The sequence below is a fragment of the Cygnus olor genome, chromosome 16 (genome assembly GCF_009769625.2).
Source record: "Cygnus olor isolate bCygOlo1 chromosome 16, bCygOlo1.pri.v2, whole genome shotgun sequence".
NCBI classification, from domain to species: domain Eukaryota; kingdom Metazoa; phylum Chordata; class Aves; order Anseriformes; family Anatidae; genus Cygnus; species Cygnus olor.
In genome coordinates this window covers 577,347-1,666,553 of record NC_049184.1, presented here as the reverse complement: position 1 = coordinate 1,666,553, position 1,089,207 = coordinate 577,347, and the positions used below count along the sequence as shown (strand labels likewise).

At 46.3% G+C, this 1,089,207-nt stretch overlaps 30 protein-coding genes, 5 long non-coding RNA genes and 1 other non-coding gene across 78 annotated transcripts; 15 read left to right on the top strand and 21 right to left on the bottom strand.

The window, feature by feature from the left end:
* Nucleotides 1-6: 6 nt before the first annotated feature.
* On the top strand, nucleotides 7-2,324 carry LOC121079226. Its single transcript, XM_040576187.1, has 2 exons — nucleotides 7-332; nucleotides 622-2,324. The coding sequence occupies exon 2, from the start codon at nucleotides 727-729 to the stop codon at nucleotides 2,224-2,226; it is 1,500 nt and encodes a 499-aa protein (XP_040432121.1). The 5' UTR covers nucleotides 7-332; nucleotides 622-726; the 3' UTR covers nucleotides 2,227-2,324.
* A 2,251-nt stretch (nucleotides 2,325-4,575) lies between these two features.
* Nucleotides 4,576-55,170, top strand: MMP24 (matrix metallopeptidase 24). Its single transcript, XM_040575338.1, has 9 exons — nucleotides 4,576-4,742; nucleotides 6,918-7,066; nucleotides 12,556-12,672; nucleotides 14,715-15,019; nucleotides 32,350-32,511; nucleotides 45,908-46,122; nucleotides 48,648-48,786; nucleotides 50,693-50,959; nucleotides 53,192-55,170. The coding sequence occupies exons 1-9, from the start codon at nucleotides 4,644-4,646 to the stop codon at nucleotides 53,527-53,529; spliced, it is 1,791 nt and encodes a 596-aa protein (XP_040431272.1). The 5' UTR covers nucleotides 4,576-4,643; the 3' UTR covers nucleotides 53,530-55,170.
* On the top strand, nucleotides 22,786-27,627 carry LOC121078809. The gene is made up of 2 exons (XR_005824754.1): nucleotides 22,786-24,086; nucleotides 27,226-27,627. It is a non-coding gene; the product is annotated as an uncharacterized LOC121078809 (long non-coding RNA).
* A 4,028-nt stretch (nucleotides 55,171-59,198) lies between the features above and the next one.
* EIF6 (eukaryotic translation initiation factor 6) lies at nucleotides 59,199-64,510 on the bottom strand. The gene is made up of 6 exons (XM_040575339.1): nucleotides 64,311-64,510; nucleotides 64,150-64,235; nucleotides 62,812-62,987; nucleotides 61,340-61,516; nucleotides 60,529-60,710; nucleotides 59,199-59,412 (listed from the first exon to the last, which is right to left on the bottom strand). Exons 1-6 carry the CDS (start codon nucleotides 64,415-64,417, stop codon nucleotides 59,403-59,405), a joined length of 738 nt encoding a protein of 245 aa, XP_040431273.1. The 5' UTR covers nucleotides 64,418-64,510; the 3' UTR covers nucleotides 59,199-59,402.
* A 1,441-nt stretch (nucleotides 64,511-65,951) lies between these two features.
* Nucleotides 65,952-91,418, bottom strand: FAM83C (family with sequence similarity 83 member C). Its single transcript, XM_040575793.1, has 4 exons — nucleotides 90,542-91,418; nucleotides 80,994-81,161; nucleotides 76,573-76,697; nucleotides 65,952-67,010 (listed from the first exon to the last, which is right to left on the bottom strand). The coding sequence occupies exons 1-4, from the start codon at nucleotides 91,094-91,096 to the stop codon at nucleotides 66,092-66,094; spliced, it is 1,767 nt and encodes a 588-aa protein (XP_040431727.1). The 5' UTR covers nucleotides 91,097-91,418; the 3' UTR covers nucleotides 65,952-66,091.
* Nucleotides 91,419-98,629: 7,211 nt separating this feature from the next.
* LOC121078999 (ubiquinol-cytochrome-c reductase complex assembly factor 1) lies at nucleotides 98,630-153,767 on the bottom strand. 6 transcript variants are annotated; one of them, XM_040575787.1, is made up of 10 exons: nucleotides 153,683-153,767; nucleotides 150,038-150,142; nucleotides 148,373-148,477; nucleotides 144,359-144,463; nucleotides 141,339-141,411; nucleotides 135,270-135,327; nucleotides 126,470-126,578; nucleotides 105,317-105,394; nucleotides 103,788-103,901; nucleotides 98,630-99,814 (listed from the first exon to the last, which is right to left on the bottom strand). In XM_040575787.1, the coding sequence occupies exons 1-10, from the start codon at nucleotides 153,704-153,706 to the stop codon at nucleotides 99,680-99,682; spliced, it is 906 nt and encodes a 301-aa protein (XP_040431721.1). In that variant the 5' UTR covers nucleotides 153,707-153,767; the 3' UTR covers nucleotides 98,630-99,679. The 6 variants fall into 6 exon arrangements, with proteins under 6 accessions (XP_040431721.1, XP_040431724.1, XP_040431726.1 ...); XM_040575790.1 differs by lacking the exon at nucleotides 153,683-153,767 and adding an exon at nucleotides 153,504-153,598; XM_040575792.1 differs by lacking the exon at nucleotides 153,683-153,767 and adding an exon at nucleotides 153,366-153,594.
* Nucleotides 153,768-171,516: 17,749 nt separating this feature from the next.
* Nucleotides 171,517-176,128, bottom strand: GDF5 (growth differentiation factor 5). 2 transcript variants are annotated; one of them, XM_040576189.1, is made up of 3 exons: nucleotides 175,119-176,128; nucleotides 174,800-174,897; nucleotides 171,517-173,186 (listed from the first exon to the last, which is right to left on the bottom strand). In XM_040576189.1, the coding sequence occupies exons 1-3, from the start codon at nucleotides 175,241-175,243 to the stop codon at nucleotides 172,318-172,320; spliced, it is 1,092 nt and encodes a 363-aa protein (XP_040432123.1). In that variant the 5' UTR covers nucleotides 175,244-176,128; the 3' UTR covers nucleotides 171,517-172,317. The 2 variants fall into 2 exon arrangements, with proteins under 2 accessions (XP_040432123.1, XP_040432122.1); XM_040576188.1 differs by having other exon boundaries at nucleotides 171,844-173,186; nucleotides 174,800-175,566.
* Nucleotides 176,129-181,286: 5,158 nt separating this feature from the next.
* Nucleotides 181,287-215,683, top strand: CEP250 (centrosomal protein 250). Of its 3 annotated transcripts, none has more exons than XM_040575477.1 (31): nucleotides 181,287-181,439; nucleotides 182,828-182,896; nucleotides 183,532-183,614; nucleotides 184,891-185,056; nucleotides 185,685-185,791; nucleotides 187,043-187,270; nucleotides 187,868-187,964; nucleotides 188,426-188,524; nucleotides 189,528-189,689; nucleotides 189,999-190,177; nucleotides 190,622-190,804; nucleotides 191,753-191,897; nucleotides 192,188-192,334; nucleotides 192,512-192,742; nucleotides 194,241-194,434; nucleotides 196,548-196,675; nucleotides 196,857-197,026; nucleotides 197,801-197,980; nucleotides 199,082-199,216; nucleotides 199,524-199,667; nucleotides 200,114-200,415; nucleotides 203,349-203,508; nucleotides 204,272-204,596; nucleotides 205,012-205,139; nucleotides 205,404-205,524; nucleotides 207,043-207,197; nucleotides 208,957-212,214; nucleotides 212,890-213,045; nucleotides 213,445-213,558; nucleotides 213,731-213,778; nucleotides 215,396-215,683. In XM_040575477.1, exons 1-31 carry the CDS (start codon nucleotides 181,323-181,325, stop codon nucleotides 215,681-215,683), a joined length of 8,019 nt encoding a protein of 2,672 aa, XP_040431411.1. In that variant the 5' UTR covers nucleotides 181,287-181,322. The 3 variants fall into 3 exon arrangements, with proteins under 3 accessions (XP_040431411.1, XP_040431412.1, XP_040431413.1); XM_040575478.1 differs by having other exon boundaries at nucleotides 181,290-181,439; nucleotides 212,893-213,045; XM_040575479.1 differs by lacking the exon at nucleotides 189,528-189,689 and having other exon boundaries at nucleotides 181,305-181,439.
* Nucleotides 193,573-245,714, top strand: ERGIC3 (ERGIC and golgi 3). Of its 6 annotated transcripts, XM_040575482.1 has the most exons (17): nucleotides 193,573-193,576; nucleotides 199,572-199,580; nucleotides 212,703-212,709; nucleotides 217,040-217,142; nucleotides 217,306-217,376; nucleotides 217,915-218,002; nucleotides 218,774-218,893; nucleotides 222,144-222,237; nucleotides 223,322-223,487; nucleotides 225,085-225,142; nucleotides 233,283-233,297; nucleotides 236,882-236,913; nucleotides 237,555-237,651; nucleotides 239,669-239,733; nucleotides 243,130-243,266; nucleotides 244,235-244,290; nucleotides 245,611-245,714. In XM_040575482.1, the coding sequence occupies exons 4-17, from the start codon at nucleotides 217,055-217,057 to the stop codon at nucleotides 245,688-245,690; spliced, it is 1,167 nt and encodes a 388-aa protein (XP_040431416.1). In that variant the 5' UTR covers nucleotides 193,573-193,576; nucleotides 199,572-199,580; nucleotides 212,703-212,709; nucleotides 217,040-217,054; the 3' UTR covers nucleotides 245,691-245,714. The 6 variants fall into 6 exon arrangements, with proteins under 6 accessions (XP_040431416.1, XP_040431414.1, XP_040431417.1 ...); XM_040575480.1 differs by lacking the exon at nucleotides 193,573-193,576 and having other exon boundaries at nucleotides 212,703-212,708; nucleotides 217,026-217,142; XM_040575483.1 differs by lacking the exons at nucleotides 193,573-193,576; nucleotides 233,283-233,297 and having other exon boundaries at nucleotides 212,703-212,708; nucleotides 217,026-217,142.
* Nucleotides 245,715-246,928: 1,214 nt separating this feature from the next.
* LOC121078874 (CMP-N-acetylneuraminate-beta-galactosamide-alpha-2,3-sialyltransferase 2-like) lies at nucleotides 246,929-252,931 on the bottom strand. Of its 4 annotated transcripts, none has more exons than XM_040575488.1 (7): nucleotides 251,884-252,931; nucleotides 250,857-251,138; nucleotides 250,470-250,660; nucleotides 250,161-250,340; nucleotides 249,719-249,764; nucleotides 249,274-249,393; nucleotides 246,929-248,966 (listed from the first exon to the last, which is right to left on the bottom strand). In XM_040575488.1, the coding sequence occupies exons 2-7, from the start codon at nucleotides 251,124-251,126 to the stop codon at nucleotides 248,721-248,723; spliced, it is 1,053 nt and encodes a 350-aa protein (XP_040431422.1). In that variant the 5' UTR covers nucleotides 251,127-251,138; nucleotides 251,884-252,931; the 3' UTR covers nucleotides 246,929-248,720. The 4 variants fall into 4 exon arrangements, with proteins under 4 accessions (XP_040431422.1, XP_040431421.1, XP_040431424.1 ...); XM_040575487.1 differs by having other exon boundaries at nucleotides 252,156-252,929; XM_040575490.1 differs by having other exon boundaries at nucleotides 246,929-248,827; nucleotides 251,884-252,924.
* A 1,245-nt stretch (nucleotides 252,932-254,176) lies between these two features.
* On the bottom strand, nucleotides 254,177-280,196 carry LOC121078827 (arf-GAP with SH3 domain, ANK repeat and PH domain-containing protein 2-like). 2 transcript variants are annotated; one of them, XM_040575366.1, is made up of 26 exons: nucleotides 280,002-280,196; nucleotides 275,840-275,912; nucleotides 275,437-275,582; nucleotides 274,265-274,339; nucleotides 271,952-272,001; nucleotides 271,711-271,840; nucleotides 271,147-271,232; nucleotides 270,635-270,710; nucleotides 269,174-269,260; nucleotides 268,938-269,038; nucleotides 267,697-267,766; nucleotides 267,146-267,233; nucleotides 266,684-266,732; nucleotides 266,215-266,378; nucleotides 265,946-266,079; nucleotides 265,297-265,388; nucleotides 263,285-263,462; nucleotides 262,329-262,414; nucleotides 261,875-261,990; nucleotides 260,411-260,478; nucleotides 259,839-259,946; nucleotides 259,485-259,689; nucleotides 258,676-258,852; nucleotides 258,077-258,222; nucleotides 257,083-257,205; nucleotides 254,177-255,800 (listed from the first exon to the last, which is right to left on the bottom strand). In XM_040575366.1, the coding sequence occupies exons 1-26, from the start codon at nucleotides 280,125-280,127 to the stop codon at nucleotides 255,726-255,728; spliced, it is 2,829 nt and encodes a 942-aa protein (XP_040431300.1). In that variant the 5' UTR covers nucleotides 280,128-280,196; the 3' UTR covers nucleotides 254,177-255,725. The 2 variants fall into 2 exon arrangements, with proteins under 2 accessions (XP_040431300.1, XP_040431299.1); XM_040575365.1 differs by having other exon boundaries at nucleotides 258,077-258,852.
* A 1,208-nt stretch (nucleotides 280,197-281,404) lies between these two features.
* Nucleotides 281,405-322,252, bottom strand: LOC121078826 (fer-1-like protein 4). Its single transcript, XM_040575364.1, has 45 exons — nucleotides 321,680-322,252; nucleotides 321,515-321,570; nucleotides 320,176-320,264; nucleotides 318,394-318,493; nucleotides 316,201-316,292; nucleotides 315,536-315,577; nucleotides 315,268-315,435; nucleotides 314,932-314,992; nucleotides 313,697-313,828; nucleotides 313,478-313,540; nucleotides 312,263-312,347; nucleotides 311,829-311,988; nucleotides 311,440-311,623; nucleotides 310,614-310,800; nucleotides 310,031-310,395; nucleotides 309,229-309,337; nucleotides 308,290-308,488; nucleotides 307,429-307,549; nucleotides 306,747-306,847; nucleotides 306,099-306,186; nucleotides 304,992-305,108; nucleotides 303,455-303,607; nucleotides 303,017-303,200; nucleotides 302,349-302,473; nucleotides 301,807-301,941; nucleotides 300,419-300,592; nucleotides 300,060-300,176; nucleotides 299,544-299,705; nucleotides 298,953-299,115; nucleotides 297,816-297,907; nucleotides 297,272-297,403; nucleotides 296,595-296,643; nucleotides 295,631-295,737; nucleotides 295,130-295,261; nucleotides 292,152-292,262; nucleotides 291,551-291,678; nucleotides 290,899-291,069; nucleotides 289,916-290,070; nucleotides 288,076-288,254; nucleotides 286,902-286,987; nucleotides 285,843-285,941; nucleotides 285,337-285,578; nucleotides 283,799-284,079; nucleotides 282,990-283,090; nucleotides 281,405-282,448 (listed from the first exon to the last, which is right to left on the bottom strand). Exons 1-45 carry the CDS (start codon nucleotides 322,059-322,061, stop codon nucleotides 282,268-282,270), a joined length of 6,360 nt encoding a protein of 2,119 aa, XP_040431298.1. The 5' UTR covers nucleotides 322,062-322,252; the 3' UTR covers nucleotides 281,405-282,267.
* Nucleotides 322,253-325,578: 3,326 nt separating this feature from the next.
* On the bottom strand, nucleotides 325,579-367,440 carry CPNE1 (copine 1). 4 transcript variants are annotated; one of them, XM_040575363.1, is made up of 17 exons: nucleotides 367,319-367,393; nucleotides 364,525-364,575; nucleotides 341,076-341,204; nucleotides 340,613-340,792; nucleotides 339,766-339,840; nucleotides 339,461-339,532; nucleotides 338,732-338,815; nucleotides 338,160-338,249; nucleotides 334,328-334,426; nucleotides 333,037-333,123; nucleotides 332,876-332,935; nucleotides 332,306-332,439; nucleotides 331,581-331,635; nucleotides 331,451-331,502; nucleotides 328,862-328,995; nucleotides 327,258-327,494; nucleotides 325,579-326,404 (listed from the first exon to the last, which is right to left on the bottom strand). In XM_040575363.1, the coding sequence occupies exons 3-17, from the start codon at nucleotides 341,202-341,204 to the stop codon at nucleotides 326,288-326,290; spliced, it is 1,605 nt and encodes a 534-aa protein (XP_040431297.1). In that variant the 5' UTR covers nucleotides 364,525-364,575; nucleotides 367,319-367,393; the 3' UTR covers nucleotides 325,579-326,287. The 4 variants fall into 4 exon arrangements, with proteins under 4 accessions (XP_040431297.1, XP_040431295.1, XP_040431296.1 ...); XM_040575361.1 differs by having other exon boundaries at nucleotides 364,525-364,607; nucleotides 367,319-367,369; XM_040575362.1 differs by lacking the exon at nucleotides 364,525-364,575 and having other exon boundaries at nucleotides 367,319-367,440.
* RBM12 (RNA binding motif protein 12) lies at nucleotides 355,547-360,082 on the bottom strand. The gene has a single exon (XM_040575359.1). The coding sequence runs from the start codon at nucleotides 360,080-360,082 to the stop codon at nucleotides 357,440-357,442; it is 2,643 nt and encodes an 880-aa protein (XP_040431293.1). The 3' UTR covers nucleotides 355,547-357,439.
* Nucleotides 367,441-368,549: 1,109 nt separating the features above from the next.
* On the top strand, nucleotides 368,550-382,529 carry LOC121078823. The gene is made up of 3 exons (XR_005824759.1): nucleotides 368,550-368,987; nucleotides 377,916-377,921; nucleotides 382,516-382,529. It is a non-coding gene; the product is annotated as an uncharacterized LOC121078823 (long non-coding RNA).
* On the top strand, nucleotides 370,218-372,771 carry LOC121078822. The gene is made up of 2 exons (XR_005824758.1): nucleotides 370,218-371,410; nucleotides 371,688-372,771. It is a non-coding gene; the product is annotated as an uncharacterized LOC121078822 (long non-coding RNA).
* Nucleotides 372,053-387,192, bottom strand: NFS1 (NFS1 cysteine desulfurase). The gene is made up of 13 exons (XM_040575356.1): nucleotides 387,054-387,192; nucleotides 386,896-386,963; nucleotides 386,225-386,341; nucleotides 385,665-385,748; nucleotides 384,033-384,185; nucleotides 382,974-383,067; nucleotides 380,346-380,480; nucleotides 378,931-379,088; nucleotides 377,285-377,390; nucleotides 377,036-377,117; nucleotides 375,589-375,672; nucleotides 375,378-375,467; nucleotides 372,053-373,836 (listed from the first exon to the last, which is right to left on the bottom strand). The coding sequence occupies exons 1-13, from the start codon at nucleotides 387,148-387,150 to the stop codon at nucleotides 373,773-373,775; spliced, it is 1,332 nt and encodes a 443-aa protein (XP_040431290.1). The 5' UTR covers nucleotides 387,151-387,192; the 3' UTR covers nucleotides 372,053-373,772.
* ROMO1 (reactive oxygen species modulator 1) lies at nucleotides 387,107-392,568 on the top strand. Its single transcript, XM_040575357.1, has 3 exons — nucleotides 387,107-387,260; nucleotides 390,451-390,581; nucleotides 392,376-392,568. The coding sequence occupies exons 2-3, from the start codon at nucleotides 390,451-390,453 to the stop codon at nucleotides 392,482-392,484; spliced, it is 240 nt and encodes a 79-aa protein (XP_040431291.1). The 5' UTR covers nucleotides 387,107-387,260; the 3' UTR covers nucleotides 392,485-392,568.
* Nucleotides 392,569-394,718: 2,150 nt separating this feature from the next.
* Nucleotides 394,719-428,555, bottom strand: RBM39 (RNA binding motif protein 39). Its single transcript, XM_040575355.1, is given in 21 exon segments — nucleotides 394,719-395,718; nucleotides 395,819-395,897; nucleotides 398,988-399,093; nucleotides 399,273-399,348; nucleotides 400,464-400,496; nucleotides 406,616-406,693; nucleotides 406,901-407,105; nucleotides 408,012-408,077; nucleotides 409,998-410,047; nucleotides 410,050-410,134; nucleotides 410,614-410,648; nucleotides 410,651-410,722; nucleotides 410,725-410,764; nucleotides 411,337-411,454; nucleotides 412,850-412,903; nucleotides 413,009-413,074; nucleotides 418,500-418,551; nucleotides 418,554-418,693; nucleotides 422,988-423,037; nucleotides 424,945-425,007; nucleotides 428,231-428,555. Coding segments are annotated over 20 exon segments (1,557 nt in total). The 5' UTR covers nucleotides 424,996-425,007; nucleotides 428,231-428,555; the 3' UTR covers nucleotides 394,719-395,617.
* A 2,901-nt stretch (nucleotides 428,556-431,456) lies between these two features.
* Nucleotides 431,457-431,528, bottom strand: TRNAE-UUC. Its single transcript has one exon. It is a non-coding gene; the product is annotated as a tRNA-Glu (tRNA).
* Nucleotides 431,529-443,349: 11,821 nt separating this feature from the next.
* Nucleotides 443,350-496,040, top strand: LOC121078815 (rho GTPase-activating protein 39-like). 3 transcript variants are annotated; one of them, XM_040575350.1, is made up of 10 exons: nucleotides 443,350-443,532; nucleotides 466,667-467,062; nucleotides 474,017-475,325; nucleotides 479,889-480,435; nucleotides 482,748-482,837; nucleotides 489,083-489,156; nucleotides 490,541-490,740; nucleotides 492,258-492,349; nucleotides 492,800-492,969; nucleotides 493,411-496,040. In XM_040575350.1, the coding sequence occupies exons 1-10, from the start codon at nucleotides 443,522-443,524 to the stop codon at nucleotides 493,603-493,605; spliced, it is 3,084 nt and encodes a 1,027-aa protein (XP_040431284.1). In that variant the 5' UTR covers nucleotides 443,350-443,521; the 3' UTR covers nucleotides 493,606-496,040. The 3 variants fall into 3 exon arrangements, with proteins under 3 accessions (XP_040431284.1, XP_040431285.1, XP_040431286.1); XM_040575351.1 differs by lacking the exon at nucleotides 443,350-443,532 and adding an exon at nucleotides 444,271-445,249; XM_040575352.1 differs by lacking the exons at nucleotides 443,350-443,532; nucleotides 466,667-467,062 and adding an exon at nucleotides 471,466-471,609.
* On the bottom strand, nucleotides 492,831-502,219 carry LOC121078817. Of its 2 annotated transcripts, none has more exons than XR_005824756.1 (3): nucleotides 502,096-502,219; nucleotides 493,405-501,726; nucleotides 492,831-492,963 (listed from the first exon to the last, which is right to left on the bottom strand). It is a non-coding gene; the product is annotated as an uncharacterized LOC121078817 (long non-coding RNA). The 2 variants fall into 2 exon arrangements; XR_005824757.1 differs by having other exon boundaries at nucleotides 493,405-501,204; nucleotides 502,096-502,147.
* Nucleotides 502,220-503,709: 1,490 nt separating this feature from the next.
* PHF20 (PHD finger protein 20) lies at nucleotides 503,710-581,202 on the top strand. The gene is given in 24 exon segments (XM_040575349.1): nucleotides 503,710-503,856; nucleotides 506,101-506,147; nucleotides 507,575-507,622; nucleotides 510,443-510,497; nucleotides 512,113-512,240; nucleotides 516,934-517,048; nucleotides 523,723-523,894; nucleotides 524,074-524,158; nucleotides 524,667-524,746; nucleotides 528,612-528,999; nucleotides 529,389-529,496; nucleotides 530,910-531,086; nucleotides 531,866-532,036; nucleotides 539,976-540,017; nucleotides 540,020-540,253; nucleotides 549,651-549,833; nucleotides 552,815-552,913; nucleotides 556,508-556,669; nucleotides 560,293-560,462; nucleotides 566,461-566,560; nucleotides 569,683-569,878; nucleotides 572,650-573,049; nucleotides 575,501-575,684; nucleotides 578,376-581,202. Coding segments are annotated over 19 exon segments (3,177 nt in total). The 5' UTR covers nucleotides 503,710-503,856; nucleotides 506,101-506,147; nucleotides 507,575-507,622; nucleotides 510,443-510,497; nucleotides 512,113-512,240; nucleotides 516,934-516,965; the 3' UTR covers nucleotides 578,519-581,202.
* Nucleotides 580,986-589,685, bottom strand: SLA2 (Src like adaptor 2). 2 transcript variants are annotated; one of them, XM_040575354.1, is made up of 8 exons: nucleotides 589,381-589,684; nucleotides 588,644-588,791; nucleotides 588,466-588,565; nucleotides 588,259-588,345; nucleotides 587,471-587,574; nucleotides 586,425-586,574; nucleotides 586,154-586,280; nucleotides 580,986-586,074 (listed from the first exon to the last, which is right to left on the bottom strand). In XM_040575354.1, the coding sequence occupies exons 2-8, from the start codon at nucleotides 588,729-588,731 to the stop codon at nucleotides 585,915-585,917; spliced, it is 816 nt and encodes a 271-aa protein (XP_040431288.1). In that variant the 5' UTR covers nucleotides 588,732-588,791; nucleotides 589,381-589,684; the 3' UTR covers nucleotides 580,986-585,914. The 2 variants fall into 2 exon arrangements, with proteins under 2 accessions (XP_040431288.1, XP_040431287.1); XM_040575353.1 differs by having other exon boundaries at nucleotides 586,154-586,574; nucleotides 589,381-589,685.
* A 4,210-nt stretch (nucleotides 589,686-593,895) lies between these two features.
* NDRG3 (NDRG family member 3) lies at nucleotides 593,896-654,178 on the bottom strand. 2 transcript variants are annotated; one of them, XM_040575346.1, is made up of 17 exons: nucleotides 654,050-654,178; nucleotides 629,268-629,373; nucleotides 624,583-624,618; nucleotides 608,087-608,192; nucleotides 607,264-607,384; nucleotides 606,106-606,168; nucleotides 605,724-605,784; nucleotides 603,963-604,049; nucleotides 603,334-603,390; nucleotides 602,040-602,143; nucleotides 601,689-601,754; nucleotides 600,034-600,085; nucleotides 598,586-598,633; nucleotides 597,858-597,893; nucleotides 597,714-597,765; nucleotides 595,970-596,008; nucleotides 593,896-595,460 (listed from the first exon to the last, which is right to left on the bottom strand). In XM_040575346.1, exons 2-17 carry the CDS (start codon nucleotides 629,322-629,324, stop codon nucleotides 595,282-595,284), a joined length of 1,164 nt encoding a protein of 387 aa, XP_040431280.1. In that variant the 5' UTR covers nucleotides 629,325-629,373; nucleotides 654,050-654,178; the 3' UTR covers nucleotides 593,896-595,281. The 2 variants fall into 2 exon arrangements, with proteins under 2 accessions (XP_040431280.1, XP_040431281.1); XM_040575347.1 differs by lacking the exon at nucleotides 595,970-596,008 and having other exon boundaries at nucleotides 654,050-654,177.
* A 15,359-nt stretch (nucleotides 654,179-669,537) lies between these two features.
* On the top strand, nucleotides 669,538-736,582 carry RALGAPB (Ral GTPase activating protein non-catalytic subunit beta). 5 transcript variants are annotated; one of them, XM_040575341.1, is made up of 31 exons: nucleotides 669,560-669,765; nucleotides 675,927-676,139; nucleotides 676,792-676,994; nucleotides 682,128-682,291; nucleotides 683,006-683,192; nucleotides 687,206-687,337; nucleotides 688,585-688,763; nucleotides 691,408-691,556; nucleotides 691,667-691,883; nucleotides 696,873-696,908; nucleotides 698,683-698,884; nucleotides 700,259-700,426; nucleotides 701,507-701,621; nucleotides 701,892-702,039; nucleotides 704,647-704,711; nucleotides 704,909-705,041; nucleotides 706,946-707,079; nucleotides 710,698-710,880; nucleotides 712,985-713,136; nucleotides 714,586-714,773; nucleotides 717,020-717,126; nucleotides 719,330-719,482; nucleotides 720,128-720,337; nucleotides 721,154-721,312; nucleotides 724,095-724,260; nucleotides 726,319-726,441; nucleotides 727,240-727,376; nucleotides 728,601-728,709; nucleotides 730,980-731,058; nucleotides 732,209-732,357; nucleotides 734,342-736,582. In XM_040575341.1, the coding sequence occupies exons 2-31, from the start codon at nucleotides 675,957-675,959 to the stop codon at nucleotides 734,533-734,535; spliced, it is 4,524 nt and encodes a 1,507-aa protein (XP_040431275.1). In that variant the 5' UTR covers nucleotides 669,560-669,765; nucleotides 675,927-675,956; the 3' UTR covers nucleotides 734,536-736,582. The 5 variants fall into 5 exon arrangements, with proteins under 5 accessions (XP_040431278.1, XP_040431275.1, XP_040431279.1 ...); XM_040575343.1 differs by having other exon boundaries at nucleotides 669,596-669,765; nucleotides 706,958-707,079; XM_040575342.1 differs by lacking the exon at nucleotides 669,560-669,765 and adding an exon at nucleotides 672,734-673,916.
* Nucleotides 736,583-760,228: 23,646 nt separating this feature from the next.
* CHD6 (chromodomain helicase DNA binding protein 6) lies at nucleotides 760,229-849,949 on the top strand. Its single transcript, XM_040575340.1, is given in 38 exon segments — nucleotides 760,229-760,856; nucleotides 787,149-787,204; nucleotides 798,594-799,096; nucleotides 803,221-803,368; nucleotides 803,832-803,981; nucleotides 805,754-805,819; nucleotides 806,231-806,289; nucleotides 806,627-806,744; nucleotides 807,971-808,057; nucleotides 808,319-808,453; nucleotides 808,774-808,895; nucleotides 811,528-811,771; nucleotides 812,229-812,405; nucleotides 813,810-813,953; nucleotides 814,759-815,014; nucleotides 815,470-815,680; nucleotides 816,074-816,269; nucleotides 816,748-816,912; nucleotides 817,713-817,892; nucleotides 819,993-820,103; nucleotides 821,253-821,455; nucleotides 821,874-822,073; nucleotides 826,964-827,123; nucleotides 827,564-827,653; nucleotides 828,595-828,698; nucleotides 829,391-829,520; nucleotides 829,810-829,870; nucleotides 830,522-830,579; nucleotides 831,436-831,655; nucleotides 833,914-834,122; nucleotides 835,269-836,834; nucleotides 837,345-837,493; nucleotides 837,775-837,981; nucleotides 839,162-839,608; nucleotides 840,342-840,386; nucleotides 840,388-840,534; nucleotides 842,311-842,430; nucleotides 845,918-849,949. Coding segments are annotated over 38 exon segments (8,322 nt in total). The 5' UTR covers nucleotides 760,229-760,669; the 3' UTR covers nucleotides 846,809-849,949.
* A 4,275-nt stretch (nucleotides 849,950-854,224) lies between these two features.
* RBL1 (RB transcriptional corepressor like 1) lies at nucleotides 854,225-879,141 on the top strand. Of its 3 annotated transcripts, none has more exons than XM_040575579.1 (22): nucleotides 854,225-854,459; nucleotides 855,020-855,153; nucleotides 855,974-856,174; nucleotides 857,621-857,685; nucleotides 857,777-857,905; nucleotides 858,027-858,187; nucleotides 858,947-858,996; nucleotides 860,561-860,747; nucleotides 862,143-862,309; nucleotides 863,826-863,938; nucleotides 864,494-864,597; nucleotides 865,454-865,591; nucleotides 867,900-868,064; nucleotides 868,240-868,375; nucleotides 869,897-870,163; nucleotides 871,132-871,310; nucleotides 872,811-872,987; nucleotides 873,490-873,561; nucleotides 873,752-873,836; nucleotides 875,680-875,846; nucleotides 876,284-876,448; nucleotides 876,720-879,141. In XM_040575579.1, the coding sequence occupies exons 2-22, from the start codon at nucleotides 855,101-855,103 to the stop codon at nucleotides 876,888-876,890; spliced, it is 2,952 nt and encodes a 983-aa protein (XP_040431513.1). In that variant the 5' UTR covers nucleotides 854,225-854,459; nucleotides 855,020-855,100; the 3' UTR covers nucleotides 876,891-879,141. The 3 variants fall into 3 exon arrangements, with proteins under 3 accessions (XP_040431513.1, XP_040431511.1, XP_040431512.1); XM_040575577.1 differs by lacking the exon at nucleotides 854,225-854,459 and adding an exon at nucleotides 854,718-854,913; XM_040575578.1 differs by lacking the exons at nucleotides 854,225-854,459; nucleotides 855,020-855,153 and adding an exon at nucleotides 855,171-855,874.
* Nucleotides 876,937-882,256, bottom strand: LOC121078908. The gene is made up of 2 exons (XR_005824778.1): nucleotides 882,171-882,256; nucleotides 876,937-880,469 (listed from the first exon to the last, which is right to left on the bottom strand). It is a non-coding gene; the product is annotated as an uncharacterized LOC121078908 (long non-coding RNA).
* SAMHD1 (SAM and HD domain containing deoxynucleoside triphosphate triphosphohydrolase 1) lies at nucleotides 881,872-912,949 on the top strand. 2 transcript variants are annotated; one of them, XM_040575580.1, is made up of 16 exons: nucleotides 881,872-882,082; nucleotides 882,190-882,256; nucleotides 886,543-886,612; nucleotides 888,488-888,648; nucleotides 894,532-894,647; nucleotides 895,278-895,348; nucleotides 896,392-896,547; nucleotides 898,623-898,723; nucleotides 898,830-898,938; nucleotides 899,499-899,590; nucleotides 901,129-901,244; nucleotides 905,281-905,420; nucleotides 907,807-907,902; nucleotides 908,791-908,895; nucleotides 909,260-909,397; nucleotides 910,953-912,949. In XM_040575580.1, the coding sequence occupies exons 1-16, from the start codon at nucleotides 881,899-881,901 to the stop codon at nucleotides 911,073-911,075; spliced, it is 1,845 nt and encodes a 614-aa protein (XP_040431514.1). In that variant the 5' UTR covers nucleotides 881,872-881,898; the 3' UTR covers nucleotides 911,076-912,949. The 2 variants fall into 2 exon arrangements, with proteins under 2 accessions (XP_040431514.1, XP_040431515.1); XM_040575581.1 differs by lacking the exon at nucleotides 881,872-882,082 and adding an exon at nucleotides 883,880-883,983 and having other exon boundaries at nucleotides 882,220-882,256.
* A 3,713-nt stretch (nucleotides 912,950-916,662) lies between these two features.
* On the bottom strand, nucleotides 916,663-926,467 carry TLDC2 (TBC/LysM-associated domain containing 2). The gene is made up of 6 exons (XM_040576358.1): nucleotides 926,423-926,467; nucleotides 919,685-919,846; nucleotides 918,672-918,824; nucleotides 918,406-918,501; nucleotides 917,741-917,814; nucleotides 916,663-917,650 (listed from the first exon to the last, which is right to left on the bottom strand). The coding sequence occupies exons 1-6, from the start codon at nucleotides 926,465-926,467 to the stop codon at nucleotides 917,515-917,517; spliced, it is 666 nt and encodes a 221-aa protein (XP_040432292.1). The 3' UTR covers nucleotides 916,663-917,514.
* A 106-nt stretch (nucleotides 926,468-926,573) lies between these two features.
* Nucleotides 926,574-950,272, bottom strand: PIGU (phosphatidylinositol glycan anchor biosynthesis class U). 2 transcript variants are annotated; one of them, XM_040575946.1, is made up of 12 exons: nucleotides 949,722-949,996; nucleotides 944,766-944,830; nucleotides 943,441-943,500; nucleotides 942,415-942,477; nucleotides 940,962-941,071; nucleotides 939,188-939,288; nucleotides 937,411-937,508; nucleotides 934,994-935,148; nucleotides 934,389-934,532; nucleotides 932,134-932,258; nucleotides 930,041-930,183; nucleotides 926,574-927,166 (listed from the first exon to the last, which is right to left on the bottom strand). In XM_040575946.1, exons 1-12 carry the CDS (start codon nucleotides 949,849-949,851, stop codon nucleotides 927,053-927,055), a joined length of 1,308 nt encoding a protein of 435 aa, XP_040431880.1. In that variant the 5' UTR covers nucleotides 949,852-949,996; the 3' UTR covers nucleotides 926,574-927,052. The 2 variants fall into 2 exon arrangements, with proteins under 2 accessions (XP_040431880.1, XP_040431881.1); XM_040575947.1 differs by lacking the exon at nucleotides 930,041-930,183 and having other exon boundaries at nucleotides 949,722-950,272.
* Nucleotides 950,273-978,417: 28,145 nt separating this feature from the next.
* TP53INP2 (tumor protein p53 inducible nuclear protein 2) lies at nucleotides 978,418-994,313 on the top strand. Of its 2 annotated transcripts, none has more exons than XM_040575743.1 (4): nucleotides 978,418-978,578; nucleotides 985,328-985,660; nucleotides 988,627-988,933; nucleotides 990,459-994,313. In XM_040575743.1, exons 2-4 carry the CDS (start codon nucleotides 985,537-985,539, stop codon nucleotides 990,709-990,711), a joined length of 684 nt encoding a protein of 227 aa, XP_040431677.1. In that variant the 5' UTR covers nucleotides 978,418-978,578; nucleotides 985,328-985,536; the 3' UTR covers nucleotides 990,712-994,313. The 2 variants fall into 2 exon arrangements, with proteins under 2 accessions (XP_040431677.1, XP_040431678.1); XM_040575744.1 differs by having other exon boundaries at nucleotides 978,425-978,578; nucleotides 988,804-988,933.
* An 8,225-nt stretch (nucleotides 994,314-1,002,538) lies between these two features.
* NCOA6 (nuclear receptor coactivator 6) lies at nucleotides 1,002,539-1,049,847 on the bottom strand. Of its 8 annotated transcripts, none has more exons than XM_040575586.1 (16): nucleotides 1,049,760-1,049,847; nucleotides 1,042,366-1,042,469; nucleotides 1,034,761-1,034,913; nucleotides 1,034,394-1,034,668; nucleotides 1,031,889-1,032,044; nucleotides 1,031,191-1,031,313; nucleotides 1,029,735-1,029,863; nucleotides 1,027,904-1,028,719; nucleotides 1,024,930-1,025,076; nucleotides 1,022,847-1,023,966; nucleotides 1,016,878-1,016,999; nucleotides 1,013,119-1,016,097; nucleotides 1,011,058-1,011,126; nucleotides 1,009,194-1,009,230; nucleotides 1,006,351-1,006,499; nucleotides 1,002,539-1,003,127 (listed from the first exon to the last, which is right to left on the bottom strand). In XM_040575586.1, the coding sequence occupies exons 4-16, from the start codon at nucleotides 1,034,656-1,034,658 to the stop codon at nucleotides 1,003,081-1,003,083; spliced, it is 6,159 nt and encodes a 2,052-aa protein (XP_040431520.1). In that variant the 5' UTR covers nucleotides 1,034,659-1,034,668; nucleotides 1,034,761-1,034,913; nucleotides 1,042,366-1,042,469; nucleotides 1,049,760-1,049,847; the 3' UTR covers nucleotides 1,002,539-1,003,080. The 8 variants fall into 8 exon arrangements, 7 of the variants coding, with proteins under 7 accessions (XP_040431520.1, XP_040431519.1, XP_040431518.1 ...); XM_040575585.1 differs by lacking the exon at nucleotides 1,049,760-1,049,847 and adding an exon at nucleotides 1,048,982-1,048,999; XM_040575584.1 differs by lacking the exon at nucleotides 1,042,366-1,042,469 and having other exon boundaries at nucleotides 1,049,760-1,049,832.
* Nucleotides 1,049,848-1,055,888: 6,041 nt separating this feature from the next.
* GGT7 (gamma-glutamyltransferase 7) lies at nucleotides 1,055,889-1,077,976 on the bottom strand. The gene is given in 19 exon segments (XM_040575959.1): nucleotides 1,055,889-1,058,448; nucleotides 1,060,112-1,060,211; nucleotides 1,060,919-1,061,056; nucleotides 1,063,228-1,063,345; nucleotides 1,064,085-1,064,237; nucleotides 1,064,957-1,065,045; nucleotides 1,066,477-1,066,502; nucleotides 1,066,505-1,066,603; nucleotides 1,067,314-1,067,401; nucleotides 1,069,717-1,069,910; nucleotides 1,070,323-1,070,396; nucleotides 1,071,035-1,071,102; nucleotides 1,071,647-1,071,736; nucleotides 1,071,739-1,071,763; nucleotides 1,072,557-1,072,585; nucleotides 1,072,588-1,072,710; nucleotides 1,073,535-1,073,761; nucleotides 1,077,805-1,077,871; nucleotides 1,077,873-1,077,976. Coding segments are annotated over 19 exon segments (1,917 nt in total). The 5' UTR covers nucleotides 1,077,918-1,077,976; the 3' UTR covers nucleotides 1,055,889-1,058,284.
* A 4,754-nt stretch (nucleotides 1,077,977-1,082,730) lies between these two features.
* RAB5IF (RAB5 interacting factor) lies at nucleotides 1,082,731-1,087,294 on the bottom strand. Of its 2 annotated transcripts, none has more exons than XM_040575926.1 (4): nucleotides 1,087,114-1,087,284; nucleotides 1,085,969-1,086,072; nucleotides 1,084,008-1,084,137; nucleotides 1,082,731-1,083,341 (listed from the first exon to the last, which is right to left on the bottom strand). In XM_040575926.1, the coding sequence occupies exons 1-4, from the start codon at nucleotides 1,087,240-1,087,242 to the stop codon at nucleotides 1,083,300-1,083,302; spliced, it is 405 nt and encodes a 134-aa protein (XP_040431860.1). In that variant the 5' UTR covers nucleotides 1,087,243-1,087,284; the 3' UTR covers nucleotides 1,082,731-1,083,299. The 2 variants fall into 2 exon arrangements, 1 of the variants encoding a protein (XP_040431860.1); XR_005824853.1 differs by having other exon boundaries at nucleotides 1,083,205-1,083,341; nucleotides 1,083,930-1,084,137; nucleotides 1,087,114-1,087,294.
* Nucleotides 1,087,295-1,089,207: the final 1,913 nt, after the last annotated feature.

Below are 1,089,207 nucleotides of genomic sequence, written 5' to 3'. Positions count from 1 at the left end.
CCCCAGCGCCCTGCTGGCAATGCCCACTCCTGCTCTTCTCAGGCTGCCTTGCGCTGCCCGTGCACTGAGGAGGCAGCCGGTGTGGGGTCTGGTGCAGAGCGAGGAGTCCACTCGGCCCTGGCTCAGAGGGAGGCAGCGTCCCCACCGCTAGGACGGGGAGGGGATGGAGAGGAGCTGCTCCCCTGCCACTGCGCAGCTACCTCGACAGTTCTTGGGAGCTTTCTGCCCTTGTCTCTCCATAGGTGGTCTGCACTCTGAAGGAGTTCAATGAGTACAGGCAGTATCTGACCGCACTCAAGCTGGAGGCTGAGAAAACCAGGAGGAAAGAAGAGGTAGGCAAAGCTCAGCGCTGGTAGACACATGTCAGCGGCACGGTACAGAAGGCTGGGGCTTTCCTTGATGGATCTGAGGGAGGCGGGGAATGCAGATGTCGAGGCTGTGCTGGGGGGCCAGGTGTTGTCGTGGGGAAAGGACGACCCTTTCCCGAGGGAAGCCCTCCTCTTCAGCCCTCGTTGCACGGCAGAAGCAGGGCGCTGGCACGGGCGGCATGAAGCCTCAGCACGCAGGGACGCGAGCCATTCCTGAGGCAAGAGTGAGCTAAAACCTGCTGTTCCCTTTCAGGAAAAGCTTCAGCAAGAGCTCTCCAAGTTAAAGAAACTTGACCCCAGACTGACGGCAGGGATTGACAGTTCTTGCCAGAGCTCCTCCAGTAATGTGTACTTGGTCATGGGACAGAAAGCCAGCCTACTGGAGCCTAAAAAACCAGCTGGCCCGCCTTCCTGCAAAAGCAGAAGAAACCCTCTCCGATCTGGCCAGTACAGAAGGCTGAAAGCAGCTCCCTCCGGACTTGAGTTGGGCAGGGAAGATGCCAAGCTCCCTGGGAGCATCCATACTGTGACTGAGTCAGAGAGAAAGTCACCTGTCCCCGCAGACGGTGTATTCAAAGCTGCCTCGGAAGAACAGGCTGCTAGAGAAAGCCAGAGGATTGAAGAGGTGGCTCGGACTGTGGTGCGGCAAGTGTTTGAGAGGGTGCAGGCACTGGACCAGTCTGCCCGCGTCTTAAAGAGGGCTCCCCATAAGAGCCGAGAAAGACTGTGTGGAAGTGCCAAAAGCGCAGAGCCTTCAGAGACATCTCCTCTTGATAAAGAGCAGGAAATTGCACTGCTGGCTGAGAAGGTTGTGGCGAGTGTGATGAAGCTCTTTGAGAAGTCCTGGGAATCCGGCATGCCCAGTGCATCTGAGCCAAGGCCAGCAGCCAGGCAGAAGGAGCAGCCCGTCGCCAGGAGAGCCTTCCAAGTGGGGAAGTTGGAAGAAAAGAAATCAAGGGAAGCCTTTGAGGAAGAATCCTCGCAGGCTTCCCTTGACAAAGTCACCAGAGAAGCCGTTGGAAGTGTCTGCGACACTTTGGAATCCTTTGTAGCTTCCCGGTTTGAGCAAGACTTCAACTGCAAATATTCTGAAATCGTGGCGCTTCCCACTGTCAACCTCTCTAACAGGAAGCCACAGCCATCCCAGGTGTGTCTCTCAAGACAGGGCATGAGGGAAGGGCAGGGACTACCAAGAGCATCAGAAGAGCAGAGCCCAGAAGCAAGGCAGAGAGAAAAGTTGCCCATGATCCAACCAGCGCCAGACACTGCTGGGATCTCACGACTGAGTCACAGGATTGTGAGGGAGAGCATCCAAAAGGCTGTCTCCGAAGTTCAGCGCCTGCACACAGAACTGCAGGTCTATGCCAGAACCATTGTCCTTAATGTGGTTGAAAAAGCGAAGGACAAGTTGGAGCGGGAAATGAAAGCAAAGGCCTTAGACACCACTTCAAACAGCAAAACGGTGGCAAGTGGGATGACGCGCTCGGTATCAGAGCAGAGCTCTCAGCCTGGGACTGCACGGAAGCTGGAGAAGAACTTGGGAAGGCGTGTCACCAAACAGCCTGTGCCAAGCAAAGGGAAGGAGAGCTGTCCCTCGGAGCACCTCCGAAGATCACCTGATCTCCTCCAAGCTGTCCAGCGAGGCTCTGAGCAAGGCGCCCCCACAGCAGGCTCTTCTGCCCCCCTAGGGGAATCCCACAGTCTGCGGAGGTCAGAGAGCACCACAGGCACCATCCCTTCCATGGGCCCGCAGTTTGTCAGGCAGCCCGTTCCTCCATCTGTTCCAAAGCACCCTGTCCAGAGAGGAGCGCGGTGCCTACGTGTGCGTGTCAAGCCTATCCCATTCAAGCCTCAGTAGCCTGAGGCGGAAGCAGAGAATAAAGAGTTTACGTCCAAGTGTTTGCTTGTGCCTACATTTATTCAAGCCAGGTGTACTGGGTCTGGCTGGGATGTTAACTTTCCCTGCAGCAGCCCATACAGTGCTGTGCTCTGCACTTGTAGCTAAAACAGCAGTGGTATCACACCAGTGTTGTGTCTGCTGCTGAGCAGTGCTGGCACAGCATCAGGACTCTCTCTAACCCTCCTAGGGGGTGGGCAAAAAATGTGAGAAAAGAAACATCACCAGGGCAGCTGACCTAAACCAACCAAAGGGATATTCCATACCGTATGATGTCACGCTTAGTAATAAAAGGTGGAAAAAGGAAGAAGAGGGGAGGGGTGGGCTCTCGTCGTGAAAACGTCTGTCCTCCTCCCGAACACTGGCTACGTGGGTTGAGGCCCTGCTTCAAGGACGTGGTCAAGCATCGCTCATTTGTGGGAAGTAGAGAGTAATTTCTTTCCTCTGCACTTCCACATAGCCTTTACTTGTTTTGTTTAGTTTTCCCTTTCCCCCCCTCCCTTTTCTCCTTTCCCTTTTTTTTTTTTTTCCCTTTAAATTGTTAATTGTTTAGTTAAATTGTTTAGTTAAATTGTTTAATTAATAGTAATCTTTCCTTAATAATTCTTTCTTTTTTTTTTTTCCTTTAATTAAATCATCCTTATCTCAACCCATGAGCTGTTCTTTCCTTTACTTCTTCCCCTCCTCATCTAAGGAGGGGGAGTGAGAGAGCGGTTGTGGTGTTCAGCTGCCTAGCACGGTAAAACCACCACACCAGGCCATGCTGTGCTTGGGGATTTTCCCTACACTGTGTGGTGGTTTTACCCAGCTGGGCAGCTGAACTCCACCATGACCACTCTCTCACTCGCCCTCCTCAAACAGAAAGGGGGAGAAAATACGATAAAACGGGCTCAAGGGTTGAGGTAAGGACAAGGAGACCACTCAACAATTATCATCACGGGCAAAACAGACTCAGCATAGGGAGATTAATATAATTTATTACCTATTAAAACGGGCCAGAGCAGTGAGATACTAAAAGCAAACTAAAATCACCTTCCCCCTTCCACCCTCTTCTACATCCACCCTGCCCCCAAGTGGCTCAGGGGAACATGGAGTGGGGGCTATGGGATGAGGTTTAACAAGGCCAAGTGCCAGGTCTTGCACTTTGGCCACAATAACCCCATGCAGTGCTATAGGCTTGCGGCAGAGTGGCTAGAAGACAGTGAAGAGGAAAGGGACCTGGCAGTGTTGATCGATGCTCGGCTGAACATGAGCCGGCAGTGTGCTCAGGTGGCCAAGAAGGCCAATGGCATCCTGGCCTGTATTAGAAATAGTGTAGCCAGCAGGAGCAGGGAGGCGATCATCCCCCCTGTATTCAGCTTTGGTGAGGCCGCACCTCGAGTACTGTGTTGAGTTTTGGGACCCTCAGTACAAGAAGGACATTGAGGCCCTGGATCGTGTCCAGAGAAGGGCAACAAAACTGGTGAGGTGTCTGGAGCACAAGTCTTATGAGGAGCGGCTGAGGAAGCTGGGATTTTTTGGTCTGGAGAAGAGGAGGCTCAGAGGAGACCTCATTGCACTCTAGAACTTCCTGAATTGAGGTTGTGATGATTTGGGGGTCAGCCTCTTCTTGCAGATGACTAGGGATAGGACTACAGGGAATGGCCACACGTTGCGCCTGGGGAGATTTAGTCTAGGTATCAGGAAAATCTTTTTCTCTCAGAGAATAGTCAGGCACTGGAACGGCCTGCCCAGGGAGGTGGTTGAGTCACCATCCCACGTGGTGTTCAAGAAGCACCTGGACATTGCTACGAGATATGATTTAGTAGCTTAGTGGGTAGTATTGGTGACAGGAGGACAGTTGGAGTAGATGATCTTGTAGGTCCTTTCCAACCTTGTGTTTCTATGATTCCTTAGCCTCAGGCTCGCTCTAACTGACGCATGCAGCTGGCCTCCTGCACCTGGGTCTTCTACACCCATCTACTGAAGGTCTTCAAACTGTGGCCAAAGAAAGGACACAGTAGGCAGCCTTGGCTACTCCACATGTCCCTGGGGAGTCCACCCGCTACTAGGATCTCTTAACAACGGGAAACAAGCCCGTTCGGTGAGAAGTCGGCACAGAAAGACCTGACTCCTCCTGCAGCAGCTTTGGTGCTGCAGAGGAACACACAGCGGCCCCCGGCTCCTCTGCACCCTCCCCTGCCTGCCGGCAGCGGGACGGGTGCCGAGACCCGGAGGATGGCAACCGGCCGGTGGCCCAGCGGCAGTCCCGCCGCCTGCCCCGTCCCAGCGGAGGAAGAGGCGTAGCCCCGGCCGCCGCCTTTCAGTTCCGGCCTCCCCGCGCAGCCGCAGCCCGAGCCGCCGGGCCGGAGCGCTGGCCGGAGGCCCGCCGCGCTGCCATGGCGCCGAGACGGTGCCGGGGCCTGGCTGCGGCGGGCTCCCTGCTGCCGCTGCTCTGCGCCCTGCTCCGCGCCGCCGCCGACACCAGCACGGGCCGAGTGGGTGTCAGGGCGCCGGGGCCGGGCCGGGCCAGGCCGGGGTGGGGTGGGGTGCGGTGCTGAGGGGAGCGGGGCGGAGCGGGGCGAGGCGGCTCTGGGGCCGGTCGTGCCGCGGCTGGGAGCGGAGCGGCCCGGGGGTGGGCTGGGGAGCGGGGCGGCGGCTGCCCGGCCCCGCTGCGCCCGGCTTCAGCCACGTCGCTGCGCCTGGGCGCTGCTGGCCCGCCCGGAGCATCCCGGTGTCTTTTCTAGGCCCTTGTCCGGCTGCTCTCCCAAGTAGCCGCTTTCGGTTGCTGCAGCCGAAGCGCACTCAGGCGCGCAGTGTCGGTCCCTGGAAGCTTCTCTGCCTGCACCCGAGCTCTTCTGCGCGCATTCAGTTCGTTGGGGAGAACCGGCCCGCGAAGATAGCTGTGCCTCTTTTTCGTGCTCTCGAGCATCGGTCTCCCGGGAGGACCTTCCTGGTGTCTGCGCAGGAGTCGTGTTGTGGCCCTTTCCCTCACCCCCCGCCGTGTTGGAGCCTGGCTGGGAAGGAGAGGGATCCCCGGGGGTAGCACTGCTCGGGGCTGCTTTGGTTCGCGTGCTCCACCCGTGCTGCTCAAGGACAGCTTGCTTTGGTCAGACTGATGGTCTGTGTGTGCCAGTATGCTGTGTTGGTTAGAGGCCGGCTTTAGAACTTTAGTTGCCAAGACGGACGTAGTCTGTGCTCCCAGCAGTTTTGCAGCTTGGGCTGTTGGTGATGCCTCTGTTGGCTAGTGCTGCCTGTCCATTTACTTTGCGAGATTTGGCGTGGCTAGCCCTGTGCCGTTACTCTTCTTTTCAAGCTTTGGAAGCAAAGCCTTTCTCTCTCCCATGTGGAGTTTGATATCTTCATGCTGTTTCAAAGAAATAGGAATTGTCCTCTCTCTTGTGCTCCTCCTTGCTTTAGCCCCTTTTTCCCACTGCTGCGTTAGGCTAAGGGACAGTGTGCGAGCCTGGTCTGAGCGAGCAGGCTTTTTAGCACTTGTGTGTTGATGACAGCATCCTGTGGGTGGGATGGATTGTTCTGGTGGCTGGTAAAAGCTTATGGGTTATCTGTAGATCTTGTAGTAATCATGATCTAAATAGTAAGCATTGAATCGGACAAATGGGTTTTATAAAAATTTTATAAATTTGTCTTTGGAATATGGAACGCATTGTGCCTGTAGTAGAACACCAAAGCAGTTGGGTGTTTTTCTGTTTGATGATAAGTACCCCAGGTTTCTTTACAGTGCTTGGGGAGATTGTCAGCTGTATTATGTTAATTTCTGCTGGGTACTGGCCAGGAAAAAAAAAAAAAAAGGCTCAGGGGTAGATGAATTAAAAGTTACCATGAAAACAAGTCTACATTTAGGGGTTGGTATTTTTTGGTCTTTGCGCTTAACAGTGAATTAATGTTCCTTTTTCTCATGGTATTAAAATGACTCAAAAGAAAGTCATGAATTACTTGGCTGTTTTTGAAAATGCAGTCCTTGGCCTGTAAGTTTGACATGGTTTTATCTAAAGCTGTGTTTTGGGGAGGGTGGGGGGAAACAAAGCTCCTTTAGGAGAACTGGCTGTTTTTCTGATCTGAAAACTTGCTAGATATCTGGTATTAAAGGAAAAGTCCACCTAGCAAGGGTCTATGTAAACTTTGAGTTTGTTTTTGAAAGAAATACTTCTGTGTCTAGTGCAAACATAAACCTGAACTTTTGTTTCTGGGGAATTACCTAGGCCTGTTAAGCTGTCTGCTTAGAGCGATGGTCCAGAAGCAGCAGTAGGTGGGCAGTGGGTTATTTGGAGTGTATTGCTGTGGGGGCTGAGAAACCTTGTGATGGCCTTGGGGATAGGATGCACAGGAGGAACAAGAGAGGAGCTCAGCCTGCGCAAAGAATGGAGGTTCTTTGGCATTTCTGTTGTACCAAAGACCCATGTCTGCCCCAGTTATATTCAGTGGGGATGCTGGCCATTTTTAATCAGCAGGCCTGTATCATCCAGTTAGGACAGTGGATATTATGCTGGGTCTTCCTGGAGTTCAGCCAGTGTTACCAAACCTAACTGATAAAGAGAGGTGGTTAAATTTCATGGGCTAGTTTGTCACCTTTCTTTTGAAGAAATGTTGTGATCTGTGAAGTTGAAAGCTTAATATGGCAGAAACTTACGATCTGTTTCTTTCTTTTTCAGGGTTGGTTAAAAACTTATGGCTACTTGCTTCCATCTGACAGCCAAATGTCCGCCTTGCAGGCAGGAAAAGCTGTGCAGTCTGCAGTGGCCACTATGCAACAATTCTATGGGATCCCAGTAACAGGAGTTTTGGACCAGACAACTCTTGAGTAAGATTATCCTAGACTAATTTTGTCTTTCCATTCTCAAAGCCTTGTCTATTACCTGGGTAGTTATTCCAGGAGCCAGAAGTCCTCAAAAGGGATAGATTTCACTGTCTCAGCCCAGTCAGAGAAGTCTCGATGTTTGTGAAAAGGCATTCCTAATGAACACATGTGGACAACTCCATCTCGATATTATTGTCAACAGTACACTGTTTGCAAGTGTGAGAAGCTCTTGTTAAATGTCATTCCTGTTGCTAGTGCAAAGATGAAACACGAATACTGTGAGTTTCTGAAGGCAGTGAACATCAAGGGTTTTATTTATTGCTGTCTCTGTCTGGACTTAGGTAAAAATCTGACTCCAGAAATGATTTCTGATGTAGTATTTCTTAATCGGAGTTGTGGATCTGCATAGATGCTGCGTGTGGAGAGCTGCAGTTCTGAGTTGAAGAGAGTTGCAGCAGTCTAATGAGGACAGTCAAGACTACTCAGCTGTTGAATAGTTGATATTTGCTGGACATTAGATGTTATCTGCTGTATGTTATTTGTTGCTTGTGATCAGTTTCTTAATAGCACAGAAGCATAGGCCTAAAGTGCCTAAGCTGGAGGGAGTCTGTTCCTTGAAGGCTGTTGCCTTTAGTCTGCTGTTCAGTGCACACTGCTAGATGTAGTGCAGAAGTGGTGTTTGTTGCTGTTGCCTGAATATCCTGTGTTGACTGAATGTCTGCTGTTAGTCTAGACTAGAAGAGCATCTGTTGACTGTAGCAGACTGCAGATAAGGTCTTAGTAATGCTTTCTGGGGAGGAGAGGCATCTCATGGTGAGCAAAGAAGAATAGAACTTAGGCTCTGTTGGGGGCTTTAGTAAGTAAGAGTATTTTTCTGGTGGAAAAGAAGGTGATGCCTCTGTTTTACCATGTGTATGTCCAGGCAGGTTTTGCTCAGTGGATGGCGATCCAATGGCTGATGGTGAAAACACCAAATGTTCCACCTTCTGAAGCCGAGGTCTACAAATGCTTGAAACCAAATGCCTGTGTGCTTTGCAGGATTTTGCTGTTACTGTACCTCCACCTGTCCTGAATCAATAAGTCCATATGTTGTATGGCCAGGATGAGCAGGAGTACCTGCTTAGAAGTCAGATTAAAAGAAAACAAAGTTGTAATTGCTGCTAGCATTGAGCCTGTATTTTGGGTGGAGAGGAGCATCTACATGGGCCTTGTTGGGCTCTGTCACTTTCTCAGATACAGTGGCGAAAACTTTCCCTCTGTCCTGGAAGCTGAGGAAAGGGAGGAGAAATGGCAAGGCAGACTGGCTCTAAGAGCTCCAAGTTACTCAGGCATTTGCTAAGTTGTTATTTCAGTTCATGTTATGGGTTTGGAGATTCCAACTATAAATTTTCCTGTCACTTCTGTCAGTGTTGTGAACTCCCTGCCTTTAAAGCTTCAATGTGCAATCGGTCTGTGCAAAGTTATTAGTTTCTGTGGCTTCCTTATTAGGCAACAAATTCTACATCTCCTGTTTACGCTTAATATAGAAGCCTAATTTTCTTTATCTCCTTCCCCACACATACCCAAACCCTGAGCTCGGGCTTTCCTACAAGTGGTATCCAAGTGTGTGGAAGCTACCATGCAAGCACTGACAGTGGGAGTGTGAAATGGGAAGGAACACCACCATTGCTGATGTTGCTTACTGGTACCTGTAGGGAAGGTTGGGGTCAGCAGAGGGACAAAGGGGACTGTCTTGAGAAAACAGGTTGAGGATATGTGATTTCCTGTAAAAAGAGTAATAGAGAATACCTAGAACAGCCGCCTCCTACTCCACATTCAACATCACCTCAGCAAACTTTGTGTCTACCTGCAGTTAGTGGGTTGAATAGTAATTTGACTTAACAGCTAAGCAAAGATATAATCCTGGGAGTGTGAAGGGAGAGAAGGCATGCTAGTGCCTAACAGAAGTGCTCACTGTTATGTTTCTCATAATCGCATAGACCTGAGGAGAACCAGGAAGTAGTCTTGTGTTGGAGGTGTGTGGAGTGATTGCCTAAAGTAACTAGGAAAATTAAACTATTATTCACATTTTAAAGAAAGGTACAGCATTGAAGAGGTTTTCAGGACAGGGTGCAGCTGCATGCCCTGAGTGTTCCCTAGGCTTTTAACCTTAGATGTTACCACACCAGGGCAATGTGGTGTGCTAACTCTAACAAACAATGCGGAGTGTAGAGTGGAGCGAAGACACTGTGGCTAGGCTCTGTGACAAGAGGGGGACTCGATTGTTCTTGTGCACACCGAAACTGATAAACTGCACATTTGCCTCTCTTAGCCAACGACCTGTCATGTTTTTGACAAAATGCTGTACTCTAGTGCACTTTTGCTCATTATAATATCATTATAATACCAAAACACACCTCCATCCCAAAAGCTACCCTCCTCCAAGGTGCAACCACCCCTCACTGAGCATGTGCTCTGAATTTCTCAGAGCCTATACCTTTAAACAAAGGCAAGAAAACTTTTCACCAATCACAATAAAGATATGCTTGACTACAGTCACTCAAGCTCCACCTTAAGGATAGAAAATATAAATTGGCTTAAGAGAGAGGGGACGTTAAGGAAGATACCATCATGAAGGAAGATACCATCCTGACTTCTGGAGCAGTCTATGGGCTGAGCCTCTCTCCCCCTCCCCCCTGGAGGGATGCCTTTGGGTGAGATTCGAACACTTGAATAATCTCTAGAGTCTTTGTGCCTTTTAACACCTTCATAGCCAGGCTGTGTACCTGTGTATTTCATGCATGCTAGCTTGCTTTTGCAGACAATAAATTATCACCAGCAATTCAAAGAACCTGTGTACCTGTTGCTGTAATAAATTGCACTTAATTACATTAGTCCTAGCCGTAATAGTTCTTATTGAATGCAACTAGAGTAAGGGCATGTTAAGTTGTTGGAGGATCCATGACTGTGATAGTTCAGTACCCTGAATCCGACCAGACCCATAACGGTTAATTGGCTACACCCCTTAACACGACAAGGCGCCTTGTGTGTCTTTGCAAAGTCTTGAGCCTGTTGCCCACCTCAGGTTGCAAGATACAGCTGTCTAATTGTGTTTCTTAACTCAGGGATTTTAAAGATACAACTCCTACCAGCTCAATGGTAGGCAACTTAGCTTCCTCTGTTTAGGAGTCTTGTGGAGGACTTGGAGCCTGACTGGGGGAAGCAGCTGTGTCTGGTCAAGAACTGGATGTCACTGCTGTTGGAAATCTATTTTTCTGCATGCCAAGTAGCTGGAGGAATGCAATAGTCTAATAGCACTAAACAATGCCACACAAACTTTTGAGGGTCCAATGCTATTGGCGCCCCTACTGAAAATAAAATTTTTTTCAGTGGTGATTTATCTATTTGAATCCTGCCTCAAGTAATTGCCTTTTGTTGTTATTTCTGATGTGTTTTTATAAATCCCCTGGAACAAAGACAGAGCTATCCAAAGTGCTCAGTAGAGTGCAGCTGGCAAAAAGCTGCATGTAAGAAGATCAGTGGCTGCAAGTTACAGCTCTGTGATTATTTTGACATCAATCTGCCCTGCTGAGAAAAGGAGAAGAGAGAGCTGGAATTGTACCATAGTCCTTGTGATTAGACTAGGGCCCATGTGTCTGGAAAGGAAGTTGAACTAGGAAACCAGTCCAGATAAACCTTCTCAGCTTGACATTAGTACAGGCTATTGACGGCCTGGGTATTGCCTAGCTGTAAGCGGGTGTTGTGGTGTAATGTGGCAGGCAGCTATAAGCACCACAGAGCCACTTGTATCCCCATGGGATGGGGAAGAGAGTCAAAAGGGTGAAAGTGTTAGACCTGGTGGGCTGAAATAAAGACAGTTTACTAGTTAAAGCAGAAGCTGCACACAAGGAAAGCAAAACAAGGAATTCAGCCATTGCTGGGAAAGCAGGGTTTCTTGGGAATATAAACACCACTCAGAATGTTCCCCTCTCTTCCCCCTTTTTCTCCTTAGCTTTTCTTGCTGACTGTGACGTTATATGGCACAGAATGTCCTTTGGCTAGTTTGGGTCAGCTGTCCTGGCTATGTCTCCCCCTGCTTCTTGTGCACCCCCAATGTCCTCGCTGGCAGGGTAGCACAAGAAGATGAACTAAAACATTGGTGTGTTATCACCACTATTTTCATTTAAAAAAATCAAAATAAAGCATCATACAAGCCTCTGCGAAGAAAATTAACTCTATCCCAGCCAAAACCAAGATACCAGGTAATCAGACTTTTTGTACTAGACCTATTTCAGACATTCTGGAACAAGTATAATGGTCTGGAACAAGTATAATGGGTTTGAAAGAGGAATTAGGCAGCTGTGCATATGGAAAGTAGGGACAGCTCAAAAAATGCTGATGCCATGGAAGCTTTGGCTCAAGAAGTCCTTAAAGCCCAGAGTACTGATATTGCAGCCTGTCTCTGTCTTCTAGGTGATACTCGTAAAGATAAAATGGAAGATAATTCATGAGTTCTCATGAAGCTCAAGAGACGCAAACTGCAATGTGAATTAGGTTTTTGTAAGGTTATGCTAAAAACTCTGTACAATTATCATATGACTGGAATTAAAAAAAATACTCAGAAGATACTTAGGAAACTGGGAAATATCTAGGTAGAAACAACACAAAAGAGCACAAGTAAAGGATGTTTGGAAAAACAGTGTTTTGAGATTGAGTTAATATGGCTTTTGTAAATGCAAATCTCAAATGTACCACTTTTCTTTGAAGGTGGCGGTAGATGTGTGGGCATACTGTACCAATAAATGTAAGGTAAAGGAAGTGGGGAAGATGAGCACTAGCTTCATAATACAAAGCTTGGGTTCTTGTCAAGTCCAGTACAATCTGTCCCTACAGACCTGACTTCTCCAATAACAGTGCATGGATCCCTCTGCAAGGGACAGCATCCTTTGCTCTCCCAGTTTACATGGCCATAGAAGCAAGAGTGTCCTACATCATGAGTAAGATCAAAAGAGTCAAGGGGTATGGGGAGAATCTGACAGAATTTGGTGACTGTGACTCACAGATTGCAGTTACCTGTTCTGGTGGTTATAGAAAGTCATATCCATTTAGGTTGGAGGGTTGTGTTGCTTTCATTCAATCTTATCTAGTGAATTCTGGCTTGGAAGGTTTTGTTTTATTTTGTTTTTACCAGCATAGGAACAAGAGTAAGTGATAAGAAGATTTGATCCCAGAGTATATGTATGTGCAGTTTGGGTCTGTGTCTCTTTTGGCATTATCATCATTAAGCTTTCGTCAAGAATAAGGGCTACCTGGCCCAGTATCTGTGTTTCCAAACGGAAAAAATGAAGCCTTTTTTGTGTGCAGAGGTGCATGGAATGTCAACAGAGGTGGAGCCCTTCTTGGTGTCTGTGTTGGTCATCTCTCATCCCTAGGAGGTCTTCTGATCACACTGAGTTATTTTTAATTTCTTTTCTAAACTCATTAGCTTTCTTTTTCACTCTTTTCCTCCATAGGTGGATGAAGAAGCCTCGATGTGGAGTTCCAGATCATCCGCACCTAGGCCATAGCCGGAGGAAAAAGCGTTACGCACTAACTGGACAAAAATGGAGGCAGAAGCATATAACCTACAGGTATAGTATACTCCCTAACACTTTTAGTTTTGAGGGGGAAATGTTCTGTATTTGTTTAGTATGCAAATTTTTTAGTTAGCTTTAAAAAGTGGGTTTTCCTTATGAAGCCCAGTTAAGGCTTTCAGACTTTAGGATATGGTGGAGTCGTATATTTTCAGATCCCTGGAGTAACTGAAGAGTATTCTTCATTGGGAAATAACTGGTCAATAAAGAGACCTAAATCCCAACCATCAGTTGTGTAATTTTGGCAGGAAAATCCTACTAAGCCCCTTTCTGTTCCCTGAGAAATCTAAATGCTAATCAAATCTAACCCTTGCAACTAGAACTACAGATGGAGACAGCAGGACTCTAACCCTTAAATCTCGTCTCCTCTTTAACAAATAGTACCCTTAAAGCAGAAGGAACATCATTGTCTAATGGAGTGTTGCTTTGTTCCTCCACTGATTTGCAACATTTTACTGTTTGTTTATTTTTGCAGTTTTTCCTTATAGTGCTGTAGTAAAACACTTGCTTTTATCCTGGCTTAGACCTGCCAAGGCAACATGCTGAAGTGACCTACTAGTGTAAAATGAGTGTTGCATACTGACGATTGTTTTCCAGAGAGGCCTTTGTGTTAGAATCATTTAGGTCCTTAGGTTTTGAAAAGCAACGATACCAATGAAAGTTTGACACTAAGGATGTTAATTGAAAATAAATTAAAAAACCCCTCTTGATGAGAGTCTCTGAAGAATAGCCTTCTAAATTTTGGAGAGGAGAAGGGGGCATTGCAGAGGAGTGAAGCTTAGGAATGTAGACAGTAAGGAGAAGATACCGGTAAGTAAGGCTTAGATAGAAAGAAAGAAGTCTGTTATGAAGAGAGAGAAATCTGAGTGACCAACATGGGGAATATGCCCAACTGTGTGGGGAGAGATACAGCGTAAAGGGAAGGAGAATTAGGGTCTGGGACACTCCATTACTTCTGCTGAGAGCTCTGTGGGAGCAGTGAGGTAGTACTGAGACTGGTAGGAGGGAGTCATTCTGGGGACTAGTTCAAAGCTTCCACCAATTTACTCCTTTAACTGAGATTACAAAGGCTTACCGTCTATGTGTGAAAATGTAAGAGTCAGATCTTGCTTCTGACCTTTTCTGGACCTTAGGGAAAGCTAGTATATAATCATATGTGTAAAATATAACTTAATGTGCGTACAAAACCACAGCGTATTGGCTTCACTCTTGCCATTGTCAAGCTGTTAGCTGTTTAACTTCCCAGTTTCAATATTTGTAGAGTGACTTTCCAGTGATGGATATATCATTTTACCACTAAATATAATACAGGATATTTCATCTCTCATCATTATATTACATTGAGCTAAGTTTCATTAAAGGCTGAAAGCTGTTTCTGTAACATAGATGTTTCATATTCCTCGAGCTAAGTTTAGTAGGTCTTGAGTCTGTTATATATCCACAAAAAAAAAAAATCAGTATTCTTTTAACCTAAAGTTTACCGTTATGGGAAATTTATGTGTAGTTAAGCTATTTCTCAAAATCCGTGATGGACTGACATGTACAATATTGGCCTATCAATCTGATGAGCTCTTAAATATTCAAGGACTTCTGAGAATGAAGCTGCTCACCTACGTAAAGTTGTATAATTTACTGAAAAGTTTATTTCTCAAAAATAATTTTAGTAGCCAGGTGTTTTCATACACCGGATTCCATTTTAGTGTGATATTTTCACACAAAATCTGGAATAATTTACATTCTTTAAACTAATTCTATACATGAGGATTTGGAAGGTCGCCAGGTTTTCAGGAAGCGATATGAGATGAACCAAAGTATTGGGATTATTTTTACTAATAAATATACTCTCTGGATCAAGGCTGTTGTTTGTTGGTAGCTTTATTTGTAACAGCAAAACTTTGCATGCACAAAGTAGAGTCTGCAAAAAATAAATACATTTCAGAAATGGAAACTTTGTAGAGGTGGCTATGTACTGGAGTTATAATAAGAAGTCTTGAATGGAATCTGCACCTTTAAACAACCCTTCTCTCTCATTCACACAGTGTACACAACTATACCCCCAAGGTCGGAGAGCTTGATACAAGGAGAGCCATTCGTCAGGCATTTGATGTTTGGCAGAGAGTGACACCACTTACCTTTGAAGAGGTCCCTTACCATGAAATTAAAAATGACAGGAAGGAGGCAGATATTATGATATTTTTTGCTTCTGGTTTCCATGGAGACAGTTCTCCATTTGATGGAGAAGGTGGATTCCTAGCTCATGCATACTTTCCTGGACCAGGAATAGGAGGAGATACTCACTTCGATTCAGATGAGCCGTGGACCCTGGGAAATTCTAATCACGATGGTAAGGGTGCGAATCATTTTTTAGAATAAGAGTAAGTTGAATGTAGACACGTTGACAGGCTTTTAACTGGAAAGTGGTTAGCAGAGCCTTCCCCTCCCATACAATGGTTCAAATGCTTTCTAAAACATGTATTCTGTCTTAAATGGATAAAACATTTCGTTACTAGGTTTGTGACTCTGCATGCCTCTGTGCACATGTGCGAATGCTGAGGAATAAACAGAACTGTGTATCTAGTGGCTTTGTACATATTTTGAGATTTGGACCACTGTTGCTGCAGTAAGCAATGTCTCTAGAGGGTCAAGATGAACAAGAGGGTGTTGAAGCTTAAACTCTGTCTTGTGGAATTATTAGCATGAGTAAATAGAGCCATTTGTAGTGGTGAATAGAAAATTGAACGAGTGAAGGCATTTGTATTTCAAATAGGTTAAATCTGTATTTATTTTCCCGTGAACTGAGTGTGGTCATAATTCTTCCCATCAGAGGATGGGGCTGGCTGATTTCTGAAGGAGGACTGATGATTAGGAGAACTGCTTTTGTGATACTAAGCAATGTAGAGCTTCTGTGTCTTTCTGGCTTTGTCTTACTCTCAAATGACAGTGAGCACTTTCAGATTTATTTTAAAATCTTTGAGGATAGTGGTGACTTGTAAAAATTTTAAATTGGAAAACCAGATGTTGGAAAACCAAATTGAATTCCAAATATTGGAAAACCAAATTGAATATTTGGCTGATGAGAGCTCTTATTTAGTCCATATAATTTTGTTATAAACCAGTATGACTTGAAGGTTTGCTTTTGTTGGTCTACATCTTTCTGTGTTGTGACATCTGAAGAGTTTCAGTAAATTCATAATTGGATGCAACTGTCTCCCCACAGAAGAACTATTTTGGAGTCTTTGCCAGCAGTGCCAAGTGTGTGGATAAAAGTGAAATATTTCATGTGAAGTCTCATCCAGTCAGAAAAAAATGAAGAATGGTTTGAACAGATCCTATTGGGAAAACAGCCTTCTCTGATTTGTACATGGAGAATGCAATCTATCCTATAGAAGTTTCTGGTTTTGTAAAAACACCCTGTTGGTTGTGACTGTGGTAATAGGGGCACATGCACCAGCACATCTGTATCTTCTACTCTGAAGAATGATCCTGTATAGGTTTTCAGTGAATGCAAAGTTTCCTTTTTGTTGAACTTTAATTAAAGTTCCACTCATGCATACCGTTCTATTAGCCAGTACTTAGCGTAGTACTTTCAATTAATGATTGCTGGTTTATCTTGTTAATACTACTACGTTCTCTGACAATCCCATAGGCAAGCTATGGAAGTTAATTGTTAATATTATGATGAGAATGTGTAAAACTAGGTAGGAGATTAAACTCATGGAGCAGTCCTTATTATCTCGGATCAAGGGGTGCAGAATTCATTTGTTAAGTTTTCAGATGAGAGTGTCAATGGGAGCAGCTACAAGCATGAGGCAGAATATTGGAATTCAGAAGGACCAAGGCAAACCAGAGAAGTGATGGGCAGGTGTCCCTCTCCGTGGCAGGGGCGTTGGAACTAGGTGATCTTTAAGGTCCCTTCCAATTCAAACCATTCTGGTGATTCTGTGTTATAGCAAACAGGATGCAACTGAGAGACAAGGTGTGGTTTTACATTTGGAGATAAATCAGCTACACAACAACACGATGAGGAGCAATTGGTATGGTCAAAGTAGGAGGCAATATCTCAGTTTTTTTCCCAAAAAGTGCTTCTGAATAGAAATGAAAGCAGCACTCAGCCCCTAGTCTGTCCCAGACTTGCAGCAGCAAGGGCTGCAGTTTATTAGACTTCAGTCTATGGGCACTTGGAGGCAGTTGAAGCCTTTTGGGATTCATTGTCATTTAACAGTACATTGTGTATGTTGCTCATGGGCCAGGTGACCCCTGTTGGCTGCTTAGAGCATTTGGTCACTGAGTTACCTGTTCATGAAGGTAGCCTCAGTGTCCCAGTTGCTTGTATTTCCAGAAGGCACATAAAAGGTGACTTTGCTATGCTTCCTGCAAGTCCTGGACCATTTTTTACTTGTAGTAAGCTGTAGAAACAGATGAGTATACTTTAAACTACCTGTCTCAAGACTCACAGCTGCTGCCATATGTTGTCCACTGTAGGCAGAAAAGCCTGTGCCCAAAAGAGGGTAAGCAGATTTGGCTATGCTGTGATCTCTCCCTTGGCTGTCTCAGTATCTTACCTAACTTGGATCAAGTGTGCATGGTCCATTAACTGGACTAAATCAAGTATTTCCTAGCCTTTATATTAAACTATTAATAATATGTATGTATATATTTCCAAGAATAGCTTGAAAATATATCCTGTCAAGTGTCTGAAAATAAGTTCTGTCAGTTTAAATATCCACATTAACCATGACTGCTCTTATATCTCTCTAAGAACTCAAACATTTGTTTAATTGAGGTTGATTACAGGAAGTCACTTTTAATCCCCAGATTAACGTTATAAATAGCACCATAAATAATCCCTAGCAAATCTTATTCATGGTCTTTTAAAAGATCATTGCTGTTTGTGCATGTGTCAACACCATACCCCTAAATGTGAGGCATCCGCCAACCTATTGCAGCTGTTAGCTCTATAGCGATATAGATAAAGCTGTATAGCTGTATATAGCGATTAGATCCTCAGTTTGTAGTGACAAAACTTGTTTTTGTCACCATCACTGTAAATGGCAGTGCCTGTGTTTTATCAGCTATGCTAATGGCACCATCTCTGCTGTTGCCACCCGTGAGCAGAGTGAGCATTACTGGGGTTGTCCCATCTGCAGTGGTGATACCACTGGCAGTTTTTCTGTGCAGTCTGGATTTCATTCCAAAGCTTATATGTACCAAGCACTGTCCTGGTCAGGAAATACTCTGAAACAGTGGTTGAAGGCTTGAAGTGGAGCAGGGTTGATTTAGGCAAGAAGTTTAGAGAAGCTTTTTAATGGTAAAGCAAGGTAAGTACTGAGTTAATGATGCCCTGCGAGGGATCACCAGAAGTTTCTTCTTTCAGCAAGCCTGGAGTTGAATTATAAGATCCTCCCTATCATCTGCTTGTTGTGTGGCGTGCAGGTGGGAATGTGCCCAAGTTCACTCACTTCAGCTTCCTCAGTAAACAACCCCAGCTGACAAGTTATTCCTGGAGCCACTGTGGTGTAGCTCAACTTCACATCACATTTGATCATTTTGCGGTTCACAGGATGCACTTTCAGCATCCTTTCTTCCAGGTATTCTCCCATGCTGTACAGCTTCGCACCTGCATCAAGTTCTCTTTGAAAGTGTAGAATGACCACTGTTTTATATTCAGCGAGACTGGATGTGACCGCTCTCTAACTATTGGCAGGAAATGCTGGTCTTTGGTAACAGGAAGTAAACAGATTTTGTAATCATTGCAATAAACATGTTCCTATGGATCCCAGTGGGTTCCTCCAGAGGCTTCTTTGGAAAGCTTCCTGTTAAAGCCTTCTGAAGAAAAGCCAGACGAGTGTCAGCGTTTACAAGCCACTGCCAGCACTGATACAAGAGATGAGATTTCCTGGGTCTCATTTGGTGACAAATCAATGTGGAAGCTATTGCAAAAATTCTGGAGGAGAAGGACCTGATCCAGCTCCCAGAAAGGCTTCTGTTAGCAACGGAGGAGAACTGGACAGACTTTTCCTTGTGTGATTCCACACAAGAACTAGCACTGTTTCAGTAAACAGCTCTTTGGACAGCAGAGCAAGCACTCCTAAAGCCACTATCTGGACATCACATTTGTTCAGCAGATTTTTCAGGGCAGCCAAAAGCCATCAATGCTGGTGAATGTAAATGTTCAGCAAGGATCTCAAGGAACAAGTTTTGGTCAGAGTAGCTAATTTTGGAGGAGAATCTTGCTGATGGATAGTGAGTATTACAGCCTGTAAGGGAGAATTTTGCCTGTTGTTGGGGAGGGGCTGCATAGCTTTGAGTTGGCATTTAATCTGCAATGCCAGTGTGTTCAGAGTACACTGGCACAGACTGGGAGACGCATAGCTGGAGAGCAGCTCAGCAGGAGGAGCAGCACCGGGGGGTGCTGGTGACAGCAGCTCAGCACGAGCCAGCAGTGAGCCCTGGCAGCGAAGGGGGCAAACTGCATTTTGGGATGCATTAAGCACACTGTAGCTAGCCAGCTGAAAGATGTGATTCTCCCTTTAGCATTGGTGCGGCCTCACCTGGAATATTGTGTGGAGCTCTGGACTCCACAGAATAAAAAGAACATTAAGGTCCTTGAAAGCATCCAGAGGAGGGCAACAAATCTGGAAAAAGGGCTGGAAGGCCTGTCCTGTGAGGAAAGGCTGAGGGCACCTGGGTTGTCCAGACTGGAGGAAGGGAGGCCAAGAGGCGACCTCGCTGCTCTCTGCAGCTTCCTGAGGAGGTGCCGGTCTCTGCCCCCTGGGGACCGATGGCAGGATGTGCGGGAAGGGCACAAAGCTGTGCCAGGGGAGGGTCAGACAGGGCATCAGGAAAATATTCTGGACTGTGTTGAGTGGTCAAAGACTGGAAGAGGCTTCCTAGCCAAGTGGTTGAACCCCATGCCTGTCAGTGCTCAAGAGACATTTGGACAAATGCCCTCATTACTATGCTTTAACTTTTGGTTAGCCCTGAAGAGGTCAGGCAGTTGAACTCTGATCTTTGCAGGTTCCTTCCAACTGAACTGTTCTCTCCTCTTCTCAAGTGGTGTCTTCCACTGGAATTTTACTGTTTTCTATCTTGGCAGTAGGAATATCCCAAACCTTCCAGATTCTTGTGACAATTGTATCCCCTTTCTTAAAGAAGGGATCCTGCCTCTTATCTCCACTTCTCCTGTGGAATTCAGTTGCTCAAAGACAGACATACAGCCGCTCTTTGAGAGACCCAGATTACTCATGGATTCTGTGCTTTGTTTCTTCGTCTTTCTCTGTTGTCACCATTTTCTTCTAGAAAGCTTTTCTTGTTCCTTAGCTAAATATTTTGCAAAGCCAGCTTCCCTTTTGTCAGTACTACATGGTTGAAACCAGTCAAATTTCGAATTTAACAAAAATGGAGTATGATGTTTGGGGACCCCACTACAAGAAAAGTGTCAGCAAACTGGGAAGAGTCCAGTGCAGGAGCACTGAGGTGAAAAGGGGTTGGAGCACTTGGCACACAAGGAGAAACCAGGGAAACTGGGCTTGTTCAGACTAGTGAGGAAGAGGACTGGGGAAGAGGGGGGTCTAATAGCAGCCTTGTGCCACCTGTGGAGAGATTATAGAGAAGAAGAACTACACTTGGAGGTGCACAGAAAAATGAACAAGAAGTGATGAGCACAACATGCAACAAGGAAGATCTGGCATGGGCATAACGGGGACAACTCTTCACCAAGAGAGTGGTGCAACTTTGAGATAGAGTCCGGAGAGGTTGTGGACGCTCCATCCTGGGAGATTTTCAAAATTTGACTGCATGATACCTTGAGCAGCCTAATACAGTTTTGAGATTAGTCTTGCTTGAAACAGAAAGTTAGGCCTAATGACCTTCAGATCTGCCTTTCAATCTAATTTTTTCCATAATTCTCTATAATTGCTAAGAAGACAGCATTTCAGTACCTGGAAGTTCAGTAAATTGCAGTTACTTCTCATGTCAACTCTGAGCTTCTAACAAGATACTCAGCTCATAAAATTCTGTCAGCAAATCTCTTCTTAAAAACAGGTATTTTTTAATATCAAGATTATTCACGAAGGAGGATTGATGGATATAGGTGCATAAAGGTGGTTGGCAAGTTTTTTTTCCAGGTTCTTTAAAAGTACCACGTCTTATTGTTACTTTTTTGAAATGCGAGAATGTAAAAGGTTGCTGTAAGCATTCACCGGATTAATGGTATAAATATATTGGATGTAAGTTGGGGTATAAGTTTGCCTAGTATTAAGTGATATGTACAAATAGGTTTGGCTATTTTTTTTCCTAACCTGGTCAGGTAGTTCTTTATTATAAAAGGCATCACTTTGGAAACATCGCCTACTAAACAATCCTTATTGTATTTGATGTCTTCAGTTAAAATAGTAATGTTTTAGGTGGAGAAAGGGGACTAGGAGGAATGAAGAGTATCCAGTTCTTGGTTTTTGTTTTGATTTGCATTGTTATTCACTTTTCTAGGACGACTGTACTGTCTGCTTGCAGCCCAGTTACCTGAATTGTACAGGTACAGTGCATGCTTGCTGAAAAAGAAAATATAGCTTCCGTTAACCCCTGCCCCTTCACCCAGCATAATGCCACAACTTGGTACAATCATTTATCCTTAATTTATTCTGAAATTTAATCCTGTTTCCTCTATGTTTTGCCTTGCTTTCTGTCTATTTCTTTTTCATTTTACTACTATTTTAATATCTGTTTTCTGGGGAAATGCTGAGGACAGCAAAGAAAATCTACAGAGTATCAATGAGCTACTTGACAGCATATGTACTCACAATACAGTACACCCATAATGTTGCTTTTTGACTATTAAATACTTCTAAATTTTTCTTTCTCTGATTTCTCAGGTAAAGAACATCTCCACATCTAGAGAATTTTGTTCTAATAAATGGCATTTTGAATCCATCATTATTTTTAGGCTTCTGACATTGTTGTTGAAAGTAAGCATCAGAATTTTTCAGAGCAAAACTCAGAGCTGCTTTGATACTACTCACCTATCCTCTGTTGCGGAAGACCTGTTATCTGAAAGACTTGAAAATAGATGTTGGAAATTTTGGGGTGTAAGATTGCATTAAAATTTAAACTTACTCTATCAGACTTTTCTGTAGTAGTTCACTGCACCAGATCATGCTGTTGGTCAGTACTTTTCTTCATTGAAGAAAGTCAGTTCAGTATTTAGTCTCTAAAACATACCTACTTAATGTTGGTTTCATCCTGTAACTTCTCAGAGAGATCTGTTCCCATAAGCCAGAGTTCTCTAAAATCATATTTTAATGTTGAACTGAATTTGAGCAAGCATGTAGATGCATGGTTTCAAAACAGCCATCCATGGTAAAAAGACATTAAATTGGCTTGCTTAAGTAAGCAAGAGTTTGAGATTACTTCCCTGTCATGTCAAACCACCAAAACATAGAAGGCCTTAAAAAAAAGGACCTGAAAATTATATTTTTTTTAAAGTTAATTCCACCAGAGAAGCTGGTCAGTCATCGTAGCCACTCATATGGAACAAATGTTCCATTTACTGTGTGAATCACAAATGTAAAGTGAAGAGAGAAAGCCCGCCAGCACACATGGAAGACTTCTGTCTACAGATTCTTCTTCGTACTGGACAGCATCTCTGTAAGTAGTGCTTTCTTTTGTGTTATATGCTGTCATTTATACAAATATAGAAGTGGCATTATGGTAGTGCTGTGCTAGTGCGGTCTGGATTTTGAAGCTTTGCTATGTTGACAGTGATAGTCGTTGATCACAGCTAAAATTCTTGAATAAGGATCACCTGCAAATTCTACTTTCAAAGCAAAGTACTTTTAAATATACCTTATGTTCACAGTGTTATGTGAAAAGAAAATTAGTATCCATTGCTTTTGTCAATAGTTGTTGGATACATAGAGTATAAATATAGCTCTGTAGGTATTTGGAATCCTATTGATTTCTGTATAACGAAAGTAAAATATTTTACTTCATTCCACAGAGAATCAGATACTCTGAGATTTGTAGGAAGGAGCCAGTAGGGATCAGAATGATGTCATTCCCATAAAAAGAAAAAAAATAAAATTAAAGAGGCAGAACATGAGAATCAAGGTGAGATAAAATCTTTGTGTTTTCTGACCCAGTGAAAACAAATGATGTGAAGCAAGCCAAAACACAGCAGTATCTCTAATAAACTTGCTGCATTCCGCAGAATGAGGAGATGAATGAAATAATATGCCAGATGTTAACTGGGAATATCACACAGCTGACACAAGCAGGTCCAGGAGGTTCTTAAAGCACCTTGATGATAACTTCTTGGTGCAGGTTCTAAAGGAGCCAACTAGGGAAGGTGCCCTCCTAGATCTGTCTCTTGAGAACAGAGAGGGGGTCGTGGCAATTGGTGGCCATCTTGGTCATTGTAACCATGAAGCGGATGAGTTTAGAATTTTTGGAGACCAAAGGAAAACTGGCACCAAAACTTCAACCCTGGATATGGGGAGAGCAGACTTCAGGCTGCTCAGGAAACTAGTTAGTAAGGTCCCTTGGGAAACTGCGTTTGAAGGCATTGGCGTCCATCAGTGCTGGTCAGTCTTTAAGCAGTGCCTCCTAAAAGCACAGGATCAGGCAATTCCAAAATATCAGAAGTCAAGCAGGCGGGGCAGAAGGCCAGTTTGTCTGACCAGGGATCTTCTTCTGGAGCTTAGGCGCAAAAAGCAAGTGTATGGCTGTTGGAAGCAGGGTCAGGCAACATGGAAGGACTACAGGGACATTGTTCGCCTTTGTAGGGAGAAAATTTGTGTGGCCAAAGCCCAATTAGAGTTGAAGCTGGCCAGGTCTGTGGGAGACAGCAAAAAGGGCTTTTTTTAAATATGTGAACAAAAAAAGGAAGAACAGAGAAAACATAGGTCCACTACTTGATGGGGATGGTCACCTTACAAATAAGGACATAGGCAAAGCAGAGACGTTTAATGCCTTCTTTGCTTCTGTCTTCAACGCCGATGATGGTCTTCGGCACCCAGGGTGTCCTGAGCTGGAGGACTGTGATGGTGGGAATGACAAACTCCCAGCCAACCCTGAACATGTGCGGGATTTGCTGCTCCACCTGGATCCATACAAGTCCATGGGTCCAGATGAGATTCATCGCAGGGTGCTCAAAGAGATGGCTGACATCATCGTGGGACCTCTCTCAATTATTTTTCAACAGTCTTGGGAATCTGGAGCGGTCCCAGTTGACTGGAAGCTGGCAAATGTTGTGCCAATTTTCAAGAAGGGTAAGAAAGAAGACCCTGGTAACTACAGGCCTGTCAGTCTCACGTCAGTGCCTGGTAAAATTACGGAGGTGATTATCCTGGGTGTTACTGAAATGCACCTGGGGAACAGTGCAGTCATAGGTCACAGCCAACATGGGTTCATGAGGGGTAGGTCCTGTTTAACAAATTTGATTTCCTTTCATGATAAGATCTCCCATCTTGTTGATCAAGGGAAGCCAGTTGATGTTATCTTTTGGATTTCAGTAAAGCTTTTGATACAGTTTCTCATAGGATCCTACTGGACAAAATGTCCAGCATACAGCTAGATAAAAACATCATGCGATAGGTGAGCAATTGACTGACAGATAGGGCTCAAAGGGTTGTGGTAAATGGGGTTACATCGGTCTGGCAGCCAGTCACCAGTGGGGTTCCCCAGGGCTCCATTTTACAGCCAGTTCTTTTCAGTGTTTTCATAAACAATTTGGATGTAGGACTGGAGTAAATGGATGTAGGACTTTGAGGAAATTTGATGATGATACTAAACTGGGAGGAGTTGTTGACTCTGAGGGTGGAAAGGCCTTGCAGAGAGATCTGGACAGACTGGAGAGCTGAGCGATCACCAACCGCATGAAGTTTAACAAGAGCAAGTGACAGGTTCTGCACTTGGGAAGGGGCAACCCTGGCTATATGTATAGACTGGGTGACGAGACACTGGAGAGCAGCCCCGCAGAGAGGGATCTGGGGGTTGTGGTTGACAGCAAGTTGAATATGAGCCAGCAGTGTGCCCTGGCAGCCAGGAGGGCCAACCGTATCCTGGGGTGCATCAAGCACAGCATTGCTAGGTGGTCGAGGGAAGGATTGTTCCACTCTGCTCTGTGCTGGTGCAGCCTCACCTTGAGTACTGTGTGGATATTTGGGCACCACAGTACAAAAAGGATGTGAAACTGTTGGAGAGTGTCCAGAGAAGGGCTACAAAGATGGTGAATGGCCTAGAGGGGAAGACATACGAGGAGTGGCTGAGGTCACTTGGCCTGTTCAGCCTGGAAAAGAGGAGGCTGAGGGGAGACCTCATCGCGGTCTACAGCTTCCTCACGAGGGCGATTGGAGGGGCATGTGCTGATCTGTTCTCTCTGGTGACCAGTGATAGGACCTGAGGGAATGGACTTAAGCTGTGACAGGGGAGGTTCAGCTTGGATATCAGGAAAAGGTTCTTCGCCAAGAGGGTGGTTGCGCACTGGGACAGGCTCCCCAGGGACATAGTCACTGCATCAAGCGTGTCAGAGTTTAAGAAGTGTTTGGACTATGCTCTTAGTCATATGGTCTGAATTTTTGGGTAGACATGTGTCTACCCTTTTGGGTCCTTTCCAACTCAGGATATTCTATGAGTAGGCATTCAGGGAGAGAATAAAGGAAAAAGAGGTGATTTAAAAAAAAAAATCTAGTTGCAGTCAGAGGTGGATTTCATCAGCACTGAAGTGACACCTGATACTCCAGATCTTGACATCACAACCAAGCAGCAAAGTTGGCAGTTTTTTTTTTTTAAACAACATTTCTCTTCCTTCTGTTTCTGAAGAAGAGCACAAGATTTCGAAGACAGTTGAACCAGTATAGCCTTCTCTGCCAAAATCTAACGAAAATACCACTTTGAGGGGGAATGTCTCTTGCAACCCAGTTGTTTTATTTCTCAGTCCCACTCAGTCTTTACAGCTCCATCATGAACCTTCTGTGCCAGGGGAGGACAAAGACAATAATATAGGTTTCGTGTCCTAAGTAGAAATCATCTTCTTTGTGGCAGAGAGCTCCTTTCATAATTCCCAGAACAGCATCGGCAGCAGGAGTTAAAATCATTTCAGGATGGGCTGGTTGGCAATAAGAATCCCAAGTAGTGTAGGCTGGTTTGTATCTATACTGCCTATGCCAGGCCTGTTTGGAGCATGCTGGGCCAGCCTTCTGACTATTTCAGAGTTCTCGTTGTTCCCCAGCTGCGTTAACTGTCTCTAGATCTTACCGTTTGCAGTAAGGTAGACTTTACATCCCTTGGACTTCCACTTTCTATCTTAATCAGCCACAACTGTATAAACAATATAGTTTGACTCTTTCGTTTTATTATTTTACACATACTTAGCTTTTAGTATTTCCTTTTTCCTTGAAAAATGGAAAAATAAGTAAAGCTCTAAGTTACTTATTACATTTTTTTCATTTTTTTTGAAATAAAAGCAGCATAGCATCTTCTCAATACTGATGGAGTGAAAGTTGTATGTACATTTTCTGTGTTCCTTTTCTTTACCATATGTTCTACCAGATTAGCCAGTGCTATGCTAATAAAATTTCTATAAAATGGAATAGGTCTTACAAAAAAAAAAAAGTAAAAACCTGAAAGTTTTGTGTTCCATACCATTTACAAATTCTGACTGAAAAAGATAAAATGTCTACCGCTGACTGACTTCTAATGAGTAACAGAGGTCATTTGTGTTCAGAGTAGAGTAAAAATCCTTTCTCACGAGTTACAAAGATGTGGGGTCAGGGAAAGAATTACTTTACAGATCTGTATGATATAAAAGGCAAATATGGGCTTTCACTTTGGGGTCGATCATTTTTCAGTAACAGTTTATTTAATTATAAGCTATGCATAAATCTGCACTTGTGGAAGATACGGGAAGAATTTTTTTAAGCAGAACATTCTTTCTTCTTTCCATGTCTGGCTACTGAGCCAGCTGAAAGCAGTTACTGCTTCCCCTCTCCCTGGGTGTCCACTCTTGCCTTCATATCCCTTGGTCAGTTATGGTGTTACCACTCCAGAAAAATATTTTATATTTTTCCTGTGAATTTCTACAGGAGAGTGTTCTCATCTGTACTATGTCAGATGAAGCACAGCTTGCAGCATTAATTAGGTCTGTAACATCACTAACAAACATAGTTTGCACACTGCCTTTTGGAGCCAATAAGGCAAACTGCCTCTCTTTTGTGCTGATTTTTGTGCTGAGAGCATCTCAGATCTTGTATGAGTTAATACTGCAGTTGCTCAATGTGTTTACACTGCAGACAAGAAAAGTTAAGAGTCAAATTGTCCTTATTTTAGGGGACATCTCTCTTAGCAATCTGAATTAGTTAAGTTTGTTACATAACTGTTGTGCAATTCCTTTTAGGATTGTATATCACTCTCTATTCTTTCTCCAATGAAGCTGTCTTAAAAGTTTTCATTAAATCCCTAAGATGTATCATATTGATTGCTAAATTTACAACTGTAACAGTTTATTAATAAAATGAAGCTTATTTTTCTTTTTAAAGTGTATTTTTTCCTTTCCAGATTGAAGAGCTGTTTTTCACATCCCTTGCCTGATACAATCAAATGGTAGAGCAATATCATCACTTCTTCAGGGTCTTTATGTGCAAGACTGAAAGCTTTTCTCGAGCAGAGCATGTTGTGGAGGTGAATGGAGGAGCACAAGACAAATTGCATGTTCTTCTGTTTGACAGTTCAGACCTAACAGGTCAGGTCTGTAGATGCAAGTACCAAAGCATAGCTTAGAGTAGCCCTAAAGCTTCTTTAAGTTGTGCTTGGAAAACAGTTGTTGGACTTGATATGTATTTTAAAAGCATGTTAAGTTAATGCCATCTTTTCTGTAATTATGGTATGCATGGTATTGTCACAACCAATGATTTGACTTCTTAAGTATTGTTTCTACTTTAATAAAATTCCAAAATATAACCTTCGTAAGTCTATTAATTGTCTGAGTAAACTGCAAAAAGTAGATCAGGGTTAGCATGATGATGCAGTTGATAAAATATAAAACTAGCAAGATAAAGATCAGAGATTCACAGTTGCTCTGGTATTCTTAACCAGATGTACAGTATTATTAAATTGTACTGCTGCTGTCTTACAAGCTCTGGATTTACACTTCATTGTGCTAGGTGCTCTACAGAGTCTACCTACACTCATTACAGCTATATGTACAGCTATCATGTTCAGTGGTAAATACTGATAGTAATATAACTATTTGCATAATAGTAGCCCTGGGAACTGTTATTGTAAACTGATAGGCATTTAAATAAATGGTTTTTGCTGACCTACAGAACTTGGACACCCTAATATGCAATGCATTTCTTAGGCAAATGTTTTTATATGAATGTTGGTAGTTAAAATGAATAAAACTATAAAAGAAGGCACGTGCTAGCAGTTTCATGAAAACCTTTCCCAGGATGTCTCTTCCCTGATTTAATAGCCATTTCTTCAGCTGAAGATGCAAATAAAAGAAGCATGAGTGGTGGAGTACACGTCTAGAAGGAAGATCATTCATAAATCTTTTTTTATGTGTCGTATGTGTCATAAATCGTTTATATGTGTCTGAAGTGTTTTTCGTGTTGTTGCAATAAAACCATGGGTTTCTTATCTCTTTAGGAAAGGGCGATATCTTATAAACAACTGGAGATTGCTTAACCAGAGAACTGGTTTTGATATGTGTCTATATTGCAATTTATCTTAAATCAGTCAGCTAAGAGGGGGGTTATTCTAAACATATATTTAGATATCTTCTAGTTAGGAAAATTCAACTTAAATTTACTTCTAAAGTTGTGTGTATTCTTTTTCTGGTGTATGCATGGAGAGTAATAGAATTGTTAAACCAAACATATTCAATTTCTTAACCTCTTTTGGCATGATGATAATGAGCAATGCTTTTATATTGTTGCAGGTGGGCTGTCAGATATAACTTTATCTGGTGATAGCATGGTTTTTGTAAGGAACACCCACCAACTTTAAAGCTAATTTAACTGTGTTTATTTATGTTTTAGCATAGCAAATCAAACTATTTCACTCGGTGAGCCAACTTACAAAACTGCCCCCAGTCTTGGGGGCTTATCCTCTATCTGGTAATTTTTAGTGAACTTTGGGATGCCTCCTCAGAATCAGGAAGGAGACACTTCAGGCAGGTCTCTGACCAAGCAGATTTTATGGTACAAATTAGCAAAAAGAAGTTTTATTTCTCTGGAAAGCTCTCACTGCAAATACAAATTAAGGGTAGCCAGTTCCTTCTTCACCCTGCTTTATGACACAGGTGGCTGGTGTATACTGAATACAAGTTTAGTTTGTTCTTGTTGGTTTGTGGAGACAGGGACTGAACAGGAAATTAAGGAGCTTTATCTGATTGCCTGATCTTTCTGTATGACCATAAGAGTATCAAGCTAGACTAATGGTCCTTCCTCCTGAGTTTTGCTCCATAAAAGTTGGACATTAATAAAAGAGTACTATTCAGACAAAAGCTGTGCAGAACACAGCCAGAGACCTTACTGTGTATTCAAGAACTGACAGAAACAATCTGAGACGTCCAGGCTTCTTTGAAGGCTGCTGCAGATCAGCTAAATTTCCACACTGTAATGGGTAACAGTGCACAACGAGACATTGCAAGTCCAACCTAAGGGTGGAGATAGGACCACCATCAGGCAACAATTTCAAAACTTGATGCTTTCTTTTTAAAGTAGATCATAGCCTACCTTTTGAAAAGGAAAATGAGCAATATTATTCTCTTTCATGGTGCAAAATTCCCTACCTTTTACAATGGCAAAGAGGACTTCTGCAAGTTTGCAGATGATGTACGGTTTTGAGGGGTGGTTGATACACCAAATGGTGATGCTGTCATTCAGAAGAACCTCAACAGGCTGGAGAAATAGGCTGGCCAGAGCTTCATGAAATTTTCCTCAAAGAGGAAAGCAAAGTTCTGCACACAGGGAGGAATAACCCCAGGTACCCCATACATGTATGAGAAAGTAGCTTTGCAGAGAAGGGTGTGGGGGTCATGGTGGATACGAAGTTGAACATGAGTCAGCACTGTGCCCCTGCAGCACAGGCCAACAGCATCCGGGGCTCCATTAGGAAAAACATTGCCAGCAAGTCAAGGAAGGTGATCCTCTCTTCTCAACAGTGGTGGAGGCATTGTGATGCATTGTGTCCATCTGGTGTGTTGTGTCCAGTTCTGGGCTTCACAGTACGAGAAACTCAAAATTCAAAACCCAACTGGATACAGTCCTGGACAACCTTCTTTACTTGACCCTGCTTGAGTTGGGGGGCTTGGACTAGACAATCTTCAGAGGTTCCTTCCAACCTTGACCATTCTACAAGTCTGTGCAATTCTGTTTTCCAACTGTAGAGCGAGCTGGTATTTGTTTTGGGCAGAAAAAAGTAATTGAAGGCTATTAAAACTGAATTTAAATGAAGATAGTATCAGATATTATGCTCCTGATAATGCTTAGTACAGTCTATGTAGCGGTAAGGGACTTACGTAGATTTGTATGCAGACTTACAGAGAGGTAAGTTCTAGACATGCTGTCACTACAAAGACTCTTTAGATACTTCAACAAGGGATAGAATGCCACCAGTTTGGTGAGGAGAGTGTCCAAGCACTTAGCATGGGCACAGCCCTCTTCTCATTAAAGTCAGCTCTCTGCTGAGTGACCTTTAGTTGGAATCCCATGTGTGAATAGTTGTGGCAATGAAAATTATGTTTTCACAAGCATTTAAGTGATACAGGTAACTAAGTCCTTTTAATTGTCAATAGGACCTTGAGTCTTTTAATCACTTTTGAACATTGGGTGCATTTTCTAAGCTTGAATATTTTTGAAAACTCATGAAGAATGATCTGTCCTCCAAACTTTACTATGAAACTACTTAATCAATTTTATAACTAAGATGTTGAACATTTTATTGACTTGTTCTGCACACATCAAATTTTCCAGCAATGGATGAAAAAATACAAAAAGTAAATCCCCATTTGGATTTCTAGAATACAGAAAGTCTGGTATTTTAAATACATATATGGCTAGATTTTAGCCCACCTATTTCTTTGGATGTTTGTATTTGAACAAATGTGTTTGAACATTTATTTGAAATGTGTATTTTAACATGGCAAGTGCATATTCCCTCCAACTCAAATGTTCTGATGATTTAACCATTTTGGTGTGGTATGTATAACCAGATAAACATTATTTGCTATTTACTTTTGGTAAGATGTCTTGAGATGCTGGCAAAGTACCCTGCTCTGAAGATTTGCAGGCCCCTGATTCTATGTTATCACATTTTCTTGGATTACATGAAGCAAAAAGCATTTAAAAAGTGGAGATAGTTCTACACTAATCACTGTTTTACACTCCTGTCTTGGGAAACTGGGAAAACTCCTGTCTCAGGGACACCTCAGCCATGAACACAAATCTGAAGATTGTTGCCTTTCTAAGATAGGTGTGGTTTGAAGATGCATGAAATGGAGATGTGCAGTTTGGAGATGCTGCAAAGCAGCCACTGAGCTGCCACCACCAACTGTGTTTTCCTGTGTCTGATTGCCAATGCTCTTGGTCTGTGCCTTGCAAAAAAAAAAACAAAACAAAAACACCACAGAGAAGGCCAATTCAACAATTCAAGCAGGGGGAAGGGCTCAGGCATTTTATTGACAGGGAAGCTCTTATTGTCGGCTGCGTCTTCACCACCTCACACAGACATTGCTTGTGTCACCTCCCATGTCAAGATGCCCTCAGGACATCCAGGGACCACTCTAGATCAAGGAGATGGGGGACCCAGATCCATGGGGCTGAAGAGGAGTATATGTCTGTAACAGAGAGCTTAAGGTACCCCCAAATTCACCCTTCTACCAGATAGGGCTCCTCAACCCTTTCTTTTCCTGTCAGGAACATGTTCCTTCTCTTCTCCATCCTTCTCTCTCCTGCCTTTGAGATTCAACCGAGTGTCACCAGCCTTTTCCTGTGTGGCTCTGCCAGTGCTCACCTTCTGCTGACATGGCAGTGCCAGGAGTCTAGCAAAGCAAAGCACACTGAGAGAAGCCTGTGCTAGAGGAGGTGGGGCTGTCCCTTGTACCACAAGTATGTGGTGGTGAGTGTTAGCTCTTGTCTTCTGTGTCCCGCCTCCTCCCTTCATCAGCCTGGCTGATGCATTACAGATGTCCCTTAGGATTTGGTGGTCCAGATCAGATCAGAGGACGGCATGGGAGCACCCAGAAGGGGTACCAGGTTCCCTTCCTGCCATATGCCTTTGCTGATTAGCAGACTGGCAGCGCTCTCACCTTTCCTGGCAGCACTGGGATAAGGAAGCCATGGTATCTGAGCTGCCTATTTTATTGGCCATTTTCTGTGAACTACAAAAGAGTCTACAGCCAGTATCCATACACTCCAGGCAGCTGCCTGTTTTAACTGCTCTGAAGGTGCTCCATGTGGCCATTGGTAAGGAGTCTCCTGCCCATTCTGTGATGATGACTGTTAAAGCCACACAGACTTTCAGGACTAAAGCCATCTCCAGGAGTTGGCACTGACACTGTGACCTGCTGTGCAGTAGGATAGAAAAGCAGTTGCTTCTTACATGATGAGCAAGCAGGGCTTGGGATTGTGTTGAGCTGTGGCTGCATACTAAACCAGCTGTGCCTTCCTTCCACAGGGAACGATCTCTTCCTGGTCGCAGTCCATGAGCTGGGACATGCACTGGGCCTGGAACACTCCAATGATCCCAGCGCTATCATGGCTCCTTTCTACCAGTACATGGAAACACACAACTTCAAACTACCCCAGGATGACCTCCAAGGAATTCAGAAAATCTATGGTGAGCAACACTATCCACTCATCTATTTACACTGAGCCTGAGTGTAGCAAGTAGTTTACAGATGCAAACAGGTAACACTCAAAATTTTTCCAGTCGGGATGGATTTCCTTCTGTGGCTTAATGAGACCTGTTTAAAACCCTTAATCCACAGACAAATATCAGATGGTTGTTCCAGTGGCAATATCTTTGCACAGGTCAGGATAACCAATGATCTCACTGCTGCTTCATCCCTCACTCTGTCTGTAGTATCAAGGACCAGTAAAAAGGGAAATAATGCCAATTGCTGTACCCAAGGGTTGTCTGTTAGGAACAGCCAGCACACATAGAGGGGAAGAATGTGAAGAGCCTGGAATATCAAGGAAAGTAAAAAGTATTTATACCACCATTTTTTTTCTCCATATACAGAAGGTAGGGAAAAGTAGTTTGGATCCACTTAGGGAACACTTCTTTTAGTCTCCTGCTGAAATAAAAGAACATCATTGTACAACATGCCACAAAGTTGTGGGTCAAGGAAATGAGAGAGAAAAGGAGATGGAGGGATTATGGGAAAAAGCCAAGGGGTTGGGGATGTTATGGCACCATGTGATAGGGTCATGGATATCAGGGTATGAGGACAGGGATTTCAGGGCGGGTTGGCTGGAGGAAACTGGGAACAGGGGGAGATGCAGGTTTGAGGAGCCTCTGTTAAGGGCAGGCTGAGCTAGAAGATGCTCGCTGTGAGGCTGTGAGGCGCTGAATCTGATGTAGTCCATGGTAGTTTGTGGACAATGCTTTGTCAAACATGCCTGATTTCTTTCTTTGAGGAAAGTACAAGTTTATCCTTACATTTACCCTATGTAGCTATGCAATATTCACAGCTGTATAACATCTGGAGTAAAATACTAGCTCCCAGTACCATTAGAGCAGATATTATATGAATTAGACGTAGGAAAAAGAAAAAAAAAAAGAAAACTTGTTAGATGGTTGTCAGTGGGAAATCATCACAGAAAGCTGGTGTTTCTAAGGGATTGCTGCTGGGGTCAGCAGCAGACCCAATACTAGTCAGCCTTTACATGAATAATCTGCCAATGAATTTTAAATTGCTGCTAGTAGAATTTGTACCTGTAAGACTCTAGAGAAGTACAGAGAGACTTCAGAGATCTAAACTGTATGTCAATTGTTTTAGTCTGTTTTTTTGTTTGTTTGTTGTTTTGTTATGTGGTTTTTTTTGTGACTGGAATGAGATTCATTTGTCCAAATGTAGACATAAGGCCATGTCTCTGTCTGGACTAATTTCCCTGACTCTTGTCTAGGCAGTGGGAAAAAACAAGCATTTGTATGAGTGCAGTTCATCCTCTCTGTAAGGCAGATATTCAAGTAAAATCCAACATTTAAAATAAGATGGCTTGAAGTACACCGAGGGGGAGCTGGCTCTTTCCATTAGTGCAACTGAAGATTTCTCTTCAGTGTTCATTAACAGGATGAAGTTGTATGGCAATTGTCGAGTGGTATCATTTAATTATGCATACTTACACACACTATGTACACAGATACTCTGGATGACAGAGGCTCTGCATGGTTTTGAAATAAAGTGCTGGGGTAGCAGGCATTAAAGCTTCATTAAATATTATACCTAAGCTTTCATTTCTGAAAGCTGCTATAATGTCACTATGCTGTTTCTATTTTGAAATACTGATTTACTTCCTGTGAATTAGAAAGGGGGAAAAAAACTTCATATCTGACAATGAAAGTGCAATCAAGAAAATATGACTGGTTTCTCTATTTTCAGATACCTTTTTGGAAAGGAAACAGATGAGGAATTGACAGCCATATTTCTTCCACATTTGTGGTTCAAGCCAATATCAGTACAGCTCAGGCAGGGCCCCAGTGCCCAGGGCTGGGCTGCAATGGGGTTCCTGAGCCCATGGATAGGGTGGGCCTGGAGATCATGGATGAGGCTGGTCAAGGCCAGTAAGGCCTATTAGTGTCCTTTGGGGGCCGACAGTTTGTGAGAGCACTGCATGGCCTCTTGCGCGTAGCTGTAATGGAGCAAAGAGCTCAGCACTGTACTCCCCATGGCTTAATGCCACCACTAGACTTCAAATTAGTTTTCACTTACCTAGTGACATTAAACCTTAGCCAACAACTAAGTTTAAGATTCTCCTTATGCAATATATGCTTAAAATTCAAACTCATGTTGAAAAAAACACTATGAATGAATTACTATCTGGTGCAAGTAGTAATCAGGAATGAGTTTGTTGACTATCATGAAATCGTGAAAGGCTTATCTCTGAGGTCTGTGAACTGAAGTGCATTGGGGTTGGTGTTGCTAGTTGTAGAGATACCTAGCCCTGCAGGGAGAAAAAGGAGCAGCTTCTACATTAGGATCTTTGCTTCTCCAGCAAGAGATTTCATCCCTTAGCACAGAGTTCTGATCTGGAAACTACAGATTAGTTTAAGTCTAGGTCTTACTCTTATGGGTCACAAAGAAAAGATGGAAGATGCAGGTTTATGTTTCTCCCTGGAACAGGAGATACGAGAACAAATCCTTTCATCGGAGTGCCTTAGAACTGAGAAGGGCCTGCTGAAATATCTTTCTTTGTAGCTTTAGCAGGAACATTCAACTAATGTGCTTTATTTCCACAATGCCAATCTGCCTCATCTTGCCTTGGGGATGCCAAAAGCTCATCTATCAAGCACCTATCCAAAAACCAAAATGTCCTGCTTTGACACTTGACAATGTGATGCTTTGACATTTTCTACAGAGCAGCAGCATGTGCTCAATACATATTATGTAGGAGCATGCTATGCAAAAGTCGTTAAGTCAAAAGTCAATAAGTCATAGAGCTAGTGCATTGCATATAGCATCCTTTTTTTAAAAAATAAATTCAACTAAAATCTCCAATTTGTCATTCTACTGAATTTGCTAGAACAAAGAACAAGGCTCTACTGAAATTTAAGTTCACTTTGTCTTCTTTTGACAATGATGCACTTCAAATGTGTTTTTATGTTGTATCTCTATTTTCTGTCCATTAGAAAAGTATATGTCTAAGTCTCTCATACAATGATTTGTTGCATGATTAAGTTATTTTCTGATGGATTTATTTCAAAACTCACCTAGAGAGACAGCAGGTGATAGGAAATCTGATCTGTGCTTTGCTCTGGTTGGTATAAGGTCAATGTTTAAAATGTTATTTCCATTTATGAGCTAATGAAAGGGGCACCAGCTCACCATGCGTGACAGAGTGGGCTGTAAAACAAGTCAGCAGGACTTCCATCTTCTAACAGGTGCTTTTCGAAGCTTGTGCCTTGACAAAAAAAGGGAAATGCCATGACTGTTCTTTGTATGTCTTTTTCAGAAAGATATCTCCCACTGTACTTCTGTGCCTGTGTTATGAGTGGCATGGCCAGGAAGGAATTAAACTGCAAATAATACTAGTGTGTAGGTCCTTTGGATATTCAGTTAAGTTGACTGCCTCTTTTACATGCTCTAGCGTTGAAGTCAGGGCTGCATGCAGATACCATGCAGATGGAGAGAGGAGGCATACTCAGCCATAGCATTGTCACATGACCTGAATTGATCATCTTTCAACACTGTTTCTTCTGTTCTTCATGTCCTGCTTTAAGCACCGTTTTGCAGTGGGCTGTGAAGCAGCCTCTCATATTAGGAGTGACCCTCCTAACACCATGCCTGGGGTACAGAGAGGTCAACATGAGGTGCAGAAAAAACTCATATCTATATGGATACTTGAAGGTGGTAAACCAGGCCATTACCTTCAAGGGCTTTCTGAAGCCTAAGGTCACAAAGGAATGGTCTGCTGTCCACTCAAAGACAGACCAAATCATTAAGCCTGGAGACAAGTTCAAGGATCTCAGTGCTCCCAAGTCCTGCTGAGGACGTTAGCCTCACACATTTTTTCCACAGCCCAAGAGAAGATCTCCTAGTCAGTGCATGTGCTGCATCCCATGAGGGCTGAAGTCTAGGTTGGTAGTGAAAACCCTGCCAGTGGCTGTCCAAGGAACAGATTAATCACCACTGGACAGTGCCACCTCTGACATCCAGGTATAGATGATCAGCAGATCCTGAGCAAGTAGCACCTTCTTCTGGTCCCTTTACTCCTGTGCAGCAAGCATAGGTTTCACAACTTAACTCACCTTTTTCCCAATGGCTTCCCATAGAGCAATCCTAGATCTATATAACCTACATTTACGTGTGAGATGGCTTGTGATGAAACAGCAGAAAGACCTGTTGCAAAAGGCTCTAAGCTCCATGCGGCAACACTGCATTGTGAGCAGGACCATCAGAGCAAGCTTTGCTGTCATGCAGGATCTAGAAACATTCGTATTATGACCATTTTCTGATAATGGCCTCTGCAGGTGGTAAGAGTGTGGAGTAACACCAATGACCCCTATGATTGATGATTTTAGATGATTTTAGTGATTGTGAGACAGAGAAGCATGTTGTGCGTGATGGATTTGCATGCCTATAGTATATCTCCCCATGCCAAATGATCAATAATGACAGTCCTCTGCAGCACTGTGATGGATGTTCATCTCCTGAAGGACAAGTACCAGAAGACAGAATTTGGAAGGGTAATTTTCACATGCAGAAATGAAGTACCTGCTCTGAGAGATCCCAGCTCTTGAGGACAGAGTGATTCTCCCTGTGACTGCTCATTCCATCTAGAGCTTCTGCTTTGCAGGGGCAAAGAAGGTGAGTTTCTGTGCTTGGTGAGCAGGTGGATGAGCAGTGGCAGGGACAAAGGTGGTAAGGTCCAGGTGAGTTGGAAGCAGACTGCACGCTATCTTACAGGTGAGCCCAAGGTCACACAGTTCCCAAAATCCAAATGCACTGCGAGCCCTGGAGTCCCAGCAGTGTGGGCTTCAGAAACATCAAAGGCCACACAGATGCCACCAGTGAGATCAACTGTTGTGAAATGTTCTGCTTGTACTAAGGTATTAGTCCTCAAGACAGTAGTACAGAGGTTTCCAAAAATGTTCATCTCGGTATTCCTTTGAAAACCTGTTACCATCTCTCCACTTCATTGGCAAACTGACAATACTATTTTCTTTCAAAGCAAAGAAGATGAACAGTTTTTTTTTCACTGTGTCATAAAAGAACTAAGGCATGCAGCTGATCAGCTGGTAGTATTATCTCTCCCTGTGTTATCTGTGCTGGAAGACTGACTGGTAATGGTAGAAATAATAGTACTGCTTTTATTTTCTCTCTCTTTTTCTTTTTTTTGATGGTATGATTAATCCTGTCTCCTTGCACTCTTGCACTCCGTTGAGTGCAGAGAATAGAAACAAACTGTATCCTCATTCCCAGTGACCCTCCATCCCGTGTACTTATGCAGCAGCAGTACCCAGAAAAGCAATTGAAATGAACATCTCTTTGAGGGGTTTCCTATACTACCATCAGCCTTTCTACAGCCCCACTTGTGTTCTTCTAGCATCCCTGAAACAACACAAAGTGCTAGAGGATGCTCCCAGATCTGGGACTTTTAGATCCGTGCTCCACAGAGGGCAGGAGAAGGACAGCATTTGTCAATAAGAGAACTGAAAAGATCTGTCATGCTTACACATCTCTGGCATGCTACAGAAGTACCAGATTCTCTCTCTCTGTTGCTTCCCTTCATGTTCACCTTTCCTTCTTTCTAGCGACTCTGTTGGATCCAGAACAAAACATCGGATTCCACCTCTGGTGCATCCACTGAGTCTCACCTGCTATACACCAGGTCTCCATTCCCATTCTTCCAAAATGCAGGCAGGGAGTAACCGCCTGGTCCCCTGTGGTATCCGTGAGGCCCACATGACCCATGGAGGTCTCAGCCATGATGCAGGGACTCATCCGCAATCACGCTGGCCCTGGAGCTGCACACCTTGGGCTTGAGAGGAGGGAGCTGGCCCACACTGACTAGCTGTCCCCTGGCAAAGCGGGGAGCCCACCCTTCTTAGGAGCTTTCTCAGCTAAAGGAGGAACACCGCTTTATGGTATGGCTGGGCAGGAAAAACTTCTTTCATCCTACAGATTTTTCTGAGTACAAAAAAATGCTTTGTTTTGAAGTGGAGCGAATGTCAGGCTTCTTAATGTTTGTTTTTTTTCCAGAGGGAAACTGGGCTGCAGGCACCACATCTGGAGCATCTTGCAGAGCCCTAAACTCTCATCCTTCTTCTGCCTAAGGTCAGCCCAGGAATTTTGGACCCACTTTTATTGACCCCAAAGCAGAGAACTCAAATGCAAGGTGAATCACCTTGTTACAGAGCCCAGGAAAGCATTTCTTTTTGTTTAGAGCAAGGATTTCAGCCATGGACTCCTGTCTTCCAGGCAAGTGCTCTGTCACCTACCTGGGTATCAGTCGGTCATTCAAAGGATGTCTGCAGAAAGGGCGTGAGAAACCCTTCCTGCCACCTAGTGATGCTCACAAGGACCCAGCTGCCCAGCTGCTGGGTACACTGTGAGTGCTGGGGCTTGTTCTGCAGACTGTAGTGCACTTTACCGAAGATATCCAAACTAGCTGAAATTATCCAGTTCCCTTTAACTGCTGAAATTTAACTTCAGAAGATCAAAGTGCTCTATGGACAGGATTACTAGGAGAGCAAGGGAAGTGAGTCCTTCCTGAGTGCTGAGCTGTTGTGGGTGGACCATCTCTCCTCCCTGAGACAGCTCATTGGCAACTAGCGCATTTAATATGATCAGGGACCTCTCTCCACTGCTGTGGGGTCTGCAGAGCATCCCAATGTGTTTCTCTCACTCTCCCAGGCTCCTTTGGATCATACATTTTGATTTTCACCTGAAGAGCCTTTCCTTTGTACCTGCATAGATGGCTAAGTCCTGAAAAAACATGTACCTCACTGTTTTACAACCCTAAGTTCCCTGTATTTTATTCAAAAGCCTAACTTGCTGGCTGTAGTCCTGTTGGTAGTCTTATTCCTGGAGTGAATATTAAGAGAATAAAGAAGTACCTTTGTTTGCAGGTGGATTGTTCTCTCCCCTGACCTGAAACAAAGGATGTCCTCTGCACTGGCAGGCTTGGAGAGCCGCTTGGCTCACGCAGAGCTGGCCCTGATGGATGCCAAGCCGTGCAGGATGCCTCCAGGCGGGTGTTGTGCAGTTGAGGGAACACTCTGTCAATAGCCGGGAGGACAGTACAATTATATTTTGTCCTCAACTATCGACACAGTGGCTCCTAAATGCCTCCTCTCTCTGTGTTATCTTCACAGGTCACCTTGGTATTCAGATGGTCTGCGACAGAGGAAGCATGAAGGGAGGAGGCTAAGTGCCAGTGGCGGAAGTCACACTCCGAAGGTGATCTGCTGTGACCCAAAAGCTTTCTGACTTTTTTTTTTGCCTTGGTTGTGATAGAGAGGAAGAAAGTCTTCTTCTCCACACAGTGTCTGTAAACTCCCAGCAAGGTGCCTCCCTGCAGAGCAGAGTTTCTGGCTCCAGGGGGTTTCTTGCCTGCTTCTTGTGTGGGAGTGGCTGTAGGGTCAGCCCCAGGGGAGGGTTTGGCCCTGGTGCTGGAATCACACACAATAACTAGGTGCAGACCCAATGACCGGGTTCAGGCTCAATTGCAGACCCAAGCAACAGCCTCTCACTTAATTTTCTCTCAATGAGATTTGCTCTGACTGATTCTCTGAAGTTGCTTGGAAATGTAGTGATAGAGGCTGTGATTTGTGTGCAATACTGCCTAGTTAGTCATATCAAGGGTGGGCGTAATCAGTTTCCATAATAAATACCAAGGTGCCAGCATTTGTTAAGTAACTCTTTGTTCACGGTCATCTCTGCTGCTCATAACGCTGTTACATCCTGCCCTTAGCTGTCTATTTTGAAGGTAGGTTACAGTCATGACACAAATGTAATAGTGATGATTGGCAAACACTATAGGGTCTATTCATTCTGCTTTTATGCCAGGTTGGGCTCCAAAAGTGGCTCATATCTTACAAGAGAGCATCTTTCTTCAGCAATGGGCAGGCTGTGCTACTGCTTTCCATCCCCCTAACTGTAGACCAAATTTCAGTCGCATCTTAGGATTAATTAAAGCCTTTAAGAGTCTCAGGTGCTATTTTAACTTCCTTCTTCACTACGGAAGACTGTGACTTTCGGCACATAAGCCTTAGAGAGTTGAATGTGGCTGCTGTCCTGCAGCACGGGTAGGGTAGGCTGTAGCCTGGTGTACGAGTGGTCCTCGCTTGTGAATCTGAGCCCTTGGTGTAAAAGAAAAAGCACCCCATGTAAACCTTCATCCCCATGGGAAGGCCCTCAAGCCATCCTTTTGCCCAGCCACATTCTGTACTCCAGAGACCTGCCTTTAAAGCATCTAAGTGGGGCATCTCACTCATCTTATCCCTTGTTTAGGGAGAAGAGAACTGAAGCCCAGGGATGCCACGCCTGGGCCTGCCACCTTGAAGTTAGGTGTGGCAGCAGTCAGTGCTGACGTCTGTGTATTTGATTGTGGATCAAGGCCAAGCACCTGCTCAGAAAACCAAACTACAAGAACGGCCTCTCGTGTTCCTTGGGAAAGATGAACCAATTCAAGTTCTCCAAACCCCAGCTGTAAATGAAAGGCAGTACTTTTAATTCCTGGGGTACCTTTTGGCTGGAACAGTTTTACTAAAAATTGCAGTGAGCTTTTCATTTCTGGTTTTCTCTCTTTTTAATATTAAATATGCTTAAAAACTAGCATAGTTTGAACAGGAATGAAGTATGGATACATGCTACACAGTAGATGACACAGGATGGTTTCTTAGTCCTTCCTGATGCTGTAAATCTGTGAAACAAGAAAGGGATTGTTTTTACTAGCTGCAGTCACAAATACAGCTACCGGATGTCCAGCAGCAGGTATACCCTGCAGATCTTTGAAACTGCTGAAGCTGGAGTCCACAGCTTCTCTCTGCACTGCACATCCCCTTGTCCCCTCTCATTGTGCACATTGCTATTTCGTTCTTACACAGCTCTCTTTACTCTAGGAAATGAAGCAGTTTTATTTCCTCTGTCACTTACACTGTTGGTCTTTTTCGTAGTGGTATAGAAAGCATTTGGGCTGGAAGGGTTCTCCTGTGTCTCTAGTTGGAACTCCCACCTGTAGCAGACTTTTGCCAACACTACTTGACTCCATTCATGGCTTTCTCTAGTGAGCCCTGAAAGCCTTCAGGCTGGAGAGTCCACCAACATCTTTGGGCAATTTTTCCCAGTGCTGCTCCACCATCCTGTCTTGCTGCCTTTCTGCCTGTCACAGTACCTATCGCTAGTCTGTATGCTGAACCAGAATATCCCATTCCCAAATTGCCTGATTTTGCAGAGTTGCCTGTACTCCTATAGTTTTAATCCATTTCATTAATGCTCTGTTTTGTTATGGTTTTGATTCTTTCCATGACAATTCAGCTGTTCTGACAATTTAGAGATACTCATCTAAAAACAGACTGTTCTGTTGTGTTTTTTTTTAATTATCTCTGTAAACAGGATTTACATGCCGTAAAAAAACCAAACAACTGTATCTTTAATTCACTGAATCTTGAATACCTCCAATGATTGATGAGACATTAAATTTATAGTATATGATTACAACAGTATAGTCCCTATTCTGCACCATATATCAGCTTATGTGTCTTTTTGACCTGTCAGACACATTTAACATTAGTGTCTTTAGATACTATTCCTGTCTCAGCCTTTTTTGCTTTGAAAGAGAGTTTTAAAATATTTTCATCTCCTCATCTTATTACAGTCATCTCTATAAAACTGTATTCTTGCTCTCTTCTCTCAAAGTGTGGATTTTTTGGCTTATTATTTCTGGAAATCCAGAGTGGCTGTTGATTTCAGCATTTCTGTCCATTTGCTGTGTCTGAGATGCAGAACAGCCCAGACTTGGCATTCGCTCCCTTTCTCGCTATGGGTCTTTCCATCAAGCAGTTTGAATACAGCACACACATACATAACACAGTGACTTCTTGGGTCCCTCCCAGACAATTCCCTCTGGCAGCAGGTGTTCCTCTCTGCATTGCAGACTGCTGCCCATCTCACCCTGTTTAAAGGCAACAGTACTCCTTGGAGCCCTCCCTACAGTCATGCTGTGGATTTACTTCTAGCTGCTTCTTAAAATACAGGGATCTTTCCAGGTGTAGACTTTGTGCTGAAACAGTTGGTGGTCCTCCACAAACTACCAAATAGGTGTCTTATGAAAATGCTCCACCATATCAATTAAACTGGCAACCAAAGAAGCTTTTCTGATCCATATATGGCAACAGAAATGCATCTTTGATTTGGTCAGCACGTTAGCCTCTTGCAGAGCAGGGAACAAATAACTACACCTCTGTTGCGCTATTGTAGCAACATGTTGCAATCTCGTTTAGAAAGGTGAACTTTGCAGCAGTCTGCTGGCACAGGAATCCAAATGAGATTTTGCAACATATTTGGGCAGACAAAACAGGCCTCCAGTTTCTTGGCCCATTTAATCTGTCAAAGCAAGAGCTGAAGACCGTGTTCCCGTGTCACAGCTGAACAAACCAGAACTCTGGCCTTCAGTGTATAAGATCAGCCTGGGACCTTTCCGCATTCCCATCCCTTCCTCTGGCAGCATGTCCCACTGTACCAACTCAGTCCTACTTCCATGAGCTTTCCAGCCTAAATCAGAAGTGCCAGCTAGTGTGTAGCTCATTGCAGGAGTTGCTTTTGCACATACTTCACATGACAATACGTTGCCTATGGCTGTATTAGCAAACAACATCTATGGCTGTTAGCAAGAAAAATACTAGCACATCTGTAGATGCAGCAGTTATTTAGGGATGGTGTTACAGAGTGCTGAGGACTTGACACTTACTCTGTAAGCATCTGGGGGAATGGGGTTACTGTGGATTATCTCTAGCCTTTCCCTGTGATGCCCATTTGCAGCTGCAGTATCCTAGATGTGCTCCTGAAATGCATTTTTCAAATTCAGCTTCATCCAAAAATAATTTATTTAATGTGTTTTGATGTGAACGAAGGCACAGATATTGAAAATGATTGAGAAATTCTCTTCAAAAGCACACACCTGAGCTCATTGGAAACACTAGTGTAGATGCACCCATACTGACCCATCCAACAAGAGGGGGAGGCACTAATCCTGTTGGCTCCTATGACAGGCAGTACCTGGAAATCTTTGCTGCATACCAGTTGGGGAAAAATTCACAGATCATCAGCAATAGCAGTATCACAGTTTGGGAACTTGATTTAAGAGAACTTTATGGCCTGCTAAGATACTGGGCACTGACCAGCTAAGAATGGAGGAGAATGAGAAATATAAGGTAACAGTGTAATATTTTTATTCATTTAATGTAGGCAAATTATCTGACAGCTTTCCAAGAATAATTTTACACAGAGAATCCTCATCTAAAGAGTTTCCATGAACAATATTCAATGTCTTTTATCATAGTTCTGGAGTAAAAGTAAATAAAAACAATTGTTATTAAAAATTAGAGATGGCACAAAATACCACATGGTAAGGACAAGTCATCTTACAGAAATACAGTTATCCATTTGCAACACTTTATAAAACAGCTGAAAGACTTAAGTTTCAAGATCTCAAAACCAAAAGACATTGTAGCAACAGATGGAATCGGTCCATTTAGCTCATTAAGGGAACTTTAAAGTTCATCCTTATCAAGATCTATAAACACTTACATGTTGAGAGACTAGAGATAGAAAAGGAAAAAAAAAAAAAAAAACAAATCTAAACCTGCACAAATTCAGACAGTAGGTCAGACAGATTTCAGAAGTGACAGGGCTTAATGACTGGAACAATTTGTGCATTACATATTTTATGTAATATCTTGAAGTTTGTAAAGTTTGAAGACTTGAAGCCCAAATGAGATGTCTCTTCCTGGATAATATGCTGTAGCTGCACCAAAAACACTAGACTTGTCACAGGATTCGCAGCTGGAGGTTTCTGGCCTAATTATGCAGGAAGTTGGACTATACTATCTGAGTGGCACTTTCCGAACACAACATCCGTGAAACCTATGGACATAATTCTTGTTAGAACCTTAATAACAATTAAATGTGATGACTTTCTCTGATGACTTCTTTGTCACTATCTGTGATGATTTTCACTGACCCAGTCACCCTTCTAGGACGTGTTAAGCACTCGTTCATTATAGGAACCCTTTGAAAATGTAACATTTAAGATCTAAGTTGATATGTGAGCTTGGAGACCCAACTATCATTTTAGGCACCATAGTTCAGAATGTTCATCTGCAAAACTGTTCTGATCCCACAGGTGCGTAGCCTCCATGAGTATCTAAATCCTTACTAGTAGATTCCTTCTCTGGCTTTGGGCAAGACGCTCATTCTTGCAGTGGCCTGTGAGGACAAGCCTCACCCAGTACAATAATATGGCTGATGTGAAGCACATCAGTGCTTGAACCCCTAAGACAGTGAGACTGATAGCAGTCAGCCCCTGTTCTGCCTGGTGATGGAAGTTTTTTTACTGCAATCTCTTTACATAGCTGCTTAAAAATCACTTTTCAGAAAGAGATGCAAACCATAATCCATGTCAATAAACAATCAAATCAAATCCTATTTGATTACATCAAATGTAAAACTTGCCAAATCTCTTGCTTCTTGTAGCCTTTTGTTTATTGTCATGCTAACTTGGGGCTGTCTCTGAGAAGCAACAAGAAATCTTACCATGATTTTCTTAATTAGGTATGGACCAGATTCTATCACTGTTAGTGAAATTTTCCTGTGGGACAGTCATTTCAAAAGCAGACCTTCGCTCCAAGTCTCAGCTGCTTATATTTATTATAGTTCTTTACATTCTTGCAGCCCTGTAAGATCCACAGAATAATCTGGGTAAGGATCAAAGGGAAGAGCTGTGCTTGTAGGGGGGGGCGGGCATCATCTGAATGACAGAATGAGAGCAAAGGCCCTTATCACAGTTGTTCATTGGAGTTCCTATGGTGTTCTGAAGAGGAAGATTAGTGACTAATCTGCGATAAAGTAATTGCCTTCTAATTTCTAAATTCCTCTGCAGTTTTCCTTAGTTTGCAGCAGTATCTTCAGTATAACTTTTTTCTGGTTGTTGTTGTTATGGACTAATAAACATTTCTGTTCAATGGCTATTATGTTTAATTTCATTTGGGAATGTGATTGGTGTGCATCCTCCTTTTATCTACAGCCTCCTTGGAAAGACCTACAAAAACATACTGTCTCTTCTTCAGTTCTTATCCCTTGTTTGTTTTGAGACCTCTTTCATGTGTGTATACATCTTGTTCTGCTTCCCATTTCTAGGGAATGATCTAGGGAATGTATATAGTTCATAAAGAATATATACGTTCCTCGCAACACACTTCATCCAGCCTGTTGCCTTTTAAAACCTGAGGAAAGCACAGAAAGTCCAAAACTGCCCACTTCACTAAACATTTTTCTTTTCAATTCTAGGTCCTCCTGTTGAGCCCTTGGAGCCAACCAGGCCTTTACCGACTCTTCCTGTTCGCAGAATTCACTCGACTTCGGAAAGAAAACACGAGAGACAGCCACGACCTCCTAGTCCTCCTCTAGGTGACAGGCCATCTCCTCCTGGCATGAAACCGAACATCTGTGATGGCAACTTTAACACTGTGGCTCTCTTTAGAGGAGAAATGTTTGTTTTCAAGGTACTAAAAATTCTTGCTTATCTCATGGATGGCTTTCTTTAGTTTCATTACTGGAAAAGATGAATAAAAGTATAAGGTAGTTACCATTACATTTGAAATGTCTCTAAAGGTAGCTCTGTTCCTCTGAGGCTGATAAATGAGTAACATTAGAGGGAACTGTAAGCAGACTGGCTTTGTAATATTTTGAAATGATGCCTAATGGGATTTACGGACTAAACAGAATTTGGTGTCTGTTCACCAAAAAGTGAACTCATCAGTCTCACGTCAGTGCCTGGTAAAATTATGGAGAAGTTGATCCTTGAAGTTCCTGAAGCGCAGTTGGGGGACAATGCAGTCATTGGTCCCAGCCAACATGGTTTCACGAGGGGTAGGTCCTGCCTAACAAATTTGATTTCCTTTTATGATAAGATCACCCATCTAGTCAATCAAGGGAAACCAGTAGATCAAGGGAAACCAGCTGATGTGATCCTTTTGGATTTCAGTAAAGCTTGTGACACAGTTTCCCATAGGATCCTACTGGACAAAATGTCCAGCATACAGCTAAACAAAAATGTCATACGATGGGTGAGCAATTGGCTGATGGGTAGGGCTCAAAGGGTTGTGGTAAATGGGGCCACATCAGGCTGGCGGATGGTCACTAGTGGGGTCCCCCAAGGCTCCATTTTAGGGCCAGTCCTGTTCAATGTTTTTATAAACGATTCAGATGTAGAACTAGAAGGTGTTTTGAGCAAATTTGCCAATGACACTGAACAGAGTTGTGGACTCTGTTGAGGGTGGAAAGGCCTTGCAGAGAGATCTGGACAGATTGGAGAGCTGAGCGATCACCAACAGTGTAAAGTTTAATAAGAGCAAGTGCTGGGTCCTGCACCTGGGACGGGGCAACCCTGGCTATATGTACAGATTGGGCGACGAGACGCTGGAGAGCAGCCCCGCAGAGAGGGATCTGGGGGTTGTGGTTGACAGCAAGTTGAATATGAGCCAGCAGTGTGCCCTGGCAGCCAGGAGGGCCAACCATATCCCGGGGTGCATCAAGCACGGCATTGCTAGGTGGTCGAGGGAAGTGATTGTCCCACTCTACTCTGCACTGGTGCAACCTCACCTTGAGTACTGTGTGGATATTTGGGCACCACAGTACAAAAAGGATGTGAAACTGTTGGAGAGTGTCCAGAGAAGGGCTATAAAGATGGTGAATGGCCTAGAGGGGAAGACATATGAAGACCAGCTGAGGTCACTTGGCCTGCTCAGCCTGGAAAAGAGGAGGCTGAGGGGAGACCTCATCGCGGTCTACAGCTTCCTCACGAGGGCGATTGGAGGGGAAGGCACCGATCTATTCTCTTTAGTGACCAGTGTTAGGACCCGCGGGAATGGTGTCAAGCTGAGGCAGGGGAGGTTTACGCTAGACATCAGGAAGAGGTTCTTCACCGAGAGGGTTGTTGCACACTGGAACATGCTCCCCAGGGAAGTAGTCACTGCACCAAGCCTGTTGAAGTTTAAGAAGCGTTTGGACTGTGCACTTAGTCACATGGTCTGAATTTTTGGGTAGACCTGTGTGGTGCCAGGGGTTGGACTCGATGATCCTTATGGGTCCCTTCCAACTTGGGATATTCTATGATTCTATGATTCTGTGAACTGGACACATTGGCAGAAAATTCGGAGACCATTAATCTGAGAGAGAAGCCACCCTTAAAGACAGAAAGCAATGCTAGTAACAGACAGGGATTAAGCCTCATGGCCTCCAGAGATAGTATACACCAAACCCTGGGCTTCAGGGAATACTCAACATACTTGCAGCTCTTGGGGATTTTGGGTCAACCTTGCTCATAAAGTGCAGCCAGGGAAGAAGAGGCTTTGCTCAAAGACCTACGTTAGATCACCTTGCATCTGGAAAACCATGGTCCTGCTCCCAAAATACCCGAAGCTTTCACTCTGCCCACTGGGTATGAATGTGAAGTGGGAAATATGGAAGGTTATTAAATGCACAAAACACATCAGCCACAGAAAATGTCTGAATTGAAAATTGTTGAAGGCCAGGATGGTATTTGGAGAAGTATCACAGACTCTGTCCTCCTCTTACTCTTCCCTGAGCATCCACTATGGCTTTAACTAATGATCTTATATCTACAGGGATATTTAATAACTCCTTTGTGCCTATGGAAGTTGTGTGTTTCACACAGTCACCAAGTGGCATACACTGTATGGCTGTCCTAAGGTCAGATAGTTGAGCAACAGCTCTCCTGGGAGGTCATTACACTTATAACTGTAAACTTGCTTCCCTCTGCTTCTTTTTCTTCTCCTTCTGTCCACCCTTTTTCACAGTACCAATAATCATCTTGTTACCCTTTTGGCTGCCATCTCCCTCATGAAGTGCTTCCCTCACTGGAATTGGTGTTGGGCAGCATTGGAGCTCTCATCCAAACCAGGACTTCTGCCTTTAATGGCTACAGGCTTAGGCATGGATTAGTAGTGCTTGATGCCAGATCGCAAGATGAAAGTACACAGTCTGAAGAGCTTTCTGATTTTCTCAGGATCGCTGGTTCTGGCGTCTGCGCAACAACCGGGTGCAGGAAGGATATCCCATGCAAATTGAGCAGTTCTGGAAAGGCCTTCCCGCAAAGATTGATGCAGCCTACGAGAGGTCTGATGGAAAATTTGTTTTCTTCAAAGGTACAGTATATTTCAGTATGAGCCTGCTACACCTGCTTCGCATCACACAATTAAAGCATTAAGATGGTGAAAACAGGTTCACTGAATCCCTGTCCTTTTCCAAGGGGGCACTTCCAGCAACCAGTTTCCTGTTTCACTAACCAACTTATCAGCTTTGATTTCAAATCAAAGAGGCAGAAAAGATGTGTCATTGCACAGCAGAACCAGCGCCTCTCCTTGCTCATTTGCCAAGTGCAGACTGCTGCAGAACAGTGCAGATCACTTGTGCTGCGCGGCCTCCTATACTGCTAGCCTATATACCATCGTATTCAGGGACAGATCTGCTCTCCTGGGTCACAGTCTGCTACAAAGGGAGTTCAGTGAGTCAGTCAGTTGCAACTTGGGTTGAAAGTTCAGCTACAGGACCTACTGCAGTCTTGAAAAAATCTCTATCCACATGCAGAAGTGCTTGGGTGACTATTTGCCATGCAGCTGAGTCACACCGGGCTCATTTTCTCCACCCTAGAGGCACTAGCAATGGTAGTTGCTGTGACAACACCCCTAAAACATTTTAGTCCAGTAAGCAAGGTGGGCTGTACAAGAATAAATGGAATAGGGAGGCTGTTAGCACAGACCTGTCTTTTTCTTACATATTCTTGCTGCATTTTTACTAATGGTTGTTAGTCCTTCTAACAACTGAGCCAGACATAAAAGTTCTCCTTTGATTTTCACCTTCCAGTGTGATAGCCGATCCTTAACATATTCCTTAGTGTGGGTTGGCCTTGCCAGGACAATCTCTGTATAAAGCTAATATAGTTCAGTAGATATTGACTTCCATCAAGTAATGAGAAATAGTTCCTGTTTCTCAGGGAATGTGAGGCTCCTGCCTGTCTCCTTGAACATATTGTGGCATGGTGTTGGAGCTTCTCCAGATACAGGGCAACCCCAAACCACACTTCTAGACAGGTATGAAGGTTTTGACACCTTGATCAGAAGAGTCTGGGGAAATACTAGGAAGAATGTAGTCAGTATCCTTGAGGAAGACCTTTAATTGTGGCCACTGCGCTTTAATCAAAGGCTTCCATTAAACATCTGTAACAAGAGGTTGTTCATAATGAGATCAGTGAGGCATCAGTATGGCTAGTTGACTTAAAGCATGTTGGTGGCTTTTATGGAAGGTAGATGGCACTTGATTTATAGTCCTGGTCCTTGTTCTAGTGTAAGAGGGGCACACAGCTGTTTCCTACACATTGTTTCCTGTCTGTGCAATGTGAGCTTCTGTGTCATGATCTGCTCACATCTTTTCGAGGTGCTGGAAAAATGTGTTATGGGTGCTTTCTCTAAAGAGTCCATGTGGCCATCTTTATGTGAGGCCCATATCAGCTCCTTGCGCTGTGACAGTTCCTGAACATAATCAAATTGTAAGCAAGGAAGAGTAGCTGGAAAGCATCACCGTGCCCCTGTACAGAGGCAAAGTACATGTGGTCTTCTAATATACTGCATGCAGCTTCAGTCCCTCAGCTCAGTAAAATGTATTAAAACTAGAGAAGGCTCTAAGAAAGGCAATGGAAATTAGCAAAAAGTATGGACTGGCCTTCTACAAGGAACAATTAAATATCCTAGAACTCCTCAGCCTGAATGAGAGCTGACAAAGGCAGGATGTGAGAGAAGCCTTTTAAATCAAGACTGGCCTAGAGAATGTGAATGGGAAAGCATTGTTTAACATTCACAAAACAAGAGCTAGAGAGTGTCAAATGAAATCAAAAGGTTTCAGGCTTAAAATGCCAAGGAGGAACTTTTCACATAATACAGTTAAGCCCAGAAGTCACCACCATGCTCTAGTTCAGTGTAGGTGTTTTGCATTTGTATAACTTTAACTACTAATTAGGCATACTCATTTGTTGCTTGTGTCCCTGTTCATCTCCAGGAGATAAATACTGGGTTTTTAAAGAAGTGACAGCAGAGCCAGGATACCCACACAGTTTGGTGGAGCTGGGTAACTGTCTGCCCCGGGAAGGCATTGACACGGCTTTGCGCTGGGAGCCTGTAGGCAAAACCTACTTCTTCAAAGGAGACAGGTATTGGAGATACAACGAGGACAAGAGAGCAACGGACCCAGGATACCCAAAGCCCATCACTGTGTGGAGAGGAATCCCTCAGGCGCCACAGGGAGCTTTTATCAGCAAAGAAGGCTGTATGTATCTGTAATCATTATCCAAGTTAGGTCAATAATATCTCATCTAGCTTAGGAGTTGGGTTGTTGCGTTTGGGGCGTTTCAAATTTTTCCACTGAGGTAGGACTCACATCTCAGGCTGCCCAAGGCCACAACGATACCTGCAAGCACAGGCAGTCTGCAATTCTTCCTGACCGTCATCCCAGCCCAGGTACCTCCAAGCCACTAAACCACATTACTCTAATACTAGCAATTTGGGTTGGGAAAAGGACTTTTCTGGTTTTGCTTCCACAACAGTCCCTAACCAAGCATTCCCAGGCTGTGACTGTGAGGATGCCATACCTTATTTTTTTTTCCTCCTGTTCTTGTAGCTGTAGCTAGCTCAGTTGCTCTCTCCCTATTACAGGTTCCAACCTTCTGGATGTACTTTGAAGTTAGACATGCCCTAAGCATGGGTTTGGACCTCTAGAGGCTCCTTCCAGTGCATTTCTTTCTCTGACTTGAAGATTTCTTCCTCTTCCTCCAACTGGGGAAGAACTAACAGAAGGGGTTTGTCCATTGAGCCCTTGTTTAACTTGAGGGCTGTGGTGTGAGACAAGGGCTTTAGGGTTGGGCTTTCCAATACATCTGGAATACTGCAGCGACAGCCAGCCAAGCAGGAGACTAGATAAAGGAGAGCCATCACTTTCACCGCTGTTCCTTTCCCTTTCCTTTCCCCCCCCCCCCCCAATCACTTAAGAGTGATTAAAAAAGGAATCTTGGAGTCCTCTGTAGAGATGAGGGATACTTCAGACAACATGTAGCATAAACCATCTGCCTGTTATTAGCAGCAGGACAAGACTTTCTTAACTAAGTCCAAATCTTTCAGATTCTGTCATCAAAAGGACTCGTTTTATTCAGTATTTGCTCTCTCAGATGGGGTAAAGAGAAACACTTGTGTATCCAGCCAAATACTATCACACCCAGGCAAACACTGTCATTCTTCAGACTGTTAACAGCTTGGTAATGATGAGTAAATATTACAGATGCTTTAGTAAAAAACAAATCACTGCAGAACACTTACGTTAAAATTTAGGTGGAGAGAAGTGAGGTCAGTATTTTTGTTATTCACAGCTTAAATCCTGTCATCAGCTTGTCTTGGCCAAGGGGAGTGGTGTTCTGTGAGCAACATAGCCCCCACAAGCCAAACAAGAAGTTAGGGCTTCTCAAATCAGAGAATCGTAGATAAAATCAGGATTGTTTGGGTTGAAACTGGTCCTTAAGGATCATTTAGTTCCAACCCCCTGCCATGGGCAGGGACCCCTCCCACCAGCCCAAGCTGCACAAAGCCCCATCCAGCCTGGCCTTGGGCACTGCCAGGGATGGGGTATCCACAGCTTCTCTGGGCAGCCTGGGCCAGCGTCTCACTGTCCTTAAAGAACTTCTTCCTTACAGCTAATCTAAATCTACCCTCTTTTAGTTTAAAGCCATTACCCCCTGTCCCCTCACTACAACCCCTGACAGAGTCCTTCCCCAGCTTTCCTGTAGGCCCCCTAAAGGTATTGGAAGGCCGCTGTGAAGTCTCCCCAGAACCATCTCTTCTCCAGGCTGAACAACCCCAACTCTCTCAGCCTGTCTCCATCGGACAGGTGCTCCAGCCCTCTGATGATCCTCGCAGCCCTCGTCTGGATGCACTCCAACAGGTCCATGTCCTCTTTATGTGGGGGGGGGCCCAGAGCTGAACACAGTGCTCCATGTGGGGTCTCGCAAGAGCAGAGCTGAGGTGGGCAATCCCCTCCTTCGCCCTACTGGCCCCACTTCTTTTGATGCAGCCCAGGATATGGTTGGCTTTCTGGGATGCAAGCACACATGTTGAGCATCCCATCAACCAACCCCCCCAGGTTCCTCTCCTCAGAGCTGCTCTCAATCCATTCTTCACCCAGCCTGTATTTGTGCTTGGGATTGCCCCAGCCCAGGTGCACAACCTTGCACTTGGCCTCGTTGAGCCTCATGAGGTTTGCACAGGCCCACATCTCAAGCCTTTCCAGGTCTATCTGGATGGTATCCCTTCCCTCCAGTGTGTTTCTTCTTCTAATCAGGCTCTAAAAATGTCATCTTATTTCCATGGCTTTGGAATACCCTAGATGAATGCACTCTTGACCCAGAGAGCTACCACCCTCCAGCCTTTCAGGCTCTCTGTACACCCTCACATGTGCACAATTTAACCTGTTGGAAATGGTGTGATGAGAAATATTCTCTGTTTTGTCTCCTAGTTTATACTTACTTCTACAAAGGGAAGGAGTATTGGAAATTTGATAACCAGAGGCTGAGTGTGGAGCCAGGCTATCCCCGGTCAATCCTCAAAGACTGGATGGGCTGTAACCAGAAGGATGTTGAAAGAAGCAAAGACAGGCGCCTTCCTCACGATGATGTGGATATTATGGTGACAATAAACGATGTGCCTAGCACTGTAAATGCAATTGCAGTTGTGATCCCTTGCATTTTGTCTCTGTGTATCCTTGTCTTGGTGTACACAATCTTCCAGTTTAAAAACAAAGAGGTGCAGCAAAATGTTGTGTATTACAAAAGACCTGTCCAGGAATGGGTATGACACAGTCAGCTGCACATTTCAACTCATTGATCTGATGAGGATATGGACAAAAAAAAAGCATTAAAAAGCCTACCAAACAAAACTACTTCAGTGACTTACAAGTTTTGGACATCCTGGGACCGAAAGAAGCAGAAAAACTGGAAAAAATACAGGCAGCCTTGCAATGTGGAGCCTGATTCCTTCTAACTGCCTCAGTCGTGTCAGTCTTGGTGTGCCATTCTCCACAGGCTCACTCTGCAAACATCAGAGACTTGAGACTTCAGATTTTCTTCAAACGTTTCAACTGACCTGGGAAACTTCCTTCAGTTCCCTGCATCAGTGCTCCCTGTTAAACCCAGCATTCTCCAGTGTAGCTAAACCACCTCTGAACAGAACCATTTTTTTAATAGCTGTCTCATAAATGAATTAAGATCATGGAATCTATGAACAGGAACAATTCAGTACTGTAAGAAGACATTCTGATGCTGAGCCATTCTAAAAGATCTTCTTTGTTTATTACAAAAAACAGGGAATTACCTGGAAACAATTTTCCAATACCTGCTGGTCAGATGTTTTGTACATTCATAACTAATCGATGCTGCCACTCAGCACAGTGCATGAGGAACCATTAAGTACTCCAAGAAGTAAATGAGTGCAGAGCAGAAGCTCAAGAAGCACCAAAACAGACACCGTAACGTTACTTGGTGATATCAAGTCCTAGATTGGGACAATCTAAAGACAAAAAGTAATTGAGTCTAAAAAAAAGGGGGGGGGGGGAATATGCTTTTGTTTTGGGAGCCATTAATGAAATATTTAGATGTTATATGATGTTGTTTTAAGCTCCCATCAGCCAGAAACAATGAACCAATAGTTACCAGTATAACGAAAAATGTACAGATGTAGACTGCACTCTGCCCCTGTTAAGATGCTGGGAAAAGATGAATTGTTGTTATGTGGCATGTGTAACTAGACCGTGGAATTTGTATGTTGGGTTTCAGGAAAATGGAAATGTTTTTTCTTTGGAGTGAGGTCGTCAGTATATTTTGCTGAAATAGTCAAGATACGGTAAGAATTAGGCCTGTTTATAAAACTAAATCCAATCCCTGTAGATGTTACAAACATCGTATGCCTTTGAAATTTGTTGTTTGTTTGTTTTTGCTCACTTCTTCACGTGCAAGTATTTGGCAAGGACCAAAGGAAGCATGCTACACAGTAGAATGAGTTCGTCACTAGCCACATTTGACAGAGCCATAAAAATCAGGTAAAGACTAAATATAAACCTGAACTTTCAGTTAGTAACTTTTCACAACTCTCCCCACAACAGTAGCTTCTGCTTATCCCTGTTACAACTGTAAATGGTTTCGGATTTTGTGTCCTAACCACAAACTTAGTCCATTTTCTTATTGATGCCAATACTCCTACCATGTTAAATAAGAGCGGAAGAGTCTCTTACAATGCAATCTAACGGTGAAGTCCTGCCCAGTACAAAAGTGCCATTCATGTAAGCGTATGAACTGCTTTGCACGCTCACTATAGGGAATAGGTGATGAGTGTAAGCCCTCTGCCTATAACTGTAACCTTTTATTCAGTGCAATGGAAGTTCAATGCACGGAATGTCCAAGTAGTATAGAAAAGTACAGCTCCATGTCAGCTATGGAAAAAAATCCAAGGATTTTTATTTTCTTGACAAACATGCTATAAATATTTGTAATTACAATGATGAGGAATGAAGAAGCAGAAAGATTGGTAGCATTCTGCATTTCTAACTAGGATTCAACTATTGCTATGATTAAGCCAGATAGACAAATAGATACTTCTTAGTGAAGCCCGCTAGGACTGCATAACGTGGTCCCAAACTGTATTTTGTCTTTCATAATTAATTTCCATAGCCACGCTGTTTATTGTGTTTAAAAAGTATTACAAACATATTATGAAATAAGCGAGAAGCTAGTAGATGCAAAACTGAATTTTAGTGAAAAAATGTGGTTATGTCTCATGATGGATGAAGGAGTGCAAAGGACCAAATGAAATCAGAGCTACTAATTAGACACTCTCCCCCACATGCTACTCTGTATGTTGCTATGTGTACTATATATGTGGTAGAATGCACACTATGAATGCCACAGCCACATGGCACATCAAACTCATCTGTACGCTGCCATCTCTTCTGGGACCGTGACAGCCCAAACCTTTGAGCAACTTCCAACAGCCATCATTAAAAAAAGAAAAAAAAAAAAAACAACCTAGAGAAATGTCTGTTTTTGGTGGTGTGGGGGAGGGGTGTTTTTTTTTTTCCTACTGCCCAACTGTAGATATTTTTCTTCAAAATCTTATACTTAGTGCCAAGTTGTACAAGTAGCGTAGCATGTGCATGATGCTGGTCTGAAGCAAGCTCAACTGTTTCCTCAGACAGCTATATATTGCCCTGTAAAATCAGGCACCCTACTGCAATAAGGTAAGCCTTCTGCCCTATAGTGCCAGAGTCCAGTGTTCCATGAAGAACTGATGCTTTAAAGAACTGGAGAAATAGTTTGGTGCCTTTTATAACCACCTTGTAACTGGCTGCTGATGCACACTGAACTGCTTGTTCAGTGCACCCGCTGGGTGCAGGTAAATGTTATATATTTGTCCGTGATTTCCAGGGGCATAAGATGTTTCTGTAAGCATTTTAGTTGCTGAGAAACAGCCCTCAACAGCTACAAGCGTTGGCACTTGGGAGGGCTGAGGCAGGTAGGTGAGCAGTTGGCCAATTTACTCTGCAAGTACAACCCAGTTCACTCCATTGTCATCTCACTTTTAGTTAGATTAACACCTGCGCAATCCTGGAGTGACCTGGATCCAGACACAAATGTTAATATTCACGTAGGGAACAGTTCCTTATATTCCCATGTCTGAGCTTTTTGCTGAGATCCTGTCCAATGCAAAACAAGCACATCACCCGAGTACTGACTCAGCATGCCTTCCATCAGCACCTCCAGGGACAGGTGGCCATGTTCCAGTTCTTGTCTGGACACACAGCACCAGGACACATTGCCACCACAGGGGTGCAGGGAACATCAGTGCTTACTCAACTGATATACACTGCCCTGCAGTATGGGTCATTTGTACAGAAGAGAGTCCTGGCATGCTTACCTTGAGCACAGCAGTTTCAGCTCCTCCAAGTAGCAGCCCATTTTTTTTTCACTCAATATTTTTTTCCTCCACAATTTGACCGTGAATAATTTGATCACCAGTAAAAGTACATTCATTTTTCCAGATAAATATGCAGGGAAATATAATCAGCAATTAATCACTACAGTTATACAATTGCTACAGTCAGAACAGAGGTGGACCTCCACTCTTAGAAGGATCAGCTTCTGCCTTGTAATTAGTCATTAAACCTCAAGGGAAACTCCCATCTCACACCTTTCCATCACCACATCAGTCAGTCCTCATCCCTATTAGTCAGAATGAGTCATTTTGAGTAAACTTCGCTCCACTAATCCACTGCCTGTCCTTAAACAGGACACAATAAGCTGAACATCATGGCTTCCAGCAGAGCTCCCTATAAAAATCCAGTGAAAAATTCAGCCTTTTGCTCTTTTTCCCCCATCCTCTAACACACAAAAGGGCCTCCCTCTCATTCCATAGGATTATCCAGGGTCTTTAAAAGCCTTTGGCACAAAACCTTGCAAATACCTTTCGGAAGTTCAACAGATTACAAAGAAACTTCATCTTTAAATAACTCCATAGGCTTTGTGGGACTTGCCATTAAAGCACCAAGTTTATGCTCTTGCATGCTATCATGTATCCATGTTTCTACTACTTTCACTCTTTAATACAGTTTCTGATAGTTTTCTTTGTACACAGGTCAACCTTACTAGTTCAGAATTCCCACAAACCCTTTGTTTAGAAGTGATAACATGTTTGCCACCTTCCAGTTCCCACGTTTCAATGCAATATTCATAGGAGGTCATACATCACAGTTAGCAATACCCTATTCTTCTGTCTCTTACTCTTTGGCATATTTCTATCACCAACACTGTCCCAGTATCTTTCTTATTTAAGGATTTGGATTTCACAGAAACTGGATTACTTCTTGCTTACCTCTAAGCAATTTTAAACACGTATCAAGTTCACTAATACAAACTAGGATTTCTGCATAATGACTGTAATTAAAAAAAAAAAAAGTAGAGACAAAAACTGCAGTCTTACTCATTTCACACTTGATGAATATATGCTAACACCCACAGCGATGGTCAGACTTTACCATTTATTCCTAATCAGAGCCCTATGAGGTGACCAAAGAAAACCAGTTCCTGACTCTAAATACTGAGATTTGCTAAGAGGAAGAGACCTGGAGTCAGTGACAAAAAAGGTTGTCCACTGCATTAAAGGGGCCATAGACACCAGAAATTGTTAGCCAAATTATATGAAGAACTATAACCTGCTTACAGGCTTCTCCAGTGGCAGAGAGCAGGCAAGCTGTCTGGAAATGGCAGCCCCTGCCTGTCACCATTCTAGACAAGCTAGATAACAGGGCTTGCTATGATCAGAGACAATCCTATGCCAATCCTCACTTAAAAGTCTGAGGAACAACCTTTAATCAACCCAAAACTTATAAATCGTTCCCTAAACATCCAGATAGTCCAACATATGTGGAGGTTTATTTAATGTTCTACAGAGCCTGAAACACCAGGGCCAAAAAAAAGAGTTCTGCCCAAACTGCCTTCACGACTGCACTCCTCAAGAGAATCCAGCTGAGAATAATACAGCTATATGGAAGCAAGCAGGCAGCTTCCACATACCCTTTGGAGAGGAAGTAGAGGCATTTGTATGCCTTCAGCATACCTGTAACAAGCAAGCACAAGAAAAGCAACTGAAATGAGAGATCAAGGAGCAACAGCTGTGTTTAGAAGTAAACGACTATCTTCTACCTGAAAGCAGCATTTACATCACCGTCACTGCTAAACAAAGGCAGAACTCTTCAATAGCAAGCTCCCAAGCCCAAAACATATTACTGAATGCAATAACTGTTTAGAACTGCATTACTTAACCTTTGTCTTCAAGGTAACTCAAGATGACATTCTTCAACCCTTTTTGATGTGCTGACTTCTAAGAGTTTTCCAGTGTAGGTGGCCAACTCCTGTACAGCACATTTAAGCCTACTGGCAACTGCACGTTTTTCAAGGCTCTTTTGCAGATGCCTCTGAAGTAGCATATATGTCACCAGACATCCGCAGACACCAGATCAAATACCACTGCTTTGGAAGCAGTCACACTTGGCTGTTAAGTCCCTGTATTGACTTCTTAGAGAAACTCCATTTCTAATCTGAGCTAATCACTTCAGAATCACCAGCCCTATGAGAATAGCTGCAAGTCAGGTCACAAGAGCAGGTGATGCTTTCTGAATTCTTTTTTGGCAAGTAAACTACTATGTTTTTGGTATAGAAAACGCAAGGGGCTCTTAAGTTCACTTACAGCAGAAATATCACTCTTCAGCAAGACTGTGAAAAGAGAAGGCAGTGCCATATACGTGCTTAAACAGCCTTCTGTGCAGCAGAACACCGATCTGCTATATAAGGCAAAACAATCTCTAGTGATCAATATCCAAAAGACAGAAGTAAATATTGTGGGCTAAATTGAGGGCCTCGGTCAGCATCACAAAGAAAGAAAGCACAGCTGAAGAAAAACTGGAGAACATTAGCAAAGGGTTAGAAAGCATTCCATATTTGTAACTTAGATATGTTATTTGTCACGTTTTGCAACAATACTTAGTTTACAAAACACTACAAATTTTTTTGGTAGCCTCCTCCCGGTGCTGGGCCTGCAGAAACAACAGAAGATCTAGATGTCTGTAATCCAAAGTGCTGCTTGACACTTCACTTCTTAGGAGCTTCCTGAACCAACACTGCTCATGTCAAGCTAAAAAGAAAAAACAGAAATGAGATTTAGCAAATGAGTGCCAGAGTGCAGAAAACATTTCCAAACACCAGTATAGTCAGTTCTCAACCTCCACTTACAAAGGACCAGTAGCAAATTTGCCTTCCTAGAACATACGAGTTTGTGAAAAGAGTGAAGGAGACCTGGTGACTGCTAACAGCTAGCTCTAAGAACACATTTGTCAAGTTGGCAAAGGCAACAAAATCAGTCTTGTCCAAGCAGTTATTAAAAGCTTAGCAGAAGTTTAATTATGGTTTTATGCTGTGCTCAGAAGCACCAGGCCTTTACACAGGAACTGTGAAGGTACGAATAACTCTTTCAAACAGTTCTTCATTGAAGGAATTCCTTATTCTTTCTCTATGCCATAAACCATTCCCATACATTTTTATGAGAACTGAGAACTCTGTAACTAAATTGCAGTGGCCTAAGTAGCTCAAGAGCACACCTCTAGCATTACAGCAATGATAAGAGTTACAATCAGTTGAAAGTCCAAATAAAGTTCGCATTGGACATTCACGTATAGAAATGCCTAAACCCTGTAAAATTTTTTGCATACATCAACAAATGGGGAAGGTCCTCTATCACTACCAGTCCAGGCAGAAAAAAAAAAAAAGAAAACCTGCATTCCACTAAGCAATAACTTAGACAAAACCTTTGACATAAAGGCTTAAAAAAAAAAAAAAAAGCCAAGATGTCAAGCAAAGTTACTGGCATTTTAACTTTTAAAACAAGATTTGTTTTCCATTAATAAATAAGTAAATAAACAAAATTCATAGGTGTCATAAGCTTAGCACTGGCATTTAGAACAAAAGTATCTGGAAGTTGAAGTGGCTACTTTTATGTTTCCTCAGAAAAAAAATTCTTGCAATTCTAACTGCAACAAGAACTGTTATGCTTTCCATGCATGACCAAGAATGCTTATCAACTACATAAAACAAACCTTTCTGCAACGAGGTAATTCTCGTCAGTAACCCAATAAAAGCAAAGAGGAAGCTAAGAGAGAAATCAACTTTGAAAAACAGCTAGTTTTATAGCTTCCTTATGGTAAAATCTTGCCTGTTTTGACTACTATTATAGACGAAGCTGTATCCTCCTTACCTGTCAATCAAGGAATCTCTCATATTGGTAGCAATGGTACTTGGCTGAGCTTCGTTCAACCTGAAGATACTCTCAATGACAGAGAGCTCTGTGCTGGTTGTGTCCAGTCCACAGAAGGCACACCAGTCATTTACAACCATTCCTGCTGCAATGACCTCACTGCCACGATTCACTGTTCCAGCCTAGGAAAAAAAAATAAAAAAATCAGTAGGAGTTTGCAGAGCACACCAACATAACCACATTTTGTTACGCTTTCTTATTACTAGGTCTTAAGCAGAGGGCCTCAACTCACACCCCTGAAAAGATTAAAGCTTCTGTCATCAACAAAGATTTTACTTAAACACTTAAAAGTCAACAGACAATAGCCTGCAGTATCTGGAAAGAACATTTTGTGACATTCAGTCAAAAATAACAAATCTAACAAACAAGCATAAAGGCATAGCAATCCTGAAATTAATGAATCCAACTGAGTCAGCACAGGGTTTTATTACTAGATTTTTTTGAAATGTGCCTTTAGCCAAACCAGACAATTTCATATTCCATATGAATGGATCAGCAAATCTTGCATAATCTCAGCAGAGCAATGTTTCAGAAGCAAACTAAAGGCTCGTTGCAGCTTATTCAAACTCAGAAAAGGTGGAGAAAACGTCTCAGAAGACTGGCCTCCTTCAGGACTTCTCCTCATCTCCCTTTTGGAACAGCCCTGCAGTGAAAACAGTACCTAGGAGCCCATGAGACTGCAGAATCTTTAAAACCAAAAAATGAGATGGAAGGGAGCAGCAAGAAAAAACACACCCCACAAATGCCTTACCACAAGTGGAACCTGGAGCAATGAAGACAGTTCATCCTGATCATCAATTGAAGTTTTGGGGTGCACAATTCCTCCTTGATTACTAAAAACACAGTAACTTCCTACCAGCACCTGATCTGCTACAGTCTGCCTGAATACTTCAACCTTTAGTACATCTGCCAAGATCTCTTCAGTTTCCTGTGAACAGAGAAAGAGAACAAAATCCTCAGGAAAATGGTATGGTAGAATTTGAACTCAAGCTATTCTTGCAAAGAACAACTAGCTGGGATCCTCCCTTTGAAGGCCTGCTCACACTTTCACCACCCATCGCAATCAAATCATCATAAAATGCTCTTACTCTTCTCGATCAACCTCTGTACTCCAGAGGTGTTTCCACTTACCTGTGCACACTTGAGCTGGAAGCCAGACTACTATAACTAAACACACCACCACTGAGAAATGCTCTTCCTCCCCTTTTTCTGAAGGGTGTTGGCAGTACACCTGTGTGTCAACACCTGTTGTGTAGGTATTCCCCTGTGAATCAGTCCTTTTTTGTCCCAGACCTGAGTACTGTCTTAACCTTCTGCGTAACTCTAAGAACTTCTTTCCCTTCCAGATAAAGCTCAGCAGGTTTTCATTGTAATTGGTTTTGATTTCTCCCTTTCTGGCCATCTCACCACACTTTTTACACTTACTTAAAACATAGTATGCTGCAAAGACTGTTGCCTGCAAAGGCTTTTACCTTGACCTTTTTTGTTTTCTTTGCACTCCCCATTTCTGTCACCATTAGCATAAACTGAAAGAAAACATCAGGACCTTCAGTACCTATAGCCACACAACTCACCTCTCTAGTGCTATTAAAGTATCAGCTCTCAAACATAAACTGGCAGCAACTTCATCTCCCCCGCCCTTGTTTTTAACTTTCATACAGGAACTTCCACTTTTCTTTTACCTTACTGTAAACACACACACTGCATCATCTATGGTCTCTTCCAACTATTAGAAATTTCAACTTGATCAGCAGCATTTTGTAACTACTGCTATAGTCCTGATCAAATTTGTTACGCTCTTTATATATTACACACATAGATGCTCTTTTTTCAGTCAATTTTACATACGCATAGCAAACTGCACTGGACAAGTAACTTCCACATCCCACGGCTTCCCACCATTAACTACAGTATGCCAAACGAGAGCACACACTAAATTTACAGCAGGCTCCACATTCACAAATAACGAAAACTACAGGAGAAGAGGGAGATCAACTGAAACAGAGTCAGAAGTCCCAAATCCAATTCTGTGATTTCTCTCCCAAGAAGAAAGGAAATGTGAGGCAGCAGAGCTTCCTACACAATATTAGCTCAACTGTTAGCATAACTCTTCTGAAATTCATGCTACTTATAGTATGCCTCAATAGCTACAAACTCCAATTGCAGCTTCAGAATAATTTCAGATGCATCCATAAGGAATGTAAAAGCATAAGAGCTGTATACCCTGTCAAGATCTGGATGAACAAGAGCTACGTAGTCATTGCAGGTAGTGACATTGCCTAGTGCTGACAGACGCTCTTCTACTCGCTGAATTCGTACAGAATCTGGAAGGCTATTGCGGATATGTTGAAGCTCTTGGTCTGTTGTACTGCTTGGGACCAACAGCCCGTGCCTGTTCCCTAAAATGACCAAAAAAAGGAAAGTAATATATAAAAAAGAAAAACAATTCCACATTAAAGTAATTTTAAAAGCAACTATTCCCATTGTGCTTACTACTTTACTGCAGTTCAGAAAAAGGCTGGAACTGCCCCGCCCCATCTGTTCATTTCAAGCCCACAAATCAGCCTAAACAAAATAACATGACCACTTGAAAATAACACAGCACCACAGGTGAGGGAAAGCCAGGATGAAGCACAAACTTAAACAATATAAATGGGTAAATGAAACTACTTTTATTCACTACTCTTTTTTGACAGAACCAAAGGAAACACAAGGTTCTCAACGAAACACTTTGTTATGAAATTTCCCCCAGTAGATGCTGGTTGTCCTCACAAAGCCTACAGATTCCACTTGATTTTGTTACTCTCCTTTAGCAAAGTGGTAACATTCGGTAATGTTACCATGGTAACAAAGACATTTTTTTTTTTCAGGAACAAAAAGAAAGCACAAAGCATGCTCTTCTGAATAGTATACCACTAGCTGGAGACAAGTGAAAGAATTTTCTTTGACCTTCACATCTGTAATGTCTCCCTTGCACTCACCCCTCCAGTACTGGCCCTGAACCATTAACCTTCAGAAAAAAATTGAATGGCTTCTCCCAGTTTACCAGAAAGCAGATTTATGTGCATCCATAACCTGTCTTCAGGCCTTGAAAAGCAGACGCCCTTTATTACCCTGTTTTTTTGTTTGTTTGTTTGCTTTTTAGCAATGGAGGAGGAAATTCTTCACTGTAAGGGTGGTGAGGCACTGGCACAGGTTGCCCAGAGAAGCTGTGGATGCCCCATCCCTGGCAGTGTTCAAGGCCAGGCTGGATGAGGCCCTGAGCAACCTGATCTAGTGGGTGGTGTCCCTGCCCATGGCAGGGGGTTGGAACTGGATGGGCTTTGCGGTCCCTTCCAACCCAAACCATTCTGTGATTTTTAATTGGGTGAGCTTCACTTCCTACAGCTCTGCTCCTTCTCTTCACACAGCGTAATCCTGGATGAGGGGTGCCGCTCGTTGGCCTCCCCAGCCCAGTCAAGACCGCGGCGTTTTCCAGCACCAGCAGCACGCGGCTTTTTCCGACTCCCAGCCGAGCACGCCCACCTGCGGGCCCCGAGGCCGGGGACCCCCGCCACCTACCCACACACATCCTGCCGATGATGCGGCAGCCGGCGATGGAGGCGTGCACCACCGGGATGGTCCCGAAGAGCTCCCCCTCGAAGACGCTGGAAGGAGAAGGAGCCGTTAGGGGTAAGCCGCGGGGCCCGCCGGGCCGGGCCGGGCCCTCGCGGCTCCCTCACCTGTAGAAGTTCTCGGAGCCGCCGATAGCCACGAGGCAGTAGGCGTTGGTGAGCTTGGCGAAGCAGCCCAGCTCGTTGTTGTTCTCGAAGCTGGCGCGGACGGCCATCGCGGCGGACGGGAACACGGCGCGACCCCACGCGGCACCGCCGCTTCCGACCCCGGCGGCGGGCGGAAGGCAGCGGGCGGGGCGGCCCCGGCAGCGCCCGGCGGAACAGCGCCGCCGCCCGCCGGGAGGAGCGGGCGCTCTCCCCGCCGCGAGGCGGGAGCCGCCCCCGGCCCCGGTCCCGGTCCCGGTCCCGGCCCCGGTCCCGGCCCCGGCCCCGACCTGTCGCGATTCTTCGGGTCCGTGTGGCGGTGCCGCTGGGCTCCGCAGCCAGCACGGAGCTCCGACCTTTCGCTGCGGGAGCAACACAGCGCCGCGGGCCTGGCCGCGGCACCGCGGGCCCCACCATGGCGCGATGTGCCCAGACACGCCAGCACAGGCTGACACCGCTCGGGCCCTCACAGGCCACCGTGTACACAAAGATGCCACTGTGGGCCCAGGCACACCACTGTGGGCTCAGACACATCATTGCCATCCACGTACTTGGACACTGCACTGTCCCTGTGCCTGGACCTGTCACCTCATGCCATCACCATCTGTGTTCTCACATGCTGCTGTGCGCTGGCACTGCCTGCGTGCCCAGGCACACCACCTTGTGTCATCGTTCTCCATGGACCCAGACATACACTGTGGACTCAAATGTGCCACTGTGTGCCATCACTGTCTGCGTGCCTGGACACACCACCATGGTCTGGACCGCCACCGTGGGCCAACACTGCTCATGTGCTGGAAAAAAACGTGTCCAGATGCCACCCATGTGCAGGCATACCTTCCCCATCCAGGCATGACTGAGTACCACCTTTGTTCTGCCACCACTGGTGTCCCAACAGCACAATGAGCAGACGTGTCACCTGTGTGCAAGCATACACCCAGGGATTCAGACACCATCCGTGTGCCTGGGCATGCCACCCATGTCCAGGCACAACCCATGTCAGCTGCCATCTGTGTTCAGATACAATCTGTGTGCAAATACTACCCATGTGCTGGCATCGCCCATGTGCAGACACCACTTACCTGCCATCACCACACATGCGCAGGTGCCACCCATGTCCCCAGACATGCCACCCATGTGCAGCCACCACCCGTATCTTCCTGGCATGGCACAGATCAGCACTGCTGGGGCCTGGCCCCAGGACAGGGTGGCAAGAGGCTCTGGCCAAGCTCAAGATGCTCACCACCCTAGGAGGGACCCAACACAGCTCTTTCCAGTAGAACAGTGCCTTTATTTTTAACATCACCCTGCATTTGACCATTTCATTTTCAGCAAATGGCTACAGGGAGAGGAATTGCTCAGTACAAAAAAAAACTGGGTTCACCCTGAAAACCTCAGTAGCCAAACAGTTTCCAGTTATAGCAGTGGTTTTCCTGTAAGTTTGGGGGGAAATATTTTTTTCCAAATGAGTAAAAAATATATAGAAGTGTGCGTTATGTTTATGTCATTTTCTCTCCCTTGCTATCAACTCGTAATTGAAAAATTGAATTGTACTTGCTAATCTCATCTTAATCAGTCATCTACGTATATTAGAAATTTCAGCATAGCACAAACACCTTTTGATAGGAACAACACTAATTTGCCACCTGTACTTTGATTTCAAGCCCCAGATACATTGATTGGTAGGGAAAAGCAACCACTTGAAAATAAGACCAAAGGACACACCGAGGCCTGGGAGAACCAGGTCAGAGTTCAAACCGACTGTGTATGTGTTTAGATTTTAACTTGTTGTATTTGGTGATCAGATCCAGCTTACTGTGCCCAAGAGTCATTCTTTTCTCAGCCCCATATGCACTGCTCTTTTCCATCAACATGTCCTCAGTAAGTTTATCATAGGAAGGAACTGCAGGCTTTTTTGTGCGTTTGAGCTGGTTGTACGGTAATAACTGGTCCAATTTTCCTTGTCCAAGACCCTGTCTTTTTTCTGTCCCATAAAAGTTATCATTTTCTGCCGTTGGTTCCCTGGAGGTAACAGCAGGCTCTTTCTGCTTTGTGCTTGTCACAGTGCAATTGGCACCCTCTGAAAGGAACTGTGGTGTCTGCTCCTGTGTCACTGGGGAGCAGTGGCCGCTGTTTGCCTTGTCATCCCCTTGATAATTAGGTTTGTTGGAGCTGAGGACAGGGGATGGCTCCAGCTGCAAAAATGTCCTTGCTGTCATGAGATTTGATTTATGATACAAGGTGGACTTATTTGAAGGACTGTTAGGTGAGTCTGGTGGTTCCCCTTGCTGCACAGGGCAAGTGGACTTCAGAGAAGTGTCTTCCTTCCCCATCTTATCACCAGAATCAGGGCTCAAATCATGCTTCTCCTGGTGAACACTGTAGCTGGGGTTTTTCATAAAGGGAGACATTTTTATGCTTCTGATGCTTACATTGGAGAGGCTGCTGGAGGCACTCAGGGTTTCAGCATCATTCTGGATGGGCTTCAGAAAGGATTCAGTACCTTTTGAGGTGTTCTGAGACAAGGGATCCAACACAGAGAAGCTGGTCACTGCTTTGGACTCTGCATACAAGTACCGAAATTCCTTGTCAAATTCTGCAACTATCTGACCACGGAAGTGGGTCACCAGGCTGGTGTGGACTTGGCTGCAAAGCCAGGTGAAACTGCAAAAAAGGAAGAAAAAAAAAAAAAAAATCACGTGTAACTTTTGTTCGCAGGGTACTGAGACACCTGGCATTACATGTGAGTGATTTATCACTACCCAATTTATGTTATTAAATTAACACTTCCTCTGAAGTATGTACATTGATATTACTTGTAGTAATGGCTGTACTCATTACATATTTATTTTTTTTAATGGTCATTTAATTTTGGCTTGGTGATGTAATGAGCTGTATGAAAATATAAACAAGAGCCAAGAATTACACTATACGGTCAGTGTAGAAACCATTAATACAGTAACACCAGGTTTTCTTAGCCTTATGAGAAGTGCAGAACAGCAAATGGTTGCTGTGGTAAAAAACACAGCACTGTGTTTCAGGCCTTTTCTTCTCCAGCTTCATACTGCCAGCACTCTCTGCCCACAGACAAGGAAGCATCGTTTCCAACTCCCATTCGAGTGTTGGAGAGTACTAGGCTAACATCTGTCGGCAGGTTTGTCAGTCTGCCCAGGGGCACTGCAGCATGCATTGTTGTCTGAAGATGGAGAAGCTATGGGTCATTGCAAGTGCAAGTGGCTTCCACAGAATATTCTGAACTGGAAGGGACCCGCAAAGATCATTGAGTCCAACTTCTGGCTCCACACATGACCACCCAAAAATCGAACCACGTGTCTAAGAGCTTGTCCAAACACTTCTTGAACTCAGTATTGAAAGGCTCTTTCTGCCCAACTTGCATGGCAGATCTCCTAGCACAGCATTTGGCCAATACAGGACACTGCAACATCACCTTTCATAGAGGACAAGGAGATTGTTTTGGGGGGATATCAAGGCATGCCTGGACTTCTCCTCTCATCCCTTGTATTGGCAGGTCCTTTGTTCTCCATAAGAGCTGCAGCATGGTGGACTCAAGGGAGCTACATAGACATGCAGTAGGGTGAGGAATGGAGATTTCAGGCACTATGTTGAGGAGCAGAAGAGGTATCTAGAGCTCCACATGGATACCACAGGACAGGAAGCACAATGATGTTTTCCATAAGTATTGCTGTGAGATTCCCCAGACTCTCTCTGTATGCACTATGTTTTGGGACCTCATCAATGTTTATGTCACAAGACAGGTATTTGGGAACTCAGAACAGGAAAAGCAGCTTTTGGCTTAGTCCTGAGCAGTACACAGTTGTTATGGGTCATAATGTTGTTTTGAAGAAAGTAGTATAGTTACATCCAGCACACACACTCCCCAAAGCATATGAAGGTTATTCTAAAATACTATACTGGAGGCTGAAAGCAAATGCATACACTTTACAGGAGGAGGGGAGGGGAGGAGAGGGGAGGGGAGGGGAAAAAGAAAATATCTGGGATGGCTAAATAACAGAAGAGAAGCTATTAAAAGCAGAAAAGGCATCCTTCAAAAAGGTTGGGTCACACACTGCAAAAGCTGGAAGAAATAATACTCATCTCTCTGTGGGGCTAATGCATGGTCCATGTGCAATAGGCTTGTTCAGAGAATTCCTTTGGATTGGTGTTTAACCGTGAAGGAGCTTGGAACGGTCCCTGCCCTGAACACACCTTTATACAGAACATGAGAGGATCAGTCTCATATTGAAACTTTTGTAGAAGAGATTAGAAATCGTATCAACAAAACAGAGAGTAACAAATTGGCAGGACCACTTAACATTAGTTCAAGATTGTCAAAGGAATGCAAGGATGAAGTATCTTAACAACTTGGTGGTCAGGTGCTGGAATGGCCTGCCCAGGGATGTGGTGGAGTCACTGTCCCTCGCGGCGTTCAAGAAGCACCCGGACAAGGTGCTACGAGATATGATTTAGTAGCTTAGTGGGTAGTATTGGTGATAGGAGGACGGTTGGACTAGATGATCTTGTAGGTCCTTTCCAACCTTGTGTTTCTATGATTCTATGAACTAACTGTGATGTATAATCTTTCACTTGAAAGTGTCTTCTTTATCAGAAGAGTGGAAGGTTGCTAAGGAGATATAGTTTTTTTGATGTTCCAGACCATTAAGCCTTGTAACTGCACAGCACAAATTAGTAGAAACTCTTCTAAAGAATACAATTAATGGCCATATAGGTAAATATGATATAATAGGAAAGGTGGCTTTCTATCATCTCTGAGTCATCTCTCACAAAGCTATACAAGTTCTTTAAAGAAATCTGAGAGCCCAGACAGTGGAGATTTCATGTATCTCATGTCTACATCCTTAAAGGAGTCTATCCTGGGGCACTGCCTGGCTCCCAGGGATGCTGGTGTTCCCATCTGCTTACAGCTATTAACCTTCTCCACAAGAGTGCTGTGTCCACACCACACTGTGCTTAGATGTATCACCAACCCAGGGCTGACACTGCAGCATTTTGCACCCCTCTGTAGCATGATACAGACATTATTTGGAGTCAAGTACTCAGCAGTCTATCAGCTGCTGCCTATGTGCTCTGACCACAGGCCACGAGGATGGTTCAGGACAGCCACAGGATGCTCACACAAACACTTGTGCTCACTTGAACTCCTCAGAACCTCAAGCGTACTTATGGGGCTGAGCACCCACTTCTCTGGAGGAGCAGGCTTGCATCTCTCTCACCGTGAGCATCATCCCGTGAATTTGGAGAGCACCCAGCCAGCTGGCTGGATAAAGCCTGCCATCACTGTTCATCTAGCCTGGAACTGCTGTTGCCAGCAGAGCTGGAAACAGAGCTGGACAAGAGGCCACGTCTGCCCACCTTGTTCTAACTAGGAGGTTTCATGTCTCATAGTCTCACATGGTCCAGCAAGAATATCACAACAGATACCCATCAGGGACTCTGGCCTCACCTTAGCAACAGGCAAACAGCAGGTCTTGCTTAGGTTTTCCTTCCCTCCGTGGACCCAGTGGCTTCCACCTTCTGCTTCTGCCTTCTCAAGCACCCTCTGGCCCAGGTTCTGCCCCCCTTGATACACCCAGCTTTCTGCTCTCAACCATATGAACTTGCCTTTCCCCCATAAAGAGAGCAACCTCAGATCCAGCAATGAGCTCCCCTGGCCTTATGACTGTCCCCACCACTAATGCCTCTTGTGGCTCTTCTCCCAGTCCAGCTGGGGTGCTGCAATTTCCCATGCTGTCCCAACGGGACCCTGCCCAGTCCACGTCACAACAGGACCTAGAAGGAGGCATCCAAGTACCCGAGACGTGATGTAGCAGCTCTGGATTTGTGCTGATCACAGCTCCCCTCCTAGCCATGATACAGGTTTCCATGGCAAGATGACATGGTACATCCATGGATGTACCACCATTACAGCTTCCTCCCAGCCCTGTGCCAAAAAACGTGTTCTTCGGGCTCTGGTGGGATGTGAGCTGAGCTCTAGTGTCTCCATATGAAATAGGAACACTGGGAATATGACAGCCATTGACAATACCTGGCCAGACACTGCCCTGCTACCCAAAGCCATCCTCCTAGAGACCCCTGCATGCCAAGGACACGTGGAGGAAATAGCTAGGGAATGATCATTCCTGGTCTCTTCTGGTATAAAAATGAGGCACTGAATGAAGTTAATGGGTTACAAGTTCAGTACAGACAAGAAGAGGCACTTCCCCATGCAACACAACACACAGGAAAGCTCAGGAGCTCTTCTCTGCAGGGCACTGTGGATGCTAAAAGTTCATGTGGGTTCAAAAACCATAGGATTGTCCTTCCATTTTTTCCATAAGGGACTGTTGCATACAGAGATGCCATCTCCAGTTTCTTATCACTCTCGGGCACAAATTGCAGGAGACTGTGTAAGGCTCTCTGTAGGATAGGACCTTCCCTTCCCTTCCCTTCCCTTCCCTTCCCTTCCCTTCCCTTCCCTTCCCTTCCCTTCCCTTCCCTTCCCTTCCCTTCCCTTCCCTTCCCTTCCCTTCCCTTCCCGTCCCTTCCCTTCCCGTCCCTTCCCTTCCCTTCCCTTCCCTTCCCTTCCCTTCCCTTCCCTTCCCTTCCCTTCCCCTCCCTTCCCCTCCCCTCCCTTCCCCCCCGAAGCAGGAGCCCTTCCGACGCCCGTGCAGCTCCGCCCTTGGCCGGGAGGTGGAGGTGCAGCACCAGCTCTCCGGAGGCTGGAGGCCTGCGGCAACGCCGGCCTGGCCTGGGCCGAGCAGAGTGACAGGAGCACGCCGAGGTACTGGGGACTAGGTCTCAGTGTGCCCCTCTGGAAAAGGGCTCAGATATTTTCATGGCTACATTGTGCAGGTGGCTTGCAGTTCCTCACACTCGGCTTCTCTGCTTCAGCTGTCTCCAGCTGATGACATGCCAGTTTGCAGCAGATTTTTTTTTCCTCAGTAATTTCTGTTACTCGTTTTTATTGTTTTATTGCTTGACTCTGGCTGTCAAGGCATTCTGATCTTTCTGCATTCCAAAGCAAACCTCTGTGTATCATTTTACTCATTGTTAAATGTAGATATTACATAGAATGCAGTACTAGACTGTTAATTTCATGTTACATTTTCTTTCTAATATTTGAGACGATAATCTGATTTTATTGTAGTAAGCTCTTTAAGCTTGCTTCCAGTGCGTTTGTAGTAATTTCCATTCCTCGTTTTTCATCTTCTTTTTCATTACAAACAGTGCAATGCATTCAGTTCATTTGGGCATGCCATCTCAGTTATTTCTTATTTACCCTTACAGCAGTATGCCTTGTCTCTTCCTTCTGGATTCAGCTTTTATTTATACACCTGAGAACTTCCTCCTCTTTGATTTGGCGTGCTCTGCAAAGTTTTATATAACTTATTGTCTGGCAGTGCTCACTTTATTGCTATACATTTCAGCCTGGGATTTCCTGGCTGATACAGTGGTCTTTCCTTTCCTTGTATGTTCACTTTCTGCTTCATTATAATTTCTTTCTTAAGGTAACTAACTGTTCATTGGGTTAGATCTGGAACTCCCTCTTAGAAGCTCTTTTTCTTGCGTGGGGCATGGATACCTGAAAGTATGAGTGTTTTCTTCTGAAGAAATCCAAAGCTTTCTCCAGCTTCCCTCCCCCCCTCCCCCCAGCTTTACCTGTCCTTTGCCACTTTTGTACTTAGTTTCTTCCTTTGTGCTGAAGCCAGATGTAGAGTTTTTGTGACCATCTCTTAGCTTTCTCCCTTCATTTTTCAGTTTCATTTGTCATGTCAGCTTCAACACCAAATACTGAGTTCCTTTCAGTACAATGCAGCAAACAATGAGCTCCTTCCTCTCTGTGCCAGTGGCAGGACGTATATCTGTACTTTGACTGCCTCCCTTTTTGAGCTGAGAAAACTTGCTCCGAGGCAACTCAAACGTACAAAAAATGCCTTTCAGGCTGGCAATAACACACTTTTTTTCTGCTCCTAGCCTGGCAAACATTTACTCAAGTTTTCCTACTCAAGATCCTGTTTAGCTCTAGTCCCATTTGCCCTTAGGCTCCTCTCTCATCTGCATTAGTAAACGTCTTCATACCCTTCACTCTGTTATTTTAATATGCTCAGGGAAACATATTAATTCTTCTGGTGCTCAGAATAATACTAAGTAACTAGATTTTCTAAACTAAAGAAACAGATAGATGTTGTGGAATACCTGAGCTGAAATGATGGCTAACATAGGAGGCATCTCAGACACTTACTGGGTAGAAGAAAGTTCAGGAACAATTGCAAGGGCAGAAACTATACAGGAAGAATAAATAAGGGATATGTTGCTGGGACAATTGCACAACACATTAAAGAAAAATAAGTCAATGTAAATGATATATCATCAAATGAAATATATTCCTGTTGGATTAAAATTCCACTCCCAAATATGGAAACCATAATACCGGGACTTGCCTGTGAACTTTCTGAGCAGAGTGCTGATGGTAAATATAGCATGCTAAGGGGCTATGAAGGTAGAAAGCAGAGGAATAAAGAGACACTCAGTTATATCCATGTTGAATAGGGGCCATGACTAGGAGAATTGCAGAAATGGCATTTTGCACACTGTAAATGACTGCTTTGGGGAAGAAACTAACCAGAAAACCAAAAAAAAAGGAGAAATAACATTACAGTTCAGAAAGTTCCTTTGGAAAGGCCAGTCGGCAAAAATAACGATGATGTACAAGTATCAAATATTCCTTCGGGAGCAAAATAATCCACAACAGTAACATTCAATTTATAAGAGAAAGTGAGGGATGCTATTAAAAAGAAATTTAAAAGAGTAACCGAAAAGGTTAAATGCTTGAGGCAGCACAAAGACTGTTTGAAGGTGCTATATTAGAGGCACAGAGCAAACATACCTAACAGAATAAAGACATTTAAAAACATCCCAAAAGTCACCATAGTTAAAAGGCACAGTAAAGGAAAATATTAAAATAAAGAGCCTTCAAAAAGTGGAAGTCAGCAATTTTCCAATTATTAACCAATGAATACCCTATAATTTAAAATTGAACATGGTAGCAGAGGAATGGAAATTAGTAAATGTGAACCTTTTAAAGAGCTCCTGGAAAATACAAACCAGCCACTCTTATTTCCATACTGAACAAACTGGTAGAAGCAAATAGAGAGTAAAATGATTAGATGCATAAAGAACTTTACTCATAATGCTGAAGACTCAGCATATTTTTGTGGAAGGAAGCCATGCCTCAAAAGCCTGTTGCAGTTCTTTGAAGGAGGCAGCAAGCACACAGACGCATAGAATCTGCTTGATGTAAGATGCTTGGATTTACAAAGAAATTTTGACAGAGTCATTCACCAAGGACTCTTAGCTTAAGTGATGAGTATAAAAGAAAGTCTTCCCAAAGAGTAACAGTTGATTAAAGATGGGGAAAAAATGCTAGCAATAGTTTTAATTTACCCACTGGAATCCCACAGATTTTGTGCTGGGATATGTGCAGTTCAACACATTCAGAAAAGTTCTGAAAAGTAGTGGAAAAAGTCATGTCAGGGCTCATACAAAACAAAGTTGTCCTGAGTGGTCAAAGGAAAACCGGATAATAAGAAACGATGAGAGTATTTTATGGTACAGGGTGAATAAGTGACAAAATGATAGACAAAATCCAGCATCAATAAATGCAAACTGTTGTAAAAATCCTGATGATCTCTGATTATTTACAAGCTCTTAGATATTAACACTTAGGAAGGAGGTCAGAGTTCCCTTGAACAGTTCAAAACAAGAATCATGTCAGTATTTAGCACTAGTCAAAAGAGCAAACGGCAGACTAGGAACTGCCAGAATGGAGACAAAGGAAAAGACAGAAGTTATACTTACACCACTATGCTGAAGTATATAGTGAGTGGGGATATGTTGACCACTTCATGCAGTTCTAGTTAATTCATATCACAAGAGATAGACATTATGGCTAAAGGTCTGGAAGTTCTGCATGAGAAATGACTGAACAACTGAGGATACTTCAGTTGAGAAGAGATTGTACTAGATTGGACTAGATGATCTTTCAAGGTTCCTTCCAATCCCTAATATTCTGTGATTCTGAGAAGAGATGATTCACATGAGGGATTATAATGGAGGAGGATGAAATCATGGAAGCAGTCAAGAAAATAAATAGGGAACCGTGATTTACTGTTCCCAGGTTATGGAAATTTGGGGGCATCAAATATAATTGTACAGCAGTAGGCTTAATGTAAATAAATTGGATCACTTCACACAAATCATAAATTAAACTGCATAACCCATTGCCAGAAGGTATCGTGGAAGCCAAAGACAGAACAACTAAGGTGGGAAAAATTCTCCTATGGGAAACCAAACGCAAAGAAACACACAACATACAACCCCAGAGGTCCTGAAACCTCTGATTCTTACACACAAGGCTGCTGAACTATGTAAGAATGCTTTCACCCACTTCTCTGTATCATCCCAAGATACAGGCATATACGGATCTTTGGCTTTACTCAGTAATTATACCCTTCTTTTGAATCTAGCTTTCCCAACTGCAGGGAGAGTAATCTAAATATCTGCTATACTACATATAGTACCAGGCTGCAGTATACCTGACTTTCTCCTGTGGAAATTTTTCTGTTCACTGTTAAACAAATTCCACAGAAAGAAACTGGTTCTTGTAGTCCAGAACATCGCATGGTTAGTGGGACAGCAGAGAACCAGATATAAGGCCCTATTCAACTGAATAATTATCTTCCGGAACTTGAGAAATTACAGCTACAGATATCTGGAGAGAGCAAGCATATCACAGACCCAAATCCCTGCTCCAAAACAGCAGAGGGAAGAATTGACGCAGAGAACTGAATCTGTGTTTCAAGCAGTAACCTGACTCAGGGCTATTCCTGACCCTCTGATCCGAACAGTGATGGTGATCAGATAATGTTAAGTGAGATTACAGAAACTGCAAAATTAGGAGAGGTAGTAATAGTGAGAGAATTCTTCATCCAGTCATATACAGAGAAGGTTAGTGCTTCACTGGAATGAGCAGTGGAGAAAAACTTTTTGGAAGCAATAAATTATTACTTTCCAGAATTAACTAGTCTAAATTTTTTGACCCACAAGAAAAGGTGCTATTCAGGATGTGGTCTGGAATGATGCATGAGACTCAGTTCAAGAGGCAGCAGTGGAAGAGCCATTTTGTAATAATGCTCACAACACAATTTTAACCCTGTAGTGGGAGAGAGCATCTGAATAAATGTGGCACATGGATATTCAATGTCAGGAAAGGTAACTATTTAAACTGTCCAATGTGCAATAGCAGCAAAAAAAAAATCAATGAATGCTAGTCACTGTCAGCAAGGCTACAAAGCAGAAAGCACCATTTTGACAGTCTGTAACACCTTGGTGCCCTGCCTTGGGGGCTGCATGCAGTTGAGGTCTCTGCATCTCAAGAAGGACATAGTGATGTTTGAGAGGGTGTGGAGAAAGACTATTAAAATTACCAAGAGATTGTGCATCTGCCTTAAGAGGAGAGACTCAAAAGGCCAAGGTCTTCAATTTGGACAGGAGAAGGGGTGGGGAAGGGGCTAAGATGAAGGCTTGGAAAGCTGTGAACACAGTGACATCGCTGAAGGTAGGAGCAATTTTATCAATGTACAGCACTAGAACTAGGGGTACTTCATGAAATTAGTAAGAGATTGGTTTAAAATAGACAACGAGTTTGGGCACATTCATGTACAGTAGGTCCAAAACAGATACAGAAGGGAAGAAGTAGAGAAGTACTCTCTTAACATCCCTAATTATCTGTGCTGTGGGAGGACAAGGGGAATGCACCACAGATAGCAGTTTGGGTTGCTCTCCCTAAAAAGCATCTGTTTACTGCTGGGGACAAAATCTAGGCTAGGTGGAGCATCATCTGACCTGGTAGGGCATTTTTTACATTTTCAAGAAATTAAGTGATACTCATAGACAGATGTGTCCAGGAAGCGTCAGTTGGCAGACAGGCAGTTAATGCTATCTGAATGTTGAACAGCAAAGTAAAGGCAAGAGGATGGGGTGGAAGGTAAACCACTAAAATGAAAACGGCTGTTTATAAGGGTGAAATGAAGAGGAACAGCAGTGCATCTTTATAGTGCAGAAAAGAAAATTGGAGTTAGTATTTTGGAAATGTGTGTTTTTGCAGTGTCACCAATCTTTGTATTGGTAGTCACTGTTTTTTTCTCACCTGTATGTACCAGCTAGAACTTGGTCGCAATCTATCAGGATAAACTTCTCCAGAACCTGGCCTGCAAATTTCTTGCCTGCTTTGCTGTAATATGTGTCTCCACTCAGACATCTTATGCGCATGTTCTGAAACCAAAGAAAGTAGAGATGGTAAGGGGACGTGTGTTGAACAAAACTGAAGTATTTCCCTATGCATCAATGATTAGACTGTCTCAAGCAGAAGCTCTGGTCCTAGAGGTAGAATGCAGCAAGGCATAACACTATTTTCTGACTTCTACATATGAAGTATTTTGGAATAATGCCTGTTTATATAAAATAAAAATTCCAGCAAATATTAAAAAAGCTGCACTTAGGTACAAATGCTGTTTCAAAAAAAAAAAAAAAAAAAAAGAATTCTATGATCCTACAGACCTACAGATCATTTCTGAAGTATGTAAGACTATACAGTTTCTTCCAGGTTATTGCTAATATTTTTAATCAAATTAAATATGCTCTTCTGTTTTTATACAGTGACAGGCTTCTTAAAGCCAAAGTATTGCTCAATATAAAAGACTTACAGAACAGTATGCCTATGTTTTAAGAATGACCTTTTACCAGTATTTTTTCAAATAGTATTAAGTTTCTGCTGCTGTACTCAGGTGAAACCAACCTGATCCTCACCTCTTTTAAAGACTGCAAAGAACTTCTCTGATCCAACTTCAGCCTGTAGAACCAATTGCCCAGTTCAAAATAGGAAACAAGGCTCCTGGTGTCCAACAGGAGCCTCTTTCATAAGGTAAAATTTTTGCCCATAATAAAAGTAATTTGCACCTCAGCTAGGGCAAGCAGAAGAGGAGAACAGTCACTGGAAACAGTTACTGGGCTGGTCTATATAATACAGTGCCAACAAAACATCTCAAGTGTAACGAAAGATCCCCAAGACTGCACCTACAGGGGCCTGCCAGATCATCCCTTCTGCCCTTCCATGCCAGCTCATGGCCACCTGTAGTGGCCTTGGCACACCAGGAGCTGTCACAAACTGTTCCCACCTGCATTTGAACAGGTGGATTCCTTCATGGGCAGCTCATCCCTGCTTGGCATCAGTACCCCAAAAGGTGAAGACCCATGGCAGCAGAGGTAGGTATGGATGGCACAAGCTGATGGGGCTGTTTTGCCCCTCCACAGAGGTGGGTACCATCCTCCACCATGCTGTGGATTTCATTCTGGCCAAACACAGCAGTTTTTAACAGCCACTGCCAGGCTAAAACAAAGGACACAAATAATTTTTATTTGCCTGCAGACGTTCTTCACAGATCACAGACCCATGTCCTTTCCCTGTTGCTCCCCAGGAGCTGCTCATGAAAACGGCTGTGCTCCCTTCTCCTCCCCCTCTTCCCTGGCAGGATGACCATGAATGGGCTCATGGGGTTGCCTGTATGCAGCCAGGGACTGGCTTGCCCAGCTTCTGGCCTCACGTGTAGCTCACGGCACAGAAGTTGTGCCTCAGGGATGAGGAGCTGGAGGCAACCACCCTGCGGGAGGCCCAGCTCAGCTCTGCTCCTGCCAGCCTTCCTTTTCCATCAGAGCCCCTGGAGGCAGGAGGTTGGCTTCACAGAAACATCTTCTGGGGAGCTCAGTGCAGCAGGTCAGGAAAGGCTCAACTCACATGTCATGCTGAGGAAGTCTCACCGCCCATGCAATGTCCACCATTGCCTTCAGGACTCCTCTAGGCAGGTGTCCATCTAACCCAACACTATCTCTTGCTGTAGGCCATGGCAGCTCTGGCAATCATTTATGACACTGCCCCCTAATATTGCTGAAGCCTCTGTTTTCTGCTAAGGGAAATTCTTGAGCCTCTTGTGGCTTGTCTCAGTGGGCACCCCACCTGGCCCTATTCTCTCCTCCACATATTTGTCGAGTCTTCTCTTGAGCTCATTGAAAATTTTAGCAGGGACAGAGCTGAAGTTTCACAGTCTTTGCACTTTGCACTTGGCTCTCATTCATTACCTTCTTGCAACCCAGAACATGTTCTGATTTGTCACCCATTAGAAGGGATGAAATCTTTCCCCATGAGGACAGTTAACTGGGCAGGTTGTGCTTTCTCCATGCCTGGAAATTTTCAAGACCAGACCAGATAAGGCCCTGAGCAACTCAATCTGACCTCCCAGGTGACCCTGCTTTGAGCAGGAGGTTGGACTTAATGACTTCCTGAGGTTTCTTCCAACATGAATTATTCTATGATACTATGAAATGCCACCACAAATTGCTGAAATAGAGGAAGATACACTGGATGCTTGAGGAGATGTTCACCTAATCCTGTTGCCATTCAACACAGGTATTTTTTTCTTCCAATGCTGAGGTTCTAGTAATAGTAATTCTCAATGGGAAGAGCCTACTCTCCACCTGTGGAAGTTAAAATCACTCCAAGTAAGGGTTATCCTGTAGATTTATTTCCATAGCATATCTTTACTCCCTCTCTCCTTTCCAAGGCTGGGTGAGTTTCTGATACCTGGCTCATTTTTTCCATCCTCTTCTTCCTCATGACAATCCAGGCCCTGAATTGCCCAGGCAAGATGAGAATCCTGCAGTCTTGCAGGAAAGCCAGAACAACGTGTATCATTCTCACTCAGCTTAGTAGTTTTAGGTTTAATAGAAGGTCATTTGAAAAAAAAATCCAAAAATCTTCTGCTGTGACCACTGGCAATTCTTGATGAACTACTGCAGGATTTGTTGATGCTCAGCAGTAAGATTTGACACAATTAAGCTCACAGAATGTTCTCAGAAGTAAGAAGGTACAGGAGAAATTGTCCCATAATCCTCATTAAACTCCATATCGTCACCAGTTTTTTACCAATGGAGATTTACCATCATATCCGGTCTCAACTCAGAACCAGGAATAAAATATGTACATTAATTCCATTTAGATGTGAATATCAATCACGTATGTTAATGTAGTGCTTAAGATGCAGAAGCCTAAGAGGGACTTGACATTGAAACCTGCAGATGAGTCACTGAATGGGTGAGGCAAGTGTTAATTAGCCATTAAAGCACAAGACATGACATCAGGTCTAACAAAGAGATGTAGACATCTCCATGGATGTAAACCAATGTTAATATTAAAAACAATGGCCATACTTTTGGATAAAAAGCAAACAAAATAAATTTTGGAGAGGTGGAATTTACCTGGATCCACTAGGTGACTTCAATGATGCTGTTGAAATGTTTATGAAACCAAACATTCTCCAGCATGAAGCAGTTTTCTCTAACACTTGCCATCTCAACAGGCAGGATGAAATGGGGTTAGCTTGTGATTAGCAAGAAAGGACAGTGCATCACCAACATGAGGAGAAAAGGATGCATGTCTAAGTTAATCTTTGTGTAGACAGGTTAAACATTATAAGAAATTAAGACATTTGCAACTGTATCTATTTTGAATGCTGTAAAACATTATTTTTGCATTTTCCCTAGATGAGGGGAAAATCTATGAAATGGATGGCTGGAAGTCTATCAACCTCATCATTCTAGGGAAGGCACCCAATGCAGAGCATAGCCCCTAGGTGTTGGCCTTGCAGAACTAACAAATGATATCAAAAATCATCCTCCATTGGTAGGTGTTAACCAGAAAAGTTATATGGGGGACAGCATGCCACTGGGGTAAATTTCTGAGTCTGGGAGTTCCCAAGAGAGCTTGTCTCACTGCCACATTAATTTTTAGTGTTTGCCTGCTTGGGGTACCTCACAGCATTGATGATGGACACCCCAATGAGTGGGGAATCAGGCTCTTCACAAATCCTTCATGAACCCAGGTGCCAAACTGAATCACAAGCATAAAAGTAAATCCTGATATGACATTTTTAACATCTGGTTTTATACTGAGTTAGTGCCATAGGGCTAGGAGCAAATGGTATATTCTGCGTCAAGACATCCCAAGGGATGTGCTACTTTCCTTCCCCACGCAGCTGAAGTGCAACACACTACAGCAGCTCTGTCCAGAACCTAAAGCTGAGCTGAGGGGTCTGAACTGAGAGAAATTTAAATCTTGCAACTCAGTGTCCTGGGGAAGGAACTAAGAGGGCATAAGCAGAGGAGGTGGTAGAGGTCCTTGTGAGCAGAATTTTTCTGGTCTACCTCTCTCATCCTACATGCACCAGTGCAGCAAAGCTTCCAGTAATGCGTTGCATCTTACTGGCCTTGACTTCACACCTCTTGTGTGTAAATCTGAAATGAGGACCACAAGTCATCAAGACATGGGACTAGAAGGGCTTTTCCACTCTAACCCCTGTGTTTCCATATAGATCTCAATTTACCAGACTGCAGTCCCTTAGCCTGGGGCAGTGGGAAAACAGGTCCTAGAGACCAGTCAGAGAGAACAGAACAAAGAGTTCATGTTTTTATCAATTCCAAGACTCAGTTGTAACATCCAGAGTGTGATTAAAAACTTACTGGGAAGCTGTCCTGAGTAAGAGCCATTTTATTGCACATTTCCACAAAATGCTTCAAGTACTCTTCATCCAGGATCAGGTAAACGGGGACATGCCGTCTGCTTGAGGCCTCCAGCAGGTCACACAGTATTTCCATGTCTGTAAACAGATCCATCACAATTGCTATCACCTAGCCAGGAGAAGGGGGGGGGAAGGGAGAGAGGAGGGAAAAAAAAAAAAAAGAAAAAAAAAGAAGACAAGCGTTGAAACTTCATGCCCAAGTGAATTGCACTTCAAACCATGAATTAAGTAGTCAAACTTCCAGACTTACAGAGTATCAATGGCCACATGAGTGGAGATAGCTTCTGGACCTTTGTATTTAACAGTCCTTACCCCACCATGGCAGATAAAATCACTCTTAATGACTATGAAGACATTCCCTGGCCTGCTACCTCCTGCCTCATCCATCTGTCATTCACAGAAAGAAATAGCTGAAAGGGTAATGTATGTGCACAAACTCTCAATGTCATTGGTGCAACAATTATGTGTTGCCTTAAGCAAATGCGTCAGAAACATAGCATACAAACAGGAAGAACTAAGACTGACCAAAATCATGATTCAATTCAAAGAGTGATTCCATAGATGACTAGCATATTAATCTCAAGAAGTATCATTTCTTCATGAAGTACACGCTGACAGGTCAGGGAGAAGGTATGTTGCTCAAGTATGTATATATCCTTGTTTCAAGATCACATCCTATGGGCAACTAGACAGAATCATCGAATAATGTGTAGGAAGAATCCTTCCCCTTCCCTGCTGGTGGCAGTCCTGCTAACACAGCCCAGGATGTAGTCAGCTTTCTTTGGCACAAGGCACATTGGTGACCTCTTCCCAGGACCCCAGGGCTTTCCTCCAGAAAGCTGCTTTCTAGGCTGTTGTCCCCAGTGCGTCCTGGTGTATGTAGTTATTCCCTCTTACATGCAGGACTGCGCATTTGTCTTTCTTTTCTGGGGTTTCCATCAGCCAAATTCTCTAGACTGCTAACATCCCTCTGAACAGAAACCCCACCTTCCAGCACATTAACTGCTCTTAATTTGGTATTGCTTGCAAGCCTCCTCAGGTTGCACTCTATCCCATTCAGATCGTTAATAAAGAGGTTAAGCAGTACTGGCTCCAGTATTGACCCCCCCAGGCCATTAGCTAGGCTTTGGACTACCTGAGTGCAGTGATAAAGCCATTTTTTTTCACCTATCTTGTGGTCCAGCTATCCAAACCGTGTCTCACCAGTTTGGCTATAAGTAGACTATGGGACACCACGTCAAAGCCTTTGCTAAAGTTAAGGTACTCAGTGTCCACTACTCCTCCCTCATCTACACGGCCTATCATTGAGTCACAGAAGGGAATCAGGTTGGACAGGCACACTATGGCTTTCATATTCATATTTTACTCTTCATTTACCTGGATTTACCTTCCAGGAGGACTTGCTCCACACTTTTCCTAGGGAGTAGGGTGAGGCTAACAGACCTGTAATTCCCTGGACTTTCCTTCTTGCACTTTTTGAAGACGGATGTGATGTTTGCCCTTTTCCAGTCATGAATAACTACCCCCAAATGCAATGACATTTCAAAGATGTTCAAAGAGTGGCCTTAATGATGACATCAACAGACTGAAAGAATCTGTCTCATAAATAATGTGGAAAAGAACATACACATCATTATACCAGGGATTGCCCTCACTGGGTCAGAAAGATCAAGTGGATAGTCTTTTTACAGGCAATTGGCAGTTGCCCAGATCTCAGGCTTTTGTGACAAAGATGAATCATTAACTGTCCAGTCATTTTTTGGCAAAGAAACATAGCAGGGCAGGTATTGTCTATGAAGCCCTTGGAATGCACTACTGATGTGTTTTCATAGAAAATGAAAAATTTCTATTTCAACACATAGAAAACTGACCAATTGGAGAGCTCTTCTGAATTTGACCTGCCTATAAGCAGATAGATATTTTAAAGCGTGTTAGTAAGAGTGACCATAAAGAGACAGTTGAGAATACTAAGGGTAGAAAGAAGGTATAACACTAAAATTAAACAAACAAACAAAACTGATTTTTAAAAAAGATTTGCAAGGGAGGGGGTTTTAAAATGGAAAAAAAAAAAGAGAGAGAGAGAGAATGAAGAATACAATGACAACCCATCCCATGGATGAATGCATTCTTGAAAAAAATAGGAGGAAACCACAGAATATAGAAGGTATGTCTTTACAAGAACCTAGTACAAGTGAGTTGTCCCAGAACTAGAAAATTCATATTACAGTATGACCTGCAACAAGGACAATGGATCAAGGGAAATCAACCATAAGTAGACTAAAATGTAACTGGAGAAGCTGTTCCACTCTTTCTCAGAGTGACATTGCCTGCAGACAACATCAAGAAGGCTATTATTTGGATCAGGAAGGGACTGCTGGGATCCATCCATTGGCCATCACTATAGGGTGACATCTTGGAGATAAAAGGAACCATCAGGATAGCATTTGCTGAGCTGAATGATTAGCACCAGGCCTGATGCATTTCACCCAAGAGTGCTTGCAGAGCTATCTCATGACCTAGACCAGTAACAGTTAACAATGAGAACTCAGGGAAGTTGACATCACACTGAAGAAAGTAAAGTAGCGAAACATATACAGACAGGCCGGCTTCATTTCAAAAGCTGCAAAAATACTGGAATTAGTGATCAATAACTTTAGTTTTGGTCCTTACCATACCTTAGCACTAAATAAGATAACTGCTACTTGTAAGTTGCATGCTTAAGTAGAATTTTGAGTTTCTCCACCTACTAGAGAATCACAGAATGGCTGAGGTTGGAAGGGACCTCTGAAGATCATCTAGTCCAACCACCCTGCCGAGCAGGATCACCTAGAGCACATTGCGCAGGATGGCATCCAGGCAGGGTTTGAGTATCTCCAGAGAAGGATACTCCACAACCTCTCTGGGCAACCTGTCCCAGCGCTCTGTCACCCTCCCAGTAAAGAAGTGCCTCCTCATATTGAGCCGGAACCTCCTGTGCTTCAGTTTGTGCCCATTGCCTCTTGTCCTGTCGCTGGGCACAACTGAAAAGAGACCGGCTCCATCCTCTCGACACCCTCCCCTCTGATACTTATACGCATTAGTGAGGTCTCCCCTCAGTCTTCTCTTTTCCAGACTAAATAGGCCTAGTTTTCTCAGCCTGTCCATGCACAACAGGTGCTCCAGTCCTCTGATCATAAGGATGCCCAAATATAGACACCCCAAAAGCTCTGAGTTTTGGAGAGACTCTCCAATGTCCTTCTTTTCCCTGCTACTCAATGTTTGTGCCCTGCACTACACTTTGCACACAAAATCCACAACATAGCATGTTCCTGATGCTAATCATGCACCCTGGGAGAGTGGGAAGCCTGTTTCCAAACACTTCTTCTGCTTCTGTTAGAGCATGGCCATGAATACAATTCTCTATAGCCCAAACCACCCTGTGGAGCAGACCATGTAGGCTGAGCTTCCCCCTGCTGTTTCTGCTCAGCTGCTCCTCTTTATTTAAAGAGTTAAACGCAGAGGACAGCAGTGTGGCTGACTGTCCTGGTTTCAGTTAGGACAGAGTTAATTTTCCTCCTAGTAGCTGGCAGGGTGCTATGTTTTGGATTAGAATGAGAAGAGCGCTGATAACATGCTGATGTTTTAATTGTTGTAGAGCAGTGCTTACACCAAGCCAAGGACTTTTCAGCCTCTCTCTGTCCTGCTAGCGAGCAGGCTAGGGATGCAGCAGGAGCTGGGAGGGGACAGACCCAGGACAGCTGACCCAAACTGGCCAAAGGGGTATTCCATACCATCTGACGTCATGCTGAACAATATATAGGGGTGGCTAGCCGGGGTGGAGGGGGGGCCGGCTGCTCGGGGATAGGCTGGGCATCGGTCAACGGGTGGTGAGCAATTGCATTGTGCATCACTTATTTCGTACACATTATTACTATTAATACTATTATTATTATTATTGTTGTTGTTATTCTTTTCCCTGTCTTAATAAACTGTCTTTATCTCAACTCACAGACTTCACTTTCCCGTTTCTCTCCCCCATCCCGGAGAGGGAGGGGGGAGGGTGAGCGAACGGCTGTGTGGTGTTTGACTGCCAGCCGGGCTAAACCACAACACTGACTTTCACGTGTGCAGTGGTTCAAACTTTAAAATAGGAGCAGGCTGAATCATGTTCACAGGTTAGACACAGAAAAGAGTTGAGGAGCTCTATTGCTACCCTTGGATGTGAGGACATGCCCATGTCTCTGCTTCATAGACTCATAGAATGGTCAAGGTTGGAAGGAACCTCTGAAGATTGTCTAGTCCAACCCCCTACTCAAGCAGGGTCAAGTAAAGATGGTTGTCCAGGACTGTATCCAGTTGGGTTTTGAATTTTGAGTTTCTTGTACTGTGAAGCCCAGAACAGGCAAACTGTCCCAGATTGCCTGCTGCCCAGTAGCTCTCCTGTGTGTTTTCATGAACCAACGGCCTCTTTCCAAGCCCACACTCATGGTCCAGGTGCTGATTGGAGGCAGCTGCTATAGACAGAATAGGGCCTCGATGGCCTCCCCATGCCCTCATGCCCAGTATTTAGTTTGTTAGGCTGGTTCCTCTCAGCCCTGCTGTGTCCTTACAAGCCATTGGAGAGACCGTCTGCACCAGGATTTCAGCAGAGGTGGGCAGCAATGCCAAAAGGTTGCTATCTGAGTTCTTGGGGATTTAGCCCTTTTGTGGATGGACAAGGTTTCTGGCTCTATCTGAATTGTCCCCAAAGACCATCTTGGTGACATACCTCACAATGACGTTGGTCCTCTCTGTCTTGCAGGAGACCTCAGGCCCAGCCCACCATAGAACAATTTGGGGGAGCACCTTCCTGGAGGGTGTGATCCCAGGCATCCACATGGGACACAAGACAGCTGTCAGAAAATGACAAGTGCTTTCAACGAGCTCCTCAACACGCACTAAAAACCATTCCTACTGCCCAGGCCAAAATCATGTCTCCTCCACCCTCTCGCCCTGGCAAATATGGGCTTCAGAGCCTGACTCCAAAAGGTACTTTTCATGGCCTTTGTTGCTATTGTCTTCTTAGAAGCCTTATGATGCTCTGGCAAACTATTCTCCCTTCCTGAAATCCCATCATCCAGCAGAGTCAGTCCTGGGAGCACCCTGAAGTTAGCAAGAAGCATTTTCAACTTTCCAAATCAAAACTACTGCTGGGTTGTCAGCATTAGGTACTGCTGAGACCTACACAAAAGAACAGGACTTCACCCTGTCTTTCCACAGTAGCCTTCAGCCAAAGACCAGGGGTTACAAGACCAGGCAATTTAGCCAAATGACTTTGATAGGCCACTCATTCTTTAACGAGGAAGAACTAGGAAAAAAATCTATAGCCCAAACCTTGTGTAGAGCCCCAGGCAAGTCCCTCTCAGCCACACTTGCCTCTTGATAGCCCGGCTCATCTCAGGCATAGTTCCTGGGGCAGGCTTCTCTCTGGAGACAATCTAAACATGCCTTGAAAAGTCAATATGATGGAATCAAGAGAGACTGATGCTCCTTTGGCTCCAGACCCTCCAAGCTCAGACGCACCACATGCACCTGAAGGGCACAGAAGGCCACACCAGTTTGCATTTCTCTACCAGTGCTCACAGGCTTTGGCAGAGCTTGGGGTTGTTGCCTGCCCCAAACCAGCACAGCCAGTCTGTAGTACTCATTGTAAGAGGGATATAGCTGAGTAGGTGCTATTACAGCTTTGTATGGCAGCATGGGGACACTGTGGCACCCAGTGCTCTGGGCTGGGGCGCAGCCAGCTGCCAAGCAGATCTGCATCTCCTGGCAGCGTTGTGGCAGGGCTCTGGTGTAGTTGTGGGAGCAGGCACCCCAGGCAGTGGGACATCAGCTTGTGCAAGCTGGGTGGAGCCCCATGTGATAGTCAGACTCATGTTTTCTGACGTGGGTCTTCACTTGGCATCAGGAGGTAGAATGGGCTCTGCCTCCTCCCACGCAGTCCCTTCACTGGAGGGATTTGGGTAGAGTTGTTCCTGGTGGTGCTGGTGTGCACCCACAGCCGATGTCAGGGGAGAAAGCTGGCAGCCCCTCTCGCACTGTGCATTGCAGTCGGGAGAGAGGGAAGGTTGTGCTCTACTACAGCCTCATGCAGTGGAGGAGCAGGTACCTGTGGAGGGGCTGCTTGTACCAAGTGTGGGTGCCACAGGACAACTGTAAGGGCCACTCAGATTGACATATCCTCCTGATAAACAAAACTGGCAGCTTTAATAATAACATCAGCTAAAACCCAAAGACAAGATGTCTTGGGGGATGAAGACACTGGAAGTCTTCCCCTTGAAACATCCCAAGAACATATTGTCACAAAAGTGAGGTCTAAACCCTCAAAGATAATTTCCGGCAGCTCTCTGCAGCAGTGGAAGTTAGGTACCTAAATACCATCTCCAGTTCACGCTCCTGACAACTCATATCTCAAGTTTAAAAGCATTTAAGCCACTCTGGGCTTACAGTGGACCCTGCATGTCCAGGGCCCAGCCCCTTGGCCTCAGTGGTTGGAGCTACGAAGCTGGGGCTGGCTCAGAACCTCCCTGTTCCTCACCAAGACACCACAAAGACACAGCTGTCCTACAAGCTCTAGAAAATTCACACCTTGCCATTGTAGGGTTAAAGCAAGATGTTTCTGGATCTGCTTCTGGAAACTCACAATTCAACAATTACTGCAGTCATCACTTTGGGAATTACAGCACTTAACAGCACCCCACTGGGGTTGCCATCTGTCTGGTTTCTAACCAGCACAGCTGGTTTTACTGGTATTTGCCAATAGCAGTGTGGTTTTGGTTATTACTATAGTGTTGCCATTTGCAGCAATACATTGCTTCTCTGGGGGACCATCAAGGACCCTTCTACCATCACTTGCAAATGCAAACACACAGCCAGTGTCAGAGCTGTACAAGAGGGGCAAAAGAAGAAGTATGGACCCTACCCCTACAGTTGGATAGCTTGGAGCTCATCCAACTAAAGTATAATTATAATAGTATTATCAAGTGAAGGCTAAGGTGTGGCTGCACTGCATCTTCTTATGTCTGCAAAGGGAAAAGCTCAAATCTGAAAATACATCTTCAAAGACAGCTGGTTAAATACAGTAAAGTAGAAAAACAAACCACACCAGGAAAAGGTACCAATAAAACAAATGCCCATTTTGATAATTTGTCAGTACAAATATGTTGTTGCAAAATATGTCAGCTGATGTTGTTCACTATGACTGTACAGGAGAAAACAGCAAATAACATTTCAACACATCCTTTCCGGTCTACAGGACCCATGAAAAGCATTCAGAGATCTCAGCATCTTTCCTACATCTCACCGGCCCTGTTTCCCTCTTTTATGCTACCTGTAAGCACATAGGAGAACAAACACTCTGAAGGAGGAATATGAGGAGAATTTAAGTCTAGTGGAGAAAATATTTGCTAACTATTGCAAAATAGGAAGCTGTTCTCTGTGCAGTTGCTACTGGCACTTCAGGCAAAAGATGTTTCTTACCTTTGGTTGCTCTTTTGATATTAAAAAACATACAAGTAACATCATTTTGGATTGTTTGAAGGGCAAAATGACTGGTTTGAAGAGCAAAATGACTCAGTAACTACTTAAAGACGTGTAACTGGGGTTGTGGATGAGCTGGAACTGCTGTCAATCACAGAGTTAATCATGGGAAGCACTGGCCAGAGCTGCTAACACAGAAGCCAGTAAAACACCATTAGGGAACCAATGATTGAAAACACATTATCACATTTCACACAAAAGTCAAAAACACTATGTGAAAACCCCCAGTTTGAAAATAAAGGGCCGAATATCATCAGTGCTTTTTCAAGCCAAGCAAAAATAAAAAGCTCAAAAAGTACTTAGAGCACAATAAAGCACCTGATATCCAAGCAGCCTCTCTGCAGAAACAAGGAAGTTCCTCTGAACCAAAAAAGCAGCAGGATATTTTTCACGTGGTTTAGAGGATCAAAATATCATTAGAGATCCAGGATGTGCTAAAAAACAAGGGGACATTTCTCGGTAGTCATTTACTTTGTGCATTCTGCCATGACTGTCTTAATCCCCCCTGCTGAAAAAGTGTGACAGGATTTATCAGATCATTCAAAATGTTATAAGCTGGCTGCCTGCAAGCACAAACAAAGCTTTTTGTTCGTTACTTCCTGGAAAAAACTTTCCATATTTGCCAACAAGGCCCAATAGAAATTCAGATATTAAGCAACAGCTGCTTACAACTGAGCCAAAATGGCCTACTATTGGATAAAAATTGAAGATGTTCATTTTCCTCATGTCATGCCTGAATTTCAATTATATGTGGTTGTTCAACAATGTTACAAAGCTACACAGCAATTTGAGCTGCTGCATGGCCCCAGTTTCATCTGCCGAGGACAACATAACTATGTTTGCTCAGTTCTGTGGATGGTGGTATAAGACAACACTTTCCTTCAGTCTGCCTGGAAATGACTCGTGTTCTTGACAAAGCTAAAGTCCAGGCCTACCAATTCTTTAGTTCCTACTTTATGTACTAGGCAGTGATGGATTTAAGGAGTGACTATCAAGAGCGATAAGAGAAACTACCTACAAGCTGACCGATTAAAACTGAACTTTGCACTGAAAGTTAACTCAATATCCCTTCACTATTGGAACGAAATTGCATGAAAAAAAAAAAAAAAGATGTGGAAAAATTGAAAAGAACCACAAAGAGGACAAAGCTAATAAAGGCTGAAAATGTGTCTGAGTTGCTGGTTTAGTACACAGTATAATGGCAAAGTAAAAAGAAGCAACAAGTGAGAAGCATGTGTCACCATATCCACGCCAGGATTATGCTTCATACACCAGTATGGTAGTTGTCCAGTCATGATTACATCCACGGGCTGGCAATCACCACTCAGCAGGAGCTGTGTGATAGGGCAAAGCGGGCTAATCTTACTCATTCTCAGAGAGACACAGACATCAAGTCTAGAAGACATGATGAGGTATTCTAAACTATTTCAAACCACAGGCAGGGATTTTCAGTCCCACAAGTTTACTCAGGTCCTATGTTCTCCCACAGCAACTCACCAGTGCCATCCTCTTGCTCTGCCTGACATGATATCCAAGGGTCAAGGCTAGCCCTGGCCACGTGGACTCCCTGGTGCAGGGCAGAAGGGCCAGCAGGTGCACGACTGCTGCTTGAGGACAGCTAAGCTTTAACACTGTATGCCCTGCCACTTGCTCCAGGCTTTGGTACCGCGCTCTGCATATCCCCAAATACAGACGTAGAATGCCCTAAAGCATATTGCCTGGATGACATGAAATCTGAGGTGGAAAGAAATTACAGGAAAGGAAAGGAGCAGAACAGTTACAGATGTGCTAGAGAAAGAGCAACCACATCATGCCAGACATCTAGACAGCAGCACCAGCTTGGAGCATGTGCCGTACAGCTGTAGGACCAGCCACCAGGACTTGGGGGCTGGAGCAGAAGACCCCGGTGGAGGGACACAGCTCTATACATACCGTCCGTGCCCGGCTGATCAGAGACCGGAACAAATCCTTAATGCTGTTAGCTTTGTTTCTTTGGAAAATCACAGTGGCTTGAGTCTGGCCAGACACTGTGAGGAGTGGGATTCCTGGCCACCCCAGCTCCAGCTCAGGAGGGTGCACATCAGACATGAGTGGGAAGTAGGTGCCAGATGTTAGTTCGGAGCAGAGGGAGGACCTGTCTCCAGTATCTGCATCACCAGGGTCACCCTCTTTGTCTTTCATTGCGTTGAGTTCTGGATAGCTTAGGTTTCTCTGGTGGCTCATATATTCCATGTCCAGTGTGGAAAGAAAAGGCAGCTCCCGTTCCTCAGTGATGGCACTCAGGTAGCCGCGTTCCCCCTGCTCAAGAAAGGCGTCAACGGCAAGCCTGGCTGTTTCACTGTGCTGGAGCACCAGGGGGGTGGGCTCCCTCCACCACGGCTTCTTCAGCTGCTCCAGGCGGTTCCTTAGTGGCCCAGACACCCCTTGCTGGCTCCCATAGTTGCGGTGGAACTGGGGTCTCACCTCTACTGCCAGGTAGTTGAACATGACCAGAGCTATTGATGCTAAGAAGAGCCTCTCCAGCCGTGTTAGTCCTCTGGCTGATTCCAGGTATTTTCTGTCCCTTTCCTGCACTCCTGAGTTCCTCCTAACAGGTTCCTTCAGGACTCAGCATGAGCTCCACTCCTCTGGTTGGAAGTTAATCACGAGGTACAGCCTCCCACCCTAGGGGAGGAGCAGGCTCTCAGCTCCCTCTCGCAGCTCCGCCAGCTGCACACCTGATAACTGGGACTTAGAGTATCCCTTTTGCAAGGGGAGGAAGATCATCTCTTCAAGCTGCTCCTTCCCTTTCCCTGTAACTGATTCATGCACTGCCCTCCCTTTCTCTCCTGACAGGTCCCCACCCTTGGCCAAGCATGCTCTAACCTGTTTTGTCTCTCAGTGGAAATGCAGATGTTGAAACTTGTTCCTGCTTGAATTTGTTCCAAATCAAACATGCTTCTCAGTGGCAGTTATAATGAAATACATATATCCCAAGTGGGTAACGAGACTTGGCCAAGAAACTAATTCATCCTTGAAACATAGCTCCTGTTTAGCATTTCCTGGGAGCCTGGGCTCTGCTACACTGGCACCCAGCAGGGAATCCAAACCACCATCTTTTTGTTATCACGAGGCCATGGTATTTGTCTGAAACACAGCAGGAATCTTAGCACAGTTCAAGTCATTAGATACCACAAGAGCAATAGCTCATACGGTCTTTTAGCATCTCCCTGTAAATTCCTCAAGGAAGGGACAGTGCAAACCAAGTCTGAGTCTGGTGCAGTGTCAACAAAGATATTGTCCACATGCTGTGTAGTTGGGGAGTAGTTAATTCCAGTTTTCCCAGAAGTACAATTAAGTTATTTTTGGAAAAAAACAATACAGGCAAACATTAATATGGGATTTAAAACACTGTGTTAGAAACGCACCCAGACCACAAGAAAAATTGTCCACAGGAGGAGCACAGAAGTCCCCAGACTACAAGCCAGACCTCCCCCACCCCACTCATCCCACTTACCCTGGAGCTACTGAACTCCACAGAGGCTAACCAGAGAATGATATTAAAGCACAGCATGAAGAACTGGCTGCATAGCTGATCTAATCAGTTTGCCTTTTATCTACAAGTCACAAAAACCCTGCAAATTAAATTCATCCAGGCTAAATTAAGTCATCAAAACGCTAAATGTCCACTCTCAAATAATCAGCAGGCTATAGTCAATGGAGATAGACAGCCGTGCCTAAGTGTGAACCAGCGCATTAAGACACTGGGTTCTAAGTCATCTGGGATGAATCATGTCCCAAAGGACTATCACTCCCTATCGACTGCAGCTAGAGTGGGATGACTAGTTTGGATGAGCTGTCTGGTCCTTAGACTGCTGAAATCAGAACAAACTCTTACTGGGACTGCGCAAACTGCAAGAACAGAAGCAAAGACACATTTGATTAGAAAATTTGAGTTGCCTGTCAGAGCTGTGCTGCAATGTAGCCAGCAGCAAGCAGGTGCAGAGTTTGCTGCTGCGGATAATTGATCTAGGACAAAATTGCAACAAAGCTGCTGGAAGGAAGTTTTATAGGTGTGACTAAGTGTTAGAGCAGCTTAAAGAATGACATTAACTTAAAATGGTGAGGTGAACGGTCAAATTAAATGTAAGGAAATTTAGGGGGAAAAGGAAGGAAGTAAAGAAGGAAGGAAGGAAGGAAGGAAGGAAAACATTTGATGGTTCTTTTTCTCAAGGTGCTCTGTCAGGGTAATAACGTTGCCCTAGTGATAACATAAAAAAAGGCAAAATCACCCTTCTTTTTGCCTTTCTAAAGAGCTAAAAAGAGCATAAACTTTTAAAAGAATCACAGAATGGCTGAGGTTGGAAGGGACCTCTGAAGATCATCTAGTCCAATCCCCCTGCCGAGCAGGATCACCTAGAGCACATTGCGCAGGATGGCATCCAGGCAGGGTTTGAGTATCTCCAGAGAAGGATACTCCACAACCTCTCTGGGCAACCTGTCCCAGTGCTCCCTCACCCTCCCAGTAAAGAAGTGCCTCCTCATATTGAGCCGGAACCTCTTGTGCTTTGGTTTGTGCCCGTTGCCTCTCATGCTGTCACTGTGCACAACTGAAAATAGACTGACTCCATCCTCTCAACACCCCCCCTCTGATATTTATATACATTAAAAGGTCATCAGATGTGTGTTTTCTGCTAGATAAGCAACTGCTTCTGGTTCTGGAAAGGGATTTCCACTGTCTCCAGCTAGTGTTTGGTTGTGACATGCTCTCCCTCCAGTAATTTCTCATGGACCTCAGCACATGAAAGTACCTACGATGTAAACCTCTCCATCCAAGCTTGTCAGCTTGGGCTTCTTCAGTGTTGGTCAGTGGAAAGAGGCAGAGCTTTCCTGGGAGTCAGCTCACTCTGCAGCACATCTGAAGCAGGTAAGATGAAATGTACCATGAAGGTGCTTCTCTCTCTCTGCTGAAGAGGAGAGCTCAGGTTGTCAAAGTAAGTGACAGAGGTTTACCATGCAGACATCTAAAATTAGATGAGATATATCCTGTTCCTGTCTGGGAAACAGATGTCTATAATTGGTACTCCTCAGTCTGATCAGCCAACACAGGATGTGGGAATCACGTCAGATAATTTCTGCCAGCTAAAAGGATCTTATCTGGAAGTGTTGTCTACACACTTTCTGCAATCAGAGAGAAAGGGGAAAACTCCCCTCTGGCTAAACATGCATACAGAATCCCACTTCCAAGTTAATGTCTCTAGACAGCTGTACCTTGGCTGACACCTGGGCTCAGTCAGGATCCGAGTATTAGGCAATACCTCATGCTCTACTACAGATGTTCTTGGAGCTCACCAAACATAAACACCTTGCGAGGACTTTCCACAAAATGTACCTGCCGCTTCCTCTTCAAGCGCAAGTGGAAGGGAGCCTGCCTCCTCACTCCCTAATAGCACAGGTCTTGGAGACCATGCACCCAGGAACATAGGAAGTCCAACATCCTTCTTTCACCTCTATTTCAGCACTGAAATTCACATCCTCCACCACAAAACATCATGGTGTTCAAACACACTTATCTATAGGCATTTCTGGAAATTCATAAAACCCAGAAATATTCCACTGAGGAGGATTCAGTGGCCAGATATAGTACAGCTAGATGGGAAAAGTCTGAGTTTTGGTCACTGCTGCTCCATGCTGAACACTGCAAAAAGCACGTTCAGATGTCTCTTCCTTCTCTCCTTCCAAAGGAAATACATAGAAATGGAATTTGGCACTGTAATGTCAGTGGGTCTAGTTATCAGCAGGAAGAGGATATGAAGGGAAGGATGTGAGACAATGACCAAATCCACACAGGATGCCCCACTTTGACAGGATGTGGAGCAGCCCAGGATACAGGCAGGTGGGATGAGGTGTGAATATGAGCCCAGCTCACTCATTTTGTCAGTGACGTAACCATTAATGAAAGCTTTGCATTTGCAAGACTCCTTGCTTCCTAAATATGCATGGAGGTGGTTCTTACCTCCTTGAAGAGCTGCAGTAGCATGCCAACACCAACAGGATCCAGCCTCAGCAACATGTTGCAGGGTCCTCTTACATGAAACACCTGCACAAGAACAAGGCTGTAGACATTTCTATTGTTTACACCAGTCCGTCCCAGGTCCCTCAAGCAGGTCTGTTGCCACATCCCCTAAACATCCTGGGTGCAGCCACTGAAATGCACTAGAAAAACACAGGATCATGCCCATGTGAGCTCCTGCTCTGCATTCCCAGTGGAAAGATGAGGCCCAAACTTCTCTTCTGCCCCACAAATGAGCAGAGCAAGCTGCTGAGCAGGTTTAATGACTGTAAGCAAAACAAGTACTCCCTCAACATGTTCAGCAACTTCAAGAATGTATGTAGGATGTGCAGGACAGTTAAAAACACCTGAAGAAGGGAAGCAGGAAAGAAAATCTCACCAGAGAAGTCTGGGAAGGATTGTCATGCAACTGGCCCAACACAGCACAGAAGGCCCACCAGCACCAGTGGGCAAAACTCCTTTGCAGGCACAGAACAGAGGTGGTCACTTCACAAGCACAGCACAATTGTCTAAAGCAGTAGAGCTTAGCACTCTCATGTTGTGTCAGGGTCTTTCCTATGTCCTTGCCAATTTTCTCTGGCTCCTGTGCAAGCTTCTGACCTCTCCTCAGCCTCTCAGACCTTCATGAAAAGACAGACAGTGCTGAAGCCAGGCTGTGCAGACGCAATATGCCCAAAGGTGGAGATATTGCTCCCCAAGGCATGCCACAGTGGTAGTACTGTCATCCCAACTGCTAGGAGAGGTGTTAAGTCTGTCCTTAGATCACCAAAGGCCCAGTCAAGCCTGACACAGCACTGTTCAGCAGCTGAGAAACAGACACAGAAGTTTTGATTGAAGTTCATTGTATGAGAGACTACAAGAGAGATGAAACAAAGAGCAGCAAATGTGAAGAGGCAGATGGGGAGGGCAGAAGCCTATACATTTGTGGCACAACTGTATTAAGCAGAAGAGTTAGAAACACACTCGGTAATTTCTAGGTATTATTATAAACATTTACCACTCCCAACATTGTTATTTTCACCTTCCTGGAAGAAGCCACACACAGTTCAGTTTCAGAGCTCAAGATGGGTGATGAATTGTTCAGCATACCTGTGCAGTGGATCAGTAAACTTCTCCACTCACAGCAGTACTTCACCACATCTCTGGGATGCACAGAACCTGTTACACGCTCAGGATTAAACTTGTCCCGGAGAATGCTACACGTAAACTGCACCAGGTCTATGCTGATAAGAATTTCTGAATGAAGACCTCCTTTGTAAGGCTTTGGAGATAGGAAAGTATCAAAGAATATGGGTGTGGGTCACCAGGGTAAGTCTGTAGTGGTATGGTTCCCGCTGCTTCTCAAAGTGGTGTCATGCAGAGGCTTACACCTCAGGGACCATGCTTACAGAACCAGTCACCATCCTCTCCCAGCTGATGGTTTTCCTCCCACGGCTATTTTTCATCTACTCTACATTCACCCAATATAAAGCTCTAGTGGAAAAATTTGCTCTTTGTCTCCAGCTTCTGCTTACCTTATTTGCCAAACCAAAGGTAGTATAAATGAGACAGGTCAGTGGTTAAGTCCCACTGCTATGTCAGGAGCCACAGTTCTGCCCTGAGGGTTTGGTGTGGCAGGAACATGACTAAAAACTACACTTTGTGGAAGGTGAGGACAGGTCTCAGAAATCTGGGAAGTGGTAACTACATTTCAACAGGGCTGAGACACCTGGACATCATCAAGGATGTTTGTGCTCTTAGTACTTCAGCTGTATTGAGAAGCAAGAGAAAAGTATTAGATATGAATACAAAAAAAGGGGTGTGAATGCAGAAACAGAGGTAATGACATGAGCTGCAGAAAAACATGTAACCACCAAAAATACAAATTAGGCATCCAAGGGTATCAGATGATTGCTCTGCACCCCAAAATGTCTCCAAATATCACTCTGGAGTAAGAGACTTCCAAAGTTTGACCCTGCAGGCAAAAACATGAACTTACATTACTACTGGTGCACAGGAGCAGAGAGGGAAAAGAGGACACCAAGGGTTGGCCTTTGTTTTCTGCTCGCAGAAACAAGGAAGCCACAATAACCTAGCTGAAATAATGAGTGCTTCTGAGAGTTTGTGTCTCAGGATATTTAGCCACAGTTGGGAGAGCAATTCCTTTGGAATAACCAGCAACATCCAAATTCTGTATACGATTCAGGATATCACAGGTGGGATGACAAAATGCTCAACATAGCTCCTTTCAGAGGAAGCAGATTTCCACATATATAAACTTAAAGCACAATAAGTGCTCCCATGCTGAAGCAAAAAAGAATTGTCCATAAGCAAAATACCATTGATTATTCCCTTTGCAAAACCCTGAAAACTGGAAAAGATGGCCTTTGCAATATTTGTTTAAAAGAACTGTGTTTTGCTGCACTTGAAGCAGTTGTGTACACAGGAATCACTTAACTGCTACCCACTGCTGCTGTAATGCTTGCAAGGTGCAGATTTTGCTACTGGAAATGTACACTCTCTCAAGGACTCTCAAGTCTGGTTGTAAAGATGTCGTAAGATGTAGGCAACGGCATATTTCTAGCCTACTGGCATGCATCAAGAGTAAGAGGAGTCATTTTACATCCAAATGCTGTCTCCAGGTAATTAATGTCTCGGAAGCAAAGTCCCGTGTAGTCTTCCATGTATTTTTCCTCTCTAACAGAGATCACTCATTTCATACAGTTTCTATCTTCTAGGTCTGTAACAATCTTCTAATGTCTTAATGTGCCCCACATGGTTCTGTCTAAAACACATCGTGACTGCTGGCTCAGCTCTGTAACAGAGGGGTGGTTGAAGGTATTTTCTGGAGCAAGCAAAGAACCATGATCATAGGTCTTTCTATTCTCATATTAATAAGCACAAAAACAGATGCCAACAACCACAGTCTGGCACCACATTTCTGAAGCCTCCTGCCCATAAACTTAGGAAAGCTTTAGTTTTGACCATTTGGCTGTTCCATATCCATGCTCCTAATGGCACTGCCATCCACAGACTAGCAGTCCCATGAATGCTACTGACTTCCTGGCTCCGCAGCATCAGTGCCACAGACACTGCACGATCTCTGACCTGTGTGCAGCACCACGTCCTTTGGGTTGGGTGGTGTACACCCAGTCCTGTGTTCCCATAGCATGAATAACATGAGTCCAGGTTTAAATTACATAGCAGGAAAGGGGTTAAAGTTTAAATGACTGTTTTGTATATGAATTAATGTATGTAGCTTTGAGCCAAAATATCTACCATTAATTTTTCCACCTATTTCAGGAGCAGTAAGATACACAAAGTAAAGTTTATTTTGGTACTTGGTATACTTCACTCCCATTAAAAATAAATTAATCAGCAAATTCCTACACAGCTCAGCCTTCTTTTATGTAAATACAACCCAGCTGTAATGAATTACAAGGTGTTATTATCTCACATACACTGTATAATACTTCACACATAAGAGGTTTCTCTGCTTAGCTCAGCTTTCAACAAAAGCATCTTAAATAAACTGCAAGCAAGTTGTTTGGTCTGTAATGTTTTCACAGAGAAGGGATACACCTCACACATAGAGGGTTTCTTTACATGACTCATTTTATAACAAGTTAAACTGAGGAAGTTCGGCTTGGAAAAAAAATAACAAAATGCCTTTTTTGTATAGAGAAGGTTCCTTAAGTGAAGGATAAAAAAAATGCAGGCCAGTGTTTGGGAGCCTATATTCTGCAACCCACTGCTCTTCACACAGAGGAGGGATGTCAAATATTCAACAAAACATACAATATGAAGAAAACAACGTCATAATGAACAATCACAGCCAGGCACAGTCACACTTTCAACAGAAATAACATTTCATCAACTAAGAATCATCCTCCTCCACTTTTGCTTAATAGTGTTATTAGGAATACACCCTAATATCATAGGGCTTATTCTTATCAGTCATGTATGGCCCAGAAAACACATACACATCATTTTTACCCAGACTGGCATTTATTACAGACTACAATTTTAGACATGAGAGAAATGAAAACTGTTTTTGTCACTGACCTGGAAATAGCCTGATGAACCATCCACCTACACAGTACACCTCAGCCTCTGCTGATTTAATCAGTGGAGCTATTGCTCCCATAATTACTGTGTTGGGGTAATTTGCTTGCACAGCCATATAAACTTTTAATTGGGGTTGACAGCTCTTGTTGAAAAACCCTGGACCACTGCATTGGGGGTGGGGGGCAGCACAGTCCTATCCCATTAAGAGCCATGGACAGAAATATAGATGTTATTTTCATGAATAAATTCTTAGACCACAGCTCTCAAAAGAATATGGAAATATCAGCATGGCAGAGCTCCTCTGAAATATCAAGTACTCTGAGGTAGCTTTAGCAACAGCCCAGCCATGTTTCAGACTTTTTTTCCTCATTAAGATGGCTAGAGTTAGAGGATTACTGGGGACCATGCATTATTCTTTGCATCTTCCTATTCCTGTGCAAAGAGTTCCTAAAAAGGATTTTCATGGAAAATCCTTCAGAACCTGATAAAGCAATTCTTAACTCTATTAAAGCAAAAATGGACCATGCCATCTTGATATCAGGCTTTTAGGATATATTAACATCTAATATGCAAAGCTCAGATTTGTATTAACAACCATTCAGTAAGCAAAGGAACACCATACAGTCTGTATGTAGCAGCTCTCTAAAGGAGGCAAAGGACAGAAATGGCTTCTGGAGATAATTATAAGTCATGGTAAAACATCTGTTTTCCCAAGATGGAAGGCAGGTCTTGCAATTTGTCTGCAAGGACCAGGCAGTGCCATAAAAAGAACACAGGTTCCCAAACCAACTAGCTTTATTCACAGGTGAATATTCAGAAGAGTAAGGCTGTCCAATTTGCTATTCAGCTACCACAGATAAGACATCTATTTAAATATGCTCTTTTTCAACAGCAGTTTTCACTTCCTGACCTCACAGCCTCTGCCTAGTTCAATTTCAGGCATGTTTCCCAAGCTGGTTTGAGAGATGCTCTCACAGTCCTTCGTCATTGTAAACAGGGGAAAGGGGCTTGAGGATGCTGCGGGCGTTGTTCTCCACAAGAGGCCTCCAGCTCACCTCACCCGTCAACAGCAGGTCCTCCCCGCTCAGCGCGTCCAGGTGCTGCACCTGCAAGAGACAGGGTGTTAGTGCAAGGCATCCTGACACTCATTAAAGGCCCTCAAGAGCTACGCGAACATGCTACTTTCTGGTATACTTTGCCATTTGTGAGAGGTAGACTGAAAAAGATTTATGACTGCTTAAGCGTTACAGACAGGCTAGGAGATAAGTATCTGCAGATCAACTGGAGTTAACTGCGCAAGGTTGTCTAATTCCTTAGCTAATGCTTCCTCTGGAAGTTTGGCAACAGGACAAAGAAGAGCCACGCAAAGTAACATGATTCATTTCATCTTCCAAGCAGTTAATTCCAATGACACACTGCTAGTACCATTATCTGCAAGGAGCGCTCTCATAAAAGTGGTTTCACATAGACCAGGGCTTTTCCCAGTAGGAAAAGACCTGACCAGCAGGGAACTTTTGAGACTTACAAAAACGCACAGGCTGATGAAGGAGATGAACAGGGAATGAACACTCGTTCTTACACTACAAGAAATAATTGGCATCAAATGAAATTTTAAGGTGCAACGCAAACAAAACATTTAAGCAAAGTACTGTTGTCACATAACATTGCGTTAACACATTGTAAATGCCATGCTTGCTGCCACAAGACACTGCAAGCACTGGGGTGAGGGAAAGGAACTAAAAAGCCCATCAAGAGGCATTAAAAATTAAAAACACCACCTCTGGCTCAGGAAGCCTGAGCATAGATTGCTAAGAATCAACCAGGGAAGCAGCACACACACTTGCCCTGTTGTTACATTCTTCTCTGGGCATCCAATAATAGCCACTGTTAAAGACAGGATCAGCAAGAACACATGTGAAAGCCATCTTACACAAGGGATTTCCAATGTTTACTAGCAAAAAAAGATAATCTGACGAGGAGTTTCTCAACAGAGGAAATACATCAATGGCAACAAGGATCAGACTGAAGAGCCACCTAAGCACAGCATCCTGTTTCTGACAGTCCGTAGCAGATTCCCCAGCAGGAGTTGAATACAATGCATGAATGCAATGTTATTTTCCTTATTTTCCCTCCCTCACAAAATTTGTTAGTACAGAGATTTTGAGCTTCAGGTTGTTGCTCTACATTTAATAACCCTAGACAAACTTCTCTTCAATAAGACTTGCCAGTGACATTAAAACCCATGTACAATTTCAGCAACCCGAGCGACCTGTGGCAACCTGCATTCAGCCTTTCCTTGCTCTATTGGGCTTATGTAGCAAGGTTTTGATAGTGGGGGGGTTGCATGGGCAGTCCCTGTGAGGAGAGCCCAGGAGCTGCCTCATATTAGAAAAGAGCCAGCTCCAGCCAGGGGACCCAAAAGAGCCCACTGGTGGCCAAAGTGAGCAATGCTGTTTACACCTCCGGAGAGCAAAATGATGAAGGAAAAAAAAAAAAAAAAAAAAACCTGCTGCACAGCAGCAGCTGTGAGAGAGGCGCAAGGAAATGCAGAGAGAACCATCCCTGTAGCCACCAAGGTCAGTGCAGAAGGAGGGCAGGAGGTGCTCCAGGTATGGAGCTGAAGCTCGCCTGTGGAGAGGCCCATGGTGGAGCAGGCTGTCCCCCTGCAGCCCATGGGTATGACAGCAGAGCAAATCTCCATGCTGCAGCCCATGGAGGAGCCCCATGCAGGAGCAGGGGATCTGGGGTGAGCTGCTACCCGAGGGGGACCCATATTGGAGCAGTTCGCTCCTGACACATGGACCCTGTGGTACGGAGCCTTGTGGGAGCAGTTCTTGAAGAGCTGCTGCTTGTGGGAAGCCCACGCAGGATCAGTTCGGGAAGGACGGCATCCCGTGGGAGGGACCCCATGCTGGAGCAGAGGCAGAGAGTGACCGTGAAGGAGCAGTGGAGACCAAGCATTAGGGACTGACCACAGCCCCCATTCCCTGTTCCCCTGTGCCATTCAGGGGAGGTGAATGGGGGAGAGGTGTTTTTAGTTTGCTTTTAGTTCTCACTGCTCTAGTCTGTTAGTTGCAGGCAATAAATTACATTAATTTCTCTACTCTGAGTCTGTTTTTACCCCTGATGAAAATTGGCAAGTGGTCTCCCTGTCCTTACCTCAACCTGTGAGCTTTTCTTCTATCATATTTTCTCCCCCTGTTCTTTTGAGGAGGGAGAGTGAGAGAGCAGCATGGCAGAGTTTAGGTACATGTTGGCGTGAAACCACCACACTCACTCACCTTCCATACGCCTTCCAGATTTCACAAATCTATTCTTTCACCCTATTTTTCAGGCAAGTGATTATAGTCATTGCTAATACAGAAGCTGCTTCCTATCATCTTTATTGCTCTTATCTGAACCCTCTTTGCTTGTTTTTTCTTTTCTTTATGTCTCATGACGGTTGGGAGTCAAACCCATTATAGGTTATTCAAGTGGCTTTACAACACCAAATTTTATTTCCTATTCCTTCCTTAGCAGATCTGAGCATTTGTTTTACTTTTTTTAAACACTACTGAGCATCGAGTTGACATTTACATAATAAAACTATAGTCTCAAGGACTTATTCCTGTGCGGTCTTTTGACATGCTAGAGCTCTTCACTATAGACATAAAGCTGGATTAGTTTTTCTCCTTAAGTGCACCACTTTACAGTTGTCTGCACTCAACCGTATTTGCCGTTTCTTCATGCATTCACTGTCACAAATTCTTTCTGCAGTCAACCCTTTCCTGTGTTAAACCTTGAGGTTTTATTTATTGACCCCTATTATCTATATTTCACAGTTGCTTGTCTATGGGAGTACCTTCACTCTTCCCCTGCAACTGCTCAATTTCTTTTAAAAATAATAATTGGTGAGATGCTTTATTGGAAGTTTCCTAAAAATCCGTAAAGACTACATAAATCAAATATTCACTGTCTACAGCGTCAATGACATTTTCAAGCCACAGACTGGTGAGGCATGACCTGTCTTCACAGAAGCTGTGCTGACTTTTCTCTGATGTGCCACTTTTATCTGTATGGTCACTGTTTTCTATTTGACTGCTGACAGTTTCTCTCCTATCCTCTGTGTTACAAAGTCTACAAAGTTGCTACAAATTCTCTACCTGGCAATACTTTCCCAAATTACATATTTTTATGCTTGTTTACTTCTTGATAATCTTTAGTTTTAAATGTTCCTACAGCTTCACTGATGTTAAGCATCAGCAACCCTAAGCATTAAGTCTGTCCCTCCTGAGAATCCTGCTAGCAATCCAGAAGCAACCTCAGTCCCTGACAAATTTGAGTCCTTCACTTCCCATGCTGTTTTTTGAGAGTCACAATGAATACACCTCCAAGTCTCTACCTGGTCCTCAATGCAGCACTGGAACCATTACAGAGAATGGTGCTGTGGAGGTACTAGACTTCAATTTTCTGTCCCACAGTTATACTTTTCCTCCAGTCCTCTTCACCCTTTTTCTGTCTTTGGTACCCACCTGGACCATATCTACGAGGTCCTACCCAACACTTCCTACAAATCTGGTTCAGAAACTTCCTAAGGGTTGAGAGGACAAACACTGTTTAATATATTTTCCTCTGAGTAATAACTAAAAGAAACTGGAAAACAAAACCTTTCACATACTTACATACAAAGATCATCAGAAGAATTTTAATCACTGCATGCTAGCTACTTCATTATCAAGGATTCCAACTCCACAGCATCACGTATAATTCTACAGCAAACTGCAGCCCATTTCTGATGTATTTTGTTCAGTCCCAGAAGTTCAGTATCAGAATCAGTATCAGTATCAGAAGATAACGTGGGCCCAGAAAAAAGAATACAGGTTTGCACGTCCTCTGTGAATTTCTCTGTAGTTATTTTTCATCAAACCACAATGAATATCAGTCAGTTTTTATGGTTTTACTTTTTCTCTTAAAAATAATCAGCATTAAAAAAGTGATATTGATAAGGAGAAATGAGCTACATAGTATGCAAGCAAAAATAAACATTCAATATACCAACCAAGAGAATGAAGAGAATTCACGCTATGAGCTGTAGCGTACCTGTTTACGCACATACTCTACAAGTAACTCCAGATGCCGAGGGTCCTCACAGTTCCTGTTAAAAAGGTTTCTCCAAAGAGCTGCTGCCAGAACATGATCATCAGACAAAATTCCCTAAAGTACAGAGGTGGGTTAAAAATTACTTGTTAACTGACAATATTACATGCCTCAAAGCCCACAGCAACTACAGACAGCACATATGAAAAGGCATCAACATCACTCTTTTTACAGAATGGAAAACAAGCCTGGCCTTAAATTAAGTAATTTACAGAGCAGTCTGTAACAAATATTCTGGCAAGTTAATCTGGAAAAAAAAGCTAGGTTAGGATATTCCTAAATGCAGGAGCTAATCACTGCATTTCTGTTACGAAAACTTTACCATGAAGATTTTGGCTTTACAAAGAAGACAACACCACTTTACAAAATTTTGTGAAGACCATGACAATTGGAGGACGTATAATTCTCCAATTATGTACTGGAGGAAAAGGATGCATAATATGATGTTGCAGAGAAGTAATGAGGACTTTGCTATTTTGCTTTGCTTTTATGTTTTTCATTCTAAATGAGAAAAAGAGAACTCTTCATCAAGAACTATCTAGATATCCAGTTAAATCTAATACTAAATTTGGCTTACAGAAGAATCACATCCATGAACACCTTTTCTATAAATTCTCTCCAACTTTTGTTGTCTTTTCAGATTACATGGTGTTATCACCATAGTCTCATAATTCCTGTCTCTGCTGACAACATTTGCCGAAGGAAAGAGTGGATTTTAAAATATTCTGTTAAAAATAAGAGGTCAACATTTGTCTTTAATTTGACATCTTGTTTGCAAAAAGACTGTCAACAAAAAGAGAAAAGAAAAAAAACAGACACAGACACACATCATGGCAACACTTAAAACTAGATTAAAGACTCACATTCATAACACTGTCCAAAACTCTATGAAGTTTAAATTTAAGAGACATTAATAATGTATTAATAATGCAAAATAACCACGTGAATGCAAATATTACCCCGTGAATAAGAGCATATGAAGAACAATATCCACTAGAGGAAAAAAAATAACTACTAAAAAGAGCTAACACAATTGTATTTTCTCCTTGGAAATCCCATAGATGCTTGCGCACAGTGATACTTTTGCCTCCCCATATTGATCAGATACTTCCTATAAATACTTCCTCATATACACACTCTTTATAAATGCTCTATTTGCTCTCAAAGTATAGCTGAGTACAATGGGACTCAGAGGAAGAAAATTATTTATTGACAGCAGGGACAGTGAAACAGAAGAAAGAATATTCCTTCTTCTATGTCCAATGGTTTAAATCAGTATGTCAGGTGCTTTCTTTTTTCTTAAAAGTACTGTAATTCAAAGCATAAGATGATCACTAAGAAGTCTGCTTACAGTGTAACATTTCTCCAACAATACATACAGCAAATGCTTTACCCATCTGCAACATTCTGTGTTCAGTGACTTAGTTGGGTCTATTTGTTCTTGCACATTTCTCTGAAAACATCCTTCTTACCTCATCATATCCAAATAGAGCTGCATAGAAATTTTCTACCATACGTCTCAAATCTTCCTTTAGAACAACAGAATTAATCTGAAAAATAAAGCGAAAACCTTCTGTATGGGTTCTAAAGAAGAGGTGATGAAAAAAATATTATCAGTAGGAAAAGAAGAAAAAGCGCCTTGGCCAATATAAGTTAGGATTTGGCTGTAAGTAATGATGTTCGTATAGTTAAAGATTTTCGAATAATGTGCAATGCAGCTCAGTTAAGTCTGTACACAAAAGAAAGACAAAGTCAAGGTTATGGCTATAAAGTCAAGGAATGGCAGAAAAATCCTCAGCCACCAGTGCTGGCACAGAGCCACATGAACAGAGGAAAAGATACAACTGGGTGAAGAGTGAAGGCAAGGCTGTTCCCTTTCAGTAGCAGTATAGAGTAAGATAATGAAGACTCCTCTGCATTTTAACTATTAAGCTGCTTTTCCAGAGCTTGGATTCATTCGTACAGGATTTTTAGAAACTGAGTTTTTTCCAACTCTTTTTTTTTTTTTTTTTCTAAAGCATGGACCTCAAAGCTGGGCATTCTGTCACAGTAGAAATACCATAATACTAAAGATAGTATCCCTACCACTTCTTAATATTACTTCTCAATATTGACTTGTACATTTGGGAATCACATGAATTCTGTTCCTATAGCATCTCAGTAGAAACTCAGATGCACTAGTCATTCACTATGACCGAGTTTCTTTCAGTTTGTGATGACACAGATAGTTCCCCTTATGCTGTGTGACTCAGCCTAAGTTCCACACTGACTTTTAACTAAATTTAACAATTGCTTAAATATTTGCTGGTATAGCCTAAGCCACTCATTGGCTTGCAGAACTAACCCCTATATGAGCTTGAGACAGAACGAAAGGAGATCAGCAGAGAGAGGGCTGAAATAACTCACGTGCACCTCCCTCTGGCAAACCATCTACTTCTTTTGCCTGTATTTTTTTATTTCTATCAACAGAATGGTTTAATAAGCGGTTCTTCTCCTGAGGGTTGAGCTATGCTTCCATTGGTTTTTATTTGTTTGTTTGTTCTTGTTTTAAACAGACCTCACGCGCAAAGATAATTATCTTCATACCTGCATACTAGCAGAATACTCATCTATGAGACTGCATCTTGGAGGCAGGTTTTATAAAAAAACTGTCAACAGGAATACAGGGTAGAAAGTCAGTTCTACAATGGACTGAGCATTACTGCTTTTTGATGTACAGCTTATCACAAGGCTAAAGAAAAGCTGTGAAAACCTTGCATATTTAGTATCTTAACACTTATGAAAGTACGAGCCATGTCCTAAATTCTTAGCATCCTTAAGGGTACTCAACTTGGTGCTTATGCAACAGCTTTTCTATCTAAATGCGAATTAGTTTTTGCCACACTAGCAAATCTCCAGTTAAATATTCTTCCATTAAACCACTATCTTTTTTCATCAGTTAATTTTTATAGAAATGCATATAGTGCAAACACAAGGAAAATTCCTTTTATGTCAGTTACTCATATTTTCCCATTAATATAAGCTATTAAAATTCATGCAGATATTTTATAGGCTATCAAGATTTGGTGGCTGGTTATTATAGAATGTTTAAAAAAAAAGAACTAACCATAAGAAATCAGAGGGTTAAATGATGACTGCAACTTCTGTAATGACTTAATTAAATTTTTATTGAGTACATAAACTATGATGTCATTTCTACCCAACCATGCTCAAACTTTCTGTGTATGTCAGAGATCGTGGTTTTTCTCAATAGAACATACTTCTAAATAAGCTGCACTTCTACAGCTCTAATAAGGGGGAGCAGGTCTCATGTAACACACTCAATAAATTATCCTTCCATTTTTAAACAAACAAATTCCATGAGTTATTATATATTTGCCACGCACTTTTTATGACATAATAAAAATGTTACCTCAAGGATTACTTAACACATACTACAAATGTTACAGCAGGCAACTGCAAGGGGCAAAGAAAACAAATAGTCCCATTACAGAGACAAGTCCTGGACTATACTTCCCCAGGGAAGCAGCCCTCTATACTGAAAACAAAGAGCAGCAGCTTTAAGTTAGCAAGAAACAGATTGATGAAGGAGATAACCAAGTTAAACAAACATGGTAATAAATACATCTTAAAAGACAAACAGTTTAAAATATAAAATGTGACTTTGGGGATGGAGCAGTATCTTAGCAATAAAATTATGTTTAAAGGAATACTGCAGCTTCTGAAGAATACAACAGCAGAGGTTAAGTACAAACACTGTAGGAAAAAAAACTTATTTATAAAGTACGAAAAATGAGCAAATCTAAATCAGGGTTTGTTGGAAATGTTTCCTCTTTTCAAACTTCTACATGTTCTTACCACTACCAAGTTTCATGATCTGGCTAGTCATGATTCTGCTGACTCTTCCACAGTTCATTATTAAGAACAAAAACTGCTAGACAACTCCAAGTGAGTAATTGCTAATAACAAGAAAAAAAATCCATAACATCTGGAGCTCTTCTAGGGACTCAGCCCCTTTGTCTTCTTTGCAACAATCCATTGTAGAACTGTCACCAGAATAAATTAATGTACCATCACCTAAATTAACACACAGAACTACCTTAGTTCATATATATTTTATATATATATATTTTTGTACATCTGCCTACTACATCGCAACTTTTCATTAAAGCACTCCATGATCCCACATTCTGCCTGCCAGACTACAGCGTGCACACTGCATTTTCGCTACTATATTGCAGTGAGAAATCTTATCTTCAGCCTCAAGTTCAATATGCATCGTTTAACAGCCAGATGCTGAGTCGTACTGCTACATCAGGCAATTTACTATATCAAGTCCCACTTAAGGGTTTGTATTCTAACAAAATCTCTAGGAAAGTAAGACCACACTGCTTTATTGTATACACTACGCATGTATGGAACTATCATACATATAGGTGTACAGTTAAAAAGAAAGGTGCTTTAGGATAATTCTATACTAATCTCTCTGGTTGGATGGAGAATGTTCTTTCGTAATCAATCTCCTCTCCATCCCTACCTACCAGCTTTGGTTTATGCTGCAGAGAAGTCTGTCTCAGAGAGGACAAGCTGGAAAATGTGCTGGGATGTGCTCTGCCTGCTAAGAGATATCCAGGTCATGGGATCAGCCCAACACCAGCACCACATAAGGATTCAGCCCATGTATCAGGGATGCTGGATCATTAACTGTTTCCCTCAACATGCATGTTCCCGCTGGGCCACAGTACACACTAGTGTGGACATAGCTGCCATCTCCACAGGCTATGCTACTTGAAAGCATTTTAACAGGAGTATCTTTCTGTTATGGTTTTTGCCAGCATGTATTGTGACCTTAAGCTACTTTAACACATTAATCCAACCATAGACTATAAAGTCAGAAGGGACACTTCTAACTCACCTTGTGCAAGCACTAGTCATTGAATTTCATGCAGCAATTCCTCTCTTTAGGCCATAAGTTATGGTTGAACTAGATTTTTTTATGAAGAGATTTCAGCCAGAAGAAATGATTAGATCATAGAGCCTGACCCTCTGCATATCACAGGCCATTACATTTCACTGAGTTCCCTCTGTACTAAGCTCAGTAAGTTGTGTTTGGCTAAAGCATATCACCCTCACAGCTGAACATGTGTATCTCATTTCATATTTGAATTTTCTGGCTTTAGCTTCCACCTCCTCATTCTCATTATACCATTCCTTCTAGAATAAAATGTTTCTCCTGTAGAATGCATTTTTTCTTGTGCGTGTACACAGTAAATGTGTCACCACAGTCCTCTTTTCATATTAAGACAAGGTTGTTAAGGTAATGTTTACACTAGGTACACTGATGTACTGCATCATCAGAGTACTCCCAGAGTAGTCAAAGTTGTAGTAGCAAAGTAGTGTTTTATGCTGATACAGTAAAATTAGTCCATCTCTTGCACAAAACTAGTCACGCAGCTCTGAGTACCCTTCTGTTGTTATGAAGGAGTCTACTCTGAGGACTTCTACGAATTCTGTGATTCTATGACTTCTGTTAGCCATGCTGCCACAAACATGAATCACTTCTATTTACACTTCTGATTACTAGAGCAGTCAGTGTCGGCAGGAGTTCCTAAAGGACATAAAGACAAATCATTCACAATTATTTTTTGCCAATCCTCAAACATTCAGACTTTTTTTTCCCCAGACCTTCTCCAAATCTGCATTTGGAAAGAATGACTTATTATATGTGTTTACATTAGTTATAAATAATATAACCACATACAGTTATATACGGGCTTCTAAGTTTTTGTTGACCTTTTAATAAATGCACATGGCATAAAATGGAAAAGACTGCATACAACCCTTTTACTTCTTCTAATAACATAACTATTACTTGTAGGACAGCAGTTTTGAAAGGGACTGAGACTGCAGCTAAGATCAAAAAGACTAAACTAATAAAACAGATAAAAAATACCTCCATAGCAAGGGGACGAAAACGCTAGCTCCTTCAGGCAATCTCGCATAGTTGTGAAATGACAGATATTACAGAAAGTATTTTCCAATCTTTATTTTTTGAGTCTTTTATTAACCATCCTGTTTCTTTGTCTGCAAACAAGGTCAAGCTTACTGGCTTGTAATTAGCTGCAGCTGTGATTCCCCATACACTTTAAAATAGTAACTTTTAAAAATAATCTAATTTTCCAATTAAGAGACATTAATTTTGTAATGTACCACAGAAGATAATTAACTTCAGAGAACAGTCTTTAAAGCCACCTTAAATGTTTAACATTGTATTAACCTAAAAAAAAAGCTAAACTTATTTTAGATTGTATCAGAACCAGTTCCTGCCAAAACCTTCAATCTATAAAAACATGTTAATGGAAAAAGACTTTTACATGCTCTGCTACCTTCATAACAACTGTACAATCATCAATAACACACCTTAGAGCATATCTGTTTTTCAAGCAGACATAGCAAAGCAAGTTATACTACATTATCTACAGATTTCAGAAAAACCTGACGGCCACCCCTACTAGACGGCTAGTATTAAGAAAATGAGGTATGTTTCTATATTGCAGTCTATTAATTTGGAAACTTTGCCATGGTAACAAGTAAAAATGCAGAGTAGGTCACAATACAATCCTAATTATATTAAATATATGGGGGCTTATTCTGAATTCTTCTTTTCTCTGTAGTATGTGGCTGGCAGAGCTCATTGACAACCTTTCAAGAGAAAAATCATGGAAGAGAAGTCAAATTGCTGTGCTCTCTGTCTAGTTGCGCTGATTCTCTGTAAGGGTGAGCAGCTGTAGAGAGTTTTTGCTGTAATGCCTCTTTTAAAAGACCTACTTGCTAAAAGCCTAAAACCGATCATTAAAATGTTTCTGAATGAACCAGAAGCAAGAATTCTGTCTGAGAAACTGAAAGGAAGCTACACAAAGAAGCTTAAAAGAGGCACTTGGAGAAGACAGTAGTAAAGCTAAATAAATTATTAGGGTAGGTATTCAACATGAGCAGGTAACAGAGATCCTGTAAAAGTTGGCCTCATTACTGAGACAAACTTGAATAACTATGAGGAAGTCCCACACACTCTTTAGTAGGAAAGAAATGTAGTGGATCGGACCAAGGGTCCACCCAACACACAACAGTAGCCAGATACACCAAGAGAAGTAAACAGTGCAAGATTATATGTGCTTCCTCAAAGCATTCTCCCAACCACTTTCAGCTCAGGGCATTTCTCAGCCCTTGAGATCTGTTTATATACTAATCTTCAGAAGGTCTTTATTTCAAGCAACTTATCCAGTGAACTTTCTGCATCTACAAGATGCTTCACCAAGAAGTTCCCTTGTCTACTACCCGTGAGGAGAACCACCATCTCCTGCTTGTTTCTCTTTAAACTAACACCTACTAGTTTCATCTGATGGCCAAGATGTTTCACTGGATGAGGCAGTGAATAAACAAAGCTCTGTCACCACCTCACTACCACCCAGCATTCTGAGAGTCCCTCATATTCCATGTGGTACAATCTGCTCATAGAAAAAGATTTAAAACAACTTGACAAAAATATAGAACAACAAAATCCCTGTGCTCCTCAAGTTCTAAACTACATGAAAAATATTAGGTAGCTTTTAATATGATTGCAGAGCCACAAAAGGTAGAGTCAATTGTGAGAATTATTTCAGGAGATCCAAGGAAGTACAGACTGATAAATCCTGACTTTCATTAGTACAAAGTAGTAGAAAAACACAATAATAAATTGATTAACAATCGCAGATAGTTATGAATAATTTTCAGTGCTGATAAAGGTACTAGTAGTAGACGTTAAGAAAAAGCAATCATTTACAGAAATTTACACAACAACGTACCCTTGCTTAACAGCTACAATTCAAGAAATTAAAGAGTTTTTAATGGAGATATCTCCAAAATTTCACCTCAACATTCAATAGTGGAGAAAGACGAGTAAGTTTCATGAATTATTATGAACGTAATACAATATCATGAATGTAGTACAAGAGGAACCTCTTCCACCCCAAATCCATAGTGTGCCCATACATAAAACGCTGCACGTAATACTTTTTCATCTCAGAAAAGATATAAAAAAATAAAAAACACAAAATACCAAGAGGATTAGACATATGAGAGGACTCATTAGTAGTATTCATGAAGGAATGAGAAAGAAGATGGAGAAGGTAAAACAATGAGTGGTATAGAGCAGGTAAATAAGGAATTACTCCTCTCATAAAACAAGATGTAGAAAGAAGCTGGTGAAATGTCCAAACAATACGTTAAAAACAAACAGGAGTATTTTCTCATGTAGAGAAAAAATTCTTGTTAATTTGTAGAAGTCATTGTCACAGTACATTAATACGCAAAAAATATGAAAGGGGTCAAGAAAGGACTACATGTTCATAGAGAACTGCTCTGCTAGTAGACACTAAATATGACAGTCCTTATGCAACTTTCATATTACACATCAGTGAATGCTGAGAGGACATACCAGAAGTCATGCTACACATTTGTTTTCTTTCTCATACTTTTTCCGAACTATCTCTGGTCACTGTTAGAAGTCGTATACTGGATCTTCAGCTGACATTAGAAGATGACTACTTAACATGTTCCATTTCATTCATTTCTTACTGATATTTGCAGAGAGATTGGCACCTCTTCTGTGTATCTGTTCCTGTCCTAACTTGCAGCAAGACAGCCACAGCCCATTAGATGATCCTGGATTCCAATCATCGGGTCACTTTGCTGACTTCATAGGAATTCATCTGAAATAAGCTAGCGTGAATAGAAAAAAAAATGCTATCTTTAGCATAGCTTTTAGTAATCTTACTGGAAGAGGCTACATTTTACGCACAAATACAAGAATGATCTTGTTAATACCAAATAGCATGTTTTCCTTAATTATTTTCTTCCCCAGGGGAAAATAATCTTTCTCCAAGAAGTTTCCAAGTTTCTGTTGAGTAGGAACAAGCATGTCCCCCAAAGCAGTTGCCATCTCCTCTCCAATAAAACCCTCCACACACAAAAAAGAGTTCATTTTATTTCATTTCAAAATTGAGGAATAATTGCTAGATTCCATGCAATTAGTAAGCCTAATCCTTGATGCTAACACCTAGTACTGCTACAACCTTTATCCAGTGGCTGAGGTCAGGACAAATGCAAACACTCACTCTCACTATCTAACTTTGAAATTAATTTCTGTAGTGTCCAGCAGCCTGGCTTATTTGTGTTTGCTCCATCAGACTTCCCACTATTTCCTATCACAGCCCTGCTCATACGTGACCTGCCTGGCATTCTCCCATCAGTTCTACATTCGAGTAAAATTGAAATTTGAAGTCACAATACTCTCACCTTCTACCAATATTCTGCACCTTCTGGTTTCAATCATAAGCTGAGAAAAACCCAATTTCCCCAAGCACTCCTCCTCCCCAGGGCTTCAAACACACGCATGCCACAGAATAGTTAACAGTTAAATATTTTCTTGCCAATATTTTAAGAGTGCAGAAGGTTCCAAATTGCTGGTAAAATAAACAATGCCAGACTGTGAAAACTCCTGCCTGCCATATACTCTGATGTTAACAAGAGTTTCTTTATTACTGTAACCTTTCAGAAGCGAACAAAAATTATTTCTCTACCCTAGTTCTGCCCTCAAGTAAAAGGCAAAGGAGAAAAGTGAACCATGAAAAAGCCGCGTGGTAAGATACCGTGAGTTTTCCATCTTCTGTATTTCATTCAGACTTGATGCTACCGTGGATAAATAAACTTCCAGAAGATCCTAAGAGTGATCAAGGATTTTAAAAAGGCAAAAATTTCTTTTTGCAGTTTCCCATATAACACAGATGAAACTTAGATATGCACTATCTTCTCCCCTGCAAGTACAGAATTAAACAGGAAACACAAAAGAGGAAATTTAGGATACTCTCAGACTTTATTTTCAAGCTTCTTGTACATAGCTCTGTCCTCTTGGGCTATCACCACCAACTTCCATCAACTAAATGTGTCTCTAATATCCTCAGTTTCAAAACACAAAGTCTTCATTTAACAGCTACAAATAGAAGAAAACGTTAGTACCTTTAGCATGAACTAGACAAGTGAATATATAGTTCAGGTGATATTCCCAGAACAACTGGTCATTCACAGGAATGCTGCTTTCTGTTACCCTCCACATACATTTGGAGTTATGACATCTATGCCCAAGCCATCCAAAAATGAACTCAGATCAGTGTTGCTCATTTTACATATACCAAGACTTTAGCGACACAGTCTTCCATCCACATTACTCCATACCACGAGCTGAATCTCCGTTTTTATGTTCAGTCATTCTTGTGGCCGCAAGGCCATCTGATTAATTTGAAAATCAACATGATGCTAGCAACATAGATCTCTTTGTAAGATCAGATATGCTGGTATTTTGGCGAAATTGTTTTAATCTTTTGCATTATTTCCTACCCTTTGAATATGGAGACAAAAACATTCAAGTTCTAACTGAAGCGTAACAATAATTATCTAGTTAATACCAACAGAGAAAGAGCAAGTGCTGTGCGTGATCTGAACCAGAAGAAGAAGATAAAACAACTGAGGACAAACAAGGGAATAGAAAGAATTGAATCTACTGAGATCCCCAAAACAGCACGGAAAACAGAAAAGTTTGCTTAGATGTGTACAAAAACATTGCTTATATTAAAGGAGTAAAAGACAGCAAAGGAAAAAGCATGAAAGACAGCACTGCAATTACTGAATGCATTGTATTTGAACCATTTATTTTACAGTGGGAGTTGTTAGCAAAAGCAGTCAAAAATATGGACTTCATAGAACTGGCAGTTTTATGAACAGATAAAACGGGCTGGAGAAGTCAGAAAATGAAGTAACAAAATAAACTGAGCTCTAAGAAAAACATAAACATTTGCAATCCACTTACCTAGCCAGACTACTAGGCACTGCAGTAGGTACATTATAAACATGAAGACATTGCTTCTGCAGCAGAATTTAAGACCGTACTTTGAAGATTTGTACAACTGAAGTGGCACAGAGCTGCATTCAGGAGAAGAGAGTGTACCCTCAATAAGACTGAGGACAAAACCAAGTTAGACGGAACTGTGAATCTGCATGAGGGTAGGAGGGCTCTGCAGAGGGACCTGGGCAGGCTGGGTCGATGGGCCAAGGCTAACTGCATGACATTCAACAGGACCAAGTGCCAGGCCCTGAACCTGGGGCACAACAACCCCAGGCAGCAGTGCAGGCCTGGGGAAGAGTGGCTGGAAAGCTGCCTAGAGGAAAGAGACCTGGGGGTGCTGGTAAATAGCCAGCTGCACAGGAGCCAGCAGTGTGCCTAAGTGGCCAAGAAGGCCAAGGGCCTTCTGGCCTGCATCAGAAATAGCGTGGCCAGCAGGACCAGCCAGATGTCAGTCTCTTTTCTCAGGTGACAAGGGACAGAACACAAGCAAATGGTCTCAAGTTGCACCAGGGGAGATTTAGATTGGATATTAGGAAGAATTTCTTCACAGAGGTGGTGGCGAAGCATTGAACTGGCTGTTCATGGAAATGGTAGACTGCCTGTCCCTGGAGGTATTTAGGAGGTGTGTGGATGTGGCAGTGAGGGACATGCTTTAGTGACGGGACTTGGTAGTCAGGTTGATGGTAGTACTTGGTGATCTTAAAGGTCTTTCCCAATCAAGATGATTCTCTGATTCTAAGACTGCTACCAGCCATCTCCCTCCATAAACCACTAGAGGCAATTGAAACACAAAAACTAGGGGAGATGGTCAGGAGATTTAACACCATAGTGAGCAACAAGCAAATATGATTATAGCAGTAGTCTTCAGAAGACACATGAATCAAGTCTAGGTCAGAGAAAGAAAAAGATGAGGCACAAGGACAGAAACGGAAGAAAATGCTGAAGATGGCAAATATGCAGCTAGTATTTAGCATGGGAAAGCATGTGTTCAGATAAAAAAAAAAAGGAACTAAAAGAAAGATCTGGGGTTGAAAGAATCAAAGTCATGAAGATGCTTCAACTTTCAAGAGTAGGTTTAAAACAAGCAGAGAAGAAGACAGATCCTGAGCTTTAATTGTAGACCTTTGCAATATGAGGCTGCTGGAAGAGTGTGACAAACAGAGGCAGCGCATGCCTGTGTAATCAGTGAAGCAGCATGGCAGGGATGGAGAGCAGGCGCAGCTGGCACCAATGACTAAAAGGATTAGTTGATCATCAAAGAAAACAAGAGAATGGAGAGAGGTGGTGGTGCCAATCTGACATACAGAAAGGAATCCTGCAAGGAAACAAAGAATTAACAGAAGACAGGTAAAAGGAACGTGTAGAGAAATAGACTAATTCTCTAAAAGATAGTTAGGAAGTTAGGAAGGGAGAAGTATGATACATACTGACACAGCAATTGTGAAAGCAGGTGAAAAACCTAAAAAGGGAAAAAAGATACAAGCTCAAGTGAATTCAGGCATCAGGGCAATGCAAAAGTTACCAAGAACAAGGAGAGGAAGGAAAAAAAAAACATGCAGAATGGGTGAGATGAGTTAAGACCTTAAGTAATTACCTACATACTGCAAGTAAATGCCAAAATGAGGCATATCAGAAAACAGTAATATGGCCAATGCATCATTACGAAAAGTCATCAACGCAAAAGTAAGCTAACAAAACCAAAGAGTCAAGCAAAAGAGGCAATGAAAAGAGCAGCACCCTGTTCTTATAACAGGAGAGAGTGGTATAGGCTAATCACCACAATTGCACAAATATTGTGGAAGGATGACAAAGATCCTATTAGAGTGATTGTATTGGGTGACACAGAGACAACAGTCTTGCAGTGCCTCTGCACAGTGCCCCTTCTTCCATATACACAGCACCATACTAGCTACTAGGAGGAAAATTAACTCTATCCTAGCTGAAACGAGGACATCCTGTAAACAGAGTAGTCTGCAAAGCTGCACACACATTTTCCCTCAGACACAAAGGAACAAAACATAGTTACTAATTATTCCTCAAAATAAAGACAAGAGAAGAGATCCCAAAAGCACTTCATCTGTGCCCTGTGGAGACAAGGCCAGAATTTGTGCCAAATGTAGGACTTAGTCTACTTACTTTGTCCACTCCTTAGTTTGGACAGAATTAGCATTTGGAAACATTCAATGGAAGCTGAATGTGTACAGAAAACAACTGGCGTGATGTACTCCCATAAAGCCATCAACCTGCTATATTTCAAAAGAGTTACCACGTTTCTTTTGGGGTCAAATGCTCATGCCCAGATAATACTATCTGATATGGCATTATTCACAGATAGATGTGCCATGATAGAGTGGCCTAACAGCATCTGCAGAAGAACCAGAGCAGGATTTTCAGCCCTTTCATGTCAGCCCCTCTGCAGTATCCCTGCACCATACTGGAACCTTAACTAATGCTTATGTTATTGTCTTTCAAGACAGGCATGTACCACAAACATAAAGAAAGCTTAAGTTATACAGATTTTGAAGAGGAAACAGAAGATACCAGTGACATTCGACTGGAAGTGAAATGCACAAGCAACAATATGATCAAAGTATATGGGGAACCTCTCAATGGTTTGATTTAGAAGAGACATTGGTCTGGGTATTTTTCTATATTGGAAAGGCAGATTAAAAGTGTATATATATTTTCACTGCAACAGTTTGGTGTTAATAAAGAACTACATCCACATGAGATACCTTTCTTCGAAGAGACTCCAAAGACTTAGCCAAGCTGATCAGTTGATCACAGTTGTGGAATTTTGGGACAAACTCCAAAAGAATAGAAAGCTGATAACAATTTCCAAAACACCTAGCGTAACACATTATTCCACCCTGTACTGACCACAGGCAAAGCATAAGATGAAATAACTGATACACAGAGCAATGACAGGAACCAGGAACACTGAAAACCTAACTGCTAACAGTTCTGCTGAGCCTGGAAATTGAAACAGGCTTGGTATAGATCACTTCCCTGTTTCTGCTGTCATCTCTACACTGTGAAAATAAAGATAGTGCAGTTGTGGTGAGAAGCAATTCCATTGCTTAACATTTGAATTCTGGGAATTACATTACATTCTGGAGAATTTGAGGAACATGAGGCAGCAGTTAACACCTACAACCACAGCACGGTAAAATCAATTTTGGCATGTGGGTCACACAGGTATATGTGGGGAATAATGAAAAAGGTATTTCTAGAAAAGGCACATGGCAGCTTCCAGTGTAGTTTTTGCGGGCACCAGAGGAAGGCACAAAATAGATGAAGAACACTACCTTAGGGCAACAGAATCCAATACATCTGGGAAATTTAAATGGATTTTTTTTTTATGCCAGACTTTAGAGCAAACTGGGGCAGGTCAACTGCAAAGAACCCAAGCATATATTATACCTTGATTTCAACACCAGGTATCCCTGGCAAATCTAGAACAACTACAATAAAAAGTTAACACGAGAAAGACCCCATTAAGCTCTCATCACCATGCTTACTATTTGTTCCAGACCTCTTCATGGTCCAGGTATTTTCAAGGTAATATTGCACACACATACATCTTCCTGCACACTTAAGTTAATAAGATTTCCATAATCAAATTATACTAAATTTACTCTGAAAGCTGTACCTGGTGCTCTTTTGCATTTATGAAGTGACAGACTACTGGAAACTCACTGAGAACTTTGGAGCTCTTTGAGAAAGGATAAAGAGTTGATGCTTCTATTCCTTTTTTGCTTGTATTTCTGTTTCTATTATGTGGATATAGACTTCATACCATAAGAATTAGATTCTAATTTTGAATACGGTGTTCTGAAACCACTTCTTGGTGACATTCAGAAGGTGAATTTAGGCAAACCAATCAAAATTCACATCCTACTGATGAAGGAAAAGCAATGCTTCAACCACATGCAAAGCTTCTAAGAACAGGACAAAGCTATCTTTAAAACCAGTTTCTTAATTTCCATCATATTGAACTTGACCCTAAACATGCATTTCTGGCTTATCTATTAAAACTTCAATGACACTAGCTAAAAAATTAGCATTTTCAGGCCACTATATTCAAGACATCAGAGTACATCTAGGTGGAAAATATCTCCAAAAGGTTGTTTTTTTTTAAAAAAAAAACTACTCTGCTGCATAGATGATAATCATTATGAAATTTTATTCATGCACACTCAACATGCAACAAATAAAATATGTTTCATTCTCCCCTCTGAATCACACAGCTCCTAGGATATGGTGTGACCCCATCATGCTTTCCTACTCAAAATATAGTATTGATAGCTAGATGTAAATTTTTTTACCAAAAACTTTATAGGCTGTTAAACATCCTCCCTGGAGTATATTTGACCACAAGGTAGACAGAAGTTAAGTGTCCGGTTTAAACTAGTCAGGTTGGGTTCCTCTCAAGGCAACGGAGAGGAACCTGCAGCTCCCAAAGGTCAACCCACCCTGTCCTCAGGCGCAGGTTTGATGGCCCCCTCTCTCTTTCCATGCTCACAGCATTGCTTCAGCTCCAAGACCCTTAATGGACTGCTTTATCTTGCTAAAACAGCAACAACAATCCCATTTTCTACAGGACTTGTTTTCTGTCTATTATGTTAATCTCAAAGCCCTACTCTCATACTGCTAAAGAAACAGACCCTGCAACTGTGATTTCAAAAACACTTTAACGACCCAAAGGGAATATTTTTAATTCACTGTGTATGACCATAAGTAACACGTTTCCTTTGTGCCCAGGAACATGTATCCTTCGCACAAAGGATCTTCAGGCCCACAGTATTTTATGTTCTAAACACAAGCGTGTTATACATACATGGCTTCTCTACCTAGAGAATCAGTATTGTGCTTAAGCTTCTACATGTGGATTAGTTTCTTAATAGAGAGAAGAACCATCATTGTCTTAAATGGGATTGAAGAACTGTCAGTAAGTGTATAATCCATGATTCTAATCCTGACGAACAGGGGATGGAGAACCCTTGTAACAAAGAAAATCAAGTGAACACAAGCATTATTGGACCCACAAGTGGTGCACGGAACTGATGCAGCTTGGCTTTCATGCTCTGAGGAAAAGATCATGTGGGTTTTTTTTTAATTAGCAAACACTGAGGAAGTAGAAGTGCCTATGTGATAATGCTTTGATTTTAAAGAGCTGTATTGGACCTAATCTCACAAGGCCTTTGCATCCACAGCCCAGTTAATCTTCAGATTAGATTAACTACCTCTGGATAATTCAAACATCATTTTTTTATGATGTTCTTAATACACTAAATTTAATTAAAACATGTCATACAAGGCTTGTTATCCTATTGAACAAAAAAGCACAAAAATGTATACAGCGATTTTGAATCTCAATACTTTGAGAAGGTTGGGTTTTTTTCTTAAAATAATCATCGATATCTTAACATTTTTCTCCGTAAAATGTCATAGTGAAGTTACACATTTTAAAACATACAGACCATTTGAAACTAAAACTTTTCCTCTTTAGCCTTAGATTTTTATTTTAATTTTTTCAACTGTACTAAAAGCTCTCCTCTATCTTCTATCTCAGAGTTTTTCTGAAAAAAAAATTACTAGCTTCTCTACATCTTTTGCTTCAGTATACTTCCCTCATCTCAACTACCGCATCTGCTATGCTGCCAGAATACTACACACACTTTCCTTCTGCGCCAGATCTCCCCTGTTCTCCCATGATAATGTTGTTTCTGTTCTGTGCATCCCAGATTGACTCCATGACTTTCCACGAGATTTTAAAGACAAGCCTGAAAGGGACCCCCCTGAGTCTTTAAGTGTAGTAGCTTCCCACTGTAGGTCAATCAACTGCAGTAGTTCAATTCATACAAAGACTGCATTCAATCTTGAAATTTTTATCAATTTTACACCATGTCCTCTCATCTCTGAAAGGCATTCTAGAACTAGAACCTTACTGGTCTCACTCTGACTGTGATTTCTGAGTCCTTAGGTAAGCGTCAGACTTAATTCTCCACAAAAATAACAACTTTAATTGAACTGTATCAAGTTTAGGAAAGTTCAATAATGTAGGATGTAAACCTAAGTTCTGGCTCTGCTTTTCTTTTTTTTTTTTTTTTGCTAGTGTACGGCAAAATGGCATTTTAATCTTCTAAATTCTTGTAATTGTACAAAGAGTATTAAGCCAAAATTGTGTTCAAATTTACAGAGCTAAATTCTGCTCTCAGCTACATTGATGTGAACCATGTTATTGATTCTGATGGTGTTACTTAAGATGTACACTAATGTAACTGAGAACAAATTATGGTCACTGTATATAAACAGCTCTAGCTAAAAGTATAACAAAGACTGTATTGTGCTATGAGCAGCAGAGCCAATAAATGAATTCAAAAGACACCTAGATGTGTTCCTGGAAAAAAAAGCGGGGGGGGTGGGGGTGGCAGGGGTCTGAGTGGTCTGGTGGGAAAACAGGAAAGTGGGATTAAGATAAATTAAAACATGTTTGGGCATGCTGGGCTTGACAGCCTCTCCTATTCTCATCTCTTTTGCAGCTTTTAGAACACATACAGTTAAAAAATGAATTGTTCTTCTGCACTGAAAAAAAACTTATTTCAGAAGCACAATGCTACCACAACACACAAGACTATCACTGCTAAAACGAGCTTACAACAATATACATGCATTTAAGTGAAGAGCGATGCCTCTTTCTAAAACTGCACGCAATCTGCATCCAGAAGTAGTAGGGGGGGGTTGCCTTTTGTTGTGTTTGTTGTTCTTGTTTTAGTTTTAAGAATCACATCTCTATTGTCAGATTACCGTCTGAAATTCCATTCCAGGGAACTCCAGCATCCACAAATCCTTCTGATCAGGTCTGCAGCTTCATCTAAGCATATTAAAATACATTCAAACTTGCAACAACTGCTTTTATACACACCCAGTTAGTGAAACAATACTCAGATCAGTAAGGTTAATATTCAGGTTGCTGAAGAACTCTGATTCAAAGACAAACAGCAGCAATTTCTAGTAAATTTCTGATTGAATTACCCTTATAAAACGATTAAGCAGCTGCCAGTTTGGACAGTATAAATCTATGCACTGCAAGCCACAAGGTGGAGATCTCTGGCGAAGCAGGATCGAAAGAAGTCTTTTACCCAGCCTAATGTTACTATTAACACTTTGAGCCATTGCATCAAGCCAATTTTTCTGTTTGTTTTTAAAGTTTGATAGAAATGTCACTAGTGGAAAAATTAAGTAAAGAGCACTGGTTAGCCACAGAACTGGACACACCTGGCTGCAAATCCACCAAAAGAAACTGACTTCATTAGTACAAGGGACAGCAGAGTAAAATTTATATCTGAAATATGCCTGCACCAGTAGAATTTGCTGAGGCCACAGGCTCTCTGTGTGTTTTTACAGCTGTGTCAAGTTTTGGTTTCTGACTCTTGCCGACATTCAGGAGTGCTGAAGGAGCTCAGGCTAACAGGTCCCAAAACTTTGTAGCTGAGATTTAGATTTCAGCAATTTTAACAACCAGTTTTTGAAATAATACAAACTCCATTTGGAGTTGGAGCTGATGTAAATTAGCAGTTAAAATGCCTTGCATTCTATCACTTTCAGCTCCAATGAACTTATACACTTAAGAGCAGATGGCATATTTCAATAAACTATCCATATCAATTCAGGAATATAATACCAATTTTCTGCATCAAATGTTGTAATTCTTGCTAGATATGAAAACAAGCTGAAGAACTGCAGCTTTGTCTGTCACCAAGTTAATCTAACTGCATCCAACCTGCAAATTTCATACAGGTCCTCTGTCACTTGTACCGCAGTACAGGAATGTACCAATTGGGGGTTAATATTGACCACTGATACCCTGCATGACAGAAAAGCAGGGTATAGAATTTCCATTGCTCCTTTTGGGAGCTCTGCAGATATCTTAGTGCCCTAAAAGAATTCAGGAAAAGTTTCTTTTCATTTGACTTACTTCTGAGAAAGGCTCAGATTATGAAATCTGAGAGCACCAGCAGTGAAACACTAATGTCATAATCTTTTCCCTTTATCTACTATTCTTCTCTTGACATATTCAACTATCTTCTTTTGAAGGTTGAATATATACTGACTGCAGGACTAAACTGCTTTAAAATAAATAGCTTTTATACATATTTCTCAACTGGCTCACAAATGCTTTGTCAGATTGTAAGAGAGAAGGTAAAGAATTACCTCAACTTCGTTTAAGATGAAAGGCTAGGGATACATACATCAAGATTAATAATTAGAACCTAACACCCAGTGTAAGTGTCCTTTACTTATCACTTACCACTCCTAAAGCTGAGATGTGAGAAGTTCATTGAGCGTACATGAATGTGAAGTGGAAAAAAGTGAGGAAGGACGAGAAAGCATGGGTGAAAGGAGACTTACCTGTGCAGAGGGATGGGCAAAATGGGACAGTAGGCTAAGATCACTAGCACAGAGGAAAAAAAAAAAAGTGAGGATAAGGAGAAAGGGAACAGCTAACCTCTACAAACATCAATGCATAAACTATTTTTATCCAACAGACAATAAATACTACCAGAAGAGTAGAGACTACTAAATACTAAAGAGAAAAACTTGACAAACTAATGACTGAAAGATTAGGAATAATTAAAGGATGAAAGAAAAAACGCTGAACAATTATGAAAGCTGTGTTCCTTCACAAACAGGATGGGGCAGAGCACTGTCCTGATTTCCAAGTCTACAACCTAGTACAGCTCACTCTGCTTTCTTAGTGCCTATTCTAGTTAGCTGTTACCTCAAGAGTCCACCTTCTCTCACTAGGAGTCTCATTAAAATCAATGGGCTTCTGTGCAGCTAAATTGTACTAAATATACACACAGATGTAGCTGTTTGTGGGATCAAACCTTTAAATGTGTACATGCTTTCTTTAAGCATCAGCTATTGCTACGTAAAAGCTATGTTAAGACTAGGTTACAGCCAAAAGCATATCTTGATGATGTAAAACATATTGTAGGAATCTTATTATTACAGTCTAAGCATATTTATTATTACATTGCATGATCATCATTACAAAGATTGTGAAATTTTAATTCAAGGACAAACTGAAAAGATGCCTAGCTTGCCAAAGCAAGGAATGAATGGCATTTAAACAACATACGATCTCTTTATAGTTGCATCATACAGCAAACATACAATTAAAATAAGCATATATTAACATCTGAGGCTCCAGATTAGATAAAAACATATAAGGAAGCTTTCAATTTTCAACATCTGGGGGGAATTTTGAGAGCAGAGGAATAATTCAGTTTGCAGAAATGGAAGCCCTGTGCTTCCCTTCACAGAGAAGGGACAGTAAGCCCTATCTTTTTTTTTTCCTCAAAGACTACTTAAAAGCCTCGATACAGCTCTAACTTACACCATGCTTCACTTTTGCTTTCTACATACTTGTAAGGGTAGCAAACAGCTTTGCTTCTCTTTGCTGTTTGCTGCTGCTTCAAATCACTGAATCACACAGAATCACAGAATTGTAGGGGTTGGAAGGGACCTCAAGGGATCATCGGGTCCAACTCCCAAATCATATAAGGAAAACTAAAAGATGACATTTGAGTTTAGTTCATATAAATAAAAACAGCATCGTCAAAAAGGAACAGAGAAATAGCTTCCTGTCCAAAAGTAGTATTCTCTCTGTGCCCTGATGGAGTTCAAAGAACCCTGAAGAGATGAGAGGAGGAGAGGGGGGGCAGCTGAGGAGGGGTAACGTGGTTTTGTTTGTTTGTTTTTAAAAAGGAGCAACCTTAAATTTACACCTAGGACAAGGATCTGAACCATCTCCAGTTCCTAAAGAAACATGAAACAGCTGCTATGACATAGCAGGCATGGGAATAGGCCAAAAATGTATAAGCTATTTCATTCAGTCTTTTTCTCTGGTGCTTTTCTTAGACAAGACTATGATAAACAGGAAGTCAAGGCTGAAAGCACAGGACAATGAAAAACTGAAAACATAATACTTGAGAAATACAATCAAATACAGAGAGTTTAGAATTGCTTGTTAATAATTTGCAATGTTTGAAATAAGTAGAGATTTTAGAACAGCTACTTAATAATGTGAGATGTTTGCTATCTGACCTTCAAACCTTTTCCGTAATGGCATTCAGTTCCTCTTTTCAGTGAAGTGCTCATGTCCAATCTGCACTGCACAAAAGCAACAGTCTGAAACCTGTTACGTCAATATTTACATCATTCTCTGTCTCCTAGAATGAAAAAACACTGGAAGATCTCGAGAACAAACTCTACATTAAGAATACCCTGTACTAGCTATCATCTGATTTGCCCAGGCTCACTCACACTACTTCATGGCATCTGACCACGACATTAGATTCCTGTATTGGAGGTTTTGTCTTGCCCATTAATGTAGCAAAAAATCGAAGATGCCTAAATTTAGACCTGTCTTAAAAAGCAACCTGTAACATAGTAAAGATAAGAAGTTCCCAATAAATAGAAAAAAATTGCCAATAGAATAACCAAAATCAACACTTTCCAAGACAACACGCAAAATAAAAGATCATCAGAAAGAAACTTCTTGAATTACTGTTGGGGTCTCACACCAAATCCTAACTCACTGGTTAAGTCGCTTGTTTGTCACAAAGAGGTACACTCTTCCTGTCTCTCCCTTGGGTATTTGGCTGAGAACTAAACTTGACAATATGACACTATTGCTATACGAAAACTGTCACTTCTTGAACAGTTTATTTTCACCACAGACAAAGCTGTATTTATTTATTTAACCATTCTTTATTTCTTTTTCCACACCACAGATCTTTCCTAGTCCTGTTCTTTCACTAGAAGCACCCTGAAGATTAGCATCCTCAACACCCCCAGGTCTACTGTCACCACTGTCAAATTGGGGTTGAGAGTTGTCCTATGTTGTCCAACAAATTGTGTGTTGTCCTATGCCAACTCCTTCTGCAGTGCCTTGTCTGAAGACTGTCACTGACACAAGGATGAAGAAAAGCACTTTAAGGCCAGAAATGACCATTACAACTAGCATAACTTTGCTCGTGGCACCAGCAAAAAGAGCCAACCCTGTTCTTCCTTCAAACTTAGAAATCAACTATCATTAGAACTACACTTAAAATGTTTCTTTTGTGTTGAAGACTAGATACACTAAGAATCCAGAATGAAAAGTAAACTAATGACTATTTAATAGTCGTGTGCAGTTAACAAAAACCTTGTCCTTTAGCCTTCCTATCACCATCCTGGATACAGAGAAAACTCAAAGCTCTTCTGGAATGACTTATAGCTGCAACTTAAGTTTGGCATCAGTGAGGTTTCTCCCTACCCCAGCTGCTTAATTCCTATCCACAAATGCTCATCCTATTACAGCAGCATCCCTGTTTGTGCAATCAGGTAGCAAACCATGTGGAAAATTAATTATTTACAGACAAATCAGTATCTTCATCCAGGCCATGATATGGTTTCCAAAATAACGTCAGGGGCTCAATACAATAGCCAGTGCAGCTGCAGAAATGAGTGACCAAGATTAAGGCTACATGTACCAGCTTAAGCTAATAAAGAACTACATACGTAGCTACAAATTTATTCTTAAAAATGCTTTCAAGACATGTGAAGTTACAAAAGCATTGGAAGAGATGACTCATCAAAATAATCAAGATTATCAACACCAAAGATAACTTACCCCCATCACCTTACCACGCTGTTGAACATCCTCCCACATGCAATGAACTATATAGCGACACATGTATTTTCCGGCACGACCCTCTTGCTTCATTCGTACCAGACACATCCTGCAAGAACATAAACATCATATTCATAGCTTCCAATTTTTCTTCAAATTTAAAGAATAAATTAAATCTATTTCAGCTTATTTAAGATTCTCCTTAGAGTATGTGCTTTTGTGATCAGGAACAAAGTTTTATTTTTAAATATCCTAAACTTGTCTATTCTTTTCTCAAGAGCTGTATCTGCTGGATTTTGGCCAATCCAGCTATGGAAGAGTGACAGCAGACTCTACTTTGGCTGACAGTACTGTAATCTAGTTAAACACTACTGCAACCTAAATTCCACAGCCTTAAGAACATATCACTTTTTGGAGTAGGAACAAATGTCTTGTCTAATCCTAGGCTACAAGCCAGATGTTAATTCAGCCTGGTATACTAAAATGCTGGAAGAGTCTGTCCTAGCCAAGCTGCAAAAGCTTAAGCAAGTTACAGACTTCACCCAAACTCTCTTTAGCAATGTCCTAAATTATTTCAACTACAGAGGTCTTAGGATACACATCCAACCACTTGGTAAAACCCCTACATGCAGTACATGCTAGAAGAAATCACAAGTTTGTATGTTGTAGGATCTTGAGTGCCATCACGCGGCACTTGCAGGGCAACCAGGCGATCAGGCCCAGTCAGCACGGGTTTATGAAAGGCAGGTCCTCCTTGACGAACCTGATCTCCTATGACAAAGTGATGCACTTAGTGGATGAGGGAAAGGCTGTGGATGTGGTCTACCTTGACTTTAGTAAGGCTTTTGATACCGTTTCCTACAGCACTCTCCTCAAGAAACTGGCTTCTCATGGCTTGGACTGGCGTACGCTTCGTTGGGTTAAAAACTGGCTGGGTAGCCGGGCCCAAAGAGTTGTGGTTAATGGAGTTAAATCCAGTTGAATTCTGGTCACTAGTGGAGTCCCCCAGGGCTCGGTACTGGGGCCAGTTCTCTTTAATAGCTTTATCAATGATCTGGATGAGGGGATCGAGTGCACCCTCAGTAAGTTTGCAGACGACACCAAGTTAGGTGCGTGTGTCAATCTGCTCGAGGGTAGGAAGGCTCTGCAGGAGGATCTGGATAGGCTGGACCGATGGGCTGAGGCCAACTATATGAAGTTCAACAAGGCCAAGTGCCGGGTCCTGCGCCTGGGGCACAACAACCCCAAGCAGTGCTACAGGCTGGGAGATGAGTGGTTGGAAAGCTGCCTGGCAGAGAAGGACCTGGGAGTATTGGTTGAGAGTCGGCTGAGTATGAGCCAGCAGTGTGCTCAGGTGGCCAAGAAGGCCAACATCAACCTGGCTGTGGTGGCCAGCAGGACTGGGGAAGTGATTGTCCCCCTGTACTCGGCTCTGGTGAGGCCACACCTCGAGTACTGTGTTCAGGTTTGGGCCCCTCACTACAAGAAGGACATCGAGGCACTCGAGAGAGTCCAGAGAAGGGCAAGAAAGCTGGTGAGGGGTCTGGAGAACAAGTCTGATGAGAAGCAGCTGAGGGAGCTGGGGTTGTTTAGCCTGGAGAAGAGGAGGCTCAGGGGTGACCTTATCGCTCTCTACAAGTACCTTAAAGGAGGCTGTAGCGAGGTGGGGGTTGGTCTGTTCTCCCACGTGCCTGGTGACAGGACGAGGGGGAATGGGCTAAAGTTGCGCCAGGGGAAGGTTAGGTTGGATATTAGGAAGAACTTCTTTACCGAAAGGGTTGTTAGGCATTGGAATGGACTGCCCAGGGAAGAGGCTGAATCACCATCCTGCAGGTCTTTGAGAAACGTTTAGATGTAGAGCTTAGTGATATGGTTTAGTGGAGGACTTGTTAGTGTTAGGTCAGAGGTTAGACTAGGTGATCTCGGAGGTCTCTTCCAACCTAGATGATTCTGTGATCTTACTGTGAATACCAGGTTGGGTTGTTTCACTTTTTTTTTTTAAAGTTATAACACGCATTAAAGCCATTTGAACTTCATTGCTGCTATTCAGTCTAAAAAATAAACCACCACCACAACAGATTTATTTCCTCCTACATTTGTAAACAACATGAACTGAAATACAGGCTATTCCCTCACTAACCTAAGAGACAAGTCCCATCACCAGCCCCACTCCACTAAAGTTCTCCACTTCACCAGTCAGCTCGGCTCCCGTTTTGCAGGTTAGAAGAGCCTGTTTGTGTTGACTGAGTTACTGTGGATGTAGTGAAGCTCAAACATCGAAGCTAAAATAAGTCACAGCTTTGCACAGAGACATGCTACAGCTTAGGAACTGCTCACATAAAAGCTTTTTCTCACAACTTTTGTAAAAGCAACAGAGCAGAGCTACTGCAGGCCACTTTGAAGCAGCCACATATCACCAATAGTGAAGGTACCACAAGAGTTAAGAGGTAAAAAATGATTTATGCATCTGTTCATTTCTTTAGTGGAGATAAGATCTGGGCTTCCCTTCAGGCATTAGAAGTATTTGGTGCTCTGTGAATGCCAGCTCAGAGAAAATCATAAACATTTGAAACTTGTCTGTTGGGCTGACCTGTAAAAGGGCAGATGCCAACCTTTATGATGGATTCTATGTGATGTGCTGATTAGTAAAGAAAACTTTGTTTTAACCTGCAAAGATAGAAAAATTTATTGCCAGAGATGAGTCACAGAGTCAAAGCAAACTGAAGGCACCAAAACCTACATTGTTTCTCTATTCTTTTTTTCTGAATAGAACCATACATATAAGTCCCATACAGGGGTCATTCAACTGACACACCAACAATAAAAGAATAGCCTTTGGGCCAGACTCTGATTCCTAGATGGAGGCTTCTGAAAATGACAGCAACCATGAGAGGCTCCATGGGTCTGGCTTCAACATAACACAATCCTAACAGAATGAGGTCAGAAGACCAGAGAGAGGGACTGAGGCATGTCACGTAGACCTGTGATCAAAAAGTGGAGTGACTGTAGTGGGTTTACATGGCAAAGTTTTGGTAGCAGGGGGCTATAGGGGTGGCTTCTGTGAGAAGAATCTAGAAGCTGCCACATGCTAGATAAGGGTCCCGCTGCTGACCAGAGCCAAGCCAATAAGCAACATTGTTTGCGCCTCTGTGAGAGCATATTTAAGAAAGGGAAAAAAAAAAAACAAACAACACTGCTACACAGCAGCTGGGAGAGAGAGAGGAGGCACCAAGGTCAGTGAAGAAGGAGGGGGAGAGGCGCTCCAGGCACCAAAGCAGAAGTCCCCTGCGGCCAATGGTGAGGATCATGGTGAAGCAGGCTGCCCCCTGCTGCCCATGGAGTACCACAGTAGAGCAGGTGGACCTGCACTGACGGAGGCTGCAGCCTGTGGTGGACCCCCACTGGAGCAGATTCCAGGCTGGAGATGCAGCCCACGGAGAGGGGACCACGCAGGAGCAGGTGACCTGGCAGGAGCTGCTGCCCATGGGGGACCGCAGTTGGAGCAGTGTGCTCCTGATGGATGGACCCTGTGGTATGGGCCCATATCTGGAGCAGTCCTTGAAGAGCTGCTGCCTGTGGGAAGCCCACACCAGATCAGTTCGGAAAGGATGGCATCCCGTGGGAGGGACCACATGGCACAGGGGAAGAGAGTGACCAAGAAGGAGTGGTGGAGATGAAGCACTGTAGACTGACCACAACCCCCATTCCCTCGCACCACTTGGGGGAAGGAGGTGGAAGAGAGTGGATAGGGGGAAGGCATTTTTGATTTCTTTCCTTTGTTCCTCACTTCTCTAGCTTGTTAGTAATAGGCAATCTCCCTACTCTGAGTCTGATTTGCCCATCACGATAATTGTTAAGCAATCCCCGTCCTTATCTCAACCCTTGAGCCCTTGCATTGTATTTTCTCCCCCTTTCCCTTTGAGGAGGGGGAGTGAGAGAGCAGCCGTGGTAGAACTCGGCTGCCCACCCGAGTAAAACCACCATGGTGACAGAGAACCTGGGTAGAGGGTGGATAGAAAAGGGAACAGGCAACAGTGAAGGAAACACTGGGATGAGTGGCAATTCCCGTTTCAGGAAACGGGGCCATGTAAGGATTCCCAAGGTTTATATTGTGGCAGTGACAACCATGTCAGTCTAATAGCACCACTGTCCCAGCAACTAAATGCATTTAAGATGGTAGCAAAAAGTGAATCTGTTAGCATCTTGCCCTCAGAAAAATGGCAAAGCTTTCTGCTAAACCAATGGTCCAGACCTCAGGACAACTGTCTATCCTGCCGCAAGTCAAACACACAGCAAGCTTAAAACGTCTTTCTTACTTTCACCAGTTTCAAAACCCTTTGTTCCTCTTGTGTATTTATATAATTGACTTGTATGAAAATGTTAATTAGTTATTGTATCCAAAATTTTTTGCTCACTCTTAAGTTAAAGAGTTAAAGACTAAGTTTAGAAGTCTAACTCTGGGTTAAGAAAAGTATTTTTATGCTTCTCTCACTCAATACACAAGCATAGCAAGAAAAAAAAAAGAGTGGCTTGGCAAGAATCCCCGCAGGCATAAACACTGGTTCCCATCCAGTCTGCCTTAGCATGGCAAACCAAGAGGAGAGAGTAGTTCACAGACTAGCAGTTAACAACTGGTCACTGATGAGCAGGAATGGAGTAGCGTTCTGAGTTCAAACCAGCTACCCTTGAAGCGTAAAAGGTTTCTCTGTGCTTGGATGCACAGTGCTGTCATAGAGCTGTTCTGCAGCACCACAAGTGAGATCATGGAAATCTGCAGTTTATTTGAAAATTTGGTAGTTTGTTACTACACCTGCTGTCTGAGGTTTAAAAAAGACACACACTCTTTAAAGACTATAAACCTTCTAACTGGATCAACACAGTGTGAAACATTTTATCATTTCACTACTGAATCTGCTCTGCAGTTTACTCAAATATTGACTCATCTTCATCAAAGCACGAAAGCAGGATTATTCCAAACTGTCTTTAGAAATCTATCTACCTAACATTTGCTGGATAATTTATGCATGCAGAGAGGTTATGTTAGAAGAAAAATATATGAAAGGATGCCTGAAAAGGAAGAGGAGCACCTTCACCTCTATCTATCTTAGGCAAGAAGTAGCAGTTTCCCACAAGAGCCTCAGCTATGACTGTTTCCATCGGTATTCCTGTAGAGCCCACTGACTGGCTTAAACACCAGAAGCAGCAATTGTCATTACCCCATTCAACTGTTGTGATGTGGCTCAGTACTACGCAATCAAGGTGTGATGATATGCTTCCATGGTTAAAGCCCACTCAGAGCTTCATACTATCCCCTGCATAGCCAGTCATTCTGGCTTCCTCAGTTGTTCCAGAACAACAATTTCTAGGGTTGTGTTACACTAGATCAGAGAAATTACTCTGGCTTAACAACAGAAGTATCAACAAGAATTTTGGAAAGCTGTTGTTTTATTCTGTTTAACCCAGATCATTTGTGAATGGCCAGCAACTTGGATACTGGAGAAGGAAGCTCCTGAATAGACTTCAGCTATATGTCATGATATACTTTATGACCAATGGTAGCTTAGAATAATGGTAAGAAGCAGAATTCTGAACTCTTGCTCATTATTCTTTAGCATGTTTGCATGTTATCCTTTGCTTCAGCCTATCAAGTTCACTAACTACTGTATTTACAGCCATGTATAGTTTTTTGATAGGACACAAGCTAACAGATCTGAGCCTGGCTGCATAGTCATCTTCCCTCCTCGTGCCTCTGCTTAGGTCATTTAGCCCATTCCCTCATGGTAAGACAGGATCAACTAAATGCCTAAGACATTCCAGATAAACTTGTTCTTAAAATGTCTTTCAAGAAAGACTCTCGGTGCAATTTTAAGTCCCTTTCTTCCTGTTCTCCTAGGATGAACCATAGACAGATTACTCCCTTTCTTCTGAAGCAGCAAATCTCAAAATAGTACAGTAACCTCACTCCTTTCTATGCAAATCTGATAATTATTTCCCTGCAAGAACAGTTTTCTACAAACTTGATGGTTCTTGTTCTCCTCTGGACTCTCTCAAACTGATCAACACTTTCACAACTGCAGTTTTCCTTATGGAACGCAATACTCAGATGAAGTCTTGCAACAGACCTTGGAGTCTTTCAGAAAAGGAGTTGTAGCACCACTCTATCTTGATCCTAAATGTTTCAGGGATGGCACCATACTTGGATAAAACATGAAGGGAGTTCTAGGTTATGCAGGATGTATCATGTAGATGAGATATTTCTTATCAAAGTCATCACTTCAGAAGTTTAGAAACTGCTTTGGACACAGCCAATACTCCATTTAGACTGCCACTGAATGGGAAAAGCTAAATGTAGTAGTAACGAAAAGAATGAGATTTCCTAAAAGGTCTGGGCTTCTGAGCATAAAGAAAGTCCTCCTGACATCAAAGGTGTGAAGTAACTGAAATAGCCTATAAAGCCATGACACTCAGAATAGTATTAGGTTGATTTTCTAAAGTATAATTTTAGCACTGCATTGGAAGGAACCAGAGTGTATCTAAAGGAACATTAGTTTTAAATAAGCCAGTAAAAGCAGAAGCTAAACATAAGGACCTGAATTTCTCCCTCCTTTCTGGCTGCAGATAAGTAGGAAAATTTTGTTCACAGACAAAAGGAGGAAAAAAGAGCCAGAGATTCAAACAGTGAACTCACCTGAAACTGTAATGCAAGGAGGTATGCTCTAACAAGCACCTTAAGTTTATAAAAGGTGGGAACCAAAAAAACACAGAACAGTTAACTGGAACACGATGGGCAGCAACAGCACAAATAGAGTGTTTTTTGTTGTTTTTTTTTTTTAACCAAACCGGGGAAAAAAAAATCTCATCTTCTCCAGCTCCAGAAGACACTCTAAATCAGATGGAAGTAAATCTCTGAAGGTGAAGAGGGAAGAAATGAGTAATCTAGACTACTTTACAAGAGGGAACAGGAACATTTCAACAGATGATCAGAATCTACAGTCGGGTTATTGGCCGCCATGTCAGGGAGGTTTCCAGCCTCTGCGACAAAAGGACCAGCAGGAAAGGCAGAGGCGTTAGAGTCTCCAGACAGAGGGAGGACACCCTTAAACATGTAAGAGCAGAATCCTCAATGTTCTGCTCCCTCTTTACTGAGGTCAAAACTGATTTAAAAAAGGACAATCTTGCCATATCATGGCAGGATCCTGGTCACTGAGCTAGCCACAAGCAAAACCTTCAGCCTTTTCCGATAGCTCGGGTAGTCAGCAGGCCTATCATGGGCTTCTCTGCATCCTGGAACATCAAACGAGATCTCCCATTTGCAGTACAGAATGACAGTATTCATTAGGTCAAGCTGCCAGAAACATGGAGAAGCCAGGCATAAAAACATTGGAAAAATGAACCTCTTATTAAAAATTAGCCCAATACTATCCTCCAGATTCACATTTTCATTGTTGTTGAATGAAGCAGAGATTTAGTTTCTTCCTGGTTGTGTAGTACCTTGCTGTCAACATGTCGACCATACCTTAAGCATAAAAACTTCAATTTCCATTATTAGCTGTCTCCTTAGCACCACAGGCTCAAATTCTTGGCTTTCTCTTATGTAGCTGTGATTTTAGAAGTTCTCTATCCAGTATTAGTTCCTTCTCTATCATAGTTCCTCTACCATAGTTGCCTTATTTATTTTCACACCTGTCAGTCATGAGAGAAGATTATACATTTTGACCATGATGCTGGCACAAGGTACATTTTCCTGTCAATGCAAAATCAAGATGTTGTGAAAAAAAGAGTTCTTTGCAGATTCATGTTACCCCTCTTCATTTTTCCCCAGGTATTTACAAATGGTTTGATTTTGAAATTTATTGCAGTAGTTTTCCGAATATCAAAACACGATTGCCTTACTGATTCAATTATTAATGTCCCTTTCACAGGAAACTGTAAGAAATAAACTGCAAGTTTCAAGGGTAATCCATTAATTGATTCCACTGATTTCATTAACTGATTCAATGGTTCTGCTAATTTACTCGTTGCTTGGTGAAATGAGCTGCCCCATCTTTCAATACACTGAGGAGACAGGAAATTAAAAAGAGGGAAGGGGAAAAAAAAGGAGGCAAGGAAATAAGGGGCCTGTGCGTAAGGCAACTATTTCAGTACAAACTTCCTTTCAGCCTTTGGATAGCTGAGTGTAAGTCTACGTACTTCAGTAATTTTTGTTAAGTGCCAGGTCTTTCATGAAACTGTACTCCCTTGTGCACCTCTGACCTTTATGAGTAGGTAATATTAGATGAAGAACTGATTTTTTTTGGCTATTTTCACAAATGAAAAAGGTGGCAAAACACTTAACGTGTAAGGTGTTAAATACTTTTACATACAGCCAAGCTGGCATTCACCAACCTGTATGCACATTTCAGAGGTGCAAGAATAAATGCCAGCGCTATAATTTGTTAAATGCTTCTGACAAGCAGCAACTTCAACCACCACAAATTCTCACAATTTAAAACACTTCTACATAAATTTAAACTTTTCCTAAAACACCCAAATAAGATTTTTCCACACAGGCTAGGCAAGGCTTTTAGAAAACTCATGGCACAGATCATTCCACTACCTAGAAATTCAGAGATTTAAAAGATGTTAGCTTCTCCATGGGTCTTTTTGCTCTTTCGTAGAAAACTACTAAAATTCAGTATTTAATAAATTGAATATAAACATTGTTATCAATAACCATATATCCTACTTTTTTTCCCCCCAGTAAGGTACATATCATTCTATTTCCTAAGAATAGTTACATTACTATTTAAGTTCCACTTACCAGACATGAAGCTGTGCTACAAGGAACCAGGAATTCAAAGTATCAGGCATTTGGCACCCTTGATGGAAACAAAACTAAATATTAATATGAATTTCATCTTTTTTTTTTTCCCCCATCTAACACAAATTCACTCCACCAAAAGCCAAATACATTTTAGTAATTTAATTTCTAGCTCTACGTAGTAAATACATATTGGAAGCAAACATCATTTACTGTCAAACATGTGCTTAAAATTTAGAACATGCAGTCACGGGACACTGCAGATTCCAAAAGATTTCATATGTGTAGAACTCAGATAAAATTTACATTAGAAAAAAAATCCGTAATGGAGAGTTAAGAAGAAAAATATGTGGCTTCTAACGTCCCAAAGCAGTAGAGAATAACAAGGTAGTAACAATGGATGCTTTGCTCAATTCTTACACTCCTCCTTTATCAAGTGCTGTTGCCTCCTACTGGAGGCAGGACACCATGCTAGCTCTGACTCAGCTGTCATGACTTGCTACATGGCTGCAGAACCCACTACACTCTGGGGCATACCTTGCTTCTAGCCATTAGGATTATTAAAAACAACCAACCACAGAAACAACTTCCATACTCAGTTCTTCTACAATAGCCACTGGGCTATAGAGGTTTCCACAGGCATGTTCACACTCTGAATTTGTACAATGTCACGAGGCTGTGGGGCCGGAAACGTAGTCTATAGGCCACAACATACTCCTCTTCCTCGTGTTTGAAAAGCATGGACCTATGGGTTATGTGTACATTAAGTCCTTCAGCTCCTCTCAATCTTAAAGCTTCCTTGTGGGAAGCTATTTCTACATCTGTCTTCTGAAGAAGTTTTTAAACAGCAGTACCTCATGAGAAGGATTCAACACAGCCGCCTTCGCCTACCAAGCACTTCACCTTGTCTTCTGAACTATTCAAATCTAGTTTTAAGAAGGCCAGAGTATTCAAAAACAGACTCTCCTGTCAGATATGCCCCGAGGAAGCCAGCCTTATCTTCTTCTGTACTGGAATGTATTCTTTCCCAACTCCTATACTTCCTGGCTCTCAAGTACTACCAAGGAGGCTCACCTGGATGAAGCAATATTTTTACAGCCTCTTTCTTTTTACATACCAACCACGGTCAGGCATCCACCACAACAAACAATCACTATTGCTCCCTCCTCAAAGAGATAACTCCACCAGGGCATAGGAGGTGTCAAACTTCAGCACCAATGCCCATTTATCACCCACACCACCTCTAAGAGGGTATAAAGACGCTAGCAGTCTACGTTTGGAGATTAAACAGAGGTTTTCCTCACCCTTCTCCCTTTCTGGCTGTCTCATTCCTATTAGGAATAGTTCAAGAGCCTAGAAATGACTACTTTGACATAAAGACATGCTAAGGCATCTCTAATCAGAGAGAGAGTACATAACACTTGCATTAATCAAACCATTTCATTAAATGAGGGTTCCACAGGTAAGACACAGAGTGAAACACTTAGTTCAAAAGAGAGAGGTTTCTGAAATCAATTTCCACTTACCGGTCTCCTACCACAAAAATTAACTCTTCATTGGAAAGCAAAGCTCACACCTCCACTACTGGAAATACTGAGAGTTTGTAAACACCTATTCAATAACCATGAGGGAAGAATTTTTTCCACTAGCTTTCCAAGTGTTGCACTTCTATTTTCATAATTCATTTTTTTAACTTCAATATTAAGACTGACTGCATCCTAAACTTAAAGGAGGGATGGTTTCTTTAAAGCAACAAGCTTCCCCTTAGTTATCAGCTTTTTTAAAAGAAGGTACTTATAAAATTTGGGGTTTTGAAAGACCTCATTCCAGGAAACTAACATGGCAGAAATATGCATCCTATAATTCAACAGAAAATTATTCCCTTCAGAACATAGTTAGATGCAGAAAAAAATATCACAAAGTATAATTACCTATGAAATTACTGTGATAGTATCAGCTAGGGAATAAATCTATTCTGCCTACAGAATACCTCCTGTTCACACCTGTGCACGTAAGAGACATGAATGCCCATGATTATGAGGACATACCTCTTTCTCCAGTCATATTCTGCACTTAAAATTCATCAGGTAGGGGAAGCAAACTTGAATGTAGAATTTTTCATGATAGATCATCTCTGCAACTATCACAATTTTAGGAGGAACACAATTGGATAGCATCCCCACACCCTGAAAAAAAAAATAGGTGCACTACATCAGCGTTCCACTCAGAGCATGACTGAGACAGCAGCAGGTGCCAATAGGATGCCTGATGGGCTTCGGAAGCCAGAAGAATCCAAAGCACTGTAGGTAAACACCATCTCTTTTGTGCTTCTTGGTAGACCCTACTAAGAACTATCTGAAATAGGGCCAGCTCTTTGTTACTGCAGCTGCATAACAACGGGGCAGTTAACACTATTAACAGATGAAGATAAATTCAAGGTAACCCTACACTCCATGCTCATCAAACTCCAACTCAGCTCTCAGTATCACCTACCTGATATTAAAAGCTCTTCTGGTCTTTCAAATATAAGGGTAAGCATGAGGTGTTCTCCTCACAAATAGCGACTTCCTACATTGTTAGAACTACACAAACTCTACAAGCTTTATGCACAGAAAGTTTTGCACCAGTAATCTTACTATTCCCTCTACTACTTCTCTGTTCTCCTTTATACGAAGGACAGCTGAAATCCTAAAACAGCCTCACTTTCCATATAAGCAACACAGTGTAGCAGATATTTGGGATGTCAGCCCTAAAGCAGAGTTCCCAAAATTTTACTTTATAATCATCCATGGACAACAAGAGAGCAGAATGGCACACATACTAAAGTTAACTTCAGTATAATACTGGAGACCCTCAGTTAGAACACCTCCTTTATATGCTACAGAAGCTTCATGTACCTTGTATCCATAGTGTTTTGGGAACTGCTGTTCCACAGCACAATGGAGAGAAAGGCAGTAGACGGTGCTCATAATGCATTAGAGAATCTCTCAGAAAAATGCACAAGGTATCAGCAGAAACGCACCGAGACAGTGAGATAGCCTATAAAGCATGCATTTTGTGTCATTGTTCTAGTCCTCGACACTATGAAATCCAGCCAACCTAAGTCACCTGTCAGAGAACCACCTCACAAAATCTACATACCAGTATGAGTTCCACAAGGTCACACCACAGTTATTATTCAAACCATGAGGTAACCACATCACAAAAGCAGATCCAGAAACACTGAAGACAACTCTGTGACAAACCAGTTCTGATCACACAGGGTTAATCAGCCCGCAAATGGTTTTACACATGCATGGGTGTACTGTTTTCAAGGCCAGCTCAGTAGGTTAACAGCTTTCACAAACTACAGAGAAAAAGCTAATAAGATCTCCAGAGACCTGAGCTGACTGTTCAGTTCACTTGGATATCTCAACCATGCAACTACAGCCAGAAGTGCTGGGGGCAGCAAAACATAACCACACCACTAGGTCTGCATACAGTCAGCTTTAGTGCAGGCAGACCTGATCTGAGTCCCACGCAGCAGCATTACCATTCACAGGGGTCTTGAGCAGTGCAGTTCATCGTGTGGGTATGCAGCACCCACATCAGCATGGTCTCAGGCACACCTGTGTTTGCTACATCACCAAGAGACAGAGCTAAGAGGTAGCTGCTTCCTGTTCCTACTAGTCCCCCAGACTGTTCTTTTGAGAATAAGCCGTAGTTCTGGCTTAGGTGTTGCCCCCTTTACTTGTAAAAGGACCAACTCAAAAAGGAAAAACCTGTTCCTAACTGATATAGTTTGATTAAAACAGGACGACTTGAACTAAGTTGGATATCTTGTATGCCATGTTCCCATCTCTGAATCACATACTCCTCACCACCTATTTTATGCCACAGCTTCTGGCCATCAGTCCCTTCTGTGTGTCACTAATTCACTAACACAGCAAAACAGGAAGGCAGCAAAAAAACAGGCTAGTTCCTTTCAATGACCTAAACACTTCATCAGAGGACATGGTAATTGAACAGACTAGAACACAGGCAGAAAGCCTATGCAGAGCAGAGAAAGGAAGATGGAGAAGTGAGCCTTTTCCTTTTGGCCACTCTTTCAACTCATCTGCCCATGGAACTACAACCTAAAGCTCTTCATTGGTTAAAAAATAAACAAAAACATTGTAAAAGGTTCCTGTCCACCATCCAGTCTATCTTTTAGGGGAATTAATTTCTAAACACAGATCACATGCCTATTAGGTTTTAGAGCCAATTCCCCAAACAGCTGCAGGAGATAGAAGTAACAGAAACCTCTTACATCTGTCTATATTAGATATTAATGGTTTCTTTGGAACAACCATCACAGACACCAACATCACAGGCATTCTTACCCCAACAGGTACATCATACAGTCAGTGTCAACAGAACTATTTCCTTACATTAAAAAGGTCTCATATGAATGCAAGCAGAGATTTCCCTGGGTGTAAATTTAGAACTTGACTGGTTGCAAGTTGTACTGTAGAGCAAAAAGACAAAAGGAACAACTATGACATTCTGGAGAAAAAGGAGGGAAAGACCACCTGCTGTTTGTGATATGCTTGAAGAGAGGAGGAGCTCTGGGAATTCTTCTCTTTAAAATGGTAAGACAGTACCAAGAATACAATTGAAGTCATTTTGCCCAGTACAGAGACAGAAAATCTGTAGCAAACAAAAACCACAATACCTCTTTCCTAGACAGGTTTTGAAAATCCTTTAATCTAGGGCAACATTTATAAATCTTTTTACAATTAATCTGTTAAACAGAGATAGTGAAACAACAGCTAAAAATAGCAAAACTTATATCTGAGAGGTACGTATGACAAGACTATTTAGCTGAGAAAGTCTGAGAGGACACACAGCTGGGGAGAGGTGTGTGTGCAGAAAAGATGAGGTTCTAATTTTTTGATCATCAGTGATGAATCCTACTGCTTATAGAGTTCTCCCTACAACCACTGAAACCACATCACAGTTTTGGAAAACCTTTTGAAAACCATTGGAAAATCTTGCAGCAGCAATACCATGTGCCAAACCACCCTCAGTAAGTTCTGCACTAGATGAAAACACAAAGATGCACCTTCAGCTGATCTCTTGAGGAAACAGCAGCAGCTCCCACCTATGCCAGTACGTTGTTAAAGCCTTAAGAAAGCATTTGGTAGATCAGGAAGCCAGCTAACGTGTCAGGTCTAGGCAGCAAGTTTAATATCAGCTGAATCATAGAATCATTAAGATTCGAAAAGACCTCTAAGGTCACCTAGTACAACCATAATCACACTGACATAGGAAATAATTCATATAAGAATAATTATTTGAAATTTACTTAAATGAATCATAGATCTCCCCATTCACCAATCTGTATTTGATACTAACAAAAGCGGCAACAGATTTTTTCACTGATAGCTAAAAAAAAAACAAAACTGTGCAACAAGGAAGAGTCATCACAATTCAAGCTAAAATTCTTATATACTTAAAGGAGGGACTTGCGTGTCTTGGTTCTAGTCACACCAACTAGTCAGGAGATGTGTCCTGACTTAACCAGATACAAGGAAGAGAGACAAGTAGGACCCTGAAATCTAACTGATCCTGTATCGTTAAAAAAAGCTGTGCATCAGTGGAGGGGGATGGTTCTCTCCTACCTGTATCCTGGTTACACCGGACTTTCTCACTAGTCACGGGACTGGGTAAGACAGAGACCATCAGACCAGGGTAAAAAAGAGACATTTGGATTCTTAGCTTATCCCACCCTTCGTAATAGAAAAGGCAACGTCCTTCAAATTCCAGGATATTCTGGTTTTACCTATCCCACCATGTTCTTATTCTCCATTGCAGGGGACAAAATGTAACAATTCCAGAAGCCAGAGCATGCCCTTGACCCTTTGCCCCTTCAGAGCTTAAAGTAATAACGTAGCATAGTCAGCTTCCAGTTGGCTGTGCACTGTTAGCATATGGCAAGTCTTACTGTTGTCTTATTTATAGACATAAATATATCTAATTATTTTTCATCAGTTCTCCTCTCACCAGGGTTATGATCCAAATTCTAGCATCTTCAAATACACAACTTACTGTTAAAGAATTCCTCATAGTCAGTTTTCTCCACACAGCATGTGTACATGCGCAAAGCTGCTACCTTAATTTTCTAAAGAAAAAGAAAAGACAATACTTGATTACATGATGAATACAAGCATTCATCATAAGAACACTACTGTTTTTATTAAATACATATGCTGTATTCTTCTGAAAAGACTTCTTTTGAGAATCACAATCAGCTGAGATTTTCAAGAGCACAATAAATTATTATCTCCCAGGAACTACACAACTATAATTCATCTTGCCTCGAGGCAAAAAAATGGCTAAGTGGCTGCTTGAATACCCTTCCAAATCTAGTTTAGTATAAAACTAGCATTGCAGAAAAATAAATGAAATAGCTTTCCCTACAGAAGCTCCAAAGATTCCAATGCACAACTCCTAGATTCATCCAGTATTTTTACCTGTTGATGTATACACAAGTGTTCTGTATGTTTTATTTTTTAAGTAGTGATATACCAAATGTACTAAAAATATCTCGTTTTTCCCCACAAAAATGAGAATTGACCAACAAAGCTTCAAAAGCAAGAAAGCAATCCTGTGTGATGAATGATGTGAGGTATATTTCAGGTGCTTCAGAACTTTTTTTTTTTTAATTTTGTTCATGGCTTGCTATTCCACCACAAAAAAAATGTCAGTGCATCATCTATAACCAAGACAGACGTGCTGAAGCTTCAAAAAGCACAATAACAGACAACAAAGTTCTGAAAGAGAATAACTGCCAGCTATTCCTGTCTACCAACATCATGGGAGGAGAAAAATAAAAAAATAAAAAAACTTGAAAATTCCAGAGCCTACTCCCATACTTGCCTAAGCCAGGGATCAGCATTGTGTTTTGTTGTTTGTTTTTTTTTTTTTCTTTTTATTGGTATCTACTAGGGATTGTCTTGGTGATCAATATATTATAGATGAGCACTCTACGCCTATCAACTGGCCCTTCAAACTACTGAAGTATTATTTCTTTTGGCTCCTCCACCCAAAGGAAAGATAGGAAAGTTACAATTGATCTGCTGTGGAAACACAGAGGCCATTAATTTTTATTCAGTAATCACAGGGTTCTGTCAAAAACAAAGGATTAGAAGCTTTCTCAACAATTGAGTATACGTCTAAAATTCTTGCAGTAAAATAATTTACACCATTTACCGGAGTTCTGAAGGTTTCCATTTAAAAAAAAAAACACTGCCTGGCCTGGGAGTAGAGATCTCCCCTGTGAAAGTCACTGCTCCAGACTAAGCGTTATTAGACATTAAAAACATACTGTAAAGAACAGTTCCTGCAATCCAGCCCTTAAATAAGGCAAGTAACACAGGAGAAACTGGTGAAATTTAATCATGGAGGTTTTGGTGTGTAGAAGAGGTAAGGGGGAAGGGAGAAGAAAAAAAAAAACAGAAATATTAAGAAAACTTCCCTAAGATCTCATAGAGAGCACTGGCAAGGCCAAAAATGAACTCAGGTCTCCTGGGCCCTAACCACAAAATAACTCTCTCCAAACCCAAGTTCCCTAGCCAAAAGCAGGCAGTAAAGAGTAGCAATTAAGGAGAGCTCTAAATCAACACTTGCAGCTAACAAGAATCTTTATTACAACAATATGTACACAAACACATGGGAGAGAAACTACCCTCTCATGATGTTTATCACCATATGATATAAGCAACTGGTTTTCAAGCAAAATACCTCACCCCCTTAACTGCCAGTTATCTTTTCTTTATATTTTATTTCTGAGGGGCAAGATGCAATAAGCAACAGTTTCAGATCAGTCTCAGAGGAAGTCCATTCTGCCTTGCAGATATTCAAAGCACCTTCTAAGTTTTTAACATCTGCACAGTTGGGCTCAGCCCTTCCCAGTCATGTCACCTTTTCCTGTGTCCCGGTTCACAGCAAAATTCGGAATTGCATCCATCTTTTTCCATTGTGCAGAAGGAACTGAAGGTCCCCTACAGAACTGCTCTCATTTAGTCACTGTTAACAACTGCTTCATAAAAGGACTATTTTACAAACACCGAAGAGAAGGACCTATTTGTGACTCTGCCTTAGGCAGCCACTACTGAAACAGCAGTAACATCTCACTACTGTCCATTTCAGAGACCCTCCTGTCACAGAAACACAGAACAAGGGAAGATGCAAAGAAGGCCAACGAAAATCAACACATGAAACTTGTTTCAATAACAGAAAGAGAAAGGTCAAGAAAAAGGTCTCTTCAGTTCAGCAAAAAGTTCAGCTAACATGGCATATATAAGATTATAAAGCCACAAGTGAAAGGGAAAAAGTTAACATACACCCCAAGGAAAGAATAATCACCTTTTTTTTTTTTTAAAAAAACGACAAAATTAAAAAACATCAATTGAAAACAACTGTACCTCTTCCCACAGCAGATACTTAAGCTATGGAACTCCTTGATATAGAATGCTGTGGATGTTATAAGCTTACAAGAGCTCAAAGTGCAACTGCATAGATTTATGGAATAAAAATTCATCAATAGTACTACAGAAAAATGCCTACTCTCGTTCAAGAAATCCTGAAACAGGCAATTGCTGTAAGCTGGAGAAGTACATGAGAAAAGTATCATTATATGCTTTTACTGTAACTAAATTCTTTCTAGATAACTGGTACTGGTCATTACCAGAGACAAGATGCTGGTCTGTGCAGATGTTGGACTGACTTTTAAGATAGTAAGGTGGTTATTGTGTTCTTTGGTGCACAAACAAAGAGGAAAATAGGCTATCTGAAGAAATTCAAGAAGGCTTAAAGACTCTACAAAGCAAATGCAATGTTCCTACTTAGGTCAAAGATGACAACACAGACCGAAGCAGGTTCCAGCTTATATTATTATATCCCCCACATTACAAAACAATGATATACTTGGGTAATAATTAGAATTGTTCCATATAAATATTGTTCCTATTGCAAGAAAAAATTGTTGTGAGTTTTTCTGCTTTTCTTTGTTTTTGCTTTTTAAGAAAGCTGAAAGTATTAACCAAGATACTAAATAAATGCTTTACCCATCTGCTATACTTCAGAGGTCCTGTGAAACCCATTGCTTCTATTATCCTTGTGAAAGGACCCACTTTCTCTTCTGTCTGCAAGGAATCTTTTGCAGAAAGATGCTGTAAAATAGAAAGATTACCATATACATCAGTCTCAGCAATTGGATCTGACTATTTTAGTTTGACAAGCTAGAAGTTTAACAGAGAACTTCAGATTTTCTGTTTACTTTCTCTGCTCAACAAAACAAATACATATTTAGGTTTTAACTGCAAAACAGTATACTGCCTCTTCCTTGACATTCTTCTGTATATAAATGCAAGCATTATATGTCTGTTCCAATAAGAGCATCCCACTGGGAGCTCAGGCTCAGACTGTACAGAAGTCTGCTTTCTGAAATATTGCTCTTACTCTAAATTACCATATTTTTTCTGGATGACTGTCCTTTACTCAGGCAGATAAAACAAGCAAACAAATCACAAACACATAGTAAATAACAAATAGTAAATTGACAGTAAATGGATAGTAAACAGATAGTAAACAAACAGTTGGCCCTTTCACATCCTGTCTTACTCTCACTGTCATATTGCATTCTAGAGTAATTACGTATGATAAAAAGCGATCAGCTCCATCTTAAAATTAATGAAGATACATGAAGACACTGAAAAGCTTACAGAAATCTTACTAGAAAGCTCCTCCAAATTCTTATTCCCATTGCAGTTTTTCTCAGTTTTACTCGTGGAAAATCTACATCAGAGGAGTAATTTATTCTTCACTGATTTGCAGTGTTTGCAAGCACGAAGATAAACATTTTCCTCCAGATTAACTATACAGCACTAGGCTGATAAGAAATCTTTGTGGCATTCTGGCTAAAACATCCTAGCAGTACTAATCAGCCAACAGGAATTATCATTTGTACTCCAGCAAATAATTTCTAATCAATGAAGTATGCAGTATAGATATTATGTTATAAATAAATTACTTTTAACCATTCTAACCAAAATCTACTGCAAATGTATCTCATACATATACGTGAGAAATGCAGCTGAGAGCCATTATCATCTGAGAAACTTCCATGACCAAGGAAACGTTAAATTGCTTTAACTCACTGGAATTTCACTTTAAGCACTTCCTTCTAAGATGTGAATATACTAAGAAAAGAATTTTCTTAGTAGGGAAGCAATTTAGCCACATAAGAACTCCCATACATGGCCAGACCACTCAGAGAAGTACCCCATCTCCAACAAGGACCAGCTCCAGATGCTTGGAAGAGACACTTAAAAGGGCAGAGAAATAGTCACATACACTGCAGGTTCCTGTGGTATATCTGCCTAGCTTTTAATAATCACTCCTGTTCTAGGAAATGTATGCACACATTCATTCTTGGCAGCTACAAATTCAGCACTCCAGAAGAGTTTTTAAAACCATCTAACCTCCATAATACACAGAACTGTGGTACATGACTTTCACAGCTTCATTATGTAAAATCAATTCCCTTGAGACTCTTTTAAACCCAACCTTGGGATTTCATTGGAAGCCTCCGATTTAACTACAAGAAGCCGCAAACAGCCATTTCCTATGCCCTTTCTCAGTACCTTTTATGAATTTTACAGACCAGTATTATGTATAGGTCCATCAGTTATCAGACCATGATTTAGATGAGTCCTAAAACAGCCTCTTCTCATATAGAAGGCTTTTCAGATTTCTCATTATTCTTTTTGTATTCTCTATAGCTTTCCTAGCACTACTAGTTTTTGAAATGGTATGAATGATAATCAAATATTAAAATACTGACACATATCCAGCACAAGTTGCTATACTTCAATAAAAATTAACTGCAAAGCTACAAAAAATGTAGCTTAGAGCCATAATCAACCCCCATGTATATCCAGAGAGTACACACTATCATTAGCATTCGAGATAAAATGATTTGCAATCCACAGATGGCTATTAACGTCTTGACCTCCATGACGCCTAGTATTCAGGTAACTAAAAAGAAACTTGCTCAATGCCATTTTACTATCAGTCACCTAGTTAGACAGCATCACACTGTCCAGGAGCTCAGATCCTTTAAACCTAATGGCTACTAAACCTGTTCACCAAGTCCACTGCCATCAATGCAAAACAACAGCATCTGCAACACATGATGGATGCAGCGAGTTTATGAATGTGTACATGAAGATTTAATCCAAGCTTTAGTACTCTGTTCTTCAAGATTATTCCACGCAATACTCTTCTCTACACTAAAAATGACACCTAACCTTATGTCGTAAGATAACTTCATAAGCCCCCCTCCAGCCAGGCAATGATAGGATGCGTTCAATACAGAACTTTAGTCCGACTAACCACTGTCACACTGAACTCACTAAATCAACTTCCACCTTCTCCAGGTGAATTAAAACGCTACTAAACTCTTAGTGAATCTAGACAGACTAATTTTACTACACACCTCTTGTCTATAAATGCATTATGAAGTCCCCCTCACTATGGACTTTTCATTATGCAGAGGAAGTTAAGTTAAAAGCCAAAATTATTTTGATTCAACTGTTAGCTCATCCCCAAAAAAGAAAGGAAAAAAGACTGGAAAATGGCTTTTTACTATGAAATGCCGTGATGCTTACTTCATTCAGACGTCTGACTGGACTACCTCAGGAAACACAGAGGGGATTTAAGCAGTGAATGCTTGGTTTGATGTATGGACAGAGACGTGCAGTTCATCTTGCCAATGCTATGACTGCAGCCAAATGCAATTAAAAAGTCATATAAGTGTATATAAAATCAAACACAGAAAACAAAACTTTTGGAAGTCCCATTCAAATTAAAGTTAGCTCATCAAAACACTGAAAGGCACATAAGCCTCAGGCTGACTTTCTTGCTCAATACCTGAAATTCAGTGCTCAAAACAGAATCACAGAATATTAGGGATTGGAAGGACCATGAAAGATCATCAAGTCCAATCCCCCTCCCGGAGCAGGAACACCTAGATCAGGTCACACAGGAACGCGTCCAGGTGGGTTTCTCTCCAGAGACGGAGACTCCACAACCCCCCTGGGCAGCCTGTTCCAGTGCTCTGTCACCCTCACCGCAAAGAAGTTTCTTCTCATATTTAAGCAGAACCTCCTATGTTCCAACTTACACCCATTGCTCCTTGTCCTACCATTGGGTGCCACCAAGAAGAGCCTGGCTCCATCCTCCTGACACTCGCCCTTAACGTATTTATAAACGTTAATAAGGTACATCTGTACATATAAGGCACAATAAGGTACAATAACATACATCCTCTTAATTTTGACATAAAATACAAAAAAAATTGGTGTTCCCTGTCAACTTTCCTTTTCCCTCTGTCCTCTCATTTTTCTTACTTATATTCCATTTTGCCATTCTCTTCATACTGAAATAGCAAGAGCAGGATCAGAACATTTATTAAATGAGAAACACTGACTCTCTTAGATTAAGTGCTAAACTAATAATTCATGCTCTGGAAAACTTCTATTCTAAGACAAAAGACAATAAATGTAAGAGATGTGGACACCACAAATTAACAAAACAGTACAGAAGAACAAGAGAAAGTATGACAATAATTAGTCATTATTAGTAGACTACATGACAAATGTCAGTGTTAAGCAGATAGCAAAACTGTTTGTTACACACTATCCCCAAGATAAGGAATCTGGAAACATCTTGTCACTTCTAATATGTATGGACAACTTCTGTTCTTCCTTCTTTGAAGGTAAGAAGGGAACATCTGCCACCGACCCCCATCCCAATAACTACTCAACTTTGCTTCTTTCCTCATTGGGCTCATTTCCCAAAAAAGCAACCGTGACTTGACTCTCCTATACTAGCAGTTCATTTTCTGGAAAGCAACAGAGCATTTTTTTTTCAAATTATTGGATCCATTGTTAATGCTATACTAAAATATTTCATGTAAAAGATGAATCATCTCCTACGTGCTTTCAAAAGCATTTCATTACCTGTATCTGTACAACACAATGTGCCCTCTGACAATAAAAACATAAAATTCTTCTAACCTTATTCGTATTGTAAAATGTTCTATTTAGCTGTTTAATGGTTCCATTGGCTTGAATAAATCCACCACAGGCTTTAGACAGTTGGAACTGGCCAGTCTCCTGTCTCTAGTAAAAATGACAGAACAAAAAAAGAAAAAGAAAAATTGAAGAGACCATTGACTAGTAAATACTTAACTTTACACCAATTATCCTCACTTCACTTCCAAGCCAATTTGGTATAATCCTGAAGAACAAAAAGCACAAATTTATATCATAACTGCTACAAATAAAATGGCTGCCCATGCTTAATGCTCCACTTTACGAATTTACTAGTTTTCTGAAAATGTACTAATGGAATGGACCGGCAGAACGCTCCACTCTCAAAAACCACAGCTAACCTGCTTTGATTTTGCTCACAAACTATTTTTAACTACACTCTTTGCCCCTTAATAAAGAATAATTATTTTTCCTGGCCTTGCTGAGAAACAGAGCTTATGGCATTTTTATCTACAACTTTATAGTCCATTGAGCTGCCTTTATGGCCAAGACTTGAGCAAAACAAATTACAGGGTAATAGCTGTCACTGTAACCTCTACATGGCACATGATTTGCATTACACAGCTACTGCATAATAACAAAACGTATCATGCAGGAGTGAGTGGAATCTCTAAGTAAGAAGCGTTGCACTGGAAAGCATATCTATCATATCTCCACAGCTTGCCCAAGTTAGTAGCAAACTATTTATGAATAAATTCAGACAAAGCAAATATGCTGTTTTGTTCAGTGTAGCCATTCCCAGAAGCCTCTAAATCCTAACATGTGGCTCAGAGTCAAGTCTAACTTTATCAGTCAACTTCACAACTGCTAATTTCCCTCACTACTCCCAACGCTATATGCTACTTTATGTGGACCGGTGCTTTATTATCATCACAAAAGCAAAAGTGATTTTTCCAGGACTGGAATGTCTTATCTGAGGATAGACATCAAAGCCAAAGAGCTTAGAAATTTCTAATTCTGTAAGTCCTGGCTCTACCAGCTGTAATATACAGGAAAAGAGAAAAGAGGATTAATCTCCTCTGGTTACCTTGCATGCATGAAGGAAACACCCAGAGACATACCCTATTTCTGCTCAGATAACCTGCATCTATTCCCATTCGTATTTTGTATTGCATTCCCATATATGCATTTTAACCTCTATAATTGGCTGCTATTAAGCGATCCTCTTGTTGATTTACTATAGACACAATCTGATACTAGGTATGCTTGTATAAAACTGGAAGTAACATTGCAAAGCAGTGCTTTCACACTGAAATAATATTCCTCAATGTTGTGCTGTGCTAGGTAAACATACCATCAATACTAGAAAGTCCAAGGCTACTGTACAGCAGAAAAATGTTCTATAAAATAAAATGCTGGCAATTATCTGCAAATGTGACTTGTTTGTAAATAGCTGCTTTGGAAAAATGACACCTACATTCGGATTTCTGTATTCTGAATAAAGACAACTGTGTGATAAAGAGTGGGAGCTCACTCCTTCAGCAGCAGAAAGCTTTTAAGTTGCCTCGATATTTCAGCAATACACAGCGAAGTGAAGACACCGCTTCTGGAAGCCTCTTTACTGAAAAACTATTCCAGATTCAAACTCATCCCAGTGTTTACACACTTTAATATACTGCGACATCCTACCTGGAAAATACCATGGAACATCCTTCTACACTGGCCTTGGACCACGGCTGTCTGTAATAATCCACTGCATACTGCTATCCATTGAGTTACTCCAGTCCGGCAGCTCTGGAACAGAAAGAGTAGCAATGAAGAAGAGGATCCTAATACAAAAACAGTTTAACTGTCATCCTGCTTCCACAGATTTACTCATTTATACAACAACCCTCGGATTAAGCTCCAAACTTGCATTTGACAGAAATCTAAATTCTGATTACAAAAAAAAAAATCTTGCCTTACAGTAAAGTAATGCAACCTGAGTTTGATACGAGAAACAGATTAGTCAAAGGAAGTGGTGGGCTGTCTACATCATAAAACTACACCACAGTTTTTATATCTAGTAGAATAAATTCAGATACTTACATATTGAGTTGACTGAGTGAGATCTTTAAAAAGCCCTCAACCAGTACTCAGCTTTTACGCATCTTTGTCTTACTGAAGCATTATTAATAATTCTAGTATTTCAAAAGTGTATGTTGTCCCAATAAATTTCAGCAAATATAATTATTTTTAATGCTCTACATTAATACGGGAAACAAGATATATATTATTAGAGAGAACAGACTTTTCTCTATTAAAGATAGCTTTTTTATTTTTTTTTTTTAACAGGCCAAAAAGATGATTAAAGGATTTAAGCACCCAACACGTGAGGAAAAGCTGAGAGAGTTGGGACTATTTAGCTTTGAGGAAAGACACAGCAGGGAAATCTTAACAATATATACGAATACCAAGGTGGGGGGGACACGGCCAATCTTGGCTGAGTGGTGCCAGTGAAAGGCAACCATGAGAGCAGCAGATTGCCCAAAAGCTAGGAGAAACAGAGAACCAGTCCCTGTTCCCCCTTCCCTGCAGAGACTTTGCTGTTTGCCAGGTGCAACGCACTGCTTCCTCAGGCTGCCCCAGCATCGCACTCTTGAGCCATTGAGGGAATTGATTTGGGTTTCTACAAACTGCGAGGGAAAAAATGTGTTTCCTTTGCAAATGTGATTAGTACTCACTAACTTTACTATTTAGTACTACACCTTTCCTCTTCTACTCTAGCTATGGAAGATCACTTAGTTTCTGCTTTTTCTCTGTAGCCTAAGTACCCAACAAGGACAGATATGAAGCTGATACGTTTCTATTCAAAAAGACATTTCAGCTGAGTAACACAAAACAATTCTTGAGGCAATCCAGTGCTCTGATACAAACAGTTTAACTAACACTAAAAGCCAGAAAGAAAATTCACCTTTTTTTTAATTGATAAAGATTGAGTAAAAGACTCCATAGTGTCTAACAGATCTTTTGAGGCTTATTCTTGGTAATAAGAAAACATACTTTGATTGCAATAGATCTTTAAGCTTAAATAAGCTTAAACCTCTTATAACATTAAACCAGTTATAAACCTCTTTTGGGGTTTATAACTGTTGAAAAGCACTCCTGTAACAAAACTGGACAGAGACATACGACATCACAAGACAAGCATACACACAGTTAAAACGAGAGGTGATAAACTTAAAGATGTGATAAGAAGAGATTTGAAAAAAAGCAAAAGCAGGAAGTGGCAGAGCAACAGAAAGGGGGAAACATAGAGTTAAGGGATCTTTCCTAAGCTAATATCACTGAAGAACATCACCTTCCATTTAAATTACAAGTAGTACTCTTTATTTACAAAATGGCTGAAAAAAAACGTACCAAGCATAAATCAAACAAAATTTCTCAGCAATAGTCTGCAGGCAGCATAAGCACCTCCTGCAGCTAGCTGTCTTGTCAGGATTCAGATGAAAAAAAATACCCACGGTCATCTAAATCCTCCTGGCAACCTTTAGAAAAACCTTAGGTAGCACACAAACATTCATCAGGATCTCTTAGGTAAAAGACAGTTGTATCATAACAGCACTATTAACTGAAATAGTCAGACAATAATCAGGACTATAACATACGCCATGAGCACCTAAGGAGGCTTGAAGATCAGAGGAAAACAAAACTGTCCTTTCCCATTTTCAATACAAGGAAGAGGTGTTGAAAGTATGAAGACTTATTTTCATTTGATTAGTAAACTATTAAATCCTAACGCAAAAGCAGATACTAGGAAACACCATGGATCAGCAATGCCATGATACTATAAAGCTTGAGCTGAAGCACGTTGCTTGCTGTTAGAACTCCCCAGCCTCCCAGCTGCATCCTCTCATCCTTACTAATGCTCCAGTGCTTCTCCCATAATCACAAAATGAGGCTCTTCAGACCACAAAAATTGCAGCCAACTAAATCTTCTCTCATCCAAAGAGAAATTCTTCTGGCTAGGCTGAAGAACTGAACCAACTTACTTTGCCATGTGAATGCCAGAAGCAGCCGGGAGAAGAGCCAGGGTTAGGGAGGCCTGGGAGATGAGTCCTGCCCCCTCTGTGCACGCAGCCTGGCATTGCCAGTAGCACCCTGGGGTACAGCTCCTCAGACAGCTGAACCCCCGGTGACTCACTGCTCCTCTAGCGCTCAGCTCCCCTTCCGCCTGGCTTCCCCCTCCACTTTTGCTAGTGATTGCCTCTTCAACTTATTACGGCAGAAAACTAACTTTATATTCTGCCAGTTCTGCTGCTGCTTTGGCGTTCAGAGCATAGGGGTCAAGAAAAACACTGGGGCACAAAGAGGTAGGCAACAGCACAGAGATGTGAGTAAGGACAGAGCACAGCAATGGCAGAAGGAAGGCAGGAGCTCATGCTCACTGCATTCCAGTTCCTCTCAGGCACGTTTGCTCTCAGCTGCTTTCAGCTGGACAGATGAAAGGGCAGGGCTCACCATGCCTGCAAAACCACACCCTGAGACATCAGTTCTAAAAATTAGGTGGATTAATTTCACAAGCTCTCTGATTAAGGGCTTTCCATTTTCCTCCACCATTGGTCTCCAGCTAGCAGTGCTGGCTATGCCCGTATCTGCATTGGGGCAGGGAATCAGATCCTGGCACCAACCTCCAAACTCAAAGCTGAAATCTGGTAACCTGCTGCAGACACTTCAAAAGCCAATAGACTAGAAATACACACGTGGATGAGAAACAAAGGAGCTGAGTGATTAGTAATCCGCTCTCATTCACAGGAACCCAATCTCCTCCACCTGACACGGAAACTGGAACCTTTCTAACACCTCCAAAGTGAGACAGGAATCTCCAGAAATGGGAACCCTCACCCCCCTGGGCACAGACACCGTGTCCAAAGAAACAGGAAAGCTACCGGAGAAAAAAAAATAAAAATAAATCCTCAAATATAAAGCCCAAGCCCAGAACGCGAAAGCCCTGCACAGGTCCTGTGGAAGCACAAACCCAGAGGAAGCCTCCCCATCCCTTGCCGGCCCCCTCCTCGCCCCGGGTTTGAGCGCTGCGAGGCGAGCAGCAGCGAGCCGCCGGGCGCACCAACCCCGCGGCCACCGCGGCGAGCCCCGCCGGCAGGCAGGCAGGCACCAGCCCCGCTCCGGTAAGGTCGGAACGCGGCAGAGCCGCGCGGGGCCGCAGGGGCCGCTCAGCCCCCTCACAGCGCCGCCATGCCTCAGGGAGGGGCGGGGCGGGAAGGAAGGCGGCGGGGGTGGAGGGGGGGGGCCAGCCCCGGCCGCCGCCCGCCACCCACCGCCATTGCCACTCACCACGGCCCGCACCAGCGCCGCCATGGCCCTTCACGCCGCTTCCGGCGGGGAAGCCCCGTCCCTTCCGCCCCGGGGACGCCTCCGGCCGGGGAGGGGAAGAAGGAGGAGGAGGAGGAGGAGGAGGAGGAGGAGGAGGATGGGGGTGGGGGTGGGGGTGGGGGGGAATCTGCTGGGTGTCTTCCCGCAGAACATGGCGGAGCACCTCGAGCCCCTTCCCCCCCCCCCCCCTCCCCCCCGTGGTGTCAGCAGCGATCCCGCCTGCCCCCAGCGCGCCTGCCCCCAGCGCGCCTCCCCCGCTGCCCCTGCTTGGCACCGGCCCGGTGGGACAGAACGAGCCGCCTTGTTTCGCCAGGGTAGTCCCGTTCTGGATCACATCCGCATCACCTCACAAATGTTAGTGCTGGTACAAGGGAGGCTGGTGCAGATGTGAGCAAGAGCAGCTGGGGAAGAGGGAGGCTGCGCTTTTCAGCAGCAGTGCTGGCTTAAAGGGCTTGGGGAGCTATAACATTCTGCTCCCCTCTTTCCCGGCGTATTTATTGGGATGTCAGCTTCTCAAGAGGGCAGTAGCAGCTGCTTTAATGGCTCAGAAACTCCACAGTAGTCCTTAGAATTCTTTCCTATATTCTGAAATGTCAGCTCTCCCAGGGCCAATGGAGACACCTGCCTGGGCTTCCTTTCCACAGGCATCCCAGATCCCTGCACACGCAGCCAGTTTTTCTGAGGTGTTCGGACTCACTGCAGCTATATGTTGAAATACATCTAACTTAACTGTATCTGACTGTGCTTAGTGAACAAGTTGTTCTGATGCAGTGCCAGATGTTGAACGATGCAGGGGACTGTAGATCACAGGGATGTGCACCATTTCATTTGGTTCTTCTGCCTGTTGCCAGTTCTAGGGAGGAAGGTCAGAGCTAGCTCTGCTGCCATTTGCTTAGCTGTCCTCTGTGTATTAGACTCAAAGCAATGTTGAATGCCATTCATAACAGCAGCTTTTCTTGTGTGTGTGTGAGAAGGCGGAAGAGGAGAATGCATATCCATTTCTGAAGCCTCCTCTTTGCCATTAGGGAGCTAGAGTCACTGAAAGTGGTGAAGCTCCAGGATCCCTACACCATGTAATTATACAGAGAAAAGACTTACCATCAGTGGCAGAGGAGTCTCGGTGTGCAGCAGTTTGTCCACAGCAGTGGACACTTTCCAACTAGGAGCTGTGTGTCTGAGAAATACACTGAGTATGACAGTTTTTGATAGCAACCTAGGTTTGGTTCAGTCTTACCTAATGATGCATAGGAGGATTTTGACACGTTTCAGTAACAGAAAATTATTGTCTTAACCTAAGATTCCTCTGCCTTTCTCTGTTATTTCATTCTCCATGTAGCACTAATCCCTTTTCATGGCAATATAGCAGAACACAGCTATCTCAAGCACAGAGCAGCACACCAGACTGCCTCTGAAGGGACTGTGGAGACAGAACAGCTGCTGGATCTGAATTTTAAATTCAGTTCTACAGGGATTTCCTCGGTCAAAGCACTGGCAACTTACTCCTCTTTGCGTACAGAATCCTTGTTGTCCTCAAGTTCCTACCATTCAGCTCTGCTTGGTGGGCAGCTCCATGACCACATGAGTCTTACCTCAGTCATAGTGAGTCCTCAGTGTGGAGCTGCTCCTGGGCGAGCATTTTCAAACAGCACCAAGAAGTCCCAGTGGCAGAGCAGTGAAGTTCCCATTTAACTGCTGGTGTTCTTTCATTCAGTGCTGCTGACAATGCCCCCTACATGTGCTGGCAACCAGGTGACTGAACAGGAAAGAAGACTCAGTTTGGGGGCAGGCAGAGGCATCCTCCAAATAGCTGGTATTTGTCATTTTCAAAGCTTGACCAAGAAGAGGTGTGGGACTGTTCAGTACTAAAGGCAGAGAAGTGGGGTGCAGAAAACAAGCAAAAGGAGGATGGAGAGACCATTCTCTGCTGCTCTTTGGAACACTGGGGGTGACAAAAGCCTGGTGACCACAGAAATGGTTGCTTCTTTACTCCAGTGATTGGGGCCATGTTATGCAGTCCTACATGCTGCATCCGTTCAGATAGATGCAGTGATAATCCACATGTGTCAAGACAGAGCTGGTAGAGGCCTCTCCTTGCTCCTGCATGTCTGGTTTGATGGGGCTGGTGGATGAAATAAGGATACAGTTTAATATAACTAAGCAGATAAAGTTACTTGTAGCTGAAAGGAAAGGTTCTGCTCCTGGCTGAGCTAGCGCTAGCATTCATCTAATGAATGCTGAGCCAATGAGGAGTTAGACTACCAGAAAACTGTCTTTTTTGTTGTTTTTAGTAGGATTAATTTTCTGTGAAATTAGCTACCTGAACCACCCCTCCACGGGATCAGAGGAATACCAGGAATGCATGGCTGGGGACAGGGTGAGGAGAGCAGACAGGCTGTTCTGGTAGTAGCCAGCTAATCGGTCAGCTTAGCTGTGTTGTCAAACCATGTGAAACCTTCATCCCGACTGCTGCTGCTGTCAGTAGTCTGTCTGAGAAGGCGCCAGTAGTGATTCTGTTCCTGCAGGTAATAGAGGGAACAAGGGGAGAAGCTGTAGTGGTCACCCTGAAGCCTGTTCCCCCAACACAGGGAAACCCTGTTTCCCCAGGAGGCCATTTCGAGAGGCCTGTGATTTTTGCAGCACAGAATCAGGAGAGAGCTGGCAGCGAAGGGTGTGAATTACAAGCACATAGGAAGTTATTTGGTGTTGAGATACTACACCAAAGTTGAGTGGATTTAAAAAGATAAGCCCTTTGAAAGAACTCACAGATCCAAGTTGTGCCTAGCATTTCTTTTTAACAATTTTGATTTGATTTAGCCCATGAAAGCCACTGTAGGAATTTTTATCTTGCTGCTGTTTTGATCCAGTCTCAGGTCGCCTTCTACTGACTTCACTGTTTGTCAGGACTGCAGCTCCATTTAATTGCAGGCGGTCTATTTGCAGAGTTTGTAAGAAAAGAAGAGTTGCAAGGGGAGAATGGTTGACTATTATCAACTGGGAGACCTGGACACCTGTTATTAAAATTTATCAGAACAGAAACTGACTTTCTGACTCAGTGAACTGCTAAATAGTCATATAAAATGCCACAAGAAAGACTGGAAGAGGAGCAGAGGCCTCTAGCATAATATGGTGTTTTCATACTGATGGGCAGCTGAACTCAAATGGGCAAAACAGACTCAGCATAAGGGAGATCAATGTACATTGATTGCTAACTGCTAACAGAACAGAGCAGTGAGAACTCAACACAAATTAAAAACACCTTCCCCCCCCTCCCCCCCCCGCCCTTCTACCCTATTCTATCTCCTCCCCCCAGGTAGTCCAAGAGAATGGGGAATGGGGCTGTGGTCAGTCCTAACGCTTTGTCTCCAGTACTCCTTCACGGTCACTCTCTGCCCCTGCTCCAACGTGGGGTCCCTTCCACGGGATGCCATCCTTCCCAAACTGATCCTGCATGGGTTTCCCACAGGCAGCAGGTGTTCAAGAACTGCTCCAAGTATGGCTCTGTACCACAGGGTGCATCATTCAGGAGCAAACTGCTCCAGCATGGTTCCCCCATGGGCAGCAGCTCCCACCAGCTCCCCTGCTCCTGCATGGGCTCCTCTCCACGGGCTGCAGCGTGGAGATCTGCTCCATGTGGGACCCATGGGCTGCAGGGGGACAGCCTGCTCCACCAGGGGCCTTTCCACAGGCCGCAGGGGAACTGCTGCTGTGTGCCTGGAGCACCTCCTGCCCTCCTGCTCTGACCCTGGTGGCTGGCTGCAGGGCTGGTTCTCTCTGCGTTTCCTTGCTCCTCTCTCCCAGCTGCTGTTGTGCAGCAGTTTTTTTCCTTTCTTCAATCTCCTCTCCAGAGATGCAGCAGCATCATTCACTTTGGCCAGTGGCGGGGCCCTGTTGGAGCTGGATGGAGTTGGCTCTTTTCTAACATGGGGCAGCTCCTGGGCTCTGCTCACAGAGGCCACCCCTGCAGCCCCCCTTGCTACCAGAAACCTATCATGTAAGCCCAATACACACAATTGTGATGACTGCCATCGATGTGAAAAATTCATGGAATCGCAGAATCACAGAATGGTTTGGGTTGGAAGGGACCTTAAAGATCATCCAGTTCCAACCCTCCTACCATGGGCAGGGACACTTCCCACTAAATCAGGTTGCTCAAATTAATTCAGATTAAAATCTTCAAAGCTTGAAGATGGGTAGCATTGCACAGAAGTACCCTGGCCTGGGGTGCTGGCTGTTCTCTATGAGAAGAGCAGGACAAAGGCTCTGTTTTTTGCCCAGTAATTCAATCCCAGACTCAGAATATTGCCTTGTCTAAACTGGGTATTTAACTACCCCGAAAACTTCAATTTTGAGAAACCTTTTAATATGAAGAAGTGTTCCAGACCAGCAATGATGCTTAGATGATTTATTAGTTTTAAAATATGTGCTCTCTCTTAGGTGTGCTAGGCCATGGTAGAGTCTGAGACTTCGATTCTGTATTGTTATGTTCTTCCTTGGTTGGCACAATTAATTACAAACTTTTGCAAATCCCGTAGGTTTGTAGCTAAAAAGATCACCTAGAGCATCCTCCACGTCCAAGGCTGTAGTAAATATAGATCACTCTGGTGCATATTTCTCTTACCTGCACTTAAAAATTTCAGTGAGGGGATTTCCAATTTCCACATGAAGCTCATTCCAATCTTTCACTGTGAAAGTTTTCTCATACTTACCAAAAAGATGCGCAGTGTGAGCCCTGCTCTCCCTTTGATGTCAAGTTCCTTAAATTATTAGGTCAGAGCAGAGTTTGGCTAATACTTTGAGAAATTGACCTCAAGGTATTTGCTGTGAGAAGCTCTGTAGAGTTGTTAAGAAGGCTTCTTAATGCAGCTCTGCAAGTTTATTTCTTATACAACCTTTACAAACTACTTGGGTTTTCTTCACTCTGCTAGTGGATATGCACATATTTCCTCAGAGAATGACACAGGGTTTGTTTTGGTTTGGTTTTGAATAGCTTGTTATAGTGCCATCAGAAATAAGAAGTACAAGCAGGTATGTGAAGGCCATACTGTGAAAAACACAAGACATTTTATGGTGACCCAGTGATCCAGGTCCTGTGTGACCTCTGCGTCATACTCTGCCTTGCAGAATGCTTATGTCTTTCAGAGTGAGCAATACAGTGCTGAAAAGGCAAAGGGGCTGCACGTGGGAATTTAGTACAGTGAGCACTGCCTGATCTGCTAAGCTGGAATCTCCAGACTGAATCTTTCCTGAAATTTCCACTTTTTGGACTTCAGAGACAGCCACCTCAATGACCTCCTTTGCTATTTTTCACTTGCTATGTTTCCTCCTCTCCAGCAGTGATGATGCTCTATGCAGACCGCTCTGCAGTCAGCCAGCCTTTCTGTATGTAACACAACAGGAAACAACCTTTATCTATTTTTTTCTGTGTATTTTTGTTCATTTTCAAAAGACCCCACAGGCTCTCCGTACATTGCACAGAGGTCTTTGGGCTGCTGAGATCTTGAGTTTAGATATGTATTTAACCTCTCCCAAGCGGGTTCTGTGGTCAGTACTAGTTTTGTTTGTTCTTTGACTTAATGAACGAGGAATGATATATAGCTTTTAAACAAATGCATTCAAAAATATTTTGATGTTTCTGTCCTCCTAATTTCCTGTTAGCATCAGATTTTATTTCAAATGTTAGCATAGAACATGATTTTTTTTCCTTTTCACTGATCATTTTTATGTAGTTGTATATTTTTATCTTTTGAAAAATAACTACACAGGTAAATCAACCTTATTGAAATAGTCTAAATATATGGAATTCCAAGACAACAACTTCTATTTTTCTCCTCTTGATCACAGGAAGAATCAAAATTAACATAAAGCAATTGTTAGCCCAACATTCCTGGGGAGAACTCCCTGTTTCCAAAACACAAACATACTCTGCACGAGGGCAAAAGTACAGATCTCAACTTCAGTCTTTTCTCTGCTCAGTCTGAAGTTCCTGTCTAAGTGCAGAATTTAAAATTATATTGATTTTCCTTCTTAACAGCCTGCTCCTGCTTCCACAGGAGAAAAGTCAAAGGAAATCTCATGAATATATAGGGAGACAGAATCTCTCTGTGTTATCTGGGACAAGTGCGGCTGGGATACTCCAGATAACAAGAGGGAAAATATTCTCCATGGGTATTCCAGGACACCCTGGAGATCATGATAAAGAGAAACCCAATTTCAAAAACTCTGTTCAGGTCCAGCAGGTCTTATTAACTCTGGTTCAGTGCCAATGCTGCAAGACTGCCAGCTGGCCCCTCAGCTATTTGACTGTCTTTGCAGCATACTTTCCCACTGCTCCACGTTCTGAAAGGGCCTTGTATGTACCAACAGAGCCAGTGCAGGTCTGGCACTGCATCCTGTCTAATGCACCCTTTTAGGACTTGGAGTACAAATCAGTGATAACAGGCCTTTGGAGCCCTGGTGTATGTGGACTGGCTTCTTCCAGAGCTCACTTGGATGTCTTTGCACTGCTCTTCCAGAACTCCCAGTCCCAGAAATGAAGTGAGGGGCCACCTGACTCAGCATGGGGAAAGCCAAGTTCCACTGGGTTTCTAGCTCAGGCTCTGTGCTGAAGGAAAACGGCATTTGTAGAGTTGAACTGGTAATTTATAATGGATTTGTCATACTTTGCTTTCACACAATCTTTCTCCATTGCATGCATAGAGTTCAGCTTTGGGATGACATTACAAGCTGATACAGGAATTTAAATGGAAGCTAATTGTATTATTAACAAAGTAAAGATGCTTAGTCCTCTCTGTAAGACTGAATCATTTTGGAGGGTCGGTGTGAATACATTTGCTACTGCTGCTTCTCAAGCTATTTAAAAAAGCATACAAAAAGAAGAGAAATTTTCAGTAAAATTATAATCCCAACGATGTATTAAGGATCTTGCAAGGTTTGGCAAGTATGGAGATCAATTGCCTGATCTGGAATTCCTTGGCCACAGGTGCAAAGTGGTCCTTGCTCTGGTCTCCAAGAGGGAGCTACCCCTCTCCTGTGCAAGCGCTGCAGCAGTAAAAGCAGACCTGGAGCAGAACAGGCTCCTCACTGGGGCACTCACTGGGTTTGGTGAAGCCTAGCAAGCAACATCTGAACTCCATGACTGAACTGTTCAGGGGAAGTAGAAGTCAGACCTGATTACTTTTTCCAAGCTTATATATCCTAGTGGCTGCTGCTACTGTTAAATATGATAAACTCCTATTTGTTCACTTTAACTTGCCATCAGTAGTCACTGTTTGCTGGGGCAAGCCCAGGATGTTTCCCTCCCCACCTGTCAAGCTTGAAGTGTGCTTTGGCACCCTGCCATTGTGGAGTCTCAACGTCTTGAGCAGACAGCTTCAGAAACAAGACATCCCAGTACTTAAACCGCCTCTACTTCATGAACTTTTCTTCCCATCTGTATGCTTTCTGAAGAAAATGTTTGCTGGTCAGAGAGGTTTTCCACATGCGCCTCCTTCAGCTTTCCATTACTGCTAAGAGGTTATATGGGGTGCAGTGCCATACACTGTACTGTACTATATGCAGAGGTGTTCAGACTTAATTTATTCCCTTCTCCTGGATAAAGATTATTGCAGCTGTGTGTTTTGGAAAACTATCAATGAAGGGAGTTCAGCTCATACAACACACTTTCAATAGGGTACTGTACTCTATATTTCCAGGTTCTGTTTTAATTACACTTGCATATTACCTTGGAGGAAGCTGAAATCTGGAAAATGTTTTCTCATATACCATGTCTTAAACCTTCCTGACCTTCTGTTTTATACCGAGTACATTTATGCTTGTGATTAAAACCATATAATATGGGGTAAGGCTTGGCTATCCAGGATAATCTATCAGAGGCGTGCTGTCAGTCCCTACTAGCAAAGGCTGAACAGTTTTCGCCAGGAAATGTCCCCACCATCCCTCAACCCACCACCTTCCAGCAGTAATTCCCTCTTTCCTCTTCCCTCCCTTCACATGGCTCCCAACGAAAGCTGCAGGAGTTGGCCACAGTCTGTGAATAGGGCACAAGGTGGTCTTCCCCTGTGGTAGCAAGTGGCCCTGCTGCTCCAGAGAGTCCCAGAGGGACCATGCAATGGGATGACTCCCATGGTGTCAATGTATTACCTGTATCTCAACAGAGACAAGTGGGAGTCCTTGTTATGCCTCCCATCACTCCTGCTGGGCTGGGGAGCTGAGAAATGTTGGTGTTGTCTACACTGGAGGCCACACTGCAAAAAAGAGCCTGACGTCCAGAGCTGAAGTCTCCTTGAGACAGCTGGCATTGTCCAGGGAGAGAGGGGCACCGGTGGGCCTCTGGGTGTAAGTGGCTGTGAGCAGGTGACAGAAGCACCCTATGGAGTAGCAGCGAGAGGTGTGAGCCTCCTTCAGCTCTCAGAAAGTGCACGCCTCCTAGAGCTGACAGGATAACAAAGCCCGTGTGAATCAGTCTTGTGATTCATTATGGGTATGTCTATTATCTTGTGATTCAACTTGTAAAATGGAAATATTTTCATCTGAAAGCAGTGATTATGGAGAGCAGTGGAGGTCATAATAGAAGGCTGAGTATGAGCTCCTAATGTGGTACCAAAGCAGAGAGGGAAAGCCAAACCCTGGATGATAATGAAGGTCAAAATCCAGTAAAAGTACAGTTAGTGTTGTCTCTGTGTCATTGATGAGACTGTTACTGTTAACCAAATGTTAAATGAAAGATCTGGTGCAAAAAGTATTTGGAGAAATGGAAAAATTCTAACCCAAACCAACCAACCAACCAAACAAACAAACAAAAGGAGAAAGAATCTGGTATAGAAGGTGCACAGCAAAAGCATAACCAAGTTGATCTATGTCTTCCATCAAGAAGAAAGGAAAAAACAAGAAACAAGAAACAAGAAACAAGAAAGAAAAGAAAGAAAGAAAGAAAGAAAGAAAGAAAGAAAGAAAGAAAGAAAGAAGGAAGGAGAGGAGAGGAGAGGAGAGGAGAGGAGAGGAGAGGAGAGGAGAGGAGAGGAGAGGAGAGGAGAGGAGAGGAGAGGAGAGGAGAGGAGAGGAGAGGAGAGGAGAGGAGAGGAGAGGAGAGGAGAGGAGAGGAGAGGAGAGGAGATCATCACAATCTGCGTAGGTAGAACAATGCCCATAGGAATAAGTTTTTAGTATAGCAGACAAATAATCCAATTCACTGATTCAAAGTGAAAACTGGACAGTAGGTAGAAATAAGCTGCTTATTTAAAAAATGAAGTGCTAATATTCACAGTATTAGCTTAGAGCTGACTGTGGTGAGCTTTTTTAATACTTCTGGTCTTTAGATCAATTCTGGATCTCTCTTTCCATATATGTAATACCCAGCTATTTTGTAACATCATTTAATTCCAATGAACTTTAAAAATATACTTCCTTTTAAAAACAAATTGGTGGGAAAAAGAGACCACATCAGAAAGCCAAGCTTCTCTAACAGGACAGTGGCCAAGGTGCCTTAAGTCCTATGCAATGGATTAAACCAGGAGGCTGTACTGTACTAGTCCACTGGAAATTTGGGGCTTCATACAGAACATAAGAATGGTTTTGTGAAGTGAGCCCATGGTTGCATCTAGCCTGTGTCCAATGGGTGACAGCAGATCGCTAAAGGAGATAACAAGGACAGGAGGAATGTGCAGTGAGGTTTTCCTGGCACAGCTTCTCAGCTACCAATGGCTCAGAAAGTCACAGGTCCTTGTGTCTACCAGCTTTTCATGGAGTTTTCTTACATGAACTTAAGTCTGTCAGTTCATTTATTTATTGATTGATTGATTTAACATATGTAGATATGTAACATACAAAACAGCATATAGTCAGGAGTTGTGCAGCTGGGCATGCTGTAGGAATCAGTATCTCTGTTTCAACCCTGTCCCAAACTGGTTTCATTTGGTGCACCATGGTTCTTGTTTGGGAGCAAACACTCCCGGTTCACATTCTTAGCCCTCATCACTTTTCTTTCTTGCCCCAGTCACCCCTTGCTGAAGAGCTCCAGTCTATCTAATTACTCCTCATACAGAAGTTGTTTCATAACTCCAGTCGTTCTCATTGCCTTCTTCCAGCTCTACTATATCACAGTGTTCAAGAGCCATGTATATCCCTAGAGTGCCTCCATATTGTTTTCTCATTTGTTCTCTATTTGTCTCCCAGTCATTGCTAACATCGCATTTGCCACCTTGATGTCTGTAAAAACTGAGCTGATATTCTCAGAGATGCAGAGTCCCTAGGTAAAAGTTTTACCTTGGGTGTGCAGCTCATCCGACTAAATGATCTTAATTGTTCTTCCTGCCTATGAATTAAACTACCACCCTTCAATCATATTGCAAGATTCAGTCAGTATCAACAGACCCATAATTTGCTTATAATTGCTAGGTCAACACAGTGACCCTTTATAGTACTGAATTAAATTCCTTTTCTCCAGAGCCTCCCAAACCTCTGGAATTTCCCCAGAATTCCAAGATTTATTAAAAATCAGTAGGCTTATTGGGGCAGGTTAAATGTTGTAAAACTCAGACAGTGCCAGCACATGGTCCTCATCACTTTCTTATCTTACTGGCATGGGGAATATTTCATTACTGTTGCGAGAAGTGAATTATTTCATATGGCATTTCTCTCTTACCAATGTATTACAATGGTTTGAGAAACAGATAGCTTCACTGTATTTATATTTTGAAATAAATAGCAGGTCTTTTTTCTTAGCACTCCAAAGAATCCACCTATTTTTAAAGTTTGTATACCTCAGAAAATCTCCAGCTAGTCTCATACATTTTCTGGAACTCATTGATCCGATTATAATCACATAATAATCCCTAGGGGTAAAAAAAAATAAAAATGAAGTGATAGAATCATAGAATCACAGAATGATTTGGGTTGGAAGGGACCTTACCTTAGAGATCTTCTAACTCCAACACCCCTGCCATAGGCAGGGATGCCACCCCCTAGATCAGGTTGGCCAAGGCCCCATCCAGCTTGGCCACCCAACACCTCCAGGGATGGGGCATCCACAGGTTCTCTCGGGAACCTGTTCCAGTGCCTCACCACCCTCAGAGTAAACAATTTCTTCCTTAAATCTAATCTAAACCTACCCTCTTTTAATTTAAGGCCTCTTCCCCTGGTCCTATCACTACGCTCCCTGACAGAATCCTTCCCCAGGTTTACTGTAGGCCCCCTAGAGGTATTGGAAGGCCACTGTAATGTCTCCCCGAAGCCTTCTCTTCTCCAGGCTGAACAACTCCAACACCCTCAGCCTGTCTTCATAGAAGAGGTGCTCCAACCCTCTGATCATCCTTGTGGCCTCCTCCGGTCTTGTTCTAATACTTCCATGTCTTTATTGTGCTGAGGACCCCAGGTGAACGCAGCAATCAATGAGCTTGTCCCATTTCTTTAATATTTTTACATACATTTGGGACTCATCTTCCATGACTAACTCACCCCAAGGAGGTTCAAGTTCTAGTAAGGATGAGGTGAAGTGAAAATCCATGGACTGTAGCTACTAGATGTCCATGCAAACACCTCAGCCTTGACCAAGCTTGGACACCAGGCTATGATTCGAGGATCTGTAAAAACACTGTGGCCATGTATCATCACTGACGGCAGTGACAGCTTCTTGCAAATACATTCTTGCAAAGGCATAGTAGTTTGGGTGCATGCCCAGAGCCCAAATATGGGGCACTCGTGTCCTTTCTTTCTCCCCTCTCTCCTTCCCTGCGCTCAGTATTTCTTGCCTGTTGGACTCTTCCAGCAGCTGTTCTCACAGTGTACCTAAAATATTCATCTTTCTACAACACAGCCATTTACCTAAGGACCCGGCAGCTAAAGGACCCCATTGAATGCGGAAGTATTTAGCCCAAGTCCTTCCTCTGTTACTGGCATCACAGGCTTGGTCAGCTCACCTATTCCCCAAAGGGTGCTCTCCCTGCAAGGCTTGCAGGGGTAGACATCTACCTCAGCCCTCCTGGGGATGCTGTTTGGCTTCCTCTTGTCGGGCATGGGCAGGAATTTCCCACGTGGAGTCCAAATGCAGCCGCACAATTGGGGACGTGGAGTCCCCCCCACCTTGTGCCTCCCAGCAGCCACAAGCACAGCAGGAAAGGGGACAGGTCCTGGCCTGCAGGTGCCAGGCCTTGGAGAGGAGAAGCAAGTGTAGGGGGCACTGGGCCTGGGTGCCTCTCAACAGCTCCCAGCTTGGATGCTTCCGTTCCCTCCTCTGGAACCAGTGTCTCCCCTTGGACTGTCAGGAAAGCCACTTGCTTTAGTGCTCTGAATCAGCTGAAGCCAAGGGCTGTTGTGAAAAACACCCGAAGGCTGAAGTTAAGACATTTGAGGTAACCATCCAGAACTGCACAGTCAGTCTTTTTAACCTTAAAGCTGCACATGGCTTAGAGAAGACAGCCTGCCTGCCTGCCTGTGGCCCATCAGTGAGACTCATGATCCATCTGAAAAACCTCATAGATGAAAGTGCCTCATCATTCAGACTCAGGTTTCTCAGCTCTGTTCCTTTGGACCTCCCCCAGCAGCACACATGGCCACAGTCGGTACTCATGCTAAAGCTACCAATGCTTCTGGCTGCACAGGGCCACTGTCAGAAGCCATTTGACTTTGCTGGGTTTCAGCAGCTTCCTCCTGCTTTAAGTCTTCAGCAGCTTCTGGGCCAAATCTCTGAGCAAAGGCCTGAAAACCAGAGGCAAGTGGAAAGAAGAAAGAAGAATTACTCACACTAATTACTCACACTAAGCCCTCAGCAAAAAAAAAAAAAAAAAAAAAAAAAAAGTTTGTTCCACTGTTTGGCTTGTGGACCCTCCTATTTCCACCAGCAGCACTGCAACCCAGCTCTTGCTCCATTTGGGTATGCATTCACTCCATGATCCTGTATTCAGTCCATCTTTATTTTCCGTCCATCGCCCAGTCCTCAACTACTCCAGTCCGCCACCACTCTGCAACTGCTGCCTCCCCCTGAAAGCCAGTTCTCCCCAACTCCTTCCTCCCAAGCCACGTTCCCTTGGGTGTTTCTTTGGAGCACCTCCTGTGGCATGCACTTCTCCCCGCACTGCCATTAGCCTTTTCTCCCCTCTCTCTGGGTTCCTGTAATCTGATCGCTAACAATATGAGCTAAGGACTTCTTTACCATCTAAAATTTATGAGTCTTATTGCACCTTCACAGAAAAGATTGCTCCCATGAAGATATAGACTCCCTTCTCTAATCCTGTGGAGGACCCAAGCTGTGTTTCTTTCAGTATTTCTGGAGAATGATCAATGTTTTGAAGCCATTTGCACAAGCAAAAATGAAATGTGGCTGATTTCATCAATTTCGAAAATGTTCCTAACTTTATTCCAATAATAAGTGGCATCATGTCAAAAACAAGCAGACACTTTCTGAATATACAGAAGCATAACACTCATTGTAATGCCATTTATCTGGCAGTACAATGGGCAGAGTCTGCTCAGCACTGATTCCTGAATGGCAAAGCCTGGCACAAGATATTATAGTGAGCAGACTCCTAGAGAAAACCAGCAAAAAAGACATTTCCTGTCCCCTAGCAGAGAGTCAGCCAATTGATTACTGCTAACGGAGTCACTTCTCTTGACAGCTGCGCCCTTCAAAATGATACCAGGGAAAACTGAATCCAGCTGCATTACTTCAGCTAACTTGGTCATTGCAGAAAATTGAAACTAATTCTGCAGAAAAAAAAAAAAAAAAAAGCAAAATAAGGACATCAAAAAACTTGAGATGACGATAAATGGACTATTCTGAGCAGTCAGCAAAGTATATTTATTGCACTGTATTTACTGTTTTTCAAAAAATGTTGAGATTTCCTTCTTTATTAAATTTGTTGAGAAGCAATGAAAGCTTGTGCAATTTTATTTTTAAATATCACTTTACTACCCAACAGCAATAGTAAATTCATAAAATAACACGTGATTGTCCAGGACTATGAAGTAAAAAAAAAAAATTGTTTGCTTTGTACATTCTTATTAGTCTTGGCTAAGATGTTATAAAAGCAGTATCTTTTAACACCTTTTATTATACAAGGGTCAAGGGGTTTTTATGTTTCTTAAAGAAAGCTTCAAATAGCCCACATAGCGGGTTACTGCATCTTTCATATGGCTGCTGTATAAACAAGCACATTTTACACAGGAAATGACATAACCATGTAAAAGTGTACATGGAGTTTAGGCACATATTCAAACACTAATGGGAATGCATTGTTTTAAATGGCATACTTTTATGTTTACCTATTCAGCTTAGTACCCATATTTTAGCCAAATACAACAAAAATTATCCACACATACCTGTCTTATAGTGTACTGTTTATTTGAAATTTGGACCTTCACAAAGACTCTCGTGGGACAGATAATGACCCTAAAAAGTAAATATAAATGAGGCATTCTCAGTGAGAGAGTGAAACCTGCCATCATAAAGGTGGAAAGCTGAACTTTTAACCTGTATTACTTTACAGATCAGGTTTCTGTGCATTTCTACCATCCAGTTGCTAACACCAACTCACCCATGGGAAGAAAACCGTAACAATAATTTAGGGTGTCTATCTTTGCACATTGTATAACGACCACGCTAAAGAAAGCAGGGCCGAACTTGTGCAATTCCAAGTTCCTCTGTTTCTTTCCATTTTTTTTGCTGTGTGTCAGTCCCAGGTGGTGCCCAGTTTCTGGACATCTGCTTTCAGAGAGCCATGAGGTCTGAACAAGTCCACCTGGGTTGTACTTCTAGGCTTGTCTGTCATAATGAAAACGTGTAATGGCCACCTTCACATGGCTTGTGAAGTTTCAATACAAGTTTCTGGTCTCACTCCAGATAACTCAGATTATTCCCATGTGAAAACTTGACAAGATTTGAAATGGTTTGTGAGCAGAAAATGAATGGATACATGGAATTCAGATTATATATATATACATGTATAGATATATAAAGGACAGCTCACTGTGGCTGCCTCTTTATGATGCTGTTGAAATTTCATGTGATTTAAGAATAACAGAAACTTCTTTGAGAAGAGCAGTGAAAGAGTTCAGTCCTTTCAACACTGTAGATTTATGTGATCATAACCATTCAGTATTTTATGATTAATTACAGAGACAGAAGTCTGTACCAGATGATCCCAATGGCTCAAACAATACAGTGATAAAGCACTGATAGGCTAGCATATGTTTATACCATGCTGAAAGTCAGTAGACCACTCCAGAATAAAATAGCATTGAACCAGAATTCCTGGAGTTATCAAACATTTTCAGTACTGTAAATGCAAAAGGATACTCCGGGTATCACAACAAACAGCATTATATACCAAACTCAATTTGAGAGAGAAAAGTGAAAATAACTGTCTTCATCCTGCTGTCTACCAAGCCCACTGTTACAAACTCTTCACTTTGAGCTGGACCAAACCTGACAGGACTTCCCCTTCTGGAGGTCACCTGAGCTACCAGCTGAGCAAGGTGGATGTTGGGTCACCACCTGGTCCAAACACTCAGGCTGAAATTACTTCTGTCTAGGCCAAACCCAAAATCTGGCAATTTTGATGTGGTAATATTCCATTCTAATTATAGCATTTAAGTGTCTGTAGTTTCAGATTTGTTTAAAATGGTATTAAAGACCAATTAGTTTTTGTTTGGTTGGTTGGTTTCTCCTTTCAAAGTATAACTACTGCTTACCAGAATTTTGGTTTTTGAACCAGTACCAAAGGGCGCTTTTTTAGGCCTTTACACATTTGTGTTTGTTTTAGTTATTGTTTGGTTCACACTGTTTGCTTTGAGATAATTGTAAAATCTTAGTTTTTTTTTTTTTTTTCCATTTAGATGCTGATACACGCAATTTAATTACCACGTATCTGAATCTTTCTCTTGTTCTATTAATGTATTGAGAAATTCATACAAGGGCAGGGAACAAGTGATACTAAGTGATAAGTAGGTTTCTAAAATGCTTTATCATGGCCAGCCTCACCAGGATCATCAGGTTGACCGTAACTCTGCAGCCTGAAACGCCAAGCAATTTTCCTCCTCAGATTTCCAAAGTATTGTGCGTCATGAATAACACAAATGCTACCATCCTTCAAAGGAAGCTGCATCTCATGAATCCAGCTGGAACTGAAGCAAAGTGCCTTTTAGAAAGATGGTGCTTAGCTACAATTCCAAGTGTTAACTTGTCTCTTAGGTTTGCTTCAAGTGAATTTACATAGGCAGTATTTGCTGTTTTAAACTGATTGCCCTGAGCCAGGAAGGGATGCACCTGTGCTGTTAATAGATTGAATGGCACAGCTGTGTCCATCATGTGCGGGAACAGAGATTTCACTAGGAACTTGCAAATGGACACACGCATGGGGAGCAGCACTCTTTCACACCAAGGAGGAAGGAGACAACCCTTTCTCACGGTCATCTAACCTCTCCAGAAGGCAGCTGTGCTCAGTGCTAGAGAAAGGAGCCTTAAAAGCCGCAGGCTAGTCACCCAGGAAACAGCCAGGAGAAAGACGAGAAATGCTTGAGTAGAATCGGCAAAAAAGAGTCTGAGACACCCTCTTGATTCTGGACTGGGCAGGAGAAAGTTTTCTCTCCTACTGTGACAATGGTAAGACATGTCTAGATAAGCTTGTAGTAAAGCTTACGATTAAAACTCCTGGTTTTGCAATTCATATGATAACTCGAAAGCCAGTAGAGTGATTGGCAGTCAGGGCTGGGCCAGAAGCCATTGTCCTGGTCTGAAACTCAGCTGGGAGGAGAAGACCAGGACCTGGGAAGCATTCACCCCAGGAGCCCTAGGGACAGCCCTGAGCCACAAACCAGATCTGTAAGCTGCCAGAATTTCTCATGCACGTGTTACTGAGCAGCTTCAAGCGCTCATCATTTGAAATGCATATTACCCTGATATTTAGTCATTCTCCCTCCAGCATTCTGCCCCACCTCATGTTGTGTTATTGAATGGCCTGGGCTGAGTAATATCTAGTCCTGCAGGCAGAAATCACCGTGTTAGCTACTGCAAAGAGATTGCACATATGGATGCTTCCTGCAGCGCTTTTTTACTGTATCACCCCGCTGTAGGCTGTGGTACATGACTGGCCTGCCTGCCCAGGGGAGCCCCACATGTCTGGAACCAGGTATTTTAAGCTGGTTACGGGCTCAGCAGCCTAGAGAGAGCAGGAGGAACGGCAGAACTTTTTGCCACTGTTTCTCTATGGCTATTGACTGGGTGGTTAGGACAGTTTGCTGCTAGTGTGAGTTAGACCTTGTTCAGTCTGGGGTCAATGCAGGATGACTTTGGGGGCCATATTCACCTCCCTGCCACTGCCAATGCCAGAGATGATGTGCAGGACAAAGACTTCAATCATTTCTGATGGTTCTCATGACCTGTCTGATCCTTCCACGGTCAAATGTCTGGCATCTGGTTTTGTAGATGGAAACATATAAAGAATAATCCCAGAATAAATTTATAATCCATGTCTAGAATAGATATAGGCGATATGCAAACACAGTCATTTTGGGGTTGAATAAAAGGATAACAGAGCTCTTTTGCAATCAACTGCATGACGCATTCTTGCACCAGATACATCAAGTGATAGTGTCATTCCACACTAGATCAAAACACGACACATTTTCAGATTGTTCTTCCAATGTTTCCACAGTCTCTTTCTGCAGCAGCAGTTAGAGGCAACCAAAATACATGAACATGTTACGCGCACCACTAGTATTCTGCTGTACTGAAAAATCCCTTTCACTTGCATTTATTGTATAAAAACATTAAAAACAAATTCTTAACAGTATTATAATTATGCAGAGTTGGACAGCTGGACAAAACATAGCACTGTGTCAATAATTTATTACATCTTATGCCATAATTGAACACTTTTACTATGAGCATTTGAGAACAACGTGGACCTTATACAGAGTAATATATCTTGCTACATAACAATGGAAAGGTGGATACTTAAGAAAGATATGTAGCTTGGAGGAAAACGTACATGGAAACAAACACCTCCTGCTTCACCTATCTCCATGTACAACTTAAAACTAAATCAGCATATTATATTTAATTATTTCATTTTATATATGCATAGTTTTAAGAGCTAATCAGAAAGAAATCATATTACAGTGTAACTATTTACACCAAGATGGGAGCATGCCAGAACACAACCTTCTCTTTTGGATATCAGTACTTTTTTCTTACATTTCTTAATGGATAATGCACATGGGACATGTGTAAATTCAGCCTCAAGAACATTGTTCAAAGGAGCAAACATCATATCCACAGCTCACTGATACCATCTTTACACACTGCTTCTAGGGTAAAAGCAGGTGATATAGAGGCACAAAGGTCTCATCTTCTCTGACACAGACTTTAGTAAGAACCAGTCTTCTGTTGCCAAAACAAGGCTTTATATTGGGCTGCATGATAGCATCCAAATATTCTAAAATATGCCCATGGTGGAGAGATATACAGAATCACTGGATTTGTTGCTATATCTTTGTAAACATACTTACCCTAGGGGTAAGAAATTAAGTTAACCTTGTTTGAGCAGAGGTTACATTTGGTGTGTCATATAACCTTTCATAACATATTCACTTGAGCAACTGTTCTGCTACCTACAGCCACACGACTCCACCACCATGTCCTCATACTGCTTGTAGACCACATTGTTTGCAGAGTCAATGAAAAGAATGCTGATAGGACTCAGCCTGGTTGGGACGCAGCAAGTTGGGGGCGTTGATTCAGGGTCCATTGAGTTCATTAAAGTTTGGATAACTGCGTGATTGGTGGGTTCCAGATGGGATCGAAGGGGGAATTCACAAAGACCTTCGCAGTGATACGCTTCGTATTCTAGGGGGGCTATTATCCAGTCATCCCAACCCATATCCTTAAAATTCACATGGAGGGCTTTTCTGCTACACCTTGCCTTCGGATTCTTACTGGGCCTCTTCCCTTGACGTGTTGCTAAAGGAGCTCTTCTCTTCCGCCTCTGATTGAATAAGTACTCATAAACGGTTTTGTCGTCTTGGCCAGATCTAGCTTTGATTTCATTGAAAAATAAGTCTCTTTTTTTTGTCCTCCCAAATACCAAGAAGAGAGCCTTTTCATTGACCTGTCTTCCGGTTCTATTAAATCCCACAGTCCTGAGATCAACAGCTCTCCCCCTGTCAAAAGTTTCCAGTTCAAAACACAAATTAACCAAGTTTTTAAAGTTCCTAAAAAGCTTCCAGATGTCAAACACTTCCCATTTTGGTGTATCTGTGATACTGACAGTACGAGAGTCCAGGAGTGTTGCTGCTTGTCTGTTGGTAGAGCAACTAAATAATTTCACTTGGGAAGTTTTTCCAGAAGAATGAGACTTCCAAGTATCAGAAGGTTTTTTCCTCAATATTCGAAGCTCTGCTCCCAGCAAGCCATCTTTTTCTAATGCACTAATATCAAAAATATATTTTTGTTTTCTTATAGTTGGTGCTCGCTCATCTAAAAAAAAAAGCACACAGATTTTAATATGTATATCAAGCACAGACCAATCTTGTTTTTTCAGTTCTTCATGGTGTCCCAAAAGTTTGCTCATAAGCCTACAATTTCCCTTAATTAGCCCACTAAACAGAAAGAACAATTTTTGTCTAAGGGATCAGCTGTGAGCAGGGACCCAGAAATATTCAGTGACTCAACAGGGAAATGAGTTTCTGAGTTTGCCCTGTAGAAATGCCATTTCTTTTACCAGCAGGAATTTTCTAGCTTTAAAGTAGCAATTAGCCAATTGGAAAATAGTTCTTTATAAGGGCTGAGCACTCACAGGGCCTATTCACCACTTACATCCCAAATAAATTACCGAAGCAGGACTTCAGCGGAGCCCAGGCCTCATGCTGGCTCCAAATATGAGCAACTGTACCCTTAAACAATACAACAGTGAATTAGTCCTTTAAAACCAACATCCCCCAGGAACTGCCAGACACAAGGATAATTGCCTTATTAACTTAACTCCACATGATTCACAACTTTTTCAAATTGGGCAGAAAAACATACCTCCCTTTGCTGATGCTACCTGATGCTATATTTGCTTAGTTAAGCTCAGGAGTAGCGCTAATGAGGAATATGGCTGAGCCAACACTATCGATGTTACATTAACAACGCTTTCCAGTGGCAAGCTGAGGACTGCAATGCAGCACTTGTGAGCAGCGTGTCATCCCTTCCTAGACGCCAAGCTATTCTTAATTAAATGGCAGATAAATCCGGTCCTGGCTGAGCCTTCCATCACCGTTACCTTATTAGCTGTAGCCTGTGTTGCTTCCTTAAGTCCATGACAAAGTTCTTATTAACGTCACTGGAAACAGCATGGAGCTAATTCTCCAACCGGAGTGATCAGGTGAACATCTTTCTTTGGGAGCCTGGTTATTTCTTGTGTGAAAGCAGAAACTAGTCCAAACTTCCAAAAAAAGTTTGGAACCATAATGTTGAACTGCAAATTATGGAGTTCCAGAAGTTATTTACTCTCATTATCCCGTGCTTAGCTGTGAGCTTCTCTGGTTAGAAGGCTGGTGGTGCCTGAAAGCATGAGCTTCAAGCTAATACAGATACACCAAAGCTACACAATAATGACTCCTGGGTCTACGGTGCAGTTCCTCCCAACTCTACTTTGAACAAATCTGGGTGAACCTTCAGTACTGAAACTTTTTTTTTTTTTCCCCACAGAATAGCCCTGTTCTCAGCATAACAATAAAATCTAATGTTACCAGTTTCCAGGAGCTACTTATGGAAAAAACATAAGACAAAAAAAGTAAAAATTTTAAACACCTATACATGCAAGGACTGATGGATTTTCAACAACATGCTTCTAAAATATTTTCTTAATGTTTTGTTTGGCTGCCATACAACCATCTAGTTCTGTCTCTAGGTGAATTTCCAAGATAAGGCATGAGGACAAAATCTGCAGCAAAGCTGAATGATTTCATGTACATTAAAAAGAGCTTTTTGACTTAAACAATGTACAATTATTTTCTAATAACACTCTCTATATGTATGAACACACTCAGAAATCCCTCTCTGTCCACACACACACACACACACACACACACGAGCTCCTTTCTTACCTTGTCCTTTGTCTATAAAGCTGGTTATTGTATTGGCAAGTCCAGCCTCCAGTTTTACACTTCCATTAACACCTTTTCTTTCTGCATCTGAGAGAGTCCTGTACAAAGAGAGCATGTATTCATGTGGCGTTATAGGGGGATGTCTGAAAGTCTCCTTAGTTTCCCTTTGGGTTATAGGCTCTTTAGTCTTTTTGGTTTTGAAAGAACTGGTATCAGTACTGCTTGTGCCAGTTTTTTTCAAAGCTGCCTTGCTGCTAAGATTTTGAACCTTTGGAGTCACTGTCCTTACTCCAGAAAGTCTGCCTGGGAGATGTCCTACCTTTGCCTCCGTGGCTGCTGTTCTTGAGAGAACCTTCTGTGATTCATCATTCTTGGCCAAGAGAGCTCCAGCCTGAGTAGCACTGCTTTTAGTCCTAGCCTTTGAGGTCCCAGTACTGTATCCATGGTTCACAGTCCGCAGCGTACCTGCCCGAGCTGAGGGACTCCTCTCTTTTCCTTCTGTTTTTAACAAACCTAGTTTAGATCCTGGATTACTCTGGCCTGCTTCAGAATTACTCAGTGCTCCAGGAACTAGATCCAGAGACAGCCAAGTCAAATGCCAAAGCAGTAAAGTGAGAAAGTGCAGGATTTTCATCCTCTGGTCTTCCTCTGAATGCCACTAAAGAAAAAATCAGAAAAGGTTCCTCCAGTTTGGCAGAAGAAAACATGAAAGAAATTAAAAACCAAAGTCAGCAAAAATGGTTTTCGTTTGAGATTAAAACATTTCAAATCTCGTTGTTCAATACTTGTATCCAGTCCCATAGTGGAAATGCTCATGTGCTCAGATACGATCTCCCCTGACTTCAGTTAGCAGCTATAAAGAACTTGTTCTTGAAAAGAGAAAGTTTACCACCTCGTTTTCTTCTGTAAAACTGACTGAAAACTTGAAGGAGTCCTGTTTAAATCTGAGGGTTTTTTTTTTTTTTCCAAGAAGGAAGAATGGCGTAATGCTGCCTCTGTGTTAAAAGGTTTTTTTAAAGTTTTGAATCCTTTCCAGTGAAAATATTTCACACACAGAGACCTGCAGGTGCTCAGAAATCTTTTACAAACCTGAACTCAGGAATTGGAAACGGAATTCCAACAAACCTATTTAATTACTCTCTGATGTCATGCTGTCTAAACTAATTTAACTGCGATATATTTCTTAAAAAAAATCTTCTTTGCCCTTTTCATTAGCATGAGTCATACTCTGCCTCATGTGAAACAACTCCACAGGCTCAAAACTCCAGAGGATGCCTTTTCAAGTGGCAATACGACCTCTACCTTAGCCTTCGATGAACTTCATGTTTAAACAGGACAAACTGCAAGATCAACAACAGATCTGTCATACAGTCCACTGCAACACATACATTAAAATCTCTAAGTATAACTCATTTAGCTCTTTTTTTTTCCAGAGCACTGTAACAGCAGCTTCACTTTGTCCTCCGATGACTTAGCCAATAATACAGGCACTTAACAAGGGTAAAGTTTAATTTTGTATAAATGCAAAATGGCCATGCCCACATTCAGTGTATTTTGGCATATTTATTGTTATGCTTTGAAAAGAACCTAATAAGCCCAGTATGAGAAGAAGCCTGTGCCAGCAGTGCACCCTGCAGGCAGCCAGGCTCCTGCCACCTGGAGATGCTTGGGGAGCCAGGGACACACCAAAACCCCACTCTGTCCTCCAGAAGCAGCTGGATGCCACCCTTTGTTTTAAAATTAGATGCAAAAATTTCAAGAGCCACCTGCCCCAAGGCCAGGGGAAGGCTAGGAGTTAGAAACCAGCGTTATTTACAGGGGAAAGGTATCCTGCTGCTTTCAGCTTTACAGAAGGTAGCACAAAGCATGCACGTCTTTCATAAGTGACAGAAAACAAGCTGTTGTTGTTCTAAATGAGGCTTTGGGAAATGAGGCATGGGCTGGATTGAACAGAGATTAATGGGACCCTTCTCTCACCCTGCACTGATGCTTAGCCCAGTTCTTCCCCCCAGTTGGTCTTATTCCTAAAGCAAGAATAAATGGAATAGATGTAACACTTTAGATTTTTAGATTGACTTGCACACGCTGTAGCATTTCCCATCCTGACTAGTATCAGAAACACCAAATTACTTCCATAAATAACAACAGCCCTTTCTACATGAGGAGCTCAAAATGCTTTGCCTTATTTTGGTGGAGGAACTGAAGGGTAGAAAAAATTCAGTAATTACATAGATGTCCCAAATAAGGTAGAACAAACAAAACACCCTCCTGATTTTGGCCTAATTGCCATTCCTCTGAAGTAGTTTTGATGTTCCCTATCAAAACAAAGCAGCTTTTCCCTGAGTTACATCCTACAAACCCATTCCCCAGCAATTCCTTTACGCTGTCCCCATGCCCTCCCAGCCAAGCCATCCTTTCCTCCTTCCCACAATGCCACTCCAGCAGGCAAATGCAGTGTGCAGCATCAGTTCTGCACTACGGGAAAAAACAGCTAAATGTTGTGTTCACACTTTTATTCTAACAAGCTTCCAGTTTTCACAAACATTAAAGATACTAAATTTTTATAAGATCTCTATTGCTCTGTCAAACTTGGTTGAGATCTGCAGATACACAAATGATTTGGGCTGATGAACAGGAAAGGGCTAAAGGTATGACAATGTTATGACATAGGCCTTGTCTCTTAGTAAATCTGATTAAAAGCAGAATCAATCAAATGTTCCAACAATCTTTGCATATCTGAGATGAATATACCCACCAATTTATGGATTTTATTACACAAGAAAAAAATTGACTTTGCCAGTAGCAGCGAGTAAAAGAATGCACACAACAGGGGTAAATCAGGCTCTCATCTCACCATGGAATTAAATGTCTTAATAGACTGGACAGGCCAACACAGAAAAAAATAAAAATAAAATAAAAGAGTAAAAGCAAGCAGAAAGCTGTGCAAACTATTCTCTATCTTTTAAACAGTCTCTCTTGAGACGCTGTCCCTCTAAGTGCTCGGTCACTGCACAGAGCCCCATGGCTCCTAGAGGGGGACCTTGGCCTCAGACAGCACCCATGGAACAGGGTGTCTGACTGTGGCCCTCTGCTAACGTGGGGCTACCACACTTAGCTCAGGCTAAGCTCAAGCTTCCCTGGTATCTTCAATATGTAGATGGAAAACCCCTCTCTGGTGCAGGCTTTAGCCCAGCTACAGGATGGTGGAAGACGTTGCTCAAGGCCTATTATTTCTCACCACTGGCCAAGGACACGTGTATCACTCGAGCAGCTGGGTTCATACCACCCACTCGTCCGCCCTGCAATGGCCCGTTCTGTAAGGGCAGCTCCCCTCTCAGTGTGCTAGGGACTTGAAGAGGGAGGGCAGCTCGGGTCCCCACCCCATGGGGTTGCCTCCTGTTCGCCAAATTCTGAGGAGCCTGACTACAAAAGCTGTGCCAGCTTCTCAAACAGACTGCTCTGAGAGTCCCTCTGGACATCCCGGATGGGCTGGAGGAAGGGATCGCAACAGGGAGCCAAAGGAACATTTCATAGATTTATCCAAATAAACTCCAAAAGTTAAGCCACTTGCTGACACACTGCTTTTGCTTATTGAAACCAACTAATATTCTGTTTCTGTGAGAACTTGGATTTCTGCACCAAAGATTTTTCAAGAGCGACTTTTAAAAATCTGCAAAGTTAAATTTGGGGAGGAATTCAACAGCTCTGTCTTTCTTTTTTGAAAGGAAAGAATTACAGAAAAATCAGAGATGCTGTAGATTAAAAAAAAAAAAAAAAGACTTGTTTGAGGCTGGAGCAAAACAAAAGTAATAAAATTTGTAATAACAAAGGAAATTGTGGCATAATTTTAAAAAGCCCTAAAATGTCCCGATGATAAATAGGAAATTGCAGTCCGAGGAAAGAATTGTGTCATTGGTTACCAAGACTTGGATAGCCTTTGAACAATGGTAAGCTATGGACAAGAACAAACCTAGAGAAAAGCCCAGGGGTATTATCCACTACACAGCATCATAGAATATCCTGAGTAGGAAGGGACCCACAAGGATCACAGAATCACAGAATTGTAGGGGTTGGAAGGGACCTTGAAAGATCATCGGGTCCAACCCCCCCGCCAAAGCAGGTTCCTTAGAGCAGGCTGCCCAGGTAGGCGTCCAGACGGGCCTTGAATATCTCCAGAGAAGGAGACTCCACAACCTCCCTGGGCAGCCTGGTCCAGTGCTCTGTCACCCTCACTGTCAAGAAGCTCTTTTGCATGTTGGTGCGGAACTTCCTGTGGTCCATTTTGTGGCCATTGCCCCTTGTCCTGTCCCCACAAACCACTGAAAAGAGCTTGGCCAAATCCCTCTGTCTCCCACACTTCAGGTATTTATAAACATCAATAAGATCCCCCCTCAGTCTTCTCTTCTCCAGGCTGAACAGACCCAGGTCTCTCAGCCTTTCTTCATAGGGAAGATGCTCCAGGCCCCGTATCATCTTTGTGGCCCTCCGCTGGACTCTTTCCAGGAGATCCCTGTCTTTTTTGTAGCGAGGAGCCCAGAACTGGATGTGTCCCACGTATCCTGCTTCAAGAGCACTATCAATAAAAAAGAACCTGTTTGCTGCAATGATGCATAGGTGGTCAGTTCAGAAAGCCAGGCAGAGCACAAAAAAGGAAACAGCATTTTCGGATGACACTTGGAATCAATCGAAAGACAGTAATCTTGGGACCTAATTAGTCTTAGAAGAAGATAATGAACTAGAAAGAATCACAGGAGGCCTTGTGCAAGAAATTCACCTGAAACACCACAGGAAGAAGGACCCCAGGCCACTGGGAATCAAGTCCCACAGCAAGAGCTCAGCTGGGGCCACAGCATTTTGCTAGTAAGGCTGGAGAACTCCCATTTCCACAGTAGGTACCAGGACAGTGGGACAGGCTGCATGCTTTTGCCACTGCCCCTGTTGGGGATGGAGCTGACAAACATGGGCAGATCCGTCTCAGCCTTCACCTGGCCTCCTTTCCTCAGGAGCCTTGGAGTGCTCAGAGCTGCCACGTCCTGGCACAGCTGGGAGGGACATGCATGTGGTTGGAGACATCGAGAGGCTTGCTGTGACTTTGAGAGTGAGCCCTTGCAGAGACAGAGGTGTTGTGAGTTCCTTTGAGCTAAGCCCTGGGGACTCCTTTAGCTCTCAAAACATATTACCAATTATTCCCATCCCTTAAATAATTTAAACCGGATGCTGCTTCTGGCAGAATCTGCATGCCAGTATTTCTCATTCCTGGGAGGCATGGCCACAGGCCTCTATCTTCACGCTTCTGCACATCACTGACAGGAGTGCAACACTTACGGAGCAGCACTTCCATTAAGAAAGACAGAAAAGTTGAGACAGCATAAAATGATCCACATCCCTGGCAGCACTGCTGTATACAGAAGGGCACCTTATTTGTAGATTGAACACATCTAGCTGCAAATCGAACAAAAAAAACCACATTATTTTTATTTTTGTCTCATTTGACAAGGAATTATATTTTAAATAATATTTTAAATTTAAATTTAAAAAAAATTAAATTAAAATTTTAATTTAAATTTTAAATTATTTCGTGAGAAGCTAGTTTTCAGAACCCAGTTGTTTTCTGAGCCACTACTAGTTTTCGTCATCATTTTGACACAAGAACAGGCACAGCACGGGCAGCTCCCTGCCACTGTTTATACCAATGTTGTTCTTCAGCTGGGCAGGCCTCCTCAGCCAGCTGCTACTATGTCCTCAAACCCTTTTTTGCAACCATGGCTTCATGAGACACTTCACCCAGTTTTGAATATTTCTGGTTTTGCCTGGATTTCTAATGATGCTCTAGCTATTCATGGGGCTGAATCCACCTCACTATTTAGGTTTCCACTGTATTGAAGATGATTGTCTAGACAGCCTTAACTGTCATGTCAGAAAAATGAGATGCAGCTGGAACTGTAAAATCACGGGTAGCAGCCATGACCTGGTGACTGCTTCCTCACTTAAGTCCATTCGCCTGCTGCTTTGCTTCCAGCTGGCTGCTACCTGCACGTGAAAATTTCTTCCACGTAAACTCGTGCGGACGCTGCGGCTGCCTTTACTGCTATCTGAAGGGCCTGCTTTTGCTGCGAAAGCTCAGAGAGGTTCTCAGCTCGGCAATGCCTTCTGCGCTTCCAGGCGCCTTGCCCTGCTGCTGGCAGGCCCTGCCCGGGGAGCCAGGGCCGCGCGTGTCGCGGCTCGGGCCGCACGGCTCCCGCCGCTCCTCCGCTCACGGCCGGCACCCGCCGCGGATGCCCGCTCTCTGGGTGACCGCCCTGCCCGCGGCTCACGCAGCGTCCGGCGCGGCTCAGCTCGGTGCCCGCACCCCAACCGCTGCCGGCAGGGAGAACGGAACCCCTCCGGCCCCGGCGGCAGCCACCCCGCGGCCGCCTCTGCCCGGGGCCCGGCAGGCGGCGGGCGGGGGGCCGCGGCGGGGCGGAGCCGCCCGGGCGGCGGGAGCCGAGGCGGGCCGGGCCGGGCCGGGCCGGGCGAACGGGGCATGGCGGCGGGGGACGGGGAGGCGGCGCGGAGCCAGGCGTCCCTACGGCGCCGGCTGCAGAGCTCAGAGGAGGCGCAGCACCGGCAAGCGGTGCTGGTGCGGAAGCTGCAGGAGAAGGTGAGGGGAGGGCGGCAGCGCCCGCCGGGAGCTGCCCGGGGCCGGGCCGAGCTGCGCTGGCCAGGCGGGAGTCGCGGTGGGGCCTCCGCGGGCGCGAGGGCGTCGAGCCCGGGGCTGGGGCGAGGCCCGGGAGCCGCCCTGCTCCGCCCGGCCTGGCCCCGCTGCCGCGCTCCCGAGCCTCCCGCCGGGGCTTCGCCACCCCGCCGCTTACGGCAGCTCCCGGGAGAGCCGGCGCCCGGCGGGCAGCCGGGCCTGAGCTCGTTTAACCGCGGCCCGGCTACTAGAGAGCAGCCCGGCGTCTCTTCGAGCGCCCTCGAAGCCCTGCGGCCTGCTGCCTGCGGTGGCCGGAGGGGTGCTGGCGGGTTTGTTTCGGTGTGGGTGTTCTTAGCGCCCGCCTGTAAGGAGGCTGCGGCGTAGGAAGCTGCTCAGCTGAAGCGCTTGGCTGCGGCGCACGGGCAGGACTGTTATCAGAACTAACTTTAATTTGCTAAACATTGAAAAGTGATGCAAATTTGAAAGGCTGTTTCTAGTTGTACAGGTATAAAGAAGCCTGCTGCTTGAAAGGTAAAACCTATATGGTTGGACTGCATTTGACATGGTGTGGAAATGTCTTTGGAGAGCAAGTGGTAATAGCAAATAAATGATGAAAGCACATTTCTTCCTCCAGGAAGTGAACAGGAGTTCCCTTTTCAGTCTTTTCAGTTTCTGTCACTTGCATTTGAATGTTTTCTGAAGGACTGCTGCTCCTTCACAGTCTGTTGCTGTTCGCAGACCTGTCTGCTCTGAAGTCCCGCCCATTTATGCAGTCGCTTTCACTCCTTGCCAAAGCTTTTCCTTCCCATTTGTTTTGCTGTGTAGCAAGAAATAGCATTTTTTGTTGATGAACCTGTGTAGGATACTGGTGATATAGGAAGTATTATTTGGTTAACAGAAACCTGACTGTTTTTGAGGCATGCTGAGCCGCTTTGTAATTTTTTTTCTTCCAAACCTGTTATTAAAAATGGTTTAACTAGGATTTTACATTGATTTTGGTGTTGGCAATTCCTTCTGGATTTGACGTGGTTCGGTGAGGTTTAAACAGGATAATCTTCAGTCTGATGGATGTAGTGGGGCTGGCATGGCTGTTTTAAGTCGGTCTCATCGTTCTGCTTGTCATCTCACTCTCTCAGGATGAGCAGATAATACTATGCATAAAATAAACCCTTTCTCACTTTTTTAATATTAGATGAGGTGAAGCTTCCATGTGATAATGACTTCTCTTTATGTCAGCAGTGCTGTGAAATGTACTAGGCTCTGTCTGGAAAGGCTTAGAGAAAACCTAACACAGGAGGATCTGAGTCTGTTATAAGCTTAATTTCTCTTATCCTAATTCTATATATCCATCTTAGTTGCTACAGTATCGGACCTGGTGTCGTGAGTTGGAGCAGCAACTTGAAGCCGGAGGGTTGAGTGGGCAGGTATGTAACACTTGTTAACTCAGATTAAAGGCCCCATAAAACAACAGCAGACGAAAACAAGATTGTCGTGATAGGAGGATTTAAAGAAGCACTGTAACTTTGACCTTCAGTATTTTGTTCAGTTGCCATTCTTAGAGCACCCTATAGTCCTAGAAATGCCGGTCCAAAAAAACCCATCAAGAAGGATTTTAATTTTGTGAAAGAGTGCTTTATAGTTGGAGTAACATTTGTACTAAGTCTCAGGAGAGGGCTATACTGCCTGTCACATTATGTCTGTCTCTGAATAAGAATCGGTTGAAATATAGCATCTTGGAAGGCAAGAATGCTGGCTCTCTGCTTTTCTTTTTGCTTCATGGCTAAAGTAAACCCAGGAAACAAAGAGTAGGAGAGTATGTATTTCCAAGCTTCAAGTCTAAGTGAGCACTTGTGATCATTAGCTGAGAACAGATAGCTGTGAGAGTGTGAAAATGAGGAGAACTACTGACTCTTCCCTCCCTTCCTCCCTGTATTTGTGACACTAATTCCTGGAAGAAGACACAAGTTCCTGAGATACCAAACAAATGGAGGGGAAAGCAATGGATGATAACTGTAGTGAAGGAAATGCAAGAATTTGACTAAACTTTTCCTTTCTTAAGGGATCCCTTTCAGACAGATGGGAACCCACAGAGGAGCACAGCCTGGAAAAAGCACTGCTCCAGTTGGAAGAGGAGCAGCGAAGGTAAAAAGGAGGAGCAATAGCGCATTCTTGGTGTCTTGGATGCTCAAGGAAGCAAGAGAAAACCTGTCAGTTTGGAAGTGGCTGGGCAGGCCATTTTGAAAGGAGAAAGGTCCACAGTCCATTCTGTGGTGCAGTTAATAGTGATGTGTGCTGAATAGCTCTGTTTTCAGTGGGGGTTGGTCATATTGACCTCCAAAGGTCCATCTCCAGCCCGAATTTTCTTATTATTCCATAGGTGATCTGCTTAGTAAAGCCCTGCTTTATGTTGGGAATCAAGCCCTAACATCCTAAAGATTTCATGCGGCAGGTGTTTTCCTTTTGATTTGGACTTGTATTTTGTCTCAATAGCATATCCTGTGCTTATATCAAAGTCTTTCAGCAGAACATTTGGCAACACAGGCATCTTCTGTCACATTTTTCTGTGCTTCTCTTTCTCCCTCTGCTCAAGAGATGAATGGTGTGAGGTATAAACTACACCTGTGTGCTGTGTTACCTATGTTGCAAAGTGAGGGAAGCACAACTCCTGTTTTTATCCAGAAACTGAACTTTGTTTGCTGGGCAACAGTCTTCAGATTTTGTTCATGAAATAATTCCTGAGTGGCATATGTTAGTCTGTGGCCCAAACGTAATTAAACTGCAGTGTTTGATCTTTATGCTCATTACAATGAGCATAGTTAAAAGCCTTTTTGAGGGCTACAAATGCACTGCACTTTGGGAACCCTGTAGAAGTTTCTTTCAGTTGAAAGTGTCATTTAAAGCTGTTTCCCCTACATATATGGTCTTGGTTTAGTGGTGTGCAGTTTAGTGTGTCGTCAAGGTGGGTTTTTTACTGCAAGTCCTAGTGTATTGGACAAGGACAGAGAGACTCTTAAAAAAAAAAAAAAAAAAGGCGAGGGCAGAAGTACAAACAATATTGCAAGGGGAAGGGTATGGAAACTTACAGATGTGAGTGGAAGTAGATAGGTGGTCAGGACAATTGTGCTTCCAGCGGGATGCAGGGTGACAGAGCGGAGGGAAGGCAAGACGTTAATGGTGGGTATCTTCAAAGTTGAAGAAGAAGGGGAGACTGAAATTGTAGATGGAAAATGAGGACTTAAAGTAAGAAGAAAAAAAAGAGTTTGCCATGACAGAGATGTCTTAGTTATTCCTAGAAAGCACTTTTACTAACTTTCAGTTCACCAAGAAAGTCAGTGTTGAGGGAGATAGAAAATCGTGAGGATGTTGCTTGTGGATAGCAGTTGTTCAATGAGCTCATTGCTGTTTCTTCCTTTCTAAGGTGTGAGAACCTGGCAGAAGTGAACACTCTCCTGCGGGAGCACCTGGATAAAGCAAATGAGGTGAATTCAGCTCTTAAAGAGGATGTTGGAAAACTGACGGCAGATTGGATGAGGGCCCGGAAGGAACTGGAATTGAAGGAGAGTGAATGGCGCAATGAACGTGAGGTAAGGATAGGCCGTAGGAATGTCAACATGATGACAGACTGGAATGAGAGTACAGTTTATTGCTGACATAGACAACTTATTGTGTAAAAGTTGTTGCTCTATTGAGAATGTATTGGTGCTGGCTAGCAGAACATGGGTGTGGGATGGAGGAGTGTGCCTGTTGCTGAACACTGTAGGGCAGTCATGCATGAAGTCCCTATTTTTTTTTAATTTTTTTTTTTAACATTTCTTAAATCTCAGCAGTGAAACACAGAGAGGTCTCTGTGTTTTCAGATTCAGAGTAGCTAAGAGAAGGTGAAGACAGGCATCTCTTACCAATAGCCTGTCACAAGAAAATCTCACACTGGAGGGGCTTGTTCTTGTCTTCCTCCACCAAGACTGTTAGACATCTCTGATCAGTATGCTTTGTTGATATCCGCTACAACGGGAGAAGTGTGGATGTTCCCATCTCTGAATTCAGGTAGCAGGTCTACTGTGGATGTTTATGTGGTGCCTATTCAGTCCTTGATGCCCCTGTTGGAATTCTTATTAAAGAAGATTTGATGATGGTGGTTGTACTCTCTCAGATCTAGAAGAATTGTACAGTAATAGGGAAGGCTGCCATTTCTTTCTGTCTTTGTGTGTTTAGTTTTATGACAGCTACTTAAGGGGTGAGCATAACCGTCTTCTGAGCCTGTGGCGTCAGGTGGTGACCTTCCGCCGTCATTTTGTGGAAATGAAGACCGCCACTGACAGGTGAGAAGAAGTTAAGACTACATCTCTTGGAGAAAAAAATGTAAGCCTCCATTCACATCTGCTTTTGGAACCTTGATGTTGCTTTAGTTACAGCTGAAGATACGATTTGTCCTTTGATATCCTGAAGCAATGCCATTATGTGTGCTTTACGCTACTTTCAGATTCATTTTGTCTGAGGATGGTTTTCAAATAAAACTGAAGGGCTTGGGCAATGCAGAGGCCCTAAATAGATGAACTTGAGTATGTTGATATTTGGGCTAATATGCCCAAACTCAGATGTATAGGTACACGTATACATATGGAAGAGAACAGACTCACCAAACCTATGCATACAGCAAATAATGCAGTCCTTTCTATAGAATGATTAAAATCTACTTTAAATGTCACCGGGTTTTTTATCTCACTGATTCTGAAGGAAACATTCATGATTATATATTTTTTTCTTTTTATGTCCAGCTTACATTTACTCTGGCCAGTTTGTATTCACTTACACCTGTACCAACACTGTTGAGAGAAAAATAACTTTTCTACCTTGTTACTCCATTTATCCAGTTTATATTGCTTAGTTTGGTACCTCTTTATTATTGTTTTGTTTGTTCTTGGTCTCTCTGAAGTTTCTTTCTCACAGTTGCTTTCTATGCAAGCAATAATATTGTAGCCTTGATATTGCATTCTTCTGGTGTGAGCATGCAATTTCAAACCTGGGTTAACGTCAGACATTTCTCTTATACATTGATAAGCTTTCCTTAATGTGTAGTGGATACCTGACTTACTATTTAATTTGTACTTTTTTTTGTTAACAGCATTCAAAGATTATTCTTATGCCACCTTTCCAAAATGCTTATTACATGCATATTTTCATAAGCCTCTTAGCAGTCTAAGTGGTGATACCAAAAGGTCACTTAACACTGATATCCTGGGTATAAAAGCTGTGGACCCTGGCAAAATTCCTTACATCTATTCATGGTGTTGGTAATTAGAGTATGTTAATAAGATTCAACAAGAGCAGCAATTAATAAGAGTAATTAGAAGTCCTTGAAATCTTCTGGCTATGCCACACATTTCTTCTTATCTCTGAGGAAGAAATAGACTCATTCTACAACTATCAAGACAGATCCTAATCCCAGAGTAACAAATGAATGATTTGTCCCTAGCAAAGATGTAATCTGTTGCCTAATTATGTGCTTGAAAAGTGGACTGACTGATAAAAATGGTGGTGCAAACATTAGCTCTTTCTTTATTCTTCCTCAGAGATTTGTCAGAGCTGAAGGCAGAGCAAATGAGGCTCTCTGGATCTATACTTGTAAACTGCTTCCGTCTAAACTCTGGCATACAGCTCTGGGAGTCCATCACTTTGGGTAGACCTGTCCTAAAGGATCAGGCACAGCAGCAAATGGAAAGGGAAATAAACCAGAAGACTTTGGAAGTGATGTGTTTACAAATCAAGGGTGACCTGGAGAAGAAGGAACTTCAAGATAGGTTAATATTTTTAAGCTTTTCTATTGCCAACGTTATCTTTTGTGACTGCTGATTCACAGGTTCATAGATAGGCTGTGTTCATGTTGAAAACACATACATTCTCTATAGCCTTATTTCTGACCATAGTCAAAGTATTGCCTTTAACAAAAAAAAAAAAAAAAAGGTGGGCAGGAGGAGAATCTAGCAGAAGCCCTTCTCTTCTGGGTAAGAAGACTGGGGGGAGATTGCATATTGTAATGTATTTGCTGTTAACTGATTCTTGGTGAGAAATTCAGAGCAGTATAAAGAGCACTCTGTCTCTCGTACAGCCCTTTTGCTATCCAGGACTGTGCTCTAGTTGTTGGGAGGAATTTGCACAGGACTGTCATGAGCAATGTAGCACCTCTGTAGTGACATTTCCTTGGAACACTGAGTGCAGAGTCCTTTGGGCCGAGTGGTGCCTTTCTGCAACATACAGTACATTAACATGTAGAGATTAAATCTGTCTTTGCTGTATTTTCTGGGCTGAACTTCTGCTGCTGTGCTTTTGGGAGCTGCTTATCTCTTTAACAGCTGATGGTGTGCTTTTGGAATGGCACGTGGACCTTCTCTTCTCAGGGTGATGGAGCTCTCAGCCTTGCTTATACAGTCTCAGAAGCAGAATGAGGAGAAGGAGAAGACCATGAAAACACTTAACGACACTGTGGAGATTCTAGTATGTTTTACCTTTATCTGGGAAATAGCCCAGTGTCTGCTTGGTCTGAGTCATTTGTTTTCCAGCCTTAGCACAAAGAGGTGTGGCTTCCTCAAGAGGAAGAGTAGTAAAGGTGCTAACTGTGCAAAAACATCAGGAACATGTTTGGCACATGTGCAGGCAATGGCAGGGGAGCTACAGACATGTTGGGTGCCTTCCTTAGGGAGGTTTTGCCAGTGTAATTTTGCCCCTGACTTTAAGTCTCTAGTGATAAAAGTTACTTGGAATTGACAACTTACCTGTCTGTAGAGTTGCTGATCTATCTCTTCTTAGTTTTAGCAAAGAAGAAATTGAATAGATTATGGAAAGTAATATACTGGAATCACTAGGGCTGAGGCTTATAAGCATGATAATACTGCTGAAGATGGGAATGCTCCAGAGCGGAGCTTCTCTTGTCCACTCTTTCCTTATTCTATTCTCAGGAAGCAAGTCGATTAGAGGTAGAATATGAAGCTTCATTGACTAAAAATGCCAAAGAAGAGAATCTTGCCCTTCAAAAGTTAATCAAAGATATAACTGAGGTGAGTACAAAGTTGGGTCCACATCCTTGTAAATTTGATTTAAAAGTACTTAATGAAGGAAAGAGAAAAGCACAGTGAATAGACTCACATGTTGTATACTGTGTACGTTCACTGCTACTGGCTGTTTCATTTTGGTGCCACTTTTTTTGATATAAAATCTGACATAAATGTCAGAGTTGGCTCTCCTGTGACTCTTCACCTGAGTCCCTAGGAATTTCAGTACCTATGCCTTCACTGTCATGCTAAAGTCTCTCTTGAACTGTGCTTTCTGAGTTGGCTACTTGACATTTGTACTCCAGTGTTGCTTGGAGGCTTCCCAAACCCTCCTAGAGCAATGACTGTGCTGTTCTTCAGACTTTTATAAAAGGTCACTGACTCAATCAATGTGCTTGCCAGCCTTGCTCCTTCACTCTGTCTTCACTGACCATTATCATCACAGAATCTTAACTGTTCCAACTGGTTAGGGGTAACTTTAACTTAGTTCAAAACTTCACCCTGTACAGGAGGTTTAATCGTCAGATCTTTTAGACAGCCTCTCACAAAGTCAGTTCTTTCTACTTATTTTAGTCATTTTTTCCTTTTTTGCTGCTGCTCAGAGTAATTGTAAACATTAGCTATTTCATTACTGTTTTCCAGTATTCATCAGCTGTCTTCATCCCTGGGCAATGTTAATGGTTCTTTTCATTGCTATTTCCAGTGTTGATCTGGTGCTTGTATATGTGGTTCTGAGAAACTGAAGGAGACCAAAATCATTCCCAAGAGCTTTAAGAAACCAGGCATTCAAGCAGCCTCCAACCACTTCACATTTGTTTCTTCTCTTCTTGTTTATAGTAGCTGTGTTCAGAAATCCCTGGAGTTCTTGTGGTGGCTGGGATGATACTTCTTTCCTCATTGAAGAAATGATTGAATTGAGTCTTTAACAACTCTAGGGTGAAGTGGGGGAAGAAGGAGAAATAGATAAAATAGTTTGAGCAAAGAGTGACGGTTAGATGTGGGCTTTCAGGTGGTGTTAGATGACAGTGACAGCACGGTCAGCCTTGTCTGCACTGACAATTTCCAGCGTCCAGAGTCTATCAACGTCCTTGCTTGTCTGAGCTCCCTTGATACAGACCATGCCTTTGTATTGGTTCAGGAAGCACTGGCAAGGAGGCAAAGAGCAACACAGGTGAGAATTTCTGGTTGTCATCATCGCTGGCCACAGTCTCAGCTGCTCATGCCTCACCTGGCTTCAGACCTTTTTGTTTATTTACCCAGTTTCCTTCTAGCCATCCTACTCTTGCTACTATGTTGCCTTGCCAGTCTCACCAGCTCTGTGTTCCACTGCTTTTCTCTCCTGATCTCCTCCCCCTCATCACAGCTGTTGCCTTCAGGTGAGCTGTCTCTCTGCTTGCTTGTCCTCAAGTTACTGTATCTGAAGCCATCTTCCCTACTTATTATTGCTTGTTTGTGCTATTTTCCTCCCTATTCCTTACAGGCCTTAAAAGAAGAGCTTTCTGCTAGACAGGACTCTATAAATTCCCTGCAGCACCAGCACAGACAGCAGGAGGAAAAGTGCAAAAAGCTGCAGCAACGGCTTGAGCAACTGGAAGAGGAAAGTAAGATGTCAAGCAGTCAACAGCAGCACCTTCAGTCCCTGGTAGAATCACTCAAAAGGTGAGTGTTTCATCCTTCTCCTGTGTTTTATAGATAATCTGCTTCCAGCTCTGGGAGTTCTAAGGTGTTATGGTCAAAGAACTCTCCTTCCCTACTGTTCATATGCCTCTCTTCAGCACTTTAGCATCCTCCTCTCACTGCTTTTCATGCTCTACTGCTATTCTAAGGCTGTCTTTGGAAACGTAGAGCAATGTTGGAATACAAGATGCATCCTTCCCAACATACCACTTCTCTAAATTCTGTTCTTTGGGTGCCTCCCTAGCCACTGCTTCTCACTGAATGCAAGCCAAAGCCTGCCTTAAGTTCTCCTTCCCTCTGCAGTTATCTTGTGAGGGGGAAGAGCAAGTCCCTCCTTATCTTGCTCCTCACAACTCCATCCTAGAATCGTGAGAATGGGATCAATGGTTGTGCAGGTCTCCTCATTCTTTTAACTTGTCTCTGCAGTGATTGTGCAAACCTAGAGAAAACCAGGAGAGAACTACAGCAACAGCTAGATGAAAGTGAGCAAGAAGCCTCGCGTCTGCGTCGAAGTAACACTGAACTGCGGCTGAAGGAAGATTCAGCCCAAGGGGAAAAGCTGGAGCAGCAACAAGCAATGGAGAGAGTATGTCATGACCAGGACCTCCTGTGAGTGTTAAAGCTTTCTCTGGGCAGGGCTGAGCATTTGCTAGAGTTTAGGAGATCTCTTTGCCCACAACAAAGGAATGAATTTCTTGTGCTTATCATCTGTAGTGTAGAAAATTGAGGGAGTACATGGGCAGGTCTGGGTACCTACTGACATACAGCATAGCTGCCTCCTTGTCCTTTCTTTCTGACCCATTAAAAAAATCTTTCCAAACCTGACCAAAGTAGTTGATGACAGGCATAAACTGAAACAGATATTCAGACTGAATTTAAATGAAAAAACAAATAAATTAAAAAAAAAAAAAAACATGACAGTCACACAGTAGAACAGGTTGCTCAGAGATGTTGTGAACGTTCCACCCCTGGGAATTTGAAAAATCCAGCTGGATAGAGCCTTGAGCAACCTGGACTGATCCCATAGCTGATCCTGCTTTGAGCTGAAGATTGGGCTGGAAACCTCCTGGGGTCCCTTCCAGCCTGGATCACTCTATAATCCTATGATCATTGGTTTGAAAATGCATATACATCCCCTCCCCAAATAGATTGCAAGCTCTTTCATTGCTGAAGGTGAGAACAGTTTGGGGAAATATTATGTAAACCCAAAAAAAGTATCTTACCCAAAGAACTTTGCTGTCTTCTATCCATTGTATCTAAAAGGAGAGAGGTAACTAACAGGCAGGAAGCTGTTAGGATAAGAGTTCCCAAACTTTTTGGAAATGTACTATGATTTTTGAAAACTTTTTTTACTTTCTTACTAATGAACATTTCACCTACATCAATGACAAAGAGTGGTGCAGCTCTAGTCAGAAAATCCCAGCATTCTTCAAGTGTAAATAGAAAGTTGGTGGAAATCCTTCAAACTGCTGTATCTGGGGTGTAGTATGTAGTCTTTGTTTTGGAAATTATAATGTTTTTGTCACTAAAAATATGTTTACCTTTCCTGTTCTCAAGTCTGAAGGACTTAGCTGCACTTGAAGCAAAACATTCATTATTACAGAGTGAGTTGGTAGTCACAAGAGAGATGCTGGAGGAATCACACCTTCAGAGGGATCTGCTGAAGCAAGAGAAACATGAGCTTACAATGGCACTGGAAAAGGTATGGCCACTTTTTCCTAGGTAGCACTTGTGGGAGAGGGGGTTCTGATAGCAGGACCACCGCAGGTGCTGTTTCTGGCAGTAGAAGTCAGGGAAAAATGGTGTTATCCTTCTTGGACAATGCTGTGATCTAGACAGGTTCTGTGGTGGATTTAGTCCCCACGTACTTATTGGAAAGGTTTAACTGGGAGTACATCAGGTTTGTCAGAGATGCAAAGGGGATCTGGAGTTGCTGCATAAAGTCAGGGATATTCCTGTCTTTGTTTTCATGTTGTTCATTTGTCTCTTCAGGCAGAGCAGTCAGTAGCAGAGTTGACAGGAGCTCAGAATAAGCAGAGTTCTGAAATAGCTGATCTACATGTTGCCACAGCAAAGATGAGCAGTATTAATGAAGCTCTTGCATTGGATAAAGTGCAACTGAACAAGCTTGTGTTGCAGGTGAGCAGAGTTTCCAAGAATTCCGCCAGGTGATTGTCTCCAGCTGCTGTTTCTTTTCAGACTTTGCCTTCAGACAGGATGACTGTCTGAATATCGACAAGTGTTATTTTTCTGTCCAGACTTTATGCAGAGTAAATCTTACTGTATTTTGTTTCCTCTCTGCTTCCATGACTGTAGCTGGAACAAGAGACCGAAGTTCTGTCAGGTAAAGTGGATGAGATGGAGAGAGCAAAGATCTCTGTACAGGAGAAGATGAGCTCTTATAAAAGAACAAATGAAGAGCTTTGCGCAGAGAAATCCCACCTGGAGCAGCTGCTGAAGAAAGCAGAGGAGCAACAGGAGGGGCTGCAGGTGCAACTGAGAATACTGACAGAGGAGAAGGAAGAAACCCAGCTAAAACTCAACCAGGTAAGACAAAAAACCTGGTTCTCCTGGGTAGGCATTTGGCTGCTTGGCTCAGGGAAGCTGTGTCTGTTTGATATTTCAGTGCTTTTGTCAACAAGATGCTTGGTAGTACTGGAGGTCAGAAAGCTCTGTTTACTTCCTTTTAGAAATGGTTTGGTGGCTTGCAGAAGATTGTAGTTCTGAGGGATTGATCTGTCCTTTGCTTCTACAGCATATTTTAAACTGTTTTGGCCTGGTTTTTTGCTTTTGATAAACTTCATAGAAATTACTTTTGTTGCCTGTGCACCTGAATGAGGCTACTACTGTTATCTGTGGCAAAAGAAGCAAACATTGTAGCTTTTCATCTTTTTCTGAGGTAAAAAACAGGCTGTATGTTTCCATTTATACTTTTTGTTGTGAAGACCACAACTTTCAGAACTCCATTCTCATGTTCAATCCTAGGAAGCAGTACAGAGCTGCAAGTCAATATCTACTGCCTTGTACTGCTACAAAGGGGAATGACATCTTGCTGTTATTGTTCAAACTATATTTTAAGACAAGACATAAATTGTAGGTTTGAATTGTTAGAGCCTCTTTAGGCTTTCAGGAAGAATTTAAGAAATAGGTGAACAGACAAGATTCTTTTCTCTGGACTAACTGATTTCAATATATTAGAGAAAAAGCTTGTGAGAATCATATCACTGGAGGAGAGTTTTTCATCATTTAAATGACAGTTTTGTAATGTACAATCTTGGGTATTTGGCGATAACTGAGAGGAAAATAGCTTGTTTCTCATGGTCTGTTCTGTTTTAGTCTTTGGCTATAGGGTAAGTTGTTTGTCAAGTACAAAGCAGAGGTGTTATGTTGAAGATAAAAGCTTAAAAATCATGGTTAATCTTCAAGATTGATTATCAGCAAGGTATATTAGACAACTTATTTGTGTAAGATGATTAAACATTATTACTGACATGAATTACTGTATAGAGTCTACCACTTTTTTGGCCATGTCAGCCAGACTTTCATAAATCACTAAATGACAATGCTCACCAGAAGGGCTGTTTCCCTATCAAACATCACCTCACTGCATCCAACAGCTTTACATTTATTCTTTTTTTTTTTGAAGGAGAAACCATATTTATTTTAACTCTCTTCAGTGAGGAAAGTTGCTTTTGCTCAAACGTACCTGAAAATTTCCAGCACTGATACAGATTCTGAGAGAGTTTTAGTTTTCAAGGTAGCAGTTCTGGAAAATGCAGAATTTTTGCATGAAAACACATAGTCTGGGGTATGTACATTTGTCCTCAAGTAGTTGTCTGGTCCCAGCCAACCCAGTATGGCCCTACACAACACTTCCAAGTCCCAGTGCCTTTCGGCAGCCCGAAGTATTAGTGCTGTATACAGCAGATGCTCTTAGGCTTTCATCCCACAGTACAGGAGCTCTAACTGATTCAGCAGTGACACTGGTTGGCTCTGAGCAGATCTTCAGAGAAATGACTAGAACTGTATTTTATCCTGCTTTCAGGTTTACCTCCAGCAAGAGTCAGCTAGCAGTGGTTTGGAGCAGTTGCGCCAAGAGTCCTCTCGCCAAGAGGATGCACTGGCCAAGGTGTCCAAAGAGAAGGAATTCCTGGTGCATGAGAAGGCTGCCCTTGAAGTGCGACTGGCAGCTGTGGAACGGGACAGACAAGACCTTTCAGAGCAGCTGGCAGAGGCCAGGTAAAGGCAGGGAGGAGGCCCTAGACAGGACATTATTTAATGTCTGTAATTATAAAGGTGGTAATCATTACACAAGGATTTATTGCAAACTGTATGCTTTTCAGACAGCCTGACCTTCCATAGACAGAAAATTGAAGAATCTTGAGGGGAAAAAAAAACAACCCGTATATCATGGTTTGAATGTTATTTTTCTGAGAGCTAAATCTAACAAAGCCTTGGGCTCATGTTTGTGCTACCTCGCACGTGGCTGTGAAGTCTAAAGCAAGCCAATCTGAATCCTCAGTATCAGGTACCTTCACTCTGCATTGAGAAATAACAGTGCCATGATCTCTGCTTGCATCTAGATGTTTAATGGAGACTGAGGCTTCTCTTTGTTTTTGTTTTCTTGTTCTGTACATTTGAACAGAGATCTTCAGGATTCAAGGGTACTATATACAGGCATTCTGAGTAGGACACTGTCATATAGGGTGAAGCTAGAGGCTTCTCCTGAAGATCTTGAGGACTTTCTGTTTCTAAGCTAACTCATGTTAACTGTGGTACAGGACCTGGGTTTGGTTCTGCCTGCAGCGGGGAAGCTTCTTTTGAATCCTTGCCAGTCTTTGGGAATTGCTTATCACTGATGTGTGGGTCCTGTACACCTTAGCACGTGGCCTCTAGGGATGGATATCACGGAGATGTTATGCAGAGAAGGAACAAGATATTGTCCTTGTGCTGTATCAGGCTACTAAGATCAAACGTGACAAGTTCTGCTTTTCAGAAACAAAGTTTGTCCTCTGTTCTAGGTAGCTTTTAGAAGACTCCTGAACTTGCAAAGCTGTATAAATGTTATTTTGGAGATTGTCTGTCATGCATTATGACTTACACTTGACCGCTCCAGAGTATGTTGTTGGCAAGGCTGATAAATACTGTTTCAGCTCAGTCTGTTTCTTGAGAGCTGCTGCTTTTTCTGAGCTCCAGCTTCTCTTATTTGATCCAGCTGAATAATATTTTGTCAATTTGGCTGTACTGCTTGTTCATAACTTTTATTGCTGGCTAAACTTCCAGAGGAGAGTGTAGCCAGAGCTGCAAGGTGGAATATGATAAATTTTGAACTTGAACTGTCTATAAACAGCTCTTCGCTTTCTTCTAATGGCTGTAACACTGATGTGATTTTCCAGGTTTTATCAGCGTAGGTGAAGTGGAGGATACTTACTGCTTGATTATATCTGTTCCATATGTTGTCATGAAAACAGAGATTGGCAGTAGGTATTTACAGAGTCTTTATTAAGCATTCAGCTCTTTTTATTTTTCAGTGACAGCATCAGTAAAAAGAAGAGAGAAATTAGTTATAAAGAGCCTTTGTTAATAGATAAAAGCATTACCAAGAATCATCATCAACTGCTCTTGCCAGATGACGGTCTCGAGCCTTTTGCTGTCACAGTTTTGGACTCTACCTTTTCTGTTCTGTTTCAAAGGCTGGTTTCTATTTATCCTTAAAGTGTAGCACATTTACTTTGGACTGCCAGAGATTGGCATAGTCAGATACACGTGTTTGTTCCTCTTGCTTGAAGATATGTCCTCCATTGTACAATAAAGCAGTGAAATGTTGCTATTGTGGGTTTTATTGCTGTACCTTTAATGATGTTATCCTAATGTGTCCCTGTACTAATGAAGCAATGCTGTATATTGTAAGACACTGGCACACAGGACTCAGTATTAGAGCAGGGAAGTAACTTCAGCTCCAGGTTCCAAAATCCTGTGTGTCATTCAGAAGCCCTGATGAGATCAGGGCTGTGAGCCCTGACGGATGGATTTTTGCTTGCTGATACAGACTCTGGGGGCACAGCTACCTGTGTGTCATAGATCAGATGACAGCAATTTAAGGTTTGGCTATTGAGATCAAATTAGACTTTACTTCCTGTGTTATGCTAGGTCATAAGTAAAACCTGGGCATTCCCTTGGAGAGGCCTGCCTTGCTATTTGAAATGGCAGAAATACGTTTTATGTTCATAAATTTCCACACAACCCATTTTCCATACTCAGGTGTGGGGATTATGAACCACTTCTTACTGGAATAGCTCCCTGAGCATGTTAGGAGTAAGAAGCTCATTCTTTCTATATTTACAACATGTAGGTCAGTGAAGGAGACCCTGGAATCCAGCCTGTTTGAGGCTCAGCAGCGTATATCTCAGCTGGAGATCAGCAGGAGTCAGCTTGAAATCCAACTGCATACAGTCATCCAGGCTAAGGAAGTGGTGCAAGGTGAGAGCCTCATGTATTTTGTCTCTGGTGATACTCTCACCTGGTTGCAGTGCAGTGCTGAGGAATGAAGGAGACGCAGCCATAGCCCTTTTGCACTGAAATTAGAATAGCTTAAGGCTAGCAAAATCAGAACCATTGTTTCTGTAGGTGCTGAATTTCTTGCCATTTGCCATGTTTGCAGGGGAAGTGAAGTGTCTTCAAAGTGAGTTGGAAGCAGAGAGATCTTTAATGAAGCAGGAACGGGAAAACATGGCACAACAGCTCCTGCAGACAGAACAGCAGTATAACAATGCTCTCAAACTTCATCAAACTGATCACGAAGTGGAAATAAACAAACTCCTACAAGACCTGGTAGGAAACAATATGGTTTCAAGCAATCTTTGTGGGATGGCTTTAGCATAATTATAGCCTGAGCCTGAGAAATGGCAGTAATCATCTGTCATAGGCCACACGCTGCTAGGTCAGACAGCAGAGCCAGTGGCTCATACTTGAAGTCTTGTATGTGAAGGCCCACATGACTATGTCAGGACAGTAAATGCAGTCACTGATTCAGTGTGGCCCTAAGACAAATTCAGCAGAAGGTTGGGTGAACTCAACCCAAAGCCTCACAACAAAGGGGTAGGATCTTGACCAGACTCCTATCATGAAGTAGACTACTAATGTTCCTGCCAAATGCAATCACAGAAACTATGTTCCTTTCTTTCTGTCCTTTCATGGTTGACAGAGGTATTACCCTTGGGTTTAAAGCATATGGGACAAGCTCCTTGTTCCTGGTACTTCAGTCCATGGTCTGCCTTGTCAGTAGAGCGTCAGGATACTGGCCTTTTTCTCACCCTGCAGTCAGTCTGCATCTTTTTATTGAATAAAATGGAGTTCTGAAAATGGAGATGAGAACAGAGAGAAATGCTAAGAACAAAGGTGTTAGGAAACAGGCAGCCATCAGAGAGGGGAAGGTGTTATCTCCTTTTATTCCACCTGCTGACCCGCCTTTTAAGTTCCTTGATAGGCCACAAGGCGACTGCTGTTTGCTGTTCAGGTAGAGGCTTGTGGGAGGGATGAAGATTCACATGTTTCTCATGAGGTTACCTGAGACTTCATCTTGAAATCTTTTCCTTCACTCATTAGGCAAATGAGCGGGAAGGGCACCATTTAGAGCTGCAGGAGATGCTGGAGCACTGGGAAAAGGAGAAAGCAGAGACAGAAGGTGAGCATGAGAAGAAGCTGTTTGATATGAAGCAGAAAGTTGCTACCATGCAAGCTCAACAAGAAGAGGAACGAACTAGAGTTGAAAATGCTAAGCAAGAGGTAAAGAGTGTGAAAGCAGAATTTATGTTTTTACTCTTCTGGTCTCCGTATTGGTAATTTTTCTCTTGACATTGCACATCTGGGTAGAGATGTCTGTTGGATGCCCTTCTGTAAACAGGAGTTGCCTTAGCAACCATAAGACTTTTGTGCCATGAAGCACAGTGTCTATAATGCAAGAGACTACCAGAGTGTAAGTTTAAGAAAGACAGGAAGTCCATTGCAGACCTGAAGATAGCATAAACACCATAATCATATCTCACAGTGGTGAGCTGAAGGAAGCAACGTGTACAGAAAAGATGGAGTTATGGGAGTTAGCTGGATATTGGACTGTAAGAGCATGCCTCGAGTGTCTCTTTTTTCCTGAAGTATTTGAGGTGTTTTCTACTTTGAATTTGGTGAAGTGAAAGGCATGCAGGACTGTTTGGCAGTGGGAATGAAATGTTTCTAAGTAGTGTAACAGAGGTGGCCTTCAGGCTGTGTTTGAAGTCACTTTCTGGGTAACTGTTTTGTGACCAGACTCCTGTGCCTAAGCAATCCTATTGTGTGCTGAGAGTCTTCCTTGTGTTCTACCCAAATTCCTTCTTATGCAGATTGACAAGGCATGGCTGTACCCATAGTTGTGTCTGCAGGTACTGGAATGACAGAATCAGCTGTAAGAGGTGGCAGCGTATCCTTAAAACTGAAGTAATTTTCACCAAGCCCCACTTAGAATACATGAGTTTTCTGAAGGAGCTGCTAGCTTCAGCCTTCTGGCAGACTTGCGTGTTCTCTACTGCAAAGTGGATGTAAGAGTCTGTGTTAAAAGGCGAACAGGACACAACAGAAGACGAAGAATACCCTCACCCCTCACCAGCACTAGGAAAAGGTCACACACATTCCTATTAGACGGTTAAGAGTTTACTGAAGACTCAGTCACAGATGGACCGCAGATGTTTATACTGCCAAACTCACTTAGGAATCTGTGCCATCTAGTGACCTAGGAAACCAGCAGCATGTTGCTTTGAGAACATGTGAACCTATCAGCCTTCCAAGTCTTTGAAGTCCATGTGCATTTTTTTCTGTGAAGATTAAACCTGTCTTTTCCTTTCTCTTTCTGTACAGGTCCTGCTAGAAAAAGAGAGTGAGAAGAAAGCTTTATTAGAGACACTACTCCAAACTCAGGGAGAGCTAACAGAAGCCTGCCAACAGCTTGAGCAACTCAGGCAAGAGGTGAAAGAGCAGCAAGTGTATGGGCAGGTAAGTCTCACTAGTAGGGCAGGTAGAAAATACAAGCAGTTGGTAATAGAGCCAGGTAAGCAGTGAAGGACAGTAAGAAGAAAATGAAACACAAGTCCTGGGACTGAAGAGGCAAGAACTACTGTAGACACTGAAAGCACAGAGCATGGTAAGCTCCAGAAGCCAGCAAAAGGAAGGAAGGGTTGCAATGGAAGGAGTGGTGGGAAGAAAAGGAGAAAGTGGCTGAATGAATGTGAACGAGACAGAAGGAGGAAAAACATGGAGCTGATGGCAGGTCCAGTAACTTGATTTCCATTTGTATTTACAGAGCATAACAGAAAAGCTGCAAGCAGAGCTGCGAGAAACTCGTTGTAAGATCAAGGCAGTGGAGAATATGCATAAGGAAGAAATCAAAACCGTCAAAGAGGAACTGAATATTCTTCTTCAACAGAGGGATGACCTACAAAAACAGGTGACTTAAACAGCAAAAGTTATTTTAGTCATCATACAGGTCGTGTCTCCACTTCTTGCTTTACTGTTGCAGAACAGGCTGTTGGAGTAATTCCTCTGACTGCCATCATACTGTGGTCTCCATCTCAGCTGGTCTAAAGGAGACTTACCAGTCACCTGAATCTCAGCTGCTGCCCCGAACAGATGGGCTACTCCTTTTGCCTGTTTGCCAGTAATCATCAGAATGGACTTTTTCTGGTCTGTTACTGCTAGCCTTGGTTTTTAAGGTTTTTATCAGACAAACATGATGCCCCTCTAGATTTTTATACAAGTCAGTTGTGTCCATTGTGAATTTGGTACTTTGTGATATGATGAAATTTAAATCTGTTCTTCCCCTTTCTTCATAGTACGTGATATGGCTGACAGTGACAAGCTGTAGTCTTTGAGTGCTGTTATGTGTTACTTCAGGTGGAAGAGTTGACATCTCAGCTAGCAGCTTCCCAAGAGTCCCAGCAAGCAATTGGCCACAAAGCTCAGCAGGATCTGAATGAGGCACAGGAATTGTCAAGGCAGAAGGTACTGGAGGTTGTGCACCTCCAGAGGATTTTGGCTGAAGAGAGGAGCCAGTGGGAAGAGGTAGAACATCAGAACAAAAAGCTGCAAGTGTGTCTGCAGTCCTTGGAGGGGGAAAGGAGTCGATGGGAAGAAGTGGAGCGTCACAATGCAGAATTTGAGGCTTCACTGAAGGTCCTAGAGAGTGAAAGAGCCAGGTAATTGAAAGCCTGCAAGACTCTGTTCTATTTAATGAATTCCCTCTTTTAGACTTTTGTATATGAAAATGGCTCTTTTTTTCTTCCAGTTACACTTTTTTTCTGAAGCCAGTGGCTTTTGAACTAGTCTTTTCCTTAAAAGGAGGTGTTCTTTTATTATGTCAGCATATAAATACTGTAAATTAAACTTTTGGGGGTTTAAGCCTAGAACACAACAAAGGAGGCAGGACAAGCTGCAGTATAATGGGCTAAATAGATCCACCAGCTCCACCTTGGGTTCACTACACTTTAAACATTTAAGATCTGCACTAGTCTTCCATCCTTATACTTCCGGTTGGAAGAAGCCATCATGGAACTTGGAGGCTCCCAAGAAATGAGCACGTTTTTCATTGCCATGTGTTACCCCATTCCTCAAAATATCCTAACAGGCATCTGGAGATGCTCAAGCAGGGTCCCTTCTAGCCTTAACAGTTACCGATGTTATTGTCCAAGGAGTGCAACAAAGAAGAGAAAGGAGGCTACTTCATCTGGTGAAGTCCTGTTAATCTTCAACAGAACTCTTCACTGAAGAAGATAAGTAAAAGGCAGAGTACTCTTTTTTTTTTTTTTTCTGCTATGAGGGATCCTACATCTTATATATGGATCTGAGTATTTCCTCCAAACCTCCGTTACCACTTCTGGTATCTGCCTTCATTTCCCTAGCTGAACTTAATATGGGTGCTGGCAAGTCTTATGAAACTCCCCAAATATCACCTTGCTTTCAGTTGCTGTTCCTACCAGCATGTACAAGCTTGGGAAACAAATTTTCTCTTTATTAACAAAACCTCTGTTTGAGTCTCATAAGTCAATTTTTTTTCTTCTTCTTCTGTAATGTCTTCATTTCAATACTTTATTTTGGCTTTGCAAGCTATATGGTATCAATATTTGCACCACAGTACTAATCTTAGCTTCCACCAAGTTGTTTGCTGGAGCAATGATCTGAGTGTCTTCTTGGTGGAAGGACCTGAGGACCCTCCCCACTTGAGTCTTGCATTAAGAAATATTACCCTTGGTGTTCCAGTCTTTCAAACCGTTGATTCTTTCATGTCTTGCTTGTTGCATCGTTACCTGTATGTGAAATCAGCTTTTAGTAACTAATGGCTCAGCTAGAAAGACTGGGGAAATGAAGACACCTATGGCCAGTCTCTTCCTATGCTATAGGTTTTTCTGGGACGTTACTGTTGTAAGGATATACCTGAAGATCCTACCAGAAGTGGTTTCTGGATTGTCTAGAAGGATCACCCTTCCTGCATCTTATCCCCAATCCCTATTTATCCCTAGAAGAAGCAATATGAAAGATACTAGATATCAAACTTGCCTTTCTTATGGTTTAGTAGGATTTGTTCCTTTTGCTATTTACCTTTTTACCACTGAAAGATGTTTGTTTCAGTAATTTATATTTGAATGCTGCCCAGTGAATTGCTAACTGCATTTGGATCCTTTTTGATGTAACTTCTTAGTACATAGAATCATAGAATGGCTTGCCACCCACTATATCAAGTTGCCCAGAGCCTCATCTAACATGTTCTTGAACACCTGCAGGGATGGGGCATCCACAACCTCTCTGGGCAACCTGTTCCAGTACCTTACCATCCTCTGAGTGAAGAATTTCCTCCTAACCTCTAATCTAAATCTCCCCTCTTATAGTTTAAAACCGTTCCCCCTTGTCCTGTCATTATTTGATTAAACAAAGAGTTGCTCTCCATCTTTATTATGTCCTCTTTAAGTACTGAAAAGCCACAATGAGGTCACCATGGAGCCTTCTCTTCTTTAGGCTGAACAGCCCCAGCTCTGTCAGCCTTTCTTCATAGGAGAGGGGCTCCTGCCCCTTGATCATTTTCATGGCCTCCTCTGGACCCAATTCTAACAGATCAACATCCTTCTTGTGCTGGGGTCTCTTGGGCTGGATGCAGTACTCCAAAGTGGGGCCTCACAAGGGCGGATTAGAGGGGCACAATCACCTCCCTCGACCTGCTGCCCGCTCCTCTGTTGATGCAGCCCAGGATGCAGTTGGCCTTTTGGGCTACAAGTGCACACTGCTGGCTCATGTCAAGCTTTTTGTCCACCAGAACCCCCAAGTCCTTTTCTGCAGGGCTGCTCTCAATGAGTTCTTCTCCCAGTCTGTATATCTCAGAAATACTCTGTGTGGGCACACATTATGGCTAGCATGAGGGATATGTTTCTTAGGCTGTAGCTTTCACAGAGGTGAGACAGAAGGCAATCTGTGGTAAGACAGTTCTCTGATTGCCCGTTTCTTGGTCTCCAGCCCTTTGTTGTATATCTGTGAGCATTAACATGAGCTCCACTGCATGGAGCCACCCAGCATAGAGGTGTGCATACAGACAAACAAGAAGATAAGAAAGATAAAAAGGTATATTGTGGATACTAGACATTTATAAAGATGCATTATCCATAAACCCATTCACAATTTGCATGATTTCCTCTTCCCTGGAGCTCTTAGCCTTTTATGTTCTTCTGTGGCATTCTTGAAGTTGAGAAGAACCAGTGGTGGGTAAAACGGCCCCTTGGTACCACCTGTACTGCAGAATGGTAGAACATGGGATTGTATCTGTGGGTATCACTATGGCTTTTAACATCTCTGGTTTAAGTGTTTCAATATTTGTGCACCCATATTACGTTGTCTATATTCTTATTCACATTTCAAAACAATATATGAAACTTAGCCAATAATTCAGATTTCCTCTGTGGAAATGAGCATAGTGGACACATGCTTGGGTGTGATTGCCAGCCTGACTTAGAACTGAACAAGCAGCCTAGTTATTTAGATAAACCTCAGCAGAGACAGTAATTTTCCCCTTGGTGGTGGAAGTCCTTAGAGGTTTTTGAATGTTATACAATGTAGTAATGAGTCACATACCCTCTCTTTCTTTCAGGCTGTCTCTGTCTCTGGAACAGAAGGAACTGAGCCTCAAGACCCTGGAAGAAAACAACCTTGCCCAGCAGAACGAGGTGTCTAAACTACTTTCTGATATTCAACAGGCCCAGCAGCTCCATTCAGACCACAAAAGAGAAATACAAGAGCTCAACAACCAGGTGCCCTATCCAAAAGCATTCTCTTCTCCAGGGAAATTGAATACCACTTTCAGCTTGTAGGCCCCGCCTTTTTTCCCTTCCAACAACACATGCTCCTGTGTTCTGTGCAGACTTTGCACATTGAAGTGAAGGCTGGATCTGCTATGTTCTCCCTGTGTTGTACCCTGTTCTCTCATGGTTCAAGCCATTAAATCTATGAGGAAGAGCAGAAGACTCCTTTGGAATTTCTCAGTATCTATGTTGGAATGTCCCTAGGTGGTGTTTCTATCTCTATATAGAGATAGAAACCAGCAATCTGGTGAGACAGAAGTAGTTATTGCAGTCTGTGGAAGGCACTTCCATCTCAGCCAGTTCATCTGGTATTTTGGGGATGCACAATAAGGGATGCTGACAGACTTCTATTTGCTTCTACTCCCAGGCATCTCTGGCAGCCTGACCTCCATGCAGGGGTGCTTGATCTGCCACCTCACCCTGCCAGCCACCTACTCAAACACGTGCTGCTTCTGTTCTGAGGTTGGAAAGCATCATGGTTGGGCTATTGCTTTCTGGATGGGGAAGCTTCCTTTTGGCCCCTTAACCTCCAGACACTGGAATAATTTTCTAGCTTATTGTCTGTTTTACTTAATCTGAATCCTTGTTTTTTTTTGCCTTTTGTTTCCAATGAGGTTGTTGCTTAAAGTAATTCCTTATTTTTTCCCCTACTTCCTGCTCTGCTGCCTCAGTAGCAGCACTGTCCCTGAGGCTCTGTGCATCTGTGTCGTAGGTACAGTCACTGCAGGAAGTGGTGCTGGAGAAGGAGGCTGGCCTGGCAGCTCGGGAGAAGCAGCTATTACAGGATCTGGAGAAGTCCCGAGCCGGTGAACTGTGCTTGAGAGACTCTTTGCACGTGCTGGAGGCTGAGATGGCTGAACTTCATCTGAGGCTTTGTAGCACAGAGAACAGAGCAAAGGCATTGGCTACAGAGTGCCAGCAGGCTAACAGCGCCCATTGTGAAGCCCAATCACAATTGGACAAACTGCAATTGGTTCTCCACCACATGCTGTGTGACAGCACTGATACAAGCAGAGGCCTAGTCACTTGGAGTTCAGGCAAGTGTGGGAAGGTTGAGGAGACTGTGGAGTGCACTTAAGAGAGCAGATAAAGGGAGGGGTGTTTCTTTGCAGTCCTAATAGGTTCATCCTTTCACTTCAGACTGACTCAAGCCTTGGGAAGTCTTGAAGGCCTGAGGTCTCTGCACAGAGACAAGTTCCTGTTTGTATGTGGAGAAATAACCAGCACCAGAATGAAATAGAGGCCCATAGTCATGGAAGTGTATGTGCGTTCTTCCATGGAGCAGCACCCACATTAGTGGGCAGCAAAATAATGTTAGCCTATGACATGTCTTGCTGTAATGTGAACTCTAAGGCAACAACAAAGGTGCTGCCACCTTCTCCTATGTAAAAAGAGGCCTTGTTTGTGGGACCCCCAAATTAAAGCTTGAAACACAGTGGCTTTTTTCTCCAGAACAGGATCGTGTCTGGGGCCTAACTGTTTCTCAGGCCAGGGAAGTCCCTGTAGAGCTCACAGTGGACGGAGTGGCAGCAGCCATAGAAGACCTGCGTCAGGACCTGAGGCAGACTCAGCAAGATCTGGTAATGTGCCTCTGTAGTGCATGCAGAAACCCTGTCCTTCTGCTGAACTGAGCTGAGAAGCAGAGTGCCAGTGCCAGAACTGGTGTAAATTGTAGGCCAGGTTTGCTTGCTGCCACGGGGAAACGGATGGTCATGATTACATTTACCATTAATGTCCAACTGCCCCCTCCTACCTTGGTTGCTTCTGCCTTTAGCTTTTGTACCTCCTTGTCTTCTTCCACCAGTGGCTCTGTGAACTCATATTGCTCTTCTTGCCTCCTCCAGAATGATGCCAGGAAGAAAATACAGGACCTTGAGCTGGAGCTGAGCAAGAGGCAAGCTGAGAGGGACCACTTCAGTGCATGCAATCAAGAACTACAGAAGCAGTTGACTCGATGCCAGGAAGGTACAGCGTTGCCTTTCCAACCCACTGAGCCAATCCTGTCTCATGAGCAGGGATTTCTGGTCTCACACAGGAAAAGTGCAGTGCCAGGAGATGGGAGGAGGGAAAAAGCAATCAAGCATGAGATTTGCCCATAGAACTACCAGTGAATGCTTTTCATAACAAAAGATCCAGTGGCTGGCACTGCATATAGTGCTATGACTGGCGATATTTGTTCAGAGGTGATCCCTTTCAGGTAATATATCACTATAAAGTAGGTGTGACTTGATACCTTACAGCATCCTTCTCCATACACTGTTTAAAATTCCCAACCTGCTAAAAACCTTATCTTTGCAGACTTCCTTTTCCTCTTAAATTGCCATTTCACAGAGCATCAGTTCAGTGTTAAGCTACTGTGTTATTGTAATTGCCAATGCATCCTTTCTTCTGCTGTTTTTCCTAGTTTTCTGTTATCTAATGCTTTTGCATCCTAGTATCTGAGCGAACACAGTTTCTTGCTCCCCTAGCTACTTCTTACTAATGTCTTTGGTAACATGTTCACTTTGGATTTATCTACAAACTGTTTTTCATATGCTACTGATTACCTCTTCCTCTAATCTCCAGGCCTTCACAGAGCCCTCCAGGGCTACTGTTCTCTCTGTATAAGAGCTGGACAGGCATCTCTGCTCCTCTCTCTGCTGTTATTTTCCCACTCTCCAAATCAGAATTGCTTTTCCATCTCCTTGTCTTGTTTTCCTTGTCTCAGAGTACAGGAACAGGTAGTGTGGGCATTGCTCGTGCTCGTTGTCTCCCTCGCATACTGCCACCTGCTCATGTAATACCTTTAACTATTCAGTATTTCTTTGTGTAACTTCTGTGAGATGGAATAGCTGATCATTTTTCAGACTCCTTACAGCAGAGTTTTCCAGCCTTAGATCATCCCTATTTCTGGAAGATTTGTAGTGTTTGATTTTCTTATCATACATGGTAACAGCTTACGTACTTTAAATTTTGCCACTGGGTGGATTCTGCTGGTCCCACTGGTCAGTTCTTTTCCTGTTTAGACTAAACTGCTAGACAGGAACTATTCCTATAGTTCTATCTTTTAGCTTGTTTTAGTTCCTGTCTAATCCTGTGTGCTTCGGGTGTCACTACTGGTATGATGCTCAATTGTTCTTGCTCTGCTGTTATCCTAGTATCACGGAATATTTCTTTTCTTTTTTCTCTGTCAATGCACAATGTATTTCCCTAGTATCCTTTTGGACAAATACCTTAAAGTGTATCTTAAAGCACAATGTTGGTGTCTGTTCTATTTTCTAAAGCCTCTTATGCCTTCCTGGTCAATTAACTGTGTCATAGTCAGTCCTTACTTTTGCTTCTTGTTCCCCCCTCACCCACCCCCAACCTTTTTTCTTTAGGACGCTAAATCTCTCATCTACTGTAAAACATAGACAGATAGGAAAATGTTGTTTTCTCCCTAGGATACAAATCAGTTTGGTTTTGCTTTGCTTTTCACCTTCTCCTTGACCTTTACTGCTGCAGAGAGGCAGATGGCAGAAGACAAGAAGAACTCTCTACAAGCTGCCTTGCAGGCAGAGACTGCTGCTCTAAAGAAGGAAGCTATGACTCTACATCAAGAGGTGGCATCTTTGGAAATGAAACTTGAGAGCACTGAGAAGCAAAGAAAGGATGTGCTGGTAAGGCTAGCAGATGCCATAAAGGGCAATTTCTTGCATAATTTTTTGGTCTTCTATTAATAATTCTAAGGAACAATTTTTTCAGTAGAGAGTTGGTTTTGGTTGATGCTGTACAGGTTTAGTCCAAATCTGAAAAGATACAAATTACGCAAGCGCTGAATAAGTCTCTCATGTTTTACTTTCCCTCCATTCATTATCCCGTTTCCCAGGCTTTTTCTTTCATGCCAGTCCCTGTAGCTGAATTAGCAGTCAATACTTTGAATGAGAGAATACAGTCCAGAAGGGGGAGAGAACTGACATCACAAAATCCGTAGAGAGAACACAGACCACTATGAAAGCAAAAAAATAGTATTTTCACCAGTGATTATTTTTTAATTTTTCCAATAGCATTCTTCTGAATAAGGAAGAAAAGATGCTGGAGTCACATAAAACTTACTTATAATTCAGGGTGTTTATTTTCCACAGTTCTGAATGTTTTTGCACTTGAAACTTTAGTCAAAGTAACTTTCAAACTTATTTACGTTGTTCAAACTTATTTACATAGTTTGGGCAATTATTTGATAGTGTCCAAATACATATTTAGGTTCATAAATATCTAGAACTGTAAAAAGGGATGCGAAGAGAAAGTCTGTTAATAATAAAACTATTCGTCATTGCACAGCTGAGTGCTGACTGTGGGGGAAAAATAGAGAAATTCGAGAAACAAAACAGCTGATTCAGATAAATATATATGTGTCTGCGAGGGTTGAAAAAGGATTGAAAGGTTTAATTGTTTGAAACCAATCTTGATTTCAAACACAAAATGACAACCTGTGATCCGATCGTTACTCCTTCAAGAAAAGACAGTGGGGTTCCAGTACCATGAAGATGCTACACAGTAGAGGTTCCCCTGGGGGTGAGAAAAAAACATGTTGGAATTGTTCTCTCTTCTCTTCCTAATAGAACATCATCGTGCCACTAATTTATGCTTAATCTGGACTTTAAATCCTGGGTGTGGTTCTGGCACCTCCTCCCAAAAAGGACATATTAGAGCTAGAAGAGGTTCTTGGAAGGACATCAAGGAAGATGGGACTAGCTGAGTAATCTGGAAAAGATTCAACCTGAAGGGTAAAACAGGAAAGCTCTACAATACCCTGGGAAGCAAGGAAAGAGGGGGGCAGTCACTTTTTTTTCCACGGAACAGAAGCCATATGTTGCAGGTAGTGAGAACCACACTGCAAATGACAGGAAATAATTTTTCTTAGAGCAGAGGAGATCTGCTGAACTTCTTGCCCAAAGGTGTTGTCAACACAGTGGGTCTATATAGGGTCAGGAGGAATCTGTTAAATTCCTCGCAAGCTGAAACAGTGCTGGAGTTTGTGGGGGAAGTATCATCTAAACCTATCCTAATCTTAGGCTTTTTTCCCTGGGTATGCACTTACAGTCAGCATTAAATACAGCATAGTAGCCTAGACATTTGGGCCAGTGCAGCTGCTCTTATATGACCAATATTTTCGTACTTCTCCATTTACAATGACTCAAAAACAAACAAACAAAAAACACAGTTACAGACAGAATTTGCTAAATACAGTACAGTTCTCAACATTTTTTGAGTGAAAATGGAAAATATAATTCAAACAAGGAAACTAACTGAACGGGTAGAATTTTCTACTGCACAAACTGCAGCCCTTGACTGCCACCAAAATGGGAGTTCAAATCTAGTATGAAAACCAAACATATATAAATGGAATTATTGAATCCTTTTCTTGCTGTATTGCAGCATGAACGGGACAGACTGCAAGCAGTTGAAGAAAAACTAATGTGGGAGATAAAACTTCTTCAGGAATCAGTCACAGCCTCTGAAACACGAGCAAATACAGCAGCAGAAATGAATCACTCCCTTGAACAAGAACTTCAAACTACATTGTCTATCTTAAAAATAAAAAATGAAGAAGTGCAAACTCAGTGGGAGAAAATCCAGATGCTACAGAAAGAAGCAGCAGATGTAAAAGCTTTGAAGGAGAATCTTACTCAAACGAATGCCATCCTATCAAAGAGAGAGGGAGAAATGAAGTTATACCAGGAACAGATGAGAATACTGGAAAACCAGGAAGAAATGCATAAAATGACTCTAGATCAGATTATTAAGGACATTAAAGAGAAAAAAGAGAAGACAGAATCCCAGCAAGAACAAATAAAGGAGCTAGAGAAGCAGCAAGAAAAACAGATGATTGCTGCAAGCAAGATGAGCAAAGACCTGGAAGACAGAGACCAGGAGATCAGAACCCAGCAAGAAATGATACATGAGCTGGAGAAGCAACAAGAAGTGCAGAGGACTGCTGTGAGTAAGATGACCAAAGACCTGGAAGACAGAGACCAGGAGATCAGATCCCAGCAAGAACTGATACAGGAGCTGGGGAAGCAACGCGAAATGCAGAGGACTGCTGTAAGCAACATGAGCAAAGACCTGGAGGAGAGAAAACAGGAGATCAGATCCCAGCAAGAACTGATCAGGGAGCTGGAGAAGCAGCAAGAAACGCAGAGGACTGCTGTGAGCAGGATGAGCAAAGACCTGGAAGACAGAGACCAGGAGATCAAATCCCAGCAAGAACTGATCAGGGAGCTGGAGAAGCAGCGAGAAACGCAGAGGACTGCTGTGAGCAGGATGAGCAAAGACCTGGAAGACAGAGACCAGGAGATCAGATCCCAGCAAGAACTGATACAGGAGCTGGGGAAGCAACGCGAAATGCAGAGGACTGCTGTAAGCAACATGAGCAAAGACCTGGAGGAGAGAAAACAGGAGATCAGATCCCAGCAAGAACTGATCAGGGAGCTGGAGAAGCAGCAAGAAACGCAGAGGACTGCTGTGAGCAGGATGAGCAAAGACCTGGAAGACAGAGACCAGGAGATCAAATCCCAGCAAGAACTGATCAGGGAGCTGGAGAAGCAGCGAGAAATGCAGAGGACTGCTGTGAGCAGGATGAGCAAAGACCTGGAAGACAGAGACCAGGAGATCAAATCCCAGCAAGAACTGATCAGGGAGCTGGAGAAGCAGCGAGAAACGCAGAGGACTGCTGTGAGCAGGATGAGCAAAGACCTGGAAGACAGAGACCAGGAGATCAAATTCCAGGAAGGGAAAATAATGATTCTAGAACAACATGGTACATCACAAGTGAGAAGTCTGCTAGTGGATCTTGATCATATGAAAGGAAACTTGCAGGAGAAAAATTTAGAGCTTATGTCTCTGACTCAGCACATCAAAGAACTGGAGATGGAGAGAGAACAGGTGAAATCTTTGCACACAAGTCTTGAACGCCTTGGGGCAGTTCTTAGAGACAGAGAGAGTGAGTCTGACACTCAGAGGGATCAGTTGAGACTCTTCCAGCAGTACAAGGAACGTCAAGAGGAGTACTTGCAAGAGCTTCATGGTAAAATAGAAAAGATGACCCTTTCTTTATCTAAAAAAGATCAGGAGCTTGAGTCACAGCAAAAACAAATTCAGGAAGCTGAAGAAGTCATGGAAATGAAGTTGAAGACTGTCCATGATCAACTGGAGCAGACATTAGAAACTTTAAAAGAAAAGGACAAACTCCTAGACATCCAAAAGCAACAAACAAGGAAACATGAGGAAAAAACAGAAGAACAAATTAATGTCTTATATAAAGACTTAGAATACACTAAGGCAATATTGAGAGAGAAGGATTTCATGATTGAATCTCAGAAGGAACTGATTGAGACTTTCCAAAAACAAGAAAAAGACTTTGAGCAGCAGAAGGAAATTCTGCAACATCTTAAAGTGGCTCTAAAGGAACATGAGCAAGAAATTATATCACTTAGAAAACAATGTGAGGTGTGCAAAGAAAAGGAGGAAATGCTTGAAGCTGATCAAGCAAGTCTTCGAGAAACAAAAGTGACTCTGAAAGAAAGGGAAAGAAAGATAGAGGTACTGGAGGAGACTATCTCTAAGCTTCAACAGCAAAATGAAGAGGCAGTGATGCAGAGTACAGCTATACTGCAAAAACTAGAATATGCTGAATCTTCTCTAGCAGCTAGAGATCAAGAGAGAGTGTCTCTGCAAGAGCATGTCCAGGAACTTCGAGAGCAGAAGGAGTTAGAAGGCAAACAGGCCAAGAGTCTACAGCAGGATCTAAACAAAATGAGCCAAACAATGAAAAAGAAAAATTTGGAGATCCTTAAGCAGTCAGAGCAGATTAATGTCTTCCAGCTTCGTGAAGAAAGCATGAAAGTAGCACTAACATCTTGCCAGAATCAAGTAAATCTACTTGAGGAAGTGTTGAGGAAGAGAGATGAAGACAACAAAACTCTTATGCAAAAACTTCAACTACAAGAAGAAGAACTGAAGACCTTGCAGAATCTCCAGCTTATGCTAACTGAGAAGAAAGAAGAGATTAGACATCACAGAGAGCAAGAGAAGCTCCTGGAAGAAGCCTTGCATGAGAAACAATGGGAGACTAAGGCTCAAGGTGAACAAAAAAGGTTAGAAGATGAGGAAATGAGAGGTCTTCAGGAAGATGTCCAGCACATTCAGCAGATGCTGATAAAGAAGGATGAAGAGATCAAGTGCCAGAGAGACAGAGTCAGGTATTTAGAGAAGACTCTGACAGGGAGAGAACAAGAGCTTAGGAGGCAGAGTGAACTCCTGAAACAATTAACGTCAGCTTTGCGATGGAAGGATGAAGGGGAGACCCTAAAGAAACAAATCCAGAAACTCCAAAAATGGGAAGAAGAGGAAGCAGAGAAGAAGAAAGTTCTCCGGGAGAGAGACCTCTTCTTGAAAAGGCAGAAGGAGCTAGCCCAGCAACTGGAAGATGAGAGAAAAGTAAAAGGAGAAGAATTGAAGCGTATGATTGCTATTTTGAAGCAGACTGAAAGTGGAGAAATCGAATGGAAAGAGAAAGCACAAGCACTGACTCTTGCCCTTACTAAGAGTGAAATGGCCAATGGGACTTTGAGGGAAGAAATAGCCATCTTGCAAAGTATGGTTTTAGACAGGGACGAGGACCGGTTTCATCTTCAGGTAGGCAGTATGACCGATCATGAGACAACTAAAACATCTGTAAAGGATTCTAATTATGTTTCCCATAAATATTTACCTGCTTGGCCAAAGAAGCTATGTTTTCAGCCAAGAGGCTTGTCTGTCTGTGTAGCACAGGCCAGGGACCACTCACCTGCTACAATTTTTTCTGTCACGCCCAGAACTACTGAAAGAGCTATAGAGCTTACTCTTAAATCAAGCCCAAAAGTTGGGGATTAGTAATTGGTTCTCCTGTCTAGTATCCTGCCTAGGTAGGTTTAGGCAACATGGTGTGGTTAGGATTTGGCATGAAGAGGAAAGAGCACAGTTGACGAAACTAATGTGCTAAACTTTAGATTATTTTTTTTTAAGATGGCTGAGCAGCAGCTACACTGACAGTTTTTAGGGTATGTTTTCAGATATCTTCTGTTTCTTACCGCACACATTATGTTTATGTGTGGACAAGCAAGTTATTTGGTTACAAGTCACAGGAGTACGTGATGGTCCCTATGTAGAGCCACTAAGAAAATAAAGTGCTGTTTTGGCCCATGGACCAGGAGGGAAAGATGGGACTTAGCACTGTCCATTCCTGAAACTCGTCACCCTCTCTGACTTGTTGATCTGGTCCTTCTAACCTTTACGTGAGCTGGTGCCATATAATCTCCTCTGTATACCCAGCAGGCTATTGCAGAAGGGGAGCAGCTATCATGGGTCTCAGAGAAGAGACTCCTGTGGCAGCGGCTGGAGAGTCTGCAGCAAGCAATTGCAAGGCTGGAACATGAAAAGACTGAGCTGAAGCAACTCAATGCTGAGCTCAGGAGGACTCTTGAGCAGGTAAAACAGGCTTTCACTGCCTCTCCAATGCCTCGTGGTCTTCTGGAACACAACACATTTCCATATACAGCCCTTTGGAGTCCTCTGCTTTTTTACTATCTCTCCCACTTTCCTCTGTGGACATACACTTCTGTGTTTTCCTTCTCTTCTGGCCACACACTACTTTCACAGATGAACATTCACTTAGGTCCTACTCTTCATGCCCTGGTGTTACCATACATGCACATTTGACTCTCTTGTGTCAGAAGCCTCCTCTTGCTTTTTCTCTTCCATAGTCTACATTGAGTGCTTTTTGCCTCCAGCTTTCTCTGGTGCAAGTAGAGACTTCTCTGAGTAGAAATCTCCTCACAGTGATGTCCAGGCTGGTTTCTATGACTCTTTCTCCTATCCAACATGCAGGTGGAACGTGAACGAAGGAGACTGAAGAGAGGTTATAGTGGTCAGTCACTGCCAGGTGCATGCAAGTCTTCTCTGTCAGAGTCTGATGAAGACAAGATGCCTGCTTCTAGACAGGTGTGAACAGAATCTTACTTGGTGGGAGAAGGGTCTGGCCATACAGAGAAACTATATGGCAAATCCCAGTGGCAACAGTGTCCTCCCTATATAGACCTAATATAAGTCTAATATAGACAGTTACCCTGCCCAGACTGGAAACTAACAAGAAATTCTTGCTTTTTCTTCACAGGAGGAGGCTCATGCTCTCTCCAGTCAATTCGCTGAGTTACAGAATCAGGTGAGGAATAGGAAAGTTGTCATCAAAAGCTGCTGTAGCTGCACTGATGAGCACAACTTTACATGATGTTACAGCACAAGTTTTGTTTGGCTGGGTTCCAGCTGTCAGGAAGTGAGTGCACCAGGCAATAGAAATAACCAGGTAGCTGCATCTGTTGGTCATGGTCAAACAACACCATTCATCTAGGTCTAGTCTCTGACTTTCCATGTCAGGCATGGTGGTTGAGGGATTGGAAAAAAATTCAGAAAATTGAAACTTGCCTGCAGCCAGAGAGTATTCTAAGGATGTTTTGTTTGAGCCTTACCCGTCCTGTCAACGGTTTCTATTTTGCCTTTATTCAGTTAAAAGTGGAGCTTGCATCTTATCAGAATTCCAGGGACAGAAGGCAGTGGCTGAGCTTATAGCTCTCAGGCAATTATTAGTCTTACACTCTTATTCTGTGCTAATCACAGTCCTAATATTGGACTGAGTCAGAGACCTAAGCACTATAAGGATATTTGTTTTATCAGTGTAAGATTGTACATTCCAATTACTATTGCATCATTTGATAGTGATATTGGCAGTACTAGCAGGTTGCCAGACTTATCTTCTCTGTACTTTTTTGGGTCAGGTATGCCCTGGTCTCCCTGAGGATGTGAATCTTCACAGGTGATAAGGGCAAAATGTATATAATACTACTGTGGCTAAAGTACATAATGCTTAGCTCTGGAAAGTGAGCTAAGCACACTGCTGAAGCCCACAAGTTATCACCAGGAAGCTTCATTGTCTGAAGTTCTCTTGCTAGAGATAACAAATGGAACCACTTTCCCCTTGTGACTCATGTCTCCCTGTACTGTGGACCTGTTTCCATTCAGCAGGAAAATAAAGGTGCTCTGGTCAAAGAATAGTCCTTAGCTTGCTAGTGAGGGCACTGCTTGGTTATGGGAGACTGTAACTTGATCTTCCTCTTTCTGGGAGATGCTCTAAGCAGCAGATGGCCACTTTTCCCAGTTGTATCTACATTACCTACCAAAGTGTGGGAGGGTTTTTCAGGTTTTACATCCCAGTTTCACAAAGGTGTCCTTGTTATTTCGGATATAATGTCAGATCTGTCCTCTTCAGTAGTGTGGCTCCCTAGCTCTGAAGTTAGGAAAAAGGAGTGTTTCATCCCTTTTCGTGTGTTGTTAGCAGTCAAGTTTTTAAGCTACATCATAACAGAACTGTTATTCAGTACCTTGCCTCTTAATAACTGGTCTTTCTTGTGACAATCGTGTAACCAGTAGTCCTGCTGAGGAAGAAGCATGTGGAACCAAAGGTGTTAGTAGTGCAAATTTCTCTTTCGAAAAAAAGAATTGGGTTACTAAATCCTGCAGGAATCTTTTTTCTTTAGTAAGCGTGAAAGAATGAAAGATACCAGTTTTGTACTGGTGTGATGTATGGTGTGACAGAAAGAAACTGGAATTGTTGATCATCTAAGCTCAGTTCAGGGTGAATTTGGAACCTATTACTTCCCATTCAACAATGACAAATTGTTGGTCAGGGCTGAAGGATGCTTCTTCCCTGACAGCTGGTACTGTGGAGCCAAGGATGGTCCTAACAGCCTGGGCTTCTCTGAGCTCAGCCTTTTGCCTCTTTCAGGTTACTCTTCTGCAGCAGCAGTTGGCACAAGAACGAAAATACAAGCAGGACTATATTGAGTGTTGTGCAAAGACCAGCCAGGAGCTGTCAGACCTTCACCAAGAGCTGTCTTGCTCCTTGGCAGCTGTGGTCAGGGAGCCCAAAGCTGCTGTTCTGGAGGCAGAGACCCAGAAGCTGGATCGGTCTCTGAACCGTACCTTGGCACTGATGTCTCTGGACTGTGAGTATCCTGAGAGACAGCCATTGCATTCAACAGTCAGATCCACCACAAGGGATGGCCTGAGGTAACAGGACCAGTGTACAACCAGAGGCCTCAGCAGGAGATGAGTCAGTGGCCTGCTGTAGCAGGTGAACCATGGCAGGGATGATTAGTTCAAAGCATGAGTTCTGAGGTAAGAGAAAAGTTCAGAGCACAGCATTCACTGCAAGGTCCCCAGCCAGATCAGTGGTGGGACAAAATTGGTGCTGGCTTGCATGGATAAGGTCAGGGGCATACATAGGCAAAATCTCTTCTTCCGAAGTGCTCCATCACAGCATGCCTCATCAGTCTCCACATGGCTCTCCAAGTTAGGTTATTCCTGTCAGCTTCTGTACTGTTTACAAAGACTTTTTTGTATGGTTTTATTTTTTCAATAAACTTATGTTTCTAGAACTCTGTGCATTTCCTGATTTTTTTTTTTTCTCATTAGGTTCTTAGAAGTCAAGTTCAATATTTGGATGAATCAATTTCTTTCTGTACTTAAGGTAGTGATGAGCAGTGTTCTGTGGGCAGCAGAAGAATAGAGATATTTTGTTAATAGTTTCTTCCATGTTTGTATAGGAGCAGCTGGACCCTCACAGAGGTCCTGTCTTGTACCATTCCCAGAGCTGGTGTAGGAAGTAGAGGTACACTTGTTCTGTTTGCAGTTGGAAGCATCTCATAACGACAGCAATTACTTTGTTTGTTTAATAAATTGTCCAAGACTACCTTATTTCTGTAGAGAAAAAAAAAAAGCGGTAGGTAAATAATGTGGCTTAGGAAAAGATTGTAATAGCTTACATGTATAAGTGAAAAGCTATTGCATGATTTCCTGGGAAGAGAGAAGGAAATGGAGCTATTACAAAAATGGAGTTTTGGAGAGGGCACAGGGGCAAGGGAAGGTGGGGGGAGTTCCCTCCTGCACACAAAGCACTGGTGCCTGCGGTGACTGGCTTCCAGCTTTGTTGCTGCTACGGACCGTCTGAGGGAACATCTTTGCTCTCGAAATAGCAGAGAGCAGACCTTTAAAAGACACGGTCACTATTCAGGGGGCAGGAGGGGATGGATGGCAATCTGAGCGAACCCAAATCTTTCCCAGCAGCTTCCCCTTGTGTCGCACGGCTGACAGTTACCTGCGCCTGCTACGGGGAGCGCCCCTCGCATTTCAGTCACTGGCCTAGATGCCCTTCAAAAGGCGGGCGGGGGGAGCGGGACGTGCAGGATACCGAAGGCCCAGCCCTCGGGGCTGGGGCTGGGGAGGAGGAGTCCCGGGGGTGCGGGAGGCGCCGCGGGGCCGATCCCGTGGGGCCGGGCAGCCGAGCCTGGAGAGCTGGCGGGGGAGGCGGGGCGGGGCCCCGGCCCCGGCCCCGGCCCCGGCCCCGGCCCCGGAAGGCGGCTTTGGTTCCGGGCCGCGCGGCGCCATGGACTCGCTGTGGCGGCTGAAGAGGTTCGATGCCTTCCCCAAGACCCTGGAAGACTTTCGGGTCAAGACGTGCGGGGGCGCGCTTGGTGAGCGGCCGGGATAAGGGCGGGCGGGCCCGGCCCTGGCCGCGGGGAGCCCGCGGGACTCCGCTGCCCCCGCCCCCGGCGGCGGGAGGGAGCCGGGCCGGGTGGCGGCGGGCGGGCTGAGCCGAGCCGGGCGGGCTGACGGCGGTTCTCGTCTCCCCGGCAGTGACGGTTGTCAGTGGGCTCATCATGGTGCTGCTGTTCTTCTCGGAGCTGCAGTACTACCTCACCAAGGAGGTGAGTAGCGGCGGGGTCCCGGGCTGCCTCCTCTCCTCCCGCCTCTCCTCAAAGCCGCCGCGCCCGGGGGCGGCCCGGGGGCCCGGGTGGCCTCTGGTCGCCCGCGCATCGACTTCGTGTGCCGGGTCTGGGCTGTTTCCCAGCACCCGGCAGCCTTGGCCGTGGGAGCGGAATGTCCTCTGAGAGCGACCGAGCGCGGGGGCTGGCCAGCGTCCCCTGTGAAGCTGCGGCAGAGGTTTTCTAAATCTTCTCTTGCTGCCTCTACCTGCCTGCAAGCATGACATGCAAAGAAAAGTAAGCACCTGTAGAACTTCCCCCTCCCAACCACACATCTGAAGATCCCCAAATTATTATTTTGCTTTTTAAAGCTATTGTAAGTGGCAGAAGTTTAGCTACCGTGGGAGGTGTGGCAGACACCAGCTCGGGTCTGTCTCAAGTTCCATGCACTAAAAATCAGCCCCTGAGGCAGAGAAATCAAGGGAAAGAGGCCTTCCAGTTTTTTTTCCAAGTAAAACAAGACTTTTTTTTTTTTCTTTAGGTTCATCCTGAATTATACGTTGACAAATCAAGGGGAGATAAGCTGAAGATCAACATAGATGTTACTTTTCCGCATATGCCTTGTGCTTGTGAGTCAAACTTCTGAAATTCAGGGATAACGTTCATACTTGCTGAGGGCTGGAACGCGCAGGGTGCCTGGTGCTTGTGAGTGCTGCGCTGCTGCTTATGCCGAGGACAGGGAGGAATCTGTGGCTCCTTGCAATTATGCAGCGATTTCAGCCAGGCCGACTGAGTGCTTAAACCAGTGCTTCCAGTCACGCTGTACTATCCTCTAGACCATAAATGAATATGAAGCATAAACTTACTTACATTTCTGTATGGTGTTGTACTTTGTCAGTGAGCTTAGCAGTACTGAAAAAACTGATACAGGGTGCACTTAGGGCTCCAATTTTGGTAGCATTTTTGTTGAAAAACTTTAGAGTCTTGTTTGGAACACACCTGATAAGGGACATCTTTTTTCCGTGATTTTTGTTTGTGGTAGGAAGGCAGCTTTCAACTGACTTTGAGCTTAACTTCTGGACTGCTGTTTGTGCAAGTGGTTGTGAGCTTTCAGGAGGAAGGGTTTGGTATTTTGCCTTTAAGAGTAAAGTTTTCTGTGACAGTTGAAAACAGTCATTCTTGTACACTAAACCCCATATTTGGAAGGGTCATTTAGGATGCTGGAGCAGTATATTATATTCTCTATAAGGTGGTTGGCTCCAACCATGCGTCTTATTCCAGTTATTGTTATTCCTGAGCTAAAAGGTTCTGTATTTTAACTGGTTGAAGGCTTCTTCAGACTGCTGCAGGCCATGAGAAATGTGCTTTTGTAGACAACTTTCCTTGCTTGCTGGTTTCAGATTTGAGCATTGATGCAATGGACGTAGCAGGAGAACAGCAGCTGGATGTAGAGCACAATCTGTTTAAGCAACGTTTGGATAAAGCTGGCAATCGTGTGACTCCAGAGGCTGAGAGACATGGTAATATGCCATTTTGTCTTTCTTGCATGGATGCTCTAGTAGTCTTTCCATTGCTGTGTGCCCGTTTTGACTTTCAGGGGAACAAGTGAGAGCTGAAGGGTGCTTAAACACCATAAACTCTTGAAGAGTTTATAGAACCCAAATCTATTAAGCTGGAAGATCAGACAAACTCCTATTATACTTGCTACTTTTGAAAGGTAAATCTTTGTCTAGACACTCTGAAATTACGACAGGGAATCATGGATGCATTTCAGGAATAAAACCCCTGAGCTAATGATATTTATTGCTAGGAATAAAACAGCTGTCCTGGCAAAACTTGAGTTTGGTCATATCTTTAGATTACAATGGGCTAATAAATGAGGGAACCTGGTTAGAGGGAAGAGCATCTTTCCAAGGAAAGCTCCATTGACTAGACCCTTACGCCTAAACTCACACCTTGTTAGGCTTAACCTGCTTTTAGCAGGGGGGTTGGACCCAATGATCTCCAGAGGTCCCTTCCAACCCTTATGGTTATGTGATCGTTATTACCTTTTCTGTGAGTTTGTGTAGTTCTATATATCAGCATAAACTGCATTTTTTTTGATTTGTATCATTCAGATATAACTGCTGTTTTTAAAGTTGAAGGGCTAAACTAAGCCAAGAGCTGGACAATCACCAAGTGTGAGGATTTCTCTAGTTGTCGTGGGCATGCGGCAATAATGTTGTCGCTATTGGTTCACTCAGCAGCCTTTCTGTATTCAGAGGTTGTGGCATTACAAACTTAATGTGTGGAGACAGAAACGGCTTCTCCGTATCTAATTCTTGTAACACATGTAGGCCGCCGGCATTACATGTATTGCCAGTCTCCATGTGGATTACTCTGTATGAACAGGCTGCGCTGACTTCTTATATAGTCAATGGAGAAGAAGAGAGACTTGTAGGGAGCAACTCATCTTACCTGAAAGAGACACTTGAAAATAAATCAGCTGCATTGCATGCAGCAAGCTGGAGAAAGTACAGGACTAGTTCAGTTTCATTGCCTGTGTTACAAGTCAGATCAGAAGAAAGAATCCTTCTATCTTCATTAAACTCTATGATTACCAGTTTCTATAGGTAACATTGACATTGCCAGTTATTTAAATTGTGACTATAGCAATATTGATCTTAAATTTAGTAAAATATACCCAAATATTATGTAGTGGTATTTGGAGGCTTTTCCTAATCATAGTTATGTTAAAATAGTTAATAGTTACCAAGCTCAGTAATTTCTATGATAGATTGCATTTTGTGCTTGGATGTCATCTTATTCATTTACATTGAATGACAATAAATTATTTAATTCTTCATTGATTCTTCTTATCAATTCCTTCATTGTAATGCGGACAGTTTTTCAATTTCACATCATATCTGCATGCAAGTTAAGGTGTATGTTAAGAGCAAGAAACCCTCCGTGCAGAGTTTTATTTGCTCTAGTTTATTTACAGTGTCTGAACTGCGTGTATTACTTCTGAATTTTGTCTGTGAGACAAATGAAGGGGCAGCTACTTGATAACATTTAAAAAGCCGTTACTGGTATATCTTGAAAGACTCCATGCGTTGTACAGGTGTTTTTGTTGAAATAGTAAAAATCATAGCTTTGACAAAGTGTTACAGTTACTAAGCTGTATTCTTCCTGACACTATCTTTTTTGAGTAATTACAAAATTAAAAGCTTTACCAGTCTTTAAAAATTGAATTCTTAAGTGCACTTTCAACTACTTTAAATGTTGTTAGCTTTAGAAAGGAAGTACTTTCATAATAGCTTTTATTTCCTTGATCTTAACAACAATGGGGTATTTGATTAAAGAAGTAAATAAGGTTAATGACTGATTTCATGCATATTTCATACTTTCTAACTTGTAATTAAAAACTCTTCTGTGACTAATATGAAATACACACCTAATATTCACATCCATCTACCTGTTACACCTCTCTCTCTTATTAAACAAGTCCTGATTAAGTTTTTTTTCCCTCAGCAGTGTTTGACTATGTATCGTATTGCCCTCCCTAGAATCAGTTATCCAAGGAGCTATCTTTTCAAAGCTCATTAGAGGATAGTGCAGCAGTGCCTAGATAATGGGCCTTAGAGGGCTTTTGTGACCCAAGGAATTTTCTCTGTCCCATCCTTCAGGATTTGAGGTGAAACACCCTGATTCAATGCGAGCTCTCAATTATAAGAACCTTTCCTCTTTCAATATTTTTGAGATTTTTTAGTGATATTTTATACAAAAAAAATCCTTGGCTTTAGTTATTCCTAATTGCCAAATTTACAGACTTAAATTTTTTTTTGGTTCTTGGCAAAACAAAAGTCCCGTTCAGGTTTTCTGTAATAATCCCCTGCCCTTTGGTGAATTTCAGCTATCATCAGTTCTCTCCTCTGTTACAAGTCCCTCTTCAGCCTTCTACACATAATGTAAAACTGTGAGTTCATGCCCAAGATATACTGTGTTCGTCCATTCAGCACACACTTGGCACAGATAGTGACAGAACTGTTAAGTTATGAAGAAGGTAGAAATTTGCCGGAGATTTCTAGGGAGTGTGTGCATTATCAGCGTTGTTGTCTTGAAGTATCAATGTTCCAGTCAGGAGGCTCCCACTCTGGTCTTGTTTCAGAAAGAAACGTAGGCTGGTTTATCACTAACACAATTCTTCCAATAGATGTGTGCATATGAACTGTGGAAAGGCACAGAATGATACCCTGCAGGCCATTGCTTATGTGGTTTCTGGCCTACCTTTCATATAGCAGTCAAACATCATCAGCAAGGACACTGTGCTCTCCCTTTCTTAGCACACAGATGTCTGACCCTTCTGAGCCTTGTGTAAGCATGTTCCCTACATGTCTTGGGATAAGATTACGCATTATGGACCATTGCCTTGACTGTTACTTAAAATTTTGCTTGTATAACAGGTCCTGCATCAGTCCCAATTTACTGACTGCATCTGCTTAAACAATGTTTTAACAAAGCTTTTATGCAAGTAATGTACTGGTCAGTGCCCCAGCAAAGCTTACAGATAGCCAGTTCTTTCTATGGAAGGTGTTCTTGAGAGGACCAACACCACTCTACTATTGGATCTTGTCTTGTAACTGAACAGGTTGTGCGCATACCATTTCAGAAGGCTGATGTAGATGTCCAGCTTTGGACACAATCATTGTATTTGCGTGTAGAAAAGACGGGAATACAAGATACTGTTTCTAGATGTGCTTTATCATTTGGGCTCCTATTTTGTTTTAGAGCTCGGAAAAGAAGAAGAAAAAGTGTTTGATCCAAATTCTTTGGATGCTGATCGTTGTGAGAGCTGTTACGGGGCAGAGTCCGAGGACATTCGGTAATCTTAGATTTTTCCATACCTTCTTAGCACTTGAGAGAGTATTTTTATGTTGCATGCATGTTTCTTTTCAAAATGTCTGTGCAATTAAATCCTTCTGGGCACATGTTCATCGAATTAAGAGAACTATTGTGCTTTTGTTATGTCTTTTGAAGCTACACATATAGCATTTAAGGATGGGCAGTTATACTGTCTAGTTTGTCTACATCTGTGTTCAAGGTCGATGCAGAACTGCTCACCATTACGTGAGTTGCCTTGGAATAAAATCTGGTTATGTCCCTGCCTTCTTGCTTCTGCAGGTTTTGCATCCTTATGGGAGCAAAGACTAGACATTCACTGCTGACACAAACAACAGGTGTAACAGATGTCATTTGGTTTTCCTCGTTCCTCCTATCTGCAAATTCCTGTAAGAATGGATCCATGTTTGGTCCATGAGTTTTGGAGTACCCCTCAGAATTATTGTTTACCTCATAGCTTGCTTGTCCCATCTATCAAGTTGCACCATTCCCAAGAGATGTTTCTATCTTGAGGGTTTCACGGTTCCAGCCTTCAACTTCTGTCCAGCAAAACATGGAACTAATACTGAGAGGTGTTGCGTTGTGGTTTTTTTTTTGGTGACAAAAATGTTATCCAGAGGTAGAAAAGTATTGAAGAAAGTTAGCCGTTAACCTTTCATGCAATTTTGACAGTCCTGGCCTAAAAACAGAAGAAAAGAGGAGTAGAACCAGGCAGATGCTTTGTTTACTCGGGGAAATGCCAAACTATTCAGAACTGCAGGACACCGATGGCATTTTTGTAGGAAATTTGTTTCCAAGGAGTGACATGGCTGTCTAAATGGGCAGAGGCCTTTTCAGACCTGAGAGCTATATTAAAACAGCTTGTGTCCTTGCATCAATCAATAAATAAATATAAATAAATCAAAAAGCTTGAGCTCCTTCATGAGTATTAGGCCAACTTTCAAGGTCCAGTACTTGATGTTTGCTTTATTTGTTTGGGGAAGAAATGCCCAGCAAGTATTTGAGTAGTGAGCGGAAACATCTCTTTATAGTAATAAAGATATTAAGTGGTACTTGTGCTTTTGCAGATGTTGTAATACTTGTGACGATGTCAGAGAAGCCTACAGGCGGCGAGGCTGGGCCTTCAAGAACCCAGATACCATAGAGCAATGCAAGAGAGAAGGGTTTAGCCAGAAAATGCAAGAACAAAAGAACGAGGGCTGCCAAGTGTATGGTTTCCTGGAGGTCAACAAGGTGAGAGACAAGTTTTACTGTAAACCTGCAGGATGATGGTGATGACTGTGAGAAGGCAGAGCCTGGGTGTTCCTCTCCTTTTCCAGCTTGTGTTCACAGTACGGTGATATAATAAACCTGGGGTGCAACAAAGTACTTGCAGCTGTAAAGGAGTTCAAGAGGAGAGTCAGGAAAAGCAGTGTGAAGGGGATAATTCTCTGTTTCATTGTGTGGGCTGTAGGAAGCACATAGACCTAGAGAAGCTTAGCTTTTCCTGCCATCTTGCTAGCAAGTTTTCCTGCTGAGGTTTCTGGAGGAGAGGCAGCTTCTTCAAGGTTAGATATTCCAAACCCACCCTTCTAGTCTTAAAGGAGAGACCACCTGCGGATGCTGGAAATTACAGTAACCATCGACTTGCCAGCAGAGGTGCTGAATAGAGTAAAATTTTATCTTCTTTAGAAAATGTTACCTTCTTTAGTAGAAGCAAGAAATTAGAGTTGACTGTCAAAGCTGAAAATTTTCAGAGGTGTTTTCTGCAACTGGTGGAAGAAAATTAAGTATGAGATATACCAAATAACTATGTAACCACCCTCTCATTTGGAGGGTATCCAAACCAAAAGGCTTGGATGTGCAGATTATGTACCCAAGCACATTCTGAAGGTCAGTCACAAACTGGTTTTTTATATCAAAGTCTCTGGTGTTTTTTTTGTTGTTTTATTTTTTGTTTGTTTGTTTTTCCACATCTTTGTGTAGTCTTCCTGTAGACCACATTCTGTATGTCTGAATGTTTACTCAAACGTTTTGCTCACAAAGCTAGGCGTTGTGATTTGGGCACCATCTTGGGTACTAAACAGTTACAAGGCCCTTTATCACAGAATATGATGAGGTGGAAGGATTCAAATGGGAATGCTAGAGATAGCTAGGATTCGGAGGTGGGTGTCACTAGGGAAGTTCCTGGGTACCATTGCTATACGCTCCATCCTCATCAGGTTTGCAGTTAATATAAGCAAGAGACAAAGACAGACATCAAAGATGTAATGTATCATGTGAGATTGGGACATTTGGAGCTTCCAGAAAAATGTATGACTGCTTGTAAGTGCCAGTCAGGATTGGCACCTAATATCTGTGTCTCATACAAATTCCAGGATGAAGTTTTAACAAACTGGTTAGTGCTTTTTTTTTTTCACATGCAGCTTATTTTCATGGTGTATAGTTTATTGTATTTAGTTGTTTCTTTGTTTTTCCATCCTCTTCACTCTCCCTCACAGTTACTTTCTCAACTCCATTTCTGTGGTATCTTATCATATCTCTTGGAGCAACAGTCAGTTCCATCCCAAAGGAATTAATTCCTCCTCCTTCCAATTTTTATGTCCATTAAAATCTGCGTAAAACAGTTATTATCTACATTAGTATGTAATTATGGCTTTCAGTATGACTGTGCCTGTGAGAAACAGGGGAAATCTCTCTTCTAGGACAGTACTTGGTGGTATTGTCATCTATAAAAATGGCTTGCATGGTGTATATCTAGTTTAAAAATAAAAAATTAAGCAAGCACTTGTACAGCTGCTTTATTTATGTAGATTCAGACGTTTTAATGAAAGATGACTATCCCCTGCAGGTAGCTGGAAATTTTCACTTTGCACCAGGAAAAAGTTTCCAACAGTCCCATGTACACGGTAAAGTATTTTCTTTTTCTACTTATTGTGACCTTTAGCTTCCAAGTGTATCTGACCATTGTCTTACAATAGCTTTGAGTTGCAATCCGTAATAGTAACAGTTTAATATCCATAATAACAACTGTTTTTCTTCCCAATATTAGTTATTCTAATAAAATACATCACTTCTTGCAGAACTTGCTTTATGTACTTAAACTAGCATAACAACAGGAACCTTACCACAGCCAGTATTTACGACTTCACAGCACGTACCTAAATTAAGGACAAGTAGCACTGCATTGCGTCTATCCTCGGTAATAGGCATGAATGCAAGTGATGGTAAGGGTCAGGTTAGCTCTCTAATTGCACGTCCCAGAAGTCTTGCACAACTGAATTTAAAAATTAAGGAATACAGTGGGAGAATACAGGAAGAAACTGAAAGGACTGTGTTACTGCAAACCTTTTGGAGGCACAGTTAGAAATATTGGTGTTTTGGAGGACAAGGAAAAACAGTGAGAGGAGAGATGATGGGCAGACAAACCTGCTTTCTGGCAATTCTGTTATATTAAATAATGAGGGGAAAAAAGGCCTCTAATAACTTTCTCAACAGGCAGCAGTCTGCAGCTCTTAGAATCTCCTGAATATGTTACGGTCTGTTGAGAGCCCTCAGTGGCTCTGTTTCAGGTACTTTTCCCTTCTCACTACCAATCTATGTAAACTTCTTGAATTTACAACACCCTCCTTTTTGCAAGATGTTCAGCAGGTATGTTCTGCTGTAAGAAAAAACACCTCTCATTTACTTGCTGTGTGGTACCCGCCAGCTTTGTGTGATAGCTTTTGTTGCTTTTGTTCCTCTGTTGGAAGAGAGAGTGAGCAGTCCCTGCTTACTCTCAACCTGCCTCTTAGATGTTGCAGACCTTATTTGTTCCAACCTACAGTTCAGGTCTTTACCCCACTGAAGAGTCACAGCTTACTCAGGTGGTCCTTTCTGGAAGCCATTCAACTTCTGAGCTTCCTTGCTGGTTTTCTCTGAATGTTTGCAGTTCAGCTGTGGCTGGAGGTACCAGACTGCACCCAGTGTTAAGGTCCAGGCTAAGCATGATGTAGGCAACAGTATGATGACTTTCTTTTGTTATTTCTTGCTTTCCTAGTAATTCATAACATTTGATGACCCTTTTTTCCACCTGTTCCTGGGCAATATTTTTGTGGAACCAACCAACCATCAATGAGTTTTCCATCACCACCAAGAGAAATGGACAGCTAAGAGCCTGTTCTTTCATACATGAAGCTGGGAATGTTTTCGCCCTATAACCTTTCTTCATAGTCTTTTTTTTTTTTTTTTTTGGAGTTTACAGGAAGGAGTTTTTTTCCTTTAATTACAGATAAAGAACTTGAGTAGTATTGGTCAGATGACAGAGCTCTGTGAGCTCCCTGGAAATATTTCCTTTGGATCATAATTCTGCTCTAAGCACCTGCATGCATGTGATTTTTGATCCATTTAATAAAGTCTGCATTAATGTTTAGTCTATTAATGCATTTAATATGCAGGATGAAGTTGAATGTCTAAGAGAAGTCTGAGTATTCCTAACTGTTGTTATGAAGAATACAATAAAAGTAATGATTTTATTAGACCTGTTAGATACAAAACTGCAATGACAGTATTTTTGCTACCATCTTCTATTCCCTACTGTTTTGAGTCAGTAGAAAATAGGGAGGTGAACAAGAATGTCAATAGTATGGAATGTTCATAGAATCACTAATGTTGGAAAAGACCTCCAAGATCATCTGGTCCAACCACCCCCCTACCACCAATGTCACCCAATAAACCATGTCCCTAAGCACCACATCCAGCCTTTTCCTTAAACACCCCCAGGGGTGGTGACTCCACCACATCCCTGGGCAACCCGTTATAGAAAGTTGTTCCATCACACCACTCTCCTTGCCTCATGTCAGAGTGGCTATACAGCTGATGGTTAGACCCGAGTCCATAATTCTATTTGTTGCTGTTATTCAAGTACTGAAGCTAGCAGACCAGCTTTTCAGTTTGTTGCACTGACATTCTCCCATTATCCTGAGGATTATTGTTGCTTAATACATCTCCAGATAATGACTCTGCACAGGCAACTGTACTGGGTCTGGCTGGGATGTTAACTTTCCCTGCAGCAGCCCATACAGTGCTGTGCTCTGCACTTGTAGCTAGAACAGCAGTGGTATCACACCAGTGTTGTGCCTGCTGCTGAGCAGTGCTGGCACAGCATCAGGACTCTCTCTAACCCTCCTAGGGGGTGGGCAAAAAATGTGAGAAAGGAACATTACTAGGGCAGCTGACCTAAACCGACCAAAGGGATATTCCATACACACTCAGCAATAAAAGGTAGAAAAAGGAAGAAGAGGGGAGGGGTGGGCTCTAGTTACGAAAACGTCTGTCCTCCCGAACACCGGCTACGTGGGTTGAGGCCCTGCTTCAAGGACGTGGTCAAACATTGCTCATTTGTGGGAAGTAGAGAGGAATTTCTTTCCTCTGCACTTCCACATAGCCTTTACTTGTTTTGTTTTGTTTTTTCCCTTTTCCCCTCCCTTTCCCCCTTTCCCTATTTTTTCCCTTTAGTTAAATTGTTTAATTAATAATAATATTTCCTTAATAATTATTTTTCCCTTTAATTAAATTATCCTTATCTCAACCCGTGAGCTGTTTTTCCCTTTACTTCTTCCCCTCATCTTCTAAGGAGGGGGAATCAGAGAGCGGTTGTGGTGGAGTTCAGCTGCCTAGCACGGTAAAACCACCACAGCAACTTCTTAACAAAGTGAAGGGTCCTATTCAGAAGTACTTTGTAAATCTCACCATAAATATAATTCTGATCTCAGCTTCTGAATGTATGTCATGTGCTTGCTGTTAACATCTTCAGAACTGTATCTTCTCTCCTGGGTAGAAGTGAGTTGAAATTGCTTTTCTCAGAAAGTAGAATAAATAGTAAGAGGATACATAGGGCTAACACATGCACAAAAGAGAACCAGTACAGAATAAGGTGCAATTTGAGTTCTGATTAGTTATGTTAGCTTTAATTGTGTGTAGCTCAATCTTTGATCTCTTGTTTTGTTTTAGTAGTTGTCCTAGGATAAATGTGGTGCAGAAGTCTTATTTTTTCAGGGATGATTCATTTCTTGTTTGGGCTTCTTTTCTCATACGGTTCTCTCTCCTTACTTATATTTTTGTTCTCAAATTCTTATATTTTGTCCCCAGAAATCATTTGCCCACTTTTTAAAGTAGGCAATACTTTTTAGAGTCTAATAGCTGTAGACAAGGTTTGATAGCACCAGCTGAATGTAAGAGGAATATAGGTAAAAAACAGGGGGCAGCCTTACATGGAGGAGTTCATCCCATGTCTCACATCCCTGAACCTCAGTTCTTTGTCTTTGTCTGGGCAGAAATCCTTACATTAAGACAGAGAAAATCAGAGGTCCTGTTTTGACTAGGTAAAAAGGTTGAAGTTACCTTGAAGTTTGTTACATTGTCAGCCTAAATTCAGTTACTTTCCTAATCAGGAGAATGCTAATGAGTAGCCACCAAAATCAAATTATCAACAATAGCTCTCAAATTATGTTTTCATTTTTAAATATTGTATAAGTGAGTAAGCCTCTTAACGGACCTTCTTAAGAGTTTACTGAATATGAGGTTTTATTAGCTGCAACCACATTTGGCTATTTTGAATTAGCGTCTAACATTAAGGTATGTATTTGTGTTTGAATGCAAACATTTGTACTGAATAATGGGAATGAAAGTTTTGAAACAGGTGGCCTATGAATCTCATGCTTTAAGAGATGCAAGTGTATTGTCTTGTCATAAGGTGACGCCTGCTGAAATAGAGTCAAACCATATTTCACTTGTGTTTAACATTCTAAATGTCCAAAGGGTTTTTCATAAAGATCAAGACCCTGACATCTCAAGCTCTGAGAAGCATGCATACCCCAGAATTTGTCTTAACTATTTTTATACTCTGTTAATATTTACGCCCAAAGGACCTCTGATGGTCTCCTGATAGTCTTTTTAGCAAAGTGTTGAACACTTTACTTGTTTTAACACTTCTCCTCTCTGTCTTTATGCAATATTCATGTGACTGAAGGAACTAGAAACACTGAAAATGCTGAAAAACAAAAACTGTATTTAAAAAAAAAGTTTGTCCACTTCGAAGAAAAAAGTTATTTTGTCCTTTTTGTTTTGCTCTGTTTCTGCTTGCACGAATGTTAAATCCAGGTGAGATTATTTCACTTCACTTACTGTTGTTTGCATGAATGCTTTTCTGTAGTTGTATGTAACCTTTTTTCTCGTGTTCTTTTGATGTTATAGATGAAAGTCATTCTGCACAATCATTAAATACAACTTTGTATTCATTTTGGTTTCTCAGAGTCACAGGCCATGAAATATAATGCAATTTAGAAATTGAGAGTGTGTTTTTGTCCTGAGATAAACAAAATGTGAGGCTCTGCTGCATTAACTAATTTTTTAGCCATCCACATTCATGTTTCCAGTATACGTGATTGGAAAACGCAGACATAGATAACTTTTAACTGCTGTTGTATCTATAAAAGGTAGGCTTCTACTATTCTTTCCCCCCTGGCTGGTTCATGAGTAAGGAGATGCTATGTTCTTTTCAGCTGACCATTGGAGGCTACTTCATTGCTGGGCTATTTTTGCAGCATAGACTTGTGTTCATGTTTTATCTTAGTTTTCTTCACTATTAAATGCTTTAGTACGTGTTGCTGTTCATCTCAGGTCATAGAAATTTTTCTTTCTAGCAGAATTCACAAATGTAATCTTAATGCCTTTGTGCCATCTATAACAGTTAATTACCTTTTAGCTATTCTATAAGTATACTGCTTGTATTTCTTGGATGGGTGCTCTGTCTATCTTTCCTTCAGATGCTGTGTTCTCAGAGAAGCTGAGCTGAAACTTCAGGAATTTGCTTATGAAGCAAGCAGTGACACTGATTTTTGGCCCAAATTATTGAAAGCATTGAAAACTGGTTGCTTTAAAGCTGCTCCATGATGCTCCATCTTCAGTGTCAGAGAAGACGCCCCTCCTGCATGTCATACTGGCTCCTAATGGTCTTGCCTTACTCCTTCAGCAACTGTGGTCCAGTTGCACTGAGACATCCGAGGTTGTTAGGAGGGGCACTGAAGGAAGTTGTGAGGAGGACTGGAGCGCTTCCAAGCAGACTTCTTGGTGCTCAAAACTAGTAGTCCTGGCTCTCCTGTGTCAAGGGAAAACCAAAGTCAAGCATTAGTGATATTTGCAGTCTTCTGTTCCCACTTGTTCATTTTTGGTACTAGCTGAGATTAGGTCTGCTTCACTGTTGTCTGCTTCACAGGTTTTGAATCCTAAACTGAAATTTTTATGTCCAGTTTGTATGGGATGCATCAGATTTTGGGAAGTTCTCTTTTCAGTTGTGTCTTTGTAAGAACAGCTTCCAGCATCAACTGTGTCTTTTTGTGATCCTGGCTATTGTAGATGTTTTCTTTGCAGCAGCTCACACCTTCTTTCCTCAAAAAAATGTTTTTTTATCTCAGAAAAAAAAAAAGGAATGATTAAACAATTAAATTAAATGATCTAACTTTTTAACCTCCTGAGGTTTGCGGTTCAAGAGCTGCTGCCACTGCTGTCCATGTCTGTACCGTAGCAGCCATCTCCTGCTTCAGCTGTAGAGCTTTGCAGTGAGTTTCCAGCATGGGGGAATGTCCTTAGTGATAGTTTCCTCAGGAGAGAGATGAACCTCATATCACTTCCTTCTTCCTTGCCGTATTTCTTCTAATCAAGGGGAAGCTGAGGCTTTTCATTTAACCTTTAGATTGTCTTTGGACCATTCTGTTGCAGAAGTGTGATCATCACTGTTTTCTAGGGAAGACATCACCCATCATGCTTTATTGAGAGACCTTTCCTAAAATATATAATTTGATTCCTTTGATTGACTAAAAAAAAAAGTTGACATTGACGATCACATTCAGAACATTCTCTGTCCTAAAGACAGATTTTCAGTGACTGTGACAGTTTCTGTGAGTGAAGCAGTTATGAATAGGATCCAAATTTTGTGCTTTTCTTGCACCTTACCTAGTCAACTGGAGGAAAGAAGGTATCTCTGAAGGCAATTTTTTTTTGTGATTACCACTTGTTTTCCTCATTTGTGGTGGTGACTGTGAAAGAAAGAATGAAAGAAATCTCCCTCTTTTCAAAAGATAGGAAAACTCTTTTTTAAGAGCTTTTGCAAAGAGCCTATTTGGAGTCACCAAGCTTTTACTAGGAATCTGTGACGATTAGCTCCCTAAGAGCACAAATTCACTGTTCAGTTGTAAACCTTAATTAATGTTCTGTCCATGTACTTAAGAGTAGGCTTATTCCCTTCTCTAATAGATTCATTTGACAGCCAGAAACTACTTGAAAGCATCATTGGACACTGTGGATGAGACCTAATGCACCATCTGATATGGTTTAGGGGTTTAGTGGAGGACTTGTTAGTGTTAAGTCAGAGGCTGGACTAGCTGATCTTGGAGGTCTCTTCCAACCTAGATGATTCTGTGATCTTATTTTACATAGTTTCTAATGGTTTGAATGCTGAATTGCAAGAAGGACAGTGTCTTTGACTGAAGACTGGTTATCATTGTTTAGGCCCCTTGGTATATTCTCATTGGCTACCAAAAGCCCGTCACACTAATTCTTTTGGCTGCAGAGACTGCACCCTTCTCCTATTCTCCTGTCCCAGAACCCTGCTAGGTGTGGGGCTGTTACTATTGCTCAAGACTTCAACATACACAAATACCTCATCTGAGCTCTTCTATGCTTATCAGCATTCTTGGAAAAAAAGGTGGAAATCAAAACCTCCCATTAGTCAAAGTCCCAATTTCATCATGGAGGAAATTGAAATCCTCTGGTTGATCACCTGTGCGGTATTCCTACCGTAGAGGTGTTTGTGTGAACTCATTCTGTTGTTCCAAATGTCCCAAAGTAGTGTCTGCCAGGAAATTAATAATTTTCATCCTCAGTCTGAACACTGGAGGCTGAGGTTATTATTTCACCCTCAGCATTGCTAAGGACTTTTCCTTATACACTGGTAAACTCCTTTCATGGTTTGATTGTATTGGTGCTGAAAGACTCAAGGTCTCACCCATTTCTGTGTAGATAGACAAAGCTGTTTACAATTAAATCAAGTTGAATTTGCCACAAAAAGTGATGTTTCCATTTGCCACTGGACTATAGTCCATCAGAGCTCAAGCTGTATTACTTGTTGGGAATGCCTAACATTTGCCAAGCAGCCGTCTGGAGGCTCTCCATACCTTCCATACTTCCTCCATACCAAAAACGATGCTGTCACAGAAACACCACCAGGAGCGCAGCATTTGGCAGAATGGGCTGGGAGTTGCTGTGTAAAGTATTCAGAGGCCCATCTTCATGCAGGTATAAATCTGTGAAAGTTATTGGTTAGCCACATACAATGTGAATGTACTTGTGAACAGTCTTTTGAAACAACAACAGAAAAGGCGATTACTTAACACCAATTAGTATGTTTTGAGATATGCAGTCCAAGCATACGTTTCCCCTGTCCCCGCATCCTTCCAGGTATTCACCTTTGTTGGGATCTTGCAACAGAGTGAACAAAAATAATCTTGCGGCTTGTCACCTTATCTGTGCACCAGGTATGATGAAAGAAGCACAGGTCTGATTAAGAAAAAACTTACCTAGTTTTGAATGGTAATATGTTGTGAGTGTAAACTTTGACTACACCTCTGGATAGCTTTGATTGCTGCTAAAATGACTTTTCCTTTGCCCTAAGGAACTGAAAGACTGTGAAGGAATCTAAATATAACTAGGAGTGTTACCTGGCATGCTACTTCAGGACTTACTTTAACATATATGGACATCCCGCTGTAATTTTCCTTTTAGTGATTAATTCCTGCATTTTTGTTTCTCCATTACTCTTTAAATGATTGCTAGTCCGTATATCAGTCCTCTAGCTAGAGGGTCTTCTTACATGGCCTAGAAAGCACACCACTAAAGTTATTTTTCTTCCCCTTTTTGGTGCAAGTTTTAAATGCTGCTGTATCTGAGTCTCTGCTTTTCATTGTAAGGATCTGAATATTTCTCTTTTCTCTCCTACTCTGCTCATTTTTGCAGTGCACGCTGTTGAGAGTAAGTGTTGCTGTATCCTTTTTTTTCAATACTGTTTACTACAGTACTAACCTAATTTCTATTATTTGCTGTGCCCATAAATCTCCTTTGGGAAGAGCTGTTGATCTAGGCTGGGATTTGAGAAGATTTCCTGAAAGCTAAAAGGAGAGCCATCCCAGGTCATTCTTCTGTGGTAAATTGAGGTCAGATGGAAAAGGTTGAGAATCTTTGACTTAAATGAATTTGATATGTCAGTGTTGGAGATGACATGTTGGTGGATTACTAGTTGTTTTACACAGATAATGTAGTTGAGGGGGACATAGTGACAAGTTGGAGGGACTTCTGCCTTTTGAAGTCAGATGGGATAATTATATTGTTTAAGCTCATTTGTACAGCAGGCTAGAGAATTTCTCCTGGGAATTCATGCACCAACTCTGCTCATCTCCGAATACTCCGTAGAAGGTTTTCCAAGATTTTGTAAGTCATTGGATTTTTTGTAAGGGTGAGAAAATCCTGGCAATAACAGATTGAAATGTGATGTATCCATTCAGTAACATCTGGTAGAGGGTTCAGGATCCTGACTCTCCTCTCTCCCTCCCCAGACTGCAACATTTTCTGCGTTGCTCCCTGCCTCAATGCCCTCTTCACAATGCATCATCATGTTCCTGCCATTGTGCTCCTGTAAGAGCTTTTTTTATTCCAGAAAATTCATCACCAGTGTGAAAATTGGTGACCTAGTTCATTTTGGAACAGCGTGTTTGGGTAGCTGTGTCTTGGGCTTCTTGCAATTTTAATGGATTTATTAAGTGGCAGTAAGTGCTTTTAACCCTGTTTTACAGGACTGAGTTACAGAGTCTGAGTCTTTGTGGTTGGTCAGGTCAGAAATGCAAGATGGAGAGAATTCTTAAGATAGACAGCAGACTTAAAACTGTTACTAACACAGTGAAAAAAATGAGGTTATATAAAAAGGAGAGACTTCTCGACAAACCTAAGATCTTTTACAGATTTATTTTATCTAGCTAAGCATTTAGCTGCAGCTACAGAAAGAAGAGAATGTGCTTATATTTCTTGAAAAATAACAATTCCTGGTCCTACCTGACAGTCTCTTAAGATCTGTTCTGTTACCTTGTACTGTTTCTTCTCTAAGCACACTAAATAGGCTGCTGTTTTATGTTATGCAAGCTGTGATTAGCTTAATATTTTTCTCTGACCTGGACTATATACATATGTGCTTAGTATCCTTAGTGATCAAAGATAAACTTGTAGCTTGGTGGAAGACTATTTTGGAAACTGAATGTGTGAATCATGCATTTTTGCAGTTGTAAATCATTTGTTGAAGAGGTTTTATAAAAGCTAATAATCAGCATTTTACCTGTGGAAAGCATTACATCAGAGCACTTTTGGGAAACTTTATTTTGAATTGTTGTAACCATTAAAATTAGTGTCATGCACGATATAAAGCTAGTTTAACAGGTTAGTCAATGACTAGTCTTTCTCAAATTCTTCTCTTGAATTTCTCTGGTACTCTACTATCACTGTAAGGTTTGTCAGCCTTACTAGTACTCAGCTCCCACTTCAAATACTAACAAATGTGACTGCCCAAGCATTAAAACTGATAAACACCATAATCATACCAGCACAGCTATCAGGAGGAAAGTTCCCGTCCCTCCCCATGCAGGTGGCTCGTGCCCATCACAAGTGTTTGTGCAGCCTTGTGCTTAGCCTTGTTTTAAAGTTGATCTGGCTGAAAGAATAGCCTTGCATCAAGCGATATTTGTGTTTGGTTAGTTTTGTTCTCTGATGTGGTTTGTGACCATGAGGAGGGTGGGAGGGGAATGAGCCATCAACAGAAAAATGAGGAGCAAAGACTGTTTAATTCCTTTGGCTTTAGGTCCAGTTTAAATGCAGATCCATTACAGCCGTAACTTTTCTCTGTAGAACTTTGTTATTAACTGAAAGTTAGTCTGCTGCTGTATGTACAAAAGGCAGCAAGACTTCTGTGCAACGGACAGCTCAACGGACAGCTAACCCACTTAACTCTTGATTTAGTTGCGTAATACTGCAACATTACATGGTATTGCTAGTAATTATTAAGAAAAAATGTAGTGTAATACTGAGGCCACCTCTTTTCTTCCCTTCTTTACCCGCTATTTGATATGTATTCCCAAATTTGTGGTAGATTTTTTTTGTTGTTGTTTAATCCAAATGAGGTCTTTGATCCAGCTGCCAGCATAGACACACAAACAACAATGCAGTGATAGGTCTGCATACTTGTCAGACAGCAACAGGTGTATCTGATGCCAGTGCTGCCTTGAGCTCTTTGTAATGCAAAACCATTGCCTTAATTCCAGTGGCTGCAGCCTTGATTCCTAAGCGTCAAACATTTTGGCTGTGAAATGCAAGGGGCTCTCCCTAGATGCAAGTTTTAGGAGAAGGAAGACTATAGTTCAGGCAGAGTGTTTCCTTTTCTAACTATACATTCTCTGATTTGCATATTTATATATCTTTGTTTTAGTAAGGTTTTTATATAAATACAAGAAAAGCTTCTATTACTTTATTGAAAGATGTTATTAAGAAAAAAAATAGTTCACAGCATACTCATGTTAAGCAAATGTTTTAAAGGAGAGGCTAGTTTCAATCAGTTCTTCAGCTTTGCAGCCTTCCTTATGCTGGATGGCGTTGCAAAATCCTTTAAGAGAACAGCATTCCTAATCCTCATTAATAATGTAGCAATCAGCGATCTGACCCCATCAACACATAAAATAATAGCGCATGATTTTTTGAAGTATGTTTTTCTTTGTGTAGGTGAAAGGTGAAGTATGGCTTCCTGAGCACATGAATTTACCTGTTAAAATGTGCCACAGCCTCGGGTTACTTTAGGATAATTGTGCAACTTTGGATAAACCTGGTAGGAGTGTTACTGAAATCTAGTTGTAAGTTATATTTTCATCCTGAGATTGATGCTTCTGGCATTATATAAAGCCGCTTAAGTAGCCAACAAAAATATATGAATTCCTTTTAACATTGCCTTCCATGGCCAATATCTTTGCCAGGTCTCTTCTGGAAGTATAGTGCTGCCAGTGTCATTGTATTGCTGTATGCAAAATGTCAGAGAGAGGGCAGGCTGAAAGGCTGTCCTTGCAAAGACTTTTCCTTTTCCTCTGCGTTCTCTAGGCAGCGGCAACAAGGCTCATAGGCAGTTTGCTAAGAGTTACTAAGATGCTGGTGATTTATTCAGGGCACTTTGATGCAATATTAAGGCACATGATCTCCTCAGCTGTTAGTTTAGATGTCATATTTCTATGTTTTACAGTAATTAGAGAAGTGAAGCAAGAACTAAAATGGCTGTCAGATCGTGATTGAGATAACAGTGAAATTTTCCTTGCTTGACCCCTGAAATTTGCTTTTGACATTTGTTTACATTTTTGACATTTGTGACATCTGTCACGTATCCTACTGCAAACCAGAGCGAAACCCATCTTATTTTCTTGCCATTTTAAACAGTGATGGGAATAAGGGGAGCTCCCTTATAGCTAAAATAAGGTAAATAGATATGCTTGATATCGTAGTCTGAACTATATTGTTAAACTATTTTTCTATTACAGTTCATGACCTCCAGAGCTTCGGACTTGATAATGTAAGTGTTCTCCAGGTAGTGTCCCAATTCTCTCAGTCTGTTTTCCTTCTGGATTTCCCTGCCATTGCCACATTGAGATCTTAGCATATTGATCCCAGCTGTCTTTAGGTTTTACAAATATCTGCATGATCTGGAACCTGCTTTCACACAGGGCCCTAAAATGTGTTGTGGAACATCATTGTGTTGCCTGGCAAGCCTGCTTCTGTCTTCCTAAGGCTGTCTTGATCTTTAATCTGTGCTTCCCAGCTTTTTAGAATCGACATTTTCACAACTACTGCTGGATCTGTTGGAGTTTACCTTGTACTGGGAGGAAGGCAGACGATGCCCCTACCTATATGACTGACCAGCTGAAAGAGTAGTGGAAAGCTGGGTGGAGGTGGGAGAGCTTGCTCTGCAGATGGGAGGAAAGAGCACCAAGATCTGGGGATTTCAAACAGGAAAAGGAGAATCCATATCTTGGAATCTCCCATAAATAAAAAGGAAGAGCAAGTGCTTTGGAGTTCACTGTTAGGAAGTACAGAGTAAGGGAGGACCTGCCAAGAGCAACAATCAGAAAAATATACAAATAATTAACTTTAGGCCCATTGCCATGCCACTAGGATGCTGTGCAGTTGTTTGAGTTATTAGCATTTCTATTTCAGATCAATATGACGCACTACATCAAACATCTCTCATTTGGAAGGGATTATCCAGGCATCGTGAATCCTCTGGATGGGACAGACGTCACTGCACAGCAAGGTAAGAGCCAACCAAGAGAAATCTTTTTAAGTGTCTGTATTAATGAGTTAGATGAGAAGAGGAGCAAAGTTCCTAGTCTTTAACAAGAACCCTGACAGCACTGCATAAAACTCAGAGTCCTCCGCCTTGTGCTCTTTCTGAAACAGATGCTTCCACTCAGCCAGAACAAACTGGCCTACGTGTTTTGTTTTGATTCTGTGACCTTTCTGAAAGATGTCTCTTTTCAGTGTTTATGGAGATACAACAGAAGGTACAGCACGTTGTTATTAAACGCCTACAATATGTGTAGTCGAGGGAGAGCCCTGCCTGGCTACAGTGTGCAGTAATATATAGCTAGAAGGCACAGGAGAGAAAAAAAGCCTAATGGATGGTTGATGAAGAGCTGTGGTATCTGTCTGACCTTGATCTACCCAACTGTAACAGCTGAAGATTAGCTATTGCTGATCTTTGATGGATAGCTCTGACAATTCTCTCCTTAAGCCACTGCTGCTCAAACTGTAATGTTGGTTTATTCATACAAACCTACTTTATATACCACTCCAGAGATTAGTCACATTATTTAGATCCACTGGAGTCTGCAAATTTTGTCTTTGTAGGCACTTGAGGTTACGTTATGTAATAAAGCTTGGAGAGAGAAGTTGTTTGGTTCAAGATGGTAGTAGGATTGTTATCCTACCTGAATCTGTTCTTTAAAATTTTTCACCAACTATTTTACTATTCTAATTGTTCTACCCAAATAAAAGAGTGGTGCTTAAAATAAAATACAGAAAAATGAAAGGATGCCATGATGCTGTTATTTTTCTGTGGAGTAACAAACTATGAGGGGGAACCTGTATCTGGTTGGTAAAATTCTCTGTAGGCTAAAGCTTTCCATGCTGGGCATCAGCTAAACAGCTGGCAAATTCTTGAGGAATTACTAAGACTGAAGGTGTTTTCCAGAAAAGAAGTGGGCGAAGTAGATTGCAGGTCAAATTTATGTTTATTGCACACCAGCTAAGGATATTTTATGTGAGAATTACTTCTGTAGAAATGGATGAGTAATATTCTCTAGGGAATTTCTGAGAAAACTGATTTTCAAAGTGATCGCTACCTTCCATTTTTTTTAAGAGAACTGAAGGAACTGGCTGGTCTGAGGTACCAGAGGGAATTCTACTTCTATTTTCTATTCACTGATCCAGATGTTCCTCTTTATCCTGTAGAAACTTGATGTTTGTCATCAGGAGATTGTGTTAATTGAAATTGATATAGGTTGCTTATTTAGAGTTGAGTATGTTTTTGTAGGACGATGCTGTTAAATGTAAAGGTTTTCATGTCGTAGAGTAAGAATTTTCAAAAAGAAGTTGTACTGGTAAAAACTATAGTATGATAAGTGGTTTAAAAAAAGGTTTTCACCTAGGCCAAAGTTTGGGACTGTTCAGCCTGGAGAAGAGAATGCTCAGGGGAGATCTTATCAATGTGTATAAATACCTGAAGGGAAGAAAAAATGAAGACAGAACTATGCTATTTTCAGTGGTGCCCAGTGCCAGGACAAGAGGCAGTAGGCACAAACTGGAACACAGAGGTTCCATCTAAACATCAGGAAGGACTATTGTGCTCTGCGGGTGGTGGAGCCCTGGCACAGTTTTTGCCCAGAGAGGTTGTGGAGTCTCCCTCCTTGGAGATCTTCAGAAGCCATCTGGATGTAGTCCTGGACAGTTGCTCCAGGTGGCTCTGCTTGAGCAGGGGGGTTGGACCAGATGACTTCTAGAGGTCCCTTCCAACTTAACCATTCTGTGATTCTGTGACAATGCTGGTTGTTTCAGTTTTAGTTGGAACAGGAACCATATTCACCTTGGAAAAAGGAAAACCTAGTGTCAGACAGTAATTTTACTGTCATTGAAAGCCTCCAGTAGCTATTGCACAAAAATATATTCCTGAACAAAATCAGTTTGTGCCTAACTAACTTGTAAGATAAACTTTCCAGCTCTTCACCATTTATCACAGGTTATTAATCATGTCTCTGTGTCTTTGCTTGTAGCTTCCATGATGTTTCAGTATTTTGTCAAAGTGGTCCCCACAGTTTATATGAAGGTAGACGGTGAAGTAAGTACCTTTATTCCTGTTGCTTTGGCTTTTTATAAAAATCATAAATCTACATGTTATTCTTCTGTCTTTTCTTGTTACATATACACCCACTTAAACAGGAGATGAGGTTATACTTTAATAGCAATATCTATTGTGGTCATACCTGCGTAACACTCTGCCTGTACCATAGGTACAAGAAATGAAGCGGCCTCAGCTCAATTCTTTTTCACAGCCTGCAGCACAGGATAGGATCCCAGGAAGATTCTGTGCAATGACATATTTTTCCTCTCCTAGTTTATTTTTGTATATTTTAATATTTGTTTATTCCAAACATGTATTGGGTGGCTTCAGCTCTCTCATGCCCAACTCTATACAAGACATAAGCAGTAATTCAGTAGGGATAATTGGCATTTGCAGATCTGAAACATGGTTCTTAGTTTTTTTTTCTTCTTTTGACATAGCAGATAATCCACTTCCTCACCATATAAAGCAACTGAAAGCCTTCAGACTTTAGTCCTCATATTCTGATTCTGACTGTGTCTGACCTCTGGTGGAAGCAAGACAAATTATTCAACTTCCTTCGTATTGCAGCCTCAGCAAAAACAAGTTTCTATGGTGTAATGTCATCTATAATGTTGCTACAGTGATTAAGCAGATTTCAGCCTCCATCCCACCTAGTTCAAAGTGACCATACCATTTTCATTATGTTCCCTCATGAATCCCTCCTAGTGTCTGCTCAGGAGAAGTCAAAGCACCAAGGAGATCCTAAAAGTGTTATTTGGAGAATAACACAAGATGAGCTTGTCTCCAATTTAAAAACTCTACTTTAGCCTCCAAAAGAGGGTGGCTAGATTTCCAGTCCCACTTTCAGAATATGTCCTTCTTTTGGGATGGCTAAGATAAACAAATTTCTGAAGAAATATCAAGATGATATGAAGATCCTGAGAACAGCAACAAACATATGCTCTATTCTTAACCCACCTGAGACAGCAGGAACAACTGTAATTTCTTTCATTCATTTTGAAGCATTTACTTTGGTTGCTGTCATTCTTTAGGGGATCTTGGGTGCTACAGAGGACCTCTTCTTAAAAAAACAAAGGAACAAAAAAACAATGACAGTTATCACGATCTAGGCCCCTCCATAGTCTTAGGGCAGGAGAATGATGGAAATCATTGTTTCTATTGCAAAGTGAACACCAGGAGAGGTGAGAGCTCTACTGTTGTGTAGACTTCACTACCATTGGTACCCAGTATGCTCATCTAACCCTGTGAGGAAGAGACAGAAATACCATCTGCCCCAATACCTTTGCATGCATTCACACACAAAATGGCTTAGCTTCCCTACTGTATCCCAGGCTTTGGTTCTGTATCTCCTATGCTATATGCATGGTCCATTCCCAGCTTCGCTTTAACACTGAACTAGTTTCCTCTGAGGTGAACCCCAGGTGTGGTTCTGGGGCTTGTTTAGTGCAAGAATTGGTCTGCACATGGATGAAACTATCCATGAATTTGACTCCCTTGTCGTGCACAGTCTTATAACACTCTACAAACCCCACAACACTGGGAGCCCTTACACCTTCCTGCTCTTTGCCCAAACTGCTGCCATTCTCAGGCATGCAGCATACATCCTTGCAGTCAGAGCAACATACTACTACTGCATGTCAACACAGCCTTCGTATTGCTTTAGGCACTTTGGAATTTATATCACCAGCAAATTATTAGTTATGCACCGAGACCTGTGCCAGGACCCACAGATCTGAGGAGCCACATGTCCACAGTAGATGCAATACAGACGCTCAAGCAAAACTATCCTACAGCAGTGTGAGTGGGACAATATAACAGAATCCATTGGAGAGGTAGACATAAGTTGTGTTTCTTCATCTGTCCTACAGACTGAAGCTATTTGCAGGAATCAGTTCTCGCGATAAATCCTGCAGTAGACCACTCTTTTTTAAATACCCTGCCTTTCTTGGACCCATCCATTTTTCCTGGAAGTTGGATAGAAGTTACTTGCTATGAGGTGGTATTGAGAGAACCTTCAGGCCATATCTGAAGCTCATTCTACTTGGATTCAGGATACTTCTGCAGTTTTTGTGAATTATTTAAATTCCTTATGTACGAGGGATAGTTAATTTGGAGCCCTGTTCTTATAACCATCTCCCGGTATACCATGGATTACGATTCTCTAGAGGAAATCTCACATGTAGATCCATGATTCAGTTTTCAAAGGACATCTTCTGTCAAAATAATTGCTTTTAGTCTCCAGGGGAGGAATCCATGCAAACCATGATGCTAACTGTGGATAACTGGTAACTGTGGATCAACGTGTGTTACCATATGTGTACCATGACCTGTCTTAGACAGTCAGTACTTGGAAGCCCCAAATGTAGAATTTGATAAAGAAACTGGATAGCATCTTTTTCAGCTTTAATTATAATTTGTCAGATAGCCAGTTAGGGATGACAAAACATAATTTAATTTTATAGAAAGTCAATTTATTTCCTGTAAGAATAGGAATGGTATAAACAACCTGTAGAAGAATTGCAGGGCACAGAATAATATAGCAGGGTGATCTTTGATTTGTACAAAGATGAGTGATCTTCATCCTTCTGTAGCCCTAAAGCTCTCCTGCCTTTATATATTATTTATTTTCTTTCCTCACTCTTGAATATATATAGCCTTCTCAAACTGCAGATACCAGGGTTGTGTGATACCCTTTCTGCCGTATTCCATTTATGCTTCACAGAATGGTGTCTGAACATTCACTTCCTGCTATTTCTGTTTAAATTCATCTGCTAATGGCAGGCCTCTCTCAGCATTCAACATTGTCTCCCGATGCTTCATATGAGATGATTTTTCATCGGATTGGGTGGGAGCTCAGTACTTCAAATGTTGACTCTTAGAGGGTCTCAGTCGTTAGCTGTTACAGTATTTATGGACTTGAAATGGTGAGAGTGACAGCACAAGGTAAAGCTAAGCCAATAGACTTAAGAAGTCAAACAGATCAGCGCCACAGGAATCTAACCTGTCCCCAGTCTGTACATCAGTCCCGTCTCCTGAAGCATGCTTAGGTGGACTGCAGATTGGCAGAGGTTGACATGGACTTCGGGTTGAGGTTGAGAAAAACAGCTTATCCCAGTTACTTGCCAGCAGAGACCAGAACAATCCAGCCTGGAGACTGATGCATAGCTTGTTCTTTAGGCTAAATGTGGATTTAGCCAATAAATACCCTGTAGTAAAAATAGACCTAATTCTGATGGTGCTGCTTATGACTCTTAGCACCATGACTACTGGCAGGACCCTACAAGTTGAGGGGGCAGGACAACACTGATGTGGTTCACTGAACTTGTGTTTTAGTAGCCTTTGCTACTCCTTGTTAACAAAACAATGCTTGCTGCTTTTGTTTCCTGCTAGGTGGTAAGGACTAACCAGTTTTCAGTTACACGACATGAGAAAATAGCCAACGGGCTAATAGGAGACCAAGGTCTGCCTGGTGTATTTGTGCTATATGAACTGTCACCCATGATGGTGAAGCTGACAGAGAAACACAGGTAAGAGACATTTCAATGTATTTCGTTCATTGTGTTGATTTTGTCATTTTGCATAGCTTAAAACACTGTCCTCACTTAGATGTGACTGCAGATGCCTGAGAGTCAGCCAAGCTCCTCTACAGTCAGCAGAGAGGATGAGGCACTCCCCAGTGCAGTTCCTTTTACTATGAACATCTAAAACAGATCTGGGATTTTCCAATACTCCCTGGAATGTTTTAATCCAGTATCAGGATGGAGAAGTATAGAAGTCTGATATAATGGTTCTTAGTTTAGGCTAATTTCCTCAAAGTCTTTTATAATAGGAAAACTACTTTTATATAGCAAAGCCAACGTGACCAATAGATACAAATGCAATTTATCATTTTCACTGTCCAATAACACCTTACAAGCACCTATAGTGGCACCTGCTCCAATCCAACTTGTTTACTTACTCTGCATTTGCTGTAGCTTTTCTTCATGTTGTAGTCAGTGTGAAACCTGGTGCTTCTTTCCAGGTCCTTATTTAATCACAGGTTTGTAATTGCAGGGAAATGGAAGGAGTTGCAGCTGTCAAAGCTTTGCACAGCCAAATTCTATACCTTACAATGTATTAATATGTGCTTAGGGATTTCTTTTTTCTGTTACAGCAGTCTGTGCATTCTGTCTGAGCACAGGTGGCTGAAATCTTAGCAATGAAATGCCATCCTTTAGGTTTATTAATTCAGTACTTGCTTCCTGGGGTTGCCACTGAGCTCATTAGAGTGCACTGAATACAGTGGTGCTTCTAAGTAAAAGTTTCAGTGATGAATGTCGTCCTGTAGCCAACAGGGGTTATTTAATTGTTGAACCTATTGTCAGTTGTTAATATTTATATAATGCATGCTTACGTAGTATAGTTAATATAATGATAATTATGAATCGGTTTGTATTAATTGTTACTTGTCATACTGAACTGGTGCTGATTGTTCAAATTCTTTTCCTCATTTTAGGCCCTTCACACACTTTCTCACAGGAGTTTGTGCCATTGTTGGTGGCATATTTACAGGTATTGCACCTTTAATTTTTTTCTCTCTCTAAGGAGTAAGCACTTGCCATCTTATTCTTTCTAGAGTCTTCATGACTGGTGATAAACCCCTGTCTACTGGGGAAAGGTGATTTCAGCCTTCAGGAGGGGATACAAGATGTTCTACAGAGCTATGGGAGTATCTGATATTTTGTTTTCAAATAATGTGGTCTTTCATATACTATTTGAAATCTGTACTGTTTTCTTGGCTAGAGGACAGATCAAATCAGCTGTGTAACAGCTTTTTTTGTTAGAGCATCAAATTGGTTCCACAAGTAGAAATACTTTCAGGGCAAAAGACAGTCACCACGGGTGTTACTGAAAGACCGGATAGCAAGACTAGTAGTTCTATATTCTACAGTAATAGAATCATTCAGGTTGGAAAAGACCTCTAAGATCATCTAGTCCAACCTTTGAATAGAAGAACCAGTTCCCATTTTAGCTGCTACTCTAACTAGCATTAAAATGTCTGTATTTGTGCAGAGCCAAGTAACCACTTCTTTCTTAGATTGTTGAATAAAATAAAAATGAAGCTTCATAAAGGCATTGAAAATATCTTTGCTTACTGGCAAAGATATTTTCAATGTGTAATGTTTCAATGTGTAAGTTACCCTGTGTACCCTCAAGAAAAAGAGAGGGAGCTAGGCAGGAGCTCAGAGTTCCTGTATTGTGAAAGCCACCTTGATAGATGCAGGGTTGTCAGGATTTGGGGGTGCAGTAGACCTTTTCTGTGGTCACAAACAAGCACCAAGTTAACAGGCACCTTCAGTGTACTGGCTGGAGAGATTTGGGGAAAATACTGCAGAAAGTATTAAAGCATCAGTTTATTTTGTGTCCTTGGTGGGTAATCATTGCAATCTCCTAGAAGGGGCATCTGTAAAGGGCAACGTGTTTTATCAGGTAGAAGAGCTTACTTTTAAGATTACTGGAAACAAGCAAAAAATGGAAAACATTCCCTTGGCAAGCTGGATCAGGGTGGTAGTAGAATGATATAAAGTTTGCAGAATCAGCTTCTTTTCCAAACTTTTCTAATTCATCGGTAAGCATATGTGATTCATCTTTGCCTCATTTTTACTTCTTTGAGTGATCTTTTTCTGGAGAAGCATGGTCACCTCTGCCCTGCAAGCTGGATCTTGTCTCTCCTAATGAGATGAAGACTTTAGTCTTCTGAGCAGCAGCAGCTGCTTTCTGTCTTGGCGGAACTTGAATCCCTTTCCACTGACAGAAGGATTTTTTTTTTCTTTCTGTGAGAGTTGATCCCTCTATGAGGCTTCTCTGGCTTGATCTGATTTTTCCTTTCAGTTGCAGGATTCATTGACTCCTTGATCTATCATTCAGCACGTGCCATCCAGAAGAAAATCGAACTCGGGAAGGCAATATAAATAAGCAGTGACCTCACCCACACGTTAAAAAAAAAACAAACCTGTAAGGAGAACTAAACAGGATTTTCAAAATATATGTGATCTTCTGAGTGCACATGAGAAGAGGTTTGGAATTACCAGATGGCCCCAACTGCTCTTAATGTCTCATCATCCTTTGTTTGGCATTAATTTATGGATTGAACTGCTTGAAACTTGCTGCTATAAAGATTCATTAGCCATCTTGTCTGGCTGTGCAGACCCTACTGTAAAAGCCCTTTTGTGTCAGTCCATGTTCATCCAGTTTGCCCCCTGAAAGAGCTGATGGAGATACTGCATTCTTTTTGACTCCAGGAATAATGTACTATATTGTCGTGAGACCTGCGATGGATTGTAGTTGACATCAAATAAACTTTCTGGCAATGCCATCCATCCTTTTTAAATTATTCTTTAAAAAGTTTCTGAATGTGCTGACAGTGTATGCCAGATCTCTGTGGAAATGTGCTGAATCCCATGTGCTTTCCTTGCAGCTGTCCAGGGCAACGTGATGAGGCCTGGCACTCAGGATGTGCTTTCTGTATGATGGGGCATTGCAGATGCTTCAGATTGCTCTTAGGAAAGATGCAAGTTAATGTTTCAGGAAAAAAAAAAGCATCTGGAGTTTTAAATAATTTTAAAATTGGATTGTGTTTGCACTTCCCCTCTGTTTATATTTTGTAATAAAATCCATCCTCTGTGTTTTGGTAAAGCATTTGGAAGAATAATTAAATTATTTGAACCAATCCTGGTACTGAATTGGAAATTATAATAAAAAATACCTGCAATGTGGGAGAGTGTGAAGATATTATGATGGTGATTTTTTTTTTCTTTATAATGATCTACACAAGTGAGTGAAGTGGTTGGTATGTAAAACTATAGTGGGAGAAAATTGAAAACAAGAAGGCAAAAATAAAATATATGAATTCCTGACTTATTTTGAGGCAAAACAGACTCAGTGCTCTTAAATCTCGGCTCTAAATTTACTTTGGTGTTAACTTTAAACTTAGTCTGAGTGATTGGTACAGTTTATTCCAGCAGTGCATGGTGAGTATGACAGGCACAGAATCAAATGATGCTTTTGTTTTTTTAATTAGTTGAACAGACCTTCAAAATAGGTACTATAAAAAACTACGTTTTTCAATCAGGGGGAGAAGCGATTTGAGGTGTGGATAAGGTGACTCATTAATCTCCAAGCTAGAAAAAATGAGTTTGTAGGAAACATATTTGAAACAAGGATATTTAATAAGTCCGTCAGGTCAGGGTCATATTGTTCTACTGCAGCGTGAGAAGGGAAGATAGTATCTGTGTTACTGGGAACAGAAAGTGAGCTGAACTGCTCTAGGCCCTTCAGTCACTCATCAGAGCACACAGGTTTGTAACTAAATTTGAAAGAATAATCAAGAGTGTGAAAATAAATGGAAATAACATAGTAAGAGTTTAACTCACTGTTAAAGCAGCTAATCACTTGACTTTGGCAAGAAAGCCAGTTACTTGTAAACCTCAGAAAACCAATGGAGAGCATCACACAGAGCACTGCTTAGCACCTGGAGAAGACACAAGGAAGGCGACGGGCAGGGTAAGTGCAAGACTTGCATTCTCTGGGGGCCCAGATAACAGAGAGCAACATCTGGTTTGCAGACAGGGGATAGAGCAGAGAGATGGCAGTTTAATTGTACTGTGTTTGCATAGAAAGTGCTGAGGGATCCTTAAAGGAGAAGCAAAACTTGCAGAGAAATGGGGATTCTACCTGGAGAGGCAGAAATTAGGTGAAGCTAATGGTTAGATCAGGGATGATAACAGGTTTCTGCTATAAAATGGAAGCTGATGAGCAGTTGAGATCTGGTGACTTTCCAAGTTACTAATATGATGTAACAATGACAAAGCTTGGTCTGATTCAAGGACATTCATGTTTGTGACTGAAAGGAAATGGCAAGCTGCTGTGTTGGTCACTGCACTCTGCGGAGCAGAATGAGTAGCAGGGGTCTGAGTAGTCCCATGCTTGGCATGTTTCTCAGAAGACATTTGAAAAACTATTTCTTTGCAGCTGCTTTAAAAGAATCTGCTTGGACTGAGTGGCTAAAGCTTTTGAATTTAGCAGCCTGCTTGCAAAACAGGGAGTGTGTGTTCCAGTGCATCAGCAAAAAATGGAGCGTGGGGAGGTGCTTGCTTCTGTCCCTGGTCAGGGAGGCAGAGCGCCAGCAATTGCAGCTTCTGCTAATCTTGCTCTGGAGGAGGAAACCTATTTCATGGAGCTCAGGCTTCAGGGTCTGTGATCTTTTTGTACAGAAAAGGGCTGAGATCAAGTGCACTGTCTTTTTAGAGCAGTACAGTAAAACAAATAATAGCTCCACGTGTGCTTTCAAAGTTTATTCAACATATGATCATTTCAGCTGTACTTAAGTCTGCTGTATTCAGACTTACCATACTTGATTTTTTTCATGTCTTAGTCTCCTTTGATACAATATGAAAATACTCCTTAGTTATAAAAAAAAAAAACAGGAAGGGAAGATGCCCCTCTCTGCCTGCCCAAAGAACAGCAATAAACCTCCCCCAAAGCCATCAGTGGGGGCAAATTTCAGCCCCAGCACATGGACAGATGCATTGGCACAGCCGGCTGCGTGAACATGGCCACAGTTGCAACCTCCCTGGGACGTAACCCACGCAGTCTTAGAGCTCTGAAAGCAGGCAGTGAGCCCCACTTCTGCCCCTTGGTGTCCTGGTTGGTGAAGACCTGGACCTGCAGAAAACATCCTCCTGGCTAAACTGAGCTCCCACTGCCACTCGTGCTTGCGGAGCCAAGCTGGTGGGCCCAGCACCAGCACCAAGACCCCTGGCCAGGTGCAACGGCCAGCCCAGGCACACAGCAGCGCAGGGGAGAAGCAAGCTACAGAGCTGCGCCAGCTGCCAGCAGCCAGTTCTTGTGCTAACAGCTTGGCTTCAGTTTCTTGGATATGTCATTTGTAGAATAAAATTCTGCCTTCAGCTGCCAGTCTCTGGATGAGGCTGAATTCAACATCAGCGTCGTGGACCCTCGTCCTGCGAAAGGCTCCAGACCAACGGTTTTCTTCCCAGTAGTGATGCCAGTTCCCTTTGCTGTCTGCTCCAAAGCCAAACACAGAGACCTGCGGGCAGGCCAGCAGAGCCATTGCTGCGTGGGCACTCGGTCTGCCCAAGAGCCTGCAGCAAGTGCCTGCCTCCCCCTTTTGCAGAGGCATCACTGCAGAGTGGGAGAAGCCCTCTCTGGGCACAGAGCACCAGGGCCTGGGGGAAACGGATGGGGTGAGGGGGCACAGCCAAGCTGACCAAGTCCCGAGCTCCACCAGCAAGAGCGTGGCCAGCAGCTGAGGGCCACAAATGTCCACCCACACTCCACGCTGGGAGGCTGTGGGTTGACTGCTGCATCCAGTTTGAGCCTCCCTGCACCAGCGTGGTGTTACAGGGGAGCTGGATCCAGACCCAGCAAAAAAGACAGGAGGGGTGACAGACAACTTGCAGCAAAGGAAATTCTCCACAGCTGCAAGGAAAAGCCTTCTCCCCGTGAGAGCAGAGCACCTGTGGTTGCACTCACCTGTTGGCAGGTGTGCAAGGCAAAGAGCAGCGCTGTGAAGCCAGTGGAGGGATACCTGCCGTGGCCCTGCAGCCAGGTCTCATGGATGTACTTGAGGAAAGCCGGGTTCAGGATCAGCACCTGAGCAAGGGCAGAGCAGCAATGAGCTGCAAATGGGACAGCCAGGCCCTGCCACCAGCACAGACACGAGTCCTCCCTCTTGCCAGCTCTGCCCCCACCCCACTTGCTGCCTCCTTCCCAAAAAGCAAGCCCAGTCTCTGCCTGGCTGTGAGGAGTTGGCTGTAAATCCTGCACTGCCTTGCAGAAGCTTCTGGGGTCACCTCACAGCCAATAGTGATGCCAGGTCACTGGTGGCCATCAACCCCTCATCCCCCTTGTCCCAGAGCCCAAGCATCAGGTGCTTGAGCAGAGGGGGATGCTCACTAGGTGCCTGCCCAGCCCTTACCTTGTTTCTGTCAGCTTTGATGAACTGTTTCACTCTCACGTAGGTGCTGCAAAAGCCAGAGGACAGCCATGAGTGTAAGACACCTGAGCTGCCAATCCTTCAGGAGTAGCTGGTGTGCTGCGACCACCAGCACCTGGCCCAATGGCACCCCCCAGCCCCTGGGCTGGCCCCGTGGTGTCCCCTGGCCTGGCCTTGGAAAGGGAAACATCAAGCCCACAGCTCTGCAGCGGGGACAGACACCATCCTGCTCATGGGGCTACAGGGATGCAGGATGCCCAAGACCTGTGGGGACCTCTCAGCACCTGGTTCCCCACACTGCAGTGCAGAGGGGGCAGAGCCCTTGACAAGGGACTCTGAGCCCTTCGCCTCCTACACCATGCTCCAGGCTCCTCAGCATGAGCGATCCCATCCCCAAGGCCCCAGGACAGTGGAGGTGACGTACTGTGAGAGCTCTCCTGTGGAGAAGGCACTGGTCACCCACTTCAGGTCCAGAGGCTTAAAGGGCACTAGGACAAGGTGGACGCCAGGCCAGAGGTTCATCGCACTCTCTGGGTACATGAAGTGATGGGTTGTCCTCGTGCCAACATCCATTTCAAAGCCTGCTGTCTTGGCTCTGTTCATCCTGTGGGAGAGCAGGAAGGCATGTCCAATAACGAAGGTGCATGCCATGCTAGACCCAGGCTGCTGGGCAGGGATGTAGTTTGACCCTGGCCAGCAGCAAGGAGGGGATGTGAACCCTCATGTCACCCACCTCAGCACCCAGTCGTGGGCATCAATCCGTGGGCCATGGCGGGACCCCTTCAGCCGCCCTGAGTTGCCCACCACAGCGCAGCGCCTGCATTGGGATGGGTCCCACACGCTTCCCTTCGGGGCCGGAAGGACGGTGAAAAGCTCCTGGATTATGGCCTGGAGCTGGGTGCTGCTGGGGGGGCCCTGCAGGGTCTGGGGGAGCACAGGCAGGGACAGATGGCATCAGCCCCCCAGCCTGGAGCCCTCCCTCCTCCCTGAGTGCCATGGAGAAGGATGAGGGGGATGGGGGGGGGGGGGGGGGGGGAGCAATGGGCATGGAAGAACCCTCTGAATGCGTATTTGGGGAGCCCAGGAAAGCCCTCAAGCACCCACCCACGCGCCCACTCACCAGCCACCACTGAACCACATCCGGGGAGAGCTCGTGGGCTGCGCCTGTCAGCAGGGGCCCCACGGCGGTGTTGTAGTGAGCGTTGAACCAGGCAGAGGTGTTGGTGCTGGGGGAGCAGCGGGCGGTGGGCTGGAGTGGGCGATGGGCAGCGAAGAGGGAGGGAGTGAACAGAAGGTGGCCAAGGCCAGAAATGGAGGCTTGGAAAGACTGCCACAGCACGAGCAGCAGGCACAGGGCCAGCACCACCTGCGTGCGCTTCCGGCACTGCATCCCTCATGCCACCTGCAGCGAGATGGCACCAGGATTGGTGGCAGTGGTACTGCTGGCAGGAGCAGGACTCTGCCCAGCCTCCTGGGACACACCGGAGTCCCATCCTGCGACCACTTCGCCACTCACCTTCCCACTATAGACCTGAAATATGGGTCTCCTTTCCAAACCGTTCAATGGCCTTATTGCTGTGCTCTGCTCCTGACACTGTCACAGTTACGCAGGTCAGGTCAGGGCCAGCTGGCAACACATGCTGTGCCAGGCGCCATGCTCTGCCTGCTGCACTTTTAGCATTGGTGAATGATGCTACAGATGAGTGGTGGCAAAGCTTCTTCATCTCAGCCCTGAGCCTGCCTCTGGCTCCCTCCAAAGCAGAAGCTGTGCACCAGTAAAGCGGCTCCCGTGCCTCCCACACCACCTCCCCATGCGGGCAGAGAGCCGGGCAGCCTCCCTGCAGGAAGCCTCCCCGCCACCACTCAGGGAGTGGAGCATGCAGGTGCTGCATGGCTGGCCAGGCGCTCGCTCCCTGGTGGCCCAGGGACTCTGAGGCTTCAAGAGCACCAAATCTCCACCGGCAGGGAGGAGGACCAAGAAGTGGTAACTGGTGCATATGTGTGTGTGTGCGTGCGCGCGCGCGCACCTTTCTTCAATCCCTAGCTGCGAGTGACGTTCCTGTCCTCCATCTAAAAGGACTCGCATAAAGTTAGTCAGAATAAAAAGGTTTTTTTTCATCCCCACAGCATGCCCAGCATCTCAGTACCTGACTCCATGGGCCAAGGCAGCCACGTGAGTGCACGAGCAGGACAGCGGCGCAGCCTCTGCCTTGGTGTCAAGAGCAGCAGGTTGGGGGTTCACCACTGCACTGGGAAAGCTGAAGGACAGGGACCCACTCCTGCCCCTCACGGGGGGGGGGAGGGCTTCTGTGCTCCCCACAGCCCCCTCCTTGCTGGCAAATCCAGGCCAGAGACAGGACCACGGGTGACCACTGGCTTCATGTCTCCACAATAACCATTTTCTGCAGCACAGACATACCTGCTCTCCGTGGTGTCCAGCCAGCTGCCCAAAAATGGACCTGCGCAATGTGCCCCCGATGGCAAAACCGCTCCTCCTAGGTGTCTGAGCCAAGAGCAGAGGTGGGAGATTTGGCTGGTCCTGGGCAGTCACTCCCTGCCGGTCCTTCCACGGGCAACTGAAATGCTACTTCTCAAGGGGAAGTGCGCACAAGCCACTACCAGCACTCCGGAAGCGCAGCCACGGCTGTGCAGGAAGTGCAGCCTCACAGCTGGCCGTGAAATGGCAGCTCTGCACCCCAAAGACTCCCCAGTGCCGAGCCTGCGATGTCAGCTTGTGCCCCCCCCCCAGCAGCAGCTGTGATGGAGGCACAGAGCATCCCTCCGACACGCCTGCCAGGCCTGCAGTCACCCAGGGAAGGAGGGAAGCTGGTTCAGGAGCTTGCAGTCTTGGGTTTATTAACCCGCAGCCCCTGAGGGAGGATGCTCTGGCTGAGGGCCACACAGTCAGTGCCAGCAGCTCCATTAAGCCCAGAGCCAGGGGAATCAGGCAGCACCGTGACTAGTTCATGAAGCTTTTTGCAGTCACCCCTCGCAGGCAAGAGGCTTGGGGCAGGGCCCTGTGGAGTGGGGGGCAGGGACAAGCAGTCTCACACAGCCCCCGCTCTGCTGACGGGACCTCTGCAGCAGGGCCACCCACACCCCTGTGGCAGCTGAAACGCCCCACACCCAGAAGTGCAGTGCAGCCATGGTACTGGGGCGTACCAGCAGCCTATAGACCTGTCCCTGGCCTCACTCCAAGGGACTCACATCCCAAGGGACGTTGCTCCCCAGACCCGCAGACGGGAAAGGGGCTCCCAGGGTGCTGTGATCCCCCCTGTCACCTGGCCCTCTCATTTTGGAGGAGGTGCCTCTGAGCGCAGTTGAGCAGAGGCGACACTGCCACACTCAGCAGCACTCAATGCAGGCTGCGATGGCCGCTGCAGGAAGAGGAAGTGGCCGGGGAGCCCGGAGCCTCACAGCAAATGGTGGCGTCAGCTGGGGGCTGTGGCTGCACCTCAGCAGTGCTCCCTCTCCGGCCTCCTGGCACAGCTGCAGCCACAGGTCATGCCCGAGCTGGGAGCCCTGACTGCTTTCCCAGGGCCCGAATCAGGCAATTCAGTATAAAATCACACCTCTGGAGGCAGGAGAAGATGCCTGGCATGGACTTGCCGTCCTGCACCCTGCAGGTTATGCTGGGATGGTTCATCCGCTGCTGAAAACACAGAGGTCTTGACAGCCTTGTGCACCCGGTGCCTCATCAGCTGGTTTCTTTAGGTCACCTGGACAGGATTTGGGCTCAGGAAGGAGTAAGGAAGGCTGCAAAATGTGCCTTGGCAACTGGAAAAAGCTAGCCCATGGAGAAAAGCCATGCAATCTGAACTGTTTCCGATTTCACTCAAGGGGAGGTCAGCTCTGCTTTGCTCTGCTGCCCATGAGGAGGTTTGATGCCTGAGGGGGACTGGCAAAGGGGAAGGAGATAGAAACCTAAACCAGAACAGCCCTGCACAAAACAGAGCACTGAAGTGCTAGTATTTATTGGCAGCAGGCTCACAGGGCCTCTTCATCACTCCTGCAGCCAGGCGCTGCTGAAGCCTTGCCCTGAGCTGACACAGAGCAGGTTTTCCAGAGCACCAACAGTGAAACCCTGACACAGTGAAAACTCAATTATCAAAGTTATTAAGCAGGTATTCTTTATTACTGCACCGTACTGGTAGTGTGCTTATATTTGTGGGATATATACATATTCATTTTATTTCCTGTAAGTCTCTTGCATATTCATCAGATCATCAAAGAATCATTAACATAGGTTCTCGCCCCTCTTCACATGTGTACTGGAGCCCTTGGGTGGTCGTCCGGCGTACTCTGGTGGTCTTTTTTTGAAGGCCAGAAGTCTTCCTCGCTGCTAAACTTCTGACCTTTCCTTTCTTTGACAGACTTCAGCAGTCAAGCCAGGTCTTGCTGGTCCTATTATCTATGCATACAGTCTTTTATTCCCTTATCTTTGGGGTTGTTAACATACAATTGTGCTAGCTAAGACCTACAGAATCAACATCCTTTTTCTTGTTCCCTGTCTCAACCCAGTGCAAGCAGTGAGGACAGCACAAATGCTCAGTGCTGCTGGCTCCACTGAGCTCATTTGAATTTCTAAGGTTCCTGCCATGCCCCATCCTCAGCCAAAGCCACTATCCAGGGTTTGCTCAGCAGCACAGCTCTGCTCGCAGCCCAATAGCTCTGCAGGGCAGCAGCATGGCCCTGCAGCACCATTGTTTCCATTACAGCGGTCAGCGCACGGGACAGGCAGTGTCACGTTAAGGGGCATAGCTGATTAACTGTTATGGGTTCGGTCAGATTCAGGGTATTGAACTATTATGCTCACAGATAACATAGCACACCCTCACTCTAGTCGCGTTCAATGAGAACTATCATGGCTAGGAACAATGCGATTAATTGCAATTTATTACAGCAACAGGTACACAGGTTCTTTGGATTGCCAGCGATAAATTCACTGTCTGCAAAAGCAAGCTAGCATGCGTGAAATACACAGGTACACAGCCTGGCTATTAATGCGTTAAAAGGCACAAAGGCTCTATAGAGATTTCTATGTTTCTGCAGAGACACCTGGTATAACCAAGTGTTCAAATCTTACCCCATGGCATCCCAATGGAGGGGAAGAGAGGCTCAGCCCATCGACTGATCCCAGAAGTCAGAAGGTATCCTTCGTGATGGTATCTTCCCTAACATCCCCTTTCTCTTAAGCCAATTTATATTATTTTCTTTTAGGTGGAGCTTGAGTGACTCTATTCAAGCATATCTTGGTTATGATTGGTAAAAAGTTTTCTCACTTTCATTTAAAGGTATAGGCTACGAGAAATTCAGAGTGCGTGCTCAATGAGGGGTGGTTGCACCTTGGAGGTGGGTAGCTTTTGAGACGGAGGTGTGTTTTGGTATTATAATGATATTATAATGAGCAAAAGTGCACTAGAGTACAGCATTTTGTCAAAAATATGACAGGTCATTGGCTCAGGGTAGCAAATGTGCAGTTTACCGGTCTCAGTGTGCACAAGAGCAGTCGGGTCCCCACCTGGTCACAGAGCCTAGCCACAGTGTCTCCACTCCGCTCTACGCTCCCTACTGTTCCTTAGAGTCAGCGCGCCAGGTTTCCCCAGTGCAATAGCATCTAAGGTTGGAGGCCTAGGGAACGCTTAGGTAGTGCAGCTACATTCCCTGGAAGCTTCTTCAATGCTGTACATCTTCTTTAAAATGTGAATATTAGTTTAATTTTCCTAGTTACTTTAGGCAATTTCTCCACACTTGGGGAAAGCACAGTGTCCTGTTCCGTGCCCACTGCCTGCACCTCAGCCCCAAAGGCTGCTCAAACTGTGGCACGCTGGGGGCTCTGGGGCCCCAGCGCTGTTGGCCAGGTGGTGCTCTGGGGCAGGCTGGCTGTGGGAGGAGAGGCGATGCTGGGACCAGAGGCACAGGTGAGTGCTGGGGGAGGGTCGCATTTCAAGCGGCTTATCAGATCTTCCCTCCTGAATCGAAGTGGCTCCTATTCGTTGAGCACATGAACAAAGGAAGCAGGGAAGACACCTCGCCTGTGAGGCTGTCCTTCAATCCAGCCTTTCTGCAAGGAGAAAGGAAAAAAAGGAGGTGTGAGCACAGGCACAGGGGTGCTCAGGGGAATAAGAAACTGGGCCTATCACTCTTCCCCCACTGCCCGAACACAGTGCTCTGCAGGAGGCTGTGGCTGGTTGGAGAAAAGGAAGAATGAACAGAGAGAACCATCGCGCAGGAGGAGGGACTGAGGCTGTGTCTCCATGCGGCACTGGGGGGGCTGAGCCTGGCATAGGAGACACCTGTGCAACAGAAAGATATGGAAACAGATGGAATATGTATAAATTGTGAAATGTGATGTTACAGAAGGGAGCAGAAGAGTTTTCTACATAGTTTATGGAGCAGAATCTCAAGAGGAGGTTTGACTACTGCCTGTAAATACTTACCCAGATCAACGTCTGGGAGAAAGAGCTCTTCTCCAATATAAAAATATATTTGATGGTGGAATGGAGAATTTGGACACATTTGGGTTAGAAATTAGGTGTCATTTTTAAATGAGGGTTATCAGTTATTAGCTACAAACAATGAAGCCTTTGAATTTGCTTCTCCTAAAGTGCTGTAATTGCTGTTTGCAATTGTTTGAAGGATCAGGAAACCACAACTGTAATCACTGCTTGCTGCTTAAGTCCCCAGGGGGTAAGTGAGGTGTGCATTTACACCCATGTCCAACCCTACTCCCTGCCCTGGAGGAACCATGCTGCTGCCAGCAAGGGCAAATAGCTCATGGTTTGCAGGATTACAAACCCCCAGGTATGCAAGAAACTTGTGACACAACAGGATCCTTTTGGCTCTGCTGAGGCTGCAGAAGCCACCACAGCTGGCAAGGAAGTCCTGTTTTGGTGATACCAGCCAACCTGATATTGGGCAAGACTTCCTATGCTCTCCTCACATCAGGGCTGAGGACCTGCCTGCCTTGGAGTGGGCCAACAGCAGCCCATAGGAGAGCAGCCTCTGATGCCCACACAGAGGGTGGCTGGCTAGGGATGCGGGGGGGCGAGGAAGCTGCTGCAGGGTGAGGGGACCGACCAGGCCATGAGGAGAGGGAGGGGAACATGCTGGCACCTGTCCCAGCAGCAGAGCAGACTAGAGGTGTGAGGTCCATGCAGGATGTGAGGATGCAGGGATCTCAGAGTAGGTTGCCCAGGTGTCAAGGAAAAGATGGAAAATGGAGAGAAAGAAGCAAAGCAGGAAATGATAACTGGTGTGACAGTCCTGGGACAGAGGCAAGAGATGGATGAAGAGGGGAATTGTGCGCATCCCAATGCCGTTCAGCACACATGGCGTTCACTCACCCACCAGTTGCTGTCCTCCTTTTCAGACACCACAATGATCTCGCCTGTGCGGAAGGTCAGCTCATCTTCCCGGTCAGCATTGCAGTCATAAAGAGCGCGGACCCTGCGGAGCAGCAGCTTGTTCTGCAAGCAGGAGAGAGCATTGTCAGGCTTCCTCCATACCTTGTGCCATCACCTTTGCCACACACAAGTAAAATAAATTTAGTGCCTTACTCCTTGATCGAGTCCAGAAGTTGGACTCGAGGACTCTTGTGGGTCCCTTCCAACTCAGGATATTCTATGACTCTATGATCCTACCCCACCCTCCCCCAGCAAAGATGTGTGAGAAGTGAGCTCAAGAGATGGGGAAGTTTACTGAAGGAGGGAGGGCAGAGGTGGCCAAGCACATGCTGGGAGTTTGGATGGGACAGAGCTCCAGAAGAGGCTTCTTTCTGCTTGGGCATCTGTCCAGAGGCACCTGCTCCTCTTCTCTGGGACTGTGGCACTGGTGGACACACTGTTTGGGGCCCCGGTTCCCAGAGCAGCTCTGTGCAAGGAGGCAGGGGTGCTGCTCAGCACAACCCAAGCCCAAGCAACCCAAGCAAGGTCCCCCTAATGAAAGGGCTGGGGAGAAGGGTGTCCCCTGGGGCACAGAGGCTGGGCCAGGGTGGACATGGAACCCTTGTCCTTGTCCAGAAGTGCACCATGATCTGCCAACAACCTGAATTCACAAACAAGGCTTTTCTCAAAAGGCACTGGAGCATCATGCGGATTTTGGTTAGCAGTAAATATCAGCAATCTCCGTGGGTCCAAGTGTGCATTGGGAGAGACCTGCCATTCCCATGCACATAATTCCTAGCATCTGTTGGGGAGATGTCAAAGCCAGGGAGGCACAGTAGAGGTGCTGGGAGGAGAGGCTGCTGGGACCAGCTCCAGCTCACTTCAAAACCAGAGGTGATAAACGCGGACAGACCTGGGAGCTGAGCTAAGCTGATCCTGGCCCATGACCACCTACCAAACTGCTCCTCCGAGGAAGAGGAGGTGGGACATGTGGGGGATGTCCACAACATGGCTCTGACTCTTGGAGGGATTGGTGTGGGCCAGGCTGTTCAGCTTTGCTGGGAACAGGCGTGTAGAGGCAGTCCATGGCCTTCAGGGCACCTACAACACAAGCAGGGTGGTCACATCCTCCCACCTTTAAACACAGGTGGACAACACCTGTTGACAACAGCAACCACCACTGTTGGGCAACACCGTGCAGCACAGTCCTGCTCCTTGTCACAGCGTGAGCAAAAAGTGCCCCAGCCGGCTGAGATTGAAAGCAGGAAGGGAAACAGGATCTGGGTCTGGGGTTAAGAGGGGCAGCAGGGGAAGAGGATGTGGTTAGGAAGCAGAAAGACTTAGAGTGGAGTCTGGGGTGAGGAAAAGCATCAACAGGCAGAGCCGGCAGTGGTGGGAGCTGGGCCGTGCAGCTCCAATGTGCCCCCAAGCTACCCTGGCTCAACAAGCCATGACCAGTCTGATCTAGCAGGTGCTGGGCCACAGGCCCACCAGCATGGCCAATCCCCATGGCATGGCCTGTTCTTGCCCCTCCTGGGATGGTCTGTTCATTACCCGAAGCCAGGGTGGCAAGACTTGGTTTCTCAGGGCTAAGTGGGACCCAAGGAGCTGGCTCTGAGGATGTACGCTTGTGCTTGATGCTGAGAGACAGCGGGGGGCTCCTCCTGGTTCGTGTGTCCTCAGCAAAGTTGGATGAGCTGGTAAGAAGATGAGGACATGATCCCTCAGGAGCTAAAAAGGGAGTAAGAACAGATCATGGGTCAGCAGCAAGCAGAGCTCCTGGGAGCAAAGCTCTGGGGGAAAATTTGCACAAATGCATCGACAGGAATAGTCATTTCTCTGCTTGCAGGTCTGACTTGAGAAATTTGTGAGGTTGGAGCCACAGTTTGGACAGATGGAGGGGAGGTCAGGCAGGACTTGGCAAGTCTCCCAGAAAGTAGGACAGCTTGAGGAACTGGGGAGCTCCAGCTCTCAGAGCTGGGACACACCATGGAAAGAATGGGCAAGGGCAGCAGGATCCCATCTTACTAAGGAGCAGAACTGCAATGCTAATGTTTCTACTGGCAGCTTTTTCTTCCCAGCTGTGTCTCTAAATATTTTCATCTCTGCCTTTCCCAACAGCAGCAGCACTCAGGAACGCACCACGGGTAAGAATACACCGTGCTGTTCCTCAAAGTGGGGCTCAGTGCTAGGGAAAACCAGCCAGCACAAGCCAGCCTTCCTTCCTCAAGGAGAAAAGGATAGAAGGGCATCCTATGGCACTAGACAGCCCCTCACACCTCATTAGGGTCCCACCTTTTGCTGATAGAACCAGGCTGCATGGGCTCCAGCAGCTCACCCCACCACCCTACACAGGATCTCACCTGACTTTGCCCGCTGAGGTGGGAAGGAAGGCAGGTAGGAGAGTGCTGGTGGCATGTCCAGGCTATGGAGGTGGGTGTCTGGCAGGGCGTAGATGTCCAGCCACCTCCCCTGGGGCACTGTCCCTGCTGCTTCCGGCCTGGAGGCAGTGGCAGGGGAGTGGCAGCAGCTCTGGGGATGGGAAAACCCCCTCTTCACAAGACCCAGCTGGGAAACAGATATTCATAAGTTAGTGCATGTGGCAAGGGTGATCGGCCAGTACAGGAGCACCCGCTCCAGTGTGGTGGGAGCAGGGCCTGTGGTGGCATGCATAGACTCGAGTCCTCCAGAGTTTCAGGCCCATGGAGGGGCCTCACCTTCTCATCCAGGTCTTCATCACTTTCATACACGTCGTCTTGGCCCAGCCACCACTCATACTCTACATCGACGCGCGGGTTGAACTGGTTGTTCTGGGCCTGCAACAGCTGGGGCAATGAGGAGTCCCTTGAGGACCCAGCAGCCCTGCCCTGCCACACCAGCCCCATCCCTGACTGACACTTTGATTATCCAGAAAACAACTGCAAGCTGTGAGTGGTGCTTCCCATCCAGCAGGCTGGGGATTTTGCAAAGGTCTCCAAACATACATGTTGGGACATGGCCAAAGCAGGGCTTGGACTTGCCAAGGAGATGCTCTCACCCCATATGGCTTGGTACAGCTTCAGGTCCCACTGCCTGGCCTGTCCGAAACTGCCCAGCCCTGAGGGACCCCTCACCAGCAGTGCCAGCACTTGCCAGACCCCTTGGCACCCTCCTCTGTGTCCCACACCAGCAGTGGAGATGCTGAAGGATGTGGGTGGCCCTGCACCAAGCATCCATGCAGTGTCTTTCCCAGCCATGCTCTGCCGCCAGCATGTGCCCCAAAACCAGGGGCTGAGACACCATGTCCTACCAGCAATTCACACTGGGGATGTCTTGTCCTCCGGGCAATGTCCAGGGCTGTCTCTCCTGCTTTGTTAGCTGTGGGGAGAAAGGGCAACCTTGAACCTTTTTCAGGGAAGTGAAGGGCAGTGCTGCATGCAGGGAGCCTGTGGAGACTTCCAGCAGAAATGTTACAGTCACGGGGGAAGGAGGAGAGGACATGTCCAGTTCAGGAGCCCCAGAAGCAGGAAGAGACCCTTAGAGGGGCTGAGTGAGGTGCTGATGGCACCAAGATCAACAGATCCTTCAGATCCCATCACATCTACATGCTGTTTCTGGTGACAAACAAGTACAGGGAAAATCATCTGAAGAGAAGGGACAGCCTAAACCCAGACTGAAACAAAGACTCAAGCCATTAACGGATGGTGATGGGAAGAAGAAGAGGGAAGGAGCAATGAGACACACAGATGGAGAGAAAGGACTGTGAGTAAATTCTGATGGTTTACGGAGATGGGACATGATAGAGGGACAGAAGAGCACAGTCACTGCCAGAGCAGTGATCAAAAGGGCTACAAAACCAAAGTCCCACAGCCAGCAGTCCAAGGAAGACTCCATATTTGGCACCCCTTGTCCTCTGAGTCACTTGCAGGAAGCTTTGGGCAGACCTGGTTTGTGTGTCCTCATGCCTGCTGGATGGACAGGCCACCAGGAAACACCATGCCTGAGTGTGGGTATGAGTGCAAACGTTGACAACCATTTTACTTCAGTTTCATTTTAGGCCCCTCTCTGTGGAGCTGTGGCATGGGGCTGGCTGAGAAGGGGTGGGCAGCTATGGAAAACCTGGAGAAGGGGAAGGGCAAGGGTTCTGCACCCTAAGGGACCAAGGAGCACCCCCAGACCAGTAGCAGAGTCTGCACCGGCTGCTTCAGGTACCTAGAGAGTCAGTGAAGATGGGTCAGGCACCTGTGCTTTTTCCTTGGCTGAGGCAGTGAGAAATTTGGCTGCCAAACCACTGTGTGACTGCAGAGACACACACCCATGTCCTACTACCCCATCATGGTGGTCTCTCTGCCCCTGTGGGAAATGGGCACATCTCAGGAGTGCCCAGGAAGCATGGCTCAGCGCACCCACCCACTCAGCTGGTACCAGATGGTAAAAACATTTGTGACCTCCCATGTCACCCAGGATCCCAGCTTTAAAGTTCACTTCTGTGTTGTGAAGAGGCCATTCATAGGCACTATAAATGACAGGACCTGTGACCTGGGCTCCAGGGCACCTGCGTTTTGGCAGCCCTCCTACCTGCTCTCCAGCATTGCAGGGTTGGCTCTGAAAATGAAAGCTAAGTGCCTGTGGGCAGGGTACCCACAACACCATCACTAACTGGCCTCTCCCAAATCTCCCCAGCCTCAGACTAGCCCTGTTGAGCACTCCAGCAAGGTCAGGGTGGTATTTGCAGAGAAGAGTTAGAAGACTTAGGGATCCCATGGCCACTCACCGATGGCAATCCTGGCTTTGGCCTTCAGCAGCAGTTTGAGACACTCGGGTTTGTTGTGAGTGCAGCAGTAGTGAAGTGGTGTGTTCCCCACCACAGTCTGCTTTTCTAGGCTCCCGCTGCAGCAAAAGGTGGATATTGTCAGCAAATCTGAGGAGAGCTGCTGGCCCCAGCCACATGCTGGCCTACATATCGTTCTTCCCAGGTCTCCTGGAAAGTGCTTGAGAAGAGGCGGTCACCGCCACTGTTGCACCTCAACCCAGAGGACATGAGGGAAGGTAAGGCCCCTCTGATCTAGGGATGGTTACCCCAAGTCCACCCCATGGCACATTTGCTGGGAGGCCTTCCCTGGTGCTTCTTCTCTTCCTTGGGAGCATTTTGGAGAAGCCCATGAGTCTTGCACCTTTCACTAGCACTGGCTTAGTCATGACAAGCTGACTGGGTGTCTTGAGCTTACCTGTTCTGGACAAGAAAATCGACGATATGCAATGAGGTTTGGTCAGACAACAGCACTGCCAGGTGGAGAATGGTCTCCCCAGGTTCCTGTAACCAAGACAGAAACAGCAAAAAACAGGATGGGTCTGCCAACGCTGGCATCCCAGAGAAGAGCTCTGTCCTTCAAGAACTGTTCTTTAAACAATTAAAATCCCTGACAGGTGAACAGAAACAGGTTTTACTTGTCTCTCTTTGGAGCCATGCCCACCAAGGCTCATGTGAACTGAGTAAACGTGTGGAGCCATAGAGCCATGTTTCTCCAGAAAGGTTTTTCTAATCACATTCTCACCTTTTCTTTGTCCTCTGTGCAGCTTGCTCATTTTTCTCAGAGGCTTAGCTACTCATTTTCTTAACATCTGCCCTTTACCTGGCACCTTTATTATATATTTGTGTTGGCTTCATGAAGAATCTATTCTTCTTCATGAAGAATCCATCCCTTTTCACATTTAGAAACAGCAACCAAAGGTAACTTTTTTTCCCCCAGGCCAGCAGCAGACCTTCATCGAGGTCATGGTTTCAGGGTGCATAACAGCTGCTCCCTGTGGAGCTGCTCCTTGCCTGCCAGTTTGTCCTAAGACATCCCATTCTTGTTCATGGCAGCATTTTGCTCCTTCAGTTATACTTGGGAGAACACCCACCGGTGTCCTTGCTGGGAAAGGAGATGGCACAGCAACTGAGAAAACCCCCCTCTGCCATGGTGTTCCTCACTCTGCGGGTTCTTTTGGCAAAGAACCTGACAAAACATTTCCAAACACCCCCAAAACATCCCACTGCCTTCTGTGGGTAGAAGCTACTTGGGTCTGCTCCAAGGGCTCAGGCTCCCTGCAGCCCCAGCTTGCACAGCTGCCTGTAGGAGCCCCTTGTGGATGTCCCTTGTCTTGTTCCTCTGATGATGGTGCCATCCACCAGGTGCCATACCTGCAGAGGTGCCTGCACAGGCTCGCTCAAATCCGTGTTCTCTGCATAAGCTTGGAGTAAAGAAAATATGTCCTTATTCTTGACGGCTTCTGGGAGGCTTGGGCACTGAGCAGCAGGGCTCCTCTTGGCATATTTCTTCTCAACATACTTGGAAATGATGAAATTTTTCCGAAAGGCCCTGGCAGAGACCAGCCAAGTGAGAGTTAGGAGCCCTGGGGTGACCCCATGAGCATCCAGGGGCGTTCCCTCCTCTCCTGCTGCTCCAGCTGCTCTCCCTCTTTCTCCTGCAGATCTGCCAGGCAATGTAGCACCTTTCCTGTCCTTGCTTTTAGCAGGGCTCCCACCACCTTCCTCCAATGATCTGAGGTCTTGCTGGGAGGGACAGGGAAGCATCAGTTCACCTCCCACTCTCCCGGGCACTCACCACTTCCAGACCCCTCTATCGCCTCTTCTCCAAGCAGAGAAGAGCTCTGCACTGGGCTCAGCTCCCTGACAATGAGGTGCTGGGGAAGCACCAGATGTGAACTGGGAAAGAGTACCCAAGGATTGGGAATGGCTTCTGGAGGAGGACTGGCCAAGCAAGCTGTCCAGATGGAAGGTGCACGAGCAGCAGAAGCAGTGACCAGCCAGAGGATCTGGGGGGCAGCAGGTGTGACCCAGGGGCACTGGAGCACTCCCAACAGAAAAGGTGATCACAGAAGGGCTAAATTATTATTACTGCATACAGTTTGTTTTCTTAGCAGCCAAGTCCAATGCTGGACCTGGCAACCCTGACCCTACTCTCGCAGTTGCATTTTCTGGTTCTCCCTGCTCTCTGCCAGCCAAGTGCCCAATTCTTGCTCATCTATTTACTGCAGTGTAGATCCATGCTGTCTAAAAAGTGCCCTAGTTGGGCCTTACACACCTGGAATGGACCTGGATTGTGCCTGGTCTGCCTCTCCACCCTCCTGAAAGTCCCCTCAGCCCTGATAACCCCAGCTATGGCTTTCCCCCAAGAGCTCTGCTGAAGCTCAGATTTGCGGCACTAAGCCCTGGAGAAGCCCTCAGCTACTGCTGGAACCAGCCACCACCTGAGCTCTCCCCTGTCCTCTCCTAAAAGCTGGGGCATTCGAGGCTGAAGGACAGGGGACTGAGCTCATGTCTCCTGAGGGTACCTACAGCTACCAGCTCTGCTCTCTGCCAAGTGTGAATTATGGCCTCTTGCTGCTCTCCTGTCTCGATCACTCCTGCAGCCCTGGTGCAAAAGGCCCAGGAGGAATGATGTGCCTTCCCCTTCTCCTTTAACAAACCAGTTCAGGTCCCTTCAAGCCAAATATCCTTCTTCTAACCATGCAGAATCAGGAGGACAGGCAACTCTGCTACCTCTACGTTACCATAGAAAAGGCTCAGAAGAAGATTTTTGTGGCCTGCATCCACAGCAAACACAAGGACAGATACAACCCCACCACCTCAGTGAAAGACACAGGCACCTATTGCAGACTGGAAGTCTGACCAGGTTTGCGTCTCTCTGCACTTCTATCACAAGTAACTTGGCCACGCACATCATGATGCCGACCATTCATTTTCTCACCATCTCTCCTCCCTTGGTTGGTGACTACACTGAGCCCACTGATGCTGGGTCCCAGCTACTGGATGTGAAGAACCGCACTGCACCAGGTAAGTCACTGTCCCCTGTCCCACTCCACCCTCCCACCTGGGGTGGGAGGGCCATCCTCCCTACAGATGTGCACAGCCACAGAGCTGTCCTGCTTGGCAGCTCCACTTTTGGTTTCTCTTCTTGCCTTTCCCTTTCCAGCTTTGTCTCCTCAATCCTGACTTTTATCCTTCTGGCTCTTCCTCACTCCTCCACTCTCTTTTATCAAACCTTTCCTGCTGGGCTTGATGAAATTGCTTCTAAAGAGAAGTTACAGTCTGGGGAGGAGATCAGGCGGTGCTACGTGCCTGGTCACTGCAGGGAGCAAGCAGGACCACAGAACATGCCCACATATACCAGCTCCTGCAGAGCAACTCACATGTCACTGTGCACCACAGGCTTGGCGGAGAAGCTGGAAAGATTCGCTTCCATGATGTCATTGAAGCCAGCGTTGCTGATGTTCCTTGCCAGCTGCAAAACAGCCCAGCTAGAGATGACGTGGGACATGCAGCAGCACTACACGTGTGGCAGCAGGAGAGGAAGCTTGGGGCTGAGATGCTGGCCAGGTATGGGGGATGTCAAGGGGTGTGGAGATGTTTGTGTCCAACAGCCAGAGGCTCTGTCCTGACTCTACTGTTGATATCTCCCAGCTCCAGCAGTACAACCACAGAGCTGAGCCCTAGGCTTGGATCTGAGCATGCAATGGTCCCAAAACTAAAATGGCACCATGCAAAGCCTCCAGCCCCTGTCCACCCCACACTGCTCTATCCCAATTTGGGCTTGGTCCTGCCCTGCACCATGGGACAAAGCTAGGGGAGATGGGTGACCCAGGACCAGCGAAGTGACACTATCCTCTTCTTCTTGAAGATAACAGTTCCCACCACAGTAACCATGAAACTCCAGGCATTACAGCTTGGTATGGGCCAGCTTAAGAGGGGGGAAAACCCCACAGAGTTAAGTTGGTTTCAGAAAGACCACAGCAGAAGAATGAGAAGGCCAGTGGACAGAGCACACCAGCAGCATCCTACCAGCAATTCAGAGGTTGCCAGCTTGTCCAGAGACAGTGACTGGATGCGGGAGACATGCACACCCATCTCTCTGTGAATCCCAGAGCACTCAATGCAGATCAGGATGCCCAAGTTAATGGAGAGCCAGGTGGGATCTGCAGAGACAACACTGCTGGGTTCATGCCCATCTCCTGCCTCTCATCCCCACTGCCTATGGCACAAGCTGCACAGCAGGACCAGCAGCAGAGAGATGCTGAAGCATGGAGGGAAGGCAAACAGCTGGCTCTCACCTGGTGCTGAGCAGTCACAGCACTCCCTGTTCCCAGGCATGCCTCTGACCTCCTTGATGATGGCCCGGGTCAGCTCCTCCCTGCTGCTCTCCCCTCCGCCCTGCACCTTGCTGAAGGCCACGTTCAGCGCCTCCTCCTTGCTGTTGCTGAGGACAGACACCCAGCTGCGTGGGCAGAAAGTGGCTTAGGAGTGGGGCCCCGCAGGGGAGAGCCTGGCTCTGCATGGAGCCACCAAGCACAAAGTTTCTGCACAGGACTCCAGCAGAAAAATGGTGCCAGAAAACTTTGTGTAGCCCCATGACCCACTCGCTGCCAGCCCCCAAAGCAATCAGGACACAGCAAGGATGGGAAGGGCATCAAACAAGGGCAGCAGTGATCTGTTTAATTAGCTGAAGAGCTGGCTCCCCATCGGCAGACGGACAAGCATTTTTTGTTTGCCACTGAGCTGCTCTTTGCTGGCGGTACTTACGCGACACAGTCCTGCTCATCCTCCGCCAGGAAGCGATACGTGCGGTTGTCTGAAACACACAGAGCCGTGCTTCTCTGGGCACTGCGCTCACCCATCCTGCCCACCAGGCTCAGTGGGGTGACAGCCACCTCCTTCCCACCTGGCCCTTCCATGATGCTCCCCCAGCAAAGGGACCTGCTCCCATGTTGGGATAGAGGGATGCTGGTGTTGGCTAAGATGCTGCATGGGAACTGTGCTCTCGCGGTCCACACACACACACACACACACTGCTGCAATGCCCGTCTCATGTCCCATGTGTTCTTTGCTGCCTCTGAGCACAGCTGCCCCCCACCACAACTTCCCAAGCTGACCCAAAGCTGAGAGCTTCACTTCCTCCCTGCCTGCACTCACTCTCTGAACCCAAAGCACCACCACCCTCCGGGCACTTTCTGGAGGAGCCATGGGACAGGCGCCAGCACTCACGTGAAACCAGATCAAAGCATTTCCTGTCATCCACATTCGGCTTCACCTGGCAGGTCAGTAGGTTCAACTTGGCTGGCGGGCGGTTGGGCTATGAGTAGAACAAGGAAGACTCAGGCCTCATGGCATCAAATGGTGGTGGCCCAGCAGTGGCAATCGCCACCTGGCTCCAGAGCCATGGACCTGCCTTGCCCCCAGCACTTCATCCTTGACTCTGCTTTCAGGAGTAATGCAAGAAGCAGCAAAGTGGACCTTTTCTTTCCCAACAGCCTGGTCCCAACAGCCTGGGGGGTGCCTGGTCCTCAGGCTCACTCCCTCCACGCACACTGGCAAGTGAGGGCCTCCCACGTTTGTCCCTTGGGTCACAGGGACTCAAATCTCAGTGGGAAGTCTGCTTCGGCAGGGCAGACAAGCAGTGCAAGTGCCAGGCACGAGGGCTCTGCTGGGTCCCCAGAAGCCACTGGAGTGGTGGGCAGCAGGGGCTCAGCTGACCCAGCAGGGGCAGGGGCAGCTCCCAGGCAGGAGCAGAGCAGGGTGGAAGAACCAGTTCCTACCATGCTGTGAGAGATGGTCAGGTAACCATTCCTGATGGTGCATTTCCTCTTCTGCCAGACTTTTCTCAGCCTGGAAATAAGCAGAGGGTGGGATGAGAGGACACAAACCCACCAGGCAGAGGAGCAGATCATGCCATGCAGGAGTGCTGGTGAGCATAAGAGCTGTGCAAGGGACAGCGTGGGGACATGGCTCTCATCAGCCATCCTGTCCATACTGCCACAGAGTCTGTCATTCTTGGTCTGCTTTGAACTGAGAAGGGCCCATCATATGGCACAAGAACAGGCTTGTACAGATGGGTAACAGCTGCGGCAGAGGCAATGTGGACACAGAGCATTGCTTGGAGCAGCAGGTCCTGCTACAGAGCACGCAGACCTTTGCATGTGTCCCCAGCAAACAGCCAGGACCATTACCTCCAAGCTGCTCCTAACACCTCCAAGACTATAAATGGGAGAAGGATGGAGGAGATACACCCAAAAAGGGGGAGAGACTGAACTTCAACCTGCAGTGAAGTGGACTCCTGAGCTTCAGTTCATTATTTTCTGTCCGGTTTCAGGTTTTTCTAGGACCATTCAAGACCCTTCCCAGGACTGCTCATCTCCCAGTGCATGTCCCCTGTGATTCCCACCCCTCAGGCTCCCATACACCGGTTGAAGCTCCTCTCTTCAATGACAGTGGAGCTCATGATCTGACTCCTGGGCATGGGCACAGGATGGGTCTGAAGCAGCACAAGGGGAACCTCAGTTCCCTGCTGTCTTTCTCCTGTGGCCCTTGATGCCACCTCCAAGGTGGCATTGATCTGCGCTGCTGGTAAGCCACACCTCATTTGTGTTCCTTCCCCTAAATCTCATGCAGAAAGCTGAGCCCAGTACTGATCTGTGGGGTCAGAGGGTTGGAAAAGCGAAGGACATGTCAGGGCTGGGAGGCAGGCATGTGAAAGAGTAGAAAACTTCACCCAGCTTGCGTATAAGTCCTCATCCCATCCATGAGGAGCTTCAGAGGGCACTAGGTAGTTTCACATGAGAGAAATGCCCTGAGGGCCATGGGATGGACACTAGCTGCCTGCAGCCCTGTGTAGAAAGCTGCGGGAGACTGGGACAGCGCCAAGCACACCTTCATGCAGCTTGTCCTGCTCCTCTGCCCTTGCTACCACTCCAGAAGAGGAGGTTGGGCTGGGTGAGCCCTGTGCTGGCCACAGAGGACCAAAGTACAACCGTAAGGGACACGCTGAATCCCAACTCACCCATCGCTTTTCTTAAAGAGGGTCCCTGTCTTCTCCGTGCCGTACTGCTTGTTCCCTTGCAGCTGGTGCATGTTGTACACTGCTTGCTTGCTCCCAGTGTCCTGGCAGAAGGAGAGGAATAGCAGCTGGGGTGACACCAGAAGGCAGCTGGGGCTGCTTCGGGCGGGAGGGAAGGAGTGACAGGGTAACCGGCGCCCTGTGAGGGTGTTCCCCTGGGAAGAAGGATCTGGCTTTACCTCCTTCTGCTCCAGCTGCAACGCTGCCTTCAGCTGATCCCGAAGGGCACACAGCTGCTTCTTCTCCTCGTCCTGCCTGGTCTTCAGCTGCAGGGTACCAAAACACAGCGAGAGCTCACACAGGAGGAGGAGGAGAGCCCCGTGCCCCTGCCCTGCACACCTCAGCCCCCGTCACTTCCCCAGGTCCATTGCGAGCCCCATTCCTGAGGTGGGAGGTGGCCGCACCTCCCCTGCAATGCTGTGGTGCCTGTGCATGAAGCTCTTCAACAGAAACTTCTGTGAGGGAGCAGGCACGTCCCCAGGCAACAAGGGACCACGGCAAGAGCAATCTGCACTTTAGCTACCGTGTTATTTTCTGAGAAAACAACAGTCTGAAGCTCTCCATGGTGCAAAAACAACCAACAGCTTGAAGGACGCTGTAGGGTTTGTTTGTTTTTTTTTTCTTCCTCCAGTTTGGTAGTGTCAGTAATTAAAAAGTCACCAAGCCATCAAAAAGTTCATTTCCACCAGGGATCTTGGTACAGGACTATGGCCCTGAAATGGAGCCTGATGTTTGGTCTGCATGAAGGACCCAGAAGATGCTGTTTGCTGTGCTCAGTTACCTCGCTCCAGGGTGGCATGTCCTCTCTTTTTGTTATTTAAATAATGAATTTTAATTTCAATATGAATTATTACATTATAGAACAAGCAAGATAATTCCCCTAGAGCAGATGGCTTCAAACAAAATGGCAGTTGCCCAGAGGAGAGCAGCACTACAGGATCAGGGAAATGACTACAAATAACACTGTCACAGTCTGTGGGTGAGGATCATATCCCAGGCCCACGCAAATCATGACTTATGAGGAGGTTTGGAAAAGGAGGAGCAAGGCAAACTAGATCTCAGGTCTAGAAATGCTAACATAAACCTTCTGCAGCACTTGAGGGACTTGGTACCAGCAGTGTTCAGGCTCTGAAATCCCACCATAGGCTTTGCCATTTTGAAAAACCTCTCCCTGTCTCCTGGCCATGTATGACTGCCAGAGCCCGAAGTCAAAAGCTAAAGGTCACAAGGCTTACACAGCCCTGTGAGAATTTCTCTCCAGCAAGACAAAGCCCCCAACGAAGAGCATGACGAGCTTCAGTTAGTAGCAATGGGCAGGAAAGCCAGGAGCACAAATGAGAAACCTGAAAGCCTGAAGAGCAGCTATGACAGTTGAATACGTCAGTGCCTCTGGTATCCAGTTCTGTTTCTTCTTAATATTATTCTGTGCCCTGGGGTATGACACCAAAACTTTCCCACTCCCAGTGATGGCTGCATTTCCCCTCAAAGGGTCACATTACACATTACAGGCTCAGGAAATGACGACAGATGAGAAAGTCCCCAGATCTGCTTTTGCAAAGGAAGAGGAGGCCCTGGGGCAGACATCCCCGCTGTCCAGCCTGCGCCCCCTTTGATGCATCCAACCTCAAATGAATACTCACACTCTGCAGCTCTGGGATGAGCTTCTCTGTAAAATTCTTCAGTTTTGCTGTTGCAGTTAAACATTCCTGGAAAAAACTGAGAGGAGAGGCTAATGTAAGAGCTCAGTCTGAAATCCTGCTCTTAGTGCTGGCTGTAAAGCCAGCACTGGGCTCTCCCAAGCTTTTGTTTCATTGTCAAAAAAAAGCTTTCTTATTAAATATACTTTGAAGCAGTTAAATTCAGGGAGAGTGCTCAGCACTGTCTTCTTCACATCCCAGATTTCAGTGAAAGTTGCCTGCTGTCTGTCCTATATTGTCATATGAAGTATGTCAGACTAAAGAGAGTAGACACACACCATTGAGATCCTTGTCTCCACCACCTCCAGGAGAAGAGGATTTTTGGCATGTTAGAGAATAGGCCAAGTCAACTGCAAGACCTCTAGGTCCTGCAAATTAAACCACCTCCCAGATTCCCTCTAAAACCAGCACTTCTGGAGTGAAGGGGAGTGAAGGCAGGTTGACAGTCATCTTACTTGAACTGTGAGCTGCAGTGCTTGATGTGGTTTTGCAGCAAGTCGATCCCTTTCTTGGTTTTGATCTCATTCACTTTGATTAGATACTGAAGGGAAAAGGACACAGCGACTGAAGGTGTAGCTTAGAGAGAAATGCCTTTCACATGCTTTTCTTTATGCCCCATCCCCCCCCCCCCCCCCAATACCAGTGAAGAGCAGTGTGTTGTGGCTCTTCCTGGTGGTCAGGCCCTGATGGGAGCAGCTCATGTGGCTTTTCTGGGGTGAGAAGTTGGTGGCAGGCAGGGACAATAAACATGAGTGCTCTGATCTGTCCAGGAGAGCGATGGACCCGTAGTGGGTGCAGTTGTATCCCTACTGCCAGGTTAATATAGACTCATGCTTCATCTAAACTCCTTGATTAGCCCCTATCCAAGGTTGGCTTGAGCCTACTGCAACCCAGGCAGCTCTCCAACTGAGGGACCATGTGGGCAGACCACAAAGAACTAGGGCAGGGAGGAGCCAGACAGACTTGTGGGGTCCGTGCCATGCCCCAGCTGCTCCCACCTGCCCTATCCCTGTCCTTACCTCACACATGTTTAACTGGAAGGTCCTGCGCTCCTTCTCCATCTCCTCAGCAATCTCCCCGCTGCTCACCTCACTCCGCACCATGCCATGCTGCTTTGCCAGCTCACGCTTCTCTTTCTCGATCCTCGTGCTCAAGGAAAGAGAGACACCTGAAAGGCTCTGTCTGACTGCTCTCTGGTGAAAGCAGCCAAAAACAAGCCTCCAGGTCCACATCTCAGGGCAAGGAAGCCTGACAACTTACAGTTTGCTCTCATAGTCTTTGCAGGCCTTCTCAAAGGGCTTCTTGAACTCCTAGGAATAGCCAATGGTACTGTTTGATGACTATGATCAGGACAGACCCTTCCTCACCCTGAGCATACTGCATTCCCACAAGGTCACCCTGGCAATAAGGCCCCACAGACCCAAGACATGGCTGTCCACAGGACTGTCCCTCCCCAGGAAGGTGTCCTCACCTCTGCTACATGTGCAGTGAACAAGTGCACTCACCAGTGCAGGTCACTCACAGGCATGTGCTTGCACCCACACAAATACGCATGCAAATACACAGACGCGTAGCCTCCAAAACATACATCACACACACGTGCATCACATAGGGCTGTGCACAGCAGTACCTAGGTATGAAACCTTTTGCAGACTCACATTTTTAAGGGCAGAAGGAATTGCTAACATGCACACAAGCCAGAAAGTAGCAACCAGATTCTCAGCCTTTGAATCCAGAACATTATGTTTAACTAAAACACCTCTCAGAAAGACATCAGAAACCCACCTAAAGCCGGCAACATTGTCAGACTCTGATTCTTCCTTGGGTACTCATTCAATAGTGAATTAGTCTTGCTGCTACAAGGCCATTCATGATCTGTTTCTCATCTGACTTCATGTGATTTTACTATCTTGCTATATACAACCGTGTTTGTCATTAAATGCCTTTATGCCACACTCTGCTCTTTTCTCACTGCTTACTGCTCTGCAGACCTCTGTCTCACAGAAAGACGGGGTAAATCCCCTGGGTAAGGCCCCCAGGTTGGAGGGGGGACTTCTGGAGGTCTCCAGCCCAGCCTCCTGCTCCAGGCTGGGGCACCACTGAATTAGGCTTTGTCCAGGTGTTTGTTGAAAACTCCCAGGGACAGAGACCCCACGTCCTCTCTGGCTTCTTGTCCCAAGGCTTCTCTGTCCCTCAAGGAGAAATTTCTTTATGTCAAGGCAGAACCTTATAAGGGCAGATCTTGTGTTTGTCTCCATTCTAATGAAAATGTCAAACAGATTCAGGTCAGGATGTGATTCCTGTTGGTTCGCATTAAAAATGCCTTCAGCTTAATCATGACTTCTTGCAGGCAGCTGTTTTTATTCCTCTCTCTCTGATTTTCTGGGTTTCTAATGCCTTCTTGTTATTGTCCTTAATGTAAATATCATAAATATCAGACTTTTTTCCTTCACATTTTGTATTCTTTTATCATACTACATGCTAGAAGTTCCAGAATTTGCTCTCTCCTTCCATTTTGATGCTCCTGTAGAGCACTAGCTCCCAATGGGATGCCTAAAGGTTTGTTTCAATATTTGGTAATTAGAGAGAAAAAAAAAAGGAAAAAATATGGAGAAGAAAACATGGGATGCTTGTCAGAGTATTCGCAGGTGCGGTGGAAGATGGCACTGGAGCAATAGCATGGATCTGCTACAGGGAACAGCAGCACTGCCCCTGCTCCTCCTGAGCTGGTCTGCCCAGCCAGCATGGGGGCCTCATCGTAGAGCTGAATGCATTCATGCTTACCCTAGTTCCTCATTAAATCCTAGCAATCTTGTGTGTATGTTAGCTGATGATTAATTGCTTTACCATTTCAAATATATACCATGTTTGCAGGGACAGTCATGCAGGGGTGACAGCCTAAGTACAGTCACAGGGACTTTGTGGTAGAAATATGCACGCAAACTTACCAAGGTCCATGACGACCTTCCCATTGGTTGAAAGAAAAGCAAAAATTAAATACGAGTTTGATGCTTTTCCTAAAATCTACATTGATGAGCACTGAGAAGCTCTCTGGTATCTGTATGCTGCAGAAATTCCATGTTCACTTTAGCACCTGCTACTCTGCAGTTCCTGACATGTACGTGCAGCTGTTAGATACACACATGCACAGTCAGGTTCACACAAACACATGTGTGCTCACACATGGCAGTGCAGGAGCCATGCGGGGCTGCAAGGACCTCACCAGGAGGTTAGGGGGGGATCTGTGCCCTGACGGAAGGGAAGATAAAAATATTTGGTGCAAAATAGCTTCAGTTGTCTTTGCATAGCGAGTACCTCCAGACTCCTCAGGATTCAGCTGTGTGCCTGCAGAGGTCCCAGCTCAGAGGTGCCACCAGCCTGACTCTGGTGTGAGGCCCGGCCTCAGGAGGGAGCAGGATGCAGCACATGAGGTGCAGGCAGCCCTGCCCTTGCAACACGTCTCCCTGACAGAGGGCAGGACACGGACCAGGGGCAAGCCCCCATGGCTGGTACCTGCTCTGCCCCCTTGTTCAACAGCCCCACTGCCGAGCAGCTCCTTCAGCCTCTGCTTACCCCTTTGAGCTCTTTCATGTCGCCCTTTATTAACGACTCCAGGGAAAAGTTAATGTTGTGGTACAAACTCTGCAACTGGAAAGAAAAGAGAGAGATCATGCAGCTGACACTGCCCAAGCCAGTCAGGATAGCATGGGAGCTCCTGGAAACAGTAAGCTGATCCAGCTGTGGGTGCAGCCCCCAGCTCTGTGCCTGGAAATGTTCAGCTCCTAGCCTTGCATAAGGCAGAGTCGTTTTTGCTAACAATGAACAAGGACAGGGAAAACCCAAAGCCAGGAAAAGCATCTGGGGACCTAAGACCTATTTGCAAACTGTCCCTCTTCCCAGATGCCCCACATCCTTGCTGACACCTGTAGCCAGGTCACCAGCAGGTGTCACTGGACACATTTTGCTTCAACATCTGCTTGTGAGCGCACATAAGGAACCACTTTGGAAAATAGCCAGCTAAAAGCCTCCACCCTTGGAAATTACCAAGCTAGAAAAAATGCACAGCCAGCCTAAGCCAGTGCTGGGGAGAGCATGGCTTCATGCAGGACACTGTACTGGAAACATCCAGAGCACCCTTGCAGCCAGCACTTCTGTGATCCCCAAGGCTCTCCCAGCTCCTTGCTAATCCCAACCGTGTCATTTCAGCACAAGGGAAAGGCCAAGTTTAGGCAAATGTGTCCACAACAGAGCTTTCTGTCTCCTGAAAACTCTTGTAGCTGTTTCTGAAGAGCTTGAGAGGTACCCCAACTCATAGTGAGCCTCTGAAAACTGGTGCAGGGGCTGGCTCCTTGGCAAGGCTTCACACGGCACCCTCCAAAGCCACTAGAGCCTGCCTTAGGCACAAGGGCAGGATTCCTGGGTATACCCCTTTCCCTGCTGGCATCATGTGCCTGGTGAGGACACCCATCCTCCACATGCTGCAGCCCACCTGGCTCTGACAAGGCCACTATAAGCTCGCCTCTTCTGATCAGCCTGAGGTCAGCACCAAGAGTCCTGGCCATGCAGGCTGCATCACCAGCTCTGCAACCGCTGCTCACCATGGGCTCCTGCCTTGGTCTAGGAAAGGGATGAGTTTGGGCCTCAAGGCTATGGACCAGAGACTCTCCCTGGGGATCCCCCCACCCCCATACCCCAGCAAGCCAAGGGCCCTGCTCGATGGTCACACAGGGAACAGAGCTGCCTACCAGGCTCCTGACAGCGGTCAGCAGCTCCTGGGAGAAGGCTGCGAAGGTGCTGAAGGCATTGGCCAGCTGCTCCTCACCCTCCAGCTGGTAGTTGGCCGAGAACTTCTCCTGGGCAGCAATGTGGGCTTCCAGGTGGTTGATGAGATCTGGGAAAACACGGATGGTCTACAGTGAGTGCAGGTGGAAGGTCAGGATACACTCCCTGCCAGAAGCCACCATGCCCAGCTCTGCTCAAGCACCACAGCCAGCTCCAACTGCCTCCTGCTGCCCCGCACACCCACCACCCAGCTATAGGAACCCATGGGACCCGTATTCTCTGCTGCAGACAACCCAGCCTGTAGCAAGGACTCCCCCTGGCCACCCATTGCAGCTTCCCCCTCCCCAGCCTCTGTTCTGCCCTGACCTTGTCCACAGCTGTGTTCCGCCTTGGCTGCTTTCCTCATCTTCTGCAGCACAGCTCGGTCTGCATCCAAGGCCTAGAAATGCAGAAGTTATGGTCACTGACTGCATCCATACACACATTTCTGTAATCCACAGAGTTCAGCCCAAGCCTCAGCATCCCCAGGCCTGACTGTCCCGCCTGCAGGTAGGTGATGGTCTAGTGGTAGTAATCCATGAGTATCTTAAATACCAGTGAGTGAAAGAATCACTAAGAGAGAATCAGAAAATATTTTAGAAAAAGGACTGTTTAACAGCAGGAGGGGCTGGGTACCACCACTGGCTTTGTCCTCTGGTGTGCACCACATCAACCAAGCCATGCCCTTGTAGCAGAAGAGGATGTGAGTCAGGCTCTGTACGGGTCAGCACAGTAAAGACCATGTCATCTGAGGGATTTCAGCATAAACTTTCAGGTATCCAGAGAGCATTAAGCTGGAAAGTTATCTTCCTGTATTTTTTCCTGAACTCAGTGCAGCTAAGCAGGGATGTTGAGAACTTGAATTATGGACACAGACCCCAAGTTAGAAGTTAGCAGATATTTTGCTCCCTGGGAATAAGCTGCCACCCGCAACCCTTAGCATCCTCTCGCCCAGATGTGTTTAGGACTGAGTTTTCAGGCCAAATCCTCAAATGGAGGTTTCTGGGGCTATCAGTGCAAGATGCCTCTGGAGCCAGCAGTGCCATGTTCATACCAAACATTACAACTCAGGGAATCCAGTGTTGTGCTTCAAAGAGATCTCAGTGAGCCAAGGTCAGAAAAGCAGTGTAAGGATAAAGCACCTGAAGTGTCTGACAAATCCTTTGATAGGGCTGTTGGAGCCACTCATATCCCCATGTTTGGAAAAGCACTTCAGGATAATCTGGGACCTCAAGGACTAACACATTCAACTTGAAAGCATGGTTATTGTCAGTGCCACCACAGGGCTGGGACAGTCCCTTCCTCAGCCACAGCTCCCTGCAGTTGTCTGAGTCACTGCATTCATCTCACTAACCAGCCACAGCCCTCACAGCAGGAGCTGTGCACAGGCACATCTCAGTGTGGGCCATGTGGCAGAGTGAGGTTAGGACAAGAGGGTCTGCTGTCCTACATATCTTTCCAGAAGACAAACAAATATCCAAGGAGGACGAGCTCAGGCTAAACCCATCTCCACTGCAGACATCCATTCTCTAACTCAAAAGCATCTCCTCACCCTTCTTGAGTTGAAGACCTTTTGCCTAGATGAAGTCTGTCTCCCTTGCAGAAATTCCAATGGGGTGGCTTTCTCAGTTCCAGATATCTCTCACCTCTTCAACGCTGCAGCAGATTTTTAGGCCCGGTTGGTCTTGGCCTCTTCTGTTCCTCACCTGGCCTTGTATGTGGCACAGGGAGTGAGCATTTTGGAGCCAGCTGCCACTGAAACCCTGATCTCCAACCTGTCCAACGGCCTCCAGAGCCTCTTTCTCCCTCATTCCTCTCTGCTGCTGGCAGCCATCTTGACCAGGATGGCTGCCTCCCTTCCAGAATGTCCCAGGAGCCTGCCCAGGTCTCTTGTGATGCCGGTTGTATTTGTGTGTCATCTTTTATCAAAATTCAGCTCTCCACACAGAAATGCTCAAATCTCCCACATCTGTGGCCTTCCTCTTCCTTTCTCCTGATAATCCCCACCCTGAAGGTGCAACCTGGGTCCGTAACCCATACCCACCTTTGTGACCATTCCCTGCCTGCTAGGCTGGTGCTGTCAGTCCAAGAGGCTTCCCTGCTTCTGAGGAGCAGCTCCAGGGTGAGACAGCTACACGACATCCCCAAGTCCATCACCAACAGCCACCTCCATCTTGCATCACTCCATGAGCCCAGCTTCAAGAGGCAGGACTGCCTCCAAAGATCATGCACTGTCTGAAGTGTGTATGAGTACAGTTGCTGACCACAAGGCAGGAAACCCCAAGCTTCCCTGCCTGCCTGCATTTTCACCTGAATTTGCTTGCCTTGAAGACACAGGTCTAGTTCCACACTGGGCTGAGCTGCATGACTTCCCGTTTGGGGACCTGCCTCCAGAGCTGGCGGTGGAAAACCCATCCTTCTCCTGCAGCTCAGCACTCCTGCATGCCACTGCCCACACCACTGCTAGGCTCAGCTCACACCATGCCAGGGGTCTCCTTGCTCAAATGGGGGCTTTTGCTGCGCTTACTGCTTTATCCCGTACTGGTGCTGCTCCTGGTTACAAGCATTCAGCTGCTGAAGGCAGTTTGCACACGCCAAGACTATTTGCTTTTCCCACACCCTCATTAATAGCTGCTTGCTGAAGCATTGCAGGAGTCACAGGCATGGGTATTTTTGCTTTTCCAAGGTGACACCGAGGACCAGAAGGATCCTGTGGCTCCAGCTCTATCACAGCATGCCGCTCCCTTCTCACTGGCTTTCAAGAGCACAGAAAGTCCCAGGCTGAGAGGGACCATCGGTTCACATAATCTGATCTTTGTCATAGGCTTTTAACACTCACAAGACAACCTCCTGTGAGTCTATAACCCGTGTGGGACTTACTGGTCTCCAAAGATAGCCAGCCTGGGATGGAGACCGAGCACTCACATCACCTTTTGGCCATGCGCACCATCATGATGCAGCTAAAATATTGTACCAAATTTCCTTTTTCAGCTTGGGGATGTGGCCTTGTAAGGGATGTAGCAGTGCTCTTCTCTGGTCCCAGGGCTGACCTAGGTCTTGACAAGACCCTGAGGAGCACTGGCTCTCCAGGAGGCAGCCACAGGCATACTTCAAAGCCTTATTTCAGCTTTCCGCTTTTTGGAGGTTCTCCTAGCCACCTGCCTGGTCCAGCCCTCCAGGGCTGTGTTGCCAAAGATGAAATATGGTCCCCCTCATATCCCAGCTCACACCAGCCCTTGCTGCTTTTACTGCAGGCCTTGCCAGGGTTTGTTGCCACTCAGCAGTGGGAGCCATGCCCTTGTGTTTTCTGCCCACTCTGTCATGAGTCCTGAACTAAGAACTCTGCAGACAGCGATAATTTCAGCAGTGTACATCTTTCTCTCTAACCACAGCTTCCTGACATAACAGCTCTGTTTTAATGGACATAAGTTTTAACTTTGCTTTGGGTAGGAATAATGGAGCAACAGTTGAAACTTAAGCAACACAAGGAAATTGCCCCATGCCCAAGGCTTCTGAGTAAATTCTGGCCTCCAGAGGGCTGAGAGAAAAGCCTTGGTAACCACCACTGACAAAATGATCTATGGAGTTGCAGAACCATTCAAAGTCTGCAAAGATAACTGACCCCAGGCACTGGGGGACTTCAGGACAGTGCAGGGGGTCACAATCCACTGACAGACCCTGGTAAAGCTTGGGCACCTTCCCTTCATCTGCCTAAACTACAAAATAACAAGAGAGGTGAGGTGGTGGTGATGTTATTTATTTGGTCCCAGCACGTTTATCAGACCAAGCAGGAGGAGGCACCAAGGGGCATGGGGCCTCCAGACCACACAGGGAGCTCCACCACTTCCCTGGGCTCCCCAGGCATGGATCTCTGCTGCTCGCTCCCTTGCGCACCAGCAGCCCCTTCCGCCTTCTGCCCAGCACCTGCCAATGCATATCAGGGTCTGGAAGCAAAGGCATTTGGCCCATGTAAGTTTTGCATTGGATGCTGCACTCAGCCACCAGCCCTGACCCTTTCTCCATGGATTTTTTGAATGCATTTGGCTGCCGAAGGTCCCACCTTGGTGTATTGCACAGTTCAACCTCGGACAAGCGAGGTAACCCTCCCACCACCCCAACAACTTCCTTTAATTCTGTTTTGTTTTTAGGGTGATACTTGTCTGACTAAAGTGCTCTGTCTTCTCTTTACGGAGCGGTGTGAGCTGGGTATGAGACACAGCCTTCCCACACAACCCCTTTTGCGTTTGTCCCCACTGGCCCATGCCTGTCCCCTGGCCACCACAGCCCCTCACCAGCCTCTGCCAGGCCTTCGCTCTGTGCCTTTTGCAACATGCACCGGCACCCAGAGGTACTCACACTGCTCTCCGGTCATGGTGACAAATGACACGGTGATGCCTGTACGTGCACAGATCCTGCAGGACCGTCATGGGGCCAGCCACCCCCAGACCCCCTGGGGGTGCCCCCACTGTGGTCCCCATCCCCTGCTCACCTCCTCCAGGCTGCTAGCAGTGGCCTTGCAGTGGCCCATGTGACTGGTGAAGGTGGAGGTGGTGGGCGAACTGAGGTCCTCCTGCACCTGCTGCATGAAGTCGCACACCGAGATGAGGGCCGCCATGGTGCTGCAGTGAGGCGGCGCCAGGAAAGGGAACTGCTAGCGGGAGCTGAGGCCACACTGGGGCCAGGCAGGGGAACAGGGCAGAGGATGGGGTCATGCTGCTGCCAGCAGCAAGGGCAGGGGAGTGCCCCTTGCCTTGCACACCCACAGCCCAGACAGGCATGCATGCTCATTGCATGCATACATGCATGGAGTGACACAGCTGCAAATCCTAAGCTGAAGGAAGGCTGAGACAGACATGCTTTATTTCAAGTCACAGGGAGCCACAGCCTAGTGGTGCAGTGGAGAGTGCAGCTGAGGGCAGCTGTAAGAGCCCAGGAGCTGCCTAGGGGTGTGCACATGGCATGCTGGTGTGCATTGGTGTCCTGGGGTGCACCAGGTACTGCTGAGGTGCACCACAGCTGCTGGGGCACACTGAGCACTGCTGGGGTGCAACACGCCTGCTGGGGCACAACAAACATCGATGTGATACACTGGGCATTTTGGGGTGCACCATGTGGCACTTGTGAAGGCGATGAACCATGCAACAGCCCCTGCAGAAAGCTGGGGTGATGCTGCGCTAGGAGCAGTGGTCACACCCCAGGGCCCCAGGTGGGTGCTGCATGCCCTGAGTCCTTCACAGCCCACTTGCTCCCCTGCAGCCCGGGGGTCCCTGAGGGATGGGAAGAGGGGGCTCCCTCTTCCTCCCCTTTGCCATCCTGGAGCAAACACTGCCCCATGTCCCAGGGAGCACTGTGCCTGCCCCTCACCCGCACCCAGCTGCAGGGTCCCAGCCAGAGTCCCCACCACTCCTTACCCTGCCTGCCTGGCTCTCCACAGCTGGATGTTTTCTCCCCAAAACTTGTTCCATTCCTGCTCCATTCAAAAGACAAACTAGCCAACTGTCTTCAATAACAACAACAACAAAAAAACACTGTCACTTAATTTCACTGGAGATGCCACTGTCCCTCTGCACTGTCACCTCCTGCACTAGGAAGGAATCCATCCTGTCAAACCTCATGGTGAAGCACCTTGATTTGAGATCCAATTATGCCAGAGCTTGTGTCAGCAATGACTGTGCAGATGACAGGAACCCTGGGGCAATGGAGACCATGCTGAGAACAAGTCTCATTTAATTTACATCAGCCCAACACCATAATGCGGATTCATGCTGACAACCCTATGCTGACATCCCAGTGCTGTGCTACCTGGAAGGAAGGGCAAAGGTGCCTCAGGAAGGCTGCCTGCAACAGCGGGACTCTGGGGGAACATCTAGGAAACCCAAGCAATGTCAGAGAGAGCATCCAAGGAGTTTTTTATTGGAATTGGGTTGGAACTGGATGACCTTTAAATTCCCTCCCAACCCAAACCATTCTATCATTCTATTACTCTATTCCGGTGGAAATGAAGATCTAAAATGAAATTTGAAGCAAGCCTGATACCCAGCCCAGCACATGCAAAGAACGCTGTTAAACAGGTAGTGAGGCATGACCACCAGAAACAGCCTGTGTCCCAGGGGGTGCTGCCACCATGTCCAGAGCTGACCTCTCTGTTCCCATGCTCTTGGAACAACAAGAGCTCATGGTTACCTTGGCTATATTGTCTTTCTACTCCCCTTCACCCAGCAGCAGCACCCTGGCAATCCCCATTCAAAGGTTTTCCAGGTCCCACCTCCACCAGGCCCCCCCCTCCACCAGACCTGCCTTCCCCCATACAATGTGTTCTGAATTCCTCAGGCAGGAGGAGGCCTGAGAAGTACCAGGTATTGTCTAGCCAGGGCATAGATGGCTCTGTATGTCCCCATCCCTTCCAGAATGGCTCTCAACAGCAAAAGCTGATTTCAGCTGCCATGTCTGTGGGGCCAGCCCCATCTGTGATCCTTTTTCCACCATCCCCCCGAGGTCAACAAAGAACATTTTTTTCCCACAGCTGTAACTGTCTTTGAAGGAGTTTGCCTTATTTAGTAGGTTGGTTACTTGGCTTCTTAGCATCTCATGGGGACTTAGCAAGAAACATGACTCCTCATAGAGAGGCCACTTCTCCAGGCCTCTCACCCTGAAGGTTGTCTGTGCACCTCCAGGGTTTCCTTAAACTTTCTGATCTAGCCTCAAGTCTTGCAATAATCACAGTTGTCTTTGAATAGTCCTGTTCTGGAGACCATTTATCCATTGATGATCTTCTCACTGATGTATCCAGGCATTGTATAGATCAGTAAAACCAGGAAGACAGTCAGAAGAGCAACCAGGAACAGCACAATTATGTACTTCTTGTATCGCTTCCAGATGAAGAACACAAAGGTCTTCATAGGATTCACAAACCAGTTGAAAGAAGTTTTTGGCCGGCTGGAACATAAATGGATGAAGAGATCAGCAGAGGCTCAAGCCACAGAGCAGCACATAAGCTCCTCTGCACTGGTGCCCTGCCAACCTCACAGGCCACCAGCTCTTCCTGCTGCTTCCAGAAAGGATTACCCTGGGGTCTACAATAATTACAGTCCTTGTGAAAGCACTGTTGACAGCAGCGCTGGCTCCTGAGCCTCAGGACAGCCCCAGCAGAGCTGTTCTGCACCCCCATGGCTAACAGGTATGTTCATATGGTTAAATGAGAGGTGCCCTTTATACAGGTGATGTTACAGCACAACTGCCCTGAGTACCCTCTTGAGATCAGCCCTGGCCTAGCTGCGGCTGCCACAAGTCCTGCTGGACCCACCCAAGCTCTGGGAAGCTCTGGCAGCCCCAGTCCTGCAGATCCCACCACCTTGTCCTTCAATTGCTCTGAACTTCCTGATGAGTAGATTCTCCCTCTTCCCACACTGCTGCCAAAAACACAGATACCCCTGACACGAGCCAACCATTCTAAAAGGTGATGAATGCAGATACTCACTTAGGCTTTTCCAGGGGTTCGGGCTCTTTTCGGCCCAAACCAACAGGACTTTTCTCAGCTTCCTCCACGGTCAGCAGCTGGAACTCCACTTCCACCTTACCCTGGAGGGGGAACATGCCTGAGCCACAGCTGCACATGCTGCTTCACAAAGCAGCTTGCTAGCCATGTGCCTTGCCTAGACTGGCTATTTTTCTCCCAGTGCCACTTGGAGAGGAATTAACTTTTCCTTCCAGTCATTAGCTGCAGAGTCTCTTATTTTACAACCAGAGGAAATTGTGGTCTGGCCGAAAACTAACCATTTGGCAGGGAAGACACTATATTATAATGCACTCCCCAGTTATCTGAATTTGGCTGCAACCTCTCACACTGGTACTGAAAACAAGTCAGCCATAGGGACAAGCAATGGTCCACTAGCAGGGCCATCAGCAGCAAGTCCACTCAGGGATATTCATCACCTGCCTCTCTGGGGTTGGCAGAGACCCTAGGATATGCCTAACTTTCTGCTGTCCTGTATGGTTTATGGGGAGCCAGGTGCCTCTTGCATTGCTCCTCTTGCTGAGAACTGCTCTACAGGAAGCTCAGAAGAAGATGTGAAGACGCCACCAGCACACCACTCCAGCTGGCACCTGTGGGTAGATGAAGCACTGGACTTGCAGCAGATGGGACAGGTCCCCAAGATCCTACATGACGTTCTGGGCAACTAGGCCATTGCTGCCTCTGCAGGTTACGTGCACACAGGACAGGTAGCCATGTCATGGCAAAGGCACGTCACTGGCTCTCTGCTCACCTCTGCTAATGCCCTGCCTTACCGTCAGGAGGTACTTGTTCCCACTGGGGTCCGTGAACTCAATGTCTTCTTGTTTGACAGAGCTGCTCCACTTCTTTTTCTTCCTTTTCTGCTTGGCTTTCCTCTCCTCTCTCTCCTTGTCTTCTTGATCTTCAAGTCTGATGAAGGGCCACCAGCCACGCATGCGCTTGTTTCGGAAGATGGAGAAGCGAGGTGTAGCATTCTCCTTTGCCATTTTGATGGTGCAATGCTCTGAGCTCTTGGCCGCCCACACCATGTCATGCAGCTTCAGCTCGATGGAGCCTGCAGGCACCGTAAAGAGAGAAGCTCATGGCGAAACCCTGCGGTGAACCTCACGCATCAATTGGCTTGTCTCAGCCATGCTCCTACCACCGCTAGCATGTCCCAGCTGCTGCAATGGTCTAACAGTGTATTGCACATTTATGAGTGGAGAACACGAAGCTCAGCATAGGAAAGGACCAGCCCAAGAGTTGGAGACTAAGAGGCAGAAGCTACAGGTCTTATCTCCTCAGTCTGATGTGGCCAGTTTGGCTTGCATGTGGTACAGTGGGTTATTGTGAAAACAATGCCATGTTCCACCCTGCTCTCCTCACACACCAAGCTCCTCTTCCCGCCTTGTTCCTGCAGACTTTAATAAGGAATTATAAAATCTGGAAAACTTATTGAGGTTTTCACCTCTGACCTATACCTGAAACAGCCTCAGTTCACTCCCCTGTTTGGCCTTCTACTGTCTTCCTTGGAAGGAGCTCCTGCCCCAGTTCAGCACTCAGGCCTTGCAGCAAGTAAGTCTTAACACATACTGGTCTGTATTGGCCAGCAACCAAGGGAAATGGGAATTCCCCCCTGCTCAGCTCTGGTGAGACTGTGTATCGGTATTGTGTCCATTTTTGGACCCCCCAACACAAGAGAGATGTCAGCTAACTAGATCATGTAAGGCAACAGGCACAAGCTGCTGCAAGGAGAACTCTAATTAGAGATAGGTAGAACAATTTGAGAATGATGAGTATGGTGCAGCATAGAAGAGGGGCCCAGAGGGATGCTGGGATCTCCATTCTTGGAGATTGTCAAAACTCCCCCAGACAAGGCTCTGAGCAACCTGATCTACATTGCATCTCCCTACTCGGAGCGGACAGTTTGCAATAGACTGCAGACCCCTTCCTGCCTAAACATTCCTGAGACTGTGCTTGCCAGGAAGCACTGGTATTGCTCTCTAACACTTTCCTTAGTGCCCGATTAGCACTGCTGAACAAATCACCACTGAAAGCATCACATGGAGGTACAAGGTCCTTGTTGGGTGTAGTCCCAGCAAGGCCTTGGGACAAGCATGCCAACTCAGTGTGTTTCTGTGGGGCAGCTGCGCACCACCATGCTCTGCCTATCACTCACATGCCAAAAGCCAGCCCAGGTTACTGCTGAGCTGAAGAGCTTGATATGGCACTGCTGGTGTCTCGTCTTGAAGAGCTGGACCCCCAGGAAAATGCTGTAATACTCCAGCAAGGTGAGGGACAGCCACCCCACTCCCAGCAGACCATACCATACCTAGAAAGTCGTTAGCTGAGATCCTGTCATAATCCCAGACCTGGAGGACCAGAACAGCTGGTTCACGAAACTCTGATTCCTCCACTGAAAAGACAGAATCCTTCTTCTTGTAGGTGATCTCCTTCTCAGTTGGGAGATAGTTGAAGCGGAAGATGAACCTCCAGTTGAAATTGCCCTCCCCAGTCAAGGAGTTAAAGTGAACATCCGTCTCCTGCTTGTCATGGTCGAGTCCCTTTATCCAGCTGCAGGAGAAACTCAGTTATCTCCTACCCCTGTCACTCAGTCCCAAAGACAGACTAGAAAGATGGAGGGGCTACCCATGGGGTAGCGGGAAAGGAAGGGACAAACAGCCAGATTGTGCCAACACCTGACCACCATCTTTGGGGCTAACAGCATCCAGTGCAGGGGCAGGGAGGAGCAGAGGTTCAGAGGAGTAAGTGAGGGGTGAGGGGCCAAGCAGAGAGCTGGACAGCCAGGATCTGTCCTCCTGCTGGCTCCCGTCAGACCTTTTCACGTAGATGTCGCTAGAAGGCTCTCCAGTTATTGGGTTGACATCATCAAGGATTACGTCGTCTGTGTTCCAGATAATCACACGCAACTCATAGCTGTGGGAGGGACACAGGGGTGGGTGAGACACCTACTCTCATGCTTGGTGCCTGGGGGGGCAGATTAAGTCTACACCAGTGGAGCAGTAGCACCTGAACCCTCCTAGCCCTGTGGTACCCTGACTAGGCTCCTCTGGCCCTGCCCAGCCCAGCAGTCTCATTGCCTTGCACAAAGCCTTTGCTTTTTTGCTGGGTTACAGCCCTGCAAGACGAACACCCACAGACAAAACAAGCAGCTTATGCAAAGCTAATTCCTGGTGTGGTGCAAGCCCTCCCAGCACCACTAAGACACAGGGACACAGAAAGGCTTAGGCAGGAAGGGACCTCTGCAGTCTCCACTCCAACCTCCTTCTCTAACTTCACAGTAGATCAGATTGCTCAGGGCCTTGTCTTTAAGAGTTACGAATATTTCCAAGGCTGAATATCCCAGCACTTCTCCAGTTCCTTGCGTCCCTGTCCCAGAGTTTCCTCACTCTCATTGTGAACTATATCTAGTTGGAGTTTCCCTTGCTGCAAGTTGTGTTCATTATCTCATGTCCTTTCACATGCACCTCTGAGAAGAACCCAGACCCGTCATCTGAATAGTCTCATTAGATCACTGAAAACAACAGATCACCTCCTTCAACTTCGCTTCTCCAGGCACCCAGAGGACTTCCATTCACTAACCAGAAAAGAGCTATGTGAATAGCTCAGACCTGGATTTCCATCTCCTCTATGTCCACCATTCAAGGAGTTTAACCCTGCCCTTCACAAGCACTTGTGCAGCTGAAGCACTTGTGCCCCACGCCAATGCACCAAGACACCATCCTACACCCAGAACTGAAGCAGAGGAGAGTGCTGTGTGTCAGAAAGCACAACCAGTCTGCATGGGACTTTGCAGCACATCCCAGCAGGCACAGCGGGGGACAGTAACCCTCCACATGGGCTCACTAGTCCCAGCTCTGCTCCCAGGGGTGCTACCTGATAGGTAGTCGTGGCTTGATATTCACTGGTGGTGGTGCAGGGACATCATTTGGAAACATGTCAATCCACATGTGCAAGGAGCCCTGATGAGAGAAGAGAGCAGAGAGGTTTCAGACGACTGACCACCCTTCAAGGAGCAAAGGATTGGACCTGCAAGGAAAGCTTTCACCAGAAAGCCACTACTTGTCTCCTTCCTCCCCACCCCCAGCACTTCAGAGCTTTGTGTGACTGTATTTTAGAATGGGTTGGAAAAAAAAATTGGAACTACTCAAAATACCTTCTTTACCTCCCCACCCTGATGCAAAGAAAAAAACATCTCAGCTGAACTGAGTCTATTTCAAACACAAACATCTTTCCAGCCTGGAAACCCCATGGGCAGCCTGGCTGCAGCACAGGCCAGTCACAGTGCAGAGCATCTTGGCTCTCCATCTCCAGGTGCTCTGTGGTGGATGAACCACCAGACAGAGCTCAATGTATGGCCATTGGCACCAGCAGAAGGAAACACCTCCTCTTGGAGCTGCTGTCCCACACTCCCTGCAGGCACTGCTCACATCCAGCTCAAAGCGTGGGAGCAGCTTCTGCTGTCTGAACAGCAAAGGGAGCTGGGACCCCAGCCCAGATCCCCAGGTCAGGAGCCACCAACGTTACTTCCAAGGCCCTGTTCTACGGTGATGGTGACCTGGGAGAGCAGGAAGAAGACAAGGGGGCAGAACAGGGCTTTTGCAGGGGAGCAAAGGAGCAATGACAGGGACTAAAGGAGAGGAAGAGGCAGGGAAAGGCAAGGACACTACCACCGACCATGGCAGAGCAGGTCCCTTGCCACCCACACAGTATCCTCATTGGAGCAGCTGTGTGGCCTGAGGAGGAAGGAAGGACTCTTGGCCACCAACATTGTGACCACAACATCAATGAAGAGAGGTCCAGGAGCTCCACTAGAACTCCAAGGGTAGATCTGAACAAAAAACACACAAGGGCAGCAGTCCTCCTTCCATAGCAGGGCAGGACGTGCACACAGCTCCAGTTGCCCACCCAGGAAGGGGCAGAGCATGGGACTTGTGCCACAATGAGGAGACAAAGGGACAACAGGGGACCAGCCAAGGAGCTGGGAACCAGCCACCCCAAAAGTCCTCGCCAGAGAAATGTCTAAGTTGGACAAGGAGACACATCTCACCTGCACGAGCCCAGGGTTCTCTGGGTTGTAAAGGGACCGGATCTCTACATGCTCTGGTACCAGCTTGTACCCACATCCTGGCATCTCTTCCCAGTGCTGCAGGACGTACAAAGCCTTGTGTTCATCATCCACTGAACAGTTCTCATCTGCCACTCCTCTCTGGTTCCTTGCAGAGGCCTCTGCAGCAGGACAGAGTCAGGCAGAAGATGAAGGAATCTGGCTGGAAAGAGCTGCTTCAGGAAATCAGTCACCGGCACAGGTATGCGTAGATGATGGACTGGGCAAACAAGCAGCTTCCCAGAAGAAACAAACAAACAAACAAAAACCGGAGAAGTAGGAGGATAAGAATGAAGGGAAAGAGTTCAATATGCTGCAATGATGAGGAAAACGGTAAGCAGAAGATGAGCAAGCTAAGAGAAATAAGACAAAAAGGGCAAAAAAGCATTTACTATAGCCTTGGGAAAAGGATCCATGGGATGCTGAGCAGGGTGTGACCCTCTGGGGCAGTTTAAGTCCTCATGTTTCTGTTGTGGTGCAAGCAGGCCCTCAGATGAGCAGTTTTGCCCTGAAAGTGCTCCAGGAAGCACTACTTGTCACTTAGCAATGACATATGGCCATGCCCTTCATTAATTAACAGTCTGTGCTGCTGACTGACTCATTTGGCATAGAGTGAAGGCAAATAGCAGTTCAAGGCCAAAGTAAAGCCTGCTGGTGGGGAGAAAAACAGGAGCCAATGGGTAAGGACATACTAACCCACTCACTCCCAGGTTTAAAGAGAACACCTGTCCTTTGGATATCACTCTGAAACCAAAACCATCCCAAGCAGGCCCTGATCACGACAGAGGTCCACAGGGCAGCCTTGTCCTCTCCTGAGTGGGATTTATTTCCTGTTCATGACACAACCAACCCTTAGAGACCAGCAGAAAGCAGAGGAACACTGAAACAAGCAGAAGGTAAAGTTGTCTGAACACATAAAAGTGTCCTGCTCTTTGGGCAGGACAGACACAGAAAGCATCCTTTCTGCAGGCAACATAGCATTGCCTCACAAGATCCAGTCATCCAGAAGCAGGCCACATCTGCTCCATCCTTTTCTCCAGGCTGGTCTCACTGCATGAGTGTTTGTCACCGGAGGGAACATGCTCAGAAGGAATAGGCCTATGTTCAGGAAGGTTCTGCATCACTGCTGGCAAAGGGTGTAAGTCACCATGTTCTTGGTCACCTGTGGCCCCAACTTACAGCTTATAATTCCAGTAAGGAGGAAAAAAATAGCAAAGGAGATGTGGAAGCTGCCCATAAGGAGGAAATAAATAGTGAGGAGCAGTGGGGTGTTACCCAAAGCACCCAAAACCACCAGAAGCAGAGAGCATCCCTGAAGGATGAAGCCATCTAGGAGAAGGAAAGGAGACTGTAAAAGTCTCCCCTTCTCCCCCCCACCCAATGTCTTGGTGATGGTGGTCACAAGCAGATGGAGATAAAGCTCCATAACAGTGTCAGCCACTAGAATAAGCTACACCTTTTCTGGCTGAACAAGGATCAAATGCCCATGCACTGCTGTGCGAGCGGGTTTACTTTGCAGAAGAAATGTTCCACTCACTGTCTGAGAAGCTGCTTTGGGATCTAATGGCCTGGATCAAAACTCCCCCATTGCAATACCATCATCCACCAAAGCCAGGACACTGAGTGCTGAGAATGCTCCCAACAGTGACCCAGAAATATGGGCAGGGTGCAAAGTGGGGGCAAACAGCCCAACTAGCCTGGACACTTCAGGGAAGAGAGGCTGTTGGGTTGGGTTCCTAGCCCAGTTCACCACTGAGCACAGGAGTAGCCATGCCCTCTGTACCTTCAGGAAATGCCTCTGGAGGAACCTTGAAGATTTTATTGCCCACTTTGACCTCCTCCTGTCTGTACTCTGCTGCAGGTAGCGAGGTTTTCTTGCATAAGCTATCCAGGATCTGTGTGGGCTTGAAAGCATCTCGCCACATGTTGTAGCCATCTCTGTGTGGAAGGGAGAACACATATAGTTTAGACATGATAGGTTTTTTTCATAGTTTAGGAGATCCTCTGTCCTCCTTCCAACACAGGCTATGCCACAAGCTCCCTGCTCAGAATTTCATTGGGGAAACCACAGACACAAAGAAGCTTAATGAATGAAAAGCTTAATGAGCTTTCCTCTCCCAGAACAAGCCAGGGTTGCACCTCACAGAACCACTGGCATCAGAGCAGCAACAGCAGCAATTCCAGCTGCAGCTCTGAACTGGGAGAGAGGTGTTAGCTGTTCTGGGAACTCAATTCCAACAGCTAATTAACAGCTCAATTCCAACAGCTAATTATCAAGTAACAGGGGAGAAAAGTGTTTACTGAAAATGTGGCCAAACACACCAGAAAAATATACCAGAGAATATATACTACATGAGGACAAAGGAAAATAGACATCATGAGCCTAGGTGCTCACAGAATCATCTAGTTCTAAAGAAACTGCCTTACTTTCTGAAAAAGGTCAAAATTACAACACTATTAAATGATTTTTTTTTTCACAGAACACCAATATGAAAGCATTAAAGATTTTTTTGCTACTACATGCAAAATGTATCCTTCTGCAGTAGGAGTTAGAACTATCACAGGAAATGGGTAGGAGACAAAAAAATAATAATAATAAAAAGAGATGGACTTATCCATATTCCTTGTAGTGCATCTGCATGATACCTGCTCAAAGAATACCGTGGATGAAAGGGTCATCCTCCAGAACTGGAGGTGCTCTGTTACCCACCTGAACAGTAGGCGAAAAGAACTCTCATGGCCCTAATGTGTCAGACTAGTACCTACATGTCATACTGCAAAGCCACTCCACAGTTGGCCCTGTGCTTGCTGTAGAATCGATTCTCCAAATCAATCTTGGTCTCCCCAATCAGATCATCAGATCCAACCAAATCATGGTCAAATATTGCCACAGTGAGCTCTGATTCCATGGGAAAGGAGACTGTCAGCTCCACGACTCTGGACAGAAGCAGATTGGGAAAGTGCAGTTAGCAAGGAGATATGAAATACATACTCTGTTTCACCCATCCTACCCATTTAAGAACTATATTTGCCAACCCTAAGACTCTGATAGAATTTGGCTCTGCAAAGTTCAGTGTGTGCAGTTTTCAGTGTGCATATTCAAACAAAGGAGTTATTTATCCAGGAGTGTATGCTGTTGGATAGAGCTCCTTGTTGGAGGTAAGGACAAACGTCTCCAAAGTTCTGTTGCTGCTTGGCTTGCTACTTTGTCTTTTAAATCAAGTCCTTTGAGTGCTTCACTCCTAAACCCAAACACTCCTGTGACAGATGGAGGCAGGAGACATGTCTGGCACCTTTGTGTTATAGCACAAGATTCTCCAGCAGAGAGGAACAGAAGACTGCAAATGCTGGGCCATAGCCTGAGCCCTATATTTACACTATTCCCATTAATCCTACTAGAGGAAAACTTCCTGCATACTCTCCAAACACAGGATTGAGCTGCTTTGGGATGTATCGCTCCTTGGTGTCCTTCCGCTCCTGCCCCACTGTCACCACCACGTAGGGGTCTGCTTTGCCATTGGGGTCTGCTGGAGACAGGTTTGTAGCCTGGAATACACAAGAGGTAGAGCCATACATCAGCTGCAGAGAGCAACATGCATAGGAGACACTGTGTGGGGCCTGAGACCACCCAAGCTCACTGGTCAGGTGTTTCCAGTAGCTGCCCCAGCAAGTGAAACACATTTGCTGCCATGCAAATCCCCACTTAACAAGCAACAGATGCCTCCAGCTGCCAGCCCACCTGCTTGCTCACTGTCTTAAGGCAGATGACAGGAGCTGGGCAATGCCCATCTAGATTCTTAGCACCTCATGAAGATACAAAGCCCAGAAGGCTCTCCATGGACAAGGAATAAATACAAGCCCTCACTGTAACGAACTCCAACTGGCCAAGCAGAGCCTGTAAGCCAGTATCGAGCCTTTCACAAGTGCCACTGCTCAAATTCACTAAGTGGCGAATGGCAGGAGGTCCTTAGGAAGGGGCAGACCTCCAAGCATTACTGTCACCACCACAAGAGACCTACCTTAACAATATAAACTCTAATGAGAACCTTGATGGGCCTGTTCCTTGGAACACCCTGGGAGACCCTTGGCTCCTTGCTGGCTTCCACAGTAGGGTAGACATAGAAGGAGCCCTGCAATAAAGACACTGCAGATAGAATCACAGAATCATAGAATCATTAAGGTTGGAAAAGACCTCCAAGATCATCTGGTCCAACTATCACCCTACTGTCAATGTTACCCTCTAAACCATGTCCCTAAGCACCACGTCCAACCTTTCCTTGAACATCCCCAGGGACGGTGACACCACCACCTCCCTGAGCAACCGTTCCAATGCCTGACTGCTCTTTCTGAGAAGAAATGTTTCCTAATTTCCAACCTAAACCTCCCCCGGTGCAACTTGAGGCCATTCCCTCTAGTCCTATCCGTAGTCATCTGCAAGAAGAGGCCGACCCCCAGCTCCCCACAATTTCCTTTCTGGTAGTTGTAGAGGGCAATAAGGTCTCCCCTGAGCCTCCTCTTCTCTTGACTAAACACCCCCAGCTCCCTCAGCCGCTCCTCATAGGACTTGTGTCCCAGGCCCTTCACCACCTTCGCAGCCCTTCTCTGGACATGTTCCAGGGCCTCGTGTCCTTCTTGTACTGAGGAGCCCAGAACTGAACACAGTACTCGAGGTGCGGCCTCACCAGAGCAGAGTACAGGGGGGACGATCACCTCCCTGGTCCTGCTGGCTACACTATCCCTGATAGAAGCCAGGATGCCGTTGGCCTTCTTGGCCACCTGGGCACATTGCCGGCTCATGTTGAGGCCAGCATCAATCAGCACCCCCAGATCCTTTTCCTCTGCACAGCTTTCGAGCCACTCTGCCCCAAGCCTGTAGCGCTGCATGGGGTTGTTGTGGCCAAAGTGCAGGACCCGGCACTTAGCCATGTTGAACCTCATCCCCTTGGCCTCTGCCCATCGACCCTGGCCAGATCCCTCCTGATTTTTTTCTCTGCACAGCTGACAACTTCCCTGTACTCTCCCCAAGTTTCCAGCCCCTTCTTCCACCGGACATATACTCTCTTTTTCTTCCGGACACTCAGCAGAAGTTCCCTGTTCAGCCACTCCAGTCTTCTTCCCTGCCAGCTCATCTTATGGCACACGGGGACAGCCTGCTCCTGAGCCCTTCAGACTTCCTTCTTGAGGAGCGTCCAGCCTTCCTGGACCCCTCTGCCCTTCAGGACTGGCTCCCAAGGGACACTCCCTACCAGTGTCCTGAACAATTCAAAGTCTGCCCTCTGGAGGTCCAAGGTAGCAGTTTTACTGACACCCTCCCCCCCTCCTGACTTCACCAAGAACAGAGAACTCTAACATTTTGTGGTCCCTTGCCCAAGACAACTCCTTACCACCACATCTCCCACCAGTCCTTCTCTGTTCGTGAACAGCAGGTCTAGCGGGGCACCCCTCTGGTAGGCTCACTAACCAGCTGAGTCAGAAAGCTGTCCTCCACGCACTCCAGGAACTTTCTAGGCTGCTTCCTCAGGGCTGTGTTGTATTTCCAGCACATGTCCGGGAAGTTGAAGTCCCCCATGAGAACAAGCGCTGACGATTGAGTGACTTCCGTCAGCTGCTTACGGAACGCCTCTTCTGCCACTTCATCTTGGTTTGGCAGTCTATTACAGACCCCCACCAGGATGTCCGCCTTGTTGGCCAACCCCCTGATCCTTAACCACAGGGACTCCACCTTATCATTCCCAACCCTGAGCTCAGCAACATCAAAACACTCTCTAATATAGAGAGTCACGTCACCTCCCCTCCTAAGTTGCCTGTCCCTTCTGAAGAGCTTGTAGCCATCCATTGCAGCACTCCAGTCGTGGGAGTGGTCCCACCACGTGTCAGTGTTGGCGACGAAGTTATAGCTTGCCTGCTGCACAATGGCTTCCACCTCCTCCTGTTTGTTGCCCATGCTGTGTGCATTGCTGTAGATGCACTTCAGTTGTGCCATTGCCCTCACCCCCCAGCCCTGGGACTCCTCCCCCAGGCTCACCTCTATCAAGCCTCATTGCATCTCCGTCCGCCTTCATACCTAGTTTAAAGCCCTCTCAATAAGCCCTGCCAGCTCCTGGGCTAGAATCTGTTTCCCTCTTTGAGACAGGTGGGACCCATTGACAACCATCAGGTCAGGTGCCGAGTAGAATTCCCCATGATCAAAAAAATCCAAAATTCCTGCAATGGCACCAGCCTCTCAGCCATGTATTGATCAGCTGGGCCTTCCAGGTCTCCTGAGTAGGGAGGGATACTCCCAATGATAATGGCTAGATACAAGAGAACATCTCAGATGGGATTGGAGCCACCAAGACCAGCCCCTCTTGCCAGCTGGGAAATCAGAGCCATTGCCCGTGCAGACAACAGACACCCTGTGCCCATGGGGACAGCCCTTTACAAAAGCACCATCATGCCCATATGGCCCAGGCCATCCCTGTTTGCAAGTTAGGTTCTCAGGCCACTGCTGATGCCAGAAGATCTGAACATCTCCAAGCACATAACTGGACTGCCAAAGGTACCAAAGACAGGAAGACACCAAAGGTTTCCTAGGGACCTTCGTAAATCAACCTTTGTAGTTGATGTTTCAGTCTTCAAGAGCTCCTCTGTGGGAGAATGATATTTATTTTAGACAAGCTTTGTTAATTTTGAAAACAGTGAAGCTCACTAGTACTTATTAACATACTAAACATACCCAGAGGCCTCAACCGGGATGTGTGTTCCTTCATGCTTCATGCTCTCACTTTCTTAAGAGGTAAAAAAACTAAAGGAGGTGGATTTATCAGCTAACAAAAGACCACAGCACACAGTTACTTTGACAGGCCCCTATAGTACCCTGGCCATGCCTTACCATAGCCTCACATTATTTGGACACACTCATCCTCGCTGAGGCTTTGCTGGCCTCTGAATTCTCTGAGACACAGGTCACCCTAAGAATTTTCTTCCATGTACAGCACAAACTTTTTTCCAATGATACCTTGTACTTCCCCACAAAATGTTCATCCTCATTTCCATCTTCATCCTCATTTGCTTTGCCACGATGAAGGGGAAAAATACACAGCCAGTCTTCAAAATTACCAAACTCATTTTCCAGCTCAGAGTTATAGATCTGTAAGAAGTAGAAAGTCATCTTAGGCCTTTTCCTGATATCTTAAGGGGAGAAGAGTCCCCTTTAAGAGGGGAAAGACCATCTTTCCCCTGCTTTGACCATTTCACCTTGTCCTGCTTTACCCTGGTATTACTCAGTGCGAGGTTTTCTTTATCACCCCGGGCCCATCCTCAGGTGAGCACACGCATCCCAGTTGAACTTCAGGATCAGAACAGCTGGGCTGTTTCAGAGCCCAGCAAAGATGGGGCCCAGTGCACACTACTGGATCAGGTTCTCTATCCCAGTCTAACCTCCACTGCAGGAAAGTGAGGACAACATGGAAAAAGGGCATGGGTTGAAAGAGGCCAGATCTGTCACCCCAACACTCACTTGAAGGGTGGCAATGAGCTTCCTCTTGGGTCGAGCAGGTTCAGCTTCAGTTACTGCCTCATCTTCTGCTTCCATGTCAATGTAGGCTGCATTTAAATTGCCTCCATCTAGAAGTGTCAATAGGATATTGGGAAATGCTCTGATCTCTCCCATCATGGCAAGTGCCCGTCTATGAAATGACCCCAGCAACAGCTTTTGCTTTCAACCAGGTCTTTGACTTGTGTTAAGGTAACTAGAGTTATTGCTCTCCATAACAGGTGTTCTCACAACATCTCAGCTGTGCCAGCAAGACAAGTATGCATGAGAGGACAAAAATCAGCACAGACCTGCCTGCCTGAATGGCTGCTCTTCAAGAAGAAAGTGGGCAAGGACAGAGCAAATAGAGGAAGGTGCCTGGAACCTTCCACAGGTGACTGGACCCTTCCATAGGATTCACATAATTTCTGTACTTACTGTCTCATCAATTCAGGTCATTGCTAGGCCAGTCACTGCTTACACCTCAGCAAACCTGAGCCTACAGCTGTAATACTGTCCTCAGATCATTTGCTTTTTATTAATGTTTTTCCGAGTGAATTTTTTATCCAAGGTGAGTATCCACAGGCAGAGTGAAGCCCAGCTCCCAGACAGTTTTTCCTCTCCATCATCCCTTCTGCCCATTCCACTTTTACTTCCTGCTCCCACCATGGCAATCCCATGATACTTGCAGCCAATTTTTCTGCAAAGTTTTGCTCACTCAGGAAGGCTCTTGCTTCAACAAAATTTTTCAAACTTTCTCGAGGCAAGTTTAGTGTTTTCAACTTGAAATGGCTTTTGTTAGCCTGTGCCAATGTTTCTAGTGTCTCTGTTCCCTTTTGTGTTGCTTTTGCTGAATGTTGCAAAGCTGTTGCCCCCTCAGAGCCCATTACCACAAGCCCACCACCCTCCAGGACAGCGTAGAGCCTGGCTCTCCCCACAGAAGACTCACCTGCATCATTCAGGTCATCATTCTCAGCATCTTCCTCATCAATGCGTGTCTGAAACACACACAGACAGTCACCCTACATTGCTGACCACAATGGCTTCTCTATCCAAGCATAGGACACTTCCAAAGCTTACTGCCAAGTAGAGTCAGCAATATCCAGACTGAGATCATTTAGCATTAACATTTTTGCAGGAGGGTTTTCAATGAGTGCTTTATCAGCATACCTGAAGGAAACAACTTTTCCTCTCCCCAGATCTTCTTATTGCCTTTTTTGATTGGGATATTGGAGAAGCAAGGTAAGCAAGGAAATTTGTGGCAGACCTGCCCCCATAGCCCACCCTGGGAAGACAGAGTGAAATCTCCACACTGCATGAAAGTCCCTGCACTGCAGCTCATATCAGCAATGTCACATTTTCAGGAGTGTCTTAACATGATCCCAGTCACATTATCGAAACCACTCAGCCTCAGGGATGCTTCAACATCCATTGCCTGCAGAAATCATCCCACCTGGCCAGTGTTTGATACCTGACTACCTTAAGAGTGCTTGACACTCAAAAGCATACATCTTCCTGCAGATCCATGCCACAGGGCTACTGTGGCACTCCGTGCTGATGAAATCATCTTCCTCAAGCCAGTGCAGACGCTTCTCCCCTCGGCTGGCAGATGTGACAAGAGATTACCTGGTTATACAGCTCCTTCAGGGACTCATAGTACTTGGACCACCAATCCAGTTCTTCCAGATCTGGTTTCTCCTCATCATATTCATCCTCTTTCTTTGCAAGCTTATTAATAGGAATCTTCTTTAAAGGAGCCTTAAAAGCACAGAGCAAGTGCTCAGAGGGAGGCAAGGATAACACAGGACACCCACACATCCTGCACTAGTACCCTGATAGCCCCAGCAAAGGCTCAGCTTTCATGCAGAGCACAGGAGGTGCAAAGCTACGTGTAGCCTGGGTTCATGCTTTGCTACGAAAGCATCAGTATCCATTGCACAAGGCAACACAGCTCTTCTCCCTGTGCCACAGACCAGACATGCAGCAGTGTCAATGACCAGCAGAAGCAGGCATGAAACTCTTCCGGGAGACAGGCAGGGGAAGAGCAGTGTTTGAGTCCAGGGCGAAAGCTGCTGGTTGAAACTTAACTCTGAACTTCAGAACTTTTTGGTTGTAACCTTCAGTTTGGACTGTCAAACCTCAAAATTCACTGGGTCAACACATCACTCACCTTTACCAAACTCAAGGGGTGAGTGCTGGGGCCTGGGTCACCAGTAGCAGGGCCAGTCTGAGAGTGAAGATGCTGGGATGAGACTTTCCGAGCTGAGATGAAGAGAAAGAGCATCATGTTCTCATGCATTTAGTTCTGCCCACTGCTTCCTAATTTTGTTCAATTGTTATTTCACAGGAAAAAAACCTCTCTTACCCACCACAATGTGATTTCTTTTAAAGCTTTTGATAGCAGATTGTGCCAAAATTTTACTGGAAAACCAAGTACATTGCTAAGACTAGCCACCATCATCTACATGCATTACTGACTAGTAAGAATTCAGATTTATGAGATACACTTGACCTATTTGGAAACTACCACAGATCAATCTTTTGCTTCTTAGTCTTCATACCATATTTATTTACACACTCCCAGATCAGGAGCTTTGGTTGTTGCTGTCAGAGAGCTATTGGGTTAATCTATTCCCAAATGAGTAGTCCTTGACCCAGCAATAGGAGAGAAGTGGAAACCTCTCAAATCCTTGGTTGTAGTGGACCAGCTCACACTCCCTAAAGCTTGACAGAGGTCTCACTGAGGACAGCCCTCCAGTCCAGTTACACATAGGTTTGGAATAGGTGAATACAATAGTCCTTCACAGACTAAAAAACTCTGATTCCAGACACAGACTTCTCACAGGAATAAGTTACTGTGTAATATCTAGCCCCAGTTAAAAGACCGGCTGGATTAAGACATCTTCACAAGCCATTCTCCCTCCTCTGATTTCCACAACTGTAAGACAAACAGTGGCTGGGAAAAAGGCTCCAAAGAGATGGTATATCCACAGGTGAAGAGTCCTGGCGATGTGGTGGGGAGGCATATGATAAGCTAACCTTGGAGAGAACAGTCTGCAAACTACCCTCTGCCAACCCCAAAGAGATAAGCCTTATGCCATTGCTTGGCTGCAACCACTTTCCCAACACCAGTCTTAGAGGATCACAGCCTCCAAGGCTAACCTGCCTTGGGCTATGCTTTTATTCAGCATCTTATGGTTCTTGGATGAGGACTTTGCCACCTGGCTACAGAGAAGAGGGGTGAAAGATCTTTGCCATGGGCAGAATCTGCCTGCTGCCTCCACAGGAACCTCACCGAGCAGCTCACCTCTGGGCACATTTTCTGTTTCCTCTTCTTCGAGTTCTCTTGGAGAGAATTTCATCACGTCGGACACAACATGGGTTCCCACCAGCACGGTGCGCCCAAATGCCCGCTTTTCCACAACAAAGATGCTGAGGGGAGGGTGCAGGTAGACCTGCTCAGGGAGCTCCTGCAAAAGAGCCATGCAAGGGGCTTGCAGGAGTGAGGGCAATACCAGTGGCAGACCCACCACACACGAGGAGGTCTGATGAGAACCCTTATAGCTCCGCCCTAAAACCAGAGCCTCATGGTGACAGAATCACAGAATGGCCAAGGTTGGAAGGGACCTCTGAAGATCATCTAGTCCAACCCCCCTGCCGAGCAGGATCACCTAGAGCACATTGCGCAGGAAAATGTGACAAACGACAGCTGAGACTGCTCTCAGTGGGCTTCTTCCCAAAGGTTTTGATCTGCAGCCAAACTGTGTGGCCGTGGGAGAGCAAAACCCTGGGGGCAGCTCCCCTCCTGTGCCCTCACCCTGAGCAAGCAGACTATATGTGTGTGCAGGACAGCCATGGTGTAACCCAGCATGGTAGGAGCCCCCTTCCTACTACTCACCACGTCCATGTATTTGACCACCTCTGTGAAACTGGGGTTCTCTTTGTAGGCCACAATTACCTCCGACTCCACCTTCTTGCCAGCACATTCAATGATCACCTGGGGCTGATCCACCTCAAACAAGTTGACCCGCTTCAGGTCCCGCAGGCCCCAGAACAGGATCTAAAGCACACAAAGCTGCTGGCCTGCTCCAGATGTGCCAGGCACAGCCCAGCCATGCAGCTCTGCCTGGAGGTGCCAACACACTCAGCACAGACCCCAAGAGAGGCATGAAACCACTCTCCCAAGGTGGCCACATGGACCCAAACTCATGCTGCAGGCACAAACACAACAGCTTTGACTGTTAAACCACTGAGGTGGTTTCTCCTGAATGTCAAGTACCTCCATTCCTGGCATCTGCTCAGGTCTCGAAGGCAGATTTGAGCCCCAAACCCAACTCCCTCCCCAATCCCTGCCCTGTCCATGGGCTGGCTGTGCCATCTGATGTAGGAGCCAGCCCTGCAGAAGGCAGCTCACCTCTATACGAAACTCCTTCAGCACTGGGCGGATGCCCTCTGGGATAATGAATCGTCCATCACGGGGGTCTTCCAAATAGCTGGGCTCCTTGGGCTCCATGTCCTCAGGCAATGATGGCTGAACAGACAGAGCCAGGACACACTGAGCAGTGAAAGACATTTCTCCTCTACACCATGTCCCCTCTTCCTCCCCTCTTGTTCTGTGCCCACAGGCTCTTCCCCTGCAGCTTCCTTTCAGCTGAAAGCCAGTTGAATTTCAACAGGGAATCCTTTGGTGGGCCCCATGCAACCAGCTCTGCACCCCTTGGAGCTCTCCCCAGAGTGCTGGCAACCACGTGTGTCTTCCTCAAAGCCCATTACCTCCAAATAGCCACTGTAATCCAGCTCAATCAGCTCAAAAGTGGCAATGAGCTCCCCAGCCGCTTTGGTGCCTTTGTAGAAATCAAAGAACTGCAGGGCAGGTTTGCTGTACGGCTCATCAACCAGCTTCACGTGTGGGACAGCAAAGGCCTGGCCAAGGAACTCAGGGGAGCCCTGCAGCAAAGGAATGGGTGAAATTATCCCTGCATTATATCACCAGCTCAGAGGAAAGACCACCACTAATTCCAGCCATCTGAGCCAGCATGAGAACTCTTCTCCACTCTCTGCTCCATACAGAGCCTGGAGAAGATGAGAGGTACCCACAGCAACTCCTCTTAACTCCTGGTCTGCTTCCATATAGGACTGGACAAGTGGCATGGGACCATGGACCAGAGGTCATCAAAACTAGATCAGGTTCCTCAGAGTTTTCTCTGGTCAGGGTTTGAATGTCTCCAAAGATGGAGATCCCACAAGCTATCTGAGCTCCAGGCCCAACATTTGAACGCCATCAGTGTGAAACTTATATTAAGTTGGCATTTTTTCTTGTTCCAACTTGTGTCCATTGCCTGTCATCCTATCCCTGTGTACCTCCAAGAGCAGTCTGGCTCCATCTTTTCTACCCTCTCCCATTAGCCAGCTGCAGACAGCAATAAGTTGCCCCCTTTGCCTCCTCTTTTCCTGGCTCTCAGCCTCTCCTTGCTCTGTCCTATGCTCTAGCTCCAGACATCTTGATGGCCTCACCTGGTCTCACTCCAGTATGTCAGTGTCTTTCTTTTACTGGGGAGCCCCAAACAGGGCCTAGGAAAGCTGCTGAACTACATGGGAGAGTCCAGTGCATGGGAGAGTCCAGTTATGCCATTCCCCTTATGATAATAAAAGGCCCCAGGAGAAGAGTGTGACTTCAGAGTACTAGTGAAGGGGGAAGGGAAAGACTGAGGAGGGACGGGAGATGACAGAGGAGAAAGAACAGTCCTGAAATCTACATCATCTCCCCATGGCTGCAAGCCCTCTTCATCGAGAGCCCACTAAGGAAGCAGGGCAGACAGCTGGGAGAGGCACACTGCTTTTCCAAAGAGGGGAGATCCTGGATCCACCAAGCAGTTGCCAGGACCTGGCTTGGAGCATCCGTGAGCCATCTGTAGCCCATAGTCAGCAGCTTCATCCCAGCTCATAGCAAAAGGCTGCAGAAAGTCTCAGTCACAGCCCCCAGGACTCACTGCCACCAGCAGACCAGGACCAGGCAGGGTCAACCAGAGATGTGTCTCAACCAGAGATGAGTCTCAACCAGAGATGTGGCTCCTAAGTGCCTGCTTGCAGCACCGACATATTGCTCTTCTACCTTCCCTGTCACTGAAGGGACAGCAGGAGGGCTGTGTGGCCATACTTACAAATTTACTGTGGTTGAAGAGATTGACTATAACGATGGGTGTCTCTGTTTTCAACTCTTCTCTTTTCCCATCAATAATGAGCTGGTCAAACAGAAGTAACTCATTCCACATTGGACTCAGTGTCTCCTCCACTGTCTGCAGACAAAGACAGGAGGCCTGAGCCTGCCACAGCCCATGGAAACAAACCACATGCACTTTGTAAAGAGAGTGGGGGAAACATGAGCTGATCTCCTCTCCCCCACAGCTGCATGGAGCCAGCACCTGGCAGAAGAGATGGTAAAAGCATGAGATGGTAAAAGTATTTGGGGCCAACTGGCAAATGGCAATCAACCCTTGAGACTATGCTCTGCTTGGCTGTTCTGTCAAATGTTCCCTGAAAGTAGCCACACCGCCCAGAGCACACAAATACCTCACGTGTGGAGTTACAAAATTTCCCAGAGGACTGACAAAGCACTGGCTTTCAACATGTCAAGGAGGGTATGATGGTTTTTTCTGTCCCCAACTCTCCAAGAAGGCAGAAGCAGGAGTTTGAAGGGTCTCACCCTGGTGGTCTGGCAATAAGTTGAAAACACCACTCTTGCAAATGGATCAGAAAGGCCATTGTCACCTGCAGGGAGGATCCCTCGAGCCTGATACAGATGGGCTCGGAGCTGGAAATAGCTGAAATCTGGTAAGAAAAAGAGAAGAGAATTCATAGTTCCCTGATCCAGCCCTACCTCAGGCCAAAAAAATAAAATATTAGGAAGAGCACAGTCCAGCCAGATAAGACAGGGTGCATCCTGCAAGGGTACCACTTCTAGGGGCACTCGCTGCAGGTCTCAGAAGGCCTTTAAAGCTTTGGCCAAGCAAGAGAAGCTCGGCAGGCTCCCCAGACACCCCTGGGAATAACATGACGTGTGAAATATGCAGTGATTTCCTGTGAGTATCTGCCACTGGGGAGCACCACTGGGTCTCAGCAAAGAGGCAGACCTCATGCTCATTGCCAGTTTGGCACAACGTTCGGTGCCTAGGAAGACCCTATCTTGCCAGCTGCTGCACCTGTGAGTGTGTGAACACATCCTCATCAGAACAAACTGGACCTGCCTGCCCCAGTCACGCCTCGAAGATAATGTGGAGATGATGGGTCAGGTCCTACTCCTCAGACACTGACCTTGGGGCAGGACATCTCACCTCTCCACTTGTCCACTTACGGTCAAGCCATGGAACTCACCATCCCTGCTGAGTCGGCTGGGAAGACTGTACACCGATAACTGGGTGATCTCCTGCCCACTCTCAGAGAGGTACTTGAACTCCTTGGGCAGCTCCACCATGCAGTTCTTTGCATATTTGGTAACCCCGAGCCACATGTAGATTTCCAGTTTGGCAAAGATCTCTCCAGTATGTAGCCCGGGGACCTGAGAGTGCAGGAAGTTTAGCAGGTTGCCCATCCCAGCCATGCCACCTTCAGGCTAAGACCATTGGTGCTGGCCTGTGAGCATCCGCAGAGCACAGGAGACGTGGCAACATTTCGGCAGAGGCAAGCATTACTGGTGAAGCAAGAGCTGCGTCTCCTTGCAGCCACCAAGGTGACAAAAAGGAGGGCTAAGAAGAAAATAGGGGGAAGCAGCAAGAAGGAAGCAAGAACATGCTGTTTTAGTATAAACTCTACCTTCAAAAAGACAGTCTGGATCTTTGCACAGTCCTTGCCTTTCTCCTCTTCAACTACTGAGTAGAGGATGTTCTGTGCAGGGACTCTTGCGTATGCCACACGCCGGTTGTTGCTGAGCATCCAGATGAGGATGTCAGGGAGGGTGCACTGGGGCTGGAGGGAGGAAAGGGAGGCAGAGCAGTGAAAGTCTCCTGATGCACGTGGGGCTGGTGGCTGCATAGCACTTTGGAGATCCAGAAGCAAGTGACAGGGCCTCATGCTGGGCACATGCTTCTGAAATTCAGCCCTGCAGCATGGCTCTGCAGTTTTCCTGGAAGGATTTGTGATCCTCCTTCATTTTCATTACAAACACCAGCTGGACACACTCACCCTCATCCCACGCTGGGGAGAGGGAGCCCTCATGAGGCTGGAGAACAGAAGCCCAAGTGCTAATCCATGGAACGGAACCACACCTGCTGGCAATCCAGCAATGCCATCTCCCAGTGTACAAATGCAGCTTGGACTCAGAACCGCCTTGCAAACGAAGGACATGTGCAGATGTAAACAATGACTTCTTTTAAACCCTAGGCTCTACTTGCTCCCTTTGGCATTAGTGTTTGCAACTGTACATTGTACTTGTACTTACAATTTTTCAGTACACAAGTAGCTGAAGCAATTTACTACTGATCCAAACCAAGACTGCCGGCCTTCAAGCAGGGACTAAAAGCAGTGAATGCACATGCAGGTAAGGCCTGCACTGAGGTAAGAAGGACTCCACAGAGATGGCAATATTCCCACTCAATGGTAGGCAACAAGAAGGGAGCAGGGTCCTCTGTGCCTGGGACCGTAAGGCTGGAGCCTGAGCACAGCTGCTTCTGGCAGTGCAAGGGGTGAAGTCTCATTCATGCTGAAGTCTGCCCTCGCATACTTAAAGGTATGATAATGATTGAACTTCACCTGGTGACAGGCTTCTCTGAATTGCATCAACATCTGGTCACTTAGTTCCAGCAAACAGTGCACCCTGGTTTACACTAAAAGTATGCACTTACTTTCCAGAGAGGTTTAAAATAGAGCCAGTGAGACTCTGAACAAAGAGAGTCTCTCTTATAGATGAGATACCTTATTGCAATACAAGTTTTAATTTGCAGGAAGATCTGGTGTCGGTCCCCAGTGGGAGTGCATGCAGAGCAAGGCAAGGCTGATTTCCCAGGCAGGCTTCCTGCATCCCCACTGTGGGCATGGCCTGGGGCCAGGCAGGGAGGGCAGGAGGGTCCTGGTGGCCTGGAGCTGACCCAGCTCTGCTTCCAAGCCACTACTGAGCCCTTGGACTCCTGCTCTGTCACCACTGGCCCAGCAAGGCTGCGAGGCCTCATCCCTCATGAGGGCCATTGCATGGTAACTTCCAGCAACTAGAAATTGGGATTTTACACGTCAGGGAAAGACTTCAGAGAAAAAGCCCCATTTCAGGCTGGTAAAAGGCCCGTTAACCAGCTCAGCACCCTCTCCTTGCCCATGCCCTCTCCAGCTTGGAAATGGAGTGCCCCAGGAGCAGCTGTACCTCTTGAGCCATGAAGCGTAGCTTGGCCAGGATTCTCCTCATCTCCTTAACCTTCTCCTTGACATTGGCTCGAGTCAGCTGCCGCCTCACACGGAGCCCCTGCTTTGCATACAGGATCTGAACAGACAGCAGAGTTGTCACATGCCTGGCCGTGACCCATGCATATAACACTGGCAGCCCTCACAGGGGCTCTGTGGGGAAGCAGAGGCCACGTCCACCCTGCCCCGTTGCACCCTGGCCTCCACCAGTTCGCTTGCCAGTTGTTGAGAACAAACCTCATGAACTTGTACTGAGCTATTTAGTGAAGGGTGCTGAGAACTGGAGACTCCAGTAACTCATCAGTTCTGCTGATACCAGCCAGTAAGAGAAGTCTGTGAGCTTTTGCATCATTTGGGGCAGAAGAATATATAAGTAATAAACACTTCAGAAGATGACGGTCCAAGGCTCCAGATAGTGCCTGGGAGAACAACCGGGGGGCACAGAAGTCTGGGAATATGAAGATGAAGGAAACTGGAAGACAGGGCTAAACTGTCATGTCTGTTAATTGACAGCGTCCAGATCTGAGGACAGACTTTATGATGAAATCCAGAAGGAATTCAGGGTTCAAAACCAAACCCAGAAAATTTATCTCTTGGGCTAGTTATCTCTTTCAGAGAGTCTCAGACTTACCAGAGAGCTTTCACCATCACTCAGGTGACGGTGTGGGGGGAGGCAGAGGGAAGGGAGAAGGGACCCAGACATGCCTTAATTTTATTTCCTGCTGCTGTCATTGCATTTTGGTCAGCCTTTCAAAGCTTTGCAGTTTGATATAGTTTGAGCCATGACTGTGTTCTGCTGGGAGAAGAAGGATCGCATCTTCTGCATAAAATATATCATCTGCATAAAAGAGGAGGCAGCCGTAGCCAGCCCCTGCTTCTGCTCCCTGTGCTGGAAAATATATTGCTCTAAGCAGGGATGGGAGATGCTGCAGTTAAAGCCTATAACTGTATTGTGGGTCTTAGCTCCAAGTTTTCCTCTTAGCATCGGTTCTAGGTGGTCCTCCAGAAGCATCCCCCAAAGCAAGGATTACACTGGCTCCCTCCACCACCCTCAAATCCTACAGCTTACAATGTTGCGCATCATGTATTTCGTCCGACATCTGTCAAGGTTGTTTGGATGTGCCATTGTTTTTCTCTCTGCGCTGAGTGAATATAGCCTGCAATGAGAAAAGCAGCACAGGCTCTGCAACCCGTACACCCTGCAGGGGAGCACAGTTTGCACAGCAGGGCCACAGGTTCCAAACCCCTGTTACTAATCTGGAGGCATCAGAAACCTCATCTCTGTAATGCATTATTTTCTGTAACCTCTTTGATCAGAAGGTACACTGGAATTTGCTCAGCACTAAAGGCACTGTCTTTAATGTCCCCATTCCAAGGCTAGGGACTGATGTGCATATTGGACCCCACCAGGCAGTTGCAATGATTGAAACATGAGTCTCTTGAAAGAGTGAAGGAAATCTCCTAACACTTAGGAAATACACAGGAGATAAGGAACATCAAGGCTGCAGCCTGTTACCCCTGTGCTTCCCAGGTGTGGTGCTATGTGGTGTGCTCTCTGAGCTTGCAAAGCAATGGGGTCTTTTCCCCAGGTTGTCCTGGTTTCCTTCCACTCATCCGCCTCTTGAAATCAAGAGTGCAGGCTGTGCACAGCCCAGGTAGGACAGAATATAACCTCCTAAGCCAAAGTGAAAAATCAGGAAATCAGGAACATGAGAACCTGCACCCAGCTGCAAATTCCTCCAGCACTTCTCGGAGCCTCTCTTCTGCTTTAGCCTTTGGCCTTCTCATGAGCTTCTCCACATCATCTAGCCCCTGCTCCTGTGGGGAGAGTATAACATTTAGGGACCTTGCACCTGGCCGTGGGGTCAGAGCAAAGCATGGCAAGGATGTGTTTGTCCTAAATGTGCCGTTCTGCAGAGCTGGGACAGGGCGAGCATGGCAGGTCAGAGCTGCACTGCCAGAGACTCTGAGACTTAAGTGTTAACCTGAACACTGTTTGTAACATCACCTTGTGCTTCAGTCTTGAGCAGTCACCAAAACACACAAGTGTGAGCTTTGCTTTCAGATTTCTAAGCATGAGCAGGAAAGACAAAGCCCTGGAAAAAAATCTCACCAAAGACTGAGAGCCCATTTACAGCAGCATCTCCCCAGTGCAGGACTGGCAGCAGAGCAGCTTTCTGTCATTGTCTGGCACTGCCACTTTCCAGGAGACACTGCCAGGCTGGGGCAGGTGGGTTGGAGCCCCACAAGAGACACAGACTCACATGGCAGGGGGTTGGGGTGGGGGGTTGGGGGCAATGTTTGAGGTAAGTATCTTGAAGAGCAACTCTGCATGATGTGAGAAAAACCACCATGAGACAGGAAGCCCTGTGCCCCAAGAGCCTCCCCACACATGCTACCAGGCGTTCTGCCAGCTTGACAATCCAGTTGGAAATGCAGAGTCTCCAGGTGTGATCCTCCCAGTAGCTCCACATGTACACGCAGGGTTTCTCATGTGTCATGGGCAGGCAGCTGTATGACCTAGGGGCAGCACAGGAGATTTTGGCTGCTGTTTGCAGAAAGCACACGCACCATGTCGCATTGCAGCACTTGCACAAGGAGCAGCTTCTGGACTCTGCCTTCCTCACAGAGAACCAGCTGTTTTGGGCTCTGTGCCATGGACACAGATTCAAACTGCTAGACTAGCCCTTTGGCATCCCAAACTAATGCAAGGGGTTTCTAGCAGATGGTGCATCATGTGCCCAGATGAACGAGGCTGATGGGAGTGTGGGATGCTGCTGAGATTCTCTGCTGCTATGAGATTGAGTAGAAGCAGGCACAGGGCTCACAACACAAACACCAAGACCTTGCCAGGCCCATGGGATGAAACAGGCAGCATTCCCAGAGTAGACATCTCATTAGAAGAGCTTGTGTGTCTCTCGCAGCATAGGAGAGCATGTGCCAGAGCACTCCTCTCCTTCCTCCATGCTGGAATCAAGCCTTTGTGCTGCTGTTTATCAACCAGAAAACAGACTGCTGTTATTGATGGGTTACAGTTCCCTGTGGCCTTGTCTTTGGCCATCTGTGGACATCATGCAGACACCATAGGGCCTGTAGAGCTAATGGGCAACAACAGCCAGCTAGGGTATGGCAAGCTGCGGGGCTGCAAAGCAGAGAAACACTTGCACAGCACTCACAATGCTGAGCACTAATAGCATCTGGAATAACAAAGCTGGGAAGTTCGGGACCAAGGCAAGGGAGAGAGAAAGAAGAAGACTCACCTGTCATACTCCATGGTCTCTGGTTTCTGGCTCTTTGTCACTGATTTGTTCAACGGGGCCAAAACAGGGCCCAGGACTTCAACATCCGTCTCACTGTCAGAACCGGGGTCCAGCAAAGGCTGCTTTTCTTCTCTCCCTTCTCCCTTCTCCCCTTTTTTACGTACTTTGGTCACAACCTCTTCAGCTTTGCCATAGTTTCCTTGAATATAGGCATTAAAGAGCAAACAAGTAAGTGGGATCAGTATTAAACAATGAGTTAACCAGCTTGCAAAAGCAGTGCGATCACATTCCCAAGAGAAGCACATGCATATGCACTGCTTTCAGAACCAGCACTTCAGGAGCACCCAACCATCAAAGTATCACATGGACAACAAGGAGGTCTGAGATGGAGCTGGGAAATCACAAGGAAGTTCTTGTGTATGCCTGCAAGTTCCACCAGCTCCACCAAGTGCCTGCTGACTCCCATCTAAACCCCTGCTCTGGGGTCAGCAGCAGGTACTCACAACTCAGCACCAAGCATCTCCACCCCTCCAGCAAAGCAGGTGGGGGGGATTGGACCTGCTCACCTACCTTTGTTTCCCCATCACCCATTGTCACAGCCCCTCACCACCACATGCCCAATCCTCATTGATTGCTCCCAAACCCTTCTACCTCTTCTCACCCCCACTCCCAGGAGAGCTTAACTACACTCCCCAAACAGGCAGTTCATACAAATACTGCAAACCTCCAATCTCACAGGAGGGCATCCAGACTTTTAAACTAAATAAAGCACTGTGAACACTGCCTGGCCTCATACACCATCCTTCTTGAGCTCCTGTTTTGGAGACACAAGTTATGTGATGACTGGCACTGCAGGACCACAGTGCTGACCTGGGCTGGCTCAGGGAGGTTTACACCATTCTCGTAGTTTCCTGACTTGGGACCCTGGGGAATACACACCTATAGAGACCTCAAAGCTGACAGGCTTGGAGCCAAGTGAGGAGTCCATCATCGTGGCTTCAAAGAAGGCAGCAAAGAGGAGGAATTCCTCTTTCTTCCCCAACGCATTCTGGGCAAGGAGAGAGAAATCAGCCCGAGCCTTGCGTGATAGAACTCTGTCTCAGCAGAGAGTTGGAGAGCACCAGGGCATGGCTGGTGCCTGTCTGCACTCCTGAGGGCCTTGCCAGGGCACAAAGGACATCACCAGGACACTGCTGGGGTCAGTGCCACTGGGCTGCCAGTCATAGGGCAAGCTTGTCTGGAAATCCCAAGGGTGTAGTATGGAGCTGTGGCTCTGAAGGATGCTCTGCCATCAGCTTGTGTAATGCTACTGAAGATGTTTGTAGGCTAAGGGATGGCTACTGTACCCATACAGCCACTGCTTATCCACCTTTTAGGGACCAAGTGGAGACTCAGAGCCAGCTAACACCTCCTTGACTCCTGGAAAGAAGCATGTCCTCTAAGGTGGCTATGCCCTGGGAATAGCACCCATATGAGAGTCTTTCCTGGCACAGGAAGGACTGATGCATGCATGTGATGCATGCAGGGGTGCTCCAGCCTCACCGAGGGAGGCAGTTTTGGGGCTGCAGGTGGAGTCTTGGCCCTTGCAGAGGCTCAGAGAGCAATTGATGGCATAGCAGTGGGCAGGTTGGGTCTGCTCTGGCACTGTTACACCAGCCAGCGTCCCCACTGCCTTTTCCCCATTAGCCTATGCATGCATCAGGTTGGCATGGGTTGGTCATGCCAGCTCAGCAGGACTCACCACAGGGAGTGCATGAAGCTCCTCCACCTCCACAATGACCTCCCCAGGTTGCTCAGCCTCCTGAGAGCCCCCATCCTCCTCCTCTCCCTGCAGCTGGCTCAGCTCTTTGGCTTTCTCCTTGGATTTTTTACTTTTCTTCTTCAGCTTCGGTTTGCTTAGGGCACTTTTCATCTTGTCCGCAAGCTTCCTCTCTGCCACACTGGGGCTGCTGAAAATCTCCACTGTGATAGCCATGAGGATGCGCCCACGGTAGAAGATTCCCTCGCCCACGCCCTCATTCAGGTCCTTGTGGATGTCTCGCAGAGCTGAATTTTGGGGGGAGCCATACAGGTTCACCCAGGCTGGGCCAAACGTGGGGTTAAAGCCTGCAGTGACAGGGCCAAGGTCTAATTACACCACAAGGTGCTGCTGCAGAGACCGTTCCCTCAAGCAGACAGCTCAGGACACACAATGTGGGCCTGTTCTGGCCAGACACACTCCTGCTTTCCACCTCCAGGAAACCACCGTGGCCTGAGCAGTGGGTGTCCAGCACAGGGCTGCCCAGGCCACCCTGCCCCAGGGGAGCAGCCATGCCAGGCCTCACCGTTCCTGCCAGGGTCTGAGATCTGCTGCAGGTCAATGTAGTGTGTGGCGATGGCTACATCACCAACATTGGCATCATCCAGCACCTGGACTTTTATCTTCTTGGCAAGAGGTGGGAACATCTCAATGAAGCTGATCTGCTCATTCCACTCAGGCTCAGTGGTGTTGCTCTCCACTGATGTCTCCCCCTGGGAGGGATAAGGTGTGAAAGCCACACAGTACCAACCAGACCAGCAGCCAGAGCAAGGGATGCCTTAGGGCCCCTCTGCCAATGGCATGCCCCCTGCCATGCCTACAGATGGTATTTGGCAGGATCTGGAGATGGCCAGGTCCCTGCCCCTTCCCCCAGGTCCCAGCTATTGCTCTCTGCCCTTCATCAGGGGGAGCTGTCCCAAGGCCCTGGCCAAGCACTGCACAGCCAAGGGAAACACTGACCACAAACAAGCAACGCCACCAGACCCAGAGATGTCATAGGGTCCCCTGGGAGAGCCACTAGGCTAACCAGGGACTGAGTAAGGGCAGCTGGCTGGCCTAGCAACTTCTCTTCTTAATGGGACAGAAACCTCAGCTATTGGTGCAAGAAAATGGCCATTAGCTAAGTAAGCTCTCCCACGGGTGCCAAGCTGAGTTCAGCCCACTATGGAGGACTTCTGCTCTGGGATTTATTTGACCTTCTCCCCGTGTTTAGGCTTGGGCTCTTCCAGCCTGTCTCCAGTGGGATTGCCATGTCACAGTGTCGCTGCCAGCAGCAGCAGCCCAGCATGGGCTGACACAGACGAGGAAGGATCAGCCCGGCCCCACACAGATCCCTCAGTAGACAGACTCACCTGCTGCCCACAGAATGAGACCTGCACATATGGGTCAATAAACACTTTTTTCTCCCCTATGATCCTGGAGAAACCACCCATGATGCCTGCGCTCATGCTGGGCAGGCCCTCAGCACGATACAGCTTGATACAGACCCTAGCCCAGGGTCTCTCTGCAGGGACTCTCTTAGGCAGCAGCAGGTTCCTGAAACACAAATTCATGTTCTGGCTCTTTCATGGAGCCCAGGAAATGTGATGACAGGAAATGACCTGGCTGGCAGGATGTTTGGATCCTGCCCCACCAAAGGTCTTCCCCCATCAGAAGAGGGACTAATGGGGCAAAAAAATGTAGTATGAAGAGAGACATGACTGTTTTCCCCCGGGGTCATGCAAGACCCTGCTGCACCCACCTTTCAATATCCTCAACACGGCTGCTGGAAGAGGTGGGAAGGGAGCCCACAACGTCCCCACGTGCAGTGACAGAGATGTTGCACTTCACAAAGCCTTTCACGCCTGCCCGAGTGTCTGTGGGGTCACTGATAACAGCCCATTTCTGGAAAAAACTGTGGTCTGAGAGAGAAGGGAAGGGATTCGTTATAAAAAAGCCTTGGTTACCATTTCACAGCCAATGATATCTGCACAAACATTGCCCCAACCCTCCCTCTGAAGATGCAGGAGGTCTCACAAGCCTACAGAAAGCCTGGAGGAGAAGTGACTGCTGGTCCTTATGTGAACACAGTGATTTAAAGACAGGACCCTCACCAGACCCAGCAGAGCCCAAAGGAAATCTCGGCTTCAAATGAAGTTGGGGCAAGGAGCAGGTACGCTGTGCAGTCAGTCATACCTGGTTGGCTGTACACTGTTACAATGTCCATCTTGAATGTTCCTATGCATGTTGCCAGAAATGGTATGTTCTTTGAATGAAAAACCTGCAGACAAAAGAAATACAAGAGATGCAGGCAGCTGGGCAACACATCCAGACATCCCCAAGGACGATGGGATGCTAGGAGATGCCTGTTCCAACACACAGCTCAGGTAGCAGCTGCAAGCTCCTCATGCACATTGACCCCCATCTAAGTTAGCCCTGGGCCAAACCCATCCCTGACCAAACCATTCCTGCAAAGCCCACAGCCAAACGTGGGCCAAGGCAAATTCATGATTTGCAACCAAGTTGGCTTCTTCTGCCAGCCCCAGATAAGCTAAACACCTACAAAGAACCAAGGGCAGACCTGCTTTCCTGCAGGGAATCCTTATGTCCACACCAGACCAGCTTCTCTCACAGAAACCCAACCCATGCTCAATGCTTGCTGAGCCCACACAGGCAGAAAGGATGTGCAGACTTTTGGAGGGAAAACACCAGAGATCAGATGGCAAAGAAGGTACTGGCTGGGTTCAGCTACCTTGAGAAAAGCCCCATAGTGCTTTGGGCCAGGGGATTTTTAAGACCCCTGTCTGCCTGGCTGGGCTCTCCTACAAGCAGAAATCACTGCTGAGCTCCCCAGTGCTCACCCTACATTGGCCTCCACACTCTGCAGGGATCAGACTTCTGAGCAAGGGACAGTAGGACCCTAAAACCAGTGGGGCAGCAAGGCAACAGCAGAGAAACTACACCAGAGGCTCCACTGCAGTCACTGGAGGCAGAAAAAAGCTGGCAGTGGGGAGGTGAGAAGGCAGCACTGCCCAGCTCTATCTCAGAGTGGGGCCAGGGATGGATCTCTGCCCCACTGTGACCATGGGAAGGTCCTTTGGTCTCTGTGTCACAGCTCATAGAATCATATACCAGCTTGAGTTGGAAGAGACCTTAAAGATTATCCAGTTCCAGCCCCCTGCCATGGGGAGGGATGCCACCCACTAGATCAGGTTGCCCAGAGCCTTGTCCAACCAGGTCTTGAACACCTCCAGGGATGGAGCATCCACAGCTTCTCTGGGCAGATGACTCTGCCTGCTAAACCTGGCTGGTAGTATTAGCCTTGCTTTGCCCATCACTCCCAGCATTCACACACAGAAGCAGCAGACTGTACCAGTTACAAATGAAGGACCATGAGGAAGACATACTTACTGAAATCTCTATGAGTCTGTGAAATAAAACTTCCCTTGGCTCATGGAATTCAAATAAAAAGTACTAAAAGAGAAGAGAAAGACAGCTGAGCCATGGGCTCCCAACAGGACCCCATAAATGCCTTTTCCTGAGAGCAGCTGCACCCAGAGCACCTCAGGCAAGGATGGCCTGGGCCACTTGGGACACAGTGATGATGAAGCCTTTCTCCATAACACATACCTCATTGTAGAAAGGGCAATTTGTTGACTTCTGTGTCACTGTGTGCCTCTTCTCCTCTCCAACCTTGACTACCACAAAGGGGTTAATGTTCACCCCTACCAGCTTCTGTGCTTCAATGATATTAATCCCAACCTGAGGAAATGTGGAGGAAAACCATCACATCAACACTCTGCTTCTCTCTGGCTCCATTCTGAGCTTGTTCCAACAATACCAGTATGCAAACAGTATGCAAACATGCAGGGCCCTCTTGGCACAGGTCTGGACACTCAGAACAGGTAAGAGCACAGCTGCTGAAATCTGCTCTGGCCGGCAACAAACCAAACTGGTATTTGAGACATTTCTTCCTTTCAGACAGGCAAGGAAATTAAGTGTTAAACCCACATCTTTGACATGTGTCTGGAACTGTCTGGAACATGTGTGTGGACTGGAACATGGCTGTCTCATTTGCTGTTGACTGGTTACAGGTCTAAGATGTGGGACAAATGTTCTCACAGTATAAGCAATTAGATAGTCATTAGATTGAAGAGTAATAGCTTCAAGGAAAGGAAGGTAGGAAATTCCGCCCCCACAAAAGCTTTCTGCTAGGTGGATAAGACCCAGCCCTGAAAAACAGGAGACCCGGATGAAAGTCCATGTTTACTCAGAACCAGGATAGGATTTGAAGCTATATCCAGCCTGTGACCTGGCCCTGAAATCTGAAGGGCAAAAGCTGTGACTGAACCCCACTTCCAAACAGTGGTTTCAAATCAACCTGGTGTAGAGCACCGTCCAGAGTCAGCCTCCTGGGGTGTCTGAAAAAGCCCCTGCAGCAGACGTCCACCCCCAGCCATGTCCCACAGGCATCCATGAGGGCCTGTAGAAGGTCCTGGGGAGGTTGGCAGGCATCAGCCATGCCCAGGAACTCTCCAAAGCTCTGCTCAGGCTGTGTTTTGCCACAGTACTGGGGGTGTCAGGGTGATTCCTTTCTCCTGTATACCCACCCTATGTGGCTCAAAGTAAAATTCTGCCCTGGACCAGCTGGTTTTGGAGCTAGTGATTGTGGATGCTGGATGCAGACATTCAGGGAATCTCAGACCTTGCCCAGGGAAGTCACACAAAGCAAGAAGGTCTCTTCATGCTAGAGGCCCTGCTGGAGTATACAGCAACTGGAGAAGCCCAGGCCCACAGGAAGGCAGTGAGGGATCAGCTGTGGGGTCAGTGGCAACTGCAGGGACACACACCCAATGCTGCAGTACCTGGAAGCTCTGTGGGGTTGGGGTGGCAAACAGGTCCCGTGTGGAGCAAAGTCTGGAACGGCTGCACAGAAAAACAACCTGGGTGAGCTTGTCCCTTCAACTGCACGGACCTGATTAAGACCCCACCAAGGGAAGCAACTTGAAAACCCAGCAAGTAACAGCCCCTTGACCCAAGAATGAGCAAATCCAAAGCAGACTCTGTTTGGGAACACTGAAGGTTTCTGATATTTTATGAAAGCAAAATGCCACGAGATGCAGGATTGGCCCCAGAAGTCACCCCAGGAGCTGGCACCTCCCACTCCACAGCCCGTGCAGGAAGAGCACAACCACAGATACCTCTTCACAGGGCTGAAGACAATGCCCAAGACCTCCATGTCAGATACATCATAAAAGTCTTCTTCCTCCTCTTCCTCCTCCTCCTCAGTCTCCAGGCCCTTTGCCAGCTTCCTGCCCAGCGCAGCTGCCTTTTTGTCCATCTCACTTGCTCTTGGCCCCTTGGCTGCCCTGCAATCCCCCACCACATCACCGCCAGCGTTGATGAGTGTGTTGTGTACTCTCCTCCATGCGGGAGGGTGAGTGGATAACCTCAAGCACAGATACTTACTCCGGCTCCTCAAATCCAGGATTGTGGATGATTAACTCTGAACTGTAAGAAAAAAAAAAAAGAGATACTTTACTGAAAAAAAAAAAAAAAGACTCTTAACCAATGCACTTAGGAAACAGTGGCAAAGCCATGCTCCTGCTTATCTCCTGACCACCACACCATAACACAAGCATTCTCCAAAATGATGTTTTTCCCCTTCCCACCCTACATGCCGTCTGCTTTGCCTCTAGACACTTCAGAATTGATGATCCCTGGACCTTGTCATCCTGCCTGCCCTGACACCCACTAGCTTTGGGTACCTTTGAGCACCACCTGTGTGCAGGATGCCTGGGGCTGCTATGAAGCCATGCTCTCTGCAGCTTTGCAACCACAAAGTCTTGCTCCTATCAGCCAGGAAGGCTGCAGAAATGCCTGGGAGTCCAAAGGGGCTCCTGGGATGCAGTGGGTTATTCCAGTCAACCACAAGGCGTCTTCTTTGCGAATGCAAGATGTTTTATTTCCAAGAGCCCTGGTCACTTACTGCTAATGTAGAGCAGAAATGCATCAGCCTGGCTAGAGGTGGAGAGTCAGTGAGGCTGGATTGCATCTCAAAGGGCTCTGGTTGCCCCTGACAAAGGCAGCTGTAAACACCACCTGGAAATTTTCCCCTCCCAGGATTTCAATACCTGTCTCTCATCTGATAGACAAAGTCCTCTTGAACCCAGGTCCCAGCTGAGCCATCTGGAGGTTGGTAGCGCAAATCCAACTCTATGTAGATCTAGAACCAGAAAATTAAATTGCCTGAGAGCTTGGCAGCCACAAAACACCTGCAGAAATGCCAACAAAAACAGGAATAGATGTGTGGAAGGAAAAAACAAGTGAGATGCGGGTGGAAAGAAGGCAAAAGGAGGAAGGTCACAACCCCTGAGAAGCCTAATTTTGTCGGACTCTCCTTGCTTGTCTTCATCAGCAAGCTGGAGTTAACCAAACTCCATCCCCTGCAGCTTTCCAAAGCCTGAATAAAAGCTGGGTCAAGTTTCCAAATCTAGAATATAGCATGGAACCTAAAAGCCATCTATCCTGGAGCCTTAAGAGCCATCTCAGGGCACCTTTGTCAAGGTAAGTGGGGAGAGTGCTGCAGCAGAGCAAAGAAACGTGCAAGTGTTTGGGGTGCACTCTCTGAAGGAAGCAGGAAGCAGCAGGCATGTCAGCTTGGTTCAAAACACCCCAGAAGCAACAAGCAACACCCAGAGTCTGCATCACATGAGGCCCCGAGTCAGCATCAGTGGGGAGCAGGACAGCCAGAAAAGCAAGGAGCATGCTAGGTATCGGCACAGCCAGGATGGCTCTGAAAACATTTGGATTACAGGTGACCAGCTTGATCTCACACCAACAGGAATACACAAGAATTTCCCAGAGAGGCCAAAACTGCAGCCATGGAGAAGGCTACCTCTCAGTAGGCTGAAGAGGATGTATGAGCTGGGTCCACAGCTCAGTCCCTGAAAAAGGGATGTCTCTGGGGAGAGAAATATAGCCCTGGGAAGCAAGAATACAACAGCTGGGAGAGGCAGCAGCAGAAGCTGGATGGAGGCAGAAGCTTGGGATAAGACTAGGTGACTAGCTGAGGCTCTGAAACCCCTTTAAAGCACCAGGAGAGAAAAAGGGGTACAAATAACTCAAGTTCCAGAGGTTCCAGGGAAGAACAGAACTTGGAATAGCAGGATCTTGTTCACAGTTGGCAGAAGGAGCAGCAGTTGAAGCAGCCTCTTTCCTTCAGGGACTCATCTTTTCTCAGCTGAGCTGAGGGGCAGGGTCTCCAGCTGCTCTGGTCCCACTTGTGTTTTTCTGCCCAGTCTGACCCAGGCAAAAACTAACCCATCAAAAATGAAAGCTCTTGGATTTTGGTTGGACTAGGTCATCATCTTGGGCACTGCTGTTAGCACAAGGGAAGAGGCAGCTGAGCAAAGGGTTGGGGCCACAGAGCAGCTCTGACCTTATGACAGTGTAAGTGCCCCAGCTCAGTCCCTCCACAGCACCACCAGCTGCCAAATGGTCAACCTGGCCCCCTCTCCCTTTGCCAGCATGGACATTCCCACAGTGAGCTGCAGCAGGCTAAAAATCATCCTGGAAACGCTCAGCTTCCACCTGGGCTCGTGGTCACTGCACCGTGTCACCATGGGGGTGACTCATATTGCCCACAGGAAGGACAAACAGAGGTGCAGCACTTCGCAGGGCTGCCAGCAGCACCAATCTCTGTCTGCCTCTACCTCTCCTCCAGCCCTGCCCTGGCACCCAGCCCTGGACATCCAGAGCTCGCCGAACTGTGCCTCACACTGCGTGGGCAGGAAACAGCTTTTCTGCTTGTGTTCACTTTCTGCCAGCACAAAGGGCTAGTGAGCCCCGGCACCAGGGCGGGAGGGGAGCAGGAGCCATGGAGCAGAGGGGCAGGCAGGCATCAAAGCATCAAAGACACTTATGCTGCTACAGACCACCATTAAGACTTCATGTTTAACCCAAAAGCTGCCCGGGCACAGTGCTGGAAGGAGATGAAATGTCAAGTCCTGCACACACCACTCAGTCCCAGGGAGGTGTTGTTAAGCCTCCCTCTCCCCATTTAGGTACTCGGCAGGTCCTCAGGTCCCCCAGCCCACCCCAAGCACTTAAGGACCTTCATAAAGCCACTTCATGGGGGTGAAGTGGCTGCACCCCTGCACAGACAGGGCTCCAAGTAGCACCTTGTGCTCTTCATCAGCCCCAGATCCACCTGGAAAGCTCCAGAGGTTTCCTACAAAGCCTTTCTGAATGCTTATGGGCCTTTACACCTGCTCAGATGAGTGATGGAGCGGTGCCCATCCCCAGGCTGCCCATAAAGGACTTACACTGGTGATGCTGTGGTTCCTGTCCACAAGGGCCTCCCGGAGGATCAGCCTCCCAGATGTCATCAGGTGCTGGAGGCTGAGGACAAGGGTGCCAAGAAGCCTGTAACAAAATCACAGGCTGCAGCAACATTATGCACAGCTTCAGTGCTTTCGTCCTGGGGGAGGAGAGCACCCTCGTGCTCTGCAGCCAGCTGAGAAGCAGAGGCTTTACACACAGAAATACATCACCAGGAAATAAGCTCAGGACTGCAGGTATGTCCACAGCAAGTCAGGCCAAAATCCACCCAGCCCAAAGGGACTTCTTGCTGGGAAAGGACCATCCCTGCTCCCTGCAAGTGGTGATAATGTGTGTAGAGTACGGCAGCTTGTGTCACTGCTGTCTGGAGCCCACTCTTATTTTCTCCTCTAGCTCCCCGTGGCAGCTGTGCCAGCAGCTGAGCTAAGCCCAGCATGAAACAGAGCTTCCCACTGCCTTCAGAGCCATTGGAGTGCATCACAGCCCACCCAGAATGCAGATAGGAGCAATCACCCCCAGACACCCCCAGACCTCCCCCATGTCCCCTCTCACCTCCTCTTCTCCAAGATGCAGAGCCTGCCTCCTCTCTTCCCTGGAGGAAGGAGCCTCTCACCAATACAGCAGCAGAACAAGACTTTCCCTTCTGTTCTTCTACCCTCTTTCTCTTTTGAGCATCCCAGAGCACTGACCAAATGCTCTTAAACTGTAATCTCTGTCACCCACCATTACTCTGCCCACCAGCTTGGATAGGTGACCCCAGCCCAGGTGTTTCCCATTGGACTTCTTTGCTCAGCACCACCAGGACTGAGTGACTTGTTACTGTTTATCAGTTTGTCCTAAAGCAGTTTCTATTGACATTTCAGTTGGAGACAATTCCTCTGATCTATCTCCCATAAGGAAAGCATCCAGTAAACAGTGGCACAAAGTTCAGCCACATTTTCTGCTCTGGCTTTAAATGTCCTGCATGTGCTGTACTCATCTGTTTCCTCCACACCCTCTCTGGCAGGTTTGTGATGGCTTTGAAAAGCTTTGTATCATCAGCTATCTCTAGAAAGTAGGCTCTGCTGATTTGCTTTCAGTTCTTACATTTAACTTACTAGAGGTAGCACCCTGCTCTGCATCCTCACACACTTCACGTGATGCAGGATGTGCCTCTGCTCCCTCACTTGCTCCACCACCGCTACTCTGTCTGTCACCTCTGCTCTCCAGGTTTCCCTTAAGTGTTTTACAACTGCTGGTATAGCTGCTGAGTTTGCAGCATTGTCTAGCCCACCTAGAAGCATTTTATATTCTGGCTGATCCTTTAAATTTAAGTAGCTGTCTTCTTAAAAGTTAAACCCTATTATCACAGGCTTAGGGCTTTTCCCTATGGACAGAGACACTGAATTTGGGTGCAGCACGGTGATGGTCCCAGTGTGGTTCTACAGGGTAAGAGCAGGTCCCCACTGGTGCAGTCCCTGCCCTTACAACTCCTCTGATGCTGGCTTGGCTGGTAGAGCCATACTTCACATTCATCCTACCTGGAGGGCTGACCTGGACCCTTAGGGAGTCTAATAATTTAACTGTTACAGCAAATAACATGCTTATTTGACTTTGTACACACAGCACTGCTGCTGCATCAGAACAACCAGCTTCATCCCTCTTCTATAAACTGTATCCTGTTTGTCTTCCTCCCATCAATTCCAAGAAATCTTTTCTAATCCCATTTAAAGTCCAGTACACTTCATCCCCCACCTCTGCTGGTCACCAACAACTAAAGGACTTACCTGTTACTGAAAACCTTGCTGCAGTTGTAAACCTTAATGGAGAGCACCTCTCCCATGATGAGCTTCCCATAGTGAGGCCAGCGAAAGAGCTGCAAGCAAACAGGGCACAGTGAATCTCCTCAGCTCTTGCTGCTTCTGCAGCACTGGGAGGTGCAGCGCAGATAATGGATAAAGTTGAATTGTCAGTGACATGAATTTCCCCCCAGTATCAAAGATCATGATGGAGCTAACAGGAGGGAGATGAAAACTGGGACCTTCCCCAAGCACCTGAGTCCCTGCAGGGCCAGAGCAGGCTCATGGCACTGGGAAGCTGTGAGCCGAGCTCTCTGGAAGGTAAGGGGCTTCTGCTCAATTTTATATTAGAAAGATCAGTCCCTGCAGGCACCTGGAAGATGTGGCAAAGCCAGCCTTGGACAGGGCAAGGTCCAAAGAGGTGTTTTGCTACAGCCATTTATTGTTTTCTCCTCCTGAAAGTGAGGCTATCTAGCCACAGAAAGCTTCACGTGCCCCACACTGTCTCCTTTTCTGTGGGACCTCCCCAAGCCTCCCAGCTCCTGCTGAGAGGAAGGCAGCTTCTGCCCACATCTGCAAAGCATTTCCCACCCTACTGGAAGCAGTCAGGACCAGAGCCATTTCCCTATCCCCTTGTTTTATATGCACCAACTTTCAGCTAAGGACATCCCAGAACTTAGCTGCTCCCAGGGGTGCCATACCATGTCCCTCCCTTCGCTGCCATCTGTCACTGCCTCCATTTGAAGCCTCCAGCACATGAGGGAGGTGGACAGGGGGTGACAGGCGGGCCGGGAGCCACCAAGTGCAGGCACGCTGCGAAGATGCACAAGGCTGTGATTCACCCCACTCCCAAACTGGCCAGCTGGCGGCTGGTGAGAGGGACAGGTCCCTGCTGCCCTGAGTCCTGCTCCTACCCACCCCGTGGCTTGGTGCCGACTGGGCTCACTGATCTGAAAAACTGTTGCTGGGGGGCTCATTTCTGCAAGAGCAGCCAGGCTTTCCAAAAGGCAGATTAGGTTAATTCCATGCACGTTACAGATTGTCCCAGTTGTTGGTGCCTCAGGCAACACAGAGGCATCCAGATGGGACAGGAGACGAGAGACGGGACTCTCCTGCAAGTCCTGACAGCCAGGCATCACAGGCTCCAGCATGGGACAGTGAAGATGGGCACAGGGAGGAAGGCTTCCCATCCTACCCTGCGATGCACACCCCATCCTCACTTGCCTCCTGCCCCACCAGGCATTGACCAAGGGTCCACCCTGTCCTGGTCCCTGTCCCTACCCCAGTGCCCACTGCCCTGGTCCTCACCAGGTGACACCACACTCACCTCCCCAAACACAGCCTCTGCACCACAGCGGATTTTCCTCGTCTTCTGGGTGAAACCTTGGGAAGGAGATAGAAGGCTTGGGCTCTGCCAGACCCAGCACGGCCCTGCTCTCCCGCAGGGATGATAGCCCCCAGCCATGCCTCCCTCCCTGCCCATTGGGCCCACCTCGGAAGCTGAGCTGCACCTGCCGCTCGCCGTGGCCTGGCAGGTGGGAGAGCCGCCGGACACCAACACTGAGCGCCATGGAGCCGCCAGCCAGCAGCGCTGCCCCGCTCGGCCTGCTCCACCCGGTGTGACTCAGCCCCGCCTTGTCCGGCCGGTTCGGCCGCCGCTCCCTGTCCCTGCTCACCAGACACCTCTGGGCTGGCACTTGGCAGGCAACGGCTCCCGGCTGTCGCAGAGCCAGGTAGAGGGGAGCACTTGGGCATGGGTGGCTTGGGGGCTTGCTTTGCAGTAGCCAGGCCTCGATGGCATCATCCTTGCACCCTGCAGCCACACCAACAGGATGGGGAACACAGCCCAGGAAACCCCTGCAATGGGAGGCCATCTCAGCCACACCTCACAACAGGCACGGTGCCGCAGCAGGGACAAGGGCTTCCTCCAAAGCTGGGGGACACCGGCCTCGGTGCACTGCTAGTGGCGGAGAAACACGGTGAGGATGGACCTCAGATCTGCCCCTGGACAGGCACCCAGGACCTCTGGAACTGGAGCCCCAGCCCCCACTTGCCCCCCCAGCCTGATGGCTTCCATAGCACAAATCACAGCTGCAGCAGTCAGAACCCTCCCCAGCAAACTGGGAGGGTGGGGAATGGGAGCCACCCAGGACAGGTCACGGCCCACCAACCCCGAGTGGCTGCAGTCCCTGCTGTGCTCCCCACTGTGGCCAGGCTCAGCTGCAGCTCACAGCTCACCTGTGCAAGAACTCATAAATGAGAGATGCTGGAGCCCAGGCACAGGCCAGATCAAAGTAATCGTGTTATCATGAGTTCAGCAGGACTTTGCAAATATTTCTTTCTCCTGAGGGTCTCCCACTCAGGACCCTGTGCCAAAACACCTGCCTCCATGCCTGCCATACAGGGCATGTTACACAGGGTCAGAGCAGCTAATTCAGCTCCACAAACACCAAAGAGTGACTGAATCATGCCTGGGCAATGCTGGGCTGCTCCAGAGCCAGCCCTGCGGCTACCTACCTTATCTTCACCTTATCCAACAGCTTACTCAAGAGCCAGGAAAGAGGTGCTGATGGCGGTGGAAATGAGCTGTGGCAGACAAGGATACTGCTTCACAGCATGGCAACGAAGCACAGCAGGTGGGCAGTGTTTGGCACCACCTTTGGGAACCCAAATGAATGAACTATTCACTCTAAGGCAGCAGCACAGAAAGCTGAATGCACTGACCCCTTAACCCAATTGTGGCTGGAGGGGTAGAGGGGATGTAATTCAGATTGTTGAAGCAGACATTCAGACCACCAAAGAGTGCTGCTGATGGACAAATCTGGTACTCGCTCAAAGGAGATCACAAGTCGTCATCTCCTCAGGGAGTTTGTGTGGCTTCCTTACCCCTTAGAGCCTGATCTGCACCAGGAGGAAGCTCTGTACGGGCAGCATGGCATACTCTGACCTGAAGTATTATTGCCAGGTGTCCTAGAAGTAAGAGGAACACTCCCTGATGATCTCCCACATAAATACCTTTCCATTTATACAAAGCCCCGAGGCTAAAATACCTTTGGTGACAGAAAGTGCCCAAGTGCTTCCTCTATCTACGGCCAAGGGTAGGGTAAGCAGACTTCTGAGGTGTTCTGAAGGTCCTCAGGCCCCAAAAGGCTCTTCATGCAATCACAACTCTGAGCCCGTCACAGGACAGTGAACTACCCTTGTGCCCACAGCAAGATCCTGCTGCTTTTGTCCCTTCAGTGGAGGCTGTGAGAGGGGCCCTGGCCAGCACAGAACATGTGTGATTCTCCAATGGATATCTCAAAACTAAGAAACACAAATCAAGCTCCTCTCTTGATAACAAGGATAGTGCACCTACAGATGAAGGCATAGACTTTACTAAATTGGAGGTAGGTCTGCAGCTGTCCTTTTTTTCTGGATAGAGCAGCATGCCCAGAAGGAAGCGTAGCCCTTGAAGGGGCAGCTCCTCAGAGTGGGACTCTTGCCTGAAAATAGTCCAAAAGGCAAGGGTGGAATGGCTCTCAAATCCAGATGAATCACGGAGAATAGGTGGCAGCAGTTCTGGAGAGCAAGGTGCCCCCTGTGCCATACCTCTCAGCTGAATGTAGCTTGTCTGCACATAGGAACAACTCGTGAACGAGAGTCCAACAGGACACAGCCTGAACAAGCTGAAGGCGGACATAAAACCAAAGAGGGCTGTGGAATGGCATAGAGTGCACAGTCACAGGGTGCAAACAGCACAGCCTCCAGGGGAAGGAAACCTGAGCTCTTATCTGCCTTGAGCAACAGTCATGCTGCAAGCCTGCATTCCAGCTACACCCAGGGCGGCACAAGGCACAAAGCATCCCAGTCTCCACTTTGTCTAGAACAGGAGCCCTAGGGAGAGTCAAGAATGAGAGAAACCAGTCAGAACCATGCCATCCTGCTTTAGCAGCTTCCAAGTTTGACCCTCCTGTGGCTTTTCATCTCAGCGCAGAGCCACGCGGCTCTTCTCCTCCAGTGACAGGCTTCCGTCCTGTTGCTCATTCACGTTTCAGCCACTTTCCTGCAGGTAAGCAGCATCTCTGCCTGCAAAAGGAGGAAGTTCCTCACAACAGCCTCTACCACGTCTTGGATTTTTCCTCTCCCAAACAGGGAAAGTCATCCCTATCATCAAGTCCAGCATCTGCAGTCACCTCAGCTAGCTAAGGAACAGATTTTCCAAGCTCCCTTCATAGCCATCGAATACAGATAGATACTAGGAAGGATTCTTTTTCCTCCGTTTGAGCGGAAACTTACGTTTAAAAAGGAGAGGCAAAATGCATTTCTCACTATGCATTCTGATGTCTCAGAGCTCATATTCTGCCTCTAAAGGCTGGAGGAAAGTCACAACATCCTCATAACTTCTTGCCAAAGAAAACATGAAATTGAAACCAAGGACTATGCAATGCCACTGGTATTACTTGGGCCAAAGGACTGCTGAAATTTCGGAATTACTGCTGTAAGCCTCTTTTAAGGAAAAACATTTTAAAAAAGGCAAGAAAAGGCACACTTGTGTATACACATACCAGACTCAGATTTGCTTGTACACCTAAGAGTGAAGGAGAGCTCTGCCTACAGGTTGTAATAAGCTGAAAACACAAGTAGAGAACCACAGGGCAGTTTCTGAGATGACTTGGCAGTTTTCCTTCCTCTCTTCCATGCTTTTAACACATTTCAGTTTATGCAGCCACTCAACTAGAGAGATTGCTTGCTTTCTCTCAAGAATCTAAGTGCAAGAAAACTGGGTGTTGCAGGCTAGAGGATGGACTGTTTCAGGCGAGACAGTTCAGCTTCCTCTAGAGTGAGGAAGCTGCTGCTGCCTGTAGAAACTGGAAGAATACATCGTGGTCAACACTATGTTTGAATGAAAAACTAACAAATTTTCCTTGCTGAGTAGTGGTCCTAGACCCACTGCCCTTCAAGCACAAGCTACAAATTAGTTAGCTGGCGAATATGATCCATAATGATTAGTCTAGTTGAAGATATGGATTCACACCACGGTTCTGCTTTCACACATTTGTAACCTACCAATTTCATAGGCTGAATCACCACGGCAGTCTTCCAATTTCTTCTCACAATTTCCTGGTGTGTGCAGTAGAATAGACAAATTCTTTCATAATTTCACAGTAAAGAAACAGCTCATCTCACTGTGGGACAGGGCTGCAGGATATACATTCAGCAGTCTTAGTGATTAACAGGTAACAAAAGTAATGATACAGACAACTTGCTCTGCTTTGCAGCTGCTCATGCTCAACCTAGGCTGAACAACCAAGGCTAATACTATAGCAAAGATCTTCCTTAAAACACACATCAACATTGCTGGAAAACAAAAGGAAAATCCCAGAAAGGAAATGAGACCAGACATGCCTGTAAATGACAGCACATTATTTATTTATGAAACTGAAAGTGATGACAACTTGTAGTGCAATGACAAGTCCAACTTCCTTTATCTCCACAGCAGCAATTTTTACTAATACAAAAGTGTGATTAAAAAATAAGATGATTGCAAAGTATGGTAACTGAAATTTAAAAATAAAACTTTACGTATAAAAAATATACTGGCACCTTATGAAGGCACAAGAGGAACTACCTCAGGCATCTAGCCAACCGACTTTCGTACCAACCAATACAGATGGGTCCCCATTTCCAAGGCAGCTTGATAGAATAAAAAAACTATCAAGGAACACAAAGACAGTAAGTATCATTACTGTATATATGATTGTCCTAATGAACACTGAAGCAGTGTTGCGTGAGCAGTTCAGTGCACATGCCCACTCTAGCACCAAGCAGCAGGTGGGCCGTGCCAAGTGATGATACACGGTATGATGTATCACTATTCCAAGGCAGAAAACCAACAAGGTTTATTTTTCTTTCACAAGAACTGCCAGCAGCTGCATTTCTTCCTTATTTACATTTCTTGCAGTTAGGAACAGGAAAGATCAAAGATACAGAGTACAAGCAGGTAAGAGTATTAGTGTGAATGGTACAATCTTAAGGCACAGAGTGTGCAAGGGAAGAGTGTGAGTGCAGACAGCTCTCTTCACCACAGTGATACACATGGCTAGGATGAGGATGCAATCTACATCTTCTTCGTTTCCAGCAGTTTCACAGGTGGCCACCCCTGCAATTTATAGTATGAAACCAGCTGCTTTGGCACTTCAGCCAGAACCATCTGGGAAAGAGCTTCCCGGGGAGCCTGCAAGGAACAGTGAGAATAAATCAAAGATACTGCAGGGAATGGAATTACCAGCCCAGTGACATACTCTCTCACAGAATTCAGACTGCAGCCCCCACCTGCCAGGCAAGCAAGGTTGAGAAGACAGCACAATCTGCTTTTCGCCCATGTCTCACTCCCTCTGGTTCAGTCTTGCTGCAGTCTTAGGAGCACTTCCAGTCAGTCTCAGCGAGTACTCTTGCTGAAAATCACTTGTTCCCACCCCTGCATTGCTCCCACCCTAAGCCCAGACTCACACAGCCTTCATATAGCCTTGATCTGGGTGGGACACTGCCCCAGCCACTAGCAATTTGTCTTATTTTGGGTTTCCATTTAACTCCATTCTTCAACCTCATTCACTGCATAACATGCATGAACACTAGTGCCCCATCAGAAAAAGTAGGGAGGAGCTGGGGAACGATAGGACTGCTTTCAACAGCAGGAAAGATTCCATCTCAGCTTAAATCGCTCATGGGACTCAACAACAGAGATTGAGACAAAATGATCTCACTTTCTTGACTAAATGTTTGCATCCCAGGAGAGAAAACACCTCCTTTACTCCTTGTAACACTGCAATAGCCAAGAGGTAGTAACGATACAATGAGAACTCTTTAGGAAAAGCTGCAATAGAGTTATGAGGCACACAGTTTTGAATCCAGAAGCAAATATATCTCAACTCTCACATGAAACAGTTTGGACAGTGCTTTGACCATACACTTTGCTGCCTTCATACACTGCAACATTAATAAGCTGCTTAGACACATGCTAATTTTTTGGATGTAATAACTGCACATATGTTGGCAGCAGAATTCTTACGAAGTTAAAAACAACTTACATTTTTGAACTGCTGGAAAGGCACAAACTGAACAATGTCTCGTGCAGCTGGCTCTCCTGTTAGGGATTTCAGGATGCCATTGTCCCCATCAAGAAACTCCATTGCTTTGAAATCAGCTTCACCAACTCCAACAATAATGATAGACATCGGCAGCTTAGATGCATTAACAATTGCTTGCCTGGTTTGATCCAGATCAGTGATCTCTCCATCTGTGATGATCAGCAAGATAAAATATTGCTAAAAAACATCAGAAAATACTCAGTTAGGGAGTACAACATCAAAGCTCACATAACTGAAAGCAAATGAAGCAATTTCTTACTCTAAAAAAGCAAGCAGATTGTGCAGTGGATAAGACAAGAATAGAACATTAAATGAACTTTTGTTTATTCCCATTTTTTCTTATGTAAACCACCTTTCCTTGTACACTTCAGGGAAATCCTCTGCATTAGATAAAAGATACAGGCTTACATTCAATTTATAAAGAACAATTATACCAGTTGCCAGAATATACTAGCAATGATCAAAGTAATCCTAAATCAACAAAGGTGCATAAAAAACTCACTGATGGGTGCTGCTTTACTCACTGATATCTCAAAAAGGCTAAAATACATTATTCAATATCTGTTTGTAACTCAAAAAAAACTTCTTTTTTAGTTATCAGTAATTTAAATAAGTATTAGAAATCTGAACATACAGCGGTGACAAACGTCATGACGTGACGACACTCTAGAAATGACAGAAGGGGAAGAACACAGGAGCTTAAGAAAAATAGGAAGATTTCCCCCAATTGTTTGAATAGCTAAAAAACACCCTCAAAAATATAAGAAATGGCTCTCCCTAGACCAAGCACCCCACAGTGTGGGAAATTAATTTGATGTATGCACAAACTTATGTAGAACTCAAAATCCTTGTACAGCTAAGACCATAAAGTATCAGAGTGGACATCAAAATTCCTTCTAATTGGGTGGTCAAAAATGGAATCAGTTAAATACATCAGAAAATATGATCCCTTCATCCTTAAGTACAATAAAGTTTTAAGATATGGAGTTGAATTTTAACAGCAGTCATGGCCATGCAAGCACACAAATGAGACATGCAATGCAACTGCAGACGTAGTATGGATGTTCTGCAACACAGCATACTGATTTGCCAATTCTCACACTACTTTGGTAACGTGGCCCTCTAGATATTTTGATTCTGCATGCAAACATGGTGGGACAAACAGTCAAGCCCTCTACCGTTTCTTAAGTGGTCTTTGTATACATGCTCAAGTGAAAAATTGTTTGGAATAAAATACACAGGGCCCCTTTATACTGTGTGCGTTCCCTACAGGTGATGGAGTCTGGCAAGAGAGGTTAGGGTGAAGCAACTGCTGACAAAATCCAATTGGTCTAAAAGCCAACACGGGACCCCTGCATACTTCACTGGTACAGGTTCACATATGAACCAAGGGAGTAGCAACAATCTCTTTGGAAGCTGGTAAGACAGGACCAAACTTGAGATCCTGAGGAAGAAGAACGCATCACTTTACCATACGATTCTATCCAATAGTGAACACAGGAAACAGAAACATCACCCATTTGCGGGGAAGGGCACGGACTCACAGAAGCAGTTCCTTGTTGCGCCGAGTGTGCAGCAAACCTTGCCACATGGTTTATAATAGGAGAGAAGTTGGTTGGCCCATAGAGTCGTATCTGAGGAAGGATCTGGCGGTAGGCATCAACTATTCCTTGGATCCCTGTAACACAAGGAATGCAAGCTGCCAAAAGAGCCTCACAATTTCTCCAGTAATTATTCTATAAGCATTACTGAACAGTGAAGCAAAAGGATAATCACTCACACACAGCTGCGAACTCCTAAAGGACAAATAAATAGCAGGATAGCAGCGAATATACAAAGCAAAGGTCTAAAACCAGTGGACATCTGCAGAGACAAGATTTCCAGATTTCTTCACCATTCTGTATTCTTTACATTATTCTTTATGCTTACAACATAATAAAGTTCATGGAAGTTGGTGGAAAAATAATCTAGTGAAGGCATGCTTATGACCTTGTCCTTTCTTTCTACTCTGTCATCCAGTTTCTCTTGTTTAATTGCTTACCATCTAACTAGACAACAAGGTCAGAAACTCTCTGGAACAGTTAACGGCTTATTTTCCTCTTGTGCACAGTGACACCTGGATTTAAACATTTCCATAAGAGAAGCAGTAACCTCTAAGGTTTTTCCCCTGCAAGAAGCTTTTCTTGGGTTAACTAGACTTTTTTTTTTTTAATAAATGCGATTTTAAATGGTACATATTCTTGTGTAGGGCAATTTAGATGGATCCCCATATTAACTTGTATTGATGTACTTTCATTTACTGCTGCTGCTCATCTTGTCCACCACACATGTTTTAGTGCTTTGCCTCTGAACTATTGCACAGGAACCATCACAGAGCAAAGGCACAGATTCCAGTGAAGCAGACAACACAGAACTGATGAAGGAAACACTTGGATTTTAACACTGATTCTCAGATTCCATTCTTTCTTGGCCTTAGACCGGAGAGGAAAATTAAACTGAGGAAAAAATGTTCATTCAAGAAAAATTCTGCAGCGCTCCATGCTGAGAGAGTCCTTAGTCCTAGGAGTTCTTAATCTGGCCTACAGACCAGCCATTGAGATTAGCTGAAACAACTACTGCAAAAGAAGATGGCTTTAAAGAAAATAATATTTTGAGACAACCCTTTAAAAGATAACATTCAAACATATTCACATTGCTGAAGAAGTAACCACAATCTCTAACAGACTTAGCAGATGGTTGCTTTGAAAGTGTGACTAACAGACACATTGCTGATCTGAATTCACTACCACCTGCAACATAACAAAAGTAACCAACTTGCAGCAACAAAAATTTCCGCACAGACTGACACAATAACAGAATGGTTAAGTTGGAAGGGACCTCTGGAGATCATCTGGTCAATGCTCTGGTCATCTGGTCATCTCTCCCTGCTCAAGCAGGGACACCCAGAGCAGATTGCCCAACAGCCATGTCCAGCTTGTTTCTGAAGATCTCCAAGACAGGAGACTCCTCAGCCTCTCTGGGGAACCTGTTCCATTTCTCAGTCACCCACACAGCCCAGAAATGATTCCTGATGTTTAGAACCTCCTGTGTTCCAGTTTGTGCCCATTGCCTCTTGTCCTGTCCTTGAGTACCACTGAAAAGAGCCAGGCTCCATCCCCTTTGCACCCTTCCCTCAGGTACTTACAGGCATCTGTGAGATCCCCCTGACCCCTCTCTTCTCCAGCCTGAATTGTCTCAGTTCTCTCAATCATAGAATTATAGAATATGCTGTGGCAAGTTTTTCGTAGTGGTAGGCTGCAGGGATGGCCTCTCTGAGAAGAATCCAGAAGCTGCTCCATGTTAGATAAGGGCCAGTTTCAGCTGACTCCAAAGGGACCCACCACTGCCCAGAGCCAAGCCAACAAAGTGTTGTTGTTTGTGCCTCTGGGAAAGCAGATTTAAGAAAGGGAAAAAAAAAAAAAAAACTGCTGCTCAACAGCAGCTGGGAGAGCAAGGAGTGAGAAACAGCCCTGCAGATACCAAGGTCAGTGAAGGAGGCAGAGGAGGTGCTCCAGGTGCAGGAGCTGAAGTTCCCCTGCAGCCTGTGGAGAGGCCCCTGGTGGAGCAGACTGTCCCCATACAGCCCATGGGTCCCACGGCGGAGCAGATCTCCACGCTGCAGCTTAGCTATGACCAATGACCGCACTGTCCTTCAGATGTTTTTCAGTAACTCCCAGAGTAATTTTCTCTATAATTTTACCAGACACTGAAGCGAGACTGGCAGCCCTGTAATTACCAGGGTCTTCTTTCTTGCCCTTCTTGAAAATTGGAACATTTGCCAGTCAACTGGGACCTCTCCAGATTCCCAAGACCATTCAAAAATAATGGAGAGAAGCCTAGCAATGACATCAGCCAGCTCTCTTGGTACACTGGGATGAATCCCATCAGGTCCCAATCACTGAAACTTATGCAGACCACACAGAAATCTGCATCAACACAATTTCACTCTTGTCACCATCCAGGTAAGAGTACATGTAGTTTGCTGCATATCTTCATGCTACATATGCTTTTCACCAGTTATGAAAGAAATGCAACACTTCTAACTTCTAACATCAATCCCTCTCAGTGAAATAATAATAAAAAGGTCTCCTCACCTTGACAATAAGGGTTGCTGGGATTGAAGTTCAAAGCAAACTCATGAGACACCTAGAAATAGGTATGTTACAATCAGTTAGAGAATGCAGAGATGAACAGAACAACTGCATAGCGTTGTGAAGGCCTTACCTGCCAGTTAGGAGGAACCTGAGCTCCAAATCCAAATGCAGGAAACAGCTTGTCCCTAGGGAGAAAGGGTAACAAGAAGAATTGTGAAACAGCAATTCTTTAATACTTCGTTATTCTGTTTTATTCCCAGAAAACAGTTGGAGACCAAGGTTCAATTCCTGCCCTGAGGAATGGGTACACCACCTAGTTTCCCATGGCCAGTAACCAGCTACCCAAGGGTTTCAGGCAGGGACTTGACAGATCCAGAATTTGTTTCAACGCAGCATCCTACAGGACTCTCGGGAGATTTCAGAGTAGCAAGAGAGAAGGCAACCCAGTCACAGCTTGGCTGAAGGACAGAGCAGGCTAAACATGTTCCCAATGAATTAAGCAGGAGACTTGTGTTTGAAATGCACCATCAGCAATAAAGGATTAGCAATGAGCTAAAGCAGCATTATAGAGTAACCCAGGCCATAAAAGTGCAGATATGGGAAGACAAATCAAGCAAACACCCTGAATTAAGCAGTGCTGCCATTGGCTTTCCTGGCAATGCCAGAAGCAGGAGGAAGCAGTAGCAGCACCTGAAGGGATCTCCCAAGGAAAGGCAGCATCTCAGTCACCCAAATGCTACAGCTCTGGAACGAGCTATCAGCCTTGATCAATGACACCCACTGTGACACATTTTGTGTGTCATTTAATACACATTTTCATGTGGTGACTAGATCAATCAAGAGCCTCTTACATACGTGTCATAATCCTGGACTACACTTCCCACACTCCAGATGGCAATCAGGTACTCATTTATCCCATCTGGGCTAATGTAGTGAAGAGAATCTGGTGACTTGGGATCGCCATTGGAGCCAGTGAAGTCTATGCCCACCTAATCAGTTCAGAAGATGATAACACAGTAGGTCACTGAACCATCACCATAAGCAACTGAGGAGAACCAACCATAACCAAAAACAGAGACCTAGACTAGCCCCACACTGCTCCCTTCCTCCCAGGCACAAAGACAGTCCCATACAGGGACAGGCAAACAAGCCGGCACACCTTTTCAGACAGGTCACATGCATGTCTAAGGAGTAGTAGTCCTTTCCACTGACAGACTGAGAACTGATTTCTCAAAAGAAGCTTAAGAAACTCAGGATCCATTAAATTTGCTACTTAACAGCAAAAAGTAAAAATTTACAGTTACTTCTTTTTGGCAGTCTTCATCACTTCCTAAGAAAACACACACTGCAAACTGAAGTACTAACCACAACTCCGTTGCCCTTGTCTTAGCATCTACCGAGATGTGCAGTGGGGAAACAACTCACTGTAAAATTAATCTGGCAGCCTCCCATGATGTAGTCCAGGAATGAATAATCTGTTTCAATCTAGAGAAACAGACAGACAGCATTACACCTCCTCCCCACAAAAACAGATTTCTTTACAGTGAGAAAATAAAAAAGCCAAACGATGACAATAATCTTCCTACCTTGCAGGATTTTATCCTAATAATGCCAGAGTTTTTGTAGCTCTTTTTCTTCTGTTTCTTCTCAGGATGAATGCATTCATATTCCACCTACAGAAAGCAAGTATTCAAGAAGCAAGTAATAGAACACCTGCATTTCCAGCACTGCAAACTATTGAAACAGAACAGTGTCAGACATTACACAATTTCAGAGTTATCTGGCAATATTCTGAGACTTCATTTTAAAAAGGTTTGTGATTACTGTGGCTGTTATTTGACAAGTTAAATAGATGTTTTTGCTACCATCACTGGACAAAGCACATCAGTCAAGACTTCATGAAAGTCCCTCTTTGGGACATGACTGTTAGTCTGTACAGAATCATCGAACAGTCATTGTAACAGAGGACAAAAAAGTCTGTCACAAACGCAAGCATTTCTCTTAACATAATCACATTCTTTATCAGTTAAGGGAAGGGAATGAACACAAACAGATGAGGAGAAGGCAAAGCAGGCAGAGGGAGGGAAGGAGGCCAAAAACCCTAGGTCACAGGCTCTCAATGGCAGAGGCATTCTTCTGACAGTGCTGTTTTGTTTCACTTTGTATTAGTTCTGATCTCACATGGGTAGGAAGGAAGGTAGCCGTCTTCCACCAGTCTTAGGACTAAAATCACAGAAATCAAACTGGCTGGTGACTGGAAGCACTTCCAGGCTATGTCCTGCATGTGGATTCATCTGTCTGAATCCAGATGAGACCTCTCCATGAGAATGAGAGTTGACGTTTTTGCTGCAGACAACAGAGAAGCTGGCACCACCAGCTAATGACCCAACATACTCTAAAACAGGTGTCCAAGATAAAGTAAGAAAAGAGACCCTTGGAAACACCATTTCTCTCCTCTAGCTAAAAAAACAACCAGAGTGCTAGTTAAGGGCAACCAGCTCAGGCACAAACGTTACCTGAGACGAGTCCTACCTCCAGCCTCTTCTGTTACAGCATTAACAAGAAGCTCTTTTGTTTCCACTTGGCTCAGCAGAGGCAAAAGCACACAGAATTGCTGGCAAGAAATGGCATGTGGCCAGCAGACAATGGGCTCAAGTATGTCTGTAGGAACAGGAGGGCTAACAGTACCCAAGAAAAACAGTAGTATCCTCCCCATGTCAGGTTTTTTTTCCCCAAATGTTGGCTTAGTAATACAAAGATACAGACAAAAAAAATCACTTTTGGAGGCAAAAACTAAAAATCTCTCAGAGATCAGTACTAAAAAGGGTTTGTGAAAGACTGAAATATGGACTTAATTGAGGAACTAAGAAAGCTCACCGGAGAGCCGTCACCTGCTTTCTGCAACTGGGCCAGGTTAGTTTCAAAAATGCCTATCAAGTCATGTGACCCATCACTATCATGATCTGCACACTGTACCTGAAAGAGAAGAGACAGCAAGCAATGGGCAGGTGTACTGCATTAGGGAGAATGACAGCTGCTCACCACAGAATCTCCCTGCTTCCAACAGCTTTGCACCGACGGTAGTATATTCCCCCATCAAATCTGAACCAGTGTTGTCACCCCTATCACTAACCGAAATCTCACAGGAAAGAGAGAGAGACAGCGTGAATTTCAGTTAGAACAAGGAAGACAATTCAATTGCTTCACCACAAGGTGACAGCTTTGTTTTTAACTAAAAGCTTTCTCCAGTTCAGATGGAAGAGACTGAAATAACAAAAAAGAATTCAAAAGAATTAAAACCCTTGTTTCACAGCCCGAAGTTATAAACTTGAGATCATTCAGGACATGATATGCAACTGGGACAATAGGAAGAAGCGATTACAAGTTTTATCTAGGCAATTGCTGAATATGCTCCTTTCTTCTACCTGGCAATAGCATTAATTTACAAAGAAACTGCAATTTCCACAGAGTGTTAAGTCAGTCTTTTTCTGCATCTTAAACCAATCAAATCATAAACAATTAATAATCAGTCATGTTTACAACAGCATGAAAGCTTAAATCTTTAGAAGTACAGAATGCAAAAAAACAATGTATTTAAGAATAAAACTATGATAACAACTATGGCTTAGAACAAAACCAGTACAACGTACATTGGCAACAGCTCCCCAGCCAATCAACAACTACAGAAGCATTTAGAACATGCATGATACACAGTACAGCAGAACACAAATCCAGAAGCAGTCAGTCAAGAAGAAGTTTGTGGACAGCCGCTTTTCCCCCTGCCGACGTTCACGTACTACACTGACTCAAAAGCTCGCTATGAGGTCTGCTTTTATTAAGCAAGGAACTGGCGTTGCCTCAGTAAAAAATAGTGACAGTTTTCTCCTCAGGACGATGGGACAAGACGAACCTACAAATGACACCTAGATAAGGAAGTCAAATCGAATAGCTAGATCACCAAACTTGAGGACAAGTATCTTTGAAGGGTTCCTACTGCCTTCAATCCACAAGGGATCTTCCATTGGTTTCAGTGGGAAATCTGTACCAAAAGCTGGATGTATTGTGGTCTAACCTAGCCAAATTGGAAGCACCATGCCATCCTTCAGTCTCTCCAATGGGAAAACAAGATCACTTTAGAGATTGGACCCCGTGCTTCTCCCCCTTCATCTTTCCCAACCCACCACTGCTCCGTTCCTCTCTTCTGCATGCTCCACCACGAAGCAACCTCCAGGCTCCTCCATGAACCCCACTCTGCCTCTCTCAACAACTCTGATGTTTAAAACATCATTCAAAAGTGATTTGACCATGTCAGGGAGGTTGCTCAAGGGGGCCATCACGCAGAGAGCAAGGTACAGACTAGGGGTGTCCTTGGTGCTAATACACCCGAGACATGGCTGCAGAGAATTCAGCAGCTGCCACCTCCACACACCTCCCCTTTTCCTCCTGCTTGCTCTTGTCCACTCTTGTCCATGCCAAAAATACATATTTAGGACCCCTTCCTGTTATTAGTTCACAGCATGATATAGCTTAAAACAAACCTCCTTTTGCAAGGGTTTTCTAACCTGGGCTTAGATTTACAGTATGCAGTCTGAAGAGTAGTGCTGCTACAAACAACACGTGGAAGACGTGATGTAGGAACAAGTACCTGAAGCTGCCAATAACTGCTTTCTGAAACAAGGCCTGACCTCGGGGGTCAGCTAGCAATACTGCGAGATACTGCATGCAATTATTCTCAGCTGAACTATCCAATATTCATTAAGAGCCATGGAATATATTCAGTGGGTCAAAGGCCCCTTTCAATCTACAAGACAAATTTCTAACATTCACAGAAAATGGATTTGCCTTTATGCACGTGCCATCAAATGCATGGACTGGACGGGAGTTTTGTTTGCTTAAATCTTACGTTTACTATTTCTATTTAAACAATTACAGGGGAGAAAAACTGCTTTTATTTGCCCTTTTTCTTAAAGAAACTGTCAGAAAATTACATTGTGTCAAAAATCTGAGCTGTTCTTTAGCAGGGACAAAAATAACACCACTCTGCATCACAATGAAGAAAGAATTACCAAAATATTAGGTAGCATCGTTAATTTGACCTGAAGATTTATGTTCACAGACACACATTTAGTGCACATTTCCCACTACAGAATTATCATGCGCTGCTAGCAAAGCTAATGTTTATGAGACACATCAAACGGACTTATGCACATGTATGGACATTTCCATTATGTTGAAGCACAAGGACTTCTCCATTCAGCAACCATTTTTCTACATGTAACTGTTCCAAAAAAATCTTAGGAAGCCTCGAACAAGAGATTCAGAGCACCACGTACCAACTGAAAAACGCATCTCCAGTGCAATGTTACATTCTTTAGTGCTACTGTTCCTGCCTGTCTCAAGTCCCTTTTCAGATCAACTTCCCTAATCCCTAGGGGAAAGGAAAATTTAATCCTTTTTCACAGATGCATTGTGAAACTTAATATGTTATTTGCACATGCATCAAGGATTTTGTCTGAAAGGAACTAACAGCAAAAGTTTTATATTTTTTAAAACAGATCATTTCAAAGTGAATCCCAAAGCACAGAAAGCTTCCAAAAAAAAAGAATTTAGACTGTAGTAAATACAACTTCAGTAATATAATGTCTAAATCATGCCATGTCATGTCAGTTTTGACAAGGTAACATACATCTCTTCGCCACTTCCTTTCCACATTTATTTCAGAACTTTTGGACCAAGACTTCTTTCTGACCTAAGACTGTTGACTCCCCTAGAGCAAAAGCTCACGACCGCCACTTAGAACATTGTCACATATTCAACAAGCTCAGCAGATTTGAACATCTATTTCCAGGTTAATAATCTCAGTAACTCTTTCGATCTCTCATGCTGCACTAATTAAAAGTTTAGCATGCATTGCTTTTTGCTAAACCTTTCAAATCAAACTTCTAGCATGAGGTTTCTTCACAGATAGGATGAGGCAGGAAAATTCTGCAAACGGAAAGTGTTTAGGAGTTAGATAAACAGAAAGACTATACTCAACATAAAACTAGTTATGGTTTTAAATGCCTTTGTATTATCAGTGCATTGCTTAGAACAGAAATTGAATTAATTTGCTATCAGATTATTTTTGTAGAAACTTGTAGAAAGATGTAATTGTTCTTCTACCACCTCCGTAATTCAGGACCAGAGAACATTAATCATCATTATGCAAGACTACAAGGAACTTCAGTTCTGACTCAAACCCAAATTTCTTGTTCAAACATAAAGAAAAATAGCTGTGATAAGCCCACCATTCTTATGAATGGACAAAGCTGTTAGCTGCCCACTCTGTCAGTATCCTAACGCATTCAAGCTTATCGAGTACAAGTCTCACAGTTTTCACTTAGTGTTAGAAAGCCACAATTAAACAAGAAGTCCAAAACCTGAAATGCTGGCCAGAATATCCAAATAATCATTTATAAATCTTCTTATGATGAATCATTAGAAAGCGTGTCACTTCTGCATTCCCTAACTTCTCAATTTCACAACTCACAATGTTTTAGGACAGACTTCATACTTAATAGACATATAATCACTTATGTGCCATACTCTTATTATTCCAGAAGGGCAATCTAAAATTTTAAATATGACTAGACAACTTGATAACTCATAGTTAAGATATCAACAGATTGGGTTTCTTACAACAACAAATTTGAAATTCCGAAGTCTGTACCTTGATAGGTTTATTAAAATCAGCACCACAGAACGTCTGCAAGGGAACACTGAACTTCCTCCAGCATGGATTTAAGTTGTTCTTAATCACCTTAAAAAAAATGACAGCATAATGTCACATGAGGGATGTGGTATGCAAGTTACTAAGAAACATATCATGAGGGTTCTGTACTTCCGTGGGGCTACCTGAACAGCCCCACTCAGTTTAACCTTGACAATGTATGGAACACCAAGCAAAAAGTTCTATTAAAAATAGAAGATAGAAATACAACGTAGGGTTCAATTGTAGAGCCAAGCCAATCATCACCTGAAAGGCAGAAGAGTCCTACCACTCTTCTTCTCCCCTGGTGCATGGTTGGACTCTTCATCAGCCCAGCTTAACCCACTGACCAGGCAGCAAATTAGCCATTTTCTGCCAGGTCAGTGAGCCGGATCCCTTTTTTGGGGTACAACACAAGTTTCATCACAGAACTGGTGCATGGCATGACCAGTAGTGACACATTCCTACTTTTGGTAGGAGCAAGTTGTCAGATCAACTCAACACTAAGAAACACTTCAGTGTAGAAATACTACCTCTGATCTGTACACCAACTGCCACATTCCAGCATCGCTCTGCTTGTAAAGCTCCAAAAACGGATCCGATTTACCTAGGAAATCCTGCAAACAAAACCCCAACAGAACTCATCAGACCCCCGTGTTTTACTCAAATGAGAGAAGAGCTAGCTAATCAGTACATAACACTTCAGACAAACCACAGTCAAACAAGCTGTATGTTTGTTTTCCTCTGTCATTGTGTTTTTCTCTTTTAAACTGTAGCACTTTCAAAGCCATCATAATACAACAGCTCTGATTCCAAGACTGTGCTTCCTCAGAGTATTTTGTTACTATGAATTGTGCCATTCTGCTTGGCTTAAAATAACATCAAGGTAGCATATCTAAATTTCCACCTCTTCTGCTTTAATATCATTACAGAAAGCCCAGTTAACTGCACAGTCACAACAATCAATGGAGACAATTATTTAATATACTAACATGTAGATTATTCCAAAACCAAAATAATCCTCCAAAACCGAAACCTGGCGGTTGAATTTCGCATCTAAGACCGTATTTTTCAGCATGTCATTATGTCTCTAGTTCACTTCATTATCAGTAACAAAACACAGCAAGCCTTTTTTACACAATGATTACAGAGCTTAGTTGAAGGTTTACAACACAGTGAGACTGCTAGCAAAAAGGCGCTAACTGTAAAAATAGTCAAAACCTACAGAAGCATGCAATATCATTAAAAAAATAAACCAATACCTTTTTGTCCAAGTTTCGGGCTTCAATTTCCAAATAAACAACCCTGGTATCTTTAATCTCCTCTGCTGAAATCTGTGCACAGGGAAAAAAATATAAATACATATATGTATATACACACACACCCTACAGAGTTTCGCTTATGCTTTGTGCTTAGAGAAACTCTGTGCATGGTTACAAACGCATACCCTTCCTGTACACATGCAGAATTTGAAAACAGACAAACAAAACCAGAAACGTTACTTTGTCCCAGACCACATACCAAAGATTAAGAAATCATTTTTTCCACACACAACCAGGTCATTTACCGTTATGGTGCCTTTTCCTGCTGGCTTTCCCTCCTTCAGCTCCAGAGGTCGAGTGAACACTGAGCTGGACACAACCTGAGGTTAAAAGACAGATATTATAAACATCAAGGTAGACAAAAAGCAAAGAATTATTCTTCAGGATGAATTTTTTAAAGCTCTCCTAAAAAGCTCTGAAGGGTTTAAGTCCATTTCCTGCAGTGACAGATACCAGTTTGTGCTTCTGAAACAGTTAAGCAGTCTTAAAATTTTCCCTCCCTATCCACAAAATAATATCCACTAGTATGTCTCAAACTTTATGTTAGCCTCCTATTATTGCTTCCCCCAAGATATTTACATTACAAGTAGTCAAACAGCTGCTGAAAATCAGAAAAGACTATTTAGCTAATCAAGTCTTTCTTTAATATCCCAAATACCACCTTTCTTCTCCTACCGAACAATACAAACTCCTCTTCAGGAATCAACTGTGGAATCTCAGACAGTCTTACTTCCCTGCATTTATGGTCTGACGATCTTTTTGTGCAAAGGAAACCAAAAAGGCTCTGTTAGAGTTCTCCAGGCTCCACGCCCTCCTCATTCCCAATCTCCCATTAGCACTACAATTGCCTCTTACATTCCATAATGACTGGTAAACCATACACATCAAACCTTCACTTTGCACTCAACATGATTTTTCTAACTACATTCAGTAGGGACACAAACTAATATGCTAAATAAGTGTAAGGAACAAGATGTTTTGAAACGTGAATGTGTCAAAGCCTTTCATAAACCAGCCTTGCTTCCCATTTTTCACAACAAACCCAGTGCTTGCTGCTACACTGTACATCGCTTCACATATTCCTCTGCATACCTGTCCCAGCGTGCACTCGATCCCTCCAAGGTAGTCATCGTCGTTTAGATCAGGGGACTTGTTATCGACGTCATACACACCGAATTTCAGCTTCTGCACTTTCTCAAAGTAGTAGTCGACAACCAGCTTCTTTGAAAATTCAGGGTTTTGGCAATTCTTTATCCTCTCTGTGCGATCTAACTGTACAAACACAGAAGCAAAGTTGAAGAAAAAAAAGGAAAAAACAGAAAGAGGCCAGGAATCCAGCATGTGCTGGACCGCGCGCCCTGAGCACAGAAAGGACAGCACGTGCTGGAGCAGGCAAACCAAGGCCCCATCGCATCTCCAGGCGAGCGTACGAGCAGCGAACGAAGCCAACGACAGCACGACCCCGACGACCCCACCCCACGCCCGAGCCCCGGGAACGCCGATCGCAGACCCGAACGGAGCGCACGGGCCGCGGAGGGCGCTGCCGGCGCCGTACCTCAGCCCACTGGCGGCCGCCCACGTCCTGCAGCAGGACGCAGAGAGGATCCGACTTGGAGCCGACGTCCCGGTCGAGGAGGCGCTGGCAGGACACGGACAGCTCCACCCTGCTCACGCACTGCGCCATCTGCGGGCAGAAGCGCAGAAGGGGTCAGGCCCGGCGGCGGTTCCCGGCCCCGCAGGTGCTCGCGGCGGCGGCGCGGCCCCGGGCGGTTCCTCCCCGGCGGCGGGGCCGGGCCGCGACCCGCTCCCGCCCAGGGCTCCGAGCCGCGAGCCCGACGCCAGCCGCAGCGCCGCGGACCCCTCGCCGGGGAGGACCGGCTGCCGGCCCCCGTCCCAGCAAGATGGAGTCGCCTCTGCCCGCGCCGCAGCGCCCGGGCCGGGCTCCGCTCCCTCCCCCGCAGGCCGAGCTCTGCCTCGCCCCCTTCTTTAGGGCTCCCGCTGCCCCCAGGGACACGGCTACGGCGGTGCCAGCTCCAGCCGGAAAGGGGCTGGAGAGAACTCGGGGCCGGTACGCGTTTCTCCCTCAGGCCTTGCGCTTTCGCTATCGGGGGAGGGTGTAAAACGACGGCACTTTTTGCCCTTTCGGGGGGGCAGTTGTTGGTTCAGTATGTCAGCTGCCGAAGCTCTTGCTCTGCCTGTGCAGACACACCCCCCACCCTCCCCCTTGCTAGCACAGTGACAGGAAATCTGCTCTAGGAGGCTTCTGCACGCAGCACAGAAGCCACAGAAGCAGCCATCGTGAAGCGAAAAGGCCCGACTGCAGGGCGGCTGTACAACGCCACAGCGTGCAAGCTCTGCCTCGCGTCCTGTCCTCACATGCTACAGAGCCCCCGTTCTTCAGGTGCTGCCTTCATAATAAAAAAAGTGATAATTTTATTGCATTTCAAATTACAGCCAGTTTTGTTCAAGGAACAGCTACAATTATCAAAACTGAAAATAAGGCTTCCAGTAGCAAATAAAAGATCAGGCAGCTTGAAAGTTCTAAGAAATGCTTTAAAATGTGAGTTTTTCCATAGAGAAGCTACTTCAGCAAGGTATTAGGAAAATAAGGAAATAGGTGTTTGGCCTCTCTGGTATCTGCCTACCCACATTGCTTTCTCATACTTGCATGGTGTAAATATTAATTATCTCAATAAAGAGATGAACTTCTATTAGACAACTTTTAATCCCCTTAATGCACCACTCAGCCCTCCCAACCCACAATCTCCCCAGACAGGTGTTACCCACATCACTTAATACACTACAGATGGTGTAGTGATGGCAGCAGGACAAAAACAGTGCTGAATAAGAATTAGCAATGCTTTAGACAAAGAGGATCACGGTTCAGCTTTCTAAGGTCATCATCATCTGCTTTAACCCCAATATCAAAAAGGCTAATGTGAATTAGTCTGCACTGTTCAAACGACTAGTTAGAACTGTCTATCTTCCACTTCAGCTTCATCCAACCTCACATAAGATTCACAAAAAAGAAATCATTACCTTTAATACCGTATTTCTCCTAAAATCACAACAGTTACAGGTATCAGTTTTTCATTACCTACACGTGTTGTTCCACCAGACCAGCTAACTTCACACGAAGTCTCACATCTGCATAGCCTGCAGTTCTACAAACAGCCATACACATCCACATGACATTGTTTGACAACAAAGATCAGGACAGCTAGCCTTGGCTCCAGGGCCAACATTTCTCCTCTTTATTTTCTCTATTGCAACAGATTTCTGTACCATCATGTAGCCACTTTCCCTCCCCTGTACAGAACAAAGTAATCAGGAATCAAGTTGAAAACATCAAAGAAATGTCTCCCCAAAATCTTCTGGCATCTCTGGACAACAGCTGTCCCTTCCAAGAAGAAAGCATTACTATAGGTCTGAATTTGCATGTAGAATGTGTCCCTACCTATTTGTTCAACACCATGTTACAGAGACATCGATGAAGAAAGTTGAGAGTTTGCAATAGGAACCGTTAAACCACACATGAAAGCCAGAAGGTAAAGTGAAGCACCAGTCTCCACGATCACCTCCCACATGCTACCTGAATCTCTTCTCCACATCTGTAGCAGTGAAACCATGAAATTACTCCACTGTCTCAAAGAACTGTCTTTCAGTACACTGACACACAGATGTGTCTTGTTCTGCTATTCTAGATTTTAAAACATAAGAAATCCCTTGCAACACAGCCCAGATGGACTGTTTCTGTAGTTAGACCAGAAAGGATTCTTTCCAATTACGTCTTCCTGTTCTATTTGGTGATTGCAGGGCACCAGGTGATGCACCCTTATGAAAAGAGGAGAGGTAGCTCCTTAGCAGATTGAGATAAAAAATTCATGTTTCATTTGAAAATACCAGTTTGAATCTCTGCCAGCATTTGTTTGTATGTTGCTGCCTACAGACATCCTTCAAAAGCCCACACTAAGCTTTTTTTTCCACTTCACAGCTTTTCAAATACACTGTATGGTGTTCTCCAGTTCTAATCCATTCCTTTAGAAAGTAAAACAGAAAAATCCTGATCATGAACTACTCTACATATCTCAGCAGAAAAAGGAAGAAGTAGGTGATCTGTCAAGACAGTCTATTTCAGTCAAGCCTGAAGATCTGCCTGGCCTCTCTCTAGGTGAACTTGGGTTTTGTTTGTTCTAGTTTTATTAATAGCCTTACTTTTTTTCCCTGATGTGCATTCAAAGAACCAAACAATCTCATTTACCTCGCAGATTCAAGTCAACAATTGCAAAAATAAATTTCATGTTGTCTGAGTTTTCATAGAACACACTCATGTTTATATATCCATTCATACACAATATATTTAGCTTTTAGAATTCCAATAATTCATCTTTAATGACAGAATATTGTTTACATTTGTTGTGACAATCAAAAAATCCTCTTTTTTCAACAGTTCCAGAAATTCTGAAATGCACCGATTTCTTATTTTCACCTCACAACAACCCTAAATTACTAATATTGATGTCTTATTTGAAACTTGTGGTTTCAAAAGTTCAAAGACAAAGGACATTCCCAAAATGAAAAAAGCCGATAAAGCAAACTGGTTTTCATAAAAACACATTCAACTTAGAAAGTATTTATTAGAAAATGATCCTTAATAGCTTGCAACAACAATTTATCAAACAACTTACTTGCCACAGGCAAATTAAGGTACAGCAGGATCTGGGTATCACAAAACTATTCTAGCTGCAGAAATTCAGAGTTTGCCAAGTAAAAATGAACTCCAAACAGATATATTCAAATTCTATTTAGAATACATAAAACAGAGCCAGTGGATGCATCATAGCATAACAGGTTCAGAAAAAAAAGGCAACATAAGCAAGCCACTGGATAAGTGTTGCTGTTAGAAACAGCCAGTAAAAATCACAACTGATATTACACCACCAAGATCAACAATTTACACTGACAATAGCTGCACACATCTGATCCAATGCTCTCACACCTCGGGGATCTCACTGTTGAGAGGCATCACCCATGAAGTTTCATCTTGAGCTGAATTCTGCACACTCCTTTCTCAAGGGAAGAGTTTCCAGCACTCGGCTTCAGATCCATCAGACACCTATGTTTTTTGCCTTTAGTCAGGACAGCACATAATGTATTTTTCTTCAAAATATGGTCTTACATCACCCGTGTTATTCCTATGAACTCAAGAGCAGGTTACAACCCACAGAAGTCTACACAAGATCCTGTGCTCGTAATCCATCAGTACTCCATAGAAGTCTTTCACTGCTCAACCAGAAGTCATTCCCAGTTTTCAAGTAAATGCAGATCAGCTCAAGACCCTTAAGTATACATGCTTTAAGAACTGCTCAGACAACCAAACTGAGGTCCAGTTTAAAAATGTCAAAATGATTAAGTCTTACTACGCATACCACCTCTGCACTGTGAAGATGATCATGAATTCCAGGAGTTGTAATACACACAGAAAAGCAAATGCCATTTCATACTTCCAAACTGTTCTACACTAAATGGAATGCACACCAATAAATAAGTTGGAAGAACTGCAGCAAAGTCCCAAATAATGTAACCAAGACCCCCCCAAAAAAAGCTACATTCTAGGAAAACCATGTAGGAGATGCATACTATACATGTAGAAGACTAATCCATTGTCTGCTACTTTCTGAAATTTTATACAAGCTTTTCAGAATTTCCAACAATTCCCACATATTTCTATAGAAAAAAGTTTTCACACAGAAAAGAGCATTCTCCAATGTAAACAATATTAACTCCATAGATGAGCCTAATAGTACCTTATACTTCTCTCACTATTCTTCTTCTACTGATTCTGCTTATGTACCAATGCTTAAAAGGGAATAAAACAAATAAAAGAAAGCAATGCCCACCTACACTTGAAGAAAGCCCCATTTAAATATATTAACTGTCCAAATTCATAACCTTGAAGGGTCTCACATTTCCCAGAAATGTCATCTATTGGTGTTTGAAGCATAAACAAACTTCTCTGTACTTATCTCCCTGCAATATGACGGCCGTCGTTTAGTAGAGCCAGGAGCGACGCCTTCTGGAGAGAGGAATGTTAATGGTAACACAGAAGCCAGACAGTCTTGGGTCAGCTTGGTTTCACTGCTCCACATAGGAGGTAATATAAGCAAGGATTTTGCACAAGAAAGCCTGCAGTTCATTTTCAGTTATTATCACTAATAAATTCTCAACTGCATCTCTGTATACAACACTCACACTACATCAATTTACACCAAATACTACACATCAACTTAAGAACTTCGTTAGAACTTGAGCTTGACGTTTTTAATGCACATGCTCAGAAATAACTGTATTCAATGAGGTTATTTGGTACCAGTCTGGCTGTAGCTTCCACCCTACATTCTGCTTACAAAAACCACAAACACCAGCAATCCTGTTAGCAAAATGCACCAGCAATACCATCTTCACCATTTTGGTGTTATGCTTCCCAACAACTCAATACACCTAACACTCGTAACAAATTCCCAGTTAATAAATCATAATTTCCCAACAACCTAAGGTAACCTCTTGTCCCTTGCTTAGTCAAATCCAATGTCTTGCATTTATCACCCTTATTTCTTCAAGAAGGCTTTCTTTTCCTCCCAAGATCCCCATGTGCACAGACTGGCAGAAGTAGTGCTTTCTCAGGTTACTAGTTCACTTTTCAGAGGGCAGTCTGTAACATTTCAGATTCCAATATTACAAAATCAACACTGGTGCAGACTGCAGAGGTAGCGTCAGCTCCACTTTTTATACGTATTACCAAAAGAAAAATCCTAATATGATCTTACTTTCCCAAGCCCAATGAGGCCCTGACAGAAATCATAAAGCTAGATTTTGCATCACTAGATGCACTAAAAAGCATCTTCATTCAGAGCTGAAGTTATGAGACCCGCGTGGGGAGGATAGTGCACAAAAATTACTAGTGATTACAGCTCTTTTGCAGCACTCTGGCTCTCCCATGGGCCCCAAAGCCCAGACCACTGAACAGTTACAATTTTCCACCCTTTCATTACTCCTAGGGGTTAGGAAGGAGACAGGTAGGACTAGCAGTAGAAACTTCTACATGCAGATAATAAATCCTGTTCTTTATGCAGTGTTTCATGTTATCTGGCATCATGCATCTTGACTGATTAATCAAAATTCTGGGAAAAGGAGGTTGCTTAGCCATTATTACAAACTTGACAAGAAACCTGAAGCAGAAGCTACCTACTAATCATTAAAGAAAACATTAAAAGCACCTTTCTAACCAAGGTGCTCTAACCAAGCCAGGTGCCATCCTGATGAGTTACCTGTGGTCCACCCAGCAGCCTGAACACCTGGGAAGAGCATCCATGAGGACAGGCATATGGCCCCCAAGCAGGGGAAAGCTGGCATGCATTTCTGAAGGGCACAATGTTTGGCTGTGCTGACACAAAAGTGACCCAAGCCCTGACCTGAGGTAGGCAGGTGGCCGGCTGCCAACACAGACAAGCCCTTCTGAGCTCCAAATTTGACTCCAAGCCATAGGAGAATGGATTTATTGATTACAACATGCCTGTGACACTATTGAATATAGATGGAAGTTACGGCCTACTTCTACTTACTGAGCTGTCTCCACATGAGCCAGAACCTCCAGGATCACCACCAGAATTAGGTTTTCTGTACCTGAAGGTGGCCTCCTGGCCCACATGCTGTAGTGGTGCTGTGGCAACCTGACCTTTGAGAGAGAACCAGGAAATGACTGAGCAGGGACAGCTCTCATTTATGCTAATAAAAATACCAAGTTTAGGACAGTTTAAAAAAAGTCCATGTAATCATAACCAACAAGGTCAGAAGAAAAGCCTGTGCCTTTTTTTTAGTATAGTCTCATTTTTTATGAAGTAAACAAACAGATTAACTCTGATTCTATTTCAAATACTAGTTTGAACCCAATTGTAGCGTAACACCTCAAAGTTAAGCCAGTTATAAAATCTTAAAGAGCTAGTTTTCCAAGCTCCTTCTGTGAAAGAAAAAGCATTTCAAAGTTCCCCATAACACTTAACAGCAGGATATAAAAAAAAAAGTATTGAAAAACTAACCTAAAGCAAGTTAGGGCTTTAGAGTCAAACATTCATTTGGCTTAATGTGGAACACGTAACTGCAACCCTTGAATTGCTCAATAAATTCACCCACCAAATAAGACTTTCTGTACTTTCTATATACATATTCAGCTGCTATACTTTTTGCCCCATGATTCTCAAAAATTACCAAAATATAATGAACTTGATTTATAAAAAACAACCCAGCTCAACCACTCTGACCTTTGTAATAACACAACACATTTTACACACTTCTACCTTTCTCAAGGAAGGCTTCATTTTTTCTATTGAAACTCTTAACTATTCCAATCTCAGGCACAAACGCATAAAGATTCTGTCCCGTGCCAAAAAAAATAAGCTGGTTATGGCTCAAGCCTCCACTTTGAGCATGAACTCCTCAAGCAGAGACTGAAGACTACACCATATTTCTCTTCTATTACACTAGGCTGCAATGGGGCCTACAGGTACTTCAACATACCCCTTCTTACTTACACACATCCATGATTTTTGAGGGTACTTCTTGGTGTTCATTCTTCTGCTTCCTCTAGCATCCTCTACCTTTCCTAAGAGCTGGAAAACCAACGCCCGACGCATCCCATTCTTACTCTAGAGCCTGCATGATTTTATCTACTCCCTCAAATGCAGACATATTATACAGGTGACGGTGAGGCAGAAGTCACTGAGGTACATCTCTTCAGACTAGCATATCCTGCACCAACAGCATAGCTTCAAAATAAAACTTTAAGAAACATGTCAGCAGTACATTTTTACCAAAAGTCTTTGCTGTTTTATCAGATGAATTCGTGCAACTTAAGAATTCTGGTGATCACTTAATGAAAAATGGCGATGTTTCTTGTTTTTATTGCGCTACAGAATTATGACAAAAAAAAGTTGAGATTTCCCAGATGACCTCTGGACAGTCAGTTCTGGGTTGCTCTGGAGTTATTACTGCACAGTGACAACCTTTCCTAGAGAATGAGTACAAACATAAAGCAGAAGATACCTCTCAAGTTTTTCTCTCCTTATAGAATCAAACTACATCTTCACGGGTTTCTCTTTTATGGACTTCAATCTAACTCCTCTGAAATATGATCCAGAAACAAACCCCGTAATACTTCTTCTGCAGGGCTCATAAGAAACCGATTTCTTAAGATGTATTCATTGCCAGTTTAGCCTCATATGCCAACACCTTCTTTCAATGTTTGCTCCTCCTTCTGGGTAGGTCCTTTCTTCAAGGTAAAGATTCACATGCCCAATACTTTTCTGTCACTTAATTATTACCATCTGTAGTTGCATATCTTCACTTCTCCATCCTAATCTGTTGCAGAATAATGATTCAAAAAAGAAAAACCTATGAAAAGCCACCACCACAAGAGCCTGATATCAAGGAACTACAACCAAGGAAAGGATTTGGTAAAGGAACTCAAAGTTGTTTTTTTCCCCTCTTCCCCCATTCAGACTAACAAGAGAAGTATTTAAAAGGCCAGGTGAAGAAAAGCACCACAAAAGCACAAGACATTTACCTTGTGTCCCTTTTCTGTTCTCCTCCAGATCCAATGTCTCCTGTCAGTCTACCTTCCCAACAGCATGAAGTCACCTATTAGAGCTGCAAGTTCAAACTACTCTACTTATCTCAGCACAGGTGGTCCAAAACGAACATATACTCTTCCTTCATTTAGGGGATAGATTCCACAACTGCAGACAGACATCTCCTCAAGTGCTTATTCTATGTCTGCTCTCTATAGTGCATACTCTGCAGTGATTTTCAGCCTCTTCCCTAAAGAAGTCTGTTGTCATTAAGTTTGAATTTATCCTATTTTCTCAAAGTCATATAAACCATTCCAATGTTTTTAATAAATATGACCAAACTAGAGCAGTGGAAAGTTCTTTCAGCAAGTAATAGTTATTTGATGAAAAAAGGGTAAATTTAACAGCTGTAAAAGCATGAATTTAATTATTTTTGCTCTACGTAGAGAGAGAACTTGGAGTTACAACCATTAGATGGAACCTGGAAACTCGCATCACAAGTTGCAGCTTCCCTGGGCACCAGAGGGCTGCCTCTGCAGGAGAAGAACAGCCAAATGCCAGGACAAGACATCAGAAAGCTCAGCACGCTAACAGCTTGTTCACAGATTCTTCATCGACAGGGTTTTTATGTGTACCTAATGCAGCAGCAGGATTTGAAGATCACAAAAGGATTACAACAGCATCTGTTTTTATATTATACATGCAAATGACCTTGGAGTGTGGGCTGCTCTTTAGAAACATTCAAAACAATGGGTTCATGCCACCTTTTCAAGACTAACAAGGGAGAAGGGAATGTTATATACTTCCATCACCTCACCACAACATGCACAAATCTCAATTACAGGGACCACTCTTGCCTTTCACCTTCCAGTCTATAATAATAGAATTTAATGACAATGCTACAGTCATATTCAGCCAGGTCACTGCACCAAAACAGCTGATATTTCATAGAGATATAAATAATGTGCAGACTAACATTAGGATTTCTATTACATAGTAATTTATTATTGCTTTTGTTTAAATCACAGTATTTTTGTATCAGAAAACTTACACTTCTGACTTAGGTTACTTTCTTAAATGCACATCTACAGACAAATTTTCACAAGAAGTTTCATGCTAAAGCATGAACCATCCAGCAGAAGGAAAACACTGCTTACGCACTCTCCTTTCTGCTGCCAGGATTCGAGTAGCTAAACACCACCGCATTCAAAGAAATAGCATGACACTTTGCTTGCACTGCAAGGAATAAATGCTATTTGGATTATCACTAACAAAAATACGGTGTCAGTTATCCAGATGGATGGATGAGAGTCTGGATGACAAACACTTCAAAAAATTTGGGACCTTTGTGCAGTACATTATTACGTGGTACGTACTTTTTCAGACATACTTTAAAATTTTTCTGAGATGCCTTAACAACATACAATTTACTCAAAATGCTTTTATACATACACAGGTAGTATCACTGACAAAGTCAAAGAACTACAGTGTCTTTGAACAACCAACCGTCAAAAATAATTCCGATTTAAAACTTAAGAAAAATGTAAGATTGCGAAGTACCCAGGTTTAACTGTTCCTATTAATCAACAGCAAGCCATTTAGATTAATTACAGACCTCATATTCTGCCATTAATAATTCAATTTAAATTTCAGATTAGTTTAGAAGTTTAACTGGCTACTCACTGTTTTATTTTGCTCTTTTTCACACAAGCTCAGTGCTAAAGTTTTTGGACCACAAATAGTTTTCATTAGATTAAGGCATCACTTGGTGTTTTTTTTTTGTTTGTTTTTTTACACTAAAGCCAAGGTGAAACTTTTACCTCCACTTTAACCCTAGCAACTTTTCACTGATGTGAAAGCTGATGCTTCATTAAGTTGCTTCTGCCATTCATTTAACAGTGACCAGGAGGACAAGCTCACTACGCACCACCACCCTGCACACACACTTACCTCACCTCTGAAAAGTGTTCAGGTCCACAGATGAAAAACTCTATGCTCTAAAACCCGCTCCTTTCATTCTTACAAGACTAGACCTAAGACAGAAGACTGTCTCTGCAGGAATGCTGTAATAAGGGGGGGCGCGGTCCTAGACAGGTTAATTGGTAATATTTAATAACTCTACCTCCCCTCTGCCCTTTCTTGAAGAGGTTTTCCCTATGTTCAATGAACTGCTAGTGTCTGATTTTACTTTCATTAGCCTCTTTGCTTTTGTAGCTAGCTGCATTTAGCTTTCCTCAAGAACACGGGATTTATAAACATTGTCCTTTTATTAGAGACATTTGGCCAATAATGAAACCGTATAAGAAATGTAAAAGAAGTTTGAGTTGAGTTTCCTGCCAAACAAGCAAGGACTTTTCACATTCCATATCCACTGTCCAGTCAAAACAAGCAGTGACATTTTAGTAACTTCTGAAAATGATGTTTTTTTGTAAAAGATGATTTTATGGAACACGTTCTGGCAGACGCTGTCAAAGCAAGCAGGTCACCAAATAAGTAGGTGCTATATAGAGGCTTGAAATCTTCCTCAGCAAGCAAGAACAATTCTGCAAGTTTTTAATCAAAAAAGGCACTTAAAGTTTCCTAAAAGGAATTCTTGAAGTAGGTTAGGTTCTGACTACATTGCAATTTTCCATCCCAAAATCTGTCTTCATTTCTACGTGGCTAGAAAACATTTCTAAGCTTTCTACTATCACACAGAGCAACACTACATCCACATAATTGTATATAATGAGAAACGATTGACGTGAAACTAATTGTGTGTAACCGTGAAACGGATAGCTGGAAGTTCCACCTACCTTCAGACGGTCAGAAATCAGAGTAATACCATCCTACAGATTCTTTGATTAAAGACACTGTAACTACAGTAGGAAGATTTCAAAAGGTCACCAGCCTTCCAGAAGCAGCGACAGGTCCAAAAAGCCTGACTCTGCCAACCACAGAAGTTTCACGCAGGATCAGTTCCTGTTTCCCTGGTGCAACCCTGCCAAGTCCTAATTTTTCCATTTCAGAATTTACAGGGAAATTGCAGTCCCTCAACTATGTACAGTAAAGGCAAAGAAAACGCTTGTTATCCCCACCCCATCAAGTTATCCTGGCAGTAATCTACTATCCAGTAAATGAAGAACAACAGTCTAGTTCATTGGTAACTTAACAAAATTCCTCCCAAAAGCTGGGCAAAAACAGTGAAGTTGGCATGAAAGTAGTAAATTCAGAGTTATAAAACTGATGTTGTGGAAAATACTCTCATAAAAGAAATATCTTCCCTGATTTGAAAGCTTGCATTAATGTATTTGAGATGCAACTGCTAAGGCTATTTGAAGTTAAGGCTATACATGTGAGAGCATACAAGAGAAAACCAGCCAAAAAGGAAGAAGCTTTGATCTACAGCAATGAAAGAAACTGCCTGCTTGCTTCTCTCCTAAACTGCCATGCTGTGTATACATATATAAAAACAAAAGAATGACAAAGGAAACTGTACACAAGTGAGTGCCACTAGGTGAAAACAAGAGTCACAACTAAACCGTCTACCACCTGCGAACCACCACCTGCGTTCAGTCTGGAGCAATGGAAAAGAAACACTTCTAGAACTACTTGTTTTTACATTTGGTATTTAAATCCATGAGTGAGAAGCATCCAAATCAGGAAGGTGTGAAGCCCTCCAAGCACAAACAACACCCAAACGCATTCCATATAGGAACAAAGCTCTGAGAGGTCATCTATACAGAAAACAAGCTAGAGCATACCTACCTGTATCAAAAGTTAGGGAAAGAATAGGGGAGCTCAGTATGCAGCCACAAGCCTTAGTCAAATACATACGACCAACTGAGAATTTTGTTTCTGTAGGAAAGCCAAATCTTTCAACAACAATCACGTTATCACTGCCGAAAACAGGTATCAAAAGCTCCCTTGAGGTTACCGTTCCTTCAGAAACATTTAAAAGGCAGTTTCACTTCCTCTTCCACCAGGAGGAAGAATCATTTAACTCCGTACACAAACTATCTCAGTTTTCCCAAAGACATGCAAGAGAGCACACCCACAAAACAGAAAGCAGCACCAGCAAACCTGCAAGGGGCAAAGACAAGCATTTATCTGGCAACACTGCTTCCAGGCCCAAGGCACCATTTCTGAAAAACCTCTCTCAGAAACAAAATTTAAAATTGCTAATTGCTTCCTATTATACCAGTCCAGGTTCCAAACTGCTTCCGTCCAACAGTTATCATCAAAGTCAGAAGCTGACCTTTTGCTTGCACTGGTCTTTGTATGAAACAGGAACCGCAATCCTCTGATTTAGGGCTTAACCCACGTATCTGGATAATCATCTAGAAACAGCTACTCTCAAACAGTGGTCCATAGTCCAAATAGCAGGTCCGTAACATTAAGTTGTTCCAAGTTTAAAAACTAGAAGGCCAACAAGGTTCAGAGGCGCACACAGCTCAATAAGACGTTCTGGACCGACACCATTCACTGCTGGAAGCGGCTTTGGAACCACCACACTAGAAGACTGAGGAGGAACAAAATACAGACACTGAAATCATGATTTACAGTTAATGCACCATTTGTGTACCTTGGTAACCAGAAAAAAAACCTATTTTTCTCTAGAGTCTGCAGTCTTTAGTGTACCAACAGTCTCAGGGAAAGACGTCAACAATTTTATATAGTAGAGACAACATCTTCAAGGACAGCCTGAACAATTTAACGTACCTGCTGGTCAGTTCTGCTCTTTACGAGGCAGACTGTCAAAATCAACTGGAGCACAACTAGTCTTCATTTTTGCATCAATCTTCCTCTCTATTTGCAACAAACTCAGAGCATAAACATTCAAGAACATTTTACACTATGAAAGGAACACTACTCATAACAAAAGGAATAGCTTTCATCCTTCTTAAAACTATAAAGCCTCAAACTGCTTAGAAGTCTACACTGAAAATGTGGCAACACTAACATCAAATCTCTATTGATGAAGTGTTTTCTATAGTATTACCAGATTCAGATTTGTTAAAAAAATCTGATTATAACATTTACGTGTAACTGTTTGAAAACTTGGTAGCCTTGATGTTATGCTTTCATGTAACTGTTACAGTTCTTCCATGTAGGTCACAAGTTTCTCATTGAATAACTTTTTACATCCATACTTTCTCTTGTGAATGATATGATTGCTGTTAAACACACACTCATGACGTGACAAAAATATGTAACGCTATATCACTTATTTTTACAAGTAGTACTTCGACACAAACACTTAAGGAACTGCTAAAAACACCAACTTAGCCAGTTGCATAAACACAAGTACCTTCTTTCCGTAACTGGAGGAAGGTGTGACACCAGTTTCACCGTATTGTTCCAACCAGGCTATGCAGGATGTCAGTTCTGGCACTCAGAGCATCAAAGCCAGAGCAGCCAATTCTTTCTAATGCTACCTCTTGTTAGCAAACAGCCTTGAAGTGTATATGAAAGGGCAGTTACATACTTTGCACAGTGGAGACAAGACCTCAAAGGTCCTACCCCTTATTTTTAAGGCTGTTCACATAAATAAACATCTGCAAAATAAAGAATTTCATCACATCCAGTTACATAGTTTGATATCAGAGTATCCTCCATAGTTTATCACAACATTCAGTTTAAGACTGCTTCTACTATGGAACTGAGCTGTTTACAGGAAACCTCTAACCATTATTTACAACTAATACTTGATAAAGAACTTTATCTACACTTTAAAAGATCTGTAACAACTATTCAGGACAGCAACTGTGTTGTTTATACTACATGCTGAAATTCTAAGTATGTTAGGACTTCTGTTTTTTCCAGGGGCTTACACTTGAGAAGGGTTCTTTACTAATTTACGCAAAAAAGAAAAGGAGCACCAACTGCTTGGCACAACGAAGAGCCCCTTCCCTGCCCCAAATCCTTCACTTAAGCATTCCATCTGTGTCCATGTTCCAAACACCAATGGCTTTTCATATTCATTTACACATTTTTTAAAATAAGCATTTAAATATCCTTAGACCATACAGAAAATCAAGAATCAGAAAATGATTTCCAAAACAAACCTGCACTTTTAGAAAGTTCTAAGGAGCAGACACACAAGCATGTTTCACAGAATATGCTGTGTCTAACACAAACACCAGTAACCCTGTAGCCATTACCAAGAGGATCAAGAGACATATCAAAAGAAAGTAACAGAAAATCTGTGTATCTAATTCCAGACACCTGTAGTTTAATTACATTTCACAACAAGGCAAGCATTGCTGTGATTCATTTAAACTTGAAAAAGTTACCACCAGTTTCTGCAAGTCAACACACGCTAATATCTTAAATCAATTCTGTGAACAACGAAGCCACGTTTTCCTTTTCAGTAATTTTATTCTAATGTGAAACATGAAGAAACAAGCACCCAAGTAACTCCAATATAGTATGAAACTTTAATAAAAGTTGTTTAAAAAACAAAGAGCAAAATTTTAAAAATAAACTGAAAGGCTTGACTCCTAATCACACATCTTTCTGACATCAGCAAGAGTACTTTCAGACTTTCAAAGAAAAACAGATCTGCTGTTGAAACATTACTCCCAAAGACTGTTGAAACGCATAACATGAAGCTTCAGAGACAGACAGTTTTATTAACAGGAGGCTTAATTTTAAACAGTATATACAAATCACATGACTTTTCCAAAGTTGGGACCACCTAATAATCTGTCAAAAACAAAATTATGCTAATGAATTACAGAAGCATCTGTGTAATGTGACCGCCTCTTTATTGAAGTACACCTTTATACAATCCTTCCACATATTCCTGTACTGTGAAATCCTCTCAGGATGCAGCGCCGCACAGGTTTCCAAATCTCTCCTACACACCACATGAATAAAACTGTTGCCACTTGCACCTCTCAATTTTGCCTGACAACACACTTCAGTGTTCCATGATATGCAACACCAAAAGGCACTGTTTTTCTTGTCCAAAAAACAAAACAGTTTAAAGATTAGCATGTTTAAGTACAATGATTTGCAGGGAATAGCAGGATTTTTCAGGCAATGCCCAAGTCTTAAAATTTACCATAAGCCAAGCAAGGATGAACCAAAAGTTTCTACTTTCCAACTTGTGAATTACTTCCTTTCCAATTCTCCATTTTTCCATGAAAGGTTTTACTGTACAGCAAAGAAAATGGCAACTCTTTACAGACTTTAAATACAACAGCACAAGTTTATTGCAAAAATATATAGTAAACTCAGTATTTTCAAGTTTTGGAAAAAAATAAATTTTATCTCTGAATTCACCCATAGCAATAATTCACGACAGAGTTGCTGAAGATAAAAGCTTCTTTCATATATAAACTAATTTAAAACTTTAGCTGGACTCCAATCTTCTACTAATAATCACCACTTTGGTTCTCTTAGCAGAGACTCTATGTAAGTAGTTCAAAAGACACATGAGAAATACAACATCAATATCCAACTAGTGTCAAAGATCCCATCCCAACTGGTTCATGTAATCCTAACAAATCAAGCTACTTAAACAATAATGAGTATTTTCAAGTTGTTACTTCTACTGAAAATGTTTTAAGTGTACTATGAAACTCATATGATGTTCGAGGTTAGCTATACTTGTGGCAAAAGTCTTATTCTGCACAGTTATAATTGCAATATATAAATAACTAAAGGTTATTCCACAAAGAACAGCTTGAATTTTACAGAACGATTCTGCTCATACTTAAAGGAATTAGTTCGGTAGACATATCAGCAATGGGCATAATTCAACTGTTCGTACAGCGAGAATCTTGGAAAAAAATAAAGATACATACACAAAACAATGAATCTGTGTACACTGAGAATTCATTCAATTGAAGGGTAAAATCAGGACTTTAAACAAAGCTTTGACCTGTAAACAAAGCAAATTCAGCCAGCTTTTAACCAAATCTAGAAATAGCTATCTATTTTACAATGGCTTGCAAGAGCACCCACTGAAGAGCTTCACTGACTTCATCTATTTCCCTTATCCGAAACTACGTAAAACCAATCTAGATTCCTTGATAAGCACTGTGTCCAGTATAGTTCACCAAACCTCTATGATGAAAAACAATCTGCCTACCTTCTCCACACATTTGTACGGGAAAATCCACTGCGCACGTATCCTTGCAGTGTTTCTTCTGTAATGGCTAACCCAGTGCTCTGTCTTATCAAAACAAGTCTGGTTTACAGTTTAAACAATCCACAGGTTCTATCCTGGAAATACTATAAAAACCAATCCGGATGCATTTATCACAGCACTATGAATATCTATTCTACAACTACTTCATATTAACAGCTACCCTAAAACAAGTTTTACTTTTCTCGAGCCTATAGGCCTGTCATTTAAATCAACAACAGCTGCCATTGCTTCATCACGAGATTCGAATGCAACCATTGCTTCTCCTGTGGGCATGCCTTTCTCATTGTATTTTAAGCACACTGAACCAGGGATCACTTGGTAACCATAAAAGAAATCCAGAATTTCATCCACCGAAACAGTAAAGGGCATATTCTGCACTTTAATGACAGTTGGTCCTGGCTTCCCAGACCCTGTTCCAAAACCTGGGGGTCCGCTAATATGTATATTTCCCGGTCCAGGTCCAAACCCCGGAGGTCCACTTAAATGCCCAAGACCACCAGCAATTCCTGGAGGACCACCACCAAAACTGGGGGGTCCACTTAAACTGCCAGGACCATTACCAAAACTCTGAGGGCCCCCTCCAAAACCTGACGGTCCACTCAAATTACCAGGACCACCTGCAAAACCTGGGACCTCAATACCTGCACCGGGCAAACCGCTACTTGCGACTGCAGGTATTCCTGGTCTAGCATCAGGAAAGCCACCTAATCCAGGTGGCGGCAGAGGCGGACCAAATGTGCCAGACCCACTAAAGTTACCAGGGAAATTAAATGGAGGACCATTGTTTGCTTCTTTAGGATTCCCCCCCAAGAAGGCATGCTCCTCCGCAGCAGGGGCCTGTGCTCCGGGCACAGCTGCGTTTCCTTGTATTGGTATTTTCAGTATCTTTTTCCCTTGAGACTGTGGGTTTCTCTCAATATCTCTCATTTCTTCTACAGTAATCAAACGTAAAACAACATCTCTTCCATTCAGCTTTTTACGGTGCAAACGCTCTGCCTTACGAGCATCATCTTCAGCTTTAAACTGAACCAGTGCTTGTCCTAAGCCTTGCCCGTTATTATCAACAAGAATTTGTACAGAGTTTTCTTCTACTGCCAGTCCCTCTAGAAACTGAAGGATTTCCATTTTTGTTATATTGTACGGAATATTAGATATATGTGCACACAATTTTGGCAAACCTGACTCTGCCTCAGCGTTCATGATGATTTCTCTCTGGTCATAGTTGAAGTTCTGCAATCTTTTACGAATCAGCTCTATCTTTTCTAACATTGCCTTTTTAGTAATTGGATGAACTTGAATAAAGCGATTCCCTATGTACTGCTTATGATGACACAAAGCTGCTTTGTAATCAGCTTCATTTCTGAACTCGACAAAACCCTCTCCAATTGCCTTCCCATTAGGTCCATAAGCTATATAGATGCTGTCTTCAACTATATCCAGCTTTTTAAAAAAATCTATTACATGTTTGTTCTCCGATTCAAATGGAAGACCTTTCAAATAAACACAGAAACCCTGTTCATGGGGAGATCTAGACCGTGACCTTTTCTGTCCACTAGGAGATTTAGACCTAGAATGAGCCTGTGGAGGAGGAGGGTGTGGTTGCCCAGAGGGACCCATGGTTTGCTTGAAAGTTATGTGGCCTCCAGCAGCCACCCACTGTCTCTCTGTTGCAGGACTAACTTCAACATAGCGCTGAATCATCAGCATTCTGTTTCGCTTCAGTGCTTCAAATGTATCTTGAGGAGAAAAGAACTTAACTAGTCCATTTCCATTATTTCGACCTACATGATCCTTCAGCATATGGACTGCATCCACACGGAGCCCAAGGAAAAAGTCTTTCACATCAGATTCTGTTGCAGAAAAGGGCATTCCATGAACGCTGACATACAAATCATCTGGATTGATTGGAATTGGTTTAACACTATTTTGAGAATTCATCTGGATAGGATTTACAGGATTCATGGGACCAATAAACAATGGATTCAAGCCGCTGTTCATATTCACTGCTGCTCCAGACCCATTCATTCCAGTGGGTAAAGGTGCTACGGGTGGAGGATTCATAGGAGGCATTCCCGATATGGGAGGCATAGGTGTCATTGGGGGTACAGGGGGCACAGGGGGTATTGGGGGAACCGGAGGAACAGGAGGCAGTGTGGGCACAGGAGGAGGAACAGGGATTGGGGGAATAGAAGGCATTGGTGGCAAAGATGGCATAGCTGGAATAGGAGGGATTGGTGGAGGAGGTACTGTGTTCATTGGGGATGCTGTACTAGGTATAGTTGAGCTAAACGTTGGGCTACCAAAGGTACTCCCAAGGTTTGGAGGTGCAGTCCCCATACTGGCAGTAGAAAATGTGGATATGTTTTTATTGCTCTCATGCACAGTAGTAGAAGCTGTTACTACACTAGGAGAAGGGTTATTAAAGTTAGGTACAGTAGTGGGCAAGTTAACCCTTCCACTCATTCCAGAACTAGGTGGTGGTCCTGACCTGCTAGCATTTGCTGGTGGCATATCTAGATTGGCAGTTTCGAAACGCCTACGACTGAGTTCTATCATGTTTTGCATTTCGGTTTTACTGCTTAGTAATAGTGTTACTTTAGACCCTTTAATTGTACCACCTGTGCGCATCATACCAAGCCTTGCATCTTCATCAGTGGCAAAAACGATGAAAGCCTCACCCAGTTCACCCCCTACAATATGCACGCCCCCATCAGGAATGATCAATCCAGAGAAGAAGTGGCGAATGTCCATGGTCCCCGCCACAATCGGGAGACCTTGCAAGCGGATGACCACAGCCATGCTGCGCTGAAACAACACACACCTGCAGATGAGAAAAGGCAACGGCTATGTCAGACTACTGTTTGTGACACCATGCAATTACCTACAGACACCATCTACTACATTTGTTTACATACTCCTAACATCTTGCAAAGATTAAGCATGTTTATATTCCAAGTTCCTTATTCGTGTTTGTTCACTTCACACAGACTGAAGTATTAAACATTTACCAAAACAATTAGTATACATTTTACACTAGAAATTCCAAAGCAACTGTTAAACTGAGACCCACAAGTGTCAGTGGAAAAAAGACAAACTAGGGAACAGCATAAATTAGAACTATCATATCAATAGTTGAGTATTTAATGGAACATAAGCTAAATGCATTTTAGCCAAGCAAAAAAAAAAAAAATTAAGTTACCATACACTGATATGGTATCCACTGTACCTGGCAAAGTGACTGCCAAGAATTCTGTACACCTATGAGCAATAAAAAGTTCTTTTTTCACTTGGTGAGAGATTTTATCTCCAGGCAGGTGAAGAAGACTGAGAACATACAGGGAGTTATGAACAAAAACCCATTATGGACAACAGCATGAATCACTACCCATCCTGACAGAGGCCATCTACATCATAGCAATGTTATATTTTACACCTAGCAGAAGCAAGAGGTCTAGGCAACAGTGAAGCTAACAGCTATAAAACTAGCCCCAGACATTTTGTGACTATATAGACCCCACCTGAACTAGAATAACACATATGCATATCCTAGCTGGATATATGGCCTTGAAGATTGCCAAAAATCGAGCCATAATTTTTTAATAGTTGTAGATATTCAGTATAATACTGCATTTTCAATCTCTGGCATGAGTAAATGACTTCTACCTCTACAGCTGAGGCTAGTGGAAGCTTAAGATTGATTTTGAACATCTAGATTTCAAGTTACCTTGTATACAATCTAAAGAACAACCTGAGGTCACATCAGAAGTACAAGATAAACAGGAAAACTAGGTAATTCTCACTAATTCTTGACAAAGCTTCACTAAGGTCTGAAAGCAGCATAATAATACTAGCACGATTCACCAGTTCAGAAGCCAGCCTCTTATCCTAAACGCTCAGCAGTAGCGCCTTGTTTCATCTGAACCACCTTACCTCTGAAGCTTCTTGACTTCCTAGAGTACAAATCAGTTCAGTAACTGCATGGAAGACCTCTAAGGTCACATGTAAGTGGCATTAAAATATTCATTAGACATTTGAAATTGAGGATGAACCAGATGATACAATGCAACACCAAGAGGCAAAGCACCACCAGAAAGACCATCTTTTAGGCTATACACCAAAGATATGACCAACTGATAGTTATAACATTCACATTCAGTTGAGTACTGTATCCCTGTATCCAATTTTAAAGTCAGCTACATTTGCCTGCCCAGGTCTTCCAAACAGTTTAGAGTAGCAACACCTTGATTACATCCTAAACTACTAAGGTAGTCACTATCCAACAGTTTAACCACGTGGCATAAGGCTGAACTCAGTATTTAATGAAAACAAGAGTAATAATTCTTCCACAGGGAAGAACCGAATAAATTCTTCTGTTTGCACGATGGTTACTCAAACGAGTACTTAAGTATTTTGTTCTCTTGCCCATAAACCAGAGTTAACCCCTTCTGTGCAGTAACAGCCTCAAGCAACACACCGCTGTTAGAGGGCACTGGCCCACACCCAGCTGATAGGAGCCAAGCAGGGGGAGACCCTTGCCAACAGCAGAGAAGCTCCTTGGCACAGCGTCAGCTCTGCTGCTCTGCCCAGTGTACGCGAGCATCTGATTCCTTGCTAGACCGTCTTGAACAATACACTGGAACTTCCAAGATGAACATGAAAACATCTGAAAAATCTACCTCTACATACCACTAGAATACTCCCTACTTCACCGAGGAATGACAGCAATAGAAAGGGAAATATATGCTAACCCTCAAGGATTATTTTTTAAAAAGCAACTTTCCCTACTCACAGCAACGTAATAAAGCAACACTTTGCATTTATCTCTTCTAGTCACACATTTCACTAGAGAATAATGTTCATTGCCCAATCACTTTCCAACAGAAAAAAAAGTCCACATGAAAAATAAACAGGTCCAAGAACTATCTATGATAAGTACACATCTAATAAATCATGAGACTTTCTGCACTGTTTTAAAACCACAATATTTTTCAGTGGTTCTGCAGCTTCATTTTAAATTTGCCCAGCATCAGCAGCAACCTTTGACATAGAAGTTAAAATTAAAATTCTGCTTACTTTAAGGAAGCCACACTAAAGGCAACTGCAAAATATAAGAGTTTACCAGATTATACTACAGGACTGCTTTCAAATTAGATGATCCTGAGACAACCAAGGGTTATAAAAGCAACCCTGTTTCTGCATTTATGCTTTAAAAAACTAAAATAGCATAATAATAGTAAAACTTGTTAAGAGGCTTACATTTTTCTGTATTACCTATTATACAAATAAATTAATTTCAGAAGTTTTTATGCATCAGGAGTCAGGCATTTTAAGTTTTTTTTCTATTAAATGGAGGATTACTTTTTCATAGCCACTTCCTTTCTAATGCAAAAGGCATGACAATCTGATCTGGCCATTAGTCGAACAAAGCCATCTTGGGAAGGAATTTCTCCTCAGATGTGCTGGTGTAAAATACATTAGAATCAACAGCCTGTTAGGTACCTGTATTTACTAGTTTACTAGATTCTGTGAACCTAACCCAGAAGGCAAATTAACAGATAAGGCTACAAAAAGAATTCTTAGGAGTTCAAGCATCTGAAAACATTAACGTAGCTTCTGGGATAATACAAGCAGCTCAGTCTTGCACTGAATTCAAAGCTTCCTTATTAATGCTAAGAAATACCATAAAGTATTATTACTAAGCATACTATTTAGGTCCACTCAATCACTACTGACAAAAGAACACAGCGACAGAGGCATATAGTCACTAGAAAAACTAGCTGCAGTGACCTCTGAGTAACTAATGCCATGCATGACACCAAACAAGTGGTCAATATTAAACAAGAGCTAACAGGGACATGGCATAAAAGTTGTAACAAATTTTTGTCAAAAAAAAAAAAATTTAACTCAAAACATAAATGCTGCAAAACTTACCAGGATTTCACTGCTTTAAAGAAGCAATAGTTTTGCTTCTGTGTTTTAAATAATAAAAATCAGAGTAATAACAAAAGGGCCAAATTTCATATTTTTACAAACAAGTCAGATTTATTTCAGAATGCAATTAGGAGACAATAAGTCACTCGCTCTAATTTTCAAACTAACACTAAAAGCAAAGTCCTGTCAAGTATTTCACTGATCACTTGTTAAAGACAAATATACACGCAGAGGCAACACCAGACACAGAACGGGCTGTTAGCGCCTCTAAGGTATGCACTGAAGGCAGTCTGTTGGGCTATAAGAGCAATTCTCAGACTGCCTCCTTTTCCTCCTGTATAAACAGATACTTTAAGGCAAAGGCCTTTTTTGTTGTTGTTTTGTATGCTTGAGATCTTGGAGACTAGATCCTCAAGTTCTACTATGGACAAGCCATCCCCATTAACAAGTTGAGGTCAGAAATGGAAAGTACAGAGTTGTCTAGAATTAATCCAAGTCATCTGATCCATCTTAATAGCATGTTGACAGCACCATCTTTTAAAAAGGTAGATGTTACACTACAAAAGGGTGTATACAAGATGGTTTCTTCCCCCTAGGCGCTAGCCAGTAAAACAAACAGAAAAGTTGGGTCATATGCATCGATTGATAAAACAACACGGGACTAGCCTTTTAAGAAACATGTATTTTTTCAATTCAGGACAAGGTTAGAAGATTCAACTTATTCCCTGTGAAATACAATGCCTACATGGTACACAGGCAATGTACCTGGCAGTTCCTGGATGAAGGCTAAGAACTGGAATAACATTGCTGCTGTAGCAAGAGTTTAAAGTATCCAGGCTGGCACTATGTAGCAATACCTAAGACTCCAGACTACCGCTTTTATTTGGTTTTTGGATTTTTTTTTTTAAATGCTAAAATTAACCCATTAGATTAGCATAATTCGAATTAGCTGACAGATAACTATCTGATCCCTTTAAATACTGCAAAAGGGAAATAGAACCAATTACGTCTGAATTAACTTCTGCACTCCAAAAGCTACATTTTCAAATGGTGCAGAATAACTTGAGAGAACGTTACAGACTACCACATGCTGATGAAGCAACAAAACATTAGTTTGGCAGAAGATTCTATTTTACAAGAACAACACTGCCAGAACAACCATCACCAGTAGGAGTCAAAGGAATAAGACCAGCTACAGATAATTTGACCCAAATGTTTTGATACTAATTCACAGATTCCAAAAGCTTCAGTTATTTCTTAAGATATACTCAATAAGCATAAAAAGAAGTCTTCAATTCAAAGTCTCTTACCTGCAAAGACAGATGTTTTTTTCTTAACAAGTAGCAGAAGCCAAGCCAATCCTGTGGGCAACCAATTAAAACCAACTTTTAGACTGCAATAAAGAATAAATGGAGGCAAAAATCAATGCAGGCAACACAACAGCAGTAACAGTCCACAAAGAACTGTATATACAGAAAGTTCAAACCTGTGACCACCACAAGGCACCATGACATAGAACAGACACAAGAGTAAGAGTGCATTTTCTAACACCTTATCCCTGTACCACTTTTGGATAACTGCATTGCAGTTGCTATATAGTTCATGACACAAATACATGCCTTCTTCAAAGAATATAGGAAGAACCAAAAAACACTCAAAGAATCTTTCAAATTTTCCCATTTCTAATAGATGAACAACTCACTCTTTCAAAGGCAAAGGTTAAGAAGCAAAGACTTAAAAATTCTGAATTTTAACAAACTGTTGCTCCATCAATATTTCTTTCTCCAATGGTGCATTTTCTTACTTGAAAAAAGCAGGAAAACCCATAACTCAGAAAGTCTCCCTACTGCTGCACGTGAAGAACTCTTCAGGAGTCATGCAAACTGGTGAAAATAAGCAACATTTCACAGACACCTCTAGGCAAGTCACCTCAACAGAGCACACACCATAAGAACTCCCTGCAAGATACCATACTTTGTAATCTGCCATTTTATAATTCAACCCCTGATGAAATGAACATTTTTTTTCATCTCTGAAAGTACAAACCGTCTTCCTAGGACTACAACTCACAAAAAAAAAAGTCAAGCAGTTTAAGTAGCAACATATACATTTTGTATTTAAAAGAAGGGACGGAAAACCTCTTTACTCTTTCATTGCTTAGCAGACCACCTCATGCTGAAATTTTCCTTCTGTGGAACACTACCCAGAGAAGAACCATGCTAAAAACTAACTGCCTCCTCCTCACAAAACCCAAACAAGCAGTTTTCAGTTATAAGCATCCTTATCAGAGTGAAGTTACGGACAGAATTACTACTAAACCATCCACAAACTCCCTAACAGAGGGAATTAAAACAAGCACAAATATTCACAGATCTTCAAGGACATTTAACAGCAGACTCACAAATGAGAAGACAAAACTATGCTCTCCAGACTCATATTAAAATGGCAAATGTATTTATGAAAATAAGACTCATTATACCTTTACGAAAAGCAGGCAATCCCATATTAGAGGATTCATCTATATATTCAACTATATACTTTCATTTCTAGCAGTTTTAAACAGTAATTTACAACACAGGTAAGAAAAAAGGTAACAACCTGAAAAACAGTTTCATGCAAAAGCATATCTGCTTTTCAAGAAGCAGATAACCCTTCATGCACAAGGAACTTTCCAAATAAAAAAGTCATTTGAGATACTTCCAGTCAAGCAACCACAACGTTGCAGGTGTTCCTTTTGACAACAAGTTGCAGATTTGTAGAGGACTAAGACAACACGCTACGATGTGAAACACAACATGAACCAAACCAAGTGGTCGGTATTCTTCAGAAAAGGTGTAAAGCTCTGCTGTATATTTAAGCTTTCCAGCAAGCATCATCTACTTTTGTTTACAACTCTGAATTCTCTCAAAGAACACCCATCACTCTCATTAAGACATCCCTTCCAGTCAACCTGACATGTAAGAGCATGTTAACAAAGCAAACATCGACCAGAGCACTGGTGATTCAACACCATACCTCTGCAACTTCATGGGAGAGGGTCACCACAACACCCTGCCATCAGCTATGCATGGATATCCACCATCCAGTGAACACAGAACCCCTCATGAAGCAACCTTTAAAGGAGTGCACCGAGGGAACAACCTGCCAATATTCCTGCCTAAACCCAGCACATTTAGGTGGATAAGAAAGTAGCTAAGAAGAATGGGTAAGTTTAGGAACGACTAGTAAAACAAGAGCCGAGAGATTTTTCGAGACAGCTCAGAGAGACACTAGGCGGGGGACCCACTTCAGCACACGTTTCTTACCCCAGAGCTGATTTTTATTATTGGAAAACAGACTGAAATTACTGCACGGCAGCCTTCCTAACGCTCACAGGGTAACCCCGAGGCGCGGTGGCAGCACCGCAGGCACCAGGGACCTTCTTCCCCGCAACGCGCAGAGCGCTCGCCCCGCTTCGTCCCCGGGCCGGGCGCGGAGCAGCCGCGGACGCCCCCCGCAGAGCCCCACCGGGGCCGGCCGGGAGCAGCCCCGCGCCGCTTCCTGACGCCGCCGGGGCCGGGCTCCGCCGCCGGCCCCTCCCCGGCCGCGCACCTCCCGCCGCAGCCCCCGCCGGGACCCGGCCCCGCCGCTCCCCCGCCCGCGCCGCGGGGCCCGTTCGCCGCCTCTCCCGGGCCCCGCGCCCTGCGGCCACCGCGGCGCCGCCCGCCCGGCCCCGGCCCCGGCCCCGGCGCCGCCGCAAGGTCACTCGGCCGCCCCCGCCGGCCGGGCCCCGCGGCGCCGGCGCTCGGCGCGCTCCTACTCACCTGCCCGCGCCGGGCCGCGCGGCTCCGCGGGCCGCCGGGCGCGGGCGGAGGCGAGGCGAGAGGGAGCAGGGGGGGCGGGGGCGCGGCCCAGGCCCCCCGGCCCCGGCGAGGCGGAAGCGGCGCCCGCTCGGCGCCCCCGGCCCGGCCCGGCCCGGCCCTTTGTGCGCGGGGCCGCGTGCCAGCCGCGCCGCGCCCGGCCTCCCTCCCCTCGCCTCGCCTCGCCTCGCCACGCCGCGGGCCCGCAGCGCGGGGCGGGCGGGAGGCGCGGGCCCGGCCCGCCCGGGCGCCGCCGCGCTCTTACCGAGGGCTCTGCACGGGACAAAGGGTGAGAGCGGAGCGAAACCGCCCCCGGACCCCGCTGCGCGCCGAGCCCAGCGCCACCGACCGCGCAGCGCCACAAAATGGCCGCCTCGCTGCGGCGCCGCCAGGGGGGGCGGGGCCTGAGCTCGGCGGGCGGAGGGGGCGGAGCCTCGCGGTGCGCGCAGCGGCCCCCGGATCCCGCCCCGCCTCCGTCCTGCCCGGGGCGGAAGGGGCCGAGAGCGGGGGCTGCCGGCGCATGCGCAACGCGAGCGCCGCGCCCCGTCTCAGGGGTGGCTGGGGTGGGGTGGGGCGGCGTGGGTGCAGGCGTTTGTGAGGGCAGCGCTGCCCTTTTTTAAGGCAAAGTCGGAGGTAGAAGGCTGAACAGAGCAACGCCGCATCTCTACTAGACGATCTGTATTGTTGGCTCCGGCACAATAGTAGAACAATGATGATATGACACGTTTTCTGGAAATTAAAGGCAGTACAAGTGAACATGGGTGTAACTGCTGAGGAAGCAGAGGCATCAAATTTTTAACAAATATAAGAGCCCTGAGGAGACAGGTTGTTCCTGACTTCTTCACTTGGAAACCTGTTGCAGAATTAAGTCGGATTACCCTGAATCAATGCCCTTTTGGTTGCAACTTCCCTTTGGTGTATTTGCACTTTGCTTGATTAGATTTACTTGCAGTGCACATAACCAGAGAGCATCCTAACCTGAAGAGCAGCTAATGCTCCTCAGGAGATACTCCGTCACAGCACCTCGATGGACAATGGATAATGCTGTAGCTTTCATTTCTAACAGAGGAGGAAAAAAAAAAAGAAAGAAAAAAAAAACACTGCATAGCCTCCTGCAATAAACAAACAAAAATAATCACCTCATACAGCAATTTATTTTTTTCCCACTGACTCTGGGAGTCCATCAGCTGGGTTGGCTTGGCTGTTTCTCATCACCTAGCAGCAGCAGGGGCCAGGCCCCTTTGTCCTGAGGTGTCGGGATGAGGCTGCTCAGCAGGGCCCCCACGCTACCACCCCATGGTTTGTATCCCTTCTCACTCCTCTCAGGTTCTTTTTCCTCACCACCCTCATCCCTTTCCAATGCACAGCCCACATCTTCTCCTTGTTAGCCCTGGCTTTACTGTTTCTATACTCTATTTCCATTTATGGTATGGTTGCCCTGAAAATGTATCAGTTCTGTCATGCTAACAACTCCCTTTCATCTCGTTAGCTGTGTCCTGGGTCAAGGTGGGCCCTCCCCATATACAAAGCTCAAAGTTTGCTGTATGTAGCATCCTGTAATTCACCTGTTCGTATCGGTAGTGACACCTGCCACTGTTAGTGTCTGCTCGCACAGAGGAAACCACCAGAGGCATCCACCGCTGGGCTTGCCATGCCTGGGATGTAGTGGCAAACTGCTTGCCCAGAATATGCCAGGGGAACCAGGAGCACTAGCAGCTCAGGGCCTCATGTAGGATAACAGAAGGGCAGTGCTGGAGATCCCAGGTCAGAAGAAAACGAGGAGTGTTCGTTCAGCTTTCATGCAACACATTGAGTCACCATATTATTTTTTGCTGCTGAAATAAGGCCTGGTTCACTTCACAAATTAGCAGAATGCTTTAGGCTGGAGGGGATTTCTGGAAAACATCTGGGCCAACCCCTACTCAAGCAGGGCCGTTTTCAAGCAGAAACGTTTGCTTATGTTCCAAGGGTGCCTTCCATGTGCTTTTGTGCCCATTGCCTCTGGTCCCGTCCCTGGGCATCACTGAAAAGAGCCTGGCCCCGTCCTCTCAGCACCCTCCTTTCAGGCATTTATAGACACTGATGACACCCTCTGAGCCTCTTCTTCTCCAGGGTGAACTGTCCCAGTTCTCAGCCTCTCCTCATAGGAGAGATGCTCCAGTCCCTTAAGAAACATGTGACATTTGCTGTGTGGACCAGCAAAAAAAAATATATAGGACCAACTGCTATCATTCTCATTTAGGTCTCTAGACTGTATCTGTACCAAGTGCATGAAGGGTGCTGGAGAGCGAGTCATGATGGCCTGGCCAGCAGCAGGCCACTGTCTGCCCTTGCAGGCTGAAGCCAGCACCTCAGATGTTATGGCCTGTGCTGCAGTTCAATTAGAGCAAAGTCTAGCACAGATGCATGTGATACGGATAACCTCCACAAATCAGACCTCAGTGTCTTCACAGCCATACCCAAATTTTCATGTGGAGACAATATTTAGTTCATTCAAGAGGAATAGAAGCAAATTTGTTTGTAATTTGGACGAGAAGGAACCAAATCCTGGGCTGCTATTGGGAGCGTGCCAAGTGGCCAAAAAGGAACTGGCATCATAATGCAGTTAGACACCAACAGCAGAGGGAAAAGAAAGCATAGTACCTCTGGAAAGCAAAACACTGGATGGCAGATTAAAAGACAAAGTCCATTGAGAATGATGTCCTCCATGCACCCTCATATCATGCATGTCAGGGACAAGCAGAGAAGGATATTGGAAAAGAGTGGGATTTGTATTTATGAGGTACTAGGAAAATTCTGAAAGAGCTAATTTATCTGTGCCCTCTGCCTAAATCAAAATTGAAGCAGGATGGTAGGTATGAAAGCAAGGAAAAAAATTAACACATTTTAAAGTAAAGCTTGAGGGAACCATAATCTCTGATCCTATTCATTCCTCTGTACGAGGATGGATTTTGGATGAATGAATTCAGCTTATCAAATAACTTGTACTACTTTTTTTTCCTGACTACTATGTGCCAACTGCAAGTTTTAATTGTTCCCAGATCATTTTTACAAATGTTCAACAGAAATAATCCTTACAGAACCTTCCCAGCATTTTTTTTCATTCCTCATTTGTATCTGTACTTGAAATCTATAAATCAGATATTTGTTTCAAATTGCTTTATTGATAACTGTATAGTTATTTTTAAAAATATCTCACCTCCCTAAATTAAATACTTTGTCTAAATGTTTTACTACACCTACTTAGCACAAAACCACTTTGATTGTTTAAAGAAAGAGATTTACTTCTTATTAGAGTATCTTGTACCAGACTTTTTTCATTATTCTTTTGGACAGGAGTGTGGAAGATCAGCTGTCAGTGCTCAGTTCTTCCAAGCATTCAGCTTGCCCATTTTCAGGAGTGACATTCACTTTCTTCCAATGTGGAACCTTATTTACCATCCTGAGATTTAATCAAAACTATCTTCAGTGGTGAAGATCTATTAAGGCCAACTTTGGAGAACTCAGCTTTGCGAAACTGTACCATTTCCAAGCACATGGTGTACATACTGTTAGCAAAACCAATTTGACCTGAAAGCAGTTGGAAAGTAACTGAAATCACAGCAGAGAACAGCAGTCCAGTTAATCAGGCAGATATGGGATCCAAAATGAGGCAACATTGTGTTGGGAGCTTTTATGTTAATTTGTCATTTTTAAAATCCCCAGTAACAGTTTTTGGCTGGCTGTATAGCACTGTCAACAAATCTTTTAACCCACCCTCTTCTTCTCTGTCTCCACAAGTCTAGAACAGGTAACTGTCTACTTCTGTATTAGCCTTCCTGGAGAAACATTGCTTTTGTAGTTAGGTAGTATGTTCTGTCAGCTTTTAGAAGTGCTAAAACCCATCAAGGGCATTTTTTTTTGCTTTCCTTGCATATTTCCTAACTATCTTACACTACTGAAAGTTTAGTTCATTCTTGTCCGTTACTGGCTCAATTTTTATGACTCTCACAGAATGACGACACTAAATCCTCACATTTTTCAGATCATATTATTAAATTAATGTCCTGCAGATGGCTCCAATTAATCACCCAAAAAGCCCACAAAGCCCCACAGCTTCAGGTTACAACTCGTTACATTTGTAAAACACCCCGCTTCCAAAGAAGTTTACTTCCCTGTACAAAAAGCTTTAACTGCATTCCGTGGTTTTGAACTAGACATTCGTCCTTGGTATTTCTTATTTCTCTCATGAGAGAGAATTATCTCCGTTATTAATTTTTCCACATCTTGACCTATAAGCATTTTCAAACAAACATTAGTTAATAGTGTGAATGAGTTGCCCAAACCTTTACATGTAGCATTTATATTTGAAATATTAGTATTGTTGTGGTTTAGCCCGGCTGGCAGCCAAACACCACACAGCCATTCGCTCACCCTCCCCCCTCCCTCTCCGGGCAGCTCCTGCTGCATCCCTAGCCTGCTCGCTAGCAGGACAGAGCGAGAAGCTGAAAAGTCCTTGGCTTGGTGTAAGCGCTGCTCTACAACAATTAAAACATCAGCATGTTATCAGCGCTCTTCTCATTCTAATCCAAAACATAGCACCCTGCCAGCTACTAGGAGGAAAATTAACTCTGTCCTACCTGAAACCAGGACAGATATATAAAAGGCACTAAGGATCTTCAAGATTTGAGTTCCCTTTTCTCTAAATAATCACTAACTAGGCTATGTGAGTTTTAAAAAATATATTAGATCAGATTGGACATTAAGTTTGAGAGGAGTGACTCATCAAAAGTCAAATGTCAACTAGATGACAGAAAGGGCTTGTATAAGTGTTCACTGAAAACTTAGGAGTCTATCTTTCACTGCTCTCTAATGGGAGGCTGCAACTTAGCAACTTAATGATTATGCTGCAGAGGCTCAGCCAGAAAGGAGGATCCCCCCAAAATAATTAGTGCCCTAAACTTTTTTCTTGATATTACTCTAAGTTTACAATCACTAACAGAGATTGAAAGTAGCCAAGTTTAAGTCTTATCTGCATTTTTATCATCCGTGAAACACAAAGAACAATTTCATAAACATATAGTTTCAAAACACACTGGTAAAGTCCTATTACATGCTTAATCCAGAAACCATACATGGCGCAAGGATAAAACATAAAACAAACACCTCTAAAACCCAGTTATGCATATGGAAGTTTTAAAAATGTTGTGATGAAACATAAGGTGCCAGTCCTACAATATTAAAGCTCCTAAAGCTGGTAATTTCAAATAGAACAATTCAGGATTAGCTTCACGTTACAAAAAAACAAATCTGTCCTTGGTAACAGAAAAACAAACAAGCTTTTGTAATACAATCCACCCCATGAGACTTAGCTTTAGCTTCTACGTAACGTGGTTCATCCTCAACACAGAAACCATCCAGAACTGGTGACATATTGTCTGTAAGGTATATTAAATTCAACAGCTACTACAGCATCGATCAACCAACCAACTAATCTGAGAGCTGTCTGCTTATGCAACTGATACAAAGGCACTTCGTAATAGTGGGTTAAATTTCCTACTGGAAACATCAAAAAAAAAAAAGAAAGGAGAAACATTGATATGAATTCATCTCAAACCCATTTTACAGACACTTCTCCCCAACACTTGCAGGGAATGGATTCCTGTGGAAGTCTCAAATAGGACAGAAGTAAACTCTAGCATGCAAAGAGAAATCCAGAACCACATGTTCTTATCTAAAGACAAAACACCCAGGCTCAACTGAGCAAGGCTCCCAAAAGCGACAGAAGCCAAGCGTCCATAAGCAAAGTAATGGCAAAGGACTCACTACAAATGAAAAAACAAACAAACAAACAAACAAAACCAGCAAACACTGCACTTCATGTGCTTCCCCACCACCACCACCACAGTTCCAACGAAACTGGTATTGCAACTGAAGCTGACACATTCTGCATATTCCCCTCTCACGGTCATTCAGGCTTTCCTTTTTATATAAAAAATGCATGGAAAAAAACACAGTGGAAGTGATAGCAAAGTGCATCATCATTGTATTTTAAGTTCTGTAACACTGAAAAACGTTTTGGATTAATGCACATCGGCCTATGCAAGCATCACCCACCTCCCCCCTCCAAAAAAAAAAAAAAAGAATCATGGAAAAGAGCAAAACACTTTTTTTTTTGTAAAAAAAATTCTTAACTCCACATACAACTTAACTGTGAAGGCACATAGCCACACTGAGGCATCCTCTTCCTCTAGAAATGCTGAACTTCTTACTGTGTGAGAATTTCACAAAATATTTAAGCAGCACAAAAACATCTGCAGTTGCAGGGGTACTTGCCTCAAACAAAATGAACTGGAGGCCTGCCAACAGGTCTGTACTGCAAGCAGAACAGCTATACAGGATGCTTGAGAAGGAACCTCTCACCAGGATTCCACAAACACAGGAGTATCAAGCTGATCTCATTTTTCACATTAAGAAATACATTTCGAAATAAATTATGTCCCAGCATAAATTTCTGTGGGTAAATATAAATGTAATGGGTTTGATATCATCCTGCCTTTCTCCAGAATAGAGACTTGTTTCATTTTGGCTTTTTAAGACTGTTACCAGAAAAGATAGTTTTCCAACTAAATTGCAAGTGACAAGAAAAACAGAAAAGTGCTGCATGATTTTTGTTCAGGAATGTACAGAAAATGCATTTTAATCCACATCCGTCTAGTCCATGGATAGAGCTTGTTTTCTCAGTGCTGAGTCCATTTAATGCTTTTGAGGTCAATTCCATCCTGCACCATTTCCCAGAGAGGACTGTAAAGAAGAGAAAAATGAATGTTATCTAAATCTAAAATTCACTGGACGACAACATCAAAAACAATAACAGAATCACAGAATTGTCTAGGTTGGAAGAGACCTCCAAGATCACCGAGTCCAACCTCTGACCTAACACTAACAAGTCCTCCACTAAACCATATCACTAAGCTCTACATCTAAACGTCTCTCAAAGACCTCCAGGGATGGTGACTCAACCACTTCCCTGGGCAGCCCATTCCAATGCCTGACAACCCTTTCGGTAAAGAAGTTCTTCCTAATATCCAACCTAAACCTCCCCTGGTGCAACTTGAGCCCATTCCCCCTCGTCCTGTCACCAGGCACATGGGAGAACAGACCAACCCCCACCTCGCTACAGCCTCCTTTAAGGTACCTGTAGAGAGCGATAAGGTCACCCCGAGCCTCCTCTTCTCCAGGCTAAACAACCCCAGCTCCCTCAGCTGCTCCTCGTAAGACTTGTTCTCCAGACCCCTCACCAGCTTCATCGCCCTTCTCTGGACTCTCTCAAGCACCTCCATGTCCTTCTTGTAGCAAGGGGCCCAAACCTGAACACAGTACTCGAGGTGCGGCCTCACCAGAGCCGAGTACAGGGTGACAATCACTTCCCTAGTCCTGCTGGCCACACTGCCTCTTACACAAGCCAGGATGCTGTTGCCCTTCTTGGCCACCTGAGCACACTGCTGGCTCATACTCAGCCGACTCTCAACCAATACTCCCAGGTCCTTCTCTGCCAGGCAGCTTTCCAACCACTCATCTCCCAGCCTGTAGCACTGTTTGGGGTTGTGCCCCAGGTGCAGGACCCAGCACTTGGCCTTGTTGAACTTCACACAGTTGGCCTCAGCCCATCCGTCCAGCCTATCCAGATCCTCCTGCAGAGCCTTCCTACCCTCAAGCAGATCGACACACACACCTAACTTGGTGTCATCTGCAAACTTACTGAGGGTGTGTAAGTAACGAAACAGGCAATTTCATCAACTACACAAAAATTAAGAGATATCTATCTATTTATCTATCTTCCCCTTCTGGAGGTCAGTGAGCTTCACATGAGCAATCCCCTGTGCTGCCCTTGGACAAAATACAAAAGGGGAGAGGGCAGGTGCCTCAGCTCATTTCCTGCATTTTAGGCATAAAGTACATGTGCTTCCTAGAGACTCATATTTGATAATGGCCAGATAAATCAGGAATATTTCAGTGTCCCCAAAATAAAACAAAATACATAAACACAGTAATACCATCTCTAGCTTAGAAAATTCTAGGTACCACCCTATGTGCTTGCCCTACTCACCCTATTTCCTTGACAATGGCAGGATCTGGGAGAAAAATTGTTAAAACGTTTGTTTGCTTAAAAATTTTTTTGCTACTGTTAAGATCTGGCCCACTACGTACCCCAACAATACTACCTGCTTATATACAGGGACACTGACAGATTTTTAAAATAAACAATTACTTTCAACTAAATCCAATTTCTCAAATGATTATCATACCTACAAAATCTTTAAGTTCAATATGAGATGGCTCACCTCATTTCCCTAAGCCTCTTAACGTGCTGGATGCACTTCTGCACTGTATAATCTACTTCTTCTTCAGTAGTGAAACGACCAATGCCAAATCTAAAAGAAAAACATTAAGAACTGGAATAGTGTGCCTACAGATGGGTGAAACAAAACCACCGCCTACTTTCAGCAGAAAAGAAGCATATTTGGAAGCAACGGGGAAAACCACTCCACACACCTTATAGAGGAGTGAGCCAAGTCTTCATCTGTTCCAATTGCCCGCAAAACATAGGAAGGCTCCAGAGAAGCTGATGTGCAAGCACTAAGGAAAGGGAAGAAAGGCCAATTTCACGCTTCTATTCACGTGCGGATACTACATTTCACTAATCTCCAACAAAGAACACGTCATTTACAGACATTCAATATTACTGTGAATCTTTACAATAACCTATAGCAGGTTCCTCAGCCTTTTGGAAACTACTATTGAACATGAGGAAACAGGGGCAAGAAGAGTGGTATTTCTGCTGCTAAGGAAAAAGTACAGAAGGGGAATGCATTAGAAGGGAATGAGGGTAATAAGTTAGAAGCATGAGGAAAGAAGAGAGAGCATAGATAATGTTCTAAGAATTAATACAATGCCAAACAGAAGCAGTAGTATTGCAGACTGAAGTAGCTGAAGTGGAGGCTGTGAAAAGAAAACAAAAGCCAAGGCAGAAATAGCCAGAGACGATAACCTATAAACGGGCACATTAAAAAAGAAAAAAGGCTTCATAAATTGCTACCTGATTTGTATTGCTGTCAATGAAAACAGTGCACAGAGGAATACAGAACAAGATGATCTAGCTACATAAAGTCAGGAGACAAAACTTCCATCTCAAAGCAGTAGGAAAAACTGGTTACATGTTGTTACTCAATTTTCACAGGTAGCAACGTGCAGCACAAACCATAGGACTGCTTAAAAATGTGCACGAAGCAGAGCCTCAGAAGAGATTTAACATGACAGAAGCGTTGGGCTTCACAGTCATGTGAAAACTTGTTCTCTCTGTTCATAGTGCCAACACATTTCTAATTAAGATATGCATTTCTAACTGCTTTGTTCTCAAAGGTGAGGAAAGGAGGGCATCTTTACACTTCATTAACTTCATCATAAGCATGAAGATGGTCTTAGTAACAGAAATGTCATTGGTCATTCTTGTAGAGTCAACACAGCTCTGTAGGAATGCATTGAATTTTCTTTCTACTTTTCCATTAAACATTGGCACTATTAACTAGTTTAATTCAGATATGTGTCCAGACTCACTAGACTCTAGTTATGTGAAAACTTCACTTGTGTGAAATCCTGCTGAAGGACAGAAGCTGTAGTGGATCAAATGATGATAGCCTTTGGAATGAAAGTGTCACTGGCAGCTACGAGTCAAGGCTGCTCAGACCACAGTTAACAAATCTGCAAAGCTGGTAGATAGCAATTTCTGCTTTTTTGCTTTCAGGATGAATACATTTGACCTTCCTTTGCTATGTGCCACTTAAGAGAAACACCATCTCAGAATGCAGTCAATGCCAGGCTGACTCATCAACCAAACAAGAAAGTACAGGGCACAGTGGAGATCACTCCTTATTAGTAACTTTATTAGCAGACATTACTTTCTCTACAAGATACTGCTCTCCTTCCTACATATTCCACCTACCTTCCTGAAGATAGAGCCACATCTTTCAGAGCCATCAGAAGACTCTCCCCTTCCACATATGCAAAAGATAAGTTGATGCACCCTACATAAAAATAAATGAAATAGAAAAAAAGAGAATTCCCAGCAACAGAAATCTAGAGCAAATCTACACGGCAGTACTTGCACAGCATGTGGCTAATCTCCATTATTCAGGCATGGACGTTAACAACAAGGAGCCAGCTAATAGGGTCAGGATTCTGCTAATGTTACCTGGATAACGATGTTCTCTATCTCCATTCATAACCACATCAGGAACTTCACTCATTATTTTTGTAACCAGTCGCTCTGCCAATTGTGAGATTCGCTTATGGTCATACTAGCAAAGAAACCAGAAAAGAGAGGAAAAAAAAATCAACAGATCACTAATTCTAGCATGTCTGAGCTCACTCAAACTGCTCATGAGCAGCCATGAGTAGACGGAAGTAGCTGCATTTGGTTAGACTGGGGAAAGAACACATTTGAAACTTAAAGCTTTGAGTACTCTAGAGACTGTTAAAAGAGAATATTACCAGTTTGGTCCTAACTAGTTCAGTCTTCAAAAACATTAAAAATCATTCAGAAAGATCTATATATACAAACTGTCAAATTGTCTTTTGTAAACACGCCAAGCTATTTGTGCTTAAAGACAAGTTAGGCAATACAAAAAATGACTTATTTTGCAACACAAGAAAGGGCATCTACTATGGTAGAAGCGACTCTTACTTTCTTAGAAGCTCTCAAACTGTATTACATAAAAACACACACTCGCATATTACTGTGAACTCAACCATAATGTGACTTTACAACACACAACCTCCTAAATGAGAACTGCCCACGAGCATAACCTCATTCTAGACTAAAGACCAAGGTCACTTACACGAAAAAAGCAGTAAGGTATGGTATCAGCTCTAAGGTACAGAAATGGTCAGACACACACATGCAATGCATATTTATTTATAATTGCCTGGTCACATTCTCAAAAAAGCTTTAAAAAGAAACAAGGCATTCTCAAATATGACTTTTTTTTTTAATGTCAAAATTCTTAGAGACTAGAAAAAGATTCTAGATCTGAGGCTCCTGTAGAATTCAAAAAATCAGACTCTGTGAGCTCTCCCACCAGCAACAAGACTTCCATAACCACACAGCTCAGATAGAAGATCTCTGCCTGTCTCCCAGGAAAAACCTCCATTTGATTTGTACAGATGTCCTGGCCTATGTATACCACTGGCAGTATTTAAATGTTTTTTACGTTCCAGCTGTGAGGAACGCATTGGTGCATAAACAGGTACAGCAGCATGCAGAGCCTTAAACACCAGGTCTAGCAAATAAACTTTACTGACCAAGAAAACACCGTAACATTACTAGTTGCAAAGCTGCAGTAAACTTGAACATACATACATTTAACAGAATCACAAAATCATAGAATGGTTTGGATTGGATTGGAATGGTTTGGAAGGGACCTTTAAAGATCATCCAGTCCAATAGATAATGCACTGGAATAGTGGATTAGAAAATCTCATTGTTTCAATATACGTTACATAAGCATGATTTGCTCAGCTTCAGAGAGGCTGCTAATACATTGGGGCAGGACAGAGAGACAAGCGCAAGCACTTAAAGCTGTATTTCACTAAAACGGCTGACTATAAATCTGTTGTAAAACAAGATTCAAACCACTTCAAGAAAAAAGGAATTTAAGAAAGCTGAAAAATTAACTTCCAGTTACACCTGAAGATCCCAAAACTTTTACTTAATGTTATAATAAGATAATCAAATTTAGTTCACACAGAAGGACACAAAAAGACCTAAGGAACCTAAGATCCAGCTGGCCCTGTTATATTATTTTCTGTCATCCAGGTCAAACATGCTCTCCCACGTACCTCCATCTCTTGCTGTGCCACTTCACACGCTGCCCCAAGGCCCACTGCTAACGGAGTGGGCACAGTCCCAGATCGCAGTCCTCTCTCCTGGCCTCCCCCACTCTGCAGGGGTTCTAGTCTCACGCGCGGTCGACGGCGAACGTAGACAGCACCGACCCCTTCAAACAAGGAAAGCAGTTGGATTTATGCGGTATACATGCACAGTTCTGGAATTATGAAAAGGGACTCAAGATTTGGAAACATTCCTTGTTTCCACAGCAAACATGTATCTGGACACCTCACTGGAGAAAAAAGTAGTGAATGCATACAGAAGCATGGTATTTTCTAGAAAATGAGGTTTGTTCCCACCATTCATGTTCCTAGTAAGTCAGGCTCCCAGAGCTTCAGACATGGGAGAAGTTCAGTTTCTCCCAGCATACTTGAGCCACCTAAAGACTTGGTACTCCAGCCTCTAGCCCCCCAGTCTGTATGTTTATCAGTGGCACTGATCTCCAACGGGCAGATTGGATGAGGCAGTTTTTACAGCCACCTAATTTAACCCTCCAGTCTCCTCACCAAGAAACTCAATTTCCATGCCTTCATGTTCTTTGGCATATACCTAACCAGTGACTGTCACCACTGGAAGAATGGTTGCAACTTCTGGTCATAAGAAGTTGGGAAAATTTGTGTCTGTCACCTGTCCAAAGTTAGTGTTTGAAAACATAATGCTTGTCCAGAGTTATGTCTTCAGCTCTACATATTGAAAAAATAAGAAATCATTTTGCCTTTTGTTTCTGAATAGCACATAGAACACAGCAAAGCTGATTTCTGTCTTTCTACATTAAGTGTTATAAACTAAATGGACTGCAATGGTGATAATAGCTAAACTTTTAGTATTTGAGTCAGATACAAAACCCGTAGCTGGATTTTAAACCCCATTCTGCAGGGAAGGTGCACAAAAGGGGATGGGTAGGAAGAAGCAATTCAGAATAGAAGATGACCAAAATCACCAAGAATTTAAACTTTCCACTTAATCTTTTGATCTCCGTGTTGCAAGTTACACTTGGATTTAAATGTAGCCCTACAGCACTGTGATTTCATTTCAACCATTGCAGTATCAAAGCTGCTTCACACCATGCAGATGACTTCCGAAGAGCCACTCATCCTAATGCTGCCATCATTATAAGACACCATTTCTTCTTTCAACAAAGCCACCTCACAACGCATAAGCATGAGATCCACTTAACACAGCTGTCAGCCTTACAGCACTGCCTGAACTACTCCAAAGTCAGTCCACTACCCGTTCTGAACAATTTTCTACAGTTTAAGTAGCAACAGTCACTGTGACAGACAGGCTTGAGTGTACACCCTACGTAGTTACCTTCTAAGGCAAGCGTGAGAACTACAATTCTTTAGAAAAGCGCTTCAATAAATACCTTTGGGCCCATAAATTTTATGGCCACTGATGCTCATTAGATCAATTTTCATGTCGTTCACATCCATAGGAATTTTACCAATTGCTTGTGCAGCATCTGTGTGGAAGAAAACCTTACGTGCACGGCAGATCTCACCTGTAATAAAAACATAAAATTAAGAAAGAAAAACGCATCATCTCATCTAATTGTTATGATTCCAATAGCTCCAATAAAGCATCAGTTTATAGCACGGACTAATTCTGAGGTGACAAAGGAAGAAATGTGTATTTCACATCTCTTTTACAGTACGTCAAGCCGTTCTAGCTGGTGCCTAGCTAGGCACAGTTTTAGGTAGGTCAGCAGGTAACACTACAGTGAATTTCTTCAGTTGAATAGTTAAAAGGTCTTCTGAGAAGTGGGATTGTTTCCAAACCCACACCTATCAAAGCACAGCCCTGTTTAAGTATAAATGGCCAAACAGGACAACCAAGTTTCCCCAGATGACTCCACAGCTGGACAAAATTAAAATTTTCACCTTGATTCTTTTTCTTCTCAATGTCAGTCCAGTACAAGCTAGCCTTACTTTCATGCTCATTCTTGCCAAGTGTTTTTATGCCATTTGCTCTATTTTCCAAGTTTTACAATACTCAGCTCCAAAACCATTCTCAGAACACATGCTGATGTCCCACATCTGAACTGACTCAAGCCTGTTAATACACTAAGGGACAAAATTATGTAATGTTCACAGGCAGTGAACTTAAATATTCTCTATTCTTGTCATCAAAAAACTCGTAACTCATCTTCCACAGAATCAATACTTCGCACAGATGCATTCCAGACTTCTCTGCACAACAGATTTGTCCGCCTGCGGTCCAGCAAGAACAGCATTACTACTGCTAATATGAGGCCACAACCTTCATGAGGCTTACTCTGCAAGGCCCCAGTCCTGGCCTACTCAACTTGTTATCAACGCATTATCAGAACGCTGACATTTGAATGTGGGACAACTTTAATGGCCTTGAGAGCACAGGCACAGAATGAAAATAGAGTCCTCAAAGCTATAAACAGTTCACTGATGGTCAATTACTTGTCTATAGTGAAGAAATATAACCTTGAAGACTGGGAAAATGCTGCCTTGAGCACAATAAAGGTTAAAGAGGGGAAAAAAAAAAAACAGGCAGCAGTTAAGCAAGAGGAAAGACAGCTGCACAACAGGGCAGCTGCCACAGCCTGGCAAAACAACACCTGCCAGAATCACGCAGGGCAGGCACCAAGGCCTAAAAACTGCCTACAAACTCAAACATCTTATAAAAGGACATCTTTAATATGGAGCGGGGAGGATGTTTTGGGGTCACTGTCACAGAAGCTGTTATCACAAAATCAGAGTGGGATCCTGGGAGCTGCATAGAATCATAGAATAGCTTGGGTTGGAAGGGACCTTAAAGATCATCTAGTTCCAACCCCCCTGCCATAGCCAGGGATGCCATCCACTAGATCAGGTTGCTCAGGGCCCCATCCAGGCTGGCCTTGAACACCTCCAGGGATGGGGCACCCACAACCTCTCTGGGCAACCTGTTCCCATGCCTCACCACCCTCTGAGTAAAGAATTTCTTCCCTTCCTAACATCCAATCTAAATCTCCCCTCTTTCAGTTTAAAACCATTCCCCCTTGTCCTATCGTTATCTACACGAGTAAAGACTCCCTCTCCATCCTTTATATAAGAACCCTTTAGGTATTGAAAGGTCACAATGAGGTCTCCACTGAGCCTTCTCTTCTCCAGGCTGAACATCCCCAGCTCTTTCTTCATAAGAGAGGCGCTCCCGGCCCTCTGATCATGAATGATCATGATCATGACTGATCTGATCATGCATGGGGGCCACCTGCTCACCCTGCCTGCCACAAAGACCCTGCTTCTCCAGCTCTCCCGAACTGCTCTGAGGCTCTGTCCCTCCATCCGCCTGCCCACAGCCTGGATCAACCTCTCCCTGCCTCCTGCTCCAGAAATTGGCCTCTTCAGTGGTCTTTAGACCTGTAAGCCTGCTCAGGACTGTATAAGGCACTACTGGAGAGTGTGAGCAGGAGTGCCTAAGTGTGGTGCACACGCTCACCTCCCCCCAAATTCTACACATTTCTCCTAACACTTAAGGTGCCAAATAAAGCATTATTGCACATAAACCAAATTTGGCAACAGAACAGGTTGCCCAGAGAGGCTGTGAAGTCTCCATCCTTGGAGAAGTTCAACGGCTGCCTGGACATGGTTCTGTGTGACCTGCTCTGGGTGGCCCTGCTGGAGCAGGGCTGGCACCTCCTTACCTCCAACAGTCCCTGCCAGCCTCAAATGGTCTTGCATTCTGCAGTTATTACTGGGCAAGGGGTTATTCTGGGCAGCTATTTTTTCTTCCATTGTACGATTCAGAACAACACTGGAAACAACGCAGCCACTCTATTACAAGGCTATAATCATTACTGAATTTTATACTCATTCCCTTTTTAAAATATTTATTTGGAACAGCATATTATTTAATGCTTAACTATATTACATCTAACATTTTACATCAGTGTGACTCTGTAGCATTTTTCTGTGAAAAAAATAAGTAAAATGAAGCAGAAATGCCATTAGCCATCCTCTGGAAGCAAGCATCTACTTACCAATGTCTTGAATTGGCTGCTTCACTCCTATTTCATTATTGACAGTCATTACAGAAACCAAACTCGTGTCTGGCTGGAATGCAGCCTCCAACTCCTGATGAAATATTCAAGCAGACAGAAGCTATGACTAAAAGCAGAAGCAAAAGATTCTTGAAGCACACATCCCTTTTGCTAGCAAGTCTTAACCAGCCCCCTAACTAGCACAGTCAACAATCCCTGTGGCTTCTGACGAACAGTCTGACGAACAGTCCTGGTAACTGTCAAACATGTTCGACTAATCCACACGAACATGGAATGCTTGCAGGAAGAGCAGCGTGACCAACTGCATTTCTGCATATCCTAACCGTGGTATGCACAGAGCCGCCTGACACGATCAAGTCAGCAAAGATTTTTGCTACGTGTCCTCTTTATTCTACTTTTTTAAAAGAATTAAACACCCACAAGCCATCTTAACCCACATCTAGACAAAGTAAGGCTGACTACAAAGGAACTGTACCATATACACAAAAGCACCACACAAAGGAGGAGTCTGCCAGCGAAGTTCTTACAGAACTTAATTAACACTTCTGTGCCTGCCAGCCTGATTACAGGACCCAACTGATGAAATAAGCGTACACACTTCTAAATCCCAGGACCGCAGCCCTTACACCCAGAAGGGTCAATTGATGGACAGAAACCAGACGGGAGCATCGCACTCATTGTGTCTGATGCCTTGAGCAGCTCAGGTCACGAAATTTCACCACTAACTCTTTTATCAAAGCCCACTCTACAACAGCCACCCACAGGCTCTCCATAGGGTATGTGACAGTTCTTCCTACATGGACACAACTGCCAGCAGGTTGGGATGAGGGATGGACTCTGGTTGAGAAACATCTAGAGCACACAACAGAACAGAAAATCCTGCTACAGCCATCACACATTTGACTGTGACTCTCCTTCTACGGTGTGGTATTTATCATCCTTTCTCTCTTTATTATTAAGGGGACACAAGGCCTTCTTCAGCACCAGTTTGAAGCAAAAAGCTCTTCTATTTTCACCATCTGTCAGTAAATAACCTACCTTCAAATCTATCAGGCCATTTTTTTGAACAGGGAGATACGTGACACGAAAACCTTCTGCCTCTAAGGAGCGGCAAGAATCCAACACACACTTGTGCTCTGTTTGCGTAGTAATGATGTGCTTATTTCTGGATTTATAGAATCTTGCAACACCCTGTCAGGCACAATACACAAACAAGAAATTCGCTGTTACAACACCAAAGAGAGCAAGCTTTATATAAAATGCACAAAACCAAGAAATTACTATTTAGATATTATAAAAATAATGCAATCTTCACTGTGAAATGCACCGAGCTGTAATTCATGCTAGCTGCTTCCATGAGTACTCGCTGCACAAAAGCATCTCACTTCAAAAAAAAGCCTGTGAAAATGTTAATAGATATAAATTCTAGACATTGCTTGTTAACAGAAGCACTTTTCAAAAACTTGTTATGAGTCATACATAATGAGACGTCTGAACAACCACAGACTCTAGATTAAAGGTTAAAACACAAACTAGTCTTAGCAAAGAAAAGTTTGCAATCACCACCACTGTTTTGTTGTAAAGATTTAAATTATGTAAACAGAAGAACTGTACATGGTGCACAGAAGTTAAGCATATGTTTTACCTCCATGTAAAATAAAATCAAATAAAAAAAAAGCCACACAAACTAATTTTGTTCAGACTCAATGGAAATGCATTTTAAATCAGCATCACAAAGGAAAACTAAACCCAAAGAATTTTAGGGAATCATTAGGCCAATAGTGGAACACTGAGGTGCTTTTTCACCACAGAACAGCCCCTAACCCCAAGAAGAAACCAAAACATTGAGTATTATATGCTGTCCTCAAAACCATGTCCTGGGTACAGCCTGACCCTCCCCTGTTGCAGCTCCATGCTGCTCTCTTGGGTCCTGTCGCTGTCCCCAGGGAGCAGAGCTCAGCGCCTGCCCCTCCGCTCCCCTTGGGAGGAAACTGCAGCCTCCTCCTCTCTGGGCTGAACAAACCAAGGGGCCTCAGCTGCTCCTCATACGTTTTGCCCTCTACACCCTTCACCATCTTTGTAGCCCTCCTTTGGACACTCTCTGACAGTTTTAAATCTTTCTTACACTGTGGCACCCAAAACTGCACACAGTACTCGAGGTGAGGCCGCACCAGCGCAGAGCAGAGCGGGACAATCACCTCCCACTATTGGCTAGCAATGCTGTGCTTGATGCATGCCAGGATACGGTTGGCCCTCCTGACTGCCAGGCCACATTGCTGACTCATGTTCAGCTTGCTGTCGACCACAACCCCCAGGTCCCTTTCTGCGCGGCTGCTCTCCAGCATCTCGTCCCCCAGTTTGTACATATAGCCAGGGTTGCCCCTTCCCAGGTGCAGAATCCGGCACTTGCTCGTGTTAAACTTCATACTGTTGGTGATTGCTCAGCTCTCTAATTTGTCCAGATCTCTGTGCAAGGTCTCATCACCCTAGACGGAGTCAACAGCTCCACTCAATTTGGTATCATCTGCAAACTTGCTCAAAAAACCTTCAAGTCCTTCATCCAAATAGTTTATGAAAACATTGAAGAGGACTGGTTTAATTTGTTGAAAGATGTGCACAGTTCTTAACAGTATAGTTTTAACAAAATATGTATCAGCATAAACCGTTTACCTTAATTGCCATGTTATTTGATTCTGTAGCACCACTAGTAAAGATAATTTCTCTTGAATCAGCTCCTATTAAATCCGCAACTTGCTGTTGAAAAAGACATGCAAATTTGATTTGTTATTATAAAATTCAACGAATTCACCATACCACAACACAGTCAAAATGTTTTCAAGAACACACTTTAGAGCCTCAGAAGGGTCACAACTAGCATCTAACAAAGTTATGCTACAGATACAATAATCTCCATTGATACAAAATACACGAGAAGCTCATAATCATTACTAGCAATGGTATTAAGCATTAGTCTGTCATAAATGAACGTAAAAATTAAGTACACAAAGAAACAGTACACATTGCTTCCAAAATAAACAAAGACACATATCAAAGACCAGGAGTATGAGGAAATTAGTCCACTTACTGCAGCAGCACACTCATGACCCTCAGGAAACCCGAAATTCTGAGGCATCTTTGCTGAGGTATTGCTTTCTGCCAGTTCAAATTACCCTAATATCACTACTTTTCCTTTCGAACACCACCCTGCTGCGTGGAGGGCCACGACTCACCCGCCTGGCTTTCTCCACGGCGGCCTCGCTCTCCCAGCCGTAGGCGTGGGTCCGGGAGTGGGGGTTGCCGTAGTAGGCTGTCAGGTACGGCAGCATGCTGTCCAGGACCCTGGGATCCTGCAGGACACAAACCGCGCAGCTCAGGACCAAGGAGCAAACGCATTTCTTTCCCCTCTGCAGGCACACCCTCCCTCCTGCCCTAAACACGCTATCTGGCTTTATCTCAGGCTAGATCCCGAAATCTCACGGTTACCGCGCGTTATACACAACACATCCTGCGGCAAATACAAGTACCCTCCTGCACTTATGCTCAGTACTCTTGCACGTAACCTTGATCTGCACCCAGGTAATGACAGAAGAACGGGGATTTCTGAGAAAAAGCAGAAGGCGTTAAAAAGGATTAGAACAACCACGGCACGGGCCGCGGCCGGTTCCTCGCTGCCCCCCGGTGCGTCGCCCGGAGCCGAGGGAGGGCTGCGGCGCCCCGGCTGAACCCGCCCGGGATGCAGCGAGCCTGAAGCGGCGCCGATTTTTACCGACAGCCAGCAGCAAAAAGCGCCGGGAGAGCACTAAGCCAGGGAGGAAAGCCGGAACGGGGAGGGGACGGCGGTTCGGGGGGAGGAGGACGGGGCCGGCCTCGCAAGCCGGAGCGCCAGGGCCCGAGCACGCACCAGCGGGGTGGTTGCCTGGACGTCCATGTACAGCGGCCGCAGGGCGCCGTCGCCATCGCCGCTTGGCCCTGGGGAAGAGGGGGGGAGAGGCGGTGGCCGCCGTCAGGCGCCGGGGACGGGCCCGCGCCCCGCCCTCCCCCCCGCGGCCTCGGCCTTACCCGCTCCCGGTCCCGGTCCCGGCCGCGGCGCCGCCACCGAGAGCCGCCGGGGGCCGGGGACCGCCCGCAGGGCCGCCAGTCGCCGCCAGAGCAGCATGGCCGTGGGCTCCGGGCCGGGCTGCGCCGTGCCCCGCGGCGCCGCCCGCCCCTTCCGCCCACGTCCCGGCAGCGACGGAAGCGGAGAGCGGAGCGGGCGGCGGCGGCGAGGTACGGGCAGGGCCGCGGAGGCCGGGGTCGGGCCCGCCGGCGCCGTGAGGTGACTGCGGCGCGGGCGGGGGCGCGGCCCCGGCCGATCTCGGCCCGGGGGTGGGGGGCGAGGCGGGGCCGGGCCGGGCCGGGCGGGCGGCAGGAGCTGTCCCGGGCGGGGAGCGGGGCGCGGGGCTGCCGCTCACCCGGCGGTTCCCCGGAGCGCGAACGCTCACGGGGGCTCCCAGAGGAACGGGGCTGGGTGAGCAGAAGATTCACAAAATCTCGAAAAGGGAGGGAAAGCGTGCGGAGAAACAAAGAAAAATCCCAGCGCTTGTGGTTCAGCCAGTTCCCTGCGGCGCCCCAGAGCGTCCTGCTGGGGTGGTTTTCCCGTGCTGGGCAGCTGAGCTCCGCCACAACTCCCTCACTCCCCCTCCTCAGAAGGAGAGGAAGAAGAAAAGGAAAGAAACAACTCACGGGTTGAGATAAGGATAATTGAATTAAAGGAAAAATAATTATTAAGGAAAATTTATTAATAATTAAATAACTAAAGGGAAAGAAGAGAGAAAAAACAAAAAACAAGCAAAGGCCGTGTGGAAGTGCAGAGGAAAGAAATTCCTCTCTACTTCCCACCAACGAGCGATGCTTGACCACGTCCTTGCAGCAGGGCCTCAATGCATGTAGCCATTGTTTGGGAGGCCAGACGTTTTCACAACGGGAGCCCACCCCTGCCCTCTTCTTCCTTTTTCCACCTTTTATTGCTGAGTGTGACCCCATATGGCATGGAATATCCCTTTGGTTGGTTTAGGCCAGCTGCCCTGGTGACGTTCCTTCCTCACCTTGCCCACCCCCAGCCCGCTGGCTCTGGGGGTTAGCGGGAGTCCTGATGCGGTGCCAGCACTGCTCAGCAGCAGACACAACACTGGGGTGATACCAGGGCTGTTCCAGCTACAAGTGCAGAGCACAGCACTGTGTGGGCTGCTGCAGGGGAAGTTAGCTCCATCCCAGCCAGACCCAGTACACCTTCAGGGTCGATCGGCTCCATGGCTGCTGTCTGACTGGCCGGGGAGCCTCGCGGCCACCCTCTGGGAGCTGCTGGGGCCCAGCGGGGCCGAGGTCCCCTGTGGAGTACTGCTGGGTGGGTGAGGAAAGCAGCTGGAGTGCCTGCAAGGCCGATGATGCTGTCATTAGGCAAGGCTCTGAAACTCACGGATCTGGGAAGAGTACAGAAACGCTGTCCAGATGTGCAGGGACAGGATCAGGAAAGCCAAGGCACTGACAGAACTAAACTTGGCGAGGGATGCAAAGAGTAACAAGAAGGGGTTCTACGAGTACATTGGCTGCAAAGGAAAGAGTAGGGAGAGTGTAGCGCTTCTGACAAATGAAGATAGAGAGCAGGTAATAACAGATGAGGAGAAGGCAGAGGTACTTAACAACTTCTTTGCCTTGGTCTTCACTGGTGGTCAGGCTTCCCACATCACTCAAGTCCCCAAACCTCTAGGTGGGGGCTGGGGGAGCAGAGTCCCTCGCGCTGTAAGCGAAGAGCAAGTTTGGGACCTCCGGATGCAATTTAACAACTACAAGTCTATGGGGCCTGATGACATGCATCCCAGGGTCCTGAGGGAACTGGCTGATATAGCAACCAAGTCTCTCTCCATCATATCTGAAAAATCATGGCAGTCAAGTGAAGTCCCCGGTAACTGAAAAAAGGGAAACATCACTCCCATTTTTAAAAAGAGTAGAAAGGAAGACCTGGGGAACTACAGACTGGTGAGCCTCACCTCTGTGCCTGGGAAGATCGTGGAACAGATCCTCCTGGAAGCAATGTCAAGGCACACGCAGGACAAGGAGGTGTTCTGAGACAGCCAGCACAGCTTCACCAAGGGCAAATTGTGTCTGACCAATCTGGTGGCCTTCTAGGATGGAGTGGCTGAGTCAGCTGACAAGGGAAGACCAACCAGTGTCATCTACCTGGACTTGTGTAAGGCCTTTGGCACGGTCCCACGTGACATCCTGATCTCCAGATTGGAGTGATGTGGATTTGGTGGGTGGACCATTCAGTGGATAAGGAATTGGCTTGAAGGCCGTACCCAGAGAGCGGTGCTCAATGGCTCCATGTCCAGGTGGAAGCTGGTGACGAGCGGTGTCCCTCAGGGGTCTGTCCCTAGGACCGGTGCTGTTTAGTATCTTTATCAACGACATAGCCAGTGGGATCGAGTGCATGCTCAGCAAGTTTGCAGATGTCGCCAAGCTGAGTGGTGCGGTTGGTACCAAAGAAGGAAGAGATGGCATTCAAAGGGACCTGGGCGGGCTGGAGAAGGGGGCCCACGTGAACCGCATCAGGTTCAACAAGTCCAAGCGCAAGGTGCTGCACCTGGGCCGGGGCAATCCCAGACATGAGCACAGGCTGGGAGAAGAACTTGCTGAGAGCAGCCCTGCAGGGAGGGACGTGGGGGTTCTGGTGGACAAAAAGCTTGACATGAGCCAGCAGAAGGCCAACTGCATCCTGGGCTGCATCGACAGAGGGGTGGGCAGCAGGTGGAGGGAGGTGATTGTGCCCCTCTGCTCTGCCCTGATGAGGCCCCACTTGGAGTACTGCGTCCAGGTCTGGGGCCCCCAGCACAAAAAAAGACATAGACCTGTTAGAGCGAGTCCAGAGGAGGGCTACAAAGATGATCAGAGGGCTGGAGCACCTCTCCTATGAAGAAGGCTGAGAGAGCTGGGGCTGTTCAGCCTGGATAAGAGAAGGCTCCAGGGAGACCTAATCACAACCTTTTAGTACTTAAAGGGGTCTTATAAAAAGATGGAGAAGGACTCTTTACTTAGTTAGATAATGATAGGACAAGGGGGAATGATCTTAAACTAAAAGAGGGGAGATTTAGATTAGCGGTTAGGAGGAAATTCTTCACACTCAGAGGGTGGTGAGGCACTGGCACAGGCTGCCCAGAGAAGCTGTGGATGCCCCATCCCTGGAGGAGTTCAAGGCCAGGCTGGATTGGGCTTTGGCCAACCTGATCTAGTGGGTGGCATCCCTGCCCATGGCAGAGGGGTTGGATTTAGATGATCTTCAAGGTCCTTTCCAACCTGAGCCATTCTATGATTCCATGGCCTCACAGTTGCCGCTTTCCAGCCCAGTTTGGTTATAGAAGTGTGTTGGGCATGGCAGTAAATCCATCTGTGTTTTTTCTTGTGTGTGTGCTTTGTTTTCTAGATGCCTGTGACCGTGGGCCCGTACGGGCAATCACAGCCCAGCTGCTTTGACAGAGTAAAGATGGGTTTCATGATGGGCTTTGCCGTGGGCATGGCAGCAGGAGCGCTGTTTGGCACGTTTTCCTGCCTCAGGTATGCCACAGAAATGGCTCCCATGGACAGGGCACGACAGCCACAGCCAGGGAGAAATGTGTCCTGCTCTGGGCTGGGATGGGAGGCGCAGGTCTGGTTTTTATTTGTCACACAGATGAAACTTTGCCCGTGGATAAAGTTGGCGTGTTCTCAGCACCTGCTTCAAATGGAAGAAGTCTGGGATGGACAGGTACCACCCAGAACTGTGTACAAGTGGATCACAGTTGTGCAGGCCTTTCCCTGCCACTCGTGGTGGGGGTTGTTTTGGGAAGCACTGCTGGGCTGTCAAAATGCTGCTCCAAGAGGAGCTGGATGAATTCTCAGTGCAGATCCACATGTAGCCATGTCTTAGCTCTCAGGCTTGTCTGAGGAACTCTGCAGGCTCTCAGGTGTCTGTGCCGTGTTGGTTTGGGCGTCCTGCACCCATGCACAGACGCATTTACCTGGAGTCATGACTGCAAGAGCTGGTGGTTGTCATTGGCACAGCCGTGTTGTGCAATAGTCCACCTTCCCCTCACTATCCAGCATAACAGCATGGAGACACAAAATGCTCACTACTGCACTGTTTGCTCTTGTGCTGCTCACTGACTGGTTTTGGCACACTTCGTCCATTAAAGGGAATAAGTTCCTTAGTATTTTGCAGAACTCTTTGTGCTTGAGGATTTTTAATCTGTGATTAAACATGGCTGATGATTTGGTAGTGAGCTTAAAAAGGAGGAAAAGGCACAAAACCTGACCTGATATGGTTTAAAAAGTGTTCTGATCCTTCCCAGATACTGGAAGATATTTGTACATGGTACAACACTAGTAGAAAATACAGATTTTAGGTAGGAAGAAGCAGCAGTGGCAGTTCTGTCATTCTTGAATGATACAGCTACATTACTTCTACTGTACTGTTTTTTGGGGAAAATCTCCATGTCTTAAAAATTGAATGCATGAAATTCCTTACACACTACAGTCACTGCAGCACTTACAAGCCAAATATTACTGAAGTTTCCTGAGAAAAACTATTTTTTTGCATTGGTCCAACCTTAAGTAAATGTAAACTGGAGAACAGAAGTGTGTCTGAACACTTCCAGGCCTTTTGAATTTCTCTTGCATTAAAAATACCGTGTCAGTGGTAAGTAGGAAGTTAGTTTACAAAATGGTTTATAGTTCGATGGTATTAAAAATACCGCCACTGAAGCTCGAGGGGCTGATGATACACCAGTTAAGATCTCTTTATTCTCTAGCAAGTCAAATATTTGGACAGCACCAAGCATTTTTTCCCCCAAATTAAGTATGCTTGGGGTGCTGGCAGTCAAAGCTGCTCCTGCTCCCCTTGTTCCCAATATCTACGCACTCTTTGCAACCTGTCCCACAGCTGGAAGTGTATCCATATGTGGAGTCAGGGAAGGGAAGTGGTTGGTGGAGCTGGGGGGAAATACCTGTACGGTTTGGCTCGAGTGGGACCCAGATGCAGTTCACAGCACAACACTGCTGATCACTCTGCTGGTGACGTGGCAGGAGGTACAGCATCAAGCTGGTACCACTGCAGAAAATGCACGAGGAGTGTTGGGAAGAGCCACTGAAGTGCCCAAAGAAACCCTCTCCAGTTTTCTCTGTGGGGGGTCAGGCAGTTGGTCTCCTGGCAGAGCCTGGGGGCATTGCTTTATATTTAGCCTGAAGACAAGGTATTGGATTTGGGCTCTCACACAGCCCTTAGCTGGTTGTCCCAGAGGATTTATGCTGTTAATGTCTGTTATGTGTCAGGCTTCAGCTTTTACATAATTGTTGTGTTTTTCTTTATCTCAGGATTGGCATGAGAGGACGAGAGCTGATGGGTGGAGTTGGCAAAACAATGATGCAAAGTGGTGGGACGTTCGGGACGTTCATGGCTATAGGCATGGGAATCCGCTGCTAATCTGGAGCTTGGGTTTTTAACCTGAAGTGTCCCTGTCCAGCCATTCCTCCTCTGTACCATAATAAAGTCTTTAGATACCTGGAATTGAGTGCTCTTCGTGAAATTTTGAAGCACCATCCTCCTTGCCGTAGCATCCTTCTGCAGATGTGCTCTTTACTGAATTTCTGCTTTCCTCACTTCTCTTACTCCCATGACAATTGTCCATGGCAATGAGAATTGCTGCTTGGGCAGCTCGCATATGTGCCGCCGATCCATTTCATTTACGCCTTCCCCAGTCTGGGAGAGTTATTCTGTGGTTAATTCAGATCAACTGTCAGATTTTTCTATTGCAAAATTTTCTCTTATTGCATAAATAGTTGGAGTTGACCCTATGCCCGCGTTCCAGGTAACATGATCATCTCAAGCCTTGTCCTGGGGCAAATTCCCTTACAGAGAGCAATGAAACCCAGCCCCTGGCAGGGGTATTGAGCAAGTCCTTCTGCAGCTTGCTGAGGGCAAACTGCCATAGCTCAGACTCCTCCTTCCAGCCTGAAGCCGCAGAATTGCTGGAAGAAGCCAAGGCACAGCATGGAACAGCTGCAGGTACAGTCCTGCTACTGGATCTGGAAATCACGAACTGGTACAAACGGGCAAAAAGCTCCCGTCACCTGACAACTGAAGGTACTTTGTGAAAGTCACACAGCTGACTTTGACACAAGCCCTGGGAGATACCTAATCTGTCAGACCTTGAGCAACATCTTTGCAAAGCTGTCCCCTCAGGACTAGCTGTACTGGCTGCAAGTTGTCAGCGCAGAACAGCACACCTGGACTATACCGCCTCTTCCACGGCTCTCACCCCCCAGTATGGGCTGTAGGGCACAAGTGTGAGTTGTTGCTGCCTCCTGTACCCAGCTCATAGGTGACTTTCCATTCCCTAAGAAAGGGAAGGTGCCTCACCTGTGAAAGCAAGCTGTGCTGACAGCCAACCATGCTCCACACGTAGTCTTCTCCAGTCTTCCTTAATGGACTTTTCTTTCCTTAATGGGCTTTACGAGGTGCTTGCTCAAAGCTTCACAAGGAAAGAAGGGGGTTGCTCCCTACCATTCACTAGCTACCACGGTGTTGTGTACAGCTGGACTATGAAATATTTACCTTAGTGTTCCAATCTCTGGTTACATAGCTTTTGAAACGAGCCTTCTTTTGCTCGTCTTGTAGTTCTACTAACTGATAGAAAAGGACAGGTTAGCCTCATTGAAGCAGAACTTGAACCAGCGCCTATACACACTTTAGGTAGTCCAAGTGCCATTTCTCCACTCTTGAAGGAGAAATTGAGATTTGCCAGTAAAAGCCTGTTCTTTGCATGTTGTCATGTGGCTTAATAACCTCTGTGAGGGCAATTTGTGCAAATAGGCTGAGCAATACAGATGCTCTGGAACAGCTGAAGTTTTACCCCAACTAGCAGTGGTAGATTTATACTGGCAACCGAAAAAATAAAGTCAAGCAAAACAAAGAGTTAAGCTTTGCTTGGATTTCTTCAGCTGTCACATACTTCTGGGCCAGCCTCTGGCCTCCTCCCCACAATTTCCTTTCTATTCTCTCCAGTTCATCTTCCCCCAGTCCCACTTCCATGGCCCCAGCCCTCGATCCTGGATTTCTGAAAGCCATCACTTACCTGCTGCAGCTCAATCAAAGCTACCCGTACCCTGAACGGCAACCCAAGTAGCTGGAGCCCAGGTCACCACCGTACTCCGCCTCAAAGCACAGGCAGCACTCTTGTTTGGCCCATTTTCACCCAGAGAGAAAGATACTCCCTGCCCCTTTGTCAAACACAGCTGCTATTAGCCAGTGATTGAAAGATGTCACAGAAGTGGAAAAGAGGTACCAAGGCGGCAATACAACTGTCCCAGGTTCTCCAGGGTTGGTGTTCAGATTTCTATGTCTGCGTGACTTGCAACTATTTGTGAAAGATGGGGGGGAGGAATTAATCTCCAGAACTGGTCTACAGGTAGCCTGAGAAAGTGGAAGGGTTTTCCACTGCCAGGCTGGTGAGTAACCCACAGGCCCTCGCCCACAGCTGCAGCACACAACGGGTTCAGAACAGCAGGAAAAAGCACCTGCATTTTCTCCTGGAGATAAAGAGTTCCAGTTCTGAAAGGGTAGATGGAGGGGGCTGTTCAGAATGGAGGCAGGTGATAGGCGCTCAAACACCCTGCTTATATCATATTAGGAGAGGGGTGAAATAAAACTTCATAAAGGCCTTTTTAAGAGAATTTTATTTGAGTGGTTCTTACAAAGATTGTTGCAATATGAAAGTCTTTGTTTGATAGAAATATCAAGCTGTCCTGTCAAACACACTGAAGTAACCCAAAAATATATTTCAGAGCTCACAGAGCTTAAAAAGAGCAAAGATTATATGCAACCAGAACAAAACATGTTTCTGTATTTCCTGCTGATTTTCAGACTCTGCTGAAATCCTTCAACTGTGCTACACTGCATACACAGAAACTTATCTGGAAATGCAGAGATCGTTTTGTTTGGAAACTTAGACACACCTCACACAGTATTTACAAAGAAACTTTTACAGATACATTAATCAAAAGTTACCATCAAGAAATAAAACCCTTCAATCTTTCTATTCTTACCAATTATTCAGCACAAAGCAAGCTGAGTGGCTGACTGGAATCAGCTTTCAGTAGCCTTTTGAATTCTCCATTTATACACAACACTAAATATGTCCCTTCATAAAGTCTATCTCCGATATTAACCTTTAGCAGACCACCTACATTTAGTGAAATGTAAAATGTAATTGCTGCATTAAAAGAAAGGCTTGTGAAACATTAAAAATGTCATTATGTCCCATCTGCCTTTTACAGAGAATGTTTTCTATGAGCTACTTCTCAGTTCCTACAGATCACCTTAGTAAATGTACAAGAATTACAAGGCAGAACAAGAAGTCAACAGCTTTGTATACAGTGGAAATGCTAGTTAGGGAGAATGAACACACTGCATTTCTGCTTACTTCATTTTATTTTTAAAGGTAGCAGGAAGTGTACACAAAATGACATTAAATCCTTTCCTTTAGTTTTATCTAAATAAAAGATAACTCAATCTTCCTCCAAAAAATAACTATGTACAAAACTGACTAAATCCATCTTCATCGTCGAACAGGAACCAGTAGTTGGGTTGCAGTCATAGAATCTGGGAAAAGGCTATGGTATGTTGGAAGAGGTACATAAGCTGCTGTAATCATTTTACCTAATCAGAAGATTAAAAAAACAAAACAACAACAAAATCAGTATTTGTTCACTTCTGCAATTAAGGAATAAATGCATGTTTCTAGATGAAATCCACTCACCTGCAAACCACCTCCCATGCAATGCATTTACAGCTGCAATGGCAGCAGCAATTGAAGGACATTTGACATACACATTGCCCTGTAATACAGAAGTGTACAGTCTATTAGAAGCTTGAACATTTCCTACAGCGTCAATTCTCAGACTTCCTTTGAGTGGTTGTTATCGAGGCAAACCTGCCTCACCAATGTTTCTACTGGTACCCACTGGTACTATAGAATGAACACAAGAATATGGAAGTACTGGACAGAATTTTTACAAATATGCATTATCATGCTGTAACAGTTATTTCAGTAGGAAGCATGAATCTTTTCTAAGATTTTGCAAAACAGACAATGTGAGCTTGCTATGGAAGCAGAAAGCAATGGATTGCTTACTTGGTCCTTATACTGTTTGAAGTATAATCTAATGGTTACCAATTGTACAATTTCATTGTATAATGGAAGACGTATGAGGAGCAGCTGAGGTCACTTGGCCTGTTCAGCCTGGAAAAGGAGGCTGAGGGGAGACCTCATCGCAGCCTACAGCTTCCTCACGAGGGGGAGCGGAGGGGCAGGCACCGATCTCTTCTCTTTAGTCACCAGTGATAGGACCCACGGGAATGGTGTCAAGCTGAGGCAGGGGAGGTTCAGGCTGGACATCAGGAAGAATTTCTTCACCAAGAGGGTGGTCGCACACTGCAACAGGCTCCCCAGGGACGCAGTCACAGCACCAAGACTGTTTGGACTGTGCACTTAGTCACATGGTCTGAATTTCTGGGTAGAGCCATGGGGTGCCAGGAGTTGGACTCGATGATCCTTATGGGTCCCTTCCAACTTGGGATATTCTATGATTTATGTGAAACAGGAGACTGCAAGGAGTTGGGCTACCTTATTACAGACTAGCCATCAAATTCCATGAGTAACTAACATTTAATGACAAATGCTTAACTAGATGTACTAGTTAAGTCTAACTAGTACACAGTGGTTTTCAACAAGATTAAGTACTCCCTGTGCCTGGGGACAGGGCATCCATCACTTCAAAGAAGGCTGGTACAGTAAGAACAACCTAAGATGGTACCTAACATGAGTGACAGACACATTGTTTGTCTTTTCCAGAGATACCTGGAGCTGTCTATCTGCAAACTAAGCAATAAACCAGCCTAACCCAAAGTACTGCAACGTTCACATTCAAAACCAACAAAACAAATGCACATTACTGTGGACTTCTGCTTCTGGCCACCTGCTTAAACAGAATACTACCAGTAATTCTTCAACCAGGTCGCATTCTAGCTGAAAGATTTTAGAGGAAAAGAAGGTATTAAGAAACCGAGTTCAGCCTTCACTTTAGTAGTCTTCTCCAGCCTCTACTAAGTTTTCCCACTGTGATAGCACCCTTTCTCATGGGGACAATCTGAGGTTAAGTGCTCTAGCAGACCACAATCAGGCAGCAGAAAGCTGATGTTTAAAGCACTGAGTAATGCACACACTTCTGTTCTCAGCATCCCCCTGCACAGACATCCAAGCTGTTTAAACCTTGAAATGAGACAGCAATATAAAGCTTTAGTTTTCCTTACACACCACACAGATTGGTGCGGTGCAAGAGAAAATTATGTGTTCAGCTTGAACCACAGTCTTTTCACCTCCACCAATTATGACTTCACTGCTGAATACTGACAGCCCTCAGAGCTTAGCAAGTCTGGCTGTCTGGAAAGGAGCCCCAAAAGACTGGGGATGAGAAACTGAAAATGAGAGAAAACGTAACGAGAATCTAAGCCCAGAAAACAGCACAGTGAAAATTGGTGTCCGAATAAAATATTTTCAAATACTAGTGGGTATTCTATGTCTGAGCCATGTGTGTGAGCCGTTCTGTGCTAGAATGACAAAATGGATTTCACATAACCTAGCAGGTGGTATTAAAAGAAAATATTACAGCTGTCATATCATGAGCTAGAAGAAGTGAGGCAGAGTCACAGCTCCATGTGCTCAGAACCGACATGGTATCTATATCAAGTCCTTTCTTTTTTCTTTTTTAATATTTGCAAAGGACACTTTTTTCCATCTAAGATGCAGACTAATATATTATGGGAAAGATTTCTATCTCCATCAGCCTAGTGGTTAAACATAATAATCATCATGGAGATTAAAAATGCTATGAAAGATTGCATGCTGTTTTATGCATTAGATGGCAGCTTACGTCTTATCTAACACCTCAGCAACCCAGGTGAAAGGATCACAGGTGACAAGAGTCTTCTGTAAAGACTAGAGTCTTCTGTAGAGACAGCTCAATGCTAATGAAGGTCTGGGAGTGCCAAGCACACTACCAGAGCAAAACAATCCCATCTAAGCAATACTAACAGGGACAGCAGTGTAACTTTCAGCCTCTCACCCTGGACAGAACACTCTGAAGGCCCAATGGTTAGAATTTAGAATTTGAGAATGAGTGTTTTACTACTGTACTTCAGTTTGGGCTGTGAATTCTATATGGAGGAGTTCAAGAGTTTAAACCACTTTATAGACCTTCAGCAATTTATATGCTAAGGACTGAAATACAAGGAAGAGAGAATCAATCTGGGGATTGTGTGGATGAAGTGCACATAAAAGGAAAACTTATTAGGCTTTTCAAAATGCAAGTGTTTGAGTCCCTCACTCAAACGGGTATTAACCACCAGCATCTTTGTAATAAAGCCTTCAGCAGCAGCCCTTTCTTCTCTTCCCTGTTTTAGGTCTAGGTACTCCTACTGCCCACAGCAAGATGGAGGACTCCTCTTCAACACTAGTGAAGACAATTGTTTCCAAGGATGGGATTAGGCACACATTTAATTGCATATGTGAATTCTCCTGGAGCACTGCACCCTTTCTGCATTTTGTGGAAAATGAGGAAATTAGAAGTCCCTTGCTTTTCGGAAATACACAGCTTAAGGGAAAAGCCAAAAGCAATAGCTACTGCTATTCTCCTGCTTACATTCCCACAGCAACTTCAGCTGTGGAAATCTCTAAGAGCAGACTGCAACACCAGAAAACTGACTCAAAACAGGAGGAAACCATCTACATTCTTGAGAAAACTGCAAGTACCTTCAAGAAATTCAGAATCAGATTAAGAAAAAAAAAGTATTTGTAATGCTCCCTCTATCAGGTACAAAGCAACAAAACTCCTAAAAACTACTCAGTGTGTTCCCAGAACCAGACATACCTGAGCTGAATTTTTGTCTACGTAGATATGGATAACTCCTCCATGTTTGTTACATTCCTCAATCACATCATCTTTAATTTCCGTATCCCAGCCAGCTTCTTCTTCACTGCAGGGGGTGGAAGAGGAACAGGACAGAGATGGAAACATTACTCACAACAAAACTGAACTCACAACCAACCAACAAAAAAAAAAATCAGAAAACCCACCTCCACAATGTTCTAATTACTTTCTCACACATTAAGATCATTAACAAAAGGCAAACAGAAACAATGACAAATCACTTACGTTTGAGGATTAAACATGTTGGAAAGCTGGAAGCACTGTGTTGCAAGTGGTTGTACAGAAGCAGCTGCAGCCAAAACTGTTTTAATGGGAAAAAACAATACCAAATCTAAGAATCCCCTATGCATTTTTCCAATTTAAATGTGGATCTTCCATCTATTCTCTAAAACCCCAGAATTCAGCAGTAATAGCAACAATTCTAACTAAACTGAAAATTGAAGGCAAAGAACTCATTAGCTAGTCACCACCTATCATAAAAAATTCTCAAATTGATCAATATGGAAGATGGAACAGATTAACTACAGTTGATATCAAAAAGTGAAAAGATCACTCTGTGTTGATTTAGGCAGATTTTCAATTTAAACATTTAAATACAAATACATTTATCTTTGTATGCATCTAAACTCTGCCAGAGCTGTATGCTAGCACTTCAACTGGGGGCACATAGCATTGAAGTCAGACAGCAGCTTAGGACGGAGTGGGACCACCCCATCTGACTTCACAGGAGGTGACATGCACTTCTGAGAGTTCTCAAGATGTATTTTGAGCACAATAAATTAACCTTCTGGTATATGCATACATATTTTTTCTCCTTTACTTAGGAACACACCATGCTGGTAATATTTGACAACTAAACCAATAAAGCGAACTATACTCTCAATAACTAAACTATTAGTTGCCATCTATTGTTATCAATCATCACGGTGCATCTTATTAATCTTATTAAAGTTGCATTATATAAGCTGTTTATATTATATAAATAGGCTGTCCTCCCCATAGGCTGTAAGTTTCTGTTAATTTAGCTGAAATAAAGGCCACCTTCTCTCTACCTACACAGGCATCAAAATCAGTAACATCATGAGTAATCCAGGGAAAATAATCCCAAACTCTAATTCTCAAATGAGCCCGCTAGTCTCTACCTTTAAGGCAGGAGAAAACAAAGCCACACCCCAACCCACATATTTTCTAGGTAACATTCGCAGGCTGTATGTTAGTCCAATACTGAGGAAATACTACAGAAAAAAAAAAAAGGTTTACAACACTTTCTGTTCCTTTCAGTCAATATTATGATTTCTACAAACACCAATACAACCTCAGGCTGTGGACAGACTCCACACCAGAAGCATTTCACTTGAAAACAACATTTGCAACACAAAATCTAAGGGTGACAAGGTATATTAAATTCTAGTTTACCTTCATTCTGCTGAGAAAGTCTTGTTTGCAAATCTGAAGAAAAATATACAGAAGTTAATTAGCACATTTGCAAGCATTATTTTATCAGACAGGTTGGTTAGCTTGTATTTTTGCAGTTGGGAGCTTGTTCAAGAACCTAGACCTGCTCTCACTGTTCCTCTCTTAAGAGTAAATAGTTTCACTTAGTTCAGCTTCTCAGCTAGGATGTCCTGTATTTGAGAGATATTCCATGACCACATAGGTAAGCGAGCGTATTTCAAAAAGAAACCACAACTTAAAAGGAAAGGGAGAGGTGACCATGTCCTTTAGTTTAATATATTGTTTCTACCTTGTCTGTGTTGTGCTTGAACTCTTCCTAAGATTTTTTTTTCCATGAGAAAAGAAATACAGCCATTCTTACAGGCATTAAAAGTTTGCTATCTTAAATGTTTTCAATTAAGCACATAGTTAACCAAACGTAACATTCTGAAAGCAGTTATCAAATCTTATTTCAAGTAGAAAAAGGAGGTATTTCACCTGTTATCTTTTCATATAAAAGGTCTTAACAACACAAGTTAGTTTGGTGTTTTTCAATTTTAAAACACTTTAAAGTGTTCAGAGCATTTGATTTGTCAAGTAAACATAGTTACTTGTATAACAACATGTAGCTGTCCCAATTTGAAGTAATAGGGACAGAAAAATGAAGGCTTTTCAGCCATTTTCAAGGATATGACTCAAGTACTTGACTTAGCAACTTTAAGTCAGCAACAGAATACCTTGGAATCCAAGAAAAAAATTTAAGCCTCCTCACTTTTTTTTTTTTTTAAATTCACACAAATATAAGGAGTTGGAAGATTAAAGGTAATCATCATCTTAATTTGCTCATTGAGAAAGCAGTGAGTAGATGGGCCCCTTGAAAAAGCTTACTTGGAAATATCTGAGGACCTAATCTATGTACTTTTTTCCTCTCTATAGCCCCTCCCTCCAGAACACTGGCAGACCAACAGGAAGAAAGTTAAAGGAATATTAGGCAGCAAAAGCCCTGAGAGAAAGACATGTCTTCAAGTGCCTTCCAAATGACTTCCATATAAGAACACATACTGGGAATCATCTCATAAAATATAAGATGAAAGGAGATAGCTCTGAAGGCTGGTTACAACTAGCATTTTTCTCCTTTGTCCTTTAACAGGAAGGAATCCTCCACTGCATAGAGCAAGAAATCCTGTAATGGGGAAGACTGTCCTATGTTTTTCTACAGAAAACCATGGATCCACATGATTTGTCCAAATCTATAAATAATTTCGAAGTTAGTTATTGCTTTTTTTTAAATTTTATTTTGGTAAACCAGTGTGCTTGAATAAAATAAAAATGAACAAAATCTATTAAATCACTCTATTTAGATGAGGACAGAGACTTTTCCCTCTGCAACTCTGACACAATCATACATTCACATCATTTCAGCTGAACCCACCAAACGTCAGCCAGCCTGGGGCTCTACAGCCAAGTCTTCCTGGCCACCTGCACCCAACATGGCAAATCTACAAGGTAACTAGTTCATTAAATTCTGTCTAGGGCTCAGAGTCAAGTCTGTTCCAGGCACAGCAGATCAGCTATCAATATCTTGTGGCACCAAGTTTCACAAGTTAATTATCTACTACCTCTGAAACATTCCTGTCCATCAAACCTCTTTCATCAACTAATTTTTTCCTTGCTCATGATTGAAGAATTGCCCTTTCATTTTCTAAATCCACTCAGAATTTAGAAATACAACGCCCCCTTAGAATAGTGTTTTTACCTACATGCAGTTTTGAACAGTACGTGGAAACTCAAGCTGATATATCAATCAAGCTCAAAGTACCTTGTTGAGTAGCTTCTGTAAATATTATCTGAAAGAGCAGTGAGTTCAGCATGTCTGAGAAGTACATGCTCAGTACAGATAAAGCAGAAACACAAATACCTATCAAAGCACTCTTAAAATAAAGTGACATATTTTTATTTTGAAGAACAGCTAGCTTTAAATAAACAAATGCCAGCTAAATATTTTCCAGTTTTCTAAGAAATTATTTACAATACAACAGAAGCTAAAATGCCAGTCCTGAATAACACCTACTCCTCCCTCCATTGCTACAGACTATCTAAATCTTTCTCATAAAGATTTTTTTCCCAAAAGTACGAAAATGTTTTGTTCCACAAAGCATTTTAAGTACTCTGTAGCCTTGTGGTTTTTGATTTTCACATAGAATTTACACAGGAAACAATAGCTATAGCAACAACTTGAAGTGTTTGACTCTTTTTCCTGCTGGAATTTTCTCAATGGGAGTAATATTCAAGTTCTCAGGTCTCCCACAAAACTATGTATCTTCAGCTGCCCTATTTCAGTCTCATTTAGCTCATCTTGAACACTTGTGACCAGAACCATTCACCAATTTGTACCTGAGGTCTCAAGACACACAGGTATGCTAATTCTAGCAACACAGCTGCCCTTTCAAAGGCACTCCACACTGACAGGTCACATTCACTCACCAACTAACCTAAGGTGGTTAGGTATTTCCCACCTCCTTGGCTGTTTTTCACTGCTAAGGTCCCAGGCTATGACTGAAATTTGTTTCAATCCCCACCCAGTGAACAATGTGTAACACCCCAAGCATCCCATACTAACAGCACCTCTATTTTTACACTCACCTCATTCCTACTGTTTTGCCATTGTTCTTTATGCTATATTTAATAAGACCAGTCAAAAACCTGAACTTTGAACAACGTTCTCAGACCTTCCCAGCTTCTATTAAAAAAAAAAAAAGCCCTCTTTCCTTCAATCCTCTATGTATTTGCACTTCCTGTGCTACCTACTTCTTAGTAATTTCTTTTGGAAGCTAATTAAACTTCCAAATGACATAAATGAGAAGTTCATTTACTAATTTTTACTACAGCTATGTCCATTTTTTTTTTTATCACTGATTGTTAGTGCTCACATACAGTTTTTCTGAAAGCATGCTATATTTTAATCTTATTTCCAGTTTGCCTGTCTTTAGTATGATTCTTAAAGGAGCAAAGTGAAGTAACAAGACTCGCAACTGTCCAGATTATTTTCTCCTTCCTTTTTCTAAGCGTAGGAGATTTATAAATAGATGTTTCAGCTATGTATCACGGACTTAAAAGTATTTATTAACAATACCAGATTTTATATTTCATGTACCTATTCCCTCACTAATTTGATGGGAGTCTTCTTATTACCCTGAACTGAGAACATTCAGTTCTTACTTTCAGATTTCCTTCTACCTTGTGAATTATTTTCTTTTTCAATCCATATTCTTATCTTACCTTTCTCAAAATCCAAATGTTATGACCAGTGTCCCCACTAAAAACCAGGGGAACAAGGTTCTTTTGAAACACTGTTTGTAACATACATGAGAATTTTTTTCATTCAACTTCAGCCCTGCTTCCTCCTTTTTGTTCTCTTCAAGATTTGGTAAGTCTTCATGTATGCTTTCATGTCTTTTACAGAGTCAAACAATCTCAATCTTGGTAGGTAATTCTCATTTTATCTATTTCCTGAACTGATAGCATTGTTTTCTTTATTATCAGTCCTTTTCCTTTTTTCCTATTCTTCACAGGCTCCATGCTAATTCCTTTTTTTTTTTTTTTTTTTGAAGTACTTAATCACCCAGTTCAGTGTGGAGCCCATTTCCAAAAGGACCATTTCTTCTTTCTGTGGAATACAGATCCAATATAGCTTTAGCAGTGCGGAACTGCAGAAACTTTTTATGTATTGTCTGTTCCTACACCCCCAAGTTTCTTAGACCAGTTGACTTGATTTTCTTATTTCTTCAACCATCACTTTTGAAGTCAGAAGCCTTAGTTACAGACCTGATTATCCTTTCATTTAAGATTGAGCAACTCATGATCACTCAGTCAATGGTCATTTCTATTCTCATCCATAACGTCTTCATTACTTACCAAAATGAGATTAAAATAGCATCCCTTCTTCATGAGTCAGTGAGTGTTTGATGAAGAAATTTGTCGGATATCACATCCAGGAATATCTGGGCCCCACCATTATTACTAGCAAATCTTCTCCAATCTGTATCAGGGAAGTTAAAGTCTCCCATAATGACATAATTCCTGGTAGTAATTTTCTCTAACAAGAGTAAAGAGATCTTTAATCCATAACCAAATCTCACTTTGGGGATAGCTCATGACTCTATGGTAGCAAAAAGCTTTATCCTTTTCCAAAGTTACTCAAATTGTACATGTCTGCATTATTCCTTTTGTGCTATACAAGTCAAATACACAATGATACTCCTACCACTTTCATTTCTACAATTGCAAAATATGCACATTCTTCAAAAACCTGTCTTCAGCCTTGCAATTTACTCCTCCACATAACTCCAGTTATGTTGCCTCATACTAATTCAGTGCTATTCTAGCAGTTTAGATGTCTTAATGGTATTTTTGGCACCCCATTGGCTGGATTTCTTTAACTTGTTTCAGATATGGGAGAGAGGAAAGGACTGCTGGTTTTTTTGTTGTTGTTTAAAACATTTCTCTCCTTTCTCACCTACTACACTTGTTTTTAAGTAAGGCTGTCACAACACTATCACCTACATTAAAGGTGATCATCTTTTATAGCACTGTGTTGTTTACCTTTCTTCTCCTTCTGTACTAGTTATTATTCTTTCTTGCCACCATGTCTTCTTCATCTCCTTCTCTGATAAGCTTTTTCCTCAATCCACATTTCTTTAATTAGCCAGTTCCTTTTCCTTCCACAAGTCTTTTTCAGGGTACATCTTATGTTTTTTTTCACAACTATCTACAATTTCACATGTACGCTCTTCTCAAAATTACACCTGAACTTCAGTAACATGATTCAGGTGTAGCTTAAGTCTGAATCACTTCTGTCACAAACTGCTGGAAGACAAAAAACCCTATGTATATATACTTTGTTGATTTCTTGACATTTCTCACACATTCCAGCATCTAGTTATTTGTGACATTCCTTATCTTTTCTACTGCTATGAGATTTGCCACCCATTGTTGTCATACTAGTTTAAAAAATCCGCTCTGAATTCCCAAGGTCCTATAGAAGTTACCTGAAGCCTTCTTGAATATTTTATTTAGGCCAGCTATAAACTAGCAGCAGCAGCAACCATATCCTTAGCCTCATACTCACTCTTTCTCAAAATAGATTACAGTAAGATCTCAGTAACACTTCCAACACGCCCACTGGCAGAGCATACAAGCTATAGCCAATCTCCCAAGCAACACAAAGATACCCTCCCTGATGTACAGTGTCCACCTCACTAGGACAAACATCATATAGTCTTGCACCTCTCCTACAAAGGAAAGCTGTGAGAGCTGCGACGGTTCAGCCTGAAGACAATGCTCCAGGGAGACTTCATTGCAGCTTTTCAATACTTAAAGCAGGCTTATAAAATAGATGGAGAGCGACTTTTTGCTCGGACAGACAATGACAGGACAAGGGGGAATGTTATTAAACTAAAAGAGGGGAGATTTACATTAGAGGTTAGGAGGAAATTCTTCGCTCAGAGGGTGGTGAGGCACTGAAACAGGCGGCCCAGAGAGATTGTGGATGCTCCATCCCTGGAGGTGTTTAAGACCAGGTTGGACCAAGGCCCCGGGCAACGTGGTCTAGTGGGTGGCATCCCTGCCCATGGCAGTGGGGTTGGAACTGGATAGTCTTTAAGGTCTCTTCCAACCTGAGTCATTCTATGATTCTATTAATCTTAACTACTGTAACATTCCTCCATGAAGTCCCACTAACCGTCTTGCCTCTGGTACAGCCCTGTTTTTTTCAGAAGGGACTCTGCAGAGGGTCAATCCCCTTACAATTATAAGCCTGACAGTGTTAACAGTCAATATTTACACTGCAGTAGATAATGTGTCCCCACTAGCAGTGGGAATAGTAAAGAAACAGATGAAGGCTTGGGATGAATTAAATGAACTAGAATAGATTTGCCAAAAATAACGCAAAATGAAGCATACCCAAAGCTGTTATATACTGTTTATTTGCTCATGGATTTGAGAATTTCCGCAATTTGTAAAACATGCTGTGGTATCTTGTTCCCATCTTAAAAGATCAGAAGATACATTTTGGTACCTCATCTCAAAATTATGATTAAATATTTTAGAAAAATAAATAGGCGATTATTTCTTACCTGCCACAGCTCCAAATGCCAATGATCCACTCATCTGCAGAGCCTGCTGTGCAGCTGGGGGAATCTGCAAACCAGTACCTGAAAAGGACACAAGAACACACCTTGTAGCAAGTACTTTTTACGCAGTCATGGATGCAGTAACTTAAGCATCAGAAATCTCACTATTTTCAAAAATTACTATTGCTTAAAAATTGTTACATACAGATTATTTGGTGAGATGCATTAATCCAAATTCTGCAAAACTGTATTTTCACGCATTCCTTATTTATCCTTATTTATACATACCCTCTGCAAGCCTTGCCATCAGCTGAAGGCGACCAGTTGTTCCCAAATCAATTCCAGTCCGTTCCAACTCATCACTGTCCAAAAATGAGCTAGCACTGGAAGCATCAGTGCGCTCAGTTACATGCCCAACTTTCATTGGCCTACCAGCCAGCTCAAATCCATTGAGTTGTTCCAAAGCCTTTTTGGCACACTCAGAGTCTGAGAACTGTAGATTGGAAAAATATAAATTCAGTAATATTGCCTGCACTACTCAGCAGCACTTTTGTTACATTTGAGATCCAGTTATGTAAACATGAAAAACATCAAATTTAAAATAACAATAGCTACAAGCTACCATAGATGCGCTCCATATTTTCAGTTTTAACCAAACACATATGAGGTTGGATATTTACTTTCTCATATTTAGATACATATTATTGTTGAAGCTAGAATATCTAGATACTGCTGTCAACAAAAGTCATGGCTGCAGTTGTCTTTCAACACTTTCCAAGGACAGTCACTTCTTTCACAATTTTGTAACTGCCATGCATTTACTGACTACTCCTAGCAGACGTCCTGCATCAGAAATTAAAAATGTAAGTATGTTCTCAGCATTAAAAGCATCAAATATCAGTTATGAAGTTAGGTCTGCTTTATTTGTCTCCAAGTGCCAAAGGTCCCAGGCAGAGACATTTCTTTCATCACAAACTGTCAGGTCAGTTAACACACCTAAGTTCAGAAAATTAAGTATCTTGAGTGCAAAGGGGAAAGGAAAGATGTTTTCAACCCAAAGTTTTAGACTCTGGAATTTGATTTCCCCATAAAAACTTGAATTCGATCATTTTCACAAAACTGTGAAAAATCTAGTTTTTGCTAGTATCATTGCCTGCAAAACTGGAATTGCTTTACAGGCACTGACCATCAAGTCTGCTATTCCATTCTAAATATGTGCATTGTTCAATCATAAAACCCATAGAGAACTGTCAAAAAGAAAGAAAGGCAGGCCACTGTTGCATGTCACACAACAATAAATTTTTAAGATGAGACTTAAGTGAGATTTAACCAAGCTATGCTTGCTACATGAAAAGGTTATATTCAAGTTCTCTGTAAAGTTTGGTAATTCTAGTCATACCGTAATAAATCCATATCCTTTTGAACGTCCAGTTTCACTATCCATCATCAGCTGAATGCTTTCAATCTAAAAATAAGAATAAGGCTATTTATTATCAAACATTTTGGAACAAAACCTGTAGACAGCCTGCCAATATACACACATTAATGTGAAACCACTTTTTTTTTTTTTAAATCAGTTCCTCATTCATTCCTCGCATCAAACTCAGTGTAAAGGCAGCTAGACATGTACTTTGACACACAAACTGTATATCACCTTTATGTTTGCCTGTTTCAGCTTATTATTAAAGGAACTCCAGCTACAGGCAGACGATTGGTCTTATGTGACATTCTAGCAGACAATGAGCACAGACAGCATCAAGGATATCGATCTGTTAGAATCGGTCCACAGGAGGGCCATGAAGACGATCAAGGGGCCGGAGCACCTCTCCCACAACCAAAGGCTGAGAGAGCTGGGCTGTCTAGCCTGAAGAAGAGAAGGCTCCGGGGTGACCTCACCGTGCTTTTCAATACTTAAAGGGGGCTTATAAAAACAATAAAGGACTCTCTGTTTATGATACCGACTCTTTGTTACGATAACAACAGGACAAGGGGGAACTAAAAGAGGGGAGATTTAGATTAGAGGTTAGGAGGAAATTCTTCATTCAGAGGGTGGTGAGGCACAGGAACAGGTTGCCTGGAGAGGTTGTGGAGTTGTGGATGCCCCACCCCTTGAGGTGTTCAAGGCCAGGTTAGATGAGACCCTGGGCAACCTGATCTAGTGGTGGCATCCCTATGGCAGGGGGGCGTTGGAACTAGATGATCTTTAAGGTCCCTTTCAAACCGAGCCACTCTACGATTCTATGAAATACTAACTGAAACAATATAGTAATCGCACCTCTTGTGCCGAGGAACTCCATTTGACAAAGTAAGAAACGCAGTTTGCATAACTGACCAGAGGGTTTAAGAAAAGCATGCCTGTTTTGAATAGTTATTGGTATATGGTAACTCTTAAAAGTTTAGTTACTTGTGCGTTTTGAATTCAATAAGTCATCCTAGAGCCATGAAAACAGGTTGGAAAGAGACAGCAACACAGAAGTGAGAGGAAGAACTGAGCTTAAGACCAGAGCGTGTGGAATCAAGAGAAGGATAAAGCCTTCACAGCTCTTTATGTAAACCTCCTAATCTACATTAATCCTACTGCCAGACCTTGAGAGAAAAAACAAGAGAACAGCCATGTGAATTACAATTTAATGAACTGCTGTAATTTTCTAGGCTTTTGCACAACTGAATTAAAGAGATACACATACTCAATCTGAACAAGGCATCTGAAAATTACTGTTATGATATTTATGAAGCACTGTTAATATCTTAAGAGTATGAAAAATATGAATGGAATTGACAAAAAATATTTAAGCAGCGTATTGCATATATTACCTTTACTTTATCTAATAATGATATACCCAGGATGCCTTAGTTAGCACAGTGCTGTACTAGTATTTGTTAGGTCTCCAGTGGAAAGTTCAGATTCAATCTGCTCACTTTCATAATTCTGAGAGAACGTATTGTCATGCCATAACCTGGGACTCACTGATCAGGAGTGTAAAGAAAGGGGACTACGTCAGAGCAGGAAGGGACACACTGCAAAGGTTAACAATGTGAGTCAAAATTAAGACAGAAACCTTCAGAAACTGATTAAACTACTACAAAATTACAACAAACAAGACCTGATTCTAAGTAATTTCAGGTACTCATTGAATTCTCAGCTTTCCATCATATACGGCCTTCACGTCAAAAATCACTGGACCACCTCACATACCGTGGTTCTCATTTGCTCTCAAATACTAACTCACTATGGAAAGACTTGTGGGACATATAGGTACAGAATAGTTGAGAATGTGAAGCTAATATTTTGCAGTTGTTAATTATTTCCAGAAGACATTTGAGTGCTCTACAACTAATGTAGGTTTTTCAGATAAACACCACCACAGTGCCAAATCAAATTTACCCTGCCAAATGGCTCAAAAATTCCTCTAAGCATATCTTCAGTTATGTTGAGTGTAACGATCCTACGTATAGCCTCATAGGACCAGCACTGCCCTTCTGCAAATTATTTGCCATTGCTGCTGCTCTGTTTTTCTCTGCCTATGGAAAAAATAAGAAAATTATGTAAAATAATAATATTCCAATTATCTGCATACTGTTCACCTGACTGATTTAAAATACAAAAGCCAAAACCATGACAAAGTATAGAGATACAAGTCTCAAGTCTTCAAACTGGACAACTTCATGCAAAATTCTGGCTTGTGCCTAGTAAATTGTCACTTTGCTTTTTTATATACATACACATACTATATACTATGATTTGTAACACTATCACTATTTGTTATTACGATTTTCTTAGGCATCATTATTTTCAAAAAGCATCTTTTATCAGTTTGAGTTGCTTTAATTTGCCTGGCAGCTACTGGAACCAAAGTCCATTTATAATTAAATTAGTTAACCATTCTTGTTACGGTTTTCCAAGTGTTCAATGATAATCAAATTTTCAAACATTAACTTCAGTAGCAAGATAACAGAGTGACCACTCACATGATTAAAAAGTTAGGTTATCAAGTCCTTACCTGTGATGCTTGTACTATAATTGGTACACCAAGACTCTCTGTCCAGTTAGTCCTATTGCCAGAGGTACTGAACTAACATCAACAAATTCTACATAAGCAATTCCTTTGAACGCCTGGAATTTCTATCAGAAATCATTCGCACATCACGAACCTAAAAGACAAGTACAGACATGATGTTATAGATAGAGCTTACACTAGGAAAAGAGCTAATACAGTCCAACTCCATAGGGATATTACAACATTACTTGCCAAGACAACAGCTTTGTAATCATGCTGCAAATCTAGATAGCATCAAGCTACCCTAACAAACACATCCCAGAAAGCTAGCATTAAAAGCTATGATTCAGAGTTGAATGTAGTAATGCCACAGGAAAAGGGTCGATAGAACACCTGCAGCACTGTAATGCTTTATACCAGAACCTTACAGCTGATGGATAAATACTATTTTTCAAAATTAGAAGTTAAGCTAAAATTAAAATTATACTGCAACTGACAGGCCCATCTGCAAAAGACCGGAAGTTCTGAAAAATGAAGTTGTTCGAATCAGAATTGCATCCCTGGTATTTTGCATCACATAACATGATGGATCATTACTCCTGATAAGTTACTTTCCTGTACAGGAATCTCCAGAAAGCCACTTGCTTACCATTCCGCAGAATATAAATCCTGAACTAGGATAACTTAAGGAAGTATTCAAAATCACTTTAACTTCTCTGTAATTACCTTCCCTACTGTAGAGAAAAATTCTTCCAAATCTCTTGGTCGAATTCTTGCAGCTAGTTGCATGCAGAATACTGTTCGAGCATCCCTCTCTTCAGGGGTAAGATTATCAATAGGTTCTCTGAAAAGAAGAAAGGTACATTAAAAAATAACCTAAGATAACTCATTTAAACTTTTAGGCCATCCAGGAATATCAGTATTTTGAAGTCTGGTGGTAAAAAACCACCTGCAATATTAAAAAAGGACAAGAATTGAAAACCTAATACTAATATAACATTTCTTTAATGTGACTAACATTGTGTAAACATTAAGCATGACTGGAAAAGCATGACTGTAAGCATTAAGTGTGACTGGAAAATTGTATTTTAAGTTCAGAAGCCCCACCTAAGCAGAGACTGTCATTTTGCTACTCTCCTGAACAGACAAGAGTACCACTAAGGAGTATGCAGTCAAAAAGATGAGATGAAAGGACAGGAAAACAAAGAAAACAGGATTAATTATCACAGACTAGCCATCTAAATCTTCAGACAAGCGTATTTTTTCTTTTTACTGGCTTTGTAAACTGCAGCATTATATACAGCCAGTCACTTCAGTCAGAGCAGGAACACTGACATCTATACAAACAGAACCCCCAGTCCTCACCTTTTTATAGTTTTTGCTTGTTAACCCAGAAAAAAGCATGAATAGTGAATAATTACTGTCAGCCCAGACACTAGAAGAGATCAGTGTTCTATTTTAATACTGAACACCAGCTGAAATCAGTCAGATGCATCACTTTTAAAACTGTTGAAGATTCAACACTAAAAAAAAAAAAAAAGACTTGCACTTAAGTACAGGATAGAATTAATATGCCAGATCCTGGATTGAGTTTTTAGTAGTGTAATTCTTTATACTTATGTGTCTACATTAAAAAAAACACTGAGAACACACAAGAAAATTTAAATTATCTCAGTAAGACTTTACTAGTAAGTGAACAAACGTGCAAGACTGATTAAATTTAACTGTATTAATTTAGCAAATAATCTTAGTAGCAGCTATCTAAATCAAAGCCCCTTAACTGAAAAGCTTAAGAAGGAATAAGCACTTTCTGGATTTCAAAGTTACCTGGCTTCTCTGCAAATAACATCAACAGTGATTAGAAAAAAAAAAGCATTTTCACAGTACTTTTAAATTCTGTATTTAGTATTAGTAAGATTTAACAGAAAAGCTACGTAACGTTAATTAGAATTAACTCGTAAAAGCTTGGAAATACAGGAATATGACAAGCAAAAGCAAGACTTGTTTTGCAATTGACATTATTTGCAATTGTACACTGATAATGGGAGGGGAGGCAGCAGTTTATAACACAGGAGAAAACAACCTATTTTTAATGCTCTCCTTTCTTGGCTTTCTGAATGAGTAATTCCAGCATTACTTGTGACTGTATGTCAGACAGTGAGTGGTCATGCATTATTTCACCATTACTTTCCAGCTTCACTTGAGGTGGGTAAATAAGTAAACATGCAAAAATAACTACCTAACAGGGCTCTTGTCTTTTCTGAAAGGACTTTTGCTTCTGGATCGTCGTCTGCTGTAAAGAGATTAACAACAAATTACCAAAAAACTTCAAATATACTGGTCTTACTATAAAGAAAAGTATTAATGATGCAGTAAAAAATAGAGAAAACTCAGAAACCTTAATTTGATGCTGTGAGGCAGACCAATCTTCCCTCTGATGGCACTGTTGAATTTTGGACCAGAACTACGGCAAAAGCAAAGACAGACATTACTTACCAGAGTAACTGAATTCAAGATTTCCTGCCTGTACTCGCAATACATTAACAGCATTCACCCATCCTTCCAGCTGAACTTGTAAACATTTTCCATTAGCACCGCCCATAGCATGCATAAGCTACGCACAACACTCTAAACCACCACGCATACAATATGCTTCCTGCTCAGGTTCATATGCATCGCAAAAGAACTCACAATATGCAGGATTCCGAGAAAGAACTGAAGCCAGAGCCAGACAGCATTTATGTATGCAGAGTACTCTGAACTACAGTCATTGCTGTAATCTTATTTATACATTTGTCCACATGCATATTCCACTGATGACAGCAAAGCAGTGCCCTTATTGCCTGGAACTCAGCCTCAATTTTGAGCAAAGTAGTGCTGGCAGAACTACTTGCTCAGGTATAACATCTTAAAACTGAAAGCTTCATGAGATTTAAGATGCAAGTGGAAACCCAAGTAGCTGCTTGCAGATACGAGCAAGGGAAAGATTATTGGAGATTCACTAGTCTTTGACTCAGCTACAACCACTACAAAGTGTTACATATATATTAATTAAGCTTCCTTTAAGTGAAGTTTTTAATGGACATCAAAGCACAGAACCATTTAAGCCAGTAAACCTTATATAGTTATGCCACCACAAAAGGAATTCAATCTCTTGGCTGATTTTAATTTTAGTTCACCAGGCTTCGGAGAGGCTATTACAACAGAGAGTCATCTGACCATTCCCTCCACACTGAGGCAGTCCTCTTGCTAGTTATCGTGGCAGAGAGTAACAAACCGTGACGCAAGTAGTAAGATCCCTCCTATCATGTTCTCCCTGAACTTGATCTCCTTGTAGATCCAAGGCAAAGAACACCACCTGTTAACATTCTTCCTGTGTATCGACTGAACGGCAGGGGCCCTACTACACAGACTGAATGCTAGGGGTTTCAGCCTTTTCATCTGCACAGAATTGATTCTTTCTGCTGAGGCTATAAATTGATGTGAAGACACCCTGAAAGACACAGTGGTCTGAACACATTAAGTGGTCTTTCACTAAATCCATGTAGCCAGCCAGGTCTTCTTGCTACCCAGGGGAGCAGCAATGCTGACAGTTAAGCTCAGCATCCACAACAAGAAGGATGCCCATTCTAAACATGCCATGACACCGGAACAGGTGGAAGTCGTAGGCTAAGATCCAAAACCATGCTGACCCACTTAGGGGAAGGAAAACATGGCTCTGTGTACCACTGGGGGCGGGGAAGGGGGAAGAAATCAGTTTATAAGCTACTTGTTATGAGAAAATATGAAGAAAAAAACAGGCACATACTAGGTAGCATGGTGGATGAGAACAGCTGCTGAAAACTGCCTTCAGTAAAATACTACAGCAGTTCCTACTCAAGTTCAATGAATGGCTGCTGGGAGCACCTATTCAGGTTCTCCAATGTCTACAACATGCACTGCCAAAGCTGCATCTGGAAACATCAACACTGCTTTTAGAGGTTTATCAGAAGAAATTACCCCTGTACCTTCACACCGTGTTGTCCATTTCATTCATACGCAGCATGACTAACTACAGGGAGCCTCATCTTCAGAACGCTAACATGCAGACCAACTAACCTATGGTTAACAATCAAGACCAGGACTTTTAAGCAAACACCAAAAAATGTTTTTTATTACATACTTGCTCAAACCCAGTGAAAAAAACTAAGATACAGAGTAAGTTTTCAAATAATGCATGACTTCTGAGAAAAGGAAAAAACCTCATCCATCTTCACATTTGACAAACAAGCAGTATCAGATTTACAGGACAGATAGGGAGGAACATTCAAAACCCCAGCAAGTAAAGGCATAACAGACCAAACAGGAAGGCCTCAGGAGCTGAGGCAATATGATGGCTGAGTGAACTTCTGAAGATCTTTTTTCAACAGTATCTGACAGATGCATTTCTTTGCATTGTTCTACAGAGATCTGCTTGTAAAACCGTAGATCTCAGAAATTTTCTTTTCTCCTACTGCCTCTTCAAGAACTCTGCAGTTGTTCTCCAATCCTGCTTCATGCATAATAGAAGCGCTGATTCACAAGCAATTAATCTTTATGTCTGGGGGTTACCTTCTTCATAAATCAAATGTATTAAGCCCCACATACAACAAAAGCACAGCTAGGTAAATATTTTCCTAAACCTGCATGATGCCACATAGCCCAAGAAAATAATCAGATGAGAAGACAACTAGTAAAAATTCAGCTTTCACATCTGTCATATCCAAGAGTCCAACTAAAGCATCTCATACGAGGTAAGCTTTGACCAACAAAATCCAAGAGATTCAGTGTCTGTATATGGACTATCTTCCCAGCAGCTTTGCCCAAGTTCTTGGCTCCAAAATAGCAAGCGTACAGTCTAAGTGACTTCTACTGTACATTAGGAGTAGCTGAGACTTGTCAGCCAGATGTCTAAGCAAGAATACATGGCCATGCTAAAGTGTTTTTTGTTTTTTAAGAAGTCTTATAACTGTAAAACCCTTAAGCAGCAAGATAAGTAAAAAGAACATCACGGAAAAAGCACTGAATACTTGTGGTTTTACTCGGGTGGGTAGCCAAGTTACACCACAGCCACTCTTCACTCCCCCTCCTCAAATGGGAGGCAGGAGAAAATGATGCAAAGGGCTCAAGGGTTGAGATGAGGATGTGGATATCATTCAACAATTATTGTGATGGGCAAAAGAGACTCAGAGTAGGGAGACAGCAAGATTTATTGCCTATTACTAACAAGCTAGAGAAGTGAGGAACAAAGGAAAGAAACCAGAGACGCCTTCCCCCCCCATCCGTCCTCTTCCATCTCCTCCCTCCGAGCAGTGCAGGGGAACAGGGGAAGGGGGGTTACAGTCAGTCTACAGCACTTTGTCTCTGCCCCTCCTTCTCAGTCACTCTGTCCCTGCTCCAACGCGGGGTCCCTCCCACGGGATGCTGTCCTTCCCAAACTAATCCTACCTGGGCTTCCCACAGGCAGCAGCGCTTCAAGAACTGCTTCACATACGGGTTGCCCACAGGCAGCAGCTCCTGCCAGGTCACCTGCTCCTGCGTGGTCCCCTCTTCACAGGCTGCAGCTCCGGCATGTAATCTGCTCCTGTGGTGGCTCTCCACAGGCCGCAGCCTCCTCCAGGCCACATCCACCTGCTCCACTGTGGTCTCTTCCACGGGCTGCAGCGTGGAGATCTGCTCCGCCATGGTACTCCATGGGCTGCAGGGGGACAGCGCTTCACCATGGTCCTGCCGCAGGGGAACTTCTCCTGCGCCTGGAGCACCTCCTGCCCTCCTTCTTCGCTGACCTTGGTGTCTGCAGGGCTGTTTCTCACTCCTCTCTCTCTCCCAGCTGCTGCTCCTCAGCAGTTGTTTTTTTTCCCCATCTTAAATATCTCTCACAGAGGCACAAACAACATCGCTTACTGGCCCTGGCCAGCAGCAGTGCCCTCATCTAACGTGGTGAAGCTTCTGGATCCTTCTCACAGAAGCCACCCCTATAGCCACCTGCTACCAAAACCTTGCCATGTAAACCCACTACAACACTCATCAATGAAAGCCAATCACAATTTTGAAAAACTACAACATTTAGTGACTGTATCACACTTAAAGACAACAAATTCAAAGTCCTCACGTTCTTCATGCCACACTGTTCTCCTTTTCCTTCAGAATTATCTACACTAGACAGACGTCCACTCTCCAGCATTGCAGCATCACCACTGGCAGAACATCTCGTAGTTTAAAGATCAGAGGATTAAGAGCGAACAAACAATACAACCAGGAAGCATTTTGAACTAGATGCAGCAGCCAACACCACCTGCAGTAACACCAACTCAGAACTGTCTGAACTGCCCCACAAGGTGAGACTCCAGATGCGAATTCTCCATCCAGCAGGTGATATTTTAATTTCATTAGGCATTCTGCTTGTCACTTATCGAACATGGATCTGATGGCACTGCTAATAGAGATTTTTTCCTCACATGGAAGCATCATTTTTGGTAGATCCAAAGGTAGATGAAGAAAGGAAGCTCATGATGCAGGAGGCTTCACCTCCAGAACTAATGACTTCCTAAAGGTCAGCATCCGCTACAGAGAACTTCAATGCAGAGCCTTTGTTTTTTGTTGTTCCAAAGGAGGTCCTTTTCTTTTGTATCTTCTGAACAAAACCTAGAATTTTGATGTCATCTTCGCACATCTATCATTTCAAAAGCATCATCCATGACCTGCAGAGGAACTACAGCTAACTGCTGGCCACCCAACAGTCACTGCCAATGCCTCTGGGATGCAGGTAGTTAGTTGCCCTATACCTGTCTTCCACTGAGTTGATTTAGAAGTTGAATTCTACTTGGTTATTGAAGTAAAGAATGCAACATTGCCAAACCAGTAAGTATTCTAGCATCCCCCCCAGGGAATACTAGAATATCTGGTCTTTTTGTTCACTACCTTTCAATAGCAGAGAAATTGCCCGGAACAGCTAGGGAGGAAATACCGTAAGAATGCAAAAAGTCCTCATAATTGTATACCTTCCTTGTACAACACACCTGGATGCATCAAAATAGGCATGGGTTATTGTAGTAACATGCGTACTTTCAACTTCTACCTAAGGGAAGGTATTTCAGACGACAAGGATGATGAAGCTCCTGAATTTCTCCTAGTGGAGAACTTGCACCCAGTGATGACAGGAAAAATAAAGAAAGCCCTTTCAACACAAACAGGAGAAGGCAGTGACTCCCAGCTAACTCACCAGAAGAGCAGCATTCTCCTTCATACACCACACATGAGAAATAAGAGGACTGGCAGGCCCCACCAGAAAGAAAGGCAAGAGATCTTGACTGGGGCTCCTCTGTTTATAAGGCAGTCTGGAGCCTCAACAGTGCCACACTCCAGCTAGCTCCTGTAATTTTGCAGGCACCAAAAAGCCACAGAACACAAGCTAACTGTGCATCGCTGCAATCTTTGGAGCTGAAGCCCAGAGCTCCAGAAGTCCTGATACCAAAGACACATACACAGGCTGAAACACAGAGCAGGGCTGATCAGTACACAGGACTGATGAAATCACAGGAAATGCCACGCACAGCCTGCAGACGCGGTATATTTGCGGTACGAAAACACCAACATGTAGGTGGCTTAGTGCCAAATGAGACCCTGAGACCTCCAGCATTTTTATCTGCATTCCCAGAGTACTGACAGGAATATTGCATTCAGATAAAAAAAAACTAGTAAGGGAATGGGATATGTCAGTCCTCCTCTTTTTCTTTCCATATTTATTGAATCAACTTCAACCTCTCACTCCCTTTCTTGAGGCAATTAGCAACCAATATAGAAAGAGAGACTTCAAGCTCTCACATCGTACACTGAGGCAAGCCACATGCAATTTGACATAAGTAACCTACTAGGGACTTCTATAGCGGCCTCTGAATCTGCGGTCTCTACTTCTAGAACGACTCGTCTGCGTTCTTTGCTTCTGCTCCGTTTCCTTTCCCGGCTTCTGCTCTTTTTTCTTTCCCGGTCTCGGCTCCGCTTGCGTTCCTTGCTTCGGCTCCTCTTTCTGTCATGACTTCGACTTCGGCTCTTGCTCTTTTTTCTCCTGAGAAGGGAAAAAAAAAAAAAAGCAACTCTGGTTACAAATGCAGCTCAGTATCATCAGTTCCATTATTTATGTACATACTACACCTCCTCTAACAGAATGCTAGAGACATTAATATGAAAAAGTTGCTACTTCTTGGTATTTGTATCAATCTTTTAGTTAAATGGGTGGTTAAGCACATCAGAAACCTTTTAAAATTCATCATGAGCAAGATAAAAGTGCTTTGAAGCACTTTTGTTCAATTTATTTTTGTAATCAAAGCATGCTTACAGTTAGAGTAACAGGACTGAAAAACTATTTCATGTATTAGAACTAGTGCATACTAAATGCAGTACTTCTTGTGCCATCTCTCAAAGATTTTAAATACACCACCACGAAGCTAAGAATAACTCGGTTTTTATAGCAAAGTACAACAAACAAACAAAAAAAACAGTGAGGAAAAGGAAGGCTGTTTTCTTCTGATACTATCTGCCACCAATTTTAACATGCTGCCTAAGAGTTTCGCTTCTGCTTTAAGATTCCTACTTGCTACTCCGCTTGCTAAGCCACTTGCTTTTCTACATCTGTGGCTCTTACAGGTTTGGTGCATACCTTTAAGTCAATTGTATCTCATATTTGAAAATCAATGAGCCACTGTTTCATTCTTGCATAGTACATTTGGATTATCCATGGATTTTTTTTTCCTATCTCAGTCTCAGCCTGCAAAAATTTACCATCTCCCATTTTTTAAGATATCTACATATGTATAATCCACTTCAAACAGACAATCAAGCAATGACTTTAGACCATCCAACTAAGCTTTGGGAATACTCAAATTTGCTGCAACCCTTTTGCAATTCAAAACTTTTTTTTGCTACTTATTTTACCCCCTGCTTTTATGCCTTCTGTTTACATACAAAATCTTTTTTCTAAAGTGGTCAGTCACACACCTAAAGTCTTTGCATGTACCCCCACCTCTTCTTCAAAAGAAAGTTCTTTGCTCTTACTTTCTATTGCCATCTATAAACTACGACTCCTAGTTAGGTTCAGTTACTACAGTAAAAATCTCTCAGTTCCCACATAAACTGAGCCCTATCATCATTAGCAGCTTTTGTTCTCTAATCTCTACCTAGGAAGCCCCATTACAACTGTCTTAGTAATTATCCCTCAAGAGAAACTTTGTGATTTGGTCATTTGGTTTTAAGAACTAGAAGATGGCCATAATAAAGTGAAATATTCAGGTGTTTCAATACTTGTTGATTCCTTCACAACACCCTGATAGTTTCTCTATTACTTTTGTACAGAGAAATTGCAGCATCAAAACCCAGTACTCAGAATCCTTTTGACACCACCCTGACAATTGGAATGATCTGCATCACTGTCACTTAACCACACCTCCTACTGTAATAATATAGGACAGCGTTAGAGGTGTAGTCTCTCTCCTAAGACCACCACTTACCATTATCTCCTTAAATCACAGAATGGCTTGGGTTGGAAGGGACCTTAAAGTACATCTAGCTCCAACCCCTGTGGCATAGACAGGGACACCACCCACTAGATCAGGTTGGCCAGGGCCTCATCTAATCTGGCCGTGAACACCCCCAGGGATGGGGCATCCACACCCCCAGGGATGGGGCATCCACAATTTCTCTGGGCAACCTGTGCCAGTGCCTCACCAACCTCTGAGCAAAGAAGTTCAATCATCTACTCTCATATCATCACAGTTCCCCAAAATACCACCTGGAGCTCAATGTACTCTATCTGTAGCTCAATATATTGCCCAACACCAGAACTAGTAATTACAGCTAGACTTCAGTAAGAAGTAACCAGCCATTCACTATCCCACTGTGAGTTGAACCTTGTTTGCATGCTAGGCTCCTAACAGCCAAGATTCTCGAAAAGATTTGTGTTCTGCCTTTCAAACATAATTAAATTGGATAGACAGTACAGACACATAGTAAAATTGTAGAGAAACTAAAGGGATTAAGAATCTAACATAAATGTAGCATTACTTGATCACTATTGCTGAAAGCTGAAATTAATGTTCATCTGTATGTAATGTTCATCTTTAGCTGTTGATGTTTGGCATTTACAAAATGTTGTTGTTTATTTTTTCAAGATTTAAGTGAAAAACAGCATTATAAAAATCACAACTCTGGGACAAAAAGCTCCACACATCACAAAACTGCAATACAGTAAGTTAGTAATTACTCCAAAACCGAAACAAGGGTACACCACAGGATCAACATTTTGAACATGCACATGGGTACTATCAGGAAAGCTGAAAGGTGAAACTGCACACAAAACAGACTACAAGACTAACAGTATCAAAGCACTTGAACTTTCTTCTGTTTCAGAATGATGTAACCTTTTTTTCCCTGAACTTAATTTACTCTTTGTCTCAATTAAAAACAAACTCAGAGTGCACAGGACCAAGCTGAAAATGGAACTGTGGACACAAAAGAAAACAAATGTCATCACTTTAATCTCCGAGAGGCTACGAGCTGAAATACATTCTAGCATTCACCTCATCTACCACAAACCCAGGTCAGAACCAGTTCCAAAATTCGGGAAACACTATTTTTTTTGATCTCAGTTTATATTTTGGGGCTAGTCATTTAAACAAAAACAGGCTTTTACATGTCAGCTATATACGCATTCTGAAATGATAAAAATTCCAAACAAAAATATTGGTAGGAGCTGATTTCAACGGGGTTCCAGGGGGTCTCAGTATTTAACATGAGAACGATGTTCACAGCATAAGTCTGATGTTGGTATTCCAACCCTGGAATTAAGTCACTGACCAGTTAAGATGGCACACTTCAGAAACGCTTCCTAAGGAACGTGTGCATATAGTCTGGTTCCTTAAAAAAGTTTTAGTGCGATTTAAAAAAAATTGGATTAAATAAAGAAAACACTTAAAACAGCTGTTACACAAATTAATAAATCAAGGACTAAATACTCAATTGGGAATGTGAACAGTAGTGAGAATATAGGGGAGGGGAGGGAAACGAGTGTGAAACAACGCAGCAAGTTTGCTGATGACACTAAACTGGGAGGAGTGGCTGACACACCAGAAGGCTTTGTTGCCATCCAGCAGGACCTTGGGAGGTTGGAGAATTGGGTGGGGAAAACTTCATGAAGTATAAAGAGAGCAAGTGTAGAGTCCTGCATCTGGGCAAGAACAACCCCAGACACCGGTATAAGCTGGGGACTGCCCTGCTGGAAAGCAGCAGAGGGGTGAGGGACCTGGGGGTCCTGGTGGACAGCCGGATGACCATGAGCCAGCCCTGTGCCCTTGTGGCCAAGAAGGCTGGTGGCATCCTGGGGTGTATCAGAAGGGCTGTGGTTAGTAGGTCGAGAGAGGTTCTCCCCCCCCCACTCTGCCCTGGTGAGACCACATCCGGAATATTGCGTCCAGCTCTGGGCCCCTCAGTTCAAGAAGGACAGGGAACTGCTTGAGAGCGCCCAGCTCAGAGCCACAAGGATGATTAAGGGAGTGAAACATCCCTTACGGGGAGATGCTGAGGGAGCTGGGTCTCTTTAGCTTGGAGGAGACTGAGGGGTGACCTCATTAATGCCTATAAATATGTAAAGGGTGAGTGTCAGGAGGATGGAGCCAGGCTCCTCTCAGTAACATCCAATGACAGGACGAGGGGCAATGGGTGCAAGCTGGAACGTAGGAGGTTCCGCTTAAATATGAGACAAAACTTTTTCACATTGAGGGTGACAGAGCACTGGGGCAGGCTGCCCAGGGGGGTTGTGGAGTCTCCTCTGGAGAATTTCAAAACCCGCTTAGACGCGTTCCCGTGTGACCTGATCTAGGTGTTCCTGCTCCAGCAGGGGATTGGACTAGGATCTTTCAAGGTCCCTTCCAATCCTTAATATTCTGTGATTCTGTGACTAAACCTTTCAAGAAAGCAATGGCATCTTTAAATGGTTTGGACTGTTCTAAATTGCTTAAAATTTCACACCAAATAATTCTTAAAGTGCAAACTTTACTGCACTGCTAAAACAACAAAAAAGAAGAGATGAATCATGCTGAACCTACCAAGTCTGTATTTTTATCTGATGCTAAAACAATAAGTGTTTCCACAGATTTGATGACATCACTGACAAGGGTGTAACTATATTTGTAAAAGAAGAAAATTTCATAATTCTGCAACTGCAGTAAATGCAAATATCAAGCTATTCCAATTTATTTCCTTGGACATTAATGACATGCATTCAAAAGTTTTTTTTGTTTGTTTGTTTTGTTTTTTTTTTTAGAAAAAACAGCTCCCTCCCCCAAAAGCAAAGTATGGAAAATACTTACTTCTTGCTTCGTTCTTCGTGGCCATTGGCACTGCTCAATTTGTTCTCATCCTAAGCAGGGTTGATAGAAGAACATCGTGAGGACGAAGCGGAAACATTTCAAGTGGTCAAAGGGTAATGGGAATAGGAATAAGAAAATACAAAACAAAAATTTTAATACTAAATTACTTGTTTACAGTTTAATGTGGAAAGATTTAGATAATTTAGGTAGCCATGTTTAACCACTTTGCTGCTTAATTTTAAGTCATACAATTATAAAATGCAAAACTTACATCATTTAAAAGTGATATTAAATTGTAGATACTTCCTTACATGGTTTAGAGACTAAGTTATCCTGTAGAATTCAGCACTCAAGTGGGTTAAAAGTTTTTCTATAAAATGTAAGAGGAAGTTTAAGGTTTGCGTGCCCCTCAGATCAGCACCAAGGCTATATCTCTGCCTAAGCCCCAGTGGCTATGCTAGCAGCCAGCCACTATCGATTTCCTGTGACCGATGCCATTCCCGAGATCTTCACTCATTTCGTTGAAGGTTGTAAGAGCTTGATGCCACCTCTGTCACACATCTCGCCCTGAAGCAAACAGGGATTCACACTGCTTTAGTAACGTCGACTCCCAAGAAAGTCATCAATAATCCACCAGTCCAGCCTAAACATTCCCTATTTCCATACCTGTTTACATGGAAAATATCCATGTTAAACCAGGACACAAGAATTTTAACATAACAATTTACAAATTACTCTTCAAGATTTTATGTAACTACTAAATATTACATAAACTAAATATACCATTTAAAACTTACAAATGCTCATCCAAAATTCATGAGAGTTGTAAGAAACACTGCAGAATAGGCTAACAATAGCTGCTATATGGTTTAAACTTGCTTTACAATTTAATCACAATGGTACATCAGAAGAAAATTACTAATGGCTTAAACTTTATATACATTACTTGTGAAACCAGTGCTAGCATGCTGATGTTAACACTTTACTACATTGGTGAAAACAAAAAAGACAGTATTCATTCACTGCTGGTTTGGGTAAGAGACGTCACTACACTAATCAAAAAAATTTGCATCAAAATTGACATTTCCTAATTGAACAACTAGGACAGAAGAATATGAGAGCTTGTTTTTTTTTTAATGACACCGCAGACTGTGATACTGTCTTTTACTTGCTAAGAATGTTCTATTCAGGGATCCAAGAATTTAGGTAAATTCGTCCACTCAGCAATTGATTTCCACCTGCTCTGTTAAAAGATAACCATCACCAGTCTTCTGCATTAAGAGCAAGTCTCACTCTTCTTGCACTGAGCAGACCGTTCAAATATTTACTTGCCATGGGACTGGTGAAAAGGTTATCTTGGAACCCTGCTGTTTTCCCAAACCACTGCATTCACCTTGTTGCTATACCAAACTGGACCTGGCAATTTTAGGAGAGGTTTTTTGATTTCTTGGTTTTGGGTTTTTTTTTGGTTTTTTTTTGGTTTTTGTTTTTGTTTTGTTTTTGTTTTTGGGTGTTGGTGTTTGTTGTTGTTTTTTTTTTTTTTTTTTTTTTTTTTTTTTTTTTTTTTGTTTGGTTGGTTTTGTTGTTGTTTTTGTTTGGTTGGTTTTTTGTTTTGTTTTTAAACCTAGGGGACCACGGTACAGCGATACGTCACTCAATATACCTTATGATTGACAGTTCACACTGGAATCAAAGGTGAATTCATGGGAGTAGAGGTGAGATATCGTTAGGCAAGTCTACAAAGAGAGATAGATGGGCATTTATTCATCACGCTGAAGTGAAACTACTGCACATATAATTACATTAACAGCATATATTTACTTGCAAGTTACATGTAATGCATCTCCAGTAAGATAAATCATGAGGGCTCCAGGGATGTTAGTTTACAGTTCAGCAGTAGTTTCATGTATAATGCTAAATTAAGGTAAGCAGGACCTCACCGGCACATTTTTCTCACCTTCTTGTAAGGAGCTTCAAGCATTGCTTCAATATCAATATCATCAGCCATTTTTCAGGACACCTGAAAGAAAAAGTAAAATCCAGCTGAGAGGGTAAACACCTTTGTGCTTTATATTCCAAAAGCCTCTGCTTAACAGGCCATCACAGCATCAGCACAAATTCACACGGCATTGTCTCCGAAGACATTTCCAACAGGAACTGGAATGAAGCTTGCCCAGTGAGATGTTAAAGAATGTGACACAAAGCACCAACCAATTACAGCTTTGAACAACAAAAATGCTATCAAACACAATTAGCAAGTAGAAACCCCTGAGGTATTCCACCTGTTTCTTCCAAAACAAAGAGCAAGGATAATTTACGATGCAGAAACATGGGTCTAGTCGCCATCTTAAGACATACTAGAGCCTGACCAAAGGACTACCCAAGAGAGCACGTAAAGAACAAATGTTCAGGCAAACCTGTTACAGTTTCCTTGCATTTGCTACCATCACACTTACTAGTCTGAAGACTTAGATTTCCTTTAAGAAATCTGACCTCCTGCACAGTGCAGGCCACAGAAAAAACCTGTGATTCAAGCATTAACAAAAGCATACACAAGATCCATCCAGTCTTGAATTTCATGTTAAAAAAAAAAACACCATGCCCTGTAATACCTGTCACCTCAGACTACTTTTCAACTTCAACTTCTTAATATCATTTGTGTTTATTATACTCTGAATCCCATTGACATTTGATTCTCTTTCCCTATGCGGGTACACTAGTAAGAGCCTCCCGGAGATCTCTGTAGAGAAGTAGAGACTCAACATCCTCTCACCTACTAGAACAGCTTCATTCTTTTCCTTTCTAAAACTAAGGCCAGGCCTCCAGATCTGAGTCAGACAACCCAAGATTGAGGATCTTCTTCCATGTGCACCATTTTTTTTTTTTTCCAAACTGGGTTAATTCCTGCACCTTGGTTACACATACTGCTGTAAGAACCATGCTTGCAAGCCACTTGCCCAGTATAATGAAATGGCTCCAAATTTCCAAGATACTTTAAACTGTTCACCCACAACCTCAGAACTGACGTTATTATACCAGAGCTGTACTACATTTAAGGATCAAGTTACTCTTCCCATTAGTACATCAAAGAATAAAACACAGTCCTTTAGCGATATCAGAGCACTGAAGTTCATACTCAGTTGCTTAACTAATAAGGCACACTAACCTCATTTTCAAGTTATTACCTCTTGTGCTATAGTGCCACCACTTACAAGTACGGCTATCCTTCATTTACATTTAACAGCTCTGTATCACTTTTTACCAGTGTATTTACATGTAGCTTTTCAAATCCTGTAGATATACACATATGGATAAATTCACTACTACTCTGCCAATGCTTGGTATGAACAAGTACATCAGTATGATTTAGGAGCACCAAAGAGCACCAGGCCAAACCCTGGTTTCTACAAGAAACAATCCTCACCAATGGCAACTCCCACCCATAACTACTTTTCCATACGTGCAGTTGAGCTAGCATATCCAGCTGTACCTGGGATGTAATTCCTCATCCTGAAGGGGAATGACCAGGGGGAGCGTGGGGGACAAAATAGGGAGAGCCAAATCATGAACAGCACAAAAAAGTGAATCAGGAATGACTATTACTGCGCTCACCCAAATAAGAGTGAGTGAACTATCGTTCGGGTGAGTTCAAAACAAAGGTCCTCATTCACAAGGAATTCAGCCATGGAACTCACTGTCCCAGAGTGCTGTAGTTGCAAACAAAGAAAAAAAACACATGCAGCCTTCAAAACAAAACAAAAAAAACATACACAGAAGTTTACAGAAAAGGCTTTTCATTAAACAAAGACCCTCCTTGTGACCTTGACACAACTAGCTGATGACTAAGTGATACTTCTCTCTCTAATTGTCCTGTGTTTCTTTCTTTCTTGGCCACTTGCTGTTAGCCCCTATCACAGACAAGATACCAGATTAGGTAGACCTTTGCTCTCACCCCATGCAATCTATATACTCTGTACTCAATGCAAAACACTTTTGTTGGTATAACACAAAACTTTCATTTATGTATTCTGTTCCATTCTGTTTATGTAACAGACCTATCGACTTTGTAACTCTAGCTAAAAATCACGATGTGCACAGTCTTCTATTAAAACTCACAAATAAGAGTACATGCATTTTAAATGAACAAAAAAATCGTAATTTCCAAATATCTTTCATTAAACACTGAAGGAGCTCAAAATAGTTCTTAAAAAGCCTTTCCTCTTCCTCCAAAACAAAAACAACACACCTTTACATGCTGTCTCTGCAGAAAAGAAACCAGCAAACAAGGAATGAATTATACTTGAATCTTTCTGGGTTAACAGAAAGCCTAAACAGACATGAAATTTACTGCTACTAATCTTGTCAGTATTTCACATTGCGATTACATCCTATTTGAAGCTCTTGTTATGTATCAGCACAGCTAAACCGACAACTCTACTGTTGTTTTACAAAGAGCCTTCTGGAAAAGATCAGGAAAGGTTACAAAGAACTTCAGCTGTACAGGTGACAGCACAGCTTTCTGCTACACACATCCCTCTACTCAACACGTTCCCACCCCGGAATTCTCCCCCTGCTTCCTGTGGCACCAAACCCCAACGAAACCAAGTTCGGGTTCTCAGCTACACCTGCCCGGCTCTGACGGCTCCGCCGTGCGGGACACCGGCCGGAGACCTTTGCTGCCCTGCCGATCCAGCCCAAGCCTCCACCGGCGCCACCCGGGCCCTGCCGCCCCCGGCCGTTGGCCCCTGTCCGCGGCCCCGCGCCGCTCCCCACACCTGAGAGGCCCTGGGCCCGCTCCGCTCCTCCCCGCCGCCGGCTCCAGCGACGGCAGGGCCGGAGCCCCGTGCGGGCCAGGGCTGGTCACTCCGCACAGCGCCATCGTGGGGGGACTCGAGGAGGAACAAGGCGGCGGCGGGGCCAGCCGGACCCGCCCGCTACGTGGCCGTAGGAACAGCCAAAGCCCACACGACCAGGCCGCGGGGCTCGGGGCGGGGGCAGGCCGGGCGCCGCCCGCTCCGCTCCGGCTCCGTGAAGGCGCAGAGCGGACACGGGCAGGGGACGCGGCGGCAGCCCCTGGCGGCGGGGCGCGGAGCCACCCGGCCGGGGCGAGGCGCCCACGGCGGCGGGAGGGGCCGGGCCTCCCGGCTGCCCGCGGGCCCGGGCCGCGGCGCACCCCCCCCCCCCGGCCAGGCCGCGGCTCTTTCGGCGCCAGGGCCCAGCCCCGGCCCCGGCCCAGCAGTTACCTGCGCCGCGGGCAGATGCGGTCCTCGTTCGGGCGTCCGGGGCCCGGCGGCGGCGGCTCCCGGTTCCGGCGCTGGCTGCGTTGACGGTGGGGGATGGGCCCGAGCGATCGGGAGCCCTCTCCGGGCAGCCGGGGGTCAGGCGGACGGCGCCGCTCAGCCAGCCGCGGGGCGGCAGGCGGCGAGGGGCGGCGCGACCGTGGCGGGCAGTCCCCAGACCCGGGCTGGGCCCCGGCTCCGGCCGCGGCGGCTGCTCCCTGAAATGGCGCCCGCCGCGTCTCGCTGCTCGTAGGCTCCGCGAGCGGCACGGGGGCGCCCAGCGCCCGGCGCAGGGGCTCTCGCGAGACCCAGGGGCCGGGCCGGGCCCCGCACCCGCCGCGCCTCGCGAGACAGCGCAGACGGAAGACGTCACTCAACCGCTCGCGAGGCCTGGGGGGGGGGGGTTCGCTCGTCCCTTTCCTCACCTTGGCTCTCGCGAGAGCTCCGCGACCGCCCCGGGAGGTCGGGGGTAGCCCGCGGGCGCTGAGCGCTGCGCCGCCATTTTAACCCTCGCCTCAGCGCCTGCCGGAGGCGTCTGCCGCGCCCCAGCCTCCCGGGTGTTCTTCGGCACCCTGCGGTCCCTGCCGGGTCTCCGAACCCTGGAAGGGTTGGAGTTGCTGCTGCTGGCAGCCCTTGCGATTTTCATAGAGGCTTTTTTTTTTTTTTTTTTTTTTTTTTTTTTTCTTTTTTTTTTTCTTTTTAAGCGGGGTAGGCTCGCCGGCACCCTGCAGCCGAGCAGTACCTGGTGGGTCAGGAGGGTACCAGGTGCCTCTTGAGTTAAATGTAACCGTCTTTGTTTATTCATCAGTATGTGTGCAGGCCGTGTACTGGTTACTGTGGGCTTGGAGTCCCAGCTTCTTTTTGGGGCTGTGGTTCAGGAGCACCCATGCCCTTAATCCGGTAGGACGCTCCTGGGAGGTCTAGTACTAAGCTCCCTGTGAGAGGGGTCCTGTCACAGTCCTTTGTCTTTTTGTATGTTTGGGGCAACTGCTACTTCCCCTGGGTTTTCTTCTGTCACGTGTCGCCTCTCTCCTTGCCAGCACCATTTGGAAATAAAGTTTTATTACTGTAGGAGTCTCTCCACTGTGCCTGTGTAGTTTTCCCTACCACAGGCTGAGAACTTCATTTGTGTGTGCATGTGAATTGTGCAGAAGCTCATGCCAGTTACATGAGGATGCTTATTGAGCTACTGGGTTTTAGAAAGGATTCCGAAGTGTTCCTCGTGGTCCCTTTTGAATTCAGGTTATTGACAAGCTTTCTTATAGGGCTTTTAGTTAAAGTAACTGAAAATGAAAACCTTGTAAGATGGGGAGAAGAGAAGGGAACTGGCCAAACTAAAGTGCACCCAGGAGAGGGGAAACAAGCAGGGCACCTGTAAGGCCAGCTCGGGCTGTGAGAGGACAATTTTAGGCAGTAAGGCAGTGGTAGGTCTGGTCATCCATCCACCAGACAAGAAACTGACCAGTGATCAATGCACAGCTTTGGTGGTCTCTCACTTTGGAGTCTCTGAATCAACAGAACGTGTGTCTGCTGTCAGCTGGCAGAGGCTTTCTTGGCATTGTTGCAGCCATACGCTGATGTATTGTCCAGATCGGGTGTATTTGCTGTGGGAAGTGTTATTTTTCATTTTTAAGCACCTTGTAACCACAAGCAGTATTCTAGACTTTTATCTCCAAAAGCTGCATTGACTCATGAAGTCCTTAATGCACTGCACAGTTCGTGGAATATAAAGAGTGTTTGCCAGAAACAATACATCCTGTGTAGGTAAGCCATTTAACATCAATGTCTAAATTTCTACCCACATCTTACATCAAACAACTTTACGATTGCTGTAAAAGAAAGCTAACACCTTTCTTAAGATCCCAGTCAATCCTCAGGCTAAAAGTCCCAGTAACAAGTGAGAACGTTGCTAAGGATGTTAGGCCAGGGGAAGAAGGTTTGTTGCCTTTTCAACAAGTGAAAATAATTGATCTGTGGTGACAAACACACAACATGTGTAAGCTGTGCTCAGCTTAGGAAGCCCCTGAGCTGTGGGTGTTGTTGGAGCCTGGGAGCACAGGAGGATGCACCCTCTGTGCTTACATTGCTGACATTCTTTCTTCTTGTCTCTGATGAAATAAGTGATGGTCAGGGATAGTGCTAAAGATCAGATGTTTCAAGCTTGTTGTTTATTGTAGTAAGCTAGGTCACATTTGGGGCAGGAAGTTGAGGTGGTCTGCGTTCCTGTCATGGCTGGCTCTTCTGGTGGAACAGCTTCTGGAAGCTATGGGATGCCAGTGTCTGAGGGCCTTTTAGCTGCTACAGACCCATGTGCAACTTTAGTCATGAGTGACCTGGCCTGCTGTGGCAGCGCTCGGCCCAAGCCCCTGCTGTTGCCGGGTACAGTTTGCAAGCACCTTCAAACTCAGTGGTTTAACTTGGAAAGTCCTTGAGAAATAAAACCTGCTTGCCTCAGTAACAGTGTTTTGTTTCATCTCGGAGCCCACAAAACCATTTGTTTTTGTCTCGGAGCCCATTTGTATTTAAACTTAGTTTAATAATATGCAGTAAGTTTGGGCCAATTCTTCAACATGGAAAAGATAAAATTGAATGGGTTTCCTACTGAAGTCAGCACGAGATAAGCAATAATGGGTGGATTTTTTGTCCTATGAATATGAAACAAAAAAGTTTTAAACTTTGTCTCCTGAAAATCTAATTTCTCTGTAGTGCACAGACCTACTTAAACCAATTAAGGGCTTAAACCCATAGATTCCAAATCAAAATGTGTTTTATCAAGGTGGTGGCCGAATTCTGCAGGGTGCTGGGCATGGTTGCTCTGACCCTATGTTGGTTCACCTCCAGAGCTGACAGAAAGCCACGGGGAAGCTTTCAGCGAGATATATTGTAGCAGAAGTGTTCCTGGTTAAGGGACAGGGCTTGACCCGTAGGAGAGGCTTGCCCTCATTCCAGTGTGGGGTGTTGCAGGACAGGCTGTGCTGGCATCACCGTCCCAAGGGTTTCCTCATCGGTGACACTGCTACGGACAACAGGGTGCTACCGACGCTGCCGTGAGAGCCTGCGGAGGGTTCGGAGTGGGAGCGGAAGTCGTTCGTTTTGTCCAGTGCTGTGGACTGTGAGGCCGACCTTGCAGATTTAAAAAGAATAAAATAAAAAATGAAATAAGCACGGAGGGGCTAAAAACAGTTACGCTTTCCCACACCGGGAGTCGAACCCGGGCCGCCTGGGTGAAAACCAGGAATCCTAACCGCTAGACCATGTGGGACTGCCTGCTTGGTGGCGCTGCCGCCGCGCCCCGTCCCTGCGCTGCGCCGCCGCCCGCCCGCCCGCGCCGCCCTCTGGCGGCCGCCAGTGGAGCTGCGGCCGGCCCGGCGGGGCCCCCAGAACCCTGCGCCTCAGGCAAAAGGCGCGGGTGGAAGGTGGCAAAACCGAGGTCCAGAAACTGGGTGATGAGCACAAAGGTGTGCCTGGTTCCGTACAAGTTAGAGCAACGCTTGGCTCACTCACCTCATCGGACCAGGATCGTGCAAGTCCCCCAGCACGTGGAAAGGCGTCACGGAGCAGATGTGGTGCGTTAACCCTGGGTGTTGCGGAAGCCCCATTGCTCACTCCCACCCACGCAGTAGGATGAGAGAGGGAATCAGAAGGGCAAAAGCCAGAAAAATTCATGGGCTGAGATAAAGACAGTTTAGTAAGCGAAGCAAAGCTAGACGTGTGAGCAAAGCAAAACAAGGAATTCATTCACTGCTTCCCATGGCAGGTGGATATCCAGCCACTTCCTGGGAAGCAGGATCTCAGCACGCATAACAGGTACTCAAGAAGACAAACACTATAACCACAAAGCCCTTCCTCCTCCTTTCTCCCAGCCTTTGCTGCTGATCATGACATGGTCAGTGTCTGTGTGGGTCAGCTGTCCTGACTGTGTCCCCTCCCAGCTGTATGCCCACCCCCTGCCTGCTTGCTGAGTCTGCAGGCTAGGAAACAGAAACGGCCTTGATGCTGTGCAAACACTGCTCAGCAATAGCTAAAACATCAGGGTGTTATCAACACCGCTTTAGTTGCAGAGCCAAAACACAGCATGACATGGGCTGCTAGGAAAGAATTAACTCCATCCCTGCCAGACCCAGTGCAGCAGAGAAGACAAAACGAACACAGGCACTGCAGGAGGTCACAACAGCTCGTGTTACTTCTGGTGGCAGCTGCGTGGGCTTCCCTGTTGTGTTAGCGCCTTGTGGTCAAGCAGTCATCCTCATCGCCAGGAAGGGCTTCGGTGCTATTGTGCTACAGGTCAGATTAAATGACAAGGTGGCTTTACTGCTGCAGCACTGCCTGCCCCATCCTTGCACAGCTGCAAGTCACACTGGGCTTGGCTGTGTGTCAAGGATATTTTGCAGCTGGTGCAAGGCCCATAACCATCAAAGCTCTTGTGGTATCACTAGTTATGCCCATTCCTGGCTGCCCTGCTCATGAAGACCTTTGCAGGCATCCAGAACTATTGCCAGGCAAATTTACCAATATAAGCAAGAGATTAAATAAGGTTCTACAGAAGCAAAAAGGCAGGCAGAATCAGGAATACCAAAAGCTGGCCTATCCATCCTCTTTCTTCCAGTTTCTCTATTTCCTCTAAATGGCTTCTTCCTCAGCTAAGCACATGAGGAGGATATAGCACATGCCAAAGATGAAGTTTGGCTTCTGTTCGGGTGTGTCCCAGACCCAAGCAGTCAGTGCTACGGTCGTTTCAAGATTCCAAAAGCCCGCTGTATGAAGGAGCAGCTTTTCTGCTGCGTGTGGTAGTCACACTGCCCTCTAGCAGCCCAGAGGTGCTCAATGGATGTGGGGAACCAGGGTCAAAGAACAAAGCACGATTTCTTGAGGGCTGGAGTGCCCCGAGGCTTGTCATGGCAGTAGCAACCAAAGAGACTCTGCAACCTCTCAGCACAGACTGAGAGTTCATAACTTGTCGTGCTACAGTTTGGATGCCCACCTGTATTCACAGGCGGCTTGCAGGCACATACCAATGACATGTTCTTACTGGTGCAGGACCCAGAGACCTGGCAGCTGACACAGTGGCAGCCACAGTGGCAGCTGACACGCTGAGCAACCACACAGTGAGGAGCTCAGGAGGCCCCAAACAAACCAGGTAGGACTCCTGGGGTGAATTCCAGGTTGTCACCGGACAGCCAGGCAGGTGTCAGGGCCACCAGAACTCCACGTGGCTGGAGCACCCTGAGGAGCTGCTCAGCACCTCTGGAGACAGCATGGTCTTGAAGGCCATTTAGTACCAGGGATAAAAGGGACAGCCCTGCCTACCCTCAGCATATAGGATGTGTTCTAGGATGTGGATTGCTTTGTGCAGCCTCATGGAGGGTAAACAGCCAGGCGGCAGTGCTTCTGCTGAACATGCCCCGTCTGCCCTAAGAGGCCCTGTGTTGTATGCAGCCAGGATACAAGCTGCTTGATACTGCCTGGCCAAGGTGCAGTTGCGCTCCAGATGTCTACTATGGACAACACAGCTGTAGCACATGCTCAGTGGTGTAGGCTCCTCATTCCTTGCTTTTGCTAGCTGTCCTCAACCCTTAGTCACAAAATCAGCATTTTCTTACACATGCAAAACTTATCAAAATGGTAAATGGAAGGGTCACTGCTCTTTCCGCAGCAGTTGTCAGGGACTTTCCTTGGGGAATGGAAGGGTCACCACTGCCAGCTTCTCCAACCCGAAGCCAGGTAGCAATTTGTTCATGTGTGATTCCAGCATGCGCTGCTCCAGGAGCAGATGAATGTGAAATAACACAGAATCACAGAATGGGTAGGGTTGGAAGGGACCTCTGAAGATCATTTAGTCCAATCCCCCTGCCGAGCAGGATCACCCAGAGCACGTTACACAGGATGGCATCCAGGCGGGCTTTGAGTATCTCCAGAGAAGGAGACTCCACAACCTCTCTGGGCAACCTGTCCCAGTGCTCTCTCACCCTCCCGGTAAAGAAGTGCCCCCTCATATTGAGATGGAACCTCCTGTGCTTCAGTTTGTGCCCGTTGCCTCTTGTCCTGTCACTGGGCACAACTGAAAAGAGACCGGCTCCATCCTCTCGACACCCTCCCCTCAGATATTTATATACACATTGATGAGAGGTCTCCCCTCAGTCTTCTCTTTTCCAGGCTAAACAGGCCCAGTTCTCTGAGCCTGTCCTCATATGACATGTGCTGCAGTCCCCTAATCATCTCCGTAGCCCTCCTCTGAACTCACTCTAGTAATTCTATGTCCCTCTGGTATTGGGGAGCCCAGAACTGGGCACAATACTCCACGTGGGCCTCACCAGGGCTGAGTAGAGGGGGAGGATCACCTCCCTTGACCTGCTGGCAACACTCTTTTGAATGCACCTCAGAAATTGCACATCCATTAATCTGCAGACTCCTGGCGGTTAAGCATAGATGGAAGAATGAGACATCACAGTACCTTCCAATGTTTAAATTTCTCAAACATGGAACAATTTACTTCCATTTGGTATGATTATAGAAGCTACCTGAAAGCAAGCCCTGGTGCTGGTGGAGAAGCTGGGAGTGCCATGTGTCCAGGGGGTGCTGCACTGTTGTCTCCAGCAAATCTGTTTTTTTTAGAACCTGTGACATATCCCATGAGATCCCACGTCAAGTGACACTCCCCTGGGGGCAATGTGCAGCTTATGCTGTAGTGAGTAAGCCTGTGCCCATGTCGATATCCATGCCCAGCCCTGGGTCTCTCCACAGACTGACTGCCTGGCCTGACCTCAGCTCTGTCTTGTCACTGTGCCCAGTCACCACTGGGCTGTGTCTGAGCCTGGTCTCCATCACTGGGCTCGGCCCTCATCTGTCTCATCCCCATGAACTGCCAGACAGCTTGGGCTCTGGGCTGCCCTTCGGGACTGCTGCAGCCTGCTGGGGCTGACCATGGCCTCCTACAGATGTGCTGTCACAGGGAATTACCCGGAGTGTGCATCAGGTGTTCCTCTGAGCAGTATCTCAGAGGAAGCCCAGATGTTTCCTCTGACAACAGCAAAGGGCAGCCATGGAGATATTCGGACAGAAACACATACGTTCAAGTTGTCAGCACACAGCCTTTGTGCACAGCAGAGAAATGAAAATACGAAAACTTGTTTGCTGAATTGATCCGCTCAGTAGATATCCAAGATGTTTAGAAAACTAGCAAGGAGCAGCTTTCAAAGTTGTTTGCCTAAAGCTGGGCAGTTCCTACCTGGGAACTCAGAGGAACTAAGCGTGCCTGACAAAGTCATTGCAGCAAATGCAAACAGGGACATTTGGCATTGCAGCACTGGCAACCACTGGTTTAGAAACAATTTCTCCTTGTGGATACAAGGTAGAGCAGAGAACTTGCTGCCATTCCCGTCAACTTCGGCAGAACCATGGTTAGTTCTTAAAGCCTTAAGTTTATGAGAAAAGATAAAAGAAAAAGCGGTAAACCACTTCTCACACAGTATGGGAAATTTTGTTATCAATATGTATTAGTAAACAGGCAGTGAGCAGGCAGAACTCAAGACATTATCTGAGGGCAAAAGGGCTTAATTTTAATTTTTTTAAAAAAAAGTATTATTTCACCAAAAGAATATGTTAAGAAATAGCAACTTACAGATACATCAGTGAGGGACATCTGTAAACAACAAAATGGAGCAAATTTGTCTGTGATTGTGAAGAATAACATGAATAATGGAATAAAACTGAGAAAATGTAGGCAGATTATAATGCAATTCCCCTGACAGGAACTCTGAAGCTTGAATGATGTCCCCAGGAGACAAGGCCAGCAAGAGCCTCTGCACTGGTGACCTTGTGAATCCCCTTTTTTCCTCATCTCTGGAGTTCTGACTGTGGGACTTTCTGTGCAGGTTTCTCACAGAAATGGGGATTCAATTAATTTGTCAAGGCTTGTAAGAAACGAAAACATCACACTGCAGGATTAGCTTTAGGAATTACAGGTTCTGTTTGTGGCTAAAAAAAATAGCTCAGTTCTTGGCACGTACCTATTCGTGCCATTGTCTGGCACGAATATCAGCCACAGCAAACCCAGATGGCTCCACCAGCCTGTGTAGCCTGGTGGGAGAGGGAACAGTGAGCTAAAGTGTGCTGGGACACCTGTGTCACCACTGCTCACATTGCTGCTTGGGTCCAACGTTGCAGTCTTGTACTGTCAGCCTCACCCACTCGTCTCTGGTCAGTGTCCTCTGCCCGGAGCAGCTGTCTCCCAGCCCAAGGCAGCCAGCGGAGGGACTCATGCTGCTGAGCCATGCACGCAGCATCATGTTTTACAGTTCATGATGTTTCCTGAGTGGGAGAGAGCACCACAGCGCAGCTTGTGCATTTGGACTGCTGGGTGAACTCTTAGGGGACAGACTGAAAGCAGCAGAACTCTTACCAGGCACAAAGAGGTGTGAGGGGCAGCAACAGAGTAGAAGTCCCTTGGGAACCTGTAACTGATGTGGTGGCAGGGACGTGCACCTTTTTTTAGAAAGGTTCCTACTCTGGTCTCTCTATGCTCTGGCCTTGGTGGAGACCCTGGGAGTCTTGAAGCAAGGCACGACACCTCTGCTGTGGGTTTCTTCCTGACCTTCATTACCAACAGCTTCAGAGTTCAGCTCATAGGAAGTGACTTGGGAGCTGAGACTTCCCTTCCCATATCTGCCTAGCTCTGGACAAGGACTACCAAGGACAGCAGGGTCGATCTCACAGTTCACAAGGGGCATTCCCACTTCCACCTTCCTCCCCAGCTCTTCTCTCCCCTCACTCACAGTTCTGTTGTGTGGCTTTGCTCCTCGTACTTGTCCCATTGGTGGCTTGATCATCCAGTTCAAGTTCCTAGCCTGGCAAACCACCACTCACCTCTGCTCACCACCAGTTTAATGACCTGATGTGGTTTACCCAGGCTCAGCTGGACACCAGAACCAAGCCACAGAACGGCAGAAGGAACAGGACTCGATGCACAGGGAGCCCTCAGCTCAGTTCACTCAACGTCATTATGAATCCCCTCCAGGGGCCTGTAATCATTGTCTCAGATGTCCTTCCCCTCTTCCCAGTCCCCTCTAAAAAGGCAGAGCTCTCCCATGCTGTGGGGAGCTGTAACCCCTGCCAGAGCTCAGTCCACAGCTTTGCAGACAACCAGGGAGCCACAGCAGCAGGAAAGACGGCAGAAACCTCTCCTCTGTGTTTTTAGTCACAATCTGTTTTAGAAAGCAGGAGAGGAAACAAAGAGCATTTGCTTCTCCATCTGTTTCCGTGTCCCATGCTGCTAAGGTTGGGTTACAGCCAGCTGCTGCCATTGCCAATCAGTAACGTGATAGTGTGACTGCTTACTTTGCAAGGGAGCGAAAGATGGTAAGATGGAAAAATTTGGGACAGGATGATTTTTAAAAAGCCCCATTGCAGAACATCTGGCTTGTTATATAAATTTACTTCATGCCCACTATTAAAAAAAAAAAAAACAAAAACAAACAAAAAAAACACCACCGTCGATAGCTTCTTAAAAACAGGTATTTTTACAAATGGCCATGTATTTCCAACTAGCTCTTTCCAAACGATGGTCCTGGGCTATTTGATATCTTCAGTCAGCTTCAAAAAACAGACAAGGTTAATTAAGAACAGGGATGTTTTTTATTTGCCTCATGCATGCTAAGACCATTTGCTGGAGAAGAATCTCACTGTGCGCAATCCTCAGCCAGCAGCTCACACGTGGAGGTCAGCAGGGTCCCATTCAGTAAGGGATATGAGATATTTTATAGAAGATGTCTGTGCTCTGAAACAATGCAGAATTCACCACAACGGCTTGTCCAGCTTGAACCTCAAGCCCCTTGACATAGAATTGCAGAATTGCAGATGTGTTGATCAGAAGGGACCTTTGGAGGTCATTAGCCCAGAACCTTGAAGTGAGAGCATCATCAATGCTAGATCAGGTCAGCCATGGCTCTGTGTAGCCAGTCCTTGAAAATCTCTGGGGATGGAGAGCCAATCACCTATGCTCTAGTTACCTACAAGAGGGACATAGAACTACTGGAGCGAGTTCAGAGGAGGGCTACGGAGATGATTAGGGGACTGCAGCACATGTCATATGAGGACAGGCTCAGAGAACTGGGCCTGTTTAGCCTGGAAAAGAGAAGACTGAGGGGAGACCTCTCATCAATGTGTATATAAATATCTGAGGGGAGGGTGTCGAGAGGATGGAGCCGGTCTCTTTTCAGTTGTGCCCAGTGACAGGACAAGAGGCAACGGGCACAAACTGAAGCACAGGAGGTTCCATCTCAATATGAGGGGGCACTTCTTTACCGGGAGGGTGAGAGAGCACTGGGACAGGTTGCCCAGAGAGGTTGTGGAGTCTCCTTCTCTGGAGATATTCAAAACCCATGTGGATGCCATCCTGTGTAACGTGCTCTGGGTGATCCTGCTCGGCAGGGGGATTGGACTAAATGATCTTCAGAGGTCCCTTCCAACCCTACCCATTCTGTGATTCTGTGTGGGTAAGCTGTACTCCCTGGTGAACCTAACACTTTATCACGTCTATTGGAACAACAAAGAGCTGCCCACTGTGAGAAATATCGCCCACGTGTAGGAACTTGTAGTTGCTTGGACGTACTTTGAATGGTTTCTAGTAGTATTGGCTCCTTCTGTACAGAACTGCACAGAGCTGGGACTTGCTGCAGCTACCATGAAATGGAAGGGGAGTGAAGGGAATGGGAGGCAGAGCTGCCACTGCTGAGATGACATAACCCACCCCCTGGGTTATGCACTTGAGCATCCAAGGCACTGCATCTTCCTGGAGCCTGGGAAGCTGTGGGGGCTGTGGCAGGAGCAGGCTGCTCTTTTTCCTGCTCCTGACCCCCCTCCCAGCTGTGGGAGCTCATGGTGCGGGGGAGCAGTAGGAGAGGACGGGTGAGGTGACAGCAGGGCAGTGCTGTACCCGATGGCGTAGTCCCACCCTGCAAGAGGAGCAGAGCAGGTCCTGTGGTGGTAACCAGTCACACCAGTGATTGCTGATGAGTCCACAGTGATGAGGCAGGCCCAAGGTGATGATAGATGGTGGGTCGGGACAGCAAGGCGCCAAGGCTGGGACAGGCTTTGCTGCAGCCTGATTCCAGCAAGTGCTGAGGATGAGGACCCTCCTGAGCTGAGCAGGGAGCCCCTCATGAGACATCCCTCAGCTCAGCCTCCCACCAGCACTGGTGCCCTGGCAGGCTTATCTCAAATTGGAGCCACACCAGGTCAGTGCCGGCCATAAGCCCAGGCACCCAAACCTTGGCATCATCTCCCAGTATCACCAGTCTCTCCTTCACACCTGACTGAAGCTCCTAGTCCCCCCATTGATGTACGTGGAGACGCTCACCATGGGGCTGGTAGTGGTCTGGGCAGGTTCTGGGCTGAGCAGTCTTGTTTGTTAGAAGAGGCAGAGCCGGGGCAGTGCCCACTGGTCCAAACCTCTGGGACAGCATTCTGGGTCAGTTTGCAGCTGTGGCACTTCTGCCTGCGTATTGCCCCATCTCCCCAGCCCTGCAAATGTGGGCAGGGCAGCAGCTGTACAATACCAAGCTGTCGTTACCTTTAGCGTCACTGGTTCTTCCAGACCCACAGGTGAGAAAGACCCCTCATGTGAGGTCCTCCCACTGCAGTTTCCTGACATGCAGTGTGGGCACACGTTCATCAGCTGAGCAGCTTCATGAAAAGAGGGGTGGGTGCATGACTCCAGACACAGTTTCTTCCACCCAGGAGCAGCATCTGAAGGAACAATTTGAGCATGATCTCAGGCACCTGGCTCTTTTTGCAGTTCTTCAGTGCTAGTTGTGGGAAATATCCTTCAGCCATGAACAGACAGCAGGGGGATACTTTGGCCTGGAAACATTTGTCATACATCTCTTAATTCATCTTGCAGTGATCTAGCGTTCACAGCCTCACAATTCATGAAGGCTGTTTCTTCCAACGCCTTACAGACAATGTGGTTCCATTACTAGCAAAAGAGCCAGGGGTTTATGACCTTCTGTTCTTGGAGATGCTGTGATGTCTTTGCCATGCTCTCAAAGACTGTTATAGACACTTCACGTTTCCCTCCTGCTGCTGTCTTTGGTGTATTAATGGCAGGCACCATGGCTGGTTGCCTTGATCTCCCACGTATGTGTCACAGTGTTATCCACCCTTACCACTGAAGGAGGATCTCTGTATGCTGTTGCACCAGGTAGAAGTATTCCTCTGCCCATGAAGCCTGCACAGTGAAAGCCTCTGAGAAAGCCACTGCAGAGGTCCTACAAATGAGGCATTTCCCCTTAGCTGCTCCTCCCCTCCATGATCTCTGTCCTCCTCCCCGAGTCACTGCATACGCTGCACACATGCAGTTCACATCCACCTGGCTCTCCCAAAGAGAATGACCTTGGTCTGACGGCTCTGCACGCATGTGCAAGCCACAGCCTCACAAACCCAGCTATAGTGTCTGGTAGTTAATCTGTTTTCACTCAGCCATCATCTACCAGTGGTGGAATTGTGTCCTTGGTGCCAGCGGGTACATGACCATCTTCTGATGGGAGGTTCTGCCTTCATATTTGTTTCCTTGATCTTTATTTGCATGACTTCGTGTAAAACACCTGCTAGCCCATGAGTTGGGCTGGTCTGAAGGTGTCATCTCAGTGTATCTCCTACAACCCTGAGCGCCTCCAGGAATCTGCTTTGGCCTCGAGAGAGAAGACTTCTCCCATCACCTGAACTGGCGGTGCTGTGCACACTGGTGCCACCTTCCCCTGGGGCAGGCAACTGGGTCATGCAGCGATGGGAAGCTGTGCTCCCACAGCCCTGCTTGAAGCTTGTCTCAGAGTGGAGGTCTCAGAGCACAGCTCCACAGTGAGGAGGCAGCAAATGGCTAGGGGAGCGGGACCAAGTGACCATGGCGGGGCGTAGAGCACTGTGTGCAGAAGCACATCCCAAAAGTTTCAGCCACAATGCCCCAGCAGCTCAGTAATGGAGTTACTAATGCTCTTCCCGAAGCCTGTTAGGGGGGTAGGTTGGAAATATTCTACACATTATCATTGCATAGTGAAATATGCAAACTGAAATGACAACATCACAGAAAAAAATGAATTCTTATCTGGTCCCTCCTGCAGCCAACCTCCTGTGCACTTCATGGGGTCACTCCTTTTTGGGGTCCCTGAAACTGGGGCTCTTGTGACCTCCCATCTCCCCAGCTGCTATTTGCAGTCTGCCTAAGGGCTCTTGCCAGCACAGCAAAGTCAAACAGGGTGTTAACATTTTTACACACTGAGTCTAAATCTACAACAGCCCTTGAACAGAGGCTGTCAGGCTGCTGTAAGCGTTTTCACAGATTTGCTGTGTCCCTCAGAGGACAGGTACAGCCTTTATTGGCAATGGCGTATAGCATCTGCATCTCCGCAAGGAACGCTGCCAGTTTAACCACATTTTAGAGCTACACCAGCAAACTTCCATTTCCAGTGCAGACCTACTTTAACTCCTGTTTTTCTCCTCTGCCTGTTTATACCCTGGTCCGCAAGTTTTGCTGCCTGCAGAACTCAGCCCCTCCCCATCCCCTGTCCTGTGGTGCCACCAGGCATCTCCTCACTGCACCCTGCGGGGGGCTTTGCTGCTGCAGGGCCCCGCTCTCCCGTCCCCGACATGTGTCCAGCCCATGAGCACGGCGGCCATGATCTCACTGTCTCTCTATTTGTTATTTACAAGTACAGGGGGACTTCGCATGAGTGTCTGTGGATTAAGTTACTCCAAAGTTATTCAGCAGTGTCAAAACGGCGTCTGTGAGAGAGCACTGTGAGGGCTGGATCCCTCTATGCAGAGCCCCCGCCGGCTGACTTGCCTGGGGTATGCCGTGATTAACAGGCTGCATGGACACATTTCTGGCTGTATCAGAAATTTGCCATGCTGTGTGACAGAGCCCAAAACTCACTTTGCTAGTGACAAAATCCACCCGGTATCTGGCAAGTCTCACACCCCCAGTGAGAGGGACCTGAAGTTCCCTCAGGAACCCCCTGAGGGGGGTTTCTCCTCGTTTGTAAGAACAGGACCCCGTCCAAAATGCATTGGGAGCGCTGCAGCAGCCCCTGTGATGTGGGCTCTGCTGTGTCACTGTGCCAGGTGACATTGTCCGAATGGGTGGCTGACAGAAGGCTGAGCTGACTGAGCAGGGCTGGCCTTCAGCGCACGGCTCATTTCTTCAGAGTACTCACGTTGAAGGCTTTCGGGGGTTTTTGGAGCAGGGCTCTGCCTCTCCCCGGTGCGGGGACATGCCTGGTGTTTCTTCACAGCCTCATCCAGACTGCACTGTGCTCAGGACACTGATAAACACAGAAAGTCCTCATCTTAACAGATGTAACCGTTTGAGCTGCTTTATCCTTATTTCAGACCCCTTTTGTTGTTCCCACTAATGTGTTTGTTTGAAGAAACACTTTGAAGAATGCAAGAGTTAAATCCTTACATGCATCCTGGCATCACAAAGGCCACAGAGGCCTGCATGCAGCACGGCTGCACTCCCGACCTCTCAATCTTCATGCTGCCTGTGCTGGACGGTGCCCGGGGAGCAGAATTTCCCTCTGGGGGCAACGCATGCCTCAGCCCTGTGAGCTTTAGCCATTTCCCGCAGAGGATTTTTGTCCCCTCGTGGAAAAGGCGACTTGGCTAACTGTGGAGCTTCCTTTTGAAGCACAGGCTGGGGGGGGGGGGGGGGGGGCGGCGGGTCCCGTAGCTCATTTCGGAAGACGCGGCACCATCCGGCTCCCTGGCGCTAACTGCTGCTGGCGCTTGGGGGCCGGAGTCCTGGCGCCAGAGCCCCGCCGCCTCCACCACCGCGCACCTCCCAGGGGCTCCGCCGGAGCGGGTCCTGGCTCCCCTCCGCTGCCCCCGCCAAGCCTCGGGATGCCCCCGTCCCATCCCCAAGCCCCCCAAATCCCCGGCCCGGGCGCCCCGGGGCCGGGCCGGGCCGTGCCGCGGAGCGCCCTCAGCGGCCGCCAGGGGCTGCCCTCGGCCCGCGGGCCCCAGCGCGGCCACCGGCCCCGCGCTGCACCGCCCGCCCCGCCGCACCCCGCCCCGCTCCGCCGGCCCGGCTCGGCCCGGCCCGGCCCGGCTCGGTCCGGCAGCCCCCAGCAGAGGGACCCGGGGAGCGGCCGGGGGTCCCGGCGGCGCTGTCGGCAGGGCCGTCCCCGGGCGGGGCGGGGCGCGGGCTCGGGTTTCACGCCCTGCCCCGTGCGGGCAGAGGCGGGCGGTGGCACGGCCGAGCGGGCCATGGCGGAGAGGTGAGTGCGGCGGCGGCGGCTCCACCTGTTGAGGGACGGGGCCGCGCGGGACCCCGGCCCAGCCGGGAGCCGAGCCGAGCCGAGTCGCGGGCCCCGGCCGGCAGGCGAGGCAAGGAGGGGGTGCGGGCGGCCGGTCCCGGGAGCAGCGGGCGAGGCCGGGCGGCGCCGGGCACCGGGATCCCGCCGGCCCCGGGTGCGGTCGCCCGCCTGGCTCCGCGGGGACGGGCGGGCCCCGGAATCACGGCTCGGGCCCGGCCGCCGGCTGCGGGCTCGTTCCGTGGCTCTTCGGAACTCAGCGCAGCTCCGAGACGGTGCCCGAGCGCGGCAGTGACTTGCGCTTGGCTTGCCGGAGAGGCGTCGCCGGAAAGCTCCTGGTCGCGGGATCACCTGGAGGCCGGGCGGCCAGGCCGTGCCCCGGGCCGCCTCCTGCTTCCGAGCAGCGCGGGCGGGTCGCGGCCCCGGCCGTCGTCCGCGCTCGGTGCCAGCCCCTGCTCCGCGGGGAGGAAGGTGCGGAGCTGGCCAGAAGCGCTGCCTTCCCAGCAGCTGGTGTCGGTTGCTTTTGCACTGATTAGCCAAAATTTTCGTCTTCCTGGATGAAAAGCTCGGACTGATTTCACATTCCTGTGAGCTCGGCTCTCCTCAGGGGCACCAGCGTTCGGCTGGCTCCTCGCATTCCCTTTGTCTGGGGGAGGGAAGGGAGAGCTGTGCTGGCGTTTCGCCCAGTGGCCTGGTGACGGTGTGAGGTGTTTGGAAGAATTTGTGTTTCTCTGGAGTTTATAGTTGTTCCTGCCTCTTTCATGTCCCCTCCAGTGGAATGCAGCTCAAGTTAGTCCGCAAGAAAGAGCATCTCGGGCAGGAAGTGCGCGTCCCTGTGAGAGGGGAAGCAGGACAGCAGAATTTATCCAGAGCAAAGTGATAAGCGCAGCGCCAAGCCCTGTGTTCGCCAGCAGCGGCAACTCGTCGCTGCCGCTTCCGTCTGTGCGCTGGTGACAGCAAAGGGCATCACGGTTGCAGGTTGCTCGCTTTGGGGCATAAACCTGACAAAGCTGCACAGATTTGGGAGCATCCTTGCACTAGCCAGCACAGAAGAGCGCAAGGTTTCTTGTGCTGTATTTTCCTTTCCTGAGCAGCCTTTTCTTGCTGTCCTTTTGGTGCTTTTCGAGTTTGTTGTTTGCCAGTTCGATGAGGCAGCTCTTTCCTATGGGTTGGATCAAGGCTATGCGGATCAAGGCTATGCGGAGCAATGCTGAGATCACAGCGGATTATAGGAATGCAGATTTCGAAGCCAGGTTTTTGGTTGGATAGTTCACATGCCTTCAGTATTCACAACAGGTTTGCTTAGCTGAAACAGATGTCCCAGCCTTAGCTGGAAGCACATAAGCTGGAGGGAAATCCAAGTGTGCTGGCCTGGTGCATTTTTTAACCAAGAGAAATTTATGGCCCTCCTTGTGATGTAAAAGGCTGCTTTCAGCCTGACAGTTACTGGATCTGCAGCTGAAAACCTTGCATAAGACTTGCGCATTTAATGTGCCAACCACAGTGCAGAATCAGGTTCACTTAATGCTGCCCTACTTCAGGGAAATGGGAAGTGAATGCATCCCATTCATCTCGTTTACCTGATCAACAGAAAAATGTAACTCTGTGCTCTGGTGCAAATGTGCTCTGGTGCGAAGGTGAAAAGGAGAGACTGAGATTCCTGTGGTGAACAGCTGAGTGGGTAAGAAAATCTTGCAAATTTCAGTGTACTTGTGTCTGAGCTTTAAGGCATCTTTTAATCTGTCCCGATGTTCCTCTTGCATTCAGCTTTATAGGGCTATGGCAAACTGGTAAAGTTTTGTGCACTGGGGAAGAGGTTTTTTCCCCCTATAGAGCCATGGAGAAGGAGCTAATAGCACCATTGAGGGACTGTGGGAAGGACTGTAAGATTTGAATCAGCTCTAATGGAATTGCTTCTGTAATTAAAGATAAGGAAGCATAAACTACTTTAGGATTCTGGCTCTTTGACCCACGAGGCTTTCCCCCCCCCCCACCAGAGCAGTTTAATAAATATTCATATTCATGAACCATTCCTTTGAAGTCACAAAAGGATTCATCATATATGTATTTGATACGTAAATGCGTTAGTAAGAATGCTGCTTGGGTGCTGTTTCATTTATGGATAAGCAAGCTTTTCAGTTTGGAGTTGTCATTTTATTAGCATGTTTTCGGCTGTTTGAATTAAACAGCCTTGGGAAGCGAGCGGAGGGAGATGCTGCAGCACGTGCCGGGGTGCTGGGGATTACTGAAGACTTGCCTGTGAGGTGGGGAGAGGGGTTATTTTGGGGCGGTACTGGGTGCACTGGTTTAGTGGGAAGCCTGCTGGTCTGGCTGCCCTTTTAATCTGAGTAATGCAAGATAAAAAGGATTCCTGTGCTTTATGTTCTGATTACAATGGCACTGAAAATAAGACTTAAGTTTGTTGTTGGATCTTAGTATCCTGAGTAATGAGTTTGTTGCAGATAGTTAATTCAGATTCACTCAGGCTTTTAATAAGTCTTTGAATACTAGACTAGTTTCTGTGTGACCCGTTTCCCCCCCCCTTCCCCCGGAGCTTTAATTTATGAGTGAGTGAAAGCGTCCGCAGTTCATCAGCCTGCCCTGGAGCTGCTGGCTGACTCCCTGTGTCTGCGCTCAGTTGTGGCTTTGCGGTAATGGGCTCTTCTGGTTTTGATGGTGCATCTGAACCTCCTGCTGGTGCTCAGCACAGGTTCCTGTGCACATCCTCTGACTGGGTCCACGCTCCCTGTTCTGCTTTACCCTGGTTTTAACTGTCTTAAATAAGGCCATAGATAAATAAATGTCTTCTCTGTAGCGAGCTGTGACTGCAGGAGAAGCTTTGACTCCCTGATGCTTATCCCACTCTCATCTGCTGGATGAGCCTATTCCTGGCTGAGCACCATGGTGTCTCATTTAGCATGAAATGAGCCAGGTTTTTAAAGGGCTCTGTTTGCTTCTCAGAGGTCAGACACCCGTGGAGATAAGCGCAGGTGTGGGAGGTTATCAGCAGTCTGCCCTCTGCCCCACTGAATGCGCTGCAGGAGCGGTTGGTGAGAGTGCTGATGTGATTTACCTGGGATGGGATGGTTTAGGGGGGAAAGAGTGGCTGGCCCCAAGTGGAACCAGGAGTGTGTTTTTACTACAGTAGTTCTGCTGGCAGCCTGAGGAGGTGGAAGAGGTGATAAGCTGCGCAGGACAAGGTGGTTGTCTTATCCACCGAGACTGCTGTATACTTTTAAAACTGTTCTTAGCAGCAGCCTCGGAGCTAGCTCCAGAGGTGGATCTGTGCCTGTAGCTCATGTGTGACTACGTAGACGAAGCCTGGTCTTCGGGAAGCATCTTCAGACACACCAGATTCTTCTGATGGAAACTAATCAGAAGTTCAAAGGAAAGGAGCAGCATTTCCTCCTTCTCTGTGGTCTCCTTTCCTAGTGCTTCCATTCCTGTTGTGCTACCCAAATGGCTTCCTTGGTGGATGATGCAATTAGGAGGAGATGCTAGCGAGCTTTCATCAAATAAATACGTCAGAATTTGAAATGTTCCATTTAGGTTCCATCAGTCCTTTCCAGGTAGAGCGCAATTATTTGTGACTTGCTGTGACATGCATATGTGCGTGTTTCTTTAAAAAGCCCTCCAGGCAGTTTGCATAGTTAGTGAAGTACCTCTTGTTTGTAATAAAAATAAATTCCAGAGCAGACCTTGGGATCTGGCTTTAGCTGGATACCTAGAGGGTTTCTGAGCTTTGCTGTCATGATTTACATATTGGATGTTAATTCCTCTCTTTGTCCAGGTGAGCAGAAAGGCAGTTCACTTGTAGGAAAAATGGCTTTAATGGCCATGCAATTTCTTGTAGTTTTTAGTAGCTCAGTCATGAATGTCTGCTGAAGCAAGCTCTCTGTTTAATATATGTATATATTTTGTACACATTTAATGGGAAGGGTAGTCTTCTGCTTTGTGCAACTTCTTAAAGCAGTTAATACTTCCCCGCCTCTCCAAAAGTTAACTTAAACAGCAGGCATGAGGCCCATCTGGCTCGTACGTCTGGAGCTAGACATTGTAGGTCAAGAGAATTTTTTTTTTGCTTGGTGTTTTTCCTGCAATTGGTCTTTCCCTCATGGGAAAATGGAAGAAAATACCATTATTTGGGATATGTTCTCTCATCCTAATTACTGTTCGAAGTGCTTGAGGTTACTGATGTAAGGAATAAGAGAGTTTTATTTTTCCAGTTGAATATTGACCGGCAGATTCCAGTGTAGCTGGTAACAGTCTCCCAGGTGCTCTCCCGAGCCCTTTTCATTGTGTCTTGTCAGCTGGCATTTTTTTTTGCTTATGCAATACACAGAACCAAAAGGGGTTTGGGAAGCTTTTAATGACGATGTTGAAGATCCAGCTCCCTTGTTTGTGACGAGGCACGGAGGTGGTCGGGACGGGGAGTCCTGCACAGGGTGCTGGTCCGGCTGGCGTGGCCACGCGAGGAGTTGGGCTTGTCTGGCGTCCGGCCAGGAGAAGGGACTGGCATTGGATGATCTTAGACCTTGACACGCTCAACTTTGGAAAATGCCTGAAAAATCCTGAGGGTTGGCAGGGGAGAAATGCTGGAATAAATGAAGCATTGGGAATTGTAAGATTATTTTTTTTTTCAGGTGCTTTCTTCTTGTTGGACTTAAGGTCTTGAATTAAATATATGGAATTAAGCCTTATATGAAATTTTACTGTGGACTTTGTGCTATGGAGCACTGGAGAATTTCTAAAATAGAGGTCTAAATAAAATAACTCACTGGCATCTTTGTCAGGCACTGGAGGCAAATAGAAGGCTGATTCTACACAGAGGATCCCTGAGCCAAGCTCTTGCTGTACTTTGCCTTCCTTGAAGGAAAGTGCCCTGACGTGAGATGAATCAACGACCACAGCGAGCACCCGTGCTCCCCGTACGTGCTGTTCCAGCCTGGAGCCGAGCGGTCCTGGGCCCCTCGACGCCAACCTTCTGCTTAGCCACAGGGTTTATGATCTACCAAGATTAAACAAACCAAGGGGGGAGCCGGGGGGAACTCAAACCTGTGCTGGACTCCTTTTGTGTAACTTGGCAGATGTGGGACGCTGCCATAAGGTACTTTGTTTTGGCAGATGGGGCTGTTTCCTACCTGGGCAAACAAGGTTGCTGCTTTCTGGCTGGAAACCCATTACAGGAGCAGAAAAGATGCAGTGTAGTGGGATTTTGTGTTGTCTTGGAGATTGAGTTGTTGGTCTGGGGCCAATTGCACTGTAGCAAGGATAACTTCTTTTTCTGTAGGTCTGTTTTTTTCTGTTTGGTTTTGTTTCTGTGTGTGTGTGTGTTTGTTTGTTTTCCCACCCCACTGAAAAATGACTTACTCTCCATCACCAGTGATACGAGGAGAAGCCCAATGCAGTCTGCACAGGGGACAAGCTCAACAAATCCACCTTTTTTTTCTTTTTTTTTTTTTTTTTTTGAATCAGGCATTACCAGGCGTTGCTTGTGGCTTCTCATGGGTGGCAGCAGCCAGGGCTCCCTTTAAGAGAAGGATGGGTTGTCGTGAAATACATTCAGTAACGAAATAAAGCCAAAGAAGTTACTATAGGAGGTTCCTGGCGAAACAATTGAAGGCAGACCCGGGGGCTGATGCGTGGTGCTGCCTGGAAAGTGCCCTCCTTGTCCCCACGCGCCGCCAGAGGCTGTGGACAGACCGGGTGCTGGTGGCAGCTGCAGCTTTTGGGGCCGTGCAGCCAAATGCTCCTGGCCCTGGTTTGCTGGCTGCAACCACCCGCCCCTGTCCCAGTTTCTGCTCCCCCTTCTCCCCACCCCAATCTATATGGGCAGCCTTACGTCCCCCGTGTCTGTCCCCCGCTGTTTTCAGGGCGGTGTGGGAGGTGATGAGTGCAGCGGTGATCCCAGATGGGCAGCAAGCACGTCTGGGTCTCAACAGCAGGAGGTGGCCTGCTGTAATCTAGGCCCTGAGCATCTCTTACATGTGTTTAAACAGCAATTCAGCTTCCAGCTTTTAGTTTCCGTACGTTCAGTTTGTCATAAAACTGTAAATGACATATTTGGTCCTCTTCAGGTCCAACAGCTGGTTCCTCCTGGTAGATACCATGGTTATTGGGTTGTCCTTTGATAGCTACAAATATCCAGCTGTGCATCAGCCACGCCATCTAGTTCTTTGCTCCCTAGCTACCATAACTAGGTGTGGGATTTATTTTTTTAATAGGCTCTCCATTGCTCTAAGCTATGGCGAACAGAGAAGCTCCAAGTGTTCTATGAATTCTTGGTGGTGAATCAACAGTAAGTGAAGCAAAGGGATGCGAGGGTGCAGAGCCTGGAGTGAGTCTGGGTTAGCTGGGTGCATGTCCAGCGTGAGAAGTGCTTGATGCATGCCTAACGGCAGATGCTGAGTATGTCATGATGTGGTGGCATGTTCTCGTAGCGTTTTGTACTGTCCTAACACAATGGATCATCTTGCTGTGATGTGACTAGTCGTGGTTCAGAGAAGAAGCGTGAAGGACGTGGCGCTGGGGGTGGGCTGCAGCTCCATGCTTGGGTCAGCTCTCAGCTGGCCTCCACCTGCGGTGGAGTCCGAACGGCAGAGGGTTGGGATTTCGCCTTGGAAACTCTTGCCACTGACATAAAGGTAAAATTTAGTTTTCACACAGTTGGTTTTCCTGAATTCGCTAAAGCTGTAACTTAAAATAAGCCTAAAACCTGGGTTTGAGGTTCTGGAGACTGAAGCCTTCTACAAACCAGAAGTCTCTTTTGGGATGGCAATAAGAAAAGAAAAAAAGTGATATTCTGGGGCTGAAGCAATGTGCTGCAATGCTCATTCATTCAGGCCCTGGGCCCCTTCACCAAAATGACTGAGTTTGCTAAAGCAAAGGGAAAACAGCCGTTTCCTTAGTTCGCAAGCTAAGTTAGCTCGGTGCAGGGTTTGGGGAGCACTGGTGTCCTTGTGCTGGGGACGCATGGTGAGGAAGGAGCATGAGGGAGCAGTGGGGGGAGATGGGGTTAAAGTTGCTGTTGAAGCCAGAGCTGAGAGCTCTTCTCTGCGTGTGTCATGACGCGATCGTCCAGTTCCCTCTCCTGTGGTCCATCAGGCCAGCTTTGTGCGACAGAGGTGACTTTGGGTACCTTGCGGCGACTTTGGCCTCGGATGCCCAACCTCTGCTGGAACAGCACTGCTGTGGGGCAAAGCTACCTTTGGTAGGGTCTCTTCTTGGGGTTGCTGTCGTTGCTGAAGGGAGCAGGGCTGGAGGAGTGCAGCAAAGGGGGAGATGTGGCTTTGGTCTCTCTGACTCCCATATCTCCTACCCGGGCCCGCCATGAGCAGCCTCTTGGGGTGCAGTGCAGTCTGTCAACGCTGCCTGCAATGGCTGAGCTTGTGATCTGGTGATGTTCTCTCTGCTATGCTTGTGTGCTTGAACTTTATTTGGTCTTGGAGGGATGAAATCACTAGCTTTTGTCTCTGTTTGGATAAGGAAAAGCTTCTTCTCGGCTGTGTGAGCTGTTCGTATGGGGGAGGAGAAGAATTTGCAATGGCAGGAGCTTTTGGTAACCCTGTGTGGCTGGTGCAGGGTGAGCTTGCTGCAGGGCCAGTGGGAGGCTTTTTCTTTCTCCGAAACATAATGTGAAGACTAAAAACGGTTGAGAGCTCGGTGACTGTCAAATAGCGCAGTGCAAGAGCCTGGGGTTCAACTCAGAACGTGAAAGTGGGTCATCTTCGGTGTTGGAAGCACTCGTCCCTGCCTGCCCTGGAAGATTTTGGCGGTGTGCTGAGCTGTTGTGGTTCTGGGTTTCCTCCTGCTCTGGAAGTGCTCTGGGGGAAAGCACAGTTTCCTATCTGAGCGCATCACCTGACACCACGTACATCTTGTACTCTGGGTGCTGAAATAAAATACCCCCCACAGCTAGCGGCACTTGCTGTGCTGCTGCGTCCTTCCCTTGCTTCAGTGATCCTGGCGCCTGCTCAGAGCAGAACCTGGGCCCCAGAAACGGCAGCCATCCCCTTGGAGGGGCCAGGGGAGGGCATGCATTTAACTCGAACCTCTGCTGTTTGCAGCAGTAGACATTTCTTCGTGTCTGTGGGACGGACAGCGTGTGGGTTCGCGAGCATTGTGGCAGGTGTGCTGAGGCCTTTGCTGGGGCAGCCAGCACTGGGCTTCCCCCCCACAACTCTGCGCCTGCTGAACTGTGACAGGAGGCGCCAAGAGGAGCAGTGAGCAGCTGGGGAATGCAGACCCCCACTTATTTATTCTTATGCAAAGAATAAATAAATTGATAGGTGCAGAAATTGATCGGTGACTCTTAAATTCAAACCTGTTGCTGCCTAAACCTGCTCTGCAGTCTGCTGGCAGCCGGGCTGGCCCCTTATCTCCCACAGAGCCCTGGCAGGAACCCTGCGGGCCTCGGCCGCGGCTCTCTGTGCGCAGCGATGCCAGGAGCGAGCGAAGGGCTGGGCTGGGGCTGCTCCGTGGCACGGCCCAGCTTTAAGACTCAGTTTGGGCATCTGGAAACTGGGGACGGGCAGGTACTGTTGAAAACTCGGTACATACGCGTCCAGGAACAGTCAGCATGACTCCAAGCCTGTGGATGTGATGTGCAGCATTAGTAAAATTAATGAGACTTGTGTCTGCCCTACCTCAGAGCTGGCGTTTACCCCTGAGTCCCCTAAAAAGGGGCTTCCTGTTGTTTCAGCCTTTTAAGAGCCCTGATATTTGCTTGCCTTGTGTGGCTGTCCCTCTGCTAAGGAGAAGCTGATAGGAGCGGAGGTGGTATGGAAGTTATTTGGTGATGACGTTGGCAGTTCAGAAGAAATGGATACCTCCACTGAGAAAAGGTCAAAGACTTTTTTTTTTCCTTTGACAGAAAGACAGAAAATAAAAGTAAATTGGCAGGGGAAGGAAGGCTGATGGAGTGAGAAGGATGTTGGTCAATCTAGAAGACAAAAAGGAAGGTGTATTTTCCAGCATATTACATGTTAAGACAAAATAAGGCAGGCCAAAATATGACTTTTGAAGAATAGACTTAGTGATTCACATTTGTTCAAATGCATCAGAAACCTTTTGGAGAGGTCACAGCAGCAGATCATGGGAGGCACAGAAGATAAATCCACTGCAGAAATCTAAACCATTTTTTGGTGATCTTGACTCCTGTGGAGGAGCTTTGTAGTTTTGCAGCTTTGCAAACTAGAAACTCACTGTAAAAGAGCTGTCTGAGAAGTTGTCTCATCTTGAATGTCAGTAGAAATAGCTCTAAAGCAAACAGAGGAACTGATAAGAAACTATAAGGAATAGTTATCATTCACTTGAGTGCTGTGGGATCTTAAATATAAAATTGTTGGGATGCTTTTGTGCGTATGCTGTTGATTAAGTGCCCTTGGTATTGCAGAAATTGATGCTGGCAGATTTGATGGCAGTTCTTGAAAGGAGTGGGCCTTGGGGAAATCTGGGAGGTGGACATCAGGTGGCTCAATATCTGCCCAGGTGACTGCCAGAGGAGGGCTGCAGGGGATCCCGGGGACCCCAGAGCACTGTGCCTGGGTGTCTGTGGTAAAGAACAAGGCACTGAAGGCACGGCTGAGTGCAGCCTGTTGGAATAGGGTCAGCAGGGCTCCTGTAAAGGCAAACCCTGCCTCACGGACCTGCTGGAGCCTGGGTCACAGGACCGGTCAGGACCAGTACCCAAATACATTTTATGTATTTGGGTTTTCAAACAGTCTCTGACAAAAGTTTGTAAAAATCTAAGCTGATATGGAGGAAAGGTCCTACGATGGGCCCAGGCTTGGTTAAAGCACAGGATGCAAAGGGTGGGGTTTAATGGTCATTCTTCAGCATGGGTGAGAGCCAACAGAGAGCCCTAGGGACTGGGGCTGGTTTTCATCTCATCAGTGTGACCTTGGGTATGGAGGGGTGCAGTGAAACCCCCAGGTTTGCAGAGGGCCCTCAATTCCTTCATCTTGGTTGAGTACCTCACCAAAGGTGAGGAAACGCAGAAGGACCTCGTGGAACTACCTGTGTGGACAAATCTGTGGCAGATGAACTTCAGTGTAGCCAAATGTGGGGTAACTGTGAGGAAAAGTGGTGTGTGCTGGGCCTGCATGATGCCGAACCTGGAACGGGTGCTTCTAGCTCAGAGAGCCTCCCAGAGCCGCCCTGGGCACTTCCTCTGCGATCATCAGCAAAGCCGATGAGTGTTGGTCTCCATCCGCAAGGGAGGTGATCACAAAGCAGTGGCGTCGCTCTGACCCTCTGTAACACCTCGGTGCACCCGTACGTATCTTGGGGGCTGCGTGCAGTGGCGCTGGAGAGGCTGCAGAGGAAGACGACCGAAATGACTGAAGGACGGAGTGCTGCCTTATGGAAAGAGGGGCTCCTGGGTTTGAATAGGAGAAGGTGAGGGGTCTCCGATGGTCAAGGTATGCAAAATCGTGAAGGCAATGATTACGCTGGATTTCTATCTACCAAGCCTCGCAGCACCGGCACCAGAGGTGCTTGATGAAACTTACAGGAGAGATTGGTTTCTGAATTCATTGTCCCGGGAGGCTGTGGAGGAAAAAGGCATCAGCAAGTTCAGAAAGGATTGAGGTGAGCTTAAGGGCAACAGGTCTGAACCAGATGCTGAAGAGATCAGCCAGGGAGGCACCCTTAGCATCCATAATACAAGCGTGGATTCTGGGGGGACAAAGAAGGAAATGGAGAGAGGGTAAGACTGGGTTGGTGTGCTCTGCTGCTATCCTGGTTGTAGGCAGGATGGATGGATAGCTGGTCTCACCCAGGGCACGTTTCTTACATTCTTGAATGGTTCCAGGAAACAACATCGAGTAGGAACGTAGATATGATATGCTGGGGAAGAGTCAGCTTGGCTTTTGTATACCAAAATTCCAGCCCTGTGAATTCATCAGCACTTGGAAGGCGTTCATGAGCACACAGTGAGGGTGATCCAGTGGAACGGTCTGGTGAGACTTTCCAAAAGGTTTCAGCGAGATCCTGCCCTCAGAATCTCCAAGAAATGTCCCTCATGGAACATGTGGATGAATTAATGGTTGAAAGAGGTTGCAGAGATCAGGACTAGGATGTCAGGTTTGACAATGGAGGGAAGTCGCTCGTGGAGCCCAGCTGGGGTCTCCGCTGCTCAGTGTTGGTTCATTACCTACAACGGGACAGGAGTGACGGGCGGGGAGAGCATGCCGTGGCTCACGTGCACGGCGATGGGCTCTCAGCAAACGAGGCAAGAGATCACGCTGTTCAGGTGCGAGATCCGGGTAACGGGCGGTGCTGTGAAAGCGTTGGCTCAGTAGTGCTGGAGGAAGGAAATAGGGCATTGTGAAGAGCCGAGAGGGGAGCAGAGAACACAGCAACGAAGTCATGGCACAGCTGCCGCTTGCTGTCCTGGGAAGGTTAAGTGTGTGCCGGGCTATCCTGTCTCAGAAAAGTCCTTGCCCCAAGCTGCTGGGAGCAGGAAAAAACCCCGTGCTTTTTCACCCTTAATTTTTCTGTCTGTGGCCAATGCTTTGTACTGGAGGCAAATGGGGCCTGCTGAGGTGGGCAGGATGCAAAGAGATGTTGAATGTGCCCCAGTCCATGGGCTGTGCGGTAGGAGGAGGACAGAGGGAGCACTGCTGCCTTTGACACTTCTTGTGGCAGTTTTGCTGAATTTGCCCCTTTTCTGCTGCTTTCGTTAACACTGCTGAAAGTGAAAAGCCCAGTTTTGGACTGAGCACAAGCTAATAAATGCTTGTTTTTTTGTTGTTTTTTTTTTGGTGAGAGAAAACAAAAGGAACTTGTTTTGGGCACCAAATCAAAAAGTAAATTGTTCTCACACCGCCGTTCAGTTACCATGTATAGCAGTTACTGCCATGGCAACAGATATTTTCAAGATCCAGCCAAGATCTTCCAGGGCTGCAACATGACTTCTGATACTTGCTCATTGTGATGCTATTAATAACTGTATTTTCCCCCCTCATAGCCAGGAAGTTTCTTCTTCCTCATGTACCAAGTGTGAGGGATAAGCTCATTTTAAATCAATTGTGGGGAGAAGTGACACTGGGGATTTCCTGCTTTTTTTGTTTTTGTTGTTGTTGTGGAGATCCTGTATAGTGCTGCCAGCTTTGCAGCTACCTCCTGAGCCGAGCTGGACTGTGCCTATTGTGCTATTTATAAGAAAGCCCAGTCGGATTTTTTTTTTTTTCAAACCAGGACAAATAGATGACTTGTATTTACTCTTCCAGCTATGCACAGAAGCTTAAGTGTTTATTTCAGGCTGACTTAGTTCAGGGGAGAACCTGTGGCCAATTAAACACCATCTGGGCCAGGCTGTGGTCCGCACTATTTCTTTCCCGATCTCCAGCCATTTAAGCGAGATGAACCACACCATGTATCCCAAGTGGTGGTTCAGCAGTTCTTCTGAGTTTAACTTGGTTCAAAATCGCCACGTGCACACCCGCCTCTTCCCAGCTGCATGAGTTACCTGCCGGCATCTCCTGGAGCTGGAAGCGTGGCAGAGCCACCAGGGCCCCTCGGCACCTGATTAAGGAGCTGTGGCAGAGGTGGGACTTGGCCCTCCGCTTGTTCTGGGGGCTTCTATCGTGCCGGAGCAGCCGTGGCGAGCGTGGACAGAGTCGTGAGCCTGCTGCCGGCTCTGGTTCTGCCTGCGCACACGTGAGCTTGCAGTGCAGCTGTCCCTTTTCAGCCCTGCAGAGGAATGAGACGTTTCACTGGCCCAGCCTCTTCACCCCGCGAGAGCAGGAGTTTGGCTGTGGCTGTGAAAGTCTCCTTGCCCCCTTTCCTCACAGACTGCAGAGCCAAGGGGAGCGCTCAGCACTCCAGTTTCCCCTGCTTTCCGAGCGCTCAGGTCCTGCAGTTTCTTCTGACGTCACTGCCTTTGATGTCCACCCTTCCCCAAACACTGACATCCCCAGCCTGCCGGATTGACAGCCTGCTGTTAAAACAGAGCGAAAAGTGCTTAGTATCAGGGAAAATGTGGAATCTTTTTATTTTACCAGCCCTCCTGGAGAAGACGACGAAATGAGCATCGCTGTGCAAAAGGTTGGTCGAATGCAAGAAATAATTCAGTCTTGTCTGCAGGAAGCAACTACTTTTTTATTTTGTTTCCTCCCCTGCTGTTGTACCTTTTTCCCGGGAGGGCCTGCTGGAGGTGCTGCAGGGCTCTGCGCTTCCCCATCGAGGCAGCGCGTGATGCGGGAGCTCAGGCTGGGAGGTTCCAGCCTGCGCAGCCCAGATATTTTTTCTGGACATCCACAAGAAACATCTGTGCACCTTTTGGGCTGAGGACTGACACATGGGGCTGGTTCTCTGGCTTCTTGCTGACTCTCAGGAAGATTAATCCCACCTTTGTTTCTGCAGCAGGGTGAGAGCAAATGCAGGTTTTGAGCTCAAACACTAATCATACTTTGTTCAGACACGTGAGATTGCGGAGATGTTCAGTTTTTGAAAAGGCTGTGAATGCGTTTTGCGGCAAGGTTGAGTTATGCAGTCTTTGTTTCTCATTAAATCAAGCCTGATCTTGTCAGTGACAAAGTACCAGCACTATACCTAAGTAGAATTTTGTTTATTTGAAGTTCAAAGATGTTAATATAGCCAATGCTAGTCTTACTAGCACAGATGTGTAGCGCACAGCAGAAGCTGAAGCACAGCTCATGGGATGTGACTCCTACCCAGTGCATGACATTTTGGAGATGATCAGGAAAAGAGACCGCATTCAGGGCAACATTTGTACATGCCTTTCCTTTTAGAGGAAGTTTTTTTTTTTTTTTTCACGGTTTATTACGTCAGAATTTAAAAACAATGCAAAAAAATCAAGCACAAGCTGGATTTTTCATCCCCAGCTACCAATTCACTCATCAGTAGGTGAGCTTTTTCGGAGGTTGCCTTCATTCCCAGCGTCTCTGCTCTGTCCTAACTGATGCACTTCCCTTGCAGCACTTTCTGTAGGCAAAACTAATGTATTGAAATCAATTTCTCATGGAAAGAGGTTTTCTGCGTATTGTTTTATGAAGGGTTTATGAACTCTGTGGCTGAGATTTTGGCTATTTATTTACCACTCTCTTCCCTTGCCAGAGGAAATTAGTGTGCTTGGCCTGGGGAAAATGATGCTGACGCTGAAGCAGCTCCTCCACATGGAGTACTTCAGGGATGAGTTTCCTCACGGCTAGGGGAGCAGAGGAGAGTTATTCATTTGCAGGCTCTGCATTTCCTGTTGCTTTTGACTTGCTGCCAAATTCCTCTGCCGTCCTGGCACTGCAGTGGTTAACGTGAGTCACGCTTAACAAGCTGGGACAGCCAGGCCTTTCAAAAGCTCCTCTCCATTTGTTCCTGCTTAGTTTTTTCAGCAGAGTCGGCAGAGACAGCTGCAGCTGGAGAGATTTGCCGAAGAATGAAATGGCCTAAAAAAGTGGCGATGAAACACTGTTATCTTTGTTTTATGCTTTTAGCCACCAGTCTTGTGGGCTCTGTCAGCTGGGAAGTAACCCGGTCCCTTGCATACGGCGTCAGTGTTTTGCATGAGTTTTCAAGGGGCTCTGTGTTTCAGCTAATAAAGAACTGGCAGCCCTTTAAATGAAGAGAGACAGAGGGCTATTATTTTTACTAATGCCGTGCGTTTAGGAATGTTGCTACTTCAGATATGTAGCTTTGCAAACTGCCCCTTGACAGCCATATGGAAAGATGGTCTGCGATCCGGCTGTTCGTACGGAGTAAACAGCTAGGCGCCCTTGTAACAGGGCTGGCTGTGCGTGGCCGTGACTTGCAGGTGCCCCACCTTGTAATTAGACCTCTGCACCTTCTTTAGCAGAGCCGGAGCTGTGGTGGGTGTTTTATGGGCTGGCAGAATTATTTTAGGAAGGTGTCTCAAGGGGCCCTTTCAGCCTTCATCACTGCCCACTCTATTTAGGCGTCTGCTTGGTCCCAAGTTACCTGCTGAGGGTTTTCCATTTTCTGTTTTAAAGGGTTTCTTTTTTAACCCTCCCTGTCTTCCCCAGTCTCTACTAACCTATGGCATCCAGCAACCTTGGTCAGCGTTTTCACTTTGCTGCTGAGTGTTCCCATGTGTAGCTCACAAGCGCTGCTGGACCTGGCACAAATGAGCCGCTGACAAGTGGCTGTTTGCTTGGCTCGGCCACGGCTGCTGTATGCTCTCTCTTCCCTGGAGTGAAGATGGTGCAAAAACTGTTCCTGTTTTCTCCTTCTATATGGAAAATTGCATCATGGAGCTGCTTTTGCCTGCACCCGTGGCCAGGGCAGCAGCTGTGGGATCCCTGTCTTCATGGCAAGGCTGGGAGGGATCCTTGGAATGGGCAGCGGTGATACAGGGGACCGTAGAGAGTCAATCTCAGTCCTGAAGCAGCTGGACAACAAGCTAGCTTAATCGGGACTTTTGTCAGTAATTCCTGGAGTGACAGAGAGGGCAGCAAGTGCTCCCATGTCCTTGAGGTAGCAGAAATATCATGTGCGACATTACTGGGTCTGGCACAGGGAGAGTGCTCAGCGCCGGCTGTTCCACCAGGGCTGTTGCCCTTCAGCCTGTTGGCAGTTGCAGCGCCATGCCCCAGTCCCTGTCGTGCACAATGGGGTTGGGAAATGGTAGGAAACGTAGCCCTGCTCGGGCTGATCTACCCCCGTAAACGAAGCGTGGTCAGCTTTTGAGTAGTTGACCCTGGTCTGAAGTGGCCGCCCCGTGTCTGGGGGTTAAGGTGGAGTGCAGGAGGCGCCTCCTCCTGCGGGTCCCTGCTCCATCCCTTCCTCTCACTGCCTGTCTGTCCCTTCGATAGATGGGGGCAGCTCAGTCCTCGCCATCGGGTGAGGCGCATCCAGACTGGCAGGCTCCTGGGTGCTCCAAGCAGACCCTGTGTAACGAAGTGCCAGCGCTTATCGAAGGGAAGGCCTGACTCTGCTCCATCTGGAAGCATCCGTCCTAGCTTGGTGTCACCCACAAAAGCACAAGGAGAAGGGCAGGTGTGTGACCGTGGGTACCTTGCTGCGGAGGTTTGCACGCCTGGTACTGGAGAGGTGATGGCTACAGGGCTGTGCCTAGTGCGTGTGCCCGCTGCTGCCCTCGGTGAGCCCACACACCAGCAGGATGGTCGCGTTTACGCTCACCAAGCCCAGCCTGTGGCGAATGTGCCTGAACTGAAGCATCCTTCCTGAAGCTGGGGCTGAGCTCAGGCTGAACAAGGGGGGCAGCAGCCAGGAGGTGTTTCCCTGTTTAAATCCCGTTTGGGGGGGATGATGGAGTCTGGTGGCAGGTTTGCCTGGATGAGGATGTGGTCACCACCAAAGCACGGTAGCCGGTCCTGCTCCAAGGTCATCAGCAGGCCTGGCCATGTGTCCTGGGCTTGGTCCGTGTGTGATGCAGTGGGTGGGAGGACAGCACCAAGCTGCACCAGGTCGTGGCACCCACATCCACTGGGCAGGGACCAGCTGGAACCCGGCGTCCCCAGCAGCTTCCTCCCCTCCAGTAGCTGGGGTTTGGATGGAGCCACGGAGCGATGCGGCACGTTCTGGATGGAGAGAAAGGGGATGAAAAGTGCCAGTACATTTTTCTGAAACTCGTTCTCAAATACTCAGCCCTTAAAAGGAAAAACGTCTCTGCTGCAGCCCTTGCTGGGCTTAGGAGGTGCCGCTGTGTCTGGGGCAGAGCAGAGCTTTTGGAGGCCATTTAGCAATGGGGGATTTTGTCTGTGATCTGAAGCGCAAAATGAAAACTCCCATCATGGTGGTGGGAGAGATGCAGGGGACGCCCTGGTAGCTCGAGGGCCAGACAGGTCAGTAGGGCAGGTCCTGTAGCCCCAAAACCTAGTTCACTGCTCTGTAGGGGTTTGGGCTCTGCAAGGGACTTTGTTCCCCCTGGACCAGCTATCGCAGACACCCAGGACTGGTGCCCAGCCGGGCCCGTTGACCCCGGCCAGCCTACAGACCCTGTAAGAGCAGAGGGCAGCAGCGCCTGTCCTTTTTTGACACTGGATGCTTTATGACATTGTCTTCTACCCTCTGCCCAGGCTGCAGCAGCCGCTGCTGGTCCCTTGTCAGGATGGATTTGCTTGTCTGTCCTTGTAGAGTGAGTCGGCGTGGGGTCTGCTCTCCCCTGGGGATGATTCACTTCTGTCCCCCTGTCTGTTTGTAGGGAGCCCAGGAGATCTTGGCTCCCCTGTGATGAGCTGCCCCGCTGCCCTCGGTAGATCACGGCTCTGGCAGCAGCCAGGTGGGAGCCTGCAGTGCCGCTGTGAGGGCGGGAGGGAAATCTGGGAACACCCACGTGGTCATGGGGTGAGCTGGGACTGGGGCTGGTGTAAGAAGCAGCGGGGTCTGAGCAAGCAAGAGACTGACAAGTTTCTCATCTGCATCTCCATCTTTGAAGATGCCACCCAGCAGAAGGCTTGGGGCTTTTTTTTTCTTTTCAATTACAATCTCCAAAGTAAAGAGCTGTTTTGTGTGCTAGGGCCTTTTCCAGGCCAAACAGGCTCTCTGCAACCTCTAGCCCACCCGCATCAGGGTGCTGTGCTCTTTTCTCCCCTCTGTAACGTGCCGCTGGTGTGAAAGTGGCTCCGGCATGCTGGATTCTGCCTGCAGAAGGACGTTCTGCTCATGTGTGAGCTGAGCATGCGTGCTCAGGCTTTGAGCAATTGCAGCCATTTGTGCGCTATTTTTACAGTCTGGTGTGTCTCCTGCTAAGCAGAGGTTGGTTTGTTTGCAAAATGCTTATTTTCGGAAGCAGGAGAGTCTTTTAGGAACAGGCTGACATTATATTTATTTTAGTCCTTCTATAATTCCTGTTAGAAGGATGTGTGTGTATTCAGAATAGGTTCAGAGATTATATATGAGGGAGGCAAGGGACAGGGTTGCTTTGGGTGTTGTTTTTTATTTTTTTTTTCTGTAAGACTTAAATTACAGCTTTTCTTGGCTTGGCTGTGAGTAAAGAATAAATTGACCGAGTCAGCTGGTGGAGCATTGCGGTGAGGTGCTGTTGTTAGAGACCTTGGAGGCTCTCTGCAGCTCCAGGGTGCAGATGAGTTTTACAGCCTTGTCCTGGCTTCAGTGTGTAGATCTGAGCGACTTGGAATCGCCCAGGGGTTGCACTTTCCTGCAGCGAGCGAGGTTTTTTTGAAGCGGAGTCTGCCCGGCAGCATGCTCGGGTGCCCCAGGTGGCTTCACCCATTGCAGAAGGCAAGGGGACGGGCACGGTGGTGCTGCCGCTGGAAGCGCCGTGCTGAGGCCGGCTGCTCTTCAGCCTGGTGCCCGCAGCATGGTACCCGCAGGCAGCTTCTGGGGACTCCCTGGGGGTTGCAGGCACCACTTTGCTCCTTCTCCTGGGTCCTTGTCGCATGCCGCGCCAGCAGCAAACTGAGGTGATCTGAGCTCCCTGGCTCCTGTGGACAAATGGCTTCTGATGCTGCCACCAGAGCTGCGAGGCACGTCGAGCCCCGGCTGCAGGGAGCCGCCCTAGGTGCCACGCGCCACCTTCCTGCCCCCGTGGGCTCTGGCTGGCATCCCGGCGTGGGATGGTGGGGTCACGCCGTGCCACACGCTTCTGATCTGCCTGGTCCTAAGGTTTTGCCACCACCTCCAGCTTCACAGGGACTTCGGCAGCCCTGGCTTGGAGCTGCATTTCTTTGCACAAGGGCTGGGCCCGGCGCCTGCACTGGGCCGCGGCCGGTAGCAGCACCTCTTGCTGGCAGGGCGCAGGGTCATGCCCACGCTTCCCTTCGTGCCCGTAAGGATCACGGTGGCCCACGTCCTCTGGAGTTCTTCAGTCAACTGCTGACCAGGAGGGAGTCCCGTGTCCTGTGAGTGCAGCCATCATACTGAGGAATGAACTTGTGTGGGATTAACTACATGGCTTTACGCTGGCTGTACTCAGACTCCTGCTTCCTGGAGGAAGAGCTTAATTTTCCAGGTGTTTTTCTTTGTTGTGGGACTATCTCTGAGCATGCTGGAGGCTCCTGTTGAGGCCATCCGTCTTCAAAAGCCTACTCAATACAGAGTCACCGTCGGCCAAGAAGGACTGAGTACTGCTCCAAAGAAGGGAGGTGGAGAAGGATCCCAGCTTGGGGCAAAAAGGACCAGAAATAGCAAAACGTGGAGGTGAAATGGAAGATCAAGACATGAGACCTCTCCTTGCCACCATGCAGAGGAATGTCCTCTCAGCTTGAAGTGCCTTGAAGCAAGGTGTTCTCATGCCTTCCACTGGGTCTCTTCTGTCACCAGTGGGTAAATGAGTTGGTGCTGAGCAGCATGTGGAGGAAGCAGGCAGAGGGAAGGCTTCAAGCAGAGGACTAAGTGTTGCTTGGGTAATGGTGGCAAGAAAATCAGTTGCCCTGCAGATTAGTGGCTGTTTAGTTTCTTGGGGCTTCTTGTGTATTCATTCAGACTATTTTTCCCCTCCTGTGTTTGCTCACTTCCATTTCTGGTCCCTTCTGTTTACTTGAAACACTTTTATTCTTTCCTAGACTCACACTAGTGTCTTAGTCATTATGAGAAGGCCTCACCAGGAGATGTTAGCAGGAAGCAGGACGCCCAGTGCTGTCACATGGGTTTGTGTTGCTCCTAGCTGCTCATTTCACATGCTCGGAGCGGCTTCTCGTCCCTGCATGAATCAGTCCCACGGCTACACCCCGAGCCAGTGCATAGAGCCTTGCCACGCCTGTTCCTGGAGCAGGGAGCTGTGTCCTGTTAACTGCAGGACAGACGGACAGGCACGAGCGGGATGCCCAGGGCTAACGTCTGCTGCGCTGCTTCTGTAGCTCGTGGTTGGGTAAAGCTAAGTTACTTGCCCAGGGCAGAGGGCCTCTTCCCTGCACAGGTCGGGTGTCCAGCATCCAGGCTTCAGGACAGGCATGGAGCATGTTATGCACATTACGCACCTACAGTCCCATATGCAATGCAGCCATGTGGGCTGGGGAATAGGAGTCATGCTGTGCTCTTTCAGGCTGAAATATCCTTTATTATTATTATGGTTGTGATTTATTATCTGTCTTATTTCTTGGCTTTGCCAGCCAGGGTCCCCGCGGCAGCCAGGATGGACCCAAGTTTAGCTCTTAGTTTCTGAAAGAGCAAAGTTTGCAAATATAAATCACACCTGTCCCAGAGGCTGGCAGGACAGAGCCGCACCTTGGCCTTTTACCTGTTCTGTTTATACAGTGCCTCAGAAAAACAAACTCTGCGAGGGGCTGGCTGAGCCTTCGGGTGAACACAAACCTGTTTGCCCACGTGCAGTGCTATCGTTGCACACAAAATGCTTCCTCCTGCTCTTTGCATGCCTGGCGTCTGCACGGCTGGCAGGGCGCTTCCCGCAGCACCAGCACAGCGCCTGGGGACCTTGGACCCTGTGGCAGCCCCATGGACCCCCAGAAGATCAGCGGTGTCTGGAGCTGTGGTCTGTTTGCAAGCTAGGAGGCTTGGAAAGTGTTTGTGTACTGACTTAGAGAAAGGAAGCTTCTGAAACCCCTCAGACAATAAAGGAGGATGTCCACTGGGAAATGTGTTTTTGCTTTTGAAAGCAAGTGGGGATTTTGTCGAAGTTCCTCTCTGCTCAGGTTCGCTCACTGGTGAGGGGGCTGGTGCTCCAGTTTTGTGCAATGCCCTGGGGTGAGGGCTTCATCTGGGTCTGCCAGCTGGGTCTGCGGGGATCCTGCAGCCAGAGACACTCGGTCCCAACAAAAGGGAGATGGACTGAAACCACCGCAGTATTCCTGCTGCTGTGACGGCGGTGGCGCTGTGTGCAGTGGCAATGGGGAGCTGGGAGTGGGGCATGCGGGGTCCAAATCTGCCCCTTTGTCCAGGGCTCAGCACGGGGAGGACAGGGAAAAGGCGTTATTCAAACTGTTCCCAGGAAACTGCTTCTTTAACCTTGTTAAGGGCTGTTTGAATTCATTTTTTATGTCCAAGTTACGGCCTTATCTCTCTCCAATCCTGTGTTTATCACGTCTTTCCAGAGTTCCTGATGTTATGTTCCAGACTTGTGTGTGGCAGCCCGGTGCTGGCCCTGCTCCAGGAATGTGCTCCTTGCTTTTCCTTCTCTTTCTTTACATGTGAATGTGATTGTACCAAACTTTCTGTTATTTCCAATGTGTTCTGTGTGAATTTTTGCCTTGTTAAACTCCAGCTTGGTAATCCTCAGACTCAAATTTAAGGGGAGCAAAGAGGTCACCAACCAAAGGCGTCCACTTATATGTCTTTGCACGCGAAGATAAATGTGGGCTTGTTAAAACGGAAGACTATAGTTAGCAACACACACTCGGTCATGGCCAAGTGCCATGAGAAGAATTCGTTATTTTCAATAGCTTGCACTTAACATAAAATAGCTGACCTCTCCTCTCTCCCAAGAAGCACCAGCGCTGGTAGAGCTGGTCGGTGTCTCAGATCTTTGCTACTCCGGTTGCTGGCAAAACAGATCAAAACCGTCGTGCTCTCGAATGTTACAGTTTGATCGCTCAGCTTGAGGGGTGTTTTTTGTTCTGCCAAGTAAACACCGGGTAACGTCCTCCCTTCTCTCACCCCTCTGCCTGAGCAAGTGTTCCTGTGTGGCTGTGGTGTGTGGTGTCACGCCATGCCTGCTTTCCTCTTCCAGCCTCACGTGGGCAGCGTGCTGTGCCATGGGGCAAAGCCTCAGCTCCCAGCGCCGGCCGCAGCTCTTCCCACCAGAAGTGCCCAGAAGCGTGGGTCTGAGTCCCCTTTTAGTCCACCTCTGGTCATGCCCATTTTCCAGTTGATCTCTGTCACCGTGTGAGGGTTTCCGGTGCTCTCAGAGGTCACTGCTCCATTTGTACCCCCCTGAGCTCCTCTGGCTGTCCATCAGACCCACTTTTCCAGTTCCTTATCCTATCTGGACTTCCTTGCTGCTGTATCCTGGGAAGTCTCCTCCCAGCACTGCTAGGCTCTTCTGCTGCCATTGTTTTCCTCTTTTATGTCATTTTTATGGATGACGCCCCTTTGCAGTTCACAGTGTCCTCGATAAGAGCAGTGACTTACTGCTTTGTTCCTTCTGTGCCTCTAGGTTGGTGTTACAGTTGTTTAGAAATAACCAGGCTCACTCTGTGCTTCCCACCCCTGAGCCATGGCACGAGGGGCTGGTATACCTTAAATCAAATGGGAACACATCTAGTTCTGACAAAGAAACAGATGTTTGCTGGATTTGCAGGTGAGACCAGCCGACAGGCATGCTCCTGGCCTGCTCCAAGGGTTTATTTGGGGTTAAACTGCCTTTGTGCCTGTTGATTTGGCAGCCTTGAAGAGTGGCAGAGCAGCGACGTCCCTGGCCGTCCGGCTGCCATGGTGCGGCACAGGGGCCGGGCCTGCCTGTGCCAGGGGCTGGTGGGGCCACCACTGATGGAGGCCTGGGGCCTTCCCAGCCGCCGCTGGAGCGGGGAGCCTGGCGGGGCCCTTCCTCTCCCCAGGGACGGTCCCTGGGGCTGCGCTTGGTAAACCCGAGGGGAGGATGGAGCGAGGGGGAGCTGCCAGTTCTGCCAGGGTGGGTTTTGTAGAGCCAGCAGAGTGTTTACAGGATGTGAATGATATCGGAGTTAATATCGCTGGCATTTCACTTCGCTGCCTGCTCGTCCACCCTTATATGTCCCTGTTGTACCCAATGGCACCACTGCCGGCGTGTATCAGGACCACACAGCCCAGCACGTCCATCACCACAAAGCCAATGTGCTGGTCTGCCCTACAGAGGCAGGCGCTGGGGAGGAGGAAGGGTTGCACATAGGGGCGAGCGCTGCTTATGCTGCTTGCCTCGCTACCACCTGGGGCAGCTCTTCAGGGTGCGTTGGAGGGCTTGGTCTGACCCTGCCAGGCTCTCTCAGCCCCATGCCTGGGGCCAGGGGCAGTACCAGGGTGGGAGCAAGCAGGGAACTGAGTGAATGGGTTTTAGGACTGCCCCTGTGACACACTTACATTTTTTACCCAATGTTTATCACTTGGGCTCCTATGATTGCACCAGTGCTCGGTTTGATTTACCAGTGCATCGGTGGGTGATACTCCCTGTCCCTGCACTGCTTGTCCAGGGTTAGCGAGAGGGCAAGGCTCCCGGACACCCCCCGCACCCCTGTCCTGCACTAACACAGCTCTTATTCCCCCGCAGCTCGGACTGGGTGGAGATCATCGAGCCCCGCTCCCAGGAGCGGATGTATGTCAACCTGGCCACCGGTGAATGCGGCTGGGAGCCCCCCCCCAACCTGAAGGTGCGCCAGTCGGACCAGAAGCAGTGGTGGGAGCTCTTTGATCACAACAACAACCGCTTCTACTACTACAATGCCATCACGCGGCAGACGGTGTGGCACCGGCCTCAGGGCTGCGACATTGTGCCCCTGGCACAGCTCCAGGCTATGAAGCGCTCTCAGCCTGACTGCCAGGGCCGGCAGCACCGGGGCAGCAGCGGCAGCGACAGCAGGAGCACCCCGGTCCCTGTAGCCCTGCTGCAGGAAATGGAGAGGGCCAAAGGGGACTGCGCCGCCGAGAAGAGGCTGGACACGGGCAGGTAGAGAGAGTTTGGGTTTATATTTACTGGGTGGCTTCTGTCCCTGGGCAGGCACTGACACATGGGGCTGGGAAAGCTCCGCAAGCCCAGGTGGGTGCAGTGCTGGAGCGAGGCGCTGCTAGGCCCGTGGTCACCGCCACGTGCTGTCCTCATCCTGTCCCAGGTAAAGCTGTCGCCTTTCACCACTGCAGTACCACTTGAGCATCCTCATTTGTGTAGGACGCCATACAAACACAGATCAAAAGGTGATTGCCACAGACACCTTTGCGCTCAGCAGAAGGAGACAGGATGGGCAGGGCTGCTCGCTGCGTCGATGAAAGCTCTGTTGGATGCTGGTGGTGGGCACATGGCATGGTTTGCTGGGGTGGCCAAGCTGCCCTGCAAGGGCATGGGTGAGCCTGGCTGCTCTGGCTCTTTCCCTCCCCGCAGCTCAGCCAGGACGGAGGAGGGCTGCAGGGGACAGAGCACAGCCACTTGCTTGCATCTACCCTGCAAGGAAAGAACAATAACGGGATGCTATTTTGTTTGGCCGAGAGATTTTCTTGCACTCAAACCAGTCTAACAATTGAACTGTTTTCGTATTGAAACTTTGCCAACTTGAGCTGCATAAAAGCATCCCATCCCTGGTCCGTGCCCCTTGCTGCCTGTGGCTGCCCTGCCTCCTCCGTGCCCTGTCTGGGCATCATCCTGCCACAGAGGACAGGGTGCAAATGGCCAGGGAGGCTGTGCAGCGAGTGCTGCTGAGTCACACTAAGGAGAAGTGAATCACCCCAGGGCTAGAGTAGTGCTCAGGTGAGTCTGGTGCTCCTGCCACCCCTGACAGTTCTCCGTTCCTGTTTCCCTCCTGCAGCATTTGGAGAGGGTGAATACAGCAGGCTAGGTGTCTTTTACACCTCACTTTTGGGATCAAGGTCACATCACTGTGTGCATGGTGCTGGTGGGGAGAGATTAAAAAACCTTGTAGGATGGCGATTCTGGAAAATGTCTGCTCTAGAGAGCTGTAAGCTGAGGTTTATCACCTGCCCACTGCCCCATGTAAGGTTCCTATATGTTCACTTAAAATCTGGTGATGCACCAGAAGAAGCCTGGAGCTTTGCTGGTGCCTGTGACACCTCCAGTGCCTCCTGCCCTGTGAGCAGCCTGTCTGAGTTTCAGACCTGGCCAGAGGGTGATCCCAGCATGGTCAGGAGAAGGTGGTGCAGTGAGGGATGCCTTGGGCTGAACCGTGGTAGCTCCCAGCACCCAGTTCCCTTCAGTCGCACCCTGTGGTCATGGATGAGTGGGCTTAGCATCCCCGAAGGGTCTCCTGACCTCCCTGCCTGATCCCAAGCTGTATCAGCAACCTTGGGGCATCTTCAGCCTGTGACAAAATGCTGAAGGGCAGGCGCTGGGGAAGGTGTGTGTGTCACTAAGCCACTTCTGGGACCTAACAGTCTGCTCGGTCTTGTGTTGCTTTTCCAGATCTTCGTACCAGTAAGCCAATGGCATTTGCTTGCAGAAGATGTTTTCCTGCAAGGATGTCAAGTGCTGTTTCTTTGCACATCCATCACATATAGTCTCAGCCATTTGTGAGCAGTTGTTAGCATGTCTGGTTTTGGTGCAGAGAACACTTGCTCTACCCAAGTCTGACACTCTAGGAGAGATTTATTGCCTTTTTCTAGCTCATAAAATGGTGAGTGAGGAGCTGAGCCCAAAGCAAGGGTTCCCAGGTGGGATCTAATACCCTTGCTAGGGTGTCTGGTCTAGTAACAGCAACAGCTTCTCAGCCCTTTTGTCTGCGTTTTTCTCCAAAGACAAACATAAGCATGTCCTTTCTTCTCTCAGCAGGGTTACAGCTGTATAAACAGAAGGCTTGAGTGCTGTCGTTAGCATTTGACATCTTTATAGGTACCTGCACCTGAGACTGTTTCATTTTTGTCTCTATCAGCAGCACAGACAATTTGTTTTTCTTCCCTTTATGCTTGTTGTCTCACGATAGATGGAGAGGACAGAGGAGATCAGCGTGATCCCCAGGAGTGGCCTCCTGCTAGCACATGCTACAGGGAGCCGGGGGAGGGAATTTAGTCCTTTTTTCACCAATACTTTGCAGTTGACTTTTTTCTTATTCTTTTAGCAGCCTGTTGTGTCCCACCCTTCCTCTCTTGTGCCTTCTGTCAGCACTGTTAGATTTGGGTGCTGCTCTTGTCACCTTCAAGCATGCTGCACTCGTGCCCTCCTACGTGCTGATCGCGTCCTCTCCCTCGCTGCCCCGCTGCTCGCTGCTGCTTTTTCTGCTCTCTCGATCACACAAGCTCAGAGCAGCCTCTCTGGAGACCGGCTCTTTGCTGCACAGGCAGCACTGGGAGGCTGACCTCCCTGTGGAAATGGCAGCTGCTTTCACTTGCTGCTGTTGCTGTGGGAAAATGGCTCCTCATGTCTGGAAACGGGTGCTGCTGGAGAAGCAGCTGCTCCTGGGAAACTGAATTTGTTGGGAGATCCTGGAGGGAGTCGGTGTGAGCCCAGGAACCCCGTTCCGGAGCAACAGGAGGGCGGTTGGGTTGGTGTCTCGGCTCCCAGTCCGCCTTTATTAGCTGTCTCCGTTATTCGAGCTCTGGAAATGCTGGATGTGTTCCTTGGGGAACATGAGACTGAGTTAGGGCTGAGGGCGGTGTCCTGGAAGTATCCTGTGAGCCCCCTGCCATGCGCTGGAGCTCTGTGGACCTCGGGTGAGAGGGCTGGGGCTGGGGACAGGGTGATGGGGCCAGCCGAGGACGGCCTTGCCCCCGTGCTGCTCTGCAGTGCTCGTGCACTTCGCAGCTCAGGGCTGCGGGCGGGCTCTGCCTTTCCCAGCCTTGCTGTGCTGGTGGACCAGCTCTGTTCTCCTCCTCTGGTTCTCCCAGCACCACTTTCTTTGGAGGGGGTTTCCGGGGTTCCCCCTTGCAATAACGCTGCATCTCAAAGTCCTCTGGGTGGAAAAGCACTGTCCCTAGGAATGTCCCGTTCCCCCAGGACAGGGCAGGCACAGGTCCCTGCTGCGTGGGCTGCAGATGGGGTTGTGCTGCTGTCCCCCCATAGCCCACCCTTGCCGCAGCTCAGCATTGTGGGCTGGGACAGAGAAGGGGATTTTGTAGGCAGTGGGGAAAGGCACGGTTTGGTCTTATCATGCCAGCAGGGTGTGCTGGAAGGGGCATCAGAGGGGACGTGTGACACAGAGGTGAATGGAGCCTGTGAAGGTACCTCAGCCTCTTCTCGACTCTGCTCTACCTTGTCAGGGGCTTACAGCTCCTGTAAATAATGCCAAAGTAAGGGTCCTGGTGTAATGCCAATATTAAGTTCTTCGTAATTGGACAAGAAACACTAATACAGGCTTGTTTCCTTCCACATTTATGCCGCTGGCTGTGGGGCGGGACCCACACGCAGGGCTTCACACATGCCCACAGAGCTCTTCTGGGGTCCTGCAGACCCAGATTTGGGTGGCTCGCCTCTGCAGCCCATGGTGGTCTCCACCCCCATGTCCAGCGTGGACACCCCAGGCGGTAGCGGCCATGCTGCTGAAATACAAACAGCCCTGTTTATTTGCCTCGATGAAAGCACCAGGAAAATGACTGCTGGAAAGGGCAGAGCTGAGGTGTGGGAGCCTTTTCTGCAGGCTGCTGGGAGGGAAGAGCAAACAATGGGGAGTCCAGAAGCAGTAACTGGAGCCTGGTGAGAGCTGCTGGAGTTGGGTGCGGGCTGGGAAAGCCAGTGCTGGGCTGTGGTGTTTATATTGGAGCTACTTGAAAGCATTCCTCGAAAGAAGCGTCTCAGGGGACTCAGCTGGGTCTCTCCTGCTGGTGGCTTAAGAGCACAGCTGAGAGGCTGTGCTAGAACGTGTCTCCACTGCTGGCTCCACTTTCTGTCAGGGTTTTTGCTGCTCAGAAGGAGGCTGAACCTTTCTCCATGCTGGGAAGTCAAGAAGTCCCAGTTTCCCTCTGCTTGGTCTTTTCAGCATCCAGGGATGGGGTTGAGGAAATCGGGATGCAGAACCAAGAGCTTGTTCATGATTGTGGAAATGGCCTTTTTAGAAAAGCCTTGTTCTTTCCACGGCGGTGCCTCTTACTGCTGATGTCCAGCTGGCAGAGAGGCTGGAGATGGCATGCTGTGTTTGAGATCAGGCTGGCACCCTCGGATACAGTAAGTGTTTAGGTGCTTCACTTCTCCATCATTGGTAGTAGGGTGATGGTTGGACCAGATGATCTTGAAGGTCTCTTCCAACTTTTATGATCCTGTGATTCCATGATTCTATGATTCCATCACCTTCACTTACAAAGCTACTGGGCATGGTAGCCATGGCCTGGCTGGAGCAGCACGGCCCTGCTGTTCCCGCAGGGACACACTGGGGATGCTGCTGGGGAGCACGGGCAAATGCTCAGGGATCTGATCCACTTCTAACGCCCAAATGGTGGCCGCAGCAGGCTGGGGAGCAGCGGCAGTACAGTGGCTATGCTCACCTCCCACCTCTGAGGCTGGGCAGCGTCCCAGCCCTCCCTGCCCGGCCACGCTGCTCAGCCATAACACAAAAGGGCCTGGTAAGTCATCCCTTTTTAGCTGACGGAAGTGGAAGTGACAGATTAATGCTGGGCTATGCCGACTCCGGAGGCTTCGTAGCCTCTTTCAACACTCAAAAAGTTTCTTTCAACACTCAAAGAAATGACAAAGACAGAGAAAGCGGCTGTGCAGGGGGTTCTCCAGGCCATTGTATCCAGGTGTAGCTCTCTGAGGCAACCCATCTCCTTTTGTTTTGAATGTGAAAAATAGCTTAACAGCAGACAAAGCAATCACAGAATGTTTGAAATTGAGTTTTATGTGCAAATTCCTCTTCGAAGGGAGGACTGGGTGAGGGGTGGAATGGCTGCTCTCAGGCCCTGGGAAGGACACAGGGCAGCAAGGAGCTGTCATCTGGGTCAGGTCTCACGCAGGGAGCTCTTCTTCCCAAGGGAGTGCAGCACCTGCGTTTTTCCCAGTCAGGTCCCTCATTGCTATTCCAAGGGCATGCAGGGCCAAGTCATGGGCTTCGCTCTTTTTCACGCATGTTGCGGAGAAATGTGACAGAGACGGGTCCTTCAAATGGCATCGCAGCCCTGCAGCACCCAAGGAGACCATCCGTGGTGGTCAGGGCTCCTTGCCACCGTCCTGGGGAGAGCAAGCGGGACCCCGCAGAGGGGTGGTGCTGGTCCAGACATGAATGCTGCTTTGGGCTGGCAGAGAGCAGACAGCTGAGTCACATCGGTCACTTACCAACCTCCTGGTGAACATCTCAGCCGTACAGGTTTGCTCTTTGCCTCTGGTGTTGAGCTAAAATCGTCCCCGTGGCTGCTCCATGGCAGCCCTCCAGCCAAGGAACAGATCTGTTGTGCTTGTCCTTAACGTGGCGCCTTGCCAGTCTCACCTCCCTGCCGTGAAACCAGCTGCTGGTACAGCCAAGCAGAGGGGTGGGTGTCAAAAATGCTCATTTAAAAGCATACCAAATGTTGCTGCTGTGGTTCTTCAGGTTGGTTCAGGAGCTCTTCTAGGAACAGCTGGGTTTTCAGCAGTCTGTGCTTGGCCGTGTGCAGGATGAAAGTGCTCAGGCAAGGTCTGGTGCATGCAGCCCCCAGGCAGGGATGCATGTTAGGCTGCAGGGACCCACGAAAGCCACCCCCGTGAATGCTGGCCCCCTCCTACTGTTACCCTGCCTGGTCCCTGCATGTCTGAGAAAGTGTGCTGAGTGAGGGCCGGGACCCAGCAGAGGAAGGTCTCTGGAGGGCAGGTGCAGAGCAGCAGAGGGTAGGGATGTCATGATAAGCCCCACGGGGCTTGAGGAGGATGGCGCAGGCGGGCTCTGGCATCTCCGAGTGGCCGAGAGGCAGCCCTGGACATGCAGGGGTGGTGGGTCTCTCCACCTGCACGGAGGCCACAGGGGTGGGAGCAAGTGGCAAGGCTCAAATAGGAAAAAATGGCTTTGAAGATGTCATGGGAGCACCTTCTGTTACAGCCAGGGACACGCAGTGCACCCTTGCGTCTTACCTGGTGATGCCTGATAGCGGGTGCATGGAGAGAGCGCAAGAAACCGGGCCAGATTCAAGGGGACTTTTCCTGGGGTGACTTTTAAAGACCTGAAATCTCAGGCTGGTTCAACAGCCTTTTCTTTCCCTTTTCCTCAGAGCCCACAAATGAAGACTGACTGTAGATGCTACCTGGGGGGGTCGTTATGCTGCAGAATGCGCCGGTGGGACTGAGAGGTTGCAGTGAGCATGCCGGGTTGTGGTGGATGCTGAGCATCGTTGCGAGGCAGGGAATACCCCTAGCAGAAAAGGATTTCAAAGCCATGAGAGCTGAGTGGAGCCAATAAGCTTGGCCAAGGGAACCAGATTGGAGGGCGTCTGTACCAGACTGAAAGCATGCTCTATACAGATCTACCACATCCCAGGAGCTGAGGACATCCAGCCCTTTGCACCTCCTGCATACCTCATAGGTTTTGCTGTAACATAGATTTAGAAAATCTCTCCTCTGGAAGGACTGCTATTGTAATTTGACAGTCCAAAGACAGACACATGGGATTATTTTTCAGCTCACTGCTTGAGTAGTTCAGAACAGCTTGCTGGTCTTCAGCTGGTCGTGCCGTCTGATGAGACTTGGGAAGAGGAGGTTGTGTCCTGTCTTGGTGCCGCTGATACCAGACAGCTTGTAGTAGAACGAACTTTTTTCATATGGTTGTTCTGCTGCTCATAACTCAAAGTTCTCATGTGCATAGCGACAATGTGTTTCTGTTTCAGGAAGGGGGATCTCCAGGAAAAAACCAATGAGGAGCAGATACAAGTGCTTAGGGAATCTCCAGGTGCTTTGAGACTAACAGTCTGGTATTTGGGCAGACATAGGGGATTAAGTTAACATAGACATAGGGATAAGTTAGCATAATTCTTAAATAACTCTATATCTGTGTCTTTTTTCCTTTAGGGACTCTCCTACCCACTGGCAGCCTGTGCCAGGAACGAAAGCAGCCATGTTGGTCAAAGTGAACAGTTTAAAGCAGGTACAAGGCTCTTCAAGCACTTCCCTTCAGCTGCAGAGTGCTCCGGAGGCCAACAGCCAAAAATCTCTTCCAAAACCAGCCATATATGCTCAGCCTCAGTCTATGTCCCAGAGCCCTGGAGCCACAAAGCAAATGCCTGCAGGAGAAGCAAAGCAGTCTATGCAGATCAAAAAGACGGAGAATGGTGGGTTTTGCCTTGTGCTGATGAATGGTCCAACTTCTCCAACACCTCCAAGGAGCCAGACAGGAACTCCCCAGCCTGCATCCCCCAAGTATGCCTCCCCTGCACCTATATATGATGAGCCATCTTTAGAGTCTCCAATTTACGATGAGCCACCAGTAGATATGGACACTGAAAGCATGAGTATGAGTGGGATGTCACCACCAAGGTCACCGAGCAATAGCTTAAAGAAGCAGCTGCAACCAACCAAACTATTACAGCATCCAAGTGTACAACAGCAGCAAGGTGCAAAGAAGCATGCAAGAAATCCTTCTTCCACTGAATACAGCCCGGCTGGCAGAGAATACATAAAACACATGGTCAACATTGATCAGTCTTCCAAACTCTCCCACTCTGCTGCTGCAACAGCTGATGCTTCTACTAAACTGCCTGGTCAGCTTGCTTCAAAGGACAGCTTCAAGCAGTCTTGGAGGATCTTGGAAGCCAATGTCCTCAAGAGCATAGAAGCCCACCACAGTCGACAGAGCAGCCTGCAAACTCAAGAGTACCAAACTGGTATAAGCCATCAGGACTCTGGTTACTCGACTGGCCCTTCTCCAAGTTTGAGAAAAAGGAAAGGAAGGAGGCATGGGACAGGTCAGGGAAGACCTGGCTCTGTGGGCAGCAGCAGTGAGCTCACGGCTTTGAACGATAAGCTGATTGCTGAGATGCGTGCTGTGGTGGGCAGGTCAGCAGCTTGCCGGGGAAGCAAAGCCAGCCTTGATGCTGAAAGTCTGGAGGGTGGCATCCCAGCAGAGAGCAGCAAAGTCAGATTCCATTCAGACCACTTGAAAAAATGCATCAACCGGAGCTCAAGGGATGACGTCTCGGCTAGTAATAGGTCTCTGTACAGACAGGGCATGGAGAGCAGGGGCAGCTTTCCCAATGACGTGGCTGCTCCGCAGGACACAGTGAGGCAGAAGAGGACTTTTGAGAAAATAGATTCTTTAGAAAAGAACGTGACCAGCCAGACGAGTTTGTCTTCATCAGGTGCTATGCGTCGTTCTTCCCAGGTACCTCCCAACCTGCATCGGGTTAATTCATGTCTGCGCTGGACTGTGTGGTGCTGAGCCTGGTCCTCTCATGGGTGGATTTAGTGGATGTGCTGTGCACAGAATGGTGTGCCTGCAGAACAGCAATGGCTTACAGAACTTCAGAGCTCCATAGGTGGAGACCCCAGTGGTGTGAGAGGAGCGTGAGGATGGGGGAGGGCATTGTATGCCTGTCCAGCAAGCCCTCAGCACTGCTGTGTTATTTGTATTGTGGCAAGTTATTTGTCTTGTGCTTAAGCTCTGTCCAAACAGAGCAAAATACCCTTTCTCTAAGAGTGTGAAGATGGATGCCAGGACATAAGAGCTCAGAAGGATGCAGATGGGTCAGGTCAGGTGTCCAACATGCCCAGGGTGGTCAGAAAAAAAATGAGGGGGAAAAAAGCACAGCGAGGTGGCAGCTCTGCTTCTCCTGGTGTGTCCTGCCAGCATGCCACAGCACAGAGCCAAGCCAGAGCTTGCATCTGAAACTGTGTGGGTTTAGTAATCCCTGGTGAGCTTTTCTGCCATGGCTTGGTCTGGCTGCCTTTTGGAGCCTCCTCACTTTGAGTCCCCACAGCACCTCATGGCAGAGAGTTGTGGTAGAGTTACACCTGCTGTTGAAAGGCATTCATGTGGTCATTGTAAATCTGCTGTCTGGTCATTTTCGTGGTCCTTTTTAATCCTTTGGTAGCCCTCCCATGTCCTCTTTGAGCTGGGATGGTCAGAACCAGTGGGGAACAGGATACAGGCGTCAGGATTTGTATGGTAACATGGCAGCATCTTCTCTTGTTCACTGTCGTTATTCTAATAGTACCTTATATTCTGTTCTCCCTTCTGATCCCCACTGAGCATTGAATTGAAATATTCAGAAAGCTGTTGATGATGACCTCAGCATATTCTTGGTGAAAATACCTATTTTAGAGCCCATAAGCATGACTGCGCAATGAATCCGTTTTTTTCCCTACCTTACTCTTACTTCTACCTTACTTTTCTCTACTAAATCCTGCACTTCTGCAGGATTTAGTTTGCCATCTTTTCTCCTGTTTGGATTTGGAGGAACTTCATGCTGTATGGTTTTAGTTCAGATTTAGCTTATAATAAATAATATTATACCCTGTGCAGCTTTTGTCTTTTTCTCTTTGCTTACTTTTCCAGTTATTTCACCACTGCTGCACAGCCCAGGTCTCCGCATCTCTTCTGTAGGATGCAGCTGATAACAACCCTCCAGTATGGGAAGTGACTAGTTATTTTAACCCTTTGTTCTCTCTTTTCTCCTATTTATCAGTCCCTGACCTTTCATGAAGAAACTTAGCAAAGCTCCCTTACCATTCTGGATTGCTCCAGTAGATGTGTGAGGTGTAACTGTTCTCTAAAAGCTAGGCTGTCCCTGCTGTATCGGATTTCAGTGTGCATTCTCTTTATTATTATTTCTGATTGGTAGTGCCTGGGTTTCACCTGAAAAAAAACTTTTTAAAACTGAAGTCACTTTTCCTCCGTTTTCCATTTTTCAGGCACAGGGTAGTTTGAGTTTACACATGACTGTGTTACAGATGGTTGTTCAGCGGTTTCATTTCACAGCCTCTTTAGACTTGCTGGAAGGCTGCTGTCCTGTCTTCAGGATGTGTTACACCTCATCACAGGGACAGGGCAGAGCTGAGACTTGATGTCTTGATTATGCACAAGAGATGGGTTGGGCATAGACTGTAAATAACCTTGAAAATGAAGAATACTTCGTATGTGGGTAGGACAAAGAAGGAGAATAAAGTGGAAGATGTGAGGAGATGGATGATGTGGTAAAGATGAGTCCCTAAACAATCTGTATTCAGAAATGCTCTGAGATACAATTGCTGCCAACCTTGAAAATGGCAGCACAGAGATTGAGTCACTAGCAATATCCTACACTGGACCTGTGTGGTGGGGATGAGAATTCGGAGAAAAGGAAATTAATTATCTCAGGAAGGTGGGCAGAAGTTTCAGGACAGGCTGAGCAGAGGTGGATGTGTGTTGTCAGCACAGCTGTAATAGCTGAGTAGTTGAGTGAGCTGATTTTAGAGATAAACTCTAGAGAGTGAAGAGGAGAGAAGCACGAGCCTGCTTGAACCTCTGGAGAGCATGAGGAGGTGGATCCTCAGAAATGACATGCTGAAGGAGTAAATAGAGTGGTAGGAGGAAAAGCAGCCCTGGGCATGGAAGGTGGACTGAGGATGCAGATGGCAGGGAGAACTGCAGGCAGTGACTTTTAGACAGCACACTGAGTGGCTTCGGAGATGGTGAGGAGATGGAGGGGTAACTCAAGGGATAAAAAAGAAGCAGAATGAAGCAGAAAAGCAGAAGTGATGGTGCCACAGGCTGGCAGTAAGAGATGGAGTGTGATGTGTGCTGATACTGTCATCCACATGTAGGTACGTGTCTGGTGTAAGATAGGGAAGGGTTGGACCACACAAGCCTCTGTCATGAGTTCAGCAGTTCCTCCTTACCAAAAATGAGAACACTGACTTGCTCTGAATGTTTAAGAAGTAACGTGTATTTTGGGGTTGACTGTGGGCCAGGTCTGGAATCCAGAGTGGCATGCAAGTTAAAGGTGATCTGCAATGACAGGAAAACATATGTTCTATTTCATTTTGGTTTTGCCGTGAAAAAAGCTTACAGGATTTTTGTTTTCCTTTAAAAACCAAAAATGTCAAGATTATCTTGTTTGGCTTTTTCCTTCTTGCTGAGATCTCCTTGGAGAACACAGAGTGAAATGTGGGCTGTTCAGCACTTAGTTGCTGTATGTGGGATTTTCAAGTCTAACAAAAAAGTCTGTTTCTTATAACAACTTGTTGGGTGCTGGAGTTCTATACATGTCCCAGGCTGCCACTTCCATCCAAAATAGAGGATTCGAGACAAGCAAAATGAGTGTCTTTTCCTCACAAGTAGTTATTACCCATAATTTTCTTGGGATCAGTGATACCAAAGCTCTAATTATCTAGTTATCCTTAGAAATGGCTGGGGAAGAAGAATGGACAAGTGCTGCATGTAAAAACTGCCCACGGAGTCTGGGAGGAAAGAAGGCCTTTGTCTCTGCTGCTGGTGTCTGTACCCTTGTGATCAGTGAGCTTGTACCTGGAGCAGATAAGGTTTGTTGGTAGAGAGTGTGTGTGGGCAGCAGCTGTCTGTGCTCCTCTGAGGAAGAGAAAAACAAAAACAGTACTTTTGAACAATTCTAATTTAATTTGGAGAAGTTGTGCCTCTCTTGGATAGGAAAACATTGGAGGGATCCATTGCAGAGGTGTCCCTGAGTCCTGTGCAGTGGCACTTGGAGGAGCGCCAGGTCTGTATCCGCAGCCTGGATCTTCCCCGAGGACGCTGCGGGGCTGGGCGTGTTCATCAGGAGGTCCTGCTGCTTCTGTAGGTTACAATAAGAGCCAGCCCCAGTGGTGGGAGAAGCTGGCTCATGCAGGTATCCCAACTCTCTCACTTCACAAACTCAAACACACCTGAAATCATGTGATTTGAGCTTGTAATTGAGCACGGTGTAGATGGCAGCCCCTGGGCACCCATCCAGCTGTTGCTGCAGGTGTAGTCGGGTACACCTGGTCCTTGCCCAGTGTCCTGGGACACCCAGACCCGTGAATCCCCATCAGGCCTTCAGATCTCAGTGGTAGCCTCAGCAGTTGCTTTTGCAGAGCTCGATGCAGCAGTGGATGTGAGAGTGTTCGTCCCAGGGTTGTGACTATGTCAGACTTGTTGCCTGCCCCCAGAATTGCCATTCTTTCCTCCCAAAATACCTCTTTGGTTTGTATGACTATCCTACCTGGGCGTCAGTCTTGCCATCAAAGTAGCTGTGCTCGTGCTCCACAGTGCATCTGTCTTAGCTTTTGCTACCCAGTTTGTGGGCCTGGCCAGTATTTCCATTAGGAAAGTCCTGGTGGACCTGACGTGCACGTTTTGAATGCCTGGATACAGAGGCTCTGCAGGCGCAGGCTGCCAAAGCTCAGAAGCTCCTGACGGCAGTTAGCCACAATGATTTTGTTTTGTCTTTTCTTACTAGAATTTGGAAAAATATTAAAGGCAGGAAGCAGCTATGGGACTGTAGCAGCCATGAAGGGTGGAGGCAGGAAGGTAGGAGTGCCTGGCTGCCTCGTCTCTGCCACCTCCTGGTGTTCCCCACCCTCCTCCTGGGCTCCCCTGGCTCCAGGGAAACCAGGAGGTGAGCAGGGAGACACTTGGCGCCTTGGTGTGTCCACATCGCTGCATGGCTCCTTTAGGAGTCAGCCCAGCTCCTGCCTGGGCTGTCTCCAGGTGCCCTGGAACAACTTGGACAATCAGCCCTGTTATCCCACGTCCCAGAGATTCCCTTGGGGACAGTGTCAAGTGTGTGACTGTGCCAGCCAGGCTCTTGCAGAACTACAGTTGTCAGCAACATACTCTGCAAAACCCCTTGTTTTGTACAGATTCACTGTTTTCCAGTTGCTGGTAGCCTCATGTCTCACTGTTGTTAATTTTCCTGTCAGGATAAAGAATCAGATAAGCTGCTTTTAACACATCTGTTCTCCTTTGCAGCCTGGGACAATAGAGGTGGACTCCAAGCAGGAGAACAGCAGCCAGCCCGGTGGCTGCACAGGATATCATTTCCCTTACAATACTCTACGGAAGCCCATCTCCCAGAGCAGCATGGCAGACTGGGCTTCTAAAAACCTGAACATGCACACGCAGGGCATCTTCCGCCGAAGGATCTCCATCTCCAACATGCTGTCATGGAATGGCAGCTCTATCAAAAAACCGATGCTCATCACTAGCAACCGTGCCATCAAAAAAGAGGCATGTGAGATGTTCAAACTGGTGCAGAGCTACATGGGAGATCGCCAGACACGCATGGACCGCAATCACGTGGCATTGGTCACGGTCACCAAGTGTTGGAGCATGCAAGGTTTACGGGATGAGCTCTACATACAACTGATCCGTCAGACAACAGATAATACATGCTACCGAAGCCTGGCATGGGGCTGGGAACTGATGGCCATCAGTCTGGCCTTTTTCTCCCCATCACCCAAATTCCAGTCTTACCTGGAAGGTTATATCTATCGCCACCTTGACAGCGATGAAAACAGTAAGTGCTTCATGCAAAACATTCCGTCCCCAGCAGCACTCTGGTGTGTTTTGCCATTTATTCAGGGGCTTATTTAAATAAGAAACAACAAACAGGTAGTCACCGGCCAGCGCTGTGGTTTCCGACCCTGAGAGCACCATGCACTGCACGAGTCCGTCCTTCCTTAGCAGGATGAAGCAGCCACCAGCTCATCTTCCCCCTACAATTCTCACTTGTGCCTGGCAAAAAAATGCCAGCCCTAGACTGTGCTCATCTTAATGAGCATCATGGCAATATCAGCGCTGAAAAGAGCCACTTCAGCCCCTGCCATGGGCAGAGTTAACTTGGGTTTCTGAAGATGTGATTGACGTCTTTGAAGTTCTTTGAAGAAGGAAAAAAAAAAGTTTTATGTTAGTACAGACCTTTTTAGGGAGCCATTGTTAATGTTATAAATGGGCCTCAGCATGGCAAGTAGTCAGGGACCCTGAAGAATAATGGCTTGGTTATGAATAGATGCCATTTATCTGCCTTTTAGAAATCTTGGGTACCAGCCCAGCATTACCTGGAAAGGCAGGTGTTCCTACCTAACCCATATATCCGGTTATTGCTCCAATTTTAAATTGTTATACTATTCTGTTCAAAAAAAAAAAAAAAAAAAGACAAAAGCCAAGTTCCAACCTGAAGGGTATTTATTGGCTGATTTGTGACTATTTTAGCAGTGCTTGTTGTGGCTTGTCCAGTCTCAAGCAAGAAACCAGAATGCCTATGTCCCCCTGAGGCTTCAAACAGAAGTTGAAGCCTCCCAAAAATCCTTAGAGCAGGTGCAGAAATTATCACAGAATCACAGAATCATTTAGGTTGGAAGATACCTCCAAGATCACCTAGTCCAACCTCTGACCTAACACTAACAAGTCCTCCACTAAACCATATCACTAAGCTCTACATCTAAACGTCTCTTAAAGACCTCCAGTGATGGTGACTCAACCACTTCCCTGGGCAGCCCATTCCAATGCCTGACAACCCTTTCGGTAAAGAAGTTCTTCCTAATATCCAACCTAAACCTCCCCTGGCGCAACTTTAGCCCATTCCCCCTCGTCCTGTCACCAGGCACGTGGGAGAACAGACCAACACCTACCTCGTTACAGCCTCCTTTAAGGTACCTACAGAGTGCGATAAGGTCACCCCTGAGCCTCCTCTTCTCCTGACTAAACAACCCCAGCTCCCTCAGCCGCTCCTCGTAAGACTTGTTCTCCAGACCCCCCGCCAGCTTTGTTGCCCTTCTCTGGACTTGCTCGAGCACCTCCATGCCCTTCCTGTAGTGAGGGGCCCAAACCTGAACACAGTACTCGAGGTGCGGCCTCACCAGAGCTGAGTACAGGGGGACAATCACTTCCCTAGACCTGCTGGCCACACTGTTTCTTACACAAGCCAGGATGCTGTTGGCCTTCTTGGCCACCTGAGCACACTGCTGGCTCATACTCAGCCGACTCTCAACCAATACTCCCAGGTCCTTCTCTGCCAGGCAGCTTTCCAACCACTCATCTCCCAGCCTGTAGCGCTGCTTGGGGTTGTTGTGCCCCAGGCGCAGGACCCGGCACTTGGCCTTGTTGAACTTCATACAGTTGACCTCAACCCATCGGTCCAGCCTATCCAGATCCTCCTGCAGAGCCTTCCTACCCTCGAGCAGATCGACACACGCACCTAACTTGGTGTTGTCTGCAAACTTACTGAGGGTGCACTTGATCCCCTCACCCAGATCATCGATAAAGATATTGAAGAGAACATGCACGTCTGGGTCATGGGGGCAGCAGTGGTGCAATGCAAACCCTTGCCTTCTGGTCTTACTGGATGTGCAGTATTGGTTAGGGTTTTCATGAGGATTTTCCCCCAAATCCTTTCCCTCCAGCTACACTTGTCCCAGGATTGTAATGTCACCCTGCTGGCACCAGGATCCAGGCAGCAAGGAGGAGTAATCTGAACTATTTGAGTGGGTTATTCCTTCTGCTGATATTTGGGCAATAAGTTTATTTAGGCTTAAGTTTGCGGCCTGGAGCCCCTCCTTAACTATTCAACTATTCAGAGAAGTTGAATGATGTCCTGGGCCCCTCACACATTGTGTTTGGAGCTGGTCGTGGTACAGGACCCCAAGCAGACCTCCCCTTGCTGGAGCTAGGCTGGCTGGTTTCATTCCTATCTGTGTGCAGTGCTGGGCTTTGGTGTTTTATCGTTCCACATTATTAGTCCAGAAGCTCTTTCCACCACACTGAAGGGGAGGAGGACAGGGAGCATTTGGTCCCCTTCGATGCTCACTTAATGGTGCTTTGAATTTTCAGTTGCCCAGCGCATCAAGGAGCTTGTGGATCTGAAAAACAAGAAGAACTCAAAATCCAGGAAAAAGAGGAAACAAAACATGGAAGAGGAAGGTAAAAGGGGGCACAGTATGCAGGGAGCCAAGAGAGGGTACTGCATTAACTTCAGACAGGCTGGGTTGCTGAGCTCTGCTGAAAATCAGACCATTTCTTTAAGCGCGTAGACTTAGATACAGGAAACTTCACTGCAGGTGCCCAGTGTGAGGGGTTTGGCCAGAGCGTGGGTTGGGAGCAGTGTGGGTGGCAGCTGGCAGTGCACGGGGCCCCAGTAGCAGTGTGGTGGTAGGTGGGAACCCTTTCACTGACAGGTGATTGAGGAAAAAGGGACCTTAACTTGGATGCAGACCTGGGGCAGTAATTTAACCAGTCTGTGCAAGCCGCAGACTTTTGTATAGTACATGCCGGTGTTAAAAGCTGTGTGAGCCATCACTGTGAAAAGAACCTGTCTTCAATTGTAGCTATGGACTTTGTAAGCCACCACCCAACCTGAGGACCTTCAGGGAGGACATCAACATCTGGCAAAGAGCTCTGCCTTTCTTTTTCAAGTACTGGCTTCCCCTTGTCCATGTTTCCCGGGCTGGCCAGGCCCATTGGTCTTGTGGTCCAGGGCCCGAATAGGATCTCTACTGAATGGACAAGAGCTATTACTCCTTTTTTTTTTTTTTTTTTTTTTTATAAAAGCATTAGCGTTACTCCAGTTTTTACTGCTGGCTGAAGGAGGACAGATAATACTTTTTCTGGCCTAAAATATTCCTGGACAAAAATCTATTCAAGTTTTTATATTGTTTCTAGGAAACTTGAGTCAAGCCTGTGAATTCCTATCAGGCAGCAGTTTATCTCATAGCCTCGGTGTCTTTCATCGTGGAGAGCTGGAGTCCAGCTTCCTGCATCGTTGAGCCCTGGCTCACTCCAGCATGCAGGTGCATGAAACGTGGAAATCGCAGCTGCGCTCCTGCGGTGATTGCCCTGAGTCACTGCTGCTCAGTGGCACCTGCAGGTGTGGCAAGTGGCTGAGGAGGCTCCTTGGTCACAGCCCCTGCTGTGAGCTTCTGTCCTTTGCTCTCTCACTAGCCTGTCTCCTGCGGGATTAAGTGCAGAGACCTGAAATCACATGGGGGAATACATATATTGTAGGAATATGTCTTTTTCCTCTCCTTTTCAGGCCCTGAAGAGCTCAGCCTATTCTGAGCCTTTGAAAAGTCATCTTGCTTGTATTAGAGGGATTTTGATATCTTTGTGGGACAGCTCCCTGATTTGCTCTACGCAGGGTGTGCTCAGCCTGTGTGGGCTGAGCCTGTGGGCTGAGCAGTTCTACTGTGTGATTCCCTGTCTGTGTTGTGTGTGCTGGAGTTGGGTTTAGGAAGATAGAGATAGTTTTTACTTATATATATATGTATATATATATATATGACATTGTGTTCAAAAGAACACCAGGAGAGCTTTTATTAAGTTTCCAGAAAGAAGCACTTGAAAGTCAGAAATGCTTTTGTGACTTAGTTGGGTATCTGATGACAGGCTACATGGTGCTCCCTTCACAGGACCCTGCCCACTTCATTGCATAGGAATGACCCACTCTGGGAACGGAACAGGGCTTTGGAATAACTGAGCTTGCCTGTAGGGCTCCTGCCAGCTTGCTGCAAAGGTTGCAAGGTGCAGCAAGGGAGGCACAGGGCGGCAAGGAGAGAGGGCTGGTGAGTCCCTCGAACCAGCTGTTTCACAAGTGACTAATAGCGATGAGCATTTTTTCTGGAGTCTGACCCCAAGAGTCCAGGGGAGCTGCAGCTGAAGTAAGTGCGATCCTGCTGGAATGTGCCAGGTGCTATCTGCTGCTGGCTGAAAGGGCCAGGTTTTTCCTCAGGGTACCTACAGCTGCTCCACCGGGCCTTTCTGCCTTCCTTGTGTCGTGTGGGTGTGATGCAGTTCCCTGAAGTTGCAGGGTTGTTTCAAGGAGTTCATTAGTAGCTGTGAGATACTTTGCTGCTACTGCATCTGTATGCATCTATTTTACAGAGAAATCCAAACGGAAATTAAATATACTATCTTCAAATAGACTTTAATAGTATATGTGTAGATATGTATGTCTTTCAGTGAAAAATGGAGTTAAAGTAGTGATTACCCCACTATATCCTTCAGTGCAGAGGCTTGTAAGCAAACACTAAGGTGAGCAGACATTTTTATCATCTGACAAGCACCCAAAAAATATTTTTAAGTTTCCCATGCTTACCTCTGCAATCTTCATCTTCCAGTATAATTTTCTGTGAGTAAATGAAGTATGAAGGTGGTGCAAGATCCTTCCATGGATCAGTAACCCACTGAAAATCAGAAGAATAACAAGAAGAAATAAATGATCTGCTTTCGCAGGAAGGATTGTCTGCTGATCCTTCAGGAATGTATGCTGGGCTTTGGTCTGAGTCTGTATAAGGAGGAAAATAACGAGCTGACAGCTTGGTGTTGGTACAGAATTATGCAGGGCTGTAAAAACTAAAGGTGCAGAGGGACCTCACAAGGGTAACTAAGTGACCAAGCAGCAGAGGAAATTGGGTCAGCAAAAGCAAAGTATTGTATATGGGGGAGATGTCCTTAACTGCACATGCGGGGGGAGGCTCTTTCACGTGGGAAAAGACATTTTGCAGCCTGTATATGGATTTCTGAAAACTGTGCTGGGAAGCAGCCAGAAACCCAACAGAAAATGGGGAGCTTTTAGAAAAGGGGCAGAGAGCAAAACGATGCTCAGCCATGGTTGTGCCTGTGCCCGCTACACGTGCCCTGGCACTAGGGTCCCCAGGGGGAAGAAAATTTCTCATTGTTTGTCACAGCAGAAGGATTGGAAGCCACCCAGCTTTGTTGTCGGGCAGCAGGTTTAGGAGTGCTCTGTCTGGAAGCACAAAATGAAGTTATACGAGTCTGCAAAGCAGGGTGTCGTGCAAACAGGTTTAAGAAGAAATGGGACAAATTCAAAGAAGGGAGGTCTGTCAGTTAATGGTTAATGGTCCAGGTGCACCGCTGCCGCAGGATATCTCCCACATGCTGTTAGCAGGAGATCTTAGCAGGGGAATACTCATTTTTCGTGCATCCTGTGTCTGTTTCTCTTTCTCCTGGCAGTTGATGCAGGCTGCAGACTCACGTGGGCCTTTGGGCTGATGAAGTCTGGCAGTTCACATGTAGGGAATGGTGATGGAGCAGCATTACCAGGATGCAGAGGAACATGCTGGAGGTGTAAGGAAGGGGCAGGATGGGCTAAGGCACTGTTGTGGATGGAACTGCTTGTTTAGATCCAAACCAGGAGCACAGGAGCAGCTCAAGGCCTGGGAGGCTCCTACCCTGCAGGCTGGAGCCTGCCTGCACCAAGGGCTTCGGGCCAGGTTGAGGTCTGTGAGGCGCAGTGGTAGAGCACAGAAATATTGAGACAACAGCTTCTGCTGTGCTAAAATATGTGTCCCGTGGCTGGGTTCTGAATCCACATTGTTTGCTGCATTTTTAAGACATTTTTTGGCAGGAAGGCGTTCGAATCTGTTCCAGAAGGTATGCTCCTGCATGTGCATTGCCTGGATTTTAACTTGTTATAAAAGGAGAGGCTCTTCAGGAAGCTCTTTGCATGTGTTTTTAGGCCAGCACATGGAAAAATATTTTCCTTTGCAAACTGTTTTTCACTGTGTGGGTTGTGAGGAGTCTTCTGTTCCTGAGCTCCTGGGGCTACTGTGGTACCACAGGAAATAACAGATCAGCTTGGATTTTACAGACTCATCATGTGCTCAGAGAAGTGCAGTTACCTTGTGTTAGCCTGTCCTGGTCCGTGCAGGCTAAAGCTACTTGTCCCTGCACCACAGGGCTCAGCCAGGGAGGGGAGGCAGTACCTGGCCGCCCTGCTGAGGACAGCCGACTGCGTTTTGTGCTGCGGGCAGGGCCCTAGCTGGGCGTTTTGAGAGCTGCCAGATGGTCAAGTTGGGCCAATGGCTGCAAAAAGCAGCGGCTAAGGCCGAATCCCACTCATCTCCCTTGCCTTTCTTTCCTCTCCAGCTCACCACTAGCTTCTGGGCCTTTCTGAGTCCCCTCCACACCCCGCAGGTGCCCTGGGAGCCGGCAGCGCTCGCAGCAGGGCCGACCTCGGGCGCATCACAGGAACGCGTGCTGCTCCTGCAGGGTGCGGCTCCCTGATGGAGCTGCCATTCGTTCTGTGCCAGTGGCAGCAGCAAGCCCATCACCCTGTGCCTCAAGGCTCCATCTGCTTTTTTGGCCATGCAGCTCCGTGGGTAGTAGCAGGTCCAGCCCCTTGTGCAGAGGGCGAGTTTAGTTGTCAGTTTATTTGCTCGAAATTCCGTTGGTCAGTGCATGGCCCCAGAGCCCCCCTTGGGTCAGAGGCCGCAGCTTGAGCATCGCTGGGAGCAGGATGCCTTGCCACACACAGCACAGGATGTAGGGTTTAGGCCTTTCCCAGGGTGTTTTCTGGGAAAACAGGCTTCACCTAAACACGCCCTGGTGCTGCCCACTTGTCAGCAGTGCAGGCTCTCTGAAGTAACCAGTTCCGTTGCAAACCGTGTTGAAGTCTTAGGGTGATCGTGGGTTTCACGGTCTAATTACATTGTGAAAAAGTGTTTCCTATCATTAGTTTTGAAGGCGCTGCCTCCCGTGTAATTGTTCAGTTATATAGACACAGTGCAGTCTTTTTCCCATTCACTCCTTTGTAAACTGGAGGACCCTTCACTTTGGGTCTGTACATTTTAACAACAGAAGCAGTAACCCGACATACTGAAACATCACAAAACAGTTCACTGTGTTTGTTTTCTTTAATTCTTAGACATTCCCAGTATAAATCATGTCTGGAATTAGCAGGATTTTTGCATACAGAGAGTATTTTGCTTTAGATATTCCCCAGAGAAATTCTTAAAATTGACTTTCCTTTTTGCCTGTGGGATGCTGTTGTACCTCCTTTGGCATTTCTCCAGTGTAACAGGGAGGCTGCACTCCAGACGTTAAAGTCGACCAGATTCATTGAGGCAGGGTGTGCTTGTTTCATCTAGGGGAGCCAAGGGCTGTGGTTTGTCTGCTGGCTGAGAAGAGAAAAGCACAGCTTTTCTGGAGGAAAGCACAGCTCTCCCCTTCATGACTTGTCATTTTGCTTGGGGAGAGCTTGATTTCTCTCTACATTGAGAGGATTTGAGGAACTCCGGGATCCTGACCAGCTTACCTAAGCTACAGAGTGCTTGAAAGGCTGATCTGAAATAAGCACCATCTGACCAGAATGTAGATCTTAAAAGCCACAAGTATTTTGAACTCTGCTGCAAGCTTTGAGCCTGGCAAGGAATCAAATAGGGCAGATCTATTCACTGCTTTCAGCAAGCAATTTGGGTTTGATTTGAAAAAGAACAAAAGGCCAACGGTTTTGGAAAAACTCTCCCAGCAATCAGTGCTCTGTCAGTGCAAATATTTCCCTTGGTGTCATGGGGGGATTAGCTCTGTGAATCCTGGCTCCACTCACCCTTAAAGTTCACTGAACCAAGCACAACAAGAGCAGCCGTTCTTGCAGAGGGCTGCAGCTCTCGCAGCGAAACTCCTGGGCTCTGGTGTGTCAGGTTTGCCATGCATCACAGAGCACGCGTGAGCGTTATGTTAAAAGGTAATGCTGGAGGAGGTTGCTGCCAGGAAAGTGAGGAAGCTTCCTGCAGGGCTTTGGGAAGATGGTCTCCACTTTTCTGTGCCTCCCCTTGCAGTCGTGAATTTAGGCTCGGTGCTCTCTGGCCCTGGCACGTTGCTGCCTCTCTGACTATCCCAGTTCTTGAATCATAAACAATTTGTTTAAAGCACTCGAAATCTTTCCTGGCAAGAGACTACCTCTGCATGCTCTTTGGTTGAGATCGAGCGATATTTAAATACCCAGTCCTGTGTGTGTGAGTCCCACAACTCTGGCTCTGCAGCAGGGAATGAGGACTCATGCTCACATGCATGCCCAGGCTGTGAACGCCAAGCACTGAGTCAGGACGGGGTCAGACTGTGTGTGTGCAGGGCTGTGATCTGCACAAGCAGGGGTGGGAGGTGCAGAGTGCCAGCCTTGAGTCAGAAGTCAAATCCCTCCAAGCCCAAGCAACAACTCGCACTGACACTGCCTTTCTCCGGGGCCACGATGCATCGGCATGCTCCACGTGAGGTTTCGGCAGCCTCTGCCCTGCCTGCAGAACAGGCTGCGCAAAATGGGGGCGGATGTTTGTACCAGTGCAAAGTGCTGCGCTGGTGCTTTGCAGAGACCTGCGGCATGGCGTGTGCACAGTGTTGTGGGCTGACGTCTTGTTTATCCTTCCTGCCAGGTCTGCCCATCAGCACGTATGCCAAATACTGCTACCGCAAACTCCAGAAAGTAGCCGTCACCGGAGGCAAAAAGGTGAGTTGCTGCCCCAGTGCTGGGGGCTCAGGCTGCCTGCATGGCACTCTGCTTTCCAGGTCCCAGAGAAATCCGTCCCGTGGTGCTTGGAGGCCACTGCTGATTCAGTGATGGAAAATGGATATACAGAGAGTGGAGGAGGCTTGGTCACGGCTCCTCTCCCCGTGGATGTGTGGGACAAGGCTGCTGCCTGGCTCCTGCTGTGCTCCTGCTTGAGAGCAGTGCCTGCTGTGCTGCTGGCCATAGAGCTGAGTGCTTGCTTTGGGGACATGGACGACAAAGCTGATGGTCGCCTGTCTCCAGGGCAGTAGGAGCTGTCTGTGCAAGGGATGTCCATCACTGGAGGAGTCTCCGTTTGCTCACTGAGAGCTTGCCTGGGCCTGGTCTTGCAGTTGGCTTACTGTAGAGTTGCCCGTTTACAAAGTCATGCAGTGGAGATGCCTGGTACAGAGGGGAACCTCTGTGCCGTGCATTATCTGGAAATCCCCCTCCTCCCTTTCCTCTGCATGGAGCTGTGAATGCTGGCATGCAGCCCCAACCTGTCCATCCTAAGTCTCTGAGCCAGATCCGGTTGTCTTTTATTTCTGCAAATCCCTCCGGGGCCTCCCTGCCATCTGGACTCCATGTACAGTAAGTGAATAGCTGAAATACCTCGGGAGGGGTGATGGCTCCAGGGCGTCCCTGTGGGGGCAGAGCAGGAAACGTCCAGGCATGCATCACACACCACCACAGCCCCTGCCTGCTGCTGCCTGCCGAGGGGTCAGCAGAGCCCACGGGAGAAGCGCTCATCCCATCCTGTGCTCTGTGCTTTCACTCGCCAGGCAATCTTAAAAGCCTCTTCCAAAGCATCCATCAGAAGAAACGTGTCCTGGATGCTCCCTTGGTGCCTGCTTCTCAGAGAGCTTTAGCAGCTCTTAGGGTGAAGCTTTCCCTGATCTAAAGCCAGGCCCTGGGCTTGAACATGCCTGGGATTCTCTTTTCCCAGGGCTGTTTTTCAGCTGTCCCGTGGCCAAGCGTTTGCCTGGTGCCAGGGCTGGTGTACACGTGCCCTCTGCCGGCCTCGCCATGGCCCAGGGACAGGCTGGGCCCTGTGCCTTCCTCTGCCACACCAGCGCAACTGAGCTGCCTCAGACCCAGCGCTGATGGAGTTGTTACCACGTGCAAATCCCTGCAAAAACACCCCAAACTCTCCAAAGCTGCCTTCTGCCAGCAGGCAGCAGCTTCTGTGCTCCTTTTGAGATGAATGAGTTGAACCCTCCTGATTTTGGCACGCGCAGAGCCAGAGCTTTGCTGCTGCAAGGGGCTCCCAGGGGGACATCGAGGTGGCACGCACACGAGCAGCCCTCTCAGCCCACAGCTGCACTGAGCTCTCCTCTGTCCCCAGGGCCTCCGTAAACCAACAGTAGAAGAGATAACGCACGCCAGAAATGCCATCGTGACACCGTCACTCTTTGGCAGTTCTCTGGAGGAAATTATGCTGCGGCAGCAGGACATGTATCCGGGTCACAAGCTGCCGTGGGTGCAGACACAGCTGTCGCAGCAGGTCCTGGCACTGGGAGGAGAACAGACAGAAGGGATTTTCAGGTGAGCTTCTGCGACTCTGTGTTGCTTTTGATCCACCCACACTATCAGCCCTTAAAGCTGAGAAATCAAGATTGTCCTCCATGTGATTCCCCTTCCCTGAGAATAGCACCCTGTCACAGATCACAAGAAAAAACAAACAACTTTTCCAGGTTCAGGAGTCATCTGTGTAAGTAGCATCAGTCCATTTGCATGCATTAGCACAGAGGGGACACTGCAGCTGTGATCTGCACTTGTGACAGCACGTACCCAGGCACAGCACTGAGCTTCTATCATAGAATTATTAAGGTTGGGAAAAACCTTCAAGATCAATCATCTGGTTCAACCATCCCCCTACCACCGCTGTCACCCGCTAAACCATGTCCCTAAGCACCACGTCCAACCTTTAACACAACTTAAACAGTAGTTGCCAGTACAGGGAAGGGCCAAGCTTTTGGGTTCCTGGTGGAGCCTGCAGCTACAGCTGTGGTGTGTGAGTTTCCCACACCTCTTCTGGAGGAAGCCTGTGTGTCCTGCTTGTTTCAGTGGCGGGGGGATGCTGCTGCCGAGAAGTGCAGGGATGGCCCAGTAGGTGGAAAGCTGAATTTAACTGGGAGTGACTGGCACCAAACAGGGACTAAAGCACAGCACAGCACTGTACTGCTGTGACTTGCAGTGTCCCTTGCAGAAGGCAGGCTGTAGAGGAGGGAGCTTTTCTAAGAGTAGCTTGCAGGGACCTTACTACAGTGCCCTGTTTGTAGGTTTGCTGCTTTTCTCCTGCTTTCAATGTGTAATTAACACTGGAGGAGAAGTTACAGACAATTATCATACATGGGATCTCCCTGAACATATCATGCTGAAAGGCAGACCGGTGCCAATCAGAACTCTCTCCAGTGACTGAAAGCAATTATAAAGGATGACAGAATCTGTCGGATAAAAGCTCATCAAATGCAACACTTCAGCCTTGGTGATGCACAAGACTCGGGGTATTTTGCTCCTGGGTGAACATGTGAGGATTCAAGGGAGACAGAGAATCTGTATGATGAACACAGGGGTTTAGGGGTTGGTTTGGTTGCTGTTTTTTTTTTAGTCATTGTTGTTTGTTTTAAGACTTTAATTAGTTTTTCAGTTATTAAATGTAATTTAAGGTAGCTAGCAGAAGACTCAACTTTGCCCTGCAATAGCTTCTAATATCTTGGCTTATTTAGCCAGAGGTGCTTCTTTTGTCTGGCCTGAATGTTTTGCGGGAAGGCCCAGTTACAGGAAATAATTGCTTCTGAGGACAAAATGACAGTGGATGTCTGAGTTAGTGGGAAGGAGACAGGTGTTTCTTCCACACCCATCTTAAAGCTGTGTCTCAAAGCAGACAAGCCATTCTTTCTGATGAACTGCTTCTGTAGCTACTGCTGCTGTGTGCTCCCTTCTCCCCAGGGTCTCAGAAGCAGTTTTGGAGCCACCATTTGCTGGCGTGCTGCCACGCTGGGCACATTGCCGAGTACTGTGCGCTCTCTGAAGCGTTCTTGCTGTGCTTCTGTTTGCAGGATACCTGGTGACATAGACGAAGTCAACGCATTGAAGTTGCAGGTGGATCAGTGGAGAATCCCAAGTGGCCTCAGTGACCCCAACATCCCAGGTAGGGGAATGCTGCATGTGTGCACGGTGCAGCCTTAGCCATGGTACAGTGCAGCAGGGAGGGTGGAGGAGCAGCCCAGGATGCATGCTGCTGTTTGGGGACACGTACACAGTGCTGTACTCTGCAAGCTGTCTTCACCAACTGGCTTTTTATTCTGTGCCTTTCTGCTGCTTTTCCAAATGCTGTCCATGGGAAAGCACCGGGGGTGGTGGAGGGTCCATCGGAGCGAGGCTGTATGAGCCCAGCAGCCTGCAGGGCAGCTGGGAGTCGGTCAGGAGCAGCACTCTTCTTTCCAGCAACTCTGACTTGCCCTCTAAGGTGAAACGGGACAACTGCAGAATCCTTCCTCTGTCCTCTGGTTCCTGAGGCATTCAGTCTCTGTCAAGTTTGTCTCTGAACATAGTGGGGAGGTAACCAGAGCTGTTCTCATGCACTCTGCTTTCTGCCCAGCCTCTCTCCTCAAGCTGTGGTATCGGGAGCTGGAGGAGCCTGTGATCCCCCAGCAGTTCTACAAAGAGTGTATCAGTAACTACGAGAACCCTGACGCTGCCGTGGCTGTGGTGCATCTTTTGCCGGAGCTCAACAGACTGGTGCTGTGTTACCTCATACACTTTCTGCAGGTAGGCAGCCCCAACCATCCTTGCCTCTGATGCCAGCCAGGAGCATGGAGCACAAGGGGGGGCACAGTTGGCGGGCCATCTGTAGTGCGCCATCAGCTGGCGTTTAGGATCTCTCATTTGTATTTAAGGTGGGATTAATGGAGGGAGGTTTGCTGGGCTTGTCCCTTGTTGGAGCAATAAACTATATTCTCGATCTTGTGGAGTATGGGGCTGGTCCCAAAGGAACAGGTTGAGATCTGCAAGGTGTTCCTGTCTGCTGAGGCTCCCACACCATCAGCCAAGTCAGAGCATGGTGGTCTTGCCCTGTGAATGCGTGGCTGTTGGGGCACTGTCCTTCAAGGAGGCCACATCTCTGCTGTCCTTGCATCTCTTCTTAGGCCACGTTTGGAGTCTCTTGCCCTTTTCTACTGCTACAGCTCAACTTTTCCTTATTACCTGCAGATCTTTGCTCAGCCATCAAATGTGGGCAGAACGAAGATGGACGTGAACAACCTGGCCATGGTGATGGCCCCTAACTGCCTGCGCTGTCAGTCTGACGACCCTCGCATTATCTTTGAGAACACACGCAAGGAAATGTCCTTTCTTCGCATGCTGATAGTGCACTTGGACACCAGCTTCATCAAAAGGCTGGTTTGAGGCACTGGCCCTGGGGTCCAGGACATTGCCCTGGGGAGTCATTGGGTGCCTGAAGTCTTCTCCTCTCTGCTTAGATTTCTTCTGTTGTCCTTGCTGCTTTCACACCCCGGGTTAGCCCCTGAACGTCTCTCAACATGTCCCTTCAAGGACAAGGACTAGACATTCTTGAAAGGCTTGGGCATTTCAGCAGCAGGACCTGGAAGTCCTTGGACATGCCAGGCCAGTGTGTGTCAGAGGGGGGGAAGGCTTCCTCCTTGGAGCTACAGAACTGGCTGCATTTTGAAAGGGCTGTGACATCCATGAGACAGCTGCCTGAGGCAGTGAGATTCTCCATCTCCCTTCCGGAGGAAGAGTTGGCTTCAGGTAGGAGGACATCACTCCTGTATTGTGGCACAAGCTGGTCCTGGGGGACATAACTGCCTCACAGGGGATAACTCCGCTGCTATGGAGCCAGCCTGGTTTACCTCTGCAGACTGTTGGTTGGAAGCGTGAGGGTGGTTCTGGCACCCCGTGGTGCTGTTGGTAGATGGATGTGAAGGTGCAGGGGGTTGGCTGAGTCAGAGGGATTCCTGGGACTGCCCTGATGAGTGGAAGCATGCTGCAGCCCAAGGAGAGACGTCTGAGCCTCTGCTGCTGGGTGGCCAGCCAGCCAGACATCCTGTGCCTGGGAGCTCGGGCAGGCCAGCTCAGCACAGCATCCACCTCGCCCTCTCCTTTAGGCAGTTTCAGAGCTGCACAGCAGTGTGGTCAGCCTGTGGGACCAGCCTTGCGTGGAGCTAAACCAGCACCACCTACACCATGGGGCCTGGGGACAAGAGGAAGGCTGTGCACCTGGCCACCTACAGGTGCAACAGCCTTGTTGGCATCCTCCTAATGTGGGCCATGTCCTCGAGGGGTAACCCCACCCAGCCTCGTAGCTCCTTTCTGCCAGGCCCTTGTTGCACGTGCCACATGAGCTGACACCAGTTTTCCTGAAGAACAGCTGAGAATGTGCCAGTGGTGCTCAGAGCGGCCTCCGCGGCTCCAGCACCCCCTTTTCCTGGCAGCAGGTCCTTCAGACAGCTCTGCCCACCCTCTGGTTCAGCCCTGGTCCAAAGAAAACAGGGAAGACCACCAGTGGGAAGAAGTGCTCCTGTGCTGAGGTGTGCCCTTCCAGGCAGGGCAGCAGCATTGCCTCTTGCCTGGAGTCAGCTGTGGCACCCGTGCTTTTCCCACCATATTCTCACTGGATCTGCAGAGGGTATAGGAAGGGAAGGGAAGAGGCAGGTCCAAACAGCTGAGGTGCAGTGGAGCCTGCCTAGGGTACTGTCAGGCTGGCAGCTCAGTGTCCTCTCTTTTGCTTTTAAACCCCCACAGCTCTCCATGTGCCACCAAGAAGTGAGGCACAGCAAGGGGCAGCACATAGATTTCCCTGCAGCCTCCAGATGCTGTTGCATGTTCCTTAGCAAGCAGCAATCTCTAATTCTGTGGCATCCTGGCATTATTCTTTTCATTTGAAGTGTTTTCTGTGCTGGAGGCAGATCTGCAGCAAAAAGCTGCATGCTGGGATCATTCATGCAATGCTAAGTCTACTGGTAGCATCCAAGGTTGCATTTGCATTTCTGCACCCCCTCCCTTTCAAGTGAGGACCTGGAATCGCCCTCTTTGGATTGCAGGAGCCAAGTGGGGAGCCAAGGAGTGAGGTTTCAAGCTGATGTCTGAACCTGAAACAAAGGCATGGACACAACGTGCCATGTGCAGGGGGTGCCCTGAGTCTGTTTGGATCTCTCTCTGTGAGTGGGGTTTCCAGGGCACAACTTTGCTCAGAGAGCTCCACAGTGCAAATCCATTTAGTGCCCAAATGAGCCGAGAGTCGTGGTCCCCCTTGTTATACCAGATGCTTCTGTGGTCCAGGAAACCTTGCTCCTTTGTCAGGATTAGCTCTGTCAAACATGCCAAAAAATGTGCAAGGATCTGCTTCACACACTCATCCTGTCTGAGTGCTTCCAAGGAGTTCAGCTCTGTTTCGCCTTCCAAAGTGCTGAGCACCTTGTGCTTCAGATTTGGGGCCACATTCAGAGAAACACAGAGACAGGCAGGCGGTTACCAGCTTTGCCATGTTTTGCCAAAATTTGAACCGTTGAACAGGTTCAGGGTGCCACATCCTGGCCCCATGAGGGCTGGAGCAGCCATGTGCTTGCCCCCTTCTTTGGGCTGCAGATGCGTGTGTCTGCAGCCAGCCACCAGACTGGTGATCCATGTTATTCCTTGCACTTAGCTGTAGCAGGCAATCAAACCATAGGCATTTGCTGCTATTACAAATGAATGCTTCTTGCCAGGGCTGTAAAATAGGCTAATAAATTACACTGGATATTACTTTCTTTGCCAACAGATTTGTAAATACAGATCAGTAAAGCAGCCTCTCTTCTGTTATAATAATAAATACAATCTCCATAGTTGTCCCTGGTTCTTTTTGTGAATCTGATGCGTGATTGTGCCTGCCTGGAGCTGCAGGTTTCAGCCTGGATGTCAGTGTTCATGAATAATATTTGGGAACCAGCATGACATCAGCACTTGGAAAGCAAGCTGTGGACTATTTCTGTTGTTTGTAAATCTCAGGGAGCTACTGTGGGGCGCTCAGTGAAACTGGGAAGAGATCACGGGGAAGCAGATAAAGGAGAATACTTTATACGGGAGCAGTTACCTTCTGCAGCCCTTCAGGGTCAGAAGGGAATTAGGCAAGTTTATGGGCTATAGCTCCACAAACGGGTAGTCAGAGGATAAGACAGGGATGTACTGCTAATATCCCTAATCCAGCAGCTGCGGGTGTCGCAGGCACCTGCTTCCTCTGCATAGTCTGTTCTCTTGCTGGAGATGTGGTTAGACAGGCTGCAGGGCTGACCCAGCTGGGGCATTTTTATGTTCAGATTGGAGGAGTTTCTGGATCTTTCCTCCCCACCCCAAGAAGGAGCTAGGAGCCATCTGTGTTGGTGCTCCAGACTCACACCGGTCACATCCTGTGGTGGAGCTGCAGCACAAGTGCTACCTTTGCCACTTCAGTCGGGTGGTGACAAGTTACTGTCCTGGGTCTCACCAGTGCTGCCGATGCTCTGGAGCTGATCATATCCTGGTGGCACGGGGAAAAGGCGGTGCACTTAGAGCAAAGCAAGTAAGGGCTGCTCCGGTCACCCCAGCAGTATGCAATCACCTGCGATGGCCAAATTGTGGTCTTCTCACCAGCTGTGCTGTCAGGACAGACAAGGAGTGGACCTGTAGCTCTCAGGACAGGCAGCAACAACAGCAGAAGGAAGAGCAATAGTCTTTTAACCTCAAACAGCCCTTTCCTAGGTGGAGGTTGGCAGCCTAACATTTAGGTGTTCCCCAAGGCTTTTCTGTGGAATGAGCTGATTTGGCCAAATCAATAAAGCCCACAAACCAAGGGCTTCAGCTCAGGCTTGGAGGCTTGGGCTTACTCCTGCACTCACCTTGGCCCGTCTTGTTGCCTGCACCGCTTAAAAAATTGAGTGCCAGCCAGGCTCATTACAACCTTGTGGCTGGTTCTCAGCTCCCACCTGCAGCGCAGTGAGACCCTGTGTGTGACAGTGGCTTGGGACACGGCTCACCTGTCCTCCGCACCCTGTGGAGAGGCAGCACATCCAGCTTGTCCTAGACCTGCCACTGGTTGCGGAAGGGTAATGTGTCCCAAGGGGTCTGCACCCTTGCAGTGCTGCATGCTCTGGGGGGTGGTGGTGAATTTCTGGCTGTTTTAGGCATAGCCTTTGCACAGGGCCTGGCGTTAGTTTTTTGTTGTTTCCTCCATCGTGTCCTGTGGATCTGCACACAGAAATGGTAAAAGCGATTCTGCCAGCTCCCAGCAACCTGCCCTCAGGTCTAAGCTCTGCACTCCACCCCAGCACCTCAGGAGGCTGGGCAGCTGCTGGAGCACGATGGGTGGCTTTGGGACCTCTCTGAAGGATGAGCTGGAGTGGCGGGGGGGGGACCCGCTTTGGCACCCCAGTGTTACAGGAGTGGTGCCCACAGGGCCACCCATGCTGCTCACCCACCACCCCTCTTGGTAGAGAAGCTTTTTGCAGTCTCTCCTCCCCTTGTAAATGTGAGGTGCCCAGGAGTTGTGTCTCATCCCCCAAAATCCCAGGCTGTGGGAGACCAGTTTTTAGCCTAACCTTCACGTTAAGGTTTGCACTAAATCATCCCTGTGGCAAGACACAGAGGAACAGGGAAGCCTGCATCAGGAGCCCTGCAGCATAGCAGAGGGGCACGGATGGGAGAGTCCCTGGCCTGATGCTGCCCCAGCATGGGTTTGATGTGGGCACGGCAAACCAGTGGCAAATTCAGCAGAACTGGCTAGTGGAGCTGGCACTGAGCTGGGGCTCTGCGGAGCAGCGCTCAGGCTCTGGCACACCCAGAGATCGTCAGTGGGACAATCATCAAGGATAAAATGGATAAAGGTGATTTGCTTGGTAAGTGTTGCTGCTTTTAGAGCTCCTGTTGTCCTGTAATATTTGTCACCCACACTTAATGGTGGAGAGAACCAGGTGCAGGTGGTTGAGGAACCATCTAGGTTCCATCCTTGAGGAGGGATGGACCCTCTATAGAGCTGCTGGAGTTGAATGCTTCCAGGTGGCCATGAGGGAAAACTTTTGGGACATATTGTAGCATTGAGTTGCTTATCAGTCAGTTTTCCTTTCAAAGAAGGGGGCACCATTTCAAGACTCTGCCCAGTCCAGGAAAGTTTGAACCTACAGCTTCCAGGGGCTCCTCCTGCTGCAGCCTCCACCCAGAGCTTCCTCCTCCTCACCATCAAAGCCATTCCACTTTGTCTGAAGTGTTTGGTGTTTGCTGATATGGTAAAGGGAGCTTGAGTCCCTTCCTTGGCGGATTGCCTTCATCACTGCTGTCTGGAGGAGGAATATGGAGATGTGAAAACACAAGGTTGAATATGAAGTCTTTCTGCGAAAACGCAAGCAGAGAGAGCCCAGAGGTCTGGTTGCTGGTGTTGAGGGTCCCCAGGGAGGAGGGCAGGAGGGCTCAGGTGTTCACATGCACATCGGAGTTTCAAACTGAGGTTTCTTGGTATCGTAGTGCCTGCTTCACCTGCTGTTATTGGAGAGGAGGTGTCTCCTTGGGCCACCAGCCCTTGGGTTTAGCCAGCAGCTGCTATGTGCTGTTTGGCTTCTCACAGAGCGCAGGTGTGAGCTGGAGCCCAGTGCTGGGCTGCCGGGCCAAACCGCTGGTCAGAAAGAGAAACACAAGGGACTGGAACCTCAGCTGCCAGGCTTGGGAACTGGCAGGATTCCGGGCCCAAGCCCACGAAGCCATTTAGAAGCGCAAGACAAAGGTTGTTCCCACAAGATGCTGCTTCCCCAAAGAAGAACTAATGGCCTGTGTCAGCTCATCTCCACTCACAGCCCCATTTCCTCCATCCCACCTTGTGCCAGCTCTGGTGCTTCATTCAGATCACAAGCAACAGCGGTGACCACACGGGCTGCAGGGGGAATGTGGAAAGCAAGGAGGAGTGGGGCCCCTCTCTTTTGAGGCCACTGAGCTATTAGACTGTTCCAGCATGTGGTACAACCTCCCCTGAAATGACCCAGCCTTGGTTCCTGCTGGGGAAGACAAAGGTGTTCCAACTGTAAACAGTACCCAGATACTGGGCTTGGCTGTCCCTGCAGTGTGCGCTACCTCCTCACTCTCAGGCAGACCCTATGGCTCCAGGAGCCACAAAAGGGGCTATAGAGGGGGCCTCTATTGCCTTGAGGCAGATGACCCCAAAGAGGATGAGGAGATGGAAGGGGCTACAGCCTCCCCCTACTCCCAGTTGAATCAGCATGGGGGTGTCTAGGTGCCTTGATGTGCCTGCACGTCTCTGCCACTCTGCTCCATGGATGGGGCTGTGCTGGCCCTGCCCAAGCTGAGGGCAGACATCCTGCCTGGAGATACACAGCCAGTTCCCAGCCTCTCTGGTTGCTCTGGCCAATAGAGAAGGGGTGAGAAAATGGCCTAAGCTATAAACTGCCCAGGCATGGACTGCTGCTGTGCGGCAGAGGCACTGACTTGGCGAGTGATCCCCTACCCCTATGTGTGCCTCGGGGCCTTGCCCAGAGGTCAGCCAGACCTGGGGTGGCCTCCAGAAATGTTCCGACATGAGCCACTATGAGCAGGGCTGGACACAAAGCTCATCCTCGGACTGATCTTTGGTGTTGAGGGCACGGTCTATGGCTGTAAACTCCCCTGAGCCGTGCTGGCCCTCGTCTAATCCCCACCCAGCTCTGCAAAGCCCATGCTTGGGGCAGCCTCAGCACACCACCTCTGCTGGCAGCTGAGCCGCTCCATGCTCAAGCAGGGAGCGTGCGGCCTCCCTGCGCAGTGGCGCTGCTGAAGTGCGGGCTGCAGTGACCCCGCGTGGGCTGCATGGCACGCAGCTGCAGGCTCCCCTGCCTCTCGCTGGCCGGGCCGTTATGCAGGCGAAGATAAACTTCCACGGGCGCAGAGACACCCTTTGCATCTGCCACACCGGCCCCTTGGGTGGCTGGTCAAGGAGGAAGGGGGAGTCTTCTGCAGGGGATTTCTCCAACCAAATGCAGAGGCTGGCCTCACAGATGGCATTGCTTTGCAGCTGGTTCAGCCTCCTTTTATAGTCAATGCAAGAGGCGCTTTCTGATCGCGGATCCTCTTGTGCTGAAGTGGAGGCAGGAGGCTGGCTGGATGCGTTGCCCTTGCCACAACTTGCTGGATTTTCTCTCTTGAGATATGGGGAAACTGGTCAGCAAGCTCGGCTTGCCGACAGGCAAGAGAAGTGCCAGGGCCTGGAGCACACCCCTCAGCAGTTCAGCTGCCTGTGCTCAAGGCCAGCTTGGTGACAGCACAGTTGTAGAGCTGGCCTTGAAGAGAAAGAGGTGGAAAAGGAAAACACCTCACTGGGAACTTCCTCCTTCTCCTTTGGGAATGTCACCTAATCACAAAGCATCACCCTTGGTCTCTGCCTGAGCCAGGTCAGCTACTCCTGTGCCTGGCCGTGGATTTCCCTGACCCCAACACATGGACTGACTTTCTCCCTTGACCTTCCTGCCTCATCACTATGGGCTTGCATGCTGGACTCTTATCACTGTCACTGGATCTGTTCTGCTCCCCTTTTACCACTGGACTGCACAGTGTTGGGTAGGGCACTGCCTTCATGTTCTGTTGCCACCCCTGCTCCGGCTCGCCTGTCCCAGCACAGCACCCCACTCCTGCTGCTCCCTGACAGTGACTCACAAGGTTCAGGCACCTCTCATGTTGAATGCAGTAGGGACTTTGCAGGTGAGAAGAGCATCGCTTTCCAGAGTGGACAGACAAACCCTCCCTTGCCTGCAAAGCTCAGTTTGCCCACAGTTGCATTCATTGGTTTCTCTGATGTGTGAGACACTGGTTCCCAACTGATCCAGCTGAACTCCTGAGGGGGGCTGGGACCTGTCCCAGACAGGTGAGTACCGTAGTCACACTCCTCTTCTGTTTACACTAGGCAGGGACAAGCTGGAGGCAGGCACAGCACTGCTCTTTGCTGTGGATGTCAGCGCAGGGGGAGGCTGTGTTCTCCAGGAAAGGCTGTTGCTCTGCAGTCTGTGAAAACAGGCAGGTATATCTAACGTCTGAGGTTTTACAATAAATGTCAACCATGAACACTGACATCAGACACTGAATCTGAAGCTTGGACTATCCTCAAGGAAAAAGACATCACAAATTGGTATATACACTTCCATAGGTTGCCAAAAGTAGTTTGCTCTTGTGGGGGAGAAGGGGGCAGGAGGGAGATAAAGGGAGAATAAGACATTATTTCCTCCAACTCATAAACAACGGGATCTAGAAAGACCCATTTCTGTAGGGAAGGAAATGGTTTCTGACACCTGCTTTCTCATGACAGATGTTCTAAGGCTCAGTGTTTTTTAAGTGGTGAAAACTCTTTAATAAAATATAGTGCTCTAAAAACAAAATGAAACAAAACCATAAACACTACAATTACATTTCAGTGAAAGTATAAAAACAAAAAAGGAAATCTCTTTTCCTCAAAACTTTGGAGTGATTTTGTTTAGTTGCTTTTTATTTTAATTCACTCTGCATTCTTTTTTTCTTGCCTCTAGAAACCTGCAATGTTAAAACCACATGTGAGATTCCCAGGTTAAAAAAAAAATCCAAACTGATAACTACATTTTCTGCCACTTTTTTTTTTTTTTCCTGTTATGGTATTTTTAGCAAGTCATCCTGCTTCCACAAATTCACAGCACACAGCTCACAAGCTGTGAGAAACATTAACATACAAGAACATCAGAGAAACATTAACACAGAAGGTGCATTGCACCAGCCTTTGTGCTTGTTGGGTCCAGTGCTGTTCATGGCACTGGGGTGAGGCTGATGTCATTGGGTTTGTGCAGCGTCAGCAGTTTCTGTGATTATTTGGCAGGAGGAAGATGAGAGAAAAGTGCTTAGAGTCAGAGCTATGGGTTGCCCACTTACCTCGTTGCACGTGGCTGCACACACTGCTGACACACGTGGGGAGGCAGGGTACTCTGCAAACTGGGAAAAAAAAAAAAGCAACTCCTTAGTGACCGAAAATTGTTTCAGCTTTTCTCCATGAAATGATCATTTGAAATAGAAGCGATTATAAGTTAAACTTGTAATGATGGGAAATGATACAGCTTTACTTCTTTAAATAACCATTTCCAAGTCGCTTCTGTTCTGTTCTGAGTGTCTTTAATAGGTCTGGGCGGAGGCAGGCTGCGCTGGCTCCCTGCCTTCCCTCCTCCCAGGCTGGCACTACCTGCAGCACGAGCCCTGCAGGCACCTTGGCCACAACAGCTCCCCTTTCGTCCCTCAAACCTGGCAGGTGACAATCATTCACTTGTCTGGGGCCTCTGGGCAGAAAATGATGGATTATCTCAAGCTAACCAACTGAACCAGGAGAGTTTATCACCCACAGTGACAAATACTGCAATATTTGAAGTTAAGAACTTCAACCTGCAAAGATTTTGGCTGTTCTGTACCAGCTTGGTTTTTGGCTTTAAGTTATCATAAAACTCAGAAGAAGTGTTTCGATTTTCCTCTGCACTGCGCCATGCCTTCAGAAGGGCATGCAGCTCGGTCCGCACGGACGGGAAGCCAGCTGGATGAGGGGCGCAGCAATTCCCCCCGTCCGGCGGCGGCGGGACCTGGCCCGTGAGGGCCACATCTTGCTCCCCATCCCCTTCCACCAGCTCAGAGTACTGGGTATCCAGATAACAACTAGTCTTGCTGGTAAAGACTGAGGCAAAGGCGGCATTAAGCACCTCAGCCTTTTCCTCATCTCTCATCACTAAGTTTCCCCCCGCATCCAGTAAAGGATGGAGATTCTCCTTAGCCCTCCTTTTCATGTCAATGTATTTACAAAAACATTTTCTCTTATCTTCAGGGACATGACTCACCAAGCCACCATGTTCAACCTTTCCTTAAAAACCCCCAGAGGGACGGTGACGCCACCACCTCCCTGGGCAACCCGTTCCAATGCCTGACTGCTCTTTCTGAGAAGAAATGTCTCCTCATTTCCAACCTAAACCTCCCCTGGCGCAACTTGAGGCCATTCCCTCTAGTCCTATCACTAGTTATCTGTGAGAAGAGGCCGACCCCCAGCTCCCCACACCGTGGTTCGGGGTCACCGGGCGGGCCAGCAGCACGGGGCCGGGCCCCGGTTACAGCGCTGGGAGGCGCGACGACGAGCCCGGAGCAGGGAGAGCTGCCTGGGCTCCGAGCCGGGGGCCACAGAAGAGACGGACACAGCCCCTTTGGGCAGCGGGCACGAGGTTGTTTTTTTTGGTTTATTTCACCCTTTTACGGAGCTCTTGCCGCGCCCCACACCGGGGGGAGCGCCCGTCGGGAGGCCGCTCGCCGGCAGGGCCGGGGCCGTCCCGCGGCGCCCCGCGCAGCCCCGCACGGCGCTGCCGGCGCCCTCCCGCCCCTCGCCCGCAACGCCCCGGCCGCGAGGCGCCGGCGCCGATCTGGAGGGGCCGGGACCCGGGACCCGGGACCCGGTGCCGCGGCTGCCGCGCGGGGAGCGCGCTGCGCGCCCCCGCAGCGAGCGGGAGGGGCCGGCCCAGGCCCGCCTCCTCCGGCGGCGGGTGGCGGCGCCGCAGCGAGGCGGCCATTTTGTGGCGCTGCGCGGTCGGTGGCGCTGGGCTCGGCGCGCAGCGGGGTCCGGGGGCGGTTTCGCTCCGCTCTCACCCTTTGTCCCGTGCAGAGCCCTCGGTAAGAGCGCGGCGGCGCCCGGGCGGGCCGGGCCGGGCCCGCGCCTCCCGCCCGCCCCGCGCTGCGGGCCCGCGGCGTGGCGAGGCGAGGCGAGGCGAGGCGAGGGGAGGGAGGCCGGGCGCGGCGCGGCTGGCACGCGGCCCCGCGCACAAAGGGCCGGGCCGGGCCGGGGGCGCCGAGCGGGCGCCGCTTCCGCCTCGCCGGGGCCGGGGGGCCTGGGCCGCGCCCCCGCCCCCCCTGCTCCCTCTCGCCTCGCCTCCGCCCGCGCCCGGCGGCCCGCGGAGCCGCGCGGCCCGGCGCGGGCAGGTGAGTAGGAGCGCGCCGAGCGCCGGCGCCGCGGGGCCCGGCCGGCGGGGGCGGCCGAGTGACCTTGCGGCGGCGCCGGGGCCGGGGCCGGGGCCGGGCGGGCGGCGCCGCGGTGGCCGCAGGGCGCGGGGCCCGGGAGAGGCGGCGAACGGGCCCCGCGGCGCGGGCGGGGGAGCGGCGGGGCCGGGTCCCGGCGGGGGCTGCGGCGGGAGGTGCGCGGCCGGGGAGGGGCCGGCGGCGGAGCCCGGCCCCGGCGGCGTCAGGAAGCGGCGCGGGGCCGCTCCCGGCCGGCCCCGGTGGGGCTCTGCGGGGGGCGTCCGCGGCTGCTCCGCGCCCGGCCCGGGGACGAAGCGGGGCGAAGCCTCGTGTGGGGCCGGCGCCCGCGGGCGGTACCGGCGGCTTCGGAGCGCGTCTGCACTCCGCTGCTGCCCGTCTCCCTAAAACGTCTTCAGGGAAGCGAGGTGAAGATCGCTCCCTGCGCGAAGCCGAAAGCTGCTTCACGTCGTATGCGTTTGATACGTAGAATCGGGAGGCACCGTATTTTTTCCCGACAGACCTAGGTTCCAAATGGCTTACTTACGGGTTGTCGTACCGATTGGCTTGGGGCGCACACGCAAACCGTAGCCACAGTAGCACTGGGTTGATCAAGGAGGCTCTCAGTACAGTTTTGGGGGACGGTTACATCTCTACTGCTTGTTAAATATCTTGCTAGTATCGCAAACGGTTCTGTGATCCCATGCTATTGTTTCTAGCATAAACACTTGAATATAGACGAGGAGGGATATTTGAGTGTACAGGAGTCCAAACTGGATGAAATAAACTTATTCTTGCAGTGTACGGAATTTGGTATTGTACAGTATAGGCAAACGAAATGTAATTTGTTAAAAACAATGCTAATAACTTGAACTAATCTTATGTAGGTTTCTGTACAGAAGCTTGTAACTGAGCATCTGTACAAGAGAAATGCTTTGGACGTGGACTTGTTTAATTTTCTACTACGAGCAAGGACCAGTTTCCAAAAAAGCTCAACGAGAAGACTTGTAGCAAAGATCATTTGCAGTATAATTCTTTATTTTTTTTGTATGACTTTCAGTAGTTCAGGAATTGAAGGTGGTTTGGATAAATACTGATTGTTTGACCTAAGCCAGCTTGTGGGAGAGTTCAGTTTACATTCTACTGATAACTTTGTTGGTGTGTCCTGAATGGAAATAATATTTCACTTGAGCAGTCTGAGAGTAAAATCTGCTTGCCTGTAATCCAGAGTAACTAATTAAGGTCAAGTTGGGAATGAGGCTAGAATAGTAGTTGCTCATAACAGTGCTGCCTTGATTGAAATGTAAGAAGCATATAATTAATTCTTACCTTTAATTGGATAAGTTCTCTGAAGCTCTTTTTCTTGCTCTTATAGTTCCTGGCTAAGCTAAGCCACGATATTGACCTAAATTCTCCTCTTGGCCAGGGAAGGTGGGCGCAATTCCTAATTTAATTGTAGGGGATGTTAAATTCTCTGTCACTGCATCTTTTATTTATATCTGCGTTGCTAGCAGCTCAGTATTGTCTGTGGCTGTAATTTGTCAAACCTTGACAGAAGCTGACACTGTTGCTGCACTGCTGCCACTTGTCTTCTCTTGGTGCCCATATGGCACTGTCCTGTGCAGATGTGAGCTGAGCTAAAGAATGTGCATGGGGGCAGGATTTACTGTTGAGCCCCGTGCTTGCCTCAGTATTTAAACTGCATTCTTGATGGTTGCTTAATTGTGTAGATGTAGGTGGTTTTGTTGTTGTTTTTTCTTTTTAAGAATAATTGCAGATACCTTGCACATAGTGGCACATCACGTTGAGAAGTCTCGTGAAGTGTTTGTAACATGTCTGTTCTCTTTTTTTTATTATTATTTATTCCTTATCATCTTCAAACTTTTCTCCCTTGCTTGTTTACAGGTTTTTCTTGACTTCTTGTGCCTCCTGTAGGAAAAGACTGTTTTCAGGTAAGAAATAGTGACTTACACCTTTCAATTTGTCTTTACTGTCAAAATGCCAGTAGCTATATCACCTATGTTGTTCAAAAAACTGTTGGGTCTGGTGCCTTTTAAGGCAGTGTTCTTATGAAAGATTTTTTTTTTTTGTGGGTGCAAGCACCATTTTTAAGTGATCTTGTATGTGCAGGTGCATAGCATGTCCTGTGCTGACTTATGTGTGTGGCAGAAAATAACACAGGTTAGAACGTAGTGTTTACGGCTTTTTGAGACTACTTGCTAATTTCTTGACATGGCTTTGTGTGGTTTCACTGGGTTTGAGAACTTTCGGCAAGCCTTGTTTAGATTTAGCCAGCTGCAATCTGCCTAGTCTTTTCTTGAACTCTGTTTCAGGTAGGTTTCTGAAATGGGTTAGAAAGAAATGTACCTGTGTCAGTCTGTATCTCTATGTACCATGTTTTAAGGGGGGGGGGGAAGCTACTGCTTAGTGGGTTGGGGTTTGGTTTGGTTTTGTTTTTGTATGAAGTTGGCACGGAAGAGCCTTTCTAGTCTTGTCGTTGAGGTTAATATACTAGTTTAAAAACAGGTTTATTCTTCTGCTATTTATACTCAGCACTTCTCTACCAAAGAAATGGAGAATATCCTCTAGTTCTGCACAATGTTTTAGTGAAGGCACTGCCTCGAATGTCTAGTGTTCCAGCTTTAAAACTGAATGTTTTTTAGGACACAAATGGCAGTGCCATTGATGGGGCTTGAGTTAGGGTTTTCTTTAGTTTTAAATCTGAAACCTAAAAGGCTTCAGTAATGTAGCAGAGCTTACAAAAAGTACCAGACTTGAGTTGCTGCTTGACTCTACTGAAAGTTGCTAATGGCTTCTGCACGACATGATCCCCTGTGTTTATATAGGTCCTCTGCCTAGGTTACAGCTCCATCTTCTCAGTATTGTTGTTACTGGTATTGCAAAAAGATGCACTGGCTTTTTTTTTTTTTCCCTGATGCCTTTTCATCTCTGAGCTGGGGGATGAGTTCTACAAGCAGCCTTTAAGAGCACCTCTTTCCTTTCTTCTTGTAATAAAACTGTGAAGTTGCGTCTTCCTTATAGTGTGACACATACACAGATACGTGTCCGTAATGTATTATTGTGAATGAAAATGTAGTTTGCTTCATCAAATCTCAAGGCAGTGTAACTTGCAGTTTCACTTCCATTGACTGTGATGAAAATATCCTGTTCTTTAACAGGGGGAGGGTAGGTTTGGTCCTGCCCAGTCAGGAAGCAAACTACTTGAAAATAATGAAACCGACACTGCCATGTCTAAGTGTCAGAACGCTGAATACTGGCTTGTTGTAGAAGTGGCCTAAAGGATTTTCAGTGGTTGGTGTTGCAGGTGGTGTAGATTCTATGGAAAATGTTTTTCTTTTTTTTTATGCATTCTTTTTAGGTTGACTTCTTCAAAGAATCAGAAGTCCAGGTCCAGTTGCTGCTGCAGGTACTGTTACCAGGTCATTTCTGTGTTTTTCTTTTGACTCCATCCACTTTCAGTTGTTGCCTCTTACTCTGATAGCTACAATACATGTTGATGCTCATTGATAAGAAAAATTTTAGGTTCAACAATAACCTGTAAATATATAGGATACCACTGGAATATCCAGAGTGACCTCAAAGCCAGGGGCTGGACATCAGGACACAGATAAGGAGTTGGTCAATTTACTACCTTAAGTTGTAAGTACTACCTTAAGTATTTTCTCTCTCAAATGTGGATTCTTCTTGAATACCAAGATACTGCTTTTAGAAGTGATGTAGATGGTAATACTTCAGTGCCACCTTAGCACTTAAAAGTTGGCAACTGTTTCCCTCACAGTATGAAATAGTATTGAACTCAGTACTGTAGGTCATGTAATCAAGCAGAAAATACATAGGCAAATTGAAGTCATGTCCTTTAGCCCTGCTGTTATTTTTTTTAAGGTATATTCTTCTTAAGAAGAAATCTGCTGTCTTTGTACAATAATGAGTTTGTCACATGAGTTTCTGAGCCCAGGTGTTGTTCCTTTCCTCATCCGCATCGCAAGGCTGTTCTCCAAACAGTTGGCACCTTTTCCAAGGATCTGAAGGATGCACAGGGAACTTTGTGTGTTGTGGTTGTTTTTCTATTGCTTTTGAGGGAGTATAGAATGGGAATGAGAAATGGTCCACTTTTTTCATATTCCTTTCTTGATTGAGAAAGGCTCTGTAAGCCCATAGGTAGCCATTAGGCAGGGCAAGAGTATTTTCTTGGGGATGGTTATATACTCAGTGCATTCAGCATCACGAAGTGGTGTTATGCAACCTCAGGTAGATAAACAGGAGAAATTGTGTTGAGGTGCCCAATCTGCAGACTAAATTAGATCAATTCAGGTTGCTGTAGCTTTTTTCTACCAATCTCTCCTGCTCCTTGGAGAAGCTTTGCATGTATTGACTTGGAGAAGATTTGTGGATGAAGAAAATGTTCTTGGAGAATCTTTGTTTACTTTGCACATGACCAAAATGCACATCCCTGTGCCATGTGATGGATGCAACTTATTCAACAGAGGATGTCTCTGTTAAGGAAGAGGGCTGCATTTGGTCATCTTGGCTTGGGTTTGTTTACTTAGCTATACACGCATGGCATGCTCATTGCAGCATGGATCGATGTGATGAACTTTGTGGTGATTTAGAGAAGTTTTTCATAAAAAATGATTCAGCTTGCTTGAGCAGTCTGCAGGTCTTCTAGTTGATAAACCTTTGAACTCTTAATCTATCAAACAGCAAGAACTCTCTCAATTTACACCTTAAAATACCCTTCACACTGATCTTAATCTTTCTTAACTAAGATTTAAAATCAGAGAGATTTTAAGAACCTTAAGTTGCTAGATTTATTCAGTGACAGAATTGTTCCACATCAGTCTCTTTTTTTTTCCCTTGATTTTTTTAGGCTGCTTTTTTGAACTAGTAGTCAGAATTTCTTCTAAATAAGTTTTTTCGTGTGTGTGTGTATATATATAATGTGTGTGTATATATATATATAAAGATACCTGAAATATTAAGAAAACATAAGAAAACTATATCTGAAAAGTCATGCTTATTATAATATGTTATTTGAACTAGTTGAAGGCTTTTATTGCAGATAGTATGGGGAATTTGAAAAACAATCAAAATCCTAAAAGATCACTTATTAAGAAATCCTAAAAAAAAAAAAAAAAAAAAAGTTTTGCAGCAGAAATCCACCAGTATGAGTAGGAATTGTATTACATCAGAAGTAATGACTTTTATGAATCCCAGTTTGCTGTAATTATTTGGCAAAAGAATTTTGATGTGCTTCCAAATTGAGACTGCTCAGGCATGTTGACCCTTTGACTCAGATCTGGCAGTCTTGGTTTTGTTTATGGGCTGCATCTCGCGTTTGGACATCTCAGAATTGAAGCTTTTTTAAGCTTCCATGCTCAGAGTTAAAGAAAGTTTGGGCAATAAGAATATAATTGGTACAGTGACATTTCTGGGCTTCTCTCAGTAGTAGTTCTCATTGAACTCATGGGAAGAAAAGAGGGTGTTAGATTTGGGGTAGAGTAGTTGCACTCAAGTCTCTTTGAATGTTTCAGATACACTTGCTTTAAAATCTTACCTGCCAAATAGTGATTAGCTGGAAAAGTGGCACTTAAAAATTTTTGTAAATGAGATAAAAGAAAGAAAACCACCAGTAGGAACTTGTTTTGTGTGTAGCAGTCTTTTAGAAGAGATGGTGAGCACAGACTGTGATCATCTCTGCTGGATATTTAGCCTCGTGTTTTGCCTAGGGCTATACATTCTCAATGTGCATGATAAAACTGAAGGTATCCTATAATTTTCTTTAAGTGCAGTTTTGACTACATGGTAGATTTAAATTGTTAATAATCTATTCAAACATATGTAGCTTGAATGTTGAGTAAGTTGCACATACAAAGTTTTATATGCTGTCTACTCGCTTACTTTATGGAGTTATTCTGAAATACCTGGTGCAGAGAGAAGCAATAACAGTAAAGTTACTGGTGGCTTCTATTTCGTCAAGGATAAGTGATGGAGAAATTTGATCAGGATACTTGGGGGGAGAGGGGAGTGGAATGTCTTTAGTGACCTTGCAGTTCATCTATAATTTGGATCACAGCAGCCTGGTGACCCTCTGTATTGTAGTATCTTCAGATTAAATTGATATTCCAGAGGTGATACTGTATGATTCTCTGTAGAGGAAGTATTTTTTTGAACTCTGAAGTACTTTTTGTCTCAGAATTCATGAGTATTTTTTTTTCATTTTCTATAGTTGTACAGCAGTGTTTGGAATGTACGTGGCCAAATAAGTAACGTGTTTCTTCTTGGTGAGTATAAGCATGGATCTTCAGTTTTCTTAAACATAGCTTTTCTTTCTTTAACCTTTTTAAAGTTTTGTTTTAAATTCATGTTTTTCTTAATTCTTGCAAAGGCACTGTTGATCATATTCCTATAAATCTAACTCTGGTATTCTTAAAGCAGGCATTGCAGACTTTCAGATGAAGGAAAGAACAGCAGTTTGGTTAAAGCATTTCTTCTTAAACGTAGTTTGTTTTATTTAGGAAAAATCTGCTTTACTTCATGTGGCTTAAACCCTTTTCCAAAATCTTTTTGCTTGTTCATCGTGCGAGTGTTTGTCTTTTATCATTAGTGTGTTACAAGGACAGAAAAAAAAAAAGAAGAAACCAGACTAGCTAAGTGGGAGATAAAATGACTGAAAAGCACTCTTTTCAGTATTGAGTACTTATTTCTTTAATTGCACTTGGTAATCTAAATAATTTTCATTACAGAAAAAATGTTTTCCTCTGTTTTTTTTTAGTTGCCTGTGTTCATAATATCTGCTTCCGTGTTGGTCTCATCACCAGTTTGAATCAACAGTGTAGTTGTATGTGATATTGTTGATAGGTTGAAAATGGCATTCTCGGTGTCTTAGGGAGAACATGAGGATCTTTCTTGACCCAGGAAGGATAGTTTGTTTGCTAACACCTCTTCACTTTTGTCACTGAATACTTCGAGTAAATCTTGGCTTCTCCATGTGGAGGAGGGTAAATGTAGGTTTTCTACTGGTGTCAGTTTGTTAGTCTATATTTGTAAACCAGAAGTATGTCTGAAATAAAATGCTAAGTTTTATGCTTTGAGCGAATGTTTTCAGTGTTAAGGAGTTAGCTATGCAGTATTACTCTTACAGAAGTTGCAAGTATCAGTTCAGGATCCAGTTTAGGTGTTGTGTTGCAGTTTATTTCCTGTGTAGGTGATTGAGTCTAGCAAACTTCTAAAGCAAGAAGTAAGTATTGGTTAAGATCTAGCTGAGAATCCTGCAAGGTGTACCTAAGTACAACTATGTGTAGTCTAGTGTCTTGTTTGGAGTGCCTTGGGGTAGAAAAAATTGAGATGTTAGTGTTCCTGGGAATTTGTTGCGATGTCTAATAGTCTTCATGTTTAATTCAGATTTTTTTCCTGTTTTTGCTCCTATTGCATTAAAAGAAAAGAAGAGACTAAAAAAGAACTTGGTTGAATATCTGCAGCATTGTGTTTGGAAAAAAAACAGTGATAAGCATATCTCCTGTAACTTATGGTTTTGTCCTAAAATTTTCTCATCTTGCTATGAAATGGTGTGTACAAACAAAATATGAAGCAGGTCCAGAGGATTGCTTAGATTAATAGCTGGTACAGGAACTGTTTTTTAAGCGTAGGGTAAAATACCGTGAGGCATACTTCGCAGTAGCACTGAAGCTCTAGGCAAAACTTGTTAGGCATGGCACAGGCAAAAAAAAAAGTCTGTTGTAATCAGCCTCCCCAGTCAGTGCCAAAATAGTTCTCAAAAGTGGTAGTTAAACGTTTGTGAGATTCTTAATAAGATGCCATTAGAATTTCATAATGTAAATGGTGTCTGTAAGTACTGTTTTGCAGTCTGATACAGCCATTACCTTTTCTCATCTGCAGGTTTGTGGTTTCAGCACAGCATGGCTGTGGTCATCCACTTGCAAGGTCTTCGATTGTGGTGGGGACCATGGACTTCTCTGGATTGACCATCCCTGATGGGGGCATGCATATTGTAGGGGGTAAACTGGGTGAGGCTTTCATTGTTTTACCACTGATGCAAGGGCTGGTATGATGTATGCAGATGGTATAAGTAAGAGGTCAAAAGTAATTATTGCTGAGCAGTAAAAACCTTACATGCAAAATGTGATTGGACTTGGTCCTTGGCAGTTTCAGAATGTGCATTTAGATATGCTAGCAGTATTGTTATGCTGTCTAGTGCTGGAGTGAATGGCAGAGTCAGCTTTTGCTTTGTGGAATCCCCTCTTATCCTGTCTTAGCATAGAAACTGCTTATACTGCTATATGTAAAGGAAGCAAAATACACTTGGGTTTTCTGTTGCTTGTATAGGACCTATATTTCAAATCTTGGGGCTAGGTTTAGAAGTCCAGCTTTGAGTTATGCTTGTACTGCATCTCCAGAGAATGCAGGACAACCTCTTGCTGGTTCCTTTCACTTCCTGGTTTCTCAAGTGCTTTTTGTTAAACTGATACCTTTCCTACCTACCCTGTCTCCTCTTCTCTGTAGTCCTGTGGAACCACCAGTAATGTAGAATGCCTGTTGGAATTGGACAGCAAGCTTACCACTCCAAATAAAACTTAACACTGTTTTGTACTGAGTGTTTAAGTATTTTATTTTTTTATGCAATCTGCCAAAGCTAACCACGCTCCTTTATGAAGCCAGAGAACTATGGTTATTCGTCGAGTTCCTCGTTTTTTGTGAATTGGGCTCTGTTGGCAGGGTGGAGGGAGATCCCTGGTTTGGCACAGTTAAAGTACAAAGACAGTGAGGCTGAATTGTGGGAGTGAATTTGCCTTCTAAGCTGCTTATGAAATACTGAAGTAGTACTCAGTTTGGAAGTGGAACTGGTTTAAAGGAAGGGTTTTGTTTTGGTGTGATTGTAGGGAATGTTTCAGTCATAGTCACGAGTGATTTGGAAGGCATTGTTTGCAAAGGTAGCTTGGAAAAGACTGCAGTGATTCTGCAGTTTTCAGAGAGAAAATAAGAGGCTGGTATTAGTGACTCTGCCATAACTGCTCAGTCATATTTTACATGACAATATGAAAGAATTATTCAATTTCTACAGAAACCTTCTTTTGTCAAAACTTACTGATGCAACAGATTTGGGGCTAAGCACTCATGGGAGCTTAATACTGAAGAGAGTAGGAAATGCTACAGATGAGGGTATGCAGGACCTGTTTAGTGGAGCAGAAGGCTTGTTCTGAAAGACAAAAATCATGATTCCCAAAGGGATCTATTAATTTAAGTGTATTCTTCTCTGCATTGTCCTTACATATAAATGTACCTTCCTAATTGGTACCTGTAAGTGTTTGAATAGTCTTTTAAATCTAAATCACTTCACCCTGACTCTTACAGGGAAGGTAAGGCTCTCTCTTTTAAACACCAGAAATATGTGCTTCTAGTCACACAGGTTTGGAAATGCTTTCTGTTGAAACTAGCAACTTGTCTAAATTCTAAAGTAATGGTTTCTAAAATGCTCCTCTAATTTTTATAGTGGAATAAGAAGTTTTAGAGAAAAGCCTTTCAGCTTTGGGGGTAGATCTAGTAACCACCACTTGCTTTTCTTGTGGTCTTGAGCACTTGAGGAAAATGGATTCCCGGAGTTACCAAAGTGAAAGGCCTGCCTGTGTCTTGTTTTAGTTGCCAAGTCAGTATAAATTAATTTTCTGCTAGAGACTGTCTGGAGTTGTTTTTAATAATCTGTTCTGGTATAGTCTAAAGTTTTTAGGTAGTTACAGCAGGAGTGGACAGAGAACCTAAGGTATGAACCATGAAGCAGAGGAAAAACGCTGTGTTCAGTGTTGTCTTTCTGAGCAGTGAGGTACTCCAGAAGGTCAAGGTCATGCTGGTGCAATGTGGAGGGGTTTAGGTTTGCCTGTTGGCCCTGTTCACGAAGAGCTATGTGATGGCTCCCAGTAAAGGTTTTATCATCTGCTTTCAGTCTTTCTCTAGGGCTGTACATTTAAGTGTAGAACTCTTGAGCTCCTTTACCAATTTATCTGTGTTGTGTAACGTTCTGGCAAGTATATATCTGCTGGAGGAAGCCATTCCTGAAACGAGCTGCAAGTGAAGAAGACAGCCTGGTTTGCAGGGCATGTAAGCATAGGGACTGCTGGATTGAGTTAAATAGGATCAGAGGGATGTGAGAACCCATAGGAGCCCAAGTTTCATGATGCAGAAGGGGAGAGGAAGGAAGAACGTGGGGAAGGGGTGGTGATGTGGGTGGTTTTTTCCTTAAATTTTTTGCTCTTGTTCAACTTCTGATCAGCTGCCTTGTAACAGGCTTGGCTGAGTTGGTGAGGGGTACTAGCTGTGAGGAGGAAAGTTCAGTTTTAGAGGACCTGCAGCCCCTCTAAATAAAATTAAATGATTTCTGTTTTTTCAGGTTTCCCTTTTGTTGTGATGCTCTTTAATTCTTTTTATTTTGATATTTAACTGAAACCTTAAGACCTTCCTTGCCAAAGTTGCTGATGTTTATGTGTAGAAGCCCTATTGTACGAGATACTGCTACTGAAGTCATGAGGCTGGTATGCTCCTCTTGCAGGCGAGCTGGAATGAGTGCCTTGCAGCTCTTCCTGAAGGGGGCTCCCTTGTAGAGCTTCATTAGCGTACTTGTGGCATTTAGGAGTACTTGGTCTTCGTGTGTCCCTGTCAGTGAAATGGAAAAAAGTAAGTTGACTTGGACAAGAGTCAACTTGCAGCCCCAAGTTCTCCTGTGTTAGAAGCATTAAGCAACATGTGTGTCAACTCTGTGTTGGGAGGCATTGAATTCTGTTGCTAATGCCAGAAAGTGATATTTCATTGATGTAGATCTGTTGAGGAAGTAGAGGATGTTTGAGGTGTAGGTGGATAAGCTGTTTAAAAAAGAAAAAATAAATTTTCAGTTACTTCTTAGATTTTCAGAATAGTGTTAGTTGTTGGTGGGATTTTTTTTTTTATTCTTAGTATTTTTTCTTCAGAATGTAACCCCCCCCAGTCTTCTTTAATTTCTTTCCCCTCCCCTTTTCTAATTAAAAGCTATGGAGCTGGAAGGTAACACCCAAACCCCCAAATGTCTAGCCATGTAAGACAGCACTGGTTCTGGTTCCTGGACTGATTCAGAGCCATGCTGGGTTAGTCAGCTGTTTATCAGATACTCTAGAAAAGTAACTTGCAGTGATTCTCAGTTCCTAGGTGGCTAAAATATCTTGCAGGTAGTGTCAATGAATCACTGTGTAGTGAATTGAGCTTGCTGCCAGTAGCAGTTTTTTTTTTCCCCATACCTTTGCAGGCTGTTTTAATAGTAGAGAAGGTAGGTATAAAGCTGTGCTTCAGAGGAAGAGAACAGGTAATCTTTTGGTAGAGCAGTTTCTTTGTAATGTGCTTGTGATGCTTGAGGTTGTGGGGGTGCCTATGTGGCCCTCCCATGACAAATGGCCTGATATAGAAAGTGTGTCAGTGGAATAGCTTTTCTCTGCAATAGAAGCTTTATGACTTTCTTAAAGATTTTTGGTTTCCAAACCACGTTTGAACTACTGAGTAGTTCTTCATAAAATAATGTTAATCTTTTTATAGGTGCAGCTCAGCAGATGTCATTGCTGTTAATCTATCCTGTGAAACAAAATGCTACTGCTTACTTCAGATGCCTGTGCATGTCTACTCATTCTTGTAGCATGAGACAGTTTTGTTTTTTTAATTTGCATCCATTTTATACACCTTTATTTGAATCCTCAAGATATAGGAGGAAGCTCTTCCCTCTGAGGGCAGTGAGGCCCTGGTCCAGGTTGCCCAGAGGAGCTGTGGATGCCCCATCCCTGGCAGTGCCCAAGGCCAGGCTGGATGGGGCCGGGGGGTAGTCTGGGCTGGGGGCGGGGGCCCCTGCCCACGGCAAGGGTTGGGGCTGGGTGGGCTTTAAGGCTCCTTCCAACCCAAACATTCTGTGATATTCTGTAATGTCTTCTTACTGTAGGCTATAAAGCATACTCAAATTTTTGGATCTTGTGAGCTTAAAGACTACAGGAACGGATCATAATTTGTATCTTGTAATTGTGGGAAGTGACGGACAGAAATTTGGGAGAAGTAGCTCCTGATCAGGCTTTATACAAAATGTACCTTTGGCAAGATTTCTTAAAATGTTTATCTGTTGGAAATATGTGTTAAGAGACTTTTTTCTTTCTGGTTAAAATGGTGGAGAAGAGGGAAGAAAACAAATATGGAAACAGTTTAGGCAGTTTTCTAAAGTTGGTTGAAGTATCTGCGTAATTCTTTAAACTCCTGCATTTGTAGTGATGAGGTGACATAGTATTCAAGAGTGTTTCACTAACATAGTAGATTTTGAAAGATTGTTACTGTGTATGTTTTTGCCCACTTCCTATTTACTGGATTCCTTTTTTTCATTAAAACCAGGAAGGGGAGGGGGGAAATAACATGAAACTTTTCTCTCAGTCTTGAATAAACATTGGGTTGCGGAGTTCTTAATTGACTGACAGACAAAGGTTGAGCTTCAATCTTTCCTTGTCTGGTAGCTATCCTTTTGAACACATTTCTTGAATGATTCTGCACACTGTCACTTGGGAACTCTTGTTTAAGAGGTAATTGTCCCTACTACTTCCTGTGAACAAGAAATACTAGGGTCCCTTAACATCTAGCTTTTGGGGGTTATGGTGCATAAGTTTATTTTGTATGTGTCTTGATTAGTGATTGATATTTAATTGCATTTTTCAGGGGAATAAAATCAGCAGTGTTGATTTTACAAAATGACAAAACATCCTCCGAATAGAAGAGGGATCAACTTTGAGGTGGGAGCCCAGTTGGAAGCCCGTGACAGATTAAAAAACTGGTATATTTTTAAAAACATTCATATTATATTAACTCTAAGTCTTTAATATATTAAACATTTTATATTGATACCGTATTTAGAGTCCTGGTCGTTTGTTTTTAGGAAAGTAGTTAATTTCTAGCAGTTTATATACCAGTGCTTAAAATGGGCAATACGTGCTGATCTGTTGTGCTGGCCTTTTAAAATGTGTACTAGTGCTATATGTCTGGGAAATAGGACTACACAGACCTAGCAGGGCTTCAGACTGGTACTCTGGAATTCACATTTTAAATTCTGTGCTATACACAGAGTAGTCATTGTGAAGAGATAAATCCTTTGAAGTAGAGAGTACCTGAGGTAGTTCCTCAGTATTTCCTTTCCCATTGCTGTTAAGAAGTTGTAGGCTTTAACGTCTGAAATTGTTATAGCCTGAGGGTGGTCAGCCACCAAATTAATGAACTGGATGGGGAAATGCTATGAAGTTTGGAATGCTATTGAGCTTGTCTTGCAGACTCGAGTTGTGAGGAAGAAGACTTAGCAACTGCAGCAGGAGGGAAAAAAGGCCTAAAAGTTAACTTGGGGTAACTGAGTCAATTTGGGCTAAGTTTGAGCCAACTTAAACCTTCTGTTTAGATAATGTTAAATGTAGCTCTTTATGGAAAGAACAGGAAGCGCAAATATTAAGTTATATTTTATGTTGCCTTTCCTGTGTGACTGAGAGTTGCATAGGTAAGGCTTCAGTCTGAATCTGCATGTATATTTTGTATTCTTGAGCTTTGTGTATACAAGAAATAATTGTCAAGCCTACAGAAAAGGTTTCTTAGCCTGCCTGTAGTGTAGGCTTACTAGAGGTACAGTTTAGTATAGATCACATTTGAGTAAGACTAAAAATTCTGGTTAGTGACTACCTATCTGACATGTTTGGAGAACAACAGTGGCTCGAAGTATGAGTATGTAGCTCTTACGTGGGAAAACTTGGCAGGCTGGGATGGAATTCAACACCCACTACTTTCCACATATCCCTTGACTTAAAATTGAATTTTGTATGTATTAAGTGTCCAAAACCAAACATGTTTGTTTTTTAAAAGCTCTTGATTTTAAATGACGTGTCTTGTACGCTGTTCTGCAACTTAGTTTTGATTTTTTTTTTTTCTTTGCTTGCTGAGTTTTGGAAACCTGGGTCAGAAAGTCCACGTTTCCTTGACTGGTAATCTCTATATATTTCTGTATTAAGGGGTTATGAACCCAAACCTTTAAGAACTGAGGGCTTATTTTCTCTTAGCAGTATTAGCAGTGACAGACTGGGGACACCTGTCCAATCTCTTTCATAGAAGGTATGGATTTGTATAGGACAGCAGACTATTTTCCTGTGGTACTTTCACCTGCCCCTGCATGAATAGGACCACTCTCTGATATGGCTACAATGCACTCCTTTTATGTGGATATAAAATTTTCTGTTTCCAAGTGCTTTCTCTTTTCCTTCTAGATCTTCAGAGGTCCAAGCTTTTTGTTTTGTTGCTTTCTTGGTACTTAAACATAGGCAGAAGTCTCCTCTTTAACAGAGGGCTGCCTTTGATTTCTGTGCTCAATACCAAACACATTAGTCAATTAGTGGGCCGGTATTGCTTCTCAAATTGCAGTAGTGCTTTGGAAAGTGTTTCATATCAGAGCCTCATTTACCTCCCTTTCATGGCAACAACTCTTGCCCTGGAATGCTAGTTCAGGACTTCCACGGTGTTTGGATATGATGCCAGCCTCCCAACCCTATTGAATAGAAAAAGTTTGCACATGCCAGCAGAGGAGTCAATGTAACAGCTGCTCCTTGCCGGACTGCAAAGTGAATGTTGTGTCACTTAGATCGCATATCAAAGGTTGCTTTGGTGTATCTTAATGATCATAATGTATTGAATGTGTGCTTAAATTCCTGATGTTGGTTGTCTGGGTAACCTAGGCTTGAACTCCAGAGAGTACAGTGAGTACTTACGGTGCTGTCTTATTTTAAAGGCTTGGCTGACACGTCAGGGCTGTCATGAAGGACCTCTGACAATGTCTGCTAACCTTAAGGCACTAAAGGGGAAGAGCTCTGTCCATCAGATGGTGCCTTCATGCATGCACAATGTTCTCTGGGTACACAGTGCTGGGGTTCAGAGGACGGAGTAGTGGGACTGCTCTGGTAGTGCGATCCTGAGGCTAGAGGGTCCTAAAGAGGCCAGCTGTGATGATAACTCAGGTGCACATGCTGTCCCTGCTGAATTGAGTTCTTGACACTTTTTGAACTGGATCATTTAAAATCTTCACTGTTGGCTAGCCCCAGATCTGGTTTCTTAACAGAAAAAGGATGACACTGCTCTGGATGCCTCCAGTAGCGAACAGTGACATCTCTTGTATTACCATACTTTAATAACACCTCTTTCCAGTTCTTTCATTTGCTGTGCAAATAAAATGGTTATAAAGAAACTTTTGATTCTAGTTAAGGTTCTTGAATATTGAGATCAAGATTACTCTTGCTAGGATAATTGTACTGCCCTGTTACGGTAAAGGTTGTTTAATTGTTCATGCTGTCAGAATTTTGTTCCACTACTGAAAGGATAGAAGCTCATAGCTGTTGTCCTCCTAGACATTTCTGTTCTTCTTAGCGTTGTCTTGACTACACTAAGCTCATCCCTTCCTAGCTCCAAGAAAAAAAGGGGTGTTACAGCACTTGCAATTAAGTATATAGGAAAGAGATACAAATTATTCCAGTACTGAGAGAGGGGAAGTGCTTCAGTCAGCACTGTGATTTTTGAATTTCCAAATACTCCTACAAAGAAAAGGGAAGGGTTTACACTTGTCTGTACAAGAAACTTATTTTCATGTTGTTTGCTATGCTCTGACAGCTGTAGTCTGAAGTTGCTAGTCACTGCTAATCCCTGTCTGATGAGAGTTACACTGTTTTGAGATTTTGATTGTTGCTTGGGTGTTCTTATCAAAACTTATTCCCATAGTTTGTGCTTCTTGGAGGTTTTCCCTTACTTGCTGTTTAGCTAGCTCGTTAGGAATAAGGCCTTGAAAGATGCAAACTCATGGTTCCTTTTGAATTGAGCTGGAAGGCCATTTGTTTTAGTCTCCTGATAAATCGTACGAAGTGGTCTGATTGCAGCTTGTTTTTCACAGGTTGTTGGGTAAATACTCAAATCAGTCTCTGCCAGTGATTTCTTGCCCCAAATCAGTTAGTTGCTCTGAAAGCCCATGAAGCCAGCTTACTGTTTCCTTTGTGGTTTGGGAGAGGATGACCCATACCTGGATGCATGGCAGTCTGTGCTTTTCATGCCTTGTAGTCCAGACTTCATTCAGCTGTTGGCTTTTTGCTTTGCGTATCCTTCCATAGTGTGTTTTCCTGATTAAACAAGTTCCTTAAGTTACCTCTGTCCCATGGCAAGTTCACAGGCTTTTTGGATATGCTTTTTATGAATGTTATAGGGATATGCTCTATTGCTTCTAGCACTTCTGTGTATATCTGTGTGGACTTGTGCCTCCTGAAGTGGCATGCTTGCTCAACACTTCGAAGGCTAGGGGATAAATGCCGGAGGAAGGAAGCTTGCAGTGTCAATGTGTAGTGCTCAGAGCTGTTGAGAACCTGTGAACTTTTTTTCTTCACTTTAAAGTTTCCAGGCACAAGGCAGTGCCATGGAGCTTTGTAGCTGAAAGGAAGGTAACATTGGGGAGGGTCGTTGAAGTTTCTGGCTAGATGTAGCAGACCTAATAGATTTTGTGTTCCAGTTGAGCACTGAACGTTGTTCACTGACGGTGGTTGCCTCAAAAAGGGAAGATGTTCAGACTTTCCCATATGTTATCCAGGAACTGCAGTTCACCCACACTGGCTCTCAGCCAGGCTAAAAATTGAGTCTTACTGTCAAGTATGTTTTTGCTGCTCTTGTTGATCAGTGTCTCTCCCACTATCAGGGGGCCTTTAGAAGGTGTGATGGAATAGGTGCATATGATACTGGTGCACGGTTCCCAGATGGCAGTTCTTGTGGTGAAGGATCCTGTTCTTCCTTTCCCTGTATGAAGAAGGAAATAGTCTTGGACTGTATAGTTTGTTGGCTTCTGTCACGTGCGCATGTCTCTCCCCTGCAGGAGAAAATCAGTGGATTGCGTGGGTTTATCAGAGATGGATGTCTTTGTAGAACAGATCATTAGTTTAAGTCTGTTCTTGATCATTCTTTATCAGTATCCCTCTTTATCTTTGAGAATCTGGATGAGCTTCAGGCAAGAACTTCCTTCTGCTGGTCTCTCATTGAGAGGGCCTAGAAATTCTTGCCTTCATTTTTGCTGTTCTATGCAGGGAACTGGGTAATGATTTTTGTAGTTACCTCTACTGAGTGTTTTGTAGTTGCTGAGATATGTAAGAGAAAGCTACCTTTAATAGAACTGTGTTATATGTGGAAGGACTCTGAATCTTTCTTCCTTATTAACCTGAGCAGTTTTGGGTTTATCTGGACCGATGGGCTGAGGCCAACTGTATGAAGTTCAACAAGGCCAAGTGCCGGGTCCTGTGCCACAACAACCCCAAGCAGCGCTACAGGCTGGGAGATGAGTGGTTGGAAAGCTGCCTGGCAGAGAAGGACCTGGGAGTATTGGTTGAGAGTCGGCTGAGTATGAGCCAGCAGTGTGCTCAGGTGGCCAAGAAGGCCAACAGCATCCTGGCTTGTATAACAAGGAGTATGGCCAGCAGGTCTAGGGAAGTGATTGTCCCCCTGTACTCGGCTCTGGTGAGGCCGCACCTCGAGTACTGTGTTCAGGTTTGGGCCCCTCGCTACAAGAAGGACATGGAGGTGCTCGAGCAAGTCCAGAGAAGGGCGATGAAGCTGGTGAGGGGTCTGGAGAACAAGTCTTACGAGGAGCAGCTGAGGGAGCTGGGGTTGTTTAGCCTGGAGAAGAGGAGGCTCGGGCGACCTTATCGCACTCTGTAGGTACCTTAAAGGAGGCTGTAGCGAGGTAGGTGTTGGTCTGTTCTCCCACGTGCCTGGTGACAGGACGAGGGGGAATGGGCTAAAGTTGCGCCAGGGGAGGTTTAGGTTGGATATTAGGAAGAACTTCTTTACCGAAAGGGTTGTCAGGCATTGGAATGGGCTGCCCAGGGAAGTGGTTGAGTCACCATCCCTGGAGGTCTTTGAGAGACGTTTAGATGTAGAGCTTAGTGATATGGTTTAGTGGAGGACTTGTTAGTGTTAGGTCAGAGGTTGGACTAGGTGATCTTGGAGGTCTCTTCCAACCTGGATGATTCTGTGATTCTGTAAATGCGACATCTCTTGGCCATCACCCAAAAAAGGAAGTTACTTCTTAGGAAGGAAGGAGTAAAGATATCCCTACCATAAGTATCTCCTATCCTATTTTCTTTCTCCTCTATAGCCTTTGCTGCATGTGTCCTGATAGTATACAGGAACGAACTAATGGCAAAGCGTGAGGTGAGGTATGTGGTTTTAGGCAGGGCCTTAGGTTGTGGCTGCAGTGCAAGTCTCTGGTGTGGAGTATTTGTAGCTCTTTTTGAAGAAGTTATGGACATCTCATATCTGCTGAAGGATTTCAGTTGTAGGTAACCTTTCTTTTGGTCTGTATGGGTTTGTAAAGTAATACTCTGTATTGTATTTTAAGTCTCAATTCATTCTTTTTTAGTTTTATTTTTAGTGTTAGGCATCCTTTTGAAATGCCACGTTTTTCTGCCCCTACCCCTTGTTCTGTCTTCTTAAGTGTGATCTATAAGTGTGATTTATTAGGTAAAGAATACTTGTGGGTTTGAGGGTTTTTGTTTTTTTTCTTTTAGGCCTTTGTTCCAGAATTCAGTGGGGTCTTGTTTCCAGTTATCTGGAAGAAAAACATTGACAAGTGAAGGTTTTCTCCTGGTGCTATTTACTGCAGAGGGAAAATTTCAATATTTGGGGTGTTATCTTCAGTTGGGATAGTGAAATGTGCTGTGATTCTGAAATACACACTTAAATTGCAAATTACCAATGCAATTAAAGAAATGCATAGATTGAGGTCTTCCTGATGAGAAATCCCTGTGTGCGCCCTCTCGCTGGTTCCTGTGCTTTCAGTATACCAAGAGCCTTGTGTTTGAGATTCCTAGGACTTTGAAGATGGAATTTAACTTTAAGAATCCAAAACTTAAATTGGGTTTAGTGTCTACATTAGGCTTCTACAGTTAAACTGAAGAGGCAATTTATGACACGTTGATGGGTATCTCTGGGAGAAGTTACTGTATTGACCTTCAGATGTTGTTAAGAGGGAGCTGAATCTATCAATTTTGTGTACATGTAAAATTTCTAGGTATGGGGAAAGCTTTTTTGACTTACTGATCTCTAGCTATGTTTTTCCACCCCAGACTAGAAACTCCTCAGTTGTCTTTTCTTCCTGTAACCAGTGCTTGCTTTTATGTTGTTCAGTTCTGGGATTCATTCTGTACTGAGCTCCAAGTCATCTGTAGCATCTTTACTGCTTATACAAGTAATAAGTCCAATAATACTGAGATTGTAGAAACTAAAGGTTGTTAGGTACAGTGACATGGATCCCCACCACACCTGATCAAGCAGTCTTCATCTATTTTGCTTTTGATCATGCAGAAAGCAATCTGCATGTAATGTTTACACTGTAGTTAGAGTAAGCATATGGGACGTCTTCATTCTTAACTGAAATATTTTGATCTCTGTTGTGTCCAGGTATCCAGCTCATATTGAAGAAATTGATTATGAAGAAGGAAAAGTGCTTATCCATTTCAAACGCTGGAACCATAGATATGATGAATGGTTTTGTTGGGACAGTCCTTATTTGCGTCCCTTAGAGAAAATACAGTTAAGAAAAGAAGGATTACATGAGGAAGAAGGGTGTGCAGTAAGTAGAAAATAAAGGATATTTGAGAATGTGAAACTGATGTGCTGTTGCTTCATTGCCTGCTGTATAAGCTTTAGGGCTTATTTTAAATACTGGAAAGCCAATCGTTCTGATGTTTTAATAGAGGTGTGTATTTCTGTATTTCTAAGATGAAAACACTTTTAAATACTGTCTTGTAGGGTTTTCATATAAATGATCAGGTGTTGGCATGCTGGTCTGACTGTCGCTTCTATCCAGCCAAAGTTACTTCAGTTAACAAAGATGGTAAGGACTCACTTATGTTTTTGTCGTGCTTTTTAGTAGTACGTTTATAGTTGTGTGCCTTTTTGGTTAAGAGAGTACAGAAACACAAAACAACTTGGACATTTTTTTAATTACATATCTTAATCTGTCATCAACTCTTAATGTAGCCTTTTGTCCTTTTTATGAAGAAAGAACCTTCTGGGTTATCTAGTCAGTAATTGCTTTAAGTATATATTTGGAGAAAGTTGTTTCTTCCTAAATTTATAATCTAAGGGGTGTGTGTAATTGCAGTAAAGCTGATGTCAGACCTGCAAAAACTCTTTATAAACAGACTTAAAAGCACAGTCATGCTTCTTTTTGAGTATCAGTTAGTATGGACTTGTTCTTGTGCTGTGCTTTCTTTCCATTGACCGTACCTTGTAAGATCAAGGAGAAAAAAGTATACGGCTTCGTTATTGGAGCCGTTAGTAGATATTCTGTTAAATAACTTCTGATCTTTAAAACTATCTGCTTTGTTTTCAAATTTTAGGTACATACACTGTGAAATTTTATGATGGTGTAGTTCAGACCGTCAAAAACATTCATGTCAAAGCTTTTTCCAAAGATCAGGTAAGTAGCATGTTCATTCTAATATTCTAAAACAGTTGGTGCAAGTAACTAGGTTTGAACTATAAAGTACAAAATGAATGAAACTTCTCTATTGCTAAAATACAGTGCATTTGAAATGAAATCCATTAAACTGAAAAGGGTATGCAAATCTTCATGGCGTGTTTTACAAACTCTTGGACTCATGTTCTCATGAATACACTTCTGAACTAAAGAAGTCAGAGGTGTAAAAAAAATTGTCTAAAAATCCTTGGGAGATTCAGAATTTACTTACTAAAACTAGTGGTGGGATACTGGAACACAGTTCGAGATGATTTTTGTGATATATATACTTTCCTAAGGGATGGGAACTATGAAGTGAAGGGAGATCTTTCATTCCCGGAGTAACTACTTGATTATCTTGGGACCTTTAAGGAAGTTGTCAAGTAGTCTTTCATTCACGGCTTTCAGATGATTTTTTTCCTAACCACATTTTTCTTCTGAGGTTTGGCTGTTCTACCATCCCTTCACCTGCTCTGTTCATTGGGTTCAACCTTCAGCTGGTGATGGAAAGTATTAGTGGGCTATTCTAAAAATCTTGTCCTGCTCATAGTGAGAAGTTGTTTCTATTCAGTTTTCAAGTGGATACCTTGTAGGAAAGGGTTACAAATTCTGGTCCTGTTTAACTAGGTTAAAACTTTTAAGTGGGTGCCTCAGAATAACCTGTATTAAAGGAATGGTTTTAAGTTTATGATCGTGCCACACATTTCTGTCGTGTAGGTGTAGCCTGTGTTTTCAGTCATGCCCTTTGCTTTTGTTTTTTTGGGACTCTCAAGTTTGAACAAAGAAATTGGATCTCTCCCTCAACACAAGCCCTAAGTACGGATTCCAATAATGAATTATTAATAAGCAGAATTTCAATCTGTCACTGCTCTGAAGAGACGTGCTGCTGCTTTGGCGACATGAGGGTCTGTCTGTTCTCCCAGGCAACAAGCAATAGGATGAAAGGAAATGGCCTTATGTTGCACCAGGGGAGGTTTAGGTGTTGGGTATTAGGAAAAACATCTTCACTGAAAGGGTTGTGAAGCATTGGAACAGGCTGCCCAGTGATGTCATTGAGTCACCATCCCTGATGGTATTTAGAAGATGTGTAGATGCGGTGCTTAGGGACATGGTTTAGTGGTAGACTTGGCAATGCTAGACTAATGATTTTAGAGGTCTTTTCCAACCTACATAATTTGTGATTCTGTTCCTTGGTCTGTAGATTTGTATATCTGCCAGACTGGGAAAAAACTATTTCAGACTTGCCACAAAGTGCTCTTTAGGCTTTCAAATGCTAATAATTATGCCTGATTCAGGGTTGACTCATACTCACAAGGGAACTACCTTCGTGGCCATGAGAAATATTTCTGCCATATTTAACCTTAAATACATGAAGATGAACAATCTGAAGAGAGATTCTTCATAAAAAGGGCAAAATATGTTGTCTCTTGTCTCCTGTAGATGGTTTCTCGTGTTTCCATGTGGCTGTAGATAGGTTTTGCAAGGAATAAGTTTGCTTCTTTTAACCACTGGCTGGGAAGCTTTCTTTTAACTTGAGAGATAATTTATACCAGAACATTTTGTTCTGTCCTTTAGCGTAACAAAGCATAAAAGGAAGATTTACTTCTGATTGTGTAAACAGAGCTCTCTAATCAAGTCCTTAAGCAGTGGATCTGCTAGAGAGCTCAGGACTCAGTTGTGAATGCAAGTTCCTTGAGGTGTGGATTCAGATGCAGCACTAATGCAGCAGCATGCTGCCAGTGGAGTGGAGTGGTCTTCTTCTACAGAGGGAAAGGCCGTAGCCATGAAGATGCAAGGAGCTCATGCCTTAGATGTTTTGAAACAAACAAAAAAAGCCCACCTGTTTTCTGAAGGAAGTAGCATAAACTGGCCTTCTTTTCTATAATGACTACCTTCGTTTCTTTAATTCCCTCTGAAGAGGGAATAACATGTTCCATTGAACAGTGATAGTGAGATAGTTATAACTTGCACAGAGCGATAGTATTTATGCAAGGACAGACAGCTTTTAAGAATTCAGTAAAACTGAGCTAATTCAAGAGACAACCATAAACAAAGCAAGCTTAAGAACAGTTTAAGACAGTCTGTGTTGTGGTACCTCATTTTATTCACATCAGATGGTTCTGTGAGTAACACAACTAATGAAACCTAATGTCTGAGGGTTATTTTTTAAGTGTGAGATGTGGTGTTTTTTGTTGTTTTTGGGTTTTTGTTTTTAAACTGGTATGTGAGGTTTCCATTGAAGCTTCTCCCACATTTGTGGTATTAAAGGAATCTATGTTTTTTTCGTACCTGGTTAAAGCAGTGCTCAGGCACCAGTGCCTTTTCTTCGTGAGATGATAAAAGAATTTTTTCTCTTTGTCTAGCTGTTCTTCTGAAATGCACAGCAATTTGTTTTCACATTTAAAAAAAAGCCAAAAAAAAAAACCACAAAAAAAGAACCAAACTGTTTATCACCTCTGCCGAGTATGATTGAAATCATCTCATAGAAGGTGGAGCAGATGTGCATGTTCACCATTTTATTGCATCAGAATTGTTTCTTAGGACTGTGGTCTGGAAATGGCAGTCCTAAAAGGCGCCAGTTCATGTAATCCACATACCGATAGGAAGATTGGGGTGGGAAGAGGGAAGCTGTACTGTCGTACAAGGAATTATTGAGACTTAAGTGTACTCTCAGAATTTTGTATAACTCAAATTAGCTGTTCTACTTTCTTTTTCCCAAGTGGTATTCAGCCTTTGTAATCTTCTGATCAGCCTTCGAAGTTTTTTCTAGTCTTCTCTTCCTGGCCTTGTTGTGCCTTGCTGTGCTGCGGATGGAAAGGAGTCTGGTTGCTTGCTAATGCTTCAAGTTACTAGGTAGCATGAAGAGGGAAGTTAGTTAAACTAAAGGCAGTGTTGACATATGATCAGATATAAATTATTGATCCAGGCTCAAAATTAGAAGGCTTCTGTTGATCAGAGCAGAAGTGTTCGGGGATAGCCTGCAGCAGGAGCCTTGGAAGGAGGTAGGGGGAACAAAACCAGCATCCCCCCACCATGTGGTGTAGGGATGAAACCCAATTGCAGCATGCAAAGGGCGTTCAATAACAGTGAACTGTTGATACAGGGGTGTTCTTCCTGGGTTTGTGCTGCTGTATCACAGTTAAGGAAAAATGAAGAGTACAAATGAATGAATTGAATGTTATCAGTAGCTTACTGAACAGGGATTATTAAAGATTTTGAAGTTTAAAGTGCTTAGTGTTTTTTGATTATATTTCATTTTTAAATACAAGCGTGTAGAATTTAACATCATGCAGATGTTGAAGTTGGTGATGTCAGTTGCTTTTTAGATGACTCTACCTAGCACATTTCAGTAGCGATGATGGTAACTTAAATACTGGTTTATTTTGAGACACTTTTGTTAAAAGATGATGACAGGTCTTGTATCCAGGTGATTGAAGTGTTTGTCCTTGTCTGTGCTCCTGACACCCACTCCTCCCTCAGTGTCCTAGGTAAGGTTTAAGTAGCACTGCTCAAGCTGGCATACAACTATGGAGTTGATTACTGGCCCTAACCTGCATATGAGAACCAAGACACAGAAAGCCTCAGATTAATTCCTTTGACAATTCAACAGCATACATTATACTGTCCTGTTAAAGCAGCGTGTCCATGCTGTGTTGGTCTTTGAACAGTTCAAGTACCTTTTAAGTTTTTAATCTGTGGGTTACAGCACAATATGTGCCTTTATTCTTTGAAAGGTTGGAAAAAGCGCAAGTCTGCTAAATACAAAGGTGGGGGTGGACTTTCAGGCTGCAGCAAGTTAATTTTCATATTTCACTCTTTATTATAGAATATTGTGGGTAATGCTAAGCCTAAAGAAAGAGGTAATGAAATTCCGTCATCTCCTGAAAAGCGGGAGAAATTTAAAGAACAGAGGAAAGCAACAGGTAATGCAAAGAAAGACAAGAATGAAAAGACTTTAAAGACTGAGAAAAGGGTTAAGCAATCTGATAAAGAAGGAAAACTGATAGTCATCTCAGAAAAAGGCAAGGTCTCAGAGAAGAATATATCTAAGAATGGAAAAGAAGATAAAGAGAATATATCAGAGAATGATATGGAATATTCAGTAGATACACAAATTGAGAAGAAGCCTGAGAATGACAATGTAAAGAGTCCCCAGGAAAACGTGAAAGAAACTAAACGAAAACGTGGAAGACCACCAATAACACCTCCAACAGGTATGTAGTTGAACTTAAATGTATATGTCATGTATCAGAAACCCTTATAAACACACTTAAAAAAGAAGAACAATCTCATTCTTCTGTCCACAACCTAAGTAACCAGATGTTTTCAATTTTCTAAAACTTCAGGCTTGGTTTAGGGCAGCTGAGAGCATACTTGTTACTCACATTTGGAGTTCTAATGGTTTGGTTAGAGATTATGAAGATTACTTGCCTAAATCCGTTATAAAATACGTCTGTAGTAGGATTAAATGCTTGTATGTAGACTTAAAGCCATGGGAAACTATTTATGTAGGTCTAGTATTTTAAGTTGCAAGACTTGTGAATTTGTTTTAAAGTTTCCCGGCTTTCTATCTAGTCAATTTTTGTTCTGTCTAAATATGTAGAGCCAAGTTCTCAGACACTGCAGCCAATAACTTTGGAATTAAGACGTCGGAAAATACCTAAAGGAGGTGAAGTTCCTTCAAAGCGTCCTAGGGTTGAAAGAAACTTGCGTGAGTATTTTTTTTTTTTTTGGTTTTGAACTCGCAGTATTTGCACATATAAGCTGAAGTGGAGGAAGAAAAAGTCTGTGGTATTAATCTCTGTGATACCTGAAATAGAAAAACAGTTGCATTTCATCTTAAATTGGCTGTTTGTGTGTAGCAGTATCATGCTGAAATTAGCTCCTAAGTCTTGAAAGTTTGGTTTGGATAGAGAAACCGCAAGCTGTCATTCTTGACGAATTTCGCAGTGTAAGGGAGGTAATAGTTATATTGGCTCTAATACATAAAAGGTTACAGAAGCCCTTCTCTAGCTGGAGAAACTGTTTTCATGGAATCATAGAATTAGAGAAAATCTCAAGTTGGAAGGGACCCCCAAGGATCATTGAGTCCTCCTCCTGGTACCACACAGGACCACTAAAAATCAGACCGCATGGCTGAGAGCGTTGTCTAAACACTTCCTGGACTCTGGCAGGCCCAGTGGAGCCTGTTCCAGTGCCTGACCACCCTTTTGGTGGAGAACCTTTCCCTAACACCCAGTCTGACCCTCCCCTGTCCCAGCTCCATGTCGTTCCCTCAGGTCCTGTCGCTGTCCCCAGAGAGCAGAGCTCAGCACCTGTGGTCCACACCCCTTGTGAGGAAGCTGCAGACTGCTACGAGGCTTCCCCTTGGCCTCCTCTTCTCTGGGCTGAACAAACCAGGGGACCTCAGCCGTTCCTCCTGTGTCTTGCCCTCCAGACCCTTCACCATCTTGTAGCCTTTGGACACTTCGTTCGGATGTTTTTAGTTACTAGATGGAGAATTTAGCACATTACTTCGCAAAGGGACTTTAATGTTAGATAAAAATTCACATCATTGCAGTCTGATAGCTTCTACTTTTAATATTGTATAATGACATTTAAAGAACTTGAATGTGTTGTTGAGAAAGAATATTACTATAGAAGATGTAATTTTGTGAACAAGGAGATGAAGATCTGAAGAAGGCTCTCTTTCCCTTCCTTAGGACCAGAAGGCATTAAAACTTGAGTGCATGTACGTTACCATTTTAGGATCAAAGTTGTTTGTGTCTGAATTGTCACATCTAACTTCTGGTATTTCTTATGTGTGTGGGATGGTTGCTTTTTAAAGCAATGTTTTATCAGTAAGATAGTGATCGTTATCTTAAATTTGTTAACAAAAGAAAATATTAAGAGGTGTACAAAATAGACTTTTCCCTGGATTCTATGGTTTTTTTTGTAACTGTTGATATCATTGTAGTTTTTGTGGAGAGGCCTAATCACTAGGGCTATTTGGCTTTTGCTGTTAAACTGAATCATTAAAAACAATTCAAAACCCTCACTGGGAGGGAAATGAACTTTCAAGTTGGCTACTGAGCTATTCAGTAATCCTACACCTTCATAGTACCATCAGATTTCTCTGTTCTAGCTCAGGAAAAATTGAAGAACTCTTCAGATAACCATGAAAAAGACCAGATCAGGAGGCGGTCTTCAAGACTCTCATCTAGTGTTAGCCATGAGATTTTAAATACAGATCACATCACAACTTCAACAGAAATTCAGCCTTTGAAAGATGCAATATCTAACCCAAAGGAGCCTGAGAAGGGTAAGCAGCTTCCTGGTATACTCTGGATTTCTATAGTATAGAAGTCTTCTAGTTGCAAGCACTGTATTTACACTCGCATAACCTGCAGACCATGTAATCTGCATTTAAAACCTGATTTGAGTAGCAGTGCAGAGTAAACTCAAGGAAAGCGTATTTTAATCTCTACTGCCTTCATTGATTTTTTTCTGATTCCCTGTCCATCAGTAACCCTAGCACTTACCTTGCGTGTAGGGTGCTTTTCTGGTAGAGATAACTGGCTGGATCCTTGGCTGCCGTGAGAGGGAGAGCTCCACAGGTTGACAAAAGTCTTACAGGAAAAGTTTTGAAGAGATGCAGGTTTTGCTTGCAAAAATGAAGTAATTACGAAACTTTAACATTCTTTTGATTGGACAAGTAATTTAATTGCTAAACTTAAAGTTTAATCCTCTTGAACACTTAAAAACACCAGCCAAGATGCTTTTATTCTTGAACTGGTTAGAAGTAACACTTCATTTTTCTATCTTGTCCTTTACTGCCTTTCCCTTTCAGGGAAAGTTCTGACAATGGTATAAGTAGACCTATCCCATTTCTCTATAATGAGCTAGTAGTCTGTTTTCAAGCAGCTTTTGAATTTAGAGGGTAGATGCAAGTGGTTGTGTTGTAAAAGCTTAATTTTGTGTTAATAAAACAGCAGTCTGATCATGGGTGGTTGTTTCTCTACTGTAATATGATGAACACACATTGTTCCAGAATATGCTTTTGTGTGCATTTTACTCATTTTTTTTTCCCCTCCCTTATAGTCCAGTTAGATGTTCCCGTTGAATCTGACCAAAGTTTCAGTGAACAAGCATCTCCTGGAAACACATCGCATAGCACGGTACTCAGTACGGATGCCAGTTTGCAAGAAGAAAAAGTTGAAGACACTGAGTCTTCCTCTGCTGCTGTCAGAACTCAAGAACCTTCTGCTACAGGTTCAAATTTTGATTTTGTGTTATAATATTAATGCTTTTCTTAAGTCAACTAATGGCAGGTCCTTCATGCTTTTGAGTGTGACTAACAAATGATACATTCGTGTAATGCTAACCATGGGGGGAAATGTGTGATTTTACTCCTTATGCACTCAATTTTAATCTCTTGTGAAAGATTTGGAGGTTGACGGGAATATTCCAAAAAGCAATGCTTGTTTTCAGGATGTATTTGTCATTCAAGGTTAGGCCATAGTTAAAAGATGGGGTGGTTATCTCTGTGCTGTAGTATGTCAGAGCACTGACGTTGGGGAATCTCAGTTGTGCAATTCTATGCACTCATGTTTTGGCCTCTGTTACACTTAAACCCTGGAATATTCAGAATTTTTAGTGCAAATGTATGAAATAGTTCAAACACTTCAAATCTTTCTCAATGTGCAAATTCTATTATTTTATCCTAGAAGTGTACTTACCTTTTTTTTTTTTTCAAATTGAAAGTTCCTATACAGGCAGTAGACTAAGCCCAAATATAATGCTGTCCTGTGATTATTTCCTGGAGCTTCAATATTCTTATCTGCAGCTAACTGGGGAAACTTGAACTACAAATTCACTAGTTTACACTCTATCAAGAAAGCTTTGAATTAAATGGACCAGAGCATTCAGAGGAATTTAGAGTTGCTTAGCATTGCTAGAATAACTTCTGTGCTAGCTTGCATCCTATTTGTTCTTCCAAACTTCCTCTCCTGCTTGCACATCCTCTTTCACCCACCCTGTACAAATGTGTACAGCTGAAACTGTACAAATGAAATGCCCTCTCTGTTTGCCACTGATAACAATTGCATGTACGTGGGTAGTTCATGGGTTGTCTTCTAATATTTAAGGCTTAAAGCTCTTTTGATCTTTGATCTCTTAAACAGTCTGATGATACATACACCTGTTTTCTAACTATGGTATATCCAGCATCTTTTCAGTTGGTATGTGTTGGGCGTGATCATTGTACTTTGTGCCATAATGTGTCATCACAGAGCTTTGGGGTTAGTGGTCAAATATTATTTAAAAAAAATTTGCCTCTTGCAAGGGCTTCTGTTTCCTAACTTTAGTACTCACGTAGCTTTTCAAGGAGTTTCACAGTATCTTAGCTTCAAGTAACTACAAAGTCAAAGTAGTATTAAAATTTGTACTAGTGTACATGAACTGGGCTGTTGTTGTAGCTGTATGCTTGTTTTCAGGGATGGCTCCTTTAAAAAAAAAAAAGGCTTTGGTGATCTGTAATTCATCTGTATGTCAGGTTACAGCAAACAAAATATGTCTAGGAAATGTGAAAGAACAAATAGACTAAGACTTCGTACTAAAATATTCTGTGTGTATTTGGTGCTGATTGGGGAATCTCTTCCCCTTTGAACAAACTTTAAGGAATTGATTGACAGACTTAAGGACTCAAGGAAAAAAACTGCTGGTGTTTTAGTTTGACTTTCATACTTATGTTCAGGTTGAAATCACAGATGCAGTTTACGGTCATATTAATATATATTTCCCCTTGAACTTGCATACTGTATGTTGAGGTGAGATGCTGTGTTTTGTTGGGGAGAAAGTGGGGAAAATAATTCATTTGTACATTTGAAACGTAGTGATACTTCTCAGTCTTAGTTTTAGCTTTTGGGGAGCTTAACTCTGGCCCCAGATAAATGGGGTAGGACTCCAGGATAATGCTGATGTGCAACTGAACCATTGAGAATTCAAGAAACTGTGGTCCCTTTGGCTATCTTTTGTCATTACTACTTTGGTTTTCCCTTTGGTTTTGTATTGTGTATATTACTGAGCACTTTGTCTTAAATGGATGAGAATAATAGCTGAATGCATAATACTTCAGTGTAATTCACACTGATGTGATTCATGGGATGTGGGCATCTCCTGAGCTAACTTAATTGGATACAAGGAATAAAGCTGTGGTAACAACTTCTGGTTTGCTTCAGTACCCAGAGCCTCCAGTATTGCACTCTTGACATTCACACTTCTGTTGTAAGTACTTGAACTAACTTGAATCCAGCTCACTCAAGAATATGTGCTCGCATTGAATTGTTGCCTGAAGTTCAGGAGTGGTGGTGGTGTCTGAACATCCATGTTTCTGAACATGGGTTTTGTTTCATTTAATTAAAGCCACCTCACTTAACATTAGAAGCGCTAGATGTTTGTGGGTGGACATCCAGATGTGGCAATCAAGAGTTTTTATTGGAGAAACTTCTTAGGGATGTGGAGTGAGAATTGTATAGGGTGCCTTTGAGTAAAGACTGTAAGTTGTCATAAAAGAAAAAAATTCATAGGTTTCTATATTTAACCAACATTAAAAAATGTTACTAGAGTGAGTGGCTTGTTAATCAGTAGTTTTAAAATCCGTAGATCCTATCAGGGTAAATCTGTTGTTAAAGATTAGAATTGTGTTATCCTGTACATATTTCTGGCTTACTTGTGGTATTGTGTTTGTATACTCCACTGTAGATGACCTGCCTCATATGGAACAGTAGTGCTCCAAACAGTAATAATTGAATGTCAAGCAGTTTATGTTCTCATACTGGCGAGTGTATTCAAGAGTTTTGGGGTTTGGAAAGAGAAGTGTTCTGTCAGAACAACTGATACAGGTGGAAAAAACGGGCATTTCTTACGTACAGGGTTCTCATACAAAAAAAAAAGTATAGGAGTTAAGGTGAAAGATAACTTTCATTTAGAATGGTGCAACCTTGTAACCCAGTACTAACTTTGTCTGTGGGCTTCAATTTTAATCACTTGATGGGAACTCATCCTCCTTTTTGTAGGAAAATACTACAAAATATAAAATTAATAACCCTCCTTTTCTTCAGTGTGTGGTGTTAGTTTTGTTTTGGCATGGGTGAATGATGGACCCCGGTAGTACTGGTTTTAACATGCACGATGTACAAGAAGAACAAGGTTGATATCATTTTAATACCAGCAGTTTTTAAGGGCAAAAGTGATATTTAAGAGTGCCCAATTACTGGTCAGTAGATGATTCAAGACTTACAGTAGTTGCAGTCACTTGTGACAGCAGATGCAATTGGGAATGCTTACATGCTTGTTATCTTTTAAAAGGTAATGTGTTCTAGAAGGCAATACAGCATTTTGTCAAAACTTAATTTCCTTTTTTGGAATTTTCATCAAAATTCTGATTAAGTTAATTATATGTAGTAGAGGACTTAAAAAACCCACCGTTCTGCTGTTTTTTGGCTCCCATAGTGTTTAGGGATTACAACTGGTGATTTAGGTTTTAGCTAAATCAAGTCGTGCTTCAAATAATGGGGTGAGCCTGTTGGCAAACCTTTACAGCGAGTTGATGCTCTATTTCATGTATCTGAAAACAGCCTTAAAAGCAGTCTACAGCTGTTGGTGTGGCTTTACTCTCAAAAATTGATTTGACTTTAAAGGGGAGCTCCCTTTGCTTTCCACAGATCTACTATCATGTTTGTGTTTTCCAGAACTTGAGATGACTTTATTTGCATAGACATGCATCCAAGGATTCAATTTACCTTGTACTTACCATGTGGTTTTCTAATTTTGTCACTTTTAGCATTGGGTTTCAATTAATGGAGAAGCAGCAAATATTTGTATCCACTTAGAGAGGGCAGCTGCATATCCTGCAGCTCACTTAGGTAGGCTCGTATTCCTTCAAGGTTGTGTAAAAGTTGTCATTGTAAACATAAAGATGGAGTATATATGGAAGTCCATCAACCTTGCTAACTTAGTTTCTTACAACTAGACACAGTGATCTGGAAACAATGTTAAAGGCTTCACTTGCACTTTGAGAGGTTTAAGTTCACCGACCTGCTAGCCCCTCTGAACGCATATTGAGGTTTGCATATTGAGTAGTACACCGGGCACTTGCCAAGCTTTTTGTGTGTTGTAGACATCGCTATTTTTATTGTTATGAATTCAGTGCTGACACAGGGAGAACATGGTAAGATGAAATAGTCTTACGTAGTTCTTCCAATGTCAAATAATGTTTCAGGCTCAAAAATCAGAACTTTGTGAACACATAATGAACTGTGATTATTGATGCTCTGTATTTTATTACACCCAGCAATTGCTTTCTGTAGCTGAATGGTTGCTGGATTTGCTGAAGGTGCTTAATGCTGTTCTTACCTAAAGTAAGGTGAGAAGAGCAATCAGGCAAGGTACTCTTTGTTTCACAGTTGGGGTCTTGGAGAAGGTTTTGAGAAAACTAAGGAAGAAGCATAGTTTGAGTGCTAAAATGGTGAGCAGGAACACTTGAGCTGAAGGAGAACAACAGAAAGTTTCAGAAGAAATAAACAGTGCTAAAGAGGAAGTCAGACCAGTGGTGTAAAGAGGTCCAAGGCATGGTGTAAGGAGCGTCATCTGGGCTAGGGATAAGGCTGTAATTAAAACCTGAACTGTTGTGGGACTACATGTATTCCTAAAGGAACTCCCAAGTGGTTCGTGCGATTGAGGCTGACTGCACTGAACCGGCTGACAACAGTAGGCCTAACAAGCCAACTTCATGTTTTTATGACAGATGGAAAAGTCAGAGGCAAGTTTTTTCATCACAACACAGAATCACTGGTGCAGTTACCTACAGAATACATAAAATTTACATCTGCAGTTCAAGAAGGGTAACAGTAACAAACTGAAGAATCATGAAAATACCAGATGGAAGAGACTTAAGTTTAACAGCAGGTGAAGGAATAATTTGTTTTTCTCTTAATATTTCTTTGGAGAGCGGGAGACAGACTAGAAGTCTCATCATTTTAAAAAACAATTAGTGAAGATCTAATGACTAGAAACTGCAGTAAAGGCAGGCTTCTAACTGAGAGGAGAAAAAGCTCTAAGTATTCAGTGCACTGTTGGCATTTTTGGGATGGCTTACCACTGCCTTGCAGAAGATTCTCAAAGACTGGCAGACCTTAAATCCGGATTCTGGGCTGCTGCCACACGTTCCTATCCCATTAACAGTCAATTCAAACAAAGAGTCTGGGGGGAGAAATCTCTTGTGGACTTAAGCTTCTACATGGTGACACTTTACTGTAAACTTACTGTTAAATTTGCCTTAAAGCTTGTGTCCTTTGGATAATACAGTGCACTGAGAAATGAGGTAGGCTGCTGAGTTGAATGCTGAAAGGATGTTTTTGTCTCTGCAGTGAAAGTTAAAGGAGACACTGTTTGACCTTGAATTTGTGTGATTAATAGTGTAGCATTTAATTGAGTACCAGGTAAAGATTTTTAACTTTGTTTATAAGCACAGAAGAAACAGCGGGTGGGAGGTTTATTATTAAGATTTCTTTGTAGTCAGAGGAAACGTGATACATTCACCTTACCCACCAACCTCCTCTGGAAAGGCAAGTGCCTGAAAATTTGATGCTAATAATGCAAAACTGACCTTCTTTCAATAGAAACCAATTTTAGTGCTATGTTTAGTGAGCAAAAATTGTGTAAGAACGAAAGTAACCCCCCCCCCCCCCCTTTTTATATGTTGGTGTGATGAAGAAGCTTCAGCTGTTGCTTAGCTGGGAGTACAGCCTCCTTAAGGGTTCTCCTGGGTGGCAGAGCTGTGCCTTGGTTTTGTACGGTTTCCTGGCAGCAGGGAATTCTATTGTCTTGTAAAGAAGGAAGATGCCCCCAAATGTGGTGGCAATGCTAGTAATTTAAGCTTTGTTTTGAACTTTGTGTGATTGTCTGTGGTTTTCATTTCTCAGAATAGATTCCTTTTGCACATTGCAGTGTTTTCTTCTTCTTTCCTTCCCCCTACCCCATGTCTTTGTTACCTCCTTGTTGCTAAACTTCAGCTGACACGATCCTGTGCTCCTCTTCTAACTTTTAGCTGATCATTTAGAAGCTGTTCCCTGTGTCTGCTCAAGAATTTGTCCATCCCAATGGAAGGAAAGTGCTCCAAGCTTGGGTACAGAGCTCGTGACAGGGCCTCATCGTGACAGCTGTATGATGGTATAACAGCTTCCCTTGTCATCTTCATAATACTCGTTAAATAAATCTTTGGGCCCGTTTGCCCCTTCCTGCTGTAGTTAAGTTTCCCCATCTTAATGCTAATTAAGTTGAAGCAAGTTATCTTTCGTTGTCCTGAATGCTGGTTTTTAGCCTTACAGTCAAGAGAACCTGCCTGCACTTGCTTTCACTAAATCCACCAGCCATTTCATTAATCAGTCCCAAAATAATTTTCATTCCTTAAGAATGCAGCTTGTAATGGTGCACAGTCTATTTAGATTTTGGTATTGGCAAGCTTTGTCATTCTGCTAGCGTGATCCAGTTGTCAGGTTTGTTGCAACCTTACTACCCTCATTGCTTGAAGCAATTTCCCTGTCAGGATGTTCTTAATACAACTATGCCAAAATTTCTTTCCCATTCTCCCTGTGAAACACCTAAAAGCTATATCTTCATTTCTACCATTTACTTCTTTCTTTTAATCAATCTCATGTGCATATATGAGTTTCTTAATCTTTCCACCTATACCACTCTCCATAATACTATTCCTTGTTTTTCCTCCATGAATGACTTCAAGGTGTTTGTTTTTTTTCCCATGACATAGTATTTAAATTGAGTACACTTCAGATAGTTTTCTAGGGTGCTTTTTACATATCCTTTAAATATGCAGTTCAGTAGAATTCACCATTTTTGTTGCTACATGCTAAAAATTTGTGAGCGATCTGTGCTGTCTTGTATCAAATTGTGTTGATGCTATCTATAACTCTCCCATTCAATCCGTTCCTGTGTACATGTGCTTGTAAAAATCTGTAACTGCTCTTGTTCATGTTGGTAATGTTTCTGGGTCCTTTGTGCTCTCTTTCCAGCTACTTTCAATGTAACGTCTTGGTACACAACATGTTAATGAAAACTTTTGGGTTGTATCAGTGTTGCTGGGTCTGGGTGTTGCCTTTAAATGCTTCTTCCTTCTTAACTCCCTGAGTTTGAGAATACTCATAAATATGGAAATAATGTTTTAGTGCTGGCAAAACAAATGGAAAATTTATATTTGGAAACTGTTTTGTAAAACTGATACCTCCTTTCATACGATTACTTTGTCCTCTAGTTGGTGGTTTTTATTTGATGCTGTATGTATGCTAGTGATGGATAATTGTCCAGATCTCTTGTATCCGTTTCCAATTTGCTGCCTCTCCTGTTTTGTCATATGCAGGGGCTAGTGACAGTAGTCTGATTTACTGTTAGTTCACAATGTTTATGTATTTCATAGCAAAAATATTAAGTTTCTAAAGTCCTGGGAGATGGAACAAGAAATTAACAGGTCAAATTGAGGTATACCCTGGTTGTACAGTAATGCTTTGTTAAGCAAATGCTTAAAACTTTCTTGAGTTGGAAGACTTGCCTTTTTTTTTTTTGAGAAACTAATTAACCGTAACTTCTAGGAGACATTTAGAAAAATGTCGTTCTGACATACTGTTTATTGTTCCATCGTTGTTGAAAGTAATCAGACTTCAGTGGTCAGGCAAGGCATCCAGAAAGAAGATAGGAAAGTAGTTGAGCAGAAGTGTTTTCCTTGGAAAGTGCTTGCACCAAAGATGTGAACAGTTATTAACAAGTAAATAACATACCTGATAGAACATACTGTATGTTTTAGTTGGAATACTGAAGATTATAATTCTGTCTTGTATCTAGAGTAGCACTATATACAGTGATACTAGCTGTTGGACAAAGGAGTCATAGAAGCAAAATATCTAGACTAAGTTATTCATAAAAACATGAGCATTGTGACAAATGATTTTAGGAGCACAGTAGGGCAGAGTTCTCCCTTAAACACTATTGATCTTAACGGCAGATACAACATTAAAGTTTTATTTTTAGCATTTCATAACTAACACATTTTGAATGCATGCCCATTTTTTTTTTTAATTTTGGAAGCCTTTTGATAAATATAGCAAATGCATGGGGGAATTTATCTGTTTTGTTCTTACAGTAACAAAACCTTTTAGGAGAGCAGATTTTCTTGCACCAAAAAAAATGCAACTGTTGATCAAGATCACAAGTTTAAATGCAAGTTTGTGGACTGTTCAAAATCCTTCCGCAAAGCGAAGTTATTGCATTATCATATGAAATACTTTCATGGAGTGGAGAAAGCAGCAGAATCACAGCAGAACCCGGTAAAAAGACATATTCAAACCAGAGCTTCTTTGGCTTCTGAAAAAACTAATCAAGAAAGGTCAAAAAGAGGACGGACCTCAACTGGTTCATTGTGTAAGTATCTCGACGATCTCTTCCTTTTCTTTTCCTTTTTTACTTATTTATTTTTACTTTTAACAGCAGCAGCAGGGAGGGGAAGCAGAAAAGAACATAAATTGATTTCCTTTCAGGCCAAAGCAGCCTCCTTACAGCTCCATCTTAGGTATTTCTTTGTGGAGAAGGAGTATAATAATATCTGTAAACATCATGTTTTAATGAAGATAAACTGAAGAAATTCCCTCATCTAGAAGTAAGGATCATGTACTATAATGAAGTGATTGTGTAGCTTCTCTTATTTCTTTGTAAAAGCTTACTCAAGTGTTAAGCCTCTGTTTCTTCTTCAAAACTACAATCCATGGAGTTTATCTTTTTCTTCCTTCTATTTTTGACAAATGCCTAACTAGTGTTATTAGAAGACTTCTTTTGTCCTTTTCTGTACTAAGGCAACAGTCTGGATAATTCCATCTCTCTTTATTTCTTACTTGGTCTTCACATTTCACAAGCTGACTTCAAGAATATAGTGTACCAGTGTAGGAATCTAATACCTGTCTCTGCTGGACCTATGGAAGAAAAAAGCCAGTCTTTAACAAGTGCAGTTGCTAGAGCTGTGCTTGAAAGATCCGCATGCAACTGACAGTGGAAAGGGAAAATCCGGGGGGGGGGAGGGGGTGGAAATCGGAATTCTTCAGTTATAACTGATAACTGCTTTGCAGTTTTTAGAATTATGTTAACTTCTGCTTCACAGTTTCATTCTCTGAAGCACTTTGTTCCTGGTGTCTCAAATATTTCAGTGACAATGTGGGTGTACCTGGGAACTGCAGTGGTGGTGTTGACGATGTGTCCAGACTTTGTTCTTGTGGGCTGCTTTCTCTTTGTACTGCAGGCCCATGAGGATTATCTCTCTTCTCTTCTGACTGAGACAGTTTTATAAAATCCATCTTTCTCTTTGCTGAATTCCCTGGTACTTATCAATCATCTTTGCACTTGATCTTTCATTAGTATTTTGTATAATTAAGAATTTTAAAATCTTGCAAGCTATTCACTGAGTTACCAGTGTACGATAGCAGAGTATAACGTGTTTTACCTTGCTTCATGTCTGCTTTTCATAATGTCTCTGGCAAATATTTTTCATTGGAGATGCTACTTCCTGTTCCTAACAAGATAGTGTAACTTAATTTACTGCTACTGAATGTAAACTTCTATGCCCCAGATGCTTCTGTAACTTGAAATGACACAAAGGCGTAAGAATTAATTAAAGGCACCTTTTAAGTGTTTTTATACTTGTTTATATAATTGTTTTTGTGTGTTTATTATACTTTGCAGCTTATATGAAACTGAATTACTGCCTAGAGAAAGGGACCCGGGACAAGTGGTTTACAAAATGTGGCCACTAACACTGCACAGCAATCAGAGTAGGCTTCTTGCATAGAACCATGGAATGGCTCGGGTTGCAAGGGACCTTAGATATCATCTAACTCCAGCCGCCATACCGTGGGCAGGGATGCCACCCACTAGATCAGGTTTGGCCAGGCCCCATCCAGCCTAGCCGTGAGCACCTCCAGGGAAATGCATGTCAGGTGGTTTTTCATAGCGGACTGCTATTCTACTTCTTGTGGAGCTGTACAATTATCTCAGTTTGAAAAATTGTTTTCCTGTGATTGGTTTGAGTGAACTGAGTAGTGGCTCAAGATCTTGACCCTCTCATTATTCCCTTTCCCCAGGTATATACTGTTGGTTTGATGCCGCCATCTTGGCTGCACTGGTGGGTAACTTTTTGTGGCATTAAGATCTAATAATACTTCCTTATATTAAATCTCCACCCCTTTCTTTCTTCATTTGGGAGTGGGTGTGTGTCGTTCATAGCATATCCCTGCATAGTCCCTTGTCTGCGCTGACAGCTGATGACTGTGAATCAGCAGTGTGGTGGAAGATGGACAGTGGCGTTTTCAAAGTCACACTCACCATCGGTCTGCTGTTGTGGAGCTACTGGTTTTCCTCGATAAGGAAAAGGAGTGCCATTTTACATCACTTATGTCATAACATGTCCGATTATTAAGTGGTGTTTGTATTTTTAGCTCAACTTTTTTATTCTTAATGTTCTTCCTTTGCTGGTACCAAAAATTCTGAAGTGGGGTTAATGGGATTTATGGAGTCATATTGCTACGTTTTGTATTCTGTTCTCTTGTCTTTTTGCAAGCCTCTTTTCTGTTCTTAACTGCCTGAACAGGAAGACAGCCTGCTAAGCAAGACTGTCACATTTTTAAAAAGATGTTTTGGGATGTATTGCGTAGTGAGAGTGCAGACTTTCAAATGCATAATTGGGTATGGTATACAGTGGGTTTACTTTATCATCTTTATGATCCTTTTGTGAGCATTACAACAAATTCTCCTATTCAAAGTGTACATATTTTAAAAATTATTTTACCTTTTGGTAAAAATGTCCTTTTCATAGTACTTTGCTTTATTAGGTTAAGAAAAGGTGGCAACTTCTAGCAGACAAGACTTCAGAAATTAGTTTTGTTATTCCAGAAGCTTGCTTTAGATACCCTTGCTTTAGAAGCTTTACTATGCTTTAATCCTTGATCCTTCTGAAGTTTCATCTTGGAGTTCTAGGAATGTTTACTGTTTCTGCTACACAGTATATAAAAATAAAACAAAAGGTTGGAAGTGAATGGAAAAATACTTACTTTTCCTGGTCCTGGAGTTCTAGGAAATGATGCAATATTCAGAACAGTTGGAAAAACTTGTTGTAGTGCTTGAAATTAGAATTTTGACACATTGAAAAGAAGACGGATGTAAGCGGTCTTCATTGACCATGCTTTGGGATGCATGAAGAACAAATGTAAGTATAAGTATTTTGCACAAAAGTAGAGACTGAAATTTCAGCATTTGAACTGTTGTAAATCATGCCACTTGCCATTGGCTTCAAAATGTAAGTGAGCTAGAAAGTTTAATGTTGACTTGATTCATCCAGTCTTCTCCCTAAGAAGGAACTTGCCTTGGCAGTGACAAATTCGACAGATACCTCTCTAAATTCTGTCGTCAGTTTTCATAGAATCATAGAATATCCTGAGTTGGAAGAGGGACCCACATTGAGTTCAGCTCCTTTTCTATGAATAGAGGGGAAGGAACTACCATTGCCTAGTTGGTATTTTAGTTTTCCTTGACTTGTCTGAACAAAATAAAGCAGACTTGAATGGCTACTGGTACATTCAGGCAATACCTCTTTTTAATTTATCAGGAGACTATCGTTGTCATGGAAGAACTTTTTTCCTAGCCCAGTGCTATAATACTTAACTCCGTGAGGATTGCTGCTATTTGGCCTTTCAGGAAAGAACCGTCTTCTGTAGAGAATAAGGCTGTTGATTTCATGTATCCCTGGAATATAGGAGTTGTGGGCATTTGTATCCTAAACTCTTAGGTTGCAATCTAGAGCCGTATAACAGCCCTTCTGTTTAAAAGAAAAAAAACTTTGGAGTTACTTGGTGATTGCTGTAGTGAAAGAAAAGAATAGAACCACATTCCATGTTCAGATACCTTAACGTAAAGTAGGTTTTGTTTTCTCTTTGTGGTCACAGCTATTTCTCTGCACAATCATTTATTCTTTATTATGATAAAATACGTCCTTCTTTACCATGACTTCTGCCCTACAAACATTTTATATAAATTACTTGATATGAAGATGTCAGCTTGCTTCAGGTATGTCTGGCCATCCTATTGTATGTGAAGTACTGCACAAGGTTTTTTTTAGTGTCTGTTGTGTCCTGACTCAGGCCACTCCAAGGTATTTGGACATTCAACAAAATTCAGTTCATGCCCTTGTGCCAGGGAGTGAGTTGAACAACTTTTCTTGAAGTCTGAAAGTCAACTTGTGGCAAACTTCAGTGCTTGAACAGCTGATACACTTTACCTCAGACCTTGGCGAGGCTTCATACTTTATACGTACCGAAGATCTGCAGGTAAATTCTAACCTTGTCAGATGTGAACAAGTAGCACAGTTTGAGTGTATATGCAAGAAAATCCCACCAAAACCTTCACTGAGGTGGCTGGTGTACTCATAATACTCTTAATAACCACTTAGTACTGGCCTGAGCGTAACTGTTGTACCGGTAGGGACTTAATCAGCTGATAGATACCCTTACCCTTACACTCCTAAGACATAGTTCTGTTGAGGTGTCTTGCTTTGAAGTTAGAACTGCTTTTGAGAGCTCAAAAACTCCTTGCCACACTGAGCTGTGTTTTTGGTATATGTGTGTCTAGTCTAGCGTGTTGCTACCAGTGCTGGCCCTGCTGTTCTTCTTGCCATGAGGCACAAAAGAAAGCAGAGGACCAGCAATTTGTATTTTAGGGACCATAGAAAACTTGTGCCCTGCTGAGTCTGTGAAAGATGCTTGCAGGGGGGAAAAAAAAAAGCATGAATCTTGTCAGTGGGTTTAAATTTTTGTATATGGTCCGGTTGTTAGAAAACTCACCTACTCGGAGTTAATGTGTCATGTTAATTGCATGAGTGTCTTAACATCAGGAATACATATAAAGAAAGAAGGGTCTTGTCTTTACTCATGATAATGATGAGATCCTAACCATGCATACAGAGGGAACAGGATGGCAAACTTGCTTTGCTTAAACTTAAAAGATTAAATTTATCTAAGGCGTCCAGTTGTGGTGACAACTGTATAGCTGTTAATGTGGACCGCTGTCACACAGCAGAGTGGTTTTCAAGGTGATCCTTTGGTGGTGGGTGCCCCTTTGCTAGTAGGAAGAATGTACATGGGTGCCCTACAAACACAGGGTTTGTCACTGTTGGAGATGGTGAGGAGCTGTGTTAACCCTGATTTCTGCAGAATCGCCAGTCAGTTTTGTCTTATCTCAAGATACGGCGTAGAGTTTGTGGAGGATGGCTGTGTCAAATTCTTTAGCTGTAAGTCAAGATAAGTGGTCTTTGTTATTGAAAACATGAGTGTATGTTCTCAGCAAAGGATTTCACAACTGCGTATGGTGAATATTGTACAATAGACAACACTTGAGGAATTCAGTCTCTTTGCTTCCTGTGGAGGTTGAATGCTCTTCCTAAACCAACATCTGACATCTGTTCTGTTGGACGTGAAGGCTGTTGCATTGCTTGTCAACTGACTTGTGACATGTTCAGATCTAAGTTCCTCTTAAGGCTTTACCTGGCTAGTCTTTGTGGCTTCTGCGTGGCTGAGATGATTTCATTTCTTAGGTCTATATTTGTTTTAGTTTCTAACATACTTCACTGCTTCCAGATCAGTTCCTCACATAGAGGAGGGTACTTCTCACAGGCTTCGGAAAGCCAAGCCTGCAGGATAAAGGCCTGAAAGAACCTGCTGGAAGAAGGCTGTGAGCAATTACAAGCAAGCCTGTCTGTTGTTTGTTTTTGTTTTCTTTTAATGAATTTATCTCCTGTTCCTGTTATTGTTATTTAGGTTCATCTGAACTGGAAATTCACCTGCTGGTGTTCCGCTCCAGTGTCATGGTTCAGGAAATGTTCAGCTATTCAGTACCCTTGTTCTGTGTCAGGGAGCTCTTGTGCTCTATTTGTAGAGAATCATATAATTCTAATAATTATGGATATTCTGAATCATAGAGGGATTAAAGGATACTGCTTCCATCCAGCGGGACCTCGACAGGCTGGAGAGAGTTGGGTGGGGAGAAACTTCATGAAGTATAAAGAGGGCAAGTGTAGAGTCCTGGCAAGAACAACCCGGGACAACAGTGTAAGTTCGGGACTGCCCTGCTGGAAAGCAGTGAAGGGGAGAGGGACCTGGGGGTCCTGGTGGACAGCCGGATGACCATGAGCCAGCCCTGTGCCCTTGTGGCCAAGAAGGCTGGTGGCATCCTGGGGTGTATCAGAAGGGCTGTGGTTAGTAGGTCAAGAGAGGTTCTCCCCCCCCTCTACTCTGCCCTGGTGAGACCACATCCGGAATATTGCATCTAGCTCTGGGCCCCTCAGTTCAAGAAGGACAGGGAACTGCTTGAGAGAGCCCAGCACAGAGCCATGAGGGTAATTAAGGGAGTGAAGCATCTCCCTTACGGGGAGTGGCTGAGGGAGCTCGGTCTCTTTAGCTTGGAGAAGAGGAGACTGAGGGGTGACTTTAACATTTATAAATATGTAAAGGGTGAGTGTCAGGAGGACGGAGGCAGGCTCTTCTCAGTAACATCCAATGATAAGGCGGGGCAATGGGTGCAAGCTGGAACATAGGAGGTTCCACTTAAATATGAGACAAAACTTTTTCACATTGAGGCTGACAGAGCACTGGGGCAGGCTGCCCAGGGGGGTTGTGGAGTCTCCTTCTCTGGAGACTTTCAAAACCCGCCTGGACGCGTTCCTGTGTGACCTGATCTAGGTGTTCGTGCTCCGGCAGGGGATTGGACTTGATGATCTTTCATGGTTCCTTCCAATCCCTAACATTCTGTGAATATTTACTTTGATTTTGGTCAAGTTAAGCATTATCAGGAATGTGTGGAAGTTGTAGCTTAGATGATGCCTGTGTCCTGTCTAAGGATAAAGTGCGGGTGTCTTCATGGGAGCTGCACGGGCAGCTTTAGGAAATGCATGGTCACTGGAGCACCTACTAGGGTCTTTATGAGCATTGTTCTGCTTTTACTACAGACTTACAGTATAGACATGGGTTGTTTCTTGGTAGTTTCAGCTGACTGATTACAGGGACGAGTGCTTGATGGAGAAGTTAGTTAGCAGCAACAAAACTACAAGGTGTGGTGTGTGCAAATACAGTGTTTTTGCGTTTCTCTGTTGGCTTTTCTTGAAATTGCACATCAGGAATTCCTGTGATGGGGAGGAGACAGGAGAGTAGGAAGCCTTTTAGGAGAGTGAAGGTTGACTCAGAGAGGGAGGAGCATAAATGCATATGGCATGCTGCTGGCGGTGCTAAAGCAGAAAGCCTGAGGTTGGGGAATGTGTGGGTTTTTAATGGCATGTTCATAAATGCAAGTTCTTAGTTGTGGTTGTTACGGTAAGTAATTGCTTTTCATTCTTTTGGTGGCTAATTTAAAAATTGGCCTGCTTCACAGAAGTATACTTGAAAATGTTGTTTTGGGACGATTTAAGATACTACAATCGGAAAGTTTACAAGTTTGGGTCTTCATGGCACAAGTTTAATCTTTACATTCCCAAAAGTTTAGGATGACTTTCCATATTTTTAATCTTACCTTCTTTTCAGTTTCAGTCACAACTCCTGATGTGGCTTTCAGAGTACTCAGCAGTCTTAGACCCTCTACACTTTTCTATTGATGGAACAAAAAGTTTTTCAGAGTTAACATGTTTGTTGATAACTATTTTTGAAGAAAAATACACCTGGCATATGATAGGGTACCTTTGGACTACCCCAAAAGAGTGTTCATGGTAGCTGAAAAATATTACAGGAATGGATTAACCTTTGTGTGTTAAAAGATGCAATAGTCTTGGCAAAAATCTTCTTAAATTTTCACTCTTACAAAGCTAGAAAACACAATACTCTTTTGTTCCCTCAAGAGTCTGTGTATGCAGATCTCAGCCCACAGGAAGCCTTTTCGTGGGATCACGGTGGCCGCAGAATTCTTCAGATGTTAATTGAGTTTAGCTCCTGGGAGAAAGGAAAGTTAGGAGGCCTAAATGAAGGTTGTCTGGCTTTTTTCCTAGTCTGATTTTTTTTTTAAGTTCCCTGAGATGCTGTTCTATAAATATTTTTGGAACTTAAAGCAGGCAGAATGGTAGATATTCAGGAATGCTTCTCTGGCTTGTTTGTGTCTTGTCAGCGTGTGCTGCTACAAACCTTTTGCCTTTCAGAAAGTTTGCTAGGACTGTGTTGTTCCCAAACAGATCATAAGGTACCATAATCTTATTTTTCAGCTACTGTGTACCATGGGAAAAAAGTTTTTTGTTTGAACTGATGACTTACTCAATTCATTGTTTGCGAAGGTTCACAGAAGTGATTTCTGTTAGTGAGAAGTCCTGCAAAAATAGACCTGTATTTGAACAACAACAACAACAACAAAACTTATTCCTGCAAGAGAAGTTGGTTCTGTTGAAAATGGAAAGCTGTACGTATTACTGTGGTATATTGTCAAGGAGTATCTTCTGGATACTCAAGGAGTATCTTCAAGGAGAATTCTCCATGGAAGAAACGTTCTATATCCTACAGTCTTGTAGCTCTTTTGAGTTCAATAAGCACCGAAGGAAAGGCAACAGGGAGTTGCCTTACTGGACAGAAGTCACCTTCATGACAGTCTTGTGGAGGAAACTTGGACTCCTTGTCACTTTTCTGTCTTCTATTGTAGCTGATGTAAAGCACTATGGTAAATGACTGAAAGGTAACTAGTTGGCTATTAAAATTGTTACAAACACCACCTTCTCTTTTTTTCTGAAGTTTTAATGTAACTTCAGTGTGGGAGGAGGACCAGGGAGAAAGCCATCTGACAGCCTCAGGTTTTGCTAGATATTTGCTGGTTCCTTCAGCTTGAAGAGATCCACTTGATTCTGAAAGGGACATGAAGAGATGTCTTAATGTGCCTCACAGCTCCAACTTAAAATGTTGGTCGGGCCAGAGTACTTGATTCCACTTCTCTTAAGTATGCTGAACTTGGACTCTTCTGTCTTCAGTCATTTTCAACTCCTGCTCACGGTTATTTAGAGAGGCTTCCAAATGAAAAACCTATTGACATGTAAGTCTTCAGACAGGACAGAAGTTGCCTTTAGTATCCAATTTGAGATGCTTATGATTATAGAATTATACATTCTTGATGAAAATCAGCATTCTGTCAGCTTAGCTACTGGTTCTGATTGACGAAGATACTTGATGTCATACTTCAAAGTGGCAAGAAGAATATTGCAAGAAGACTTGACTTAATAGTTGATGGAATCACAGATGAAATTGTCTGTCTATCTCATGATTTTATGGGTTTTAGGTAGTGATACTGAATTCTTGCATCTCTCTCCTGGCTGAAATGCTGTTATTTCAGTGGTATGTACTTTAAAACTCCCCTTCCTTAGATATGCAGAGCTTCTATATGCTTGTTACAAAGCACACTTTTGAGAATAGGCTGTGGTTCCTCTATTTAAATTAACAGGACCTCTTTTATTTTCTCTTTAAAGAAACATTTATCTGACCATATCACTCTGAGCTGAACTGTTTCTATCTCCATATTTCCTCAATGCAACAGTATTTCTGGAAGAATAAAGCTTTGGGGATTGCAACAACGAAAAGCATTGCAGGTCTTAGACTTTAAATCAGCTTCTGCTTAAAAACTCTTCTGTGGTCAAGTTGCTGGGACTGCAAGCTTAGTGGTTTATTTCATCAGAGATGCTCCCTATGGACAACTAGAACTGCTGCTGGTGAAGTAGAGTTCCATTTTGAAAGTATTTAAAGTTTAGACCTCATCTTTATTCTCTTTGTAGATGCTCCTCTACGCATAGCCCTAAGGAGTACCCCATATAGAGATGAAAAAATAGAGAAGAGAAGAACATCAACTGCTGTAAATGCATTAAATAGTCACCGACATTCTGTTAGAGAACAAACCAAGGAGAACCACATAGCGAGATCACTCCGGAAGCCTCCAGAAAAAAAAAGAGTTGAAAATGGTACGCTTCTTGAGTTTAAAATGAACTCTTGCAAAAGGTTTAAGCATTGGTAGGAACTGATAATATTGGTAGAAAGCATTCTATTTACCTAGTTTTTAAAAGTTATTTTTTAATGAGTATACAATTTAAGCAGTATTTTTCACTGTTCCTTTGTAGTGGTTTCAAATGAAGAATTGATATAATGAAATTTCTGAATTTTTTTCTATACTCAGGAATTTCAATGTTCCCACTCATGGTGTGTAACTTTTTTTAGATGGAAAAAGTAGTAGAATATTTTAAAAAGAGAAGAATGTTTTCATTCAATTTGCTTATTTGATACATATCTTAATTCTGTTGTTGGAACAACCCTGGGTTGTCCAAAGCGTTATTTTAAGTAATCGTGAACTTGTCGAGATGCATAAATTTGAGACTTCACTTTTTCTGGTAGCCAACGATCTGTGCTACTTAAAATCTCTGGGTGGCTTAACTCTTTTCAGTGGTATATTGTAAACCCTGTTTATACTAGATTCTTCTATAATACAGGTTCCTACATCACTGTTCTCTTTCAGATATGTGGTTACAATTTGAGCCACAATGGTGAGGAACGTGAAAATCCGTGCTAAGTGAATTTTACTTGTAATACTTTTATTCTGGAGAATTTCAATGTTTTCACTGGTCTGACTCAGTAGGGTATTTCTTAATTGAGAGAATGGCCTAAAGACATTAGCACAAACTTAAGTGTTGGGGGGGTTGACTTAAGTGCTCATCCTCTTTAGTCTGTCTTGGCCATGCAGGGAAATAAAGGATTTAATTTTTTGTGCTTTTGGCAAAAAAAAATATCCTTTTTAAAAATGTGGTTGTGATATTTTTTTAGGATTGTAGAAGGCATTTTTTTTCTCTTTGATTATGCAAGTCTATGAGGATGCTCCTAACCTAGGTTAGGTTGGGTGCCTGCCATAACTGGTTGTCTTCCAGTGAGAATTCTTCCAAAAGAAAACTTTCCAAGAAAACTTCCAAATACTTACAAGAAACAGCTTGTTTCCCAGCAGTACAGGGTTTTTGGAAGGCCTGTTGATTTAACTGTATGAGGTAGTTAAATACACAGAAAAGTGCAAATAGTTGCCTTTTAAAAGAAAAATGAAAAAATACATACCCTCTAGTTCAGAGGGAAAAAGCATGGGACCAAGGAACAGTTTTTGTCCCACTTACAACTGATGTGTTGAGTGATAGAAGAAATGCCCTCTCACATATCCTAAAACAGATTAGATGATCTGACTATCTTCACTTTCCAACTGAAAAGATGCAACTTTTTCCTGCCTATATTGACCTCAGTTATTGTCCCTTTGACCTTTTCCTGGAAGAGTAAAATGACAGAACTTAATAGCGTCCCTGCATATGAGCAGGGAGAAGGAAATGGTACCCAGAGGGTCCTGAGCACTGGAAGACTGGGAGAGATTAAAGACAAAGGAAAGTAAGATGTAGCTAGAAGCTTTATGCTGAGATATGCGTATGAACCTCTTTTTCCTTTCACCCCGCCATGGTAACAGAGTGGGAATGAAGTTTGTCTCTTTTACTGCCAGTCATTTTCAGTCATGTTCCTTCTGAAGGACATGTAATTTGTATGGCAGGCTGCCATCAATGTCAGCAGCTAATGTGGCTGCTGGCAATGCACAGTTTTAGCAACTGTCATTGATAACATGCCAAAGGAGGACAAAAGCTACAAAGGAGCAGGAGATACGCAAGGACTGAAAGGCAGGGGAAATGTAAGAGCTGAAGGCTTTTTAAATGGCATGCTATAATCATTTGTCCCCTGCACGTTTATCACAGCTGGTAATCACCTTAATGTGACTGAGATGTCCAGTTTCTCAAAGTGGGCAGCTTGTACCTCAAAAATGTAGCCTCACATTGTGGATTAGAGAGGTTACTGAATAGTATATTGTAGGAGGTTAACATAATATACTGGTATTGTTTTGCTTCCTGAGTGGTTACAGACTAGTTGGGGTTCTTAAACGTTTTGTGTAGGAGAGTGTTTAGGAGAGTGTTTCTGACAGTAGTGTCTTTAGATGTTTGTTCTGATATTCGTAATCAGTGATTGAAATAGTTTTTTTTTTTGTTTTTTTTTTTTTTTTTTAAATGGGATAGTGAGTGGTTTAACCAGCTGAGCACTCTTGAGAGCAAAGCCCTTTTGAGATGCAAGGCATGCTTCCATAGTACACTTCTGGTTGCACCTAGTAGTCTCTGCAGAGTCTGGAGAGTTTATTTTAAGGAACTCTGTAAGTATCTAGAAATTTTGCTGCAGAGAACTAAATCTGAAAGACAGGAGTTGCGATCAAGTGGCAGGAGATCTAAAGCAAGGGTTTGTACACATTTCCTGGCAATGTGGTTACTTACAGCAAATGCTCTGGAGGCATGTTTTGAGGATGGACTTGACTGAAAGATGTCATAATTTTTGAATAATTGGGTGATATTTTTTCCATAAAAATAGGATGGGAAGGAAATGGTGAGAGAAAAACAGGTATAGACAACTGAACCAGTTGTTACTCCATTTTTCTATGAAAGCAAAATGTTTGAGGAACTGGACTAGAGTTGGAGGGGAGGGTTCTTAGGTCAGACACAACACTACTGAAATGTTCAGCAGTAATTTCAGCTAGAAATTTCAACTGCTTAGAAAGTGGATATAACAAATGCTCAAGTGTTCTGTTTCTTAATAATCTCTGAAGGCTGGAACTCCAACTACCTTAAGTAGAAAATGGGGCATTGGTGCCTAGTTGCTTTCTCTTACATGCTATTGTAACTTAGTTACGGGACAATCACACTAGGACATAAAACAGACCATTCCAATTCTGTGGGCTGGGAATTCTTACAGGTAATATTTCTTGCTGTTTTTTTCTAGTGAACTGTCCATGTTTGCCTGAAGAAACTATGGATGCATTTAAGAAAATTAGTAGGTAGAATAGTTGTGTATATCTTTAAAATTAAATTGGAATGTTGTCTAATTTCAGCTGTTAAAGAATATGAGAAGAACAAAGAAAGAAAATCCAAAGACTATGGAAGGTCCAAGGCAAAGAAAAAGAAAAAAAAGAAAAAGAGAGCTAAGCCTGGTAAAGCTTTTTTTTTTCTTTAGAGGAAAATGGTTTTGTTTCCTTGTTTTGCCTGTTACCCAGTCCCATGCTCTTGAGAGGAGACATTGCAGATATATTTCTTATCATTGCAGATATGTTTCCTTCATTTACCTAGTAGTTGTGACTTTATTGTCATTAAGATTAAACCATGATTGGCAAGATAATTCATGTGTATCATTAATGCTGAATAATAGCTGATAATAGTGGTTATAATGGCACAGAATAAATCAAACTCCAAAATGGATGTGTTAGTCTTCAAGTTCGGCTTTCCATTAGGAAGATAGACCTCTATGCAAGTTTCACCCAGTTAAAGAGTGTGCAGGTCCCCTCAATTTGTTACCAAGTACCCTGTGTACCAGATGTTCCGTGTATATGAGAGTTCTAGCTCTCCTGTTTGAGTGATGGGGCTTGAAAATGCTGATGGGTACTCTTTTTCTGCTGTTAACTTTGAGTTCTTATATATTCACTTATTTTCAGAGGTTCTGATAATGAGCTGACACACCCAAGTTTTTGTTTTTTTTTTTTCAAAAGGATAAATCTTCTGGAGACACGGTAGAATCTTTACTTTATGTCTGTACTCAGGCTTTGTCCATCTCATGTCTCAAATTGCTGTTCCACCTGCATTTAATAGGAAGATTGTAATAATGTGTGTTGTGGTTTAGCCCGGCTGGCAGTCAAACACCACACAGCCGTTCGCTCACCCTCCCCCCTCCCTCTCCGGGATGGGGGAGAGAAACGGGAAAGTGAAGCCTGTGAGTTGAGATAAAGACAGTTTATTAAGACAGGGAAAAGAATAACAACAATAATAATAATAATAATAGTATTAATAGTAATAATGTGTACGAAATAAGTGATGCACAATGCAATTGCTCACCACCCGTTGACCGATGCCCAGCCTATCCCCGAGCAGTCGGCCCCCCCTCCACCCCGGCTAGCCACCCCTATATATTGTTCAGCATGACGTCAGATGGTATGGAATACCCCTTTGGCCAGTTTGGGTCAGCTGTCCTGGGTCTGTCCCCTCCCAGCTTCTGCTGCATCCCTAGCCTGCTCGCTAGCAGGACAGAGAGAGGCTGAAAAGTCCTTGGCTTGGTGTAAGCACTGCTCTACAACAATTAAAACATCAGCATGTTATCAGCGCTCTTCTCATTCTAATCCAAAACATAGCACCCTGCCAGCTACTAGGAGGAAAATTAACTCTGTCCTAACTGAAACCAGGACAATGTGTCTTCCAAAGCTTCTGAAGATGAAGTCAACAGGGAATACTTTCCTCTTCACACTTTGAATGTCATATATAAGCCCAAGATGGTTACTGGTGGTTGGATTCGTAACTTCCAAACATGGCAGCTGATATCGTAAGATTTCAAAATGTACAGATCAAGCTTGACGACTTCCTATGTCATTGATTGAAGTCTAGGATCATTAAAGCAGTGTATTCATGCATAATGTGTCAAACGAGAGCTCCTTATGGAGGAGTTTTTCAGACTGGAAAGAATAACTTCTGTTAACTTCTGTGAAGACGTTGGACAAGCTGTCATGAGAGAGTAGAGGGAAAGAATGAACCACAAGTAGACTGACTCAGAATTGAATTGAAACAAATGACTTCAGTGACTTTCTGATGACATGGTGCCCACAAATATGTAGATATTCTACAAATCCTAATTTGTAAACTTACTCAATAATTTGACAAATAATCATACCAACAAATTGTTTGTCCCTTTGTCCTTGGGTTTTTGAAATGTAAATGAAAGCATGTTGGCTTCTGAAGCCTCCAAAATGGGTACCAGACAAGTTGGGATAGCTGTGGTGGCTGGATGTATTTCTAGTTTCTGTACTTTAGCTTACACGATCCGGAGATTCAGCATTTTAGTGTAGAGATATTCAAATGCATACAAAAAACGTGATGTGTCATGTTCCTAAAATTTTTGGAGCAACATGAAGGTTTTGGGGCATTTCAATCCCAAACTAACCTTACTTTAGTTAGTTATCTAAAATCTGTCCTTCTCAGATCTCATTGCTACTCTGTAACATCTTCAAAGTTCAGAAGTCAAGAAACGGGCAGACAGCACTCCAGAATGAGGAGCTTTAGTTTATCTTCCAGTGCTGAAATTGGAGTGTTACCAAATGATTGGCACCAGAATAGTGAGGAGTGACATTCCAACACTGACACCACCACCACCACCACCCCCCGGTAAAACATCCAGCTACATATAATCCAAAATAAAACTTTCTCAAGATGCTTGCAAATTATGTTCTTCTGAACATAATAGATTAATTGGATCTGAGAAACCATAGGCAGGCAGTTCTTTGAACTTGGACAAACTGTTTCCTACTACAAAGTGAGGGAGAGAAAGGCTTGATGCCTTACTTCTTCAGAAAAGAGACATCAAAAGAGGTGAGAAATAGTTCTCAAGGTGAAGTCAGGAGAACACACTTTAACTATTGCTGCACCAGCATATGTCCTGGACAGTTTCATTTTTTTGTTAAATCATCAGCTGTATTGGTTCCCTGAATTTTGGGGGACAGACTGTAACAGGCAGATTGTTTTAATTCAGGCTTGCAGTCCTTAAGCTATTGTCAGGTCTTTAAAATGCCTGAGGCAATTAGCAATAATCAGCTCTCTGAGCTGCAGCGGTTGAGAAGGTCAGTGACTCTTGGGCCCAAAGTTTTTTTCCTTTCTGTACATCTTTTTATGCGTCCTTTTATACAATTACATTCCTTACATTCCTTTTTATACATCTTACTAACAGCTTACTAACAGAATTCTGTGTACTAGGGCAACTTGAGGTGCATGCGGGTGACTACAGCTAAACGAGCTTTCCGTCTGTTGTACATTACTTGAAAGAACTTAGGCCACTTGTGTTTCCTGGGATTTATTTGTTTTGGCCCTATATTTTTACATCAGTTTTGATGTTGTCCTTATTTTTTAGTCTAGGAACTCTGAAGGTTTCCTTCAGATGACTGATGTGGAGCGTACTGCTTACAACTGCAGACAAACTGAGTTGATGTATGTGCCAGAGCATGACGAATGGGTGTGTCACAGAGAAACGGTTCTAGGTGTTTCCTCCATATGTTTCTAATCGTGGTTTTTTCTTTTCCACCCAAGAGTACCATTTTGTACATGCGCTAGGAGAATATAAGAAGAGGCTCTGTTTCCTTGTAGCCCGTGACATTAGGGGAATGTGTTTAGCCCACGTGAATAATGGGGTATGAGGGAGAGGTCTCCAGCTAACAGTGCTTGAGTAGAAATGTCTGTCTGTAATGCAGAAGCATTTGTAGATACTCATCCTGAAGAATATTTATGTATAAATAACCAGTGTTTCCAGCCTTTCTCACTTCATCAGTGAAGATGATTGAGTTGCACAGGGCTTTTCTGGCTCAGAGGGTACCTTTATTACCTCTAGAAAGTTTGCACTTCTTTCAGCAATATAATGAAGTCCTGGAGTCCTAGAATGTTAAAGTGGACAGTGTCTCAGTGAATCATATGTGCCTGTTGTTATGATGCTGTATTTTCTTCTGTCTTGTTTCCTTAACCGCAAACTTCTAACCATAGTACTTCTTATAATTTTACAGAGTACTCTGGCAGTGAAGAAAACACAGATATTTCGCAGGAACTTTCTCCTGAAAAATCAGTTGTCACAAAATGTATTTCTTCAAATAAATCAACTGCCCACACAAGCACAGAGCTGCAGTGCTCTGAGTCTGGACAGCACAGAGGAAAATCAAAAACAAATGGTAAAATGAGACTTCTTTATGGCTTACTAGTTCTGTCTTTGATCACTAATAAATGTGTGAGCTGCTCTATTACAGCATGTGTGTGAAGACTAGTACTCATAATGCAGGTTTGGCTATTCTTGCACATGACCTCGTGTTTCCTTTGCACTGCCTGAAGAAGCTGAACCCAATTCATTTGTCAGAGCTAGATGCTGGTGGTGCCTTTGCTGTTTGCTTTGTCTCTGCCAGTGACTGGAAAAAGGGAAACATCACTCCCATTTTAAAAAAAAGGGTAGAAAGGAAGACCTGGGGAACTACAGACTGGTGAACCTCACCTCTGTGCCTGGGAAGATCGTGGAACAGATCCTCCTGGAAGCAATGTCAAGGCACACGCAGGACAAGGAGGTGTTCTGAGACAGCCAGCACAGCTTCACCAAGGGCAAATTGTGTCTGACCAATCTGGTGGCCTTCTAGGATGGAGTGGCTGAGTCAGCTGACAAGGGAAGACCAACCAGTGTCATCTACCTGGACTTGTGTAAGGCCTTTGGCACGGTCCCACGTGACATCCTGATCTCCAGATTGGAGTGATGTGGATTTGGTGGGTGCACCATTCAGTGGATAAGGAATTGGCTTGAAGGCCGTACCCAGAGAGCGGTGCTCAATGGCTTCCATGTCCAGGTGGAAGCTGGTGACGAGCGGTGTCCCTCAGGGGTCTGTCCCTAGGACCGGTGCTGTTTAGTATCTTTATCAACGACATAGCCAGTGGGATCGAGTGCATGCTCAGCAAGTTTGCAGATGTCGCCAAGCTGAGTGGTGCGGTTGGTACCAAAGAAGGAAGAGATGGCATTCAAAGGGACCTGGGCGGGCTGGAGAAGGGGGCCCACGTTAACCGCATCAGGTTCAACAAGTCCAAGCGCAAGGTGCTGCACCTGGGCCGGGGCAATCCCAGACATGAGTACAGGCTGGGAGAAGAACTTGCTGAGAGCAGCCCTGCAGGGAGGGACGTGGGGGTTCTGGTGGATCAAAAGTTCAGCATGAGCCAGCAGTGCACACTTGCAGCCCAGAAGGCCAACTGCATCCTGGGCTGCATCAGGGAACAGCAACGGAGGGAGGTGATTGTGCCCCTTATGCTCTGCCCTTGTGAGGCCCTGCTTGGAGTCCTGCATCTAGGTCTGGAGCCCCCAGCACAAGAAGGATGAGGGTCTGTTAGAGAGGGTCCAGAGGATGACTACAAAGTTGGTCAGCACCTCTCCTGTACAGAAAGGCTGAGAGAGCTGGGTGTGCTCAGCCTGAAGAAGAGAAGGCTCCAGGGAGACCTCATTGCAGCTTTTAAATAATTAAAGTGGGCTTATTAAAAAAAAAAAAAGAGCAACTTCTTGTTTGGGCAGGTAATGATAGGACAAGGGGGAATGATCTTAAACTAAAAGAGGGGAGATTTAGATTAGCGGTTAGGAGGAAGTTCTTCACACTCAGAGGGTGGTGAGGCACTGGCACAGGTTGCCCAGAGAAGCTGTGGATGCCCCATCCCTGAAGGTGTTCAAGGCCAGGCTGGATGGGGCCTTGGCCAATCTGATCTAGTGGGTGGCATCCCTGCCCATGGCAGAGGGGTTGGATTTAGATGATCTTCAAGGTCCCTTTCACCCCGAGCCATTCTATGATTTACTTTTACAGAAGTTTTAAGAGTGTATTACCCGTTTTGAAAATTCAAACTCATTTTGCACCTTTTTGCAACTCCTTATTAGCTCTATGATAAGCGTTCAGTAATTCCATCTGTTATTTTTCCTAAGGTTTCCTTCAAAGTAATAATTCTTTCAGAGTTAAAATAAATAGATGCTTTGCAAATTGTATACAGTGTTCATTATGTTTGGGATAGCACTAGATATGATTGTGTATTGTACTGTATACTGCTACATGGTTTTCTGATGGTTTTCAGAGCTTTGTAATGACAAGAAGCTATTGAGTAGCTCTTTACTAGTACCTTCATAATACTTTGTAAACAGCTCAAATATGTGGCTGTTACATTCTAGCTTTCATAATCTTTTGATATCTTGGTGTCTTGGTATTTACTGTTACAAATAGGTATAGTAAAAAAAAAAAGTTTTTTTCCTCCAATTATTCTTAAAGCTCGCAAATTGCCTTGAAATGGGAAATGTATGACAGCCTGTTTGTAGGTACAGGAAACATAAAACATCACCATACAGATAGTGTTGGTGACAATTTGATTATTGTTTTGATGCAGCTGTTCTATTGTTTGAGTTCAGGAAAAATGAACTTCAGTTAAATTTTCCTCTTTACTGTATTGTGGAATTAAAAAAACAACTGAAGACAGTATCACCATCTGTGCTTAAAACATGGTCTGCTAGTCTGATAAGCTGCATTTTTGGAGCATACCAACAGTAGAACATAGAGTTCAGTAACATGGGTATCAATTGCTCAGACTTCTTGTGATCAGTTAATACGCTTTGAAAGAGGTGAAAAGTATTGGAAATAATTTTATTTCACCCTTTTCACCATTGCTTTGGTGCTTTTTACATCTGCAGAACTTGTACTAGCAATAAAGGTAGTGTCTAGATAAATAAGATCTAGTAATACCCTTGTGTAATATGAAGTACAACGTGCTTAACCTGTCACTTCCAGAATCCTTCAGGAAAAAACACTGTTTCTCATAGGTGGAACAAAACTTCTAAACATGAACATTAACTAATGCATTGGAGTTTCAGTCCCTGAAACTCATTGAGAACAGATCTTTCTCCCAAACATATAGCTTCTCCAGACTGGTTTTCGTATTTCTACAGTTTCATTTTAGGGGCTAAGTGATCAAAATAGTTCTACCCCAATATAGGTCAGAGACCACAGTATAGTTGATTTATGAATGAGCTGGAGGAGAGTGAAAGGTAAAAACTTTAGAGTACTTCTCAAATAACTTAAAATCTTTCTTTCACCTCTGACCTTCCCATTCTGTACCGATAGAACGTGTAGGAATTGCATTAATATTACTGAGGTGTAAGTATCCCAATTTAGCTTGTTTTTTCAGTGAAGATTTTCCTGATGGTTTTGTTCAAGCCACAGAGATTCTGTATAAATGCTTTAAGTAGTGTTGGAGTATCCTTAGAGTGCACTTCACCTGAATTGAGAAATGTACTCTCAACTGGAGTCTAAAGAAAAAAAATCTGAAAGATTAAATTTTGTGTTGGACTTTGCTTCTGTGATGAAGACATTTCTTTTTGAGATCTACTGGTTCATAAGACAGAGCCATGTTCTGTTTTAGCTCTACATTTACAGTACCAAGATAGTTCTATATAGATTGCAGGAACTAGTCTAAATCCTGTTTGAATTTATATGTCTGGTTTTGTTTGTTATACCTACTTGTCTGAAAAGACTTTGTGCTTTTGGTTTGAGGCGCTGTTTGTTGAAAGTAAAATTTTAATGACAGAAGCTGTTAAGTTAGAATATTTTGAAGAAGCTACTAATGACAACATTTAAAACTTTGTTGTAGCACTCAAACAGTAGGTCACTATTGTGATGTTCCTTGAATGAAAGAATGAAGTGAAACTTTTAGTAATGCATGTCTACGTAATGAGTGTTGAGAGTTTTCTGACCTTTCTGTAATTACTTGCTATTTTATCTGGCTGCTTTTTATACAGAGGAAGACACTATGAGTGAGTCATCTATGGATAGCTTGCTTTGGAGTGATGATGACTGCAGTCAGGATGTTGATGTAACCACAAATCCTGATGAAGAAGCTGAAGAAGGTGATTTTGAGATTGTTCGGTGTATTTGCGAAGTAAAAGACGAAAATGACTTCATGATTCAGGTATGGATGAAGTGGAGTGTGGATGCACTATGTAGTGAAAACAGTGGAAGGTGTCAGTCCAACAGTGGAAAAGCTATTGTAGAAATATGCACTGATACATTCTATACGTGAAATCAACCGCCTTCTTCTGGAATCGTAACATTTTTCAAGATAACGTGTCAGGGTGAGCAGCTGTTATGTTTGTAGAAAATCTTCAGTCTTTTTATTGAAGGAAGGTGGGTGAGGAAGGAAAAATCTCCATGAGTCATTAACGGTTGGTTGGTTTGTCACTGTAGATTTGCATTTTTAAAAAAAAAAAAAAAAACCTACAACACTTCCTAGGTTTAGAGAGTATATCTTTAAAGTTAGTGGGGCTTTAACTGGCTTTTTTTCTTCCCTCTAGTTTTGAACACATTCAGAACATTGCTGTCCAATCATAATATACTTCCGTTTCTCTGCCATGGCAAGCTTCACTTAAACTTGCAACCCTCTATATAGTATGGACAAAAAAAAATAATCGTTTGAGCTTTTTTTGGAAGCCAAACTGCAAAACTTCATTTGTGCATTCTGCAGCATCTTCTATAGTTCATAATCTGCATAAAGCCATGTGTCCGTTCACAATTTTATGTACTCTTTGTAAACTGAGTTTGCAGAAAACTCTTTGCAGCTGGAGCAGAGTCTACTATCTGTCCCACTTAAAAGTGGTGATAAATGTCTGTTTGAAACCGCCATGGCTGTTTACTTTTAGTTCTTGAGACATCTGTAAGTTACTGGGAAACCATTCCTCACATAGCTGCTGTTAGCCATTCTACCAGTTCCTATTCATTTCAAACAGTGAAGAGGTCAAGTTTATATCAAATAAAGACTTCAGCATTTTTTGCTTTAGTTCATTTTGGCACTGCTTCTTAAATGAGCTGTATGGTCCCCTTCAGTAAGTCCTCTTAAATCTTAGATGCAGAGAAAAAACATGCAGGGGGCTCAGGTGTGTGATGCTCTTGAACCTAGCTTTTCATAGTTACCATTCTGAAGAAATGTGTTGTGTTGTTGTTGTTTTTTTAGGAAGCTTCCAACTTTCTTAGGTAACTTTGCTAATTGTAGGAGTTCGGTTCGAAGCGATAGTAGTGTAGTTTGACAAGTGGGCTCACTGAGGATTTTAAGGTTATTACATACTTTTGAGGGTGTTAGTTATTTTTGAAAGGATATGGTATGGCAGTGTCTGGATTATGTACCTTCTGGGATTGCCTAATTGTTTTTGTAGGTCTTATATGTGCCCAGAAGTGCTTTTATGTGATTGGTGGCAGATGAGCTTTCTGACTCCAAGAAGCAATGACAGTTTCACAGAGCATTTTAACAATCAGCATATCACTGTGCCAATATCATTGGATAAGCTTGATGTTACGGATGCTTGACAGGAAAATGCTGTGTTCTGGAGCCATCTAAACCTAATTTTTCCTAAAGCATCAGCTCTGCAGATCCTTGATTCCCAGGTTTTCCAGGTATATGTTTCAGATGTCCTGTTAGCATTATGGGAGGGCTGTTGGAGAATTGTCCTGGCAGGCCATGTTGGCAGGAGCAGTCACTATTCTCAGCTTCTGCCTGACAGATGGGTGGAGCTCTCAGTGTTTTCTCTACAACTGTCCAAATCCCTGGTGCTCCTTCCCCAGGGCTCAGTTGTATCCTTTAAGGCAGGCTTACCTTCATGAGCCAAGTTTGCTTTAATATATACAACATGTTGCTGAAAGTTTTAGGTGGGACTAAAAACTATTTCTCTGGCACATCTCACACCCCATCTGCAGGTTTTGTATTCACTTCACCTGGCATTCTGTTGCTAATTTTTGTGAGGCTCAACCCCACTTCATGGGACCTATTCCTGGGATAGCTGTTGGCATGTTACTGTGAGCAGAGTCTCTTTATTGCTCTTTGAAACCAGAAGGAAAGGCAGAAGCTAGCATGTGCCTACCTCTCAGCCTCCGCTAGTTTTTGGTGGCCCTTACTGCTTGAATGGGGGCAGAAACCTGTTAAGGGGAGAGGGAATGCACTGTTGAGGTTTGAAGAATTCTTAGCTTCTGCAGGAGGGCAGAAACACCTGTTTTGCTCGGGACATCAGCAACCTCTTCTCTGATTTTTTTTAATACAGCTAATGCAGCTGGGTTTGATTTTAGTCTTGACAGTCAAGCTTAACAATTAACTTGACTGGATGCTTTTCTTTGGTCTTCCCTAGTGGTTTACAGATAAGTTACTTGGAAAAGTGCAACACATTTCTCTTAGGGCTTAGCTCATTCTGATACACATTGTATTAATGTTGGATTCTCACAACACAGGATGAAATATGCTGTGTGTGTTAGTAGGGATGGGGCTGGTAATGGGCAGTGGTCCAAATGTGATTAATAACATCTGGGTGTTTAGGAAGAAAAGGAGTCTGATAGCTATTGGGAATAAAGGGAAGCTGGCTGCTTTCTAAGAGGATGTCTCTTTCTTAAAAAAAAAAAAAAGTGAAGTTGTAGTCTTCAATATAATTTTCTGGCAAAATTAGGCTTGATGCTAGTCTACAACTGCAGAATGCAGAGAACTGTCAGCTAGCTATGAGTGTAGTCTGTGCATAAGTTCGTTTTGTGGGCTGCTGCTTAGATCAGTTTTCTAGGCTGAACTAGTTTAGTTTTTTGAGCACACTGCAAAGATTTTAGAAGTTTAAAAAAAAAAAAACACAAAACACCAAAACGCATTAGCTGTGTTATAAGGAAACTGTATAAGACAGTGGGCTATTCTCTCAGTAAAAGAGATGCAGATGGGCACCATGGTGAGTACCTGCATATGTTATGGGGATTGAAGCAGTAGGAATTGGGGAGCAAGGAATTGATGAGATTTTTGGAGGAGGTAGGGTTAGACAGGTCTCTAAAGCTACCAAATGTTGTGTTCTCCACACCCTTCTGTCAGTCTGTAGCTTTTGGGAAAAGAGTTTGGAGTTTTATTGTTGTAAAAATGCCTGTGTTAGCTCTTCAAATACAGGGCATTAACTAATCCAAAGTGAAGCTCTCCTATCCAATTGTGGAATTACAATGAGGAGAACCTATTTTTAGCTTTTCAGAGGTGTAATGCTAAGACTGACGCTTTTCCTTTGACTTCCGGTGTAGCTATAACTTGGAAAGATTTTCTTCCCTCTTTCCTATGTAGGCTTTGACACTTCAATTCACATTTGGAAGTGTCTGCCCTAGAAGAACTTGTATTTAAACTTGTGTTCTATTCCTGAGCATGCAAAGTTTTGTTCAGGATATGGTTTTATTTAGAAGAACATTGTCATTGCATTTGTTTTCATTGGGGTGTTTGTTCTGTCCTTGCTTATTACTCTTTAGAGATCTCACTGAAATATGATAACATTTGGTGCTTGAGCATGTGCCTTTGTGCCAGTCTGCTTTGACTTTGTATCATAATTTGGAGCTAGAGAAATTTAATCCATGCGTGTGACTGGAGGTTCAGTCCTCCTATGACAACTCGTGTCGTCCTCTTAAAAAAAAAAAAAGAAAAAAGGGACAATTGCAAGTCATTTTCTATTTGAACCAAGCGCATTTCCATGAATGTGCCAAATTGAGAAATAATGAAGAAAAAATGTTAAATACAAGCAGCACCTTTTATTTTTTTCCAGAAAAAATGCAAAATGTTCAAATTTGACTGGACTTCACACGGTTAAAGTGACTTTTTTCCATTTCTCTCAAAGCTAGTAATAAAGTTCCCTATAAATTCAGCTTAAGATACTTTACGAAAAATTCTTCTGATACCTCGAACTTGCTTTAAAATTCTCAGGCAATTTGTGCACAAAGACCATTCATTAGACAAGGGCACAGAAATGTATTTTGCATTTAAAGTACCTGCTTCATTTAATAGACATCTAAAATGGAAAATGTAAAAACTACTGGTCCCTGTGATTTCATGTGAGTCTCCGTAACTTTGTGAGAAGGTACTACTTCCGATGCTTTCCCTTTAGTTCGTTTGGAAGTCACAGTACAGCATTTTTAGAATACGCATCGGGCCCAGAAAAGTCCAGGCAAACTGTTGTTCCTTTCTTTTTTTTCTTTTTTTTTTTTTTTTTTTGCACCCAAGCATTGGGGTGTGTGTGTGTAAGATAGAGAACTGTGTGGCTCCATTTTGGTGGCTTTGTAGGTAGGTGATGGATGTAAATGGAATCAGGGTATTTTTGCTCTGGTAGATGAAAAGCTGCTTTAAATACATGTCCGTTGGGCTTGGGTATTTCTTTCACACTTAAAATTGAATTAAAATATTATTGTCCACCTCTGCACATTTTTCTCTTCAGAATCTCAAAGTTAGCTTGCTTTGAATCTCCTTCCTATTTTCTGGGTAGGAGCTGGCTTCTACTTAACATGTATCCAGAGCAATAGGCTACAGCCTGGCTGGCTGAGCTATGAGGAAAACATGCAGATAAAAGGAAGAACCTCTGTCCTGATAGGGTGGATATTGGAATACCAGGCCAGTAAAAGGTTGGAATGCTTTGTTGGAGTTCAGGATAGGTTTGCCTGGAAAGTCACAGAGTGTAGCTTCAGGACTACAGCTTTATGGTATGATTTACAGGATGCAAGTGTAACTAGGTCCAGGAGCTTCCTTCTTATTTTTTAATGGGCAGGCTGTTTTTCTTAGTTGATTTTCTTCTTTTTAGGACATCTTTCCATGCCTCCTACTTATCTTATCCTCTTTGTGAACAGAGTGTGGTCTCTCAACCTTTTCTGAAAACACTTTATTGCTTTAGGATTCCTTTTTCATTTTGTAAGGCCAGACATCGTTAGTCCCATTTTTCAGAAGTCTGTTTTTCTCTGTCCATTTCCTGTGCTTCTATTTCCTCCACAATTAAACCACTAAATTAAAGCAAATGACATACTGAAAAACTGGTGGTGCCTTTCTGTCTCTCCTAGCTGGAGGAAAAGCAGCAGATAAGGAGAAAAGCATTAATAAAAGTATTAGCCAACACAGTTGAGATGTTTATCAGGTTGGTATCATTCATTGTAGGTCAGTGAAGGGCATCTAACATTGCTTGCAGTTACCATTTCTTCATATCAGCTCATTTGAAAACCTTTGCCAATATTGTCATGGTCTCTGCGTTAAGCTTTTGCCTTGTGCTCCAAGAAATAAAGATGATCTACTGTCTCAATGCTTATGAACATAATAACTCTAAACAGACACCACACAGTTTCAAATCAAAATGGACTTAATATTCTTATGTGGGGTTTTGTCCCGTGTTCTAATGTTTTTTAGGCTGCAGTTGTGGTTTTGGCTGCTTGTGGAAGAGGGGAGGAAAAAGACTGAAACAGAACATGTGGATGTAGTTTTTACTGCTCTGAAACTGTATGGTTTATTGCATTTTTAAATAGCATAATTGCACTAAAAAGTAGTGCCAAAGTATATTCGGTCTTTGCTAGTGTGATTTTGACATTTATGCTTACCAATGTGAGCAAAGTTGTTTTTTTTAAAGCTAGTACAGCTGCACCTGCATTTTTCTTTTTTATAAGAAGTAGAGCTACCTTTGTGGAAATGGATGAAATGCTAGAGATATGGTGAAGCATAGTATTGGCTAGTCCTACATTATCATAAATATCCCTAGGATTTTGTAATTGAGTGTGTTGATTTATTATTTAAGGGTGGAAAATTTAATTCAGAAAACTTGGTATATTTTGATAAAGGTTGATTTGTTTTTGTCCTAGATACTGTGTGCATGCATCTTCTTAGAAGATTTTCATCTCTGAAGGGAACATTTTGACACCTTTCAGAATCTCTGGGATCTCTGCTTTGACAGCATAACTGTTGTCATTCTCCATAAATCCACGTGAAAAATGTGGGAAGGATTGAAATACTGTAGTCTGATTCTTTAATGTATTTGTAGCTGAAAGGGAGGGGATGTTAATATACCTTGTTCTTTTAAAATGTGTAGATAATGTCTCTCTTCTTAATTGAGGTAAACTTACTGAGCTCCTGTAGGCTTCATTTCTGTTGATGTGCACTTCTTGACTTTAAACAGTGTGAAGAGTGTCTGTGCTGGCAGCATGGAGTCTGTATGGGTTTACTGGAAGATAATGTACCTGAGAAATATACCTGCTATATTTGCCAAGATCCTCCAGGTACAGACATTTAAGGTTACTGAACCTTCCTATATATGTAGTAACTATTAGTTTAAACTCTGGTTATATTTATATATATATAAACTTTTTTTTGCCCCACTAGCTATCTGCCTTTATAGGTAATTGAGTTCATTTATAGATGCAGAAAGTTGAATTTATGTGAATGTACGCAAGTCAATGTTGTGCAATTACAGCTGGACATTAATGGAAATGAACGTTTAACTGTGACCATCTGTGTCACATACTTGTCAGTAATAGGGATTTAAGTTTGGTTGTACAGTCTGGCTACAGAAGATTAATTCAGAACTGCTCAGGAAACTTGAGTAAAGACTCCTTATGAATAAAGCGTGAAAACATCTTAAGGGACTTAACTGCAGCTTTCCTCCAGTGAGGCCAGACTTATGCACTGGTTAAAATAAATCATCAAGAGGCAGTCTGGTTCTCAACGGCTGTGATGTCCTTTACTTGTTTTGAAACAGCATGTGTATAAATACAAGTATGTTATCTTGGGTAACACAGAGTTGATTTAAGCAGTACTTTCTCTGCTCCAAACTATGAAGCTGTATATTTTAAAATGTCTCAGTCCATCTTATGCAGCAGATGAAACTACACTTATGGCATGGATTGTTTTTGACTTCCTACTCTGAATTACAAAGCCTTGCCAAGCATGGAAGTGGATGAGGTTTGGGCATGTGTCCTTGTTTAGATGTTATGAGATACCTGGGATACCTGTCTGCCTCATCACAATCCAAATATGCACATAAACCCAAAGGGTCTTGTGATCACTACTTTTTTTGACTATTGAAAATCACCAGCTCTTTAGTAGCTTGCTTAATTGATTTGTGACCAAGTGTAGTGTGTATACTAACATCATTTGCAAGGAAGATACACTATGCTTAACATGCAGTTATCTAAGTAGTCAATTTATAATCTGTTTGCCTTCTTTTAATGGTGTTTTGCACCCAGGATTTTAACCATTTATTTTTAAGATGCTTTGACCTGATTCGTGTAAACTTAAGTTATAAATTCAACTGAAGTGCATGTGCAAACTGAAGTTGTGCCATCATGCTTGAACTGTTTGTATTTAGTAGGAAATGTTATTAGAATGCTTTTCAGTAAAAACTGGTTACAGCTACCATTTCACTTTATTAGTTTAATCACTTTTACTTTATCCTGAGACTTTTCTTTTTTTATTAGGACTTACTTTTTACCTGCCTTGGAAAAGGAAGTCATATCCTTTTTTTTGACTGCAAAGCTACTAAGTGGCTTCTGAATTTCAATGAACCTTCCATGAATTTATGAATCTGCAAATAATATGCTTTCAAAATTGGCCGTAGCCATTCAGCAGACTCCTTATTTAGGAATTTTCCCCAGTTCTGGGACGACTTACAGCACCATTTATGTTGCTGGAAGTAAAAGCAAGCTTAGTGTAATTATGCCAAAAAACTATACAACTGTCATCTTGGACAGTTTATTGAATCAAGTGTGATTTTTAAGCGATTTGTGTTCAAATGCCATTTACCCTTGTTTAAACATTATAAAAAATATTGCTTATTATGTGGCAGATGTTTTCAAGCAATGGAAAGCATGCTTTGTTAGATTCTGTCTTCATCTCTTAAGCTTATTCACCTAGAAAGAGAGAGCACTTTGTGTCTCTGAGTACACCATTAAGTAAATGATGCCATAGGCTTTAGTTGGATAATGTCAGTGCTGTTCAGATAACTAAGGTTTTAAAATGTAGGGTTTTAATCGTGTTGACTGAACTGCATTTGCAGGTGGGAGCTTTTCTAACACAAAAATAAATGTGATGAGGCTAATACAGATATGTCAGGAACATCTCCAAGGTGGTTTTGGCCATAAGTAGAAGGCTTCTCTCTTCAGTGTATCTGCCTGAAAGGTTGAGCTATTATAGCCTGAAGAATTTGCTCTTTCCTGAGGGGTTTTTTGTTTGAGAATGAGGTCTCTTGGAGGTGTTGCCTCAAAACATCAGGTATTGTCCTATACAGCCTAGTGGTTATGTGCTCACAAACACTCTTCTACATTGTCTTCAAGACAGGTTTAGCATTGAATGTAAGTTTAAAAGTATCCTTTATGTTGATGGATATTCATATTGGGCATGATATGCAAACCTTTTTGTTGTTATTTTTAATTACCCCAAAAAGAGATACACCTATGAGTAATTTCTCAGTTGGACATCAGAGGAGTTGTTTTGATTCACTGCTGAAATTTTCAGCAGATACTAATCTGCTTGTATTGGAGACTTTTTTTTTTCCTGAATGTCATTCTGAGTCTGTGCTCCCATATTACCTCTGGCTTTGTAGGTTTGCGGACTGGGCTATATATAGGCCAGTGAATGATATGGTGTTTCTCAGGGTGCTGAAGTGTCTGAGAACATCTGTTGTAACAGTACAATTCACAGGGTGGGGGGGGGGGCATTTGATAGTTTTCTTTGTTTGGATTTTTTTCAATTTAGCAAGCATCTCAAGTTTCACCCTCTTCTGCTAAAACCTTTTTTTCTTTTCTTAAGTTACTTTTACTGATGCATTTATCACACTTAATATAATTTCATTTGTTATTGTTGATATCTCAATGTCTTAAGCTAGCATTAGCATTATTAATAGCTCAATATACGCAAGATATCCATCAACACAATGATTCCTTGTAAAATTTACATGTGACTGTATTAATACGTGCATTAAACTATTAAAATGAGACCAGTGGAGAAAGGAATTTCACTGTCTCTTCATTTTTCTGTCTGCAGAGTTGTACTCAGACTAGCTTTAGTTATAATTGTGGTTACTAAGAAGTGTGATACCCTGCTAAAAACACTTTTCACTGTCTGTCAGTTGCATATTCTGTTGTGGATGTCCTTTAGCATTTGGAGTCTGAATGCTCCAGGCTCTTACACTTGGGCAGAGATTTTCTTGACTAAGGTGTCATCTCACTTCCCAGTTACAGGTTCTTCATGGCTTTGGAGTTTTGTCTGCTGTCATGGATCTTTGTTGGTGTTACTCATATGAGCTAATAAGCTGTTTCACAAGTGAAAAAATCAAAATTGCTATGTAATGTTAACATGCCATGGTTAATGCTTCTTTTTAACATGCTCGTTACTGTTGCTTTAGGTCAGAGGTCCAGCTTAAAGTACTGGTATGAGAAGGAGTGGTTAAGTAATGGTCACATGCATGGCTTAGCATTTTTGGAAGAAAATTATTCCCACCAGAACGCCAAGAAGATAGTAGCCACTCACCAGCTTCTTGGCGATGTACAGAGAGTGATAGAAGTACTGCATGGACTGCAGCTGAAGATGAGCATATTAAAGTAAGCAATATCAGTCGGCATGTTTTCAACACGAATTTGATTTCAAATGGTAGAAAAATAACCAGAAATTCAGACTTATTTTTGTGCTTCTTTGTGGATATATAACAACATAGTTTGAATTGTCAGTGTTACCTTGGAAAAGGATATCTTGGCTTCTTACAGACTATTTAAGTGTGGTAGGGAGTGTAAACTGATGTTAGAAAGAAGGGTTGGTAAAATACAAAGCAAAGAGAAAACTAAGAATCACGGCTTCTCCTAAAACGCTTTAAGTAGCAATTAAAGGATAGGTGTATAACCTGTGGTGGTGTTACTATAACACTTGCCTTCTCCATCCAGTAGTTTTAAGTCTTACCTTTTCCAGTAGAAATAATATCTTATTATTTTTCCATCATAATGTGTAGCTCTGTTTTAATGGGAGAGCAGTTGGATCTTCAGCAACCTCTATCAGTTCATTTCTATACAAAGATTATTACAGATACATTAAAAAAAAAAACAATGTATTCCATAATCCCTGTAGAAAACAATAGTTTCTGCATCTTTTCTGTTTAAAGTCATCCTTGGGTTCTGATGACTGAAAATCTTGTTCTAACTCAAATCCAGCAGTTTCAAATTAATTAAATAACATTTTAAATTTATTCATTAATAATTTGCACAGCAGCAGATATTTGGAAAGCAAAGCTGTTTTTGTTTCCAGCTTTCTTTAGAACTTTTTGCCCTAAATTTAATCTATGGTGATGCAGCAGTGTTGCTGGCAGTACTTCAAATGCGTAAAGTGATAATGCTTAAAACAAGAGTAACAACTGTAACATAAGGTTTTGCTTTTCCACTGAGGCATCCTTTAGTCAGATCTGTAAGTATCTTCTTCTTTGGAAGGGCTGGAACATAAGTATCCTAAGACCAGTCCTTAGCCTTTTCTTCTTTCTGCTTAAATAGCAACACTTTAGACAGTGACATTTCAGTTGTAAATTGAGATTTGCATAGTATTATGGTATGGAATGCTGGACAAGTATGTGATGCTTGTTACAGACTCTGTTCATTTTTCTCCAATCCTGAAGTTGTAATGGCCTAGTTAGTTAAAGGTGGTCCTCTTAGAACCATCTTGCTGAAGACTGCAGCCCCAGTTTTTAACATTACTTAAATCAAAGTGAATTTAAAAAGAAAAAAGCTGACTCAGAAGAATGGTTATATTATTGATGTAGATCTACCTTCTGGGAGAGCAGAGATAATTTCACTAGTGTCAAAAACTATTAGGAGAGTGTTGCTCAGTATCTCAAGCAAGTAGCAAAAAATCAAAGGTCATGTTGACAGGTTTGGTGCGGTGGGAGAGTGCAGCAGCCTTCAGTAGGCAATAGTTAAAAGGGTGCTCAAGTACTCAACACTTGAATTTTCATCTGTAGTTAGCTGGCTTGTCGTCTTTCAATTTTCTGTCTTCTGCAAAGTTTCCCTTGTTCTCTGAGCAAGATAGTGCCTTTAGGTGTAGAGTCTCTATGGAGTTGGAGTAGAAAGCTCTGGTGAGTGAACACTTGGTTTCTACTCTTCTAGAAGTTCCTTCAAGATTGCTCATTAAGGGCATAACGGACACCCTCCTAGGTGGAGGTATAGATGCTGGTATGAAACAGCTTGGACTAAAACGAGTCCTTGGCAGTTGCACTAACTGTTTCTTTAAGAGACACAGAGGAAAGCTTCTCTAGCATAGAGCAGATTAGAAAGAGGTTACTGTGTGAGGAAAATAGGCATGTTTTCCTGAGTGGTTTAGCTAACAGCTTCAGAAGCTGGATCGGCTTGATGGAGTAATTTCATCTGCCTTCATGTGCCAGGAAGCACAGAGTGTGTTTGGGGGGCGAGGACCCCTCTCCTTTGCATGTAGTTGAGTGCAGGTGCTTTAGCATCAGGATTTGCTTCTGCTGCTTTCTTGCAGCCTGTAGCAGATGAGCTGCCTGTCGTTTGAGGATGAACAGATTGGTTCTGCTTTGCTCTCCTCTTTACTGCTGTTTTAATGCCTGACAAATGTGGAAAAACAGTGTCAGTTAGTGTTCATGATAAATTTTAATTTTTGTTACATCCATGTAAGAATCTGATATCTGTAATTGTCCCTGCTGCTGGAATAAATAACTTTTGAGAGATACTCTATGTAATTCAGTTCGAAAACAAATAAGTTTTTTTCTAAAGGAGGCAAGCGGTGTACCAGACAGTAGTTTGCTTAGCATCTTGGAATTTAAAGGCAAGTTAAAGATTTAAAGGAAATAATAAAAGAAAAGAAGTACGTAACCCCACCCCACCCTGAGTCCATAATTGTTGTTAAGAGGGTTATACAAGTTCAGTGGATTGAATTTTAAAGTTTCTTTTGAGGAACTGCAGGCAAAAGTCTGATACTGAGTGGTTTGAGGGGTATCTTTGCTTTACTGGTGTTAGAATTGTTGAAATACACTGAAACTGAACTAAGATATAAATGTGTATTTGACTTGCCTGTTTAATATATAAATAAAAATATCCCGATGAAAATGGATTAAGTTGTTTTCTTAATACCATTATTTGGCTTATATACAATGTTATAGAAATGAAAATCGTGAACATAAAAGCAGTATAGGAAGATACACAGTTGAGGTCAATGAAATTACATTATTTCATAATATTTGTTTTTTAACTGATGATGACTAAAGCATGTAGTATTTGAAATGTTATTACTTGATTTCTTTACATGGTAAGGTAGTGTACTTAGTAATTTTAAAGTTTAAATTTGGTGGGTGTTTCACCTTTTTATGTTTGAACAGAAATAAAGAACATCCGGACCTAAAGCTTTGGTGTCATCCGTGGAAACACATTACGGTGGATGAAAAAATCCATACGAAACACATCATTCACATTGAGGAAAACTGTTGCAAAGAGGAGACGGCAAGTTATAGAACTTGGAATGGGACAGTTGAGAAACCCTCAGCCATTCCTTCTGTGGAGGAATCTTATATTACAAGTGAACACTGTTACCAGAAACCTCGGGCCTACTACCCTGCGATAGAGCAGAGGTTGGTTGTAGAAACAAGAGGTTCGGCCATGGATGACGGAGTAAATAGAATAAGAGAAAATGGGGATGATGTCCTGTCAGAGAGATTTGGTTGGAATCTGGACCGAGAAATATGCAGGATGGAAAATGAATCCAAACACAATTATTCCAAGGTATTTATGTTAAAATAATCCTCACTGCATAGAGAATGTGTTTGCCTGGCAAAGTGCAAAACTGATTAGTCCTTTTATTAGTATTTAGTCTATTCATTTGTTTATTTTTTTCATGTCATACTGTTAAACTTAGGTGGTCAGAGCAAGTCAAAATAATAGACGTGTTCATCTCTACCATTTCATTTTTAAAAAACTAAAAAAAAAAAGGCAAATTGAAGATGATTTCTGGGCTCTAAATCATCTGTACAGTATGTGGAATGTGCATTGTGGTGGTCTAGAAATTCATTGCTCCTTACTTTTCTATGGTTTAGACACTAAAGATAAACCCTAACAACAGAACAAGGAGAGAACAGGGCAAGCACATGAGATACTCTCAAATACACTGGTATTCCACCATTTCATAGAATCATAGAATATCCTGAGTTGGAAGGGACCCACAAAGACAGAGTCCAACTCCTGGTTCTATACAGGACCACGGAAAAGTCAGACCATGTGTCTTGAGAGTGTAGTTCACACTTCTTGAACTCTGGCAGGCTCGGTGCCATGACCACTGCCCTGGGGAGCCTGTTCCAGTGCCCGACCACCCTCTCAATGAAGAACCTTTTCCTAACATCCAGCCCAAACCTCCCCTGACACAACTTTTAGTTATTTCCAACTTGTTCTCACATTGCTTTTAATAGTTGCAATAATTAAATTGTTTCCAGGTTCTTCAGGCAATGTATCCTTAAAAAAAGGAAAAGGAACCTGAACTGATGGTTAAGGACAATAACCATTGAATAGTTCTTCTTGTGTTTTTTTTTCCTATTGGAGCATTCCAGTTTTCTCCCTTTAATAGTAGGTTCTCATTTTCAGCTCTACCAGATCTAGTAAACTTTTAGGAAGTCCTCTGCTATACCTCAATTCCAGAAAAATGCTTCTATTTTATGATTTGAGGTCATATGAAATACAGTCTGACAAATGTTAGAAAGCTTCAGGGAAATAGTGACTTTTTTTTTAGAAATCATAGAATCATTAAGGTTGGAAAAGACTTCCAAGATCATCTGGTCCAACCATCCCCCTACCACCACTCTCACCCCCTAAACCATGTCTCTAAGCACCAGGTCCAACCTTTCCTTAAACACCCCCAGGGACGATGACTCCACCACCTGGGCAACCCGTCCCAATGCCTGACTGCTCTTTCTGAGAAGAAATGTCTCCTCATTTCCAGCCTAAACCTCCCCAGCGCAACTTGAGGCCATTCCCTCTAGTCCTATCACTGGTTACCTGCGAGAAGAGGCCGACCCCCAGCTCCCCACACCTTCCTTTCTGGTAGCTGTAGAGAGCAATGAGATCTGCCCTGAGCCTCCTCTTCTCCAGACCAAACACCCCCAGTTCCCTGAGCCGCTCCTCACAGGACTTGTGTCCCAGGCCCCTCACCAGCTTCATAGCCCTTCTCTGGCCACACTCCAGGGCCTTGATGCCCTTCTTGTACTGAGGGGCCCAAAACCAAACACAGCAGTTGAGGTGCGGCCTCACCAGAACAGAGTACAGGGGGGACGATCACCTCCCTGGTCCTGCTGGCTACACTATTCCTGATACAAGCCAGGATGCCGTTGGCCTTGTTGGCCACCTGGGCACACTGCCGGCTCATGTTGAAGCAAGTATCAATCAGCACCCCCAGATCCTTTTCCTTTGCAAATAAGTTGTTTAGTTTTTATTTCATGAAAAAAAGTAAAAAAAAAAAAAAAAAAAAAAAAAAAAGTGATTAATTTCCTTTTTAATTTGTCAAATCAATTAAGACTGTTTTACATTTCTTAGAAAGGCATGTGTTTTAGTTCCTTAGTCTTTTAGGAGCCTTTCTCTAAATCCTGTCATATTTCAGATGGATGAAAAATGTATGGGAAGCAGGATCTGCTGACGCAGAGTGGTAAAGTTTTGCAAGTGGTAATGTTCCTAGATGCTTTGAAAGTTGTAGTAGAATTGAGTTTAGATTCGTTCAGGAGCAGTCCCTTCTCACTGCAGCCCAGTTTGTTCTTTTGTTCGTTACTGTCGTGTAAGAAAGTTTTCAATTTTCCCCTGGATCCGCAGACCTAGCGCAATATATTCCAAATGGAAGTTGTCGGGGAGCTAGCTACAGGTATATACAGGTCAATTTCTAAAATGAGGTGCTTGTGAAGTTGCAAAGACTAGGTCTTAGCAAAATAACTATGAAAACATGTTGCTTTTGAAACTCTTCTCTAATCCTCTGTTCTATTAGACTTTTTATGTCTCTTTTAAGGCATCTGTTTTTCGTGTCTATTTAGGTGATCTCGCCCAAACTGCCTTAACGTTTCTGTATGACCTCTCCTCTCTGTCCTCCACTAACCTAAGATTTGTTGAGCCATTACCTTGGATAACAGTAAGGACCCAGGTAGTCCTTCTCACTAATTTCATTTCACTGTAATAAATTATTGATATATGTATTTCTACTAGGTAAAAGACTCTGTATCTAAGAAAGTCTCTCCAGAGGAAGCTATTGAAATGAAATTACTGGAAAAGGACAAAGAGGGAGTTGTGAACTCACAGCTGCAGTGGCAGCTTAATCTTTTAGCTCATGTGGAATCTCTGCAAGATGAAGTCATACACAGAATGGATTTCATTGAGAAGGAACTAGATGGTAGGTGGCATTTTTCTGTTGTAAAAGCTAACTGTATTTTTTCCTATTCAAATAATACTGCCTGTTAAAAACATGCTGGTTTTAATTTTGCTTCTGCAGACCTACAAAATGATCAGCATTGCATTGTCAGAAGTACTGCATTTCATAGTAGAAAATAGACATGCTCCTGGTGCTCAAGGATTTTAAAACAAAATTGAAGATCTAGATAACATTGTGAAGAATTTTATTTAAAAAAAAAACAGTTCTAGTTAGATCTCTGAATATTTATATCAGATGATGTAGTAGAATACCTTCCATATCTTTTTGCTTTTGTGGTTTTTTTGTTGTTCCTTAGCACTTCTGTGTTTCTGAACTTCACTGTTCTTCAGGGGCTTGCTGGCTGTTTTAGCCTATTCCAGGTGGCCTCTTGAGTTCACAGGGCTGTTACATTTTTCTGTATCCCTTCAAAATTCTTTACTTAGAATCATAGCATCATAGAAAGTCTTGGGTTGGAAGGGACCTTGAAGATCATCTGAATCCAACCCCTCTGCCATGGGCAGGGATGCCACCCACTAGATCAGGTTGGCCAAGGCCCCATCCAGCCTGGCCTTGAACACCTTCAGGGATGGGGCATCCACAGCTTCTCTGGGCAACCTGTGCCAGTGCCTCACCACCCTCTGAGTGTGAAGAACTTCCTCCTAACCGCTAATCTAAATCTCCCCTCTTTTAGTTTAAGATCATTCCCCCTTGTCCTATCATTACCTGCCCAAACAAGAAGTTGCTCTTTTTTTTTTTAATAAGCCCACTTTAATTATTTAAAAGCTGCAATGAGGTCTCCCTGGAGCCTTCTCTTCTTCAGGCTGAGCACACCCAGCTCTCTCAGCCTTTCTGTACAGGAGAGGTGCTGACCAACTTTGTAGTCATCCTCTGGACCCTCTCTAACAGACCCTCATCCTTCTTGTGCTGGGGGCTCCAGACCTAGATGCAGGACTCCAAGCAGGGCCTCACAAGGGCAGAGCATAAGGGACACAATCACCTCCCTCCGTTGCTGTTCCCTGATGCAGCCCAGGATGCAGTTGGCCTTCTGGGCTGCAAGTGTGCACTGCTGGCTCATGCTGAACTTTTGATCCACCAGAACCCCCACGTCCCTCCCTGCAGGGCTGCTCTCAGCAAGTTCTTCTCCCAGCCTGTACTCATGTCTGGGATTGCCCCGACCCAGGTGCAGCACCTTGCACTTGGACTTGTTGAACCTGATGCGGTTAACGTGGGCCCCCTTCTCCAGCCCGCCCAGGTCCCTTTGAATGCCATCTCTTCCTTCTTTGGTACCAACCGCACCACTCAGCTTGGCGACATCTGCAAACTTGCTGAGCATGCACTCGATCCCACTGGCTATGTCGTTGATAAAGATACTAAACAGCACCGGTCCTAGGGACAGACCCCTGAGGGACACCGCTCGTCACCAGCTTCCACCTGGACATGGAGCCATTGAGCACCGCTCTCTGGGTACGGCCTTCAAGCCAATTCCTTATCCACTGAATGGTGCACCCACCAAATCCACATCACTCCAATCTGGAGTCAGGATGTCACGTGGGACCGTGCCAAAGGCCTTACACAAGTCCAGGTAGATGACACTGGTTGGTCTTCCCTTGTCAGCTGACTCAGCCACTCCATCCTAGAAGGCCACCAGATTGGTCAGACACAATTTGCCCTTGGTGAAGCTGTGCTGGCTGTCTCAGAACACCTCCTTGTCCTGTGTGTGCCTTGACATTGCTTCCAGGAGGATCTGTTCCACGATCTTCCCAGGCACAGAGGTGAGGTTCACCAGTCTGTAGGTCTCTGGGTAACTTAAGTGTCACTTGATTTGTTTTCCTAGTTACGGAAAACTATGCTCTTCTTGTATTATCTTAGTCAAAAATACTTTAGCTGTTGATTGTATAGCCATTAAAACAGCAACTTATCTTGCAAAGCTGTTGGGAATCTAACTTTTAACACTATAAAGGCCCTCTTCTTGTAGTTCAGTAAGGTACTGAGAGGTTAAACTGAAGAAATCTTTCAGGTAGTAAAGATCAGGCCTACAGTTACAACGCCTTTTTCATAAATGAAGAAGCTCAAGTTCAGTCAGGCTTTTTGTATCTTTTTCTAGGCTGGAGTGCTACTCAAAGTGTTACTGCTCTGCTCAGAAATCACATTGTTGCCTGAGGTCTCAGTCAGTTGTATGTCTAGTTTGCATTTCACACTGAGAAGCTTAGAAGAGGAATTTGTTTTGAATTTGTTTTCTTTGTGTAGTAGTCTGCTGTTTACGCTTTTAGGTTTCCTCTCCATTTTCTTTTATGCAGTTCTTATTGCCTGGCCAGTTGTCTGTGTAGATGGCAAACTTCTTACATTACTGTCCTGTTGTTTTAGGATCCGATCTTAAGTTATTCTGATAGTATAATCTTCCTGTACTGCAGTGTCCTTGCTCTGGAATTGACACAGGTCAGAGGAAAATTAGCACTAGATTTCACAGTGTCTGGTCATGAGTTTTCCTTCACTGCACTGCTTTTTCCTGGGAACCTCTGTTTTTTCTTTAACTTCCTTTAAATGTGAATTATTTTTGTCACGTTGTATCAAAAGCTATTTGTAATGATTGATAATTTAAAGAACTTGCTTTGTGGCTTAAGATGGTCTATTTGCTGAGAACTGAAATGGTGACAGTTTTGTTTCTCTTTGCAGTTTTGGAGAGTTGGCTGGATTATACAGGAGAGCTGGAGCCACCGGAACCGCTAGCTCGACTCCCACAACTCAAACATTGTATAAAGCAGCTTATAACGGACCTAGGCAAAGTGCAACAGATTGCACTTTGCTGCTCATCATGAGACTAGAAAGTATTGGAGACTGTTATTGAGTGAAGGTGGAGCATCTGATGTGAACAGCTCTGTGTATTTAAATGAAATTAGCATGCTGGTTGCATGTGATGCAGATTGACTTCAGGGATTTGTGAAGAACTGCTGTTCAAAGAACAGCAAAAAAGGTTACTTTTATCTCATAATTTTGGGTTTATTAGGCAATTATAACAATATGGAAGAGGTTAATACTGTTGTCTTCAAAGGTTGTGTGTTTGTTGATAAATTATACTCAAATTTTCACTCCTTACAACTTGTTCATTGAAACGGTAGACTTTTTTCATAATTAAATTGACTAAAAATTGTGCCACTGAAGAACAGAGTTCTAAGAGCCAAAAATGTTTAGTTGACAGAGGTTGTAAATAACTTTGCATAGTTTAAGTGACTTGTGTCATGTTTTATTCCTTCTGGTTTATGCATAGTAGCACACAGTATTTAATCACTAGGAAATGTTATAACAGTTTTCAGACTTAGTAAGTATGAATGTCCTGCTCTTAACTATAAATTGTTACGTGGAAGTTTGCAAGTAACAGTGGCCTAACTCTCCCCTTCTATTATGTTAAATAATGTAGCAGAAGGTCACAGGTGGATTGCACTTACTTTCAGAATAAATGATTGTTTTCCATATTTATCCTGTCACTCTCACGTGACTTGGTACTGGGGAAACCCCTTAATGTTGTGTGTTTGTGCATTCTTGAACTCTTCAACGTGGCCATACCGTGCCTCCCGAGCTAATGCTAGCAGGACACCCACACCCTTGTGGCAGTATAAGATACTGCTGTGAAAAGACTGGGGATGTGCTTGGAGTTCCAGACTTGAGCAAGGTCTGTAATGGACATTATGTAGTTTTCTACCCATTTGTTAATAATTGCCATTCCGGTTATATTTTGAAATGTAGATTTTTTCAATACTCTGAACGTGTTCATTGTAAAGACTTACTATGAATGTGTGGTTTTGGGAATCAGTTTATTTTATATTTGTGTAAATAAAGCCTCAAGATCTATGCATGAGGTACTGTCCTCACAGACAGTGAGTGGGTTATTATGTTAACAGTGTATGTTCACAAAGTCCCTTTTTCTACCTTACGTTTTAATTTTCTGGTTTGTATTATTTTGTCAGAGCAAGGTGAAAATGCTGCTTAAGTTCAAGTTATATTATACAGTACTTTTTGAAACATTGATGTGTTGTAAGTATTTGAAATGTTAAGAGCCTTTCAACTGCAGATCATAGCTCCATAAATAATGGCTGCGACTTCAGTTTTCCTTCCCTAACGTTGCCGAATTAAGTTCACTGTTGAAAATGGTAAGCTGTTTTTGCTTTGAGAGGGTGTCTTGAAAAATCTGGATTTATCTTGATTTTTGTGTGTGATGGTACCACCAAAGGGTAAAATCAAAGAACAGTTGTCATTGGAAGGCCCGTAACTATACAATTTATTAATCTTTGATATGAGCCTGTAACGTTTGTATACTGCAAAGAATAATGACTAACTATGTAAATTCCTACAATAATATTGGAAATTTTAAGTTAACAGTATCTACACAGTGAATATTTTAATCAGTTCCTTCAGAAAACAATAATTAGGCTTCTCTAGTAGTAACTAAGGCTTTTGTGCCAGGAGTCATTTCAGGGAATAATTTGTCTCACAGTTTTGTAGTTGGTATATAGTGAATACAACATATGTACAGCAGAAAAATAAATTTATTTTTCTGTAACACAGTTGGAATAAAGCTTACATGATATTTAAGTAGCACTTCGATCTCTGAAGATGATACCAATGTTATACTCTCTCTCCTGTTAATGACACCTCAATTTATAAATACTGTGTGTAGCTTTAGACCAGGCAACATTAACCAAACAACCAGAACAGCATTGGAGGAGGACTCCAAACAACTGTGAAGGTTTGGTGTTTTTTTTTCAGGTTAGAATGACCAGAAAGGTGTTCCCTGGTTGAAATTCAAAGCAAGCGCTTCCACCAGGAGTCTGAGAAGAACATAGCTGCTACTGAGCCAGCTGTGCTTGCAGTTTGAGGGTGTGAAGACAAGTCAGTTCCTGAGCAGACACTTCTCCAGAGTGGAACTTCTTTCCGAGCAATTGCTTTTTGTGTGATCATTGTAGGTTTTTACTTCTGCTGTGGTGTGTGTTTTTTTTTTTTTTTTTTTTGCTCAGGGCAATACTTAAGGTTTGGAAGAAGAGACAGTTCTGATGGTTGAGTGAAATGACAAATACTGGAGACTTGTTTTCCTTAGTAGAGCTAGAGAATAAGTTCTTGCAGGTAAAGACTGAAAATATTTATTTAAAATAGACTAGCATTTTTCATGTTCAGGAAAGATTCTTTAATGTACTTTGCCTGGATTCATTTTTGTCCATGTTTTTGCAAGTTTCCACATTGTTATTTCTTAGTCTGGACCAACTGTTTGGTCTGGCAAGTCACTTTTTTATATTTCTTTAAATCACTGGTAAGTGAATGCAACGTGGAGCCTTGATGAAATGAGCAAACATTGCACTGTGGATACATAAGTATATTTGTCTTTGTTAATGCACTATTAGAACTGAGGGCGCTGTATATAAAATTTTGCTTTGGAGCAATATTTGCAAAACTTGAAAACTGTACCTTGGTGTTTGGAATAAATAAATAGGTTTTTGTTGGTTAAGTCTTAGTAAAGTCTTTTTCAATGATTATTCACTAAAATAATTTTGGACTTTTGTGTACACTTCACATTGAAACATAGGTACAGTAGTTAGACCAGAATGGAGATCTTAACTGTTCTCAAAGTATCAGTGATTGCTTTCCAGATCTGTCTCATAGATATTCCTAATAGGTAAACTCTGCGTTATACTGTTTTAGAAGGGGAGCTTATATTTTATTCACAAATCAAAAAAAAAAATTAACTGAACACTTAAAATATATATATATTTCGATGATGGAGCCCACCAGAGATGCTGCAGAGCATTTTGCAGGGTCAGTGAGAGGCACCTGGCTCATCTCTTTAGTGATTTATTTCACAAAAGACTCGGGCATAATTTCAGTACTATTTTGAGGTGGAGATGTTGCCCCTTAAGCGGTGGGCTAGCAGGTGTTTCAGGTAGACTTGGGAGGGTTGAGCTGGGAGGGAATGGTTATGTAGCACCTGTGACTAATCCTGAAAGCTACCAGTCAAACTGAAGGCCAGCAGCAGCAACAAGCTTAGTGGAAAAGCCGAGTCTTTGCTGTACAAGGGAGTGATGATAAAGCATAAACATGAGGAAAGTTTGTTCCTTTGTCCTAACGAGCCAGTCTGCATAACTTCATTCTTGAAACAAGCTTCCAATAGAGCTCCAAGATTGTAAAGCCAGCAGGTACTGTTCTGCTGGAGCCTGGCTTGTGAAGCCCAGAGAAACTGGCCACTGATGGCAGACCCAGGCGTGTGTTTCATGGTTGAATGAAATCTGCTCACATTTAGAAAACTTGGCTATGATGTTTAAGTGAGCAGCAGTGTGAAATAATGTGCTGAAATGTGTGCAGTGGCAGGCTATGTTTCTGGGAATGTGTGCCCTCTGCTGTGAGCTGCTTTATATTTTACTTGCTTGGTGTTAGGGTTCTCTTGGAGGTAGACTGTCATGTCAGGAGACAGTTGCCAAATCATCAGCCTACACATGGGTAGATTCACCTTGAGGCTTTGTCAGTCTAAGAAACTTTATACACAAACATTTGAATATTCTCACTGTTACTTGTCCATGTTATCAGCTATTCTAATTATAATGATATACCATTGATTGACATCCAGACCTTGGAATCTCATTCACTTTTTTTTGTCTTCGTGATTTTGTGATTTGATGCTGGAGCGGCATTGCTGCTGCAGCACTGTCGTTTCAACAGATCTTCACTCTTGTGAAGATAATACCTAGAGCTCTGCACTCTTCTCCCCACAATAAAGTATTGTTCAAATAAGTAATCAAAAACTCAGAAAACAATACATTTTTCCTCATTAGACCATACACGCAGACAGCAAAACTGCAAACCTAAAAGGAAGTCTTCCAAATAATGAATGCTTGGGTAATAGTAGCAGAGCTTCTGAAAACTAGATTTAAAAAAATAATAATAAAAAGTAAGGGGGGGGGTATAGAGTTTTTGCATCGGTAATGGCTGAACAATGCCTGTGAGTATTAAAAATATGCCATGTTTAAGGACAGTGTGGGTGCCTGTTTTCCATGCTTAGGGACCTGGGTATGCTGGCCTCTGGGGTAGAGGCAGGGTTGTATGTACTGCTGAAGGCTTCCGAGCAGTTGGTTGTTAGGTGGATTGAGTATGTGTGCTGTTACAAGGGTCATTGGAACAGAACCTGCTCCCAAAGTGCTGCTTTTCTATGCCTTAGAGTGGCAAGAGTATTGGCTGTTGAGAGCCACACTGAATCTAGGCTGCAGACATAGCTATGTCCTCTGAACAGGGGCCCAAAAGGAGATACTTTGATTATTGTGCAGCTCATTCAAATACCTTCAGAAGTCCCTTTCATCTCAGCAAAGGCGTGGTGGCCATGGTTCTGCAGAAAGAGGACGACATGCTTAGAGGGAGCTGGACAGGATGGGTTGATGGGCAGAGGCTGATGGGATGAGATTCAACATGGCTAAGTGCCAATTCCTGCACTTTGGCCACAACAACCCCATGCAATGCTACAGGCTTGGGGCAGAGTGGCTCAAAAGCGGTGCAGAGTAAAAGGATCTGGGGGCATTGGTTGATGCTCGCCTCAATATGAGCCAGCAGTGTGCCCAGGTGGCCAACAAGGCCAACAGCATCCTGGCTTATATCAGGAACAATGCAGCCAGCAGGGCCAGGGAGGCGATTATCCCCCTGTACTCTGATCTGGTGAGGCTGCACCTCGCTGTGTTTGGTTTTGGGCCCCTCAGTACAAGAAGGACATCGAGGCCCTGGAGCGTGTCCAGAGAAGGGCTATGAAGCTGGTGAAGGGCCTGGAGCACAAATCCTGTGAGGAGCGGCTCAGGGAACTGGGGGTGTTTGATCTGGAGGAGGCTCAGGACGGACCTCATTGCTCTCTACAGCTACCAGAAAGGAAGGTGTGGGGAGCTGGGGGCCTGCCTCTTCTTGCAGGTAACCAGTGATAGGACTAGAGGGAATGGCCTCAAGTTGCGCTGGGGAGGTTTAGGTTGGAAATGAGGAGACATTTCTTCTCAGAAAGAGCAGTCAGGCATTGGGACGGGTTGCCCAGGTGGTGGAGTCATCATCCCTGGGGGTGTTTAAGGAAAGGTTGGACCTGGTGCTTAGAGACATGGTTTAGGGGGTGAGAGTGGTGGTAGGGGGATGGTTGGACCAGATGATCTTGGAAGTCTTTTCCAACCTAATGATTCTGTGAAATTTTTTTTGTGGTGGTTGGGGAGGAGCAGAGCATAGGCTCAGTGAGAGGCTGCAGTCTGCATGTTGCTAAGCACTCATAATTTCAACTTTCAGAAGAGATCAGTGCTGTCCGCCATATGGCTAATCTGGCCAAAACAGCCACATCTCTGCAGGCTCAGCATGCCCCCGACACAGGGGAGAGCATCAGCTGCCTAGCCACTCACTGAGCAGTTGGAGCACCTTGGGTGCTGAGGACAGCCTGCAGCAGCAGGCCCCTTCCCCCTGGCCTGCCTTGGCAGCCTGAGGCAGCTGGCAGGGCTCCTGCTGCCCATGCGCCCTTGGGTCTGTCCCTTGCAGTGCTGTGCTGCAGGGAGCGGGGTTGGGATCCCACCATGAAGCAGAAGCCTTGGCCACGACACTGCTCAGTGCTGGGGTTTGTGCCTATGCTTCCCAGCAGGAGAGAAGTGTTTGCAGGACCAGGAGCTGCTAGGGTTGGGAGCAGAACTGCCATGGGGCTGGAAGGAAGCAAGGCTCTGAGGCAGATGGGCTTGGGAAGGACTTAAATAGGCGTTGGAGCCAGGTGTCTTTCATTTTTACAAAGTCACTAGAATGCAAATAGCAGAGAGGCAGCTGCTTAACTGCAGCTTCCTCCAGTGTCAGCAGCAGCCTTGGCTGCCTGTGGGTCAGACTGGAGGCCAAGGAATAAACCCCACTGGGGGCCAGGAGGGGGGCAGCCCCTGCCCTCAGGCGGCACCTGGGCCCAGGCTGAGCAAGCATGTAAAGTTACAGGCTGCTTAAGAGAAGGAAAGGTAAAATTTGCACTGGATGTGCAAGAGCAAAGTAATCAGATGTGAAAAATTAAGTGATGATTTGAGTGTGTAAAAGGTAGGAAATGTGTCAATAGCTGGGGTCTTGCTGCAGCGACCTCTGAGAGCTCAAAGAAGGAAGGAAAGAAGGTTACTAGGCAGCGAAATTGCTTCTACAGCAATTCTCACCACAGAGGAAGCTTCAGGCGCTTTCCCCAAACCTTTCTTTGCTGATAAGGGGCTGCTGAAAATGAGGGCTCAGTTGTCTTTCTGTTTTGATGCATTTATACTGCTTTTAATGAGGTCGCAGCCTGCTTCATCTGGCTGAAAGGGTTGTAGCTAAGATCAGCGTTTGACAACAGTGTTTGCATTTTGACTCTTCTCTCATCTAGTCCTTTTGTTGGATCAATTTCACCCCCTACCTCCCAGAACATCAATTAAAATAAACATTTTTAAACCTCTAGGCCTGATTAATGTACCCTGAGCAGTGTTGCAGGAACCATCTAGGCCAGGGCCAACAGCACAGGCAAAGCCCCCACAGATGCAGTTGATGGAAAGCGGCACTGCTGCTACAGCTGTCAGCTCATGATTTAGTTACCAGCTCTCACCTGTTAATGAAGTGCTCTTTCATTAAGATATTAGAAAGTTATTGCTGTGTGGCCTGCAGGATCCTGGTTAATGGACAGTTTAAAGGTTTAAAAAGCAGCCTCTAGTGATGAAAGTGGGGTGGTTTCCTCCTGGTTGCTTCTGCTCTGGGGCAGGGTCTGTTCCTCATCAGGCTGAAGGGAGTGATAAAAAGGGGGGGGCTCCCAGGCCCTGTGCTGCACAGACGACACCATCACCCAAAAAATGATAATCTGTACGTGAAGTGAGGGGCCTGATTAGGTTGGTTTGTGCCCCTGCCTGAGTTGTGTTGCTGTCGGTGAGCACAGCTGCGGCCCGGCCAGGTGCAGGCCCTCTCTGTGGAGCAGTCGGGGAAGTGTCCCATGGGAGCAGAAGGCAGAGGCCTGGGGTGATGCCTGGGGGCTCAGCAGACCACAGCGAGGAAACCCAGGGCTGGGATGGAAGCCTTGCCATGTCCTGAGGTGCCTGGGCATCAGTGCTGGAGGGGCCTCACTCCCCAAAAGCGCAGCCCCTGGGCACGCAGCTGTGGTGAATGACAGCAGCTGAGGCAGGTGAAGGCTGCAACCAGACCCGGGTGCCCATCCTGGGGCTGCAGCTGAGCGGGGTCCTGCCCTCAGCTGTTCTTCACCCCTTTCCCTGCAGTGCCCATCTCTGGTACCTCCTCATCTGTCAGGAGGAGGTAGGAGCTGATGGCTTCCCGAAGGCCCAGGCTGATGGGGGAGTCATCCTCCTCTTCCTCCGGTGGTGGCACAGCCTCTGACAACAGGACAGAACTGCAGGGGGGAGATGGGGCCATCAGCATGCTGTGCCAGCCCCACAGGGGAAACCCACAACCTTGGTAGCCAACCCTACCTGTCGATCTTGTCCCAGTTGAGTGACGGCTTCTTCACCATGGTGGGCTGGGCCAGGGCCGGGGCTGCCCTCGCACTCTCCATGGAGCAGGGCTGCCTGAGGGCACAGCACAGACCCTCCCCACACTCTGGGCAGGGGCCAGTGGCATCAGTGCAGTGCTCACATTCTTGCACATCAGCCGCACAGGCAGGTGCTGGACCAGCCACTGCCCACCTGCTTCCCCGCAGGGCCCTGGTAGGTGACATCTGGCCCGGGGACTGGCGGCTCTTACCTGTGTAGTGGTCCACGAGGTCATGCAGGTTGGAGAAGGTGAGCCGCGGAGAGATGTAGAGCCAGCCGTTCTCCAGGCGGTGGATGCGGTAGTGTGTGACCGAGTCCCATGACGTGAGCTCAGTGCGCCGCACCGACAGAGAGTAGCAGCCTGCAAGGGTGCAGGGCTGGGGTGCCACAGGGCAGGACCCCACTCAGCCCTGGGCTGGAGCAGCCACAATTTTTGCCACCCAACTGGGGTGGCCGGGAGCATCTCATGGGCCCATGCAGCTACCACTGGGTGCCAGCCCCACACCACAAGCACCCCACCCTGGAGACAGGAGAGTTCCAGGATGTGGCCCAAGCAGTGTCCCCCGAAAGCTGCCATGGCACCAGGATGGTGGTGGTGCTGCTGCAAGGAGGGAGCATAAAGCTGCTGGGAGAAGGGCTGAGCTGAGCTCTGCCCTGAGACTTGACCCTGCACCAGAGCTAGGCACTCAGTGGAGTTCCCTTGTTGGGGGGGAAATTGGGCCCCTGCTTCATCTTTGAGGACAAGCCTTTGCACATTTTTGCTTAACCAAATGCTGCAGGAAGCCTGTTTGTTGATTCTTTCGGGGCCCTTTGGTGGAGGAAGAGACTCAACATGAAGCAGAGAACAGCAGCAGCACCAGGAAACCACCATGCGGGGCCTGCCGTTGCCACCAGGTGCAATGGAGGAGCAGCCCCACAGCACAGGGCTCTGCTTGTGCCCTCAGCACCCTGGAGTAGAGGGGCCATGAAATGCTTGAAGTGCACGGGGGGGGGGGGGGGGGGGGGAGGAGGAGGGGGCTTGGGCGGGGCGGGGGCAGGCGATATCAGGACTTGACAGCACTGTGCACAGGCTCTGGGGGAGTCTCGGGGATAAGCTTTGTCCTGCAAGCGATGGAGCTGTCACCACTGCCACCCTGCCCCAGCCCAGCAGCACTGCCTGTCCCTTCTGTCTGGTCAAAGTCCCTCTTTGCCTGGGGCTGTTTGTCCTGAACACCCCTCCCTCGCCCTTCAGCACACACTGTGGGGCTGTGCACTCACCTTTCCTGGTCTGGCTCTGCCGGATCAGGAAGGACCCATGGTGGTTGCCAGGTTGGAGCAGCAATTCCTCTGCCTTCTCCCGGCTGATGCCCTCGTACAGCCACCTGGATGGGCAGTGGGTGTTGGCAGAGCTCTGCCGATGGGGCTGCCTGAGCAGGGTGGCAGCACCTCATGCCCTGGGGATGGGGACAGGTGGGGTGGTCCCACAGCAAAGCCTGTGGGCTGCAGGATGCAGCATCTGGCCTCAATCTTGTGCGGCCTGAGGCATGGGGATGCAGGGCGTGGACACCCTGCATGCCTTGCCACATCACCAAGCTCTGCCCCATGCTGAGTGTCAGCAATGGAACTTCAGGCCCCGGCACAGTGGCTGGGGTTTGGCCTCAGGGACAATCCCTCCTCCTCTGAAGTGGGAAAGCAGCAACAAAGCACCCCTCCTCTGGCCCTGCCTGGAGCCCTGCTCCCACCATCACCCTGTAGCACTGAGGTGGAGATGGCAGAGCCACAGAGCCATCCCTTGGGTGCCCCAATGCCTATGGGACACTGCAGCCCCCTCCCCACCCACCCCACCCCCCCCAGGAGCCATCCCGGGGGGGGGGGGGGAGACTCTGATGTACCATGGCAGCACAGGCTGAGTGGTGGCAGGCATTTCCTGGCCACAGCTGCAGTGCCAGAGAATGAACCTGGACACCAGTGGGGCTGGGTACTTGAGAGGCCTGGCTGTACCCCATGGGCCCTCAGCTCTTCCATGGAGCTGTGTCTACCGGGCGCCATCCTGGGATAGCACCTACCTGTGCCACACCTTGGCCACGCAGCTGCTGGGGATGAGGCACTCCTTGCCAGACACCTTGGATGCCACCAACCACCACTCCCCATCCCTGCAGGGAAGGGGACACGATGTCCTGTGGCTGCTGGGTGCAGGAAAGGGGCTCCCCATGGCCACAGGGATGGGTGCTGGCACCGCTGGCCAGCTGTGCCCTCTCACTGTGGGGACTTACTCGGCGAGGACGTGGAGCTGCTCTCCCATCCTCAGGACAGTGGGCACATCTGTGCCAGAGGGGAAGTCGCACAGGGCCAGTGCCAGGAAGCTGTTGGGGGCTGTGGGGAACAACACGGGGCTCAGTGCTTGGGAGGACTGTGCCCGCCGGGGTATGCTGGTGGCTGCTGAGCACTCACCTGCCTGCGTGGGCAGCGGAGATGGTGTGGGGGTGGCAGCTGCCATTGGGATGCTGAGCTGCTTCTCCCGGCTGGGCAGGCTCCCCATCCTTTGCTACACCTGTGGGGTCAGCACTTGTCCCCAGCTACCACCTGTGGCCACAACTGGCTGCAAGGGAAGGAGAGGGTTGGGCTGGCCCTGGCAGCACCTGTGGGCAGAGGGACCGGGCCGCCTGCAGCCACGTGCCCCATGGCACAGCTGTGTCAGGATCAGGGCCTGAGGGGTATGGCCACACACCCTGGGGCAAGGCAGTGCCACAGGGTGCATCGGCACCATGGAGCTCTGGGCTGGGGCTGAGCTCCCAGGGGAACCCTTCGAGGAAACTGCCTGCCCACGGAATAGCATCTGGGGCCACACAGCTGCAGCTGGGTGGGCTGGGGGGCCCTCCTGGGGACAAGGCATACATGCTGTGTGGGGACCAGAAAGCCCCCATCCCCAGGCTGCCACAGAACCATGTGGGGCTGTGCTCACCCGCTCAGCACAGCCATCCTTCCCTGTCCCAGAATCCCACGGGATGTGGGGTGCCCATCCCAATGCCCTAAGGTGCCAGTCCTCATATAGTGCCTGGGGGCTACGAGTGTCCCCTCTATCTGCAGCAGTACATTTCAGCTCCATGCCCCAGTGAGGCACAGTCAAAGCTGTGCATGACCCAGACCCATGGACTGAGCCTCCTGGCTCCGCTGCTGCCCTCACCTACCTGCTGCTTGCTGCTGTCACCATCGCACCAGACTCATCAGGGCTGGGCAGTCATCGGCTGGGCTCTGCTGTGCTGGGTGGTGCCTCCAGCATGGTCCCCAAGGCACCAAGGCTCCACGGGGGGATCCTCCTGCAGTGGTGGGGCTCCCTCATTCAAGGAAGGTCCCGTTTGCTGCCTCCTTGTTCTTCTGCTCTAGGTTTGGGTATTTTCCTGTGCTGGAGCCAGAGGCTGGGCTGCTCTTGGCTGTGCTGCCTGCTCGGGGTGCGTGGTGATGGGGCTGAGCGCTGCCTGGGCACCAGCAGGCTGCTGGCGTTTCCTGTGACGCATGCGCACCATGGCAGAGGTTTCTGTTTTTCACTCAGCCAACAGTCTGCTCAGCACTGCCCGCAGGGAGGCCTCGGTACAGGGTGAGAAAAGCCTCAGGTGCAGTTTCAGGCAGCTGCCTGGAGACACTGTAGACATTGCCCTGGGTGGCACCGGGTTCTCCTTCACCACCAGGTGTGTGGGGACAGCCACTGCAGCCAAAGCTGCACTGGGAGCTGCAGCCCTGGGTGGATCAGCCATCCCCTACCTGGTGGCCGGGGGACATGGCCCCAGCTGCGCCCCAGGAAGCAGCAGAGGTTTTGGGCCAGAGGACCCCCCCAGGGCTGCAGCTTGGCCATGTGTGTTGCTCCAGGAGCTGTGGCACCGATGTGGTTCTTTGTCTACCCAAATGGCTCTGGCTCTGCTGGGCCAGCTCTTACATGGCTGGAGCAGAGAGGTCAGCAGCGATTTGCCAAAAATTACTTTTTTTGTCTGGACCTTGAGACAAGGCACTCGGTGCTGGAGGGTGGTCACAAACTCAAATGCCTGGGGAAGACACGATGAGACCTTGTCCAGCTGCAGTCTCTGGGCGCAAACATGCAGCGTGGACATGGCTGGAGCCAAACTCACAGCCTGGCTCCCACACGATGACCAAGAGATGATCCAGCACTTGCACAGCTGCCTTGAACACAACCACCATCATTGAAAAGCAACTCGCCTTGAGAGCAAGCACCTGCTTGGGGTTACATCCTGCCAGAGCACCCCGATACCAACCAACCCCATTGTATGGGGGATTTGGGGCTGAATTTGTCTTCCCAAATTGCATCTTTTTTGGGTCAAGGAGAGGGCAGGGATATTTGCAACGAAAAGATGGGCTGTTTGATGAATGACAATGTTTGATCCCCATACTCTGCCACAGGAGTGTGGCTTGGGGCAGGGAGGTAGAAGTGCTCAGTTTTCTAAGGCCTGTGATTTCACAGGAGGGAGGGACACTGGCACTAGGCAGCAGGAGCTCCAGTCGCTGGGCAGAGCAGAGGGCTCCTGACACACTGCTTCCCTCCATGCACATGGATGGGTGGATCATCCCAAGGGACGGTGAGGGCAGCCCAGCCCCGTGGTGCCCTTCACCCTGCCTCGCTTCCCCTTGTAGCACCAGCAGGCACCACAAGGCCTGTGAGCACAGCAAGGCTGAGGGACCCCGCATCCAGGTGCTGCAGCCACACTGATGGCCCCACACCTCCACACCTTTTTGGCTAGGTCCAGACGAGGGGAGTAACCCCATTTCCCCCAAGGAGAGGCTTCAGGGGTTGCTCGTGCAGCTTTGCTGAGCTCACCCCAGGCTGGGAAGTGCCGTGCTGCCACTCATGGCCCTGCTGTGCCTCCCCGTCCCCGTGTCCCCCCTCCCCCCCCCCAACCCCACTGCCCTGGTTGTGCCGCTGTGGCTGAACATCCTGCTGCTATTCATGTTTCTGGTCAGTCGTAAACCACTGTGTTGGTGTGAAGTGCGCACGGAAAAGAACAGCACATTACTAAAGCAGACACCCATGTATGTGGCCTCACACTGCTCTTGGGGTTTGGGACACCCCTGCTCTGGGTTTGGTCAGTGCTGGCTGCAGCAAACAGCTTGCAGAAATGTGTGGGGCTGAGCAAAGGTTCGTTTGCTCCTGGAAGTGGTAGCAAAGCATCACTGGTGTGCCCACCAACCTTCCCAAATGTGGCTCAGCTCCTCAAGCCCTGCTCTGCACTGCCTAGCATCTTCCTGAATTAGTGGTAGTGAATAAAATGGGGCCCCCAGACTCAAACACCAGTGTGGGCAAGGGGCCTTTGTCTTACTGCTGTGGCAGCATTTGGCCATGCTAATTCTTGTGACCGAGTGGATGGAAGGAGGAAAAAAGAATAACCCAGGGGTTTCTCCAGACTCATGATGTGCCAGGACCCAGCCCCTCTCCTGTCACGTCTGTGCAGGGGCAGCAGTGACGGGATGGCTTCAGTGTCTCGGATCCAGCAGCAGGGAAAGGTTCAACAGAAGGCAAGCCACCCCAGCCATCTCTGCAGGTTAAAATCAAGTAACAGATGTGGTGGTGGGAAGGAGACACTGAGGTCCCCAGTCCAACTTCCTCCTCCATCACCAGTGACACCACCCTGGCTGTGGCTCTGTTTTGAAAGCCTCCAGGCCCAAATGGCCATTCCCAGCTGTTGTCCTGGGGCTGCAGCACCCTCCAGGCTTAAAAGCAAGGAAAAATCCTGGTCAAATCTGAGCCCCCCCAAACCACACTTTTCGGCTGCTACTCGCTGCAGCATCACCTGGCCCTGTGGAGGAGAATTCAAGGCCACTGCCTTTCAGCAGTGAGCATGTCCCAGCTGTGAGCATGGCTGCCCACAGCTCCCGCTGGGGCCACAGGGCTGTGCTTGCAGGAGTGAAGCCACAAGGACGGTGGTTTTGTGAGTAATGCACAGCAGCCGCCAGCACAAGGTGTTGCACCCCGCAGCAGCCCATCAGAAACCTCAGCCCAAGGCAGTAAGAAATATTTCCATTGCTGACCCCTGAGAAACCTGCAGCTGCGCTGAGCTCAGTGAGAACAACCCCGTGCTGCTGAAGAAAACGATGCATGCTTTTAATACCGCAGCTTGGGAGCTTGAGCTGTGAGTGCCACAGGGTGTGGAACTGCGCAGATATGTCCCTCCACCTGGGCCAAGCACCAGTGTGATTTGGGATCCTGGCCCAGGGGAAGCATGTCCTTAGCTCAAGCTTTGCTCCTGGATTTGGTTGGCCTTGCTTTTGTCACCTAAAGAAACATCCTGTCTTTTATTTAACTGGGAATAGTTGTTCCCAGATTGTGTTTTGCTTTGATGCTTCTATTTTTATCAAAAAAGCACTTGCTTCTGTGAAAATAATTTACTTTCTCCATATGAGAAGCCTCACTACAAATCTTGCCTCGCTTATGCCTTTGAACCACCATGGCAACAAACTTCTTTCTTAATCAGCCCTCTTTCAAACTGGTAAAATCTCATGTTTGCTCTCCCTTGTCCTTGGTCCATGGGAGCCTGTAGCTGTGAGGGCTCCTGCTGAAATGAACATCATAAACACGCTTGGTGAGCACACATCAACCCCTGCTGCGGTATTATTTCCTCTAACTGATTTCATTGTCATTTTAATATTGTGTTTGCCTTTCTTTTGGTCTGTCTCTGTATTTTCATAAGGGAACTTGGGGAAGAATCACTTGTCTGCACAGCTACTTCTCGGTGTAGTCAGCTGGAATAAAACCCTGCTGCACGCGCATCTCTTCTGAACACGTTGCTTTGCATTCAGCACTTGCATTTAGCAGTGATGAATTTCATGTGGTATCTGAGGGACTGACCTCTTTCATATTCTCCTGTCTTCAGTAGACTTGAACTTACTTTACTGCAATTGGCCGTTTTTTCCTGTTTCAATCGGCTGCAAACCTTTCAATCAGTTTGCAATTCTGGAAAACACTTTGTCTCACTTCCTGCAGTGACAGAGTTCCCCAAACGCTTGCAGAAAGTCCAAAGCACGAAGCTGCAGGAGTCCACCCTGTGGACATGACAGCAGGACCAGGACTAAGCTGTGACCAGCATGTAAGCACTCTTGAAGCCCAGACAGCTTTCTGTGAGTGCATGACGACAGACTTCTGAGACTTAAGAACAAAATCTGGATCTGAAAAGCAGAAGATAAACGGTTATGTTAAACGACCAGTTGCTCAGCACTGCTCCATCTGCACCTGGCTGGACATGCATGCAGGCTGAAGAGTAAACAGATCTTACAGTGCTTTCCAAAGCACTTTCCTTCCTTGCCAGAGGTATTACAGGTTAACTTTGTGTTATACCAGTAAATCACACAGGTGCAGAGCGCTGTTCACCAGGGAAGACAGCTCGTAGGACTTGCTGCCTTTGTTCAGAGGCAATGCTTGGCGGCGTGTCTGCTTTGTAGCAAACCTTTTGTTTAGTTTCACTCTGTCAAAGCTGGAAGCTTCTTTCTGCGTTTTGGCAGAAGCCAGTTATCTGATGCCTTCGGACAGCCTCTTGCAGGGGATGCTGTGGCACCCTGCTCCTGCCCAGCCCCTAGGAAATCTCTTGGAAGAGGGGGCCAATGCTGCCCCTTCCATGGGGCCTCTCACAGGACGAAACACTGCAACTGACAAAACCGGATGCAGCGCTAGGTCAGGCCAAGAGAAACAACACAAGCACACAGGGTAACAATGAAACTCAGTTATAGCTTTATTTAATAACTGGTACAAAGTCCCCCTCAGGCAGAGCCTCCCAGTCCCATTCCCTACCTGAAATGGAGCAGAACATGAGTGTGACCCTTGGAGGAGCTGGCTCCCATTGAGTCAGGACTGCTCAGCTGTTAAGAAAGGATGTTTTGCTCGTCTCGAGACCTGTAGTAGCCTGACCAGTCATCCCTTTTCTCCCATTAACAGCTAGACCCTGGCACGCAGCAGGCATTTGCCTCCTGCCCTCTGTGACCCAGCCAGATGCAAAAAGGCAGAAAAATTGTGAATTCCACAAAGAGAATAAACAGTACCTGCACACAGGCATTCATTGCTCAACTGCTGGCCTGAGTCACACAAATGTGTGGCTGACAGCAGTCATTTACATTCACTGGTGCTTCTTGAGCCTCACTTAAGATCCCATGCAGACACGCTGCCTGGGGATGACAGCAGCAGGAAGCAGAGCTGGCAGTGCAGGAGATTTTGGGATCTCCATATGGCAAGGGGCACTGGTGCCCATTTCACAGCCTGTTTGATGTTAAAGATTCACCTGTGCCAGGGTAGAATAGCGACTACGTGCTAACTGCATTTGGCCCCTCCGCAGGAGAGGCAGGTGGGTCAGCAGAGGCAGTCTGGCAGCCACAGCTGCTATAGTTTAATCCCTTGTACTCTGTTGAATAGTGCACCTCGGTTAGTGTACATTTACTTGTTAACTGCTTTGCCCTTTCAGGAGGCTCAAGTAAGAAATCACTACGCTCCTTAACACACATACAGAGATGAGACCAAGACAGTATTTCCGACCATTCGTTCATCTTCCCCACAGCTCCTTGGCATGCCAAGAGTCCTGGGAACACAAAGACCTCCTGGTGGGTTCTGCGCTCCAGGCACAACTCTGCCAAGGAGTACCACCCGCCTCCAGTGCCTGGAGCTTCACATCATCATGGTCTTGCTTTCCCATGTCCCACAGATGCCATTCCAACTGCACCGCAAGGGTCCTTTAGCAGAAGCACAACTAGAAAGCAATTCTAAACCTCACAAAGCCACAAAAATTATATTTAAATGAACAGGGAAGACAATGGCTGTCATCTGGATTGATATACAGCACACACAGGAGATGGTATCAGCATGTACAGTAACCTGACTTACTAAGACTGCGGAATGTTAATGAGTTTTAAAGGGGCTCTGATGCCCAGGGCATACAGAAAGGACCAAAGTAATGCCAACTACAGACTACCAAGGAGGTAGCAGCTCAGATGGGCATGCACAAGTTAGAGAGAACAGTTAATGCCATGTTGGATGAAATGCTAGATTCTGAGTGGGTTCAGTGGGGGCGAGTGGAGATGTCTGAATCGAGAAGAGGGGCTCCTGCTTAACAGGATACTTCCATGGTTTGAGGTGCATCCTGGAGATCAATTCCTTCTGGGGTTCCAGCACTGCCTTCACCATGGTTGCTAGTATGAGACCGGCTGCGGATGCTCTCCCCGGAGCCCACACTAGAAGAGGAGTGAGTACGCGAGCGGATCAGCCTGGTCATACTAGCTGCTGGCACTGCAAGAGAGAACAAGAGTAAGTCTTAAAAAAGGAGGAAATTCTTAGGCTCAGAGCAAGTATCACGGCACTCAAATATGTGTTGCTGAGTAAGCACAGAATGAGCTATCCCCTCAGGAAGAAAACTCTTCACTGCCAAAATTAAGTCTTTGCATGTCTAAAGCAAGATGTTTAAGGCCCAATTTCAAAAGGTCCAAGGTGAGCAAATGCCAGAAATGTAACTGATCATTTGCAAGTGCAGTCACGGTGAGAGTCTGTGCAAACCAAGGCAGCTGTTGTACAAGTGACCTTTTGAAAGTCAGTCTCATCACTCTAGACAACCACAGAGCTGAAATCATGCAACAATCAACAAAATACAAATGAAAGGTGAAAAACGATAGCATACACATTGTACAATGGATCAGCCTAGCCCATAGCAGCAGGACATGCTGAGACAGAGCAATGCACCCGAAGAATCATTCAACTCAGTACACAGACTTGGGCCGAGGCAGATGCACAGTTGAAGGTACCTGACTCAGTGCTTAGGTGGCTGAGCTGCACATAAGGGACTGGAAACAACATGAGACAAGGAAAGGGATGAATACAGGTAAGAGCCAATTAGTTGCAGAGTGTGAGTAGCAGCTGCACTGCTCCTGGGATCCCAAGCTACTTTCCCTTCCACTCCCATCTCGCACACTGTGCTGTAAGCTCCTAGTATTTGTGAAAACAGCTGATAATGAGCACCTTGGGGAGATGCCAACTCAAAAAACTACCAGGGGCAAATCTCTCCTATGATGTTAGCTGGAAACTGCAGCATACCTGGTGACCTCAGCCTCCCCACTGTATGCACCATAACTGCTCAACAAAGATGTCATTTTCCTGAGGTGAGGAATCTGGGGTATACTCTGCAACTCTGGATACTGAACAGAAATTCTTGTCCTTCCTCGAGTTGACAGCATCAGATTCCAGCTACAAGGCATTACTTTCCACTTGCAGTTTCAGCATGGGCAGGTCCAGCTGTTTCACTCAATGTGCAGACGGAACAAGAATAGCTATTGGGGAACTGGCTTCTGCACTTCTAGAAGTGACAAGCTGCTTTGTTTCTCTGCTGTTCTTCTCTGAGATGAGGCCCTGCTGGACCAAGCTCAGCACTCCCAACAGTCTTGCCAACCTAAGTTGGTAGAATGGCTCTGTGACTAGCTACTAATTCTATAAACAGAAGTTTACCTCTCATCCTTCCCCTGTGCTACACATCCTGTTGGCAAGAGATTTGACCACCAAAGCCCTGCTGAAGTCCTTGCTCTGATGACAGTACTTGCTGATTTTTTCAGCACCAGGCGTGCAAGAGACTTGAACATGGAAATGCTCTTAGATTGTGAGATTAAAGGGGCCTTTCTCACACAGCAACCTCCTCTGAAGCATCAGGGTCTTCTGGCTAGCCTTGGAGAACACGATCATCCCACTATGTTCAAGTCAGACACACAGAGCTCTAGGGAAAAGGACAGCTTCCTCTGAGTACTGACATCCATGAGTTGGCAAAGAAGCTCTGGTGACATGGAGACCATTGGGAATGTCACAGCTGCTAAAGTGGCCATGCTTAGTGGTTGCTCAGCCATGGCAACAAACCCCTCCTATAGTTAGAGCTTTTGAACGTTCATCATCCACAGAAGGGACCTCCTAGCCCTGGCCCCTGGCAAGCAAGGCAGAGCTGTGCCAAGGTGTCTGCAATGGAGACAGAGTTGATCTGGTGCACCAAGAATCTCTTCTCCTGAAGTCCTCAGTCCCTGGAACACCAAGGGCATGGGAAGTCTCAGCCTGACACACTCAGGACACAATGTCTTCGGCCACGAAGCACAAGGAGGAAGCCACAGGGCAGAGCTCTCATGTACCCACCACAATCACGAGGCTGTACTGCTTGCTAACTCCTTCCCCTTTGCAGAAGGTAGCACAGAAGATTTCAGAAGATTTACTGTCCTTGGGAGCACACTTTTCTTAACTGGGACAAACATGAATTCACAACATTTTATCAACACCAGCAACCAAAAAGGGGTCACCGCACCAGCTGTAGTGCAGATTAAACACACATCAGGGAACAACATTGGTTTACTAACGTGTCAGCACCCTAGTTGATTTTCCAGCGTGGATGGATGTCCTGGCAACCACACTAACTCATGGGTGGGGACACAGATGCCAATGGGCTCAGATGGACCAGAAAGGCTGAGTTCCCCTCAAAACAAACCCGCTCCAAAACAGAAAACTGTGTTTGCCACTTACTGTAGCCCATTCCCTGCACAAAGTACTTGAAGGCTTCAGTCAGCTTGCCAGGCTGTGGAAACAGAAAGTGCAGCATTAGTGTGAGCAGGGCAAGGGGCTTTGTACAAACCAAATCCCATGGAAGAGCTGTGACACAATTCTCACCTGAACCACCTGGGGAAGTCCTCCGCAGTCAGCCATCTGCAACAGGAAACAAAAGGGAGGTTGGGTTGTCCTTCCCACCCTGGGTCAACCCCAGGACTGGCACAGCACTGCCCACCCCACCAGGCTGAGGGCACAGGCTGCACTGCGACACAAGGCACACTTCTATCATTTTGTTTCTAAAACCAAAGCAAGGCCTGGTGATGTGTCTTCTGGAAGCTTGTTGCTGAAGAAACCCAGCATCCTGAAGGCTGCACCATCAAGCAATCTCAGGCCATACTCTAGAAGCCCAGAAGCAAACCTGCATCTGCCCAGCTCCCCCTGCCACTCTTCCCACACCTGGTGGTTTACACTTCTACACAGCATCTTTCTGACATGCTGAGGAGCCATAGGTGAGGGTGGGGTGGACTTGTAGAAAGCTATAAAAAGTGACGTTGCTGACAGTGAACAGGGTGGAGGCAGGGCACCTCTGCTAATTCTCATTAGATCTTCCCTACCACTTGCTGGGTGAAGATAACAGAGAACTGGACATAAATCAGGGAATCAGGCACCCCCTAACAACAAGCTCTTTTCCTCTTAGTCTTTCTCCACGCAGGAGAGAACACAGCCCTGAGCAACTGTCCAGTAACCTCTTGAAGCTAAATGTATGGAAGGCAAACACCTAAGTGGAGCTGGCCTCAGAAAAAAAAATGTCTTTGTGCAGGCTGGAATGATTCTGGCATGGTACTCACCTTCAGAAGGGTAGTTTTGGTTGGGTCAAGACGTGAATTGCATTCAACCTAAAATAAAAGGAGGTTAGAGGTATGTGATATCACACAGAAATCTTGAACAATCAGATGAAAAATGTGGGGCAGCTGCTTCAGCGGAGGCAATGGCTTTCTTCAGTAATGAGAGCTTCTCCAGAGCCAGGAAGGACTGAGCAAGAAAACAGCATGTAGGAAGAGAACAATGAATGGAAGATGCCATGAGGAAAGGCAGGTGTTCCCATCCAAGGGACAGAATATCACTGCCTGAGAGATGGGGATATGAATTTAAGGGAAAGCATCCCCAAAACCTGATCCACCATGAAACCCTGGAGCATCCCCTGAGCTCTGACAGCAAGACTATGAGGGAAGCAGACTTCTGTGCTATGCAGCACGGAGGGAAATCACAATCCCCCAGTCAGGCAAGGAGGAAATGGCCACTTCTCTGTAGTCCTGCTGCAAACAGAGAATAGGTGGGGACCTATAGGAAAAGCAGCCCCAGAAGAGGAGATTTTCATGAGCTGGAAACCTGAGCAACTAGATAGGCAAGCTGAGATCCAGAAGACTATAGACCCTCTCCCAGCTGTGGCTGGGAGGCAATGAGAACCCTTAGGAATATTATCCCAGTACAGTAAAAACTTGGAGAAAGTCTCAGACTTCCATATGTTCCAGACTGAACAGACTGGTGAAAAGCCAACAGGACCAGAAAAAGCCTTGCAGTTCTCCATGCACAGCTCCTAGGTCCAAGCTACTGCTTTAGGAGATTGATACACTATTCCAGGTTTCTTAAGGAAACTTGTTTTGTTCACAACCCCCTGGCCTTCCCACAGTCACCTTCTGAAAGGCATCACAACCACTCTGCGTTGCGCCATGCCACATGTGTAACTGTGCTGGGAGGGAAGTGGTTATTGGTGCCTGCAATGACAACAACAGGAAGGAGATGCTACCAAGTGTTACTTTCCCTGTGATGCAGCGCTCTTGCAGAACTCTGTGCTAATCTCCGCAGCAGAGCTGGAGTCACACTGCTTATTTTTAAACCTCAGTTAGCCTCAGTACAACAGGAAGAGAACAGCAATTCATGAATTGAAAACTAAACTCCAGTGAGTAGCCTGGCAGATCTCAGGGAAAGACCCAAGTTCTTGAAAGAGGTCCTCTACATTGCTTGCTAAGCAAGGCACGTGAGCACAAGGACTCTTAGTCAGATCCTGCCACCTTCAACTTAGAGCTGCCCTGCAGGGCCCCTGTGTGTCCCAAGCCTTGGATCTCCCATCAGTGGCTGACAGTTCTCAATATCTGGGGACTATAAAAGAGCTTTGGACAAAGAGATACTTTTTGTGGCTAGTTGTGGCAAGGTGAAAACACTGCTGGGTAAGGCAGGTTTTCTAAATGTTCTCTGGGGCTCATGTCATGCAAGGAATATGTTCGTGTATACATACCACTGCTTCCACAGCAGGTGAGTTGTCACCAACCACTAGCAAGGCAGGGCACCTGGTAAAAACCCCAAGAGAAATGTTACTTCCATTGCCTCTAAGGAATTTCTGAGAAGGTTGAGGTCTGTGCACCAACAGCCTCATGAAATGTTAACAATGCTAAGCAAAATCCCTCTGTGCTCCTACAGCATGACATTTTGTTTGCATCAAAACCTCCTCCATGGCTTGCGTATGCACTCATACCATCTCCTCTATGCACACCAACTATCACTACTGTTGCAGATGTGTTAAAAGATGGGTGTAGGGCTGAGAGAACACCATCCCAGGCAACAGAAGGGAGCATGCTCCCTGGAATGAATGTCTTAAAGTCAGGAATTTCAGAATAACTACATCCAACAGAGTTTAATGCCTCTGAGGGTGGCTACTGGTCAGCACTGTATTTTGGTTTGTATTTTAGAAAGATACATAAAAGATTCTGGGAACATATTGAAAAACATGATATTAAAACCTCTGTTAACAAATCTGTGCTTTCATATCCATTTTTATATGTACTGTAATTCTAGAAGAACAGTTAAGATTCAATGCGTAAAACATACACAGAAGGCCACTGATCAAGTGGCTGTGAATTTATATTATTCATTTACAGATAAAGGTAAGAAAGAATTGGGCTAGACACCCCACTTTGGTCTGGTGACTAGATGGCAAAAGTTATGCTAGAGAGGCCATGAATGACAGACCTCAGTCACTGGAGTACCTCTAGGGTTTGTGAGACTGAGGGCCTATGAGCAAATCTAAAAGCAAAGAGACCCAAACTTCCATATGAATTATTTAAGGGTCTGCAGATCCCTATGAGTCCCTTCAGTGGGCAGTGTTCTGTGGCTTACAGCTGTCTGCACGACAGAGAGCAGCATGATTGGCTTTGCCTGGAGACCAAGCAAGGAAATCTACCACTTTAGGTTAGCCAAGATCTAGAGGGTTTGTCTGTAGATGCTAAAACATCTCCTGGGACTGGCAGCAACAGAAGTCCATACAATTTCCAAGGAGACAACAGCAGAGCCTGTGCAGCAGCGTCTAGGCCAGCCCAGGCATTCTGCCTCAGCACTGCAATTCACAGTCTTCATGTGGCGATGATTTGCCCCTTTTGCTTCCTTGCTTAGAACTTGAAAATGTACTTATACTTGCTCTGCACTGCTCTCCAATGTCTGTCCCTTCTCAGCTGTACCCTGCACAGACTATTCGCTCTCTGACTAATGAGTCACTGCCAAGGTGGGAGCTGTCATACCCTCCCCATCCCTCTATGAGAATTGTGCAGATAACTTTTCTGGGCAGAGTAGGGGAAGATAGGCAGCAGCAACAAACAAAAACCTGACTAATTTTTCATGAAAAACAATCAAACTAACAGCTCAGAAAGTACAGTGGCTTCTGGGTGGAAATTCTTACTCCTCTGACAGTAACTTCTGGGGAATCTCAAGATGTTATTACTGAAAGGGCTTTTACAAACCTCTGCTCCACTCTGGCTGACAGCACTGCACCAAAGCCTGGGACTGTCTGAACAGTCTTCCCAGCACTTGGTCTAGTTCTTGCTAAGAAGCAGTGACAGCTTTTCTGCTGAAGGGACTGCGTATTAACTAACTAACACAGGCTGATGAACAGCAACTTACTTGAGTGTTTTTGCTGTGTTTTCATTGATGCCAAGAACTGGTCTCTCAATTTCCAGGTCTCTACGACTGGAAGACAAAGCAGAACAATTCTCCATCAGATCATTAGAGGAAACTGGTTATAGTGGGAACATTCAAAATCCAACCATGTGTGCTGGCTCCAGCAGCCAGACAACAGGTAACCACCTCCTGTGTCATGCCACGAACAGGAGCCCCAGTAGTCATTGCCAGAAAATGGGATCCATGGCAAGCTTGCTGTATGCCTTCAGAGATAATATATATGGTAGCAAATCTACTGAGCAGGATAGGTATGGGAGCAATTCTGAATCCAGAAGGCACAAAAGCATCCTGTACCTGTTGTATGACGTGAGGAACAGCTGAAGGTTATCTTGGTTAATGTCCTGTGCGATGTGAAGCCTGTATGTTTGGATCAAATCTAGATTTGCCTGCAGTTCCTCCTGTACAAAAGTAAAAGAATTGGAAGACAAAGAACAACATATTTTTTTCGCATGTAATAATAATGTCTAAGAAATTACATTCTTAAAAATACTGAAGCACTGAACTGCCTCCACACTCATCACTCACTGCTGAACAATAACCTACAGGGACAGTGACTCCAGACTGCATTAATACCTATGCTATATCAAGTGTTCCCATGAAATGACTGTGAAGGTGCAGTATTTTGGTAATGTGATCATAATTTTACGAATGGTAGCGCACGTGCTGCTGCTGGAATATAAAGGTATCTTGAGATGCTATAAGTTGGCTCTTGAGCCTCAGCAATGCTTATATGGGTACAAATCACTCTGCTTTAGGAAGGTTTTCCACTTATGTTTCATGTTAAAGAAGCAAAGCTTTATATGTAAGTGCCAAGACTGGGACCAAAGGAAAATCTCATCCCAACACACAGCTCTATGAAGAAATTGCATTCCAAAGGGGGAGAGAGAGAGAAGGAAATGCAATGAAGTGCTATACATAATGAAGGGGTGCGAAGAGCATGTGCTCTAAGCAGGAGGAAGCTAAGTGACTCCTTTCAGTAATGATATGTGATGTTACAAGGGGGCTTCAGGTCAGGGATTGATTTGCTGCGAGTCATATGCTGTGCGCATGAGGCACAACCTCTTTCAGTTTCCTGGTAAGCTTGCTGACTGGGAGTCAGCAAATCCCAAGCAGAAGGCACTGTTGTAGCCAAAAGTTTCAGGAGGGGCTATTTTGCCCCAGCTGAAGCTAAAGGGGAAGAGGAGAATGCAGCAGTTTAGCATCTAGACACGTACAATAACCCCCTATCAACTTGCAGCCGATCTGTCCTCCACCCACAGATCAAATGCCTCTTTGCTGGCTACAAAACTGGCTGCCACATGTTTCTGCAGACGCTTGTTTGGGCAGCAAAAAGGACGGAGTTCTGCAGCACTAATGGTGTGGGACACTCTCTTACCATATCTGGAGTCTGGAGACAGTCAGTGCATGCGTGAGGATGTGTTTGCTCCCCCTAGCATGCAAAGTCCTGGTGCGAGCTTGCCGCATAGAGAAGATAGTACAGTCTATGGAAACCCTTGATGGAGCAGGGCTATTTCAGAGCAGGTACATACAGAAGTTAGAGCTCCATATACGGTTGCAGGGGCAACATTAACACCTACTGGTTACTTACATGGCCAAAGTGATGTGCCAAGACAATATCCACTATGTTGGTTGTCCAGCCTGAAAACTGAAGAGTGACAATGAATGAGGAGGAGAGAGAGGAACTGGAAAATGCTGTTTCATTACAAATTTCAAAGCAGCTCCTCAGAATAAAGAAAATAACAACAACAACAAAAAAATCTTTTTAAGGAATATAAGAAACTAAATGCCTGAAGTATAGGATGGGTGTGCAAGGCTTCAAAGAAGCACATAGAACAGACAGCTCTCCAGAACTGTGAAGCCTTGATAACTGTAAGCGGCCAGAATAACAGAATAATTAAAAGATTCATTCAGCGTCAGCCAAATGAAGCCTGCAAGCACAAGTACTAAATCAGAGGAGAGGTAAGTGCGTGCTTAGCAGCCACTCATCTCCATGCAGTTTATCGGGATTTCTCATTCACACATGATCACACCCACTCCTGTTCCTAAGGTGGAGGTCGTGCCACACCCAGACTGAGGACACAGCAGTGACAGAAATGAGATTGTGCAGTTTTGGACATAAAATGACAAATTCCTGTACTCTGTCCTCTTCTTTCTTATTCTACACACTGTTTATTAAGCACTGTGGAGAGAAGATATATAAAGGAAGGAAAATCTCACCTTGGATGCTGCCCAGTCAATCCAACCCTTTGCACATGGATCAACATTAATAAGCACAAGTCCCTCCACCAGGTCTGGGTGGCTGAGCTGCGGAGAGAGAGCACAAGCACACTCAGAAGGATCATTTAAGCCACAAAAGCACACATTGGTAGGTGTAACAGCTAGAAAGCTACTTGTAAAAGCAAGGCAAGGCAAACTGAAGATTAAATGGGGCAGACAGTGACCTTTTCAGAGCCTAGCCCAAAGCAAGCCTTTTGTACCAGAAGGATTTGTTTGTTGGCACTGATGGATCAGCTGCTTATATGGCACCTGCAGCCTAAGCAGGCCTCAGCAGTGCCTTCTGGTGCCCATGTGCCTGGTGCAGCCACAGGGTTGCAGGTCCTGCTCTGGCTCCCGTGTGTGATGGGGCTGTGAGCAGTGACCCTCCCTGCTCCAATGTGGCATCTTCAGCCAGAGATGTGGCAAAACAGCATGTTGTGGCAGGTGGCTCCGGAGTCTGTGCTGAGGTCCCCCAAGCATCTGCAGCCTGAATAGGGGTCTATGAAGCTCCTGGTGCACTGGAGGGCACCCCTTTGTCCTGCCCAGACTGCCAGCAGCCCTGTCCCCACTCCAGCCTGGCATCCCAGCACCATGCAGTTTACCTTGGGGCATGTGTGCAGAGCATGGTTACAAAATACTCTGGGAATTGCTTGTGAACACAAAAGCAGCGATCTAACAGATGTGGATAGCTTCAAGCTTTAGGCTCACTCAAAGGCTGAAATTTTACTGAAGCTTGTGCTCTCTGCTCCACTGCACAGATTAGCATCAGTTAAGCAGAAGGAAACAACTCTGTCCTCAGCAGGAAGCCATCTGCAGTCCAGGTAGCATGGCAAGGGCTTTCTGACACTTCACTGAGCTGAGGCCAGAGGTTTATCTGAGTGATTTCTTTATCAAGGCTCATAATTACACAAGATACAAAAAGTAAGCAACAGAGTGAACACCGGTGACTCAAACTGACACAGGCTCTCCCCTGACACAATCCTGACTGCTGGGAAGAGGAAACAGAGCTTTTTGTAGGAAGGGGAGCTGCATGTGGCTTTAGGAAGCAGTAAGTAGCCTAACATGTCAGCAACTCTCTGCACTCAACAACTTCAAGAAAACTTTACTGAGAATGTTAAGAGTTCAGCATCTGTTTTTAAAGCTATCCCTGAATGACTCAGGTGAATTCCTGGGCCACGTCTACTGATTTCACGTGCTTATAAAAATTCCACCAGGGAGAAATGTAGAAGTAAGTAACAACATAAAGCTAGTGCTCTCTTCTTTAAAGGCGGAGTGCAAAATCCTCTTCTCTGCCACTGAAAAAGCGCAGTCCTCATCTGCACTAGTCCATAATACATCTCCACAGCACATCACTGGATCAATTGTTTGGTGTCACAAACTCTGGAAGCAGCATACAGTAATGCAGACAGAGCTTTGTGAAGACACTGGTACCTTCAGTGTTTCAATTACAAACATCCAATCATTCCAAGGCTGTGCATTTCTAGCAGACAGGATGGGTTCTGCTGACTCAAAGACATCGCATTACAATCTTTCCATGCCTGGCATAGCTTCAGTGTAGGTTTGGCCGCTCCAATTTAACCATCTGGTCAAGAAGTAGCTCTCACATGGCTCCCTGCATGCCTATTGTAATTACTGCTGCTTTACCCATGCCCCACAAATGGTTTGTTTGATTAGTAGAAGACCACAGCTCATGTAAGTCACAAGGAATGAAGAGATACTTACTGCACACCTGCTGAGGACATATGCACCAGCTCCCAGTCCAATCCCAATGAAGCTTTTCAGGCTGAAATACAGGCATTTCACAATCAGCAAGGCTAACTTAAGCCGAAGCATCCCTAAAGGCAAAGCCTTTCCCCTCTCTGCATCCAGCTGTTCACTTATGGTTAATTTTCAAAATGATCCAACAATGATGCAGCAGTCATAAATTGTCTCGTGTGGCAGTGTTCCCAGCTTAAGAACCAGACAGGGTTACACAGGTTAGGAGACACTCAGGACTCTTGGGACAACTCAGTGAACGTATCAGATTATTGCAAGCAGAGATAGAGAGAGGTGCTGGAATGGCTGAATCCAGCTGGCTCACCCTGACTTTCTTTCAGAGACTTACTTCAGGTGTGTCAGAACAGCAGGCAGCATTTCAGCCAGTTCATCCATACTGGGATACTGGTACCTGAAAAACAACACAGCTCGTCTGAGGTTGTCGCCCAGTTCTACCCAAGGTAGGAGAGACAAGGAGCATCTGACAGGAATGTACATAGATGATTATCATAGAATCATAGAATATCCGGAGTTGGAACGGACCCAAAAAGATCATCGAGTCCAACTCCTGGCACCACACAGGTCTACACAAAAAATCAGACCATGTGACCAAGAGCATAGTCCAAACGCTCCAAACTCCCAACAGGCTTGGTGTCATGACTACGTCCCTGGGGAGCCTGTTCCAGTGGGCGACCGCCCTCTTGGTGAAGAACCTTTTCCTGATATCCAGCCTGAACCTCCCGTGTTGCAGCTTGACTACATTCCCTTGGGTCCTATCACTGGTGACTAAAGAGAAGAGATTGGTGCCCGCCCCTCCACTCCCCCTTGTGAGGAAGCTGTAGGCCGCGATGAGGTCTCCCCTCAGCCTCCTCTTCTCCAGGCTGAACAGGCCAAGTGACCTCAGCCACTCCTCGTACGTCTTCCCCTCTAGGCCCTTCACCATCTTGGTTGCTCTTCTCTGGACACTCTCCAATAGTTTCACGTCCTTTTTGTACTGTGGTGCCCAGCACTGCACACAGTACTTGAGGTGAGGCCGCACCAGTGCAGAGTAGAGTGGGACAGTCACTTCCCCTCGACCGACTAGCAATGCCGTGCTTGATGCACCCCAGGACACGGCTGGCCCTCTGCAATGATTATTCTGCAATGATACTGTAAGTCCAGCCAACAGCATGGATCCCATCCCTCCGAGCAAGACTAACAGAGAGCTATTTTAGGGCAGTCAGGCTTCTGTAGGAGAAGACAGACAAAGCAAGGAACACCAGCTAGACTGCGATGTGCTGGGCTCACACTCAAGTCAGAGAGCTGGTACCACTAGCAAGGCCTCAGTGACCTGAGAGTTCCCTGCACATTCCTCAGGAAGCCTCCTCATCTTCCCACTTCCTCTGCTCCTGAAAACTGTCTTCCACCACACTCAGCCTAGCAGTCCTAGTCAGGTTAAACTGGGTAGCTACCTCAGACCAGACTGCAACAACATCTGGAACTACAAATGTCTCTGCAGAGCTCTTACCCAGACGGAAATGGGGGAGCTCCTTCCTGTTGGCCTGGCGCATCCACGTGGCACACAGCAAAATGCTGAGTGATCTCCTGCATATCTTCAAAGTTAAAGAATGCATTGAAACAGGATTTGTCTGTGAGAGAAAAAAAGAAATGAGACATTACCTGACGTTTTACTATGATCCGTCCTCCACACATCATGGCATACACCTTTGTGAACCCAACCCCGTGCCGAGTCTGTGGGACAGTGGATGCTGGGTGACAGTGCTGCTGTGCCCCACTGACTGCAAAGCAGCAATGAGATCTAGCAAATTAACTGCCATGGCTGGCGGGCAGGCAAGCAGGCAAACATCACCCCAGCACGCATGCCCAGGAAAACAGGGCCCTGCTCAGGTATTCATGGTACATACTGAGAAGCACCTATGTGAACATAGCAGCATGTGTGGGGTGGGAAGATAATGGTAAGAGCAGCTGACCCCACTACAAACATCAGAGTACTTCTGCAGCCTTGAAGAAGGGACTTGCTCACCTGCCCAGCATCCAGGAAAACTGATGCCTGGTGGCAATTCAGGGAGAACAGCTCTACTAAACGGTGCAACAAGTCACCTAGAGCCCTGTAGTGTGGTAGGTGGACTCATTCAACCCTGGCCCCATCTTTTGGGGGCTGTTGGAGGGCAGGGGCATGCTCCACGCTCTCTCTTAAGCAGACCTTTATCTTTTTAACCTGAAATGACCTATCCCATCTCAGCTCAAGGCCAGTCCCACTGTTCTCCATACTCAATTGATGATAACATAAACAAGCACTTTTTCAGGGTCCTTGGAGTACAAGGGCTTACGGTTGAGGCCAATGTCATGGTATGTGAGGATGACAGGTCTGTTCCCCTTGGGTGTGCCCCGCATGGTGACATGAACCACTCCGAAAGCTGTCTCAATGTCATGTTCCTGCAGAAAGAGAAGAAGGAGCCTCAACATTATGTGTGCTGGCTGTGCTACCGGTAACTCCAGCCAAGGGCCAGCAATAAGTGCTTCATCCACATTCTATCATTGCCATCCTGTCCACTGCTGGTGGCTCAGCATAGCTCCTGCAACCTGCAATCCTGTCAAATCTCCACAACCACTGTTCAGAAGCAGGTTGTTTTTGTACAGACATATGAAAAGTTTGGTGCTGTGCCTTCCTGTGCTCAAGATCCCATTTCAGTGGGTGATGCTGCTGCACAGTAGCAGAGGCCCAGTGTCATCTGTCCATCTGTCTGTTCATGGCATCACAAATGCAGCTCTACTCCCCCAGTCAGTGAACGTACTTCACTCCCTGGCTGGCATCCCTTCCCCTTCAGCCCACAAGTCTCTGTTCAATGTGCCTGCAGCCCACAGCCCTGGGATCATCATGCCAAGGGGCAGGCTGAGGGGGCACAGCAATGCCAGAGAGGCTGGTAGCAGCCCCAGACCCTGGAGACCACACAGCAGAACGTTTTGGAAACTGCAAGGCACCACAGAACAAGGAGACCCAAGCTCTGCAGACCCAACTGCTGGCTGCCTGGGGTGCTGCCACCCAAGGGAGTGAGAACTAACACAGTGCCTTGCACAGGAGAGAAAGAGGACCATGAAGCCTCTGCTCTGATACGTGTCCAGGGCAGAAACAGAAGCTACAGACTCAGGATAATGAACACAGAAGTGCCCATAAAGTTGTCTGAGTTTAACTAAAATAGTTGTGAACACATCTAGACAAACACTGATCTAGTATAACTACAGACTTTGGAAAAGGTGTAGAGATAGCAGTAAGGCTGGTTACCCAACATCATCTACGAGTCCATTCTCTAATCTATAGAAATCAAAGGAGAGTAATGCCCTAACTTACAGACACTGAAAAAAACACGCATTATTTTCTTGATATTAAAAAAAATAATCTGTTTAGGGAATAGCCTCATAGTTCAGCCTCAAGACAGGACATTACAACCCCTAAAATATTTTGTATTACACAAAGTTTACACAAAGCTTCTGATTTTTTTTTTAAACAGTAACTTCCAATAATCTGGATGTGATTAGACAGAATATAGGACAGAGGAGAGTACCTGGTTCACAGCACATCAGAAATTCATCCTGCCCCTCCTTTCTCCAAACAGCTGTCTGTGGGTCAGACTGATTTAGTTCTTGCCAAGAAAGACTTTCCTCTCCCCAGAAGTATTTCTTTCTGGGAAGCCCCAAAGTCTCTCCCCTTCTCTCAGAAGTGTGGCAACAGCAGCAAGCTGCCAGAGTCATATCACCTGAGGTAGCCCAAAGCCTTCTCCCTGATCGGCTTTGAAAGGCAGACATGCTGGAATCATTTCTGTGGTGCAGACCACCTCTGGCTGCCCTCATCCTCACAAAGCGGTTGGGTTTTAACTGCATGCAGATATTGAATTGCACATGCAGAGAAGCCAGAGTACTTAGAAAGCGGCAGTGACCTGCCTGCACTAGATGTGGGCAAGAGAAAATGGTAGGCGAGGTTCTAGACTTTCTACAGCCCGAGGATGACAGTACTCCATCCGGCTCCCCCTTGTTCTCAGGCCAGGGCTGCAGACCAAGACATCCTGCATAAGGAGGAGATGAAAAGTCCATATGTGCAAAGCAGGCCCGGGACTGCGCAGCCGGCAGCAGCACTGCCTGTCCTTGCAGCATGTGTGCTCAAGCAGAGCCAGGGTGCAGCCTGGTTTCTGCCTCCCAAGCCTCTGTGAAACCACCAGGCTCTCTGCCGCTTGCCTGTCTTCTCACCTCTCCCTGCTGCTCCGCTACAACTGGGAAAAGTCCTGCTTTGTACTCCGGCGGTACCAGCACAGCCACAGCAGTGGCCCTCATAGCATTTTGGAAATTAGCAGGTATGAATAAGTCCTCTAAGAAAACTGGCTGCTTTTGGAGGAGGCTGAGGCTGGCGATTGGTAGTGCAAGCAGCTGAAGCAGCCGAGTGCAGCAAGCTCATGGAATTGCCCAGCAAGTGCCAAAGCAGCAGGAGCTTGCAGCCCCCAGCTGCAGCTCCCTCCTCATCTGAGCTAACCACATGGCTGACTGCCATGAAAAGCAGGACTCTGCCATAAGCAGCTTTAACTCACTGACCTGGAAGGAAACTATCCAAACTATCCAGCTGATTTTTTTTTAATTAATTTCCTTTATTTATTTAATTATTTTAATCTGACTTTGTGAGATTTCTGCCAGGTCAGCGAGTTAAGAAGCTCACAGAGAGGCAGGACAAATGCTGGTGCTGGCTCAAAGCCAGATGGGAGGGCACCGGCTGGCAGAAGTAATAACCCTGCCCTGAGCATGAGGCCAGTTATACTGACTCATGTCTCATGCAGCTGCACCTCCAGAGAACTGGGGAGGGTTTTACAAACAGCAGCAAAAGGTTAACTATCAAACAGAAGCACAAAACCCTAACTGAGCCAACAGTGAGAAAATCACAGAAATAACAAAAGAGCTGATTATATTAAAAAAAGTCATCGGTTCAGTGACTTTTCTGAAATTAAGTCATTGCTAGGGCCACATGCGCTTCCACTATGTCGAAGACTGGAGAAGGTACTCAAAACAGAAACACCCACCTCTCTTCAGTCCTTTAGTACAAGCACCTCAATGTGCTTCATATTGCAACAGCCTGCACTTTTGTGTTTCCAAAAGTTGACCTTGGGTCTTTCTTTAGCTCTCTGGTAGGGAAAGAAAAGTGTTTCCTCGAGCTAAGAATCAATCCTTGCTCTCCCACTTACTTTGACTTTGTGAACTGCATAAGCTGAGATTTTGGAAAGTGAGACAGTTTATCAAGAAGAGGTTTTTCATGTCACCACTGGGCACCAGTCCAAGCTGGAAGGTACTCACCTCACTGATTCTTCAGTCACATTCATAGAATCATAGAACCACAGAATATCCTGAGTTGGAGGGGACCCACAAGGATCATCAAGTCCAGCTCCTGGCTCCACACAGGACCACCCAAAAATCATGCCCTATGTCTGAGAGCCTTGTCAAAAAGTTTCTTGAACTCTGGCGTGCTCAGTGTCATGACCACTGCCCTGGGGAGCCTGTCCCAGTGCCTGACCACCCCCTCAGTGCAGAACCTTTCCCTAACACCCAGCCTGACCCTCCCCTGTCCCAGCTCCCTGTCATTCCCTCGGGTCCTGTCACTGTCCCCAGAGAGCAGAGCCCAGCGCCTGCCCCTCCGCTCCCCTTGGGAGGGAGCTGCAGGCCGCCATGAGGCCTCCCCTCAGCCTCCTCTCCAGGCTGAACAAACCAAGGGGCCTCAGCTGCTCCTCATACGTCTTGCCCTCCAGACCCTTCACCACCTTTGTAGCCCTCTTTTGGACACTCTAATAGTTATACAACCTTCGTCTCTTGGGTCACCCAAACCTGCAGTGCTTGAGGTGAGGCCTCATCAGTGCAGAGCAGAGTGGGACAATCCCTTCCCTAGACCGACTAGCAATGCCATGCCTCATGCACCCCAGGACACAGTGGCCCTTTGGGCTGCCAGGGCACACTGCTGGCTCATATTTAACTTGCCATCAACAAGAAACCCCAGATCCCTTTCTGCGGGGCTGCTCTCCAGCCTCTTGTCTCCCAGTTTGTAAGTACAGCCAGTGCTGCCCCTTCCCAGGTAAAGGATCTGGCACTGGCTGTTGTTAAACTTCATGAGGTTGGTAATTGCCCAGCCCCCTCATTTGCCAAGATGTCTTTTTAAGGCCCCTCTACCCTTGACAGAGTCAACAGATCCTCCCAATTTAGTATCTTCTACAAACTTACTCAGTATACCTTCAAGTCCTACCAACAAGTCATTAAAGAGAACTAGCCCTAAAATGGAGCCCTAGAGAACCCTACTTGTGACATTAATGATTCAGACGGAGGGAGTGTCCACTGAAGATGGGAAGCAATTTGAGAAATCCCATCCTTAAAAAATCTTAGAGTGTACTGCTTTAAAAAATGTGAGATGATGCTGCCACGTGAGTATCAGACACTTCAGACATTCAAGATAAGGGTCTCTACATTCACTTTTTAACTACACACTGCAACATCATGCTGATCTCCTTTTCAGGATTACCTGTGCAGATAAGACTCAGTTTTACTCCTAGCTTCCTCTCATGTATTTCTATGTCCATTTTTCCAGTTTATTTTCTATGAAACCTTACCATGTAGCTTTATGGCTTTTGTCTTGATCTATAATTACAAATGACAAAAACATTTTCAGACATTACACAATTACACAACATTCGACTTCCCTGCCACCGATTTTTCTTGAAAATAACTCTCCCACATATAAAAGTCAAAGGACAGCATGAGACAGATACTTAATATAGAGCTCAGGTATCACGCTTTAGATAGCAACAAAAGTCGTTGCGCTTGTAAGATACAATTGCTACCTTGAATTGGCCAGGAAAAGCAGAAAAGGTTATTACTTCATTACTTGGTTATTACTCTTCCAAACACAGAGAAGAATAACCCAGTTGCAATAGATCCCTCCCCTATACATGCACACCCCTCCCTGCCAGCCACTCAGTGTGATGTCCCACCCTAACAACTGACTGCCCCAAACTCTGCATATTCTTTCCTGGTGTTTGCCCACTGCTCAAGTAGAAACACAGTGATGGAAAGTATCAGAAGCTAGTCATCTTCATTTCTCAGACAGCTATGTTTTGTTGCTGGTCTCTGTTAAGGCCAGCTCTGACACGCTGCACCAGTGTAGCTTGAATGGAGATTCAAGGACTGCTACCTTGCAGCTGTCAAACTCCCGCAATGGTCTGTCTGAACAGTGATCTGTAGTGCAGGGAAGGAGTGATGGGAGAAGGCAGGTGGCAAAGATGTGGCCAGGAGACTGCCCGATTTAACAAATGTGCAATCTACAAAATAAGGAAGGTGAAGGCAAGAGATGATGATGATCTATGGTTGTGTTTTGAAATACTTGATAAAATTTAATTTTCACTTAGGGACTGGAAACTTTATCAGAGGTTTCTCTGAAGAGATTTTATCTTCTGCCCTCATTCATACAGTAGGTTAAAAAATAAACAGCAGCTGCAGGCAACATGCTGTAAATGGGAACTCAGCAGCAGAGGCAGCCCTGCTCCCCACAGCCTGCTCTTGCTGGCCACAGGCACCAAGCCGTGATGCAAGCGTGCCGATAGCAGAGTGCTGTTGGTGAGATGGAACAGAGGAACAGGTTCTGTGTGGGCAGCTACTATTGATCAACCCAAACCAGAGCTGGGAACAGTTGCTTCAAAAACTAGCAGTGCCCTCAGGGCATGGATGAGATGAGCCATGAGGGAGGAGGATCAGGAGGGATGGAGCTAGGTAGGGCAGCTGGGGCTGGTCATACGAAAGGTCCAACTACCCCTGCGAGTCTGACTTTAAGAGTGGGTACTTTGGAAAAATAGACTAGAGCAAACATGTAGTGACACTTCCTCAAAAACTTGCGTCTTGTAACATTTCTCAATTTTCCCAACCTCCAACAACTTGTAGGTCAAAAGAGACTTTCTGAACTGGAGGTGTGGCTTTTGCAGTCAGTCACCGTGTGTCCAGAAAAGCTAAAGCTGAACAAGATGTGGGGTGAGGAATACCCGCTTTCCCGCACCTTTTGTCTGCTGGCTTCACCTGAGATTCCCCAGTCCTCGGTTTGGAGGACAGGGAACAGCCGATTCCATTCCCACAACAGCAACACCTAACAGCTTGTCATGCTTCCCCTTCATGGTTGCAGTTCCCCTTCATCAGTCCCTTCTCTGGGCTGATGTGCTCTGCCCTGTTTGGCTGGTCTTGGTGCAGCAGCTTTTGTCTGACTGTGCTGCTGTTCTCCCCCCGTTGTGTTCTGTCCTGATCTGGGGGGGCTGGCAGTATGTCAAATATGGGCATGCTGTGGATTTACACGGTTGCACAATGAGGTTGCTTTGTTCTCTGTTCCTGATAAACACGAATTGATTTGTTTTGTTGAAAGCCCCGAGCTGACATTTTCACTCATCTCTTGTAATGTTAAGGTCATACACCTCTGGGTTATCATCAGCCCTGAGCCCACTCCTATGTTCTGCTGCAGGATGGTTTTACTCAACGTGCACCATATTTACATTTATCCAAAGGCAGATAAAGGTTGCCATTACACCTTCATCACTTTTTCTAGATCATTTAAGAACAGGTTTAAGCAGCACAGGTCCCAACACAGACCTCTAAGGTACTCCTCTAGTGACCTCAAACGACAATGAAAATAATTGATTTTGGTTTGTTCACCACTATTTTACCCATGAGAGGACCTAATTCCTTATCCCATGGCCACCAAGGTCCCTTAATAGCCTTTTGGTAAGGGGTCTTGACTTTTGCAAATCCAAGTAGGCTGCTGCAACTAAATTGCTTGTATTTATATGGTTACCAACTCCTTCAAAGGATTCCAACAGCTCTGAAGAGCACAATTACCCCTTAAAAATACCATGCTGACCCTTTCCCAATATTTTATCCTTGGGATCCGTTCCCTATACTCTTTGCTAGTTTTATCAGTCTGCCTGGTAGAGTTGGTTGGTGAATTGACAGATCTTCTTTGGTACCTGCTCTAAAAATTGTGTTGCAGGTGAAGCACTGATGAAGGCACCATAGCAGTGTCAACAGAGCGTAACCTCTTGCTTAACAACTGCACTATTTCATTCTTAAACTCATTTACAACTCCTGTGTTGATACGCCCAGTCCTGGCACCTTGCTGTATTTGTTTTATAGTCTCTGCAATAGGCACTGTGGTTTAAGGTGGGCTCTCTGCTTACTCTTACTTACAAAGAGCACTCCAGCACCGTAACCTCTGGGAGTTGCTCTGTGGCAAGCTCATGCACACAAAAAACGAAATTTATTTATTCTACTATGGCTAGATCTTGTCTGAATCCTCCTTTCAGAGCCCGAGCAGCCAGTATCACTATCCAAACTCTCTCGCGTGCTTCCACATCTGATTGTGTCTGCTTTGTTCTGTTCAAGCTTAATCTGCTACAGTTTATAACCTTTTTCATTTTCACAAGCTTTTTGAAAAATGCTTTTTTTGTTTTCAATAGCCTCTATGCTATTCTCTTTAGTCATGCTGGCTTCCCTGCACCACTTCTCATATCTGCCACAACAGATAGCGGGCATTTGCTCTCTGCCTCCATTCTGATGTCCATAAAAAAGTCTCAGAGCTGCTGTGGTGTTTCAGTTCTTAGCTGCCTTGCTTAACTTATTTTCAATAAGCTTTTCCATTTCTATGCAGTGCTTGTTTTGAACTTTTGAGCACGAAAACAGTTAAGTTTTCCTATGTTTTTTTTTTTTTCCCACTCTGGACAGATGTTGACCTTAAGCACATTACGGTTCCCATCACACGACAGCTCTTTGAAGACAAATGTTTTGAACATGTTTCTCCACTGTGCTCATAATCAGGTCAACGTGGGGCTCCACACTGTTGCTCCACAGAAGTCTGCGTCTAAAAATGGAGTCTTGGTGTCATGTCCTACTGTCATATCTGCTTGTTCGACACAGAGAAGCCTGGGAAGACGCTTCAACTCTTCAACTACAGACAAAACATACATTTCCTACTTAAGCCTCGCATTTCAGCCTAAGGGAAATCTATGGTGTTCACTGACATAAGTTAGAGCCAAATCAGATCAACAAGCTTCCTGTAACACCCATCTGCATCCTCTGACACCTGCATCTACCCTCACCTCCTCATGCACTCTATGCAGGTAATAGATCAGTGTCCAACAACAGGGTCCTCAACTTTCTTCTGTGATCTCAGACAAGAATACGGTAACTATTGGCAGAAACAAATAAAAACTGAGATTTTTGGTGTAATTTCTCATTACAAATTGGCTGACTTGATGAAGTGTTGTTGAAAGGAGAGCTTCCCTCATCATTCTGCTCTTCCCCATGTCCAGTGCAGCTGATGGTCACACAGACATCTGTAAGCAGGGTGTGGGGCAGGCTTCGTTTCCCCACTACAATGGGAAACCAAAACAACTCACCCTGAAGCTAATGACCTCTCATTCAGATGGAAGGCCAGCACCACAAGGGCAGGTGTGGTGGCAGACTTGCCTTAGCTATACCATTAAGGAATACTTTCAGGTAGAGGCTGGGCAGAAGAACACAGCAGCCAGAGAAAGGCCAGCAATGCTACTATCTCCAAAAGTCCTGTGACTTTTGCTATGTGTTTTTTGGTCCCAGCTCCTGAGGATCACTTCAGAAAATGAAATGTGTGTTCCTGGAAGGCTCAGGCACCAGAAGGAGGTAAGATACAACCCAACAGCAGTTTTAAAACATTTGAGATTAAACAGATACAGGAATTGCTGGGATGTACTCCTTGCTGGGGATTTGCAGAAGGTCAGACTAGACTGTGATGTTATCCATTTGGTCTTAACATCTTTGAATGATCCTTAAACTGAGGAAGAAAATGCACATCTAAATATGACTGCCAAAATATAAATTTACTGTGAGACTGATGACGATAAGAAGTAGACACAGACTCAGTGTGACAAAAGGTTCAAACGGGGGAACCTTCTCTGACTATCACCTGCTGCTTTTGGCTAGAAAGGGAAACAATGACAGTGCCAGTGACAGATGCCACAGAAGATTCTGAGTATTATGAAATAACATTTCTGACTGAGGGAAGGAGGCACTCAAGAGCAGCTCCAGAGATGTCCATGGCTTGCCTTGAGCTCCAGACCCCAGGCAGCGAACAAAGGGACCTGAGTGCTGGACTGCAGCAGCCCAAATTCCAGCCACACTCCCTCAGCTACAGGTCTGAGCAGGATCCAGAGCTTAAGCTTTAGAAGTTATTAAAGTCTGAAATAAACCATTTGTCTCACAGTGGGAATGATTAACAATGAGAATTCATATTACCAGTGCTTTTCACAACTAATTTATTGTTTCCTTTTTAGCATTACCTCACACTGGGAGGCTGCTCAAAGTTCATTATTAATTCCCTTGAAAAAAATAGAAGTGATTTAATTTGGAGACTGACAACAAAGAATACATCTTTGAAATCTCTTCAACAGATATATTTTTTAATTCAGGTCTGGCAGAACACAGAGCAGCAGGGTATCTGCTACTTACATTCTGCCCTCTGTACAAGCAGAGGCTAGAAACATCCCCTCAGACCTTTCAGCTTAAGGACACTCAGGTCCTCACTCACCTAAGGCAGAAAAACCTGCCACTGCTACTTCATTGTGGGGTGGAGGACAGGCAGATTACTCAGATGGGGTTTCCCTGTTTCAGTGAAAAAGTAGCTACAGATATTACTTACTTGTGTCATCTTTGCTAAGGCTTGCAGAAAAGAACTGCAGCATGTTCCTGGGGTAACACATCACAGCTATTGACTAGGAAGAGATTAAAGTAGGTATTTTGTTGTCTTGCTCTTTGCAACAGCTGCCCTCAAATTTCTACACATTACTAAAACAACAACACAAACTATGCCTAAAAGCTAAGGAAAAAAAATGTAAGATGGTGAAGCATCGCCATCTGGTAATTCTTATCATTACAGTACCACAGACCTTAACGCAGTTGGTATGTAAGTACTTACCACCTCCTCTCTGTGCAAGATTATTTTGGAAATAGTAGGGCTGAAGGAGACGGCTGCGTGGGAAGCAAGCCTAAATCAGATTCAAAGCAACATCTTGAACTAAATTATTCATTTCCATACAGAGCAGAAATTTATTAATAGAAAACACAATATGATCTATGCATGCAGGCAACGGTTTCTAGTACTTTGTGTAACTGGATTAAATCTTAAATTAGAGAAATGCTGGGTGAGAACCAAGAGCAGCAGAAGAATGGGGTGTGTAATCTGGTTACATAAACATGAAAGCATCAGGGGACAAAGGTGCCGCCGGGCTATCCCCAAGCTACTATTTTATATACAAACAAGCTTTTGTGAATTGCTGTTGCAAGGCACATGATGCTGAAGGACAGACCTACGTGCCTGTAACCCTGATGAGTTGGGTCTGTGTTCCCAAATCAGAGAATGCAAACTCTTAAAACCACACAATATTGAGACTGATAGAAACTAAACAACTAATGACAATATCTACAAGTCAGGAAAGGAGCAAAGGAAGGACTGTGCTTTTCCATCTCCTGCCCTGCCCCTGTGTTACATGAAGCAGTTGAAGCCACAACTTTCTTGTCCTCCAGTAATGTATCCAGTGTCATGAACAAGGCACCCAGCAGTGCTTCTTTCTCCTTGCTCCAAGGGTAAATACCCCCTTCCCCAGATAAGGCAGGAAATTGGAACTGCCAGTACTGCCAGATCAGTAATAGCTCAGGGTGAATTAGATAACCTGGAGGTCAGCTCTTGTAAGCCCAAGCGTTGTTTCCAGAACTTGGCACCACGGTTTTGTGTCAGTGGAGCAGCAGCTTGCAGCCTTCCCCAGGGGCTGCAAACAGAAGAGGTTGATGCCTCCGTCCCCTGAACAGTGAGCTCAAGGTGCCATATCCAGTAGACATATGGCCCTTGTAAACATGAAACCTACACAAAGACGACCTACATATGCTAATACAAAGGCAAGTCTAAAACAATTTTGTGCGACCACTAGACCACAGACCATCTTAAACCCCTAAAGGCAACCTGGATGATGAACCAGTGGCTGCGCTTCCAGCCAAGGTCAGCCCACCTACAGGTGAGATGTGCCAAACCACATTTCCATGCCTTGCTCAAAACAAGGAACATCTTAAAAATCTTCTGAAGAGGAGAATGCAGGGGCATGCTCTGCATCTCCAAGCCTTCAATGTCCCCACTAACTAGAACTGTGTCTAACAGTGTTCAGTTGTAAATAGTATTGCAATTAGCTGCTCTGAAACACCATTAAAGGGTGTTTCATAAGGGATGGAAACAGATCAGTCACTGTGAGTGGAAAACACCATTCATTATTCTTAAGGTAGGAAGGAGGCAAATCCCTTTCTCAACCTAAGGTGCATACATTAGCTTTGCTGTAAGAATTCACTGACAGAACAAAAAAAAAGCACAGGAACTTCAAATACCTCGTCTGCATAATCAGCCTCTTTAGTACACTGTTGTCACAAGCATACAGAAAGCAAAAATAATGTTTAAGTAAATCCCACGGAAGGATCACAATCATACATTTCAAAATTAAAATTATGCTTAAGTCAAAGGCTAGCTAGCAACACCTCTCCAGAATTCAATACTGCAGCATTACATAAAAAGGGAATTTTTAGATGGAAAGCCAGTGATGGGAGGAATCAGAGAAAAGCTTCCCAGGAAATAAAATTTATTTTATTTTGGATATATCTATTTTATTTTCATCATTTTTAGCTTTATATTTTTTGTTGTAGACATGTCAACAGAAGTCAATAATAGTATTTTGTTGATGTGACTAACTAAAAAAAAAAATTAGGGGAAGCTTCTAATTTAGTAGGCATAAAAAAAACTTTCTTGCTAGATCAAAACATCTTCTGTATTGTAATTAATTTCAGACTAGCACTTTGAACAAGAGACCAAAAGAACTCGTACAAATCAGGAACACAATGGTCTTCAATATCCTACAAAAGATATTTCAATGCTGGTGAGAACAGCTCCCCTGGGATTTGTACAGAGAAAGCAAACCCTTCCTCAAAGTGTTGAAGTTGCATATTATTTCATTGCAACATACAGAAGATGCTTTAAAACATCTTGTATTCAAGGCTGCTGTGTAGCAATCACAAGCTGGCTTTAATGATTTCATTAGAAAATGAAACCAGTTTCCACTTAACGTCCATGACATCAGCAAATACACATGATGTGATTATTTCCAATAACCTCTCAAATGCAGAAGACCATCTCTTACAGCACAGCAAGCAAAAATAAAGCAAAGAGACTGGACAAGGATAGGAAAACTTCTAATAAACAAGATTGAAATTTATTTATGTATTTATGTATTATGTATGAAGTGTATTTATGGAAAAACTTCACCAAAATTAAATCAGCAGAAACGTGTTTATTGAAAAATTGTACTTTCCAATACAGAAAAGTGGCAAAAAAATCCTCAGTGGGCTCTGTTGTTAACTCTTCAAACATTTGCTGTGTTTTACTCTGGGACATAGGCAACACCAAGTACCTCTACGTTATAAGTTAATTTCAGTAATGCACAGCAAGTTGTTGGACAAGGAAGTTTTCATTTCTTTCCTCTGTAGGTTTATGCCTGCCTCGTCTCTTCTGTTTCAGTTGAACTCTGCATGTCCGGGATTTACTTATCCCCACTTCTTTCATAACTTCTGAGCTTTCTACAAATATTCTGCCAAATCCCAACCCCCTCTCCACACTCCAGGTCCTCTGAGGTGGTTCTGTGTGGTGTGTGCTGGAGAGCAAAATGCTTCTCTCCCTTCTCACAGGTGGGAGGCAGCAGAGGGGAGGCACTAGCTAGGGATCATACTAAACGGTAACTCACATCAGAATGAAACATAACAAAGACTTAATTGGATAGTTTACAAATATACCCACATATGCCTTAACTGCTTTTTAAGCAGAACATCTTGCAAAGGGGGAGAGACTTAGGCTAACCCCGAGCACCTCAAAGCAGCTGAAGAAGGTCTGCAGATAATAAAAGCACAAAGCCCAAGCACAGCTCTATTAACTGGGTAGGTCACCACACCATCTGTCTACCAGCAAACCAGACCATTTAATCCACCATCTGCCTGCTAACATTAGAAGAAGTCAAGCCTAGATTTCATTAGGATTCAAATAGCTTTTAAGCAAAATGTAGGTCGCAGATTTAGGTTAATACATTTTCTTTCTGAGAATAGCCTAGATTCATATCAATAAAGATCCCTAAGCCACCATGCTAGCTTTCCTCTTTATCTTCATTGCAGTTGGTTATCAGATTACTTTGGGGTTATTTTAATTGATGCCCAGGCAATCTGTCAGGGTTAACTGTGCTTGCTTGTAGATAAACAATACAAGAAAATCAGGGCACCTGCATCTGAAAGCTATTATGATGCAGCCAGGCTAAAAGCTTTTTTGTTATCACATAAACCCAGTGTAACTAACTTCAGAAGCAAGAGTATGTTTGCTGTGTTGACTTTACTCAGATCTGGTCCTGGGAAGCTATTCAAAACTAAAAACAAATACATGAGCAAATTAATAGAAATTCACAATGGCATCACCTGTGCCTTCCCAAAGGAAGGCTAGATGTTATGAAGTCCTAAATATGCTCGCTACCTGGAAAAGTAAAACATGCCAGAGGTTTACAGAAAACATCATCCCTAACTTGTGTGCCTGGCACCACACAACTCACAGAATCGGTGTTAACGTTAACAACATGTTCATCAGCAGGGTTTAAGCTAAACACTTTTCACAGTCATATATACTGATCAACTATGGAAAATATTTTGAAACTCCAGCTTCCAGCCAGAAGGAGCTCCAGAGGCACTGCAGGAAAAACAAACTCTGAGGCCAGCTGTGCTGGGCTCCAGCTGTACCTGAAGGAAGCACTGCTCTGCAGAGGCCTCACTGACTGGCTGCAGCCTGGCAACTGTTGTCCAGGATGCGTCCGGACACCTTCCACACTGCTGCTGCCTGCTCAGCTCCTTCACCCACATCCCCAGAGCACAAAAAGCTGCTTTCCAGGTCCTCTCCCCCCAGGTGTCCTGATACAACTTGATAAAAATGAATGTGCGTAAGAGCAGCCCTGTTCACAGAATCCGATTTGAGGGTGACACTCTCACTTCTGCGAAAACAAGCAAGTTCCAAATGATTAAACCCGCTACAAACCCAGGCACAAACACAGCTTTATCTCCACTTAAAATAGCTGGTTTTGGACTTTATAATAAAAAGGCCTGAAATGCAGGTATTCCATCACTGATGCTGTGCTCTCATACTGCAAACACTACATCGTATACAATATCCATCCCACAAACCCCCTATACTCTGTGTCAAAACCAGCCAGGTCCCTTGCAGGTGCTACAGATGTTGGAAACTGATTGAGAACTTCATTGCACTGTAACTGGAATTATCAGCCTTCATGAATTTGTGACCAGCTTGTACCTGTTCATGTAAAATTGACGCTGTCCCCAAAGCTCTTCCTCCCTGTGAAACTCTGGACAAATTATACCCCTGCCCAAGCACTTTTAAGTCTCTTTTTATACAGCAGAACCTCCATTCCCCTGAGAGCCCCAGCAACCTTCTTCACTTTGAATTCCCCCTTCTCAAACACGAATAAGTAAAACTGGACCAGTTCCACGGGGGCCTGAATGTGTCAGCCGGCCATGCTTTACTAGACCAAAAAGCAAGCAGACAAAGCTGCTTTTTGCACAGAGCTTTTTTTGCACGAGCTTTTTGCACAGACAAAAGCTCGACTTCCAAGTTCTTCCAAGTCTAAGTACTGTCAGCAAATGAGGCATAAAATCCAAGCAGCCATCCCTCCACCTATGTGTTCCAACAGATTTCAGAGCTCACTCAGCCCTCGGTGGCATTTTCCAGGTTGGACAGGCAGGCCAGGCCAGGCCTTCTCAGAATCCACACCATATAGGCAAAGTGGAGGAAGGTGAGGCTGGGACAACATCTGCAGTCACAAGAGATGCTATGCAACTTATTGGTGAAAAAAATAAAACAAAAAAACAAACTAAATGAATTACCAAACGGGCTTCTGGAAGGAACATCTCGTCTCCTGCCCAACTGTTGCCATGGCCACCAGCTCAATGCTGATCTAAATTGAAGCGGGGAGAAGCAACATGCACGTTCTTCCCTGGCTCGGTGCTCCCAAGCCCCTCTGCACAGCTGCAGGCTGCCCTGGGAGCTCCTCCAACGGCACCGGGCGCGTGCAAGTCGATGGCTGCTGCTCGTTCCTCTGGAGCTCCCACTGCACACATCTAATGTGACTTCAGATTTGGAGCACTCTTTAAACAAGGGTGCAGCGAGGCTCTGCTTGTGCAGAGAAAGCGTAGAGGAAGAAGAAAGAAGCAGAAACGACACACAGATCCATTGTGGAGACTCCTTCCTAACCCCCCATTACCTCCCAAGGCAGCTGCAAACCCAGAGCTTTGCCATCGAATTTGCAGCGAAGGTTAATGTGCTCAGATTCTTAGGCATTGTATTTATATTCTTTCACAGCAGACAGGCTTCAGTACGGAAGAGCCTGTGAACCACTCACCCAAAGCCATTGCACCTATTCTACCCTTTCCCCCATCCTACTTGGGAGCACTCTGAACCGCTGCAGAGACGGAAAAGATGCAGAAAGAAAGATGGAAACAAGATGGTATAGGGAGGTGTTTTTCAAACCCATTATCTACCTTTCTTAAACCAGAAAAATGACTCTCTAACACTACTGCCACTTCTGAGATAGCAAACTTAAGTGACAACAAGGTAAGATTGGTAATTTTTATATTTATAGACTTTAAGATAACATTAAAAGTCACAGGGAATCATGCTAGAGCAGTACAGTGACATGTGCATGCCTAGATGGGGTGTACTTTCAGTGTCCTACATCAAGAGATGAGAAAAATACAAACTGTCTTCTTAGGACCGTATTTTTTTATTTTCCTGTTCTGCACAGGCTTGTAGAAGGTCTTCTGGAATCGTCTATATTGACAGACTTCTTATTAAAAGATACCATGTGGTGTAGACAGATCTACCCCCTAGCTGCACCACTGGGGTAACACAGCTGTGAGCGCCTGTCCTGTGCTATGCAAACATTGCAGGCACAGCAGCCTCCTGCAGCTGAAGAGAAGGGTAAAGATACTGGCTACAGATCAACATGCTGAGTGGGAAGTCAGCAAGGTAATCTGGCATGGTAAATGGAGACTATGCTTTATAAAACCCACCACATAATCTCAGTACTGTGCTCTGCCTAACAAAGAATGTGTCTGTCCTGGAGGCTCGTGGTGCAACCGCTCCTCTGAAAGGATTATTCCTATAGCAACCAGAGTGCTCATCTCCACACTACTCTGAGATGGAAAATCTCCCAGAAAATGACCACAGCTTTGCCATGACCCAGGCCCAGTAGAGCACAGGTGCTGTATCTGGGGCAGCAGTAACACTTGGTGATTTCCATTTCCTCACAACACAAATACACAGAGCATGCAGACTCCTCTTTTCCTAGTCAGTGAACCAGATGGGATGTGACAGAGCTGCAGCTATTCAGCAGATCACATCTCACCAACAAACTGCCTTTCAGGAGACCAGCCAATCTGCAGCCTGTTGTGGAGCCTTGGCAGAGAGCAGTCTGCACCTCACAGCACACAACGACAAGCTCTGGTGAAAGGGTAAAGGGCACTTTCTGTCAAATGGACATACTCAAGCTCCTATTGATTAAACCTTCAAAGAAGTTAAAATGAACATACGGTTTTTCATTTCTGTCAGTGTTATTGATAGGCCACGAGGAGGCTACCCACAGATCCTTGGCTCCTGCACACGTCTTACCTGACAATCGAAGTCCTGGAAGTTGCGAGCTGCATTCTGTTAACAAAAAAAAAACAGAAAATAGACTTCAGCACAGTACCCCAAAACACAGACCGACACTACCATGAAGGGTCTCCTCAGAAACCTCTCCTTCAGCATGGTCTGGCCAGACTAAAAACAAATGTGAGACTCCCACACAAGAAATCCATGCAAGTTTTGCCCATCGCTATTCAGTGAGACCTCTGGGGACTGCCCCAAGTGAGCATCTGGGGACTCAGATGAGGGTTGAGAGCATTGGAGGAGGAACAGATACAACCCAAGAGGAACCCTGACCAAAGGCAGGCTGGTTATGAGGTTGGTTTTTGCCTGGTCCTGGTGCCCTTTATTAATTTGAATTTAAAACTCTTTAAAGGACTGCCACTAGAATCACAGGCAATGAGTGCAAGAACACAAGCTTTGTGGTCAGCCACTCTGCAGTGGCTGTTTGCATTGTTTCATCCCATGGCAAATGGCAAATGCAGTGTCGCTGCTGAAATCTGAACACATGGGAACTGGGGTAAACAACCCAAAGCAGACTTTTCTCAGATGGTGTCACCACCCATACATGCGAGTATACATTTGGTGTACTGCAAGATTTAAATTCTGCAGTAAGTTGTCTGTTCGTGTGCCTGCAAAGCTTCATGAGACCCAGGCTCTGATCACAGGGGAGGCTACACTTCCGAGTGCTGCACAAGGCTGGGCAAATTATCCAAGTCAGCATACTATCTTACACGTTATAGGCATAGCACCTTAGTGCTAAAATTACAACTAGGACCATATATGAGCAACACAAGTACCCTAAATGCTGGCTGAGTACCCTAACTCCCCTCCACATGTAAGCAAATGGCCCTGTTTTCCTCTCCCCGGGCTTTGTCATAGTTAGGAAGAACACAGGTTACTAACTACATTCTTCAGTTTGTGATGTTCAAATTCTGGATATCTGCAAATCTGATCTAAGAATCCCCAGGTGTTAAGTACTGAACTGTGTTAGATATTTTGAACATACTGTGGCACAAAGCCTCAGATCCTCAGGATGGAGAAAAAGGAAATATAAATTAGCCCTCTCATTTCAGTTTGAAATCCTAAATTAGCTGAGATTTCTGACAACCTTGTCTATGCTTCTTTCCCTGCTCTGTTAAACACAGCCAGTAGAGTCTCCTAATCTACCAGGTTGTAAAGAAGAAATTCAGTTGACAGTTGACCACGGCCACAGTGAATAAGGACTACAAACAAACAAAAAAAACACTTTATGAGGAAATGAGAAACTTCTGTACCCAGCACTGGACTTGGATGGTCCACAGTAAGTGAACTGAAGGCTGATCTGAATATCTGCTAAGAACAGTGGAATTCTTGGGGGTGCAACAAATCAAAGAATGAAAGCCTGTAACTGTATTACTCGTTGTCCAAGTACACCAAGATGCACAAGTAGCATTATTGCTGACATGTCCTGACTCCTGGATATTTGATTTTAACACATCAAAATCTGACTTTAAAGCACTGATCTATTAATTTTCTCAACTTTCTCGAGTCTAAGATGAAGACATTTTCCATTTCTCTGAAGACGTCGTGTCTGTAGCTCAAAGGCAAAGCACCAGCTGGAATTATGAAAGGATATTCCTTAGGCTGAATTGGAACCTCCTGAATTAAGTTGTTGTGTTTCAGTGACTCTTCACTGAGGCTATATTAATAGGAGTCAAAGTTGCCAGAATACTAAGCAATGAGAAATAGTAGAAAAGTTTTGAACGAAAATTAACATAATGCAGCACTCTTGGTTTTGTTTTGCAAGCCATCTTTGCTGAATAGTTGTTACCACTATAACTGTTAGCCTGAAGACACTGGAACTAAAGGTTAAGATGTAAAAACCATACACTGTCCCATTTTGGCAGCAAATTTACACAACCACCATTCAGGATCTCTAAACATCCAGCAAGAGCAGGGACTGATAAGAACCTGAATAATAAGTAAGTTTTCTATCAGATTACAGACAGTATTCTCTTCTTCTCTCTTTCAGTTAACTGCAAACATTTCAAGTTGATTTTCTTTCCCAGTATAAAGGCACTGTACTTTAGTGAGCCTGAAAAAGGTGAACATATATAGTTTAATGGATCTTACTTCCCTGCATTTTCTATTAGACTTAACTTACACACAAATGTCACAGTTTATTCTTTAAAAGTCAGGCTTGTAGATTTTTGCTGACTTAGATCTGAGACAAAACAAAGCCGGGGCTCAGTGGTCCCCAGTGGCATTTCCTGGCTCACACAAAGTGACCAAGCTATGATCCATTTCCACATCCCGGTCATTTCCACTGTTTGAGCATTAAGATGCCAGAGCTCCTTTTCTCTGTACAGCAGTCTGAAGAGTTCATGAGCACTCACCCATTAGCAACTTAAGAGTTTTACTGTACTATTTCTGGCCATTAATCCCTGCTGGCTCATGAAATCCTCTCTCTAAATTGGGTTGGTCAGTAAAAATATTAGTGAACCACCAGCTCAATACTTCTTGGATGCTGATACGCTGCACAGAACAGCACATTAGGGCACCACACCCATATGCTCCACAAACGATGTCTATGAAGCACATACATATTACCTAAAGTCTGAAAGTATTAATGAGGACCAGAACTCAGAGATGGTAGTTCCTTGAGACATTTCTTTGGTTTAAAGAAAGTGCAAAAAGCAGAGCCACAGCACTCTTCTCATCCCTGTGTAGTGCAGAGTACAGTAGTTCTGGAGCCACTCTACATATTTTTTTTCCTACTGAGATGGTATATATTTTCTGTAACTTCAAAACAGAGTCAAGGAAATCAAATGCCACTTTGAATGTGCCCTTCTGTTTGTTGGTTAACAACCACTGGGTTGTTTAGGTAATCACTCCGCATTTAAACCAGAACTGTCCCAGCTGTTAGCTAAGAGAACTGGCTGTGCAGAGGACAACACAGCAGGGACTTGATGGGACTGATCAAGCAACACCTGACAGAGACTGAGAGGTTAATAGAGACCAAGAAGCAAAAATCACTTTGTTATGAAACACTTCAATACTTCCTACTTCGGTTGTTTCACGTAACCAAGGGAAACCTACCTGCTTGAACTCAGACACACACAGACAATCCTAGGAGAACCATAAGCAATAGGTAGGACATTACATTTGGGAAACTTGTCTCCTATAAATATTTTTCTCTCGTTATGGAAACGGAAACTGTTTTCAAGGTCTTTCTGTATTGTTATCTGCTGGTCTACACCTCTGTTGTTCTTCCAAGGATCACCCTCCCTGGAAAGATTTTAAAACGTTATGTTCAAGCTATGGTGGAACCTAGTAGTAAGCACTAGACTGTAAGAATAGGCAGCTGGATTGTAGATTTCAGCTATATTTTTAGATTTCTGAGATATTAAACAGGTATGCTAGCACTCTGAAGAAATTGGCAAAAACTAAGCAGCACAGACTAAAATGTAGCAGAATTTCAGACATTTCACTCGTCTTGGGTGGAAGTCTGCAGTCATAGAATCATAGAATATCCCGAGTTGGAAGGGACCCGTAAGGATCATCAAGTCCAACTCCTGGCACCACACAGGTCTACCCAAAATTTTAGACCACGTGACTAAGTGCACAGTCCAAACGCTTCTTAAACTCCAACAGGCTTGGTGCAGTGACTACTTCACTGGGGAGCCTGTTGCAGTGTGCGACCACCCGCTCAGTGAAGAACCCCTTCCTGACGTCTAGCCTAAACCTCCCCTGCCTCAGCTTAACACCGTTCCTGCGGTGTTAAGTCTACACAGTGCAGTCTTCTGTGTGTACACGAGTGGCCAAAGTAGGGTTCTCATTCAGAAGCTACCATATCCTTTGGCAGAACAAACTGGTTCTTGAAATTAGACATTAAACAGCAAAACACTGCTTCGCATACCACGAGACTCTTTGACTTGGCTGTTACATATGGGAAGTGACCAAAAACTATTGGTCATAATCACTATGTTCAGACACAAGATTCTCAACCTTCTTGGGATGGTCCACAATGACTTAAGAACTCAAAGCAACAGTTCATGGCAGAATAAAGGCAGGCTTGGGCTTTCCTAAAGCCCAGATGGCTCTCCTCCAGTCCACAGAAGATAGAGTGAAAGGATTAAACAGCTGCTGCAATGCAATGATTTTCCAAAGTCTCAGTACTGCATGAATCAGAACTGCTATGACTAGACTCTGCAGACATTAATAAGAAAGGGCTCTCCATCAGTAAATCCACTAAGTCCTAATTTGCATTTAGGGCTCAAAACAAAAATGTATAATTTGGAAAGAAAAAAGACTTTAAATAAAAAAGTTAATTAAAAAAAAAAAGTGATACAAGCCAAGGTTTCTCTAACAAGCTTGAGCTTTGATATCAGAGGTTCTACAGCTCAGCAATGTCAGGAATGGTGTCACCTTTCCATCTTCTGACCTGCCTTTGTAAAACCCCAGTACAGGAATGATGCAGTTTGCCTGAGACTCCAACTTACTTGAACTGTGGTCTTTCTTTCCCTGAGTCTTTGGAAGGGTATGTGATGGTGGATCACTAGAGCTGGGGAAGCAATTCATGTTTTTCAGTACTTAAGGTACTTCAAGCTGTAAACAATCAGGGCTCCTTGCCAGACACAAAGTCAGCTGGAACACACCTGTGAGAGCAAAGGAGCAACTAGCATTACCTTATCATTCAGAAGCGGTTTGATCTCTGTCAACTGAACGTCCTGTAGTTCATCCATGGTGCCGTAAGCAGTGTCACTTAACACTCACAGCAGCAAAGGAGCGATTCTGAAACAAAGGCATATATTTAGAAACAGAATTACGAAAGATGTTAGCCAAAAGAAAGCTTTAAGGTCTTTTCATTAGACTTGCATATGCCCAAACTGAAACCTGAAAGCAGCTGGTTCTCAGTTCAACATAAAGTACCTGTAACAGGAGAATGCAAACAGCCATGTTTGCACTCACAGTGTCTCATTTTGCTATGCCTCACCTTGTACATTGTCTTGCCCACTGAAAACTGTCCCAGAAAGCTCACGCCTTTCTATTCAGAAAGGCTGGGTCCATTTCCATGCATTGCTGGTACTCCAGCCATAGTCTGCCTGGAAATGACTGGATCAGCAGAATGATAAAACTGCTCATGAGTACTGACACTGCCGGAGTGTTTTAGGAAGGGCTGATGGTGCAGATCATGTCGCTGCTTAGGCAAACTGTACATATTACTGAAGATGAAATAAAAAAAAAAAGTAATGGGCATAAGCAGGGACAAGAATAGGCACATGGTGGGCTTCCTGGATGTTAGCCGAGCGCCCTAGAAAAACAGTCTTAGGTGCCACCACAAATCAAATTCTTTTTGCAAGATTATATACTGCTGCTAACCACGGAAGAAAAAGGTGGAAAACGAGTACTGCAACTGTGCTTCTAAAGCCACCGTAACTCCACACAGAGACTGCCCAGAAAGGAGCACTTCTCCTCACACCAAGAGGTGTGCAGGGCTGTGAATTCTTTTCACCCCCTTTTGTGCCAGAACTAATATTGGTGTGGCTGAAGCCAGTCTCGCAGAACACAAATCATTATGCGTTTTCCCTCTGAAAATCAGCCATAGCAACACCTGTCTCTTTTAGCTCCTTTGCCTCAGGAAACTAATTTAGTTGTCTTTTTCTCTTTTTTTTTTTTTTTTGGCTAGAAAACATATCAGTTCTGAGACTACCAAGAAACCAGCTAATTTGCAGTAGCATTTCCCTTATCCCACACTGAATTTTCACTTGGAAGAACAGTAAAAATAGCTATATGGATGGACTGTAAATCCCAGAGGAAGTCTAGTTACTGTAATTCTTGGGAGGAGTTATGGAGATCAAAAATATTTTACTATAACAACATATACTATATTTTACTACAAAAATATTTTACTATAACAACATCCATGCACTCTGGAATTGATAAAGAGCTCAATATATATCTGGTTCTCCCCAAAATTCAGGGCAAGAATCCCATTACTTTACAGACACCAAAAGAGTTTCAAACAACCATCACAAAGCTTAATTATCTGGAGAACTTATTCCTCTCTCAGACCCCTTTGAAAAGCCATCCACTGGACGTGATGGCTGGCAGGATGGCGGTGCTTATTTGCTTATTCTTGGGGTCACTCTGCTAAAGCTTCACAAACATTCCTCCAAGTTTCCCCTGAGCTACACCATGAGCACCAACTCCCAGGAAGCCCCAGGATGCTCTGCATAAATCTGCCCTGGGATCATTTGTTGCTGCTACAAGCATGCTACCTGAAGTGCTTATGGTCTAGAGAGACATTTTGTAAATCACATGCACTACTTTGTTAATCATTTGTTACAATAAAAAACTAAGATGTTCAAAGCAAAGATTATTAAATGCTTTTATCATCAACCTCAGTTTCATACTTGGTCTCTAGATGAGACTGCAGTGCACACAGTAAACAGCATCACACTGAAACTAATCTGATGCTTATCTTCCTGGTCCACTACTGCTCCAAATATTTTTTGTGAAAGCAGGGTCTCTTGGGGCTAAGACAGGGGACTACTGCGTTCCTGCTGTGTTGTACCTACACTGCACATTGCTCCTTTGTTAAAGCAAGCTGGGCAGTAGCAAGAAGGGATGTTGTTTTGGATGCTGGGCTCAGAATTTGGTGAAACTTCCTTGAGAGACAAGAGACAACCTTCCTCAACATCAACCAGACTCAAATAATCGCAAAATCTCCTGCAGGGGAGCATTCTGGAGGAGTAAGAGAGACTCTGCAATGAGTCCGCAGCACAGTCAGCCTGGCAGACTATGGCTCAGAGCAGGCTGTTCCCCCAGGCTGCAGGAGCGAGAGCAGGACCTCCTGCAGGGCCAGAGGGGACTGAATGCTGAAGTGACCCATAAGGGCACCAAAATTACCAACTAAGATTGAAATCCTACAGAAAGGTTAAATTTGCACAGCCACAAATGGCAAGATGGTTGATTTCATGTTTAACCCTTTTTATTCTAATCTGTTCTTCCAGCAAATTGGAGCTTTCTTCTGCTTTTCTAGAAAATCAAAGCTTTTCAAAGGCTTCTGAAGGAAAAGCTGCTGGGGGTCCCTGTCACTGCTTGCAAGCAGTTTTGTTTGTTTCTTTCTTTCCTTTAGATTACTGAACTTTCTGGAAAATAGCTGTCGCAGCCTCAGGACTTCAATCTGAATCTGTTCAGAGGATATTTTGCAGGCAGAGGCACAGATGTTCTCCTCCCAGCATCTTAGCAAGCTGAACGTGATTGACCTCAACCACATCTGGGTAACTGGGTTTTACAGCACGAGATCTAAGCGGCTCTATGTGATTATACACTACAACTTCACTTGGACACCATGCTATGCTAACAGCAACACAGCTTTTAGTTTGAAACATGGCATAGTGGCACACTTGTCCAAAAAAAAAAAAAAAACACGTCACAAACATTTCTCAAAAGAGAGTGGTTTGTAAGCAGAGCAACCTGGCAATGCACTTCTCCAAATGCAGAGGCAAAGGGAAGGGGGGGGTATAGGAGATCTGGGCTATCCTCTGCTCCAACCACATTAAAGATGCCTCATAAATGATCTGATGACACGTCTGCCCAGGAAATAAGCAATTCTCTCCCTTCACTCCTCCTGTTATTTAAAGAAACAAACATGTCATTTCATAAGCAGCATAAATATTCACAAAATACAGATGAGCTCTGTAGAAGACAGTCTACAAGCAAAGAAAAAGGTCTGCCCAGAGTGATCCACATATAAATCATACATTTTTCTATAAATGTCCCAGTACCACCTACTTTGCAAGTATTCCTCTTGGTTCCATTTATATATGGCTATAAATACACTCAAATAGCCCCAATTTAAACCATCCAAAGGCTTCCGACTGGAATAGATTCCATGCTCTTTGAAAACCAGTAATACAAGAATTGAGGAAAGACTTTTGGTGAATAATTAACACACAGCCTAGAAATCTGGGTAGGACACAGAAGGCTGCAAAAAAATAAGGCAGGTGGGACACAGAAAGAAACCATCTATCTATAAATAAAATCAGAAATATGTGCTCACATGCTTACTCCAAGATAAGGGTGCTCTAAATTTATACCGCTTCAATATATAGAAAAGGAAGTTGTGATAAAGTGAAGAGCATGACTACTATCAATGTGCACCCACATTGCTAACAGTACAACGGCTCTGCCTACGGGTATGCAGGCTCCCATTTCCATTCAGCAAAGTTCTCGGGGTGCTGCTCCCCACAGGGTTACAAGCTGGGAGTCTGCAAGGGCTGGACGCAGCCGCTGGGCACCGCCTTGAATGATCTCACCACACGCTCTAGGAACTCCATGCAACAAAATTTTGTATGCAGAGGGTGAAAATTCACGTTCGTTCATCTTAACATGACTACAGCTTCTGATTTATTAACTCGATAACCTGTTACACTCCTGCTTTGTATGCTAACCATACTGAGGGAAAATAGTACAAGACAGCTATCAAGCTATGATACAAAACATGGCATTAAATACACCTAAACATATGCTCCCTTGTTTGCACCTAGCAGAGGCTGGCTGGAAAATCTCCTCTCTAGGGACTGACTACACTCAGAGTCATGATGAACTGGATCAGGTTTCCAAGAACCGCGCTCTGACACAGCTACCCACTGCTTACAAGACGGAAGGAAGAAACACTGCTCCTGGGGGTGCAAAGGAGGACGAGAACAAACCCCCAGTTTGCAGCCAGCATCTGAACTAAAGTAAACCACGCATGTCCCTCATGTTCACAGCTCAGGTATTTATTTAGCCGTGTGTGTTGCATAGCTTTTTACTACGTTTTGCTCCTTTCTCCAGTGAGGTGACTCCTGCCCATGCCTCTCTCTGTCGTGTACGCGCTGGAAGACAAGCTGTATGGCAAGGCTTCTCAGCTCGGGCGGGCAGACCTCAGTCTTGGCATACTGATCCCAAGTCACGTAAGTTTCACTGAGGGCCTCTGAGGCCCTTGAGTGGTCCTGTTACCTTTCTCGTCAGCCTCACAACAGCTCTCCTAAGCCTCTCGTAAGCCTCACAACAGCAGTGTGCTTCCTACCACCTGCACAGGCCGCTCTGTTCTCCGTACTGAAATGCTGGCTGACATGGTAAACTTTCATCAAAACAGGCAAGGGGGCCAACTTCGCTTTCAAAATATTTTCCTAGGTTACTCACTTTCTGTGTTCCAGCTCATGTATTTTAGGGAATGCACCACACGGTGCTCCACCTCCAAGACAAACTGTGAGCCTGGGGAGAGAAATCGTGTTCTGCTTCAGCAGCACTGTGCCAGCTCCTGCACACTTCTCACTGCAGCGTATTTTGACATCCTTTACACCTGGGCCACACCCAGCACACAAATGCCAGCTGCGAAAAACAGTTCCTAAGGAATTTAAATCAGACCTACGTTTAACAGTGGTTCGGCAAGGAAAAGGTTTGTGACTAGCTTTCCATTAATTTTGGAAAAAGCAGCCAATTTCTAACCACGAGAAGTGTCACACTGCCACATGCGTATCTAAGCTCAGCTAGCAAACATCATCCTTAGTCACCATTTGAATTTGTAGGCATTGAATAGGGCTGATTAAGCAAGAATGCAAGAAAAATATTAAAAGTCCTCAAACTGTTTTGGGTTACCTGGACCAGTGCCAATAAAGCCGCTGAAACTATGCCGAGCTCCCTTATACAGTACAGTCCCAAAAGCTGTAAAGTGCAGATACACAGGGAACGAACTGGAATGCCAGATTACTGCTGTGAAAACGATGCAGATTACTGACTCCAGATGAGCCTCTTCTGCTCATGGTATATCTCTCTCCAAAGCTTTGCGGCACTTCCCTTTATAAGCTGTTCCTCTCATCAGAGATGAAATAAGCAGAAGCTATTGCTACCCACAAATACGTCTTGTGCAGGTAAGATCTCATGTTGCAGTGATCTTGAGACAGCAGGAAACTGCAAATCTCATTTGTATGATGTTTCCACATCCCTTTTTTCCTTCAGCGGAACCACTCTATAACACAATACCCACGTTATCCAGCAGCTCACAGAATTCGAACTAAAGCACAGTGGCATTTTCACCTGTTCTGCGGTTAAAGACATATTTGTCCTCCAGCTTTTTGTCTTACTTCATTCAAACTGGAATCAATGGAAGCTGGAAATTGTACACTAAATAATCGTGCCTATTGAATATAAGAATACAGATGCACACAGAAGTCAGATTTAACTCTCAGGTTGCAGTTTCATTATTCTAACATGCTCTGACTGCAGACCTTTTGCAAGTGGCATTCATAGGATTGATGCACATTTCCAGAGCATGTACACTTCATACGAAGAACAAATTGCTAAATCTAGATTTTTACTCTATGCTTTTCTCCCTCCTTCCTCGTATGAATTAAATGTTTCTTTCCCTTTCCCCACATAGCACTGCTACTTGGAGCTCCCCTGAACAAGCTCTTCAGCTTGGCTTACTGCCCAGCCTGTACCACCTGAAGGACAATCTCTTCTCCACCATCCGTGTCATTCCTTCAACACTGTCACTACTGTGGTACTGCTACCCCCTCCATCATTTCCAGTCTCTGAATTAATTTCCAAGCAGAAAACACTCTTCAGTGTTTCAGAATGAATTTTAAAAGTCCAGCTCCTTCTCAGGCAGCTGGCCAACACAGGAAAGGCAACTCAAATTAACACAGTTAAAGCCAGTAATGGATATGGGGCAACTCAGAATCAATTCAGGATGCGATTTCATTATTCTTTTTTCATTATTCATTTAATGCATTTGTGAGCTGCAGCCAAAAGGGATACTCCTGCCCTCCCTCCCTACACCAGGCAGGAATTCCTTCCTCTTCCCCTGCGCCAGGCCGATGGCAGGCAGCAACGTGGCAAGTCGGAGCTGCCTGCTCTCTAGGCAACATTGCTTCATAGCAGTTTCCACTTGGATCAGTGAACTGACTGAGGAAAATGCTCCTTCAGCTCCTTGCGTACTACTTTTTCCTAAATCTGTCCAGCATAAAGACCTTGTTTGAGATCCGACTGTAAGAAACTGCGTTTGTTGGCAGGGCTAGTTCTTGGTTCAGCCACAGAGCTGATAAGGTTCATGATGCTACCAGCTGATACACAGGGAAGGGAAAGAGCACAACCGCTCTTCCAGAGGGGCCTGCACTTAGCTTCCAGACGTTCCATCTAATCAAGATAAATTGCATATAAAATATAAGACAGAACTCAGTTTGCTAATCTGACTTGCCTTGCTGTAGGGAACTCAACTTTCACTTTATGGCCTCTGAACAGGCTGCACCACTCAAGGTACATGGCAAGAGCAAAGGGAATGGAGCAACAGCTATGATCCATCCCCCTGGAAAACTGTTCATAAAGCTCAAGTCCTGTCATCAAACAGCAGCCTTAATTGCCATTTCGGTCTGAGTTAACCTGAGTTAAGAAAATGCATTTTTAATGATGGAAAAGAAACTTGAAAAAAAAAAAAGAAGATTATTAACATGCTGAGAGGAACTAAAGAAAGCCTCAAAGGTGTGCGGACTACAAAAACGTGTATGCCATGTAAGTCTGCTTTGACAGTTGCACAGAAGATCGTTCACAGTGATGTGTAATGAGCTCTGAAGTCAGCACCACAGCCTGCAGTCTAAGTTGAGGACCATGTACAATGTACAGAGTAGTCAAGTATACAAGTATAGTAGTTCAATTGCTACAGCCTTTGTGGTTCTCCCTTAACACAAGTAACCAGGCCTATGCATTAACATCTAGTACATATCAGCATGGGCATTCATGCTATAAATTCCTAACATGGATGGAAACCCTTTGATAAAACAGTTAATACTGTCTTGTTTTGGAGAGGGCTGAAAGAGAGATGGGATGCAGCCATGCAAGAACATCCTTCTTCCAGGCATGGTCAACATCCTTCCTTATGAGCTTTGGAGGCAGCTTGTAAATGCCTGCACGAATACAATGGAGATGTACGATGGAAAACACCAACCACTTCTGGGGAAAATCCTGCCAGTTCTGCGAGCTTGTGGCTGTCAGCCCCCACAAGGTACGTTGGACAGGCACTGAGATGCTGCCTCCACAGATCTCACTGGTACATACCATAAAAACATCTGACAGGTAAAACTCAAAGAGTTCCATTTAAAATCACATTTTTTATTCTTGCTGCATTTGTAAAACTTTGTAGGTTTTTTTCCAACAGTACATTTGCTTTCCATGACTACATGTGCAATGGGGCCAGCTCAACGGTGGGAATGAGAACCCCCAGTTCAGAAGAACTACTGACACAGCCCAAATATTCAAGGCTTTTGGGGGAATTAACTTAATATAATATATACATATAACATATATGTATAATAAAGTGAGGTGATTTCTATTAAGCTGAATTCTGTCTTGTATACCTGGGGTACAGCAAAGACATTCACAAGCAATAGCATTTAAGAGACCTTCATATCACATAGCTTATTAGCTTATAGTGCATTACTTAAAAATATTCCTTGAAGACTTTTTTTTTTTTAAATACTGCATTATACAATGCACCCTCAAAAACACCAAGAATCGTGGCATTTAGACTGGAAATCCATGATACCATGGACACTCCAACTAGAACATCCCATTACTGTAAACCAAGCCGCGAAGAGGTTAAAATGCATAAAGACTTTTACTTCTTTCAGAAGTAGCTGAAGATGTCAATACAAGAGATTTAGTTTCAGTAGCCTGGTTCTGAATGAAGCTGGGTCACTAGATGGGTTTCATGTGTAACCCCTCCATTTTTAGAAAGACTCAGTTACCACAGATTCATTCCCTAGAGACCAGCATGAGATGAGAAGGATGTAATGCGCCTCACAGCCAGCGAAAGATAAAGCTGACAAAATTAAATATCGCAGAGTCATTTGGGCTGGAAGGAATGGCTGGGGGTGATCTAGCACATCCTCCTACCTCAAGCAGGAATAATTTCAAAGCTGGATTAGATTGCTCAGGGTTTTACAGATTTGTAAAAGTGTAAGGATGCAACTGCTGCCTCTTGTCCCATCGTTGCAAACCTGAGAAGAGCCTGGTTCGTCTTCTCTTATACATTTTTATGTAGCAGAATGTAGATATGCAATCAGAGAGATTTTTGAACTGAAAACATCATAGGCCAGAATAAAAACGAAAATGCTAAATAGTGCCTGTTACAGCCAGACATCAGCAATATTTAACATTTCCCTTTCTAAAATTGTTCAATAAGTAACCAAGTCAGGTAATTCCAACTAAAGGCCTAGACGTAACAGAAATTCATCTCCTGGTAGATTTTTCAGGCAGATGTTAGTATGTCAAAATAACAGGTTTAGTATTAAATTGAACTTCCCCCCTTTCTGAATAATATTGAACAGTTTCCAGAGTAACAACACAAAGAGCTGCACTGGGGCTGTGTAGTGCAAGATCTGGTCTCCGATACAGCTCAAGAGCAAATGCCTAGGAAAGAGCAAAAGAATAGCACCAAGTGATGTTTCTGCTTTGCTTGTACATCAAAGCATATTTCAGACAAGCCTTAGTCTCTTTCAGATTCCAATTGAAGCTTCTTCCCCAATGCACTAGAATTCTGCTGTTCTTTCTGAACATAGAGGATATTATCAGACTTCGTGCTGCTGAAAAACTGGTAAGGAAGGCTTCCCAATGAAACCTGTTTGGTGCCTTTCTCTCTGAAAGTCACAAAAATCATGCGCCTCTTTACCTCTTAAATACTGAATACTCTTTTATCCCAACACCACAATATCCACATCCAGTTTTCAGTGCAACATAACGCACTTGGGCGGCTAAATCCGACTAACCTCCTCTGACCCACAGCCTTGATCAGCCAACACCTTCCAGAGGTCTGCGTGTTGGCCAGAGAATGATTTTCCCAGTGCAAAGCCCTCAGTAAGAGAAGCATACATTACAGCACAAGCCCTGCCCTACAAAAGCCATTTCACAATACCTCCTCTAAAGGCAGGCTAGCTTGCTGATCAATACTCATCTGGAGAGAAATTATCAGGTATCTACCATGTTTTAATATTACTTTAGTGTTACATTACATATGCATTTCTCCCATGTTAACTTTTAGGCAGAAGTTACATTGAAAACACTGCTGATACAGTCATCTCAGAAATAAAAGCAGAGCCCTAGTTACTTCTGGATGTCTTTTAATCCACTATTACTAACCATCACCCCTGACAGGCTTCGTGCCTTATGCTTTTGGAAAGTGGCAGAAATATTTACTATGTCCAGTGATGCAATGTCACAGCCATGAATTCTAAAGAAACACTGAAAAGAGATTTAAAATGTTCTAAAGAAGGGTACCGCCATACCGTAAGATACAATTAGTCAGGTGTATTGTGTTATTAACAGATGCCAAACCCAATTGGGTATATCATATTAGTTTCAGCAAACATCATGGAACCGAAGTGTAGATTATTTTCTGAGCCTCCTTCATAGTAATTTAAGCCAATGAGTTTTAGCTGACTGCTGGAGAGGTCTCGGAGCATACACAAAGTATAACACAATTAGTTATCAGATAAGCCTCTGTAATGCAATTACTCTGGATCGTGTGCAATACTTAAAAAGTGAAATGATAATGCACCTTCTTACAGAACATCCCCTCACCAACCCAAGAGCCTGATTCAGCCTTAAGCACAGACAAACCCTGCTCAGAAGCGAGGCAGCCGCACGCAGACGTTGGCCTCTCCCAGGGAACGAGGGCCCTGAAGCCACAAATTCACACCGCAGCTCAGCAAACGTGGCAACCCTAGCACAGCGTGGGTTAGCTAGGAACCACCACCAGACCTCATCACCCCCATCCCTACTCTAGGAACCACCACCAGACCTCATCACCCCCACTTCTTTCAACCTCAGAATATCTTGCAGTAAGATTTGCAGATTGAGGCAATATCTTTTATTCGACTAACTGGGGGAGGGGAGTCCCAAGCTTTTGAGACTGTAAGCCCTTCTCCAGGTCAGGAGGAGATGTTAAAACTGAAGCAAGTCCCAAAGCACAACTCATCTGTCTGCATTTATGAGTGTACAGTGATATATCTCTTTACAATTAAGTAAAGTAAGGTACTCTGAATCAGTATACAATGGCAAGAAATTAATTTTGTCAGTGAATGCGTGAACACAAAACCACACAGGTAACAAACCACAAACGAACAGCACTTGAACAGTAGAAGCATGTCCTGGTTAAAATGGCTAATGTCTTACAGACGACTCACAGCAAAAGCAGAATGAAGGACAGACACATCAGTCTTCCCATTCAGGAAGAGTTTCCATGAAGCCAAAACCTTCTCCCTCAGTGACTCCTTTTCTAAATCCCACAGACCAAACCCCAAATAACACTGGTGTCATTGGATGGTGCTTTACCGTTGTACCGCTTCTGCAGTAGGTGAAGCTGGAACTACCTGCTGCAACTGTAAGCGTATGCCATCATCCCTACTGACTCTGGCAGATGAAGGTGACGCATTAGCTCTCGATACTGTAGATATTTAAATATTCCAGTAACAACCCCAAAACACTGGCCCCCAGGCCCAGGCAAGGCTATATACTGTAATCCGTAACGGCTGTATTTGACTTTACTGGGTATTTGCACCAAAACAGTTTGTTAAGAAGTTGCATTGTTTTTTGCCCGGTGAAGAAATGATCCAAGGGGCTGTTTCAGCCAGGCTTTATAGCTGTGCTCCAACATTAAAGAGGATTTCTCTTACAAAAAGAGCTCTAGAGCTCAGCTTTAAAAGCACTGTGAACAGCGATCTGATGAAGCGTTAACTGCTGAGTAAATGAGCCGAAATCCAGGGAATTGCGCCAACAGATTAAAATCTCAATGCCGATGAGAAAGGAGGAGGTCCTGCTCCCACTTTATAAGAATCTGACTTTGTTTTGAGCCTGTCACCACTATTTTCACGTGATGGTCTTGGTCTTTTAACTGCAAGAGACAGTGAATAATTGGTTCATATTCACTCCTGGCTACTAAGACTTTATATGTTTCCATTACAACCCCTTCAAAGAGATCTTTTTAAGACTGAAGTTTTGATCTATTTATCATCTGTTTATTGGTATAAAAAAAGACAGGGATCTCCTGAAAAGAGTCCAGCAGAGGGCCACAAAGGTGATACAGGACCTGGAGCACCCCTGTGAGGAAAGGCTGAGAGACCTGGGTCTGTTCAGCCTGGAGAAGAGAAGACTCAGGGGGGATCTTATCGATGTTTATAAATACCTGAAGTGTGGGAGACAGAGGGATTTGGCCAAGCTCTTTTCAGTGGTTTGTGGGGACAGGACAAGGGGCAATGGCCACAAAATGGATCACGGGAAGTTCCGCACCAGCATGCGAAAGAACTTCTTGACAGTGAGGGTAATGGAGCACTGGGACAGGCTGCCCAGGGAGGTTGTGGGGTCTCCTTCTCTGGGGATATTCAAGACCCGTCTGGACGCCTACCTGGGCAGCCTGCTCTGACAGGGGGTTGGACCTGATGATCTCTGGAGGTCCCTTCCAACTCTTACAGCTCTGTGATTCTGCGATCATTCTCTACCAGGAACCCATTTCACATCTGTCATTGCTCTGGCCAACCTTTTCAGCACTCCTCCCAGCGTCTGTGGCTCTTTAGGTGCAATGAGTCCAGTGCTGATGCAGCAACCACCACATGGGTGCACTGAAGGTTTATACAGTAGTATGTGTCCTCCTTTGATCACTTATTTTTCCCTCGAGAACATAACCTTCAATTTGCTTTTCCAACCACTGAGGTAATATTCTCATAGAACTGCCTATTATAACCCTCAAGTTTCATCTATGACTGGAAAGTCAATTCAGAGCTCATCACTGTATACACGAAGTGGGGGCTGTTCTTCAGGTTCTTCACTACACTGTTTTAAAATACTCTGTTTTATTACTCAGTCCCATAGGATTCGTCCATTTCTCTCCACAGTAGCTCTTAGGCTTGTTGTCATAAATAATTTACTTTTTAATCAACAGACATTGTCATTTCTGTTACCTCTCTCCCATTTATTTTCCTAAATTTCACTTCTCTGTGCGTTTGGCCTCTTCATTGCCTTGTGGTAATGGGTAACCCTGTGAAAACACTGTTTAAAATAAATCTTCCTTCTGTCCAATTTATAGGCAAAGTTTTATTGCATATCCCAACGTGCTGCTTGTTCTTTACTCAGAACAGTCTCAGAAATGCTGGTTGTTCTTTACTCACCTTCTATGCCATTCATGCTTTCATAAAACTTTGTTACTTTCCTTTGTCCTCCCAGTGGCTCCCTTCCAAGGTGCAAAGTCCTAAACTACTGAATGTCTCCTCATGTTTCTTCTTATTCCATGCCTTTGTTCCTTCTTTAATTCTCTTATACTCTACACTGAAAGAATTTGCCAGAATAATCATGCTGATAATGAAGTCCAGTGTAGATCATGTCCAAGATTTTAGTGCACTATAGGAACATTTTTCATGCTTCTACAGAGATATATCAGTTTCTCTAAGGAAACATGCCTCAGTACTTCCACACACCTTTACAAATGTGCAGGCAACCTTCTATGTAATGCCCTGCTTTCCTCCGCTTTCCCATTTCCTTAGCACAGACAGCTGAAAAAAAATCTCCTCTGAAAAATGTTGACTTTGCTAGGGTAAATTTTTAGAAAAATCCCCTGAATTGGGATTTTTTTGGGAATTGTTGAAACAATTTTTAATGAAACATTTTTAATCAAAGAAGCTCATATTCTTCTCCCTTGACCTCGAGTTGAGCTTTTTTTTTTTTTAAATTAGCCCTTTCATATACATTTTCTGCATTTCTCTATGAGCTATACTAGGTTTGAGCTCACTGCATCTTGGTTGCAAGAACCAACTCAGCATGATATAAAAGCACAGAAGAAAACTGCAGCTACACGATTTTAAAACCAAATTGAGCTATACAGGCACACAAATATTACTGCAGCAGCAGCTGCTCTGAAAAACATCTGCAAGTCAGTGCAAATATTTGGGGACTCCTACAGAACGAGTTAAAACAAAGATTCCTATAGTCCAGGCTGGGAAGCATGTCTCTAGTACTGGCTTTTCGCTTGCAGCAACTATCCAAACCTTACAAATCCAAATACACTTTAATACTTTCCCATATCTCTTTCCTGCATCAGCAGCACAGGAATGCAAGCAGGAACAGAAGCAAAACCCAGCAGCTGCAAACCAAGAGAAAAGCATCCATCCACAACAGCAGGTAAGTCCTAGGCTTGTTTAAGAGTTTCAGGTAAAAGATAGGCACAGTGGGAATCATTTACAGGCTCACACATTCATTTCTCTTAAAAACAAACATGCTGACCTGATTTGAGTAATTCATCTTAATCTATTCTTAGGCTGTACTCTTAGTTTTCTGGGACTGTTCAGGTAATGTTTCTTACATCAGATGAGATCAGTTTCAGTACTGCAGCTGTCCATCCTGCCCAGAACAGGGTAAAGAATTTGTGTCATTCCTCTCCCAAGCCATGCTGGCACTGAAAGGTGCCATTTCTCTTGGGATCTTGGGTCTGCACTGAATAACTTTTGCTCAATGAAACGACCAGCACTTTCCATCGTAATCTGATACACTGGCAGCCATACTCCTGTTAAATATTCACCTCAGTTATCCATGCTTTGGTTTTCCTTTAAGTGAAGCTGTAACCAAGGGAGAAATGTGGAAAGACCTTTTATTACTGAGTCACCAGTAACAAAACTCATTGTTCTTCCTCTTGCCACTGTGAGAGAGGAAGCACCACGCTGCCTAGCTGGACCCTTACCCGTGTAACGATGGCAATCACTAAATCCTGCTTGCGAAAAGGTAAAAGCTGACCTTTTGGAGATATGACAGCTCTTCCCCTAAAAATGATGAGCAGAAAAGCATGCCTGTAAAAAAGGAGTGAACCATCTACTAACAGCACAGAAATCCGCACCATCTTCGACTGTTTGGCCAATTTGCAAGTAGAAGACAGATCCCCGTCCTCCGGCTGCTGTGCTGCGGGAGCTCAGCCGCACACCAGAGCTCCCGACCTGCACCTCCACTTGTACGTTTCTTTTCTCCACATGCTTACTTCCACAGATGCTGGAACCATGCTGAAGGACACAGGCACTGCAAAACAACTCCCTTGGTTTACAGAAAGGCAAGTGTCAGTCTTGAAAGCTGTGGCCCCAGTCTATGAAAAGTGATTTGGAATCACCACTGCTGGGAAGACCTTGGGTTCTTCTAAAAATGCAGAACAAAATTTGAGCACTGGAACAGGCTGCCCTGAAGAGAAGCTGTGGAGTCTCCTTCTTTGGAGATACTCAAAACCTGCCTGGCTGCAATCCTGTGTAACATGCTCTGGGTGACCCTGCTAGAGCAGGGGGTTGGACCAGATGGTCTCTGGAGGGCCCTTCCAACCTCACCCATTCTGTGATTTTGTGTATGATAAGACGAAAATACTTCAGATTTCACTAATGGCAGTGTTTCAAGATTGTAACTTTAGTTCTGAAAGTCCTTCCTCATTGATAGCTTTGGCAATATTAAGACTATATTCCCTTAAAATCATTTTTAGGCCAACAAGATGACTGATGATGGTTTCTACATAAGCAGTTCATTTTAACGTGGAGATAATGACAAAAATAGCACCACAAGTGCCATGTTTAAAATCAATCCACAGACTAGAATGACGTTTGAAGGCTAGAGATCTGAGAAAATGTTAATGTATCACATCAAAGAAATCAAACTAAGAAAAGCAAGATACCCGCACTACGACACTTCTCAGTTCAGATAATTAATGCTTAGGTCCTGAATTCAGCTTTCTGGTGCATATGGTTTTAAGGCATTTTAATCTTTTCCCACCATCTTCCCCCAGCATCTACCACCTACCAAATAATCAGAGAAGAAGAGAAAGTGAAAACATTTATATGCTTTGGAGACCTGCGTAAAGGCTAAGTAACACTTTTGCCTGAACGGTCCTTATTTTATGAAAATGAAGTACTGACCGTAGTTATCCTACCTTTATGTAAAGTCATAAATTCATATCCATTTTTACTATGAATTTCTTCAAAGGTTGTAATACCACACAATGAAGCATATTCAATTTCTTAATTTTTTTTTCTTTTCCTTTTTTTAAGATAGCTTAAACTTCTCTAGCTGATTCCATGTTTTCATTTATAAGAAAATGCTGCCTTTATTAAAGAAGTATGAAGCAGTTTAACTTAATAGAAAAAACAGTTATCTTGTGAAAGGACAAAGGAAAACCTATGCTATCCTATCACTGACAAAAAAAGCTAATGCTCAGTGAATTCCTCCTTCATCCGAGAAATCCCATGCAAAGCAATTTTAAAAGCTGGCATTTTGAAGCTTTCTTGGGCTTGTTTTGTAACCTGAATAAAACATCTTTTTAAATGAGGAAAAAAAAAAAAAGCTGTAGGTTTTTTTTCAGACCGCAACAGCTCCACAGGACAGACAAGGGCAGCAGCCGGGGCCCCCTTGCTGCGGCAGTGCTGCTGCTGGCAGCGTGGCTGAAGAGGCAGCTGCAGCTCAGCCCCAGGCAAGGCGAGCAGACAGCAACCTGCAGTCCCTGTCCCTTCCTGAGGCACCTTCCTCTCTGCTTCCGCGAGTCAGGGACAGGCACCCAGACCCATTCTTGGCTATCCACAGGATTTAACTGTCCTCCAGGAATTCTGCTCCGCACGGGATATCACTGTTAATAAAAAAGCAGGATTACAGACTTCTAAGAAGCCTTTAGGGGTCACTGCACTGCCAAGAAAAGCTGCTATTAGCCAGGAAATATCATTTTCTAACACCTACTAACACTGCCAAAAATGGAATGCGTTCACATGGAACAGGCAAAACACGGCCCTCCTGCATAACCAACTGGTGAGCTTTGCAAATTATTTTGAAGACACTTTTATACTGGTGAGAGTGGCAGCATAATTATAGTGGCCTAGAATTACACTTGAAAACACTTAGTTTTGACAATTACTACCAGGCATAACAATAAAAGCCATTTCTCACAGCGCAAACCGAATTGCTATCAGAAGGGCTTGATGGCCTGACTGTACCATTACACTAGGGAGGCTTCTGTAGCACGCACGTGGCCAGACCACACTGGCACTGAGGCGGTTGCTTCCCAGATTTCGAAGGGCTGCTGAAATACGTGGGTACAGGAGTTGTTCAGAAATCAGTAATCCTCAGCAATAACAGCGACTGTCCGTCAGGCTACCTAGAGCTTGGGAATCACAGCTGACATTCCTATGTATTTGCAAAGATTTTGTGAAGAAAACACAAGAATATGCATCACACAGAACACAGTAATTCCTATTTGAGATGCATGAACAGGAAACAAAAATAAAAATAAAAAACAGCAAAGAGCTTTTGGCAAGAAGGGTCCAAGAAGTCTCCATCACTATCTTGGTATGACTGCCTCAGGCCAGAGAGGCTGTGTGTATCCACACCCAGTCAGGTCATCTTTTTTTTTTTTAAAAACAGAAAAAAAAAAAATAAAAAATCTTCCATTGCCCAGCCAAAGAACACTTATTTCAAAAGGGAGGCTTTTTTCTTCTGGGAACAGTGTTTCTCACCCCTGCCCCTGCCACACTGAAGCTCTCCAGCGCGGCACCGCTGATGTTCAGAACGAGGACGCTCCTTGAGGAGCGCGTCAGCAAAGGTCTGGCTTCCTTGCAGGCTTCCCTGGGGCAGGATCCCACAGCAGGGACAGCAGGGCTGGGCGACAGCGAGTGCTGCAGGACGGTCAAACACTCTCAAGGCTACTAAAGACTTCCCAACAGGACATCTGAGCAAGAATCACATGCCTGAGACAGCTCCCTCTGTAAGAGCACGTCCAGAGTAAAAATTAGTCAGCAATTACTTGCACAACGCAGTCTGGACACACATCCCCTTAGTACATGCAATATGTCCAGACAAGAGTATATTCACATACACTGCATAACCTGAGCTAACGGAAAATGAATTCAACTTGGTTTTAAGGGCAGTAGCTCCTTTTTTAAAGAGCGTTCTCCATCTGTAAGTATCACACCCAGAAGTTGAACATAAGTACAGAAGTAATAAGTACTTGAATGCTGCTCAGCGGGTGCAGCGTTTCTGCTCTGTGTGGTCAAAAGACTTTTCTTAAACCTTCACTCATGACAAGATGCCCTGTGCTGAAAGTTCCCAGGCTGGGGTGTGATCAAGTTGCTGCAGCACACTCACCACACCTCTCTCCCCTCAGAGGTGGAAGCCTAACAACTTTCTTTTTCTTTTTTAAATATTGCACTAAAAACAAATAAAAACACAACTTTGCTGTCCAAAAAAACAACACGCTTTAAGTTCTTGGAAGAAGAGGTAATCTGAACTTCTTCACTAACTCATTTGCACAGGCAAATCTACTGCCTCCCCTGTGCTTCTATATTCACTCTGCTTGAACATTCCAGGTCATTTTTGCCACTCAGACTTTTGCATTAAAATCTTTATGATGATGGGCCAGCAACTGAAAAGCTGCAGTCCCAGATTACACTGAGTCCTCAGTCAACCATCAATTATATGGCATACTAACGCAAAAGCATGGTACGTAGGTATACCAAACACTACTGGATGACAAACATTGCAGTGTCAACCGGGGAGCTGCTGTAACAACGCAGCATTCACAGCCTGAGGCGGGCACATGTGAGGTCCCACAAAGCAGCCGCCCTGATGGCTGTCTTCTCAACAACCCACCTGCCTTTTGTTTCTCCCTACACCACAACAGCAGCTACAAGCATTTGCTTTATGTAGGTATTACACCATATAACTCGCTTCAGAATACTTCACCTTCCTTTAAAGCACGGTGCTTGCTGGCAGGCAGAAGCCCGTGGGCCTGGTGATCCCACAGCTCAGCGGGAAACACCAAGGCACTTCCCCGGCCTTCCCGGGTCTCACAGCCAGTGGAGGCGCTCTGCCCAGCGGGGCTGGAGCTGCTGCTGTACCAGCCAGCCCAGACAACCCAGCACATCACTTCAGCACATCGCTTCAGTCAGTAGCCCAGCATGCCTCAGCTGGAGAACCAGCTGGGTCTGACATTTAGTCCTAAAAGGGACCAAAAAGCTTTGGAACGAGGCAAAGGAGCTCTTTGATTGACACTTTTAAAATAGCGTTTTCAATTACCTATTTCTCTTAGAAGTGTCAGGAAATTATCATTTTGTTCCGTGGCTGACATAATCCACATGGAGGTTTTCACTGAGTCCTGTGCCTTGCCATCCCTCGGGCTGCGGAAAAGCCTCAATGGCATTGTAAAATGAAAAACAAGATCCCCAGCTTTCCTGAGCACCCGAAGAACTGTACATGGTAGCCTTACCCTAAATGAAGGAACAAAGACATTGACTCCATAACGAGGACTTTTGCTTTGACAAAACTCAGTCAGAGCAAACTACATCAGCAAAATAGCAACGCTGGTGCCACACAAGGGTTGACAAAGGCCCCCGCAGCAGCAGATGAGCACATGCCCACAGGAGCTCCCAGCACCCAGCCCCGGCAGACAAACCAGGCAGCACCCGACTGGGCAGTGCAGAAAAGCAGGCTTCGACCCCGCCGCTCCTGAGCCCCATGTTCCTTCATGGAAAACAAAACACAGAACCACACGAGCCCTCCTTTTTGTGGAAGAAAATGCACCGGTCCAAGTCATATAGCTTATGTATTTACACAAGTCCATATTTTTTCCTTTTTACCTACGCAAAGGTAGAAGCACCTACACAAGCTGAGAAAAACAGGCTTCACTAGCTCAACAATACATTTCAAGTCTATCATAGGCAAAAGAAACCTTTAAAAACAGAAACACCTCATTTTAGTTCTCCACACAGAAAGACAACCCCCAAAAACCCTCAGCAGGGCACTGTTATTACATAGTTTATGACAACGGAAGTGGTGAACCTGGATATGGATTTTCAAGAAGACACCTCAAAATCCTATTTAGTGATCAGAAATTTCATTATAGAACTGTACTGTTAGTATTTAGGAAACTTAAAATCCAGAATAATTCTAGAGTTTACAAAACACAAGAGCATCTGTGTCAAAATTTGTTAATATCCATTTACATACTTTTGAAATATTTGTTCTATTTTAAACAGTTGCATGATAAAGTCCATATACAGGATAAAGAATAATACTAGATCCCTATTGATTTACATAAATGCACAAAAAACCCTCGTTCACTGTCTTTAAGAAATTCCAGGTATTATCCCACGGTCAGTTTGTTTTTCTGCTTCAACACAGTGGAAAAGTCTAAGAAGCAGTCACAAAATCAATCTAATTAGTACCTAGGTGTGATTCATACACCAAGTCAAACTAATCTAACTACAGCATCAAATTCGTGCCAATTTTGAAATAAATAGCGCAAATCTGTGCACTGACACATATACTGCCTTCAGTCCAGACTACAGCTGAGCCTGTAGGGTCACAATTTTAATCATCATCAGCAAGCTCAGAAATATGCATTCATCTAACTGAATTGCTTCTAATTAAATCTGCATATTTGTATGCTATCAGGACGTCAACACTAAATCAGTATTAATTTATAATTTGTTGAGTTCATTTCCAGCTAGATCTGCTCCCAGGCTCAGATCTTCACATGGCAGCCGGAGGGAGCCAGCAGGGCTGCAAGGACAGCTGCTCCAGTGTCTGCTTATAGCAGCGATGGGACCACAACACGCGATCACACCCGGAAAGCTCTGCAGTTACAGGAGAACTGGGAAAGCCCATGCCTGGACTAATAGCTAGCTGGAAAACAGATGACAGCGTAGGGATAAACGGTCAATTTTCACACAGGAGGGAGACATCCAGGAGCCTTATGCAGTGCTCTGCATTGCACTCTGTATTCATGAATGGTCTGGAAGAGGGGGCAAAGAGGGAAGCAAAAGCCTGCTGAGGGTACAGGCTATTCTGACAGGAGAGATGAGGGCTGACTGAAGAACTGCAGAAAAACCCTATGAGACTGAGTAATCGGGAGATAAAACATCAGATGAAATTCAGTGCAAATAAAGTAGCACACAGGAAAAAAAAATCCTAATTTTACATGTAAAGCGATGTGCTCCAAACTGATATTAATATTCAGAAAGTCTTGCTGGAGTCATGACCGACTGATAAAACCATCAGCTCACACCCCTTCAACAATTAAAAAAGAATAAATCTAACATTAGGAAGTGATTAGGAAATAAATGGAATTAAACTACCACATAAAGCTGTAGTATGCCTGCACCATAAATCCTGGATACAGCCTGTTCCCTCATTTCAAAGGGACACAGTGGAAGTGGAAAACATTTCTAAAAGGGAAACAGGGTTTGAAAAGATAAACAATGAGGAATAATTGATTAGGCTAGGGCTCTTCTGCCTGGAAACAGAGATTGCTGCAGTGACATATGACAGAAGTCTATAAAATCACCAGCCGCATGGAGAAGGTAAACAGAGATCGGTTGTTCACTGCTTCAAACAATACAAAATTTCATACGAAATACGAACTGAAGGTAGCAGCTGTCAGGTTCAAAATAAAAAAGCTGATATAATTAGCTCCTACAGCATTATTCTGTGCTCTGGAAAGCCTCCCCTGGGATGCTATATATTTAAATGTACTAGAGATATGGGCAGATTCACAGAATACATTAAATGTTATGTAAATAAATGAGAACATCTACCTATTGACATCCTAGAGCTGACGAGAGATAAGAGGGCTCCGACAAATGCATATATAACTTGCCCTGACCTGCCATTTTCTAGGTATCCCTTTTAGTGACTGTCAGGAATGAATAGCAGAATAGGTGTTTCCACCTGATTCTGCGTCTGTTCGTATACCATAAAAATCAATTCCACCTCTGGTACTCCTCAGACCTCCACTGAACTTACTCAACTTGCTTACCTGGCAAAAGTTGATCTTCTGGAGAGCAGGGGCTCAACGGGTTCAGGACAACATCCAGTAAGTGCTGGAGGTGCTACAAGACAGGGCAAGAATTTGACAAGCCCTTTTCCTTACCAACTGGTCAATAGATCAGTTTAAGATGTAATACGCAGCTTCACCACCAAAGTACAGATGAAAAGGAGGAGGCAGATTGCTTATATCTTCTGCTCAAACACCCAGAGAAAAGCTACAATTAAGCTCTTTTGGAAAAAAAAAAAAAAAAAAAAGCTGATTTCATATTTTTTAATCCAACTGGTAATTATGAATAGAATCATCAGTCTGGTTTATACACAATTGAATAGTAAAGGTTTCTTTAAAATTAAACACTGCAACTATAACCTCCATCATATGCAAAGTAAGGAATATGCCTTCAGTGAACTAAAACCTGTTGTAAATACAGAAATGCATCCAAGTCTGGTAAGGACCATAGCCAAATGAAAACAAAGTTATTCCTTTGCACGCTTCCTGCAGCGTCAATTTGATCATTACGTTAAATGGTGCCACATTAGTCACAGAAGCCAAGGGGATATGAACAGACAGAATGAGTGATCAATAAAAATATATTACTAAAAATCCAGAAGTCCATTTACAATTCAGAACTCACAAGAAGAAAACTGAAGGCTAATTGAGATTATTAAAATCAGCTCTGATTTGCACAATAGAGGGTCTCACCCAGTCATTCCCATGTCAGGACCACATAACCATCGCCTTGCTTAATAATTCACCTGATCTGGCCAGAATACTGAGACTTCCCAGGGGAACACAACGTAGAATTTCATTATTCCTCCCAAACTACATTCACATTAAAAACGAGGCCGCTAGGATGCATTAAGACATACACCAGAAAAATTTTCTTCAACATTATACAGAGAAACAGTAGCGAAAATACTCCTCCATTCTCCTCTATCATGGATTAAATCAGGCTGCAATAATTACAGACACAAGTAGCCTTAATCAGCACTGTGCAACTGTCCAACACAAGGCTTAAGAGTCATAAGCAGCAGAAGCATATTTACTCATATCCAAGATACATCTTGCAGATGATGAGAAGATAAACCCCGATAACAGAGGGTTATGGTGTCGGCACTGACTACAGCCACAGGTATAGAATTCACTGAGTGTATGGCTTTCCCTTTTTCAGGAAATGATAGTAGCAACCCTGGTGAGCTATTATTTGCGAGAATAACATTTAAATAATTCAAAACAAAAGCCTGTATTCCGTTATACATGAAAACCAAATACAAAATTTTAAAAGCTGATTTGTTTTCTCCTTTTTTTTTTTTTTTAAGTGTACTTAAGACAATATCATGGCAATAGTCTTTTAAGCTTCTTCATCAAAATGCCATACCTATATATTACAACTTTGCTATAATGTTTACTTCGGGCATGCAACAGAGTAATGTTTAAGACTGAAAACTGTCTTAGTAGCATCTTTCACATAATTTCATAGTATATCTTTAAGAGACCAAAACATAACAAGCCTCTGAAATCTAACATTTTTCAGTGGAAAACATAAGCGTAATAATACATTTAAAGATCCTGTTATGCGTGACCAATGTGAAACACAAGCTGCAAAAGGAAGCACTGAAGGATTTCTGAAGGTGATCTGAAATTAGGTAACACAAATTAAGCATGTTTGTTAACTTAAATTAGTTTTTTACCTAATATATAAAATGAGTAACCAGGAATAAAATTAAAATTTCCAACAATGCTGCTTCCAGCAGTTGTTTAATTATCATTTAATCCAGCTTCTACTTTTGCAAAGGCAAGCATCTCAGTGAAAGCCAGCTATAGCCCACACTAAGTTTCTGCCCTCAGCACAGCCAGTTTCAGTACTTCCTTTGAAACAAACTAAATTTCAGAATCCCAAACAAATAAAATTGGAATAGTCATTCTCAGTCCTGAGCCCTCTCCACAATCCCAGTCCCATGACTAATAATCCAAACGAACCCTAAAGATTACCTCATTTCTTCAGCAGTCTACCCCTAGTTCAGTCCCAGTTGAGTATGGGACACGCATCTGGTAAGTTCTGCTTCCTAGTCCAGTTCAGTTATCTGACAGGAAAGCTCCAAGCTGTTACTAAACTCAGCTTAGATTTTACATAACCTATTAACTTTTTGCCATGGACCTCTATGTCAGGGCTAAGCATAGTTTGACAGGGGTTTGGAAGACTGTTGCCCTCTTGTTCCTATAGGAAAGGACAAGCAAAGCCAAAGCAATGAGCTCCATCATCTTATCTGAATACAGGAGAGTCGTGAATGTGCCTGACAAAGGAAGAGAAGTGGGTTCTGCTCCACTTGTAAACCCATCGTCTCATCATCTCAGCACTCAAGCACAAAACCTCTTCTGGGTTTCCCAGATTTAACTCCCTAGCACTCAACAGACCTTTCCTATTCCCTGGAGCAAACATGTGCTTGACCAAGTTGTCCCATTTCTGCTACAAACTGGGACCGTGATCTGCATGCTGCGACCGCCCCGTGCCACGGCTGGATCCCACATTGGTTCCAGGCTCCCCAAACCTGAAAACCTGAGAGGAACGAATCAAGAACTGCATCAGACACCGGGCTCTGACTCGGCAATGTCTCCAGGTGCTGCCACGGGGTCAGACGGCAAACCTCGCTCCTCTGGGTCGCCCATGACACTGTTTCTTCTGTAACCCAGGCATCTTCTGCATGGGACTTACAGCAATGATTTTCATGCTAATGGAAGCACCTGACTTCACTACAACGTTTTGAATTACTCCCCATGACTTACATTACACATCAAATAAACGGACATTGACCTAAAGTGATGACGCAAGTCAGCGCAAGATTTTTTTTTTTTTTTACAGCCTATTCCTTTCCTATTCATACAACAACAAGACTCTATCGAATTAAAGAAAAAAAAATATGTTTTTGTTGTCCAAAAGAAATCAAGACCTGAGAATTTTAAGATACGAGTACTCTCAAAGGAAAGCTATCGACCACAGTAAGCGGCAGCCCGGAGCACCCCAGCGCTTTATTCAAACGACCGGCGTCATCTCCGCGAGAAGCCAGGGCGAGTTTTGCAGGCGGTTTTGATTTTTTTTTCCCAGCGAAGCCCGGAGTGCCGAGGGACTGTTTCCCAAGCCAGCTCCGTGCCGGCGCGGTGCCGTCCCCGGCACAGGGAAGCAGCACGCAGCCCCCCCTCCTCCAGCGGCGGCCCGGCGGCCCCCGGGGGCTGCGGTCAGCTCGGCGGGACCCGCCCGGGAAGGGCCCCGCCGCGGTAACCGGCAGCCGGCTCCGCCCCGGGACGGGCAGCGGCCGCAGCGGCGCCGCGGTGCACGGCTCGGCTCGGCTCGGCTCGCCAGCGCTGTCGGTGCCCGCGGGCACAGCCGCCGCCGCTCGCCCTCCGCCCGCCCGCCCGCTGCCCGCCGCCGCTCCCCGCGGAGCCGCCGCTCGGCACCTACTGCCCGGCGGCCACCGGTCGCCTCAGTGCCGCGGAGCCCGGCAACCGCAGAAGCCGCCCGGAGCGCGGGCCGGCGGGGCCGCTGGCTCAGGGCTCAGCGCCGGCCCGGCGCGGGCGAAGCCCCGGCCCGCGGGCGGCCGCGGCACTCACCTGGACGGCGGCGCCCCAGCAGCTCCGGCCGCCGCGGCATGGGGGGGCCGCTCTGCGCCTGCGCGCCGCGCCGCGGGCCTGCACACGCGCACGGCCCGCGGCGGGGCTCGGGACTACAAAGAAGATGGCGGCAGCGCCATCTTGCGAGGCGTCGGCCTGGCGCCTCCTTACGCCCACGGCTGAGGGGGATGCCGGCAGCGGCAGGCGCTGGGAGCGATGCAGTACGCGCTCCCAGGGGGAGTGCGTCCGGCTCTCCTCTAATACGAGCTCTCTCTGTCGTTTCGCATTCGCTCCCATCTTTTACAGAAGTTGGAAGGCGTGCAGCCTCCGGCCCGCCGCGGTGACGGGGCCGTGGGGTGGCGGCGAGCGGAGGGGGGTGATGGCTCGGAGGGAGGCTGGCAGCCTGCGTTTTCACAGGCACCGATAAAAGGCGCCGTTTGGCTCCTCAGGCTGGATGCTTGATGGGGAGATAGTGCGGCAAGCACCCAAGGAATGGCTGACTTGAACATCAAACCCTTTTTACTGTTGGCTGCATTGGAGGAGTGCACCTAGGTAAAACGATCGTTGTGGCCCTTCATCCATGACTGTTTCAGTGAGACGGGAAACATTTTGCTGCATGGTGTTTGTAACAAAGGGACGTGAACGCTTCTGTAGATGTTGAGCCATGCTCATCAGCCCTTCTCTTTGTGCAGCACTTTCTTAGCACCCTCTGGTCTATGAGTCCAGGCTCAGTTCTTCCTTGTGGCCTCTTCATCTCTGTTCCTTTCACTCTTACACAGTAATATTTCAAAAACTTAGAACACAAGAAAACTTCCTTTACCAGCTCAGTCTGCTGCCAAGTCACCACTGAAGAACTCATCATCTGAAATCCCAGCTAGACGCTCACCTGGGCACGGCAGTCACAAACAAGCTGCAATATGTCTTGCTTGGTACAAGATACATTGTACCATTCCAGTGGTACAATTTGTACCACTCCAGTGGAGCGCAGTGCCACCTTCCCAGTGTAAACCAACACACATGCAACATGCAAATGTGAATGTTTGAGGGAGCCCACTCTGAGGTCACAGTTATTCAACCACATACCTACTGACAAATCCTGGTGCCATATTCCTTTCACAGATGCTATGAATGTAACTAAACCGGCAGCAAGTTTTGCACAAAACTTGGTGTTTGCAACTGCAAAGAGTGCTTTCACTATTGCTGCTTTCCTGGCTCTTTGGGAATGTCTTAAAGTAGACATACTTGGATCCCAGAATAGCAAGGCATCCCCAGCTCCTCTCACCTTAACCTTAGTATGGACCTGCACCAAACGTTTGAAAACTAGGTACTGCCCTAACTTAATCCATGTTCTGGTTTCTGGTGCCCCCCAGTGGTCCTACATCCTGCTTCTAACTCCGTTCTTAATTACGTGGAGGCTGTTACTGAATAGCCCTTGGGGGAGGGGAGGCAGAGAGGAGGGACCGTATGCAGGTAAATAATTCCTGTGTATGTTCGCAGTAGAAGAAGAAAGAGCTGTGAGTGATCCTGGCACTGGGGCACTCAGCTGTACCCAGCATTACAGTGTCCAGTACCCCTTTCTTGTTATCTTTTAGCCTCATCCCGTTCTTACATCACTGCCCTGAACCACCTGCAAAATCCTGCCACCTCACAGCACTACCTGTTGTTACTTTATCACCGTCTCACGCTTGTCAGTTATTTCTAGCAATTTCTCATGTCACATGTCACAGTCATTAGTTTTTCCCACCCTGCATTTTGGGTAATTAACATCCCTGTAAGCCTGCAGACAAGTCTAGTCCTTTGGCCCCATTTGTCACATGATGCTTCCCAGGTCATGGGTGTAGGCAGCAGAATGGAATATGTTTGTTATCTCTCCAGCTTCTGTTGATGGAATGAGCCCGCTTTTGGTCTGGATCCTGTCCTGGCCTGCAGATCTGAGCAATCTACCTTGCAGATCTGAGCAATCTACTGCAGGTCACTGCATTGAAGGCAAAGTCAAGTCTGCTTTCTGCAAAGGAGATTCAGTTCAGCACCACAGGGTTAGGCAGTGTTACGTACTCACAAGTCTGGAGGCAAGTGCTATTCCATTTTGCCAGCTGTAATTAGTATGATGCTCCCAGCACAGCCATTTGTTTACAGTGCACCTTTGTCTGGTTTTGCTAGGGCTAAATACTGGAATTGAGGCACCTGTGGTGATCATCTCTCCCATACATTTCCCAGTTTGGCCCAGACATCTGCTCTTTCTTTCAGGGAATTGCCAAAAAGAAACTGGGATTCAAAACATGTATGTATCTCAGGTAGGCTGGCTGCTCCCTGAAGGATGGAGGAGCCAGGAGCTAAGCATGGTAAGCTGAGAAAGGTCAAGGCAGGGAATGATACCAATATCTCATACCCAAGCAAGGCAGACCCAGAGATAGCAGCTGGCTTCAGTGGTGTTTCTGGGCCCATGTGTAGGATGTGTCGGGGTGGTGGCTCCAGGTGAGACTGGACAGGGCCATTAAGGCCTATTAGTGCACTGAGGGCCCCTGCCAAATAATTGTACATGGGACTATCCAGTGTACTGTGCCTCCGTCTGCCATTCACTGATATCCACTTCCCCTCCTCACACTCAGCTCTGGCAGATCCCCTGCTTGCAGCTGCCTCCATGGAGCCCATGTGCTGTCAAACAAGGCTTGAATCACTCCAGGTGGATGGTACCCACTGTGCCACTGTACTCAGCCTGTAGGGACAGTGATTTTCTTTCAGATTCCTCTTAAAATATGAAAGTGTGCAGTAAAAGAGCACCATGCACCTGGGCACCAACCAGCCCCCTGAGCACGGTGGCCAAGATGGTCCTACCATGGCCCTGACCAGCCTTGCCTGGGTCCCCCACCTGCACCCTGCCCATGGGCACAGGAGCCACATTTAAGCTCAGTCCTGGGGGCCTGGTTGCGTTCTAAGCTGGGGTGTAGGGGTGTTTGTCTCCAGCTGTGCCTCTGGACCTTTCTTCTGGCTGGACCTCAGCTGTGGGTAGCTTGTCTCCGGGACAGACACCTTCTGTGTGTGCTGTAGCTTGTTTCCTGGACCCATCTCCCTTTGTTCCTGACAGGACTCCCTGGAGAGCCCCTCAGCCTGGTTCATTGTTTTCCCCTGTGGCTCATGGGGGCTTTCAGGGGACTTGTTAGCAGTACCTGGCTCTGCCCGTTGTGCTCAGAGCCTGTGGGACTGCTGCAGTGGTGAAGTGCTGCCTGCACTGAAGTAACCCTTAGCTCTGTCTGCAGCTGACTTGCTGCTCCCTGCAGCTCCTCATGGACTGATTGCAGTAGAGTTGTCTGGGAAATGGAATAAATAATCCTTCATGTTGCTAATAGTTCATCAGTCTTTCTCAGCATTTGATTCCCCATTAATTGTGTTTCCCTACTTATTTTCTTCTCAAGTACCTGTTTCAGATTTGGTCTAGTAATGAATATGACTTTTGCCCACCAACCTTATCTCAGTAGAGCAATGAACTTATTCACACTCTTTTTTCATATAGGCACTTTTTTTTTTTTTTCATATAAAAACAAGTAGAGTTACATGCCTAGTGGCTGTGCACTTCTTGCACAGGCCCAAATGTAATGCCAGCTCCCAAAAGCAACTTTGTGCCTACCTGGGCTACCAAGACAAGAGGTGGAGGAAGATGAGTGAGCACAGATCTGTGCAGGTGCTATACTTGGAAATGGTTGGTGCTGCTGCTTAAGTTTTTAGGTACTATGTGAACTAGTCTGGCTGTTGGGCAGAGGAAAGAGGGAAATTTTCCCCCACAAGGCTGTACAACCACTGTGATGGCCCTTCAGCCTAGAAAGTTTTCTTCAGGCTTTGTGACATGGCCAGTCCCCATCTGTGTACGTGCTGTGGCATAGCAGTCCACCCTTCCCAGGACCCTGCAAAAGGCAGCAGAATTTGCTTTAACTAAGCTAACACCACCTCCTCCCCATGTGTTTTTGTTTGATCTGTGCACTTTTACTGCATTTCTCAGAGAAGAGACTGTTCATATTTTCTCCCAGGGAAGACATTAATAAAAAGGACTCCTTTTGGAAATGGCTTACAGAACTATATTCTGTTTTGTTGGGGATTTAATGCAGTAATAACCATGTTGCAGGTGTGAGTGCTGGGAAGTGGGGGGCTATCTGGCCATGAAGGTGGTTGGAGTTGTGGTTCCCCGATGCCACTGCAACCAGTCTGGTGTCAGCAAAGAGGTGCCCTGTGCTGCTGGCACAGTGTGGCTCTGGGCTGAGGCACTGAAGGAGATGGGGCTCTCAGTTGAAACCTGGATGGGCCAGCTGACTTCAAACCATGAGAATGTGGGTGGTCGTTTATTTCTGAACAAGCACGGTGTAACTACAAACATTCTCAAGTCAGCCTAAATTCTTCAAAAGTCTTTGGTAGAATGTTTTTTCTTGCCAAAACATATAGTGCAGGTCAAAATACTAAAATGGTCTTGAGATGGTATCATATTTTAATTCAATTAATTAATTTTGAAGCATTTTAGAAGAATTAATTGTCCCCTACTGAGTGCTAATGCTGCCTTAAGCCAATGTGATCCTCATCTACCACTTGTGCAATGTACACATCTAGTGTAACCAAATGCTTGGAGTGTTTGTTTGAATTCAGAGAATTTGTATTTAGAAAATAACAACAGCTAATATCTAGTCAGTCTCTGTCAGCCTCTCTTATGCCTAATCCAAGTCAGATTTTCCTATATGCTGATTTTCTTCATCACAGTTAGAGCATCTTCTCTGCATATTTGCATCATTTCTCTCAAAGGAGAGGGTGTCTGCCAGAGATACTGGCTTTAACAAAACAGATTCCCCTTCAAGGAATCTAATTCCACTAGAAGGCTGTGAGTGGTCTGATTCTGCAGGTAGTTCAAAATCTCTAACATTTTTCCTTCAGATAGGTTTTGTGACAGCATGGAAAGAAGCACGTAGCATATGTAGCTGCAGTGCAAGGTTATAGGAGCTTATTCCATTATTTCTCCCACAGAAGACTCATTTGAATCATGGAAGGCTGTCTTGGATGGTGGATGGCTTGTTTTCACCAGATGCCAGGAAGGGACAGCAGGGATCCGGCAACAGCCTGTGAAGAGCTTGGGGCTGACCCTTAGCAGGCATTTTTGTCTTCTGTTGCAGTAGCAGGGGGAACACTGGGGTACAGCCATAACTATGCCATCCCTACATACACATGCCTCATCAGGTTCATTCAAACCCATGGGGCCAGTGTGTTTTCCCAGGGCTTTGTGCAGAGAGTGCTGGTGTCTGGATCCAAAGGGCAGAGCTCCCCTGGCAGCAGCAGCTGGAGCCTGCTTGCATGCAGGAGCTGCCTGCAAGCCTGCCTCACCCTCATGGAGCTCTCCTGCTGGCTGCATTTTTCAAGCATCCTGCCAAGCTACGGAAGTCATGATTGCTCATCTTCAGCCACAGATGGGAAATGAAGAAAGGCTGCACTGTGAGGCCAGAGATAACTGGAGGACGGCAAGCCCCCAGGGTAACAGTAACGCAAGAGGACCTGATGTAAGGATGTGTGTTTCCAAAGCAGCGGACTGCTCAGGTCTGGTAAGCTCACTGTGTGGTGTGCTGGCATTGAAGAGAGCCCTGGGCTTGAGCCTGCTGCTCCAAGAGCTTGTGCAAAAAGCTGCTCTTTCACTGCATGACAAAGAAAGAAGAAAGTGTTAAAGACAGTGCGCTGAGAGCAGGATTATGAAGTTGCTCTCTGCAAAGCTTGTTTCTTTATGTCAAAGCCAAGAGTTCACTTATGTCTTTCTGGGGCTTTCATAAAAGTGAAAAAGTTGAAAGAAGCGCTCTTATTTCATTGGTATGTTGAAAAACACTTTCCACATCATCACTGCACATCCATTGAATTGACTATTGAGAAGTGTACGTGGGTGAACACTGCTTTACGGTAGAAAAAAGGGCAAAATGAGACATTGGCTGCTCTGGTTTTTCAAGGCAGAAAGCTAACCTGGGTGGGCTAGACAGTTTATGGTTGAGGGGTACAGAGCAGTAGTGAAAGGATTATATACCTGCTCAGCAGCTCCACTGAACATGGAAAATACTTCCACTTGTTTTTGGCACAACCACGTCTCTGCCCAAGCCGTGCTCTGTCCCAGGCGCAGCAGCTGGGAGTGCCAGCTCTATTAGCAAACAGGGATGGTGCTGTGTCTTCCAGCCTAGAAAACAGACAACACCATTTTCCACCATTTCCTCTAGAAACCCATGCTTTTTCTTCTGTAAATGTGTATTTGTTTGGCATTTATTTTCTGTGTTCACTACCTAGTAGGGCTAACGGAAACTAGAGCAATTAATGCTACATGTGCCTGAAAATATGTCTACGTATCAGCACAAGTAATGGAAAATGTGAGAGTGTAACTGATGAACACTGTTCTTAAATATTTTTTCCTGAAGAACTCTAAGTGGGACAACAACACTATGGTTATAATAAAGGAGAAAATAAAATCTTCACAAGACACTGGGAGTATTGTTTCAAGGTAGAAGAGCAGGCTGAGGTAGTAGCTAAAATATCTAAATTAAAAATATACATATATATGCATATAAATGAATGGTTATGATTATAGATGTATATATTATATAAATGATATGACATTGTACATAAATAATATATGTACAATATGTTATATGTTACAATGTTACATTATGATATGTCACAGAATCACAGAATCATCTAGGTTGGAAGAGACCTCCAAGATCACCGAGTCCAACCTCTGACCTAACACTAACAAGCCCTCCACTAAACCATATCACTAAGCTCTACATCTAAATGTCTCTTAAAGACCTCCAGGGATGGTGACTCAACCACTTCCCTGGGCAGCCCATTCCAATGCCTAACAACCCTTTCGGTAAAGAAGTTCTTCCTAATATCCAACCTAAACCTCCCCTGGCACAACTTTAGCCTATTCCCCCTCGTCCTGTCACCAGGCACGTGGGAGAACAGACCAACCCCCACCTCGCTACAGCCTCCTTTAAGGTACCTGTGGAGAGCGATAAGGTCGCCCCTGAGCCTCCTCTTCTCCAGGCTAAACAACCCCAGCTCCCTCAGCCGCTCCTCGTAAGACTTGTTCTCCAGGCCCCTCACCAGCTTCATCGCCCTTCTCTGGACTTGCTCAAGCACCTCCATGTCCTTCTTGTAGTGAGGGGCCCAAAACTGAACACAGTACTCAAGGTGTAGCCTCACCAGAGCCGAGTACAGGGGGACAATCACTTCCCTAGACCTGCTGGCCACACTGCTTCTTATACAAGCCAGGATGCTGTTGGCCTTCTTGGCCACCTGAGCACACTGCTGGCTCATACTCAGCCGACTCTCAACCAACACTCCCAGGTCCTTCTCTGCCAGGCAGCTTTCCAACCACTCATCTCCCAGCCTGTAGCGCTGCTTGGGGTTGTTGTGCCCCAGGTGCAGGACCCGGCACTTGGCCTTGTTGAACTTCATACAGTTGACCTCAGCCCATCGGTCCAGCCTATCCAGATCCTCCTGCAGAGCCTTCCTACCCTCGAGCAGATCGACACACGCACCTAACTTGGTGTCGTCTGCAAACTTACTGAGGGTGCACTCGATCCCCTCATCCAGATCATCGATAAAGATATTAAAGAGAACTGGCCCCAGTACTGAGCCCTGGGGGAGTCCACTAGTGACCTTGTTACACATTATATGTTATAACACATTATAGGTACATATGTTATCTGTACAATATACAGAACTAATGTGGATATCGAATGAACTGAATGTATAGTCCTGGAAGCAGTTTGGATCGGAGCTTTGAACCGGATCTATGCTCAATGTGTGTAATAATTAGGCAATTAAAACACAAATGATAGAAGACAGCCAATAAGAAAATGCAAGGTGCAGCATAATTAGGAGCTGATGAAATGCACATAAAATGCAGCACTGCCTTATATCTGGGCTCCTGACGCTCAGGAGCAGCAGCAGGCCACTCAGTCGCTTGCACACAGCACTGCACCATCCTTTCTGCCTACCAGAAGCCCGCTGGACAAATCTGGAGTCAAATCAGCCTGGGCAGAAGCAGCCTGGTGCTCACGGGGCTCAGAGCTGAGTTGGAAGTGGGTGGCTGCAGTCAGTGGCAGCACTCTGGGTGCCCAGGGTGGGATGCTGCTCCTAGGTTCTGCGGAGCCAGGTACCAGGAGCGGGCAGTGCGAGAGGCAGGGCCTGGGGCTGGACGCAGGCGTGAAGATGAATTTCTGAATGAATGACGCAGCTGGACGCAGGCGTGAAGATGAATTTCTCCGTGAGGCCTGGGGTCAGGATGACCCCCGTATCTGTCTGGGTGCTATCCAAATGCACATAGGTTGATGCTGAGAGAAAACATGAAGGCTTTCAAGAAGGCAGCTGAAGCCTTTGCATTGCTGTTTACTACAGAACAGTTTAGGGCTATTCCCACACTGCGACTTCTCTTTATGGGGAATGAGTCAGCCACAAAATCTGCTTCAAAATGAAATCAGTAGAAGAAATCTTAAGACAAATTGCTCATAAGAAAGAATTGCTAGCACCAGATCATATTCACTCCTGAACTGCAGCCTAAGCAAGAAATTAGTCACCTATCTGGTTATGTAACCATAAATCAAAACTTCCTAGATAGGAGAGGAATGGGACATGACAAATTTGTATGTAACACCGTTCTTTAGCATGGCTCTGAAGGGATTTGGAGAACTATAGGCTATCGAGTTTCATGTCTCTAACATGCAGATACATGGAAACTATAAAAAATAATGTAATTTATCAAAATATGGGAAAATATGTAAAATCATGAAGAGTTGTTGCTGTGATTTAACCCTTGCAAGCAGCTCAGCACCATCCAGCTGCTTGCTCCGTCCCCACACAGTGGGAAGGGGAGAGAACCAGGGAGGTACAAATGTGAGACCTCGTGGGCTGAGATAAAGACATCTCACTAGGTAAAGCAGAAGCCGCATACACCAGCAAAGCCAAACAAGGAATCACTTGCTGCTTCCCACCGGTAGGCAGGTATTCAGCCACTCCCAGGAAAGCAGGGCTCACCATGTGTAATGGTGTCTTGGGAAGTCAAACACCAGCTCCTCCTGCTTTCCCCCAGCTTTTATTGTTCCCCATGACACTGTACAGCACAGGATGTTCCTTTGGCCATTTGGGCCAGCTGTCCTGGCTGTGTCCTCTGAGCTTCTGGTGCATTCCCAGCCTGCTCACAGGCAGGGCACCATGAGAAGTTGAGAAGTTCTTAGATCTGTGCAAGCACTGCTCTGCAACAACTATAAAATTGGTGTGTTAGCAACACTATTTTCATCAAAAATCCAAAATACAACATCATATGAGCCTCTACAAAGAAAATTAACTCTCTCCTAGCCAAAACAGTAACAGTCATCATGATTTTAGAGGGGGAAACTCTGCTTTGCCAACATAGCAGAGGGTCTGGAGGCCCCCACCAGGCCTGTGGGCAGGGGTCTGCCCCAGCCCCATGGGCAGCGCAGGGCAGCGAGGCTGGGGCTCAGCTCTGTCCCTTAGTCCCGGCCAAGCCATGTGCACTGGCTTTCGCTAGGGTGATAGGAAGAATCACAAGAGGTTGAGAGGGGTGCAGGGGGTGACATCCTGCAGCGCTCAGTGCCAGGAGGAGTGGCTAATTCCAGGCCAAACCAATTCAGATGAAATTTGGAAATGAGACATGAATTTTGAAAGGAGCTTTTCAGAGAAGAAAAATAAAAAAGAAAAAAGAAAAAAAGAAAAAAGAAAAAAGAAAAAAAAAAAAAAAAGAAAAAAGAAAAAAGAAAAAAGAAAAAAGAAAAAAGAAAAAAGAAAAAAGGAAAAAGGATAAAGAAAAAAGAAAAAAGGAAAAAGGAAAAAGAAAAAAGGAAAAAAGGAAAAAGAAAAAAGAAAAAAAAGGAAAAAGAAAATAGGAAAAAAGGAAAAAGAAAAAAGAAAAAAGGAAAAAAGGAAAAAGAAAAAAAGAAAAAAGAAAAAGAAAGAAAAAGAAAAAAGAAGTGGTTTTACTCCCTAGTTACATTCTCAGTTAAGTTTAAGTAATATCTCACCTGAGTCGCTCCAAAAGTGCTGTAAACCACAACAGGACTTCTCTGAGAAAGTAACTTGAAGACTGGAGCTACTATTCCAGTAAGTGGATGGATGACATTTTCTAACACATTTTCTAGCCTTACATTCAAAACAAGCCTTTTCTTTTCATCCTTTGATTGCCAATGTCCTTTCTCTGACTATTGCTATTTCTTTGGAAGCTGTGGTTCCAAATATAGATGAAAACTATTTGCTGAGCACTACTGCTTTCTACCTGGTCAGCCAGGACTGTGCTTTGAAAGCATGCCATAAAATCCTTGTTGACCATAGGATAAGAAAACACAGCTAGAATGAGCTGGTACTGCAAAACAGTGATTACAACCAGTTTTAAGATCAACTGACAGCTGTGGGCAAAGGGAAATACCCATTCCATATTGACACCAAGCATCTTTTCTATCAGCACATGCGATCTTTTCCAGGAATCCCTTTGGAAATCAGTCCGGCACATGCCTGCTTGTGTGCACATCAACCTTTATGTGGATCACTGACTGTGTAAACATGTTGTAAACATGTTGTAAACATGACTGTGTAAACATCACTGACAGCTGTAAACATGTTGTAGAAGGCCACCAGATTTGCCAGGCACGACAAATGATCGCCTTTTCTAGTCTAGGACTCTGGATTCTTACATGGAATGTTGTTAATATGAATAATGAATTCCACAACTTCAGCAGTCTTAATTCTACACGTTATATTTTGCAGAGTAACAGTTGGTTAAGTACTAACAGCAAATGAGAAACATGATCCAGGCAACACGTCTGGCTGTTTAGGTCAACACCCATACAGATAATCCTATTAAGCCAAATGTGCTCAATGAAATTCAATTGTCCTACTCATCTGTGGTGTCTACTTTGCTGATATTACAAAAACTAATGGCAAAACTGTTGGCCTACCTCTGATCATAAGATCCTGTGCTACACTAACTACAAAATTTTGTGAAATAATTAAGATTTAATTATAACTACAGCTTAGTGCTGTCCTCATTCTGCCCAGGATCCCTAAAAAGCCTGTCTGTCCCTGTAGGGTTGGGTGACAGCTGCCTGGAACTTGGCCTGGGAACCAGGGGCATCCTTGAGGGTTGCAAGCAGCACACTTGAAGTGCAGCTGAAAACCTGAGAACACGATGCATCCTGAAGGTACCATTGATAAGAGCAAAACAAGAAAGAACACCAAAGAGGGGCAGACTGGGTGGGGCACAGTCAGTGCTGGTGAAAGGGGCTGCAGGCAAAACCCATGCCCCAGCACTTCTGGAATATAAATGAGCAAAGAGGAAAGGGCAAAGATGTGATTTGAGCGTTCTTTGAGTGCTCCTTTGCACCTACCCCTTTGCTCATTTATACTCACCTTGTAGGTAAAGCACTGGTTTGCCACCAGTCTGCTGCCTGTGCATCCCTGCCAGGAACATCTCACTCTGAGCAATCTTCCTCTGTGGCTTTCCCACTTGCAGTGCCCTGAGGCTCCTTTGCTTCCCTCCAGACCCACAGCTTGCCACAGTGGTAAGATAACGTCACCACGGCTCTCCTCCATGCAGCACCAGCTGGGAGGTTAGTGGTGCCTTCAAAGCAAATGGGGCACCTGCTAATATCAATTTATTCATGCCAAGGGGCTTGCGAAGTTGTGTGAGCACATGCCTTGCTGTGCAGTGAGCTCCCCTAAGCATGGACAAGCCTCAGCTGATTTTTCTTCTGTATTTTTCTGTATTTTTCTCATGTTGCCATCCCAATCAAAAGACAAGGGATGTTGCGATTATATGGCTCTCAGCGAGAGACAGCTCCAAAATACATTAACATTATACATTATACATTATACATCTGTTCAAGCAGACACCACCTCCCCAAGGTCCCACAGTCGCAACAGCCACCGTGCCAGCTTTTGCCAGTATGTCCCTGCCAAATTTACCTGAGAACTGGGGTGTGCGGGGGTGCCCCAGTGGGCCCCTTTCCTATGTTAATCACTAGCGGCCAGGCAGCAATACTGTCGCTGAATTTACCCCCAAAGACCTCTGTCCCCTCCTCAGCAATTGAATCGCAGAGGCCCTCATCCCAGCACTCACTCCCTCAGTGAGTGTCTCAGTTCTCAGCAGCTTTCCTTGCAGGGGCTCCATGCCCTGCTGCCCTCCAGGCCTGCTATTCACTGCTGGGATCCTGCCAACAACACCAAATGTAAAGTCCAGGGGCTATTGCTTATTATGGATCCCCTGAGAAAGGCACTCAGAGTCTGCAAGGTGTCGGTTAGAACACTGTTAAATTAAAACACCTGGAGATAACACGAGAAAGAAAAAAAAAAGAATAATCTTGCATTCCTTCAGATGCTGAAAACCTCAAGTTGTGCAGCATAGAATCACAAAATCATAGAATCATAGAATATCCGGAGTTTGAAGGGACCCGTAAGGATCATCGAGTCCAACTCCTGGCACCACACAGGTCTACCCAAAATTTTAGACCACGTGACTAAGTGCACAGTCCAAACGCTTCTTAAACTCCAACAGGCTTGGTGCAGTGATTCCTTCCCTCGGGAGCCTGTTCCAGTGGGCGACCACCCTCTCGGTGAAGAACCTCTTCCTGATGTCCCACCTAAACCTCCCCTGCCTCAGCTTGACACCATTCCCGCGGGTCCTATCACTGGTGACTAAAGAGAAGAGATCAGTGCCTGCCCCTCCGCTCCCCCTCGTGAGGAAGCTGTAGACCGTGATGAGGTCTCCCCTCAGCCTCCTCTTCTCTAGGCTGAACAGGCCAAGTGACCTCAGCCTCTCCTCATATGTCTTCCCCTCTAGGCCCTTCACCATCTTCATCATCGTCCTCTGGACACTCTCCAACAGTTTTACATCCTTTTTGTACTGTGGTGCTCAGCGCTGCACACAGTACTCGAGGTGAGGCTGCACCAGCACAGAGCAGAGCGGGACAATCACTTCCCCTCGACCGACTAGCAATGCTGTGCTTGATGCACCCCAGGATACGGTTGGCCCTCCTGGCTGCCAGGGCACACTGCTGGCTCATATTCAACTTGCTGTCAACCACAACCCCCAGATCCCTCTCTGCGGGGCTGCTCTCCAGCGTCTCGTCGCCCAGTCTGTACGTATAGCCAGGGTTGCCCCGTCCCAGGTGCAGGATCCGGCACTTGCTTCTGTTAAACCTCATGCGGTTGGTGATCGCCCAGCTCTCCAATCTGTCCAGATCTCTCTGCAAGGCCTTTCCACCCTCAGCAGCATCACATGGACCTCAAGACAGTACATGACAGGGTGCTCAGGTTCTGCCTGAGGAGAGGTTCACCAGCACTGTGGTCTTTAGGGTTGCTATGGGGTTTTCCCAGGAGAACACAGCTGCATCCATCATTTCTGCAACTGAGCTAAAGGATGTTTAGTGACAACATGCTGCTGCACTTCACAATAACAACAAGGACACACTGGTGGTGTCATCACTGGGTGCCCAGTGGGAGCTGCCTTCATGTGACCCTGGTGCAATTAGCTGGGAAGTTCATCCTACACCTGCACTGACCCTTTGACGGGCAATGGTCATCCAGTCAGCATCACTACAGGCACCCAGGATGGAGATATTCCCAAGTGCTCCAACAACAGTCTCACTGTGCCTGCACTATTTTTGGCTGCGACAGAGTTAATTTTCTTCACAGTAGCTCCTATGGTGCTGTGGTCTGGATTTGTGATGAAACCAGTGTTGATAATGCATAGATGTAGCTGTTGCTGAACAGTGCTTACACAGAGTCAAGGTCTTTGCTGTTTCTCATGCTGTCTTGCCAGTGAGCATGCTGGGGGTGCACAGTGTTCTTCTTGCTGGGAGGGGACACAGCCAAGACAGCTGGCTCCAGCCGACCCATATTCCAGATCATGCGATGCCGTGTTCAGCAAGAAAACTGGTGGGGAAGTTTTGCAGGTGCCAGTGCTTGGAGACTGGCTGGGCATTGGCCAGTCAGTGGTGTGCAATTGCATTTTGCATCATGTGTTTTTTCTTTCTTTTTGTTTGTTTTGCTTTGTTTTATTTCCTCTTTTTACTTATTGTACTGTCCATATCTCAACCCATGAGTTTTCTAGCTTTTGCCTTTCTAATCCTCTTCCCCCTTCCCATGGAGGGGGAAGCGAGTGAGTGCCTGTGTGGGACTCACCTGCCCACCAGGGTTAACACACAGCAGGGTTAACTCATGCTTTTGCTTTGGAGAGTGAATCTGAATCCTGCATCTATGCAGATGGAGACTTGCTAGCAGGGAAAGAAAAGAAAGCAATGGTAACTTTTTTTGCACACTAATATGGATAATGTGAAAACAGTGAAGTGCATGAATCCTGCAGTAACAGGCAGAAAATCCAAACATGGCAAACTGCACTGACCTGGAGAGCTAAAGCAGAGGCAGCAGCAACACAGCCCAAAGACATTATCAGTCCTTTGGAAAACATGCGTTGAGTGCAAGAGAAGAGAACAGAAAGGCACCTTGCCAGGGGCTGCTGTGGATAAATTCTGAGTTCTCCTTTCTCCACTGCTGTCAAGCTTAGTGCAGGGGAATGGCAGGAGCGTTTGCACATCTGGTGGAGCAGGCAGGGGGGGCAAGAGAAAGAAGGGCTCAGCAAGTAAAGTGTTCGTGACTGCCTTCTGGGATGGGGACAGAGATCCACCAGCCAGGTCGGCATGCTTGGTTTGGTTGTGCAGCGTCCCTGCACCGGGCGTTTGGTTTTCTGCCCCGCTGCTGGTGCATCAGACCCAGCCCCCCCAGCCCCTGCTGCGTGTACTGGTGCAGCGGCTCTCCAGAGCACTGCTTTTTTGCACCAAATACCAGATTATCACGCTCCTGCGAAGGACTGCGCCCCTTGGGGGTGGAACAAATGGGTGATACGGAGGTTTACAGTGAAAGCACCGAACAGATCTTTGCTGCGAAGGCTCTCGCCGCTCGCTGTCAGGCAGCCACTCGCGCACGGCAGCACACGGGACAGAGCTCTTGCCGCAGGACGGCGGGCACACGTTGCACCGTGACAAATGCCGTTCCTTCAGCAGGAGGCGACAGAAGGGGTTAAAAACCTGCCGGCAGGCTGCTGGGTGGTTTGGCCGGCATTTCCCCGCCGCACCGAGCGAGGAGCAGCGCGGGCAGATGAGTGCCACAGGAGGTGCCTGCAGGCAGCGGCTGCGGGGCGGGCCGCCGCGGGTTGCGTGCGGAGCAGGGCCGAGCTCCCAGCGCTGCCGCCCCGCGGGGCCCCGGGCTGCGGGGACGGGCACCGGGCCGAGCCCGCTGCCGCCGCCAGCCCGAGGCACGGGGCCCGGGGGACCTCTCCCGGCGGTCTCGGGGCGGGCGGCCGCCGGCGCTGCCCCTTTAAGAGGAAGAGGGCGGTGGAGGAGCCGTCGCGCCGGACTGCGCAGGCGCGCAGCGCTTCCCCGCGACTTATTCGGCGCTGCCCGCGCGCTGGGGTGGGGCGCTGGCGGGCGGAGGGGCCGCGCGCGTGCGCGGCGGGGCCCGGCTGTTCGCCGTGCGCTTTGTGGCGCTGCCGGAAGCGGCCGCGGGGAGCGGAGCGCAGCGCAGCGCGGCGGTGTCTGCCCTGGGTCGCCTCGGCCGCCGCGGGCACCATGGAGCCCGCGGCCTGAGGGCGCAGCGGCCGGCCCCGCGCAGGCCCGACATGCCCGCCGGGCCCCTCGGCGCAGGTGAGGCGGCCCCGGGCCCTCCCGCGGCGGCGCTGCCCGCGCCCGGCCGCTTCCCCTCCCTCCCCCCCCACCCCGCGCCGGGGCCTGTTGGCGGCGGCGGCGGCCCCGGAGGCGGCGCCGAGCTCCCGGTGGCCGCGGGGCTCCCGGCGGCTCCGCCACGGGCGCGGCGGGCGGGGGCGGGCGGCGGAGCCCCCGCGGCCCTGGCCCTTGCCCCGGCGGCCGGCCGAGGGCGGCGTTCAGGCCCCGGGAAGGGCCGGGCGGGGGGTGGGGGGGAGCTCCGCTCCAGCGGACGGGAGCGCGGTCGCGCGGAGGGGAGAAGTTTTGTGTCCCGGGTTTTACCCGGGTCTCCCGCAGGTAATGCGGGGGGTTGGGGGTGGGGGCCCGGCGCGGTCCCCGCGAGCTTTGTGCTGGCTGTGTTTCCCCTCAGTTATCTCGCGTCTCCTCCGGTGCTCGGGGCCGGCGGGCAGGGGATCGGGTTGCTCTTTCGGAGGAGGTGAGCAGCCGCTAAAGCCCAGCAGCAGGCTCACAGCCCAGGTTAAGGGGAGCATCGGCTTTGGGAAGCCCCTTCCTTGCGGTTGGTGGGGCTGCCCAAGGAACTGCACCGGGGAAGAAGCCCAAATGTGAAATAAAGCACTGAATGAAAACTGTTTTGGGGCTGGGTCAAGGAAATACACTTCTGCGGAAGAGTTCCCTAAGCAGTTCGTGGCACCAGTGAGGGCTGCGAGAACTCCTTAAATTCTCAGATGGCCTACCTGAGAGACTGCTTTCTCACCCCAGCTCTTACAGATGGGGTGATAGCACGAAGCGAATCAGTAGCAATGTCTGAGTAATGAACCTTGACAGCAGATTAAAATACCCAAAAGTCACCAAACTGGCTGATGGTTTTGCTTTCTTACAGCTTCGTTAATCTGCAGATGTGACAGTACCCAGGTTTTAGGCAACCTTCTTCACGGCGGGTGCCTGGGCTTCCTGCTTTGGCAGGGCTGTGTCCAGGGGTGTTCCCAGGAACCACAGTGGTGAAGGGGGCTCAGACCCTAATGAGCAGGGAGTGCAGGGGGAGATGAGTCTCTAGCTCTGGGGTTTAAACAGTGCCTTATTCTGAAACCCTGTCTTTCTTGGCTTAGCTTCGTGTACTGACTTCTGCTGCAGCTAGGTGAGAAAGCTGGACAAATTCATCTTCCCTGGGCCAGGAGAGCATCACAGCTCCACTCTTCTGCTCAGCAGCACTGTGGCTGAATGGCTCACCTGGCCTGGGGGTGGAGGACACAAGCTCCTGTTCTTCCTCTGCTTGATCGCTTCATGCTTTGAATGTAGATTTTTCATTTAACAGTAATCCTGACAGGTATCTCAGTTTATTCTTTAACAAAGTGCCAACTTCACACACACACAAAAAAGCTTTCAGCAGAGGAGGGCCTGTAGGATTTGGGTTTCTCAGGGGGACCTTCTGTCGGTTTTGCCCCGCTCTGTGCGGTGTCTGTTAGTGCAGTGTGTGCTGGACACGCAGCATACCTGCTGGGTGGGCTCCAAAGGTGAGCTACCCGGAGGAGCATGCACTTCTGCAGTCCCGGGGGACTTGCTGTGAGAGTGGTGCTGAGTTTTCATCTTGCCAAGACCTGGACTGCTCTCTGTACCCTCCAGCAGAAACTTGGAGGGCGGAGGGGCAGCAGTGTCAAGGTGGGGTGAGGGGGGGGGCCCTGTTTGTCATGAAATACTTGTGAAGTGTATTTAATATCCTAGAACTTTATGGTGTAGTCCCTTTGTATTGCTGTTTGTTTGTGTTAGGCTCTGCCCTCTTCAGTGAGGTCTTGCTTGAGTATCTCTGCTGATGGTCTTTGCTTCTACTCTATTAATAGTATTCCTCCCATTGAATTTTCAGCCCAGGCTCTGCCTTTTTGGTTCTGATGAAACCAGGAAGCTTCCATTTTGGGGGGATAGTTTGTCCTTATGCTCCAAGCCCTTTTGTGTTTGTTGTAGGCAAACATCTTGTAGATCTGAAGTTGCTGAGCATGAAGGGCTAAATGCACCCTGCACCCCCTCTGAGGAGCTGCTTCCTACACAAATGTTGGTTCTTTACCCTCGCCCTGCACACACTCCGAAAATTCGACTGCTGCTCAGAGCTCTAGGATGTTCCTTCGAAGTAATTGCAGAATGGGGGTCTGTTATTTAGATGGGTAATTCTCACCAATGTTACTGATCCAGGAGTTTAAATATTTTGGCTGCAGCTATTCATCTGAAGGCTTTAGGGATTAGAAATAAAACTGAATTTTTTTTTTTTAAATTTTTAGTTTTATGAGCTTGTTAGTAACTCATGTTTGCCAACTTCTAGAGTTTTTATGAGTTGAGGATCTTTGGTCTTAAATGCTGAAACATCCTTTTTTGGTGGTTTATATGATGATAGCTATGAAAATTCCTAAGTTGAAATGGCTCTGGAGGTAATATATTCAAATTATTTACCATTCTAAGGAATATTGGAAGTATGTTCAGTTTCGTAGTAGATGGTACATATTTTAACTCTGTAGCTGTTCCACTACTGTTAATGCTAGAAATTTCTTTCCAAATCTGTCTCTCTGTAAAGATCTGAGGTTATTTTATTTATTGCAGCCTCCAGGAACATAAGTGAGTTCTGTTTCCAAACTTGTGTGTAAAGCTGCTTGGTGAATTTCATAGTTCTATTTATTTTTCTTCCTCTCCTTAATTAGGTAGTTTGTAACCCTGAAAGTCTTCAGTGATTTTGTACCTAGTCAGTATGGAATTCGAATATTCTCCTAGATTTCATGTGGCTGATGTTACATGAGCCACTCAGAGTACTATTTTTGAAACTGAAATGCAATACATTACAAAAACAGGAATTAAAATCAAGGCACTCTGGTTGTGTGGAGTGAAAATTGTGTTTTTTTTTCAAAGTTGTCTAGATGTTTAAGTAATCTGTGATAAACACATCCTCTTTGGAGGGAGTGGTCCTCTTCCTGTGAAGCATTAGGTACCTTCTGTATGGAGCTTTTTCAGCAAGTTACAGGGCTGCCGGAGTGTTCTGTGTTCACAGGTTCAACATCAAAACAGATGTGATGGTGAAGAGACTTACCGGCATTTTTCAACGTAGGTCCAGTTTCAAGAAGCTGAACTGTAGATGGCTTTAGCGATACCACGGTCCTAACAGATGATGACAGTTTCCAATTCCAATGGCAGTTAGTGGGATCTAAAATGAAAAGCAACTTTTAGTCCTTGCAAATAAATGTAGGAGGCACGTCAATAGCATTAGGAAATCCTGCCTCAAAAGGATTTTACATCTGAGATAGTTCCTTGGTTCATTATTCCTTGTATATTGATAAGCATAGCAGAAAATTATTTTATGGCAAGACCAAAGGAAGCCTTGAATATTGATAGAATTCATTCTTGAGCATTAAATTTGTGTTGGCAGTCAGGCAGGAGGCAGGGTGTACGTGGCACCAGAGGTTTTGGTTACCCCTGTGCTGCTGCCAAACATCGTACATGTGAGGTGGCATATCCCAAATCTGCTACAGACGCTCCATCTCTCAGAATTTGGGAAGGTTAGCCACAGGAGCTGTACATCTTTTGCTTTGGCATGGCTGGGAGCTGCATGTGAAGGGATGTGGTCGCATTACCTCGTGTCACTACAATGAGGGTTACTCAAAATGCTTCAGAATTTGTGACTCCCTGTCCTATGATTTACTTTCATCTTCTGTAAAGGGGCTGCCTACAATTTCCTTGTGCTGTGCAACACTTCCATGCTTTTGGGAACCCTGTGCTAGTTTAAGGGCAGGCAGGGCGGGCGTGCTGGCACTTACTGGCAGGCTGATAAGTTCCTGCCAGGCGGGAGCTGCTAGCTCCTTCAGCTGACGCATGCTGGTGGAAACCGTGTGCTGCTAGCAGCTGAAATCAGTTTATTTAAATCAACACTCTGGCTCTCAAATGGTGTTACCTGCTTCTATAATGGACTCCTGTTTCAAATGGGGAGTGCATTTGCACTTGCCTTTGGAGCAGCAAAGCTGGGGGAAGGGAGGCCCACGGCACTGGTGGAGGCCCACTGCAGGCTGGGGGGGAAGGCAAGAGCGTGTGGGGTGGGTGCAGTTCCACTTCTACCCCTCGTTCTTCCCCTCCCAGCACAAGCTGGAGACTAAGGCGGTGTTCAGGTAGGACTGGAGGGAGGATGAAGAGGAAGCCCATTGGGTATAGGATCTGAAGAAAGGGAAAAGATAGCAGCAGGGAAACCTACTTAAAGAAGCTAACCAGTGAGTGAAGCCACTACTAAGGATGATAGTTGTAACTGGGATTGTGGATCCTCTTCCCTCTTTGGTGGTTTTGTTGTTGTTGTGACTTCTCAGTGTCCCAAGAGCTAGTGTCTTGGAAGTGTTTTCATCTAAGCCGAAGCATCGTGACAGTGGTGGGACAGGCATTCCCCTGCCATTGCTCACAGAGGAGGAAAATGCCCAAAGGATGCTGAGGATATGTGCTTCCTGCGGGCTGCACCTGCTGTGAGTAAACTGCTGTCAGATGAGCATGTGTGATTGCTGCCTCAAACCAGGAAGGACACAGTTTGGAAAACCAAGCCCTTGCTGCCTTGCCTTGCCTCTTCCCCAGAAGGGAGTTAGCAGGCTTTTTGCGCAGGTTTTTAGGTGTAAGTCAGGATTCGGGGAGTGAGTTAAGTTGGCAGACCTGTTTAAATGGTGGCTTGTTTCTATGAAGGTGCATTTCCAGGCCTGTCTTCTTGTTTGGTTTTGGGCCAAGAAGTGTGTAATGGAGGCATTCAAAACATTCCCTGTGTAACTAACTAGTTGCCAAAGTGCGCCAGCTAAGTATAGCTGGCAAGCAGTCCTCAGAGCGCTGCTCATCACAGCTTGAGCTGATCCGAGCTGTGGCAGGCTTCTGCCTTTCCTCCCGTGCCAGCCCTGCTTTCCTTGTTTTCTGTTGTTCAGGTGGTCAGCTCGCTCAAGTAACTGATGCCAGAGCTGGTGTGCGAGGGGGGAAGAGGGAGATAGTGCTGTCCCAGTTCTGGTGGCTTAGGCGGCTGTGGTACCACCTGCTGAAACAGCAACTCTAAGTTACTCGGAGTAGGTGTGAAAACCTGCTCTTGCCACCTCTCCTGGATGTGTGTTCTCCTGGCTCCTCTGTGTGGTACAGATCTTTGTCTAACCGGAGTGAGATCAGATCTTGATCTGGCTTAAAAACTGTCCCAGCAGACAGGAAACTTGTGCTTGCTTAGCTTTCCTACAGCGCTGATGAGCCGATCTCTTAGAGGCTGGACCGCAGCCTGTGGCTAGCTGCTGGGCTCGTCACATGCTGTGCTGCCCGGAGCTGCTTTCCGAAAAACAAGTCGGTGGGGTGTGTGTGCTGGTGCTGCGGCATGGCCTGCTGCTCTCAAGGCAGAAAGGCTTTTTTTTTTCTTTTACGCTGAACGACTTGAAGTCAAGTGCATTGACTTTACAGGGGTTAGAAATGCAATAGTAGTCTATATTACAAGTATGACAGATTTGGTAGCAATGTGTGAAGTTAAAGTGAAACTATGAAGTGAGACTGGATTTGAAGTAGTGATCCACGAAGGCTCAGTCAGGCCTTACATCGCTTCAGGGTAAATGCACTTTTCATTATCAGTTACTCAAAACTGACGGCTGAAAATTTTGATTATTGCATGCTCTAGGATTGAATGTTAAAAAAAAAAAAAAAAGGCTGAATTTTGTCTTCCAAGATGAGTAAGACTTTCTTGTCAGTTTCCTGGTATGTATTTCTAACTGCTGTTCAACTGAAGAAGGGCATAAGGTATGAATGGGAACCATTGCTTATATGAATTAAATACATACATACAGAACGATTCTCTGTTTAGCCAAGGAAGTCCTGTAAGCAAGAATACCTTTTCTGCAGGGTTGCCACTAGCTGAAGATGTAAGGTGAAGCTGCTGCTGCTTAAGATTTTAGTGTCTTGAATGGGCAACTAGTTCCTAACTGAAACTTTAGGGGGGGAAAAATGGTTTAAAAAAATTAAATCTCAGCTACCTTAAAAACATTAAGGTTATATAACAGCTGTTAGAATCTCTTATGGGTCTTCAAATTCATTAACCTTGAATTTACAGTAGCAAACAACTTCAGTGTTGGTAACTGTTTTCATAGGTATTTCTACTGATTGTCTTTCTTGTCTCCTCCCCACAGGTATTATTTGGTTTGTGGCATAGAGGCACTATGTACTCGGAGTGGAGATCTTTGCATCTTGTCATTCAAAATGATCAGGGTAATACCAGTGTACTTCACAGCTATCCTGAAAATGTGGGGAGAGAAGTGGCAAATGCAGTGGTGCGTCCTCTTGGGCAAGCTTTAATTACATCATCAGTTGGAAGTGAAAGTTTACTAAAAACAGACAAAGAAGTAAGTGCATTTCCTTGGATATCGTAATTTTTCTCATGCTAGAGTGGTCGTTTAAATGAATTATTTTCTATGGCCTCTTTTTCTTTAGTAGTCCAAGTTTTTTGAAATGTACTGTATTTTTAGGTTAGTAATGTACATAATGTTTGTGTTAGCAGCCAGTTCATAGCAACAGTGCACTTCGTGACCTAGTAGTGAGCGATGTGTGGTGTTGGTGTTTATCTGAGCTGCTATACCAGGAAGTTCAGGCTAAAGAAGCAGGGTGTGGAATTTGAATTTAGTGCTTAACACATTAAAGCCTTTGTGGAGTTACCTTTGTCATTGTTGAAGCAACTGTGTGACTTTTTTTTTTTTTGACGTCTTGGTATAGCATATGTATTTATGTACTAGAATTTGAAAGTCTTCTGTTACATCACCTTGTAGTTGTCCAGCTTGTTATATGTTCTGAAGAGTTCTCTATACTGTTTAGACTAAAGGCTTTCTTTGTAAAGTCATGATACCATATGAAAACACTGTTGTTAATTCATGTCTACGTCAGATAGAAATGCCTGTACTGCATAACTCCAGTTACATTGCTGCATTAGAACCAATGTGCACTGATCGTTGTTTACTTGCCCAAACTTACTTTTAACAACTTTGTTTTGTGTTTGCATAGGTAAAATGGACTATGGAGGTAGTTTGTTATGGACTGACCCTCCCCCTGGATGGCGATACTGTGAAATACTGTGTCGACGTATATACAGATTGGATCATGGCTCTTGTATTACCTAAGGACTCCATTCCTTTACCAGTTATTAAGGAACCAAACCTTTATGTTCAAAGCATTCTCAAACATCTCCAAAATCTCTTTGTACCGAGGTGAGTGTCAGGCTGGTAGTGTTTGGGGTGGGAGAGAGGCACAGGAATTTGGACCCATAGTAAGCAGGTAACCGCTGTCAGAAAAGCCTGATGAGCCATGTGGGCTCCTGATTAATGTAAGATTGCTAATGTCACAAAGTTACAAGGAAGATGTCACTCCATACATGTCTTACAGTTGCTGCTGTGTTTAGGTAGTTATGGATTGTTCATAGACTCAAATGTTTGCTGTTCTAAGAACTTCATGAACAATCTGTATTATGTGAATGAAGGGGGAAAAAGATTAAATAGCATCACTGTGTGACCATGTGTAAGTATCGTGTAAAGCTGAGATAATGAAGAGCACATCATGGTAATCCCATGCCATCAGAAGTGTGGTCACCTTGTAGTTAGTAACTTCTCAATGCCTACAACTTGCTGCCTGTTGAATGAGCAAAACTATGTTGACCATCTTTCACTGGTATTTTTCAAAGAACCCGGCAGAAGAGTGCTTGCTACCTGACAACCTGATGTTACACTAAACATGCTTAGATGATAATGTTGATACACTTGCTTCTAGCTCTTAGATAAAAAGTTATGCTGCCTTGGGTGTCCTCAACATCATATTTGGTGTATAGTTTATTTCAAATGTACCTGGTGATGTTGAACGTGTTGGATAAAGAAGGAGATGTTATAACAGTGCCCTGTGAAACAGTACTTAAATGCTTGTTGTCTGAAATTACTTCACGTTTAGTACTGGTTTGTAAGTACCAGAGCATCTACTTTACAGAAGTATTGATGCTATATCACTACAAGTGGCCTTCAAAATGTTCCTCTGTGCTTGGATTACTTTGTCTGAAGGTTGTGTTAATAAAGGGCTTTGAATAGGGCTTTCATGCAACTTGAGATGAGAAGGTCACTGCTATTTGTTGATTGTTTCAAATTCTGCAACCTAACCGAAGTTTTCATTGCTCTTAACTTGCAGTGGAAAATGACATTTTAATTCCCGTTAATGGATGATCAGGGAACAAATTTGAGGAAACAAGGCTTCAGATTAGACTTCAGCAGAAAGCTGTCTCTAGCTATTGACAGTTTCTTGGTCATTGTGTTGGAGATGCCAAGGAAAGGCAGATGAACCCAGTCACTCCCTTCCTAGTCTGTTGTCCATTAGTCTAGGCCTGGCTGATGCCTTGACTAGGCTTAGCTGGGTTTTTTCATGGGACTTGGATCGTGTGAATGAAGTCAGAATTCAGTATACAGTAGCCTGCCCTGAGAAGAAAACAAGAACGTGTGGCCAAGAAGAACAGAAATAGCGATACCTCCTTGCTGCTGTCTTTCCACCTTCAGTTTCAAGCCTCAGCACTGAATGCATTTCTGCCTGAGTCTCAAATATTTTACAGCTAATATGATTATTTTCAGATGACTAAGTATCTTTACTGGACCTAACTATCGAAGACAATCCCATCTTTCTGGCTTTTTGTTACACTGCTGATTCCTTTATCCGAGGTCTTAAATTTTCTGTATGGTACGAGTCTCAAGTCATTGTTTTTCAATAAATGAGTGTGAAGGCCCAGAAAAGTGGTATACAGATTAAATTTACTTTCCTTTAAATTTTTTTAGCTGCAAGGAAAATGGAAAGAACTCTTAAAAATCTCCGCTGGATATGAATAATCTTAAAAGCCCGTTTATGGTGTGTGTCAGTTCTTTGGCTCAGTCTCATGAAACTCCTTACATGCCTGATAACGTATCAATGAGGTACTGATGCATGATGAGGCTGAAAATTTTTGTTTCTTAAGAAGTCATTTGATGCAGGCACGAGGTATGCTTTCATTTTAAGCACTAGGTCATCATAACTAAAAATAACGAATATTTTACAATACAGTAATGGTATCAAGAGGTCACTTGGCTACTTACCAGTATAAAGTTGCAGTACAATGAAGTCTAAACATGGAGGTAGAAGTTCCAGATAGTCTCCAGTAAAAGCAGAGCTCTTTCAAAAGTTACATGTCTAGAATGTCAAAAACACTGGCCGCTGATAAATGTGAAAATTGTTAAAGAAGGTCTGTCCTGCTGGATCTAATACAGCTCTCTAACAGATACAGAATGAAGTATGCTCTCTGGGAATCCTTATTCCCTCAGCACAGTGGAGAATGCACTCTTCCTGTGTCCATTAAGTAGTTCTTACTGTGATCCCTTGCCTTGCTTTGCACCAGAGGCCTTGTTACCACGCAGTTTTGTCTCCTGTGTGCTGTTGGCACTACTGCCATTCTACCCTTCTGCTCCAACCTCATTGATGGAGGCTGAGGCAGGATGCACATGCTGGCTGTTGAATGGAAGAGTTACCCTACAGATGCAGGGTGACTGTAAACCTGTGTGCCTGCATACACACCGTGAAGTGTAACAGCTCTCCTCTTCTTCTAAGAGCCCCAATGTGTAACTGAAACACTCTATTTTTTTTTTTTTTGTGGCTGATGTTGGCAACACTTCGTGTTCAACTTCATATTCAAGTTCCTACTCCATTTTAAGAAAAAATTCTTCAGGTTTCTCTTCCGAGGAGCTATGTTCAGAATTCATTCCAGCAACAGGCAAGCATGTTATAAAGAAGATTAAATACAGCATTGAGTTGTGTGCACCTTGCTTGAGAGAAAGGATAAGCTCGCTGTCCTTTGTCAGTACAGGGGAAAAGAATACTTCCTGGATTTACCTAATTAATGCAGGTGGCTGGTACTGATGGGTGCCTGTAGAATGCTTACTCAGGAGCTCTTGTAGCAACCTGCATTGAACTGTCTCCTGGAAGTAGCCTGATCTTGTGGGGAGATACCAAGCCTTAATTAAAAGCCTATTTCCTATAGAGGTTTGTGATTAAAGTAGCTTTCTTCTTTAACCTGGTATCCTGGAACCGATGAAGATGCTCGGCTGCCTTAAAAGTGGTGCAAGTAGAGTTGTGGTGGGGGTTTGAGACTCTGCAGAAGCACAGTTCAGGTGTAGTAAGTGAACCTTAAGTTGGTGGTTCAACTTAAATACCATTTCAGGAATATATATCCAGCAAATACAAAACAGATGTGTAAGCAATTCTAGTTTGAAAGCTCAAGTAAATCAACTGTTCATATGCACAGTCCTTGAAATAGCATGATGCTAAAAAATTAAGAATGATGAAAGGTGAGCAAGTTGTTTCCTTTTCTTCTATCTGCCAGACTGAGTAGAGAAAGGGTGGTTGCATCCTTCCCTCCAGCACTGATCTTCTGTCCGTGCCTGCAGAAGTGAGGGCTTCTTTTCATGATGTAATTGAGTATTCACCAAGCAACCCTAAGGCTGCCTATGTCTAACAAACACTATGATCTTCAGGAAGCCTTGCAGATGACTTAAGCAGCAGTGGTAGTTATTACTCTCAGATAAAATTCTGATACTGCCAACTTTTGTTTGAAGCATGGGAAGAAAATATGAAAACTTCTCCCTCACCATGGAGCACAGACTGGTGTTTTCTGTCCAACTAAGATGTCTGGAAACTCTTGAGAGACCATGGGGCATGTGACTTTTTGGTAACTTTTAACTTACATACGAAATCATGGGAGCGATTCTTGTTGGGTGTGGGTGTGGGAACCAAAAGGACAGGTCCTGTGGAAATCTTCAGCTGTGAGCCTGCAAAATGCTGCCAACAAAGCTTGCCATTCAATTGATTTTGTGGAAAAGAGGAACTGGTAGATGGATGGGGACTTCAGAGTTGCCTCAGATTAGCTCAGAAGTATCCCATTAGTCACACGGAGTTCCTATATGTCAGTCCCTTTACATAAGCTTGCTTGATTCTTAGGGAATCAAGTCTTGAGACAGACTTTGAAACTTCAAGAACAGCAAAATAAGGATATTCTTTGAGCTCTGTTGTTGCTTGGGAGAAAAGTAGTGCTATAACCAAGGCAGGACTTGCTTGTCTCAAGCTTTGTGAAATGATCTGGTAGGATAAGCACTGCACTAAGAACAACCCACTGAAGTCCTGAACTGCAACTAGTAGTCTGAAATTTTGCTTTAGATATTATCTTGTCTCTTTGTAATCTTGTTTCCAGTACTGTAATACAACATTATTCTATAAAGATAAGAGTTGATTGTATTTTTAAAAAGCATCTGTCTATGAATGATCTCAATGTGAGCTACTAATCTCTAAGAAAATCAGATTTTTATGTAGTGGATCAGCATGTTCATGAAACGCTTACTGTGCAATGTGACTTGTGGCTTATACCACATTGAAAGTGTTTGGCTGGACTCTAGTAATGCTACTTAGTAGTCTGGATGGTAATATCTTTATGATTTTTTTTTTTCAGCAAGTGGTAGGAGGGCTTAAGCTTACAGCTTGAAGTTTCAAGTATACAACTTGAAAAATGGCTTGCATATATTGCACACTTTAATCTGTAGTCTCTTTCACTCCTTAAACATTTAGGCTTGCTCCGCTTTGTTTACTGGTGTCCTCAGACATTTTCAGGAGCACTTCATATTACTATTCTTTACCCATTTTGCGTTGTATAAACTAACAGGTTGGAAGAGAGTGTGCTACTTGTGCAATGCTTCACGTCACTGAGCAGTGACAATGTGTAACTGGTTGTTACAGTAAGGAAAAATGACACTGACAACTTCTGTTCTCTCCTTATCCCTTCTTCCTTTGGTGTATTTTGCCTATTTAATAACCCTCTTTAGCATTTTTCCTTAAATATAAGGAATTGGAGGCAACAGTTGGTTCTAAGTTTGCAAGCAAGAGGTATACTAGGAAGAAGTTAAATCAGTTTGCTAATGTTTTCTTCTAATTCCAACACACTCGCCTGACTTGCATATGGAACAATTAGTGACGTCCCAACAATATTGATGTTGTTTGTTCTAAGATAGATTCAATTGGTATAATGGGTTATACTTTGTCCGGTTAAAATGTTCGCTTTGTGTTGGTGAATTCCATGCCACGTAGAGGAAAGTGTTATGGTACATCTTGTTCTCATTAAGGCAGCGTTAGGACACTCAGACACAGTTGCGATGCAGAGTTATAAGTTCTTGGCTCGAGTTCAATAATGTTGATGTTTCTGCTTGTAATTCCTCAAAGTTCAGGTTATTGTACGCATTGCTGTGCAGAGCCCTTCACTTCCTGCTTAGGGACTTAAGTAGCGCTTTCTTCTTTTGCAGGCCAGACCCAGGATCTAGTCAGATTAGATTGTGCTTGCAGGTTTTGAAAGCTGTCCAGAAACTGGCTCGTGAATCAACAATTATGGCAAGAGAAACCTGGGAGGTTTTGTTGTTATTTCTTCTTCAGATTAATGACACTCTTCTAGCAGCTCCAACTGTGCAAGGTTTGTGTTAAACTTTCATTTGGTTCAATTACTGAGCAAAGCTTTGGCTCTGCTGGATGCTGACCTGCCAGGGGAATGGGGGGAAACCTGTTAAAAGCTCTTAGAGTGCAATAGCTCTCGTAATTCTGCTACACTACCCTGAAATAAAGCGTTGTCAGAAAAGATTGAATGCTTTCTCAGTCCTCTGAAATGTATTGTTGCAGAACAGCAGACTCTGTACACACACACAGAGTGAAGAGTTTCAGATAGCATCGTTCCCTATTTGTGTCACTGAAACCCATATGTGCCTTCCAGTTTGGCCTGCCTACTAGAAAAATCATTATCAGTTTATACCCATTTTAAAATAAATAAATGATATCAAATATTCGTTGTGATGGAAGACAGCCTAAGATCGGTAGCTGAATTCCCAGTATATCTTAGTGACGCATACGTATGGCTGGGTTCTGTGCGTTATTTTTGGTCTTTAAAAAAAGAAAAAAAAAAAGTTAATTGACTGCAGGAAGTCATCAGAAATCACTCTTAAATGAAAAATGTTGAAAAATATGATACAGAACTTAATCTTTATGCAGTTATTGCTTAAACTGAAATGTAAATGTGTGAAATGTAATCATGACATTTGTGAGAGTCCTTTAAGATTGAAATATTCTTTGGAGAGATGTCTGAAGTTGTTTAGATTGAGTACTCACTAAAGGTATGCTTTGTTTCTGCTATAAGGTGGCATTGCTGAAAGTCTGGCTGAAAAATTAATTGGCGTGCTGTTCGAGGTGTGGTTACTGGCTTGTACACGATGCTTCCCAACACCACCTTACTGGAAAACTGCCAAAGAGATGGTGGCCAACTGGCGACATCACCCTGCAGTAGTTGAGCAGTGGAGCAAGGTCATCTGTGCCCTTACTTCCAGGTATGAGAAATCCCACAGAAATAAATAAATATACAGATTTTATATACATGTATATAGTATGTTTTCTCATTTCAATTTCCATCAGTAAACAGCTGGTGTCATAGATGATCTATGATGTATTCTTGACACAGTAGACTAAGACTTGTAAAGCAGGATAAGATCCTAAGTTTGAAAGCCCCTGTTGTAAACATATATATGTGTATACACACAACTGTACACACGTGTTCAGGCACGTATGTCTTCATTCTGCAAGTGAAGATCTAAATTGGTTCTTGTTACTATATGATCTGAGCATCTCTGATAATCAGCACTTTTTTTTGTGTATGTATATCAGTCTTCATCACTGACTTCTTCATCATGTCTTGTGAGGAATGAGTCATTAATATTACAATTGTGTAGTATTATAATCTGTATGTGTAGTGACAGTCATCACCAAGCTTACTAGGTGCTTGTTACTGCTGAGCAGTGTCTGCGTGTTGCTGTGTTTGAGGTGGCTCCTTGAGTTCTGCATCTCCTGCTCTCCAGAGCTGAGGTGATGCTCCCCTGGCCATGGTGGTGTGATGAGTCAGGGGCAGGCTGCAGTCTCCTTCCCCCATAGTGGGTCTCAAGGAGAGCAGTACCAAGCCACACTGGGTGTTGGAACGGGAGGATTGGAGGGGCTGTAGGAGAGGATAGGCTGTGGTATGAGGCCTTAAATAGTGAGGAGAGCCTCAGAACCCTTAATGATGGGGTCTTTGTGGTGTGAAGTCTTGGTGGGACAAATCTCATCCTCTTGGAGGAGAAAATTTGATTGATTGACTGAGGAGCAGGGGAATTGGTCACCTTTTCTCAGCTCTCCTTAGACTTCAGTAATCATTTGTATGAAAGTTTGAAAATGTATTAAAACTGCTGCATTGTGAAACATTCAGTGGTATGCCTTTCTGCAAGGGTTTATTTAACTTGGTGAAAACTTGCTTTTTAATTACTTGTTTAAAAAAAGCAAGTGCGGATGGATTTTTCCAGGTTATGCAGCTACTTGTTAAACCTGTGGGAAATAAAGCTGCAATACAAGTTCTGTGTATTTCCCACGATTTTTCTTCAGCTATTTTTAGTTCATTAGATGTAGCATTGCATAACAGAAAATATTTTATGATTCACTGATCTCAAAAGCACAGCTCTGTCTCCAAACATGCGTTGGTGTTCTGTTCCATGTACTTCATGCCCACATTTTATCTTCCACTGTTGACTAACAGTCTTAGTTCTGTTGATGCATAATCTGCAGGGATTCTGTAATGTTGTAGTCTGCTGTTCTGCTGCATAGTAATGTTGGTTTACATCTAATTCATAGAAAACTGAACTCTGATGCTAACTTTACATTTAGTTGTATTTTAAGCTGTGCTTTTAATACTTTAGTGAAGCTCCAGCTCCAACCAGTTAAAGTGCTGTTTTAGTAAACAGTTGTCTGAATTGGGCTTTCGGCAATAAACTTGTGAGTAAGAGTCTCAACTTAAAACTGCATGGAAAGCTATATTTGGAATTCTGTACACACATGCAGTGTTAGTCTGTATCCATGGATATGACTTCATAGCAGAATAAAACCAGGGTCTTGGTTGTTGTCACACCAATAGATACTACTTTTACCCCCGTATGGTGTTCTAAGTCAATTTTAACTGATTGTGCAGGCTCTGTGGATTATAGTTTATTTCTGTTTCTAGATGTTCTTGAAAATGTCCCAAATTTCAGTTAAGATTTGATCACATTCCTCAAAGAGCTGACTTCTTGCAGTTCATAAGGGGAGAGCTGTAAGTGTAGAGTCCTGCACCTGGGAAGGAACAAGCGCATGTATCAGTACAGGCTGGGAGATGACCTGCTGGAGAGGAGCTCTGCGGAGAAGGACCTGAGGGTCCTGGTGGACGACAGGTTGGCCGTGAGCCAGCAGTGTGCCCTGGTGGTCAAGAAGGCCAATGGGATCCTGGCGTGCATTAAAAGGAGCGTGGCCAGCAGGTCAAGGCAGGTGATCCTCCCCCTCTACTCTGCCCTGCTCAGGCCTCACCTGGAGTACTGTGTCCAGTTCTGGGCTCCCCGATACAAAGAAGACAGGGATCTCCTGGAAAGAGTCCAGCGGAGGGCCACAAAGGTGATACAGGGCCTGGAGCACCTCCCCTGTGAGGAAAGGCTGAGAGACCTGGGTCTGTTCAGCCTGGAGAAGAGAAGACTCAGGGGGGATCTTATCGATGTTTATAAATACCTGAAGTGTGGGAGACAGAGGGATATGGTCAACCTCTTTTTAGTGGTCTGTGGGGACAGGACAAGGGGCAATGGCCACAAGATAGATCACAGGAAGTTCCGCACCAACATGCGAAAGAACTTCTTGACAGTGAGGGTGATGGAGCACTGGGACAGGCTGCCCAGGGAGGTTGTGGGGTCTCCTTCTCTGGGGATATTCAAGACCCGTCTGGACGCCTACCTGGGCAGCCTGCTCTAGGGAACCTGCTTTGGCGGGGGGGGGGTTGGACCTGATGATCTCCCTAGGTCCCTTCCAACCCCTACAATTCTGTGATTCTGTGAAAGCAGTGCCTTCTGCACGCAGAGGTGCAGGGCACGACTTTGCAAGGTGTAAGTCCAGGCTAACACCAGACTTCATGGGGTTGTTCAGAACTAGGTAGTTCCTCAGCAATACACTACAGGGTGATCCCTCTGGGGCACAAAGTGTAAATGGGTGCTGAGGCATCCATTTTGGCATATTGGAGAGCGGTTACTGCCTGGTAGTAGGTACGTTCATTTCTGTTTTGGTCCTGAAGACAGCCGCTTGTCCTAAAGTTCATTGGCTTGTCAAGACGACTAGTCCCTGTGATAGACTGGGGTTCCCTGTGCACTTTGGCTGTCTTTTGCGTTAGTTGGTTGCCAGTTACTGTAGTCCTCAATGCTGAGAAAGAGAAAACAGTAACTCAGCTTACCCACGGCTGACTGTTAAACTAAGAGTTAGACTTCTGTTTTCCCCTGTCACCTAGTTGTAATGTTTTTACCTTTGTAAAGCATATGGCTTGTATGAAGCTCTGCAAGTGGGCAGTGCTGAATGGGGCATTTTGTGTCCATTAACAAGCACTCTTAGTTTAGAAATAAGGGTGTGAAAACTGAAGTGAAAAATGGTACTACAAGAGAGTTTGGCTTAGGGAAACAAAAAACTAGTCAGGGAACATCAGGAGTTTGAGAAGGCACCGCTCAGTTCTCTTCCATTCTGTTAGGGAATGCCAAGATTATGTTGATCAGGGAAATGAGCCTGGAAGTTTGCAAAGTTGGGGATAAAGGAGGAGTCAAATCAGACAGGAGTGGCTCAGAGAAGCTCACCATAAAGATTTTAGTTCGCTTATCTAAGCCATTATCCTCATGATACTGCACTGCTTTTAAGTCCTCTATGGGTTTCCCTTCCACTGTTCTGCAATTCTCAGATTCTGCAAAAGAAATCTCCTATCTTTCCTTTTTTTTTTTTTCCCCTCTTTGAAGAGGTTGCTATTTTGTGGATTGCCATCCTGTGCTTGTTGCAGGATTGCATTGAGTGTTGTTAGTGGGCTGGTGTAAATCTTAAGTCATCAGTGCTTTGTAATTTAGACCTATAACCTGATGTGACTTGCTGATGTCATTGGACACTTCAGCTAAAAAACCTTGGGGATAAGGGCTTAAAGTCCTTGATTTTTATTTCTTTTGTCCTTTTTATGTAACATCTTGTCACTTACGTATGTGCCTATGTTAATTGGCAACTCCCCTGGCTAAACGCATAGGAGAGCTGCTGTGGGGTGTTATGCTTTAACAGCTCTTTGATTTGCTTGAACCTTCAGGCATGCTCCAAGGCAGGTACAGGTACCCTTCCAAGCTTAAAGGAGGCTAAATGATCATATAAACTAGATTTCTCTAGGAAGATTTAAGATGTTGCATTGCTGCTTGTGGCCTCCTGCTGATTTCTTTGGGGCTCCAGTGCACAGTTAAATTTTGAGGAACATTAACTGAATGACAGATCTATCTGATTTGCTCTCTAGATTGCTGCGTTTTACATATGGACCTTCATTTCCTCCATTTAAGATTCCTGATGAAGATGCTGGTCTGATTCCTCCTGAAATGGATAACGAGTGCGTTGCACAAACCTGGTTTCGCTTTTTACATATGCTGAGGTATTATAATTACAATCATCCATTGTTCACATTCTTACATTATTTTTATAAAATTTTGAAATAAAAAAATTCTCTGGAGATTGCTAAGTTTTATGTACTTAAGTAGAATAAAGTGTGAGAGGCTTGTACCAGTGCCCTGCAGCAGTCCAGTGCAAGGTCATGAGTGGGTTGTTCCACTTTAAAACAGTTTGCGTTCTGAGTCAATGAGTTCAATTAAAAAACGTTTTCAAGATCCTCCAAAATGCCAAATAGCTACTAACAAGACTTCAATGGAATTCTGTTTCTCTGAGATAGCAAACAGGAAAAGCAGAACAATAACTCTGAGATGTATACTGCTTCCATTTGCTTTCCAGGGTGTTAAATTTAACCTACAAAAGATTATTTTTAAAATGGGTGTACCTCTTTGTTTTTATGAAGAAAGTTATATGGTTAGTTTTAACTTGTATGGTACTCTTCCTTAAATTTGCAACAGAACCAAGTGGCATGCTTTGTTCTAAGGATTCTTGGGAAAGGTATAACATTAATGTTCTGAATTGATAGAATATTGAACTTTTTATGTAAAATGTTATTTACTAATTAAACCTAAATGTCAGACTGTTTAAAGCTTGCCTTTTTTTTTAAGCTAATCAAAAATCCGTTCTTTTTCTTAATTTGTGATAGGTAATGTTGCAAGTACTGTAAATCTGGTCTTGCTGTTACAAGATTTGTGTTTGTCAGGGAAAAAAACTCAAATTTTTACATCCCATTCACTTTCTAGTTATTTTTTGCTGGCAATATGTAATTCATTGCTTACTGTTTATGAATGATTTTAACAGTGTAAGAACCTCTTACAAACAGAGTTCAAAAGACCTCATAGTTAATGTTACGGAACTGTGGCATTACTCTCTAGTGTATGCTTCAGTTCATTGAGTATTAATAAAATTATTAAGTCTATTTGGGTAATGTTTGAAGCTTTTTAATTTTTTATTCTTTTATAGGTATGTATTAATAATAATAAAAAAAAAATTTAACGCTTAAAGACTACTACCACTAATATCAATTCAGTAAGGAAAAATTGACTACATAAAAAGCTACAAAAAATCTCCAATAGAAAAATAGTGGTACAAGATGCTGACATTTGGAGTTTTTATCTGATGCTCTTGTGTTCTTGTTAATTAATTGCCTTCAACTATTGCATCTTTAAGCATTCTTCAAATCTGTTCTTAAACTGACTAAAATATATTTTTCTCTCTTTTGTGTATGCACAGTAATCCTGTGGATTTGAGTAACCCAGCCATTATTAGTTCTACCCCCAAATTTCAGGAGCAGTTTCTGAATGTGAGTGGGATGACTCAAGAACTGAATCAATACCCCTGCCTTAAACATCTGCCTCAAATATTCTTTCGTGCCATGCGTGGGATCAGCTGTTTAGTGGATGCCTTCTTAGGTAACACTTTTGACTTACCTGTGGATAGCTACAAATAGTAACCTAATCCTTTTTTGTTCTTTTCAAATCTGTGTTCTTCAGAAAACAAATGTAACAATTTATCATAGCAAATATATCCTGGAATTGATAGGGAAGGGACCCACAGCCACTTTTAAATGACCATCTGTGTACACAGTAATTACATTTGAATGCATAAATTTGCAGGTAACCTTAGTTCTAAATAAATGCAAAGAAAAATTAACTGTTGTGTTCAACATACATCTCTCTTTCTCAAACAGGGCTTCTTTCTCTCATTGTCTAACCAAGAGTACAAGTGTTATGCTTTTAGCGTGTTGTGAGCACTGACGACTTTGTATTTAAACTTTGTGGCAACAGCTGTGTGCAGTGCCCCTTTTCTTATAAGGTGTTGATTTTTGACTGGCATCTTTAGTTATTTATACTATGACTGCTACTTCCACTTAGTTTAGGATTAGTGGGTGACTACTACTGCTGAGAAGAAAAATCTGTTTCTTTGAACAACTCGGTTACCAGCAGACAGACTTCACTGAAAGGCAAGGCAGATGTAAACACTGGCTGGTAATTTTTAAGTAACACTATACAGTACTCGAAATCTAAGGCGTTATTTTAAGTACTCTTCAGGCTTATTGAAAATTCTTCAGAAATAATGTGCTATTGTAAACTCTGAAGAGCTGCCTGTTTCCTACTGCTTTTTTGCTTAAGTGTCTGCAAACAAATGCTGTCATCTGCCAGAAGTGTGAGCTGATAGGAGACTGCAGAAGACTTGAACAGATTAAAAAAAATTTGTTTAGAAAAAAAGAAAATGGCTGTGAAATTAGACTGTCATTGGTAGTGTATTCCCCACGGCAAACAAGCTTTTGTTACTATAGTTTTCACATTTGTAGGAATTCTAGAATGTCCCAAGTTCAAAGGGACGCACAAGGATTATTGAGTCCAACTCCTGAGTCCCCAGAGAACCACCCAAAAATCAGACCATTTGTCTGAGACCATTGTCCAAACATTTCTTGGACTCCATCAGGCTCGAAGTTGTGACCACTGCCCTGGGGAGCCTGTTCCAGTGTCCGACCACTTCTCAGTGAAGAACCTTTTCCTGATACCTAGCCTGAACCGCCCCTCTCGCAGCCTCAAGCAGTTTCCTTGGGTCCTAGCGTTGTTTAAAAAGTTACTGAATAATAAAAAAAGAGCAAACGGTCAGTTTTCAAGTCCACAAATTGTGACTGTTCTAGAAAGTTTTTGAAACTACTACTTAGACTGTGATCATGAATCGTGAAACCTATTGTGTCCACCGTGATTGCTTTTCACTAATACTAGATGTGAGATTTTAAATATTCATCAGTCTATCAAATACTACCAGAAATTATGAAGATTATATGTAGGCAAAATGTGGCTTCACCTTAAGAAAACAACCTCCTCATATTACTCTGTCAAACTGACTGATTACTCTGTCAAACTGTCCAAGACTCCATTTGCACCTGGGCAGTGGCGATGAGCCCTCAGGTGTGCACGTGCTCAACTCCTGTCTGGGGGAGGAAGGGGATCTGGGACTGAGGTTTGCTGTGTTGCTGAGCACTTCCGTGGGCTCCTGCCAGCCCTGACTCTGCTGCAGGCACACCAGGACCTTTGCTCTGTACATGAGCTTTTGGTAGGATGGTGAATTGGAGACTTCAGGCTTCTGAAAATCTGCTGTAGCAAGATGAAATGCACGGTGTGCTTGAAAGTCCAGCACTCAGGCACATCAGAGCTTTCGGAGAAATCAAATTCAAGCTCTGCGTGGATGGACACACGCACACACAATGTGTTGTCAGGCAGGTGTTAAAGCAGCAGCGTGGACTCCTTCAACTAAGGCTAATGAGATCTCATTACCTTCTATACCAAGTGCCAAAGCACATTGTTTTTATCTTGCTCTCTCTGACATAGGCAATGCATGCGTTTGGCAAAATATTGCACCATCTTTTAAAAAAAAATTATACCGAAGTAATAGTTTCATAGGGCATACACTACCATTTGTTTGGAGTGCAACAGTGATGACTCAACAGAAGTCAGTTGTTTTGTTAAGCATTGAGGTGCTTAATGTAGTTAAAAAATCTGTGTCAGATCTTCAGACATGCTGCAGTTTTGCACTTAATTCTTCAAATGGGGTGAGAGGGTGGTGATATTCAAATGGGAAGAAGAGGTGTTTGTTGTTGCAGATTTTGCAGAGAGAATTTCTAAGCTAGTTACTTCTGATTCTGTGACTAGAAAGAGTAGCTCTTACATACCACAAATACTTTCTTGAAACTAGGTTTTACGAGATGACTGATCTAACATCCTGCTACCATAAAATTATAGCTTGCTCAGCTTTCTTGCCATCTTTTGCACTGGCTTTAGTATTTGTTCAGTGAGCTGATTGAGCTCACTGTTAAGCGTTTGCTTATCTAATACAAGCAGGGTTTTCTTTTGTTTGTGCATTTATTTTTGCTAACAGTAAAAGGTGAAAGGTGTTTTTCTTACTACTGCTGTCTTTGGGAGTGGGGAGAGGGAGAAAAGCTAGTCTATTTACAGAAGGTCCAAAGGCTGAATAACTGTGCTGCTGTGTATGAGCTTATGGAAGTCTTGCTGAAAGCTTGCTTTATTTCTTGATCTACAGGCATTTCACGACCGCGGTCAGACAGTGCACCACCCACGCCAGTAAATAGGCTGAGCATGCCCCAGAACACTGCTATCAACACAACTCCGCCCCATAACCGAAGGCATCGGGCAGTGACTGTGAATAAAGCAACAATGAAAACCAGCACCGTAAGATTTCGTGTTCCGTATTTAAGTTCTTATCCCATTTGATAGCTTCCTCAGTTAGAGGAAGTCATTTATTTGTTTCTAGGAGCTTATTTGTTCTTCTGTTCAAATAGGTAACTACTGCACATGCTTCGAAAGTGCAGCACCAACCCTCTTCTACTTCCCCACTCTCCAGCCCAAACCAGACAAGTACTGAGCCACGGCCACTACCAGCTCCTCGCAGGCCAAAGGTTAACAGCATCTTGAACCTGTTTGGATCGTGGTTATTTGATGCAGCATTTGTTCACTGTAAACTTCATAATGGAATAAACAGAGATAGCAGCATGACTGGTAAATATTACTGAAAAATATATGTACATTTTTTTCCTTGTTTTATTGACATTTCCTACCTGCAAGATTAACATATGCATAATCAGAAAATAAAAATAAAATCTAAAGTGCTGTATTGTGGTTAACCCCTCCCAGCTGAACTGACACCTGTTATTAGCCCAGCAGGTGTTTGGGGGCTTTAAAATTAAATAAATAAATCACTTTTCACTGTTAAACACTCACTTGCTCTAACAAGCATGTCAGTCCCAATTATGCTAGTGGGAAGAATGTTATAAAGTGAAGAAAGAGTCCATTTCCTAATTTGATATCTACCAGAGTAGCTTGTGGAGCAATGGCAGCTTTTTTTGTGACTCTTTAGTGTTTGAAAAATTGTCAAACCTCACTCAAAATATTGCATAAAGTGATACTTCTTGTTTTTGGAGAATGTTATGAAAACAGATAATCCTTAAGATAGCAAGTAAAGTTGCTTCCTTTCAGTGATGGTTGTTACATGTTTTCATATGCAGCTTGATACTTTGCTTGTCTTCACTCCTCAGTTGCTAGATTTGTCTCCTATGCTTTGCTCAGCTCTAAAGGTTAGATGTTTTCAGATATGATAGAAGAATAAGTGCTCTGCTCAGAGAGGCTTTCAAACACTCTCCTTCCTTTAGAAATAAGTATTCAAAAAAGAGTAAACTTTCTCAGTTCTTGCATTTTTCCTGTTCTTTGTGTAGTATTTTGAATGTCTGCTAAACTTTCCCAAGAGATCTGTCCATCAGAAGCTCACTGGCCAAAGTAAGAAAAATAGGTTGTAGAGGTATGTTGTAGCAACTTGGGTTTATAGTAGGATTTGATATCAGCAGTTGGACTGATAAACTTCCTTGTTCATTGTGTCACAAATCCCATTCTTCCTCTGTGTAGAGGTGATGAGTTTAGGATTAGCTGTCTCTTAAAGATATTTTTAAATATGCAATACGTGGTTTTTGAAAGTGTTCAGTCATGGATTTCTGTGGCAGGAGGTTCAGGTCCCTCTGAAAAAGCCCTGTGATATATTACTAGAGAAACAGTTGAGATTAGGAAGGAATAAAGCATAATTTGAGGGTGTATTCAGTTGCGTATGTGGCTACTATATTTCTGTACTTACTGCTTTTCAGACTGATCTGATCATTTTTTTTACATAACCTCTATCTTGAGCAATTTCAATCAGGTGTTTAACCTGCCAAGGATATCAGCTGAGATGTTGCTTATGCAACAAAGTGTCAGCTGTAAACAGAGATGATGTGGCTCTAACAAAAGTACACTGTTGTGCAAAATCAAAATTGACTTCCTTCAGTGAGTTCCAGGACTGCCTTTTCACATATGCAGTATTTTAAGTCCTCTGACAGTGGTCAGAAGGTTGTCATATGGCTATCCTTATAGAGGGCTTTACCATCTTCCTAAACCAAGAAATGTAAACGTACATGGAGATTTGTAGCAAATTTTTAGCCCCGGTGTTTTTCTACTGGGAAAAGAATAAAAGGAAAAAAATCTGTTCCCTCTCTGAGCTCTTCAAACCAATCAATAATGGGATCAGGCTTTGCACATCACACATTCTGCCATTTATAAGCAGCAGTAGATCTGGGAGAATTACACTGATGGAGACCCAGAAAACCATCTGTCCTCTGTCCTGCTTTTCTAGCAGTTTGGAAGACAGAATTAACTGACAGAATTCAGTTGAGCATTTGCATTGCCCTTTCAACATGCTGTGAGTATTGTTACCACTATGTAAAGTCCTGTTCATAGCAATGTTGTGACAGGCCATCAAAAGGAGAGTGATGCTGCTGGAACTCTGTCGAGAGGCACCAAAGTCTGATTGCCTGATTTATTCTTTTGGAGGTCTCAAAGTCAGCTGCTCAGCCTCTATCTTAAGCAAGAAAATGTGACAAGACTTCTTCTAAAGGTCTAGGCTCCTGCAGTTTCTGTTGACTTGAAGTATCAACATCCTTGAAGTCAGGTCTAAGTTGAAATTGGAGTTTATTTTCTAAGAGTCTAATCAATGAAGCCTGATGCCTCCAGGTGAAGTCGTCTCCTTGAACTGTGTAAGGCAGAAGGTGCTGTGCTGGACTGATAAAGTGGGCCAAGAGGACTGTGTACTCTGGTCCCTTTCCATCACAGAAGAGGGGCCCATCAGATCTTGGTTTTGTGCCATTCACCTGCTCATTCTACCTAATACAGGTGTGGCACGAAGAAAGGGGACAGCTAGCTGTCACAATCCCTACACGTAGGGGAGAGGGCTAAAAGAAATCTTGGTACATGACTTCTTTTTGGCTGCATTATCTATTATATTCACGAATGCTTTAACTAATATTTTGTAATTGGGAAGTGTCTGTACCAGCTTTGCTGTGTAATAGTGTCTTCCCCCTGGCCCATATACACACCATGTTTCTTTAAGGTCTGGGACTGCAGTTGTGTCAGATTTCAACAGCTGTAAACCCCTCTAACATTCAATTTGTTTCAATGCCATACAGTTAAGAATTTCTTCTTTAATGGCTCCCTGCTGTGATTTCTGTTTTCTTGCTGACTGGATGATTGAGGACTGCCTTGCTGTGTCAGAGAAAGAGGTGAAATACCTTGGTGGAAAAGACTCTCTTTAGGACCAAGAAGATCCCTCTGCCCTGGCACACCTTTCTGGAACGCTGCATTTTCCAGTGTGTGTTTTTCATTCCCGAGAAGTGACATGAATTTTCAATGAAAACCTATATAATGGGTCTAAAGAGATCTTCATGAGCTATATGGGAGTGCCTAACAAGAAGAAACTCTGTAGGATGAGATGCAGCGTCAAGTTCTACTTCAGAATTTAGTCTATTCTTTTAAGCGAACCCTGCTGATCCACATGGACATAGCACATAGTCCTTCTCCCATCTTACAAGAAGTCTTTCTAATGAGCTTTAGGAAATAAAGAACAGTTGATCAAGGCCCACGTGAATGAGTAGACATCTGCCTTGTGCTTTTCTCTTTGCCTTGGTGCCTCTTGTCTCTGATTTCTTGAACTCTTTCACCTCCAGAAGAACAAGAAAAATGTGTCTGAGTTGGGAAAAATGTGCAACTTTTTATAGGTTCTGAGCTGAAAAATACCTGGATGGATGGGAGAGTACTCCATCTTGCTCTAGGTGACCCTGCTCTGAGCCCGCCTAGGTGATCTTCAGATGTCCCAACCTCGACTGTTCTGCGGTTCTGTGAATATAACTACCACCCTACTCTTTCCAATTTTCTTTTATTTCTGTGGAAAAAAAAAAACACCTTCTTGTTCTAATCCTGAATCCTGCAAGGGTTGTCACGGGTATTTCACATTTGTGGTTGCAGTCATTTAATCTTTGTCTCTGGGAAAAGAGAGATTGCAGAATTTTCCCTGCCATGAGTTTAGCTGCACTGTGTAATCTGTGTATGATTGAGTGCTAGTGGAGTTTCGTTATCTGGAAAGCAGTCTTCCTGTTTGCTCTGAGCCTTGTCCTTACAGATAGTCTTGTGTAGTTGTTTGGATTCTGAAGCGAAACAGGGATCTTGCCATCATCAGTGCTAATACTGTTGTGCCTCAAGCATCCTGTGTCAGTTTTTAGTTTCTGCGCTGAAATCTTAATGGTGAAGCTTTATGGCTTTATGTCAGGCAGCTAATAAACGTTATTCTGTATTGTGGGAGGAGAGGAAAATGCTTAGTTCTGTGTGTTTTCCTTTGAAAGGACTTGGATCTTGCTTGTATGCAGAATTAGAATGTAGAATTAGATGGCTGTGTGATATTTATGTAACTATAAGCGTGGCCTGAACAGCTCCCCATGACTGGTACTTGAATAAATTCCTTAAGAAATGCAGCAGGAAGGCTTTATGAAGATATCCCTGAATGTCACAGCTCTGGGGTATGTATACATGTGCTGAGTTTAAGGTCATTGACAGGATGTGTGTCAAGACAAGCTGGGTCATACAATGGAAGCGGCTGATAATTGCCGTCTTCAGCAAATGGTGAGAGTTGGGAGAAACTCATTAATCTCTTGTGTCAGTATTTCAGCAAGTGAATCTTCCATTCGGATGGGCTTGTTCTTAATCCTTGTACCTGAAGAAGTCATGGGCTTGCTAGCCATGTGTTGTAAAGCAGCTGGGGGAGTTTTGCTGTGGGTGGTTGCTGATATCACCTGGGTGCTGTTGGGCATTGAAGGAATCTTGGAGTACAGTTTAAGCCTCATCTCTTTTGTCCCTACTGTTGTTAATATATTGCCTTAAAGACTGCTTAGGGAAGGTCTAGGAGCCAACTGTGATAATCCCTGATTAGGGAAATACTGAGTATTTCTGAGAGGCTTGGTGCAGGTCTTGATCTGACCCAGCATGTTCAAAGCAGCAGCTTCTCCAGGGTAGGTAGGTTTTTCTCATGGTGCCCGGCTTCTGGCGTTTTTCCTCTCTCACATCTGTTTCTGGAGATTGTTTTTGAGATGTTGATCTCTTTAGTGGTGCTCTGCCTTTTATTTCTGCTTTGGAAGGTTGTCTGTTGAGCTGGTGGTCAGGGGAGGCATGCTCATGCTGTTAAGGGTTGTTAGCAGCTTGGCTTATGATGGATGGAGCAGTAATGCTGTCAGGAACATGTATTTTGGAAGCTTATGGTTGAGGAGACTCTGTAGGTAAGTAAGCTTCCCCTTACGAAACATACCCCAAGTAACATAATCTAGGGAAATGTACTTGAGCTGGGAAGGGTTAATACATCCTTTTAAACAACTGATGTACATTGATATGAACAGATCTAAATCTTATTAGTATTTTGTAACTTTTTGTTCATTGTTTTGCATGGTACTTTCAAAACCATAGTTTTGGACCTGAATGCCAATTTCCTATGTGTTTAACAAGCTTGCTATTTCATAAAGCTTTTAATCTATTTTTTAAAAAAGCGAAGAGCTTCTTAACTTATATTACAATTTCACCATCTTAAAAGTGTTTTATAACTACTGCTGTCCTTTGATTTGTTTCCATTTTATTTCTATTATCTTGCAGCATCTTTTATCCAAATTCTTCTTTCTTATAAATCTTGTAAGTAGGAACCAGTAGCTTTTCCTTAATTGCGGTCATGCTTTTCTTTTTCCATAATCCCATGTTTTATTTGTAAATTCATTCTCATTGTCTCTTGTAGCTTTTGCACTTTTACTTGAAAAAGACAAGTAATTTTTGTGTGTGTTTTTGAATGGGGAGGATTGTTGGCAAAAGCAAATTAATCTGCCTGAATCAGTCCCATCTTTTATGTACTTTAGTCTGTGATCATGTCATGAGTTTCAGGACTTTGCACTAACCATGTGGTTTCTTTTATTTTTTTGTTTTTGTTTTTGACTTAAAGCTTATTTTACAGACCTAGTGTTTGATTTGTATGCATTGTGCATGTAGTGTTTTTTTCCAACTACAGTATATTGCTGGATAGCTTAATTAGGACAAAAAACGGCTCATGGGAAGATGCATAAAGATTTGTGCTTATTTACTGCTTATGCAATGAAAATTTGTAAGATAACAGCAAGTTAAACCATGAATTTGAAGACAAAAATTAAAAGTAGACACTTGTCATTAGAGTTTCTTTTCAAAAACAACAACAATGGACAATAAAAATATGGTCCATAAATATAAATTATAAAGTATTCCAAATGTCAAAGTGTTAAAGTCTTTGTTTGCAAGACTGATTGTGAACCTAATAGTCCCCAGTGTCCCAGGCTTGAAATAGAGTAAGCTTTCTGGTACTGGTAGAGTTATGTTAGCTTGATTTATTAGGAGCACGCGTTATTTGTTCTGTTTAGTTTTATAGCTTATAAAATTTCTGAACATCAACATAGTCTTAGCTAAAAATTAGAAGGAATGTGCTCTTTCTGCCATTAGTAATCCAACAGTGAATTTTGACTTTTTTCCCTTTCTTCTTGGGCAGTGAGGATGTTATCTGTTTTTTGGTTGCTATTCCAGAAGAAATGATGAAGTCAGCAAAATGAGTAGCCTCTTGCATCCTATGCATGTGATACTGATGTTTGAAAGGAGTACTGGAAATCTTTCTAAAAAAACATGAATTTAATTGGCTTGGGCTGGCAGAGCCATCCTGCAGGAAGAAAGCAGGAAGAGCATAAAGCAAGCAGAACCAAATCCCGGTTAGGTAACAGTGGTCCCTCGAGACTTGTGCGGTGCATTCTATGGGATAGTCTGTGAGTGCATAGGAGAGGACCTTCCTGGTAGCTCCCTTCTGGAAGCTATCAAACCCCAGGACTCTTGAGAACAGAAGGACCAAATCAGGAGAGTGGCTCTCAGCAAACTTCTCTTTCTGACATGGGTCCTTTAGAATTCTTGTGCTTTTTTTTAAATGTTTTATGTTTATGCAACAAAATGGAATCAAAGCAGCTTGATGTTCAGAGCAAAGCAGGAGATTATTTAGCCAGTTGCAGATTAAGCACTTGTGTGGAGGTGGTAGTAATGGCACTGCCAAAAAGTTTTTTCATATCTTAAGCGGGCAAGGAAAGGTGACGCTTCATTTTCTGGAGATGAGAACTGGGTGAAGAAGATCCTTGTCCTCTGGAGACGATAGGGAGTTAATGCTGGGTGCAAGGACACTCTTCCCAACAGAAAGTTGGGATTGGCTTTTGGTCAGCACTTCCCATCGTTAAAAGGAAAAAAAAGTTATACCCTCAAATAGTTTATAAACAGAGGCGCTGACTTAAACGTAGTAAACTAACAGCTTTATGATGACTGCTAAATTTGACTTGATCTTTGTGTCCAGGATCCCATGAGCCTATTATGTATGTTGACAAATACAGTGAAACACTGTTTTTTCTTTTCCCAGCTATAGCAACTCAAGCTAGCGTGGAGTTTCGCCGGAAAGGATCACAAATGTCCACAGATACAGTGGCTTCCAACCCTATGTTCGATGCCAGTGAATTCCCAGACAACTATGAAGCAGGAAGGGCAGAGGCATGCGGGACACTGTGTAGGATATTTTGTAGCAAGAAGACTGGGGAGGAAATATTACCAGCTTACTTATCCCGGTACTAACCTATCTTCCAGTTGCTTTATTGGTGTTCTTTTATGGCGCAAAGTAATTTGCAGTGAGTAGCATTCAGTTATGGTCTGAATCCTGTGTTGCCAACTCTAAAAGCATGGTTAGCCTGCAGATGGCGTAGGCAGAGATCCCTCTCTTAAGGGAGAGTTGGCTCTGTTTTGTTTCCTTGCAGTGCTGGTTTTCACTGGGGCTTTCTTCAAGCTCTAGTCGAAGGGAAGTTCCTCAGACTGCCTCCTAGCTGGAGGGAACGTTGTCTTTTTGGGACTTCCTTACCTCTTGCATTCTTGAGGGTTTTTTTAAACTTGCCATTGAGTACTGCTATGATGGACAAAAGAAGTGTGCAGACATGAAACTTTGTATGCTTTATTAGACCATGAAGGGTCTTGTGTTGTCAAACAACACTGATTTTCTTAAAAATATTTTTACGTATAAAAATACACGAATATTCCATTATTTAAAACAGTTGTGTTCTGAAATAACCTCAATTTTCAATTTTATTTTTAATAAAATAAGGCAATCCTACCTATCATAGTGTTCCTTTTTCCATTTTTTTGTTTAAAAGTGCTGAAACAAATGCTAGAGGCAGAGAATCAACTTTAAAAATCATAACTCTTAAACTGTTCAATTATGTTTGTCATAGATGGTGTCAAAACTTCCTTGCAGACTGAGCCATTTTAGTTCATGTATATATTAGATGGTGTCTTTCAGTCAGTTTCCTCTGTTTTGTAATTTATTTTTTTTTCTCAGATGAGAATGTAAATTTTTGTGTTTTTTTCTCAGATGGGATGTAAATACTCTTTTACCAAGAAACTGTAGAGGAATGGCTGGCTAGATAAGTTGGTTCTGTCCCTGTGATTTTTCATTTCAAATAGTGGGTTGATATATTCGGTCTCGCTTTCCAAATGTTGTAATTGCTGATCAGTGTTGTCCTTCCCCTACGGATTTTGCAGTAATTTTCTTCTGTTAGGGAGTTACAGTCAAGATCTCATTTAGATCCTTACACGGGGAAGCGAGTAGTGGGGGGAGCACGTTCAAGCACTGGTAGCAATCATCAGCGCTGTATCTGCAGCAGCTCCCATCCCCTGTGTTGCAACAAGTCAGATGTTTCAATAAAGCTGTCCTCTGCTGTTTTTTCACGTGAAATACGTGTGATTTGTGTGGCTTTTTTAAAGCTGGCTCAGTATATTTGTCTGTGCTAACATAACTTATGGGGATGTTCATATAAACTTTTCTTAACTCTGATTTTGACACTTGCTCTATCTTAAACGGATAAGATCAAGTAGTTGCTGCACATTCTTGTTCATGTAGGATGCTGATATTTTTTATGCGCAAGTAATTCTATCTCATCTTTCTTTGTCAGATTTTACATGCTTTTAATTCAGGGTTTGCAGATAGCAGATTTCGTTTGCCACCCTGTTCTTGCCAGTGTTATTCTCAACTCCCCTCCTCTGTTCTGCTGTGACCTGAAAGGGATTGATGTCGTGGTTCCTTATTTCATTTCGGCTCTTGAAACAATTTTACCTGACAGGTAAATTGCTGTTTCCCTATAGATATTACAAGAAGTATGAAGAGGTGTTTATCTTCTGGGGTTTCTGCCATTCCTGAAGGGTTTTCACTGAAGGAATTCTGTAGTGTGGGCCCCATATTGTGTATATATTTGATAGTGATAACTGCAACGTATCATAAACTCTAATTTTTCATTTCATTTAATGCAATTATTTTTAAAGCAATAACAGTGCTTTTTGAAAAATGAAATATTTGAGTTATCTAAATATTCATTTCTGGATAGCAGCATCTACAAGAATGGGGAAAAGGAGTGATTTAGCTGAAATAGGTTTTAAGCCTACTTGTTTTTATGTAAAATTTTACAGTATATTCATTACTGGCTGTTACTTTAAGTGAGTTCATTTGGAGAGTAATCTTATACATCATTAAATGGAAAAAAATGATAATTTAGACAGGCTGGTGAAGTTGGCATAGCTTCTTAAACCAGAAGATATAACCTTGTTTGTCAGAGCAGTACAGATTTCTGCATGTTTTAGTAAATAACTTAAGGCACTTAGTGCAACTCTGTGTGTGCCTTCTTCACCATACTTTTTACGTATTTATACTGAATTTCATTTTGAAGTTATGCATAAACTATTATTTGTCTTCTGGGCTTAAATCTGAGCCACTGCTTCTTTTAGATGGGTCTTACAGTGGCTACTGAAAGAAGTTGATCTATTTTCAAGCAGATTGTATTTTATACAATATGCACAGGAACATATTCTATGTATCCCTGATAGTGCTGGGTTGGTTTGAGTTGTAGTAAGCAAATAAAGGCTTGTGAATGAGACTTCCTGCTTTGAAAATGCAGTATATGAATAATACTTTCATCTGTTTACTGCTTCCGTGTTCAGTAGAAAATACTAAACAAATAATGGTTCTTGCATGAATAAATTGTTTCTTTGCCACTGTTACAAAATACCTGAATCAAGAAAGAAACAGCTACATCATGTACTGCAAATTGTTTAAGATCAATGGATGTCTGTATATTTAATTTTCACTTAAAATTTGGCTTCAAATTTTTGGGAAAAGTTGATTAATTGTATGATGCTTTGATTTGCAGAGAACTCTCGAAGTTTAAAATCTATGTAAACCCCACAGAGCTAAGAAGAGCTTCAATTAACATCTTGCTGTCTTTGTTGCCTCTCCCTCATCATTTTGGAACCATAAAATCTGAGGTAATAAACTTAGTTTTCTTTTGCATTTTGAGCTTTGTTTTGCTGGTAGTTTTAGAGTGGCATTTGGATGAGTTGTTGTATTCTGTAGTATTTAATATTCTGATTAGCACTGAAACTCTTACAGCAATTTTTCTAACCGTAAGACTATACTACATGTCGACAGTAGTAATGTGTGCTGTGGATGTTGACTTTTCAAACCAATACCATGCTGGTGTGTTTAGCCTAAGTATGGAGTTGATCTCTACTCAAATAAGTGTATTTTTCCTTCAGGTAGTCCTGGAAGGGAAGTATAGCAATGATGATAGCTCAACGTATGATAAGCCAGTAACCTTTCTCTCCTTGAAGCTGAGGCTTGTGAATATACTTATAGGAGCTTTGCAAACTGAAACAGATCCCAACAACACTCAAATGATACTAGGTAAATTCAATGTTTTTTATTTATTAATTCAGTTATGGAAGTGTCTTTCTTAATCTCTCCTGCAATAATTAAATATTGGTAATTATTTACATGTTGCTTTGCAAGAAGAAGAGGTGAAGTTCCTGGCAGGTCATCTTCTGTATAATCTCCCTCATACCATGAAAACATCTTTACAAAAGTCACATTTTTGTTAAAAATGTGTGTCTTTCTCCTCATAAATGTAGAATGGTACTTGAAAAGTAAAGATAGAATTAAAGCATGTTCTAGTAGGTAAAGTCAGTCCATAACTAGGAAAGTAAATAGAAAAAAAATGTTTTAATATTGGTAAGAATTCTTGACTAGTGGATTACAGGGAACATTTTCGTTGGAACATTTTAGTTCTTTGCATGATTAAGCCTAGAAATAAATTGAAACTCCAGCGTTGGCAGAATACAAATGATATATGTCTAATACTGTATAAATCCTCACATAAAAGCTTCAGAATTAGAGTCTGGAGATGCATCATGGTTTGGCAACAAACTGTTCTTTGTGGTAATAGATGTATTAACATGTGAATACTTAGTAACTAGAAGCTGAAATTGTGAATATAGCATAATCTTTCAAGTTGAATGTATTTTCAGACAAGTAAAAATTCAGTTGCCTTATTTTTCCCTGATTCGTTTCCCTGTTGTTATGTAGAAGTAACTTTTTTTCCACGTTATGGTGCCCTTGTCCCTCAAAACAATTACCATACCATTTTCTTTTTGACTGTTTAAAAAGCAAGTGGATTTGCCCTGGGTAGGCACCTGACTTGTTCTGGAACACAGAGAGCCTATCTGACTAACAGGAGAGGGGAGGGGAAAGGACAAAAGCACTGCAGTGAATGGAAACAAATCCAGTCTGCAAAGTCTTTCAGAAAGCTTCTTTTCAGGGGTTGAAACTATTTCTTTACTAGCAGAAGACCAGGGGAGAATAATTTGGAAGAACGTTTTGTAGGCAGTGCTGGTGAAGGGCTGAGGAAATGTATGGTTTCATAGTGGTCCTCTAAGGAAGACTCACGGGGCATCAGCACACTGGCGGTTGTCTCGGCTCAGGGACTGCGGGGTGATGTTCTGTTAAATCTTACCCATGTGTTCCTATACCCCTCTGGTGCCTGCATCCAGCTGGGCAGATCCTCTGCCTAGGATGGTTTCACCATTACCTGGCTGAGACACGTTAATGCACTGTTTCCCCTCTTTTCCTGTTGTTAAACTCTGGTTTCCATATGTGAAGTTATGTCCTGCTGGCTTTGGTTGGAAAGGATTCATGAATCTCCAGGTTAGCAAGAGGTTCTTGCACGTGCCACCACCTTCTAAACAAAAATGGCGTTTATTTCCAGCTGCTCATTAAATATTTGTCAATGACTAGTGCATTTCTCTTCATATAGCAACTGGAGTTTTCCTAAACACTCATTGTTAGGTTGGGGGAAAAAATTAATGCAGTTACAGGCTGTTTGCACTACTTGACATCAGACATCCAGAATGCATCAGCAGTTTTAATTTAACTGTGTCTTATGCTTGTGTGTAGTTATCTCTCCCAGGATGGATTTTTCTATCTACCTGCTGGCTAATTTGAGTGTAGTGTGGTTGGTTACACCTGTACTGAGAGCTTCAACTTCTTCAGTACATTATTTTGGGCATCAGTGGCAAAAGGAACAAACAAAAAAGCACAGAAATGGGATCCTGGTGTTCACTTCTATGCAGAGAATTTTGGTATATTCTGCCTCAGACTATGCACCAGCTTCCTGATTTAGGAAGTTGTTTTTTTGTTTTAGCCAAATCGGAATGAAAGTGATATTTAATTTGATAATCTGTGGTTTTGGAGAGCAGCGATGCAAATATTGGTCTAGATTTTGGGCAGAAATATCTATAAAAATAGCTCTGCTACAGTGGATTGGGGGTTCTTTTAATGGGTCCTCGATCAGTATGAGAACGATCACAGCCCCTTTTGTTGATGTATTAAGGATTGTTGAATGGACCAGACGTTATCCGCCTTATCTTCCAACAGGTTGCTGTCTGTACTGTCAGTCCAATAAAACTTGAAACTGTATTTTTGTTTGCCAGTTACCAGCTGCCTTTTGGCTCCTAATGGCCAAATTGAGGAAGGGAGGCTCTTTGTGCCAGGCACAGAGATTAGCCCAGGCTAGTACTGTATAACCCTTGAGATGGCTTTGGACTACACAGTGCACTTCAGCTGTCTCAGTTATCTGAACACTACTGTTATTCTACTGACAGAATCAATAAATCTCTTTAAATGTAACTTGAGTTTTTAAATGATCACAGTCTGATGGGAGACAGGGAAAGGTTACAACCCTTCTGTGAAACAAAAATCCTTCTGAACTGAGGAACTTAAGAAACCGATGTTGAAAGCATTTTTAAAATAGCTGAAAGCATTCTTTACCTCAGCTATCGTCTGTATCAAATTGCTAAGCCTGAAGCAAATCCTTGTGCTTTATAGAACTCTCATAAAAACTCTCTATAAAACAGCAGGAAAATTCTGTGTTCTAGACCTTCAGTGCTTCTCTAAATTTTAGCCATGACTGTTCTATTATGGTCTTTAGTAGTTGACCTTCTTTCATCTAATCTTCAGGTGCAATGTTAAATATTGTTCAAGATTCAGCACTGTTAGAAGCCATTGGCTGTCAGATGGAAACGGTAAGATTTTCGTTTGTTTGTTCGTTTATGAAGTTACTGCTTCAGAAAGAATGTAGTTCATTTTATCTGCTGTTTTAAGATGTTCAGTTAGCTCCCTGAGGTCTGATCATATTTCTCCCCTGTATCTGGAGTATCCTGCTATATAGAGAACTCTACTCAAAAAATCTCATCACTTAAAACTGACTTTCAATTTGCAGAATGGTGGCGAAAATAACCTCTTCAAAAGCCACAGTCGTACTAACAGTGGCATTAGCACTGCAAGTGGAGGCAGTACAGAGCCTACAACACCAGACAGCGAACGACCAGCACAAGCCCTTCTAAGGGATTATGGTAAGGATAGCCCTTTTGAAAAAAATGTCATTATATCCCAAGTTGATTTTTTTTTCCTTTTGTAGTTCTGGCTAATACATTAATATGCATGGGTGTTTTGAACCCAAGGTGGATAGCTCCTTTGTTTATTACTGATTTGATCTCATATGTGCCCATATGTGGTGCTCATGTTCATGTGCGCTGGTTGGTTTTTATGCGTTAGTTGGTTTTTAATACTACCACGGGACTCTCCTATTAATGTTTTCAAAGCAATAACATAAATTATGGAAAAAGTGTTTGCAAACTGCTTTACTATGTCATAAGTTTTCAATATGTTTAGTTTTCATGAATAGTAATGGAACACATCAGGTATAAATTAATTGCTTTATTCATTTTGGTAGCATTCCAAATGCTTACCTGAGCTTTGTAGCACCTTTGTTTTTAAAGACCGTTTGGGGAACTCCTGTTTTTATAGAGCAAGTAAGCAGAACGCTTGCAACGTGTCATTATAACAAACATTTTTCAATTAATATTAGTTTGTCTTGTACTGTGCATTTTTTTAATCTGTAATAAAATAAATGTTCTTCTAAACCTTTCTGTGGTAAGCTAGGTGAATGTGGAGATTCTGGAATTTTATTTGCACCTTTGGTCTTTAGCAACGTAATTGATGTTAGCCAAGTGAATGGGAGAACAGACCATCTTGTAGGCTAGGTAAAAAACTGTTCTCACCAGACAAATTTTTTCCCTCTAGTTTTCAGAATATGAAGAGGGAGATTAATGGGAAAGATTTTAGTATATTCACATGGAAATGTTAGATACAGTGATTCACATAAGCATGTTAGCGCTTTCTCAAAAGGATTTTTCTAAAATGATTGAAGTGTTCATTTTTACCACACCACTTGAATTACATGTTTAACTCGTGTTTTCATTGACGAATGCTCTTGGAATCTCTCAGTGTAAAATATCCATTTATAAGGTTAAAAAAATATCTTGTAGTTGAATTATTGGCTACTTAAACCATGATATAACTTAAAAAGTATTTTTGTAATATTTTGACCCTGAACTTGTTGGCATTATTGATTTATTTTACTGTTTTTTTAAAAATCCTATGCACAGGAGGTAAGGTTGTAATAAATTTATGAAACAAATTTCTACATTTCTGCTGTATGTTTGAAGGATAAATCGAAAACTGATGGTCTATATTTACTGGTGAACTGTAGCTAACATTTTAATCCCCTACTAGGGTGACAGAGAACATTGTTTCTGAAATTAATTTGACTAGTTCAGTCTTAACAATGGACAATTGAGCCTAAAAACACTTTCTAATTTTAATTTTGAGCTAGAGGATCAAGAAAATTAAAAGTCTAGAACCAATTGTATCTTTTTTCCAGGATGGCTTCTTTCATTATTTACACTTAAATACCTGATGCAACTTCTGATAAAATTAAGTATAGAGAGAATAGCTAACTTCTGACTTAGGTATCTGAAGCTACACGTTCTCTATTAGTTCGTTACTAGTGCCTACATGTGTAAGTACTGATGTCTAACGTGTATGATTAATGCTGAAGTTCTTCTGAGTCTCCAAGACATCAGAGCAATTTAAGTACAATAGGGAATGACACCAAAACTTGAAGCTAGCCATTCTGTTGCTGAAATGTGACAGAATGCTGTGATTGTCCAAAATGTCTACAAAAGAAACAAAAAATCAGATGAGATGCTAGTCTGAATGCATTTGTATAATACGCTGGTGTTGTATATGAGGGAGTTAGCCTGGGCAAGAGAGACCAAATTTCTAGATTGTGGGTTGTATATAATTTTGTGTGTGTGTCGTGGCTGCTTTGGCTTGTGCCCGTGCTTTGCTTATTGTTACTAATGCTTAGTTATTTTCCCTCCCTGTGCTATGTGGTATTGGGGTTATATCCTAGCTCTTAATACAGATACAGCTGCAGGACTACTGATACGCAGCATTCACCTGGTAACCCAAAGACTCAATTCGCAATGGAGGCAGGACATGAGCATCTCACTGGCTGCGCTGGAACTTCTCTCTGGATTGGCAAAGGTGAGAGATGAAGTTATGGTTGCTCCAGCCTCTTCTCAGAAGGGTGATCACTGTCCTGTTCATATGAAAGTCATGCCACCAGGCAGAAGTCTGCATCTGAGTCTGTCAGCAGGTGTTTATTTGGACTTGAGAAAAAAACAGTCCTCCTCTTGTAGGATTGCTTCATCTTACCCTAATGCACGAGCTCACTGGTTCAAGTGAAGTGAACCCAGTAAATGCCTCTTGGCTGAAAGCAAAGCTCAGGGTGGCTGGTTCAGATACATGTTGCTCTACTGTGTGGTTCTGGCTGATTTTGTTGAGCTAGCTGGATGATTCCTAATCTTTCTCATGGATTCAAATGTCGATCTTTTTGCTTTGTTTTGGGTTTTGGTTGTGGTTTTATTTCGTTCTTTTTATGTTGCTGGGGAAGCATCTGACGTACTAGGTTGCACAGCTGAGAAAAAAACATGCCACTAAGTTTCCAGTGGGCAGTGTATGGGCTTGGGCCATTAGTTTTCAATGCCACTGTGAACCATTTATCATAGCTTGCTTGGTTGGATGTTCAGTCTGTCCATTCACTGTATAATCAGCCTTAGAAACAAGAGTTTCTGTTGTAGTTAGTCCAGGATGGAAATACACCAGGGCATTAAATAATTTGACTGCCCTTTTTGTAAATGAGTTGTTTTCTAAACTTTTGTTGGAAATAATTTGAACTTAGAAAATGATAGTGTATTTCTGATGTGAAAATGTCACCTTCTCAGAAGCTCTATCTACACACAGTTCCTCATTTGAAACTGGCCGTGCTGTTTTTCTTCACTTCCCAGCTGAACCACTCATTCGATTTTGGCACCCTCACCTGCAGTCTGTGTCACTCTCCTCTGAGGAGACTCACCTAGCCAATAATGTGACTAACTAGCAAATTAGTAAATCGTCAGTAACTAACACTATTAGGTTGAGGGACCTTTTTTGGTGAAACGTAAAATGCCCTTTTCTGCTTGAGGGCTCTTGTTCGTGATGTTTGTTAAGCAATACTTTAGTGTATTTACAGCAGCCACAATGAACTGGTGTGACAGTTCAGCATTCCCTGACATGTTCCCCTGGGGCCTCGACAGATCTCTCTGAATATGCATGTCATAGGCCTTTTTTAAAGCCTGGAGTCAGCACTGAGCCATGTTGGGCTGCATACTTCTTTTATTACTGCAATGGCATGAGCTAAAGGATACCTTTGAAAGTATTCTGCAATGATTTCAAATATGATTACAGAGTGTTACAGAGCACAGGATGGAATAAGGAGTTCCTGTGTCTTGTGTGATTAAGCCAGGCTATCTTTATGCCCCCCCACCCCGTTTGCAATGAGGTAGGGATATGAAAGCATATATTTACAAATGCTTACCCAGGTTAATATTAAACATTGTAATCTGTGTATAATTCTCATGCAACTACAATAATTTTTCTGGGATATCTGGGATAGTCGTCTTTATCTTAGTAATGAATCAGGTGGAAAGAGACCACCTCTTACTGCATAGCTTCAGAGTGGAGAACTGATTCTGCTTGTGCCTTTGGAAGTTATGATTCCCAAAGTCCTTCTAAGGTTAAGGGCTGCCCTACCCTTTATCTTTTCAGTACCACCTTATTACTGGGACTTGGTAAATTGGAAAATCTTGTTTCATACAGGAGTACTGGTTCACCAACCTGCTTTTCGTAAGCTAATCTTAAAGGTACTTTTTGCCATACGTCTTACGCTCCTGAAGGAAATAATGCCTACAGCTCCAAAGTATCGTCCATCCCCTTGTTGAGTACAGATGTCTGGCTTCCTTGTTGTCACCAACAAGACCATCCAGCTTCCTACTTTGATACTGAGACTGTCTCTTAAATAATGAATAAGGCTTTACATGGCATGGTCAAGTGCTACAGAGTAGGAAAATCCAAGTTTAACTGGCCGTTCCTGTGTCAGTGCACAGGTTGGGAAGAAAAGAGATCCACTTATTTGCTTAATTTTATAATGCTGATCCCTGTGCCTCAGTTTGCAAAGCTCTTCACTAACCCTTCTGGTCCAGAGTCTTGTTCTCTGAAGCCTTGCTGAGCTGGGAGAGAAGCTGAGGATTTTTTCTGCAATTTTTTTTCTGGTTAATCTTCTTGTCTGAGTGTGGTTTTTCTTTTACTTTTTCACTGATGAGTATTACTGTGCTGATAAAATATGCCTAGTGAAAAGTGATATGAGCAGAAAGAAGCCCCGTGGAAGGGAGACTTGGGAGTGAGTGGGTTTTCAGAGATGAGTGGGCTGCTATAGCTGAAAAGAGGTACTTGCTGAAAATAAGTTTCAAATACTAATTTTTTCAGCTTGCAGTTAATTTCTTATCAAACCGTATGGGTGCCATTCTTACTCTTGAAGAGAAAGCCATGAAATGTGGTGGCACCTTAATGCAGCGTTTATTTTAGTTTCAGTATCATAGAATCATAGATGGCTTGGGTTGAAAGGGACCCCAAAGGTCACCCAGTTCCAACTTCCCTGCCATGGGCAGGGACAACTCCCACCAGACCAGGCTGCCCAAAGCCCCATCCAGCCTGGCCGTGAATGCTTCCAGGGATGGGGCATCCACAGCTTCTCTGGACAACCTGTACCAGTGCCTCACCACCCTCAGAGTACAGAATTTCTTCCTTATATCTAAGGATATCTTCCTTATACCCTCTTTTAGTTTAAAGCCATTACCCTTGTCCTATCCCTACACCCCTGACAACGAGTCCCTCCCCAGCTTTCCTGCAGCCCCTTTAGGTCCTGCCAGGCTGCTGTGAGGTCTCCCCCGGAGCCTTCTCTTCTCCAGGCTGAACAACCCCACCTCCCTCAGCCTGTCTTTGTAGGAGAGGTGCTCCAGCCCCTTGATCATCTTTGTGGCCCTCCTCCGGACTCGTACTAATACTTCCGTGTCCTTCTTGTACTGGAGGCCCCAGAGCTGAACGCAGGCACCAGGTGAGGTCTCAGAGCAGAGGGGGAGAATCCCCTCCCGTCGCCCTGCTGGCCACGCTGCTTCCGATGCAGCCCAGCATACAGGTGGCTTTCTGGGCTGCAAGCGCACCTTGCCAGCTCATGTTGAGCTTCCCATCATCCAGCGCCCCCAGGTCCCTCTCCTCAGAGCTGCTCTCAATCCATTCTCTGCCCAGCCTGTATTGGTGCTTGGGATTGCCCTGACCTAGGTGCAGGACCTTGCACTTGGCCTTGTTGAAGGTCATGAGGTTCGCACAGGCCCACCTCTCTGGCCTTTCCAGCTCCCTCTGGATGGCATCCCTTTCCTCCAGCGTGTCAACCGCACCACAGCTTGGTGTCATCAGCACACGTGCTGAGGGTGCACTTGATTTCACTGTCCATGTCACCAAAAAAGATGTTAAATAGTGCCAGTCCCAACACTGACCCCTGAGGAACACCACTTGCTAACTGATCTCCACTTGGACATTGAGCCATTGACCACAACACTGTTGAATATTTTTACCCGCATATTTAAAGCTGTATTATAAAAGAGCTTAACTGTTTATTCCCATTTCTTAAAGCTATATTTCAAAATGCTTTTAAAAACTATTTCTTCTCTAAAAGATTTTGTGGAGGAATTCTCACCTGACAGTCCTCTTCTGCTTGCTTTTATACAGGTGAAAGTGACTGTTGATTCCTCTGATCAAAAGAGAGCTATTAGTTCAGTATGCAGCTATATAGTCTACCAGTGCAGCCGGCCAGCCCCGCTCCACTCCCGTGACCTTCACTCTGTGATAGTTGCAGCTTTCCAGTGCCTCTGTGTCTGGCTTACTGAGCATCCTGACATGCTGGACGAGAAGGTAAGAATCTCTAGTGTACGTATTTTGAGCACACCCAGTTGTTATGCATTTCATCCCCAATCTATCCATTCTTCGTACTTTAAAACAACATGCTTTTGTAGTTTTCAAAAATACACCAAGAATTTCAAAACCAGCCTACTTGAAAAATAGCTTTCAATTTTGATTTCTGCTTTTTATTTACTGAGACTATTTTTAGTTTTACAAATAGCTTTCATATTTACATGAAAGCATCTTGACCTTTCTTCTTGCTTTGTGAAATTGAAGAAAAAAGGAGAGAAGAAAATAAAAAAAACTGAAATGTAAATAACTAAATAAATAGAAACTTAACAGAAATATGGAAGTTATTGGTGTATTTATATAGCACAGCTACCTGCTGTGGATAAACTTCACTAAAAGCCATGTCTTTTCTCATTTCTCAGCTCTTACATGACTATAAAGCATCATCTAGACTTAAGAATGTAATTTCTTTAATGCTAAAGTTTTTTAATCATAGTTTCACCAAGCAATTATCTAGAAACTAGGCAAGCATGGCTTAATCCAAGGTGGAATTTCCTTGGGAAGTTTGAAGAGAACAGGCAGTGAAAGATACATGTTTCTGATCACTTCCTATCATACTGTTAAAAAAAAAAAATAAATTATTTTTTGTACAAATACTGTTTTCATTGTTGATCTGCTTACAGAGAAAGCTCAGTAATCTTTCTGTAATTATATATAAAATATATATGAAAATGTATATTTAAGAAAAAAGAGAAAAATTGAGAACTCTCAAGCAGGGTTTTCCATAAAGGTGCTTTCTGCATGTACTTGGTGATATTGGCACAGTAGTAGGTGACCAGGAAAGAATGATTTATTTGCCTGGGTGTGGCACAGCACAGGTTTATGCAGTTACATTGGTTTTTTTATGTTGTAAGGGTCCACTTGTTTTTCTTCTTTTGACTGTCACTGGTTATCAGGATGGTGTTATATATGATGCGTAGGATATACTGGAAATTTGGTGGCTCATTCCTGAGCCATGATAGTTCGACGGGAACCTTTTACTATGTTTGCCAAGTGTAAGGATCAGACTGTCCAAGGTGCCTCACCTGATACCTACTTTGAATTTCACATGTTGGTTTTACTAGCCAATACTGTAAACTCTTTCTGTAGAAAATTCTGTAGAACTTTTTTTTTGTAGAAAATTTCTGTAGAAAATTCTTCATAGATGGTCTTTGCTTCTCAACCCTGATTTATTTTGGTTTGTCTAAAGACTTTCACCTTCCTTCTCACTTGTTTTTCTACATCAGTTGTGAATTCAAGAAACAACACAGACCAAGGTGTGGAACCCTGCCTGGTCTCTGGTGGTAAAAACTGACCACTTGTGTTTCATTCTTAGCCAGTTATTTATTCTTGAGAAAGCTTTCCTTGTTATTCCCTCGCTTAAGCCATGAGATTGGAACTTTAGTTGTAGCAATCCAAATATTTTCAGGAAATGATATTGTAATGAGCAGTATTTGTCAATCATAACTGTGATCCTACTGAGTGTTGGCCTCTTCTGCAATAGACTTGTTGTTGCTTTGCTGTCTACTTTTAGAATATTGCTATTGTTCTCTTGATGAATTAAATACCATGACGTACTTTGCTTCTTTATGAAAACTGTTGGCAATTGAAAGATTTGGAAAAGGGTTTCTTGCAGTTTTCCAGATGAGTTTGTTCTTAATGACCTTAGAACTTAATTAAAAGTTCTGCAGATAACCTCAGAAATGTTTATTATCTTGTAAAATATGTTTACATTTTTCAGTTGCATTCTTAGTAGTCCTCTTGACTGTTTTCTACATGTGTAATGGAATGGAATATATAGTGCATATATTCATTCAGAGCACTTGCCAGCATGAGATATAGAGGCATACAAACATAATCAGACATCTTTATACAGAGAAAATATAATTCCTATAGTAAATGTGATCTTACTCCAACACTGTCTGTTAAAATAATATTCTGCCTTTATCTCTGAGCTCAGATAACCAGTAGCACTTTATCTGAATCAATGGTCTATTGCTGTTTCACTAAGGTCTTTGAGGCATCTGTTAGATTGTTCTGTTTTCAGATAGGTCCTCTTATGTTTTAGGATTGTTTAAAAGAGGTACTGGAGATTGTGGAGCTGGGCATTTCAGGAAGTAAATCCAAAAGCAGTGAACAAGAGGTCAAGTATAAAGGAGATAAGGAGCCAAATCCTGCATCCATGAGAGTGAAGGATGCTGCTGAAGCTACGTTAACATGGTATGTAATTTGTCAATTTGTTGTTTAGCATTGCCTTGTCAGAGAATGTTCTAATTAGGGGTTCCCACCTGGTGAGGTCTCTGTGATGTAGCGAGAGCATCTGAAAAGTCACCCAGAAGTTCCATCTAGTTTTTTTTTTTGGGCAGGGTTGTCCTGTGCTCTGCCTTTGCTGTCTTTCTCTTCCCATTACAGGTGTCAAACAGAAAAAAGATCCCTGTGATTACTGTCTTCCTTTTCTGCCCATTCTCTTATTTGAAGAGCAAAACCTGCCTGCAGCCCCTGGTGTTCTGGTTTTGGCCAGTGCTCTCTGCAGCCAGCAGTTCCTTGCATCTCCCACTTCACCCTGTCACCCTGTCCTTCCATTCCCCCTTCTCCTTATCCATGGCACATGTCACAGGTGTAAGTCAGTGCAGGCTGGGGTGTCATTCTGTCCACGGAATTGGACTTGCTTAATAGATTTGAGAGATGCTGCTGAAAATGCAATTGCAGATGCGTGGGTTGGGGAGAGGGAACACGGAGATGAAAATTGAGATTCACTCCAGAGAAGCTGAAAAGCACTCTTTTACTGGATGAATAACATTATGGTAGACAAGACAAATTGAGGATGAGTAGTATAAATATGTTTGGAAAAGGTGATAGCTGCTTGCTTTTTTATTATTCTACTTAATAAAATCATTATAAACTTTACTGTTAATAAAAACTACTGTGTAATTACCAAGGTAAAAACAGCTACTCATTGGAACCTGTGGACAAACCTTTATTGTTGCCTCTTTTTGTTTGGAGGGATGAAAATATCTATTTACCAAGTAAAGTGAAAAGCGTGGCAGGAGAGCATCAATAAATTTATTTTTGATCTGGGTGGTGGTGTTGAGTGAAAATCAGATCACAGGATCTTCAGTCACTGACACTGGACACAAGCCTCAACTCTCACTGCTGGCTTCTGTCATAGAAGTTTTCAACTTACTGTTGGGAAGATCCTGCATAATTTCTGATGATATAAATATGTATTTTTAGGAGCCTTATGTATGCCTTGCTTGTTGATGTTCAATAGTTGGTTAAATTATGGAGGAATATCTTCAGTCATCCATAATATTCTTACAAGAATGAACATAAGAAAGCTGTGGAATGGTACAGGTTTTTGTGCTTTAAAATATAACTTAATATCTTTATAACCTAAATTATAAAAATTTTAACCTAGGTTATAAAGAAACTTATTCTGTAGGCAGACTAGTCTTCTTTGTAAGACTTCATGTACGTTTTTCCGAAATTACTGGTTCTTTTACAACTAGCTGATGGTATAGTGCAGATAGTTGGTTTGCCCTGATAACTCTAACTGTAAGGGTAACTGCTACGTCAAGATATAAATGAAGAATATGAGTGAAAGTCCATGCTTGGGTGGAACGGTAAATCTTAATCTCTCGTAACTTCTAACTTTTTTCTCATTTGCAGTATTATGCAGTTACTTGGAGCATTTCCTTCTCCCAGTGGCCCTGCTTCCCCTTGCAGCTTAGTGAATGAAACCACGTTAATTAAATATTCTCGTCTACCTACCATAAACAAACATAGCTTCCGTTACTTTGTTTTGGATAATAGTGTCATCCTTGCAATGTTGGAACAGCCTCTGGGGAATGAACAGAGTAAGTTCAACACTTCCTCTTCCCTTGTTCCTCTAGGTAAAACTCTCTGCATGCAGCTGTAAAATAAAGGTGCTTCATCAAGTACCTCTCACATTTCAGGGGCTTACCTGTTCCGTGGATGTGCCGTTGAGCAGAATGTTACTCTGGAATGAAGTGGCTGGAGTAACTTTAGTGTCAGTGATAGTCAAACATACAAGTTCACCCAAATTGTTCATGCAGTTTTTAATCCAGATACTTTCAGGTGACTGCTATCTAAATTGTAGCCGATGGATCCATGTTATAAAAGAATGAAAAACATTAAGAGTAGAGGAGGTTTGATGGGGATTGGTGCTCAGCAAGTAGTTCATGTGAGACCTTTATGCTTTGCACAGTTGCTTTTGCTTGCTCTAGGTCTCTTGTTACTAAATGTTTCTGTGGGTGCTTTCAGCACAATTTTAGTTGCTAAGGAGCCATTATAGCTTTCTAGTATGCCATTCTGTTCTATCGATGATACCTACTGTAAAGGAGATCTGTTACAGAGTATTGGCTTTCACAGCTGAATTTTTCTTTCTGACTTGTTTTAGTCTTGTATACTTTGACCAAGGAGAGCTTGCATTAAAAAAATCTGGTGGTATTGACATGATGCTTTGAACTGAACAATTAATCCCCTTAAGTCCCTCCTATGAATCTTCGTGTATCAAGGCATCACCTAAAAGAGCAGATGAAACTCCTCTTTTGTACTAGCTCCACTTAAGACTAATGTTTGTTGGATTTGTTAACCTGACACAGATGTGTTTTCCTCATCTATGGACAGGATTGAGTCTAGATACTAGTCTAGAAAACAGAGATTGCACTGAACTAGCATCATGAGCTCAGATTGTGTCCACCGATAGTAAGAGAAAAACTGTTAGTTTATGAGTTGTGGTCCAGAATGCTCCAATTTCATTGAGAATCACTAAACAGATCTTGCAGCTCATCCTGGGAGCCATTGCCATATGTTTACTCTGTCTGTATTTGAGCAAATGTGTTCCTGACAGGAACAGCTTAGAACATGCCAGAACAGCTGAGCAAATCTCATCCTTGTTCTGCCTGTGCTAAATGCATTACTGAGGAATCCTGTAAAGCTATTATAGTCTGGAATTAAATTAGCCTTACTTGTTGTGCAGAACTTGCTTACAAATCCCCTTTGAAATACAAGATTAATTGCAGTAATGTGTAAGTATGTCAAATCACTTTTGAGGCAGACCACTGAAGTGGGTTATTGTGGGCAGCTGGTTTGGTTTATACGTGTGCTTACGTAAACGTGCTGTACCCTGTACGTTTCGGTATGCTGCCCATGAAATACCGGGGAAGAAATACATATCTAGTAGTTACCTGGTGGTGTCAATTTATGGTTTAAATGCACAAAAGATAGATATAAATACATTTTTAAATAAAATTAAAAGCTGTGGAGGTATACCTCTCTACACATACTATGCTATAGTGATTTGTCTGCTAAGGTAGCAAACTTCAGTGGCCTTTACATCTTGAAGAGAGACTGAAATCCCTGCAGTGTTAGAACCACAATCATGCAAACTGAAAGGCACTGTAGGAGAACTGAAGTCTAAACTGTAGTCTAACCTCCTGTTCTCTGAACAGGGTTAGTTCTCTGAACCGGGTCAGTATTGAATTTGGAGCAGGTTGCTTATGACATTGTCCCAACAGGTCTTGGAAACCTCTGAGGACAATTTCTCTGTGTCCATATTCCAGTGCATAGCTCCTTCTGGTATAAATTTTTTCACAGTGTCATGTCAGAATCTTCCCTTGTCTTAGTTTGATCATTATCTCTTGTTCTTCCACTGTTCTTATCGCCATTATTTGTGGGGGACCTTTACAGAAAGTCATGTAAGTATCATGGAAACTGTGTTTCCATATGACCTTTGCCATACCTAAAGAGGCAGTGGCTGAATAACTTTTTTTTTTAATTTCTGGAGGGCAACTTGGAGAGAGAAACAGTGATTTACATGAATTTGGATGAAGGTTACTTTTAATGATGAAACAGCAGATCTGGCTACTACTGAGCAGTAGTAGTTCCCTGTTGCACAGAGGAGGATTATGCTTAGTGTTCTCTACTCACTAGAAATTGTCTTTAGAGTCAGGAAGGGAGTTTTCCTTGAAAACAAAATCTGTGTAATCATGACTGTGTTTCTTTATGGTTAAATTATTGCTCAATGAAGTATTTGTATTTTATGATGATGTATTATTCTTTTAACCCATGTGCTTTACAGATGACTCTTTCCCTTCTGTCACGGTTTTGATCCGTGGGACATCTGGAAGATTTGCATGGGCCCAGCAACTCTGTCTTTTACCAAGAGGAGCTAAAGCAAATCAAAAGGTCTCTATCAAAGCCCATAAAGAAATCTTTAACTGCTGATGTTCAGCAGAAATTCCACTAATGTGAGACAGCCCCGCAGAACTGGTGATTATACATTAAGGCTGAGCCACGGGGCCTTTAGCTGTAGGTAATGTTGACACATCTCTGGTGACTCTTTACAACTTGTGATTAATAATAAATACAGGCTGTGAAAGCGCTGTTGCCGTCTAGGTTTGTTTAAGGGAGTGGGAGGGGGAACTCTCCATATTTCTTGTTTTTTGAAAGCATCTTCGGAGGTGATGGGGCAATGTACTGTGTGCTTAGTTGTGTAGGCATGAGTGTTGGTGCTGATTTTAGGATGTCAGGCAAAGCCCTTGCAGCAGAAGAAACAAAGTCTGGAGATATAGTATGAGATGCTGCAGAGAGAACAGCTATTAACTGCAAAGCCCAGTGTTGCAAAGATGGCGGTAAAATTACAGTGGAAAAAATCTATCTAGACGGACGCTGGACTCTAGATGGACTCTGGACTCTAGATGGAATGCTTCTGGACAGGAATAGTAAAGGAGAAATAGCCCAGTCTCATTTTAAAGTAGACTCTCTTACTGCAGTTGCCAAGTGGAGTATATCCTTCAGTTACCAAAATTTCTTTCTGTTTGTAAACATCTCCAAATCTTGAAAGTCTTCCTATGACCCTCAGTAAAATACAGGAAATAATAATGTAGCTGAAATGTGGGTCTGTCAGTCTCAGCTGTCATGTTAACATTTAGATGACTCTGGTCTCTGCAGAGCAGCCTTTGGGAAGACCCTTCACTTGATGCCTTTGGTGCTGTGTTGTCAATTAAGCTGAAGCGTTTTGCTAAATAGCGTCAGTCCAAGTATGTTGCCTCAGTCACCAAAGGACAAGTCACATCTTGGCTGGAGACCTTCCTACCAGTTTTAAGGGAACTGTTCTAACCTAAAGGCATTACGTAACTTTAAGTGTTGCCCTTTTCAAGTGTACTGGGTTATAAATAAATTTACAAAGCAGCCCTCAAGGTATAAAGATCTTGCTTGCTTGGATCTTATGTACCTGAAAACCTGCAACTAGACCTTCTGCTGCTTTCATTGGTAACTTCAGTTTTTGAATTACATGGTGTAACATAATACAATAGCAATGTCAAAATTGCATTAAAATAAGTAATGCAAGTCTTTTTGATACCTTAGCAGGGCATCTCACTCCTGACCCACAGCATTGCTGCTGTTCACTTCCAGGACTTCTCAGCTTGACTTGTTGACATCATCATAGTCAGTAGGGTTAAAATAGAGGACTCTGAAAAAGCTGTTAGAATTGTATCAGGGTCAATGGTTTTGGTTGGAGGGGGCCTTAAAGACCATCTAGTTCCAACCCCTCTCCCCCCCGCCATGGGCAGGGATGCTAACCACTAGACCAGATTGCCCAGGGCCTCGTCCAATTTGGCCTTGAACACCTCCAGGGATGGGGCATCCACAACCTCTCTGGGCAACCTGTTCTAGTGCCCCACCACTCTGAGTGGAGAATTCCCTCCTAACCTCTAAATCTCCCCTCTTTTAGTTTAAAGCCATTACCCCTTTTCCTGACATTATCTGCCTGAGTAAAAAGTCACTCTCCATCTCTTTTATAAGTTCCCTTTAAGTACTGAAAAGCTGCAGTGAGGTCTCCCCGGAGCCTTCTCTTCTTCAGGCTGAACAGCCCCAGCTCTTTCAGCCTTTCTCCATAGGAGAGGTCCTCCAGCCCCTTGATTGACTTTGTGTCCCTCCTCTGGACCTGCTCTAACAGACCCTTGTCCTTCTTGTGCTGGGGGCCCAGACCTGGATGCAGTACTCCAAGTGGGGCCTCACCAGGGCAGAGCAGAAGGGCACAATCACCTCCCTCGATCTGCTGCTCATTCCTCCGTTGATGCAGAGGATTGTTTGCCATTTTATTAGGATTTGCAACTGCTTAGAGGTTAGATGGTAAGCAAGTATAATAGGTACCATGATTGCAATCACTGCAAAAAGCGAAAGTGTCTTTTTTTCTTTTTTTAAATTTACAGTGACACTTTTAATACAAGTCTATTCTAAAAGTATTACTGAATGCTTTTTAATGATACCTCTCATATAAGAATTAGTAAACTTGTGGTGGGAGGGTACATTTCCCATTATAATATGTTGTCTAATGATGCAATGTCCTGAGTGAAACTATCCCCTGCCCCCCTTTTTTTGACAGACTTTTGTACCAGAACCTCGACCGGCTCCTAAAAATGATGTTGGATTAAAATACAGTGTCAAGCACCGCCCTTTTCCTGAAGAAGTGGACAAGATCCCATTTGTGAAAGCAGACTTGAGCATTCCTGATTTACATGAAATTGTGAATGAGGAAGTAAGTAACTTTTAATCTTTGACTTCATTTTGCTCTTGTTTTATGTTTGTTCATGAATCACACTAACTTCTTACTGTAAATGGTATAATTCTTCAGCTTGACTAATTCATATTAGTGGAGTAATAAACTGCGAACAAATGAATCTGTGCATTTCCCCAGGAAGATGACAGTGCCTTGAATGTGTTCTTGAGGAGCATTGCTCAACACATTTTATTCCAGTTTCTAATATCCTGGTATTTCTAGGAAGAAATGATTTGCATTTTGTTGCATCTTCTAGGGACATGTAAATGGCGTTTTTGAAAGGACACCGACGCCCTTGTGTGGGGTGTGTGTGTGTAAAAATAAAAGTATTTTAAAGCTTCACAATGCCAGATTCACTTTAGTTTCTGTTCACTTAAAAGGGAGAGGCTGTTGCTGATAACTGGGTCCATAATTTGCAACAGTTCTCCCATGCAAACAGGGTGTTGAGACATTCACCTTGTAACCTTGTGCAAGGTCTTGTTGATAGTACTTCAGTACACATCATGCTGGTGGAGTTGCAGCTGCTCCTGCACGTGACTTACAGATTTGCTAAATGATGGAGCTGTTGTGTTTGAGAGAGATCATAGTAGAGTCAACATTTCATGTCCGTGCACTGTATTGCAGCTTGAAGAGCGACATGAGAAGCTGAGGAATGGCATGGCCCAGCAGATTATTTTTGAGACTTCCATAGATCAGAAAAGTGAAGAGGAGTGGCGTAAGAAGAGCTTTCCTGATCCGATTACAGAGTGTAAGCCCCCGCCAGCAGCCCAGGAGTTCCAGACAGCACGCCTGTTCCTCTCTCACTTCGGGTTTCTGTCTCTAGAGGCATTGAAGGTGATCTGATACTTCTTAGTGTTATACTAATGGCATCAGTACCCACATGGCTTGGCTTAGCAAAAGAGGAGAACTTAAGTTTTGTTAGTGGAAGATCTTTTGTGCAATACCATCTGCTGTTGTGCTGTAGTCTACTTGAATAAGGCGATGAACTTTAGTCTTCCAGGATTAAGAACAGGGTTGTTCAAAGCCATGCCTCAAGCTGAACATGCTCTGAATAGGTGGCTCTATCTGTATTTGTGCAGTAGGTACAAAAACTATCACATTCACCTGGTTATATTTGACGCTATTTCTCCGGTTTGAGTTAGGGCTACTTTGTAAGCATTTCTAAAATACAACTCCCTTAGAAGTTCTGTTACAGAGATTATTGTGTTGAAGTGGTTTAACAATGTATAAACACTTTGGAGTACATGTAGATTGTAGAGTTTATTCTTTCTTAAGTTAAAGTAACAATGGTTTATAGAGACAATCCACATCCTTAAATTGGAATTCTGCCTCTTACCTGTGGATTTTCCCTTTTATTTGTTGTGTTTTCTTCCAGAATACTGTCAACATTTATAGGCGATGGAGCTCTTGCAAAAATATAAAAGTGTTTGGTATTTTGTATGTTGTTGATATGGGATATTAATACAAAACTAGATACAATGTGATTGTACATAGTCATGTAGTATTTTGAAAGTCTCTGCTGCATTCGTTGTGGAAGGGAGTGTTCTTTTTTGAGCAAAATGTTATTTTTCTGAATGGATCATTATGAAAGCCATAAAGAACTTTTCTGATATGAAAGATTTTTTTAAGCTGTTGAACTCTGTTGAATAGGAGCCTGCTAACAGTCGTCTACCTCCTCACCTGATTGCTCTTGACCCTGCTCTTCCTGGGTTTTTCGATGACCTTGGCTACTTGGATTTGCTACCGTGTCGTCCTTTTGATACTGTTTTTGTTTTCTACATGAAGGCAGGCCAGAAAACAAGCCAGGAGGTAAGTTTGGAGTGATTAGTCTTTTGTCTAGTTTCTGGTAATCTTCACGTAAGCAAAGCATCACTGCTAGTGACTAGAGCAGAGTACTGAAAACAGTGATTCTGAGCTTTGTGTTTATTTACTATGTGAGCTGTAACAAATGACTGCATACCTTTTCATCTGTAGGTTGAAGTACATTATTATCTACATCTAGGATTTCTGTGAGGTCTTGATAAAACATTTTGTATGTATATTAATGAAAATATATTCTTTGTAGAGTTCAAAGATTCATAGCAGAAATACGTTTCAGATTTGTTGGCTCAGTTTGTAGGGAAGTTGCAATTTGTTCTGGCTGTGCGCGATATCCAGGTATTTTGGTTTGATTCTAATGCTCAATGTATGTCAAAGAAATGAAAACTTTTTACAAAAAAGTATTACTGCTTTGTAAGTCTCTGTATTATACTATTTACATTCAAATATGGTTAGGTTAATCAGGTTAATTTGTGCTAGTCTAAATTGTGATTTCTGTAGACTGTGACATAGAAACTCACTACATTAAGAAGGCTTATGGGCTCGTTAGAAATATTTTTGTGGTGCTTTCTCCTCATTTCTATTAATAATTGTCATACTAAAGAGTAGAAGCATAGCTTCAAAAATAATTAACATGTGGTTCCCTCATGTACTGTGAATATACAATTGACAGAACACAGTAGCACCTTCCACATCTGGGTGTAATACACCACCAATCCTTGAGGCCAGCGTCATGCTGGTTGTGAGTGTTCAGGTCAAGGTTCTGAGTAGCAAGTAAACGGTCTCCAAAGTTAGCTAACAAGATATACAGGTTTTGATATCTACCAGCCTTCCAGAAATGTTATGCTCTTGCTGAGGTAGCAGAATGCTTTTTTCCTCTGATGTTTACTCGTAATTTGTGGATTTAGACAGGTGAGATTTATTTGCAGAAATTACTTAGTCCTACAGAACTTGCCGGGCTTTGGATATCCAATTAGCAGTCAGTACTTCGGACTTCTGCCATGTCAATTTTTAAAAAATCTTTATATTTGAGAGCTTTCGGGCACGTTTAGACAGATGTTATAAAGATGGCATTCCTGCTTCAGATCCTTGGACATCTTGCAATAATTTCTAGGCCTTCTTGATTGTGCAAAGTCACAGTCAAGTTAATAAGATACTCATCTCTACAGCACTGAGCTGAGTAAGAAAACTGATGCTGTTTCTGTGTTTGAAAAGAAACAAAACAGAAATAAGTCATAAGTCGGGAGCAGAGGAGATCAAAGCCAAGTAACAATGCTGCTTTGAGCAGAGATGCCTGCACAGTCCTACTCAGCCATCCATGTGTATGTTCCCATCAGTGTGTGTGTTCGTGCATCTCTAACTCAGGAACTAATTCTGTTCTGCAAGGTGATTTCCACTCCTTTCACGAGGAGTGGTGTCAGCTCTATTTTTATCTGATGCTGCACAGCCCAGAGTGGTGTTGTCTAACCTGAGTGTTCCTGCATTAGCCCCACATGTTCTCTTGTGGTGATACGCATTTACAATTTAGAGGGGTCTCACCAAATTTATTTATACAGGGTAATGAAACTGCCCCCATGCTTTTTATATCATGATACTTCATAACACTAATGGTCCTTTGAATATACTCCTTCATCCTTACTTTACTGTAAGTTCTTCTTTTGAAGGAGCTTAGGTATAAAACCATACATCTGTGTAAATCTTGAGCTGGCATGTTTTCTGCAGTTGTTTTCTAAGCTACTTTGTATCTCGGTTCATCCTGAAGCATACCTATGACTTTATTGAGCATATCAGTAATATTTCAGTGCAGTGTGCCTGGTCACTGCTGAATATTGTACAACATGTTAGGCCTGGGTGCCAGGACCGTGTGGGCACGAAGAGCCTTCTCTCTGGGAGCTTTCCTTCCAGGGTCTGTCCCTGATGGTGCAGTTTCTGCTCTAGTAGAGTCTCTGTCCCAGGGTAGAGTCCTAGCGCACTGCCCCTGTACAAACAAAAACCAAAAACACGCTGGCCACAAAACAAACTCCACGTGGCCCAGAAAGGAAGGACAGATGCACTATGCAGTGTTCCCTCTTCCACATCCCAGTGGTCTGATGGATCAAATCACAAATCATCTGCATCTCCCTGCATGCCACTTGGTGAAGCTCTCAATTTTCACTCAGTCACAATGGGATAAGAATTGTCTTTGGATGTGGAAACATCCCAGATCTTTATAAAAAGTGGGATTAAGGTTCAAAATGAACAGTACAGTGTGGCATTTGATTAAAGTGCATGCTCAGTCCTGCTGAAAATTGTTTTGCAAAATCTCTTTCATAATTTAATGTGCAGTGAGGCCCCTGTGCCCTAAATCACAGTGTGTCAGGTACAGGTTAGAAGTGGTGAAATGCATTTCTCCTAAAGTTTTCTCTCAATTTAATAGTGAAAATTCTCTTATGTCTGCTGCTAATGCACATTCTACACTGAACAGTTCTGTGGTTTATCTCTGATGACTGGATAAACCTCAGAATTGCCATTTGTAGCGGTGTGATTGCAGGCTTCAGCAATGATGGCAGAAAGCCGATTTGATTGAACAGGACATTGCCAAGCAGGATGAATGATGCTGGGCAGGAGGGACTGGTGTCCATATAGAAAGCCTGGGGTTCCAAACAGCTGTACTTGGGCAAAACCATCTCAGTGACACAATATTTTTAATTACAAAACCAAAGGTGGGGTGAGGAGGGGAAGAGCTGCTTCCTGGAGTCTCCTGTACATACCATGGTGCTGCTGGTTGTTTCAGATCCTGAAGAACATGGAGTCTTCCAGAATTGTTCAGCCACACTTCCTGGAGTTCTTGCTGTCTCTTGGCTGGTCGGTGGACGTAGGGAAGCACCCTGGGTGGACTGGGCATGTCTCAACAAGCTGGTCAATCAATAGCTGCAGTGATGAAGAGGGACCTGAACAAGGTAAGGCATGGTAAATGGTGTAACATTAAATTAAAATGTTTTGTCTCCTCTAGGATATTTTTTTCTCCCAGATACCTATCTGAGCACCTGTGTACTTTTTTTTTGGATAAACATGAACATTTACTAGAAAGGAATGTGTAAATAGACTAAGGTTCAAGCCAAAGTGAGGAAAAGTAATGTCAGTGCTTGTTGTTGGGAGAAAGTAGTCTAAGCAAGAAACACCTGTATTCTGTACTTCTGGCAGACTTGGTGGGTCTTCATGTATAACCCAAAACCGGTATTCATCTGAAATTGGATACAGATTATAGTGTGTATCAGCAGACGTGCTTGCAATATTGTGATTTTTAGTGTTCTATAAGTAGATTAAAATGAGATGTTGATGAATACGTGAGCTGTAATCATGCTTGCTAGTAAGTAAAACAGGCCCCTGTTTGTAGGTCACTGAGGCTGCAGCCTACACACAGCTCTTCTCCTGTCCTGCTTAATTTAGTCTGTTCTTTTCCGCTACAGCAACTACTCCTCTGGGCTTGTCTTATACTATGACCAAGTAAAGGCTTTTCTGAATAAAACTATGCATGATAGAAGGTTTGAAATGTTGGGGAGAAGTTAAGAGAACAGAGGCATGTCTTTCTCGGAACAAGTCAGGAGAGGTTACAAAATGGCCAGGGCTTGGTTTAATATTTCTTTGAGGATGGGGTTGTTACACTTTACTCTGAGGCAGAGCCCTCTCCCTTCTTTTTGCGGTTGGATTTGTCAGTACAACTGCACAGATGACAGTGCCCTGAATTAGTGAGGTAACCTGTTTTAATATGTGCTTTTTAATGTGGATGTTAAAAGTTCACTTTGAACTTCAGATGTTTGGATTAAGTAATAGACCACCAAAAAGATTAATTAATCGGTGAAAGAAAGAAAAGAAAAAGCAACCAATAATGGGAGTGAAGGAGGGCTGCTTCTAATCTGCTCTGCTGCTGGGAAAAATCAACAAGTGGAGTTGCACCTTTACTTTAAATCTGTTGCTCCAGATTTTTAGCCATTGCTTGCTACACTTGGACAAGCTTGTGAAGAATGCTTAGATTTTTTTCCCTACTCTCTGCTGTGACTAATGTTATTTGTTTTCTTAAATGTGTTTTCTATTTGTGGATGGTTCTGCTTAAAGCAAAACACACACAAAAACAAACAACAAAAACACAAACCTAAAAGAGCTTCCAGTGAGATGTGATTAAAATAAATCCATGAGCATGTGTTTTGTCGTGCGCCCCGCCCCCCCCCCCCCCCCCCCCCCCCGCAAAGGCAAAGAAGCAATTGGATTTGGGTTGAGATGTTGCTCCTTGAGAGCAATGGGCTTGAGAGATGCAGGAATGCTTCCCTGTTGGTAAAGCATGACTCAGAGGTCTGCATGCCTCTGGCCACTTCTTTGTGTCAGAGTGTTGAATTTCTCTGCTCCAGTGATTTTGCTGAAGCAGCTATTACAAGGGCTCTTCTGTAAACTGGTGCCCAGAAATAATTCAGCTTAAAGCCCTTGCTATTCTTTCTGGAGGAGGCATGGGGAAGGAAAAGGTGTTTTTGTTAATTTACTTATAGCATGGCTCCATCAAAGAATCTATAGAAATCAGCTTAAATTCCAGAATAGTGTCAGGCTGAAGCTGTAAATGCTGTAAGCTGCGTTTGGAAATTTATTGACAAACTGAATGGTGTCTGTCTTAGAGGAAATGGGTAGAAATAGCTACTGAATGAATGCTTGTAGCAGATGCTTACTTATTGACTACTGAACAGACTACTGAATCCAAGGAAAATATGATATTATAGTAAGTATAATTTAAATATTTTCAAAATGAAATTTCTTTCCAACCCAAAATGCTATTTCCTTCAAGATATCAAAAAAAATTCTTTGAGAGTGGTTGTTCGCCATGAAAATTGACTGTGAAATCTTCTGATTTTAGAATGAGACTTGCATGATTTCTTCTCATTTTACCTTGTATTTGAAGGTCTTCTCCTGAGGAAGTGCACAGAGAGGTAAACCTGCCTCTTAACTTAACTTTCCTTTTCTGCCTGTTTCAGACGATGTAATTATTTCAGAAGATGTTGGGGCAAGTATCTTCAATGGGCAGAAGAAGGTGCTCTACTATGCTGATGCCTTGACAGAAATAGCTTTTGTTGTCCCATCACCAGTGGAGTCTCTAAGTAAGATCATTTTGTACGTGCTATTTAGAGGGGGAAAAAAAAGAAAAGAACAACTTTTTTTTTATCTAGACTAGAGCTGTGTCGGAAGCAGAAACCAAATAAGCAAACTAGTGGTGTGAATAGCAAGACCCTTGCCAGAAAACTACTGATATTTTGATTTAAATATCCAATATTCAGGAGTTTTTGACTCCTTCTGAGACAGTATCTGTTCTGCACCACTTTCTCTCAGTCTAGGCCTCAGTATATATCCAGGTTTGCGTGTGGTTGCACATATGAGTTTGGTCTGCAGTCATGATACTGTAAAAAAAAAAAAAAAAAAAAAAGCTCATCCCTGCCAATGAATTCAGAGCAGTTCAGCTGGCAATGCCTTGATGTCGTTATTTCCTTTCACTGTTCTTGATGATATGTTCCTGAAGCTCATGGAGGAGTATTTGCCTCATTGCTGTGTAGGTGAGCAAGAGCTTTCATAAAGTCTTTGGAACCAGCGCGCAGAAGTCTATTTGAGGAAATTATATCCATAGAAAGGAAGAGACTGTGTTGTGTAGGAAACCATGCAATCAGACAGGGTGCTCCTAAAATCCATAGGGAGTGCTTTAATTTCAGTCAGTTTCTAGAACAACTGTAAATTGTCCACTGTTGAACTCTCCCTGATTTGAGCTCTATTTTGACTTGACTGTATATCCATGTATATAAGGTTTCAAAAACCTCACCTTTTTTAGTTGCACAGCTCTGCATATGATGACAACTTAGTTTTTTTGGCAGAAGGTAAGACAAAATTCACGTTTCTTTCGGTTACAGCTGATTCACTGGAAAGCAACGTCTCTGACCAAGAAAGTGACTCCAACATGGATTTGCTGCCAGGAATATTAAAGCAGCCATCTTTGACACTTGAACTCTTCCCCAATCATACAGACAATCTTAATCCCTCTCATCGGGTAAGGCAAAACTTGCACTGAAAAATGACTTTCTTTTGTTTTGTTATGTTTTGGTTTGTTTTGAAGAAGCACACTGGCAATCCTACAGCATTTTTGATAGTACACAATTCAGTTTCCTAGCATTTGGAGTCACTCATTCTTAGATGTTAATTATTAACAACAGCTTCAGTCCTGCTAGCATTTGCACCTGCAGTAGGAGATTGGTAGATTACATTAATTAAATATAAATTAATATAAGTTAAACAATACTAAGTAGAAACATCCTGCATACTTAAATTTTTAAGTATATGCAGGAAAAAGTATATGCAGTATTTACAAAGTAATTCAGACTCCAATCCATGCTTGGAAATGTAGGATGGATTGACATGAAGACTTTTCATACTTTGCCAGTTTAAAATAGCACGGGTCAGTTGTGGCTGAATTATCAAATGTGAAGTTGCTTTTGTATGGTAGCAAAACAGAAAACGATGAACTTCTGTGACAGTTAAAGGATTTACAGCTGCTTGTTTATTGTATAAAATTCACTTCCAAATGTACTTAGCTATTGATTTAGGATCTTTGAGAATGTTTAAAAAAAATGGATGAGTTTTTAAGATCATTAAATGACTAATCTAAATAATTGCAGTTGCCTGAATGCATTTTTATTGGACTTACTGCAGAAATTGGCTATTAGTAGAAACACAGTAAAACTGGGGACAAAAATTCAAGTGTAAGGCAGGAGCTTTAGTTTAGCTCACTGGATTGGATGGGGAAATTAGCAAGGAAAAGCGCATTTCCTTGGGCAGTGTGCAGATTTGCTCTGAAATATTGAAATAATAATGGAAATATCCTAAAACACTGCCATGATAGATGTGCTGGGTCTTCCACAATAGCATGGGAAAACAGCAGTGCACATGCACGTTTCCTGGGAACATAGAGCAATTGAATTGAGTGCAGCTCAGATATATGCAACAAAGCTGGGAAATAAGAAATAATCGACATTGTTATCAATGTCTAAAGAAAAAAGAGACTTTTCTCTCATTTATGTTGAATATAAGTATTGTGGAGACCCAAATTACTGCTTCTAAGTGGGTAGTTCCACTGTAGCTGTCCCATCTTAATCGTTGGCGGAGGTTGTACCTGTCTGAGATCTGAAAGACTAAGGAGCAACTATGGAGATGCTGTAGATAAATTACTGGACTTATGATGTTTAAGAATGCTGTTTTTCTCTTGTGTTCAAAACAGCTCAGTCCTACTTCCAGATCCAAGAAGGTGCCTCAGGGCCGGACCATTCCACCAATGGGACCTGAAACCAAAGTGTATGTGGTCTGGGTTGAACGTTATGATGACATAGGTGCGTAGAATTCTTATTGTTCGTTAGCGTAGCAATAGAACAGAAAAACAGAGGAAAAAAATTGGTTTAATTCCTCTGTTAAAGAATGCTAAATTGTTATTAATTTCTGTAACTGACACCTAAGATTCTAAAACTGTTCTGATATTTAAGTGATGGTCCATGAGGTGTAAACGAATCACTGGATGTAGGTCTGGAGATTATTTTAACTCTGGCAGTACATGTGAAATGCCCTTATGCACCCTCTCCCTAAGCTTAATGTATAAGGCTAGTGTGCACCCCCATTACTGAGTTCTTCTCAGCTGCTGTCTACTCAGAATGGAGCTGTTATGTTTCCTTTAAAAAACGACGTTCTGACTAGTTTTACTTTTGATCAGCTGGTTTTGTGCTGAAGGGATCATCAGCTTCCTTGTTTTGATGGTACTTTTGAAACTTTCTACTTTGATCTGTCTTGTGGGAGGGCTCATTTACTCTTTGCTCAGGGCACCAGTTTGGATGGTGCTTTGTGGTCCAGTTTCCTTTCTACATGCCATTATTCAGGTAGTGTCCTGCTCCTTGTGCTAAATTAATGCTCGTTGGGTTGTTGTTTCCTCCCTGACTGTAGATGCTGAATGTCCTGGGAGAGACCCAGCTTTGTCCATCCTGTTATAGCCATAATGTGGACAGTGGTGGGCAGCTGTCCCCCAGGCACGAGGAGTCCTTCGTCCCCAAGAATTTCTGCATGCTGGTTCGAAGCCATGGGCCAGGCTTTAGTGTGATGTGAGAGCCTGTCTGTACTGACCTAGCTTGGTAGCGTCTGTAAGGCTGCCAGCAACAGATTCTATTTTACATTTATTCTGCCTTTGTTTCTAATCCTAGTTCCTAGTTTAGCAGTAAGAGAGGACCTCAATTAACTCCTATTCCTCCCAGAGGAAAGCAACCAAGTGAGTAGAAGAGATCAGAGGCAGCTTCCCATTAATTGCAGGTGTAAACTCTTTCCTTTCCTACCAAGGTCTCTGACACAAATATTTTCTTGTCCACAGCACATAGTGCAGAGCTTTGCCTGGGATCAAAATACACACCAAGATCTGCAGCATCACCTCCTTATCCAACCATTGGCCCAGAGGGTGTTCCCTTAGCTCCAGGAGTCCCTCAACCCCTTCTGTTCCTGAGCTGCTATCCCTTTGTGGGTGATAGCTAAAGTCAGCTCACTGGAGAGACAGTGACTGTGCTACACACACGTTTCTGCTCAGCTGCTTCTTTCAGCAGCCATGGGAATCTCCCAGAGCTATGGGCCTGAAGATGAAGAAAATGAGTCTGTGAGCCTCAGTAAGACTGGCAGTTGGATGACTGAGGGGAGGCTCTTGAAAGTTTCACCTAGCCCAGAGGCTTTGCCTTATGCTGCTTACATTTTTGGCTTTTGTCTTATGAATCTGGACAGAGGAAAAACTGACTTTGTAGTCTAGGCTATCGCCCTTGTGCCAACTGCCAGTCCTCCCTCTTGCTCCATCTCAAAATACTTCTGTGCACACCCCCACCCCTCCCATTGTCTTCCTCTGCTAGATCCAAGTTTTGGGTGCACTCAACACCCCAGTTCTAATGCCAGAAAGTATTTTTGGGCCTTACACTCTTTCTAAGCTTCAGCCCCTAAAAAAAAATGGATGCAACTACCACAATCCCATTCCAGGGATTCAAGTTCTTATTTATTCCTTCTGCACCTTCATTATCCAGGGACTTGTTACCAAGTGCAAGGCAGCAGAGTGGTAGGTTATGGTGAGGATTTGCAGAGACTGGACTCAAGGAACAATGCCACGTTTGCCAGAGCAAACTGTTATTCCTATGTGGGGTGCTCAAAGGAACTACAGATGTGAGCAGTGGTATCATTTGAAGTTCCAAGCACTGTTTTTGAGGCTGATATTTGCAGATGGGAAAAGAAGCTACTGAATAATAATTTGAAAGTTTTTCTTGTTGTTGTGAAACACTTCAGCTCCTTCCTGTTCTCATTGTTTTTCTGGAGATTTTGACCTTTGGGATTAAGAAAATTGAGGGTCTGGGACATGTGTTACCTAATCCGTTGAGCACTGGATGAATGAGGTGTGCCTATATACTCCATGTACTGCTTATGCTTAAAACAGACCAGCAAAAGACTTGGCATCAGCTATGTTTCCAGAACATCCATGGCATAAATGCATAAGGATTGCATCGTTTTAACTAGTGATAACTCATCTTTCTTGGTACCTAAATAAATAAAACTGGGGTAGTTAAACTTTATTCCGTACGTCCTTTTCACATAGAAAACTTCCCCCTCCCTGATCTGATGTCTGAGACGAGCACTGGTGTAGAAACTACAACCAACAGTAGCACTTCCGTAAGGTGAGAGTACTCTTATTTTCATTATTTTTCTAGATTCATGCAGACAACAGTCTAGGCTGCACTTCAGAAGGAGCCATAACTGGATTTATTTACATTCTTCAGCTTTCACAGGGAACCCCCAAAACTGTAGGCAGTCTTATTAAAGACAGTTGAGTTCCTTTAGAGTTTCTGCTGGGAAAAAAATATGAAAGGGCTTTTCATATTGGTGTGGTGTAAACATAAATTAAGTAATAGAATATGTGTAGTTTTATTATTCAGTCTGTGATCAGCATCCTTCCTGATTTTTTCCCTTGTGAGGTAGTTAATGCTACATACATGTCATGAGGCTTAAAGCCCTTTGTAGAGGACTTTGAAATTCTAGTGACAGAAGATCATAGAAACAGTATAGTTGATATAACTGTTCTTAGGTCCAGAGAATACACTGCACACAGGAATCATAGAATCATTAAGGTTGGAAAAGACCTCCAAGATCATCTGGTCCAACCATCCCCCTACCACCAATGTCACCCCCTAAACCATGTCCCTCAGCACCAGGTCCAACCTTTCCTTGAACAACCCCAGGGACGGTGACTCCACCACCTCCCTGGGCAACCCGTCCCAATGCCTGACTGCTCTTTCTGAGAAGAAATGTCTCCTCATTTCCAACCTTAACCTCCCCCGGCACAACTTGAGGCCATTCTCTCTAGTCCTATCACTAGTTACCTGTGAGAAGAGGCCAACCCCCAGCTCCCCACACCTTCTTTTCTGGTAGCTGTAGAGAGCAATGAGGTCTGCCCTGAGCCTCCTCTTCTCCAGACTAAACACCACTAGCTCCCTCAGCTGTTGCTCACAGGACTTGTGTCCCAGGCCCTTCACCAGCTTCGTAGTCCTTCTCTGGACACGCTCCAGGGCCTCGATGCCCTTCTTGTAGTGAGGGGCATTGCTGTAGATGCACTTCAGTTGTGCTATTGCCCTCACCCCCAACCCTGGGACTCCACCCCAGGCTCATCTCTACCAAGCCTCATTTCCCCGCTGTCCTCCCTGCTGGTTTAGCCACAAGACATTTTTAGCATCCTTTTAACACTTAATCTATGGATGAAAAATGACCGCTTTAATTGAAACACTGCTAGACTGATGAACTAGATTTAACAGCCATATATTTTTCCTTAAGATCTGCCATTCCTGAGAAAGAAGTTCCTGTGATCTTCATCCATCCTTTAAACACTGGCTTATTCAGAATAAAACTACAAGGAGCAACTGGGAAATTCAACATGGTTATCCCATTGGTGGATGGAATGATAGTCAGCAGGAGAGCTCTTGGTAAGCTAAAGATGTTTAGGAACACCTGTGTTTTCTTTTGTTTTTGTTTTTTTTCTTTTCACATGGAGGCATTTCAGTGACTGGTCCAATCCATCCCATTTGGCGTTGACTAACTCTGCCATCACAGAACATTGCAAGTACCCTGCCAGCAATATTTTTGTTTGTACTCCTTCACAAAAAGTAAACACAAAAGGAGTGTTAATTCCAGTTTTGTTCATGCTGTGTGTTTCCATTTTTCTGTTATGCTGTTAGTGTGAAATCTGGCTAATCCCAGCAATTTAATACAGAACAGAGTTAAGGATAGCTCAGGGACTGTGGTGTGTGGGTGGTGATATATCTGCAAAATGCATGGTCTGGAATTTTTCACTGGAAGAAGTACCGAGCATGACAGCACATCTTTATTTTGTTCTTTTTGCAGCAACAGTGGAAGCAGGAACAGCAGAGGGAGCAGGTGCTTAGCAGTTAGCTGGCAGCATTGCTCAGTCGGCTGAGCTGTAGGCTCCACTGTAACTGTAGGAATCAGGTGAGGGCATGGAAGTAGTAATGGAGGAAGGAAAAGGAGCAATTTAGGTGGGAGAGATCAGAAATGTGGCTCAAAAATGTTTATCACTGGGGGCCAAGGTGCTGATGTTACCTGACTACCAGAGGATAGTGTTGAATTTTGAATTGTGCTAGCATGCTGTGTTTGGTCCTTGCGGTTTAGAAATAGGATTGCAATTAAAAGCCACAGAGATTGTCAGGTCTGTGTTAATGGGTGCATGTGTGCTATCCACCTTCTTCTGGGTTCCTGGATATATTAATGACTCAATCTTGGGTATCTGTGCTATTATAGATTCAGTAACTGGAAATCTTACTCCAGTAAAAGCTATTCCCAGGGCCGATCGAAATGAATAAACTCACATTAGGGTACTTGCACATAACCATAAAACTAATGTTGTAGGGATCTGTTGGGGGGTGACTTCCAGGTTCTGATTTTGCATGTCATTCAGTGATGGGGAAATTAAAGCCAGTTTGGGCTTTCAGATAAACTTTGTGAATTCAGCAGATGACAATGGCTTATACTAATAAAGAATGCAGTGCGTTTTCTTAGGGTTGTGCTGTCTTTTCAGGAGCAGAACATAATGAAATTTGTCTGACCTCTAAGTTCAGCATATGTGGTTTGTGGTTGTCAGGAATCAGGTCCTCTAGATAAGGCAAGCAGTGTTGCAGTTTCACTGACACTTGTCTATAGGCAGAAAAGGAGTTAACGGACACTTTTTTCGTAAAAGTTGCACATGAATTTAATTTTGGAGTAGAAGAAAGTCTACTGCTGGTTTTGCCTAAATATTAGCTACTTAGGTTCTGAACCTTCTTCTCCCAGCCATATGCAGAAGTATGAGTTAGGGAAGGGCAATAGCTGTGGCAAAGCCATGAGAGCAGAGAAAACTGTTTCTAGCCACAACCCATAGTCTGTCTTTGCCCCTGTTCAGAGAGGATGGTTCTGTCATCCCTGCTGGTGCTGGGATGGATTCTGTATTCTTGCTGTTATCAGTGCTCATATGGCTCCCCAGTGTTACCTGTTGCCACCTCAGACCCAGCTGAACTCCACATGTCCTCATACAACGTAGCCTTGGGCTGTCATACCGCTCTTATGGTGTTGGGGTCCTACGTTGTTTCCCCACTTGGTCCTGAGGGAGCTGTTGCAGGCTGCTGTGCAGCACTGGCAAAGCAGGGAAATCTTCCTTCTCCTCCAGCTGGATTAGAGTATCATAGACTTTGTCCCTTTCTTATTTGTGTTTGACAGTAGAATGGTCTCACAGCCCTGGGGACAATGATTATCTGTTACCAACTGGTCTTTCAGAAAAGTTCTTGACTTGGTGCTGCTGAGCATCTTCCCCTGGGTTTCTAGATGGAGTAGAACCCAAAACTTTCTTTATCTGTGAAACCAACACAGGGGCACAACTTAATTTGTTTAAACTTGATTCCAATGTTGTTTCTTTTTCAGGTTTTTTAGTGAGACAAACAGTAATAAATATTTGTCGGAGAAAGAGGCTGGAAAGTGATTCATACAACCCCCCACATGTCCGCCGAAAACAGAAAATAGCAGACATTGTCAATAAATACCGGAACAGGCAGCTGGAGCCAGAATTTTATACCTCACTTTTCCAGGAGGTTGGGCTCAAGAACTGCAATGCCTAGGCCATTATCCTTCCAGGACAATCAGATCAGAGCTTGGTGGCTACAGTAATGAAAACAGTTAAATAACAAATTTCCTCAGCCCTCTGGAATTCAGGAAACCCATATTCTAGCACAAGTCAGCAGTTACCATGTGGGAGGAATGAGAAATGAATCAAAAACATCGCAGTTGGGATATTGACTCAGTTCACCTACCCTCAAAAGATTACTGAATTCCAATCTTCCTGGATGCTCGCAACATAATCTTTTCACCCAATCATCTATTCCAGACTAATTAGGAACTGTGTCTCAGTCTGTGAGAAAACGATCAAAATAAAAATGTCTCTGCATATAAGTATGGATAACAAAATACAAACAAACCTGCCTTCAGACACCTCGCTACACCCTCTTGTTAAAGGAGAAAGGAGCAGGGTCTCTCCTTTGAGGAGAGACTTCTTTCTGAGCTTTGACTATCCCTGCAAGAACTTAAGAAGGTTTCAACCCCCCTTCAGAGTACAACGGAAGATACTTCGCTGCTTGTAACCAATTTGTGTATCAAAAGGAGGAAAAATGTTCGGAAATATCAGATCATGAAATTCATAGGCAAGATGCTATGTTTTACAGTATCCTCCTTGGTTGGGCATGAGTCTATCTGCATACAGCATTTCTGTCATACTGAGAACAAACAACACCTGAAATTACCACGCTTTCAAACATAAGTTGTTACTAGATAAGAGTTCTTGGTCATACAAAAACAAGATTTTGACTTTCAGGTCTGTTGCAAAATGTCACATTTAATTTTAGCAGCTTGATTTTATTTTTTGTGCAATACTTATTTTGAAGGGTCCTTAGCACCTAGTCACCGTTTCCATTAAAAGCGTAAACATTACTTGCTTTCCTTCCATTGGCTTGAAATCTGAGATTCTGGGGCTGCCTCCTTCCTGCCATTTTTTTTATAGCATAAGTGGTTTTTACAGCTTCTACACTTCTCAGAAGCTCCTATTACAAAGGGTAAAACAATTCAAACAGAAAATTCAGGAGCTCTTCTTTTTTTCCATTAATTTGCTATTTCATGAAAGTCCATTTGGAGTTATAACTTAAAATTGTTTTGAAGCTACTGTGCTTTCTCACTTTCGGCAGCAGTGGTTCCTTTTCTCCTAGGTCAGAAGATTTCCTTCAGACTGCTGGTGACTCTCCTGACCCTACTCAGGTAAAATATATGAATTGCTGGCTTTCATCCCATTTGAAACAGGCCAGTGTGGATTCAGTTCTCTTTGGTCATTGGCAACTTCAGTTCAAGTGTTCTGTTACCTCTGTGGCCACATTGCTGTCTGCTGAGCTCACAGCCAACAAGCTGTCCTCCAGGAGTAGGTTTTTGAATGAGGATGCAGATAAAACTTAAAAAAAAAAAAAAAAAAAAAAAAAAAAGGTAAAAGGCATACTTTCCTTTTCAGATCACTGCTTTCTCATATGTTCAGGACTCGAAGGTTGTGCTGGGAAAAGATGTTTACAACTACAAATTTAATACTGGGAATATAAGAGCTGCAGTGGGCATTTGCATTCTTGGGAGTGCTTTCAAGCTCTCAGCACAATCTTAACTTGTGTTGCAGTAATGAATCATCACTGATGCTCCTGTGTAGGTGCAGTTTGTGATCACCGGCAGCAGCATGTGTTCTTCTCCTTCCAATAAGTAGATAGTATAAGAGTATAAATGTAAGTAGGAATTTGTGGAGCTCTTCAAGTTATTTTAAGTTATTTTTCAGAAGCTTTTTAATATGTATTGCAATAATGCCTGTGAGTCATTTAATTTTGATATTTCAGAGTTAATTTTTGCAACAGTTCTGACCTGAAACAGTTTTAATGGTTTCATTATAACTTACCTGCCAAGGACATACTCTGTCTCTATCTTTTCATGTGTTTTTTTCATGGCTAATACAAACACAGGGCCCTAAAAATACATGTGCAAGGACTTTCAGGATATCAACCAAAAGGGGTTTGGGATGACACATGTGGTTGTTACAGGGGACAGGCATACATGCCTCTCAAGTCAGGAGCTCTTGATTTTGATCCAGATGAATCTCAAGTGGAAAAATGAAACCACAGAATGAAAACCATTGTAGAAGTAAGCATGGTGGCTGGCCTGTGCTTATGTGATGCCCTGGTTGCAAATGGCAGCAGGTGTTGCAAGTCAGCATTTGGGTTTATTGGCAAAGCTATGAAGGGAAATTTAGCTTCATTTCTCTGGTAAACTTTTGCCAGTATCAATTCAATGCACGGACACTAAATTTACCCACATTTTGTATGTACCTATTGGATTTAAATAATGGCCAAACACACTTTAAACCAAACACGCTTTAAACCACTGACTAAAAGGCATGACCGATGCATGTGTAACAAAAATAAACATACTGAGCAGTCAAATGTTTGCACATCTTCAATAACTTAAAAACAAAACCCACATACCATAGCTATGAGTGTGTGTTATATGCAGAATCATTCGTTTATATCCTAGTGAGCTACAAAAGATACTTCAGGTACTTGGGTACAGTCAGTGACAAAGATGTGGACTTAGGGGAACCCTGGATGTGTTCTGCAAAGTCCAAGATAGCCAAATGGACTGCCTGAAATACTACTCTTTAAAAAGACCTGTGCTTGGCTGAAGAATAGTTCTTTGGTCTATTTTCATATTTCATCTAAATCATGAGTACAGCACCCACTTGAGCATTAATAACAGTGAAAGCAATGCGATGTTTCAGAAATCTTGAAAGAAGGTAACTTTTGCATGCACTGTTGCTGTTTATCCTGCAGCCTGGGTGAGTAGGCATTTATTTGATTTATAAAATCAGCTGTTTAATACTTTCACACATTAGTGGTATGACCTAGCCATAAGTTTTGGGTTTTGCTGTCTGGAAAGGTGAACCTTCAAGAAAGTCACAGTTTAGTATAAAAGTTTAGTATAAAAACATTGATTCCAGAAATGTGTTGTCATCCCATTTGGTTTGGATGCAAACTGCAGTAGTGAATGCCCGTGGCAGACTCATGCCATGGAGTGTGTCTACAAGCAGCGTCCCTCATCCCCCTGTGCACAGAGGTCTCCGCTGACATCGCTGTAAAATGTAAACCACCAGCCTGGGAAAAACATCCTTGTCTGCTCAAAGTTTGTGGCCAAACTTCACTGGCTTCAGTTAGTCCAGGATGGAGCCTAGAGCTTTTTCTTCAAAAGAATTAGAGCAAATACGAGATTTCAGTTGCGATGTTACTGTCAAGATTCCAGACTTCTGTTTTTTTTTCCACCACAAACCACTGTATTGAGTTTTCAATTTTACAACTTGCGTGGCTTGGTTTTGCATTGTTAGTCATCGGAGAGGATGAATATTGACCACTTTCTTTGTGTGTAGTGTGACATTAGCCTAGCCTTCTGCACATTGCATAGAGTGACAAAAGCTGAGTTGCAAATGTGACACAACTAAACTGAGACTTCTTTTTACATAAGACCTTTCATGTTGCGTTCATGATTCTGCTTTAAGTGATGGCATCCTTTTAATGGTGCAGAAAGAGGGAGGGTAACTGTCACCCTGTTAAATGCAGTGTTGACATTACAGAAATTTTAGTACCTTAATAAAGACTCATTTAAAGAAATCATCTTAAAGGTACTTTAAAAAAGCATTAAAAACTTACAGCAAAGGGGAGAGGATGGTGTCTGTGAAAAATAAGGTGTAGGCACGGGCAGCAGCATGTGCATGATGGCTGTAGGGCAGAGCAGCTCTTGATGCTACGCTGGCTGCCCGGGCATCTCTTCCCTGCAAGGTTCTGCATGCTCAGAAAGACAGGAGAGCTAAATTTCAGTCTAATAGACAAATTAGATGTGATTTAATGACTGCATAATTGAGTGATGTCTTTGAAGGAAAACACGGGCATTTTCCACATGGATTTTAGCAGGAGTAATTTGCAATGAGAATGCCAGATATCACATGCTTCAAATCATATACAATTTGTATGAATTTCTGTATGTTGCCAAGACATGATCTTTTTGTTCTTACTGTATTTTTCTGTAAATATTCCTGGCGCTAAGTTGTAAAGTAAAGGCAAAATGTAAATACGAAGATGTGAACTATGTTTCCTTGTCTCTAGTACTTTATCTCTTATTTGTTTAGGGAAGGCACACAAAGGCTTGTTTGTATTTATGCCAATTCTTTGTCCAGGAGAAACACATCAAATATTGAATGTAACACAATTAGTCCAATAAATTTTAAAAGATTCTTATCTAATAGCTTTGCAGTTTTTGATTTTTTTTTAATATTTTCCAATGCCTTTGGTTGAAAATATCAACCAATAGTGATGATGTTTCCCAGAGCAATAGCAGACAGATGTAGTAAAATTGTGCACCCTCTACTACACAGCAGCTATGGTAACAGTGCACAAGCTTATATTTAAGGAAATCACGTTGCACCTTGACAGTGGGTGGGAGGGGAATGACGACTTGGAAGTACTGCTTTTAGAGAGAGGCCTGGTTCCTGCCATGCAAAGGTTCTCCATTTTTACAGTGCCCTCCTCTGTATCCCAGGTCCACCTGCTTTTGCAGCTGGCTGAATTATGCTGTGTGGCTTGGAATGTTGATGCAGTAAAGCAGTAGAGTTAAAATGCAGTGTAGAGTCCCACAAATGCCATAGAAACAGCTTTTTTGTAAGGATAAAGGATCTCTAAGCTCAATTGCTTGGATTAGGAGAGGAGTGGAACAGCAGGGTCAAGCAGCAGGCTTGCAGGCAGCAAGCTTGGAAATCAGGAAAACACTGACAGAAAGCAGGGCTGGAACAAGGAAACAGGTTCTGCCAGCTGACCATCCCTCAGCTTCCTGGGAGTCAGGGTGCTCAGCACAGCTCTCCCTCGCCCTCACCTGGGTTCCCCAAATCAGTGCTGAGGCCTTTGCTGGGGCAGGGCCCTGCTCGCCCCTTTCAGCGCTTTGCTGGCACGCACCAGGCTGCAACAGTGGGGCGGCTGCACAAGCAGCAGCCGTCAACACAAAAAGCTGCCTTTGGGATATGGGCTTTTCATGAAGTCTGTTTACAGACTAGAAGAAAAACATTGAAGTGACCCTTTCAGAAACCTTAAACAGGGCAACGCAAATGTGGTGGCGGTTAGGATTTTTGTTTTCCTGTTGACTCTGTTTGCAAGGGCTTTGGCTGCTCCTCCCTGCCGTGGGATTCCGGACTGCGCTCCTCTACAGGATCGCCTCCAGGAAAGCTTAGGGCAGGTCCTCCCCAGACGGTTCAACATGTCCTTCCGTGCAGTCCCAAAGCAGAAAAGGTTTTCTGTGGCTCTTTTTGAAGGTCTGGTTACTTTCTTCTTCAGCCAAGTGAAGGAAAAAGCACCAGGCAGAGCCAGCCATTCACCTCCCATGGGGCCAGGAATCCTTTGCTGTACTCACCACGCTATCCTGCCACTGCTCCTGGCTTCTCATTGACCAGGCTTCTTTTCTGTTAACTTTTCCCCAGTTTTAGCTTTGTGGAATACAGCTTCTGGTCACAAAGCAGCTGCTGTCTCTGCTGTCACCTTAGGTTTGTAGGGACAAGTGAGCACTGCTTGGAGCTCACCTGCTGTGGCTGTGCCAGGAGCTGCTGCTCCCAAAACTCCTCCCAAAAAACCTTTCATTGGCCACAGGGAGCACAGGCGCTCTGGGACAGGATGTGAATGTCTCAAGTCTCCCCTCCCTGTGTGGTTATTTGCCTGCTGTCACTGACGGCCTGTCTGCTGGGAGGGAGGTAGTAGGGCAGCGGAGGCTGGGGCTGCCTTGTGCTGAGCTGTGGCTGTGGGTGGCCTTTGCTCCATGCTGCCAGGATGCCACTGGGCTGTCCCCAGGCTACCAAGGCACCATCTGTGAGCTGCGCCTGTGACGCCAGGGTTTCCCCAGGCCACATGGGTGCTGATGGAGCATCCCCGGGCTGTGGTGTCGTCGTGGCAACCGGCCGCATCTCCAGGCGTTGCTGTGGTGACCAGGAGCATCCCGGGGGTCCCAGCCTTGGCTTGCTCCCTCTGCCGTGTCTTCGCACGCTGCTGGAGGCAAGCCCCTCAGTCTAAGCACTGCTCTTGGTGTGTGGAGGTGCTGGGGAGGGGGCTGCCGCGAGCATCTGGAGCCAGGAAGGTGCCTGCAAGGTGTAAAGCTGTTTCCTACTTCCTGTGGGTGCAGCAACATTTTTTGCTTCATTTTATATGGTGCATCCAAAACACCTGCCCTGCAAACCGGGGCTCACCCCTGCTTTTAGCCTCGCTACAGGTATCATGAAGAGGAAGTGCTGCAAGATGGCACCAGTGCTCTGGTCAGGTTTTCTTGCAAAGCTTTTACTGGGAAAGGCGGAGGTGATGCCCCAAACGCAGTTTCATGGCCAAAAGCACCTGTATGTGGCCCCAGTGGTGTTACAGATCTCACTCTCTCCATGCACCAGGCAGGAGCAGAGGGCGTTTGTGGTGCCCTAGGACCCAGCTGGGTGTTGTGATGCTGCCACCGAGTCCCCCAGGACCGGCGGAAGGAACATGGGGGCCAGGGACCACCCTGGGGGCTGTTGGGTCGCAGGAGGCAGCTTTGGATGCGCCGATGCCAAAACAGGCCGAGGCGTGACGTGGTGGTAACAGGAGGGGACGCTGCCAAAGCACACCTGCCCTCCTTGCAGCAAGAATGAGGCAGGAGCAAGGGCTGAACCCCCGACAGCCCATGATTGAGGCCCATTTGATGACATTATTAAATGATACAGTGCATTTTCTGCCTCTTAAAGTACTTAATACATGTACCCGTGTGATCCATTATTATTATCTAATAAAAGATTATCTGACTCACTTTCATGTTTCTTCCAATTACAAATTGAAATTGTTCCCACTATGACCTTGCAGCTGCTAGATTTTTCTAAAATTAGCCATAATGATGCATTTTACTAAGATAATTAATGATCTAAACTGAGAAAATTGAGTAGTAGAACTACTTCACATGCTGCTAATTATCTTTTATTATGTCATCTTTACATGCAAATAAAGAAATATTGTGATTATTTTAAATACTGTTTTCATTAGCTAATACACTTGTTAGCATAGCGATGGCTCGATTCTTCCTCTGCAGTAAGAGCCCTTGGGGACCTGGCTGCTTATTGACTGCAGAACTCTTATTTTCTGTTTAAGAAAATACAGTTAAATTCAAAATTTGGTTTATTTTGTCAAGCACAAAACATGAAACAGCGGGGATGGATTTTTCCTAACCCTAGCAGCCTTGCAGAAATTCATGACCGAGGGCTGAGGTGTCAGCATCACTCCTGGTTTGTTCCTAACACCTCCTCGAGCAACCACTGTGATTTTCTGGGCTGGGTGCGCTTGTTCCAAGGAGCCGCCAGCCCTGCGGGGTTTGCCTGGGTGCGCTGGGAGAGGAAACCAATGGCCGCAGGAGTGGGACAACCCAAACAGATGGGGTGGCACGGGAGTTAGCAGCACCCAAGGCATTTGCTGGAGGTGAGAGCGGTTCCCCAGGCTGTGCAGGGAGGGAAGGGCAGGCATGCTCTGCGCCAGGAGCCTCTTCATAGGAGGCCACACCTTGCTGAGGACGCGCAGTTTCGTGTTTGAGCAGCTCCACAAATTCTGTGACGAAATGAGCAGCCTGAGGGGTGGGGAGAGCAGAGGATGTTCAGGAAGGCCTTTGTCACCGTGCCCCGTGTGGCCATCAGGAGAAGCTGCTGAAAGGTGGGCTTCATGGAGAGACGGGCGGTGGGGGAGGGGGGTTGAAACCTTGCTGAATGGCTGAGCCCAGGGGGCGGTGATCAGTGGAGCAAAGCCAGGTTGGAGGCCAGTAATGAGCAGAGTACCCAGAGGGTCCATGCTGGGTCCAGTCCTGCTCAACTGCCTCATGAAGGAGCTGGCTGAGGGGGCAGAGTGCACCTTCAGCAGGTTTGCAGATGACACGAAGCTGGGAGGAGTGGCTGAAGCACCAGAGGGTCACAGTGCTGTGCAGAGGGTCCTGGGCAGCTGGAGAAAGGGGCTGGCAGGATTCTCTTGCAGTTCAAGAAGGGCAAGACCAAGTGGTGCCCCTGGGGAGGAACAGGCCCAGGCCCCAGGACATGCTGGGGGCACCCAGCTGGGAAGCAGCAGGGCAGGGAATGTCCTGGGGGTCCTGGGAGATACCAATTTGCCCGTGAGCTATTATGGCAAAGGTGGACAACATTGTCCTGGGCTGCATTAGGAGTGTTGCCAGCAGGTCGAGGTGCTCCTGTCCCTCTGCTCAGCCTTGGTGTGTCCACATGCTTTCTACGATGGAGTGACTGCATCAGTTGACAAGGGAAGACCAACCGATGTCCTCTACCTTGAATTGTGTAAGGCCTTTGGCACGGTCCCACGTGACATCCTGACTCCAGATTGGAGTGATGTGGATTTGGTGGGTGGACCATTCAGTGGATAAGGAATTGGCTTGAAGGCCGTACCCAGAGAGCGGTGCTCAATGGCTCCATGTCCAGGTGGAAGCTGGTGACGAGCGGTGTCCCTCAGGGGTCTGTCCCTAGGACCGGTGCTGTTTAGTATCTTTATCAACGACATAGCCAGTGGGATCGAGTGCATGCTCAGCAAGTTTGCAGATGTCGCCAAGCTGAGTGGTGCGGTTGGTACCAAAGAAGGAAGAGATGGCATTCAAAGGGACCTGGGCGGGCTGGAGAAGGGGGCCCATGTGAACCGCATCAGGTTCAACAAGTCCAAGTGCAAGGTGCTGCACCTGGGTCAGGGCAGTCCCAGACATGAGTACAGGCTGGGAGAAGAACTCATTGAGGGAGGGACTCGGGGGTTCTGATGGACGAAAAGCTCGACATGAGCCAGCAGTGCACGCTTGCAGCAGAAGGCCAACTGCATCCTGGGCTGCATCAACAGAGGGGTGGGCAGCAGGTGGAGGGAGGGGATCATGCCCCTCTGCTCTGCCCTCCTGAGGCCCCTCCTGGAGCCCTGCGTCCAGCTCTGGGCCCCCAGCACAAGAAGGACAAGGGTCTGTTAGAGCAAGTCCAGAGGAGGGCCACAAAGATGATCAAGGGGCTGGAGGACCTCTCCTATGGAGAAAGGCTGAGAGAGCTGGGGCTGTTCAGCCTACAGAAAAGGCTCCGGGGGGACCTCATTGCAGCTTTTCAGTACTTAAAGGGGACTTATAAAAAAGATGGAGAGCAACTCTTTGCTCAATCAGATAATGACAGGACAAGGGGGAATGGTTTTAAACTAAAATGGGGAGATTTAGACTAGAGGTTAGGAGGAAATTCTTCACCCAGAGGGTGGTGCGGCACTGGCACAGGCTGCCCAGAGAAGCTGTGGATGCCCCATCCCTGGAGGTGTTCAAGGCCAGGCTGGATGGGGCCCTGGGCAACCTGGTCTAGTGGGTGGCATCCCTATGGTGGGGGGGAGGGGGGTTGGAACTAGATGATCTTTAAGGTCCCTTCCAACCCAAGCCGTTCTATGACATGTGGAGCGCTGGGTCCAGTTCTGTGCTCCCTGGTGTGAGAGAGGCATGGACAAACCAGAGAGGGTCCTGCCTGGACATAGTGCTGGGTGACCTGCTCTGTGTGTCCCTGCTGGAGCAGGGGTGGCACCAGAGGAGCTCCAGAGGGCCCTGCAAACCTCAGCCACTCTGTGATTCTGTGACAGAGGCTGCCCATGTCCCTACCATGGTTGGGGGCAGGGATCTGGGAGAAATGATGTGTGGAGGACACAAAAGAACAGGGGACAGGGAGGGGAGATGAAAAAAGAGGGCAATGGATGGGCAGGCCTGGGGAGGGTCTTTCTGCAGCACCAGGGCAGTGGGTGTCCCCTCCTGACCAGCACGGAGCCCAGCCGTGGCCCCAGGAGCACCCCAGAACTGGTGAGCTTGTGCTCTGCTGGCTGGGCCCTGCAGAATGCCGGGCGGCTGTAGGAAGGGCGTCCTCGGCTCAGGCATCCTGCACAGCCCAGCAGCATTTGGTTCCGCACCACTGAAAAATGTAGCAGGGTGCTCGGGGAATCATCGGCACGGAGGGCAGAACAGCTGCTTCTGCTTTGTCCTTGGGGGCTGAAGGAGAGACTGTGGTTCTGTGAGAGGCAGCAAAGAGGCCCTCGGTGGAGCCCCAGATCTCTGCCCCCCCCCCCCCCCCAACTTTCTCCAGAGGCTTGTTGCTCCTAAAAAAACTCAGTGAGAGCTGGCTCAGGACATCGAGGTGCCATTGATGCTCCTGCAACATCCCTGTGGAGGACTTGATGGGTTTTCTTCCTCAGGTTTTCTTCTGCTCCATCCCCTCCATCACTGGGCATATGGCTGGAAAAATCTGGAGGGGAGCAGACTCCTCCAGCTGACACGGAGTTTGCCTTGGAGAAGCAGCTTTCTGCAGAGCTGCTGCTTGCCTGGGGCTGCCTGGAGGGGCGGCCCGTGCTGGGAGGACCCCACATGCTGGTAGCAGCACTATTTGAAATTAATTGGCAGTGCTGGCAAGGTGCCGTGCCCCCCATCTGCATGGTCCTGCTCCCCATCGGGAGACGTCGCGGGCTGGCTCTGCCTGAGTGCTGCACCGTAAATCTGCAGCAGAACACGTTTGTTAGCACTTCCCCCCTGCACTGCCCCCAGAGCTCATTTCCAGCCTCTCACTCAGTGGCAGGAAGCATATGTTGGTGCTTTTACAGCTTGCAGCCTGTTTTGGCAGCCGGGACCCTTCCCAGCATGGGCAGGATGGGCAGAGGATGCTTCTGCTCCCTTCAACCTTTAGCTCTTAAATCACAGCTGTAAATAAGGTGGGGAAATGGCAGGATGACACACGGCTTGTTACAGCTGTAGAATGACTCAGAGGAATGGGAGGGATTTGAGGCTGGTCATAGCGATGCTTGCTTTCAGCTTACAGGTCCAAAGGGGTCTGTGCTGGAGGTGAGGGCACGTCTCCCATGCCTCGTGCTGCCTCCTGTGCCCCTGCTGCAGGAGATGAGACCCCATAAAGGAGCTGACCACAGCCGCTGGGGACACCACGGCCTTGGTAAGATCCAGCCACAGTGGGAGCTGGTAGGCACTGGAGCTTGGAGCAGTCCCCAGAGCAAGGTGCTGTATGAAAGTCTACAGGAAGGGCACTGGAGCAAGAGGGCATCCTTTGCTGAGGACACCCACGCTGCTGGTGTCCCACATGGAAACAGGGACGCGAGGCACAACCGAGAGCAGCGAGGTCTCGCAGCCTTTCCCAGATTCACCCCCCAGTGCCTCTAGGCTGTCCCCTGGCTGCGTCCCCTCACCCCGCCTCTCCCCGTCCTCTGAGCCTCGCAGGAAGAGGAAATGACAGAACCCCATTGCTGAGGTGCTGCCAGGCACAGCTTGTGCAGCCATGCTGATGGGCCATAGACCAGGCAGCAGAGCTACGCAATGACAGAATAAATGCGTGTAATAAATCTGCCTTGGACCACAAGCTGTATCGGGCAATATGGGTTTTGAAAAGGAGGGGCTGGCAGTGCAAATGGGATGGGATGAGCTCACATGGTCCATTCAGTGTCCCAGGGGTAATGCAACAGAGGACCAAGACTTTTCAAGTAGAGGAGCCTGCAGGCTGTGGCACCCCCGGTGAGCTGCCGGCCACAGTTTTGGAGGGGGCACATGCAAAGCCAGGCAGCTCGGTATGTGGCACAGTGCCGGATGCTGCCAGCTGGGCCTTCTGTCCTCATCCTCCTCTGCCCAAATCCTGGGGAGAGAGGAGAAAATCAGCATTGTGACAAGCAGGGCCCAAACTGCTTCCTGTGACACTCCAAGCACCGGCTCACCAGCTGCACAGAGTGCAGGGCAGAGAGGAGCTGCCTAATTACTGCTTCTCATCAGGGGAGTGAGCGAGACCCCAGGGCTGAGCGGCAACATCCCTCTGTGCCGCCTCCCTCATGCTGCCATCCAGCATCCCCGGCAGGGCTCAGGCACGCTCAGGCTGCTGCCTTCAGTCACCACAGGCGGCCGCAGCCCAGGGCCCCAAGGTCGGGCGCTGAGCAGGGTGGGATGCGGGCCTGGGAAGTGGAGCAGGTGCCTGTGCCCCTCATTGGCCCTAAAGCCAAACCCCCAGGGAGACGGAGGGGCCCCACGTGGCCGTGGGAATCCCAGCCCTGCTCCTTTCCTTAATCCGTCCCTGAAGGCCTGACCAAGGGGCCCAGCAGCACTGGGCCAGGAGGGAGCCCCTACCCTGCAGGACACAGGCCTCATGCCGCATCCACAGGCGCTGTGCTGGTGTTCACGGCACCCACGCACAGTGTGCTCCTCCTCCTTCTTCTCCCTTCAATTCACTTTTGCTGAAGCATTTTTCAAAGGTTTTGCTTCAAGGTTTCCAAATAGGAACCCAAAACTGTGGGTTTATGAATGTAGCAAGGGAAGATTTAATACTGAGCTGTTTTTTTTGGTGGCGTTGGAAATGATTGCACCTTCCTCGATTGTAGAGAAGAAGAGATCATAGGGAGGTATTTCCAGGCTGGCTTTCAGGCAGATCTTGCTTGAAGTTTCCCTAAAGGGGTAATGTCAGTAAGCATCAGTGCCATCAAAAAGCGCAGAAAGCCCCAGCTTTGGAAAAGGCCAGGACAGTGATTCACTGCCCAGCGTTGACATCTCTGCTCCAGACTTGGATCTTACTAACATCTGCTTGCCTGGAACACAACACAGGTTGCTGGTCTCAAGGGGTCAAATCTCTCAGTGAGGCAACCCTTCACAATGATTTATGAACCTTAGCTCTGTTAAAGGTTTCACAGAGCCATAGCCTGAGTGAGCACAGGCGACAGCGCACAGGGGGATGTTGCACAGAGGGATGGTGCACACAGGGATGTTGGATGTAGGGCTATCAAAGCCATCAGTGTTTGGGGGGGAGGCTTCAGCTGCTGAGCCCCAGCTGTTGGGACATGATGAAGAATGCCTGGCTTGGCTGCTTGTTTTTATTTATTTATTTATTTATTTTCCAAATGTTCAAAAATCCTTAAAATTACAGAGGTTCTGGTAAAAACTGAAGGTGCAGCCCAGGTTCCTGCGCCCCTGGTGGCCCTGGCTGCCATGGAGCTCTAAGCCCTGGGGATGCCTTCACCAGGGACGGGGAGCACTTTGCAGAGCAGTAGGAGAGGGTGACAGCCCGTGATACCATGGAAAAGCAGGGGCACATGGCCACGTCCCTGCGTGGTGCCTCTTCAGTCATCAGGGCAGCGCATGGGCCAAGATTGGCACCTCCTGCAGGGTCTCTGAGTGGGGAAAGGCACCAGGGCACCCTGAAGCATGCACACCCCTGCCTGTGCCCCCCCACCCCATCCCCCAGCTCACACACTTCTTGGACCCTCACCCCAGCCAGGTGCTCTTCATGCCCCCATTCCCTGATACCTGCCCAACCGGTCCTGTCACAAGCCCTCATTCTTGCTTCAAAATACGCCTTTGAAGTTTCTCTGGCTTGCTTTCACACTGCCCCAGCCCTGCTTTCTTGCTCCCTTCCCCCCCCCCCCCCCCCCAGCTTCTTTTCTCAGGCCCCGAACCACTACCTCCTCCCACCCTCCTTCCTACAGACACACGACTGAGGTGCCCCCCCCCCCCCCCCCCCCCCCCCCCCAGGGACAAGACCCCAGTACCAGCCCAGCACAGCCGCTTGCCTCCCTTGTGCTGGTGCCGGGCTCAGTGCCAAGCACTCCCACAAGCGCCTGGATGAGGTGGCACAAGGCCACCTCTGTCCCAGTTGCTCTCCAGCGGCTGCCCAGGACCAGGGCGTGGGGAACCGCAGCGGGCAGTGCTGCTCCCGGGGAGGGGCGTGAGGCGTACGGCCGTACACCACAGCAAGGAGCATGGAACATGGGAAGTATTTAGTGCCATCAATTTCAGCGAAGTAGTTGTGTTGGATTGAAAGGATTTGTAATGAAGCAGTGAGACTTAATTTATTTTTATTCCCTAAAAATTGCTACAACTTCTGTAAAAGGAGCAAATTGTTTTACTGCATCAAGAAAAAACGAAAATAAGTTTTGCTGTCATGTCTGGAGAGAGGAAACTCTCCTCATTCAACATCCCGCTCAATAACAGAATTATTGCAGTAAAATATAAGACCTGAGATACTCACTCATTATTCTCTTCCCTGTTCTTTTACAGAAGAGACCCTGGCCTGAAGGCCCAGGGGGCAGCTCAGGCTGGAAGGGCCCTCAGGCTCGGTCATCCAGGGTCAGCAGTGGGACCAGGCTGGGTGCTCAGGGTTTTATCCAGCTTGGACCTGAAACCCCCCAAGGATGGAGTCCACACTCACCGAACAGTTTGAAGGTCCTCAGGGAGGGAGAACCTTCTCCTTTGCTCCAGCCTCAGCCTCTCATCTCCAACTCACACCTCCCCTCCACTCCTGGATGCTGCTGAGGGCTCTCGCAAGTCTCCCTGAGCAGCCCCAAGCTCCCGTCCCTGCTGGATTTCATGGCGTGGCCACTGGCCAGAGCCCCAGCCCTGCTGTGTCCCTCTGCATGCTATGGACATGTTTTGAGGACCCACAAAAGGGTTTTGTCTGCCAGCTGCTCCTGATGCAGGTTGCGACACAAGTTTTTTCTGCATTAAACAGCTGGTGGCAGAGCCTGGCAGTAGCAAGTGGCTGATGAGCTGACACACATTGTCCTTGCTGCTGGGCTAAATAACCAGAGGCTTCTTCCCCGCCAGTCTCTTCCTCCTGGAGGAGGCAAGAATAGCCCCAGGCTGGTGCAGGCACACAGCGCAGCAGCACTGGATGCTGATGATGCCTAAGGTGCACTCCCAGCCCCAGGGCAGGAGAAAGGAGCCTCCTGGTCCTGGGAACACCCTGACTCCATGTGTACCAGCCTGGCCCAACAGCACTTTGCAAGCACTGCAGCTGAAGGAAGGTTCATCGGGGTGAGACCTGGTTATGGACTCCTTGTGGTGGAGGGCGATGCCCACATTGGGTGGGATGGGGCTGGTGCATCTGCACTGCCCTGCCCCTGGTGTGGCTGTACTGCCAGTACCCCGGCAGTGCTCCTGTGCTGTGCCGAGCAGCTCCCAAAAGCCATGCTCAGTGGGGCGTGGATGGAGTTCATGGCACTCCAGGTGCTGCTGGAGCACAGGGAGCCTGGCAAAGCTGCCCCGTGCCGCTGCCTGTTCACCAGCTTCCCTTCCAGATGGATCTGGGAAGCCAAGCAGATGTTTGTATGGATGCAGTGGTAGGATGTGAGTGATCCTCACATTTGTGTTTATGGCTGTTTAATGAGCTATTTTACCTTCGCACTGTTGATTTCCCTGGGTTCTGCTGAGATCGCTTGCCTCTGGGCAATGAGAAGTAACTCAGCTGCTCCGGAGGAGCCATGCCTCAGCCCCACAGGATGGGATAAGGTGGAGCAAGGAGCTGCTTCAAGAAGGGGCTGCTCCAGCTGCAGGGCTCAGTGGTGTCTGGGGGCTCAGCTGCACTGGGAGAGGGCTCGAACCCAGGGGAGGCGTGTCCAGAACTTGGGTGTGCATCAGGCCCTTAACATGCTGAAGTGTTGCCTTGTGTCTGGAAGAACCCGAACCTGTCTTTCTCTGTGCTGGGAACTGGCTGTGCACCATGGGGTTTGGCTCTCGTCATTGTTCCACGCGCACGCTCACAGAGACACCTTACCTCACACCGTGGTGCTCTGCACTCGGCACAAAGGGGCTCTGAGAGAGGCCTTGTCCCCCTGGCTACCCAGGACATCCCCACCTCCCTGGGTCCCCACACAGGTCTAAGGCCAAAGGACAGAGTGGTATCGCCTCTGCCCCCAGCCACCTCTGGCTCTTCAGCACCACTGAGACCACTTCAAGGAGCAAGATGTTGTCCAGGCGCTGGTGCTTGCTGCTCACCTTCATTCTCCCACCCCAGCATTCAGGGCAGCCTTGCTCCGTCTCCTGTTTGGCACTGACAGAGTGAGGAAAGAATGGGTGCAGCGCTCACGCCACTTTCCTCCTGCATCTCCTGCAGCAGCAGGGAAGCCTCGGTGCTGCAGGAGGCTGCGACCTGCCCTGACACAGTCCTGCTGCAGGTGGCCCTTTTGGAGCAGGGGGGCTGGACCAGGTGTTCTCCAGAGGTGCCTCTGACCTCAGCCATCCGGTGATCCTGTGGCTGTGGGACACAGCTGGGGGGGCAGCAGCTGGGCCCCTATGCCAGGACCCTAGAGGTTCGGCCTTGCCGCATGGGCATGGCATGAGGAAGCAGACGAAGAGCCGTGCCACTGAGGCACAGCCACCCATGTCCCCGTGGGGCCACGGTGAGGTCCTGGCCAGTGCCGGCGGCTGGGAGGAGCTGCCTGTGCTACGGGAGGTGGCATTTCAGATGCAGCCTTTGGAGACATGAGAGGATGGGGGGGTCAGGCTGCCAAACGGCTTCTGCGTCGGTGTGCTGGTGAGGGATAAACAAAAGGAGCTGGAAGTCTTAATGCATGATCAAGATTATGATTTAATTGGCATAACAAAGGCTTGGTGGGCTAAGCCACATGACTGGAATATTAATACCAGAGGATGCCGCTTGTTCTGGAAAGACGGGCAGGGGATTAAGGAGGAATGTGTTGCTTTGTATATTAAGGATGAAGACGTTCTGCACTCCCCCTCTCTGCGCTCCAGGGAGAACCTGGATGCCATGCAACCACAGTGGCTCTGGGGCATGTGGAGGGGGCTTTAAGTGAGAGACGGCCTGGCTCAGCCAAACCCAGGACATGGCAGGGATGGAAAATTTCCCTTCCCGAGCAGCCAGTGCGAGAGAGGACAGCAGGTGACAGTGTCCAGAAAGCACTTCCAGGGCATTAGCAGCAGATAAGAGACAAGTAGAAGGAAAAGTTGTCTGGGTTTGTGTCTGACATACCGGGTGTGGATGCAGCAGTGGCGGGGATAAATTGGCTTAGCACGGCCAAGACATGAATGAGACCTTTGTCTTGTGAAGGAGAAGAGACAGAGCTCTGAGCTAAGGACAGGGACCTCTGGGAATGTCTCAGAGCAGGGCTGGTCAGAACGGGTCTTTTTGGCTCTCTGTCCTTGAAGATGTTTGAAACTTGCCTTTACAAAGTTCTCTGAGTCTGGAGCCAGGGTCTGACCACCCTCATGGGACAAACCCTGTCCTCATGTCAAGTCTCAGCTCCCTGTGCCCATTTGTGGCTTCTGTTCCTGGGTACCCCAGGGTCTCACACTACAGCCAACCTGCCCATAACTGGTGTTGGCTGTTTCTGTGTCCTTGTCTTGCTGGTCTGGCTACAAGGATGCTACAGGAGAGCACCTCGAAGGCCTTGTGATGGCAGGGTGCACGCACCCCAGGCTCTCTTCAAAGTATGAGATTTGGCTCATGGCTGGGGAGCAAACAGGAAGCAGGCTGGTGGGTTTGAATGTAAATGCATCAACTTGTAAAGCAAAATCAAAGTGGTCAAAGGAAAAAAATACCAAAGGAAAAAAATGATTCAGCAAGCAAGGCGAGTGTGTGCGGAAGAAGGGGGAGGGCTGATGGCTGTGAGGAAGAGGGGAAAGCCACAGGCAGGGGATAGCGGAGCGCTGGAGGAGCATACTGCCTCATCGCACCAGCCTCTGCTGTGCTTGACTGAGTCTGCACCGAGCAGCAGCGGGAGGGCGATGAGGACGCCTGGACGGGATGCTGGCATCCTGGGGCAGTGCAGAGGAGCCGGGGCAGGGCAGGGGCAGCAGGATGATGCTGTGTAGCTCTCAGAAAAGGAGAAACCTTCAGAGTGCTCAGGTTGGCCTCAGTCCTGGGAGGCAGTGGGAGGCAGTCCTGGGACGCAGCCTCCACGCTGGGCAGCAAGGCCCAGCGCCTGCGGGGCAGCGGCCACGGAGCAGCTGCCGGCAAAGGCTGCTGACGGGTGGACTGCGGCAAGCCGATCACTTGTCCTGCTTCGACAGAAGAACTGGACTGGCGGTATACATCCTGATGTTTGACACCGTTTCATAAAAAAAGCTCATAAGCAAGTTACAGATCACATTCTGCCTAAACCTGCAATGAAATGAGCACTGTTCCCAACTCAGATAAGCACCACCAGGCTGCAGCTACCAGCAAGTGAGATAAAGGGATACAGGACAGGCTTTTCAAACTTGCAGACAAAATATGGAGATAGGAAGAATGGGAAGCATGTCGGAAGGCAGGCTCCTAATCACAAAATATTCCTCCACGCCTCCGCGGCTGACACATTAGAGAAATGGTCTCAGGGAAGAAGATGCTGTGCAGTAAAGATAAATGCCGTTGGCACTTCAGCACAAATAGGCAATTGCATAAACAAGAAATGGGGAGCAAAAAGAAAAAGATGTATTTTAGGGGAAAGGAGCTGTGGCTCTGGGGGAATCATGGCAGAGCAAAGGGAGGCTGGCAGGAGGACGCTGTGAGCAGCGCTGCCTCTCACCATGGCACTGAGAGCAGCGGGAGATGGCAGCTACGCCTGGACAATGCCCTTTGGGCCAGTTGGAGAGAGTCCAGAGAAGGATGTCAGAGACCTGGAAAACATGACCGGCAAGGAAAAACGGCAAGACGTGGGACTGCTTAATTGGTAGGAGAGAGCAGAGGGGGCTGGTGCAGCTGTCTGCAGGAATGCAAATGACTCCTGCAAAGAGGAAAGGATTAATCTGCCCATGCTGAATAAAACAAGGAGAAACAGGCTTAAATTATCATGAAGAAATTCAAGGTTGATGCTGGGAAAATCTTCCCCGTGATGAGGAGGGTAAGGGAGTGGAGTGTCCACCAGTGAGGTTCCAAGGAGAAGTTGGACAGAAGGGCATTAGCTGGTCCCAAAGGTTCCCTCTTTTCTAGGATTTTACATTTTTGGACAAAAGTATATGAAAAAATCCTTAAAGACCTGACTGGCTTCACACCATGAAAAAAAAAAAAAAAAAAAAAAGGAGGGGCAACCAGGTAGCCCTGCGAGCGAAGGCAAGGCCACAGAGATCCAAGGGGCTGGCAAGGTCTGCAGGGAGCATAGGGCCGCACCAGCCCCGTTCTGATTAGCTGCACAGCAGCAAAGCAGCTCCCAGGAATGGAGAGCAGTCACAGAAATGAGCATTTTGGGTAAAGGAAAGCAGGAGAAGCTCACGTGGGCAGCAGAGCCCATCACACAGAAGGGGTGGAGGAGAGCCACCAGGAGACCTGCCTGGAAGTTAAATCAAACAGAGTCTGCAAGGGAAAAAGTGCTGGAAGAAGAAGTTCTGTGTGAAGTGCTGGGGGCTGTACAGCATGGATTTGTTAAATTATCGCTGTTGTCTGTGCCCAGGGGTGGTCCTGGCCAGTGGCTCTCTTTCAGCTCCAGGCACAAGATGAACAGAGCCCACTCGAGGGGCAGGTAATGGATGCTCAGGGGCCTGGATAATGATGAGCAGCACATTAAGCACCTTCTCCTTAATTGGAAGAGTGATTAGGAGCACCTTTGAGCCAGTGGGTCTGAAGCAACAGGACCACAAACCTTGAGCAGACGCTAAGTCACAGAGATCCCTCTGGGCAGCGGCTGTCAGGACATTTGCACTCACCCAAGGGGCGGCCGGGTGGCGAGGGGCTGCCCGAGGCCGGCAGCTCCCAGGAGCATGGGGCAGGACGCGCCTCACCACCGACCAGGGGGCGCAGGTGCAGCAGAGCAGCATTGAAAGAAGACCAAGGGTAAGTTCTCTGTAGATATGAAACTTCCCATGTAAGTCATGTAACGTGCATATCTGTGGGGTGAGCGACAGCTCTGGGCAGCAGCTTGGTGCCAGGGTATCGTGATGGTTCGGGGGCCTGGCCGTGAAATTGCCAGTTCCTGGGAGCTCCCCAAACTTTCTTCTCTGCTATCAATAATCTGTGGTGGCAAAGCCCAGCAAACTGCTTGATAATCCCACAGGAAAATTTACAAAAGCAATCATGTGATTTATCTGATACAGGCTCTGCCCAAGCTCCCGAAGGCAGGGGAATTTCCTCAAAAAAAACACATCCAAGGAAAACCTGTCCTTGAACCAGGAGTTTCCAGCTTCAGGGCTGTTTAACAGGCTCCCTAAAATCACGGCTGTGCAATCTAGGTATGCAACCCTAAGCCTCCCGCTCGTCACCCAGCCTGGCAGCAGCCAGCGTGGCATGCGTGCTGCTGAATCCTGCCTGCGTGCTGCCACTGGTTAATTCCACGGGGACTCGGCACCATCTCCAGGGTGGCTAAAAATGTGTCGGTCCCCACCCCGGCTGCCTGAGGCTCTGTGCTGGCAGGCACATGGCCCTGCGGGGCGGGTGATCCCCCTCCCTCTCGCTGCACTGGCTCCGGCCCCTCTTCCTGGGCACACGACGCGGCCACGTCAGGCTCCCCACTGAATCGCTGGCCAAGCCATGAAAGACGCACTTCCAAAATGCAATGGGGACTTTGAGCTGTTACTCGTAGCTCACTGCGCCAGCAGTCTCCTTCAAATTCAATCCAAAAGCAGGCCGCCCTCCCAGCTCACAGTCACTTGGGCACTGAGTGCTCACCATCAAGAACTCCCATGCAAAATCCTCCTAAAAGACCTTTGTAAACACAAGTGATGCTTCTTCTGCCAACGTAGCTTTACAGTCTCCCCCTCCTCTCCCCGGCTCCTGTCTCCAACACGGCTCCTGCAGATGGACCTGTGCACTGGGAGGGCCACCAGCACAAGCAGCAAATCTGCCTCTACCCTGGGGATGCAACAATATCGACAGCAAGGGCTGGTACATCTTCCTGCAACAAAACTTCCCAGTGTGGCACGGCCCTCCTGCTGGTCCGCCAGCATGGGGCTGTGCTTCCACTGGCCCCAGCCCTGTCAGGGGTTGCCCAGCAGTCTCTGGCCACTTTCCAGGCTCAGACCCCTGGGCAAGAGGCTGACTTTGGACCTGCCTTCCCATGGCTCCAGCCTTTGGGTGTTCGGTGGTAGAGAGCATCCCCTGTTCAGGCATGAGATGGTTGATGCAGGCAGAGGAGGGTTGAAGCAAGCCAAGCCCCCTGGGTGGGAGGACGCACAACGGAAAGGAGCTGGGGGGGGGGGCGGTCCTCCACTTACCTTGTCCAGGGCTGAGTGTCCACCATGGCCCCAGAAGACTGCACTGTGAGAACAAGCTCCAGGGCCTCTGTAGGGCCACCAGCCTGTAGAGACCACAGATAGCCACCGGGGACACGTGAACCACCCCAAAACCAGGGAAGGGAAGGACCCAAGATGTGCACAGGCGGCCACAACACACATAGAGCTGCTACGATCAGTGGTTGAGGCTGATGTACTGGGGTGGACAAAGCCCTGGGTCTTTGTACTGAAAAAAATATAAAAAAAAAAGCCAGCAGCAGATAATTAATCCGTTAATGACCTCTTCACACAATTCCGGAGAGCTGTGAACTGGCTGCCCTGTTGCTGGGTGTAAGCTCCCCCGGCTGCCCCAGCTGTCCCTGCCTGTGGGACGGACGGAGACCCAGCACCCCGGGCTCAACAGCGCCCAGGTGGCCTCTCACAAACAGCACCAGTGTCCCTCCCTGCACAAAGACAAGCCTAGCCTGGAAATGCCTGGCGTTTCTTCTGCCTTGAGAGACACCTTCCTTCCCCATCAGAATCTGTCCCCAGGCTGCCCGAGGGCCACATGCCCTGTGGTGCACACACACTGCCTGGCCGCAGGCACTGCGGCACGGAGCCGTGTCCTGGCAATCTGCACAGCCGCTGAATATTAAACAGGAATCAGAAATCTCTGGGGCTCTTGTCTGGGAGAAGCAGCATGGTCACTGCCAGGCTGCAGCTGCCTTCAGTGACATTTTCAGGAGTGACATGGAAGGTCTCCTTCCCTGGCGGCAAGCTCGGGCTTCTCTCTTCTTCATGCTCAGCAGTGGGAGAGTTAATGCTGCCCTTGGCAGGGAGCATGCGGCTCGTGTCCCACTGGGTGCCCGCGCACAGCCTCCTGCCATGGAGCAGGGGACAACTGCTAGAGCGAAGGAGGGGCATGGTTCAGGTCACAGCTGCCAACCCCTGCACAGCCTGCGGCCATCTCCCTGCAGACACTGGGAATCCTCAGGACCTCTCTGTAATCAGGAGCAGGTCTCAGAGGCTTCCAGCTCCCACATGGGGCTACTTCTCCTGCTTCAAGGCTACCAGCCAGGAGAAGGGCACAGGCACCCAAAGAGCTGGACCCTGGCAGGAGTCTGCTGCCTTCCCCATGGGCTTCCTGGGAAAGCCAGCTAAGCATGTTATTTCTTCAATTTCCTCATTGTTTTCATGTGTGTTTGTCACTGTTGCCTAGTTCAGGTGCGGTGAGCAAGCTCCTTCATTTACATCTTGCTACTCCTGATTCCAGTTAACATTTAATTTAAGGTAAACATGTAACAGCAACACATTTCCTCTTCAGGGTGGTGCAAATCTGTGCATCAGGGCAGTGGTGGTTGCTCATGCCTGCCATGGCCAGCACAGGTCTCCCAGCACATGATGGGTGACCATAGCCCCTCCATGTGGCGAGGTGTGGAGGGGAGGTGAGGTGTCCTGAGCCCAGAACAGCTTGCCCAGGGGGACTGTCACTCTCCCTCTCTGTAGAGGCCGAAAGTTGTTTTTTATTATCTCAGCTCATATGGGGGGGGATGATGAGCCCAAAGATTGGGCAGAATGATGTCTATGCTCCGGGTGATGCTTGGCCCCAGCTTTGTTCAGCTGAGTGTCCTGCACTCACAGGGTGTCATGTCCTGTGCTCTGAATGATTTGGGAATAGCCAAGCTCAGGATTTAATTCCGCTTTTTGGAGAGGCTGGTCGGATTTCCAATACTGGTGTAAAAAAGTCCTGGGGCCATCCAATGACAGAGCTCATGATGGCCTTGTGAGGGAACCAGGCAGGAATGGTCCCTGTTTGGATATGTGGGCATGTGCTCACTCCTGTTTGGGCGTTGCTAGCACAATGAACCTGGCACGTCCTGGAAGGTTCAGGTGGGATGTTAGGAAAAACACTTTTCTAGGGAGCATGGTGCAGCCCTGCCACAGGACACCAAAGAGATGGGGGAATCCCTGGCAGAGCCATGGCAGACCCCACCTTGTGTTTGTCACCAGTGTGGTGAGGGGAAGGAATCTCTGGAAGTTTCTAACCCAACCTCCTCTGGTCCCTTCCTGCCAGCACATCTGTACTTGTGTAACACAGGTGTTAAAAATTCCTCCCCAAATGAAAATAAGCTGCATGGGTTTTCTGACCGTAAAGCATCAATTAATTCTATCTTTACGGGTGTTCCTGTAGAGAACAAGGTATTGCTCTGGGGTCAGAGGGAGTATATAGCAAAGGACAGTGTTGGCTAGTGAGAGGTTGACCAACGCAGGAAGCAACTGAAAAGATCAGGCACAAGCATGCCTGATGGCTCGAGGGAACAGGGAGGGCTTGGGAAAAGAGAAGGCACTGGAGAGGAATACTTCATACATGTTGATGTCCTATATGCAGAACAAGAAGCTGAATGTGGCATAAAGACAAAAATGTAAATGTAAGACCTCAGAAAAGCCCACAAATGCCATCTGCAAGGAGACCAGCTGAGGAAAGAAGGTTTAGAGTAAAGATGTGGGCTGGTAGCAAGTGAGATGGCACAAAGGGTAACGCTTCAGGGAAGGAAGCCTTGGCTCGCTGGGAAGAGCACAGGGGTGTAACGGCTTGCGCAGAAGGCCCGCAAGAGGCGTGGGATGCGGGTGGAGGGGTGCAGCTCTCTGAGGGATCTGCATCCCTTGGCTGTCCCCTTTCTGTTTGGTCCACACGTGTGCAGCAGCAAGCACCTCCAGAACACACTGTCACTGGAAAAATGTATAGCAAGGGGAGAAGCTTGGGCAAGGCAAGAGGCAGAAAGGGAACGTGCGAGCCAGCCAGCACAGGACACCCGGACAAGCCAGGACTTCCAACGGTGCAGCAAAGGCCTGTGCCAGCATTCCCCCAGGCCCCTACAAGCGTTGTGGCTGCATGAGGACTGCGCTGCACTTGGTTAATCAGCCCTGTCTCAGCAGAGCTAATTAGTTCTAGCAGAGCTTCATTTTGGTGCCGGCACTAACTTGTTCGGAGCATGCACGAGCAGCTCTGCATCAGCTGCACAGCCCGGGGAGGCCAGCGCGGCTCCTCACTGCTAGCCGCGTTCCTCCCTGCGAGCAGCTCCCGCTGAGCCTCCCGTCGCCCTGGGTCCGGCGGCGCTGCAGCAGGGGGACACCGATGCTGCTGGTCACCAACGCGAGGGTGCCGCTGGTCCCGGGCTGGGCGCAGAGCGCGAGGGGCCGCTGGGGCTGCGCGGGGCCCCCGGGAGAACAGGGCCCGGTCCGAGCGCGGTGACTCCCGGCAGAAAGCCCTCCTCGCCCCCCGGCGGGCTGCTCTCCTGAGGCTGCCGGACCCCGGGCCTGCCGGTGCCACCCGCGGCACCCGCTGCCGGGGGGTTCCGCGCACAGGACCGACGGAGCCCCCGCTCGCTCCCAGCCCGGCCCACGCCGGGCTCCTCAGCGCCCCCCGGGGAGCCGCCTGCCCCGCTCGCAGCCGCACCGGGGCTCCCCTCAACCGCCTCCGCGTCCCCGGCCGGCCGCTGCCTCCCCCCCGCCCCGGCTGGCCCCATCCGCGCTGCCCGACACCGGGCACACCGCTAGGGGAAGGGGGCGGCGCGGCTCGGCTCGGCTCGGCCCGCCCGGGGGCCGCGAGGGGCGCGGCGGGGGCGGGGGCGGCCGCAGCCCCCAGCCCCCAGCCCGGCCTCAGCCCCGCGCCCCTCGCGGCGCCCACATCCGGGCCCCGCAGGCCGCAGGCGGCCCCGGCGGCGAGGGCCCGGGCTCGGGGGGCGGCGCGCGGGGGCGGCGGCGCGGCCAATCGGCGCCGCGCTCTCATCGGTGCAAACAGCAGCACAATGGAGCGGGCCGCGGGCGCGCTGCAGCCAAGCTTGGCGCGGGCTCCGCGCGGCTGACGGGCCGGGTCGCCAATGGGCGCCGGCGAGCGGCGGCGGGCGGCCAATGGGCGAGCGGCGGGGGCGGGCCCGGGCGAGGTTCGGGTGTCCTTGCGGGGCGCTGGGCTAAACTTCACCAAATAATGGCTGTTTGCGGCGGGGCTGCCGGGGAGCCATTTTAGGTGAGTTCTGCCCCGAACTTTTGGGTTCGCCCGCCCGGCGCGGCCGGGGGCGGCGGCGGGGCGGGGGGCGGTGGCGGCGGCGGGGCGGCGCTACCAACGGGCGCGGCGGTGGCGGCGGCGGAGCGGGGCCGGGAGCGGGGAGCGGGGCCGGGCGGCGGCGGCGGCGGCTGGCGGCGACCCCGGCCCTGCAGCGGCGCCGTCCTTGGGGCGCGGGGCCGGGCGCGGAGGGGCGGTCCCGGGGGGGGGACGGGGGACGGGGACGGGACGGGGACCGGCGGCCGCCGCCGCTGCGGTGCGGGGCCGGAGCTCGGGGCCCGGGGAGCGCGGGGGGCCGGGGGCGGAGGTGGGGCTCCCCCGGCGCGGTGCGGAGCGGTGCGGAGCGGTGCGAGGCTCCTCCCGGCCGGGGGGGGCGGGATGCGAGGCCCCCGCACAGCCGCGGGGCCGGAGCGGCGGGAGGCGGCCGGCCCGGGGCGCAGCTCCCCGGCGTGGCGGGGGGGGGGCGGCGGTCCGGTGCCCGGAGGTGCGGGGCAGCGGCTCCCCGGCGCCCGCCCGCCCCACGGCGGGGAGCGGGGACGGCAGAGCCCGGCCCGGCCCGGCCCGGCTCGGCGGGGTGCGCGGTGCCGTCGCGGCCGTGTGGCGGCGGGGAGGCCCCGCGGTGCCGTCGGTCGCACCTCGGTCGCGCTGCGGTCCTCACGTCGCCAGCGCAGCCCCGCGGCCCTGCTGCTCGCAGGATTCGTCGCCGAATTGGCCGCGTTCTTCCCAGTGACTCGTTGCCGGCGACCGGAATAGGTTCCGGTGCTGGTCGGAAAGGCTTGTGGGGTAAACGCTGCGAGGAGTCAGAGGGAAGCGCACACAAACAGGAGGTGGAAGGGATGAAGAGAAATCATCTGCCGGCATCGCTGCCTGGCGCGCGCGCCCGTCCCGGAGCAGCTAACGTTGCCTCTCCTTACCGCTTTGCCTCCCTGGCAGCTCCGCAGGACTCCCAGCCGAGTTGGGCACCGAGGAGGCCGACGGGGCCGTCTGGCTGTGCCGCGAGCTGGTCCGGCTGCAGGCCTCTGATGTGGCAGAGCTCTTCAGCAATTTTGCTCTGAAAAGTGCTTAGTTTACGTCTTCGCTTAGTTCAGACGATTTTGGCCAGAAACCCAGCCTTTTCAGTTTGTTTTTTTTTTTTTTTTCCCCACTGCCACATGAGAATTGCAGCAAACGCCTCTGGGCACAGAGAAGGCAGGGAGGGGGCGGAGGGTTGGGGGCCGTTGGCGGTGCTCGTACAGAGTTTTTCTCGTGGAGCTGCACAGGAGCCTCCAGCAGCCCTCCAGCACTGGCCCTGGCAGGGGGCTCCCTGTGGGCAGGCAGGTGCGGGTGTCCTTGTTAGAGGTAGGTGTTTATTCCTGACCTGTTCGCTTGCAGGTGATTGGCAGCCGCTGCCTGTATCTTTTTAACTGTTGTGGGGTCACCTGGGTTAAGGTGTTGCTGGAGGAGAGGGGACGCTGAGCTCCGTTAATCTTTTCCCACAGCAAAGCGTTGATGTTGCTTTTGGGCGCTGGTGGGGTGCTGGTGCGGGAATAGGTGCCTTCTTGCCTCTCCTTGCCCTTTGTTTACTTCATTCATGTGGGAGCTCGACTGTGCTGCTTTGCAGAGAAATTGTTGTTTTGGTCCAGCTGTTGAAGTATGAAGCAATAGCAGCATATTTTCGCTCTGGGAGTTAATTCTTCCTGGAGTAAATCGGTTGTTTCTCTTGAGGCTTCTGGCCTCCAACTGGGTTGGTTTCATTCAGGGTTCCTTTCCCAATTTTTAAGTGGAAAATTGATTCCTCTTCCACTTTAAAGCTTAGCGTTGCTGTCTGTTTGCTTTTGGAAAGCTAGCTCTCCCTATCATCCCTGAATCAGTATGGCTGTGGAAACTTGCAGGTCCTTCAGGAGCATTGAGAGTACCTCTGAGCGTCCTCCGCTGCGAAGGTGGGCAGCGGGCCGAAGCCTGCTCCTGAATGCTGACCCTTGAGCTCTTCGAGCTGCGATGCGTGCTGGCTGGTAGGGTTGCATCCCGTCAAAACGTCTGCGAGTGCCCTGTGTGGCACAGCTGAAGCTCTGTATTGCTATTCTTCAAATAAAAGCCAAAGTCAACGAGAGGCTTTGGAGAAAAACTGGTCTCGGTGCATTTTCCCTTCAGGAAAGTTTGAAGGCCATCCTGCGCGCGTGGCTGTTGGTTTCTGCGGGTTGTCTTCTTTCTTCAAACAGAGGCGTCGATCTCTCTGTTGCTGAGATGGCGATTGCAGCCCCTCGCTGCAGGCTGCTGCTGCGGGCGTGTTAAAAATTAACCTGCGCGAATCTGTGGGCCTAAGGCAGCTCTCGCGCTGCTGCTCAGTGCTCGCGGCGTGCCAGGGATGCGCATCTCCCGCGGGAGGCGCTGGTAAGAGTCCCGTAATACCTTTCGGTGCGCTGCTGTCTGGCTTCGCAGCATGTGCCTTTTTGCTGGCTTAAGTTTACGTCCCCATCCGTTGTTCTGCGTGTAGGCGTTAGGGGCGGACGGCTCTGCTCTGTCTGAGCTGCTGGTCGTCGAGTGGCTGGCCTTGGATATGGCAGCGTTAGCCCCGATGGTCGGTGCTGTCAGTGGGTCTGAGGGCTGTCGATTTGCAATGGCTTAGTGAGCTCTCAGAAGAATGTCTTATATTCCTGACTGCTTTTTACCATATTTCTGTAACAGGAAGCAAAGCTTTACCTTTTTTTCCCCCCCTCTGGATGTGTAATCTTACAGTAATATTTAAGATTTAATCTTCCTTCAGAGATCTTTCGTATTTTCTCCTTAAGAGCTTCTCTAAAGACAATAAAGTTTTACAGGTAGATAATATAAAGTGTTTCACTTTAATGGTTTGTGTTATTTCAGGAAGGGTTTGCAGAAGCAAGAGAGCTTGTTTTAGAGAGGTGGCAAGGTTGAGAGCTTGGCCACCACAGCTGTCCTTTGTTTTTTGCATGAAGCTGTGCTGTCCTGGCCCGTCTCAGGTTCGCAAAGATAAGAGCTAGTATCTTGCACATCAGTGTGCAGCAGGAGCCTGCCCTTGCAAAGGAGGGAGAGGTTTGATCAGCCTTGCACTGTGAGCGAGCCCTTAGTGCAGGAATGTGGAGTTGGTGTGTTGGGACTGGGAAATGGGCACGCGCAGGGAGACTTCTCTGAAATGATTTTAAAGAAACGCTGGCAAACACGGTGGCCGGATGTCTCACTGGGCTTCAGGGGAGTCGAGGGGGCTCGTTTTTATAGCTCGTGTAAGAGGCAGTGAAAGTTTCTCCTCTCATCCCCCGTTTCCTGCCTGGGACAACGTTGGTGACTTCATCCTGCTCCGTGGAGCCAGAGGCAGAGCTGTTGGGAGGCAGACAAACCGTCAGGAGAGAGAAGACGGTCAGGGTGCCCGACCGACGTGTAGCTGGGTGGCAAGGCTGGCTGCGCTCACGGTGGTGGTGGCAGCGCCCGGGGTTTGTGTGACAGGTTCTCAGCACCCTGAAGGAACAAGAAACCGGAGCTGCGCTCCCACCTGGGAGCGGTGGCACTGGGCCTGGTGCTGCCCGCGCGGCAGTGGGACCAAACTCCTCCCGGGGGCGCGGGGCCCTGCACAGCTGCGTGCCGGTCCCAGGCAGCCTCCTGCTGCTCCGCAGGCACGAGCCAGCGGCTGGAGTATCAGAGCTGTGCAAAGCTGACCGAACTGGCAGCAAAATGGGCCAAACGTGGTCTGTGGATGTCAGCTTGTGACACGAGGAGATTCTGATTTTGCTTTCTATTATCTTAGGCTGGTGCAATATGTTTTCCGTGTGATAGGACAATGCCTTCAACTTTCCCTTATATGGGAAAATCTGGTATGCAGCCTAGCAATCTGCCAATATGTGGCTATTAATTTTGAGCGGTGTTACACTGGTTGTGTCCAGTCAACCAGAGAAGAAGGAAATACCTGGGGCGCTGCAGCGGGGCTCCAAGGTGGGAGGCAGGTCCCCGCACCATGCCTGTTGCCGGGCCGCGGGCGCTGCCCGCACGGAGCCAGGCGGGAGCAGAAGAGATCAGTGCCCGGGAGCGGGGCTGCTGCTGCCTCTGGGCCCTGTGCTCCGCAGGGAGCTGGGGATCCGCGGTCGGTGCCGAGGAGGTCGGAGGAGCAGTTGGCCCGTCCTTAGCATAAGGATTTTCCCCCCGCGGAGGAAGGAGGTGCTGCCTCGAGGTTAAGGGGCTGTACGCTGTTTCCGTGCTGCTGCCTCTAGGGGATTTCCAGCCTGCAGCAAGCGCAAATCCAGCTCCACCAGGAGCGAAGTGCTCCTCCGGTCCAGAAAAGAAAGTGAGAAGTGAGGGAGCAAATTCCCTAGTTCCAGTTTGTTTCTGACGCGGGCAGCGCAGGTGTGCTCACAGAGGTGCGTTGGGTCTGGATCAAGAAGCATGGTGGTAACGTGACGATGAGACGTTGCCTTGGCTAGGGAGTGCACATCACATTTTCCAGCCCCGTTTTCCCCACACGAGATGCTCCTCAACAGCAGTCTGATGATGTTACGGACATCTTCCCTAAGAGGTTCAGCATGGCTCATCACGCAGCGTCTCCTGGGATCCCTCCTTTCTGTAGTCCTGCCTTCGCCCCAGCTTTGTGCGGTCCTGTTGTTGCACCAGTATAAGGAGTTTTATCCGTTTGGCTTTTGCTTTGTTTCAGTTGTATTTTAGCTGATGAGATGAAGTTTAGATCTCCTCTGGTGATGCTGTTTGATGCTTGTCTGCCTCTTTGGTTCTCGGCTCAAAGTTGTCGTGGGAAGTCGGCACTGAAATGCAAGCAGCTCATTGCTTCCTTTTGGGGTGACTGTGCTGAACGCAGGTGGAAGTTAAGCTTGTCAGTGCAAGAATTTGCAGAATACTTGTGTTGCCTTCACGTTTCCATGAAAGCGTGGGATCTGGGGAGCCCTGTTTTGCACTAGAGCAAAAGGAGGTGAGGGTGGCCCAGCGCGCCGCATCGGGGAGACTGCGCGTCCCTGCCAGCTGCGTGCTGCTGCCGGGGGGGGACAGGCGGGAGGCAGAGGAGCGAGGTTCTTTCCCTTCGTGTTTAACTTACAGCCCGGGAGCTCTTGCACAGGAGTGTAGCTCTTGCTGGATGGGAACACAGGAGCGTGCCGTGAGGGACCCTGGGGCAAAAGCCTGCGCGAGAGGCTGGTGGGGGCTGCGCTGCCTGGTGTCCTGCGCTGGCCTGCTGAAGGTGGTGCTGGGACTGATAGGAGCCGCGGCTGTTACAGTCCTGAGGATTGCAAAAGCTCTCCCAGGATGTGAGGACCCCCCCGGGAGGTTTCTCACGTTTGCTTTTGTTTGAAGGAAGAAGCAGGAATTGAAGGACTCTAGCTAGCTACGTGGTGCTGCGTGGTAGCAGCCGCTGCTGAGAATTTTGGTCCCTCAGCATTGTGCTGGTAATACACGTTCGTTACGTGGGCATCGTTCAGTTTCCTTCCAAAAACGTTTCAGTTGTTAAACCTTCTGTCAGAAGTCATGAAGGTGGAGTTTTTCCCGTGCTTTTATGTGCTTTCTGTTTTTCATTTTGCACTGTAGCATGTGCTCAGTGTCTGTCTCTGAAGGTGACCTGCAGCACTAGCAAGGTGCTAGCATGCTACGTGCAGGAGCAGGGGTGGTGTCAAGTCGCAAGGGTGATCCCCAAGGGGGATTTTCACTTTCTTGACTTATAGGTAGGGGAAGTACCGCTTCTTAAACATTAATGCCTTGTTGTATGCATGCACTGAGGCAGAATTAAAGTTAGTTCTAGATACAGGAATAAGCATCAGCGCTTTGCTGTAGCCGTGCTGTGGAAGCTGCTATTTTTGTGTTAGTTACTGCCGTGACTCTTCCAGGTCTCGCATACAGAGCGCCTGTAACTCTGAATGTTTCGCCCCCTTGGGTTGTACTTAAAATGAAAATGAGGTAAAATAAAATGGCGCTTACGTGTTCCGTGTTTATTAATTGGGGATTGCAGAAGAGAGCACCGTTCTGTCTCAGTGACTTCTGGCCGTGTGCGCGGTGCATCCCGGCTGCGCCCTGTGCTCATGCAGCCCAGGCAGGAGAGCGGCACAGCGTCTGGCTCTTATTTGTATGCTTCTCGGCTCCCTGCCTTAGGGCGAGCAAAGTCCTGTTTCTCAGAGATCTTCCTTGGTCCCTGTAGGGTGCCCCGCACCGGGGTATCTGAGCTCTTCCCGGCATGCACTTCTGTGCGCGCATCAAGGCAGGTTTCTCTCGGCCGCCGCAGACAGCAGGCTGTGCTGTTTGTTCTCGGCGTGCCGATGCTGCGGGAGGCCGACTGAAGCGAAGCCTGCGCTTACCGCGAAGGTGCTGAGGTTTGCGGTTACCCTGCTTTCTTCAGAGAAGTGGTTACAGATTTGTGGGCTGGTCCCTGTGACTGCTCCGCCTCCCTGCCCTGGGGAGGGAGAATTGCTGTCTGAGAATAACATCGCAGGAGCTGGGCCAGTCTCTCATTGCGTTTCCAGAGGGAGGAACGGACTCCTGAATCCGGTACCCGAAGGCAGGAGTGAGCTGCTCTGGGCTCGGGCTCTTTGTTACAGTCGTGATTTCACCCGGAGCGGCCTCTCCAGGAGCCCCGCATCTCCATGTGGCTCTGCGCAGGGTTGCAGGCCATGCGTGTCCGTTCCTGGCAGGGTACAGCACGCTGCTTACCTTCCGATGCTGCTCCTCAGCTTCTGGACAGGCTCTGCTGAGCAAAGGGTGGCGTTTGGGCTGAGGGGCTCTGGATGGTCGCTCCGAAACCGTTTGCTGGGTCCAGCTCTGCCTACAGCTCTTCCTGCGAAGGAAAGGGGTCTGGCCGAGCAGAAGTGGCTGTCCGGACCTTGTTGTGTCCTCGTTCTTCCAGAGAATCGTGTGGCCAAGAACTGCAGGGCGATGTGGTGGTCTTGCTGAGATGTCAGCTTTGGGAAGGGGTCAGAAAATGAGTTGCTCATCTAGGCGCAGAGGGAGAGGAGACGTGAAAACCACGTTGCTAGGGCGTGGGGCCCATGCTCAGCTGTTGTGTCCTGAGCCTGTCTCCTGCCTGGCCTTCGTGGTGCTCCTCGTCAAAGGAGACGGGCGCCTGGAGGCCTGCCAGGCTAGCAGGGCTGCGCTGGTGGCTCGGTGCAGGTGATGGCACGTGGGCGCCACCTGGCTAGCTGAGCCCACAGAGGTGGTGCTGGCCGGCCGGGAGCCTCCTGCCCGCGGCAGACACGTGCCGAGGTTGCGCTCTGCGTGGGAGCAGCCCGGTTCCACGAGAACCCTGCAGCAGCCCTGCGTGTGCTGAAGGCTCTCGGTGTGCTCTGAGGTCTGGCTCCGCCTAGGAGCGGGTACTTGGCCATCACGGTGCCCTGCCAGGAGGGCCGCGCTCCGTCCCTGGGCACACGCGGGGCCCCAGCCTGCTGAGGGCGACGGCCTCGCCGCTCCCCTGGGGGATGCTCGCGGGCGTGTGCCAGAGTGAGCGGCAGGGATGTGAGGGACTGACGAATTTCTTCTTGGCACTTCTCTCTCCCTCCCGTGCCGGAGTGTTTCTTGGGATGGCGTAAAGGACACAAACGCAGGGAAGCGTGGAGATGATTGAGAGGGATGTCGACTTACAGATGGTGTCTGAACTCTAGAGACTGTTCTTCAAAGTAGATTAAGCTGAGATTGTGAAGAACTTGTATCCCAGAGGGTTATAATTTATCATAGGCTGGAATCCCTCGGAGGTGAGCGCTGGCTGAGTTACAGCCCTTGCGGAGCAGGGCAGAGCAGCTGGGGTGGAGGCGTGTGTAAGGGCAGCGGCAGCAACCTGCAGCATGTGGGCCTGGGGGCCAGGGGTAGCGTGCAGCTTGTGAAGGGTGCTTTTGCTTGGTGCTGTATCAGGAGAGGTTGTTAACATTTTGCTTTCTCTCCTTGTTCTTTAGGCACTTGAGGAACAGGCCTGATGCTGCCGTATGCAAGCTCTCGGGCCTGGAGAACAGCAGATTTGTCTGTTGCTATTTTGGGTCGATGTTTACTAGTTTCTCTGGGGATGTATAGGCAGACCAGATGCTGTGAGCCGCGGGACCTCACCGCAGCACGCAGCAAACACTTGGGCCTCGTCTGGTGGGGATGTCACCTTCCCGGGTGCTGAGGATCAGCCTGGAGCAGGCGTTGGCCGGCAGGGGTCTGGCCAGCCAGCCTTTCTGCTCTGGGCTGGGCTGGGGTCGCCTGGGTGTGCAGTGCCGGCGGGGCAGCTGCAGCCTCCGTGCGTGCAGGAGCTCTTCTCTAACTTGGCAGCATCGAGCAAGTGACCTTTGGGAGCTGCTGTGGTGGGGCTGGAGGTGTCCTGCGCCAGGGGAGCAAAGCGTCCATGTGCTCCTGGTGGTCCCTGCTGCTCCTCCTCCAACCTCCACCTGGCCTGAGGGAGTGCAGCCCTGCGCTGAGCTTTGTCACCTGCCTTTCGGGTCCCGTAGGACCAGGGTGGCAATACTGCCCGGCCCTACGGAGGGCCGAGGTACTGCTAGTGTGCCTTCGGCGCGTGTGGGGCCCTTCCAAGGCAGGGTGCAGAGGGAGGCCATGTGGGAAGGGGTCATCCTGCGGTGTTTGAGCTCAAGAATTGCAGTGAGATGTGGCGGCGGTGGGCAGAACAGAACAGGGGAGACCCTGAGCTTGCTTCATGCGTAGCACCCCCCCCCCCCCCCCGTACCCAGACGAGGCTGGCAGCACAATGCTGTCCGTCCTGCTTGTGAGCCCTGAAAACGCTTGAAACGCTGGCTGAGCTCGTGGCCCAGCTGCTGATGTCTCGGCCACGTTGCATTCAGCTCCTGTCTTGAATGTGGTTTTTGGGGCACGCTCCCACGAGCTGTGAGCTAGGCGAAGCAGGGGGTGGCGGCAGGAGGACGCGGCTGAGGTCAGCCTCTTACCTGCCGTGGTTAGCGCGAGCAGGCAATGGGGGAGAACTTAAAGCTGGCTGCCGACAGCAACATGTGGGTCTGGGGGCACACCTGCTACGTGGCTGCCTTGGAGGTCTTGGGCAGGGAGCTTCAGCCGGAGAAAACCGCTGGAAACACCGGGCAGAATAGTCTTCAGAAGGCCTGGGTGCGCTAGCGGGGTTTCTGTCCCTGTTTGGAGCTGTAGCTCGTGCTGCTCTGCCATCCCAGCTGGAAGCCTGCCCAGGGGCATCAGATGTGCTCCTCATACATACCGACAGGCAAACCTGGAGGTGCGTTGCAAGTGCTTGCTCGTCCTCTCAGCAGCCCTGCCGCGAAGGCTGATTTTATCCCCGTTCTACAGTTGGAAAATAGGGGCACAAAGGGCTCTGATTGCCTTTGAGGGGCCGTCTGCGACGTGGCAGAGCTGCTTTCTTGAGTTTGCAGTGCAGGGTATCAACAACGGCAAGAGAGGAGGATCTCTGCTTTCTGAAATGCCATCTCATTTTTTGGCTGTCTGCCTTGGGATAGCTTGTGTTCAGTGCTCGTAGGTGTGCAGCTCTCGAGCAGCAGCCATACAAAAGGTTCTTTGAATTGGCCAGCTCTCAAGGTCTACCAGTTGAGCTGGCTTTTGTACACCTTCAGCGCTAATAAAGGTGCTGTGGGCTAAATTATGTGCCTGGTGGCATCTTTACGGGCCTGGTGACCTTGGGGATTGGCTCCGGCATTTAACGGAAGTCCAAAGAGTGCTTGTGAGTGAAAAAGAAAAAAATAGCAGGAAAACATGTGGAGGGCGCAGGCGCTTGTTTCTGCTGAAGCCTGCATATCCCTTCTGATAGCCAGAGAGCAGCTGGGGGCTTTGCCCTGCTGTGAGAAGCCTCTGAAGATGCCAGCTGGGACCCCGGTGCTCCCACAGGCCCAGTAATTCAGAGGAGGCTTTTTGGATGCTGCCGGGACGTCCGGCTCCTCCTGACCACCGCTGCAGGAAGCCCGCAGGAGCTGAGCCCAGGATCCCGTCTCCATCCGGGGTTAACAGCCAGACGCTTCAGGGAAGAGGGCGTGCTTCCAGCACCAGGAGCGCATCCTCAGAGCTACTTCTTCACCTGTTTCACCTAGAATTCAACTGCAGCTGCATCATCGCTTGTGTCCTTTGACCCTTGGCTTCACGCAGGCTCCTTGGCAGCCTTCGCGCATCCTTGGTGCCGAGGGGCAGAGCAGGCTGGGTGCGCTGTCCCCGCAGAAGCAGGGGGGTGCCCACCAGGCGGCTTTGGAGTTGCTGCAGCCTGCCACGGCCTTGTCAGCCTCAGCATCTAAAGCAGGAAACTAAAAGCTGAGAGCGTGGTGGAAGAAGTGGCTAGGCTGGGTGGCCACTGGCACAGTCTGTCCCCCAGACCCGTAATTCGTGTCCTTCCCTGTTAGCATGCAGATGAACGAGCCTGGGCCTGTGAATAACTGGAAGGAAATCTCGGTGCTGGTGGCAGAGGAAGAGCTAGCTGCGCACTGGCAGCCGGGGTAGTTTAGGGTAGATTTGGCCTGGGCGATGGGCTGCCTGCCACTCTGGAGCGTGCCTGTGTTCAGTCGGGAGCAGAGGCCTGCAAAGTGCCACCCCGGTGCGATGGGCCTCGGTAGGGCAGCGGAGGAAGCTCGGCGCTTGGTGTGGCGGGCGCGGGGCTGGTGGGGGTGCCCCGCGCTGCATCCCAGCCCGCGCCACCTCTGCAGGCTGCTCCTGCCTCCCTTCTCTCCCTCGTCCGTACGGGCACGGGGCTGCGGAGCTTTGCTTTTTACTTTGCCTCTGGTTTTGCCTTGCTGAGGATTAAAATTCCGCGCCCGGGGCTTGTGAGTTGCTCGGGCAGCTGGTCAGAAGGCAGCGGGCGTAGGCTCGGGAAACGTGTCCCGCGCCTGGCAGCTCCCCCACGGCCGGCGCTGGTGCGGGAAGGGAACGCCGCTGGCACCAGGCCCGGCCCCGCTCTGCCACCGCCGGGCCCCCAGCACCGCCCGGGAGCGGCGCGTCCCCTGCGGCCTTCCCGCCCCTCGTGCTGCTGGTCCCTGGCTGCTGCCGTGCTCGCTGAGCCTGAGCAAACCCTCCCTTGTCAGCCCTGTGGCACTGTGCAGCTTTGAAGTAACCGCTGAAGGTCATTGCGGTTTCGGTCTCGAGTTAGGAGCTGCGTTTGAAAACTCGCCTGAAAGGAGCCGTTGCTGTTCTTGCCACGTGAGCTTGTCGTAAGAGTCACGTCGTGCAGCTGACGGAGGCTGTGTTACCGGGGGCCGTATCCAGCCCGTGGGCGCTTCCTTGCTTGTTGGGTGCCAGCACGGCAGCCTCAGTCCCGAGTGACCCCCGGACTCTGCGACAAGGCTCGTGCGTCAGGGCCGAGAGCCTGCCGGGGGGGCTTGGGAGGAGCAGCAGTGGTGCTGAGCAAGCGTGTTGGAGGGGGCATGCTGCACAGCACTGCTGCTGCCTGTCCTCTTCTTCCTCCCATGGAGCAAGGAGGTCGTGCCTACATCTTGCCTGCCTGCCGAAGTCTGCTAGCCTGTTGTTCCGCGGGGTGGAGGAGTTGTGTGTCCTCGAAGGTGCTGGCAGGGTTGGCGTGTGCAGTGGGTGTCCTCATAGGCAGCTCTTGCTGCTCTCGGCTCCCCTGACCCCACAGAGAGCATGTTTATTTCCTGAATTCCCACCACCCTTTCTCCCCCCACCCCCCCGTTGTTTTTTTTTTTTGTTTTGTTTTTTTCCTTCCTCTGTTGCAGGGAGCACGGCTCTGACTGCCCTGGGGCTGGCCGTGGTGCTGCGCTCCTCACGCCCGCTCTTCTGGGCACACGCACCCACGCGAGGCGTGCCCCCGCCCGGCTTCTGGCTGCCTGCTCCTTTGCCCATTGCTTCCTTGGTGCTGCCACGCACGCCTGGCCGGTGAAGTGGGGCCTGGGCTCCCCTCCTGCTGGGGCCGGGGGGTGCTGAGGGGGCCTGAGGGCAGCTTCGACCCAAGGAGCGGTTGGCCGCTCGGCAAAGCGACTGCAGCTGGGATGCCGAAGGGCTCTTGGTTTCTGGAGCTGCGTGCGCAGAGCTGGGAAGCTGCCTCTCCGTATCCTGCGCTTGCGAAAGGAAAAATGTGTGCCATGGCTGCCCCGCAGCAAGCTCACGGGCTCCCCAGCCCCCTGCCTCACTGCTGCTGATTCTCTCCCGCTGAACCGCCGGGTTATTTTTAACTTGGAAGAATTACAACCCAAGATTCGCATTCTCTCCCCCCGGCGGAGGGCTGGAGGCAGGATGTGGGGGAGGCACTGCGGAGGGCCGGGAATGCGGCTCAGGGCTCCGGCAGGATTGTTCCCGGGGCTCGCGCCCCTGCGCCTGCCTGCGGGGCCCCGCGCGCTCGCCGAGCAGAGGCCGCGCGGCCGGAGGCTGCTTCCCCGCTCGGCACGGCCGGGATTTCGGCCGGCGCTGCTGCAGACACGAACGACCCCTGCTGCAGCAGGTGGCGGGGAGGCAGCCTGCTGCGGGGCTGCGGGCGTGCGGCTTCTCGTGGGGCCGGGCACCTCCAGGGAGCATCCCCGGGACGCTGGGGCAGCTGAGTGTGCCGCGCGTGGGCGGCCGCGCTGCCCGGCGGAGGCCTTTGCTGGGCCGCCCGGCCTCGCCGAGCTGAGCTTGCTCGATGGCTGGATGGGAGGAGCTGGGGAGAGGTGGCACTCATACGCTGCCTTTCTCCTTCCTCCTCCCCTTGCTCTGCCTCTTCAGCGCTTTGCAGGCAGTTACCTCGTCAGCGCTCGGTGCCCCGAGCTACGGCGGCGGGCTCTAGGTGAGCAGGAGCCCTCGGTGCGGGCGGTGGCAGGGCGATGTCTTTGCAGAGGCCCTGCTCCAGGCAGCCCACCGGGACGTGGCAGCCCGAGTCCCTCCGGATTGCACCACGGACGCTCAGGCCTTAAGCTCCAGGAGCTCTGCCGGCGGAGACGTGCCTTGCAGCCCTGCCTGGGAACAGGGACTGATAAGGTAGCAGGAACCGAACGGCACCAGGGGACTGCGGATGTCTGTCTGTCTGCTGTTCGGTGACTTGGAGAAGTGGGCCGGCCAAGCCAAGCGGATGAAGGACGGTGCAGGCCCGGAGCTCTGCTCCTGCTCTGTCCCAGGCGAACCCCTGGGTCTTCTGCCGCTCGCCTGCAGAGTGGATTCGCCAGGTAGGGGGGTGGCTGTGTGGTGACTGTGGTGCTCAGCTCTCCTCGGACTTGCTCTCTGGCTTGTCAACCACAAAGTGACTTGGGCTACGGTCCTGACCTGTCCGTTCGCCACTCTGTCACGCTCCCGGTGATCAGAGAGCGAGTAGCGGGGCGATGCAGCAAACTTCTCTTGGCAAGCAGCAGCCAAGCCTCGCTGTCCCCAGCTGTCTTCAGTCAGATGCAGGCGCTCCTGCTCCTCTGGGAGTGATCTGTGGCTGCTTGCTGAGGCTGGTCCCTTACGCCCAGCGCTCTGATCCAGCTTCTGGTGGGTGTGCTGGTGTGGCGGCTGGCCGCGCCATGGGCCAGGGCGGGGGTCCTGGTGCTGTGCCTCTGCCTCTGACCATCTGCAAGGACAAGGACTTTGGGGGGTCCCTGCTGGTGCACCAGTATTAGTGCTTCAGCTTTGCAAAAGCCTGAAAGGTTTCGCGTGGTGCCTAACCCTGATACAAAAATGTCATGGCTTGATGTCTTCTCTGCAGGGTAAGGAGTGGCTGCAGACTCCTTTCCCCCTTCCCTGAGGCCATAAGGCATAGTGTTGGGCACGAGGCGCTGCTGCTCGGTTTGAGCTGAGGGCGGCGGCCGCGATGACAGCGGGCTGTGAGGATGTGGAGCAGCTCTCGGGCTGGCAGCGCTGCCACAGCATCTCTGCTTTTCCCCAGGAGCTGCTACTGCAGCTCATGTAAGGCAGTAGGGATGTCCCTGCCGCCCCAAAAAGGTGAAGACGCTCATAAGGACAGCGGCTGCACCTGGCATAATGGCTGTTGTTGGGCCGCGGTCCCAGTGCGCGTGGGTCCGCAGGGTGATGCGGGGTGGTGCTGGGGTGGTGCCGGCAGCGTCGCCGGGCATTGTGGCGGGGACCGACGGCAGCTGCTGGAGGGGCTGCGGCCAGGCCACGTGGCTCGGCTGGTCAGGGCTCGCGCTTCTGGGCTCTCCTAGGGACCTGCCGAGAGGCAAACGCGGTCTCTTGGCTGGGTTTTTGTGGAGATGTGGCTCCTGAGGGTGGCTTGGCTGTGGCAGCGAGTGCGTGGTGTGTTTGTGCTCTGGCGGGCAGAACCGCCGGTGGGGCGCCGCGGCACGCGAGAGCATTGCGGGCGGCTGAGGGCTCAGCCTGTTTCTGCTCGGTGTCGCCTCAGATTGTGGGAGCCCGAGATGTGTTTCAGGCTTGAATTCCTGTTTAGAAGGTGGAAAGAGGAGGTTTTGTGAGTGTGTGAGCACCGGCGTTCCTGGCATACGGACAGGCATGCTCACAAGCAGCTGTGGGTCCTTCCGGAGGCGCTTTGGGAGCAGCGCTCGCCCCTTGAATCCCACCTCCTGCCGGGCTTTGTGCTTCCCTTGGAGAAGCCCCGTGCCCCTTTTGCTTGCCTGTCTGAAAAGGATCGGGAGTCTCTAGGGGCCTGATGGTTGGGCTGATTTTTGTTTTAACTGCACATGTTGTTTCCTGGCTGCAGCTTCTTTCTGCAGATAAAAATCTGTTCTCTCTCCCTGTTAAAGAAGGAAGCCACCTGCCTCTCACAGGCAGCTGAAAATGGCACTGTGCTGCAGGGACGTGTGTCTAATAAAGCAAAAAAATTCCTGTCCTCACTGCCGTGCTGCGTAAGGAGCAATCTTGGGCAAACCCCATCAGTTTCTGCAGACGCCAAGGCCTCTGCTTTGTCTGAGTTCGCAGCCCTCCCGGCTGCTGGCGAGGAGCCTGTGAGGGCAGCAGCGTGGGGCGGGGGGGGACGGGGAGGGGACAGGGGGTGCTGTCACTTGTCCTGTGGGGCTGGGGCCGTGCCCTGTGCAGTGCTGTGGCCGTGTGCTTGCGCCGGGAGCCGCTGACTCCCACCTTCCTCAGCCACGTCGCAGATGTGATTTCCCTGCAGGAACTGGAAGTTGCTCTCTGGATAAAGGCGAGGCGTAAAACTTTCTTTCCGGAGCGCCCTGATGGCTCCGTGACAGACGGGTGCTGATGCCTCTGTTCCTGGCTGCAGCACCTGGGTCGCAGGGCTCTTACAGGGACGCTGGTGCCAGCAGAGCGCTTGTCCCGCGGGGCCCTGCGAACCAGCCCGCTGGGCTGAGCCTCGCCGGCATGCGCGTTACATTGCACAGAGGATGCCTGTGACGGGCAGCGGGTGTCCTGATTGGCAGCGAATTCGCATCAGCCCAGCCTTCCCCCTGTGAAATCAGCTGGAGCTCGAGCTGTGAGAGCCCCCCCCAGCAGGGTCTCCTGAAAAGCGAGCAGGGCATCGCCTGAGACTCACCCTGTGCCCGCTCCTGGAAGGCGTAACCCGTGGGCACAGTCCTCTTCTGCTTGCGAACACACGCTGTGTTCTGAGCTCGTTGGCTGTGAAGATCGTCAGACTTGTGGGCCAGTCTAATTACGGCTTGTTCCCACAAGAAAGGTTTTAATATAATTCAATCTAAGGTGGTTCTGGTGCTTTCCGTGATGGAGCCGCTCAGCACAGTTGGAATAATCCTTGTCTAGCTCTCGCTGTTTTACAGTGCAAATCATTGCTGTGCCTCAGGCTGGCTTTTTTGGTAGGGTTTCCACAAGAATGTTGCTTTTGAGGAAGAAAAAGGCAAAATTTGATCTTTCACCTGTCCTTGTAAAAATTCAGCCAGCATCAGCAAAGCTTCAGTCTCTGAAAACAAACAATTGATTTTTTAAAAATGCTGTTTGTCTCTGTGCTCTGTTCCCTTTGCACCCGACCGAGGGAGGGCAGGAGCCTGTTACTAGGGCTGGCTTGTGCTGCCTTCAATCCAGAAGTCTTCGTCTCCAGTGCAGCCCTCGGTTTCTGCTGAGCCTTAGACAAGGACCCCCAGGCACTGCGCAGGTGAAAAATTTCATCCCAAGAGTCTTGGAAGCCCCCGGTTTGCTTTGGCAGCCCACTGCCAGCACCACGTGAACGGTGGCTCTCGTCCTGCAGCCCTGCCCCTAACGTTCGTTTCCCCAGGAAGCCCCAGGCATGCACCCGCGGCCAGTTCGCAAACCAGAGGTTCGCGGACCCCTCGGGTGGGTGTCCTGAGGCCGTTCCCCTTCCGGCCCCGCTCTGCCTGCAGCTCCCGACTTTGTCTTTCTCGGCCCTGGCCCCGTCCTGGGGGTGCTGGTGAGGCTGCTCTGCTGTTTCCCAGGCCAGGGGTCTTTCCAAGCCCATTTCTCTTTGCGGCTCCCACTCGGCTTCGGCAGCCCATTTCCAGCCCCAGTCCAATGGCTTCTTTAGGCTTTTCCTTTCCCTCTGAGTTACCCTAGCCCTAATTTTACAGCTGAACCTTTTGGCAGGACCTGCCGTACAAAAGATTATTCCCAGCCAAGGTCTCTTGGCAGCTTAAAATCTGTAGTAGCCCGTTTTTAGTACTTTTCCAAGAGAAACCCCGGGCTTTCCTTTTCTGTCAACCTTAGCCCTCGCCCTCATTTTCCGCCTGAGCATTAGATGCGAATGTGAAAACCCCAATGAGAAGTTCTCCCAGCCCAGCTGCCCTGTTACGTGGCCCAGCTCCAGCCGCAGGCTTTCTGCAGGCCCCACAACCAGGGATAGCTTTTACCCAGCCCGGCTCTCTTGGTAGCCCCTGCTTTGCTGTTGAAGCCCCAGGTCGGGTTCAGCTGCAGGCTCGTTCTTTCACTCAGCCCGGACTATTTTGTGTGGCAAGCCCCAGAGGAGCCCCCTCACCCACCGCTCGGAGCAAAGCTTGCTCCCAGCCCGGCCTCCCTCGCTGGCCTCTGGCGGCCCCTTTCCAGCCGCACCCCAGCAATGGCACTAGGCTTTCTGCTTCGCAACCCAAGCCCTCGTTTTCCGGCTGAGCCCTGGGGAAGGCCCCCACCATTTCCCTGGGGAAGGTGCGTGAGGAAAGCACCTCCTGCCCCAGCCCCTCAGCAGCCCCTCTCCGTGGCGGCCCAGCCCTCGGAGCCGTTCTGCGGCCCGGCTGCGGGAAGGCCTCCCAGCTGCTTCCCAGCCCGCGTCTCTTGGCAGCCCCGCTTCCTTTTGGCAGCCCCTTCCCAGGCCCGTATGAGCTCTCGGCTTCTTCTTTCCCTGACCCCTAACCCTTGTTTCCAGCAGAGTCCCGGACGAGCCCCGCAGCCCCGTTGAGGGCTTTCTCCCAGCCCAGAGCTCTTGGCGGTACGAGCTTCTCCCAGGCCGGGCGTTTTGGCCGTTCCCCTTCGTTTTGGCAGCTGTGAGACCCTTTCTGATACCTTAAAATGTTATCTGCACGTTTCTGGATTTATTTTTTTTTTAAACGAGTCAGCTGTTATTTCAAAATTGAGCACTCAGAGGGGATTGCACAGTATTAACTCGCTTCTGTTCTCCCCATTCCTTCTCGTTTGCTCCTGGGGGGATGGCACAGCACCAGTGCCTTCTCCTGGCTGCAGGGCTGAAGCAGGAGGCTCGCTGTGACACGAAGGCTGCTCCTTCCCAGTTTTGAATCCAAGGTTTGGATTTGGACTCTGGTGTTGCTCTCTGCCCAGGCCTGGGAGAAGCGATGCCCTGAGCTGCCATCGCCTGCAGCCCTGAAGGACTTCAGCAGCTTTCTGGGCACGACTGATTTTGCAGCCCGTAAAGTAGTTTCGGGGCTCTCATGGGGCTTTTAAAAGTGACATACAAAGATGTCAGGGAAAAGGAGCCAGGAGCAGGGTGCTGAGTGCCTGCGATGAGGAGCCTGAGCACCGAGGCCAGCCCTGACCCAGCTGCCCTCGTGGTCCCTGGGCACCAGGCTGGGGAGGAGCCGCACCCTGCTCTGGCAGGGCAGGGTGGGCGATGCCAAGATCTGAAGATTTTTGTTTTCTTTTTGTAAAACTGCAGCCTCGAGGCCTCTTGGAAAACTGTTTCAAAAGAAAAAAAATTGAGTTTAAGCCTTCTTTGAAACCCTTTCATTTTCTTGGGACAAACAAGACCTTGAAAGAGCACAACAAGCCGAAGGCTCTCCCTCCTGCCCAAGCTCGGTGGGTGACACTCTGCCCCTCGTGACCGCTCTCCTCTAGTCCAGCAAAGCTTCCAGCAAGCTGAATACAGTTAGTGCTTCCCACCCCTGGGGCAAGTACGTGATCCCCCCCCAGCCGATCAGAGCTATTCTAGGAGCCAGCAGCTGGCGGTGCTGGGTTCTGGAATGAGCACACCGAGCTCTCCCCGCGAGCGGTGCCACTGCCGCCCCCAGCAGCCCCCAGTGCTGGCCCCCCGGCCGTGCGGTGCCCCACGTGCCCCAAGGACCGCAGCACCCGGAGGAGCTGCGTGGCCCGGCAGGCTTCATGCAGAGCTCACGCTCACTGTTGCACAAGGTGATGAGTTGTTAGAAGCTGCTTATTCTTCTGCCGGAAAATTAAGCACGTCAGGTTTGGAAGCAAGGCTGTAGGGGTTACGTGTGGTCAGTGGCTGCCCGGGAGCTTCGAACACTTCTGGCCACTGCTTCGGGATTTCTCTCCTGGCTGCTCTTAGCCTGAAGCCTGCGCGTTGTAGCAAGTCTTCCCGAGCAGACCGAAGCAGCAGAAAAACGCGGCTTTCCGTGGTTGCAGACCACTGGCTACGGAGCATGTAAATGAAATTTTTAGAGAACGTTCTTTGAGACTTCGCTGTCCTTAAAGTTTCAAAACCTGGCTAAAAATGTGCTTTTCCCATTGAACTGGGGGACTTCTGTAGGTAGTGGCTTTGGGGCTGCTGTGGGGTATGTGTGGACTTACCTGAGAGCTGTTTGATGGTAAAGGGGGACCCGAAGAGCTGCCTGCTCTAACACTGCTTGCCAATTGCAGGCGAGCTAGCCGCGGGACTGTTTTTGTAAACCACATACTGGGAATTCTTCTGTGTCCTGCAGCAGAACGGCTCTTAGATTTCTGCTTCCAGCACTGGGGCTTGCAGCATTTCTTGCAGCCGTGCTGCTGCGGCCGTGTTGCAGGGCTCCTGTCTGGGTCTCGCAGCGCAGGTAGAGGTGCCCGTGGGAACACTGAGGCGTGCTTGGAGGGCTCTGCCACCCAGTCCTGCCACCGGCTCAGTAGTAGCAGTGATGTGCAGGACACGTTCAGCTTTTTGGGTGGGTGGGGGACAGAGAAGAAGCCCCTGATAGGCTTCCTTGTCAGGAGGGATGGCACCGAGCCCTCCCCAGCCTCCTGGATCTGCCCCGCTTGCTTTCAAGCAGCCCTGCCAGCTCCTGTAAGCGCTGACCGTGCCAGAAAATAGCTCATCCCCCTGATCAGAGTTTTGTCGTGGATCTCCCTGCAGGCTGCGTGCAGAAAGGGCTCGTGCTGTACGATTTTCGGTTTCAGAGCTCTCTGGCTGCAGGCTGGCCTTCCTCCAGCACGGCCCCAGGCCCTCCAGCATGCAGCACGGGGGCTGGGGGCTGGGGCCCAGGTGAGCGCAGCGCTCCTCCTGCCTCCGCGCTGCGAGGCTGCTGCCCTGCTCGTTTTAGCCGCCAGAACAGCGCGATGCCAGAGCTGAGCCCAGGGTATCCTGCAGCTTGTACTGACAGAGCTTGTATTAAATGGCCATAAAATACAAGGAGGAGAGAAGCAAGGGAGGTGCAAAGAGCTGGGCATCCCCTCCCAGTGCTGGCCCTCGTTGCTGCTACGGGGAGGCGGCTCGCTGAGCTGCTGTCTCGAGCGGTGCCACAGCCTAGGAGGTGTCTGCGAGAAGGAATGTTCCCAGGCTCCAGCATCAGCCGGGGGACGTTTCAAGGGTCTGCGGTGTTTAAAACTCCGGAGGAAGGCGCAGGGAGAGCTGCAGCCAGTATGAACTTGCTTTCCTGAGGTGGTTTGATCCAGACAGGGTCTCATCTGACAACCTACTGCTTCGTTTCCCTGCTGCAGAGCTGTTGTAGCTGCAAGAAAGGATGTGTTGCCTTTGGAACTGTAAAAGCCTTGCCTGGCACGTTGGAGACGGTGCAGAGCCTTCAGCGCCTGGCAGCCTGCTGGTGAAGCACCTCTGGGCTGGAGGGCCAGAGCTCCCCAGTGCGGCTGCAGCGCAGAGCGAGCCCCTGCCGTGGCTGGCGGTCCTGAGCGAGCCAGCGCTGCCAGCCCCTGTCGTGCCTGCCGGGTTTTGCACTCGGGGTGTTTGCTGGCACATCTGCTGCTGTGCTCAGGGATGAATCGTGGGTGCTGTACGCTTGGTGTCAGCTCCTGCTGCGTGCCTGCTGCCCCAGCCCATCCCAGCTCTGCTTCGTGCCGGTGCTTCTCATTCACCTCGGTGGCTCTCTGCGGTCTGGATGCACGGTGCGTGTCTGCTAATCTAGTGGTTGTGCAGCCACGGCATGTACAAACGGAGGCCTCTGTGCTCAGCTTGTTGCCCAGCCTGTGCAGATTGAGGGTGAGCGCACAAGTGTGCGTCGTGCTTGCTCAGAGCTGGCTTTTCAGCAGATGGTGTTCAGCAAGCAGGAAGCTGGCTGCTCTGGTGTGGAGACACGCTGTGTGGTGGACAGTTTGGAAGAGCACTTTGGCTGTTTTGCCAGAACCCCCCTCTCCTTCTGAAACACAACAGGGCATAGGCAACAGCAGTCTGTCCTTCCATCAGGTACGATCTTGAGAAACAGCCTCAGCAGCGGCCCGTCTGTTGTGGCTTCATCCTGGGCGGTCCCTGGCTTCCCAGGCCTGCCCTTCTGTTGCTGTCTGTGCTAGTGCTGCAGGGCAGGCCCAGCTCACAGCCTCTCCCTGCGGGCTGTGCTCTCATAACATTGTTTTCCTTTGTCTCTGGTAACGTGAATGTGTCCACGAGCCGCACTGGTCCCGGTCGGCGTGCCGTGGCACTGGTCCCGGTCGGCGTGCCGTGGCCAAGGCTCTGCGCTTCACAGGCTCAGCCCTACGAGTGCCGCGCCTGATCCAGGCTACAACGGACTCGCTCAGGGTCTATCCGAGTTACCACTGCAAAGATGTAGGTCCTTTTCCTCTGCTGCCCTCCTCCCCGAGGCTGCCTGGCTTGTTTCCGAAATGCGTGTTAAAAGTTCTCCTATAGCTGTGCAAAGTGGAGTGAAATTTTCTAGAGGTTTGTCTCCCTGTGGGTGTACAAGTCTGGGACACCTCCGTTCTCTGTGCCTTTACAATCAGCTCATTTTTGATGCTTGCTTTTCTCCTCCTGAAGATCATCTCGAGAATATCTTCTCTAATTTTGAAGGGAAAGCAGAGGGGCACTGCTCCGCAGGGACGTGCGGGTGCAGAGGAGGTAGGTGGTTGCTCCCTGCCATGAGCTGAGGTACGTTTTTGCTCGCAGAACGGGTGGCTGGGGCCGCTTGGCAGGAGCACTTTGCGTGTCCGCAGGACGCTTGGAGCACGTGAGCTGCATGTTAGCGAGCCTCAGCCTCTGAATGGGGAAAATCAATCGTCCAGCTGCAGAACAGAGCCTGGCCACTCTTGTGAGGAGGCTGGTAAAAGGGGAAGAGCACACAGTCACTGCTTGGTCTCGGGGTGGTATTGGCTCAGACATGGAATTTCTGATAATGTTTCTGGCTCGTGCACAAAGACTTCAGCTCTTGGAGGAACCCAGGCAGGCATGCCAGGAAATACAGGCATGATGTGGATTCGGTCTGGTGTAGGGATGTCTGGCACTTACAGAACAATAAAAATAAATTGAAGGGAGGAGGACAGTAACCTGACATGCCCCAAATTGTGTAACTGAGAACGTCATTGCTAGCAGCAGATGCTTTGTAGAGGCCATGCCACAGAGAGATGGTCTGCTTATGCAGAGGGACGAAACAGCTTTCAGCACCGCTTTGCTGGTCTCTAAGCGCAACAGGGCAGCTCCGGGTGCACAGCCAGGACACGATGTGTGCTCCTGCGGCCTGCGAGCACCTGGAGCCAGGGACGTGAGGAGCTGGTACCGCAGCGTGGCGAAGGGCTTGCCTTTGCCGGTGGTGACCTGCAGCTCCGGCAACCGCTCAGTGCTGGGGCTGTTGTAGGCTGGCGACACTGGTATGGGGCATGCATCAATTACATTGGGTTAAAAAGGCATAAAAACTTAAGCACAGAGCGTAAAAGCTCCCCATTTGCAGCAGTGGCAATAAAGCTGAACCTAGCAGCCTGGAGCACTTACATGATGTGGTAGTGAGAACATGTTGGTCTCCATATGAAAACCATAAGCTCGTTTGGAAAATTGGGCTGTCTCATTTGAGATTAGAATTTCTCTTTAGTCTGCAAATACTTAATTAGCATGGAAATGGCTAGTTAAACGGGGCTCGCAGAGCATACATCCACATGCCAGCAGCGGTGGTGCTCCTTAGCAGGCAGCGTGTTTCCCTTCAGGATGCGGGAGCAGCTCCTGGCTCCAAGGCCTGCCCGTGCCGGGTGCTCTGGAGGCAGCAGCGGCGGCAGAGCACAGCTCCGGGCAGCGCCAGCGTGGCCCCTGCCTCCCCTCCAGCTCGTCCCTGAACCGTGGTGGCAGATCCGTGGGACCGCGAGCAGCAGGAAGCCTCGGCTGCCCCCCGTTCCCTGCCCGCTGCGTTGGCCGCCGCAGTTCACGTCCTGTGGAAGCAGGAGCGTGGCACAGCGGGGCCTGCGGGCCCTGCGGGGACCTGGGTGCTGCCGTCCTCAGGGGCAGCCTCCCGCAGCGGGGTCGCTGCGTGTGCGGACAGGAGGCCAAGCGCCCTCTCCTGAGGCTGGCAATGACATTGCTGGGTCTTTCTTTGTGCTGAAAGGGCTTTGCTCGCTGTCAGAGCCGATATCTCTGTTAAAGCTGTCTCCTCTGGGACTAACGAGCGTCTCAGCCTTGATTTTCCAAGACAGGTGCATGCAGTGGTTTCAGTGCTATGGAAATAAGTCGGGTAACCCAGTGGGCGCTGGGTACCTGTTGCCAGCTGCAGCGGAAGAGCAGACCTGCGTGCTGGGGCTTGGGACTGCTCCTGAGCACGGGGACACTGCCCCAGGGCCGCACCGGGCAGCGGGCTTGGCTGGATGGGGTGCTGGGAGAGCGGGTGGTGCCCGTGCAGGGCTGGGAATCTTCGAGCTGCTTTACGTAGAGGCAGACAGAAGAAGGAAAACCCAGAGACGTTTTCCTGTCGTTTTGGTAGGGTGAGAGGAGGATCTTGCCTGCTCTGTTCCCATGTGTCCTTTGCTGGCTGCGGCCGTGCTGAGTGATTTTGGGGCACAGGTCTGTCCTGTGGCTGCGGCCTGCAGCGAGAGCTCCTGGGCTCTCACTAGGTGTGTGCCGAGAAGCGACCCATGTGCTTCACGGCGTCAGTCACGGGGAAACCTCCTCCAACTCTCTGCTCCCCATGTCCCCTCTTGAGCCTGTTCCCTAGTCCCGGCTGGTCCCCCCAGCTCATCCAGAGCCTGCCAGAGGACAGGCCAAGGGCTCGTCCTCCGTTGCCGTGTGCCAGTGCTGCCAGACGTGGCTGGGCCTCTGCCATGCCCCCTGCAACCCACCGAAGCCAGGGTTGTCTGTGTCCTGCCATGCGGGGGTAGCTGCAGACGCCTTTCCTGCTGCTAGCTTCCCTGGCAGAAGCTGCCCGTGAGCTCTGTGTGCGCGTACTGGGTGTGCAGAACGGTCTGGGAGCTCTCGCTGCGGAAATCAACCATCAGGAACGAGCAGCCCCCCGAGCCCGGTCCGTGGCTGCCCCCTTGGCTGCAGCATCCCGGCTGCCCTTTCTGCTGGCAACATCCCTGCTCCGAGGCTCCTGGGAACGCCGGGCCTGCCGCGTGCCTGAGCCGTGGGCTCGCTGGCTTGGTAAAGGGTGAAGAGCCCTGCTAGGGATGAGACTCACGACTCGAGGTTGAAGCTAGCCGGGGCTCTGCCCACTCGCCGTGGGCCTCGTTCCCTTGTGCCACCTGCCCGTGGCACTGGCCACCCTTTCTTGCCTGCAGGCCTCGTCCTGCCGGCCCGGTGTCTGTGCAGCTGCTGTGCCCCGAAATCCCACCCCAGGCTGCGTGATGTGACGGGGCCGGGGCCGTGCTGGAGGCAGAGGCCGGGGCTGTGGGAGGCCACCGGGGCTAAGGGCAGGGGGAGCAGAAGCGAGCTCAGGCCCCGCGGAGCACGGTGTCCTGGCACCCCTCTGCCTTCCCCTTCAGCTCCCGGCACTGCCTGTGTTAAAAGAAAGACATACAGAAGGTGGTGAGCGTGCTGGCACCTAGGCGGCTAAATGCATCTGATCCATAGTGTGTAACGTTTGTTTTATTTTAATCAAAAAAAAAAAAAGCCTGAAAAGGCAGAGAGGAGTGGTAGAAGCAAGCTCCTGTAGGCCATGGACGTTGACTATGAGAGGACACAGTACAGAGGCTTCCAGCCGGGGCTAGCCTGGTGCTGAGGAGCCTGCAGCAACATATTCATCCCAGCTTGTGCTTGCCAGAAGCAGCGCTGAAGTGCTGCCTTGTGGGCAGCGTCTGAGCCTTCCTCCTTCCCTGCCACCCCTTCTGACTGGGTGAAACTGCCTGTGCGCTCAGACAGCTGCAGACGCCCTTGTAATCTCTCTCTGGGTGGGTTTTGGCCCTGCCCTGGACCCAGGAGGTGCCCAGAGTCACGCTGGAGAGATGTGGGGGTCCCTGGAGGACGTTCCCTGCTGACAGAGATGTCAGCGGTGCTGCCGGAGCCATCTCCACGGCTCTTCCTGGCTCTGTGGGCCTGGAAGTGGTTTGCCCTGTGAGATCTCTGTTCTGGGGGGTGGCCTGGACGAATCCTCAGGGCATGTGGCTGAGAGCTGTGACACCGGCCTGCGGGGCGAGGGGGCGAGGGGGGAGCTCCCTCAGCTCCCCAGGGCTGCACAGACCTGGGCGCAGGAGGGAGGTCGCAGCCTGTTGATGAGGGATGGAAAATAAAGAGCAGAAAGAGAGCGCTAGTGCCTGCAAGGGCTGAGGGGTCCAACGTCCATCTTCTGAGCTATTCCAGAAGAGAATCTGAATGAGAGGCCGTGAAGCAGAGCCAGGGCTAAGAGCATCTCCTGCCCGGGGACCCGGAGGTGCCCAGAGGGCCGTGCTGGACGCAGGCTGGGCCCAGCGGGTGAAGGCTGGAGTGCTCCTGTGCTGCTGCTGAGGGGTCAGCTGAGGCCCGGGAGCCTCCTGCAGCCCACAGGCCTCTGCAAAAGCTGAACCAAACCTAGACTTCAGCGTATCTGGCTCTGAGCAAACCTTTGGGCTGGGGCTGCTCTCTGCTGGAGCCTGGCAGGATTGTTGTGAGCTGCAGGAGCAGGAGGGAGCTGTGGAGTCAGGCCAGCGTTGCCGTGCAGGATTGGGCCCCTCGTGTGCTGGCCTGTTGCTGCCTGGCCGCAGGGCCCGTCGGGCACTCACCTTTGGGGAGAGAGCCCCAAGAGAAGAGGCTCGGAGGGGAGAATCACAGAATGGCAGGGGCTGGAAGGGACCTCCAGAGATCATCAGGTCCAACCCCCTGCCAGAGCAGGCTGCCCAGGTAGGCATCCAGACGGGTCTTGAATATCCCCAGAGAAGGAGACTCCACAACCTCCCTGGGCAGCCTGTCCCAGTGCTCCGTCACCCTCACTGTCAAGAAGTTCTTTCGCATGTTGGTGCGGAACTTCCCGTGATCCATTTTGTGGCCATTGCCCCTTGTCCTGTCCTCACAGACCACTGAAAAGAGGTTGACCATATCCCTCTGTCTCCCACAGTTCAGGTATTTATAAACATCGATAAGATCCCCCCTGAGTCTTCTCTTCTCCAGGCTGAACAGACCCAGGTCTCTCAGCCTTTCCTCACAGGGGAGGTGCTCCAGGCCCTGTATCACCTTTGTGGCCCTCCGCTGGACTCTTTCCAGGAGATCCCTGTCTTCTTTGTACTGGGGAGCCCAGAACTGGACACAGTACTCCAGGTGAGGCCTGAGCAGGGCAGAGTAGAGGGGGAGGATCACCTGCCTTGACCTGCTGGCCGCGCTCCTTTTAATGCACGCCAGGATCCCATTGGCCTTCTTGACCACCGGGGCACACTGCTGGCTCACGGCCAACCTGTCGTCCACCAGGACCCTCAGGTCCTTCTCCGCAGAGCTCCTCTCCAGCAGGTCATCTCCCAGCCTGTACTGATACATGCGCTTGTTCCTTCCCAGGTGCAGGACTCTACATTTGCTCAGAAGCGGCTCTGGGTTTTGGTAACGGGAGACACAGTGAGAGGATGTGGGGGGACTGCTGGGTCTGCAGCAGCCGATTGCCTGTGCCAAGTGTGACAGCTGCTGCAGCAAGGCCGGCTCCTGCATTGCTGGCTGCTGTGTGGAGTGGGGTGCGCACGGTACGGGAGGGAAACAAGAGGCAGATGTTTGTGGGATTTGTGTCTGAAACACTCCCCAAATACTTCTGGGCTCCTTGGCTTCTGTTGCTGGCACTGTGGGAGCAGACAACTGCCGAGGGCTGGCCCTCGGAAAGCATCTGCTGGAGCTGGGGCTCTGGGCAAGACCCGACAGCTCTGTTAGGTGTGCTGTGGCAAGGCTGCGCTGGGAAGGGCGCGGGGCTGAAACCTCACCATGTCCCCCCGGCTGTCCCAGCCAGCGCACGTGTTCCTGTGGAGCTGCGGTGATGCCCCATCAGCCTGGGCTCGGCACCATTTCTGCTGCTGATGCCCCGTGGGGCAGGGCTGCTCCCGGCCTTTCTGCTGGCGATGTACCAGCGAGGGGGAAGCAGTGAGCCCAAAGCTCTCATTTACCCGGCAACTTCCAACCTGTGCCGGGTCCCCAGGGAAACTGGCCCTGGGCACGCGCGTGTCTGCTCGCCAGCCTGGTGGCACGTGTCGCTGGCACGGCGGGCTGCTCTGCGTTTTGTGCCTGTGTTTGGGCAGCGCCCGCAGGGAGCTTTGGCCACCAAGGAGAGCCCAGCAACACGGCCCTGCCGGCTGGGCCCTACCACGGCCCCTGGAGCAGGGAGCTTGGTCTCTGGGCTGGTCTCTGCCCCCGAGGGGTGCTGCGCAGCCACAGACCCATGGGGTCCTCGGTGGTCCCCTCCTCAGTGGGTGACGGCACTGTGCCAGGGAGATGGCGCCCACCGGCAGCCTGACTCTTCCCCTGCCACCTCACCTCTGTCCTCCCAGCGTCTGCTGCTTTCTTCAGGGCTCACGGCCCTCAGGCACCACGCCGTGCCATGGAGCACGGGAGCAGCTGGCTGTGGTGGCAAAGGCAGCGCACGTCTCCGGTAGTGCTTCTTCAGAACAAAAGCCTCATGCTCCTTATGCAGGGTGAGTGAGCAGAGCTGCTGCAGAGCTGTCCCCAGCGGTGCATGGCACTGAGCCAGGGCGAGGAACACCACAGCGAGGTGCGTTTTTTCCCATCCCCAGCCACGGGAGTGCAGGGACATCCCTTGCTTCTGGTGCCTGCCAAGCTCCTGCGTCCCGTCTGCATCCCATACTTTTGTCGTCGCAGTTTGGCACAAGCTGGTTTGCTGCTTCCCTTTGCTGCTGCAGGATTGGCAGCACCTGACACATCTCGGGTACCCGGTGTAGGGTTTGTGCTCTGGCGGGCAGGTTGGCATCTCCACTAACCCCAGGTACGCTGCTTCGTGCTGGGTTCAGGTAGCACTGAGCTGCGTGGGGTTGCATAGTCACCATGGTTCAGCAGACCACAGTTCCCAAGTTTGTCCCTGAGAGCGTTTCACTCGTGCAGCCTTGTTACTCTGGGTGGGACTGGGGTTTGCACGGCCTCTCGGAGGGGTGAGGTGGACGGTTTGAGTACCTTGGGTTCACCAGTCTCTTTATTGTCATTTTTTTTTCTGTTGTGTCTTACAGAAATAACATTCATCCCAGATTTGATGATAATGAAAATACAGAAAAAAGAAAAGCAGGTTTGTGACCCTCTCTCTTTCTCCTAACTGAGCTGTCAAGGCCTTGGGACCTTGTCCTGTGTGCGAGTTGTTGCAGTTCATGTGTGGTGGGAAGGGGGCAGGGAGGGATCATTGTATTTCCAGTTGGGGCCACAGCTCAGGATGTTGAAATTTGACCAGAGCTGCAGCCTGGAGTGGATAAGTCTTGCTTGGGCAATCAAACCGGGTGGGATTTGTCTTCAGTAATCAAAATACTCTTGATTTGGTCCCATTCCTTGTGTAGGAGCAGCCCTTCTTTTCCCCCAAAGTCACTAGTGTTGCTTCTTGGTTGAATCTCATCATGCCTATGTTACGAAAATGCACGTTTGCTGTGATTGCTGCTAATAATGTAATGCTCCAGGACTGGCACCAGCGGGGAGGCTGGGGACGAGCACATCTGCAGTGCTGCAAGAGCTTGGCCAGCAAATCTTCCCTTGCTCAGAAATAATCCCATCCCACCAAGCTGCCATTTCTGAATTGCTGCCTCGGATCATAACCACCTGCTGTTCCCAGAGGAGATTTATGAGCCAGTGGGCTTTGTGTTAACTGTGTGCACAGGAAAACCTGGCCGTCGGTGCTCTGCTAAGGGGAAAGGACCTGTTACGTGTGTGGAGACTCTGCCGGCAAGGGTGAAATATGGCTGGAGGTATAAAACGACCCGCTCCTCCCTGAGCTGATTTGTGTCTGTGCTGCTTTAATGGGAAGCCATTAAACCGACCATGGAGCTGAGGGATAAATCTGTTGGAGAGCATGAGCTGGTGCCATTCCTGGCCAGCTCTGTGGCGGTGCCTTGGTGCTGCTCAGGGCAGGGGCTTTTGGGCATGCGTGAGAGTGACATCCGTCCGCTGGGGATGAAGGCCAGGTGAGAAACTCCCACCTCACCACTGGGCTGATGGAGCAGCTTTGACTGCTCTGTAGATGGGGTTGCTGAGGCGATGTGGGTTTTGAGCACAGCAAAACCATCCTCCCCCAGCGTGTGGAGATTTGAAATGGCTCAGTTGTCAGTGTTTTGTGTGACTGTTCCTGCAGATCAAGTCTGGGAGGGAGATAAAGGTGAGCTAGTGTGAGGAAGAAGGTGCAGGGGTCAAGCTGCTCATCTCCCAAGCTCTCAGAACTGGGACCAATGAGTGCATTGTCCCCCAAAGCGCACCTGGGGGACAATGCAGTCATTGGTCCCAGCCAACATGGGTTCAGGAGGGGTAGGTCCTGCCTAACAAATTTGATTTCCTTTTATGATAAGATCACCCATCTAGTCGATCAAGGGAAACCAGCTGATGTGATCTTTTTGGACTTCAGCAAAGCTTTTGACACGGTTTCCCATAGGATCCTGCTGGACATACATAAGCATACAACTTAACAAAAACATCATGCGATGGGTGAGCAATTGGCTGACGGGCAGGGCTCAAAGGGTTGTGGTAAATGGGGCCACATCTGGCTGGCAGATGGTCACTAGTGGGGTCCCTCAAGGCTACATTTTAGGGCCAGTCCTCTTCAATGTTTTTATAAACGATTCAGATGCAGGACTAGAAGGTGTTTTGAGCAAATTTGCCGACGACACCGAACTTGGAGGAGTTGTAGACTCGGCTGAGGGTGGAAAGGCCTTGCAGAGAGATCTGGACAGATTGGAGAGCTGGGCGATCACCAACCGCATGAGGTTTAACAGAAGCAAGTGCCGGATCCTGCACCTGGGACGGGGCAACCCTGGCTATACGTACAGACTGGGCGACGAGACGCTGGAGAGCAGCCCCGCAGAGAGGGATCTGGGGGTTGTGGTTGACAGCAAGTTGAATATGAGCCAGCAGTGTGCCCTGGCAGCCAGGAGGGCCAACCGTATCCTGGGGTGCATCAAGCACAGCATTGCTAGTCGGTCGAGGGAAGTGATTGTCCCGCTCTGCTCTGTGCTGGTGCGGCCTCACCTCGAGTACTGTGTGCAGTTCTGGGCACCACAGTACAAAAAGGACATGAAACTGTTGGAGAGTGTCCAGAGGAGGGCGACGAAGATGGTGAAAGGCCTAGAGGGGAAGACGTATGAGGAGCGGCTGAGGTCACTTGGCCTGTTCAGCCTGGAGAAGAGGAGGCTGAGGGGAGACCTCATCGCGGTCTACAGCTTCCTCACGAGGGGGAGTGGAGGGGCAGGCACCGATCTCTTCTCTTTAGTCACCAGTGATAGGACCCGCAGGAATGGTGTCAAGCTGAGGCAGGGGAGGTTTAGGTGGGACATCAGGAAGAGGTTCTTCACCGAGAGGGTGGTCGCACACTGGAACAGGCTCCCGAGGGAAGGAGTCACTGCACCAAGCCTGTTGGAGTTTAAGAAGCGTTTGGACACTGCACTTAGTCACATGGTCTGAATTTTGGGGTAGTGGTGCCAGGAGTTGGACTCAATGATCCATACGGGACCATTCCAACTCGGGATATTCTATGATTCTATGAACTGGCAGCAGCGCGGGACAATCTTTACAGCATGTCGTGGAGTGGGCTTCAGCGTTCCTGAGGTCACCAGCTCTGCAAGAGCCGTGTTTGGGTATCTCCAGAAGGGTCTGGGCAGTAGTCACAAATGCCACTGTGAGCTCCATGTCTGGGAGAAAGCCTGGCCAGGCAGGGCTCCTGGAGGAAGGCTGACTTCCTGGCGAAGGAGGCAATGGCAGTGGTGTTCCCTGTGCTCGGTGGCTCTCTGCAGCGCCTGCTGAGTAGCGCTGGGGACAGAACTAGCAAGAGGGGCTGGGCTGTTCCCCGCTCCCCTGGGGCTGGACCTGCGCCCAGGAGCTGCCTGCGCCTTGCACGCAGCCCCTCCTCGTGGCACCAAGGAGAGCCACTGCCTTGTCAAGCAGCGCGGCTCCAGAGAGGACAAGACGCTTGCGTGGTTCCCAGGACCACCTCTGCCAGCCACTCACCTGCAGGAGCCGCGGCAGCGCCGTGAGCTCGCTTGTCCTCAGGGCACTGCCGCTGAGCTGCTGCTGGGGCAGGCAGGGGAGGTGCTTGCATCACTGCGCTTCCTTAGCAATGCGTGAAGACCTGGTGGGTTTGTCACCAAGCTGTGACTAACTCGTGAAACCCGTCACCTCCCTCGTGACTTACGAAGCGGCGTGCCGGCGCTGATGGAGGTGGGGTGGGGGTGCCTGGTTCCCTGGGGAGCGATGGCAAGCGATGGGTTTTCTCCGGGAGGTTCAGCGGATTCGGCGGCGCCGTCCTTCCCCAGGCAGCGTTCCCGGCTGTGTCCTGCTCCTGCCTGGGCGCTAAAGGGTCTGCTTTGTTTCTGCCACAGTAAGCAGGGTGCTGCTCCTGCTACTTTCTGCCAAGCTCTGCCATGCTGAATAACCTGAGAAATACCAAACTAAAATAAGTGCAGTTATCCCACAGTGCCTGTAAATCTCTGCAGGGGTGGAAACGGCCCCCTCCTGCCCAGGCTGTGGGAGCAGAGCAACATTTCTTGCCTGTCGGAGTGGTAGAGGATGGGAAGCAGTGCGAGTCCTAGGCTCCTGCCTGCCCCTGGAGGTTCTTCTGGTTTTTGAGCCTGGGTTTGGAGAAGGTTAGCGGTGTGGGGAGGCAGTGGGCAGCGAGAACATCCCAGGACTGTGGGTACTGCTCTGGCGGGCACAGCGCACGTTCCCACCGGCATTGTGTCCTCCGGCAGTCCGGTGTCCCACGGTGCGTCTGAAGGAAGCTCTGCTTTGCCTTTGCTTCCAGTACTCGCTGCAGGAGACGAAGCTATTTCCTGAATTTTATGGGTCAGTTTTAGTGAAACGTGAGCTTTGATGTCTCGTCTACTGCAAATGGTGCCGAGGCCATAAACAGAGCTCGCCCAACAGCAGAGGGACCTCGTGCCGGAGGGCTGGGGCTCCCTGTGGGAGGGCATTCGTGGTTCAATCCCGAGCTGTGTCCCTGGGCTCCTGGCATACTTGGGGCTTTTTTGTCTTGATGAGGCAGTCAGGGGCAGCAGCCGTGGTGCTGGCTGCACGGAGGAGCCGTGCTGTGCGTAGCAGCCTGCGGGCAGCTGTTCTGCTCAGGATGAAGGCAGGGTGAGCCGGGGCTGCCCTGCTCCTCGAGCTGGCCCCCAGAGCCACTGTCCCAGGGGCTGCTCACCCCACTGCTGCTTGTGCTTCTCTGTAGGGTCCTCTGGGCACCATGCCATTGGTCCCAAACCGCAGCGTCCCCCCCCTGCTTCCCCCTGCCTAGCACCCGCGCCGCCGGGGCCAGCTCAGCCACAGGACAGAGCTTCCCAGCTGTAGTCAATGCCCTGGGAACGGAGCCAGCCCCCACCTCCGTCACGCTCATCCCGTGGCGACTGCGGAGCCTGTTCGGAGACGTGACGGAGGGTGGCACTTGTGTATTTTTAGCTTCTGCTGCATTGCAATAAGAGCTGGAAACAAAGGGTGTGGACAGACAGCAGCTAGGATGCAACAGCCCATGCTGTGCACGCCACCGGTGGGGATTGCAGCTGCCAGCGAGGGTGGCTCAGCAGCCTGTGAAAATGCAGCGTATGGAACAAGCTGCCTTTTCCACGCCCTTCGGGGTGCTCCGCAGCCAGCTGTGGGGCTGGACCTGCCCAGTGCAGCCATCCAGGGGAGGCAGAGCTGGGCGATGCTGCCCACCTCGGGCTGCCGGCCTTGGGGGCCGCCTTGCTGGCGGGTGCAGGCAGTGCCGTGGAGGGGAGCCAGGCAGCAGGGGCGCTGGGCAGCCCCCAGGCGCTGGGCTGGTTTTGAAAAGCGTGGAAGCCTTTGAGGAACCCTTCTGTCAGGGTGTCCCTGTTGAGGCTCCCTGCGTAGGACAGATCTGTGTGGGGTTTGAGCACGCTTCCTCAGAGGGATCGTGCTCCTCCTGGGGGGCTGCAGGGGGCCCTGCTCCAGCCTGCAGCAGAGGGGAATCAAATCGTGCTGGCGCTTGCAAGGCACGAGGCAGCACGTGGCATGGCCACTGCTGCTGGCGCCGATCACGCCGCCCACCAAGGACACGGTGTGCGGGTGCCATCTGAGCTCAGCTCTGGGCGATGCCGGTGAGAAGGGCTTGGCCTCCTCGCAGGATGGAGCTGCAGTACAGGCCCCGGGGCTGTGGCAAAGCTTTGCCCCGCTGGCAAGGCCATGCTGCCGGGCGGGGAGGAGACTCCAGCTCCCGGCCGTGCCGGTGCGAGGTCCGCTTCGTCCCCACCACGCTGCCCTGCCGGTCTGTGGCTTCTGCTGCGCGGCAGGGGCCTCTCTTGCTGCAGCCTCTCCTGGCATTGCGTGACCAGTGCTCACGCTGTGGAACCAGGGCCGCCTTTACTGGCTGGGGGTGACGCCGGGCTGCCCGTCACGGGGCTGGGAGTGCAGGAGGCAGGGACTGTGGCCAGGTCTCCCTGGCCGTGGCTCTGGGTGCACGATGGCTCCCTCCTGCCTGTGCACAAGGTGCAGGCTCTTCTGCCCCAGCCAGCCAAGTCTGGATCCTTTTCCTGTACCCTGCCAGGTGCCTGGGCCCAGTTTTCTCCCATCTTCACCCAAAGCTGCCTTCCGTTCTCTGTCGTTTCCTTTCGCTGCTGTTCCCTTTGCAGGTGCCCGGCTCCAGCAGGCAAGGGCAAGGGTTTCGCAGCCAGCTCAAGCTGGGGGCAGCCCCTGCTAAGCTTCACTGCTCCCCAGCTGCCCACACACGTGGCCAAGGGGAGCTGGAAGCTCTCCCCTGAGGTCCCTGCAAACCCAGCCCTGCTCCATGCCGAGGGGCTCGCAGAGGGCAGTCTCAGCCGCATGCCCGGCCGGCCAGCCCTGCGCTGCTGCGCTTTGGGAGACCAAGGGAGCCCTCCCAGAGCCGGGGCAGGAGCTGGCACGGTGCCTTGCACCTTCTGGTGCTGTTTCCCACAAGTCCTGAATAAAAGCTAGGAAGTTGAGGCAAATTGGGACTTCACATGAAACAACACAATTTTAAGTTAAGGAAACACACCATTGAGGCCCACCCTAACCTTGGCTTTGCCCTCTGATGGGATAGTGCAATTATAAGTGCTCTCCATTAGCCTTTATGGCACTCTGGGGAGTTTTTAATTTTTTTTTTCGCTCCTGACCTTCTCTTTGACAGTAGTTCGACACATGGGAAAAGACTTTGTGCTCCAGCTCCTGCCGAGGGATTTGCCAAGGGATCCGTATTAAATGTAATTTGTAGAAGGTTCCTCAGGGAATTAAAGAATATATAAACTGTACATAAAAATGTATTCTGAAAACATAAAATCATTACAGTCCTCACCAAAAAAATGCTAGTTGAGAGACAATTCAAAGGAAAAGCTCTAAGGATAAAAATGATACAAGGAGTATGGAGGCTGCTTGGGTATTGTATGGGAGGCTCAGAGGAGGTATGCATTGCCTACCAATACCTGGATTTAGTCTTCTTTCCTTCCCCCCTTCCTCTCCAAAACACCTCAGAAACAACAAAACTTGCAGGGTTACGCAGGTACATCGTAAGACGTGCAGAAGACAGTAGAAGAGGCTGTTCAATGTAAAAATATGTTCATCTTTAATTAAAAAAGTTGTGAGAAAAAGGGCACATTGGGAATTTAAAATAAACCCCTAACAAAGCAGGACTAAAAATATTTTTAGGAACAGCTTGCTAAAAGCATGAAATCTGATAAATTCTTTTTCAAATATCTCAAGACTAAAAAGCCCTTAAGAGGAGCCACAGGGTAAATCAGCAACTGAGGTGTCAAGTGAGTGCTTGCGGAAAAAGGGCATTGGCAGAACAGCTCTGCTAGGAACCCAGAGCCATCCCTGATGGCAGGTGTGCACGAGAATTGCCCTTCAGTTGCGGGGTTGGTTGAAGATTTTTTTGAGCAAAGTAACACATGCCAGCAGGATTAGGTGATATTTGCTCTGTCACTGTAAAGGAGCCTGATGCGATGCTGGGAATCCCTTGTTAGGAGTCGTCACCTGTCAGGGCCATGCCTGCGGAAGGGAGGGTGCAGCAAACACGATGCAGCTTCAGAAAGGAGCTGGGGCCCCTCTGGGAAATCAGAGACCAACAGATTTACCTGTGCATTGGGTAAATCATTAGGAACTGCAATAAATGCTCAGTTTAATGCATTTATATGTGAAAATACTACGATGGTGATTAGTCAGGATAGCTTTTGTAAAGAAAAGTCCCCCCATCGCAATCTGTTGTGGGTTTTAAAGATGGGGGTAAGACCAGAAGGACTCGCAGACAGCTGTTCGCCAGCAGCAGCTCCCAACACCATCTCGCAAAATGCTTTTAAAGAAGATGAGTGGTGTCCTGATCAGAGGTATTCCTGTGAATTAATGACTGGCTAAAGAATAGGAGGACTGTGTTGGCTTTCACAGCACAGCATGGGGAGAAGGCACCTGATGGTGCCTGCCGGTGCTGCTCGGTCCACGTTCCCCAAAGTCACAGGGAAGGCGGGTGTACAGTGCCTGCTGCGTGCGATTATCTGAGATGCTGAAATGGAAACCGAGTTGGAAGAGTTGTAGAAAAATGTTAAGATATGCCAAGTAACGCATACAGGGGTACTGGCCGTATGGGTTCCTTTGGGGCTGTCCCCGCCCGTGGAGGAGACTGAAACACTGCAGGGGGCTTTGGCCTCTGCTTGCAGGTCGTCATGGAGGTGCATTCAGGATTCGGACAGGGAGAGACAACAGAGCAGAAATCCTCCTGCTGCTGTGTGGTACCTCTTCGATACTGAGTGCTTCTCTGCTGCCACCCCAAGCCCAGTGGGGTTAGAAGAGGCACGGAGAAGGGTAAGGCAGATGGTCTGGGAGGTGGAGCAGCTTGTGCTTCTGTTCGAGGAGAGGGTTGCTTGACACCTGTGCTGGCAGAGAGAGCTCTGCAGAGGAAAGATGCGATGGAGGATGACAAACGGGGAATGGGGCAGAGGGTGGTGAGGAAATGCTTCTTTATAATCACATCTTGGGAATTAGAAGCCACTTAGGAGGGCAGCAGGATCAAAACGAGTGTGTTTTTTTTCCCGCATCTTATCAGTTGGAACTGAACGCCACCACGTGCGTTGGAGCCCACAGTCACAGTGTGCTCTTGGGAGCTGCAAAGGCTGTGGTAGGCAAGCTGCAAACGTGCTTTGAAGCCACGCAGGAGCACAGATAACATTTGTTCTGCTTTCCCAGGCTTTTCCTGTTGACTTGTGTTGAAGAGAAACCAGGATAAACTGAACCTCATCAAGGGGAAGTAGGAAAAGCCTGTCCCTAGCTCTCCCCAGTGCGCTAAGCCGACCACAAATGAGTACTTGGCACCACAGTCCCATGTGGACAGCAAGAGCTTGCCATAGGCTTGTAGCAGCGTGACATGGAGCCTTCTGTCCTCGGGACAAACCAAGCAGGTTAGGGCTAGGATTAGGTGCAAAAGGGCGTCAGGGGCTGGCAGTCCTTGCTCAGGCGGTGTGGAGGTGCCTCATTTTGGTACCCCCTTTTCAGCTGCTGCCTGAGTGAGCCATGAGCTGTTCAGTCCCACACGCTGGTGTTCGACGTCCCTTTCATGGCAGGGCAGCTTCGGGCGCTTCTAGCTGCAGGCAAGCGCTGCTGTCTTGTCCCAAAACTCAGCTTTGACCCATCCTGGCAGGCTTTGGCAGCTGATGCCCACAGGGTGTCCCGAGGTGAGTGCTGGCTTTGCTGGACCTGGAGCCTGCAGCGCTGCTTCGGGGGTGCTGCAGCCCTGCTGCAGTGGGCTCGCTTGGAGGTGAAGGGGCTGCTGGCTGCCCAGCGGCGTTGCAGGAGGAGAGGAGAGATCCTGTGGTGTGCTTGCGATGTCACAGAATTTCTGACAGGTCGTGGTTGTTTCTGTACAGCACTCGGCTTCCTATTACAGCACCGTTTGTGGCAGGCGGGGACGTCTTTGCGAGCAGTCACCCAAGAGCCTGGTCTGACTTGCTGAAGCAGCACAGCGCAAGCACGGACCGGACCCACAAAGTAGGTCACGGCTGGAGGCCTGCTCTGCTGCCAGCTTTCTCAGCCCACGTGTGAGGTGTGGCCCGAGGCCCTGGGGCTCGTGGACGATGCCAGGAGCAGGACCTGCTGAGGCCCCACAGCCTGGGTCAGAGCTGCAGATCCTGGCTTTCAGCAGGGCCAGAGGGACCTCTGGAGACATTGGCCAGCATGCAGTGGTGGAAACCATCAGCCAGTTTAGGTGCTCCCTTCTGAATGCTGACATCAGTCCCTCTCCTGTCCAGAGGTTGCATCTGCCTGGCAGGACATGACCACAGCAGCAGCACGGTCCATGCAGCTCTGCCTGCAGCAATCGTGTCTGCTGGGGCTGCCAGAAGCAAGAGCGTTTGCTGTTGTGGGTGAGCCCACGTTCCCCCGGCCTGGAGCATGTGCGCTCATCTCCAGGGCTTCTGCTCAGTGCCGGGAGAGGTGCCGGCCGCTGTGGAAGAAGCCCGCAGCCAGCGTGCAAGTCTCCCAGCTGTCCAGGCAGGCGGCGGGGAGCATTGATTTTCTGGGATGAGCTGGTGCACACGACGAGAGGGACCCCATTCCCATGGCTGGCTGCCGTGCCTCAGTGCCCCCAGGACGGGCTGTCAGGGACCGAGCTGCTCCAGGTGCTCAGCGCCGCGCCTGCTGCAGCCCCGATGGTGAGCAGGGGATGGCGTCGCTGCTGCTGGATGGCACCAAAATTGCTGTCTCCAGCCCTGTTCCTCTTGGGAGGTCTGCCTGCAAGCCAGCAACGCCTTGTGAGACTCAAGCTACAAGCTGGGGCCAGGAAGGAGTGGGTCATACTCCTGCCATGCTAGGATGCTGAAGGTTTGCTTTTTGCCTGGTATCTGCACTTGACTGCAGTGCAGCGTAGAAGCAAAAGGAGATCCAGCCTTGTGGGGGGTCTGCAAGCTTTTTAGCTGATCCAGTAAATTGTTCCAGCTGATCCCGTGCTCGAGCAGCTAGCAAGATCTGAGAAACACAAAGGCTGCGGCTGGGGCTGACCCTGTTGCTTAGCCCATGGGCTCGGAGGCGGCATCTGCAGGGCTGTTTTTCTGCCTGCACGAAATGGGTTCCTCTCAGTTGCCTGGGGGCACTCTGTCCACGTGGGCAGTGGCACTCTGCGGCCAGCTCGCTGGAGCAGCCTGGCAGCAGGATCAGGGCAGGGCACCGGGGGCAGCCGCGCGTGGACAGAAAGGCCAGCGCAGCCTGCCCAGCCGGCACCGAGCGCGGGCTGTTCCGCGTAAGGCGTCTGTCTAATTCCAATTAGAAAGGGCATTGTGCAGGGTGCCCTGGGCTTGGACCACCATGAATGGGATCCGGTCCTCAGCCCGTAGGACATAAATATTTACATGCTCAGGCAGCTCTGCAATATCTGAGGAGCCGGATGACGCTGGGAGTCCCAGGGCCAGCCCCTTGCCTTCAGCCCAGGGAAGCGGCTGGTGAAGGGGAACAGCCGTGCTGGCACGGGGCGGGCAGGGCTCGGGGTGCCAGGAGAGCCCAGCCCATGGCTCCCAGGCTCTGCCCCTGGGACACGGTTGCTGCGAGACGCAGCGGGATCGGCCCTTGGGGGAGAAATAAGGCGCTTCTGTGTCTTACGATGCAAAGCTGTTACCACCCACCGCGTTTTAGTTTTCACAAGAAGTCTGCGTACCCACTGGTACGAGCCTTGGCCGGGGAGCAGGGGGCTGGCTGTGCCCTCTGGAGCAGCCTCTCCCCGAGGAAAGGCCCCCACGTGGTGGGACAGGACAGCCACCGAACGCCACGTGGACAAGCAGCTTCCCAACCCAGGCTGCGCTGCTGGATTTGGTCAGTGCTGATCTGCCATCCCGGTGCAGGGCCCTGGGCGGGGGGTGGCCATGGCAGCATGCTGTTCTCAGCTCAGCCCTTGTTAGAAGGAGGAGTGAAGCCTTCCCTTCCTTGGGCTGCCCCGTACCAGCCCCACCGTTCCAGGTGCTCAAGAGGAGCTGGCGTCGCTGCTGGAAAATGTGTAGGAAATGGAGGAAGAACAGGGAGAGCAGCTCTGCTGTTTGGGGCTGGGGGACCCAGGTACTGAGCAGCCCCTGGGAGAGGCACCGCGCTAACCCCGCGCTCCTGTCCGAGCTCGGGGCGAGGGGCAGGAGGTGGCCTGAGCGCGGGGGTCACTCGGGGTCTCAGCAGAGTAAGGTGCTGGAGGGTGCGACCAAAGCTGGGGCTGTGCTTGGGGGCAAAGGAGAGGTGCCAGCCACCTTCTTCCTGCACCTCTGTGGGCCTGGGGGGAACCAGGCAGCCTCTGTCAGGCAGGGACAGGGGGTCCTGCCCTTTGAACTGTGTCTGCATGGGGTGGCCGTTAGGCCTCAGCAAGGGTCCCCTGTACATCAAGGAACGTGGCTCACACTCCCGGCACGTGGAGCCTTGCCGGGGCTGTATTCCAGCAGCCTCTCTGCAAACACCTGCTGTTTCTCTATGTGGCGTTTGCTTCACACACCGCGTTTCTGTTCTCTCTGCAGCTGTCGAGCTTAAAAGTGCTGAGCCGCTCCCCAATGTCGGATGCCTCGGACACCTGGGAGTGCAAGGCGCAGGACCCCTTTGCCAGCAGCGAGGAGCAGGACGAGGTGCCCCACCAGGTGACGGCCGCGGACGTGGGCAGCCAGCGCCAGTGCCCCGAGGAGGAGCCCAACGGAGCTCCCCAGAAGCGGCCAAGTGCCCAGAACGGGATGCAGGACACTGGGGGCGTAGGCACGGGGGTGAAAAAGAAACGGAAGAAAAAGGATCAGGGAGAACAGGAAGGGGGAGAAAAAGCAGCTGTGGAGGTGAAACCAAAGAGGAGAAGAGAGCCTAAAGAACCAAAAGAGCCTAAAAAGGCCAAGGAGCCCAAGAAGCAGAAGGAGCCCAAACAGAGGGAGGTGGCCAAGAAGCCCCGGAAGCCTCGGGAACCCAAAGCCCCTAAGGAACCTAAAGACAAGAAGAGTGGCTCTGAGCCTGCCTCCAGAGCAAGACCCAAGAAGAGCAGGTGGGTGCTGGCGTGACTTTGTCTCTGTGCTGGTGCAGCTGGGGCTCAGCCACCGTATGGCAGCTCGTGTGGGGCGTGCGGGCTCCTCCTGCCGAGGGACGCACGGGTCTGGAGGCCAGGTGAGCTCTCTGGCCATGCAGAGACAGGTCGGGCAGGTGCTGTTCTGGGGATGAGACCCCGTGAGACCACAGGGTCAGCGGTGCCCTGTCCAGCAGAAGAGTCTTGGCCTCCCCTTGGCTTGGCCTTTGTGCCAAGTGTCCTGGAGGACAGGGAGACCTTAGGGAGGTGTCTCAGAAGCACAGCAAGGCGCTGTGTGACAGAGGGCCTGTTGCATCTGTTTTGGGGCTCGGGAAGAGGATATGTGAGTGAGAACCAACCTCACCTTACCTTGTCAGCAAGGGCAGGGTCGCTGCGCTCCCCATGCGGCCCAGAGGCCGTCGGGTCAGCTGTGGGAGGATGGTGGAGCACAAGCCGTCCCCTCTCCCTCCCACGGGTCTGGGACCCGTCCCTGCTGTGCAGCTGCGGTGCTGTGTCTGGGGGCAGGGGGAGAAGCCCAGCGGCTGCTGCCTGCCTCCTGGGGAGACAGGAGCTGGCCCCCGGCTGCAGCTGTAGGCTCGTAGCAGAGCTGCAGCTGGGAGGCCTAAGGGCTCGCTCGTACTGCGCAGCTGAATGCCACAGCCTCTGGTAATTCCTCATCCTATTAATTAACAGGCTGATTGGCCAGAAAGGGAGCTCTGATTTCTTAGCTCCAATTTCTTCTTAATTGGGAATGTATGCAGATAGCAGAGCAGGTGTCAACAGCACCAGCATCGCTTGATTTACTGTTGTGGACTGGCAAGAATAAATGTTTTGGAGAGTCCCGCAAAAAGCAGGCCTATCGATTGGAGCTGGGCCCTCCTCCTGTGCTGTAAATAACCATAGGATGAATGTATTTGTATTGTGAATGTGACTAGTACAGGATCCAGCTGGGAATTCTTCAGCAAAACCGTTCTTTGTTGGAAAACGTCGGTTTGGTAGAGCTTCTCGAAGGAACTTTTTCGGAAATGGTCACCAGAACGGGCTGAATCCACCCGCCCGCCTCCCCCCCTGCGGCTGCCTGTGTGCAGAGCGGCACAAGCCCCACATCTGCCCCTGCTCCCGGGGGTCTGTGTCCTTTGGAGCTCGCTGGCGGCTGGATCCCAGAGAGGCCAGGGCCACAGAGCCTGCACTGGGACGGTTGTGCCCGGGGCTCCTGCTAGTGCTGCTTGGTGTGTGCTGGTACGGGGCAGCAAAGCTCCCACACCAGACTGCTGGGGAGCTCGGCAGGGATGGAGCTGGGCGCTTTGTCCCAGGGGGGAGCTGGGCTGGAGCAGAGGGGGAAGGAGAGGGGCTGCGGGCAAGGAAGGGAAGGATGAGGCACGTGCAAAGGCAGCGCCGGGCACCTGAAGGATTCCTGGCAAGCGCAAAGTGCGGGCTCAGTCCCAGAGCAACACGTGGCTGTGCCACCTCTGCAGGGTCAGCGCCTGTTCTTAACCCTCCCTGCTCCCAAAAAGCAGGATTTCCGTCTGGTCCATACGGCCTGTGGCCAGGCAGGCTGTGTGGTCACCCCTTCCCGTGGCTCTCCCAGAGACCCCGGCTTGGCCTTGAGCCCAGTCTGGCCTTGTGCCCGGCGCACAGGGCTGCTGTGGCCTTGCCCGGCGGGAGGCTGAACCGGAGGCCCTGAAGGCAGCTTGCTTCTACCTTTGCCAGGGAGGAGGGATGCAGCTGGCATCCCAATGCCGCCTCCGCTCCACCGGTAAGAAACTGCTGTGTGGGCAGTTCACACGCGTCCACCCCTGCAGTGGGAGCTTTCAGAAAAGCCAGTGCAGGCGAAGTGTGGGGAAGAGCAGACCTTGGAGGCCTGGGCTCCTGGAGGCACTCACGGTTGCTGTCCAGGAGCTTGTTGCCACCTGGGAGGTCCCTTGGCTGCCATCCGTGCTTTCACAGTGCTAAGAGCAGACCATGACAGCGTGACCTGCCCACTGGGGCACCAGACTGGTTGGCGGGGTGTGGGGGTGCGGGGGTAGCCCTAGCTGCAGACCTGGGGGCCCCGGTCCCTGCTGCAAAAGGCAAGTCAGGGGCTGGGGGCTGGGGAGGGCCAAGGGGGACCTGCGTGTGCCAGGGCCGGGTGAGGTGCCTGGGGACAATGTGGGAAGCCTTGGCGAAGAGGTTGCTCAGTGCAAAAAAATCCCAATTGACGTAACTCCGTAACACATCGTCCAGCCACAAGAAACTGTGTGCAGGAGTTCGGGGGTGCCACAAAGCTCTGTGCTTCCTCTTTCCCAGTTGAGCTTGAGCTGAGGGTGCCTCCTCCCACCCATCTGCACCCTCCAGGAGGAGCGAGGTCTGCTCCTGCCCGGTCCTCAGCTCCTCCTGGCAGCGTTGCCCCTCCACAACCCCTTGTCGAGCCTTTCCTTGGATGGTTGCCTTGGCCTTGGGTTCAACAGCCGGCAAAGCCACCCGCAGTAGGAGCCGCTGGGTGCAGACAGCTGCCGGTGTCGCGGAGGAGCCTGCTGCCAGCCACGGGGAGGGCCGGGGCCGTGGGGCTGGGTGGCAGGAGAGGCTCACGGCAGGCAAGCAGCAGGCGGGGTGGGTGCTCCGTGCAAATGGAATGATTGCTGGGAGTCCTCTAAGTGGCAGATAATGGTGGCATAATTTCTTCTAAATTGTTTCTAATCATAGCCAACTACTGGCTCATGAATGAAGCAGTTGTTAATTGTGACTTACAAATCAATATCTTGGGAGTTATTGCTCGGTGGAAGCAATACTCTCAGTGCATTTTCAGGGCCTCTAATTGAATCGCTGCTACACGGCCAGGCCGTTCTTGGCCTGAACAGCAGAGTTTTAACTGCTTGGCTTCTGCGAGTCCCAGACAAGCAGTGATTGTCTCATGAAAGGGGGGTGAAACCTAGGCATGGTTTTGAAACCAACTGTTCCTCTGCAGCTGTGCAAGCCTTGGAAGCGGAGGGGATGAACCGCAGGGCTGACGGTGAGCGTGGAAGGGAAGCTCCGCTCCCCGGGCTCCTCGCTCAGCCCGGGGGCAGGCACCAGCTCTTTGAAATGTTGCCCTTAGCAGTGTTTGCTGCAGCGGGTAAGGACGGGCGTGGTGTTGGGAGTGAGCGTTTCTGACCCCGGTGCTTCCTGGGCACATTCCCTGCCACAGGCTGGTTGTGGCTCTGGCTGGGGCATGCCGGGTGCCTGGGGGTGGCCGGGTGGCCTGGGGCAGTGGCCCTTGTTGGCACGTTGTGTCTGCAGGGAGGTGTTGGGACTCACTGGGAGTGGGGCCCACATCCCCTCCGTGGCTGTGCCTCGGCCTGGCCTGTGGCTTGAGCGCTGAGGGCAGTTGCCTGATGTGGCAGAGCCTTGCTGTGTGTCCGTGGGGAGCCGTGGTGACACCGTGGTGACCCGTTTCACAGCCGGGTGTCCGGGACTTGTGTTCCTCCTGTGTCTTTGATGCCCTCAGGCTCCAGGCACAGGCCAGCGTTCGCTCTGCTGCTGTCTCAGGCGGGGCTTGGTGCTGTGGCTCCAGGAGACAAGCCAAGAGCTGGAGCAACATCTGCCTCGAAGCCTGGCAGGGTCTGGCAGGGTGCTGCAGCACACATGCATCCCACCCCGGGGATGGCTGGGTCTCCCTGGGCTGGGGTAGATCTGGCTCTCGTGTGCCAGGACGTGGGTCACCTGCTGAACAGGATTTCCAACCGTCAGCAGCGCAGGTCGTGTGGTGAGAGCTCAGAGCAGGCACCTCGTTGCCCTGGCTTGCTGGGGCTGGGTGGTGAAGACCTTGCTTGGCGGTGGGGAGGTCATCCTTGCACCTGAGCAGGACGTGGGTACCTGCCTTGGGCCTCCCAGCTTGTGCAGAGGCGCAGAGGCTGCTGTGCTCTGCCGTCACGTGGAGACTTGGTGGTCTGAGGAAGGGCTCGCCCTGTGCTGAGGGAGGCCCAGGAGCCTTGTGCTGGCATTTGTGTGACAAGGTGGGAAGAAGGGCCCGGAGCAGAGCCCAGCACGGGTGGTTGCTGGCTTTCCGCCAGGATCCCCAGAGCAGTGCCCGGTTGCCAGTCTGTCCTCGTAGCAAGGAGCACGGTCTAACTGTCAGTCTGTCCTGGCAGCAAGGAGCAGGGGCCTACCCCCGTGGAGAAGAAGAAGAAAGGGAAGAGGAAAAATGAGATCCCAGTGGACACTTTGGAGTTGGATCAGGATCTCCTGAGCCCGTCCGTGCAGAGTCCAGAGGAGTCTGTGGAGTCGGCTGACAGCCAGGTATGGCTGGCTGCTGGTTGGGGAAATCCTGGCTGCATCTTAGTGGGAGAAGAGCTGGACACCAGGAGGCAGCCTTGTCCTCTGTGTCTTCTTGCAGTGCCCCTTTCCCGGGACAGCACAGGGAGGCTGGTGGGCACCGTAGGAGCTGCGTGCACCTGCAGGGCTCCTCTGCCTTTGGCCTTGGGGCCAGCAGAGCTGTGCAGGTCATGCTCTGTTCCAAAGCACTGAGAGGGGCCTTGGCACAGCAGTGACGGAAGCTGCTCTACCTCTGCAGCAGTGCAGGGGCTTACATCTGATGGTGGCCTGTTTGTCCCACCACCTCCACCCCACCAGCACAGGGGGGGAAATGGAGATCAGGCAGCCATGGGGCTTTCTCTCCTCCAGTTCCCATCCCCACACCAGGCAAGGGGGGTACCTGGGCTGCCCATCTCCCCCGTGACTGCCTCTTTCATCCCATACACAGAAACGCCGCTCTGGCCGGCAGGTGAAGAGGAGGAAATACAACGAGGACCTGGATTTCAAGGTGGTGGATGATGACGGTGAGACAATAGCCGTGCTGGGAGCTGGGAGAACCTCTGCGCTCTCCGCCTCCACTCTGGCATGGCAGGCAGAGGTAGGGCTGGAGTTGGGGCTGGGGTGGTGGGGCTTTCTGCATCTCAGGACATCCCCGGGGTATCACTGTGAGGTTCAAGGAAGTGTAGAATCCCAGTACAAGGATGGGGTGGGAGTGCATGTGTCCAGGAGCGTGCCAGCTGGCTCTGCAGGGAGTCTGAGTGCAAAGAGAGATAGGTAAGAGTCATGCAGGTCCAACCTCCCCCCTCCTGCTGGGAGGCTAAGGCCTCTAGGACATGTCATGTAGCTGGAGATGTCCTTGAATGCATGACCAACCCTCTGCCCATGCCCACCTTTGGATCCTGTCCCTGTAGCTCTTGCCCATGAAGTTAACCTAGTATTTCGGCTATGCCAGCCAAGGTCTTTGTAGGTGCCAGGGCATCATTTACTGCCCATAGTGCCACTCTCCATCAGTCCCTCTGAGTGTAGCCAACCTGGCAACCAGCCTGCTCTGCGGGCAGGGACCAGCTGGAGTCACTGCAGTTTGGGCATCGCTGCCCTACCTCCTCTGCACACTGAGCTCATTCCTCACTCCTGTTGCTCTGCGTTCCAGATACCTGCAGCTCACTGCCTCTCCGTGGTCACCCACAAAGCTGCCAGATATTAATAATGGTCACTAATTGTTTTCATGGTGTTCTTGTGGCCCTCTCTAGTCCCCTTCTAACAAGGCTTCGGTGTGGATATTAGCCAGATCTGTTGCTGAGCCAGTAAATGGCTCCTGGCCTGATGCCCCCAGCCTTGCCGAGAGGGCTGCTGTGCACCCTCAGGATGTGCTGTCCTTTCCTTCCGCTGCTGCCTGGGGCTGTGCCCCTCCTGGGCTCCTGGGAGTGCTCCCTTCAAGTGAGATTTTCAACACAGCCAGAGGGAATGGGTTGCCTTTGGCAGGTGTCCACGCTGCCAGCCTGCTTTCCTTTGCACTTAGTCTCGGATGTCCGCCTCGATGTGCCCAGCTCCAGAGTTACGAAGGCTGTGTCACGGCAGCCAGGCTGCGCCGCGTGCCTGCGCTGGGCTCCTGCCAGCAGTCTCGGCCCAGCCTGGCTGTGGCTGCTCCCGGTATCAGGACTGACCTGATGGGGCAAGATGGGAATGCTGAGGCCCCAGGGCAGCTCTCTCCAGGGCCTGGACTTGCAGCTTTCCTCCCTGGTTCCTGGCTGTGTTTCTCAGGAGCTCTCTGGGGCGGTGCACAGCTCCTCCAGCAGCCCTCAGGCTGCAAAAGCTGCCAGCCTGCAGTGCTCTGTGGGGCTGCTCCTGCCACAAAGCATGGCCACATTTGTGCCTTCTGTCTTGGGACTGGGAGCAGGATGATGTTAGGGCCACCTCCACCATGAGTTTGTGGAGCGGGAGCTCGTAGGTGGCCAGTGGAAGAGCTCTGTGGTTTCGTGGGGGGATTTCTTCATGGCAGGCCCGAAGCCCACAGAGGGAAGGAGGCTGTTCTGTCCCAGTGCTGGCCGCCGAAGTGTGTGGCCCTGGCTGGAGCATCCTTCGCTCACCATCTCTGGCCCTGCTCACTTGCCCCAGTAGGCCAGGAGACTCTGCCAGTCACATCCATGTCATCACCCTGGTCCTGTCCCCCTCCAAGCACCCTGGCCAAGGGCAGGTGGCAGCAAGAGAGATTGCTGGTGGCAGGGCACCTTCCTTCCTTCGGTCTCAGTGGAGAAGCTCCCAAGCTTCCTCCTCTTTTCTGGGCTGGTGGGCTGGGAGAGGACAAGCAGCCACTCCATGTTGGGAGGGTGCCAGAGACCAGGAAAACTGCTCTCTTCCCACTGTCCCCAGGAGCCTCCTGAGGATGATGCCAATATCATCGAGAAGATCCTTGCTTCTAGGATGGTGCAGAAGGAGGTGAGTGACAAAGGTGCCAGTGGGGTTGAAGGTCCCTGGGCAGAGGAGGGGTGAGGCCTGGCTGCCTTTGTTCATCAGTCATGGGAGAGGCAGCAGCAGTCCGTGCTGCCATGCCGTACCTTACACCTGCTCCTGCAGGATGCTGCTGGGGTGTACCCAGAGCATCATCCCTCTGGGTTGGGGTGTAATGTGGTGCCTCTCCTGTCCTGGGCACTAGAAAGCCTCTGGAGAGGAGTCAGGCCTGGTCTTGGTCCCCAGGAGGTGTTTGAGTCCCCTCATCCTCAAGGGTGGTTTTGCACTGTGTTTTCCAGGGCCGCAGCCTGCGAGGCAGGTGCCACGCCAAGTGCCTGCCCCCCATTTTCTGCACGGTCTCTGGGTGCCACTAACTGACTCTCCTTCCCTTGGTTTCAGGCTCACCCCGGCGGCCTGACGTTTGAGATGGAGGAGTTCTACGTCAAGTACAGGAACTTGTACGTGCAGTGTTGTGGTCCTCTGTGCCACGGCGGTGCACACTGTGTGTGCCGGAGCGAGGTCTGCGGCTCCCAGCCCCAGCTGCAGCCCTGGCATCCCTGCCTTGCTACTGCTGTCCTCCCAAGCCAGGCCCAGTCTGTGCAGGGCAGGCAAGCCACTGCAGCTGCAGTGCTCAGTCTTGGCCATGGCTTTCTTCAGTTTGGGGCTCCACATGGCGAGGCATGAGCTGGATGTTCTCTGGGTTGCTGGGAGCTTCCTGCTTGTCTGTATGGTGGATGGGGTTGTTGCCCAAGGGCTTCTTTGGTCACATTTTGTTGATTTTTTTTCCCTCTGCAGCTCCTACCTGCACTGTAAGTGGGCGACTCTGGAGGAGCTGGAGAAGGATCCCAGGATATCCCAGAAGATAAAGCGCTTCCGGAACAAGCAGGCTCAGATGAAGCATATTTTTACAGAGGTGAGAGCTGAGTGCAGCGCGTGGCCACTGCCTTCCCCAGTACAGCTGGGCCCAGTGCTGTGGCTGAGCAAGCCATGACAGTGCCCTGAACACCCATGGTATCACCAGAGGAGGTACAGGCAGGGTGACAGATGTCACTTGCTGGGTACTGCCAACCCTGGAAGTCTTGCTCAATGGGAGGGAGGGCAGCACATAGTGCTGAAGGTGCTTTCTGTGTTCATTTGGGGAATGTGCCTGCTCATGGTGGAGCGGAGATGCCGCGGGAGAGAGACCTATAAATACTTGGGCTTAGGGCAGGTCCTGCCTATGTTGCTCTGTAAGCAGATTAATTGTGTTCAATGTGGAAGGTGTTCTATAATCTATCTTGCTGCTCTAGAGATAGTTGTTGGATCTCCTCAAGCTGTCCCCTAGGAGTGTAAATTAGGCCAGTAGGCTATGAAAATTTCTCCATGGCTGTAGTTACAAAGCTGGGTGTGTGTGTCAAATTTCTCACTCCTGAGTCTGCTTGGGGTCTCTCCCAGGATGCAAAGAAAAAGCATGCGTTGGAACACATCATACCGTTAACAGTTTAGCAAGGAAAAACTGCTCTTTCCTGTGACTAAGTGGGGCTTGGGGAGCTGTGAACGTAGAAGTCTGTTTTTTTCTCATTCCCAAGCCCTAGACATGTGTCTCTCCAAAGGACCACTGCTAGGCTAAAGCGCAATCCTCCCCAGGCTTTTTTGGTGTGAGGATGAGCCCTTGCCTCGTGAGCAGTTGGTGCTGGTGACTGCTGAGCTGAAAGTGGGGAGGGAGAGAGAAGCAGAAAGAGAGAACAAGTCCTTGTAGAGAACTGGGGTGTATGAGAGGACAACTGGAGAGACTGAGGTGGTGCGATGTATGGCTCCGGTCTGTGGCAGTCACAGCTCTGGGTGCTGTATATGAGCTGGAGCACACAGCTCAGGGCTTTGTATCTCGGGGCCAGATGGGCTGGGACAGACAGTCCTGCCTCCCAGCAAGGGCAGCATGGAGTCAGCAGCTGCTCTAAAGTGAGGGCTTTGCCTTCTGCAAGGCTCCCTGCATCCTCATGCCCAGCGACAGATGTCACCTACCTGTGTCCATGGGCACTTGGTATGCTGTGCGCAGCCAGCAGCATCCTGGGGACAGATGTCCCACAGCTGTTTTCTTGCACCCACCATCTGTTTAATCCTGGGATCACCTTGAATTTACCTCTCTTTTTGATCTCACAGCCTGATGAGGATTTGTTCAACCCGGACTACGTGGAGGTAGATCGAATTCTGGAGGTGGCTCACACGAAAGACCCTGACACCGGGGAGGTGAGTGGCTACATGTCCCACAGAGGGAGGGAAGCTCAGCTGGAGATCTGGACCCAGCACATCCATCACATGTCATCTCTGACCAACCCATGGCCTTTCCAGCCTTGCACAGCTTGAACCCTACTCCTGGGGGGCCCCTGGCACAGGGGGGATTCAAAGGCCACTGAGTATTGCTGTGATTCAGTCTCAGTTGCAGCCTGCACCTTGGGGCTGAGCAGTGTGAGCCCGGCACTGGTCTGCAAGCCTCTCTATGTGCTGCAGGAGGTGACTCACTACCTGGTGAAGTGGTGCTCGCTGCCCTATGAGGAGAGCACCTGGGAGCTGGAGGAAGATGTTGACCCAGGGAAGATTAAAGAGTTTGAAGCTCTCCAGATCCCTCCAGAAATCAAGCACATGGTAACGTACCCAGAGGTAACGTACCCAGCTGGCAGCTCACTGCCCTGGGCAGGAAGGGACTATCTGCGTTTTCTTAAGGCCCGGCAGTGGTGACCTTTGTGTCCCTGCTATTTCAGTGCAAGACCAGTATCCTCCCCTCTGGAGGTGTTAGTGGGATCTGTGGGTGGGATCCAGAGGCCAACACCTCTCTGTGAATCTGCTGAGTGTCAATGACAGTTTTAAAGTGTTGTCCTGGTGTGCAGTCCCAGAAGCAGGGCCTGGCCACACTGGGCAGCAGTCTTTTCATCTCCATGGATCTTGTTCCTGCTCTCTCTTCCTAGGAGCGCCCAGCATCTGAGTCCTGGCAGAAACTGGAGAAGTCCCGGGAGTATAAGAACAGCAACCAGCTGCGGGAATATCAGCTGGAAGGAATGAACTGGCTGCTCTTTAACTGGTATAACAGGTGAGGAGGGGCTGGAGCCCTGGGCTCCTGCGAGGTGTCCCATTGGCAGTGGGGCCCCAGCACATGCTGTTGCAGAACAGTGGGGCTGGGGGAGCAGAACCAAGAAGGAGGGGCCTGACAGCAGCTGCTGAGAGCTGCCCGTGTTGGAGCTGACAGGTGGCATCCAGAAAAATTGTGTTTGTGTTAGCTTTGCAATTGAGTATTTAGGAATGTTTCTCCCTGGTGAATGCTGATGTGTTCTGGAGATAGTATAGGCTTAGCTATGGGTCTAAAATACAGCTGATTTTGGTATTGGTCAGGCTGATGGTGACCCATTCCTGTGGCAGGAATGCAGAAATAACACACGTTATTAACGCCACAGAGAATTGTGGCTTGAGCTTAGGAGAAAAAGGAGGGTTTATAATCTTTGGAAAAGAGGGCGGGCCACTCAGGAGGACTATAAGGATGTTGCAAGGCTGTGCAGGGACAAAATTAGAAAGGCCAAAGCTCATCTGGAGCTCAATCTGGCTACTGCTGTTAAAGATAACAAAAAATGTTTTTATAAATACATCAACACAAAAAGGAGGACTAAGGAGAATCTCCATCCTTTACTGGATGTGGGGGGAAACTTAGTTACAAGAGATGAGGAAAAGGCTGAGTTGCTTAATGCCTTCTTTGCCTCAGTCTTTAGCGGCAAAACCGGTTGTTCTCTGGATACCCAGTACCCTGAGCTGGTGGAAGGGGATGGGGAGCAGGACGTGGCCTTCACTATCCACAGGGAGATGATTGGCGACCTGCTACAGCACTTGGATGTATGCAAGTTGATGGGGCCAGATGGGATCCACCCGAGGATACTGAGGGAACTGGCGGAGGAGCTGGCCAAGCTGCTTTCCATCATTTATCAGCAGTCCTGGCTATCAGGGGAGGTCCCAGTCGACTGGTGGCTAGCAAATGTGACACCCATCTACAAGAAGGGCCGGAGGGTAGACCCGGGGAACTATAGGCCTGTTAGTTTGACCTCAGTGCCAGGGAAACTCATGGAGCAGATTATCTTGAGTGTCATCACGCAGCACTTACAGGGCAACCAGGCGATCAGGCCCAGTCAGCATGGGTTTATGAGAGGCAGGTCCTGCTTGACGAACCTGATCTCCTTCTATGACAAAGTGACGTGCTTAGTGGATGAGGGAAAGGCTGTGGATGTGGTCTACCTTGATTTCAGTAAGGCCTTTGACACCGTTTCCCACAGCATTCTCCTCAAGAAACTGGCTGCTCATGGCTTGGACTGGCGTACACTTCGTTGGGTTAGAAACTGGCTGGATAGCCGGGCCCAAAGAGTTGTGGTGAATGGAGTCAAATCTAGTTGAGGCCGGTCACTAGTGGAGTCCCCCAGGGCTCAGTACTGGGGCCAGTCTTCTTTAATAGCTTTATCGATGATCTGGATGAGGGGATCGAGTGCACCCTCAGTAAGTTTGCAGACAACACCAAGTTAGGTGCGTGTGTCGATCTGCTCGAGGGTAGGAAGGCTCCGCAGGAGGATCTGGATAGGCTGGACCGATGGGCTGAGGCCAACTGTGTGAAGTTCAACAAGGCCAAGTGCCGGGTCCTGCACCTGGGGCACAACAACCCCAAGCAGCGCTACAGGCTGGGAGATGAGTGGTTGGAAAGCTGCCTGGCAGAGAAGGACCTGGGAGTGTTGGTTGAGAGTCGGCTGAGTATGAGCCAGCAGTGTGCTCAGGTGGCCAAGAAGGCCAACAGCATCCTGGCTTGTATAAGAAGCAGTGTGGCCAGCAGGACTAGGGAAGTGATTGTCCCCCTGTACTCAGCTCTGGTGAGGCCGCACCTCGAGTACTGTGTTCAGTTTTGGGCTCCTCGCTGCAAGAAGAACGTGGAGGTGCTTGAGAGAGTCCAGAGAAGGGTGATGAAGCTGGTGAGGGGCCTGGAGAACAAGTCTTACGAGGAGCAGCTGAGGGAGCTGGGATTGTTCAGCCTGGAGAAGAGGAGGCTCAGGGGCAACCTTATCGCTCTCCACAGGTACCTTAAAGGAGGCTGTAGCGAGGTGGGGGTTGGTCTGTTCTCCCACGTGCCTGGTGACAGGATGAGGGGGAATGGGCTAAAGTTGCACCAGGGGAGGTTTAGGTTGGATATTAGGAAGAACTTCTTTACCGAAAGGGTTGTTAGGCATTGGAATGGGCTGCCCAGGGAAGTGGTTGAGTCACCATCCCTGGAGGTCTTTAAGAGACATTTAGATGTAGAGCTTAGTGATATGGTTTAGTGGTTGACTTGTTAGTGTTAGGTCAGAGGTTGGACTAGGTGATCTTGGAGGTCTCTTCCAACCTAAATGATTCTGTGATTCTGTGATGTCCTCATCTGCAGCAGGCAATCAGATGCATTGTTCACAGGCTAGTGTGCACCTGAAGGGCATCATCTTTCACACTAACTTCAAGGCCATCATCTGCAAGAGGTTGGGTGGTCTGGCTTACCCAGACCAGTTTGGGCCACTTGGAGCACTGTCCTGATGTCTCCAACCCTCCACACCATGGAGTCAGAGAGGTGTGAGGGGAGGTGACATGCCTGACATCACATCGAGGAGTTAGTGACAGGGTGGTTCCTGCCCCTGAGAGCTGCACTAACCTGCTCTTGCCCATCTCTGCAGGAAGAACTGCATCCTGGCTGATGAGATGGGGCTGGGGAAGACAATCCAGTCAATCACCTTCCTCTCAGAAATCTTCCTGATGGGCATCCATGGCCCGTTCCTCATCATCGCACCCCTCTCCACTATCACCAACTGGGAGAGGGAGTTCCGCACCTGGACGGAGATGAATGCCATTGTGTACCACGGCAGCCAGATCAGCCGGCAGATGATCCAGCAGTATGAGATGGTGTACAGGGACACACAGGTGACTGATGCACACAGCACTCCCAGAATATGTCCTCCAGCTCTGGCTTCCTTTACTTGGGAAGCACTTTGCTGCATGTGGAGCTTGTGGTTTATCCAGAGAGAGCAAGATGATATTTTAAGACCCCTTTGCTGGTGTGGGCTGAGTGCACAGTGTATGAGTGAAGAACAGGCCCCATTCTTGCAAAAGGGGGAAAATGCAGCTAAGTCCCAGCCACAGCTCTTGCCCAGGCCTATTTTTCTGCCCTGAAGTATTATCTGGTTTGGAGACATGCAGCCAGCATGAAGGCTTGCAGGAACCTGCTCACTGAGTGAGGGAGATGAATCAGGGAGAATCACAGCCAGGATCCAGATTCTAACACTGACATGGTGGCCAGCCTGTGTGGACTGCCAGGATGCTTGACAGTGCCCTGCTGCCTGCAGGAGTCAAGCACTGCATACATTTTATGTCTCCCTAGGGCAACCCTCTCCCTGGGATCTTCAAGTTCCAGGTGGTTATCACCACCTTTGAGATGATCCTTGCTGACTGCCCAGAGCTGAAGAAGATCCAGTGGCGCTGTGTGGTCATTGACGAGGCCCATCGCCTGAAGAACAGGAACTGCAAGCTGCTGGAGGGGCTGAAACTCATGGCCCTGGTGAGCACGTCCTGCCCAGGTTCATGCAAGAGCAGGGTGGGCCAGAGGTGGCCATGCCAAGCAATCAGGTGTCACTGCCAGCTGCTTAGCACAGGGCCAGAGCTGAGAGCTCCCTGTCTCAGAGGGGAGACTGGCCAAGACCCATCAGGTCACCGGAGGAGTGCCAGTTTGATGGAGGGCCCTTTGATGGATGGGGCACTGGTGATCTGCAGCCATCACAAACTCTTTTCTGCTGACGTGTAATGAATATTAACCCACAGCTAGACAATTCCTCCTATGTCCTTCCCATCTGTACGCACTCCTTAGCAGAACACTACTTGGCCATTGCAGCACAGCTTGGGCTGCTTCAGCAAACAGAGGCAATGGCTGGGCAGCCATGCACAGCATCATTTCGCTGCCATGTGCCTTGTACCCTGTGGTGAGCAGGGCTGCCATATTCAAGCTGGTTTCTTAACACTCTCCAGGCATGGGACCAGTCTGTGGCAGGGCTGGGGGTGCAGGACTGTGTGTAGTGAAAAAGGGATCAATGAGCTGATCCGGGATGTGGATTTGGATGTCCAGATCCTTCACAGCCCTGGAGAAAGCAGTGTGGCTGTTTGCTGGACTGAGGGCCATCAGGCATATTGTATCACCTAGCCCTACCCAGCGTTGGTCACACTCACCTGTAGCTGGACCAAGTCCCCAGAAATTATCAGTCTGATGTTCTGGTGATCTTGCATCTTGTGCAGGCCCCTGCTGGGTTGTGAGTAGCCTGGGCCTAAGGGGAATTGCTGCTGTCTCCCCTTCATAACCCTCATGTTCCTTTGCACAAGTCCCATGGGAGCCTCTCAGCCATACAGTTGCCCTTCTTTCATAGCTTGTGAAGCTTGAGGATGTTACCCGTGTTAGGTTTGGCAGGAGGTTTATAGCCTGAACAGTGAGTGGGTGCCCCAGGCTCTGGCACTGCTGGGACAGAGCTGCTGGTGAGCCCTGGGAGGCAGCGCCCAGAACAACAGTGCTCTGATCTGCCAAAGCACTGGGGAAATCTTGCCCACAGGTGTACAGGGGCTTGGGCTTTGTCAGCATCACTGTCCATGTGCCAACACAACCCTGCCGAGGGTCTCATGCTAGAGCAGGGCTGAGCCCTGGGGGCAGCGTGGGGTTCTCAGTGTTGCCCATTCTTGCTGCACAACTAGACTGGGATACATCCTGGGGGGTGTGCTGAGAGCCACATGGCAGTGTCATATGGCAGCAGCTGCATAAGGGCTGGCACCATGGCCAAGAGAGCCTTTCTGGGAGTGCCTGTGTCTACAGATCACACAGTGCGTTTCTGGGTCTGGAAGAAAAAGGAGCTTTGTGATCTCAGGGCCCCTTGGACCTAGCCAGTGGGCCTGAGCCCTCAACCTGTTTTCTGTGTATACCCAGGAGCACAAGGTGCTGCTGACAGGCACCCCCCTACAGAACTCAGTGGAGGAGCTCTTCAGCCTCCTGAATTTCCTGGAGCCACAACAGTTTCCCTCAGAGACGGCCTTCCTGGAGGAGTTTGGGGACCTGAAGACAGAGGAGCAGGTACCTAGAAGAGTGAGGCTGGTGACTGTTCCTACAGGTCACCGGCACTCTTGGTCACCACGCCAGGCACGCACTCGGGTATACTTTGTGGAAGTGAACGAGACCTCTCATTGCTTAAAGGTCTGCCCCTTGCAAGGTGCAGTGCTGCATGCCGGCCCTGGGCTCAGCCAGGAGAAGCAAAGTTCTGACAGAGCCCATGGGCCAGTGCTGCTTTGGAGAGAGGAGACCAGCCTGTGCCAAGGCCAGGGTCTTCTCCCTGCCTAGCTCCACACTGCTCCTTGCACGCCTGAGCAGCTCAGCACACCCAGCTTTCCCGTCTGGTCTGTTCCTGAGACCAGAGGGTGAGTGAGGAGGTCAGTAAGTCCATGGATCTGTCACCCTGTCAGGTTACCCTGGGGAACCATCCTCCAAAGTTCCCCTTGAGCATGGGTAGTGGGGAGCAGCACGGTCCCCTGGGTTGCCTCATTGCTGTTTAAGTGTCTGGCTTCATCATCCTAGGGGAGCAGGCATGGAGCACCCATCATCTCAGCTGCTAGCAAAGCTCCCAGTTTTCCTCCTCCTGCAGCAGACACATGTACCCAAGGCTACCCACAATGTGCGAGTTCATGGCCCAGGGCCAGCCACTCACATGCCTGCTCCAGGGGAGCTAGATCCTAAAGTTGCCCTGGTTGTCAGCAGTGCAGTTTCTTCAGGGCCATTTGTAGAGGGTTTCCAGCCTAGAGAGGCTCTAGTGTTGCAGGCCCCTCTGCTGTTGTCACCCTGTGCTTGCCATGCAGGGAGTGAATCTCTGCGCTTGCTCTGGCAGGTGAAGAAGCTGCAGTCCATCCTGAAGCCCATGATGTTGAGACGGCTGAAGGATGATGTGGAGAAGAATCTGGCACCCAAGCAGGAAACCATCATTGAGGTGGAGCTGACCAACATCCAGAAGAAATACTACCGGGCGATTCTGGAGAAGAACTTCTCCTTCCTGTCCAAGGGTGCCAACCAGCACAATATGCCCAACCTCATCAACACCATGATGGAGCTGCGGAAGTGCTGCAATCACCCATATCTCATCAATGGTGAGGGCTGTGCACAGGAGGTGGGGGGGTTATGTCTCACCGCACCATTCACTGGTCACTGCCTGCAGGGCTCACCCAGCTCTGGCCCTCTACCTGCAGCGATCTGCCTTGTTGCCCTCATGGGCAGCCCAGCTCTCCTCAAGTGCTGTCTGCTGGTGGGTGCTGCCAGCCTCAGGGTCTTGCCCAGGCTCTCCATGTACAGCTGTTTTCTGGGGCATTTTAGAGTGGAATCCTCTATTGCATCCCAACATGGCTTGTTCTGTCAAGAGCTGGTGCCAGCCCTGAAGGAGTAGAGTCACAGGAGCAGAGGGGCTTCTGGAGGTTTCTAGCCAGCCTCCCTAGATCCGATCAACTGCATGGATTCTGTTTCTTGCATGCTGTTGCCGTGGACAGGAGGCTGGGGGCAGCTGCACTGCCAGCCTCACCAAGAGCTCACATCCCTTCTCACCTGGCAGGGGCGGAGGAGAAGATCCTGGAAGACTTTCGTAAAACACACAGCCCGGAGGCACCAGACTTCCAGCTGCAGGCAATGATCCAGGCGGCCGGGAAACTGGTGCTCATCGATAAACTCCTTCCTAAGCTGATTGCTGGGGGGCACAAGGTGCTCATCTTCTCCCAGATGGTGCGCTGCCTTGACATCCTGGAAGACTATCTCATTCAGAGGCGGTTAGTACAGGCTTGAGCATTCACCACATTTCCTCCATGTCGTGTCCATCCTGCACTGTAGAAACCGTGGAAACAGAGTGGAAACAGCCCAGGATGGGGATTTGGCTATTCTGTACCCATCCATGTAGCAAAGGATCCGAGTTACGAGTTACTGTTGGTGGGTGCAGAGACTCCAAACCTGGGCAGTTCTGACCTGGCCATTTTGCAGGGCTCCTGGTCTACTATGCTAGTCCTAGGAGTGACCAAATGGAGACAGGCCCTTCCTTTGGTCCTAGTTCTGGCTGTCTGCATGCCCGCACACAGCCTGGGGGAAGGAGCAAGAAGGGGTTTGTAGCTGCAGCTAGTTCAGGCCCTGCTGTGACCCTGCTCTCACATCTTACCCTCTTGGACCAGGTACACCTACGAGCGAATTGATGGGCGGGTGCGAGGAAACCTGCGCCAAGCTGCCATTGACCGCTTCTGCAAGCCCGACTCAGATCGCTTTGTCTTTCTCCTGTGCACGCGGGCAGGTGGGCTGGGCATCAACCTGACCGCTGCTGACACCTGCATCATCTTTGATTCAGACTGGAACCCACAGAACGACCTGCAGGTAATGGGCCAGGCTGGGACAGACTGCATGCAGATCCCTCAGCATGGCTCCTGTCACCCCTGCCAGCCGGAGAGAGGGGCGCAGCAGCACCTGGCCGCTCTGGCACGGGGGGGTGCAACACTAGGAGAGCTGACAGGAGTGTGAGCAGAAGGCACGCGCCATGGGGGAGGTCACGCTGTGGCTCTAAAAGCACAAGTGGGCAACGCTTGGCCCATTCCTCCTGATAGAGGGGTTGAAGAGAGCAAAGGCTACAGCCTGAGCCCTGCGTCCTTGCCTAGGAGTGCATGGGTCTGGTTCTTACTCTGCAGCCAGAGCCGTGCCAGCTCAGCCACAAGTGCTCAGGGAGGGTGCCCTGGGATGTGGGAGCTGACCTGGCTCTGGTGGGTGACTAGCGGTTGCTGGTAGGGGTACCACAAGCCGCACCACCCCCATTGTGCTGGGCTCACTGTGTTTGAAGCTGTACCCTCCACTCTCCCAGGCTCAAGCTCGCTGCCACCGGATCGGGCAGAGCAAAGCAGTGAAGGTCTATCGCCTCATCACCAGGAACTCCTATGAGCGGGAGATGTTTGACAAGGCCAGCCTGAAACTGGGCCTGGATAAGGCTGTGCTGCAGGACATCAACCGCAAGGGCAGCACCAATGGGGTAGGTTGGCTGTCAGAGTGGGGCTGGGCAGGAGGCTATGTGGCAGAGCGCTTCTCCTTCCCCTGCATCCTGTCCCTCTGCTGCCTCTGTGACAGGGGCAGGCGTGCAGGGCTGTGTCCCCAGGTGGGGATAAAAGCCTCGCATTCAAGGTGGGAAGGACCCCACCTGGGCTCAGACCACACAGCTTTCTGCAGCAATTGGTACTGTCACAAGGATGCTGGTCCATTGCCTGGTGACGCTGGCCAACATCTGCCTGTCTCTTGCTCTTCTACCAAGAGCTGAAGAGGGCAAAGCCTGTGTCGCATCTCTGCTGTCCCTCATGAGAAGAGCTTGCTGGCTATATTAGCAGGCCACCCAGTCCATTGCAGTCGTGCAGGGCTGTTTTGAGAGCATTGTGCAGTACTGAGCAGAGCAGAAAAGCAGAATGGAGAGAGGAAGAGGCTGGGTAACTACTGGAAGAAAACCAAGTGACTGTCACGTTGGAGCAGAGACCTGGGCAGGCTCCCGGGGAGTGAGAGCCCAGTCCCACACGCTCACACTGCTGCTCTTCAGCCTGGCAGGCTGTCCCTGTGCTGCCATGGGGCTTGCAGACATGCGCGGTGCTGTGTCTGGGTGACAAGGGCTGAATTTCTTGAGTCCCTTGAGCAGCGTTTTGAAGTGACCTCTGCCGTGGCAGCAGGAGGTGTGGGCTAGCTTGGGGCATCTCTACCCTCCCTCCTGGGGCAGAGAAGAGCCTTCTCCCACCATGCCAGTGCCCAGAGCAGCTGGCGCGGTTGGTGATGCATTTGTGTTTTGGACAGGTTCAGCAGCTCTCAAAGATGGAGGTGGAGGACCTGCTGCGGAAGGGTGCCTATGGTGCTCTCATGGATGAGGAGGATGAAGGATCCAAGTTCTGCGAGGAGGACATCGACCAGATCCTCCAGCGCAGGACGCAGACCATCACAATCCAGTCTGAGGGGAAGGGCTCCACCTTTGCCAAGGTGTGCCGTGCTCTTTGGGAGGGAAGGGGACTCCCTCCCGTGGCGGCGGGGAACACTCTGGGCAGGGGCAGTGCAGTACTGTTGGGCTGAGCTGTTCCTGCATTTGACTGGAGCTGTGTCTGCCTGGAGGCCAGACTCTCCTGCCTACCGCTCTGTGCCCAGGAGTGAGACCTTGCTGGGACATGGAGGCAACGGGACATCCTGTCTCAGGATGTCAGCAGAGCAGGGAAGAGGGGACTGCCAGCCTGGGCACGTTGAGAGCTGTGCCAGCTCTTAACATGAACCAGCAATGTGTGCGTACAGCTGAGAAAGTCAACTGTATGCTGGGTTGAATCAAAAAAAGCGTAACCAGCAGGGTGAGAGAGGTGATTCTCACCCTCCACTTGGCTCTTGTGAGACCCCACCTGGAGCCCTGTATTCAGCTCTGGGACCCCCACATAAGGAGGACATGGGCCTGTTGGAGCGAGTCCAGAGGAGGGCTGGGAGGATGATGAGAGGGCTGGAGCACCTCTCCTATGGAGACAGACTGAGGGAGCTGGGGTTGTTCAACCTGGAGAAGAGAAGGCTCCGGGGAGACCTTATAAGAGGCCTTCCGGGACCTAAAGGGGTTATGGGAAAGGTGGGAAGGGACTCTTTGTCAGAGAGTGTAGTGATAGGATAGGGGTAGGTTGATAATGTGATAGGATAATGGCTTTGAACTTAAAGAGGGTAGGTTTAAATTAGACATTAGGAGGAAATTCTTCACTCAGAGGGTGGTGAGGTACTGAAACAGATTGCCCAGAGAAGATGTGGATGCCCCATCCCTGGAGGTGTTCAAGGCCAGGCTGGATGGGGCTTTGGGCAGCCTGGTCCAGTGGAAGTTGTCCCTGCCCATGGCAGAGGTGGAACTGGGTGATCTTTAAGGTCCCTTCCAATCCAAACTATTGTATGATTCTGTGTGTGGCTGTCCAGGAGGGCTCAGCTTGCTAGCTTTTTCTTTGCCTGGATTCACGTATCCTTTGAGTCAGGCTGGCGAGAAAGCAGAGCAGGGAGCAGAGCACTCCAAGTGCCAGTCAGTGCCAGGGTGTGCTCTCTCCCTGGGCCAGCAGTGTGGGCAGATGCTCTGTGCTGAGAGGTGCGGAGCTGCTGCGTGTCCTAGCCAGGGCACTGTGCTGGCAAGGTGCAGGCTCCAATCCCAGGTGAAGGCCTTGGTCTTTTGTTGGGCTCAGGGCTTCTTGCCGAGGCAGCAGGCCATGATCAGAGCTGGAGCCTTTCCCCAGGGCTGTTGTGGGCAGTAAGGCCCAGGAGAGGATGGATGAATTCAAAGCCTGGGTGAGCTCCATGTCTGGGAAAACTCACAGGGCTAATCTTGTGCTCATGGCCTGAGCTTATTTGACCTGGAGTCTGTTACCTTCCCTGTCTTTCTGGACACTGGTGGTGCCTTGGTGTGATGCTTTGCTAGACAGAAATGCAGGTGGAAACCAAGGCTGCCAGCAGTGTGGGAAGGTAGTGTGGTACCTTCAGCACAGCCTGGCCACAGCCTCTGTGGCCAGCCTCATTCTTCTGCAGTAGGAGTTGGCTCTGCAGGGAGACCCCTGGGGAAGTGGCAGGACTTGGCTGCTGGCCTCCATAATGCCAGCAGCTGTTTGCTGCCATGCTGCGGGGATCTGTGTGTCCTGGGGTTCTGACAGCCCCACATAAGCAGCCTCCTGCAGCCTGCCCACTGGAGGGAGCCCAAGGAGCCAGCTCTGTGCCACGCTTGTGGCTGGTGTCCACGGGGATGCCACCTGGCTCTCCTCCACTTACAAGTGGCACAACCCCAGGCTCTTTTTCCAGTGGGCCAGGCAGAAATGCAGAAGACTGGGGCTCAGCTTTCTTTTCTAACAGAGCCCACTGGCATGCGTCAGTGCAGGGTGTAACAACCTGCTGTACGTATCCCTGCTTGCGCAAGGGGATTGGACCAGATGACCGCCAGAGGTTTCTTCCAACCTTAACCATTCTGTGATTCTGCGTGGCAGCCAGACTGTTTGCTGCAGGCGGATGTGTTGTGGATCTCTGTGGGGGGAAAGCATATCTGGATGGTGGGTTGTATCCTGTTCACTCATCTTCTCTCACTCCCAGGCCAGCTTTGTAGCGTCAGGAAACAGAACTGACATTTCCTTAGATGACCCAAACTTCTGGCAAAAGTGGGCCAAAATAGCAGAGCTCGATACAGATGCCAAGAATGAAAAGGTAAGATCCAGCTCGGGGCCTGTGTGCCCCACAGCTGATACACAATGCCCCACATTCACCCAAGTCTGGGGGGTTGTTCAGAGGCTGTGTGGGTCAGGCTCAGTATCTGAGTTTGCTTGCTAGAAACAAACCACTGTAAAATCCAAACGTGAATAGGAGTAAGGGGAGCCTCCCAGGGATTCTCCTGGCCCGGTGGAGCAAGCAAGGAGAGGCTTGGATTGTGCTGCTCCGTTCTCCATCTGCATTTGCAGCTCTGCTGTCCTGCCTTCAGGCTAGTGATGGGAGCAAGGAATAAAGCCAGGGGGATCCAGCAGGCCCATCACCATGGCTGGGCAAGGGGATGCAGACCGTGAATGGATGCTCCAGCAGTCTTGCCTGTTGCCCCCCCTGGCAAACAGGCTCCTTCACACAGCAACCATGGGGAATGTGGCAGCTGGAGCTCCAGGGAGCTGGTGCTTGGCTTCCCCTGATCTGGTAGCAAAGCTGCCAAACCTTCCCCATGCACCTCGGGGGGGCATCTCCCATGGGCAGCGTCCTTGTTCTCAGCCCTGCCTGCTGTGCCTGAGAGCTGAGGGGATGCTGGTGACCCAGTGCATGTCTGGAGGCAGAACAGACGGGGTCCCAGCCCTCTCCTCCTGCCCAGAGTTGGGCTGCTGATGACATAGATACATTTGGCAGGGTGATGGGAAGAAGAAGAAGTATGTACATACCATTTAATTTCATATTGCTCCCTCCTGCACCTTCTTGGTAGCTGCCTTTCCTCTTCTCTTTCCTCCCACCTACCTCCCCATCAATAGAAATTACACCACCGTCAGCACAGCTTGTCCCAGGCATTTCTGGGAGAGCCAGGAGTGTAATTCAGAGCTGAATCAGGTGCTGAACATCAGTAGTTTGAACCCTGACAGCCTGATTTTCAGCCTGTGATTGTTCAGGATGAATTTTGTTACCTCGTGTGTGTAGACAAAGCCACGTGGAGTGAATTTGAAGCAGATATCCTAGTGGCAAGGTGGTGACCAGCCCCAGGGCTGGTGAGCCAGTACTGGGAATTGTGAACAGAGCCAGGGAGCAGCATGGTGGACTTACTGTGCCATGATAAAGGGCAGGTGTTTCCACCCACACCTGGATGTGTTCTCCTCTATGCCCCTGTAGGAGAGCTTGGTCATTGACAGGCCCCGGGTGCGGAAGCAAACCAAACACTACAACTCCTTCGAGGAGGACGAGCTGATGGAGTTCTCTGAGCTGGACAGTGACTCGGATGAGCGACCCACACGCTCGCGGCGCTTCAATGAGAAGACACGGCGGTACCTGCGGGCTGAGTGCTTCCGCGTGGAGAAGAATCTGCTCATATTCGGGTGAGTCTCACCCCCTCCTTGAGACAACAACCACAGCCCACTTCACAGATGGGCCTCCAGCTGCCACAGTCACTTTCCGTCCATCCGGAGCAATGAATGCCTGAAGCAGTGTTCCCTTCTTCAAGCAATGACCTCCCTAGTGGGACCTGCATTGTTAGGCTCTAAGCAAACTTTTGGACTGGAAGGAGAGTTAGGGGGCAAAGCACGAGCTGGCAGTCAGGGCATCCAGCATCTGCTCCTACCTCTGGCCTGTTCAGTCCTGTGCAAACCTCTTCCCCATCTCTGCTCCTATAATCTGGGGGCATAACACCCCCAATCCTTGGGAGCTGTGCCACTGTGTGAGCTTGTGGAGAGAGGTGCCAACGAGGTCTCTAGCTGCACAGGAGTGTTTATTGTATCTCTGTTACTGCTCTTTCAGCTGGGGACGTTGGAAAGATATCCTGACCCATGGGCGGTTCAAGTGGCACCTGAATGAGAAGGACATGGAGATGATTTGTCGGGCCTTGCTGGTCTATTGCGTCAAACACTACAAAGGGGATGAGAAGATAAAGAGTTTTATCTGGGATCTCATCACGCCAACGAAGGACGGCCAGAACCAGGCTCTGCAGAATCACTCAGGTATTGCGTGTTCTCTCTGCCATTGCACCAGTACTCGCCACCAGTGTGCCTGTGTGCAGGACCAAGGCTGCAGGATTGAAAGCAAAGCTGTTTGAAACAGCCAGGAAGCACTTGTGCTCTCTGCACAGAGAAAGTGGCTGCCATGGAATTGGCCTCTCCACAGACCTCAGACAGCATCAGGGGCTGGCTGAGTGGGGGAGGACATTTCATGGCTCCCAGTGCCTGTTTGGCTCTGGCTGGTGCCAAACAGAGCCTTGTAGTGGGAGCAGAGATGCAACCCTGCTTTCGGAGAGGGGGCTACAAAGTTCTCACTGGCTTATGAATACTCTCAGGGCTTTTCCGTGCTGGGGGACATTGTGCAGTGAGCTCGTGGGGTGTAGGTGACCACGTGAACACGTTGGATGGGATAGTTATGAGGGTTTTTACTCCACTCTGAGTGCAGAATTGCCTGGCTGTTCCTCAGGGCATCACAGGATGCAGAGTGGATCATCACACAGGGACCTACCTGCTTGCTGGTCAGTCCAGTGCTAAAGCTGATGTTGAGACTGCCTGGCGCTGCCTGTGGCTGCCCAGTGCCCTGACTATGGCAGCGAAAGCTGGCGATGTAGTCTGTGCAGCTGTCTCATCTCCAGTCACCAGCTTGTGGTTCTTGTCCCTGACACACTGGTCTGCAGTGCCTGTCCCCGTCGGTGGAGGTGCAGTGCTGCTGGTTTGTCCTGAGACCTCTGCAATGCAGAATTGCATTGCAAGGCGATGCTGCCTTCTCCCACTCCATCTGTCTAGTCGGACCCTTTATCTCATGTTTGCCTGTGCCTTCTCTGTTCAGAGGACTAGTACATGTATTTTCCAGCGTGTGTGATGTCTAAATACCCCACGTATCATACCAGATGTTCAGATTTTAATTACATCTGGATTCTGTTGGGCTGAGGCTCCTAGTTTGACCTCAGCTTCTGATAGGGTCCACACACAGCTCTTGCCCTGCTCTCCTGCTGCCCCTCTTATCTGCCTGGGGAATGGGGCATTGCAGACTCACCCCCATGCCTGCATTGCAGCATATGCTCTCTGTAGGCATTTCTTGCAGCACAGCATATAGACGTAGATGGCATCATTCAGCCACAGTGGTCTTTGTCTTTAATGGTACGAAGACAGAGCCTGTGCTGGCTCCTCGGACCAGCTGGTGGGTTGCAGCCTGGGACACATGGTCACTGCCCGTTCTGTGTCAGAGGACTCCACCGACTGAGTAGCACAGTGCCTGCGTTGCGTGACTTTCAGGAGAGGTGAGTTGGGCTGGGCGAGCTGTTGGGGGAGTCCCTGGCACTCCCGCAGGGTGGTCAAGCCCCACGGCTGTGTGCTGCTTTGCTGGGCACTTGGTGATGTATGGCACAAGGTGAGTAGTAAGGACAGTGAGCCATGCTGAAGCCTCGGGCTCTTCGACCTGTTTGAAGATGGTGGTGTGTGGGTGGAGCACCTCTGGAGAAGTGCTGTTGCTGAGCCCCAAGGGCATGCCGAGCATTACTTGGTGATCAAACACCATGGTGCAGTCTCAAGACCCTCAAGAGAAGCTCAACATGAGCTGGCAATGTGCGCCTGCAGCCCAGAAAGCCAACTGCATCCTGTGCTTCATCAAAGGAAGCGTGACCAGCGGGGTGAGGGAGGCGATTGTCCCCTTCTACTCCACTCTTGTGAGACCCTACCTGGAACACTGTGGTCAGCCCTGGGGACCCCAGCACAAGAAGGACATAGATGTGTACTAGTGTGACTCCAGAGGAGGGCCATGAAGATGGTCAGTGGGCTGGAGCACCGCTCCTGTGAAGACAGGCTGAGGGAGTTGGGGTTGTTCAGCCTGGAGGTTGAACTTTTCAGCCTGAAGGCTCTAGAGAGCTTATAGCGATTTTCCAGCAACCTAAGGGGGGCTACAGGAAAGCTAGAGAGGGACTCTGTCAGGGGGTGTAGTGATAGGAGAAAGAGTAATTGTTTTAAACTAAGAAAGGGTAGATCTAGATTAGACGTTATGAAAAAATTCTTTACTCAGAGGGTGGTGAGGCACTGGCACAGGTTGCCCAGAGGAGCTGTGGATGCCCCATCCCTGGAGGTGTTCAAGGCCAGGCTGGATGGGGCTTGGAGCAAGCTGGTCTGATGGAAGGTATCCCTGCCCATGGCAGGGGGGTTGGAATTAGATGATCTTTAACGTCCCTTCCAACCCAAACCATTCTATGACCCGACATAACCGTTTCCTTCTGTCTGGAGATGTCTGTCTTTACAGTGTGAGGTCTGAGCATGTGGCTTTCAGTGGCTTTCTCCAATCACTTCTTGCAGCGTGAGCCACTTCAGCAGTGCTGCCTGTGCTCTTGCCATGCAGCCCTGCCCATAGCAGCACTGGGTCTGAACTTGAGAGCCTTGTGGAGAGCAGAGCAAGAGTAAGAAATGAACTGGCTGATACGAATGGGCTTGGTTTAGGTAATGCCAAGTAATGAACAAGCTGCGGTTTCAGTGAAGGGTCAGTAATGCTCTACTGAAAGAGTAGAACTATAATTGATGCATTTGGATATTTAGCAGAGGAAAGCAACCTGGAGCTTCTCCATCAGTTCCTCAGAATGGCTTTTCCCAGCTGTGGAATCTCAGTTTTCTTGGCCAGGGGAACAACAAAACCATCTAGCCTAACCACAGGAGATGGAGGAGAGCAGAGCCTCCAGTGCAGAGCAAACATACATCAAGTGCTGCTGTGGCTCTCTGAGGAGCCTGAGGTCTCTTGCTTGCAGAGAGCTGACCAGGCAAGATGTGCTCCAGGTGCCCCAGATGTGCAGAAAGCAACAGAATGCCTCCAGCCCCTGCTAGTTCCTCCTGCGGACTGTGCCTTGTCAATCCTTTATCAGTGGGACTACAAGAGGATGAGCAGAGCCTGCAGCCAGCCCCCCCCCTCAGAGCTCTGCTGTGATCCACCCCACAGATGGATGGGGCAGAAGTGCTGCAGCTCTTCTTTCCCCTTCATATGCGTATGCAGGACAGGACAGGACATTTGCAAGATGCTGCCTTAGAAGTGGCTGCCCAGGGTGCGGCTCATCTCTCTTGGAATACTTCGAGCAATAGTGACCCCATCAGGCATCATTTCCCTGTTCTGCTGTGAACTCAAATTTTATTTCAAGGTTGAAAATGTGTTTAATTTTCAGCTCCAGCCACTGGATATTGCTTTATCTTTGTCAGCCAGATGGAACTACGTTGCTTTGCCATTCGGTGTGTTTGCCCAGTGCAAATACCCCCCACAGTGATCTGGTTCCCACATAGCCCTCCACATGATGTATGGAATAGGAAACAACCCCCAAGTATCAGATCATCAGGATATTTTCTGTTCTTTGATCATGTTGGAGCCTCTTGTTTGAACTCATGTCCGAAATTACTGCGTCGTCCCTGGAGAGTGAACGTCGGAGCAGGCTGTGTTGTCTAGGTAAGGCTCTAGGAGCTGTGCCCAGAGACCAAGGTCTCTTCCATGCTTCTCTCTGATAATTTTATACATCAAGGGATCTTGTTACCGCTTGGGATCAACATTGCACTTAGCACTCATAGCAATACAGTTTGTGTGGTGATCCCCACGTTTTTCTTGGAGACAGAGTCTCCCACTCCAGGTTTACCCCAGACACTTCACTGACAGATCCTTCACCTACACTTGGCTGAGCTGAAAGGCATTATAAATCCCCTGAGATCTGTCAGCTTTGAACCATCTAAGAGGTGTCATGTCTATCTCATGTGATGCACGTTTTAAACAAAAATGGCATGTCATGTTAAACAGGATGTCAGAGTGCTGCTCGTTGGCTTTATTAGCTAGCCCTGTAGTGTTATCAAAAAGATAACAGCCTGTTTTGTAAAATCTTTTCTCTCCTGATCCAGTGCTGGCTGACTGTTTCATCACAGCTGTTGCAGTGACAGAGGAATGAGTCTTCCCATGATTCTACCCAGCCCAGTCCTTCTTTCCAGTCATTCCCTTTTACCTTTTTGAAACAGCTTTTCAGCTGTCAGGCCAAGCCCCTCCCTAGTCTCTGGCATAAAATGTCAAAGAATGTGATGATGCTCCCAACTCTGTGCTAGGATGAGACGCAGAAGGGCAGATGAGCTGGACTGAGGGCTTTCAAGTGTCTCCTGGGTCCCAGGCACTGCTGTGGGTAGAGGAGAAACTGTGGCATGGAGGCAGGAGTGAGGTTGCTGTGGGACTCAACTGTGTTTGGAGGAGTTTCAGCATCCTGTGGAACCTCAGTCCACTTCTGGGGCTAGAAGAAGAGGTGTGAGGTGCAGAGGGCTCCGAGCTGTGGCATGGTGTTAATTACGTATAGTTCACTTGAGACACAGGCTGGGGCCCAGGGGCTGCTGGTGGCTCCCTGAGCTTCGTGGGGTCACTGGGGATGGCACTGCAGCCCCCCCCCAGGCCCTGTGGCTGCCACAGGCACCCACGTGCAGCAGCAGAGTGGGGTGCTGGGTGGGCAGACAGAGACAGGGAAAGGTGCTGGGAGTGTCGAGCCCCACATCCCAGCAGACCTGGGCTCCTGCCTTTTCTAGGACCTTGCTTGGAGTTCGCCACTGGCAGCCTGCTCCAGCCACCCGGGCAAAGACGGGCCAGTCCCCGCTGGTGCAGCCCTTTCCCACAGCTGCCAGGCTTCCCGGGCTGCTGAGCGGGTGCAGCGTGGCGTGGGCTCTGCTGGTCGGTAGCAGCAGTTTGGATACCTGGGCATGCGCCTTTCTACTCATCTCCCTAACCCTGGCTCGCCGAGCTGCAGCTGGGAGCCTCGCAAGGCCTCCTCCAGCTCCCAGTTGTGCTGCTGTGCCTGGACAGTGCCATGCCAGAGGTTCCTGGCCTGGCCTGCGGTGCCCCTGATGCTCACTTGCTGCCACTTGCTGTTACAGGCTTGTCAGCACCGGTGCCCAGAGGCAGGAAGGGGAAGAAAACGAAGAACCAGATGCTGCTTCCTGAGATAAAGAATGCAGACTGGCTTGCTACATGCAACCCTGAGGTGGTCCTGCATGATGACAGCTACAAGAAGCACCTCAAACAGCACTGCAACAAGTGAGTGCAGGAGCCCGCAGCAGCTTTTGGGGGCCACGGGCTGAGGTCCTTTAGCATGGAGGGGGTGGGAGAGAGCCATGAAGGGCTCAGCCCATGCAGATGATCGTGCTGGGCTGCTCACAGGGTGCTCCTCCAGGTGACAAGACGGGAGCAGTGTTCTGGGCAGCAAACCTATGGCCACAGGGCCCAGCAAAGCGCAGGGCCAGGGATTGTGGCGTGGCAGGGTGTGGCCAGCTCCTACCCTGCAAGGGGACAGATGGCTTTGAGAAAGTGTGTCGTCCCATGTGGGAAAACACAGGGTCAGGGGGCAGGTTTCCCTGCCTTCACTGACCCTCACAGTGTGCCCCTGCAGATGCTCTAGCGAGGGCCTTCGAGTCAGGCCCTGGGCTGGCTTTGAGCACCTGCATGCTAGTGTGTGTTCCTCTATGTGTCCGGGGCAGGGTTCTGCTGCGGGTGCGGATGCTCTACTACCTGAAGGCCGAGGTGCTGGGGGAGGCTGCTGACAAAGCCTTCGAGGGCACCCCTGCCAGGTAGGAACTTACAGTGAACCCCAGCATTGCTTCTTATGGGAATGGTGGTGGCGCTCGAGCAGTGTCACAGCCATCCAGCCCGGTCTTCTCGGGGCTCAACACGGTTCCGGGAGAGCCAGGCGCTGCAGCCACATCCCCAGGTCTTGCTCAGGCAAAGCTTCATCCTTTGGTGGCAGCTGTTGTTTGAGCAGTGCTGAGGTCACAGCACCGGAATGGGCATGGTGAGGACACTCAGGGACACCCTGCAGCCTGCAGGAAAGTGTCTCCAAGCGCTGCCTGATGAATTGGTCTTCAATCTTAAAGTGGGGGCCTGCAGAGACTGTGCCCACTTCCCAGGGCCAGGTCTCAGAGCGGAGTGCGTCCCATTGCTGGGGCCTGCAGTCCCTTCCCAGCCCCTCTTTGTAGGAGCTCTGTTAGTGCCGCTGAGCCTCCCAGCCTCCTGACCTTCCTGCAAAGTCTCAGCTCTTGGTGTTTCAGAGAGGACTGTGATACACTCAGCTTAACTTCCTAGAGCAGGGGCAGCTGCCTTCCCCAGGGTGGTTTGTACCTGCACAGCTCCATCAGCATAAGTTTGCCTGGAGGTGGCATTGCAACCCACCCTGCCAGATGTGCAATTCCTTTGGGTCTGGTTGTCCTGAAGTGGTTTCTCCCAGCAGACAGAAGCTCCGTTCCCCTGGTATTGCTCAGGTGGGAGGGCAGAGGGGCTGTGCACTCTCCCCATCTCCAGAGAAAGGGTGAGGAAGGCAGTGGGTGCAGTGGAGCAGACACCAGCAATCTGACCCCAGGGGGACATACTTGTCAGGCCAGCGTTGCATTCGTAACTGCCCCCAAGCCAAGGAGCAGATGTTCCTGTCTCCCTCCGCCCCTGGGTGTGCAGCGCCCAGTGTGCTCCAGTGCCTGGTGAGGCTGGGAGAGGAGCACTCATGCCTTGTCTGCCACAGAGAGCTGGATGTGCTGCTGCCGGACATCGACTATGTGGAGATCCCAGTGGACTGGTGGAACGCTGAAGCTGATAAATCTCTGCTCATTGGTGTCTTCAAGCACGGTATGTACCCTGCTGGTCTGGTGGGTACCAGTGTGTGACAGGGACCCGAGCAGCTGGCCAGGCCTCCAGGATCCGGAGTGGATGTGGCTTGTGTGCTCCCATGTCCGTGTGAAGGGGCAGAGCTGCAGCTGTGCGCTGCAGCCACCCAGGGCCAAGGCAGGTCTCCAGTCACCAGCAGCTGCAGCGCTGCCAGCTTGTTTGGGTGATGAAGCAGGCACACCACGATGCCGAGAGTGGTGTGCCTGGTCTCGTGGTGGGCACTGCTCTGGTTTCACAGAAGCTGTGTGCACTTGCCACGTGGGGGCAAGGTGGAAGGCCTAGAGCCTCCACTGGCTCCCCCAGGCCTGTCATGAAGTCCTCCTGCAGCTTCCAGGAGCCATGGGGTTGTTTAACCCCAGCTCCTACCTGCTACGGGTGCTGTGCACAGCTCTGTGGGCATTGCGCTGCCTCCAAGGCAGGGCTGCATGGTGGGACAAAAGACTGATCTTTCTCTTTCCCAACTGCCCAGGGGCTGCAGAGCAATTAGCAGCCTTTGGGAAAGGGTTCTGCATTTCTGTGGGTGACAATTGCTCTCACGGCAGCACAAATAAAGAGTGTGAGAGCCAGATGGACGGTTGGAGGTTCGCCTGAACCAGGCTCAGGCCTGGTCTTACGCTGTCTTTCTCCTCCTTGATGGCTGTGGCCACTGGCAGGTTACGAGAGGTACAACGCCATGCGGGCAGACCCAGCGCTGTGTTTCCTGGAGAAGGTGGGCATGCCAGATGAGAAGCTGCTCTCTGCAGAGCAGGGCGTCAGTGACGGGGCTCAGGATACTGCTGAAAGGTGGGCAGGTGATGGAACTGAGCCCCTGCGGGTTGTCCAGCTCACTCCTGGGGGCCACGTTAGAAGTGGGGCGGTGCTGAGGGATGAGCTGTGCTTACAGAGGGCAATGAGGGGAGAAGGACGCAGATGTGGATGTGAGCACAGCAGGCAGCAGGGAAGGCAGGTGGGAGCTGGCTCCCTGGTACGAGTCAGAGGGTTGGCCCTGCTGGTACCCCACTCCTGCAGACAGCAGGCACTGCCAGGGAGGCGGCACTGCCACTACCAGGGACTAATCCACTGTCTTACCCAGGGGCAGCATGGAAAAGGAAGAGAGCAGTGGAGAAAAAATGGAGGGGCTGCCAAAGCAGGAGGTGAGTGGGATTCACAGTGATCGATGCACACCTGCTGCTGCCCTGCCTGCTGTCCTGCCTCACCTCTGCCATGGGGTGCAGGTGAACCAGTGCTGCCTGTGTCCCTGCTCTGGGCAGGCGTTGCTGTGCCAAGCACAGGCTCTGTCCCATGGCATTTCTGCCTGCTGGAGCACAGCTGCTTCCTGCTGACCTGGACAGCATCTGCCTCACAGGGAGCAGAGAGGGATCAGGGGCTGGGGTTAGCCAGTGATCCTGGCTCTCGCACTTGGCTTCGGGAGCCACTCAGGGCCTTGACAAAGGAGCCACAAGGATCCTGAGAGAAATGGCCCCGGTGGAGAGGATGAGCAGTGGACCAGGCAACACATGGGGGTGTGGGGTTTGTTTGGAGGCTGTCAGTGCCACTACAGCCCATGTCATTGTGGTGGACCTCACCCATGGGCTCAAAACACTGTTCACCTGAACTGTCACCTCCCCTGTCCACACTGCTCTGATCCCGTGTGCAGAGGGATGTGTGTGAGGGCACAGGACATGTGGCCCTGCCAATCCTGCAGCGCCAGACCATTCCAGGACCACGGAGCTGGGGGGGGGGGGGTGCAGCAGGGGCTTCAGTGTAGGTCTGGAGAGGTCCCTGCTGATGGCTTCTTTCTGCAGGACATCGTGGCTGCTGGTGTGGGCGAAGCTGGAGAGAAGCGGGATGAGCCATCGGCAGGTGAGGCTGTATCTCCCACAGCGTGGCACGTTGCTGCCTGGGGACTGGCACGGGAAAGCCTGAGCCAGAGCACTGGCACAGGCGCTGCTGAGGTCGGGAAGGGGTTAGGGATGTGCTGGCCTGTGGTAGTGGATGAGAGCTTAACCTGAGTGACAGTGGTCACCCTGCACTCTTACCAGGCAGACAAGCAGATGAAGGGAAGAGCAGGTTCATTTGAAGCCCGTTTGGCATCCAGCCTGTAGGAGGAGTGTCTGGCTTTGCTTTGCCATAGCCCGGCACAACTATGGCAAGAGCGTTTTGGGGGTGGGAGCGCAGATGTGCTCTGAGAGCCTTAGTCATGCAAGACCCAGGGATGGGCCCCATGGCAGGGCAGCCAGGGTCCCGAAAAAGAGTGGTACCAAAGCCAGCCATGGGTGCTGGAAGCTGTTAGCCTGTCCTGGCTATGCAGTTGCCTGCAGTTGCTTGTGCAGGGTCTGTGCTGGCAGTGCAGTGGGCAGTGCTGGCGGATGCCGTGGGCTGGCCAGCCGCTCTGCTGAGCGGGCGGGAGGCAGAGGGAGTCCTGCGGGCTGCAGACCTCTCCTCTGCTTTGCTTGGCTCGGAGCCATTGTTTCTACCCCAGTCTCTATCTGCCTCTGGGCCCTCTCTGAAGGAAGCTTGGACATGGTGAGCGTGTGAGCCAGCAGCTTTAAGGGTACAAAGCCCAGGGATGGTCACCGCAGCCCCCCTTTCCCAACCATGATCACTCATGCTCCCTGGGAGAAGACAGGAGGGAGCTCTCAGAGCCGGGCGGCAGCACGCGTGAACTTGTGGCTTTGCAGTGTGCATTAAATACTAATGTCCTTGCTGATGTTTGAAGCCCAGGATGGCTCCGACTCAGACAGATCCTGCTGGCCTGTCTCATCTGCCCTCACAGCCAGACTGCGGCGGCTCGTCACTGTCTACCAGCGCTGCAACCGCAAAGAGCTGCCTCCCCGCGCCGAGATGCTGGTGCCTGGTAACCATGGATACTGGCTGCAGGACGAGATGTTCAGGAGAGCCTCAGAGATGGACTCAGTGAACAAAGAAATGCAGAAAAGGTAACAGAGCAGCAGACCCAGGCGGAGGGTCCTTTTCAACGCTGACTTAGGCCTGCTGAATTCCCTGCCCCCCTGGGTTTACCAAGGTGGATCTCAGCAAGGCTGGCTGTGCAGCCAGCTGCCAGCGTGACACAGGTGTGTGGGTCCTTCCTGAGCCTGGGAACTCTGCTCCCAGCCACAAAGGAGCCTTGTGGCCCCAGCTGCCAGCCCGGCCCAGGGATCAGCCTCCATTGTAGTTTGTAGGTAGCAGCTGGTGACAGCATGAAAAGAAGCTGGGGATCTCTCTTCAGGGTCAAATCCAGCATCTGCTGGGCTAGGGATTGCCCTCCAGCAGAGTGGGTACTGCTGAGCATTTTTGTGCACTCAGGACTCATCGTGGATGAGGGGTGGCGGATGGCTGCTGTCACAGCCTGCACACTTAGACTTTCCAACCCTCATGGCTCGCACACCACTACTTTAGCCTCCTGTTAGTAGCCTCAGGTGCCAGGTGGTGGCATATTGCAACGTTCTCCCACTTCGTTGCATTCCAGCAAGTGGAAGGCTGGCAGGACCATAGACTGGCACCCAGAGTGACTCTGCAGAAGCTGGACAGGGTGCAAGGCAGGGTGGTACTTCCTACATCACTGCTAGTCCCCAGCACCCAGCTCTGGCATGTCCTGCACTGCAGGACCTCTCCATTGTCAGCAGTACTCACTGGTGTTGTATTCTGTGAATGTGTCCGTGCTGCGTGAGCCCACGTAAACATTTGGTGTCTGTGCTGCCCTGTGACAGGAGTTCAGTGATTTAGCTACACCTTTCTCCCATTTTGAGCATATCTTTTTGTCATTTAACTTGCTTCTCCCTAGTTCTTCTACCATGGGAAGCTCTGATGCACTTGTACATTCCCACTTGCCTTTAACTGGCCCTGAGGATGGTGTTACTGGAACCGCAGCATCCCTCTGCTCACTGCATGGTTGTATGGAAGCTGCCCCAGCCCACTGATCTTCCCCTGATCCTCTTCCAGTTGTACCATCTCTTCTCCAAGGTGGGGGACACCAGTGCTCCTCACAGTGGTCAAGACATGGCTGTGCTGTGGACACCACGACAGCCTGGTATTTCTGCATTTTAACTCTGTGGTCTCCTCACAGGTGTGTCCTAGGTAGCTTCTACTAGCCTTTAATTCGAAGCATTGTAACAAGCTCTGCTTTGGGCTCAGTGGTTTGGATCATTGGTTTTTTTATTGACTTCCTTCATGTTATTTTTGGTTTTGGAATAAAACAACACTGCAGAATACTCACAGCCTCTGGAAATAGGGGTGGAAATGGTAATCTAGGTGTATTTTGGTTGCTTTTGGAGCACTGGGAGCTGTCATTGCTTCTGATCTCCCTTGACATGTTCCAGCTGCTTGCAGGCACTGGCACCGAGATGTAATTCAGAGGAGTTCAGATTTGACTTTAAGACTTCTTTAGCACACAGCACTCACCTACTGCCGTGACCTGCTCCTGCTCTTGCCCTACTTTTTGTACCCTAACCTCTTCTCTGTAGCCTGCTTTTCTGTTGCTCTGTCTGCCCAGGGCTGTATGTACCCAGTGTGCCCTTCACCATTTCTGTCCTGGATCATTCCTTTGCCAGATCCCCGTGAGATGAAAGCTCAGAGGGTCTGAGGCAGGGTGAAAATTATGCTGTAGCTGTGCTCTAACTGACAACCTCCATCACCAGGGCTGCTTTCCTTTAATGAGGAGGGGGTGACACCTACCCCTGCCACCCAGGAATCCTGCTGACTCCTGTTATCAGGGTGGCTGGTGGTTGTTACTAGGACCCTAATGACAATGAGCCCCAGTCCCGGCTCACCTCCTGAAGAGGCTTTGTCTGCAAGGACCTTACTTTCAATTTCCTGGCACATAGAGTTGACTTTTCCATGGAGGTCAAGAGACCAACCTCAATTTGGCAGAAAGCAAGTAGGGGTGATAGCTTTGTGCCTCCACAGGAGCTGGGCTGGAGCCTCTGTCCCATTGGCAGCACAGTCAGGAACTGTGCTGCTTTTTGGACACCACAGTGAGCCAAGAGTCAGAGTGCCCATGGCCTTCACTCCTCCTCGCTATACACCTTAAGACCTCAGGATCTCAGTGCTCCTCCTTAGTGTGCTCCTCCTGCCAGCTCCCCCAAAACTGCTGTGCAGTAACTGATAGTTCCCTCTGATCCTCTCAGCCTGGTGTCTTGCCCATGCTGGCACTAGAACATGTTTCAGTGGCATTCACATCTTCTTCTCTACCCCACAGGTGGACCAGGAGGGAGCAGGCAGATTTCTACCGCACCGTCTCCTCCTTTGGGGTCATCTATGATCAGGAGAAAAAGATCTTTGATTGGACCCAGTTCCGAGCCATCTCTCGTTTGGAGAAGAAGACAGATGAGAGCCTAGAGAAGTACTTCTACAGCTTTGTGGCCATGTGCAAGAATGTCTGTGGTCTCCCGCTGTGGAAAGAGGATGGTGAGTGAAAACTGTGCGGCCTATGTGGGAGGTCGGTGTAGCCGTGGGCCAGAAATTGTCACACTAGAGCTCCTGTCATGGAGCAGAACAGCAAGGGAGGAGTTTCAGGGAGAGTAGGAGGTAGCAAGAGTCATGGGCTTGCAGGAGACACCTGCATTTTTGGCTGCCCTCCCACCACTCTGTACCGCCCCTCTGGTGCAACAGGAAAGTAGAGCTGCCAGACAGGCTCCAGCCCCTGTTCTCACACATTTCATGGAGTTATCCCATGGAATCGCACTTAATTTTATCCAAGATAGTGACCTTTAGATGTGAGGGAGGAGAAGTAGAGAAGCAGCAGTTCATATCGCTTCCACACTGGAGCTGAGGGTTTTTTGTGCAGTTTGTGTTGCTGCTTTCTGTCCAAGCACCTCTTTGCTAGGAGTGTACAGAGTCTGCACAGTGCCCGTGCTGCTGCCCCGCTAATTGAGGAGCTCTCCTGCAAGGCAAAAGGGGTCTGAAGCTACCACAAGACACTTGCGAAGCCTGGCCAACACACTGGGAATCTCTTCTGGGAGCACCCAACATAACCCCAGAAACGAGGCACACACAGGATATGGCAGATGAAAAGCTGCTTGGCTGCTATTTAAGCACAGAGTGATTTGCTTCTAATGGCAGCAGAAGGGATCTCATCTCAGACCTACCTGGAGGTCTGGTCTTGTGCACAGTTCATTAGAGATGTGTGTTAAAGCCTTAGGTATGGATATGTAGGTGTTACTCATGAAAAGAGCTGCATGAGTTGAAAGACTCCCTTCTCTGAGAACCCGCTGAAGGACTGCCAGAGGCTCACACCCCAGGGAGCCACTCTCCATGCAGCACTGCCAGCTCTGATGGAGCAGAGTTCAGGCAAGATGTCGAAATCCTCTGCAGCCAAGTGCCTCTCTTGGTCCAGCTGATCAGGTCGAGAGCTTACGCTAACGTGGCCATTTGGTGGCAAATGAATGGAAGGTGGTGACACTGGGAAACTCAGTCTCAGTGGTGGCATCAAGCACTGCCCCCCACCTCACCTGCAGTCTGAGCAAGAGTTAAGATTCACTTAGCTTATCACTGCCTCTGAGTAACCCTCATCATCCAGTATAATGGGGCCTTGTTTTTTTGTCCCTGTTGTAGGTCCCCCTGACCCTGACATCTATGTGGAGCCTATTACAGAGGAACGTGCTGCCAGAACCTTGTACCGCATCGAGCTTCTGCGAAAGGTGCGCGAGCAGGTGCTCAAGTGTCCACAGCTCCACGAGCGGCTCAAGCTGTGCCGGCCGAGCCTCTACCTGCCAGTGTGGTGGGAGTGTGGCAAACATGATCGGGACCTGCTAATCGGCACCGCCAAGCATGGCCTGAATCGCACTGACTACTACATCATGAATGACCCTCAGCTGTCTTTTTTAGATGCATACAGGAACTATGCCCAGCATAAAAGAACAGGGATCCCAGGCTCAGAAACCCTGTGCTGCCTTTACCAGACTAACTCCAAACTCTACAGTTCCCCTCTGTATAGCCAGGTGGACCAGACTTGTGAATCCCTGGAGAATGAAGCTGAGAGTCAGATCAAGCTAGAAAGCATTGACAACACTATGTCCCAGTCTGGGGGCAGCCCGCCAGATGCAAACTGTGAAACATTCATGTCTAAGGTCCAGGACATCATTTCCAGTAACTATGATGAGAGCTCTCTGCCAGACTCACTGATGTGCATGATGTACGACGAGAAGGCCTGTAACAGCGAACAAAGCTCCCTTGCCCGAGACAGCCCAAGTTGCACAGATATTGGAAGTGGCATTGCTAAACTCTCTGAGTGCAAGCTAGAGGGGGATGAGGATCCATCCAGCTGTGATGCAGAGGCCATGAGAGAGGCTTCCTTCCTGGAGGGGCTGCAGGTTGGCTGTGACCAAATGGACAGTCAGAATGGAGAAGCTGAGCCTTCACCTTCTACTCCCGAAAGTGACCCTTCACGGAGCATCCCAGCAGAGCTCTGCGAAGCCTTGCAGCAGAAGAGAGACCTCACCAGCCCTGCGCCAGTGCTGCCTGAGCACGGTGCCGTGGAAGGAGTCATAAGCATGGGGCTGTATGGTTCCAGTCTTCATAACTATGACATAAAGGTTCCTCCTGAGCAGAGGTTCATTAATCTGCTGCAGGAGAAAGGAATGGAAGCAAAGTCAGCCCCAAGTCAGAGCCACAGTGAGGAAGATGATGAGGAGGAAGAGGACGATGATAACTCTGAGGCAGCAGCAGATGTTGCAGAAGACTTGCGTGGTCCAAGGACCAGAGCTGGTTGTGACCCTGAGACTAATGAACTGGGAGGCGAGGAGCAGAGCCCTGGCCTCCCCACACCTGAGGACACTTGCCCCGAAGCCGTGGATGGCGAGAGAGAGTCCCTGGGGCTAGGAACACTCGAAGGCCCTGGGGAACCTGGGCTAGAGGGAAGGGAGGACCACAGCCTGGACAAGGAGAACACCCTGCAGGACTTGCCTGGCCAGGCTCAGAGCCAGGCTTTCAGCCCGCCTGCACCTCTGGTGGGACCCCCAGGGGCAGAACCCCCCCATGCCAGGGAGGAGGACTGGCGACAAGGGTCCGAGGGGCAGGCAGGCTGTAGAGAAGCCCTGCACCCCGAGCCCCCAGGGATGAAGCAAGAAGAGTGTGAGATCAGAGATGAGGAGGAGAAAGCTGGCAGCAGCCAGAGTCAAGGTAGGGTTCTGGGAGTTCCCTCTGGTTGACAGTCACCTCCGACTGGGATGGGAGGGCCTGCTGTCCTCAGTGCCCAAGCCTCGGGGCTGTCCAGCCTGCTGGAGCAGCCACCCCACTGCAGGCACTAGGGCCCTTCTAGCTGATGTGACTGGGGAGAAAAGAGTCGGTGGCAGGGCTTGCCAAGACCTCCAGCAGCCCTTCAGCGACCGGCTCTCTCTGGTAAGGCTCCTGCCCTCCTCGCCTGCCTGCCCAGGGCTCTGGCTGTGTCACTGGGGAAGGTGTGAGGGCCACTGCAGTAAAAGCCCCAGAACTCAGCTCACGGGAGTGCCGATCTGCCCACTCCTGACTGGTGTGGGCTGCCTGCTATGGCCCAGGACTGCTGCATTTCTTGGTCACTGGCTGGGGAATTGGATTTGTGTGGGGCCTGCTGGGCACTGGGCTGGGAAGGTGGGAAGAGGTGCTCCCTGAGGTGGTAGGGGAGGGAGGGTGATGATGGGCTCATTTTCTCAGACGGTCTGGAGAAGTACTCAGAGGAAGAGAGCAAGAGTTCGACTTCTGTCCTGCCCGGGGAGATGGATGATCTTCAGGATGCCCGGGCACCAACCATAGCCCAGCTTTTGCAGGAAAAGACACTTTACTCCTTCTCTGAATGGCCTAAGGTGAGTTAAAAATGAGTGCTGTTTATATTGCAAATGTTACTGCCTCAGCCTGACAAGCAGAGGCTCACACAGCCCCAGCTCTGCCTCCTCCTCCTCTGCACGTGGCTCCCCAGGGATGCTCTGGCTCAGAGTGCTCTCACCAGGCCATTGAACCCCTGTCCCAGGGCAGTTCCTTGCTGAACGGAGGTCACAAGGGTTGGGTTTGTCTTTGATTCTGAGGTGACATACATGAGTTAAAGTCATTCAAGTCCCAGCCTGCCATTGTCTAATCCTCTTTGCAGGACCGTGTGATCATCAATCGCATTGACAACATCTGCCATGCCATCCTGAAGGGCAAGTGGCCTTCGTCCAGCCAGCAGTTTGAGACGCAGAGCCTGATAGCGGCCCCAGCAGTAGGCAGCAATGCCGGCAGCAGGAACAGCTTTGCTGAGTCAGAAGCCCCTGATCCCAGCTTCAACAACGGAGTGTTAATCTCCCAGGTACAAAAGGTGAGGGGGGCCCTTGGACAGGGACAGGTTTAGGACTCTGTGGTGAAGCATTGCCCACAAGTGCTCAGTAGCTTCCTAATCAGGGCCTGGGTTTTCACTGCCTCTTGGTGCCATTTGTGGTCCATGTGAGAAAAATCTCAATAATTTTCTTCAGACAGGATCTTCTGTGAAGCTATTTTATTCGCGATTGCAATGGCAAGCGTCCTGCAAGCAGGAGCGCACAGTAAGAGTTCATCATAACCGTGTATCCCCTATTACCCGACACCTGATTTCTCCCGTTTCCTCACTGGCTGAGTACTGCAGGTTCACAGCCTACTCGACGCACTTCTATACCATATGTGTACAACTTTGTTTGACCAGCTGTAAATTAACACTTTTCCTTTTTAACTACTTTTCCTTTTTTTTCCTTCTTCTCTCGTGACTAGAAGGCCTGTGATTTTTGTTTTTACTGATTTCATACTGCTCGTCCTGTTTTTCTTAGCTATCCTCCTTATTTTGGGACAGTGGGACCTTTCCTTTATCAGCTTAACATACTCCCCGCTGCTCTGCTGCACAATCACTTTTGAATATGCAAGGTTAGTGGAATTTTCCACTGCAAAAACACCTTCTATTGTGAAAACACAACTTCGTTTCTCGCATCCGTAACACACAGCTTAGGCCACTCGGTCCCCTCCGCTGAGGGGGTAAGCCCCCTGCGCTCTCAGCACCCTGGCAGCCTGCTCCCCTCCTTGGGGGGAGGCTGTTCAGTGGCAGCTCCACAGCTCCTGTGGCTGCAGAGGGGCTTCCAGAGTTGCTGCTGAAACACCTGGCATGGTCAGGGAGGACAAGAGGACAATGTCCTGCTGTCCCAAAGAAAAGGGTGCAGGAGAGTGCACTGCCCCATGAATCTCTCATCTCTCACTGCTGGGAATAGCACAGAGCCAGAAGCGGCTGGCCTGGGACCCCAACATGTCCCTCCAGCAGCTGGTGGAGCACCCAGGGTTAGAGCACCTTGGGAGATGGATGTTTGCGTGAGGGTGCCACTGCACCATTCCCACACAAGGTGAGGTGCGATGTGCCCAGGGAAAGGGCAGAGACACAGAAGAGCCTGACTGCTAGCTCTGTGTGTTGGTTTGAAGAGCTGTGGTCCCTGGCAGTGCACGAGCAGCTGTAAACCTCTCTGTGGCTTTGTTCCACACAGGAAGGCTTCCTGACTCCCGCCTTTGCAAAGGATGAGCGGAAACACAGGAGGCTGTACGAATTCGAGGTGGAGAGAGATGCCAAACAGAGGAGCTTGGAGCAGTTAGCAGCAACCCACATTCATTCTCCCATTGTGCTGAACGGCTGGCGTGAGGCAGCTGTGGACTTGTCCAGAAACTCTGATGGGTCCCCAGGGAACTCCTCTCCGTTCCCCCTGAATACAAACATGCCCAAACTGGGGACTGTGAACACCCTCCAAGGCTCCCTGGGCATGGACTTATCTGGCATTCTCCAGGCAGGGTTAATCCATCCTGTCACAGGACAAATTGTAAATGGCAGCCTCCGAAGAGATGATGCTGCCATGAGGAGGAGACGGGGCAGGAGAAAAAATGTAGAAGGGATGGACCTCATCTTCCTGAAGGAGAGGCCTCTTCCAACAAGGCTGCAGGTGGGTCAATGCTTCCCCCTTCACATGGCCCTGATGCAATCAGCACAATTTTTCTCATGGTCCAGCTCTCCTCTACATTATCTGCTGCCCTTGTTACAGGGGGCCTGTAACAGGGGGCCTGCCTCCTTGTTATGTGGGGCCTCCTCCAGGAGAGCTTGGCTTGTGCTGGAGCAGGCAGGAGCAAATACTACTCCAAGGAGGAAGGGAAGTACTCTCTGTCTTGCAACACTCTCTCTGGAGTGTTTGAGTCCTGATAAGCATTATCACAAGCAGCTGTTCCAGATCGGGGGGGTATGAGGTTAGAGAACATGAGAAAAGGCCCATGACAGCATTTGAGCTGTTTCCAAGAGGCTTTTGCATCCCTTTTCCTTCTGCCCTGGGATCCACTCAAGGAAGAATGAGCACTGGGAGCAAGAGCAGTCCCTTCAGACCACTTTTAGGAGTGATCCTGGGGATGAGTCAGTTCTCCCGGTCATGAAGGTGTTTCCAGGTGAGATGCAGAAGCATCTCCCATCTCTCTGCCCTCTGTGCTGGCAGTGCTGGGAGCTGAGTGGAAGCGTAACACGTTGGTAGGTGGTGATTTAAGGAACAGGCAATGGGAATATGAGGATTAAGGAGCCAACCTGGCTTCCAACCAGTGGAGGCAGATGAGCTGCTTTGGGATCTCTCTGTGGGTGCGAATGCATTACTGCGTGCTGCTGACGGGCTCCCCCGGCTCTTCCCTTCACCTCAGGACGTTCAGGAAGATCAGCCGCAGCCTCCCCAGAACACCCCCCCTCCCAGATGGGCCGGTTGCTGCTACCTCAACTCCACAGCCAGTCCCAGCTGCAGGCAGCCAAGCAGAGAAGGCTGTCCCAAATAAGAGTCTCCTTGACTGGCTCCGTCAGCAATCCGACTACACACTCGACGTTCCTGGCTTCGGCACAGTAAGGGTGGCCTTTGGTCGCGTGTGTGTGTGTCTTTGTCTGCCCTGTCTGTTGCCCTTAGTGTTAGTTTTTCTGTGGTTGCTCTTGAGTTCAGGGCTTCCATGAAGTGTCTCCAAACTTAGCCTCTTTCCCTGCACCATGGCTTGCAGTGTTCGTCAAGGCTGTGTCACATTTTTGGGAGGTGGGCATGGTTCATTGTGCAGCAACAAAAACCTCTTGCTGAGCTGCGTGCTCCTGCCCCAAGGTCTATTCTCCAGTTCCAGTCCAGGGCATCCAGCTGCCCAGTGACACGCAGAATTAGTCTGATGTCTTCAGAAGCATCAGGGATAGGGGAAGAAACGGAAAGAGGCATTTGGGATGCTCAAGGCCTAAGGGTTCCCTTGCACTTGGGGTCATTTTAGGCAGTGTTGTTGTATTAGATGAGGCCCTCAGAGAGCAGGTTCTCTGCAGAGCAGTGTTCCTTGCTTTAAAAACTGAACCAAAGCCACTGCATTGCAGGCTGCACAGGCTGTGGGCACATAGCCACAGGCACTGTCAGAGAGCAGAGTGGCAGTGAGTGGAATGCAAAATCTGTCTGATTGTGCTGGCAGTATCAGGAACTGATAAACCTCTTGGTTTCACAGATTGATTTGCTCCTCAGGTTTCAGCCTATTTAGCCTATTAGACGATGTGGTAGGCAGAGCACAGACCACAGAACGGAGTAGGAAGAAATGTGGTAACATGCATAAAAGACTGCATCTTAGTCGCAGTAGATTGTGTGCCTGAAGTAGAGATACCCTGGAGCTTGCAGTGCAGGAGCCTGGAGTACAGGCGAGATGGGCAGTGTTCTGTGGCTCTTTAGAGTTGAGAGATGAGGAGCTCAGTGTTTGCCTGGGCAGGAGGACACTTGCTTTTCACGATCCAGAGACACACACAGGTCTGTGCCCAAGGCCAGGCTCTCAGGAGCACTGCTAGAAGCAGTCAGGTGGTGGAACAGGAGTGAAGATGCCTTTCCACCACTTTCTGTTGCCCTTGCCTCCTGTGGGGGCTTACTGGAGCTCACGTTGTCTGGCCATGCTGCTGGTGAACCTCCTGCTCCCAACAAGCTGCCTGGGCATTTCAAGTCAGCACTGTGGGATTTCCCACATCAGGACAGATGTCCTCTCTCTAGGGAGGTCAGTTTGAAAGCTGTGTTATGGTCCTGGAGCAGCTCAGTCAGGTTTCTCAAAGGCCAGACCAGGCTCAAGGCTTTTTCTTTGACGCTTGGGAATCAGGGCCTGCAGTAGTTTATTGTAATGCTACATCCGTGCCTGCACATTGACAGGTGTCTGGGGCTTGGTGTGTGCAGTGGGTGCGCAACAATTCATCTGTAACTGTACATTGCAATCCTGAAGGGCTGTGATCCCAAAGAAACAGTACAGCAGCAGTGTACAGTGGGAACAGCTGAAATCCAGGCAAAACAGCACGGATGAGCTGCGGAGGAACAGGGCACCCCACTTACAGATGTGTGTACATCAGTTGGGAGCAGATTGACAGGGAATTGGAAAGTGGTGGAGCAGTCAGTCAAAGTCGGGTACACTGAAAACCCTTTTATACCTACAGCAAACAATTAATACTCATTTGAAAACTGGCACTGCGGCAAGAGGCCAGCTTGTGCTGCTCCCACTACTTTGCCCAAGTCTGAGGGGACATCCCTGTCCCTTGGTGTTCATCTGTGTCATTCTCCTGCAGGGCTTGTAGCCATCCAGGCTCATTAAGTTGTCCAGTCTCATTAAGATTGTCTTGTTTGCACTCCAGAATTTTTCAGACAAGCCCAAGCAGAGGAGGCAACGCTGCAAGGACCCCAGCAAATTGGACATTAATGCACTCACGGGAGAGGAGCGGGTGCCAGTGGTACATAAGGGTACCGGACGGAGGGTAAGCACAGGCCTATTCTCTGCTGTGCCCATGGTGTCTTGAAATGCTTATCAGATCTTGAGCTGGCCTGGGGATAGATTTGGGGAAGCATGTGGATGGGACACAAGTCTGAAACACGATTGATCTGCATTTTTATGTGAAGTGTGACAGAGGAGACAGCTACAAAATAACTGACTTTGTGAAGTAAGGACAGGCTGGGTGTTCACAGCTGCTGCTGTACACAGGCCCCACAACAGCAAAGTGGCATTTGGTTTTAAAGCTGCCATCAGCATAGCCCTGGTTGCTGTTTCCCATTCTGAATATGATTGTCACCTTTGAACACACTGCAATATTCCATAAATTGTAATCTTCCCATGTGTTGCAAATGTCTCTGTTTTGTTCCTCCTCACAAGGTGTAGCAAGAGCATACTGATGATACCTGACAGTGATGGGCATGCAGGGAATGGAGGGGCTTGAAGTGCTTTCTCTTGCTTTACTGAAGTGTGCCTACTAAACAGCTGGAAACATGAGTTGGGAGCACAGATTTACCTGTCTGCAGTTTAATCTGTGCATCGATATTAACTTCTTTGAATGAGACAGGAAGCTTTCCACCCAAATTCAGCTGTTAAACATACCCAGGACTTCATGAGGTCAGAAGGTGATGTGAGAATAATCACCTCTAAAAACAAAACTAAGTGGTGAGGTAGAAAGATTCAGCCACATCTGTTTCCCCGTGTTACACCTGCGATGGCTGTTGGAGACCTGGGTGAATTGGGTGGGTTTCTCAAGTTCTGAGTATGTCTTCTATAAAAGCTCTGTCCCCATCTCTCGGCCCACTTGTTCGCAGGGAGGGCAAAGAAGAGCGATGGGACAGGGCACAGAGGCTGAATTTGCCCTCTGCTCCATGAGCTGTATGACTGGAAGCAGCAGTCACATACAGAGTCCTACAAGGATGTGTAGCAAGGGAAGCGCCTCTGCCCCAAACAAATTGCAGCCCAAAATGACAAGCTGGGGAAAGTGCTGTCACCCCCGTCACAGCACGGGTAAAGGGACTGGCCCACAGCCATGAGCAGAGAAACCCTGGCCTCAGCTCCCAGCTGCATCTTAATCAGCATCTTGGCCTCAGGGTGTCCTTCCTCTGCTTGAACAGGAACAGGATGGCCTGTGTCTTCTCGGCCACCTTTTGCATGAGCCTTGCATCTCTCAGGTGTGTAGCAGCCATCCCCTTCAGAGGCTGGCAGATGCTCCTAAACTGTGTGTTTGCCTAGACATGTAATCATATTTCTTGTATTATTTTGCATAACTCTTTCTGCAATAGAGGTCATCCTTCTGCTGTGTTTTATAGTTAGGGGGAGCCACGGCACCAGCATTGAAGGAATTGCCAAGGTGGCTTGATGCAAACTTGGAGTATGCTGTTGCAGCTGACTGGGCTGACATTGTTAAGCTTTCAGTAAGTTAGAGCTTTTGGAGAAATCTGTATCATGTCATCTTTTCTTTCTCCTCCCCATCCCCACAACCTTTCTCCAGTGAGGATCCGTGAGCTGCAGGGCAGGACCTCACGTGGGAGGGAATAGCCACAGGTCCAGCCGTGGTCACGCGGCAGAGAGGAAGGTTCAACGCATGCTGCGACTCAGCAGCACAGCAGGGGAAGGAGAAGGTGGTCAGTGCCCTGGGGACGGGCACAGCAGGTCAGGGTGACCATCCGGAACGCCTTCCTGGAAGGCTTGGGATATAGAGAAACAGCTGGGGCAACAGAAGCGCACTAGAAGCAGTAATCCACCTTGGGCCACCAGATGGCAGGGAGTGCACAAAACGCTTTCTCACTGGTCAAATTTTCAAAAAACGTACCTTCAGCTGAGGCTTTTAATCAGCTCCTGCAAACTCTTTGTGTGCAATCCTGTGCCTGCTAGCGGACATGCAGATCATGAGACTTGAAGACTCAGACACAGACAGGGAAAGGGGCAGAAGGGGAGAAGGATTTTATCAGCCACATTCATTCAACCCTATTCATTTGCAAATCCCTGCCCCAATGAGTGGCAGGATCTGGGAGGAGCATCCTCCGTGCAGGCTGGCCTTGCCCAGGCTTCTCCTTGTGGTCCTGCTCACCTGCTCCTTGTTTTGTGGCTGTTTTCTGTGATGCCCTTGCTCAACAGGGGCTGGAGGGGGAATTAGTTGGCTTAGAGGTTTGTACTGCTCTGAAATCTGCTTTTAATTAGTGCTGGAAATTTGGCATGGCCTGTCCCACTCCCCTGGGAAACAGCTCTACATCCAGGCTGGCATCAGTGCCCATGTCCAGGCAGCCGGCACCCCTGCAAGTGACTGCTTTGCATTACCTCCATTTTCTGTGGGTGGCCCCAGCAGGCACTCCCACTTCGCCAACGAGGAGAGCCGTGTACCTGGCCACTGCCACACTACCGGCTCACGTGCACCCGGTCTCAGCAGCTGCACGCCCATTAGCATTCTCCAGCCCCATCAGTTCTTGGCTTTTGGCAAGCATGCATCCGTCATTCTAACACGTGCATGCAGAAAGACGTCCTGCTGCTCAGGGTGCTTGGGCAGGGCTGAGCATCGGGCAGGCTGCCCTGCAGTGGCCAGGCATATTCGTAATCCTGTGCAGATTTTCACACACACCAGTGGGAGCAGAGCAGAAAATTCTCCCTCTTGGGGCAGTAGTTGGGCCGTGCAAACTTCCCGAATCATTTGATTCAACTTTTTGCACTTCAGGTGTCAATGGGTAATACTTTCCATATTGCAAATCTATTATTGGAAACGGTTCAAAGGCCAGCAGTCTTTGAAATTCAAGGGAGACACAAAAGGAAACATTTAAATATTTGTGATGAGAATGCTTAATAATGGAGTTTTAAGCTGTGCTGTGGATCTCCCTGCACTGCTCCATGTAAGCAGACTGTCGCACCCATGCTGTAGTCGCTGGGCTGTGTTCCCATATGTGAGTGCTCACAAGAACCGCGCTGGTGATTCAGTGAAGCTCTAGCTGTGAGCAGTTCAGCAGCACGCCCACTGTCTGTATGCCATTCCATGCAGCCTTGCTGTCCGGCAGAGCAATGAAAATTTGGCCCTTAGCATATAAAAAGAGCTAATACTCCAGCTGTTGCTGAAGCCAGGAATAAAGCTGGGGTGGGAATGAACTTGAAGTTTCTGACACGGAGCTGCCCTGGTGCTTCTCATATTAGGAAGGGTTTCAGTCCTCAGGAACTGATGGTGAGGGCTCAGGTAAAGCCGAAAAGGCTGCTGTCTGTGCTTCCTCCTTTCCTCCCTGTGCACTTTGATGCTCTGCAGTATTGGGCCAGGGCACAGTGAGGGTGTTCTGCATTTGGCAGCATCCCTTGGGGAAAAGTTGTGTATACCTCTCAAATTCCATATCCAGAATCATGTAGGCAAATATTTCTGTGCTGACACCATCTGGGATGCAGATGCAAGCACAGAAAAGCCAGATTTTCCTTGATGTAGTAATAACTGTTAGGCATTTTCTGTTGTGTTTCATTTTTAGGGCTACTTACCAGAAAGCAAATTCAACCGTATCCTATCGGAGCCTGTGCTCCGAGACGCAGGGCCCCGTCGGAGGGGGAGAAGGCCCAGAAGTGAACTCATTAAAGCCCCCGGTGTTGTAGCAGATTCTTCTTCTGGAATGGGACCATTATTCATGAACGGACTGATTGCTGGAATGGATCTGGTAGGAATTCAGAACATGAGAAACATGCAAGGGATCCCCCTGACTGGGCTGGTTGGGTTTCCTGCTGGGTTTGCAGCTGTGCCTGCTGGTGAGGATGTGAAAAGCACCCTCAGTATGTTGCCTATGATGCTGCCAGGCATGGCTACTGTACCACAGATGTTTGGTGTTGGAGGACTTCTGAACCCACCGATGACAACTACTTGTACTGCGACTGCTCCAACTTCATTAACAAGCACAACAAAAAGTGGTACATCAAACACAGAGAAAGCTACTGAGGATAAACAGAGTAGCCAGGATGTGAAAAAAGAAACTCTCTCCGAAGATAAGCCTGGTCCTAGTTCGTTTTCTAATCAGACAGAATCCGCAATAACTACCAGTAGTCCTGTAGCTTTTAACCCATTTCTTATCCCAGGGATGTCACCTGGACTGATCTATCCGTCAATGTTTCTTTCCCCTGGCATTGGCATGGCATTGCCAGGCATACAGCAAACCAGACATTCTGAGGCAGCAAACCTGGAGAGCCAGAAGCGGAAGAGAAAGAAAGCTAAAGGGGAATCAGCAAATCCAGAACCAGAAACTGTCTTGCTGCCTGAAAAAGAAGCTGCAAACGGTCAAAACTGTACAGAGCAAACACCACCTTTATCAGCAGAGAAAGAGCAGGATGTACCAGCAGAGGAGGAGCTCAAAGAAGTTAATGATACCAATTAGAACTTTTGTTTCATTGAGAAAAGATTGTGGCTTGTAAGTTTCTTATCCCATAACTATTTGTTACGTACCCTCCTGCCCCCACTCCACCTTCATAAACCTGTGTTTCCATGAGTAATATTATCTACCTAATTCCCTGTCAGAAAACTATGGTGACATATTATATGTTAATAGTTGCAGGGTCTTGCCACTTTATTAGATAAACAGTGTTGTCTAGCTAGTATGGGAGGCACAGAATTCTTGTTCTTTTTTCCAATTGTTCATCCCAACCAACAATAGCAAATCCAGTTCTTGGTCACCCCCCAAACTGCTCACATATTTGAGAAGAAAAAGAAGCAAAAACAGAGCAAAAGAAAAGTTTTTACCTCTTTGTCTACACACAGACAAGGGTATTTCTTTCTACTGTAACACTGAATGAAAAAGCCTGTATTTGGGGGTAAAAAGCACAGCTATAGTAAGTGCTAATGTGTATTTTTGATTTGAAGTATTTCCCTATTTTATCATGGTTACTAGAATAGTAGTATAGACAGAAGTATATAACTAATGATTGAAAATGCATATATTCATTTCTTTGAAAGAAAAAAACATAACTGGTAGTGATATAATTTCTTTATCACACCCCCCACCCCCACCTCAAAGGTTTGGAAACAAACTACAGTGAGTGAAAATATTCTGTAGACATTATTTTGTATTTTTAAAACCAAAGTTTGGTTTTATGTTAAGTGGAGTTTTAGTTGCCCTTTCCTTGATAGTTACAAGAACTTTTCAGCCTGAGCTGAAAACGTTTTGCACATCTTGCATGACTTTTTTGGGATTACTGTACCTGTAGCTACCAGTTTCTTCATCATTCTGCTAGTATTCAGTTCTCATCTATGGCGTTAGTTCTCATCTGTGGCGTTAGAATTGCTGTAAAGTTATTTTTTTCCAGCCATGAACAGGCCACACTGATTTTAATGCTCTTATATGAACACTGAGGCTTTTTGAGTTTTTAGATTTTACAATCTGTACCCCAGATGCAGCATCCTTTCAGAAAACAAGAAAAAAGCTGTAGGCCAGCTTTACTATTTTGAGAATCCTTCAAGAAGGACAATAGAGCTTTTCAAAGCTTGAGTTTATTCTTTTCTAGTGTTAGACTGTGAAGAGATCACTTTTGCTTCTTCTTTCCATTCCTCTCTGTTCTACTTGCTGTTGAACAGTATTTCCAAGTCCCCCCATTGGCAAATCATTTTGATATATGCATTTTAAATGGACAGGTTTTTAATGCAATCAGTGCCCGAAACTCTGTGTATTGAGACACCTCCACAGGCAACTCTTTGTTTTCTCCTTCCCTTCACTCCTTATTTAGTTTTTCTTTCACTTGGGCTTGTTCTTATTTGCAGCTCATGGTTTGAGACTTGAAATAAACACACAGTGGTGCAGCAGTGAGATGGCAGGCTGTTGAGGGAGTTGGGAGTGTGCTAGTAATCAGTTACACATTTGGTTGTCACAATTTACTGTATTTTTTACTTATTTTCTGTTACAGTTTTGCTAATTTATCAGATGGTCCAAATGTTTTGACATAACTATTTCAGTTTGCATTATTTATTTATGATGCTTTTTGTCATTGTCTTTTATACATTTGGGATTATAAATTATGTACATGTTAAAATTAGCATCTCAAAGAAGTCTGTTACCCACAATCTAAAAAACATTTGGTTTATACTTTCACAGAATTTATTCCCAGTTTACTGGATTGGATGATTTTTTTTAAAGTATGTAACCAATCATAATGCAACCCCTCCACCCCCCCAATAATTAAATGTGTTCTATTTAATAACATCCTTGTAGCATAGATACTGTATCACTATCGACAGATTTCTTAGAAATGCTGCTATCTCTATTTAACTAACATTTTGTTCAGTTTTGCCTCCAGTGGAAGCAGAAAGGGTTTTTTCAGCTGTTAAATCCAAATCAATATAATTTATTTATGTAAAAAAAATCACGATTGATATATTTTTGAACCTTTTAAGTACTAACTTTCTTTTTATTCAGTAGAAGAACATGTACTTGCCCTAAATCCTTAAAATACAAATGCTATAAAACTTCATATATCTTCAAAGCCTTACTGTGAATGGATACAGAAATCTCTTCAGAGTCCATTTCTTGTATGGGATGGTTTTTCCAGGGTTACACTCATAAGGAACAGGGTTTAAAATGAAATTTATTTAATTAGCCAGCATGCTCTATACCTTGTTCTTACTTATTGGACATGTATGCTAAGTCTCTGGGTGTTTAGGCTTCTCTTTGACTGCTACTTTGTGACCCTTTTGCAACCTGATATACTCTGTGGATTATTTAGACTGTAAGGCATAAGTGGCTTCTTATACCTTTCCATCATATCCAAAACAAATGCCAAATTTTCACCAGTTTTCATGGATACTCACACAAACATACATTCTTCACCAAATGTGCTAACAAAATAAACTGTCTGTGCTCTTGAACATGGATAAAAAGAAAAAGATTTAAAAGTCAGATTTTTATTTTTTTAATTTAGTGACTAGATGATGCTTATCTTTCAGACTTGGCAGAGCCTTGCTACAGATGTATATAATTTTTTCAGCAAATATATGTGAATGTTTAATTCACCTGACTCAGTGATAAAAGTTACTTGCCTTTCTCTCAGCATGAATACTTTGAGAAGCTGTTGAATCCAGCGTACTTCTGCTTTAGGGCGGCTCTACACGCACCATGAGCTCTGCGTTACGTGCTCGGGGGAGTGCCTGCTCACAGCAGACTCACGAGCTTTTCCAGCAGCCGAAGGAGCCTCTGGGCTAAACCTGCGGCTGTGCCCCGCAGCTTTCGCTGCAGGTTTGTCTGCCGCGCCACTTGGCTTGCAGGTGTGCTGGAGCAGCCGAGGCTCCCCAGCCAGTCTAAGCATGTGACAGTGCACGGGGGCTATCTGCTGAGGCTCTTCGCCCGGATGGTCGGTAGGAGCCCCAGGAGCAGGCGTGAAATCCCCCAGTACCAGTAATAGTCCTGAGCGCTTTCGCAGCACCTCTCAGCAGAAGGGGAGCAGGTGCTCTGGTTTCTCTCACTGAGATATTAAGTGTCTCCATCTAAGCCTTGTAAAATGCCAATAGGTGCCAAATAAATGCTTGTAATAAATCTCAATGTAAGGATCTCGTGCTTTAGAAAAGCAGGTATTAATTCAGTTTTTCAGTTGAATAAATAAATGCACGGGAGAAGCTAAATTTCTTTAAGGTGCAAGAAAACTTAAAAGTCGTGGAGCAAACCAAGAGCTTGTGCTTGCTCCCCTTGCCCTTGCATAAATGCATTTCCTTGCATTTTGTTGCTGTGTTTATCTTGGGGTGAGAAACAGGAGCGCACTGGGCAGAAGAGGCATGAACCTGTCAGAATATCAGGTATCGCTTGGGAGCAGAGGAGGGAAAATGATCCCACGAGCGATGACTTTCCTGTTCCCAAGCCTCCTTTTGTGTTGTGGCTCTGCACACTGCAGCTTTCCACCGTCCTCATCGCTGGTGGGAAAGTTTGCATGAAGCACCTGCAGAAACCAGGTAGTCCCTTGATACATGAAGCACTCGTGCTGGCATTTACCATATCTCTGTGAATTCCCAGGATGCAGACAATTCAAGAGCTCCAGCAGGAAATCAGTTCTGCTTCCCTGTCTCACCTAGTTTAGACTTGAGTTTGATTTTATCAAAAGGAGGCTGGAATGGCCCTGTTGGGCTTTTAACTGTCTCCTATTTCTCAGTGGTCCAGATGAGCAGGATGTGTTAATGATTTAACTTGGAATTCAAAGTTCCAGTCAGAAGTCTGGATGAAAGCGTTATTTCATGCAAGACAGCACCATCCCTTGGAGGATATTCAAGGAATATCACTGATCTATTGCACAAGCGACTGAGAGGAGCAGGAGTCTGTAGCAGATGCTCTGCAACATGTCTTGTCTCCTCATTTGGCTCCTGCTAAGCCTTTGGCTGTTGCATCTGACAGGCATTTCAGATGTGTTGTTGAAAAAAGAGTCATTTTACAGGAATAGCCAGTACTATTTATAAAGTCATATTTTAAAAGGAAAGCTCCACCATGACTGGCGTTATTTTTTCAGAAACCATGCTCAGATTTGTAGTTTACAAGCAGATGCACCTAGACAAAAGAAACGCTCAGGCCTGTCCAAGGAAGGCACATCCTTTCTTTTACCCAGAGGAAGAAATACTGTGGGATTCGGAGTACATAGCCTATTTATCATTGATTAGATACACTTATCATAGAATGGCCTGGGTTGAAAAGGACCTTAAAGATCATCTAGTTTCAACCCCCCTGCTCTGGGCAGGGTTCCCAACCACCAGACCAGGCTGCCCAGACCTGCATGCAGCCTGGCCTTGAACGCCCCCAGGGATGGGGCATCCACAGCTTCTCTGGGCAACCTGTGCCAGTGCCTCACCACCCTCTGAGTGAAAAACTTTCTCCTAATATCTAACCTAAATTTGCCCTGTCTTAGTTTAAAACCATTCCCCTTTGTCCTATCGCTACCAACACATGTAAAGAGGCATTCCTCCTCCTGTTTATACACTCCCTTCAAGTGCTAGAAGGCCACAATGAGGTCTCCCTGGAGCCTTCTCTCCTCCAAGCTAAACAAGCCCAGTTCCCTCAACCTTTCTGTATAGGAGAGGTGCTCCAGCCCTCTGATCATCTTAGTGGCCCTTCTCTGGACCCGTTCCAAGAGCTACACATCTTTCTTGTGCTGGGCGCCCCAAGCCTGCACGCAGTATTCCAGGTGGGGTCTCACAAGAGCAGAGTAGAGGGGGACAATCACCTCTCTCTCCCTGCTGGCCACCCTTTTTTTAATGCAGCCAAGGACATAGTTGGCCTTCTGGGCTGTAAGTGCGCACTGCCGGCTCATGTCCAGCTTCTCATCCAGCAGGACCCCCAAGTCCTTCTCCACAGGGCTGCTCTCAAGTTCTTCTTCGCCCAGTCTATATAAATACCTGGGATTGCCCCAGCCCAAGTGCAACACCTTGCACTTGGCCTTGTTGAACCTCATTAGGTTCTCACAGGCTCACTTCTCCAGCCTGTCCAGGTCCCTCTGGATGGCATCCCTTCCCTCTATTGTATCGACTGCACCACTCAGCTTGGTGTCATCTGCAAACTTGCTGAGGGTGCACTCAATTCCATCATCTACATCATTGATAAAGATGTTGAAGAGCACCAGTCCCAAGACCAACTCCTGAGGGACACCACTTGTGACTGGCCTCCACCCAGACATAGAACCGTTGACCACAACCCTTTGGCTGTGACTAGCCAACCAATTCTTTATCCACCTAACAGTCCATCCTTCAAATCCATACCTCTCCAATTTAGAGAGAAGAATGTGGTGAGGGACCATATCAAAGGCTTCACTCAAGTCCGGGTAGATGATATCCATCGCCCTTCCTTTGTCCACCGATGCCGTCGCTCCAGCATAGAAGGCCACCAGATTGGTTAGGCAAGATCTGCCTTTGGTGAAGCCGTGCTGGCTGTCTTGAATCACCTCTTTATCTCATGCATGCCTTAACATTTCTTCCAGGAGGATCTGCTCCATGATCTTCCCAGGCACAGAGGTGAGGCTCACCAGCCTGTAGTTCCCCGGGTCTTCCTTTTTTCCCTTTCTTAAAAATGGGAGTGATGTTTCCCTTTTTCCAGTCACCGGGGACTTCACCCAACAGCCATGATTTTTCAGATATGATGGAGAGTGGCTCGGCAACCAGATCAGCCATCTCTCTCAGCACCCTGTGATGTATACCATCTGGCCCCATGGACTTGTACACATCCCCTTTCTTTAGGCGGTCCCAGACTTGTTCCACTGTCACAGTGGGATGGAATCCGCTCCTCTCACCCTCTCCTCGAGGTTCAGGGTCCTGACAGACATAGGAAACTTGACCACCAGTGCAGACTGAGGCAAAACACTTTCTGAGTACCTCAGCTTTTTCCATGTCTGAGGAGGGCAGTTCTCCCATCTCGTTTATCAGAGGGGGAACACTCTCCTTGGCCTGTCTCCTCCTGTCTATGTATCTGTAGAACCCCTTCTTGTTATTTTTCACATCACTTGCCAAGTTCAGCTCCATCTGTGCCTTGGCTTTCCTGATCCCGTCTCTACACATCCGGACTACACCCCTGTATTCCTCCCAGGCTACACAACCCTGCTTCCACTTCCTGTACATTTCCCTCTTTTCCCTCAGTTTAAGCCGCAGGTCCTTGCTCAGCCATGCCGGTCGCCCACCTCCTCTGCTCGATTTCTTCTGCTGGGGGATGGAGAGCTCTTGCGCTCTCAGAAGGGTGTCCTTAAAGAGCTGCCAGCTCTGTTCCGTGCCTGTGCCCTTAAGGACAGTTTCCCAGGGGATCCCAGCCAGTAATTCCTTGAGCAGCCGGAAGTTTGCTCTCCTGAAGTTCAGGGTCCTGACTCTGCTTTTTGCCAGACTTATATTCAAGGTCAAAAACTCCACCAGGGCATGGTTGCTACAGCCCAGGCAGCCTCCAATCTTAACCTCTCTAATGCTCTCTTCCACACTGGTGAGCACCAGGTCTAGTAAGGCTTCACCTCACGTCGGTCCGTCTATTACCTGAACCAGGAAGTTATCCTCAACAGACTCCAGGAATCTCCTGGATTGTCTGGAAAAGCCACTTCGTGGCTTTTCATGGCATTTGGTTTTCCTTGCTCTTACAACAAACATTTTTACAAACACATTTAGGTGCTCAGACAAAAGCTAGCACTTAAGTGAAGTAACATTTTGGAGAACACCCAAGCTGTGCTGGTGCTCAGTGGGGCCAGGCCCCACTGCTGCGTGGCTCCTTCCAGCCCAGCGCTGCAGGAGCTGGTGGGCCAGGCCCCATTCTGCAGTGGGAACGGCCCCATGGCGACCGTGAGCGAAGTGCCTGCATCACCTGCAGCTTCTGCCGCTGAGAGGGATGGACTGCTGCCTGACGGTCCTGACCCAAGGCCGCTGGGCTTTGCAAGTGAGCATTTTAACAACAAGCAAAGCCAGCCTGCGTTTGCACAGTAGGACCATAGCTTGGGGCAGGTCAGAAGCTGCTCGTGAGTCCCACACCGAGGCCAGCATCGCTGGGGCTGCTCACGAGCTCACCCCTAAGCATCAAGTAGTTTGAGCCACCCACGAGGGGAGGCCTCCGGCATCGGGTTGGGGCCATTCTGCCAGGCCTGGCAAGGCCTGGACCGTGTCAGGGCCCTGAGGCTCCTCCCTGCGTCCCCAGTGCATTTTATCCCCCAGCTCTGCCACCCTGCTTGCCTATGCTTGCTGCGTGTTCCTCCGTCCAGCACACAGCTCGGACAAGGCAGAGCACCCGCAGCAGCAGAAGCTGACCGCAGACGAGCCCTCAGATGGTGCTAAAAGCGCTCCCCAGGCCCACGCGGCTCTGAAGCGGCGAGGCCGGGGTCCTGCCTGCGGGCACTGCAGGCTCAGGGCCGGGTTACGAGCGCGAGCCCCTTCCAGCGGGGCCCCCCAGCACCCACCGCCCGCTGCAGGGCGACGAGCCCCCAGCCCCTGGCGTTTGGCGGTGGCAGCTGATTAAATTCAACGGGCGACCTGGCCGCACCCCGCCTTTCCGCGCTTTGCTCCCTGACCGAGCGCGGCTCGAGCTTGGATCCGAGCCGCCGCTCGCGCAGGTAACGGCGCCCCCGCGCCCCCCGCCCCGGCGGGCAGCGGCCCCCGGCTCCTGTCGGGGCAGGGGCAGGGGCAGGGGCAGAGCCCGGGCTCTCTCCGGAGCGCGCAGCCTGCGCCCGGCCGGGGGGTACGCGGGGAGCAGCGGGCGGGCTCCGGGCACGCGGCCAGCGCGACCCGAGGCGCCGAGGGCACCGCTCCAGCGGCGGGGGCCCCCCTCCGGCGGCGGCGGCGGCGGCGGAAGGGGCCGGTCCCTTCCGGCGGGGCCGTTTTGGCGCGCGGGGCGCAGCGCAGCGCCGGGCCGGGCCCGCCATGTCCCGCACGGAGCCGCCGCCGCCGGGCGCCGCCGAGCCGGGCGCCGCCATCGAGCGGCTCTGCCAGGAGCTGAACCTGGACGCGGCCAGCGCCGCCGAGGCGCTGCGCGACTTCACGGCGCTGCGCGGCACCTACAGCCTGGAGGTGGGCGGCCGGGGCGGGCCGGGGCCGCCTGTCAGCGGCCGGGGGCGACGGGGGCCGGGGCCGCGGCCGCGTCCTCCCCGCTGAGCGGCGGCGCTTGCCTTGGCAGGGGGAAGCGCTGCACTGGCTGGCCTGCGCGCTCTACGTGGCCTGCCGCAAGAGCGTCCTGCCCACCGTGGGGAGCGGCCTGATGGAGGGCAACTGCGTGTCGCTGACCAGGATCCTGCGCTCCGCCAAGCTCAGGTTGACCTCCCCGCCCCGTCCGGCCCCTCGCGGGGCGCTGCCGGTTGCGGCCCGCTTCCAGCCGCAGGCCCGTGGAGCAGCACCCGCCTGAGGGCAGCGGCTGCTCCGCCCGCGGCGGCCGTTTTCTTTTCGTGGTTAACTGAAGCACGGACGAGACGTCCGCCGAACGAGACATCCCGGCGCCGTCTCGCCAGTCCCGATGAGAGTCGCGTTTGACTCGGGATTTCGGCCGAGCCGCTGGATTTGGCGTTGGCGGCTGCGCCGCGTGCGCTTTGGGAGCACGGAGCGATGCGTTTCGGTGGAGTTTGGGGTGCTGCAGGGGCTTCCCAGCCCTGCTTGCCTCCGCAGTCTGACCAAGGGTGCTGGGGCTCCAAGTTGTTGCCCCACGTAAAGAGCTGCTTTCACCTAAACTGCCAGGGGGGAAACCAGCTTAATTACACCTGCAATTACAGGTTTGTGTAGGTGGTTCCGATAGGCGTAGACTCGTGTCTGTGTGTTCGCTGTCTCTCCTCCCTTCCCTTGGCACCCAAAGCAGTGCGTGCTCTTTCCTCTCCACCCTTCCCAGCGGCCCTTAAACGCAAACCAGCGTTCCCACGCCTGTGCCTTAGGGAGCCAAGGAGAGGAACCTGAGTGATAAAGAGGCGAAAAAGCTTGCAGTATAGACAATATTTGGGAGTCTGTCAAAATAAGTGTTAAACCTACGTATTAAACCAAGTAGTCGGTAAGGAGTAAACATGATGCGTTCTTGACTTTATCAAAATTCAGAGTAAAGAAAGCTAGGTGAAGCTGCAAATAAATGTCTTTTCTTGTTTCTTTTAAGTTTAATTCAGTTTTTCAGCAAAATGAAGAAGTGGATGGACATGTCAAATCTACCACAGGAATTCCGTGAGCGAGTAGAGAGGCTGGAGAGAAACTTTGAAGTGTCAACTGTGATCTTCAAGAAGTTTGAACCGATATTTTTGGATGTATTTCAAAACCCTTATGAAGAAACTTCTAAGCCACAACGAAGCAGGAAGCAGAGGTATTTCTGAGGTTTCATGTGACTTTTCAACGGGCTTACAAATGTTAAGACCACTATTTATGCTTTTAAAGAATAAGGTAAAGTACTAAAGTGATAGGGCTGCTTCGTGTTGTGGCCTTGATTCTGAAATGTGGTGCATACAGGAAGATCCCTAGTCGTGGTGGAGCGCGGCTCGTATCAGCAGAGCTTTGCGTCCGGCGCTTGTTTACGCGGTTCTCTGTGAATTCAGGACCTGGCCCTTAGTGAGCACGGCTCTGCATGGTGGAAGAGGCAGAGTGATGCATTAACTTCAGATACAGTGAGACCGTCACAGCGTTTAGTATGGGGATATTCTTTTGTGGCAAGAGACTTGCAGTTGATACTGTGACGTAATCCCCCCATACAAATGTAGCTGTACCAAATGGGAAAGCATCAGCAGGCCTTCCACATCACTGTGATTTTAGCATGACTGAGCGTTGACACGCTCAGTCAGATGAGCACAGAAACGCGGATGAGCGTTAACACGTAAATGGGAGAAAATTACAGCCGATGTGCTTGTTCTTATGTCATTTCTATGACAAATGTAGTAACTGGTGGTGTCGTCTTACAGATGCGGATGCAGGGTACTTTAATGCTTTAATTAAAGGGACTTGTCCATGTTCTCTGCTGACTGTGTGGCTGTCTCCGGCAGCTTTACAGTGAGGATGTAACCCTGATAATGAGGGAGCTGAGCTGGGCCTGTGACGGCGATTTTTGCCAGAATGTTTTTGCCAGGGGTGTGAGGGGGGATAACTTGTGGTAAAATGCTCTAGTACAGCTCCTTACTTACAAACAGAAAGGATGCTTCTGTGGGCATTGCTGCATCCGTATCAGGGGAAATTTCATCTGTATGCCCTGTTAATGCGCCTTCATCAGAACAGTGTTTGTTACTGTAACTTTAGCTTTCCATTAGCTTCCCCATTGGGTGTCTTAATCTCTTCCCTGGTCTTCAAGCTCCGTGGCTCTGGATAGTCTCTACTCCAAACATTTTGCACTGTAAGAGCTGTAAGACAAGCTGTAGCTGCGTATTTTGGAGGGATGATTGATGCTATAGTAAAATATTTAGGAAAGTGGTTACCGTAATTTATATTGTCCTGGGCATCTCACTGCCTGCAGCTCCAGGAGAATTCTGTTACAGTCCTGACACCATCAAAATGGTATGTCCAGGGTCACGGACCAAGAGCAACCGTTAGCTCAAAAAGGGGCTGGAAGGTTAATGATGCTGTGCAGAAAGCCCTGTAGAGCTATACAGGAGACTGCAATGAAAGCTGAAATATGCACATGTAGCTTACGGTGTGCCTGAGTGTGAAATTGTTAGCTGGTTGCTCCAGCTTGCTTTGAGCAAGGAAATGGAAGGAAATTCTTACCTTGTAACAAGCTTCAGCTTCCTGAAGCTGGAGACTGACTTCTTGTCCTCCTCATTGACAGGCGGGTGCCGTGCAGTGTTAAAGATCTCTTCAACTTCTGCTGGACTCTCTTTGTGTACACTAAGGGTAGGCTGGCTTTTTTAGCTGCATGTTTTGTGTGCGTTTGGAGTTATGAACTTCTGTTATGTTGCTTGATGTGATATGCTGTCTCTTAAAGGTAATTTCCGTATGATTGGGGATGATTTAGTAAATTCCTATCATTTGCTTCTCTGCTGCTTGGACCTGGTCTTCGCAAATGCCCTTTTGTGTACAAATAGAAGAGATTTGCTAAATCCATCGTTTAAAGGTATGGTGAGGACAGGTTATTTAAAATCAAATATGCTTGGTTTTTAATTTCTTTTAAGTGAAGTTGAAGGTTGGTTGTCTTTTTTTTTTTTTTTTTTCTCCTCCCTCCCCTTCCTTCTCAGGCTTACCAGGGGACTTCCATGCAACAGAGATCAAAGTCTCTGAAGATCCTCCTTGCATTATTGCCACGCTGTGTGAGCTGCATGACGGGCTTTTAGTAGAAGCAAAAGGAATAAAGGAACACTACTTCAAACCATACATCTCAAAACTATTTGATAGGAAGGTACATCTTACTACTGTTAAGAATGTGTGATAGTGCTCTTATGAACGGTCCTGTCTTGAAACCGTTTAAAACCTGCAGGTACTGATGAAGAGTGCACTAACAGGCAAATGAACTCGGTCTGGTTCAGCTTTCCTTTGTATGCATGTTAGCAGGAGCAGAATTTACTTTCATTTTGAATGACATGTTCTGTACGGTCCCCTCTGTTTTGGCTTTTTACAGCAGTGAAGAATCTTCACTTTCTTGGCAGTGTGAAAACTGAGTCAGGGATGATAGCCTTTTTTTTTCTGAAGAAAATGTTACCTTGTGAAACAATTTTGTGGAGTAACTGTAACGATAGTCTGGGTCCTAGGCTTGTCTTGGAATTAAGCAAGATGTTTTGGAATTAAGAGGTTGAGGTTGCAGATGGACAAACTGTTCTGTTTGGTTTTGATCCTGGAAAACGTTTCCGAGTTCTGTGGAAATGTCTATGTAGTCACTCATCAGGTCCCTAACCTGACGATGGAACAGATTTTCCATAGCAGTGCTGTTTCTGAGGAATGAGTTTTTCTAGAGCTTGGGTAGAACTTAGCTTTGTCCTTCTGATTGTCTTGCTGATTGCATTGTAGTGCCTTGGTATATGCAAAAGAGTCCAATTATGCTCCTAAGTCTCATTTCCCTTTAGGCGGAAGCCATCATGCTGTCACATTGCTAGAGACGGAATGGTTTTGATTTTATTATGTAAGATATTTGTGTTTTTTTTTCTTTTGTTTTCCTTCTTAGATCTTAAAAGGAGAATGTCTATTGGATCTTTGCAATTTTACAGAAAATAAGTAAGTTATAGCTTACATTCTTAACTGTGGGCTTTGGTTTTATTTTTGAAGTAAGTGTCTTTGAACACTAAATCTCAGTTTTTCCTGTGGCCTTATTTTATCATAACTAGCTGCTTTTAAAGACTTGACAGCCATTGCTGTTACTTGCCTAGAAGGCATTCTGGATCTGAGATACGTCAAATATCAGAGGGTCGACTGTGGGTTTCTTCCTTAATGTCAGGTCACAGCAAGGGTGGTTAGGCTCTGGGAGAGGCTGCCCAGGGAAGTGGAAGAATTGCCATCCCTGGAGGTATTTAAGAAACACGTGAATGTGGCATTAAGGAACATAGTTTAGTGGTGAACTTGGTAGTGTTAGGTTGATGGTTGGACTTGATCTTTAGGGTCTTTTCCAACCTTCTAGGATTCTGATTTTCTGTCAGCTGTTACCTTTGAGTAGTCTAATGCAAGTCAAAGCCTTGAGTCTGAAGTTCATGGATGTATTTCTATACATACTCTGTATATACCATCAAGTATTATACCTGAGTAGGGAAGTATTTAGACTTGTTTATCAGTCTCCAGTTGAGTGTATAAATCTGTGAAGGCAATTTTCTTTTCAAAATAAAATTTTTTCTTCCAAACCACAAAATAAATTTCTGTGGGAGGCAAATACAGTTGTTTCAGAAACTCATTAAATTCACTCCTCAAAGCTAATCTTACTAAAAAGATGAACAGCAGCTGCTTTGTTCTGGATCCTGTAAAGAGTTTTTTGCCTTTTCCAAAAATACCTAATCATTTGTTTTTGCAAAGTGAGGTTTTAACTCTTCGATTTGCTTTCTAAGAATTGCGAGCAATGACTCAGTTGTTTTAACAGTGTGGATGACACTCTCAATTTCAGATAGAAAACAGTGTTTTTATGGTCCATATGAACTTCTCTTAGCATTTCTACTTGAGAAGGAATAGTATTAATTTAATAATTTCTGTCGTGTAGAATAGTACAGTATTCCCCGTTCTTTTGTAAACAACATCTAAGGAAACATGGAAGCCTGTTTCTTTGTCTAAACTATTTTGCAGATGGGTTAGCTGGAAAAAAGAAAACCAAGTTCAGTATCATATGTCAGCGGTGATTGTAGGAATTTCCCTTTCTATATGCCATTATGAAAATAGCTGAATACCAAGTGGCAGAAGCAGAACTCAAACTCAGCTAGTTTAATGCAACCACTGTTTGTGTGCTCTTCATATGCAAAGATTTAACTTTTGATCCGTTGAATACTTCAAAACCGCTTTATTTGCAACTGGGATGGAAGCCAAGTTGTTTCTCCTCTACTTAGTGAGAGCTAAATGTTGGTGGAAGCAGAGCAGGCCCTGCAGGGATCGGGGAGGTTTGTGGTGGGTGATGAGGCAGGCGAGGATGTCCACGAGCAGATTACTGGTGGGAGTGAAGCTTCCTGTACAAGCATTACTGTGTGTGAAAGTGTTAAATGCTTTGAGCTTGTGTGGTTTCAGTTTTGAATTTTAGCCCCGCTGGCATATTTTTTGTTTCTTCAGCAGTTTAACTTTTGATGTAATGCTTTGGCCTCTCTTCCAGCAAAGCGCTGAATAAGGAATATGAAGAGTATGTTCTAACAGTGGGTGACTTTGATGAGAGAGTTTTCCTAGGAGCAGATGCTGAAGAAGAAATAGGCACTCCTCGGAAGTTTCCTGCAGACATGCCTGTAGGGAAAACAGCAGCAAGAGCTCATGTGGAGTGTCATCTTCAGCAGCATTTTGAAAAGGTGATTCATCTAACTTGTCATTTTCAGTTGGAGTACTCCTGTCGAGTTTTTTCATCATTGTATACAATCTGAATCCCTGAGATGACTTTGAAAAGCTGAATTTCAGCTGAAAAGCTGAACATTTTACTGAGAGAAAGGAATGACATTTGCAGGCTTCAGTGGACAGTTTTGCTAAGGAGAAATGGCAGTGTCTTCTTCTTTCCTATGTAATTTAGTAAATAACTACTCCTTAAGCAGGATGGGAGCACTTCTATGTGTGAGTTAGTATTTTTTATGTCCAAGAAAAATCTATAAGTAGTTGAGACCTAACTATATAGACTTAGGGTTATTTCAAACTTAATTTATACCCAGTAAGAACACCATGAAGCCTTTACATTGGATTAATTTACTTGTTTCCCTGATGTTTCCTTTTGATGACAGGAAAAGATAACCTGTATACTATTCAATGAAAAATAATATTCAAGATATAAAACCCACCAAAGCCTCACTCTTTGTAATTTTGTTACAAAAAGTAGCCTATAAGCAGAGGTAGTATTTCATTATGTTTAAAAAATGTGAGATGTATTTAATGAAGTTGGTGTATGGGAAAATACTCAATCGATAACTTTTTGAACTTGAATAAGGGGAAAAAGTGTGCCAGGCTGTGTGAAAGGAGCTCGTGCTGTTTGATAACTACTGTTACACACCAATTAAAATACTGCTGCTTATTACAAGATGCTACTGCTGGTATAAATGAATCATACAGCTTAAGTTTTTGTCCCAAATATAAATGTATCTCATATTCAAACTAAACATGGTGGTTTGGAATGAATTTATCAGTTTCAAACTCCAGTTTCTGTAGTATAAAAAAATGACCTTGTTGCTATTTATGTATGCTGATTACAGGCATAACTTTTCATCATTTTTTTCCATGTATCTTCAAAATGTGGTCTGTTCTGATCATTCAAAACCAAATACTTCATTGCATTACTTCTATTACAGGGGGCTCTAGGTGCACCAGAACGGCGTTGCACAAAGAATGTTTTCCTGTGACCCTTGCCCAGGCAGCTCTGCCGCTTACTCCATGTCACCCAGCTAACCCAGAGATTTTGAATGGAAGCATGTGCTTCCTCTTTCTTGCTCTGTATTTTCCAGTATTTAAGCAGAAATGCAGACTTTAAGATTTAAAGTCTCGTTTTTCTAGATTTTATTAAGAAAAAAACTTCGTTGTTTTTGTCTACCTGGAGATTTGTTATAGTTGAACTACTTTTTATTGAGTTCTGAGACCACAGGTTTGGCAGCCTTCAGGTAGTGTGTTAGTAGCGTCATTTTAATCTTTCAAGTGATTTTGCACGAGATCATGTTTTTGAAACATTACTGTTGACTGATTTTATTGCTTATTTTTCTGTCTCACAGAAAAGGTCATTTGCACCTTCAACTCCTCTGACTGGAAGAAGATACCTACGAGAAAAGGAAGCTGTCATCACTCCTGTTGCTTCAGCCACACAAAGTGTGAGTCGGTTACAGAACATTGTGGCTGGACTGAAAAATGCACCGAGTGAACAACTGATCACTATTTTTGAGTAAGTACATCCTCTGCGATTGTTCTCATACAAGTGAAAATTCATCTTCTCATGCTTGTGCCTATTTCCTTGCTCAAAATTGACTTTTTTGTTTGGTGCAGATTTTTTTTGTTTGTGCTTCTGTATTATTTCCAGTTAACAGGTCTTAACGTAAGTAAAACATTCTGTTTTTTAAATGATCTCTTTTTCTCGAGGAGAGCTAGACCCTCCTACCCCTGAGATATCGCCAACATCTCGTTCATCTCTTTCAGCCACCGTATGATGCTGGGAAATCATATATTAAGTGACTACTGATTACAACCCCAGGCTTTCCTGATCACCATTTCTAGGACAGAGTCCCTGTTCTGTAAATCAGTTTATACTTTTGGCTCCTAGATGCATGTCTGCATGCTGACTGTAGTGAAATGCACTTGAAAATCTTGGTGTGTAAGCAGATGAGTGTAAACAAAATAATTTAGCAGTAAAAACTAGATCAGTGTTGCTTCATAGATTATAACAAGTAAAAATGTAATATTAAATAATTGTAAAGGTGTTGGGCATTTGTCTAATTCCATGCAAAGCATGGCCTTACTGTATTGTGGTGTAAGGTCTCCAGATGTTATTCAGTAATAATGAGCATTTAGAATTAACGCTTAATATTTGATGTGCGCAAGTAATATTTTATAGCAACCTTCATAACTAGGTGAAAATACTACTTTTAGTTCTCATCTTTGAAATTACATGTTTTGAAGGTGTTTCTAATACTTCTTCTTAAAAGTTTGCATTACAAATGCTTAGCAAGATGCATTTCTATTTTGCAGGTTTCTATTTTGTTGTTGTTTTTTAAAGACTGCTTGATACTATTTCAATTGATATTATTACAATGTTAGCATATCTATCTGTAATGAAAACGTGAGTTCATTCAAGCAATAACCTGTCTGTCAAAGAGAGATTTAAATGTTAAAACTAGGACAAATATTGAGTCCTTCAATGAATCTTCAGATAAGAAATGTGTTGAATGCTTTCCTCATCTTGGATATGAGTTCAGCAAATGATAGGATATGTATTGTCTGATTGGGGGAAATGGGAAATAACTGTGGTTTTGACTACATGGAATAGTCTATGCTTTCGAATATTTTCTCTTTCAAGTAAAAATTCCCTGGAAGTGTAACTTTTAAATTAATTAGAAGGCTTTGTTCAATGAAACCATAATTTATTTCAATGCTAGCTTTTCAGCATAACTCAGTGTCTCAATTTGACCTAGACGCAAGCCACTTTCCTCTAAGTACAGATTTGCTCCAAATCTGGAAGTGTTCAGAAAGAGCTCTCAAATTGACATAGCCTCTCTTAGGAAAGGAAAACAGGAAACAATCTTTCTTTGTATTTTATGTTTTCCTCTGTTGCTCATGGTAATACAGGTTATTGCCTGATGAGGAAAGCTCAGTAAAATTAGTTGGTTTTTTTATTATTTTATTTTTTTCTGCAAGCAGGATATTTACTTATACAAACAAGGCTTTATCTTTGTGTTCTGCTGTAGGTCTTGTGCACGCAGCCCTATGGAAAGCATTACAAACAGAGTGAAAGAAATAGGTGAGACATTTTGTCGCAGCTACACTCAGTCAACAGATGAACAACCAGGATCTCATATAGGTATGAACATGAAATGCACAGGATGTTTCAAAATAATAAATGAGGGCAAATAAAATGAATATATATGCTATCATATGAGTACTTAATACAGTGGAGCTGTTTTTAACAAACAATACTTCCAAACAGAAAATTGTTGCTGTCAGGCAGAATACTATAAAGAATAAAATTTTATTAAAAATAAAAACAAGGTTACAGTTGAAAATGGGATAACCAAGACAGCACTGAATCTATAAATATCTTATCAAAAATTGTAAGTGTGCATTCTTCTTAAATCTAAAAGTTAAAGGAAATGAAATACAAATAGGAAAATTATTATTGCAATTGTTTGCAGAAGGACTTCACTAGAAATACTAAAATACACAATTCTTTAAAATGTTTCTAGATTTGTGTGCTGCTCTTGTGACTAGTGAGTTTCTAAGCATACTATTTGGATTTGCAAAATCTATACACACGCATGTACTGTTTTGTTAGAGAAGGCCAAGTACAAGTCAATTTAGTCTGAGGCTGTTTGTGGAAACAGCATAGGGCTTCATCAGTTTTGGTTTTAAATTTCAGACTTTGCTGTAAACAGATTAAAACTGGCAGAGATCTTGTACTATAAAATCTTGGAGACTATAATGGTACAAGAAACACGAAGACTACATGGGAAGGACATGACTGTAAGTAAAGAACTAGCAGAAGAGGAGAATTTGTAGGGGGATATGTTCAGACAGTTCCAGAACAGATCAGTCCGCGGACAAGCAATCTGTATACATTGTTATTTTTAATGAAAGAGAAGTATATGGAAGGTGCCTAAATGTAGTTTTTACTACTATTGAAAACGGTATAAATCTGGCATTATTAATTATGTTAACCTGTGTTTATTTCCAGAATCATTAATTTCAGGGCAGATAATTTTTATTCTCTTCTTTATTCCATTAACAATATCAATATTTCATGTTAGACAGCAACGTATTTGATCCGCTTTGTGGCTCACAATACGGATACCAATTCATTTGACTGTGGTATGAAAACACTGATGCTTTTCAAAGTGTTAATCTACTTCCAGTCTAAACTTCCATGTAAGAAGAGGAGATTGTGGAGGTAGAAAAAAGCAATAACTCAATCTCAAATGGCACAGTACTGAAATAGTCTAAGGACTTGATGTGCTGCTGTGGATTTACTTTTCTGTAGTCACTTTCTGGCTTGACTGTGAAGAGCAAAGCTTGCATTATCTGTCTGCATTTTTAAATGTTTTTCAGGGTTCTTCTGTGAATTTTCTTAGATGTGGCAAAGTCTTAAGTATCTTTTGAGATTTTTTTAATCCTAGATCTGCTGAGAAGCCCATCTGTCCTGCTTTCCCCTAAGAAGGACTTGTATGTTTTCAAAAAACAAATTAAAAAAAAAAGTTATATGTAAGATGGATTTTCTTGAGGTGACTCTAATTGTGCCTAGAAGGCTTTTTTTGTCTTACTAAAAAAACGTGCCTCTGTTTCCCTAACCTCAGATCACTGACATTTTCTATAATCTCTTCAGGCTCTCTTGGAACAAGATGTTTTTCACCGCTCCCTCATGGCATGCTGCTTGGAGATTGTGCTTTTTGCATATAGCTCACCTCGTACCTTTCCCTGGATAATTGAAGTACTTGACCTCAGGCCATTCTATTTTTATAAGGTAAATACATATCGTCTAAATCTGTATTCAAAACGGCATATTACTGGATTGACAGTCTCAAGGGATGATGCTCTTCCTTCCTAGGTAGCCACATAGGAGAAGGACAGATGTTAATACGTCTCATGCCTATTTTAAATTCTGTCTGTCTTTAATATTACCTGGAATGTGTAATGCTTGAGTTGAAGCTGAAATTTAAAGCAATAAAACCATTTTGTAAATGGTACTTAATTGTAACGTGCTGTTGATAAACTTCTGCTTTACATATATACACATGCACACACAGACAACTTTTAGTAGACTAAAGCATTCAGACATATGTTTTAATAACATTTGTATTTATTGACTGCATGCTGTAGGACTGGTTGCATCCTAGTTCTGATTATTACTGGTAAAATAACAAAAATATCCTTAGTTGCCTTTGACTACCACTACTTACCACAGGCTTGTACAGTCAAAATTTCTTTTCCTCTCTTGTTTTACAGAATAGAGCATAAAATCTCTTTTCCTGACTGTTCTCTTATTTTTGCTCTTTTTAAACTCATTTCCCTTTTGCTCCCAATGTAATTTCTATTCTTGAACTTGTTTGATCCTTTTATCCTTATGCTTGCTATTTTTGAGATATCTGACAGCTTACTGTGGTTAGTACTGAATAAATCAGAATTAGTTCTGTTTAGAGAATAATAACCAAAAATATTCAACCCTTTGGGAAATCTGTTTTACGTTCTATTCTCCCGTCTTCCTTTAAGCTTCAGGTATAAGGCAGTAGTGAACCTAAAACAAGTCTGTCAGTCTTGCTCTGACTTTCAGTAGTTTACATGCACTGGTGCAGCTGCAACTTGGTGGAATACATTTATACTGGATTCAGCGTACATTCTTGTGGCACTCTTCTTACTTCAAGGCATTTTTGTCACAAAGACCTCACGTGAGAGAGACTATATTTATCATTCCAGTTGTGCCACTTGTCATTTTATTCTTTGGATTCTTAGTTTCTAGACATAGGTAAACACATCAATAAGTCCCCCAGGGAAATTTAGGGCATTTCCATCATTGGAGCTTTGTAGAAACAGGTTGAACGTTCATCTGTCAGAGACAGCACAGTAAAGTGGATCTTGCAGTGGCACATAGGGGTGTGGATTGTAGCGTAATGACCACACGGATACCAGGGTTCTTTTAGGATCAGTAACCGCTACTTCGTTATTGATAACATAACTTCGTTCTCTCTTAATTAGGGCCTAACTTCATCTCTCATATTGAGGGCATAACTTCATTACCCTTGTTGCCTTGCATATTGAGGACAGGCTCCCTTCTTACACCATTCGCCCCACAGCAGTCCTTTTCCACTAACTATTCATTGGTCAACCACTTTGCCCGACAACCACAAACACCCAGCAACTTCCATGCCTTAACGGCCGGAGAACAAGCAACCCCCGGAGAACAAGCAACCCAGACAGCAAGGCGTCTCCTGAATCACCCTTCTTTGTTCCCTCTAAACTCTTTACGTTCCTGATGGCCTCATCGTTAAGAGTCTGATGTTATCACCAACCGTAGGGCTTGTCAACCCCCAGGGCCACACTCCCACATGGATCATGGTATTCCAAGGGCCCTTTTCAGCTCTTGTCAACCTTGATTTGTACATGTTAAGGCCTTTTCTTAAATTAAACTTTAAAACAGTGTTTTTCAACCCCTTTGATTGTGGGCTGCTTGTCTGAAAGGAGGGGAAGCTTAAATGCTGGGGTTCTTTCACGTGCCCAACTGGACCGGGTATACCTGTTTGTATCTGACCAGGTGTGAGCACCGCACATGCTTCATGCGTTCATTCGGTGTATGCACGGTGGTGGTGAGAGAGGCCTGAAGGCACCCTGCGAGGGGTTGTTCTGCACTGAGGTGACACTCGCTGTCCATTTCCAACTTCTGGGTTCCCTAATTATTTGTACTTAAAAAGTAAATAAAGGCAAATGCACGGGCTTAACATTTCTATTTCATGTAAATTTACCGTGGGTAATGGATATTTTAAATTGTGTTGCTTGTATGGACACACAACACACATGCACAGTTGTACTGAAATGGAAAAGAAGGAGACGCAAAGGCCTGTCGAGATGTGACATGAGATGAAAAATCTTACGGTGTCTCTGAGCTGGGCTGCGAAAGGGAATCAGAGAGGGCTGGGAAGATTCAAGGTGAGGAAGACATCGGAGTGCTCTACGTTGAAGAGAGGTTTTGAACAGGATCCTGAAATGAATAGTGGTTTGATAGCGTTAAACATGAGTGATATGACTTTGCTTTTGTATGTGTGTCTTGTTACCATTAGGTTATTGAAGTACTGATTCGGTCTGAGGAAGGACTTTCCAGAGACATGGTGAAGCACCTTAACAGCATTGAGGAACAAATTCTTGAGAGTCTAGCATGGACTCGGGACTCGGCACTCTGGAGTGCTCTCCAGGCTTCAGAAAACAGGGTCCCAACATGTGAAGAAGTATGTTAGCCTTTTATTTAAAAAATCATGATGTTTTTCTTGCTGTTATACAGAACTCTGTTCAACACTTACATTATCTTCCGGGGAAAAAAATGAAAACAACAATCTTTTATTAATACATTGACATGAAGGGAAAGTTATGTGTTATCTTACATTGGTATTTCTTATTTCTCAGGTAATATTTCCCAGTAATTTTGAAGCAAGCAATGGAGGAAGTGGGCTTGGGCATTTGCCTATGATGCCGATATCTCCTATAGTTCATCCTCGAGTTAAAGAGGTTCGGACAGATCTTGGTGGGACTTTAAGAAGGGGTATGTTTAAGGTTTCTGATATATTTTGAACATGCAAATTTGGATTGGGATTGTTTTTTTTTTACTTCATAATTGAGCAGTCTTGAATCTGGATTAAGCATTCAGAATTGTGCAGACTCGGTTCATCTAGGGAAAGTCTAGATGCGTCCAGTCAAACCACTGATGTGTTTTACCAGCAGCAGTGATTGTTAATAATGCTTCACGTCTGAACTGGCACAGAACTCGCCTTTGCTTTGATGCAAGACTGTTACCCTACTTTTGGGGTGGGATGTCATCTGGTAGCTTATGGTCCTTTGCTGGTCAGATTTTTCCCTGGTTGTGAGTTTTTTTGTTGTTGGAATTTTTTTTGTTGGGGTGTGTGTGTGTGTGTGGTTGCTGTTGTTTTTATTGTCTCACTGAATTGGACTGGATTTTTGGTGACTCTTTTTAAAGTCCTCCTCTTTGCAGTTTCCAGCACTTTTGATAGCTCTAACTACTGTTGCATTCTCGTTATTCTGATCCTTCAGACTCCGCTCTCCCTGTCACTGCTTTTTTTTTTTTAACCCTTGACCAGTGATGGTTGTCACTGTCACCTCTTGTTACTGCATTACAGAATGATAGGGCTGCATTTAGTCCTCTTCCTACAGAACTTTCTTTTGCAGGAGGGGAGGACGATAATTTGTCTGCAATACTCTTTTCCTCTGAAGAACTGCCTTGCTCTTTGCAGATTTCCAGGTATCACATAGAACTGTTTTTAAGGGTGAGGGTGAAGAAGCAGTGGCAGCACAGCTGTTGCTTTTTCACACTTCAGTAGTTAGGAATTGCTGCTTTCATTGTATCCCAAACAGTAGTTCATAAGTTCTTGCTTGTGCACTATGAACTGTGATGTTGTCTCCTTTTGTGTTTGTCTGGCAAATCACATTACAAAACTCAAAACTTTTTTTTTTTAAATACTCAAGTGCATTAGGAGAGTGATGTATAAGCAGTTGTTGTAGATGTTACAGTGAGTTGTTCGACAGAAGGGAAAGCAACTTGGAGATGGTATCCTATAGAAGTGTAGGAGTGTGTGAGACCTTGCGTTGTGTGAGAACCTGGTACCAAGTGCTCTTCCTAACTTCAGATTGAAAATGGTTGGGATTGGAAATGTTTGTGTGCTCCCGGTACTGAGGAGACCATCCTGGCAGACTGGAAGTAACATCCAGAATTGGTTTCACCTTGCCAGTTAGCCAGAAGGCTTCGGCTTGATGGAGAATGGTATGCCCACAAGTGGCACTGATAGCTTGGTCAATCTTTTCTTTCATGTTAATAACAGATTATGAAAACCAAACTCTCTGTTACAGAGTAAAAGGAGAGAGTTAAAAGAGTATAGTCATTATTCATATTGCCTAAGAACAGTGAATGGTGAGATTACTTCTTAATCAGAAACAATTTCTTGCACTCTGGTTTTGTAGTTTGAGAGAATAGCCTTTTCTCCTCCTGTGGAGAAGAATCCCTATTCAGCAGCTGCTCTGAAGATTATCTTTTTTCTTCTTTGCATACTAGACATGCAGCCGTTGTCACCAATCTCTGTTCATGAGCGCTACAGTTCCCCTACAGCAGGAAGTGCTAAGAGAAGACTGTTTGGAGATGACAGTCCCAAAGAAATGCAGATGGAAAAGATTTTAACTGAGGGAACTAAGTTGACAATTGCTCCAGCATCAAGCATTGCTACTGAAAATATATCAGTTTCTCCTGGACAAACAGTACTGACCATGACAACAGCTACAGTACCAGGAAAAGTAGGACAGAAGGTTACTATCCCACTGCATGGTATGAATTCTTTCTGGTTTTTTTTTCCGTATGAGATGTTTTGCTTGCTCTTAAGATCCATCTAGACTGACAGTGCATCTTGAACACGTGTCACTTTTTCTGTTTTAAAAGAGCATATATGACTTTATTAAAAAACAAAACAAACAATAGTAAAACTTAAGTTTTTATACTAACATCTCATTCTGTGTTTTGATCGGATATCTGACAAGTGTCCTGAGGATTCCAACTTGCAAACAAAGTTATAGAGTTCTTCCTTCTTCCAATTACACCTCATCACAGATTAAGTGTGGCTTTGGTTCTCAACTCCAATAGTGATTCAATGCTGTTTGTTTTATTTTTTATCTATTATAATCTAAAAAGACTCTGAAATTGCTATTAAAGAGCTACATATAAACATCAGCAAAATAGTGTGGTTTTAAAGTTTTATTGAAGCTGGCTGATGCTTGACTACTTCTGATAAGGATACATGAGAAATGAGTTTTGTAGCCTTTCTGAATTTAAAGTCTGTGTCTTAAGTATATTTAGATGGATTGAAAAATTCTCTACTTTTAATGTTTAAGGAGATTTTCAGCAAGAGAATTTGACTACTACTACTGCACAAACTAATATGGACTGTATATAATGTGCTGTTAGATTTGCAAAATAATAGCAAAAAAAGAACAGGAATGCCCATCTTCCCCAAAAGAGTGGTACACTGACTACAGAGACTACAATTTCTTGTCAACATTGTACTTTTAGATAGTTTTAGAAATGGCTATTCACAATCATCATCTTCCTTTAAGCATTACCAGAAATGTACTTTTTAATAATTTCTGAAGACTCCGTATTTTTAGCATCCAATATAGAAGGATGAAATGTCTTCAGTATGAAATATTTGTAAATGAGTTTAGGATTTGCAATTTAACTATGCAGCATGGTGGCAGCAAGCAGTTTATTTCTGGATCATCATCATTTTCTATCATCTCCAGGTATTGCGCATGAAATGGGTGGGATCACATTGATACCAATTTCCATGAATTTAGGTCAACCACCTAAAATGGAGGCTCAGGCTCCCTGCCACCCCCAGGTGAGCCAAGCACAAGAAGTGCATCTATCATCAGGAAGCAAACCAAAGAAAACGGGATCCTTGGCACTGTTTTACAGAAAGGTAAGAACTTCCTAAAAAAGATAGTGCTTTACTTCTGTTTGTGGCCATGCTAAAAATCCTTGAGCAATTTACATTACATTACTTTTCAGTCTTCACATACCTTTCCTTTGGCATGAACAATTCTCATGTAGCTGGGAGGAGAAGAGAAAAGATGTTGCAGAGAATTCAATTTCCCATATTGTTCCAGCCCTCCCTCTGATGCATGAGATGTTTCAATTTTTCCTTTTTCTTCTTTAGTAGCTTCCATAACTACCTAGGAAATATTGGCATTTTTTAACTACCTCGTTTGTTCTTATTGCCTCCCACATTTGCAAGGGTTTGATGTACCAAAAATGAGATTACCCTCCTGTGTCATGCTCATTTAAAAACTGAATTGTTTTGGATCCTGTGCAATATTCTCTTGTTTGGAGTTTTCTGAGGTCTACCCAGTAGTGTTGATCTTGCTGGCATGGAGCCTCAAGAAATCAGTGGCGAATAACATGCTATCTAAAAGTTTCTAGAACGAAATAAATTCTTGAAACAATGAGGAATAAAAGGGTAGGTTAAGAACTGGGTGCTTGAGAGAAACTTTTTTATTGGCTACAATTATCTTATTAGAGAAGTTATTTTCAGAAGTTTTCACCTTTATGGTATCTGTATGTACAGAAACTCATTCCCGGAAACACTTGAAAGCCACATCCTGTGTCTGAAGTATTGGTTCTTTAATTTTAGTAGTAACAGTCTCTCTCTTTTTCTGAGAACTGATTAAGAATTGATTAGCTAGCTACTAGGCATGAACATGGACTGCTTTTTGGAAGCTTTAATCTCAGCAGGGAAATACTTCAGCTGTAGCCATATATTCGAAAAACTGTGGTAGGCAACGTTCCTCTTAGGAAGAACAAAAATCTTCTCTTAAATTTGTCTTCAAAAGAATTTTGACCTATTCATTATAGTGATCATCACATTCACAATAATAATAGTTTTCCCCTGCTTCCATTTCTTGTTCCTGTTCAGTAGAACAAGTGAAAATGAAGATGAATTCTTCCTGCTGTCCAGCATAAAGAATGCACCTAATTACTATCAATGAAGTGAGAACTTTTGAAGTAAATGGAAGAATGTTAATGTTGCACTTGATGGTTATTTCGGATTTTGAAACAGGTTTTTGGTAATCAAAATGGGGAAAAAAAATCTGTCAGCTTGAACATATAAGATTATATTTAGTTGTAATTAAAGTATGTCTCTTCTTTTAGCTTGTCCTAACTGTTCCATTATAGTGAGTGAGTGATATATTATAGAAGGCATAGTCATAATGTTTTTAATCAGATTTTCTATAAGCATCCAACATTTGAACAGAGTTGACAGTTTAATATTTGGAGACACTGACTTGAGCAAAGGGGGCAAGTTCTGTGAAAACAAAGTATTGAAGTATAAAACAGTTATACTTTGGTGAGGGCTTTCATTTTTGCAGACTAGGTTAAGATCAGCAGGCTTGACTCTTAACTGCATGTCTTTCTCTTCCAGGTTTATCATCTGGCAAGTGTGCGTTTGCGTGATCTGTGCTTAAAATTGGATGTCTCCAATGATTTGCGCAGGAAGATATGGACGTGTTTTGAATTCACGTTGGTTCATTGTGCTGATCTAATGAAGGACAGACATTTGGACCAGCTCCTTCTCTGTGCCTTTTATATCATGGCAAAGGTAACATGTAGGTTTAGGAAACTTGAGTTTAGTTCAGTTGAAAACGTAAATAGGACTTTGTTTTTCAGCCATCTAGTAACAAATGAGCAATTTTGACATATGAAAGAAAGCTGAAATTATATGCATGGTGTTTTGTTCAGGATTTTCTCATTTTCTATTTAGAAAAGTTAAGAGGTCCAGTTTTTAAATTCACAAATGTCTTTCGGTGTAATAATGCTTCCCTTCTTTAATTTTTAGTATCACTGGAAGAAAAGTTTGAAAAGGAATAATTCTTAAGTATCTTATGCAAAAAAAAAAAAAGGCTTTACTAGCTGAAATAAAAAAGAATGCTTAGACATGAAAAATGTGTGGTTTTTTTCATATTCCCATCTCCAGAACTATCCCATCACCATATTAATGCTCATGAAAAGGCTGTATAGAGGGAAGCTAATTGAGTAGACTGGACCTGAGCAGCCTGATCATTCTGCTTGCACTTGGTCTTCAATAGCCTTTTCTTTTCCAGGTAACCAAAGAGGAAAGAACTTTTCAGGACATAATGAAAAGTTACAGAAATCAGCCACAAGCAAACAGCCATGTAAGTAAATGATACAACCTTTCCTTCATATAAATATCAGAAAGAGGTGGCTTTCAAATGTTTACGATGATAATGGGAAAATCGAATCAACTTCAAAATTAGATTCATTCTTATTCAGATGGATATAATCTAATCTTCTGACTTTCACGTTTTCCTTGTTAAGAATGTTTTTTCCCTCTGTGTTCTGTAGGTTTATAGGAGTGTTCTGTTGAGAAATTTTTCTGATGATGTCCTTTTGGACAAAAATAAAAACCAAGATGTAGAGATGACAGAAGGTAGGTACAGCAAAGTAATTTGGTATTTTTAAAAATGTACTTGCATGCTTTTAAGGAACTGAACTGTCAAATAATAAGGAGAAGAGAAATAAGTTTTATATTTTAAAATGCATTTAAAATAAAGAAATGTATTGTTGAAAATACTGATAAATATATTTTATCAGCAGCCCTACTGTTTGTTAGATATCGAAAATATGCTTTCCAGTTGGAACAAATGTTTTATTTTGTTTTCTTAAATTTGATAGCTTGATACTGAAGCATTTCCTTACTGTGTCAGTGTTACTATGGCTCATCTTGGACAGCAACACCATTTAACAAAGAAAGATGAACAGTATCTGAATATTATGACAGATTCTTTTTCTAATATGCTATCGCCTATTCTGTAGGTTTAAATATGGACTACTTGTTTCCAGAAAATAGTGGCTGTCTTAGACCAAAATTTGCATATACAAGTAGATTTCTTTTAAATAGCTGGTATTTTCTTTGCTGTGGGTTAGAGAAGAAAGAGAGAAAAATAGGATTTGAGAAGAAGTATGAAAATTGTTCCATGCCCATTGTTACTGACTTGTCAGTAAAAGATAGATTACAAGCCTGTGTATGAGCCCATGAGTGGAATGGATCTTCAGCCAGGACACACAAAGGAATTTAGAAGGCTGTTCCATATGGCAAAATCCCACGGTGAGTGGGATTCAACTGCTTGAATGAGTATTAGTGCCATTTTTAAACACCTTACAATGTCCTGCCTGGGTCCAGGAAAGTGCTGATCTGTAGGTTCAGCATCCTGTCTAGCAGCTCCACAATTCTTGGATATTGTAGGGCATCTATAGTGGTACTGCCATAGGGTGTTCTGTCAAACACGTTTACTTGGTTACAAAGTTGTTCAGTTTCCTTTCCTACTAGACTTCTGCATCAGTTGGAGACTAGTGTCTCTTTTTGCCATATTAATTCATGTTCTTTTGACAGCAGCTTACACGAACATGTGCTTGTGCTCTGACACAAGACAGACACACTAAGGAATTACGGGTATCAGCTGAAGGTTTTGATGTTTCTTTCCATGTTGCAGTGATTGCAAGAGGCTTTATTCTGTGTTCCCTTGTTTTGCTTGGTAGTAAACAGTGTGGAGGAATGAAGAAGAAGGTTGTGTTCAGTAGGGTCTGGCTTAAGCAGGCAAGAGTTAACAGCAATATACTTGCTGTGCAGCTGCAGCTTTTTCTACTGAACAACCATTTAGTTACATGCCTGAAAAGATGGTCTCGGGGCTTCCTTGCAGTAGATGTGAGTTGAGTACAAAGCTACTTTTTTGCCAGCTCATCACTAGAAAGTTTCACAGAAGCTAAAAGCTGCAAGTTCTCAGGCTGCTTGAAATTTTGCTGCAAGTTTGCATAGCACTTGTGCTGAGTGTTGGCAAGGTCGAGGTTCTGAGCATGTTAACATTGTTCTACATCCTGGCTAATTTGCTTATTGCTATATGAGGATTGTACAGCAGTCCAAAAAAGATGAGCAAAAAATGTCTTTTTATGACTTTCACTCCTTTAAAACAAACAAAAAAAAAATTGGAAAAAAGATTGATACTGCCACCCTTTTTTGCTACAGTTTTCCAGCATAGAAGTGAAGATTTGCACTAGCCTTTTCAGTCATAATCCACTAGCCTGCTAGCAGTGATTTTTAACTCCTTCTAATGCTCATAACCACATACAATGCACCCTTGTCGCAAGCATGATTCTTGAATTCATCTCATTAATTGGTCAGTTTATGAATGAGTTCTTGTCAGTTGAATACAAGTTTAAAGAATGAAGTTTGCCGATACTGTGTTCTGAAATCTGAAGCTTTCTCTTATTGTTAGACTCATCTGTGAAAACTGGTAGTTCCTCGGGAAGATCTGCAGCAGAGAACTCCAGTGAGTCAGGAACAGAGGAGAGAGGAGATCTTATTAAATTTTACAATGCGGTCTATGTAGGAAGAGTAAAATCATTTGCACTGAAGTACGATATTACAAACCAGGATCATGTAGTAAGTAAATTATTTTGGAGTTTTGCTCTACTGAATAATCAGACACAGTGTGGTTTTCCTGGCACTCTGTGTCAGTATTTTGTATATTCACCTGGCATGGTTACAGAAGTTGAGAAGTTGTAGGTAATGCTATGAGGACTTGCTTTAACAGCCTTTCAAAAGGACAAACTGCAGACGCAGTTCCGTTTACAACCCCATTTTCAGCATCTTTATGTAACAGTTCCCATTTGCTAAAATACCTGTGGAGCATCTGTGTAACACATATGGGAAATAAACTTGTTCTGTGGTTTGGCAGACATTTGCTCAGTTGTTTAACTGCTATAGGATAAAATGTTATAAAGGAAACCTGGAAGTGTGAGAGTCTTGTCTTTCTGTGAAGTTACACCTCTTCAGTAATTTTTGATTCATATCCTATGGGGATTTGTCCTCTCTTTCAGATGGAAGCCCCTCCTTTGTCTCCATTCCCCAACATTAAGCAACAGCCCGTATCACCTCGACGGATCTCTCAACAGCACTCGGTTTATGTTTCGCCTCATAAGAATGGTGCCTGCTTGACACCTCGAACTGCACTACTATACAAATTTAATGGGAGCCCTTCCAAGGTAGAAAATAAAAGGGTTGAACATGTTTGATTTGGGAGAGTGTTAATTAATCTCATAATTAGAACGTGCTCTAATACAATGGGGATTCACCAAACCAGTTTCTCAGTTTGTGGCGAGGGATACAGTTCTTTATGTAGAATCCTTCACTCATTCAGCAGAGAGGTTCAAAATAGAAACTTCTTGGTTCTCAGATAACTGAGAACCAAATCAGGTTTCAGATGGAGTCATTAACTTGTATCACATTGTTTTTAAATTTTTTTCTTGATCGCAGAGTTTGAAGGATATCAACAATATGATAAAACAAGGTGAACACAGGAGTAAGAAACGAGCAATAACAATTGATAGTGATACCGAATCCCCTACGAAGCGACTCTGCCAGGAAAACGATGATGTTCTACTTAAACGTCTCCAGGATGTTGTCAGTGAAAGAGCAAATCATTAAAACTGCCAGTTTTCTGTGGGATCTAGAAGCTATGGAGCTTGATACAGCTGTCGTGCTATTTATTTCTTGCATTTCCAACGTGGTATATACAGACAACTGTGAAGTTTAACATTGAACTTTTACCTGACTTTTGCAGGATGCAAAAAGCAAGGGATAAGTAGTAAATGCCAGAGAATGAAAGTGGTGATGATCTTTATTCCTAAAGAACCTGCTATGCTGGAAGATACTCTCTTCAAGCTGATTTAGCAAATGAGTGATCTGTAGAAAGCCATGTTGGATGTTCTTGAACCTAATATAGAGTATTTGATTTCTGAGTGTAACTCAGCTTCTAGGAACAGGGGCGTTACTTTTGGAATAAAAACAGTAAGGAAATGAGTGAAGTCGGTTAAGGGTCTCAAGCTTTTGGTACTTGGGGAAGAAGCTTTATAAGTGCCTTATTTTTAAAAGAATGTGGAATTTTATGCATTACAGTGAAATAACTGGAGTGGAGAACAGATTGATAATTCAGCCTCAGTAAGAGCTGAATAGTTTTGAACTGTATGACTTGATGTCCTGTGCTCTATCTCCCATCAGAACTTCACCAAATATGTATGTTACAACCTGGATCAGAGAGCTTCTGCAATAACATAGGCAATAATCAAAAAGTAGAAGCAGCAGTGGCTTAAGTTGGACACTGAAATCTGAAAAAGCACTGAGATAACTTTCTGAGTAAGTCCGAACTAACTTTATTCCGAGCCAGTAAATGCTGCCATGGAAGCTACTCCTTTCAGATCAGAAGCTTGATTTGCAACCCTGCTGTAGAAGCTGTTCATGTGAATTGTAGCTTAACTGTGAAGAAGTACAAGGTGGTTACAGATGAAAAACAGCTTGGGCTTTGGCCAGCCTTACAGCTGTTGAAATGTGTAAATTCATTTAACAAATTGTATCTCTTCATTTTATTTTTTCCTGAAGATCTTAGTCTCTTGTTGTGTAGTATCTACACTGAATGTAAGCCCATCAGATAAGGCATATTTGTATATATGTTTTTATAGCTATTAAAGGCTCGGTTTCATTGGAAATGTGTAAATTCCAGGATCTATTTCTTTTAAGTAACCTGTTAACGCTGAAGTATTTGATAGGATCTATTTTGCTAAAATGGAAAAAGTCATTTTTTTTTTCATTACTGTAAATCAGTATTTTGATCTTATTTCATAATTGCATTTAGGGTTAGAGACATAGAAATTTCTCAGCACTGCATTTTTCAACTTGTTTTGTGTACATTGTACTGGAGAAAAAAAAATACATAGGACTTGTATGTAGAGCTCTGTTTACTTCATTGTTTGGTTTTAGTATGTGCTGCAAGATCTGCTGTGCCACGGTTCCAGGGAAGAATACTAGTGTGATCTCAGTCTCAGCTAGTGAATCTGGACAGCAAAGATGGAGGGAAAATGTATTTAAAAGTGTACATGTGCAGGGACCCTACTCAGCAAGGAATAGCAAGTTTACAAATTGTAATTCATTTTTGAGTTGTTAACTACTTAAATACTTGATTTTTGACTTTCAGAAAAAGGTGCTTATTTCTGAAAGATGTGCCTGTACAGAGCTGCAGTATGAGGACACACAGTCGACTAGGTTTAATGTAGATTCTTTAATGTAGATTCCTTTATTTGAATATTTGTCTTCAGATCTTGAGACAAAGTGTAGAAGAAAAACAACCTGTCTGTCTTTATCTGCTCATTGGTGCTGTTACGACTATATCCATTCAAATTATAATCCTGTCCCTAAAAGCCTCCTGCATTATTAGGGGGTAATGAGGAATCTTGATTTAGCCTTCCATGGAGTCTGCTTTATTTGCATGGATGATTGCAGTCTTTCTGGATGGTAGATGTAAGGCTTAATAGCGTACGTCTTTCAGCAGTATTATAAGGTAAGAATGTACTTGATTTGGTTGTAATTTAACACCATGTGCATCTCTCTCTTCCTCACGAATATGCTCATCACACTGTTACAGTATTTTCTGAAACTGTAGAGAACTGATGGTGCTCAAATCCTTATTAGTTGTCATTAACTATACTGTTTTTTCATTAGAAAAATGAATATACTGCAACTGGATACAGTTTAGATTTTTTCACCTGTTTAGGTGATGATAGAAAAATATTATTGGACTTGTTAAACAGCTAAAACAATGGCTTATATGAAATGCTTGTAACGGTTTAAAGTGCCTTCACATGTAAATATGTATTTTATAATAAACAAAAATATTTTAACCTGAGTTGCTCTGTTTTCTCTGGTAATTCATTACATGATGTCTTCTTTCTGCATTTCCTGTAATGTTCCTATAAGACCTTTACCATTTTTGTGCTTCTTCAAATTTCTTTTTTCTTAAACATAATTTTGCAGATAAAAATGCCAGTGAGGGGAAAGCATCACAGGGGGTGTAAAATGAGAAGTAGGATTATAGCACCAGTCTTGAAAACTACATGCTATCTAGTGAGACACTTTTTTCCCAGCCAAACAGATTCTCACTAATTCTTTAACTGAAAAGATCGCCACCTTAACACCGCCTAAAGTGGGTTCAGAGCTTCATGTTTACTACAATAGAGTATTTCAGAAAGTCAGAGGAAGAAAGGTTAACAGCACCAGGGAGAATACAATAAATCTGCTAGCACTTTAGATATAAGAATTATGTTAATATTAGGTTGCCACATCTCCAGCATACTAAGATGTGGCATTGCAAAAATACATAGTGTGGTTAAGCACTGTGGGGAATTGAAACTGAAATTCAGTTTAGTTTCGTGCTAGGAAACGTTCTTCTTGTGTTCCAGTCCTGTAATTCATGCAGGATGTTTTGGTTATTTGACATTTGAGGAACTAAGAGCTGGAAACACAAAAAGACTCACAGAAGGTACAATAAGTGTGTGTTGTGATTGCAGAACAAAGAAGTTGAGCATGTTTAAATCTGTCTCCAGGACAAAGAAAGTAAGCTTATTGTAATCTAAATCACATAAGTAGCAGTTCTTGGTAAACAGAAGAACATGAAGATGTTGCTTTGACAAGTCATCTAAATATCAACTGCATTACATTTTTTTGACCTCTTTGAGTGACCAAAAGAATATAAGAAGGCAGGTGAGTTGCAGAGATGGATTATGCATGTGGTTCCCAGCCATTCTGCCCTGCTGAACGTGAGCTAGAGACTTTGGCAGGGCTAATGAGCACAGGGCTCTGTGCTGTGCCTCGTCTTGAAAGTTAATACACGGGAGTAACAGGGAAGCTTTGGTTTTAGGGTGCCCAATTCACCCTGTACACCCCACAGCACTGCTCCCCAAATCAGGTACTGATTGCAAATATCCTCTGCCTTTTGTTGTCATGATTCCCAGTAACAAAAACAGCTTTGCAAGAGTTCAGTCACAGGAACATCAGCTAGTTAACATGTAAATACAGGGATCAAGCAATGAGGTGGAAAGAACAGGCTCCAGGTCATGACTGCTTTGCTGTGGACTTAGCAATTCTTCGACGGTCCTACCTTCAGGCAGACAAGCTTGAGTGTTTGTAGCACTGCTTCATGGAGCCCACCAAAACCAGGAATGTGCTAGTAGAAACCTGTAAAGTAAAAAAAAAAATAAGACTCTACACAGAAATAATCGCTCTTTACCCTGTTTTCAAACGTGTGCTTTGTCAAAAGGTGTGAGACTACTTCATGTGGTCATGTTCCTTAACGGATCTAGCTTGTTCTTGTCTGCTAATGTTCTTTCTGAGAAGAGGCATATTTGCTCTCAGTAAGTGGGCCCTGCCCTCAGCCAGGCTGCTTCGTTTCGGACGGTGAGGGCTATTTGCTGATGGAAATCTCGGAAAGCCCCAGAGGGGGATGGAAAGACAAAGGCAAATGAAAAACAGGCTGAGCACTAAGTGCACTTTCCTGGCAAGAACTAGAAAGTGAGAAAACAACACTCGCTTACAAAAGCAAATCGCTATAGTATGACGTAAGCTCTAAGACTTTGCAGGAAGCATAGAAAGGTTTTTTTGCTATTAAGTTTTTTGGTTGTTCATTTTGCTATGTGTCTGAACTGCGGTGTGATGAAAACATAGCAACTCCCAGAAGCGTGTTCTGGTGGTTTGATGGGGGCTAAATGCTTGGTGCCCACCAAGCCACTCTCTCACTGCCCTTCCTCAGCAGCACGGGGGGGGGGGAAACACAGTGAAAAAGCTCGTGGTTTGAGATTAGAAAGGGTAGATCACTGGATTCGGGCATCTTCAGAAGCATTGTTTGCAGGAATAACCATTTGCTAAATAGCGTTACAGCGCCATGTCTTTTGGGAGCATCTTTGTGGAGGTCGATGCCTGTGACTGAACTGGGTTTGGGACAATGAACCATCTGGTGTTGGTGCTGGATTGCGGGTATTTCTGTCTCGGTTCCTCACAGTAACCTGCCCTTGTGGGGGCAGCTCGCCGGGGCAGCTCTGCACGCCCCACCGATGCGCGGGCTCGATCGAAGCTTGATGTGGAAGGCAGCTCCTTCCAGACAGCAGCCCCCTGCGTCGGATGCTAGAGAGATGGCCTGGGCAGTAAGGGGCCGCCGTGCACTTGGCCTTGATGGGTGCTCCCCGATCCAGCCTGGCACCAGGGCAGAGGCTGCCGCGCACCTCAGCAGCACCCCAGGGCACCGGTGCCCGCGCTGACCGGCGGCTTCAGCGGAGGGGGCGGCAGGGGCGCTCTGCGCTGGCGCCCCGGCCTCCCGAGACCCCCGGGCCCGGCCCCGCCGCCTCGGCTGGGTGCGGGGTGCGGGGGGGCCGCTCCCTGCGGGGGGGCCCCTCTCGGCGGGACGGGGCGGGGGCAGCGGCGGGCGCCACGCGGCGCTTCCCGCCCGCGCGCGTGGAGGCGGCCGGCGGCGGCGGCGGCGGCGTCGGGGGGCGGCCGCATGGCCGGGGGCCGCGCCGCGCTGACGTCACGGCGGCGTCCGTGCCCCCGCGGAGCGCGGGGCGGCGGGCGCGGATCGGAGCGGGCGCTGCGCCTGCGTGGCGGCGGCGGCGCGATGGGCAGCCCGGCGGCGGGCTGGGCCGCGGCCCCCGCCAAGCGCGCGCGGCTCCAGGGCTCGGCCGAGGGGCCCGGCGGCCCCGCCGCCGACGGCGACCCGCGGCTGTGGGACACGGAGCGGCTCTGCCAGCACCTCTCGCGCAGCGGCGTGGGCGAGCCCAGCCTGCTGCGCCGCTTCCGAGGTAACGGCGGCCGGGCCGGGAGGGGGGGAAGGAGGGAAGGGGGGGCGGCGGCGGCGGCGCTCCCCGCGCCGCTCCCCGCGCCGCTCACCGCGTGCTTGTCCCCGCAGAGAGCGGCGTCACCGGGGCCATGCTGCTGGACCTGCCCGCCTGCGCCTTGGAGGTCACGCGCGTCTGGTGAGAGGGGCGCGGGGCGGGCGGGCGGGCGGGGGGCCGCGGCCGCGAGAAGCCCGACGCCCCCGGCGAAGATCCGTGGGGGTTCCCGAAGCGGCCCTTGAAGCCTGAGCGGGACGCGCGCCGCGAGCGCCCGGCTTTTCCTGAGGGTTTTCCTCTCGGCAGCGAGCGATCGCCGCGCTGAGCCCGGGAGCGGCGCTGGCGCAGGGCTCCGAGGGGGCACCCGGCTGCCGGGGCGTCCCCCGTCCCCGCGGGCAGAGCCTGGGCGCTCACATTCTGACCTCGCGACGGTTGCTCGGGCTTTAATCTTTGCTGCGCTCGCTACCCTAGGGTGGGTTGTTAAGAAGAAGGAGGCAGCGGTGTGCCCCCGCGGGGCAGCGGCCAGCGGGGGAGCCTTGCCTCCGGTGTGGAGCCCGGGGCAGCGGGGCGCCGACACTGCCCTCAGCAGTGAGGGGAGCGGCAGCTCCTGCAGCCCTGGTCCTTGGTCAGGTGGTAAATGTGCTTTCTTGCTCTCCGGAAACAGAAGGGAAAATAAAGGTCTGACGTGTCTGAGGGGCCTAGCTGCGTCCTGGGGTCTTCCTCCTCCGCATATCTCCGAATCCTCTGCTCCTCTCACGTTATTTTCTATTGTTGTGGTTAGCGGTACCAAGGCAGTTCCCTGTGTGGTTATTTGGCAGGCGTGCACAAGTGCAGAGCTGTGCTTGCGTGTGGAGGACTTTGGGCGTGTTGGCGTGTGGGTTGGCTGCTTGGAGGCAAGGCTGCCAGAGCTAACAGTGTGCTGAGGATGAAGGGCCCCATCTCTACGATGTCCAGAGATTTGGCTGGAGAAGAGTGCTGTCAGCTTGAGAAGGGTGCGCTCAGAGAGGGAGTGTCTGGGTGTGTCCGCTGGCAGGGAAAGGAGAGCCCGTGTGGCTCAAGGTGACAAGGCAGAAGGGTCGTGCTTTGGCGGAGGTAAGATGTTGGCAGGAGTCAGTATTAAGATGGTTTTGGGTTTTGCGAGAATGGTTTTAACTTTAAGCCTGCAGGTAGGAATGGTGTGGAATCACAAGGAAGGCGGCTAAAGGCTTAGTTTCTGTTGCCAAAGGCATTTGTGTAGCTGAAAGAACAAGCAGAGAGTGGTTTCTGTTTATACACCACCGGGGGGCTGGTTGCTTTTAGTACCTCGGTGCCTGTTTGAGCATCAAGTGCCCATACTGGGTGCCTGTATGTACAGGACAGACAGAGGCTCCTCCAAGGCTTCTCGGAAGCGTGTAGGTCGAGTCCTGTTGGTGCAGTGTGTACCCAGGCACGACGGTGTGGAGCCAAACGGCCATGAATAGCTCCCAGTCGGTGCAGAAATTGGATGGGGTGTATGGAATGATGTGTTGGCAAGTTTTGTACTGTGTTTACTTCCGTGCAGCCTGACATCTTGATTCTGTTGAGCTGAAAATATTGTCAGTTGGATGAGATATTGCTAGAGCTGTTTGTTTTTTTTTTTTTATAACTTCTGCTTGGCTTTGCAATGAAGAATGATCTTTCCTGTGCTTTTTTCCATTGCATGCCATGTCCTCCAATAACTTTAATAATTTCTCTGTGTCAGACCAGTAATGACTGCACACTTATAGTATAGTTCCCTGTCATTCTCAGACATACAGAGAGGAGAAGTTGGGACAGCAGGGGACTGGAGGCTGAGCTAGGGGTTGTCTACGCATTCTCCTGCTCCTAGAAGTGGATGTTCTGTGCAGAATGAGGTATGGTGCACATTAAACATAGGTGGTGAGTGAGGCTGTCTGGTTGACATCTCTGGAATAGTTCAGTTCCTAATGGGTGCAGTAGAGGGGCTGTGGGTTTTTTTTCTTCCTTGTTTGTGGTGCAAGGGAGGGCATGGGTGAAGCAGGAAAGGGTGGAGGGGAATGAATGGGGAAATGGCAGTCTTCACCCTTTCAAAGACAGCTGCTTTAAGGGCAGTTTGAAGAACTACATCAGCCACACCCTGAGAAAACTGTATTAAAATATGATTTGTTTGTAATCTTCTGGTTGAGACAGTCCTATCGTGTAGGCACAACGTAAACAACTCCTTGCTGTTGTTCTTTCTCTGAAGATCACTAAAGAGCTCTTTGTGATTTTATGCTCACCGTGACCGTACTGGCAATATGCTTTGTCTTCGGGAGACCAAGCCCCAAAGTGGGGTCAGCATTCCTGGAGGCAGGAGCCAGCGACTGGTAGGTAGGTCAGGCATGGACTTTCCTGCCTCTGTAGCATCCATCTGCAGCACCAGTCTGGCCGGGGGCACCTCCATCAGATGTGTCCTACAGTGTAGAGAGCTGTGTTAGCAATGTGTAATACAGCCCTGCTAGAGGTGAGTTTCTGGAGGGGGAAAAAAAAAAAAAGCACATCTGGCTATGTTCTTTGTGGACAACATTTGCACAGGTAGTTGTGTAACAAACTACAGTGTAAATAGCACGGATGTGTCCTTTGCTCTTTCTGTAGCTGCAGTCACTTCTCAAGTAGTAGTGGGTAGATGCCCATGTGCCATCCCCTGTACGTACCTGATAATTTTCCAGTGAATATTCTCCTTGCTTCTGAATTTCTGTGGCATTTAAAAGAACAGTCAGGTGCTTCCAACCAACAGACTGTGCCACGTACTCAGCACTGGGAGGAAAAGTGCTGTCCCTTGCTTAATGCTCAGTACTGCTTTGCATTGCCTCACCTTCCCGTAAATGTGACTAAGTTCAGGTACTCTGTGTCACCCAAAATGTCCTGTTGAGCAGTTGTTATCTGATGGCATGGCTGTCTGATGGTGTCAGTGTACCTCCTGCTGCATTATGGCTCTTTCAAAAACATGATTGTGACATTTGATCAGCGTTACTAGCATGCTTTTAAGTGATATCCCCCAAAGACCCCTCAGCTGTATTTACTAAAGTGGGGGGTCATCTTTTTACATCAGGTTTGGTGTTTAAAATCTGAACTGTCCTGAACTGTTTTTGAGGGTGGTGCTTGGTTACCATCCAAAGCATTTATCCTGTCCAAGTTAGCCAGACACGTAGTTGCAAAGGTTATGTGTTTCTTACAGACAGCAGTTGAATGTCCTTGGTCCCGTTTTCTGGACAGACCTCAAAGAGCTGTTGCAATTGCGTTTCCTGGGAGCATGTAGATAGATATGTGCAAGCTTCAGTTTTGGTGGCTGCAGAAGAGTTCCTCTGCTCTTCCACCATGCCCAAGTTCTTCATCTTATCATAGCAGGGAAGGACAGGCATATGCAGGTGGTCCTCCTCTTGTCTTCAGTTTTAGCTGTTTACTTTTGCCCTGTAAATAATGGCCTCATTCAGGAACTCCCCTGTAATTATCTGAGAGTTTGTGACCATTCCTACAGGTTGAGCTGCTCGAGGTGTGAAGTAACATGCTGGTCTGAGTGTCACTGCCAGTGCTTTTTATCTTGCTCGCGAGCAGAAGCAGCTGAAGGCTTGCAAGTGACAGCAGCACAGGCTGCAGCCAAGAACTCCTCTGCTGGGGACAGGGATATAAACTGGTTAAAACAAACAAAAAAAACTCACCAGGAGCTCAGGCATCATATGCATTTAATATTTTTATGGACTGTGAATTATTAAATGATTGAGATGAAAATATTCAGTGCATCTGGCTGTATTTGTTTTTGTTAATAGTTGACATTTTTTGTTATTAATTTCTGTTAAACTTTAAATTCAAAGACTGATGTAAAGCTGGACTCAGAGTGGTTAATTGCTGAAGAGTGCAAAAGGTAACAAACTGTGTTTTCTAGTGGTAAAGTGTTTGCTCTTGTACTGAGGCTGAAACCAGTTTGCTCAAGGACGAAACTTGCAGACAGAGTTAACAGAAGTGGGTGTAATGAAATGTATTATCTCTTCCTCAGGACTTGTCTTGCCTGTGTTCTAAGTCTTCTGTGACTACAGCAGAGTGCTCTATTGAAGGTTTATGCATATATCATGAAGGAGACCTTTAATGGTTTATTAAAAATGACAGCAAAATATCTTTATGAACTATAAGAATTGGTTCTTAGCAAAATTGCATCTTCTATGCTTCAGTGGTTCAGTACACTTATACTGCTTTACAGACAACTTCTGTGGTATTTATTCTCTTCCTTGTCTATTTGACTTCAGAAGGATAAATGCTTTCAGTATTTTTATGAAAAAGCCACAAAAACATGTATTTCCATAAAAGAGTTAATGCACATCAGAGTAATATGAACTCACACAAGTAATTCCGTATATACTGTCAAGGAAAATACCTAGCAAACTTTGCTCTCAAATAATCTGTTATTCTTCTATTTCTAGCCTCCCAGCTGAGAGATTGAAGGTGCTCGCCTGCCTGAACAAACTGAGACAGACAGTGGACGTAATGAAGGTAACGGTGGTGCTGCCTGGGGGACTCTGCTTCCAGCGCCTTGCTGGCACTTGAAGCGATCTGTCTGTGTCTTTCTGCTTCCCCTCCTGTTGCCCTGCCAGCCAGCACTGCAGTGGTGCTTTTCCTTTGCAGGGCAGCACGCTCCAAGCCCTTCTTCTCGATAGTCAATGTTCTTTCAAAAACCATGTTAACCAGAAAAATTATAATCAGCAGCTAAGAGCTTGATGTGGGCACCTGGTGGTTGTGGGAGACTGGATGAGCAAATGAGCTGCTGTTTGAAATGTGAGCAGCTCTCCTTTCATGTCTTCTGTCTTGTGGAGCGTCCCCTTCTTGGTTTTTGTTAGTTTAGCCTCAGGTCTGTGTTAACAGACTTCTTTTTGCTTCCACTGCTTGTGGTGTCCGACAGTTTCTCACAGTGGTGTGTGTTAGTTTAACCCAGGCCAGGACAGCCCATCAGCACACATCCCTCTGTTGTCTGTGCATCTGACTGCAGCACTGCCAGTTTGGAGTAGAGAGAACACAGAAAAAAACTTATTTGCCTCAGTATTTTACTGAGATAAGTGTATCATGAAATGGCTTTATGTTCTCTTCTGATGCAAGGATTAATTCTGTGTGTTTATGTTACTGTAGAAGTCATTGAGTCATTGTTCAGATAATGCAAACCTAGAGGTAATCAGGGAGTACTTCAGATTTTGTCTTGGGTTTTGTGTTTTCTTTTATGAGAAAGACTAGAATCATAATTTCCACCCTGCAAAATCTCACTTGGTTTTAAAAAAAAAAAAAAAAGTGTCAAGCCAGACACTTCTTACTGGGTATTGAGAGCAGCCCTGAGGAGAAGGACTTGAGAGTGTTGGTTGATGAGAAGCTCAACACGAGCCGGCAAATGTGAGTTTGCAGCCCAGAAAGCCATCTGTATGCTGGGCTGCATCAAAAGCAGTGTGGCCAGCAGGGCGTAGGGAGGGGATTCTCCCCCTCTGCTCTGCTCTCTTGAGACCCCACCTGGAGCCCTGTGTTCAGCTCTGGGGTCCCCAGCACAAGAAGGACATGGACCTGTTGAAGTGAATCCAACGGAGGGCCATGAGAATGATCAGAGGGTTGGAGCACCTCTTCTATGAAGGCTGAGAGAGCTGGGGCTCTTCTGCCTGGAGAAGAGAGAGGTCCGGGGAGACCTTATAGCAGCCCTGCAGTACCTAAAGGGGCTACAGGAAAGCTGGTGAGGGATTCTTTGTCAGGGAATGTAGTGGTAGGACCAGGGGTAATGGCTTTAAACTAAAAGTGTGCAGGTTTAGAATAGATGTAAGGAAGAAATTCTTCACTCAGAAGGTGGTGAGGCACTGGCACAGGTTGCCCAGAGAAGCTGTGGATGCCCCATCCCTGGCAGTGTTCAAGACTATACTGGATGGGGCTTTGGGTAGCCTGGTCTGGTGGGAGGTGTCCCTGCCCATGGCAGGGGCTTAGAACTGGGTGATCTTTAAGGTCCCTTCCAACCCAAACCATTCTATGATTCCAGACATGTATTGCAGTACCTTCCTTTAAGTGGAATAGCAGATGTAGCTAGACAGTGGTTTTCTCAAGTGTTAAATATTGGAATTAAACAAATGCAAGTAACGCTTTTAGAGATTTTTGTCTGGAATTCCCTCGCCACCTGAAATGCACAGCTTTGTCTTTCCTGATGTCATGCCTAAGTAGCTCTCCGGGATAAATCTTTATACAGGATAGACAGGATATGCCCCTTTTAAAGGTGAAATCAAGTAATCACCAATACCACCTCTCCCACCAAATACCTGACCCTACTAGATACCCTTTACCTTTGTGCCTGTTTGTTTTCAATGTCATATTTTAAATGTTGATTGCATTGTTGTTCGGCTTTTGTAGGTTTTTAATGATCCAGTTCATGGGCATATTGAAATGCACCCTCTTCTTGTTCGCATCATTGACACACCTCAGTTTCAGCGCCTGCGATACATTAAGCAGCTGGGTGGCACTTACTTTGTTTTTCCAGGAGCCTCTCACAACCGCTTTGAACACTCTTTAGGGTAAGGTAACATAGTCTTGTATGCATGTCTCTTGTATTTGTATTTCCCTGAGAGTGGTTCCACTGTTGTGGAGTGCCAGCCAAGGTACATTATTTACCTTTGAGGGTTTATGAAGACTGTTGCGGTGGCATTTTCTGTCACATGAATCTGTCTATCCTTCGTGATTATAGGCTGTTCTCTTGGACCTCATTTACTAAAGAGAGATAAAGAAACTCCCAATATGGATCAATGCTTTCCGCCTTTCTTTTCCTTCTGGTAATGCTAATTAGAGACTGAGTGCTGTGTGTTCTCCCCAGCTGAAAATTGAGTTTAAAAGCATAAGCCTGGGAAGAGTACTGAGGCTGCTATAAATGACCTGTCAGACAGATGCAATCCTCCTAGATTTCCCAGAACAGATAAAATGGGCTTTAGTTGTAATGTTTGCATTTGTAGTTAAGTGTGCTTCATGCAATCGATGCCAAATTGTCAGGCTGTTAGCAGTAATATAAGTTAAAGAGAAACAGGTCATGGATGTGAGGATTTCCAGGGTGTTGCTAAATCATTCGCACTCCACAAAAATGCCAATTAATGAAAAGTTTAGGCTTGTTTTGAAGGTATATCCCAAGGTGCAAAGAAATTAAACTTAATCGATGTTTTTATTTAGGTGATCTGGCCAGCCTAAACTTGCTTTTGTAGTACTGAAGTCTGGCCACTGCCCCCCATGATGCTAACAAGATGTAAATGACTATTGCAAAAGGATCACATCAGTAAGGCAGAATTGAATTGACTGTATCTGATGAGTCTGAAGAGAAAAAACACAAGGAGTATTAACAAAGCATACAAACCAGAAACCTGAAAACTCCAGTTGTAGCAACAACCTTTTCTTTCAAACGGTTCAATTAATTCATATAGATAAACTTAGGACAGTTATTCTCAACTTGTATATGGTTTTGAAGACTTCTATAGGGTTAAAATAGAAGAGAGGGGGCTTTGTGTACTTACTGGCACAGTAAGAACAAAAATAAAAAAACAGCAAAATTTTGTCTAATAAAAGATAGAATACAACAGCTTGGTTGGAAGGGGCCTTCAAAGATCATCTAGTCCAACTCTCTGACCTCTTCATGGCTACCCAAAAGTTAAAGCACAGTAACAACTGCATTGCCCAAATGCCTCTTGAACACTGACAGGCGTGGGGCATCAACCACCTTGCTAGAAAGCCTCTTCCAACCTTTGGCCACCCTCACAGTCCAGAATATTTTCCCGATGCCCGGTCTGACCCTCCCCTGGCACAGCTTTGTGCCCTTCTCGCACATCCTGCCATCGGTCCCCAGGGGGCAGAGACTGGCACCTCCTCGGGAAGCCGCAGAGAGCAGCGAGGTCGCCTCTTGGCCTCCTTTCCTCCACACTGGACCACCCAGGTGCCCTCAGCCTCTCCTCACAGGACAGGCCTTCCAGCCCCTTTTCCAGCTTTGTTGCCCTCCTCTTTCAAGGACCTTAACATCTTTTTCATACTGTGGGGCCCAGAGCTGCACGCAGTATTCCAGGCGAGGCCCCACCAGCAGAAAACAGAGGGACAATCGCCTCATTTGACCGGCTGGCTGGGCTGTGTTTAATGCACCCCAAAATGCGTTTTTTTTCTCCCCCTTGGCTGCCAGGGCTCGCTGCTGGCTCGTGCTGAGCTGCTGTCCCCAGCACCCCCAGGCCCCATCCAGCTGAGCTGCTCTCCAGCCACGCGTCTCCCAGGCTGTGCCCGTGTCCGGCACTGCTCCGTCCCAGGGGCAGCACCCGGCCTTTCCCTTTGTTGACTGCCCAATGCTCCCATCTCTCCAGATCCCCCTGCGAGGCCTCTGCAGGGAGTCAGCAGCACCTCCCAGTTCAGTGCCATCGGCAGACTTGCTGAGGACCGTCCCACTCCTGCCGGCAGATCGCTGATAAAGATGTTGAACAGGCCTGGCCCTAGAAATGAGCCCCGGGGAACGCCGCTGGTGATCGGCCACCAGCCAGATGCAGCCCTGTTCACTAGGACCCTTTGAGCTCTACCATCAAGACAGTTCATCACCCAGCATAGTGTGAAACCAGTTGTCACAGCTATTGTTTAAAGAACAGCTTTGTTCTCTAAGTGCTTTTCAGTATCCCCCAGGACAATCTTCTCCACAACTTTCCCAGGGACTGAGGTTAGACTGACAGATCTATTGCTTTCTGGGTGTTCCCTCCTGCCCTTCTTGTCGTTGGGTATAATGTCGGCCAGCTTCCAGTCAGCAGGGACCCCCCCAGACTCCCACGACCTTTGGTAAATTGCTGAGAGGGGTCCAACTCTAATATCCTCATATATCTAATAACTCCCTCAGTACTCTGTAGTGAATCTCTGAGGCCCCATGGACTTACAGACATTGAGCTAATACAACTCAGATGTTACCTCCTGTCATAAAACTTTGTCTTGCTTTAAGATGTTCAGCAAGTGGAACTCTTGGAACTGTTGAGGCGAGTAGAAAAGGAAGCTGGGGTAGAGCTCATGAACACTTTACAGGACTGCTTGTCTTACATTCATTCCTGCTGTTTTCATATCGTGAGAACAGAGGGCCTATTCACTGAAATTAAATGAATAATAGGGAGTGAAATAATGTCCTGATTTCAGTTAGGACAGAGTTAATTTTCCTCCCAGTAGCTGGTAGGGTGCTATGTTTTGGATTAGAATGAGAAGAGCGCTGATAACATGCTGATGTTTTAATTGTTGTAGAGCAGCACTTACACCAAGCCAAGGACTTTTCAGCTTCTCGCTCTGTCCTGCTAGCGAGCAGGCTAGGGATGCAGCAGGAGCTGGGAGGGGACAGACCCAGGACAGCTGACCCAAACTGGCCAAAGGGGTGTTCCATACCATCTGACGTCATGCTGAACAATATATAGGGGTGGCTAGCTGGGGGCGGGGGGGGGGTGTGGCTGCTCGGGGATAGGCTGGGCATCGGTCAACGGGTGGTGAGCAATTGCATTGTGCATCACTTATTTCGTACACATTATTATTATTAATACTATTATTTTTTTTTTCCTGTCTTAATAAACTGTCTTTATCTCAACTCACAGGCTTCACTTTCCCGTTTCTCTCCCCCATCCCAGAGAGGGAGGGGGGAGGGTGAGCAAACGGCTGTGTGGTGTTTAGCTGCCAGCCGGGCTAAACCACAACAGTCCATTTGGCGCCCAACGTGGGGCTCGAAGGGTTGAGGTATCGACAGATTTGACCAGAGTGTGTTAAACTAAAATTGGTATAAGTAATCGACCTGCTTAATAGTTGCTACTCACAATGTTGATTGCCTTAATCTCAAGTCTGCTGTGCCTGTTTCCCAAATTGAGTTTTATAGCACGTTACTTTCTGTATGTGCTCCCTGTCATGCTGTTTATCCTTTCTGGGCCCTGGTTTAAGATTGTTATGGTACTGTGTGGTGTAACGATGGCTTATGAAATGATGAGATTTCTGGTCATGACTCTAACCTGGTATTTGTACTCAGCACTGTCGTCGACTCTATACTTTGGAAACCATATCTCAGAAACTATTAGCAATTACACCTATTGCCTTTTTTCATCAGGGAGTCCATCTGTGGAGGGGACAGGGGAAGATATTTTGTCATAAACTATTGTTAAAATAGGAAAAAAGGAGAACAAAATGCCTTTGTGACTGTTATGGACCGTTGCTTTTGCACTGACATAAAGTAAAAGGATGAGGCATAAGCTGAGGTGCTTCAGGAAACACACTGGCAATAATGTAATGAGCTCACAGAGTGAAGTTATTCCATGGCTGTCTGTTATGAAATATTACCATACTATATATATACATACATTATGAAATACTACTACTGCACCTACTGAGGCATCTGATATAGCCTCCTGTCAAATAAAGGAGTAAGACTACTTACTTGTGTGCTGAGGGAGCTGTCAGAGGTGATTGCCGAACTGCTCTCTATCATCTTTAAAATGTCCTGGAGAACAGGAGAGGTGCCTGAAGACTGGAGGATAGCCAATGTCACTCTGGTCTCCAAAAAGGGCAAGAACGAGGATCTGGGAAACTGCAGGCCAGTCAGTCTCACCTCTGTCCCTGGAAAGGGAACAGCTTGTTCTGGAGGCCATCTTCAAGCAATTGGAGGAGAAGAAGGTTATGAGGAGTAGTCAGCATGGATTCACCAAGGGGAAATCCTGCTCGACCAACCTCGTTGCCTTCTATGATGGCATCACCAGCTGGGTAGATGGGGGGAGAGCAGTGGATGTCATCTACCTTGACTTCAGCAAGGCTTTTGATACTGTCTCCCATGACATCCTGCTAGCAAAGCTGAGAAAGTGTGGGACAGAGGAGTGGACAGTAAGGAGTGGGTTGAGAACTGGCTGACTGGCTGAGCTCAGAGGGTGGTGATCGGTGGCACAGAGTCTGGCTGGAGACCTGTGACTAGCGGTGTTCCTCAGGGGTCGGTGCTGGGTCTGGTCTCGTTCAACATCTTCATCGACAACCTTGATGAGAGAATAGTGTCCGCCCTCAGCAAGTACGCCGATGACACAAAGCTGGGAGGAGTGGCTGACACACCAAAAGGCTGTGCTGCCATTCAACGAGACCTGGACAAGCTAGAAAGATGGGTAGGAAGAAACCAAATGAAGCTTAACAAGAGCAAGTGTAGAGTCCTGCACCTGGGAAGGAACAACCGGACGTATCAGTACAGGCTGGGAGATGACCTGCTGGAGAGGAGCTCTGCGGAGAAGGACCTGGGGGTCCTGGTGGACGACAGGTTGGCCGTGAGCCAGCAGTGTGCCCTGGTGGTCAAGAAGGCCAATGGGATCCTGGCGTGCATTAAAAGGAGCGTGGCCAGCAGGTCAAGGCAGGTGATCCTCCCCCTCTACTCTGCCCTGCTCAGGCCTCACCTGGAGTACTGTGTCCAGTTCTGGGCTCCCCAGTACAAAGAAGACAGGGATCTCCTGGAAAGAGTCCAGCGGAGGGCCACAAAGGTGATACAGGGCCTGGAGCATCTTCCCGATGAGGAAAGACCTGGGTCTGTTCAGCCTGGAGAAGAGAAGACTGAGGGGGGATCTTATCGATGTTTATAAATACCTGAACTGTGGGAGACAGAGGGATATGGTCAACCTCTTTTCAGTGGTCTGTGAGGACAGGACAAGGGGCAATGGCCACAAAATGGATCACAGGAAGTTCCGCACCAACATGCGAAAAAACTTCACAGTGAGGGTGACGGAGCACTGGGACAGGCTGCCCAGGGAGGTTGTGGGGTCTCCTTTTCTGGGGATATTCAAGGCCTGTCTGGACACCTACCTGGGCAGCCTGCTCTAGGGAACCTGCTTTGGCAGGCTGGGGTTGGACCTGATGATCTCCCTAGGTCCCTTCCAACCCCTACAATTCTGTGGTTCTGTGTAGACTAGGTCAATCTGCTAGGGGAGTCTGTTTTCCCATAGGGTTTTGCAGCCATAATGACTATAAGAAAGCAAATGTCTGCAAGGTTGGAAATACCTGAAGCTTTGCTTTAATTAAGGGGAGAATGCTGAGAATGTTTCGCTTCCAGTTTAAACTGAAGGCTGATTTTAACTCGTGTTTATGGGAAAGAAGATGCAGGATCTGCTTAGACATGTCAGGGTACCATGTTAAGATACTGTTTCTTCCATGTTTTGGGCATGTTATCTCTTGCTTTTTTTGCATTCAGATGCGTTACTGTTGGCTAAAGCTCTACTACAGGAAAAAAAACTGATTCTCTGATCATCTTGCAGGTCAGGTTTTCATTACGTGTTGTGTGCTATGTTTTAGACAAGTCTGTGTCTTAAAGTAGCGAAATAGAATAGGTGAACTGTTCTTTTCCTGTTCAAGCTAAAATGCTATTGTATTCACTTCCTTTTATTTATTTATTTATTTTTGTCCTGCGACAGGGTGGGGTACCTAGCAGGATGCCTGGTTCGTGCACTGAAGGAGAGACAACCAGAATTGGATATAACCCAACGAGACATCCTCTGTGTAGAAATTGCGGGTCTTTGTCATGATTTGGGTGAGCGAGCAACAGTTGAGCTGGCTTGTTTCTCTTTGAAAGCTAACCTGAAGGAAGAGTTGGCTGTGAGAACCGAACGTGAGAGCTGTTTCAGGCTCCTCAGTTCATGACCATCTTCCAAGACAGGATTAATCTGTTCCTGTTTGGTTCAGAGTACCTCTGTAGAGGCAAATCCACCTGGTGAATATGTAGCCACTCTTAGCCAGTTTTTTGTGTTGTTTTCGTACGGTGTTTTACAGTTCTTCCTCAGTGGTCAAGTGCTTCCTTCCATGATGTCCTCAAGTCTCTCAAAACCTCCAGTAACATCTCAGAGAGAAAATTAGTGGCCCTTTCAAAATTTGTTATTCATTTATAACGCTGTTTATTTTCTTCAGAGCTGGTACAGAGCAATTAACGTACTCAGTGTTACTGCAGTACTTTCCTGTGGTCTCAGTAATGGAACCATCTATGTTAAGTGCAGTAGTACTTAAGGTGATGTGTTAGTGAGGTGTACTTGCTGTAGTTGAATCTTCTTCATAGATGATGTCAAGATCAAATCAAATACAAGAGAATGCAGATCCTCAGCTTGCTCAAGATACTTTTATTGACAACCATGTCTCAGATTAAACCTGTGTAATCTTTATATCTAAGGTCACGGACCATTTTCACACATGTTTGATGGAAGATTTATTCCACTCGCTCGTGAAGGTTCGAAGTGGAAGGTAGGCATTTCAATACTAAAGTAAAAAGAGAGAACTCACATTCTTAAAGGGAAGATAATTCATCTTTAAAGACTGCCAATGTTTGTGAGCATATAGTGACCATTATCTTTTTGCATCGTTTTCATGGCATAACTGAAAAATAGAAAATTGTTTCATGGTCTTATAATGATTTTCTTGTTCCTTTGTTTGTTTGGGGAATATCTGCCCTGTTAGTGTGATTGTGAATGGATACAGCCTTACTAGTGAAATAGAGGTGTGATAAGTAAGTGGGGGCTGGTGACATTTGTCACCAGCATCTCCTCCCTGAAGGTGAAAATGCTCTTTTGAGCTGCTGTGTAATGTCTTGAGATGTGTTTGTGCAAGCATCTCCTCCACCACCTCTCACTGGGTGACACTGTGGAAAAAGAAATGTCTGGGTCTTGTCATTCCCTGTGGTGAGGTACTAAAGAGGCAGAACTCATTAGTGCTTCACTGATCATTTTAAGCCTGCGTCATACCTTAAAACATGTAGTGCTAGCTTTCTCCAGCATGTATTTTACAGATGTGAAACAACTGGGATGTTCCTTTTCAGTTTAAGATGTTGGTTCAAAGCCAGGATATTTTATACAGTGTTTAGAATATAAACTTTTTGAAACTTTGAACAGTTTCAAGGGTTGTTTTCTCTTAACAAAATGTTAACACAGTCCTTTCAGGTTTTTGTCAGCTATTAAATACTAGGAAAATCAGCTGAGTAAACTTGTTAATTTACTGCACAGCAGACTTGGTTAGTGTTTTGGTTTGTTTGTTTTTGTTTTTTACATTGTAACAGTCACTGCTGTTTGTTAAAAATGTGTAATTAAGTGTTCTCAGTGGAAGAGCTTGTTTCTGGACTCTGTAGACAGGGTGTTTTCCTGTTGTGTAGATACAAAATGAACAGAAAATGACCCAAGTGCTGCACTTTCACATTCCCATGCTCAGGTGCCCTTCCAGGGTTGGGAGAAAGCTGTGTCACCACAGGAAAGGTGCATGAACTTTGTAGCGTAACGTTCAGGTATTTTTCACAGCACGAAACTGCTTCTGTTGAAATGTTTGAGCACTTAATCACATCCAATAGACTAGAAGAAGTCATGAAGTCATATGGTCTTGTCCTGGAAGAAGATATGACCTTCATCAAGGAACAAATAGGAGGGCCTATAGATGAAAACATTTCTGAGAAATCGGTGAGTCACTGTATTTCTAGTGTGGTTATTCCAACAAATGTCTTACATTTTACTAAGAGAGTAGATAATTTTTGCTTTTCGTACAATTTATTTTCTATATTTTTGTGAAGACTCAGTAAATTCTGAGAATCCTTGCAGGAGGGATTCTAGAGAAGAGCGCTATTTTATTTTTTTTCCTTAGGTGGTAGTTTTGCTATGTTATGTGCTCACATCTTCCTGTAGAGTTCTTGCCTCAAAGTCTTCAGATTAGAGGAAGTGCATTTACTGGATGCATTGAAGGTGCTGGTGATGAGGTCATGTTTTTAAGTGGCCATACAAAGAAAACACAGTTTAGGTTAACAATCCAATAATGGATAACAGAACTGAGAACTGGCAGAGATGAGGCAGTGAGTGATGCAAAGCACAGCCCAATTATATGCTGAGTGCCAGAGCCTCATTATCTTTGATGACAGTAGCAGAATGTTTGGATTTATTGTAGTAACACATACAGAGGCAGGGATAAGGCTTGAAGAAATGGCTTGCCTCGAGACAAGGAAGAAGAGATTGTCATTAATCATCTTTGTAACTCTATAAAAGAATCAGGTCATCACTCTTCATTTTACAGCTCTTGTCATCTCTTCAAGGATATCCATTCAGTTGCTACCATAATTAAGAGCCCACCAGTGGGAGACTGTCATGACAATCTGGTCCTAATAAAAATTTGCATGTTGTCCCAAGCAACACCCATAAATGTTAGCACTTACCAGTTATTTTCTCTTGTATTAGTGTGTAGTGCTACCATGTGTACTGGAGTGCTCCGATGACAAAGCATAGGGAACTTGGCATAAAAAAACTCAGTCCGAGATCTAACAGGAAGGCAATACGGACAGCCATGCAAGTCGATTTTACCCATCTGCAGTCATCTGAACACAAAACTTGCTGCCTGCTGCTACCATTGATCTTGGACCAAGTTCTTGCCCATTGTCTATTTTTTCTTATTTGGACTTTATGCCTACTTTCCAGCAGAATAACAGGAAAAGGAATGTCAAATGTGATATGTGCCAACCTGGACATCCTCCTGGTGTTAGGTTGCAGTTTTCTGCTGGAGGTCATTTGGGTTGTCGTGGTCTTAGCAGAGTACAGGCTCTTGGTTGATGAGTACCTGTGTTGTGACGATGTCACCTTGCAGTAGGCCATCTGGTCCTGACAAAAACAATGCATTTCTCAATTTTACTGTTCGGAGCTGCGCTCCTGATCATTGTCCCTGTAACAGAGCATTTTGTGATCAGTACAGAATATTTTTATGCCTGAAGTGCTCTCCTCCCACCGTTTACACATTTCCATTCTTATTCACATCAATTTTAATATATCTGCAATGCAGTTAAAATTAAAACTGTGTATCTGTTTATATATATCTTAGATAATCCCCCCCCCCCCCCAAATTTCAAGGCCAGTTTATGACAATCTTTATTTAACTACAGAATCATTAAATGTTCAAGGAAATATTTATGTGCAATTTGTATTTTATTATTTTGGCGTTGATTTCCCGTTTGCCTCATGGCTGAATCATTCCTCATTTGTGGGCTGGGAGTTTAAGTAGCTGGCAGTTTGAACAATTATTTTTTAAAAAATCGAAATAATTGTTTTAAAAGTAAAAAAACTTCTATAAAGTTGTATAGCTGATTGCAGAAATTGCAGAAGACTGCAAGACAGTGATGTGTGTGGGTTTAATTAATTCCCCTGAAGGTTAAGTAATTCCAACCTATTCCCCTCTGTTGTTACGTGTTGTTTTTTGCATTTCAGAGCTCAGTTTCCTTTTAGTAGAATGGAAAATTAAGTACTTCTAGTGTACGTGACTTTTGTTCTTCCGGATATTCTGGGAAATCATCTGCTTACACCCTTGTTCTGGATTTCTAATGCCCAGCATAGCTTTTGAAAACTCTTTTATTGTCTTTGTTCTTCGTTAGTTTGGGGTTGGATGTTTACCATAGGCAAGAAAAAATGTATTGGCACAGTCTTATAAAAATGATTCTGACATTGCTCGCACCATTTAATTTCTTGTTTCTGATTTTTCTTCTTGGTTCCTGTGTTATTAGTGGCCCTACCGTGGTCGACAAAAGGAGAAGAGTTTCCTGTATGAGATAGTAGCTAACAAAAAAAATGGCATTGATGTTGACAAATGGGATTATTTTGCAAGGTACAAATCTTACAGTTTCTGTTTTTATTAAATTCCTACTAAAACAATGTTGCAATATTTACAAGTATGAGCTCATTGTTAAGCATTTTCTGTGGAATGTTTTTAGGGATTGCCATCACCTAGGAATCCAGAATAATTTTGATTATAGGCGGTTAATTAAATTCACTCGTGTCTGTGAAGTAGAAAACCAGAAGCATATCTGTGCCCGTGACAAGGTAAGTAGTGTGCGTGAGCTGAGACAGCACTCAGTAGCAAAATACGTGCGAGGTGTATCAGCAGGTTGCAGACAGCTAAGGCACAGTAAAGCTAGCCTTGGGCAGGGTGGTGCAGCCACGTGCTGCATTGAAGGGGGCTGCCAGATGGATGCTCTGCAGCCCAAGAGGATGAAGTAGTTGCTGCTCTGGGAGCTGCTGGCAGAATTTACCGGTCTCGGGAGGGATGAGGCTACCCTCTGGAAGGGCACATGGCAAGTCCTTCTGAGAGTGAGTAGATAATCGCCAATTGGGCATGGTCATGCTCTGCTATTCTGAACAAGACGTGAATGTGGGGCTTTTGAAGCAGCTAGAAGTGCTCTTCTCTGTCTGGGTTGTCTGGGGTCACTCTCAAGTCTCTACTCTTCCATGGCTTGAGTCTATTTCAACATTTATAAATTGTGAAAAATAAGTATTCTGCTCTGCGGCAAATGAAAGGCATCAATTCGTTTGATTCCAAAATTGTTTTAGTTTTGCAATTGAGACAATGTGAAAAGTAAAAGATTTTTTTTTTTTTGATTCAGGAAGTTGGAAATTTGTATGATATGTTCCACACACGGAATTGCCTTCATCGACGAGCATACCAGCATAAGATTGGCAACATCATTGAAATAATGCAAGTATTATACATTCTTTTTCTTGCACATCTTTTAATTTTTTTTGAAACTGTATATCCATTTGGAATCTTCAACTAATCCATAAGCTGTGACATACAATGAAAGTCACTGGGCTGTATGACCAAAATCTGGATCTGTTAGAGTAGGTCCAGAGGAGGTGCACGAGGATGATCAGAGGGTTGGAGCACATCTCCTAGGAAGACAGGCTGAGAGAGCTGGGGTTACGTAGCCCCTAGAGAAGAGAAGGCTCTGAGGAGACCTTATACTGTATACTTACACAGTGCTTAGAGTGTCAAGAAGTCTGTAAATAATTAAAAATAATAAAAAAAGCAACAACAACAACAAAAAGGCAAAAACAACAACAACAAAAGGAATGGGAGGTAGGGTTGGCCAGACAGCATTATCCTTCTGCAGGAAATTCGACTAGAGGCAGATTAATAATGCCCTGAAGAAGCACTGGACCAAGTTGTAGTTCTGCTGTTTTAACTGCTGACAGCAGAATTTGAATCTTTATCTACATGTTAAAGAGAGTGCTTGTCTCAAACTGACTGGTTAATGTTAAGATTACTAGCAGACTAAAATAAGGAGCAAGCTTACCTGTCTTCGTGTAATGCCACAGCGGGAATTGCTCAGGATCAGTTTGGTTGCCTACCAGCATTTGTACTTCTCTTGATATCTATAGAAGTTTCCTGATAACGTTCTTTTTATTTTTTCTTCAAAAGCAAAGAAATACTGGTATCCCCAAATAATGGTCTTGGCTGCTGAGTAAGCATCTGCTGAGTTTGGAAAAAGCAATGTAGAGGGTTATACAATACAAGAATTACTTGTGAATGGTTTCATTTCACAATCTGCTGCTCATTGTGCAGTGGTTCTGTAAAGCAGTCAGTTACACTCTGGCTAAAAATCCTGAGGTTTGGTAGGATGTATGTGTAAGAAGTGAAACAGAACAGCCAAGAAATGTAGTTCTTGGCTTACTGTAATTATAGCAGCCTATCCAAGTGAGCATACAACCTAGAAATGACAGCGAGTGGTACTGAGAGCTTTGGAAAAACTTGACCTTTAGAGCATTAGGTTTTCCCAACTGAAAAAATACTGCACATACATGGGTTTTACCTTTATGAAGCTTTGTGTTCACTCTATTAACTTCTGGAGCAATAGGTCTGTAAAAAGGATGTGGTCATCTATGAGGTGGCCTCACTGCCGCTGACTGACCGTCACTGTCTTGCAGGGTTCTGCAGCCATCTGAGCATTATCAAGCTCATAGTCTGAAGCAGAACAAAGTGGACTTTCACATTTCTTGAAATAAAGTTAAGGTCTGTTCTGAATCTGTTTTCAGTAAATGGAAAGACTCTGCTGAAATGTGCAATGGCAGCATGGAAATAGGACATATTGCAATGCGGTCAGGCTCTGCTGCACGTTTGGGATGCAGTTTAATTAGTCTCCTATTTATAGTGTGCTAAAGCATTTTTTTGTTTTGACTCTTAAGCAATAAAGTGTTTAAAGATGATACTGAAGTCTTACTTTTGCCTCAAACTAGGATTACAGAAGCCTTTCAAAAAGCAGACCATTTTTTTGAAATAGAAGGCTCTAAAGGAAAATTGTACCGGATTTCTACAGCAATGGAAGACATGGAAGCCTACACTAAGCTAACTGGTAAGCATTCTCAAAAATTTTTTAAAGTGACAGAACACGAGTGTTTGTTAGGATAGGACTATTTTTTCTAGTTTGTAGAACTGTTGGCAGAGTGGGTCCTCGCCCATGATGAGGATTCTTCAAGTACTGCTTTTGTGCACAGATGGTAGGTCAGACCTGAAACTCTCTGTGCTCTCACATCTTGCTGAGAGAGCAAAACCTTCTAGCTTAGTTTACTTTTATGTTTGTGGTGAGAGAGAGGTGCACCAACTTCTGATATTCTGCACGCATTCAAATCTAGATTATTGTGAGCAGTGCTGTCAGGCAGTCATGCCTGTGCCCTAGGTTTGTTGTACTTGTTACAAGTGGGATGTAGGTCAGTTCAGAGTGATGCTACATCTAACTCCATCAGGTAGACGAGTACTGTACTTGTTTCATTGTGGGAAACTAACCCTGAGACAGGTTTCAAAGGGCTCTGATGGGATCTGATTTAATTTGTTTGAGGCACTGTAACCCTGATTGTAAATGCATCTGAAGAAAATGGAATACGTGAACAAGTTATTTTATAGCTGAAAGTTTCTGGTTGCTTAGTCAAGAGCTTGTGAGAATTATTCTCGTAGGGTAAATACAAGGAGCAGCAGGCTACTTAGAGATGTGGGGAAGTTCCAGTGTGATTATGTAGTGATGCAAATGAGTTAAGGCTCGTGAGGGTTTCCTGAAAAAATAGTCTGGCTGCTGGCAGTTGGTTCTCCAATGTCTGGGTCAGTGCTGTGAGGAAGAAATACTTAGAGAAATTACTAAATTCAATGTTCTCTATCATGTAGTTCACCATCTTCCCACCAGTGCTGTGTGTTGGATTTGTCTGCCCCTCCTGGTCTTCACCAAAAGGCATGCCAGCGTTCCTCTGGTTGGTGTTCAGTGCCATGGCATCCCCCTACGGGTTTTGTGTAGCATTTGGAACGGAGGCCAGAGTGGACACCGTGAACCCTGCTGCACTGGGTGTTTTGTGGCTGGGGTGACTGCAGGGCAGAGGATGCTACAGACCCTGCAGAAAGGTGCTCCCAAGGACTGTCAGATCTTGCTCCATCTGGGAGCTACAGCTCACAAGGATTCCCAGAGCTACTTTCTTGAGTTTCCATCATCAAGCCTTCGCTGGTCAGCAGAGAGGCTCAGGAATTTCTGTTTTTGCTCCACGGACAAGGTGACAGAGGCCAGGGGCACAGTTGCAGATCTTCCTGTGTGCCGTAATCTTTGTCATGCTAAGAGTCTTGTGTTGATGACCCTAGTGGTGGTTTTACCCAGCTGGGCAGCCAAGCTCCACCACAACCACTCTCTCACTCCCCCTCCTCAAAAGGAAAGGGGAAGAAAATAGAACGAAAAGGACTCAGGGGTTGAGATAAGGACAGGGAGATCACTCAACAATTATCATGGGCAAAACAGACTCAATGTAGGGAGATTAGAGAAATTTATTACCTATTATTAACAAGCTAGAGAAATGAGAGACAAAGAAAACAAACTAAAACCACCTTCCCCCCATCCGTCCTCTTTCACCTCCTCACCCTGAACAGCACAGGAGAACAGGGAAGTTGGGGGTCAGGCCATAGTGCTTTGCCTCCACTGCTCCTGCAGAGTCGCTCCCTTGCCCTGCTCCTATGTAGGGTCCCTCCCGTGGGATACAGTCCTTCTGAACTGATCCTGCCTGGGCTTCCCACATACAGCAGCTCTTCAAGAAGAGGGCTCCGTACCACAGGGTCCATCCATCAGGAGCACACTGCTCCAATCTGGTTCCCCTACAGGCAACAACATCCCCTAGGCCTCCTGCTCCTGCGTGGGCTCCTTTCCACAGGCTGCATCTGTGGCCTGGAGTCTGCTCTGGCAGGGGTTCTTCACAGGCCACGGCCTCCTTCAGGGCAGGTCCACCTGCTCCACTGGGGGCTCCTCCACGGGCTGCAGCGTGGAGATCTGCTCCATGTGGGACCCATGGGCTGCAGGGGGACAGCCTGCTCCACCAGGGGCCTTTCCACAGGCCGCAGGGGAACTGCTGCTGTGTGCCTGGAGCACCTCCTGCCCTCCTGCTGCACTGACCTTGGTGCCTGCAAGGCTGTTTCTCACTCCTCACTCTCCCAGCTGCTGTTATGCAGCAGGTTTTTTTTTTCCCCTTTCTTAAATCTGCTCTCACAAAGGCACAAACAACATCACTTATTGGCTCAAGTCTGGGCAGCGGTGAGTCCTGTTGGAGCCAGCTGAAACTGAGCCTTATCTAACATGGAGCAGCTTCTGGATTCTTCTCACAGAGGCTACCTTTGCTGCCAAAACCTTGCCACATAAACCCAATATAACCCTTCGTCCACCCCAGCCACATCCAGCCTGACCACTGATATGCCATGTTGAGCGGGTGAAGGGGCTGTGCAGAATGCTGGGATGAGAAGCTACCTGACCTCTCCAACACCATGCCTCTCCTATGCTGGGGAAAACAAGTGGCTGCCTTTGAGTGGCAGTTACTATGAGAGAGCATGAATTGCAGTGTTGGGATGTGGAAAGCCAGGCAGAAAGTCAAGAGCTAAGACTTAAGTTCTGCTTAGGCAGAACTGTTCCCTGGGGGCCCTCTGGTCTGTAAGATCAGCCATTCTGGGAAGTTAGCACCAGGGCCCGCTGACCTGCAGCAGTATCTGGTGAGGAACACAGCTCAGGGCAAGGAGACCAGGTTTGTCCTCTGTCTATTATTGTCTGCAACAGCAAGGAGGTGAACATTAGTGCCAAGGTTATCCTGTTCCAGAAGGAGAGCTTGGCAACAAGGAGAAGGATGAGAGGAGTATGTCAATATCAGATGTAACGGTGGATCAAGAAGGATGGGTACGTTCTCCTCATCTTACACCAAGACACTTGCACCCTGCACCCAGTGATTCCAACCTGGGGGATTCTGGGAGGACAGTAGGCTTGATAGCAGTAGTCCAAGATGAGCAATGCTTCTGTGAAACTGTCCAGCTGCCATTTGGATCTTTGCTAATGATAAACCTCTAGTGAGATCCTGCAGCAGTAAGTTCCCCAACTTTCTTCCATGATGGGTGAAGAACCACCTTTAGTTTTTGAATTTGTTTCTGATTTGACAGCAAATCCTAATTTTTGTAATGGATGAAAGAGCAAGCAGTTCCTTGCTGCTACTGCCTTTGCACAAATACGTGTTCGTGGGCTTCTCACTTTCCATGGATTATCTGTTCTCTCAAGCTGAAGAGACCAAATCTGTTGTTCCGTGTGGGGAAGTTCAACACTTCGATCAACCTTGTTGTCCATAAAAATAACCCTTGGTAAAGATGTTTTGGTAATCATGGTTCATAGCTTGCTTACACAGTGTGTGGCGAGCTCCTTAAACCAGTTGTTGTGCCAGGCAGGGTGTTGCAGAGCTAAACCTTCAGCATGTCACAGCTGCGCAGGTACTCCTGGCTGGGGAATGCAAACAGGTGCACGGAGTGCAGCTGTGTTGGTTGTGTGACCGGTGAGCAGCATCCTGACACCAGTGGTTTCAGGACAGCAAAATTAACCCTTCTGCTCTGACGGCACATCCAAGCAAACCTGAAAACCTGCCTCTTGCCACTCATATGGATTGTGGAAATGACACCGCGTACTTCGCTGTCACGTGGAGACAGGAAGGGGGACTTTCAGTACCACTGTCCAAAGTCTGAGAAGTTCCGAAGATGTAACAGAAGTGCTTTCTTCTTTAATAAGATGTAGCACCTTCCCCCCTGAGCCAGTTAGTGCTGCTGACCAAGGCTGGATAAACAAAAAGAGGAAGCAACCTCCAGTGAAATAATTGTTTGTTGCAAGGGTGAGAATTGAACTAGGATTTTAGTCAAAACTTACTATGAATCCAATGATATCCAAAATTATATTGTAAGCGAATTCTCAGTTGTCAGACGTGAAATGTTCAGACATTCACTGAAAGTGAGATTTTTCCTGAATCAGCAGTTTTTCTTATTGGTTAAGCCACTGTCCTTGTACGTGCATTTTGCTGTGACACTGGATTTTGACATAGTTAACTGAAATAATACAACTTTGGCAGATAATATCTACTTGGAAATTCTGCACTCAAGTCGTCCAGAACTGAACGAGGCACGAGAAATTTTGCGTAAAATAGAACGGCGTGAATTATACAAGTTTCTAGGAGAGACTCAACCTGAAAAAGTGAATGAAATTCCAAAGGTAATATCCATTTCTGGAAGATTCTGAGTTCTGTCTTTCTAAAACCATTCTCTAAGTTGCTGACTTTCTTTTTTCCCTTTCCTATTTTTTTAAACTTGTTATTAAAAAAAATAGTGTCAAAAGTTCTATCTCCACCACACTGTTTTCATGTTGCTGAGATGTGGAAGACATTACGGAAAACTGGGAAGAGTTTTTATCTACAGACAGAAGAATAGCAAGAGAGATAAACTCAGAAGTTGATTATTGCAGGAATATTTTCAGAAAAACCCTGTTGCATAAAATGCTATTACGGTCCAGTGATTTGAGAAAGTTATTACTATCCTCTTGTGTTCATTAAATTTTCAAAATAATAAGAAACATTAGATGATATTTTTGTTTTTAATCATAATTTGTTCGCTTTACTTTGAGAACAATGTGAATAATATTTTCTCAATTTCTTGGTGTTAGATTTTGTACTTAACGTGGGCATTCATATTTTTTTCTAGTGTTTGCTTTTCAAAGCACTCATCAGACATTGGATTATCTACTGTTGTCTTATTCCAAAATCATGTTATATTAGAGATAATGTTGCTTCTGATGGCTCACCTGGTCTCGTAAAGTGGTATACTGTGTTGACAAGTTAACTACCTGTAAACTTCAGCCCTGGTGCTCAAAATTTTCCATGCCAAATTACCTGAAATGCCTGACGATGTCTGGAAAGCTTTAATAAAAATAATTAAGCTTTTCTAAAGAACAAGGCTACAGCGAGACTAGGAGATACCTTATTGCTCTGTTCATCTTATCAGTTGAGGAGAGGCTTGGCTTCTGTTCTTTGTCTAAGAAACGTAGTGTTAAGAGATTCTGTATATACGGGGGAAGAAATAAGAGTAAATACTGAAGAGGAAGGAAAACATCCTAAGACACACATCAGCACAATGCGAAGTGGTTGCATATTGATTGTAAAGTTTCTGGAGTCTAGGATAGCCTAACAAAAAGGAGATGGGCAGGAGTATAAATTGCATGAGTTCTACCTTCAAACAGCACCTTGTAGAAGCTTGGTTAGTGGAAAGAAAAACTTTTGCTTGGAAAATCCAGCCTGACACATTGAATCTTGTGTGTGTGTGTGTGTGTGTTGTTTTGAAGGGAGACTATCGCCGGTGGTCTTATAATTACATCCAGCCAGCATTTTGCAGTTTCTGATGATCAGCTGGGGGCTTGGCAGGGGAGGACTTTCGCTTGCAGGTGTGTCAGAGGCTCTGCTTCCCCTGATGCACTGAAGATGGGCAGTGATCAGACAAGATGGAGCTGTCTGTTCTGCTGCTTAAGAGACCACACTGTTGTGTTTCATGACCCCCAAGCTGGCCACAGCAAGGGAAAAATCTCAAGTAGCTAGAGTGCTCAGTTTCCAGTTAGTATGAACTGGAATAGGCAATGTAAAAAAAAAAAAAATAAAAATCTATAAATGATGCAGAATAGAAATAAAAAAGCTTATAAAGAGTCTGTCTCCTGCCAGCTGCTTCCCATCAGTTACCTCCTGGTGATTCTTTCCTCTAGGCTTGCTCTTGTTCTAAACCTTTCCTTGGCTTGAGTCACAGCAAGCCACACACGTGCTTCAGCCTGTCGATGTGTGCAATTCACTGCTCTTCTCCCTGTCTTTGCAATGGACAAACCTGCTTGATGAATTCCTTCCCTTCTGGACCTGCCCCCTGGCTGCTCTGTGCTGCACTCAGCTTTTCTCCTTTCAGTCTCAGGTGCTCCCAGGAAACCTTCCTTCATCAAATCTTGCATCTCACCCAGAATGTAGCAGCCCTGGGCAAAGGTAAACAGGCAAACTTCTCTCTCCTGCCTAGCCACAGCCTTTTAAAGAGAGCTTACGCATTTCCATGAACAACTATTCTCTACCACACCATACTCCTACACTTAGCTTTAACCTAACTATCAGCAGGGAGTAGTCTTCAAGGCCCAAAACCAGATAAAACTCTTGTGGATTTCCACTTTCTGCTTTTGAGGTGGGTTGCAATCCACTCCAAAGCTTGTCTAAAACACATTTGTGTTAGTAAAAGATTTGCTTGAAGGTACTTACTTTCAATTTTCATGAGAACTTCAATATCCTGAATGGACTCTGTCCTTTCTTCCTGTTGCCAGGTGTAAAACTCTTTGGATCTTTGTAGTTTTATAAGCTGATTTTCTTGTTTGTTTCTTAAAAAAAATAAAAAAAAATAGTAGTAGACTTATGGCCTTCTAAGGTATAGAAGGCTTCTGACAACCAGATTACTGTAGGAAGAGTTTGTCAAGCATGAAGAAATTAAAGCTTTGGGTTCACGTCGTGTTCTGTTGTGTGCTTTGTTGCCTAGGTCTTGACCTGATAATGCAAAAATACAGTCTGAGCTGTTGTCTTTTTTTCCAGGATGAATATGATGGTCTGGCAGATGACATCGCTAATTCCAAGCCAGAAAAGAATCCTCCAAACGTGGATCTAAAGGCTGAAGACTTTGTAGTTGATGTAACTATCTCTTCTTTTGGAGTGAGCTTAGAGTAGAAACTACTTGATCACATACAGGTGTTAAAGTCAGCAGTCCAGCAACTGGCTATTATTTATGAAGGCGAGTGAACCATGGGCTCCAGTGGGAGGAAGACAGGCAGGGTGACTCCTGCAGACATCTTATGCCTGGGGCATGGCAGTCACTCCCAGGTGCACGCAGCGCAGTCCCCAGCCACCAGGAGTGTAAGGAGGGAGCCTGTGACAGGGCAATGTTTGAGCAGTCTGCTACTGTCAAATAGCTTAAACCCTCTTCTTGGTTAATTCTCAGAGGAGCTAGTGAATGGCTTTTTGCAAAGCACATCACAAATCACTTCTAAAGCTGTCTTGCACTGAAGATTCATTTCAGGTTGGGGAAAATGACAGCAGCTTACGTAGCTTTAACGTAGCTGACTACTTCCATTGTCCCACAAACTGACATCATGGGGAAGTGGGCTCTTCTCTCTGCTGACCACACAAATTATAGTGTCCCAAGCAGATGTAAATAATGTTGGCTAACCCTCATGTTTAAAACTGTAAGCTCTGTTGCTGTCTGAGCAGGTTGTGTGGCTCAGGAAGGCACAGTGTGGTGAGGGAGCAGCATGGTTTTGCTATTCGAAACTGCAGTGTTTCAGAATGCTGGTGGGTACAAATGCGAAGGTCCACCTGGCAGCTGCACACTTGAGAGGTGATGGAATAAAAGATTTAAAAATGCAAATGCCAGATTGTTTTATGAGGTAATCATTTGTTAATTACTGTCCTTTTTTTTATTACTGCCATTTACAGAACTATAGTATGTATTTACTTGTATTTATTGTAAGTAAACCAATGACAAGCATTAACAAATGTCATTTTATTTGTTTTGCATGCAAGGTTATCAATATGGATTATGGAATGAAAGATCAGAATCCCATTGATAATGTTCTCTTCTATTGCAAGGCTGATCCTTCCAAGGCTGTCAAGATCAGTAAAGAACAGGTAGTCTTTTACCTTCCTCAAATGGCCTTCTGAAGGTGATCTTCTTTACAGCTTGCAGTGGAAGCAATCACTGTCCTTCGTGGTAGTTCTTGCAGTAGTTGCGGAAAGGTGGTGGAATCTATGTCTTTGCAGGTGTTGGGTGTGTGTCACAAGATGACTACAGTCATCTGGAGTACCGACATCCATTACATACGAAGTGTTTAACTCTTTTGTTCTTACAGAAATATAATTCATTTCGATAAAGCTCATGAATTATAGTGAGATGTTCTTATTGCTTTGAATTTTTATTTAGATGAAGAAATTGAAGTTCCCTGGACTCTAAATTTAAAGAAAGAATGAAGCTTATTTGTTCTTTATTCCAAAGGTTTCAAGGCTTTTACCCAGGATATTTGCAGAACAGGTTATTCGGGTTTATTGCAAAAATCTGGATCCAAATATCGTTTCAGCTGCAAAACAGTATTTCGTTCAGTGGTGTATAAAGAGGGATTTCACCAAACCACAGGTAACAAATTTGCATGTTATTTTCTTGTTCTAGAGCTTTTTACCGTTGTAAGCTTGCTCTTTCATTAAAAATCTAGGGATTTTGGCCTTGTAATTGTGGCGTTGCTGCTTCCCACTAACCTAGCTTGTGGTTTTGTTGTGGCTTGCATCTGGGCATGCTCTGGTTTCACTGGAATAGTGATGGATTTTCATTTGTTTAACTTAGGTGTTTTGAAAAGTCATATTTTTATAACAAAAGTTAACATCCGTGCAGCAACTCACTAGTGTATTGATGCAGGTTTCCTCATACAAATGCTTAAAATGCCACTGAGAGATCAAAAGATCTAGAGTGGTCTTATCAGTTCTTCTGATTGCTTTGGCTCTCTCCCTTTCCTGTTCACCAGTTGTTAAATTTACCTCTCCCATAGGATATACATGATCAGTCCATTGGATCTGAGTCAGAGTGCAAAATCCCTGGGAAACTAGTTTGCAAACCTCTACTCTCTGTAGTCTGAGTGCTTGGAAAGCCTTAACTGTTCTGTGTTTCCTTTTTCTGTCAATTCTCAGACACACAAGTTTCCATCTGAGGGACAGGAAGGGCTGGATGTTACAGCTCATCTGAAGTTTTGCACTGGGTACAGTGCAAGAGCTGCCATGGCAATTCAAATGAAAGCCTAAAGCAGAACCTGAGTTCATAGGCTTTGTTTTGCATTCCTCCTGCCAAAAGTTATGGGGAAACCTGTAACAACTGTGGCTGTAAACTGGTGATGCATGATGCAGCATCCCCATCACATCCCCCTTGCAGGAAGGTGGCGGCCTTTGTCTAATAAAACTACGATGTTCTGATACTTCCAGTATTCTACATCAGTGTAAACAAGCAGTTATGGTTGTATCAAGTAAGTTTTTCTCAGTCAAGTCTGTCTTATGAGAGCAGTTAATTTCTGAAGGGCTTTTTGCAAATAGATTAAGTAAAAGGCTTATTTTTCTTGTAGCTCATGGAGTATGGTTGTATCCTGCAACTGTATTTTTCTGGTTCAGAGTTATCCATCTTACATGCTGCAGGACATATATAACATGCCAAGATAGTCCCACCAGTCTATTTCTGCTTGTTCTTTCCAATGTTTGCAATGCCTGATCACTAAATAGGCAGTCTGACAAGTATGAGCACCACAGCCTAGACCGTACCAGTTACTGTACTGTTATATACCTTAAGAAGATGAAGGGCACCTCCAAGCACCTACACCTGGTAGACTGCAACAGTTTTAAGTGACAAACTGGGAGGGATTCAGAGCAAAAGCTTATAACAATATTTCCAATTTATCTACCAATGCCCAAAATACAAGCCGGCTTCTCAGATATATGGTGGATTTTTTTTTTCCCTCTCAGTTCCTACCACTAACTACAGCAGTTTCCATCTCTGTAATGCACGGTCTTCCATACTCATTAATTTCCGGTGCTTCTAGGACCTTGTATTTAATTTTTCTCCTATGCCTGGTAGTGAGCCTCTTTCCCCTGGTTTAGGATAGAAAGAAAAAATTAATGCATTGTCATTAATGTTTTCTGACTTTTAATAACAGGATGGTGATGTGATTGCCCCTCATCTAACTCCAATGAAACAAAGCTGGAATAACAAAAGTGGGGATGAATTCAAGACAGCTTCAGAACCGAGTTGCAAGCAAAGGCTTTCTTTCAATAAGTAAAACTTCTCCTTTTTGCACTATTCAACCATTTTCTTCAGAAGATGGTTGGCCCTGAGTGGCAACTCTTCTAAAATGCAATCTGATGCTCTGTAAAAAATGTATAGAACAATGCAGCGATGCATTTTACAATACAGTTTGTTTTTATGTAGACACTTAAACTAAGTGCATATTCAGAATGGACTTCTACAAAATTAACAAGTAATCTGTTACAGCAGAGCAAACTCAATTCTCATTTATTTTTGAATGTAATGGCACTGTTGCAGCAAGAGTAAATTCATTTTTTCAAAAAAAAAAAAAAAAAAGAAATTCATCATAATTACAAGAAGTGCTGAAAATGTGTTACTGCTCCTTCTAGTCCTGACCTTTTCTTAAGGTAATTGTGATGTTACTTGAGCTAGTAGAAAAACTTCTAGCTCTCTTTAAACTTCATTTTGAAAAAATAAAAATAAAAAAGAGGAGGTGGGAGAAGAATCTTTTTAATAACCAAAGATTACTTTCCTGGTATTGAAAAAGCTGATGAAGATGCAGGCCTCTTGCTGTAAAAGTGACCATGCAGCTTTTATTGAAGTAACAATGCATTGCCCTGACATGCAGCATTTTATTGTTTTTATAGTGTATTTTTGATACATTCAATATTACATTTTTACTGCTACACTGAACTGCAAAAACTGCTCAAAACTTCCATTATTGGAGTGTTTGCAGGAAAGCAGAGCTACTTGAATGTTTGTCAAGGTATGTGGTCATGCACACAGTTCTTACATGGTTAGTGAGTCTTGTCAGGATGCTGCACGGTGCACCTCTACTAGAGCAGAGCCACAAGTGCACATTGTTTCTGTATTTCACTGTACTAGATAGACAGGCTCTTCAGGAATCCTTTAGTTATTGTATCCCTTCCCTGTATTTCCTGGCTCTGTGATTGCTGTTCCTGTGTATATTTCTCATCCTTTGTAGAACTGTAAAAGTTCTTACAATTTTCCTTATGGGCAAACTAATGTGAATGTTGCTAACTGTCCTGTTGGAAAAGCAAACTAGGAAGACTTTTTCCCTCTTGTTTTTTACTCAGGTCTAAGATGTTCTGTTTGAAGGCTGCTTTCATTAAATAAAACCTAAAAGCTTGAAAAGCCTACCCTCAACATTAAAAATACAAAGCAAAGGTTCTGTAATGCTCAGAAATTGGAACAAGCTTTGGATTTTTATAACTGAAATGAGAAAATACAAGTTCAGCATTCAATTTTAACAGCCAAGTTTTTGAAACTAGCGCAGTGGGAAGCCACTGTGTAAGAAGACTGTATAACTTTCCATATCTGATTGTTTCCTTTGTCTTTTTGTATCATGGAAACTGACAGCAATTATACAGGAGGTGTAAGGAGAATGAGTGTTCACCTATTTTACAGATTTGGTTTGAAATAATCAGAAGCTGTTCTGCGCTCTGCTGCTTATGAACCTGTGCTCATGTGTTTAATGGTGATGCAGCACAGCCTCTGCTGTTCATCTCTCTAACAGTATTTCAGATCTGCAGTGTACCAGGTAGCTATTAGGAGGTGTCTTGACCTTTTGAAAAGCTTTTAAAAAATGTATTATGCTTCAAGAAATAACATCGTAGAGTGAAGGCATTTGTCTTCATTATCCACATGAAATCAAGTATTGTTCAGACTAATGTAATTTTGTTATGGTTGCTTGGGTTTGTTTTGATGCTGTTATAAAAGGTGCACTTTATATTTGGGAAAAGCTTTTTGCTCATATTTAAGCAAAAACTTGTACTTAAGTCTATCAGATACTAAGTTCTGAGACAGAGCATTTCTTTTTCTCAAACACATTAATCTGAGCCTTTCTGTACTAAAATAAATTTATAAAAAATTATTTTAATATTCTTTTAATGAATTTCAGTGTGTGAACTTCATTAAAAACAGCACGGTTAAAACCAGCCCAATGTCCTTCTAAAGGACAAATGCTGATTTGTGGAAGTGCAGATCTTCCAACTTGGAGATGAGCAAATGTAAATTAAGAAATTAAGTACAGTGTGAATAGTAACTGTGGTGGAGCCAGTTCTGCTGTAATGGGACCATGGGGCTGGAATGGCTCTTACATGTTGTCCCAAGGTAGTGAACCCAACCTCTCCTTGTGCCTTGAAGTGAAACTGCAGCCAAATGCTGTTCCCATGCCTGGGAAGAGCAGGCAGGCCTTATACTTCAGCATCCTTACACTGGGCAGGTTGTCTTTAGGTACGCCTCCAACTATCATGAAAGGAAAAAAGAAAAGTGTAAATGAAGGAACTGTAGCAATGCAAACTGTAGCCATCATACAAATATATGAATGAGGAAAAAAAAATCCATAACTATAACTGTTCTTAGAATCATAGAATCCCAGGTACATAAAGAACAAAATCATCAGGAGCAGTCAGCGTAGATGCACTGAAGTGCAGTCATGCTTGGCCAACTTGATAATGTTCAATGATGAAATGTCCAGCCCAGTAGATGAGGAGAAAGCAGTGAGTATTGTCTTCCTGGACTTCAGGAAGCGTGGGCTTCATGGACAGATGGGGCGGGGGGATGATCAGTGGAACAAAGCCAGGTTGGAGGCCAGTAATGAGCAGAGTACCCAGAGGGTCCATGCTGGGTCCAGTCCTGCTCAACTGCCTCATGAAGGAGCTGGCTGAGGGGGCAGAGTGCACCTTCAGCAGGTTTGCAGATGACACGAAGCTGGGAGGAGTGGCTGAAGCACCAGAGGGTCACAGTGCTGTGCAGAGGGTCCTGGGCAGCTGGAGAAAGGGGCTGGCAGGAATCTCCTGCAGTTCAAGAAGGGCAAGACCAAGTGGTGCCCCTGGGGAGGAACAGGCCCAGGCCCCAGGACATGCTGGGGGCACCCGGCTGGGAAGCAGCAGGGCAGGGAATGTACTGGGGGTCCTGGTGAGGCCACATGTGGAGCACTGGGTCCAGTTCTGGGTTCTCTGGTGCAAGAAAGATGGACAGACTGGAGAGTCCAGCAAAGGGCCACAAAGATGATGAAGACACCATAGCACCTCTCCTATATGGAGTGGCTGAGAACTGGGACTGTTCAGTCTGGAGAAGAGGCTCAGGGGGTGTCATCAGTGTCTATAAATGCCTGGAAGGAGGGTGTGGAGAGGACAGGGCCAGGCTCTTTTCAGTGATGTCCAGGGACAGGACCGGAGGCAATGGGCACAAGCTGGCACACAAGAGGCTACCTCCGAACATCAGTAAACATTTCTGTGCGGGGGGGGCCGAACTGAGCACTGGCACAGGTTGCTCAGAGGGGCTGTGGAGACTCCTCCCTGGAGCTCTTCAGAAGCTGCCTGGCCTTGGCTCTGGGTGGTCCTCCTTGAGCATGAGGTTTTTCCTGTGAACTTCAACCACTCTGTAAGCACTAGCTACAGAAATCTAAAATTGGCCTGAAGTCATCGGACGTATATTGGTGAGGTGTGAGGTGGTGCTAAAAGCTCTGGAATGGCCTACCAGGGCTTCCAAGATTGAAAACTTTATTGAATGTGTTTGGCGATGACTCTTACCCTTTTACCTGCCCACATGTGCTTTTGTTGGCTGCTGTGCTGCACCAGCTCGGTTTGTGCTGAAGTGCTGCTAGGTTTGGGTGTGCTGCACGTGTGGGCTCTGGCATGCTGGTGTTTGCCTGTGGGGCAGGGTGGAGAGGTGAGGGCTGAGACACCCAGGGACATGGGGTATATCTGATCAGGTATTTGTAGTGGTGGTCTGCTGTGTGGGCTTTGGTGTGCATGGGAAGCTGTTAATAATTCCTCCCATAGGTCTGGAGCGAGGACTTCTGGTGACTTTTGAGTATGGCCTTGCTCTGATGGGGATCAGTGTTGCTGCTTAAAGCTGCTAGGCTGATACATTCGTGGTGCCTTGCTTTGAGCCTGCTTGTACCACAAGTCAAATGAAATGTTTTTTTAGAAGCAGTCTACTTCACTTTGTTCAGACCTTGGTGCAGCGAAGGACAGGGCCTTTTCTCCCCATGCTAGCAGCCATCAGTGTTTCCCACTGTGTTTTAGCACCACGGTGAGTGACGTCCTCGGGGGGTTGCCAGGATAGCAGCTATGTGCATGAGCCTGGCTGGCTGCTGCTCCTGCCTGCAAGGCTGTGCAGCAGCAGCAGCTCTGGGGCCCCAGGCCAAGGGGAGGTTCCTCCAGGGCTGCTTCTGCACAAAGACACTGGCAGATATAAATGGTTCTGGGTTCATCACCTCCCACAGAGGGATAGCTGCTTTCTTTGCCTCACTTCAGTGTGTCCTTCTGCCTCCTTGCTGCCTGGCAGCGATCCTTCTCGCCTAAGCCAGCATTGGAAGTCATCTGCAGCTCTGTAAGGAGGTGGCCTGGCAGGGGCTGCCACAGTTCACGATGCTGTTCCTGAGGCAGCAGCAGCCCTTGGCCCTGCTCTGGGGCTCTGCCTGCAGCTATTTCTTGGCCATGCAAGCCCAGAAGGGCTGGTTGGGCTTTGTGCCCAGGAACCTGAGCTGTGTGCCAAGGGAAAAACAGCTGGGGGCTGCTGTAGGTTGGGGGTGGTGTGCCCCGGCTGGTCTTGCAGGGTGCACTCAGAGCAGCAGCCATCACACCTCAGTGAGGGAGCTCGGTGAGGAGGACGTGCGGGCACCATGCAGCACATCGTGGTCCCTGCGGGGTGGCACTGTGTAGCTGGGTTCAGCAGGTGATGCTGGAGGCCACAAACACACAGTAGCTTGGAGGCCCTGACCAGCCAATGTGGGCTCCTGGCATGTGCTGCTGCATGCATCCAGGAGCCCCACAGGAGGGGATGCTCTGTGTCAAGTGGGTGTGGAAGGACAGTGGCTGTTCCAGTAAGGGCATCTGGTCAGAGGAGCTGGGAACACCAGATAGAGGCAAACCTGATGGACACATGGTGAGGGAGGTGGTGATAAGAACAAATATGGTCCATAACACTCGTTCGTAGGGGTGTGGGGAGGGGGACAATGCTTATTTTTTTAAGTTGGGAGAATAAAGAAAGGGAGACAAACACATGGACATAAAACTGGCCAGTTAGTGTTAACAAAGACAATAACCAGAAATGAACCTTGTCAGTCATGCTAACTGATGGGCTCCCAAGAAACTGCAGCACCAGGTCAGGGTGTAACCCTGAGGGTCCCCAGTGTTGGAGAGGGTGGGGGGACTGTGTCAACTGATGGGACGATGTGAAGGGGTAGGGAATCAGTGCGGAACAGAGGAGGAATAGACAAGAAAGGGTACAAGACCGACCAGGTACTGGACTGGGCACCAGCACCAGGCAGGTGGGTCCTCAACACCCACCATTCACCAGGGGACATTCCTCAACACCCATCATCTGCTCCCCTGGCCCTGCTGCCCCATGGTGCCATAGCTGGAAGCTGTGCACAAGGCAACAATTTTCTGCACCTTGGCGATCAAAACAGAGAGCAAGGCTTGGGCAGGGGAGAGCAGCTTTGGGGGGCGGGGGGAGCGAGGGTGGGAAGGAAGACAGGGACAGTTTGTGCAGCAGGGTCCAGCACCAGTGCAGTCCTGCTGGGGCTCTTCAGCATCTCAGTAAATGACTTTTGGAATAGGTTGAGTACTGAAATAGCCTGAAAGGAGAGTAAACAGCCATAGAGCATCTCAGATGGGCTAGGGGAGGCTGAAATGGCTGGTGAAGTTCCATGCAGATATGTGTAGAGTAAGGTAGGTATAGTTAAAGTAAGGCAATCTGGACAATGGATCCAAGTTTCACATAATTACAGGTTTAGGGTAGAAACTGAGGACATGTGAAAGCACGATGTTATAGTGGATGCTTCAGCTTAGTCCCCAGCCACTCCTCTCCCCCAGTAGTAAATCAAATGTCAGGCATTACAAAGCAGATGTGAGGGGCCAAACTGGGAGGAATGTCTCATACATGGGAGGGCTTGCACCCACTGCCTGAGCCATCGACCAGGATGTGTGTGCATGCATGTCTGCTTGTGCCGCTTTCTTTGTACAACTTTGTGGTGCTATTACTTGTCTTCACGACAGGGCCAAGGCTTGGAGCATGGCTCTTCCCATTTATTGATGGTCAGCACCCTCTCACCCACCAGCCCTGGTGCCACCATCCCTATGGCAGCAGCCAGCAGGGCAGAGGCTGTCCCAGCTGCTTGGTCCTGCTGGCAGCACGCTGCTCTCAGAGTTTGCTGTTTCATCTGGACTCGTGCCCTCTTGGGGAGGCTCTGCCCCATCCCTGCCAGGCCAGGTCCTTGGGCGCTACAGGCAGAGCTAGCATGGCAGCAGCATTGTGGGGCTGGCCTCCTGCAAGGGTCTGTCCCCTCGGCCTTCACTGGGCATGTGCAATGCGGCCATTTGCAGGGCTGGGGAGCAGGAGGCAGGTGTGGCCTTCCCCAAGCACTGTCCTGGTGGGCGCTGGAGGCGACTGGCCCCGTGAGCCATCAGTTCAGGCTCTTCCCCTAGCACCGGTGTCCGTCAGGCCAGGCCCCACACCTCCAGGTCCTGAACGCAGAAATCCCCCCGCGGCGAGAGGCTCTCATTGTTGAAGGTCTCGCAGGGGTAGCTGCCCCCGTGGTGCAAGTCCCCGTCCAGCCACAGCCCAAACCTGCCACTGGAACATGCGGCGGCTGTGCTCAGCTGAGGCCCTCTCCTGCTGCCGGCCGCTCGGCCAGGGGAGCCTCTCAGCAGCTGGGACCCCTACCTGCCCCCGCCGACCATCAGCAAGTCCACATCTCCCTTCATGAAGAAGTTGTTCCTGCCTGTCCACCTGAACACCTGTGGGGACAGCAGTCAGGCCACCCTGTCCCTGTCCCTCTCCCAGCTGGTAGGGCCGGGCCCTGCGCCTGTCAGTCATGGCTTCAAGGCTCAGAGCCTGGAGCCCTGCAAGGAATGGCTGCAGCCGCAGAGCCGGGCACCAGCCCCCAGCTGGTGGATTCGCTCCCTGCTCTCCCCAGGATCCTTCCCGGGCTACTGCAGGGTGGCTCAGGTCTGGGATGGGGCAGTGCCCCCTGACATGTCCTCTGTGGGCCTGTCCCCACCAGCAGCCCTCGGAGCCCTTTCAGGGGACAGCTGCCTCCCACTGATGTCACCATCAGACATCAGCCCCCTCAGAAACACCGCCCACCCCCCCCCCCCCCCTTCCTCCCGCCTCCCCCAGTTGCAATCCCACTGGCTGGGTCCTGGGGTATGGTGACCTCGTGGCTTTGTTCCTGGTTGACCAAGTGCAGCTGCATTACCCTGGCGCATCCCCTGGACCTTTCAACAGCACCTCAGGGTTCTTCCAGCAGGGACAGGCCATGGAGCATTGTTGGCCCCCACCCTCAGGACCCCCCCCTTTCCTCTGACCCCCACAGCTGCAGCCCCCACCTTCAGCTCTGGGTAGAAAGAGAAGAGAAATGTTTCCCCTGTGCCGTAAAAGTCGTTGCTCATGTGAATGGTGGTAGCGAAGAACGCACCGAAGGCCTGGTAGGGGGAGAGAAGAGCAGATGCCAGTGCTGCTGGGTTGAGGCATGAACTGTGCCAGGGCTCTCTGGCACGACTCCATCCTGCGAGCAGCAGCAAGGACAGACCCAGGCCTGCGTGAAGCTGCTGTGGTGTGGGGGATGCTGTGGGGTGACCGGTTCCGGACGTACCTGTGCATTGGTGTCTCGGATGAGCAGCAGTGCAGGGGAGCTCGGCGGGCCGGCACGCCGGTACAGGGTTCTCAGGCTGAAGCCATCCCGTGCAGTGCAGTACAGCAGGCGCCAGGGCTGCTGCTGCAGCCGGGGGGGCAGGTGGGGCCCCAGCTGGGGTAGAGTGGGCTCAGAGGGGCTGTTGGGCTGTCCCACCTCCCCTGCACCTCTGCCGCTCCCAGCTGTCTGCGGGGGGGGGGGGGGGTGGCCAGCCTGGGCAGCAGCCTGTCTCTGCTCCCGCAGCACTCTCTGCAGAGCGCCTGCGCCCCCCCCCACCCCCCCCCCCAGCCCCCAACCTCCCACGATGCACACCCCACCCCCAGCATCCTCCCCCCACCAAGCACCCTTCCCTTGAAGCATTTTCACCCATATTCATATGCCCAAGAGGTGTTCCCAAGCAGCCTCCCAAGACACCTCCTGGAGCATTCTTCCCCCAGGCGTCTTCCCAAAAGGTCCTCCTGAGCATCCTCCCGGGGCTCCCCGAGCATTGTCACCCTAAGCACCCTCGTGGGAAGCCAGAGAACCTGCCCAGATACAAGCAGGAGACCAGGCAGCTGGCTCAGAGTGAGGTGTCCCACATCTCTGCCCTCTGGTAGGGTGTGGGGCCTGGCACCTCCAGGGCTGTCCCCCAGATGAACTGGGTCCTTGGGGAGCCGCAACCTGGCCAAGGCACGGCCACCTGTGCCTACCTTCCCCTCACCCAAGTCCATGCAGGGGATCTGGCAATGGGGGCCCTGTGCTGGGAACCCGTGTTGGGGCTCCCCAGTTTTGGTTCCCTCTTCTCTGGCAGTGCCAGCCCTGCAGCCCTGCTCACTGCCTCTGCTCCTCCAGGAGGAGCACTGGGCCTCGACCCGGGGCAGGGGGACCCGACTGTCCCTGGGGATGGGGACAGGGGGGATGGCATCACCCATCCAACCTCACACTGGCACGACTGTGGCTTGGCAGCGGGGGGAGCCGAGTGAAGGGCTCCTCACCTCCTTGGTCTCCCTGTCCCGCAGGATGCGGCTCGGCGTGCTCAGCACCAGACCACACGGCTCCTCCAGGGCCACAGCTGCAGCTGGGGCCCCCTCCCAGCCTGGCTGCCCCTCGCTGTCCGGCTCCACACATCCCATGGGCAGGTCCTCGTCCTGGTCGGCCTGGGGGCGGAAAGAGGTGAGTGCCTCTCCCCCCCGCCCCCCGCCCCACGTCCCCCCACCCAGACCAGCAGCCTTGCCCCAGGGGAGCAGCGTCCCCAGAGTTGCCCTGCACAGGGGTCTCCCACCCTGTGCAGGCTCCAGGTGAAGGGGTCCCAAAGGCCTCTGCAGCCCCAGGACCCCGACCTGGGTGCTTGGCTGGGCCCGCTCCCGACACTGCCGTGCTGTGCTATGCCATGCCCTGGTGCCCTGCCAGGCGGTGCCACCATTGCACGGAAGTTCAAGGGTGCAGGGTGCAGGTTGCCACCCAGGGAGGAGATGTGGAGGAGGAGAAAGAGGAAGAGGAGACAAGGAGAGGTTTCCACAGCCTCAGCTCAAACTCAGAGCTTGCAACGGTGAATCCCAGTTGTGCCCTCCCCTCCCCTGCCCACAGCAGGACCGGCCCCATGCATGGGGCTGTTGAAGGGCCTTGGGCCAGGTGGCAGTCCCGGCCAGCCGTGGGATCAGGTTAGCTGTGGGCGCAGCCCGCACCCCTGCTCAAGGACAGGGGGGCAGTGGGGCAGAGCCAAGCAGCTCCTCCAGCTTCCCCACGGGGGGGACAGGCAGAAAACACCCCAGGGGACCAAAGGACAAGGGGGAAAGGCAGGGGCAGCCCCAGAGGGACCGGGGACCTGCTGGTGCTTAAATCACAGCAGGGCTGAAGGGCAGAACCCCAGTGTGCCCTATCTCCCCCTCACCTCCCCAGGGGCAACCCCACAAATGGCATCTGTCTGTCCGCCTGGCTGCACGCCCTGGCCCCGACGCTGCCAGCACGTGCCCCACGCCAGGCACTGCAGGGCCAGACCTACCAGGAGGTGGTAGCGGGCACGGAGCCCCCTCATCCTGGGTGCTCCTGGGGTGCTGGAAGCCGTGCTGCCAGGGACACCTCACTGCCACCCTGGGTTAATGTTCAAGCGCACTGGTGTGACGCAGGGATGGGCGTGGAGCCCCACAGCCTGGGTCACTGAGATGCGTTCCCCTGCAGAGCTGGGCTGGGTGGGCAGGTGTCTGCCTCCACTTGTCACCGTGTGGCTGGTGGCTGTCACCCCCTCTGCACCCAGGCTTCCACGTGGGCTCAGCTGATCACCAACAGTGTGGGGAGCCCTTGTTTTTGGGATCAACAGGCAGGTCGCACTCCGTGTTGCTCTTTGCAACACGACTGTTGCAATAGTTGTTACCTGTCAACACCGAGCTCTGAGGCCAGCGCACCCCAGAGCGGCACAGGGCACGGCGCCTCGCTCGGGGCTGGGTGCCCTTGGGTCGTGTCCTGCGGCCAGGCAGCCGGGCGAGCTGGGGCTCTGGGCCTGCAGCAGGAGGGAAACCCCGGGCTGTGGTGTCCCCTGCCCTGGGCAGGTGCTGCTGCAAAATTCGAGGGACTGTGGTGGTCCCACGGTGACCCTCTCCTGCAGCTGTCCCAACACCCGTGCTCCCAAACAGTTGGCACCAGGTGAGCCTCTAGGCCCAACCTTAAAATAACTTCCCTTTTATGCAGATATCAGACAGTAATTAAAGGTGGTTCCAGTGCGAGGCAGCACCCCGCATGGTAGCACGATGGCTGCAACGGCCTGCTCCTGCCTTGCTGCATGTTGCCTGGTCCCCCAGCAGCTTTGGGAGGATTTTTGGGGGTCCTGCACCTTGGGATGAACAACCCCAGGCAGCAGTACACCTTTCCGTGTCCCCAGAGCCCTCCAGGCAGCTCTTAGCATTCCCCAGAGCCCCCTTTCGCATACCTAAGTTTGCTTTTTGGTGTGCCTTGGTGCTACCGGTCTCCTCTAACCGAATCAGCATTTCACAGAACCATAGGATGGTTTGGGTTGGAAGGACCTTAAAGACCATCCAGTTCCCACCCCTGCCCAAAGGACAGCTCCCACCAACCCAGGCTGCCCAAAGCCCAATCCAGCCTGGCCTTGAACACACCCAGGGATGGGGCATCCACAGCTTCTCTGGGCAACCTGTGCCAGTGCCTCACCACCCTCTGAGTAAAGAATTTCTTCTTAATGTCTAATCTAAACCTATCCTCTTTTAGTTTAAAGCCATTACCCTTGTCCTATCGCTACACCCCTGACAAAGAGTCCCTCCCCAGCTTACCTGCAGCCCCTTTAGGTCCTGTCAGGCTGCTGTGAGGTCTCCCCAGAGCCTTCTCTTCTCCAGGCTGAACAACCCCACCTCCCTCAGCCTGTCTTCGTAGGAGCTCCAGCCCTCTGATGATCCTCATGGCCCTCCTCTGGACTCACTTCTACAGGTCCATATAGAATCATAGAGTCATTATTGGTTGGAAAAGACCTCCAAGATCATCTGGTCCAACCATCCCCCTACCACCAATGTCACCCCCTAAACCATGTCCCTCAGCAGCAGGTCCAACCTTTCCTTGAACAACCCCAGGGACGGTGACTCCACCACCTCCCTGGGCAACCCGTCCCAATGCCTGACTGCTCTTTCTGAGCAGAAATGTCTCCTCATTTCCCACCTGAACCTCCCCTGGTGCGGCTTAAGGCCATTCCCTCTGGTCCTATCGCTAGTTACCTGCGAGAAGAGGCCGACCCCCAGCTCCCCACACCTTCCTTTCTGGTACCTGTAGAGAGCAATGAGATCTGCCCTGAGCCTCCTCTTCTCCAGACCAAACACCCCCAGTTCCCTCAGCTGCTCCTCACAGGACTTGTGCTCCAGGCCCTTCACCAGCTTCGTAGTCCTTCTCTGGACACGTTCCAGGGCCTTAATGCCCTTCTTGTAGTGAGGGGCCCAAGGCTGAACACAGCACTTGAGGTGTGGCCTCACCAGAGCAGAGTACGGGGGGACGATCACCTCCCTGGTCCTGCTGGCTACACTATTCCTGATACAAGCCAGGATGCCGTTGGCCTTCTTGGCCACCTGGGCACACTGCCGGCTCATGTTGAGGCCAGCATCAGTCAGCACCCCCAGATCCTTTTCCTCTGCACAGCTTTCGAGCCACTCTGCCGCAAGCCTGTAGCGCTGCATGGGGTTGTTGTGGCCAAAGTGCAGGACCCGGCACTTAGCCATGTTGAACCTCATCCCCTTGGCCTCTGCCCATCGACCCTGGCCAGATCCCTCCTGATTTTTTTCTCTGCACAGCTGACAACTTCCCTGTACTCTCCCCAGGTTTCCAGCCCCTTCTTCCACCGGACATAAACTCTCTTTTTCTTCCGGACACTCAGCAGAAGTTCCCTGTTCAGCCACTCCAGTCTTCTTCCCTGCCAGCTCATCTTATGGCACACGGGGACAGCCTGCTCCTGAGCCTTTCAGACTTCCTTCTTGAGGAGCGTCCAGCCTTCCTGGACCCCTCTGCCCTTCAGGACTGGCTCCCAAGGGACACTCCCTACCAGTGTCCTGAACAATTCAAAGTCTGCCCTCTGGAGGTCCAAGGTAGCAGTTTTACTGACACCCTCCCCCCCTCCTGACTTCACCAAGAACAGAGAACTCTAACATTTTGTGGTCCCTCTGCCCAAGACAACTCCTTACCACCACATCTCCCACCAGTCCTTCTCTGTTCGTGAACAGCAGGTCTAGCGGGGCACCCCTCTGGTAGGCTCACTAACCAGCTGAGTCAGAAAGCTGTCCTCCACGCACTCCAGGAACTTTCTAGGCTGCTTCCTCAGGGCTGTGTTGTATTTCCAGCACATGTCCGGGAAGTTGAAGTCCCCCATGAGAACAAGCGCTGACGATTGAGTGACTTCCGCCAGCTGCTTACGGAACGCCTCTTCTGCCACTTCATCTTGGTTTGGCAGTCTATTACAGACCCCCACCAGGATGTCCGCCTTGTTGGCCAACCCCCTGATCCTTAACCACAGGGACTCCACCTTATCATTCCCAACCCTGAGCTCAGCAACATCAAAACACTCTCTAATATAGAGAGTCACGTCACCTCCCCTCCTAAGTTGCCTGTCCCTTCTGAAGAGCTTGTAGCCATCCATTGCAGCACTCCAGTCGTGGGAGTGGTCCCACCACGTGTCAGTGTTGGCGACGAAGTTATAGCTTGCCTGCTGCACAATGGCTTCCACCTCCTCCTGTTTGTTGCCCATGCTGTGTGCATTGCTGTAGATGCACTTCAGTTGTGCCATTGCCCTCACCCCCCAGCCCTGGGACTCCTCCCCCAGGCTCACCTCTATCAAGCCTCATTGCATCTCCGTCCGCCTTCATACCTAGTTTAAAGCCCTCTCAATAAGCCCTGCCAGCTCCTGGGCTAGAATCTGTTTCCCTCTTTGAGACAGATGGGACCCACTGACAACCATCAGGTCAGGTGCCGAGTAGAATTCCCCATGATCAGAAAAAATCCCAAATTCCTGCAATACCAGCCTCTCAGCCATGTATTGATCAGCTGGGCCTTCCAGGTCCGCTCAGTATCCCTCCCCATCACTGAAGGGGTACAGGAAAACACCACCTGAGCACCCGCTCCATCCAGTAACCGCCCCAATCCCCTGAAGTCCCTTTTGATAGCCTTCAGGCTTCTCTCAGCAATTTCATTGCTGCTAGCCTGAATTTTATTGTATTACCCTAAGGGGTAATAATCAGAAGGCAAACAAGGTCAGGAAGTTTTCTGGCTATGCCCCTGACCCGGGCCCCAGGGAGGCAGCAGACTTCCCTACGGGTAGGGTCCGGCTGACATAGGGGGCCCTCTGTTCACCTCAGAAGGAAGCCGCCTACGACAATTACCCTCCTGTCCTTCCTGGTGGAGGCAGTCTTGAGGCGTGGAGTCGACTTCCTTGCCCTAGACAGCTTCCTGTGTAGACTTTCCCCGCACATCCTCACCATCCTGTCCCTAGAGCTCCAGGGCCTCAAACCCATTGTGTAAGGGCACCTGGGGAGGTGAGGTGGGGAGGGAGGGGGCTCGCCTGTGATGCTGAGCAGGGAACCTGTTTCCATTCCTTTCCTTCTCTCAGGTCCCCTCCCTCTGCCCGACAGCGACAGGGCAGGGGGTCCATCACTATTAGGGGTGTGTCACCCCGGTGCCTTTCTCTCAGGCATGGCAGGGAGTGGCTCCACCAGTCTAACTCCTGCTCACACTCCCTGGTGGTCCTTAATCTCTCCACCTCCTCCTTGAGCTCTGCCACCAGGCTGATCAGATCCTCCACCTGCTCACACCTCATGCAGGCAGTATCTCTGTCACCCGATTGGTCTTCTGGGCTGCAAGCACCCACATTTGCCGGCTCATGTTGGACTTCCCATCAACCAACACCCCCAGGTCCCTCTCCTCAGAGCTGCTCTCAATCCATTCTTCACCCAACCTGTAATTGTGCTTGGGATTGCCCCAGACCAGGTGCACGACCCTGCACTTGGCCTTATTGAACTTCAGCAGGTTCACACGGGCCCTGATTAAGGATTTCCCCTTAAATCCTTGGGAGTATTTATCCTCCTTAAAGTGGCGTGGCAAGGCATCCTGGTCTCCTCCCTCCATGTACAACAGTAACACCAACCCTGGGATTCTCCCATAGCTCAGGTCACATCCTGAATGACAGGGGACAAATCCTGCTCCTCGCCCCTCTTGCTCAGCATAGAGCACACAAGAGTCATTTAAAAGTTGCACGGTTTATTGTGCTCTTTGCCATGCCACACACACGGCAGCTGAGAGCAGCCCTGCCTGCACATCCCCCCGGCCCAGCGCTGCAGGACGGGGTGGGCTGAGCTGGACTCGCAGAAACGTCCCCTGGCAAAAGCGCTAATAGCAGTGCAATAAGGCAAAAGTTTTAATTGTAAAAAAAAAAAAAAAAAAAGGAAAAAGAAAGAAAGATTTGTTCATAAAACTGCCTGGGAAGGTTCTTGGCATGTTGCTCTCTCAATTCCTCTGTACCAGATACAGTTTGGTTTCTGTGCCAACAAACCACCAGCCCTTCAAATTTTTTCTTGGGATGAATGAGGCACAGTGGCTGCTTCCTGTCCCAACACCAGTGAGAAGGCTTCCAACACCGTCATTAATGATTCTCAGTGCCACATGCAACCAGCAGAGCCCAGTGTATTCCCTTTTGGTGGGTCACATTCATGGGGTGAGCAGCAGCAGAAGCTCTGAAGTGAAGAGGTCTGAACGCAGATAGGGGGAAGCAGTGAGGAAGCTAAGGGACAGTGTTTTAATGAGGCCCTCCACACACAGCCACAAGATACCATCACTCCGTGTGCAACAGGTAACGCTGGGGAGTGGCTATCCTATATTGTTAAGCTGCTGTGAAACACCAAGAGCCCAGCAACTCCACAACAGTAGTGTCTGAGGCTCCTTCAGAGTTTGGTCTGCGGCCTTAAAGGGGAGATTTTGACACCTCCTGGTCCCTAGCCCAGGCAGGCAGCTTGCCCATTCCATGTCCAGGCTGCTGCCCCAAAGTATCACAACAGCGTAGTGCAAGCCCAGCATTGCCGAGCTTTGTTAACATACAGAAATAAGGAGTAGTGGTAGGCTGTCTCCACAGTAGTGTTTCTGTGCAGCTCCTGACAGGAAAGTATTACTTCAACGGGATAGACCAGTTACCCAGTACCCTGCTGCTGCTTCCCCCTGCCGGTTCCAGTTCTTAGTAGTTGTTTGAGCTCCAAGATTATTACCTGTGGCAGCAGCTTCAGCTGTCCTCCTTCCAACAGGTCATTCATCCTTGGTTACCCATTTGTTTCACAAGCTCCCACTGTGTCTGAGCATGTGATTTTTCCAGAACCCACAAGAGCAGAAGAACCAAAAAAGGGCATCTGCAGGCAGGGCTTATCACCAAGTACACAGACATTGCCTTGTGTCAAGCAGGAACATTACTGGTAAAAGCAGTGAAGGGGAAATTTCCAGGAGAAGCAAACATCTCCAAGAAGCGGTGACAACGAAGTAAACAATTTATGGGCTGAACTGTTTCTGGGCCAGAGATTCAGTCCTGGTTTTAGCTCAAACACTTTTTCCAGTTCCTGATGGACTGCCCAGAGTTGATGGCTGAGGCCACGGTGAAAAGCGCAGCTGAGGGAAGAAGGGAGATGCTCCGGTGGAGGCATTGCAGATTCTACTTGCAGCTTTTAGCCTGCACTGAGTCCACTGCTGTGGAAGGTATTCCCAGAAGAACCTCAGCTCTTTCTTTCAGTAGGTATCATCCCCAAATTCAGACCTCATCCAGGGAACCTTCCCCACCCACCCCATATACACCAAGCTTTACTGTTCCTTAGAGTAGTCCATGTCCCAAGGACTGGTGGATACAATCCTTACTTCAAAACAAGCATGGCCTCTGTCCCATCTTGTCTTGTCAAATGGAGTCCGTGAGTGAGGTAGTACTCCCGCCGGAGGAAGGCATAGAAATAATCTGAGATGAGCAGGATCTGCAGAAATGAGATGTTCAGACACATCAGTGATGCTTCAGAACAAAAATAAATGGAGACGTGTTTGTGACAAACCCTGAAGGGGCTTAAGAAGCTCCTAGGCTGCTCGTCATGCTTTGCAAGATGAGGTACTGTGATCTTGTGAATACTCCTTGGCCATGGCCTTACAGTACAAAACTACGGGAGACTTAAACTAACCTATTTATTGTGCTACCAGTGTGCTCCCACAGACACCTCAGCTAAGGAGACAGTAGCTCCATAAAAAGGCCAAAAAGTACGACAAAGGCAGGTCAGGTCCATATATTGTTTACAGCTTTACAGACCACCTTTAAGCCTCATCCACAGGACTCCTGTGCATGCAAATGCTGTCATGCAACTCGACCCAGATGCTGGAAGTCCCCTGCTGCTGACTGGTATTGAGTACTTTTCAATTGCCATTTCTAGTCAGAAAGGGCAAGAAGCTTGCAAGTAGCAGCAGAAACTTCACAGGTCAGCCTTAGCAAATGGAAGTTTCAGCAGTTTAACAATACGTACCAGGGTAAGGGGTGAAGGGAAGAGCTGGAAAGTCAAGGCTGTGGCTTCACAGAACAACATCCAGGAGCAAAACCAGATAAAAGCACCCTCATCACTTTCCCATCTCCTTCCTGTCACTGTGCTGTAGTGCCCTCTCTGTGGGGCAGACAACCCTGTGTATTTGTTTGCACACTTGCTCCCTTTAAGTGGGAAACAGAGCTGGCTACCCCCCAGATTTTCCCTGATCCAGTTCAGAGAATGCTTCCGTAGACACTGATGCTGGCATCATCCTGTGTTGCAAGGGACCTCCCTTGCATACTTCAGGCTGGTATTGCCACCGGCCACATTGTATGGTGAAATCACAATTAATGCACCTTCCTCAAGAGCTGCAGAGAACATGGAAATCTGGCATGGAAACCACGAGGTCCCTGCCTTCCTCAGTCCACTCTTCTGTTTTGCTGAGGCACTATAGTGCTGATTGTTCCCTTGACTAAAAACAGTCATAGGTGAGAAAGTAAGAGCGGGTCTCAGGGCCAGCTGTGCTGGAGTGGTCAAACAAAGGATGTTTTTTCTAAAGCAGTCACTTGGGCAAACTGCTTTTGCAGAGGCAGGCTGGGCTGCAGTAAGCACAATAGCAGTGAGTGACCTGCTGTCTCACTAATGCCATTTGCCATCCAGCCTCTTGTGGTGCAACCCTCCCTTTCCACTGGAAACAGCATCAGTGCCAAACCAAACTAGCAGTTACAGTCCCAAACCAAACTAGCAGGTACTGTCCTAAATGACCAGATGCCATTAGCACATCACTTTGGCACAATGCACCTGGGGAATTCATGCCTGGGAGAGCCTCACTGAAGTATGCTGCATTGCTAAGGGGACAAAGGAAGACAGAGAGCTAGTCCGTCAGCCAGAGCCTGCTTGGGTTACTGTCAAATACAGCTGCTGATAAGAAGGCTCAGCAGCAGGAAGAGAGGATATGTAGGACTAGGTGAAATCTGAGGGAGAGGCCTGCGGGCTGCTGAGATCAGAGGAGAAAGTCAGAAGGAAAACAGACAGAGAGGGGTAGAGGTGCCCAGGGAAGAGGGAGAACAGCAGTGCTTACTTTGTCTGCTTGTTTTGCTTTACACTACGGCTGGCTACTTGACATGCTACATCAATATGGTTGATTTTATTTTTAATTAAATGACTCTGCAGATATCTTAATGGGAAAAGAAATAACTGGGGATGGCAGGGGTGAGGGCTAGTTCTTTCTCACAAAGAAATCAGAAAGGAGAGTTTTGCTCTGTCTGCATTGGCACAGAGCATAATACATTGCAGGACCTGCCATGATTTTCTCAGGTAGGAAATAAAATCCTCTTAGATCAAATGCTATCTGTCATTTAAATTTTACTATTCCTTTCATTCCATGGCAAGGCATATAGTTAGAGAGCTAACAAACCACAATTCCCTGTAAGCCCTTATTAATAGCATCTATATGCTAACTCTACTCACTGCATGGAGTCCCTTTTGGCTTTTACAGAACAGAGGGTTTTATACCACAGAGGGTGCTTGCCCCCATTTATCAAGGGGCTGGGGAACATACAAGCGGGTGATTTTTCTGACTCTGGCAAAACTGCTCCTCTAGTTTTAGGAGATGCAATATAAATGTAAATGGCTGAGGCACATTGATAATCAAGGCAACTTTAACATGAAGTGAACGTTCTCCTTGTTTCCTCATCCACATGTGAAAACGTCCCAGGACCTGGGGATTATCTACACACCATAACAACTAGCAGAGAAGAGGAAGGAAAGCCTTAGGAAAGGTTGTAGCAACTGTGTACATTGGATCTCATCCTCCAGGGTTGCTAAGCTCTGTTTTCTCTGAGGGCAGTGAAAGTCATGAATCTAGAAGGGCACAGCCTGGAGAGAAGGAAGGAGAGCAAGCCCTGGCATGAGCGAGACCAGACACATGCCCACAGCCCTACATTTCAGTGAGGTGTTATGCTTAGAAAAATTGGTGCCATGTCCCAGCATTTGGGCAGCTCTCATTTGCCTGTTGTATGGCCCCAGTGCTGCTGCACTCGATTCATGTGCTATTTACCCTGCCATACTGAGATGCTTTTCCTCTGCTATCAAGCAGCAGACTGCTAACATGCAGAGTGAGTTGGATTGTTAAGCTATAGTTTAAATACTACAAGAACTCTTTCCCCATTAGTGTGCCAGAAGGTGAGGACTAGGCAGATTTCAGCTGGAGCAGGAGAGGCAGGAAGCTGCTATGCTGGACTATATGGGCCAGACACATCCTGCAGAATTCACTGTTGCTGACAGGACACCCGATCCAGTGGAATCCTCAAAGTGCAGCCTGGTTTGCCTTGCTCTACTAACCTGCCCTATGTTGAAAGTCAACGTGATGGCATAATAAAAATTGGAGTTAGCACTTCCTGCATAAATCCATAGATGCCACAGAACAGGGAACAGGAGGGAGCAGACAATGAGCACACATGACAGGATGAAGATGTTCCGGAGGACTGCAAAAGAAATAAAAAGTTATTAAAATGAAGCTTTATTGAACAGCCATGCTCATGCAACCAGCAATGGTATTTCAGGTATGTGCAGTGGCAGAGAGGCACTTGCCGAAGCATACTTCTCTGCAACAACCAAGCTTTTGCAGTTTGTTTTGATAATCCCCTGGGTACCTTTTATAAGACATTCACTGTATTTTCTCTTTGAAACAAACATTTCTGCCTTAGCTTGTGTGTGAATCCTTCATTTGCAGCTCCTTCCTTCTAGGTCCTGTGCTTCCAAAGAGCTTCCACTCTTCCTCTGAAGACTTTGTGTTGTTTTTTTGGTGTCTACACTACAGCAGCTAGCAGTTTTGAGAAGGGCCTTTGCACCAGCATCAAGATTCAGAGAGCAGAGCATGCCATTCCCTAGCCTCGTCAAGCTGACTACTTAGAGAAAAAAACTAATCTGTGGACCATAAGGAAAAGACATACTTTCTCAGAAGATGGTAAGGAAATGAAAGAACCATAACAGAGGACATTCTTATAGGCCAAATGTGATGACAAACATATGCCCTTGGGAGGTACAAGAATCCTTTAGTCTGTATGAGTATGTGCCAGATGGCCAAAAAACAACTACAACTTTGTCTAAAAGAGCTAGGAAATACTAGGCCAGAAGAGGTTTTGTTTTCTGTTCTTTGGCGGTAGTAGTATAGTTTATCCTGGCACTTGTGCAGCTGTGCTTGGCTATAGCTCAACATCCCTGAAATTAACCAAAAGACTTCTGATCATTCTGCTGCTGAAGGGAGCTATCTGACGTTTGATGACTATTATCACATCCAAACCTGTTTACATCCATCTTTTTTAAGCTTTTCGTTCAATAGCTCTACTCACTCACTATGGGATTGTCCCTCTCACGCTCATACTTGCCTTCCTCTATAAGTTTGGAACATACATCTCACCTAAATTGAATTAGGATTTCTCAAAAATATGTCACCTGGTATGGCTGTGACATCCTCAGGGCCAGCCTGGAGCTTCCTGCTCTATTTCATCACAGCTGCTTTGGCCTTAGCTTTCCTTAGTCTGAAGCAAATGGAGCGGATGGTCTCCACATCAGACAATGCTCCACTTACTCCCCACTACTGATGCTGCAGAGGACCAGCTTAAAGCCAAACATATGCAAACTACTCTGGCATCTTGACTCCCAATTATGTCTCCTGACACCAGGTAGACTAGCTGCCCTGCACAAACTTGACCCCGGGTAGAGAAGACTGCAGTCAAAGCCAAGGACAATACGGCAGGATTGCATAAAGCAGCTTGTTTAACTGACTTTGGCAAGAAACACAAGAAAAAACACAGCACTTCCAGGAGTACTACACTGGCAGACTTGCAAAATCTCCTCAGTGTAACAAGTTCTACAGTCAGAGTTTGAAAATCATCAGGTAGTTCTCTGGTGATTTAAAGAACTATACAGGTTCTTTACGAAGCATTTAAGAAAAACTGGACAAACACTTGGAGTAATTCAGTTACTTTTACTCTAAGCAAACAAGCAGATGCAAAACAAAGAACTGCTGCAAAGTGTGGGATTTTAAGGCTAGGGGACTCATCAGTTGCAGAAGCAGCACTCTACACACCCTTACATGGGAGTGAAACACTGAAAGGATGGATGTAGTTTACATGAGGAACATCTTTTGTGCAGGACTGTAAAGGGTTCTTAAAAAAAAAAAATTAATCTTCAGAATAACTTAGAAGGGGAAAATGTACAAGTGAAAATACTCTCCTCGACCTCTTACAACCCTAGTCCTGAACATATGTTGGAGACTGTATCGTATCACCAGAAATCAAGCTTTTTTCCGGATAGCCCAAGGAGGCCACAAGAGCCTGCAGACACAGGCGTGGTTTGGCTTAGTGGTGACAAATTATTGGACAGACCCTTTCTCATTCCAGAGAAGAAACAGTCAAACACAAAGAACTTACATCTGTAAAGGTGGCTCCAGACTGGAAGGAAGGCCATATACAGTGCAACATCTCCCACTGTGGGATAGGACTTGAAGATAGAAATGATTGCAAGCTGGACAAACATGAAGAACACAGGGTGTTCCCTAAAAGGGAAAAGACACAAAGGGTAAGAGGACACAGTAGGGTCTCTGCAAACTGGAAATAAAGATCAGGGAGGGCACAAACATACTGTGGGACAGGCTTTAAAAGGCTCTGGTACTCCACTCTCCAAATGAGCCTCTGATGGGACAAACTGAGCTGCTAGGATTGTCCCCAAGTTTTCATTTTTTCTGGCAATAAAGAACTTGAAGTTCCAGGTAAGAGTTCTTGCTTTTTGACGATACTGGCTTCTGCAAGCAGGGAGCAGGGACCTTTACGCCTAAACCTCTGCTCTCTTTTGATGCACGTAACATGCTCATAGCAGAGTCCCACTCCCAGATCTGCACAGATCACTGCAGGGGTCTGGTATTTCTTCTTAATCACAGTTGCTATGAAAAATGCAGGAGACGATTCCAGCTGAGTTAACTACACTGTGGCAAGCAACGAATCAAGTTCCTCAAATAGTTTCTCAACATCAAAGTGATAAGGTGCCTCACTGTCAGAGGACTGTCAGTTCAAATATCCTTCCCAGGTTCAGGTATATAGCGCATGTAGTTTTCTATGTATTGCATGCAAGAAAGGGACTAAAAACGTAGGAAGCATCTTCTAGATGTGCACTTTATAAAGAGCTGAGGTGGTGATGCTTGGGATTGCTATTGTAAGGTCTAAAGAGCAGCTTTGTTTTCAGAATGAGTGAACCAGCTTTGCAGTAGTGCAGAGAAATGAAAATGAAGAGTGATGGAGAATGTAATATTCTGGACAGACTGACCTTTAGATTCAACTTTTAAGTACAGGTATGAAGCAAATTTTCATATTTTGAACATAAGGGGAGATGGATTTTATCCTCTATCCATGGTGCCAAATCACATTTAAAAATTAAAAGTGAAACTGGACTGACTTGTACCTAAGGCGAGAATAACCTCCAAAAACAGGGCCCACTGCATTTCATCTCAGCTGTCAGTAACAATAATGCCACTGCAGCTTTTTGGGACAGCAGCAGGAAGGGAAATAAGATGAAGGAAAATATCTTGAAAAATATCTCCACTGCAGAAACTTGTTAGGAAATGCAGGCTCCCAAGTCCCATATAGCACTTTGAACATCTTAATTTCAGGAGATATGGAGGCATTTTCTTACGTTGAAATCACAAGGAAGAATCATGTAAGTGATGGTTACTACCCGTGACCCCAGGCTACTTTTAGTTTTTCAAAAACATACAGAGCAGGACGGGTTTCCAGCAGGGGCAGGAGTGACTGCTGTCTCCACAGAAACCTGACCATGGCTTAAGAAATACTTTTCAGGAAAATCATCTTTCCATCTCCAAATCTGAGTGCAGGTTAGTAAGATGGCAAAGAGGACTTCCCAAGAGTGTACAAGTGTACAGCAGTAGCAGGTTTCTCAGTCACAGCCCATGTGAGGAAGGGGACTTAGTGTGGTGTTAGTCCAATCTTTTCCTCAAAGCAGGGTCAACACTGACTTCAGACAAGACTGCTTAGGGCTTGGTCCAGTCAGATCTAGAAAACCTCCAAGGACGAGCCATAGATCTCTGCTCCAGTCTGTGTCTGTCCTCAAAGTGATGACTGTTTTCTTTACATCCAGTTGGAATTTCCCCTCTTTCAATTTATGACCACTTCCTTCTCACCTCAGCAATCTCAGCAAAAGGCTCTATCTTCTCAGTAGCCTCCTCTTAGGCGTTGAAATGCTATCAGGTATCCCCTAAGACTTTTCTTCGGCAGGCTAAAGAAGCCCTGTTCCCTCAGCTCCTCTCCAGCCTTCAAACCACTGACCATCTTTTAGGTTCTGCACTGGACTTGCTCAAGCTTATCGGCATCTTTCTTGTACCGAGGAGCTGAAAACAAGAGGCAGTATTCTTGATGGGGTTTAATGAGCACCACCACTCCTGTTGGTACATGGCTTGATAACAGGCATTTTCCCCTTCAATTCCAGCACAAACATAATATTTTACTCTATTTATGAGGAAAAGATTGAGACTTTGGGAAATGAGGATAGGCTCTATTAAAAACAGTTTTTCAGGTTCATAGATTCAGACATCTGATGCCAGTCTTATAAACTTCCACTGGACAACTACAGGAGTAAAAACAAACAAACAAACAAACTAGCAAAGAAACATACTTACTTTAACTTTACTGCCAAGGGAATGGTGTAGAAGAACACATTGATCTGAAATACGCATACGAAGAAAAGACTAAAGTGCTCAAACATCTCTGCAAAGAAGTACCAGAAAAGGCCAATATTGGGTGTCAGATCTGGAACAGAAAGGCTGAAATTTGAAAATAAAAGACAATTTTAAATGGCTGTTTTTCACTGCCCTGCTTCTGCTACATTAATTGATCGTTATGTGGTATTGAAAGGACCTATATTTTAAATCTGTGGAAGAGAAACCAAAGAGGTGAAAACCTGGAAATAACATCCTTTCATGTGACCCCAGCAGGATTTACACCACTCCTGAGCAGATATTTCTTCAGAGAAAAATGTTACAATCACAGTGGCTCAATAAACAAATCCATTTCCAATGTACTTGTTGGAAAACATTTCCTGTCTTATCTAATTCTTGCTGCTACTTATTAACAGCATCTGGCTAATGGCATGGCTCCTCCACACACACTTTTTTTCTTGTGTTGCCAGTAAAATCACAGATCACATACTCCTCAGGGCAGGGAGTGGGACACACCTGTGATACATATGAAACAACACAAAAACAGTAAGAATTCTTATACTTACATAAACCCGTAAACAGATGGGATAAAATCCCAGGAGTTGAGGAGGAAGAAGGAGAGGCAGATGATTACTACCAGGCTGCACAGGTACAAGGCTGCATACTGCATGGTGTAGAGCCAGAAGCTTTTACTTTTCGGTTTTATCGGTATGAACTGACGCTGAAAACAAACCACAAGCAGGCAGATATCCCTCATCAGTTGGAAAGCCACAAGAAAGTCTAATTGTTCAGAACATCGTCTGAAATTGTTGAAAGAAAGCATCAAACACTGGAAACTACTGCACCAGGAAGAGCAGCTCTCAAGCACAATCTGCTTGATGTTCTTCACTCTCTCCAATTAAGTCAGACATGTTGTCCATATTTTTCTGTGCCTGAAAATCAATGTGCTAAGCTGGCCATTTCTGCCTGTAATGCTACAAATGAGTCAAGTCTCAGGTGTTCAACGTGAGATTCGCACATGCTTCCTCACAGCTACAATTTAGTTTGTGTGTTTGCAGTACTGTTCCGCTGCTTGCCTTCTCCTCCGCAAACCCTCATTGTGAGATGCATGCTTTGTGACCAACTGCCCTGTGATGCCAGCTCCCTGCCATATGGACTGGAACTCATATTCTGCTGAACTCAGGGAATGAGGAGGGTTTCTAAACACAACAGAGCCATTTCAACGGTTGCCTCTTCAGACAAAGACAACTGCTGCAGTCCTGCCGCTGCCACATAACCTTGACAGGTCAACAGCAAGCCCTTATCACATAACAAGACATACTGGTATCTCACTACGAGAGATCTAAGATTCCCTGACTGCATTTATAAAGACAAGTATATACACAGGGGCAAACACCTTGGGAACTGCTCACAGTTCTGCAGCTCCAAGTCAGCTTTTCCACTTGCTGCTAGGGTTTGCACTGGCAAGAGATGTACGGAGAGCCAACTCTAACTGGCATGGGCTCTCTGTAAAGCATGCTCTGTTTCCTCAGTCATACTGCATTTAACACAACTTGCTGGAACAATGTAAGCAAATTTACCACAGATTTTTGGCAGGACAGATTGGAAAGTACTGGAGAAAAGCTATTTAATTCTGTACAAAGAATACATGAAACTTCATTTACAAATCCAGGTAAAAGAACACACACCAGCCTGTTCCCCTTTCAAGTCAGTCATAAATCATGCTTTCATATACCAAAGAACTTGTTGCTGTTTGCAAACACAACACTTTTACTTTTCTACTGCCATGAAGAAACAACAGCTCAGACTAAAGTTAGCTGAAATGGTAACAACATATAAAACAAAAAATAAATGTTCCTAAACATTAACTAACTGGAAAAGCAACATTGACTCAACAGAAGTTCTTGTCTTGCAAAGAGTAAGGAAAATCAAAATCCTTAGAAAAGTAAGAGACAGTCAGGGGAAGGGAATGGACAAGAATTGACTCTGTTCCCGTTGAATCTCAGGGATTTGAGAATAGCCTGTGATGAACCTGTAGTTAAGATTAACTATAAAAAACATGAGGAAAAACAGGATAGAAGCAACCAAGACTGGTACTGGCTTAACAGCAGGATTTCCAGAATGACAAAAATCATAAAAATGATTTTTTGGTTGGTTGGTCATAAAAAGTTGGTTGTCATAAAAATAACCGCCAACTGATCTGTGAATATAGGATAAGAGTCATCTGCTAGTGGTTACAGCCTCTCCTTGCTCCTACATCAGGGTGAGAATAGCAAATAATCCGTTTTTCATTCAGCACATTATAATTCTTCTTTATGTCATTTTACTGAACTTTACAAAAGTTCGGAGACTGGAGAAGCATGCAGGCAAACTGGTTAGATGAATCTGCACACTAGCAAAGGGCTGCCTCAGCTTTAAACCCTACCCATGCCTGCAGATGTGCCTACCAGCCTACTGATGGGGTGGTTTTGCCTGGAGCAGTGCCTGTCTGTTGAGGTGTTGTGCACCCGTGAGTGATCAAGGTCAGCCCTGTGGGAATTCAACCACAGTCCTGTTAACGGGGAGGGAAATCGGACAACAGAAACCAGCTGCTTTCACAAGTACATGACTTTTGCCATTACACTTAAAATTTCTGAGTTTGGTTATTCAAACATACAGCTCTTCATTTTAACACAGCTCAGTGGCCCATGTCAGTGCAAAGGAAACTTTCCAGGTCTAAAATCCTTGTTGCAATTCACATGACACAAAGAATAGAATATATTTCAGGCAAGCTAAACACCAACCAGTTCTGTAGATTACTTTCTGCTCCCCTTTCCCTGTGCAAAGGCATCCCCATTAAGGCTGTAAACGCTCCACGGCTTGAGGAGAGAGTCACTTTTTCTGCAACTCAGGGCCTACCCCCTGACTTCACTCTCAACAGCTAAGAACTGCTCCTGCACAGCTACGGTAAGACAACAGATATTAATGCTTAGAAATCATTTACCTGTAAAAGGTAAAGTAGAGCTGGAGCAAACAACGTGACAGGGTAGAGTGACTGGTATGTTGCTAATGCCAGGAATACAGCACTGAGGAAGGCACTACCTGTAAAGAGAAAAAGTAAGTTCATTTGTAAGTAATATTTTATACTACCTTACAGACAGGAAGTCCAAAAAGGAAGAAATGCACAATCCTCTGTGATGGGTTTACAAATATCAGAACATGACATAAAGAGTAGCAGAATGTGTCAGAGAGTAGCCTTTTCTTAACTGCATTTTGAAAGGACAATGACTTGTACGAGAAAGAACCACTGACTCGTTTCTATTTCCTATAATTCACATACAGAAAGTGATTTGTGTAATTCAGTCTACATATAGACCGTGTTGGCTGCTCTTTGTATGTGGGAATGCATTCACTTAATTCATATCTGCGTGAAACAGCTGTCTGGTGTATCCCACTGAGCATGCTGGATGCCCTTGTCAATAGAATGAATGAGGGTCCTCAGCAAAGCTCTGTGAAAGACAGCAAGTGAAAATCTGTAGCTGAAGGAAGGAGCATTATCCCTATTTTACAGATACCAAAACTGAGTGCATTGACTTGACAATTACGCCTTGGGCTAATTGTCAGCCTGTGTGCATTGACTGACATCAAACACTTAGTAAGCTTCTCTCTGCTTCCATCTGTGTGAAGTATAGGGTTTCCTAGCAATGAGTCTTCTCCATTCTACAATTCCAGTTTCCTAGACACAACCCACCCTATTCTCTATTTTATTGTGTTAAATTCTGCAAACATCAAAATAATTGGTACCCAGAAATCATAATCTGACATTCTCTCTTTGCTGACTTTAAACACTAGAGGCTGCCACCCTCCCAGTGAAGGAGAAAACACAGGGAACACCAACTACAATTTTGTATATGACGAAACTATTTGTCTTACACTATCAACGAACAGCAAAAATCAGTTTAAATAAGTGGATCCTGTACATCTGCTTTCACAAATGCTTTTAAATGGTACTCCCTCCTGCCTCAATTACTTAATAATTGAAGGAAAACTTTCTTTTCGAAATACTAGTAGCAATAAGCTATACCAGCTTACTTTGTGATGTCTGGTTCTGGGCACTGCTGGAGACCAGATAACAGATCAAACTGACATTTCATATAATCCAGCAGAGAACTCCTGAAGCTTATGTGACTAGCACAAATGCCAAAAGACTTTAGCACAGGGGTTCATAAGAGAAACAGAAACCTGGTTTAATGTACAAAATTAATGAAAGCCATTCTGTCACAGTCTATTCAATTGGGCTAGTATAGGCCTTTGGTTACTGTTTCTGCCCAGCCAGAACTCAATTAGCTAATTTCAAACCCAGGTTACAACTGTAAGTAAAAGTCAAATAGTTGCAGGCAACTGCTTGCTTTTGAATAAAAGCTCAAGGCATATATTTTAAGTGGATATTCATGTACAAAAGGAAGAGCAGACTCCTATGCAAAGACAGATTTCTTCATAAACAGAAAACTATTTGAAGTCATCCAGGAAATGGAGTAAATTTTTAGAAGGGAATCACCTAGGTACACTGAGATGAAAGTAAGTTTTGACTTGACTATAAAGTCTCTTGGGCTCTTGTGATCTGAAGTAAAACTAAGTTATTGCTCCATTCGAGGGCTGATGCGTCCCACTCACATATTTGTAGTAATCAGACTTGTAAAGTTCTACGCAGATTTGATTTCCATTACTTTTCTAATCTTTATAGAAAGACATAAATAAATGCTTTTTCTTCATTGCGTTACCTTTTATTGTAGCTAAAATGAAGAATGCAATGACAGTATTGTTGATGGCACAGGTGGACTTTGCCACACAAGACATCACAGTGTAGGGGTTCAACAGATAGCTGAAAAAGAGCAAAGCTCAAGTTACATTCAGACAATTCAAAAGAGGTAACCTAATTAAGAATATATTGAAAGGAAAACCAGATGCAATTTGCAATTTGTTTTTGTTTGTTTATGTTTTATGGGTTTCTCTCATCATCAGATTAACTCAGACAAATAGAGAGAACACTGAAAAAAAGGAGATGGGACAATGTCTAAAATGCAAATTCTGTCTTAGAAAACGACTACCAAAAATGTTCCTTGCTTTTCAGAGACATTGTGCATTTATTCAGTCAGACCTAGGAATACTGGGTCTGAAGTAAGCTTTCTGCTTCTCATGTTTACTGGCTCTGAGGAATTAACAGAAATAAGAAGATAGCAAGATGGAAACATATCCTTCTGGTACATTACCAGAGTGTTTCCCTCAACCCAGTTGCACCTTTGCATTCCTACTATGTCAGAGCAATTACTTAGGTTTACCATGACATGCTCTGAGCATAAAACCTGACAAATATGAAAAACTATCCCATTTTAATTAGAATTATGGAAAGACAGCAAGCCCTAAACACCTTTACCTTCCAGAATGCAGCCACATTTTAATTAGTAAGGATGCCTGCTCCTTTTGGAAATGAGATTTACAATTATCTCATTCAACTAGGTTCAAAGCCCAGAAAAATGTTTGAAAGGCTTATCGATACAGTAAGTGAGATATTGGATCAATCAGCCTTGGTAGTAACTAGGTCAATCACCAGAATTAAGTAGACAAGACCGGTGATCTTCTAACTATCTTCTTACATAAACATTACTCCTACTTCTCCGAGTCCTGGTCTGGCTTTTTTTCTGTGTTTCCAAAGATGGACAGCCTATAGCAGGATAGGTACAATTTAATGACAACCTCCCTGGGGTAACATGCACCAGTGTTACATACAAATATAAAACAGTCTCAGATTTACAAATTCAAAAGGCAAAACTCTACCTTTCTCAAAATGGGGAATTTACTACTTTAAAAAATTCATATGAAAATAAAAAAAAAAATAACAACTTATCTGATGCAGAATTCTTCCTGACACAGAATAATTTAGATAATAATTTATTCAGGTCAAATAATTCTTTCTTGTAATATTTTGTTTGTATATTATTTATTTTAATTTAATTGATGCATTCTGAAATTAAAAAGTGATTAATATACAGAGGAACACCAAGACATGACATTATTAAACAGACAACCTGGAATATCTTTGAATTATTATACTCGATTCTGGGACGTTCAACCTGTGATATCTAGAAAACATTTTGTCTGACTGCTCCAAAACTATCCTGACTGAAAAGACACACTAGATATTTGGAAGGCATTAAATCAACTCTGATGACAGTAGCATTCTAGCAAAATAAATGGGAATGTGATCTACGGAGACACAACATTCTTGCTACCAAATTCTTGATCTCATCCTGTTGAGCCCTTCTTAGGAGGACTGAGTAAATTTACTTGTCAGCAGCATGCATTTAGAAAAGCCTATGCTTTTCACTTTGAAACCAATTATTCAGGGATGGGGAGACTTTTATGTATAATAGGAAACTCAGAATTTATGAAAAAAGTAGAATCTTCAGCAAATGTTGAAACCCCAAATCAGACAAAACCCAAGGAGAGCAGAAGAATCAAAGCAGCCTATTACAACCTGAAAGAAGCAATACTCACAATAGTGCTACCTTGAGGGGGATGTAGTGCATTTCCATGGGTGTCCGGATGAGTTCAGCCACATCTGGCGCATATTTATCCAGTTCTATTAGGAGCTTTTGCTTTTTGAACTGTACAAGGGAGAAAGACCAAAGACTGTCAGATGAGGAAAGTCACTGTTCCTTATCACTTAGGATATTCATTACTGTAGAACATATACAAGTTGACTTTGTAAATTCACTGCTCAACACGAGACCCAAAGAAATGAAGTCACAGAACTACACTGTCCTCGTTATTTTGAAGATGGATACCTCTATGTCAAACTTCCTTTAGAGATCCCAAATCTCTCTCTTTAATATATCTTGCTTTATGATGTTCCCTATGGAGACAAGGGAGAAGTCTGTATTATGAACTTACTGAACTATGTCATGGTGAGACAAAAGGAGAGAGATGCTGGCAATAAATTCTCAACAAGCGAAATAACTCTCACGCAGGATTTTTGCATATCAGCAGTTCTATCGTGTTATTTCTTCAACCTCAGTGGACAAAGGACAAGTGCCTAGGTAGATGGGAAACCACACAAATGTAGAAAATGCAGCCTCCCTGTTCATATTAGTACTGTATCACCACACATCTAGGAATGCAGAGAGCACAGCATTGCTTACACAAAATGTTCTTTGAGCTACTTAAGAGAGAAAACTGGGAGGAATCACTCACTCCCAAAAATATGCTTATAATGTGAAAGGAACAAGTTATATTTGGTGTAGGACTTTCATCTTGCTCAGCAGAACGATCTACATCTCCTCAGCATCCTTAGAAGGTTTGTTCCTTCCTTTACACATTTTCAGAACCTCTATTAACTCATGCTGGGTGCAAACACAAGCGATGTTTCATCCTGAAGCCAGGTTCAGGATAAAACATTCCATTTCCTAGCTACAAAATATACGTAAGATTGTAGCAGAAGTTAGAAAAGTGATCACCCAAGTCTTGCCAAACCCATAGTTCAGTAATTAAATTCTGCATACTTCAAACTGCTGCAACAACTGAAGGTGGGTTTTCAATACATTTTCTAAATTTTCACACCCCTCTTGTTTATTGTGTCCCTAGAACTGTCTGCATTTTATTAGATACTGCATTCTTAAGAATTTCTCAAATTCTTTAAATTCCTTTCAGATCAAAGAATCAACACTGCTGCAATCATCACTCAAATGCAGTGCAATAGCTGTGGACACTAATTTGCTTCACACTGTAATATGGACACAACAGAATTTTAAGTACCTCAGCTGGTTTACAACATTCAGTCCCCATTTTTGTTTTGTGATCATCCAGGTATGTGCAGATTTACTGCTAAGCGAGTAAATCTGCTAAGCAACAAGGTCTGGTTGATACTGCATCTTCAGGTATATTTTCTTTGGTACAAAATATGTATACTTGTTGGGAGAAGAGGGTCAGCAACACTGGCAAGTCAGCTTACCACAACTTTGTTGTAGTCCTGGATGGCCAAGTAAAGGGCAACAGCTGTTAGTACATCAGTTATCTAAAAAAGCAAGGCGTAGACAGATAGACTGTAAGTAAAATAAATGAATGGGGAAAAATATACTGGTCAGTATTGCAATCCTGAGCAAGGACTCTGATCTGACTCAGCTCATGGAAAAACAAGCTTTAACAACACTAACTAGCTTGCTGATTTGTACAGTGTTCACACACCACTGCTAACCTCCGTAGCCACGAGACGTATCAGATACTAACATTTACAGAACTAGAGAATGGGGAATTAAGGGCAAAGAAAATGTTCGCGGAAAGAAGTATGTAAAGGTAACAGAGAGAATCACTGGTCTAATCAGAGCATGGGCAGCACCGGGGCAGTGCCAGGTGGCTAAATCCAACTGTCCAGCACGACAGCGTCTTGAGCTGTCCCAAACTCAGCAGGCAGCAGTACAGCCATCGAAATAATCAGTGCACCACTAGCTCTACTAGAGACTGCCCAGCAGGGAGCTGGGGAGAGAGGCTCTACCAGGTGGCATGTGCAGCCAGCTATGTGATTTCTGTCCTGGATCATGCAGAACTCACAGAATAGTTTACAACATGAGACATTTGGATTACTAACCCATTGGTGTTCTCCTTGCAGGCCTGGAGTTTGGCAGTGGGTTTTAATGAGAAACATGGCAGCGTAGGGACTGGGCGGGGGGGGGATGGCAAAATGTTCTGACCTGCAAGAGGTAACCTTTGAAATTTGAAATCAAATGTCAACTTCCCGTCCCTCCAAGAGGATACTTATCTAACAAAGTACTCACAAAAATAAATAAATTGTAAAGCAAGGGAAAAGCGTGAACTCGGGTTTGTATACACAAAGCTGCCTTTATAATTAAAGTGTGAGGTCAGCAGGAATTTGAACTCCAGGGAGACAACTGAAGGTCCCTGATGGATAAGCAAAAGGAAAGTCGTACTCAGCACTTCACAGAATGAGACCTTTCAAGAGGAACTTTCCAGAAGCACTCACCATGAAGACCAATTCAGCATATTCAATCAGGAAGTGAAAGAGATATATTATCAGCGGGGTCTAAGAGAGAGCAGAAGGGAAACCCATGTCAAATACTGTCCATCTCCATTTGGATAGAACAACTGGCAATTCAGTGGAGTATACTGTGAGAGACTGCAAAAGGCAATTTGCCTTAGACTCTTCCACAACGCTATTACTTCAGAGTAAAGTGAATAATCAAAATCACACTTGCTCATCTTTTTCCTTGCAAAGTTCTCAATATATTTCTTAAAGACATCATCAACTTTGAAAGTCATATTCTGTTTCACCTTTTCAATTCTACTAGTATGGTGGTAGAGTTACAATAGAAATATATAAAGAATAGCTTTAGAAAATCTTTTTTTTTTTTCCTAGAGAATCTCTTTATTTTCAGGTTGTTTGCATGTATTTTGAAAGTATTTCCTGCACAGATGGTTTCATTGTTTGGGTAAGTCTTTTATAAAGTAAAAAGAAAGCATGTAAAAAAACTTGAAGCAGTGGGACTACAGTCCTGCTATCTATCCTCATACTCCCAACAGCTCTTCCCTTCCAGGGTAAGAGGAAGAGCAGGTTTCGAACTATTCCTTTGACAGAAAAGCTTAATCTGGAGGTATTACATTTACATGGTATAAATTCAATCTTCATAGTGAGAAAATACATTTATTTTAAAATAGGTTTAAAATAACGTGATGATATAAATAAGCACGTCTTCAGTCTGTGAGAATTTGTTTCAAGCAGAATTTACTGAAACAAGTTTTCAGAGACACACGAGGTATGAGACTCACACCTGGGTGACACTGTGTGCGAGTGTACCTTCATATCAGTAAGACCATTCAAGGGCACAAAACCCCACAGGCGCTCGGAAGAACAATGTGCTTTCCAAAATGAGGAATAAACATACTGTCTGCTTGTACTAAAGTTAATATTTCTGTAAATACAGAAACCCAAGATGCTGCTATTCAGCAAAATTGTGTTCAAACTGCCAGTGGCGCTGTCTCTCCCTGCTCCTGCCTCTGCTCACAGAAAATCTGGATGTGAACAACAGATTTTACTTCTCAGATTCTCCTTACACACCACAAATATTGCAGTGGCTACCAGCTGCTTAGCAACTTGTTCTTCTGTGATGAACTGCATTTCCTGATTCTGCTAGCCACTAGGTGCAACTATTGCACAGACAACTGCACAACTCCAAATTTTCTGTAGTCTCTGGGATGAAACAGATCCCCAACCTTTGCCAATCCACGAGCAGTAAGGCTAACAAATGAACCACTGGAATATCACGTTTAAAATGAAGCATGCATACCAACCTCATGAAAAATAGCTCCAGAATATGGTGAGACCCCTAAATCCAACAGAGCTAATCCTTCGACCACTGAAACATAAAAAAAACACCTGCATGAGAATCCCGTAACGCTGGCAGAGAAAAACCTCGTGACAATAAAAATACAGTTTTTAAAACACCTATGCTCATGAGTATCCCACACGGAATCACTATCTGAATGGGTGACACAAAATCTCACAAAACCAACCATGAGCTAGAATTGTTTTCTTATTTCTGCCATGCAATCATGCTATTTGTTTCAGACAACTAACAATGTTATAGCTGAAATGTTTTGCAACTAGCTGTATAGAAATCACATGTATGATATTTACTGATTTTAAGTCACCTCTTGCATGACACGTGGTATTTATGCTAGACAAACAATTCAGACTGGAATAGAGAACAGCTCAATTGGAAGGGACCTACAAAGACCGAGTCCAACTGCCTGGCCGCTTGTCCTGGGACTGCCTGGGACGGAGTTCCCTTTCCCCACGGCAGCCCATAGGCAGGACAGCATGGACACAGCACCGGCGTTTTGCCCTGTGCGGGCACAGCATCGGGGCTGCCTCCAGCCCCCACCGCCAGCAGGCTGGGGGTGGGCAAGTGCTGGGGAGGGGCCGTGGCCAGGGCAGCTGGCCGGGACCCACCCAAGGCATGTTCCGCACCGTGTGGTAACGGGCCCAGCAACAAGAGCTGGGGCAGGGGAAGGAGAAGGGGGGGCTCTCCTTACGAAAGCGTCTGTCCTCTCGAGCCACCGCTACGCGTGCTGAGGCCCTGCTCCCCAAGGCGTGGCTGCACATCACTTGCTGATGGGAAGTGGAGGATAATTGTTTTCTCTCTTCGCTCCTGCATGGCCCTTGCTTTTTCCTGTCATTAAACTGCTCCCATCTCAAACCCAAAAGCTTTTTTTATTTTAGCCTTCCCTCCTTCCCTCCAATTCCTTCCCCACCCTGTCCTGCAAAAGGAGGGGGAGTGGAGAGAGCAGCTGTGTGGTACGTAGCTGCCTGTCAGTGTCACTGCACAGCAGCACTTCAGGGCTACCCAAAAGTTAAAGCACAGTAACAACTGCATTGCCCAAATGCCTCTTGAACACTGACAGGGTCGAACACTTCATCAACCACCTTGCTAGAAAGCCTCTTCCAACCTTTGGCCACCCTCACAGTCCAGAATATTTTCCCGATGCCAGGTCTGACCCTCCCCTGGCACAGCTTTGTGCCCTTCCCGCACATCCTGCCATCGGTCCTCAGGGGGCAGAGACCGGCACCTCCTCGAGAAGCCGCAGAGAGCAGCGAGGTCGCCTCTTGGCCTCCTTTCCTCCACACTGGACCACCCAGGTGCCCTCAGCCACTCCTCACAGGACAGGCCTTCCAGCCCCTTTTCCAGCTTTGTTGCCCTCCTCTTTCAAGGACCTTAACATCTTTTTCATACTGTGGGGCCCAGAGCTGCACGCAGTATTCCAGGCGAGGCCCCACCAGCAGAAAACAGAGGGACAATTGCCTCATTTGACCGGCTGGCTGGGCTGTGTTTAATGCACCCCAAAATGCGTTTTTTTTCTCCCCCTTGGCTGCCAGGGCTCGCTGCTGGCTCGTGCTGAGCTGCTGTCCCCAGCACCCCCAGGCCCCATCCAGCTGAGCTGCTCTCCAGCCACGCGTCTCCCAGGCTGTGCCCGTGTCCGGCACTGCTCCGTCCCAGGGGCAGCACCCGGCCTTTCCCTTTGTTGACTGCCCAATGCTCCCATCTCTCCAGATCCCCCTGCGAGGCCTCTGCAGGGAGTCAGCAGCACCTCCCAGTTCAGTGCCATCGGCAGACTTGCTGAGGACCGTCCCACTCCTGCCGGCAGATCGCTGATAAAGATGTTGAACAGGCCTGGCCCTAGAAATGAGCCCCGGGGAACGCCGCTGGTGATCGGCCACCAGCCAGATGCAGCCCCATTCACTAGGGCCCTGTGAGCTCTACCATCAAGACAGTTCATCACCCAGCGCAGTGTCACAGCTGGACAGAAGGATGCTGTGACACTATCAAAGGCCTTACTAAAATCCAGAAAAACCACATCCACCACCTTCCCTTCATCCACCAAGCAGGTGACATCATAGAATCACAGAATGGTTTGGGTTGGAAGGGACCTTAAAAGATCTGATCTAAACCTACCCTCTTTTAGTTTAAAGCCATTACCCTTGTCCTATCCCTACACCCCTGACAACGAGTCCCTCCCCAGCTTTCCTGCAGCCCCTTTAGGTCCTGCCAGGCTGCTGTGAGGTCTCCCCGGAGCCTTCTCTTCTCCAGGCTGAACAACCCCACCTCCCTCAGCCTGTCTTCGTAGGAGAGGTGCTCCAGCCCCTTGATCATCTTTGTGGCCCTCCTCCGGACTCGTACTAATACTTCCGTGTCCTTCTTGTACTGGAGGCCCCAGAGCTGAACGCAGGCACCAGGTGAGGTCTCAGAGCAGAGGGGGAGAATCCCCTCCCGTCGCCCTGCTGGCCACGCTGCTTCCGATGCAGCCCAGCATACAGGTGGCTTTCTGGGCTGCAAGCGCACCTTGCCAGCTCATGTCGAGCTTCCCATCATCCAGCGCCCCCAGGTCCCTCTCCTCAGAGCTGCTCTCAATCCATTCTCTGCCCAGCCTGTATTGGTGCTTGGGATTGCCCCAGCCCAGATACAGGACCTTGCACTTGGCCTTGTTGAACTCCGCCAGGTTCGCACAGCCCCACCTCTCAAGCCTGACAATCCACCAAGGCTGTTACCCCATGGTAGAAGGCCACCAGATTTGACTGGCAACATCTGGGGGGTTATGTTTTCCTTCTTCCAGTCAGCGGGAACTTCACCAGACTGACATGTCTCAAATACGATGGCCAGTGGCTTAGCAACTTCACCTGCTAGTTCCCTCAGGATGCACAGAAGCATCTCATCAGGTCCCATGGGCCCACTTGTGCACCTGCAGGTTCCTTAGATGGTCTCAAACCAACGTAGAAGGAGACCAAATTACTAAGACAGGACTTTCCTTTGATGACCCCCTCTTGACCATGCCAGATAACAGCTTTGTTCTTTAAGTGCTTTTCAATATCCCCCAGGATGATCTTCTCCACAACTTTCCCAGGGACTCCGGTTAGACTGAGGTCTGTTGCTTCCTGGGTCTTCCCTCCTGCCCTTCTTGTCGCTGGGTATAACGTCAGCCACCTGCCAGTCAGCAGGGATGCCCCCAGACTCCCACGACCTTTGGTAAATTGTTGAAAGGCTCTAACATCTGCTAACTCCCTCAGTACTCTGGGGAGAATCCCTCAGGTCCCGTAGACTTAAAAACATTCAACTGATTCAACTGGAGCCTTACAATTTCTGTGGCCACAAATGGAAAGTCACTGTCCTCTGAGTCATGGTCCTCCAACTCAAGAGACCAGGCAGACCAAGATTTGTCACTAATATTAAAAACTGAGGGGGGAAAAAAAAAAAGCCTCTCCTTCCTCATCCTTACTTGTTAGGTGACCATCTTCATCAAACATCAGTCTAAGGTTTCCCCTAGACCTCCTCTTGCTGTTGACATTCTCCAAAGAGCCTTTTTTTGTTCTCTGACACCACAGTGGCCAACTTTAACTCAAGTTGAGCTTTGGTTTCCTTGTTTCATCCCAGCAGATGCAAACTGCAGCTCCGTGCTCTCCCTGTGAAGCCAGACCTTCCTTCCAGAGGTCACGTTTTCCTTTTCTGCTCAAGTTCCTGGAGCTGCCTGTTCAGCCAGGCAAGTCTTCTGCCCTGCTTGCTTGACTTGTGACACAGGGGGATTGCCTGCTCCTGGGCTTTTAGAAGGTGGCTCTTGAAAATTGACCAGTGACCAATGGACCCCAAACCCTCCAAAGCTGATTCTTAGGGGACACTGAGAATTAGCTCCCCGAGTAGCTTAATAAAACACATAATTTTAACTTTTTTTGCCTAATTAGATATAGAGAGGACTCAAATGCCTGAAACCAGATATGAAAGAACAGAAAAGAATTCCCAAGCAAAGCTAAAAGTTGTACCTGTCCTTGAGATTTCCTAACATTCTGCAGCCTGAACTGCACTACAATGCCTGCACATGTTTTTCTGCAAGATCTCCACCTTACTGAGCACAAAGGTTCCCTAGGAAGGGAACAGGTTTTACAGTGAAAGAAACTATGCAGAACAGGTCCATTTGTTCACAGGGAGATGAAGCAGGAGATCACAGGAAGCAACACAAGGTTTTTGGTTCAGCAATGTGCTGGAACAATAGGTTCTGTTTCTGCCACAAAGGTACTTTTTCCATGCAGACTTTTGTCTGGGTCGGAAGGTACTGTGCTCCTTATTGTCTAGAGGCCTAACCTGATGCTCTACGGCAAAATTTGGGAAGTAGCCATTGTTACAAGGGAATTTTTGAGAGCTGTATTTTGAAGTGCTACACAGCGTAAAGCAGAGGCCTTAGGTCACCGAACGCGTTCATGCTTTTGACATTTATTACTCTGTGCCTCTGTATTCCGCCCCGAGCCTGCAGGTAGTTTTATTTGCACTGTATCTGGACATTACACCCAAAGGGACGTCGTTAAAGCAATCAGGCTTCGAAACGGCCTCAGCCGCCTTAGAGATAAACGCCCCAGAACACCCCTGCGTGATTTGCAGCTCGGTCTTCGGTCGCGATTTGAACCGCACGCAGGCGGTAACGTGGGGCCACGAAACGAACGCGGCCAACGACCGCAGCGCGTCCCTGCAGGCGGCCCGGCCCCGCCCGGCCTGCTCCGCTCCGCCACGCGCCGCCGGTGCCGCCGCAGCACGACGCGAGCAGCCCCGCCGCGGCCGCGGGAGCAGCGCCCGAGGCGCCGGATGCCGCCCCCGTCCCCGTTCCCGGCCGCTCTGCCCCGAGCAGCAGCTCCCCGCCGCCCCGGGGGGGGGGGGAGCGGCCGGGCCCTGCCCGCCGGCGGAGCGGGGCCTCGGCGCCGGGCCTCACCTCGCTTCCAGGCGCTCAGCGGCGACGCCACCTCAACCCGCTCGGAGATGAAAGCGGCGAGGCTCGAGCGGTACAGCGCGGCCCGGAGCGTCACGGCCACCAGCACCGCCAGCACCAAGGGAGCCGCCATCCTCGCGGGCAGACGCCGGCCGGCCGCCGGCTGTAGTTCGCGGGCGGCGTCGGAGAACCGGGCTCCAATGCGGCGGCACGGCCGGGAAGACTACATGTCCCAGGAGGCCTCGCGCCGCGCCGCCCCGCCGCTGCCCGACACCACCTGAGAGCTACGGCGAGCGCCGTGGGGCGAAACGGGCAGAGCGCGAAGGCGCCGCGCTACCCCGAGGCGCCCTGCTCCGGGCAGCTTTGCTCTCCTCCGCCGCGCGGGGCCTGTCCCAGCACCTCACGGGGAAAGGCCCCTCCCGAGAAGGCCTACGAGGCTGGTGAAGGGCCGGGAGCGCAAGTCCTGTGAGGAGCGGCTGAGGGAACTGGGGGTGTTTGGTCTGGAGAAGAGGAGGCTCAGGGCAGACCTCATTGCTCTCTGCAGCTACCGGAAAGGAAGGTGTGGGGAGCTGGGGGTCGGCCTCTTCTCACAGGTAACCGGTGATAGGACTAGAGGGAATGGCCTCAAGTTGTGCCGGGGGAGGTTCAGGTTGGAAATGAGGAGACATTTCTTCTCAGAAAGAGCAGTCAGGCACTGGAACAGGTTGCCCAGGGAGGTGGTGGAGTCACCGTCCCTGGGGTTGTTCAAGGAAAGGTTGGACCTGGTGCTGAGGGACATGGTTTAGGGGGTGACATTGGTGGTAGGGGGATGGTTGGACCAGATGATCTTGGAGGTCTTTTCCAACCTTAATGATTCTATGATCTGTTCAGCTGCTGCCTTTTCAGGGGGCTCCTCCAATGTAGTCCTATCCCCTGCCACAGGACAATAAATCTGGTCCTCAAACAGTAAGAGGAGCTTCAGCAATCAGCCTGTCATGTGGGACGTCTTCTGCTCTCAGGCTGACGGCATGAAAACATTTTCCATTGCAGTGATAAAACTATTTCCTATTAGCACAGGCAGTAGGTGGCCATGGGACTTGATTGGCCCCAGGACTGACTGGACTTGGCACATCCTCTGATCAGTCAAAGTGGATTTGTTCAAGTTAAAGAATTTGTGCAGGCATCTGGCTTCTTACTAGAAGCCAGAAATGCTAATTCTTCTCTGTAGCTGCTAACAAATATCTTCAGTTTTCTGATCAGAAATGCATTTTTTTCAGCATCGATTGCTCTCTAAGCAACAGTTCTGATCTAGTGTAACAGACAGCGGTTGCCTGAGAGCACTGCTTTGCTGAATAACTGGAGTGTAGTTGTGGGATTAAAGACATATTGCTCTAAGATGCTGGTTTTGCTGGTCTGATCTGGATAGGCTGGACCGATGGGCTGAGGTCAACTGTATGAAGTTCAACAAGGCCAAGTGCCGGGTCCTGCGCCTGGGGCGCAACAACCCCAAGCAGCGCTACAGGCTGGGAGATGAGTGGTTGGCCGAGAAGGACCAAAGCTGCCTGGCCGAGAAGGACCTGGGAGTACTGGTTGATAGGCAGCTGAGTATGAGCCAGCAGTGTGCTCAGGTGGCCAAGAAGGCCAACAGCATCCTGGCTTGTGTAAGAAGCAGTGTGGCCAGCAGGTCTAGGGAAGTGATTGTCCCCCTGTACTTGGCTCTGGTGAGGCCGCACCTCGAGTACTGTGTTCAGTTTTGGGCCCCTCACTACAAGAAGGACATGGAGGTGCTCGAGAGAGTCCAGAGAAGGGCGACAAGGCTGGTGTGGGGTCTGGAGAACAAGTCTTATGAGGAGCGGCTGAGGGAGCTGGGGTTGTTTAGCTTGGAGAAGAGGAGGCTCAGGGGAGACCTCATCGCTCTCTATAGGTACCTTAAAGGAGGCTGTAGCGAGGTGGGGGTTGGTCTGTTCTCCCACGTGCCTGGTGACAGGACGAGGGGGAATGGGCTAAAGTTGCACCAGGGGAGGTTTAGGTTGGATATTAGGAAGAACTTCTTTACCGAAAGGGTTGTCAGGCATTGGAATGGGCTGCCCAGGGAAGTGGTTGAGTCACCATCCCTGGAGGTCTTTAAGAGACGTTTAGATGTAGAGCTTAGTGATATGGTTTAGTGGAGGACTTGTTAGTGTTTAGGTCAGAGGTTGGACTAGATGATCTTGGAGGTCTCTTCCAACCTAGATGATTCTGTGATTCTGTGATCCATACCATATGCTTTCCAGCACCATCTGAGTTGGCACAGGAAATGGAAGCTTTGGGGAGATTCAGATAACCTCAGATGGCATCATGATCCAGATGTAAAACCATGCCACTACCGTATTTAAATGAAGTGCAAAAGCCAACTAAAAAGAAAAGTCAAAAAAGTAATTTGTGACAAATGCAGCAATAATTTCTGGAGCATAAGTTTGCTCAAATGTTTTCCCCGTAGGATATCTTGGGACTAAGCAACAGAATGATGTTCACAATCTGAGTTCACGTGTTTGTAGTGGGTTTACGTGGCAAGGTTTGGTAGCAGGGGGCCATAGGGGTGGCTTCTGTGAGAAGAATCCAGAAGCTGCCCCATGTTAGATAAGGATCCCACTGCTGGCCAGAGCCGAGCCAATAAACGATGTTACAGAATCATCTAGGTTGGAAGAGACCTCCAAGATCACCGAGTCCAACCTCTGACCTAACACTAACAAGTCAACCACTAAACCATATCACTAAGCTCTACATCTAAACGTCTCTTAAAGACCTCCAGGGATGGTGACTCAACCACTTCCCTGGGCAGCCCATTCCAATGCCTGACAACCCTTTCGGTAAAGAAGTTCTTCCTAATATCCAACCTAAACCTCCCCTAGTGCAACGTTAGCCCATTCCCCCTCATCCTGTCACCAGGCACGTGGGAGAACAGACCAACCCCCACCTCGCTACAGCCTCCTTTAAGGTACCTACAGCGTGCGATAAGGTCGCCCCTGAGCCTCCTCTTTTCCAGGCTAAACAACCCCAGCTCCCTCAGCTGCTCCTCTTAAGACTTGTGGTTTGTGCCTCTGTGAGAGCATATATAAGAAAGGGAAAAAAAACCTGCTGCTCCACAGCAGCTGGGAGAGAAAGAGAGGAGTGAGAAACAGCCCTGCAGACCCCAAGGTCAGTGCAGCAGGAGGTGCTCCAGGCATGCAGCAGCAGTTCCCCTGCGGCCTGTGGAGAGGCCCCTGGTGGAGCAGGCTGTCCCCCTGCAGCCCATGGGTCCCACACGGAGCAGATCTCCACGCTGCGGCCCGTGGAGGAGCCCCTGGTGGAGCAGGTGGATGTGGCCTGGAGGAGGCTGCGGCCCATGGAGAGCCCCCGCAGGAGCAGGAGGTCTGGGGGGAGCTGCCACCCGTGGGAGACCCAGGTTGGAGCAGTTTGCTCCTGGGGGATGGACCCGTGGTACGAAGCCATGTGGGAGCAGTTCTTGAAGAGCTGCTGCCTGTGGTCAGCCCCCGCAGGCTCAGTTCGGGAAGGACGGCATCCCGTGGGAGGGACCCCACATGGGAGCAGGGGCAGCGAGTGACCGAGAAGGAGCAGTGGACATGAAGCGCTACGGACTGCCCGCAGCCCCCATTCCCCCATTCCTCTGCACCGCTCGGGGGGAGGAGGTGGAAGAGGGTGGATGGGGGGAAGGCGTTTTTGGTTTGTTTTCTTTGTTTCTCACTTCTCTAGGTTGTTAGTACTAGGCAATAAATCTTACCGTCTCCCTACTCTGAGTCTGTTTTGCCCATCACAATAATTGTTGAGTGATCTCCTTGTCCTTATCTCAACCCTTGAGCTCTTTGTGTCATATTTTCTCCCCCTCCGCTTTGAGGAGGGGGAGTGAGAGAGCAGCCGTGGTGGAACTCGGCTGCCCGCTTGAGTAAAACCACCACAGTGTTTGAGTCCCCTCAAAGCATCAAATGTCTGAGACAAATACAAGTGTTTTAAGTGCCGGAGTGTTGGTTTCTGTCTGCAGACTGACACTAATTTGAGGATTAGAACTGGGCCTTTAAGGAGTTGTGGTAAGCACACACATGCTGTGTGTAGCTGCCTTTTGTCTAAGGGTCACTTCTGAATCCACTTTTAGCCAAATGAGACAGAGGAGTAGACCTCTAAAAGTCTTGCTGTCCCTTACAAGTTTTATGAAAATCAGAATCCTTGAAGAGGTAAAAGAGACCCAAACTGGTGTGCCAGTTTTAGAAAAGGCAATAGTTTGAGATCACCTGGCAGTATGTACTGTGCAGCCAAGCAGTGCTGTGTAGCTCAAAGCCAGCGCAGAGTGGATGGCCGCTTCCCCAGGCAGTGAGGTGGCAGGGAGGGATGACAGTGGACGCAATAGGGAAGAGGTCTCAAGGGCTATTGGAGACTGATGCTGACACTTTAAGTGAGACTTGAAGCAAGAATAAGAATACAAAATAGAAAATTCTGAGAAATGAGGTCTTTCTTGGTTCATACAACATTTTATTTATTTATTTATTCAGTAGAAAGAAACCTGATCTCCTGTTTCCTGATGTTTACCCCAAACTGATGGTATTTTTGCAGCATCTGGGCTTTTGCTGCGCTGTGCTTTCTTCCTGAAATTCCATTCAGTGCAAGGGAGCTAGGACTAACACACACAGCAGGCTTGGCGTACTGAAGCATGGGGGCAGTTTAACCATCTGAAGGTTCTGTATCTCCTTCCACTGGTAGGTACTGCAGCGTGATGGTGAAGTGATTGCTGGTCCACACAGGCAGTAGCAAATTCAGCCCTGAAGGGGACTTCCTCTCATTGTCTACCCTGAGGCCTCCAAGCTTTTGTTGCGTAAGTAACGTGCAGATCCACACGGAGCCAAAAGGACGCTTGAGGACTACTGTTAGCAGCTTCTCAACTTCATTGGTTGCATTGCCTAAATGGGGCACCCACACTAATATTCAGATGATAAATACGACTTGGTGATGTTGCACCACAGGAGGACTTCCATAAAACACTCTGATTAAGATTGAGCCAATTCAGGGATGATTCATTTTTGGTCCTGCAAACAGATGCTGGTTTGGGCACCTTTTCTGTGCCCTGCTGATATTATGCAATGGTGACATTTTGCTGGGTAAACATGCTACTCCTTTTCTGGTGTCAAGCTGAGGATGGTGTCAAGCTGAGGCAGGGGAGGCTTAGGCTACACATCAGGAAGAGGTTCTTCACGGAGAGGGTGGTCGCCCACTGGAACAGGCTCCCCAGGGAAGGAGTCACTGCACCAAGCCTGCCAGAGTTTAAGAAGCGTTTGGACTGTGCACTTAGTCACGTGGTCTGAATTTTGGGTAGACCTGTGTGGTGCCAGGGGTTGGACTCGATGATCCTTATGGGTCCCTTCCAACTCGGGATATTCTATGATTCTATGATTCTATTATGATTTCTTAGGCACCCTACAGCCCTCCCTTGCAGCTCTTCCAATCTAAATCAATCTTTTTGTACTCGGGACACTACAAGTATATATATTACTCTAACTGAGATCACTGCCCTGTGCAATAGTGTTAATAGTGCAGGGATGCTTCCTATGGCCTTGGGGTCTATTCCACCACACCCCCATGTCCCAGACAGATAATTTTCACCCATCTTTTATTTTAATCATGATGTCATGTTTTGTTTCCTGACAGTCAACCACTCCAGTGCTACAGTATCTTCTCTTCTGTTGTTCCTACCAGAGACTTGACAGAGCAATAGCTGCATTGAAATCATTACTGTTCCCCAGTGGTTTTGGTTCTCTTGTGAAGCCCACTTTTATGTCCTCTATCTTAAATACCAGGATCCTTTTTTGATAAAACACCTCAGTTGCTTTCACCTCTTCTACAGAGGTTAGAAGACATCTGTAAAAAAAATAAAGTCTGTCTGATCAGCTCTTCTTCTGTGGCTTCGGAGAGAGAAGTGAATAAATTGCATTTCAGATTTCTCTAAGTGCCTTCCTATGCCAGGAACTTCCTGTATATGAAAGACAAATCACTTTGTTGTAAGAAAGGAAATCTGATTTTCTCAGTTTCCAGAAAGATATTTCTGGTGCCACTCTGAACATTTTCCAGAGTGAGTTTAAAATGGAAAAAAAAAAAAAAAGTACCCAGAGAGGAAAGCTGTAATTCCTGCCTGCTAACTTAAGCCAACTAATCATCTGGTAGAAGCTTGTTATCTGCATTGTGGAGATGTGGGCTTGTCCAGAGAGCCAAAGACTTATTTTAGACATCTCTCCTAGGTGGGGAAGGGCCAAGATGCTTATGGAAACTGAACACCAAACTTCTTGACAGATAGAGTCAGACAAGATGAATCTAAAAGGTCTGACAAAGAAACACTGTTCCGCTTTTGGGCCTTGTCTAAACAGAGCATTAACAGCTCTTGACAGCAGCATCTTAGAAAAACAGGCTGTCTCATCGGCTGGCACTGACTTTGCTGTCATACCACTCAACCTACTCAGGGCTGCACCACCCAGGTGCATCGCTGGTTCCCAATGATAACATTGTGATGGACGTGGCACTCTTCTGGGAAGGTCACTGGCTAAAATCCCTTGGTGGGCTGCAGAGGTCATTGTTCACACCAGACTTGCAGAAGTTCATGGATTTAGCAGTTGGATTCACTTCTCATCCTAGTAGGTGCCTTGACAGACTCATCTGTGTTGTGCCTTTCTTGGCAAGTCTGAGGAATGACTAGAGGGTAAATAGGCAGGAGGTGGAGTGGCTGGCTCATCCCTGGGTCTTATGGACCAGTGGGTATTTTAGGTCATTTGTGATATGATCAGAAGCGCTTCAGGTGTGATGAACTCACAGGTCACTGCTGTAACAGCTCAGAGTACTTCTGTTCCAGCATTTTGGCAGTCCTTTACTTGTCCACAGTACTGTTCATTCTGCAGACTTGAGAACTGCCTGTAATGCCCCCTGGTAGACCAGCTAAGAGCTACACCTGGTTTGTAGCAGTCTGTGCTACGATCAGCAACGTGTGTTGTGCTTAGCAAAGCCCAGACCTGTGTGCAGAGACCCCCACTGTTATGCAAGAGGGCCCACCAGCTGGACTAAAGAAAAGGAGAAGCAAAAGTCAGGAGAGGAAGGAATACCTGGGTTGTGTGCAGTGACAAACTGCTAATACAGATTTAAAAATCAATATGATTTCCTTCATTTGTGAGGAAATCAATGAAAGGATTGAGACCAATGGGGTATGATAGATGGAAAAGCAGTTGTTAAAACTAGGTGTGCTTTGTCCTTTGCCCTCTTTAGCAGACAATCAGAATGGGAACAGGCAGATGAATTCAGAGTGTTCAGGGAATTCAGAGTGTTCATCAGCTTTTCCTGAAAACATTGTTAGGTCTAAGGAAACATACTTGCCTCCGTCTGCAATCTGACATACAGTCAGACGGGCAAGAAGTGGAAAGGGATCTGTATGTTACCAAGACTCTTTGCAAACCGGCCCTTGTACAGGTTTCTGCCCTTCCCCTTCCCTGTGTTTCTCTTCTGTTCTTACTCAGTCATTTCCAGGATGCGTTGCTAGTTGCAGGAGCAGTGTGTTTTCACTCTGATGGGTGTTACCAGCGTAGTGTACCAGGTGGAGGTCACCTTTTCTGATGGCAGTAATAGGCTGGAGCACAAATGTCCCCAGTGCTGTGGAAAATCACAGGTAGGGTGTTTGCTAATGTCAGCAAGGTTTGGATAGATTCTTCATAGGAGTTCCGTCTCTTTTCAGCTTTGGGAACAGTCCAGGCAGAAGAAAATCATTAAGTGTTGGGAAAGAGAATTTCAAGTGTTTAAAATTTGTCTGTTTGCTGCAATGGGTTGTCTGCAACATTACACTGATGAGGCTGGTGACTCTTGCCAGACACTGGAGCTCTGCCTTCCTGGCAAGGTGTTTCATGGCAAGCTGCCTGAGATGTGGGCACGTCAGCCATGACCTGTCACAGAGGCAGGGGACAACATATGAGCTGTACAGAAAGCAGTGTGCAGGAGTGAGTCCAGATCAGCTGGCTCTGCGCTCCCGGGCTGTGTGTCACATCCTCTGTTCTGTGCATAGCCATTCAAGGCCTTGAGCCTTTCATGCACTTGATTGAGTCTGCATTGATTGAGTCTATATGACTGCTGCTCCAGAGATGTGTGAATGCAAGATGGATGCACTATAAACAATTACATTTGCACAGAAATCCCAAGAATTAAAGATTTTCTTTTAAACAACCAGCATAGAGATGCTGAGCCCACAAACCTCACCTGTGTCGTCTCCCTAGCTAGCAAAGATCTTTCTCTGTAGGGGCCTATTTTACATAGCATCTATCAAATCCTTTATTTAACCTCTGCCTCACTCTTGAAGTCTAGAAGAAGGTAACAGGGACAGACCAGGGCTCCTAAAACAGCAGGGGGAAGTTTAAAAAAAAAAAAAAAAAAGATACTTTTCCAGTGGGGAATTTCAGTGTTTCAGTGGGCCAAGGTATCACATTACCAGGATGTTCACACTGTCCAGGCTGGAGGAGTATGGTTATCAGTGAGGAGAAACCCATCTGTGAATGGATTTATTTCTGTCTTCTCTTCTTTGCATGGAGGTACTGAGTAAGAAATCAGTAAAGGCAATAAGAAGCTTTCCAGCAAAATACCACCTCCAGCTGCCCACCGGTTACTGATGTAGGTCCAGGTCATCTGCTCACAGGTCAACAGGTCAGAACCACGCCAACTACTCCTTCAAAGAGCTGATGTTGACAGAAGCCAAACTAAAGAGGCTCAGGCTCTTCAAATTCTCAGACTGCATCCAAAAATAAATGCAACTTAGATTTAGTGATCTATTCTTGACAAAGCTGAATTTGGAACAAGGCTTGGTTAGTTTATCATTGCCATAATAGCAACCTGGAGCTGAGACTGACTGAAGCACTCAGTATAGAGGGAATAGTCCAAACAAAACTACCACATGTTGTCAGGAGCTCCAGATTTAGACAGAGTCTAGTCAAGGACAGCTCAATCCTTTATTTCAAGATCCAAGACAAATCCTCTCTCCTGGCCAGAACTGCCCATTCAGAGAGGAATGAGGAGTTGAGCTGCCTGAAGATAAACAACATCTTGTGGTAGTTATGACAAGAAAAAGAGAAAAAGAAAAAGAAAAAAAAAGAAAAAATGATTTGAAAAGAAATAAAAGGAGTATGAGTCCTGTGGATGTAGGTAAGTGTGGAAGCCAGCAATGAAGCTGTTGGAAAGGGTCTTCAGCAAAGCAAGGGGTCAGTGCAAAGCTTGCCCTTTTACCATCACCAGAAGTCCCTCACCCTTACAGCCAGCAGCACTACAGCAGCTGAGCCAATCTTGATTGGAAAGTGACCTTTTAAAGAGCTCTCTGGGGCTCACAAATTTCTCGATTAGCTGTCACTTCAACATTTTTTATGTGGCTGCTCTAATTGTTGTATTTAGATAAGCCCTCAAGCTGTTCATGCTTTCCCAAATAATGGGACCACACGTTTGGACACAACATTGCTTTAATCCTGGTGGCAGAATAACCTGGCTAATGAAACAGAAATGAAACATGCTGCTACTGATTCCCTGCCATCTCACTGCTGAGGATAATCACTTTGTCTTTGCTCTGCTAAATGCATTCAGTTCTTCGACTTCTCCATCTCTGTAGCTTTAATATAACAAAGAGCCTAATATCAGTTCTAACATGGCAACAAATTTACAGCCAGATCTGCAGTATTCAAGACAATACTTCTTTCAACTGAAGATATTTGTGGATCTCCTAGATTCACTCATCTAGAATGAATGAAAAAATAAAGCACTTCGTTGTTGTTTTTTCCCTGATCAAATAGTATGTTGGCTTTATGTCCCTTTATACCAAACAGGGTCAGATCCAGAATCCCAAGGACACAGGCTGGGCATTCACAGCCAGCTGCCCCGTTTCCTTCCTCCCTTTCATGCAAAGGGAAACCAGGCAGGTTTGTAACAGCTGGAGCGAGGAGAGGCTGAAAAGGTGAAGATGGTTATGAAAAGCAGCTCTGTGTATCACGCTCGCTTTCTCAGTCTGTGGTCTCCCTGTGGGAGACCAGCTGGGCAGCACAGCTCCTAAGGAAAATGGATCCAAGGGTCCAGCTCCCCTCTCCTGCCCATCAGCAAGTCCTGCCTGCAAGCAGCTGAGGAGGTGCTGTGCACTGTGGTTCTAAAATACGTGGCTCATTCTTTTTGCTTCAGCCTTTGCTGCCTGTGTGATAAAGTGGTCGGTTTGTATAATGGATGCTCCCCCTTCTTGCCTGGTTATGCAGGGGCGTTGGTGTGTTTTAAGAAAACAAAGCTGTTTTTTGGCTGACAGCTGCTGAGCTGCCCCATGCTTCTGTATGCTGTGGGGACTGCTAGAGCAGCACCTGCTTTTCTGAGCCATTTTATTGGATTTATTTGCCATCAAGGCAAGAGTGTGCTTTCAGGCAAAATACAGAGGTGCCTTGCAAGCACCCCTGTACTGACCCAGGGAACCCATTTCCATTGCACCCTGAGCAAGGAATCTCCCCTACACCCCCTTCACAACTCCTGCACTTTTCCTGCAGTAAGCTTCCCCTGGCTCAGGGACCAGCTCACAACCCCAAAGCTTCCAGTGGTGGGGAGCAAAACCAACGGGTGTCCCCCAGCCACTTGGGGCCTTGGCCCAGGGGAGTTGGTACACAGAGACAGTGCCGCAGGGCACAGGGGCTCTACCCATTGTCCTCAGAGGCAGAGGGCACTGATACAGGGTGGGAAGGTTCCTGCAGGTTTGTCCTGTCTTGTCTCCTTGCATTTTACCAGTAATGCACAAAAAAAAAAAAAAAAAAAGCGCCCCTGATGTTGTATAGCACTGCATACTGTTTTGCAATTAAACCTCATTGAGAAATGGAAAAAAAGATGATTTATGTCAAGCTTAATAGATGAAATAATTATTGTGGGAGAAGGAGGGCTGGAAGAGACCAAAATATTTCAGGAAGCCTGAAAGATTTTGCAAAATGATTTAACCTAGAATCCTTAGGGGTTTTTGCAGTTTTGCCCTAGAAGCATTGTCCAAGTCCAGGAAGACGATGGCCTTCAGCAGTCGGCATGAAGTCCCTGCAACGAGGACGGGCAGAGTGCAGCCAGTGCAGAAGAGGCAGGGGCAAGCCTGGGGAGGTGTTAGCACCTGGCCGTGAGGAGGTGGAGGGCAGCTGAGGGCAGCTGCTGCCAGCGCTATGGGACATCTTGCTCAGGCATCACTCTCCGGGGCTGCTCTTTGCTCTTCTTCTGCTTAACAGACAGACATTTACCACTTGTTTACAACTTGTGTGATTTTCTAATTTTTTTTTTTTGATACTAGTTCGTACTACCTGGTTACATGGGAGGAACTATTTTCAAAAGTATTTCATTTGACTTGTCTATATAAAAACATTAAATGTCACAGAGAGTAGGTCAGAGAAGCTTTTGCAAGATGAAGCCAGGGAAAGGGACGGGAAAAGAGGAAAGACCTGAAATAATGGACAGGGGTTAATCTTACAATGACATTGGAAGGAAAGAAGTGCAGCAAAGGTGAAGCTCAGAAAACAAACAGAAATGGGGCTGGTGTGTCTCATTTGGCTTTCAGCTTGTCAAGTGAGCTGACGCATCAAGAGACCCACAGTGCCACTTGACTGGGATGAGCTCCCAGAGAGACGTGCCATGCTGATGCTCGGAGAGAGGGTGCTCAGACTGGCCCTGTGTCACGTCCCTTCTGCATGCCAGGTTCAATGAGCAATTTTAAGAACAGGGAATATTGAAGTATATTGTGGAATGATAGTCAACAGAAACCGTCTGGAGGGACTAAATGGGGAGAAGTGACACTAGCTCTAGGTTGTCTCATCCAGAACTGCAGCCAGAAACTAGAGGAATACGTCTAGAGGTCTGGTGCTACCTTCTCCAGTCTCCTTGGAGGCCTTGGACCCTGCTCAGCATGCCTCCCAAAATCTGGCAAGCAAAGTTACTTGTGTTCTGTGTATGGAGATCAAATGTCCTGAACAAAATAGAGATCTAGAAGAAATCACCATTATCCAATGACATATTTTCGTTTCTTGCAAAATTTGTTTTCTGAAGTTAAATGGTTCTATTCTTCAAAAAATACAGGGAAAAGACCTACCTTTCTAATTTTGTCTGTGAAAAGTGCTGCACAGTACAGTTGTGTGGCAGGGGAAGCTAGAAGGTATGGCACAACCCGATGACCCATCTGGATGAGAGGGAAGACCAACCATTTCTGACCAAACCACCTAATTTTAACAACACCTGCATAGAAGAGTCTGCTTTCCATCAGCCTTTCCAAGCAGGGGAGCTGGAGACATCCTCTTGCTGGGAGGGTAATTCCAGTGCAGGGAGTCACCTCTGCAGCCTTCACTCATTTCTAGCTTGCTGCATCAGGTCTCAGGGCTAGAACTGGGCGCTCTCGAACAAGGGAGGAAAGCTATGGTGTTTGACCCTTGCTTTGAGCAAAGCAACTGTAGGCTGGATGTGATGGCAGGGCAACTGAGAGCTTGAGCTTTCTGCCTGTTTGAACCTCCTTGGGCTCATGATCCTGCCAATGACTGGGGAGTGTGTCAGTGGGAGCAACAGGGAGGAGGATTTAAAGCAAGGTGTGCCATGTGATTACCCTCTGTTTGGTCTTTTGTGCATGAACTTGTAGCGTCTCAGATGGGAGAGCTGCTATTTTACCACAAGGGGTTGACCTCTTGCATGACTGTAGATCACTTTGGCCCTATTCTTTGTGGCTGTGGGAGACCCTAAATGCCCAGTGAGCCAGGTTGTTCCTCCTGAAAGCAGTGCATCTGCCCAAGCACCTGCAAGCATGTGCTGTGTCTACGCTGTATCACAGTGCTTGCCTATTAAACCATGTGTGTATTCCTACAGCCAGCATCCTAGTTCCCTCTTCCTCTGGACAGCCTCTCACTGTGTGGTGGAAGGGTTGCCCTGGTCAGTCAGCTCCTGAAAGCAGAGTGCTTCTCCTGAAGTTGGCCTGGAGGGAACAGCTGTTGACAGACAGAGGTAGAGGCAAGTAAATGCACGTGATTTCTCCTCATCAGAGGAACTAAACCATGTCACCGAGCTGATGCTTCGCGTTCATTTTCAATGCAAAATGCCTTCTTCCTACACTCTACAAGACCAGTCCTTGTTAGTAAGTGTTTCTTGTGAACGTGTGGTGGAGCCAGAGGCTAGATTGCTGTCCACATGCATGTGTTACGTGTTGCCAGGCAATTCTGTTAGGCTTCATCATACAACACGTAGCGGCTTTTGGAAGGATGGCTGGAGGGTTATTGGGGTTGGCACTCCTGTGCGAAATCTTGCCTGTCTTTTTGCACTGTGGAAGCTCAATGTTGTTTAGGGCACTAGAGGACAAATTTAGATTCTGTATTCTTTGGGAATAAAGGCAGCAGAAATACAGTATCCACCTTGTTGTGTGCAGTTTTAGTTACAGTGAAAATATTTCTTTTTCTAAAGTAGTGTAATCATATATTCTTCCTTCTGACATGTGTTCTGTCCATCCCTGCTGCATAAACCAGTCCAGGGAGCGGCCCCCACATGGAAATCCATTCATAGAATCACAGAATGGTTTGGGTTGGAATGGACCGCAAAGCCCATCCAGTTCCAACCCCCTGCCATGGGCAGGGACACCACCCACTAGATCAGGTTGCTCAGGGCCTCATCCAGCCTGACCTTGAACACTGCCAGGGATGGAGCATCCACAGCTTCTCTGGGCAACCTGTGCCAGTGCCTCACCGCCCTCTGAGTAAAGAATTTCTTCCTTACTTCTAATCTAAACCTACCCTCTTTTAGTTTAAAGCCATTACCCTTGTCCTATCGCTACACCCCTGACAAAGAGTCCCTCCCCAGCTTTCCTGCAGCCCCTTTAGGTCCTGCCAGGCTGCTGTGAGGTCTCCCCGGAGCCTTCTCTTCTCCAGGCTGAACAACCCCACCTCCCTCAGACTGATGCTAAGCTGGAACACAGTAAAGGTCTGGATGAATATTTTTCCAGCTCATCCACGGAGGTTAAATGATGACATCGAAGATTTTGAACTCAGGTGTCTTGCAACCTCCTCCAAAAAAACAGACTAAACTTTGAGCCCAAACTCAGCTCAATTCTGATCCAAACCAATGTCACAAAACCAACACCAGCCCCAGGAAGTGCACGTGTTTCACCTCCATCATTTGGCAACCCTGGATGACATCTAGAAGCACTCCTCATTCAATGCCATGGATTCTGTACATTTTCATTTGGACTGATGAAACACTGTTAGTTTCAGGGAGTTTCCCACAGAAAGTCAGTTCAGGAAAGTGCCACGTTGCCATCTGGGCATTTCAGCCCAGATCAAGCCCAACACAAGGAACAAAGTTGGCAACATGGAAAAACAGGTTAAAGGAAAATAAGACCATGGCTCACTTTGCAGTTATATTTCCACGTCCACATTGGAACTACTGGAGGGGCTACAATGATGCTGGGAGAGGGAGCAGTGGGAAGCCTATGGCCAGATGACATGGGACTGGTCTCGTGTGAGCTGGAGGTGGGACAGGAAGGCCCAGGCGTGCCATCCCCATGGCACCGCCTGGAGCAAGGGCTGTAGCTTTCCCTCGCGGTGTGTAGCAGGAGGACACGTCCACAAGGAAGAGTTTCCAAAATTCTAACAGGGGCTGCACAAGCTCCTGTGCTGCAGAGAGGGGTGAATGGTACCTGAGCACTGTTCCTGTCCCCTGCCTGGAGAGTGGTGCAGACACGCACTGCAGGGCCGAAAACCTTCTTTTTAGTTGTGTCTGCTCTTCTGAACAGCCATAGGAAATGTGCTGAAGTTACTCTAGGGAACCCTGTGTGTTTGTACTGTCCTGTTTCCACCTTCTTCCCCGTATGAGATGAGATTTATAGCAAACCCAAATCCTTGGCAGTTCTCAGTAGTGGCAGGCATTGCTCTAGCGTAGGAGAAACCAGATCAAGTGCAGGCGTCAGAGATTTCTCAGCCTAACTATCAAATAGCTTGTTCTCAGTGTTATTCCTTTTGACTTGTACTTTTTTTAGATTTAAAGATGTGTGCCTCTTTTTCAGACTCGAAGAAGAGTTAGTGTGTGCCCAAAGCCTGTTTTTTCCACTTCAACAAAGTGGAAAACCCTCTCTCTACAAACCCCATGGCACCTGCTTGCATGTGTATCTGTAGAAATTCCCAGGGGCTATATGCGTGTCACAACCCTTAATGTCTTATTTTACGGCTAAGACATGCTTTGCATCTCTCCCACGTTACAATACCACCAGACACGAGAAAGCATCAAACGTTCACTTTCAAAGCAGCCCAGAGATGAAACACTTGCAAAGAGACACTTCAATATCTGAACATTTGCAATGGGAGGCAGTGCCAAAGCATTCTACCTGCTTTCTTGTAACTATTTAAAACCTGGCATACAAATGTATTACAAGATTAATTGCTCCTCTTAGTTACCCTCCTCACAGGGAATGATGCTTCTTATATTGAAACAAACCATTATGTACCTATTCACTCTGAAACCCAAGACACAGGCACAGGTGAAGGCTCAGGTTTTTGTGCCTCACTAAAAAATATTTTAGGTCAGACTATTCAAAACACTGATTGCTCTGTATTTGCATACCTATTAATTTGAAAAAAACATGCTAGAGCAAAAAAAAGTGCACAGGTGGCTGCCAGGTGCAGGGGATTTGGGTGCACAGATCTGGTCGTCTGTTGAGTCAATGCCTCCTGCAGCTCCTGGGGCTTGGGAGGCATAAGTCAGGCTAAAATACTGATTTCTTCTTGCTCTCAAGTGAACTGAAGCACAACAGATTAAAGCTCTAGTCAGAAAAGAGGAAAAACCTTCCACAGAAATGTCTGGAAGAAAAGAAAAAGGCAGTGGTAAATTTTCTGGGTTGAAATGTAGGTGGAAACTGAAAACTGCAAGTGATCCCCGGTGTCCAAATAATGAAACATTTTCTGCCTGTGGTTTGCGGTAGAACAGGTTGCTTTGGGGAGAAACAAGCAAAGTGGCAGCTGAACAGTGTAAGGATGGACTCACCACACACTCCTCTGCTCTGCCCCCTTGGTGCTTGCCCAGACACGAACTGCTGCTGTTCAGGGTAGTTTGTCACCTGTAGTACTCTGCCCACAGCTGCCCCTGTCCCCACCATCTGCCTCATTGTTGTCCTCTCTGGGGACAAGGAGCAATGGAGCCTCTCTGAGGCCACTTTTCCACATAAATCACCCTTCACTAGAGACATTTTTTAGGAGACCATTTCCATGCCTCCCTCCTGGAGAAAGGCACTGCCTCTGGCTTGAAAACACACTGACCTTTTTTGTTAGAAAATTCCCCAGGTCAGGCTATGGCTGGGTCAGTCTCTGCCTCTGCCCGTGCCACCCCACCAGCCTCCGATGTCCCAGCTCCTCCAGGCAATGTCACCCCCAGGGCTTTGGGACGCGGGCTGTGCCATGTTCCCATGCTGCAAGGAGCGCTGGTGGGTTGCATTGGCTGGACTTCCTGGGGTGACTGTGCCACCATTTCATGTGACAAACCACACCAAACCCCTCGGCCAGGGCCACAGCCACGTGCTCCTGTTGTGTTCCCCCTGGTGCAGCTGGGGACATCCCTTCCTTGCTCCAAGGTCACATGCCCCTGCCCCTTGCCCCCAGCCAGATGCTTCCAGGCTTTTACGGTAAAAAAAAAAATTTCTGCCCTCTTCCAGCCCTGGTGCAAGGTGGTCATTACAAGCAAACCAGCTCAGGAAAGTGGCTGTGGTTGTCTCTCACTTCTCAAAGTGCCCAGGCAAGAGGTGTGGGCAGCAGCATGTCCCATCCCAAGCAGGAGGGCAGCAGCATGGGTGACATGGGTCCTCTGAGCAGAGGACTTCCAGCTCCCTCTGCTGGTGCCAGCTGATGCTGAGGCTGGGATCCTTCCTGGGGCTGAGGGTGACACTGCTGCCTGGGTGTGGGTTACCCCAACCCGGAGTGCTCCCAGGGTGTCCCCATGGCACCAGCACAGTGGGGACAGTCTCCTGTTATAGGCGGGGGTGTTGGGAAGAAAAGGAGGGGACAGCCTTCCCAGGGAGAGGCTGGTCAGAAATGGGGGTTGCTGCCAGCAGGAGGCACTGGAAGATGCTCTGGGCAGCTGGGATGGAGGTGGCTGGTGCTCAGACATGCCGGTGACTCTGCTGGTGACCTCAGTACTTCTCCCTCCCCAAGCCTGCACCTGTGGCCATTTGTTGTCACGCACGTGGCCATCCTGATGCATGACTCGCCTGGTGGTGACTCTGCCACCACTCCAGATGCTCAGCATTGCTGCTGGGTGCTGAGCCTTGTGACCATCTCTCAGGGAAGAGTCACCTCCCCCCTGGCAGTTTTGTCCCATGGGACGTGGCACTTTGAAGTCTGTATCCATCCGTCCCATGGTGTGTGAGTCTCTGCAGAGCACCCAGGGGCAGAGGCTGGGAGGAAATCTCAAAACCCTTCCGCTTCCCTCGTGCCATCACACGTGGCCTCACTGCAGCCTTGAGCTGGCCACGTGCTGGGCAGGGGCTGCTCAGCTGCTGCCTCTGGAGAAGGGGGTTATTCTGCTGCAGACAAGCCCCTGCCACTAAGCACTGGATAAAGCAAGTTGAGGGATCTCTGGCTAGTTTGGGATCTCCCAGTGCCTGAGTTCTGGGGAAGCAATGGGCAAACACCTGGAAAGCAGTGTCTCCTGTGAATGATGCAGCTGTGAGCTGCCCTGTAAGATGCTTATGCCAGTGTCTTGCTTGCAGCATTTCTCCTGTTTTCATTCCAGAAAAAGTCCCCTGCCAACTGCCTCCTCTTGCACAGGCACACAGCAGTGAGCACAGACAGCACCATGCACCAGGACCAGCGCCACGCACAAGCTGCAGCGCCCGGCCCTGCTCTGCATCCCCTGTCCGGCCACGGCCAAATCCCCCCACCCGAAAGGGAGCCTGACCACCCGAGAACATCACTTCTTTCAAATTTAGGGAACCCTGTGCAGAGCAGAGGCCAAGGAGCCCACCTGTCTCAGTGTGTGCCCACAAAAAGGCCCCGCTGTGACCTAATTCCCCAGTGAGGAGGCCCTGGGGAGGTGCCGTCCCCATCCTAAACCTGTCTCTCCGGCTCCCCACTGCCCCTGGCTCCACCTGCCTGGCTGGATTGCTGGGGCCAGTTCCTGTCCCCAGGGTGACACCCGTTGTTTTGAGCTGCTCTCCCATCTCTGGCATGCTGCTCTTGCTCAGCAAAGCAGGGAAGGGATGGACACCTCCCTCTCTAGGGTGTCAGCTAAATTAGCTCATCATCATTCAGATTCATCTTTGTTTCTTCAGATTGCTGGTGGAAAGGGTTGCGATTATGATGCCACATTTAGCTTCCTGGCCTGTTTAGAGGACGACAGTGCTCCTAAAGATAAGCACATACACGACTCCTGTCCTCTTTGGTGGCAACTTTTTGCATCGGCGCCACTGGTGCCAGCCCCAAATGGAAAGTGCAAGTACTGGAATTAAAATATTTCGGCTTAATGCAGCATTTTGGAGGCTGAACCAGGTGCCTCTAAAACACTTTATCACAACCATGAGCATTGTTTCAGTCCTCCCCACTGCTTTTCTACACCCTCCCTGCAGCGTGGGGGGAGCAGTGGTCTCTTTGCTGGCTTTACTTTCACACCTGGCCCGACCGATACCCCTTGCGCAACCCTCACTGCCCCAGGCACAGAGGGATTGCAGCCACACTGCAATCATAGCCAGCTCTTGCATCACCTGCACGGTGGCCTTCAGTGGTGGAAGAGCAGGAAGTAAAAGGTTTTTTTTTGTTGTTGTTTTAACAACCTGAGTTACACACACACAAACATTCAAACTGGAGCAACATGGGTTTTGCAGGAGAAGCCATTCTGCAAGAGCTTTTTATCTAAGTGTGCGATGGTTCAGAGGTGAAGAGGTTTGTAGGCAGAAAACCACAAGTTCTCCAAAACATGCTCTTTCTGGTGTCATTGCCCTCCTGCAGATGAGACCAGGAAAGCTCACTGAAATGAAACTTCTGTGTTTGGCCCACCTGGGAAGAGAGGCTGCAGAGCTGCCTGGGAGGCTGTCGCTTGGACCTGAGAATGCTGATGCAGGGCTAGGTGAATGGTACGGTATGGCTGTGACCCTTCCCAAGAGCCCCCCATGCCTGACTCCATCCCCCTGCTATGGATCAGCCCCCGACAACCTCCTTGCTTGCTCTCCTTGCTTGGGTGGGCTTGCAGGGGGCACGAGCCCTGCAAACCCTGGCACCAGCCAGCGCTCGGACACTCGCCCCTGGCATGGGCCCAGCGTGTCCCCTCCTGCTCCCGACCTCACCCCTCCGGCCCCTTCTCACCACGCTGTCACGGTGCTATGCACGGGCAAGGGTGGGGCGGGGGGGGGGGGGGGGGGCGGCTGGCGCTGTTTGTGAGAGCTAATCTACAGCACCATGACACGGTGTTTATGAAAGAAGTGATTAACCATGTGGGCCGAGCCCCGCGGCCCAGCGGATCAAGGAAGGTCTTGTCACCAGGTGTGTTTGTGCTGCTGACCTTGCAAAACCAGCTTCTTCAGTGGCCGAAACTGCGGCTGGAGATGAGGAAGAAATCAGGAGCAGCGGTGCTGGGGAGGTGTGCTGGCTGTCAGGTGAAGCACCTCTTCACAACCCCTGTGCACTCTGCGTCAGAGATGCCTGGCAAAGTATTTACCTCCAATCTGTTAATAAAGCACACTGACAACCCCAGCTGACGGAGCCAGCCTCGTGCTACAGGTGTGACTCGCTCACGAGACTGACCTGACGGCAGCAGGCAGGCTGGGACCCGCAGCACGTGCCTGGCTCCAGAGCCGCTCGCCCGTGAGCCCTGAGGACCTCGAGGGCTCTCGGACTTATTTCAAGGAGACTTGCCTACCACATTTCAAAGCCTCCACACCAAGACCTGGCCCTCCCTATCAGATGCATTTTCTGCCATTGTCTCAGTCCTCATCTTAGGGGGAGGTTTTATTTCCTAATCAGAGGAGCTAATAACCAGAAATCACCAAATCTCGGAAGGACACAGAGCTGTGGGATGCCGGTGCCCAGATGGAGCTGCAGGCCCAGGCAGGCGGCACCGTGGGGCACATGGCTGCCCGTCCCCTGCCCCGAGAGCCGCAGCACCGGGTCACCATGTTGCGCAGTGCAGGGTGAGGCTTCTGCCCCTGAGGTACCACTGCCGGGTAGAGCTTTTACAGTGCTGTGAAGTGCTGTAAAACTGCAGGGTTTCCCAGTCAGTGCTGTGAATGGAGCTGAACGCCCTGCCCTGGAGAGGAGCCCTGCCTGCGGGCTGTGCGGGCGGCGAGCTGCGAGCTTGCTCTGTGCTGAGCTGGGGCGACGAGGCCCCCTCAGAGGGGGCGTCTGTCTGCAAGGGGTGCTCAGCTGCATGCCAGGCCGCCCGCGCTGCAGCTGGGGGCCTGGACTGGTTTTGTCTATATTTAGTGCATTTTTCAGATAACCCTCCTGTGCTATTTTTGGGCTGTGTGCTGACTTATGGTCCCTGCTCACTCTCGTGCTCTGATGCATCACAGGTTCCGAGTTTTCAGCATTGTCCAATACCCAAATGTTTGGAAGGGGGTTGAAGAGAAGGCAAATGGGCTTTTGGGTCTTTTTATTAGTACTCAAAAAAAAAAAAAAAAAAAAAAAAAAGAAAGAGAGAGAGAGAGAGAAAATAATGTTTTAAGCCCCCTTTCCTTCCTAGGGCTTTTCAGTAGATATTCAAAGCCTGCCTGGCTCCAATGTCCCCAGGGCTGTCGGTGGGGCTAGGGTCTGGTGCACTGGAGGCAGCTCTGCAGCAGTGCCCCATCCAACAGACAGAAGCGCTGTCCTCGTCACAGTCGCTTAAAATGCATTGTGGCATGGCTTTGTATGCTTATTGCATTTAATACCAGTGCAACCAAGATAAATAAATTATCTTTGCTAAAGGTGAAACAAAAACCTTTCTTCCAAAATGCCATGAAAGGCCTTTGCTGCTTTTCCTCCTTCCAAGGAGACTTTCAGCAGGAGCAGCAGAAACCTGGGCTTCAGGGTGTGGGAGAACAGTACATCTGCTGCTTGGGTGGGTTCGGAACGAAGCTTTTCCTCCACATGCATCATGGAGAGGGCTCTGAGGGCCGCACTGGGGCTTGGTCCCCGTGGGGGCAGCCTTTTAAGGCTGCTGGGGCTGGGCTGGGTGACAGCCTCGCTGGGTGGGAGCTCTCGGCTGGCAGGGCAGGGGTGCCTGCCAAGGCCCAGTGGAAAAGCCTGGGAGCAGAACCCTTCCAAGCAGCCCGTGATGTGCGCTTTTTAAGGTCAGCGCCTCGGAAAGCTCTGTGCTGGGGCAGACCACGGCCCCAGGTGCAAACTGACAGGCACAGATGCTGGGTCACCCTCTTGAGGCCATTAAAGCTCGCTGCCGAGCCAGACCTCTCTGAGGTCTCCAACAGCAGCTGTGGCATGCAAGGCTGTGGGGAGCAGATGCCCAGAGTCACTGGGGGATGGTGCAGTGCTGCTGCAAGAAGAGACACGGACATGCCCCAGGCATGAGCACTGCAGGTTCAGCCCAGCGCTGAGCCCTGGTATGATGAACCCAGGCAGATCCAGGCCAAGCAAACACTGCTCATGTGCTTCAGCCGTGCCTTGTGCTTGATCTGCAGCCAGGATGTGGATGGACTGTGACAGTCAGCGACCCACACCACAATCAGGGGCTGGATGTATTTGTTTAAAAACTCCTGTATGTGTGAAAGGTCTTGGGATGGTGCCCAGACAGCAAAGACTCGCCCCTGTCCTCCGGTACCCTCCAGTCCGGAGCCCCATCACCAATGTCACTGTGACCCTGCCTCCCCTTCCAGCTCCCCGCAGAGAGGTGCTGAGGTTCTGCCTGGCCTCACTCAACTGGGGGAGGGCTTTTGAAAGACTTGGGAGGCCGCCAGGGCTTTTGCTCCTCTGCCAGCAAGCTCCATGGTGTCAATTCCCTCCCCATCCCTGCAGTAACACAAGCTGTGCCCGGCAGGGCCGGCCCAGGGCTGGCAGCATCCAGGCACCCAGGAAAGGCCAGCGCTGTCCCCAGACAGGACAAAGGTGAGAGACGAGACTGGGACTCAGCCCTCCCGCTGAGCGTCCTTCATTTGTCCCAACCCCTCTGAGACCTGTGGGTGTCGCAGCCCTGTGACTGTCAGCTCTTGTCAGGCACAAGCTGCACCGTGCTGGGGTGGGACATTTCTCAATGGTGGCCCTGATGTGGCTGTGCCCCACGGTGCTACTGCCCCACTGCCTTCATGCGGCCTTGGGGACAACCCTGGAAGCACAAATGGCCCTGGGAGCACAGAGGACGGAGCAGAGTGGCCGTGCCGCAGGAGGCTGCACTCCCTGGCACTGCAGCACGTGGCCGTGCTGCTCTGCGGGTGCTGGCCCCATCTGGGACGTGGCCCTGGCTTTCTCACCATGGTTGAGCTGCTGAGGTGGGTGTGGGGAGGATGGGGTAGGGAAATGGCCGGAGCAGGGATGCACACTTATAAAAGCTCAGAGGAGCACCCAGGAATCCGTTCCTATCATCTCAGCAGAAAGTCAGACTGCAGTTTATGAGAAGACTTTAGTGTTCCCTTCCTCCCCTCAATATAGCAAAACCTGCTTGGGGCAGGACATTTATAGCTGCCCTCCTGTACTGGGAGCTCTCTTGGCCTTAAGCTCTGGGTGGCACCGGGAGCACGGCCACATTTCTCTGTGAGCAGCAGGCAGAGGAGATCTCCTGTCCTGGTGTCCCCCCTCTGTCTCTGTGGGTAGCTGTGCTGTTAGGCTCCAAAGACTGCTCAGTGCTAGCATAAGGCCTTTACTGCAGCCACAGAAGCTCAACGAGGAGGAAAGTCCCAACAAGGGGAGCTTGCTCCAGGCTCACCATCAGCTCCCCAGGTCCCTCCCCCACTTTTCACACCTGGCCACACAGTCTTGATCAAGAAGCACGTAAAGAGCTGCTAAACAGGGTCCCCATACCAAAGCACTCTGCATGAAGAGAACCTCACCGACCAGCTCACGGGCAGCACATAGAAAAATTGCCCCATGTCTGCTCCGTCCTTCACTTGTTGCCCACAGACAGCAGCTGGCCCGCGTGTTGCAGGCTGAAGATGGTATGGAAATAGCGAAGGTGAAGTCACTGCAAGGATAGACATCAACACGGCTGAGGAGCCTGGGCACTGCCTGGAACAGATCCTCCCAGTTTATTTAAAGATCAGGGTTGATCTGAGTGCTGGATAAACATCCCTTGTCCCAGGGACCTGCTGCAGCACCAGCCCTGTAGAGTGCGGAAAAGTCACCACTGAGGAAAAGACAGCAGAGCAGCACCGATGCTGGTGGCAGGGCCAGGGCAGCTGAGTGCAGTGTGGGCACCCCAAAGCCAGCCCATGTCCCCCCCTCCCAGGCACCTCAGGGCCCCCTCTCCTTGCACAGGGGGACAAAAACAGCCTCTGGGCAGAAAACTCATTGCTGGCGGGTGGGGGTCAGCGCTCCCTGTTTTACTCAGGCTCTCCAGGTGAGGATGCCCATGGTGAGGTTTTGGCCACACAGTGGGAATGGGAGAGCACCAGGGGAGCGAGTGATCCAGAATGCCTGAGGGAACAGCTTTGTGTCCATGCCAGAGCTGGGCCATGGCACCACGGCACCACAGCGCCATGGTGGTGGCCAGAGCAGTGTCCCCTGTGGACAGCAGCTGCTGGGAAGGCGCGGTGTGGCTGTGTGCCGAGGGGTGTAGGGCCAAAGGGAAGAGGCAAGCCTGGATCACACCAGCAAAGTGAACTGCTGCTGCGGGACATACCGCTCGGCCCACGCTCGACCCTCACTGAGCAGGCAAGGCTGGGCATGCACAGAAGAGTGATTTCCCCACCTTTAATTCTCCCAGCCCTAGGAACAGAAGACCGAGGCTTCATTTTATTTGCTCTTAACTGTCCTGGCTTGAATTCGAGTGTAGGTAGTTCCTGCCTCCTGTGACAGCGAGTGATTTAAAATAAACTGGTGCACACCAGTGAGCAGGCTGAGCTGACGGATGGGCCAGCATGCTCTCGGTGCCCGCCACAAGCACGCGGGTGCTGCTGCCAAGAGGCGTCCTCCGCGAGCACCGCTGCCGCGCGTCCTGGCCCAGAGGCACTCGCTCCTCAGTGTGAGTGCCTCTCGGTCACAGCCCCAGGGCTCCAGCTCGGACAGGCAAGCCACGAGCAAATCCATGCCAAAATTCCAGCAGGGCAGCCTGGCCAGGTGGCCAGGGCTTTGCTTTTTGTTCAACTCAGCCCAGTTCTTCACTCCTGCCTTGTTAGGACCAAGCTTCCCCTGCCTGGCTGGGTCCAGCTCAGCTCAGCGCCGCTCTCCAGCTTGACCAGCATCCGAAGTCTCATCGTGCACAAGACAAATATGTGGCTAGAGTCAAAAGAGCCAGAAACCCTCTTCTGCACCAGCTGACGGTTGCAGGTTGCTGGATTGACCCAGCCTGGAGGTGCAGAGGCAGTCCCGTGGAATCCTGGCCTGACCTGCCCTTGCCCAGTGGCTGCAGCACAGCACAGCCAGGCTGGGACCCTGCCCAGGGTCAGCTTGGCAGGATTTGGCCCTGACATTAAAGAGGCCCAGCAGGGCAGGCAGGGGCCTGGCACCCAGGTGGGCCAGGACACGGGGCTCCTGTCCCCGAGTACAGTACGTCCTGGAGCTGCTGCACTTCACCAGGTGGCTCCTTAGGAAGGGATGGCCACCTCCTGCACTCAAGCTGTGGGCACCAGGGGCATGGCTCCCTTTCCCACAGGGACAGTAGCCTGCAGCTCCAGTGGCACCTTCCAGGCTGGGAAATGTCAGCAGCACGGCTCTGGTTGCAGGTGGCTCTGGCCCTCGTCACCTCTGATGCTACTTTGTGACACAGAGCTGGGTGGCCTGAGAGCTCCCCCTCGGCCTTGTCCTCCCAGTTCTCCCCAGGAGCAAGGACCTGGGAAGGCAAAATTTTCCAGCTACTTACTACCGCCCAAAATGATTTTACCAAGGCTGGAGGGAAAACATTGCTCGCTTTCCCTCTGGGCTGCTGCTGTTACCAACCCACCTTCACTGGACAAGCACCAGTGCAGCCATCGGACACCCCATCCGTGCAGGCAGCGCCCCTGGCTGAGGCACACGCCCCAAAACTGCCCCGAGGAGAATTGCTGGGCTCATCGTGACAGCTCCTGTTTCCTCCTGTCCCAAAGCCAAGCAAGAAGCCAGTAGAAAACAGGACGTCAATCAAACAGGCACTGAGTCAGAGAGCTCCCAGCCAGGGTCAGGCGGGGATGCTAGCGGGGACATCCTGGCAGGGGGTGTGCTGGGCGCTCTGCAGCCTCCCCGGCTGGGAGAGAAACCCCACCATGGGCTGTGCGGGTGCAGAAGGCAGCCAGCACGTCCCCCTCGGCTGCCCCGGAGCACCTGCCTCTCTGGGCAGCCTCCCAGGGCCCAAATCTTTTGCAATCCTTGTTTCAAAAGATGTTTTGTCACTGCCTGGCAGAAAGCTGATGACCTCTCACACAAATGAATATGGGGACAATTGACCCAAACTCCAAATACAGAGCAAGTCTGTCTTTTTTTTTTTTTTTTCTTTCCCAGAGAAGTGTAAATATAACACCCAGATTTATCTCAGGTGGGTTCACCAGCTGATGTTGGGCATTTTCTGAGTGCTCTCACAGTTATTTGCTGTAGGCAAACTTCTTCACTACTGGAAACCCATGCTTAGAGTCTGCAGCAGCCCCAGGCCCTGGGCTGCAGCTCTGAACACCCTGGACTGTCCCCATCCCAGGTGATAGGCAGCTCCCTGGGGACAAATGTGCAGTATGAAGCCTGCCTGCCTGCTGCTGCACCTGGGGCAGAGCTTTCCCACATCCTCAGGTGCCACATGGGCCATAGGTAAATCAGTGGAATAGGTAGGTTTCTTGGGGCTGCAGGGCTGTGGTTGTCCCATGGCTGGGACATGGGTTGTGATCGCTGGGAGGTGGCATCTGTCCCCTCCACCCCTCAGCCCCTTGCTCAGGCTGGGGTCTTGTGTCCAGCCCCAGGAACAGCTTGAGGTGTCCCCGGGGAAGGATCCACCCTCAGCCTTGAAATAATGATAGGTTCCACGTGGCCGGCTCCTTGCAGAGCCAAGGATGCTCAGAGGGGGGCTGGGCAGGAGGGTGGGGGTGTCTGTGCCCACCATGGGCTGGGAGCTGATGCCAGCAGCAGGAGGAAGCTGCAAAGCCCAGAGCTGGCAGCAGCGGTGCCCCGGTCACCAGGGAGCACGTGAGCAAAGGCCGTTAACAGCTCCAAGCTAATGAGCTCCGGGGCCACGCTGTGTCTATACGGTCCTGGGTCTGGCAAGGGCTGTGTCCAACTCTTGCTCTGCAGATGTCAGCCTGGCCTGGCACGGGCGGGCTTCCCTGGCAGCACCCCTTTGATGCCAGCAGAGAGGAGAAGGGAGCAGGGAGGGGACAGCTCTGCTCTCCGTGCTGCGGAGCTGTGCGGACCTGGGATGGAGCTCACCTGGGGCAACCAGGTCTTGGGCATGGTGGTGGGACAGATGTCTGCTGGGCCACAAAACCCTAGCAAGGCTCTCCTGAAATTCCTCACAGCTGGGAGTTTTGCCCATTCAAAGGGAATTTTGAGAAGAGTGAGCAGAGGCAGAGCTCCCACCCACGGCCAGCACACCTCCTGTTCTGGGGCTGCAGCTTGAGGGGCCAGAGAAAAAGTGAAGAAAGCAAGGAGGACTTCTAATGTTGTAAAACTGTGTGTTCTGTCTTTCCTTGGTCCAGGAGGCAGAAAAACAGCTTTTCCCAAGGTCTCCCAAGAAACCCCATCCCAATAGACAGCATGAAAACACTGAGGAGCTGAAGCAGGAGACACCCTGATGCCTGAGGTGTGGGTGACAGTGACACCTCCTAGACCATTTCAGAGGGGGACAGGGAATGGATCAGTGGTCAAAGCAGAAGCCTTTCCTTTAGCCTCACCCCAAGGGGCAGGAGGGATGGGTGGGGGCCATGCTTCCTGGGCACACCCATGGCCCATGCTCGCAACCCAGGGGTGACCTGTGGCTGGGGGCTCCTTCTGGAAAGGGAGGAAGAGCAACTTCAGCTCAGTTCCTTTTCCTTTTCTCTTTTCTGTTGCGCACACTGTGTGTTTTAAGCATTGTCTCTGTGCATGGCTTCATTAACAACTCCTCCCAGCCCCAAAATTATGAGCATGCAACTCGCAAAAAGGCAGCAAGCCATGTGACTCAAACCGATCCACAGGCATGTCGGAGCTGCGAGGTCTCAAACTTACTTTTGACCTATAACCCCAGGCCAGAGGGCACGGTTATGAAATGCTTCTTCACGGTGCTCAGCAGTTGCCTGTGTGACCCTGTCATCAGCCAGGGAAATGACTGGGGCAACGCTCACGGGGACGAGGGGAGCCCCACGTCCCAGATGCCAGGACAAGCACCTGGCCAGGCTGCAGCGAGGTGGCCTCAGGACGCTGCAGGGACACGGAGCTGCTGGAGGGACGCCTGTGCTCAGCCCCCCCCGCTGCTGCTGACACGTTCCTGGAGGGCTTTGCAAAGATCCAGTCACGTTACCCTTTCCCAGTCTCTCGTTTCGTCGAGTTTTGGGTAGCTGGGCGCAGCATCCTGTTTTTAGTAAAGGACAGGGAAATAATGAGAGCCCCGGCTGATTTGCGTGCCAGCCGTTGGGTGTCAGCGCTGAAACAAAGCGTTACACGCTGGCTCTGCGCCTTGCCGGGAGCTTTTGGTGCTGCTCCTCAAAACCGCTTCGGTGAAGCAGAAACCGACCCGACCATCATCCAATTTTCAGCAGTCACCCTACTGCCCGGAGTGCCACCGGTTACACACAGCCCAGCAGCGCCCGGTCCCGTGCCGCCACGTGCCTAGCCGCAGCCAAGCGGCCGCTCCCCGCGGGCAGGAAACCCGCAGGCACCTGCTGGGCGCTGCCACCGGCCCCGTGCCCGCCTGCGGCAGCGGGAACAGGCCGGGGCACGGCCAGCTCACCCCGCTGGCGGGGCGGGTGGCCCTGCCTCCCGGCTCCCGGCTGCCGCACGGCCAGGGGACGGAAGACAACCGGGTTTCCCGTGCGGCACGCCGCAGGCTGGCGCCGGGCGGTGGAGCTGGGTGCTCGCAGCTGGGGGGGGGGGCGGCGGCGGGGCCGGGAACATCTCCGGTGCCGGCAGGGACGGGCAGGGGGGGCCCGCCCGGGCGGCCCTTCGGGGGACGGGACGGGAGGGTTTGTCCCGGGGTAAGCTCAAGCCTAGCAAGATTCGTTCCGGGGCGTTTATTCGCGGCCGCTCCCGCACGGCGGCAGGGTTAGGGGGTAATTTCTACGCTCGGCTGCGGCCGGCGGCAGCCGTACCGCGGCCCCTCCGGTGAGAGCCGCACCGACAAGGGCGGCGCGGTGAGGCCCCGCGGGGCTCCTCCTCGGGCAGGGACGAGCCCCCCAAGGGCCTTGGAGCCCCTCGAGCCGCGCACGGGGCGCCGGCTGCTCGGGCTGCCCGCGGCACCGAGCTGGGAGCGCCCGGCTCGGCCCGGGGCTGCCGGGCGGACCCGGGGAGCTCCGCCGCAGCTCGGCCCGCCGAGCACGGCCGAGCCACGCGGGGCTCGGGCTCCGGAGCCGCCCCGCCGCTGAGCGGGGTCCCGGCGGCCGCGGGCAGCCCCCGCTCCCGCCCCGCCGCCCCGGGGCCGGGACCTCCGGGCCCCGCCCCGGCCCCCGCGCGGCCCCGCCTCCCATTGGCCGGCGGGCGGGGGCGGGCGGGCCGCTTTGTGACGTCACGATCAGCTGTCGGGAGGTCCCGATTTGTGCGGGGCAGCGGCGGGCGCGGCGCAGAACCGCGCGGTGCGCGCTCCCGCCCTGCCTCCGGCCCCGACAGCGACACCGGCAAGGTGAGTGCGGGATGCGGCGGCTCTGCGGGGGGCGGGCAGCGGGGCGGCTCGCGGCCGGGCCGCCGGTGCCCGGGAGCGGCGGGGGGCGGCGGAGCGGGGCAGGGTAGGGCAGGGCTCGGCTCGGCTCGGCTCGGTCCGACCGGCACCGGGACCCTTCCCCCCGGCGGGGCGCTGGGCCGGCTGCGGGCGGAGGGTTGTGGTTCCGCTGGGCACGGACCCGCTCGGGAGCCGGGGCGCGGCGGCGGCCGCGGGGAGCCTTTGTCCGCCCGCGGCGGGGCCGTGCCGTGCCGGGTCAGGGCAGCGCGGCGGGGCCGGGCCGGGCTGGGCCGCGCGCCCCCCCCGTTCCCCCGCTTCCCCCCCCCCCGCCCGTTGTTTGTTTCTGCACCGCCGCGCTCGGAGCCGGGCCGCCCGCGGCCCCCATTGGCTGCGGCGCGCTGGAAGACCGCGGTGACGTCACCTCATTTGCATATGACATTGGGACGTCACGAGCCCCCCCCCCCCGCTGTCCTGCCGCGACCCCGGCCCCGGGCGGGGGGGGGCGTGCGGGGGGAGCGGGGCTGCGCTGCGCTGCCCGGGGCCGTGCGGCCGCTCCGCTCCCGTGGCCCCGGCCCCGGCCCCGTGCGGGGCTCCCCGAGCGAGCCGGAGCCGTGGCAGCGGCTCCCGCGGGCTCGTGGCGCAGCGCCCTTGGCGGAGGCGGTTGGGTCAGGAGGGCGGCCCGGGGAAGGGAAGGGAAAGGAAGGGAAGGGGGGGGCCGGTCCCGGGGCCGCCTGCCCCCTGCCGGCTGCCGTCACGCTCCCGAGGAGCTGCCCTCTGTCACCGCAGCGCGCCTTGCTCACGTCCCGGCAGCCGCACGGGGACGTTGGGGATAAAGAGGCGCTGGGGTTTCCGTGGTGGTCGCCGAGCTCAGAAGCCTGCGCAGAGGGGCGGGTGTCCCGGGTGCGCAGCGGCAGTGCCCGGTGCTGGCAGCGGGCACCAGCGAGGGCTGAGCTGTGCAGGTGCCAGGTGTGGCCACAGACTTGGCCAGCGCCTTGCTGTGACACCGAGCCACTGCAGGAACAGGCGATGGGCGCCAGTGTAGGACAGCGCTGCACCTTAGTTCCCACCAGGCTTGGGCTATGCAGTGCCAAGAACTTTTTTTTTTCCCCCCCCTCTAGAATAAATATTTCCTCTCCTTTTTTAATTCCCCAAAAAGAACACTGATATTTCTGTTCTACCTCACTGTCATCATTAGGAATCTGTTGCATCAACCCGCGCTTGTCTGGCTGGATGCAAAAGGAAAAAGTGCAGGGGAAGCTTTTCTGTCAAGAATAAACCAATATCACCTGCTCAGAGCAAGACTGGAAAAACCTGGGGTGTGAACTCTTGTCTCAGAGCTTTTTAGGGTGAATTGCTCAGCAAGGCTTGCCTGGCCCCATGTGGCCCCAGGCAGGCTCAGGACAGATGCCAAGGTGAGCCCGGGGTGCCAAAGTCCACCCTTCCCGTCAGCACTGGGCCTCCTGCGATGTACCAAGGGTGTGATGCTGGGACTGCTTGCCTCCCAGCGTGTGCCCCCAGGGATGTTCCACACAGTGCATCCCAGAGAGGAAACATCTGGGTTCCTTGCATTTCCTAGGATTGCTCACAGCAAATCTAAAAATTCCTGCTGGCTCGGCTGCTGGCAGGCTTTCCAGGGCTCTGTGTGCGATGGCATTAGATGGCAGCAGATGAGGTTTGTCCTTGGGGCAGTGACCTTCCCTGCAGCAGCAGCACAGGGACCCCGCGCGGCTGGCACCAGAGTGGATGTCTTGGCACTTGCAGGGATTGCCTCAGCATGGGTGTTTTGTTGTCTCTGGAGTCTTGCTTGGTTTGGATGCTGAAATGACTTGGTTGGTGTGATCCAAGCCAAAAGGGTTGTCTCCCATTAGTAAGGAAAGTTTCATGTTAGAGTTTTTTCTCCAGGCTTTTCTTGTTGCTCTCTGCCTTCTTTTCCCCCTCCCTTTGCTGTTGCTCCATTTGAGGCAGCAGAGGAGACCCTGCTGTCAATCAGCCTCTGGCAGGATAGAGACTCATAAATGCGGCTGCTGCTAAAGCAAACGGGCAAACAGGAGCTGTGCCGCGGGAGTGACACAGGGACAGCCCTGCAGAGCCATCCTGGGCAAGCCTGTGGCAGGTCGGGTCCCTGCCCTGCCTTGGAGGGATGGGGGGCAGAGCGGGGATGCCTCACCACCCCCTCCTGGGGCGCTAAGCGGGGGCATCCCCGCTCCCTTCTCTCTGTGTCTCAGTGCTGGGTTTAGGGTTTTGGTACATGCTGCGCGGAGAGAGCAGCCTGGGAAGTGCTTGACTAGTTTAGGTAAAGTGAACTGAAAATAACATTTCCCACTTGTGCTGGAGGCACACACCTGATTCATACCTCTGCCACGATGACTGCTCAGAGTATTCTTAGCCCTGCTGAGGAAGGACCGTTTCTGCCGTTTGTCATCAGCATCCCTCCTGCTGTGGGGTATTTATGGGAAGTTTCAAGGAGCCCAGTGTTGTTTCCAGGCGGAGCAGCTGCTGGTGTTGCAGCCTGGAGCTGCCAGTCCTTGTGAGGCTGAGGCTGCCGCGGGCTCCTCGTGCACCTCAGGGCTGCGCTGCCATTCCTCTCACCTATTCTTAGCTCCCGGGGTTATTCGTAGGGACGGTGACTCAGGAAGCTAATTATTGTGTAGAGGTTTTTTTGTTTTTTTTTTTTTTTGGGGGGGGAACAACTAAATGCATTATGATTTCCATACTCCTACTTTAATGTGTATTATTTAATACCCTCCAGCAAGTTCTAAAAGGCTGTGGCTGTTGGGCTTTCTGGGAGGGCTGGGCTGCTTGGGAAACTCCTCTGTCCCCAAGTGCGTGTCCCTTGCAGGCATTCCCCACTTGCTGGCAGTAGCCTGGGATGGGGTTGGTGCACCAAGCTGGAAGCCTGGGATGGGGGCAGCTGTCTCCATGGCAGAGGATGAGGGATGTCACCACAGCACGGGTTGCTGGGACAGGGGATCCCAGCGGTGAGGGCAGCGTCCCTCGGTGCTTGGCCAGGTGATGTCTCTGGGGTGTCCTGGGGTGGTGCGGGACCCTCCCGCTGTCACAGTGCAGCTGGTCATGGCCAGCCCCAGAGCCTTTCACCACATCAGGACCCAGGAGAGCTGCCCCTCTGTGACAAGGACACAGAGCTGAGGGCTTTCGTGGATTGCAAGGAGGGTCTGGAGGGGACCAAGGACTCTGTGCTGGTCATGCTGGCCGGGAGCTGCTCCCTTTTACAGTGGAGGGGAGGTGAACAGCCTGATCCTGCCTTTTTAACACAGTGTACAAGCAGACAGTGTAACCTGAGTGTGAGGATTAAAGATCCCCAGGGCGGAGACCCTGCTTCCTGCTCAGGGTGGACTCTGAGAAGTGTCGTGCTGCCCCTTGTTGAGCTGTTGGATGTGGCCGTGTTCCTGCTGCGGTGCGGGCAAGGCAAGCTTGCTTCACGCCCAGGGCTGATCCTGCCCACGGAGCCCAGCCCTGGCCGTTGCTGAAGGATGCTCCTCTTGTGGAGGCCCCGAAGCTGGGGGCTGCCCCCCCAAAGCCCACTGCGGAGGCCCTGGCTGCTCTCAGCAATGAGTTTGCCCAAGCGTGGGAAGGCCCCCCCCGGCAGCAGGGGGTTCTCGTGAGGCAGCTGGGGTAGCTGGTGGTGTGTGTACGCTGCCTGGGGCAGGACCCTTGAAGTGATCCGTCTTTTGCTCCTGGGGGAGCTTTCCCTCTTTCCTGCTGCTCTGGCAGCTTCTTGTGAGCTCCCTCCCCTCCCTTCTGCCCGGTGCAGTGGGAGGTGGGCACGGGTCGGTGCCAGGGCAGGATGGTCCCTGCCTTGTTGTGGGGGTGGGATCTGCCAATGGAAGTGTTATCTCAGGGTTTTTAGAAAAAGAAACTGAATTTGGGGTGGGGTGTCAATTGAAACTAATAGTATCCACTGTGCCTTGTGCCTTTAGGAAAGGGAACTTATCTATGAGTTAGGGTAAGCATCTGCGGAGCCCAGACGCTTCGGCCCCTGGATCTCCTGGTGGCAGCCGTGGTGCTTTGGGCCCAGTCTCCTGAGAGGCCTGGAGGGACGGAAGGAGGAGCACGTTTCCTGAAGTCTTTGCTGTTGTCCAGTGAAGGTAGCTCTCAGGTTTAAACAATACAAATAAAAGCCAAGACTTTCTGCTCTCTGTTATGACTGTAATTTATCCTGAGCTCAAAGCTCAGCTTTGAGCCTGCTGGAGAGGAGTTCCTTGTCCGGGGCCTCTCCCAGCCACCGGCATCCCCCTGCCGCAGCCTCTGGTCCCCAGGTTCCCTGCCGAGCTGTGGTGCACATGCCTGGGGAAAAGACGCAGGCAGCCCCCTCAAGCCAGGAACGCTTCCAGCAGACCTCGAGGCGGGTGGGGGGCAGCGCCCCTGCCTCCCCCAGGAGCCACGGTCCTGGGAGCCAGCCTGGTCCTACAGAGGGGAGAGCGTGGCCATGGCCAGCAAAGGGGAGAGCCCAGCAAGCGTATCAAGCCCTTGTTCATGGTTTTTGTTTTTTTCCTAATTTTTATTGGTAGGATTTAATGCTCCAGGGAAAGGGGCTGCCCCAATAGCTTTGTGGGGAGTGTGTGAGTGGATGATGCTTGAAGTGCTGTGGCTTTGCTGCGGTCAGGGTTTTGGGGGATGAGAGCTGCCATGGCTGTGCCTGCAGCCAGAGCAAATGCCTGGGATGTGCCTCAGTGCCCCAAACCCCTCCGCTCAGTACTGCGGGGGGAACACTTCTAGAACAATTAGTGGGGAATCCTTGATGACTTTATGCCAAGAGATGGCTTGAGCATGCTGTGAGCAAGGCATCCTGCCTGGACCTGGCTTGCTCAGCCACTGCCACTTCTCGGGTGCTGGTGAAGGGGTGAATTGTGGCAGTAGAGATGCAGGATGAGCCCCAGAGTCTAGGGGGATCCCATCATCCTCAAGGTTCCCTTTGTTTGTTCTTTTTTGGCCTTGTGGAGCAGGCATTAGATCTCCTGTGCATCTGCGACCAAGAAGCCAAAATGCACGGCAATCCCAGAACAAGTAAATACAAGCGTGCCAGAGCTCTGGAGCAGGAGCAAGCACCTGGACTCACTGCACATACCTGCCGTGAGCCTGACTGGTGCTGCAGGGGCCGGGTTGCACCGGCTGCGCAGTGGTACCGAGCCCCCCTCACTCCCCCCAGAGCTGCCCAGGGACTGCACTGGGTCCCTGCTCTCACTGACCAGCTTGTAGCAAACATGGGGACCCCTGTTTACCTCTGAAGCCAGATGCACTGAGGATGTCCTGTCCCCAGACTGGCAGCTCTGCAGAACCCATGGATTCACCACCTTCCTCGTAGAGCTGCCAGCTGGGCTTTGCCCTCAGTGTGCCGAGCAGGACCACGTGCAGTTAGCCTGGTCAGGGGCTCTGCCTTTCCCCACATCCCGCCCTTGCTGGCATTTTAATGCCCTTTTATGTCTCTGGACCAAATGCATTTTCTCTGCACGATTAATACTCTGTGCCTTGTGTCTGCCATCTGTGTGTGGCTTTCCAAAAGCTTTGCAGACATAGATGAAACTGGAGTCCTGACCTCCCCCAAGCTGCAGTGGTAAAACTGGCACAGTTTTTCCCCAGTGGTAAAACTGGCACAGTAACGTAGCCTGGTTGGAGAAGAGCCTTGCCCACGACACCTACCCAAGGTCCTAGGTCTGCCTCTCAGAGGGACAGCTGTGGGTGCATGCGGCACATGTGAGCGAGCAGTGGCTGTGCTGGAAATGCCCCATCGCCCCTGTCAGGAAGGGGACAGGCACAAGACAGCTGTCCCTGTCCCCCTTGCACTTAGCTGGGTTTCTGCCCCACGGTGCTGGGCTGTGATCTTGGAGACCCCCGCTGGTGCAGAAGCATGGTCTGGTCTTGGGGCATTGTTGAAAAGTCCCCGTGATGCCACGTGACAGTGTCACCTACCAGAGCTGGAACTGCGTGTGGCTGCTTTACAAGAGCACCTCTGCAAGTGCACTCAGAGGAAATAACAGTGACAGCTTTCAGAATTACACCAATGTAAAAGAGGTATCAGCACAGAGTTCTCGAGCCCGACTCCAATCAGCACACATTACTAATAGAAAGAAAAATCAAATGAAAGGCTCCCCTGCTGCTTCCCAGCTTCCAGCTACAGTTTTGGTCTGTGGCCCATCCTGAACAGGTTCTTGTAGAGCAGCTTGGGGCAGGCAGGGGTGCTGACACGGCTGGCTGGCAGTGCTGGTGCCTCTGTCCTCTTGTGAGGTGTGCATTTAGCATCCTGCTAAGAGTGGATTTTAGGGCCCAACTCCTCTGGCACTGCAGCAATCGCCCTGGCTCATGCCAGGTCTTCAGACACAGCATCATCCTCACCCTGTTCTTGCCTGTCCCACGGAGATTCGTGCCACAGCCTGTGTGTGGTGATGGGGGAACTGGTGCTGGCCAGGTCCAGATTTACAGAGAGGGGAGCAGGTCCCAGCCTGACTGCAGGACAGTGCTTGGTGCTGCCCCTGGGGTGTGCGGCTGGCTGGGGAGGGGACACGGCGGTGGTGCGTGTCATGTGGGGCTGGGGCAGGCCAGGGGCTGTGGGCACCCGTCCTGGCACAGCCACATGTAGCACAGTGCTCGGGGACATGGCAGGGATTGGGGCTGGAACGGCCTTCCTGCTGTCCCCTCCAGCACCACACATCCTACATGTCCAGTCTGAATGCGTTTCTCCTTGTTTTCTTTGGTAGGTCTTTGCACTGAAGCCAAGAGAAGAACCTCATAACTGCACTGCACGCCCTTTAACTCAGCTGAGACTTCGTTAGCAGCAAAACACCCCTGCCCCAAGGAAGGACCTCCAACGCTGTCAAGCTCCGTGCCCCTCTGCCTCTCCCTGCATTGAGGCAGGCGCTCAGCAGTAGCTTTATTTCTGTCCTGCCCCATCTGACCACTTCCCACCATGTTCCAGCGTCTCACCAGTCTCTTCTTCAGCGACAGCAGCACGCCAGAGGGCCTGGAGGAGCCCAAGCCCTTTGTCTCTGAGGAGGAGGAGGAGGATGGATGGCTTATAATTGATCTTGGAGGTGAGAAAAGCAAGGTTTCACCCTGGTTTCGCATAGCTGCTGAAGGGTCTTGTCTTTCCAGCACTGGACAAGCCCTGTCAGGCAATAGCAGACCTTGCCTGGGAGCCTTCCTTTTGCTCTCTCAGGGGAGGTTCCTGCCTTGCCACCAGCAGTGGTGGCACTCTGGGCTGGCGGGTGGTGCTGCCCCCCAGCTGCTGAGCCCCCAGCACTAGAACAGGATCCTCACACAGCCCTGGGTTTTGGTGCAGTCCCACCTGCTGGAGGCTCGCTAGGCTGGGGACAGAGCACTGTGGCCTTGGCTGAGCCACAGGCGGGCAGGGGTGACGGGCATGTCCCCTCCACCGTGGCTGGTGCCGTGCCCGGTGCCGTCAGCCACGTGGCTCAGTCGGGTGCCCGTCCCCTTGCAGCCACGTCCAGCTCCGTGCCACACTGGGGTCATCTGAGGCCACCTAGGGGAGCCAATCTCCACTCCAAAAGTTTTTTGCAAGGGTTTCTCTTCCCAAAGCATTCCCAGCGCCCTTGCCAGGAGCACTCAGGCGAGGTCCACAGTTGTAACGTACCCGTGGAGCCCCTTGCCTGCTGGGGCTCCCCACTCCCAGGGACGGCTGGGACCATCCCAGGCCCTTTGACAGCAGCCAGGCAGGTCGCATTTCTTGTGCCACGAGGGCTTTTCAAGCTCCATTAAGATCTCTGCATTGCTATTGTAGGGCCTATGACTCAACCAATTGCAATGATCATTTTGTGACCTTTTGCTTGCAAATTGCACAGCGAACTTACACAAACAAGCCTGTCTGCGCTGCAGCCTTTGGGTTGCTGCTCCTTGGTGGCTTCCAGCTGCTTTTACAGCCTCTGGTGAGTCACAGAGCCCCAGCCCAGGAGACACTGGTGGTCCTGCAGGGGCTGGGGCTCGTCTCCCTCACAGGGATGCCCCTGCCACATGCGCTGAGCACAGCTGATGGGTGTCATTCATTAGGGATCTGTGCCCCATGCAGTGAGCTGGAAAGGGGACCGGAGCTCAAACATGCCTGGGGCGGGGGACAGGGACACCCTGGTGCCAGCCTGGGAGCCCTGTGGAGAGCTGGTGGAGGCAGGAGGGTGGTGTGGGCAGTTGTGGAGGAGTCCCAGTCCTCTGGGCTCCCTGGTGGCTGTCCTGGGGGTCATAGCAGTGATGCGGGAAGAGATGGGTTGCAAGGAGCTCCCTGCAGCACAGGGCATGCTGTTGCCACACATCAGGGCTAGCTGGCCTCAGTCCTATTGCCAGCAATGGCCACAGTGTGCCCAGAGCATCATGCCAGGAGGAACCACAAGTTTTCTCTAGCAGAGAAATGCTGGGCTGTGCCATGAATCCCTGGGTGAGAGCCCACAGCTGGCTTGGTGGGGATCCAGGGCTGACTTTGTTACTAAAGGCTCCTGTATTTCTGGTTGTCTTTTTTTTTTTAATCAAGCAGCCAGGCCCTTGGTGCAGACCCAGCTTTTGGAAGGATGTCTGCATGGACCTGGCACCCCACTGCTAATCCCCACAGGCACCACGGCTGCCTAAGCATTCCCCAGCCAGCAAGGGATCGATTTATTTCAGCCCTTTTTCGGAGCCCTGAGTTATGCAAAGCACTTCAAAACCTCAGCCTCTTGGCTCCAGCCCTGATCCTCCATGTTACGGTGGTGGCAGGCGAGCGCGTCGCAGCCTGGCGCTCCCCCAGCAGCCTCCAGATCCTTGCACCCCCGGCAGGTCTTTGACCCGTGCATTGCAGAACGCGCCTGCCCTCCTGGGAGCAATCTGGGTACATTTCTCAGGGCTTAGAGTTCAGGCTGCAAGTCCCCCAGCAATGTGGGAACCCTGTAACAGCACTTGTGACATTAGAAGCCACCTTTGGAGTGGATGGGGACAGATAAGCACACATGGCTCCATGTCGTGGGAGCATACCTGACCCCGGGGGGAGAAGCGTTCAAGCCAGGCTCTGTCTGTCTGCAGGCTGACAAATAATCTGCAGCCTGGCATGTCAGCAGCTATTCATAGCCTCGTATCCACTGACCTGAAGAAAGATGCTCTCCTGTCTGCAAGGCTAATTGTGGCCGGCCCTAAGCCCTAGGCTGGAGGAGCTGGGACATGTTAGGTGGTAAACGCCTGCCCCGTACTTCGTGCTTCATATTTTTTCTAGCCTGTTTGGGCACTGCAAGCTCACATTCACCTCTGATTTCTCCTGCACCCTCACCCAGCAGCAGAGTGAGACATGTCCATAGAGACCTGCACTGAACCCACGCTGAAGAGAATGGTTCCTCTGACCTCGGGATGAGCCTGAAGTGGGTCTGGGTTTCGTGGTGAGCGCAGCACCCTGCTGGGCACAGCCGTGGCTCCCAGCATGGGAAAAGCCCTGGCCCGTGTGGCCGGAGGCCGGAGCACGTGGGGGCAGCTTGTGCTCAGCCGGCTGAAAATTGGCCCTGGTGGACTGAAGTCAAAGCCAAAGTGAAAGCTTTTGGTGAAGAGTTTATTCCCAGAGAGAAAGGTCTTTTCCAGGAAAAAGGTGCGCGCCGTGTGTGTGCACCTGTGTCTGCTTGGTTCCACACATGCACAGTGCCGTGTGTGCGCGTGTGAAGGCGCACAGTGCAGCGCAGCTGTGTGAGCACCGCAGTTCAGGTGATCTAAGAAAGCTTGCAGACAAAAGCAATGTGTCTTTCTGGCCAAATTTCCTTCTCTGCTTCAAGAAGGAAAAAAATTTCCACTGTAAACCCCAATGGTTGGTAAATCGACCCAGACTGAAACTGTCATCCTGTGCGCTGGGTCAGCGCGAGGGGCGTGGCTGCCCTGCCAAGACTCCCCTGGACCCGCGGCAGCGGTGGCGATGCTGTGGGGTGCCTCTCGCACTAACGATGCCCCTTTCTCTCCCCCCCCCCCCCCCCCCCCCACTGTACATGGTGTGTGTGTGTCCCCGCTGCACCCCGCATGGCTCCGCACCCCGCTCGCTCCCCAGGCGGTGCCACCCGCCCCGGCACACAGCGGTGGGCCGGGGCCTGCGGGTGCTCGGTGAGGCCCTGCCTGGTGCAGCCACCTGCCCCGGCCCACGCCCGCAGCCCCGTGCCTGCCCTGCCCGGCCCCTGCTTGATGGACGAGAGTTGGTTTGTCACCCCTCCCCCATGTTTTACTGCAGAGGAGCCCGGCCCCGATGGCGTGGGCAGCAGCCCCATGGAGGACCTGCTCATCGAGCACCCCAGCATGTCTGTCTATGTCACCAGCACCCTCGAGCTGGACGTGGAGGAGCCGCAGGACTCCACTGCTGGGTGAGTGCGGGGCCAAGGACTAGGGCGGCCGTGCATGCCCTGCAGCATTTCACCCGTGCTGCCCAGGGGATCCAGGCGTGGCGGTTTTAAACTGGAGGGTGGATTGAGGTTGGTTATTAGGAAGAAACTTTTCTCGCTGAGGCACTGGTGCAGGTTGCCCAGAGAAGCTGTGGATGCCCCATTGCTGAAGGTATTCAAGGTCAGGTTGTATGGGGCTTTGAGCAACCTGATCTGGTGAAAGATGTCCCTGCCGACAGCAGGGCTTGGTCTGGGTGATCTCTGAAGGTCACTTCCAACCCAAACCATCCTGTGATTCTGTGACGTCAGTGTCCCCGTGTCCCACCTGGCAGGGTGTCCCAGCCAGCACTGTGCAAGGACAGCAGCCTCTGTGCCCCAAAATACTTTGGAAGAGTGACCTTGATGTTTACTGGGTCCACATTAAGACAGCTGTGGGTGTGGGACCAGCCATGTGAAGCCCTTGCTGTGTGGTTACTGCTGGCACGGACAGCAGTGGCCTCTTCCTCGTCCTCTCCTGGCACATGGCTGTCCTCTGAGGATGCTGCGTGTTACCCCACCACCAGTCTGGGGGAGTCTCCTGGACTGAGTTTAAACACGGAAGCTTGCATGTACATGGCACAAGCAAAGCAGTCCCACCAGAAGAGGGTGGCCCCCGGGCACTGGTGCCCCTGAGTCCCTGGTTTCCCCACACGGGGGGGTGCTGCAGACCCCTGCCCCCAGCTCTCCTTCCTGGCTCTCTGCTGGCCTGGGCTGTGAGACCTTTCTCCCTGCCCCACAGTCCAGTGTAACAGGGGTGTTAAACAGAGATGCCCCGGCCTGCCACCTAACAGATGCAAGCAAAATCTGACCCCACTGCCATCTCTTTTCCCAGCCACCCCCCTCCTCCTTCCCCCCGCCCCTTCCTGGGGCCACAGCCTCTCTGCAGCGTGCGGAGCCCTGCCTTCTCCCCACAGCACCCAGGAAAGCCCTGACCCACCGGTGAGTCCCGGTACCACCATGCTGTGGGTCGCTGCTACCCCCGCACCGGCCCTTCCAGCACCTCCCCTGTGAGCCCCCCAATGGGGCAGGGAAGCGTCCCCTGGCATTGCAGCCTGCTTATTTACACAGCCTCACAAGGCAGAATTTGGGGTGATCCTTTGTTTGGCCAGGGCACATGATCGCTCTTGGACCTTTCCCTTTGCAAAGTTGTCCTGAGGGTCTCAGTGCCATCTCGAGAGCTTAAGAGAAACCTCAGTGCTGGAGGGTGAAGAAAGGGGCCAAAGAGAGCTGGGAATAGGCAAGGGAATAAATCTGGTTAGGAGCGGGATGGACACGAGGGGGCTGTGGGCTGTGCTTGGCTCCTGCCCACCAGGTTTGAGGGTGCTGGTGGCAATACGGCCACCACGGGGCTGCAGGCAGATCTTGCAGGAGGGTGGGTAAGGGTGGGCTGCTGGTGCGTGGGTGCGATGGCCACGTGGCTGGGGGGGACCAAGCACCACTGGCCACTGACAGTCCCGTCTCTCCGCAGGGAGGTGCCAGAGCCCCGGCTGGAGCGGCACATGCCGCACCACAGCACGTCCCTGTCAGTGAAGGCTGCCATCCTGGAGAAGGTCAGCCAGGCACGGCGGGTGCAGCGGGCCAAGCAGCTGGCAGAAAAGCCATGGCTCAGCCAGAAGGCGCTGCAGCGGCAGGACCGGGCCCGACAGCGCCCGGCCCGCCGGGCCCGACAGCATGTGGGGAGCTTCCTCCACCAGCCCTGCCAGCGCCACTGCAACTACTGACCTTGCCAGCGGCCGCCCCGCTGCCACGGCACCTCCCGGCGGGGCTCGGCCTCCCTTCGACACCAGCCCCAGTGCCGCCACTCCGCCTCCCCGCACCCCTCACGTCTCCAGGCCCACGCTGGCATTGCCTCACGCAGCACGGGCCGGGAGAGCGGTGCCGTCCTCTGCCCCGTGCCCGTCCGTCCACCAGCGTCTGCGTGGGGCAGTGGTGCCCCCTGTGAAATCGCCCCGTTCCAAAATTCATGGAGAAGCCTGTTCTTTTGTGTCCTGAAGAGCCTGTGACATCAGTGCCTTTCTTTATGACATCATACTCCTCCACGTAAACAGACTGTGATGTCACAAGCGGATACCAAGTGGAAGTGCAAAGAGGAACAAAGCAATGAGGTTTGGTATTTTTAGGAAAATATCATCAATGACACTAAATAATGCTTCCTCCCCCACACCTCCACTGCTCCTGGTGTCTCAGACCAGAGCAGAGATGGGACCCTGCTATCGCCGCATGCTGGTGACATTGCTGCTAGGGCCTGATCTTGTCCCTTCTCAGCGTGGCCCCCACGGCACAGCACTGCCCTGCTCCAGCCCCAGGCCTGGCAGTGCCTGTGATGCTCTCAGCAGGTGGCCTTGGTGGCTCCAGCACAGGTAAAACCAGCAAACCCCATCCCAGCCGAAATTTCTTAATTGTACTTTTACCACAATAATACAAAAACCCCACTGCCATTCCCACAAGAAAGCCAGGCAGGTCTCGGTGTTTTGTGTTTTTAAAGACAACATTACAAGAAATCTCAGGAAACAAAGCACTGACCCAGGAGCTGTTTGAGCATCACTGAGGAGAGCATGGTCTGCAGGGAAGTGGCGTCAGCGTGGGGATGTTGGTGGGGTCACCACAACCTTCAGCAAGTGTTGGTCCCACCAAGCTGCTGGCCACGAGCAAGCCTCAAGGTTGTGTGCTCCTCCTGGAGCCACTCACCTGCGCTGGCTGTACCCACATAACACATTTAGACGTACATATGGACAAGTACATGTCTGTATGTTTATATGCACTTGGATGAGGCACTGTTTGAGCCAAGGAACATTGACTGCCCTGCATCACTCCCTGGAAGACAGCAGAGAAGGGGACTCGCACAGCCTCCCTGAGGTGGTGGAAGCACGTTGGAGCTAGTGGTGAGAGGATGTGAAATGAGAGCAGCGAGGAGGTCGGGTGTGAGCAAGAGGCCAGGGGAAAAGGCTGAACTGAGGGCGAGGATGGAAACAGAGCGGCTGTGACGCGCGAGCTCATGCGGAGCTGGTACCATGGTCCTGGCTGCGGTGGGAGGAAGACCAGGGCTGGCACTGCCACTGGACTGCAGTCACGCAGGGAACTCCCCATCTGGCCCCACCAACAATCGCATATTTCACACGACGGGCCAAATTCAGTCATGGGCAACGCTGATTTTTAATGCTGCTGCACCCAGGCTGCTCCAGGGAGCAAGCACCCCACTGGAGAGTCTGCCCTTCAGCATTGTTAACACCCATAACATCAGTGTCTGAACTGGTTTTAAGTCACTGTGGTAGGTCCAACCTTGGACTGTTGATTTTTTATTTTTTATTTTTTTTTCTAATGAGAGGAAAAAAACACCCACAAGCCCTTCTGTAACTACCAGCCTCCTGGATCTGTGACTGAGAAACCTGGACCTCATGGGAAGTGGCTGATACTGTTTGCCTGCAGAGTGTATCTTTAGCTCTGATGACACAGCATTCCCAAAAGCATAGAAAGAATGAAAATTTATTTCAAATATCTATTTTAAGCCACACGTCAGAGCCTCTCAGTTTCAATTCTTCCAGGCCAGTTTCTTGTTCAAGTCCTGCTGGGATTGTGCAGAGGCCTGCAACGCTCATCACATGCGCATGGCACAAGCTGCCATGCTGCTGAAAAAGGTGCAGGCAGCGACAGCGGCCGACAAGCCCTTTGCCAGGCACAACGCCGGCCATATCCTGCACCTGCAGCCAGTACCTGCTCCGGGACTGGCGCCTGCACCACAGTCCCATTTCTAACAGAAACCCCCATTTCAAATTCTGCTTTCTAATTTCAATAAAAGGCACAGTAAAAGCTTCCCAGGCAGAAAACGGGCTATTCTGTTCCACTGCTTTTTCAGCCTTTCTAATAAATCCGGAGGTAGCAGAGCTTATCTTCACAGCCGAGATGAACGAGCTGGGGAGCCCAGTGCTCCCTCGGGCCTTCCTCATCCCCCTGCCTCTCGCTGGGCACCGTTGCAGCAGAGCCGTGAGGCTGCGCTGAGCACACCATCGCCTGGCAGACAGGATGCGCGATTTCATTTCTCCTCCAGAGACTGATGACTCCTTGACTCCAGGGGAAAGTTTACATCCTTTGGCTTCCTTGGCTTCACGTTAAATGCCTTCTTATTTCTAAAGTGATCCCTGAGATAAACTGGGAGCATTGCAAACAAATGCTGCCACAAGTGCTGCTGAAGGCAAAAGGGGATGTTCTGAGCACTCGGGTGCCTCTGCCCAGAAGGTTCAGAGTGGCAAAGGAGGGCTGGGGCTGAATCCTGGAGCCGCACCCCTTGTCTCACTCTTTCCCACGGCTCTGCATTGTGTCCTCTGTGGCCACCGGGCTGTTCCCTGCCCAGGCAATGCCTTCAAAGGAAGAATTTTCTCTCTAGCCCAAAAGTACATCAAGAAGTGGACAACCATAGCAATTTCTGCCTCCCAGCTCATATTCACCTACTGCAAGTTCTGCACTTCTGAGATGCTGCTGCAGAGAGCTCCTGAAACCAGGGTTGGCTGCGACACCTTTGCCCCTTCCTCAGCTGAGAGGTGCAAATGTGCTGGGGCCACCACCCCGGGTGGTGACTCACCCCCAGGTGCTCGCAAGCATTGCTCCAGTAAGAGAGCCCCGTGCCGACACCATCCTTGGCCTCCTGCTCGTGCAGCCCCTGGCAAAGCCCCCACTGGCTCAGCAGTGCCAGCTGTGCCCTGTTAGTGCCCATCATCTGTTTCAAATAGCTAATGCTGTTACTATGTCCCATTTTGGGGAAGCGACTGCAAAATATTTTGGTTTCCTTTCATCTTTCTGTGCCAGTCTGATACATCTTTCATCATGCTACTCCCAGCCAACACTGGAAAAAAAAAAAGCAGAACTATTATCACACTTGATATCAAGAGTATCTTTATAAAGGGTTAATAAATTATTAATAATGTTTTAATGAAGAGGTTAATCCAGATTTGTAGCATCCCACAGGTCAATGAAGTGCATTTACTGTGGTGAATAGGCTCCTGTGGTCCCCCCCTCTGTTGTTTGCACACGTATTAATATTTACTAATCATGTATTAACCCCATACAAAGTGAGTACTGATGTACCTATCACACATTGTGACTGACACTTCTTATGCTGTGGCAGAGACATGTTTGAACAGTGCTTTGCAGAAGCCCTGCAATGCTTCTGATCTGTACAGTGGTGATCACTACAGTTGGCCTGATACCAAATCTCCTGGCCTAGTATTGTAAGATCAAGGAAAACCCTTTACACTGAGATTATGAGTCTCCTCAAATCTTAAAACAAATGAAAGGTGCTTAAAAAAAAAAAAAACTTTTTTTGCTTGTGCACATGTGTACATGTGTAAATATTTTAAAACACAGTGTGGATGTTTGGTAGGTTGTTTTGGGGTTTGGGGTTTTTAGTTTTTTTGCATCCAGTATTTTCAATTTGTGACTAGCTGTGCAATGCTCCCAATGGGAAGTTGAAGCAAACATGCTGAGGGCTGGCAGGAAGGCGTTGGGCTGTGTCCTGCTTACGCGGCAAGGACGAGCTCTTGGTTTCTTTTTGTTTGTTACTTGTGTAGGAGGAAACTACAGCGTGGACTCAGGGACAAACAAATTGGCTGGGGTCTTTAAAAGTGTGTTTTTTCTGGACTCCTCTGTTCAGATGTGGGGTTTGTTTCTGCCTGTGAGGCCGTTGGTTACTCATCTGCGTGGTCCCGACAGAGCATGTTGAAGCTGTGAGGATGCGTGCCGTGGCCCCGGTGGAGGGAGGGGGATTCGGCCAGCTGCCACCCACTGAAGACTGAGCGGCCCAGGCGGAGGAGCTGCAGCCACTTCCTCGTGGTGCAAGCATCCCTGAGCATCATCCCCAATTCCCTTGTGCATGTCCCCACAATTCAAATTGTACTGCTAGGATGTAGCTAGTCCCTCCTTAGGAGTTTTGGCTGTAAGTAACCAGGTGTGACTTTAAGCAGTGTGTAAGAGCCCCCCGGGATTTGGAAGTCAAGCAGCACTGTGCTTTCTGAATCGATCCCAGCTTGCCTGGCTCCCACTGGTCACTGGGATGAGGCAGCTGGAGTGGGTGAGGCAGCGGGGCAGACAGAGGAATGCTGGTGCAGGGGACGGGCAGGACTGCATTTCTTGTTTCACCCTGGAAGCAAGTGGCAAGGCTGCCAGAAATGCCAGAAGAGCAGGGGCAGTCCCCTGGAGAAGTGCCACTGCTTGATATGAAAGTCGGGTTGCAGCAGGATGCATCCGAACCCGTGTGCCCCCCCGGCAGTGCTGGGGCAGCCCAGCTTCCCGACCCTGCGCTGGCAGCCCAGCAGCTCTGGCATCACACAAGCAGGGTGCCTCACCGGCAGCTGTGACAAAGTCCCGCTACTGAATTTTGGCTCTCGCCAGCACTGGAAGGCTGTGAGGTGGCGGGGCAGAAGGCCCCGGTCACCTGGCGTGCTGAAGCGCGCGCCCACAAATATGCTTTTCAAAAAACTGTTGCGAAAGCTCGGTCTGGGAAGAAAACAATTCTTTCCATGAGAGCCAGCTTTTCTTTTCTGTAATGGAAAATGTTAAACACTTAGCTCATCCCAAAGATCACCACCATGGGAATATTCACTTTACCTCTAGGCACATTTCTAATGAATACATAATTTTTACCTTTACATCTCACCGATATCACCTCCATTCAGCCCCACTGGGCAGGAAGAGTCACAGATGTCCTGTCATCAGAGCAAAAAAAAAAAATGAAGAAAAAAATACTCCAATGAGATTTCACACTCCAATCACACAGCTTTGCAATTGCTCCCATGGAGGCTAAACATCAATTCCGGTGCCATGCATAAAGTGGAAATTAGGTTTTGAAAAATTATTGAATTATTGAGTTATTGAAAAACAAGTCCCAAAGATTAAACTATTTAACAGCTAGAAAGTGAATACAGTAAGAAGTGGCAGGAGACCCCAGTGGAGGCGGCTGAAGAATGTGGTGCTCAGCCTTCCACCTGCTGCACCCCAGGCAGCTTGGGGACGATGGCGGCACCTGAGCCTCCCCCAGACACCCGGATTTACAGCAAGAGGCCAGCACCCTTGTGTGGCCGGGGCCGCTGTGCGCCTCTCATCACTCACCTGGAGAATGCAACCCTGCCACTGTTTCCACGGACAGTACAGATGTACCTTAATTTTAGCACTCAGAAGCAGCTACTGGCAGTGGGAGGGAGATGCCGCCTCCTAGACCTCATCACCTGGAGCCCCCCCAGGCCTCCTCTTCCCTCTCTGCTGCCCCCAGAGACCTGCACCCAGAGCCATCTGGGACACCCAAGGGCCTTAGCTGGGGCTGATCGACCCAGAGCTTGTGTTCTGGGGAAAGCTTTCCTCCTCCACCCACTCCTCTCAGATCTGTTCAGTACTGTTCAGAATCACGAATAATTCCCTGGTGTCTTCAAGGGCTCAGTCCTTGTGCCCTCAATGTGACCGCGGTGGCTGTGACGGGTCGCCTGACTGGTGCAGCAGAATTGCTCCCAGTCGCCCAGCACCCCGGCCCTGGTGGTCGGACTCAGCTTGTGCACGGCGTCTTCCGTGGCCTGGAGCCTCGTGCCATTTGTCCGCGCACCAGCAAACAGCTTTTCCGCCTGTGAGAAGAGATCTGTGCCATTAATGACAGCTACTCCTCTTTCTTTAAAATATGAAGATGAAAAAGGCGAGCAGCTCCATTTAATAACAAAGTTGTCCCTTGATGATAGTCCTTTCATTCTTTCTCGCAGGGAGGCAATGTGCAGGGTACCCACTCCACTCTTTCATGTTAACACCCACTGGGCTGCACTAGGGGTGCTGCTCTCCCAGCCCTGTGCCCAGAGTGACCAAAATGCTCTTTTGGGGGGATTTGCCATGCACCCCCTTCCAGCCACAGCACGTGAACTTGGAGCATAGCAACACCAATGTGATGCTTCGGCTCCATGGCAGCTAAGGGCAGAACTCCTGCTGCCCCCCTCCCCCACCTTTGTAATTTATCACCTCTGGGGGGGGCAAGAAGATTTTATTCCTTGCAAACGGAGAGGGAAACCAGCACAGCAAATTCCAGGCCCAGTGTTTCTCTGCTCTTTCACGTTCACCCACTTGTCCTTGTCAGGGAAGCTGGAAGCAGCTATGCCCACCTTGCTAAAGCTCATCTTCAGCTCTGTTTCATCACAGTTATGCTTTGGGAAATCTAGGGATGGGAGAACAGCACAAGGCGTAATGGTAAAATAGTAATAGTCTTTTATCTTGTATCATAAATGTATCCGTATGGAGCAGTTAAGTATTGCAATATTTTATTTATCTGTATCAACCCTACAACTAGGTATTCTGCTTGTAAAGCTCATCTACACACATTGTACATCTCCATGCTGTATGACTGTATATGTGCCTTTCACCCTTTTTCATGGTATGCCATCTTTTTTTTTTAAACAACTGCAGAACTTGAATAAATTTGTGAACTATAGTTAAAAGTCCTATGCAAGAGATGACTGGGAATTACATTTTCAATATTTCTGCATTTCTATGTTGTTTTAAAAGTAGATGCTGGGATTTTCAGAGAAGCCTAACAGAATTAATGCCCTAAAAAGCCCACCATTTCAGCTGCTAAATCTCTTAGGCAGTTTTGAAAAGCTCAGCCCCCAGCCCAGTTCCTCACCGGTTTGTGCACGGAGGCTGAGCAGCAGTGGCTGAACAGCCATCAGCGCTTCGCCAGGACAGGCGGCATGTTCAACATCCAGCTTTTCCTTCCAAAGGCTTGTCTGAAGTGAAAGTGCTATTTGGGCTAAAAGGTCACCTTAAGCCTTCCCTCAAATGCACTGGAGTACGTCTGCTGGCTCTGCTCCCTGCCCAGCCCTGTGGCTGGCAGGGCCCGCGCCAGCCTGGTCGGGGTACACGCGTTGTAGGGAAGCCAGGTCCCCACACGCTCCAGCAGACGAACACACGGCTGTGTCCTGCCCAAGGGTGGTCGGGCTCTGTTGAATGCCTTACAACAGTGGGACAACCTTGACAATGTGATTTTGAGAAGGGAAAAAAAGCCCCACATTTTCTACATCACTTATGCTGTAGAACTGAAAACTAGTTCGAAACTCAAAGCTAACAAAATGCGTCCTTTTTTGTGTGTTACATGTTAAATCGATGTAAGCAAGGTTACTAGAGAAAGGGTGTTTACTTCTTGTAGGACATTGTTTAAACATTTGCCATGTGTCAACAGACTGAAGGACATGACTGCCTGGAATATGTTGCGTAGTGTGCCTGTGTGTGTGTAACCTGGTTTTGGTTGTTAGATTGTAATGCTGTCTTTTGACTGAAAAAAAAATCTAATATAAAGAAAAAAACACAAGAAATAAAAAAAATATATTTAAAGTCTATTTTATGTGTATTGCTCTGAAGCCTGAAAGAAAACTTGTTTACAAACTGTTTGCAAGATGCAGAAAGTTTTTGCTTTCAAAATAAGCTTCTATAAGTCAATACCATAACTATTGGAGACAAGTCAATAGAATAAAACCCCCTTGGAGATAAGGACGCACAGGGGAGAGGATGGTACAGGCTGAGTCATTTGAGAACATTTTTTTCCTCATTAACAAACCCTAAAACTTGGTAGATGAGTGCAAGGGCTAAAGCAGGTGGTAGCTGCCTGGAAAAAAGCGAGTCCTGCATCAGCTGGTCCTGCAAGACCACTTCTTTGAGCTAACATTTGCCAGCGTTGGTGCCCAACCATCCCTACAGCATCAGCTGTTCCTTCAAACAAAAATACACAACAGCCTCATGTACTTATGCCACCCTCCCGAAAACTGAGAGGCAGAGACGTTCCTCTAAGACAAGTAAGGGCGTGGAGTGTTTGACAGATGAGAGGCTGAGAGCTTGCTCAGCCTGGAGAAGGCTACGGAGGGGTCTCATCAACGTATAAATACTCGACGGGAGGAGTAGTGGAGATAGAACCAGACTCTTCTCAGCACAGTGACAAGATGGGAAGCACAAATGGAAATTAAAAAATAAAATTCACTTAAACATGAAAAAAAGCTTTTTTTACCGTGCAGGTGGTTGACCACAGGAGCAGGTTGCCCAGAGGCTGTGGTCTCCATCCATCATCCGATGGGTGAGCAATTGGCTGACTGGCAGGGCTCAAAGGGTTGTGGTAAATGAGGCCACATCTGGCTGGCAGATGGTCACCAGTGGGGTCCCCCAAGGCTCCATGTTAGGGCCAGTCCTCTTCAGTGTCTTTATAAACGATTCAGATGCAGGACTAGAAGGTGTTTTGAGCAAATTTGCCGACGACACCGAACTTGGAGGAGTTGTAGACTCGGCTGAGGGTGGAAAGGCCTTGCAGAGAGATCTGGACAGATTGGAGAGCTGGGCGATCACCAACCGCATGAGGTTTAACAAAAGCAGGTGCCGGGTCCTGCACCTGGGACGGGGCAACCCTGGCTATACGTACAGACTGGGCGACGAGACGCTGGAGAGCAGCCCCGCAGAGAGGGATCTGGGGGTTGTGGTTGACAGCAAGTTGAATATGAGCCAGCAGTGTGCCCTGGCAGCCAGGAGGGCCAACCGTATCCTGGGGTGCATCAAGCACAGCATTGCTAGTCGGTCGAGGGAAGTGATTGTCCCGCTCTGCTCTGTGCTGGTGCGGCCTCACCTCGAGTACTGTGTGCAGCGCTGGGCACCACAGTACAAAAAGGATGTAAAACTGTTGGAGAGTGTCCAGAGGAGGGCAACGAAGATGGTGAAAGGCCTAGAGGGGAAGACGTATGAGGAGCGGCTGAGGTCACTTGGCCTGTTCAGCCTAGAGAAGAGGAGGCTGAGGGGAGACCTCATCGCAGCCTACAGCTTCCTCACGAGGGGGAGCGGAGGGGCAGGCACCGATCTCTTCTCTTTAGTCACCCGTGATAGGACCCGCGGGAATGGTGTCAAGCTGAGGCAGGGGAGGTTTAGGCTACACATCAGGAAGAGGTTCTTCACGGAGAGGGTGGTCGCCCACCGGAACAAGCTCCCCAGGGAAGGAGTCCCTGCACCAAGCCTGCCAGAGTTTAAGAAGCGTTTGGACACTGCACTTAAGTCACATGGACTAAAACTTTGGGTAGACCTGTGTGGTGCCAGGAGTTGGACTCGATGATCCTTATGGGTCCCTTCCAACTTGGGATATTCTATGATTCTATGATCCATGCGTGGACACAGTTGTGAGCAACCTGCAGCGGCTGTGGTGTGGTGGGGCTGTGCTCACCCAACCCAGCAGCTCGGCAGGGTGCCGGACCCCAGCAGAGCGAGGCTGAGGGATGCTCTGGGGGCTGCGGACCAGCAGCCACCTGCAGCTCCCACCCCCTTTGCCGGGAGAAGCACTGCAAGGAATTGTTCGGTTAGGTAGCCGGGATGGAACACGGGTAAAAGAGAGCTTTGATAAACCTCCTTCTGGGAAAATCAAAGTTAGCAGCAGGAAACAAGGCAGAGCAGTTCTGGCTGGAGAGACATCAGGAGGTCTTCAGTCCAGCCTCCTGCTCACAGCAGGTTAGGCACCAAATTCAGACCCTCTTGTACAAGGCTTTAATTCTTGAAAATCCCCAGAGACCCCACCGACTCTCAATCTCCTCTTTGGTCCAGTGTTCCCAGACCTTGGCCATCTTGGCCCGCTACTCAGCCCCCTCCAGGTTATCAATAATATTCTTGCATGTGGGGGTGGAAATTGGGTGGTAATACCCCACATCTGGTCTAACAAGTGCCAAGGAAAGGGGCAGTGGCTACACTTCCATTAAGAGCATCAGCTTAAGCCTCCTTGCTGCCCAGGGACAGGGCTCCTCCTGCAGAGCTGCTCCCCAGCCAGCCACTGACAAGTTGTCCAGGAAAGGGACACCAATAAAAAACTGAAGCATGCCCTGACCAGGCACCAGCAAAAGGGGTCCCTGGTTCCTTCCCAGGTGCAGGATCTTACATCCACCCTTTCCCAAGGCTCCTGCCAGCCCCTTGCTTTGGCCTGCCCATGTCTCTGTAGATCGTGACCCCGCCCTCAGCTTCCCCCGGCATGCTGCTTTCTGTAATCCTGAGCACATCCCTCTCTTCCTGAGCATACTGATAAAAAAAAAAAAAAAAAAAAAAAAAAAAGGATATTAAAAGAAGCCTTTCCAACTTGCAGGCAGACCAGACTACAGTGCTGCACTAAGCACAAGTGCAGCTAAGCTTGAATGCAGGATCTCACGTTCTGCACGTGTAGCACAAATGCCAAGAGCTTTGGGCTCTGCGCGCCCTTTCCCAGCCTACAGAACATGGACCTCGGGTTGTGAACACAACCCTTCAGTTTCGCAGACTTTGTCCAGCTCCTCATCCCCCCTGCCCCGACCTGACAGGCAATAGCAGCACCGAGGCCAGGCACAGGATGAGGCAGACCCCAGGCTGCCGCACACTTAACCCTCACCCCTGACATTTCAGGCAGACTCAGGGGTAGGACATGGGACAGCAACACCACGGCATGGCCTTTCCACCTCCAGCAAAGTCACCAGGATTTCTGACAGGCTTGCAGTAATTCTGCCATGTCCTTAGCACAAGCTCACCTGTGGAATAAAACCAACTATGTGAGCCGGCCAACTGAAGGCAAGGTTAAGAAACATGGTGGAGGCTGGAAGCAGTAAAATGGGCACTTCAGAAACTCAAATGGCTTCCCACTGACTGCATATGTGAGTGTGAAATGCATGTATACTATATATAAATATTATAAAGATATATAAGAAATCCTACAGGTGTAGATACTTTTTCTGGAAACCAATTTCAGACCACCCCCTGCTAAGGATGAGAAGTGTAAGCACCCGGGGGACAGCTGGGGTTTCAGGGACAGCCAAGGCAGAAGCATGCCCACACCAAAGTCTGACTTTACTACACGCCAGCCACAGAGCATCCAAAGTCTGACAGGGAGGAAGGGGAAAAGTTAGCTTTGCTTCGTGTCCATTACCTTGTGCACAAATGGGCAATTTCTGCCATTGTAAGAGGCAGCACCTGACAATTTATATATATTAAAAGGCTGCCTAAATATGAGTATGTAAAAAAATCTCTAAGAAAAGAAAAAAAGTGTAAATATCTATTTATGCAGAAGGCAAGAAGCAAGCTAGAAAGACTTGCTTCTCAATTACTCACCATGAGAACTCCCTGGAACAAAAAGGCTGACCTACTTTCTGTAGCAGCACATACAAACAAGTCACCACTGATGGCAGTATAACTACCCAAATAAACATGCTTCAGGCTACCACATTTCAGAAAGTCTTCAAACCATTTAATACAGTATTTTTCTCAGCCGTGTTTCCTGCTGAGAAGCATTATTTGTGGGAAGAGCTGTCTTCTGGGTGTCCTCAATATGTATTAATTGCACATATCCTGAGGGCTGGAGGGTAGCGTCTGATTTTTTTCTTGTTGCTTTGCAAAAACAGCTGCATTAGTTAATTCATTTGTGGTTAAACAAATTCCTTTCTAAAGCTCCATATAAGGAGCTTGCAGGCCTAGAGCTCTAAATAATCCGTTCAATCTTCCTGTTTGGAATGATGCTGTTGTTGTTGCTGCTAATAATAATACAACCCAAATTATAGGACAATAACATTTATTTAGAGCATGAGGGATTCCACATTGTACAAACCCTTAAATTTATTTTTGTTTCACTGGTCCATTTCTACAACAAATACATCAGATCTACTATATAATAAAATTATTTACACTTCCAAACAAGATTGGGTTTTTTTATAACCCTCTTACTGCTATTCACATACAGTACTTAAACAACAGCACAATACATTATTTTAATACCTAAAAATGACAACCCTGTATTCTAATTTGTTTATGAAAAGTGGAAACAAATAAATTTACAGTTGTCTTCCCCTCCCCTTCCATTTCTTACAAACACGTTAACCTAATGTGCTAACCCTGGACTTCACTTTGTAAATCCAGAGGGTTTTAAAAGAACCCATTTTTTATATCTATTTATCTGTTTTTTAGAAAAAATCATTTATTGGGAACAGTATAATATTAAAATGACTTACTGTACAGAATTTTATTTAAAAAAGAAAAATCACAGCTCAAAATTGCTATTGATAAATTCACACTCATTTACAAGTTTCATGTTTCCATGCAGTAATTTACTTGGATTTTCTTCTTTTTGACTGCATTGCACTGGCACTCGTTTCTGAAATTAAGAGAAGAAAAAAAGCATGGATACTAAGTTGGTAATCCATTCATGAGAGCTGCACAGATTGCCCTTTTATGTCCCTAAAATCACACCAGAGTGGAAACAGCAATTGACTTTTCACAACACTTAACGCCAAGGGACCCTTCATCCTGATCACAGCCATCAGCAGCAACACAATAACGCAAAGTCCCCACTAGCTTCTGTTACAAACACGCAGATGCAATTTCAGAGTTCTGTGAGTATGAAGTCATAACGTAATGGCCTTAAAAACAGACGTTCTGTATTTGAAACTGTTCTTTAACTTTAGTTCCCCACATGCCACAACTTGCTCAGACATAACGTGGAAGTAAGTCTCCCTGAAACATCCTGTGCAGCTTTGGACACAAACTGCATAAATTATATCCAAGCACAGTACTTGCAGATGGTGTTGTTAGAAAACTTAGAAAAATGTTTTGGAGTCTGCCACAAAGAATCTAGTTGTTTGACTCCTTGGAAAGTCAGATCATTAGTAAACAAGTGTCTTCGTTGTACATGATTCACAAAAAAACAGCTTATGCAGAAAGATACAAAATATTATATAGTACTTCAGCAAAACAACTAGAAGCACTTGCAGAAGCTACAGTGAAACCAGATGACATTTTCAGTGCACTTACCAAGGCACTAAGTTTCCATTTCAAAACAGAAAGAAAAGAGAATTGAGTAAGGACTAAGGGTATATGCATCTTTAGATTTTTTTTTTAAATGTGATTTTAAATGTTGGCAATGTATCTTTGGCTCTTCACAATATTTTCTGATAGCTAGTAGAGCTGTGTGTATTTCAGAGTCAAAAGGGAAAAAAATCCCAAAACTTCTAAAATTAGAAAAGCAATGGTACAACTCTATGGCTATTAAATGCTGCATTAAAAATAAATAAATAGATAAACTTTTCAAAATTTAACAACCCCGAAGCTACAGTAAACACTGAAACAGCCCTTGCTGGAAAGGTACTCTAACGAGTAAAAATACCAGTACAGTACCAGTTTTCAGAAGTGAAACATCTTAACAGGCATGACTTACAGACACTGGAGTTCCCTTCGAACAGTAACACTACTTTTAAGTAGCTTGCTCACCAGCAGCATTAGCTGTAGTCATCCCCACTGCTGCCAAAGTCTGCGCTTGACAGAATAAACGGGTCAGCACTCAGCAGCCTTCAGTGGCTGTGCAGCCATGCAGTCCTGAAGCCCCCGCTCCTTTGTGAGCACCACCGGTCATCCCTCACCTGCTTCTGCCCCAAACCTGCACCCTGACGCAGGCTGTAATGATGAGGACTGATTCTCTGTTTGCCCTCTTCTTTTACAACTATCCTTCTGTTCCTTCCCTCCTGATACTTCCCAAGGGTTATACATACATGAACTGGTCAAAATCTGATTTTCTCTCCCTGCTATACCTAAGTTTTTCCTAAATGCCATTTTTATAATCAGCCTCTATTTCAAAAGGTTTTTTCTCCCAACCCTGCATTCTCTTTAACACGAATTAGCAAGTTTGTCAGGACATAGATCATGTAACCATAGACATCTAGAAGGAGGCCAGGATCATACAAAATATACGTTTTCTTAAGCTATGTTTCACTAATAAACACAAAGAACAGAGTAGGCACAAGTGGCAAACCTCTTTACGCTTCTCACGCTACACCTCCCTAATCCTTCATGCTGAACTCTTCCACAAAAGTGTTCACGTTTGCTTATTTTCTCTACAGCTTTGAAGTAGGCAGTTGCTTGCACAGAGATAAGGTAATCAAAGCCCAGGGTACTACATGATAAACTGAACCTATGCTTTCAAGCAAAACCCTTAGACACCACAGCAGTTTCAGATACACGTTTTAAAAATAATTATTTTAGTTACAGAGGTAAATGAGTAATTCAGTACAAAACCCCTAAGTCAGTTCTGCTATTGTTTAAATTTAATATACTTTTACGTTCCCACATTTTCAGAATTTGACATGCCACTGGTTGTCATCTTTAGGTTTATTCATTACAGCACGTGGGGCAGGTCACACGTTTCAGATAGCCTCAAACTCAGGAAGTATCACTGAATCCATTTTACATTTGCTTCACATTTTTCAAACTCTTTTTCACAATCATGAAATATAATTTATTTTTACAATACAGACTGATTCTTCTGCATTCTGCACAATCCTGCCACAAGAAGTAAGCAGCACTAAAATTTAATTAAATTCAGCAGCCATAAAACTGCAGAACATATAGGGCTCTTCATATAATCTTTGAGAGTCATTAGACAATTACGTATAGCTGGAAATCTCTCAAACTCTTATAAATGCAAATACTCTTACCAGCAAACTTTACCATCTTTAATATGGAAAATGGTTGCTGAATTCAACTTGACTTTTATAATAATTTTATATTAATACCTCTTAGTTCTGTATGTTATCTTTAAAATATTGGTCGAATGTTTCCTCTTGACGGTCTCTCTACCCTCTTGCACAACTTTCATCCATCAGAATTTTTCTGACCCTTAAACGTAAGGAGCTGACACAGTTAGCTTCAGAAATGCAAAATGGCACCACGGACCATGCATTCTGGTAATAAACTTGTCAATCACACAAATGCTGCATACTTTGTTAAAGATTGTAACCCGTATAGAAATAAGGCACGTCAGCAACTGCCAATGCCATGGGTTAATATCTTGAACTTCAGGATTTCATGTGTTTGTGGAAAAAACAGCTGAGGATCTGTGCACAAGCACACAGCACTCCTCGACGGTCGCAGGCTGCCACGCAGGCAGCATTCTGAGTGTGCCTGAGCACGAGCATTTGGCTTGCAAAAGCTGACCGTGCATTTGGGAAGACTTAAGCGTTTTTCTCATGTCTTTCAGACTTGATGAAAAAAATAAAAAGACGCTTTTAAACCCGAGTACAGTCCTTTTAACAACATACTTCTGCCAAGAGAATTCAACTAGGCAAGCTTGCTGAATACTATGTTGATTAGTACTGCAGAAAACACAAATTTAACAATAGGAAATCCATACAAGATTTACTGCCAGTACAGATTTTGGTAAACACTTTAAACCCAACCTGTGTCTAAAATCATTGAAACTAGAGTTAAAAGCACACAACATTTACAAACTGTAAACCATAGTTATGACCCAGTTACTGAAAGGATTATATTCTGGGAAGTATTTTACTTCCTGCCCTCTCCACAGAAATGATGGCTGTGCATTTTACCTTTTGCAGTGCTGGATGCAGATGCTGGTCTGGAGGACCTCTTGCGCTGTCCATTCTCTACAGTTTCCTGTGAAGCGGCAGAATCCTCTGTTCTTGAATTTCTTCTACTTGGAGTTTTAGACTTTTCACAATTCTCTTTTGTCTCATTACTAATAAAGTGGGACAAAATATTTCTGATGAAGTGTAAGAAGGATTATGTTTTTCTATGCAACTCAGACAAGCTGAAGGATGGACCGACACAGGTACCAGTTCCGGACTATTAGCACTGAAGACATGAAATGCTAGAGATACCGGAAGTTTTATCAGATGAAGAATGACCTGAGTAAGCCAGAGTATAGTCCATTTCTATTAAAAATTATCAGAGGATACAGAATTGAGAAGTCCTCAAAGAGAATATTTTCAACATTAGAAGACCAAGAAATTAGATGCATTATAAATTGTCTGCTCTGTTTTCCACAGGTGCCACCATTACTGAAGTCTAGGAAAAGCAAACAAGTTACATTAGAGACTGCTATGATATGGGAATACAGAATTGAAATTGCAGATGAACATAAGGAGGAATTATGAACGCTTAAGCAAGTATGCCAGCTCTTGTTTTCACTACAGAGACTCAGTTAACTGATCTATATGATTTCTTCACACAATAAAAAGCTTATGGTTTACTTAAAACTTTCTTCAAGCTTTACAGTGAACTTATGTTATAAAAAAATAGTTTTAGGTAGCGTGGAAATAAGGTTTCTTGTCACCAGTACAATAAATGGAGTGCTACATGTTGTAATTAAACTCCTCTTTTATTTTGTTACTATTAGCCCTGTAAACTCACCCTGAGGTTTGGGGGTTTTCTATTTAATGCATTTATGCCAGACAATTTCTGATGGCTAAGTAGTTTCTGAACATTAAGCTAAACTAATCTCCTGTGAATTCAAAGATAATTAACCAAATAAATAATTCCACTGAAAATCGAAAAGGAGAAGGAAAACTCATTCTATGACCTTTGTCTGAAACTTGCAAGATTTCATGAAAGGATGCCTTAATCAGAGAACTGATGGGAAAACACACAAAGCAGACCTGTGCATTAGAGGTTCTACTACAGTGTCAGTATTTCAGAGGAAGTCCTACTTTAAGAGAAAAGAAACTACTACAAGTACTTGCAGTTTTAAGCAACAGTTATCTGAAATAAAACACACTTTGTCAATAATAAGGAAAGACAGTCACACATTCTCAAAAGCAAGGGAACATAGAATAAAGCAGAATATGGAAGCACATGAATTGTCTCAGACACAAAACAAATACTGAAATCAATTTCCCCAATAGTCAGTACTATGGGTAGTCTATAAACTGAACCAACCAGGTGACAAACTGGTCTTCCAGTAAGTAACCTGGACAGCAGAAACAACAGCCACCTACTTCAGAGGAGGTCTGGAGGATTGAGTAAGCAAATGGGCATCATCAGCTAAAGTTCAGTTATTAGGGATAATTGTTGAGTTAAAATGAGTGTCCTTAAGTTTGAATTGTTTCACAGGGACCAATAGAACTCTACTCTGATTTTATAGAAGGAACTGAAGTTGGCCCAAGTAAAAATACTTCTGGTGTTTTGTATGCTGCAAGCTTCCTCTGAGGTTTGTATTGTTTACCATTTCACCCTGGGAACTTAAAGCTGACTGCTGTGAATATCAGTCATCACTACATTTTTAGTTTGCCTGAAAACTTTCCTTCTTTTCCAGTCTTGCTCAGAAAGACACCAATCCAGAAAAATCCAAACAGAAAGATACTTGGGATCATTTGATGCGGTCAATGACAGTTCATTTGGACAATCCCCTCATCTGCCAAGAGTCTCACCTTCAGCTTTTTAGAAAAATTCTACCCTAAAAAAAACTTCTCAGAATTTTAGTTCATCTTCGATACAACTACAGAAAGATCCCAACCCATCTGAAGGTAAATATATTTACATATTCAATTCAGAGTCTTTCCTGATCTGAGAAAGTAAATTGCATTATCTCCCTTCCAAAAGAAGACACTGCCTTATTTCCTGATGGACCAATGAAGTAAATTACACCATTTACCCTGACTTATGGGATCACTTCAGTCTGATAAGGGTAGCATCAAAAACATGGCCAGTTGTGCCAGCAGTTATCAAAACACCTTACAAAGATCTGTCATTATAGCTGCCTAGAGTGAGTGTAAGAGCTTGGTGGTTTTAGGATATTACAGAAATAGATCTTGAAAACTGTATTTTCAACAGAACACAGCCGTTTGAAATTTATTCTTTTAATTAGTGAATGTCTTGAAAAGGACAAGATGAAGATTCTACCAGGGTTTCCTACCAGGTTTCAACAAAGTGTCAAAAATCGAACACAAAGAAACTCTGGAGAAAACAATAACTAAAGCACATATAAATTATAAGAAGAAAAAAAAAAAGAAAAAAAAAACAGCTCTAGAAAGACCTACTTTAGAAAGACCTACTTTCAGAAAACAAAAATTCACGACAGCTATTCTGCAGGCTTTTGGAATTGCACTTTAGATTTGTTTTCAGAAAATATCAAATGCCAGAACCATCAAGACCCTTCCAAGATGTGAAACACACAGGTCTGAAAGGATATGAGGAAATACTGCTCAAATCATGAAGACAGATTTGGGAAAACGTTACCTTACATTCTGTATTTCAGCAATGTTTTGAAACAGACAACTAGCCCAATTCTTCAGCATGAAAGAAAGGGTATGGCCAAGAAAGTGACAAGACATCGGAGAAGAATTTTTTAAGTTGCACAACTGAAGCAAAGAGAAAAGGACTTCCTTGCATGAAAGCTGTATCTATTCTGAATCTATATAAACTATCTCCTTACCTTTGACCAGCAACTACGGGAGCATTTGTTTCAAGTTCTACAAGAGAAAAAGATAATTTTTAGGTCTGCTGTAGAATTACATACTTGCTGACAAGGCATGACTATCTCACAGTTGTCTCATTACGTGTTACCATCTGATGAATAAGCTTCCCTCATCTACTGTTACTCTAAAAGCAAATCAAACTCACATATCAAATGAAGTACGACATCAGGCAGTGCTCTCTCTGATTTTGGCCTGCACCAGCTATGACAAAGAAAAGTTAAAAGAAACCCTGTAGAAGGAAACTAACGAGAAACTTTCCAACAAGGGCCTCTCCCTTCTTAAACTTCTATTTTAGTCAGTTTATTCCTTCTAGAGCTTCTACATTTAATTAGATTTAAACCTTAAAAACACTGATCGGAATCTATCATACGTGTTAAATTGTACTTTAACACAATCTCTCTCCTAGTGATTTCACTAGGAAATCAGGCTTCCTTTGAGTCTTCACCACAATAAACAACACTGATTTACATCACATAAGATTTCTCATCTTTTTTTTTTTTATTGTCCACCTTTTAGTTATCCCCATATGTACCAGACACTTCGTTCAAATGGAGTACCTATATCTAAACACAGTACATCATGTGAGAAACTGCCACTGATTTAGGGATTATCATTAAAATGTAACATCTTAATTCACTGTTAGTTTATCACATTACCTATACTGGACTTCATCTCACCCTGAAACACCCCACAGTGTTCAGGACAGTGATGCACAAAACTGTGGCTTTGCCTTTAGGAGCAATTTAGTACTCCAAGTTTGCTGTAATGCACACAAGGAACAAAACTGTAAAAAGAATAAGAAGGCATAATGCTAGTCCTGTTATGATAAACAACTCCTTATGATTTGTATTGTTGGAACATCAGACTCTTCACTGTAAGTGTATATATTACCATGTCCAAAAAACTGTCTCAGTGACAAAAGAAAAGCAGACTAAGAAACATATAGGAAGAGTTATTTTTCTTCCTACCTAAAACTTGAACGGACAGAACACCCAATAACAAAAATCGGTAACACCAGTGCTTTTTTCCCTGAGCAGGAACCTCCTAATATGACTACATAAGCCCTGGTGCAGAGACAGATGTAACCCTGGCAGGGTGCATGAACATCTTTAAAATTAAGTTTTATGAAAGTAACGTAGTACAATTTTTACCTTCTTCAAGCTTAAATTCTCATCGTACTACATAAAGCAAATTGAAGAAAGTGCCACTTTTCATGTTCATGTCCATGTCTATCCACTTTCCTTACTCATCTCAGAAACTGCTTTTTAAAAACACCACAGAATTGATGTGCATGATAATAGATGGCAACAACAAAAAGTCATCTGTCATGGCTCAATCCCTGAAACACTGCAGAGAGTTCATTAAAAGCTTCGAACAGAGAGGAAAAAAAAAAAAAAAGAAGGATTAGAACTCCAAAAATTATGTTCCTACCATGGCTTTGGGAAGTATTTTCAGAAGTGTCCCATATCAGAGAAAACTCCTATTTGCTCTTAAAAACTTCAAAACTCAAACACATCAAACGCATCATTACAAATCCAGTCCTCCAAGCTTAAAACCTGAACTTACAAAAACTGCTTTGGTGACTTTTTCTTTCATTTTATTCATTCCCCTAACTGAAGCTCCAGCAAGGCTTTGGAGATTTCTAAAGCACAACGTATCTAACAGAAGAATAAACTCAACAACAATAATAATAATAAAAAAACACCACCAATCTATGAAGTATATTCATGATCAATAAAAATATTCATGATTTACCATTTTGAGGTAAAAACATAATGAACTTAGTTCACCTAAATTCTGCTTTTCCGAAGTAAGATTTACCTGTTCTTTGAACAGTACTTTCTGATGTTGCAACTGAACTTTTTTTCTGCGTTAAATGTTGAGAGGATGCTAGAATAGAAGTGGAGGGAAAAAGCATTATTTTCAAAGAGAATCGCGATTTTTTTTTTATCATGCAACTGGGCTGCTTTTACAAAATTCTGTATCTTCCAATTTACTGCATTTTTACATTTATAGATGCAATTTTTTTTAACCCACCCACTACTCCCTCCCACCCTAACACCTCTCCCTTTTAAAAAACAAATAACGAAAACAAAACACACACACAAAAACCCTTTAGCAAAGCTACTCCAAGCAAGTTTTCCCAAACTAGAATAAGTAATGAAGTTAAGTATCAAATAAAGCATATTTTTAAAGGTAATATTTTTTCACTAGACACAGAAACCAAAGAAAAACCTAGAAACTAAATAGTTTTGTCTCTCTCTCAGCTTAATGCTCATTTCAAAAGAAGTCTTGAGGAAAAAATAGCATCTTTGTTAATTTGAATTCATACCCTCACTCACTCAAACTGCAAAAGAGCAAAATGCACTCCAGAGGCTCCCATGACGAGCTCTGTCAATAAGATAAAGTGACTTTTAATGTGTTTTTTTAGGTTGTCAAGTTAAAAATAAGATTAAAAAAACAATTCCTGTTAGACAAATGCCTTTCAGTTTTCCCTTAGGTGTGATAATGAACTTATGAAGAGCATGGAGATGTAAAGTTAAAGGTTCCCATTTAAATAAAGAATATTCACTTCCATTTGTAAAAACACAGGTACATTCAGATGCTTACATCGTTGTCCTTCACTAGTTGATACCACCTCCCAAATCTAGAGAGAATGTACACACCGTTACTTTGCAATCAGAATATTCCAGACTGGAAACACAGATTGCTTCACACTTAAGAATAACTGTATCCATACTCTTGACCTTGAAGCTAGATACATTTTCTGATTTTTTCTTACACACTAAGTCAAGCAGCAGCAAGAGCATTTGAGAAGTGCTATCACTGCTTGCTGTTTTAAGACTGCTTTACAGTCTTATGTTATGCTTCTCCTGTCAACGACTTTTTCTCCTAACAAAAGAGGATTCCTTCTATGAAATTCAAAGTAAACATTTAATAATAACATCTAATAGCATATAGCTAAGATGTATGTATCCACATCTAAGACATCTATCCACAGGGAAATGGAAATTCACACTCAAGCTGAAGCTCTCAATTCTACTGATTTAGGTGGATTTTATCTTCTATGATTTTATCTTCTCACAGATAAAATTCATGCCTAAATTCAAGATATGAAGCACAATGGATATTCAAATAGCTTGATTCAAGAGCGATGGCTTATTTCCATACCATTTTCAAAAGATTAAAACCAGCCTCAATAAATAGCAGCGATGTCATAAATGAAGTTTGCCAGATGCTTGAATTAAAACCGTAAGGAAACAGGTCAGATATAAGGGTATTTTATGTTACTGGATGCGACTTACTCTTAATTCCATTTTCAACTGTCTCTGAAATTAACATTTTAACTTTTTCCCTAGACATAAGGTGTGGGTTTTTTGTTTTGTTTTCCCTGGAGTAGCTCAGCTATTTCCCTAGAAGGTTAAGGTCCCCACAGTGGGAACTAGAATTATTAGAATTAATACACAGTATCAGAATTAAGTCCATATATTTAAATATTACAAATATGAAAGGTCTCTGGGAAGACTAAAGCAGAAAAAGCCATCTACCAGTTTAAAAGATGCCTTAAGTATTACTTCTGTCATTGCCGATACATCCAATTTTGCCTCCCCACTTCTGAAAGTTATATGAAGTCACTCCTCTGTTATTACATCATACGTTCACATCAAACACCACATCTAAGCAGTAAATGAAAATTAAGATAAAACATCTGAAATGCGAATCTTGGTGAAAGACAAGCCTGTGTATCGCTCAGATATTAAGAACAAAAAGCAGTGGTCAGCTTATAGCATCTATATTATTGCGTTCATGGAAAAAGGCACCCAAGAAATTTATGAAAGCAAACTCATGTCTTCCATTTAAGCAGGTCAGCAGGGAACTTACCTGTATTTTGTAGCAGTTCGTGATGTGATCCTGTTTTCTCCTCCACCAAACCAACCCCAGTTTGCTCAGCTGGTAAGCCGCTGTGGTTACTACCATTAGTGCATGGTGTTGCAGGTGCAAGCTCTGGGATTACTGGAGTGGTTACAGCTGACAGTGCACTTGTAGGAGGAGTGCTTGTTGATAAGCTTGGAGATACAGAAGCAGAAACAGCAGCAGCAGTGCTAACACTCACATTGCCAGGCCCAGAAGTGCTCTGTTTTGTAAGACTGGGTGCTGGAGGTGTCACAGTTTTATTGTCTAGTTCTGCTGGTGATTGCTCTGTTGCCAAACTGTTTGGGACTGACATTTCTGGTCCCTGACCTTCTGCTTCTCCATCCAAAGCATACTGCTCTTCCCCCTTCTCGAGGGAGCCCGTGACTTTCTTGCATGCTTTTGTAAGTAAGAGTTGACCAATCTTGTCTACTTTTCCCTTTCCCTTACTTGATGAAACAGGACTTCGTCTGTTCCCAGATCCTGGACTGCTCGTAAGAAGAGGTGAAACAACAGGTCCAGACTGTGTCACTGTAACAGAGCACTGGTCACTCGATCCATTGCTTTGAGAAGCTGCCTCCTCGGGACTGAAGTCTTTCGCTGGCTGGGCAGGAAGATGTGAAGAAACATTTGAAGAAGTTGTAGCGGGAGAAGGCAGCTGAACAGGAGGTGCCAAAGGATTTAGAACCAGTGGCCTGCTCGTGGGAATACTAGGAGTGGGGCTGCTAGAGGATGTGCTAGGAGGTGCGGGGGCAGAGGAGAACTTTATATTCTGTGGTATATGTAAGGGACCCACAACAGCGACTGACTGAGGCATTAGGCTAGAGTTAGATGTCATCGGTGCTGTGGGAATTGTGCTTGGCTGAGAGCCTTTCATAACCTGAATTATTGATGATGAGTTTATAAAAACAGGTGTAATGAACTGTGGCCGGGCATTAGACTGAGCTGCCGACTGTCCCTCAGAAACCATAACTTTGTTGCCTACATTAGGCATTGTGACAACAGTAGACACCAACGCAGGTTGCAAGTGAGATGGCAATGGTGCCGACGTATTAGCAGAAGATGTAATAGGGTTTGAAGTTACAAAAACTGTTATCTGGTTGGGTGGTAAAGGACCTGAAATAGAAGAAGAGCTGACAGGCCTTTGCATTACTGGAGGAACATTTTGTGTAACATTTGAGTTTATTTCTCCCAGTTCCTGATGCCCTGGATTTGAACAGGACTCATTATTTTGAGGCAAGCTAAGTGAATTAGATGGTTCTTTGCTAGAGGATGTGTCTTGCAGTGGAGGAATGACAGCTATCTTTTTTAGGTCCTCCACAGTGGTGACTATTGGTGCCATTTCAAGACCAGTCAGCCCAGGGGGCTTAATGGTTACATTAGGAGCTCCAGAATTATCAAGAAGTTGACTCAAAGAAGTTGGTGCTTCCCTCATAGCTGGAGATACCATGGTTTTACTTTCCTCCAGAACTGGAAGCTTACCTGTGTCTAAGGCCTGCCCATCTTTTTTTGACTGTTCCTCTGGAACCAACGTTTTTATTTCCGGAGTAGGGATAGCTTTTAGTTCAATATTGGGCTGGTCTTTGTTACCTTGGACACCTTGTGTGCTTTGGCACTCGTTATCTTGAGGAACACTAAGGCTCTCTTTACTGTCTTCAGCAACAGCAGGTACAGAAACTGTGGGATTCTGATTACTTAGAATGTTATTATTTTGAAAACTTGTTGTCACCGGTGTTGGCAAAGTGGGACCAACCATCATATTTCTTTGCATATCTATGTTCTGCAAGAGAGATGGATTCTGCTGAGTATTCAATGATAATTTAGCCGCTTTTGAGTTTTGTCTGCCAGGGCTTGGCGTTGTTTTCCTGCTGGATCCAGGACTGGACCTTCGACTATTGCTTGGACTTGCTCTCTTTGTTCCTCCAGTGTTGGTTTGTTTTCCTGAATTAATGACCACACCTTCCAATTTGTGTGACTGTGGAGCAGCAAAACTAGACTGATTGTTAATTGTGAGATTTGATGGGGCTTGTCCAATGGCCTTCAAAGTAGTTGGGTTAAGACCTTGCTGATCAAATCCTCTGTTGAGATTAGGCCTGGGAGGTAAAGGAATATTAATCTGAGGAGGGAAAAGACCAGCTATAGAAGCATTGAGTCTCTCTGGAGACAGGCTTATTTCAGAGGGTTCTGTGCTAGGTGGACGGTTATTAGGAGTCTGAGGATAATATGGCCTTGGGCTTGCTCTGTTTGGGGTTTTAGGCCTTGAAGTTTGTGATGGGGTGGCAACATTTGGAAAATGGTGCGTAAGAGTGCCAGGCAGAGAATTAGACTGCTGTTGAGGACTTGCACCTTGGGCAGTTGAAAGTGTGGATGGTCCAGGTTTGGGTCCCGTCATCATTAATTGGTTCTGTGAAACTACTAAATGAGATGTCATATTATTCTGAGCTCCTGATGCTGGGGGGACTTCAGTTCCACCTCCTTCTGGAACGGAAGATACTGATGAAACCTCCCCCAGAGGTGAGCTGGAAGGATTCTGTACATTATCTTGATAAACCATTTTTCTTGCATTGTTTCCCAGAGAAGGATTGCCTGGCAAGGAAATTCTCTGTTTATCAGGAGATGGAGGCACTGACCCAGGACCTTGTAGATTAACCATTACTGGCATGTTACCACTCTGCTGCATTGGCATCCGTTGAGCATCTGGATTCAGAGGTCCTCGAGGTGGGTGAACTCCTTGTGGCACAGGAAGCCTGACTGATTTGGGATCCTGCTGCATCATAAGCATCATCATCATTTGCTGCTGTTGCTGCGGTGTTTGTGGTGGTGCCTGGGCTTGCTGTGGTGGTGGCTGTGGTGGCTGCTGCTGCTGCGGCTGTGGCTGCTGTGTATGTTGCATGAGTTGAGGTGGCATCTGCTGAAGTGGTCTTTGTTCCACTGGCTGAGAAGGATAACCTGAGAAGACATGGTGACATTCATCAAAACACAGAGACTGAAAACATTTTTACTTAATTTATGAATGACCTGCATGACACTGAATTGGAGAACTCTCAACTTCTACCAGCTACTAGCTATTACTCTGGATTCCTGCCACCTCAAACAGTCTCTGTCCACAGGCTTATTTTCACTTAAAAATACAGGGTTGGACTTCCACAAATCAGTTATCCTTAAAGCAAACCTAAAAGTTTGACAGCCACTGTGGAACCTGAACTAGCAAGCTTGTTACAGATCTGACTGCTCCTAGTGTACCAAGTAGATTCTACAATGTATCACTGAGGCAAAAATGGTGCTAAAAATAACCCACGTGGCTTATAACATTAAATTCCTGAGGACTTTGGATTTAATCCTTCTTATGTATAAAGGGTAATTCCAACTGTAACCTTCGTTTCTTAATTCTGAAAAATCAGCTATTGGCTAATGCTCAGATTTTAAGGCACCAGTCTGTACTACTGCTGGATGCACAGGAATCTTTATCAATTATGATACTGCTAAATAATTCTGCAAAGTTCATCATGATACCTGCAGAATGATACATGAGAACATGGCCATCTATTCATATTGAGCTAATTCAAAGAACACACTTAAACAATGGTATCGTTTATTTACTAGGAGGAAAAAAAAAAGCTTTGGACTTGAATGTGTGAGAATACAAAAAATAAAAGTACTGTCACAAAGATCAGTAAAATATCTATTGTAGTTACAACATTCAAATAATCCACATAAAAATCCTACTACCTGGTGGCCTACTTGCAAAGTCTGAAAGTTTAGGGCCTGTGTTATCTACATTCATTCCTTGATCTCCAGACATTGATGACTGATCACTCTCCTCCAGGCCACCTGGACGAGGTTCTGAAGAGCTGAAAGAAAAATAACTGCAATTTAGGTACAGCCTTAACACCAGTGTTTGAATTCTGCTTTTATTATTGTCTCAGCACTTCTGAACAGACCTGCAAGCAACTCATGGAAATACATCAATGCTTCAGGTATAACATGACAAACGTGAACACATGGTTGAGGTCTGCCGACAATTGTTCCTGTACCTTACATACTACTCAAGAAGCAGCAAGATGCCTGTTGCTCTATTTATCTAAGCATTTGTTTCTTTCCTTAGTTAAAAAACTCAAATTCAAGGTAGAAAAAAGAAAATAGGCAAGGGATACTCTGAATTATATATAAATAGGCTTCCTGCTGGATCTAAATAGGCTTCCCTCACATACTGCCATCACATCTCTATTAATAAATATCAGGAGTAGACACACAGCGTTTTATTTCACTGGTATCACCACATACCCAGCGGTGACTAGCTCAGGGTACTGGCGACCTCTATTAATATCACAGCACAAATATATTCACGTATCAGATGTTCAAAGTCAGCTGGCAGAGCTTTCTAGGATGCTGAGGCTCTAGAACCGATGCTCCAGGAGACTGCAGGAGCATTTAAAATTGTTGAGATTCAATGCCCAATACTTCCACTCAATCAGGACAGCTTTTGCAGACTTAGGAATAAACCACTTTTTTATAGCTATCAATACATATGGTCAGAGAACGCAAGATACAGAGGGATGAAGAGTAGAAGACCATAACTGCTTATCTGCTTCATGACTACACCAAGGCTGTAGGGAGATCTATGTAATAAAAGCTCCAAGTTACAGATATCAAAATAGGTCCACTGCCTACAAGGAGAGGCAGAATTACGCCGAAATGCCAAGGACAAAAGAAATTTTCAGCAAAACAAGAACCTGAAGTATTTAAAGGTGGAGAGATCTCTCCTATTTAAGTTTACTTGACAGTGACAGTTTCTGGCATCTGTACAGCTGATGGGGAGAAACCCAGGCCTGTCCTATTGTCCTATTAACTACCTAAAACATGCTCAAAGAGCAGAGTGTGACTTGAAAGTCCCTGAACTTTCACAGGTCGAAAGAAGGGAGAACATAAATCAAGAGAGAAGAAAGTTAAGAAACAGAACCCCTCCAAGCATTACTACTGAGCAGGCAAGTATTGCCAAGGGAAGTATTTGGAGTTAAATCTTTTGTCTAATCCAGCGTATCACTAAGTTTTATGATGCAGTTGTTACAGGCTTACCCGCCCCTGCTAATAAATGTGATGAAAACTGGCAAACCCCAGTCTCTTACTTCAGTATGGCCACTGGCATGAAACCCCAGAGTACACACAGCTGTCGGCAAGCACTGCAGCAAGGGCACGAGCCCGGGGTCTCTGTTAATGCAGCCCACAAACACGCCACTGTACACGCAGCCACATGTCCCAGCAGCGCTGCGTTAGTGGACACAAGTGGGAAAAATTTCCGACAACAAAATCTCCCACAGCAGCTCAGCCTTTGATGTAGGCCACATGGTGCAGGCAACATGAACTGCCTAAAATTGGGAATACCGCCTTAAATTTGTATTTTTGCCACTGGTGATCCCTTAAAACAGGAGTGGGGATTGAAAATGCAACAGTTAAAGATTAGACAAAAAGCTGGTGTGAGAGCATTACCACACAAACAGGTTTACCTAGAAAACAATCTTAGTGTAAAATCAATTCTTAAAAAACACCTCCTGCCTGATGGGTTCCATCAGGCGAGCTACAAACAAAACCTTGCAGAACAAACCTCGAGTTTTATTATACAGTAACAAAGAACAACAGTGACTGTAGGAACACCTGCTACTATAGTTACTGGAAAAATTAAACATAAATGGAATTTCAAATGTCGTTGAAATTCACTGAACATATTTAACAACCACCAGATATCTAAAAAACCATCGAATTCTAAACACAAATAACTAGCATGAAAATAAGTCCGTGTGGGAGAGAGAAACATTCCTTATTTGTTCTTCCCTCTTACTGCTCTCAGCGTAAGAAGGCACCAGCTGCACAGCACGGATTATCAGAGTTTCCTAAGCGAACCTCCAGCTCTACCAGCTGCATTGCCAAGCACAGCTTGCAGACGTAAAATCCCAGTCAGAGGGGAAGAGAACTCCAGAAGAGAGACAGCAACCCAACAAAAACCAGGACTGCAGATGGTGAAATAAGCCACACAAAAATCAAGCTACGGAGAAGAGGCGAGCAGAACCAGCCCTGCTGACGTGGTACAGTGCTCTGCTACGGCTTTACTTTTATAGAAAGGCACTTGTTCTCCGATGCTAAATTAGCTTCAGTTCCCACGTGTGCAGCGGGGCTGTTGCTTCCAGACCTACCACTAAAAGCTCTCTGAAGCTGGCTGAGGGAAGCCTCCCGTGCTGTGTCCCACGGTGCTGTTCTCCAGGCGCTCATCACCTCCACGCAAGGCGCGCCACGCCAGGCACCACGTGTCTTGATGCCAGCGGCAGCAGTGTCTTTACCACGCACCTTACTTCTCTCCTACCAGCACATGTGGTCAAGGGCTGCCAACAGGGCAATGTGAAGCAACTGTTTGCTTGTCCTGATATTTCATACACTTAACAACACATTTTTCTCCACCATCACCTTTCATCTAGCATCTTTTTCCCTGTTTTCCATCCTGTTTCCTACGTTTTTCACAAACAGACACAATCACTTTTAAACCACCTATTTATTCAAAATGTCTCAGTTTTTATTTCAATGTTTGATTTGCTCAGTTAGGCAAATCCTGAAAATTATTTTTAGATTCAGGTGAATAAACTTTTTCAGTAGTACACTTACCCCGTTTAACATTCCCATATGGCCCAGCCTACAAACCGTTTCATTAATGGTACTGCTGTATGATTACAACTCCACAACAATTTCTAACAACAACAAAAACTGAATCGTTCTTAGTGTCATTATCAAGTTAGCTGCATTTCCAAACAAGGTTTGCTGCTTTGAATTCTACAATTCTGAAGAATAACTACAGAGAAGCCGTGATGAGAAGCACCTATTTGTTTCTGATACAAAAGGTATCGATCCAAGTCAGACTTAAAAGAATCCGCAATTCCGAGCCAGGTAAGCGCTGAGCTTGGCTAACTATGCCAAGGATGCAGACAGTGAGTGAGGCAGGAAGGAATCATGACCAGCTTCGACTTTGTCTGCACTGTAGTCTCCCTTCTTTTGCTGGAGAACAGTCTCACCTTTTCACTCTAACCCATTTATGAGGATAACACCCTTCTGAATGCTCCTGCAAGGACAGAGGGATTAACACACAGCCAGTTAAGAAACAAAATGCTAATCCGTATCAGGTGACAAACGCATTATTCTGCAAATAACAATGCCAGGAGAAAGTTCACTGAAAATCAAAGTGATAGAAGTAGGAAGTAGTATTTCTTTTGTTAAGTAAGCAGAAATCTCATTAAAAGCATCATTTATGAGCTAGAAATTCTTTTAAATTTTTAGAGCTCAATAGGAAAAACTTTAATTTAGGCTTCTTTTATTTTGAAAATTTTATAACAAGCAAATAGCCTTCTGGGGCTTTGTAAGCTCGAGGGAACTTTATCTATCCATTTATTGATATTCCCAGGCCACACCGAAGCTGGGTAATCATCAGAAAGACCAATGAGAACAGAAACATAATAAGGCTTTTCTTTAATGATTAATGGATTTTTTTTTCAGAATAGAGTGTCAACTCTTCTGCTCCCTCTGAACCCTTTGTGATTTCCATGGCAATACAGCAGTGATTGCTATTATTTTACTGAAATCTATTTAGAATTGAAGCAGTTTATTTCTACACATAGCACCAGACCTTCCCTCCTAGAAATACATGGCCATTTTTGCATCTAATTTGGGGCAAAAAGAACTGGCTTTCCATAAAAGACACAGATGATGAATAATGACACAAGGATTGCATATTTTACTTTGTTGCAAATGATCAGCAGTGCCTACCAGTACTACAAATCGGTGTTGGTAGCATTATGCAACAAGAACATTTTTGATTGAAAGAAAAGACATTGATACTGTTATAAAGATATCTGGACAGCTTTAAGGGTTTGGTGAACAACAAACAAAAGTATGTTTGCTTTTATTCAAAATTTTCTGAGGGGCTTGCGGATTGAAAGCAGAAAGACGTGTTCTACTGTTCTACTACGACTTGTATTCTTTAAACATGGACCACACTATACTACCTTTTGCAATAAACTGTTAAAAGCCCCTCTTGCCAGATTAACTGCACTCAAATTTCTGGAATGCCAAAATGAAGACACCTACGTGCCCTCATACACCTCCCTTCCACATAAGTGAAGACTAGCCCAGCCAGAAGCTCGGCGCTGCACTGCGTCCTGCCTTGCAAAGGTCCCCCTACCCTGCTCCTCGTGTCGCGACTGGAAGGAGCCCTGCTCTACGCGTTCCAGAAGCTGACGATGCCTCACGGGTTAGGTGCTGCAAAAGAAGTGCTACCTTAGTTATGGTTTCCAAGACACCAGTGTTGTAGTCTACATGTGTTTTGGCCACTTGGTCCCAAGTTACTTAAACAAGGTTCCTCCATAGATTGTGTACACATTAATTTGCGAAATCAGAAGGCCTGTTTTGCAGGCCATACCATCACTTATACATACAATGAAATAGCAAGTATTTGAAAGACTTTTTTCAGAGTCTCTTAAACCAGCATGCTTTGCTTTACCTTCTTCTCTATGCAGCACTTCTACACCGCCAAAATACAAGTAATAGCTCCTGCATTTTACAGTACTACAGAATTAACATAGTTAAGGACTGTCACAAAAGATCACTTGCAACAGGTTATGCAAATTTGGATATTCTTGTGTTGTAAATTTGTGCAGTTCTTCCATTCTTTCCTAAGTGAACTGGGAGAAAAAAAAAAAAAAAGACATTTCATCACATGGATTCCTGTGGATTCCTGTCAATGACCCTGTGGCTCACCTGCAGCCAAAGGTTATATATATATATATATAGTACATAATTAGATATAGCATTATCTGCCTACATACTCATTTTAGCTGAATAAAGATACAGCAGGAGTAGTCAACCACACTGTGCTGGCATTAATACACTGCCAACAACAAAAGATCACAGAACAGCTGGCCAACAAAATATACCAGTCAAAGAAGAATCAAAAGATTCAGCAATCTTGTATTTCTACTACATTGATATGTTCATTTTCTCTCAAATACTGTTGCATTTGCAGGTTCTCTCTCAAGGCTTGTGGCTTTTTTTTTCCTCTTAGCCTATCCTAGGGCAGGAAGGCCAGCATTGCTTGGGCTTGTTATCCCCATACCAGAGAGCACCACACTCGAACTCCTAGCTGCAGCTTCAACTAAAAGAGAAGTCCAACTCGGTCCCAAGCAGAAACACACAGATATACACGCATCTCAGAAAACAGCCCCCACCCCCCACCCCCCCCAGTCTATACAGCACATCGTAATACAGAGGTTTATAACTCTTCTGAAAGCTGAAAGTACTTCCCAACCTTTGATGGTGGCTGTCAGACTGCCCGAGAATGGCGGCCTCCTCTCCAAAGGCCACGGCCCCATGTGTCCACTGACATTTTAAAACAACTTCTATACCTCCTCTACCCAGTAAATGTAGTGAACATTGCTGTTTTGAATAGGTTTATAACTGAACTAGGATGTTTGCATCTTTTTCTTTATCCTGAATGAACTTTCCAGGGGCAGACTTGCCATGGCACTATCATTTAACGCTTAAGAGAAATTGCTAACATATGAAATAATACAGGGCTCACTGCATGCTTGCTGAGAAAAATATTGACAAGTTGCCAGCAGGACTTTCCCACGTCCCATATAAAACCAATGTGATATTACACCTACTTCGTCTGTTCCAGTTGTTGATTGTTTTTCTTCTTCCTTGGAGGCTTCTTCTTTTTTGGCTTATTGGCATTCTGATTATTTTGTTTGTTGTTCACACCAAAGTGTCCTGCCGATATGTCACTTTGTAGAAGGTTAACCAAGAGTGGACTTGTGAGCGTGACATCTTTATTGACAGGAAAACCAGGATTCTGTCCACAGGAAATCTGATTCCCATTTGGCGTTCCACTAAACCCAGTGCTGAAAGGCAGTCCGTGGCCAGAGAAATGACTCCCCGAAGCATTGTTGTTTCCTTGCATTGCTTGCATATGGGAAGGCACCATGTTTGGCTGCTGCACAGGAACATCAGGTAACATCTGTGTCAAGCTCACATCATTATTAGTTGTTGTAGTAGTATCCCCAAGTTGCTGAGATATGTGGGTGCCAGGTCCAGTAGGTCTTAAAACTTGCCCTTGCATCCCCATAACCTGAGAAGGGTTACCGTTCACAGGGCCTTGCTGTGCCATCATCTGCCCAGTGAACTGCACCATGTTACCCTGCATGTTTGGGGTTGGTCCTCTCATCAGTTGAGCTGGCCCCGTCATAACATTGGACTGGTTTTGAGTATTAAAAGGCTGTTTATTTCCTTGCATTTGAGTGGTCATCATCTGTTCCATCATCGAGTTTTGCTGTAACAAGACCTGGCCTTGAGGTCCCATCATCTGATTGTGTGTAGACATCATCTGTTGTCCCTGCTGGGGAATCATCTGTTTGGGCGGGGTCATCCTTTGGGGTGAAGGGCCAAGATTTTGGTTCTGTGGTGTTACCATCATTTGGCCTTGCGGCATGAGCTGAGTTCGAGAAAGTATCATCTGGTTTTGAGGGTTCAGCGATCCCTGAGCCTGAATGTTTACCATCTGTCCTTGTGATGATACGATTTGCTGATGCATTCCCATAAGCTGAGACTGTGGTCCTTGTTGTGGCTGTCCCTGTATGTTGCCCATGTTAACTTGTGGCACCCCACTAGCACCAGCCTGCTGGTTGTTCATAGTTCCATGAAGTCCCATTAAATTGGTCTGCATCATATTTGGTGGGCCATGTGGTGCTTGCATCTGATTCTGAGGAGGTCCAGATCCTTGGCCACCTTTAATAGAAAAGGCCAATTAGGAAACAATTGGAGTGGTATAAAGTTTTCACATCTGATGTTGAGTAGAACTCCAAAATTTATTTTCCTCTATTTTCTAATGAAAGCTAGGATATCTGACACATTTGCAGTCCTATGCTATGATGTTTGATGCTACAGATAAACATTAGGTGTCAAAAGAGAAGATCATACTGGCACTTCAAAACAAACACTTAGCCTGGCACTTCACGTACATACGACACTGCAGAATGACTGAAATTCCTGGTAAGCCTTATCTGCACATAAGTTTAAAAATATTCCACAATAGCACCTAACTCAATGGAACAATTCCCAACTAAACTAAGCTTCAAAATTGAGGCTGTTTTAGAATGGGTTGCAAAATAAATACACACACAGTAGTGATGACATCACATTATCAGGGTATCCATAATCCAGATGAAAGGCTAATAACAGAATTGTTAAACGGAGGCATTTGTGAACTAAAGATTTCATTTTTACAGGACTGTCTGTAAGCAGACTTCCAAAGCTTTTGAATGAACTAATAATCTTTTCAAATCACAAGAGCTTTTTATTTATTTATTATATTTTTATTTCTGTTTCTAAGATAACATCATCTTTTTTTTTCTGGACAAGAAGTTCCTTTTATGTTGTATCTTATTACCTTTAGTCTTCAATTGTCAACACTACTTCTATTTAATTTCTAAACGGATATTTCTGGATCCTAGTATAGCAGTCCTAAGCAATAATACTTGGGTTGTTTGAAAACCACAAGCAGCCTCCCATTTTAATTTTCCTCATTTAACAATACGCATAGCACACCACTGCAGCACTTTCAGCCCCAGGTAGCTAAAACTCTCTATTACTGGCAAGAATTTAATGTTTTAGTAATTGTGTTACACAAGTATAAGCATAGTTTTCTACAAAAAAAAGAAAAAAAAGAGGAAAAACTAGTTCCAAACAGACCTGTGTGCTGCACAGTTTGGCTAGTTTGTAGCTGCGGAGCTCCGCTGTTCACCGGTGTTCCTGGTGCTGTGGAAGGCACCTGACCTTGCATGAAGCTCTGGTTAGCCTGGCCTGAAGGGAACCCAGGAGGGAGGCGCTTGGGCATTCCTTAATACAAGAATTTTCTTATTAGTAAGTATGAAAAGAAGGAAGAAAGAAGAAAGAAAGGAAAAAAATCTATAACTGGATTATAATAGGAAAAATACCTTTGAATCTGTACTGTCACGTTACCGGTTTAGGCAGAAAGTAGTTTTTTGCCAATATACGAAACGCACCGAAGGCATGCTTACAGTTCTTATCTGTGCAATAGTTCTGCCTAACAAGCCACTATTACTCAGTTCAAAATGTAATTCTGCTTCTAGTTTAAGTAGAAAATTAACCCCATGGAAAAGGGAAAACTTTGACTTTGTAGAAATTAGAAATTCAAGTAACATAGTTCACTGTTTTCTTCTCTATTGCATCTCATCTCTGATCAGGCCCTTAACTGAATCCATGTACACAAACACAACTATCTTGTATTTTTATTACATTTTTTTTTTACTTTCTCAACAGAAACTCTCACCATAACACAACAAGTACACACCTTTTAGCACTCCTTTGCACTACTGGTGTGTGTACGCACACTCAGAATAACTCTTCCACCCAAAATGGGTTGAGAAATCTCCAGGGTAATGAGAGAGCATGGGGCTGGGCTACATACAAAGAGTCCAGAAAGGCTGCAGCAAGTCCCAACTTTACACAAGTAACCCTGCTATTCCAATAGCCAGACAGAGACCTAACAGGTCTGTATCTGGCACAATGTCCACACCTTGACACATCAAAACACCACTGCTGCTCTAGGACAGAGAGCAAAACCGTCACTGTGCCTACCAACATGAGCAGCAGCATAAACAGAACCCACTTTAACACAACTTTAACAGAACCCGCTTCTTTTAACTCACCATCACATAGATAGTGCCACGGACCTAGAAGTAACCTTGTCCTCCTGCATTTTTCTTATCCACAGACAGAATTTAACCTTGGTTCTGTGGTTACAGCCTCCTTACACACTTCACTGTATTGCTTATGTAAAGTGAGCTGGTCTTAGTTCTACAATTAATACTTTAAGATAATCAAGTTTACAGGTCAAACGTAAGGTACATCTGCAAATAGGGAACAAATACTTCTTGAAGCATCACCTCACAGGACTATAATTTTAGTTCTGCTAACCTTTTAGAAAAGTTCTGCATACAGAAATGCTTGAATTGAGAAAAAAAATGTTAATTTGGCCTACTCTCAATCTAATAAAAATTCTGATTTGCAAAATTCACTATGTGAAATGGAAGTGTTCGAAGGCAAGATAGCTGAAATTTGAAAGATCCCTAAACACAGCTTAAGCATGGACAGAAGCCAGGCAAGAACCTCCGCAAGTGGAAGATACCATAGCTTTACTGAAATCAACAGAATCCTGTCTGTTTAAATCAGATGAGGATTACTGATTTTAGCAATAAGGTCTAGAGTGAGTCCAAAAAAACATATTTTGATAGTTTATTTGGGGTATTATTTTTTAATAAAGCAAAAGCAGGATTTTGTCTATAGTAGGTTTACGTAGAAAGTAAAGAGAACACAGATTATATGCTATCTAGAGGTCAGGGTTACCCTACCTAGAGGATAGTGATTCCCGACTGGGGATATGTAGTTAGTGAGACAAAGCTGTAAAGAAATGTGACATTTCTAATAATAACAGCTTGAAGATGGAGACAAGAGAAGACATAGCAAGTACCGGGTGCTGGCAGACCCTAAGAACAGTTTGGAAGAGGAAAACCCTGAAACTAAGACAATTCACGTAAAACAAACTCATCCAAATTCATATGAGATCCATGATGCAGACAGAGAAGACACAGGACACTTGCCTAAATCAGTGGACCAAAAAATAGGTATTCCTTACAGATTTCAGATGCGCAATGTGAAAATAAAGGAAACTAAAATACATACAGTACTGTGTGTATTGGTGGACAAAGAATATGGCTTATGTTTTACATGTATGGAAAGAAAAAATTGTAAAGACTTAAGCAAGAGCTTGTGTATCTGAGTGCAGCCATTCAAGAGAAAGATGAATAAATGAATATTTTGAGAGAGAGAGAGAGAGAGAGAGAAAGAGAGAGAGAGAGAGAAAGTGCTAGAAGAAGTCAGGCACAGTACTAGAAAAGGCTCACAAGGGAAAAAGAAAAACAAGGACACAAGAGATCTTTGGATTGACAAATGAAATTCTTTCACTGTTACAGAAGCCTTCTAAGAGCAATAAGGCAAAGATGTGAGTGCAGAGGTCCAAGGAGAAAACTAAAGACCACACAACCAAAGAGGAAGTGAAAACATGCTTTGACCTACTCATTTTAGTGCAGGGAGTAAATTACTATAGCAGTAATAGCTCTTTCCTCTTTTGTATGGGAAGAAACTGATGACAAAGACAAGATGTACACACAACTTAGAAGGGAAAATGCAAAATAAAGCCTCACTTCTGTAGCAGAAAATGTAAGTGGTGACAGAGGAAGCTGAAGAGAAAAAGAAAAGGTTCATTTGTTTTTGTCACTCTCTCCCTTTCTCAAAAGGAACAAAAAAGCAACATCAAAACAACCAACCCAAAACAACTCTGAATATCCGGAACAATATCCTGTAAGGCAGTGAAAGAACTGTCAAGAGGATGACTGGGAGTCATAACTAGCAACTGCATATAGCAATTTCTTTCTGCAGTGGCCAAGAGTTTACTTCTAGATTACTACAGAGAGCTAGGTAGTAGAACTGAAGTAACACTGATGCTAATTCACCCACACCCACCTTATCCATAGACTATCTATGTCTTTATTTTGTCTCTTCAAGGATCTTTTCAAAAGGAACAGTAACCTAGCCATTTTATGTTTTTCCTTGTAAAATAAACGACTGTCTCAGTACTTCTTACCTCCTAAGCCAGGGTGCAAACCTTGTGGACCTTGGTTTTGCTGCTGCATCACCATGAAGTTGGGGGGTACGTTCCCCTGTTGCACCATAGGATTACGACTGGGAGAACTGACAGGCTGCTGAAATCCCTGGGAAAGTGTGCTACTCTGGGGAGGCCTTGGTCCCATCTGCTGCTGCGCCTGGTTAACTGTTGGAGATGATGCAGGAGATCCCTGCTGGAAGGAGGAGGGTGAGGAAGCAGGAGATTTGTTGGTCAGGTGGGGTTGCTGTAGTGGTGTAGGAACCCGTGAGGGCCCTCCCTGAAGGCTTTTCATTTGAGGAGCAGTAAACTGGCCAGGATTGCTCATTTGGGGAAAGTTTGAGTGAGCCTGGGAAGCTTGCTGGCTTCCAAAAGGATATGGAGGTGGAGGATGAGTAGGAGTTTGTACTGTGGCTAGAGATGGTCTTGCTTGAAGTTGCTGCTGCATTTGTCCAGACAATGGGGCCTTTTTCCAACCCTGGTTTACTGTCAATGTACCCAGTGCTCCCTGGGTTGGAGGAGGCTGAAGTGCTCCTGAAGGAAGCTGGTTCCAGCCAGGGGGAACCGGAACCTGTGCTGGTGAAGTAAATGAAGGTCGAATACCCTGCTGTGGCTGCTGATGTGGCTGCGGAGGACGTGTCTGCAACTGTGTTTGTTGCTGCAATTGCTGAAAGTTGGCTGAGTTCATTTGCCTGTTTACAGGAACTGACTGCATTGGATGGAGTTGCGGAGCTAAAGATCCAGATGGATGATTTTGCTGCTGGATATTTAGCCCAGATAAAAGTGGGTCCATTGCATCTATTAAAATAGCAAAGAAAAGTAAAAAAGTAAATAACCTACTGTAGGCAAAAAACACCACAAAACAAGAAAGGATAGATTGTTCGCTTGCATATGCTCACTCTGCTGAAGTTAAGGTCTAACAAAATGCTCCAGTGTTCCAATTTCTCCAATAGACAGAGCAGGCAATGCTCTGAAAGTTTTCAAAGTGTCTGGGGATCCTGAGAAGGTCTCATGAATTTATAACCTCTCCAATAAAACACCGTAACTCCACTGCACTTGTTCCTACAAACATAAGCCTTCTATATACTTATTGGTAGAATAATACAAATTATTAGCAGCATTATTTCTACCAACTAAAAAATGTGGCATAACAATGAATTAAGACAGTATCATAAGCTAGCATTCGTAGAATATTTAAAACATTTACCACAAAACACTGTAAAAATAAATACTGCAAAGTTCTATAGAAGTTGGCAAGTATTACCACCATTTTACTGAGGGAGAAGTAATAACCTCCTCTTTTTCTATAGTCCCAAAATGCAATTAGCTTATACTACCAAAATTATGAAGAAAAAACAAAACAAAACTGAACATACAACTCCCAGCGCCTACACCCCACAAAATCCCCACACTTTAAGCTTCCAGTTTATCTACTCCTGGAAAAGCATTTTTTCCTCAGTCTAGTGCAATTGCTTCCTACCTGCCTCGCATTCAACCAATCCCTTCCTTAACAAAAAGCTCAGTCATAACAGCTCTAGCGCTCTCCTAGCAAAAGGTACTGTCACTGTGCAATGCATTTGAACAAAATAACAAGCAACCTGGTGACTTTTAGATACCCAAATTATCTGACAAGTGTTACCATATTAATAGGGGCAGGGAGGGTTCCCCAGAAAGAGCAACTCTCAGAAAAGGCAAAGGAAATAATGCAGGGCAACTCCGTAGTTCATTTACAAGTACATATGCTGAAGAAAAAATAAAAATAAAGAAAGAATATTTTCAGGTAAAGGTCAGTGTTACGACTAACTGTTACCACCTGGCTGTGAGGAAGGTCTAGGTGTTCTTGGCTGCAGCTCAGTACTAGCACCACTTGCCACCATAGAGGAGGGCACATTTCCACTCTGGGACATCATGACAGCTGCGGCATTGCTCATTCTTATTAAACCTTTAAAAAAAAAAGAAGCCACAATACATATTATCAAGTATTGCAGTTTTACATACAAAAGAGTTTTAAAATTTTTGCTTTGTTAATAAAACATGTCTTTATAGAGAAGTCAGTTTAGACAAATTGTTCCTCCAAAATAACCTGAGGACACAGATCTCTGCCTCAAAGTTTAGATTCTCTGGAATAAACGAAGTGAACATCATACTGAAGCTGTTCTTTTAGCACCAAGCCTTTAGAAGGCTATAGGAAAAAACACTGCCTACTTGTGAATTGAGACTTCAGTTTCCTGTCTGACTAGCCACTAAAGTCACTTGCCACCAAGTGATAATACTGTCAAAGTTAGGCACATACTAGGTTTTTGCAAAATCTGATAGTAGAAAGTAATTGATTCATTGTAAGAGTAAACAGATTCATTGTTTCTTTTACAAAGGCTGCTATCTTGTAAATGGTTTATATTGTTGACCTGCTGGTTAAATTGTTTTATTTGTATTGTTTATCTGTATGCAGGAAATGAAGCTCATGATCATCACAAGGAAGATCAGAGCAACTGCCTTCAAAGTAAAACCTCCTTTAAATATTTTATGTTCTTTGCTAAGCACAATGATTTAAACTACCGTTTAATCAGGTAAAATGTTATTTCCATTCATTCCACCAACAGCCACACATGTATCTTAAACTGTCAAAAATGGTCTCTGTATTTTAACTGCATTAAATCCTATTTACTAAGGTACTAACTAGTTTATCTTGCCTTTTATTCAGCTATTGAAATAAAATATCATGTTTTTCTTTCAACTCTTCATGAAATCTGACTTTCATAATTAAAAATTACTTATCATGCATATAAAAATTTACCATCTGATAAAACTACAATTCTCCAAAACTCATTCTCTATGATCAGATCTCAAAAGTTTATCTGAAAATAGAGAGACTAACAGTAATGAGTGTCCTGTCCTCCCCCTATAAGAGATTTAATCTAAAATAGCTTATTTTTGTGCATTGAATAAAGGCTTATGCTCATTTTCATAAGACAGAAAAGTGTGATAATTTGTGCACAAAGTGAATTGACTATACTAAATTGATTTTACAGCCTTTATAGAAAAAAATCAAAAAAAAACACATCCAAATCACTCCAACATTTGTGGGGCACAATGCAGCCAACCGTTTACTTTACATAATATCAGACATAGTTTGACAGTACGGAAACAAGAACATAGGATAATTTAATGGCAGTTATAATTCTGTGAATCATAATTGCTGTAACTAGTGAAATTTCACAATAAGCTTATTAAATTTCAAACTGTATAAAACTAAATAATTAAAAATTTACCTTGTCCCCCTTGCATGGGAAATCCTGTTTCCATTCGTACTGAGTTGTTTGCTCCCAGGGGCCCATTGATTCGGACATCTTGGCTTCTATTTTGAGCTAAAGCTAAATTGATAGCACCTTCGCCTAGAAGTAATACACAATTTGGGGGAACTGAATGATATACAGGAAAGCAGAATGCAGACAATTTCAAAAGTACGTTTAAAAGATTTAAAGGAAGGAAGGACAAACTTTACCAATAATATGCACTTTAGGAGGACAGTTATGCAGGCTACCTTTATTATTAGTGTTTCAATTTTAAGAAAAAACAACGCTGTGACAAACATTAAATGCCCTCAGTTTCATCTTGAACAACACAGATATTTCAGTTGTGAAACCCATGTAAAACTTGTTTTTAAGAGAGTCTCATATGAAACAACCCGAAAAAAAAAATAGGACACATTTTGCTAGTAGCGCTCACAAAAACATTTTTCAGGGGGCTTCCCGACACTTAGAGGATTTTCAGCCATTGTTTCTATTATTACACCTATTCTCAGAAGAATAAAAGCCTTGAGCTACCTTTTCATTGAAGTTATTCTCCAAATTGTTGAATTAAAAGTTTTGCAACATTAACCAAGTACACAAAGTCACTTGTTGACTATATATAAATGCTAGTATATTTGCAGATTAATGCCTTTGAAAATAAATTAGGTGTGAAATACCTTCAATCTGAACTGAGAGAATTCCCAGGTCACGAAGCTGTTGGTTATTATTCTGAGCCAGAATCCGCAGCCGCTCTGCAGCTTCGCGTGGTATATTGAAGGTAACACGTACACTGTTCCAAGGCTCTATCTTCTGCAGTTTTAACTGGTTGGATTCTTAAAAGAAAAAAGGTCAAAGTCACTGCAAAGTCAGTTTTCAAACAAGTATAGTGAAATAACTTGTTAAAAAAGCACAGCTGAAAAAAATCTGCAACAACTATTCCAGGCTAGTCTCAGATACTGGAGAGTTCTCCAGAACAGATGTAAAGTGACTCATACTGCCAAACCACTTTCCAAAAATTAGCAAAATAAGAATTTCCCAAATTATAAACAATAAAATAGGCAACACAAATACTTGACAATATTACTCAAAATTTGAAATATTCTGTGAATAAACTACTTTGGAAAGACAGAATACCTAATAAATCAGATAAAATACATTTGTTAGTATACCACATAGATGAGTGAATACAAGAATGAAACCACTGATTTCACTCTGCAAGATGCTTGTGAAACTTCTTTGCAGAAGGCAGGTGCCAGAGACCTAGCTGTATTGTATTTCATTAATTTATACCATATTATTTAACTTTTCTGAACAGGTATGTTCAACCCACTGCAAAAACCGTATTAAAGTTGTGCAAAATATTTAGCTACAGATTTTTTGTAAACCCGTTCTACGTATGAGTGTTTCTATGCTGATCAATTGTTTTAAGAGTAACAGGTGAGAATTAGAAAAAAGGTAGGCCAGTGATGTTGGATATATTTATTCTAAGTGATACCTAGCTAAAATATAGCTATGAAATGCTTTTTAGGGTCATTAAAATATATATTGCTATTACAGATTTATAAGCTTCCAGTTTCAAGCTTTTTGAACAGGAAGCCCTTCTGAAAACAATAAGCATTTGCTCAAATTTTAGTCAGCTATGTTTTCCACTATGACAGCAGACTTACAAAAAGTGTGCTAAGTTTTGGTTAGAACATGCCATTTAAGAACATGCCATTTAAGAGTGTCAGTAACTCACTCCTAACTTCACAAAATCACAGAATGGCCTGGGTTGGAAGGGACCTCAAAGATAATCCAGTACCAACCCCCTGCCATGGGCAGGGACACCACCCACTAGATCAGGTTGCTCAGAGCCCCATCCAGCCTGGCCTTGAACACTGCCAGGGATGGGGCATCCACAGCTTCTCTGGGCAGCCTGTTACAGTGCCTCACCACCCTCTGAGTGAAGAATTTGCTCTTTACCTTCTAATCTAAATCTCCCCTCTTTTAGTTTAAAACCATTCCCTCTTGTCCTGTCAATAACTGACTGAGCCAAGAGTCGCTCTCCATCTTTTTTATAGGTACCCTTTGAGTAATGAAAGGCTGTGATGAGGTCACCCCGAAGCCTTCTCTTCTCCAGGCTGAACAGCCCCAGCTCTCTCAGCCTTGCTCCGTAGGAGAGGTGCTCCAGCCCTCTGATTGTCTTTGTGGCCCTCCTCTGGACCTGCTCCAACAGCCCCACATCCTTCTTGTGCTGGGGGCCCCAAACATGGGCACAAGGCTCCAGGTGGGGCCTCATCAGGGCAGAGCAGAGGGGCACAATCACCTCCCTCCACCTGCTGCCCACCCCTCTGTCGATGCAGCCCAGGATGCAGTTGGCCTTCTGCTGGCTCATGCTGAGCTTTTTGTCCACCAGAACCCCCACGTCCCTCCCCGCAGGGCTGCTCTCAGCAAGTTCTTCTCCCAGCCTGTACTCATGTCTGGGATTGCCCTGACCCAGGTGCAGCACCTTGCACTTGGACTTGTTGAACCTGATGCGGTTCATGTGGGCCCACTTCTCCAGCCTGCCCAGGTCCCTTTGGATGGCATCCCTTCCTTCAGTGGACAGATACCTTTTCTCCAAATCTAGCTGTGCTGGTAAAAGATGCTGTCCTAAAAGCCTGTGTCACTTACTAGCTAGAGTTGCCTGTCACAAGACCTCAGTGGGCACATGGGGCCATATGAGAAAACTCCATAGCCCCCCTTCTGAAAAAGTCACGTAGGTTAAGTCAGTGCAGCAGCAAAGCAGCTGACTTGAACTAGCACAGTTATTTCAGAGCAAATCTATTCTCAACTGCAATAGTTTAAATTGGATGGTTTCGATATTAAAAAACATGTCCTGTTTGGACAAGTCTGGTTTCACTTTCACACTACAAAGCATTATGTAATGTAAGGAAATGAAAGAGAAAAAAACAAGTAAAACATTGGAACTGAATAGGAATAAATGAACTCACTAATGAAATCAGTTTGAAACAATAAATTAACTTCAAAAACTTGTACTCTGTGCCTAAGAAGTGTAGCTCCCAAACTCACTAATAACAACCTTCACAAATCTTACTACCAAGTAACTCGAAAACAATATAATCAGCTTCTTTTTACAAGCATCCTGATTATGTAATTAAGCATTTTAAGGACAATTGAAAAATGATAAAGAAATACATTACCCATGTGTAAAAGGCCAGGCACATTCTCCAGTATGACACTTAGTTTCTGCTCAAAGTCTCTATCCCCTATATCTCCTTTAAAAGCTACAAAGATCGTGGAATCTTCAGGAGTAGCCTCCTGTTTCAGTTCATCTTCCTCCAGTCCTGAATCAAAATCCACCTCTAAGTCTTCCATAGCTGAGGAGTACAAGGAGGCATACGTATCTTCCAAGTTTGGTAGATCATCCAAAACCATTGTGTCCAACAATGGTAGCCAGTCAGACATTAAGAAGATGCTTTGAAGGGGGGAAAAAATAGTTAGTACAGTGTGTAAAGACACTAACTACGGCATTCAACAGCACGCAAAGAGCACTGACAGAAAACCTACCAGGTGACCCAGTGCGAGGGCCTGTGAGACAAACTGTGTGACTCTGAAAACCGTGGCCATTGCAGTAGCCAAGTTGTTTGTCCACTAGAACAAACAGAAGTGTTTTCCTGACGGAATCCTTCCACACGTGCCTTGAGCAGTATTCCAGCTGACCTAAATGATAGTTGGGTAAATGGGGGGGGGGGAGATAAAAAAAATGAAAATCAATTACATTCATCTCCACATCGTACAGAGGACAAAAAGCACCCAGAATCAATGCTACAATGCCTGACTGCCAGGAAATTGTGGAACACACAGTAATACTTACAATTACAGAAAGACAGGTGGGGAAACACCAAATTTAACTTTAGGGACTTTGTACAACAAAGCAGAAGGAAAGCCACAGAACATTCTTACCAGGAGATATTTAGCATTTGACAACTTCATGTCCAAGGAAATCTTAAGCATGCTATGCTTGCTTTATAAAAACTTGTAAAAATGTAGGTGGTTCTCAGATGCTTATGCATATTACTACCTGAAATGTACTCCTCCTGTGCCAGCCCACAACTTCCCCCCCATCTCCCTGTTGAGCATAGATAAGAATGAATTCAGTAAATCACGTCACGCTCCTGATGTTTTTCACTTTATGAAAGATCTAGATTTTGCAATAAATTTTACAGAATCACAGAATGTTAAGGATTGGAAGGGACCTTGAAAGATCATCTAGTCCAATCCCCCCGCCGGAGCAGGAACACCTCGATCAGGTCACACAGGAACACGTCCAGGCGGGTTTTGAAAGTCTCCATAGAAGGAGACTCCACAACCCCCCTGGGCAGCCTGTCCCAGTGCTCTGTCACCCTCACCGTGAAGAAGTTTCATCTCATATTTAAGCGGAACCTCCTACGTTCCAGCTTGCACCCATTGCCCCTTGTCTTCTCATTGGGTGTCACCGAGAAGAGCCTGGCTCCATCCTCCTGACACTCACCCTTTACATATTTATAAACATCAATGAGGTCACCCCTCAGTCTACTCTTCTCCAAGCTAAAAAGACCCAGCTCCACCAGGCTCTCCCCGTAAGGGAGATGTTTCACTCCCTTAATCATCCTCGTGGCTCTGCGCTGGGCGCTCTCAAGCAGTTCCCTGTCCTTGAACTGAGGGGCCCAGAGCTGGATGCAATATTCCGGATGTGGTCTCACCAGGGCAGAGTAGGGGGGGGGGAGAACCTCTCTCGACCTACTAACCACAGCCCTTCTGATACACCCCAGGATGCCACCGGCCTTCTTGGCCACAAGGGCACAGGGCTGGCTCATGGTCATCCGGCTGTCCACCAGGACCCCCAGGTCCCTCACCCCTCTGCTGCTTTCCAGCAGGGCAGTCCCCAGCTTATACCGGTGTCTGGGGTTGTTCTTGCCCAGATGCAGGACTCTACACTTGCTCTCTTTATATTTCATTAAGTTTCTCCCCACCCAACTCTCCAACCTGTCCAGATCCTGCTGGATGGCAGCACAGCCTTCCGGCGTGTCAGCCACTCCTCCCAGTTTAGTGTCATCAGCAAACTTGCTGACAGCGCACTCCTTTCCCTCACCCAAGTCATCAATGAATATATTGAACAACACTGGCCCCAGTACCAACCCCTGATGGACTCCACTAGATACAGGCCTCCAGCTCGACTCCATCCCATTGACCACAACCCTTTGGCTTCTTCCCTTCGGCCAGGTCACAGTCCTCCTCACCACCCGATCGTCCAGACCACACTTCCTCAGTTTAGCTGCGAGTTTAGTTACATTATGATAGTTATCTACACAGAAGTACAAACCTGAGACAGAAGTCATCCCTACAAGCACAGTGAACAATACCAACTTACAGGCAGGACGCACGTTTCTCCACTTCACCGCAGACTGTGACAACGGCTCTAGGATGAACTCCTCCATGCAAGGCAGCTCAGCCTCCTACCTCTGCTCTCACACTCGATGCTTAGTGAGTATTTCTTAAAGAATTAAAACCATCTCCATCACGAGCCAAAGCTGATGTCAAAGCTAAAAAAGGGACCTGCTCCTGACCACCACTGTCAAAAACAAATCAAATCAACAGGCAAGGCTGTCAAGACCTCGTAACTCCAAAGCTGTCAGTATTAAATACGATGCACCACAAACGTTTAGCTCAGGATGAGATGCCATCAAATAGGATACAGATTGGGGTTTTTGGCAGAGGTTCAAGTTCCCAACACAAATTAAAACCACAAGTCGGAGATTCAAGGTGAATTGCAGAGAGAGGCTGGGAAAAAAATAATAATAATACAAAAGGGTAACTGTGCTAGAAAAGCTTAGATTCAGCTCTACATTATTTGCACACTCTCCTAATATTGCTGAAGGGACAGCACCCCAAATGAAGAAACAAGCACTCGAAAGTCACGACGCACAGCCCCAGGGCAGCTCTCTGCACACACATTTATTGGGCAGCGATTTTACAAAACTCAATTTTTAATTCTCCCTTACAACCCTACACCACGCTACGCAGACTAAATGGCATTAATGAATAATAATCTATTTTACATACAGTTACTCTCTTCGCACTGTGCAGCACTAGGCCCCCATTCTTGAACACTACTCAAATCTGGGATTAAAAGGAAATCTAATTTTGTAATCCCAAACTCTTCTGCAGTCGTGCACTGAAGGTAAGTAAAAATATTTCACAGTCACTGATCTGTTTACACTGTGCTTTTATAAGTTAGTTATTGTTACCACAGAAATTTTAAAAATGGGGAACTGATATAAAAATTAAAAAAAAAAACAACACCACAGACAAACTGAACGCTGAGACAATTCAATCTTTTATTTTCTCCCAGGACTCCTCTGTGTCTAACTTACAGGTCTGAGCATTCAGCAGCTCCATTAAGTCAAATTCCAGTTTCACATCAGGTGCCCAGAAAATGGGAATGACAATTGATAACCCTCTGTGAAAAGCTGATTTAACTGACTGTCACACAGAAGCTCCTCAATGGGCTGGGTTGGTTACCCTACCCAGGAGATAGTTCCTTCCCTTTCTGCATCCTTGCATTATTCATTACACATATACTGACTTCCAGAAGAAATGAACTCTGAGTCCTACACAAATAACAATCTCTTAAGGACAAAGCACAACCATTCCGTGCCCTGAATGAGCATCCTGTGTAAAATAAGCAGTACCTTTTGGGGAAAAAAAATAAAATCTAAAAACCTTGTATAAACTATTCAGGAAGAGAGATCTTGGCTCATTACACAAGATTTTAAACATTGAAAAAAGCACAATTACTTGGGGGATGGGTATGTTCCATCTCCAGTGAGAAACATGAATATTTCTGACAATCCCTAACACCACAGAAATATTTTTTTTCCTATAAAAACACAAACTCTTCAAATGCTTTTTTTTTTTTTTTTTAATTTGAATCAAAGCGTCTGAAGCATCAATCTTCTCTGTGAAAGAGCAGAAGACCCCAGACTGCTACAGTGGCAGTTTAAAACACACAAAAACACTGCAGCTTAGACTGAATTCCACCAGTCTCACCTCAACCTGTACAAATCCGCCATAATTTGTTGAAATTATGGCACCTCATGAAAAAGACAGAAATATAGTTTGCTAAATGCCAGAGGACCACAGGTCTTGTTTCATTTGATTCAGAAAACCATAGGACTGCAGGGAACACTTGAATTAAGAAAAAAATAGGAATAAGCTTTAAATTTTACTTTCTTTGTAAGGGTACTACATTCAGATTTGCAGCTGAGGCTCCCTTTTTGCATTTCTCACATCATGCTCCTCTCTGCCACATCCACCTCCTTCTCTCCCTCTCAGAGGCACACAGTTTAGTCCACTTCTATATTCAGGTACAATTTATCTTGACTGTGACAGGAGGAAGTAGTGATTTGCAAAATCTTCAGGCAGAACACCACACGTCTTCCATCTCGGAACCACATGAATCCCAGCTGCATCCCTCGTGCTAACAAACTCTGTAATCTCTTGGTTATAAATTTGACTCCCACAAATCACAAGCCAACCCATGACCATAATTAGCATGGATCTTCATTCAGCACTCCTCACATAAACCCCCCCAAAAAAACATGGAAGCCCTTTAGGCATAGGCACGCACAGGTAAAACACTGGCCCTTCAATAACTCCCGTAACCTTCATTAACTTCTAGCAGCCTAGGAGAGCATCTCCAATGAGCAAAAATCAGACTTCAACGGGCCTGCAGAACCTCAACAAATTTCATAAACTCAAGCGTTCACACTTACACGGCAGCACAAACACATCTCTGAATATCATTGTGTGTTCAAAGAACAAGGATGGCTTCCCTCCCGTCCCCACACCGTTTCTTTTTTTTTTTTTTTTTTTTTTTTTTAAGGTTTCCAATTCCTTATTTCCCTCCTTACACAATTGTTTCTGGAAACTGAGCACAAGCCCAGTGCCACCACGTGGCAACCACTTACCTGCGACCCCAGACTGTGGCAAGCTACAACAACGTGAGAAGTGCCTTATACCTGTTTATAATAGGGTTGGCCTTGTATAGGATTTGCTGATTACTAAAAAAAAAAAGTGCTGCTGAATTAAGAGAGGCGAGGATACGTAGCAAGGTAACAGACTAATAGCCAAAACATCAGCAGTGTGTCAGTTTTCTGGCCAATGCCCACGCACCCGCAGCATGGCGCAGGTGGCAGGGGATGGCACGCAAAGACCGGAGCATCCCAAGCAAGGGACACAGCAGGCTCTGGAGCGCCAGCACTGCCAGCTGGAAGTGCTGGTGTCTGGGGAAAAAATAAGCTGGTGTCCTGGTATTCTCACGCCAAGATGAGCTCGACTGATTCAAACTTAGGGTTACGTCCATCTGTTTGTTAAACAGAACTTGAACCCTCTTGTGTTGCTTTTTTCCCCTCATTGCAAATGCACAAAACAAAGTAAAACCTACACAACTGAAGTAAAACAAAATAACCTTGGAGGAGATACTGAACAAAGCCCTTGCTGTGACACAGTCTATTGATTTACAAGCTATTTATGTATTTCGGACAACTCAGAATAAACACTTTCACAACTGATGTCACAACACAACATGCACCCTCTCAAACAAATATGCAGGGAGCCCATTTAAATAAAGGTACTAAAATCCTGCCGTATGCTTGGAACAGTACTCCTCAGAGTTACACAAAGGCTTGGAAAGGGTGACAGCAGTTTCTTCACAAACACAGAAGAACCAGAGGGAAGGATGGACAGATGTCATTCCTTAGCAGATGCCAGAAGCCAACACTGAGCAGGGTCCTCACCCCCACAGCGGCTGTTATTTAAAGCTGCTGAAGCTGGAAACAAGAAGAAAAATCAGTCCAGAAATGAAACTACAACCAAGACCTTCAGGGAGTCCAGAACTGAGGAGGAGAAGAAAATGTCTCTGATAGCAGCAAACAGTAACATGACTTCCAAAGGACACAGAACCTGCCATGCCTCGGCCTTCATTGAAAAAATGTTGTTCAAACAGCCTAATAGGAATAAAAGGAAATCAAAACAACAACAAAAAACCATGCCTTGGATAATCCAAGTGAAAGCTTTCTTGTTTCCTTTGTTTTAGGTGTCAGGGAGAAAATACATAAAGGTACCAAGTTTTTCAGGATGGGAATGAAGGATGTTTAGCGTAGCCAGAACACTGTCAGGAAGATGGCTTTCTTTTAATACATCACATACACACACGCCCCCCCCAGACATACTTTCAAAACATACCACCTATAAATCCCAAGAACAGCCTGATCACAACCCCGTCCTTACTGCAGACTTGTTAACAACGTATTATCCTCCTACAACCATGTACACGGTTTTTATTGTCTAACACAGTGACCTTGGAGCTTGTTAAATCTGACGTGACCACATCTATTCACACACAGTGTGTCTATGATACAAAGACTAAAATTACATAATTGCTTTTGGCGAAAAGACTTTTAAGTAGATAGTAGGCAAGTGCCATATCGTTACAGAAAGAGATTAGATACAGCTAAGAATCACTGTTATAACGTGAAAGGAATACCTAAAAATAAACTTAAACATACAATACATTTCCTTTAAAAACAATTCAGCTTGGGGGAGTTCCAGCAACATGGAAGTTCAAACTCTGGCATTACAGACAGATAACACCATGAAAGCAGCCCAACTGTCATAGAATCATAAAATGGCCTGGGTTGGAAAGGACCCCAAAGACCATCCAGTACCAAACCCCCTGCCATAGGGACGCCACCCAATAGATCAGGTTGCCCAGGGCCTCATCCAGCCTGGTCTTGAACACCTCCAGGGATGGGGCATCCACAGCTTCTCTGGGCAGCCTGTTACAGTGCCTCACCACCCTCTGAGTGAAGAATTTGCTCTTTACCTTCTAATCTAAATCTCCCCTCTTTTAGTTTAAAACCATTCCCTCTTGTCCTGTCAATAACTGACTGAGCCAAGAGTCGCTCTCCATCTTTTTTATAGGTACCCTTTGAGTAATGAAAGGCTGTGATGAGGTCACCCCGAAGCCTTCTCTTCTCCAGGCTGAACAGCCCCAGCTCTCTCAGCCTTGCTCCGTAGGAGAGGTGCTCCAGCCCTCTGATTGTCTTTGTGGCCCTCCTCTGGACCTGCTCCAACAGCCCCACATCCTTCTTGTGCTGGGGGCCCCAAACATGGGCACAATGCTCCAGGTGGGGCCTCATCAGGGCAGAGCAGAGGGGCACAATCACCTCCCTCCACCTGCTGCCCACCCCTCTGTCGATGCAGCCCAGGATGCAGTTGGCCTTCTGCTGCAAGCGTGCACTGCTGGCTCATGTCGAGCTTTTCATCCATCAGAACCCCCGAGTCCCTCCCTCAATGAGTTCTTCTCCCAGCCTGTACTCATGTCTGGGACTGCCCTGACCCAGGTGCAGCACCTTGCACTTGGACTTGTTGAACCTGATGCGGTTCACGTGGGCCCCCTTCTCCAGCCCGCCCAGGTCCCTTTGAATGCCATCTCTTCCTTCTTTGGTATCAACCGCACCACTCAGCTTGGCGACATCTGCAAACTTGCTGAGCATGCACTCGATCCCACTGGCTATGTCGTTGATAAAGATACTAAACAGCACCGGTCCTAGGGACAGACCCCTGAGGGACACCGCTCGTCACCAGCTTCCACCTGGACATGGAGCCATTGAGCACCGCTCTCTGGGTACGGCCTTCAAGCCAATTCCTTATCCACTGAATGGTCCACCCACCAAATCCACATCGCTCCAATCTGGAGATCAGGATGTCATGCGGGACTGTGTCAAAGGCCTTACACAAGTCCAGGTAGAGGACATCGGTCGGTCTTCCTTTGTCAACTGATTCAGCCACTCCACCCTAGAAGGCCACCAAATTGGTCAGGCACGATTTACCCTTGGTGAACCCACGCTGGATGTCCTTCTCTGGAAGGAAGGCTGCGAACAGCTAGAAACCTCACATTAAACACCTGTAGCCCAGCGTGGTAACTGAGAAGTCAGCTCTCAGTACAGCCCAGCCACGCCCATCCAACACACACAAGCACTGCAGGCAGTGGACAGTCTGAAGGAGAATATATAAGAACAAGAAATATTCAAAGGCATCATATACTTTTTTTTTTTTTTTTTTACCTACCAAAACCAATTCCACAACTTCAGTTATTTTGTGGCATGCAACAGGTCTTCAGTTAATTCCAAGCTGGCAAACATTGTTAAACAGTAACTCCCAAAAATGTAATCCTGAAAGAAAACCATCATGTTTGGTAAGACAAGGAAGCAAAGTAACAAAAATACTCAATATAACACAGTGAATACCTCGTTTTTTAACACACAGTTTTGCAGCAAATTCCACCCCTCTCCTTAGCAATAATAATAGCGCTTCTTACTATATTCAAGTATTAAGAGCAAACACTAAGAACAAGGATCTAGAAAAACCAACCTTCTGTTAGAGGCAAAAAACTGTATACTTTCTGTATCTTCCCTCTGGCTGGAAAAAAGATCATACTCTAATGTCCTTTTTCAAGATAAACTCTTCTAGATTAAATTAATTTTCAAAAAAAAAAAAAAAAGGAACTGGCACATCTAAAATGCATTTCACCTTTCATAAGCAGACACCTAAACCAGCTCAGGCTAACCTGCTAATCTCACGCCAGAAGCACATTATGAGCCCACACAACCACCTCAGATCTCACACGGACATTTTTATTGCAGATGGCCAACAAAGTGAGGCAAATCCATCCCCAGAACACGCTTCTGTTCACGGTTTCATCAAGTTGCACTCAAACCTCTCAAGGTAATGAAAACAGAGCAGTAAAACTAATGGCTTCAGCAAAAACAAAACGCCTCCCTCCAAATCAGGATGATTTATACTAACATCTCAGTGCTGGTTTTCAAGCAAATTTTCTGCCTACATGCAAACCTGCTCATCAGTGAGAAAGCAGGCGAGGGAACAAAACTCAAAGACAAAGCAGAAATTTGGTATTTTCTATGCTGAAAACAAGTTAATAGCTTTAAAAGCCTTAGTATTATGCTTTGCTCTTCTGCCTGCCCAGCAACTCCAAGGGAGGAAAACAGTATTCACAGTAGACCATATATGCTTGTAGCACTTTTCATAGACACCTAACACTTTTCAAACTCTGATAACTTCTTGTATTTCTAAAATGCATTGTAATTCAAGAAGACGCAGAGGGCCGAGTAAAAGCCCTGGCTGGCTAAAACATAAGCAGTAGCTCCGCTGTTTCCAGCTATACCAGAGACTATGCAAGCCCACGTAAATACCATGGCCAGGCAACAAGATAACAGGCAAACAACACAAAATCTGAAATTTGACATTTTAATATCATTCATTAAACTTAGGCCGAAACTAAAAATGCTTTCTTTCCACGCCATGAAGTGGATACCACATTCCTTCCAACTTTTCACCCTTTTTACAAACGGATGTCCCCTGACCATTCTCCTCGGCACAAGGCACCGAGGGGCTTTTTGCTCCTCCGCTTCTCCATCCTGAGGGGGCTCAGGGCCCTCCCTCCCGTCGGGTGCAGGGCAAGGAGCGGATCCACGGACCCAAAACCTCTGTGAAGATGAAGAGGGCGGGCAGCAGTGGGCTGCCCTCGCCAGCTCCAGGAGCAAAGTGAGGGCACTTAGCCCAGGCTACTGGAGAAGGAACAGCTAACGGTGGCTGTCTTCATTCCCTTGAGCACACACAACGATATCAAATTTGGTTATGGAAGATAACTAATCAACAGTGGCTCATTACGTCCAGCTTTCATTACAATAAGTTACCTGATAGGGACCCTGGAAATGCCTAGAGATTAAACGGATACCTTAGCAGACACCAAAGAATCCACAAAAACAGCCTTTTTAAGAGTTTGGTCAAGAGGAAAAGTTTCGGTTTGAACTTACGCTTCCCCAGACGTCAAGAAAACTAAACAAGTAAGTGCACAGGACGGCAGGCTACATTCTTTCTGATGCACAACTACTCACTGCTTTCATAATTTTCTGCTAAGCTCCCATAGCCCTCAGGCATAAAATGCCTAAAACCTCAACGTTTCTGAAAAGTAGAAAACTACAGCTTGTTATAGCACATATGACCTTTTGTTATCGTGATGCATTTTGATAGCAGGTTGTTTAGTGGAACACTGGCTTGTTAAAGTTTTATGAAACTACAATTTACGAACTTGGCTGAAACTCCACAACGCATGCCATGCTGCAGCAGACACGTCTCCATCTGAGCAATTAATTTTTATGTCAATGGAAGTTGACCGACTTGATCACCAAGACTGCTTTAAAAATAAGAAGGCAAGATGACAACTCCAGAACGAGTTTTAACTGCAGCTAAGTTAGCCATGTAGAAAGATTCCCATTTGCAACTGTTGAGATACGAACACAAGAAGGCTCCCAGCCCTCTCTCTCTGCCATGAGCTAACCGGTTTCAGCATCACTCGTGGAAGCTACAGTCTACGTGGCATAGCATCTGATCAAATACTTCTCATCAGCTGAATTGTTAATTTCACATATTAAGGCTATCCCTATTTGGAAGAAAGATACCATGGCCTGTAACAGATGAATACTGTGACAGAGTCCTGCAGTATGAAACTTTTCATTAAGACCCATCAACACAATCAGCAAACAAGTAAAATGAGAAGCTATTTAAAATTAGATGCATCTGGACAAGAAACTACTTTATCTCATCTTCTGAAGGCTATGAGAAAACACCTTTTCAAGTAGCAACCTATTCATTGCATCTGTTGTGACAGGCTTTTTATTTGAAGCTGAATTTAGCCACAGCTGAACCAGTCTGGGCTGATGTACCCCACAGGTAACTCCTTTACCCCACATTCTTCCAGAGGCTCCTAACTGTCAGTACAACAACAGCAGGTATTCCTGTGATTACCAGTCCTGAACTGAATTTGACTGAAAACTGAAGAATATTCTTCATTAGGCTCTTCCTCCCAGTAATGAAAGTCCATGAAATTTCACTAAAACACACAAAACCCTGAAACATTATAAAGTATGAAGAAAAAATTTAAGCTAATATAAATGGCTTAAAAGTAATTCTTTTGATATGAAGCACTCGGTAAGGAGAATGTTTCCCCTGACTAAAACACAAACCAACCAAAAACCACCATAAACACACATTATGTAGGTGTGGCTTTTGCTAAAAATCAAGATTATTCTGAGATTTTCCTGATTGTATAAAAACTTGCAGCATACTTGGCATTCTCCCAGGCTTTTTCTTTTTTTTTTTCTTTCTATTTATTGCCACTACTGCTATCAAGAACCACATAATCCCTAGGATGGTAAAACTAGGATGCAACTGAACTAGACAGCAATGTATTGTTGTGGGGATGGGAAAAATACCCCAAGAAAACCTCAGAAGGAACACCTTCCACACTGCAACCAGAAAAGGAGACACTTTTTCTCGTCCCGTGTTATTCTTCACTGAGCCTCGCTAAAAAACCTGGCAATGTTTTTGCCTTGGGAGGTTCAGCTCCTGCAGCCGTAGTCCCAAATCTGCAAATGCTAACTCCTCCATTTCTCTGGAACAGCTGGCAGAGACCCATCAGAACTGTCAGATTGAGTCCTCTCTCTCATCTCTCACGTTCTCTCCACCCACTGCTTGGAAAGTGAAGTATTACACAAGCCAAAACTGCTAATTTAGCAGGAAGCAAGGCAGAAAAAATCTTCATGATTTCCTTGGACCATCCAAGAGACTTATGAGAGTGTGCCCGTGCACATATATGCGAAACAGAGGCTTACGTCTAATTCAGCCTCTCTAAGTACTACCCAGAAAGCATAAGGAGAAGTAGAATCTCATACCAGCTCAGGCATCTGGAATGTCACTTATTTGGTTATTGAAAGAGCAATAATTATAAAATTAAAATGATAAGCACAGGACTTGGAGAAGATAACAGCATGCGTCTTTTACTGGGAATAAATACATTATTCCCCTTCATAGATCACAAACTTAAAATTCAGACTCCCACATACACAACTCAATACAGGCAACTTCCTGTCCCAAAATTATCAGCTTATATAAGGACAAACAAACTTCGACAAGGTATCATTCTTCTGCTGCACTTCTCAATTACTGTACGAGTCTGATCCAAACCCTTATGTAGGACTGTCCTTCAGGACTACTCATTCAAGCTGGAGAAGGCAGCAACAGTCCTCCCAGTTCCAAGAAGAGGATGGTTCTTGCGCGCTGCCGAGTCTACGGAGCACCTCCCTTCTTTATACAAGCTCTCACACCAGTTACACTCTGTGTAAGCCTGACCATTCATCTTTCTTTTCCCCAAATACATGAAGAACAGTTATTTATTGTGACACAGCATGAAAGTCACTACACACACACACACACACACCAGAATTCACTTCTCGTTGCTATTTGTAAGTATGTCAACAACAATTTTGGAAGGGCTATTCAGAACGCAGATGGGCTGCTGTTAGCAGCGGCAACAGAGGACACAATGGAAAGGAAATGAGCCCTGGTACCCAACAGACTGATGAAAATCCCATACTCCTTGGACTATGGAACACTTCCACTACTACCTCTCCTGTGCAATCCAAAGCCTAGCTGAACTTTCAATGCCAGTTGCATCACTGGAAAGCCTTTATTAACATTATTATTATTATTAATTCTCTTCCTTCTAATCAGTCAGGTCACTAGAGAATCAGAGTTTCTCATACCATCTTGAGCCAAACCTTCAGCTATCGAGGTGTACAAACTAAGAAACACACCGGCTACATGGTTGAAATGTTATCTGCACGAGGTAGCTCCTGCTGAAGAACACGAGTGATCTGCTCTGGAAGTGACAGAAGAGTTTGAAAACAGGACAGAGCAAGCGTCAGACAGAATACACAATAACCGTTGTCTCAATAAACAAACGTGAAGAAAAAAACCTCAGTCGTCTGCCAAACAGCTGGAACATCTCTCACCTGGAATTTGACGATGCATCTTCCCTGCCTCAGGTGGACGCACTGCCAGGTGTAAGTGCTGCTGTTCATACAGCGGGCACTGCACACTGGCAGGCGCTCCACGCACTAGTGTTCTCTGCGCACCGTGGCAGTCGTATTTCTCAATAGACACCACATGATTTTGAAACAGATACCAACATCACACCTTCTGTCCTTCAGAGGGACGCTAATGACCTATAAAATTTCACTATTCCTAATGCAATTGAACTGTGACAGCCACTTTAACCCATCGATATCTTCGGTAGCAAAAATCTGTTACGTTTAGTATATCTATGTAACTCAACTGCAACTCCAGCTTCTATCCAAGAGCAAACAATACAGTATTAGAAAACAAACATATAACTAAACTGTTAAACAGGTTTACCGTATAAATTTAAAATATTTAATATCTACTACAGAGGCATGCAATCTTTGACAGCATCATACCTAAGAAGAACTGAGGGATATTACAATTGTTCATCAGAATTTAACTCTATACCCCAATATTTTTCAAGTTCAAATATTTTAAGCATCTAAAAAACAAAAACACTAATACTTAGTTTACAAATGCAGGTGGGGATCTGGATTTCTCAGGTTTCCCTACACATTTTCTTTCTTTCCCTTTCCCCTCCCCCCCTTTTTTTTTTTTTTTTTTAAGAAAGCAGCTATTTCTTTAGTAGAATAGCATAAAACTACTGCATCGCTTGGAAGCCTGTTGTTAACAACTCCTCCCTGCAAGTTCTATAGCCGAACAGCCTTTCTATAGAGAATGGCTGGAGAGCGCTGCCTGGGAATTTTTCCAACCAAAATCTGAAGTCTAATGGAATACCCTTCTGTACTTTTTTCTGTACTTATAAAATACTGGGAAATGTCATTTCTCAACAAAAGATCAGGTCTGTGTGCAGCCCTCCCTGCCCTTTTGATTTATGACTTCTAACAGGAGAGTAAGGATCCAGTACAGCTGTGAAATAATTCCTGGTAAAGCCAGTTAACTTTAAAAAGAAGCCACGTGGCTCAGAGAATACAGGTATTTGAAAAACATATAAATTCCTAGCAAACACCTTGGTGCCTCACTGTGTGCAGTATGTTTAGTCCAGAGGTTTGCAGACCCAGACATTATGGACACATATCTTGAGGTGCTCATTTCTCGCTCCACAAGACGCCCACAGAAGCTGGGAATACTTGCTGTGACTGGAAAAGAGCCAATAAATCCAAAAATTGTGGTTATCTCACGTGGTGACTCTTTTTCGAGAACACCAAATTTGTTTTTTGTGGTTGCTTTCTCATACGTGAAATACTGAAAGATGCTTTAGTTGTACATATGTAGAGAAATGGACAGACTATAAAGAACACTAACTATAAACACCAATAGGAAGCGCTACCTTTCCTACAATAAAATTCAACTGAGAAAGATTTTATTACAGTTTTCTAGTAGCTTTCCGCAGCTTACTCACAATTTGGTTAAGGTAATGACACACGCAAGGTCTGGAAGGTGAGGGGTTAGGAAGTCTTAGTGACAAAGCTCAGACAGCTACAGTTTGTCGTCAGCTTTCAAACCCGTGACAAAGAGAGCAACAGAAAAGCCTGCTCCTTCCTGTTTCCCCCATTCCCCCCCAAAAAAAAAATCAGAAGGAATCAGAATCCCGAGTTTTCTAAGATGTTCTAAAAGGAATTAAATTTATGGGAAATGCGGAAATCAAACCACGGGAATAAGCGAAGAAGCCTTTCTATTAGCACCTGGAAGAGTTACAGGGAAATCCAGACAAAAGCCTGGGCTCAAAGACACGTCAACGCACCTTCACTGGCATCTTTAAAAGCCACCTGTGCCTGCACGAGGGCAGGGAAACTAAAAACGGCGACGACCTAAACCGGGCGAGGAGCTCCCCCGGCGCAGCGCACTCTGCCCGCCCTCCCGTTCCGGCCAGAAGCGCTCTCGCCCTCCGCGGGAGAGGAGGCAGCGCTCGGCACGGCCCCGCGGACCGCAGCGGTGCCCCTCTGCCCCGGGCGGGCTCGGGCACGGGCCCGGAGCAGGGTCCCGGGGCCGGCCGGGGCTGACCCGGGGGCTGCGGGGCGGGCAGCGCCCAGCCGGGGCTCGCGGGGCCGCAGCCGCCGCGCCCCTTCCAGCGGCCGCCTCCCGGCGCGGGGCAGCTCCCGAGCGGCCCGGGGCGCCCCGGGACAGGCGGGGCCCAGGCCGCGGCCCCGAGCGGGGCCCGCTGACACGCTCCGGGCCCGGCGCCGCGCCCCGTCCCGCGACCAGGCTCCCGCCCCCCCGGGGGCTGAGCGGGGGGGGGGGGGGGCGGAATGGGGCGGGGGGGCGGCCCGGCTCCGCTCGGCTCGGCCCGGCCCCGCTCCGGCGGCGGACCCCGAGCCCGGGCATCTCTCGGCGGCCCCGGGCCCGCCGCGGCCTGCTCCGGGCCGCGCTCCGGGCCCCGCCGGCCCTGACACCGCCGGGGCGCCGCTTCCGCCCCGCCGGCCCTGTCACGCCCGCCGCTCCCCGCGCCCGCCGCCCGCTCCCCCGCCCCGCGCCGCCGGGGGCCGCGGCGAGGCCCCGCCGCGGGCCCGCCCCGCCCTCACCTGGCGCCGGTGCCGCTGCTGGCGGCCTCGGGGCCGCCGCCGCTGCCGCCGCCGCCGTGCCCGCTCCGCGAGCGCGCGCGGGAGGGGCGGGGGCCGCCGGGGCGAGCGGGGGCGCGCGGGGCCCGCGCCCCGTGACGGCGGGGGCGGGAGGTGGCGGTCGGCCCTGGGGCGCCCGGACACCCTCCGCAGGCCGCCGCCGCCGCTCCGCCTCCCGCCGCCTCCGCCGCGGCCACGTGACCGCCCGCCCCGCGCGCCTGCGTCCGAGCGCGCCGCCGCCGCCGGGAGCGGGCGCCGAGGGCTCGGGGCCGCTCGCCCCGCTCCCCGCCGAGGCCGCGGCGCCGCCGTTTCTGCCCCGCACAAAGCGGGCGCCGCCGCCGCCGCGGCCGGGCGGAGACCCCCGAGGCCGTAGCCCCGACCCGCGCACCGGCTGCGGGGCGGGCGGCCCGAGCCCTGTCGCGGCCGGCGGGCAGCGTCCCGTGGCGGCCCCCGCGCCGTGAGGGCCCCGCTGGGCCTCGGCAGGGCCCCTCGGGACGCCCGCCCCGGCCGCAGGTGGGCGGGAGCTGCCCGCAGCCCCCGGCCGGGCGCGGGGGCGCCCCGGCGCCCGCTCTGCCCGCTCGGTCCCTTCCCGTGGGGACGCCGCCATCTTCTCTGCCAGCCGCCGCGGCCCCGAGGCGCTCGCAGCCGGTGCCGGGGGACCCCTCGGCGCGTGCCCGCCCAGGGCGGAGGAGCACTTTCCGCGTAGCGGCTCCCGGAGAGGCCGGCGGTGGCGAGGAGAGGCCTGGGCTGGAGGCTGCTTCGCGCACCTGGGTGGGGGAACCGTCGCCTCCCCTTCTCCGAAGACGGCCTGAGCCCCGGGGCTGCCCGGGGACACCGGCACCCTCGCAGCTCGGGGCACGGGAGCACCTTCCCCAGCTTTGCCCCGAAGCCACCAAACGGACCTGTGGTGTGCAGTCGCGGAGCTCCGCTGTGTTGGGCCAGGCAACAGCACCCACACCAAAAGCTGTTCCTCTTACTGGTGACGGAGGCTGGTGGGCAGCACGGCTCCGGTTCGATGGTCCTGATGCTGTATCTCCAAGTGATGTGTCCTGCAGCCGGTGGCGAGAGGCGGAAAAAGCGGTGTGCCCGCTGCACTGGCTTTTGGGACGAGTCCTTCCACAGGAGACAGGATTCTCTGCATCGTCAGCCAGATGAGCAACCCTTTGCTTGGGACAGCCCTTTCCTTGGGACAGTGGGTTTAGTGTCCCATTCCATAAAGTAATGAAAGGCATTTCCTACCTGAAGCTTAAAAAAAAAAAAAGAGTTTAAGACCTTTATAGAAGATTACTAGGATACAATATTTTTAATACAGATGATACTTACTCCCTAAAAACACACATTAGCACACCGGGGCTTTACAGCAGGGATCTACCACATAGCAGCTTGCGGGGCACAGAGTCCATCCAGGAATGTGCATCGTATCTTGCAAACCTTTATTAACATGGGAAAACTAAAGTCTCATAAAGAGACAGTGCCGTTGCAGAAATGTCTGATTTTCTTCCTGACAGTCACTGCTTTAATCAGAAAGTGATTATCTACTTGTGGTAAACAAGAGAAGCACATGGCTCTTACTATTTAAAGCTAGTAAAATTATCAAAAGTCGTTCATGGAAATTAAGACTTTGATCCTGAAAAAAATATGTATGATTAACATTAGCAACTTGAGTAAGTTCTGTCTTCAAGAGGGATGTGCAGGCCCATGGATCTGCACAGCTGGATCCAGCCCTTGCAAATCCTCCTGACACTGGCTGTATGCAGATTACTGCCAAATACCCAGTATAAATGACATGAGAAGAGGAAAACATTTTTTGCAAAACCTTTTAAACGTAGTAACCTCAAATCTCATTTGCCACTCTAGCTGGCAACACAAGAAAAAAAAAATCTGATTTTTTAAATTGACATGTAAATCCGTTATATTAACAAAAAAAAAAAAGTTACTATGTCGCTTATGTTTATATCAAATATTTTTGGTGTATGGAAAACTTTAAGTAGATTGTTCACTTAGCATTTGTGGTTCAAACACTGCCTGCTGAAGGACAAACATTTAGTAATTCTTTGCTAAAGGATTTTTCTGTTTGTCCTTTTTCATGTATGTCTTCTGTTTCTGGGACATGGGGCCCTGCCTTTCCTCCTGCCTCTCTTCCCTAACAGGAGGCACCATGAAGGTCTGAGAAGAAGCGTGGGGGGACAAAGTCATGAAGAGTGGGGCTAGGTGAGGTGGCAGACAATGGACACAAGCCCGTAGTCCAGGCTTGCAATTGCGCTGGCGTTTTTGGTTACAGGCGCAATGCTACCTTGATATTGGGACCAGTGTGTGGCATCTGGGGTGCATGCACCTTGTCCCAGAGCTCAAGCTCACTTCCCAGTCCAAAACCTTGTGAGTCAAGGTCCTGGTGAGTAACCCTTCCTCAGCTGCTGAGAAATTCCCTCAGAAATACCAGAAGATGAGATGGGGCATCAGCCACAGGTTGGCAACAAGGAACATGAGGCATGTTTGATTTTCTGTCAAGGAGTTTCTCTTTGCCATGGGCCTTTCACATTACAGTAGATGTTTCCTGGGCTTTGTTTTACTCTGTTCATGTCTGTAGAGTTGGAAACATGAGGAAGCTAAAAGAAGACTTCTTTGGTATCTGAGAATTACCTTTCTTCCACATTTTTCTTTATACTTTCTTCTATGCAAGGACACACTTTTTTACCTGGATGCATTTAACCTCCTCTTCTTACCGGTCTGATCTTCCCATAAAAGCTACTGCACTTCCCCATCTAGCACACAGATCATAATGCAATTCTAAAAAATCCCTGTTTTCCTCCAAATCCTGCTGTGTTTGTCCTAGTTACAATCTTAATGCAAACTTGTCCTTTTTCTGTCTGTTTGCTTGTTTTTGTATATGTTATCTACATTAGCACAGAGCACATGCCGTAAACCATAACAAACAATTACAAATAGGGCATTATTTTTCAACAACTGAGTTTTCTGAAAGTACGGTATTTTCTGGAAGCACACTGAGATCTGCTCCAGCCATTCAAGTGCTTTAACTTTCTGCTCTGGGCTGAGGGGCTCCATGCAGATAACCTTCCTGTGTCTATCACACATGGAGCTGCAAAAAAAGCCCTTCCTTCACTAGCAGCTTGCCATCTTCCACATCCATTTAGTACTTCATAACATGCTGCTTTCTCTTATGCTTCTGCTCACTGTTGCAAAAGGACAGAACTGGCACAAACCCTGCATGACTGAAATGAATCTCCATGCTATCAGAGGTGGAAATAGCTTTGCCATGAGTGTAAGGAAGTAAGGGGAAGATAGAGCTCAAGGGACACCAGGGTGAAAGGACATGACCGAGGACCCTCATGAGACATCTTTGCTTAAGGCCAGTAGCTGGAGGACTCCAAAGGGGGTTGGCTGCCCGGTACATTGCAGCTGGTGGAAGACCCTTGGCTCTGGCTGCCAATGTGTGGAGCAGGAGACTGAGAGGCACCTGATGGTGAGAAGGGAATAACATGATGTGTGGGACTGTCAGAGGAAAGGAGGGGGACTTTCCCCAGCTGGGCTTTGCAGTCCAAGGAAGCTAGGGGGGAGCTACAGAGTGCATCTCAAGCACCATTGCCCTGGTACCCTGCTGTCTGCATGTGCGGCCTCATCTCTGCAGCAACGTGAGCTGTAGGCAGATCCCCAGAACATACCACAGCTCAGCTGAGCTTCGTACATAGCCTGGATCCACCCTGTGTAGCCTGAATATTTCTAGCTCTTGCCTGGCCTCGGTACACCGCAACTGAGACCACAGATTTATCAGGCCAGATCTGTTTTGTCATTCCATGTTTGTAGAGCTTCTCCCCAAGGAGACCCTACTTTTGGTTTGGATTTCAAAGCTTTGCTGCAGAATGAATGATGCCTATGAATACAATGTCACCTGCTGAGCGGTCACAGTGAGGAATGAGAGCTATTTACAGCACATAAAGACAGCTGCATTTGAGTTTTGTCCTTGTCCACAAACAGAACAGAGAAATGCATTTGATATCAGGATAATCAAGATTACAGTTATACTTACATGCATTTTTATATGACAGTATTTTAGAAGGACAGCTACTGGAAGGAAAAAGAAGGTAGACTCGTGGCTCATACTGACTTGAACAGAATGATTTCTCCTCTAATACCGGTATAGCACTCACTTATAGAGAGAGAAGGGAGAAGACCTGTTGTGTTGTGATTGTAATCACTTTTGATCCCGGACTGTAGCTGTCTACGATTTTGTTAATCTGTGAGTGAGCGTGGTGGGAAAAAGAGAGGTGGGCAGCTGGCTGCAAACCCGAGAGCTAGGCTGGGGATGCCCTGGTGTTAGCATCTCCCTGCCTTTGTGGAGGTGCTGGGGGACAGTCGTGGTGGACACGCATCCTGTAGCCAGCAGGAAGAACCATGAGTGTCAAGTAGCTGTGGTCACACAGGACTTTGTGACAGGCTCAGCTCCAGAAGACAATCTGCATCTAAAAATGTTCTGGTCACTGGAGGGCCCTTCATGGGCAGCGCGGTTTGGTGCTTGAGAGCTACAGCTGTGGAATCCCTTCTGCCCTCTGCACCAGCCTGTTTCATTTCCATGTGGTACCTTGCCTCTCTGGAAGCTCTCTCTACCTGCCAGAGCTCTCCTTTCTCTGGCCAACATGCAGAAGTCCATCACAGAAGTAGGAAAGATCTTTCCCAGGCTGTTATGAAAACACCTGTGTGCTGCAGGAGCTCTTCCCACTCCACCTGATTCGTCCTAAAACTTCAAAATCTGCGGCATCTTTGATGCATGATAAATACAGTTTTGTCGTTCATGAAAGAGATGAACGTTCATGAGAAGAAACTCACCACCTCAGCTGGGAGACCCTCTGACAAGATGCTGGCAGCGCTGCACAGGGCAGGGCAAGATCACAGGGCAGACATGGGACCTGGGTCTTCTGCCTTTGTGGGCCCCTTGTGGCCCCCAGGCCCGAGGCATGAAGTGGTGTGGGGAGCAGGAGCAAGGCTGGCAGGGAGCGGTGGCAGGGTACGGGCAACTGTGCAGAGACGCCCGGGGAGCTGCTCCCACACCCATGCTGAGTGGCAGCAGGGGCCTCCAGCCTTTCCTCATCCCAGGCACCACCAGCAGCGTGGCTCTGACAACCCCAGTGAGCTCAGCAGCGTTTCACCCAGCCCAGGCTGGTGGGAGCAGTACACGCTCCAGCCTGTCCCCATGTCCGCGCACTGAACAGGAAAATGATGGGAACAGAATGGCATGGCAGAGAGGCCAGAGCATCCTTATTCCCCCTGGATGTCAACCTTGGCCTTGTCCCTCCTTTAGGCTTTTGTATGCAGTGTTCTGGGCCTGACACACACAGGTCAACAGAGGTATCTAGAGCTAGCAAAGCACTGCTTGTTAACTGCACTCATTAATGGCATTGAACCTTTGTGAGAAACCACTGATTGAGCCAACACTTAGTGTCAGATCCTGTTATCAGCTTATCCCAATGTAAAAAAACGGCATGTTGATGGAGAGCAACAAGAATGAACCGAAACAAGTGGATTGCTTTCAAGACCATAACAGTTACATTTGACGAGATCTGTTTATTTTTTATTTTTATTTTGTTCCTTTTAAATATTTTATTTTATTTATTGTTTTTCTCATTCATCCTGTATTTTGTGTTCTGAGCTCCTCAGACACTTTGATGTAAAAGTTTCAGGACAAATTCTGCTTCAGAGTTGTTAGATGTCTGCAATAGTTGGGTTGAAATCAATGCAGATACTGTGCACCCACATCTCCAGATATGGCCCTTTATTTCACAATGGCTATCTTACCTGTACAAAAGGAAGCATCAAGAACTTCGTGGTGCCACAAATAAATTTGATCAGATCTCCTCACAACAGATTGACTCAAAGTACCAGAGACACTGGGCCAATTACCTGATGAAAGGTTTCAGTACTGAATACATCTGTGCTACACTGATGCCATTTTAAACAGAGAAAATGGGAAATAATTCAAAATATCTTTATTTCTCTTAGTCATTACTTAGGGGACTAAGACCCATCTTCCAGTTATTCTAAATTTTCTCTTTTTTGCAACATAGGCCATGATCCAACAGAGCACTTAAGAACATGCTTTATTTTAAGATTCCAATTAATTGCTCTGAAATTGTACCTTGGGGCTTTTAAGTGACCTTTTGAGTCAAGACCAGAGTCTTTATCTTACAAATGTATACAGTTTCCAGCATCAAAAGTGAATTAGGGAAAAGAATTGAATGAATAAATAGGAATGTTATCTTTCAACGCATTCTGTAATATTTCATGCAAAGTACTGTAGCAGCAGTTACCTGACTATTTATTTTGCAGTGGTGCCCAGTAAACCTCCATGTCTGAGGGACACATCACTGCTGTCCTCTACCAGAAAGTCCCAAATTTCCACCAGTATGATTCAACACACAAAAATGCATCCTCCCCTTCCTGTTAAACCCGAGGAGGTCTGCTGCATGACATGTAATGTTTTGTGAATGTTCCAACTATGCGCAGTGATGAGTTCTAGCGCCTATGACAGAAAAATAAACAGATTCGAGGTCCTCCTCCTGAGGAAAGCCTGTTCTTGCCATACGGGCAGTTTGGTGACACAGTGTACAACTTCCCACAGATAACACCGTAATTGCCCTGTCTGTTGGCTGAGGCCACTAATGCTAAGTAACAGAAAATACTGTAGATGTTCCCATCTGCTAAGTAGCTGACTCAGGGGTGGCTGCATTTCAGAGGAGCATAAAAACTTCTCTCTCCCTCCTCAGCACAATGTGCAAGAATTAGCTTAAGATGCTTTGAGATGCTCAGCTGGTTGGTGTCAGGAACGATTAGTCCAATTATCTATGGTAGCTTCCTGACCACTTCAAAGCAACCCACACATGCCCTGTGCTAAATGGCAGCTTGTGTGAGGGAGGCGCATTACAAACAAATTGGTGTCTGAGAGGCTCCCTCAGAAAGACGGTTGGGCTAACGTGCGTCAAATGACAGACCAAGGCAACAACAAACAGACATACATATATAATAAGTACAATGGCCATAGACATGTTTGCACCATGAAGGAAATCATCACAATTTAGACTTCAGAAAACGATCAAATTCCAGATTTTTTAGTGCCAGGTGGCTCTATCTAACTTTCTCGTAAAAACAAACAATAAAATAAAATAAAATAAAATAAAATAAAATAAAATAAAATAAAAAAGGGAGGAAATGTACAAACATTGAATGAAATGGTGCAGTGAACAGATGTGGTGCTTTTTTCATTTTTTTAAGTCAAGAAATGCAGAAGTATTCTTATATTCTGTATTTCATGCTGTGGACAGAAAAATATCTCAGTAGTTTTTGCTTTGTATTGTACCTTTTCTGTCATTCTCTTCAGCTTTTCTAACAGCCACCTGAGCTGAAGTACAGGCCTGAATTTAGTAAGCAGAAAATCCCAAGCTTCTCTGTAGGGATTATACAACTCAGGCTTTCAAAGCAGACTGAGATAAGGCAGTGTAAGGAAAGCCCTGAATCCACCTAATCTGTTTCCATGTGGTTTTCAGTCCGTGGTCTGTGAATTTTTATAAGTATGTGTAGTATTTCAAAGATATCTCCAGAAAGTATCTAAGCAAAGTAAGCCCATTACCACTAAGCGTAAATTCACTACGGAGGAGGCTGGACTAATGTAAGAAAACTACTGGGGGGGTCCACAAGTTGTAAAAAGTTGAAAACCATTGCTCCGGTTACAAAATGTGTGGTGGGGCAGCTGTTCTGGGAACAAAAGCAGTGAATTGCTGGTCTACGCCAATAAAGAGGCAGACTGGTTCAAAATTGGTCTTCCAGTGAGTATGCACAGCTACTTGATTCAAAATATTTACTCAAAAAATTCAAGGTATGCAGTGATGTAAGAAAAGGAACTAACATAGGAGGCTGCATGCTGGTAAAAATCAGCTGGCCCATACAGAACATTAAAGGACTCCCTGATATTCCAGATACAGGCACCTACAAACACTACATTAGGCTGCATTAATTATTGACTTACACAACAGGCAAAGAATGAACTTGGGAAAGAAACGGAGATGAAGTTTACAGTATTATCAGCAGCTGTTTTTTCCTGTCATTGTTTTCTTTGCTAATGTTCCTGCTCATTAAAATTAAGATGTTGGTTAGAATCGGGCTTTTGAAAAGACTGAAATTAATGATAAGATGCTGCCAAAAGAAAAGTGTCCTCCCTTCATTCCTATAACAACGACTGGGCTGCTTACATTTCAAATATTTTTTTAAAGAAAGAAAAAAACAGAGAAATGTATGTTGGCACCACTAATCCCCCGTGTCATCCTGGGTAGGGAACGCAGAAAGTTTACTCAGCAGTGCGGATATATGTGTGTGTATGCAGTGGTCTCACTCTGGAGAGAAGGAGGCAGCCATTTCAGAACATGCACATCACTTGGGTTGATCTCTCTAAAGCCTTGTTCAGTGAGTATGTTGTTTGGGAGGTGCTATAATATTGTGGCTCCAGCAGCATCCACGCTCCTGGGATCCTTCAGGCCAATGATGAAACTGTTGGTTCTCCTGGCCCCATGAACTAGGGAGATCACCTTGACTTTATCCACTTCATGGCCCCTGGCTATAAGACATTCAATATCTTCTTCAGGAAATTCACCTGTAGGGATTTTAAAAGAGGGTTTGTAACTGAAACCACTGTTTAATACACCTTTGATACAAAGCTCTGTCTACAAAACTGCCTGTGGTGTTTTCAGGTGTCCCAGACAGTGTGAGCTGAGCGGCCGAGGAGGACCAGCATTCACCGCCCTGAGCATGCTCTCAAGAGCAAAGGCTGCTCAGAGTTGGACAGTGTTCTGCACAGGGGAGAAAATGAGAAGATCCTGAAGATCAGTCAAACACATGGAAGACCATCCTCGTTGAAAAAGGGGAAAAATACGTTGTTGGCACAGATTGCTCAGGGAAGTTGTGGATGCCCCATCCCTGGAGGTGTTCAAGACTAGGTTGGACAAGGCCCTGAGCAACCTGATCTAGAGGGAGATGTCCGTGCCCATGGCAGGGGAGTTGGAACTGGATGGTCTTTGAGGTCCCTTCCAACCCAAACCGTTCTATGATTCTATGATCCTAATTATTCTGTTTACAGAACTAAGGGCAGTCCCTGCTCTGAAGAGCTCAATTTAAAATAATATTAATGGCATTAATCAAAGTAAGATACAAAGCAACTCAAAACAAATGACAGTAAAGCAAGTTGCCAAATGACCAACTTTGTAAATTAGAATGTGATAAGCTTTCCAACCTCCCCTTTATGTAATTCTTAATCTTCCAGCCTAACTTAGGCTGTTCACTCTTCTGCTTTTAATTTGTTTAGTTGGTGTTTTGTAATTTTCATATGAATAGAAGTGCCTGAGGATACAAAGCAGGGGATGCAGCTGGAGAAATCCAGCAGTCACACAAAAATCCCATACATATACCTTGTTGATTCCAAATGTCCAAACCTACAAATTAGGGCCTTTTGAAGTTTTGGATTTGTTTTAATTACATTCTAGTTTTCAAGCCTGTGGGTCACACCTGACAGGCATTATTAGATTTTCCTCTGAAATGGGAAGGCCTAGAAAATTTGGCTGTGTGAAATAAGAACAAAATATCATTTATGGCTCTCTGTGCTAAGATATGGGGCTTTATGAAAAACACCAAATAGACCAAGACTTGCAATAACAAGGACAAGAGCTGGCAGTACAGTCTCCAGCGTGTCTGCGTTGATGCTGGATTTCCAGTACTGTCAGCCTAAAAGCCTTGTCCTAAGCCTTGTCTTCTCCCCAGCTGCTGGAGTTAGAAAGAGGTACTGGAAAGTGACAGCAAAGCATTTATGGCAGTGGTAATAAAGTGTGTGAAGATCTGCTAGCTTTCATAACCTGTATGGGTGAAGATGTGGTTACAATCATGCTTATCTGGATATATGCAGTGATGTAATATCAGATCACACAAAAGGTTTTCAGGAAAGGACAAGGCTGCTGCTCAGAGGTGGGCTGGGACAGAGGGAGGGTTGGTGAGAAGCATCCAAAAGAATTGGAACAGGTGGTGTTGGAGGGGCCAGGGACTGTTCCCAAGACAACAGCATGGCTCAGCAAGGGCTCCAAATTTTGATGAAGCTAGGTTACTACTTTTGTCTGACCCCAAACCTGCTGCACCCAACAAGGATCCTGCAACATGGGGAGCTGTGCACTGGGCTATTGCACTTCCACAGCAGTGTGCTATGGAAATGGTGCTACTTTCCTGAACATGCCAGACCTCTAGACCGTACCACACCCAGCATCCATACTCACTGTCAACCTGCAAGGTGTTGGACTGAAGCTGTGGGTGAAGTCGACCAAGTGACAAACTTTCACTCAGATTCTTGTTAAGTGCTAAAACATTTACCAAAACCTGTGAGAGAATGAAAGATCCTCAATAGTAAAAAAGTACTGAGAGTAGGAGAAGTGAACTTCTTGAGCATCTCCCTAACAGGAGGCTCCAACATCTGCAGTTGCAGCAGGCAAAGAAGAATTTGAACTGCTTGCCAAACTGCAGGTTTTCACACACACGAAGAGAACCTTGAAATGCAGCCCGTGTATCGTTGATAGAAAAATGGTACCTCTTCAGGATTGCATGGGCATTTTGTCACATAGTTACTGCTAAATTAGGAGAGTTATAAGTCTGGAACTTGACATAATCTCTAAAAATGTATTTGTTACAGCCAGAAGATCAGTATGTTACTTCTCCTAACAACACAATAGGAAACAATGTTTGGCTTTAATTTTGCCCTGAATTATGCTTTTCAAGAGGTAAGGAAAATGGGAGCCAACTTTCTTTTTAATAATCCAGTGCTGTTGCGCATACAGTCATGCTACTGGCAAGTACTTCACCCAATTACAAATAATAAATTACGAGGAGCTCCCCAAATTGTAGTGTGCTGAGCAGGGAGGAATTTAGTCTGGAGTGCACTAAAAAGAGCTTTTCATAGGGTAAAGAGCTACCAGAGCTACACAGACTAGGACATTAGGATGGAAAATGTGCACTGCAGGAGGAGACCCTCCCTTGGCGTTGAGCCCAGCAGCTGCTTGAGGGAGTGGGCACCCTGACACAGCACTGACCTGAACGATGCCACTCAAGGCTTTGTCCCCGTTGTTAGCTCCCAGACACAGGTATGTCCCGCACATCCCCTCAGATGGTCTCACGATGGTGGGCAACAAGAAAGACAGGGGCCGTTTCCGAGGTTGAATGAGATTTTGCTGCAGATGAGGAAAAAACACACCAAAAAATTTCAGCAAGCAGACAAAGGCTTTGCTGGTGTTCAAGTTGTGCAAGTTAACTTCTTACTCTTTCTGTCTGAGTCTGCAATTACACCTCTGTAGTTTGACAAGGCTGCCATTGTCGCTACTATGACAATGCTCTCCGATGTTAACAGGATCCAGTCCCTTTCTTGCCATGGCTCTCAAAGAAGTTTTACAGAGGACATACAGAGCCATTCACCCACTCCTAAAGTATCAACTCAGCAAAGTGGGACAGTTTTGCAATACACAGAAAGAAGAATCAACAACGCAGCACTGGAAGATACCAGTACTGGTCTGTAATTTTTTGTTTCCAAGAACTGAAGATTTTTCTTCTTCTGTCTATTACTGTTAAACCTGCAGAGCAGTAGTTCATGAAAAGAATTCTTAATTCAAGTTCCCAAAGGACAGTTGCTCTAAAGTGCATTTGGGCTTCAGGAAAAATCACAGAATCACAGAATCACAGAATTGTAGGGGTTGGAAGGGACCTAGGGAGATCATCAGGTCCAACCCCACCCTGCCAAAGCAGGTTCCCTAGAGCAGGCTGCCCAGGTAGGTGTCCAGACAGGTCTTGAATATCCCCAGAGAAGGAGACCCCACAACCTCCCTGGGCAGCCTGTCCCAGTGCTCCGTCACCCTCACTGTCAAGAAGTTCTTTCGCATGTTGGTGCGGAACTTCCCGTGATCCATTTTGTGGCCATTGCCACTTGTCCTGTCCCCACAAACCACTGAAAAGAGGTTGACCATATCCCTCTGTCTCCCACACCTCAGGTATTTATACACATCGATAAGATCCCCCCTCAGTCTTCTCTTCTCCAGGCTGAACAGACCCAGTTCTCTCAGCCTTTCCTCATAGGGAAGATGTTCCAGGCCCCGTATCACCTTTGTGGCCCTCCGCTGGACTCTTTCCAGGAGATCCCTGTCTTCTTTGTACTGGGGAGCCCAGAACTGGACACAGTACTCCAGGTGAGGCCTGAGCAGGGCAGAGTAGAGGGGGAGGATCACCTGCCTTGACCTGCTGGCCGCGCTCCTTTTAATGCACGCCAGGATCCCATTGGCCTTCTTGACCACCAGGGCACACTGCTGGCTCACGGCCAACCTGTCGTCCACCAGGACCCCCAGGTCCTTCTCCGCAGAGCTCCTCTCCAGCAGGTCATCTCCCAGCCTGTACTGATACGTCCGGTTGTTCCTTCCCAGGTGCAGGACTCTACACTTGCTCTTATTAAACCTCATTTGGTTTCTTCCTGCCCATCTCTCCAGCCGGTCCAGGTCTCGCTGAATGGCAGCACAGCCTTCTAGCGTGTCGGCCACTCCTCCCAGCTTTGTGTCATCGGCGTACTTGCTGAGGGCGGACACTATTCCCTCATCAAGGTCGTCGATGAAGATGTTGAACAAGACTGGACCCAGCACCGACCCCTGAGGAACACCGCTAGTCACAGGTCTCCAGCCAGACTCTGTGCCACCGATCACCACCCTCTGAGCTCAGCCAGTCAGCCAGTTCTCAACCCACTCCTTACTGTCCACTCCTCTGTCCCACACTTTCTCAGCTTTGCTAGCAGGATGTCATGGGAGACAGTATCAAAAACCTTGCTGAAGTCAAGGTAGATGACATCCACTGCTCTCCCCCCATCTACCCAGCTGGTGATGCCATCATAGAAGGCAACAAGGTTGGTCGAGCAGGATTTCCCCTTGGTGAATCCATGCTGACTACTCCTCATAACCTTCTTCTCCTCCAATTGCTTGAAGATGGCCTCCAGAACAAGCTGTTCCCTTTCCAGGGACAGAGGTGAGACTGACTGGCCTGTAGTTTCCCGGATCCTCCTTCTTGCCCTTTTTGGAGACCGGAGCGACATTGGCTATCCTCCAGTCTTCAGGCACAAAAATAGGTGCCTGAGACATGCAACTGCATTATGCTGTTTGATAACATTGCATTATAGTGATAACTGATACACACAAAGCCTTCTGCTTACTCTGTTTCAGTGGCTTATATAATAAAAAGATAGAGAGAACTGTCTATAGAAAGCTCCTAAGTTATTAATAAGGCAACAAATAGCCTCACCATTGTGGAGATGAGAAAAAAAATAATAAAAGTTGTGCAGACAACTCAAAAAAATTGTCATGTTGTTCATTACCGGCCTGGGAATGGAGTGGTTCATTGTTTTGTTTTGCCAGGAGAAGGCCAACATCTGGCTGTTCAGGAGGATTCCAGAAGGTGTTATTATTCCACTACCAAAGGGACGATTCAAAGAACTAAAAAGAAACAAGAAGAAATCTCATAATATTCCTCTCAGTGATTCATTGTACACCTGAGGCTTTCAGTCCTCCATTTTTTTCTACCATCTTGGCTTGACAGAGAATATTCTACATTTTTTTTTACAGCCAGAGTCTCCACGTATTTAGGAGCAGGCACAGTGACCACATGGGTGATGGTGGGCCAGACCCTCCTTGTACTGAAGGATTCTCCTCTAGATGATGAGTCTGTTTCCATGCTGCTGAATTCATCACCTCTCTAGGGAGCAGACTCAGGCCAAACCAGGAACACAAGGGCTGTGGGCAGAGTTAGTAGGGTTGCACAGGGCAGAGCAGTAGCTCAAAGCCTTCACAGCCCACATATCTCCATCCCATCTTCCCCATTCTTCTTGTTGCAGGATTAACTGGGACACAGCAGCCCCATGAGGGCTGGGGGGCTTGGGAATGCTGTTTTTACTTCAAGGATCAATTCAAAATTTCTTCTGTGACCACAAATCTTGTCTAGAAAAGCACAACCTCTCTCACTAAACTTTACCTTTTGAGGCTCTCTGAGGGGCAGACCATGGGCTGACCCAACAGGCTGGAAGCTGCAGCTCTAGGCTAGGTTTGTTTTGGGGGGGAAGCCTCCCACCCCCTGTGACAGAGCTTCAGGTATGGCTCCGTCCTGTCCTGCTGAACCTGCTTTATTCTCGTCGCTCCCACCCTCTGAGCATATTGTGGAGAGAAGCAACTCTTTTACCTTACAGCCACAACAATGAAGTCATCAGGCCCCATGACAAGAACCTGGCTGGCAGCGGGTCCGCTCTCCACAGAGAAGTGCGGCAGGCGGAAATCAGACGAGAAGGACTGGGAGTCGTTAATCAGCTGGCGCAAGGAGTTAGCTTCTGATTTACTTCAGCAATGAGGGAGGTGAACGGGATAAGAAGGCAATGAGCTTAGAATGTTTAACATCTCTTGGTGGGGGTATACCTACATAGCTAAGGGCTGTGCTTCTCTAAGGAGGCTGGTCCTAAGGACAGGGAGCTCCTCTGGTTCATCTGATGGAAGGAAATGAGATGGCTCAGCCCACAAAACGAGGGAACACCATGAACCTCCCAGGCTCTATCTGTGGGCACGAACTCACCCACTGATAGTCATGAGGTGTCACCACTGGCAGAGTGCTGGTCCTCTGAGTGCAGAGGAGGGTGAGACAGATCCAGCACTGGCCACCAACCATGGCTAAACCTGGCTCTGAAGTAGGAGGCTGGGCTGAAGTCCTGAGGCTGGCCTCTCCTGCATCACTGGATGTACTGCAGAGATAGTTTGTCCGACCTCCTGAGAAGGAATAGCTAGAGGGCTCAGAAAGTGGGAGGAACCCTCAAGATCAAACTGTCTCCAGGAAACCTCTGTGTAAGGACATTTGATGATTCATCTCCAGAGACCTGTGGTACCAGCTGTGATCCTTGTGGGAAAGTGAGCCCTAGGCTGGACACTCAAGGACTGACCTTTCCTCAGTAAAACAGAGGCAGAAAAACCTCAGGTCTCCCTGTGCATTGAAAAGAGCAAATCCCCGAATGATAACCAGATCAGACATCTTGCAACTACGAATGTGCCCATCAGCCTCCGACCTACCTCAGCATGCCTTCTGCAGCATGAGTGACAGACACATCATCAGATGGGTCTCCCAAGTTGCTAGCTTGACTCAGGGCTACTTTTAAGGTCTAAGTTGAACACAGAAAGAAAGAAAGAAAGACAGAGCATCATTTAGGTGGACCTGGAAATACCATCTTTGATACCCCAAAGAAGAGGTACCTGCTCTTCCAGCATGTTGGCTAAACCCTATGAACTCAAACGTCCACTTCAGTGGAAAGGGCTGCCACATGGATATGGGGACCAAGGGGCATCAGATTTTCATGACAAACTGTATGCTGAGGGAGCTGACTGTATCAGGCGGTATTTGTATATGTTCCACCTCCCAGGTGAGGTTGTCCAGTTGGCTTAACCCAGCTCGGTGGTTCAGCTGTATTGCCAGCTGGCAGATGGGGGTTACCAGGATGCCACTTTCTTTCTATTTCTATTCCTGAGTGGCCTCCACAACAGCAGAGATCACACTGAATCCGAGTGGGACAGTGGGTCCTGGGCTTGCCATTGCCTCTGGGATGGCACTAGACTTTCAGTTTTCAGGTCATGCCATTTTCATTAAAGTTTCGAGACAGTTCATTTCCATTTTAATATGCACCATTCACAAACAGCCTTTCCTGAAATGCTGTAATTTATCTTTGATGTACAGCTCAGAGCGTGATTAACTTCTGGGCAAGGTGGTGTTTCTATGAGCCTCCTGGCCACCACAGCATGGGGGGGTGTACAAGCAGCTTGGTGGCCACGGAAGATCTCCCTTGAAACATGCAGAGCACATGTCCAACCCAAGGGCACAGGTTAAAGACATCTTGGTCATGGCTGTCCCAAGGCTGGACGATTTGGTGTTGATCTAGCACTGAATGTGATCATGGCCATGTGATCAGCCTTGCAATCCTGAGTAATCAAGGTTATACTTGTTCTGAAGTGACTGCCCTTTATCTGGAGGTTGCTGCTCCTCACCTGCAACATGATAACAAGTGGTGTGAAACTCTTGGCCCAGTGCAAGTGCAGAACAAGCAGATTCATTTAAAGCTCCCTAAAGAGTGCTCAAAAGTAACTTTGCAGAGTCGACTTTCTCTGCCTCTTCACAGTTCTAGCTGCATGTAACACCTCCAGTTGCTGTATTTTTGCTAAGGCAAAACTTCCCTGCACCCACTGTCCTGTCTCCTACAAAAGCCTCTGTAGCATAAGAGGTGGAAGAAATCGGTGGGATGCCCTCAGTTGCTCCGGGGTCATTCTGCAGAGACAATCACATATAAGTAGCGGGCCAAAAGCCATAGTTTGGTCTTCTGTAAAAGCTCTGCTTAGGTAGAAAGAGCTCAACTGAGCAGGAGGCTCCAGGATCTGCAACCACCTGAGGCAGCAGCACAGCTCAGATTTACACTTTAGCAGTCTATTTGCTCATTCTCCTCTCCTCTGGGAATTACCTACAAACACTTCTGTACAACCAAGGAATAAATTAATTATTCTCCAGCAGCCTAACAAATTCAGACAAATGTTGAACCTCCTCTTACCTCTGCCATCCAGTGCAAGATATTCCCCTGGATGCTTGACTTGAGATGTTAAAGCCCTCAAGGATGTTCAGTGCTGTGATCAGTGCAGGACCTGCATGTGGAGGTGGAGGAGTCAAAACAAGATGACCTGTGAAGGGAAGAAGAGAGAAATAAAGTTCCATTTTTAGACACTGTTCAGTGACAATTCTTTCCCATAAGGTAGTGTTCTTGAGGATGGCGAAGCCTTTTCAGATTTGGGGAGATAATTAAAAAGTGTTTCCTAAAATACTCCTGTTGTGTCTTTCTGTTTCTTTAAGATGCATAAAGGAAGTCCATAGAGGGATGTTTCTTTACATCTGAAATTCAGTTCTTGTTGGTTGGCTGAGTGGTTTCTGGACTTCAGGATGGCTGAATGGAGATGAAATGGGTTTGCAATGTTACAGCTGTAAGGAGAGTGAATACAGGGATTTCTATAAGAGTATGACATTTAAAAAACTTTTTGCATAAAACAAGCTTTTCTCCTTTGTAGATCAACTTTGGGAGTCATCTTCAGATGTAGGCAGTAGTGTGTGGTCCAGCTACATCTAGATATTGCATCAATATGTGACCATGTTGCATCTTTACATAGTAAAATTCTATCAAAACACAATGGGTCACTACCAAGGAAAAAAACAGGCCCATTTGAAAGTGCTAGAAACCTCCTGAACCTCCTCAGATGCATCAGGCTCAGTAGGCAACAGACGAAATCTCCCAGGAGGGCTTTTCTGCAGATGCTGTTACAGACACTGTCACCTCCTGCCAGATGAAGCAAACTTTTAACTGCAGTTGTGTGGCGGTGGGTCAGGCAGCAGTGTTTACCTCGATATACCGTGTGGACAGGATTCTCCACTATGACGCTGTAATTGCTGAAGTCTTCCTCCACCAAGACTCCGCCGTAGTTGTGCACCTGAGTGGGAGAACAAGGCAGCGCATGCTGAGAAAGCTGGGTCAAGGCTTTCTGCATTCCTCATGCTGGCCTGTGTGAGCAATCACATGTTGTTGAATACCAGTGAGATTCCTGAGCACTTCCAGTGCAATTCAGGTGCTAGTTTTTTCAGGATCCCTTGAAAAATCTGTGTTTTCATGGCCTTGGTGGCCTGGCTCACCATTCACTACCTCTGGAAGCTCTGCAGCTCACCTCCAAAAGCTCACCCGCTGAGCTCACTCTAGCTGTGCTGAAGAAGTTCTGCCTACCCATGAGGATGGGTACTTGCACTGCCTTGCAGCCTTCTCCCCCTGCCCAGGTGGCAAGGATGGAGTATGTTAAAGGTATGAAGCATTTGACTACTTCCAGGAAGGACCTGGGTGAAGCAGATGCCCTATCACAAGAAACACTTTAGCCCTCAATTCCCCACCCTATTTTTAATTATTTCAGGTGATAGAAATGTTGATGTACCCTTGGTCTTTCTGTACTACTTTCCAGAGATAGACATACTGGTTTTGGTAATTCTCATGTATGCAGTAAAGGTGGGTAATTCCCTCCACTGCAGGTCCTCTATGGTTGAATCATGATGGAAATGGACCATCACTCTGTTGGCCTTAAAATCCCCCTGACACAAAGTAACACAGTCACTATACAGGTGGTTACTCGTGCTCATGGGCCACCTCTTGTCTTTCTCCAAGAGAAGACCATGCAGGCTGTTAAGAGGTCTGCTAGGGTGAGTCCTCTGGATTTCATCCAGAAACACCTAACTTGGCAGGAAAAACTTCTCCAGAGAAAGTGGTGGAATCACTGAGGCAGGAAAGCTAAAGTAGTGTGTATCTAGAGGGGTCAACATGTCAAACCACCCCAAAACTGCAAAAGAAATTGTAGCTCCTCTGTGGAGTGCCTGTTCCCTTCCTAAGGCGACCCTAGAGAGCCAGCCATGTTGCTCTCAGTGGCTGAGATCAGCAGGCAGTTGCCTGTGCCAGGAGCTCCTGGAGCCCCAGCCAAAGGAGAGCTGGGGCGAAGCAGCAGGGCATGGGGCAGGTGGAGTCAGCGGGCGCAGAAAGGACGAAAACCCAATTCAGCCACACACTGCAGACACCACCTCAAATTCCCTGGATAGCACTTTTCTGCACCAGTGCCTTCCCAGCTCATGACAGAAACAAAGGGCGGGTGTTTCGGAGTTTTACCACCCCTTCCTTTGCTGAAACAATAAACATTGTGAAGCTGATGTGGGAGGCCAGCACTTCGCTCTGCAACTGAAGCTGGACTAGCACACTTGATCCAGAGCCTGCTAAGGTCCTTTGTGTTGCAACCCTGGGCCTTGCTCCTCCATGGAGAGCTTGTGTTTCCCTGCAGCAGCCCCTCAGATCAGGGGATCGGGAGTGATATAAGCAGGGTTAGGCTATGGAGATGCACCACAAGCTTGGGACTTCTGTTCATGTTCTCCACCTCTGCTATGGTCCATGTGAACCATAGGAAAGGCTTCCTAACACAGAGCTCACGTCTAAGGCTTGAGCTGAATAAGCCCAGCCCAGATTACTGACAACGTGTTGAAGGAGCATCACCTGAACCATGATGGCAGGGGAAAATGGTCCCACTAACCACTCTGACTGCAGCTACACAGGTATAAAGTAGATTTCCAGTATAACTTACATAAAAATTGTCTTAGTATGCTCATAAATATTCATCAGCACTCCCACTCTGGCCACAGTAGTTTTTTTGTTTGTTTGTTTGTTTTACTGGAATAATTCCTTGTTGTTGCCTTCTTTTCTAGAGCACCTTCAGGAACAGGAGTTAAACTTGGGCAAACCTAAGTGGAACCAAGACTGTCTGATCCTCCACCCACAAAGCTCACAGTTTGTTTTCAAATCATCCTCCCAGAGCCTGTAACTCCACACAGTCCCATTACGACAACAATTTTCTTCTCTACCAAGTGTGCACCTCTCCAATAAGGAGTGAGGAGCTGTCATGAACACTGCCTTAACACAGCCTGGGGTGGGGAGAGATTTTTTTTTGCCTTCAAAAAAAACAGTCTGCCCTGGTTATAGAGGAAGGCACGGGTTTCTTTCCTGTAGACTGTAGAAACGATCTGTGTGTCACTTACACTGCTGCGGTGACAAGGACAGGAGAGAAAAAGGAAGCTGCGTGCATTTGTCCCCATTGTTGCGCTGACAGCTGGCTACAGCTTATCTCCAGGTGTTGTCCCAGCTTAAAGAGGTGATGAGGCAGGTGGCATTCCCATCCCAGGCTGTACTGTGCTGTGGCATTGGGCAGAGACAAGGACAGAGGTGTCCCTCAGAGATGATCTCCTGGGTCAAGTTGCCGCTGTAGAAGGCTGATGCCCCTTCTGCTCCCACCAGCTCCAAGATGGCTGCGAGGTCCAGGCGCCTCACAAACATGCCAGGCAGCAAAGGCTGGCCGTCTGGCAGGAAGATCTCCCGGAATTTGTCAGAGTAGTTCAGGTCCTTCAGTTCAGTCAGAGCTTTGGCTGTGGGTGAGAAGGGAGGGGCAGGGGAAGGACATCCAGAAACCCCAGGATGCATGGACATGCAGGGGACCTGGGGATTTGCCGCTGCCTCTTGCCATTTCCAAACCAGCGAGCCAGACCACAGGGGGGTGGATTGTATCCCCACTGCAGCTAGGAAGGAAACCCAAAGAAACCCCACCACCTCCCCACCAGCCCTGGGGAAGGGCTCCAGGTTAGCTGTCACTACACTCCCCTCTTGTAGACCCCTGCTTTGACTTGCTCACCTCCCACCACCACCCATTTCCAGTTCCAAAGAGCTCTGATTCCCCATGCACAACCACCTACTCCCTCTCAAGCCCTGCCAACAGCCTGGCACCCTTGTGGTGGCTCCTCTGTGCTGAGCAGCCACCTTGACTCCCCAGCATGTGCTCACCCAAGTCATGTGTGACATTAAACCCGTCCTGGGCGACAGCAGCCACGAGGCCCAGCAGCTTTGACCAGGGGAGCCTGCCAAAGGAGAGCAGAGGAGGAGCCGCGTGCCTTGGAGGTGCGTGGCACAGCCGGGGGAGCGGGCAGAGGCTGGCCTCTGCACCTGGGGCTCTCAGCACACCATGCAGGGCCAGTTGTGGCCAAAATGAGCACTGAGCTTTGTTGTTTCTTTTCAGCAGGATCATCACAGTGATCCATGTTGTGCCCCAGAGGAAATGACAATGCAAGGATGGGGAAATGGGCATCTCTGGAGCAAAACCTCACATTCCTGAGCAGTTGTTCAGACCCTCCCTTTTGCTGTCCCAGTAGGGCAACAAGGACAACCACATTGCTCAGTGTCTAGCTAAAGAGAGAGCTGAAAAATGTATGAAAATGCATGAAAATATTCTGCACATATTTCTAAGATAACATTAACTGTCTGTCTTGTTAGAAAACGTTTGCCAGAATTTCACTTTGCAGAAATTCTGACCAAGCTGATTTATTTCTTTTGTTAAATAAAGCCAAAACATGAAGGTACTTTTCAACACAAGCCACAACTACCCGCTTACTAACGTTTTGACTGGTGGGCTGAGAGCACAGTCTCGATGGTGAGGGGCTGCATACTCCCAGCTCCCCGGGGACCATGGGGCGCAGCCTGTGCAGGGCAGAGGGCTTACCTCCCATGCAACGGGTGAGCCTGGTGCCTGCCTTGTATCATGCCTGGCACCCCCACCAGCAGACCTGGCTGTAGAAAAGAAAGGACGAAAAAGAAGGTAGAGTCTCTTCCTGTGAGACATGGTCCCCCAGCTGCAAGTCAAGGAGCGGCAATTCATGCTCACATGGTAGGTGTTTGCATGGTCTTTAGGAGGGGAAGGAGTCTGTAGCAAGACACTAAATTAGGGAATAAGTCCTTGGAAGGAAAGAGGAAACTTCAATCCCAGTGTCAGCCCAACTCGGTCAGGAGAAATAACCCAACAGAAGCACAGGACCTTGCTCCCTCCTGGAACTTCTGTTCTCCCAGCTCCCCACTGCTGGAGGGAGATGCCTTATTCCCTGCCCTCGCCCCAACGGACCTCCCTTGCTCCTCAAGCCCTACACACTCCAGTCATTCCAGGGATGATGAAGGAGTGTTTCACCAGGCTCCCCCATGGGCTGCGGGGCATGGACGTCCCATGGTGGAAGAGGTCCCAAGCCACTTCCCTGGGCATCTCCCACTGGGCCCAGGAGCTGTTGGGGAGGGACAGCTGGGAACACCAGCCAGCTCTGGCCCTGAGGGAGGGCTCCTCACCCTTGGTGTCCTTCTGCAGGTCCCCTTCCAGTGGGATGCCCAGGGGAGCCACCTCACGGAAGTCGATCAACTGGCTCCGTTTTCTTCCGGATGTTCGTGGACCAGCATCACCCCACCCCTGTGGCAAAAGGGGGGGTCATGGCACGGCACCGTCTGTCCCGGCTGCAGCCGCTGCCATAAGCCAGCACAAAGTGTGGGTTGAGCTGACTGAGCCTGCAGCAAGGCCGGGTCAGTCCCTGACAGCCTGGCCAGAGAGCCACTGGCTCTGTTCCACTGCTGGGCTGGGACTGTGTGGGATTTTCTTTCTAATACTAGCTGTTTTGCAACAAAGCAGGTGCTTTGCTTATGACGGAGCAACCTCCTGCCCAGCTTGGAGGAGCTATCGGGTGGTTTTATGCAATGCTCCCGGGACCTCCCGTGAAGCCAAGTGCACTGGGCCCACGTGGGCGCCAGCCCAGGGATGTACCGGGAACAGGAGGGGAGTCGGGGCTGGCTGGAATCAGGCCTTGGGCTCCTGCTAATGAGAAGCAGAGTTTACAATGGGAAGTGCTTGATCTTTGCAGGTGCTGGGATTGACCCTGGGTGCTGTGAGCTGTTGGCACCCCGCACAGGGGTTCAGTCACCCACAGTCACTTTTCAACTCTCTCAAGCCTGCGGCTGGGACTGTCCTGGCAGCTGCTACCGCAGGCACAGAATTTCCCTCACAGAGGGCTCTGTCCCTTGCTGCCACGTTGGGACCTTTCAGTGACTGCAGCCTGGGGGAAGGTCATTGTCCCTGTGAAGACGTGGACACGTCCACTGCCTGAGGCCAGAGTCCCAGTCCTGCAGGCTGTAGCTTGGCAGGACAGGAGCACACATGGGGAAACAACACACCTGAGCCCACCCCGCAGATGGCAGTGGTCACCACCTACCCTCCGATGCCCGATGTGTGGGGGTTCACCTATTCCCCGCGCAGAGGGCTGAGGCGATGGCTGCATCCACCGAGGAGCCCTGCTTGTTTAGCACCTTGATGCCCAGGGCTGTGCAGTGGGCAGCGTCCGTCACCACGGCACCATGCTGGAAGATCTGCCGGAGAGGAGACGGTTGTACCAGGCTCTCAACCCGCTTCGGCCAGGTAGCCACTGGGTCAAGCTGCTTCCGCTCCCAACAGCCGCATTTTGAATTCCGGTAAGAAAGCAAATAGTCAAAAAAATGCAACGCTCCCATTCTGGATTTGCAGCCAGGTCTGCCCTGCTGGGCACGAGGTGGAGAAGATGACCATGATGATTGGATGACCCTCAGGCTATGGTTGAAAATGTTCTGCAGTGTATTTTTCCTGAGGATGGCATGACCCCACGACCACGCTGCCTTTGCTCTGGCAGGGGAGCACTGCTCCATGGAGGGTTTTGCAGAGGGGTCAGCTGTGATTTCAGCAATTCCCCTGCACAGATCCTTCCAGAGATGGCCCTGACATATGGATCCCTAAAACTCTGCAAGTGGAGATGCACAGACATTACGTCCTGCTGTTCTAAGAGCAGCTCTTGAAAAGCATTCACATCTGGCTCTGACTATGGCTGGAGACACACCACTGGGGCTGCCTGCTGCCCCCACATCACCCCCAGACCGGCCGGGCACAGCTGCCCCAGCACGGTGCAGGAGCTCAGACCTCAGTCTGACACACCCAATCGCCCCTAGCTCCTAAAAAAAGCAACACGAAAAAGCTTTCAGACAACTCGGGATATTCTATGGTTTCTATTAATTAAGGACAGAATTGCTGAGAGAGGGACTCAGCACCTAGGGTCTCACTGACACCTACCAGGGCTAAACCACTGCAAGGAGGGAGATGAGGGAACCTCTCCTGTTTTCAGAGCCAAAGCCCACAGCATGCTGCAAAGCCAGTTTCATCTTACCTGAGGGTCCCCAAAATAGATCTGCATGATCAAGGCCACGGTGACCCCTGTGGCGAAGGTGAGGCAGGCAGTGATGATGACGGTCAGCCCGTCCTGCCGGCAGCTGCAGTCTCCGGAGAATGGGTCCTTGCTGGTCTCCCGCAGAGGGGACACGTCCTGGCTGCCCATCTCCGAGGAGGACGAGGGCAGGCGCTGGAGACGCGCAGACTTCAGGAAGGAGTCTGGGTCTTTGTGAGCAGCAGGGAGAAAACAAGGGTTAGGTATTGAGCAACACAGGGCTCCTGTTGCAGTGTTTACCCAGCACTAACATTACATAGAGCTGTGTCCAGCAAGGCTATTACCTTCCCTATTGATACTAGATCTCAATAGACTTTCTGGCTCAGATGCTGCTCTGGGCTGTTTATTGTTTCCTTCCTTTAGCTCTACCTATTCCAAGATGACTTCCCTGGAGATTAAGAGAAAAAAAAAAAGACAGAATTTTTCTCCATTTTAGTCTGTTCATCAGCTTCCAGGGATGGACCCATTTGGATGGCTGACTTGCAAACAGGTCTCAGAAATGCATCAGGACTGAAGAAGAGGAAATTCAGATTTGAAACAGCAGCAGCCTTATTTGGAGCTATGCTTGAGCATCTGAGCAAAACAGAGGCCCAGGCACAGGAAACATCCACTGAAGCATGATGAAGTGGGGGCAGAGAAGAGCAAACCTGCAAATTGGACCTCAGCAGGTCCTCCAGGCCGGGCTGCAGGGCAGGCTCTGCTTGAATTCCTTCCTCTGGCTGACGAGGTCCCCTGTGAGATCCACCTGCGTGCTGAATGCCCAGCCCCGAGGTGGTGAATGCAATGGGAAAGAGTTTTGGCCAGGCAGCAAGCAAGTCTCAGGGTGACCAAAAGGTCCAAAACATGCCTTGACTCTCCACCTGGATCAGCTGCTGCCTTTGAGGTGGGGAGGAGGCCTTCTGAGCACACCCAGACAGCACGGATGGGCCCATCCCTGATGGGCACCACACGGCCCAGGGCAGCCAGGAGGTCCTGGGGCTCCCCAAAGACAAGCAGGGCAGGAAGAGGAGCACCCAGCAGCAAGGGCGAGGTGCTCAGGACTGCTCCCCACCAGCCTGCAGCAGGGCTGGCCTGGCCTGGGGGACCATGAGCTGCTGGGGCTAGCAGGAGTTTGGGGCACGAACCTGGAACTTTGGCTGGGGAGGTGAAGCCTGAGGGGGTCCCTACAGGCCAGCTCATTGCTCGCTCGGCAGACATCTGAGGGGCGGTGGTGGTGGTGGCAGGGTTGTGTGCCCGTCCTGGGGCTGTTCTATTCTGGAGACATTTCTGGATTTGGTGACAGGCAAACAGAAAGCCCCACAGCCCTGCTGCACCTCTGCCTCCTCTGTCAGCAGCACCTCCCTGGGGGCTGCCACCCCTGTCCTTCTGTGACAGTACCCCAGGGCCATGCTCAGCCCCAGGCAGGTCCCTGGGACCAGGCAGGGGGGTGGCAGCTCTAACTTCAGTAGCACTGCGACCAGGAGTAAATCCCACAGCCAGGGAATCCCCTTGGAGTGAGATTAATCCCCTTCACACCGCAGGGACCCAGGAGCAGGGCTGGGAAGGCCACAGAACTGGCACGTCTGGTCTGAGCATGTGGAGCTGCAGCATGTGGGCAGGGGGGACCCAGCTGAGGGCAAAGGGCTGGGGCGTCCCTGGTGGGGGTGGCAGAGATGCCCTGGCAAGGAGTGTCACGCACAGCCACAGGCATCCCACAGGGCCTTGGGCAGCTCACTCTGCGTGGCCACGGGTGCTGCATGGTGTACTGGGTCTGGCTGGGATGGAGCTAACTTCCCCTGCAGCAGCCCACACAGTGCTGTGCTCTGCACTTGCAGCTGGAACAGCCCTGGTATCACCCCAGTGTTGTGTCTGCTGCTGAGCAGTGCTGGCACCGCATCAGGACTCCCGCTAACCCCCAGAGCCAGCGGGCTGGGGGTGGGCAAGGTGAGGAAGGAACGTCACCAGGGCAGCTGGCCTAAACCAACCAAAGGGATATTCCATGCCATATGGGGTCACACTCAGCAATAAAAGGTGGAAAAAGGAAGAAGAGGGCAGGGCTGGGCTCCCGTTGTGAAAACGTCTGTCCTCCCAAACAATGGCCCTGCTGCAAGGACGTGGTCGAGCATCACTCGTTGGTGGGAAGTAGAGAGGAATTTCTTTCCTCTGCACTTCCACATGGCCTTTGCTTGTTTGTCTTTTTTTTTTTTTCCTTTTTCCCTTTCCCTTTTCCCTTTAGTTAAATTATTTAATTAATAATAATTTTCCCTTAATAATTATTTTTCCTTTAATTCAATTATCCTTATCTCAACCTGTGAGTTGTTTCTTTCCTTTTCTTCTTCCCCTCCTCTTCTGAGGGGGGTGAGAGAATGGTTGTGGTGGAGTTCAGCTGCCTACCAAGGTAAAACCACCATACATGTGGACAGCGTGGCCATGATTTGGAAGGAGGGGGCTGGTCTGGAGCACAGAGGGCAAGAAGCATCCTGCACGGCCAACGTGCAGGTGCCTGTCCCAGCACCACTGTTCCCCCTCCTCCCTTGCAAGAGAAGCCATCAAACCCTACTTGGCTTCCAGGGGAGCTGTGGAGGAGGCCTGTTTTCTTGTGGGAACCGGCGCTGTGGGGACACAGGACCACCTTGGCTCAGGACATGCTGCGGTGGGGACAGCAGAGGCCAGAGCTGTTTGCACGCCCCAGTGGGCACTGCAACATGGCACTCTGCAGTCCTTTGGGGTGGTTCTCCCCATGACCAAGAGCACAACAGGTGACACCCCTGTTAGTGAGACCGTCTGTGTGGCAGAAACCAAAGGTCTGGATTACCTCCCCTATGGGTTTGGCAGATGATGTGGCATGAAGAAGCATGGATGGCTTTTGCAACACATACACGATGTCAGATGAGTGCAAGACTCCACATGGCAGCATAGAAAATGCAGTTCTTCCAGGTGGCACCTGGGGACACCAAGTGCCTGGAGTGGAGACTCACACCTGGCAGGACCCCTGCATAGCCCAAACCACAAAAACCTCTGCTCATGCCCCACACGCAAAACAAGAGATCTCGTGCTACTCCTGCCATACTGCCCACGGCAACTTCACCTTGCAGGGTCCAGTCACAGGGGAGTACTGGGAGGGATGGGATGAGAACAGACAATGAAAACGACTTGGTGGTCACAGTGAGATGAGGCCTAGGACACGGTGCGAGCAGCGCTGACATCCACCTGCAGGTTATCGAGCAGTCCAGGAGCTGCATACACTTGGCTGCGGAGCAATTTGTGAGCAGTTGTCGCTCCTCAGACCCCAAATCCTGCTCCCTCAGCAAATGGGTCAGAGCAGGAGCAGGCCCTGGGACTAATGAAACCGGTGGCAGTGAACTGCAGCCAGTCGTGCTACACAGGGAAGAGCTTAGGTCTTGTGGTGGAGTATCGGGTAATCTTATGCAGCGAAGGTCTATGCTGCTTGTGGAAACATGACATAGAGAAGAAAAAATTACTCTGGACTATTTACAAGAAAGCAATAAAATAAAAACAGGCAAAAGGTTTTCTCAAGGATAAAAGGTACACCTGGCTTTATTAAAATCATGCATCTGGCAGGAAGGAGTGCTAGCTCTTTGCCAAAGTCCTTGTATCTGCTGCTAATACCAACTTCCAGGTCAGTTCCAGTGCCTGCTATTCTACGCATGTCCCAGCAAGACAAATGAGGTGCTCTGCAAGGACTGGGAAAAATAAGGATGTGGGAGCACAGCAAGCTCCTGCTTACTGTGTACAGCATCAAGGCCAAGAAGGTACTACTCAGACCCCTGGAGCACGTGGCCGAGGCAGACAGGATGAGCAACATCAGATGTTTGCAGTGGGAAAGGCTGAAATGCGGAAGCGAACTGTAAAATGAATGACACAGAGCTGTGATTTGATGGGATCCCCCATGCCGATACGCTCTGCCCGGGCAGCGAGGTGACAGCGTGCGGGAGCCCCCACGGCAGCGGGGTAGCCGTGGCTCGGCGCAGGCCGTGCTGCCCGGAGCTCGCTGCCACGGTTCCGCCGGAGAGGAACACGGGGAGACGGCAGCAGCGTGGGGCCCCGTCCCCTCCCGGCAGCAACCCCGGGGAGGCCGCGAGGGATCGGGCGGGGGACGGGTTGACCTGGCGGCCCTGGCTCGCCCGCACGGCGTGGGGGGCGCCGGGGTCCGGGGAGGGGCAGGGGGCGCCGCGGGGCCGGGTGCATGCGGGGCCGGGCCGCCGCCCCTCACCCGTGTCCTGCTCGCCCAGGAACGCGTCCTCCTCCTTCCGCGCGCGGAGGGCCGCCCTCGGCCGCGCCGCCCGCCTCCTCCTCGGGCAGGCGGGGGAAGCTGGTGATGCTCATGTAGTCCACGGGCGAGTAGGCGCCCAGGGCGCGCTGCCGGCCCCCCGCCGCCTCCTCCTCGGCCGCCGGCCCCGCCGCGCCCCCCGGCGCCGCCATCCCTCCCGGCTCCGCCGCCCGCGCCGCCGGAAGGGGCCGGGCCCCGCCAGGCTCCCGCAGCGGCCGCTCGGCAGCGCCCCCCCCCCCCCCCCCCCGGGCCCCGCCTGCCTCCCGCGGGCCGGGGGCTGCCGCCCGCCGCCGCCAGCCCGACCCCGCGCCGCGGCCCCCGGTCCCAGCCCTGCCGCTCGCTCCGGGGCCGCCGAGCCCCGGGAAGGCCCCGGAGCAGCCTCCGCGCGCCCCCCGGCGAAGGAGCGCAGCCCGGCCGCAGCCTCTCCCGGCCAGGCCCGGGGCCACCCCCGCTCCGCCAGGCAAGGCTCGTTGCTGCCGGGGGGCAGCGCCCGGCGGCCGGTGCACGGCGCCCGAGGGGCTGCTGGCCAGCGGCAGGGGCGAGAGGCTGGGCCGGGGCTCAGAGAGGGCCCCCCCCGCGCTGCCGGAGCGGGGTGCGCCCCGCCCTAAGGCGGCTTTGCCGCAGGAAGGTGAGTGCAAAGGCCGGAGGGGGATGCAGTCCCTGAACTTCGTCGCTGCTTCCAGTGGCTCCCTTAAAAAATAGCAATGAAATAAGTGGAAGATGGAAGAGGTGGTTTTGCTCTGGGCTGCCCGAAACACTGTGCAAACTAGTTCCCTGTGCCCCTATGACAACACAGGACTGTCTCTCTCAGCTTGACGCGTGCTGCTTAGCTGCTCAATCTGCAAAATTCATCCTTTGCCCTGGTTTATCCTGGGCATCAGCTGCTTTTGTAAACAGAACATGTCGAGTGATGATGGGCTGTTTGGCTCTGGGAAGTCCCTTGAGGTACGTGTCCTACTTGCCTCCAAGGAGCTAGCTAATGCCCCCTGCCCTTCTCAGGCTCAAACACACAAGAAGCTCTCCTGGCTTGCTTAACGCTCCTTGATGCAGGCAGATGCAAACCTAACCATTGCTGCGGCAGTGGTTTTGCTCGTGCTCTCCAGCAGCCTGAGGGGATGATGGGCACAACCAGATAAAGGCTCATGGGAGGATTGTTTGGGTTTGCAAGCCAGTCTCAGCCTGCTTGTTTTCACAGATCTCTCCAGTCTTCCCATCCCCAGGAGTTGGAGGTGGTCCCTTCCCCACCACAGCATCTCCTCCAAGGCTGGGAGCTTTGTGCATACTGCATCCTCCTACGCTCACTTGCCTGGCAGAGTATTAACAGACGTCTTGAAATTAAACACCCTAGAAAGTAGAATCATAGAATCTCCCAAGCTGGAAGGGACCCACAAGGATCATCGAGTCCAACTCCTGGCACCACACAGGTCTACCCAACAATTCAGACCATGTGACCAAGAGCACAGTCCAAACGCTTCTTAAACTCCCAACAGGCTTGGTGTCATGACTGCGTCCCTGGGGAGCCTGTTCCAGTGCATGACCACCCTCTCGGTGAAGAACCTTTTCCTGATATCCAGCCTGAACCTCCCCTGTTGCAGCTTGACTCCATTCCCATGGGTCCTAACACTGGTGACTAAAGAGAAGAGATCGGCACCTGCCCCTCTACTCCCCCTCGTGAGGAATCTGCAGACCGCAATGAGGTCTCCCCTCAGCCTCCTCTTTTCCAGGCTGAACAGGCCAAGTGACCTCAGCCGCTCCTCGTATGCTTTCCCCTCTAGGCCCTTCCCCATGTTAGTAGCCCTGCTGTCCCAGAAGTTCTCAGTGAGTATCATCCCCAGTTGTCTGGTCTGTGACATGATTTAACAGTGCTTGAAGACATAACTCTACTTCACACTTCTTGGGTTTTCTTGACCCTGCTTGGCCCAGACCAACCCAACTCTGGCCTCTACTAGTCTTGTGTTGCTGGTGAACCAAACCAAATCTCTGTCACCTGCATATGGATGAATCCCAGCAAGCTGCGAGCACAGCCTTTGCAAGCCTGGAAATCAAGCTGGGAAAATGCAGATGACACCTCCATGGAGCAGACAGAGACTCTGAAACCTCATCAGTGTGCTCGATCCTCAACAGACACTGATTTAAGGACATCCCAAGCTCCGTTAAACAGAGTGATGTCAGTAAAATTCCTTTGCTGGACCAAAACCACAGATAACAAACATACGCTGTGCTGTGTACTCAGCCATACCCGCTGCAGAGCTACACCACATTGACAGCAGCTGTTATAGCTAGGGTCTGACAGCTCTAGAAAGACCACAAAAAGCTTCTCTGCCAGTTCCACACCAGCTCCTCGCCTCGCAATGAAGTCAGGGAATATCTTCCTCCTGCTCCTTCCTGCCAGGGACCCCCAGCTTTTTGCTGAGAGCCAAAATGATATTCCTACAGGGCTGCATCCAGCAGTGAGTTTCACAGAGCCTGCAAGGAGTACAGCCTCCTCTCTGCACCATCATGTGGACCCTGAAGGATGTGGCCTGCTGATGGAACTGTGTCCCAACAGCTGCAGCTTGCACAGCTTAGCTCTCTGACTCCTTTCCACCACTAGTCACAGCTCCACGGCAGCAGACTCCCACCAGCCATCAGCTTAGTCACCCACTCTTCACGGAGCGGGGAGAGCAAAGCAAGCATGCTCGTCATGCCAGTACCAAAATTGCTGAGCACAACGGTGCTGCCCAACCCCACTGCACTGCCTCATCCCAGCTGTTGCTGCTTTTCATACTGTCACCTTCATGTTTTCTCCTAGACCATTCCTCTGTCAGTCCCCTGAGGCTCTGCAAAAATACCTTGTTTTTACAGTGCTCATCATTGAAAGATGCTCAGCTCCACTCTGTAGGCTGCCCCATCCCCTTGGGCTTCTTAAAGTTGAGCTCATTTCTTTCAGGGCAGATGCCATGATTTTAGTTCCCTTAGAGACCAGCACTAGAGGAACTTGCTTCCAGCCACTGAGGTACTCCTTAAAGCAGAAACCTTAAGAGATTAAAAACTTGCCACCAACATAAATTACCAGGAGCTTCGAGGAGATCCAGAAACCAATGTCTCTTCCATGTGGTCACAGTCCTCAACAGAGGATCCTCCTCAGCTCAGGCTGGCAGCTTCTGTCCAGCAGAATAGTAGAGAACTGCAAAGACCAAGAAACTTAGCTGGTGAGGCTGTGAGCAATTGAGGAATAGAGGCAAAAGGCAGATAAGCAACTCTCCTGTTTTCCACTCTTTCACTCTGCAGGTTTCACAACGGTGCTTGAAGTCGAGCACTGGACCAGACAGGGGCATGCTGCAATGCAGCACTGGCTCTGCCATGATTGTGTCACCATGCAGGGGCCGAAGAGGCAGAACAGCTTATACAGAGGCAACGTGTGGCTTAACCTTCTTAATCACCCTTTAAAGCATGGATATAAGCATTAGCTACCTACTTACACTAGAAATGTTTCTAACCACTTCTGAAAGCATTGCAGTCAAGCCTACAATACAAGAGACCTAAGAATCCCGGAGAACTGCTAGCTAAAATATTTACCAAAATTAAAACTCTTAACGGAATCCCGCACTCCCAACATTTTGCAGAACTTCAAAGACCAGAGCATACAGAAGCTCCACAGTGGATTATTCAGGCCACATTTATTACAGCATTTCAAGTATACAGTGATGTTACTGATGGCTGAGAACAGCTAAGATGCAAACGATGCCAGTAGCAAAGGGTGACCTAGAACTAGCAGGCTATGTAATTCTCATGGGAGATTAATGCTTTCTTTTTCTCTTATTTCAGCTGAAAGCATCAGACTGAAAGGTTGAGAAAGTTTGGGGATGGGGAGAGCAAATACAGGAGTTTTTGTTTGGGATCATTTAAATTGGCGACTTTCACGTAGCAGAAGCTGTCTGCTACTGCACTCTTCCCTCTGCATCCCAAGGATCTAGGATAGCCAGGTGCGTCTTTTTCACCAAACACAGACAGCATTTTCCCCGGTAAGAATGGAGGCCTGCATAGGTGGGTGGTTCCGGAGCCCCGCTCGGCACTCGGAGAATTAGAGCCCTGACTTTGCATAGTCACATGTGAGAACCAAGCTGTTGGACTTCCGCCAACAAGCCAGTAACACAGACTTCCACCAAAAGCATACCAAAACTATCAACTCCTTACTATAAGGCAGCTTTAGGTCAGTACTCTTTTTGGGTGCAGCACGAGCTGTTTAGAAAAATGAGGACTACACGGCAGCTAGACTGCAAGATCCTCTGACAAAAGCAAGGACTGTGCGTGCTTCCCAAGATCTATTTCTGAAATACAGGGCCTTACAAATATTTTAAAGCAGAGACTACTCCCCCATTGATGCACAAATTCCCACAATCTAGGGAAGAACTGAGCTATGAAGTGACCAACTCAAAGAGCACCCCTCAAACCAGAGATAATGCACTATATATTGAATGTGCCTGATTTGCAAGCTAGTAATTCTGCATTTAAGATATTAGCTGTCTCAACTGCGTGTTCATCTCTTGCATTAATTAACACAGAGCATCTGAATCCAGCTGAAATCAAGAATTAAAAAAAAAATATTAGAATTTACATACATAACGTTAAAAGTGTACCTCCAGAATGACTGTTCTTCAAGACTGCTGAGCTCTGAGGTAAATGCTGGCAACTTCACAGTCAGGCCAGCAGAATGCAGTGGCGTTTCCAAACCTCCCAAACACATCTCACAAGTTAAACATTCACTAACCAAATTAATCACAACTCATTCTAGCGAAGTTGCTTAAAAATTTGTCTTCAGCAAAGACGACATTTCAGCATTTGAAAATTCTGGTGAACAAATGATCTGCAAGTAAAACAAAACTATTAGAAATGGTAACGACACAGTCTGTTTAATCAAATCAGATCTGATTACTACAAAACATGCTGAGGACAGCCACTGAACTCATATCCTGGATGCTGCAGTGCCTTCCTCCCACGTACCCTACGATCACTTTTTAAAAACTGTTTGTCTAAAGGACAACAAATGGAAGACAAGTCAGGATGTAACGACAGATTTCAAACGAAGGAGCATACATACATTAAATTAACAGATACAACCTTCAGCATACAGGAGTTTGATACTGTAGTCCCAACGCACAACAATACAGTTACTGGCTAGAGTTGCAGAAAGTTCAAAATCTGAACAGTCTTGAACTGCTTCCAAAAATTCCAATGGCTTTTTAATAGTTCCAGTAATTAACAGGTATATAAAACGGAGATGGACTGGCTTCTCCAGCAGAAGAGTTGGGGCTCTTCCATTCTAATCAGACCGCTGGTACAGAAAGGAGTTGATTTGACTTCCCCAACCTTCCCACCAGTCTGCCAGAGATTACGATTTATTAAAATCTTCTTGATTTACTGACAACTGATTTAACAGACAAAAGCTGCAGACTGTGTCAATCATAGTGGATGGCAGTATAGAAGATTATCCAAACAACCTGTGGAGAGGAAAGGAAGGGAAAGTTGTTTTCATGCCTCTGAAAAGGGTTAAAACACTGAAAACAAGCCTTAGGCCTTGCCCTCAGCTGAGGACTGGGGACTGAATTCTAGCTTTGAGATTGGATCAGATATATTAGCGTCACCATACACCACAAATGGTGGCATTCCATTCGATTGGCTTCCAGCGTGACTAACCTATCTACAGTAAATCCCATCACAGTCTCTAGAGATTTAGAAACACCACCAAATCAAGTCATGAGCATATTCAGGGACTTGTGGAAAGGCAGTAACAGGAGAAAAATGTAAAGAACCCCAAACATCAGCTGGTATTATCTAGACCAGTTTGGGTATACCTAGATGAAACTGCTAAGACAGGGTAGCAGTGTATCTGGGACAGAGGAAAGGATGGCATAAAAGCGGTAGATGCAGAAACGCGGCAGTCCGTTCTCACTTCCTTTCCGACACTGAAATCCCGTGCATTAATACTGTATTATTTCATAACCAACAGATTTCAGGCTTCTCTTTCCCACCAATCTCACTTATTAGTGGACACTGACACATCTCTTTCTACCAGCGCCCCACCTCACCTGCTTTTCTTCCAGGCCTTTTCCCTCACAAAGTTCATCAACGCAATTCACAAATCAAGTTAAAGTGAGACACATTACCAAAAACAGTGCAAAAGATGTCATGAATCCTTCCTTTGTCAGCTCCCATGTCCCACCATACTCCTCCTCATCTATCTGCTGGAAGCTACTGAAGTAGAGATACAGAACACCAGCATTGATCAGACAGAATCTGGAAGAAAGAGATTAGGAACCATCATTTTCCAGGACCCAGACTGCAGATACCCAATATACCATAGAGCAACATATGAAGTATCCTTCGTACACAGCACAGAGCAAGTGAAAATGAACACCATTCCTGCAACTCGCCCCAGGCAGCGCGGTGATTTCCTTCAAATAGCTCCTCCAAGTCAGCTTGTATAGCATGCTGGTTTGGGGTGAGGTTCGCCTCACAAGGCAAAACAGGACTGAGAGCAGTCAACCGACAGTAATCAAAAGCTGGAAATAGCAGCAGATGTGCAAACCCTGCAAGTTTTCCTCTACTACAGGTAGGCAGCAGTCCTGCTCCAACACAGAATCCAATTTCCTTTCATGCGCTCCTCGATCTTGAGGCTGCCAAAAGGGAAGAGTGTTAGGCTCTACGCTCAGCGTTAAACCCTTTTGTTAGTGCCTCACGACCACATGCCAGAGAGGAGAACTGAAGGTTCCGTACCGCCCTCAGAGCCATAGCACTGGGGTTCAACTTCAGGCAAGTCTTAGTACACTCTGTGCGTACACTCTTACTTACGCTCTGTAGTCTGAACCAACAGACTTATGCTGCAATGGAAACAAAAAAAACGGGGCCTCCTATTTTTTCTTAGGACAGTCTGGAATTATACCACCCCAGCCTAGGGCTGAGACAACCTGGGAAGAAATGAATACATTTCCTGGAAAGAAAACTGTGTAGGAAAGGCAATACTGGAAGACTCGCAAGTTCAAAGACTGGCAGCAAGCTGTGAGCAGCTGTTCAACTGCATACCACAGAAAAACCACGGACACGGTTCTAGAAGCTTTGAGTTTCCCATCTGACACCACATCGCTTTTATTTCTAACATTTAGCCCAGGAATTGGCTGCTGTGCCTGAAGGTGTCTCACGAATTAATGGATGACTAAGTAAGAACAGTGCTTCCCAACCACTCCACATCTCTTACCAGGAGCAATTCAGATTTAACTGTTTGCACGAAGCTACTGAGCTCCTGTTAAAGCACCACAGCTTTACAGCACATGTCCATCAGTTTCAAATTTCACTTTTTTCTTAGAGACTCTCCCTCCACTTCCTTGCCATAGCTAGGGCATGCAGGAGCGGAGAGCTTGACTAGGCAGAGACATTTGCAAACCAATACACCCGAGAGCAAACAGAACTTTTTCCCCCCCACAAAGTTTGGGGAGAAGGGCTGTGCTTTTCCACCCCTGGTGTCCCTCCAAAGGCTTACCGGTGCATGCCAGTGCCAAGCACACTTTTGTTTCATAACTCAGAGTGCTCACTGCAGCCTGGTGGAAGGTGACACAAATCCCGTGTCTTGGTGGGGGTGTGATGTGCACACACCCTTCTAGATGCTTTTCAAGGAGAAGCTGCCCCTCTAGTCTACTACCAGAGCCTCCTCTCCAGGGATGGCTCCTGACTCAAAGAGAAGGACTACCACCCCTTTCCCCCATGTGCCTTACTTCTTAAAGCCCTTAGAAGCATTTACGGGAGCAGGCCACTTCACAAGTCAATTGAGCTTCTTATTCCCTTCTTCCAGCTCCGCCCCCCTTTAACAAGAATAAGCAAATATATCAAAAAAAGGGAGAAAAAAAAAAGCGATAGGTCAAGGATAGAGAAAGAGGCTGATGACAATGTGTTGTAATTAGTATGAAGTTCATGACAAATAACAGTCTGGAATGCGATGCCGGATTTAAGGCATGTGGCAGACACAGACACCGCATTTGGCCACTCCACTGTTTATAACACAAGCTTAAAACAGACAAGAAGTAAAGTCCAAATGTGGGAAAGTACATGAGACAGAAAAGGAAATAAACCTTACATTGCTATTCCCACGAATCCTTTCAGAGGAACTACTCCCCAGATGATTCCCAAAATAACTGCAATGATCTGCCGGAACCAGTAGATCACATCTAAAAACTCATCCTGAGGAGATAAAGCAAAATAAAGATTTTGGCATCGATTATGTTTTTCTTTTTTTCTTTTTTTTTTTTTTTAAGCCATCACATGACTGACAAGTGAAACTTTGACACTGAACACTACTCCATTAGAAGTTGTATACAAGATATCACAGTCAGAGCAAATAAAGCAGTTTATGGTACCACACGCCCTGGACATTTCTGCTTCCAGATTAAATACATGGTTTTGTCCTCTAATACGCTAGCGGCAGCAACAAAGCAGCATCTAAGGTCGTTGTTTGCTAAAGATTCAATTCTGTAAAAATTCACCAGAACAACGCATAAAATGTTCTTGGAAGTTTTGAGCCTGTTACTGCCGCTCTCGGTGCCCCAGGCCCTCTCCTACCCAGCAGAGATCGCCGCCAGCAGCCAGCACCGGTGCCAACTCCGAACCGCACACCGGGGCACGCGGCCTCACGCGCGCGATAACCGCACCGGGACCGCTTCCTAGCGGCAGCGAAGTGGTCGCTCCCGCCTGCCCGCGGCGCTGACACAACCCTGAGCGTTGCAGCTGCCCACCGCTGACTCGGTCTTTATGTAAAATTCCCTCGACCGGTAATTTTTTTTTTTTTTTTCCAGCCGTCGTCGAGGACGGGACCGCCCACCCCCTCGGGACGCGGGGGGCCTTCGCGGTTTTACTGCAGAAGGCGCGGAGCTGTCCGGCTGCCTGGCGGCGAGGGCCAGGCACGGCGCCAGACGCAGTCGCGGTCCCTTTTCTCAGCCGCCCGATTTCTGGCTCGTTTCGGCCTCCGGCGCACAGCCTGGGGGCACCGAGCTGCCGGCACAGCCCCGCCCTTCCTCCCCGTGCTAACCCCCAAGCTCCCGCCCGCGTCACGGGGGGGGGGGACGAGGCCGAGCAGCCGAGATCCCTCCAGGCTCCCCGCGCGACAGCGGCTGCCGGAGGTGCCGCCGTTTTCACGCCCGCTCCCACCCCGGAGGGCGAAGCCCGGGGGCCAGGCCCCCTCCCGGCCCGCGGCTCCCCCCGGGGCCGGCCCCTCCCGGCCCGCACCTTGTCGTGCCAGGCGGAGTCGCTGCGCAGCGCCCTGCCCCAGGCCGAGCCCCGCGGCCCCGCGCCGCCGTCGGGCACCGCGTGCTGCTGCGCGTGCGGCGGCTCCTCCCTGCGCCGCGCGCCGCTCATCGCACACCCGCCGCCACGGCCCGGCCCGGCCCGGCCCGGAAGCGGCCGCCGCGCGCCCGTCGCCCGCCCGCGCCCCGCCAATCGGCGCGCTGAGGGAGCGGCACGTGACGGCAGAGGCCGGCGCCCCCCTACGGCGCGGGAAGGGGGTCAGCCCGCCGCGCGGAGCTCGCCGGGCCCGGGGGCGGGGCTAGTGGGGGCGGGGGGCGGGGCCTGCGGCTGGCGGGGGGAGGGCGCGGGCGCGCGCAGCAGGGTGGGGGCTTGCGGGCGAAGCGATCGCGTTCGCCGTGCGCGCGGAGCCGAGCGCGGCCGCCTCCCGCCGCTCGGTGTCGCGGGGCCCCGCCGGGCGTTGCTGGGCGCTGCTGTCCTGCGGTGCGACCCGCCGGCCCCGGCGGCACCTTGGTCGTGCGAGGAGCTTCCTGCGGCGCCGTTCCTTCAGCTCCCCGGCCCGCGTGTCCGTACGCGGCTCCGGCCGCACGCCGATGCGTGGCGGGGCCCGCTGCTTCAGGGCCCCGTTACCAAGCTGTAGGCCCAAGGTCCCGCGTGTTTTCTGTTGCACAAACCAGCAAACGCCCGGCCCGGCGCTTCGGGAGCGCCTCGGGAGCCTCGTGGCTCCCCGTTTGCAGGACTAAGGGTTTCAGCAACAGCGCCCTTGCCGACGATTTCAGCGGGACCTGGGAATCTTAGGGAACAGAGCGGACCTACCTGACCTGCTCGCAGTAGGCAGGCGAGTCCTCGTCCCAGAGCTCTGATCGCTTCCAGCTGCTGCCGTGTATTTTAAACACAGATTTTGCAAGATACCTGTGGGCTTCCCAGCACTGTCCCAGCTACCAGGCCCCTAAGCACATGCCCAACCTCTCAGGCATTTGCTGCAAGCCTAAGAGGCTGGTCCAGGTCAGTGGACCCTTGTGACACTAGCAGGGAGGTGACACCCAATGGAAGGGGGGCATTGCTATATCTCCCACAGGAACCTTTGTATCTGATCCCCACTATGGCAGAGTCCTTTGTTGAGGGGCCAGGGCTCACACACCCCGCTCCGTCCTTGCTGCCCTTGGTGTTCCTCAGGTGTTTGGGACATGGCAGCCTGCTCTGTGCCCTCACGCTCTGATGGAGATGGTCAGGGAGCACAGCGGAAGCGATGAGGGACACCACAGACAATCTCTTCCAGGACTTCAGGCTGTGTGCTGTGTGCTGAGTCTCAGCATCCCCAGCTTCATGCTCCTGCCCCATGCCACTTTGCCAAGGCAGAAGCATTTGCATGATGATGAAATGCCTGGATCAGAGAACAGATCTAAACTGACATGCTAAAGAACTGTCTTGTTTTACCCCATCTCCGTTCCCTGACCTGCTGTCCAGAGAGAAAACCAAGTGAAATTACAGCTTGAAAGAACAAGGAGGATGCAGAAGAGAGGTGACACAAGAAAATGTGGAGATACAAACAGGCTCCCTGCTAAGGGACACGTGTTGGCAGAGGAAGAGTACACAGGGAGCCCAGGGCACTGAGAGGAGGAAGAGGAAGCTGGGAAGGATTGAAAGGGGTGAAGGAGAGTCCTGCAGGTGTTCCAGCAGCAGTTCCTTATGTGCACGCAGCTGCAGAGGCTGCAAAGCGTCCAAGGAGCTGCCACGTCCAGTACCGTCCTGCTTCCTCGTTGCCCCCAGCTCCCGTGCGGCGCCTGCTCACTTGCAGGGAGCAGGTGCATGGCCGGGGGCGGCTCCTTCCCTACCACGCTCCCGGGTACTGCACAGACACTGATGTGTTTGAGGTGGATACACAGAAAAACCCGGGAGCAGCAGCCATGGGGCGGCAGCTCAGGCTCTCTGCCTCCTGAGACTGTGTTCATTCGTTCGTTCTTTCTTTTTCTTCCTTCCTTCCTTCTTTCCTTCCTTCCTTCCCTTCTTCCTTCCCTTCCCCCTTCCCTTCCCCTCCCCTCCCTCCCCTTCCCTCCCCTCCCCTTCCCTTCCCTTTCA

Excerpts from the sequence above, each read along its gene's own strand:
- LOC121079226 (XM_040576187.1), top strand. The coding sequence starts at position 727 with ATGGGACAGAAAGCCAGCCTACTGGAGCCTAAAAAACCAGCTGGCCCG.
- MMP24 (XM_040575338.1), top strand. The coding sequence starts at position 4,644 with ATGGCGCCGAGACGGTGCCGGGGCCTGGCTGCGGCGGGCTCCCTGCTG. Across the intron at positions 4,743-6,917 it reads CCGACACCAGCACGGGCCGA|GGTTGGTTAAAAACTTATGG; the intron begins GTGGGTGTCAGG and ends TTTCTTTTTCAG. Across the intron at positions 32,512-45,907 it reads AGGAATTCAGAAAATCTATG|GTCCTCCTGTTGAGCCCTTG; the intron begins GTGAGCAACACT and ends TTTCAATTCTAG.
- EIF6 (XM_040575339.1), bottom strand. The coding sequence starts at position 64,417 with ATGGCCGTCCGCGCCAGCTTCGAGAACAACAACGAGCTGGGCTGCTTC. Across the intron at positions 64,236-64,310 it reads GGCTCCGAGAACTTCTACAG|CGTCTTCGAGGGGGAGCTCT; the intron begins GTGAGGGAGCCG and ends TTCTCCTTCCAG. Across the intron at positions 60,711-61,339 it reads TGCTCCAGGTTCCACTTGTG|GCTGGAACAGTGAATCGTGG; the intron begins GTAAGGCATTTG and ends TTTTTTTCCTAG.
- FAM83C (XM_040575793.1), bottom strand. The coding sequence starts at position 91,096 with ATGTTCAACTACCTGGCAGTAGAGGTGAGACCCCAGTTCCACCGCAAC. Across the intron at positions 81,162-90,541 it reads TGATCAGCCGGGCACGGACG|GTGATAGCAATTGTGATGGA; the intron begins GTATGTATAGAG and ends TCTCCTGGCTAG. Across the intron at positions 76,698-80,993 it reads TTACTCAGGACAGCTTCCCA|AACATGCGCATAAGATGTCT; the intron begins GTAAGTTTTTAA and ends CTTTGGTTTCAG.
- LOC121078999 (XM_040575786.1), bottom strand. The coding sequence starts at position 152,475 with ATGCCAGGCTGCGTGCACAGAGGGGGCAGGACTCATCTCCCAGGCCTC. Across the intron at positions 150,143-152,379 it reads TCTGGCATTCACATGGCAAA|AGCTGCCGGACTGGAGTAAC; the intron begins GTAAGTTGGTTC and ends TTTCTGTTCCAG. Across the intron at positions 144,464-148,372 it reads CATTTTACAATACGAATAAG|CATCTTTCTGCAAAAGATTC; the intron begins GTTAGAAGAATT and ends TCTATTTTACAG.
- GDF5 (XM_040576188.1), bottom strand. The coding sequence starts at position 175,433 with ATGAAAATCCTGCACTTTCTCACTTTACTGCTTTGGCATTTGACTTGG. Across the intron at positions 173,187-174,799 it reads CTTTATAGACAAAGGACAAG|ATGAGCGAGCACCAACTATA; the intron begins GTAAGAAAGGAG and ends TTTTTTTTTTAG.
- CEP250 (XM_040575477.1), top strand. The coding sequence starts at position 181,323 with ATGGCGGCGGGGGACGGGGAGGCGGCGCGGAGCCAGGCGTCCCTACGG. Across the intron at positions 205,525-207,042 it reads GTTGACTCGATGCCAGGAAG|AGAGGCAGATGGCAGAAGAC; the intron begins GTACAGCGTTGC and ends TTACTGCTGCAG. Across the intron at positions 213,779-215,395 it reads TCGCTGAGTTACAGAATCAG|GTTACTCTTCTGCAGCAGCA; the intron begins GTGAGGAATAGG and ends TGCCTCTTTCAG.
- ERGIC3 (XM_040575482.1), top strand. The coding sequence starts at position 217,055 with ATGGACTCGCTGTGGCGGCTGAAGAGGTTCGATGCCTTCCCCAAGACC. Across the intron at positions 217,377-217,914 it reads AGTACTACCTCACCAAGGAG|GTTCATCCTGAATTATACGT; the intron begins GTGAGTAGCGGC and ends TTTTTTCTTTAG. Across the intron at positions 237,652-239,668 it reads AGACGTCACTGCACAGCAAG|CTTCCATGATGTTTCAGTAT; the intron begins GTAAGAGCCAAC and ends CTTTGCTTGTAG.
- LOC121078874 (XM_040575488.1), bottom strand. The coding sequence starts at position 251,126 with ATGCAGTGCCGGAAGCGCACGCAGGTGGTGCTGGCCCTGTGCCTGCTG. Across the intron at positions 249,765-250,160 it reads TCCACAGGAGAGCTCTCACA|CACCTACGTGAGAGTGAAAC; the intron begins GTACGTCACCTC and ends TGGCTTTTGCAG. Across the intron at positions 248,967-249,273 it reads CCTTGCACACCTGCCAACAG|GCCCTGGTGCTCTGTGCCCA; the intron begins GTGAGTGCAACC and ends CGTTTCCCCCAG.
- LOC121078827 (XM_040575365.1), bottom strand. The coding sequence starts at position 280,127 with ATGGCGGCCCTCATCTCGGTGTGCGACTTCATGCAGCAGGTGCAGGAG. Across the intron at positions 274,340-275,436 it reads TGACCGCTGTCAGGAGCCTG|TTGCAGAGTTTGTACCACAA; the intron begins GTAGGCAGCTCT and ends TTTTCTTTCCAG. Across the intron at positions 259,690-259,838 it reads ATGAAGACCTGGATGAGAAG|CTGGGTCTTGTGAAGAGGGG; the intron begins GTGAGGCCCCTC and ends TCTGTTTCCCAG.
- LOC121078826 (XM_040575364.1), bottom strand. The coding sequence starts at position 322,061 with ATGGCCTCCCATTGCAGGGGTTTCCTGGGCTGTGTTCCCCATCCTGTT. Across the intron at positions 311,989-312,262 it reads AACAGTGTACAGCCAACCAG|ACCACAGTTTTTTCCAGAAA; the intron begins GTATGACTGACT and ends CTTCTCTCTCAG. Across the intron at positions 306,848-307,428 it reads TCAAGCTGGCAGAACGCCTG|GAGCAGGGGCTAGATGATGT; the intron begins GTAGCATGTGTG and ends CTCTCCCCACAG.
- CPNE1 (XM_040575362.1), bottom strand. The coding sequence starts at position 341,204 with ATGGCGCAGTGCGTGAGCAGGGTGGAGCTGTCCGTGTCCTGCCAGCGC. Across the intron at positions 332,936-333,036 it reads TTAGGATAAAATCCTGCAAG|ATTGAAACAGATTATTCATT; the intron begins GTAGGAAGATTA and ends CTGTTTCTCTAG. Across the intron at positions 331,503-331,580 it reads AGGTTCCTCCTAACTGGCAG|GTGTCTCATGAGTTTGCTTT; the intron begins GTAAGGCCTTCA and ends ACCTATTTCTAG.
- RBM12 (XM_040575359.1), bottom strand. The coding sequence starts at position 360,082 with ATGGCTGTGGTCATCCGCTTGCAAGGTCTCCCGATTGTGGCGGGGACC.
- NFS1 (XM_040575356.1), bottom strand. The coding sequence starts at position 387,150 with ATGCTGCTCTGGCGGCGACTGGCGGCCCTGCGGGCGGTCCCCGGCCCC. Across the intron at positions 377,391-378,930 it reads TGGCACAGCAAGAGATGGAG|TATGACCATAAGCGAATCTC; the intron begins GTACGTGGGAGA and ends TTTCTTTGCTAG. Across the intron at positions 373,837-375,377 it reads AAGAGGCTTAGGGAAATGAG|TCCTCTCTGGGAAATGGTGC; the intron begins GTGAGCCATCTC and ends TCTTCTTTACAG.
- ROMO1 (XM_040575357.1), top strand. The coding sequence starts at position 390,451 with ATGCCTGTGACCGTGGGCCCGTACGGGCAATCACAGCCCAGCTGCTTT. Across the intron at positions 390,582-392,375 it reads GGCACGTTTTCCTGCCTCAG|GATTGGCATGAGAGGACGAG; the intron begins GTATGCCACAGA and ends TCTTTATCTCAG.
- LOC121078815 (XM_040575350.1), top strand. Across the intron at positions 489,157-490,540 it reads CCGTCACCGGAGGCAAAAAG|GGCCTCCGTAAACCAACAGT; the intron begins GTGAGTTGCTGC and ends CTCTGTCCCCAG. Across the intron at positions 492,350-492,799 it reads CAGTGACCCCAACATCCCAG|CCTCTCTCCTCAAGCTGTGG; the intron begins GTAGGGGAATGC and ends CTTTCTGCCCAG.
- SLA2 (XM_040575353.1), bottom strand. The coding sequence starts at position 588,731 with ATGGGGAGCCTGCCCAGCCGGGAGAAGCAGCTCAGCATCCCAATGGCA. Across the intron at positions 587,575-588,258 it reads GTGGCCAAGGTGTGGCACAG|GTGGCTGTACGAGGGCATCA; the intron begins GTAGGTGCTATC and ends CTGCCCATCCAG. Across the intron at positions 586,075-586,153 it reads AACTGGGACAAGATCGACAG|TTCTGTCCTGTTGTCAGAGG; the intron begins GTAGGGTTGGCT and ends TCCCCCCTGCAG.
- NDRG3 (XM_040575346.1), bottom strand. The coding sequence starts at position 629,324 with ATGGATGAACTACAGGACGTTCAGTTGACAGAGATCAAACCGCTTCTG. Across the intron at positions 596,009-597,713 it reads TGTGCAGGGAATGGGCTACA|TCCCTTATGTGCAGCTCAGC; the intron begins GTAAGTGGCAAA and ends TGTTGTTTCCAG. Across the intron at positions 595,461-595,969 it reads CCACCTAAGCACTGAGTCAG|TGCCAGCAGCTAGTATGACC; the intron begins GTACCTTCAACT and ends TCTCTCTTGCAG.
- RALGAPB (XM_040575341.1), top strand. The coding sequence starts at position 675,957 with ATGTACTCGGAGTGGAGATCTTTGCATCTTGTCATTCAAAATGATCAG. Across the intron at positions 704,712-704,908 it reads TTGGCTGTCAGATGGAAACG|AATGGTGGCGAAAATAACCT; the intron begins GTAAGATTTTCG and ends TTCAATTTGCAG. Across the intron at positions 713,137-714,585 it reads GCTGAAGCTACGTTAACATG|TATTATGCAGTTACTTGGAG; the intron begins GTATGTAATTTG and ends TCTCATTTGCAG.
- RBL1 (XM_040575577.1), top strand. The coding sequence starts at position 854,767 with ATGTCCCGCACGGAGCCGCCGCCGCCGGGCGCCGCCGAGCCGGGCGCC. Across the intron at positions 872,988-873,489 it reads CCTTTTATATCATGGCAAAG|GTAACCAAAGAGGAAAGAAC; the intron begins GTAACATGTAGG and ends TTTCTTTTCCAG. Across the intron at positions 876,449-876,719 it reads TTAATGGGAGCCCTTCCAAG|AGTTTGAAGGATATCAACAA; the intron begins GTAGAAAATAAA and ends TCTTGATCGCAG.
- SAMHD1 (XM_040575580.1), top strand. The coding sequence starts at position 881,899 with ATGGGCAGCCCGGCGGCGGGCTGGGCCGCGGCCCCCGCCAAGCGCGCG. Across the intron at positions 886,613-888,487 it reads AGACAGTGGACGTAATGAAG|GTTTTTAATGATCCAGTTCA; the intron begins GTAACGGTGGTG and ends CGGCTTTTGTAG. Across the intron at positions 895,349-896,391 it reads GTGAAGGTTCGAAGTGGAAG|CACGAAACTGCTTCTGTTGA; the intron begins GTAGGCATTTCA and ends TATTTTTCACAG.
- TLDC2 (XM_040576358.1), bottom strand. The coding sequence starts at position 926,467 with ATGAATGACCTGTTGGAAGGAGGACAGCTGAAGCTGCTGCCACAG. Across the intron at positions 919,847-926,422 it reads AGCTGAAGCTGCTGCCACAG|GCCGACCAGGACGAGGACCT; the intron begins GTAATAATCTTG and ends TTCCGCCCCCAG. Across the intron at positions 918,825-919,684 it reads GGGACAGGGAGACCAAGGAG|CTGGGGCCCCACCTGCCCCC; the intron begins GTGAGGAGCCCT and ends ACTCTACCCCAG.
- PIGU (XM_040575946.1), bottom strand. The coding sequence starts at position 949,851 with ATGGCGGCTCCCTTGGTGCTGGCGGTGCTGGTGGCCGTGACGCTCCGG. Across the intron at positions 941,072-942,414 it reads AGGACTACAACAAAGTTGTG|TTCAAAAAGCAAAAGCTCCT; the intron begins GTAAGCTGACTT and ends TCCCTTGTACAG. Across the intron at positions 939,289-940,961 it reads CCCCTCAAGGTAGCACTATT|CTATCTGTTGAACCCCTACA; the intron begins GTGAGTATTGCT and ends GCTCTTTTTCAG.
- TP53INP2 (XM_040575743.1), top strand. The coding sequence starts at position 985,537 with ATGTTCCAGCGTCTCACCAGTCTCTTCTTCAGCGACAGCAGCACGCCA. Across the intron at positions 985,661-988,626 it reads GCTTATAATTGATCTTGGAG|GCGGTGCCACCCGCCCCGGC; the intron begins GTGAGAAAAGCA and ends CTCGCTCCCCAG. Across the intron at positions 988,934-990,458 it reads CCGCAGGACTCCACTGCTGG|GGAGGTGCCAGAGCCCCGGC; the intron begins GTGAGTGCGGGG and ends GTCTCTCCGCAG.
- NCOA6 (XM_040575586.1), bottom strand. The coding sequence starts at position 1,034,658 with ATGTCTGACTGGCTACCATTGTTGGACACAATGGTTTTGGATGATCTA. Across the intron at positions 1,025,077-1,027,903 it reads TTTGCACCCTGGCTTAGGAG|GAATGCCCAAGCGCCTCCCT; the intron begins GTAAGAAGTACT and ends TCTTGTATTAAG. Across the intron at positions 1,023,967-1,024,929 it reads CCAAACTGTGCAGCACACAG|GTGGCCAAGGATCTGGACCT; the intron begins GTCTGTTTGGAA and ends TTTCTATTAAAG.
- RAB5IF (XM_040575926.1), bottom strand. The coding sequence starts at position 1,087,242 with ATGAGCGGCGCGCGGCGCAGGGAGGAGCCGCCGCACGCGCAGCAGCAC. Across the intron at positions 1,086,073-1,087,113 it reads ACTCCGCCTGGCACGACAAG|GATGAGTTTTTAGATGTGAT; the intron begins GTGCGGGCCGGG and ends TTATCTCCTCAG. Across the intron at positions 1,084,138-1,085,968 it reads GGATTCGTGGGAATAGCAAT|ATTCTGTCTGATCAATGCTG; the intron begins GTAAGGTTTATT and ends TCTTTCTTCCAG.